At 37.9% G+C, this 1,151,499-nt stretch overlaps 3 protein-coding genes and 1 long non-coding RNA gene across 7 annotated transcripts; 2 read left to right on the forward strand and 2 right to left on the reverse strand.

Moving 5' to 3' along the window:
* Positions 1–2,052: 2,052 nt before the first annotated feature.
* On the reverse strand, positions 2,053–78,590 carry LOC150079349 (uncharacterized). The gene is made up of 5 exons (XM_090382815.1): positions 78,052–78,590; positions 58,512–58,556; positions 23,857–23,986; positions 14,085–14,228; positions 2,053–2,729 (listed from the first exon to the last, which is right to left on the reverse strand). Exons 1-5 carry the CDS (start codon positions 78,205–78,207, stop codon positions 2,158–2,160), a joined length of 1,047 nt encoding a protein of 348 aa, XP_090238941.1. The 5' UTR covers positions 78,208–78,590; the 3' UTR covers positions 2,053–2,157.
* A 25,265-nt stretch (positions 78,591–103,855) lies between these two features.
* On the reverse strand, positions 103,856–496,180 carry LOC150079350 (sorting nexin-13-like). The gene is made up of 25 exons (XM_090382305.1): positions 496,089–496,180; positions 428,653–428,764; positions 424,894–424,996; positions 415,915–416,004; positions 371,603–371,721; positions 348,782–348,897; positions 339,296–339,397; positions 333,099–333,187; positions 308,077–308,160; positions 290,662–290,803; positions 279,416–279,528; positions 269,973–270,072; positions 254,118–254,173; positions 253,879–254,007; positions 251,555–251,659; positions 243,554–243,671; positions 238,761–238,813; positions 209,566–209,773; positions 196,003–196,145; positions 189,414–189,629; positions 174,266–174,454; positions 159,181–159,323; positions 152,268–152,336; positions 125,143–125,255; positions 103,856–104,118 (listed from the first exon to the last, which is right to left on the reverse strand). The coding sequence occupies exons 2-25, from the start codon at positions 428,760–428,762 to the stop codon at positions 103,856–103,858; spliced, it is 2,973 nt and encodes a 990-aa protein (XP_090238431.1). The 5' UTR covers positions 428,763–428,764; positions 496,089–496,180.
* Positions 496,181–496,380: 200 nt separating this feature from the next.
* LOC150079351 (uncharacterized) lies at positions 496,381–773,483 on the forward strand. Its single transcript, XR_016547582.1, has 3 exons — positions 496,381–496,660; positions 747,770–747,846; positions 773,382–773,483. It is a non-coding gene; the product is annotated as an uncharacterized LOC150079351 (long non-coding RNA).
* Positions 773,484–773,529: 46 nt separating this feature from the next.
* On the forward strand, positions 773,530–883,559 carry Epac (Exchange protein directly activated by cAMP). Of its 4 annotated transcripts, none has more exons than XM_090382822.1 (26): positions 773,530–773,599; positions 778,686–778,828; positions 787,248–787,336; positions 829,499–829,645; positions 850,097–850,157; positions 859,983–860,107; positions 864,567–864,804; positions 865,081–865,264; positions 865,701–865,846; positions 867,783–867,859; positions 869,159–869,226; positions 870,036–870,114; positions 870,334–870,443; positions 870,572–870,657; positions 871,947–872,025; positions 872,351–872,495; positions 872,602–872,696; positions 873,328–873,467; positions 874,810–874,956; positions 876,210–876,307; positions 878,266–878,391; positions 878,500–878,678; positions 878,992–879,286; positions 879,638–879,692; positions 881,100–881,151; positions 881,622–883,559. In XM_090382822.1, exons 1-26 carry the CDS (start codon positions 773,565–773,567, stop codon positions 881,692–881,694), a joined length of 3,072 nt encoding a protein of 1,023 aa, XP_090238948.1. In that variant the 5' UTR covers positions 773,530–773,564; the 3' UTR covers positions 881,695–883,559. The 4 variants fall into 4 exon arrangements, with proteins under 4 accessions (XP_090238948.1, XP_090238949.1, XP_090238950.1 ...); XM_090382823.1 differs by having other exon boundaries at positions 787,248–787,312; XM_090382824.1 differs by lacking the exons at positions 773,530–773,599; positions 778,686–778,828; positions 787,248–787,336 and adding an exon at positions 804,078–804,172.
* The last annotated feature ends 267,940 nt before the right edge of the window (positions 883,560–1,151,499 follow it).

The raw sequence follows: 1,151,499 nt of genomic DNA on the forward strand, positions 1-1,151,499 counted from the left end.
GGAAGTTACATTTAAAATAGTTTCCATTGAGCAAAGAAAATTTTCATATAGCAAATGGATTAGGAGAGAATTAACTCAGTACGCCCTGTTCACTTTTCTGGCCTTCAGGCAATTAGTGCTGCTGCACAAATTAAGAGAGCTAAAGGGATTAGCATTCTACAACTTAGTGGCACCTGGTAAAACCTATCTGACCACCTGTCCCACACGAAGTCGCGCTGATCAAGAGTGAGCAGATCAAGGTGTATTCCCAATGGGCCTGGCCCACGTTCCAGTGGTGTCCAACCTTTTCCCGTACAGGGGTCATATTCAAAAAAATTCAAAGTTATATTTCTTTAGTGTGTTACATTTTCAATATCTTGTTGTGAGTAAAATTGAAAATATTCAAAAATTATTAAGTACAATACACAATTACATTTACTGACAAAACATTTAATTAGAAAATGTTTTTGATAATTGACAAAATTTAAAATGCTGTTAGTTCACTTTCCTCGCGGGCCGTAGGTTGGACACCTCTGCGAATCAACTGAAGCACCCCGTTCGAGAATTAGAAAAGTGATTTTCTAATTCTAATTTTCTAATTCGTGGAAGTGCGTTATCCACATTTTACAGTAAATTTCCATAAATTTTCCCTATCTCTGTTTACATGGTCACAGCACCTAAATATCCCGATGACACCGATATTTTGGACAATTTCAAAAAAAAAAAAAAAAAAAAAAAAAAATTCAAATTTAAGAACTAGTGACAATACCGATGATGAGAGGAGGACAATGAAGGTATTAATCCTTCTAAATATGAATTGCTGGCATTTGGTGAAAATGAAGTTAGAAAATTGTCAATTACAGTTAAATGCAATTCGTGGATACCTAATTGGTAAGAAGGTTTCGGAAGAATTGAAGCATTTGATGAACACTGAGTATGATACCAATTTCACCGAGTGAATGTGAACGAGGATTTTCACAAATGAATCTGATCGCCAGTGCTTCGTTGATGACAAAAACAGTTTCTTCACTACTGTTTCTTAAAACTGCAAGCCCACCGCTGACTTGCTTCGATCCAGCACAATATGTCGATTCGTGGCTACTTCGGAAACGTCATTCAGCAACCAACACACAGAGGAGGAAAAGAAATTGGTATAGCATGTCGGATGAGAACTTAATAAAAATATGGATTATTCTACAAAAACTTCATTAAATTTATTTTTAATTCTTTTACTCACAGTTTACTTATTTTTTTATATACTTGAATAATAAATTTATGCTTAATAAACTGTGTTAATATACTTAATTTGTTCTTATTCTAAAAACAAATTCTACTAAAGTAACAATATCAGGGGGAAAAAATTTTGAGTACTTTTCGTATCCTTTTAATTTTCAATTTTTCCTGATAGTAAAGAATGAGTACCGGCACCTATTTTTTTTTACAAAAAAGGCACTGATTGTTATTAATTTTGAAAACACAAAGGTAGACGGTTTTGGGAAAAATGTTTTGGCAATTTTGTTTAAATTTATTCAGCTCAGTTTTTGCAATCCTCTGTAATACGCTGCAGTATATTTCTGACTTTCCACAGTGATTACAGTTGTATAAAGGTAGAGAAAGGTAGAGTATGACTTTAAAAAACTGCTTTCTTATACTCAGTCTTTTTTCATAATGCTGTTTGCTTGCTTAATACTGTAACTATTATATAAAAAATGAATTTAAAATTTAAGAATTAAAAAAATCATTAAAACAATATGTACCTTCTGTATAATTTTTGTAAAATGTTTATTTTATAATATGCAATACTATAAACAGTTTTTCATACAATTTAATTATTTGCTTCTCATCTTTATTTTATTACAATGTAATCTGCAACATGCCTTTATTTACAAGCGGTTTTTCTTTTGTTCTATGCTAGTAAGTGCCTCCTCAAAGTGCAGGTTTTGTTAGAAGCTAATAATCTGGTATTTTGTATATTTAAGAAGGTATAAACAGTAAAATATGTTCTTGGGATATTAGTAAAAATGTGTAAAATTGAGATAAAAGTGGATGGTTGACCCTAAAATGTCTCTAACATTTTTTTTTGTTATATACTGTGGAAGAAATTCTCTTATAGGAGATAGTCAAAAGTCAGTGAGGGCGGAATTGTTGGATCTAATAATGGCATTTGTGTCTGTGGCTTCAAGAATTGTAACCATTTTGTTCGCCTGTTAGTGCAGCTATTGCTCTGTAACTTGATGTAATAGCCATACTTACAATGGGGGGAACATTGTTTATTTCTTGGGGTATAGTGATTTCCCCCACATTCTCAGATTCTTCTTGAATTACTACTTCATTTAATTTGAAATGAGAAGATTCCTGTTCTGCTTGTTCAACATCTACTGGATCTGATTCACCAGATGCTATGTCATGTGTTTCAGAATCATGAGTTTCTGAGTCATGAGGCTCTGATTCTGGCTGTTCTATTTCATGAGCTTCAGCATCTTTGTCTTCTGTTTCATGAGTTTCAGAGTCTTGTTCCTCCATTTCTCGAGCTTCAGAAGATTGTACGTCAGTTTCTGGTACCTCAGAACTTTGTCCATCCTCACCTTCTTTCTGAAGGCCAAGCACTAATTTTATGCGCTGTATTAATGTAAGCTTATATTCACTGTAAAAACTACTGCTGTCTGAGTCTTCATCTTCCTCTTCATCCTTCTTGTGTTTCCGCCTCCTTTTTTGGTTGATTTCGTACAGCTGATTAACTTTTTCCAGTGCTGAAATAATAAACAAAATCTTTATTAAGGCTTTTCTTCAAGGTAAATAAAATGTAAAACAACATTTTAAAGAATCTAAAAGGTCTGACTTCAGTCAGCAACAAAAAGTGTTCTTCATTTGTAGAAGACAGTCATACCTCGGTTAACATTACCTCTGATAACGAAGCTTCGATATAACAAAGTCTGCAATTTCAAGCCCCATTTAACATAAAAAAATATTCCAATTTAAGGCTAACGCCCGACAATCATCCGATTGGTGACTGACTGCGACTCGTTACATACTCCCTAGTGCTCCCGAGCTGCGGGGTGTGTCTGTTATAACAGTTTTGCGTGTCATTCGCCTAATTTAGTTGTTGTTTACACTTCATAGAATGTGTTTCAGTGCTGTGCATTGCAACGATCCGTATCTGTCAGTTTTCTTGGTATGCCAGATCGTGATTTTTAACTGTCCTCCATTTCCTTTACATGATTGACGTTGTTTCAGTGTGGCACATTGCAATAATCGACGTAGGTTCTTTGATAGCATTACATAACGTAGATTTTGTAAATTTTAATTGAAATATTTTTGTTTTAGTTAAAATGTCAGAATCAAAGAAAAGAAAAGCAATTTCTTTGGAAACTAAACTAAATATCGTACAACGTGTTGAAAGCGGCGAAAGAAAATCTGATGTGACACATTCTTTAGGATTAGCGCAATCAACTTTAACAACCATATTAAGTCAATCAGAAAAAATTAAACAGTCTGCTCAGAATTGTACAGATGTTACAGCGGCAAAATTAACTCACTTAAGGAATCCAATTTTAGAAAAAAATGGAGAAAATGTTAAGTTTGTGGATAGATGACATGTCACAACGTCATATGCCTTTAAGTCAAATGGTGATTCAAGAAAAAGCATTATTTTTGTTTAATCACCTGAAATCTAAACAAACTGAAGAAATTACCGAAACCTTTGGGGCTTCTCGTGGTTGGTTCGAGAAATTTAAAAAACGGGCCAGTATTCATAGTGTAAAATTAACAGAAGCTGCAAATAAGTTTCCAGAAAAACTAAAGGAAATAATTGAACGTGAAAATTTTCCACCAAATTTGGTGTTCAATGTTGACGAAAGCAATTTGTTCTGGAAACAGCTACCAACAAAAAGCTTCATTTCTATTGAAGAAAAATCAGCTGCTGGGTTCAAAGCAGCCAAAGACTGTTTAACGTTACTCTTTGGATCAAATGCCTCTGGCGATTATAAATTAAAATTGTTATTAGTTTACCATTCAGAAAATCTGAGGGCGTTAAAAGGTAACATAAAAATGAATTTACCTGTAATATGGAAAGCAAATAGAAAAACGTGGGTTACAAAGGAGTTATTTACTGATTGGTTTGTTAACCACTTTTGTCCTGAAGTAAAACAGTATTGTCAAAAAAACAACTTTGAAGAAAAAGCTCTTTTGTTGTTAGACAATGCTCCGGGACATCCTACTGATCTTAACATGTTGGACACATGCATTCCTGTCAAAGTTGTGTTTCTTCCAGCAAACACAACTTCCCTGATTCAACCATTGAAGCAGGGAGTAATAGCATCATTTAAAGCTTATTATCTGTGTCGAACATTAAGCAATTTAACTGAACTAGAGGATAAAGAGGAAATGACAGTTAAAACTTTTTTTGGAAAAACTACACCATTAAAAACATTGATAGTTCATGGAAAGAAGTCACTAAGAAATGCTTAAATGAAGTTTGGTGCAAAATATGGCCAGAAGTTGTAATAGAAGAAGAAAATAACATCCAAGAAATTAGAAATGAAGTTATCCAGATGACTCAATCAATAGGTTTCGAAAATGTCGATGAAGAGGATGTTAGAAATTTATTGAATGCAGAAGATGATGGTTTTTCAGTGAAAGATTTAGAAAACCTTGTTAGCAACGAAGACAAAGATAATGAAGACAAAGTTAAAGAAATTCCTGCCGAAAAAGTGTTAACCAAAGATTTAAAAAGGTGCTTAAATGACATTGAAAACGTTTTAAATTTTTTTAGTGAAAATGATCCTGATTTAGGAAGAAGTGTTATTGTTAAGCGATCAGTATTAAATGCAATAACTCTGTATAGGCAAGTGTTAAATGAAAGAGAAAAAAAGCATAAACAATCAACTTAGACTCATATTTTAAAATGTGATTTCACTTTGTATGTAAGGTGACTGTTTATTTAATAAAACTTTTCTTTGTTCAAAAAAAAGCTTTTCATTTTCTTTATGTAGAAACATATCCCTATTCTGGTCATAGTATTTTTACCTCTGAAAACGAAGTTTCGCTTAACAAAGTAATTTCGTGGAACGCATCCTATTCATTAATCAAGGTATGCCTGTATATGATCCATTCATCCACACCTTTTCTGGTTTTTAGAATGTTACTGATGAAAAATAAAAAGAGTAGGAGGGATGAAATAGGGATACTCAAATATAATCAGACCCATGAAAAAATCTATTGATAGGTTGGACTTATCAGTACTGTATACCATTTTGGACTTAAGGTCCAAATTGATGCAGACTTCTTTACGTTTGAAAATGATGTTTCCTATGGACCATTCTCCAAATGGACTAACTACTGTTGTAGCCATAAGTATGAGTGGGTAAATTCATAAGTCTTCAATGTCCACCTAGTTTGGATTAGAATAATAGCCAGTTGAGTATACAATCAGTGACAGGAACTCATTGAATAGAAGTGTGGCTTGTTATTTATCCATCGAAAAAGGAAATATTCTGTTGATAAAATTGGCTGATGCATTGTCTTAGAAGTGATTGAATAGATGGTTGCAGCATACAAAAACACTGTAATAACAGATACTGAAGCATGAAAGTAGCTGAAATCAAAAATTGGTACACTTTTCGGTGCACCAGAAAAGTGCACCAATTTGTTACATTTTTGATCATGGGGATCATTCTGCTCAGCAACATTTGCTAAAGATTGAGGCAGCTTACTTGGTGCTAATGCCTTGGCTTATGTTCAACTTAGAGACAAATACCATTATCCATGGTTCTAGCCAAGCTGTTAATAGCTTTTTAACCCTTGGTAAGTTTATAACCATGTATATATTTAGCCCTGAGCAGAGTTTTTTTTTTTTTTTTTTTTTCCCCTCCATGAAATTTTGAACATTTGGAAAAATGAAAACTTTGTATGTAAATAATTTTAAATATTAATTTCTTTTTATTTTGGCTTGGTTGCCTAATATTAGAGGGAAGTTATTTTAAAAATCAAGTAAATTTTTTTTAAAAAAATTAAATTATAAAAAACTTGTTATTGCTTTTTTGAAGTCCCTGTCTTCTACGTCTGTTTATGGATCACTTTATTCAAATTTTACCAGATCTGAATTCCAAAAAATTTTGGCTTTTATAAGCCAAAAACACCTGTTGTTGTTGTTATTTGGTTTTTAGGAGCATTAGCAACTAAGGCCATATTACTCTGGGATATGCGGTGGTCATTCCCTGACCTTTCCGCATCCTCCGTATTTGGTGGTGACGGGCTCGAACCCCGGTCTAATCAAGAAGCATGTGCTACGCACTGCTGCTCCTTCCCACCTGGCTATGGAGGCGCCATTAAAAAAAAAAAACACCTGTTTGAGGTGTTTAAGCTTAAATAAATTGATTAAACTAAATGCTGATGGCATCCTTACTCTTTCTCAGGTGACACACAAAAGAGGATAAACTTAAATTGAAACAGGACGGTTGCAGGATAGATTTGGAAAAATTTTAAGGATGCATTATACAAATTATTAGAAGGGATGGACAGATGATGTGGGGTAATGCTTTTTTTTTTTTTTTTTTTTTAGTTTTGCTAATGTACAAGCTTGCATAATTTACCACTACTAATTAATGACAATAGCATTCAGGCACAATCTCCTTTTCCAATTTTAAAATATTTTTAGATGGAAATGTATTGTAAACTGTCTATAGTTAACTTTGAAACAACCTCTCTCTTTATTTTCAAACTCAAACGTGGCTATATTACACTGTCTTATGTCTATGCACACAAGCCAATTTGCATGTTATGCAGGCTGAAAAATCCTACTTCCTCCATCCAGATCTATTAACTATAGTCCTGTTTGAAGGACTTCCTCCTGTCTTCAATACGATTTGAACCAAGACCTCTCCAAACGAGTGACTGCTTCGAGAACTTAATATTAGATTACATAATTACTCCATTACTCCTAAATCTGTTTCTTTATCAATTACTTTGGATTTGTTTCAACCCAACTCCTACCATACACCAATCAAATACAAGAACTTGGATTTATCAATTGCATCAAATGCCTCTACTAATGCTAAATGCTAATGCTATAACTCACTGCTATTTTTTCAGTCCATACATATTTATCTAGATCTCATTGAACTGGCATACACTGATTATCATTTTTAACTAATATGCCCATCTTTGTATGATCAGAAAATTTAATTTTGTTAAAGTTGAACCACTTGCATTCAGTATCATTAATAAATATCAGAAATGGGAGGAAATTAGCAAAGAATGTTGTGATATCCTAACTGTCTCAGTTATACAAGGCTACTTAATCATTTCTTTAATTACAACATGCAAATAACTGCCATACTGATCTTTTTATACAAAAGCCACATGCATGGAACTATCAAAACCTTTTCTAAACTCTAAGCATTTCATACCATTTTGTATCTATATACCAAGCTTCCCATTCTGCTTAGACTAAAGCCCACCTGAACTCTGCTTTGAATGAAAATGCAAGAGTAGAAAACCTGCCTCTTGTCCAAATGATGAATCATTGTTCTAGTTTTTTTTTTATGAAAACCCCAAACACGAGAGGTATTAGAACCTATAGTACTTAGTACCGTGCTTGGGTTGGAGGTTGAGAAGACGAGAGAAGATATTTGTTGACATTAGACTAGAACTTCTGTAGACTGTAATTTTCAGGAAAGACATATGAAGGAAGGTTGTTCCAGAAAATGGCAGTTGAATGAATAAACAAGGAAGATGAAAAGTTGGTTCTGTGAGTTTGAAGTTGGACAGTAAATGGATGTTGACTGGTAGCAGCATGTGTTTGGACTGTTTTGAAAGAGAGAGCAGGAATTATAGAAGCCAATTCAGAAGACCTGCCCATGGAAGTATCTTTAGAAAAGGCATGCAGCAGAAACAGTAAGTCTATGAGACAGTGAGTGGAGAGAGACTGTTAGAGATGAGTCATTATTTAACTTACTGCCCTTTTCTGAATGGAATCTAGAAGCCTGAGAGAAGTTTTGGGGATACCACCCCAGATGCGGGAACAATATTCCATGGTAGGGCAGATTTGCGATTTGTACAGAGTGAACAGATGTTTGGAAGAAAAGTAACGCCGACAGCGAAAGAGAAAACCAAGTTTTTTAGATGCAGAGGAAGCAATATTTGTAATGTGCTTGTGCCAAGAGAGATTAGAAGTTAGGGTAATCCCCAAGAGAGATATATCAACATGCCTAGAAATCAGAGTGTCACCAAAAATAAGCATAGGAGCAGAAGAATCCTTTTTGTGAGATATAAGACAAGACTGAGTTTTAGAAGGATTGAAATCAACTAAGTTGTCTTTGTCCCACTGGAGAATTACCTGTAGATTGGCATTTAAGGAATTGGTAGCAGATATTCAAGAAGTTGAAGCTGACTGAGCAAGGCAGGGTTTCTCAAAATGGAAAGTGGAATGCAATGTGCTGTCATTGGCAAAACTATGGATAGGATTTCCAGTCAACAGAAGGTCATTAATATACAAGAGAAAAAGAGTGGAGGAAAGAATTGAACCTTGGGGGACACCAGCATTAGTGGAGAAGTTAGAAGACAGAAAGCCATCTGCCACCACCCTCAGTGAGCAATCAGAGAGAAAACTAGATAACCAATTAAAAAAACAGTTAGCAAACCATAGTATGGAAGCTTGTTTAGAAGACCTTTATGCCAAACACGATCGAAAGCCTTTGAGATGTCAAGAGCAACTACTTGTGTTTCATCGAACTTTTCCATGGAATTACTCCATAAGTCGGTAACATAAGCCAGAATATCACCAGTGGATCCACACTGAAGGAATCCATACTGGTGATCGTTGATCAGACAGAAGGTTTCTGGGTAGTTTTAAGAGTTGGCGGTTAATTGATTTCTCCATTACTTTAGAAAGAGTAGAAGGAATTGTAATGGGACGATAATTGGATGGGAGGGATTTGTCACCCTAAAAAGGGTGACAAATCACCCTAAAAAGCTCATATCCAGCCAGTTCCTTTTTAGGAACTGGCTGGATATGAGCACATTTCCAAGCAGAAGGAAAAACACCTTTGGAATAAGAAAGTGAAAAAAGGCGGCAAAGAACAGGAGTAAGTTCAGGAGCACAGGTTTTGAGAACAAGTGGAGAAATACCATCAGGACCTGGAACTTTTTTAGCATCGAGATTCGTCAAAATGCTTTTGACATCCTTTTGATGGAAGACCATCAAATTTTGATGGTCTTCCATCAAAATTTCCATCATTTTGATGGATTGAATGGAGCGTGTTGGGAATGGTGGGAGGTGTTTTACCAAGATCATTAATACATGAGTTGGAAGAAAAATGGGATGCTAGCAGGTCAGCTTTATCCTTGGCCGAAGTGACAACAGAACCAAAACCAGAGGTGGGAGCAGAGATGAGCAAAAGTTGCAGCCAATAGCTCTGGCAAAAGAGACCAAAATGCTCGGCTACGATTAGGGCAACAAATAAGTTTTCTACTCTTAGCCTGTTCAAAATCTAGTTTGGACTGATTAATAACTGCTTTACAATTTTTGCGAGCTTTGGTGTAGGCAGAAAATGAAACAAACCAATTACGATATGTAACATTCTTCTCCTGAACAGCCTTAGCACATTTATTGAAAAACCAAGATTTAGATAAAGGACGAGATTTTAAAGTGGAGTGTGGGATAAAGGATTCCATTCCTACAAGAATAATTTCACTGACACAATCTGGTTGCTTGTGGGCTAGAACATCTGGTCCATCCTTCCTCTCATAACTTTTTCTAAAAATAAAGCTAAACTGCTTTATTTTTATTATTTCTCTTTCCCTTGCATTGATAATCTCAGTAAATCTTCTACCATACTTAGATCATCTAACTCAATGTTTCTTTTGGTTTTTGAGCAGTCTTGTACAAGGTTTGGTTCTCCAGGTTCGATAAATTCTCCACCTGTTTTTAAAACCCGTATTTCAGACCATACAAAAGGAATGTGTAGAACATGACTTTCTGATTAGCCTTCTCTATCCAGAATTTTTAACTCCATATTAGAATTGATTGTTAGGCTTTATAATTAACTCAAATCTATCTTTTAATCTTTGGATTGCACTTGTTTAAAAATTTTGAAAAAGTGGATCCTAAAATTTTTCCTCCTATCATTCCAACTTCATCTCTGTGTTCATTATCAAACATTCAGGTTCAATTTCCAGTTCAACTGCCAACTTGTTTGCATTGTCTAGAAAAGTGTTTTCACCTTTATCAGATATAGAACAATTTATATTTGAGATAGAAGCAATGGTCTACAAAAAAAAAAAAATTTAATTTAAACTGATATGCAAATATATTAATTACTATTTTTTAAATATAGTGTAGTTGTACTTAACACATATAGTATGCATTAGTTTGTTGTGAGTATATCTGATATCTTTCATAAGTTATGCAAACTAAAGGTTGGGAAACTGATCTAGAAGTCATCTAAATTTATCACATGTTCTAAAATTTTTAAAATATTTGATTGAGTTTAAAAGCAGAGAGATAGTTTGTGACATATTCAAACTGACTTGTTTGTAATGTTTATTTGGCTCAAAATGTCATACCAAACAATTATGCAGCAAATTTGCTTTAATAGTTTTTTTTTATTTTATTTAAACTGTTCACTTGTTTCTTGAGGTTTTTTTTTTTTGTGTTTTTTTCAAATTTTGGTTCCCCCCCATAAACTTCATTACCCTGGGCCAATACATGTTGGCTCACTCCTTAATTTGGCAGTTTACCATTGACTGGCCATGGCTAAAAGTTTAACTATCTTTTTTAGCTCCATATTAGATTTCTGATATCTCCATCTCTAAAAGCTTCATGTGTGAACGTAGATGCAAAATATTTATTTAGTTTATTAGTGATCTGTACAGGATCATCAATAGTTATGCCATTCATATCCAGTGGACCAATGTGATTCATCCCTTTCCTTCTGATGTTAACTTACCCAAAGAATTGCCTGATACGTTCCTTTGCATTTTTATCCAAGGACTCCTCACAATCTGCCTTAGCTTGCCTAACCCCCAAGTAACCCAGTTATACTAGAATAGTTTATACATACTAGGACTTGTATTCCCCTGACAATTTATAATCATCCCATGCAATTTTCTTCTCTGCCCTAAGCTCATCTGGCATCCATTTTGTTCTAAACCTCAATATCTTTTAGTTGGTATAACTTGCTTAGTGGCATCTATGATCACCTCTCTAAACACTTCCCATTTGGCATTTATATTTTTTAGCAGTGTTACATGGTCTAATAAGAAGATTTTTAAAAATGTCTCGGGCCGTTATTATTATAATGGGCTGAGAAATTTGCAAAAATAAAATGCCTTCTGTTTACCATTGACAGCAATTATTTCTTTCAATAAGTCCCATACCAATACACTATGATCGTTGCTGATTACCATATCAAGTTTGTTTGTCTATACAATTCAATTTATACATATTTGGCCTACAATTTTTAACAGATTTTGACTCTCGTCTTTGTTTTTTTAAGTGTTTGTTACATTAGACTGACTCAGCATTACAGTGGCCTGTGTCAACTGGCTGTACTATTTTAGATTATTCTTGTTTATATTCTGGCATGACTACCAGGAGAGAAGAGTTTACAATAAATCAAAAATATAATTGGGAATTGTATTTAACAGTCACATTGTAGCCTTGAATCACGACCACAGTCCACTCAAAGAGCACGTGTTACTGCACTTTCACTCCTGACCACTCAGCTATGTCTGTGTGCTTCTTAGTCAAAGCATCACTTCATCTCCCTTAGGTGCCTCCGTAGCCAGGTGGGAAGGAGCAGCAGTGCGTAGCACACGCTTCTTGATTAAACCGGGGTTTGAGCCCGTCACCACCAAATACGGAGGATGCGGAAAGGTCAGGGAATGACCACCGCATATCCCCGGAGCAATATGGCCTTTGTTGCTAATGCTCCTAAAAACCAAATAACAAACTTCTTCTCCCTCTTGTCATGTCTGCCCTTTTTCTATACATAATTGCCTTATTCAAATTCTTCATCTTCAATAACATTGATACATTTCTGTTATACCTACAATATCAACATTTAATTACTTAACCAATATTTCAAACTCATCAGATTTATTTATTCATTTTCCTCCTAGTATTAGTGTATAAAGCAAGTACATTTGTGCCTATCCATGTTTTTAGTAATTATTACATAGACAATTTAATGCACCCCTGCCACCTTTCTGATTTTCAGCCTACCACATGTTACAATAAATGCAATGCAAGTATCAATTCCACATCTCGTTATGGCTGTCATTAAACCATTAGTCTGTTTGAAAACGTTATATGAATTCCTTAAGTATTCTTTGGGCCCACCAGCTACTCAGGCCATAGTCTATCAGTTGGTAGCAGTAATGTGGTTTGTTGCTATATTATGTCTATGTTCAGAAGTTATTTGCATTTTGTTTGGGCTGAAAAACAAACTAGAACACAAAGCAAGCCCAGCTGAAAATGTAATATACTTCTGATCTCACACATACTATTATTGCTCTAGACATTCCACAAAGTACTCATTCAGCCCTGTTTTAATTTTGTAAATCACTGATCTTATTTCATTAACTGCAGATGACACAAAGGTTGGCAGGGTTGTTAATGACAGTAATGGCAGTGTGCTACTGCAACAGGATCTAGATAATTTGGGCAGATGGGCTAAGAAGTGGCAACTGAAGTTCAACCTTGACAAATGCAAAGTACTGCATATGGGTAGAAGTAACCCCAGAGAAACGTACCAACTGTGTGGTACTACACTTAAGGTGGTAGAAAATGAAAAAGACCTGGGAGTAATTGTGCAGTCAGATATGAAGTTTTCTGAGCAATGCAGACAGGCTGCTAGGGCAGGTCATGGGGTTTTGTCAATGATATATAGGAATTTTGCTAGCAGGGAAAAGGAGGTGATTGTCCCTCTGTATAAGGCAATGGTCAGGCCACGCCTTGAGTATTGCGTACAGGTCTGGAGGCCTCATTTTAGGAAGGATGTAGATTTGCTTGAGCGTGTACAGAGAAGAGCAACACGATTGGTGAGGGGAATGAAGGGATTCTCTTACCAAGAGAGGCTTAAGTTCTGCAAATTGCAGTGGCTGGAGACTAGGCACCTGCGCGGTGATCTGATTGAGGTCTATAAGGCCTTGAATGGGTTGAGCACGCTGAATTCTGATGGGATCCTTCCACTTGTTCAGATTACGAACCTACGGGGACATAAGTTCAAATTAAGAAAGGACAGATGTAGAATAGATGTGCGGAAATTTGCCTTTAGCCAGCGGGTGGTTAATTGCTGGAACAAACTTCCATCTGTCGTTGTGGAAGTTGATAGGTTAAATAAATTTAAGGAGGAACTGGACAGGCATTTGGAGGGAATGGTGTGATGATTTTTTTTTTTTTTTTTTTTTTTTTTGGCTGATGCTGCATAAGCTCCTACACTTGCTTTCTTGCATCATGTGCCACTACTACTACTACTACTAACTGGAAATCCTATCTATAGTTTTGCTAACAGGAGTATATCCTCTTCTCTTCTGTTTGTAACAGACACATTTTATGGTTGCTGTACTATGGGTTTGTTTCTCGTTGCACACACACACACACATATATATATATATATATATATATATTTTTGTATTTATGTGCTACAAGTCCCGCTAAAGGAAAACTGGGGTAATTCTCTTGCATATATCTGAAGAAGTCCTCACATCTATTCTGATGTCTCTTCCTTATTTCATATATTCTTGGTGCAGCCCATATAATTTCCTTGGATACTAGGTATGCAGTTTTCTCCTGATAGTATGTGTAGTTGAGGGATATGTTCTTCTGACATGTTGGTATGTGACAAGGCAGACAACAGTATAGCAGAATGACTGGAGTGGTTGAATGGGTTATTTGTATGACAGTATGCAGAGTAGAATTGCAAAATCACTACTTATGTGACTGAAAGTTACACTAATTATTAAAGAAAAACTCAGTTACCAGCTATTAAGTCTGTCATGTTGCATTTTAATAAATATTTTCAAAACAATATGACTTATTCCTAATGAAAGCCTTAAGGTATTTTAGACTTCCACCTTTAAAAAAATGTAGGCCATGTACTTACCCCCTTTTAAATTTATATCTTCCACTGGAATTTTATTTAGTAGGAAACGAAATCGTCTTGTTATTCTTTTCCTTTTATAATCTGCTTCAATCTCTTGTTTGGTACGTGGAACTCGACACTTGAAACAACAGCATAGAAGAATAACTAGAGAGATTAAATAGATTATATGGATGGCAGTTATACAGAGTAGAATTGCAAAATCAAACTGCTTATCATGTAGCTGTAAGGCACAGTTAATTTCAGAAGGGATAAACTCAGTTAACAGCTGTTATTAAGTTTAACTTGTATTGCAGTTAGGATATAGTATAATGACATATAGTATAATTGTGAACACAACCAAGACTAAGCCGACCGGGCTAGCCGAGTGGGTAAAGTACCTGCCCGGCAACCCAAAGGTCGCGGGTTCGATTCCCGCCTCGGGCTTGGATCAAAGTACTGCAAAAACCTTGGGAGGTGCAATATGGCCACAGAAGCCGATGCGCCAATAACTACCAAATCAAAAAAAAAAAAAAAAAAAAAAAAAATCAACCAAGACTAGAAATTTTTATTTCAAAAAAGTATTAAAATATGAAATGAACACATTGCTATATCTATTTATATACCAACATAGACAATGTTAAAATGAGGGGGGGGGGGGAAGGGCTACTAGTAAAATTCAGTTTATTCAAAACTCCTCTTTGAACTTGCTTGCTAATCATTCAATAAGTTTTCCCAAAATATTTCCTTCACTAAATAACTCTGCATAATTTAGATGATGTTGTGTTATTGTAGATCTTTGCCAATTCTATCAAAAATACATTATAGAACATCAAAACTCCTAACTTGCAAGGCATGGTCAGCATTTGTTGACCTTACTGGTCATTGGATTTACCACTATGTGAAGTGATTATCTTATTTATTTAATTTATTATTTTGTTTCATATTTTATAGTTGTTGTTGTGCTTGGATTTTTCTGGTGCAAAGGCTACTTAGGCCATATTGCACCTCATATTTTATAGTAATAGCCATATAGTACAAGAAAGTATTAATAGTAATCGAGGCATGTGATGCAAGAAAGAAAGCTTACATAGCATCAGCCCAAAAAAAAACATTTCGCACATCCACTCCCTCTAAATGCTTGTCCAGTTTTTTCTTGAATTTATTTAAGCCATCAACTTCCACAACGACAGATGGAAGTTTGTTCCAGCAATATAAACTTCCCGCTGGCTAAAGGCAAATTTCCGCAAATCTATTCTATAACTTTTTCCGCAATTTGAATTTATGTCCCCTCAGTTTTGTAATCTGAACAAGAGGAAGAATCCCATCATCATAATTGCTCAGGCCATTTACACCTCAATCAGATCACCTCACAGGTGCCTAAGTCTCCAGATGCTGCAATTTGCAGTACTTAAGCCTTTCTTTGTAAGGTCACCCTTTCGTTTCCCTCACTAATCTTGTTGCCCTTCTCTGCTTACTCAAGCAACTCTACATCCTTCCTAAAATGAGGCCTCCAGACCTGTGCTTTAAAGTGCTCTGGGGGCTCACATCTGGTGAGTATGGGCTTGGCAAACCCAGGGTCCTGAGCTGGATATCATCATTCTTCTCTTTCTTGGTGATGCCTTTCTACTTCTCTCTCTCACACACACAGGGGGGTAATTCGGGAATTTTTTTTTTTTTTTTTTGGCTGGTGCAGCATAAGCCTCAAGCTTCTTGTACCATATGGCTAATAATAATAAATAAGTGCCGAAAATATTAATATTTAGAAAATTAATTAACAGATTTAATTTGCTTATGATTATAAATTAATAATATATATATTATTAATACAGCAATACCTCGCTTAGCACAGCTTCAAACAGCATGGGTTTCACTATAACACGGTTTTCAATTAAATTTAAGTTGAAAGTTTACTGTACATATTAATACTCATTCAATAGCCTAGACAGGTACTATACATATATGCTGTGGTGCCAACTCTATTGTCTCACATGCACATATGCCAACAGCTCCCCTTGGGCAGTCAGCAGCAACGTGCAACAGTGTTCAGTATTCTTAATTCCATTCTGACGAGGTGATGTGATAGCTTTCCAAACTTTTCATTTCACAATTTATTTTTTACTCCTTTAAATACGATCAAAAGTATATCTGCATCTTGGCTAGAAATCACTGCCAACAACATGCATTTTGTTTCGTAGCATGTTTTGCCCCATTTGGTAAATGATTTCACTGGTTTTGAATCGCAAGTTCGGATAATTACCAAAGATATCTTTAATGCTCGTAGACGGGAGTTTGCCTTACTCCTGCGATTGGAGTAGCCCTTGAGGATGTCGTGAGAGGGTGGCGGATTGGGCACCGCCGCCGTCTTCGACCGGTGCATTCCTTTCGAGTTGGAGATGGAGAGATTGACGATGGGAGAGACAGACAGTCTTTCCCCGAAGGTCTCTCTCCTACCGGCAATGGAGGGCAGAGTGGCCCAGTTGCGTAAATCACCAGTGCCGACTCCCGACTGCAGACAGGTGGAAAGTGTTTCGCGCTCACTAGAACCCAAAGTGACTGCACTGACTCACATGCAAGTGACTTAGATGATGCAACCCTCCTTGAAATTGACAAGCAAACTGCATATGTAGAAGAGGAAAACAATTCTGAAGTGGATAACACTGAAGTGCCACCAAAATAATTTTCAACAGAAGAACTGAAGAAAGTTTTTCGGGGGTTGACATGGCCTGTGAGGCAATTATGAATGGATATCTGAATGTTGAACGTAGCATCAAGATACGGCAAATTTTACAATATGGGATTCGATGCTACAAAGACTTGTACACCAAGAAAAAGAAGACAACTTCACCAGACTTCATCATTGAAATACCTAAATAAACAACTGCTTTTTAAAACTTTTTTCTTATCTCTCATGATATTACCCTTTCATTAATAAAATGTTTGCAATTTTTTTAAAATTTCAAATCAAGTGTATAGACTGTTTCTCTTGTACACAATCAATTAAAACCCATTATAATTATACCTCAATCAGCACTCATAACACGGAACAGTTTTGGTACCAATTATCAGTGCTACGTGGGATATTGCTGTGTGTGTGTGTGTATATATATAAGGTAATTAGAATTATATAATATAATTACAATTTTTAAGTGTCCACAACGATCCGTGCAAAGCTTCTCGCATGGTGATGGAGCATAGTTTCCAGTAGCTCTTTTAATACGTAGGGTTAGGAATGTGACTAAGAAAGACCCAGAAAAAAATTGAAACAAAATATAAACTGAATAGGGGCCACATTTGGAAATTTGCTGGGGGGGGGCTGAGAGTTCTTAAAACGGCCCTGGGTGATGGTGTCCTATTGTCCCACCTTTGCGTCATGCAGGGCCAAGTTAGCAGGTACTCAATTTTTGGCGAGTCAAGTCTCCTGGTCAGCAATGCAAGTGTGAGAATGTTCTTGGTGACAATTATGTGAGACCAACGTGTGACATCCACACGCCGCGTAGTACTCTAAACCCAGGAAAGCCTTGATGGTAGCATCTGGGGCAGAAGACCAAATCTGAGATGCATAGAGATGGATGGGGATGATGCATCTCAAAATATATTGTTTAACAAGGTCGGGGTTCTTGATAGTAGCTCCTGTCTGGAGGGCCATAGTGCTGCTTAAGTTTTCTTCTTTACATGTCCAAAATGCGGTGTGAAGTTTAGATTTTCGTCCCATTTCAGACCAAGATCAATACGTATCTGGACTTTTTTGATCATGCTGCCATTCACGCGTATTGATATGTGGTTCTTTATCTTGTTGGTGAAAACCATTTGTGCTGCCTTGTGTTCATTTAGTTGGAGCCCCATGCAATTAAGGTATTCTTGCAACTCAGTGATTTTGGATTTTGCTTCATTGTAAGGATGTCTTTAAAATTAAGTTGTCTGCATATACAACAAATTGTTTTTGATTTTGGGCCAGGAAAGGATGCAGTGATGTTGCAGAGTGTAGGGAGGACCCCACCTTGTATTAAGAAAATATCAGACACGCTGTGTGCAGCTTCCGGGACGAAGACTGCGCACAGTTGTCTCAAGTTAAGGACCCCATTCAAAAAGAGGATGTTAGTGGGGTCGTATATAATATTAGATGCCCGGATTGTGGGGAATGTTATGTAGGCGAGACAAAACGTCGTCTCAAAGATCGTCTGGGGGAACACAAAAAAGCAATAAGAAATGCGGAGTATGGCAAGTCCGCCGTGGCCGAGCATTTTTGGGAGAAGCAACACCAGATCTCCCCAGACGATGCCACTATCACCGATCGGGCGCATAGGTTTTGGGACCGTAAGTGGCTCGAGAGTTTGCGGATCAGTTCTACAACTAACATTAATAGGGATAGGGGTGTACGGATTCACCCCCTTTTAGAGACTATTATCCTAAAAAAGGATGAACGGTTCCGTACGACTTCCGTTCGAGCCACTTCCGGTTCCACAATGCAAGAGAGTGGAACACGTGAGAATGAAAACACGTGATGTCTACCATTACCCTGCTGATATTTAAAGGTGTACTGAATAATAGAGAATACTGCTGAAGAAGAAGGCTGGAGCCTTTGAAAGCTACGGAATTTTATCGCTTTTAACTTAGTATATTTTAATGCATTTTAATCTTGTGTTTTAATACTTTTAATATTGTAATACGTATATATTAATTTTGTAAATACAGGTTATTGTAAATATAGTTATCGGGAATTTGTTGTGTTTTGTTTTATTTTATTTTATTTTATTTTATTTTATTTTATGAAAGGTTGGTGAAAAAACGCTAAGAACGTGTAATATAGGTTAAGGGCATGTTGGATTCAAAATAGTCTCCATGAGATTTGTGGTAGTCTATCTTTGTGGGATCACAGGATGAAGGTATGCCGGTCTATGCTCAAAGCAGTGATGGTTGATGGTATTTAAAATAGATTTCTCAATTATTTTTTGAAGTGAATGTCTAATTGCAATAGGCCTGTAGTCTTTGGCAGATTTAGGATTGCTATTTTTGGGAACAGGTTTAACAAAGTACGTATTCTGTATCCTCGGAAAGTGGTTTTCACTTAAGATTTTGTGGAAAATGTGAAGGAGCAGGTCTATGATGTATACGCTGCTGATTTTAATCATGAAGAATGGGAATTTATCAGGCCCAATTGTAGCTTTATTCCCGAGGCTATTAACAGCAGCTTTAACGTCATTTCTAGCGATAGTAATCTGAGACAGTTCCGCATAGACCTCTGTCTTCTGGTGAGAATCCCAGGTCTTTTTTAATTTGCCGATTGCTTCACGGATTTTCTCTGTGTTGGCTTCACTGTCAACTTGATTTTCTGCCAGAGGAGTTCCAAAGGTGGTTTGGGTCCATTCTGAGAAGATGTGCTCAGGCATTATATCTATACATCTTTTCTTATTAGATATCCTGCTTTTTTTCTTTCTTTTTTTTTTTTTTTTTTTTTTTTTATAAATATGATGGCACATGTCATAATGGGCTTGACAGTTGAATGAACCGTGCTCTAGCTTCTTTATATTGAATATAATCGGGTGGGCATTCAGTTTTCTTCCATTTTCTGAAGAGTTTTTTTCTTGCTCTTGAAAGCATATTTTACTTGTGGACTAAACCAGGAATTTGCCCGATCCTATTTTGATGCCCCTCAAGAGCAATAAAGTGAAGTATCCGAGAGTGCTTTAAGGCATTTTCTACAGAGAGTTGGAAGAGATTTTGCCAGTTGAAATTCATGAGCCATTTCAAAATTACGTCCATTTTTATATACTTCGTTGAGAAGATAATATTAGTGTTGTTTTCCCACCTTCAGTTCTCTTTTTGTCTACACATTTGACTTCTTAGGTTGGCTTGGATTGAGAGAGGGATGTGATCAGAAGTGAAGCAGGTCATACTGCTAGTTCATGTGATGTCTAAAGTATTATAGTATACCAAGTCAAGGTGCTGTGTGCCTCTTGTGAGGGGCTTTTCAAGTTGTTTTATCGAAAGGGTTTCCATAGTATCATCTAATTCGCTCATTGCATCTTTGTGCTTAGGAAGAGGCATGTTCAAATCTCCCATCATGATAGATTCTACATTTGTGTTCAAGTTTGCGACAAGCCAAGTAAGGAGTTCATTTCTGGCATCGCTGTCATTGTTGGGTGGAAGGTGTAGAATACAAATTTGTACATGCCATGCACCTGCTCTGAAGGTTGCCGAGACAGCTTCAAAATTTTCCAAGTGTGACTTGGTTTTTAACTACATTCATTTCATTCATTCATTTATTAATTACAACACACAATATAGTCTGAACATTATGTACATAAAAGTATATACATGATTTATATACAAGATATATTTACATATAATTATATGCTCTGACAAACATTAAACTCTCGTGTGTGTGTGTGTGCAAGCGTGTTCTTATTCAGGGTAGCTCCCAGGCATAAGCCCAAATCTACCTTGAGAACTTGGGAATATATAGTCTTTACAAAGCAGTCCTTAAAAAGTATGTTAAATTACCTGAGTCTGATTTTACTGTAGCACAATTCGCACTTGAAATCCTGCACCCACTGGAGGTAGTGCAATACCAGTGAGTGCCAGCAATCCCGTGCCCCGGGTTGCCCATACCAGGGAGCCAGCAGGGGGAAAAAAAAAAAAATAATAATAATAATAAAAATATATATATATAATAAAACAGCAATAATATTCAATAGTCTGGATGGCACAACTATAAACTTCAAAAAACACAGTTCAACTGAATATTTCCTCAGTTGCTGTTTCACATGCACTGGAACCTCCAAAACTAATAACGGTACTATCCAGCAATCTCCAACTGTATGCCATGGATAATAGAACCTTTAGACCACCAGACCCGACACAATGAATCAGATCCAGCACGGCAGAATCCAGAATGGAGTATTCATGATCGCAGCACAAAAGACAACTAACCAGAGCACCAGACCCAACACCATGAATCAGGTCCAGCACCCCAGCTGTAGAAACAAATAATGAAACTCCGTGAAGACAATTAAGACACTAGGTTTGCCTCTCAAGAAAGCCTCTGAGAACAGTTCTTCTTGCAAAAACAGCAGCTGAAAACTCCTGAAATTTTTAACTACAGAGAAATTATTCTTAGAGTATCATTACTCCTTCTCTTTTGTTTTCTCTTCCTTTTGTAATGCATTTAAAACCAAAATTGTCAGCCAGAGCTGTGTGATTGTCAAAATTGTCAGCCAGTATCTGTGCGATACTGGGTTCAATATTATTTTGAAGCCAGGTTTTTGTCAGGCAGATGAATTCATATTCAGAGCTTAATAGGTCCTGCAAAGTGTGAAGTTTATTAGCTATGCTGCATACATTTTGAAGAAAGACAGAGACTTGCATATTTTTTTCCAAGCCGGATGAGGAATTCCTTAATTGCTACTCTGCTACCCTAATTGAGGGCCTTGAAGGACATTCCCCGAAGCGTTTAACCAATGTGCCACTGGACCAAATGGTTTTGTCCAGTAATTGTGCTTTGCAATTAATGGGGCATGAGATAGCAAAGGAGGAACATGCTAGATGTCTTGTTTGTACTTTTACTTCTATGTTGATACCCATCTCCTCTGTGCACATTTCTTTGATGATACTGGGTTCAAATCCATGAGAAAAATAGTTTTCCTCTTGTTTGAACTGAGATGATGCTGTATCTTTCTGCAAGACAAGGATAATAATCAGATGGCTGGGATGCTGATCAGTAAGATCAGCATTTGTCCGTATGGCATGTTGTTGCTGATGGGCATTTAAGTGAGGGTGGTCCTTTTTAGTGGAATTTTGAGGGGCTGATTTTGTGGACAGAGAAACAACCTGAGCAGAAGTAGGTTTCTGATTCATATGTGCCTCTGATGGAGGGCTTGCTTTATTTTTAACGAGATCTTGGTTCTCAGGGGAAGGAGAGCTGGGGGATAGCGGTCATTGGTCCGTTTTTAAACCTGGAGTTTGCATATCTTTTATTGGAGGACTGATTTTTCGAATTATCAAAAATTTCAGGGGGGGGTGGGGTGACTGCTCTTCACAGGGATCAGCATCTTGCAACTCTGCCCTACCTTTGAGGGCAGTCATCAGTTCTAATTTAATGTGCGAGTTCTCCATTGGTTTCCCTCTTACAACTTTTGAAATTGACGAGCAAACTGCATATCATGCCAGCTGGGCAAGCCTGTGGGTTTTCGAGTATTGGGTTACTTCACCTGATTGTTCTGTTAATTGCACGCAATTGAGTTAAGACTGTGTCTAATTTATCATTCATTAGTTTCTGTTTGGCTATTAATTTCTATTCTGTTCATGCAATTCATGGGTTTCCTCTTGGATTCCTTGCAGAGTTTTGTAGATCGGGAAAAGGAGTTCCTCAAGTACCTCTTTTAGCATTTGAGACTTGTGCTTAGAGTAATCCTGATCTGTTTTGTTTTCTTGATCATTCCGAGCCCCACTACAGCTTATTTCTTTTTTGTAGTCAAGAGTATCATTTCCATATTGCTCTTCATCATATGTTTTCTTGCGCTCGCAATCATCTGGGCATGCATCACAACCTAAGGTATCAATTAATGAGCCACTAAGCTTCCCCATTCAGCTCCGTTACCATGAGGTTGCCAGAAACATGTGGGGAGGGTTCTTCAGTTTCTGAATTTCCAGTGTCTATGACGCACAGTTCTACTGCATTTATTTCCTTTCGTTGTTCTGCACTGTTGTTCTTATTATGGGACCTGCATTTTGAGCAGAGGAACTTCTTTCGTCTGCTTTGATTTAAGCACACAATATCAAATTGGGAACAGCAGCTCCTAATGATGCTGCCACATTGAAGCACTTAATGGCATATTTATTTACAATATTACTTATGCTGCATACTTGTTCCGTCATATGAGATGGTTGCTTTTCCATATTTGTAGCGATTGAGGCCGTAGAAGCGTTACTTGTATATTTAATTTAATTCAAGCATTGGCCAGATATTTCACTTATGTCTCTATGAAAGGTGCGGTAGTGGGGAGAGAGTAACTATACACTCCACACCCAGTTACGGTTAAATTCTGCCCTTAATGAAAGGTGCAACTTTGAGGGAGGATTAGAGGTGGGGAAAGCTGAGTAATTGAACTTTCCGCCAAGAAAACTTATCTATGGCCGTACCACATATAGCAATGTTCATGCATGAGACCAAAAAACAATAATCATAATTTACTTGACCTTGTATTTCTTCCTCAGTTGGTATATTTAGATAGATAGAAGCACTTCTGAACTTTCGATTAATACTAAATATAGCTAGCACATGACTCATAATTAAACTGAAAATAGCAAAAAATATGGAGCACGATAATCACACTGTTGTCATCTCTGCCACCTAGCGGAATCCTCTGCTAGGTGGTGGAGGACATTAGTTGGACAAGAAAACCTTCCTTTTATGTATTTAATATCAACAATAAAAAAAAATAATAAATAAGTAATAGCATGAATTTTATGTTAGTAGGGATATCTGCTTACACAAAATATATTAAAGAAATGTTTTAAATAAATTCACCCACTAACATTCATGTTAACTTAAAACAGCTAACACTGCCCTATATTTTAATATTTAACTGATATTTACTTTGAAAAAAAAAATACTTTACTAGTTCATAAGAAAAATATTCAAACCTATAATTTATATTAAAGTAGAAACAATTACAGTACTAAATGTTAATAATTTCAAGTATCTTTTTGTTCCTCTAATAGATCTGAGATGTTGCATTACTAATAATCATATTACAGTAGCTGCACAAAAATTTTTTACTTCTCACCTACTTACCAATTGCAACAAGTCCACCTAGAGCAAGAAACATAAGTTGCCACACTCGAAAATCACCAACCACTTTCATTTCCATCCAGTCTGGTGTTGGTGAACTGTCCTCAGTTGACACACCATTCTTTTCACAGTCCTGTTGGATAAATAAAATAATGATGAATTGGAAGGAAATGATCCATTCCTTTTAGGTGGATAGATATGCTGCATTATGTGAATGAATTAGGAAAAGTTCAGACAAATAAATATAAAACAATAAGATATCATATAATAATTTTTACAAGTACAGAAAATGAATTTAAGTGCTCATTACACTCAGACAGTAAATGTAGTAACAATATATACATAATCTATTCAGTGAAAATCATTTAAATCTGGTTTTTCATAATTTTGGACTATGTTAGTAGTTTCAAAATGACTGGTCTACAAAAACCACATTAGTCCACAGAAATTAAAAGGGAAAAAAAAAAAAAGTGTACAATCAGATTTGAAAATAATAAATTGGTTAATTTTAGTTGGGTAACAGATAATCTTGCTGGTAACCACTTATGGGGTACTGGAAAATCTTTTAAAATTTTAATGGTAGCAAGTATGAAAATTTGGGAATCACTAAACTACAGTGCTAGATTGTTATATCTGAGTTCAAAACACAAGCAGAGAATTGAAATGGATCCACTTTCTCTCTCATGTTAACAACATTACCTTCTGGTGCCTTGTAGGAAAGATCCTTAGATGGATTATGGAATGACTACATGAGATGAGATAAATAGTTTGTAATTAATGGTTACTCTTGAGTGTGGGCTGCTTAGAAGTGGGTAATCTCAAGGATCAATGCTATGTCCACTCCTGTTTCTGATTTTCTAAAATGATAAAGGCAGGGTATTTTGTCATTTAAATGAGCTTGTAACTCTGTTGCTACCCAAGCTCTCTCTCATCTGCTTACTCTCTTTTAACATCTAATTGGTTAATAAAAACAAAACAATAAACAGAGACCCATGGGTCAATTTAAACAACAAAACAAAAGATAATGACAACCATTTTGCCTCTTGGCAGGGACAGGCCATTACATCCCCTCCACAAGTTACCATTCCCACTACAAGAAAGGAGATTACTATCTTCTCAGAGATGCTCTTCTCTGAAAAAGACATTTGATATGCACACAAAACTCAGAAAAGAGTTCTCAACTCTCCAAGAGAGAGCTCCTAATATATCTTTGTGTGTGTTGGGGGGGGGGGGGGTAGAGAAAGAGAGAATGTGTGTGCGAGTTGCTTGTTCCAGTCAGGCTCTAAGATCCAAATAAATTGGACAAGTCAGCTGCAATAGTCATCTAGGCCCAAATGGCAAAACCTTTATGTCAAGCCATGTTCAGTCAGAAGACAACAAGCAGACTACCTAAACAGGGTTCATGACTGAAGCCTCTGGCTCACAGTATGAACAGAGAGTAGGAAAGCAAATGTCTGTCTTCTTTTCTCAGAATTAGTCCATTGGTTCTGCCATATGGTTTCTAATTCATCAATAATTCATCAATTCTCCTCTGCTTAGATGTTAAACTCGGGCCATTGGCCGCCTGTCCAGAATCTCTCTGGGAAACCCTCTTCTGTGAGTATACATTAGAACAGATTTCACCACCAGCAGGTCTGCAGGGATTTTCCCTGTAAGAACACAAAGTAATTCAGTGGGGACTGTTCTTGCTGCTTGGGTGATGCCACCAGAAGAGCAAAACATGCAGAAAGGAGAGATTTTCTAATAATGCTGTGAAGAACAAGCTAAGCCCCAACCATGTAAGTCATAATTGGGGAAAGATATCATAGAGGAGGTGGAGGGATCCCTTCCCCTTAATGTTCCAATCAATATGAGACATTAAGGGGGAGGACGTTAAACTCAGGCATCATCAGGGTTTACCCCTGCCAGAAACTTTTCTATTCCCTACTAAACCTGGCCTGCATCCCTAGGGCAGAGGATGGGCAATGTGGCACTGGAGGCCCTGTAGCTAAATGGCCTGCAGAACAATGGGTCAACACTAAAACTTAATATATCTGACATTGACAGTTTATACTGCAACAAAGAGTACACAAATGTGGAGCTGGGGTGGGGGGAACCCTTGATAATCAGCACTATTCCTGCTGGCAAAATTTTTGTATATCATTGACAAAAGCCCATGATATATGTCTTGGCAGCCTGTCTGCACTGTTCAGAGAACTTCATATCTGATTGCCCAATTATCCCCAGGTCTTTTTCATTCTCCACTATTCTGAGTGTGGTACGGCACAGTTGGTACCTTAATCTGGGATTACTACTCCCCATGTGAAGTACCTTGCATTTGTCAATATTAAACTTGAACTACTACCTCTCAGCCCATGTGTCTAGATTTTGTTGCAGTAGCATACCCTGATTATTATTAACCACCCTGCCAACCTTTGTATTGTCTGCTAGCAAACTTAAACATGATATGTTTTCATCAATAACATTAATAATTATAGAAAACAGTAATGGACCTGGGACTTCACTATAATATTAGTCCAAAAAGAGCAGTTTTCCTTTAATGCCATATTGCTGGGGATACATTTGCATAACTTTAGCCCATGGGGACCTCCTATGAATTCAAGGATGCTATCATAATCATGGATAAAAGTTTGCTTACCTCTTTTGATGCCTACTATAATATAATTGGACAGACCGACCCCCATCAACCCCAGGCACCTTTCTTTATGTTTAGCTTCAACAATTTTTCTTCCACTTTCCTCCACTAAGGCACCTCCGTAGCCAGGTGGGAAGGAGCAACAGTGCGTAGCACACGCTTCTTGATTAGACCGGGGTTCGAGCCCGTCACCACCAAATACGGAGGATGCGGAAAAGTCAGGGAATGACCATCGCATATTCCCGGAGCAATATGGCCTTAGTTGCTAATGCTCCTAAAAACCAAACAACAAAATCATTTAGCTCCCCGAGTTAAAATTTGATACACTCCTGGCATCCACATCCCTAAAAATTTCGTTGTGTGAATACAGATGCAAAATACCTATTCAGTGTGTCTGCAACCTGAGCAAGTCATCAACAGTTAATCCATTCATATTTAATAGACAGATGTGACTAAATCACTTCCTTCTAATTTTTTCAGGAGTAAAGTCGTTGCTGGTTTTCTTTGCATTCTTTGCCAGAGACTATCGTAATCTGCCTCAGCTTGCCTAACCTCCTTTGTGACATGATTGCATACTACTTTATATCTACTGTAGGCATCTATATCACCTGATAATTTATATGCACCTCAGGCATTTGTCTTCTATGCCACAAGTGTCATCAGTTTATCTGGCATCCATTTAGGCTAAGCTTTGAATGGTATCTCTAAGTTTGAATAAAAAGCTTAGTAACATCCATGATTACATCCTTAAATAATTTCCATTTAAAATTTGCAGTTGGTAACTTCATCAATTGGTTCCACTGCACAGAATTTAAAAACTGTTTTTAACCACTGTAGTCATCTTTATGAAACAGAAGCCCTTTCCCTTGCTAGTTACATCTTTAAGTAATCTTTATACTGTGCTCACAGCCACCTAGTGGTTCTTTTATATGCAAATTCTTAATGCATGAACAATTGCTGGTCATAATCAGATCAAGAATATTGATTTCTATTGTTGTCCCTAACATGTTGGTGTAGAAAACAATCATCCAATAAATCCACAAAACTTGCTGCTGTATGGACCAGCCCACAAGTCTAGTCAATATCTGAAAAGTTAAAATTTGCCAATGATAAGACATTCTATTTTTCTGTATCATTGTTTGTAATACCCATCAGTCATTAAGCCAATAAACATGTTCTTACTCTCATTTTTGTTATCATTTCTCATTTCAGTGTTCTCGTTTTTGTCTCACCAAAGTGACTCAACATTGCACTGGCTACCCATGTCATCAGTATGTACTACATTAGATTTTATGTGCTTCTTAACTAAGAGCATAACCCCTCCTATCCTGCGTGCCCTTTCTGTATGCATTTTATCCCCGCATTCAATTTCCAAATCCCTTATTGAGTGACACTATGTCTCCAATATCTCCAAAAGTTTGCATTCGATATCTTCACCAGTACTTCAAATTCAAATTTATTTATTTACATTAGTGTAAATGCAAGTATATATGCACCTGTTTGTACTCTTACTGACCCTAACGTAGCCAATACATTTGCTTGTTCCACGAGTATCCCCAGCAGGTCTTGAAATCCCTGACACCTTTCTAGACTTTCCATGTCCAACAGAGCAGTGCAAGAATCACTTTCTTGCACTGCTTCTGTTGGACATTTCACCTCTGCATGCAGCTGTTGTTAATCTATTAGTCTGTGTATTAGGCTAGCAGTTTTCCAACCCACCTAACACTACCTTGATAGCATTCTAATATTCTTGTAACTATTCTAAATAAGCGTATCCCATCCCTGTAAAAACAGTCTTTCCTGTTAACAAGCACAGACCACGCAAAGAAAACTGAGCCCTGCATAGCCTCTTCAGGGCCAGATTGATTGAAAAGGCTCTCATCGTGTACTTCCTCCTGTTGTGTCTGGGCAGAATTGCAGACACTTTCAATTTCAATTCTAACTCGCAACTTTTTCTCAACATTTCTCTACTTGTTAATTAAAACTTCAGATCTCCTAAGCTTAATATCATTAGTACTAAGATGCACAACAGAATTGCTTTTAAAGATGACATTAGGCCCCTATCAGACATACGCTGGTTCTATTCCACAATAGAGTTGATATTTCCCTGACAATCAAGTCACCAGCCATAGCCACTTCCTGTGGAACCAAGGATCTCTGCTGTGGAGGATGTTCCTGTGTTCTCTGCTGCTGGAGCAGCTCAAGCTGGACTCTAGATATCATTTTATTATTGGAGACAAAGCCAATCTCAATAAATTCTTCACCTTCTTGAAAAGAATCTAATTATTGTCTCATTTTTAACATAAACATTTAATATAATCCATGACATGTGGATTATGTTCTTTGTAGCCCACTGTGCCATAAATTTCCAACAACAAAACCAGAGACAGTGCACATAAATTGTGCATTAGCTGAAGGTTTTTTTTTTTTTTTTTTTTTTTTTTAGCAATCCAAGTTATCACTTTTTTACAGTTGAGGAAATAGTTTCATTATTAAATACTTATCTGAATAAGATAGAAATTAAAAATGAAGATGGCATTATAATGAATATATGTCATGGAAACAACAGCTCATTGTTAACGCCTTCTTTCAAATTGCTGCTAAATGGGCCGAATTGTAAACCTATTATGTGTTTCAAGCAAATACAGAATCTTGCAGCAGGTAATAAAAAAACACCCTCTTTCAAGCAGAAAAACATTGATTGTGTAAGCATATGCCAAACATTATGTGTAAACTATGAATGAACGTTGCACTAGTTTTCTTGCATTCATTTTTTTTTCTACTTCCTTTTCATACTGCAAATAAATTAAAAATCAATTACTTAAGGCCACTACATGCCTTCAGGTAAACCTGTCAAGTATGCCTGTGCAGGAATGCTTGTACAGGTCCACCGGAGCATGTAGATGAAAAAACTGCACAGTCGTTTTGACCTGCATGGGCGACCAGAGGAAATATGAAAAATCATTCAATTTGCCTGAACCGGAGTGACCTGTGCAGGCAAACCGGAGCGTGTGTAGCGACGTGGCAGGCACACTGCCAGAGTGGGGGATTTCCCTATTCAACTATCATTAACAATTACATCAATTCTATGAAAAAAAAATTCACTATTAATTTTGTCACCGATTAATAAAAAAGTTGCCTGAATCAGAAGTAAATTTTAACTTTTAATATCAGTGTCAATAAATATAATTTATAATAACAGCAATAATAAAATTCATTACTATATTTTATTAAATTTTAATAAATCTGGGAGATTTTCTGAGAATTTTGCTAAAATAGGGGAATTTTAAATTGATCTATGGGGAAATTGATGAAATTGTCTGGCAACACTGGGCAGGTGTCAGTTCAAGTGCTGCGTCATAGTAGATAAGACAAAGCGTGTACTATAGGAACAAAATGGCATCCGAAGCCACCAAGAGTGCATTGAAGAATTTTTTAGAGATTTATAGAAGTGAACTGTGCAAAGAATATCATGATCATGTAAAGAAAGAAGCAGCATATTCAAGGTTGTTGATAAAATTGAAAGAGGTTAAGCCTTCTGCCAAAAAGGAAAGTGTTGTCAAGAAAATAAATAACATACGATGCAGTTATCGCAAAGAATTAAAAAAAAGTTAAGGCATCATCGAAGTCAGGATCGGGTACAGAGGATATCTACCAACCAAAATTATGGTATTTCAAATTGCTAAGTTTTGAAAACTTAGCGTTTAAAAAACTTTGTTGCAAATAATAAGCCAATTATTGCTAAAACGTCGTCTGTCGATGCCATAGTCAGCCAACTGAATGAATGGTATCAAGTTTACTGGAGCATGTGGATGCACTACGGACATCCGGTAGACCTGTACAAGTGTGCCTGCACAGGCATACCTGACAGGTTTACCTGAAGGTACGTAGCTTCCATTAAAACCAATTATCAGAAAAAAAATTGACTGTACAAAATACTTTTGGTCCCAATTGTTTCAGCTAACTGGAATTCTACTGTATATAGGCAGCTGTGCCTTGCTTATTAGAAAACTATCAACAATTTCTAGATCATTCATTTTGTTTCAAAAGATTTACAGACTGAAAATACAATATGCCTTTACATCTATTTTTATTTTAATAGAAGTGTTGAAAATTGTTAAGAATCTTTTCTATTTTTTAAAATCAATATTGCTATTCAAAAGTTGTCTATATTTATTATCATTACAGCCTCAGGGTGGCTAGGTTTGTAGCTTCATTATAACTCTTTTTGGGAACCAATAACCCTAGTGATGCAGACATCAATGGGTTGTCTAAGTTTGCCACTTAGAAAACAATCTGTGCAGTTCAACAGTCGTGCATAAGGAAATCTACATGAGAATTTTAACTAGTGAACGGGTTAGTGTCATTGCACCACGTTTTGTTAGTGGTGAACTGTCAAAGTATATAATTAACATTATTTTAATTGTATCTCATATTGTGAATATCTTCACAACTTGCCATGGTATTGCACTATCTCAAATAAGTAATGAGAAAAAAGGTAGAGAAAAGTGATAGTAGAAGAAGAAATGCTGTCAAAAGAGGAAAGGGGCAGTTACTCCTCACTCAAATTCCTCAACTAGGCAATGCTTCCCATTAGGGAAGACTGTTGTTACTTATTCTCGGTAACTCAGGAAGCAGCAAGCTCCCACAGACGGCATCATTTCAAGGTTTGTTGGTCTCTCCTCAGTGGATGGGTAGGTACCCTAGTGTTGCAATCATGACAATCCAGTTATGAAGTTTAACTTCACAATATGAGATGGTGTGCAATAGTATAGACAAAGGTGATTATTTGGCATAATGCAGGAGACTGTGTAAGATTCACTAGTGAACGAGTTAGTGCCATTGCACCATGTTTTGTTCGTAGTGAATAGTTGAAGTACACTGAAAAGACAGAATTCATGGGATACCTGGTTCTGGGCAATGCGATGCTGTCACCCCTCTTGCTAGTGGATGAACCAACTGCTTGGTAGGTATATAGGTATACTGCATTCACGTAGCTGGTTATTTGATGTCAGTATGGATAAACGTCATGAGTTAACTGACTGAAAGAGGGATGATAGCGGGTACTCGACGCATGGGTCACTATCGCAGAGGTGGTGCAGCAATTGCACTATCCCTATTCAACAGTATCAAGAGTGTATCGGGAAGACACCATTTCCAAAATAACATCTCATTGTGGGCAGAAAAATTTGGTAGATGAAAGTGGCCGTTGAAGTCTGTCTCGCAATGTTTCAGCCAACCGGAGAGAACAGTAGCACAAATCACCGCTGACTTATTATTATTATTATTATTAGCTATATGGTGCAAGGAAGCATGAGGCTTATGCTGCACCAGGCAAAAAAATTTCCAAAGTTACCCTAAGGGAAAGAGAGAGAGAGAGAGAAGTAGAAAGGAATCACCAAGAAAGAGAAGAATGATGATATCCAGCTCAGGACCCTGGGTTTGCCAAGCCCATACTCACCAGATGCAAGCCCCTGGGGTTACGAGGGAGGTGCCAGAAATGTCTCCACCAAGACCATCAGGCAATCATTGGCTGCAATAGGTTATGGGAGCCGCTGACCCACCAGAATCTCATTGTTAATACCATGACACAGGACTCTACCCTTCAACTGGATGAAAGAACATCAGAACTGTACCTTGGATGTTTGGAGACCGGTCTCCTGGTCCGACAAGTCCAGTTTCCAGTTATTTTGAGTGGACGGGAGGGTGCGTATCTGGTGGAAACCGCACGAATGCACCCATCATGTCAATAAGGAACTTTTTGGGCAGGTGGACAGTCGGTAATGGTCTTGGGCATGTTCAACTGGCACACAGGACATCTGGTCAGCCATAAGTAATGCTTCACCAATGGAGAAAACTAATGTTACTTATTCTCGGCCCAGGTTACGTATCCAGCCTTGCGCCATCTGCATCCCTTCGTGGTCACCATGCACCCACAGGGCATGGACTCTTCCAGCAGGACAATGTGCCTCCCTACAGAGCTATGGTGACTAGAACATGGTTCGAAGAGCATTCTGCAGATTTTACCACCATGCAATGGCCTCCCTGTTCACCGGATATGAACCTTATGGAGCATCCTTGGGCTGCTGTGGAAAGGTCCTTTCGAGCTTTGGATCCTCTACCCAGGAATGCGACAGAATTATGGACAACAGTGCAGCAAGCATAGATGGAAATACCTGTTAATGTTTTAATGAATTAGTGGACTCGATGCCTCACCATGTCACTGCCCTTATATGGGCAAAAGGTGGGCCTACCCATTACTAGGTAGGTGTCCCATGATTTCTGCCACTCTGTGTATATAATGCATCATTTTAATTGTATCTCATATTGTGAATACCTTCATGAGTTGCCATGGTATTGCACTACCTTGAATAAGTAATTCTTTACCAACGGAGAAGACTAATGTTACTTATTCTTGGCAGATACCACCACACAGATGGCACTGTTCCAAGGCTTGTTTGCATATGTGTGGGATAACAGCTATTATCCAATTGTCCCTATTAGACCTAGAAAAGCAAAAAAGTAGAGAAAATAATAGAAGAGGAAGAAGAAATGGCATTGAAGAATAAAAGGGGCAGTAATTCCTCAAACTCCCTGAACAGGCAATGCTTTCCCATTAGGCAAGGCTGTTTGTTGCCTATTCTCTGTAATTCCAGGCATCATCAAGCCCCCAAGACTGCACCATTTCAAGGCTTGTTTGTATTTGTGTGGGGATAATGGTTCTATAATAATTGTCACTATTAGATTTAGAAAGCAAAAAGTAGACGAAAGTAAGCAGGCCGCCGTAGCCTAGTGGTCAGGCATGCGGGTGCATAAGTACACGTGCCTTGAGAGACTGGGGTTCAAGCCCGTGACTACTCAATACAGTGCTGTTTCTTGTATTCTGTCTATCTTGTGAACTCCTCTGACCGTTTGGTCGTCCCGGAGTATAAACAAAAAATTTATTTATTATTTATTAATAGTAGGGAGAAAGAAGAAAAGAAATGGTGTAGAAGAAAGGAACAATAACTCCTTTAACTCAAACTCATAACTTCTCGAATAGGCAACACGTCCCCAGTAGGGAAGACTGTTGTTACCTATTCTCAGAAACTCCAGGCAGCATCAAGCTCCCCCTGGTGACAATTTCGAAACTTATTGGCCTCTTCTTGGTGGGCAGGTAGGTACCCTGGTGTTGTAATCATGACAATCCAGTTATGAAGTTTTAACTCCGCAATATGAGAGATGCCTGATGGTGTGCAATAATATAAACTAAAGTGATATTTTGCATAAAATATGGGACTACACGTAAGGTTCACTAGTCAATGGGTTAGTGCCAATTCACCATGTTTTGTTCATAGTGAACTGTCGAAGTATATAATATAATTAGGCAGTGTTAGGTGGGTCGGAAAACTGCTAGCTCGGAGGGAGACAAAGACTAATAGATTAACAGTAGCCACTGGCAGAGGTGAAAGAGATTCTTGCACTGCTTCTATTGGAATGAACAGAAGCCTGGAAAACATGATGCAGGATATTTCAGAGACTGCTGGGAGGCATTGCGGTACGAGTAAACACATGGGTTGTGTTCGGGTAGCTAAGAATAGAAACAGGTGCATGTATACTTGCATGTACACCAATGCTAGGAGTTTAGTAAATAAATTTGATGAATTTGAGGTATTGCTCAAAACATCAAAAGGCAGATATTGTTGGGATATCAGAGACATGTCACACACATATACGGAATGCAGAACTGGAATTTGGGGAGTACAATGTCTACAGAAAGGATAGACAGGATAGGAAGGGAGGAGGGGTTATGCTATTAGTTAAGAAACACATAAAATCCAAGGAAGTGAAACCAGTCGACATCACTGGACAGTGCAGTGTTGAGTCAGTTTGGTGTGACATAAGCAATGGGAGATCAAAAATGAGAGTAGGAGTGTGCTATAGGCCTAATGACTCTGATGAGTATATTAAGAAACTGTACAGAAAAATAAAATAAATAAATTTTCTGTTTATACTCCGGGACGACCAAACGGTCAGAGGAGTTTACAAGATACACAGAATCAAGAAACAGTACCGTATTCAGCAGTCACGGGCTTGAACCCCGGTCACTCAAGGCACGTGTACTTATGCACCCACGCGCCTGACCACTAGGCTACGGCGACCTCATAGAGTGGGTCAGTAAATCAGAGAGTCTTATAATGGGGGATTTTAATTTCCCAGATATTGACTGGAATTTGTGGGTTGGTCACTCACATACTAGCAAGGCTTTTGTGAATTTATTGGATGATTGTTTTCTACATCACCATGTTCGGGAGGCAACTAGAGGGAGTAATACTCTTGATTTGATTATCAGTAGTGATTCTTCATGCATTAAGAATCTGCAGATAAATGAACCACTAGGTGGAAGTGATCACAGTGTTCTGAAGTGGGATTTACTCAAAGAGGTAACTACCATTAGGGGTAAAGGGAAGGGTTATTGCTTTTGTAAAGGCGACTACGATGGACTGAGACAGTATTTAAATTCTATACAGTGGGACCAACTGATGATGTTACCAAAAGCAAATTCAAAATGGGAACCATTCAAAGAACTTACCTTGGAAGCTACTAGGCTTTACATACCAACTAAGAAATATTATTCAAGGTTTAGGCCTAAATGGATGTCAGATGAACTAATGAGATATATGGCAGAGAAGAAAATGCATGGGATACATACAAATTAACACGTGACACAGAAGCCTATGATAGATACAAGTTGATCTGTAACCAAGTTACAAAGGAGGTTAGGCAGGTGAAGGCAGATTACGAGAAATCCTTGGCAAGGGATGCAAAGAAAAACAGCAAAGAGTTCTTTACTTATGTAAACTCTAGAAGGAGGAGAAGAATCAGATTGGTATACCTTGATATCGATGGGTCAACTGTTGATGATCCTGCTCAGGTAGCTAACAAACTAAATTAATATTTTGCATTGACATTCAGACATGAGGAGTTATTCAGCGAGGGGAATGCCAGAGGTGTATTCAACTCTGGCAGTAAGCTAGAGAATCTTGTAATAACTGAGAGTAAAGTGGAGGAGAAATTGTTGAAGATAAAGACAAGAAAGGCAACTGGGGTGGATGGGATCTATCCAGTTATATTAAAGGAGGCAGAAAGGAAGTAAGCAAACCCTTAGCCATAATTATGAGAGCTTTCTTGGACTCAGGGGAGGTACCCACAGACTGGAGATGTGCAAACGTGACCCAATTCACAAAGGAGGATCAAAGGCTGACACAAGTAATTATAGACCTGTGAGTTTAACTTCTGTTCCCGGAAAATTAATGGAGGCACTGGTTAAAGAAGCACTGCAGGATCATCTAGACAAGACTTCAGTTATAGCTCGGACACAGCATGGTTTTGTTAAGGGAAAGTCTTGCCTGACCAATTTGATTGGATACTATGATGCAGTCACAAAAGAACTGGATGTAGGGAATAACTTTGATATTATATACTTGGATCTTAGAAAGGCTTTTGATACTGTTGCACATGGAAGACTGCTGCACAAATTGGAGCAGTGTGGCATTGGAGGCAAATTGCTGCTATGGATAAAGGGGTGGTTGAGGGGGAGAAGACAGAGAGTGGTAATCAATGGACACTGCTCATCGTGGACTAATGTTATCAGTGGAGTCCCTCAGGGTTCAGTGTTGGGTCCATTATTGTTTTCTGTATTTATAAATGATATTGATGATGGTATATCAAGCTTAATGTCCAAGTTTGCAGATGATACGAAGGTTGGCAGGGTTGTCAAGGACACTACTGACACTATGCTGCTGCAACAGGATCTGGAAAGGTTGAGCAGATGGGCTGAGAAGTGGCAAATGAAGTTTAACATTGACAAATGTAAAGTACTACATATGGGAAACAGCAACCCCAGAGCAACATATCAACTCTATGGTACTACACTGACAGTGGTAGAGAATGAAAGGGACCTGGGGATGGTTGTGCAGGCAGATATGAAGTTCTCTGAGCAGTGCAGATGGACTGCAAGAGTAGCTCATGGTATATTGTCAATGATATTTTTTTTTTTTTAGTAGTTGTTGGCGCATAGGCTTCTGTGGCCATAATGCACCTCCCAAGGTTTTTGCAGTACTTTGATCCAAGCCCGAGGCGGGAATCGAACCTGCGACCTTTGGGTTGCCAGGCAGGCACTTTACCCACCCAGCTAGCCCGGTCGGCATCAATGATATATAGGAATTTTCTAGAAGGGATAAGGAGGTGATTATTCCCTTGTATAAGGCAATGGTCAGGCTACACCTAGAGTTCTGCATACAGGTCTGGAGGCCTCATTTCAAGAAGGATGTAGAGCTGCTGGAAGAGTACAGAGAAGGGCAACAAGATTAGTGAATGGAACAAAGGGTTGCTCTTACGAAGAAAGGCTTAAGTTTTGCAAATTACAGTGTCTGGAGACTAGGCACCAGCGAGGCGATCTGATAGAGGTGTATAAAGCCTTGAATGGTTTGAGCATGCTCAATGCTGATGGTATTCTTCCTCTTGCTCAGAATAATCACCTGAGAGGGCATAAATTCAAATTGAGGAAAGACAGATGTAGGATAGACGTGCAGAAATTTGCCTTTAGCCAATGGGTGGTTGGTTGGTGGAACAGACTTCCATCCCTTGTCGTGGAAGTTGATAGCCTATTTAAGTTTAAGGCTCAGCTGGACAGGTATTTCAAACGAACAGAGGGGTGAAGTGGAAGTGTTTTTTTTTTTTTTTTTTGGCTGATTCTGCATAAGCTTGCTTTCTTGCATCAAATGCCTCTACTAATGCTAATAATTGGTATTGTAATTGTATCTCATTGTGAATACCTTCACAATGAGTTGCCATGGTATTGCACTACCTCGAATAAGTAATGCTTCACCAACGGAGAAGACTAATGTTACTTATTCTGAGCAGATACCACCACCCAGACTGCACCATTTCAAGGCTTGTTGGCCTCTTCTTGGTGGGTGAGTGGTTGGAATTGTGACAATCCAGTTATGAAGTTTAACTCCACAACATGAGAAATATCCGTTCACTAGTGAATCTTACGCAGAATCTCATGCTTTATGCAAAATAATAACCTTAGTTTATACTATTGCACACCATCAGGCATCTCTCATATTGTGGGGTTAAACTTCATAACTGAATTTTCACAATTGCAACATCAGGGTACCTACCCGCCCACCAAGGAGAGACCAACAAACTTTGAAACGGTGCCGTCTGGGTGGTGGTATTCACCGAGAATAAGTAACATTAGTCTTATCCACTGGTGAAGCATTACTTATTTGAGGTAGTGAAATACCATGGAACTCAGTGTGAAAGTATTTACAATATAAGATACAATTAAAACAATGCCAATTATATATACTTTGATAGTTCACTACAAACCAAACATGGTTTGTAGTGAACTATCGAAGTGCAATGGCACTAATCTTTTTACTAGTGAATCTTGCATGTGGTCTTATGCTTTATGTAAAATAATCACTTTAGTTTATACTATTGCACACCATCAGTAATCTCTCATATTGTGGAGTTAAACTTCATAACTGGATTGTCACGATTGCAACACCAGGATACCTAGCAGCCTACCGAGGAGAGGCCAACAAGCCTTGAAAAGGTGCTCGATGCTGCCCAATCTCTCATATTACTGAGAATAGATAACAAGAGTCTTCCTTAATGGGGAAGCATTGCAAGTTAGAGGGATTTATGAGTAAGGAGTAACTGCCTCTTTCAACGCTATTTCTTCTTCCTCTTCCTCTCTGACTATCACTTCCTTCACCTTTTTGCTTTCCTAAGTCTAATAGGGACAGATATGTGGATAACAGTTTTTTTTCTCATCTATTTATAAAATGGATAGGATAAAAACCAAATGTTGTTATTTATTCTAGAGTACCTGCCGAGAATAAATAACATTGGTCTTCTCCATTGGTGAAGCATTACTTATTCGAGGTAGTGTAATACATCATGAACCTATTTGCGATATGGTGATTCCCCCCCCCCTCTCTCTCTCTCTCAGGGTATAATGCAAGAATTTTTTTTTTTTTTTTTTGGCTGGTGCAGCATAAGCCTCAGGCTTCCTTGCACCATATGGCTAATAATAATAATAATAATAATAATAATAATATGAGATATAATTAAAACAATGCCATTTATATACTTCGACAGATCACTACGAACAAAACGTGGTGCAATGGCACTAACCGTTCACTCGTGAATCTTACACGTAGTCTCATGCTTTATGCAAAATAATCACACTAGAATTTTAAGGATGTCCTGTAGCAGTGGCAGGCAGTGTTGAATCCAGGAGAGGTGACCAGGGGTGGAATAAAATTTAACACCCCCCGGTGAAAAATAGTAATTTTTATTTTATAAAACACGAATTCAATACATTTACGTCAAATAAACACAACACAAAATATCGAATCAACTAAGTGCGGTACTCGTTAGGTGGTACACGGCAAAAATAAATCACTAAAATGCAAAAGACACGAAAATTTCATATGTAGTAAATATTAAAGAATAATAAAAAATATACACATATACTAATTGTAGTTTACATTCTTCCCCCCCCCCGGTGCAAACGCTCTGGATTAGAATTTTAACATTGGTCTTCTCCATTGGTGAAGCATTACTTATTCGAGGTAGTGCAATACATCATGAACGTAAATGCTTCTCCTGGGGGCAGGAGAAGCGTTTCCATATTTGCATACGGAATCTACCTCCTTTTGGTTTCTTTTTTGAAACAAATTTGTGGTTTCTTTTTTATTTATTGAAGTATACGGGCTCCATCTCGTAATGTGTGTATTTGCGTAAGCAGAATCTAATGCATCATCCTAGCACCACTGCCATAAGTAAATTTTATATAATAGAAAAATACGAGATATAAATGACACTCTCAAACAATTGGTTTATCTTGCTCTCAGGTTTACTACGCTTGGTCATCCATGTTATTGATTTTAATTTAAAATGACAGTTTGTCGCTCTTTAGGTAAACCGAATTCGACTGTTGGTGTTCCTCCGGATGTTCTACATTGGGCCGGCTAGCCTGGAAGCTATCGTGTCCAATCGGCAGCTCTCGGCGTGGCAAAATAATGGTATTATCGGCGCTTTTCATGTAGCCAGAGGAGATTTCTACTATTCCTAACTAATACAGTAGCCTATAGAATTTTTTTCCTTTTTTAATTAATGAAACAATCCAAGTAACAAAACTAAGAATATTCATTTCAAGGAAAATTTCTCATCAAACAAATTCGGTCTATAAAGTCTCATTAATATTTTCACGTGTCAATTTATTTTCTGAAGAATTTGGATGCTGTTTTTCCTACAATATAATGTTCTGGCTGTTCTGTCGTTCGCACACTTAGCTGCTTAAACCAACGACAAGACCGTAGGTGCGGGAGAAAAGGAAGTGGGGGGAGGGGGGAAGAACAAGACCATAATATAAGAGAACTATTAATCATGAGTCTTCTGTGACACAAAGTCATCATTCGAACTGTTCCAGCCACACCCATAACCAAAGACTAGCACGCTACATCAGAGGACTGATTTAGAGAAGAGAGACAACGTTTTCTTTCTTCCTTTTTTTTTTTTTTTTTTTTTTTTTCCCCCAGCAAAATATATAATAAATGCACTTTGGAATCTACTAGCATTCCAAAGATATATGTATAGGCACACAGTTGTAGATTTCACTGCAAAACATGGAAAACTATCAAAAAACGAATTTGTAATAAAATTGAAATGATATTATTATTATTATTAGCCATATGGTGCAAGGAAGCCTGAAACTTCTGCCGTGCCAGCCAAAAAAAAATGAGGTACCCTTAGAGAGAGAGAGAGAGAGTCATAAGTATAAAGGAATCACCAAGAAGGAGAAGAATAATGATATCCAGCTCAGGACCCTGGGTGTGGCAAGCCCATACCCACTAGATGTAAGCCCCTGTGGTGTTTTCATAAATGCAAACGTTGAACATATTTCTAGTAAATTAACATTGGAAATAATTTAATTTACAGCCGAAATTCTTTTACACTATATTTGTTAAGTACACATCAACTGCTGGATATCACGGATCATTTTGATCAAGCAATTACAGTATTCTAATAACACGTATTAATTGTAATTAACATTAAAATAATCGTTAAATTAAAGAAAAATAAATTAATTTATCATTAATTAAATATGCTGATCATACTAAGCTAGTCTACCACGTGATAGTTATTTTGACGGTTTTAGTTCCCGCACAGTCTGTAATGGTTCTGATATACTGTACAAGAAGAGGTGAATCACGAGATTTATGTCGCAGCTTCAATGAAACGTGCTGGATTAAAGCATTTTTGTGAGGTGATCCTCCTCGCCACTTTCAGTCCCGTGTCATTGAAATTGGGATCTGGTAGTATCCAAAGATAAATTATTAAAAGGTACAAATCAAGTGTTCCTTCTACAAGCTGATAGGAACCCGAGGAGAAAATCATATCTAATAGATTCTGCCCTCTTGTGAGCCGTTGGAACCAGTGTGATGTCGAGCGAGTGGAGAGGGATGGTCAGTTGATTCATAAGGACCATAAGCAAGCATCGGCAACTCTAGGGCATGCTGGTTTATTAGTGACGCAAGGAAGCGGAATTCTGCATCAGCCAAAAATATAAATAAAGATTTTATGATACTTATTCTAATCGCTTATTTCTATTTCTTGCACCTTCCAAAGTGGCATGCATGAAGATTTTTATAGTTGTAATGAACAGAAATGACAAAGAAAAAAGGTTTGCCCGCTTCTGTGCTGAAACATCGGAGAAAATTTAAAATCCCAGCACGATATATATGGCCAATGTGGAAGAACTGATGGCTTCAGCCGCCCCCCCCCCTTTTTTTTTTTTTGTGGTTAAAGATAGCTCTAGCGGTAGGAGAAGGCTATCCTGTCTACTATTAGTGCTATTACCCAAGTGCATTTCCGCTATCTGTGAAGAAACTGCTTGAGGCAAAAAAAAAAGATGTGTTTAGCTCCTTTGCGTTCTGCCCGCAGGCAGGTCCTTAATTCCTGAGGAATTATGAATTATGCACGCTAATGCGGTGGTATCCCACTGCCATCATCGCTCTGGTAAATAGGTATGTAGCCACATGTGTCCAAGTACAAAATCTCGCACTTTTTTTGCTTGAAAACTGACGTGACTCAAACCGCAGTGAATAGGTCCTAAATTTATTCCGGTCTATAAAGGAATTTTAACTCAGCCCTTTTCAAAAGGCTATTACGCGACCAGAGGTGAAATTATAAATTCTTTACTCACATCAGATTAATACGGTTCCGCGTAATCGTTAATAACAATACCAAACCAGCTATTGGGTCCCAAAACTACTCAGCCTCCTTCCGGTGGCGAACCTGGTGACATGGTAATTTTGCCACTGCAAACGAAGAAAGTTTTTTTACAAATGTAATACACGAGATCACATATAGTAAAATAAGACAGAAGTGGTGATACGTTAAGTGCCAAGGCAACTAATATTATGAACATTGAAATAGTGTACTACGTCTGTTTCTACGCAACCCTTGTTCGAGACAGACTAACTGGGTCACGTTGTAAGAAAGGCAGATAAATTTAAGGTTATTTCGTCGAGACGGGATCCGAAATCAAGCCTTTTCCAGACTGTATTAAAAGATGGATTTCTTAGACCCTCCCCTCCAACCACTAATTGAAATTAGTGGTTGGAGGGGAGGGTCTAAGAAAGTACTGGGCTCTTCCAGGAATCCCTAAACCGCCACCCGGTCAACTACTGGTTAGTATCAGGCATGCAAATGGGATTTCGGAACTAGAGAGATGTGGTTAAAGTGATTTTGAGAAACCCAGGACAAGCATACACACAAATCTCGGTAAAAACCCATATATCAGCTCCTAATGTCATAAAAGTTTTTATTCGCTTTTTTAAAATTTAAATCGGAATAAGTGCACACACAATGAGTATTAATGAAATCGATCGCATACTTATTTTCCTTTATAAGTCTATATCAGTGGTGCTTACCCTGTGGTCCGTGAGGATTTTGTAGGTGATCTGTGTATTAATCAAATATCGGTAAATTCTATTTTATTTAAAAAATAGAAATTAGTCATATTTAATTTTATAAAAAACATGTTTATTATTGTTACTTTTTTATTATTGTAATAAAAACAAAAAGGTGTAAAACAGAGATGATAACTTAAAAATAAGAATAGAAATTAATAAACCTGTTTATTAGGAACATGACAACTGAAGCACAGTTAAACAGAACAGATGCTTTTGTGAAAAAGAAACTGAAGTTATAAACATCAATATATTATCTGTGTAAATTAAGTGTATCCAATGAGTTTGCCCGTTCACTTTTATCCTGATGCTCGTAAAAATTGTTGCCGATATTAACTGAGCTCTAAAAGAATTGCCTTCCACTTCACCCTTACGAGAATCTTGTGTAAGCGAAATGCCTAGCACAAGTACAAATTCCCCGATTTCTGTACTAGAACAATGACCAAGATTCTGACACTGCACTCACAAGGGTGCAGTGGTGTCAAGTTCAAAACAGTTCAGGAGTCGTTGCTCTTCAACTCAGAAGTCGGTCTGAATTTCGCACACCTGTATATCGCAAAACTTGAATACGACAATGGCTAGATTGCGTTTTATAATCAGCGATGCACACTTGTCTTCATGGTGCTGTTAATACGCATAACTGTGGTGTGCGGACTGAATAGCCCCAGCTGCAATAACATACAAACCATTATATGAAAATGGTAACAGTATGTGATTTCACATCCACTTGGTCATAATTTGACCATATTTTTTGAAGAAATTGTTAATGAACATTTCGTTACCGCATGGATAGAGATGTGTGGATAATTGGGAAATATCGTTCCAAACTTTAGACAGAGAGAGGTGTTGGACCAGGTAATGTTTCAAAAGGAATGGCGCACTCCAGTCATATTTATCGAGAGCTATTGCATTATTAAGGTAACATTTTTCTGCAAGAAACATTGATAGAACTTTGGGGGGAGGGATTGGCCACCTTGCAGTGCATATTACTGAGCAGTGCTGAGGCTCCTCGATGAAACTTTGTTGTTTTCTTGTACACAGATTAATACATTTACTTCAAAAATTTACTTATTTTTACGTTATTCATTATTATCACTGGACAGGCAAGTCTCAGTTTATTATCAAGAAATAACGTAATGGAATTAAGACTACTGACTCCGACCCTGCTTAAGAATTTTCTTTTGCTGCCATGCTAATCAACTAGTACATTTTCTTTCTAACCACCGATGCACACCCACTGCGCTAATTTTATCGATTACAACAGACTGGACTATGTAATTCAGATTTTAAGGCGGGCCACATGATATCGTTTTTAGAGACGGGATAGACTAGTGTGAAGTAATCGTTTCTGTGAGAAGAAGTTTGTTTAGTCTACTCCACCCATGGTGTGTAGCGTACAGTTCGGTTTCCGCTTATTGGTATTTTTAAATCCTAGAAGAGTTTTATCAAATGGAAACAGAAGGATAAATGTAAGATTACAATCCAATTATTTGACTTGTAGCCTATAGATTTTCAACATCTTTTTTGTGAAACTAGGATTTCAGCATTAAAACCAGAGTTTTACGCTCAGAATGCTCGCCATTTTCATGACTAAGCTGATAAATTTCTGTATAGAATTGTATTTGATGTGTGGTTGTCGTAGGGTTTTTGGAACTGTGAAGAGCTTTGTATTCTAGCAAACTCTAAAGACAATATAAAGTATTATCTTCACGTTCGTATGTGATAAAGATACACTGGGACCTAGGATTAAAGATTAAAAAAAAAACAAAAAAAAAAACATTTTTAGTCAACTCTACGAATGGGTGGAGTAGACTAACTTTACCATCCGGGAACAATTTACTAGAAGCCTGTCATAAGTAAAAGCACTTCCATGAGTTGATCGGCTTACGTCTGTGATAATAATTCAGTAGCAGTAGAAAGTGATGGAGGGAGAAGAGAGAGAGTTGGCCTTGAGAAATCATCTTGTTAATCGAACGAAGTAGGTCACGGTGGAGGGTGTGGTGGAGAAGCATTTACTAGCGGAAACTGACGTTGCGTTACTTTTCATACCACGTGGTTGACGCTTGGCCAAGAAAACAGTGAACATCCAAACTCAGTAAAACTCCGGTTGAGATCTCAACTGAAACTGGATTTTACAAGAGGATGTCTTTTGTTGTTGCTACCACAGAATACAATAGCGACACTTCTAATTTATTCCAATTTCTCCTTCTGTGCCAGTGTAGCAAATAAGTTGTGCGCGCGTGAAGACATTTTGTGCTAGCCAGATGGCTAGGCGCCCAGCTCGCAGCTATCGCTAAGAAGATAAACTGGAGGCACTTACTAATGTAAGCATCAGTGGTAAACACTTGCTATGCTTTGATTCTCTTGGACAATAGCTGATACAGTATCCACACTACTCCCCATTGTTAGAGATCACATCAATTATTGCAAGACAATTCGTTTTACCACAGTTCGGTGCATGAAAGTTAGGAGTATGCGACAACTTGGTGTATGAAAATTCAGTGAATGGCAAAGAAATACAGAAAATGCAAACTTTTAACATGCTGCGCTGTAAAGGGTGAATTTAGTGATCATAATAAAAAATATAAAATATCAAGTTTTTTGATATTTTATATTTTTGATGGAGAGTACGATCCATCTTCGTTTTTTAATGCACATTCTACTTTTTTAATAAGATTTTCTATAAAAAAAAAAAAAAAGTGCCACGGACAGGTTAAAGATTGGAATACAAGAGAATCTTTACTTTCAACTAGTGTAAGTTCTATTTTTTTAGGAAATGCGCATGGAGAGGAGTTGTTCCAGAGACCAAAAGTAGATATTATTAATGGATGCCGGCTGGGTAATAAGCAACTCCTGACTTTGGGTTTGCAATCCGTGCTATAGTTTTTATTGAAAGAAGTTAGTAGCAGGCTAGTAGTACCGTGGATGGATCAAGGGCAGGCGGTAAGATAGTGTTATCTGGATTAAAGGTGCTAAACTATGGACGGATTCATGCTGAAATAGGCACGTACTCACTTTCCAACCTGCTTATGAGAAGGATCAACATAAATTATTTTATAAAAAATAAATGAATAAAAAATATATTATTTCTAAATTTTTTCCTAAATTTCTGTATTCCTCCTTTCTAAGTCGGCAAAATTTCTGTTGTTTCCTAAACATTTTACTTCATTGATTTTTTTTAATTGTTGTGCATACACCAAACTATTACATACAACGAAATGTCATTCACCAAATTGTCTCTTACACTGAACTGTAGTACAACCAATTGATATGGACTCCCATTGCTATTAGACACAATCCAAGTTTCCTAATCACAACATCCTAATAGTGTACTCTTTGTGCAATTAGGGTCAGAGCTCTAGGAGGACCAATGAAGCTTTTGTACAATAATATCTTTAAACCAAGTCACTACGCGCTGCAGCATTCTTATCACGATGTCTCTCCTAATCTCAGAGAACATGGCTCATGCTCACAGTAGAAGAGACTTCATTCAAGGTAGTGATACTGCAACGGGTGTTGAGAATCAATTTAGCATTCTGTTATTATCTGTATGCAGATTCCTGCCTCTGTCTGTGGGATATGAACACCGCATCTCTACCACTGTCCATGCTGGTTCACGCCTGGACTGCTACATTTGATATGCTCTATTGCGTATTGCCTTCATATTTTCGACACCTCTGGCGAAAATATACTCTAAAACTGTAACCATGATAGAAGCCAAAATTTCTGCAGTTCTCACATAATCCTGTATATTAGACGCAGGAGCGTATTCAGAATGCCTTTTTAGGGGAGTGGAGGGGAAGAGAAGGAGGCAACAGAACGATGATGACATGCGTGATTAACTAATTGAAACTTCGGCTAGAATTTATCTAGAATTTTTAATCAGCTTTTATGTAGCATACATGATACAATATGAATAGTTACCGTACAACAAATTATAATTTTAAACAATATTTCTTCGAATTTCCTCTGGCTGTGGGGGCAGCAATGGCTCCCTGGATTAGTTACTCATTAGACGCTTAGATTACATATCTTGAATTACCGTATCTAAAATAAATGAATAAAATTCTGTTTATACCCCGAGACAGCCAGAGAATACGGTTTATAAATAGAAAGATTAATGACTTCGATATTCGCGATTACAGCTCGAAATGGAAATGTTTTACTAATCCTTGGGGAAAGTCAGTGTGCCTTTAATTCATCAGCTGACAGAATTTGAAATGTATCCACAACGGGACTTCTCTATATACGCTGCGACACTCTTAAAAGGATTAGAGAGAGAATATTAGCGATCCACCCACAAACATATCAAAAGTAATCTGCTAAGTACAGAATAATATTAACTGCTCCCAGTATAAGATAACCTTGTTTGAGAATATTAAGGCAATTTCATCGCTTAAATGAATAAGCTGACAAAACACGAACGGTAGCGCACATACACATCATGCAATTCTTTCAGCTATTTATTTCATTTAAATAAAGTGGGGTTTTTAATATTTTTTAATAAGTTTTTAATTATTTTTTAAATTTGTTATGAAGCAAAGCAATTTTGTGACGAAGTCGTCTGCTTGGTTGATTAGTTTTGCAAGACGCCGTGTAATTGCATATTAAGGGTATGAATTGGTCTGTTCTAAAGGTCGGGTTGTCTGTTCTGTTGAATGAACATAGTTTTTCCCTGTGGAAAGCTCCAACAACTCGCACTTTACATCGACTTAATCCAGTTCAGGCCTTCTGGGGTTAAAAATTTCGAAACTGTATTTTACTTCACTGTCCATGTGCCAGGCATAGTGGGCATACTGAATGGCGAAATTATTCAGTTTTTGCGACAAGAAATCAGTAATGTCTTGTTGTTTTGGGTATTTAAAGTACTTAGTTAATCATTGTGCCTTCATTATTTTTATTTTTTATTTTTGGAAACGCCAAAGACAATTATTGTCGTGAAGTGAGAATAGAAATATTTATTCTTTGAAAAATTATACGGACACCCCTGTTTTCATAGTTCATCGGACTTTGTAGATGAACAAGTGAACTCAGATCGCTATACAGGCTGACCTCAATTAACGCGATTAATTCGTCCCGCGAACGAATCGCGCAAAACGGAAACGCGTTAACCGAATATACTGAAAATAATTATGGAATTAAATGTTTATTGCATAAAACAGCGGTTCCCAAACTGTGCGCCGCGGAATATTTTAAATTTTCGAGGGAAACACAGCGATACTCGACATCTGTCGAGTATCACCATGTTGAAACTGAACTACCTCGAGCTATTGCTCGAGGTAGTTCACAGTTTCAACATTTCTTATTAAGTTGTTTGGACCTAACTACTTAATAAACGGAACTGTTAGGTATTTCTTTTGGTCTAAGTGCGCCGTGAAAAAATTACTGAGACACTAAGGGCGCCGTGAACCGAGAAAGTTTGGGAACATCTGACATAAAATACATAATGAAGAAACAATTTGTTACGGAAATATTTGAACAGCCGTTTGAACAGTGTTGACGTTCTCTTTTCATCAATGAATTTCCGATAGCCGACAACAATCTTCTCTGGGCCCTGGCGAAAAAAATATCGCAGAGAACCTCAAATCTTTTGTTTGAGGTTCTCTGCGATACGAAAGATTTCATCTAGTTCTTTTACCGTTATCTCCTTCGCGGTAACGTTTTCATCTGGTTCATTTAAAATTTTGAATTTTTAAATGCAAGTGTGCATTGACTTTATTAGTGGGAGACATAACAAGTAACACGTCTTCTTCCGATGGTTGATGGAACACACGGAGGCGGGCAGCAGGCAAAAGTTTGTTTATTGCCCGTCCGAAGCGCGGTAAATTTAACGCGCGATTGAAATCTTTTTCAACTATTAATTAAAAAAAAAAATCGCGTTAACTGGAAATTAACTGGAAATTTGCATCGTATAAAGTGGTATAATTTTTTCGAACAGCGGTAACTGAAAAACGCGTTAATCGAACTCACGTTATGAGAGGCCTGGCTGTATAATGAAGGTGTATGAGCCACACGATTTAGTTGTTCTCGTCATGGCACATACAGCTGAGCTGTCTGATTTTGAGTAGGGCGTTATCGTCGGATGTCACACTGGTGGCTTGTCGTTTTGCGCAATTTCTGACAGCCTACACCGTCCAAAATTTGACCGTTGGTAATGTTATCATGAAATAGAAGCGTGACGGTACAACCATCGTCCAGCAACACACAGGAAGACCACGAAAGTTCTCTCTCCAAGTGATCACAGGGGCACATGAGCCCATCAACCACAATCAGCAGTCTTGCCTTGCATAGTACAACGAACGCTGTACTTGTTCCACAGAGCCAGGATCAGTGCTTCGGGAAATGCAACAAGTGCAATGCAACTGGGCACCAGATTGAAAGGAGCCTCAAATCCCAACAAGAGGGCCCTCAATCCCTATAAGGAAGAGCATCGGATGGACTAAACTTCCTTGCACCCATGCCTACTAAACAATAAGTTTAGTCATGTATAGAGTAGTGGAAATCTGTTTTATGGAGCAACGAATCTCGTTACGCCCTATTCCGATCAGTTGGGCAGGTGTGCATTCCTGCCCATCCCAGGTCTACACGCCCACCCAAAATTCCTGTGAAACTCGTGATATGGACTATGGGTGGTTGTGCAGAAATCCATGAACGCCGATTAGCTTTGGAATTGTCCAAAATTGTTTGCTATGGTGGATAAACTTTTCACTAAAAATATTTAATCTTGTTTTTGTTGTCAGATATTAGCATTTCGATCAATATTTTCCAATTCGAGAACTGGCTTCAAGACATTTATGTCTGACTAATCTGTACTGAGCATAAAGATTTAAAAGAGATATGCATATCAGGAAACCATATACAAATGATAGGCATTTTAAACTCACCAAGCAAACAAACTAAACTAATTTGATAATAAGTAATTAGACTGGAGCAACTTTCCGGGTCTTTTACAATTTTTAAGCAGGTTCGCTGAGGTTCCAAACGGCGATGCCTTATCCATTCGCAGGTTCAAATACGTTTCTTTCTTTGATTTTTATCCTCCAGCTATAAAATGTGCATCTCAACCCTTCTCTTACAGTTACATCTCGAACATCTTACATAAAATAATCGTTTATATTAAAGTTAAATCACTGATTGAATTCCTTTCAAGAAATTTAGTTGTAAAACCTTGTGTTCGTGCAGGGCCGCGTTTACCACTAGGCAAAATAGGCACGTGCCAGGGCCTGCTGAAAAGAGGGGCCCGCACTGAGGTATTTGTCATTACTGCATGAAATAAATAAATCAACAGGCTTCGACTTCTAAATTTAATTAAAAAATATATACCAATAATAATACTTATTGCAACGCCAACGTCATATTTGGGCGGTATCTTTTGTCGATACTTTGGTGGCAGGGGGAAAACATACGCGACAGCTCAGCTGTGCACAAGTATACATTGTTTTTCACGAACCACTAGTACAACGTCAGTGGAAGCAGGAGGCAGGGGAAAATGTTTGTCTACACATAGCTTGACGCATACAATTGCAGTTGATTGTTATTGTATTGTTAAAATATAAATTTATAACTGTAAAGATGTAAATGTTGATGAATTGAAAGTGGAACAGTTTGATATATTAAGTAAGGCTGAGAATGTAGTCACTGCTTCTGAAAAATTGAATTTTATAATCGAAAACAAAATTATATCCACATTGCCTAACGTTGGAATAATTTCACCCTCAAGAATCACTCTCATTCTTGTTTATATAAGAAGGGCCCCGACTTTCATTTGTATGCCTAGAGCCCGAAAAGCTCTAGACGCGGCCCTGTGTTCGTGTAAACTACCTTTAAAACACTAGGGATAAACTTCTTAGGATTAGGCGAGATTTAGAACTGCAACTTCATCGTATTTCCTTCTTAAAATTACTACCTTGTCTAAATTTTATAATCAACCAAAGGAAACAAAGAGATTAGAAAGTAAAAGAACAAAATGTAATAAACCTTAAACTGTTTTTTTTCTTTTATCCTAAAATTAGTTATCTTCCTTTATAATCATCACATGAATATTTTCATTACATTAATTTTCTGTATGTCAAGTTAGAGGAACAAGGCAAATAATTTATACGAATAATCTACACGATGAGCATTTCTTCTGACAGTTTAACTGAAAGGAAGTTTCCATTTTGGGCATCCCAAGTGTGCAACACCATATGAGAAAAGCACTTTCATTTTACCAGACAATTTTTCATAGTTATTATTAATTCATGTAGGAAAGTAAAATGTATTTATCAAATACGCAGATGAATTATATCAATTAAGCAACATGAATTTATCACTAAAAATATCAGGAGTAACATCATGCTATGACAAATTTGGTACGCTTAGCAAAGGAAAAATTTTCAAATATAACTAGACCAAAGACTTGTCTCTGAAATAATTCCATAAATCAAAGAGGAAATCTGGAATATTCCCCAACTTCTCTCGCTCCTCCTTAAATGAAGTTCTGTACAATCTTATTTTGCAAAACCAAAGGAAAAATTGAGCCATTCACGGAATTTAGTATTTTCACCTAACAGGCTGGGTGATCCGTTTACAAAGTGTAAGTCATGTACAATCATAATCTTATTAAAAGCATACAAAATGTGATTAAGTTAATACATATGAGATATAAAACATCACAATTGTCAAGTACATAAAAAAATAATTAGTAAATTTTCACTGACTGTAAATATAGAGGCAGATAAGTCTAAAGACATCTAAAAATATAAACCTATTCATTCAAACTTTGATAACTTACCCTGCACTCCCTCAATGTTATTAAAAAATACGAGAAACAGAAGCGCCTCATTACAGATCCCTGAAGGACTCCGTTTGTTACACTGGTGGCTGTACAAATCTCTGTGTTCCAACGAATAACTCTGATGTAAGATAACGAGATGAGATCCTTGTGTTCGCCTTTTTTGCAGTAGAAATTAGTAGACTTTCTTTTACTGGACGATATTGCATTATCGTTCTATTGGATTGACGTAATTGGAGAGCTGGCCATATGGAGTAGCCAACCTATATCTCTACACATCAATCCAAAAGAGTACGCCAGGAATGCTCTATGCAGGAAGGTTTCTAGTCACAGAACCTCACAGAGCTTTCGTTAGCCCTTATGCAAGAATGAAAACTGACACCTTGAGCACTAATTAATAATCCTGTTCTTGGTATGAGGAGTCAATGTCAAGCCTGAACTGACACACACAGAGCGATTATGGGTGTTTTAAGGTGTTTCCATGGATTATCGGCGTGGCATTTCCGGCTGCTCAAACTCATTTCCATAACTGTAATTTCTGATCTATTACGTTTTTCGTGCTTCTTTCTTGGCTTTTGGACAAAAGCGTAACTGAAGCATGAAATGTGATACATGAGAAAATTTACCAATGAAAGCGGAAGACAGTGTGAAAGATGTATAATACAGTCAGTGGATAATTAATTAGGATCACTATATAAGAAAATATGGAGAGCTATATTGTGTGTGTGGTAGGCGGTCAAAATTCAGTGATCGCTCAGTGATCTAGCATTAGCATTAGTAGAGGCATATGATGCAAGAAAGCAAGCTTATTCAGCATCAGCCAAAAAAAAAAAAAAAAAAAAAAAACACACACACACACACACACACACCACTCCCATTTCACTCCTCCGTTCGTTCGAAATACCTGTCCAGTTGAGCTTTAAATTTGTTTAGGCTATCAACTTCAACAACAAGTGATGGAAGTCGATTCCACCAACCAACCACCCGCTGGCCAAAGGCAAATTTCCGCACATCTATCCGACATCCATCCTTCCTCAATTTGAATTTATGCCCTCTCAGGTGATTATTCTGAGCAAGATGAAGAATCCCATTGGCATTGAGCATGCTCAAACCATTCAAAGCCTTATACACCTCTATCAGATCACCTCGCCGGTGCCTAGTCTCCAGACTCTGTAATTTGCAAAACTTAAGCCTTTCTTCGTAAGAGCAACCCTTTGTTCCATTCACTAATCTTGTTGCCATTCTCTGTACCCGTTCCAGCAGCTCTACATCCTTCTTGAAATGAGGCCTCCAGACCTGTTATACAGTACTCAAGATGTGGCCTAACCATTGCCTTATACAAGGGAATAATCACCTCCTTATCCCTGCTAGAAAAATTCCTGTATATCATTGACAAGACACCATGAGCTACTCTTGCAGCTCGTCTGCACTGCTCAGAGAACTTCATATCTGCCTGCACAATTACCCCCAGGTCCTTTTCATTCGCCACCACCGTCAGTGTAGTACCGCAGAGTTGATACGTTGCTCTGGGGTTACTGTTTCCCCATATGTAGCACTTTACATTTGTCAATGTTAAACTTCATTTGCCACCTCTCAGCCCATCTGTTCAACCTTTCCAGATCCTGTTGCAGCAGCATAGCGTCAGTAGTGTCCTTAACAACCCTGCCAACTTTTGTATCATCTGCAAACTTGGACATTAAACTTGATGTCCCATCATCAATATCATTCATAAACACCGAAAACAACAACGGACCCACCACTGAACCCTGAGGAACTCCACTAATAACATTAGTCCACGTTGAGCAGTGTCCATTGATTACCACTCTCTGTCTTCTGCCACTCAACCATCCCCTTATCTATAGCAGCAATTTGCCTCCAATGCCACACTGCTCCAGTTTGTGCAGCAGTCTTCTATGTGCAACAGTATCGAAAGCCTTTCTAAGATCCAAATATATAATATCAAAGTTATTCCCTGCATCCAGTTCTTTTGTGACTACATCATAGTATCCAATCAAATTGGTCAGGCAAGACCTGCCCTTAACAAAACCATGCTGCGTCTGAGCTATAACTGAATTCTTGTCTAGATGATCCTGCAGTGCTTCTTTAACCAGTGCCTCCATTAATTTACCTGGAACAGAAGTTAAACTAACAGGTCTATAATTACTTGTGTCAGCCTTTGATCCTCCTTTGTGAATTGGGGTTACATTTGCACATCTCCAGTCTATGGGTACCTCCCCTGAGTCCAAAGAAGCTCTCATAATTATGGCTAGGGGTTTGCTTACTTCCTTTGCTGCCTCCTTTAATATAACTGGATAGATCCCATCCACCCCAGGTGCCTTTTTTATGTTTATCCTCAACAATCTCTCCTCCACTTTCCTCTCAGTTATTACAAAATCATCCAGCTCACTGCCAATGTTTACTTTACCTACATCATTCTCCTTCCTGAATAACTCCTCATGCGTGAATGTAGATGCAAAATACTCGTTTAGATTGTTAGCCACCTGAGCAGGATCCTCAACTGTTGAACCATCAATATCCAGTGGACCAATCTGATTCATCCCTTTCCTTCTTAAGATTAAATAAGTAAAGAACTCTTTTCTGTTTTTCTTTGCATCCTTTGCCAAAGATTTTTCGTAGTCTGCCTTTGCCTGCCTAATCTCCTTTGTGACTTGGTTACAGACCAACTTATATCTATCATAGGCTTCCATGTCACCCATCTATGCTCACTGAATTATAACCAACTACCTAATAACTATGTTGGGCCACCGTTCGCACGGATAACAGCCGCTATTCGCCTGGGAATTGACTCCACTAGATGTTTGAAAACATCTGTTGTGAACTGCAACCATCCTGCCTGCAAGGCTTTCAAAAGTGTCGGAATAGATGACGGTTGCTTGCTATACGCCTCACTTTACGTTCCAAAACATTTACAAGTGTTCAATTAGATTGAGGCCAGGCGAATTTGAATTACTGTGTTCCTCTAACCACTTACGCGCAGTAAGGGCTCGGTGACACGGCGAATTATTGTTTTGGAAGGTCTCGATTCTGTCCGGGTAAAAATGGACACAGCAGGGCGCACATGGTATCCTAAGAGCTCACACCAGGGGTTCTCGTTCTTTCCAGCAAAATATGTCCCATATTAAGCAACCACCGCCACCTGCTTGGATAATGGGCATCAAGCACGACGGGTCCGACGGGTCCATGGACTTGTGTTGCTTGCGCCACACACGAAGGAGTCCGGCGGCGTAGTGCATCCGGTATTTGGATTCTCATCCGACCAGCACATTCTTTTCGAGTCCTCCAGTTACTCCAGTATCAAATCACCACAGCGTTCGCCGTCGAGGATAATCAGTGGTGAGAAGAGGGGGGTGTCTTTTAGGTCGTCTCCTGTGGAACACTATATGTCTGAGTGGGCGGCGCATCATCATTTCGGATATTGTTCTTGCATTCCCCCATATAGTATCGCGATGTCAACGGTCGCATAGTGACCTACCGTTGAGCCTGTACAACGCACTGCACCCTTCGCTCACCACGAACATCCATCTTGCGTAATCCTTTACAGTTCTGTCGGCAGTTTGACCGTTCAACATCATTGTTTGTCCTCAACCACAGTAGGCCGTAATTAACCGACAAGACATGCCGTTTCACGAGCTCCCACAATTATGCCCTTTTGAAACTCCGTGATATCTTTACTATGTCCCGTAACTGCTACTTTATCATTATGACTTGCACGACCAGATGCAAATTACCACTGCTCTGGAGTCGGAAGCTGTTCTTGACTTTTCATACTGCGAGCTATGCGGCATAGTCCATTAGGGATGGGGTGGTCATAATTCAGTGATCACTGAGTGTATATATATTATATACAGGATGTCTATAAATTATTCACCAGATTATGAAGCTCGATTAAATTTTTATCGTAATAGGTATCGTAAAACTGTTTCCAGCACTTAATAAAGCAATTCAAAGAATTTCAGTAAACCTCCAACATGCGCACTTTTGATAACACAGAATGTCAAGACGGTATCGATTTAATTCCAAATGTTTTTAAGCATCTCTTAAGAAATGGAAGTCACTGCCTGTTCAATCTGGTTTCTAACTCTATGACGTTAACTTTTTTTTTTTTTTTTTTTGCATACTCCTTGTCCTTTACGTAGCCCCACACAAAGAAATCCATAGGTATGATATCGGGAGAACAAGGAGGTCATGGAATGGGACCATCCTGGCCCGGTTAGGAAATTTTTTTAGTGAGGATATCGCGCACATGAAAGCTCTTGCTAATAGAACATATGTGGCTGCATATCTTCCAGCTGAGGTGCAGCATACAATTTGAGCATACTTAGGTAATTGGCGGAGTTTACGGTGTTTTCGTGGAAGAAAAATGGCCCAATCATCTCGCTCACACTTTTACCTTAGAAATATTACGCTCGTGTTTACGAACTGAGTGGGGATTTTCAGATCCCCATATACAACAATTGGGTCGCCGTATTTGCAATTGTAGGCTTACCCCACGGATAGATTTAGTAGGACTTCCGATTTCGGATACACACTTCTGAATTTCCGAAACTTTATCTGCACATACACTAGGCCTACCTGCTCTTTTCTCGGCAGCACACTGCCGGTTTCTAGAAACTGTTTCAACCATTGCTTCATTGATTGTTCCTTGGTTCTTTCTGGGATTCCCGTTGAAAACGTCTCTTTACAGTCACTGGTGATTTAGTGTCCATAACACGCACATTGCTTTTTCCTGCACTGTCGCCATTTTAATGTTGTACCGTTACAATGCTTGCTGGGTTCGAGGCTGCCAACTTCACGAGAAAAGACTCGTTGAGTTGCTTTGATAACTGCAGCAAGCCATATTAAGATATCTATTAGAATAAAATTTTAATTGAGCTTCATAATTAGGTGAATAATTTATAGATATGTACTCTGTATGCATAAACAACTGTAAGGCTATGGGCTTTAAAGAGAAGTGTGCAAGCCAAGAATGCCGGTAGCAGATATTAGAGCCCAGCATAAGGGTGCGTAAACGTAGAACGCAGGTAGTCGCTTACCGGAAACCAGCAGCCACATGCAGTTGAAGTTTCTCACTGGTTATGATTATGAACACACAGAAAGCAGTTGACCAGTGCAACTTCTATGTATACGCACCCTAAGAAAATAGGCTGGTTAAAAAGTTACGAATACCCTGAGCTATAGCCAAAGAGAAACCCCTAAATAATAATTAATAAGATTAATAAAATTATTGCTAATTACACTGTATTAGTAAACGGATACACTGAATGGTACGTTATCAAGGGCTAGCCCCATTATACATCCAAATTATAATCGGCTAAATGGTGCTTGATAAAGTACCTTTCAATATATCCTTTTATTAATAATTAGCAATAATTTTATTAATTATTATTATTATTATTTCTAGGAGTTTCGCTTTGGTTATAGCTCAGGGCACTCGTACCTTTTCCTTGCAATATTATTAACAAGCCTATTTCTTATGCAGGGCAGTAATATCTGTTATTGGAATTTCTGCCTTCTGCTCCTCTCTAAGGTCCATAGCTTTAGATTGTTTTATATAGCTCTTCCTATTTTCTTATATCACAGTCTGATGTAATGTTTAACCGTTGGTTCGATGGCATTAATCAGTTCTGTTAAAAATACTTTACAGAAAACACACACACACACAGAAGCAATTACGGATGATTTTTAGTAAGAAAACAAATATTTTATGAAAAAAGAAGAAAAAAAAAAAGCGTTAATGGAAAACATGTTTATTGGAAGCAGAAGACTAATTTCTTATTTAAAAAAAGTTTGGTTCCAGTCTGCATGTAGAAAAAATAATTTTGCCAAAACGTCAGATAAAAATGATTTAAAAAAAAATAAAAATAATAAATGAGGAAACTGTGTGCAATAAACAATGCAATTGAGCATCATTAATAACCAAAAACTAGAAAAAAATGAAGTGTCATCCTACGAGTCAGGATTTTACGCAAGCAAACAAAGCTAAACTTACACGTAGGCAAATAAAATGTCTGGTGTTCGAAAAGTCGTGTTTCGGGAATCACCGTTTGAAAAATTTCTCCGCGATCCCCCCGCGCAACCCTGTAAGGGGCCTATGTAGGCCTTTCGGATAATTTCGTTTAGGGTCTGAAAATTTATACGTAAGTCCATGGGTTCACAGTCAATATGGCCCAAATCTTAGTACAACGTCCAGTCCAGTCCAGGCTAGAGTAACAGAGCAATGCCTCTAGTGCATTAAGTATCACCAGAACTGGAAGCTAGATAAGAATTGACTGCTCCAACGAATCCGGATGTTAACTATATCACGCAGATAGACAAAATCATCAATCAACAACACGAAATCCACTAGATTGCGTTTTAGCAACCTAGGCCATCATGCGCCAAGTCCAAGTTTCAAACAGTAAAAAGTCATAGGTGACCTAAAAATACGTTACCTATGACTAAAAATAATAGACGATGAAATATTTAGTTTTTAAAAATCCAAAAATTCCTAAAATATTATTATGGTCAGATAAAATCTGACTGAATGTATAAGGCTCAGACATTTAAAATAAATTCTGGCATTCAATACGAACGTGTATAATAAAATAAATAAATTTTCTGTTTATACTCCGGCACGACAACCAAGTCAGTAGAGTTTACAATAAATCGTCAATACAAATATTTATCGTATTTAGTAGTCACGGGCTTAAACCCCCGGTCACTCAAGGAACGCGTGCTATGCACTCTCGCTCCTGACCACTCGGCTACGTCAGGCCTGTTAAAATGCTACACAATACTCATACGCAAGAGGGTAATTAGCCCAAAGCAGTAAAGAATGCGTAAGACGAATGCTTCAGAAAGACAATGTAACCCCTAATACGAGTGTACAATGCCTAGATGCAGAACTTGCTTAAATAGCTTACTGAAACCCTAAACGGATTCCACTGTGATATGGGCAGGATTCTTTGGTTATAGTGAGTATAACGATAAATGTCAAACCTATCCCAATATTTTGGGCAACGTTATACAACCAGCTATGATTCAATGACATTGTGCAGACCTGTACGTCTACCTGTATGAACAAAACACCTTACAGAATTTCTACCAAAAAAAAAAAAAAATCATACATTGTTCAATATTTTTTCTTATATAATACACATAGACAACTTAAATAAAATATTGGACGAAATCAAGATATGCTGAAAAATCTCACCGATAAAGTGACTCCACTTAACGTTTCAGGAGTGGGAGGCTGCTCCTAAAAACAAAATTCATAGCTTTCATTCAACGTTACAAATGTTCATTCAAAAAACTAAATTTAAGCTAATAAATACTACGCGAGTTCATGAAAATGGTGTCAAATATAATGTATTTATACTTTAAGGGGAAAAGTTGATAGGGAAGTTTTAATAATGGTAATTCATTATTTAACATAGACTTTAAAAATCTGAATTGGGATTATGTAAAAAGTAACGTTACGCATTGTAAATCACAATGGGAAAGGGAATTTGGATTGCATATCGGTGTAATGACAAAACTATGAAGGTAGTAAATGAAAATTGGAGTACTGTATACATACAAATGTGGGTCAAGTACTTATCTATTAATTGGCAATAACACAATACGGTAACAAACTGTTTCAACTGGTCAAATAACAAAGTTGACAGAAATTTTAAGAAAACAGTTGGAAGAAATACATTACATTGTTGCACAAACAACATTTTGTCACTTTATGTTATGGGGAGAAGGGGTTGCATAAAGGCTGCTCAGTCCTTGCTGGTATAGTTTCTAGATGGTTTCTCCATACTGTGTTCAGCGGTGTGTGACTTCAGGTTGTCGTGTAACAAACTCACACCATCATTTAAAGAACGGTTAATGTTACCTTTCTTCCACACCGTGTGTAAAAGTCCTGGTTCGAATCCTGGCTACTCACCATCGGCGACTAGCCAGGATCAATAGAGTTGATAGCAATTTTAAGAAAACAGTAGGGAAGAGATACATTATATTTTCTTTGCACATATGGTTTATCAGCTGACATAAACAACGTAGAAGAAAAATTGAAGGATATAAGGACCCACCTAGAAGTTAAATTGCCAATTGGACTGCTCATATTTTCATCCAGAACATCAAAAATCCTTATCTACTACTGTTGGGTGTTGCACCATAATTATAAAATAGTATTGTGTATATTTCCTTAATTATGTAGAGTCTGTATACTGTTTTTGTTCGTAAAATCTGTTCAATTCGATTCCATGGCTGCTGATAAACCTAATTGTATTAGTGAGAAACATACAGTTGAGGCTTTAAGTTATCTTAAAAAGATAACTTAAAGCCTCAACTGTATGTTGCTTCACTCTGGTTTCTGGGACACCTGAAACCAGAGTGAAGCTATGGTTTCAGGAGGAGAAGATATGTTCTGAGGCTCTTGTCTAGGTCTGTAACTCGGGGGAAGGGGAGAAGGGGTATTCAGAGGGCCAGTTAAAAGGTAAGCCTGGGTTGAGAAAGACGTTAGCAGCACCTTTTTTTGTCTCCAGGGGTGATTATAAGTTTATGTACAGCACTGATATGGTATCATGCCATCCTGTGTATCATGGACTCACTTATATGCATCGTAAATTTTGCTGATGGATGCTCAGGAACAAATTACCGAGCATATAAGGGAGTGGATGGAAGCATTGTTGGATAATAATGGAATGAGTGTTCATAAAGACGGCATGGATATACTGTTAGATTGGAAATATAACTTAAAGTCGCATGTAATGAACATAACACTAAAAGTAATTAAAGGTAACTGAATATGAAGGAGATTTTGTAGCTTTCTAACAAAACATTTTGTACCCATAAATGGATTATATGTTATTCAGTTTGTGTGTTCCACAAAAGCTATTTAGCTGAACAAGTCGAATGTTCTAAAAAAAAAAAAAAAAAAAAAACAGCACGATGATAAACCAGTTTCAAGACAGACGAATCATATTTGATCAGGGCAATGAGTAACAAAATAATTAGTAAAAAAGACTGCAATCAAAAAAGCAGAAAATCCTGTTTAAATTATCCGGGGAAAGTTATTCAAACAAGGAGATGATAACCATATAAGTAAAACCACGCTTAAAGAAACTTTTTTTTTTTTAACAGAGTAAACAAATTTGTTAATGATATTAATTTGATGGAAAAGGAAGTTGAAAAATTTTAATGTAGTATATTATTAAAAAATATAGATATAGAAAATATGTAAAAATATAGATGTAGAAATGCACAGATATCGTATCGCAAATAGGTCGCTCGAGAGTTGGAGTCGTAGGTAGGCAATAGATAAATTTATTATATACAGTAGACTGTCGAAATAACGGAACACTGAGATAACGGCACATTCAGATCGGATGTTTACAGCATAGACATGCGATGTCTTGCCGTGCCTAAAAACAAAAGAAAACGGCAAGTCACGTGATCACTGTATTTGTTTACGTTCGCCATTTTGAAAGTGAATTGTGTACTGATATCACGGATTATCATAAATGTAAAAATAATTTTAAATTAAAAATCCTTCACTGTGGCTCCTAAAGTTAATAAACCTCATACAGAGATGAATGTATTGTGTCTATAAATTGCGTGTTTCCTCTGGTCGATTTTTCTCTTTTGCTGGACGAAAAACCCCAGTTTCTGGGCTAAAACCTTGATATCTACGCCTGAGACCGACTAACTCAGTCACGGAGTGAACAAAAAAAAAAAGAAGCCCATAAAAGTTCCTCGCTTCATCGACGGGCCTTTTTCATCCGGTATGGGGAGGACGGCGACGATACGACTGTGCTACCGCACAGACTACACTTGATATAAAAGAGAAAATTGATCGGGGCGTAAGTAGGAGTGTATTAATGATAGTATCTAACATTGGCTCGTTTATCATTGCTGTTAATACAATTGCATTCTTAATATCTCTATTTGTTATTTAACTTATTTCTGCATTAAATATATTAAAAATAACGGCACCGAAGGTCCCGTTGTTCTTAAAGTCTACTGTATTAAAATACTTAAAATTTAGAAACGTAACGTTATATCATACAACGTAAACTTGGTAGGATATACTAAATCCATAAAAAGGTAAGCTCGATATTGAAATACTGTATTATACATTATTTCAATATCGAGTATATATATATATATATATATATATATATATTCAATAATATAAACTTCATAGCATAACCGGTGCATGGTGTTATTACTGCATTAGGACATAAGTTTAGCATGGTATTTTTCAATTATATTGAATTTGAACCAAAATCATGTCCTCTGACCAGAGCAGCAAAGCAAAAGGTTCGAAGAACTGGGAGTGCCGTGGCTCGGGGGAGAATTGCAGGGAAGTTGCCCTCTGTATCACGGTCTTATGAAATGTACTGCTTGTTTGATGTTTGTGCAATTTCAAGAACAGGACATGACATTGTCAATGGGAATGTCTTTGTGTGCACTCGATGTAAAGAGTGTGAGGATGTTAGGCACCTACTCAGCGTTGGTATGGGCCTTTATGAGAGCTTGAAAGACAGGGTGGACGCCCTCGAAGAATTTAAATCAAGCTCTCAGTTGATCACACTAACGCCAGACCTTGCACTTCATCATCAGGCAACACAGCGCTAATCTCCATGGCAGAATGCGCTGGTCCCACAGGAGATAGTTGTTGTCGGTGATTACTGTCAGAGAAACGCGAAATATATTGCACAAAAAGGATAGGTGGAATAGAACCAGAGTACATCTGCCAGGACAAAAACTGATGGCGTTGTAGAGCAGATATCTTTTAAGGGACAAAAGGTGATACTGTAGTGTATTTTGTGTCAAACGGCACCAGGGGTTTTCCCCATCTCCGCACAAAAGGTGATACTGTTGTATATACTTATTGGAGGCTTGAAGTGGTGGAACCCATGTTTAGTCTTCAGAGCTAAGTTCCGGTCAACCCTTCCCCATCTCTTCCATCATGCAGTATGATTGATGACTTTTGAGATTATGATGAACATCATGGCGAGATCCAATCTTCCTTACATTTCGAGGGTACAGCTCTAAAACGGTGTTCGCAGGTCGGCCGCTAGTTAGTACACCGGACCGAACATATTGGTAACTCTCTAGGAGGCTTCCGGATCAGCTAGTGTATAATCTTGCTACCTCAACTTTGCCAGATAGTGACTGGAGGGAGTCCAAGTAGTGTGTATGCGGGGGGGCCATTGTCGAGGCCATGTTATGTCAAGGATCTCGGAACATCTTACCACGTCTACGCCATATCCAAAAATTTCATTACTTTGTACAGCATGTCCCACCCACTTGTTCTTACCATTGAATACACCATGAATTGTCAAATTAATAGAGTAAGCTTATCTGCGAAAAGATCTAAAACTCCCAAATATTTCCTAATTCATTTCACAAATATACGTGGTCTCAATTCTAATCTTAACGATGTCCATTTCCACTTTTAGTCTTCCAAACCCCATGTACTTTTTCTCACAGAATCTCAGTTATCGGTTGATTCAACTACTGCTTATCTCAGTTGCCCAAATTATTCGCTGTATGATTCCTTTCGCCTCAAAGGTGGTACTTGTGCATATGTCCGTTCCGGTATTCCCTGTCAGAGACTTGGAATCTCTTCTGGCTTAAAATCTCTCTACCTCATTCTGTCAAATTCATCTGTTGTCTCTACCGTTCTCCTAACTCCACTAATCACTTGGAGCTCTTTGACTTCCTCTCTTTGCAACTTTCCTAACAGTGTGGTAATTTTCCTTGGTGATTTTAACGTTCACAACTCCGGGTGGTTTCGGTTTTCTAGTCAAACCGACCCAGCTGGTCGAGATGCTGAGGCTTTTTCAATTACTAATGACCTTGCCCAGATTGTTCATTTACCAACAAGAATACCGGACAATCCTAACCATACAGCCAACACGCTTGATCTTTTTTCTCACAAACAAATCTTCTAAGTACACAGTCGAAGTGACAGGTCCTTTAGGCACCTCAGATCACAACTTCGTGATTGTCTCTTCTCCAATGGAGCCTTTATCTCATGGCTATTCCCAACCTCGTATTGTTTGGCATTACAAGAATGGAAAATGGGATGACCTGCGAGATTTCTTTTCTTCTTTTCCTTGGTCGGATTACTGTTTCAAAACTTCTGATGTCAACGTTTGCTCAGATCGTGTCAGTGAAATTATTCTTGCAGGAATGGAATCCTTTATCACACACTCCACTTTAAAATCTCGTCCTTTATCTAAATCTTGGTTTTCCAATAAATGTGCAAAAGGCTGTTCAAGAAAAGAACGTCGGATATCGTAATTGGCTTGTTTCGAATTCTTCAGTTTCATTTTCTGCCTACACCAAAACTCGCAACAATTGTAATGCAGTTATTAATCAGTCCAAACTAGAGTTTAAACAGGATAAGAGTAGAAAACTTGCTTCTTGCCCTAATGATAGCCGAGCATTGTGGTCTCTTGCCAAAGCTATTGGCCGCAACTTTTGCCCATCTCTGCTCCCACCTCTGTCCAAACCAGATGGTTCTGTTGTCACTTCAGCCAAGGATAAAGCTGACCTGCTAGCATCCGATTTTTCTTCTAACTCATGTATTAATGATCTTGGTAAAACACCTCCCACCATTCCCAACACGCTCCATTCAATGCCTCCTGTGGTCTTCCGTCAAAAGGATGCAGAGGGATTTTGACGAATCTTGATGCTAAGAAAGCTCCAAGTCTCGATGGTATATCTCCACTTGTTCTCAAAACCTGTGCTCCTGAACTTACTCCTGTTCTTTGCCGCCTTTTTCACTTTCTTATTCCAAAGGTGTTTTTCCTTCTGCTTGTAAATTTGCTCATATCCAGCCAGTTCCTAAAAAGGGTGACAAATCCCTCCCATCCAATTATCGTCCCATTGCAATTACTTCTACTCTTTCTAAAGTAATGAAGAAATCAATTAACCGCCAACTTTTAAAAAACCTTCCGTCTGATTAACGATCGCCAGTATAGATCCCGTTAGTGTCGATCCACTGGTGACATTATGGCTTATGTTACCCATTTATAGACTAATTCAATGGAAAAGTTCGGTGAAACACAAGCAGTTGCTCTTGATATCTCAAAGGCTTTCGATCGTGTTTGGCATAAAGGCCTTTAAACAAGCTTCCATCTTATGGTTTGCCAACTGTTTTTTGTAATTGGTTATCCAGTTCTCTCTCTGGTCGCTCACCGAGGGTGATGGTAGATGGCACTCTGTCTTTTAACTTCTCCACTAATGCTGGTGTCCCTCAGGGTTAAATTCTTTCCCCCACGCTTTTCCTCTTTTGTATATTAATGACCTTCTTCCATTGACTGGAAATCCTATCCATAGTTTTGCTGATGGTAGCAACATTGCATTCCACTTTCCATTTTGAGAAACCTTGTCCTGCTCAATCAGCTTCAACTTCTCGAAAATCTGCTAACAATTCCTTAAATGGCTACCTCCACGTAATTCTCCAGTGGGGAAAAGACAACTTAGTTGATTTCAATCCTTCTAAAACTCAGTCTTGTCTTATCAAAAAGAATTCCTCTGCTCCTTTGCTTATCTTTAGTGACACTCCGATTTCTAGGCAAAATGATGCTCTTTTGGGGATTACCCGGATTTCTGAACTGTCTTGGCAAAAGCACATTACAAATATTTCTTCCTCTACATCTAAAAAACTTGGTTTTCTTTCGCTCTCGGCGTTACTTTTCTTCCAAACAGCTGTTCACTCTGTACAGATCGCAAATCCGCCCTATCATGGAATATTGTTCCCACGTCTGGGGTGGTGCCCCCAAAACCTCTCTCAGGCTTCTTGATTCCGTTCAGAAGAGGGCAATTAGGTTAATTAATGATTCATCTCTAACAGAGTCTCTGCACTCGCTGTCTCATAGACGTACTTGTTTCTGGTAAAGTGTAAAGTGTATTGATGTCTAACGGCGCCAGGAGTTTCCCCATCTTCGCGTTGCTTTCATTGTAGGTGTACCAGTTCACTGGGAAGGCCAGAGATTTAAAAGTGTATGGATTTTGTATAAGTGTAATGTTGTGTATCGTTGTTCCTCTTGCCATTTAGCCACTGGACCCCTGAGGCTCTACGCTGCCCACACTTGGCCCCGTGGAGGCAGACCAGGTACGCAGTAGTATGTATACTTGTATTTGCACTAATTCTAGGAGCACTGTAAATAAATTTGAAGTAATGATTAAGTCATCAAAATGCAAACACTGTAGGAACAGTAGAAACATGGTGTCATTCAAACATAAGTGATGCTGAATTTGAATATGGGGAATACAATGTATACAGGCAGGACAGGAGAGGTGGAGGGGTTATGCTCTTAGTTAAGAAGCATATTATATCTAAGGCAGTGCATCCAGTAGACATGGATGACAACTGCAATGTCTAGTCAGTTTGGTGTAAGTTCAAGAGAACTGATGACAGAACATCGTGGGGTTCCGTCTTGTTGTTAGAGCCAGATGGGCAATCTGTTCTGATTGACGTAGCCCTCGGCCGACATTGGCCAGCTCTTCTTGTAATGGCTCCAGTGATTACTGAAACTAGTTTCGTAGTGCCGAGACGACACTGCGGGACACATTAAGCCAACGTGCCACCTCTGCCTGCCAGGCTTCAAGTCATCCAATGGCCCGCCATCTCAAAGAATCATCTAAATGACGATGACTTGCCATTCGGAGTACTGGAGATGTGGCTACCCTACTGAGCAAGTAGAGCAAGCAGGTGTGGTCTAATCCCGTGTTTTTATAGACATACAAAGTTGCATAATGTGCGGCTCTGTAAGGTGGTAGATTGATTTCTATTTGATATTCCGAATTTGCATGCCAGGATGCCTATTAAATTAAATATTCACCTTCGGCGACGCTGTTTACAATAAAATATTCATGAAAAACATTTTGTTCTATTAATTTTGTCGAGCAGTGTATTAGCCACATGCAGGGACGATCTCAGAATTTTCTAAAGTTGAGAGAAGAAAGCAGTGTTTCGAGGTATCATTAAGCTTTCATCATCAAGTAGGAGTAAAGAAATTCCCATTATTTTGATCATAAGGGAGGGTTATAGCCCCTACCTAGGTCGGCAACTTATGTCTTCAAATATTTCAACGATTCTATTATAAAATCGATTTTCTCGCACAATCGATAAAACGATAATTTTTTCTCCTGCCGAGAAGTAATTACAACTTCAGTATCTTTAAACATAATTGAAAGTGTGACTAAATTGAAAATGGAAATGAGAAGAGTTCACGTAAATCAAAATTCGTGAGAATTTGCCCCTCCGTCAGTTTTCTGAAACAGGCAACTGACGGAGGAGGCAGAATTTCTTCCATGAACACCCAAATCACGTTACTCCGTTGATTCTCGACATTCAAATATTACTCGTTGAATCTCGTACTTGTGTTGGTTGTATACTTTTCTTTTTTTTTTTTTTTTTTTTAAATAACAGTTTCAGTGGTGTAAAATTCACATGGTTTCCTTCTTAATATCATTTGCTATAAATAATTATAGCGTCCTCAATTCAAGTAATCAATGAAAGAGTTTAGTTGGTTTCTACTGAATCTAAAGACTGATGATGACTGTTTCATATGGTGAAACAAGATGGACGTATGCGCTCCTTATGCAGTTATTTGAAAATGCAAGTCTTTTTGAACACTTGCTTGTACGATGAATGAGGCAACGTAAAAAGTAAGCTCTGCGCTCCATTTCAGAAAATAGTTTTACAACCCATTAAACTTTTTTCGTCTTACAAAAAAATATAAAACGCCGATTTGTACTGTTATGACAGATTTAAATTCAGCGTACCATAACACACTACGCTTTCTGTTGCACGGCCATCTTACTGACACTGACTGAGGCAGTGCGCATAGGAATCATTCTGCGCACACTCACGGCGCAGCCAAGGTCATTGTTGCGGTGTCAAATAAAACTTAGTGAGTTATCACACTGTATGCTGCTAGACATTCTTATCAAAACTAAAGAACTAAAATGGTCTTGGGCAGGACACATAGCTCGAAGATATGATGACAGATGGACTAAGAAAATAACAGAATGGTATCCAAGAGGAGCTAGAAGAAAACCTGGAAGACAAAGGCGGAGATGGATAGATGAAATTCATGAGTCTGTGGGTAAAAATGGATGGCCAGTGCTCAAAACAGAAGGAACTGGAAAGTTGCTGGAGAGGCCTTCATCCTGCAGTGGATTGAAAATGGCTGATGATGATGATTGCTGCTACGATCAAATATTTCCGAAGATAATTAAAAGGGAAATCACGGACACCTTTTTCGATGACCCTGTATATTGTTTGTGAATTGTGTGCGTTCTGTGGTCGATTTTCTGTTTGTTAGAAGAAAAACCCGAGTTTCTGGAGGAAAAAACCATGGTCTCCTCGCCTGAGACCGACTAACTCAGCCCCATTGTGCAAAATGTCCGTAAAAGTTCCTCACTTCATAGACAGCATTCGAACTGGGGTCTTTTCCACCCGGTGTGAGGAGGACGACGATTCCACCAACTGTATACTATCCACGAAAGCACGATAGGACTACTTTAATAATCAGCGACTTCGGATTCCATAACGAATCTTGTCATCAAGCCCAATAATGAAGACTATTAGTGACTGCACAGGAAAGATTTTTCTTAACCCTTAACTCCTTAGGCCCCCAGCAGTCGCAGACCTGGCAGTATAAATACGCCACTGCTCCTAGTTCCAGCGCCATTGATAAGTATAATAGCTACCTTAGACCAGTTGTATCCAAAATGGGGTGCGCGGATGATCCATGAGGTGATTTGGTAAGCAGAGCAAGCGATGTAATCCTTCCATTTCGATCAATGTACCTATGTGAGGCCTCAGTAGCCGAGTGGTCAGGAGCAGAGTGCAGTAGCACACGCTCTTTGAGTAGACTGGGGTTCAAGCCCCTGACTGCTGAATACGGTCGATCTGCCAACCCGCACTGGACCAGCGTGGCAGATTATGGTCGATTTCCCTCAGCATAAATTGTTGAGGAGGCTTCCATCCTGCAGTGGGTTGATAATGGCTGCACTTTACCTTTTTACCTATATGAGGCAACTTTCTCTGCAATGACTATTATTAAAATCGCGTTTAGAAATAAACTTAACTGGGAACCAGATTTTGGGTAGCTGTGTCCCAAAATATGAAGGAAGGAAGGAAGGAACCAAGATACACAGCAATAATGAAAAATATTCAAGCATATTGTTCCCACTAAAAAATGCTGTTGATTTGATTTATACCACTTTGTACTTTAATTTCAATTTAGTTTTGTTTTGTATTTTGGCATCGAATTAGTATTAGTATTAGTAACGGCCGTATGGTGCAAGAAAGCCTATGGCTTATGCTGCACCAGCCAGAAAAAAAAAAAAAAAAAATCCGAACAAAACAATGATAAAAACAAAAATTAAATAAATAAATAATAATTAATAAATAAATAAAAATAATAAAATGAAATTAAAAATTAAATAAAAGGAAATTAAAACTATCATCCTATGCGCTTCCCTTACCCGAAAGTACTATCCAGATGACCTTTGAATTTCCCCAAACTGTCGGCCTCTACCACCCATGAAGGCAACTTATTCCAGTAATTTATAACTCGCTGGCTAAAATAAAACTTCCTGCAGTCCAATCTAAACATTTCCCCGCGTAACTTGAATTTATGTCCCCTAGTTCTAGCATCATTTATAATCTTGAAAATTTTGTCCTCATTCATTTTACTGATGCCTCTCAGAGCCTTAAACACCTCAATCAAATCTCCTCTAAGGTGTCTAGTTTCCAAACTCTGCAGCCCACATATTCGAAGTCTTTCTTCATAAGGACGCCCTTTTGCCGATCTCACCAGGCGAGTTACCCTTCTTTGCACCCTTTCAAGAAGCTCGATGTCTTTCTTTAGGTGCGGTCTCCATACTTGAACACAGTATTCCAAGTGTGGTCTAACATAGGCCTTATATAATGGGATTATCACGTCCCTATCTCTACTTGCAAAAGTTCGATAGATCATCGATAGGACACCATGGGCCTTCCTTGCAACCTGTTTACAATGCTCAGAGAATTTCATGTCTGACCGTATCGTAACACCCAAGTCCCTTTCCTCCAGTACTGGGTTTAGTTGAACTCCACCAAGTGAATAAGTTATTTTGGGATTACTGTTTCCCAGGTGTAATACCTTACACTTTGTTGGATTAAAGCACAGCTGCCATTTTTCTGACCATTCTTGAAGTCTATCTAGGTCTCTCTGAAGAAGCTCAGCTTGACAGTGATCATTAACTACTCTACCAATTTTAACATCATCTGCAAATTTAGACATCACGCCCTCTATCCCTTCATCAATGTCGTTTATGAAAATTAAAAACAACAGTGGTCCTAATACTGATCCTTGGGGAACCCCACTTCTTACATCAACCCAATCTGAGGAATAGCCATTTATCACAACCCTCTGCCTCCTGCCCTGAAGCCATCCTTCTATCCATCTAAGGATTTTCCCAGTGATTCCAACCTGTTCCAGCTTATAAAGCAACCGCTCATGTGGGACTGAGTCAAAAGCTTTGCTGAAATCTAAATAAACAATGTCGAAATTATTCCCTAAATCCAGCTCGTGAGTGACCCTTTCGAAATAGCGAACCAGATTTGTTAAACATGATTTTCCCTTTACAAAACCATGCTGAGTATCCTTGAGAATTTCAATTCGATCCAAATGATCCTGAATTCCACCCTTGATCAATGCCTCCATGATTTTCCCTACTACTGAAGTCAGACTGACAGGTCGATAATTTCCCACTTCACTTTTAGAGCCACCCTTATGTATGGGAGATACATTTGCACTTTTCCAATCCAAGGGAATCTCCCCAGAGTCTAGTGATGCTCGCATAACCAGCCTCAGTGGTTCAAGGCACTCGCTTGCCGCCTCTCTCAAGATTATAGGGTATATTCCATCAACTCCAGGAGCCTTACTAGTCTGTAGGCTTGAAAGTTTTTTCATTAAATAATCTTGCGAAATTTCAATATCATTAATTACATATTTTTTAACTTCGCTCCCACAATTTCCCATTGCCACAAAAGGCTTTTGTGGCAATGGGAAATTGTGGATTGTCATTCTAGATATTAGCATTAGTAGAGGCATACGATGCAAGAAAGAAAGCTTATGCAGCATCAGCAAAAAAAAAAAAAAAAAAAAACCCCTCCCGTTTCACCCCTCCATTCGTTCGAAATGTCTGTCCAGCCCAGCCTTAAATTTATTTAGGCTATTAGCTTCCACAACAAAAAACAAAAGATGGAAATCTGTTCCACCAATCAACTACCCGCTGGCTGAAGGCAACTTTTTGCACATCTATTCTACAACTATCTTTCCTCAATTTGAAACTGTGCCCCCTCAGGTTCTTAATCTGAGCAAGAGGAAGAATCCTATCAGCATTCAGCTTGCTCAACCCATTCCAGGCCTCAATCAGATCACCTCGCAGGTGCTTACTCTCCAGGCGCTGCAATTTGCAGAACTTAAGCCTTTCTTGGTAAGAGCACCCTTTCTTTCCCTCACCAATCTTGTTGCCCTTCCTTGTACACGTTCTAACAACTCTACATCCTTCCTAAAATGAGGCCTCCAGACCTGTACACAGTACTCTAGGTGTGGCCTGACCATTGCCTTGTATAACGGGATAATCATCTCCCTGTCCCTGATAGCAAAATTCCTATATATCATTGACAAAACTCCATGACCTGTCCTGGCAGCCCGTAGGCACTGCTCAGCAAACTTCATATTTGACTGCACAAAATACCCACAGATCTTTTTCCCTTTCCACTTCCCTGAGTGTGTACCACACAGTTGATACGTTTCTCTTCGGTTATTGCTACCCATATGCAGTACTTTGCATTTGTCAATGTTAAACTTCAGTTGCCACTTCTCAGCCCACTTTCCCAACTTATCTAGATCCAGTTGGAGTAACATACTGTCTTTACTGTCGTTAACAACCCTGCCAACCTTTGTATCATCTGCAAACTTGGACATTAAACCTGATATATCTTCCTCAATATCATTGATAAATATACAAAACCACAATGGGCCTAACACCGAACCCTGGGGAACTCCACTAATAACAATTGTCCACGAAGAGCAGTGTCCATTGATTACCACTCTCTGTCGTCTCCCACTGAACCATCCCTTCCCAGGACTAGATAGTGTAATACAGTGTTTCATATTACGCTATCTAGTTTTACTTTATGCGTCACGCTATCAGTTTGAGATATATACTGGGTGATTCACTACCAGTGCGGCAAACTTGCAGGAGGTGTAGGGGGCACAAAGACGAATCGGAATCACATAGCATTGCAGGGTCCGAAATGCCTTCGTCATGCGGGAGGTCGTGTGAACAAAGAAGCAGAGAAAAAGAACAGAAACAGCAACTCGTTAGTGTAACAGAAATCATTTTAATGACAAGTTTTACATTGGCAAAAAGCCATGCTACAGAAGGTGTTCGAAAGTTCGACCAGAAGCAGTCACACAGGCTTTACAGCGCTGCCGCATGGAATCCCTAAAGTTCTGGAATATTCCTGGCGTGTCTCGAATCTCCCCGGCAGCTACAGAGATGCGAGCGACGAGGTCTTCAACTGAATCAACGGGGGTCTCGTACACCAATGTCTTCATTTGATCCCAGCAGAAGAAGTCCAGGCATGATAAATTTCCGGTGATCTAGTAGGCCAATGAACCGGACCACCACGACCTATCCAATGCTGTCCAAATGTAACGTTTAGGTGTTGGCGGACGTCATTGGTGTAATGTGGGAGAGCCCCATCATGCTGGAACCACATTGAGCGACGCAACGACTGAGGAACATTTGCTTCTTCAATAGGTTCGGGCAGGACTTGCTGTAGAAAGATCAAGTATGCCCTACCGTCCAGACGACGAGGCAGAAGGTACGGTTCAATGTGGTGGTCTCCAACAATGCCGGCCCAAACATTGACAGAGAAACGGCATTGAGTTGCACGTGTTCGCGTACCATGGGGGTTCTCCAAAGCCCACAAATGGGCGTTATGTTAGCATAGGCATTTGATGCAAGAAAGTAAGCTTATGCAGCATCAGCCAAGCAAAAAAAAAAAAAAAAAAATCACTTCCACTTCACCCCTCTGTTCGTTCGAAATACCTTTTCAGCTGAGCCTTAAACTTATTTAGGCTATCAACTTCCACAACAAGGGATGGAAGTCTGTTCCACCAACCAACCACCCGCTTGCTAAAGGCAAATTTCTTCACGTCTATCCTACATCTGTCTTTCCTCAATTTGAATTTATGCCCTCTCAGGTGATTATTCTGAGCAAGAGGAAGAATCCCATCAGCATTGAGCATGCTCAAACCATTCAAGGCTTTATACACCGCTATCAGATCACCTCGCTGGTGCCTAATCTCCAGACACTGTAATTCGCAAAACTTAAGCCTTTCTTCGTAAGAGCAACCATTTGTTCCATTCACTAATCTTGTTGCCCTTCTCTGTACTTGTTCCAGCAGCTCTACATCCTTCTTGAAATGAGGCCTCCAGACCTGTATACAGTACTCTAGATGTGGCCTGACCATTGCCTTATACAAGGGAATAATCACCTCCTTATCCCTGCTAGATAAATTCCTATATATCACTGACAATACACCATGAGTTACTCTTGCAGCCCATCTGCACTGCTCAGAGAACTTCATATCTGCCTGCACAAACACCCCCAGGTCCCTTTCATTCTCTACCACTGTCAGTGTAGTACCACAGAGTTGATACGTTGCTCTGGGGTTGCTGTTTCCCATATGTAGTACTTTACATTTGTCAATGTTAAACTTCATTTGCCACCTCTCAGCCCATCTGCTCAACCTTTCCAGATCCTGTTGCATGTTGATTGAAGGTTCCCTCTCTTGTGAAACTTGCCTCATCCGTGAACAATATGGACGCAGCAAATGTGCTGTCTGCCGCACTCTGTTGAAGAAACCAAGTAGCAATAGTTCTACAGAGTGGATTATCCGCAGGCTCCAATGATTGGACACGTTGCAGATGGTACGAACTCATTTGGTTTGTTGACAATATCCTGCATACAGTGGATTGGGAAATACCCAATCGTTGGCCTATCGCTCGAGTACTCTTACTCGGATTGCCTTCTGCAAGACGTAGGACACTCTCCTCATTGTCTGGCGGCCTCGTCGTTCGCTCTCGATTCATGGTACCTCTCGTGAAACGACCAGTCTCACGTAACCTTCTCATCATACGATTAAAATTGTATGATGAGGAGCACGCCTGTGCGGGAAACGTTCCTGGTACAAGCGCAGAGCGGCGCGCCCGTTACAGTCCGCAGCTCCATACGCGAGGTGCATGTCGGCCAGTTCAACGTTTGACTACTCGTCCATCCTACTGCCTCGGGAACCGGTTCGCAAATGCTGACTTCCAGCGGGATCGCTGTTCACGTGACCTCCCGTTCAACGTCCTCTACCGCATGACGAAGGCATTTCGGACCCTGCAATGCTATGTGATTCCGATTCGTCTTTGGGCCCCCTACACCTGCTGCAAGTTTGTCGCACTGGTAGTCAATCACCCTGTATACGTTAAGCTATTTCTATCGACTACAATATGGCGGCTAGTTCAACAATATTGGCGCCAACACCGGGAGTCGTAACTTCCAAAAATCGCTGGTTAAATTCAAAATAAGAAGCTAACGAACGCTACTAAACCTATTTAATATCTCTGTAAAACACAATGTATTATATTAATTAACGAAGAATACGGTAAAAATTTAAAAATACTTATCCCTTTACAGCAGCCAAAAATCCACCAACTGTTCTCTTCCGCGACCCGAGTACATTTAATGCATACCATGTAAATTATTCATAAATAAAACAAATAGTATTATATTACATTTACTACACTTGTTACATTAATGATTTCATATCATTTTGTGCTTGAACTTCGATTTAATTTTGTTTTGTATTTTTTTATTTGTGATCTTTTAAAATCAAATGTGATTTCACATAATGCCTTCCATGTAAATGATTTATAAATAAAAATACAGTATATATTAAACTTATATATTTATTTTTTTATTCCGGGGTGTGCGCTAGTCCTTTTTAAGTAAAAAAAAGGGTGAACGACCAAAAATCTTTGCAGACCCACTGCCTTAGACTAGCAGCATTATATTTTACTACTTAGCACAGTGACACCAGGTGAAGGCTGCAAAGTTACACGACAACTGAGGTCACACTTACTTTTTGCTCTTTACCAAACGCATTTAATTATACATTACCACTGATAAGGGGTCAACAAAAGGAATAGTATCTTTTAATGTAGTGGGGCAGTAACATTATCTTGTTTACATCCACGCAATTAAAAAAGCTTAATACAGTTCTGGCAGCACACGCACGCTCAAGGGTGAAAATGGAAGATTTTACAAAACTGAATGCTAGTTAATAAAATATCTTATTTTTAATAATTAAATAAAGCTGCAGCCACAACTCACTGCAGGATGGAAGCCTCCTCAACAATTCCTGTTGAGGGAAATGGACCATAATCTGCCACGCTGGTCCAGTGTGGATTGGCAGATCGACCGTATTTAGCAGTCGGGCGCTTGAACCCCGGTCTACTCAAGAATCGTGTGCTACTGCACTCCCGCTACTGACCACCCGGCTAAGGAGGAATACGAACACGATTATTATCAGCCCATGTGATGAACTGAGGCCAGAAACACCGATGGGGAAACCCTTCACAAATTAAAGCAAGTGTTCAATCAGCGTCTTGGTTAGCCAATTAGGAGTCCTGTTCGAAAAATGGAGCCTGTAAAACTTTAATGCCATTTCTTGCTCGGAGTGGTTCTAAGGACAGATCGTCAAGAATGTCGATGTATTTGGGGGGGGGGGTATAGTACTTCCCCCCTTTTCGAGATGGCACTGATCATATACTTGATGCTTATAGTGATAAGCATAAAGGCATAACTATACTCAGCAGCGCTTGTACTTTTGAGGTGTCTTGGCGATTAGGCAGTTTTATGTACTACTCTTTGGCATCGTTAGCGGCATATGGTTTACATTACTTGCGAGGCAGCCCTTATGGTAATGATTTCCAACTTGGAACAAAATACACGCATTTGCTCTTCTGGGACCACCAAAATGAACTACTAAACAAGAGTGACTTTTTTGGAGAAACTATCACAAAATTTATTTTGGTGTTTTTAAAATGCAGTTATACAATTTTCATACTTCCTTTTACTAATGCAGTACTTAATTTCCTTAAAACAGAATGTGAGTGAATTATTGAATACGCTATTATTATTATGTGAAGGCATTCAATGTGGGAAGGGGGAGGGACTGCCTTATGAAAAGAAGTTTAACTATTTGGACAAAAGAGTTTTGAAAAACTGACCGGAATATGTTCGATCAAACACTGCGTACCAAAATATGAATTAATAAAATGCTTTCATGAATCTGTATTATTATCGTCTAAGAATAACGTACGTGATCACAGACACGGTCGTGTCAAGACTTTTCACCCAAATAAGAAAATTCCGTCCCCCCCACTAAAAATAAAAAATTAAATAACATGGAACGACCTCGTTGTTCATCTTGTTACCCTCTCTGAAAGCTGACGCTTGGACGTGGTCTTTTTTCCAGAATCCACGTTTGTCTTATCACAGGTATGCATGTTAAGCGTTCGAATCCGTACACCACCACAAAAACAGCAACGGCCCAACTGATTTCCGTTATATCGGTTGCGTGAACAATAGTAGTAGTAGTGGCATGTGATGCAAGAAAGCAAGTGTATGTGAGCTTATGCAACATCAGCCAAAAAAAAAAAAAAAAAAAAAAAACACCATTCCCTCCAAATGCCTGTCCAGTTTCTCCTTAAATTGATTTAACCTATCAACTTCCACAACGACAGATGGAAGTTTGTTCGAGCAATTAACCACCCGCTGGATAAAGGCAAATTTCCGCACATCTATTCTACATCTGTCTTTTCTTAATTTGAATTTATGCTCCCTTCGGTTCGTAATCTGAACAAGTGGAAGGATCCCATCAGAATTCAGCGTGCTCAATCCATTCAAGGCCTTATACACCTCAATCAGATCACCGCGCAGGTGCCTAGTCTCCAGCCACTGCAATTTGCAGAACTTAAGCCTCTGTTGGTAAGAGGATCCCTTCATTCCCCTCAGCAATCTTGTTGCCCTTCTCTGTACACGGTCAAGCAAATCTACATCCTTCCTAAAATGAAGTTAAACCCCGCTAGTCAATGAATTGCACTAACCAAAATAACTTGCATATCATTTGAAAACAGAATCTTGATCTTTTTGGGATTTTTTCATAGTAGAATCAGTGTGTAAGAAAAACAAGTGCTAATAGTTATACTCTGTAAGGAAAAGGTAGCTACATTTAGGGTTAGGAACAGGATTGTGACTTTCGTACAAAGTGTAAGGTAGGGAAGGGGCAAGGCTGTATGGAGGATACACACCACTACCCTCTGGATTTTTTTTAGGTGAATGTTATATAAAAAAATATAAATTTCTGGTTTTTGAAAGACTTGGAAAAAACAAATATTATTAAAATATTTAACATTATAATATTTATAGACTGCAGCACTGGAAAGGGGGTATCCGAACGGCGGTAAAAATCAGAAGACGATTTCCTCACACGATACCTATTCGTTCGTGAAATACGAGTTGTTGCGGGCGAAATCAAAGATGAGATGTATTAAAAAACCCACTAAAGGAACTTTCGTGGGCGTTTTTCACTCCGTGGCAGAGTTAGTCGGTCTCAGGCGTAGATAGCAAGGTTTAGGTATAGTTGAAGCTTATAGTGATAAGCATCAACTATAATCCCGGAAACTCGGGTTTTTTGTCCAGCAAAGCAGGCAACTCGACCATAGAACACACGCAATTTACGGACATAATACACATTGCACGGCAGATGAATTTAATTATTCCGGAGACCTAAAAATAAGTGTTGTTGTTTTTTTTTTTTTTTTGTGTGTGTATTAATTATTATTGGAGAATAATTTACAAACTGCAAAATTCCATTACCCACAAAACATTTTCGTAGCCATAAATGGATTATATGTTGTGAGAAATTACGTCAGTAATTCAGTTTATATGAATAACAAAATAATAATAATAATTTTAAAAATATAAAATAATATATATAAGGCACCTGGCAAAATAACAGAGACATCATAGCAGAATACTCTGCCAATCAATTCCAAACATCAAGATGGTACAGGTGGGATGTCTCACTTCGAAGAAGTGAGGTTCAGATTACTTCTCTTACTAATATGATCGAATATTTGAAAATAAATATATGGTGGCAATAAGGACAAAAAAGTTAAGGATACGTCTTCTACGCACAAATAAAATAAAGAACATTAGCACAATTTTTCGTCTTACAAAAAAAATAAAAAAAGATAATATCTGGCATATAATTGGAAATAAGTGTTCGAAAGTATTATGCTCAATTAAATAATTTAAATAAAGCGTCAAATAAGGATAATAATAAAAAAAAAAAAAAGAAAAACAATCCGTCAAATAAAAATAATCGACTCGAACCATAGCAGTCTAATGTGATAGCAAAAAATACATAAACATCACTAAAACAAAAATATGAACATTTTAGACATCTAAAATGTTTAATTTTAGATGTCCAAAATTAAATTCGGTATACAGTATTTAAATTTTCCGAAGTATTCAGATATTTCATAAAATATATAAATAAAAAAGGGGGTGATATTAAATTCACAAGAAATATTATTTTTTAAATACTTACCGCAGCATAAGTTGCCGATGACGGAAACATTACGACAGATGTCACCAAATACGTCCTCACATAAGTCCGTTGTACCAAACAGAACCACTTTCTCACAGTTTCGGCAAACAAGCGTCCGCTACCACCGTCGACTAGCCACAGCTGTCTGGCGTTCATGAGTTGATGATTAGGCTTAGCAGCGCTATACAACTTCTAGCTATGTATCGGCTTTCTTGTTCGTTTTACTAATAAGGCTGATGTTCGTAAGTTTCCAAGCGCGTTTTTCTTTCTTTCTTTTTTTCTTTGTTTTTCTTGTACACTGGTCATCCCAAGTGCAAGAAGATGACATCCGAAGGCCGTACATTAACCACACTCCCTACGACAACTACAACGACGTTCATTAGGCAAGTAGTCCGCGATCCTTCGGGTATACTCAACGGCGGACAAGGTACTGTGACGAAAGCCCTCGCAAGTTAAGGTGCTCGCTGTCTTCGACCGCATAGACCTAATTACTTCCATGCAAATGGAAGGGTGGTACGTTTCCTAGTAGATGATAGATTGGCAAGGTATGACGGGCCATCTGCTCTATAGGAGAATTTACACGCATGCGAATTTGCAGGACGATTCAAACAGATGACACGTAAGGAGACAAAAAAAAAATGACGTGCCACTCTCCCCCCCCCCCCCCACTCGAGCACTCTTTAGGTAGAGACATTCAATTAAAATGCAATAACAAAATAATAATAATAATAATACAATTTATTCAATAAAAGAATTTGCTTAAAATAAATATTATTATTATTAATATTAATAATAATAATATTGCCACCATATCATAGATTATCCTATTAATAAAAAATATATTACCCTATTAATAAAAAAAAAAACATAAACAAACAATTAAATAAACTTCAGTATTTATTACATTAAGGTGTTATTACAGCAGCAATTTTAAACTACGAAAATAGTTTTACAATTTTATTTTTACGTTAATGCTATGCTAATCAGAAGTGAATTGAAGACTTGATTAGGGTAATATTTCTATCATAACCAGGAAAAAAGTGGCAAACAAGAACGGTTCCCCGCTCTTTTTTTTTTTTTTTTTTTTTTTGCTATTACTAAAATTAATTGTCTGTAGGATAACGACGTTCATATAAAATGCAACAACAAAATGATTACAGTAGCATAAGTAAAAAAGGCGGCGTTGAAAATAAAGTTGTTAATATTTCAATCAATAATAGCAACTATTTTAGGCTACGAAACTAGTTTTACAATAATTGTAAAACTATTCTGTTTTTACTTTAATGCGATGCTAGTTAGAACTGATCCGGTTAATATTTCTACTGTAACAAAAAAAAAATAATAATAAATAAATAAATAAAATAAATAAATACATTATGGCAAAAATAAAAATATAAAAAATTGGGAACAAGAAGCAGAGGAATATCTTTTTGGGTAGAGAAAATACCCACTATTATATTGGCGAAACTACTATATCGCCAATTCCACCACTATGGAGAATCCAACAGCTCATTTTGTATGATTTGTAAAGATCACGTGGGTGAGTAGGAGGCGGAGTTCGACCATTTGGCAGGTGAGGGAGGTACAGAATTTGTAGTTTGGCCACAGCCCCCATACGCTCTTGTTTAAAAAACAGAAGAGTAAATGTCATTACTTTCACATGACTTTCACATTATGGTTTCACGTTATGACTTGCTCTGTTTTCAATAATAATCATAATTTTTAATAATGCTAATTAATTGTCTTAATTGTTCATTAACAAAACAATTAAAACATTTTGGCACACCCAGGGTCCTGAGCTGGATATCATCATTCTTCTCTTTCAGGGTAACTCGGGATTTTTTTTTTTTTTTTTTGTCGCTGGTGCAGCATAAGCCCCAGGCTTCCTTGCACCATATAGCTAATAATAATAATAATAATAATAATAATAATAATAAATTCTATGCTATATGCGCGTTGAAAACTGGATTTTTTCAACAGCAGTTGATTTTTACCTTATCAGATACGGAATAAATCTGTGCTCATAGCTTTGGTGTAATAAGTAAAATTTTTCCTCTGACTTGTCCACAAGCTGACATGGCTTCTGGTCAAGCTAAGGTAAATTTCAAGCATCTAACAAACATGAATTCTGTTTCAAACGCACAGTCGGAGATCAGTGAATATTTGAAAAAGAAGAGGTGCTGATAAACAGAAATTTGATTTCCTTAAAAAACATTTCATATCCTAAGCCGACTGCCAGAGTTCTGATCATTTGGAAAATATGAGGTCTTACCATATTCCAACTCTCTGACATTAAGACACAATCTATCCTTTCAAAATTCACCATTAGCCGTACCCTAGCGAATAATCAATGTATTTTTCCACTCAATTCGTTTTTCGAAAATCAGGCTTTGCCGTTGTTGCATCAGTGAACGCTGTCTTTTGTTTGCCTTCATTCTTTTTATAGCTGAGGCTCTTTGCCCATGCAGATGTGTGAAAAAGAGATGCAATCGCACTTATTTATACTAGACAACAATGATATTCATAAAAATAGAAGCAGCCCGGGAAATTTGTCTCTGGAGTAATTCATTTCTGCCCTGTAACTTATAATGTCAGTGGTCTGAAACAATGGAGACGTAATTCAGTTGAAGAATACACATACCGGACATGCAATTCAACATAAAAATGACTTCCATTCGTCTACATTATATGTGAAATATAGTATCGGTATATCATGATTTCAAGCTATTGAACTATGTGAAAAATGGGTGGAATCTATTCCTTGTATTTATTCATTTTGTGCACAGGCTATAGTCACAGGCAATGATATATTAGTTTAACTAACAGGAGGCGAAACGAGGTAAGGAATTAGGATAAAAATAAACACTCCTGCCCAATGCTATGAGTATAGTAAATAAATTTTATAAATCTGAAGTATTGAAGTCATCAAATGTAGGAAACATGGTGCATATTCAGACAAAGGAGATGCAGTATTATTATTATTATTATTATTATTATTATTATTATTATTATTATTATTACTAGCCATATAGTGCAAGGAAGCCTCAGGCTTATGCTGCACCAGCTAAAAAAATTTCCGAGTTACCCTGAGAGAGAGAGAGAGAGAGAGAGAGAGAGAGAGAGAGTCAGAAACAGAAGGGAATCACCAAGAAAGAGAAGAATGATGATATCCAGCTCAGGACCCTGGGTGTGCGTGTGCCAAGCCCACACTCACCAGATGTGAGCCCCTGGGGTGTTTGAATATGGTAAGTGTGCAGAGAAAGGAGAAGATAGGAAGAGGAGGAGAGTTATGTTCTTGGTTAAAAAGCACACAGAATCTAAGGTGGTGAGGTAAGGAATTAGGATAAAAATAAACACTCCTGCCCAATGCTATGAGTATAGTAAATAAATTTTATAAATCTGAAGTGTAAAATGATGTGAGGTGGCCAGTGTAATTTCGAGTTGCTCTGTTTCATACAAAGTACTGGGAAAACAAAAATGAGAGTAGGAGTATGCTATAGGCAAAATGGCTGTGAAAACTATAATTAACAAATATGAAGATAAATGAAATGGGTCAATACACCAGAATATGTTATAATGGGATTTTAAGTTTCCAGATATTGAATAGAACTTGTGGGCTGGTCACTTACACTGTAGTAGGGCCTTTTTGACCAGAGTGTGGAAAAAAATAGTTGTAGGAAAGTGTACGAATGAAGAATACAAAGTTCGTTCTCGGGTTATCAGGAGGCGCAATATCCCGATCTTGCTAGTAATCCTGGATATTACAGATAATTGAATCAGTAAATAGCTGCATATATACATGGATCAAACCATGAATGACGGCCACTGGACTGTTTTCGTTCATCTGTGTGGTCTTGTTGTAGCTGTTAATATTCATCAAAATAATGAATATTCCTTTCGAGGACACATCTGAAAACTTTAATAAAACCAAGAAACAGGTTTTCATTTGTACGTTCTGAATGTAGACGTGTATAGTATCTTATGTAGGACGGCAACTGAACGAAAGTTCAACTCTGCCTTTGTACACTGTGATGGTTACAGAGCAATGTAACAGGCGAGAAACGTGTATAATATTATGTTCGTTCAGCGTGTTGTGTTGTTTAGTTGTTTCTGGCCGTTTTGTCATCAGGCAGGTGATCACCTGGAAATCCTGCCCAGTGTCCGTCTACACCACAGGGAGGCAGGCCACAACTACGCATGTACTGTGGCCAACCTCAACAGTCAGTAAATGTTGTCCTCGTAAATGGAGCATTCAAAAAGTACGTGTTGAGAGTCTTCCGGTAGTCCACATCGACAGGAGACTGTATTAGAAAGTCTGAATTGGTAGAGTTTTGCGTTAAGCGAGCTATGTCCAGTTAGTATGTAGGAGGAAACAGTGAGGGTGAAAACCCTTTTCTGGTGGATGATGAAAGTAGTGCAGTTACGTCGGGAACGAATTTTTTGGTAATAGCTCCTTTTTCGGTAGAATTCCATCTATTCTGCCAGATGTTCACTAACAAATTCCAGCATCGGGTTCGTTCGGTTTTGGGATCAGCCTGAGGGTTAACAATGATTCCCTGAAATTCCGTAGAAATGCCTCTGCGGATGTAAAAGCAAAGCTCTCTAAACACAACATGCAGGTCAAGTGGATAGTGTCTGCAAGAGTCTGTAGAGCTGGAGTCTGTTGATACTGTTCGGCAAACGTGAAGTAGGCTAAGGAGAAAACAACGTTGAAAATTGTATTAACTTGGTTAATACAGTTTTGAGTGCAGTACGTCTAAACCAAAGACTGGCAGCATAGGTTGTAATTGGGATTATGGCAGCATTATAAAATAGATGTAGGGTTTAGTGTTCAATCCCCAATCTTGTCTGATAATTTGGAGCAGCTTTGCGGCAAAACTCTTAACTTTGACGGACAGATGTTGAATACGGGCAGTAAAGGAAAAGCGATCGTCGATGACGACTCATAAAAATTTGGTGCTTCGGACAAGTGGAAGTGATTTCTTGTCAAGTTTTACAACTGGTGGTCTGCCATAGTCTAAATGTGTTTAAACACATTTAGACTATGATTTTTAAAAATCATGATCTTCGATTTGGTTGGGGATAATTTCAATTTGTTCTCAGAGGACCAAGACGATAGTTCAAAGAGTACTTTATTGGCATACAGTTCTAAATCAGATCTTGAGTTTCCATTCACCAAAATGACAAGGCCATCTGCATACGCAAGTTGTTGCACATTTTGAAATTCAGTCGTCCTAAACAGCTAATCATGAAGAACTAGGTTCCAAATCAAGGGACCCAAAATTGATCCTTGGGGGCAACCACTGGTGACAGGTCTGTGAATCTTCGTGCTTTTAGTGATCACGGTGACAGTGCGATCAGCTAAGTAGTTTCTAACAAGTTTATAAAGCTGAAGAGAGCAATGATTGGAACGGAGTCTACTGAGGGCGCTCTTCAACCATAAAATATCAAAATCGATAAAGATCGCCATAACATACTTGGAAGTGGAGCTATAAATAAAGTGGGGAAGTTCTAATAAGGCGTCGTCGCATCCAAGCCCTTGCCTAAAACCATATTGAAGAGAGGATGTGGAGCTTGTAACTCCCTGCAGTGTGGTAATTTTATTAGCGATTAGTCCCTCTAACACTTCCCAGGTGAGAGAGCAAGGCTATGGTATGGGGCGGTTAGGATCTGGCATTGTCTAGCAGTTTACCAGGGTTATGTAAAATCTTAAAAATGGCGTGTTTCCATGGTTTGGGAAACGATCCAGTATTTAAGCAGTTGTTGAATAATTTAAGTAAAACAGAATACAAATACGGTGTACAGATACAAAAACAGGATACAAAATACAACATTCAAATACCAGAAGAGAATACAAATACAGAATACCGCTTAGATAATGTAATGCTGCGTGAATTAGAGATTTCATGCAGTTCGTGTTTATAAAGAAACATGACAAACCCTTTGTAGAGAATTGTTCCTTCTGCTCGTCATTTATCATTTTCGGTAAAATGTTGCCCACATTTTTCTTTGATAGCTAGGAGATTACTCACTGTTTCTTTCATTTTAACCTAATGGCATTAAACTTGGTTTTTCATTACTTCACGACAACTATCGCTCCAAAATAGCGAGGTTTACACTGGGAAGATATCATTGAGAGTTGTTCAACCTTAACTAAGTCCAGATCTTTATGCGTGCCAGAATATATGAGTTTAAAAGTTGTATATAAAAAATTTAGGAGCATTTAGTACAGCTTAAAAAAGAGAAAAAAAAGTTTTTGTAAACATGTCTCAAGTCTTAATTTACAGATATTAAACATTTTAAAGTTTAATATCTCGAAAATGAAAAGAAATTTCTGAAATAAACCTCCAAAAGGACATCTAAAGCAGTTGTTCAAAGTGACCTCCATTGTTCAGTGAAGCATTCAGCGAGATGAACCACGATTTGTTGAAATCTTTTTTTCCCAGCTACCATGTTTTATTCACCCCACAAAACGTGATCTATGGATTTGAGGTCAGGCGATTGTGGGTATACATTTAAAAGAGGCCCCACGATCACCCGACAGGCAATTCCGACCATTCTGTGTTAGTGTACTACATATTTGTTCTTTGACAGTGTCGCAGACTCTCTCTCTCTCTCTCTCTCTCAGATATGCCATGCTGTACTTGCCAATTGGGAGTCTGAAACGCTGATGAAACTCATATTCGGGTGACGCTCGTGTCAAGTGGGCCTAATTTCGGTGAAGTCCGGTCGGTCTGTGAGAGCGAAATCCTCTGATTGCACCTTTCTGAAGGATGGGACTGTTAGTAACCCTAGGTATTACCCCCAAATGCAAATCATGAAATACAGCACCCTCGCATACTGGGTATCAGCCAGATACCAACCAATGTAAGCAGAGGTCGAGTCCCTCTCGCTCAGAATAATCACCTGAGAGGGCATAAATTCAAATTGAGGAAAGACAGATGTAGGATAGACGTGCGGAAATTTGCCTTTAGCCAGCGGGTGGTTGGTTGGTGGAACAGACTTCCATCCCTTGTCGTGGAAGTTGATAGCCTAAATAAGTTTAAGGCTCAGCTGGACAGGTATTTGGAACGAACAGAGGGGTGAAGTGGAAGTGGTTTTTTTTTTTTTTTTTTTTGGCTGGTGCTGCATAAGCTTGCTTTCTTGCATCAAATGCCTCTACTAATGCTAATGCTAATGCTATGGCACCCACCACAAGGAGGAATGCCGTCCCTCTGTTACCAGGTAACACTAGCTGGCGGATAAACATCATTAACCGGTGCAATACCGCGACTTTGCTTATTGGAGACTTGAAGTGGTGGCAACCATGTTTAGTCTCCAGAGCAAAGCTCAAGTAAACCTCGAGCATAACTTCCATCGTGCAGTACGATTGAGGTCTTTTGCGGTTATGATGGACATCACGGCGAGATAAAATCTTTCTTACATTTTGAGGGTACAGCTCTAAAACGGTATTCACAAGCCGACCGCTAGTTAGTACACAGGACCGAACCTATTGGCAACTCTCTAGGAGGCGACCGGATCAGCTAGTATATAATCTCACTGCCTCTACTCACCAGGCAGTGACTGGAGGGAGTCCAAGTATCGTGTATGCAGGGAGCATTATCAAGGCCACGTTATGCCAAGGAGCTGGGTATATTCTTACCATGTGTAGACCATATCCAAAAATTACATTACTTCACACTGCATGTCCCCCCCCCCCAACATTTTCTTACTACTGAATACACCATGATTTTTCAAACGTATCTGCGAAAAGATCTAAATCTCCCAAACACTGCCGCTTTCATTTCACAAATATACGTGGTCTCAGTTCTAATCTCAATGATGTCCATTTCCACTGAGTCTGCTAAACCCGATATACTTTTTCTGACAAAATTCCAGATATCGGTTGATTCAATTACTGCTCATCTCAGTTGTCCTAATTATTCGCTGCATGATTTCTTTCGCATCAAACGTGGAAGTTTCCACTATTATATTCCTTTTCAGCCGGTAATTTGGAGTCTCCTCTTTTCGAGCTTCTCTGGCTTAAAATTTCTCCACCACATTCTGTCAAATTCATCTGTTGCCTCTGTCATTCTCCCACATCCACTAATCTCTTGTAACTCTTTGACTCCCTGCCCTCTCTTTGAAACTTGACTTTCTCCAGTCCAACTTTCCTAACAGTGAAGTAATTTTCCTTGGTGATTTGAATTTTCGCAACTCCTGCTCGCTTCCATTATCTAGTCAGAGACCCAGCTGGTCTACATGCTCAGGCTTTTCCCAATACAGTACTAATGACCTCAGACAGATTGTTCATTTACCTACCTGACAATCATAACCACACAGCCAACACGCTTGATCTTTTTCTGAAAAACATCTTTCTAAGTACAGGGTCGAGGTGAGTGGTCCTCTAGGCACCTCAGATCACAACTTCGTAATAGTCTTTTCTCCAATGGAGCGTTTCTGTCATGGTCATTCTAAACCTCGTGTTGTTTGGCATGCAAGAATGTAAAATGGGATGATCTGCGAGACTTCTTTTCTTATTTTTCTTGGTCGGATTATTGCTTCAAAACTTCTGATGTCAACGTTTGCTCAGATCATGTCAGCTAAATTATTCTTGTAGGAATGGAATCCTTTATTCTACACTCCACCTTAAAATCTCGCCCCTTTATCTAAAACTTGGTTTTCCAATAAAGGTGCTAAAGATGTTCAAGAGAAAAATGTTGCATATCGTAATTTACAATTGTTGCGAATTTGCCTACAGCAAATTCGCAACAATTGTAAAGCAGTTTTAATTAATCGCAACTATATTTCGATCAGGCTAAGAGTAGAATAATTTGAACAAGAGCTTCTTGTTCAAATGATAGCCGAGCAATCTGGTCTCTTGACATAGCTATTGATCGCAGCTTTTGCCCATCTCTGTTCCCAGCTGCGTGAAAACCATGTGGTTATATTGCCACTTCAGCAAAGGATAAAGCTAACCTGCTTGCATCCTATTTTTCTTCCAACTCGTGTATTAATGATCTTGGTAAAGCAACTCCCACCATTCCCAGTACGCTCCATTCAATGCCACTTGTTTTCTTTTGTCAAAAGGATGTCAGAAATAATTTGACGAAGATTCATGCTAAGAAAGCTCCAAGTCCTGATAGTATTTCTCCCCTTATTCTCAAAAGCTGTGCTCCTAAATTTACTCCTGTTCTGTGTCGCCTTTTCTTTCTTATTCCAAATGTTTTTCCTTCTGCTTGGAAATTTGCACGTAGCCAGCCAGAAAAGGGTGAGAAATCCCTCCAATCCAAGCCATATATAATTTTTATATGGCCCATGCAGCCATGAAAATAGCTACTTTCTAAAATTGTAAACACATACATTCGGATCAACGTATGTGTGTGTGCGGGCAAATATTTTCACACATGAAATCAAAAAATATTTAAAAAGAAACAGAATAACAGGTGAGCATCTTCGTTCCATATTGAGAATTCCAAATTTTGAACAATTATCTAAAAATATCCAGCCTTAATCATCTTATTAAATGTTAAATTTTGTTCGGTAAATGTTATTGTGTATTGTACTTAAATTTTTTTTGAATATTTTCAATTTTAAGTGTATCGTTATATTTATTTATTCACCTTAATATTGAAAAGCAGTGATCCATTTCAGATTGCAAATTTTCTAAAGTGAGCATTTAAAAGCAAAAGTAAGGTATTTTTTAAAAAGCAAAAGTAAAGTACTGTATTTAAAAAAAATACAAAAGTCAGTCATAATTTTAATAAATTCTAAAAAATAAATCACTGACATAGATTTGTTGCACATAAAAGTGTTGGGAATTTGCATTTTTTTTTTATATAGCCTGAAAATTAAAAAACGGTAACATGAAAATAGAAATTTTACTTTTACATGTACCAATATATGGAAAATGTAACGCACTAATTTTTCTCAAATCACTCACAGTGCAGTCTGTTCAATTTAACTTTGAATATGGACCAGTACTGGAAAAGATTGGACACCACTGTCATAATTCATCCGATGTCCACATAAGGAAATCGTAACCTTCACTTGGAATACTGTGTACAAGCATGAAGTAAAAAGCCACACTTAAAAAAAAAAAAAAAGCACCAAGATTATGTAAATAGTCCAAAGCATCTTGAGAATTGTATATAGGTCTGGAGAACTCACTTTAGGAAGGATGTAGATCTGCTGAAAAGGGTGCAGAGAAGGGTAACCTGATTGATGAAGAGAACAAAAGGGTGTTAATACTTAGAAAAGCTTCAGTTCTGCAAATTGCAGCTTCTGGAGATTAGGCACCAGCAGAGTGATCTGATTGAGTTGTTAAGGCCTTCAATGGATTGAGTAAGCAGAATGTGAATAGGATTCTTCCTTTTGCTGACTGTACACACGAGGGAACAGATTCAGATTTTCTAGGTGAGGTTGGATGAGTGCAAGAAAGATGCATGGAGGTTTGCCTTCAGCCAACAGCTGGTTGATTTCCGGAACAGACTTTTATCTAAGCTTGCTTTCTTGCATCATTTGCTGCCACTACTACTATTAATATCATGATATACCTTCAGTATAAAAAATTGTAACAGATTCTTTTTTTTTTTAACGAAAACCCCAAACACGAGAGGTATTAGAACCTATAGTACTTAGTAGTGTGCGTGGGTTGGTCGTTGAGAAGATATTTGTTGACAATAGACTTGAACTTCTGTATTTTGTAATTTTCAGGAAACACACATGAAGGAAGGCTGTTCCAGAAAATGGAAGTTGAATGAATAAATGAGGAAGAAGAAAACTTGGTTATGTGAGTTTGAAGTTGGACAGTAAAAGGTTGATTGGTTGTGGCACATGTTCGGAATGCTTTGGAAGAGAGAGAGCAGGGATTACAGAAGCCAATTCAGAAGAACAGTACCCATGGAAGTACAGTATCTATAGAAAAGGCATTCAGCAGAAACATAATGTCTATGAGACAAAGAGTGGAGAGACTCAGTTAAAGAGGGCAATTAACTTAACTGTCCTCTTTTGAATGGAATGTAGAAGCCTGAGAGAGGTTTTGGGGGCACTTTCCCAGATGTGGGAACAATATTTCATGATAGGGTGGATTGTAATTTGTACAGAGTGAACAGCTGCTTGGAAGAAAAGTAATGGCGAGAGTGAGAAAACCCAGTTTTTTTTAGATGCAGAAGAAGCAGTATCAGTAAGATGCTTATGCCAAGAGAGATTAGAAGTCAAGGTAATCCCTACTAGATATACAGGGTGTTTCAGTTAAACGTTTCAGAACTTCTAAGAGGGGTAGGGTACATCCTGACAACTCGAAATCATATAGCAATGTGGGGTCGGAAATGCTTTCCTGAAGCGGTGTTGTACACAGAAGCACCATAAAAAGAAAAGAGACCGTAAGTGAGAAATCGTTTTAATAATACATGAAAAGAAGCAAAAGGTACATGGATTAAAGTAAGTGTTCGAAGTTTCTTCCACGGGCTACAATGCACGCCTCACATCTCCGACGCATGGACATCCGAACATTCTGGAATACTCCAGGCGAATTTCGAATTTCTTCGGCAGCTACTGCGATTCTTGCAACCAGCTCCTCAGCATTGTCAACAGGGGTGTCATAAACTAGCGATTTCATATGACCCCAGAAATAAAAATCAAGACATGATAGGTCGGGTGACCGAGCAGGCCAACGCACGGGACCACCACGTCCGATCCACTGTTGACCAAATGTGACATCCAGGTAGTTACGAACATCTCCGCTATAATGGGCAGGGGCTCCATCGTGTTGGAACCACATTGTGTGTTGCGTCGATGCAGAAATCTGTTCATCTCTCAAAAGTTGTGGCAATACTTGCTGCAGAAAGATCAAGTAGATAGGTCCGGTTAGACGACACGGTAACAGGTAAGGTCCGATGAGGTGATCTCCCATAATACCGGCCCATACATTGACCGAAAATCGAATCTGTGCTGCACGACGTCGTATTGCATGCGGGTTCTCGACCGCCCAGATATGGTCGTTATGCGTGTTGAAAATTCCTTCCCTTGTGAAGGATGCCTCATCAGAAAACAACACTTCAGCAGGAAAAAGGGGATTTGTTGCACATTTTCCAAGGTACCACTGTGCGAAAGCAATACGAGGTTGAAGAAACTTCGAACACTTACTTTAATCCATGTACCTTTTGCTTCTTTTCATGTATTATTGAAACGATTTCTCACTTACAGTCTCTTTTCTTTTTATGGTGCTTCTGTGTACAACACCGCTTCAGGAAAGCATTTCCGACCCCACATTGCTATATGATTTCGAGTTGTCAGGATGTACCCTACCCCTCTTAGAAGTTCTGAAACGTTTAACTGAAACACCCTGTATATGATCTTGCCTAGAAATCAGAGTGCCATCGAAGATAAGCATAGGAGCAGCAATCCTTTTTTGCGAGATATAAGACAGGACTAAATTTTAGGATTGAAATCAACTAAGTTCTCCTTGCTCCACTGGAGAATTACCTGGAGATAAGCATTTAAGGAATTGGTACTGGATATTCGAAAAGTTAAAGTTGTTTGAGCAGAGCAAAATTCCTCAAGCTGGAAAGTGAAATGCAATGTGTTATCATTAGCAACACTATGGATAGGATTCTGGTCAATGAGGAAAAGAATTGAACCTTAGAGAACATCGGCATTGGTAGAGAAGTTAGAAGCCAGAGTAGAGAGAGAGCCATCTACCATCAGAGAGACAACTGGATACCCAATTACAAAATAAAAAAAAAAAAAAAATTGGCAAACCATAAAATGGGAAGCTTATTTAGAAGACCTTTATGCTAAACACAATCAAAGGCCTTTGAAATGTCAAGGGCAGCTGCTTGAGTTTTGCCAAACTTTTCTATTGAATTTGTCCATAGATGGGTAACATAAGCCAGAATATCACCAGTGGATTGATACTGATGGCATCCCTACTGGTGATCGTTGATCAGATGGATGTTGTCTAGATAGTTTAAGAGTTAGTGGTTAATTGATTTCTCTTTTACCTTATTAGAAAGAGTAGAAGTAATTGCAATGGGAAAATAATTGGATTGGAGGGATTTCTCACCCTTTTCAGGAACTGGCTGGATGAGCAAATTTCCAAGCAGAAGGAAAAACACATTTGGAATAAGAAAGTGAAAAAAGGTGAAACAGAACTGCAGTACGTTCAGGAGCACAGGTTTTGAGAATACGAGGAGAAATTCTATCAGGACCTGGAGCTTCTTAGCATCAAGATTCAACAAAATCCTTCTGATATCTTTTTAATGGAAGACCATGGGAGGCACTGAATGGAACATACTGAGAATGGTGGAAGGTGGTTTACCAAAATCATTAATATACGAGTTATAAGAAAAATAGGAAGCTAACAGGTCAGCTTTAGAACCAACTGATTTTGACAGGGGTGAGAACAGAGATGGGAAAAGTTGCAGCCAATAGCTTTGGCAAGAGATCAGAATGCACGGTTACCATTTGGACAAGAAGCAAGCTTTCTACTCTTAACCTGTTCAAAATCTAGTTTGAACTGATTAATAACTGCTTTACAATTATTGTGAGCTTCGGTGTAGGCAGAAAGTGAAACTGAAGAATTGGAAACAAGCCAATTACGGTATTCAACGTTCTTCTCTTGAACAGCCTTAGCACATTTATTGGAAAACCAAGGTTTAGATAAAGATCGAGATTTTAAAGTGGAATGTGGAATAAAGGATTCCATTCCTGCAAGAATAACTTCACTGACACGATCTGAGCAAACGTTGACATCAGAAGTTTTGAAACGGTAATCCGATCAAGGAAAAGAAATCTCGCAGGTCATTCCATTTTGCATTCTTGTAATGCCAAACACAAGGTTGGGAATAACCATGAGATAAAGGCTCCATTGGAGAAGCAACCATCACTAAGTTGTGACCTTAGGTGCCTAGAGGACCATTCACCTCGACTGTTTACTTAGAAGAGTTGTGAGAAAAGATTCTGCGTTGGTTGTGTGGTTAGGATTGTCTGGTATTTTTGTAGGTAAATGAACAATCTACGCGAGGTCATTAGTAATTGCAAAAGTCTCACCATCTCGACCAGCTGGGTCCGTGTGACTAGAAAACGTAAGCCAGCTAGAGTTGTGATCACTAAAATCAATAAGGAAAATTACCTCACTGTTAGGAAAGTTGGACTGGAGAAAGTCAAGTTGCAAAGAGAGGAAGTCAAAGAGCTCCAAGTGATTAGTGGAGTTGGGAGAACGTAGAGACAACAGATGAATTTGACACAATGAGGTAGAGAGAAAGATTTTAAGCCAGAGATGATCGAAAAGAGGAGATTCCAAATTACTAAGTCTCTGACAGGGAATATCAGAATAGATATATATGCTCATTACCACCTTTAAAGTGAAAATAATCATACAGCGAATAATTCAGATAACTGAGATGGGCAGTGGTCGAATCAATCAATAACTGGGATTCTGTCAGAAAAAGTACACGGGTTTGGCAGACTGTAAGTGAAAATGGACATCACTCAAATTTGTGATTTAATAAATATTACATGTTTATAACATTCATGCCAAAGACAACATATAAAATATAATGTATATCTCTGCTCATTTTTGTGTAGCAGTGATGTAGTGCATTGTTGTCTGTATCTGTCTTTAACCAACTTCTAAATGAAACTGGCTACATTAAAATCTATCAGACATTACAGTAAACCCTCAGCTATTCATGGGTGTTACGTTTCAGAGAAATGCAGTGAATACCGAAAATGTGAATACTGAGCAATGGCTCCCATAGTAATAAAAGGGTTCCGTTCCAAATTATGAAATACAGTATATAAGAAAAAACTAGTCTAAAATTTTGTCTATGTATGTATTATATGTACCTACATAATATGACTATGTACATAGACAATACATAGTGAAATACAAGCATAAGGCATCGAAATCAAAATAAGAAACAATTTAATATTAAATGTAATATTTATTAGAAATTTCAAACAAATCTTTCAAACCAGCCTTTGCTAGCTAAAAAACTTATCCCGCCAGTGCCATTACCAGTTTTGCTAGTGTTGATAAAGGTGTTTTGCCTTTTCACGAATAATGAGTGAACTTAACAGAATTTTATTTTGAGTTCGGTCTTTATCCACAGATTTAAAGCCTTTTCCATTTTTTCTAATTTAACATCATGAGTTGGTTATTGTCAGCTTCGGGAAAGAAAATCGTTTTGGAATTTTTTTGTTAAATTAATTTTTGACTTAATTTTTAATTATTGTTAATTATTTCTTACGGTAATGTAAGATTTAAATTTTTTTAATTGTTTTCATTTTAATTTCTGGAGATTATCATATGGAAGTGTTCTACATATCATATTGAGGTAAACTTCTCTTATTCTTTTACAAAAGACTGTCATCATACTGAGTTGATTGTGGTGCCACGCTCCAAGAAGTCCACAAGAACACTGTCGCAATGACTTTACCAACAGAAGGTTGTCTTTTGAACTTCTTGCATGGTGAATTTTGATGGTGCCAGGTTTCCCTATACTTAGTGCATTGCACAATTCGCATGTTGTGATACGGCGGTCCTCTCTTATCAGTGCATCAATCCAGCTCTTTTGGCTGTTGTCACTACTGGCTGTCCACTTTGGGGCTTGTCAACAATCTCACTTTCCCCACTCTTAAAGTGTCTTACCTGACGTCTAACTGTACTCACATCTACAGTATTGTCACCATAAACATTTTTGAGATTCATATAGATTTTGACAGGCATCACTTCTTCCTTGGTGAGAAATTCAATCACCACTTTGCTTGGATTGGACTGGATTGGATTTGCTTGGCACAACTCTTTGCTTGATATGTATATCTGTAACATCCACCATTTTGAACTATCTGTGTGCTGCACTCACGAAACTGATCACGGCACCACTCAAGTGACACGCAAAATGATCTACAGCACCACATTTGAAAGCAAAAAAAATTAGAAGGCATTACTTTTTTACCAATCCTCATAAATTATACCCTGACAATACAGGTTACTGATTAAAAGTCCAATTTGAAAACATATATCATGCAAGCAACAAATCCTAGAGGAATTTTAAGCTGATATTTAAAATCCTGCTGAAAAGAGTAATCAGTATTATTTTCAACAAGAAGCACCTAATAGGTGCAGAAATAAAGACAGCTGAAATAATCTTTTTGTCATATTTAATGTGGTTTGAAACAAGAGATTGGCTTAGGTAGTCAGTATTGTGTTACTAACTGGACAAGAGATCTACAATTTTGCACTTCACATAAGTAACTTCCATACTAAATTTCAGGAAATTCTATGACACTTAGCTGGAAAGCCTGGTTGGTTGCACTAGCATGGAATTGTTCTCTCCCCCTATATATATATATATATATATATATATATATATATATATATATATATATACACATACATACATACAGGTAGCCCTTGTTTTGTGCTGGTCTGATTTGAAATAGTGCCAGTCACTAAATACAAGGCCATTTTTATTTTTATTTATTTTTGCAATTTTTTTGTAAATCGAAAGTTTAATATCATCACAAAATTTATTGGCATTGTACTGTACTGTGTGTGTGTCATGCACTGTTCACGCAATCAAGGACAATCTGAGCCAATCAGCAGTTAGTGCATCTGTATCATAGCCAATCAGAGACAAGAAAGATTCCGACCCTCAGAGTAGCCACTTGTGGATGCTGGTGGTAAAGCATTCAGTTGGTTGCTGTTTACACTACTTACACATGTTTAAAATTTATTATGCTAACATTTTTTATTAATTAATAAATGAAATAAAATAAATGAAGTAATAATTAATAATAGTGATAGCCATGTTCAATTTTTCCCAATCGTGTTATAAAGTTTTTAATTTAATAGAATAGAGAGACATGATGTGTGGTAAAATTTTTGGTGCCCAGAACTTAATCCTATTTATTCTTATTTATTTTTTTACTATTTTTCACCACTAGAATCCATAGCCATTTATTAAAAAAAAAAAAAAAAAAAGGACAAAGCATAGCTCCATAACCATTCAGAATTGGACACATGCTTATCTCTGTACCTTTTTTGTTTTCAGATTCTGAATTTATCCCAAAAGTACAGCCAACACATTATGAAATACTATGTGTGCGTGCACACACACACACACACACACACACACACACACACACACACACACACACACACACACACACACACACACACAGGAATATAAATATATGATGTTACCAAAAATAATAGGTGTATCTAGCTGACAAAGAAGTAAGCTCATAGATGATTGAATGAGTAATCAGATACGTTTGAAATAAGTCCAAATGTCCACAGCACTAAAGTCTAGATAGTTACAGCTGATTATATATACCCCAGGGGCTCACATCTGGTGAGTATGGGCTTGGCACACCCAGGGTCCTGAGCTGGATATCATCATCCTTCTCTTTCTTGGTGATTCCCTTCTACTTCTGACTCTTGTTCTCTCTTTCTCTATCTTCCAGGGTAATTCAGAAATTTTTTTTGGCTGGTGCAGCATAAGCCTCAGGCTTCCTTGCACCATATGGCTAATAATAATAATGTTCTGGCTGGCTAAAGACAATGGTTAATGTATTTAGTTTACCCAAAGTAGACAATAAAAATGCTATGGCAAAGGTACAAACCCTTGCTGTTAGCAGAGTCATCTTAATTTAGAATAAATAGCCAATTAGTTAATTTCTTGTTGAAGGCTATCATATCTGACTATCATAAGACTTCCTGTCTGGGGTTTGTTCGTTCCAATTTGTGTAAGCAGTAAATTTGAGGCAATAAATATTATTATTAATATTAGACAATTAATATTATAAATATTAGACAACAAATATAGGAACATGCTATATTTCATTCATTAAATTAGAGGTTACAATATATTAATCTTCACTCCAACAGAAATCACAGTGCCTTCGCAGTTCCTGTTTGGGATTGTTCCAGTTTGTGTAAGCAGCAGATTTGAGGCAATGAATAACAGACAACAAACTGCATATATATAAAACAACATTCTATATTTCATTCAGTAAATTAGAGGTTACAATATATTAATCTCCATTACAACAAAAATCACAGAGGTCCTTCATTGTATTCAGGCACTATTCCAATCCCACAATGATATCCATCGTCAAACAGTTTGAGACAGTTACAGTTTTAATAATGACATATTTATATCATCACTGTCATGTGGATATAATCATATTATAGTCTCATACTTATTCCTAGGACTAAAATCCATTTTTCAGTTATAGTTGGTAACATTAATTTCACTTAACAAAGGATTCATAACTAAGCCTAGAGAAATTCTAGTAATACTGTATATACATCGATAAATATTCATGTATTTATCAATGTACATGTGTGAATGCGGTGTGCACGCACACACATTAGGTGCAGTTTGTACTTATAAACTTTGGACACTTAGATTCCATTTTTCACCAAAGCACTTGCCTGCTAATAGTCTGGTTTATCAGCCAGCTCAGTCTTATACACTGTAAAGCTATTAAGTCTTATATACTGTCATACAAACATACCAGCTTATTTAATGCAAATAAGTAGGCCTTGATCTTAAAAGAACAGAATACCTAATTCATCTTTACTAAAATTCAAGCCAATGCTGTTGGTCACAGTTCAGCTTGGTGTCAGGAAAGGACAAGAAAAACAGGGTATATACTTGCAGTTCTTTGTTTTTGGAGAAGCTGTTATCTATTTTACCACATCTAAAAGCATGTCTGGTTTTCTTGCTTTTTATGACAATAAATTCACTGGTTAGTAGTTTGTTCCCTCACAGATTTTCCCCAGTTTTCTCATGTAAAACCCACTGTACAAAATATCCTTAACCTAGTGATAGTTGTACAGGATCTGACAGGAGCCCTTCAAAAATATGTTACACATTAATTTTTAATTAATGATTGAAAACTGAATTTTTTTTTAACTTCTTAAATGCAATTCAACTGTTATTCAAAGTGTTTTGGTAGTGAAATTGTTTACTTCAAATTAAAAATGCAAAGAACCTGACAGGTTTCACGTGACCACTTTTGTAGCTTTTTGTGCTCTGTAGTTGCATAACACTTCACAGGTTCTGCTCCAATTGCACACTGAATGATTGCTTTGCTAGGTCAAGGTTACCTAGAAGTAATGCCCTATAATTTTCTAAAGAAAACATTCTCTTTGTTAATGCGTTATTTTTGCTTTCAGCATCTTGTAAACAACCCATGGCTTACATATCAGTTGATGTGTGACAGAGGGATCTATGGAAAGGTAGTTCCTCTTTGTTTTATGTTTAATTGTAAAAATGTGTTTTTTGTTGTGATTATTATTATTTGTTTGTTCATTTAACGTTTATCAAAACACATTAACATGTGAGCAAATCTAAGTTTTAAAATTTCATATGAATGGTTCTTTGTCTGAAAAATGGAAGTGACTGTTTATAACTGTAGCTTTGTTTTTTTTTCTATTTCAGTAGTATTAATTTTTTTAAAACGATATGTAAAAAAAAAAAATAGCATTTTTAAATATTTAAATTTATTAAAAATAAAATTTTAATTATTTTCTTAATGGAGTGCAGTAAATACTACTGCACTCCATTAAGAAAAGAAGACCACCAAGCGGGGGAAAAAAAAAAAAAAAAACAACCCCTACTTTTCCAGGAAAAAAAAAAAAAAAAAAAAGAGAGAGAGAGAAGTTTGCCCTCCGTCAGGTTCCTTAGCGGCACCTTAGGGGATTCAAGGCGCCATTATTTTGATTTTTTTGTTATCTAGAAAGTTTCATTTTTAATATATTTAATGCAGAAATAATGAGCCTAAGAATGAAATAATGAGATTAAGAATGCAATTTCATTAACTGTGCAAAAAACAAACAAACATGTTGACAATCCAATGTTATATTCTGCCATTAATACACTCCTACTGATTTATACCTGTTCTATTTTATATTATTATATCAAGTTTGTCACTAAGCTTTAATGTTTCTTTTCTTTTCTGTATGAGGTTTTAATAACTTAGGAACCATAGTAAGGGGTTTTTAATTTAAAATAAATGTAAAACAGCAGTATAATCTGTGATATCAGTACAGAATTCACTTTCAAAATGGTAAACTTAAACAAATACAGTAATCACGTGACTTGCCATTTCATTTTTTTTTTTTTGTATCTGTGCTGTATATAAACATCTGATCTCAATGTGCCATTATCTCGAATGTTCCAGTATGTTATTTGGGGGCCGTTATTTCGACAGTCTATTGTAATAAAAGTAATTACTCAGGAGTGTTTGGAGCATAAAACCCAACTTCTAAACTGAGGTTCCTGTCAAAAAGAAATTTGATAAGTAGAAAAAGGTAAAAGTATAGATGTGTATAGATATACCATAAAGAATAAGCAGTGTCTTTAGGAGTAAGGGAGGATAAAAGATGTTGAATAACAGGAGAATATAAAAGATAGGAAGTACAGTTAGTGTCTACCGAATTCCTCAAATAATCTTATAAATTGGTAGGTGGAAAAAGAAGACAAGATAGCTTACAGAAAAAATAAAGTAAAATAAAGAGTTGAAAAAGTAAAGTTAAGTAAAGAGTAAAGTAAAGAGCCAGGAGTGTAAATGCATAATTCCATGGTGGAGATTCTGGCTAAATGATGATATTCACCTAGCCAGAATATTCAAGATATTCATGATGTTTGCCAAGATAATCTATCCATTGAATCATTTTGATATTAATGTAATATGGAACATTAATACCATTAAATCTAATTCATTGCTAATTTAAATTTATTTTTTTCAGTTTATTTTTGCTTTTAATACATTTTTATCTGCATGCTAGTATTGTCTTTTCTTTTTTAAGTTGCTACAGTACGCTCAGAATTTACTTTCTTTAAACTTAATCACTTTCTTTTATTTTTCCCACTTCCTTTTATTGCTTTGTTTAAGTCTCACATTTTGTACATTGAATATTACATCTATCTATTATCTTCTTTTTGAATTCAGTAGCTAGTTCCTTTCTTAACAATGGACATTTACTTTTGTAAGTATCCTACGTGAAAGTAGCATTCTGTTGATATATGTTTATCATATTTCTGGTTGAAGAAAGTGGGGTAGAATTGCATTTATAGTAATTAGTTTAATAATTTAATTAGTAATCAGATAAAATTTAGCACAAAAGAAAATACAGAAGCTGGTTTTCCCTCTCAGAGACATAGTAGCTTTTGCCAGTTTTCAGCAAAATTAGTGGTTTTTTAATATACACTATTTTTTATATTCCCCTTGAGAGTATGAATATACTCATGATACATCCAAAACTGCACCAAAACAGGCACAGTGTATTGAGGTTGCAATGTACTGTTCTGCTCCATGGAAAAGGGAACTGCAATTTCCCCCATAATGTACAAAAATTTTATTCTACACATGTTTGCATTGAACACATAGTACTGCTGATACTGGAAACAACTTTGTTTATTTCTCCATTCATCGATCCTTATATACATTAGAAATTGTATATGGCAATTAACAAAGTGATCAATTAATATTGCCTGAGTTTATTTTAGTTTTTAGTTACTTCTTGAAACCAAATATATGATACAGATAATTTTCACTGCACTTTCAAAAGGTAATATGGAGTATTGCCAAGTCATATGAGAATTTTTTATTTTGTTTTGTTGTCCAATTCCTTTGCAGCAGATAATGAATACAGTTATCACTGTCAATGTTTGGTTGTGTGTAAAGAACGGTACAGATAATTATTTCAGTCAAATGCTAAGAATTGTTTTCAAGAACTGAGGGAAAAGTAAATTGTGCATGCACACACACAATTATAAAAAGGCACAAGTATTACATGCTGGTGAAATATATAATAAAATACTGTGATTTTTTTATATAATATTTTTTTTTTGCTCTACTGTGATGAACACTATATATACACTTATACTGACACAAATGAATGCTAGTCCAAGAAAACATTGTCCTATAAAATACAGTTTGATAATATGGCAATAAAACCTCCATTTTGGGCTTTCATTAGAAATTACAGACGTTTGCATTAACAACTCATATTAGCTTTTTTATCACAAAGATATACATCTTTTCTTTACAGAAGAAGCAAATCTTTTTATTCAAAAATGTACTTATTTGAAAGATGAGAACACAATATATATGGGATTTTAATGGCAGGTTAAAAATTGTCAGCAATATGTGACTAGGCTAGTACTGCATATAACTGAATTAATCATTCAGCTCATCTCTTAAATTACTTCACCGCATTAACACCTTTTTATTTTATAATTTTAATATTATTTAAATTTAAAAAACAAATATATTTATATATACAGGGTGAATCTTATTTAAGTACATTTCTTTGTGAGATAATCAAAGAAAAAAGGAAAGAAGATAATCAAAGATAATCAAGAGGACATTTCAGCTGAGAATTTCTTGTAAATCTGAGCCATCATGCATATAAATTTTGTGCTATGCTGTTTATGGGCTCATGTAAACAGAATGGGTTACAACTATTGTGTGTCCTTCTCTTTATCATTTTAAGGATGTTGTTCCATTTTTGCTGCTGTATATAGATCTTAGATTATGTACACATTTAGATGACATGATAGCAACTGATCTTTTGCTACAGCAGTGGGTATTCAGCAATATGTCCGGTGATACATCAATTATGTGTGCTAAATTCATGTATATTTCTTGGCATTGACTGTCTTTTCAGCCATCAATAATTGTAAAAATCTATAGTAACTGTGAATGCAGCAGATCACAGAAAGGATCTCAACTTGTAAACAAAATGATTCAAGCACCAGAAAAAATCAGGTAGTAGCACACAATGGAATAACTCAGTCTGATGTGATGGACTTTTGCTTAACATGTGCAAAGTGGGTCAGCAGTTTTGACAACTGATTACTGCCATGGTTACTTTGTAGCTAGTTTGTTACTATAGTCATAACCCTGATTTCTATGAACCAATATTGTGTTCATAGATAATCCATGCTTTCCAAAACAAACAAATTAATTTCAAATCTACATGATTTTCGAGGTGCACTATAGCCCCAGAAGCTTATGCACCATTAAATCTCCATAACACACACACACGATTTTCATATCCAAGTAGAAAGCTTGCATGTGGTACATTATGCAGCACCAAACAAACAGCAATTCTTTATCTATGTGTGGATAGTAGCAGATCTAATGACCTATGAGGTAAGAAAATGCTGAATGCGACTTCAAGACATGGAAGCCACATCTCCCCCCACTACTGAATTAAGAGGTGTAATCTAATACAGTGAATTTTTTAAAATACAGACAAGCATAATTTGTATTTTATGATATATTTTTGATAGAATGATCAAACATGGTGGCAGAATTGTTAATGCAACAAATTGCGAATTGTTTGTTGCATTGACAATTCTTAGTTGCATTAATTGTGAAATTTTCCATTCAAAGAAACAAAGTATCAGTGTCTATTTTCTTAAAGGTACAGCGTCAGTTTGTGATAAGATAAAGCTGATGGCTATATGTACATAAAGAGAATGCTGACATCATAATAAATTAAAATAATGATAAAAAAGAAAACTTTAATTTTTCTAGAACCAATGGTGAAACTACCATACCACCAGATCTACCAATGCTTGGCCCTGTAGTTGGTTTAGCATGGTTGTTAAGAAGTTTATTACCTACACCAGCTTATTAAACATGGACCTTCCTAATTCAGTAATTCTTTAATCTACATTTCATTTTTTATTTTTCATGTTTAATTTTTTAAAATATTTTATTAGTTATAATAAAATATTTTAAAAATTATATATTATAATACAGTGGATTCCGATTATTTGGGCCACTGGTTAATCGGGGCAGCTGTTTATTTGGGGCAAATCTTAAAAAACAGAAACCAATCGAGAAAATAGCCAGGGTTTACTTTGCTTAATTGGGACAGCATGCCATTTAATCGGGGCAGGAGACCGTAGCACTGGAGATTACCCTACGATTGTTTCCGACGGTACCACCTTGTTCAGTCGAAATTCTGGAGGTCACAACCATAAAATAATAAAAATAATTAGCAGTCACCTGTTTATTGGGCTTTTCTGTTAGTGAAATCTATCATAAACGGACAGTAAACTCGATGTTACTGAATTTGTGATAATACCGACAGCTGGAATTCTGTGGGTTATTATGGTGAAATTTGTTTACACTTCCATGAAATCTTCAATCATATAAAAAAATTAATTTTCAGATCTTCTCTTCATTCCTATTTTTAAAGCTTTGTAACTCATTACTCCGTTCTCACTTGCGCATGCCGTGTTCTTTGTTATTGATTGCTTATCTTTTTACTGTTTTAAATTTTAACCCCACCCACAAATGTCAGTGAACAGAAATGTCAACTAATACGTACTGTAATATGTACAAATGTACATATTACAGTACGTATTAATTATTCCGATTATCACATATCATTTAATTTTTTAATTGGTAAGGTAATAAAGGGTAAATTTGTGCTTAATATATCTTTACTTTTATAGCCTGTGGATAATATTCTTCCTATTTTCTCTAATTAGAATCGCTGTTTAATAGAATTAAAAATTCAATTCACAAAAGTGTGATCACAATGACTGGCACTTACTACACATCGTATAGTGAATGGTGCTTTACTATGGTGAGTTCGTCGTAACGTGATTTGATTGTACAGTGAACTAACTGTAAAGTGTGTGTGGGGGGGGGTATTTTGTATTTTTAACTATTTACGTGAAACTTCGGATAATTGGGGCAGCCACTTAATAGGGCCAAAATGCACTAGTCCCGATGTGTCCCAAATAACCGGAATAGACTGTATATAATTTTATAAAAACATAAAATATATAAAATTATATATTATAACTTATTATAACTATAAAATATTTTATTAGTTATAATAAAAACTATTGAATGGAGGCCCCTATTCTGGTTTGCTGAATGTACCCCATTTCTAGGATCTGCCACTGTGTGTGGGATGTCTCCCAGGTGTTCTGATTCATACATATATTCCCTGTAGGGCTCACTTATGAACTTATGGGTTCTAGAACAAATTTAGAGGTCATGGTACTAACTCACAGTCAGCCTTCCTTCAGGCTGTTTATTGATATTTTTGCTTCCAAGGAGGCATTTTTCAGTGCACCAGTAGCATAAAAATAATGCAGCTGAGAATTTATATTTATTACTCCTTGACTCAGATTTGTCCTCCATGTTCATCCTGCCCCCCCCCCCCCAAAAAGAGTTATACTTAATTAAGAATCACTACATGTACTTTAAAAAAATTACAAATTTTCACTCTTTGCACAAGGTACATTATTGTACCCATTTAATTTTCTAATATAGTTCCTGGAAGGGAAAGGACAGTGTTAGAAATTAAAGGGATATAGCTGTCAATGGAGCAGAGTGGTTATTTGCAAGAACATGTTTCAGTGGGCTGTGGTTCAAGCCTGTACGACTTCTAAATATGGTTAATGATTGTATTTACTGCTGAAATGATTAACTGTAAACAACTCTGATTAGTGGTCATGCGGGAGTATAAACAGAAAATTTTTATAAATTTTTTTTATAAATCATATTCAAAAACTATACTTAAAAATCCTGTTTACAAACCAACCACTACTGAAATCTCTGAGGCAGTATGCAATTTTGTATAAAAAAATATTAACCATCTGATTTAATCATGTGGCAAAAATTTCTTAAACAATCTACCAGAAAATTTAACAATTTTTATTGTAAATAACAATTCTGAAAAAGCTCATCACAATTTCTGAGGAAGATTTCAAGGACAACTATCCTTTCTTGTCAAAGAATTACATTTCTAAATGTTTTTATATATGTGTCAGCTTGCCTCTCCAACGTTTGCTTTTAAAATATTCTGTTCATCTAAGAGCTGGAATTTAAGTTTTGAGGTATCATAGAGTGACCATGAATGTAGTTTTAGGAAGAGCTCTTTGAAATGATTGTTAGGAAACAACAGCATTAACAAACTTTCGGTAATGCAATAAATAAGACGTCGATTTAAGGCAGGGTGTTGAAACATATCAAATAGACAGAGTACTCCTTTCTGGGTAGTTTCATTACCAATCACATGTTTTAATTCATCTGAAAGTGTATATAACTTATTATTTCACAAGTAATGGATAAAACAAATATAACAAAGTCAAAATAATATTAATATACTGAGTAAAAATTAAATATTCAACAAGTCAAAAAATTCTGCAATATTCAAAAATAAAATATAAGAAAATTCAATATTCAACTATTTTAAGGAGTTAAATGTTACTATTTTACATTAGTATTAATAGTGGAAATAATTTGTCTAATTCTTTTTTAAATGTATTCAAACTACCAACCTTCACAAAAACAGATTGAAGTTTGTTCCAACAATCAATTGCATTCGGCAATTGATTATTGGAACAAACCCTTTTCAATTTAAATTTATGTTCCCTTATGTGTGTCATCTCAACAAGGGTTAGGATGCCCAGTTTCCAGATGTTGCAATTTGTAGAACTGAAGTCTTTTCTTAGTAAGGGTACCCTTTTGTATTCCTGACTAACCTTGTTGCCCTTCTCTGCACATGTTCCAACAGATCCACAGCTTTCTTAAAATTCTGCCAGCTGGGATAAGCAGGTAATTATCCACTGTATAAGGCGATGGTTAGGCCACATCTCGAGTACTGCATACAGGTTTGGAATCCTCAATTTAAGAAAGACATGGTTTTCTTGTAATGGGTGCAGAGAAGAGCAACCAGATTAGTCAAGAACACAAAGGAGTATTCTTACCACAAAAAGACTTCAGTTCTGCAAATTGCACTGCCAGGAAACTAGGTACTTGAAAGGAGGCCTGATTGAGGCATTTAAAAGCTTTAAATAAATAAAAAAAAAAAAAAAAGCAAAAAAAAAAAAAAGACCCCTACCATCTGGTGTTGTGGAAGTGGATAGTCTGAATAAATTTAAGGAAGAATTAGACATTATTTGAAAGAGGCGGGCATTTTTTTTTTTTTTTTTTGCTGATGTAATATATGCTTGCTTCCTTGCATCATTTGCTAGTAATAATAGAGTGAGACATCCTGACCTGGATGCAGCACTCGAAATACTGCCTAATCATTCTTTGCTCATAGTGATCCTAGAAGGAAAGGGATGAATCATATTGGCCTTTTTTATATGAATGGCAGAAGTGTCAATGATCCTGTATATGTTGATGATAAATTGAATAAATATTATATTATCTATTCACATATGCAGAAGTTTTTAGAGATTGAGATATCAGAATATCTAAATTTGACTGGGGGTTTTATGATTTTATATGATAATATGATTGCCAGCCTCCGTAGTCGAGTGGTCAGGAGCAGGAGTGCAGTGCATGCGCTCTTTGAGTAGACTGGGGTTAAGTCCATGATGACTAAATACAGTCCATTTGCCAACCTGCACTGGACCAGCATGGCAGATTATGGTCCATTTCCCTCAACATGAATTGTTGAGGAGGCTTCCATCCTGAAGTGGATTGATAATGGCTGGTTTACCTTTTTACTTTTTTATATGATTTTAAGATAACTGAGGGGAACATGGATGAGAAATTATTGCAACTAAATGTAAATTAGGCACCTGCTGGTGACGAAATATATTCCATTATATTAAAAGAAGCAGGAAACTTTAGCTATAATAATGAGACCATCCTTAGATTTAGGGGGAAGAAGTCCCTACATATTAGCAACACGCAAATTCTCTCCTATTCACAAAGGATTGGAGGCTATAAAGGGCAAAGTAAGTAAAAATAAAACAACATCATTCAAATAGGAATGGAGATAAAATGTGATCACAGGATGAATTACTTAATGTTATGCCCAAACCAATATGATTAGCTACTATGAAGCTGTCAAAAAGGAAACTGGATATAGAGGAAAATTTTGCATTAACAGTTTTGCATGAACTGTATAACAAAAAATAAATTTACAAAATATAAACTAACTTAGATTGCTATATAAAATGAAATAATGCAGAATTAGGGGCAATTAGAATCATGAATAATGGTATGGTTAAGTGGTAGGAGACAAAGAATAGTTATCAATGGCCACAGCACATCACACACCCGAAATTAATGAATATCAGGTTCAGTGCTGGACTCAGTAAAGAGTTCAGCACCAAACAAATTAGGTATTTCAAGTTTAAAGTATACATCTGCTGATGACAGAAAGACTGGCAGGTGATTAATGACACAAAGTATGCTACTTAAGTTTTGGAAAAATTATTTGGATGGGCTAAAAATAGTAACTGAGTTTTAAAACTGAAAAAGTTTGTAGGTAATTGTAAAGTCTAACATGAAATCCTCTGAACAGTGCAGGCTAGCTGCTTGGACAGCAAGGAAAAGAGTTGAATACCCCATTGTATTAAAGTAATGGTTAGGCCATGTCTTGAATACTGCATATTCAAGAATTCTTGAATACTAGAAATCTCATTTTAGGAAAGACATATTTCTGCTGGAAAAGGGAGTGGAAAAGAACAAATAAGATTACTTTGTAGAAAAAAAAAAAAGAAAAAAAAAAAAGGGTATTCTTATTCTTGGTAAGAAAGACTTTGTCTTTCTTAGCAAGAATAGTGCAGAATAATCACAGTGCAGTATATGGAAACTAGAAGGCAGCATGGAGATCTAATTAAGGTGTTTAAGATTTTAAAGGAATTGAACAAACCAAATGCTAATGGTATCTTTACTCTTTCTCACGTGACATAAGGTAGCATAAATATAAAAAAAGATGGTTGCATAGTGTGCTGAAAATAAAGTCATAAAAAATAAAGGCTTAAAAAGGAGAAAAAAATATTACCAACGGAAGTAGGTATATAAAATATATATAAATACAGTATATGTAAGTGTAAAATGAGTATTTTAAATAATTGTAAACAACTTTAATGTTAAATAGTTGACACATAGTATCAGCATATAATGCAAGGAAACCACAGGCTTTTGCTGCACTAGCCAAAAAAAAAAAACCCAGGTAAGAAAATACAAATTATGTGTTTCCCTCCTCATACAAGTAACTATCTAGTTGACCTTTGAATTTCTTCAAACTATCAGCCTCAACTATCTGCAGAGGCAACTTATTCCAATAATCAACAACTTGCTCACCAGAAGAAAACTTCCTACAATCTAGTTTAAATCTCTTCCCCTGTAGTTCTGTAATTATTTATAAGAATGAAGATTCTTATAACCCATCTCGGAGCTTATAAACCTCAATAAGGCTCCCTCTAAGGTGCCTGGTTGCCAAGCTCTGTAGCCCACATAATCAAATCTTTCCTTGTATGGTCACTCTTTTGTCGATCTCACCATGAGAGTTGCTTGTCTTTGGACCCTTTCAAGAAACTTGCCTTTTTTCAGATGAGGTCTTCTGTACTTTGACACAGTATTCCAAATGCAGTCTTAAAACTGCCTTATACAGTGGGATAATATTGTTCGATAAATCATTGATAGGACACTACACACTTTCCTGACTTCCTGTTTACATTGCTCAGAAAACTTTATCTATCCATATTGTAACTCCCAGATCCTTTTCTTCCTCCACTGTGTTTAATTCAACCACCCCCACTAAGTGTATAAATTTATTTTGGGGTTGCTATTCTCCAAGTTAAGACCTTGCATTTTGCTGCATTGAAACATAGCTGCCACTTTTCAGATGATTCCTGAAGCCTGTTCAAGTCATCCTGAAGGAGCACTGCTTTTCACCGATCATTACACTCTTCCAGTCTTTATGTCATCTGCAAATTCTGTCATCACACTCTTTATTCCTTCGTCAATGTCGTTTATGAAAATCAGAAACAACAGTGTTCCAAGAAGAGATCCTTGGGAGACCCCACTTCTGACCAATCTAAAGAATATCCATTAAATACAACCTTCTGCCCTGCAATCCATTTTAGAATTTTTACAGTAACTGCAACATGTTTCAGCTTATACAGTAACCTCTCATGAGGGACTGAGTAAAATACTTTGCTAAAATCCAAATAAACTAAGTTGAAATTGTTCCCTACATCCAGCACATGGGTAACTGTCAAAATATCTTTACTAGATTAGTTAAATATGATTTTAACTAATCCTATTGGCAGAAAGGCTAAGAGAGAGAGAGAATGGATCCCAAAAGAACTTGGAATGAGTAGTTTGACGAGTCATTTTTAATAAAATTTGCAAGGTGGTCCCTAAGACCAAAGTCACTAATGTCTCTTAAGATTCCAAAACTCCAATCAGTATAACATGCTTTTCCCATATCAGAAAATCTCACATCTCAGGAAAACATCTTCGATAGATGTTTCCACTCTTATTAAATGGCTGAGTGCTGACTTGTTTCTTTGGAAGCCAAACCTTATTTAATAGTAGTAGTGGCAAATGATGCAAGAAAGCAAGCTTATATAGCATCAGCCAAAAAAAAAAAAAAAAAAACCCTATACTTCACCCATCCTTATTCTCCAAGAATTGTCTACTTCTTCCTTGAATTTAACCAAACCATCTGCTTCTGCAACAACAAAAGATGGAAGCCTATTCCAACCATCTACCAGATGGCTGAAGGCAAACCTCTGCATATCTATCCTGCAACATCTTAAACACCTCATTCAGATCACTGTGCAGGTGCTTAGTCTCTAGAGACTGCAATTTGCAGAAATGAGGCTGTTCTAGGTAAGAGCACCCTTTTGTTTTCTTCCCCAATCTGGTTGCCTGTCTCTGCACCCATTCCAACAGGTCTACATCCTTCTTAAAGTGAGGCCTCCAGATCGATATACAATACTCTAGATGAGGCCTAACTATGGCTTTGTACAAAAGCATATTCACCTCCTTATCCCTACTAGCAATGTTTCTTATATCATTGACAAAACCCCATGAGCTGTCCTGGCAGCATATCTGCATTGCTCTGAGAATGCAGAATTCTCGTAGTATAGAGAATGTAGTATTTAGAAGGTAACAACATCATGGAAAGGAGATGGTTATTTTCTAAAATACTATATTATCATTAATTGAGGCATATGATGCAAGAAAGCAAGCTTATAGAGCATCAGCCAAAAAAAAAAAAAAAAAAAAAAACCCCTTCCCATTTCACCCATCCATTAACTCCAAATGATTATCTAGTTCAGCCATAAATTTATTTAAGCTATCAACTTCCACAACAACAGATGGAAGTCTGTTCCAGCAATCAACTACCTGCTGGCTAAAGGCAAACATCCTCACATCTATTCTACAACTGTCTTTCCTCAATTTGAATCTATGCCCTCTCAGGTTCTTAATCTCAGCAAGTGGAAGCACAGGAACTCCACGACTTATGCAATACTTGACTTACACAAATTTGACTTTACGTAAGTTTTTGCTGGCTGGTGCAAACTGAAAAAAATATGGAAACCTATTTTGCATCTGTAGTTATAAATGGAGTTATAAATGGAGGTATCGTGAAAATATCGTAATGTGAACCCAATAACATTTTTTTTTTTTTTTTTTTCCCTGTAATTTGTTCCAAGTCCTTGGAAGTTGAAAATTTCGCTATATTACTAAGCCATTTATCTCTCTAAAGGGTCATATTTATAATGGAAATTGCACTACACTTTCATCGTTACCATATGTTCCATTATAAGAATCAATTTTGAATGCCTTTGTGATATTTTTCTAAAGCACATTTCTGGAGATCATGATCAAAAAAACAATAAACACAACTTGCACTTTCCGGTTTATTGGGCTTTTCTGTTAGTGCAATCTATTATAAATGGGTAGTAAACTCAATCTTATTGCATTTGCAATAATCCCTATAACTGGAAATCTGTGGGTTTTTATGTTATTATGGTGAAATGTATAATTACCATATGTATAATGTGAAATGTATAATTCATATTTACATATTATGGTGAATGTATTCTCCTTCACTGAAATCTTCAATCAAATAAAAAACAAATTTTCAGAAACTTCTCTTCATTCATATTTACATATTATATGTATTTTTATGAAGATAAATGTACCAACGAAAAGTGCAAGTGCTGGCAGTGCCAGGAATCGAAACAAAATTGATTTAGAAATGAAGATGAAAATGATTAAGAAGTACGAAGCAGGACAAAGTTTGTCATCTATTGCAAGGGAATTAGGTCTCACTGCTTCAACAGTGAATACTATTTTAAAGGACAGTGCGGTTATAAAAGAACATGTCAAAGGATCAACGTACTTAAGTTCAACAGTGATCACAAAACAATGTTCACGTGCTATATCGAAGATGGAACAGCTATTAATATGGATGGAAAATCAGATTCAGAAGTGAGTGCCCCTGAGTCCAAAAGCCATTCAAACAAAAAAGCAAGAATTATTTATGAAGATATTAAGGATAAGTACGGTGAACCCCAAGTCAAGTTCGTGTCAAGCAATGGGTGGTTTAATAGGTTCAAGCATCACGCTGGTTTCCAAAACATTAAAGTATGCGGTAAAGTCGCCAGTGTTGATTCTGCAGCTGCAGAGAAATTTTGTGATGTGCTGGAAAAAATTATTGATGACGGCGGCTATTCAATGCAGCAAATTTTTAATGTTGATGAGACTGCTCTGTATTGGAAAAAAATGCTGGATTGAACATACATTGCCGAAGAGGAAAAGACAATGCCAGGTTTCAAGGCTTCAAAAGATAGGGTCACGCTCTTGCTTGGGGCTAATGCAGTGGGAGATTAGAGATTAATACCACTGCTTGGGTACCATTCTGGAAATCCTTGTGCATTTAAGGGCATCAATAAAGCCACCCTACCCGTGCATTTCCAATCACACTGAGAGTACGGATAACAATATCTCTCTTTGAGGATTGGTTTAAATGCTGCTTCATTCCCAAGGTTTAAAAATATTGTAAAGACAACAACGTTCCTTTCAAGATTTTGCCTCTATTAGATAATGCTCCTGGACAGCCTACAAATCTAGATGATTTCAATTCGAATGTGAGAGTCATATTTCTACTGCCAAACACGACTTCAGTAATCCAACCTATGGATCAAGGTTCTATTTCGAATTTAAAAGCATACTATGCACAACATTTGCTCAGGCATTGTCTGTAGTAGATGGTGAGAAAAATTTTACGTTAAGAGACTTGGAAATCTTACAATATTTACCACGCCATTTTAAACATTAATAAGGCCTGGGCGGAAATTACTGAAAGTTGTTTAAATGGTGCATGGAAGAAAATATGCCCACGGCACACAAAAAAAAAACAAATCATATGAAGAGGTTACAGATAAGATTGTAAAGTTTGCAGAGCTACTTCAGTCAGAGGTTGTTGCCAAAGATATGGAGGAGTTAATAGAGGAAGAAGAGAAGGAATTAACTAATGAAGAACTTATTGACTTGCAGGTAGCGATAGTGAAAGAAGAAAATGCTGACAAACCAAATCAGGAGCTTAGATGCTTCATCACCAGAGGGATGGTAATGGCATTTCGTGAAACTGCATTGGCAATGGCAAGGTTTGACAAGATGGATCATGACAGCGAACGATTCTTAAAAGTTAACAGAGGGGTGAATGATATGCTTGCTTGCTACAAAGAAATCTACGATGAAAAGAAAAAAGCTCCCATCCAGTCATCCATTAATATGTTCTTTCGTAAGGTTGAGCGGCCGACCCCTTCTAAATCTCCACAGCCCTCAACCTCCGCAGCGGCGTACTTATCAGCTTAGGACATTGATTCTGGCAAAGATGCTCAAGAAGTAAAACTTACTGATGTTATGACTGTCTTCTCTCTTTTTTTGTAATTTTATAATTTTTAAATTGCATGCTTTTGTAGTTTTTCCTGAGCATGAGATAAAAAATTGAATAAATAGAATAAATAATTCCATTCACATGTTCGTCAAACATTTCATTTTTGATTCGATCAATTAAGTGAGCATAATCACAAGTGCTGCACAAGCATGGAGGAAATTCCGACTTGCGTAGAATTCCATGGAATGCAACCCTCACGTTAATCAGGGAGTGGCTGTATCTCATCAGCACTGAGCCTGCTCAAACTATTCAAGGCCTTGTGCACCTCAATCAGATCACATTGCAGGTGCCTAGTCTGCAGATGCTGCAATTGACAGAATTTAAGTCTCCCCTGGTAAGAGAACCCCTTTGTTCCTCTTACCAACCTTGTTGCTCATCTCTGTACTTGTTCTAGCAACTCTACATCCTTCATAAAATGAGGCCTTTAGACCTGTACGCACTACTGAAGGTGTGGCCTAAACATTGCCGTATACAAAGGTATAATCACCTCCTTGTCTCTGCAAGCAAAATTTCTATATATCATTGATAAAACTCCATGACCAGCTCTGGCAGCCCATCTGCACTGCTCAGAGAACTTCATATCTGACTGCACAATTACCCCCAGGTCTTTTTCATTCTCCACTTGACTGAGTATAGTACCACACAGTTGGTACGTTTCTCTTGGGTTACTGCTACCCATATGCAGTACTTTGCATTTGTCGATATTAAACTTCAATAGCCACTTCTCAGCCCATCTGCCTAACTTTCTATATCCTGTTGCAGTAGCATACTGTCTTTACTATCATTAACAACCATGCCAATCTTTGTATCATCTGCAAAATTAAGCCTGATATCATTAATAAATACACAAAACAACAATGTGCCAGCATTGTTGTTTTGTGTATTTATTAATTGTATTGGAAATACAATTAATAAATTAATAAATTGGAAATACACAAACCCTGGATGAATCCATGAATAACATTAGTCCACGTAGAGCAGTGTCCATTTATTACCACTCTCTGCTGTCTACCACTCAACCATCCCTTTATCCATTGCAGCAACTTGCCCTTAATGCCATACTGCTCCAATTTGTACAGCAGTCTTCCATGTGCAACAGTATCAAAAGTTTTCCTGAAATCCAAGTATATGATATCAAAATTATTTTTTCCATCCAGTTCTTTTGTGACCACATCGTAGTATCCAATCAAATTGGTCAGACAAGACTTCCCCTTATCAAACCCATGCTGTGTCTGAACTATTACTGCAGTCTTTTCTAGGTGATCCTGCATCAATTCTTTAACCAGTAACTCCATTATTTCCCCCAGAAGTTAAACTAACAGGTCTATAATTATTTGCATCACCCTTTGAATCCCATTTGTGAATTGGGGATACATTTGCACATTTCCAGTCCATGGGGACTGCCCCTGAATCTAAGGATGCTCTCATAATTATGGCTAAGAGTTTGCTTACTTCTCTCACTGCCTCCTTCAATATAACTGGATAAATTCCATCTTCCCCAGGTGCCTTTTTTATGTTTAACTTCAACAATTTCAACTACTCTTTGCTCACCATTATTACAAAATCATTTAGCTCCCTGTTAGAGTTTAGCAAGCTTCTGTCCTCCTCTTCCTTACAGAATTCCTCATGTGTGAATGTAGATGCAAAATACTCATTCAGTTTATCAGCTACTTGAGCAGAATTGTCAATAGTTGAACCGTCTATGTTAAGTGGACCAATCTGATTCATCCCCTTCATTCTAGACTTTACATAAGTAAAGAACTCTTTGCTGTTTTTCTTTGCATCCTTTGCCAAAGATTTCTCATAATCTCCCTTTGCCTGCCTAACCTCCTTTATGACTTGATTACAGACTAGCTTATATCTGCCATAGGCTTTTGTGTCATCTCATAATTTATATGCATCCCACTCATTTTTCTTCTTTGCCATGAGCCTCATTAGTTCATCTCACATCCATTTAGGCCTGAACCTTGAACAGTATTTCTTAATTGGTATGAAGGGCCTAGTAACCTCCAAGATTAAGTCCCCGAAGGCTTCCCATTTAGAATTCACCCCATTGGTAACATCATCAGTTGATCCCACTGTATAGAATTTAAAAACTGTCTGAAACCGCAGTCACCTTTAGGAAAACAAAAACCCTTCACTTTATCCTTGATGGTAGTTACATCTTTAAGTAAATCCCACATCAGTACACTGTGATCACTGTCACCTATTGGTTCCTTTATCTCCAAATTCTTAATGCATGAATAATCACTGTTGATAATCAGATCAAGAGTATTATTCCCTCTGGTTGCCCAGCGAACATGTTGCTGTAGGAAACAATCCTCCAATAATTCCATAAAAGTCTTGCTATCGTGCGAGTGACCAAATCACAAGTTCCAGTCAATATCTGCAAAGTTAAAATCCCCCATTATGACATTCTGATTTACAGGCCCTCTATTTCTCTGTACAATTGTTCATTGTACTCATCAGAGTCATTAGGCCTATAACACACTCCTACTCTCATTTTCCCTTTCCCAGTGTTTATGTCACAGTAAACTGACTCAACATTGCACTGTCCACCCATGTCAACTGGATGCACTTCCTTAGATTTTATGCATTTCTTAACTAACAGCATAACCCCTCCTCCCTTCCTACCCTGTCGATCCTTTCTATAAACATTGTACTCCCCAAATTCTAGTTCTGTACTGCTTATATCTGTGTGACACCATGTCTCTAATATTCCAACAGTATCTGCCTTTGATGCCTTGATCAGCACTTCAAATTTGTCAAATTTATTTACTATACTTCTAGCATTGGTGTATATGCACCTGTTCTTATTCTTAGTTACTGTAAAAGAGCACATGTATTTACTTGTTTCATGATCCCCAGCAACTGGCTTTCTGGGCTGTTGCTCATTCCAATAGAAGCAGTGCAATACAAGGATTAATAGATTAACAGTAGCCACTGGCAGAGGTGAAAGTGACTCTTGCACTGCTTCTATTGGAATGAGCCGCAGCCTGGAAAATAAGATGCAGGATATTTCAGAGACTGCTGGGAATCATTGGGGTACAAGTAAACACATGGGTTATGTTAGGGTAGCTAAGAAAAAGAACAGGTGCATGTATACTTGCGTGCACACCAATGCTAGGAGTTTAGTAAATAAATTTGATGAATTTGAGGTATTGCTCAAAACATCAAAGGCAGATATTGTGGGGATTTCAGAGATGTGGTGTCACACAGATATAAGGAATGCAGAACTGGAATTTGGGGAGTCCAATGTCTACAGAAGGGATAGACAGAATAGGAAGGAGGGGTTATGCTATTAGTTAAGAAATACATAAAATCCAAGGAAGTGAAGCCAGTCGACATTGCTGGACAGTGCAGTGTTGAGTCAATTTGGTGTGACATAAGCATTGGGAGATCAAAATTGAGAGTAGGAGTGTGCTATAGGCCTAATGACTCTGATGAGTATAATAAGAAATTGTACAGGGAAATAGGGTGGGCCAGTAAATCAGAGAGTCTCATAATAGGGGATTTTAATTTCCCAGATATTGACTGGAATTTGGGGGCTGGTCATTCACACACTAGCAAGGCTTTTGTGGATTTATTGGATGATTGTTTTCTACATCAGCATGTTCGGGAGGCAACTAGAGGGAGTAATACTCTTGATTTGATTATCAGTAGTGATTCTTCATGCATTAAGAATCTGCAGGTAAATGAACCACAAGGTGGCAGTGATCACAGTGTGCTGAAGTGGGATTTACTCAAAGAGGTAACTACCATCAGGGGTAAAAGGAAGGGTTTTTGCTTTCGTAAAGGTGACTACGATGGTCGGAGACAGTATTTAAATTCTATACAGGGGGACCAACTGATGATGTTACCAACGGCAAATTCAAAATGGGAAGCATTCAAAGAACTTATCTTGGAAGCTACTAGGATTTACATACCAACTAAGAAATATTGTTCAAGGTTTAGGCCTAAATGGATGTCAGATGAACTAATGGCATTATGGCAGAGAAGAAAAATGCATGGGATACGTATAAATTAACATGGGACACAGAAGCCTATGATAGATACAAGTTGATCTGTAACCAAGTTATAAAGGAGGTTAGGCAGGCAAAAGCAGATTACGAGAAATCTTTGGCAAGGGATGCAAAGAAAAACAGCAAAGAGTTCTTTACTTATGTAAACTTTAGAAGGAAGGGGATGAATCAGATTGGTCCACTTGATATCGATGGGTCAACTGTTGATGACCCTGCTCAGGTAGCTAACAAACTAAATGAATATTTTGCATCGACATTCACACATGAGGAGTTATTCAGCGAGGGGAATGCCAGAGGTGTATTCAGCTCTGGCAGTAAGCTAGAAAATCTTGTAATAACTGAGAGTAAAGTGGAGGAGAAATTGTTGAAGATAAATACAAGAAAGGCACCTGGGGTGGATGGGATCTATCCAGTTATATTAAAGGAGGCAGCAAAGGAAGTAAGCAAACCCTTAGCCATAATTATGAGAGCTTCCTTGGACTCAGGGGAAGTACCCATGGACTGGAGAAGTGTGACCTCAATTCACAAAGGAGGATCAAAGGGTGACAGGTAATTACAGACCTGTTATTTTACTTCTGTTCCAGGGAAATTAATGGAGGCACTGGTTAAGGAAGCACTGCAGGATCATCTAGACAAGACTTCAGTTATAGCTCAGACACAGTATGGGTTTGTTAAGGGGAAGTCTTGCCCGACCAATTTGATTGGATACCATGATGCAGTCACAAAAGAACTGGATGCAGGGAATAACTTTGATATTATATACTTGGATCATAGAAAGGCTTTTGATACTGTTGCACATGGAAGACTGCTGCACAAATTGGAGCAGTGTGGCATTGGAGGGAAATTGCTGCTATGGATAAAGGGGTGGTTGAGGGGGAGAAGACAGAGAGTGGTAATCAATGGACACTGCTCATCGTGGACTAATGTTATTAGTGGAGTCCCTCAGGGTTCAGTATTGGGTCTATTATTGTTTTCTGTATTTATAAATGATATTGATGATGGTATATCAAGCTTAATGTCCAAGTTTGCAGACAATACGAAGGTTGCCAGGGTTGTCAAGGACACTACTGACACTATGCTACTGCAACAGGATCTGGAAAGGTTGAGCAGATGGGCTGAGAGGTGGCAAATGAAGTTTAACATTGACAAATGTAAAGTACTACATATGGGAAACAGCAACCCTAGAGCAACGTACCAACTCTGTGGTACTACACTGACAGTGGTAGAGAATGAAAGGGACCTGGGGGGTGGTTGTGCAGGCAGATATGAAGTTTTCTGAGCAGTGCAGACAGGCTGCAAGAGTAGCTCATGGTGTATTGTCGATGATATATAGGAATTTTTCTAGCAGGGATAAGGAGGTGATTATTCCCTTGTATAAGGCAATGGTCAGGCCACACCTAGAGTACTGTATACAAGTCCGGAGGCCTCATTTCAAGAAGGATGTAGAGATGCTGGAACGAGTACAAAGAAGGGCAACAAGATTGGTGAATGGAACAAAGGCGTGCTCTTACGAAGAAAGGCTTAAGTTTTGCAAATTACAGTGTCTGGAGACTAGGCTCCAGCGAGGTGATCTGATAGAGGTGGTTTGAGCATGCTCAATGCTAATGGGATTCTCCCTCTTGCTCAGAATAATCACCTGAGAGGGCATAAATTCAAATTGAGGAAAGACAGATGTAGGATAGATGTGAGGAAATTTGCCTTTAGCCAACGGGCGGTTGGTTGGTGGAACAGACTTCCATCCCTTGTCGTGGAAGTTGATAGCCTAAATAAGTTTAAGGCTCAGCTGGACAGGTATTTTGAATGAACAGAGGGGTGAAGTGGAAGTGGTTATTTTTTATTTATTTTTATTTTTTTATTTTTTATTTTTTTTTTTGGCTGATGCTGCATAAGCTTGCTTTCTTGCATCAAATGCCTCTACTAATGCTAATGCTAAGAATCATTTCCACCTGTGCCTGCGGCTACTGTTAACCTATTAGTCTGTGAATCCCCCCAAGTTAGCAGTTTTCTGACCCACCTAACACTGCCTCAATAGCATCAGTATATATTCTTACACCCTTTCTATTTAGGTGTTTCCCATCCCTGTAGAAGCAGTGTCGCCTGTTAGCAAGCACAGATGATGCTGAAAAAAATTCTACTCCATGAGCCTAGCACAGTCTCTCCAGGGCTGAACTGATTGACAAGGCTCTCATCATATACTCCCTCCTATCGTGTCTGGACAGAATTGTAGACACTTTCAAATTCAACCATAGCTGATGACTTTTTTTCAACATTGTACTTTTTAATTAAATCTGCAGATCTCTTACTCTTAAGGTGATTAGTGCCAACGTGTACAACTATATTACCTTTTGTGCCCTTAAAAGATATCTGCTCTACAACCTTTGGCCCTGGCAGACATACTCTGGTCTTGTTCCTTATCCTTTTTTTGCATAATATATTCCCCGTCTCCCTGACAATAGAGTCACCAACAATAAATAGCTCCTGTGAGACCAGTGCATTCTGCCTTGGAGGTTGCCACTGTGTTGCCTGATGCACAGGAATGAGCTGTGGCATTGAGTTAGGCAGCTGAGAACGTGATGGGCCCCTCTTATTAATTTCCTCGAGGGCATCAGCCCTACACCTCAAACTCTCATAGACGCCTATCAGAATGCTGAGGTGTTGCCTAATTCCTCACAGTCTCTGCACCTAGCACACACAAAGACATCCTCTTTGGCTAGATCATGTCCTTTTCTAGACAGGTCCGCAAACATTTCACATTTTGTGAATTTTTTTAGGCTGTGATGTGTTGGAGAATCGCCACCTTTGGCTCTCCCTCGATCCACAGCACTCTGGCTAATCTGTGAGCATTGTTTTGCTGCTCTAGTCTGGGTTATGATTTCGTTTAAGTACAATTTAATTGACAATGAAATTTGATAAGATTAATAAATTTTACTGATTAATTGATAACACTATACTATACTAAGTTAACAGGTTTCTAATACAGTGCTAAGTTTTTCGCTATCTAGTTCGGGATATACGTTGTATCGTATAACAATGATGGCAAGTTATGAATGATAAATCTACAGACACTAAGTATTAACTTTCAAAATCGCTATCTAAATTCAAAATAAACCAAGGAGCTTGACTAGGACAATAAGCTACTTATAGAAAATAATTTAATATAACAATTAAGTCAATAAAACAGCTAAATATAATCAAAAACTTAGTGTTCACTGGAGCTGCAAAATCTTGTCCAACATGTGGATATCCTTACCGATGCTAAGTAACATAGGGTTAGCACTGACCATTCTTTCCAGGATCTTATGCAAGGAACCGGCCAGAGCAATAGGACAGTAAATTATCAGTATTTCTGGATCCTTTTTTGGCTTTGGGAAGGAAAGCATGATTGCCTTATGCCAGGAATCCAGAAATTCTTTTCATGGTAGATTGTGTTGTAAAGACAGAGTCGGCGATCCACAGATGTGGAAGATAGTTAATCATTTCATAATGAATGTTGTCTGGCCCAACAGCAGGGTGTCTCCATAGCCAGATAGGCAGGAGCAGCAGTGTGTAGCACACGCTTCTTGATTAGACCAGGGTTCAAGTCCGTGACCACCAAATACGGAGGATGTGGAAAGGTCAGGGAACGACCACTGCATATCCCCGGAGCAATATGGCCTTAGTTGCTAATGCTCCTAAAAACCAAATAACAAACAAACAACAAACAGCCCAATGGCATCTGCCTTGGCGGTGGGGGAGGGGGAGTCTTCCATTTGCAGATCATTACTAATTGTCAACCTAGGAACCTTCAGTGCTGCTGAAATGTCATTTGATATGTACAGACTGATTGCATATGTGGCCCCTATTATTCTTTTGTGCTGGAAGTCTGTTAAATGTTGATTGTGGCATCTTGTACTCAACTCACAATCATACTACTGTCTCCTCCAAGGCTTATGAGCACATTTATAGTTGTGTCTGACATGTGGTGCTTGGGAAGGATATGACCAACTATCAATAGAGGGGTGTCTGGACATTAATGACTAGACAGTGTAATTTTACATGCACTAACAGTTGTGTCCACACACAATATATCTGTTTTTCAATTACTTTATTGCAGTTTATCAGCTGTAATTAATAAAATATCAGACTAATTAAGAATCCTGATAATTGAAGGGTTTTAAATGTTTTTTCATCAACTCAGCATTTGACTTTCAAAAAGCTTTTTCAGAAAAAAAAAAAAAAAAAAAAAAAAAGCATGAGGTTTCTGTAAAGTCCATACTGCACTAGAAATTACATTTCATTGACAATATACATATTTTAATTAATGTTGCAGATGCCCCTACCGTGGATTTTTCCAAAGGTGTGGAGTGATGGCTTGTTTCATCATGTGATGTCACATCATAATTATGCCAAGAGAACTGTCTTGACTACACCTTGTATAATTACTGGTGGTTTGAGCTAGAGTATATGAAAACATGGGGTACCCTTTACTAAAGATGAAAAGGAATGCAGAAAGAGAGTGACTGCCATCTTGGCACTGGTTTAAAATCATGTTCGCCCCCCCCCCCTCGGTGTGGTTTTAAACCAGTAAACGAGTTTCCCCTCCTCGATACTGGTTTGAAATTGGGAAAATAGTTTGAAATCGTTTTCCAATTTAAAATCAGCATGGAAGGGGGAGGATTTGTTTCCAGATTTTAAACCAGCGCTGAGATGGCATTTACTCTCTCTGCATCTTCAATCTTTAGAAAAGGGTACCTCGTGTTTCTGTATAATCTAATGCACTTGCAGACTTTAGTTGTGGAAAGATGGCATTCACTGTAGTTTCACTTCTCTAGCATTCCACGAATGTGAAGAAAACAGTACCCGTATTCTCTCTCTCTCTCTCTCTGCTTGTCACCGTGATTGCTATCTTGACTTGACCTGGAGCATTTCCAAAGCTTTACCGGAAAGGGAAGATCTGAACTCAGTGTTTGTTTTTCTAACTTGGTTGAATATTCTCTCATACTCAGCATTTTAACATCTAATTTATTTCTCTGATATCTAACTTTTGCAGACTTGTTATCGCATTTCAATGAGCTTGTTACATTTTTATTTTATTTTATTCCTTTGTTAAGGCCCCATTTATCTATTTTATATGTTATTATTATCACTTAATTTATGTAAACCGCTCTAGCTTGGCTGTACCAGGATATTGCCCTTACTTTATTGGATGGCAATAAATGATTATATATACAGTGGTACCTTGGTTTGCGAGCATAATTCGTTCCGGAAACGTGCTCGTAATCCAAAGCACTCGTATATCAAAGCGAATTTCCCCATAAGAAATAATGGAAACCCAGATGATTTGTTCCAAAACTCAAAAATATTCATATACTGTAAAATGATTAATACAAAATACATACCTTTTTATATTTTTAATATTTAAATTTAATATACATAAAGCAATCGAATTTATTAATTATTGGGTAGGACGACTTTCACTGTCTCTAACGGAATCACTGCTATCTGTTGATTTTTTCTTTTTGTGCGACTTTAACAAGGAATCTTTCCAATGACACTTGCTTTTGCCTCCTTTTCAGGATTTCACGGAAATCAGATTCATCGCTCGCACTATTACAAAACGACGAGGCACGCTTGATACACATAAACAAAGCTGCACGCGTGTAGCCCGGTGGGCCGGAGGCCGGTGTGATTTTGGCCATAAACCGTAGTATGAGGCCACTATAAATTTTCCCGGGTAAGAATTTTTGACCCAGTCCGCCTCTGTTTATCGATATTGTTTTTTTTTTTTTCTCTCTGAATCTGCAGTGTCTTCGCCAGGATGCTTCCTTTTCACACCTTTTAATTACAGTATTTTACTCATTTTTAGGGAATAAAGCACAATTACAAAACGAGGAGGCACGCTTGATACACATAAACAAAGCTGCGCGTGTAGCAACTGAATAAACAACACCGTAAAGGCAGAGACAACTCTATTAACACCTCACATTTTACTAAAGCACATTTCTAGGGGTTACTACCATAAAACAATAAAAACAATTTCTAGTTTCTTGCGAGTGGAATCTGTTATAAACTGGTAGTAAACTCGATCTAATTGCATTTGCGATTATACCGATAGCTGGAATTGTGTTGGTTTTTACGTTATTATGGTGAAATGTGTTTCCCCTTCACTGATATAAAAAACCATAAATACATTTTCAAAATCTTCTCTTCATTCCTATCGGGTTGCGTTCGGTTGGGGTGATTCTGCGTTCGACTGCCATTTCTTGTAAACACAAAGGCGCTTCGTGCATAAGCGAATTCGGTTCCTGTTATATAAGATATCGTTCCCCTATTTATAAATCGTGTATGATCGAATTCGTGTAGTGTAAACACGTGTTATACGAGGACTGACTGTACTCGTATTGCAAGACCTCGCTCGTTTATCAAGTTAAAATTTATTAAAAATTTTTGCTCGTCTTGCAAAACACTCGCATACCAAGTTACTCGTAATCCAAGGTACCACTGTATATAATTTATTATATTTCAAGCTTTCATGTGCACTTCATCAGTTCCTCAACCAAGGACCACTGCATATCAATTCTTTTTTTTTTTCATAATAGCAACTAGTAGGTTCAGATGCTGAAACTGACAGAACTGATGCTGCAAAACATCTCTTGCTTCATCTATTTCCTTATCTTTCATGACAGCAAGAAGTAATGGAAATGAAATCTGGCCAAGAAAAATTAAATTTGCAAACGATGCACTGCCAACTGATGATATTTGTGCAGCATGCAGTCACATGCAGCAATAAAGTATCTTCTCACTGAATAAATGAACAATCCTTCTCCTCTTGTTTTAGACTCTCCATGAGCTTGGTAGCAATGCTTATGAGAAAGCCAGAATTATCTTTCTGGTTCAGCCAGCTATGGTAATCAGTTTCCAAAATGGAAATGGAAGATTTGAAAACTGTTGGTAAAATAATTTTGCATATAACATTCTTCAATATACATAGGACTAATGACCTTCAGTACATGGATGCGACATACAATGATTGAGGACTATGTTTTGATTTTCGAATGTTGGCATAACATTTGAAAGAAAAAAGGAAATTGATTTATTCAAGCCAGAAGAGAGGAATGCGAAGACACTTCACATGGATGGGAATAACATGCCTAGAGAATCAGCTGTTTTGGCTTGTTTAAGATTGCTTTCACCAAAAGCCTTCAATTCAGAAGTTAATTTTCTCAGGGGAAGTTCATTAATTTGTCCTTTTTCTAAACTTCTGGTTTATGAACTGGGTTTGGATATGAGTCAGTGCCATTCACTAGTAACTGCTTGTAGTGCTTTTCAATTTGGTAAATCTGTAAAATTCTCACATGGCTTTTCTCACCACTTCCAATTTTTTCTTTAAACAAACTTGTCAAAGGCGGACAGTGTTCTACCAGTCTAGTTACACATTTAACCAAAGACAAACATGTACACATGTTCCAAAATCATTTTTTCACTTTGTGGCATGCATCAATTGAAATTGTTTAAATCTATCTTTCCTTTTAGCACTTCTCTTTCTATAGATAGTAGTAAATATCTACCAATTAGTTATCTATTTTCACAGGAAGGCATGCAGTTCCCTTTTCAAACAAATTAATGAGAAGAAAAGGACAGCTTATTACCATTAATGAGATGAAAAGGACAGTTTATTAGCTGTTTCATAACTTTGAGACCTCTAAATTTGTATAGTTACTTTAAAAAATAGTGACTCCATACTTATACAGTTTCATGAGGTGGCAATGAGGTGCTGTTGTGATCATGTTCAATGAGTCCGAAGATTAATGGAAGTAGTCTGTTGTAGTTTAAACGTCCTCCAACAGATGGTGCTATAGAGATAGATCAGTAGGCCGACAGGTTGCAAGTAATAACCAATTTCGTTAATAGCATTAACGTTTTATGTCTCATGATTTTGCAATGGAGTAAGGAACAAATATCAAATTTTGCTTTAAATTGGAAAAATCTGTGATAGAAATGTATGAAATGTTGAAAACTGTTTATGGTGATAAAATGTTGAACGTACCAGTGTGTTTGAATAGTATAAGCAGTGGAAAGATGGAATTGAGGATGTTTGTGATGACCCAAGAAGTAAACGTCTGTCAACCTCTTGAAATGAGGACAGAGTTACAAAAAAGTTTGGGAAATTGTGGCAAAAGATGGTTGTTTGACTCACAGAATGATGGCTGACGATGGATATAATTAAGGAGAAGATTTGTCAAATTCTGCATGAAGATTTAGGGAAAATGAAGGCTGTGGAAAATTTGTACTACACAGCCTCATGGGTCGCCTCCGTAGCCAGGTGGGAAGGAGCAGTAGTGCGTATCACATGCTTCTTGATTAGACCGGGGTTCGAGCCCGTCACCACCAAATACGGAAGATGCGGAAAGGTCAGGGAATGACCACCGCATATCCCAGAGAAATATGGCCTTAGTTGCTAATGCTCCAAAAAAAAACAAAAAAAAAAAAAAAAAAAAAAAAAACGACAAAAAAAAAAAAAAAAAAACACAGCCTCATGGATCAGCAGAAGCAACAAAGATTGTTTCAACCCTGATCACATTTTTCACCTTGAGAAAGAGGAAAAGAAGTCTGCTGGTGCTACATCAAGGAAGTAGCACCAGCAGACTTCTTCCTCTTTCTCAAGGTGAAAACTATCCTCAAAGGGAGATTTCAGGACATTGAGGACAAAAAGAAAAAAAATGTAACCACCAAATCAAACATCATCTCTTTATATGCCTTCACTGACTATTTTCAGAAACTTTTAGAATATTGTAATAAGCACATTCAGTCAGGTGATTGCTCTGAATATAAATAAAAACCATTTTTGAGCTCCTTTACTTTTTGTTATTTTTATGCACCAGTCTGGGAACTTTATAGCCACATTTCGTCTGTATTTTTATTTTATTCATAAAATAATATATGGATATAATACAAAATAAACAGCATACAGAAAAGCAAACAAAATTTTTTTTGTTACTTAATAAATTTTTCAGTGTCAAACATTGCAACTAGTTAATACTGCAGCACTCTGTTGCTCAGATAAGAAAGAGAAATCACCTGTTTAGTTTCAAATGTGTGCTGAATGTTGCATGTAACATTCCCTCCACACATACCGAAACGAATAGTCCAATGCAATGTTTAAAATGCTCACCTAGCTTGTTCCATAGAAATACAATGGTTACATTCCAGCATGATATGTGTTACACACAGTTTTGTGTGTAACGCAGGTCATTTAGTATCATCCTAAGAAACACTGGATTTAGTATCATCCTAAGTAACACTGGATTTAGTATTGCCCTAAGAAATACATTATAAGTGCAATGAATTGATCTCATAAATTTTGTATTAAAAAAATCCTTTACTTACCTGGAATGCTACATAGCATAACCATTTTTGCAGCAACACAGGTTCTCAGTTTAACACTGCAATCTCGTGGTGGTGCTGGGGCAGCCAGAATTCCATTAGGCCACAAGGAATTCCTGAACAACATTTCTCAATTAAAATTCATATTATCATAGTTTTCTTTTTTTGAAGTTTCATTGGAAATAATAATAAAAACAAAGCAAAATTGTTTTTCTTCATATGATCTATTTACAAACAATTTAAAATAAGCTAAACTTTGACCACAAACCTTACTTATTTTTTTATACCAAAATTTGAATTCTGGAGTAAAGGAAGCTAGTAGGCATAAATGTGATACAGCTTTTCACTCAACTTATAGTTTCATATATGAGAGATGATCAAAAAGTATTAACACTGGATTTATGAAAACTAAAATATTATACTTATGGGGATGGAGATTAATCCTCTTCACAGTAGGCTTCAGCATGTACATAGTTATTCCACTGTTTCTACTAATGCTGATAGCCTCTCAAATCAATTTTGTGTTTTTCAGCCTTTCAACCTGTGTAGTTAATGCACAGGTTGGAATTGTATTCACAGAAATACAAATTGCCTTTGCAAGAAACTTTTTTTTTTTTTTTTTTTTTTTAAGTTTAGGGAACAAAGTCATAGGAAGTTAAGTCTGGCAAGTATGTTTCAGTTAAATTGGCCTTATATATGTCAGAAGAATTGTCCACTTCTTCAGCTACTCCATGAATAGCTAATCTTTACTAAATTATGCACATCAGATACTTATTCATCATTTTTATTGGATGAGGAATGTCTAGAATGCTGTTGCTTTCAACAGGCAATTTTTCTCCCCTTTAAAATGATGCAATGACCCAAAAACTCGTGCAGAGCTGCATCTTCAACTACTTAAAAACTCTTGCAGAGCTGCATCTCCAACTACTCATGCACAGCTGTATCTTCAAATGTTAGTTACATCAATTGATAAGTTTTGGTTGCTGTATTCTTGAACATGGTTAAGTGCAGTGCAGTACAAAAAACATTTGGACTTCAAATGCCACGTATGAGTAACTAAAGCAATCAAATGAGTTCCAAAGATGCTTAGATATACCAAAAACAGGGTATGTTCATTGAAGCAGTACTCTCACATGGTTTAATTTATCTGAGGTATGTAATAGGTTTTTGGTACTTTTTCATTTGATGCTATCCCATTTCTTCTATTCCCCACACTCAAAATTAAGCTGAAATGGGTCATCTTGTCATCAAATTTACATCAAATGATTGACATTCAAACCATGACAATGGAATTAAACCTACTCACAGTCTCATCACCCAACTGAATGCACTTAAACCATTCTAAGTTTCTCATAATAGTTAGAGAAGGCATCCAAAGAGATTATGTTCAGTTTGGCAGTTACGTTTTTCTTTATGTCCTCAATATCCCGAAATCTTTCCTTTGAAGGAAGTTTTCACCTTGAGAAAGAGGAAGAAGTTCGCTGGTACTACATCAGGAGAGTAGTGTGGATGGTTGTTCTGAACATATCTTCACTACAGGTGCAGAATGGCCAGGGACACTGTTGTGCAACAAGAACCAGCTGCCTTTCTCTTGAAATTGCAGCCTCACAGCCTCCGTAGCCGAGTGAGTGGTCAGGAGTGGGAGTGCAGTAGCACACGCTCTTTGAGTAGACCGGGGTTCGCTCCCCTGACTGCTAAATACGGTCAATCTGCCAACCCACACTGGACCAGCATGGCAGATTATGGTCCATTTCCCTCAGCATGAATTGTTGAGGAGGCTTCCATCCTGCAGTGGGTTGATAATGGCTGCAGTTTACCTTTTTTTTTTTTTTTGTACCAGGAAATGTGCTTCAGTAATCTTTGAAGCACCTGTGCATAGAATACAGCATTAACTCTCTCTCTTTCAGGTACAAATTCCTTGTAAATCCCATCCTGTTTGTCAAAAAACATGATCAGCATTGTCCTGTCCTGGGCTTCTGTAAACAGAAATTTTTGGACCATGGTGATGATTCTGAAGTCCACTGCATGCTTTTATGCTTCGTCTCTGGATCATATGGAAACTACCCAACACTCATCTCCAGTGAAAATACAGTCAAGGAAATCAGGATTGTTTTAACAAGTCTGGATGAAGTATTTGCATGATGACACTCTTCATTGCTTCTGCTGATCTGTGAGGCTATGTACAGATCTTGTACATAGCCTCAAGTGATATTTTGTACAGATCTTCTTTTTCCCTAAATCTTTGTGCAGAATTTGACAAATTGTCTCCTTCATCATCATCAGCCATTTTTAATCCACTTCAGGATTAAGGCCTCTCCAGCAGCAACTTTCCAGTTCCTTCTGTTTTGTGCAATGGCCATCCATTTACTACCCACAAACTCACGAATTTCATCTATCCATCTCTGTTGTTGCCTTCCAGATTTTCTTTTAGCTCCTCTTGGATACCATTCTGTTATTTTCTTAGTCCATCTGTCATCATATCTGTCAGCTATGTGCCCTGCCCAAGTCCATTTAAGTTCTTTAATTTTGATAAGAATGTCCTTTATTTGTGTTTGCTGCCTAATCCATGTGTTTCTCTTCTTATCTAGCAGTTTGATTCCTAATATAATTTGGTCCGTTCTTTGTTGTGTAGTTTTCAGCTTGTCTTCCATTCTTTTGGTGAGTGCCCAAGTTTCACTTCCATAAGTCATGGTGTGGAGTATATATTGGGTCATTATTTTACATTTCAGACAAATTGGGATATTTCTCCTCAGTATGTGACTATATTTCCTGAATGCTACCATCCAAAATTTATTCTTCTCTTGACTTCCAGCCATTTATTATTATTACAGCTAATGACTTTTCCCAGATAAATATATGAATCCCCTTTTCAATTACTGCTCCTTCAATGATTATATCCATTTCTGTGGCATACTTGTTCATCATTACATTTGTTTTAGCCATACTAATCTTTAGTCCGAAATCCTAACTAACCCTGCATAACTGATAAGATTTTCCTCTAATTCTTTGGGATCATGGCTTATGATCACAATGTCATCTGCAAATCATAAATGGTTTAGGTACTCTCCATTCACATTGTCTCCTTTCTGCGACCAGTCTAATCTGAACGCTTCTTCTAGGGCAACAGTAAACAACTTCGGAGATACTGTGTCTCCTTGTTGAACTCCTTTGTCAATTGAACTCCTTTGTAAATTTGCTCTCCTTGGTCTATTCTAATAAAGGAGGTAGTGTTTGCATATATTTTCTTCAAAATCATAATGTATTGGGTATCTATGCCTTGTCTTTCCAGTGCTCGAAACATTGTTTATGCTGTATATATCAAAATAATCATCAAATACCTTTTCATAATGCACAAATGCCAGAGATAATGGTGTTTTATATTCATTTGCTTTTTTCATTAGCTGCAATATTGCATGACGGTGATCCATTGTTGAGAATCCTGTCCTAAAGCCAGCTTGCTCTTTTGGTTGATTCTCATCAAGTATTCTTTCTAATCTGTTAGTAATGACCCTTGTGAACAACTCGTAGATGTGGTACAACAAGCTAATTGGTCTATAATTTCCAATTTTGATTTGTCTCCTTTCTTATGTAGCAAAATTATGATTGCATTATTCCACTCCTTAGGCATCATGCCTTGCCTAATGTATTTTGTGAAGAGTCTTGCCAGTTTCTGTGTCATGTCTCTTCCTTCCAATTTTAACACTCTACAGTAACTTCATCTTCACCTGGGTCTTTCTGATTTTTCATTTTCTTCAATGCATGTTCTACCTCATCAGGAAGGATATTGGGTATGTTGTATGTGTTGCTAATTTGCGATCCATCTTCCCCACTGTTGGCATCATTCCCTCACTCCTTATATAATTCTTTATAGTAGTCTTCTGCTATTAGAATTATGTCTTCTCTGCTATTTATAAGTACACCATTGCTATTCTTCAGTTTCAGTATCATTTGTCTTTCTGTATTACTGCTCATGGCTGCTGATTTAAGTCCTTTGTTTTCCCTTAATGCTTGTTCTACTTTTCATGTCCTCAATGAGCGTCTTTCTAATGGCTTTGCATAAATCAGTATACTCAACTTTGTCCTTGTCACTGTTTATCTTGCTCTTCACTTGTCGTCTTCGGTTCATCATGACAAGTGTTTCTTGACTAATTTTTTATTCTTTGGATTTCTTTTTACCTATAGGTTTGTCGGGCTTTATTACTTTTAGAAAGTTATCATATTCCTAGTCGATATCTTGGTTCTGAAATGCTTGCAGAAGCTCAAACTAGTTCTTAAGTTCCAATACATACTGCTTTTTCTTCTCTTCTGTTATCTCAATAACAGAAAAATCTCAATAATAAGATATTAGAGCTGGAAAAGGAATTAGAAAATGTGAATTGGAATATGATTACTTTGGCTGAAAGAAGAAGAAGAAATGAATCACTTATAAGTTTATCAAGTGGAAATCTGCTGTACACCAATGGAAACAGAGAAAAGAGCGAAGGTGGAGTTGGCTTTCTGGTTCATAAAGATATAACAAACAACATTTTGGAATACAAAAGTACATCAACAAGGGTGTCAAGACTACTTCTCAGGATTTCTAAGAGGTACAAACTAAAGGTTATAATGATTTATGCACCAACATCGAACCACGATGATGAAGAGGATGAAGAAATGTACACCAAAATCGAGAGACTTCTAGATGAACAGAAAACTCACTACATCATCATTATGGGGAACTTCAATGCTAAGTTTGGAAAGAGACAGAACAGTGCAGAAAGGGAAACCATAGGAAATTTTGGAATTGGTGAAAGACTTGTGGAATTTGCAGAATCTCAAGGAATGTCAGTAATGAACACTTTTTTTTCAAGAAAAGAGTGAACAGAAAGTGGACATGGAAAAGCCCTAATGGATTAACAACTAATGAAATTGATTTCTTCATCACTAACAGAAGATATATTGTCAATGATATTACCATCCTGAACATGTTGGAAGTGATCACAGAATGGTAAGATGCACACTTGATATAGATGTAAGAAAAGAAAGGGTTGGCGCCTCTGTAGCCAGGTGGGCAGGAGTAGCAGTGCGTAGCACACGCTTCTTGATTAGACCGGGGTCCGAGCCCATGACCACCAAATACGGAGGATGCGGAAAGGTCAGGGAATGACCACCGCATATCCCCAGAGCAATATGGCCTTAGTTGCTAATGCTCCTAAAAAAAACAAAAAAAAAAACGATAATAATAACCAAAAGAAAGGGAAAAAGAATAACTCTAGTAAATAACATGAAGGTCTTTAAGATTATTTCCTTATTCATAACCAACTCATCAGCCATCATTTGGAGGGTCAAATGACAATAATTTCCCACAATTCCCCAAACTTTTGCAAATTTGTCCTGATTTCGAGAGGTTCACAGATACCCACTTTTTAGGTCATTGCAAACATTCTCATATCTGTCTTTAATCTACTTATACCATTCAAAAACACTGGTATGATGACTTAATGTTTTATCACCAGAAAGTTTTTAATATTTTATACTTTTCTGTTGCAGATTTTCCCAGTTTAAAGCAAAATTTTATATTTGTTTGTTTGTTCCATTGGAAAATTGTGACATAGAATATTAATGCTACTAATTAGGAATTGGTTGTTACTTGCAACCTGTCAGACTACTGGACAATGTCTATACCACCATCTGTTGCAGGAAATTTGAAAAACAACATAACACTTCTGTTTATTATTAACTTTATTGCTGCATCTATATATATATATATATATATATATATATATATATATATATATATATATACTTATATTTGAATAATGTTTTAAATAATTGAAAACTGAATCTTACATTAAAAAGGGGGTAAAGCATACATCAGAGGCAGCAAAGAGCATTTTCCTCTACATGACGCTTGAGATATAAACTTAAGTAAGAATATTTAAAAAAAAAACAATAATAAAAAAAAAATAATAAAATAAATAAAAAAAAAATGCCAGCAGCATGGCAAGACAGAAGTGTGAAAATTGTGAAATTATATTTTAATAATGTTTGAAATAAATCTTACATTAAAAAAGGGGTAAAGCATACATCAGAGGCAGCAAAGAGCATTTTCCTCTACATGACGCTTGAGATATAAACTTAAGAATATTTAAAATAAAAATAATAATAAAAAAAAAAAAAAAAATGCCAGCAGCATGGCAAGACAGAAGAGCGAAAATTGTGAAATTATACATAACGATCAAACCAACAGGGAGGGAAGAGAATAAAATTATTGCAGCAGAAACTCTCGAAGATAATTTAGAAAGTCTAAATACAAGAATAATAAAATATAATCAATTAAATTTTGAATAGCCAATTAAATGAAATTTAACGGCACCCCCCTCTGACGGGCACCAGGTCCAAATTTATGTGAAATATCACGAGCAGAGATGTGAACAACTACAATAAAATAAAATAAAACAAAAACAGAAATAGAATTTATTTCAAACTTTATTTCAAACATTATTCAAATATAAGTTATCATATGACAAATCAGTGGGCTGATTTGCTAACGCTGCGCCTGTGTTGCCATCTATAGTTTATGTTTTGCCTACATAATCTGGTTAAGATTACTTTTGTCAGTGGTGTGGCTTTGCATTTGAGGGCTTGTATCTGTCCTATTTTTAATTTTCGCTGCATCAGGACCACCGCTATTCAAGTCCTCTGCATTGGCAGTTTGATCTGGGGATCAGATAGTGGTATCAATCGGATATCTTTCGATTGATTCGCCTTTGCAGCGATTTGTCTAGCGATCAAAATGCAGCGATTCCCTGACCATTATTGGCCTTGTGGTCCTCTGTTGAGATGGGGCATAATGGTCAGTCTATTTCTGTTTTTGTTTTATTTTATTGTAGTTGTTCACATTTCTGCTCGTGATATTTCACATAAATTTGGACCTGGTGCCCGTCGGAGGGGGCACCGTTAAATTTCATTTAATTGGCTATTTAAAATTTAATTGATTATATTTTATTATCTTTGTATTTAGACTTTCTAAATTATCTTTGAGAGTTTCTGCTGCAATAATTTTATTCTCTTCCCTCCCTGTTGGTTTGATCGTAACGTATAATTTCACAATTTTCGCTCTTCTGTCTTGCCATGCTGCTGGCATTTTTATTTATTTATTTATAATTTTTTCTTTTTTTATTTAGTTTTATTATTTTTATTTTAAATATTCTTACTTAAGTTTATATATATATATATATATATATATATATATATATACACAGTCAGTCCTTGTATAACACGTGTTTACACTACACGAATTCAATCATACACGAGTTATAAATAGGTGAACGATATCTTATATAACACGAACCGAATTCGCTTATGCACGATTCGCCTTTGTGTTTACAAGAAATGGCAGTCGAACGCAGAATCACCACAACCGAACGCAACACGATAGGAATGAAGAGAAGATTCTGAAAATGTATTTATGTTTTTTATATCAGTGAAGGGGAAACGTATTTCACCATAATAACGTAAAAACCAACACAATTCCAGCTATCGGTATTATCACAAATGCAATTAGATCGAGTTTACTACCAGTTTATAACAGATTCCACTAGCAGAAACACAACTGGAAATTGTTTTTATTGTTTTATGGTAGTAACGCCCAGAAATGTGCTTTAGTAAAATGTGAGGTGTTAATAGTGTATCTCTGCCTTTACGGTGTTGTTTATTCAGTTGCTACACACGCGCAACTTTGTTTATGTGTATCAAGCGTGCCTCCTTGTTTTGTAATTGTGCTTTATTCCCTAAAAATGAGTAAAATACTTAAAAGGTGTGAAAAGGAAGCGTCCTCGTGAAGACACTGTAGATTCAGAGAGAAAAAGAAAAGCAATATCGATAAACAGAGGCGGACTGGATCAAAAATTCTTACCCGGGAAAATTTATAGTGGTCTCATACTATGGTTTATGGCCAAAATCACACTGGCTTCTGGGGTTTCCCCGGTAAGGCTTATGGCCAGTCTGCCTCTGTCGATAGAGAAAAAATATGAAATTGGGAAATGCTTTGAGCGAAATGAAAGACCATGTGATATTGCACGTGCTACAGACCTAAATGAGGCAACGCCGAGAATTAGAAAGAATGCAGAGAAAATAAAAACAACTTTCATAGCAGGAACAACTCAAAGTGTAATTAAAATCCATTAGATCAAGACACAAAGAATTGGAAGAGATGGAACGGCTGTCATCTGTTTTGATAGAAAATCAAACAAAAAACAAGTTTGCTTACGATAGAAGCAAAAGCATTAGCAATATTTTATTACGTAATAGTTGTAATAAAATACTTATGTATGTATTTTATTACGATTATTTATTGTGTTTGGTAATGTTTTGGTCATAAATGTGTGTTCAATCTTGGGTGGTCGGCACCTAACCCTATTTTCCCCATAGGGCCTGTTGTTTATATTGCACGATTTTGCATTGCATGAGGGTTTCTAGAAACACAACTATCGTGCTATACGAGGACTGACTGTGTGTGTGTGTGTGTGTGTGTGTGTGTGTGTGTGTGTGTGTGTGTATATATATATATATAATGTGATGTAAAAGTTAGGCAAAAGTAATAAAAATAAATAAATATGAATATGAAGCTATCATTAGAGGCAGCAAATGCACATCCTCCACATGAAGCCTAATTATATCTGATAATTAAAATAAATATGATATTTAAAATAAAAAACATCAGCCAGTAGTACGGCAAAAATGCAGAGCGAAACAAAATAATATAAAATAAATAAACAGCGAAGGGAAAGTAGAGATAATAAGACAAAAAGGTAGTCGATAATCCCCTGTATAATTTAGTCATTAAACCCAATTAATAAAAACAATGTAAATTTAAAATAATGCCAATTATATATAATTTAGCGGTACCCCCCTCGAAGGTACCAGTTCCAAAAGACGTGAAACATCACCAAAAAGGGGTTAAAGAAACTACAAAAACTAAAATATCAAAATAATAGACTGACCATCATGCCCCATATCGACAGAGGACCACGAGGCCAATAATGGTCATGGAATCGCTGCATTTCAATCGTCATACAAATCATCGCAAAGGCAGAAATATCGAAGAACCAAACCACCCTTCCATTCTCCGATAGATCAACCAATGCAGAGGATTTGCATGGCGGTGGTCCTTATGCAGCGAGAAATAATCTATAGAACAGACAGCACTCTTGATCAGAGCCACACCACTGACATAATGCAAGCTTAACCAGCTTATATAATAGAAAGGAATAGAATAGATGGCGGCACAGGCGCTGCTTATTTAGCATATCAACCCACTACTACCACTAATTTATATAATGTGATGTAAAAGTTAGGCAAAAGTAATAAAAATAAATAAATATGAATATGAAAGAATATGAATATTTGTATGACGATTGAAATGCAGCGATTCCATGACCATTATTGGCCTCGTGGTCCTCTGTCGATATGGGGCATGATGGTCAGTCTATTATTTTGATATTTTAGTTTTTGTAGTTTCTTTAACCCCTTTTTGGTGATATTTCATGTCTTTTGGAACTGGTACCTTCGAGGGGGGTACCGCTAAATTATATATAATTCGCATTATTTTAAATTGACATCATTTTTATTAATTGGGTTTAATGACTAAATTATACAGGGGATTACTGACTACCTTTTTGTCTTATTATCTCTACTTTCCCTTCGCTGTTTATTTATTTTATATTATTTTGTTTCGCTCTGCATTTTTGCCGTACTACTGGCTGATGTTTTTTATTTTAAATATCATATTTATTTTAATTATCAGATATATATATATATATGCAGTTGGATCTCTCATTAATGAACTTCCATATACCGAATTTTTCTATTTAGCAAATTTTTATTGATCTCCCCTTGGCCATTACATTGAAAATAGTTTCTGTATAACGAAGAAAATTTCCATATAATGATCTGATTTCAAGAGATCTAGGTATGCATTGTTCACATCTCTGGCCTTTAGGCAATAGAGCTGATGCTGTAAAAAGCACAAATTAAGAGCTTTTCAGAGCTAAAGGGTTTAATTCTTAAGAGTATTCCAAATTTATTGTGCCTATAAAAACGCCTTTACTCTACTGAGAAGTCATGCTGTTCAACTGCTATCTATGTGACCACAGCCATTGACAAAGACTAAGGCATATTCCCAATGCATACATTGGCTCTGGTCAACTTGTTTTCTACTGTAAGGCCCCTATTGGAGAATCAGGACAGTAATTTTCCTTTATTCTGTAAATTCATCTGTTGTTTTGCAAAAATTACTCATCCACACTTTCACTAAACTTCACCTGTCTCTATTTACATGGTATGTACAAGTGGTCCCTAAATCAATTTTGTTTTAGCTGTTGTGCAAGTAACCTTCCAATGTCTAAGAGGAAATCCTTGTGTAGTGGAAAAAGTGGAAGTGCTTAATAGCGTAGATCTGGGCATTAAAAAAAAAAAAAAAGCTTTAAAATTTGGTATCCCTACCAGTAGTGTGCCAACCATTCTGAAAAACAGTGTTTTGATTCTCGTATTGTTTGAGGAAACAGGACCAACTGAAAAGAGTGTGAATTTATGCCTGTATGAAGATGCAAATGAAACTGTTTTTAAGTGGGATTTGAGACCGGAACATGCAGATATCAGGGCCATTAATAAAAGAAAAGGCTAAGGAGTATGCATCTTTTCTGAGGCATAAAACATTCCAAGCCAGTTCTGTTTGGCTGGACAAATTTGTCATGGCTTACTCAAAAAAGTTATTTCTAGCAAAAGTGAGGTTGTAATGGTAGAAGATTGTACCCATTGGAAAGAAGTTAAATAATTATGAAGGACTATGAGCCCAAAGGCATATTCAACTTTGATGAAACTGGTCTATTTTTTAAATGTTTGCTGAACAAGACACTGACTTTTAAAGGTGATAAATGATTAGATGGTAAAAACAGTAAGGAGAGAATTACAGTCTTGGTTAGTGCAAATATAGCTGGTAATGAAAAACTGGTAATAGGCAAAAATAAAGAACCTCGATGTTTCAAAGGAGTAGTCGGTACAGTTGGACTACAACTACAACAAAAAAGAGCTTGGATGACAAGTGAAATTTTTGAAAAGTGGATTTGAAATTTCATTAGAAAGATGACAAAAGAAAACAGAAAAATCGTGTTGATTGTTGACAGCTGCCCTGCCCACTTTCACTTGGTAATTTTGAAATTACAAGTGTAAAGCTTGTTTTCTTCCCTCTGAATACTTCATCTAAACTTCAGCCGATGGACCAATGCATTATCAAGAATTTGAAAATGCACTACAGAAGACACATACTGAAAAAAATTATACTGAGAACAGAAATCAACATAACCTAACTATAGATTCTGTTACAGATTTGCAGATGTGCATATCAGAGTTGGGGAAAGTGTGGAATCAAAATGTGATGGAAATAATGAATTAAGAATTGCCTTGTAATAGCAGGTGGTTTTGCTAAAACACCAATTAGCAGCGATGAGAGGCTTGAACTACCACAAGACATTGAGCAATCTTGGGAAGAACTCCAAGCAAGAGGTTTGATCAGTGGAGAAATTGTTCTTGATGAATTTTTACGAGTTGATAGTGATGTCAAAGTAGCTGAATATCCGAGTGACTCCAACATTTTGGAGAGTATTCAAAAAACTAGTGACAATATTGATGATGAGTTGGATAAAAATGAGGGCAGCAAAGGCAGTGAGGGCAATGTTCAACCTTCCAAACATGAAATGTTGGCAGCATTTGAAACTTTGTGTTGAGGCCTTCAGTGTGAAGAAAATGTGGCAGAAAATATATTTGGGGTGTTTATACAAATGTAAACATTTTTATTAATGATGTACAGTAAAATCTGATGTACAACAAAAAATAACTAAATATTTTATGACATGATTCTTAAAATGTATGTATTAATAAATCAATTGTTTTAAAATGTTAGAAAATTTAATCAAGCTCATTTATTTCTGATTTATTTTCCTTCTTTTACTATATTTCTGAATGTTGAATTACAGTATTTTTCATTGTTGAAAAGATCATATTTCTTTATAACAAAATTTCTGTTTAACGAATTTTTTCAAGTGAACGATCGATTTCTTTATATAGAGGTCCGACTGTATAAACAATTACTCCTTGAGTATGTATATATATATGTTCAGAAAGCCACATATAGATAGTTACTGTAGTCTATTACAATTCCTGTTACAGACTGGAGTGATTTGGAGGAATTTGGTTAGGGCTGTATACAAGTGACAAAATTATAGATACTCAAATTCAGCCCTTAGTGATGAAATTTCTCAATATTACCTCATCTATTAAGTAAAGCCTAATATTGCTTACACCTGTAAAAGAATATCACCCTTTGTGCATTAAGATATAACTATTCTACAATATCACCAACTTTTGCCTCTGGCAGATAAACTTGCTCCTGTTACAACTATCCTTATTGCATAAAATATTTCCATTTTCCTGACAACAGAGTCACAAAAAAGGCACTAATTCCACATCTCCTGTGGAACTGTTACTTTCTGCCCATGGTGATCCTACTGTGCAGCCAGATGCATGAGGGTAGGCTCTAGTGTAGAGTTAGGCAGCTCAGTACTCAAGTTCTTTGATTTAATTCCTTTTGAGGGTAATAACTTTTCTACACGCATTCACATCCATCTATGAGTATGTTAAATTCCTCACTCACTTTTTCTTTGTAACACACAAAGTTATCAACTGTGATATTATTAGCAGCAAATGATGTAAGAAAGCAAGTTTACAGCATCAGCCAAAAAAAAAAAAAAAAAAAAAACATTCTCATTTCACCTATTCATGCCTTCCAATAGTTTGTCTAGACCTTCCTTGAATTTATTCAAATTATCCACTCCCACAACAACAGATGGAAGCTTGTTCCAACAATCAACTACCTGTTGGCTGAAGGCAAAAGTGTCACACATTTATTCTGCAACCATCCTTACTCAATATGAACTTATGTCCCCTCATGTGCATAGTCTGAACAAGAGAATGACTCCATCAGTATTGGGTTTGCTCAAGCAACTGAAAGCCCTAAACACCTGAATCATATTACCTCAGAGGTGCCTAGTTTCCAGACACTGCAATTTGCAGAACTGAAGCCTTTCTTTGAAAGAGCACTCCTTTGTTCCCCTCATCAATCTTGTTGCTTTTCTCTGTACCCAAATTCCAGCAGCTCTGCATTTTTTTTAAAATGAGACACCCATACCTGCATGGAGTACTTAAGATGTGGCCGGACATTTGCCTTATACAATGGGATAATCACCTCTCATCCCTGCTAGCAAAATTCATGTATATCATTGACAAAACCTTATGAGCTGTCTTGGCAGTCTGTCTGCACTGCTCAGAGAACTTCATATCAGACTGCACACTTACCCTGAGGTCCTTTTCATTTTCCACTAACCTGAGTGTAGTACCATACAGTTGATACATTACTCTGGGATTCCTGCTACCTATATGCAGTAGCTTGCATTTGTCAATGTTAAACTTCATTTACCATTTTGCAGCCAGCTGCCTAATTTTTTTAGATCTTGTTGCAGCTGCATACCTTTATTAATATCATTAACTATCCTGCCAACCTTTGTATCACCTGCAAACTTAGACATTAAACCTGATATACTTTCATCAATAATGTTAATAAATATAGAACACAACAATGGGCCCAGCAGTGAACCCTAGGGTAATCCACTAATAATATTAATCTGTGAAGGGCAGTGTCCATTGATAACCACTCTTTGTCTTTTCACACTCAACCACCCCTTTATCTAGAGCAGTAACTTTCCCTTAATGCCACAGTGCTCCAATTTGTACAGCAATCTTTTATGTGCAACAGTTTCTAAAGTTTTCCTGAAATCCAAGAAAATGATATCAAAATTATTTTTTGCACCTAGTTTCTTTGTCACTGAATCATAATATCCAATCAAATTGGTCAGACAAGATCTCCTTTTAATAAACCCATGTTGTGACTAAAGTATTTGTGAATTGCACATCTCCATTCCACAGGGTCCTTTGCTAAATCCAAAAATGCTCTCCTAATAATGGTTAAGGGTTTTCTTATTTCCTTTGCTGCTTTCCTTAATATAACTGGATCGATCTCTTAAACCTAAGTGCCTGTTTTACATTTAAATTCAACAATTTCTCTTCCACTTTCCTCTCAGTTATCACAAAATTAATTAGCTGACTGTTAGAGTTTTATAAACTACTGTCATGCACTCCCTAAAGAACTCCTTGTGTGTGAATGTGGATACAAAATTCCTATAAAGCCTGTCAGCAATCTGAGCATGATTATCAATATGTTTGTTCTGTTATTTTGGTTTTTAGGAGCATTAGCAACTAAGGTCATATTGCTCCAGGGATATGTGGTGGTCATTTCCTGACCTTTCCACATCCTCCGTATTTTGTGGTCATAGGTTCGAACCTCGGTCTAATCAAGAAGCGTGTGCTACACACTGCTGCTCCTGCCCACCTGGCTATGGGGGTGCCATGATCATCAATAATTAAACCACCAACATCAAGTGGTCCAATGTGATCCACACCTTCCTTCTACTGTAATATAAGTAAAGAAGTCTTTGCTGCTTCTCTTGGTATTCTTTGCCAGAGACTTCTTGTAATCTGCTTTGGCTTACCAAACCTTTGTGACTTGAATGCAGACTAGTTTATATCTACCATATGTGTCTGTATCACCTGATAATTTATATGCATCTCAATAGTTCCTCTGACATCCATTTAGGTCTACGCTTTGAACAGTATTTCTTAGTTGGTATGAAAAGGCTAGAAGTGTCTATGATTATTTCTCTGAATGCTTCCCATTTAGTTTCTGTACACTGGGACCCAATTTTATTACCAACAACAGTTGGTAATAAAATTAGGTCCCAGTGTACAGAAACTAAAAAAATGTCTTACAACACTGTAGTCTCCTTTACAAAATCAATAACCTTTTTCTTTACCCTTGATTGTAGTCACACCTTTAAGGAAATCCCACATCAATACACTGCGATCACTGCTAATAACACCAGTTGGCAAAAAAAAAAAAAAAAAACATTTTTTTTTTTTTTTTTTTCTTCTTGTTAAAATTCATGGTGATTCTTGTAATTTTGTTGTTGCTAAATTCAAATATGGCAAACATATTGCTGTTACACCTACCAATTTTAAAGGAGAAGGGATTGAAGTTAAAAACTAATTTTATAGTAAAAAAGATTTCATATATTTTAAGAAAATGTTACACGCAATACTAAATATTGAACAATGGGTCTGTTAACCTCATTCTATTTACAAAAACATTTATCTGATAACAGAACACTTTATTTGTCATTTTTTTCCTTTTATGATCAACCACTGGTGGTTTCTGTATGAGATTCTAAGCGTAGTCTGCCAAGATATTTGGACTCCATTTTCCCTGGTATGTTTTTTTTTTCTATTTGAGATATATCTTGGTGAAACTTTCACAGTGTTCATCGGAATCCACTGCCAAATTTTCAGAAAATAAATCTAAATGGGAATGTTGGAAATGAAGCTTTAACAACATGTTGCATCCCATTCTGGGTTCTGCATCTTCTGGAGACTCCTTTTCTGATTCTGAATTAGAGTCAAGCATTGTATCATTGTGAGGAACCAGCCTTAGAGCTGAAAGTATGTTGGGATACTCTACTTTATACTTGGATTTCTCGGAAAAACCAGAAATATTGGTCATGCAGAAGTAACAATCGTTTATGTGGTCTCAAGGTTCCTGCCATATCACTGGAACAGCAAAAGGCATTGATTTATGACTACTTCTAAGCCAGCCTCTTAATATACTTGAATATGAGCTACAGGAAATCTTTGGAGCTCATACTTTATCTTGATCTCTGACTTTATATCCAAAATAGAGTTTATAGGCTTTTCTCACAAGTTGTGACATTGGCTTCCACTGCGATTTTAATACCACTTCTCCACAAATGTAGCAAAAGCTATCAGGCTTATTTTGACAAGGACATGACATATTTCATGTACGGTCGAGTATGAGCATATAAGAACACAATTAAGAAATTGTAGATTTTCTTCTAATTTAAACACAGTTCACGACTTATACTTGTGCACATAACACTTGTTTACAAACACTAATTCACTAAAACACTTGTTTGCTTTGCTCACCACTTGCTCTCTGAAACACATACGAGTGGCATTCAATAAATTATCTACGAAGGAATCCATAGATAATTTATTGAATATTTATATATTCAATAAATTATCTCCGAATTATAAATAGATTTATAAATTATCTTCAAGGAAATGAGATAGAGGCAAAAATCTTTTTTTATTTCTCAATGTAACTCCCATGAACTTCAGTACACTTGTACTATTTTATTGGCAATGAAGAAATACCAGACATAAAATTCTTTGGCATATGATGCAAGAAAGCAAGAGTATGAGCTTATGTAGCCATCAGCCAAAAAAAAAAAAAAAAAAAATTTCACACAACCATTACCTCTAAGTTTGTTCCAGTAATTAATCACCCACCGACTAAAGGCAAATTTCCGCACATCTATTCTACAACTGTTTTTCCTCAATTTGAATTTATGCCCCCTTAAGTTCGTAATCTGAGCAAGCGGAAGGATCCATCAGAATTCAGCGTGCTCAACCCATTCAAGGCCTTATACACCTCAATCAGATCACCTTGCAGGTGCCTAGTCTCCAGCTGCTGCAATTTGCAGAACTTAAGCCTCTCTTGGTAAGAGGATCCCTTCATTCCCCTCACCAATCTTGTTGCCCTTCTCTGTACACGTTCAAGCAAATCTACATCCTTCCTAAAATGAGGCTCCCCAGACTTGTACACAGGTGTGACCTGACCATTGCCTTATACAAAGGGATAATCACCTCCTTTTCCCTGCTAGCAAAATTCCTGTATATTATTGACAAAACCCCATGACCTGGTCTTGCAGCCTATCTGCATTGCTCAGAAAACTTCATATCTGACTGCACAATTACTCCCAGGTTTTTTTCATTTTCCACCACCCTAAGTGTAGTACCACACAGTTGGAACGTTCCCTGGGGTACTTCTACCCATATGCAGTACTTTATTCAGTTCATTATTATCAGCAAAGCGACATGCACATACATTTTTCTTGAGGTGCCGAAACAGGAAATACCCACTGCGGGGCCAGATCCAGATTGTAAGGTAGATGGGTAAGTTCTGTGAAGTCAGTCTCTCAAATCAGCAGCAACAGCATGTGATCTGTGCACTGGTGCAATGTCCTGAAGAAGAACCACACCTCTAGAAAGTATTCCATGGCATTTTTCCTTTATGACATCCCTTAGTTGTACAGTAGGGATGCATATGACTCCTCAGTGACTGTCTGCTTGTGTTCAAAGTAGTGAATGTACAAAATTCCCTCAGCATCCCAAAAAATGGTAGCCATAATCTTGCCAGCAGAAGGTTATGTCTGAAAATTTTTGGGTGTGGGAGAACCCTTGTGCTTCCACTGCATTGATTCGTGCTTGGTCTCAAGATCCCAGTGATGAACCCATGTTTCATTACCTGTAGCAATTATGGAGATGAAAGTTTCAGGATCCCTTCCACAAAGCTCTAAATTATCTTCACAACACTGTACTCTGAATTGTTTCTGCACAGTGGTCAGAAATCTGGGGACCCTCCTTGCACTGACCTCAGTCATCTCTAATGTTCCTGGAGGATGATTATAACTGCTTCCTCAGATATGTCATATTCCCTAGAGATTTGGGACACTTTTAGATGTCTGTCATTCAGCAGAAGGGTTTCCAAAACTTGGCATATTTCTGGAGTGGTCGCTGTCACAGGCCTTTCTGGATGTGGATTCTCTACCCCACTTGAATTGTTTTGAAGAATTTTTTAGAATTTCACCTGGTATTCTGAAGGTGCACTGTTGCCATACACAGTGACCATCCTTCATGAATGGCCTTTGACCCATTTCTTTCTTTGGTGAGAAACTTGATGACTGAATGATGCTCCAATTTCAGCAAATCCATAATTGATACAGGTGTCTAACTTCTTTCTGTTACAGCAGTACAACCTAAAAACATAGTGAGATAAAAATTAGTATGATTCAAGTTGAGCAATCAAGTTGAAAAAAAGCCGTGAATTAGGGTTGAATTTGAAAGTGTCTGCAATTCTGCCCATACACGATAGGAGAGAGTATATGATGAGAGCACTGTCGATCAATTCGGCCCTGGAAAGATTGTGCAGGCCTCAAGGGGTAGAATTTTTTTCAGCCTGGTCTGTACTTGTTAACAGGAGAGACTGCTTCTACAGGGGTTAAATACACTTAAATAGAAAGGGTGCAAGAATGTTTGCTGATGCTATTGAGCCAGTGTTAGGTGGGTCGGAAAACTGCTAGAATGGGGGGATACAAGGACTAATAGATTAACAGTAGCCACTGGCAGAGGAGAAAGTGATTCTTGCACTGCTTCTATTGGAATGAGCAGCAGCCTGGAAAATAAGATGCAGGATATTTCAGAGACTGCTGGGAATCATTGTGTTACAAGTAAACACATGGATTGTGTTAGGGTGGCTAAGAGGAAGAGCAGGTGCATGTATACTTGCATGTACACCAATGCTAGGAGTTTAGTAAATAAATTTTATGAATTTGAGGTATTGCTCAAAACATCAAAGGCAGATATTGTTGGGATTTCAGAGACGTGGTGTCATACAGATATAAGGAATGCAGAACTGGAATTTGGGGAGTACAATGTCTACAGAAAGGATAGACAGGATAGGAAGGGAGGAGGGGTTATGCTATTAGTTAAGAAACACATAAAATCCAAGGAAGTGAAGCCAGTCGACATCGCTGGACAGTGCAGTGTCGAGTCAGTTTGGTGTGACATAAGTATTGGGAGATTAAAATTGAGAGTAGGAGTGTGCTATAGGCCTAATGACTCTGATGAGTATAATAAGAAACTGTACAGAGAAATAAAGTGGGCCAGTAAATCAGAGAGTCTTATAATGGGGATTTTAATTTCCCAGATATTGACTGGAATTTGGGGGCTGGTCACTCACACACTAGCAAGGCTTTTGTGGATTTATTGGATGATTGTTTTCTACATCAGCATGTGCAGGAGGCAACTAGAGGGAGTAATATACTCTTGATTTGATTATCAGTAGTGATTCTTCATGCATTAAGAATCTGCAGATAAATGAACCACTAGGTGGCAGTGATCACAGTGTTCTGAAGTGGGAGTTACTCAAAGAGGTAACTACCATTAGGGGTAAAGGGAAGTGGTATTGCTTTCGTAAAGGCGACTACGATGGACTGAGACAGTATTTAAATTTTATACAGTGGGATCAACTGATGATGTTATCAACAGCAAATTCAAAATGGGAAGCATTCAAAGAACTTATCTTGGAAGCTACTAGGCTTTACATACCAACTAAGAAATATTGTTCAAGGTTTAGGCCTAAATGGATGTCAGATGAACTAATGAGGCATATGGCAAAGAAGAAAAATGCATGGGATACATACAAATTAACACGTGACACAGAAGCCTATGCTAGATACAAATTGATCTGTAACCAAGTTACAAAGGAGGTTAGGCAGGCGAAGGCAGATTACGAGAGATCCTTGGCAAGGGATGTGAAGAAAAACAGCGAAGAGTTCTTTACTTATGTAAACTCTAGAAGGAAGGGGATGAATCAGATTGGTCCACTTGATATCGATGGGTCAACTGTTGATGACCCTGCTCAGGTAGCTAACAAACTAAATGAATATTTTGCATCGACATTCACACATGAGGAGTTATTCAGCGAGTGGAATGCCAGAGGTGTATTCAACTCTAGCAGTAAGCTAGAGAATCTTGTAATAACTGAGAGTAAAGTGGAGGAGAAATTGTTGAAGATAAACACAAGAAAGGCACCTGGGGTGGATGGGATCTATCCAGTTATATTAAAGGAGGCAGCAAAGGAAGTAAGCAAACCCTTAGCCATAATTATGAGAGCTTCCTTGGACTCAGGGGAGGTACCCATGGACTGGAGATGTGCAAATGTGACCCCCAATTCACGAGGGAGGATCAAAGGCTGACACAAGTAATTATAGACCTGTGAGTTTAACTTCTGTTCCCGGAAAATTAATGGAGGCACTGGTTAAAGAAGCACTGCAGGATCATCTAGACAAGACTTCAGTTATAGCTCGGACACAGCATGGTTTTGTTAAGGGGAAGTCTTGCCTGACCAATTTGATTGGATACTATGATGCAGTCACAAAAGAACTGGATGCAGGGAATAACTTTGATATTATATACTTGGATCTTAGAAAGGCTTTTGATACTGTTGCACATGGAAGACTGCTGCACAAATTGGAGCAGTGTGGCATTGGAGGGAAATTGCTGCTATGGATAAAGGGGTGGTTGAGTGGCAGAAGACAGAGAGTGGTAATTAATGGACACTGCTCATCGTGGACTAATGTTATTAGTGGAGTCCCTCAGGGTTCAGTATTGGGTCCTTTATTGTTCTCTGTATTTATAAATGATATTGATGATGGTATATCAAGCTTAATGTCCAAGTTTGCAGACGATACGAAGGTTGGCAGGGTTGTCAAGGACACTACTGACACTATGCTGCTGCAACAGGATCTGGAAAGGTTGAGCAGATGGGCTGAGAGGTGGCAAATGAAGTTTAACATTGACAAATGTAAAGTACTACATATGGGAAACAGCAACACCAGAGCAACGTATCAACTCTGTGGTACTACACTGGCAGTGGTAGAGAATGAAAGGGACCTGGAGGGTGGTTGTGCAGGCAGATATGAAGTTCTCTGAGCAGTGCAGACGGGCTGCCAGAGTAGCTCATGGTGTATTGTCAATGATATATAGGAATTTTTCTAGCAGGGATAAGGAGGTGATTATTCCCTTGTATAAGGCAATGGTCAGGCCACACCTAGAGTACTGTATACAGGCCTGGAGGCCTCATTTCAAGAAGGATGTAGAGCTGCTGGAATGAGTACAGAGAAGGGCAACAAGATTAGTGAATGGAACAAAGGGGTGCTCTTACGAAGAAAGGCTTAAGTTTTGCGAATTACAGTGTCTGGAGACTAGGCACCAGCGAGGTGATCTGATAGAGGTGTACAAAGCCTTGAATGGTTTGAGCATGCTCAATGCTGATGGGATTCTTCCTCTTGCTCAGAATAATCACCTGAGAGGGCATAAATTCAAATTGAGGAAAGACAGATGTAGGATAGATGTGCGGAAATTTGCCTTTAGCCAGCGGGTGGTTGGTAGGTGGAACAGACTTCCGTCCCTTGTCGTGGAAGTTGATAGCCTAAATAAGTTTAAGGCTCGGCTGGACAGGTATTTCGAACGTACAGAGGGGTGAAGTGGAAGTGGTTATTTTTTATTTATTTATTTTATTTTATTTTTTGGCTGATGCTGCATAAGCTTGCTTTCTTGCATCAAATGCCTGTACTAATACTAATGCTAATCACAAATTATTGAAATATAACTATGGGAAGTAAGTACTTTAAGTATATAATTTGTTGAATGCCCTTAGTACACTTTTTGAAATAGTTAAATGCTTGCTTGGTGTGGAACCCACTCATATACAGCAAACCCCCGCTATTCGCGGGGGTTACGTTCCTGAGAAATTCCGCGAATACTGAAAACGCGAATACTGAGTTATGGCGCCCATGGTAATAAAAGGGTTCCGTTCCAAAGTATGAAATATATAACAAAAATTAGTCTAAAATTTTGTCTGTACGTATTATGTGTATTTACCTACATAATATGACTATGTACATAGACAAACGTAGAGAGTAAGTACATAAAAAAAAAAAAAAAGCATAAGGCATCGAAATGAAAATAAGAAACAATTTATTAAATGTAATACTGTACATATTTATTAGACATTTTAAAGAAACCTTTCAGAAACATATCAAGAACATGGGTTGCTGGGCGAAAAATAACCATATCGATTTTTAACTCTTTCAAACCAGCCTTTGCTGGCTAAAAAACTTATCCCACCAGTGCTTTCACCAGTTTCACTAAAGTGTTGATAAAGGTGTTTTGCCTTTTCACGAATGATGAGTGAACTTAACGGAATTTTATTTTGAGTTCGGTCTTCTATCCACAGATTTAAAGCCTTTTCCATTTTTTTCTAATTTCACATCACGAGTTATAGAAAAAATTTTTGATGCAATTAGCGCGTTTTCACGGACACTAGGGCGGATTTTTTCTTCCGATTTCTTGATTGATCGTACCGTTGACTCGTTGATTTTATAATGTTTTGCCACTGAGGAGACACTTTCACCATCAGAAATTTTGTCTAACAGTTTTACTCGCTAATGTCATCACCTTCTTTGATCTTTTCACAATTCCCTTTTTATTCGCGGCCATATTTTTGTAGGATTAGAAAAGAACTTGTCCACAATAAAGTCACTTTCTTTTAACTTTAACACGCTCGAAAAAGTCTGTTTACATCAACACATTGCAAAATGGTAGATTTTTCACTTTTGTAAACGTATCAATTAAAAGCAAGAGATGAAACCTTCTATGACAAGCGCATTACACATACTGAACAAGGATTAGCTTAAAACATCCACGCTCGCGATTTTGTCACCCCCCACCCATTGAGCGCAGGACACTTCCTTTTTACACCTTTTAAGTTATTTTTACTCATTTTTAGAGAATAAAGCACAATTACAAAATGAGGAGGCACACTTGATACACATAAAGCTGTGAGCGTGTAGCAACTGAATAAACAACACCATAAAGGCAGAGACAACTCTATTAACACGTCACTAGCTCACATTTTACATTTCTGGGGGTTACTACCATAAAACAATAAAAACAATTTCCAGTTGCGTTCCTGCTAGTGGAATCTGTTATAAACTGGTAGTGAACTCTAATTGCATTTGCGATAATACCAATAGCTGGAATTGTGTTGGTTTTTACGTTATTATGGTGAAATGTGTTTCCCCTTCACTGCTATAAAAAAATAAATACATTTTCAGAATCTTCTCTTCATTCCTATCGTGTTGCGTTCAGTTGGGGTGATTCCGCGTTCGACTGCCATTTCTTGTAAACACAAAGGCGAATCGTGTATAAGCGAATTTGGTTCGTGTTATATAAGATATCGTTCCCCTATTTATAAATCGTGTAAGATCGAATTAGTGTAGTGTAAACACGTGTTATACGACGACTGACTGTACTACTCTGTGGACTGGGCAAAATGATTTTAGCCACACCCATGTTTTTTTCATGGAGGAAAATGTTCACGGCGCTTTAAAATTCACATTTTTTTAGGTTTAAATCAGCGACCGCGAATACGCGAAACCGCGAATACAGATACCGCGAATAGCGGGGGTTTACTGTATATACCAGTAGAGAAGTTTCTAGAAGGCTCACAATGTTTCTAGAACCTTCCAGAAACATCCTGACCTTTCTTCCACGTGTAACAATATTTTAGAACATTCAGGAACATTCTCATTGTAGTTCATGTTATAAATATTATGCTATTGAGTTTACACTATACCGTTATGCACGTAAAGTTGTAAGTTAATTACAATAGCTAATAAAATTATCTATTAATGCCAGCCTATGTTATTCAAACTTTTGAGATACTTATTAATCATAATTAGACACTAGAATTCCCTTATAACACACTATAGCACAAAGTTGTGAAATACAATATCCATGTCAAATCAGCAACACAAAACTTCTATGTATATTAAGTAGCAACTTACAAAATCTCTAGCTAAATTTAAAAATAAACTAACAGTGTGAATCTATATACATAAAACGCTTAAGTGTGCTGCCCAAATTTTCCAACTGCTAATTGTTGACAGCACTCATTCACGCGGTTCACCTCGCATGACCACCATACAAGACATTCTTTATTAATTTTTGTAGTAACGTTTTTCGACTGAAGAAAGGCAACCTATGTCTGAAAGCTATTGATATATGTTTATTTTTTATTTTATCTGTCTTCAATTTTTGATAAACCGTTCTAAGTTTTAAGAAGTGTAAAAATGGCTGAACAGTGCATAAGAACTTTGAGAAAATGTAGAAGAAATGCTAATGAAACATTAGAGGAGAGATTTAATAGACTAAGAGACAGAAATGAGACTCTATGACTATGAAGACAGACAGAAAACAATGAAGAAAGAGAAGCAAGATTGGAAATGAGGGTGCCTCCGTAGCCAGGTGGGCAGGAGCAGCAGTGCATAGCACACGCTTCTTGATTAGATTAGGGTTTGAGCCTGTGACCACCAAATACGGAGGATGTGGAAAGGTCAGGGAATGAGCACTGCATATCCCCAGAGCAATATGGACTTAGTTGCTAATGCTCCTAAAAACCAAAAAATAATAAAAATAATAATAATTGGAAATGAGAAGATGGGCAAAAGGCCATAGGACTAATCAAATACAGAGTGTCTCAAAAATATTGGTACAAATGTTTAGGGGAGGTAGGTAACATCTAAAGGAATGTGAATCGCATAGGAACCCATAACTGGAAACGTCACGGGAAAGTAGTAGCAGAGGCACAAGAAGCAGAAATGACACAAGACAGTAATTAGTGGCAAACATTTATTTGACATAATATTAACAATGGAGTACGAGATGGATGCATTTCACGATGTTACAACAGATGCTAGAAGGTTCCACCACGAGACGCGATGATGGGTGACACCGATGCAGCATGGATTGGCGGACAAGGTCGAACACACCTGGAGTTTCTTTGACAGTAGCAGCAGCGCAGACGAGTCTCGCCACAAGATCCATTTCCGTCTCCACAGGTGATTCACACACGATAGATTTGAGGGCCCCCACACAGAAAGAAATCAAGGCTCGATAAATCAGGTGAGCGTGGGAGACAGGTAACAGGTCCACTGGCACGTGTGCTGGTAGTAGGATTATTCTGGATGGCATTCAACACACTTTCTTCCATGGCGGGAGTTCGCGTCAAACGTGGTCTGCCTGCACTACTCCTGTTACTTCTAAATGACCCATAATCACACAAATTTTGATGCACACGTGCAAACAAACGGTGGTCTGGTACATGACTGTCTGGGAAGCGTTCTCCATAAATTCGTTGAGCGGCTCGTCCATTGCCCTCTGGTAATCCATACACTAGGTGCATGTCTGCTAACTCAGTTCGTATATTGATGCATGCTCTTCGTGCAGCGACTACTGCTTGAATGAGTAAACCAGAAATTTTCTCTCTCAAGAACTGATGAACAGCGCCGTGTACCGACTTACGGTGACGTTTCCAGTTATGGGTTCCTATGCGATTCACATTCCTTTAGATATTACCTACCTCCCCTAAATGTTTGTACCAATATTTTTGAGACAACCTGTAGAAGTACCAGATGCGAATAATCAACAAGCTGTAATTAATGTGGAAGAGCATGACATAGAAAATGTGTGTTACAACTGTGAGTATTGCAATGCAATATTTTGGGGACATGAGTTAAACACATTAAATAAATACACTAGATGCTGTCATGAAAGTTTTCACTTGAAACACTGTCTAGGAGATCTACTCTATTATGAGAGCTGCTTACAGGTGATACACGTGAAGCAAATAACTACAGAGAACATATACGAGAGTACAACTCAGCAATGGCATTCACATTAATGGGCACAGAGATTAAATCACCACCTAGAAATGGTCCATACTGTTTTAGAATACACGGCCAGATTTTCCATTTGGTCTCACCGCTATATCCAAATGAGGCAAATAAGCCAGGATATGGACAACTTTATATTTTCGATTCTGTTAAAGCAACAACAAAATGGCTTGAAAAACAATCATACCAAGGGTGTATGTAATGCAACAATTGGAAGAGATGCTGCAACAAGTTAACCCATTTGCTGAGTCATTAGCATTAGTAGAGGCATTTGATGCAAGAAAGCAAGCTTATGCAGCATCAGCCAAAAAAATAAATAAATAAAAATAAATAAATAATAAAAAAAAATAAAATAAAAATAAATAAATAAAAAATAACCACTTCACATAAACAAATGCATCAAATAACCCAGGCCAATCCATCAATGAATGTGCGCATGGCATTTATAGAAGACCCGGACTTAGATAAGAGACGATATAATGCACCTACATCCAAAATGGAGGTTGCTGCAATATTTGTTGGAGAAGAATTATATCACTGCTAAACAAGAATGATGAAGATTGAAGGATCTAGATTAAACTATTTACGCTATAATCAGAAAGATGATGTATGTTATGCCAGGTACAACTAGACGGGAACCATCTGCAAATAGAGACATTTGCATATATCCCATAGGTGACTGCTGTAGAATTATATCACCACTAAACAAGAATGGTGAAGACTGAAGGATCTAGATTAAATTATTTATGCCATAATCAGAAAAATGGCATATGTTATGCTGGGTACAACTGGTAGAACTATGAAACTATTGATATAACATGATTTAATATGCTAATTAGGTCAATAAAATGGCAAAAAATTTGCAGCAGCTCAAAATTCTTTGACTACTGCATGGATGCTTCTATTGTCCTTCAAGTTCTCATAAATGGCCATCAGAATGCCGAGTTGACATCTAACATTCTCTAACCCTTTACATCAAATACACATGAGTTTACGTTATATGTATTATGTTATCGAGTATAATTATGCTATATCATTATGCTTGTCAAGTTAAGTATAATAGCTAACAAAATTATCTATTAACACCAAACTACGTGATTCCAACTTTCGAGCTACCTATTTACCACAAATAAGGCACAAGGTTCCCCCTACCACACACAGTGGTTATATTAAAACACGAAAGCAAAATTCTGTGATTCATGAAAAGTTATTTTCTTGGTTTGTTTAATAAAAATTTGAGAAATTTCCATTGAATAGGGTCTAAATGCTACAACACACTTATGAGTTTTTATGTGAGTGCTAGAGAGTTAATAAAAAACATTTCTGATTGAGAAAACTCAGAGCAGTAAGATGGCTGATACATTCTATGACACATAGGTATCACTCTATCAGTGTCACAGAACATTTACCATGTGCTACGGCATTGATAAAATAAACTCATGAAATTCATTACTGATTTGTCTAATTTTAAAAAAAATAAATAAAAACCAATTTTAAAGTTTTCTTATTCATTAAATTCATTTTATTAATTATCAATGTTCTTACTTCACTGCTGTTATATATTCAGCAACTTTTTCAGTTGAGGTCAACCAGTTCACGCAATCAATTATTTTTCTGAAAAATAACAGTGATGTTTTTAAAATACAATAAATATTCAGTTATAAAAATTATTATGACAAAAATTTCTCTAACACGTTTTTAAATTTTCAGGTTAAAGACCCAACAAGCCAAATTGAATTTTAAACACTTATAATTATTTAATTTAAATTTGAAAATGAGAAAGCAGGGATAAAGCTGTCTGTTCACTTTATTAATACTATACTAATATTGTTTCAGTCTACTACAGATGGTGCCAGATATTATTTTGTGTAAAGTTAAAAAAAAAGAAAAAGCACTTTTATTGTAAGTTTTGCCCTACTTTTTAACTTAGAAACAGTAGTGTAAGGCCTTGTAGGCTCATCCTATTTCTTTTATATTTCTGCAAAAAAAAAAAAAACAAAAAAAAAACCACATTATAAACATAAAATATAAAGATGGCTAGCAAAGATCAAAGTTTTGTGAAAGGAAAGGTTTTGAACTTGAAAATGACCAATAGTCTCATTTTCAAGTTCATAAAGCCATTAAAAGTGCAGAAATATACATGTATGCTGTTTTGTCAATTTAATTTAATAACTTCATGTAAACAACACATATCACTTCCAAAATTAATAAGTAAAACTAGGCATATATTTAGGATCTTGAATAATTAACATACAATAGATTTTTTAGGTTGGCCTGTAAAGTCCCATGCCATCCCTGGGTTAAGATCAATATAAAAGACAAAGTTTCACATAAACAGAGTAAACAAAAGGCATTTTAATCAATAAGATAACAAATAATATTTCAATATGTAAGGTAACAAACTGCTTAGTCATGCCAATTGAAACTCGTGAGGTGCAAACAGAAAAATAAAAGTTATTAAAACAAAAACACAGACTATGGATAGCATCAGCTGTTCTTATTGTGGATTGTCTTACATTCCACAACAGCAGCAAGGATTTCTTTACTTATATAAACTCTAAAAGGAAGGGGCTGAATATGATTGGTCCACTTGACATCGATGGTTCGAGTGTTGATGATCCTGCTCAGATAGCAAACAAACTGAATGAGTATTTTGCATCTACATTCACACATGAGGAATTAAGGTTTGAAAACGGCAGAAGATTATCAAATTGTAGCAGGGTAATTAATGATTTTGTAATAACTGAAAGCAAAGTGGAGGAGAAATTGTTGAAGTTAAACATAAGAAAAGCACCTGGGGTAGATGGGATCTATCCAGTTATATTAAAGGAGGCGGCAAAGCAACTAAGCAAACCCTTAGCCATAATTATGAGAGCATTCTTGGACTCAGGGGAGGTTCCCACGGACTGGAGATGTGCAAATGTATCCCCAATTCACAAAGGGGAATCGAAGGGTGACACGAGTAATTACAGACCAGTTAGTTTAACCTTTGTTCTGGGTAAAATAATGGAGTCACTGGTTAAAGATACATTGCAGGATCATCTAGACAAGACTGCAGCAATAATTCAGACACAGCATGGGTTTGTTAAGGGAAAGTCTTGTCTGACAAATTTGATAGGATATTATGATGTGGATACAAAGGAACTGGATGCAAAAAATAATTTTGATGTCATATATTTGGATTTCAGGAAAGCTTTTGACACTTGCGCATGGAAGACTATTGTACAAATTGGAGCAGAATGGTATTAAGGGTAAGTTGCTACAATGGATAAAAGGATAGTTGAGTGGGAGAAGACAGAGGGTGGTAATCAATGGGTGCTACTCTTCGTGGACTAATGTTATTAGTGGAGTCCCATAGGGTTTGGTGTTGGGTCCACTGTTGTTTTGTATATTTATCAATGATATTGATGAAGGTATATCAGGCTTAATGTCGAAGTTTGCAGATGATACAAAAGTTGGCAGGGTTGTTAATGACAGTAATGGCAGTGTGCTACTGCAACAGGATCTAGATAATTTGGGCAGATGGGCTAAGAAGTGGCAACTGAAGTTTAACCTTGACAAATGCAAAGTACTGCATATGGGTAGAAGTAACCCCAGAGAAACGTACCAACTGTGTGGTACTACACTTAAGGTGGTAGAAAATGAAAAAGACCTGGGAGTAATTGTGCAGTCAGATATGAAGTTTTCTGAGCAATGCAGACAGGCTGCCAGGGCTGGTCATGGGGTTTTGTCAATGATATACAGGAATTTTGCTAGCAGGGAAAATGAGGCGATTGTCCCTCTATATAGCAATGGTCAGGCCACGCCTTGAGTACTGCGTACAGGTCTGGAGGCCTCATTTTAGGAAGGATGTAGATTTACTTGAGCATGTACAGAGAAGGGCAACAAGATTGGTGAGGGGAATGAAGGGATCTTCTTACCAAGAGAGGCTTAAGTTCTGAAATTGCAGTGGCTGGAGACTAGGCACCTGCGCGGTGATCTGATTGAGGTGTATAAGGCCTTGAATGGGTTGAGCACCCTGAATTCTGATGGGATCCTTCCACTTGTTCCGATTACGAACCTAAGGGGGCATAAATTCAAATTAAGAAAAGACAGATGTAGAATAGATGTGCGGAAATTTGCCTTTAGCCAGCGGGTGGTTAATTGCTGGAACAATTCCCTCCAAATTAATTAATTTGGAGGGAATGGTGTGAATTTTTTTTTTTTTTGGCTGATGCTGCATAAGCTCATACACTTGCTTTCTTGTAGCACATGCCACTACTACTACTATTTGGCTCTAAATAAATTATGTTATATAATTAATTACATATCTTTAGTTATGTTCTGTTATTTTATCCTTTGCTTTTTAGTTGTGTTATTCTTCCTTTCTTTTCTGCCTTCTGGCATGATTATATTTCATAAAGAGCAGAATTTCTCTTCAACCAAAAAACCGATGATGTCGACCACTGGCTGCCATCATAGTATACTCATTCTGTCTTTTAACTACAGAAGTACATATTGGATTGAAAAAAAAATTTAAAAAAAATAATAAAAAAATAAATAAAATAAATCATTACCTGTGGACTCTCTCATCAACGTAAAATGACCGTGCTAATTAAAACCCAGGTATCGAAGCAAACATGATCCCTCAACCAAATGCCAGCTTTAGTTGGTCTGTGAACATGGTGGTCAATCTGAAAATACATGCTATGAACTTATGCTATGTCCAGTGTAATGTCTTTTACCAGTTGAATATTTTTTGGTCAAAACATCTGCAGCCAAAAAATAAGCTTCTCTTTCTTGAAGAATTGCCCTTCTATGCTCATTTCAATGTAACCAGTCTAAATGAAACTTAGTCCTTTGATGTTAACTGTGATTCATTGGTGGCTTCTTTTGTTTCTTTAGAGGTCATTGTGAGAGGCACTGGAGTTTTAAATTTGGCAAGACTGCATACAAAGCTTCTCTGCTGCAAATTTCATTGAAACAATTTGAATTGAAGCTGAGCATTCTGCTGCAACGTTTTAATGTAATTAATACTAAAACTCAAAGTATACACTGTGTATAATGAACTTATAACGTAGGTATCTTCCTGCAACTTATAAAGTGATGAATGGGGGGGGGGAGAATGTATTTTTAGTATTGTTAGCGATCCAGTTGATAAAATCCATGGTATATTTTTTACTATGAAGGGTCCATTGCATACACTGTAGTTCGAGCTGGGAGGGGGGATTGCAGTTGTTCAAGTTCCTCAGGGCTTTTACTATAATGGCTTTAACACAGGATGGGTAATTGTGATGGTAAGTGAGAATTCCTATCTAACCATAACTGAGAAGTGTTGCTGAATCTATTTGTTTCCCATTAACCTTTGTGCTGAGGAGGCACCAGTCAGTTTCATAATGTTGTGATATACACCGAGTGATCACTGAATTATGACCACCTACCTATTACTTTGTAGTTCCTCCTTTTGCCCTCAGTACAGCAGCTATCTGACGTGGCATTGATTCAACAAGATGTTGGAAGCGTTCGGGAGATATGACCAACCAAGCTGTGTGTAATGCAGTCAGCAATGCAGGTATGGAGGTGACTGGTGTATCCAGATACCTGATATGTCTTTCCATAGTGTCCCACAAGTGCTCTATGGGATTGATATCGGCAGACTTCTGAGGCCAATCGATATGCTGTAAGTCAGAACTGTGTTCCTCAAACCATTCCTGCACAAGTGCCCGATGGCTGGACGCATTGTCATTGTGGAAGACACTATCATCATTCGGAAAAAAGTGTAACATAGCGGGGTGTACACTGTCAGCTGTTTTGTTTTGGTTTTTTTTAGGAGCATTAGCAACTAAGGCCATATTGCTCCGGGGATATGCAGTGGTCAATCCCTGACCTTTCCATATCTGGTGTTCACGGGCTCGAAACTCGGTCTAATCAAGAAGCGTGTGCTATGCACTGCTGCTCCTGCCCACCTGGCTATGGAGGTGCCTGTACACAGTCATCAAGTTGTTCCACATGCACCAGGAGTCCAAGTTCCTGCCAGTGAAACATGCCCTGCACCATACAACCACCTCCACCAGCCTACACTTTTGATACTATGCATGATGGATCAAGAGCCTCATGTTGTTGACACCAAATCCGTACATGACCATCCACTGTGTAGAGTAAATAACATGACTCATCCGACTAGCACACCTTCTTCCAGTCTTCTAATGCTTGCATGCTCTTTGCACTAGGTGAGTCTTTTACACTGATGAACCTTGGTTAGGAGAGGATGCTGTAGGAGTCATCTGCTGGTATAGTCCATACGTGCGACGCATGGTCATGCCAGATATTGTTCCGGGTTGGCCATGTCGTATTGGGTAGTCAACTCTTCAACAGTGCTGCACCTGTTCAAGTTATTGGCCCCAGCGTTCACCTCTAACATCAATCTTCTGCTGACCTTTGAGGTTTTGCCGTCGGATCGTTGTTTGACCATTTTGATGCCAGTCCTGGTACACTGGCGCCTCCATAGCCAGGTGGGCAGGAGTGGCAGTGCGTAGCACACGCTTCTTAATTAGACCGGGGTTAGACCCGTGACCACCAAATATGGAGGGTGCGGAAAGGTCAGGGAATGACCACCGCATATCCCCGGAGCAATATGGCCTTAGTTGCTAATGCACCTAAAAACTAAATAACAAACAAACAAACAAACCCGGTACACTTTGACTATGGCGGCTCTCGAACACCTCACCAGTTCAGCCATTTGGGAAATCGAGGCACCAGCTCGTCGAGCACCCACAATTTGTCCTTTAACAAAGTCCGATAAATCCTTACTTTTACCCATCATGCTCGGAATTTTATTACCTACCAAACTACTGACACCTTATCTATGCTACGTAGGTTGACTAACTCTGCACTCTCATACCTCACGTGGTCAACGTTGTTTTTTTTTTTTTTTTTTTAGGAGCATTAGCAACTAAGGCCATATTGCTCCAGGAATATGCAGCGAGCGATCATTCCCTGACCTTTCCGCATCCTCTGTATTTGGTGGTGACGGGCTCGAACCCCAGTATAATCAAGAAGCGCGTGCTACGCACTGCTGCTCCTTCCCACCTGGCTACGGAGGCGCCCCCATGTGGTCAACAGGTCGCATTCAGTTTTCATAGGGGTGGTCATAATTCAGTGTATGCTGTCCATGTTGGAGTTGGATGAATCCAAATCCTTGATAAGCTCCACTTAGGAAATTTTCATTTGCATATCTGGGTACAGCTTAGACATGTTTGTAGGTATGTTTGTTTGTTTGTTGTTTGGAGCATTAGCAACTAAGGCCATATTGCTCCGAGATATGCGGTGGTCATTCCCTGACCTTTCCGCATCTTCCGTATTTGGTGATGACGGGCTTAAACCCCGGTCCAATCAAGAAGCGTGTGCTACGCACTGCTGCTCCTTCCCACCTGGCTACGGAGGGGCCTTTGTTTGTGGGTAGCTAGAGAATCTAATCAGAAACTGGCTGTAAAGACCTCAACAAGGAAGTGCAACAGTGGTCTCCTCATGCTTAACTACTTCTTCTGTGGATAAAATTCTTCACGAGATTGGAAATATGCCTCTCTGGTCATGATATTGGTCATGGTTAGGCCACATCTTGAGTACTGTGTACAAGTCTGGAGGCCTCACTTTAGGAAGGATGTAGATCTGTTGGAACATGTGCAGAGAAGAGCAACTAGATTGGTGAAGGTAACAAAAGGGTGCTCTTACCTAGAAAGGCTTCAATTCTACAAATTGTGGCATCTCGAGACGCTGCAATTTGTAGAACTGAGGGGAGATGTGATTGAGATGTTTAAAGTCTTGAATGGATTCAGTAAGCCGAATTAATGGAATTTTTCCACTTGTTGAGAGACTACACACATGAGGGGGCATAAATTCAAGTTGAGGAAGGATGGTTGCAGGACAGATGTTCAGAAGTTTTCTTTCAGCCAGTGGGTGGTTGATTGTTGGAACAATCTTCCATCTGTTTTTGTGGAAGTGGATGGGTTGAATAAATTCAAGGGAGAACTAGACAAATTCTTGGAGGGTATAGATGGGTGAATTTTTTTTTTGGCTGATGCTATATAAGATTGTACTTTCCTGCATTATTTGCCATTACTACTACTATATTGATGAGATTTATAAAGATGTCTTGTTTGAACAGAGACACACAGTAAGCAAAGTGTGTGGGTGTGTTTGAGTTACAACTATGAGGGTAAACACTCATGAATGTCAACTCAACATAATAAAAGTTTGCCTGTATGTCCCAAGAGTTTCCATCTAACCATATAGTGGCATGGCAGAATAAGTAATCATGAAAATTATGCGTATTATGGGTACTCAGTTTATTCTGCAGTCACCATATAAGAGATTAGCACTGTTATTTATTCAAAGTAATCTAATTCATCCTTAATCCAATTCATATTTAAAAATATCAGCTTTCAATACTGACTAAATATAATAAAAAATGTGTACATACTTGTTAATTGTATCACCATATGTTGCCTTGATGATTTGTCTCAAAAGAGCAATTATGCGTCTCCTAAACCATAGATCCTTGCTTTTCAGATCAAAAATTTCATCCATAAGGAGCAATATAATACGAAGTGGAATATCATCACTCTTAAAGGGGGAGAAAAAAAAAAAAAGGAGAAAATCTACACTGTTCATATTACTAAATGTTAACTACAAACATGATTTAAGAGGTAATGCCAATTTATTTATATTTTTTAAATTTATGGTTATTAAAAACTTACTTTCATTGCAATAATTAAACATCTGGTAACAATGTTTTGTAGTAATTTTATAACTGTCCACATGTTGGGCTAGCAAGCAAGCTATTTATAAAGATAGATTCTTCCGCATAAGTTGTGCATTGCTTATTGATTCATTATTAAATGCTCAAAGAGTAAACCATTTGGGGAAACTAAACAAGAACAAAGCAGCAGTATGATAAAGCATGTATTTTGAAGAGAAAAGTTATGAATAATTAAAATGGAGGTTTTAGAACTATCAACATGGCAAGTCTAGAAAACTTATAGCATGATTTGTATTTATAATTTATATACATTTGTATTTTTAAATTAGGGTTTGCCTAGGCCCCTCCCTTAAGAATAATACTACCAGCAGATTTCATTTGGAAAAAAAAAAAAAAAAAACCGGCTAATACAAATGGCTAACAGCTGAGAGAAACAGGATATAGAAAAAATACCCACTGTGAAGAAATAGTGGTACAGTACAGTTGGAAAATGTATATACTTGATTAAAAAGTATGCTTAATCTCTTCCATAAATGACGACTTACTGGCACTCACAAATGATAGATTTAATTCCACATGACTGAATTAATAAAATTTGTCAATTTCTCTTGTGTAATAACAAATTTATGACATTTTGAGAGAAATATCATGCAAATTAATAGCGATTGCGCGTACCATCTTGCAATTATTCTTTAAGAAGAATATTTAATTTTTTTCTTATTCTCCAATTCAAAAATATTTTTTCCTTGAAGCACTCCATGCACAACTATGCAAGGAGTATAGTAAATAAATTTGAAGTGATGGACAAGACATCAAATGCAGAAATTATTGGAATATCAGAGATGTGATGTCATTCAGACATAAGGTATGGAGAATTTGAATGAGGAGCACAATACAAAGGGTACTAGGAAAGTTTTGCAATATGACGCAACGAATCACAGGAAGCTGCTTGTTGCTGCATGTTGAGACATGTTCATACGTGCATAGTAGCCGCCGCGCCAAGTCGATGGGCTCAGTTATTCATTAGTAGTGAGAGTGTAAAGTGCTTGCGATGGTAAAGTGCTTGCGAACGAATTGCTGGTGCCTAAATGCACCAGCAATTCGTTCGATTCTGCAAGATCATTTGCACGTGAAGAAACTTTGTTCTCTCTGGGTGCCGCATCAACTGACTGAAGAGCAGATGAGACGACGTGTGACTTGGTGCCGGGAGATGTTAAAAAAGTTTGATAAGGGACAATCTCGGTATGTGAACAACATCGTGACAGGTGACGAGACTTGGCTGTACTATTATGATCTGCCGACCAAGGCTCAAAACAAAGTTTGGGTCTTTGTGTATGACGACACACCCGTAATTGTCAGAAAATCCCGATCTGTAAAGAAGAAAATGATAGCTCTATTTTTCAAATCGAGTGGAATTGTGGAACTTGTCGTTTTGGACACACAGAAGACAGTCACAGCTAAGTGGTATACTGAACAATGCCTGCCTAAAGTCATTGGATCTATGAAGAACCTGCGGCCAAAGTCAAGAATGGACACCTGGTCCATTCTTGACTTTGGTAATGCTCCAGCGATAATGCTCCACGATAATGCTCCAGCTTACCGCGCCAAAGCCTGCACCGAATATTTGACCATGACAGGACTGAAACTTCTCGAGCACCCTCCCTACAGTCCAGACCTTGCTCCCTGTGACTTTGCACTGTTCCCGCATGTGAAAATGAAGCTAAAAGGGAGGCGGTTTTCCAGTGATGAGGACCTTCTACGGGCTTGAGACAACGAGTGTGCTTTACTCCCTAGTGAAACTTGGCAGAATTGGTTTAAAGATTGGTTTCGGAGGATGGAGAGGTGTCTTGAATGTAGAGGAAATTACTTTGAAAAAATTAAATAAACAAAGCTGTATTGCAAAACTTTCCTAGTACCCTTTGTATGTACAGAAAGGACAGACAGGATAGCGGGGGAAGGCTTATGCTCTTAGTTAAGAAGCACAAAATTTAAGGCTGTACAGCCAGTCGACACGGGTGATCAGTGCAATGTTGAGTCGGTTTGGTCTGACATAAGCACTAGGAAAGCAAAAATGAGGGGAGGAGTGTGGTATAGGCCTAATGACTCTGATGAGTGCAGTGAACAACTGTACAAAGAAATAGAGTGGGCTAGAAAATCAGAATGTCTTATAATGGGAGATTTTAACTTTCCAGATACAGTCGAACTTGGTTATAATGAGCATCAAGGGACTAACAAAATTTTCTTGTTATAACCATTACTTACCATATCAGTGATGAGTTAAATCTACCTCCTATTTTTTTAAATTCTCAATAACTTGATAAAAAGATAGATTCAAAAAACAAAAGAAATATTAGAGAGAAAAAATAATATTAGTATATACCTACATATTATTTGTATTAATATATTTGTATTCAGTTTTTAAATCGATCCAACCAACCGTTGTTACATACGAAATCATCACGTCCAAATTGTTTAGCAAATTTTTCCGCTTGAGTTTTCAAGATCGGACTGTCTATTGAAAATCCACACTTTGTGTAGGAAAACATTGAAGCAATGTTTCATTGACGTTTGTAACCCCAGACTTTCTAAATTTTTTTTTTTTCTGGTTATGTTCTTTTCCAGTGCCGAATATGTAAACATGTCTATTCTTCCACAATGTTGATACTGTTGAAGAGGACAAAAAAAGTTTTTACACATTTCGACATTATTTGCACCACGTTCTAACTCACGAATAATTTCAACTTTTTTGTGAATCGAGAGAGACTTTCTTTTGTTAGTAGTCATGTTTCCAAAGGAAGGGTTCATTTCTAACTGATTTTACTTTGAAATGACAGTAAAGTGATCTGCATACAAAGTTATTAGAAGTCCTGTTTCTAAAATTCTTAGACATCCCGTTTCCAAAGTTCTTAGAAGCCCTGAAATAAATTTATTGTTCAGTGAATACAAGACAATCTGTAAATAGGGTAATGCGACAAGTGAAATGGCAAAGCACTATTGTATAGTCACCTTTACTGAAAGGACATGGCCATAAACGGGCTGCTAATCCAATGTGGGTGGTCATAAAAGCTAAGTCACTCTTTTCATTTTTGTTTATTCAGAGAATTGGGTTTTTTCGGCTACCTGAGCAATAAGAACATTTGCATAGTTACCAAAATGTGTATGGTATATCCATGTAGTACGCTCATTATAACAATGAGCGATTGTATGGGAATATGCATAAATTAAAATAATTATGGCTTTTTGTTTGTTACAGCCGTGATCTCGTTAATTTCATACTCATTATAACCAACTTCGACTGTATTGACTGGAACTTGTGGGTTGGTCACTCACACACTAGTAAGACTTTTGTAGGTTTATTGGATGACTGTTTTATACAGCAGCACGTTAGGGAGGTAACAAGAGGGAGCAATACTCTTGATCTGATTGATCAATACTCTTGATCAATACTCTTGTCTTGATCTAAGACAGTGGTCTCAGACAGTTTTTAAATTCTATATAGTATTACCAACTGATGATGTTACCATGAGCAAATTCTAAATGGGAAGCATTCAAGGAATTAATCATGGAAGCTACTAGGCTTTTCATACCAACTAAGAAATACTCTTCAAGGTATAGGCATAAATGGATGTCAGACGACCTGATGAAACTTGTGGCAGAGAAAAAATGCATGGAATGTATATAAATAATTGGGTGACACAGAAGCTTATGATAGATATAAAAGGTTTTTAATCAAGTCACAAAGGAGGTCAGGCAAGTAAAGGTAGATTATGAGAAATACTAGAAGGAAGGGAATGAATCAAATTGGTCTGTTTGATATTAATAGTTTGACTGTTGATGATCTTGCTCAGGTTACTGACAAACTAAATGAGTATTTTACATCTACATTCACAGATGAGAAATTTTTTTAAGGGAAGGGGATGTCGGAAGTTTATCAAACTTTAACAGGGAACTAAATGATTTTGTAATAACTAAGAGGAAAGTGGAAGAGAAACTGTTGAAGTTAAACATAAGAAAGGCCCCTGTGGTGGATGGGATCTATCCAACTATATTAAGGGTGGGGGGGGGCAGAGAAGGAAGTAATCAAACATTTAGCCATAATTATGAGAGCATACTTGGATTCAGGGTCCTTGCGGACTGGAGCTTAGCAAATATGTTCCTAATTCACAAAAAGGGATCAAAGGTTGACATGAGTAATTGTAGACCTGTTAGTTTAACTTCTGTTACCAGGAAAAATATAATGGAGTCACTGGTAAAAGAAGTAATGCGGGATCATCTCAAGGCTGCAATTATACTTCAGATGGACTTGTTAAGGGGAAATCATCTTTGACCAATTTGATTGGATACTACAAAGTGGTCAGAAAGGAATTGGAAAGCTTATGCTGTATGTAAAAGACTGCTATACAAATTGAAGCAGTCTATCATTATAGACACCTGTGAGGTGATCCGATTGAGGTATGTAAGGGTTTTGAATGGATCAAGTGAACTGGATAAAGGGCTGGTTGAGTGGGAGAAGACAGAGTGATAATCAATAGATGTCATGGACTAATGTTATTAGTGGAATCCCCCAGGGCTCGGTGTTTGGCTGATTGTTGTTTTCTATATTTATCAATGATACTGTTGAAGCAACATCAGGCGTAATGTCCAAGTCTGCCTCAATTTAGGAACAATGTGGAGCTGCTGGAATGAGTACAGAGAATGTCAATGAGATTGGTGAGGGGAACAAATGGGTGCTCTTAACAAGAAAGGCATCGGTTCTGCAAATGGCAGCGTCCGGATACTAGGCACCTGTGAGGTGATCTGATGGAGGTGTGTAAGGCTTTTGAATGGATCGAGCAAGCTCAATGCTGATGGGATTCTTCCTCTTGCTCAGACCACATGAGGGACCACAAATTCAAATTGAGGATGTACAGTTGCAGAGCAGATGTGCTAAATTTGCTTTTAGCCAGCGAGGTTGATTACTGGAACAAACTTCCATCTGTTGTTGTGGAAGTTGGTAGCTTAAATAAAGTGAAGGAGGTACTATACAAACTATAAGAGGAAGTGAATATGTGAAATGGGAGGTGTTGCATTTTATTTATTTATTTATTTTTAGTCTGATGCTGTATATGCATGCTTTCATGCATCATTTGTCACTGCTAATTCTAATGCTAATAATATACAGGAATTTTGCCAGTAAGTAAAAAAGAAGTGATTATCCCATTATAGAAGACAATGGTTAGGCCACATCTTGAATACTGCATACAGCTCTGGAAGCAAGCAGGATGTGGATCTGTTGGAACAGTTGCAGAGAAGAGCAATGAGATTAATGAGGGGATCAAAGGAGCGCTCTTACCAGGAAAGGCTTCAGTTCTGCAAACTGTAACATCTGGAGATTAGACAGCTGTGAGGAAATTGGACTGAGATCTTTAAAGCTATAAACAGATTGAGCAAACTCAAAGCCGGTGGAATACTTCCTCTTGCTCAGACAGCACACATGATGGGTATAAATTTAAATCGAGGAAGAATGGCTGCAGGATAGGTGTGTGGAAAGCTTCCTGTGTGTGTGGTATGGATATGGATACTTCAACAGTATCATTTTTTTTTTGGCTGATGCTGCATAAGCTTACTTTCTTGTATCACTAGCCAATACCAACACCAATACCGCACTCAAGTACTGGAGAAAGAAAAAGACTAAGATGTAATTGTAAAGCCCAATATGAAGTTCTCTGAACAGTGCAGACTGCTAGAGCAGCTCATGGGATTCTTTCAATAATATACTAGAACTCTGGCAGTAGGAACAAGTGATTATCCTGCTCTATAAGGTAGTGGTTAGTCACATCTTGAGTACTACATAAAGGTGTCTGGAAGCCTCACTTTAGGAGAGTGCATCTGTTGGCATGGGTGCAGAGAAGAGCAACAAGATTAATCTTGTTGGTAAGAGTACCCTTTTAGAGCACCAAAAGGGTACTCTTACAAAGAAAGGAAGAAAGAAAGAAAGAAAGACTTCAGTTAACCAAATTGCAGCATCTAAAAACTAGGCACCTTCAAGAAGACCTGATTTGAGTGTTTAAGGCTTTAAATGAATTGAATAAACTAAATGCTGATGACATCCTTAATCTTTCTCAGATAACACACACAAAGCAGTATAAATTTAAATTGAAAAAAGGATGGTTGTAGAATAGATGTGTAAAAATTTGCTTTCGGCTAGAAAATAACTGCTGATTGTTTTGAACAATGTTCCATTGGGTGTTGTGGAGTGGGTTTTAACAAATATAAGGGAGAATTCAATAAATTATTAAGAGGGGATGGACAGATGATGTGGAGAGTTTTTTTTTTGGCTGATGCTGTATATGTTTGCTCTCTGGCATCATCTTTCATTACTGATACTAATATGATATTACTATTTATATAAAGTGTATGCTGTTACCATTCAAGTGGTTTTAATTTTGTGATATAAAAAAAAAAAAAAAAAACCCTGAAAATCTCTAGGCCTCTGATAGACAGTAGAAGAAAAAACAGTTTGAAGACAGGAAGGAGATAAACATGGCCTAAAACGATGTTGATTGGTCTTTCATCATGGTTTTGTCCTTTTCCAGAGTCTCATCGGTGGGTGAACAGGCACTGTAAAAACCTAAACAAGGCAGTGATAAGATATATTGACAATGTGTGTGATGCAAGATGGTATTAAATGATAAAAAAAAGGGGTAAAATTAGGCAAAAGCTTTATGATACAAAATCTATAAAACATTATTATACAAGTGGCACATCAATCTCATTAATGTGGGTAAACTATGCAACCATCACTCAAGACTAACTCAGCCACAATGTGAAAAATTCCTTCCTTTCTGATGGCATTCAAATTCAATCATTTTTACTAAATATGAATGGACAGTAATTATAACCACTCTGCTAGTTGCAATGGCCTTCTAACCCTGATGTAATACTGGAATAAATGCCAAATACTAGGTTAAGAAGTAGGTGGGAAAAATATCCTTTCACTTGTAGATTAGAATTTTACCATTGTTAAATAAATTTTGTTTAAAAAATAAAAGGAATTACTTTTTGACTATTCCACATAGTACAATGTTTTTCAATTCAAATGGCAAATGCAAAATTTGATAATTGATAACTTAGTAATTGATTTTTTTCTCTTTATTAAACTAGAAAAACTAAAATGATATACTGCGTCATTCTTGATATGCAGCTAAATTGCGCAGTTAAATTGCACAGTTACTGATAGTTAATTTAAAAATTACCTAGTGAATAAACACACATACAGTTGAAGGCAACTGTATGTGTTTATTGTAGCAGTGAGAGATTGTTGTTGATACAAAGAATGCTATATCCAAGTGCAGGTTCACGTTGCTGACTGCCTCCTTTTTTCAGTAAATCCCTATATGATGTTTAGATCACACCTTAAAAATGTAACCAGTGCAATTAAATTGCATGACTATAAAGCTCAATTGAACTAGTAACATTGTAAAATAACTCACAGTATAATTTGTCTTCTGTCATGATCACATATTAAGCCTTGCTAGCACCTTCATATCCCTCCAAGAGTGTCACAGATATCTTTTTCTTCTAATTGGTGGCATTAAGCAAATAACTACATAAATTAGCTGCACACAGTTTAATCTTCTCCTTTCATTTGAGTTTCATGTAGTATAATTACATTTGGTCCTTGAGGTTGTCACAGACATTCTATCAGATATGCCAGACAACTTTACTTGCTACCTGGGAGTCTAAAATGCTGATGGAACTGATATTAGGGTGACATTCAAGTCAAGTGGACCCAATTTCGGCAAAGTCCGGACGGTCTGTGACAGCCAAATCCTCTGCTTGCACATTCACGATGGTGAGACTGTTAGTAATCCTGGGTATAACCTCCATGCACAAGCACACTTTGGGTGACCACCCAGGTGTGAACCAACGTAAGAAGGGGTCGAGGTGTGGCACCCACACCGCATGGAGGAATGCCGCCCCGCTGTGTTACCAGGCAATAGTAGGTGGTAGATAACGCTCATCAACCGGTGCAATACCACCACTTTGCTTATTGGAGGCTTGAAGTGGTGGAACCCATGTTTAGTCTCCAGAGCTACCCTTCCCCATCTCTTCCATCATGCGGTATGACTGATGTCTTTTGAGGTTATGATGAACATCAAGGTGAGATCCAATCTTCCTTTCATTTTGAGGGTACAGTTCTGAAACGGTGTTCGTAGGCCGGCCGCTAGTTAGTACACCGGACCGAACCTATTGGTAACTCTTTAGGAGGCTTCCGGATCAGCTAATGTATGATCTTGCTACCTCTACTCTGCCAGATGGTGACTGGAGGAAGTCCAAGTAGTGTGTATGCAGGAGGCATTGTCGAGGCCACGTTATGTCATATATTCTTACCATGTGTACGCCATATCCAAAAATTTCATTACTTCATACAGTATGTCCCCCCACCTTTTCTTGCTATTGAATACACCATGAATTGTCAAACTAATAGAGTAAGCTTATCTGCGAAAAGATCTAAACCTCCCAAACACTTCCTAGTTCATTTCACAAATATACATGGTCTCAATTCTAATCTCAACGATGTCCATTTCCATTTGCAGTCTGCCAAACCCCATATACTTTTTCTGACAGAATCTCAGTAATCGGTTGATTCAACTACTGCTCATCTCAGATGCTCAAATTATTACTATATGATTCCTTTCGCCTCAAAAGTGGTACTTGTGCATATGTCCATTCCGATATTCCCTGTCAGAGACTTGGTAATTTGGAATCTCCTCTATTCGATCTTCTCTGGCTTAAAATCTCTCTACCTCACTGTGTCAAATTCATCTGTTGTCTCTACTGTTCGCCCAACTCCACTAATCACTTGAAGCTCTTTGACTTCCTCTCTTTGCAACTTGACTTTCTTCAGTCCAACTTTCCTAACAGTGAGGTAATTTTCCTAGGTGATTTTAATGTTCACAACTCAAGCTGGCTTCTGTTTTCTAGTCGCACCAACCCAGCTGGTTGATATTCAGAGGCTTTTGTAATTACTAATGACCTTGCACAGATTGTTCATTTATCTATAAGAATACCAGACAACCCTAACCATACAGCCAACACGCTTGATCTTTAGCATTAGCATTAGCAGAGGCATTTGATGCAAGAAAGCAAGCTTATGCAGCATCAGCAAAAAAAAAAAAAAAAAAACCCACTTCCACTTCACCCCTCTGTTCGTTCAAAATACCTGTCCAGCTGAGCCTTAAACTTATTTAGGCTATCAACCTCCACCACAAGGGATGGAAGTCTGTTCCACCAACCAACCACCTGCTGGCTAAAGGCAAATTTCCGCACGTCTATCCTACATCTGTCTTTCCTCAATTTGAATTTACGCCCTCTCAGGTGATTTTTCTGAGCTAGAGGAAGAATTCCATCAGCATTGAGCATGCTTAAACCATTCAAGGCTTTATACACCTCTATCAGATCACCTCGCTGGTGCCTAGTCTCCAGACACTGTAATTTGCAAAACTTAAGCCTTTCTTCGTAAGAGCACCCCTTTGTTCCATTCACTAATCTTGTTGCCCTTCTCTGTACTCGTTCCAGCAGCTCTACATCCTTCTTGAAATGAGGCCTCCAGACCTGTATACAGTACTCTAGGTGTGGCCTGACCATTGCCTTATACAATGGAATAATCACCTCCTTATCCCTGCTGGAAAAATTCCTGTATATCATTGACAATACTCCATGAGCTACTCTTGCAGCCCGTCTACACTGCTCAGAGAACTTCATATCTGCTTCCACAACCACCCCCAAGTCCCTTTCATTCTCTACCACTGTCAGTGTAGTACCACAGAGTTGATACGTTGCTCTGGGGTTGCTGTTTCCCATATGTAGTATTTTACATTTGTCAATGTTAAACTTCATTTGCCACCTCTCAGCCCATCTGCTCAACCTTTCCAGATCCTGTTGCAGCAGCATAGTGTCAGTAGTGTCCTTGACAACCCTGCCAACCTTTGTATCGTCTGTAAACTTAGACATTAAGCTTGATATACCATCATCAATATCATTTATAAATACAGAAAACAATAATGGACCCAACACTGAGCCCTGAGGGACTCCACTAATAACATTAGTCCACGATGAGCAGTGTCCATTGATTACCACTCTCTGTCTTCTCCCCCTCAACCACCCCTTTATCCATAGCAGCAATTTGCCTCCAATGTCACACTGCTCCAATTTGTGTAGCAGTCTTCCATGTGCAACAGTATCAAAAGCCTTTCTAAGATCCAAGTATATAATATCAAAGTTATTCCCTGCATCCAGTTCTTTTGTGACTGCATCATAGTATCCAGTCAAGTTGGTCAGGCAAGACTTCCCCTTAACAAAACCATGCTGTGTCCGAGCTATAACTGAAGTCTTGTCTAAATGATCCTGCAGTGCTTCTTTAACCAGTGCCTCCATTAATTTTCCTGGAACAGAAGTTAAGCTCACAGGTCTATAATTACTTGTGTCAGCCTTTGATCCTCCCTTGTGAATTGGGGTCACATTTGCACATTTCCAGTCTATGGGTACCTCCCCTGAGTCCAAGGAAGCTCTCATAATTATGGCTAAGGGTTTGCTTACTTCCTTTGCTGCCTCCTTTAATATAACTGGATAGATCCCATCCACCCCGGGTGCCTTTCTTGTGTTTATCTTCAACAGTTTCTCCTCCACTTTACTCCCAGTTATTTCAAGATTCTGTAGCTTACTGCTAGAGTTGAATACACCTCTGGCATTCTGTTATTCCCCTTGCTGAATAACTCCTCATGTGTGAATGTCGATGCAAAATATTCATTTAGTTTGTTAGCTACCTGAGCAGGATCATCAACAGTTGACCCATCAATATCAAGTGGACCAATCTGATTCATCCCCTTCCTTCTAGAGTTTACATAAGTAAAGAACTCTTTGCTGTTTTTCTTTGCATCCCTTGCCAAGGATTTCTCGTAATCTGCCTTCACCTGCCTAACCCCCTTTGTAACTTGGTTGCATATCAACTTGTATCTATCATAGGCTTCTGTGTCATGTGTTAATTTGTAAGTATCCCATGCATTTTTCTTCTCTGCCATATGCCTCATTAGTTCATCTGACATCCATTTTGGCCTAAACCTTGAACAATATTTCTTAGTTGGTATGTAAAGCCTAGTAGCTTCCAAGATAAGTTCTTTGAATGCTTCCCATTTTGAATTTGCTGTTGGTAACATCATCAGTTGGTCCCACTGTATAGAATTTAAATACTGTCTCAGTCCATCGTAGTCGCCTTTACGGAAGCAATAACCCTTCCCTTTACCCCTAATGGTAGTTACCTCTTTGAGTAAATCCCACTTCAGCACACTGTGATCACTGCCACCTAGTGGTTCATTTATCTGCAGATTCTTAATGCATGAAGAATCACTGCTGATAATCAAATCAAGAGTATTACTCCCTCTAGTTGCCTCCCGAACATGCTGATGTAGAAAACAATCATCCAATAAATCCACAAAAGCCCTGCTAGTGTGTGAGTAACCAGCCCCCAAATTCCAGTCAATATCTGGGAAATTAAAATCTCCCATTATAAGTCTCTCTGATTTACTGGCCCACTCTATTTCCCTGTACAGTTCCTTATTATACTCATCAGAGTCATTAGCTTAGCACACTCCTACTCTCAATTTTGATCTCCCAATGCTTATGTCACACCAAACTGACTCAACACTGCACTGTCCAGAGATGTCAACTGGCTTCACTTCCTTGGTTTTTATGTGTTTCTTAACTAATAGCATAACCCCTCCCTATCCTGTCTATCCTTTCTGTAGACGTTGTACTCCCCAAATTGCAGTTCTGCATCCCTTATATCTGTGTGACACCACGTCTCTGATATCCCAACAATATCTTTTCCTCACAAACAACCCTTCTAAGTACACAGTTGAAGTGAGTGGTCCATTAGGCACCTCAGATCACAACTTGGTGATTGCCTCTTCTCCAATGGAACCTTTATCTCATGGCTATTCCCAATCTCGTGTTGTTTGGCATTACGAGAATGCAAAACGGGATGACCTGCAAGATTTCTTTTCTTCTTTTCCTTGGTTGGATTACTGTTTCAAAAATTCTGATGTCAATGTTTGCTCAGATCGTCAGAGAAATTATTCTTGTAGGAATAGAATCCTTTATTCCACACTCCACTTTAAAATCTCGTCCTTTTTCTAAAGCTTGGTTTTCCAATAAATGTGCTAAGGCTGTTCAAGAGAAGACGTTGCATATCGTAATTGGCTTGTTTCCAATTCTTCTTCAGTTTCATTTTCTGCCTACACCAAAGCTCGCAACAATTGTAAAGCAGTTATTAATCAGTCCAAACTAGATTTTGAACAGGCTAAGAGTAGAAAACTTGCTTCTTGCCCTAATGGTAGCCAAGCATTCTGGTCTCTAGCCAAAGCTATTGGCTGCAAATATTGCCCATCTCTGCTCCCACCTCTGTTAAAACTAGATGGTTCTGTTGTCTGATCAACGATCGCCAGTATGGATTCTGTCAGTGTTGATCCACTGGCGATATTCTGGCTTATGTTACCCATTTATGGACAAATTCAATGGAAACATTCCGTGAAACACAAGCAGTTGCTCTTGACATCTCAAAGGCTTTCGATCATGTTTGGCACAAATATCTTCTAAACAAACTTCCATGTTATGGTTTGCCAACTGTTTTCTGTAATTGGTTATCCAGTTTTCTCTCTGATTGCTCACTGAGGGTTATGGTAGATAGCTCTCTGTCTTCTAACTTCTCCACTAATGCCAGTGTCCCCCAAGGTTCAGTTCTTTCCCCCACTCTTTTCCTCTTGTATATTAATAACCTTCTTCCATTGACTGGAAATCCTATTCATAGTTTTTCTGATGATAGCACATTGCATTTCACTTTCCATTTTGAGAAACCATGCTCTGCTCAATCAGCTTAAACTTCTCGAATATCCACTATCAATTCCTTAAATGCTGATCTCCAGGTAATTCTTCTATGGGGCAAAGACAACTTAGTTGATTTCAATCCTTCTAAAACTCAGTCTTGTCTTATATCTCGCAAAAAGGATTCTTCTGCTCCTATGCTTATCTTTGGTGACACTCCGATTTCTAGGTAAAATGATATATCTCTTTTGGGGATTACCCTGACTTCTGCAAACTTGGACATTAAGCTTGATATACCATCATCAATATCATTTATAAATACAGAGAACAATAAAGGACCCAATACTGAACCCTGAGGGACTCCACTAATAACATTAGTCCACGATGAGCAGTGTCCATTGATTACCACTCTGTCTTATCCCCCTCAACCACCCCTTTATCCATAGCAGCAATTTGCCACTGCTATGGATAAAGGGGTGGTTGAGGGGGAGAAGACAGAGTGGTAATCAATGGACACTGCTCATCGTGGACTAATGTTATTAGTGGAGTCCCTCAGGGTTCAGTATTGGGTCCTTTATTGTTCTCTGTATTTATAAATGATATTGATGATGGTATATCAAGCTTAATGTCCAAGTTTGCAGACGATACGAAGGTTGACAGGGTTGTCAAGGACACTACTGACACTATGCTGCTGCTGCTGCAACAGGATCTGGAAAGGTTGAGCAGATGGGCTGAGAGGTGGCAAATGAAGTTTAACATTGACAAATGTAAAGTACTACATATGGGAAACAGCAACCCCAGAGCAACGTATCAATTCTGTGGTACTACACTGACAGTGGTAAAGAATGAAAGGGACCTGGGGGTGGTTGTGTAGGCAGATATGAAGTTCTCTGAGCAGTGCAGACGGGCTGCAAGAGTAGCTCAATTGTCAATGATATATAGGAATTTTTCCTCTTGCTCAGAATAATCACCTGAGAGGGCATAAGTGCAAATTGAGGAAAGACAGATGTAGGATAGATGTGCGAAAATTTGCCTTTATCCAGCGGGTGGTTGGTAGGTGGAAAAGAGTTCCATCCCTTGTCGTGGAAGTTGATAGCCTAAATAAGTTTAAGGCTCAGCTGGACAGGTATTTTGAACGAACAGAGGGGTGAAGTGGAAGTAGTTATTTTTTAATTTTTTTTACTTTATTTTTTGGCTGATGCTGCATAAGCTTGCTTTCTTGCATCAAATGCCTCTACTAATGCTAATGCTAATGCTAATCTCTCTTGGCACAAGCACATTACAAATATTGCTTCCTCTGCATCTAAAAAACTTCATTTTTTTCTTTTGCTCTCAGTGTTACTTTTCTTCCAAACAGCTGTTCACTCTGTACAAATCACAAATCCACCCTACGATGGAATATTGTTTCCACATCTGGGTCGGTGTCCCCACAAACTCTCTCAGGCTTCTAGATTCCATTCAGAAGAGGGTAGTTCGGTTAATCAATCACTCCTCTCCAACAGAGTGTCTCCACTCGCTGTCTCATAGGCGTACTGTTTCTGCTGCATGCCTTTTCTACAGATACTTCCATGGGCACTGTTCTTCTGAATTGGCTTTTATTATTCCCACTCTCTCTTTCAAAACAGTCTGAACACTTGCCGGCACCAGCCAACATCCATTTACTGTCCAACTTAAAACTCACAGAACCAAATTTTCATCTTTCTCGTTTATTAATTCAACTGTCGTTTTCTGTAACAACCTTCCTTTGTACGTATTTCCTGAAAATTACAGTCTACAGAAGTTCAAGTCTAATGTCAACAAATATCTTCTTTTGTCTTCTCAACCTGGAACCCAAGCACAGTACTAAGTACTATAGGTTCTAATACCTCTCGTGTTTGGGATTTTCATAAAAAAAAAAATAAATAAAATAACTAAAAACTGCAGAATAATTCAGTACAAACAGTACCTCTGTTTCAATTGCAGCTGCCACTTTTTCTATATCAGGAAGAGGAGGACTGAAGGTTGGATCAGAATTACTTTTTAGCACTTTGTAGAAACCATCTTTCAAGCCATCTTTTAAAGTAAATGGTAATGCTTTTACTATTCCAGTTGCATTTTTTACTGAAGACTTCAGTGGACTTACAAATGCCCCTACCTATAAGATATAAAGAATACACTATTACTGAATATCTGTTGGTCTTCACAAGCTTATATTACCCAGTTTAATTTATTACTAAAGTAATAATATTACTAAATTAAACCCTTATTACTAAATTAAGACATACGGTTGAAAAGCGTTCTCAGCTTCAGGAAGGAAAATCGCTTTGAATATTTTCGTTAGATTCTTTTTAATTTTTAAATTGTGTTAAATTGATTTTTAATTGTGTTAAATTGGTTTTTAATTATTTATTTTTTACTCTAATGTAAGTTTTCGATTTTTTCGTTTTAATTTCTGGAGTATCATACCGAAGTGTTCTACATACTATATTGAGGTAAACTTCTCTTATTATTTTACAAATATTAATTGAGTATTACAGCTCTGATTCATACTATCTAATTTATTACTAATGTAATTATAGTTAAATTTTCTTTTACTTAGTAACAATATGTATCATACTACTTTCATATTAAACAAGTAAATGACTAAGTGGTTTATTTGGTCGGCAGACTGATCCAAAAAGTCAAAATGAAATTATTTTTTAAAAAACAAAAAGGAAAATTTTCAGTCAATGCCAATAAATGAATGCTTTAAATTGAAATTTTTTGGAAAATTTGCAATAATGTGAGTAATCATTTTCTTGCTCAAAGCCTTTCAATATTGAGTAAATATATTAATCAATTAGTTGGAAATCTGCATTTGCAGTATTAATTAACAACATTAATATTTTAAGCAAACAGGGTGTAAAAATGTCACTTTACCAACTTATAAAGGTAAGTGAAAGAAAGCTTAAAAACAACAAACGTTCATAAATCAACTGAATTATGCAAGTTGTTTGATGATACAGTAAACATTCGCCTTCGATAAATGAAGCATATTTCATCTGTAAATGAGATGGAAGATTTAAATTGGACTTTGAAAATTTGCAATATTAACTAACATCAATATTATAAATGAGAGAGGGTATGATAAAGCAAATAAAAGAAGGCATTGAATCAACTGATTACTCACATTTAAAGTTAAGATCAATGGTGAATATTAAAAAAGATTCTTTAAAATGTCAAGCTGATGTATATAATCATTTTACCTCTTAAAAACTTCTAATGTTGAGTAAACTTTTACATAAATTTGTAAGTCATGGAATTTTAATGATGCCACTGTTATAAATGAGAGAGAGAACCCCAATTAAATTAGTTTGATTCAAAATTTTATTCAATATTAATTAATGTCAAGATTATAGATGAATCACAAAATGCAAATGCCTTTATCAATAAATGAAACACCTTTAAAACTAAATTTATTTTGAAAACGTGATATCGATGAATGTCAATGTTATAAATGTCAATTAGTACCATAAATTAAATGAATGAAATCTTTCATTCAATTAATTACTTGCATTAAATGCTTCAATGGGGACAGACAATTGTGAATGCTTTTATTTGAGATTCCTTTTGCATGTGGTCAAAGCTTCAATCATTTGAGGATTTACAAATCTCTGAAACTTTCAAACATGCTTGCCACTAAGAGGTCTTCTGGAAGACGGTACACAAACAGTGAACTCTTGAGGCAGTTACATCTCAGTCACCAAGAATGCTCTAAACTTGTTTTTCATCATGTTGCAAACACATGGCATGTCAAATTCTCAATGGCTATAGAACAATAAAGAGAATCAGCCAGATATGTATGTTGCATCAGACACAAATAAAAAATATGAATCTGAAAATAAGATAGGGCAATGCCATTTTTAATTAAACTCTCATCCTCACTGAGGACAAAATTTGAGCTGTGAACCTGACCTCAAATGTTTTGGCTCTCCTGAGCCACAAAGAGAGAATAATTTCTCACAAATGAATTTTTCACAGGCCAACTACTGACCATAAAAAAAAAAAAAAAAAAAAAATTAATTAACTTAATAGGAAATAGTCATAAAAAACTGTGCTAAAAGTTTCTAATTCTGTTATAATTTGTATTATAAAATCGTCCAACCACTTATAGGTTAAACTGCAGGTACAGAGATTTCACTGGGATCGGCAGGTTGCTATTGTAATTCAATGAAGAATTCTAACTTATTAAAAAAAAAAGAAAAGAATATATATGTAGTACATTCAAAAAGTTCCTGGAATTGCACACTGGTATTTAAATTGTTTGTGCTATGGCCATAAGGTTTTGTAGGGCATTGATGTTGACCGTGGTGTGCATGCATGCCAAGTGGGAACTGGTTCAACCACTTCATTCGTGTGTCACAGCTGATTGAATGTGAAATGTTGCAGTTTGTGCTAACATCAAGTTCTTCTTTAAACTTGGAAAAAGTGCTACAGAGATGCTGCAAGCACTCTACAGAAAATTATGGAGATGATACTTTGAAGAGAACTGCAGCTTATGAGTGGTTTAATCGGTTTATAAACAGACAGAAAAAACTCAAAGATGAACCACACAGTGTATGCCCTTTGACATGTTTGTTATTTGGTTTTTAGGAGCATTAGCAACTAAGGCCATATTGCTCCGGATATATGTGGTGGTTATTCCTTGACCTTCTTGCATCCTCCATATTTGGTGGTCATGGGCTCGAACCCCAGTCTAATCAAGAAGTGTGTGCTACGCACTGCTGCTCCTGCCCACCTGGCTACGGAGGCACCCGCCCTTTGACATCATGAAATGAAGAAAATGTCATAAAAGTGAAGGAACTTGTGCAAAATGATTGTTCAGAGATTGCTCATGAAGTTGGGCTGTCTATAGGCTCAGTGCACACAATCCCAAAGCAAGATTTAGGGATGTGTTGTGTGTGTGCAAAATCCCTTCCCTGCTTATTGAAGGATGATCAAATGGACTGCAGGAAAGCCATCAGAGGTGATTTGTTTGAAAAATCTGTGCAGGATCTCAGCTTCCTAAGAAAAATGGTCACTATGAAGAGTTCAGTGTTCACCTATGACTCTCAGACTTAAGTGTAATCATCCAAATGACACATAAAAATATCCCCCATAGCTTAAGGAGCCTTAGAGTCATGCTGATTGTTTCTTTTGACAAAGAGGGCATAGTGTACCATGAATTTGTGACTAGGAGGAGAAGCATTGGTGTTTTTTTTACTACACTGAGATTTTGACACTTTTGCATGAGAATGTGAGATGAAAATGACCTCGAAATTGGAAGGATGGCTGGATCCTGCACCATGACAAAGTGTCCAGTCACACAGTGATGCAGCCTCCCTTGACCTTGTGACATCTGAATTCTGGCTATTTCCTAAACTGAAAATGGGACTTTGGAGTTGTCGTTTCAATACAGAGGGAAACATCAAAGAAAATGACAAAGAAGCCCTATGTGCCCTAAAAAAACATGATTTTAAAGAATGTTTCAAAGCTTGAAAAACTGGTGGAGCAAGCATGTGTACAGAAGGATGGTACCTCGAAAGTGATTAGTTTAGTAAGCCCAACTGTTCACTCAATAAACTTTTATAGTAAAAATTCTGGGAACTTTTTCAATGTACCTTGTATATACACTGAGTGATCACTAATTATGACGAACTACCTAATACCATGTTAGAACAATGTTTGCACAGATAACAACTGCTATTTTCCTAGGAATTGACTCTACTAGATGTCTGAAGGTGCCCGTAAGAATCTGCAGCCATGCTGCCAGCAAGGCTTTACACAGTGACAGAATAGTTAATGGTTGCAAGTCCATATACCTCATTTCCTGTACCAAAACATCTCACAGGTGTTCAATTGGATTGAGGTCAGGCGAATTTGGAGGCCAATCAAGATGGATGATCTTCACTATGTTCCCTAAACTACTTGTGCACAGTGCAGGTTCGATGACAAGGTGCATTCTTGTCTTGGAAGATCATGTTTCTGTCCAGGAAAAAAATGCAACGTACCATGGTGCACATGGTCTCCTCAGAGCTACCAGTAGACCTCACCAGAGAAAGGCTGGGTCATATGCACCAGGGGAGGGGGGTTCTAGTTCTTGTCAGCAAAAGATACTCCATATTAAGCAACAACCACCACCTGCCTGTCTATGGACTTGTGCTGCTTGCGCCAGTATCCAACCAGTGTGTGAAGTTGGGGGGAACCCCTGGTGCCATTTGACACTAAACACACCCTACACTATGCTACCAGTGTGCTGTTACTGTCACAGCATTTGTCATCAACAATGATCAGCGGTAAGGAGAGGGTGTCTCTTGGGTTGTCTGCTGTGGAACCCCACAAGTCTGTGTGCGCAACACATTGTCATTTTGGATACATACTTGCATTTCCCATATTGTATTGCGATGTTAACTGTTGCACAGTGACCCGCCACTGAGCCTGTACAATGCACTGTACCCTTCACTTACCATGAACATCCACCTTGTGTAATCCTTTACACTTCTGTCAGCAGATGGTTTAACTCATTTGACACCATTCTTTGTACACCTTAACCACAGTGGGGTAGGGGTAATCAAGAAGGTATGTCGTTTCCAATATGGAAGCACTCAATGCACAAGCTCCCAAAATCGTGTCCTTTTGAAACTACATGATATCTTTCTTATGTATCATAACCATTACTTTATCACTGGTCATACAAATTACCACTGCTCTAACATACAAAGCTGTTTGGCTTTTTATATGGCGAGCTATACCATAGTCCATTACAGATGAGGTGGTCATAATTCAGAGTGATTACTGAGCGTATATATAAATAAATATAAATATAAAATATGCCATACAAGTGGAACATTTTTCATTTACATTTAGTTATATGTATGTGTGTGTGTGTGTGTGTGTGTGTACATACACACACACGCTGTATAAATTATAATTGGCTGTAGTGAAAAGTAACAACTAAAAAAGGAAAGATAAACTAATATATTGGGATAGGATTATGGACCCGGGGCACTGTAGTAATAGCAGAAATACCTAGCAAACAAAATGGCATGTAGATAAGTAGATTAGAGTATGAGCGGGGAAAACTGACCTCTCAGATGTAGTTACAATGGAAAAAAATAAGCACCTGAAAAATAAGCAGATTAAATAAAATACTACAAATAGTACTTAATGCTATAGATCCTAAGATTTTAACTTCTACATTAAGGGTCAGCAGCCAAAACCAAAGGAAATACATCAAGAAGTAAGGCTTTTGTTTCTGAAATGAAATATACGTAGCAAGCGAAAAAAGTGAGCTGACGTATATATCATAGCCGACCCGACACAGACCAAAATGAAAAAGAATAAGAAACAAATCAAATCTTGATTAAAATTTAAAGTAAAAAGCAGAAATCAAGATAAAATTAATTCCAACAAAAGTAAAATTGAATAAAATAGCAAGCAGCCCTAAGTGAATTTAAACAAAGGAAATGTAATACGAAGACAAAAGGATTCTAAGACGCAGCTTAATTTCAGAAAAAAAGAATAAATAATATAAAACACTAAAATAAATCTAACAAATATTTTTATTATAATAGAATTCAATTTACTAACAACAGCAGTACCAGTATTTATCAGTAGGTATGTTATTCATCACTTCCTTCTGAATCTTCTGAGACGTCGATATCTGCATCTGAATCAATATCAGAGTCTACTTCACATTCAGGGCCAGATTCTTCTGAGCCATCATTATCTTCATTATCCCATAATATATCATCTTCTGAGCCATCGAGAGCATTGGTGATGCAACATTTTTTAAACGAGTGCTTGACTATTCTTTTTGGGATCAGCTTCCAAGCTGTTGATACCCATTCTGCCAATTCTGATGCCCACACTGTCTTAATTTTTCTGGAAGGTGCCAGCGGAAGGTTGTCGGTCAACAGCCAGGATTCATATTCCTTTCTCAAGTAATCCTTAAATGGTTTGTTGACTGAAACACATTGAGTGGCTGCAGTTGGCTAGTCATGTCACCAGAAAAATGTGATAACAGTCAAACTTGGAGGTGGGGTTTCCAAGTCACCACATTTTTGCACGATTTTATTTTTGACCCATTCGGACAAATGTCCACGAAATGCATCAAGTACTATCATGCTAGGTGTGTTACGAAGACTTCCAGGACATCTATTCTACACAACATTTAGACAGTCTTCCATAAGCTCTGTCGACATCCATCCATTTTTTTGTGCACGCACAAGAACATCTTTGGGGAAAATTTCATTCTTCGGTATGGTTTTTCGATTTAAAATTAAATATGGTGGCAAATTTCGACCATCAGCGGTGATGCATAGCATCACAGTGATATGCTGCTTTTCATAGCCCATGCTTATAATTTTGATTTATTTAGCACCTTTAACGTTGATGGTGTAATTTTGAGGCATATCGAAGAAGACCGGGGTTTCATCAGCATTTCCAATTTGACTAAACTCATAGTTTCTTTTTTTCCTTAATTTCATCACCTGTCGATGAAAGTTAATGAGCTTCTGTTGAAAGTCTGCAGGAATTTTTTGACAGATAGATGTTCAGTGCCTTAACGATAATCCACTATGACGCATGAGTCTGTCGCACCAGCCACAACTGCCTTTAAAAATTATTTTCTCTATTCTGAGGGACTTGGCAATTTCTCCGGCTTTCAAATGCAAAAAATTCAAATGCATCACTCGACAAGCCATTTCAAATGGCTTGTCGAGTGATGGGTAATCCTTTTGTGCGTGTCTCCATTACAAAACATATCACAGCTTCATCGACTTGTGGAAATTTTCCTCTTTTAGATCCTGTAAAGCACTTTGTTGTTGCTATGCAAGAAAATATGGACTTGCGATCAGTTCTCGGATGACGAACATTTACTTCACTAATGTCGAAATGTCGACCCGCAACTCTATTTCCGTGTTCTTTTGCATACACAATAACTTTTCATTTCAATGCAGCTAGTGCAATCTTTTTGACATTTTAATGTGCAATAAGGGATCAAAATCAACGAAATGCAGTAACTCCATTTCTTATGTACTTTTGAAGATACAAACAAAACTTCCTAGTTTCCGCTGAGTGAGATAAAGGTGGCTTCACATTTCGAGAGCACGTGAAATCACCCACGCCACTTTATTCTCCAATGGAATTGGAGAATGTGATAACAGTCAAACTTGGAGGCGGAGTTTCTACGTAAAAACAAAAAAACGTGGTGCTGTGCAAAGCACAGGAAAATTCAGAAAAAACTGCAATTGTAAGCTGCCACTGATTCTAAGATGCACCCCATTTTTAGAGACGTTTATAGGGGAAAAAAGTGCATCTTAGAATCAAAGCAATACAGTAATCAAAGGAGGACAACTTACAGTGGTGTCTGGCAGGAGCCGGCGAAATGGGCTGAGGGAAGCGAATGCCAAAAAGGCTGTATTGGCAATCAACGAAGTTAGCAAATGAGTTCCCAGCATATTTATATCACGTTAAACTAACTCTGAGTGGTGGGGAAGTCGGTAATTAAACATATGAGGCATATAGACCAGCATAGGGGAGAAATCCATAACTTACAAAGTAGTGCTAAAAGACTTTAAACTTTGTTGGAGACGAAAAAAGTGAGAGATAGCAGAAAATAGCATCTCGAATATTGCTTTCGGTCAACCTAATCGTGCATGAGAAATAAATACGTAGAGTCTAAGAACAGTAAAAGGCAATTCGGGGTTGCGAACCCGTACCAATAGTAGGTCCCTGGACATAGGTCTGGGCATATGCCTCAAGTCAGTAATGGTATTGTATTATAAAAAATATAAGAGTAAACACTGTCAAAAAACAAAAAAAAACAACAAAACATAATACCCTGTAATTAGCCAATTGGTGGGCACAAGTTTTCTAGAATATGAGACACCAAAGAGGCTAGGGGATATTGACTATACATTACATATAAGCCTGAATGTAAAGAGATATCAACCTGCTATTATATTGTTAATATCCAAATTGTTGTCACATCAACTTTTTATATTGTATGATATTTACTTTAGTGCTTTCTTAAAATGATAGTAAAGGAAGGCTGAAGGGAAATTATTACCAAGTGTAGGCATTCCCCGACTTACGCAATACTCGACTTTAGATAAGTTTTTGCCGGCCAGTGCAAACTTAAAAAAATTGTGGAAATGTATTTTGCATCTCATAGGAATAAATGGAGGTATCGTGAAAATATTGTAATGTGAACCCAATAACACTATTTTTTTTTTGGTAATTTGTTCCAAGACCTTGGAAGTTGAATTTTTGCTATATAACTAAGCTATTTAGCTCACTAAAAGGTCATTTTTATAATGGAAATTGCACTACACTTTCACTGTTATCTGATGAGTATGGGCTGGGCAAACCCAGGGTTCTGAGCTGGATATCATCATTCTTCTCTTTCTTGGCGATTCCTTTCTACTTCTCTCTCTGTCAAGGTAACTCGGGAATTTTTCTTTTTTTTTGGCTGGTGCAGTATACGCCTCAAGGCTTCCTTGTACCATATGGCTGATAATAATAACAATAATCATAAGAATCAATTTTGAATGCCTTTGTGATATTTTTCTAAAACACCTTTAAAACAATAAAAACAATGCATTTTCCAGTTTATTGGGCTTTTCTGTTACTGCAATCTATTATAAACGGGTAATAAACTTGATCTTACTGCATTTGTGATAATAACAATAACTGGAATTCGGTGGGTTTTTATGTTATGGTATTATGGTGAAATGAGTTCCTCTTCACTGAAATCTTCAATCATATAAAAAACATAAATAAATTTTCAGAATCTTCTCTTCATTCCTATTTACTTATTACAATGGTGAAGGAAAAGGGACCAATGGAAAGTGTAAGTGCTGGCAGTGCTAGGAAACAAAACAAAATTGATTTAGAAATGAAGATGATTAATTAAGAAGTACAAAGCAGGACAAAGTTTGTCATCTATTGCACGGAATTAGGTCTCGCTGCTTCAACAGTGAATACTATTTTAAGGGACAGTGTGAGTATAAAAGAAGATGTTAAAAGATCAACATGTTTAAATGCATTTAAGATCAACAGTGATCACAAAACAGTGTTTAGGTGCTATATCGAAGATGGAAAAGCTATTAATACTATGGATGGAAAATCAGATTCAGAAGTAAGTGCCCTGAGTCCAATGGCCATTCAAGTAAAAGCAAGACGCATTTATGAAGATATTAAGGATAAGTATAGCGAACCACAAGCCAAGTTCGTGGCAAGCAATAGGTGGTTTAATAAGCTCAAGCATTTCGCTGGTTTCCAAAACATTAAAGTATGCAGTAAAGTCGCCAGTGCTGATTCTGAAGCTGCAGAGAAATTTTGTGATGTGTTGGAAAAAACCCCTTCTAAATCTCCACAGTCCTCAACTTTTACAGCGGCATGCTTATCAGCTGGAGAGTTAATTCTGGCAACGATGCTTGAAAGGTAAAACTTGCAGACGTTATGCCTGTCTCCTCTTTCTTTTTGTAATTTTGTATATTTTTGTTAATTTTTGCTGTAATTTTGTATACTTTTGTTAATTTTTCCCCATGACATAAAAAAATTGAATAAATAATTCTATTTACATGTTAGTCGAACATTTCTTTTCTGTTTCAATCAAATTCAACATGCATGGTTGTGAGTGCCATAAGCATTTAAGGAAATTCCAACTTTTGTAAAATTCGACTTACGTAGAGTTCTGTGGAACACAAACCTTACATAAGTTGGGGAGTGGCTGTAGTTAGTCAGGTCTTTTTTGTGAATTGCTCCTTTGAGGTGAACTCGCAATGTGTTAGCATAATATTCTCCATTTACAGTTTGTTTCTCAGGAACCCAGTGCTGCAGTATTATTCTGCAGGCATCAAAAAATAAAATCAACATCAATTTTTTTGATAAAACAAAAACTCAAAATTTTTTTGGAGGCGATGAATCCTGGTGTTTCCATATGCTTGACTGCTGTTTGGATTTGGGATCAAAATGTTTAATCCAGGACTTGTCAAGCGTGATTATTTTATTCAAAAACCACTTTTGACTAACTTTACACAAAATCCAATCGTGATTCTTTGTCTAATAATTAACAAAATATCCTCCATCATAAAACACACTTCACATAAACTGTTATAACAAACACAAAAATGAATACTACATGATACACTTTCACAAACTAACTAAGAAAAGGTGGGGGAAACATTCCTAGACCGCAAACTTGTCGCTTGTTTCCATAGCAATGAAGCAGTATTGCCAGTCTGCATATTTTCGGAACAGCTTTCGTATATAATGTACAGTCAATATCCCCTGCCTCTTTGGTGTTTCACAGTCTAGAAAACTTGTGCCCACCGATTGGCTAACTACGGGGTATTATGTTTTGTTAGTCATTTTCATTTTTTGACATTGTTTCCTCTTATATATTTTATAATACAGTACCATAACTGACTTACCACGAAGCATATGCCCAGACCTATGTCCAAGGACCTACTATTTTTATGGGTTTGCAACCCTGGATTACCCTGGATTACCCAAGCACTACTGTATTCCCCTTATTCCAATTGCTTTTTACTGTTCTTAGACTCTACATTATTTATTTCTCGTGCGAGATTAGGTTGACCGAAAGCAATATTTAAGATGCCATTTTCCTGCTATTTCTCACTTTTTTTCATCTCCAATGAAGTTTAGTCTTTTAATGCTACTTTGTAAGTTATGGATTTCTCCCCTATACTGGTCTATATGCCTCATTTGTTTTATTACTGACTTCCTCATCACTTGGGTTAAGTTTACTTTGACCTATTTACACCTTCCCCCCATACTCGGGGTTAGTTTAACGTGTTATAAATATGCTGGGAACTCATTTGCTAACTTTGTTGGTCACCGATACAGCCTTCTTGACGTTTTATTCCCTCAGCCCATTTCACTGGCTGCTGCCTGACACAGTAAGTTGTCCTACTTTGACTATATCCTTTTGTCTTCATATTACATTTCCTTTGCTTAAATTTACTTAGGGCTGCTTGCTATTTTATTCAATTTTACTTTTATTGGAATTAATTTTATCTTGATTTTTGCTTTTTACTTTAAATTTTAATTAAGATATGATTGGTTTCTTATTCTTTTTCATTTTGGTCTCTGTCGGGTCGGCTGTAATATATATGTCAGCTCACTTTATTCACTTGCTATGTATATATTTTATATCAGAAACAGAGGCCTTACTTCTTGCTGTATTTCCTTTGGTTTTGGCTGCTGATCCTTAATGTAGAAGTTAAAATTTTAGGATCTATAGCATTAAGTACTATTTGTAGTATTTTATTTAATCTTTTATTTTTCAGGTGCTTATTTAATTTTTTCCATTGTAACTACATCTGAGAGGTCAGTTTTCTCCACTCATAATCTAATCTACTTATCTATATATATATATATAGTGGATATGGCCAAAGGTTATAGCTATAAACGTAAGATAATTAAATTTAATGGTAATACGTAAATTTAATGGTAATATATATATATATATATATAATTAATGTGAATTTTAACTAAAAAATAAACATTCATATTAATTATATTTTAGGCATTATGTTGCCCCTGATGAATGCTTTATATATTTTTTAATTATTATCTGTTTCCAACTATAGTTCATTATTCAAATTATATGTGGGTGTGTGTATATATATATATATACATTTTTTTTTTTTTTTTTTTCATAACTTCCATTCTATACATGATGAAAGCAATCTGTGAAAAGGGTAAGTCAAAAAATTTATTACAGTTTTACATATATTTATTGTTGGGATTGTTAATTATCAACATATACAAACTGAGATACCTAACTGGATGGCCTTCCAGATCATGGTTTATCATTGACGGAACCTATTTATTTAAACTTTTTCATCCAGTTAGTTATGGAATTCCTGTATGGTGTATCTTTGTTGTAATGGGTTCTACTGTTGTTTCACAGTTGTTTGTACCATGATTACAGACTTTAACTTGGCCAACAACAGCACACAATTTACTTTCTCTTATATTAAAGCCATTTGGTCGAACCTAATTCTGCAAAAAACATAATAATAATAAAATTTTTGCTAAACTACAAAAAAATAAATGAATACTCTTGGTATATACTAAACTTCACTAAATTACATTTCTAATGTTTTTTACAGATTGATTTTACCATACAGAACGGAAGTTATGAAATTTAAGACCACACAAGGACTTTATAATGACCCTGTACTGGTGTTCAAAGAAAGTGCGCCACCTAGGAATTTCACATTTCTGACTCTTTTTCCCGATGGTATGTTACATTAATGACTAGCATCACAAATAGAAATATAAACAAAAGATATTTATTAATAGTTAAGGCAACGCTAAGTAATATTTGACAGGTGCTCTCAAAATATTCCAAAATAAGCATTTGCAACCTTTATACAACAGTTTTGGTAAACACAACAATTATGGCTGAAATGTTATCAGAAGCCCTCAATTTGCTTCAGTTTATCATTTTAAATGGAAAACAAAATGAAAAGTTCACCAGGTGCAAACTAATATTTAGTTGAACTGCCTCTGGACCCTGATGACAACAGCACACTGTCGAGGCATTGAAAAATCAATTTCTGAAGATAATCAACTGATAGTTTGTGGTTCAAAACACGAATTTTGGCTTCCTGAAGTTCACAAAGGATCTTTTGTTTCTTTCTGGCAACTGCAGATTCCACACGATGGCAAAAGTTCTCTATAGGATTCAGGTCCGGGCTGTTTCCTGGCCAGCTAACAGTTGTTCCAACCATTTTTTCACTTGTAACAAAGGTAAACACATTACTGTAGAACCTCTAATGCAGAAATGAAGCTAAAGTAACTACAGAAGTGCCTACTTACACTTTTGGCCTAATGACGAGGAGCAGAGTCGTCCAGAAAGATGCAGTTACTTGGCAGGTTGAAATGGTGTCTAATGGTTAGCAGCAATTTATCTTCCAATATAGCCAGGTATCCATTGGCATTTATGGAACCTTTTATAAACTGTAGGTGACCTACTCCACGATACAAAATGCACCCCATACCATTTGGCTTGTAGGGAATTTCACTGTGGACTTCATACAGTCTGGATGGTATTCTTCACCATGTCTATGGTGAATCGTTTGTCTCCCATCAGAGCCATGCAGATTGAATTTCTTCTTATCTGAGAAAATAACTTGACTTCCACTGCTTGGGGGTCCATTTGAAATGCTCCTTACACTAAATTAATCAGGCTTTTTTCATTTTTTGTGTGAGGAGGGGCTTCTTCTTAGGATGATGGGCTACAAGTCCATTTTTGAAGAGACGTCTTCTGACTGTTACTGCACTTGCTACCACTCCTGTATGGTCTTCCCATTTTCTTTTCAGCCCAGACGAAGAAGCGTTACAGTTTTTAAGGCATAAGCGCAGTCCTGTTTTGGTGTAGAGACTTGATTGCATCCGGTTCCTTTTTTTCTATCAGCAGAACCAGTATTCTTGAGTTTGGAAAGAAATCTACTCGCTATCGACTGATTACAAGACACTCTATAAGCAATATGATGGGAAGAACATTCTTCCTCACGTAAAGCAACAATAGCACCCTTACTTTGTGGCGTCAACTGCACGTAACTCACCATCCTGACACAAGCAAGGAATGACTGCAACTCTTGCAGAATGTGCTTATATAGCTGATGCAATATTATCTCATCACTTATGCATGTCAATCTTATCTGATGCAATTTCTTTGAACACCAGTGTATAATATAAACTTTATATTAGAAGACTGAAATTATGAGAAAGTAAGAAAAATAAAGAGAAAAGAGAGAGCAAAGGAAAGGAAAACAGAATATTCATGGACTATCAGCAGGTTACTGATAGACAGACCAACCTAAGATGATAAATAATTTTAAGGGCAGAGGAATGAAGATAATAAGGAGGGAGTAGGGATAAGAAGAAATTAGCAGACAAAATTTGTGAAACATAAACATAATAGGGAATAAGAATAAGAGAAATAGAAATAAGAGGGCCAGAGAAATGAAAAAAAAAAAAAAATAAATAAAATAATAATAATAAAATAATAATAATAATAAAATAAATAATAATAATAAAATAAATAATAATAATAAAATAAATAATAATAATAAAATAAATAATAATAATAAATAAGAGAGAAAGAGAGAGGATTGGTTCAAAAATGGGGGATGAGAAGGAATGAAAGAGGGAATAATAAGAGGAAATTAGTAAGATAGTGAAAGAATAACAAGGAATAATGAAAAGTGAAAAATAGTGAAAGAATAACAAGGAATAATGAAAAGTGAAAAATAGTGAAAGAATAACAAGGAATAATGAAAAGTGAAAAATAGTGAAATAACAAGAGAGAGATAGACAAGTAAAGAAAGGGAAAAGATTAGTTAGGAACTCATTAAGTGGAGAAACAGTAAAAATGTAGAAAAGAGGGAGTGAAAACCAGAAAGAGATTAGTAAGAAAACAATAGTGAAAGGATGTATAGTGAAGAGTGGATATCAGGAGGGAGTAAGAAAAATAGGATGATAAAGAGAAACAGCAAGAAGAAGAAAAGAGAAGACATGGAGTGAGAATGGTGCATATAATAAAGCAACAACAACACAAAAAAGTATATAAATATATATGTAATACTAAATGATATTGCATCTAAAGAAAAGTGGATATTTTTTATTTTTACACAGCACGCAATCTCAGTGTCTTTTTCAAGAACCAATTGCTGAAACTGTATGTAAAATATAACAATATCAAACTTGTCCCTGTTTCTGATATAAAATATATGCCAAAAAGGTATTAGTTAAAAACTCAATTACAATTTTGAATTTTCATAAAAAAAAAAAAAAATTAAACCAAAAGTGAAAAAGTTAACAGTAAGTAGCAAAATAAGGAGGGAAAATAATGTGCTGACATATATATTGTATAATTTATAATTTATGAAATATATGACAATGTATTCTTTTTTCTACTTTTGGTTTAAATTTTTCATTTTTTTAAAAAATGAAAATTCAAAATCATCAATCATGACAGCTTTAACATTAACATCCTGTATACAAATCTATGAAATTCATTGTAGCTATTTATGGAGTTAACAATTAATTACCGTTCTTATAAGGGGCTTTTTTTCTTTGTCGCTCATTCGATGCTCTAAGAAATTAAGAAGCATAGAATAAAGACCCTGGCAGGAGGTAAGCATATCCTGATCAAGGAGGCACTGAAGATACTCATTAAGGAGATGACGACGCTTTTCCAGTAAATGGCGATTTAAATTATTGAATGCTTTTTTTGCAGGAAATGGAAGGTAGGATAGATGAGGAAACTAGAAATAGCAACGAGAGAGATAAAATTAATGATCAGTTCTAGAAGAGAAACAATAAATATCAAGCTTGGAAGGCAATATAATATTTACTGCAGTTCTATAAGAAATATTTCTTCACACAAACATTTCAACATAAAAAAACAATTTAATTCTAAACAACTTTATAAAATTTAATTTACAATGTAAGTTCATTACCTTTCATAGGGAGGAACTGTTTTTCTCTTCATAAGACAATAGTTTAACCTTGACAATTTGTACAATATTCACATATAGTATAGGCTTGAAAGTATTGATGAAGTTGAAGCATTTGTTACGTCATCAAATGCTGACATAATAGGAATAACAGAAACTTGATATCAGCCGGATATAAGAGATGTAGAATATGAATACAGTGTGTACTGTTTTATTTATTTATTTATTTTTTTGTAGTTGTTGGCGCATCGGCTTCTGTGGCCATAATGCACCTCCCAAGATTTTTGCAGTACTTTGATCCAAGCCCGAGGTGGGATTCAAACCCGCGACCTTTGGGTTGCCAGGCGGGCACTTTACCCACCCGGCTAGCCCGGTCGGCATGTGTGTACTGTGATGGTATCCAAGTACATATGGATTACAAATACTTCTCTTATAATTATCATCTCACACTTCGCTGTCAGCCTTTTAGACCAGCTGAGAATGATCTGAAGTCTTGTTACAGCTTCTGTTTTTAGTCTTTTGACAGTTTTCATTTTGGCTACTTCATACATATCAAACCAAGTTGAGAGACAAACTCTGATATAAAGAACCGGAATAATAAACACTTCTTTGGGTGAAAATAAAAAACAAAACAAAACTATTTACTGTTAAGAAGCTTACATTAACTGAGAAGCTTACATCAACATAATATTTAGAACTTAAATATACAGAAAGAAACTGTAATGCAGTACAAATTTTTTTGTCTTTAAATATTAGAACTGAAAATTTTAGCTCCAGACACAGCACAGCCAGGAATTCAGTAGGACTGTGCAGGTACTTAGGTGTGGACAATATGTAAGTTACTTGATTTTTTTAAATCATTGATTTTGCCATTGATGAAAACTTGTAAGATCAGATCACAATGTATAGTCCCCCACTCTCAAATTAATGCAGATAATTTATTTATTTATATCAGAATTATAAATTTATTGTTAATGTGAGCTCCTCACTGCAGTTAACAATAAATAATTTTTTTTTGATTTTCATGCAGAAGTGTTTATTATTCTAGTTCTATCAACATCTTAAAGGATATGTTCATGATGATGATGGACATGTCCTTTATGATGGACATCTTAAAGGACATGTCCATCATCATCATCAGCCATTTTCAATCGACTGCAGGATGAAAGCCTCTCCAGCAACTTTCCAGTTCCTTCTGGGCATGCAAGTGCCCTTTAACTTGCTAGTAGCCATGTGGAAGTTACTATGACCTCCACTACTTTTTTGCTTTCTCACCTTAACTTCACAGCAAAACCATTCTGTTCATTATGGAGTAACTCAGAGCACTTTTCCCAGAGAAATTTTTGTCAATTTATTAAAAATTCCAAAAAGTTCCTAATGAACTGAGTGTTAACAATGGCAATATATTGTATATAATTTCATGCAACTGCCAGCAGATTAACAGTTATATCAGAATTATATATAAATAAGCTTTGTCTATCTAATTAATTAATTTTATAATATCAATATTGAATTTAAAAAGAAATAAAAAGCTAGCTAACACTATTGGCAGGGCCAAAATGACATGATACAAATTGATTATTGTACATGTCTATGGCTCTGTGTAGAGAATGAGAATGAACATTTAAAGTATAATAATTTGTATCACATATCACTGTCAATAGACAGTGACATAGGTTATAGGTACATGTATGCATCCAATTCAGTTACTACCTCTCTACTAAACAAATTTAAATGGTAATATTCCTTTTCAAAATATATTACACAATAATCTAGGTTAACTTAAATGCAATAGGATTTTTCTGTACTAGTAACCAGTTAGCAGACTGATTTTTTCTTGAATTTTTTAATACAAAAATCAGGGGAATAAACTTCTCTTGAAAGGTACTGAGAGTTACCATTGGGGAGACAGTGGTTTTAGACAGCAAAAGAGGTTAAAAAAATGGGGCTGGAAAACTCTAATACTCCACACAATTTCTAATTATTGCAAGGTCCCTCAAATTAGCATGTCATTCTGTACCATTTTTTTCAAATGATTTCTGGGTAGCCAAAATCTGATAGACAATAGATTTAGGCTAGTTCTAAATTTTTCTTACTTAAAAATAGGTCTCAGGTAATATTAAGATTATTAATTAACAATAAGAATGAATTTGGGAAACTGATTTTTCAGCCAATTAAATATGAAAAGTAGCTTTAAAAATTTCTGGATAGCAGCCTTCAAGACTGATCTTCCAGAAAACTTACAAATGGATGGCAGAGTCAACAGTACCTGAGCAGAGCTTTGCCAAGGTGCACAGGTTCAAGTATTTTGTTTTGAAACCCTAGTGATGAAATTCACAAATTGTAGAATTCTAAGTGGCTAATATCTGGGTTGAGATGTGTACACTGCATGTAAAAACTGTCCAGAAAAATTAGGTAACTACCTATAAATTAAGAATTTCAGAAATAATTTAAGACTGGTAATACATTGACTAGCATATGGTCTTGTACTTAGTCAAGAGTTCTCCCACAACAAAGATGACACTTGTTTATTCATGGCCTATCTTTGATAGGCAGAAAGTCATAGATGAAATTTCATTTAGATAAAGTAAATTAATTTATATAGTCAGACCTCTACATAATGAAATCGACCACTTGCTAGAAAAAATTCATTAAACAGAAATGTCATTTAAAAGAAATATGATCTTTCAACAATGAAAAATATTGTAATTCAACATTCAGAAATATAGTAAAAGAAGGAAAATAAATCAGAAATAAGTGGGCTTGAATAAATTTTTGAACATTTAAAAAAATTGATTTATTAATACATACATATTAAGAAATTACTACTTGCATGATGAGCACAATATATTAGTACATTTTTAAGAATTATGTTGTAAAATATTTGGTTATTTTTTGTTGCACACCGGATTTTACGGTGCATCGTTCATAAAAATGTTTGCTTGTATAAACATTCAAATATATTTTCTGCAACATTTTCTTCACACTGAAGGCCCTGACACAAAGTTTCAACTGCTGTGAACATTTCATGTTTGGAAAGTTTAATATTGCCTTCATTGCCCTCATTTTCATCCAACTCATCATTGCTATTGTCACTAGTTCTTTGAATACTCTCCAAAATCTTGGAGTCACTTGGATATTCAACTGCTATGACATCATTATCAACTCCTAAAAATTAATCAAGAACAATTTCTCCACTGATCAAACCTCTTGTTTGGAGTTCTTCTCAAGATTGCCCAATGTCTTGTGGTAGTTCAAAGCTCTCATCGCTGCTAATCGGTGTTTTAGCACCACCACCTGCTATTGCAAAACAATTCTTAATTCGTTGTTTCCATCACATTTTGACGACACTTTCACCAACTCTGATGTGCACATCCACAAATCTATGACAGAATCTATAAGTGGGTTAGGTTGGTTTCTATTCTCAGTATAATTTTTTTTCAATATGAACCTTTGGTCATACATTTTCAAATTCTTGATAATGCCTTGGTCCATTGGCTGCAGTTTAGATGAGGTATTCGGAGGGAAGAAAACAAGCTTTACACTTGTAATTTCAAAATTACCAAGTGAAGGTGGGCAGGGCAGCTGTCAACAATCAACACGATTTTTCTGTTTTCTTTTGTCATCTTTCTAATGAAATTTCAAATCCACTTTTCAAAAATTTCACTTGTCATCCAAGCTTTTTTGTTGTAGTTGTAGTCCAACTGTACCGACTACTCCTTTGAAACATTGAGGTTCTTTATTTTTGCCTATTACTAAAAGCTTCAGTTTTTCATTACCAGCTATATTTGCACCAACCAAGACTGTAATTCTCTCCTTACTGTTTTTACCAACCTAAACATTTATCACCTTTAAAAGTCGGTGTCTTGTTCAGCAAACATTTAAAATATAGACCTGTTTCATCAAAGTTAAATATGTTTTTGTACTTGTAGTCCTCCATAATTTTTTTCAAAACTGTTTCTTTCCAATGGGTACAGTCTTCTTCCATTGCAACCTCATTTTCACTAGAAATAACTTTCTCGAGTAAGTCATGGCACTTTTTAAATTTGTCCAGCCAGCCAGAACTGACTTGGAATGTTTTATGCCCCAGAAAAGATGCATACTCCATAGCCTTTTCTTTTATTAATGGCCCTGATATTGACATGTTCCGGTCTCAAATCAACTTCACCCATTTAAAAACATCTTCATCTGCATCTTCATAGAGGCATAATTTCACATGCTTCTGACTGGGTCCCATTTCCTCAAACAATTTGAGAATTGGAACACTTTATGTCAGAATGGTTGACTGGTAGGGATACCAAATTTTAAAGTGATTTGTTTCTTTTTCTTTTTTTTTTTTTTTGATATCCCGATCTACACTATTAAGCACTTCCACCTTTTCCACTAATCAAGGATTTCCTCTTAGACATTGGAAGGTTACTTGCACAACAGCTAAAACAAAATTGATTTAGGGACCACTTATACATACCATGTAAACAGAGACAGATGAAATTTGGTGAAAGCGTGGATGACTCATTTCTGCGAAACAAAAGATGAATTTACGGAATAAAGGGAAATCACTCTCCTAATTCTCTAATAGGGGCCTTACAGCAGAAAATTGGCTGACCAGAGCAAATGTGTGCATTGGGAATATGCCTTAATCTTTGCCAATGACTGTGGTAACACATAGATAACAGTTAACCAGCACAACTTCTTGGTACAGTAGAAGCAGTTGCATAGGTTTTACTAAATTGTGGAATGTTTTAATTCTTAATTTGTGCTTTTAAGAATTAACCCCTTTAGCTCTTAAAAGCTAAAGTAATTAATTCTTAATCCTTTTAGCTCTTAATTCGTGCTTTCTACAGCATCAGCTCTATTGGCTAAAATCCAGAGGTGCAAACAAAGCATACCCAGGTCTCTTGAAATTAGTTTGTTATATAGAAATATCTTTTTTATGTGGAAACTATTTTCAATGTAATGACCAAGGGAAAATAAAAAAAAATTGCTAAATAGAAAAATTCGCTATATGGAAGTTGGTCAAAGAAAGGTCCGAATGTATATGAAATAAAGGAAAACAATCTGTAGAACCAATAATGATAATTATAAGATATGGAACCACAGCACTGTGTTCTGTGCTAATGGATTTATTCAGAATTTATACAAAATTAACAATTAAATAGACAGCTATACATTATCAGTCATTTCCTCAGTCGTATTAGGGATAAGAAGCTAAGTTAACATGCCATAAAGTCAAAAATAAGCCATATGGATCATTACTTATTACTTCATACTGGTAATGTTCTCCATAGAACACAAAGGAACCTAAGAATAGTTTGGCCACATTACCTGCAGTTCAGTAAGACTGAACCAGCCATATTATACCAATATGCAAAGAGAACGTAGTTTGGTTTGAATAAAGTCTAACATATTAGACTTACAATATGTTACAATAAAGTCTAACATATTATGGCTGGTGAAGAGCATTTTCAATATGATTATACATTCTGTGAGATGCCTCAAGCAAATTAATATTAATGAAATATTTAAATTTTCTTATTATTTAAATTTAAATATAATATATTATTTCAACAGTAGCTTGGGATAAAAATATTTTTGGGGAGAAACTGTAGATGATTGTTTTAAAAAATATCTCTATTTTCAAGAAAGCAATAAATAATTAGAAGTTTCATAAGAATTTTTAAAATGTGATAAGGCATGTGTTTTCCAAGAAAAAAAAAAAGTTGATAGCCATATATCCTTATCTGTTGTTGTTGTTATTTTGGTTTTTAGGAGCATTAGCAACTAAGGCCATATTGCTCCAGGGATATGCGGTGGTCATTCCCTGACCTTTCCGCATCCTCCGTATTTGGCAGTCACGGGCTGGAACCCCGGTCTAATCAAGAAGTGTGTGCTACGCACTGCTGCTCCTGCCTACGGAGGCTCCTTCCATATATCCTTAATGTATTTTTGTTTATTAACTTGATAGTATCAATGTTGATGTGTTAATAAAGGCAATTGAAGCTGTGCCACAAAGCATGATGGTGATATTATTAATATTATTATAATATATGACTACCTTGCAGTACAATTTATTTGATGGAAAAGTTATGTAAACACCAAAGGTAAAATACACAGCAACCCTATTTTAATAAATATATGCTGATTAACATTAAATGATTACAAAATCTGAAGAAATACTAACCTTTTGTATAACTGCAAGATGGAAGTCAAGAAATTCACTATACCTACGGACAACATACCACCTTTCTGACTGACCTTGAGCTTTACGATGAAAAACATCAATGGCATAAACAGCAAAAGACTTTCCACCATGATGTGTAACACCTGAATTAAAAAAAATTATTAAATGAATGTTATTCAGCTTAAGTGAACATTATACATGAAGTTTTAAAAATTAAAGCCATGACTAATGACCAAAATTTTAGTTTTACTGTGGTATAATATTTGGAGCATGCTCTTCATAAGTTAAAGGAACAAAAAACAAGTAAATGATTTTAAAAGGATAAGAAACATTTCTTCCAAATAGGTCTCTGGGGTTGGGAAAGTTCTGACTAATAATAACTGCAATGAGACATGCCAACCAATGTGTGGAGGATAACGCCCATGCTTCTATGGTAACACGTGCTGTGAGCTATGATCCTGCTGATGTTATTTAAGGATATGCTGTGACAGCTAAGTTTAACTGTTGATAAAGGAAGCAGTCACCTTTGAAAGCTACGGTTGTTTTTATTGTTTTTAATTTCGCATATTTTAATTCCACATATTTTTTATCTATCATTTTATTGCTTTTAACTTTACAATCAGTGTATTTTATTTTTACGACAAATTTTATCCTGTCTTACTTTATTATTATTTTAATAAAGTCATAGACCATTGGTCTATTTCATTGCAGTTATTATGAGTGGGATAAGAAAAATTGATTTCTCTCTGCACACTTACCCATTACTAAAATATAAACACCCCTACGGCTCTAATACGCAGTGTGCCGATGCTAGAAAAGACTGACATAATCAACACAGACAGTATTTAATAGTAGGCTTAGTTACAATGTGGTGTGAAGTGCAGTTGGTTGTTTTGCATAACACTTACAATGTACTGTGAAAGATCAAGTCATGTGTACAAAAGGATGGATCCTTTTATATACATAGCACTGTTCCTGCTTGGCTGTTGCAGAGGGCTACAGAGAATGGCTAACTGGTGGGAAAACATGTAGCAATCATTTTGAGTACAAGGGTACACACGAACAGGCGAAGGTTTTACGGCTCCAGCTAACAGAGAAGTTTTCTTAAATTTTTGCTTTTTTATTGACTAAAATTGGCATATTAATTTATTTTCAAAGAGTTGCTTTACATTCCTAGTAAAAATACTTTAGTTTAATTTGAACTTAGAGATTTTGTAAGGTAAGGGTATCTAATCCACGTGTAGGACTGTAGGACAAGTATTGCAGCTCCTGCGAACACCAAGTTTTTAATTATATTTAGCCGGTTTACTGACATAATTGTTAGATTAAATTATTTTCTATAAGTAGCTTATAGACCTAGTCAAGCTCTGTGGTTTATTTTGAATTTAGACAGCGCAATTTTTAAAGTAATTAACACCTCGTTTCCATAGATTTACCATTCGTAACTTGCCGCCATTGTTATATGATACAATGTAAACCTGAACTAGACAGCATAAGGTTAAACGGAAAACTAGATAGCGAGTATAGTAGTATCAATTAATCAGTAAATTTACAAATCTTATTAAATTTCATTGCTAATTAAATTGTACTTTTTTAACTAAATACTCACAATGACCTAGTTTTTACAAACGGAACATTATAAATTAATACATATAACTTGACAGGAGATAAGAAAGTCATATAACGTAACTCGGAGATAATATTCGATACTGAAATACATACAAATAGTGTTATAACTGCATTGGGATATAAGTTTAGGGTTATATTTTGTATTGGAATTTTATTTGAAATTGAATAGAAACCATGACTCAGACCAGAGCAGCAAAGCAAAGGGTTCAAACTAATGGTAGTGCTGTGGCACAGGGGAGAACTAAGGGGGGGGTCGGTTCTCTTCTGAATCACAGCCTTTTGAAATGCACTGCTTGTTTGATGTTTGTGGAGCAATCAGGAACGGGACATGATATTGTCAAGGGGAATGTCTTTGTGTGTGCGCAATGTAAAAAGTGTGAGGAAATCAGGCGCCAACTCAGTGTCATGTTCCTATATGAGAGCTTGAAGGACAGGATGGATGCACTCAAAGGATTTAAATTGAGAGGCCCATCAAACTCTCAGCAGCCCACATCAATGATAGAGCTTGAACTTGAACATCACGCAACACAGCGGCAACCCCCAAAGCAGAATGCGCTGGTCCCAAAGGAACTAGTTGTTGTCGGTAACTCTATGATAGATATAAACTGGTCTGTAATAAAGTCACAAAGGAGGTCAGGGAGGCAAAGGTAGATTACGAGAAATATTTGGCAAAAGATGCATAGAAAAACAGCAAAGAGTTCTTTACTTATGTAAACTCTAGAAGGAAGGGGATAAATCAGATTGGTCCACTTGATATTGATGTTTCAACTGTTGACGTTCCTGCTCTGGTAGCTAACAAAATGAATGAATATTTTGCATCTACATTCACACGAGGAGTTATTCAGGGTGGGGAATGCCAGAGGTGTATTAAACTCTGGCAGTAGGCAAGATAATCTTGTAATAACTGAGAGTAAAGTGGAGGAAAAATTGTTGAAGATAAACATAAGAAAGGCACCTTGGGTGGATGGAGTCTATCCAGTTATATTAAAGAGGCAGCAAAGGAAGTAAGCAAACCCTTAGCCATAATTATGAGAGCTTCCTTGGACCCAGGGGTACCCATGTACTGGAGATGTGCAAATGTGACCCCAATCCACAAAGGAGGATCAAGGGGAGACAGGTAATTACAGACCTGTTATTTTACTTCTGTTCCAGGGAAATTAATTGAGGCACTGGTTAAGGAAGCGATGCCGGATCATCTAGACTAGACTGCAGCAATAATTCAGACACAGCATGAGTTTGTTAAGGGGAAGTCTTGTCTGACTAATTTGATTGGATACTAGGATGTAGTCATAAAGGAAATGGATGCAAAGAATAATTTTGATATCATATATTTGGATCTTAGAAAGGTTTCTGATATGGTTGCACATGGAAGACTGCTGCACAAATTGGAGCAGTGTGACACTGGAGGCAAATTGCTGCTATGGATAAAGGGATGATTGAGTGGGAGAAGACAGAGAGTGGTAACCAATGTTATTAGTGGAGTTCCCCAGGGTTCAGTGTTGGGTCCATTGTTATTTACTGTATTCATCAATGATACTGATAATGGTATATTGGGTTTAATGTCCAAGTTTGCAGACGATGCAAAGGTTGGCAGGGTTATCAATGACACTAATGACAGTAAGCTGCTGCAACAGGATCTAGAAATGTTAAGCAGATGGGCTGAGAGGTGGCAACTGAAGTTTAATATTGGCAAATGTAAAGTACTGCATATGGGAAGCAGTAACCCCAGAGTGACGTATTGACTGTGTGGTATTACACTGACAGTGGTAGAGAGTGAAAAGGACTTGGGGGTAATTGTGCAGGCAGATATGCAGTTTTCTGAGCATTGCAGATGGTCTGCAAGAGTAGCTGTTGTTGTTATTTGGTTTTTAGGAGTATTAGCAACTAAGGCCATATTGCTCCGGGTATATGCGGTGGTCATTCCCTGACCTTTCCACATCCTCCGTATTTGGTGGTCACGGGATCGAACCCCGGTCTAATCAAGAAGTGTGTGCTACGCACTGCTGCTCCTGCTCACCTGGCTACTGAGGCGTCTGCAAGAGTAGCTCATGGTGTCTTGTCAATGATATACAGGATTTTTTTTTTAGCAGGGATAAGGAGGTAATTATCCCCTTGTATAAGGCAATGGTCAGGTTACACCTTGAGTACTGTATACAGGTCTAGAGGCCTCATTTTAAGGAGGATTTAGAGCTGTTGGAACGAGTACAGAGAAGAGCAACAAGACTGGTGAATGGAACTAAGGGTTGCTCTTATGAAGAAAGGGTTAAGTTTTGCAAATTGCAGTGTCTGGAGACTATGCACCTGCAAGGTGATCTAATTGAGGTGTATAAAGGCTTGAATGGTTTGAGCATGCTCAATGCTGATGGGATTCTTTCTCTTGCTCAGAATAATCGCCCAAGAGGGCATAAATTCTAATTGAGGAAAGACAGTTGTAGGATAGATGTGCAGAAGTTTGCCTTTAGCCAGAGGGTGGTTGATTGCTGGAGCAAACTTTCATATGTCGTTGTAGAAGTTGATAGCTTAAACAGATTCAAGGCAGAACTAAACAAATATTTGGAGCGAGTGGATGGGTGAAATGAGAAGGGCCTGTGTTTTTTTTTTTTTGGGGGGCTGATGTTATATAAGCTTGCTTTCTTGTATCATGTGCCCTGCTAATGCTAATTGGTGTGGAGGAAAATGAAGATTATTTCACACTGTGAGAGAGGGGTGGGCAGTGCATATCTGGACAACAAGAGGGTGGCAGTGGAGGAAACTTATGTAATATAATACAATGTAGTACAGCTTGTGTCCATTTCTAACATAACAGCAAGTTGGATTCCCTCCAGCTGATTAGGGTATAAGGGCAGATTGTTACAACAATATCCTCCCCTCAATTCAATATAACAGGATTGGTTGGGTTTTATTGGCGCATTAGCAATATAACAGGAAACAGTACAAGCAAGCTAACAACTGGAAAAAGGTTTCCTGGCTGGTGAATCATAAGGATGATAGAGATTTCAGTCATATAATACACCATATCATTGCATTAGAATGCAGATGGAAAGAAGCCTTTAAGATCTGGTTTTTGGTTTTTTTTTTTTTTTTTTAGGAGTATTAGCAACTAAGGCCATATTGCTCCGGAGATATGCGGTGGTCATTCCCTGACCTTTCCGCATCCTCCGTACTTGGTGGTCACGGGCTTGAACCCTGGTCTAATCAAGAAGCGTGTCCTACGCACTGCTGCTCCTGCCCACCTGGCTTAGGAGGTGCCGCCTCTAAGAATTCACCCAGGTTTTTTTTTTATATAAATAAATCAATTAAATTAATAAATATGTTTGCTACTGATACAGATAAATGAAAAATAGACTGTATAGGAGATCAATTGAGAGACCATGAAAATTTGACTTGATATTGTATGTTGTAAACTTCTTAGGTCACTTTGTGTGTGCGCACTGTAAAGGGGATATTGCCACATTTTATTTTTATTTTTTGTATTTATATTTAGTGGGCAATAAAATTAATTTATATATAATGACATCTGGGGAGGACTAGTACAACTACTGTAACAGTTAGAATCATATTCCATTAATTTGCAATGGCAAATCAACACATATAATTGGGTTTCAAGAATTTTGATTCATACTGCACAAAACAATTTATGACATTTTATAAAAAAACCTTGAGAAAATTGACTACAACAGACATAAAACTTTCACACATATATATCCAATAATGTAAAATATAAAATACTGGAAAAAGTGAGCCAAACAAGACTAGATAAAATTGTTAAAATAAGATATCTTTATGTATGTTTTTGAGGTAATATGCTTCTTCATCATCTACAAAAAATCAATATGATAGACACTAGTTTAACAGCAAGGGTGAGCATAATCATGTGAGAAGTGTAACTGATACAATCAGTGTACAATAAGAAACAACAAAAAGGGGGGGAATGAAAGAGATGGGAATAAATGACGAAGAATAGGGAAAGAAGAAAGTGGGGAGGAGGAGGAGAGAGAAAACAAGAATCACTATGGTAAAAGAAAAATCACTATTGTAAAAGCATATAAATTAATTATTTGAACTATCAATGCTATTGCTAATTTGAAAAATTCTGAAGGAAACTGTGAAGCTAAAATTGAGAGCATGTTGAAGTTGAAAGAATTTGAAGGAATCAAAATCAAAAGTAAAAAAAATTACATTGCGACAAGTTATTAATGCAACAGGGCGATTTTAAATTAAATAAAGAAAATAACGATATCATTGAAAGAAATTTTAAACATATGATACCCGAAATCGTGAAATTAGCATTAGTAGAGGCATATGATGCAAGAAAGCAAGCTTATGCAGCATCAGCCAGAGGGAAAAAAAAAAAAAAAAAAAAAAAAAACTTCCACTTCATCCCTCCATTTGTTCGAAATACCTGTCCAGCTGAGCCTTAAATTTATTTAGGCTATCAACTTCCACAACAAGGGATGGAAGTCTGTTCCACAAACCAACTACCCGCTGGCTAAAGGCATATTTCTGGACATCTGTCTTTCCTCAATTTGAATTTATGCCCTCTCAGGTGATTATTCTGAGCAAGAGGAAGATCCCATCAGCATTGAGCATGCTCAAACCATTCAAAGCTTTATACACCTCTATCAGATCACCTCGCCGGTGCCTAGTCTCCAGACACTGTAATTTGCAAAACTTAAGCCTTTCTTCGTAAGAGCAACCCTTTGTTCCATTCACTTACCTTGTTGCCCTTCTCTGTACTCGTTCCAGCAGCTTTACATCCTTCTTGAAATGAGGCCTCCAGACCTGTATACAGTACTCAAGGTGCGGCCTGACCATTGCCTTATACAAGGGAATAATCACCTCCTTATCCCTGCTAGAAAAATTAATTTATATCATTGATAAATCACACCATGAGCTACTCTTGCAGCCGGTATGCACTGCTCAGAGCACTTCATATGTTGTTGTTGTTATTTGGTTTTTAGGAGCATTAGTAACTAAGGTCATATTGCTCCGGGAATATGCGGTGGTCATTTCTTGACCTTTTCGCATCCTCCGTATTTGGTGGTCACGAGCTTGAACCCCGGTCTAATCAAGAAGCGTGTGCTACGCACTGCTGCTCCTGCCCACCTGGCTACGGAGGCGCCAGAACTTCATATCTGCCTGCATAATTACCCCCAGGTCCTTTTCATTCTCTAGCACTGTCAGTGTAGTACCACAGAGTTGATACGTTGCTCTGGGGTTGCTGTTTCCCATATGTAGTACTTTACATTTGTCAATGTTAAACTTCATTGCCACTTCTCAGCCCATCTGTTCAACCTTTCCAGATCCTGTTGCAGCAGCATAGCGTCAGTAGTGTCCTTAACAACCCTGCCAACTTTTGTAGCTTCTGCAAACTTATACATTAAGCTTGATATACCATCATCAATATTATTTATAAATACAGAAAACAATAATGGACCCAACACTGAATCCTGAGAGACTCCACCAATAACATTAGTCCACGATGGGCAGTGTCCATTGATTACCACTCTCTGTCTTCTGGCCGCAACTACCCCTTTATCCATAGCAGCAATTTGCCTCCAATGCCACACTGGTCCAATTTGCGCAGCAGTCTTCCATGAGCAACAGTATCAAAAGCCTTTCTAAGATCCAAGTATATAATATCAAAGTTATTCCCTGCATCAAGTTGTTTTGTGACTGCATCATAGTATCCAATCAAATTGGTCAGGCAAGACTTCCCCTTAACAAAACCATGCTGTGTCTGAGCTATAACTGAAGTCTTGTCTAGATGATCCTGTAGTGCTTCTTTAACCAGTGCCTCCATTAATTTTCCTGTAACAGAAGTTAAACTCACAGGTCTATAATTACTTGTGTCAGCCTTTGATCCTCTTTTGTGAATTGGGGTCACATTTGCACATCTCCAGTCTATGGGTACCTCCCCTGAGTCCAAGGAAGCTCTCATAATTATGGCTAAGGGTTTGCTTACTTCCTTTGCTGCCTCCTTTAATATAACTGGATAGATCCAATCCACCCCAGGTGCCTTTCTTGCGTTTATCTTCAACAATTTCTCCTCCACTTTACTCTCAGTTATTACAAGATTATCTAGCTTACTGCCAGAGTTGAATACACCTCTGGCATTCCCCTCGCTGAATAACTTCTCACGTGTGAATGTCGATGCAAAATATTCATTTAGTTTGTTAGCTACCTGAGCAGTATCATCAACAGTTGAACCATCAATATCAAGTGGAACAATCTGATTCCTTCTAGAGTTTACATAAGTAAAGAACTCTTTGCTGTTTTTCTTTGCATCCTTTGCCAAAGATTTTTCGTAATCTGCCTTTGCCTGCCTAACCTCCTTTGTAATTGGTTACAGATCAACTTATATCTATCATAGGCTTCTGTGTCATGTGTTAATTTATATGTATCCCAAGCATTTTTCTTCTCTGCCATATGTTTCATTAGTTCATCTGACATCCATTTAGGCCTAAACCTTGAACAATATTTCTTAGTTGGTATGTAAAGCCTAGTAGCTTCCAAGATAAGTTCTTTGAATGCTTCCCATTTTGAATTTGCTGTTGGTAATATCATCAGTTGGTCCCACTGTATAGAATTTAAATACTGTCTCAGACCATCGTAGTCGCCTTTACTAAAGCAATAACACTTCCCTTTACCCCTGATGGTAGTTACCTCTTTGAGTAAATCCCACTTCAGCACACTGTGATCACTGCCACCTAGTGGTTCCTCTATCTGCAGATTCTTAATGCATGAAGAATCACTACTGATAATCAAATCAAGAGTATTACTCCCTCTAGTTGCTTCCCGAACATGCTGATGTAGAAAAAAATCATCCAATAAATCCACGAAAGCCTTGCTATTGTGTGAGTGACCAACCCACAAATTCCAGTCAATATCTGGGAAATTAAAATCCCCCATTATAAGACTCTCTGATTTACTGGCCCACTCTATTTACCTGTACAGTTTTTTATTATACTCATCAGAGTCAATAGGCCTATAGCACACTCCTACTCTCAATTTTGTTCTCCCAGTGCTTATGTCACACCAAACTGACTCAACACTGCACTGTCCAGCGATGTGAACTGGCTTCACTTCCTTGGATTTTATGTGTTTCTTAACTAATAGCATAACCCCTCCTTCCTTCCTATCCTTTCTGTAGACGTTGTACTCTCCAAATTCCAGTTCTGCATTCCTTATATCTGTGTGACACCACAACTCTGATATCCCAATATCTGCCTTTGATGCTTTGAGCAATACCTCAAATTCATCAAATTTATTTACCAAACTCCTAGCATTGGTGTACACGCAAGTATACATGCACCTGATCTTTTTCTTAGCTACCCTAACACAACCAATGTGTTTATTTGTAACACAATGACTCCCAGCAGTCTCTGAAATATCTTGCATCTTGTTTTCCAGGATTCTGCTCATTCCAATAGAAGCAGTGCAAGAATCACTTTCACCTCTGCCAGTGGCTCCTGTTAATCTATTAGTCCTTGTATCCCCCCAAGCTAGCAGTTTTCTGACCCAACTAACACCTAAAATGTGAAAAAAAAACTTTCGTTTTGGTGGCAAGACGGTGAAAACCGAATAAGAAATTTAAGTTTTCTGATAAAACATGAAATAAAAATTAATGATTTTAGAGATTTTTTTCGAAGACAGTTTATATTTAAAATCGAGTGAAATTCCCTTTTCAATTAAGAAAGCCAGAAATATCTTTGAAACCATTGGAATTAGCGTTGCTGAAGCTGAGTGAGCTTTCACCGTAATGAATAATATTGTGACAATTAAACATGTTGCAGATTATGTTGACCTTTAAATTTTTTTATTTTAAAATTTTTGTATTTAAAAATTCTAATTTTTAAATGCAAAAAAAAAAAAAAAAAAAAAATTAAGTAAGCCAGATAAAAATGTTCCGCAAAGGAGATAATGGTAAAAGAACTAGATGAAATCTTTCGTATCACAGAGTACCTCAAACAAAAGGTTTGAAGTTCTCTACAATATTTAATTCACCAGGGCATAGAGAAGATTGCTTTCGGCTATTGGAAATTGATTAACGAAAAAAAAGAAAGCCAATACTGTTCAAATAGTTCTGTTACAAATAGTTCCTTTATTGTGTATTTTATGCAATAAACATTTAATTCTAATTACAGCAGACTCTCGATTAACCAGGATCGGATTAACTGGAACACTTCAAGACTCCAAATAAAAAAAAATAATAATAAATAAAAATAAAAAAAAAAAAAATCAACCAGAAATAAAAAAAAAATTCAAGTAATAACTAGAATAGGTATAAACAGATATTTTGCAAGCCGTAAATAAGCGACAAGCGGCATTATAAGTTGTCGTTGGGAGATTAGTGTACCTATTATCTTGCAATCCCCACTGTCTTTACACCCGCCGCTCAAAAAAAAAAAAAAAAAAAAAAAAGAGAGAGAGAGAGAGAGAGAGACCAAATGTTTAGTTTGTGTTGCGTCGATTGTTGTGTTCCGTTGCAGTGCAAAAGGACAAATTTTGTTTCGTTATTTATGTCAGGGATGTCTGAATTTTTTTTGTTTATTATTTGCAAAAATGATGGGTAAATGCAAAAGAGTTGCACTTTCAGTTAAACAAAAACTTGGAATTATTCAAAAGTTTGAAAATGGTGCATCTGTTAAATCTCTAAGGTATCAAAAGATGTATCAAAATGGCCAAACATTAACAAGTATTGTGCGGAATTCAGATTTGTCAATAATAATATAGTAGCAATATGATTTTAGTCATTCCCGAGTTACGTAAAACTCAACAAAGTAAGAAGTCCTGGAACGTATCTCTTACCTATGTCGGGGATTTTTGGATTAACCGGGAAATCGATTATCCAGGATTTGTTTTACTGCATTTTCATTATGTTTTACATGGTCAGTTAAAAATTTATTTTAAAATTCTTTATGAACATTCCTGAAGGTCATGGACCAATTATAATTTTTCCTATTGATTATTAATTTCGATTAACAAGTTTCCATTTTGCGTGATGCACTCGTGTAACAAATTAATCGCATTAATCGAGGCCAGCCTATATGCTAAAATGGCTTGCAGGTCATGAGAGGTGAGATATTGCTAGGATGGATTTGGTGAAAAGCAACAAAAAGTTACTCTCCAAAAGTATAAATTATTTATACTTTTGGAGGGAGACTATAGTTCTGTATGTTTCAATGACTGGAAAAAAGCCCTCTGCATGGTGGTTGTTTAATGCATTTCAAAAAAAGTTTAAGAAAAACTACTGTATGAACTGGCAAAACAAGCTTCAGTTGTGTATATAACCAAGAGCAAAACTAAGTTTGCTACAAAATGTATCAATATCATATTGTGAAGCAAATTACTGTGAATTGTCTCAATCCTGAACTTGCACTTAAAATAAAAAGCCCTGCTCTCAAAGAGAAATATTCCACTATTTACTTGAAATAAGTATCATTACCTAGAAAGCCCTTTCAGTGCATACTGGCATATCATTGAGGTTACCAGGCATAGTCAATGAAAGACCTAAAATCCAATGACAAAATACACCTTCCTCTATGATAATGCTGAATGATGCATATAGTGCAAAACTCAAGTATACAAAGAACAAAAGCTTCAGACTATGAGAGCTCTAAAATATTACTGTAAATGAGTTAGCTAAAGTTTCAGCTGTGTGTGTATGTATGTATCTGTTCAACAGAACTGATCATAGTACAGTAAAAGAGAAGCTTTCCCATCTAAAATTGTAAGAAAACATTGTGTATGTAGCTAAGAGCAAAACTAAATTTAATAAAAATGAATTAACTTTATACTTCAAAGTATGTCGGTATGAATTATCGTGATCCAACACTTTTGCTTCAAATAAAAGTACTGTTCTCAAAAGGAAGTATTCTGCTTCATTACTGGGTTCTTAGGTCTTTCACTGCCTGTTTACCTATTGATGAAATGCTAATAAGCATGGAAACAGCTGTCTGGGTTAATGGCACATATTTTATTCCCTCTGCTTTAGATTGGCTAGCTACAACTTTAAAATTCTTTTGATATCCAACAGGATTCAAACTCAGATCTCTCCAAATGAGTGATAAGTGGTGAAACTGCTATAGAATTATGTAAGATATATAAGTTATCAATACTAAAATTAATATGCAAAGTAGAAGCAGCTATAAAGTATCAAGAGAGCATAAGAGATATCAGTAGAAGCCAATATGGGTTTCCAAGTGGGACTATTAAACTTTATAGTTTGATTGTCAGAGGTCATATCAGTTATTTGTTGTTACAAGTTACTTATATCCATTTAAACCTTCTGATGTTCATTGCTGATAACAATGTATAAAGATGGAATAACGAAGGTGATATTATAGTTAACAAATTATCTGGTAGTTCAAGGTTATCGATTGGCTATTTTCAATGTTAATTTTTAAACAGATGTTGGAGGTCCAGGCATTGACAGGAGTGGCTTAGGTCAGTGGTCTCAAACTGGTAGCCTGCATCCGGCCCCCGAAGCAAGTTTACACGGCCCGCGAATACATTTCAATTATGTATTTGTTGTAAATACGGTGCTTATAATTTTAGAGACATAGAGATATGGACTGAGCTTATGTGCGCGACTGCTACTGAAGGAAAAAGAGATAGATGAATAGGTTGAGGCTTTGTCTTTGTCACTGTATGCTTGAATGCCAGGCCACGTGACTGGGGTAAGGTGGGAGAACTTCCCACGTCAGTATGATCAGTAAATTTAGTTCGCCAGCTGACAGTTGGTGGCGCTTCAGTATTGTGGTGTTTCCGATTTTTTCTATTGAATTGGTATTTCTGATATATATTTTCCTTGAGTCAGCCACTAGTTGGTTAGCTGGATGCACAGCTGCGCAGTTCATATTGCTATATAGATGGAGACAAACTAACGTACGGCCCATCAGCTGCTTTCAGATCGTGCATTCAGTCCGCATGCAATTTGAGTTTGAGACCGCTGGCTTAGGTGATTCACTATCAACAGGAGTTTACATGAACCTGTATATCTAAGGCTTAGATCACACACTCAATAATGCTAACAAATGGAAACCATCACATACTAATTGTTCACTCTGAGATGACAGAAAAAGGTTCACAGCTATTCAGATCAAAAAATTGTGCAGATATGTAAAATGCTTGGAGAAGGCAATACTTACTTGAGTATGCCTGTCCCAGCACTGAAGTTTAGAGGAAGAGAAATTGTCATAGTTTGGGGATGTTGGTGGTTATGAAGGTTATAGTACCTAAAACTTTTATAACTACAGCTTACATTGATATTTTGGACAATTCCATACTACCAATAGTACAGCAATTCTATGGAAATCCTATATAGATCAGGATAACACTAAATGCCATAAAAAATTAACTTTAAAGGAACTTGGCTGTGGAGAACAGCATCACATAATCTTGATCTCAATCCTGCAGAACAACTTTGGGATGAGCTGGAAATAGCTAATTAAGACACTACCATTCCTTTTTGACATAAACTGATGATTGCTTGAAAGATGAGGCAAGTCCACATTATTAATGTTTTCTGAACATTTGTGTCTTGAAAAGTACTGGAGATTAGCCTGATTATATCTGCAATAAGGTTGTTCTGTGTAGTACAAAGATTCAGAATTATTAGCAGTAAAAGTTGTGAGAAGTGAAATAAAAGTGGATTTTCTTTCTTTTGTATTCCAAGTAGAGAAAATATATTCAACCCCTTTTAACAAAGAGCATCCTCCAGCAGAATTTCCTACAAACCAATGATCGTATTGAAATAAGTGTCATTACTATCAGCCCTTGATAAGGAATTGAACTACTCAAAGTCTAAAGAGTCATAGTAATTTAAAGTATTCTTAGCAACCACAACCTTAATTTTCATAATAAATCTAATTGTCATATGGATATAACATGCCAAAAGTATAAAACAGAGCTAAACTCTAAATTACCAACCTATATTATATATGTGAGCAGAAATGAAACTTGTTTCCAGAGATTCTTCTGAATTTAAAGATGAGACCACTTCTTGAGATGATGGTGGTGGCTCAAGTGATGATGGCTGTGAAGAAGTTATATTTTGTTCTGAAGTTAATTTTGTATAAAACAGAACATCATCATCATCATCATAATCTTCTACAGATGAGGTGTTGACAGAGTCATACTTAAAAAGAAAGAGAAATAATGAGTGAAATCATAAATCCATTTTACTAATAAAACTTAATATTCAGATTTTCTGACTGACATACAATTACATGCCAGTTTTTACTGATATGTAATTTCACAATGTGGAGAAACATACAAAGGTTAAACATCCCCAAAATTTCTATTCAATTCGTGGATATGTAGAAATGTGATACACAGAAAAGGTTAGATGAGATGTTCAAAATGTTCACCACTGATACACATATGTTAATGGTATCTTTTTTCAATAGCTCAACATACAATGGCATATATATACTGTAACTTTAAGTGACTCCTGTTGTGACTTCTCTATGAATCTGGCAGTACTCTTGGTTTATAACTGTACACTTTATCTTTAAGGTAATTATCTAGAGAAAATGTCCAGAAGCATAAGTTTTGGAAATCTTTGAAAATATTTCTGAGGACTCTCCAAACAACCTATCCACTATCCAGGAAATTCAGTAGGCAGTGCTGATTTTATGATGCATCAGCATCTTAGACCATATTGTGCCAATATATTAAAAGGAATCTTTTTTTGTAGGAATGGTATTCATTTGAACATAAGTGATATAAGGATTTTTGCCAGTATCACTGGCAAAAATCCTTAAGGATTCAGGTGAAACTGCTAGTTAGGGGGGAAGAAGAGTAATATACATCTACAATTATCTGATGATATGGGTCAAAGTAATACATAGTGGCATAGTGTTTTGTGAAAGGTGCCGCCTGTGGTTTCCCACATCTGCACCATGGTACTTTGTGAAGAAGTACAGAATCTCTGTAAAAGCCAGAAAAAGTGTAATGTCCGGTTTCTATCAGAGTAGTGTTATGTTTTGTTGTTGTGTCTCTGGCTGCTTCGCCGCAGAGCCCCTAGTGGGACCCCACGTTGCCCGCCACCACCACTGGGAGGTGAGCCAGGCTGCCCATTATACTCTGGCTGGCCTTTGCCAGGGTTGCCTAAGCTTCCTGACAAAGGTCAAGTGAAAAAAAATAAATAATAAATAAATAAATAAATTAAAAAAATAATAATAATAAATAAATTAAAAAAAAAATAAATATATAAAAAAAAAGTGGGGGGGGAGAAAACAGAGCAGGAGTAAGAGTTAGAAGGAACAGAAAGAGGGACAGGAGGACGGACTGAAGTTGAGGAGCAGTCCGCTCTTTGTGAGGTGAAAATAGGGGTCTGGGAGTGGGAGTTAAAGTAGCAGGAGACAGGTGCCCCTGCATGATCACCAGAGGCCAATGGACTCTGTATCCCGCACTCAGAAGTTCTCCGGAGTGCCACCAATCCCGCACCAGAACGGTGCCGGCTGATCCTACCCTATAAGGGGTTTGCAGCAGTATCCCGCACCAGAATGGTACCAGCATGTGGATATGCGGACATGTGTTTTTGTAATGGGCAGCACCTAGAACGTCAGTTCATCTCCGCCTCGTATCTCTGTGAAGAACAGTACCACTTTAGAAGGGCCAGAAATAAGTAGTGTATGTTTGTGTGTATTATGTGTTCTGTTGTTGTGTCTGACCGCTTGGCTACCCAGAATCATCTGTCCAGGTGACTGATGATTCTGGGTACCCGTCCACACCACGGGAAGGTGGGCCAGTCTCAATGGAGCTCACACTGTCTCAATTCGAGACTCTGACCCACCTGATGTTGGCAAAAGATGGGCCAGATTCCTCTAGGGGCCCGCTCCAGAGGAGAGAAAAAAAAAAAGGATTTCCCGTGGTGTTAAAAAAAATAAATAAATAAAATAAAATTAAAAAATAAAATAAAATTAAATTAAAATAAAAAAAATAAAAAAAAATTGGGAATGTTGCTCCCTATTGAGTAGCTTCACCAGACAAAGGAGTAGAATTATTCGTAGACGTATAACTAATTCTTCTTCTTGTGAAAACATCGGATGCAAACTGCTGAAGAGCAACATAAGAATTCTTGTCTCCCACCAGCAAAGTTTCATGCCCATGAGAGAGTGTAGAAACTGACGAACGAAGAACATCTCTAAAGTCATTATACAGCGGACATTCAAATAAAATGTGGCTCCAATTTTCATTTTCCCCGCATTGACAAGCTTCCATCCTAGAAAGACCAAAACGACATAGTTTTTCGTTAAGAGATCCATGTCCCGTTAAGAGGAAGGATGTATATAAGTCCAAAGAGAACCAGACAGGTTTCTGCTTTACACAAAAGGTCACCTCAGGGAAAAAAGTCCTAGTAACAGATCCGACAGATGACGTATCCCAGCGTGTCTGCCATAGATTTATCATTTCATTCCACAAACGATTACGTTCTTGCTTAATATCTGAATTAATATTCAGAACCAAACCCGTAAATTCAGTTGATAGTTGGTTTTTTAACCTATAACAAAGACCTCTGTAAGCTACGTGAAGGTCCAATGGCAATACACCTGCAAGAACCTGCAGTGCAGAAGTTGAAACAGTACGACAAGCTCTTAACATACATAATAATATTGTGCGTTGCATGGTAGCCAACTTCAATCGAAATTTAACAGTTCTAAGCCTGTGAAACCATACACCTGCCGCATAAATAGCCATAGGAAGGAATACGGCATTATAATAAATTCTCATGGTACATCTAGAAAGTCCCCAGTCTGAATGAGAAATTTTTACAATAGCACCAGTGAATCTTCTGATCTTTGTTGTTACATTATTTAAATGAGAGACAAAATTAAGCTTTGAGTCGATTGTAATCCCAAGTAATTTAGTTTCAGAGACAAGTGGAATCCTGTTATTATTAATCTTCACTAAAAGGGGTCGTTGAGGGTTTAAATGTGATCCAAAGATCATCATTTTAGTCTTAGACAAACTTATTGTCAATTTATTATCCACTGTCCATTGAAATAAATTTTGCAAGACATCATTGGCATTACTTTCAATAGCAGATCTAGATGAACCATGAATTAAGATAGTGAGATCGTCGGCATAAGCAATGATTTTAGTGCTACTGAAAAAACGGGAAATCCAATCCTGTAATACCATATTCCATATAAGAGGCCCTAAGATAGATCCCTGGGGACATCCTCGTGAGACTTCTCTAGACACCTCCTGAAATTTAGATTTCACTAAAATGTGACGATTACTGAAATAGCTTGCGAACAGGTGGTACAGTTGCTGAGAGCATCCAGCTGATCGTAACCGTTCGAGAGCACTCTGCCACCATAGAGAATCAAATGCGCCCTCGAAATCAACAAAGGTAGCTAACGTGTACTTTGATGTTGAATTCTCAATGCTGCGAGCAAATTCAACAAGTGCATCTTCACAAGACTTCCCTACACAGAACCCGTATTGATTAGAGGACACCATATTTTTCGACTGAAGAAGATCAGTAACACGCAGAGTCATTAGACGCTCTAGCAACTTCCCAAGATTTGGCAAAAGTGCAATAGGCCTATAAGATCTAGGATTTATAGGATCATTTGCTGGTTTATCTGGTTTTTTAATCAGTTTTAAAAGCGGAATTTTCCACATATCAGGAAAGAGACCTTCTTGGAGACATTTATTAAAAAGTAAAAGCAGTACTTGTGGACGCAATTTGAAAAATCGCAAAATAAATGTATTTTCAACCAGATCTATCCCTGGACATTTCTTAATATTAATCTTTTTTTTAGCAACAGCGGTTAACTCATCAATGGTAAATTCTTCTGTCTGAATATTGGTGGTATAAAGCAAATTTGCAACTCGAATATTTGAATGTACAACAGAATCAGTAATTATATCATCCACCGAGAATATCTGTCAAGAATAACATTAACTGTATTTATCCAATCAGTAGTCTCCAGGAAATCTTCTTTCGCAGTGCCGTATACATCTAAAGAGTGAATCTTATTACGAGCTATCTTATAAATAAGACCCCAAGGATTATCATTACCAGCACTGTGAACAAACTCCTTCCATGTTTCCCGTTTACGTGGTACCAGCAGTGTTCCTACCCTTAAAGGATTATCAAGTTGTCAAGGCAGTGTCCTCTAGCGGAGTAGGAGCTAACCCACGCCAGTCTGATTCAGGCCTTGGGCAGCATGATCCAATGTTCTCATTTCAGCAATCTTGGCTAGCCTCAGTGCGAAGATTTCCTGCGCATAAACAGTTAGTGCCCTGTATGTGTTTTCATCGAGCAGCAGCGAGGACTCTTGGTTACGTGGATTCCTTTGAATTGCGGTAGCAAACTTGATTCTACTGTTGTCATAGGCAGGGCACTCATACATGAGATGCCCCCAGGACTCTTCTTCTCCACAATGGCACCGCGGGTCTCTTTCAATCCCCATAGCTGTGAGTTTCTGACGGAAGGGGCCGTGTCCAGTGATAATAAACGTCATGTGTAGACCAGGTGAGAACCAGGGAGGGGGCTCTGGGTGAGTATGGTTTATAGCTGGGAGGAATCGCCTCGTGATGTCTCTTTTCTGCGTGGTTTCCCAGCTCTGTTGCCATATCACTTGTAGGTGTTGGGTGATTCTCCTCTTCTCTATCTTGGTGTCATTTGCAAGATCCAGCTGGAGATTTACTATTTCAGCTGGTGTTCCTTTCTTAAGGTGGTAATATAGGCCTCGCCTGACTAATTTTAGGTAGAGTGGCTGACAACCTGTTAGAACTTGCAAGGCAGGGGTGCTAACAGTGCGGCACGCCCTACTAATTGATAGCATCATGAACCTTTGAATTGTATCCAGCTTCTGTTTGTTTTTTGTTAGTGTAGCTTGTCTATACCAGGTGGAGGCACCATAGCAAACAATCGGGACATATACTGCTTTGTATATGAGGGTCAGAGCTTTGTGCTTCAGGCCCCAGTCGGCTCTGCTCACCCTCCTGATCATGGCGACATACTTCTGGATTTTGGTGGCTAGATATTTCAGGTGGTTATGGAAAGTAAGACCCGAGTCAATGTAAATACCTAAGTATTTAACCTCTGTGTACAGTCGGATGGGGGTGAAGTTTAATTTCATCGTAGGTGGTCTTCTAATTTATAGTCTGCCCTTGAGGAGAATGGATTTTGTTTTTTCTGCCGAGATGGTAAGGTTGTGCAAGTAATACAATAAACCCCCGCTATTCGTGGTATCTGTATTTGCGGTCGCTGATTTAATATAAAATGAAACCTAAAAAAATGTGAATTTTAAAGCGCCGTGAACATTTTCTGCCATAAAAAAACACGGGCGTGGCTAAAATATCTTTCCTGGTCAAAACAGCGCTCAGTGGGTGGGTGGGGGGGGAGAGTTGACAAAATCGCGAGCGTGGATGTTTTTCGCTAATCCTTGTTCAGTAAGTGTTATGCGCTTGTCATGGAAGGTTTCGTCGTTTGCTTTTAATTTATATGCTTATAAATTGAATAAATTTATCAATTTATAAATTGATATGCTTACAAAAGTGATAAATGTACCGTTTTGCAGTGTAAAACAGACTTTTTCGAGTGTGTTAACGGAAGAAAGTGACTTTATTGTGGACAAGTTCTTTCTAACCCGTACAAAAATATGGCTACGAATAACGAGGGAAATGTGAAAAGATCAAAGAAGGTGATGACATTAGTGAATAAAATTTGAGTTATTAGACAAAATTTCTAATGGTGAAAGTGTCTCCTCAGTGGCAAAACATTATAAAATCAATGAGTCAACGGTACGATCAATCAAAAAATCGGAAGAAAAAATCCGCCGTACTGTCCGTGAAAATGAGCTAATTGCTTTAAAAATTGTTTGAAGAATTCTCACGTAATTTAATTTTGACGGTTTCTGCAATTAACAGTCTCATATAATTATGTTGGACACTAAGTATTTTCACCTCGTTAAATAAAAAAGTATGTTTTTCATTAACGGCATGAAAGGCTAATTCTGATGCCATGTGTTGATTAGCATGAAAATTCAGAGGAAACCGCGTAGAACCCTGATAAGACGAGCGCAATTGCCACAAGAAATGTTGTATACTAGGTTGTTTATTTGTGTTGCGAACGAGGAAAGGACTGAGTGATTGTACACTATACTGTACTGAGTGATTGTACAGTATAGTGTGTAATTTCTGTATTGGCCTGGCAACAATTTTAAATTCGGTATCTTTAAAGAATCTGTTAAGTTGTTTGTGCCACTGTTCAACATATGGGACAGAAAAAAAGTATTTTTTGATATTACTAATGTTGGTTGGTGTATTTTTTTGTATTTTATCCTTAGCTTGTACCCTAATTCTGTCTATTGTAGCAAGTGGGTAACCCCTGTTGAAGAATCTGAAGGTTAATATTTGTATTTCTGAGCCTAAAGCAGATTCTGTCGTTGAATTTTTATAAGCATTGAGAAATTGATTAAAGATAATTGATCTTTTGTAGGTGAACGGGTGATAGCTTTATAATGTAGAAACATACCGGTGTTTGTAGTTTTACAATAGATGTTAAATTGGATTTTATTTGCTTCCTGAGTAAGTGACAAATTTAGAAAATTTAATGACTTAGTATCCATATTCTCTATCTCCAATGTAAATTTCAGTCTAGAATGAATATTATTTAATGAATGTAAAATGTCTTGGATAGTGCTCGGATAGACGTGATTTAAAAGTATTGTCAGCTTCAGGAAGGAAAATCGTTTCGCAATTTTTCGTTAAATTAATTTTTGACTTAATTTTAATTGCATTAAATTGATTTTTATTGTGTTCATTTGATTTTTAATTATTGTTAATTATTTCTTACCGTAATGTAAGATTTTCAATTTTTTAATTGTTTTCATTTTAATTTCTGGAATATATCATACAGAAGTGTTCTACGTAACATACAGAGGTAAACTCTTATTCTTTTACAAATATTGATGCCAACGTAGAACATACTGAGGATTATAGCTCTGGTTTATACTATCGAATTCATTTTTATTTTCTTATTGACTATTTCATTCACTTCCTTTCTCTCCTGGTATAACCTATCGATGCACACAATTATGGGGGATTTTTTGAATACCTTGGTGCAAAATTACATTAGATTACACTAAGTTACCATATTTCTTTTATAAAGTATTGCCTTCAAAACAACATTGTTCCAAAGTTTGCCAGAGTCTATCATCATTCTTCTTTTTCTTGGTGATTCCCTTCTACTTCACACTCTCTCTCTCTCTGGGCAATTTGGAATTTTTTTTTTTTGGCTGGGGCAGCATAAGCCTCAGGCTTTCTTGTACCATATGGCTAATGATAATGATAATAATAATAATAATAATAATTTAAATCATAAAATTTCAGGCATTAAGCAACTAGCACTTACCACATCGCATAATATAGTTAAGGTTTCCTTAAGATCTCGGTATTCTAATAAACAAAAATATATTTCCCAAGTTAGGAAACTTGCGACAAATTAAAAAACTATCTGCATCCTAAGATTGGTCTGTGTTGAAGACCTCCATAGATTTGTGACATGAAGCACAGGTCTCAGAAATATTCAACAGACACGTTAACAAACTAAATACATTATTACGAAGGTCAAGACACATTCATACGATTTCTAACACATTGTCGCGAGCTTGCGACCAAATGCATATGAGCTGTATGACAACCCTCCCCACATACGCACAACGGTCTACCACAGAATACTTCAGCTAGTTCGCGAACACCCCCCTCACCCAACATTCAATGAATCGCCATATCAACAGGTTACAAATCTTTTCTTGTATATGCTATCATAGGACCAGATTTCACCTTTATCCAAAGAATTAAATTACAATTTACCACCTCAAAAACTACCTAAAAAACAGTGTGTAATTGATATTGAATTTGGACTTCATAATGTTCCACAAAAAGATTTATTTATTCAACAAGTTAACCAGGTGGTGAATAACATAAAAGAAACGCAACTTCCTAAATTGAATACATATGATAATTCAGCTTTATGTGAAATTCGAGAAAATAAAGACATTATTATTCAGAGAGCTAATAAAGGAGATACAATGGTAATACTCAATAAACCTGATTAGATTATTATTATTATTATTAGCCATCTGGTGCAAGGGAGCCTGAGGCTTATGCTGCACCAGCCAAAGAAAAAAAAAAATTATGAATTACCCCGATAAAGAGAGAAGTAGAAGGGAATCACTAAGAAAGAGAAGAATGATGATATCCAGCTGGGTACCCTGGGTGTGCCAAGCCCATACCAGATGTGAGCCCCTGGGGAAATAATAAGTTAGAGTCAGTTGTATCAGATGCCTCCACTTATCTTGAAGTAGACCCGGCACTATTTACCAATTTGGTCAATCAATACAATAAAACGTTAAACATGTATTGAAAAAAACGACTACATTACTATGGCTCAGTTAGAGGAACTGAAGGCCAGAACATACAATATTCCTGCACTTTTCGGTCAGGTAAAATTACATAAGACTGGATTTCCTATTCAGCCTATTGTTTCCTACAGAAACTTTGCATTTTCATCCTTTTTTTGTATATAACATTATAAAACCCTTTAGACAGATGATACAATTGGACTAAGAACTAAGATACACTTTTTAATAACCTTAAGCAATGTAGACTTGGCAGTAATGATAATTTATTCTCACTAGATGTTACACCTCATTATATACGAATGTAAAGGTTGAATACACATTACATATTTTTTGGGATACGTTAAATAATAACTTAATACCGATTAATTACACAAACCTTCCTATTAAGAAAATTTTTCACTTAATTAGTATTAGTATTAGTAACGGCCGCATGGTGCAAGAAAGCCTATGGCTTATGCTGCACCAGCCAAAAAAAAAAAAAAAAAAAATCCGAACAAAACAATGATAAAAAAAAAAAAAAAAATAATAAATAAATAACTAAATAATAATAATTAATAAATAAAAAAAATAAAATAAAAAGGAAATTAAACCTATCATCCTATGTGCTTCCCTTACCCGAAAGTACTATCCAGATGACCTTTGAATTTCCCCAAACTGTCGGCCTCTACCACCCATGAAGGCAACTTATTCCAGTAATTTATAACTCGCTGGCTAAAATAGAACTTCCTGCAATCCAATCTAAACATTTCCCCCCGTAACTTGAATTTATGTCCCCTAGTTCTAGCATCATTTATAATCTTGAAAATTTTGTCCTCATTCATTTTACTGATGCCTCTCAGAGCCTTAAACACCTCAATCAAATCTCCTCTAAGGTGTCTAGTTTCCAAACTCTGCAACCCACATATTCGAAGTCTTTCTTCATAAGGATGCCCTTTTGCCGATCTCACCAGGCGAGTTACCCTTCTTTGCACCCTTTCAAGAAGCTCGATGTCTTTCTTCAGGTGCGGTCTCCATACTTGAACACAGTATTCCAAGTGTGGTCTAACATAAGCCTTATATAATGGGATTATCACGTCCCTATCTCTACTTGCAAAAGTTCGATAGATCATCGATAGGACACCATGGGCCTTCCTTGCAACCTGTTTACAATGCTCAGAGAATTTCATGTCTGACCGTATCGTAACACCCAAGTCCCTTTCCTCCAGTACTGGCTTTAGTTGAACTCCACCAAGTGAATAAGTTTTTTTGGGATTACTGTTTCCCAGGTGTAATACCTTACACTTTGTTGGATTAAAGCACAGCTGCCATTTTTCTGACCATTCCTGAAGTCTATCTAGGTCTCTCTGAAGAAGCTCAGCTTGACAGTCATCATTAACTACTCTCCCAATTTTAACATCATCTGCAAATTTAGACATCACGCCCTCTATCCCTTCATCAATGTCGTTTATGAAAATTAAAAACAACAGTGGTCCTAATACTGATCCTTGGGGAACCCCACTTCTTACATCAACCCAATCTGAGGAATAGCCATTTATCACAACCCTCTGCCTCCTGACCTGAAGCCATCCTTCTATCCATCTAAGGATTTTCCCAGTGATTCCAACCTGTTCCAGCTTATAAAGCAACCGCTCATGTGGGACTGAGTCAAAAGCTTTGCTGAAATCTAAATAAACAATGTCGAAATTATTCCCTAAATCCAGCTCGTGAGTGACCCTTTCGAAATAGCGAACCAGATTTGTTAAACATGATTTTCCCTTTACGAAACCATGCTGAGTATCCTTGAGAATTTCAATTCGATCCAAATGATCCTGAATTCCACCCTTGATCATTGCCTCCATGATTTTCCCTACTACCGAAGTCAGACTGACAGGTCGATAATTTCCAACTTCACTTTTAGAGCCACCCTTATGTATGGGAGATACATTTGCACTTTTCCAATCCAAGGGAATCTCCCCAGAGTCTAATGATGCTCGCATAATTAGCCTCAATGGTTCAATGCACTCGCTTGCTGCCTCTCTTAAGATTATAGGGTATATTCCATCAACTCCAGGAGCCTTACTGGTCTGTAGGCTCGAAAGTTTTTTCATTAAATAATCTTGCGAAATTTCAATATCATTAATTACATATTTTTTAACTTCGCTCCCACAATTTCCCTTTGCCACAAAAGGCTTTTCATTTGTAAATATCGATGCAAAATAACTGTTGAGTTCATCTGCAACGGCAGCTGGTGTATTTATTACTATCCCCTTTCCCTTACATAAAGGTCCGATCTGGTTTGTCCTGCTCTTCTTGGCATTTATATATGTGAAGAATTCTTTATCCCCCCCTCTTTGCTCTGTTTGCTAGTGATTTCTCATAAACTGCCTTTGCCTGTCGAACCTTTTCTGTGGCTCTATTACACATCACCTTGTAGCTGTTATAGGCTTCAGTACTTTTTATTGTTCTGTAACCTTTCCATGCCACCTTTTTCTGCTCAAGTAATGTGGCAACTTCACTATTCATCCAACTTGGAACCCTTCTCGTGGAGTATTTTTTTAATGGTATATACGCATTCAAGGCATCTGTGATTAATGTTTTAAAAGCGTACCACAGTTCAATTGTATTCATTCTCTGCGCGATATCTACCCAGTTAATAGAGGCCATGTAGTACCTTAAGGCATCGTAATTTCCTTTTCTGAAATTAAAACTCATTCCTTTGCCTTTTACTTCTGCTACCTCTCTCGTCATCATCCACCGTAGAACTCCGTGATCACTTCCTGCTACTGGTTCCTCTACTGTCAGCCCTGTTATGTCATCTGATTCATGTGTGATGATGAGGTCTAGGATATTCTTTTCTCTAGTATTTTCCCTGACATGTTGATACAAATAACAGTCATCTAGTTGATTTAAAAATTTTGTTCCCCATGTCGAGTTTCCTTCCCATTTACTCCAATCAATTAGAGGCAGATTGAAATCACCCATAATAAGGCATTGACGCTTACTTGCCCATTCCATTTGCATGTAGAGGCTTTTGTCATAATCTTCACAATCACCTGGTCTGTAGATTACTCCTACTCGCATTATACCTTTGTTTCCAACTATCTCACACCATACAGACTCTATACTAGCATGTGAGACGTCTGAATCCGGGAAAGCTATCGTCGCACTCAGGCTGCTTCTGATAAGAAGCATTACCCCACCACCCCTTCTATCTAACCTATCCTTCCTAAATACATTATACAAGCCGTACTGAAACTCATCATCCCCAATTTCCGGGTGGCACCACGTCTCTGTAAGCCCTATTATGTCCGCGTTACTTGTTTTAACCAGCAGTTCGAATTCGCTCATTTTATTGACGACACTTCTAACGTTACTGTATAAACAATTAAGATTTACTGTTCTTGTATATTTAACAACCCTAACACAACCCTTGAAGTTTTTTAGGCTCTCTTCCCTGGCATTAGCTACCCGCCCACGTGAAACGTTTGTGCCCCCAGAACATCTAGATAATACGTCCAGTTGGGGTAACAGATAAGAATTCTTGAGGTATGTGCAAGAGTTACTTTGACCAATATTATCAGATAAACGCGTGTCAGTATTACCCACATCCCCCCTAACTAGCAGTTTCCCTGAACCTTTAAGGTATCCTCAATAATACTGGCAAAAACTTTTGCACCACCTTTGTTTAAGTGTATCCCGTCTCTACAAAACAAATTCCTTCTACCTACAAGTGTGGGCCATGCTGATAGAAATTTACCCCCTAAAGCCTTGCAGATTCCTTCAACTCTTGAGTTAATCCACAAGGCTCTTAACATATAATCCCTCCTATCGTGTCTGGGCAGAATTGCAGACACATAGACATTATGGCCTAGCTCGCGACATTTCCTCAGCATGGTCCTGTATTTTTCCAACAAATCGTCAGATCGTGTACGTTTAATATCGTTTGTCCCCACATGAATAATAATATTTTCTTTACCCCCTTTAAAATCTGACAGTCTGTTGGTGACATCATCAATAGTTGCTCCCGGCAGACATACCCTGGTTCTCCTCCACCTAATTAAACTCTTAGTTGAAGCCAACTATATCAACTTTCGAGACAAAGTATACAAACAAATTTTTGATTTGCCAATGCGATTCTAAGCCCGAGTGGCCTCATATCGGAGATCTATCTCTCAACGATTGAACGTATATATTTCAGTCTTTTCTACCCTGTATCACATAATATGGGAGGTATTTAGATGATGTTCTAGTCATTACCGATAGTAGCACTATCCAAGACATTTTACATTCATTTAATAATATTCATTCTAGACTCAAAATTTACATTGTAGATAGAGAACATCAGCATTAGCATTAGTAGAGGCATATGATGCAAGAAAGCAAGCTAATGAAGCATCAGCCAAAAAAAAAAAAAAAAAAAAACCACTTCCATTTCACCCTCCATTCGTTCGAAATACCTGTCCAGCTGAGCCTTAAATTTATTTAGGCTATCAACTTCCACAACAAGGGGTGGAAGTCTGTTCCACCAACCAACTACCTGCTGGCCAAAGGCAAATTTCCGCATATCTATCCTACATCTGTTTTTCCTCAATTTGAATTTATGCCCTCTCAGGTGATTATTCTGAGCAAGAGCAAGAATCCCATCGGCATTGAGCATGCTCAAACCATTCAAGGCTTTATACACCTCTATCAGATCACCTTGCCGGTGCCTAGTCTCCAGACACTGTAATTTGCAAAACTTAAGCCTTTCTTCGTAAGAGCAACCCTTGGTTCCATTCACTAATCTTGTTGCCTTCTCTGTACTCTTTCCAGCAGCTCTACATCTTTTTCGAAATAAGGCCTCCAGACCTGTATACAGTACTCAAGGTGTGGCTTAACCTTATCCCTGCTAGAAAAATTCCTGTATATCATTGACAAGAGTCATGAGCTACTCTTGCAGCCAGTCTACACTGCTCAGAGAACTTCATATCTGCCTGCACAATTACCCCCAGGTCCTTTTCATTCTCTACGACTGTCAGTGTAGTACCACAGAGTTGATACGTTGCTCTGAGGTTGCTGTTTCCCATATGTAGTACTTTATATTTGTCAATGTTAAACTTCATTTGCCACCTCTCAGCCCATCTGCTCAACCTTTCCAGATCCTGTTGCAGCAGCATAGCGTCAGTAGTGTCCTTAACAACCCTACCAACCTTTGTATTGTTTGCAAACTTGGACATTAAGCTTGATATACCATAATCAATATCATTTACAAATACAGAAAACAATAATGGACCCAACACTGAACCCTGAGGGACTCCACTAATAACATTAGTCCACAATGAGCAGTGCCCATTGATTACCACTCTCTGTCTTCTCCCCCTCAACCATCCCTTTATCCATAGCAGCAATTTGCCACCAATGCCACACTGCTCCAATTTGTGCAGCAGTCTTAAATGTGCAATAGTGTTAAAAGAATTTCTAAGATCCAAATATATAATATCAAAGTTATTCCCGGCATCCAGTTCTTTTGTGGCTGCATCATGATATCCAATCAAATTGGTCAGACAAGACTTTCCCTTAACAAACCCATGCTGTGTCTGAGCTATAACTGAAGTCTTGTCTAGATGATCCTGCAGTGCTTCTTTAACCAGTGCCTCCATTAATTTTCCTGGAACAGAAGTTAAACTCACAGGTCTATAATTACTTGTGTCAGCCCCTGATCCTCCATTGTGAATTGGGGTCACATTTGCTCATCTCCAGTCTATGGGTACCTCCCCTGAGTCTAAGGAAGCTCTCATAATTATGGCTAAGGGTTTGCTTACTTCCTTTGCTGCCTCCTTTAATATCACAGGATAGATCCCATCCACCTCAGGTGCTTTTCTTGTGTTTATCTTCAACAATTTCTGCTCCACTTTACTCTCAGTTATTACAAGATTATCTAGCTTACTGCCAGAGTTCAATACACCTCTGGCATTCCCCTCGCTGAATAACTCCTCATGTGTGAATGTCAATGCAAAATATTCATTCAGTTTGTCAGCTACCTGAGCATGATCATCAACAGTTGAACCATCAATATCAAGTGGACCAATCTGATTCACCCCCTTCCTTCTAGAGTTTACATAAGTAAAGAACTCTTTGCTGTTTTTCTTTGCATCCTTTGCCAAAGATTTCTCATAATCTTCCTTCACCTGCCTAACCTCCTTTGTAACTTGTTTACAGATCAACTTATATCTATCATAGGCTTCTGTGTCACGTGTTAATTTATATGTATCCCATGCATTTTTCTTCTCTGCTATATGTCTCATTAGTTCATCTGACATCCATTTAGACCTAAACCTTGAACAATATTTTTTAGTTGGAATGTAAAGCCTAGTAGCTTCCAAGATAAGTTCTTTGAATGCTTACCATTTTGAATTTGCTGCTGGTAACATCATCAGTTGGTCCCTCTGTATAGAATTTAAATACTGTCTCAGACCATCGTAGTCGCCTTTATGAAAGCAAAAACCCTTCCCTTTACCTCTGATGGTAGTTACCTCTTTGAGTAAATCCCACTTTAGCACACTGTGATCACTGCCACCTAGTGGTTCATTTATCTGCAGATTCTTAATGCATGAAGAATCACTACTGATAATCAGATCAAGAGTATTACTCCCTCTAGTTGCTTCCCGAACATGCTGATGTAGAAAACAATCATCCAGTAAATCCACAAAAGCCTTGCTAATGTGTGAGTGACCAACCCACAAATTCCAGTCAATATCTGGGAAATTAAAATCCCCCATTATAAGACTCTAGCATTAGCATTAGCATTAGTAGAGGCATATGATGCAAGAAAGCAAGCTTATTCAGCATCAGCCAAAAAAAAAAAAAAAAAAAAAAAACACCACTCCCATTTCACCCCTCCGTTCGTTCGAAATACCTGTCCAGTTGAGCTTTAAATTTGTTTAGGCTATCAACTTCAACAACAAGTGATGGAAGTTGGTTTCACCAACCAACCACCCGTGGCCAAAGGCAAATTTCCGCACATCTATCCGACATCCGTCCTTCCTCAATTTGAATTTATACCCTCTGAGGTGATTATTCTGAGCAAGATGAAGAATCCCATTGGCATTGAGCATGCTCAAACCATTCAAAGCCTTATACACCTCTATCAGATCACCTCGCCGGTGCCTAGTTTCCAGACTCTGTAATTTGCAAAACTTAAGCCTTTCTTCGTAAGAGCAACCCTTTGTTCCATTCACTAATCTTGTTGCCCTTCTCTGTACCCGTTCCAGCAGCTCTACATCCTTCTTGAAATGAGGCCTCCAGACCTGTATACAGTACTCAAGATGTGGCCTAACCATTGCCTTATACAAGGGAATAATCACCTCCTTATCCCTGCTAGAAAAATTCCTGTATATCATTGACAAGACACCATGAGCTACTCTTGCAGCTCGTCTGCACTGCTCAGAGAACTTCATATCTGCCTGCACAATTACCCCCAGGTCCTTTTCATTCTCCACCACTGTCAGTGTAGTACCGCAGAGCTGATACGTTGCTCTGGGGTTACTGTTTCCCATATGTAGTACTTTACATTTGTCAATGTTAAACTTCATTTGCCACCTCTCAGCCCATCTGTTCAACCTTTCCAGATCCTGTTGCAGCAGCATAGCGTCAGTAGTGTCCTTAACAACCCTGCCAACCTTTGTATCATCTGCAAACTTGGACATTAAACTTGATATCCCATCATCAATATCATTCATAAACACCGAAAACAACAACGGACCCAACACTGAACCCTGAGGAACTCCACTAATAACATTAGTCCACGTTGAGCAGTGTCCATTGATTACCACTCTCTGTCTTCTGCCACTCAACCATCCCCTTATCCATAGCAGCAATTTGCCTCCAATGCCACACTGCTCCAATTTGTGCAGCAGTCTTCCATGTGCAACAGTATCAAAAGCCTTTCTAAGATCCAAATATATAATATCAAAGTTATTCCCTGCATCCAGTTCTTTTGTGACTACATCATAGTATCCAATCAAATTGGTCAGGCAAGACCTGCCCTTAACAAAACCATGCTGCGTCTGAGCTATAACTGAATTCTTGTCTAGATGATCCTGCAGTGCTTCTTTAACCAGTGCCTCCATTAATTTACCTGGAACAGAAGTTAAACTAACAGGTCTATAATTACTTGTGTCAGCCTTTGATCCTCCTTTGTGAATTGGGGTTACATTTGCACATCTCCAGTCTATGGGTACCTCCCCTGAGTCCAAAGAAGCTCTCATAATTATGGCTAGGGGTTTGCTTACTTCCTTTGCTGCCTCCTTTAATATAACTGGATAGATCCCATCCACCCCAGGTGCCTTTTTTATGTTTATCCTCAACAATCTCTCCTCCACTTTCTTCTCAGTTATTACAAAATCATCCAGCTCACTGCCAATGTTTACTTTACCTACATCATTCTCCTTCCTGAATAACTCCTCATGCGTGAATGTAGATGCAAAATACTCGTTTAGATTGTTAGCCACCTGAGCAGGATCCTCAACTGTTGAACCATCAATATCCAGTGGACCAATCTGATTCATCCCTTTCCTTCTTGAGTTTAAATATGTAAAGAACTCTTTTCTGTTTTTCTTTGCATCCTTTGCCAAGGATTTTTCGTAGTCTGCCTTTGCCTGTCTAATCTCCTTTGTGACTTGGTTACAGACCAACTTATATCTATCATAGGCTTCCATGTCACCCATTAATTTGTATGTATCCCATGCATTTTTCTTCTCTGCCACCTGTCTCATTAGTTCATCTGACAACCATTTAGGCCTAAACCTTGAACAATATTTCTTAGTTGGTATGTAAAGCCTGGTAGCCTCCAAGATTAGTTCCTTGAATGCTTCCCATTTTGAGTTTGCTGTTGGTAACATCATCAGTTGGTCCCACTGTATAGAATTTAAATACTGTCTCAGACCATCATAGTCGCCTTTACGAAAACAAAAACCCTTCCCTTTACCTCTGATGGTAGTTACCTCCTTGAGTAAATCCCACTTCAACACACTGTGATCACTGCCACCTAGTGGTTCATTTATCTGCAGATTCTTAATGCATGAAGAATCGCTACTGATAATCAGATCAAGAGTATTGCTCCCTCTTGTTGCCTCACGAACATGCTGATGTAGAAAACAATCATCCAATAAATCCACAAAAGCCTTGCTAGTGTGCAAGTGACCAACCCACAAATTCCAGTCAATATCTGGGAAATTAAAATCCCCCATTATAAGACTCTCTGATTTACTGGCCCACTCTATTTCCCTGTACAATATCTTATTATACTCATCAGAGTCATTAGGCCTATAGCACACTCCTACTCTCAATTTTGATTTCCCTATGCTTATGTCACACCAAACTGACTCGACACTGCCCTGTCCATCGATGTTGACTGGCTTCACTTTCTTGGACTTAATGTGTTTCTTAACTAATAGCATAACCCCTCCTCCCCTCCTGTCCTGTCTATCCTTTCTATACACATTGTATTCCCCAAATTCCAGTTCCGCATTACTTATATCTGTGTGACACCACGTCTCCGATATCCCAACAATATCTGCCCTTGATGTTTTGAGCAATACCTCAAATTCATCAAATTTATTTACCAAACTCCTAGCATTGGTGTACACGCAGGTATACATGCACCTGTTTCTATTCTTAGCTACCCTAACACAACCCATGTGTTTACTTGTACCGCAATGACTCCCAGCAGTCTCTGAAATATCCTGAATCTTGTTTTTCAGGCTTCTGCTCATTTCAATAGAAGCAGTGCAAGAATCACTTCCACCTCTGCCAGTGGCTACTGTTAATCTATTAGTCCTTGTATCCCCCCCAATCTCTCTGATTTACTGGCCCACTCTATTTACCAGTACAGTCTGTCCTCGTATAACATGTGTTCACATTACACGAATTCGATCATACACGATTTATAAACAGGGGAACGATATCTTATATAACACGAACCGAATTCGCTTATGCACGATTCGCCTTTGTGTTTACAACAAATGGTTGTGGAACGCGGAATCACCCCAACTGAACGCAACACGATAGGAATGATGAGAAGATTCTGAAAATGTATTTATGTGTTTTATATGAGTGAAGGGGAAACACATTTCACCATAATAACGTAAAAACCAACACAATTCCAGCTATCGGTATAATCGCAAATGCAATTAGATCGAGTTTACTACCAGTTTATAACAGATTCCACTAGCAGAAACGCAACTGGAAATTGTTTTTATTGTTTTATGGTCGTAACCCCTAGAAATGTGCTTTAGTAAAATGTGAGGTGTTAATAGTGTATCTCTGCCTTTAAGGTGTTGTTTATTCAGTTGCTACACGCGCACAGCTTTGTTTATGTGTATCGAGCGTGCCTCCTCGTTTTGTAATTGTCCTTTATTCCCTAAAAATGAGTATAATACTTGAAAGGTGTGAAAAGAATGCGTCCTGATGAAGACACTGCAGATTCAGAGAGAAAAAAAAAGTAATATCGATAAACAGAGGCGGACTGAGTCAAAAATTCTTACCCGGGAAAATTTATAGTGGCCTCATACCACGGTTTATGGCCAAAATCACACCGGCCTCCGGCCCACCAGGGTTTCCCCCGTAAGGCTTATGGCCAGTCCACCACTGTCGATAGAGAAAAAATATGAAATTGTGAAACGCTTTGAGCGAAATGAAAGACCATGTGATATTGCACGTGCTAGACACCTAAATGAGGCAACGCCGAGAATTACAAAGAATGCAGAGAAAATAACAACTTTCATAGCAGGAACAACTCAAAGTGTAATTAAAATCCATTAGATTAAGACACAAAGAATTGGAAGAGATGCAACGGTATCAACTGTTTGGAGAGAAAATCAAACAAAAAACAAGTTTGCTTATCATAGAAGCAAAAGCATTAGCAATATTTTATTACGTAATAGTCGTAATAAAATACATATGTATTTTATTACGATTATTTATTGTGCTTGGTAATGTTTTGGTTACAAATGTGTGTTCAATCTTGGGTGGTCGGCACCTAACCCTATTTTTCCCATAGGGCCTGTTGTTTATATTGCACGAGGGTTTTTAGGAACACAACTATCGTGCTATATGAGGACTGACTGTACAGTGTAATGACTTATCAGAGCCATTAGGCCTATAGCACACTCCTACTCTCAATTTTGATCTCCCAATGCTTGTGTCACACCAAACTGACTCGACACTGCACTGTCCAGCGATGTCTACTGGCTTCACTTCCTTGGATTTTATTTGTTTCTTAACTAATAGCATAACCCCTCCTCCCTTCCTATCCTGTCTATCCTTTCTGTACACATTGCACTCCCCAAATTCCAGTTCTGCATTCCTTTTATCTGTGTGACACCACATCTCTGATACCCCAACAATATCTGCCTTTGATGTTTTGAGCAATACCTCAAATTCATAAAATTTATTTACCAAACTCCTAGCATTGGTGTACACGCAAGTATACATGCACCTGTTCCTATTCTTAGCTACCCTAACACAACTCATGTGTTTACTTGTACTGCAATGACTCCCAGCAGTCTCTGAAATATCCTGCATCTTGTTTTCCAGGCTGCTGCTCATTCCAATAGAAGCAGTGCAAGAATCACTTTGACCTCTGCCAGTTGCTACTGTTAGTCTATTAGTCCCTGTATCCCGCCCCAAGCTAGCAGTTTTCCGATCCACATAACACTGCCTCGATAGCATCAGCAAATATTCTTGTACCCTTTCTATTTAAGTGTATCCCATCCCTGTAGAAGTAGTCTCTAATGTTAACAAGTACAGACCAGGCTTAAAAAAATTTTACCCCTTGAGCCTTGCACAATCTTTCCAGGGCCAAATTGATCGACAAGGCTCTCATCATATACTCCCTCCTATCATGTCTAGGCAGAATTGCAGACAAATGGATACTAAGTCATTAAATTTTCTAAATTTGACGCTTACTCGGGAAGCAAATAAAATCCAATTTAACATCTATCGTAAACCTACAAACACCGGTATGTTTCTGCATTATAACAGCTATTACTCGTTCACCTACAAAAGACGACTATCTTTAATCAATTTCTCAATGCTTATAAATATTCAATGAAGGAATCTGCTTTGGGATCAGAAATACAAATATTAACCTGCAGATTCTTAAACAGGGGTTACCCACTTGCTACAATAGACAGAAGTAGGGTACAAGCTAAGGATAAAATACAAAATACTATACCAACCAACAATAGTAATATCAAAAAATACTTTTATTTCTGTCCCATATGTTGAACAGTGGCACAAACAATTTAATAGATTCTTTAAAGATACCAAATTTAAAATTGTAGCCAGGTCAATACAGAAATTACATACTATACTGTACAATCGCTCAGTCCTTTCCTCGTTCGCAACACAAATAAATGATCTAGTATACAACAATTCTTTTGGTGTTTGCGGCTCATCTTATCAGGCTTGTATGCGGTTTCCTCTGAATTTTCGTGCTAATCAACACGTGGCCTAAGTTCATGCTTCTCGTTCAGCAGCATCAGAATTAGCCTTTCATGCCGTTAATGAAAAACACTTTTTTTTTAACGAGGCCAAAATACTTAAGTGTCGAATGAAATTAAACGAGACTATTAATTGCAGAAACCGTTGAAATTTAATTACACGAGAATTCTGCTAATGCTCACCTGCCATATATAATCTCCGACTCATGGTCCTTTACGCACATGCGTGAAGACAGATAATCCCTATTTAAGTTGTACGCTCACCTCTACTCAGTAATTTTCATTCCTGCGATCACGACATACAGCTGAAAAGCATTGTCAGCTTCAGGAAAGAAAATCATTTTGCAATTTTTTTGTTAAATTAATTTTTGACTTAATTTTTAATTGTGTTAAATTGATTTTTATTGTGTTCATTTGTTTTTTAATTATTGTTAATTATTTCTTACTGTAATATAAGATTTTTGATTTTTTAATTGTTTTTGTTTTAAATTTTGGAGAGTATCATATGGAAGTGTTCTATGTATCATATCGAGGGAAACTTCTCTTATTCTTTTACAAATATTGATATCAATATAGAACGTAACGAGCATTATAGCTCTGGTACATACTATCAAACTTTTAAGAATTATGTCATAAAATATTTGTTTTTATTTTTGTTGTACACTGGATTCTACTGTACACTGTTCATAAAAATGTTCGCATTTGTTTAAACTTTAAACACTCAAATATATTTTCTGTTACATTTTCTTCCCACTGAATGCCTCGACGCAAAATTTCAAATGCTGCCAACATTTGTTTGGAAGGTTTAATTTTGCCCTCATTTTCATCGAACTCATCGTCGATATTGTTACTAGTTCTTTAAATATGCTCCAAAATGTTGGAGCCACTCCGATAGTGTGCAACTATGACATCATTATTAACTACTAAATATTCGTCAAGAGCAATTTCTCCACTGATCAAACCTTGCTTGGAACTCTTCCCAAGATTGCTCAATGTCTTCTAGTAGTTTATACCTCTCATCTCTGTTAATTAGCATTTTAGCAAAACCTGCTTTTGTGAAACAATTCTTAATTGTTGTTTCTGTCATATCTCGACTCCACACTTTTGCCAAGTCTGATATGCATATCCACAAATCTATAATAGAATCTATAGGTTGGTTGGTTTCTATTCTCAGTATAATTTTTTTCAGTATGTGCCTTCGGTAGTGCATTTTCAAATTCTTGATAATGCCTTGGTCCATTGGCTGCAGTTAAGACGAATTATTCAGAAGGAAGAAAAACAAACTTCACATTTGTAAGTTTTGAAATTACCGAGTGAAGGCAGTTGTTGAAAATCAATGCAATTTTTCTGTTTTCTTTCATCCTCTTTCAATCAAAATTTAAAATCCACTGCTCAAAAATTTCGTTTGTCATTCAGGGTTTTTTGTTATAGTTGTAGTCTAACTCTAAAGATTTTATTCCTTTGAAACAAAAGGGTTATTTTTTTTTTCCTATTACCAAAAGCTTCAGTTTTTCATTACCAGCCATATTTGCAACCAAGAGTGTAATTCTCTCCTTACTATTTTTACCACCTAAACATTTATCACCTTTAAAAGTCAGTGTCTTGTTTGGCAAACATTTAGAAAATAGACATGTTTGATCAATGTTGAATAAGTCTTTGGACTCATACTCCTCCATAATTTTTTTCAAAACTGTTTCTTTCCACTGGGTATAGTCTTCTTCGATTACAACTCCACTTTCATCAGCAATAACTTTTTCAAGTAAGCCATGACAGTCTTTAAATTTGTCCAGCCAACCAGAACTGGGTTGGAATGTTTCGTGCCCAAAGAAAAGATGCGTACTACATAGCGTTTTCTTTCATTAATAGCACTGATATCGGCATGTTTTGGTCTCGAATCAACTTCATCAACTTAAAAACTGCTTCACATACATTTTCTCAAAGGCACAATTTCGGACGCTTCTGACTGGGTCCCGAGTCCTCAGTTTGAGAATCGAAACAGGGTTTTTCAGAATGGTTGACACACTACTTGCCAGAATGTCCAATTTTAAAGTGATTTCTTTTTATTTTAATGCTGCGCAGGGGAGTATTCAGGGGTGGGCAGAGGGGGGCATATGCCCCTCCTTAACCAAAAATTTGAAGTTAAAGAAAAAGGATGCAGGAGGCGTTCTAAAAAAAAAATTTGAAAGCCTGGTCGCCATGCCCCTCCTTACGATGATACCTGGATACGCCACTGACGCCGCGATCTACACTATGAAGCACTTCCACCTTTTCACACTACACTTGAGGATTTCCTCTTAGACATCATAAAATTACTTACACAGCAGTTAAAACAAAGCTGAAATTAGGGACCACTTGTAGCTACCATGTAAACAGAGATAGGTGAAATTTAGTGAAAGTGTGGATGACTTATTTCTTCAACACAACAGTTGAATTTCCGAGATAAAGGAAAATCACTCTTTCCTAATTCTCTAATAGGATGCTTATGGTAGAAAATAGGTTGACAAGAGGCAATACCTGCATCAGGAATATGCCTTATGCTGGGCAAAGGCCTCTCTCAAACTTCCATCTTTTTCTATCCCTTGTGTGGTTGGTCAGTTCCCTCCTGCAGGGTTTTACAGGCATCATTAAATTGTAAAATGTTTTAGCTCTTAATTTGTGGAATTAACGCCTATAGCTATTAAAAGCTAAAGAGATTAATGCTTAATCCTTTTGGCTCTTAGTTCATGCTTTCTACAGCATCAGCATTACTGCCTAAAGGCCAGAGGTCCAAACAATGCATACCTATTGAAATCTCTTGAAATCCATTCGCTATATGGAAAATTTTCTTTGTTATAGGGAAACTATTTTCAATGTAATGATCAAGAGGAAATCAAAAAAGTTTGCTACATAGACAATTTTGCTATATGTAAGTTCATTAAAGTGAGGTCCAACTCGTCCTTGGGGTTGCACAGACATTCTCTCAGATATGCCAGACAAGCTGTACTTGCTACCTGGGAGTCTAAAACGCTGATGGAACTGATGTTCAGGTGACATTCAAGTCAAGTGGACCCTATTTTGGTGAAGTCCAGACGGTCTGTGATAGCCAAATCCTCAGCTTGCACCTTCACGATGGTGGGACTGTTAAGTAATCCTGAATATAACTTCCATGCATAAGCACACAGTGGATGACCACCCAGGTGTGAACCAAAGTAAGCAGGGGTTGAGATGTGGAACCCACACCACATGGAGGAATGTTGCCCCTCTGTGTTACCAGGCAATAGTAGGTGGTAGATGACTCTCATCAACCGGTACAATACCACCACTTTGCTTATTGGAGGCTCGAAGTGGTGGAACCCATGTTTAGTCTCCAGAATTAAGTTCCGGTCAACCCCCCCCCCCCTCTCTTCGATTATGCAGTATGACTGATGTCTTTTGAGGTTATGATGAACATCAAGGTGAGATCCAATCTTCCTTACATTTCGAGGGTACAGCTCTAAAACGGTGTTCGCAGGCCGGCTGCTAGTTAATACACCAGACAGAACCTATTGGTAACTCTTTAGGAGGCTTCCGGATCAGCTAGTGTATAATTTTGCTACCTATACTCTGCCAGACGGTGACTGGAGGGAGTCCAAGTAGTGTGTATGCAGGGGACATTGTCGAGGTCACATTATGGCAAGGATCTGGGTATATTCTTACCATGTGTACGCCATATCCAAAAATTTCATTACTTCATACAACATGTCCCCCCACCTTTTCTTGCTATTGAATACACCATGAATTGTCAAACTAATAGAGTAAACTTATCTTCGAAAAGATCTAAACCTCCCAAACACTTCCTAATTCATTTCACAAATATACATGGTCTCAATTCTAATCTCAGCGATGTCCATTTCCATTTGCAGTCTGCCAAACCCCATGTACTTTTTCTGAGAGAATTTCAGTTGTTGGTTGATTCAACTACTGCTCATCGCAGTTGCCCAAACTATCTGCTGTATGATTCCTTTCACCTCAAAGGTGGTACTTGTGCATATCTCCATTCCGATATTCCCTGTCAGACACTTTGGAATCTTCTCTATTCTTTGGTAATTTGGAATCTCCTCTATTCGATCTTCTCTGACTTAAAATCTCTCTACCTCATTGTGTCAAATTCATCTGTTGTGTCTACTGTCCTCCCAACTTCACTAATCACTTGGAGCTCTTTGACTTCCTCTCTTTGCAACTTCACTTTCTCCAGTCCAACTTTCCTAACAGTGAGGTAATTTTCCTTGGCGATTTTAATGTTCACAACTCCAGCTGGCTTCCGTTTTCTAGCTAGGTCACACCTACCCAGCTTGTCGAGATGCTGAGGCTTTTGCAATTACTAATGACCTTGCACAGATTGTTCATTTACCTACAAGAATACCAGACATTCCTAACCATACAGCCAACACGCTTGACCTTTTTCTCACAAACAACCCTTCTAAGTAGACGGTCGAAGTGAGTGGTCCTTTAGGCATCTCAGATCACAACGTGGTGATTGTCTCATCTCCAATGGAGCCTTTATCTCATTGTTATTCCCAACCTTGTATTGTTTGGCATTACAAGAATGCAAAATGGGATGAATTGCGAGATTTCTTTTACTTGGTCAGATTACTGTTTCAAACCTTCTGATGTCAACATTTGTTCAGATGGTGTCAGTGAAATTATTCTTGTAGGAATAGAATCCTTTATTCCACACTCCACTTTAAAATCTCGTCCTTTATCTAAACCTTGGTTTTCCAATAAATGTGCTAAGATTGTTCAACCGAAGAACGTTGCATATTGTAATTGGCATGTTTCCAATTCTTCAGTTTCATTTTTGCCTACACCAAAGTTCGCAACAATTGTAAAGCAGTTATTAATCAGTCCAAACTAGATTTTGAATGGGCTAAGAGTAGAAAACTTGCTTCTTGCCCTAATGGTAGCCAAGCATTCTGGTCTCTTGCCAAAGCTAGTGGCCGCAACTTTTCCCCATCTCTGCTCTCACATCTGTCAAAACCAGATGGTTCTGTTGTCACTTCAGCTAAAGATAAAGCTAACCTGCTAGCATCTCATTTATCTTCCAACTGATGTATTAGTGATTGTGGTAAAACACCTCCCACCATTCCCAACACGCTCCATTCAATGTCTCCTGTGGTCTTCAGTCAAAAGGACGTCAGAGGAATTTTGACGAATCTTGATGCTAAGAAAGCTCCAGGTCCTGATGGTATTTCTCCACTTGTTCTCAAAACCGGTGCTACTGAATTTATTCCTGTTCTTTGCCGCCTTTTTTCACTTTCTTATTCCAAAGGTGTTTTTCCTTCTGCTTGGAAATGTGCTCATATCCAGCCAGTTCCTAAAAAGGGTGACAAATTCCTCCCATCCAATTATCATCCCATTGCAATTCCTTCTACTCTTTCCAAAGTAATGGAGAAATCAATTACCTCCAATTTTAAACTACCAAGAAATGTCCCGTCTGATCAACGATCACCAGTATGGATTCCTTCAGTGTCGATCCACTGATGATATTCTGGCTTATGTTACTCATTTATGGACAAATTCAATGGAAAAGTTCGGTGAAACACATGCAGTTGCTCTTGCTGGCTCAAAGGCTTTCGATCGTGTTTGGCTTAAAGGTCTTCTAAACAAGCTTCCATCTTATAATTTTCCAACTGTTTTTTTGTAGTTGGTTATCCAGTTTTTTCTCTGATTGCTCACTGAGGATGATGGTAGATGGCTCTCTGTCTTCTAACTTCTCCACTAATGCTGGTGTCCCTCAAGGTTCAGTTCTTTCTCCCACTTTTTTTTTTTTACTAAGTTCTATAGATTCTAATACTTCCCGTGTTTGGGGTTTTCATAAAAAAAAAAAAAAAAAAAATATATATATGCTATCATTGAATTATATTAAATATTAACATAAGTTAAAATTATAATAAAGTGAATAAATAAATAAATAATTAAGCCTTCATTAGAGGCAGCGACATGCAATTCCTCCATATGAAGCTGAAATACATCCAATATTTTAAATTAAATAAAATAAATAAAATAAAACATAAGCCAATATTGGATATATATATATATCCAAGTATGAAGATGCAAATATTAAATGTTATAATAAATATAAATATTATAATAAATATTATGTAGTCACATAACCAATTAATGCCATCTAGGACGATTAAACATTACAGAACATTACAGAAACGGATAGCTCGTTAATTATGGTTGATACATTGAAAGGGTTAGCCCTCGAAAAAGTCCCTTTCAATGTATCTTATTGCCATAATTAACATTTTAATGGTATATTTTTTTATATATGTCATAGCATAGATTGATTTTTTCCAGGTCACGTTGGGTACCCGCCATGGTTTGTCTGATAAGCTAGTATATCATATTTTACCTTTAAAGAACTCTTACCACTATCAACTTAATTCATATTCATATATATATATATATATATATATATATATATATATATATATATAAACATAGAAATAAATGATAAAGGACATAGTAAGATGGGAAAGTTATTAACAACGTGCCATGCCTAACGTTAACGACGTTAACGTTATTAACGACGTTGTTGTTAATAACTTTCCCATCTTACTATGTCCTTTATCATTTATTTCTATGTTTTATTTTATAGTTGTATCCTGTTCTGTAGCCTTGCGCGTCCAGGTACATCTATTTTCTATTTTCTTTTTCTTTTCCTTTACCTTTTTCTTCTCCTTTCTTTACCCTTGTCACCTGTTTTATATACTATATATATATATATATATATATAATATAAATATATATAAAAATATATATAACTATTTAATTAAAAATATATATAACTATTTAATTGAAAAATATATAACTATTTTTCTTCATTCTTCTGAGGATATTATGCGGTTTTTGTAATTTTGGCATTACAGGGATATAGTAGCAATATTTTATTATTCTTTCCCGAGTTATGTAAAACTCGACTTAAGTAATAAGTCCTGGAACTTACCGCTTACGTATGTTCAAAACTGAATGCAGTTATTAAAAGTTTATGAAAACAGTCAGTAAAGGCGTCCAAAGAGAACGCTGAGTTTGGTGGTTATGTTTTTCTTAAATTTTCAACATCCTGAAATCTGTTTCCTTTGAGGGCTGTTTTCACCTTGGGAAGAAGAAGAAGAATATGCCATATGCCTTTCCCTTGAGATGGTTACTACACCCTGGAAATGCACTTCAATAGTCTTTGAAGCACATGTATGCAGAATGCAGCACTGACTCTCTTTGCGCTCAAAAACAAATTTTTTGTGAATTTGTTGATATTTCTAGAAAACCATGAACTTTCTGATATCCGTGCTCATATTTTGGAAGAATCCTACCAGTCTCTCATAGGATTCTTTGTTTTTATCAAAATGGTACTTGAGAGTGGGCTGTTTATGCTATCATTTGTGGATGCCTCCTAATAAACCACACAGTAGAATGTGTTCTGCTCATTCCAAGAAATTGCAGTTTAAAATAATCATTATATTTTTGGAATCTCTTCTTTTCTTTGCTGCTGACACTCTGAATCTGCTCACAAATCTGTTTTTTTTTTTTTTTTAGAAACATGCTGATAATGGTTTCTATTTCAAACCAGATTAAAGGAAAACAAATGACGGGCTTAAAATGCATTTGAATACCATTGTTGTAAAAGTAGTCTTTATTACTGAGTATTTATTTTAATTAGTTCAACTTTTATAGGAAACATTTTTTAATCTATATAGAAACACTTAAAAGACATTTGATATAACTGGCTTTGATCTTCACATAAAGTACTAGATAAATCTATGTAATTTTCATGAAATAGTCACTTTACAGATGCTAAACAATTTATGTGAAATTCTGAAAAATTAAATTTCAGTGAAACTGGTCGAACTGTTTAGACACATATCATGGACAGACATGATCTCCACACAAAGCATTTTTAAGCAGAAACTGAATAAACATAAAATTTAATGAATTTAAATTGAGAATATTATAATTAGTAATGATATTAATTAAAATAATAATGCATGGTTTTTTTCTTATAATCCAATCAAACATTTAACTTATGACCAGCCATCACAAACATTTCTAGATAAGGAAGTTGAAATTAATAGAAATAAATTGGTTCAATTTTATTTATTTATATTAGCATTGATTTGATAATAGAAGCAACTTTGAAAAATTTTTTAGTCATTTCTTTTCTGCCATATATCCTCAGTGCATAAAACATTATATATATACATAGATAAAACATTACTTACACAAGAGAAACGGGTAAAAACTATGCACTTACAAATTCTTCTTCTTCAGTTCCCTCTCTCATTTTATTTTTAGGTAGACAGTCTGCTATTGTGAGGAGGAGAGAAAATAAATATTTTTACAATAGATACATTAGTTTTAATACTGGTAAATGATGCAAGAAATAAAAGGTTATGTGTGATCAGTCTAAAACATCTAATAAATAGTAATAATACTGCTAATTGTTTATCTGGCCTTTCTTAAAATTAACATAAGCTCTCCAGCATAAGATAGTCAGTCCTCATATAGCATGATAGTTGTGTTCCTAGAAACCCTTGTGCAATGCAAAATCGTTCAATATAAATAACAGGCCCTATGGGAAAAATAGGGTTAGGTGCCGACCACCCAAGATTGAACACATATTTGTAACCAAAACATTACCAAACACAATAAATAATCGTAATAAAATACTTACGTATTTTATTACGACTATTAAGTAATAAAATATTGCTAATGCTTTTGCTTCTATCATAAGCAAACTTGTTCTTCTATCCAAACAGATGACAGCCGTTCCATCTCTTCCAATTCTTTGTGTCTTGATCTAATGGATTTTGTTACACTTTGAGTTGTTCCTACTATGAAAGTTGTTTTTATTTTCTCTACATTCTTTCTAATTCTTGGCGTTGCCTCATTTAGGCCTGTAGCACATGCAATATCACATGATCTTTCATTTTGCTCAAGGGGTTTCACAATTTCATATTTTTTCTCTATTGACAGAGGCGGACTGGCCATAAGCCTTACCAGGGAAACCCTGGTGGGCCAGAGGCCAGAACACAATGGAGGCCGGTGTGATTTTGGCCATAAACGCTAGTATGAGGCGGCTACAAATTTTCCTGGGTAAGAATTTTTGACCCAGTCCACCTGTGTCTATCGATATTGCTTTTCTTTTTCTCTCTGAATCTGTAGTGTCTTCACCAGGATGTTTCCTTTTCACACCTTTTAAGTATTTTACTCATTTTTAAGGAATAAAGCACAAAAACATTTTACTAAAGCACATTTCTGGAGGTCACTACCATAAAACAATAAAAACAATTTCCAATGGCATTTCTGATAGTGGAATCTGTTATAAACTGGCAGTAAACTCAATCTAATTGCATTTGCGATAATACCGATAGCTGGAATTGTGTGGGTTTTTACGTTATTATGGTTAAACGTGTTTCCCATTCACTGATATAAAAAGCATAAATACATGTTCAGAATCTTCTCTTCATTCCTATCATGTTGCGTTCGGTTCGGGTGATTCCACGTTCAACTGCCATTTCTTGTAAACACAAAGGCGAATTGTGCATAAACGAATTCGGTTTGTGTTATATACGATATCATTCCCCTTCCCCTATTTATAAATCGTGTATGATCGAATTCGCATAGTGTAAACACGTGTTATACGAGGACTGACTGTACACAGACTTTTGTTTTTATTGAACAGCCTGACTTTTAAGTAATTTAATTATTAGTAAATCAGTGGTTACAATGTGCTTTTTTTGATTGAGGCATATGTCTTTGTGTGTTATATTTATGTGTGTTGTCTGCAGGGTGCACCCAGTGTAACATTATATCTTTATAATTTTTTTAATTTTCCTATGATGAAATTTTATTTTCAAATCTCAACTTAGTTCAGTGGTTTGGCTTTATCTTGCTCTGTAAATAAACAATATTTTCGTAAAACAGTATAACATAGAGCAAGAGTAAATTAATGCCTTGCATATCTTATATTAAGAATTCTGCATGTTGGTACTAATGACATTAAGGACAGAAGGTCACAGGATTTAATTTGCAAGTATAAGGAATTTACAAGTTTTCTTTAGTTCGAGATTTAGTTCGGGATTTAATTTGCAAGTATAAGGAATTTACAAGTTTTCTTTCTTAGTTCAAAGTCTTTATGATTTTTTTTCGACTGCTTTTCTCCAATCATAATTGGATATCATTTCTCGAGTTTTCTCTAGAAATGGCAAAAGGTGACAATATGCAACACGGCATTGGGCAGTTGTATTCCAACTTTATCAAATGACTGACCCTGCAATTTGCTAATCATTTATCAAATAAGATCATTTAGCTAAAATTGCTAAATGATCTTACCTACATCATGGCCAGTAAGATAACAGACATGCTGTTGACTGTGAATAGAGTGCTTGTCTGAAACTGAGTGGATATGGGGTGAGTCCAATTCCTGTTGCTGACAAACTAACCAGACCATATATATACAGCACAGAGGCAAATGCTGACTCCTTTGGGGGGTTGACAACCATGGTTTGAGTGGTGGGGGTTCTCCCTCCTTCCCTCCCTCCATCCTGCAAATTGATCCATCCAATTCATTCTAGTGGAAGATGTTGTTATATTAAACTAAACTTCAAAACTAAATTAAAATTAAATAAAATTCAAACACAAATTATTATCCCCTGGAAGCTAATCATAATCTGAGCAAATATATTAATTTTGACAAAGCTACTGTAATCTAAAAACAATCACTGTGCATATGCAAGGTGTCCAGATGAAACAATCACTGTGTGTGAAACAATTATTTCTAGATGTAGCGAATCAAGCATATGTTGCGTTTGGGCAGCGGACAGTGCTTTTCTCTGTTATAAAGGAGAGAAACACCATCTACTTCAGTGTCTTGAAAATGATGCCCAAAGTGGCTCTGAAATGTCAACTATCTTTATTCAAGCTTGACTGATTTAGTTTAGGGATTTGCCTAAGTGCAATTTATTTCATTTTAAGGTTCAATACACATAATTAATTAGCCAAATTTTATACAAGTCAGTTCGCTTCATTCATCTATTTAGTGATATCCTTCTCTTCTGTTTTAACTTTTCCCTTATCATTGTTGGTCATCTTTGTTATGGTTTTTCTCCAATTTTGAGATTTTTAACTAAACTACAAAAAAAAAAAAATAAAAATATATATACATATATATAATATATGTAAATTCAATGGCATATTTGCATAAGTAACATTTTAACAATTTTTTGTCCGAAAATATCTGAGAAAATATATTATATTTGCTCAGATTATAGTGTATACAAAGTAACGATGCAAATACATATATAAACAAATGATAGGAGTCCCTAGGGATCCAAATTTTCAGTACTGGCAGCAAACCGTTTCCTACATCATTATGAAAATGAATACAACAAAAAGAAGAAAAAATAAATTAAGACACAGATATATTGACGACATGATTTCTTTTGACAGCAACTTATAAGAGGTCAAAACAGATATCTATTCCAATGATCTAACCTTGACAAAAATAAACAGAGACAACACAAAAGTAACATTTCTAGACCTTAAAATAAATATCAGGGCGGTTAACCAAGTAGAAATAGGAATATACGATAAAGGAGAAGATTATAACTTCGAAATAATACACCTTAGCTACTGGAGTTCCAATATACCAATCAAAATAAAGAGAAACAATTTCACAAGCAATAAGAATAATAAGAATTTGTAACGTTAGACTTAGTTCTGAAGCACTGGAGACTTCAAAAGACAAGCTTACTAAGAACAAAATTCGGGACAGATTTATCGAAAAACACTTAAAGTAAGGTAATAAAAAATGAAACAACAAAGGAAGGATAGCAAATATTGACAGAACCATTTTGGATAATTATGTAAATAAATATAATTTCTGCCTGCATGGGCTGTTCATTCCCTGTAGCGTGTAAAGAGACTCCGAGGAGGGTAGTCTTTTGATAGGCTTATATCTTTGTATAGTCTAGTTTTATTTTAGTGTTATTTTAGCTACGTTAGCTTGTGTACATCTTTTTTTTTTTTATCGTGAGCATTACTGTAGTTTGCATATATTACATTGGTTTATCTTGGGCCGCAAGAGGTCGCTACCTATGCCTACAACTAGGGTGGCAAACTCAAACAATCTCTCACATTTTGGTTCTGTCGGCCACGTGTGCAGGATATGTGCATAACCTTTGAAAACTGGAATTTTCAAAAATTCAGCATATGCTGGGTCCCAAGGATGTTGGATTTATGAGGTTCTACTGCGTATATGTATAATACATACATATATATAATAATTAATATATGTGTATATTAATTACTTATATATTTACGTGTGATGTAGCTTATGTGTGATTACATGTGGTACCCATGTCTTATTCTGGTCATCTAAATACTATGGGTCTTGTTCTTGATCCTTAGAATTAAGTGGAAAATTGTGCATTTTGTGATTACCAAGGAATACAAAGACTCAAATAGAGGATGGCATTTTAAATGGTGTTCTAGCTGGTTAATATTCACATTTATAATTTGAATACAGTATTTTGAAACTAGATTGTTAATTATAAATTAACAATCCAGATGGAAAAACTGAATAATATATCAGCCTCTTAATTCTAATCTTTTTCTTGCCTGCAATCTACCTACTAGGACTTTTGCTCTCAATCTTTAAAATTAAGAGGGGAAGTGTGCATTTTATAATTACCAACAATCTTAATTCCTGATACCTAATCGGGAATATATATACAACACTTCGTCAGAAATTTCAGTTTTGGTTTAGAAAAAAATTACACAGCAACTGTAGTGTTACCATGTACTTTTTGATTTTTACATATAAGTGAGAAAATTTCTTGTCTTTTTAATATTAGTCAATTTCTAATATTAGCCATCAGTTGCTCAGTTTGCAGTTTTTCCAACTGGTTAATTTATCTGTCTTGTTAATTGATTTCAGTGCTATTGCACTTGCTTTTTGATAAAAAAACAAAAAATAAGTTAAAAATATAAGATGTTAAATGTAAATGAGAATTATATAAAATTAAAATTTTTTGAGATACTTACAATCAACTTCAAATTTTTCATCTGCTATTTGCAGGATGCCCAATTCAGCTAGTAACTTGATATATCCTTGGTTATTTTTAAATGTTAGATAATATTCTTCCAGCATTGTGTCATAAACCTAGTGGAAAGAAACAAAAAAAAAAAAAAAAAAAAAAAAATATTGTTACTGATTATGAGATTTAAAATGTTCTTTCCTTGTTTTACACATGAAAAGATTGTAACTTGCAGTAGTTGTAGCACATGAGCAGAACTATGCTCCACTGGATATAGTAATACTAAAAAGTTACTGAAGATTTTTTTTTCGCATGTTAAATGAACTCCCTCCCATAAGCAATTTGAACGCTTATGGAAAGGAGCTGTTGATATAGAGAAGCAATTTGATAGAGGAAAAGAGGTTAGAGAATCCAGTGTAATACTGAAGGTAGTCTTGTAGAAAGTGAAAAAACTGCAGATAGCATTTTTATTGGGCATGTATCAATAATCCTCTTGTTCAGTGATTGCCACATTCCAACACATCATGGCTCGCCCTTACTACCTTTCCTTCTTCAGTACTGCTGCAGTCAAGGTAAGTGAGGGCTATAATTCTCCTTCCCTCAAGGTGAAGAGTCTCAAAGTAAGTGCTACAATTTATTCAGTATAGTTCATGTTAATTCAAGCCTTTGCTGTACTGATGTTTACATGGCACAGAAGCAAGCTGAAACCTGCAGAAAGTGTTAAAATCTACAAACTGCTAGATAATGGTCCATGTAGACTTGTTTTTCACAAGTCCTGTTCACTTTAAAAAATTTAGATTCTCAGCAGAGAGGCAATTAAGTTAACATAACAAATACAATAAACTCTTTAAAATCTGGCACTCACAGGGATTCACAGATGCAGATTTTAAAATTTTTCAGATTTTAGAGAGGTATTAGTATCAGTAGTGGCAAATAATATGGATATAATACTCACTGGCTGAAAGCAAATTTCCACACATCTATTCTGCAATCATCCTTCTAATTAAATTTAAGTGAGGAAGTTAAATTTAAGATGCCATCCACATTTAGCTTATTCAATCCATTCACATTCTTAAACACCTCAATCAGATCTTACAGGTGTCTAGTTTGCACACGTTGGATTTTCAGAACTGAAGTCTTTCTTGATAAGAGTACCGTTTTGTTCCCCTAAAATGAGACTAGCAGACCCGTATGTGGGACTCAAGATGTAGCCTAAATACTGTCTTATAAAATGGGATAATCATCTAATCCTCAGCTGGCAAAATACCTGAATATCAATAACAAAACTGAATCAACTGTCCTGACAGTATCTGCACTGCTCACAGAACTTCATGTCTAACTGCACGATTACCCCAAGGTCTTTTTTTGTGCTCCACTATCTTGAGTGTGGTACCACATCGTTGGTATATTATTCTGAAAATACTGCTACCATATGCAGTACTTTGCATATGTCAATGTTAAAATTCAACTGCCACTTCACAGACCATCTTTTTAATTGTTCTATCTTGTTGCAATAGCATACCTTGATTCCTGTCATTAACCACAATATCAACCTCTGTATTAGATGCAAGCTTCAAGCCTGATATATACTTTCATCAATATCATTAATAGATACTGAAAATAAAAATGGGATAATCATCTAATCCTCAGCTGGCAAAATACCTGAATATCAATAACAAAACTGAATCAACTGTCCTGACAGCATCTGCACTGCTCACAGAACTTCATGTCTAACTGCACGATTACCCCAAGGTCTTTTTTTGTGCTCCACTATCTTGAGTGTGGTACCACATCGTTGGTATATTATTCTGAAAATACTGCTACCATATGCAGTACTTTGCATATGTCAATGTTAAAATTCAACTGCCACTTCGCAGACCATCTTTTTTAATTGTTCTATCTTGTTGCAATAGCATACCTTGATTCCTGTCATTAACCACAATATCAACCTCTGTATTAGATGCAAGCTTCAAGCCTGATATATACTTTCATCAATATCATTAATAGATACTGAAAATAACAATGGGCTAAGCACTGAATCCTGGGGGACTCTACTAATAATATCAGAACAAGATGAGCAGTGTTCATTTATAACTATTATCTGTCTTCTTCCACTGAACCGGATGTCTTTCCCCTCTCAAAAATTCCTTTATCCACAGAGTAACTTGCTCCTATTGTCACTGTGCTCCAATTTGAACAGCAGTCTTTCATGTGAAATGGTACCAAAAGCTTTTTTAAAATCTAAGTATATGATGTCAAAATTATTCTTTTGTATCCAGTTCTTAAGTTATTGCACGATTAGCATCCAATCAGATGGGTCCGATACGATCGCCCCCTTAACAGATCCATGTTGTGACTACTGTACAAATGCACTCCTGTCTATATGGTTCCATATTAGCTTTTCAATAAGTGACTATTATTTTATTGGAACAGAACTCGAGCTTACAGGTCTGTAATTACTCACTTCACCTTTTTATCTCTCTTTGTGAATCAAGGAGACATTCACATAACTCCAAAGATGGAGTTCCAAGGATTGAAGGATGCTCTCATAATTATGGCTAAAAGTTTGCTTACCTCTTAGCATTAGCATTAGTTTAGGCATATGATGCAAGAAAGCAGGCTTATTAGGCTTGCTTTCTTGCAAAAAAAAAACAAAAAAAAAACACCTTCCCATTTCAACCTTCCAGTCATTCCAAATGTTTGTCTAGTTCGGCCTTAAATTTATTTAAGCTATCAATTTCCACAACAACAGATGGAAGTCTGTTCCAACAATCAACTACCCGCGGGCAAAAGGCAAACTTCTGTACATCTACTCTACAACTGTCTTTCTTCAATTTTAATCTATACCCCCCCCCCCCCGAGGTTTGTAATCTGAACAAGCGGAAGTATCTCTTGCCTGCTCAAACCAATCAAGGCTTTATACACCTCAGTCAGATCACCTTGCAGTTGCCTAGTCTCCAGATGCTGCAACTTGCAGAACTTGAGCCTCTCTTGGTAAGAGAAACCCTTTGTTACTCTCACAAATCTTGTTGCCCTTCTCTGTACTCATTCTAGCAACTCTACATCCTTCCTAAAATGAGGCCTCGAGACCTGTACACAGTACTCAAGGTGTGGCCTGACTTGCCTTATACAAAGGGATAATCACCTCCTTGTTTCTGCTAGCAAAATTCCTATATATCATTGATAAAACTCCATGACCTGCTCTGGCAGCCTGTCTGCACTGCTCAGAGAACTTTATATCTGACTGCACAATTACCCCCAGGTACCTTCTTCATTCTCCACCTTCCTGAGTGTAGTACCATACAGTTGGTATGTTACTCTTGGGTTACTGCATATCTATCCATAAGCAGTACATTGCATTTGTCCAGGCTAAACTTTAGTTTCCATTTCTCAGCCCATCTGCCTAACTTTTCTAGATTCTACTGCATATTGTCTTTACTGTCATTAACAACCCTGCCAACCTTCGCATCATCTGCAAACTTGGACATTAAGCCTGATATACCTTCATTGATGCCATCTCCCACTCAACCAACCCTTTATCCATTGCAGTAACTTGCCCTTAATGCCACTTAACGACTCCAATTTGTAAAGAGGTCTTCCATGTGCAACAGTATCAAAAGCTTTCCTGAAATCCAAGTGTATGATATCAAAATTATTTTTTTGTATCCAGTTCCTTTGTGACCACATTGTAGTATCCTTTTGTTGCTTTTCTTAATATAACCGTATAGATCTCATTCACCTCTTATGCCTTATTCACTTTTAGTTTCAATGTTGATGGCATTCCTCCTCCTGCTCAGACTACACACGAGGGGAGAATAATTCAAATTCAAGAATAGTGGTTGCAGATAGATGTGCGGAAGTCTGCCTTCAGCCAGCGAGTGGTTGATTGGTGGAACAAACTTCCACCTGTTTCTGTGGAAGTGGGTACATTGAATAAATTCAAGGAAGAACTAGACAAATTACTGGAGGTGATGATGTAAGAAGTGATGATGGAGGCAGGTGATGTAAGAAGTTTTTTTTTGGTTGATGCTTTATAAGCTTGCTTTCTTGCACCATATGCCAGTACTAATACTACCAGTTATACCATTCATATCTAGTGGACCAAATGTGATTCATCCCTTTCCTTCTATTATTAACATAAATAAATAAATTTTTGCATTCTTTGTCAGAGACTTCTTGTAATCTCGCTTTGCTTGTCTAATCCCTTTTATAAATTGACTGCAGACTAATTTGGAACTACTGTGGGTTTCTGTATCCCCTGATAATTTATATGCATCCCACATATTTTTCTTTTCTGCCATTATTCTCATCAGTTCATCAGCCAATTTAGATCTAAGTCTTGATGTCTCTCTTAGTTGATATAAAAAGCATATAATCTTTTATGATTACTTCATGAATGCTTCCCATTTAGAATTTGCCATTGGTAATATCATTAGTTGGTCCCACTGAATAGAATTTAAAAATTGTCTGAGACTAGTTGGTATTTCTTGAATGATTAGATGACTGCTTTTATGTCAATAATATTATGGATGCCGCAAGTAGATGTGATATTAACAGGATGCAATCACAGTTTACTAATATGAGATTTAACTAAACCAATAATTATTTTCAAGGGTAAAAGAAAAGGTTTTAATTTTCATAATGGCAATAAAGAGAAGCTTTGACATAGATTAATAGCATAAATGATAAGTGGGAATGTTTAAGGAAGTAATTTTAAAAGTTACTCAACTACAATGGTGTGCAAACCTTAAGGACCAACACTATTTCTAAAGGTTACAACCACAAAATCAAATAAAAGAGCCTGTGGCAATTTGCATTACCACAGGCTGTTTCATTGAATCATGATGAGAGGGCTCACACAAACAGATAAAAGCAGCAGTTATGTGCAAATTACTGAATGGTGAGCACGATTGTTACAAACATCCGATTGGTTTCATACAGTGCTACAGACAATGAAATGGCCAGTAGACAACATCTGGATGACTTTACGTGGGGTCAAATAATTGTGAAGCTCAAGGAAGATCGAAGTGCGAGGAATGTGGCTGCAGAGTTCGGTATCGCCCATAGCATCGTCTCACATGAATGGTCAGCCTTCATAACGATAGGTACAGCTGTTCAAAGGACCAGTAGTGGTCGTCCTTGAAAAACAATGCCCAATGATGACCACTATATACTCCTACAGGCCAAGAGGGACTGACACCAGACAGTGGAATCCACTGCAAACTAGCTGCACAGGATATCGCGGTTTACTGTGGTCAGGTGACTCCACAAAGGTGGACTGTTTGCCCGATGGCCAGTATGTTGTGTCCCATTAACACCTGCCTATCGGAGACACTGTTTATAGTGGTGCATTGAACACAAGGACTGGACAGCAGTGCAATGAGGAAAGGTACTCTTTACTGAAGAGAGTAGATTCAGTCTCAGCACACACAGTATCAATCTGCAAACATCACTGAAAGCGATCGATATGGCGGTCGAGGTGTTCTCGTCTGCGGAGGCATTATCTTGGATGGACGTACACAACTCCAGATACTGGAAGGAAGTACTGTAACCAGTGCATGCTACTGTACTGAGGTAATACTTCCCCATGTGCATCTGTTCCGAGGTGCCATTGACCCTGAGTTTGTGTTTATGGATGATAATGCCATACCACATCGAACTGCAGCTGTGATATGCTTTTGGAAAGTGAGGACCTTGTTTGTATGGATTGGCCTATCTGTTCCCCTGATCTAAATCCTATTGAACACATATGGGATGCTCTGGGAGAGATGCCTAGAGGCACGTCCACACCCACCAAAAAATGTTCACCAGCTGATGATGGTGCTGACAGAGGAATGGACGATTTTACCACAAGAACTTATCAACAATGTTGTTCTAAGTATGGACAGGCAGTGCAAAGCCTGCATCGACATTAGGGGTGGCCATATCTCCTACCGAGGACCACCTCTTCCCTTTGTTCCATCTTTGGCAGTGATGCATCTGTATCATGGCAGCCAGTGCTTTGCTGGCATTTTTGAATAAAGTCCCTCTGTACCGTTTTGTTTCTGTTGTTGTGTTGGTGTTGTTTCCTTCATCATTTCTGTACCTCACGAGGTTCCTTTGGTATGCTTTTCCTATATCCAGGCCACTCATATGAGAAGCTATAGGTGAAAACCTGACTGGTCCTTTGCACACCAGTGTATTATTCCATATAAAGGTCTCTGAGCAGTGCAGATAGGCTGCTAGAACAACTATTAGGGTTCTGTCAGTGATATACAGATTACTGCAAGATAAGGAGATGATTATCCCACTGTATAAGGCTATGGTTATGCCACACCTTGAGTACTGCATACATGTCTAGAAGCCTCATTTTAAGAAGGATGTGGATCCCTTGATAGTGCAACCAGATTAGCTGAGAACACAAAGCAAATTGCATAGCCTTGAAACTAGACACTTGCCACGAGAACTGATTGAAGCATTTAAAGCTTTAAATGAACTATGTAAACTTAATGATGATGGTATTCTAACATTTCAGACAATATGCACAAGGGTTCATAAACTTAAATTGAAGAAGAGTGGCTGCAGGATAGGTGTGAAAATTTGCTTTCAGCTTGAGGGTAACTGATTGTTGGGAAAAACTACCATTTGGTGTTCTGAAAGTGGGTAGTTTCAATAAATTTATAGAAGAATTAGGCATATTTTTGGAGAGGATGGGCGGATGAGGTAGGGTAGTGTTTTTTTTTTTTTTTTTTGCAGAAAGCACAGGAGTGCTTCCCAAGAAAACAGAATGAAAACCACGCTGCATTAAATTTCATTGGCAAAATTCACATTTATATTAAAATACAGCCTAGATAGTAGTAAATATTTACTGAGTATTCATCCACTTTCGTGGGAAGGTATGCAGTTTCCTTTTCAGAACACAAATTAATAAGATGGCAAAGATGGCCTAGTACCACCAAGTGCTCAATCTCCTCTAGTAATACCCTTACTACTCCTATTTTTAAGGCCTTCCATAGGAAATGCATTATCTAAGTGACAGGCAACTTTTTGTAGGACTCCCATGTGGTTTAGGTTGTTCAGAAGATGATGTTGACTAATGTTGAGCCCTGTAGAATTTGTTTTCCAATGCTGGCACTAAGGGCAAGCAGCTTTTGACTCCCATGTGGTTTAGGTTGTTCAGAAGATGATGACGACCAATGTTGAGCCCTGTAGAATTTGTTTTCCAATGCTGACACCAAGGGCAAGCAGCTTTTGATTTGTTGATTTTTTATTATTTTTATTAACAAAGGTCACCATCACAATGGAATATAGCTTGGAATCATTTTGTTTATGGAATCCCTCTGTAGCAACTTAAAAAGTCCATTGTTCAGAGTCATCACTATCCTTTCATTTCCTATCCCTGCAGTTTCATTAAAATTGCCTGTTATTTTATTCTCTCACAACTGTATTTTTTTTTACTATTTCACTAACATACTCAGAAAAATGTTTCTGAACAATAAACCTGCATTATCAGCAAAACTCAGAGGAAAGTTATATTCAATGACAAAAGATGCAAAAAAACATTCTGCATATATGACTTCATCAACACCACAAAAGTGCAATGTCTATTTTTGCATTTCTTTTTTAAATAATGTATGCTGCTGTTATGCTTATTTGTCTGTAATTTAACTAAATATTTATTCAGTTAATGAAATGTTTTTATTTATTTATTTATTTTTTTGAAAATTTGGTTTACTCATAATGGTGTACTGATAATGATATGTAAAGGGAATTTGTTCTACACTGCATATCTAGCAGGTCTCAAAATGTTCAGTTATTGTTCAGTTCTGAAGTAATGTACTAAGTGGATGATGGGATTGCCAATCCCTAAGATTTCTAGCTATCTGTCTGAACTTCTTGGTAGGAAGACTTTAGTCACTGTAAAAACAGAAATTTGATGTATAACAAGTACATGGACAATTCAAACTTTTTATTGTTTCCTGATAATACAAAAAGCAAAATACATTTCAAACTCGTGAAAAACGTTTACCTTTGCTTGAATTTCATCAAACCAAGATTCAAGAGGTTTTTCTGATTTAATTCGGTCTACAAGTTCTTTAAGAATGCTGCTGTTTATCTTTGTTGCAAGCAATGTCTATAAAATAAATAAAAAAATTTAGAATTAGGTTACACGTATGTTCAACTATAATCTCTATTAAAATTACAGAAACTAGGCAAGACAGAGATCTGTAATGAAGAATATCAAGTTCTCAATTATACACTATAATGTTCATTCTATTAATTATGAACAGTTAAAAAAATACGTAAAGAATCTCTGAAAGTCATAATATTCATTCATTCATTATTAAATGGTTAATTTTTGTGTATCTAGTAGCTCCAATTAACATTTATTACACAAAAACTACATAATAATGGAAGTGATTACTAAATGATTACACTGAATAACAAATTTTGGGTCATACCTTGTTATGGGCATGAAAAGAAGTTTACTCCATAGATTTTGAGATGCAAAACGTGGAAATAGTTCTTAAAATGGCAGACTGGCTCTTGTTTAAAAAAAAAAAAAAAAAACAAAGTAGTTTTTTTATATTTACATAAGGTATTTTTTATTTATATGGCAGTAAGATGTAGCTACGAACATATCTGTATCAAACACAGGACCTTTATGCCTTTCACTTGTATTCAGCTTCGGGAGCGTCCCTTTTCAGTATCCAACAATAATCAGCAAACATGGTGGCAATCCATTTGATTTTGTATCTTTGTTCCATTGCTGCGATCTCTTGATGGAAGCGCTCACCATGTTCATTGCTAATGGCACCACAGTTTGGCAGGAAGAAATCCAGGTGTGAGTGACAGAAATGCATCTTCAATGACACATTGCACCCCAGTTTTTCATAAGAAGTAAGTGATCTTCCACAAGCTGACTGTAGTTGCCAGCTTTAACATTTCCTACAAAACCAGTCAAAACATTTCGAAGGGCTTTCCATGCTGATGTCTCACTATCACTAAGGACACATTCCAATTGTTCGTCTTTTAAAATTTTCCTTATTTGTGGACCAATTGAAACACCTGCCTTAATCTTCTCTGTACTAAGTCCTGCTATGTGCATGCAGGACTGTTCACTTCCAAAGCCTTCATGATATTTTTCATGAGCTTGAGTTTGATGTGGAGCAGTATTAGCATTAGTAGAGGCATATGATGCAAGAAAGCAAGCTTATACAGCATCAGCCAAATAAAAAAAAAAAAAAATCCCTCCCCATTTCACTCATCCGTTTGCTCCAAACGTTTGTCTAGTTCTGCCTTGCATTTATTTAAGCTGTCAACTTCTACAACGACATGAAAGTTTGTTGCAGCAATCAACAACCCGCTAGCTAAAGGCAAATTTCCAGACATTTATTCTGCAACTGTCTTTCCTCAATTTGAATTTATGTCCCCTCAGGCAATTAATCTGGGCAAGAGGAAGGATTCTATCAGCATTGAGCTTGCTCAAACCATTCAAGGCCTTATACACCTCAATCAGATCACCTTGCAGGTACCTAGTCTCCGACACTGTAATTTTCAAAACTTAAGCTTTTCTTCATAAGAGCAACCCTTAGTTCCATTCACCAGTCTTATTGCCCTTCTCTGTACTCGTTCCAACAGCTCTACATCCTTCCTAAATTGAGGCCTCCAGACCTGTATACAATACTCAAGGTGTAACCAGACCATTGCCTTATACAAGGGGATAATCACCTCCTTATTCCTGCTAGAAAACTTCCTGTATATCATTGACAAGACACCATGACCTCACAGAGAACAACTGTTAACTGAGAACATATAACTCAGTCCCAAGCCAATTTCGAGGATTATTGCAACAGAGTTGAAGACGCATTTCAGGCAACAACAGCTTATCAAGTGATTCAGAGTGAGGAGACAGTTGCCAATCACATGATAAGAGTGTGGTGGTATTGAAAATACAGTGTTGGCATGTGTTTTGCCGAGAGCCATAGTTGATAACGTAGAGTAACTTGCTAATATGAGACCCTGACTGTAATCCAAAAACAAGAGTCAATCGACAAATTTTAATGTGATTTTTGCGTTCAGCAGCATAAAATTAGTCAAGAATGGGTATTAATAATACCCATTCTTGACAGCATAACATAACCAAAAATATCTAAACAAATACCTTTAAGATTATTACAAATGGGAATGGTACATAACTTTTGATTTCCTCTCCTCCCCTTTCCTCACTTTTTTTTATTTCATGTATTGATTCCATATTTTATTTGATGATCTAGTATAAACAAAAAATAATACGATTAGTTCTGAAACGTTTGAGATAGAAGCTGTAATCTGGACTGTATAACAATTTACCTTTTCATCAAAATAAGCTTTAAAGATTTTAAGTGCAAAATCCCTGAGTCTTTCAAGTTCAGAAACCTCTGAAACCAGCTCGCAATGATCTAATTCTGATAAAAGCTGTTCAGCAGATGCACGGAAGCCCTAATACATAAAAGAATACAGTATACAACAAATCAGATTCAATAAACAAAAAACCTTTAAACAAAGCAAGTAAAAAAAATTTCCATAAAACAACAAAAAAGTTTTCTGACCTCAACGCTGTGATAAAAGAATATCAAACTCTGTGCCCCGACGCTAGTCATAAATTCTGAAATTGAGTAAAAAACAAAGTTATCTATTCAAAATATTTATTATCTATCAAAGTCATATATACATAAAGAGATGTATAATTTTACACACACAATAATTGTGCATAATTTCTGAGCTCCACAGTAATCTTGTAGGCTTCAACAAAGTTCTCTTTGCTTATTTTCATGTACAGCAGAACCTTATACATCTGGCTAAACTGAGTCTTAACTAAGTGTTATCAGATATCTCATGTTGAAAAAGGATGACATCAAAGGTGAAAACGCTAGACAAAGACAGACAAGTACTGAGGGTCACATACATTTTAAAAAGTCTTTGTTTACTTTTGCATTTTATATGTATTATAGAATTTAGCCATTACTGTAAATAGACTATTAATGCAGGAGTAACATAACTGATAACTTTAAAATTTTTTATTAGAATTACTAATTTCACAAATACACGTAGTCTCAGTTCCAATCTCAGTGATGTTCATTTTCAATTACAGTTTGCCAAACTCTACCTACTTTTATTGACAGAATCCAATTATCAGTTGCCTGAACTCAGTTGTCCTAATTATTTGCTGCAAAACTCTTTTTGCTTCAAAGGTGGTATGACAGGGAATATCAGAGCTTCTGCCCTGATATTCCCTGTCACACTTAGTAATTTAGAATCTCCTCTTTTCAATCTTTATTGTTTTACAAATCCAATAACCATTTGGAAATCTTTGACTTCTTTTCTCTAAAACTCAACGTTCTCCGGTCCAACTTTCCTAACAGTGAGGTAATTTTCCTTGCCTATTTTAACATTCACAACTCCAGCTGGTTTCATTTTTCTAATCATATGGACCTAGCGGATCGAGATGCTGAGGCTTTTGCAATAACTAATGACCTAGCATAGATTGTTCATTTATCTACCAGAATACCAGACAATCCTAATTGCACACACAACACTCTTGATCTTTTTCTCAAAAACAACAACCTTCCAAGTACATGGTCGAGGTGAGTTCCAGGCACCAGAGATCACAACCTGGTGATGGTCTCTTCTCCAACTGAAACTTTCTCTTGTGGCCATTCTCAACCTCATGTTGTTTCACATTATAAGAATGCAAAATAGGATGGTCTGTGAGATTTCTATTCTGCTTTTCCTTAGTTAGATTGCTGTTTTAAATCTTCTGATGCTAATGTTTGCTCAGATTATGTCAGTGAAATTATTTTTGTAGAGATGAAATCCTTTATTCTGTACTCCTTCTTAAAATCTCATCCTTTACCTAAACCTTTTTGTTCCAATAAATGTGCTAAGACTGTTCAACATCAAAATGTTGCATACCACAATTGGCTTGCATCCAAATCTCCAGATTCATTTACTGTCACACTAAAGCTCAATTGTAAAGCAGTTATTAACCAATCTAAACTAGATTTTGAACAGGCTACGAGTAGAAAGCTTGCTTCTCATCTAAAAGGTAGAAAAACATTCTGGTCTCTAACCAAAGCTACTGGCTGCAACTTTTATCAATGATAGGCTGCCATTCCCAGTACATTCCACTCAATGCCTCCTGTGGCTTCCATCAAAAGGATGTCAAGAGAATTTTGAACAATCTTGATGCCAAGAAAGCTCCAGGCCCTGATGGTATTATTTCATTTGCTTTCAAAACTTGCACTCCTGAGCTTGCTCCCTTTTCGTGTTATCACCTTTTCACACTTTCTTATTCCACTGTTGGTTTTTTTCTGCTTGAAAATTTGCTCATATATCGAAACAGTTCCTAAAAATGTGCAGAAAATCCTTCATATTAAATTATAATCCAATTGAAATTAGTTAGTAGAGGCATATGATGAAAGAAAGTAAGCTTATACAGCAAGAGCCATAAAAAAACAACAAAAAACAAAAGTCCCATTTCACCCATCCATTTGCTTCAAAATTTTGTCTACTTCTTCCTTGAATTTATTTAATCTATCAACTTCCACAATGACAGATGGAAGTTTGTTCTTTTCACAATTTGAGTTTATGACCCCTCAGGTTTGTAATCTGAGCAAGAGGAAGAATCTCATCGGCATTGAGCTTCTTCCTTATATTGAGCCTGCTCAAACCATTCAAGACCTTATACACCTCAATCAGATCATCTTGCAAGTGCCTAGTCTCCAGATGCTGCAACTTATAGAACTTGAGCCTCTCTTGGTAAGAACACCCCTTTGTTCCTCTCACCAATCTTGGTGCCCTTCTCTGTACTCGTTCTAGCAATTCTGCATCCTTCTTAAATGAGGCCTCCAGACCTGCATGCAGTACTCAAGGTGTGGCCTGACCACTGCCTTATACAAGGGGATAATCACCTCCTTATCCCTAATTGCAAAAGTCCTGTATATCATTGACAAAACCCCATGAACTGCTCTGGCAGCCTGTCTGCACTGCTCAGAAAACTTCATACCTGGTTGCACAATTACCCCTAGGTCTTTTTCATTCTCCATCACCCTGAGTGTAGTACCACACAGTTACTCCAGTTCTCTCGGGGTTACTGCTATAACTGAGAGGAAAGCAGAAGAGAAATTGTTGAAGATAAACATAAGAAAGGCACCCAGGGTGGATGGGATCTATCCAGTTATATTAAAGGAGGCAGCAAAGGAAGTAAGAAGACCCTTAGTCATAATCATGAGAGCTTCCTTGGACTCAGGGGAGGTACCCATGGACTGGAGATGTGCAAATGTGACCACAATTCACAAAGGATGATCAAAGGGCGACACAAGTAATTATAGACCTGTTAGTTTAATTTCTGTTCCAGGGAAATTAATGGAGGCACTGGTTAAAGAAGCACTGCAGGATCATCTACACAACACCAGCTATAGCTCTGACACAGCATGGTTTTGTTAAGGGGAAGTCTTGTTTGAACAATTTTATTGGATACTATGATGTGGTCACAAAGGAACTTGATACAGGGAATAACTTTGATATCATATATTTGGATCTTAGAAAGGCTTTTGATACTGTTGCACATGGAAGACTGCTAAACAAATTGGAGCAGTGTGACACTGGAGGCAAACTGCTGCTATGGATAAAGGGATGGTTGAGTGGGAGAAGACAGAGAGTGCTAATCCGTGGACACTGCTCTTCGTGGACTAATGTTATTAGTGGAGTCCCTCAGGGTTCAGTGTTGGGTCCATTATTGTTTTCTGCATTTATAAATGATACTGATGATGGTATATCAGGCTTAATGTCCAAGTTTACAGACGATAAAACTCAGGGTTGTTAAGGACACTAATGACAGTACGCTGCTGCAACAAGATCTAGAAAATTTGAGCAGATGGGCTGAGAGGTGTTAAATGTAAAGTACTACATATGGGAAGCAGTAACCCCAGGGTAACGTATGAACTCTGTGGTACTACACTGACAGTGGTAGAGAATGAAAAGGATCTGGGGATAACTGTGCAGGCAGATAAGAAGTTTTCAGAGCAGTACAGATGGTCTGCAAGAGTAGCTCATGGTGTCTTGTCAATGATATACAGGAATTTTTCTAGCAGGGATAAGGTTGTTGTTGTTTTGGTTTTTAGGAGCATTAGCAACTAAGGCCATATTGCTTTGGGATATGTGGTGGTCATTCCCTGATCTTCCCGCATCTTCTGTATTTGGTGGTGACGGGCTCGAACCCCGGTCTAATCAAGAAGCATGTGATACGCACTACTGCTCCTTCCCACCTGGCTACGGAGGCGCCTGGATAAGGAGGTGATTATCCCCCTGTATAAGCCAACGGTCAGGCCACACCTTGAGTACCGTATAGAGGTCTGGAGGCCTCATTTTAAGAAGACGGACGTAGAACTGTTGGAACGAGTACAGAGAAGGGCACAACAAGACTGGTGAATGGAACAAAGGGTTGCTCTTAAGAAGAAAGGCTTAAATTTTGCAAATTACAGTGTCTGGAAACTAGGCACCTGCGAGGTGATCTGATTGAGGTGTATAAAGCCTTGAATGGTTTGAGCTTGCTCAATGCTGATGGGATTCTTCCTCTTGCTCAGAATAATCACCTGAAAGAATTAAATTCAAATGGAGGAAAGACAGTTGTAGGATAGATGTGCGGAAGTTTGCCTTTAGCTAGCGGGTAGTTGATTGGTGGAACAGACTTCCATCTTTTGTTATGGAAGTTGATAGCTTAAATAAATTTAAGGCTCAGCTGGACAGGTATTTGGAATGAATGGAGGGGTGAAATGGGAGGAGTTTTTTTTTTTTTTTTTTTTTTTCTGGCTGTTGCTGCATAAGCTTGCTTTCTTGCATCGTATGCCTCTACTAATGCTAATGCTATATGCAGTACTTTGCATTTGTCAATATTAAACTTCAGTTCCACTTCTCAGCCCATCTGCCCAACTTTTCTAGGTTCTTTTGCAGCATCTAGAAAAGTTGGGCAGATGGACTGTCATAGCATACTATCATTACTAACCCTGCCAACCTTTGTATCATCTGCAAACTATGACATTAAGGCTGATATACCTTCAACAATATCATTGATAAATACAACCAGGTCTCGCATAATGCGAGTTCGATTAACGCATTTTTCAGTTACTGCTATTCAAAAAAATTATACCATTTTTCACTTTACACGATGCAAATTTCCAGTTAACGCAACCTTTTTTTTATGCGATAGTTGAAAAAGATTTGAATCGTGCATTAAGTTACTGCATGTTGGATGGGCAATAAACAATCATTTGCCTGCTGCCCGCTTCATTGTGTTCCGTCAACCATCGGAAGAATACGTGTTACTTGTTTGTCTCCCGCTAATAAAGTCAATGCAGACTTTCATTTAAAAATTCAAATTTTTAAAATTGCACAAAAAAATTCAAATCTCATTTAAAAATTCAAATTTTTAAATGAGCCAGATGAAAATGTTACGGCGTAGGAGGTAACGGTAAAAGAACTAGATGAAATCTTTCGTATTGCAGAGAACCTCAAACAAAGGTTTGAGGTTCTCTGTGATATTTATTTCACCAGGGCCCAGAGAAGATTGTTGTCGGCTATCGGAAATTGATTGATGAAAAGAGAAAGTCAACACTTCAAATATTTAAGCAACAGTCATTTCTTCATTGTGTATTTTATATCAGAGGTTCCCAAATTTTCTCGTTTCACGGCGCCCTTAGTGTTTCAGTAATTTTTTTACTGCGCACCTAGACCAAAAGAAATACCTAACAGTTCTGTTTATTAAGTAATTAGGTCCAAACAACTTGATAAGAAATGTTGAAACTGTGAACTACTTCAAGCTAGTAGTTCGCGCGGTGTCCAACAGATGTCGAGTATCGTTGTTTCCCTCAAAAATTTAAAGTTTGGGAACCGCTGTTTTATGCCATAAACATTTAATCCCATAATTATTTTCATTATCTTTTACACTGTATACAGTTAAAAAGTTATTTAAAAGGTAATTTTAAAATTCTTTATGAACATTTCTGAAGTTCAAGGACCAATTATAATTTTTCCTATTGATTATTATATTCAATTAACGCGTTTCCGTTTTGCCTGATGCATTCGCGGGACGAATTAATCGCATTAATTGAGGCCAGCCTGTATACAAAACAACAATGGGCCCAACACTTAACCCTGGGTGATACACTAATAACATTAGTCCACAAAGAGCAGTGTCCAATTATTACCACTCTCTGTCTTTTCCCACGTTGTTGGTTTTGATTTTATTGGCACATTAGCTACTAAGGCTATAATGTGGCAAGACCATGTCATTTATAAAAAAGTTTAAACTTTCAGTGACCTAATTAGTTAGGTCACTATGTCCAAAGGTATAACAAATATATAAAAGAAAAATGTAAATTTTTTACATTTGTCCAATGTGTCCAATTATTACCACTCTCTGTCTTTTCCCACGTTGTTGGTTTTGATTTTATTGGCACATTAGCTACTAAGGCTATAATGTGGCAAGACCATGTCATTTATAAAAAAGTTTAAACTTTCAGTGACCTAATTAGTTAGGTCACTATGTCCAAAGGTATAACAAATATATAAAAGAAAAATGTAAATTTCATATACGAGCAAAAATATTTATTGATTTTAAAAAGCTAAAAACAGCAGACACATTGTCATTGTCGGATAAAATCTGACTGAGTGTATACGGCTCAGTCAGATGATTAAAAGCGGTAAAACGGATATTGCTAAAATCTGGACAATCAATTAAAATGTGTCTCATGGATAAAACTGTGCCACAGGACTCACACATAGGAGGGTCATCAGGCCTCAGCAAAAATGAATGAGTCAAATGACTATGTCCTATGCGGGTCCGGGCAAGAACAACTTCCTCCTTACGGTTCCTGTGCAGACTAGACTGCCATGGTTCAATTACAGGCTTTATATGATATAATTTATTCGCAGTCTGTCTATTCCACGAATCCTGCCATTGGGAGTGTATTTTCTCGTGTATTATTTGCCTGTAGTCTGTATAGGGGGACTAACAGGCAGCGATTATTACTGGGAACTGCTGATTTGGCTGCGGTGTCAGCCAAATCATTTCCACTAATCCCAACGTGGCTAGGAATCCAGCAGAAGCGGATATCATATTCACGTTCCCGGAGGAAGTGAATTTTCTGCTGAATGCTAGACAGAACTGGATGAGAATTATATCTTACAGTTATTAAGGCCTGTAAAACACTTAGAGAATCAGAGTATAAAATGAACCGTTGGTATTGGCATTTACTAATGTGATCCAAGGCTAACTCAATAGCATGCAGCTCTGCAGTAAATATGCTACATTCAGAAGGAATCTGCTCTGATGTAGTGCTGTCTGTAAAGACCGCGGCAGATCCCACATATGATTCCGACTTCGAACCGTCTGTGTAAACTGGCACGAAGTCAGAATGTTCAGCTCGGTGTGCTGAATAAAGCTGCAGGTAGACTTTTCCCACTCAACCATCGTTTTATCTATTGTAGCAACTTGCCCTTACTGCCATACTGCTCCAATTTGAACAGTAGTCTTCCATGTGCAACAGTGTCAAAAGCTTTCCTGAAATCCAAGTATACGATATCAAAATTATTTTTTGCATCTAGTTCCTTTGTGACCACATCATAGTATCCAATCAAACTGGTCAGACAAGGCTTTCCCTTAACAAACTCATGCTGGGTCTGAATTATTACTGCAATCTAGATTGGGGGTCCCCAAACTATGGTCCGTAAAAGAATTTTATCTGGCCCATGGATATTTCAATTAGATTGTAAAAATTAATGTTTATATTAGATCACAATAATATTTATGAAAAACACATTTTACAGATTATTTTAACATTTGTCACTTAATTAATAGTGTTGCTGCCTCTGTGTCATCAGCTTAATCTTGTTATATATTAATTCTGTTATTTCCACTTAAAGCTATTCTTTGTGAAATATTGTTAAAATAATCCGTTAACCTTGCCCTGTCATTAAATAGCAATAGGTGTTAGGGACAGTAATTAGGGATTTCCTGATCACTTGCCAGTCTGCACACCAACCCTGATGTTCAGAGTATGGGAGCAAAGCTAGGCATCCACTATACAAGAATCCCGAATCCAGGATAAACCTGGCACTAGCAGCATGGTCTGATGATTGATATCAGTAAGATCCTGAACCAGTCTGCACATGAACCCTGACGGTCAGAGTATGGAAGCAAAGGTCACCCCTGGCTTCTGTGTGTGTGTGTGTGTGTGTGTGTGTGTGTGTGTGTGTGTGTGTGTGTGTGGTATGGTTGTTTATTGACACATTAGCTGCTGTGGCTATAGTGCACCTATTCATAGGAATATTAGAAAATGATTAACAATGAAACCAATTCAATATAATTTCAGTTCTGAAACCTATTCATAAAAGATTTTACGCTCCAATTTGTTTCAAAAAGCAGAAAAGTTCATTAACATTTGCCTCCTCTCCAATGATATGATATAATGTCAACGGTTCTTGAAGATTAGCCAGATTTTGAAGTACTGAAGTTTGATGTTGGTGATAGTGTGGACAGTCAATCAGAATATGTTTAACTGTTAGATGTTCTAAGCAGTGTGGACACTGAGGAGGATCATTGCCCATTAGTAGATAGAGGTAAGTCAGATGGGTGTGTCCTATTCTCATCCGTGTGAGCACCACTTTTTCTCGCCACACTGTCTGATTGCTCGAGTGCCAGAACTTTGGGTCTTATTTCAACTGGGAAAGTTTGTTATTCGTTGGTTATGCCATAGCTCTGTCCACTGTGCATGGCATGCTGCTTGAATTAAGATATTATAATCAGGTGCTGGAATAGGGACAGAGGTTAGGTATAAAGTTGATGGCAGATATATCAGCCAGTTCATTCCCTTTTATGCCCTAATGTGCTGGAATCCAGCAAAATTTCACTAGTTGTTGACAATGATCAATCTGCAATAGCAAACTCTTGATTTTCATTAAAATATGGTGATTCTTTTGAGAGGGATTCTGCATTGCTCTAATTGAGCTGAGAGAGTCAGTGTAAACTATATATTTTGCAGATGGGTGTAGAGTCAAATTTTCTAGAGCTAATTGTATTGCATACAGTTCTGCTGAAAAGTTGCTATACTCATGTGGAAGAGAAGCTGATATGATAGCAGAGGGAAACGCTGCTGCTGCTCCAACAGTTGAAAGAGATTTGGAACCATCTGTATATATCGGCAAGAAGTCAGCACAGCTTTGAATATGGCTAGCATGGAAGTTGTTGCACATTTAGAGTCGGTAGACGATTCTTTCCCCATTGAAGAAAATAAGCATCGTGGGTCAGTTGAGGAAAGGGGTCCATGGTGGATGAGAGTAATTCTTTATCTGTTGCCTATTGTGGAGAGGAACATTCCAATTCTGTGATATTTCAAGGAGCCATAGGCCAGCTGGTCATATTTTACTTGGTTTATTTCTGTAGAGATTGAGTATGTAGTTGTTTAGTTGGTTTTTAGGAGCATTAGCAACTAAGGCCATATTGCTCTGGGGATATGCAGTGGTCATTCCCTGACCTTTCCGCATCCTCCGTATTTGGTGATCACTGGTTCGAACCCCGGTCTAAGCAAGAAGCGTGTGCTACGCACTGTTGCTCCTGCCCACCTGGCTACAGAGGCGCCAGAGATTGAGTAGTGGTTGATTAAAAAGGTATGGCCGAATAGGATGTGAACAGCAAGTCTGTATCTCAAGGGGGTTCTCATGAGCTTCAATGTATAGACTCTGAGTTGGAGATGTCCTATAGGCACCAATTGCAATCTGCAGTGCATTATGTTGAATAGGATCCAGCCAGCATAGTACACTCCTTTGGCCAGAATCATAAACTGGAGCACCATAATCTAAACGGGATCTAATCAGTGCTCTATATAAGAGCAACAAAGTTCTACGACCTACTCCCCAAGACAGGGCAGATAAAGCTCTTAGCATGTTGATCTTTTTAAGACAGGTAATACGTATTAATTTAATGTGCTCAAAGCAGTTTAAGCTTACTGTCCAGGATTAGTCCTAAGAATCTGATATTGCTGGCAAGTGGAATGGTGGATTTTGAAATCTGCAGTTCAGGATGTGTATGCAATTTGCGTTGACTGCAAAAGTGGATTGCAACTGTTTTCTGTTGGGAAAGACGATATCCATTGAGCTCAGCCCACTTTTATACTTTATTGAGGGACATCTGCAATTTCTTTTCGATAGATATCATGTTCTGAGAATGGCAAGAAATAGAGAGATCATCAGCATAAAGGTACGCCTCTACAGTATTTGGGAGTTCTTTTGTAATGGAATCAATTCTAAGAACAAACAGGGTTGCACTCAATACTGATCCTTGCAGTACTCCTTCCTGCGAGAATGTAGCAGAAAGGGAATTTTGATATCAGACCTGGAAAGATCGGCTCTTGAGGAAGTTCCTAATAAATATGGGCAAGTTGTCTCGTAGACCAAGAGTATGAAGGTCACTGAGAATGCCATACCGCCAGGTAGTATCAAATGCCTTCTCTATATCTACAGAGACCATAACAAGGTGTTGGTTTTTAACAAAGGCATTGCAAATTTCAGATTCAGCCTTGATCATCAGATCTAAGGAGGATCTGTTTAGGCAAAAGCCATGTTGACAATTACTCAGTAGATGTTGAGTTTCAATGATCTAAATGAGTCGACTTGTGGATCATTTTTTCAAGAATTTTACCAAGGCAACTTGACAGAGAGATTGGCCTGTAACTATTAAGACTGGAGGAATCTTTTCCAAGTTTTAAAAAGGCCAAAACTGTAGCATGGTGCCAGGAGGTTGGATAAATATTTTCCAGGAAGGTCCGATTAAAAAATACTAGCAGCAGTTGTAAATTTTTGCCTTCGAGATGCTGCAGCATGACATAATATATGCCATCTGGCCCAGCGGCACTGTTTCGTGTTGTTCTGATGGCCTGTAAAAGTTCACAATATTGAAGAGGCTGATTATATGGAAGTGATAGTGAGGCTCGAAAGTTGATAGGTCTCTGTTCAGTGGCAGCCTAAATTTTCTGGAATTTCGGAGTATAGTTTGATGCAGCTGAGACTTAAGCAAAGGTGTTGCCCAAGGCATTGGCTATATCTAGAGGACTAGAGAGTACTTACTCATTGCAGGAAAGAATTGGGGAAGGGATGGTTGGAAACTTTCCAGAAAACTGCCTAATTTTCTTCCATATTAGTCTGGAGTCAGTGTTTCTATTGATAGTAGATGTGAACCGAATCCAAGATTCTTTCTTGGCTTGCTTTTGAATGTAACGCGCTTTTGCCCTTAGCTCCTTGTAGCTAATTAGATCGGCTGTGGTTGGAGATCAATGGAATAAATTAAATGCTTTATTTTTTTTTCCTTCTTTGCTTTTGTGCACTCTTTGTTCCACCAGTAGTTGAAATGCCGTCGGGTCGGGGGATTTGATAATGGAATTGAGTACTTAGCTGCAGCTAAAAGATGGGATGTAACATAATCAGTAACTTTATCTATGGGCTGGAGTTGAATAGTCTTTTTGTCAAGTGTGCTTGCTGATTGAAATTTGGCCCAACTGGCTTTAGAGAATTTCCATTTCCTGCAGGGTTTGTCTAATGGTGGTTGTGTAGTCATCAGATTACAAACAATTGGAAAATGACTGCTGCCCATGGAATCATCCAGAGCGGACCATTGCATGACTGAAAACTGTATTGGGGAGCAAATCGATAGGTCAATTGCAGAAGTCTGTCCATGCGAGCCACTATTAAGAAGAGTGAGGTTTTGTTTTTCCAATAAAGTTTCAATCAGTCGGCTGCATCTGTCTAATTTAGATGATCCTCATAAAGGGTGGTAGCCACCTTAAAAGTTCTTCAAGATCATTATAAGAATAAGTATGATTTGGTGGGAGATAGATTGAGACTAGTGTTAATGCAATCTGAGTAATCAGACGCACAGCAACGGCTTCAATTTGGGTTTGGAGAGTGATTTCCCTAGCCAGAATCTTTGAGTTAATTAAAATAGCTACACCACCACGAGCAGAATTGGAAGTATTCCTATCTCTTCAATAGATTGAGTAGTTTCTTAAGAAAATGGAAATTTGAGGAGTTAAATAGGTTTCCTGTAGACAGAGACCAACTGGAGAGTAGCAGTTAATTAAGTACTGAATGTCGTCAATGTTGCCATGAAAGCCTCGGCAATTCCACTGCAAAAAATTAGGCATTACTTGAATTTAGAAGAAGCTGTACCTGACATGGCTGCCTTATGGCGTTCCGGCTTCGGTTTGTCTCTTTTTGGAAAGGTAGGGTGACCAGTGTCCATATCTTCTTCTGCAAATATTTCCAGAATTGGATTTTCCTGTTTTGATAAGTTCTCTGCATCCATCAATGTGTCCTGAACAATCTTTTTCAAAGTCGAACAATGATTATTTGAAGTAGTAGCAATCACTGACAGAGGAGAAGATTTCACTGGTATCATAAGAGGCGTATTACTTGCTTGGTCCGAGTGCTTAAGGGCAATGGATTGTTGCTGAGAGAGGACAGTCAGCCCAGTCAGAGACTGATATGTTTGATGGAATGGTAACATCAGTTTGAGTGGCAATGGTTTGATATTTTTTTGCAATATTGGCATAGGTACGGTTAGGTATACTGGGTGCAATTAATTTTCTTGCCTCCTGATAGCCAACTTTATATTTGACAATTTTTTCCTCCGTTTTCCAACTCTCACATGTTTTAGAGTAAGCAGAATGGTTGCCTTTGCAGTTGGGACAGGTCATATCTTTTGCGGTACAATCACTTTGACCGTGTTCGGAGGATCTACAGTTTGGACAAACTGGGTTCCCTCTGCATGCCGTTAGAGAATGGCCATACTTTTGGCATTTATAACATCTCAACGGATTAGGAATGAAAGAACAAATGCGACAGAGTAGATAACCTGCTTTTACTGATGACGGTAGGTTTGGACTGTTAAAGGTGAGAATAATATTTCTGGTAGGTATGAGTATTGTCTCCAGACAATATACACACAATATACAGGCCTGGAGGCTTTGTTTCAAGAAGGATGTAGAGCTGCTGGAACGAGTACAGAGAAGGGTAACAAGATTAGTGAATTGAACAAAGGGTTGCCCCGTCACCACCAAATATGGAGGATGCAGAAAGGTCAGGGAATGACCACCGCATATCCCAGAGCAATATGGCCTTAGTTGCTAATGCTCCTAAAAATCAAATAACAAACAAAGGGTTGCTCTTACGAAGAAAGGCTTAAGTTCTGCAAATTACAGTGTCTGGAGACTAGGCACTGGTGAGATGATCTGATAGAGGTGTATAAAGCCTTGAATGGTTTGAGCATGCTCATGCCGATGGGATTCTTCCTCTTGCTCAGAATAATCACCTCAGAGGGCATAAATTCAGATTGAGGAAAGATAGATGTAGGATAGATGTGCGGAAATTTGCCTTTAACCAGCGGGTAGTTGGTTGGTGGAACAGACTTCCATCCCTTGTTGTGGAAGTTGATAGCCTAAATAAATTTAAGGCTCAGCTGGACAGGTATTTTGAATGAACGGAGGGGTGAAGTGGAAGTGGTTTTTTTTTTTTTTGGCTGATGCTGCATAAGCTTGCTTTCTTGCATCAAATGCCTCTACTAATGCTAATGCTAAATTTAAATATGAAAACCCCAAACGTAAAAGGCATTAGAACCTATAGTACTTAGTACTGTGCATGGATTGAAGGAGGAATAGATGAAAGAATATGCCTGTTTACATTAGACTTGAATTTCTGTAGATTATAATTTTCAAGAAATACATGTGAAGGGAGGTTATTATAGAAAACAGAAGTTGTAGAAATAAACGAAGAAGAAAGGTTGGCTCTGTGGGTTTGAAGTTGGGCAGCAAATGGATGCTGACTGGTTGCAGCATGTATTTGGACTTCCCCAATTAATTTGGTGTATTTGTTCTTTACTTGGCCCTTGTAATTGCTTAAATAACCACGTTTGATTTCTGCCGGCATTGTATAGTATCAATCAGAACATTAAAATTTTGCCACCATTTTTTTTAGTATTGATATTGGAGATACTTGGAGGTTTCTACGTATCTTTATAGCAGTGTAATCAGTTTTAGAAGATGCTTATAAACTATAATTTATAGCACTACATAATGTGTTTTAATAACTTAACTTTATCACGTAGTCCATAACCATGTAGTCCATTAATATTTGTAGAGCTTTTAGTATCGACAATTTGGCATAGATATCATAAATAGGTTCCTCGAGAGTTCAAATCATGTAGGTTGGCAATAGAAAGATAAAATTATTATCTATTATAACTACTTAGAATTTACAAACGTAACGGTATAGCATAATACATATAACATAAACTTGGCAAGAAATACGAAATACTTGCTATGTAAATATAAACAATGATCAACAAAAAATAAAATCCTATTTTGAAAAATGCGTATATTAGTAATAATGAACTCCCCCCCCCTTTTTTTGTTGTTAATGCAGCCTTCATCCTTAATCATTTTTATCTGTTTCAGCCCTTAGCTAGACCATAAATTGTTAGAAGCAGTGTCTCTCAGAAACAACAGTATTCTGGGAGCACTAATATTTCTGATTTTCATAAATGCAGAAGGGATAGATGGCATGATTCCAAAATTTGCAGTGACCTAAAGATTCAGAGAGAGTGATTATTGAGCAATGTCATAGAACTCTCCTTAAGGATGATTTGAATAGCTTCAAGCATAGTCAGAAAAGAAGTGGCTATGTTTTAATGCAGCAAAATGCAAGGTTACAATTGGGGAACAGCAACCCCAAAATAACTTATACACTTGGTGGGGGACGGTTGAATTAAAAACAGCAGAGGAAGAAAGGAATCTGGACGATATGAATGGATGGATATAAAATTCTCTGAGCAGTGTACACAAGTAACGAGGAAGGCACATGGTGTCTTACCGCAGGAAGTTTTCTTTAAGCCAAAGAGTTTAATTACTGGAATAAGCCAGGATAATTGAGGTTGGTAACTTGTGGAAATTCAAAAGGCCAGCTGGATAGTTACCTATATGAGGGTAGGGTTTTTTTTTTTTTTTTTTTTTAGGTGCATCAGCAACTTAGGCCATACTGCACCATATAATATGCCTGTAAATTGCATGTGTTTTGTGGTTGATTTGTTTTTTGCTGAATGAAGAACTCAAGTTCCAGGAGAAAAACTATGCTACCCTCAGCTGAGATTGACTAACTCAGTTATGTTGTGAAAAAGACCCATAAAAATTCCTTGCATCATTGACTGGATTTGCACCCAGGTGGTGTGGGTCAGATGGTGATTATACCAACTATGCTACCCACAACCCTAAGTGAGGAGGACAACACATAGATTGTTTATTTTTCTTTTTATTATTTTATTTTATTTTTTTTTTGGCATTTCAGCAAAATGCCAGTGGCTTCCTTCCACTATATGGCTAATATTAATATTAAATGGAACTGAATTACTAAATCAGTATGGAATAGTTTAAACTATTCAATACTGATATCACAGTTAATTTGCCTAATTCATCACCTATGAATCACCTGACACTTGGAGATTCAACTATTAATTTGTTACTTATCTATATGGAAGTGTGTATCAAGTTTGATGGAAGTACATTATGAGGAATGGGAAAAATTTAGTTTTCTTATCACTAAGTAGAAAGAATCTATTACTATACCAAGAAATACTTAGCAAATTACTCTGATATTGGCAATGAGTCAAATGAAAACAGGAAGTATATTTTTTTACCAATAGTAAGTACTTTATTTTTTCAAAAAATGTTCACTACAGTTAAGGCACTTATCCACCTATACATCAGACTTTTTTATATCTTGCTCATAAAAGATGTTGGGTTGCTGTTGGCACTAATGTTTAATGGCTTCTTTCACATATCCTAAAATTTCTTTGGCCATGGTGGTGATAAACTTTCCACTACATGTTGGGCATGTGTTCTCTGGTTCAGCATGCCTGCACCTTGTTTCTTCTAAAGTCACTATGCAATCCCCACCACCCTATTCATTTTGCATTATGATATTCAACTCCTTGGTCACATCAATAAATGTTGCACACCAATACTGATGATATCATCAGTCAAGAAATATTTTCTTCTGAGATGACAATGTGATGTCATCTTCCAGTTTTTCTTTTTTCACAATAATGATCTGCTCATTTGTATGCTAGCTTTGAATGTCTTTTTTCTTTGAATTTGTGATATGGTAGAAGTAACATATTGGTTTAGTGTGTGCTATGGTTCTTCAAAAAGTGTCATGCGATAGAATTCAACAATGTGATAACGGAGTCATGATTTCACAAAGAACAGGATAGGAAAAAATCATGGCACGATAAATTTGAACTGATTTGCTGTGTAAATACTTAAATGTGAAAATCTGAATGAACCAAGAGTCTATATATAAATTACCTGTAAAATAATGCAAAGCAATATTATGGGTCAGAATGACATCAAATGGAATGGAGCATAATTTAATTTTAGGATCGATCATGTGACTCCAGTCATTCTCCTAATAAAAAAAAAAAAGTCATGTACTATCATTAGCAGAAAAGTGCTCTTAAATGAAATAACATAAAATTAAGTAGTTGACTATCAAAAATAATGTACAGAGCATATCAGAAATCTGGACCCACATGGAAAATAAAACACTATAAAATTAATTCATTTAAGATTAAAATTAATTGCGATTAACAAAAAATGTTCCATATACGTATTCATTTTGTACAAATGTTTTCTTGAATGATTCTTAAGCCAACTAATCTGAGAGCATGCATTCTAAATGCCTTCCTTAAGTACTGCAATACTCTTTAGTTTTGGGCTATAAACTGTGGACTTCAAAAAAGAAAAAAGTACAGTGTCATTAAGAGTATTTCAATTTCTGAAATATGTAAACAGTTATTATAAGTGTGTTTTTGTAACCTTAATTTTGGTAGGTGAAAAGGAAAGTAGGCAAACATTTTATAGTATAGCAGCACTTATGATTTTTATGAACTATGCTCATGCTCAAAAATTAGGAAACAAACACAAAACTGCAAGTAAGAAAACGATGCATACATGTTTTATGGGTCCAGACTTCTAGTACTTTCAAATGGAAAAAGCTTATTAATATACTGAGCATATAGCCTAAAGCTTTAATTCTGAAAGGCGAAAAGTAAGTTTCTTAAAAAAATAAATAAAAATAAAGGTTTGACTATACGTTAACAGAAAACATAATATTTGGCCACTGATTAAGATAGGGAGATGTGTAAGAAAATCCATATTCTGCCTTAGTACTTTTTTTGTTAAATTGTGTAAACAAGGGTGTTTCACCAATTCATATTTTATTTACATAGGTATGAATTGTGCATATAAGTGATCACAAATGATGCAAATGTAAAGGAAAAAATTCCAGATGCAGCTAGGGTCTCAAAATTCTGAATCAATCATTAGCTATTGGGTGAACCACCATCTTGTCTGATAGTTAGTCATGGATTTGCCCAGGTTACTGTTGGTGTTAACCCCACTGCAGCATAGTGATTTATGGAATGAAAACCCATTTATTATCAGGCATTGCAGTCTGGCAGTGTGTGGAATGGAAAACTGTGCTCTGATATGCAAATAACATATGCCAAAGTTGATATCACCACTCTTGCTATTTGTAGGATAAAACCCCATGATTTTCATCTGAACATGGGTTTGGAGCAGAAAGCTAAATGAAGAACCGGCATCCAGTTTGAAGGGAAAAAACAGAGAACAACATTTAAAATGTCGGTACAACAGACCAAATAAAAAATTTAACATTCACAAATGCAACTGCAGCCATCTTTATGGTAATTTTTAATTACAGCATAGTCAAGCATTGATAAAACTAAAGATAGCTATAAGTTCTTATATACTGTTGAAGAATGCAAAGGTCCAATATATTGTTTTAATGATCATAGAACGAGGTATGTGTTTTTTATGTATGACATGGAAATGTATAGTATAGTGAGTTTAGATACAATTGGAACTCCCGAAGGGCACGAGAGAGAGAGAGAGAGAGAGAGAGAGAGAGAGAGAGAGAGAGAGAGAGAGAGAGAGAGAGAGAGAGAGAGAGAGGATAAGGGGCAGATTACTTTTTGTAAAGTTACTTTTTCACTGATTTTCAATACAGTCAAACAAGCCAAGAACTGTGAATGTTTAACTGAGAGGCATTTGAATTTTTTTATTATTTTTAACTATTAAAAAAACTAAAATTTTTTTTCAAGAATTGGGTTTTGAAAGGTTTTCATTTACTATTTGCAACACTTGAAAGAAATGGTTCGGAAGAATTTTCAAAAAAACCTCAGACACGATTGTTGGAAAATTAAACATCATAATTAAAGTGCATTAAATTAAAGAACAGTATGAGGAAAGCTGCAGGTTGTGGATATAAAATTGCTCAATGTGAATTTTTTTTTTTTTTAATGAAAACCCCAAACACGAGAGGTATTAGAACCTATAGTGCTTAGTACCGTGCTTGGGTTGGAAGTTGAGAAGACGAAAGAAGATATTTGTTGCCATTAGACTTGAACTTCTGTAGACTGTAATTTTCAGGAAATACGTATGAAGGAAGGTTGTTCCAGAAAAAGGCAGTTGAATGAATAAATGAGGAAGATGAAAAGTTGGTTCTGTGAATTTGAAGTTGGACAGTAAATGGATGTTGGCTGGTGGCGGCATGCGTTCGGACTGTTTTGAAAGAAAGAAAGAGAGAGAGAGAGAGAGAGAGAGGGATTACAGAAGCTGATTCAGAAGAACAGTGCCCATGGAAGTATCTGTAGAAAAGACATGCAGCAGAAACAGTACATCTTTGAGACAGAGTGGAGAGACTCTGTTAAAGAGGAGTAATTAATTAACCTAACTGCCCTCTTCTGATTGGAATCTAGAAGTCTGAGAGAGGTTTTGGGGGCATCACCCCAGATGTGAGAATAATACTCCATGGTAGGGCGGATTTGCAATTTGTACAGAGCGAACAGCTGTTTGGAAGAAAAGTAACGCAGAGAGTGAAAGAGAAAACTAAGTTTTTTAGATGCTGAGGAAGCAATATTTGTAATGTGTTTGTGCCAAGAGAGATTGGCAGTCAGGGTAATCCCCAAAAGAGATATATCATTTTGCCTAGAAATTGGAGTGTCAACAAATATAAGCATAGGAGCAGAAGGATCCTTTTTGAGAGATATAAGACAAGACTGAGTTTTAGAAAGATTGAAATAAACTAAGTTGTTTTTGCCCCACTGGACAATTACCTGGAGATCGGCATTTAAGGAACTGGTAGTGGATATTCAAGAAGTTGAAGCTGATTGAGCAGGGCAAGGTTTCTCAAAATGGAAAGTGGAATGCAATGTGCTACCATTGGCAAAACTAAGGATAGGATTTCCAGTCAATGGAGGAAGGTCATTAATATACAAGAGGAAAAGAGTAGGAGAAAGAATTGAACCTTAGGGCACACCAGCATTAGTGGAGAAGTTAGAAGACAGAGAGCCATCTACCACAACCCTCAGTGAGCGATCAGAGAGAAAACTGGATAACCAATTACAAAAAACAGTTGGCAAACCATAAGATGGAAGTTTGTTTAGAAGACCTTTAAGCCAAACACGATCAAAAGCCTTTGAGATGTCAAGAGCAACTGCTTGTGTTTCACTGAACATTTCTATTGAATTTGTCCGTAAATGGGTAACATAATCCAAAATATTGCCAGTATGGATCAGTGTCGATCCACTGGCGATCGTTGATTAGACGGAAGATTTCTAGGTAGTTTAAGAGTTGGGGGTTAATTGATTTCTTCATTACTTTACAAAGACTAGAGGTAATTGAAATGGGACGATAATTGGATGGGAGGGACTTGTCACCCTTTTTAGGAACTGGCTGGATATGAGCAAATTTCGAAACAGAAGGAAAAAACACCTTTGGAATAAGAAAGTGAAAAAAAGGCGGCAAAGAACAGGAGCAAGTTCAGAAGCACAGGTTTTGAGAACAAGTGGAGAAATACCATCAGGACCTGGAGCTTTCTTAGCATCAAGATTTGTCAAAATCCTTCTGACATCCGTTTGATGGAAGACCACAGGAGACATTGAATGGAGCGTGTTGGGAATGGTGGGAGGTGTTTTACCAAGATCATTAATACATGAGTTGGAAGAGAAATGGGATGCAACCACGTCAGCTTTATCCTTGGCTGAAGTGACAACAGAACAATCTGGTTTTGACAGAGGTTGTTGTTGTTATTTGGTTTTTAGGAGCATTAGCAACTAAGGCCATATTGCTCCAGGAATATGCGGTGGTCATTCCCTGACCTTTCTGCATCCTCCGTATTTGGTGGTGACTGGCTCAAACCCCGGTTTAATCAAGAAGCGTGTGCTATGCACTGCTGTTCCTTCCCACCTGGCTACGGAGGCACCGTTGACAGAGATGGGCAAAAGTTCCGGCCAATAGCTTTGGCAAGAGACGAATGCTTGGCTACCATTAGGGCAAGAAGCAAGTTTTCTACTCTTAGCCTGTTCAAAATCTAGTTTGGACTGATTAATGACTGCTTTACAATTGTTGCAAGCTTTGGTGTAGGCAGAAAATGAAACTGAAGAATTGGAAACAAGCCAATTACAATATGCAACATTCTTCTCTTGAACAGCCTTAGCACATTTATTGGAAAACCAAGGTTTTGATAAAGGACGAGATTTTAGAGTGGAGTGTGGAATAAAGGATTCCATTCCTACAAGAATAATTTCACTGTCATGATCTAGCAAACGTTGACCTCAGAAGTTTTGAAACAGTAGTCCAACCAAGGAAAAGAAATTTCGAAGGTCATCCCATTTTGCATTTTTGTAATTCCAAACAATACGAGGTTGGGAATAGCCATGAGATAAAGGCTCCATTGGAAAAGAGACAATCACCAAGTTGTGATCTGAGGTACCTAAAGGACCACTCACTTTGACCGTGTACTTGTTTTTGAGGGGTTGTTTGTGAGAAACAGATCAAGCGTGTTGGCTGTATGGTTAGGATTGTCCGGCATTCTTGTAGGTAAATGAACAATCTGTGCAAGGTCATTATAAATTGCAAAAGCCTCAGCATCTCGACCAGCTGGGTAGGTGTGACTAGAAAACGAAAGCCAGCTGGAGTTGTGAACATTAAAATCACCAAGGAAAATTACCTCACTGTTAGGAAAGTTGGACTGGAGAAAGTCAAGTTGCAAAGAGAGGAAGTCAAAGAGCTCCAAGTGTTTAGTGGAGTTGGGAGAATGGCAGAGACAACAGATGAATTTGACACAGTGAGGAAGAGAGATTTTAAGCCAGAGAAAGTCGAAGAGAGTAGATTCCAAATTACCAAGTCTCTGACAGGGAATACTGGAACGGACATATGCACAAGTATCAGTATGATTCCTTTCACCTTTGAGGTGAAAGGAATCATATAGCAGATAGTTTGGGCAACTGAGATGAGCAGTAGTTGAATCAACCGATAACTGAAATTCTGTCAGAAAAAGTACATGGGGTTTGGCAGACTGCAAGTGGAAATGGACATCATTGAGATTAGAATTGAGACCATGTATATTTGTGAAAAGAACTAGGAAGTGTTTGGGAGCTTTAGATCTTTTTGCAGATATGCTTACTCTATTAGTTTCAGAATTCATGGTGTATTCAATAGTACAGGGTCCCCGTTATAACGCGGTTCGCTGTTTCGCTATAATGCTGTTCTTATATTATAACCCGTATCTGACTATAACGCTATTACAGATCACTATAACGCTCTTTTACAGATTGCATTTTTGGCATATTTAACGAAATCGTTTCATTTGATGGAGTCAATAGCTTGAAAATGAATATCAAAACAGCATTAAAACGTTTCCCACGCCGACTTGAGAAATTTTCCAACGCTCAGCGAAATTTTCTCGCACGCTAATTTAATTGCAGTACAGTGACTTGTTACGTAGTTCAGAGATCAACATTTTAAAAATTGATCAAGTTTACTTGAACATTGTATCGTAATTAATGCAACCAATGCAGTTACATTTTCAAAGAGTTAATAATGGCAGATAAGAATGAAAAAGCAACAACGTCTGGGTGCAGTATGAAGACTATAAATGCAAGAAAAAGACTGAATTTGAAAATTAAATTAGACGTTTTGAAGCGAATTGATTTCTGTCAAAGACAAGCGGGTGTGTGAAATAATTTAAGACTTGCAAGTTTAACTGTAAGAACAATTATAAAAAAATAAAGAATGAATTCCATCGCAAGCAACCTGGGCTTGGCCGGCTATTAGAATTGAAATGGAAAGACTTTAACTAATTTTATTGAAGATAATATCCAATGCAGAATTCAGTTAAGTTAAATATTATAAAAAGAGAGAGAGAGAGAGAGAGAGAGAGAGATTAGCCAATATGATTATCTGAAGAAAACTCACCTAAAAAAAAAAAAAAAAAAAATGTAGAACCATTTAAAAATGGTAAGGGCTGGTTGAATTGATTTAAAATCCAGGGAGAAGCCACAAGTGCAGATCAAGGAGCTGAAACTTTCAAAAAAGAACTTGTTAAAATTACTGAAGAGGGGTATTATGTGTTATACTTCTCAACAAGTTTATAACATAGAGGAAGCAGGACTTTTGTGGAAACTAATGCCTAAAAGAAGTTTCATATTGAAAGAAAAAAAAAAAAAAAACATGGCAAAGCGGCAAAGGATCGGTTGACTTTATTGAAGGGTGGTAAACGCTGTGGGGGAATTTAAAATTAATACCACTTTTAGTTTATTTGTAAGAGGGTCAAAGTTCAACCCAAAATCTACACATTTTTCATGATTAAATTCATTAATTAAATTAAATCAATTTAGATCAATTTAAATTCATGATTTTAATTGGAATTTTAAGTTTAATTTTGATACTAAGTAGTTACCAAATAATTATATATGTATGCAATGCAGAATATTTTATATGTACAAATATTTGAATATTAAATATTTTTACCGACATTTGAGCATCTTTTCACTACCATTTATTATTGATTAGGAAATATCCTAGCACCAACCGCAACTCACAAATACATAAGTTACCTTATGGGAATGCGGCGCTCGCTTAGTGCAGATTCACTTGGCGCTCTGTTTTTCCGGAACAAATTATCAGCGTTAAGCGGGGGTCACCTGTAAGAAAAAGTGTGTGTGTGGGGGGGGGGCATGCTGTATGAAGCAATGAAATTTTTGGATATGGCATACTCATGGTAAGAATATACCCAGATCCTTGACATAATGTGGCCTCGACAACGCCTTCCGCATACACACTACTTGGACTCCCTCCAGTCACTATCTGGCAGAGTAGAAGCAGCAAGATTATACACTGGCTGATCCGGAAGCCTCCTAAAGAGTTACCAATAAGTTCGGTCCGGTGTACTAACTAGCGGCTGGCCTGTGAACACTGTTTAAGAGCTGTACCCTCGAAATGTATGGAAGATTGGATCTCGCCATGATGTTCAGCATAACTTCAAAAGTCATCAGTCATACTGCATGATGGAAGAGATGGGGAAGGGTTGACCGAAACGTAGCTCTGGAGACTAAACATGGGTTCCACCACTTCAAGCCTCCAATAAGCAAAGTGGTGGTATTGCACCAGTTGATGAGAGTCATCTACCACCTACAAATGATAGTCAGTTACATTGCAAATGAGTTGGAAGCAAAGTACAACATACTCATGTGATGTGCAAAGCACATCGTGCAGATGTTAGCAAATTTCTGTGATGCTATCCTTCATCAACCTGATAATGAACATTGTTTTGACAAACCATCTCCTTGAGATATTTCCATATAATCAGAATTCACAAAAATAGTGTTCCAGAGTGAGGTGAACAAGCATGAAAAGTGCTGTGGTCTTCATTGAACAGATTAAAATAATAGACTAAAAGACACTGCACACCACAAATTTTTAGAGACAAAAAATGATTGAGCATATTAATCAGATAACAATGACAGCTTATGACCATGAAGTGTTCAATTTCCTCTTCTCTCCAAGCTTCAGGCAAGAGCATTTTAAAAATTAAATTTGGGATGGGGAGTCACTCACATCTAGAATTATGATTTTTGAATGCTTCTCAGTGATTTTTTTGATTGATTAACAAAACTACACATTTTTTAAAGTAAAATACCACCACGTTCATAACTGAAACAGTTTTTTTTTTTAAATAATTAAAGAAAACAGTGATACTCCATTGTGGTATTATATTTTTCTCTTTTTGTTGCCAGGAGACATCATGGCCACTGTATCCAAATCATCAAATTTTACAGTTGACTGTGGTTTGAGCCTATATGAATATGAAATACGGTATTGTTCTTGCATTCTCTCTTTTTCTCTCTCTAAACTCATCTGGCCTTATGCTGTCCCAGAAGAATAATTTAGGTTATCAATGAGTTTATTAAGTTATGGTGTTTGGAATCATCATCACCTTCCATGGAGCCAAAAGGGATGTCTAATACCTGGCAAACAATAAATACAATCAGAAGCAAGTGCTATCCAAGTATTATACTTGCACAATTAGCCCGAATTTTGTCCCCATCCATTGGACCACAAGGAAAGGGGCATGGTGTTAGCACAGTTGACCCTTGCAGGTGAGTCTGCTAACCAAATGATCCTGAGAAAGCCCTCCGGAAATTCCATCTTTTGGAGCAGGAACCAGTTTGTTTGTTGTTTGTTATTTGGTTTTTAGGAGCATTAGCAACTAAGGCCATATTGCTCCGGGGATATGTGGTGGTCATTCCCTGACCTTTCCGCATCCTCCATATTTGGTGGTCATGGGCTCGAACCCTGGTGTAATCAAGAAGTGTGTGGTACGCACTGCTGCTCCTGCCCACCTGGCTACGGAGGTGCCTGCAGGAACCAGAGAGGTGTGTGTTGGAGCTAGATCCCTCAATCACTAGGTTCATTCCTTTCTTTCTGAAGTTACATGGATTGCACTGTAGAACAAACATAACAGATTCTTAAGGCATTAGTCTGAAAGCTAGGCTGTGGGCAATGGATTCTACTGATACTAATCTTGCAGAACTAGTATGATTACTGGGAGACCCACCCCGTATAGGTGCCCATGTCAAAGGAAATACAAACAGAATGATGCATTTGTACTATTTATATATACTTTTCAATGTCAAGCTATATTACTCTAAAATTATATAGATTAAATCATCTACACCCCTTTACATCTCTAATATTGTGGAAATTTAACACAACTGTATTGTCAACTAGGTATCTTCATAACTGAGGGTGACCAGTTACCTACTAATAAAGGAATAACAATTGCTGAAACATTCTGTCTGGATAATGGCACATGTAAAATAAATAGCAATATACTTCTCTTTATGGGGAATTGTTATTTATTAGAAAGCTAAGGGTGAGACAATTCACCATGATTTGGTTCAAAATGAGATGTTTAATACTTTTACAAGCTTGTGTAAACTTCAGTTTGTACATTATAGCTGCTATGTACAGAATGATACATTTTTGCTTCACTATTTTTTGTGATGGTTATATATACCTCTACAGCTTGAAGCTTTACAGCTCTAAATATAAGTATCCATATAACATAATGTAAAGTTAGGAAGAGTTGCCAAATGTTTCTTGATTAGGCCTGATGACAGGATTAAATAAGGAATCCAGCACTGCTAATTATTAAGTAGTTCTATTGCTGGGAATTTAACTTTCTTCATGTAATACTTTTTTACACAACAAAATTCACTTAAATTGTGTAATTTAATTAATGTTATTCACATTTAATTAATTCATTATGTCCTGCTCTCAACTCATTAAAAGCCCAAAATCATTTTGGATCACTATGCATATTCATTAATTAAACAATTCCCAAAGCATTCTTTTTTAAGTAAATATATATCATCATCACTTACTTCAGAAGACAGATGCTGAGAAGAGTTTATTTCATCAAAATTGTGAAGCTGATGGTTTCTTGCTTTTAAAAACTCTTGCACATACAGAAGACTGTTAATGTTCAGTTTCATCTCTAGTAAGTAAAAGTACAGCCATTATGGAATGCTACTGGCTTTACAAGAAATAAATTTCATATTGATTTTAGAAATGCAAAGTAGTTCTACCTGAATTAACTGATAATTCTGTCTACAGAATTTTAGTCTTATATTTTCCTATGATTTCGATGATCTAAAAGTTATGTATATGAAAAAGCTACTACAGTAAGGAACTAATAAAACAAAACTTAAAAGAGTACAGTATAAAAATTGCATGATACATCATCATAATTCATCTCAATAAATCTTAAGACATATTGGCAATTGCATTTCTGAAGATTTTGAGGGTTTAGTGTCAGACAACATTAACTACAAAAACATTTTGTAGTAAATGTTTTTGTAATTAACCAAGAAAAAGTCATTTGACATTTTCTTGGTTTACTGGAAATGTGCTTATAGCCCAAGCTAACTTGTAACCTACTAGAGAAATACATTTCTATGACATGATATGCACTGTTATTTGTATAATGTTAAACTAAAGTTGTCTAAAAACAAAAATGCAATTTTGCAGTTAATGTTATCTGACACTAAGCTCTCAATTTATAAGATGAAAATAAACCCAATTTTCTAAAAAGACTAAATAAGCCAGAAAACCTTGCTAGTCAGGACCATAGCGAAGGTTGGTCAGATATTTAAAATGACTACCACCAGATAAGCAAAAATGGCATCTTTTCTAAACAGCCTGACATACGGCAGCCTACATGTTAACTATAATTTTACACGATTCTTTGTTGGTTGGTTGCTTTAGGAGTTTTTGATACAATGACTATACTGATTATAGTGTGCCAGTTTATATGTTAAGCTAGTTCATGTAGTCTTTATAGTGTTATTTCTATGCACACTAGTTTTACAGGATGATCTGCATGCACTGTTGGCTGAAAAACCTGGGATAACTTATAAGGATGGGGACACTTTCCAACTAAGCTCGTTAGTTCCAGTCTTAGCATTAGCAAGGGCACATGATGCAAGAAAACAAGCTTATATAGCATCAGCCAAAAAAAAAAAAAAAAAAAAAACACACACCCTTATTTCATCCATCCACTCGCTCCAAATGTTTGTCAAGTTCTGCCTTGAATCTATTTAAGCCATCAACTTCTACAAAGACAGATGGAAGTTTGTTCCAGCAATCAACCACCCGCTAGCTGAAGGCAAACTTCTGCACATCTATCCTACAACCATCTTTCCTCAATTTGAATTTATTCCCCTCAGGTGATTATTCTGAGCAAGAGGAAGAATCCCATCAGCATTGAGCATGCTCAAACCATTCAAGGCTTTATACACCTCAATCAGATCACCTCGCAGGTGCCTAGTCTCCAGACACTGTAATTTGCAAAACTTAAGCCTTTCTTCATAAGAACAAACCTTAGTTACATTCACCAGTCTTGGATGTAGGATGTAGAACTACGTTCCAGTAGTTCTACATTCTTCTTAAAATGAGGCCTCCAGACCTGTATACAGTACTCAAGGTGTGGCCTGACCATTGCCTTATAAAAGGGGATAATCACTTCCTTATCCTTGCTAGAAAAATTCCTGTATATCATTGACAAGACACCATGAGCTACTCTTGCAGACAGTCTGCACTGCTCAGAAAACTTTATATCTGCCTGCACAATTACCCCCAGGTCCTTTTCATTCTCTACCACTGTCAGTGTTGTACCACAGAGTTGATACATTATTCTGGGATTACTGCTTCCCATATGTAGAACTCTACATTTGTCAATGTTAAACTTCATTTGCCAACTCTCAGCCCATTATGATGCTAATGTCATTAGCGTCATTAACAACCCTGCCAACCTTCTTATCGTCAGCAAACTTGGACAGCAAGCTTGATATACCATCATCAATATCATTTATAAATACAGAAAACAACAATGGATCCAACACTGTACCCTGAGGGACTCTACTAATAACATTATTCCACAAAGAGCAGGGTCCATTGATTACCACTCTCTGTCTTCTCTCACTCAACCATCCCTTTATCCATAGTAGCAATTTGTCTCCAATGCCACACTGCTCCAATTTGTGCAGCAGTCTTCCATGTGCAACAGTACCAAAAGCCTTTCTAAGATCCAAATATATAACATCAAAATTATTCCCTGCATCCAATTCTTTTGTGACTGCATCATAGTATCCAATCAAATTAGTCAGACAAGACTTCCCCTTAACAAACCCATGCTGTGTCCGAGCTAAAACTGAAGTTCTTGTCTAGATGATCCTGCAATGCTTCTTTAACCAGTGCCTCCATTAATTTCCCTGGAACAGAAGTTAAACTAACAGGTCTGTAATTACCTGTGTCTCCCTCTGATCCTCCTTTGTGGATTGGGGTCGCATTTGCACATCTCCATTCCATGGTTACGCCCCCCCCTGAGTCCCGGGAAATTCTCATAATTACGGCTAAGGGTTTGCTTACTTCCTTTGCTGCCTCCTTTAATATAACTGGATAGATTCCATCCACCCCAGGTGCCTTTCTTGTGTTTATCTTCAACAATTTCTTGTCCACTTTACTCTCAGTTATTACAAGATTATCTAGCTTACTGCCAGAGTTGTATACACCTCTGGCATTCCCCTCCCTGAATAACTCTTCATGTGTGAATGTCGATGCAAAATATTCATTCAGTTTGTTAGCTACCTGAGCAGGATCATCAACAGTTGAACCATTGATATTGGACATGATACTGCCATGGGGGATGTCTTTGTGTGTGTGCGATGCAAGGAGTGTAAGGAGATAAGGCGACAACTCAGCGTTGTTATGGGCCTATATGAGAGCTTGAAGGATAGGGTGGATGCCCTCGAAGGATTACAAGTGAGGGGCCCATCAAGCTCTCAGCTGCCCACACCAATGCCAGAGCTTGCACTTGGTCATCGCGGAACACAGCGGCAACCCCCAAGGCAGAATGCGCTGGTCCCAAAGGAACTAGTAGTTGTTGGTGACTCTATTGTCAGGGAAACGGGAAACATGCTTTGTAAAAAGGATAGGTGGAATAGGACCAGGGTATGTCTGCCAGGGGCAAAGGTTGATGACGTTGTAGAGCGGATATCATCTTTTAAGGGCACAAAAGGTGATATAGTTGTACACGTTGGCACTAATGACATTAAGAGTAGGAGACCGGCGGAATTACTTGACAAGTACAGGTCACTGATGAAAAAAAGCCGTGAATTAGGGTTGAAATTGAAAGTGTCTGCAATTCTGCCCAGACACGATAGGAGGGAGTATATGATGAGAGCCCTGTCAATCAATTCGGCCCTGGAAAGATTGTGCAGGGCTCAAGGGGTAGAATTTTTTTCAGCCTGGTCTGTACTTGTTAACAGGAGAGACTGCTTCTACAGGGATGGGATACACTTAAATAGAAAGGGTGCAAGAATGTTTGCTGATGCTATCGAGGCAATGTTAGGTGGGTCGGAAAACTGCTAGATTGGGGGGATACAAGGACTAATAGATTAACAGTAGCCACTGGCAGAGGTGAAAGTGATTCTTGCACTGCTTCTATTGGAATGAGCCGCAGCCTGGAAAATAAGATGCAGGATATTTCAGAGACTGCTGGGAATCATTGGGGTACAAGTAAACACATGGGTTGTGTTAGGGTAGCTAAGAAAAAGAACAGGTGCATGTATACTTGTGTGTACACCAATGCTAGGAGTTTAGTAAATAAATTTGATGAATTTGAGGTATTGCTCAAAACATCAAAGGCAGATATTGTGGGGATTTCAGAGACGTGGTGTCACACAGATATAAGAAATGCAGAACTGGAATTTGGGGAGTACAATGTGTACAGAAAGGATAGACAGGATAGGAAGGGAGGAGGGGTTATGCTATTAATTAAGAAACACATAAAATCCAAGGAAGTGAAGCCAGTCGACATCGCTGGACAGTGCAGTGTCGAGTCAGTTTGGTGTGACATAAGCATTGGGAGATCAAAATTGAGAGTAGGAGTGTGCTATAGGCCTAATGACTCTGATGAGTATAATAAGAAACTGTTCGGAGAAATAGAGTGGGCCAGTAAATCAGAGAGTCTTATAATGGGGGATTTTAATTTCCCAGATATTGACTGGAATTTGGGGGCTGGTCACTCACACAGTAGCAAGGCTTTTGTGGATTTATTGGATGATTGTTTTCTACATCAGCATGTTCGGGAGGCAACTAGAGGGAGTAATACTCTTGATTTGATTATCAGTAGTGATTCTTCATGCATTCAGAATCTGCAGATAAATGAACCACTTGGTGGCAGTGATCACAGTGTGCTGAAGTGGGAGTTACTCAAAGAGGTAACTACCATTAGGGGTAAAGGGAAGGGGTATTGCTTTCGTAAAGGCGACTACAATGGACTGAGACAGTATTTAAATTCTATACAGTGGGATCAACTGATGATATTGCCAACAGCAAATTCAAAATGGGAAGCATTCAAAGAACTTATCGTGGAAGCTACTAGGCTTTACATACCAACTAAGAAATATTGTTCAAGGTTTAGGCCTAAATGGTTGTCAGATGAACTAATGAGGCATATGGCAGAGAAGAAAAATGCATGGGATACATACAAATTAACACGTGACACGGATGCCTATGATAGATACAAGTTGATCTGTAACCAAGTTACAAAGGAGGTTAGGCAGGCGAAGGCAGATTACGAGAGATCCTTGGCAAGGGATGCGAAGAAAAACAGCAAAGAGTTCTTTACTTATGTAAACTCTAGAAGGAAGGGGATGAATCAGATTGGTCCACTTGAGATCGATGGGTCAACTGTTGATGACCCTGCTCGGGTAGCTAACAAACTAAATGAATATTTTGCATCGACATTCACACATGAGGAGTTATTCAGCGAGGGGAATGCCAGAGGTGTATTCAACTCTAGCAGTAAGCTAGAGAATCTTGTAATAACTGAGAGCAAAGTGGAGGAGAAATTGTTGAAGATAAACACAAGAAAGGCACCTGGGGTGGATGGGATCTATCCAGTTATATTAAAGGAGGCAGCAAAGGAGGTAAGCAAACCCTTAGCCATAATTATGAGAGCTTCCTTGGACTCAGGGGAGGTACCCATTGACTGGAGATGTGCAAATGTGACCCCAATTCACAAAGGGGGATCAAAGGCTGACACAAGTAATTATAGACCTGTGAGTTTAACTTCTGTTCCCGGAAAATTAATGGAGGCACTGGTGAAAGAAGCACTGCAGGATCATCTAGACAAGACTTCAGTTATAGCTAGGACACAGCATGGTTTTGTTAAGGGGAAGTCTTGCCTGACCAATTTGATTGGATACTATGATGCAGTCACAAAAGAACTGGATGCAGGGAATAACTTTGATATTATATACTTGGATCTTAGAAAGGCTTTTGATACTGTTGCACATGGAAGACTGCTGCACAAATTGGAGCAGTGTGGCATTGGAGGCAAGTTGCTGCTATGGATAAAGGGGTGGTTGAGGGGGAGAAGACAGAGAGTGGTAATCAATGGACACTGCTCATCGTGGACTAATGTTATTAGTGGAGTCCCTCAGGGTTCAGTATTGGGGCCTTTATTGTTTTCTGTATTTATAAATGATATTGATGATGGTATATCAGGCTTAATGTCCAAGTTTGCAGACGATACAAAGGTTGGCAGGGTTGTCAAGGACACTACTGACACTATGCTGCTGCAACAGGATTTGGAAAGGTTGAGCAGATGGGCTTCGAGGTGGCAAATGAAGTTTAACATTGACAAATGTAAAGTACTACATATGGGAAACAGCAACCCCAGAGCAACGTATCAACTCTGTGGTACTACACTGACAGTGGTAGAGAATGAAAGGGACCTGGGGGTGGTGGTGCAGGCAGATATGAAGTTCTCTGAGCAGTGCAGACGAGCTGCAAGAGTAGCTCATGGTGTATTGTCAATGATATATAGAAATTTTTCTAGCAGGGATAAGGAGGTGATTATTCCCTTGTATAAGGCAATGGTCAGGCCACACCTAGAGTACTGTATACAGGCCTGGAGGCCTCATTTCAGGAAGGATGTAGAGCTGCTGGAACGAGTACAGAGAAGGGCAACTAGATTGGTGAATGGGACAAAGGGGTTCTCTTACGAAGAAAGGCTTAAGTTTTGCAAATTACAGTGTCTGGAAACTAGGCACCAGCGGGGTGATCTGATAGAGGTGTACAAAGCCTTGAATGGTTTGAGCATGCTCAATGCTGATGGGATTCTTCCTCTAGCTCAGAAAAATCACCTGAGAGGGCATAAATTCAAATTGAGGAAAGACAGATGTAGGATAGATGTGCGGAAATTTGCCTTTAGCCAGCGGGTGGTTGGTGGGTGGAACAGACTTCCATCCCTTGTCGTGGAAGTTGATAGCCTAAATAAGTTTAAGGCTCAGCTGGACAGGTATTTCGAACGAACAGAGGGGTGAAGTGGAAGTGGTTATTTTTATTTATTTATGTTACTTTTTTTTTTTTTTTTTTTTTTGGCTGATGCTGCATAAGCTTGCTTTCTTGCATCAAATGCCTCTACTAATGCTAATGCTAATGCTAATATCAAGTGGACCAATCTGATTCATCCCCTTCCTTCTAGAGTTTACATAAGTAAAGAACTCTGCTGTTTTTCTTTGCATTACTTGCCAAAGATTTCTTGTAATCTGCCTTCGCCTGCCTAATCTCCTTTGTAACTTGGTTAGAGACCAGCTTATATCTATCATAGGCTTCTGTGTCACATGTTCATTTATATGTATCCCATGCATTTTTCTTCTCTGTTACATGTCTAATTAGTTCATGTGACATCCATTTAGGCCTAAATCTTGAAGAATATTTCTTTGTTGGTATGAAAAGCCTAGTGGCTTCCAAGATTAATTCTTTGAATGCTTCCTATTTTGAATTTGCTGTTGGTAACGTTATCAGTTGGTTCCACTGTATAGAATTTAAATACTGACTCAGACCACCGTTGTCACCTTTACGAAAGCAAAAACCCTCCCATTTACCCTTGATGGTAGTTACTTCTTTGAGTAAATCCCACTTCAGCACACTGTGATCACTGCCACCTAATGGTTCCTTTATCTGCAGATTCTTGATGCATGAAGAATCACTACTGATAATCAGATCAAGAGTATTACTCTCTCTAGTTGCCTCGCAAACATGCTTCTGTAGAAAACAATCATCCAATAAATCCACAAAAGCCTTGCTAGTGTGTGAGCGACCAACCCACAAATTGCAGTCAATATCCGGGAAATTAAAATCCCCCATTATAAGACACTCTAATTTACTGGCCCACTCTATATATTCTCTGCACAATTGCTCATTATACTCATCAGATTCATTAGGCCTATAACACACACCTACTCTCATTTTTCCTTTCCCAGTGCTTATGTCACACCAAACAGACTCAACATTGCATTGTCCACCAACATCAATTGGATGCTCTTCCTTAGATTTTATGTGTTTTTTAACTAACAGCATAACTTCTCCTCCCTTCCTGTCCTGTCTATCCTTTCTATACACATTGTACTCCCCAAATTTCAGTTCTGCACTTCTTATGTCTATATGACACCATATCTCTAATATATGCTAACAATATCTGCCTTTGATGTCTTGACTAGCACTTTAAGCTTATCAAATTTATTAATTATACTCCTAGCATTGGTGTACATGCAAGTATACGTGCACCTGTTTCTACTCTTGTTACCCTAACACAGCCCATGTATTTACTTGTTCCATTATGACCCCCAGAAGTCCTGGAAATTCCCATTGCCTTGCTTTCCAGGCTGCTGCTCAATTGCATTTCAATAGAAGTAGTGCAAGAATCACTTTTACCTCTGCTAATGGCTACTGTTAAGCTATTAGTTTGTGTATCCCCACAAGTTAGAAGTTTTCCAACCCACCTAACTCTGCCTCAATAGAATAAGCAAATATTCTTGCACCTCTTAGTTGGAAAGTGCTGATTGAAGTGGCCTTTCACCTTGATTTTCACCTATTGGCAATTGCATGAATTCGTGTACAAGATAATGTGAACTTTGAGGACAATCCGGTATGTAATCTGAATGATATCATATAGAAACTGGAACTAGTGAATGAAGAAAGCACTCATCTATGTGTTGTATTTTTACTGCAGTAGTGGGAGATTGATGATAACAGAGAGAAACTAATATGCTTGCAGGTACTTTATGCTAAAAATAAACTGAAAGGTATAATTACTGTTTTATGGATTCTATCACCATCCACTTCATCAGAGATAATTACAGACATACAGTGGCGGACAAAAAAAATGCATCACCTTAAAAAAAAGTAACATTTGTCGTCAAACGTATAAGATATTGTTTGATTACAGTCATTTTGTTTGTCACAAAGCAAAGGTATTGCATCAGACAATAATTGCAAGGTATTGTATCAGCTGTTTCTATAAATACGGTGTTAGAAGGGTATATATGTTTATTAATATTCTGTTTTGCGGAGGTGTAAGCATGGCTCCACATGTTCAGTTGACACCAAGAAAAAAAAGTGTAGCTATTTCTGTGTGTCTCAGGAAGGGCTTTCTACATGTGCTATCACTGATAAAATAGGCTGCCACCAGTCTACAGTATCCCAGGTGTTGAAATTAAATTGTGAAACCGGTGATGTGAAGATAAGACCTGGATCAGGCCATAAGAGAGATACTATGCCTTCCCAAGATCGATATTTTAAATGGCTATGCCTTCGTAATCGGCATGCTAGTGCTTCTGATCTAAAACTGGACTTTGAGATGGCCTCTGGTGTTGAAACAAGCACACGAACTATCCAAAGACGGCTTTTGGAATATGGTCTGCATGCCTATTAGCCTAAGAAGGAGCCTTTGCTGACCCAACACATGAGGAAGTAGCGACTTGCTTGGACTAAAATGCATGTTTCATGGACAAAAGAGCAATGGGACACTATCATCTTTTCTTACGAATCGAAATTCAACCTGTATGGCTCGGATGGGAAGCGATATATCAGAAGACGAAAATCGGAGGCATACCATCCTGACTGCATAACACCGACTGTAAAGCCCCCCCCCCCCCCCAGATGGTCTGGAGATGCATAACAAGCAAAGAGGTGGGGCAAATTAAGTTTATTAATGGAACAGTGAATGCAGAAACTTACACTGCTATCTTGGAAGAGTGCCCGAAACATGTTATTAGTGATCACCACACAGACATCCAAAACTGCATTTTTCAATGCAGTTTTGGATGTCTGTGTGGTGATACAGACAGCACTCAGCAGCTTGCTGCACAGCAAAACTGGTAAGTTTTATGCTATTTAGATTTAATGATGAGTTTGTCTTCTTGTCTCACAAGGCTTAAAACATACTTACTTATACTAATGTTTTCCCTCGTTTTTCTCCTTTAAGGTGCAGTCATACCTCAGAAATGCTGGCATTACAGTGCTGCACTGGCTTGGCAACAGTCCAGATTTGAACCCTATTGAAAACTGCTGATACATAATGTCGTCTAAAATTTCTCAGAAGAAACCAACAAGTAAGATTCAGCTGCAGGAGAGCATTGCAAGGGTGTGATACCACGAAATTGGGCAACTGTATATCCAGAAGTTTATTAACTCTATGCCAGATCGTTGCAAGGCTGTAATTGCAGCTAGAGGAGGAACAACAAAATATTGAGGACTTATTTTGCTGATTTATAGTACATAATACTATTACGCAAACTTGTCATTTCATTTGTACACGTAAATGCAATAAAATGTATGTTTGGTTGTCACGATTAATTTGCATGATTTCTCATATTTCCATTAATTACGCATTTTACTCTTTAGGAAGATATTTATGGTAATTGGGTATATCAGGTGAAGTCTTTTTATTGGATTTCCTTCACAGAGATATATATCCCATCTAACAAATGCATTTCGAACATTTCTGCAATCCACAATGCAGTGAAAAACACATTATTTGCAAAATTCACAAGTGATGCAGGTTTTTTGTCTGCCACTGTATATTTTGGTGGAACTGGCTAATCAATTTTGATAATGGAATGTATATGTATTTTTTTTTTTACAGATGCAGAAAAAAATCTGTTTCTTTTTTATCATTTAGTCCTTAAAATACTAATAACCAGATTTTAATATTTTGTGGATTCTATGACTGCTATACTTCATCAGATTATAAGTATGTATGTATATGTGTGTGTGTTTACTAAAAGCAGGGCAAAAGCAATAAAATCTTCCATAAAAATGGGTAAGGTAGTCCCAATGCAGCGTTTGCAATAAAATTATGGTATTCAAATAAAATAAAAATAAATAAAAGTCAAATCTGAAGTAATAGTAGGTTGGTGAAATAAAAAAAAAATATTTATGAAGAAATTTTTTTGGTTATGCAATTTTGTATGTAAAATTTAGATAAATATGCAGGCAAATGGTATATGGACAGGTAATAAAGCGTGGTAAGGGAAGGGAAAAGTAATGAATCAAATGAGTCAATTTTGTCTCATTTGAATCAATTAGAGAGAGAGAGAGAGAGAGAGAGAGAGAGAGAGAGAGAGAGAGAGAGAGAGAGAGATATTCCTTCTTTGTCACTAATTCCTAATCTTTCCGATCCTTTTAATATATTAAAAACTATTTCATTTTTTGAGCCATCAACTGGGCTGCATGCACAGACATATTTAATCACCCAACTTTCTGCCTGAATCTCTGCCTACATATCTCTGTTAGATTAATGCTTACCAGCCAAATAAACTTTCTTATAAACTAGTTCTGAAAACTATTGCCATGTCTTCTTTGCACTGTGTCTTACTTTCAGAATAAATTATAATTTTAATTAAAAATTTATAATTATTGTTTAGGAAGAATTTGAAAAGGAAGAATTTGAAACATCCCATATTAAAAATAGTTAAAAGTAGTAGAACTTTTCAGTTGCAGATTAACAGATTAATTTAATTTACAACTCAATGCTGGACATTTAGATTTATATTTACAATCAGTATAAACATAAATGTGGCTTTCACATTTAGATTTAAAGCAATTTTAGAATGCAATACAGAGAGGACAGGTAGGCAGGCACTGCTACTTTATTGGAGAAATGCACAAAACTTTGAGGATATATGTAATCACCAATTAAGACTGTCTAATGTACTGAATGCAACAAATTAAAATTAAGTCACTTTATAAATCATTTAAAATAAATTAAAATTACCATTTTTATCTTCAGTATCCCTTGACTTTTGAACAATAATTTCATGGTCGAGCATTTCTTTTATTGCCTGCAACTCTTGGGTATTATTTGTGGTACGTATCACATTCAAAAATTCTTTGCTAGTGACTAAAATATCTTTACACTAAAAAAAAAAAATTACAAAAGAAATAGTTATATTTTGGAACATAAAAATAAATGTAAAGTTATTTATCAGATTTAAAGAATTTAAAAAAAACAAAAAAAACCCTAAAATGTTTGGAAAATTTAATTACTAGAATATACAGAATATTTTTTGCCTTCAAATACTTTTAGATCAGTGTCTTTTCACGGTTTTTTCTAAACTAGCTAAAAGAAAAAACAAAGTCACATGGATATGGTGAATCAAGGGTTGCTGGACTTCCATGTTTGACCAAAAAAATTCCATACAATTAGTGAAGAATGAAATGGTGCATTATTGCGGTAAAGCATCTAGTTTTTGGATTTACACTTTTCTGATCTTTTTCTTCAAATCATAGCACAAAGGCATCTAGGATCTCTGAACAAAAACTCTTTATTAATTGTTCATGGTGGACAACACCATTGTCAAAACAAGTTAGTAACATGACCTTCATTTTGCAGCACATTTACCATTCTTTTTACCAGTGGAAAGAGTCTTCCAGTGAGACGACTGCTGTTTGGTTTCTAATCAAACTCAAATACCCACATTTAATCTCCAGTTATGTATTTCGAAAACGTCTCATCATCAGTTACAAATTTAAAAGAAATTAGAAGTGACTTGCTAGCACTGTTGATGTTTTTCTCTGTTAACAGCCATGGCACAAAATTTGAGGAAACACATCTCACATTCAAAGTCCTCAAGATTCAAGTATTCCATGATTTCATGAGCCATTAATTGTTGGCCATTTTGTACCAAAGTTTGCATTTGAGACATGATTTCATAATTTGCTGAAGTTGAGGACCATCCATTTTGTGGATAACTTTCAACAGGACTTTCTACTCCCTTTGAAATGATGATGCCAGATGAAATTTTCTATACAGCCCACTGCAGAGTCAACACATTCTATTTTAAGAAGATAAAATGTTTAATTTTGGTTTTTTTGAGTTCAAAGCTAATATTTAAAAAAACCTTAACATTTACTTACATACATACATACAGGGGTAAAGGGATGGGTTTTTGCTTTCATAAATGTGATGTGGTCTCAGACAGTTTTTAAATTCTATACAGTGGGACCAACTAATAATGTTACTAACAGCAAATTCTAAATGAGAATTATTCAAGGAATTAATCTTGGAAGCTACTAGGCTTTTCATACCAACTAAGAATTACTGTTCAAGATTTAGGCCTAAATGGATGTCAGAAGAACTAATGAGACTCGGGGCAGAGAAGAAAAATGCACGGGAAGCATATAAATTATGAGGAGACACAGATAATTATTGTAGATATAAGATAGTCCATAATCGAATCACAAAGGAGGTTAAGCAAGCAAAGGCAGATTACAAGAAATCTTCGGCAACAGGTGCAAAGAAAAACAGTAAAGACTTCTTTACTTATGTAAACTCTAGAAGGAAGGGAATGAATCAGATTGGTCCACTTGATATCAATGGTTTGATTGTTGACGATTCTGTTCAGATAGCTGATAATCTGAATGAGTATTTTGCATCTACATTCACACATGAGGAATTCTGTAGTGAAGTGGAGGCCAGAATTGTAACAGTGAGTTAAATGATTTTGTAATAACTAAGAGCAAAGTGGATGAGAAATTACTGAAGTTGTTATTTGGTTTTTAGGAGCATTATCAACTAAGGCCATATTGCTCCGGAGATATGCGGTGGTCATTCCCTGCCCTTTCCGCATCCTCCGTATTTGTTGGCTCACGGGCTCGAACCCTGGTCTAATCAAGAAGCATGTGCTACGCACTGCTGCTCCTGCCCAGCTGGCTAGGGAGGCGCCAATTACTGAAGTTAAACATAAGGAAGGCACCTGGAGTGGATGGGTTAGTTATTGTTATTGTTATTTTTGGTTTTAAGGAGCATTAGCAACTAAGGCCATATTGCTCCGTGAATATGCGGTGGTCATTCCCTGACCTTTCCGCATCCTCCGTATTTGGTGGTGACGGGCTTGAAACCTGGTCTAATCAAGAAGCGTGTGCTATACACTGCTGCTCCTTCCCACCTGGCTACAGAGGTGCCTGGAGTGGATGGGATCTATCCAGTTATATTACAGGAGGCAGCAAAGGAAGTAAGCAGGACCTTAGCCATGATTATGAGGGCATCCAGGGGAGGTCTTTAATTTCTGTTCAGGGGAAAATAATGGAGTCACTGGTTAAGAAGCAATGCAGGATCAACTAGAAAAGTCTGCAGAGAGAGAGAGAGAGAGAGAGAGAGAGAGAGAGAGAATCTCTTATTGCAACACCTTCAATTGCAACAGTTACATACAAGATTGGATAGTGTTGCAATGTCCCTTCACGGTCAAAAGGCCAGGGGTTGACACTTACAGAGTAGGAGACCGGCGGAATTACTTAGCAAGTACAGGTCACTGTTGAAAAAAAGCCGTGAATTAGGGTTGAATTTGAAAGTGTCTGCAATTCTGCCCAGACACGATAGGAGGGAGTATAAGATGAGAGCCTTGTCGATCAATTCGGCCCTGGAGGAATTGTGCAAGGCTCAAGGGGTAGAATTTTTTTCAGCCTGGACTGTACTTGTTAACAGGAGAGATTGCTTCTACAGGGATGGGATACACTTAAATAGAAAGGGTGCAAGAATTTTTGCTGCTGCTGTCGAGGCAGTGTTAGGTGGGTCGGAAAACTGCTAGTTGGGGGGGGGATACAAGGACTAATAGATTAACAGTAGCCACTGGCAGAGGTGGAAGTGATTCTTGCACTGCTTCTATTGAAATGAGCAGAAGCCTGAAAAACAAGATTCAGGATATTTCAGAGACTGCTGGGAGTCATTGCGGTACAAGTAAACACATGGGTTGTGTTAGGGTAGCTAAGAATAGAAACAGGTGCATGTATACCTGCGTGTACACCAATGCTAGGAGTTTGGTAAATAAATTTGATGAATTTGAGGTATTGCTCAAAACATCTAAGGCAGATATTGTTGGGATATCAGAGACATGGTGTCACACAGATATAAGTAATGCGGAACTGGAATTTGGGGAATACAATGTGTATAGAAAGGATAGACAGGACAGGAGGGGAGGAGGGGTTATGCTATTAGTTAAGAAACACATAAAGTCCAAGGAAGTGAAGCCAGTCGACATCGATGGACAGGGCAGTGTCGAGTCAGTTTGGTGTGACATAAGCATAGGGAAATCAAAATTGAGAGTAGGAGTGTGCTATAGGCCTAATGACTCTGATGAGTATAATAAGATATTGTACAGGGAAATAGAGTGGGCCAGTAAATCAGTGAGTCTTATAATGGGGGATTTTAATTTCCCAGATATTGACTGGAATTTGTGGGTTGGTCACTCGCACACTAGCAAGGCTTTTGTGGATTTATTGGATGATTGTTTTCTACATCAGCATGTTCGTGAGGCAACAAGAGGGAGCAATACTCTTGATCTGATTATCAGTAGTGATTCTTCATGCGTTAAGAATCTGCAGATAAATGAACCACTAGGTGGCAGTGATCACAGTGTGTTGAAGTGGGATTTACTCAAGGAGGTAACTACCATCAGAGGTAAAGGGAAGGGTTTTTGTTTTCGTAAAGGCGACTATGATGGTCTGAGACAGTATTTAAATTCTATACAGTGGGACCAACTGATGATGTTACCAATAGCAAACTCAAAATGGGAAGCATTCAAGGAACTAATCTTGGAGGCTACCAGGCTTTACATACCAACTAAGAAATATTGTTCAAGGTTTAGGCCTAAATGGTTGTCAGATGAACTAATGAGACATGTGGCAGAGAAGAAAAATGCATGGGATACATACAAATTAATGGGTGACATGGAAGCCTATGATAGATATAAGTTGGTCTGTAACCAAGTCACAAAGGAGATTAGGCAGGCAAAGGCAGACTACGAAAAATCCTTGGCAAAGGATGCAAAGAAAAACAGAAAAGAGTTCTTTACATATTTAAACTCAAGAAGGAAAGGGATGAATCAGATTGGTCCACTGGATATTGATGGTTCAACAGTTGAGGATCCTGCTCAGGTAGCTAACAATCTAAACGAGTATTTTGCATCTACATTCACGCATGAGGAGTTATTCAGGAAGGAGAATGATGTAGGTAAAGTAAACATTGGCAATGAGCTGGATGATTTTGTAATAACTGAGAGGAAAGTGGAGGAGAGATTGTTGAGGATAAACATAAAAAAGGCACCTGGGGTGGATGGGATCTATCCAGTTATATTAAAGGAGGCAGCAAAGGAAGTAAGCAAACCCCTAGCCATAATTAGGAGAGCTTCTTTGGACTCAGGGGAGGTACCCATAGACTGGAGATGTGCAAATGTAACCCCAATTCACAAAGGAAGATCAAAGGCTGACACAAGTAATTATAGACCTGTTAGTTTAACTTCTGTTCCAGGTAAATTAATGGAGGCACTGGTTAAAGAAGCACTGCAGGATCATCTAGACAAGAATTCAGTTATAGCTCAGACGCAGCATGGTTTTGTTAAGGGCAGGTCTTGCCTGACCAATTTGATTGGATACTATGATGTAGTCACAAAAGAACTGGATGCAGGGAATAACTTTGATATTATATATTTGGACCTTAGAAAGGCTTTTGATACTGTTGCACATGGAAGACTGCTGCACAAACTGGAGCAGTGTGGCATTGGAGGCAAATTGCTGCTATGGATAAGGGGATGGTTGAGTGGCAGAAGACAGAGAGTGGTAATCAATGGACACTGCTCAACGTGAACTAATGTTATTAGTGGAGTTCCTCAGGGTTCAGTGTTGGGTCCGTTGTTGTTTTCGGTGTTTATGAATGATATTGATGATGGGATATCAAGTTTAATGTCCAAGTTTGCAGATGATACAAAGGTTGGCAGGGTTGTTAAGGACACTACTGACGCTATGCTGCTCCAACAGGATCTGGAAAGGTTGAACAGATGGGCTGAGAGGTGGCAAATGAAGTTTAACATTGACAAATGTAGAGTACTACATATGGGAAACAGTAACCCCAGAGCAGCGTATCAACTCTGCGGTACTACACTGACAGTGGTGGAGAATGAAAAGGACCTGGGGGTAATTGTGCAGGCAGATATGAAGTTCTCTAAGCAGTGCAGACGAGCTGCAAGAGTAGCTCATGGTGTCTTGTCAATGATATACAGGAATTTTTCTAGCAGGGATAAGGAGGTGATTATTCCCTTGTATAAGGCAATGGTTAGGCCACATCTTGAGTACTGTATACAGGTCTGGAGGCCTCATTTCAAGAAGGATGTAGAGCTGCTGGAACGCTTACAGAGAAGGGCAACAAGATTAGTGAATGGAACAAAGGATTGCTCTTACGAAGAAAGGCTTAACTTTTGCAAATTACAGAGTCTGGAGACTAGGCACTGGCGAAGTGATCTGATAGAGGTGTATAAGGCTTTGAATGGTTTGAGCATGCTCAATTCCAATGGGATTCTTCATCTTGCTCAGAATAATCACCTCAGAGGGCATAAATTCAAATTGAGGAAGGACGGATGTCGGATAGATGTGCGGAAATTTGCCTTTGGCCAGCGGGTGGTTGGTTGGTGGAACCGACTTCCATCACTTGTTGTTGAAGTTGATAGCCTAAACAAATTTGAAGCTCAACTGGACAGGTATTTTGAATGAACGGAGGGGTGAAATGGGAGTGGTGTGTGTGTTTTTTTTTTTTTGGCTGATGCTGAATAAGCTTGCTTTCTTGCATCATATGCCTCTACTAATGCTAATGCTAATGACAACCAGATATATATATATATATATATTACAGAAATAAAGAAACTGACATTAAGTGATATAGGACATTAAACAATTAAGGTATTAAATGAAATTAGATGATACAATGACGTACATAATAGCACTGGGTTACATAAAATATTAAGATAACATGAAAATTATATTAAATAACAACTGGCATAACCTAACATTAAAATTAAATAAACAAAATAACAGTTGATACACTTGAAAGTCCCGATTTTTGTTTTCTATTTGTGGGAGAGAACAGCATGAACAGAGGCAGTTGATGCACATACTGCTGGCTCCGTCCTTGGTATGCTCAGTAATTAACTGGAGTGGTGCCTCCATAGCCAGGTGGTAAGGAGCAGCAGTGCTTAGCACATGCTTCTTGATTAGACCAGGGTTTGAGCCAGTCACCACCAAATACAGAGGATGCAGAAAGGTCAGGGAATGACCACCGCATATCCCGGAGCAATATGGCCTTAGTCGCTAATGCTCCTAAAAACCAAACAAACAAACAAACAAACAATTAACCGGGGCATTAAAGTGGTGAATGCAGGGTATGCTGGCTTGGATGTGATGAAGAGAAGGCTTTTCATTTTGCAGACTGTCTGGACCTTTGTTGACTATTCCTTATTGGAGGGAACCTGTGGTGAATTTGCATTGACTAGATAGTTTCGACAATACCCACTATCTACATTGAGTGATTGGAGGGCATGGGATGTGTGGGACCCACAATCTCGTGTCTATAGCATCAGTTAACAGCAAATTTCTTTAAGTTGATATCCTGGATTCGTCTGAGCATCTGGTAGGGTAGGAAGCGATTTGATAAGTGAAGTCATAATTGAAGAGGGCAAATTGTTGAGGTGGCTCTGAGCTGGGCAGGTGGAATCCTCCAGCCACAGAGATCCCAGACCAGAATGAAGGAGATGTGATGAGACACAGCATGGGTTTGTTAAGGGGAAGTCTTGTCTGAATAATTTGATTGGATACTATGATGTGGTCACAAAAGAACTGGATGCAAAAAATAATTTTGATATCATATACTTGGATTTTTGGAAAGCTTTTGATACTGTTGCACTTGGAAGACTACTGTACAAGTTGGATCATTATGGCATTGAGGGGCAGTTGCTACAATGGATTAAAGGATGGTTGAGTGGGGGAAGACAGAGAGTGGTAATCAATGGGCACTGCTCTTCATGGACTAATGTTATTAGTGGAGTTGCCCAGGGATCTGTGTTGGGCCCATTATTGTTTTCTGTATTTATCAATGATATTGATGAAGGTATATCAGGCTTAATGTTCAAGTTTGCAGATGATACAAAGGTTGGTAGGGTTGTTAATGAGAGTAAAGATGGTACACTACTGCAACAGGATCTGGAAAAGTTGAGCAGATGGGCTGAGAGGTGGCAACTGAAGTTTAACATTGACAAATGCAAAGTACTGCACATGGGTAGCAGTAACCCCAGAATAACATACCAACTGTGCGGTACTACACTCAGGGTAGTGGAGAATGAAAAAAGACCTGGGGGTAATTGTTCAGTCAGACATGAAGTTTTCTGAGCTGTACAGACAGGCTGCCAGAGTAGTTCAAGGTCTTGTAAATGATATACAGGAAGTTTGCTAGCAGGGATAAGAAGGTGATTATCTCCTTGTATAAGGCAATGGTCAGGCTGCACCATGAGTACTGCACACAGGTCTGGAGGCCTCATTTTAGGAAAGATGTAGAGCTGCTGGAATAAGTACAGAAAAGGGCAACGAGATTGGCGAGTGGAACCAAGGGTTGCTGTTACAAAGAAAGGCTTATATTCTACTAATTGCAGCATCTTGAAACCAGGCATCTGTGAGGTGATCCAATTGATGTGTATAAAGCCTTGAATAGTTTGAGCAAGCTCAATGCTGATGGGATTCTTACTCTTGTTCAGATTACTCACCTGATAGGACATAAATTCAAATTGAGGAAAGACAATTGTAGAATAGATGTGTGGAAATTTGTCTTTAGTCAGCAGGTGGTTGATAGTTGGAATAAACTTCCACCTGTCATTGTCTGACAGCTTAAATAAATTCAAGGCTGAACTGTACAAACTTTTGGAGTGAATGGATGGGTGAAACAGGAAGTTTTTTTTTTTTTTTTTGGCCTGATGCTATACAAGCTTGCTTTCTTGCATCATATGCCTCTACTAATGCTAATCTCTAATTCAAATTATATCAAATGTTCCAAATTAGACATCTTTCATAATTACCAATCACCGATACTTGACTTTTTAATAAAAAATTTAAAATTAATAAAAGGTCTTACATATAACTTTGTTAAAAATGACAACAATCAACTTATGGACTGTTCTGTTGATATATAGCTCTTAAGTTGCATTGTAAATGAAAAATATGTCCAATTAAAAGTATCTAAAAATATTTTTATTAGGTATATTAAAAGCGTATCTTGTAATATATACATATTTAAGACTAAGCTGTGCATAATTTTAAGAATAACTGGGCACATATGAGTTGCTTCCATTTAATCTTGAAAATTTTATTGCCTTAAATACATTTCATATTCTGCCCAGTGAAAAATAATGAGCCTGTTCTATCACATAAATTTCTTTCCATGTTATAACTGCCTTTATGTATAATTTGATCTAAGGTCCAAGCAGCAAGCTGTGCATTCTAAAATAGGTAGAATTCGTGACTGATGTAACTTTAACTTGTACATTCAAACAAATGGAATGCATAAGTTAATGTTAATACGAGGAAGCTAATGAATTTGTAAAGTGCTCAATAAACTTAAAATTCAGTAAGCTTCAGCAGTAACAAATATAAGAAAGAGCAGAAGATTGAAATATTATTCAGATTTTCAGTAATCTGAGAACACAAAGGTTATATAGCAGACATTAATTAGCATTTTCTTTATGAGACTACAGAAGAGAATTTTTACAGTTATTAATAATTAATATTAGTATTCATGGTGGCAAATGATGCAAAAAAGCAAGCTTATTCAGTATCAGTAAAAAAAAACAAAAAAAAAACAACTCCATTTTACCAATCCAATCCAATAGTTTGTCTAGTTAGGTGGTAGATGACTTTCATCAACTGGTGAAATACCACCACTTTGCTTATTGGAGGCTTGAAGTGATGAAACCCATGTTTAGTCTCTAGAGCAAAGTTTCCGGTACCCCCCCCATACTTCTCCTTCAACAGATACACGGTACTAAGTACTATAGGTTTTGATACCTTTCGTGTTTGGGGTTTTCATAAAAAAAAAAAAAAGTTCTTCCTTAAATTTATTCAAGATATCCAGTTTCACAACATCAGTTGGAAGTTTGTTCCAGAAATCAACCAAGCGTTGAATAAGGGCAAACTTTGCACATTTATTCTGCAACTATCCTTCCTCAATTTGAATTTATGTCCCCTCGTGAGCAATAGGAAGAATCCCATCAGCATTGAGCTTGCAACCACTCAAAGCCTTCAACAGCTCAATCAGAATGACCCACAGGTACACAATCTCCAAATGCTGCAATTTGCAGAACTTTTTTTCACGTCACCAACCTCGTCGCCCTTCTCTGTATCCGCTCCAGCAGCTGTACATTCTTCCTATGTTGTTTTTGTTGTTGTTGTCGTAGGGTTTTAGGAGCATCAGCAACTAAGGCCACAAATTGTGTAAATCTGTAAATTGTGTGTTCTGTGGTTAATTTAGTTGGATGAAAAACTCGAGTTTCTGGGATAATAACCATATTGTGGAAAAGGTCCATAAAAATTCCTCACGTCATTGACGGGCCTTGAACTTAGCTCTTTTCCACCTGGTGTGGGGGAGGATGGCGATTCTACCAACTGTGCTACCCACGAGGGCATATTCTTCCTAAAATGAATCCTCCAGACCTGTATGCAGAACTCAATATGTGGCCTGACAATTGCATTATGCAATGGAATATCACCTCCTTATCCCTGCTAGCAAAATTCCTGTATATCACTGACAAAATCCCATGTCCTGTCCTAGCAGCCTTTCTGTACTGCTCAGAGAATTTCATATCTGACTGCACAATTACCCTCAGGTCTTTTTAATTTTTCACTATCCTGAGTGTAGTGTTGCTGTTGTTACAATAATGCTAGGAATACAGTAAATAAATCTGATGAATATGAAGTACTGGTTAAGTCAAGAAATGTGGACATTATAGGGATATTGGAAACATGGTGCCACTGAGACATAGAGGATGCAGAATTTGAATATGGTGGGTGGGGTACAGAAAGAATAGACAGGACAGGACAGGACTGGGGGGGGGGGGAAGTTATGCTCTTTGTTAAGAAGGACACAGAATCTAAGGCAGTGTCTCCAGTTGATGTTTGTGACCAGTGTAATGCTGAGTCTGGAGTGACAAGTACATTTCACAACCCTCTGGCTCCTACCCTGCAGCCAACCTTTGACCAATCTAAGGATTTTCTCTGTGATTCCAACATTTTCCAGCTTATATGATAATCTCACAAGCAGGACTGAGTCAAATGTTACGTCCAGCTCCCAAGAGACTCTATCAAAATAGCTAACAGGTTAGTTAAACAAGATTTTTCCCTTACAAAACCATGTTGTTTCCTTCAGAATTCCATTTCTCTTGATCATTACGTCCAGGATTTTCTCTACTACTGAAGTCAGACTGATTGGAAGTTAACCATTTCACACTTAAAACCAACTTTATGTATTGGTGATAAATTGGCACTTTTCTTAATGTTACAAGGGAATCTCTCCTGAGTCCAATAATGTCCTCATATTTAACCTTAATGGTTTAGTACACTTTCTTGTTGCCTCCTAAAATATTGGGTATACGTCATCAACTCCAGGAGCTTTACTCACCTTTAGGCATGAAACTTTTCCCAATAAATAACACTGAACAACAAATTTTAGGTTATATCTTGTTACTGGCATGAAAGTAGGTTTACTTTATAGATTAGACATGGAAATGGTGCTTAAAATGGCAGATTGGCTCTGATTTTTGAAAATAGTAGTATTTTATATTTATAAAAGGTATTTCTTATTTATATGGCAGTAAGATGTAGCTATGAACATACCTATATCATAGACGGGACCTTTATGCCTTGTGCTTGTATTCAGTTTCGGGAGCTGAATGAAATATTCCTTTTTGCAATCCAACAATAATCGGCTAACATGGCGCCACTCCATTTGCTTTTGTACCTTTGTTCCATCATGCGATGTCATGATGCAAGCACTCGCCATGCTCATTGCTGATGGTACCACATTTTGGCAGGAAGAAATCCAGGTGTGAGTGCAAGAAATGCATCTTCAATGACATGTTGCACCCCAGTTTTTCATAAGACGTAATGAGATTTTCCACAAGCTGCCTGTAGTTGCTGGCTTTAACATTTCCTAGACAACCAGTCAAAAGATTTCGAAAGGCTTTCCACGCTGATTTCTCACTATCACTAAGGACATATTTGAACTATTCATCTTGGAAAAGTTGCCTTATTTGCAGACCAATGAAAATGTCTGCCTTAATCTTCTCTGTCGTCTTGGAAATTTATCTTGCAAGTATGTGAATGCAGGACCATTCACTTCCAAAGCCTTCATGAAATTTTTCATAAATCCCAGTTTTACATGGAGTGGCAGAAGCAAAACTTTACTGGATCTACCAGAGAAGATTCAAATGTTATGTTCTTCATTTCAGGTGTTAATGATTTTCGTTGAGGCTAACTTCTCTTCTTCTTGACACGACTATCCCACTCGCAGAGAAAGCAACAATACTTAGTATGACCCTTTTGTAGTCCTAATAAAATGCTGATTATCTTTAAATCACCACATATCTGCTACTCATACTTCTGATAGTGTACACCTAAGAGGATGTTCTCCATGTGTGCATATGCTTCTTTTTTGTGGACAGTATATGGAAGAGGTACTGAAGGCAGCATATTTCCATTGTGTAATAACACAGCTTTAAGGCTATGCTATTACACAACTTCTAAACTAATCTTAGGGGCGGCTATAAATATTCACCATTCTCCAGGAGTGTGCCTCATGTTCATTGCTGCCATTAGACCATCAACATCCTTACAAACAGTGAATTTACCTTCTCTGTTTGATAGAATTTATCATAGTCTTTATTTCAAGTATGAAATGTTGTCTCCTTCACAGAATGATCTAGAAGATTCCACTATTGTAGCCTTGAGACCAAAAGCTCTGCCTTATTCTTTGGCAGTTTGAGATCCTTGATGAGATCATGCTCACTTTCTGTGATCTTACGTGGTTCAGAAGGATAAAGGTTTGGACAAAATGGCAGATCCCTTGACATAGATGGCTGCTGTACTTCTTCATGTAATATCAAGTTGATGTCCATCAGTGTCTTCATCTTCATCAGCACATACAGAAAAACGGTCGTGTGGTTTAGGAATAGGTAGTACTAAACCACACGACCCAAATATACTATCTCAAATTTGTCCCATGAGGCATGGGACAAATTTGAGATAGTATATTTGGGCACGTTGCTGTTCACTTTTTCGTCACTGTCATCCCTTTTCTAATAGGAGGCACCATACAGAAGTAACAGTCTGTCACGTGATTTGGTGGCTCCCTCCATATCATGGGCACTGCAAAAGGCATAAAACGTCCCTTTTCATTCACCCACATATTGAGTTTTGATGTGAACAGGTAGTGCAGCATATGTGTGTAGCCCAGTTCTTGTCCTGGTCGCTTACATAGAAGTCATCTGGACTATTCACATAATTTTGGGGCACATTAATCTTACACAACATTAATACTGTGCAAAACGTAGGATTCTCACAGAGAACAACCATTAACTGAGAACATATTGCCCAGTACCTAGCCATTTTTGAGGATTACTGCAAAAGAGTTGAAGATGCATTTGAAGTGACAACAACTTATTACGTGATGCAGAGCGAGGCAACAGTTGCCGATCATGTGATTAGGCATGGTGGTACTGAAACTGTGGTGTTGCCATGCATTTTTCTGAGAGCCATAATTGATAATGTAGAGTAACTGGCTAATATGAGACCCGACTGTAATTCGAAAACAAGAGCCAATCAAAAATTTTAATGTGATTTTCATGTTCAGCAGAATAAAATTAGTCAAGATATTTGCTGATGCTATTGAGGCAGTGTTAGGTGGGTCGGAAAACTGCTAGCTTTGGGGGAGACAAAGACCAATAGATTGACAGTAGCCACTGGCAGAGGTGAAAGAGATTCTTGCACTGATTCTATTAGAATGAGCAGAAGCCTGAAAAACAAGATGCATGATATTTCAGAGACTGCTGGGAGCCATTGCGGTACAAGTAAACACATGGGTTGTGCTAGGGTAGCTAAGAATAGAAACAGGTGCAGGTATACTTGCGTGTACACCAATGCTTGGAGTTTAGTAAATAAATTTGATGAATTTGAGGTATTGCTCAAAACATCAAAGGCAGATATTGTTGGGATATCAGAGACGTGGAGTCACACAGATATAAGGGATGCAGAACTGGAATTTGGGGAGTACAACATCTACAGAAAGGATAGAAAGGGGGGGAAGGGTTATGCTATTAGTTAAGAAACACATAAAAACCAAGGAAGTGAAGCCAGTCGACATCGCTGGACAGTGCAGTGTTGAGGCAGTTTGGTGTGACATAAGCATTGGGAGATCAAAATTGAGAGTAGGAGTGTGCTATAGGCCTAATGACTCTGATGAATATAATAAGAAACTGTACAGGGAAATAGAGTGGGCCAGTAAATCAGAGTCTTATAATGGGAGATTTTAATTTCCCAGATATTGACTGGAATTTGGGGGCTGGTCACTCATACACTAGCAGGGCTTTTATGGATTTATTGGATGATTGTTTTCTACATCAGCATGTTTGGGAGGCAACTAGAGGAAGTAATACTCTTGATTTGATTATCAGCAGTGATTCTTCATGCATTAAGAATCGGCAGATAAATGAACCACTAGGTGGCAGTGATCACAGTGTGCTGAAGTGGGATTTACTTAGAGGTAACTACCATTAGGGGTAAAGGGAAGGGTTATTGCTTCCGTAAAGGCGACTATGATGGACTGAGACAGTATTTAAATTCTATACAGTGGGACCAACTGATGATGTTACCAACAGCAAATTCAAAATGGGAAGCATTCAAAGAACTTATCTTGGACGCTACTAGGCTTTACATTCCAACTAAAAAAAATTGTTCAAGGTTTAGGCCAAAATGGATATCAGATGAACTAATGAGGCATATGGCAGAGAAGAAAAATGCATGGGATACTTACAAATTAACACATGACACAGAAGCCTATGATAGATACAAGTTGATATGCAACCAAGTTACAAAGGAGGTTAGGCAGGCGAAGGCAGATTTCGAGAAATCCTTGGCAAAGGATGCAAAGAAAAACAGCAAAGAGTTCTTTACTTATGTAAACTCTAGAAGGAAGGGGATGAATCAGATTGGTCCACTTGATATTGATGGGTCAACTGTTGATGATCCTGCTCAGGTAGCTAACAAACTAAATAAATAATTTACATCGACATTCGCACATGAGGAGTTATTCAGCGAGGGGAATGCCAGAGGTGTATTCAACTCTAGCAGTAAGCTACAGAATCTTCAAAATAACTGGGAGTAAAGTGGAGGAGAAATTGTTGAAGATAAACACAAGAAAGGCACCCGGGGTGGATGGTATCTATCCAGTTATATTAAAGGAGGCAGCAAAGGAAGCAAGCAAACCCTTAGCCATAATTATGAGAGCTTCCTTGGACTCAGGGGAGGTACCCATAGATTGGAAATGTGCAAATGTGACCCCAATTCACAAAGGAGGATCAAAGGCTGACACAAATAATTATAGACCTGTGAGCTTAACTTCTGTTCCAGGAAAATTAATGGAGGCACTGGTTAAAGAAGCACTGCAGGATTATTTAGACAAGACTTCAGTTATAGCTCGGACACAGCATGGTTTTGTTTAGGGGAAGTCTTGCCCGACCAATCTGATTGGATACTATGATGCAGTCACAAAAGAACTGGATGCAGGGAATAGCTTTGATATTATATACTTGGATCTTAGAAAGGCTTTTGATACTGTTGCACATGGAAGACTGCTACACAAATTGGAGCAGTGTGACATAGGAGGCAAATTGCTGCAATGGATAAAGGGGTGGTTGAGGGGGAGAAGACAGAGAGTGGTAATCAATGGACACTGCTCATCGTGGACTAATGTTATTAGTGGAGTCCCTCAGGGCTCAGTGTTGGGTCCATTATTGTTTTCTGTATTTATAAATGATATTCATGATGGTATATCAAGCTTAATGTCGAAGTTTGCAGACGATGCGAAGGTTGGCAGGGTTGTCAAGGACACTACTGACACTATGCTGCTGGAACAGGATCTGGAAAGGTTGAGCAGATGGGCTGAGAGATGGCAAATGAAGTTTAACATTGACAAATGTAAAGTACTACACATGGGAAACAGCAACCCCAGAGCAACGTATCAACTCTGTGGTACTACACTGACAGTGGTAGAGAATGAAAGGGACTTGGGGTGGTTGTGCAGGCAGATATGAAGTTCTCTGAGCAGTGCAGACCGGCTGCAAGAGTAGCTCATGGTGTCTTGTCAATGATATACAGGAATTTTTCCAGCAGGGATAAGGAGGTGATTATTCCCTTGTATATGGCAATGGTAAGGCCACACCTAGAGTACTGTATACAGGTCTGGAGGCCTCATTTCAAGAAGGATGTAGAGCTGCTGGAACGAGTACAGAGAAGGGCAACAAGATTAGTGAATGGAACAAAGGGGTGCTCTTACGAAGAAAGGCTTAAGTTTTGCAAATTACAGTGTCTGGAGACTAGGCACCAGCGAGGTGATCTGATAGAGGTGTATAAAGCCTTGAATGGTTTGAGCATGCTCAATGCTGATGGGATTCTTCCTCTAGCTCAGAATAATCACCTGAGAGGGCATAAATTCAAATTGAGGAAAGACAGATGTAGGATAGACGTGCGGAAATTTGCCTTTAGCCAGCGGGTGGTTGGTTGGTGGAACAGACTTCCATCCCTTGTCGTGGAGGTTGATAGCCTAAATAAGTTTAAGGCTCAGCTGGACAGGTATTTTGATCGAACAGAGGGGTGAAGTGGAAGTGGTTTTTTTTTTGGCTGATGCTGCATATGCTTGCTTTCTTGCATCAAATGCCTCTACTAATGCTAATGCTAAGATTGGGTATTTTTTCGTTTTCATAACATTTTACATGTTGACCAGTGTAATCTTCTGACATTTCAACATTGACAATTTCATGCTCCCCAGCTTCAATCGCACAACTTCTTCACACGGTCTTTAGTCCATAAATATTGATGCAAAATACCCGTTCAGTTTATCTGTATCATCATCTGGGTTATCTAAAACATTCCACATACATTGGCATTCAGTCCAATTTGTTCTTGTCTTTTTTGCATTCACATATATGAAAACCCCTTGTCCCTATTCTTCACTCTCTTAGCCCATGATTTTTCATAATCTGCGTCTGCCAGCATAACCTTTACAGTAGTACTACTATAGATCAACTTGTTTATACTCCTCTAACCACTAGGTCAGAGGAGTTTACATTAATTATTTTGACAATGAATGCTTAACTGTATTTAGTAATCATATGAGTTGGAACCCTAGTCCATTTGAAGTGTGTGTGCCTCTGCATACTCACACTTGAGCCTTTATAGCTGTTATGGGATTTGGTATTTTTTATCATTCTGTATATTTTTTAATGCCATCTTTCCTGCTCTTTTACAATGGTGAGCTCATTATTCATCCATCTTGGCATCCTCCTTGTGCTGTGTTTTCTTAATTACATATATGCATTTATGGCCTTTGTTACCATAGTTTTAAAGGTATGTCATACTTCTAATGTATTTGCACTCTGTGCAAATACATTAGAATTTCAGGAAAGACATTATGACAGCGTAAGCTGTCATACTGTCATAATGCTTAAGCTGTCATACTGTCATAATGCTTAAGCTGTCATACTGTCATAATGCTTAAGCTGTCATAATCTCTTTCCTCAAATTAAAACGTTTGCCTTTAACAAATGCGCTCTCTCAACCCCATATCATCATCCAACTTAGAACTCCATGATCACTTCCTGCTAATGATTCCTGTACTGTCAGCCCTATGATGTCATCTGGTTCATGGGTGACAGTCCAGCCTAAAATATTTTTGTAGTCCATGGCTTCTCCCTCAAATATAGAAGTGGTCAGTATCTGAAAAAATATGTTGGGGAACACTTACCTAGATGATTTAAAATTATTCCTTCCCATGGTGAGCTTCCCTCCCACTTGCTCCAATCAATTAGAGACAAAAAGTTGAATTTTCTCAATGTTTATTTGTCTCCCTTCGAATTCGAGTTAGAAAGTCTGCTGTTTAAAAATGTATTCTGACATAAATTAATATGTAATCAAAATCATAAAAAAAATACAGATTTTATAATGTACAAGTCAAAATCACCAATAAACTCTCTTATAACCATTACAGTAATGGTATATTTGATAACATTTACTATAAATTTTCATTAACAGTCTAATATTCAATAAAAATACATACCAACCACACTATTGTTTGATTTATATAATCAGGATCAGCTGCTAGGTTAAAAAATGGTAGAATTATCATATTTACAGTGACCTCCTAAAAAATTAAAAAGAAAAATTTGGGTCAATCCATAATGCAGATAAAAGTCAGAATTTAATATTTCTTACAAATTTAAAGGATATAAAATCTAAAAAAAAAACTCATACTAGACAATCTTTGTTAATTCATACTATGGATTAACAAAGGAATAATTTACAGTATTGAATAACTGAAAGACATTAACAATGCTTAATGTCTTTCAGTTATTCAATAATTCTTTTTACATGGAGCTGGATACATGGGATCTTTGTTGCTGCTGTTGTTATTTGGTTTTTGGGAGCATTAGCAATTAAGGCTATATTGCTCCAAGGATATGCAGTGGTCATTCCCTGACCTTTCCGCGTCCTCCGTATTTGGTGGTCATGGGCTCAAACCCCAGTCTAATCAAGAAACGTGTGCTACGCACTGCTGCTCCTGCCCACCTGGCTATGGAGGTGCCTTATGGATCTTTGTGATCTCTGTTTTCGTAAAGATGACTACAGTGGGATCAACTGATGATGTTAAAAACAGTGAATTCTAAATGGAAGGCCTTCAGGGAATTAATCTTGGAAGCTAATAGGCTTTTCATACCAAATAAGAAATACTGTTCAAGGTATAGGACTAAATGGATGTCAGATGAACTAATGAGGTTCGTGGCAGAGAAGCTTGAAATGTGGGATTTATGAATTAGTGGGATGCATATAAATTAGCAGGTGACACAGAGAACTATGGCAGATATAATCTAGTCTGTAATCAAGTCACAAAGGAGGTTAGGCAAGTGAAGGCTTATTACAAGAAATCCTTGGCAAAGGATGCAAATAAAAACAATACGGACTTCTTTACTTATGTAAAGAAGGAAGGGGATGAATCAGATTGGTCCAATTGATGTTGGTTTCTTGACTGTTGGTGATCCTGCTCAGATAGCCGACAAACTGAATGAGTATTTTGCATCTACATTCACACACGAGGAATTCTGTAAGGAAGGGGAGGGCAGAAGTTTACTTAACTCTAACAGGGAGCTAAATGATTTTGTAATAACAGAGAACAAAGTGGAAGAGAAATTGTTGAAGTTAAATATAAAAAAGGCACCTGGGGCAGATGGAATCTATCCAGTTATATTAAAGGAGGCAGTGAGGGAAGTAAGCAAACCCTTAGCCATAATTATGAGAGCATCCTTAGAATCAGGGGAGATCCCCATGGACTGGAGATGTGCAAATGTATCTCCAATTCACAAAGCGTGACACAAATAATTATAGACCTGTTAGTTTAATTTTTGTTCTGGGAAAAATAATGGAGTCATTAGTTAAAGAAGTGATGCAGGATCACCTAGGCAAGACTGCAGTAATAGTTCAGACACAGAATGGGTTTGTTAAGAGGTCTTGACTGACCAATTTCATTGGATATTATGATGTGGTCACAAAGGAACTGGATGCAAAAAAAATTTTCATATCATATACAGGTAATTCCTGACTTTATGAGTTAATTCATTCCTAGCATGCGCTCGTAAAGTGAAAACTCGTAAAGCGGGAATTTATTTCCTATAGACATAATGTTAAAAACAGGGGTTACGTTCTCAAAATGAAATTAGTTAGCTAATTAGTTTGTTTAAATAATGATTGATTTATCCAAAGAAATGAAAACATAGCCTGTAAAATCAAGTAAATTATAATTTAAAGAAATTATTTATGACTTACAAATGTTAAAGAATGTTTATTCTTCATCATCGACTAAATGCATACTCGTTGATCACTTATTGTTGGGGTCAGCACTCGTTATTGGTTTGTTGCACAAGGAGTCAGTCTTCAGAACTGCTTCAAGAGGCATTTGTTTCCAAGATAATCTTTTCTCTTTTCTTTATAAATTTCACGATAGCATGCATAAGCATTTTTTAAGGTCCACATACAAATTGCATCTAACCAACAAGATACGCACAAGTGAAATTGCAACAAAATGAGTGGGGAGTAACAAGTTTATGAAGCATGGAGAAAAAGGGGGGGATGAAGAGAAGATTCTGAATATTTATTTGTTTTTTATATGATTAAACACATTTCACCATAATAAGGTAAAAATCTACATAATTCCAGCTATTGGTATTTTTGCAAATGCAATAACACTAAGTTAACTACCTGTTTATAATTGCTTGCACTAACAGAAAAGCTCAATAAACCAGAAACTGCAAATTGTTTTTACTGTTTTATGGTTGTGACCTCCAGAAATGTGCTTTAGAAAAATATCAGAAAGGTGTTCAAAATTTTGATTCTTATAACAGAACATATGTTAAAGATGAAAGTGTAGTGCATTTTAATGATTTGAATTGGTAACTAATACAATTTACATTTTAAAAATGACCTTTCAGAGAGATAAATAGTTTAGTTATACAGCGAAAATTTCAACTTCCGAGGTCTTGGAACGAATAACTAAAAAACAATGTATTATTGGGTTCACATTATGATATTTTCACGATACGATGGTCTCTCTGGAATGGATTAATATCGTAAAGTGGGGTGCACTATATTGTATAGCTACGTGCATGGTTTGAAATGTGGGATTTATGAATATTTAACATTCATTTTTTTTGCAATTAATTATCATATTTTCGATTTTGTTGATATTTGAAAAAAAAAAAAAAAAATCATAAACCTGGGAACCCGTAAAGTGGGAACTGCCTGTATTTAGATTTCAGGAAAGCTTTTGGTACTGTTGCAAATGGAAGGCTGCTGTACAAATTGGAGCAGTATGGCATTAAGGGCAAGTTGCTGCAATGGATAAAGGGATAGTTGAATGGGAGACAGCAGAGAGTGGCAATAATGGACACTGCTGTACATGGAGTAATGTTATTAGTGGAGTCCCCCAGGGTTCGGTGTTGGGCCCATTGTTGTTTTGTGTATTTATTAATGATATCGATGAAGGTATATCAGGCTTAATGTCCAAGTTTTCAGATGATACAAAGGTTGGCAGGGTTGTTAATGACAGAAAAGACAGTATGCTACTGCAACAGGATCTAGAAAAGTTAGGTAGATGGGCTGAGAAGTGGCAACTGAAGTTTAATATTGACAAATGTAAAGTACTGCATATGGATAGCAGTAACCCAAGAGGAACGTACCGACTGTGTGGTACTACACTCAGGGAGGTGGAGAATGAAAAAGATCTGGGGGTAAATGTGCAGTTGAATATGAAATTCTCTGAGCAGTGCAGACAGGCTGCCAGAGCAGGTCATGGAGTTTTGTCAATGATATATAGGAATTTTGCTAGCAGAGAAAAGGAGATGATTATACCTTTGTATAAGGCAGGGGTGGCCAACGAGTCAATCGCGATCTACCAGTCGATCGTGGCTTTAATTTCGGCCAATAACAACGAATTTTAAATATATATAAAAAATAGATTAGTCAAAATCTAAATGTTATTATTATTACGTGCCCCTTATTATATTATTATTACGTATAACTACCAGCTGGCTGAAGTTGGCAAACATCTACAAATTTATCCTGCAACCATCCTTCCTCAATTTGAATTTATGCTTCCTTATGTTGTAAAAGCAAAAACTATACTGATTTACTGTACTAGACTCTACTGATGTCCTTATAGGGCAGCATAAAGAAAATTAAAATTAAAACATTATTCAAACCAAGTATTTTTGATATAATGCCCAATGAATAATTTTTTTTTGTATAAAATTGGAGTAAATGGCATTGGGGGAAAGTTATTACTATAGATAAAGTGATGGTTGAGTGATATGAGATATGTTAAGTTCTCTTAATAATGTAGTTAAAAATGATCACTGCTCTTCATGGACTAATCTCCACGAAGAGCAGTGATTCTTCCAGATGAAGTAATTTTAGGGTAATGTGCACTTGATAATGAAAAGGACTGGAATAATTATATAACATATAAAGTTCTCTTAATAATGTAAACAGGCTGCTAGGACAGCTCATAGGGTTGTTTATTAAGCAATAGAGTTTAACATGACTGACATCCCTACAGATTTAAGCTTCACAAATTTATCACCATCACTAAAAAAGTCAGCAATATTTTGAGAGCCAATAAAAGCTGGATACGAGTAGTTTGTAACCGAGGACTCTTTCTTTGGGCAAAATAAGACTGGGGAGCATGAATAAAGACTACTGAATATGTAAAATTTTCAAGAATGAGAGCACTAAAAAAAACCCCTACAAATAAAAAGTATAAAATATAAAACAAAAAATAAATAAATAAATAAAATAAAATAATAATAACATGAAATAAGTGAATTTTTCTTCCCTCCTCATGTAGGAACCTATCCAGCTGACCTCTCAATCTCTCCAAGCTATCAGTCAACCCCACATGGAATTAATTTATTTTACTAATCAACAACTTGGTGACTAAAACAGTACTTTTTAAACCATATATAAACCTTTTTGCCTGTAATTTGAATTTATTCATTCCTAGATCTGGAATCAGTGAAAATTTTACCCTGATTCACTTTTCTTTCTCCTCTCAGTGCCTCATACACTCAATTACATTTCCTCTAAGGCGAGTTACCAAGTTTTCTATCCCACATATTCAGTCTTACCTCATGTGGTCATCTTTTTGCCAATCTCACAGGACTCTTTCAAGAAACTCAACATCCTTTTTTAAGTGAAGTTTCTATACTTGAACACAGTATTTCAAGTGGTGTTATCAGTGCCTTATATAATGTGATTATGAGTTACTTATCTCTACAAGTAAATGTTCAATAGGACACTATGGGTCTTCCTTGCCACCTGTTTACACTGCTTGGAGAACTTCATGTCTGATTGTATTATAACTCCAAAATTAATTTCTTCCTCTACTATTTTAACTTCAACCCAACAAGTGTATAAATTATTCTAAGGCTACTATTCCCAGAGTAACTTGTATTTTCCTGCATTAAAAGATAGCTGCCACTTTTTGATGTGAAAACATCTTTGGCAGCACCTATTACATTTTTGGACTGAAGCAAAACCAACTGGTAACAAAAATGTCAGATGGAAATTATATAATTTGCATCATTTCCGTTTCACATTTTCGTCAAAGATGTTTTCACATAAAACATATTTTGCGCGTACAAGGTACACACATGCTTTTTTTTCATTACTTGCATATAACTTCAATAAATTTTACTTTTATCAGCTTAAGTCTTTATAATTACAAGGCAGGGTTAAATGGTTGGAAAACTGTCAGCACTGGAGGGGGGGGGATACACAGGCTAATAGGTTAACAGCAGTTGCAAGCAGAAGTGAAAGTGATTCTTGCATTGCATCTATTGGGACGTGTAGCAGCTTGAAGGACAAGATGCCAGAGATTACAAGGACTACTGGGGTTCCTCATGACACAAGCAAATACATGAGCTGTATCAGGGTTATTTAGGAGCACAAAGGGGTGCATGTATACTTGCTTGCACACTAATGCCATAATTATGAGAGCATTCTTGGACTCAGGGGAAGGCCTCACAGACGAGATGTGCAAATGTATCACCAATTCGCAAAGGGGAATCTAAGGGCGATGTCACCCTTAGATCCCCCTTTCCAAATTAGCGATACAATTAACTACAGACTAGTTAGTTCAACTTCTGTTCTGGGGAAAATAATGGAGTAACTGGTTAAAGTTGCATTGCAGGATCATCTAGACAAGACTGCAGTAATAATTCAGACACAGCATAGGTTTGAGGGAAAGTCTTCTCTGACCAATTAGAATGGATACTATGATGTGGTCACAAAGGAACTGGATGCAAAAAATAATTTTGATATCATATACTTGGATTCCAGGAAAGCTTCTGATACTGTTGCACATGGAAGACTACTGTATAAATTGGAGCAGTATGGTATTAAGGGCAAGGTGCTACAATGGATAAAAGGGTGGTTGAGTGGGAGAAGACAGAGAGTGGTAATCAATGGACTTTGCTCTTCATGGAGTCCCCCAGGGTTCGGTGTTGAGCCCACTGTTGTTTTGTATATTTATCAATGATATTGATGAAGGTATATTAAGCTTAATAACAAAGTTTGCAGATGATCCAAAGGTTGGCAGGGTTGTAAATGACAGTAATGGCAGTGTACTACTGTAACAGGATCTAGAAATGATGGGCAGATGGGCTGAGAAGTGGCAACTTATGTTTAACATTGACAAATGCAGAGTACTGAATAGAGGTAGAAATAACCCCAGAGTAACGTACGAACTGTGTGGTACTACACCGAGGGTGGTAGAAAATGAAAGAGATCTGGGAGTAACTGTGCAGTCAGATATGAAGTTTTCTGGGCAGTGCAGACAGGCTGCCAGAGCAGGTCATGGGGTATTGTCAATGATATACAGGAATTTTGCTAGTAAGGAAAAGGAGAAGATTATTATTCCTTTGTATAAGATAATGGTCAGGCCACGCCTTGAGTACTACATACAGGTCTGGAGGCCTCATTTTTGGAAGGTTGTTGTTGTTGTTTTTGGTTTTTAGGAGCATTAGCAACTAAGGCCATATTGCTCCGTGGATATGCGGTGGTCATTCTCTGACCTTTCCGCATCCTCTGTATTTGGTGGTCACGGACTCGAACCCGGTCTAATCAAGAAGCGTGTGCTACGCACTGCTGCTCCTGCCCACCTGGCCATGGAGGCGCCTGCAAATTGTAGCATCTGGAGACTAAGCACATGTGAGGTGATCTGATTGAGGTGTATAAGACCTTGAATAGGTTCAGCAGGCTCAATTATGATGGGATTCTTCCTCTTGCTCAGATTACAAACCAGAGGGGACATAAATTCTAATTGAGGAAGGACAGTTATATAATAGATGTGCGGAAATTTGCCTTTAGCCAGCGGGTTGTTGATTGATGGAACAAACTTCCATTTGTTGTTGTGAAAGTTGATATAAATTCAAGGAGGAACTGGAGAAACGTTTAGAGGGAATGGATGTGTGTGATTTTTTTTTTTTTTTTTCCCTGATGCTACATAAGCATGCTTTCTTGCATGATATACCTCTACTAATGCTAATGCTAGGAGTACAGTAAATAGTTCTGACGAATTTGAAGCACTGACTAAGTTTAACAAATGTGGACATTATAGGGGTATTGGAAACATGGTGCTACTTCGACATAAGGGATGCAGAATTTTTAATATGGTGGGCTGGGTACAGAAAGAATAGACAGGGCAGGAAAGAGGGTGGTTATGCTCTTGGTTAAGAAGCATACAGCATCTAAGGCAGTGTATCCAGTTGATGTGGGTGACCAGTGTAAAGCTGAGTCAGTCAGTGACACAAGCACATTCTTTTTTATTTTTTTTATGAAAACCCCAGACATGTATAAGAACCTGTAGTACTTAGTATTGTGAATGAGCTGAAGGTTGAGAAGATGAAAGAAGATACTTGTTAACATTAGACCTGAATTTCTGTAAATTTTATTGTTCAGGAAATATGTATGAAGGAAAGTTGTTCCAGGAAACCAAAGTTAAATGAGGAAGAAGAAAAGTTTGAATCTGCTTCTGCAAGTTTGAAGTTGGACAGTAAAAATGATGTTGACTGGTTGCAGCATGTGTTTGGACTGGTCTCGAAGACAGAAGGGGTTATTACACAAATCAATTCAGAAGAAACTACCCATGGAAATATCTAAAAGGCATGCAGAATTATGGTCCTTGAGGTTGGTCACAGACATTCTCTCAGATATGCCAGACAAGCTGTTCTTGCTACCTGGGAGTCTAAAACGCTGATGGAACTGATATTCGGGTGACACTCAAGTCAAAGTGGACCCAATTTCGGCGAAGTCCGGACGGTCCGTGACAGCCAAATCCTCTGCTTGCACCTTCACGATGGTGGGACTGTTAGTAATCCTGGGTATAACCTTCATGCACAAGTACATGGTGGGTGACCACCCAGGTGTGAACCAACGTAAGCAGGGGTCGAGGTGTGGCGCCCACACCACATGGAGGAACGCCGCCCCTCTATGTTACCAGGCAGTACTAGGTGGTAGATGACTCTCATCAACCGGTGAAATACCACCACTTTCCTTATTGGAGGCTTGAAGTGGTGGAACCCATGTTTAGTCTCTAGAGCTAAGTTCCGGCCAACCCTTCCCTATCTCTTCCATCATGCAGTATGATTGATGATTTTTGAGGTTATGATGAATGTCATGGCGAGATCCAATATTCCTTACATTTCGAGGGTACAGCTCTAAAACGGTGTTCGCAGGCCGGCCGCTAGTTAGTACACCGGACTGAACCTATTGGTAACTCTCTAGGAAGCTTCCGGATCAGCTAGTGTATAATCTTGCTACCTCTACTCTGCCAGATAGTGACTGGAGGGAGTCCGAGTAGTGTGTATGCGGGGAGCATTGTCGAGGCCATGTTATGTTAAGGATCTGGGTATATTCTTACCACATGTACGCCATATCCAAAAATTTCATTACTTCATACAGCATGTCCCACCCACTTTTTCTTACTATTGAATACACCATGAATTGTCAAAATAATAGAGCAAGCTTATCTGCGAAAAGATCTAAATCTCCCAAGGACTTCCTAATTCATTTCACAAATATACGTGGTCTCAATTCTAATCTCAACGATGTCCATTTCCACTTGCAGTCTTCCAAACCCCATGTACTTTTTCTGACTGAATCTCAGTTATCAGTTGATTCAACTATTGCTCATCTCAGATGTCCAAATTATTTGCTGTATGATTCCTTTCGCCTCAAAGGTGGTACTTGTGCATATGTCCGTTCTGATATTCTCTGTCAAAGACTTGGCAATTTGGAATCTCCTCTCTGATCTTCTATGGCTTAAAATCTCGCTACCTCATTGTGTAAAATTCATCTGTTGTCTCTACCGTTCTCCCAACTCCACTAATCACTTGGAGCTCTTTGACTTCCTCTCTTTGCAACTTGACTTTCTCCAGTCCAACTCTCCTAACAGTGAGGTAATTTTCCTTGGTGATTTTAACGTTCACAACTCCAGCTGGCTTCCATTTTCTAGTCACACCGACCCAGCAGGTCGAGATGCTGAGGCTTTTGCAATTACTAATGACCTAGCACAGATTGTTCTTTTACCTACAAGAATACCGGACGATCCTAATCATACAGCCAATACGCTTGATCTTTTTCTCACAAACAACCCTTCTAAGTACAAGGTTGAAGTGAGAGGTCCTTTAGGCACTTCAGATCACAACTTGGTGATTGTTTCTTCTCCAATGGAACCTTTATCTCATGGCTATTCCCAACCTCGTGTTGTTGGGCATTACACGAATGCAAAATGGGATGACCTGCGAGACTTCTTTTCTTTGGTCTGATTACTGTTTCAAAACTTCTGATGTCAACGTTTGCTCAGATCGTGTCAGTGAAATTATTCTTGCAGGAATGGAATCCTTTATCCCACACTCCACTTTAAAATCTCGTCCTTTATCTAAACCTTGGTTTTCCAATAAATGTGCTAAGGCTGTCCAAGAGAAGAACGTTGCATATCGTAATTGGCTTGTTTCTAATTCTTCAGTTTCATTTTCTGCCTACACCAAAGCTCGCAACAATTGCAAAGCAGTTATTAATCAGTCCAAAATAGAGTTTGAACAGGCTAAGAGTAGAAAACTTGCTTCTTGCCCTAATGGTAGCCGAGCATTCTGGTCTCTTGCCAAAGCTATTGGCCGCAACTTTTGCCCATCTCTGCTCGCACCTCTGTCCAAACAAGATGGTTCTGTTGTCACTTCAGCCAAGGATAAAGCTGACCTGCTAGCATCCCATTTTTCTTCGAGCTCATGTATTAATGATCTTGGTAAAACACTTCCCACCACTCCTAACACGCTCCATTCAATGCCTCCTGTGGTCTTCCGTCAAAAGGATATCAGAAGGATTTTGATGAATCTTGATGCTAAGAAAGATCCAGGTCCTGATGGTATTTCTCCACTTGTTCTCAAAACCTGTGCTCCTGAACTTACTCCTATTCTTTGCCGCCTTTTTTCACTTTCTTATTCCAAAGGTGTTTTTCCTTCTGCTTGGAAATTTGCTCATATCCAGCCAGTTCCTAAAAAGGGTGACAAATCCCTCCCATCCAATTATCGTCCCATTGCAATTACTTCTACTCTTTCTAAAGTAATGGAGAAATCAATTAACCGCCAACTCTTAAACTACCTAGAAACCTTCCGTCTGATCAACGATCGCCAGTATGGATTCCGTCAGTGTCGATCCACTGGTGATATTCTGGCTTATGTTACCCATTTATGGACTAATTCAATGGAAAGGTTCGGTGAAACACAAGTAGTTGCTCTTGACATCTCAAAGGCTTTTGATCGTGTTTGGCATAAAGGTCTTCTAAACAAGCTTCCATCTTATGGTTTGCCAACTGTTTTTAGTAATTGGTTATCCAGTTTTCTCTCTGATCGCTCACTGAGGGTGATGGTAGATGGCTCTCTGTCTTCTAACTTCTCCACTAATGCCGGTGTCCCCCAAGGTTCAGTTCTTTCCCCCACTCTTTTCCTCTTGTATATCAATGACCTTCTTCCATTGACTGGAAATCCTATCCATAGTTTTGCCGATGATAGCACATTGCATTCAACTTTCCATTTTGAGAAACCTTGTCCAGCTCAATCAGCTTCAAGTTCTCGAAACTCTGCTACCAATTCCTTAAATGCCGATCTTCAGGTAATTCTCCAGTGGGGCAAAGACAACTTAGTTGATTTCAACCCTTCTAAAACTCAATCTTGTCTTATATCTCGCAAAAAGGATTCTTCTGCTCCTACGCTTATCTTTAGTGACACTCCGATTTCTAGGCAAAATGATATATCTCTTTTGGGGATTACCCTGACTTCTAATCTCTCTTGGCACAAGCACATTACAAATATTGCTTCCTCTGCATCTAAAAAACTTGGTTTTCTCTTTCGCTCTCGGCGTTACTTTTCTCCCAAACAGCTGCTCACCCTGTATAAATCGCAAATCCGCCCTGCCATGGAATATTGTTCCCACATCTGGGGTGGTGCCCCCAAAACCTCTCTCAGGCTTCTTGATTCCATTCAGAAGAGGGCAGTTAGGTTAATTAACGATTCATCTCTAACAGAGTCTCTCCACTCGCTTTCTCATAGACGCACTGTTTCTGCTGCATGCCTCTTCTACAGATACTTCCATGGGCACTGTTCTTCTGAATTGGCTTCTATAATTCCCGCTCTCTCTTTCAAAACAGTCCGAACACGTGCCGCCACCAGCCAACATCCATTTACTGTCCAACTTCAAACCCATAGAACCAACTTTTCATCTTCCTCATTTATTCATTCAACTGCCATTTTCTGGAACAACCTTCCTTCATACGTATTTCCTGAAAATTACAATCTACAGAAGTTCAAGTCCAATATCAACAAATATCTTCTTTCGTCTTCTCAACCTCCAACCCAAGCACGGTACTAAGTACTATAGGTTATAATACCTCTCGTGTTTGGGGTTCTCATAAAAAAAAAAAAAAAAAAGAAGAAACAGAATGTCCATGAGAAAAACAGTGAAGAGGCTTTGTAAGAGATGGATCATTAATCTAACTGTCTTCTTTTGAATTGAGTCTAGAAGACTGAGATGGAGGCACACCCAAGATGTGGAAACAATATTATATGGTAGGGTTGATGTGAGATTTGTACAGAGTGAACAGCTGATTAGAGGAAAAGTAACATGAAGAGCTGAAGAGAAAACCCAGTTTTTTAGATGCAGAGGAAGAAATATTTGTGACGTGTTTATGCTAAGAGAGATTAGAATTCAGGATAATCCCTATTAGATATATGTGATCTTTTCTAGAAATCTGAGTGTTGTTGAAGATAAGCATAGGGGCAGAAGAATCCATTTTACAAGATATAAGACAGGGCTGAGTTTTAGAAGGATTGAAATTAACTAAGTTATCTTTCTCCCATTGGTGAATTACATGGAGATCAGCATTTAAGAAATTAGATATTCGAGAAGTTGAAGCTGTTTGTACAGGGCAAGGTTTCTCAAACTGGACAGTGGAATGCAATGTGCTATCATTACCAAAACTATGGGTAGGATTTTCAGTAAATGGAAGATCATTAATATACAAGAGGAAAAGAGTGGGAGAATGAACTGAACCTTGGGGAACACCAGCATTAATGGAGAAGCAAGAAGACAGAGAGCCATCTACCATCATGTGCAGTGAGTGCTCAGAGAGAAAACTGGATACCCAATTACAAAAAAAAAAAAAAAAAAAACAACAGCTGTCAAACCATAATATGGAAGCTATTTAGAGCTTCACGACAAACACAATCAAAAGCCTTTGATATGTCAAGAGCAACTGCTTGAGTTTTGCCAAACTCAATTCAATTCATTAAATTTGTCTATATGTGGATAACATAAGCCAGTATATCACCAGTCAATCTACTGATGAAAGGGTCAGATGGAAAGTTTCTAGATAGTTTTGGAGTTGGTGGTTAATGGATTTCTCCATTACTTTTAGAAAGTGTAGAGGTAGGTGCAATAGGACAATAACTGGATGGGAGGAGTTTGTCACCTGTTTTAGGTATTGGCTGGATATGAGCAAATTTCCAAGTAGAAGGAAAAACTCCGGTGGAATAAGAAAGTGTAAAAAGGCAACACAGAACAGTAAGCCTAGGAGCACAGGTTTTGAGAACAACTGCAGAAATACCATAAGAACCTGGTTTTTTCTTGGCATCATGACTGTTCAAAATTCTTCCGACATCTGTATAATGGAACACGACACGAGCCATTGAATGGAGTGTACTGGGAATGGTAGGAGGTGGTTTAACAAGATCATTGATGCAAGAGTTAGAAGAAAAGTATGATGCTAGCATATTGGCTTTATCTTTAGCTGAGGTGGCAACAGAACCATCGGATTTTAACAATGGTGGGAGCAGAGTTGGGGAAAAGTTGCGGTCAATAGTTTTGGCAAGAGACTAGAATGCTCCACTACCAAATGGACAAGAAACAAGTTTTCTACTTTTAGTCTATTAAAAATCTAGTTTGGATTTATTAACAACTGCTTTACAAATGTTTTGGTGTAGGCAGGAAATGAAGCTGGAGATTTGTATGCAAACCAGTTGTGATTATGCAACATTCCTAGCTTGAACAGCATTAGCATATTTATTGGTTGTTGTTGTTATTTAGTTTTTAGGAGCATTAGCAACTAAGGCCATATTGCTCTGGGGATATGCAGTGGTCATTCCCTGGCCTTTCCGCATCCTCTGTATTTGGTGGTCACGGGCTCGAACCCCGGTCTAATCAAGAAGCGTGTGCTATGCACTGCTGCTCCTGCCCACCTGGCTACAGAGGCACCCCATATTTATTGGAAAACTAAGGTTTAGATAAAGGAAGAGATGTTAAGGTGGAGCATGGAATAAAGGATTTCATTCCATGTATTGTCCTCTCTGTTTGACTATTCATGATTGGGATGCAAACCAGTTGTGATTATGCAACATTCCAACATTGAACAGCCTTAGCATATTTATTGTAAAATTAAGGTTTAGATAAAGGAAGAGATTTTAAGGTGGAGCATGGAATAAAGGATTTCATCCCTACATTGTTGAGAACAATGTAGGGATGGTAATATGGTCTCAATGCCCCGGCATACACACTACTCGGACGTCTCCACTCACTATCTGGCAGAGTAGAGGTAGCGAGAATATACACTAGCTGATCCAGATTCCTCCTAGAGAGTTACCAATAGGTTTGGTCTGGTGGACTAACTAGCAGATGGTCTGAGAACACCATTTTATATCTGTACCCTCAAAATGTAAGGAAGATTGGACCTTGCCACGATGCTCATCATTACCTTAAAAGACATCAATCATACTGCATGATGGAAGAGATGGGAGGTCTAGTATCATTCCGAGATATTTAGGTAAAAAAGGTCCAAGATTGAATGGCCAGTAAGACATCGTTATAGATCTTATTTGGCTAATCTTTCCAAAAAAAAAAAAATTCACTATCCAAATAATCTGTTCAACCCTCCTTTAATTCATTTAAACTTCTGCTTCCAAAAACCAGATGGAAGTTCATTCCAACAATCAATTGTTCTCTGACTGAAAGCAAATCTTTACACATTTATCCTTCAATTTAAATTTATATTCCCTTATGAGTGTGGTCTAAGAAAGAGTAAGGGTGCCATCAGTATTTAGTTTATTTGATCCATTTAAAGCCTTAAACATTTCTATCAGTTTCCAGATATTGCAATTTACAGAACTGAAGCCTTTTGTGGTGTAACGTCTTTGTCGATGGCTAATATTAGTATGCTTTGCCCTTTCTCTTTAGGCAGTTTAGCTATGAGGCCTAAGGAGGGTATTTTAGGATTTTGTAGTATTCCTGTAGATTTTCCTGTATGTCAGTCTGTATTATAACTCCAATGTTTCTTGTCTTTCTGACAGATCTAATCTTCTTGTGTTTGAAGTCATCCTTTGGCTTTTCGATTACTGTTTGTTTCACTTTCTCACTCATTTTGTGGACTTCATTTGACATTGGTTTCAATATTACTAGGTGTGGTTTGGTGATCGGGGTTTTCTTGGGGGCTAATCCAGCCTGACCTGCAGGACGGTTTCCATTTGTAGTGTTGATGTTGTTCTCAGCGCCTGTGAATAAGTGGAAGCGTGCTGTGGCATGTGGTTTGCTCCACTATTTTGGAGGCCCTCCAATTTTGCTGTGGCAATTTCCTTCTCTAGCTGGGTTTGTACTAGGATGGTCGCCATTTTCATCCAAATGGAGATGATCTCTGCGTGGAGAACAGCGGTAATCCTGTTGGTTGGCTCCTTAAAAAGGCTCTCCAGGGCAGTTTGCAAAGCAAGGGACTGCTCCAGGATGGTTTCTCCAGGAGAGCTGGGTCTATAGGGCTCTCTTGTAGTTTATCCCATGGCTTTCCTGAGGCTTTGTCATTTTGGTGTGGCAAAATGACAAAGCCTCAGGTTTGTACTAGGATGGTCGCCATTTTCATCCAAATGGAGATGATCTCTGCGTGGAGAACAGCGGTAATCCTGTTGGTTGGCTCCTTAAAAAGGCTCTCCAGGGCAGTTTATCCCATGGCTTTCCTGAGGCTTTGTCATTTTGGGTGGCAGTTTGCTCTGTGGATTCCTTGTTTTCACTTTGGGAGCGAGTTGCCCTATCAGTGTTCAGTGCAACATATTTCTTGTACTTCCGCTTGGAGGCAGAAACTCCAGATTGCATGAATTCAGTGTCCTCGTAGCAGTCCACTGTGACTGGGTCATCACTATGAGCTGTCTGCGACATAGGCACTCCAGAATTTCCTGATATCTGTTCCTTTTCCATCATTTTCATGTTATCGGGTTCACTTCGGATAACTGAGTCCATATTGTTTTCATTCAAGAGAGGAATGAAAGGGATGTCGAACGACACTAGCTAGGTGTTTGTAGTGCAATTATTAGCCTTGTAGCAGAGCAATAAGTTTCTGGACTACCCCTCTCCAAAAAGAGTGGGGGAAAATGTTCTTCAAAGATCAGCCCAGAAGGATACTGTTACTTTCTATATAATGCCCGTGGACATTCGCTTCACAGATAGTGAGCTGCAGTCAAGGTCACAGCTAATATGCATAAATGTTAGATGACTAATCCCTGTGCCGGAGGGAAATACTACATACACATTCCGCAGTACGGGTCAGTACAGTAGGTTGTCTATTGTAAGTCTATGGCAGAGGAGGGGGAAACTTGATAGTCATGATTTCTTTTCAAAATAGTCAAAATTTTTATCACATTCACAGTCTAAAAATGTTGGGACAGTATCACAGTCCAAAGTCACTCAGGTGGGAACTCCCTCCCAAATCAAATGCAGGATTCAAACCTGTTGACCGGGAATATTTTGCCACCCTCCCTATTTCCTTGTTGTCAGCAGCATGGTGACCTGTCTGCCAACAAAGGGGACAGGTAAAAAAAAACGCTTGTATTCTGCTAAATAATCTGGTAGATGTAAAAATAGTCTCACCTAGGGAGTATGCTAATGTTTCTTTAACACTTAAACTGAAACAGAAAGCACTTAAACCACATTTAGTCACAAAATCAAATCAGGAGCTGGAAATAATGTGTCCATGCTGAACTGCTGCCATATTGGATCTTCCTGATGTTTAGGTAGGTGGTAGACGTCAGAGTGTCCAGCACATGGATGACTGGATCGAGGGTATCTCAGCAGAACATTGCCCAAAGCATGACACCGCCGCCACCGGCTTTTATTCGTCCCACAGTGCATCTAGGCACCATCACTTCCCCAGGTAAACAACACACACGTACCTGCCCGTCCACATGGTGTAACAGAAAATGCGATTCATCAGACCAGATGACCTTCTTCCAATCATCCAAGGTCCAGTTTCGATGTTTGCGTGCCCACCGTAGGCACTGTCACTGGTGAACCATGGTTAGCATGGGCACTTGGAGCAGCCTGTGGCTACACAGCTCCATTTTCAGCAGGTTTCGATGTATTGTGTGTTGTGACACGTTACTCCCATCACCAACATTCCAATTACCAGTGAGTTGCCCTTCTGTTGCCACGTACCATTCGGAAGAGCCTTCGCTCACCTCAAGCATCGATGAGCCATGGTCGTCCAACACCTCGCCAGTGGTCCGTGGGTTTTCAATCCTTGGACCACTTTTGGTAGGTATTAACCATGGCTAACTGTGAGTATCCCACCAGCCGTGCCGTTTTGGATATGCCTGACTCAATCATCTGGCCATTATAATTTGGCCCTTGTCAAACTTGCTTAAGCCCACTGCCTTTCCCATCTGAAGAACAAGAGTAACACTGATTAACGGAGCTCAGTATAATCTGTTTTTTATACTGTGTCCTGACCCGTGCACGTGCTGTAGTTCACCTGCAGTTGCTTTGATTTGCATAACAACTCGCTGGTCATGATGGTTTGGCTCATCAGTGTATACTGCTTATATTGTTATTTGTTTATTTGAATGCTAAAAAGATGAGAGCAGATCAGATCTGTTGGCCACAAGGCAGTTTGGTAATAAAGTCTCCCAACAATGCTCCTTGACGATGATTACTGGAGTGATCCACTGCAGAGCAGTGAAAGAGAGCGGAGTATCAATTTGAATCCATAATTATGATGATATATTGGGTCTGAAGACTGTCTAATGTTTATTCAAGGTATTACAGGCATGGTTGTATTGTTTGCTCCAGAGTTGCAGTACAGGGAAATAACATTTGTAAAATAATAAGAGGAGTTTACCTCAATATAGTATGTAGAACACTTCTGTATGATACTCTCCAGAAATTAAAACGAAAAAAATCGAAAAACTTACATTAGAGTAAAAAATAATTAAAAATCAATTTAACACAATTAAAAATCAATTTAATGCAATTAAAAATATTAAAAAGAATCTAACGAAAATATTCAAAACGATTTTCCTTCCCGAAGCTGACAACACTTTTCGACCGTATGTTGTGATGATCACAGGAATGAAAATTACCGAATAGGGTTGAACATGAAACTTAAATAGTGATTATTTGTCTTCGCGCATGCAGGTCCACACATCAGAGATCAAATATGGCCGACGAACATTAACAGAATTCCCGTGTAATTTAATCTCTACGGTTTCTGCAATTAATAGTCGCGTATAATTATGTTGGACATTAAGTATTTTGGCCTCGTTAAATAAAAAAGTATGTTTTTCGTTAATGGCATGAAAGGCTAATTCTGATGCTGCTGAAAGAGAAGCACGAACTGAGGCTTCACGTTGATTTACACACGAATATTCAGAGAAAAACGCGTCGAACCTTGGTAAGACGAGTCACAATCACCGCAAGAAATGTTGTATACCAGGTCATTAATTTGTGTTGCGAATGTGGAAAGAACTGAGCGATTGTTCACTACAGTGTGTAATTTCTGTATTGGCCTGGCCACAATTTTAAATTCGGTATCTTTAAAGTAAAGAATCTATTAAGCTGTTTGTGCACTGTTCAACATATGGGACAGAAATAAAGTATTTTTTGATATTACTATTGTTGGTTGGTGTAGTATTTTGTATCCTATCCTTAGCTGTACCCTAATTTGGTTTATTGTGGCAAGGGGATAACCCCTGTTTAAGAACCTGCTAGTTAATATTTGTATTTCTGAGCCCAAAGCAGATTCCGTCGTTGAATATTTATAGGCATTTAGAAATTGATTAAAGATAATTGATCTTTTGTAGGTTAATGGGTGATAGCTATTATAATGTAGAAGCATACCAGTGTTTGTAGGTTTTCAATAGATGTTAAATTGGATTTTATTCGAGTCCCGAGTAAGTGTGAAATTTAGAAAGTTTAATGACTTTGTATCCATATCCTCCCTTTCCAATGTAAATTTAAGTCTAGAATGAATACTATAAAATGAATGTAAAATGTCTTGGATAGTACTACTATCAGTAATAACTCAATATAGTTCTACGTACTGTATTGAGTTAAACTCCTCTTATTATTTTACAAATATTATCTTGAAGTAGAAGCGGCACTGTTTACCAATTTGATCAATCAATACAATAAAATGTTAACCATGTATTGAAAAAATGACTACATTACTATGGCTCAGTTAAAGGAATTGAAGGCCAGAACACACAATATTCCTGCACTTTTCAGTCAGGTAAAATTACACAAGACTGGATTTCCTATTCGACCAACTGTTTCCTACAGGAACTCGACATTTTCATCCTTAGCCACGCATGTATATAGCATTATAAAACCCTTTAGACAGGTAATACAATTTGGGATTAAAAACTACGATACATTATTTAATAATCTTAAAGACTGTAGACTTTGCGACAATGACAATTTATCCTCACTAGATGTTACCTCGTTATATACGAATGTAAACGTTGAATACACATTAGATATTATTTGAGATACGTTAAATAACAATTCGATACCGATTAATTATACGAAGCTACCTATTAAGGAAATTTTTCACTAAATTAAACTGTTAGTTGAGGCCAACTATATCACCTTTCGAGACAAGGTGAACAAACAAATTTTTGGATTACCAATAGGTTTGAGCCCGAGCGGCTTAATATCAGAGATCTATCTCTCAACGATCGAGCATATACATTTGACACCTCTTCGACCCCGTATCACATACTATAGGAGGTATTTAGACGATGTTCTGGTTATTACTGATAGTAGTACTATCCAAGACATTTTACATTCATTTAATAGTATTCATTCTAGACTCAAATTTACATTGGAAAGGGAGGATATGGATACAAAGTCATTAAACTTTCTAAATTTCACGCTTACTCGGGACTCGAATAAAATCCGATTTAGCATCTATTGAAAACCTACAAACACCGGTATGCTTCTACGTTATAATAGCTATCACCCATTCACCTACAAAAGATCGATTATCTTTAATAAATTTCTAAATGCCTATAAATATTCAACGACGGAATCTGCTTTGGGATCAGAAATACAAATATTAACTAGCAGGTTCTTAAACAGGGGTTATCCCCTTGCCACAATAAACCGAATTAGGGTACAGACTAAGGATAAGATAGGATAGGATACAAAATACTACACCAACCAACAATAGTAATATCAAAAAATACTTTATTTCTGTCCCATATTGAACAGTGGCACAAACAGCTTAATAGATTCTTTACTTTAAAGATACCGAATTTAAAATTATGGCCAGGCCAATACGGAAATTACGCACTATACTGAACAATCGCTCGGCTCTTTCCACTGCAACACAAATTAATGACCTGGTATACAACATTTTTTGCGGTGATTGCAACTCGTCTTACCAAGGTTCGACGCATTTTTCTCTGAATATTCGTGTAAATCAACATGAAGCCTCAGTTCGTGCTTCTCGTTCAGCAGCATCAGAATTAGCCTTTCATGCCATTAACGAAAAACATACTTTTTATTTAACGAGGCCAAAATACTTAATGTCCAATGTAATTATACGTGACTATTAATTGCAGAAACCGTAGAAATTATTTCTATTACAGAATTTAAACGTTTGCTTAATTTTCACCTTAGTTTGAAATTTCAATTGTTTCATTTTCATATTCCTCTCTAGTTCTTTCAACCTCTTTTTTATAAATTTAATTCTGGAGTTCTTTCCTTGTATGTTTCTGTTCAGATCACAGAAATACTTGCACAGAAACAAGGACCACCATCATATTTGGTGGTCCTTATTTCTGTGGGGTGTCTCAACAATATTAGTAGTGGTACATGATGCAAGAAAGCAAACTTATACAGCATGAGACAAAAAAAAAAAAAAAAAAAAATTATATCCTGTTCATCCCCTCTAATGCTTTGTCTAGCTGTTCCTTGAATTTATTCAAACTACCCACTTCTACAACACCAGATAGATGTTTGTTCCAACAATCAACAATTGTTAACTAAAGGCAAGCCACACATCTATCCTGCAAACGTCCTTCCTCAATTTCAACTCATGCCCTCTTCTGGGTGTAGTCTGAGCAAGAGGAGGGATGCCATCAGTATTGAGCTTACTCTATCCATTCAAAATATTAATTGTAAACTTGTGACAACCTCAGAAGTGAGCAGCTCATTGAGATCATTTTTTTTTTGCTGTTTCAAAGAGGCTACCTTTATCTCCAATTGATCATAGATTTCTGATATAAAGTGTAATCCAAATTGGCAGCTGTGGATTACACTTTAATAACATTACAACAACAACTTAGGTAGGATATTAGTTTAAAGCAGTGCACAACCTCCTCTAATGACAGTATTCTTAAATTAACTTTGTTCCTTTTCCAAGCAGCCGACCGGGCTAGCCAGGTGGGTAAAGTGCCTGTCTGGCAACCCAAAGGTCGCAGGTTCGAATCCCGCCTTGGGCTTGGATCACAGTAAAATGCAAAAATTTTGGGAGATGCATTATGGCCACAGAAGCTGATGTGCCAACAACTAACAAAAAAAACAAAAAAAAAAAAAAAAAAATTTTTCCAAGCAATATATTTCAGAGCCAGACATATATACAGATTACCAATAGGACTGGGAATTTCAGTGCCATGTCAGAAACATACCTAGCATTCAAAGAAGATCACATTCTGAACACTCTCCCATCAAATGTCAAGTTGTTTATCTATTAAGCAAACTATTGATAACCTTTTTCTAGAGCTTGACTCAATATATAATAAACTGAAATATACTTTAGAATTGGAAATGAATGACAGCATCAATTTGTTAAATCTTAACATCCTTCCCAAAACTTGCATTTTTAACATTGTACCATTTGTATAGTGTTAAAAAAATCGATTTCAATTACACAGATTTACAATGCTATAAAATATTGTCTCAAAGAAGCTGATTTAGAAGCAAAACTATAGGTGTCCCTTGCTAACTACAGGGGCTATGTTCCTGAAAAGTACTGCTGTTGGCAAGACTAAGGTCACATGGAAAATAGGGGATTGGGGAGAAAACAACAATTAATATGCCAATAAAATATATGAAAAAACGGTAAATTTTTTGTAATATAAAGACACTTGTGGTTATGTCTCGAAGGCTACTTTAGTGGGATCTGTGTGTATTAAGCACCAAAGTACAACTACAAAAGGTCCATAAAATTCCTTGCAATTTTATGGACAAGGCTCAAACCCAGGCCTTTTATACTTGATGTGATGAGGATCTTGGCAAAGCTATTGGCTGCAACTTTTGCCCACATCTATTCCCACCTCTGTAAAACTGGATTATTCTATTGTCACTTCAGCTAAAGGTAAAGATGATGTGCTAGCATCCTATTTTTCTTCTAATTCATGTATTTATGGTCTTGGGAGAACCACTTCTTACCATTCCCAGTACACTCCATTTGATGCCTCCTGTTGTCTTCTGTCAAAAGGATGAATGTCAGAAGAATTCTGAACAGCTCTGATGTCATGAAAGAGCCAGGTCCTGTCAGTATTTCTCCACTTTTTCTCAAAACTTGTGCTCCTAAGCTTACTCCAGTTCTGTGTTGCCTTTTTACACTTTCTTATTCCATTGGTGTTTTCCATTCTGCTTGTAAATTTGCTCATATCCAACCAGTTCCTAAGAAGAGTGACAAATCCCTCCCATCCAATTATCATTCTATTGCACTTCTGGTACTGTGGGACAACAAGTCTTAGAGGCTGGACAGTTTCTGTGTTAGCTCGTCAGGGTTCGGCAATTTGGATATATCATGTCTTAAGGATCGCCAATTGTCTCAAGTGAAAGGGGATCCCGGCTGGTTATTCAGGTAGATTTTGGTAGTCTTATTCTTGCTACATACTAAGAAATCATTGGAAATGTTTGTATGCTACATTGCCATGGCTGTGTTGTGCTGGTTGCCACAGTAATTCTATACAGAGTGTACACATGTATTTCAGTGGGCTCATTTCATAGCTTTCTGCTGGTTTCCTCAGTAATCCTTCTTGCCACTACTTCTTCAGTTTATCTTATTTCTTGTCATTTTATCTAATTGTCATTATAATGTGCTCAACTTTTTATTTTTACCACTTTCATAATTTACATGTATTTTCTTGCTGTGGTAAACAAACAAGGAACTGCTATCTTCGATTTTCGACCTCATTGAAATTTTGGGTGGCTGGATCTCCGGATTTTAGATGTAAAAAATTACCACTGTCTTGTTTTACAGGTAATTTCGTGTGTAAATTGCATTTTATTTCATACATTAGAACAGGCCTGGGCAAACTTTTTGGCTGAAGGGCCACATTAGAAATTCAAAAAGAAGGCGGGCCGCACGTAAAATACTATTTTTAGATATATATTATTTTTATCATGAAGAAGAAATATAACATTAAAAAAAAATTATTCTCTAACAACCAAGAATTTAATGGGATGAATGGAACTGTTTTACATCTCTTAACATTTTTTTAATTTCGGGTGTTAATTTTGTAGTTGAGATTCTTAAAACTGCTTGTAAATGTTCATCGGTGATGCTTGATCGTAAAGAATTTTTATTTAGATTCATGATGGAAAATGTTTGTTCACATATGTAGATTGATCCAAAAATAACCGACATTTTTTGGGCAAAATCTTTAAGTTCGTCGAATTTGTCTGAATTAAGAGTATTGTAAAATTTACAGATTTCCTCACGACGGTGCAATTCCCTTAAATCGGTATCACACTGCAGATCTATAATCTGAAGTTCTGGTTCACTCGGTGCACTTCAATTTCTATTGAAAATGGATCGTGCACTATTGCCAAACTTGTCTCAATTTTTCGGAAGTCGCCAAATCTTCGTGAAAAGTCGTCATTCAAAGCGTTGATAATTTCACAATATTTTTAAAATTTACTTTCTGGAATCTTCAGAAACTTCATGGTTGGAAAGTGGTCTACCTTGTTAATCAATAAATGTTGAAGGAACAACTGGAGTTTTAATTGAAATCCATTCAAACTTTTTACCATATCATGGGTGTATAAATTTTTCCCTCGTAACACAGTGTTGAAAGTATTTAAGTGTGTCACAATGTTCAGGGTAAATGCAAATTTACAAATCCAGTTATTATCGGTTAATTCGGGAAAGTCCATAATATTTTTCAGTTTTAAAAATAGAATGATGTCATCTTTAATACAATTAAAGCTCGTGGTCTGCACATTTTTGTGCGGTGGGTCGCATGCGGCCCGCAGGCTATAGTTTGCCCAAGCCTGCATTAGAACATTAGTTATGAGCATCAAACATTTTTGCCATGTATTCCTGTGGGCTATTCCACAGAAATCAAGAACCATCAAACAGAAAATTATAATTTATATGTCTTGATAGCACATAAAAATCACCTATTTACATCGCAATTTTGTATGTTTCATCTAGTGTTAGTAGTTTGATTGGCTGCTTTATATCCACTGCTCCATTTGTTCACATGGGATTCTTGCAGAGGTCTTAATTGTCAAATCTAGCCAGTGATAAAAAATTCCTTCAATTTTATCTTGCTCTGTATCTTCTAATCCCCCCCCTCGTCACAGTACAAATCTTTATATATTCATAGTCTTGATGCCTGAGAGAAGTTATACAAACACCACCCCAAATTGGAACAATATTCCATGGATTTGCGATTTGTACAGAATAAGCACTTGTTTAGAAGAAAAGCAATGCCAGGAGCGAAAATGAAAACCCAGTTTTTTAAATGAAGAGGAAGCAATATTTGTGACATTCTTATGCACAAGAGACATTAGAAGTTAGGCACCTTGTCTAGAAATTCTTGTCGAGTGTTATTGGAGATGAGCATAGAAACAGTAGATTCTTTTTTTAGAAGTTTAGAAAGATTTTTAGCTAAGTTATATTTGCTCCATTGGAGAATTACCCATAGATTGGCATTTAAGGAATTGGTGATGAAATTTTGAGATGAAGCTGTTTGTGCAGTGCAAGGTTTCTCAAACTGGAAGATGGAATGCAATGTGCTATCATCACCAAAACTATGGATAGGATTTCGAGTTATTGGGAGAGAGTCATTAATATACAAGAGGAAAGGAATGGAAGAAAGAACCAAACCTTGGGGAACACCAGCATCAGTGGAAAAGTTAGAAGACAGTAAGATATCTACCATAACCTGCAGTACGTGGTCGGATTGAAAACTGGATAAACCATTACAAAAAACAGTCAGCAATCCATAAGATGGAAGCTTATTCAGAAGTCTTTTATGCCAAATGATCAAAAACCTCAGCTATGCAAGCGCAACTGCCTGAATTTCACCAAACATTTCCACTGAATTTGTCCACAGATGGGCAATGTAAGAGTGAACACAATTAAATGGAAACCACTACAAACAGCTTTCAGAGAAATTTAATCTATTTTTTGTTTGTAAAACACAGGGTTAAAGAATAAAAACAGGTTAAAAAAAAACAAAACAAAACTTATTTTCGGATAAATGATTAGTATAAGATTACCAGGCAATATCACATTAATTAAACATAAAAAAATTTTTTTTTTTATATATAATTCTTAGAAGAATTAATATAATATGGGGGGGGGGGGGAAACAACTGTCACATTTCATAAAAACTAGTGATCCTGAAAGCGAAAGAGAGAGAGAGACAGAGAGAGAGAGATAGGAAGAAAAAGATTTATAGAAAGTATACATGACTTACTTACTCTCACGATGTACCTAAATGGTTTGTTTTTGAAGTCTTCAGGTGGAAGCAACAAATACATGATCACATCTGTTAAACACTGAAGATATTCTGTATAAAAAATTGTATAACCAAAATTAAAGACAAAATAAAATCAACAAAAAATACTTATTTACACTTTTTTTTTTTTTTTTTTTTGTTATTGCTCACATTCAAAATTTTCCTCTCAACATATTAAAGAAAACTACCACTTACTAGTCACTCAAGTCACAAAGGAGGTTAGTCAAACCAAGGCAGATTATGAGAAACATTTGGCAAAGGATGCAACCCCCCCCATCAAAGCCTTCTTTACTTCTATAAACTCTAGAAGGAAGGGAATGAATCAGATGGGTCCACTTTACATTAACAGTTTGAGTGTTGATGAACCTGCTGAGGTAGCTGACAAACTAAATGAGTATTTTGCATCTACAATCACACGAGGAAGTCTGTAGGGAAGTGGAGGCCAGATACTTATCAAACTCTGGCAGGTACCCAATTAATTATTTTGTAATAACTGACAGCAAAGTGGAGAAGAAATTGAACATAAGATTGGAATTGGACAGCAAAGTGTTGAAATTGAACATAAGATTGGAATTGGACAGCAAAGTAAGTGTGGAAATTGAACATAAGAAAGGCACCTGGGGGGGGGGAGATGGGATCTATCCGTTATATTAAAGGCAGCAGCAAAGGGAATAAGCAAACCCTTAGCCATAATTATGAATGCTTCTTTGGACTCAGGGGAGATCCCATGGATTGGAGATGTGCAAATGTGTCCCCAATTCACAAAGGGGGATCAAAGGGTAATATGAGTAATTACAGACATGTTAGTTTAACTTCTGTTCCAGGGAAAATAATGGAGTCACTGGTTAAAGAAGCAATGCAGGATCAGCTAGACAAGATTGCAGTTATAGTTCAGACACAGCATGGGTTTGTTAAGGGGAAGTCCTCTTTGCCCAGTTTGATGGGATACTATGATGTGCTCATAAAGGAACTGGATGCAAAAAATTATTTTGATATAATATACTTAGATTTTATGAAAGCTTTTGATACTGTTGCACATGGAAGACTACTGTACAAATTGGAGCAGTATGGCATTAAGGGCAAGTTGCTACAATGGATAAAAGGATGGTTGAGTGGAAGAAGACAGAGTGGTAATCAATGGACACTGCTCTTTGCAGACTAATGTTATTATTGGAGTCGCCCAGGGGTTCGTGTTGGGCACATTTTTTGTTTTCTTTATTTATCAATGATATTAATGAAGGTATATCAGGGTTAATGTCTAAGTTTGCAGATGACATGAAGGTTGGCAGGACTGTTAATGATAGTACACTACTGCAACAGTATCTAGAAAAGTTGGGCAGACTGGCTGGGAGGTGGCAACTGAAGTTTAACATTGACAAATGTAAAGTACTTCATATAGATAGCAGTAACTCCAGAGTAATGTAGCAACTGGATGGCTCTACACTCAGGGTAGTGGAGAATGAAAAGGACTTGGAGGTAATTGTGCAGTCAGATATGAAGTGTTCTGAGTAGTGCAGACAGACTGCAAGAGTAGCTCATGGTGTCTTGTCAGTGATATACAGGAATTTTGCTAGCAGTGTTAAAGAGGTGATTATTGCCTTGTATAAGGCAATGGTCTGGTTGCACTTTGAGTGCTGAATGCAGGTTTGGAAGCCACATTTTAGGAAGGATGTAGAGCTTCTGGAACAAGTACAGAGAAGTGCAATGAGATTGGTGAGTGGAACCAAGGGTTGCTGTTACCAAGAAAGCCTTAAGTTCTGCTAATTGCAGCGTCTGGAGACTAGGCACCTGCAAGGTGATCTAACTGAGGTGTATAAAGTTTTGAATGGTTTGAGCAAGCTCAATGCTGATGGGATTCTTCCTCTTGCTCAGATTACTCACCTGAGGGGGAACAGATTCAAATTGAGGAAAGATAGTTGAGAATAGATGTGTGGAAATTTGCCTTTAGCCAGCGGCGGGTTGATAGTTGGAACAAACTTCCATCTGTCATAGTGGAGGTCAGCAAATTAGATAAGTTCAAGGCAGAATTAGACAAACATTTGGAGTGAACGGATGGGTGAAATGGGAAGTTTTTTTTTTTATTTTTGGCTGATGCTATATAAGTCTGCTTTCTTGCATCATATGTGAATGCTAATGCTAAGAAAGTGTTTCTGTATGGAAATGTTATACAATACTTAATTTACATATTATACAAGGGTCAGCCCACGAGTGATGCCTCTTGGACAAAAAAAGTTTCTGTAATTGAGTTAGCATCACGGAGTTATATGTATTGCTAGTACAGATATTAAGATATAAACATGCTAAAATAAAAGTTTCTGTCTCTTCCAGATCTTAAGTTATGAACAGTTAAACCGGTGTCCACTTCTGCCAACAGTCAGTGATAGAATTGCTATTCAAGTCAGGAGAAATTTCAGATGTTTATATACTTGAAAAACTGAAGTACACAATAAGACACTATTGATATAAAGCAATGTTCACAGATGGTGAGCATGTTTTAAAGAAGGAGGAGTCATTACATTTTAAACCAGCCAAGAAGCTAAAGATTAAAGTCTGTGCACACTAAATGAAATACTAAAATTTTGGACGAAATGATTCAAACACGTAGGACAATAACCGCATATGCAATGATTCAAGCATAGATTGTTCAAAGAAAAGTGTATTATAATTTCAGACATATTAGATTATAGGAAAATATGCTACGAATAGATACTCAAGCTGTCAACAAGAGAAATGAAAACTCTGAAAGATTACTGAAAATTTCAGTAATCTGAAATTTGTTTTCAAATTTCAGATTATTTATTGAGTAATGAGGAGCTGTCAAAGACAGTGACAGGCTGTATTCAACAGCAATGTCTCCATCCTTTTATCACAGTGCATACTTGAGATGGAAAGAAAAGTGTATTGATAAACAAGGTGGATACAAAGAATAATGTATATTTATTTGTTTAATAAATAATATCAATTTTAACTTTGCATCTTTTGTCATTACACTTTTATGGCCGAAGGGTTATAACTTTTGGATCAATCCTTGCATGTGATTTGTAGTGCCTTATCAAGATTTTTAAGTGCCTGTATGAAAAAAAAGAACCTGCTGCCAAACATTTTATACTCCAAAACAATCACAGGGAAAAAGGAGGTTATTACTGTAATCATTTGCACAGGAATCAAGATCTCACATTTCTATGTTCATGGACAAATTTCAAAACTAGTGCCTTGCAAATACAAAGGGAAAAATAAATCCTATAGAAAGAGATGATACTACACCTCACAGTTGTTGTTGTTGTTATTTGGTTTTTAAGAACATTAGCAACTAAGGCCATATTGCTCCGGGGATATGCGGTGGTCATTCTCTGATCTTTCCGCATCCTCCGTATTTGGTGGGCACGGGCTCGAACCCCGGTCTAATCAAGAAGCGTGTGCCATGCACTGCTGCTCCTGCCCACCTGGCTACGGAGGCACCTACACCTCACAGACCATTGCACACATAGCTGGGGTTACTCCTACCAACCATGGTTCTAACAAATATGTTTAGTTAAATTCTTGCTACTTTCCTGTAGCAATGGAACAGAAATTCTTGTAGCTCACATTTGTTTTTAAAACAGCTGATTGTCAATTTCATTAGATTCTTTTACAAATCTTTTCTATCTAAAGTCTGATTCATTTTCAAAATTTAAAATACTAATCTCTCGTTTTTTTGATGCTATTAGCAGTTTCGTGTTCTTCTGCATTCACTCACTGTGATTTTCCAGTAATTATATTTATATATATATATATATACAGTGGTGTGCAAAACTTAAGGACCAATACTATTTCTAAAGGTTACAACCACAAAATCTTTACTTAAGGTACTCTTTACTGATGAGAGTAGATTCAGTCTCAGAAGCGATTTTGGACGTCAGCTAATCTGGCAAGAGGTTGGCACACGGTATTACCTTGTAAACATCACTGAAAGGGATCGATATGGTGGTCAAGGTGTTCTCGTCTGGGGAGGCATTATCTTGGACGAACGTACACAAGATACTGGAAGGTGGTACTGTAACTGGTGCACACACTATGCTAAGGTAATCCTTCCCTCATAAGGATTACCTCATATATATATCTCTGCTGTATATATGTGTCATATGAGATATATATATGTGTCATTTTTTTTTATATATTTACATACATAGCATATATGCATAAATGTGCACATATGGAATTTTGCGAACTATTAAACAAGCAGAATTTGATATAAACTTGAAAAAACAATGGAAGTGAATATATTTATTCATTTTAATATTTACTAGGGGGCATTGCTCGCTGCACTCGCTTCTTTTGATAAAATAAAATAAAATATTTACAGAAGCTTTTGACACTGTGTGTGTCTCTTCCTCAGCATGAATACATAAATACATTACAAATGGAAATCAAGAATGATACAGTGTGGTCATGCTAGATAAACAAAGTGGTTGCACGAGGTTTAATGAGGTTTATCTAGCATGACCATGCTTAAACAGAAGCTTGTTTTACCACAGTAAAACAAGCTTCTGTTATGTATTTTAGTATTTGTTATGTATTACTATGTAACCCACATCCCTCTTCTCCCATTGGCTGAATAAATATCACTAGGAGGAAAATCATTTTAATGTATAGAAAGATATACATAATACATATGCAGGAATATCTGGACATGCACAGGATTGAAATTTTGCACCATTAACAAATTTACGAAGAATGGAGGTTCCCAATAATTTCACGTTTACATTTTATGCTTATAAAATTAGAATTAGAATTACATGTATAATTCTAATTTTTCATTAAAAAGTATAAAATTTTCATATAATGATAATATCCATTAGTAAAAGGTCACACAAATTCAAATTCAAAATATTTTTTCAGAAATCTAAAAGGAAGTCATGCATCTGTTAGGCATATCATGACCACTTTTGTTACAACTGGGAATGTGACCACTGCTAAGTTAAATTCAATTTTTCCACAGGTATGTTTTCAAGTTAACACCATTCATTTTATAACTGACATTTGTATGAACTTGAACACATTTATTTCCATTCCATTGGCTAAAAAATGGCAATTGAAGTTATACAAATGCAAGGTGACTACATAGAGGCATCAGTAATCCCATAGTAATGTATCAATGGTGTGGTACTACACTCAGGTTACTGGAAAATGAAAAAGACCTGGGGGTAATTGTGCAGTCATATATGAAGTTCTCAGAAGTGTGTACAAGGCTACCAGGAGAGCTTATGGAGTTTTGTCAATGATATACTGGAATTTTGCTAGTGAGGATAAGATGGTTATCCCATTGTATAAGGTAATGTTCAGGCCACATCTTGAATACTGCATACAGGTCTGGAGGACTCATTTTAGAAAGCATGCAGAGCTCCTGGAATGGGTGCAGAGCAGGGCAACCAGATTGGTGAAGGGAACAAAGGGATGCTCTTACTAAGAAAGGCTTCAGTTCTGCAAAATGCAGCACTGAAGACTAGGCAGCTGCAAGATGATCTGATTGAGGTGTTTAAGGCTTGATGGGATTCTCCCTCTTGCTCAGACTATGCACATGATGGGGCAAAAATTCAAATTAAGGAAGGATGGTTGTAGAATTGGATAGTTTGAATGTCAAGGAAGAACTAAGTAATATTGGACAGGATGGATAGGTGAAATGGATTTTTTTTTTTTTTTTTTTTTTTGCTGATGCTGTGTAAGCTTGCTTTCTTGCATCATTTGCCACTTATAATACTATCATTACATAGATTACAAGCACAATGCATTTTTAAATACTGTGAAATACTTATCACAAAGTTTGAATCTTTTGATGTTTAATGAAATTAAATGTATGTTAAAAATTTTGTTTTAAAATGGAATAATAGCCATGAGTGAGAACTTTAGGTATAAAACTGAAATTTTGTTGAATTTTTTTTTTTTTTTATCATTAATGAATTTAACAGTCATTTTCAGGGGTATTTGTTACACTAGAAGCCTGTCACAATGGCAAGTATTATTATATGCCAAATAAAAAAAGCATTAGCAGTTCGTTGTTAGGGACTACAAAAAGTGGTCCCATTAAACAATTAGTTATTATACAGAAGTAGTTACGTTACTATATAAGATCTGATGTAAACATAATTTGAAAGAACCAGCTAATTTTTTTTAGATACTTACTTATTTCATGCTCTTGAGAAGTACTAATTAAAATTCGGCAAAAATCCTGTTCCATAGTTTTTTCTAGGTCAAAGAAATGTGTTAAGAGGTCTTTGTTATCATCTGAAAGGAATATATTAATTGACTTTTCATATACAAAATGAATGATTTCACATAAACATAAGTAGTATTTATATCTGTAATTGTTTTTCTAAAATGAATAAGTAATAAAACATATACAAAAACATTTCATAATGGGAACTACATTCATAAAAAAAAGTTAGTGACATTAATCAATGCATTTTCATCATTACTACATAATTGAATTTGGTGGTACTGAACCAAAAATAAGTAACAATATTTACTTATTTTCGGTTCTCTTCTCTAATGGGGAAGCGTTACTTATTTGCAGCACAAGGAGAGCAACTCATGAAGGATTTCACAATATGAGATGTTACTCTTCGGTTTGTCCAAAAAACTCAATTATGTATTAATGATGCAAATACACTAACTAATGTCATAGTTTGAATTTTACATAATTTGAGGCTTTCTGCCCTAAAATATTAGTAAAAAAAAAGTTAATTAAAATAGGCAGTGCATTAAATTTCAGGTATATTAGCAAAGAGCAATAATTCATGATTTATAACACACACACACACACACACACACACACAAGCAAAAAGGAATGACTTTTAAGCGGTGTGAATCAAGAACATTTCTGAGCATTCATGATATAGTTCATTCAATCAGTGTGTGGCAAGAAGCATAATATCCTGCCAATATATCTAGGTGATCTACATACCATACAACATAAGGTGTACGGATAACATATTTGATGTGTAGGAAAAGAAGAAGAAGAAAAAAAAAAGGAAATAATAATTGCCTGTTTGTTGTTGTTGTTTGGTTTTTAGGAGCATTAGCAGCTTAGGCCATATTACTCCGGGATATGCGGTGGTCATTCCCTGACCTTTCCACATCATCCGTATTTGGTGGTGACGGGCTCGAACCCCGGTCTAATCAAGAAACGTGTGTTACGCACTGCTGCTCCTTCCCACCTGGCTACGAAGGCGCCAATAATTGCCTGATTTTCATTTTAGCTAACTTTGGGAAGGCCAATAAGAGCCAAATATAAAATTTCAGCAAAATCCATCCACTGAGTAGAGTAATTATATATGGATGAATGGATGGACAAAGAAATAATAATTGCTGGATTTCTACTTGTTCAATTTTGAATGACATTTGTGATGGCTTGACAAATCTTTCTAAAATATCGAAATATAATATTTTATTGTTTGTTATTGTTTGTTATTTGGTTTTTAGGAGCATTAGCAACTAAGGCCATATTGCTCCGGGATATGCGGTGGTCATTCCCTGACCTTTCCTCATCCTCTGTATTTGGTGGTGACGGGCTCGAACCCCGGTCTAATCAAGAAGCGTGTGCTATGCACTGCTGCTCCTTCCCACCTGGCTACGGAGGCGCCATATAATATTTTATGAAATTCATCCAATAGGAGTCAAGTTATTACCTGCAGATGGACAGACAGATGGAGGGAGGGACATGGTGAAGACAAGGCAATTCATGTATATGTATGCTAATGTGACTGAAGAAGCAAATACAAAAAAGTTTGCTTAAGATCTATCTTTTTCTATCTTTTCCTTAGATTAATCAACTTTTGATACTCAGAAGTAACTAAAAAATGAAATTCTTTATAAGATTTTCTTAGACAATCTTTCTTTTCAATTACAACTGGATTGTTAGAAGTTTAAACTATAACTTTTGTGTTGGTTTTCAATAGCCATTTCATTGAAATATGTAATCAAAAGTAGTAGTCAAGAGTTAAAATTGTTCATGATCTATCCTAAGTTTATAAAACAAAAAATTTAAGAGTAATTTTCTGAAAGATAGTTATTTTTTTGGTGTGGGTACACAGGGGATATAGATTAACCTATTGACATGATATGGGGTAGAAATATCTAAAAAGAGTTCTAAAATTTTGAAAAGGATCAGAGCCGCTGTTCCAAATTTTGAAAAGGATCAGAGCCGCTGTTCCAAATTTACCACTTTTTTTGGGGGTGGGTTATGTTACATCTGTTTATTTTAACTATAACTGGGGCTATAAACTTAAGACCTATCCAGTGCCCAACAAAATATATGCTAAAGCTTTTTTTGTGTTCATCCACATTTTCCTTCTTGAGTAATGGCCGAAACACACTTTCATTTATACAGGATGTTTAATATTAAAAGATGTCAGGATGTATCTTGCTCAATTTTAGGTTTATATTATTTATTGACTAGATATTTTCTGTCATATTATTTGAGCTGCAATTTTTCAATTTGATATTAAAATTGGAATATGTATTGCTCTGGGATTTTATGATTTCTAAATTTAAATTTTGACTAATCAACTGTTTTTTCCCAGTGTGAAAATTATGTGTTGATTTTACTTGAAGATAAAAACAAAACAACCACAACAGAGTTGTAACGTGAGTAGATGTGATGCGAACTGCCCTTGTATAGCCACCAGTTCTAGATAGCAAACATGTACTGAAGAGTGAGTATCGTACACAACCGTTTTTTCATATATTTTTTTTTTTATTCAAATAAAATTAGTTTGTTTTTTGTTTCAGAAGCATGCCAAAAACATTTTTCAGCTAAAATGAGGGCAAGGCATAACTTTCCCTGAGAAAAAAAAGTTGATTAGGCAAAATTTAAATTTAGAAATCATAAAATCTAAATTAATTCTAAAATTAAAATAAATCTAAAATTAAATCTAAACAATTAGTACAATTTTACATCAAATACAAAAATTTCAGCTCAAATATGTCAAAAAAGGTCCAGATCCATAGGTCCTTGTGACTGTCGCAGACAATCTCTCAGGTATACCAAGCTGTGCTTGCTATCTGGGGATCTAAAATGCTGATGGAACTGATATTCGGGTGAAACTAAACTCAAGTGGACCTAATTTCAGCAAAGTCTGGTTGGCACATAGTAAGTCCTGAAATATGGCACAAAGTATAATGGGGGTGACCACCCAGGTGCAAACCAATGAAAACAGGGGTGGAGGTGTGGTGCCCACACCACATGGAGGAAATGCCGCCCCCTGAGTTACCAGACAATACTAGGTGGTAGACGACTCATCAACCCGTGCAATACCACCACTTTGTTTATTGGAGGCTTGAAAAGGTGGAACACATGTTTAGTCACAAGAGCAAAGCTCCGGCAGCCTTCCCCCCAATCTTTTCAATCATGGAGTATGACTGTTGTTTTTTGAGGTTATGATGGACATCACAACAAGATCCAATCTCCCTTACATTTCAAGGGCACAGCTCTAAAATGATTTTGCAGGCCAGCCACTATATAGTCCATCAGATTGAATTTATTAGTAACCTTCTAAGATGCTTCTGGATCAGCAAGCGTATAATCTCGCTGCCTCTACTCTGCCAGACAGTGATTGGAGGAAGTTCGAGTAGTGTGTATGCAGGGTGGGGCATTGCTGAGGCCTTGTTATGTTAAGGAGCTGAGTATAATCTTACCATGTGTACGCCATATCAAAATTTTCATTACTTCATATTAGTCCTTGCCATTCATGTCCTTGCCGTGATCTTTTTCTTCCAAACAAATGTTCTAAGTACATGGTTGAGGTGAGTTGTGCTCTAGGCACCTCAGATCACAATTTGGTGATGGTCTCTTCTCCAATGGAGCCTTTCTCTCATGACCATTCTCAACCTTGTGTTGTTTGGCATTACAAGAATGCAAAATGGAATGATCTTTGTGATTTCTTTTCATTGGCTGGATTACTGTTTCAAATCTTCTGTTGTCAATGTTTGTTCAGATCATGTCAGTGAAATTATTTTTGTAGGGATGAAATCCTTTATTCCACACTCCACCTGAAAATCTCATCCTCTATCTAAACCTTGGTTTTCCCAAAAAATGTGCTAAGGCTGTTCAAGAGAAGAATGTTGCATATCATAATTGGCTCGTTTCGAAATCTCCACATTCATTTTCTGCCCACACCAAAGCTCGTAACAATTGTAAAACAGTTATTAATTAGTACACACTAGATTTCAAACAGGGTAAAAGTAGAAAACTTGCTTCTTGCCCAAATGGTATTTGGGCATTCTGGTCTTTTGTCAAAGCTACTGTCTGCAACTTTTGCCTATCTCTGTTCCCACCTCTGTCAAAACCAGTTTCTTCTATTGCCACTTCAACCAAAGATAAAGCTGACCCGCTAGCATACGACACTTCATCCAACTTGTGTGTCGATGATCTTGATAAACCATCTCCTACCATTCACAGTACACTCCATTCAACGCCTTCTGTAGTTTTCCGTCAAAAGTGTCAGAAGGATTTTGAACAATCTTGATGCTAAAAAGGCACCAGGTCCTGATGGAATTTCTTCACTTTCAAAGCACAGGGTTCATAGCACAGGGTTCTCAAACCCTGTGCTATGAACTTACTCCTGTTGTGTGTTGTCTTTTTTCACTTTCTTATTCCAAAGGTGTTTTCCCTTCTGATTGGAAATTTGCTCATATCCAGTCAGTAACTAGAAAGGGCAATAAATCCCTCCCATTCAATTATCGTCCCATTGCACTTACTTCTACTCTTTTTAAAGTAATGAAGAAATCAATTAATCAACTCTTAAACTATCTAGAAACCTTCCATCTAATCAACAATTGCCATTATGGATTTCATCAGTGTTGATCCACTAGTGATATTCTGGCTTATGTTAGCCATCCAAGGACAGATTCAACAAAATGTTTGGTGAAACTAAAACAGTTGCTCTTGACATTTCAAAGGTTTTTGATTGTCTTTAGCATAAAGGTTTTCTAAATAAGCTGCCCTCTTATGGTCTGCCAACTGTTTTTTGTAGTTGGGTATCCAGATTTCTTTCTGACTGTTCACAGTGCATGATCGTAGATGGCTCTTCTTCTTACTTCTCGATTAATGCTGGTTTCCTCCAAGGTTCAGTTGTTTCTTTCAATCTTTCCCTCTTGTATATTAATGACTTTCTTCCATTTATTGAAAATCCTATCCACAGTTTTGCTGATGATAGCAAATTGCATTCAGCCTTCCAGTATGAGAAACCTTGCCCTGCACAAACAGTTTGAACTTCTTGAATATCCACTTTTCGTAAATGCTGATCTCCAGTGGGGATAAAAAACATCAAAGATTTCTTTACTTATTTCTTTCTTTCTTTTTTTACTCTATAGAAAAAAGGGGATTAATCAGATTGGTCCACTTGATATCAATGGTTTGACTGTAGATGATCATTCTCAGATAGCTGCCAAACTAAATGAGCATTTTGCATCTACATTCACACATGAGGAGTTATTTAAGGAGAAGAGGGCCGGAGGGAGTTAAATGATTTTGTAATAACTGAGAGCAAAGTGGAGGAGAAATTGTTGAAGTTAAACATAAGGCACTTGGAGTGGATGGAATCTATCCAGTTATATTAAAGGAGGTGGCAAAGGAAGTAAGCAAACCCTTAGCCATAATTATGAGAGCATTCTAGGAATCAGGGGAAGTCCTCACTGACTGGAGATGTGCAAATGTATCTCCAATTCACAAAGGGGGGGGATCAAAGGGTGACACGAGTAATTACAGACCTCTTATTTTGACTTCTTTTCCAGGGGAAAACAATGGAGTCGTGGTTAAAGAAGCATTGCAGGATCACCTAGACAAGACAGCAGAAATAATTCAGACACAGCATGGGTTTATTAAGGGAAAGCCTTCTCTGACCAATTTGATCGGATATGATGATGTGGTCACAAAGGAACTGGATGCAAAAAATAATTTTGATATCATATACTTGGATTTCAGGAAAGCTTTTGATACTGTTGCACATGGAAGAAGACTGTACAAATTGGAGCAGTATAGCATTAAGGGCAAGTTTCTGCAATCGATAAAAGGATGGTTGAGTGGGAGAAGACAGAGAATGGTAATCAATGGATACTGATCTTCATGGAAAAATGTTGTTAGTGGTGTCCCCCAGGGTTCGGTATTGGGCCATTTGTTGTTTTGTATATTTGTATATCAATGCTAATGTTGAAGGTATATCAAGCTTAATGTCAAAGTATGCAAATTCTACAAAGGTTGGCAAAGTTGTTAATAGCAGTAATGACAGTATGCTGCTGCAAAAAGATCTGGAAAAGTTGGGCAGATGGGCTGAGAAGTGGCCACTGAAGTTTAATGTTAACAAATGCAAATCTCTGGGGTTACTGCTACCCATGGCTCCTATGGGTAGCAGTAACCCCAGAGAAATGTACTAATTGGGTGGTGTTACACTCAGAGTAGTGGAGAATGAAAGAGACCTGGAGGTAAATCTGCCTGCCTGTGCAGTCAGATATGAAGTTTTCTGAATGGGGGTCTTGTCAATGATATACAGGAATTTTGCGAGCAGGGATAAGGAAGTGATTATCCCCTTGTATAAGGCAATGGTCAGGTCCCACCTTGAGTACTGTGTACAGGTCTGGAAGCCTCTTTTTTTAGGAAGGATGTAGAGTTGCTAAAACGAGTACAGAGAAGGGCAACAAGACTGGTGAGGGGAACAAAGCAGTGCTGAAGTTATGCAAATTGCAGCATCTGGAAACTAGGTACCTGCAAGACAATCTGATTGAGGTTTATAAGACATTGAATGGATTGAGCAAGCTCAATGCTGATGGGATTCTTCTTCTTGCTCAGATTACAAACCTGAGGGGCCATAAACTGAAATTGTGGAAAGACAATTGTCAAATAGATGTGTGGAAGTTTTCCTTTAGTAAGAGGGTAGTTGCGCTGTAACAAACTTCCAGCTTTCATTGTGGAAGTTGATAGCTTAAATAAATTCAAGACAGAACTAGATAAACATTTGGAACGAATGGATAGGTGAAATGGAAAGGTTTTTTTTTTCCCCTCTCTTTTTTGGCTGATGCTGTATAAGCTTGCTTTCTTGCATCACATGCCTCTACTAATGCTAATATCTCATTAAAAGGATCTTCTGCTCCTATGCTCATCTTCGATGACACTCCGATTTCTGGCAAGATCATATATCTCTGTTGGAGTTTACCCTGACTTCTAAATTCTCTTGGCATAAGCACATTACAAATATTGTTTCCTCTGCATCTAAAAAACTAGGTTTTCTCTTTCGCTCTTGGCGTTTATTTTCTTCCAAACATCTGTTCACCCTACAAATAGCAAATCTGCCTACCATGTAATATTATTCCCACATCTGGGGTGGTTCCCTGAAACCTCTCTAGATTCCATTCAAAAGAGGGCAGTTAGGTTAATGACTCATCTATAGCAGTCTCTTCACTCTCTGTCTCACAGATGTTCTGTTTCTGCTGCATGCCTTTACTACAGATACTTTCATGGGCAAAGTTCTTCTGAATCAGCTTCTATAATTCTGGTTCTCTCTCTCTTCCAAAGCAGTCCGAGCCTTAACAGTCAACATCCTTTTACTGTCCAACTTCAAACTCACAAAACCAACTTTTCTTCTTCATTTATTCATTCAACTTCCATTTTCTGTAACAACCTTCTTTCACACATATTTCCTGAAAATTACAATCTACAGAGGTTCAAGTCTAATGCCAACAAATATCTTCTTTTATCTTCTCAACCCTCAACCAAATATCTTCTTTTATCTTCTCAACCTTCAACCAAATATCTTCTTTTATCTTCTCAACCCTCAACCCATGCAAGGCACTAAGTACTATAGGTGTTAATACCTCTTGTGTTTGGGGTTTCATTAAAAAAAAAAATTAAATAAAGATGACAAACAGCCTAAGCCTAAAAATAATAAAGATACACCATGTGCCTTTTAATTGAAATACCTTGTATGTACATACAGATTTCTTTTAGGGAAGTGACACTCATATTGAGAGTTTGTAGGATCAACAATAATAAATGCTAAATTTCATTTCTACGATTTTTCAAAAAACCATTTATTTATATTTGAATTCCTTTGAATTATTAAAAAAAATAGTACAGTAGACTGCCAAAATAATGGCACCCCAAATAACGGAATATTTGGGCTAATGGCACATTGAGATTGGATGTTTACACACAGCGCAAATGTCTTGCAGTGCCGAAAAAGAAAACGGCAAGTTACGTGATTACTGTATTTGTTTACATTCGCCATTTTGAAAGTGAATTCTGTACTGATATCACAGATTATACTGCTGTTTTACATTTATTTTAAATTAAAACCCCCTCACCATGGCTCCTAAATGAGGTTCATAAACTCTGAATGAGGTTCATAAACCTCATTCAGAGAAGAAAAGAAGAACATTAACGCTTAATCTAAAAATATTTCTTGACTAAATGTCTAAGAGTATGAAAAGTTGTTTATGCACTGCCATCATTTCTGATGCATTTATACTATCTAGGCAGTATGAATGCATCATATAATTATATCTCATATTGTGAATACTCTCACAATGAGTTGCCGAGGTATTGCACTGCTTTAAATAATTAACAAAGCAGTGCAATTCCTCGGCAACTCATTGTGAAGGTATTCACAATATGAGATATAATTAAACAATGCATGCATACTACTTGGGTAGCAGAAATGATGGAAGTGCATTACCCATGCATAAGCAACTTTTTCAACATTAAAGCTTAGTGACAAACTTGATATAATCCAAACTATTACATTAGGGGCACCTTGAAAGTTAATTCATATACTCATGTACTGTGTGTGTAAATTGCATGTTCTCTGGTCGATTTGCCTGTTTTTCTCGGGGGGGGGGGGGGTTGATGCAGAAAGAGAACCTTGCTATTATGCCTGAGAATGACTAATTCAGCCACAGAATGAAAAAAGCCCATAAAAGTTCCTCGCATCATCGACGGGATTCTAACCTGGGCTTTTCCCACCCGGTATGGGGAGGATGGTAACTATATTACTGTGCTACCGCGCAGACTAAACTTGATATAATAAATAAAATAGAACAGGGAGTAAGCAGGAGTGTATTAATGGCATAATTTAACATTGGATCATCAACATGTTTATGGTTTTTATGTGCAGTTAATAAAATTGCATTCTTAATCTCTCTATTTCTTATTTAGCCTCATTATTTCTGAATTTAAATATATTAAAAATAAAACTTTCTAGATAACGGAAAAATCAAAATAACGGCACTTTGAATTCCCAAAGGTGCCGCTATTCTGAAAGTGTACTGTATAGGGTAGCAAACAGTTTAAGCAGTATACTGTAAGTATACTATTTTAAATTACTGCACTTAGCCTCATATTAATAGAAAAGCATAGCTGCTATCATGGGAGTTGTATCAGTTGTATCAGGCTAGCTCCACATGTTATGCACATGTGTTAAATAAAAGAGATTAAAATTTTCAAATTTTCTGTTCCTATAGTAGTAATAATTAACATATTTTATTGTATTAACATGGGTAAATGAATAACTGTAATTATAAACCAAACAAACAAAAAGTTAAACCAAATAAGCAAAAATTGATAAATCAACAAAACGAGCATGTCACAAAACTTTGTTTCATTATGAAAAATGATTTTACCTAATTTATTCTTTTCTTTTAACTTAATATAAGCTTGTCTATATAGCCGCAGATGAGATGCAAAATCATCGACTAGGTGTTTAGTAAAGAATGGTACCCAGTCTACATCTTTGGATCTGAAATATAAGTTTTTATTTCAGTGGTATGGCTTAACAGTAAAAAACTAAAAGAACAGTAATGACTTATTTTTTCAGGTGTTATTACACAGAAAAAAAAAATTATTCTTTAAACCAAAAGAATGATTTCTCTGATGCATAAAAAAAAAAAATTCAAATTTACTAATAATTTAACACTTCAGTCATCACATGAATGAAAATAATCATCCACCATATTAAAAAAGAAACTTTTGCCCATTGTTGGTACTAGCACCTGTAAGGATGAGGTTTTCAATGCCATCCTATCTTATCTTTATTCATAGATTTTATATGATTTGAGATCAGCTATGGGTCAGCAGTCAAAGTAAATTTGGAGCACAATGAACTGGAGGACAACAGCCACCCATGCGACCACACTTGTTATTAAGTCCAGTCTCAATTTCAGAGTGCACCATTCTTGTTCACAGTGAAATCATGTGATCTCATTATTTTGGTATCAATTTGGATTCTAGAGTCAAACATTCTCATTCGCCATGTAATCATGCACTTATTTGATTTATGTGCAAGTAGATGTTGCCATTTCACATTGAACTAGTGCAGGTGATTTTAATGGGATTGAAACACTATAGTTGAAGTTTAACACTGGCACTGTATATGGATTGCAGTAATCCCAGAGTAACGTACCAACTGTGTGGTACTACTCTCAGTGTAGTGGGAAATGAAAAAGACCCGGAGGTAATTGTGCAGTCAGATATGAAATTATCTGAGCAGCACACGCACACTGCCGGTACAGCTCATGGGTTTTTGTCAATGATATACAGTAACTTTTATAGCAAGGATAAGAAGGTGATTATCTATTTATTAATGAATGTACAGATTATGAACTAAACAGAAGCATGGGGGGTACAGCTGCCCTGAACTTGGAAAATGGCTGGAGGGGGATTGGCTGGCTTCCATGGGTTACACTGGTCGACAACTAAAATGTTTCAGTAATAAAATTAGTCAATTTCAACTAACATTAATGTGCTAAATACAAATATGATAGTTAATATTATTAGTTCTAGTTTTGATAATACTATGCATGTCATTTTCTGTGCATTTTTGCTTGATTTTTGGGGAAATTTGTCCTTCAGGTACAGTTTATGTGACAACACTGCAGCCATTGGTGCTGAGTCCCACTAATTCCTGTCTAGATGTGTCAGTCAGTCTGAGCAAAAACTTAAAATTTAGCATGCTATGTAAGTGTGTAAATAGTGTAGATAATATTTGTTATGTTTGTGGTGAAGTGACATTTGCATCACAGAAGTATTCCATTATTCTGATAATAAAAAAAAAAAAAAAGCACAACTGTTATTTTGGCTGCAAGGTTGGGAACTAAGATAAAAGCTTGGTGCTGTAAGATACCTATCTTACAAGTCTAGAAAAATAATAAATTTCTGTCTTTGGAATTAATTATTTTAAACAGACAGGGTTAGGCTAATTGCTTGTGCATAAAGTTACCACAGGTGTTCGTTTGAGGTAGAGTGCAGATTAGTGCTGTCAATGGGAGCAGTTCGGAGTAAAAAAAAGGAAGGATTGAAGTGTGCCAGTGGGAGACTGATCTGTTTACTTAGAATTTTAGTGGTTTCGCACACTGGTAATGGCCAATAGGATAAGTTTGAGATGGAACAAAGGCACTGTCTCCGAATTGTTTCTTAAAACTGTAAGTGCATGAGTTAAGCAAATGTGTAGTATAGTGAAAATAAAAGGATGGATAGTTTAGAATTGACCACGGAGGGAAAATGCCTCTGACAGAAATTGTATTTTAGGAGACGAAAGATTCGCAACCCTTGGAAATGGAAGATAACTTAAGTTTCGTGTAGGTACAAAGTGGATGACCCTGCAATGCAGTTGAAAACTGAAGAAAGGCTAGGTCTGGCAAAGAGTGTAACAAAAAACGATTAAGGGATTAAAAGATGACTGTTAAGAAAAGTTGCCTTGGGAAGTATCTCCGTACTGACATGTGTACTTCTGGGGAAGGATGGCTTGTCCATACAGTACACATTAAGGACAAAGGAAGATGACGTGAGCAAATAAGAATAAAGATGCAGAAAGAGAAATTGAAAGTGATTGGTCAAGGAAAAAAGGAGAGTTGAGACAAAAAGGAGAAATGCGGAGAGAGAATGGACTGAGCAATGCAGATAGAGGGGCGGAAGTGATGGGGAGTGATGAGAAGAAAATTTTGGAGAGGAGTGAGAAAAGAGCTTCAGAGCAGTTCAGTGGGTAATTAGAAGCTAAAGTGATGGGAAAGATTAAGAAATAAAATGTTATTAGGAGTGTAAGTGCTTAGGTGTAAAGTGCAGAGAAGCGATGCTAGTTGTTAGAAAGTGGGGAGGTTTAATGGATGGCCAGAGGAATGTTTTAGAAGTAGGAGCAGTGTTTTACTGAGAAAACCAGCAAAGAATGCAGTTCATAGCTTACCTGACTTTCCTAAATGTAGGGTCCAACAGTGACCACAGAAAAGAACACCCAGTGGACTAGAAAGCTAAGACCCAGGAAGGCAGCCACGTAGAAGCATAGGAAGGACCAAAAGCAAAGGATCGCCAATTGGAGGAAAGAGAAAGGCTGAGACAGTGAGGCCCCTAGTATTGACGTTTAGAAACTAAAGTATGAATAGGACTGGTGGACTTAACTGCATCTAGAGATAACAGTGAGTTGGGTTGAGCTGTATATTAGTGTAGAAAAGAAAACAGTGGAGGAGGTGGGGGGGGGGGGGAGAGAGAGAGAGAGAGATGAGAGAGAAAGAAGGCAAAAAAAAAAAAAAAAAACACTTCCATTTCACTTCCAGTTCTTTCGACATACCTGTCCAGCTGAGCCTTAAATTTATTTAGGCTATCAAGTTCCACAACAAGGGATGGAAGTCTCCTCCACCAACCAACCACCAGTTGGCTAAAGGCAAATTTCCACACATATATCCTACATCTGTCTTTCCTCAATCAGAATTTATGTCCTCTCAGGTGATTATTCTGAGCAAGAGGAAGAATCCCATCGGCATTGAGCATGCTCAAACCATTCAAGGCTTTATACACCTCTATCAGATCACCTCGCCGGTGCCTAGTCTCCAGACACTGTAATTTGCAAAACTTAAGCCTTTCTTCGTAAGAGCAACCCTTTGTTCCATTCACTAATCTTGTTGCCCTTCTCTGTACTCTTCCAGCAGCTCTACATCCTTCTTGAAATGAGGCCTCCAGACCTGTATACAGTACTCAAGGTGTGGTCTGACCATTGCCTTATATAAGGGAATAATCACCTCCTTATCACTGATAGAAAAATTTCTGTATATCATTGACAAGACACCATGAGCTACTCTGCAGCCTGTCTGCACTGTTCAGAGAACTTCATATCTACCTGCACAATTACCCCCAGGTACTTTTTGTTCTCTACCACTGTTAGTGTAGTACCACAGAGTTGAAACGTTGCTCTGAGGTTGCTGTTTCCCATATGTAGTACTTTACATTTGCAATGTTAAACTTCATTTGCCACCTCTCAGCCCATCTGCTCAACCTTTCCAGATCCTGTTGCAGCAGCAGCAGCATAGCATCAGTAGTGTCCTTAACAACCCTGCCAACCTTTGTATTGTCTGCAAACTTGGACATTAAGCTTTATATACCATCATCAATATCATTTATAAATACAGAAAACAATAATGGACAACACTGAACCCTGAGGGACTCCACTATAATATTAGTCCACAATGAGCAGTGTCCATTGATTACCACTCTGTTTTCTCCCCCTCAACCATCCCTTTATCCATAGCAGAAATTTGCCTCCAATGCCACACTGCTCCAATTTGTGCAACAGTCTTCCATGAGCAACAGCATCAAAAGCCTTTCTAAGATCCAAATATATAATATCAAAGTTATTCCCTGCATCCAGTTCTTCTGTGACTGCTGTTGTTGTTTGGTTTTTAGGAGCATTAGCAACTAAGGCCATATTGCTCCGGTCATTCCGACCTTTCCGCACCTCCTTATTTGTTGGTGACAGGCTCAAACCCTGGTCTAATCAAGAAGCGTGTGCTACACACTGCTGCTTCTTCCCACCTGGCTACGGAGGCACCCAAATTTGTGACTGCATCATAGTATCCAATCAAATTGGTCAGGCAAGATTTTCCCTTAACAAAACCATGCTGTGACCGAGCTATAACTGACGTCTTGCCTAGATGATCCTGCAGTGCTTCTTTAATCAGTGCCTCCATTAATTCTCCTGGAACAGAAGTTAAAATCACAGGTCTGTAATTATTTGTGTCAGACTTTGATCCTCCTTTGTGAATTGGGGTTACATTTGCACATCTCCAGTCTATGGGTACCTCCCCCCCGAGTCCAAGGAAGCTCTCATAATTATGGCTAAGGGTTTGCTTACTTCCTTTGCTGCCAGTTATTACACAATTATCTAGCTTTCTGCCAGAGCTGAATACGCCTCTGGCATTCCCCTTGCTGAATAACTCCTCATGTGTGAATGTCGATGCAAAATATTCATTTAGTTTGTTAGCTACCTGAGCAGGATCATCAACAGTTGAACCATCGATATCAAGTGGACCAATCTGATTCATCCCCTTCCGTCTAGAGTTTACATAAGTAAAGAACTCTTTTCTGTTTTTCTTTGCATCCTTTGCCAAAGATTTCTTGTAATCTGCCTTCGCCTGCCTAACCTCCTTTGTAACTTGGTTACAGACCAGCTTATATCTATCATAGGCTTCTGTGTCACATGTTAATTTATACAGGGTGTTTCAAAAATATTGGTACAAACGTTTAGGGGAGGTAGGTAACATCTAAAGGAATGTGAATTGCATAGGAACCCATAACCGGAAAATACAAGTGAAAGTAGTAGCATAGGCACAAGAAGCAGAAATGACACAAGACAGTAATTAGTGGCAAACATTTATTTGACATAATATTAACAATGGAGTATGAGATGGATGCATTTCATGATGTTACAACAGATGCTCGAAGGTTCCACCATGAGAACCGATGCATGGGTGACACCGACGCAGTATGGATTGGCAGACACGGTCGAACACACCTGGAGTTTCTTTGACAGTAGCAGTAGCGCAGACGAGTCTCGCCACGAGATCCATTTCCGTCTCCACAGGCGATTCATACACGATAGATTTTAGGCCCCCCACAGAAAGAAATCAAGGCTCGATAAATCAGGTGAGCGTGGGGACCAGGCAATGGGTCCACCGCGGCCAATCCATTGATGCCCAAAACACCTGGTCACAAACACACCTTCCATAATGGGCAGGCGCCCCATCATGTTGAAACCAAATGTTGCGTCTCACATTTGCAGGAACATCATCAAGTAACCCTGGTAGAACTTTTTCAAGAAAGATCCGATACTTAGCAGAGTTCATGCGGGATGGTAACAGGTATGGGCCGACTAAGCAGTCACCGACCATACCTGCCCACACATTTATTGCGAAGCGATGTTGTGCCGCATGGGGGCGCACACCGAGTGGGTTGTTGACATGCTCTTCATGTTGTGTGCCCACACATGAGCATTGTGCTGATGGCATAAGCCCTCCCGAGTGAAATAAGTCTCATCCGTGAACAAAACATAGGCTGGAAAATTCAAGTCTTGTTGAACACTTTCTTGGAGAAATCACCGCGCAAAAGCCACACGTGCAGGATGATCTTGGGGGAGCAGTAACTGAACCTATTGGAGACGAAAGGGGTGTAAGGAATCGTTGTGCCAGACATGCTGTACACTGCAACGAGACTCTCCTGAAAGGCATTCAACACACTTTTTTCCATGGTGGGAGTTCGCGTCGAACGTGGTCTGCCCGCACTACTCCTGTTACCTCTAAATGACCCATAATCGCACAAATTTTGATGCACACGTGCAAACAAACGGTGGTCCGGTACATGTCTGTCTGGGAAGCGTTCTCAAATTCGTTGAGCGGCTCGTCTATTGCCCTCTGCTAATCCATACACTAGGTGCATGTCTGCCAGCTCACAGTTCGTATATCGATGCATGCTCTTCATGCGGCGACTATTGCTTGAATGAGTAAACCAGAAATTTTCCCCTCTCGCGAACTGATGAACAACGCCGTCTAACGACTTATGGTGACGTTTCGGTTATGGGTTCCTACGTGATTCACATTCCTTTAGATGTTACCTACCTCCCTAAACATTTGTACCAATATTTTTGAGACACCCTGTATATATCCCATGCATTTTTTTTCTCTGCTATATGTCTTATTAGTTATGTAAGCATATATGTATATGTTTAATTAACTCTTACATTATGCAAGTGTATTGTTCATGGTTTGAGGAGAGCTGTCAGAGTATGTGAGGATTGTATGCTCAGATCTAAAAGAATGTATACATAAGTGCTTATTAAATTATGTATAGCTGAGCATAAGAAAGGTAACTGGTTCTTTGGCTAGGGAAATAGCAGCTAACATGACAGATAGAATTAATGTTGGTAGTTTAGCCTGAGAAGGTCAGCAAAGTAACAAAGGCTATGTATATTAACTTATTTATATGTGTGTGTGTGTGTGTGTTGAAGGATTGAAAAAACATTTGGTACATGAGCTATATTTTCTTTACTTGAAGTAGTGATTTATGTACACATGTTTTGTGAAGGAAAGTGGTAAATATATCTGTACATTTCACTTAGAATGTAATATTATGTGTAAATTTTGATATTAAAATAAATCTCTGTTATGGTTACAATACTGAATATGTCTCTTTATTCAAGAGAAATTCATACAGCCTTAAGAAAAATACATTGAGAATTATTCTGGTTGGGGAAAATAAAAGAAAATTAAACCTCATAATTGGGAATCTTCTGATATAAGAAAAGGTTAAAAATAAAATAGTTGAGTAGTCAGACAGCTTGTTGGCTTTGGAGGAGTGAGGTACTTGTTCTCTTTTGAAAAATTATTTGGGTTACAAAGTACAAGGGGTAAATAAACTTGCAGATGTAGAAATAAATAATTAAATAAGATAAAACAAAACCCCCAGTTCTCACAGTGCCTCATATATTTTTTGCAATACTTATGCTTCTAATCTCCACATCTGGTTAAATCACAAAGGCCGCTCACCGTGCCTACGATACAGAGAAAGCCTTTAGATCACGTATAATGAATTGTTATTTTTGTATGGTACTACCGCTTCAGCAGGGGATTTTCAAGAAGAAAAAGTTGACCTTAAGCTACCCAAATATACCATCTGCTACTCAACCGGCACCCCATGGAGAAGGATTTCCCATTCATTAGCCACCAGCTGAATATGTTATAGAATCCAATGAAGAGTCAGGTGATGGCTAAGATAAATCACCTGAATCCTCCACATGAACAGATCCTGATTTTATTTCCAATTTCTCCTCTGCAAAGGCATACAAAATGAATTAAATGATCTTATCACAGCTCATGATTTACCAAAAGGTTTTTTATAATACGAGGAAGTATCAAAAAGTTTGTACCCTGACATAAATAAAACATCAGTAGGAAGATGCTGTTTTTAATATAAGTTTTCTACATATTCAATAACTAACGTGTGGAATTTTGTTCCCATATGTGATCATACACCAGAGGCAGAGCCCGGAATCTGAGGAAGGATGCTATGGTACACAAAGTGACATACTGAGCAGTGATCAAGTTCCAGGGCAAGAAAGCTCAGGAAATTGGCAAAGAAATTAAAGCCATGTATGGGCAGAATTGTCCATCCTATGACACTGTAAAAAAGTGGAAATAGGAGTTCCAGAGTGATTGTACAAGTGTCTTTGACAAGTCAAGAGAAGGAAGGCCTTCAACATCCACAGACAGTGAGATAGTTGCAAAGGTTGAGCAGCTGGTGCTAAGTGACAGATGCGTGACAATTAATTTCATCACAAATGCAGTGGGAATTAGTTATGGGTCTGCCCACAGCAATTTACATGACCATCTGCATATGTCTAAGGTCTCTGCACAATGGGTTCCAAGATTGCTGATGCCTTTGCAGAAGCAATGTCAAATGCAATGTTCTCGCCAACCGTTGGATTTGTGTAATGCAGATGTCGAGAACTATTTTGATCAGTTGGTGACAAATGATGAATGCTGGGTGTACTGGTATGATCCAGAGACTAAAGACTGATTTGATTCACCTCAGGAAGTTATCAATGAAGTGGAATCATGGTTTCAGGCAAAAAGTGTGGACTTCTATGATCAAGGCATTAAACAACTGATCCATAGATGTGAGAAATGTGTTACTACACATGGAGAGCACATAGAAAAGGATTAAAGTTTCTGTGAAGTTTCACCTTTCTAGGGTTATTATTTCTAGGTAAGGGTATGAACTTTTTGATACCCCCCCCCCCCTCATACAACATGTTTCTCCATATAAGATATATTAAAACAGTATGGTGGATGTTCTTTATTTATCCCATTTTGGGCCTATGTAGTGTATTTTATAGAATATAGAATTAAGTCTCTGGCAAAGGATGCAAAGAAAAGCAGCTAAGAATTCTATGTTTATATTAGAAGGAAGAAAGGGAATGAATCACATTGGGCCACTTGATGTCAATGGATTAACTGTTGATAAACCGGCTCAGGTTGCTGACAAATTGAATGGGTATTTTGTATCTACATTCACACATGAGGAATCCTTTAGAGGAGAGGATGCCAAAAGTTTATCAAACTCCAATTGGAAACTAAATGACTTTGTGATAACTGAAAGGAAAGTGGAAGAGAAATTGTTGAAGCTGAACATAAAAGAGGCAACCGGGGTGGATTGGATTTATCCAATCATATTAAGAGAGGCAGCAAGCCTTTAGCCATAATTACGAGAGCATCCTTGGATTCATGGGAAGTCCCTATGGACTGGAGATGTGCGAATGTATCCCCAATTCATAAAGGGGGGGGATCAAAAGGTGACATGAGTAATTAAAGACCTGTTAAGTTAACATCTATTTCAGGGAAAATATTGGAGCAACTGGTTAAAGAAGAAATGCAGGACCACTTCTACAGGAATACAATTATACTGCAGTGACAGTTTGGATTTGTTAAGGAACTAATACTAATACAGCAACTACTCGATTTACGTAAGGGCTGCGTTCTGCAGAACTCTACATAAGTCGGAATTTCCCCTATGCTTGTGCAGCACTCACAACTGCGCTTGCTGAATTGATTGAATCAAAAAAGAAATGTTTGACAAACAAGTAAATAGAATTATTTATTGTATTTATTCAATTTTTTAACTTATGCGCAGGAAAAATTACAAAAGAACAAAATTGCAATTTAAAAAATTTCAAAAAAAGAGAGGAGACAGGCATAATGTCAGTACGTTTTACCCCTCGAGCATCATTGCCAGAATTGATGTCCTAAGCTGATAAGTACACTGCTGTGGAGGTTGAGGGCTGTGGAGATTTAGAAGGGGTCGGCTGCTCAACCTTACGAAAGAACATATTAATGGATGACTGGATGGTGCATTTTTCTTTTTATCGTAGATTTCTTTGTAGCAAGCAAGCATATCATTCACCCCTTTGTTAACTTTTACGAATCGTTCGCTGTCATGATCCATCTTCTCAAACCTCGCCATTGCCGATGCAATTTCATGAAATGCCATTGCCATCTCCCTGGTGATGAAGCATCTCGGCTCCTCATTTGGTTCACCTTGAGCTACATCAGCATTTTCTTCTTTCACTATCATTGCCTGCAAGTCAATAAGTTCTTCATTAGATAATTCCTTCTCTTCTTCCTTTATTAATTCCTTCACATCTTTGGTATCAACTTACAACTGAGGTAGCTCTGCAACCTTTACAATCTTATATGTAAACTCTTCATATGATTTGTCATTTTCAAATCCTTTGAAGCCTTTTATATGCTGTGGGCATATTTTCTTCCATGCGCCATTTAAACAACTTTTAATAATTTCCGCTCAGGTCTTATTAATGTTCAAGATGGCGTGGTAAATATTGTAAGATTTCAAAAAGTCTCTTAACGTAAAATTTTTCTCATCGTCTACTACAGACAATGCCTGAGCAAATGTTGTGTGTAGTATGCTTTTAAATTCGAAATAGAATCCTGAACCATAAGTTGGATGAGTGAAGTTGTGTTTAGCGGTAGAAATATGACTCTCACGTTCGAATTGAAATCATCTAGATGTGTAGGATGTCCAGGAGCATTATCTAATAGAAGCAAAATCTTGAAAGGAATGTCGTTGTCTTTACAACGTTTTTCAACCTCTGGGATGAAGCAGCATTTAAACCAATCCTCAAAGAGAGAGATATTGTTATTCATGCTCTCTGGTTTGAACGGAAATGCACGGGTAGGGTGGCTTTATTGATGCCCTTAAATGCAAGAGGATTTCCAGAATGATACACAAGCAGTGACATTAATCTGTAATCTCCCACTGCATTATCCCCAAGCAAGAGTGTCACCCTATCTTTTGAAGCCTTGAAACCTGGCATTGTCTTTTTCTCTTTGGCAATGTATGTTCGATCCGGAATTTTTTTCCAATACAGAGCAGTCTCGCCAACGTTAAAAATTTGCTGTGTTGAATAGCAGAATTTATCAATAATTTTTTCCAACACATTACAAAATTTCTCTGCAGCTGTAGAATCGGCACTGGCAACTTCACCACATACTTTAATGTTTTGTAAAACATTAAATCACCTATTAGCTGACCGGGCTAGCCGGGAGGATAAAGTGCCTGCCTGGCAACCCAAAGGTTGCGAGTTCGAATCCCGCCTCGGGCTTGGATCAAAGTACTGCAAAAACCTTGGGAGGTGCATTATAGCCACAGAAGCCGATGCGCCAACTACCAAAAAAAAAAAAAAAAAAAAATCACCTATTAAACCACCCGTTGCTTGCCACAAACTTGGCTTGGGGTTCGCCTTACTTATCCTTAACACCTTCATAAATACTTCTTGCTTTTGCTTGAATGGTCATTAGACTCACGGGCACTCGCTTCTGAATCTGATTTTCCATCCACATTATTAATAGCTGTTCCATCTTCGATATACCACCTGAACACTGTTTTGTAATCACTTTTGATCTTAAGTGTGTTGATCCTTTGACATGTTCTTTTATATGAGCACTGTCCTGTAAAATAGTATTCACTTTTGAAGCAGCAAGACCTAATTCCCTTGCAATGGACAAACTTCGTCCTGCTTACTACTTCTTAATCATTTTCTTCTTCGTTTCTAAATCAATTTTGTTTCATTTCCTGGAACTACCACCACTTGCACTTTCCGTTGGTCGCTTTCCCTTCATCATTGTAATAAATAAATAAGGATGAAGATTTCAGTGAAGGGGAACACATTTCACCATAATACTGTAACGTAAAAATCCACAGAATTCCAGTTATCGGTATTATTGCAAATGCAATAAGGTCGAGTTTACTACCCGTTTATAATTAGATGCACTAACAGACAAGCCCAATAAACCGGAAAGTGCAAATTGTTTTTTTTTTGTTTTTTGGTCGTGATCTCCAGAAATGTCCTTTAGAAAAATATCACAAAGGCATTCAAAATTGATTTTTATAATGGGAACATATGATAACTACGAAAGTGTAGTACAATTTCCATTATAAAAATGATCTTTTAGAGAGATAAATAGCTTAGTAATATAGCGAATTTTTCACCTTCAAAGGGACTTGGAACAAATTACAAAAAAAAAACAAAACAAAAAACAATGCGTTATTGGGTTCACATTACGATATTTTCACAATATCTCCATTTATCCCTACAGAGGCAAAATACGTTTCCGTATTTTTTAAAGTTTTTGCACTGGCCGGCTGGCAAAAACTTACGTAAAGTCGAATTTCAGTAAGTCGAGTATTATGTAAGTCGGTGTGGGGGGGGGGTTATTGTACTAACATGCCTGTCTCACCAATGTCTTATGGTTACTATGATGCAGTGATCAAGAATTGAATGGAAAAAATAATTTTGATTCAGCAGTCAGCTGGATAGACACCTATGTGAGGAGGGAGTCAAACAGCTAATTTATTTTATTTCATTATTATCATTATTATTGGTAATTAATTAATTATTTTATTATATTTTATTTATTTCTTTTTTTGACCAGTGCAGCAGAAGTCTAGGGCTTCCTTGCACCACATGACTAACACTAACATGCACCAAGTTGCTGGTAAATGAGATCTGGTGGATGAGAGAAATGGTTGCTCACATGGATAGCAACTCCATCATAGGCAGGCCCCCCCCCCCGGAGTCTATCTTTACAGAAAATATTATAGTTTCTGTTATAATGATCATCAGTTTATTTTAAATATGTTACCTGTAAGTAGAAACAGACTGGCATGCGCTTATTGAGAAGAGCCTTGATGTCATCCAAATTCTGGTGGAAACCCCAGCAATTCCAGTTATCAAATTTATGTATTATTTAGAATTAGTGGGGCCCTCTGGTTTACTTTTGGGTATCAATCCTGGAAATCTTGTTAACAAAGAGAGATTGCTTCTAGAGATGGAATACACATAAATTTAAAGGGTGCAACAATATTTGCTGATGCTATTGAGGCAGTGCTAGGTGGGTCAGAAAACTGCTAGCTTGGGAGGAATACACAGACTAATAGATTAGCAATAGCTGCAGGCAGCTGTGAAAGTAATTCTTGCATTGTTCTACTGGAACATGCAGCAGCCTGGAAAGCAAAGTACTGGGGATTTCAAGGACTGCTGTGAGTAGAGTGTCCATATGTCCCGGTGTCTCAAATTTTTTTTTTTCAGGATGTTTAAATGTCCTGGTTTCTTGTTATGAACAATTTTGTACAAATGTATTTGCGCACAATCAAAAAATAGTACCAAAGTTCGCAGCACTGTCTTCAATTGTGCTGTCAGTCACAGCCTGTACGTGGTTTGATCAGTTTACAGATAAAGATAAGTGAAATTTTTTGTAACAGTCTAATTAGTTTAAGTTGCATAACAATAAAAAAAATGCCTAAAAGTAAATGTTTTCAAAGAGGACTTCCAGAATGAATGGAGTTTTATAAAATAAGGGGAAGACACGATAGCAAATGAGGCTGAATGCAGAATGTGCTCATGTTTCATCAACGAGTCATGGTAAAAGAAGTGATATCAAAGGTCACGTTAATTCTAAAAAACCCCCAATCAAATTTCAAGCAATTGCATCGTCATCCAAATTAGAACACTTCCTTCTCAAAGAAAATTCAAACGAATATGACAAGGTAGCCATCATTGAACTTACGATGGTGTATCATTTAATTAAACATCATCAATCATTTAAAAGTGCTGACTGCTCCTCAAGCCTTTTTAGTCAACTTTTTGATGACTCAAAAATCGCACAAAAATTTTCCAGTGCACTAATGAAAACAACTGCACTATTAAAAAATTTAATGACTCCTTATTCATTTAACGAAGTTTTAAAAGATATCAATAGTACTGAATTCTTTGGAATTTCCACCAATGCAAACAACCATAAACTGGAGAAAGTACCACCATTATTATTGCATTATTTCAACAGGAAAAATGGTATGCAAGTCAAACTTCTTAAGATGAATTGTTCACTTGATGAGAGATCAGAAACTATTGCCAACTACATTCTTACTTCTCTGAAGGAAAATAATATCCCCAGAGAAAAGTGAACTGCATTCGTAGCTGACAATACAAATGGTAATTTTGGAGGAATCAATAGACGAAGCCAATGCAACATATTTTCTCGATTCCAAAATTTGGTTAATTCCAATCGGATGTCAAGTGCACATACTTCATAATCCTGCTCAATTGGGAGCAGTAAGACTAGCAGTTGACATGGAATTGGTAGTTATAAAAATATTTTCTTCCTTTCGCACTTATACTGTTCGAGCAGAAAGTTTAAAAAGGAATTTTGCACTGCCGACGATGTAGAGTATAAAAAATTATTCTCTCAATCTAAAACTCATTAGTTGTCATTATTTCCTGTCACTGCATGCACTTTAAAAATGTTCAAAGGTTTAAATTTTTTTTTTTTATCCGAAGAAAAGCCCACATTTTTATTGAGAAATTTTTTAATCATTCACTGGGAGAAGCATATTTGTGGACTGCCCACAGCTTTCTCAGTTTTGCAGATACAAAAAAAAAAAAAAAAATAAATAAATAGAATAAATAAAAAAACAAGCAACTATTTTAAAGGTTAAAATAATTGTTGAAGAAACAATTAAGATGTTAGATAACAGAATTTCTGCTATTTGAGGCTGGAAAAATTATTCATTGTGATATATAAAACCAAAAAGTTCATTAAAGTTTAAAAACGAAATTATAGATTTTTTATTTGACGGCTAAAAATTATTTAGCAAATTGGTTGAAACCTCTAAAACAATTCTAGTTCTTAAACTGGATGCTAATGAAAAACATTCCAAAAATGGGAGGATATAGCAATTTCTCTGGAATCACTTCAAAAAAAAAAAAAAAAACTGAAATTAAGTTTGATAAAAATTTATTATATGATCAGTTTAGAGTTTTAAAAAAAAATTGCCATAAATGAAGTCGAAAATAATAAAGAATGGAATACACTGAGTTGTGTGGAAAAATGGACAACATTAATTAAAGAAACTGAATTCCTTGAACAAAATAGCAAGTTTATTAGATTATGTTCATATTTATTTGCAATTCTGGGTCAATGCTGGCTGTGAGCGAATATTTTCTCCCTTTATTAGTCCCTTAGGGTAATTTTTATCCAGTAAAAGTTTTAACTAATTTATTCTATAATTTTTGCTCTATCCACAAAGCTCAAACTTGCAATAACTGGAGCCAGAACTGTTGGATAGAGTACAGCATACAGAAATAATTAGTTAATTCCAGGATGGTAATTTGAAGCCAAGCCCACCAAAAATGTTAAAAATGGATGGGGCTGAAGCAGGAAATACAACGGGCCGATCACTGATAAGTGTAATAGGTTAGAGATAAATACAGTTAATGCAATTATTACCTGTTTTTAATTTGAGACACCTATGCAGAGATTTTAAGAATAAATTTAAAAATAATATAGATCTGATAGGTGCTGTGAAGAGTTCTGCTAAATATATTAATAAAAAATAGTTTTCACATCTATTGCATAAATTTTGTAGTTCAAATTTAAGAATTGTATTCTGTTTTTGTTAATTAAAAAAAAAGTCTTTCTTTATTAAAACAAAATTCTGCACATTTTTTCCCAAGAGATGAACCCCTCTCCCCTCAGATAACATTGCCATAAAGATAAGTGTTCCAGTTTTGTGTTGTTCTAATATGGACATCCTAGTTGTGGGTCATCATATAACAAGGAAATACATGGACTGTGTGAAGGTAACTAAAAGTAAGGACAGGTGCATGTATACCCGGCACCTGCATGTACACCAATGATAGGAGCATAGTAAATAAATTTGATGAATTTGAAGTGCTGATCAAGTGATCAAATGCAAACATTGTGGGGAACATCAGAGACATGGAGTCACTCAGATATAAGGGATGCAGAATTTGATATGGAGAGTACAATGTGCAGAAAAAGAACAGACAGGCCAGAACGGTGGGGGAGGAAGGAGTTATTATTATTATTAAGTATCATATGATGCAAGGAAGCAAGTTCGTAACGCATCAGACAGAAAATAAATAAAACCTCACACATCACTTATTCACCCCTCCAATAATTTGTCTAGTTTTTCCTTGAATTTATTCAAACTGCCCACTTCCACAACACCAGATGGAATTTTACTGCAACAGTTAACCACCTGCAGAATGAAGGCAAACCTCCTCACATCTATCTTGAAACCACTCATCCTCAATTTGAATCTATGCTCCTTCGTGTGTAGTCTGAGCAAGAGGAAGAATACCATCAGCATTAACTTACTCAATCCATTCAAAACCTTAAAATCTTCAATCAAACCAGCTTGCAGGTGCCTAGTCTCAAGATACTGCCTGTCTTGGTAATACTACTGTTTCATTTGCCTTCTCTGCAAATGAAAGGGTAGTATCACCATTCCAGCAGATCTACAGCCTTCCTATTAACCACTCTGCCAACCTTTACATCATCTGCAAACTTAAGACATTAAGTCTGATATACCTTCATCAATATATTAATAAATATAGAACACAGCAGTGGGGCCAGCAGTGAACCCTGGGGAACTCCACTAATAACATTAGCATGAAGTGTCCATTAATAACCATTCTCTGTCTTCTTCTTCTCAACCATTCCTTTATCCAGTGCAGCAACTTACCCTTAATGCTACACTGCTCCAATTTGTACAGCTGCCTTTTATGTGCAACAATGTCAAAAGCTTTCCTGAATTCCAAGTATATGTATAAAAATTATTTCATGCATCCAACTGTTTTTGTTACTGCACTATAATATCTAATCAGATTGGTCTGAAAAGATTGCCCCTTAACAAATGCATGCTGTGACTGCAGTAAAAGTTCATCCTGTCTAGATGATCCTGCATTACTTCTTTAACTAGAGCCTCCATTATTTTCCCTTGAAAAGCAGTTCCAGGGAAAATAATTTGAAAGTGGTGCAATATCAATGAAACTCGTTGCACCAGTTTCAAATTATGAACACAATTCCATTGCTATAAAACTTGGAACTATGTTTGTTTGTAATTGAAGAATTACTTGCTTTGAGACTGTCTGTGCTTATTTAATAATAGCTGTCATTTGGAGATGCAATTTATTTGAAAGTAGTGCAGTTTGTAAAAACAGTTTATTCTGCTGTGAGCATAAAGAATTGTTATTTAAGCTTAACTGTTGTTTTGTACAATATCTGATGCAGTTTGTTTTCATTTGCTCTGTATTCCTCTGAGATGCAGGGAAAGAGACACACCAGTGTTTAACTTCTCTAATGGCTTTAATTTCTATGCAACACTTGGATGTGTATACTTTCTCTTTTCACCATTTTCTTTAGGAGCATGATGATACATTGTAAGTTGCATTATAATAAAGAAAAAGCAGGGTACAGACAAGCACACTTAAATGATATGATAGAGAGTTCATCCATAAATGTACTGTAAATCACATGACTTCCCACTTTCCTCTATTTTACAAGCACCCCAGAATACTCTACTATGCACTTTTTTTGTCTGTTAAATCTGAGATCCATTAAAATTAATTACAGTTTATTTGTACGATTATATTAAATTTGTAATTACTAACAATAATGATATCGCCTATACATTATCATATAATTCCAAAGTTCATCACATTTTAATCACTGATGCCTGGAAAAAAAGCCGTGAATTAGGGTTGAATTTGAAAGTGTCTGCATTTGTTACTTGTTATTTGGTTTTTTGTAGGAGCATTAGCAACTAAGGCCATATTACTCTGGGATATGCGGTGGTCATTCCCTGACCTTTCCGCATCCTCCGTATTTGGTGGTGACGGGCTCGAACCCAGGTCTCATCAAGAAGCGTGTGCTACACACAGCTGCTCCTTCCCACCTGGCTACAGAGGCGCCTAAGTGTCTGCAATTCTGCCCAGACATGATAGGAGGGAGTATATGATGAGAGCCCTGTGATCAATTCGGCCCTGGAAATATTGTGCAGGGCTCAAGGGGTAGAATTTTTTTCAGCCTGGTCTGTACTTGTTAACAGGAGAGACTGCTTCTACAGGGATGGGATATACTTAAATAGAAAGGGTGCAAGAATGTTTGCTGATGCTATTGAGGCAGTGTTAGGTGGGTCGGAAAACTGCTAGATTGGGGGGATGCAAGGACTAATAGATTAACAGTAGCCACTGGCAGAGGTGAAAGTGATTCTTGCACTGCTTCTATTGGAATGAGCAGCAGCTTGGAAAATAAGATGCAGGATATTTCAGAGACCACTGGGAGTCAATGGGGTACAAGTAAACACATGGGTTGTGCTAGGGTAGCTAAGAAAAAGAACAGGTGCATGTATACTTGCGTGTACACCAATGCTAGGAGTTTGGTAAATAAATTTGATGAATTTGAGGTATTGCTCAAAGCATCAAAGGCGGATATTGTTGGGATATCAGAGACGTGGTGTCACACAGATATAAATAATGCAGAACTGGAATTTGGGGAGTACAACGTCTACAGAAATGACAGACATGATAGGAAGGGAGGAGAGGTTATGCTATTAGTTAAGAAACACATAAAATCCATGGAAGTGAAGCCAGTCAACATTGCTGGACAGTGCAGTGTTGAGTCAGTTTGGTGTGACATAAGCATTGGGAGATCAAAATTGAGAGTAGGAGTGTGCTATAGGCCTAATGACTCTGATGAGTATAATAAGAAACTGTACAGGGAAATAGAGTGGGCCAGTAAATCAGAAAGTCTTATAATGGGTGATTTTAATTTCCCAGATATTGACTGGAATTTGTGGGTTGGTCACTCACACACTAGCAAGGCTTTTGTGGATTTATTGGATGATTGTTTTCTACATCAGCATGTTCGGGAAGCAACTAGAGGGAGTAATACTCTTGATTTGGTTATCAGTAGTGATTCTTCATGCATTAAGAATCTGCAGATAGAGGAACCACTAGGTGGCAGTGATCACAGTGTGCTGAAGTAGGATTTACTCAAGGAGGTAACTACCATCAGGGGTAAAGGGAAGGGTTATTGCTTTCGTAAAGGCGACTACGATGGTCTGAGACCGTATTTAAATTCTATACAGTGGGACCAACTGATGATGTTACCAATAGCAAACTCAAAATGGGAAGCATTCAAAGAACTTATCTTGGAAGCTACTAGGCTTTACATACCAACTAAGAAATATTGTTCAAGGTTCAGGCCTAAATGGATGTCAGATGAACTAATGAGACATATGGCAGAGAAGAAAAATGCATGGGATACATATAAATTAACATGTGACACAGAAGCCTATGATAGATATAAGTTGATCTGTAACCAAGTTACAAAGGAGGTTAGGCAGGTGAAGGCAGATTACGAGAAATCTTTGGCAAGGGATGCAAAGAAAAACAGCAAGGAGTTCTTTACTTATGTAAACTCTAGAAGGAAGGGGATGAATCAGTTGGTCCACTTGATATCGATAGTTCAACTGTTCATAATCCTGCTCAGGTACCTAACAAACTAAATGAATATTTTGCATTAACATTCGCACATGAAGATATATCAGGAAGAGGAATGCTATAGATGAAGTAAACACTGGCAGTGAGCTAGATGATCTTGTAATAATTGAGAGTAAAGTAGAGGAGAAATTGTTGAAGATAAATACAAGAAAGGCACCTGGGGTGGATGGGATATATCCAGTTATATTAAAGGAGGCAGCAAAGGAAGTAAGCAAACCCTTAGCCATAATTATGAGAGCTTCCTTGGACTCAGGGGAGGTACCCACAGACTGGAGATGTGCAAATGTAACCCCAATTCACAAAGGAGGATCAAAGGCTGACACAAGTAATTATAGACCTGTGAGTTTAACTTCTGCTCCAGGAAAATTAATGGAAGCACTGGTTAAAGAAGCACTGCAGGATCATCTTGACAAGAATTCAGTTATGGCTCAGACATAGCATGGTTTTGTTAAGGGCAGGTCTTGCCTGACCAATTTGATTGGATACTATGATGTAGTCACAAAAGAATTGGATGCAGGGAATAACTTTGATATTATTTATTTGGATCTTAGAAAGGCTTTTGATACTGTTGCACATGGAAGACTGCTGCACAAATTGGAGCAGTGTGGCACTGGTGGCAAATTGTTGCTATGGATAAAGGGATGGTCTAGTGGCAGAAGACAGAGAGTGGTAATTAATGGACACTGCTCATCGTGGACTAATGTTATTAGTGGAGTCCCTCAGGGTTCAGTGTTGGGTCCATTGTTGTTTTCTGTATTTATAAATAATATTGATGATGGTATATCAAGCTTAATGTCCAAGTTTTCAGACAATACAAAAGTTGGCAGTGTTGTTTAGGACGCTAATGACGCTATGCTGCTTCAACAGGATCTGGAAAGGTTGAGCAGATGGGCTGAGAGGTGGCAAATGAAGTTTAACATTGTCAAATGTAAAGTACTACATATGGGAAACAGCAACCCCAGAGCAACGTATCAACTCTGTGGTACTACACTGACAGTGGTAGAGAATGAAAAGGATCTGGGGGTAATTGTGCAGGCAGATATAAAGTTCTCTGAGCAGCGCAGATGGGCTGCAAGAGTAGCTCATGGTGTCTTATCAATGATATACAGGAATTTTTCTAGCAGAGATAGGGAGGCGATTATTCCCTTGTATAAGGCAAGGGTCAGGCCGCACCTTGAGTATTGTATACAGGTCTGGAGGCCTCATTTCAAGAAGGATGTAGAGCTGCTGGAACGAGTACAGAGAAGGGCAACAAGGTTAGTGAACGGAACGAAGGGTTGCTCTTACGAAGGAAGGCTTAAGTTTTGCAAATTACAGTGTCTGGAGACTAGGCACCGGCGAGGTGATCTGATAGAGGTGTATAAAGTCTTGAATGGTTTGAGCATGCTCAATGCTGATGGGATACTGTCTCTTGCTCAGAATAATCACCTGAGAGGGCATAAATTCAAATTGAGGAAAGACAGATGTAGGATAGATGTGCGGAAATTTGCCTTTAGCCAGCGGGTAGTTGGTTGGTGGAACAGACTTCCGTCCTTTGTTGTGGAAGTTGATAGCCTAAATAAATTTAAGGCTTCGCTGGACAGGTATTTTGAATGAACGGAGGGGTGAAGTGGAAGGGTGTTTTTTTTTTTTTTTTTTTTTTTGCTGAGCTGCATAAGCTTGCTTTCTTGCATCATATGCCTCTACTAATGCTAATGCTAATACATATCACCTATACATTATCACAATGATATCACCTGTACATTATCACATAATTCCAAAGTTCATCACATTTTAATCACTGATGCCCGCTAATAAAACCGTCAGAGGTAGTCAACAATACATGATTCCTATAAAACTATCCTTCTTGCGGAAAGGCAAGAAGGATAGTTTTTCTTGTCCTAGTCTTTTCTAGTCGTCACTTGCATTGTTATACCCTTTGCCCAACATGTTAAGAAGCTAAATAAGTGAGATCTACAAGGGCTGTTCAATAAAAAATGATCATAATTTTTCTTTTTCAACACATACCTTTATTAATCATCCATATTTTGATAGTCCTTTTCAAGGCTTGCTAATCTAGAATTGGCTGTGTACTAATATGATGCATTTGCATTAACTTGTACATAGTCTAACTCTCTCCAGCCTGAGGCATAAGCCCTTAATGCATTATAGTCTTAATTCATCTTACACACCATCAGGCATCTCTCATATTGTGGAGTTATAATTCATAACCTACCTATCCACCGAAGAAGGGCCAAATAGCCCTGAAACGGTGCCATCTGGGTGGTGGTATCAACTGAGAATAAGTAACAACAGTCTTCTCCTCTAGGTGAAGCATTACTTATTTGAAGTAGTGCAATGCCGTGGAAACTCGTCGTGAAGGTATTCACAATATGAGATATGACTTAAACGATGCCGCTTTTGCAAATAATTTGCTAATCTAGAATTGGCTGTGCACTAATATGATGCATTTGCACTAACTTGTACAAAGTAATCCCATTTGATGCTGGTGAAGTACTTGATGGCAGTATAAGAAATGTGAGTTCTCACATAGTTATGATGCAGCATCCACCCATCTGCATGCAGTTGTGGTCATCTGAAAAGAATGTGATCCCACAAAGTGTGCAGTAGTTCTATAGTAAGGTCTCATAACACTCATATGATGTGGCACAACATTCAGGTAAATGTTGTGCCACATACCTTGAATGTCCAAAAAAGATGCTCATAATCTTTCCTCCAGAAGCCACAACTTTTGCTTTTTTTTGGTGTTGGCAACGATGCAGACTTCCAAATGTAGCTTTGTTGCTTACTCTTTGGGTCAAAATGGCGAAACCATGCCTCACCCACTGTTATCACCTTGTGCAGAACTTCACCATCTTCAAGTAACCATCCATTGCAGCCCATGATAAACCTCCATTCAAACTTGCTGCTGTTGTTCAGTTTTTTTTTTTTTTTTTTGTTAGTTGTTGGCGCATCGGCTTCTGTGGCCATAATGCACCTCCCAAAGTTTTTGCACTACTCTGATCCAAGCCCAAGGCGGGATTCGAACCCGCAACCTTTGGGTTCCCAGGCAGGTACTTTACCCACCCGGCTAGCCCGGTTGGCTGTTCAGGTGTGAGTATTCTTGGAACCCAGTGTGCACAAACATGTGTCATATACAAGTGGTCAAGGAGAATACCATGCGTGCTTCCTATTGATATTCTCAATGTCTCAGTTAGTTACCTTACTGTTATATGATGATCTCTCGTGATTACAGATGCAGTGTTTATAGTTTCTGTGGTGACAGCAGTGGTTGGAACTCCAAGACCGACGATTTTTGTGATTGAATAGCATCCATTTTTAAACATTCTAAACCACCTGCGAGCTGTGCTATATGCATGCATAGATTAAACCATAAGCCTCTTTTAACATTTCACATGCTTCAGCTGATGTTTTCTCGAGATAGAAACAATTTGAGAGCAGCATACTGTTCCTCGTATGGCACGTCCATTGTTATATAGGCAAAAATGAACAGGAAAAAACTTGAGCAACCACTAAGGTCACACTGCAGGTATGAAGCAGCTATGCAGTTGCTTACTATATGATGCAGCTTGATTTGGTCTTAGATTCTGCAACTCAACTAGAATTATCAAGCAGTACAACTGTTCATAAAAAATTATGATCATTCTTTATTGAACAACCCTTGTATTAAAACATGAAGTTTCATCAGAATTCCACTTGAATAATGGATAACAAAAGAAAAAAAAAAAAAAAAGTAATTTTATACCTTGCAGCAACATTGGTAATGAATTTTTGTGCTGACTCCCTGACATTAAATAAGAATTCTCGATCTGATGTGAAGCTATTATACCATGAGAAATAATCCCGAAGTGCAAATGTCAGCATCTGTGAAAGGAGAGAACAAAAAAAAAAAAAAAAAAGATACTATATATTTAGGATCAGAACCACAAAATACAATATTGAAAAGGAATACTATATTTCAAAATATTTATTATATCAGACTCATTTAAATGTTTAAAGTATAGCAAATCATCTAAAGATATGTGTAGGTACATACTGCAAGTGTTGCACCAAATGTAAACCTGAATATTCTCTAGGATAACAGGTTACTAAGTACAATATGCACGATGTGTGTAATGTTAGTGTATTACTATGCTGTATCTCTGACTTCACTTTCGTATATTAAACCACTCCTTAATTTACTTGAATATATTCTCTATCAAGCAACTTCATTAGCTGATGGCTGACAACCCTGTTCTATTTGACAGTACAGAAATTTCACTCCCTTGAAACTCATTTGAAGAGGTCTCGGTTCGAACCCTGTGAGAGACTGGAGGAATTCATAAAAAGGTCCATTCAGTCAGCACTATAGTGAGTCAATTTCAGATGGTAAGAACAGCATTCCCTCCTCATGATTTACACTGGATTCTTCAGCCTGCACAAGAGGCAAACTGGCCTAAGAAACGAGAAAACATACATTTCCATGTCCATGGCCTCTTCAATCAGCACTATAGTTAGTAAGTTGTGGAGAGAATAGGGTTCCCCTGTGATTTATTCTGGATTCTTCAGCCTGCACCAGAAGCAAATTGGCCTAGGAACACACACTTACATACACTTGAAAAAATTCCCCAGAACAAGAACTGTCAATCTCTTATTACATGTACAGGTCATGCTTATTCAAAGACTGAAAACTTCACAACAATGGTGACTTGTACTTCTTTTGTTTCAGACCCTAAAAGCAGAAGTGAGTAAAAGTAACTTAATTTAGGTTAAATAAGAATACTTTATTCAGGGATGGTCGTTTGGGGGTATGGATAGACTATCACATTGGGCAGTTCATAAGTGTTTTACTGTGTATTTCAAGTGTTCACAGGCTTATGTGCATGTTTTGCAGGCTGAAAAACTTGGACTAATTCATAGATGAAAGAAACTCCTTCTGTCTTTCTCTCTTTGCCTGAGATCAGCTAAACATATATCTGAACTGAAGAGGCATTTAAGAATTTTTGCATTCTCTGATGGAGAAACATGCATTTCTCCAAAGAAGTAATAAATAGAGCTTATACAGAGGTCACTGTTCAACACAAAATCAAGTGTTTCAGTACACGAAAGGGAAAGAAATAAGAAATCAGTGGCTGATGGTGAAACAGAAGTCTGCAAATGTTTTGATAAACATTTATCAAATGTGCATGAATTATATATATAGAAAAAGAGAGTTAAGGGCATCTGCCAATCTGATTGTAATTATTAGAATCCTTGAGGCATCATTCATACTCAACAAAAAAAAAGAAATAAAATAAATAATAAAAAACATAATAATAAAAGTCATTTAGAAACCATTCCACAAAATTTGTTTCAAGTTCAATAGGAGGTAATGAATAAATATGATCAAATGAAAAATGGCTTGCGATATCTGTATGACGATATCTCAATGAAATGTTTCCTTTGGACAAAAGAGAAACAATATTTTTAAGAGGATGTTGAAGAATATTCATTGGCTTGTTCAATGCCACTAATTTGTTCATAGGTTCACCATATTTATTTTGTTCCTTAATATTTCTGAAAGTCATGAAGTGGTATAAAATACTTCAAATACAAAACCACTCAAAAAAAGTTTGCCTATGATGTTTTTCCTCATCAAAAATTGGTGATTTTATATTGGGTGTGTTCATAATTGTTCTACATAATCTGTGTTTTTTTTTTTTTTTTTCAAATAGATTTTTCCCACTGGGACACAATAGTTAGTATTCTTTGATTGCAAAAGCTCTCTTCAGTCCAAAAGCCACTTTTCCTTTTCTGCATGTCAATGCAGAAAACAGACATTTTCCTTGTCTTTTTATGGCCAGATACAATGGAAAGCGCTTTTAAGTTTGTTTCAAGTAGTGACATGTACCTGAGAATATGATGTGTCTTCCATCCATAATGTACACTAAAATTGCACATTTCATATCTGAATTGATTTCAGGCCTAAAGTGGTGTATCTGTGTTTTACCACAAGTGACATTCCATGTAAAGAAGGCTTCCCATTTGCCTCATACTATGTCGGCAAGTCAGAGGTAATTTCTTTTCTCTGACATTTGTGATCTAGCATCAACTGAGTGGAACAAACTTTTAATAACTTGGGTGGTTGCATTCAAATTTCCTCTGCTAATTCTTAGCTGTAATAACAATTCCTTGTACATGACACAACTGATGCTATCCACTCACACATTGTACACTGGTATTACTACTGAGGTTGGGAGATTGCTGCATGTCTATTCATGGAAATCAGCTATGCTTTGTTCTGGAGAACTCATATATTTGACTATGCATTCAAGTGTACATTTATCAACAGTGTCGTTCTAATGCCCCCCCCCCCCCCCACACACACACAAGAACTGTTTTTCAAACATTTGCATCAATCATTTCAAATGCTTTTTCAAGCATGAACCTCACATACCAAGATTGGTATATGACATGGATGGTGTCACAAGGACATCATTACAAGAGTTCACTGAATAAGTGGTACAGGAAGTAACACAAAACATCTTAGAATAATTCTTTAAAAAATTAAAGGCAGATTACAGTCCATACAGGTTTAAGTGCTTATTATTTCGTCAATTTCCAGTTGTTGATATAACTGCATCCCATGCTGTTAAAAGAATATTTAAGATGACATGTTACTATTTTCTTAAAATTATAAGTGAAAATGCTTCAATAGATCCTGATAGATAGTGACATCCTCAGGTGCAGATTTTTTTTTTTTTTTTTTTTCCCAGCTTAAATAAAAGTAAACTTGTAAAATAAGGATGGTTTGCAGTGTGGCATGCTGTTTTTGTACCAGTTACCAATAGTTTGAGCAGTGGTTCTCAACATGTATGCTCTGTCACATTGATGTGCCATGAGATTAGAAAAAACTCCACTGAGTTCAATGGCAATCATTGTTTAGGTGTGGGATGAATATGCACATCATTTTAACTTCAAGTGTGACGAGTAGCAAAAGATTGGGAACCACTGGTTTAGAGGAAGAAGGTGAAAAGGAAAAGAAAGGGAAAGACAAAAAAGTATGTGAAGATAAGATACAAAAGGCATAAGTGCAATATATTATTATTATTATATACATGGATATAAATTATATATCTGAATACCAAATAGTATAAATAAGGAAGAAAATAAATCAAAAGTACTAGCATTAATGTGCGTACAGCAAGGAAAATATTTTTGAAAAGCAAATAAACTTGGTCAAAATTGGGAGGATAAAAGATAACAATTACAGCTGGTGAATAAAAATAAGTCATCATACCTCGCCTTCTTCAGAGGACCACAGATATGATGCCTTATTTGGGCATTATTCTGTACATTCATGTCCATGAACCATTCTTGAACAGCATTTCGATGTTCAAACATCTGTTGCAAATACCAGAACAGAAGTTATTATAATGTACATTTTTGAAAAACAACAAATGCATTGTTAGTGGTCCCAACACTGTGTGAGTGAATATGTCTATACTATGTAAGCTAAATAATTAAATAAAAGAAATAAAGAAACAATGAAAAGTATGTGATGCTTTATAATGCTAAGAAGAGAGGTAATGATAAAGTACAGACAAAGAAATACAAAAGAAAACCATCTTCTTCGATTAAAAAAGAAGAAAGGAGAATAAAATACTCAGATAAAATGGGAATGTAAGTATCCAACTTCAAAATAGAAGACCCTGTTGCACAGAAAGAATAAGTTTGTGCCTCAACCAGTCAACATCCTTTTACTGTCCAACTTCAAACTCACAGAACCAACTTTTCTTCTTCTTCTTCACTTATTCATTCAACTTCCATTTTCTGTACCAACCTTCTTTCACACGTATTTCCTGAAAATTATGGTCGCAAGATGCTGTGAATGTGGCTTGCAAGGGAAGGTGGTCTCAGTCAAGCAAACTGGTAGTTTTTCAGTGAAAACAGCAATTTGGGTATTAGAAAAGCTATGTCTAACTTGGCAATAAACCTAGTATGTGGGGAAGCAGCTCTCAGTTAAGAATTAGCTAGCTACAAGGCAAGTAAGCAAATATTGGTGGGAAGTGAATCATAAAGGTTAAAGTCACCATCACAACTTATGATATTGGATAGTTTGGCAATGAAGATCAACCAGGAGCTAAGATTGTCAAACTGACTGGCAGATACAGAAGGAGCACAATATGCGACAACAAGGTGGACCAGGTGATAGGTGAAACAGGACCAGGGTATGTTATTTCGGTTTTTTTTTAGGAGCATTAGCAACTAAGGCCATATTGCTCCGGGGATATGCGGTGGTCATTCGCTGACCTTTCCGCATCTTCCGTATTTGGTGGTCACATGCTCGAATCCCGGTCTAATCAAAAAGCGTGTGCTACACGCTGCTGCTCCTGCCCACCTGGCTACGGAGGCGCCACCAGGGAATGTCTGCCAGGGACAAAAGTTGATGACGTTGTAAAGCATATACCATCTTTTAAGGGCACAAAAGGTGATATTGTTGTACACGTTGACACCAATGACATTAAGAGTAGGAGATCTGCAGATTTACTTAACAAGTACAGGTCAATGCTGAAAAAAAGTTGCGAGTTAGGGTTAAATTTGAAAGTGTCTGCAATTCTAGTCAAATACGATAGTTGGGAATATATGATGAGAGTCTTGTCAATCAATTCGGCCCTGGAGAGATTGTGCAAGGCTCACGGGGTAGAATTTTTTTCAGTGTGGTCTGTGCTTGCTAACAGGAGAGACTGCTACTACAGGGATGAGATACACTTAAATAGAAAGGGTGCAAGAATATTTGCTGACGCTATTGAGGCAGTGTTAGGTGGGTAAGAAAACTGCTAGTTTGGGGGGGATTCACAGAATAAGAGATTAACGGTAGCCGCAGGCAGAAGCGAAAGTGATTCTTGCATTGCTTCTATTGTAATGAGCAGCAGCCTAGACAGCAAGTTGCTGGGGATTTCGAGAACTGCTGGGAGTCATCATGGAACAGGTAAATACATGGGCTGTGTTAGTGTAACTAGGAGTAAGAACAAGTGATGTATACTAATGCTAGAAGAATAGTAAATAAAATTGATGAATTTGAAGTGCTGATCAAGGCATCAAAGACAGATATTGTTGGGATATCAGAGACATGGTGTCATACAGATATAAGCAAAGCAGAATTGGAATTTGGGGAGTACTATGTGTACAGAAATGACAGACAGGGTAGGAAGAGAGGAGGGGTTATGCTGTTAGTTAAGAAACACGTAAAATCTAAGGAAGTGCATCCAGTTGATATGGGCGGACAGTGCAATGGTGATTCAGTTTGGTGTGACATAAGCATTGGGAAACCAAAAATTAAAGTAGAAGTGTGTTATAGGCATAATGACTCTGATGAGTACAACGAACAATTGTGCGGAGAAATACAGTGAATCAGAATGTCTTGTAATGGGGGATTTTAACTTTCTAGATATTGACTGGAACTTGTATATTGATCGCTCACACGTTAGCAAGACTTTTGTGGATTTATTGGAGGATTGTTTTCTACAGCAACATGTTCAAGGGGCAACCAGAGGGAGTAATACCCTTGATCTGATTATCAACAGTGATGATGCATGCATTAGGAATTTGCAGATAAAGGAACCACTAGGTGGCAGTGATCACATTGTATTGATGTGGGATTTACTTAAAGATGTAACTACCATCAAGGGTAAAGGGAAGGGTTTTTGTTTTCGTAAAGGTGACTACAGAGGTCTCAGACAGTTTTTAAATTCTATAGCGTGGCATCAACTGATGATGTTACAAATGGTGAATTCTAAATGGGAAGCCTTCAGGGACTTGGGGGGGGGATACAAGGACTAATAGATTAACAGTAGCCACTGGCAGAGGTGAAAGTGATTCTTGCACTGCTTCTATTGGAATGAGCAGCAGCTTGGAAAATAAGATGCAGGATATTTCAGAGTCTGCTGGGATTCATTGCAGTACAAGTAAACACATGGGTTGTGTTAGGGTAGCTAAGAATAGGAACAGGTGCATGTATACTTGCATGTGCACCAATGCTAGGAGTTTGGTAAATGAATTTGAGGTATTGCTCAAAGCATCAAAGGCGGATATTGTTGGGATATCAGAGACGTGGTGTCACACAGATATAAGGAATGCAGAACTGGAATTTAGGGAGTACAATATCTACAGAAGGGATAGACAGAATAGGAAGGGAGGAGGGGTTATGCTATTAGTTAAGAAACACATAAAATCCAAGGAAGTGAAGCCAGTTGACATCGCTGGAAAGTGCAGTGTCGAGTCAGTTTGGTGTGACATAAGCATTGATAGATCAAAATTAGTATTAGTATTAGTAACGGCTGCATGGTGGAAGAAAGCCTATGGCTTATGCTGCACCAGCAAAAAAAAAAAAAAAAAAAAAATCCGAACAAAACAATGATAAAAACAAAAAATAAATAAATAAATAAAATAAATAACTAAATAATAATAATTAAAAAAAAAAAAAAAAAAAAATATATATATATATATATATATAAATAAAATAAAATATAAATAAAAAGGAAATTAAACCTATAATCCTATGCGCTTCCCTTACCCGAAAGTACTATCCAGATGACCTTTGAATTTCCCCAAACTGTCGGCCTCTACCACCCATGAAGGCAACTTATTCCAGTAATTTATAACTCGCTGGCTAAAATAAAACTTCCTGCAGTCCAATCTAAACATTTCCCCCCGTAACTTGCATTTATGTCCCCTAGTTCTAGCATCATTTATAATCTTGAAAATTTTGTGCTCATTTATTTTACTGATGCCTCTCAGAGCCTTAAACACCTCAATCAAATCTCCTCTAAGGTGTCTAGTTTCCAAACTCTGCAACCCACATATTCGAAGTCTTTCTTCATAAGGACGCCCTTTTGCCGATCTCACCAGGCGAGTTACCCATCTTTGCACCCTTTCAAGAAGCTCGATGTCTTTCTTTAGGTGCGGTCTCCATACTTGAACACAGTATTCCAAGTGTGGTCTAACATAAGCCTTATATAATGGGATTATCACTTCCCTATCTCTACTTGCAAAAGTTCGATAGATCATCGATAGGACACCATGGGCCTTCCTTGCAACCTGTTTACAATGCTCAGAGAATTTCATGTCTGACCGTATCGTAACACCCAAGTCCCTTTCCTCCAGTACTGGGTTTAGTTGAACTCCACCAAGTGAATAAGTTTTTTTGGGATTACTGTTTCCCAGGTGTAATACCTTACACTTTGTTGGATTAAAGCACAGCTGCCATTTTTCTGACCATTCTTGAAGTCTATCTAGGTCTCTCTGAAGAAGCTCAGCTTGACAGTGATCATTAACTACTCTACCAATTTTAACGTCATCTGCAAATTTAGACATCATGAACTCTATCCCTTCATCAATGTCGTTTATGAAAATTAAGAACAACAGTGGTCCTAATACTGATCCTTGGGGAACCCCACTTCTTACATCAACCCAATCTGAGGAATAGCCATTTATCACAACCCTCTGCCTCCTGCCCTGAAGCCATCCTTCTATTCATCTAAGGATTTTCCTAGTGATTCCAACCTGTTCCAGCTTATAAAGCAACCGCTCGTGTGGGACTGAGTCAAAAGCTTTGCTGAAATCTAAATAAACAATGTCGAAATTATTCCCTAAATCCAGCTCGTGAGTGCCCTTTCGAAATAGCGAACCAGATTTGTTAAACATGATTTTCCCTTTACAAAACCATGCTGAGTATCCTTGAGAATTTCAATTCCACCCTTGATCATTGCCTCCATGATTTTCCCTACTACTGAAGTCAGACTGACAGGTCGATAATTTACAACTTCACTTTTAGAGCTACCCTTATGTATGGGAGATACATTTGCACTTTTCCAATCCAAGGGAATCTCCCCAGAGTCTAGTGATGCTCGCATAATTAGCCTCAATGGTTCAATGCACTCGCTTGCCGCCTCTCTTAAGATTATAGGGAGAGTAAGAGTGCGCTATAGGCCTAATGAGTCTGATGGGTATAATAAGGAACTGTACAGGGAAATAGAGTGGGCAGGTAAATCAGAGAGTCTTATAATGGGGGATTTTAATTTCCCAGATATTGACTGGAATTTGTGGGTTGGTCGCTCACACACTAGCAAGGCTTTTGTGGATTTATTGGATGATTGTTTTCTACATCCGCATATTCAGGAGGCAACTAGAGGGAGTAATACTCTTGATTTGATTATCAGTAGTGATTCTTCATGCATTAAGAATCTGCAGATAAAGGAACCACTAGGTGGCAGTGATCACAGTGTGCTGAAGTGGGATTTACTCAAAGAGGTAACTACCATCAGGGGTAAAGGGAAGGGTTTATGCTTCCGTAAAGGCGACTACGATGGTCTGAGACAGTATTTAAATTCTATACAGTGGGACCAACTGATGATGTTACCAGCAGAAATTTCAAAATGGTAAGCATTCAAAGAACTTATCTTGGAAGCTACTAGACTTTACATTCCAACTAAAATATATTGTTCAAGGTTTAGGCCTAAATGGATGTCAGATGAACTAATGAGAAACATGGCAGAGAAGAAAAATGCATGGGATACATATAAATTAACACATTAGCATTAGTAGAGGAATTTGATGCAAGAAAGGAAGCTTATGCAGCATCAGCCAAAAAATAAAAAAAATAAAATAAAAAAAAAATAAATAAAAAATAACCACTTCCACTTCACCCCTCTGTTCGTTCGAAATACCTGTCCAGCTGAGCCTTAAACTTATTTAGGCTATCAACTTCCACAACAAGGGATGGAAATCTGTTCCACCAACCAACCACCCACTGGCTAAAGGCAAATTTCCTCACGTCTATCCTACATCCGTCTTTCCTCAATTTGAATTTATGCCCTGTCAGGTGATTATTCTGAGCAAGAGGAAGAATCCCATCAGCATTGAGCATGCTCAAACCATTCAAGGCTTTATAAACTCTTTGAGTAAATCCCACTTCAGCACACTGTGATCACTGCCACCTAGTGGTTCATTTACCTGCGGATTCTTAATGCATGAAGAATCACTACTGATAATCAAATCAAGAGTATTACTCCCTCTAGTTGCCTCCCGAACATGCTGATGTAGAAAACAATCATCCAATAAATCCACAAAAGCCTTGCTAGTGTGTGAGTGATCAGCCCCCAAATTCCAGTCAATATCTGGGAAATTAAAATCCCCCATTATAAGACTCTGATTTACTGGCCCACTCTATTTCCCTGTACAGTTTCTTATTATACTCATCAGAGTCATTAGGCCTATAGCAAACTCCTACTCTCAATTTTGATCTCCCAATGCTTATGTCACACCGAACTGACTCGACACTGCACTGTCCAGCGATGTCGACTGGCTTCACTTCCTTGGATTTTGTGTGTTTCTTAACTAATAGCATAACCCCTCCTCCCTTCCTATTCTGTCTATCCTTTCTGTAGACATTGTACTCCCCACATTCCAGTTCTGCATTCCTTATATCTGTGTGACACCACGTCTCTGATATCCCCACAATATCTGCCTTTGATGTTTTGAGCAATACCTTAAATTCATTTACTAAACTCCTAGCATTGGTGTATACGCAAGTATACATGCACATGTTCTTTTTCTTAGCTACCCTAACTCAACCAATTTGTTTACTTGTACCCCAATGATTCCCAGCAGTCTCTGAAATATCCTGCATCTTATTTTCCAGGCTGCGGCTCATTCCAATACAAGCAGTGCAAGAATCACTTTCACCTCTGCCAGTGGCTACTGTTAATCTATTAGTCCTTGCATCCCCCCAATCTAGCAGTTTTCCGACCCACCTAACACTGCCTCAATAGCATCAGCAAACATTCTTGCACCCTTTCCAATTAAGTGTATCCCATCCCTGTAGAAGCAGTCTCTCCTGTTAACAAGTACAGACCAGGATGAAAAAAATTCTACCCCTTGAGCCTTGCACAGTCTTTCCAGGGCCGAATTGATCGACAGGGCTCTCATCATATACTCCCTCCTATCGTGTCTGGGCAGAATTGCAGACACTTTCAAATTCCACCCTAATTCACGGTTTTTTTCAACAGTGACCTGTACTTGTTAAGTAATTCCGCCAGTCTCCTACTCTTAATATCACTAGTACATAACCAGAAGCCTATGATAGATATAAGCTGGTCTGTAACCAAGTCACAAAGGAGGTTAGGCAGGCAAAGGCAGATTATTAGAAATCTTTGGCAAAGGATGCAAAGAAAAATAGCAAAGAGTTCTTTACTTATGTAAACTCTAGAAGGAAGGGGATGAATCAGATTGGTCTACTTGATATCGATGGTTCAACTGTTGATGATCCTGCTCAGGTAGCTAACAAACTAAATGAATATTTTGCATCGACATTCACACATGAGGAGTAATTCAGCGAGAGGAATGCCAGAGGTGTATTCAACTCTGGCAGTAAGCTAGATAATCTTGTAATAACTGAGAGTAAAGTGGAGGAGAAATTGTTGAAGATAAACAAAAGAAAGGCACCTGGGGTCGATGGGATCTATCCAGTTATATTAAAGGAGGTAGCAAAGGAAGTAAACAAACCCCTAGACTGGATATGAGCAAATGTGACCCCAATTCACAATGGAGGATCAGGGGCTGACACAAGTAATTATAGACCTGTGAGTTTAACATCTGTTCCAGGAAAATTAATGGAGGCACTGGCTAAAGAAGCACTGCAGGATCATCTAGACAAGACTTCAGTTATAGCTCGGACACAGCATGGTTTTGTTAAGGGGAAGTCTTGCCTGACCAATTTGATTGGATACTATGATGCAGTCACAAAAGAGCTGGATGCAGGGAATAACTTTGATATTATATACTTGGATCTTAGAAAGGTTTTTGATACTATTGCACATTTAAGACAGCTGCACAAATTGGAGCAGCGTGGCATTGGAGGCAAATTGCTACTATGGATAAAGGGGTGGTTGAGGGGGAGAAAACAGAGAGTAGTAATCAATGGACACTGCTCATCGTGGCCTAATGTTATTAGTGGAGTCCCTCAGGGTTCAGTGTTGGGTCCATTGTTGTTTTCTGTATTTATAAATAATATTGATGATGGTTTATCAAGCTTAATGTCCAAGTTTGCAGACGATAGAAAGGTTGGCAGGGTTGTTAAGGACACTACTGCCGCTATGCTGCTGCAACAGGATCTGGAAGGGTTGAGCAGATGGGCTGAGAGGCGGCAAATGAAGTTTAACATTGACAAATGTAAAGTACTACATATGGGAAACAGCAACTCCAGAGCAATGTATCAACTCTGTGGTATTACACTGACAGTGGTAGAGAATGAAAAGGACCTGGGGGTAATTGTGCAGGCAGACATGAAGTTCTCTGAGCAGTGCAGATGGGCTGCAAGAGTAGCTCATGGTGTCTTGTCAATGATATACAGGAATTTTTCTAGCAGGGATAGGGAGGTGATTATTCCCTTGTATAAGGCAATGGTCAGGCCACACCTTGAGTACTGTATACAGGTCTGGAAGCCTCATTTCAAGAAGGAAGAGCTGCTGGAACGAGTACAGAGAAGGGCAACAAGGTTAGTGAATGGAATGAAGGGTTGCTCTTATGAAGAAAGGCTTATATTTTGAAAATTACAGCTGCTGTAGACTAGGCACCGGTGAGGTGATCTGATAGAGGTGTATAAAGCCTTGAATGGTTTGAGCATGCTCAATGCTGATGGAATACTGCCTCTTGCTCAGAATAATCACCGGAGAAGGCATAAATTCAAATTGAGGAAAGACAGATGTAGGATAGGTGTGCGGAAATTTGCCTTTAGCCAGCGGGTAGTTGGTTGGTGGAACAGACTTCCATCCCTTGTTGTGGAAGTTGATAGCCTAAATAAATTTAAGTCTCAGCTGGACAGGTATTTCAAATGAACAGAGGGGTGAAGTGGAAGTTTTTTTTTTTTTTTTTTGGCTGATGCTGCATAAGCTTGCTTTCTAGCATCATATGCCTCTACTAATGCTAATCTTGGAAGCTACTAGACTTTTCATACAAACTAAGAAATACTGTTCAAGGTTCAGGCTAAATGGATCTCAGATGAATTAATGAGGCTCATGGCAGAGAAGAAAAATGCATGAGATGCATATAAATTATCAGCTGACACAAAAGCCTATGACACATATATAAGCTAGTCTGTAGTCAAGTAACAAAGGAGGTTAGGCAGATTATGACAAATCCTTGGCAAAGGACACAAAGAAAAACAGCAAAGAGTTCTGTACTTATGTAAACTCTAGAAAGGGTTGAATTAAATTGGTCATCTTAACATAGATGGTTCAACTATTGATGATCCTGCTCAAGTAGCTGATAAACTGAATGAGTATTCTGCATCGACATTCACACATGAGGAGTTATTCAAGGAGGTCAATGCCAGACGTTTATCAAACTCTAACAAGGAGCTAAGTGATTTTGTGATCACTGAGAGCAAAGTGGAGAAGAAATTTTTGAACTAAAACATAAAAAAGACATTTGGAGCAGATGGAATATATCCAGTTATAATGAAGGAGGCAGCAAGGGAAGTAAGCAAACCCTTAACCATAATTATGACAGCATCCTTAGAGCCATGGGAGGTCCCAATGGACTGGAGATGTGCAAATGTATCCCTAATTCACAAAGTGGGTTCAATGGGTGACAGAAATAATTATAGACCTGTTAATTTAACTTCTGTTCCAGGGAAAATAATTAAGTCACCGGTTAAAGAGGTGATACAGGATCACCTAGACAAGACAGCAGCAATAGTTCAGATACAGCATGGGTTTGTTAAGGGGAAATCTTGTCTGGCCAATCTGATTGGATACTATGATTTGGTTACAAAGGAACGGAATGCTAAAAATAATTTTTATATCATATACAGGCAGTTCTCGCTTTACGAGTTCCCAGGTTTACAAGTTTTTTTTTTTTTTTTCAAAGTATCAAGTACCAACAAAGGGCAGGTCATGGAGTCTTGTCAATGATATTTAGGAAGTTTGCTAGCAGGGACAGGGAGGTGATAATCCCTTTATACAAGGCAATGGTGCGGCCACACCTAGAGTACTGTATACAGGTCTGGAGGCCTCATTTCAAGAAGGATGAAGAGTTGCTAGAAAGAGTACAAAGAAGGGCAACAAGATTGGTGAGGGAAACAAAGGGGTGCTCTTACCAAGAAAGGCTTAAGTTCTGCAAATTGCAGTGCCTGGAGAGTAGGCACCTGCGAGGTGATGATTGAGGTGTATAAGGCCTTGAATGGGTTGAGCAAGCTGAATGCTGATGGGATTCTTCATATTGTTCAGACTAAGAACCTGAGGGGGACACAGTTTCAAATTGAGGAAAGACAGTTGTAGAATAGATGTGCAGACATTTGCCTTTAGCCAGCAGGTAGTTGATTGGTGGAACAGGATTCCATCTTTTGTTGTGGAAGCTAATAGCCTAAATAATTTTAAGGCTGAGCTGGACAGGCATTTGGATTGAATGGAGGGATGAAATGGAAGGGTTTTTTTTTTGGCTGATGCTGCATAAGCTTTTTCTTACATCGTATGCCTCTACTAATGCTAATCTGCTTGATTTTAAGGCTCGGTTTTAATTTCTTTGGATAAATCATTGTTTAAGTATAAACTAATTGGCTAACTAATTTCATTGTTGAGAACCTAACTCCTATTTTTAACATTATGTCTATGGGATTTAATTCTCGCTTTACGAGCGTACGCTAGGAACGAATTAACTCATAAAGCCGAGAACTACTAAACTTGGATTTCAGGAAAGCTTTTGATAATGTTGCACATTGAAGATTGCCGTACAAATTGGAGTGATATGGCATTAAGGGCAAGTTACTGCAATGGATAAAGGGTTGGGTGAGTGGGAGATGGCAGAGAGTGGTAATAAATGATGGACACTGCTCTACCTGGACTAATGTTATTAGCGGAGTCCCCCAGGGTTCGGTGCTAGACCCATTGTTGTTTTGTGTATTTATCAATGAGATTGATGAACGTATATCAGGCTTAATGTCCAAGTTTGCAGATGATACAAAGGTTGGCAGGGTTGTTAATGACAGTAAAGACAGTATGCCACTGCAACAGGATCTAGAGAAGTTAGGCAGATGTGTTGAGAAGTGGCAACTGAAATTTAATATTGACAAATGTAAAATACTCCATATGGGTAGCAGTAACCCAAGAGAAATGTACCAACTGTGTGGTACTACACTCAGGGAGGTGGAGAATGAAAACGACGTGGGGGTAACTGTGAAATCAGATATGAAGTTCTCTGAGCAGTGCAGATGGGCTGCCAGAGCACGTCATGGAGTTTTGTCAATGATATATAGGCATTTTGCTAGCAGAGACAAGGAGGTGATTATCCCTTTGTATAAGGCAATGGTCAGGCCACACTTTGAGTACTGTATACAGGTGTGGAGGCCTCATTTTAGGAAGGATGTAGAGTTGTTAGAATGAGTACAGAGAAGGGCAACAATATTGGTGAGAGGAACAAAGGGATGTGCTTACAAAGAAAGGCTTAAATTCTGCAAGTTAAAGCATCTAGAGACTAGGCACCTGCGAGGTAATCTGATTGAAGTGTAGAAGGCTTTGAATGGTTTTAGCAGGCTCAATGCTGATGGGATATTTCCACTAGCTCAGATTAAGAACCTGAGAGGTGACAGTTTCAAATTGAGGAAAGACAGTTGTAGAATAGATGTGCGGAAGTTTGCCTTTAGCGACTGGGTAGTTGATTGCTGGAACAGACTTCCATCTGTTGTTGTGTGAGTTAATAGCTTAAATAAATTTAAGGCTGATAAACATTTGGAGTGACTAGATGGGTGAAAAGGGAAGTTTTTTTTTTTTTGCTGATGCTGTATAAGCCCTTCTTTCTTGCATCAAATGCCTCAACTAATGCTATTATAACTCTTTGTGACTTCAATGCTAAACTAGGCAGGGAAGAAGTTTTCATGGGTCTATTTGGGAGACACAGCCTCCATGAAGAAACCAACAATAATGGTCTTAGAGTAGAACAATTTTCTGCTGCCAACAACTTCAAGGTTATGAGTACCTGGTACCAAGAAAGAATATTCATAAAGGTATGTGGAAAATCTCGGGTACAAATCAGTCTAATCAGCTTGATCGTGTGCTGCTCTCTAAGAGGTAGGCTGCTGCTACTGAAATTATGCGTTCTTTTTCGGGTGCCAGCTCCGATTCTGATCATTTTCTAGTGGGAGCCAGACTGAAGTATAAAATAGCTCTAGTAGCAAGAGGAAAGGCTGAGAAAAGTAAGCAGTGGAATGTAGAAAAATTTAAAGATAGATTTGTTGAAACAAAGTACAAGGCAGAGTTGGCCCGAAGACTGCAATTTTGGGTACAGCACATGTAACCTTGGGTGAGACCTCAAGGCCAAGAAATGGTATGATGACGAGTGTCAAGCAGCAGTAGAATTGAACAGACAAGCCAGGGAGAAATGTTTACAGTGGAATAATAGAGTGAATAGTGAACACAAAAAGGAAGAGTGGATTTCCGCAGCTAGGTTGTGTAGAAAGAAAAAGAGAGAAGCTTTGAGAAGGAAGGTCGACAAAATGGTGGAACATTACAACAAGAAGGAAAGTAGAAAGTTTCATAAGAAGATTAAAGAAAGTACACAGGAATTCTGATCAAAAGTTACTGCATGTAGGGACAGTGAAGGGAACTTGCTGAATGAGAGAAAGGAGGTTCTGAAACAGTGGAAAGAATATTTTGAAAGCATTTTGACAGGAAGACTGAAACAAAACAGCTATTGTACTATACAGTAGAACCATGCATTGAAGACCCTAGTTTCGAAGAAATTCGAAAAGTTATTAAGTGCTTAATGAACTTTAAAGCACCAGGAGCTGATGGAATAACTGCAGAGTTGCTCAAGAATGGTGGAGTGACACTATGGAGAAGAACACATAATCTGATACTATTAATATGGTCTGAGGAAAAAAATCCTGGATGAATGGACACTTGGAATCATACAGCCAATTCACAAGAAGGGGGATAAACTGCTTTGCTCTAATTATAGAGGTATTACATTTCTGAGCATTACTTACAAAGTTTTGTCGGGAGTTATTTATAACAGACTGGCAGCACATTCAGAGAAAATCATTGGAGAATATCAGTGTGGTTTCGGACCCAATCGCTCAACACCTGACCAGATTTTCTTTTTGAGACAGATACAGGAAAAAGCATTTGAGTATAATATACACTTATTTAACATATATGTAGATTTCAAACAAGCTTTTGATTCACTCAACAAAGAGGAAATGATAAATGATCTCCTTCTCCTGGGCATACCAGCAAAAATTGTTAGGCTCATAAAAGCAACCCTGGCTGGTGCTAAAGCAGTGGTGAGAATTGACACGGAGTTGACGACTCCCTTTGACATTAATGCTGGTGTTAGATAGGGTGATGCACTCTCTGCTGTGTAATTTAATTTGGATTTAGAGGCGGCTGTTAGAAAATTAGCAGTGACTGGACATGTAGGCACAAAGACAGTGCAGGTCTGTGCATATGCTGATGATGTTGCTACTATCTGTAGGATTAAAGGAGCACTGGAAGAAACAGTGTGGCCAGGCTGGATAGTGAAGCACAAAGAAGAGGATTTAGGATAAATGAAGCAAAGACAAAATATATGGGAGAATGGCAGATAGCAAGGAAAATTTAAGAACCAACAGCTTCTCGTTTGAGCATGTTCAAAATTTCACCTACCTAGGTTCGCATATAAACCAGTGCAACTCTATTACTAATGAAATTAAGTCCCGTATCCTGAGTGGAAACAGATGCTTCTATGCACATGAAAAACTAATGAAGCCGAGAGTATTGAACAGACATTTAAAATTAAGGATATACAAAAGTCTCATTAAACCAGTTGTAACATACGGTTGCGAAGCTTGAACATTAACAAGTAAAGATGAGCAGTTGTTGAGAGTGTTCGAGCGTAGAATTTTGCGAAAAGTCTTTGGGCCCGTACAAGATGTTGATGGATCCTGGAGGATCAGAATGATCCATGAACTTGATAATCTTATTCAGGGTGCAGACATCGTCAGATATATGAAGAGCCAGAGACTTGCCTGGTTGGGACATGTTATGAGAATGAATGACAGCAGAAGAACTAAGAGGATAATGGAATGGAAACCTATATGTAGGAGGACAAGAGGAAGACCGTGGATGGATGATGTAGTAGAGGACTGTAGGATGGATGATGTAGAAGAGAAGACAATGAGAATAAGTTGGAGAAGTTTGACTTCTGGGATAGCTTACTGGTGGAGCATCGTTGAGAAGGCTAAGACTCACCCTGGGTTATAATGCTAGAAGAAGAAGATATGTTTTATATTCACAGGGTTCATATGCCATTTATTTTACACCACACTGATGGGTGATATATGACCTTGCTATTTTATTTTCGCTTTCAGCTTTTCTTTCTGCTACTTTTTTCTCTCCAATTTTTTCCCATTTGGCTTTTGCTGAAACTACCAGCCAATAAAAAAATATAAATTAATTGATAGAAAATAATAAATAAATAATAAAATAAACCTATTTGACTCTCTCATCACATAAGTTCTTATCCAGCTGATCTTTGAATTTCCCCAAGCTGTCAGCTTCAACCACCTATGGAGGCAACTTATTCCAGTAAATAACAACTTGCTGGCTAAAATAAACTCATAATCCAGGCTAAACCAGTTCCCCCTTAATTTGAATTTGTGTCCCCTAGTTCTGGATGACAGTGAAAATTTCACTCTCACTCATTTTGCTTTCAACTCTCAGCAATATAAATACCTCAATCAGGTATTTTCTAAGGCACATAGTTACCAAACTCTGCAGCCCACATGTCTGATGACTTGCCTCATACAGACATCCCTTTGACATCTCACCAGGCACATTGGCTGCTTGAACGTAGTCTTACAATTGCTTATTAGAGTGGGATAATGACCTCCTTATCTCTGGAATCAAATGTTCAATAAATCATCAAGTGGACATACCATGGGCCTTCCTTGCCACCTGTCTACGCTGTTTGGAGAACTTCATTTCTGAACATACTGTAACTACCAAATCTCTTTTTCTTCTACTATTTCTAATTCAACACCACCATATACATATGTTATGCTGGAATTGCTGTTCCCCAAGTAAGACTTTTTACTGTGTTGCATTAAAACACAGCTGTGACTTTTCTGAACATCCCTGAAGCCTATCTAAGTCATCCTGGAGATACACTGCTTGGCACTGATCATTAAATACTCTACCAATCTTGACATCAACTGCAAATTTTGATGTCATGCTCACTATCCCTTCGTCGATGTCATTTAAGAAAATCAAAAACAATGGTGGTCTCAGTAATGATTCTTGAGGAACAACTTCTTATGTTAGTCCAGCCTGAAGCGTAACCATTAATCGCAGTCCTCTATCTTCTACCTGCAGCCAGCCTGTGATCCATCTAAGGATTTTTCCTGTGGTTCCAGATTACCTAGAAACCTCTTGTGCAGGAGTGAGTCATATGATTTGCTGAAATCTAAACAATTCTGAAATTATTTCCTACATTAAGCTCACAAGTGATGACTTTGTAAAAACAGCTAATCAGGTTAGTTAAAACATAACTATTCCCTTAATAAAACAATGCTGTGTTTCCTTCAGAATTCCATTTCTCTCCAAACGATCCCATAATGCACTTTTCTTCATTGCTTCCATGATTTTCTCTACTTATGAAGTCAGACTGACCAGTTGGTACTTACCTATTTTGCTCTTAGAACCTTTTATGTATTGGTGATTCATTGGCAATTCTCCAATCCAGAGGGATCTCTTCTAAGTCCAATAATACCTTCATAATTAATATCAACAGTTCAGCACATTCTCTTTCTGCTACTCTCAAAATTACTGTATATGTGCCATCACCTCCAAGAGCCCTACTTACTGTTAAGCTAGTAGTGTTTCTAATAACTAATCTTCTGACATTTCAATGTGCTTCCCAGCTTCAATCACACAGTTTTCCTACATTACGTTCTCAAAAATCAATACAAAGTACCTGTTGAATTCATCTGCTCCATCACATGGATTATCTAAAACTTTCCACATATACAAGGGTTCAGTCTGAGTTGGTCTTATCTTTGCATTCATGAGATAAAACTCTTTGCTCTGTTCTTTGCTCTCAGCTCATTACGTTTCATAATCTGCCTCTGTCAGCCTAACCTTTTCAGTAGTTCTACTACAGATCAACTTGTAACTGGTATAGGCTTCAGCTTTTCATCCTTCTGTATCGTTCCCTGCTCTTTTAAACTGGAAAGCTCATTTCCATCCATCTCAGAATCCTCCTGGCACTATATTTTCTTAATGATATATACACGTTCATTATTCTTAATGATATATATGCATTCTTTTGTGATCGTAGCTTTAAAGGTATACAATAATTCTAATATATTCATGCTCAGTCTGCTATCTCCCCAGTTGATAGAGACTATGTAGCACCGTAACACTTTTGCTGTCTCAATGCGTATATGCATAAAATGGCACAAGGAGTGACGTGCTGAAATGCATATAAGTGGTCCCTCTTAAGTGGTCAATCAATGAGTGCCATAAACATAAAGTCACATGAAATGAAGTAGTGGGACATTGACCGAATGATTTGCAGTAAGGCCTGACATTTGTTTACAGACTTGGAACACAGTTTTATTTGTTTTTTTGTTTGTGTTGATGTTAGTTTATGTATATGTATGATACACATGTATTATGTATAAACTTTTAAAATATGTTCTGATTTACAGCTCAGCACAAAAGTAAGTGTTTGCTTTTAGCAATAAATTTCAAACTTTTAATTTTTAACAATTATATATGACTTTTCAGAATGCTGAGGATGTCAGAATGTTGAATTTTTCCAACATTCCAAAATTACGGCACAATAAATGAGTTCTTTGATGTTTAGGTGATAGCAAACATGTTAAGTTGATATAATCTACTTTCCTAAAATTAAAACTCATTCCTCTGCCTTTAACAACTGTAACCTCTCCTCGTCACCATCCAATTTGAACAGTTCCCTTCTAATGGTTGCTGTATTGTCAGGTCTATGATTCATGAGGTTTGTGGGTGTTGAGCAAGTCTACAATATTCTTGGCCTTAGTACTTTCCCTAACATGCTGATACAAATAACAATCATCTAGATGATTTAAAAATTTTATTTTCCATGGTGAGTTTCACTCCCATTTGCTGTGATCAATTAGGGATAAATTGAAATCATGCATAATAAGATATTCACAATGGTCGTCCATTTTCCTTGTAGAGGCTTTTATCATGATCTCCATAACCCTCTGGTCTGTAGGTTACTCTCCTCTTGTTATACTGTTTTCTTCAAACTAACTCACACCATACAGATTCTATATTGGCATGCATAACTTCTGAATTGAAAGAAGCTTCTGTTGAGATTAGGCTGCTTCTATATGATCCCACCACTTCCTTCTCTCTCTTTTGTATTCTTCCTAAATACACATACCATAATAAAACTTACCATACCACATTTCAGGGTAGCAGCACGTTTCCATAAGCCTATTAAGTCAGTGTTAGCTGTACTAACTAGAGTTTTGAATTCACTCATTTTATTCATGACATTACTGTATACGCAGATAAGACTAAATGTTCTTGTATAGTTATAACCCTGCCACTTAGTTAAGAGAGTGTTCCTGCATAGTTAATATCCTCACTTGCTTGTTCCCTTAGCAACACCTTCCCTTTCATTTAAAAGGTTGCTACCTTCAAAACATCTTCCCAATATTAGCTGTTGTGGTAACAAACAAGAACTCTTGAAATCCGTGATAGCATTTCTTTGACCCATATCATCATATAAATGTGCAAATATATTACCACTGTCCAACCCCAAGCATTCAGGAAAACTAGCAGTTTCCCTGAATGTTTAAGATATCCTCAATACAGTCAGTTCTCGTATAGCACGATAGTTGTGTTCCTAGAATCCCTTGTGCAATATAAACAACAGGCCCTATGGGAAAAATAGGGTTAGGTGCCGACCACCCAAGATTGAACACACATTTGTAACCAAAACATTACCAAACACAATAAATAATCGTAATAAAATATTGCTAATGCTTTTGCTTCTATCGTAAGCAAACTTGTTTTTTGTTTGATTTTCTATCAAAACAGATGACAGCTGTTCCATCTCTTCCAATTCTTTGTGTCTTAATCTAATGGATTTTAATTACACTTTGAATTGTTCCTGCTATGAAAGTTGTTTTTATTTTCTCTGCATTCTTCGTAATTCTCGGCGTTGCCTCATTTAAGTCTGTAGCACGTGCAATATCACATGGTCTTTCATTTCGCTCAAAGCGTTTCACAATTTCATATTTTTTCTATATCGACAGAGGTGGACTGGCCATAAGCCTTCAAGGGGAAACCAGGGTGGGCCGGAGGCTGGTGTGATTTTGGCCATAAATGCTAGTATGAGGTCACTACAAATTTTCCTGGGTAAGAATTTTTGACCCAGTCCGCCTCTGTTTATCGGTATTGCTTTTATTTTTCTGTCTGAATCTGCAGTGTCTTCACCAGGATGCTTCCTTTTCATACCTTTTAAGCATTTTACTCATTTTTATGGAATAAAGCACAATTACAAAACGAGGAGGCACGCTTGATACACATAACCAAAGCTGCGCGCGTGTAGCAACTGAATAAACAACTGTGTAAAGGCAGAGATTAACACCTCACATTTTACTAAAGCACATTTCTAGGAGTTACTACCATAAAACAATAAAAAACAATTTCCAGTTGCGTTTCTTCTAGTGGAATCTGTTATAAACTGGTAGTAAAGTCGATCTAATTGCATTTGCGATTATACTGATAGCTGGAATTGTGTTGGTTTTTACGTTATTATGGTGAAATGTGTTTCCCCTTCACTGATATAAAAAACATAAATACACTTTCAGAATCTTCTCTTCATTCCTATCGTGTTGCGTTCGGTTAGGGTGATTCTGCATTCGACTGCCATTTCTTGTAAACACAAAGGCAAATCGTGCATAAGCGAATTCGGTTCGTGTTATATAAGATATCGTTCCCCTATTTATAAATCGTGTATGATCGAATTTGTGTAATGTAAACACGTGTTATACGAGGACTGACTGTACTGGGAAATCTCAGAAATTCTTGCACCATCTCTATTCAATGTATCCGTTCTCTACATAATGGATTCCTTCCACCATGAAATGCAGACCAAGCATATAAAATCACCATTGCTCCCCAAAAGCCTTGCAGAGTCCCTCATGTCTTGAGTCAATCCACTTTTGGCATGCAGTCCTTCCATTTGTGTTTGGAAAAAACAGCAGACACATTTTTTTTTTTCACGGCTTTTCCCCCCAGTTATCTTTATAAACAATACCACAGAGAGATATGGCATACCCTGTGGCTTTAGTGCTTGTGACTTCATTATGCTGTATCACAAACAAATCTCGTGGCTACCGGCAAACAAAGTTACATAAACATGTTACAAACAAATCTTGTGGCCACCGAAAAACTGTAATTTGCACTCGAAGGCCATAAAGTCTATGAATATTGGAAAAAAGCCTTGTCCATAGGTAATAAACACAAATAAATCTTGCTGCAACTGACAAACTAAAGCTTTTTGTTTTTCAGTTGAAGATTTGTTTGTGATATACTTACCCTCAACAAGATTTGTTTGTGACATACTTATACTTAATGCATAAGTTCTTTTTTCCAATATTCATCATACCAGTTACCATTTAGATAAGATAAGTGGTATGATAAATATCAGTTACCTAAATTTTTTGCGCTGCTTTGAATCCTTGAGCAGCATAGCTCAGTGGATCTTAATGCTCAAAAAATATATATATAAATTAAAATTCTTATAGATTCCCTAAATTTTTTAGGGCCCAAAAATCAAAGTCTATCTACAGAGAAAGCCACTATTCTTAAATGCAGAGTCCAAAAGGAACAAGATGAATTTAGTCTTGTGGAAACATTAAAAATATTATTACAGAAATATTACACTTATTAAATGTGACAGTGTTACACATATTTAGCAAAAAAAAAAAAATATCTGCATTCTTGAATTTTTATTTTGAGATCATTTATAAATAAATACATTTATAAGTTATAAGTATTGCCATATGTATAACAAAATTACTATTTTGGTGCTTATTTGGTATACAATTTTTTTTTATTTAATTGAAATATATTTGTGTTTATATTTATGTATATTACATTATATGAAAATAAAATATACACAGTGATACCAATACTAGAGAGTGCATAGGTTTGGGACCCTTCAATGTTTATTTTCTCAAGGGGCTATTTCTTTACAATTCTATGAGGTCTACATACAATGGTAGTCCCCACAGTGGTGTAATTATAAAAATCCTACAGTGAGTCTTTTAACCATAGGAGCCTCTGCTCAAAAGGGAGCCTAAAATAAATGATTTAGCACTATTGTGGGTCTCTTTTTAAATTATTTTTAGGGTACCAAAAATCAGGTTATATTGCTGCACAGAAATCCAGTAATTTGCAAAATTAATTTTCCAATATATTTGAGATTTCAACAAAGTAATTATTTTTCTATTATTCATTTTGGAGCATAGGATCAGATGCACCACATGTACTGCACCTCCCACCATCACTTGGTACAGACCTGATGTATCCTCATCAATAAAAATGTCACAGATGTACAATATTAATTCGGTTCATAAGAAAATTTTACAGAATTATCAGCTATGCTATTCATATCCAGTGGACCAATGCATTCATACCATTTCTTCTAGTGTTAATATAAGCAAAGAATTCTTGTAATCTACCTGGACATGCCTTACCTCCTCAGTAACTTGACTGCCGACTAGTTTAAACTTACTATAGGGTTCTCCAACCTTTGATAATTTATAATCATTCCATGCATTTTTCTTTCTCTACCACTAGTCTCACCAATTCATTTGACATCCATTTAGGTCTTTTTTTTTTTTTTTTTTTTTATGTAAACCCCAAACACGAGAGGTATTAGAACCTATAGTACTTAGTACCATGCTTGGGTTGGCAGTTGAGAAGATGAAAGAAGATATTTGTTGACATTGGACTTGAACTTCTGTAGACTGTAATTTTCAGGATATACGTATGAAGGAAGGTTGTTCCAGAAAACGGCAGTTGAATGAATAAATGAGGAAGATGAAAAGTTGGTTCCGTGAGTTTGAAGTTGGACAGTAAATGGATGTTGGCTGGTGGCGGCACGTGTTCTGACTGTTTTTAAAGAGAGAGCGGGAATTATAGAAGCCAATTCAGAAGAACAGTGCCCATAGAAATATCTGTAGAAGAGGCATGCACCAGAAACAGAATGTCTATGGAGAGACTCTGTTAGAGATGAATCATTAATTAACCTAACTGCCCTCTTCTGAACAGAATCAAGAAGCCTGAGAGAGGTTTTAGGGGACACCACCCCAGATGTGGGAACAATATTCCATAGTACGGCAGATTTGTGATTTGTACAGAGTGAACAGCTGTTTGGAAGAAAAGTAAAGTTGAGAGCAAAAGAGAAAACCAAGTTTTTTCAATGCACAGGAAGCAATATTTGTAATGTGCTTGTGCCAAGAGATATTAGAAGTCAGCGTAATCCCCAAAAGAGATATACCATTTTGCATAGAAATCGGAGTGTCACAAAAGATAAGCATAGGGGCAGAAGATCCTTTTTTGTGAGATATAAGACAAGAACCTATAGTACTTAGAGACTGAGTTTTAGAAGGACTGAAATCAGCTAAGTTGTCTTTGCAACACTGGAGAATTACCTGGAGATCGGCATTTAAAGAATTGGTAGCAGATTTTCAAAAAGTTGAAGCTGATTGAGCAGGGCAAGGTTTCTCAAAATGGAAAGTGGAAGGCAATGTGCTATCATTGGCAAAACTATTGATAGCATTTCCAGTCAATGGAAGAAGTTCATTAATATACAAGAGGAAAAGAGTTGGGGAAAGAACTGAACCTTGGGGGACACCGGCATTAATGGAGAAGTTAGAAGACAGAGAGCCATTACCATCACCCTCAGTGAGCAATCAGAGAGAAAACTGGATAACCAATTACAAAAAAAAGTTGAAAAACCATAAGATGGAAGCTTGTTTAGAAGACCTTTAGGCCAAACCCAATTAAAAGCCTTTGAGATGTCAAGAGCAACAGCTTGTGTTTCACCGAACTTTTCCACTGAATTACTCCATTAGTGGGTAACATAAGCCAGAATATCACCAGTGGATCGACACTGAAGGAATCCATACTGGCGATCGTTGATCAGACGGTAGGTTTCTAGGTAGTTTAAGAGTTGGCGGTTAATTGATTTCTCCATTACTTTAGAAAGAGTAGAAGTAATTAAAATAGGACGATAATTAGATGGGAGGGATTTGTCACCCTTTTTAGGAACTGGCTGGATATGAGCAAATTTCCAAGCAGAAGGAAAAACACCTTTGGAATAAGAAAGTGAAAAAAGGTGGCAAAGAACAGGAGTAAGTTCAAGAGCACAAGTTTTGAGAACAAGTGGAGAAATACCATCGGAACCTGGAGCTTTCTTAGCAACAAGATTCATCACAATCCTTCTGACATCCTTTTGACGGAAGTCCACAGGAGGCACTGAATCGAGCGTGTTGGGAATGGTGGGAAGAGTTTTACCAAAATTATTAATACATGAGTTGGAAGAAAAATGGGATGCTAGCAGGTCAGCTTTATCCTTGGCTGAAGTAACAACAGAACCATCTGGTTTGGACAGAGGTGGGAGGAGAGATGGGCAAAAGTTGCGGACAATAGCTTTGGCAAGAGACCAGAATGATCGGCTACCATTAGGGCAAGAAGCAAGTTTTCTACTCTTAGCCTGTTCAAACTCTAGTTTGGACTGATTAATAACTGCTTTACAATTGTTGCGAGCTATGGTGTAGGCAAAAAAATGACACTGAAGAATTAGAAACAAGCCAATTATGATATGCAACGTTCTTCTCTTGAACAGCCCTAGTACATTTATTGGAAAACCAAGGTTTAGATAAAGGACGAGATTTTAAAGTGGAGTGTGGGATAAAGGATTCATTCCATTCTTGCAAGAATAATTTTGGTGACATGATCTGAGCAAACGTCGACATGAGAAGTTTTGAAACAGTAATCCGACCAAGGAAAATAAGAAAAGAACTCTTGCAGGTCATCCCATTTTGCATTCTTGTAATGCCAAACAATACGTGGTTGGGAATAGCCATCAGATAGAGGCTCCATTGGAGAAGAGACTATCACCAAGTTGTGATCTGAGGTGCCTAAAGGACTTCTCACTTTGACTGTATACTTAGAAGGGTTGTTTGTGAGAAAAAGATCAAGTGTGCTGGCTGTATGGTTGGGATTGTCCGGTATTCTTGTAGGTAAATGAACAATCTGTGCAAGGTCATTAGTAATTGCAAAAGCCTCAGCATCTCGACCAGCTGGGTCGTTGTGACTAGAAAACGGAAGCCAGCTGGAGTTGTGAACATTAAAATCACCTAGGAAAATTAGCTCACTGTTAGGAAAGTTGGACTGGAGAATGTTAAATTGCAAAGAGAGGAAGTCAAAGAGTTCCAAGTGATTAGTGGAGTTGGGAGAATGGTGGAGACAACACATGAATTTGACACAATGAAGTAGAGAGATTTTAAGCCAGAGAAGATCCAAAAGAGGAGATTCTAAATTAATTCTAAGAATTCTAAGTTCCAATATTCCCTATCTAAGTCTCTGACAGGCAATATTGGAACGGACATATGCACAACTAACACCTTTGAGGTGAAAGGAATGATACAGTGAATAATTTGGGCAACTGAGATGAGCAGTAGTTGAATCAACCGATAACTGAGATTCAGCCAGAAAAAGTATATGGGGTTTGGCAGACTGCAAGTGGAAATGGACATCATTGAGACTAGAATTCAGATCACGTATATTTGTGAAATGAATTAGGAAGTGTTTGGGAGGTTTAGATCTTTTAGCAGATAAGCTTACTCTATTAGTTTGACAATTCATGGTGCATTGTTTTTTTTTTTTAAGGAGCTTTGGTTTTTTTTTGGTTTTTAGGAGCATTAGCAACTAAGGCCATATTGCTCAGGGAAATGCGGTGGTCATTCCTTGACCTTTCCGCATCCTCTGTATTTGGTGGTGACGGGCTCGAACCCCGGTCTAATCAAGAAGTGTGTGCTATGCACTGCTGCTCCTTCCCACCTGGCTACGGAGGCACCATGGTGCATTGAATAGTAAGAAAAAGTGGGTGGGACATGCTGTAAGAAGTAATGAAATTTTTGGATATGGCATACACATGGCAAGAATATACCCAGATCCTTGACGTAACGTGGACTCGACATTGCCCCCCCCCCCCGCATACACACTACTTGGACTCCCTCCAGTCACTATCTGGCAGAGTAGAGGTAGCAAGATTATACACTATCTGATCCGGAAGCTTCCTAGAGAGTTACCAATAGGTTCGGTCCAGTGTACTAACTAGCGGTCAGCCTGCGAACACAGTTATAGAGCTGTACCCTCGAAATGTAAATAAGATTGGATCTCGCCACAATGTTCATCATAACCTCAAAAGTCATCAATCATACTGCATGATGGAAAAGTTGGGGAAGGGTTGACCGTAACTTAGCTCTGGAGACTAAACACGGGTTCCACCACTTCAAACCTCCAATAAGCAAAGTGGTGGTATTGCACCAGTTGATGAGTCATCTACCACCTAGTACTGCCTGGTAACACAAAGGGGTGGCATCCCTCCATGTGGTGCAGGTGCCACACCTCGACCCCTGCTTACGTTGGTTCACACCTGGGTCACCTACCATGTGCTTGTGCATGGAGATTATACCCAGGATTACTAACAGTCCCACCATCGTGAAGTTGCAAGCAAGTCTAAATGTTAAACAACTTCTTAGTTGGTGCAAAAAACTTGGTGGCTTCTATAATTATTTCCTTGAACACTTCCCATTTAGCAAATGCAAACAACATCAGGTGTTTCCACCAAAAGGAATTTAAAAACTGTCTAAGATCACTGTAATTACCTTTGTGTAAGCAAAATACCTTCCTTTGCCCTTGATAGTAGTTGTATCTAAAAATTTCACATCAATACACTATGGTCACTGCTACCTAGTAGTTCTATTACCTGAAGGTTCTCAATACATGAAGAATCACTGCTGATAATCAGAGGAAGAGTACTGATTATCAGCAGTGACTGGTTGGTTGGTTTAATGGAAGTTTATTGGCACAAGGGCAACTAAGGCCAAAATGTGCCTGTCACAGTAATTCTGCAAATGAGATATATATATATATATATATATTTTTTTTTTTTTTTATTTTTATTTTTTTTTATTTATTTATTTTTTTTTTCCAGTCATATGTCAGATAAGTTCATATAAATGAATTTGTTTTAAAAAGTTAAATAAATCGGACAAATTTGCGTTATCATTGAGAATATGGTTCATCTCTAATGAACTGTTTTGAGTTAAAACTGATTTAAAATTTGTTAGTCGAGCAGCATGATTGTAGGGACACTCGAGAAGAATGTGTTTCACTGTAAGTAGGGCAGAACAATGACGACAGTGAGGAGGTTCATCCCCTGTCAGCAAATGGAGGTGGATCAGATGGGAATGGCCAATGCGTCCTTGCAAGGACAACCTCTTCTCGTCTGTTTAATCGCAAACTAGATTTCCAGTATTGTGGCTTTTGCTTTATTTGGAAAAGTTTGTTATGGGTCTGTTGCTGCCATTCTGATGTCCATTGGTCAATACATAACTGTTTTATGATGAGTTTACAGTCCATATAAGGAATCGAGGTAAGTGAAGACACTGGGTTGATTGGATTTTTTGCTGCTTGATCTGCTTTTTCATTTCCCTGGATCCCAGCATGCCCGGGAATCCAGCAGAATGTTACGTTTGTGTTATGCTCTGTGAGATTAATTAACTCTGCTCTGATTTCTTTCAGGATAGGGTGAGAGTTCGGACATTTATATTGTAAAGAGGTTACTGCACTCAAGGAATCGGTATAGATTATCATCTCTTCATTAGACCTGTTTTTGATGTGTTCGATAGCCATTTTTATTGCATGAAGTTCAGCGGTGTAAATACTGCAACTTGGGAAAAGTTTTTGAGAGATTGCAAAAGTGGGAAGAACTACTGCAGCGCCCACATCTGTATCAGATTTGGATCCATCAGTATATATTTGCAGACAGTGTTTGTTTGCTGATGCATGAGCTAAATGTAGCTGCTGTATATTTTCATTGTTCAGCGCCTGTTTTCCCCATTTTCGAAAAACGTCATCACATAAAGTTTTAAAAGTGGACCATGGAGGCTCTATTTCTCCGGTATCTTGGTGGATATTGTCGAGTGGGACACTCCAATACTGAGTAACATACTTCAATCTGATTCCAGCAGGTTTATTTTCATTTGGTTTGTTCCTGTAGAGATTTATGAAAGACGGGTTAAAGAGGTAAGGACAGATAGGATGTGAGGTTCATGTGCGTCAATATATAGACTATGCACGGGAGATGTTCGGAAGGCACCTAGAGTTTTCTAAGTGCATTATGTTGAATGGTATTTAGGGACTGTAATGCTGACTTTCTAGCTGAGTCATATACGGGTGCACCATAGTCTAGTCTGGATCGGATTATGGTTTTATATAAGTGAAGAAGGGAGTATCGGTCAGCTCCCCATGATATTGCAGCAAGAACTTTAAGGATATTCATTTTTTTTAAACAAATAGTTCGTACATGCTGTATATGTTTCAGAAAGTTTAATTTCTTGTCCAATATTAAACCTAGGAATTTAATATTGTCATTGACTGGAATAGCATGATTTCCCAGTCGCAATTCAGGATCAGGGTGCAGTTTTCGTTTCTTGCAGAAGTGTATAGCAAATGTTTTCTGAGGAGATAGTTGGTAGCCATTTTGTAACATCCATGATTGTGTTTTGTTTATTGACAGTTGGAGTTTCCTTTCAATGGAGAATATATTTTGCGAGTGACTGGATATAGTGAGATCGTCAGCATAAAGATAAGTTTCTACTGAATTCGGGATGACTGTTGTTAGAGTGTGTATTCTAACTGCGAAGAGTGTGGCACTGAGGACTGACCCTTGTGGGACTCCTTCCTCCTGTATGCAGATTTTCGAGAGTGAACTTTGAAAACGAACCTGAAAGGTTCGATATTCGAGAAAGCTCTGAATTAATGATGGTAAATGTCCCCTTAGTCCTAGGGCATGTAAGTCATGAAGGATGCCATGATACCACGTGGTTTCAAAAGCTTTCTCTATATCTAAGCTCACCATGACCAAATGTTCGTTCTTTATGAATGCATTTCGCACATTTGCCTCAGCCTTAATCATAAGATCTAGGGTAGACCTGTTTTTATGAAATCCAAACTGATCATTGTTCATAGTAGTTTGAGTTTCAAGACACCAGGTGAGGCGACTGTGTACCATTTTTTCCAGAGTCTTACCCAGGCAGCTAGTAAGTGAGATTGGTCTATAATTATGCGGGTCTGATTGGTCTTTTCCTGGTTTTGGTATTGGTAGAACAACAGAATGTCTTCAAGAAATTGGAAAATAATTTGCAACAAATATTCTGTTGAAAAGTTTTAGGAGAGAGTAACGAGTTCCCTCATTTAGATTCTTTAACATTAGGTAGTATATGCCGTCTGGACCAGGTGCACTATTGGCTGAATTTTTTAAGGATTCTTCTAATTCATACATGGTTAGTGGTTTATTATAAGAGAGGGCTGATTTCGTTCCGAAATTTATTTTATATTTTTCAGTTATTGTTTTGGCTTTTAGGAAAGTTGGATCATATGCGGTTGAGGCAGAATGGTGAGCAAAAGATTCCGCGAGGATGTTTGCAATATCCTCTGGAAGGGTTATCTCCTGTCCTTTATAGACGATGATTGGGGAAGGAATTGAAGGAAACTTACCAGTAAGGCATCTTATTTTCCGCCAGATTACTCCTGCACTTGTGTCTTTAGTGACAGCTGAAGCAAAACGAATCCAAGATTCCTTTTTAGCTTTTCGCCGGGTGTAGCGGGCATGGGCTTTTAGTTTCTTGTATATAATGAGATTAGCAGTGGTTGGATTCTTTCGAAACTGATTCCACGCCTTGTTCTTCTCTCTCTTAGCAGTGTTACATGCTGAATTCCACCAATAGTTTTTGTGTTTCGATCCTTTATTTGAAGTTTGAGGAATGGTAGTAGCAGCAGCTGTCAACATTTGTTCTGTGATATGTTTAACGGCGTTATCTATGGAGTGATGTTGGATAATATCATCCTCTAGTGTAATACTAGATGCATATTTATTCCAGTCAGCTTTTGAGAATTTCCATTTAGATCGACTGCTTATTGGTAAGTTTGTCCTTGTGCAGAGCTTACAGATTATAGGAAAATGATCACTATTTAATGGGTTCTCTGAGACTCTCCAATCGAAGTCTGGAAATAATGTGGGTGAGCATGTCGACAGGTCTATAGCAGAGGTTGAGCCTGTTGGGAAATGGACATAGGTGTGGGAGCCTGTGTTAAGCAGAGTGAGATTATTCTTTACAAGAAAAGCCTCTATCATGCGTCCCCGATTGTCTGTCTGCAAAGATCCCCATAACTGGTGATGCGCATTAAAATCGCCCAACAGGCAGAACAGAGAGGGTAGTTGAAGGATAAGGTCATTTAGTTCAGTTATCGAGCAGTTCTGATTTGGTGAGATATATATTGATACAAGTGTAAGCGTTTTACCAAGAGCAAGGCGTACTGCAACAACTTCTAAAGTGGTTTGTAGGGGTATACGTCTGGAAGGGATTTTACTATCAATCAGTATAGCTACACCACCATGTGGAGAGATCCGGTCATGTCTGAATATTGTATAGTTTTTAACTGAAAGTGTCACTTGCGGAGAAAGATTTGTTTCTTGTAGACAGATGCCTACTGGATGATGCTGATTTATCAAATCGTGAATATCGTCTATGTTGCTACGGAGGCCTCTACAATTCCATTGAATCAACTGATCCATTATTTAGTTTTTGAAGTAGGTGTTTCTGACTGTTTTTTAGATCCAATCTGTTTATGGCGTTCCAATTTTATTTTATCTTTTCTCGGGAAAGTGGGTCGTGCAGTATCCATGTCTTCTTCGGCATGTATTTCTAAAACTGTTTCATTGTTATGAATTTTGTCATCAATTTCCATATCTGCGGTTAGAATCTTTTGAGGTTTAATATTTCTCCTACTTTCAGTATCTGAGTGTGTTGGAGTAATAGTTGGTGGTACGGTGACTGGGGAATTATTTGCTTGGTCTTTTACATGTTCTTTAGGGGACTCCAGCGGACTCGCTAGGATAGCTCGTGCCCAGTCGGAAATGGATGTAGCTGGTGGTATGGACACTTCAGTTTGAGTTCCTTCCGATTTGTGTTTTTGTGTTGCGGCTGCATATGTGAGTTTGGGTAGTGAGAGTAAAACTTGTTTCCTTGCTTCTTGGTAAGTCACTTTGTTTTCTATTTTGTACTTTTGAATCTTCTTTCCAGTTTTCCAGGTTTCACAGATTTTTGAGTAAGCTGGATGGTTACCTTTACAGTTTGGACATACTGATGTTTGTGCTGGGCAGTCTGTTTGTGTGTGTTCCTTAGATCCACAGTTGGAGCACACTGAAACCTCTCTACACACTGTTTGAGCATGGCCAAATTTTTGGCACTTGAAGCATCTGAGAGGATTGGGGATATAAGGTCGAATATGGCAGTTCAGATATCCAGCCTTAACTGTAGCTGGAAGGATTGGTGTAGAAAAGGTCAGTATAACACTGCGAGTGGGAACTAATTCACCGTCTTTCTTGATTTTAATTCGCTTTGCCTGTACAACTTTTTGGTCTTGTAGCTCTTGGACTAATTCTTCTTCTTCTTCGGTAACATTTATTAAGTCCCATTCAGACAGCACTCCTTTGGATGAATTTAAGGTGGAATGTGGAGTTACTGTGACAGGAATATTCGCGAATTTTGAATTCTTTGCAGGGCTTCAGAGTGCCTGCTATTCATTGTCTCTATAAGTAGGCCTCCAGAGCGGAGTCTTTTCACCATTTTAGGTGGCCCAGCAGCATTCTCGAGACATTTCTGGATAAGAAATGGAGAAAGTGCACCTACTTGCTGACTTGTTTGAGAATGTATAATAAGAAACGGTGGTGTTTCCTTTTTGGATCCTTCTGTTCTTTGTCTCTTGGGATGGGAACTGTCAAAGTCAGTTTGTTCTGTCCTTAAATAAGTTGAGGCATGAGGCTCAACAGATGGATTACGGACTTCGTGATCCATGTTTGCTCCTTTTAGCCCTTGGCAGAGAACCTTTTCTGCCAAGGTTACCAGCCCCGCCACGGGGAGGCAGGAGCCATGCCGCTAGAGTGACCAAGCGGTATAAGTTAGTTTGTTAGTTTTAAGGAAAAGAAAAGAAAGGTGGTTTTCCTTTCTTAAACTTACTTACAAATCGTAAGAATAAGTTAATGGTAAATCACCTTAAACGTAAGAAAAACTTTTGAAAATTAACAAGATCTGTCGCACTGAGAAGACGCTCTGTAAATCGCTCAAAGAATTGCTCGATCACAATAACGCTTGGCACCCGGGGCCCAGCAGTGACTCTTCATCTGAATATCAGCACTGACTGCTCACTCGGTAACACTGAGTGAGCAGTCAACAATATCTGCCAACAAGTTCCAATCAATATCTGGAAAGTTGATTACAGATCGGTTTATAAAACATTATACATTCTGATTTGCTGACCCACTCTGTTTGTCTGTGCAGTTGTTCATTATACTCATCACAATCAACTAACCACAAGTAATACAGCAGTGCACTGTCAGATACCACTGAATTAATTCATGAGTTAACATGGTGAGTTTCGTGTCAATAGGACATTGTGCTTTTGTGAAACTGGCATTTAAAACTCATCTTGGTATTTTGGTAGATGAGTAAGATTGTCGACTTTAAGGAATGGCTAATTTGCACCAAAATTTGTCATAAAATTGAAAAAACAGCTTTGGAAACTTAAGTAAGATTTAAACAAGCATTTCTAAGGTAGCCAAACTCTGACTGAAAACTATGAGTGCTCAGGTCATCCACTGCCAAGATGGAGTGATGAAAATGTTGAAAAAGTGCATCAGTCATTCACGAGGACAGACAGTATGTATACAATTAACAATATTTGTGACATGCTAGGCCTATCATATGATACATTCCAACACATTTTAATTGAAAATTTAAACATGAGGCAAATTTCTGCAAAATTTAGGCCCCACCGAGTTACAAACAAGCAGAATCAGCTTTGTGTGTATGCAGGAACCTTCAAGCACCAGTCAGAAACTTTAAAGCAGCAGTCCCCTCAGAGGAACAGTGCATAATCTTCACATCCAAAAGAGGCAAGGATGACATTTGGTCTGACAGATCAAATGTCAAGAGCACTGAGTATTTTATTTGATAATGAGGGAAGTGTTTATTAGGAGTTCCTAATATCCATTAGGATGTTAGGAGAAAACATCCAGACAAATGGTGCATTCAGGACTGGCTTCTGCATTATGATAAAGCACCATTCTACACAGCTCTTGTTGGTTCAGCAGTTTTTAGTCAAGAACAAAATAGTAATGTCTCACAGGTCGATACAAAGGACAATACTACTCACTATTACCAGAGAATGTCACACAGTAAGCACACCTGCGCTACAGCTGCTGGCCAGAACTCTCCCATTTTACCTGGAAGTAGCCAAAAGAGGCTTATATTGTAGATTTAAAAAGGGCACACCCACAGAATTTCTGGGGATAACCCTTGATACAACCAACACCTTCAATGCCAAAAGAAAAAGAATAGCCACAAAGCTCCATGAGCTATGGCAAACAAAGTGGGAGCAGGAAACCAGAGGTCTGGTTACCAAAAGGTTTCTGACATGGGTGGCAACTGTTAGCCCGAAACCACCTAAGTGCTATGCCCCTGGACTTTTGCAACATTTATATTGACAGGTGACGGCTCCCTAAAGGTGAAGCTCCTTAGGGCTCACTGATGACCCAAACTGCACCTGTGGCGAGAGTAAAGACTGGGCACACATTCTTTATGAATGTATAATATATGACATCCCCAAAACAGAGCTAATAGCACAGACTGGCCCCCTTCCCAGGAGAGAGGTACATCTGTTCATCACAGAAGAGAAAAATTATAAAGCCTTTACATCTTTCACACAGACAGTATTTGAAACGCACAGAACTATCCAAAGAATGGCAATTCAGCCCCCCAGCAATTAAACAATAATCAACAGTTAAAATTGGCCAAGTTTCCCACCATGCCCAGACAATGACTTAAAATGTCAGGATAGCAGTATTCTGTGCCCTGACAGAAACCTAACATGACAAAACTCCCCAGGACTACCCTGCCATGTGTAGGAACCTGGGCCCCACACCAAATAAGTAACCATGTAGGGGAGGGAGATGTACAAACAGCCAGGGAAGAAGATTAGCTGAAAAACATCAGTAAGCTAATAGCAAGAGGATGTAATGTAGAATGAAAGAAGAATGAAAGACAGAAGGAATGAATGAGAATGAAAGACAGAAGGAATGAATGAGAATGAAAGACAGAAGGAATGAATGAGAATGAAAGACAGAATGAATAGGCTGGGCACTGAGTGAACTAGGAATTATGGTAAAAGGAAATAAATGGCAGTTTTGGTGGAAGAAAGAGTGACCTAGCATGAGGGAAAGAGAGAGTGAATGGGAATGAGTGTAAGAGCAAATGTGGTTGGCCGAGGGAATACAGAGTTGGGAATAACTTACATTACTTTATACATACTAACAAACATTTACTAACAACACAAACACTGCATTCTCCCGTGGCCTGCACCACGCCTGAGGAATTGCAGTGGGTTAGGGTGATAGGGGAGTGCGGTGCAGGGGGCGAGAGTTGAATAAATGAAATGAAAGCCAGAAGAATGAATGTGTTAAGTGTGTGAGAAAAAGAACACAAGCCATAAACGCTACAGTTAAGTACACACTAACCCTAGTTTTAATTAGTATTTACACTACACATCATTGCATCCTCCCCTGGTGTGTGAGAAGGAGATGAATGAGAGTAAGTGAAAAAAAAAATTATATACACAGGGTGACTCAAAAATATTGGTCCAAACGTTTAGGGAAGGTAGGTAACATCTTACCAGCCCACACATTGGGTCCTTGAGGTTGTCACAGACATTCTCTCAAATATGCCAGACAAGCTGTACTTGCTACCTGGGAGTCTAAAACGCTGATGGAACTGATATTCAGGTGACACTCAGTTCAAGTGGACCCAATTTCGGCGAAGTTGAGCAGTCTGTGACAGCCAAATCCTCTGCTTGCACCTTCACAATGGTGGGATTGTTAGTAAACCTGGGTATAACCTCCATGCTCAAGCACATGGTGGGTGACCCCCCAGGTGTGAACCAACGTAAGCAGGGCTCGAGGTGTGGTGCCCACACCACATGGAGAAATGTCGCCCCACTGTGTTACCAGGCAGTACTAGGTGGAAGATGACTCTCATCAACCGGTGCAATAGCACCACTCTACTTATTGGAGGTTTGAAGTGGTGGAACCCATGTTTAGTCACCAGAGCTAAGTTCCGGTCAACCCTTCCCCATCTCTTCCGTCATGCAGTATGATTGATGACTTTTGAGGTTATGATGAACATCGTGGCGAGATCCAATCTTCCTTACATTTCAAGGGTACAGCTCTAAAACGGTGTTCGCAGGCCAGCCGCTAGTTAGTACACCGGACCGAATCTATTGGTAACTCTCCAGGAGGCTTCTGGATCAGCTAGTGTATAATCTTGCTATCTCTACTCTGCCAGATAGTGACTGGAGGGAGTCCAAATAGTGTCTATGCGGAGGGGGAGGGATTGTCGAGGCCATGTTATGTCATGGATCTAGGTATATTCTTACGTGTACGCCACATCTAAAAAGTTCATTACTTCATACAGCATGACCCACCCCCTTTTTCCTACTATTGAATGCACCATGAATTGTCAAACTAACAGAGTAAGCTTATCTGCGAAAAGATCTAAACCTCCCAAATACTTCCTAATTCATTTCACAAATATACGTGGTCTGAATTCTAGTCTCAATGATGTCCATTTCCACTTGAAGTCTGCCAAACACCATGTACTTTTTCTGGCTGAATCTCAGTTATCGGTTGATTCAACTACTGCTCATCTCAGTTGCCCAAATTATTCGCTGTATGATTCCTTTCGCTTCAAAGGTGGTACTTGGGCATATGTGCGTTCCGATATTCCCTGTTAGAGACTTGCTAATTTGGAATCTCCTCTGGCTTAAAATCTCTCTACCTCATTGTGTCAAATTCATCTGTTGTCTCTACCATTCTCCCAACTCCATTAATCACTTGGAGCTCTTTGAAATCCTATCTTTGCAACTTGACTTTCTCCAGTCCAACTTTCCAAACAGTGACATAATTTTCCTTGGTGATTTTCATGTTCACAACTCCAGCTGGCTTCCGTTTTCTAGTCACACTGACCCAGGTGGTCGAGATTCTGAGGCTTTTGCAATTACTAATGACCTTGCACAGATTGTTCATTTACCTACAAGAATACCGGACAATCCTAACCATACAGCCAACACACTTGATCTTTTTCTCACAAACAACCCTGCTAAGTACACGGTCGAAGTGAAATGTCCTTTAGGCACCTCAGATCAAAACTTGGTGATTGTCTCTTCTCCAATGGAGCCTCTATCTGATGGCTATTCCCAACCACGTATTGTTTGGCATTACAAGAATGCAAAATGGGATGACCTGCAAGAGTTCTTTTCTTATTTTCCTTGGTCGGATTACTGTTTCAAAACTTCTCATGTCAACGTTTGCTCAGATCATGTCACTGAAATTATTCTTGCAGGAATGGAATCCTTTAACCCACACACCACTTTAAAATCTCGTCCTTTATCTAAACCTTGGTCTTCCAATAAATATGCTAAGGCTGTCAAAGAGAAGAATGTTGCATATTGTAATTGGCTTGTTTCTAATTCTTCAATTTCATTTTCGGCCTACACCAAAGGTCGCAACAATTGTAAAGCAGTCATTAATCAGTCCAAACTAGATTTTGAACAGGCTTAGAGTAGAAAACTTGCTCCTTGCCTAATGGTAACCGAGCATTCTGGTCTCTTGCCAAAGCTACTGTCCGCAATTTTTGCCCATCTCTGCTCCCACCTCTGTCCAAACCAGATGGTTCTGTTGTCACTTCAGCCAAGGATAAAGCTGACTTTCTAGAATCCCATTTTTCCTCCAACTCGTGTATTAATGATCTTAGTAAAACACCTCCCACCATTCCCAATAAGCTCCATTCAATGCCTCCTGTGGTCTTCCGTCAAAAGGATGTCAGAAGGATTTTTAGGAATCTTGATGCTAAGAAAGCTCCAGGTCCCAATGGTATTTCTCCACTTGTTCTCAAAACCTGTGCTCCTGAACTTACTACTGTTCTTTGCCGCCTTTTTTTTTTTTTCACTTTCTTATTCCAAAGGTGTTTTTCCCTTCTGCTTGGAAATTTGCTCATTTCCAGCCAGTTCCTAAAAAGAGTGACAAATCCCTCCTATCCAATTATCGTCCCATTGCAATTACTTCTACTCTTTCTAAAGTAATGGAGAAATCAATTAACTGCCAACTCTTAAACTACCTAGAAACATTTCATCTGATCAACGATTGCCAGTATGGTATGGATTCCGTCAGTGTCGATCCACTAGTGATATTCTGGCTTATGTTACCCATTTATGGACTAATTCAATGGAAAAGTTCAGTGAAACACAAGTAGTTGCTGTTGACATCTCAAAGGATTTTGATCGTGTTTGGCATAAAGAGGTTCTAAACAAGCTTCCATCGTATGGTTTTCCAACTGTTTTTTGTAATTGGTTATCCAGTTTTCTCTCTGATCGCTCACTGAGGGTGATGGTAGATGGCTCTCTGTCTTCTAATTTCTCCACTAATGCCAGTGTCCCCCAAGGTTCAGTTCTTTCCCCCACTCTTTTCCTCTTGTATATTAATGACTGTCTTCTATTGACTGGAATCCTATCCATAGTTTTGCAGATGATAGCACATTGCATTCCACTTTCCATTTTGAGAAACCTTGGCTAGCTCAATCAACTTCACCGTCTCGGAAATCTGCTACCAATTCCTTAAATGCTGATCTCCAGGTAATTCTCCAGTGGGGCAAAGACAACTTAGTTGATTTCAATCCTTCTAAAACTCAGTCTTCTTTTATATCTCGCAAAAAGGATTCTTCTGCTCCTATACTTATCTTTGGTGACACTCTGATTTCTAGGCAAAATTATATATCTCTTTTAGGGATTACCCTGACTTCTAATCTGTCTTGGCACAAGCACATTACAAATATTGCTTCCTCTGCATCGAAAAAACTTGGTTTTCTCTTTCGCTCTCAACTTTACTTTTCTTCCAAACAGCTGTTCACTCTGTACAAATTGCAAATCCACCCTACCATGGAATATTGTTCCCACATCTGGGGTGGTGCCCCCAAAACCTCTCTCAGGCTTCTTTATTCCGTTCAGAAGAGGGCAGTTAGGTTAATTAATGATTCATCTCTAACAGAGTCTCTCCACTCACTGTCTCATAGACATTCTGTTTCTGCTGCATGCCTCTTCTACAGATATTTCCATGGGCACTGTTCTTCTGAATTGGCATCTATAAATCCTGTTCTCTCTTTCAAAACAGTCCAAACACGTGCTGCCACCATGGTCACCCTACCATGGAATATTGTTCCCACATCTGGGGTGGTGCCCCCAAAACCTCTCTCAGGCTTCTTTATTCCGTTCAGAAGAGAGCAGTTAGGTTAATTAATGATTCATCTCTAACAGAGTCTCTCCACTCACTGTTTCATAGACATTCTGTTTCTACTGCATGCCTCTTCTACAGATATTTCCATGGGCACTGTTCTTCTGAATTGGCATCTATAAATCCTGCTCTCTCTTTCAAAACAGTCCAAACACATGCTGCCACCAGCCAACATCCATTTACTGTCCAACTTCAAACTCAGAGAACCAACTTTTCATCTTCCTCATTTATTCATTCAACTGCTGTTTTCTGGAACAACTTTCCTTCATACATATTTCCTGAAAATTACAGTATACAGAAGTTCAAGTCCAATGTCAACAAATATCTTCTTTCTTCTTCTCAACCTCCAAACCAAGCACAGTACTAGTACTATAGGTTCTAATACCTCTTGTGTTTGGGTTTACATGAAAAAAAAATCTAAAGGAATGTGAATCACATAGGACCCCATAGACGGAAACGTCACGGGAAAGTAGTAGCAGAGGCACAAGAAGCAGAAATGACACAAGACAGTAATTAGTGGCAAACATTTATTTGACATAATATTAACAATGGAGTATGAGATGGTTGCATTTCATTATGTTACAACAGATGCTCGAATGTTCCGCCATGAGACACGATGTATGCTTGACACCGACGCAGCATGGATTGGCGGACCCGGTCGAATGCACCTGGAGTTTCTTTGACAGTAGCAGCAGCGCAGACGAGTCGCACCACAGGATCAATTTCCGTCTCCACAGGCGATTCATACACGATAGATTTTAGGGCCCCCCCCACAGAAAGAAATCAAGGCTCGATAAATCAGGTGAGCATGGGGGCGAGGCAATGGGTCCACCACAGCCAATCCATCGACGCCCAAAACGCCTGTTCAAATGGTTATGAACACACCTTCCATAATGGGCAGGCGCCCCATCATGTTGAAACCAAATGTTGCGTCTCACATTTGCAGGAACATCATCAAGTAACCCTGGTAGAACTTTTTCAAGAAAGATCGGATACTTAGCAGAGTTCATGCGGGATGGTAACAGGTATGGGCCGACTAAGCAGTCACCGACCATACCTGCCCACACATTTTTTGTGAAGCGATGTTGTGCCGCATGGGGGCATAAACCATGTGAGCCCTCTGCTAATCCATACACTCGGTGCATGTCTGCCAGCTCACAGTTCGTATATCGATGCATGCTCTTCGTGCGGCAACTACTGCTTGAATGAGTAAACCAGAAATTTTCCCTCTCGTGAACTGATGAACAGCACTGTTTACTGACTTACGGTGACGTTTCCGGTTATGGGTTCCTATGCGATTCAGATTCCTTTAGATGTTACCTACCTCCCCTAAATGTTTGTAGAAATATTTTTGAGACATCCTGTATATATACAGGGTTATTCAAAATGATGTACGGGGTTTCAAGCAATTCCTGTACTGAAACCCCGGACTTCATTTTGAATAACCCTGTATATAAAACTTGGGGGAAAAAAAAAAAAAAAATGAATGAGAATGCAGATTGTGAATGAAGTAAATGTGTCTCTCTCCCACCCCTTCGCCTGGTGGGTTCCCCACTGCTGGCTAACATGTCCCATCCCCAGAGTGGGATGGGCAGTTTGACCTTCCTACCGGATTCGACACTACATGGACATGACAACCATCACCGACAAAGACATACTGCAGTTTTGCTGCTGACACGGCATTTGGCGACCTGAACTGGGTACGCTAACCTGGTTCCCTTTAATACCCCCATCCCCAGGCAGGGGAGAAGGAGACGGGTCTCTGTCTCCTCCCTTCCCTCCCCCCCCATACTTCGCTTGGTGGGGCTCGTCTCCACCGACCTCTTTGGGGATGTATACTCTATCGTCCCCATTTTTATATGTTTCCCCCCAAGTCTTCAGTCTCCCCCCCATCTCACTAAACTGACTGAGTACACCCCTTTACAATGCTGCCAAATTCTAATCAATGTCTAAATTCTACTGCTTTCTTGTAAATCTCTTTTGGCCAAATTCTAGTGTACACCCCCCCCCCTTTTTTTTTTAGGCTTGCCATTGAAATCCTTGGAAATTAGGTGGTGGAGCCCGCCAGAGTATTTAAATAATCTATTGGGTGCCTGACCTGCCTCCTCGTGGCAAAGTGTGGGCAACGGTGGGTCCCAACGGCTAAATGGTCAGAGAAACAACAGAACATAATGCTGCACAACAGACCACTCTCCACACACTTTTAAATCTCTGGCCTACACAGAGTTTTGTGTCACTCACAAAGAATACAACGCGGAGATGGGGGAAACCCCTGGTGTCATAAGACAACTAACACACTTTACAGGCCTTCAGCGTCAAACCCTATATTAGCACATTAATGTAACTGAACTAAAATCAACCGTGCTCATTCCAATTTTATTTTAGGTCCTAGCCACTAAAATCCCAGGAAAGTAAGTGGCAGGACCTGCCAAAGTACAATTGACTCACTGGTAACACTCGGCTAGCCTCACGTGGCGAGGTGTGGGCAACATCGGGTCCCACTAGGGGCCTGGCGGCCAATAAGCCGGATAAACAATGAGCATAACATAAAACACTAAACATGACCCACACACTTCTAAATCTCTGGCTCTGACAGGGTACTTCACCTTTCGTGGAGATGAGAGAAATCCCAGGAGCCGTTAGATCCTCAACATACCTCATACCCTCTCCCTGTTTTGAGCTGAATCACAAAGTGTTAGTCAGTATAATGAAAAAGGAGTCCCAGAGATGTTTTAAACAGCAGGAAAAGCACTGGGATTGATGTATAAACTCTGGAGGGTCTACTTTGAAGGGGACTATACCAATGTGTAACTAACATTAGTGTAAATTAATTTTATTGCCTCAATTTGAAAACTTTTAGCCCACACTTTGAAATCCTCTCACTTTTGTTTTCACGATCTTTATATCATACTAAAATGATTTTTAGCATTACAATGACAACCCTTCTCAAATGGACATAATGTTTTAGAATTTATGTGCTTCTTAGTTTATAGTTCTTATAGCTTTATATTTTGAACAAGAATTATCTAATACACAATCCTAACACAACTGATTATTTTTTTTACTATTTTTTTTTTTTTTTTTGTGATGCAAACAGTGTACCAACCTCAAATTAAAACACTGTGTATTACAGATGAAATTCAGTCACTGAAGAAACAAGTGAATGTTCTAGAGACAATTCAAACTGGAGATGCATCAGTCCTCAGAACAGCCAAATGCATATTGTTCCAGTTTAAGAGGATTTAGTTTTATTGGAAGATTCCAATAAAATTCCATTGGGAGACAGGTAATATTTTTGGTAATAAAGATAGGCAGAGTAGATCTGGGGTGTCCTTTGAGAGCAATACTTAATGTTGTAACCTAAAGAGTGTTAGCTTTTATGGTGGAAAAGAGAGAAAGAAAATATTCACGTGGGGATTAATGATACTAAGTGCACAAACTGTTCAACTGGTTGCATAAATACAGAACCATGCTGGAAAAATGCAGTGAGTTAGGTTAGAATGCGTATATGTCAACAATTCTGCACAGACACGATGGGAGGAACTATCAAGACTCTTCGAGGCTTCTGAGCAAACTTTTTATCAGTGTGGCCTGCTTTGTAGGTAGAAAGAACCTATTTTATACAGATGTCATACATTTGAACAGAGGGATGCATGGGTCTTTCCCAATATCACTGCATTTAAGAGGCCTTAAGGGTTCAATTAGTGTTAATGTAGATATCTGTTTATCTGATGATATGGGTCAACGTAATCCTTGAACGTACTTCAAGAATTGTTGTTTGGGGCTGCAAAAGCTAATATTGGTTACTGTTAAAACTGTGGTAAAATATTGTTATAAATGCTAAAAGTTATTGTCCACAATAACTGTTATTCAAAACAAAGAAAAGAGACTGTTCTGTTTGCAGTATAAGACTTCTGGCATTAATTATTTGAGTTCACATTCAGCATTTCACCAAGAGAGAAATAACTCACAAATATAACATGCAATATGAGTCTTTCAAAACTTATGTTATCATTAGACATGTTAAAATTGACAACTGGGCCAGGATATTTCTTGAACACAATCCTTTTCAAAGGTGGCAAAGGTACTAAACAAGAATGGTAAAATGCTGGATTATCCTATAAAGACAAAGCTTGCAAAAATTTAATACTAATCATAATCTGAATGAGCAATTAGAGGTCTAGGGCTAAGCAGAATGTTTGTCTATTTGATATTGCCCATTTTATATTTAAGTAATAAATTTGCAAAAACATACATTTCATAACATTTAAAAATAATTAATTACAGAAATGAACATCAATTTACCTCCTGAAGTGGTGCATCAATTACATTTGAACCAGTAAGTCGCTGATCACATTTTGATTGTATGGGCGGATTTTTTATTTGTTGAATAATCTAAAAGTTAAAAAAGTTAATTAAGGTATATAACAAGCACACAGTTAATAAATTATTCAAAAACACTATAAATCTGCATTTCTCAAAAAGCAATGCATCAACTATTTGGAAGGGGAGGGGGTGCAAACTATTAGGGGGAAAACTAAAGAAAAGAAAAAAACTTTTATTGGTGCACTATAAAATCAAATTCAAATATTTATCATAATACTTGTTAATTTTTGTTTTAAAATATTATTCCTCAGCTTTTGTTGTTGATTCTTCTAGAGATTGGATTATGGAACTCACCTCACCATGTCTGTCCTTTCTGCACACATTATACTTGACATATTCAAAGCCTGCATTTCCAGTACTAAATTGACCATTTTTCTCGCATTCCTCTAATAACAGTATATGATGACAACCAAATTCATCAAACATTATACTTGACATATTCAAAGCCTGCATTTTTCTCGCATTCCTCTAATAACAGTATATGATGACAACCAAATTCATCAAACATTATACTTGACATATTCAAAGCCTGCATTTCCAGTACTAAAGTGACCATTTTTCTCACACTCCTCTAATAACTGTATATGATGACAACCAAATTCATCAAATTTATTTACTATATTCCTAGCATTAGGGTACATGCAAGCAAGAATAGACAGAACAGGAAGGGAGGAGGGCTTATGCTGTTAGTTAAGAAACACATAAAACACATTCCTCTAATAACAGTATATGACAACCAAATTCATCAAACATTATACTTGACATATTCAAAGCCTGCATTTCCAGTACTAAAGTGACCATTTTTCTCACACTCCTCTAATAACTGTATATGATGACAACCAAATTCATCAAATTTATTTACTATACTCCTAGCATTAGGGTACATGCAAGCAAGAATAGACAGAACAGGAAGGGAGGAGGGCTTATGCTGTTAGTTAAGAAACACATAAAATCCAAGGACGTGCAGCCAGTTGACATCGTTGGACAGTGCAGTGTAGAGTCAGTTTGGTGTGACATAAGCATTGGGAGATCAAAATTGAGAGTAGGAGTGTGTTATAGGCCTAATGACTCTAATGAGTATAATAAAAAATCTAAGGAAGTGCATAAAATCTAGGGAAGTGCATCTAATTGATGTTGGTGGACAATGCAATGTTGAGTCTCTTTGGTATGACGTACGCACTGGGAAAGGAAAAATTAGAGTAGGAGTGTGTTATAGGCATAATGACTCTGATGAGTACAACGAACAATTGTGCGGAGAAATACAGTGAATCAGAATGTCTTGTAATGGGGGATTTTAACTTTCTAGATATTGACTGGAACTTGTGGGTTGGTCATTCACACACTAGCAAGACTTTTGTGGGTTTATTGGAGGATTGTTTTCTACAGCAACATGTTCGAGGGGCAACCAGAGGGAATAATACTCTTGATCTGATTATCAGAAATGATTATTCATGCATTAAGAATTTGGAGATAAAGAAACCAATAGGTGACAGTGATCACAGTGTAATGATGTGGGATTTATTTAAAGATGTAACTACCACCAGAGGTAAAGGGAAGGGTTTTTGTTTTCGTAAAGGTGACTACAGTCTCTCACAATTTTTAAATCCTATACAGTGGGATCAACTGATGATGTTATCAATGGGGTTAATTCTAAATGGGAAGCCTTCAGGGACTTAATCTTGGAGGTTACTAGGCCTTTAAAATCAACTAAGAAATACTGCTCAAGGTTCAGGCCTAAATGGATGTCAGATGAACTAATAAGGCTTGTGGCAGAGAAAAAAAATGTGTGGGATTGATATGAATTATCAGGTGACACAGAAGCCTATGGAAGATATAAGCTTGTCTGTAATCAAGTCACAAGGGAGGTTAGGCAGGCAAAGGCAGATTACGAGAAATTCTTGGCAAAGGACGCAAAGAGTTCTTTACTTACGTAAACTCTGGAAGGAAGGGGTTGAATCAGAATTGGTCCACTTAACATAGATAGGTTGACCACTGATGATCATGCTCAGGTAGCTGGTAAACTGAATGAGTATTGTATCTACATTCACACAAGAGGATTTATTCAATGAGGGAAATGCTAGAAGTTTATCAAACTCTAACAAGGAGTTAAGTCATTTTGTGATAACTGAGAGCAAAGTGGAGGAGACATTGTTGAAGTTAAACATAGAGACCTGGGGTAGATGGGATCTATCTAGTTATATAAAAGGAGGCAGCAAAGGAAGTAAGCAAACCCTTAGCCATAATTATCAGAGCTTCCTTGAACTCACAGGAGGTCCCCATAGACTGGAGGGGTGCAAATGTATCACCAATTCACAAGAGGGGTTGAAAAGGTGACACAAATAACTATAGACCTGTTAGTTTAATCTGTGTTCCTGGGAAAATAATGGAGCCACTGGTTAAAGAAGCATTGCAGGATTATCTAAACAAGAATGCAGTAATAATTAAGACACAGCATAGTTTGTTAAAGGGAGGTCTTGTCTGACTAATTTGATTGGATACTATGATGTGGTTACAAAGGAAATGAATGTCAAAAATAATTTTGATATCATATACTTGGATACTGTTGCACATGGAAGATTGCTGTACAAATTGGAGAGCTATGGCATTAAGGGTAAGTCGCTACAATGGATAAAGGGATGGTTGAGTGGGAGGCGACAGAGAGTGGTAATCAATAGACACTGCTCTTCATGGACAAATGTTATTAGTGGAGTTCCCCAGGGTTCGGTGCTGGGCCCATTGTTGTTTTGTGTATTCATCAATGATATTGATGAAGGTATATCAGGATTAATGTCCAAGTTTGCAGATGACACAAAGGTTGGCAGGGTTGTTAAGGACACTAATGACAGTACGCTGTTGCAACAGGATCTATAAAAGTTGAGCAGATGGGCTGAGAGGTGGCAAATGAAGTTTAACAATACATATGTAAAGTACTACATATGGGAAGCAGTAACCCCAGAGTAACATATCAACTCTGTGGTACTACACTGACAGTGGCAGAGAATGAAAAGAACCTGGGGTAATTGTGCAGGCAGATATGAAGTTTTCTGAGCAGTGCAGATGGTCTGCAAGAGTAGCTCATGGTGTCTTGTCAATGATATATAGGAATTTTTCTAGCAGGGAAAAGGAGGTGATTATCCCCTTATATAAGGCAATAGTCAGGCCACACCTTCAGTACTGTATACACGTCTGGAGGCCCCATTTTAAGAAGAATGTAGAGCTGTTGGAATGAGTACAAAGAACGGCAATAAAATTAGTGAATGGAACGAAGGGTTTCTCTTACGAAGAAAGGATTAAGTTTTGCAGGTTACAGTCTGGAGACTAGGTACCTGTGAGGTAATCTGATTGAGGTGTACAAAGCCTTGAATGGTTTGAGCATGCTTAATGTTGATGGGATTCTTCCTCTTGCTCAGAATAATCACCTGCTGTGAGGACATAAATTCAAATTGAGGAAAGACAGTTGTAGGATAGATCTCCAGAAGTTTGCCTTTAGCCAGTGGGTAGTTGATTGGTGGAACAGACTTCCATCTTTTGTTGTGGAAGTTGATAGCCTAAATAAATTTAAGGCTGAGCTGGACAGGTATTTGGAACAAACAGAGGGGTGAAATGAGAGTTTTTTTTTTTTTTTTTTTTTGGCTGATGCTGCATAAGCTTGCTTTCTTGCATCATATGCCTCGATCAATGCTAATGCTAATGTGTGGGCATGTTGCACTGTACCTGTGTGGGTAGGGAGCGAATATAATTCTGATTTGCATTCTGATGTAGTGTAACCATGCCGTTCATATGTAAAGAGGTAGCAGTGGGCACGTTGCATATTCATATTGTAGTGAACACACACGCATACCTCTCATTAGTATTCCGACCTGTGAACATGACTGAAATCAAAAAGCTTGGTCCCCTTAAGGAAGGAAAGTTTCATAAATTATTTTTGTCATCTCGTTTTTTATTTTAGCAAAATTTTTATTACACGATATAATTTTATTAGCGTCTATTTTTATATTATATACTTGACGTAATGTCTTCAGTCACTCGAGGTTACGTGGAGTGTTTGATGGGTCTGGGGTCAGGTAGGGGCTTTCTGATCCCGGCATGTTGGATTGTTCCTGTACTAAGAGTGATGAACACGTTATATTAGTTTAAAGAAGTTTTTATGCATTTTAAATTGGCCTTACTCTGTGGAGAGCATAGTGTAGAAGTCATCTTATGAAGAAGTACTGAGGTAAACTCTTTTGCATTTTTAAGTATTAATTAAACATAAGATATATTCAGCCATAGTAGCTCTTAGGTTTATAGTACAAAATATATACACCAAAACACTGGAGAAAATTAATTTTATTCAAGAATAAGAAGCAAAATATACCGGACAATAATAACATGCAAACTAATTGAGAAGTGGCAAGAAAATTTTATCGCCAATCTATACCTTTATTGGTTTCAAATTTTCTTTTCCAAAAATGTCATATTCTTTAGATATGTTGACGACCTATGTATGTTTAATTAATCTAGATTTCTTGAAGACTTTGGCTATCTATATCCCCAAGAACATTTGTTGGAAAAAACAAATTCCTGTGATTACGTAGCTAATTATATGCATTTGGACATAAGTATTAATGATGGATCTACTATTATTAACATTTACAACAAATGTGATGTTTAATTTTAATGTGCCCAACTTTACTTATTGGCTATCAAATATTTTTAAAAATGTCCATTTTAACATTAGCCTTTTTAAGGGTCTAAGAATTTCTAATATATGTACGATTTTAAATTGGTGATTAATAACATTAGAAAATTCTATCAAACTGATTGAAAATTAATTTCTCCTACAATATTATTTTCATCAGGCACTCAATATTATTAATAAAAAAAAAAAAAAACATTGCCTGATCGGATTTGTCTTAATCAAATTCTCGATTGGCTTACATTTTATTATTGTTCAGTATATCTGGTTTCTTACCTTTCTGAATAAAAATTAATTATTTTTTTCCGATCTCATGTCTTTGGGTATATTTTGTACATAACACATCTATTTGCTACTGTTTTCCACCATACCTATGAAAGCAATCTGCAGAATGTTTGTACATGAATAATGAACATCATCATCCTCATCAGCCATTTTCAATCCACTGCAGGATGAAAGCCTCTCCAGCAACTTTCCGGTTCCTTCTGTTTTGTGCAATGGCCATCCATTTACTACCCAGAAACTCATGAATTTCATCTATCCATCTCTGCCGTTGTCTTCCAGGTTTTCTTCTAGCTCCTCTTGGGTACCATTCTGTTATTTTCGTAGTCCATCTGTCAACATGTCTTCGAGCTATGTGTCCTGCTCAAGATCATTTTAGTTCTTTAGTTTTTATAAGAATGTCCTTTACTTGAGTTTGCTGCCTAATCCATGTGTTTCTCTTCTTATCTAACAGTCTGATTCCCAATATAATATAATGGTAAGATGCACACTTGATATAGATGTAAGAAAAGAAAGGAAAAAACTGACAAGATATCGATGAGGAATATTACAACTTTCTGAAAGTGATAAAGCCCAAGAAACCTATAGGTAAAAAGAAATCCAAAGAAGAAAAAATTAGTCAAGAAACACTTGACATGATGAACCGAAAGTGACAAATGAAGAGCAAGATAACCACTGACAAGGAAAAAATTGAGTCTACTGAGTTATGCAAAGCTCTTAGAAAGAGACTCAGAGAGGACATAAGAAGATTTAACACAAGAAAAGTAGAACAAGCATTAACGGAAAAGAAAGGACTTAAATCAGCAGCCATGAGCAGTAATACAGAAAGACAAATGATACTGAAACTGAAGAATACCGATGGTGTACTTATAAATAGCAGAAGACTACTATAGAGAATTATACAAGGAGCGAGGGAATGATGCCAGCAGTGGGGAAGATGGATCGCAAATTAGTAACACATACGACATACCCGATATTCTTCCTGATGATGTAGAACATGCGTTGAAGGAAAATGAAGAATCAGAAAGCCTGGGGGAAGGTGGAGTTACTGTAGAGTTGTTAAAATTGGGAGGAAGAGATATGACACAAAAACTGGCAAGACTCTTCACAAAATTCATTAGAAAAGGTGTGATGCCTAAGGAGTGGAATAATGCAATCATAGTTTTGCTGTATAAGAAAGGAGATAAATCAGAAGTTGGAAATTATAGACTAATTAGCTTGTTATCCCATGTCTACAAGTTGTTCACAAGGGTCATTACTAACAGATTAGAAAGAATACTTGATGAGAATCAACCGAAAGAGGAAGCTGGCTTTAGGACAGGATTTTCAACTATGGATCACCTTCACATAATATCACAGTTAATGGAGAAAGCAAATGAATATAAAATACCATTATGCCTGGCATTTTTGGATTATGAAAAGGCATTTGACTCCATACAGCATAAGGCAATGTTTCGGGTACTGGAAAGACAAGGCATAGATATCCCATATATCATGATTTTGAAGAAAATATATGAGAACACTACCTCCTTTATTAGACTAGACAAAGACAGTAACAAATTTAAAATTGAGAAAGGAGTTCGACAAGGAGACAATATCTTCAAAGTTGTTTACTGCTGCCCTTGAGGAGGCTTTCAGAAGATTAGACTGGTCGCAGAAAGGAGTCAATGTGAATGGAGAGTACCTAAACCATTTACGATCTGCAGATGATATTGTGGTCATACGCCATGATCCCAAAGAATTAGAGGAAAATCTTAATTAGTTATGCAGAGTTAGTAAGGATTTTGGACTAAAGATGAATATGGCTAAAACTAAAGTAATGATGAACAAGTATGCCACAGAAAGGGACATAATGGTTGAAGGAGCAGTAATTGAAATGGTGGAGTCATATACTTATCTGGGATAAGTTATTAGCTGTAATAATGATAAATGGCTGGAAGTGAAGAGAAGAATAAATTTTGGATGGATAGCATTCAGGAAATATAGTCATATACTGAGGAGCAATATCCCAGTTTGTCTGAAACGTAAAATAATGAACCAATGTGTACTCCCCACCATGACCTATGGAAGTGAAACTTGGGCACTCACCAAAAGAATGGAAGAAAAGCTGAGAACTACACAGCAAAGAATGGAACAAATTATACTGGGAATAACGAACAAATACACGGCATAATTTCAGGAATGAGTTCCTCATATGTAGACAATAAAAATATTTTATATCAATATAGTGCCAGAAATGCTTGGTTCCCGAGTTATTAACTGGAATGTCTTATCTCCCGCAGGTGATTTCCTTCATCACAAGGTACTGACAGAATCTGGTGGTTTTCTATTCCAACCATGTACTCAAATCAGGAGCAAGGGGATATGCACTTTATGTACAGTTTAGCGGACGGCAGTGCTCTAGAGGCTCATCGTTTGTACCACGAAAGGTTCCCAGAATGAAGATGTCCAGACAGGAAAACATTTGAAGGTATCCATCGCCGCCTTTGTGAACATGGGACCTTTACACCTCATGCTGCAGAAAGAGGATCAAGATCTACAACTCCTGAAGTAGAGGAGGAGGAGATTTTGGATGTTGTACATGCCACTCCTGGAATTAGCATATGCAGAATAGCAATGCAACTGGCTGTTCAACGTTCAACTATTTGGAGTGTTGCGAGAACACCAACTGTATCTTTACCATCTGCAACGTGTACAGGCCTTGTCACCAGCAGATTACCATGCGCGAGTAATGTTCTGCTGGTGGTTCTTGCAGCAGTGTGGTACAACTCCTTACTTTCCTGCCTTAGTGATATTCACAGATGAAGCACAGTTCACACGAGACGGAATCCAAAACTTTCACAATCAGCATGTATGGGCTGAGGAAAACCCACATGAAATTCTTCCATCACATCACCAACAGCAGTTCAGCCTCAACATCTGGGCGGGTGTTTTTGGTGATAAGTTATTGGGGCCACACGTACTTCTAAACAAACTCACAGGGCAGGTGTACTGAAACTTTCTGGAAAACAACATGTCTGATTTCTTAGACGACACCACTGATCAGTGGTGTCGTCTAAGAAACACCACTGATCATTCATCAACAAGCACACTTCATGCACGATGGTGCTCCTGCACATTTCAGCCACCTAGTCCACAATTACCTGAATCGAAGGTTTCCTGGTCAGTGGATGGGTAGGAGTAGAGGTGGACCAACTGCCTGGCCTCCACGCTCAACTGATTTAAACCCACTAAATTTCTTATTGTGGGGCCATTTAAAGTCATTGGTGTATTCGACTCCAGTAGCTGATGTGGAAACTCTCCGCAATCGAATTGTGGCAGGTTGTGAGACAATTCGAAACATGCCAGGAATTTGGCATCGTCTTCATGAGTCTATGAGATGTCGATATGAGGCCTGTATTCAGGCAGAAGGTGGACATTTTGAACAATTACTATAAGGTGATGTGAACAGTTAAGTGTCATAGACAGACCTTCAAAACGCGGAAACCAAGCATTTCCGGAGCTATGTTGATATAAAATATTTTTATTGTCTACATATGAGGAATTCATTCCTGAAGTTACGCCATGTATTTTTGAGACACCCTGTATATATATATTTTTTTTTTTTTTTGTTTTAAAAATTTATACATATAATAAGCAGAAATATATGTGCCCATTTTTGCACTCAAACTGGAAAATGGAAGAGACTAACAGCTTCATCTTAATATTTATGCTTGTAATGTTTTTTTTTATTTATTTTCAGCAAAATTAATAAATTTTTTTAAAAAAAAAAGTTGACACCTGTCAGGGTTCTCCAATACCAGCTTGTTACACGGGACACCACCATTACAGGGTTATATTTGAACACCTTCCCTCACCTTCATCTGTTTAAAATATAGTTCTCTTAAACTGAAAAATAAAATTTTAATTCCAATTTAAAATATCAAAAATTAACTTACATTTAAAATACCAGAATCTGAAATGCCCGAAATAGGTGCTACATCTTCATTTCCACATATAGTTACACTTTTAATACAAAATGCATGGCATGCTGTAAACATCCTGAAACAAAAAAAAAAAAAAAAAAAAAAAAACATTTTACATACAACCACTGAGTGATAAAAAAGTTTAATCTGGAAATTACAGTTATAAATCTCTATAACATTTCAAAGAGTGAAATTTGCATGTCTTCTCGGTCTGATATATGCTTAAGATTTTCAATGGCCAAATTCAGAAAATTTCATAAAGGTATGGTTTTGTTTTCTAACATCAAGCGCATACTAAACTTGATAAATTGGCTAAAGTACTTCTCTGTAGCTGTCACTCTAGGTATATGCATCTGCTTGTGGAGGGGTACAGTTGCATCTGATTTTTTAATCAAATTGTGCACAGCTCAACAAGACCAGACTACAGCAGACAGCATAGTTGAGAGCATGATTAAAGCTAATGATGAAATAGCTGATAGCCATTACAGAAGTCCATAGGGCACTGTATACAGCTGAGGGATGTCTGCCACTTCCAGGATTAATTGCCTATGTCACAAAAGTAGTGTAACTGCATTCCCAAGCACACCTGTGAATTCAAGTAGCTGCATGGTCATAAGTTAATAGGTGTCAAGTCTGACAAACTGGCACTGACAAGGAAAGATACCACAAAGACTTCCTCTCAGCAGATTTTTTGCAGGATGATCACCTTTGGTGCTCACATACTAGCAATTAGTTGTGGCATCATCTCTCATAAAAGTTGATTCAGGTGATTATCAAAAGCTATGCTTCTTGTTGTGCACTAGAAGTTTCATATTTTCAATGCATACTGCAACATTAGTTGTCTCGCAATGCGAGTAGAGGCTTATGTGCTTCAGCATAAAGGCTATCAAAAGCTATGCTTCTTGTTGTGCACTAGAAGTTTCATATTTTCAATGCGTACTGCAACATTAGTTGTCTCTCAATGGGAGTAGAGGCTTATGTGCTTCAGCATAAAGGCTATAAATTGGGAACGTATGAAAGGCTCCCAAAGAAGTGAATATAATACTATGATAGAAAGGATCAAGCCAACAAAGAAAACTGGTTCTTGCTGAGTTATATATCGGTTCTTCATAGTCAAGCCTGGACTTCATTAGAGCTCTGTATAAACAGAAAAGAGTGAAGTGATCAGCTTCCCACTTGATAGATAACAGGGCTTTCAGAATTTTCTAATTTTTTTCAGGAAGTTTTGAGCTGTTTAATGTGTTCCAAGGCCAGTTTATAATCAAATTTTATTCCTAAAAATCTTTGAATACCTTAATTTATTAGAATTAGTTTTAGTTGACAGTCCAATGTGAGTTCAGGATTTGGCCAGAAGTTACACTGACAAAAGAAACGGATGCATAGTTTTTTCATGGTATAATTGGAATCCATACTTTATGCTGAAGCACATAAGCCTCTACTCGCATTGCGAGACAACTAATGTTGCAGTATGCATTGAAAATATGAAACTTCTAGTGCACAACAAGAAGCATAGCTTTTGATAATGTGAAATGTGAAATCTGAAATGTGAGTTCAGGATTTGGCCAGAAGTTACACTGACAAAAGAAACGGATGCATAGTTTTTTCATGGTATAATTGGAATCCATATTCTTGCACCCATGTTTTTTTGATGGTACACTAACTGTTCCTCTAGTGCTCTTTCCAGCAGATCCACATTCTTCCTAAAATGGAATTCCAAATTTATATATGATACTCAAGATGTAGCCTAATGAAAGTTTTATATAATAGAATAATAATTACCTCTTTTGCCTTTACTACACAAAATTCTATATGCTGTCCTAGTAGCACATCTGAGACATTGACAACATTGTGAGAACATTAGGTTGACTTGTACAATTACTCTCATGTCTTTTTCACTATCAAGTGCCTTGGATTTATTATTATTATTATTAGCTGTATGGTGCAAGGAAGCCTGAGGCTTATGCTGCACCAGCCAAAAAAAAAAAAAAAATTCTGTTAGAGAGAGAGAGAGAGAGTCAGAAGTAGAAAGTAGGAGGGAATCACCAAGAAAGAGAAGAATGATGATATCCAGCTCAGGACCCTGGGTGTGCCAAGCCCATACTCACCAGATGTGAGCTTTTCAATTAATAATGAAACTTGGGATTAGTATTGTTGAAATATAGTGCAATATGATTTCAGTAATTAAATCATCTTAAAATTAAATACACACTACTGTATTATTTAAGTACCACACAACTACTATTGAATGATTTTATATGTTGCAAATACATAGTAACAATGATACATGGTCTAGGAAATATCTAAAACAGAAAGAAACTTGTGTTTGGAAATTATTAATAGTGCTTCACCCCAAGTCTCGCTTGCCTATTTCCCCCTCTGCCCAGTCAACTACTCATGGATAAATATTCAAGAAGTGCTGGATTTTTGAGATTCTACTTTAGCATCAAAATTATGAACAAATTTATAAAGTTTTCCATTATAAATTAATTTGTGCCTTTTTTCCTCCCCAGAAACTGACTGGTGAATAAAAGATACATGCCTGCTGTTATTATCATTCTTGCACACCTATTAGATGGTTAATAAAAAAAAAAAAAAATCACTCTGCATTATTCCGAAATATTAACCAATATTTGAGTGGATTGGGTGGAATCCTTTATCCCCTCCCCAAATTTTTACTCATAAACTATTCTGCTAATTCTAGAGTGACTCAGAGTGTTTTTCCAGGTAGTTTTTTTTTTTTTTTTTTTTTTTTTTAATCCCAGTTTCTCTATTAAACATTTTAGAAGTCCCTAATGACTATAATAAATATAGGGATTTCCTATGTACTGTTAAACTTTATGCTAATTTATATTAAGTCCCTAATGAATAAGGTGAAAATGTGCTAGAAAGTTGGCATTATCTTCTTGGACTATATTTCATGCAACTATTAACTTATATATTTGTTGGACTATATTTCATGCAACTATTTGTTTTTTTGGTTGGATCCCAAGCAGCTGCTGAAATCTGTCGCTTGCATTCAGTTTCAAAAGAAAACAAGAGAAGCAATAATTCAAAATTTATTATTCCTTTAGTATAGTTTGATCAGCATCAATTATCAAGATCATTTACTGTATTAGAACTAGAAAATTATTGCTATGGTTCCATTATATAACAAGTATCCCCTCACTGTTCAAGCACTCTGTATGATGAGCTAGTCATACCAGTTGTTAGCTATTAGGCACATTAACAACTTAGGCCATATTACACCACCTTGTGTTATTTGTGTACAAGTGTATGTTCACAAACCAATTTGAATGCTGTGTGGGCTGAAAAACCAAAATAACTCATGGAAGGAACCCTAGGCCCACCATCTGAGATTGGCTAAATCTCAGATGGTGGGCATAGGGTTCCTTCCTCTACAATCCAAACTGAAGAGACCTTTAGGAATTTCACCAGTCTGTGAGAAAACTCAAACCCAGACATTTCCAAATAAGTGACAAACAGTGAAACTACTGTGCTGTCGTGGATGACTCTTCATATCATGCTCACAGCGAGTAGAAATTATTATTCATACTTGCTGTTTCATTCTTTATTTTTTAATATTATAAAGGGCATAGTTTTAAACAATTTCTTGCCTTTTATCTAAAAATATTGAAAGTATACTATTCATTCATGTTTATAAAATTTTTGGGTGTGCCTAACAATCAAGGGTTATTAAATGCAGCATTATTCTTTAGTAATGAATTTACTTACCCTACTATAAAACACACAGAGGACAGAAGAACCAAAACACATATCCAAAATCCAAAGGTTGAAATGGAAAGAATTATCACCAGTACAAACCATCCTAATGAGCGGTACATCTCTAAAAAAAAAAAAAAGAAAGAAAGAAAGAAAAAAAAGATTTAAAATTAGTCAACTACAGTAATAATATAATTTATGCAATAAAAAAATTGGAAAAGTGATATGACACATCTTCAAGAATGAAACTGAATTTCATTCTAAAAATGCAACAGTTAAGAGAACAATACTTGCGGCCATTTTTAATTTTACAATGGTAGCAGATACACCACCAAGAGAGACATTTAATACAAAAGTCTGTGAAAATGCACAGTCACAAGTCAGTAGAATAAAATCCAAATCAAACTTACGTATCCGATCATGTCCTGCCTTGTGAAGTATATTTTATTTTCTTTATCACACAGACCTGCCCACCTCTCTCTCTCCCTCTCTCTACTGAGCAATCTAGGCTGACTGCTCAGTAGAGACAAAGATATTGAAATGGTGACAGTCTGTGAAACAGAGAGAAAATATAAAAAGCTGTTTTTAAAACCAGTTATGTTTGGCTTCAAAGCTGGGGGTTAGGTGCAGACTGCAATTCAATGTAATTGAATTGCACTGAATTGAAATGAAACACATTAGAAATTGTGTAGCACAATATTTTTAAAGATTTGTTAATGTGTATTTTAACAGCATTTAAGTGAATTTTTCATTTTACAATGATAGCAGACACACAACACCAAAAAGAGACATTCAACACTGAAAGTGCACAGTAATAAGTCAGTAAAATAAAATCCAAATCACTTATATATCTGATCATGTACTGCTTTGCGATGTCTATTTTCTTTATCACAGATATGTCTCTCTCTCATCAAGACTACATTTTAGGCTGCTGCTCAGTAGAGACAGAGACAGTGAAATGGTGACATGTTTTTGTTGTCTTCTGTTATCTAATTTTGACTTTTCTATCCTATTGTGGATGATGAAGGGATACTGGGATAGGTAGTGAGAAATGTAGTTTTTATTGATTGTTTTTCTATGAGTATCACTCCACAAACTGTAACATTCTATTAATTTATAAATTAAAAAAATTATACTAGATGTCTAACTTTATCTTATTCCATAATACAGTTTGAGGTAAATTCAACTGCAAAGTTTTATTTTTGGATAAATTCAATTTATAGTCAGCAGGATTAAAAATGCACAGATAATGCAAAGGTCTTAATTCTCACAGAAACGAGTTTCTCTGGCATTGCACTACTTTCAAACAGATGGTTCACCTGATAGGATAATTGGTCATTTGTTTCAAAGATGAGAGACTCCTATGACAGCCTGCTTTAGGTTAGTTATTTGGTTTTTAGGGGCATTAGCAACTAAGGCCATATTGCTCCGGGATATGCGGTGGTCATTCCCTGACCTTTCCGCATCCTCTGTTTTTGGTGGTGACAGGTTCGAACCCAGGTCTAATCAAGAAGCGTGGGCTACACACTGCTGCTCCTTCCGACCTGGCTATGGAGGTGCCGCCTGCTTTAGGATTGATTGGACTCTCATTAACATCAATGAGAGGGATAAACTACTACAATATATTGAGCAATCTTGGGAAATACTCCAAGTGAGAAGTTGGATCAGTGGAGAAATTGTTCTTGATGAATTTTTAGGAGTTGATAATGATGTCATATTAGCTGAATATCCGATAGCTCTGACATTTTAGAGAGTATTCAAAGAGCTAGGGGTAGAATTTTTTTCAGCTTGGTCTGTACTTGTTAACAGGAGAGACTGCTTCTACAGGAATGGAATACACTTAAATAGAAAGGGTGCAAGAATATTTGCTGATGCTATCGAGGCAGTGTTAGGTGGGTCGGAAAACTGCTAGCTTGGGGGGATACAAGGACTAATAGATTAACAGTAGCCACCAGCAGAGGTGAAAGTGATTCTTGCACTGCTTCTATTGGAATGAGCAGCAGTCTGGAAACCAAGATGCAGGGTATTTCAGAGACTGCTGGGAGTCATTGCAGTACAAGTAAACACATGGGTTGTGTTAGGGTAGCTAAGAATAGGAACAGGTGCATAACATAAGCATTGGTGTACACTTGCGTGTACACCAATGCTAGGAGTTTGGTAAATAAATTTGATGAATTTGAGATATTGCTCAAAACATCAAGGGCAGATATTGTTGGGATATCAGAGACGTGGTGTCACACAGATATAAGGAATGCAGAACTGGAATTTGGGGAGTACAATGTGTACAGAAAGGATAGACAGGACAGGATAGCTAAGAATAGGAACAGGTGCATGTATACTTGCGTGTACACCAATTCTAGGAGTTTGGTAAACAAATTTGATGAATTTGAGGTATTGCTCAAAACATCAAAGGCAGATATTTTTGGGATATCAGAGACGTGGTGTCACACAGATATAAGGAATGCAGAACTAGAATTTGGGGAGTACAATGTGTACAGAAAGGATAGACAGGATAGGAAGGGAGGAGGGGTTATGCTATTAGTTAAGAAACAAAAAAAATCCAAGGAAGTGAAGCCAGTCGACGTCGCTGGACAGTGCAGTGTCGAGTCAGTTTGGTGTGACATAAGCACTGGGAGATCAAAATTGAGAGTAGGAGTGTGCTATAGGCCTGATGAGTATAATAAGAAACTGTACAGGGAAATAGAGTGGGCCAGTAAATCAGAGAGTCTTATAATGGGGATTTTAATTTCCCAAGATACTGACTGGAATTTGTGGGTTGGTCACTCACACACTAGCAAGGCTTTTGTGGATTTATTGGATGATTGTTTTCTACATCAGCATGTTCGGGAGGCAAGTAGAGGGAGTAATACTCTTGATCTGATTATCAGTAGAGATTCTTTATACATTAAGAATCTGCAGATAAAGGAACCACTAGGTGGCAGTGATCACAGTGTGCTTTACTCAAAGAGGTAACTACCATAAGGGGTAAAGGGAAGGGTTTTTGCTTTCGTAACGGCGACTATGATGGTCTGAGACAGTATTTAAATTCTATACAGTGGGACCAACTGATGATGTTAACAACAGCAAATTCAAAACGGGAAGCATTCAAAGAATTTATCTTGGAAGCTACTAGGATTTAGTATTAGTATTAGTATCAGCCGTGTGGTGCAAGAAAGCCTATGGCTTATGCTGCACCAGCAAAAAAAAAAAAAAAAAAAAAATCCGAACAAAACAATGATAAAAACAAAAAATAAATAAATAAATAAAATAAATAACTAAATAATAATAATTAAAAAAAAAAATATATATATATATATATAAATAAAATAAAATATAAATAAAAAGGAAATTAAACCTATCATCCTATGCGCTTCCCTTACCCGAAAGTACTATCCAGATGACCTTTGAATTTCCCCAAACTGTCAGCCTCTACCACCCATGAAGGCAACTTATTCCAGTAATTTATAACTCGCTGGCTAAAATAAAACTTCCTGCAGTCCAATCTAAACATTCCCCCCCCCCATAACTTGAATTTATGTCCCCTAATTCTAGCATCATTTATAATCTTGAAAATTTTGTCCTCATTCATTTTACTGATGCCTCTCAGAGCCTTAAACACCTCAATCAAATCTCCTCTATGGTGTCTAGTTTCCAAACTCTGCAACCCAAATATTCGAAGTCTTTCTTCATAAGGACGCCATTTTGCCGATCTCACCAGGTGAGACCTTACCCTTCTTTGCACCCTTTCAAGACGCTCGATGTCTTTCTTTAGGTGCGGTCTCCATACTTGAACACAGTATTCCAAGTGTGGTCTAACATAAGCCTTATATAATGGGATTATCATGTCCCTATCTCTACTTGCAAAAGTTCGATAGATCATCGATAGGACACCATGGGCCTTCCTTGCAACTTGTTTACAATGCTCAGAGAATTTCATGTCTGACCGTATCGTAACACCCAAGTCCCTTTCCTCCAGTACTGGGTAACAGTACTTTGTTGGTACTTACATACCAACCAAGAAATACTGTTCAATGTTTAGGCCTAAACGGATGTCAGATGAACTAATGAGACATATGGCAGAGAAGAAAAATGCATGGGATACATATAAATTAATGGGTGACATGGAAGCCTATGATAGATATAAGCTGGTCTGTAACCAAGTCACAAAGGAGATTAGGGAAGCAAAGGCAGATTATGAGAAATCCTTGGCAAAGGATGCAAAGAAAAACAGAAAAGAGTTCTTTACCTATGTAAACTCTAGAAGGAAGGGGATGAATCAGATTGGTCCACTTGATATCAATGGTTCAACTGTTGATGATCCTGCTCAGGTAGCTAACAAACTGAATGAATATTTTGCATCGACATTCACACATGAAGAGTTATTCAGGGAGGGGAATGCCAGAGGTGTATTCAACTCTGGCAGTAAGCTAGATAATCTTGTAATAACTGAGAGTAAAGTGGAGGAGAAATTGTTGAAGATAACCATAAAAAAGGCACCTGGGTTGGATGGGATCTATTCAGTTATATTAAAGGAGGCAGCAAAGGAAGTAAGCAAACCCTTAGCCATAATTATGAGAGCTTCCTTGGACTCAGGGGAGGTACCCATGGACTGGAGATGTGCAAATGTGACCCCAATTCACAAAGGAGGATCAAAAGCTGACACAATTAATTATAGACCTGTGAGTTTAACTTCTGTTCCCGGAAAATTAATGGAGGCACTGGTTAAAGAAGCACTGCAGGATCATCTAGACAAGACTTCAGTTATAGCTCGGACACAGCATAGTTTTGTTAAGGGAAAGTCTTGCCTGACCAATTCGATTGGATACTATGATGCAGTCACAAAAGAACTGGATGCAGGGAATAACTTTGATATTATTTATTTGGACCTTAGAAAGGCTTTTGATACTGTTGCACATGGAAGACTGCTGCACAAATTGGAGCAGTGTGGCATTGGTGGCAAATTGTTGCTATGGATAAAGGGATGGTCGAGTGGCAGAAGACAGAGAGTGGTAATTAATGGACACTGCTCATCGTGGACTAATGTTATTAGTGGAGTCCCTCAGGGATCAGTGTTGGGTCCATTGTTGTTTTCTATATCTATAAATGATACTGATGATGGTATATCAAGCTTAATGTCCAAGTTTGCAGACGATACAGGTGACCCCTGCTTAACGCTGATAATTCGTTCCGGAAAAACAGAGTGCCAAGTGAGCTCCACATTCCCATAAGGTAACATATGTATTTGTACGTTGCGGTCGGTGCCATAGGATATTTCCTAATCAATAATAAACGATAATGAAAAGATGCACAAATTTCGGTCAAAATATTTAATATTCAAATATTTGTACATATAAAATATTCTGCATTACATACGTATATAATTATGTGGTAACTATTTACGTATCAAAATTAAAATTCCAATTAAAATCATGAATTTAATTGATCTAAATTTATTTTGATTGATTTAATTTAATTGATGAATTTAATCATGAAAAATGTGTTGATTTTGGGTTGAACTTTGGCTCTCTTCTAAATAAACTAAAAGTGGTATTAATTTTAAATCCCCAGCATATTTACCACCCAACGATAAAGTCACCCGATTCTTCGCCGCTTTGAAACCTGGCATGTTTTTTGCTTCTTTCAATATGAAACTTCTTTTAGGAATTCGTTTCCACAAAAGTCCTGCTTCATCTATGTTATAAACTTGTTGAGAAGTATAACACATAATATCCCTCTTCAATAATTTTAAAAAGTTCTTTTTTGAAAGTTTCGGCTCCTTGATCTGCACTTGTGGCTTCTCCCTAGATTTTAAATCTATTCAACCTGCTCTTACCAGTTTTAAATGGTTCCACATTTTATTTTTTTTTTAGGTAAATTATCTTCAGATCATCAAGATCATCATATTGGCTAATCTCTTTCTCTCTCTCTCTTTTTTTTTTTTTTTTTTTATAATATTTAACTTAACTGAATTCTGCAATGAACTTTATCTTCAATAAAATTAGTTAAAGTCTTTTCCATTTCAATCCTAATAGCCAGCCTAGCCCTAATTGCTTGCAGTGGAACAGCTATCTTTCCCACTGCTAAAATTAATTCTTTATTTTTTTATAACTGAATTGTTCTTACAGTTAAACTTGCAAGTCCTAAATTATGGCACACATCCGCTTGTCATTGATGGGAATCGATTCACTTCACACTGTCTAATTCAATTTTCAAATTCAGTCTTTTTCTTACATTTATAGTCTTCGTACTGTGCTCAGACATTGCTTTTTCTTTGTTATCAGCCATTATTAACTCTTCTAAAATATAACTCCGTTGGTTGCAATTAATTACGATACAATGTTCAAGTAAACTGTCCGTTATGCACAATGTCTAATACTGTACTGAGTGATGACTAGACTTCGGATAAATGCATATAACGCAAATATTACAAGCAATATACGTGATAATTTTTTTTAAATGTTGATCTCGGAACTACGTAACAAGTTACTGTACTGCAATTAAATTAGCATGTGAGAAAATTTCACTGAGCGTGGGAAAATTTCTCAAGTGGGAAACATTTCAATGCTGTTTTGCTATTCATTTGCAAGCTACTGACTCCATCAAATGAAACGATTTTAGCATTAGTAGAGGCATATGATGCAAGAAAGCAAGCTTATTCAGCATCAGCCAAAAAAAAAAAAAAAAAAAAAGAAAAAAAAAAAGCACAACCACTACTCCCATTTCACCTCTCCGTTCGTTCGAAATACCTGTCCAGCTGAGCCTTAAATTTGTTTAGGCTATCAACTTCAACAACAAGTGATGGAAGTCTATTCCACAAACCAACTGCCCGCTGGCTAAAGGCAAATTTCGTTAAATATGCCAAAAATGCAATCTGTAAAAGAGCGTTATAGTGATCTGTGACAGCGTTATAGTCAGATATGGGTTATAATTTAAGAACAGCGTTATAGCGAATCAACGTAAAGGAAACCGCGTTATAACGGGGGCCTGCTGTACAAAGGTTGGCAGGGTTGTTAAGGACAACCCTGCCAACCCTGCTACTGACGTTATGCTGTTGCAACAGGATCTGGAAAGGTCGAGCAGATGGGCTAAGAGGTGGCAAATGAAGTATAACATTTACAAATGTAAAGTACTACATATGGGAAACAGTAACTCCAGAGCAACGTATCAACTCTGTGGTACTACAATGACAGTGGTAGAGAATGAAAAGGACCTGGGGGTAATTGTGCAGGCAGATATGAAGTTTTCTGAGCAGTGCAGATGGGCTGCAAGAGTAGTTCATGGTGTCTTGTCAATGATATATACAGGAATTTTTCTAGCAGGGATCAGGAGGTGATTATTCCCTTGTATAAGGCAATGGTCAGGCCACACCTTGAGTACTGTATACAGATCTGGAGCTGCTGGAACGAGTACAGAGAAGGGCAACAAGATTAGTGAATGGAACAAAGGGTTGCTCTTACGAAGACAGGCTTAAGTTTTGCAAATTACAGCATCTGGAGACTAGGCACCGGCGAGGTGATCTGATAGGGGTGTATAAAGCCTTGAATGGTTTGAGCATGCTCAATGCCGATGGGATTCTTCCTCTTGCTCAGAATAATCACCTGAGATGGCATAAATTCAAATTGAGGAGAGACAGATGTACGATAGATGTTCAGAAATTTGCCTTTAGCCAGAGGGTAGTTGGTTGGTGGAACAGACTTCCATCCCTTGTTGCAGAAGTTGATAGCCTAAATAAATTTATGGCTCAGCTGGACAAGTATTTCGAACAAACGGAGGGATGAAATGAGAGTGGGGTTTTTTTTGGCTGATGCTGCATACTCTTGCTTACTTGCATCATATGCCTCTACTAATGCTAACTAGTGACAATATCAATGATAAGTTAGATGAGAACGAGGGCAATATAAACCTTCTAAACATAAAATGTTGGCAGCATTTGAAACTTTGCATGAGGCCTTCAGTGTGAAGAAAATATATTTGAGTGTTGATTATTGTTGTTTACTGTATAAAAATTAACCTTAAAACAAAATTCTTTGAAATGGATCTGACTTTGATTTATAAAACTTTTAATTCTACTGTTTTACTCTACTAAAAATTTTTCAGAATTCCATAATAATAACCCCTAGTTATACTGTCTTTGCACAAATTGAAGTGGTGAGAAATTACCACAAAATGTTTGACCCCAATTATGTACATATTTCAATTCAGAAATAAACATAATAATAAGAGTAATATGCCCCTGAGACTGTCTGGCCTTTCTGTAGGTAATACACTAGCAACATGTCATAAGCATCCCAAAAAACCAATGTCATCACCTTGCTATCACTCACAGAGTTTGAAGGAATCAACTTGTCTTTCTTTGGAGGGGGAGAGAAGAGCTGTGTTTCCACTGTTTGGACTTCTCCTTTGTTTCTGGCTGAAAGTGATGGACCCACATCTCATTCACAAATCTTGCAAGGAAATTTGCTGGATCTGCATGAAAATGATGCAAATGTTCACTTAACTTGACAACCCTTGTGCATTTTTCATCTGCTGTAAAACTTTGGGACCCATTGTGCTGACACCTTTTTCATAGTGAAAACCTCTCCTATCTGTGGTATTCACATGAGATGTCCAAGATGGCAGCAATATACTGAATTGTCCCTCTTTAATCTCTCAGCACCAGATATACACACTGTCAACGACTTCTAGTATGATGGATGCAAGTCTTTCACAGCGTGTCATCTTCCAAGCTCTTTACTGGACCTACCTCACCAAAGGCTGAAATGACACGCATGGCAGAGAAGCCATTTGGCATCTCTCTCAATAACTACCACCCACCACCGAATGCCAAAGCTAAACAGATCCACCTCCATACCTGGATGAAGACTGAATATTCTGAATCAAGAGTGGCATATGATGCAAGAAAGCAAGTTTACAGAGCATCAGCCAAAAAAAAAAACACTTCCCATTTCACCCATTAATCCGCTTCAAACGTTTGTCCAGTTCTTCCTTGAATTTATTTAAGCTATCAACTTCCATAACGACAGATAGAAGTCTGTTCCAGCAATCAACTACCTGCTGGCTAAAGCAGGTAGCTGATTGCTGGAACACACTTGCAGCCTACCTGCAATGCTTAGAGAACTTCATATCTGACTGGATAATTAATACCAGGTCATTTTCATTTACCACTACTCTGGGTGTAGAATTACACAGTTGGTACATTAACCTGGGACTACTGCTACCCATATGTAATACCTTGCATTTGTCAATGTTAAACTTCAGTTGCCATTTCTCATTAACAGAATTAAAGTTTATTGTTTAAAACATTTGTGTTCAGTTTGACATGAATCCTTTGTATTCCATTATTGTTTCAAATATCAACATTTTTCATAAAATGTGTTTTCTTTCTGTTACATTTTTGCCTTAATAATAGCATTTAAATTAAAATAGGGTGATGGATTAGGAATAAATTTGCCTTTTTTATTAATTATGACTTGAAAATATTTACGTATAAAATATTATTCTAATTCAGACTATCCCTACCCAGAATTAGGACGGATTAGTAAGGTTCCAAGGTGTTCCTTGAGCAGCATGATGCATAGGTAACCTTTGTTGTGTGAAGATAATAAAGCACCCATAACATACGTTGGTATTATTATATTTATTTCCATTGGAAATATGTACATAATGGAGTCAAATGTTTCATGGTATTTTCTTACTATTTCTTTTGTGAACTTCAAATACAGTAACTAAGATATTTTATGGAATTCTTAAAATTTTTACTAGAATTGAAAGTTTGGTAAATCAAACTTAGATCTAATTCGAAAAATTTTGTTTTAAGGTTACTTTTATATAGTAAATAATAATAATACGTAAACACCAGCTGTTTTTTGCAATATCACTGTCACAAAAGATCATTCTGGACACAAGAACTAGTTCAGTGGTTTTCAATGTGGTGCCGAAACAACATTCCAGGGGTGCCATGTAACTTGGGTTTCAGTTACTTAAACTTATTATTTTTTTAAGAATTTATATGTTTACTTCATTATAAAAAGGTGTACAGTATCTTTTTAATTTTGTGGTGATCTATAATTGATGTTTACTTAGTACCTCTATATAAAGAATAAAATTATTATATACTGTATACATATAATTTGTATTATGAAATGTAATTTTTATAATTATATTATTGTAATAACTATCATATAGCATATATATTTTTTAATATTAGATATATAAGAACACACACACACCTCCGTAGCCAGATGGGAAGGAGCAGCAGTGCGTAACACACGCTTCTTGATTAGACTGGGGTTCGAGCCTGTCACCACCAAATACGGAAAGTTCAGGGAATGACCACCGCATATTCCCGGAGCAATATGGCCTTAGTTGCTAATGCTACAAAAAAACAACACACACACACACACAGAGGGAGAGAATCAGATCTACCATGCAGAAAATTGAGTAGGGGTGCAGCAAAATAAAATTAATTAATTAGCGGTGCCGTTATTAAAAAAAGGTTGAAAACCACTGAACTAGTTGATAAATTTATCAGTTAAACACACACACACACACACACACACACATTATATATTGGACGCCTCCGTAGCCAGGTGGGAAGGAGCAGCAGTGCGTAGCACACGCTTCTTGATTAGACCGGGGTTCGAGCCCGTCACCACCAAATACGGAGGATGCGGAAAGGTCAGAGAATGACCACCGCATATGCCGGAGCAATATGGCCTTAGTTGCTAATGCTCCTAAAAACCAAATAACAAACAAACAAACATTATATATATATATATATATATATATATATATATATATATATATATATATATATAAATAGTGAATTAAAACCAGTAGAAATAACAGAAAAATAAAAATGGTTTTGACAAATCAAATGCAATATATATATATATATATATACACACACACACACTGGTTTACTTAATCTAGTTACCAGGTGCTTTGGTGGAAAAGAGTAAGAGATTATCTTTTATAGTCTCGATCTCAGAGTGTACTTGTGCCCGAGGGTATCAGTACTGCAGGTATTGGCTTAAGGAATAATGGGGGATGTTTATACACATTTAAGGATATGTGATAAAATTTAAATAAATAGAAATAAAAATCGTTTAAATCAAAATTGAATAGAATAAGACAAAATTAAATAAATAAACTAAATTATATAATATAAATAATATTCTTGGAAAACTTTTATCAGACTGTTATCAGATGATTAATAGAAGAAGAAGCATGCAAAGCTTCATTCAAGTTGATAAATCCAGCTTAAAACTGCTTGAAGCAATTGGAGATCACTTTTTGTTAACCTCATCCCACGTTGAAAACACATAAATACATTGCCTACAGTATGTCAATTTTGAACTGTTTTGTTTAACGGCATTGTTTTATAAATTTCTTCAAAAAACCAAATTACATTTATCAAGTGGATGAAGAACTGGTGTTATATTAGGTAGCAGGTACTAAACAGTGAGTGCATTCTCTTGGAAATGATGGGTGCAGTTATCCACAAACTGCACAATTTTCATCTTGCAATCTAAGTTTCTGATCCATTCCTCTGAGATTTTTGATGAGCTCCAAGACTTTTGGTTTGCTCAATATGTAGATGGCATTAAAACATTTTTCAAATGACTCTTTTTATGTTTCTTCATAGCTTCAGTGTCCACAGCTGCACTTTTCCCATGCTTTTGTGAAAGGCAGCTCACAATGAGTCTTAAATTTCTGGAACTATTCATTGAAATGTTTGAAATCTTCAAAATTCATTTAGTAGTGGCAGGAGTAGTAGTAATGGCAAATGATGCAAGAAAGCAAGCTTCATCATCATCATCAGCCATTTTCAATCCACTGCAGGATAAAGGCCTCTCCACTAACTTTCCAGTTCCTTCTGTTTTGTGCAATGGCCATCCATTATCTACCCACAAACTCATAAATTTCATCTGTTCATCTCCGTTGTTGTCTTCCAGGTTTTCTTCTAGCTCCTCTTGGGTACCATTCTGTTATTTTCTTAGTCCATCTGTCATCATGTCTTCGAGCTATGTGCCCTGCCCAAGACCATTTTAGTTCTTTAGTTTTGATAAGAATGTCCTTTACTTGAGTTTGCTGCCTAATCCATGTGTTTCTCTTATTATCCAACAGTCTGATTCCCAATATAATTTGTTTCATTCTTCACTGTGTAGTTCTCAGCTTCTTTTCCATTCTTTTGGTGAGTGCCCACATTTCCCTTCCATAAGTCATGGTGGGACGTATACATTGGTTCAATATTTTACGTTTCAAATTGGGATATTGCTCCTCAGTATGTGACTATATTTCCTGAATACTATCCATCCAAAATTTATTCTTCTCTTGACTTCCAGCCATTTATTATTATTACAGCTAATAACTTGTCCCAGATAAGTATATGACTCCACCTTTTCAATTACTGCTCCTTCAATCATTATGTCTCTTTCTGTGGCATACTTGTTCATCATTACTTTTGTTTTAGCCATATTCATCTTTAGTCCAAAATCCTTACTAACTCTGCATAACTGATTAAGAATTTCCTCTAATTCTTTTGGATCATGACTTATGATTACAATGTCATCTGCAACTTGTAAATGGTTTAGGTACTCTCCATTCACATTGACTCCTTTCTGTGACCAGTCTAATCTCCTGAAAGCTTCCTCAAGGGCAGCAGTAAACAACTTTGAAGATATTGTGTCTCCTTGTCGAACTCCTTTCTCAATATATTTCATATATATTTTCTTCATATATATAGTCTCATATATTTTCTTCAAAATCATTATATATGGGGTATCTATACCTTGTCTTTCCAGTGTCCGAAACATTGCCTTATGCTGTATGGAGTCAAATGCCTTTTCATAATCCACAAATGCCAGGCATAATGGTGTTATGCCTGATCCATAGTTGAGAATCCTGTCCTAAAGCCAGCTTGCTCTTTCAGTTGATTCTCATCAAGTATTCTTTCTAATTTGTTAGTAATGACCCTTGTGAACAACTTGTTTATGTTCGATAACAAGCTAATTGGTCTATAATTTCCAATTTTTGATTTATCTCCTTTCTTATGCAGCAAAATTATGATTTCATTATTCCACTCCTTAGGCATCACGCCTTTTCTAATGCATTTTGTGAAGAGTCTTGCAAGTTTTAGTGTCATGTATCTTGCTCCCAATTTTAACAATTCTACAGTAACTTCATCTTCCCCCGGGGCTTTCTTGCTCTTCAATTTCTTCAACACATGTTCTACCTCATCAGGTATGTTGAATGTGTTACTAATTTGCGATCCTCCTTCCCCACTGCTGGCATCATTCCTTTGCTCCTTGTATAACTCTTTATAGTAGTCTTCTGCTATTTGAATTATGCCTTCTCTGCTATTTATAAGTACACCATCGCTATTCTTCAGTTTCAGTATCATTTGTCTTTCTGTGTTACTGCTCATGGCTGCTAATTTAAATTCTTTGTTTTCCCTTAATGCTTGTTCTACTTTTCTTGTGTTAAATTTTCTTATGTCCTCTCTGAGTCTCTTTCTAATGGCTTTGCATAACTCAGTATACTCAATTTTCTCCTTGTCAGTGTTTTTCTTGCTCTTCATATGTCGTCTTCGGTTCATCATGACAAGTGTTTCTTGACTAATTTTTCTTCTTTGGATTTCTTTTTACCTATAGGTTTCTTGGGCTTTATCACTTTCAGAAAGTTGTAATATTCCTTGTGATATCTTGGGCCTGAGCAGTCTGCATAAGCTTTCTTAAGTTCCAGTACATACTACTTTTTCTCCTCTTCTGTTATCTCAAAGATCTTTGTATTATTTACTCGAGTCAGTTTTTTCCTTTCTTTTCTTACATCTATATCAAGTATGCATCTTACCATTCTGTGATCACTTCCAACACTTACCTTGTTCAGAACAGTAACATCATTCACGAAAGCAAGCTTAAGCAGCATCAACCAAAAAAAAAAAAAAAAAAATTTTATTCAACCCGTCCACTTATACAAAAACAGGGGGAGGCCTGTTCCAACAATCAACCACCTGCTGGCTGAAAGCAAACTTCCGCACATCTATCCAGCAACCATCCTTCCTCAACTTGAATTCATGCCCCCTCGCATGTGTAATCTCAGCAAGTGGAAAAATGCTATTAACATTCAGTTTGCTCAATACTGCACCTGTGGGGAGATTAGGCATCTCCCTGTACGTGCTTTTCCTTGACACACTGCAATTCGCAGAACTGAAGCCTTTCTAGGTAAGAGCACCTTTTGTCCTTCACCAGTCTGGTTTCCCTTCTCAGCACCTGTTCCAGCAGATCTACATTCTTCCTCAAGTGAGGCCTTTACACCTGTATAAAGTTCTCAAGATGCAGTTCAACCATGGCCTTATACAAAGGAATAATCACTCCCTTATCTAGCTAACAAACTTTCTGTATATCACTGACAAGACTCCATGAGCTGTCCTAGCAGAATGCCAGCACTGCTCAGGGAATTTCATTTTAACTGCACTATTAACCCCAGGTCTTTTTCATTCAGCACTACTCCGAGTGTAGTACCAGACAATTGATAAGTTACTCTGGGGCTACTGCTACCCATATTCAGTACCTTTCATTTGTCAATGTTAAACTTCAACTGACATTTCTCATCCCATCAGCCCATTTCCTAGATCTTGTTGCAGTAGCTTACCTTGATGACTGTCGTAAACCACTCTGCCAACCTTTGTATTAAGCCTGCTATAATTTCATCAATATTATTGATAAATATTGAAAACAACAATGAGCCCAGCACTGAACCCTGAGGAACTCCACTAATAACTTTAGTCTACAAAGAGCCCTGCCCATTGATAACCACTCTTTGTCTTCTTACACTCAACCATTGCTTTATCCATAGCAGTAACTTGCCCTCAATACAGCAGTCTTTTATGTACAACAGTATCAAAAGTCTTCCTGAAATCAAAGTATATGATGTCAAAATTATTTTTTGCATCAAGTTCCTTGGTCACTGCATCATAGAAAGCTCTCAGATTAGTTACCCAAGGCCACCCCTTAACAAATCCATGCTGTGATTACAGTATAATTGCATGCCTGTCCAAATGGTCCTGCATTATTTCTTTAACCAGTGATTCCATTATTTTTCCTGGAAGAGATGTTAAGCTAAGGTCTGTAATTGCTCACATTGCCTTTTGATTCTACTTTATGAATTAGAGAAACATTCGTACATCTTCAGTCCATAGGGACCTCCCCCTGAATCCGATGTTAAATGATTCAGCCTTAGTTTTTAAAAGGTTTCTGTCACAGCTCTTTCAAAACTCCAGCACTTCACTTTTTGTGCTCTGATCCTACCTGGTACAGTAAATTTCTCTAAGCTTTCAATCTTTCAGAATGGAGAACGATGCACTCTTGGGAATGCCAAACTGTTCAGTGATATTGACTTTAGAATCACACTATTATCTACAGTTTGAAAAATCTTAATTTTGTCTACAGTTGGTAAAGTTACCCATTTCATAAGAGCCATAGTGATAAACATAATCTATATATACTGTATCATGAAATGAACTTCTAGTTGAAGTTAATGTCATTATTTGCAAGCTGACCATAAGAAATCACTTGGAGTGATTTTCATGGTCGGTCTGCAAGAGTCTGCTTTGTCATTAGCTTCAAGGAATTAGTTCTTTCATTTTTATATGTGAATATAGTCATTAAAAGAACACAAAAAAAAGTGGAGTGGTGGAAATTTTTGGGTTGTTACAGAGAGGTCGTTTGACTTTCAAGATCATTACAACAAATGTTAAACAGCATTAGGTTATGGGAAATTGGCTGGGACCTACCACATGGTTGTTATAAAATGCTAGGACATTAAAAAGAAGGTCATTATAAAGAGAAACTTTACTGTGTTCTGTGTTGCATGATGGCCATACAAGGTAAATTATCAGATTTATTTGTCATAATATTTCTAAGTACAGTAAACCCCCGCTATTCGCGGAGGTTATGTTCCTGAGAAATGCCGCGAATACCGAAAACGCGAATACTGAGTTATGGCTCCCATAGTAATAAAGGGGTTCCGTTCCAAAGTATGAAATATATAAGAAAAACTAGTCTAAAATTTTGTCTATGTATGTATTATAGGTACCTTCATAATATGACTATGTACATAGACAGAACATAGTAAAATGCAAGCATATGGCATCGAAATGAAAATAAGAAACACTTTAATATTAAATGTAATATTTATTAGAAATTTCAAACAAATCTTTCAAACCAGCGCCTTTGCTAACTAAAATAACTTATCCGCCAGTGCTATTACAAGTTTCGCTTAAGTGTTGATAAAGGAGTTTTGCCTTTTCATGAATAATGAGTGAACTTAAGGGAATTTTATTTTTAGTTCGGTCTTCTATCCACAGATTTAAAGCTTTTCCATTTTCTTCTAATTTAACATCACGAGTTACAGAGCAAATTTTTGAAGCAATTAGCGCGTTTTCACGGACACTATGGCAGATTTTTTCCTTCTGCTTGGAAATTTGCTCATATCCAGTCAGTTCCTAAAAAGGGTGACAAATCCTTCCCATCGAATAATTGTCTCACTGCACTTACCATTACTCTTTCTAAAGTAATGTTAAAATCAATTAACCGCCAACTCTTAAACTATCTGGAAATCTTTCATCTGATCAATGATCGCCAGTATGGATTCCGTCAATGTCGTTCCACTGGTGATATTCTGGCTTATTATTATTATTAGCCATATAGTGCAAGGAAGCCTGAGGCAAAAAAAAAAAAAAACATTTCGAGTTACATTACCCATCTACGGACAAATTCAATGGAAAAGTTTAGAGAAACTCAAGCCATTACTACAGGCACCTCCGTAGCCAGGTGGGCAGGGGCAGCAGTGCGTAGCACACGCTTCTTGGTTAGATCAGGGTTCGAGCCCGTGACCACCAAATACGGAGGGTGCGGAAAAGTCAGTGAATGACCACCGCATACCCCAGAGCAATATGGTCATAGTTGCTAATGCTCCTAAAAACTAAATAACAAACAAACAACATCAAGCGATTACTCTTGATATTTCAAAGGCTTTTGACTGTGTTTGGCATAAAACTATTCTAAATAAGCTTCCATCCTATGATTTGCCAGATATTTTTGTAATTTTTTTTATGAAAACCCCAAACACGGGAGGTATTAGAACCGATAGTACTTGGTACTGTGCTTGGATTGGAGGCTGAGAAGAAGGAAGAAGATATTTGTTGACATTAGACTTGAACTTCTGTAGACTGTAATTTTCAGGAAATACATATGAAGGAAGGTTGTTCCAGAAAACAGCAGATGAATGAATAAACAAGGAAGGTGAAACATTGGTTCTGTGAGTTTGAAATTGAACAGTAAATGGATATTGGCTGGTGGCAGCACGAGTTCAGACTGTTTTGAAAGAGAGAGCGGGAAGAATAGAAGCCAATTCAGAAAAACAGTGCCCATGGAAGTATCTGTAGGAAAGGCATGCAGCAGAAACAGTACATCTATGAGACAGCACGTGGAGAAAATCTGTTAGAGAGGAGCATTAATTAACTTAGCTGCCCTCTCCAGAATGGAATCTAGAAACCGGAGAGAGGTTTTGGGGGCACCGTCCCAGATGTGGGAACAATATTCTATGGTAGGGCGGATTTACGATTTGTACAGAGTGAACAGCTGTTTGGAAGAAAAGTAATGCCGAAAGCGAAAGAGAAAATCAAGTTTTTTAGATGCAGAGGAAGCAATATTTGTAATGTGCTTGTGCCAAGAGAGATTAGAAGTAAGGGTAATCCCCAAAAGAGATATATCAACTTGCCTAGAAATTGTAGTGTCCCCAAATATAAGCATAGGAGCAGAAGAATCCTTTTTGCGAGATATAAGACAAGACTGAGTTTTAGAAGGATTGAAATCAACTAAGTTGTCTTCGTCCCACTGGAGAACTACCTGGAGATCGGCATTTAAGGAATTGGTAGCAGTTTTTCGAGAAGTTTAAGCTGATTGAGCAGGGCAAGGTTTTTCGAAATGGAAAGTGGAATGCAATGTGCTATCATCGGAAAAACAATGAATAGGATTTCCAGTCCTATTCATTGTTTTGAAGAAGAACGTCATTAATATACAAGAAGAAAACGGTGGGGGAAAGAACTGAGCCTTGGGGTACACCAATATTAGCGGAGAAGTTAGAAGACAGAGAGCCATCTACCATCACTCTCAGTGAGCGATCAGAGAGAAAACTGTATAACCAATTACGAAAAACATTTGGAAAACCATAAGATGGCAGCTTGTTTAGAAGACCTTTATGCCAAACACGATCGAAAGCCTTTGAGATGTCAAGAGCAACTGCTTGTGTTTCACCGAACTTTTCCATTGAATTTGCCCATAAATGGCTAACATAAGCCAGAATATCACCAGTGGATCGACACTGAAGGAATCCATACTGGCGATCGTTGATGAGATGGAAAGTTTCTAGGTAGTTTATGAGTTGGCGGTTAATTGATTTCTCCATTACTTTAGAAAGAGTAGAAGGAATTGCAATGGGACGATAATTGGATGGGAAGGATTTGTCACCCTTTTTAGGAACTGGCTGGATATAAGCAAATTTCCAAAAGAAGGAAAAACACCTTTGGAATAAGAAAGTGAAAAAAGGTGGCAAAGAACAGGAGTAAGTTCAAGAGCACAGGTTTTGAGAACAAGTGGAGAAATACCATCGGAACCTGGAGCTTTCTTAGCAACAAGATTTATCAAAATCCTTCTGACATCATTTTGAGGGAAGACCACAGGAGGCATTGAATGGAGTGTGTTGGGAATAGTGGGAGGTGTTTTACCAAGATCATTAATACATGAGTTTGAAAAAAAATGGGATGCTAGCAGGTCAACTTTATCCTTGGCTGAAGTGACAACAGAACCATCTGGTTTTCACAGAGGTGGGAGCAAAGATGGGAAACGTTGCTGCCAATAGCTTTGGCAACAGACCAGAATGCTCGGCTACCATTAGGGCAAGAAGCAAGTTTTCTACTCTTAGCCTGTTCAAAATCTAGTTAGGACTGATTAATAACGGCTTTCCAATTGTCATGAGCTTAGGTGTATGCAGAAAACGAAACTGAAGAATTGGAAACAAGCCAATTACGATATGCAATGTTCTTCTCTTCAACAGCCTTAGCACATTTATTAGAAAACCAAGGTTTAGATAAAAGACGAGACTTTAAAGTGGAGTGTGGAATAAAGGATTCTTCCTACAAGAATAATTTCACTGACACAATCTGAGAAAATGTTGACATCAAAGTTTTGAAGCAGTAATCCAACCAAGAAAAAAAACAGAAAAGAAATCTTGCAGGTCATCCCATTTTGATTTCTTGTAATGCAAAACAATACGAGGTAGGGAATAGCCATGAGATAAAGGCTCCATTGGAGAAGAGACAATCACCAAGTTGCGAGAAGAAAATGGAAGCCAACTGGAGTTGTGAACATTAAAATCACCAAGGAAAATTACCTCAATGTTAGGAAAGTTGGACTGGAGAAAGTCAAGTTGCAAAGAGACGAAGTCAAAGAGCTCCATGTGATTAGTGGAGTTGGGAGAACGGTAGAGACAGATGTATCTGACACAATCAGGTAGAGAGATTTTAAGCCAGAGAAGATTGAAGAGAGGAGATTCCAAATTACCAAGTCTCTGACAGGGAATATCGGAATAGACATCTGCACAAAACCACCTTTGAGGTGAAAGGAATCATACAGTGAATAATTTGGGCAACTGAGATGAGCAGTAGTTGAATCAACCGATAGCTGAGATTCTGTCAGAAAAAGTACATGGGGTTTGGCAGACTGCAAGTGGAAATGGACATAATTGAGACTACATGTATTTTTGAAATGAACTAGGAAGTGTTCGGGAGGTTTAGATCTTTTTGCAGATGAGCTTTCTCTTATTAGTTTGACAATTCATGGTATATTCAATAGAAAGAAAAGGTGGGGGGCATTTGCTGTATAAAGTAATGAAATTTTTAGATATGGCATACACATGGTAAGAACATACCCAGATCCTTGACATAACGTGGCCTCAATAATGCCCCCCCCCCCACATACACATTACTCGGACTCCCTCCAGTCACTATCTGGCAGAGTAGAGGTAGCAAGATTATACATTAGCTGATCCGGAAGCCTCCTAAAGAGTTACCAATAGGTTCGGTCCGGTGTACTAACTAGCGGCCGGCCTGCGAACACCGTTTTAGAGCTGTACCCTCGAAATGTAAGATTGGATCTTGCCATGATGTTCATCGTAATCTCAAAAGTCATCAGTCATACTGCATGATGAAAGAGATGGGGAAGGGTTGACCGGAACTTTTCTCTGAAGACTAAACCTGGGTTCCACCACTTCAAGTCTCCAATAAGCAAAGTGGTGGTATTTCACTGGTTGATGAGTCATCTACCACCTAGTATTGCCTAGTAACACAGAGGGGGGGTGGCATTCCTCCATGCGGTGTGGGTGGTACACCTCGACCCCTCCTTGCATTGGTTCACACCTGGATGGTCACCCACAGTGCTTGTGCATGGAGGTTATTAGCATTAGCATTAGTAGAGGCATATGATGCAAGAAAGCAAGCTTATTCAGCATCAGCCAAAAAAAAAAAAAAAAAAAAAACACACGCCACTCCCATTTCACCCCTCCGTTTGTTCGAAATACCTGTCCAGTTGAGTTTTAAATTTGTTTAGGCTATCAACTTCAACAACAAGTGATGGAAGTCGGTTCCACCAACCAACCACCCGCTGGCCAAAGGCAAATTTCCGCACATCTATCCGACATCCGTCCTTCCTCAATTTGAATTTATGCCCTCTGAGGTGATTATTCTGAGCAAGATGAAGAATCCCATTGGCATTGAGCATGCTCAAACCATTCAAAGCCTTATACACCTCTATCAGATCACCTCGCCGGTGCCTAGTCTTCAGACTCTGTAATTTGCAAAACTTAAGCCTTTCTTCGTAAGAGCAACCCTTTGTTCCATTCACTAATCTTGTTGCCCTTCTCTGTTCCTGTTCCAGCAGCTCTACATCCTTCTTGAAATGAGGCCTCCAGACCTGTATACAGTACTCAAGATGTGGCCTAACCATTGCCTTATACCAGGGAATAATCACCTCCTTATTCCTGCTAGAAAAATTCCTGTATATCATTGACAAGACACCATGAGCTACTCTTGCAGCTTGTCTGCACTGCTCAGAGAACTTCATATCTGCCTGCACAATTACCCCCAGGTCCTTTTCATTCTCCACCACTGTCAGTGTAGTACCGCAGAATTGATACGTTGCTCTGGGGTTACTGTTTCCCATATGTAGTACTTTACATTTGTCAATGTTAAACTTCATTTGCCACCTCTCAGCCCATCTGTTCAACCTTTCCAGATCTTGTTGCAGCAGCATAGCGTCAGTAGTGTCCTTAACAACCCTGCCAACCTTTGTATCATCTGCAAACTTGGACATTAAACTTGATATCCCATCATCAATATCATTCATAAACACCGAAAACAACAATGGACCGAACACTGAACCCTGAGGAACTCCACTAATAACATTAGTCCACGTTGAGCAGTGTCCATTGATTACCACTCTCTGTCTTCTGCCACTCAACCATCCCCTTATCCATAGCAGCAATTTGCCTCCAATGCCACACTGCTCCAATTTGTGCAGCAGTCTTCCATGTGCAACAGTATCAAAAGCCTTTCTAAGATCCAAATATATAATATCAAAGTTATTCCCTGCATCCAGTTCTTTTGTGACTACATCATAGTATCCAATCAAATTGGTCAGGCAAGACCTGCCCTTAACAAAACCATGCTGCGTCTGAGCTATAACTGAATTCTTGTCTAGATGATCCCGCAGTGCTTCTTTAACCAGTGCCTCCATTAACTTACCTGGAACAGAAGTTAAACTAACAGGTCTATAATTACTTGTGTCAGCCTTTGATCCTCCTTTGTGAATTGGGGTTACATTTGCACTTCTCCAGTCTATGGGTACCTCCCCTGAGTCCAAAGAAGCTCTCATACTTATGGCTAGGGGTTTGCTTACTTCCTTTGCTGCCTCCTTTAATATAACTGGATAGATCCCATCCACCCCAGGTGCCTTTTTTATGTTTATCCTCAACAATCTCTCCTCCACTTTCCTCTCAGTTATTACAAAATCATCCAGCTCACTGCCAATGTTTACTTTACCTACATCATTCTCCTTCCTGAATAACTCCTCATGCGTGAATGTAGATGCAAAATACTCGTTTAGATTGTTAGCCACCTGAGCAGGATCCTCAACTGTTGAACCATCAATATCCAGTGGACCAATCTGATTCATCCCTTTCCTTCTTGAGTTTATATATGTAAAGAACTCTTTTCTGTTTTTCTTTGCATCCTTTGCCAAGGATTTTTCATAGTCTGCCTTTGCCTGCCTAATCTCCTTTGTGACTTGGTTACAGACCAACTTATATCTATCATAGGCTTCCATGTCACCCATTAATTTGTATGTATCCCATGCATTTTTCTTCTCTGCCACATGTCTCATTAGTTCATCTGACAACCATTTAGGCCTAAACCTTGAACAATATTTCTTAGTTGGTATGTAAAGCCTGGTAGCCTCCAAGATTAGTTCCTTGAATGCTTCCCATTTTGAGTTTGCTGTTGGTAACATCATCAGTTGATCCCACTGTATAGAATTTAAATACTGTCTCAGACCATCATAGTCGCCTTTACGAAAACAAAAACCCTTCCCTTTACCTCTGATGGTAGTTACCTCCTTGAGTAAATCCCACTTCAACACACTGTGATCACAGCCACCTAGTGGTTCATTTATCTGCAGATTCTTAATGCATGAAGAATCACTACTGATAATCAGATCAAGAGTATTGCTCCCTCTTGTTGCCTCACGAACATGCTGATGTAGAAAACAATCATCCAATAAATCCACAAAAGCCTTGCTAGTGTGCGAGTGACCAACCCACAAATTCCAGTCAATATTTGGGAAATTAAAATCCCCCATTATAAGACTCTCTGATTTACTGGCCCACTCTATTTCCCTGTACAATATCTTATTATACTCATCAGAGTCATTAGGCCTATAGCACACTCCTACTCTCAATTTTGATTTCCCTATGCTTATGTCACACCAAACTGACTCGACACTGCCCTGTCCATCGATGTCGACTGGCTTCACTTCCTTGGACTTTATGTGTTTCTTAACTAATAGCATAACCCCTCCTCCCCTCCTGTCCTGTCTATTCTTTCTATACACATTGTGTTCCCCAAATTCCAGTTCCGCATTACTTATATCTGTGTGACACCACGTCTCTGATATCCCAACAATATCTGCCTTTGATGTTTTGAGCAATACCTCAAATTCATCAAATTTATTTACCAAACTCCTAGCATTGGTGTACATGCAGGTATACATGCACCTGTTTCTATTCTTAGCTACCCTAACACAACCCATGTGTTTACTTGTACCGCAATGACTCCCAGCAGTCTCTGAAATATCCTGCATCTTGTTTTTCAGGCTTCTGCTCATTTCAATAGAAGCAGTGCAAGAATCACTTCCACCTCTGCCAGTGGCTACTGTTAATCTATTAGTCCTTGTATCCCCCCCCAACTAGCAGTTTTCCGACCCGCCTTACACTGCCTCGACAGCATCAGCAAAAATTCTTACACCCTTTCTATCTAAGTGTATCCCATCCCTGTAGAAGCAATCTCTCCTGTTAACAAGTACAGTCCAGGCTGAAAAAAATTCTACCCCTTGAGCCTTGCACAATCCCTCCAGGCCGAATTGATCGACAAGGCTCTCATCATATACTCCCTCCTATCGTGTCTGGGCAGAATTGCAGACACTTTCAAATTCAACCCTAATTCACGGCTTTTTTTCAACAGTGACCTGTACTTGCTAAGTAATTTCGCCCTGTCTCCTACTCTTAATATCATTAGTGCCAACGTGTACAACTATATCACCTTTTGTGCCCTTAAAAGATGATATCAGCTCTACAACGTCATCAACCTTTGCCCCTGGCAGACATACCCTGGTCCTATTCCACCTATCCTTTTTACAAAGCATGTTCCCCGTTTCCCTGACAATAGAGTCACCAACAACTACTAGTTAATGTGGGACCAGCGCATTCTGCCTAGGGGGCTGCCTCTGTGTTGCCTGATGACCAAGTGCAAGCTCTGGCGTTGATGTGGGCAGCTGAGAGCTTGATGGGCCCCTCAATTTATTTCCTTCGAGGGCATCCACCCTGTCCTTCAAGCTCTCATAAAGGCCCATAACAACACTGAGTTGTCGCCTGATTTCCTTGCACTCCTTACATCGTGCACACACAAAGACATCCCCCTTGGCAGTATCATGTCCCGTACCCGACTGCTCCGCAAACATCAAGCAAACAGTGCATTTTAAAAGACTGTGATTCAGAGGGCAACTGCCCCCCCTCAGTTCTCCCCTGAACCACAGCACTCCCTTTTGTTATAACTAGGATTACTACAGTCCAACCATCATGAAGGTGCAAGCAGAGGATTTGGCTGTCAGAGACCATCCAGACTTTGCCAAAATTGGGTCCACTTGACTTGAATGTCACCTGAATATCAGTTCCATCAGCGTTTTTGACTCCCTGGTAGCAAGTACAGCTTGTCTGGCATATCTGAGAGAATTTCTGTGACAACCTTAAGGACCAATGGGTATCCAGTTTTCTCTCTGACTGCTCACTGCGGGTTAAGGTAGACGGCTCTCTGTCTTCTTACTTCTGCACTAATGCTGGTGTTCCCCAAGGTTCAGTTGTTTCTCCCACTCTTTTCCTCTTGTATATTAATGACCCTCTTCTATTAACTTAAATCGTATCCAAACATTTTGCTGATGATAGCACATTACATTCCCTTTCCAGTTTGATAAAACCTTGCCCTGCTCAAACAGCTTCAACTTCTTGAGTATAAACTGTCAAATAATTAAATGCTGATCTCCAGTGGGGCAAAGATAACTTAATCTCAATCCTTCTAAAACTCAGTCCTGTCTTATATCTCGCAAAAAGGATTCTTCTGCTTCTATGCTTATCTTCGACTATGCTCTGATTTCTAAGCAAGATCTTGGGGATTACCCTGACTTATAATCTCTCTTGGTATAAAGCACATTAGAAATATTGCTTCCTCTGCATCTAAAAAACTGGGTTTTCATTTCAATCTCGGCATTACTTCTCTTCCAAACAGTTGTTAAGTCTGTAGAAATCACAAATCTGCCGTACCATGGAATATTGTTCCCACATGTGAGGTGGCACCCCCAAAACCTCTCTCAGGGCTCTATATTCCATTCAAAAGAGGGGCATTTAGGTTAATTAATGTATTATCTGAAACAGTCTCTCCACTCCCTGTCTCATAGACTTTCTGTTTCTGTCGCATGCCTTTTCTATAGATACTTGCATGGGCACTGTTCTTCTGAATTGGCTTTTATAATTCCTGCTCTCTCTTTAAAAGCAGTCCGAACACGTGCTGCAACCAGTCAACATCCTTTTACTGTCCAATTTCAATCCCACAGAACCAACATTTCTTCTTCCTCATTTATTCATTCAACTTCTGTTTTCTTGAACAAACTTCCTTCATACATATTTCCTGAAATTCAAGTCAACAAGCATCTGTTTTTCAACCTTCTACCCATGCACGGTAGTACTATAGGTTTTTTTTAAAAAAAAGAAGTACCTATACATAACAATGATCCTTGAGAATGAAAAAAAAAACATTTAGTATGGAAAACATATTTAACATTTTATACTGTAAGATACTCAAGTTTTTTTTTTTTTTTTTATAAAAACCCCAAACACGAAAGGTATAAAAACCTATAGTACTTAGTACCGTGCATGGGTTGAAGAAGTATGGGGGGGGGGGATGCCGGAAACTTTGCTCTAGAGACTAAACATGGGTTTCGCCACTTCAAGCCTCCAATAAGCAAAGTGGTGGTATTTCACCGGTTGATGAAAGTCATCTACCACCTATAAGGAATTGTGGGAGATGTGGTTTCTTTCTTTGGCAATTCTTTACTTTTTTTATTTAATTTTATTTTAATTTATTAGTTATATTTTTTAGTTTACAATAATATACCTATTATTGTAATTATTGTATATACCTATTACAATAATATACCTATTTGTGAACCCCTGGGGGTTCGCAAATCACCGATTGGGAACCGCTGCTTTAAGGTAACAACTGACCCTTTTTTATAAGTACTCAAAATTATAGTAGTAATGGTGGTGGCAAATGACACAAGAAAGCAAGCTTCTTCCAAGTTTCAGCCAAAGAAAAAAAAAAAAAAAAAAACCCACACACACACATTTCACCAATCCTCACTCTCCAAGAATTTATCTAGTTCTTTATTGAATTTATTCAAACAATCCATTTCCACAACAACAGATGAAAGCTTATCATAACAATCAACCATTCGCTGGCTGAAGGCAAACTTCCGCGCACCTATCCTTCCTCAATTTAAATTTATACCCCCATGTGTAATCTCAGCAAAAGGAAGAATGCCATTCACATTCAGCTTAATCAATCCATTTAAGGCCTTAAACACCTCAATTAGATCACCCAGCAGGTGCCTAGTCACCAGATGCTGCAATTTGCAGAAATGAAACCTTTCTAGGTAAGAGCACCCATTTGTTCCCTTCACCAATCTGATTGCCCTTTTCTGCACCCATTTCAGCAATCAACATCCTTCCTAAAATGAGGCCTCCAGACCTGTATACAACACTCCACATGCGGGCTATCCATGGACTTGTACAAAGGGATAATCACCTCCTTATCCCTACTAGCAAAGTTTCTCTATATCATTGACAAAACCCCATGAACTATCCTGGCAGCATGTCTGCATTGATCAGAGAATTTCATATCTAACTGTGAAATTACTACCAGTTTTTTTGTTTTTTACTACACTCAGAGTAGTTCCACCTATGTGGAACTACTCTGAGATTACTGCTACTAATTTTTCAAAATCTTGTTGTAGTAGCATACCATCATTACTGTTGGTAACCTCTGTATCATCTGTAAACTTTGGCATTAAGAATGATATACCTTCATCAATATCATTAATAAATATGGAAAACAACAATGGGCCCAGCACTGAACCCTGGGGAACTCCACTGATATCATTAGTCCACAAAGAGTAGTGCCCATTGATAACCACTTCCTGTCTTCTTCCACTTAACCATTCCTTTATCCATAGTAGTAACTTGCCCTTAATGCCACATTACTCCAGTTTATATACAGTAGATATCTTTTGTGTGCAACGCTATCAAAACCCTTCTTGAAATCCAAGTATATCAAAATTATTTTTTGCATCCAGTTCCTTGGTCACTGTATAACCTATCAGATTGGTTAGACAAGATCGTTCCTTAACAAATCCGTGCTGTGACTATAATTGCATTCCTATGTAGATTGTCCCGCATTACTTCTTTAATCAGTGAACTCCATTATTTTCCCTGGAACAGATGTTAAGCTGACAGGTTTGTAATTATTCATGTCACCTTTCGACCCCCCCTCCCTTTATGAAATGGGGCACCTTTGCACATCTCCAGTCCATAGGGACCTCCTCTGAATCCAAGGATGTTCTCATAATTATTATTATCAATTTATTTCTCTGTTGAAGAGACACTCCTGGGACGGCCATTGGCTAGAAGGGTGAGAGTTACATTCTAATGTGTGAAGCGGACCCATGAGCAAAAGGTTACTAAGTTCATGGGATGTTCATCCTGAAAGGTTGAATACAGAATTTTGGAATACATGAGTATTCCAAAATTTCTGAAATTCTGTAATTATGATTTTATAATAGAATATTTAAATTTTTGGCATCTTTGAACATCATCGAATATTTACCTTTTTGGCATCTTTGAACATCATAGAATATTTACATTTTTGGCATCTTTGAACATCATAGAATATTTACATTTTTGGCATCTTTGAACATCATAGAATATTTAAAATTTTGACATTATTATTATTATTAGCTATATGGTGCAAGGAAGCCTGAGGCTTATGCTGCACCAGCCAAAAAAAAAAAAAAAAAAAAAAAATGGGAATCATCAAGAAAGAGAAGAATGATGATATCCAGCTCAGGACCCTGGGTGTGCCAAGCCCATACTCACCAGATGTGAGCCTCTGTTTGGCATCTAGAATACCGAGAATATATAGTTTTTTGAGCCGAGTGGCTGTGCACTAGTTACAGGAGACGATAGGAGTCGGCAAAGACTTGCAATCTGTAGGCATTTTCTTTACAGGACTTTTCTGGTTCAATTCTTAGTTTATTGAAGAGTTCTATTGTGTTTGCTGGGAAAAAAAGCGACTTAGGCCGTCCAGGTTTTTTAAGTTGCTTTGAAGAGGATGTCTTGTTTCAACAATTCTGGGGGCTTCTTGACAAGAGTGAAACACGCCGTCAATGCTGGGAGCGTCTAATCTTCCTGTTATCAGTTGGGCTAATGTGAAAATGTTTCTTGTGTTGTCTGTTTCCAGGGAGGAATGCTGTGATTGGAAAGTAGGATGGCTCTAGAGATAGTAAATGGGTGATTCGAGATCCTGTTCAGCCATCTCAGGAGCCAGTATTCAATACTAAGGAAAGCTTTCAGGTTGCTTGGTGGGGCAGAGGACCAAATCAGTGAAGCATACAGTGGGATGGGAAGTATACATTTCAAGATATACTTTTTAACAAGATCTGGGTTTCTAATGCCAATTAACTCCTGTTTGGGAGCCCAGAGCACTGCATATGTTTTAGCTTTGATGTAATCAGAGTGCTCGGAGAATGCTAATCCTTCATCCCATTTTAGGCCAAGGTCTACGTGCAATTTAACCTTTGGAACTTCGCATCCGTTTACCAGCATAGATATTGTTCCTGCTCTTTTTCTTTGTAATTGTCATCTGGGCAGATTTGCTTGGGTTTAAACGTAGTCCAATACAATCAAGGTAATGCTCCAGTTCATTTATTGTGTAATTGGCTTGTTGATTTGTTTGCTTAACTTGTTGTAGATCTTTAGATTTGACGAATAATTTGAGGTTATCAGCATATGTAATAAAGTTTTCTTTATGGGTTGCAAAAAATGGTTCCAGAGCTGAAGCAAATAACAGTGAGGAGAGAACGCCTCCCTGTGGCACTCCCGGTGAAATGGAGTAATGGGCTATAAAATCGTCATTACGGATTATGAGACGTCTTTCCTTCAGAATGCTACATAATATCTTCAGGAGATTGCCTTGTATTTTGAAGTAGAAAGATAAAATTTGTTCCAGAGCCATTATCGAGATATTGTCAAAAGCTGCGGACATGTCTAGGAAGATAATATCGAGCTGTTCCTTATTGTTGAGAACTTTCTGCACCCGGAAAAGGGTCTCAAGGAGATTTGTGATGGTTGATCTTCCAGATAAGACGGAGTGTAGGTGCAGAGGATGATGCCCAAAGCAGCGTTGGGTGAGGGCTGAGAGAAGGGTCTTCTCAAAAATTTTCAAGATAGTGCAACTTATGGCTATGGGTCTATAGTCTTTGGCATTTTTTGGTTTCTTTATTTTGGGAATGGGCCTCACTATGTAGCTGTTCCATATACAGGGGAGAGTACCTTTTTGAATGATTTGATTGAAAGTGTGATGCAACACCTCAATAATGTAAGGACTGTTGATTTTTGCCATGAAAAGAGGGAAGTTATCAGGACCAGCAGTTGCTTTATTAGGAAGTTCATTTATGTCTTTCATGAGGTTTCCTTTGGTAATTGTGATGGTTGTTAGAGGAGTCTTTCTTAGTAAATTTGAAACAGATTATTCTTTTTCTACGATTCGGTGAAGGAAATCAGTTATTCTCTTCCTGTTTTCTTCTGTTGCTAATTGGTTGGGCGTGGGAGGTTGTCCAAATGCCTTCTTGGACCATTCAGTAAATACCTCGGCAGTCATGAGACCTATTTTTCTGTTATCCCGAATGATCCTTTTTCCTTGTTTGAGCTTTGATGGTATATCTGTGTAATGTGCTTGTCTTTTCAGCTTTATAAAGTGAGCACTCTCTTTTTTGTACAGCATGTGGTCATTAGGATGTCCTGTCTTCAGCCACTTCCTGTAAAGTCTTTGCTTTTTATGAAAGACATATTTTATCTGTGGATTAAACCAGTTTTTGGATTTCCCGGTTATCCTTATGACCTTCGATGCTCCTTCATAGGCAATTTTTGTGAACTTTAAAGCCAGTAGCTGGAGAGCTTCCTCTGCCAGCTTTGTGCTTAGTTCTTGCCATTTGTATTCTTGAAGTTCTTTGAGAATGATGTTTGGCTTGATGTATTTTAAAGAAAAGGTTGTTCTGTGCATACTATTAAAATTTCTGTTGTCCCTCTGATTGGTTCCAGCAACACTGAGTGTGGTCTCTATAGCTATGGGATTGTGGTCTGATTTAAAGCGAAACAAGTTATATGTTAATCTAATGCTGAGTGTATTGTAATAGACAACATCTAACTGCTGATTCCCTCTAGTTGCGGGAGTAACCAGCTGTTTTAGATTTAGTTGTGCAAGAATAAAGTTAAGATTTCTTTTTGCGTCGGTATGTTTTGGAATTGGCATGTTAACATCTCCTAAAAGGATCGTATCTACAGCTGGACTGAGGTTAATGGTAAGCCATGCAAGGAGTTCATTTCTAGAATCTCTGGTGTGCTCAAGAGGCAGGTATATAAGGCAGATTTGTAATTTTATTTTCCCATTGAAAAAGGTGGCACATGTGGCTTCAAAATTATCTGATTTGGAGAGGTGTTCCTTTGAAGACTGATATTCATCTTTATACAGGATCATGGTTCCTCCACCCCATTTTTCAGTTCTTCCAGTGCCAATACATTTGTATCGAAGCGGATTAGCGAGAATGTTTAGTTGTCTGTTACTGCATAACCACGTTTCAACAAGGCAAATGTAGTCAAAGTCAGCCATCATCATGCAGGTTTGTAGCATGGGAAGCTTGCTGGAAATGCTTTGAACGTTTTGGAAAAAACACCGCAGGCTGCCAGTCCCCTGTCTCAGAGAATGGAGAGGATTTGGTTGCTACTGTGACGTTTCAGAAGGGCTATTTGATCTTATCATCCATCTATCCCTATATGGTTTGACAAGTGACCCTGCCGGCCAGTCCTGAAAATTCAGTAGCAATGAGGACTGTCCCATTGGGCATGTGACAACAAATGAGGCATAAGCAGGATGCCTCGTCTTTAATTGTTTAACTTGCACTGTTAATCCAAACTCAGTTTTATACATGTCTTTAATGTTACTGGGCTGCGTTGCAGGGCCTAATCTGGAGATAAAGATCTTCTCTCGTGTAGGAACAGCTGTAATATTATATTTGGCCAGCCTATTCAAATCTCGGTTGGATGTGCTACAAACGTCAGTACCGCGACCCTTGCGATTAGAAAAGCAAGGTGCTGTACACTGCCAGACATTATTACCAGTAGGGTGGGTCCCATTCGAGATGTTGCCACTTGTTTCTGGCAAAGGCAAATGCGTAATACTATTGGAACTGGGGTCGTGCAGTCTGTAGGATACTTCTGCTGTCCTGTTTTTTTCTCTTAAGTTTTTGCGAATGATTTGCTCAGCAGTGATTGAAATGAAAGCAGGTTGAGGAGGATATGATGATGGGACATGAGGAATCTCTGGACATGAGAGGGACGGAGCCTCTGAGACAGTCGAGCTCTGACAGTTGTCCACTCCATCTTCCTGTATATTCCGAGTGGCACTTGCCAAACTGCTGGACTGAAAACCGGCTTTGTTATGAGTGGCAGGAGTGCAGTTGACTTCACGATGCAGAGAGCAATCGACTGCTTTACTAATCTTTACACCTGGTTGATCACTGGACGACTGAGGGGAAGAAGGGGGCCTGTAGCCCTTATTCTTCATGCGGGTGTGGTTTTCCAAGCTATCCATCTTCTCCACCAGTCGCTTACACTGTATAGGATTTTGAGATTTTGATCTTTAACCAGGTTGTTTTCTTCTTGCAGGACGGATATGAGTTTATAGATGGGAAGTAATTGGTCAGAGAAGTTTGCTAAGATCTCAGCACTAATCTGCTGTAAGACAGATTCCATGGATTCGCTCAGCATCTTTGTAAGCTTATTTTTAGCAACTGTAACTAGAGGTGATGTTTCAGCTTGCTGCCTTGTGGGAGATGTTAGTATTCCATGCCTGCAATTTTCTGGGCAAGCATCGCATCCAAGAATGTCTTGAATTGAGTCTTTGAGTATGGAGGAGTTGTTTTGGTCCGCAGCCTTGCGGAAAGAGAGGGATGTTTCCGTTACTCCAGACAAAATTTGCTGTGTAGTTTGAATGTCTTCAACCGCGTTTATCAGATCAGTTGATTCTTTCGAGCTGTCTTGTTGTTTTGCACACGAAAGGCAAATAAAATTTTGTTTCTTTGCTTTGCTAAGCTTTTTAATATCCAAGGAGGTGCAGCAGCCTCCAAAAATCTGGTCACAAATAATACATTTAATTGTAAGAATCTCAGCTTTTAGACATACACTACAAATTTTTTCAATGGGCGTGCTGCTAGCTTCAGCCATTGTCACTATGAGGGAGAAGGAAACACAATGCTCACCCTTAGTTAGCTCAGTTGGGGGTGGGTTGTAAATAGCAACAGACACCGCTTATTGTGTTATTTACAGAAGCTCTTTCTGTTGCCCTGGGCTATCCTTGGCCTTGTATGAGAATTATCTTAACAGTGGTGGTTCAAGAGCTATATGCAATGAGCCAAAGGCAAGCAACATGCGATATTAAAAATGTAAAAAGGTGCTTTACCTGAAAGAGCGAAATGAAAAAGGACAACACCATTGGAAAGGGCCCCCTTCTGGAAATCCAAGAGTATAAGGTGTTGTTGGGTTACTCATACTTAAGCATAAAAACTGAAGGACTTAACACGAGCAAATTCTTGCACCGCCCTGCATGTGACCGCAACGTAGAAACTCTCTCATTATGGTAAGGGATTGCTCATCTCCTTTGCTGCCTCCCTGAATATGATTGGATAGATTCTATCCACCCCAGGTGGCTTTTTTTATGTTCAGCTTTAACAATTTCTCTTCCATTTTCCTTTCAGTTATCACAAAGTCATTGAGTTCCCTGTAAGAGTTTTATAAAATTCTGACATTTCCCTTCCATAAAGAATTCCTCAAGTGTGAATGCAGATGCAACATATCCATTCAATTTGTCAGCAACTTGAGCAGGGTCATCAACAGTTAACATACTAATATCAAATAGCCCAATATGATTCAACCCCTTCCTTCTACTGTTAATACAGGGTCATCAATAAAGGTGTCCATGATTTCCCTTTTAATTATCTTGGAAATATTTGATCGAAACAATGTAAAGTAAACAGTGTGGTAATTCACTAAGTTTTATTTGACACCTCAACAATGACCTTGGTTGTGCCGTGAGTGTGCACAGAATGACTCCTACATGCACCGCCTCAGGCAGTGTCAGTAACATGGCCATGCAACAGAAAGTGCAATGTGTGTTCAGGTGCACTGAATTTAAAGGATTGATATTGTCATAACAGTGCAGTGTACGCTGAATTTCAATTGAAATTCAGCGTACGCTGAATTTCAATTGAAATTCAGCGTACCACAACAAACACTGCACTTTCTGTTGCACGGCCATCTTACTGACACTGACTGAGGCAGTGCATGTAAAGTCATTCTGTGCACACTCATGGCACAGCCAAGGTCATTGTTGAGGTGTCAAATAAAACTTAGTGAGTTACCACACTGTTTGCTGCCATGATCACAGCAATCGATCAAATATTTCCGAAGATAATTAAAAGGGACACCTTTTAAATGACCCTGTATAAGTACAGAAGTCTTTGCTGCTTTTCTCGGCATTTTCACCAGAGACTTCTCATAATATGCTTTAGCTTGCCTAACCTCATTTTTGACTTGATTACAGAATAATTTATATCTACCATAGGCTTCTGTATCACCTGATAATTTATGTGCATCCCAGGCACTTTTTTTTCTCTGCCACATTAACCCCAGGGGCTCATATCTGGTAAGTATGGGCTTGGCACACTCAGGATCCTGAGCTAGATATCATCATTCTTCACTTGCTTGGTGATTCCCCTTCTACTTCTGACTCTCTCTCTCTCAGGGTAATTCAAAAAAATTTTTTTTGGCTGGTGCAGCATAAGCCTCAGGCTTCCTCGCACCATATAGCTGCTAATAATAATAATAATAATAATAATTTATTATTATTATTAATTTTTCGGTAGTGCCTGACTGAAAAATATCATCAGAGACTCAGAAGCCTGCTGAAAGCAAAACTGAACGGAGGGAACACAGTTAAAGCCATAAACACCTATGCAGCTCCAGTACTAACATATATATTTGGGGTCATAGATTGGACTAACACCAAGCTAGAACATATCATGCAAAAGACAAGGACAATGATGACCAAGAGTTGTCAACACCATTCGAAGTCAGCAGTGGAGAAAATAACAATACCTCGGAAAGAGGGAGGAAGGGGACTGATAGACCTGACAGAACAACAGAAAACAGCGATAGTTAACCTGAAGCATTACTTCGAGAACAACACAGCACCACTCCACCAGGCCATAAGGAAGAGAGATAAGTAGTATACCCCATTCAACCTAAGTAAGGAAACCCCTCCTGCCCAGACAGTACAAGAAACGAAGTTAGAAAGATGGGCAAAGAAGACACTTCATGGCAGACACTACAATAACTGTTTAATGAAATTGAGAGTAGGAGTGTGCTATACGCCTAATGACTCTGATGAGTATAATAAGAAACTGTACAGGGAAATAGAGTGGGCCAGTAAATCAGAGAGTCTTATAATGGGGATTTTAATTTCCCAGATACTGACTGGAATTTGTGGGTTGGTCACTCACACACTAGCAAGGCTTTTGTGGATTTATTGGATGATTGTTTTCTACATCAGCATGTTCGGGAGGCAAATAGAGGGAGTAATACTCTTGATTTGATTATCAGTAGTGATTCTTTATACATTAAGAATCTGCAGATAAAGGAACCACTAGGTGGCAGTGATCACAGTGTGCTGAAATGGGATTTACTCAAAGAGGTAACTACCATCAGGGGAAAAGGGAAGGGCTATTGCTCTAGTAAAGGCGACTATGATGGTCTGAGATAGTATTTAAATTCTATACAGTGGGACCAACTGATGATGTTACCAACAGCAAATTCAAAATTGGAAGCATTCAAAGAACTTATTTTGGAAGCTACTAGGCTTTACATACCAACTAAGAAATATTGTTCAAGGTTTAGGCCTAAACGGATGTCAGATGAACTAATGAGACATATGGCAGAGAAGAAAAATGCATGGGATACATGTAAATTAACATAAGTTGATCAGTAAACAAGTTACAAAGGAGGCTAGGCAGGTGAAGGCAGATTATGAGAACTCTTTGGCAAAGGATGCAAATAAAAACAGCAAAGAGTTCTTCACTTTACTAATGATATCAAGAGTAGGAGACCGGCAGAATTGCTTAACAAGTACAGGTCACTGTTGAAAAAAAGCCATGAAATAGGGTTGAATTTGAAAGTGTCTGTAATTCTGCCCAGACACGATAGGAGGGAGTATATGATGAGAGCCTTCTCGATCAATTCGGCCCTGGAAGGACTGTGCAAGACTCAAGGGGTAGAATTTTTTCCAGCCTGGACTGTACTTGTTAACAGGAGAGATTGCTTCTACAGGGATGGGATATACTTAAATAGAGAGGGTGCAAGAATATTTGCTGATGCTATCGAGGCAGTGTAAGGTGGGTCGGAAAACTGCTAGCTTGGGGGGAGACAAAGACGAATAGATTAACAGTAGCCACTGGCAGAGGTGAAAGAGATTCTTGCACTGCTTCTATTGGAATGAGCAGAAGCCTGAAAAACAAGATGCAGGATATTTCAGAGACTGCCGGGAGTCATTGCGGTACAAGTAAACACATGGGTTGTGTTAGGGCAGCTAAGAAAAAGAACAGGTGCATGTATACTTGCGTGTACACCAATGCTAGGAGTTTAGTAAATAAATTTGATGAATTTGAGGTATTGCTCAAAACATCAAAGACAGATATTGTTGGGATATCAGAGACGTGGTGTCACACAGATATAAGGAATACAGAACTGGAATTTGGGGAGTACAACGTCCACAGAAAGGACAGACTGGATAGGAAGGGAGGAGGGGTTATTCTATTAGTTAAGAAATACATAAAATCCAAGGAAGTGAAGCCAGTGGACATCGCTGGACAGTGCAGTGTCGAGTCAGTTTGGTGTGACATAAGCATTGGGAGATCAAAATTGAGAGTAGGAGTGTGCTATAGGCCTAATAACTCTGATGAGTATAATAAGAAACTGTACAGGGAAATAGAGTGGGCCAGTAAATCAGAGAGTCTTATAATGGGAGATTTTAATTTCCCAGATATCGACTGGAATTTGGGGGCTGGTCACTCACACACTAGCAAGGCTTTTGTGGATTTATTGGATGATTGTTTTCTATATCAGCATGTTCGGGAGGCAACTAGAGGAAGGAATACTCTTGATTTGATTATCAGCAGCGATTCTTCATGCATTAAGAATCTGCAGATAAATGAACTGCCTGGTGGCAGTGATCACAGTGTGCTGAAGTGGGATTTACTCAAAGAGGTAACTACCATTAGGGGTAAAGGGAAGGGTTATTGCTTTCGTAAAGGCGACTACGATGGACTGAGACAGTATTTAAATTCTATACAGTGGGACCAACTGATGATGTTACCAACAGCAAATGCAAAATGGGAAGCATTCAAAGAACTTATCTTGGAAGCTACTAGGCTTTACATACCAACTAAGAAATACTGTTCAAGGTTTAGGCCTAAATGGTTGTCAGATGAACTAATGAGACATGTGGCAGAGAAGAAAAATGCATGGGATACATACAAATTAATGGGTGACATGGAAGCCTATGATAGATATAAGTTGGTCTGTAACCAAGTCACAAAGGAGATTAGGCAGGCAAAGGCAGACTACGAAAAATCCTTGGCAAAGGATGCAAAGAAAAACAGAAAGGAGTTCTTTACATACTTGAACTCGAGAAGGAAAGGGATGAATCAGATTGGTCCACTAGATATTGATGGTTCAACAGTTGAGGATCCTGGTCAGGTGGCTAACAATCTAAACGAGTATTTTGCATCTACATTTTTTTTTTTTTTTTTTTTTTTTGATTTGGTAGTTGTTGGCGCATCGGCTTCTGTGGCCATATTGCACCTCCCAAGGTTTTTGCAGTACTTTGATCCAAGCCCGAGGCGGGAATCGAACCCGCGACCTTTGGGTTGCCAGGCAGGTACTTTACCCACTCGGCTAGCCCGGTCGGCCTTTGCATCTACATTCACGCATGAGGAGTTATTCAGGAAGGAGAATGATGTAGGTAAAGTAAACATTGGCAGTGAGCTGGATGATTTTGTAATAACTGAGAGGAAAGTAGAGGAGAGATTGTTGAGGATAAACATAAAAAAGGCACCTGGGGTGGATGGGATCTATCCAGTTATATTAAAGGAGGCAGCAAAGGAAGTAAGCAAACCCCTAGCCATAATTATGAGAGCTTCTTTGGACTCAGGGGAGGTACCCATAGACTGGAGATGTGCAAATGTAACCCCAATTCACAAAGGAGGATCAAAGGCTGACACAAGTAATTATAGACCTGTGAGTTTAACTTCTGTTCCAGGAAAATTAATGGAGTTACTGGTTAAAAAAGCACTACAGGATCATCAAGCCAAGACTTCAATTATAGCTCAAACACAGCATGGGTTTGTTAAGGGAAAGTCTTGCCTGACCAATTTGATTGGATACTATGATGAAGTCACAAAAGAACTGGATGCAGAGAATAACTTTGATATTATATACTTGGATCTTAGAAAGGCTTCTTTTGATACTGTTGCACATGGAAGCCTGCTGCACAAATTGGAGCAGTGTGACATTGGAGGCAAATTGCTGCTGTGGATAAAGGGGTGGCTGAGGGGGAGAAGACAGAGTCAATGTTGGGTCCATTATTGTTTTCTGCATTCATAAATGATATTGATGATGGTAAGGATCTGGAAAGGCTGAGCAGATGGGCTGAGAGGTGGCAAATGAAGTTTAACATTGACAAATGTAAAGTACTATATATGGGAAACAGCAACCCCAGAGCAACGTATCAACTCTGTGGTACTACACTGATAGTGGTAGAGAATGAAAAGGATCTGGGGGTAATTGTGCAGGCAGATATGAAGTTCTCTGAGCAGTGCAGATGGGCTGAAGAGTAGCTCATGGTGTCTTGTCAATGATATACAGGAATTTTTCTAGTAGGGATAAGGAGGTGATTATTCCCTTGTATAAGGTAATGGTCAGGCAACACCTTGAGTACTGTATACAGGTCTGGAGGTCTCATTTCAAGAAGGATGTAGAGCTGCTAGAACGAGTACAGAGAAGGGCAACAACAGTAGTGACTGGAACAAAGGGTTGCTCTTACGAAGAAAGGCTTAAGTTTTGCAAATTACAGTGTCTGGAGACTAGGCACCGGCGAGGTGATCTGATAGAGGTGTATAAAGCCTTGAATGGTTTGAGCATGCTCAATGCTGATGGGATTCTTCCTCTTGCTCAGTATAATCACCTGAGAGGACATAAATTCAAATTGAGGAAAGACAGATGTGCGGAAGTTTGCCTTTAGCCAGTGGGTAGTTAGTTGGTGGAACAGACTTCCCTCCCTTGTTGTGGAAGTTGATAGCCTAAATAAATGCTGCATAAGCTTGCTTTCTTGCATCAAATGCCTCTACTAATGCTAATGCTAAAGACCTCCATCAAGATTACATTGACACCATTGCTTCCAATGCATGTCTCACAAGCGGGACACTCTTCCCCGAGACTGAAGGATTCATGCTGACCATCCATGACCAGGTAATCAACACCAGAAACTATAGAAAATACATCGCAAAGGAGCACGGAATGTCAGATGACACATGCCAACGAGCTTCATAAACAATCCAACACATCACCGCGGGGTGCAAGGTGATCACTCAGACTGAGTACTCTCATAGACACGACCAGGTAGCCAGGATAATACATCAGAAACTAGCGAGGAAATACCAGTTGACCAAAGAAAGTGTACCATACTACAAGTACGAACCCCAGGCAGTACTAGAGACCTGAACCCACAAGCTGTACTGGGACCACGCCACAATAACAGATAAGACCATCCCGCACAACAAACTGGACATAACCCTTGTGGACAAGATGGAAAAGGCTACCTACCTGATTGACATAGCGGTGCCGAACACTAGCAATGTCCAGAAAACCCATGAGGAAAAAATTAAGTAGTACACAAACCTGAGACACGAGATCAAGGAGATGTGGCATATGCAAGAAGTATCAACCATCGCAATCATCGTGTCAACTGCCAGTATGGTACCAAAGACTCTACATAGCAGCCTAGCAGCAATAGGTCTCCCAGAGAACACCTACAAGGAACTCCGGAAAGTCGCAATCCTGAACACTTGTAGGATAGTCAGAGATTTCCTCGACCGACAGTAACACCAGACATTGCAACCACCCTATGTACTTGGTAGCAGTACCTGTCACGGAGTGGAACCCCCCCGATCAGGGAGAAATTATATAAGAGCAACAATAATAATAATAATAATAATACAATACAATGCAATTTATTTTATTATTTTTTTTTTTACAATACAATACAATTTTATTTATCAAGAGAATTCGTTTACAATAAATGAAATTGTTAAGAAAAGCAAATTTCTTGACAACAAAGTTGTAATTCTTCCTTTACAACAGTTTTGCACAAATTTGTTATCTTACAGAAAAGACCAGTTAGTTTAACTTCTGTTCCGGGTAAAATAATGGAGTCGCTGGTTAAAGATGCATTGCAGGATCATCTAGACAAGACTGCAGCAATAATTCAGACACAGCATGAGTTTGTTAAGGGAAAGTCTTGTCTGACAAATTTGATAGGATATTATGATGTGGTTATAAAGGAACTGGATGCAAAAAATAATTTTGATATCATATATTTGGATTTCAGGAAAGCTTTTGACACTGTTGCACATGGAAGACTATTGTACAAATTGGAGCAGAATGGTATTAAGGGTAAGTTGCTACAATGGATAAAAGGATGGTTAAGTGCGAGAAGACAGAGGGTAGTAATCAATGGGTGCTGCTCTTCTTGGACTAATGTCATCAGTGGAGTCCCACAGGGTTCGGTGTTGGGTCCACTGTTGTTTTGTATATTTATCAATGATATTGATGAAGGTATATCAGGCTTAGTGTCGAAGTTTGCAGATGATACAAAGGTTGGCAGGGTTGTTAATGACAGTAATGGCAGTGTGCTACTGCAACAGGATCTAGATAATTTGGGCAGATGGGCTAAGAAGTGGCAACTGAAGTTTAACCTTGACAAATGCAAAGTACTGCATATGGGTAGAAGTAACCCCAGAGAAACGTACCAACTGTGTGGTACTACACTTAAGGTGGTAGAAAATGAAAAAGACCTGGGAGTAATTGTGCAGGCAGATATGAAGTTTTCTGAGCAATGCAGACAGGCTGCCAGGGCAGGTCATGGGGTTTTGTCAATGATATATAGGAATTTTGCTAGCAGGGAAAAGGAGGTGATTATCCCTCTGTATAAGGCAATGGTCAGGCCACGCCTTGAGTACTGCGTACAGGTCTGGAGGCCTCATTTTAGGAAGGATGTAGATTTACTTGAGCGTGTACAGAGAAGGGCAATAAGATTGGTGAGGGGAATGAAGGGATCCTCTTATCAAGAGAGGCTTAAGTTCTGCAAATTGCAGTGGCCGGAGACTAGGCACCTGAGTGGTGATCTGACTGAGGTGTATAAGGCCTTGAATGGGTTCAGCACGCTGAATTCTGATGGGATCCTTCCACTTGTTCAGATTACGAACCTAAGGGGGCATAAATTCAAATTAAGAAAGGACAGATGTAGAATAGATGTGCGGAAATTTGCCTTTAGCCAGCGGGTGGTTAATTGCTGGAACAAACTTCCATCTGTCGTTGTGGAAGTTGATAGGTTGAATAAATTTAAGGAGGAACTGGACAGGCATTTGGAGGGAATGATGTGATTTTTTTTTTTTTTTTTTTTTTGCTGATGCTGCATAAGCTCATACATTTGCTTTCTTGCATCACATACCACTACTACTACTACGAAGTTACTACACATAGTATATTCCACACTGTAAACAGAGGTATTAGTTTATCTGCATATCAATTCTAATCTACTGTGTCATTGAGTATCATGAATTTTCTTATTTGGAATTTTAATTTGGAGATGGGGTAACTTCTCCTGAGCCTGAAATCAACACTAGCCAACAAGTTGTTTATTATATTCATTGTGTGCCTATCTCCAAATCTATTTAGTATCCTAGGGTGAGGCAAAGTAATTGCTTTTGGGTTCCTTAAATTTTGTGAGACATTTCTTTGCAGATTTGACTCTTCAAAAATAGTGTTAAGAATTTTTAAGAATAGATTTAACTTCAGTTTTTGAACTGGATGCAGTATTTTATGTTTCAACAAAAATTGTCTTCTCTTGTTCAGGTCATTCCGAGAGTTTGTCCCCATTAAAAGTTTCAGAATCCTATTCATTAAGTTGTTTATTGCGCTTATTTCTGTTATATTTGCTAGTGCCCATATATTTACTAAATAATTGAGTTGGGAGTCCACTAATGCATAATATAAGGTAACTTTTGTTCTAAGATTTAACTTATTCTTAATGTAGTAGAAATCATTCGCCATTTTTGTTAGGTTCTTTCCTATTGTATATAAGATTATATCATCTGCATAAATTTTTATAAAGGAGTTCTTAATTACTTTGAATATGTCATTTATATAGATGTTGAACAAGATTGGCCCAGCATGAGTGCCCTGAGGTACTCCTCTCTTTACGTTATAAGATTTTCCCTTTGTATTTGCTACTTCTACTGTTATTTTTCTTTTGGTTAAATAATTTGCTAGGAGTTGATTGAGTCTTCCCCTTATACCATATTTCAGTAATTTCTGTTGCAATATTGGGCTATCAATTAGGTCATATGCTTTGGTCAAATCTATAAATAAAATCAATATGAAATTATTGTTGTTTAAATGTAAGTTTAGAGAGTCTACTAAGTTCTCTAATAATGTCTGTGTGCTCTTGCCCTTCTGATATGAGAATAGGGAGTTGTTTAACAGTCCATATTGTTGTAAATATTTGCTTATGCTTATATGGGAAAATATATAATTTTCTATTATCTTATTTAAAACTGACTGTATTGTTATTGGTCTGTAATTGCAAAAGTCATCAGGTGGTCCCTTTTTATATATATAGGAATTATCTTAAATGAGAGTAAATTTGTAGGATAGCTTCCCAACTCTATAACATCCATGCTATTAGATCTACCAAGAGAAGAGAGAACTGTTTTTTGTTTCTCTTTACCTCGGTTACTGTAATACAGTCCAGGCTGTAAGATTTCTTGTTCTTTAATTGTTCTATAATTTTAAGAATCTCAGTATAATGTGGAGCTAAGACTACATAAGAGTTCATTACCTGAGGAAAACTATCTTGTTGAGTAAAGGAATCTTGACAATAATGAATTAAATATTTGTTGAGATCTAATACAGCTTTGGCAAACCTATTTGCAACCTCATATTGTTTGTTTACACCAGAAATCTGTTCTACTAGTGTTTTATGGTTTCCCCTTGACTTTTTCTTCCTTGTACTTAACAGGTTATTTATAATGCTCCATTTATCCTTTTGTGTTATCTGCTTATCCATGAAGAGATGATTGTAATAAGTGTTTTTTTGCTTTTTTATCATACCTGTCACTTTATTTCTGAGTGTTTTATAATTGTGATAATGTTCTTTCTTTGATGGACAATTTCTATACTGCCTGAAATATTCATCCCTTTGTACCATTAGTTCTTCTATTTCTTTAGTCATCCAAGGTTTCCTAAGCTTAATCTTGCTACTCCCAGTGTTTGTGTTGTTGGCTGTGTGATAAACTTTTCTCTCGGTATTAAACCTCGAATTGTTTATCATTTGTATTATCTTATTTGAAAAAACATTTACATTTGTTGTGTAAGATGCTTGCTCTTGTATTAACATGTTTTATATGTTCTGTTTCAGTTTACCCGTTGATAAGTAATTTTTATTCGTAGCATTTGTTAATTTTATATCTTCATATGGATATTGTTTTGAATACATATCTACTATTAGTATACATGTTCTGTGATCTGAAAGTTGATTTAATAGTATGTAGGAATTAGCATACTTCAACTTGATATTTGTAATTAGGTGGTCCAAACAAGAGCTGACTGTTCTATTACATTCCATCCTTTGTTGCCTAGTTATTCCAAATAAGGTATGTTCAAATCCATAATTGTTTAAGATTGCAGAGTATCTGGTTATCACATTATCAGTTCCATCGGTTAGTAAATTAATATTAAAATCTCCTACCAGTATGGTCTTATCTGTTTGTATGTCGTCCCATTGCAAAATAATGTTTTATAATTCTATTAGGATGCTGTTTATTGAATCTGATGGTGGCCTGTAAAAAGCACAAATCATGAATGTGTTTTCTGGGTCTTCTCCTAATAATTTGACCCAGCAGTTTTCACAAGACTGAGTTAAGTGGTAAACCTGTATTGCCATAAAGCATGTTCTATAGTATATTATTATTATTCCTCCACCCCTTCTCAACTCTCTCAATATATAGACCTTGTCATAATCTTGTATGTTATAATTGGAAATTTCATCACTTTTTATGTTAACCTCTGTTAAAACTATACATGAGATATATTCTTTTATTGCATTTATATATTGCAAGAAGTTAAACCAATTTTTTCTTAGTGACCTGATATTTAGAGCTACCATAAAGAACTGTTTTTTATCAATTATAAGAGCTTGAATATTTTGATTAATTATAAAATGTAAAGGTGAATTGAAAATCTGTGATTCCTCAAAAAGCATACCTGATGTCTTAATTTTACCTTAAATCTAGATTTCTGGAAATTTCAATTATTCACAATAAAAGAGTCTATTTTATAAACTGCAGATCCTTTGAACTCTGAATTCTAATGGCTCTTGAAGATTCATTCTTCTTCTTCACACAAATTTTGCCATGTTTTAACCATAAAAATTTGTAACTGTGAGTTCTTACTAATTGTTTTGTTTCCCAAAACAATTGCTTGAGGTGGGCTGTTAAGTGGTCATTTATGTAGATTGGGATATTGCTATTGTTCTGATATATATCACTTGCTGTTAGTCAGATCTCCTTTGCCTTTCTCATCCATTTTTCCTTTGCCACATGGTTTGAAAACTTCACAATTAGTGTAGGCTTGTCGTTTGTTTTCTTATTGTTTGGTATGTAATAGTGTTCTATTTCTTTGTTGTGCTGTAGCTTCAATGCAAGTCTTAGCTGCTGTATAACAAGCTCTAGATCTTGGCCTGCTAATCCAGTTAATCCTACTATTTCTACATTATTCGCTAACAACTGCTGCTCTATCGAGTCTATCCTTAAGTTAAGCAAGTTGGAATTTTCCTCATTTTGTTTGAATGAAGCTTCCAGCTCCAAAATTCTTTTGCTGATTGCAGTGTTGGAGTCCTGTAGTTTGCTTATTCTTTTTTTGTATTCTGTCAAAGGAATCTGAGACAAATGAAATCGATAATAATAATAATAATAGGAGGGCCGCGATGGCCCAGTGGTTACGACACTGGACTACCAGCCTGATGGACCTGGGTTCGAGTACTGCTTTGGCGGAAGCAAATGCAGCTCCATCACGCTGGGAGACCGGTATAGTTATAAATTAGAATAATAATAATAAATTAATTAATAGTAATAAAAAAATTAATAAAATAAATAAACATCGTGAAAGTTGCTCCACGATTGGAGTGGCGGCTAAGGCAGATTGTGGTGCCATGTGCTGTCACTCGCGAGCACTACCACTGGACATAAGCCGAAGCTAAACAGGTCCATCTCCAATAATGGATGATGTTGCAGAGAAATATTAATCATACTGCATCAAGTGGCACAGGATAAAGTCATTCGCATTCAGGCCTTAGGCAGAGAGGTCAGTTCGAAAAATCAGAGACAGGCACCACTCGTTCCACTGTCTTCCTGAGGAAGACAGTGGAATGAGTGGTGCTGTGCCCCGTATGGCTACCACAAGAGAAGGACAAGACCATCCAGCCCCACCAACTGGAAGTGCTTCCTGCACAACTGCGCTAGTGACCACCCAGGAAGGGAGAAAACGCCAATGCATGAAGTGGAGCATCGAAATGAATATGTACATTATGCAAGCATACTACGAAATAATGAAGCTAGAGACTGATATAACAACTGATATAACAGGGTGAGACTACATACCAAGTGGCTGGAACAATTCCCGGATATTCAGGTCACCGAACAGCGAATAGCGGACCAGAGAAGGACCATCGTCACAAAGAAACTGATAGCTCCTGCAGTCTTGGAAAAAATCAAGCAGGACATGAGCGATCAACTACAAAGGATAAAGAATATGGAACGAGAGGAGGAAGAACATACCACCACTGAGGAAGAGCAAGAGGAAATACAACCCACAGCAGCTGAAGTGGAAACAGACGAGGTCATGATATCCAGAACAGAGGACGAGTGGAAGAAGGCCCTAACAGAATTCGAAGGAATGGACCCCACAAAGACTCACGTGATACCAAATCAGAGGCCGAATAGAACCTTGTGGAGAGTCACAGACCACCTAAATCAGCACATAATACCACATTACCTCAACAGCAATGGTGCAACACTGGAGGCCATCCACACAGCTGTGTATTGTGATGCGGTAGCAGCCACAAGGATTAATGGAAGAGAAGCGAGAGACCAGCAGCAGGAGAACCGAAAACAGAAGGAACAACCAGCTTAGGAAAGAAGACTTCAGCAGAAGATAGAAGAATTAAGAATCAAGATAGGCCAATTGACCCAGTACCAACAGGGCAATAGGAGTAAGAAATTAATTGGAAAAGTGAAGAGCATCCTCAAGAGAGACAGCATCCACAGCAAACATGAGACAAAAAAATCAGAGAATAGGAGAGTACATGGACACATTGAAGCAGAACCTCCTTGCACTCAAGAGACTATGCCGATACAAAGAGAGATCCCAGAGGAAAATAAACAACCAAATCTTCAATGAGGACCAAAGAGGCTTCTACAGGAATCTCGGAGAAGATGGGAAAGAAGGGAACAAACCACCCGAGAAGACGATGATTGAGGAGTTCTGGGGAAACATACGGAGCAGGGAAGTAAGAAGTAACAGCCAAGCAACCTGGCTTGGCGGAAGCAAATGCAGCTCCATCACGCTGGGAGACCAGTATAGTAATAAATTAGAATAATAATAATTAATTAATTAATAGTAATAAAAAATTAATAAAATAAATAAACATCGTGAAAGTTGCTCCAAGGTCGGAGTGGCGGCAAGAAAACCAAGGACGTACAAGAAATGGATGGGATATTCGGGAATAAGAAGTAAAACAGACGATCAAGAACTCTCACAACTGGTGAACTCCAGGAATAGATAACGTCCACAACTACTGGTACAAGAAGCTCACTTGCACACACACACACACACACACACATACACACAAGCACCTGGCACAGCAGTTCACCCGAATGATAAGTCACCCAGAGACAATCCCGAAGTTTCTCACCCAAGGAATCACATATTTGAAGCCTAAAGACAAAGATACAAGAAACCCGGTGAAATATAGGCCAATCACCTGCCTCCTAACAATGTACAAGATCCTGACAAGCTGCATAACCAGGATGATATCAGACCACTTGGAGAGCCAGAACATAATGGCCGAACAGCAGAAGCTGCGATCACAGTTTTCTAACTACAGTATTTCAGAGTGCAGCTGTGAGGAAACTGAAAGTAACAGATGCGGGACCAATACTCTTTCAACAGAGGGAGGGGCACATCTATTGCTTTAAAATATAGTCTTATAATAAAGGGCAGGTGCATCAGCACAGGAACAAAGTAATAAAGTTGAAGTAGCATGGACAAACATCAAAACAAGCCAATATAAAAGATGGGGGATGTTTTGCTAATCCTTACACTTTTAAGGAACAGCAGGTAAGTATCTAACTTTAACATGCGGCACCTTATTTTGATCAGCGCTGTGACAAAATGAGAAATATTGGAACTTTAGAAAGCGAATGTTGGATACCCAAACAAAAAAAAATTTACTGTCCCGCACACTACAACTTAGTGCTCTAGTAGGAGGTTAGATGGAATTCTGAAAACTAAATACTCTTAAGCTACTTGTGTGTGAATAAATGCAGTGTTAGCAGGAAAAAAAAAAAAAAAAAAAAAAAAAAAGCCTTTTTATTGGGTATATACAGCTGCACTTCATTAGGAATTCAAGAACACCAGCATGCAGGAAGCGACCTATGAGATGAGGACTGTACCAGCAACGAAAAAGAAGTGGAAGAAGCTGGACACGCCCAAACCTGACAGAGAAACGCGAAGCCAGAGTGCTCAGCTAAAGGACACCCGGAAGGATTCCTTCCCACAAATTGATTTGACTGTGGAGAAAAAACAACCAGAGGCCTCTGCACCCTTGGACCCCTCCTGGCCAGAGGGCACATTGTTGGAAAAAACTCAAATCCTGCGTACCGCCCTTGAGGATCTGATGAAAGACTCTAACAACCGGATAACCACTGGTGTTAGGGGACAGATTGTTTCCCTCTGGACAAAGTTGGAGACAATTCTCTACCAGACAAACCTAAAATATGAAACAACTGCTGTGAAACTGGAGGCATACCTAGATGGTGGGGCAAACAAAATGCAACAGCGTGCCCCATCTTATGCACAAGTGCTGAGGACGTCAGCCGGTGAATCAGCAATAAAAAGCAGTGTACCTGCTACAACAAAAAAGACCTTGCCAAAACAACCACACCTGGTGGTGCTCCGACCAACAACCATTGAGGAAAATCAAACAAGCGAACAATTAAAGATGCAAATCATGACCAGCCTAAAAGAGGAATTCAAGACAACCAGAATAAAGTCGGTCAGGAAAACTAGAAATGTTGGAGTACTGATAGAGACAGAAACAAGGGAGGAAGCACAAAAAATTATCACTAATACCAAAATCACTGAGCTGGGGCTCACAGCGACTACCTCTAAAAGAAAAGGGCCCTCAATAGTTATTTATGACCTGGATAAAGACCTGACCCCGGATCAACTAACAGAGGAAATCTATCAAAGAAACCTGATGTCCGCTCTCCCAGAACACAGAAGGGACGAACTGCTGACACCAAAATATTCAACCAAGTCCAAGAATGGCACTCAACGAAACTGGATAATTGAACTTGTGCCTGCAGCATGGAAAGTATTAAACACCAAGAACAGAGTATATGTAAATTGGGGCAGCCACTGCTTCCGTGAACATGTGGCTGTACCCAAATGCTTCAGGTGCTGTAAATATGGGCATACAACGCACACCTGCACCCAGACTGACCCCACATGCAGCCACTGCTCGGCAAAAGGCCACACTTACAAGGATTGCCCAAACAAGAGTACTGACCCAATCTGCACCAACTGCAAGAGTCTGAAGCTGGACTGCACCCACTCAATCAGGGATAACAAGTGCCCCACCTTCCTGAAAATTAAGAGCTTGTTCCAATCCAGGCTGGATTATGGGGACGCGCCTTAGAGGATACAATACTACAGAGGTAAAATTTCTGCAGATCAACGCACAGAGGGCCAGAGCAGTAGCGGATCAGATCCGTATCAAGGCTGAAGAGGAGAATGTAGATGTCATGATAATACAAGAGCCATACTCACACATGAAGATAGTCAGGGGATACCCCTTGACCTACAAGTTAGTACAATTCGAGGACGACACCCCCCTGGGCCGCAGTCGCGGTCAGAAATCCGGATATTACAGTGACCAAAATCACACAGCTTTGCACAGCCTGGGCTGCATGTGCCCACCTCACCACAGCTCTGGGGGCATTTTATGTTATTGCCCTCTACTGTCGACCGGGCGAAGACATAACTTTCGCCACAAGATACCTCCAACTGGCTGCTGACACCCTTCCCAACGCTAAAATTATAGTAGGCGCAGAAGTGAACTGCCGGTCACCAATGTGGCATAGTCACACGCCAGACAGACATGGCACCAGAAACGGAACTATATTGGAAGAGTTCCTTGCAAATTCAACGTTGACAGTGTTAAACCAACCAAACAATCTGCCCACATTTAGTAATACACCGTGGGAAGCCACCATAGATGTCTCCTTGGCTTCCAGGAACATCGCTAATAATACTACCGACTGGTTCGTCCAAGAGGCCTGGACAACATCTGATCATCGAGCCATTACATTCCAACTCAACAGATCACTGACTAGAGTACCAGCAGCTAGACAAACCACTCACAGATACTCCATATCCAAAGCAAACTGGGAACTCTTCCAAAGTACCTTAAAAACCAGCATACAACAGAGACAGAGTGAACTTGAGTGCCTCGAAGACCCAGATCACCTCCAAAGCAAGATAACAGAGATCATAACACACACAAGCGACATCGCTATTAAAAAGAAAAATCCAACCCCTGGGGCTGTGCCGTGGTGGAACCTAGAACTGCAACGACTCCGGAAAGAAACACAAACCAGAAGAAAGGCCTTTCAGCGAAAACACAAACCAGAAGAAAGGCCTTTCCACTGGTGTCCTTCCAGTGGAAGGACACCAGCAAGTCCTTGCTGGTGTCCTTCCACTGGACTTAGAGATCATTCGACGGGGCCTCACGCACCACCTAGACAAGGGAATCCCACAGACATGTTTGGGATTCACCACCGACATCATTAATAGCAAGACTATGGAAAAGAAAAAGCTGCATGCTCACCTGCTGCAGATGTGGCAGGATAGATGGGCCACCTCGCAAAAAGGCGAAATCACCAGAAAGTTTCTGCCCAACATTGGCCGGGTTTTTCCGAACTTCCCACCATGGTTTTCCCCGGGCCTACAAGTCACATACCTATTGACAGGACATGGAGCTCTGAATGCAAAGCTATCCCTACTCGGAATACAGGAAGATCCCACCTGCACCTGCGGGGGGCTGGAGAGCTGGCAGCACCTCATGCATGATTGCCAGCTGTATGACGACCTCCGCAGCGTATTCATCACCAAAATACAGTATCTACCATACGGCCAGGAGTACCACATCTTGGACACCAAGGAAGAATATCAGGCTTTCTCCAGCTATGCACTGGCCCTGTTCACAAGACGGAGAGCTCTTATCGCAGCAAATCGCAATCAACAACTGACACAATAAGGAAATGAACAAACCTCGAAGGAAATCATCCCGTGGAAGACGCCTGAATCCAATGGTCTCCGATAATCAAGGCACTAAACCCTGAAGTGGACCTAAAGTTGAATAAATGAGAAATGACTCTATAAACAACATTGACGCAAACACCACATGGATGGGAAATGTCACAAGAAAGACCCCACAAACGCCGACAAGCAAACCCGGACCTTTTGACGGTAAAGACTGCAGAACGGACGGGAACCACCCCATGACCGATCATGCTTCGGTCCGATCGCTCCTGGAAACTGACTAGAACCACTAGCAGCTCCGCTGCCAAATGCTATATGGCGAGCTGAATGGGGTACCCTTACCCTATTCATCTTAAATTCCCTATTCCCGGCAGGAGGGAGAGGAGACATGCTCTGTTTCCTCCCTCCCCTGCCAACCCATCTCTTCGCCTGGTGAGGCATGGGCCTGCCTCACTGACCACCTGGGGTCGCCTTCTCTATCGTCCCCATGCTTCTGCCTTTCCCCCCCAGTCTTCAGTCTCTTCCCCCACTCTAACTGTATACCTTATCCATGGCAGGGGGAGATAGCTCTTCTTCGTCTCCCCCACCCGCCATCCAAACTCCCCTCTGGTGTGGCATAGGCATGCCATACTGCCTAGCAGGGGTCATGTCCTCTATCGACCCCTTACTTCTACTTCTATCCCCCCAGTCTTCAGCCTCCCCTTCCTCCCACTTTTATCTTTCATCTAACGTATAGCCCACACGTCTAAATTTAATAACAACAAAATTCTGCCCGACCTATTAGGCCTTTTAACACATCTTTCTAGCGTTCAACCCCAACCAGCGATTTGCTAACAGCAATCTCCTTAAGAATTAACGTCAAACGCCTATATATATATATATTTTTTTTTTTTTTTTTTAATTATTATTTTATTTATTTATTTTTTTTTTTTACTTTTATCATTATTATTTTTTATTTTTATTTTATTATTATTTTTTTTTACTTTTATCATTATTTTTTAAAATTTTTTTTTTATTTATTATTATTTTTTTTTATTAATTAATTTATTTTTTAGGTCCTAGCCACTGAAATCCCAGGAAACTAGGTGGCAGGACCTGCTGGAGCAACTTGTCATGATGCTGGACACCCGGCTAGCCTCCACGTGGCAAGGTATGGGCAACGTCTGGCCCCACCAGGGGCCAGGCGGCCAATAAGCTGGACAAACAATGGGCACAACAAATCACACTGCACAGACATGACCCGCACACTTTCAAGTCTCTGGCTTGACAGTGTACTGTCCTCGATACAGCGAACATACGCGGAGATGGGAGAAATCCCAGGCGCCGTCTGACACGAACATACCTTATACAACATTGTTGTAGTGTGCGGGACAGTAAATTTTTTACTGCAGAACAGTAAAAACTCCCCTCTGGTGTGGCATGGGCATGCCATACTGTCTAGCAGGGGTCATCTCCTCTATCGACCCCTTACTTCTACTTCTACCCCCCCAGTCTTCAGCCTCCCCTCCCCTCCCTCCCACTTTTATCTTTCATCTAACATATAGCCCACACATCTAAATTTAATAACAACAAAATTCTGCCCGACCTATTAGGCCTTTTAATACATCTTTCTACCGTTCAACCCCAACCAGCGATTTCCTAACAGCAATCTCCTTAAGAATTAACGTCAAATGCGTATATATATATATATATATATATATACACATATATTTTTTTTATTACTATTTTATTTTATTTTTTACTTTTATTATTATTATTATTATTATTATTTATTTTTTTATTTATTTATTTTTTTTTTAGGTCCTAGCCACTGAAATCCCAGGAAACTAGGTGGCAGGACCTGCCGGAGCAACTCGTCATGATTCTGGACACCCGGTTAGCCTCCACGTGGCAAGGTATGGGCAACGTCGGGCCCCACTAGGGGCCTGGCGGCCAATAAGCCGGACAAACAATGGGCACAACAGATCACACTGCACAGACATGGCCCACACACTTTCAAGGTCTCTGGCTTGACAGTATACTGTCCTCGATACAGCGAACATACGCGGAGATGGGAGAAATCCCAGGCGCCGTCTGACACGAACATACCTTATACCTTATATACAACATTGTGTTTCAGTAAAAATGGTATATTGTGAAAAATAACAATGAGTAGCATTACAAACACATAAAGCTATAATTGGAATTAAATATTGTATAGTTAATTTCTTACAATAGGTAAAAGTTCTCGGTTGTCAATTTCTAATCACAATACGTATAGTATTATTTATAGATATCAGCAAAGTTATTACAGCTTCAACAAAGTTCGTGGCACACCGAACTACAGGGAGGTGTCCGATTTGCTGAAGTCCGTGTACATGTAGTAAGTTTCAAAAATTCAGAAAAATTAAATTCACTATAACTGGTTACTTAATGCAGACTTTTTAACTGCTTATCATTATTAACTTTATCTTTTATCATTAAATTAACTTTAATAAATAATGCATAATTAATTTTTAATAAATAAACTTTTATTTATTTGTGTTATTTATTATAAAATATCATTAACTTTTAGTAAAAAATGAATATAAATTGCTTTGTTTAGGGTATTTCATTTTCCCTGTGGATAGTTAGATTGCTCACTAGTTTTACTCCATATTCATTGTTTTTGATCACATAGAATTCTTTTAATATATGTATATGTTATCTAATGTATATGTTATGTATATGTTATCTAATGCATCAGCATATTTTTTTAATTTGGGGTCAAGATGACGTTCATCATTTTCAGGTTCTTTATCTTCCTCCATGAGTTCTTCATTGTTCATAAATTCACTTAGTGTCCTTTACTTCAGTGTTTATAGCTTCCACTGTGACATTAATCTATAGAAATATATTCATCCTCACTCGGTGAAGAATTTTTTAGTGTCCATAAGTAAAAAAGTAAAAAGTAAAGTGCAGCCATTATCAACCCACTGCAGGATGGAAGCCTCCTCAACAATTCATGCTGAGGGAAATGGGGCTTGAACCCCGGTCTACTCAAAGAGCGTGTGCTACTGCACTCCTGCTCCTGCCCATTCGGCTATGGAGGCCATAGCAAGCCATTAAGTACAGATGCATCAGCTGCATCTGCAAAGTTACCATCACACTGCCACTCAAACCAAATCCTGCTATGTAGAAGCAGTTTTTAATTGTAGATGGGCTCACCACATTCCATGCTGCACTAATCCAGATTATAACTTATAGTACATCTATACTTTTGCAAAGTCTTGAACAAGGTTTTTCTTTGTCAATTTTGAAATTAGCTATTTAAGAAGCATTTGTTGATATTTCCTCTTAAAGTTTGCGATTATCCCTTAATATAGTGGTTGAGAAGTTGGGAGGAAAAGGCACCATTTCAACATTATTCAGTTTAATGTGTGGGTGAGATGTGGCACTGTCAAGAAAAACTAACTTTTCTATTCTGAAAAAAATTATTCTTTTATCAAACTGGATCAGCCATTCTGTCATTACATCCCTAGTAATCTAAGCCTTATTGTTCAATTTCCAATGTACACTGAATTTTCTCAAATCCAAAGTTTTAAAACACCTTGGTTTCATAGATTTTCTTAAAACAAGTGGTATTTCACGAGTGCCCATCATGCTTGTACACAAAAGTACAATTAGACACCCCTTTGTCACTTTAACTCCAGCATGTTTCCTCTCTAATGCACATTGTTTTATCGAGAAACGCAGAGAAGAAAAAGAAAAAAAAAAGGCCTGTTTCATTAGAATTCAATTTGTTTTCTAGTAAGTATGCAACAAGTATTGATAACAGCCTTTTTTCCCACTCAGCAACAGTTTCCAAATTAACATCAGTAGACTCCCCACAAACTGGTTTGAAGGAAATATTGTAACATCTACGGAACTTACCTAACGAGCCATTAGGTGCTTTAAAGTCAATGGTGCCAATTTCTTTAGCAATTTCTAAATCTTTGGTTTGAATCATAGGCCCAGAGTTGGGAATGCTTTATATACATACACAACTAAACCACCACCCAATTATTTATCTACCAAAGCACCTTTGCGATGAGAAATTGTATGGTACTGCTTTCCATTTTCCTGCCACTGTTTGAACAAAGTTTCTTGATTTTTAATAATTGCTGCTGTTGAAGCCTTTCCAATTTTGAAACGTTCAGCTAAATTGCAAACTCCACACTTTTCTTTTCTAGAGTATTCTATCACTTCTACCTTTTATTTCAAAGTTAACTGCTTTTGAGATATACTGTAGTACAATTCCAGTAACTGTAAATTGTTATCTGGAGCTGGAACTGTGCCCAGAATTTCAAAATGATTCAGAATCAGACCACCTGAAATTCACTACAGTACTGTAACAACAAAACACTCTGAGGAAACAAAACTGAGCCTTACAGACTAGATAACTAACTGGTAGAGCCAGATATGTGAGTCAGTTTTTTTTTTTTTTTTTTTACTTTGAAGATCTAGACATACCATATATTTAGTGGTAATAGACTAGAGAGTGGTATCAATTAAAGTGTTCCACTGACTTTGACTGACAGTTTTATTGATATTGCATGCATTTTAGAGGACTTTAATGCAAACGCATTAGTCTGTAGTGTTAATTTTTTTTGGAGAAATTTATTGTACAGTATTACAACTGTATTCTCACATTAACACTAAAACTCCCCTTTCTCTCTCAGCAACAGCATCTGTCATGCTTACAATTTTATTGTCTTGCTATATGATGCTCAATGCCAGTGGAATTGCTTCAGATAATCAAAATGAAGTTTGTAAATTCTATATCAGCAGTGGTGAGTGTATTAACAACATATTCTGCAATACACTCTGTCAGCTATCAGAAATCTAATTAGTGTCAGTGTTACTGGAATGAACTTGATGTTCACTTGCCTTCATTGCTAAATGAAGACCTATAAAAACATTTGTGTGTATTACCAGAAATCAATATGGTCATCCAAAATGTTCCCTTTGAAAAAATCTGTCTTCTGCAGGATGGTTGAAAAATCAATTGGACAGCTATCAAAGTATCTGCATCCAAACTAGAGAGTGTCCACTTTGAAGAGGTCATATAACATGTAATTGCAAATACTTATGGCTAGGAGCCAGGCCCAAGCATCCACAACAAGGTGTCCATTGAAGGAGGTTTCGCTGTATTAATTTCTCTAATTAGATTTATAATAATCCATATAATAATATTCTTTCTAATTAACATCTAACTATGCTATTATTCTAATCCAATCTGTAAGCCTGACAACAAGAAACAGTGATTTTGTATTAGTAAAAGTATATGGTGCAAGGAAGCCAAACACAATAAAAAAAAAAAATCAATAAAATAAAATAAATAATAAACGAAAAGAAAACAGATAACCTATGTGTTTCCCCTCCTCCTGTAGGTAACTATCCAGCTGACCTTTGAATTTCCCCAAACTATCAGCCTCTACCACCCATGTAGGTAACTTATTCCAATAATTTATAACTCACTGGCTAAAATAAAACTTCCTGCAATCCAGTCTAAATATCTCCCCCCATAACTTGAATTTATGGCCCTTAGTTCTAGAATCTTTTATAACCAGGAAAATTTTGCCCTCATTCATTTTACTTATGCCTTTCAAAGCCTTACACACCTCAATGAATTCTCTTCTAAGGTGCCTAGTTTCCAACCCACATATTTGATGCCTTTCCTCATATGGATGCCCTTTGCCGATCTCACCAAGTGAATTACCCATCTTTGGACCCTTTCAAGAAGCAGCTTGATATCTTTCTTTAGGTGCAGTCTCCATACTTGAACACAGTATTCCAAGAGTGGTCCAACAATAGCTTTATATAACGGGATTATGATGTCCTTATCTCTACTAGCAAATGTTCGATAAATCATCGATAGGAGACCACGGGCCTTCCTTGCAACCTGTCTGCAATGCTCAGCAAACTCCATGTCTGACTGTATTGCAACTCCCAACTCCCTTTCTCCCACTACACACTTTGGTTCAACTCCCCCAAGTGTATAAGTTGCACTCATTTGCCTCACTGCACTCACTTGCCGCCTCCCTTAAAATTATAGGGTATATGCCTTCAATTCCCGGAGCCTTACTCACCTGTAGGCATGAAAGTTTTTTCATTAAATGGCTTAATGTCCAAGTTTGCAGATGATACAAAGTTTGCTAGAGTTGCTAATGATAGTAATGACAGTATACTGTGGAATAGGAACTAGAAAAGTCAGGTAGATGGGCTAAGAGGTAGCAACTAAAGTTTAATGTTGACAAATGCAAAGTACTGCGTATCAGTAGTATTCTTGATTCCACCTTAAAATCTTGTTCTTCATTTAAACCTTAGTTTTCCAATAAATGTGCTAAGGCATTCAAGAGAAGAACATTGCATATCGTAATTGGCTTGTTTCTAATTCTTCAGTTTCATTTTCTGCCTACACTAAAGCTCGCAACAATTTGTAAAGCAGTTGTTAATCAGTCCAAACTAGAGTAGTTTGAACAGGCTAAGAGTAGAAAATTTGCTTCTTGCCCAAATGGTAGACGAGCATTCTGGTCTCTTGCCGAAGTTATTGGCTGCAACTTTGCTTAGCACATTAGCACAGCCTCAGCACATTGCTTTGAAAACAAAGGTTTAGATAAAGGACGAGATTTTAAAGTGGAGTGTGGGATAAAGGATTCCATTCCTGCAAGAATAATTTCACTGACACTATCTGAGCAAACGTTGACATCAGAAGTTTTGAAACAGTAATCCAACCAAGGAAATGAAATCTCGCGGGTCATCCATTTTGCATTCTTGTAATGCCAAACAATACGAGGTTGGGAATATTCATGAGATAAAGGTTCCATTGGAGAAGAGACAATCACCAAGTTGTGATCTGAGGTGCCTAAAGGACCTCTCATTTCGACCGTGTACTTAGAAGGGTTGTTTGTGAGAAAAAGATCAAGCGTGTTGGCTGTATGGTTAGGATTGTCTGATATTCTTGTAGGTAAATGAACAATCTGTGCAAGGTCATTAGTAATTGCTAAAGCCACAGCATCTCGACCAGCTGGGTCGGTGTGACAAGAAAATGGAAGCCAGCTGGAGTTGTGAACATGAAAATCACCAAGGAAAATTACCTCATTGTTAGGAAAGTTGGACTGGAGAAAGTCAAAGAGCTCCAAGTGATTAGGGGAGTTGGGAGAACGTCAGAGACAACAGATAAATTTTACACAATGAGGTAGAGAGATTTTAAGCCAGAGATGATCGAAAAGAGGAGATTCTAAATTACCTCTGACAGGGAATACTGGAATGGACACATGCACAAGTACTACCTTTGAGGCGAAAGGAATCATACAGTGAATAATTTGGGCAACTGAGATGAGCAGTAGTTGAATCAACCGATAACTGAGATTCTGTCAGAAAAAGCACATGGGGTTTGGCAGACTGCAAGTGGAAATGGACATCACTGAGATTAAAATTGAGACCAAATATATTTGTGAAATGAACTAGGAAGTGTCTGGAGGTTTAGATCTTTTTGCAGATAAGCTTACTCTATTAGTTTGACAATTCATGATGTATTCAATAGTAAGAAAAAGTGGGTGGGACATGCGGTATGAAGTAATGAAATTTTTGGATATGGCGTACACATGGTAAGAATATACCCAGATCCTTGACATAACATTGCCTCGACAATGCCCCCTGCATACACACTACTCGGACTCCCTCCAGTCACTATCTGGCAGAGTAGAGGTAGGAAGATTATACACTAGCTGATCCAGAAGCCTCCTAGAGTTACCAACAGGTTCGGTCTAGTGTACTAACTAGTGGCCGGCCTGCGAATACCATTTTAGAGCTGTACCCTTGAAATGTAAGGAAGACTGGATATCGCCACGATGTTCATCGTAACTTCAAGTCATCAATCATACTGCATGATGGAAGTGATGGGGAAGAGTTGATCGGTACTTAGCTCTGGAGACTAAACATGGGTTCCACCATTTCAAGCCTCCAATAAGCAACGTGGTTGTATTTCACCAGTTGATGACAGTCATCTACCACCTAGCACTGCCTGATAACACAGAGCGGTGGTATTCCTCCATGTGGTGTGGGCGCCACACTTCAACTCCTGCTTACGCTGGTTCACACCTGGGTGGTCACCCACTGTGTTCTTGTGCATGGAGGTTATACCCAGGATTACTAACAGTCCCACCATCGTGAAGGTGCAAGCAGAGGATTTGGCTGTCACAGACCGTCCAGACTTCGCCGAAATTGGGTCCACTTGACTTGAGTGTCACCCGAATATCAGTTCCATCAGCGTTTTAGACTCCCAGGTAGCAAGTACAGCTTGTCTGGCCTATTTGAGGGAATGTCTGTGACAACCTCAAGGACCTTTTGGGGATTATCCTGACTTCTAATCTCTCTCTCTTGGCACAAGCACATTACAAATATTGCTTCCTCTGCATCTAAAAAACTAGGTTTTCTCTTTCGCCATTACTTTTCTTCTAAACAGCTGTTCACTCTGTACAAATCGTAAATCTGCCCTACCATGGTATATTGTTCTCACATCTGTGACAGTACTCCCAAAACCTCTCTCAGGCTTCTAGATTCCATTCAGAAGAGGGCAGTTAGGTTAATTAATGACTCATCTCTAACAGAGTCTTTCCACTCTCTGTCACATAGACGTACTGTTTCTGCTGCATGCCTTTTCTACAGATACTTTCATGGGCACTGTTCTTCTGAATTGGCTTCTTTAATTCTCGCTCTCTCTCTTTCAAAACAGTCCGAGCACATGCTGCCACCAGCCAACATCCACCTTCAAACTCACAGAACCAACTTTTCATCTTCCTCGTTTATGCATTCAGCTGCCATTTTCTGGAACAACGTTCCTTCATACATATTTCCAGAAAATTAGTCTATAGAAGTTCAAGTGTAATATCAGGCAATATCTTCTTTCGTCTTTTCAACCTTCAACCCATGCATAGCACTAAGTACTATAGGTTCTAATACCTCTTGTGTTTGGGGTTTTCTTAAAAAAAAAGTAGTAATCCTAGATTAACATACCAACTGTGCGGTACTATACTCAGTGTAGTGGAGAATGAAGAAGAAATGGGGCAATTGTGCAGTGAGATATGAAGTTTTCAGAGCAGTGCAGACAGACTGCTAGAGCAGTTCATGGGGGTCTTATCAATCATATACAGGAACTTTGTTATCAGGGATAAGGAGGTGATTATCCATTTGTATAAGGCAATGGTCAAGTCACACCTTGAGTACTACATACAGGTCTGGAGGCCTTACTTAAGAAAGGATGTAGAGGTGCTGGACAAGTACAGAGAAGGTAAAGGAGATTGGTGAGGGGAACAAAGGGGTACTCTTACCAAGACAGGCTTAAATTCTGCAAATTGCAACAACTGGAGACTAGGGACCTGCAAGGTGATCTGATTGAGGTGCATAAGGCTTTGTATGATTTGAGCAACCTCAATACCGATGGGATTCTTCCTCTTGATCAAATTACTCACTTGAAGGGGCATAAATTCAAATTGAGTAAAGATATTTGCAAAACAGATTTGTGGAAATTTGCACTTAGCCAGCGAGTGGTTGATTGGTGGAACAAACCTACATCTGTTATTGTGGAAGTTGATAGCTTAAATATATTCAAAGAAAAACTGGACAAACGTTTGAAGTGAATGGATAGGTGAAATGGGAAGTTGCTGTTTTTTGGCTGATGCTGCATAAGCTTGCTTTCTTGCATCATATGCCACTACTAATACTAAAATATCTTTGTGACCTCTTGAAATGTCACCAAATTGTTTGTTTCTATTAAGGTGAATTCAATTTACTGCAACATTTTTGATAAAACAACTTAATCTTTAATTTGGCATATTAATGTTGTTGTTGTTTTAATTTATTCATTGCAATAAACTGTAATTTTAACAAAAATTAAAAACACCAAGGGATATGATAAATAACCACGCTACACTGATTTTTTTTTCATAATTAAAACTACGGTAGTGTTAATTTAATAGATTTAACAATACATTTAACTGACAAAAGGAGCTGAAGTTTTAATTATCCTTCATTCTATTATTATGAGATGCCTGGAGGGAGGGAGTCTACAGATAGAAACCCTCACATTGCAAACAGTCTCCTTAATCACCTGGGTGGGAAATGGGAAGGGGACTAATATAAGAGGAGTTCACATTGGCTGAGCAAAATGTGTTCACTGCTGCTGTTATTGTATAGTAGAATTATCTGTTCTGTATTCTGGGAGTTTTATTGGTTCTTTGTTCTTGCAGAGCATTCATAATTAGGGTTTTCATTATATACCTATATCACTCTCATTAATATTCCCTCAAGAGGTATATACATGCCCATTGATACTTATCTGCAGTTTCTGGGATCTATCCAATGTAGAATTTACCACAGACAGACTACATCTCTTATGTCTAGAGGTGGGGAGATAAGAGGAACAAAGGAGTTTTTTTTTTTTTTTTACATCCCTAGCAATCCTGTTTATTGTATCTGCCATCTCCAGGTTGTACAGGTTAAATTGCACATGGTTTGGATTATTATTATGAGTGGGTGGTTATGGACTGTTTTTTTTTTAAAAGCTTTGTTAATAATTCTCTCTGGATATTTGTGATTGTGCTTCGTTGATGTTTCACAGTTTCAGGGGTAGCATATTCTCAGGGCCCTGAGGCCCATTCCCTTTATAATATTACTTTTATCCCTAATCATGTTCTCTGCAAACAGTAGCATTACAAAAAGGCATAGCCCTCAGGGACATGCGATATGCTCCCCTGAGATCCCAAGAGGAGAAAACATGCTTCCCTGATACCCTAACAGAAGAAAATATCCATATCCCCAATATCCATAAATATACCCAGAGAAAATTAATAAAGTTTTAAGAAACAGTGTTTGTAACTTTCAATTCCCCTCCGAAAATCTAGCAGCAAGAATTCGAATAAAAGGTCCATTAGCATTAGTAGAGACATACAATGCAAGAAAGGAAGCTTATGCAGCACCAGCCAAAAAAAAAAATCTCCCATTTCACCTTTCCATTCATTCCAAATGCCTGTCCAGCTCAGCCTTAAATTTATTTAGGCTATCACCTTCCACAACAAAAGATGGAAATCTGTTCCACCAATCAACCACCCGCTGGATAAAGGCAAATTTCCACACATCTATTCTACAACTGTCTTTCCTCAATTTGAATCTATGCCCTCTCAGGTTCTTAATCTGAGCAAGAGGAAGAATTGCATCAGCATTCAACTTGCTCAACCCATTCAAGGCCTTATACACCTCAATCAGATCACTTCGCAGTGCCTACTCTCCAGGCACTGCAATTTGCAGAACTTAAGCCTTTCTTGGTAAGAGCACACCTTTGTTCCCCTCACCAATCTTGTTGCCATTCTTTGTACTCATTCTAGGCATATTCAGGGATTTACTCTAGAAGAAAGGAATAAAGTTAAAAGCTAGATATCCTCATATGACATTAGTAAGCAGAAATTTCCATATGACATGGTGACAAGTTAGTTATATAGCCCAACAGTGAGCATGCACAACTTTCATACATAACACAGCTCAAATTAAAATTATACTGCTTGGAAATTTTTAATCAGCCAAAAGGAATACTCTGCATAGAGAAACAAAAGTCAAAATGTAGGTATCTACTTATGCCTCTGATAGAAATTTGACAATGCTCAGTGTGTACCTATCATTTTGCCATTGCTGATGAGCATGTTAAGGCTGAAAAAGATTAGGTATAAAACACACACACACGTGTGTGCATGCACAAAAGGAGAAGCAGCTCTGTTAACAGGTATGAAGCTCTTGAGACTTTTGCATGTAAAACAGTTCTGATCGAAATTAGAAAGTAATACATCACTTGGAAATTTTTTTACAACAGCCCAAAGGGATGCCCCACATAGATGAATAAAATTTAAAAGCTAGGTATCTTTAAGTGCCACCAGTATAAGTTTGACAGCATTCACAGTATAACACTGTTAACAATGAGTGCAGGAGGCTGCAAAAATTTGCTATGAAACACATCAGGACAAAGTGCTTCCAACTTTCACATGTAAAACAGCTCTAATCAAAATTAGGAAGTCACATATCACTTGGAAATTTTTTACACAGTAAAATAGTTGACATGGGTATGCATACTGTAAATGGTAAAGATAGAGTTGATAATATTGATGAAGGAGAAATGAAGAAGAAAAAAATTCAGTTGATAAATGCATTAATTTAAAACTGAAGAACTTAAAGGACTGACTGAAACAAAAAAATGTCATTTCTGAGCAGTATATTATGTGGAGATGTGTAAAAGTTAATAAGTTTTACAAAAAATCAGCCTAAATACATGAAACAATTAACTTTACAAGGCTGTTTGAAAAAATTAATAAAGTTCTCGTTGCTCAACATCAAGCAAGGTGTAATCACTTATATTCAGAATTCTGCAATATAAAGTTCTACTGCATATTGGCAGGTATCTGAAAAAATTAAAATTTGCATTTTGTAACTATTCAGAATCACACATTTTAGATAATGTAAATTTTAATATATGTCTTTCTATATTTTACATGTGTTCTAATTTCTCTTGCCAAAGATCCATGATTCATTGGTTGATTGAATTACAATTTTATTTGTGCATTAGCAGCTAAAGCTATTGTGCACCAAGCCATAGTTATAGAAGTTTAATAAATAAATTCTGGCCTTTGAAAAAAAGATTACCAGAATTTATTTATTTCCGTTAATCCCAAGGTGACCGGGAATCCAGCTGAAGTGGATATCGAATTTATGCTCACAGAGTTGGTGTAGCGTCTGCTGAACCCAAGACAGGACAGGATGAGATTTATATTTCAAAATGAATAAAGCCTGTAATATGCTCAAGGAATCAGAATATATCATAAACCATTGGTATTGGCAAGTTCTGATGTGGTCCAAAGCTAACTTTATCGAGTGCATCTCTGCAGTGTATGTGCTATATTCTGGAAGAATCTGCTCTGATACAGTGGTGTCTGGAAAGACAGCAGCAAATTCTACATGGCCCAACTTTGAGCCATCAATATAAACTGGCAAGAAGTCAGAATGATCAGCTCAGTGAGCTGAACAGAGCTGCGGGTAGACAGATATGAAGTATCATACTTTACCCAGTTTTTAAGGGAAAAGTCACATGCTGGAACAAGAGTATGCCAGGGTGGAAGGGCTTTGATGATTGGCCAACCTTGTCTACCCTGATGTTAAGCTCTGTGAATAGCTCTTGGAGACAAATACCAAAATAATGACTGGCAGACTGACAGGCATTAGCATTGCACAAATTTTCCTGTGGCTCAAAAAAAAAAATCGATGTCCATGTAGTAGTAGTAGTGGCATGTGATGCAAGAAAGCAAGCATATGAGCTTATGCAGCATCAGCCAAAAAAAAATAAAATAAAATAATTACAAAACAATCCCATCTAAATATTTGTCCAGTTCCTCCTTAAATTTATTTAACCTATCATCTTCCACGACAGATGGAAGTTTGTTCCACCAATTAACCACCCGCTGGCTAAAGGCAAATTTCCGCACATCTATCCTTCCTCAATTTCAATTTATGCCCCCTTAGGTTTGTAATCTGAACAAGTGGAAGAATCCCATCAGAATTCAGCATGCTCAACCCATTCAAGGCCTTATATACCTCAATCAGATCACCTCGCAGGTGCCTAGTTTCTAGCTGCTGCAATTTGCAGAACTTAAGCCTCTCCTGGTAAGAGGATCCCTTCATTCCCCTCAACAATCTTGTTGCCCTTCTCTGTACATGCTCAAGCAAATCTACATCCTTCCTAAAATGAGGCCTCCAGACCTGCACGCAGTACTCAAGGGCATGGCCCGACCATTGCCTTATACAGAGGGACAATCACCTCCTTTACCCTGCTAGCAAAATCCTGTATATCATTGACAATACCCCATGACCTGCCCTGTCAGCCTGTCTGCATTGCTCAGAAAACTTCATATCTGACTACACAATTACTCCCAGGTCTTTTTCATTTTCTACCTCCTTAAGTGTAGTACCACATAGTTGGTACATTTCTCTGGGGTTACTTCTACCCATATGCAGTCTTCAATGACACATCCATTACGTTTTAGGATTGATGAAGGGTATGATGGATATTTTTCCTTAATTTTCAGGATTTTGTCCCAAAACAACTTTAGTGCTGGTTAAACTGGTAACAGTAGATGTAAAGCAGATCCACAATTCCTTCTGTCTTTGACAGTGAATGTAATGAGTTTTGTTGCACTCATGTTTAAATGCTAAGCGATTAGCTATGGTAGGGTATCTTTGAAATATCCGCTATGCTTTGTTTAGAGCTTTTTTGCTGCTGCGCATTCTCTATTCCGTCAAGGTTTGGGGGAATGGTGGAAACTGAGTAGATACTTTAGGAATTGTAATTGTAGCTGCATGGACTATGATTTCTGTGATGTATGCTACTGCATCATTAATAGGCTGCTGGCTGATTGCAGTGATATTAAACTCTGCCAGATGTTGGAAGGCAATCCAGTCAGCCTGATAAATAATCCTCCAAGTTGGTATCCTAAACAGAAGACACAGTGTCCCACTAAGAAGGGTAGTGATCAGTTCCATATGGGCTCTCCTCTACCACCCAATTAAGTGTGAAGGGAGTGGAGAAGGGGAGCAGATAGAAAGATCAAGAGCAGAGAACATACGGGTTGGCATGTGGAAAAAGGTGTTAGTTCCTATAGTTAGGAAGGAGAGGTCATTGTCAGTGAGCATATGCTCTATGATACATCCCTTCCATTAATGTTGGCACTACCCCACAGGGTGTTATGTCCATTGAAATTGCCCAGGAGTAGGATAGGAGTGTGCAGCTGCACAATGAAATCAGTCTGTCTGGCAAATGTCAGTCCCAGGTGGCAAATAAATTGAACAGACTGCTAATAAAAACCCAACTGTAAGGTGAATGAATTGCTATTGCTTCTAAGTTAGTGGAAAGCTGCACAGGTTGAAATGGGATTTGGTTGCAGAGGCATGGCTAGTTTTTGCCACCCTTGGTAAATTTGTGGCTACACACCTTTTTTCGATAATTAGTAAAATCATAATAAATAATAATAAGTACAGTCAGACCTCTGTTTAATGAACTTCTTTATAGCAAATATTTCTGTTTAGTGAATATTTTTGAATTATCCTTGGTAATTACATTTAAAATAGTTTCCGTAGAACAAAGAAAATTTTCCATATAATGAATGGATTATGAGACTTAACTGGGTACGCCTTGTTTGCATCTCTGGCCTTCAATCAATTTAGGCAATAGTTATTATATAGGAAAATAAAATTATTAATTATATCAAAGCTTAATTTTTCTAGCTTTATTGTTAGTAAAATTTGTGATAATTTCATTGAAGTCTATTTTGCTAGCAAGTTCATGTTCAATTGACAGGAGTCATAGATGTGATGTGTGTTCTTGTCCTGATGTCGATCTCAAATCATTCTTAAGTTTTAATTTTCTAAAACTCCTTTTGGCAGTGGTTTCTGTCGTTGGCATTGTAAGGAATATTTTAAGAGTGTTTTCAATATTTTGATAAGATTCTTGCAACACCCATTTAGCCAATACAGTTAAAATATCTGTGATATATTGTATGAGGATTTTTGTTTTATAATATTTCAATTATTTGGTGTTTAAAGCATTTGATTTCAATTTTAAATTAGTCTTGATAAATTTCAGGGTATTTTTCTGACAAGAAACTGACAGTGGTAGAGAGTGAAAAGGACCTGGGGTAATTGTGCATGCAGATATGAAGTTTTCTGAGCAGTGCAGATGATCTGCAAGAGTAGCTCATGGTGTCTCTCATGGTGTATTGGCTGATATACAGGAATTTTTCTAGCAGGGATAAGGAGGTGATTATCCCCTTGTATAAGGCAATGGTCAGGCCACACCTTGAGTACTGTATACAGGTTTGGAGGCCTCATTTTAGGAAGGATGTAAAGTTGCTAGAGCAAGTAAAGAGAAGGGCAACAAGATTAGTGAATGGAACAAATGGTTGCTCTTATGAAGAAAGGCTTAAGTTTTGCGAATTACAGTGTCTGGAGACTAGGCACCTGTGAGGTGATCTGACTGAGGTGTATAAAGCCTTGAATTGTTTGAGCATGCTCAATGCTGATGGAATTCTTCCTCTTGCTCAGAATAATGCACTGTAAGCATAAAGGCTCAAGGAAATAACCAATAAACAACCAAGAAAACTGCCAGAACATAAAACAGATAGCTCCAACAAACAATAGCAGTGACCACACCATTCAACTAATTTACTTCAAGAGCTTACTTCAGGGCAACTGACGTAAGTCCTTGCAACATTCACCCATTCAGGAAATCTGCAAGACTGCCTGCAAAATGAATGATTTTCCCCCAGATCCTCAGGTATCCCATAACACTATACAGAAAAACAACAGAACTGAACTTTTGCTCCTAACATCACATGACCAAAATTTCCAGGTTTCCCTATAGCTGTTATTTATTTAATTCACTGTGTTCTTTGTGCTTTTAAGATGTAGTACTTTGCATCACAAAAATATTCCAATTATTAGTGGCCAAATTATGCAAACAAACTTATACAGTATAAGCCAAAATATGTTCTTTTTTTGTCTGAATTATACATACTTATGGGTAATATATTCAGTTTGGCTGATATTAACTTGCCTATCACAAGTGTTCAATGTTATTGTTAATTGTTGACAGTGTCATGCAAGCAACATGAAGAAACATAAAAATGTTTGCTTTTTTTAATGGAAATTAATTTCCATGCTAAATAGCTTTATTTCCTTTGGAAATAATTTTTTTTTCCCCAAGTGTGCGTCGTGTATACACATAATACAGACACACATATGTTGAATCTCCCTTCTCACGATGTTCGTTTATTTACTAGGAAAGGAAGCAAAAAGAAAAAAAAAAGAAAAGAAAATAAGATCGTTGCATTTATTAGATAATGAACTGGTTGAATTTCTGCTTTTTCCACAGAATATTGCAAATAGTGCTTGTAGTCACGTTTTTTTTTTCTATTTCATTCTAAAATTAATTTCAACATTAGAACCAATACACTGAACTCTGTTTATAATCTAATATTTATATATTGAAGAGACTAAGCCTAAGCTCAAAAAATTGCAATTCCTCGATACCTGTTAGAAAAATTCGAATAATTCATAAAAAATAAAATTATAATATACATTTATCGCTTACTTACTTTGGAAAAGTTCTAAAAATAATATTAATGGTATTAAGTGAGCGAAAGCCAAACTCTAAGTTTCAATAACCACAAATTTACTTCAGTATCCATCGTACACAAACTTCGTTGCTGTACGATTTCTCCGCTGTTCAGAGAAAGGGGCGTATACTAATACTGCGCCCTCTAGTGGTCAAAGAAGTAAAGCATTCAGTACAGGTACTAGCGAAACTGAGCGTGGCTGTTGGCTCCTGTTCTCGATAGATGACAGGAGAGGATTTTAAGGAAAGAGCAAGAGGAAAATGGAATTCTAATGTTCAGGAGAAAGCCAACCGTCAGTGTTTAAAGACTGAAGATTATTATTATTTTTTTTAGTTCATGTTGAGCGGAATAAATACTGTGAGTGTTAAATGCGTTTGCTGTGAATGCGGGAATATCTACTGATTCTTCGACGCCGGTCGCTATTGCAGACAGAATACATCTTCCACACAAACGCGCCGTCTGCGAATTCAAACAGAGTAACCTTGTGTAACAGCTGGATTGTGAAAGCATCGTTCACGTGACCGTCGAAATCCAGAGAAGAATCCAAAAAGGTCAGGATTATATTTACATTCATTTAATAATTGGTTATAGTTTTCAAGTGAGACAAGAGTACCTGTAATCATGTAGCACGTGTTCATGCTACCTTTTCATGGTTATGTTGGTGATTATTTCCGGATATACTGTACTTTTAGGTATTTATATTTTTCCAAAGAAAAAACAATTGTGTATGTATAAAATATTTCACAGATAAGAATGATGAACATATTTTCTACCTAGTCAGCCCTAGCCTTATAATCATGTGTAATTAATATATTAGAACAGTGGTTCCCAATCTTTTGTCACTCAACTCATATTTTCAGTTAAAAGACGAATATTAACGGCACACCAAATAGTGATTGCCGTCGAACTCAATGGAATTTTTCCAAATCTCGTTGCATACTGGAAAAGGGTCATGGCACACTAGTTGGGAACCAGTGTATCAGAGGTTTGTAATTTGAATTAAATTTGGGGGTTTTAAACACTGAACCCTTGGTCACGATTTTCTCATATTAATGTGGGGAGGGGTGCTTGAGAAGGAATACAGGTTTCACAGGCTGCAGAAATTTAACTAATATTATTCTCTTAAACTGGTGAATTTTATTGAATATAATGCATTTGTAATTTGCATTGACTGATTTCTTTCCCCACCTCTATCTGTCTAGAGCTGTGTCTTATAATAGAATTCCAAGTTACTCTTGAAACATAAATATATAATTTATGTTATTAGGTTCATATAACAAAGACAGGTAGCTTCTTAAAAAAAGGTTTTACCAAAATGATGCCCAAACCATAATCCGGGGTTAACAGTTCATTACAGGAAGTCATGAAACATTATTTAATCTCTCGACTTCAGAGGTATGAGATAAAAAAAAAAAAAAAAAGGGTCATCCGTTAGCGAGAATATGAAATTCTGTTTTGCTTATAGTTGAAGTTTAAATCTGTCAGTCTTACTGATAATTGGGTTCGTGAGGAATTATCCCCCCCCCACGCCGTGTTTAATTAGTGTTTTTTTTTTTATTTTTACATATTGACTAACCGTATTAAAATACAGTTAATTTTAAAAATCTTTATATTATTAGAGAAATGAAATTTCTGCTAGTTGGCAATCTTGTGTTTACTTTTATCATAAGTCTGTTTACTTAAGGTTAGGTAAACAGACTTAGGATAAATGAAATAGAATTTTATTGCATTGCAAAGATTGTACTAAATCATTGTATAGAGGCTATTCCAGGCTACAAGTACGAAATCTGTAATACGCGGGGCGCCGTAGCAGCTTCTCATTACAGGCTTCCTGATGGGGACATGGTTAAACTAGAAATTGCTTAGGGGCGTCAACATATCGAGAGGAGTTCTATCACTGTAGAAGTTCGGCGATTTGTCTCAACGTTTCCCGAATAGATTCAGCTCTCCTACCGTAGAATTCGGACGAGTTCTTATTAAACTACTTCGTTACCCTAATCACCACATCATTGTGCATCTGAAAACGCTTGCTGTTCAGAGCTTTTCTCTGCCCCTCTCCAAAAAAGTGGTAATCACAACAGAAAATATTCGGGGGGGGGGCAGGATGTTTGAGCCTCTCCCAGTGAAATGTCTATTGTAGTTCTCTTCATGTTGGGGTATATCATATAGTAACTCAAACCAGCTTTTGACATGCTTGGCCCCTGGCCGCATGAACTCTACTGTGAAAGAGTGTTTAACAGTAGAGTTCAGGGCAGTGGTAACAAGTAAGCGACCATTTCCAATTGCCAGCTCTCCGGGCAGGCAAAACGTATGTCGTATTACTGGACTGATTCATATAGTGGATAACTGTATTTTCCTGTTTAAGGCTCAACGGGACCATCGTAGTGTTCAGTATTTCTTATCCTGTCGTTTGGAAAAGTCGTTGAAAGTAATTGCTCTTGGTGATCAAAGAAATATGTGAGCAATAATGTAACATGATGTGTATATAATACACTATAAGAAAAGAAAGCGCATTAACTTATTAAAATAATAATATACTGAAGTGGCCAGTAACTCTAGCTGGTTATTCAAAAACACACACACAGAAGAGCAGTTGGTGGGACAGCCGAGACATGTGCACAAAATTCAGTTTGTAAAGGAGGGACAAACTGAATTTTTATTATCCACTAGATGAAATATATTTCTATTGGTTGTAAGTTTAGTTAGGCTCATCAAGTAATAATAAATAAAATGTCATGACTAGATGGCTGAAAATACTATAATCAATTCTCTTGATGCTTAGTTGACAGGACGATTTATCTTTCTAAATGAAATCAATACCGATCTAAAATTTTTAATTTGGACTCCATCGTATGATTAAGATGAAATTTAAACTATGTATGAAACTCATGCTTTAATTATTTGAAGTTCACAATTTGAAACATAACTCCATCAATAATAGTTAAAACAAATACCTAGGGACAAATTTTTGAATTTCTTGACGAATATGAATTTAAGTTTGATTTGTTGCAGAAACTTTACTATAATCAAGTTATCACTTTCATTATTTAATTCCAGAAGGACCGCCTGCTCTGGTCCTCTATCAATTTGATATAGTACTGTCCAAAATTATAGATTTTAATTAATTTTTAATTTAATTTTTTTTTCTCAATGGAATGCCCTTTAACACATGCATATCACTTTTTTAGTGTATTTTTCACCAAAGAAAAAGGCCACTTCAAGGGTATTTTGCTGTATATCTGAGATCTTCTTGTTGCATAGACTAATTTGGCCGTACGACGGTTCATATGGTACTCAGTTCTTATGATTTATAAGACACTGGCAATAAAGTTCCGGGACTGGTACAATAAAAAGGCCACAAAGTGAAGGATTTAAAAAAGTGGTTTTTATTTTTATGCGAAGTAGTAGTAGTGGCATGTGATCCAAGAAAGCAAGCGTATGAGCTTATACAGCATCAGCCAAAAAAAACAAGTTACATCATACGGTTATATTTACAATAAAAATATCTTATTTACAATTTTATTATTTAAAAATTTTATTTACAATAAAAAGTGAAGTTGCAACCATCCTTCCTCAATTTCAATATATACCCACTCATAAGTGAAGTCTGAGGAAGAATGCCATCAACATTGAGTTTACTCAATCCATGCGCCTCCGTAGCCAGATGGGAAGGAGCAGCAGTGCGTAGCACACGCTTCTTGATTAGACCGGGGTTCGAGCCCGTCACTACCAAATATTGAGGATGCGGAAAGGTCAGGAAATGACCACCGCATATTCCCGAAGCAATATGGTCTTAGTTGCTAATGCTCCAAATAACAACAGCCATTCAAGACCGTAAAAACTTCAAATCAGAACTCTTCGTAGGTGCCTAGTCACTACACGCGAAAATTTGCAGAACGGAAGCCTTTCTTGGTAACCAAACTCGCAGCTCTTCTGTGCACCCGTTCCAGCAGCTCTATATCCTTCCTAAAATGAGGCCTTCAGACCTGTATTCAGTACTCCAGATGCGGCGCCTGACCATTGCCTGGTACAACACCTCCTTAGCCATGCTAGAAAAGTTAGAGAGAGAAAATCTTTATTGCAACTAAATGAATATAATGTACATATATAGATTTAAGTGAAGTTGCAATTGTCCCGTCACGGCCAGGGGCTCACATCAGAATAGATAATAGATAATGCTCACATCAGAATGGATAATGCACACTGTAATATGTAAACATGTCATTACACTTCCTCACATTACGCAGTATTAACTATATTTACAAGTTACATCATACGGTTATATTTACAATAAAAATATCTTATTTACAATTTTATTATAAATCAACAGGGATTACCTTTATTTTAGATATAGAAAGCTTCTATTCCAACTCTCCTAGTCCAACTCGCTAATAATTCTTGAGGATGGCGTCTGAATTGTGAGTTGCTCTATTCCTGTGAACATGACGCCCGAAAAGTTCTAGTCCGACTTAGGAATATAGAGAATAATCCCTCCCCCGATATTCAATTTTATTAGACCCCTAAATTTAACTCTAAAGTCCAGCTATAGGACCAAGGGAAATAAGATGTCCCACCTGGTTTACAAAATAGATATCGCCATCCTCAAGAATTATTAGCGAGTTGGAAAAGAAACTTACTATATCTAAAATAAAGGTAATCCCTGTTGATTTATAATAATAATATAATAGAATATAGGAATTATCGAGCACTTAATAGCTCTCAATTATCAAATCTATTAAAAATTTTATTTACAATGAAAATATCTAATATACATGAATGGCACTTCTCTGTCAAACGAATTTCGTCGTGAAACAGGAGAGCTTGGCAGATGGTGTGGACGGCGCTCGAACTTCTTATTCGATTCTGGGATTGGAGCGAGCCTCTAACACTTATTTCCTGTAGGTTTTATTGCTGCAAAACCTGTGGAAGTCAGCGTCGAGGTGCTGTACTTCCGGTAGCGTTTGGTTTGGGAGGAAGCGGTCTGAGATATGAAGCCTCCGATTCCTCGAGCTGAGCATCGGGGTTGACCGAAGTTCTGGTTTGGGTATTCGCCAGTAACACGAATACCAAATGGACGGTGTTGAGATCTGACCCGTGATCATTTTAACTGTAGCTATCAGTTGTTGTATTTCAATGATATCAGGCAGTCGCTGCATCCCCAGTGAGGTAGCTGAATCTGTAGTTCTGTCCTGTGGTTGGAGACAAACTTTCCGATTAGCCCATTTAAGGAGCGAGAATTCTGCAGCGAGGATTGGTTTCTTCGTTGTAGTAGCTGCTGATGCCCACACTTCAGCAGCATAGAGGAGTGGAGAATAGATTACTGTTCTAATGAATTTCTTAATTAAACGGAGGCTCCTTAACATAAATTAGTTTTTGTTTAGCTAGTCATCGGAGAGAGGCTGCTCTGGAAGTGAGCTTGTCTACATGAGCATGAAACCGGAGTTTTGGGTCAAATACTATTTCCAAATCCGCATGTGTAGGAGTGACAGATATTACAATTCCATCGAGTGTTGGGGCTATTATTGTAGGGGCTTGTCTGAGAGAGAGAGAGAGAACACCGTTAGTTTTGTTTTTTGGTTGATCGAGAGTCCATACTGTTTGAGGTAAGAGGCGACGTTGATGAGACTGTTATTAATGCTTGCTGTAGCTTCAAGGTGATTATTGGAAGTAATACGTGTTAGAATTTTTATATCATCTGCATAGGTGATCATTTTCTCATCGTTACGGATAAGAAGCGCAATGATAGCTGTAAATAATAAGCCAGATAAGTCTCCTCCTTGTGGAACACCAGCAGAAATTGCCTTCTTGTGCGATTGTCCATAGGCATTGACTTGTAGTACCCTATCATAGAGGAGTGATGCTATGAACCAGAGGATATTACCTTGGATTAGATAGTGGTTTTCCAGTAAGCGGAGGAGCGCCGACACGTTGATGGCGTCAAAGGCAGCTTCAATATCTAGGTACGTGATTGCGAGTTCCTCTTGCTGTTCAAAGGCGGACAATATATTACATATGGTTGGATCGGTTTCCGATTGCGTAGTGGACTTGTGGCGGCCTATCTCCAAGAAGTTCCTGTATACCATTGACAAAATTCCATGGGCTGAATTTTGTTTGCCTGAAACATGAAGCCTGTTTGTACTTCTCTGTGAACTTCATATCGGACCGATAACCCCTGTTTATTTTTCATTTTCCAATACCCTGATTGTAATACCCCACAGTTGGTACGTTAATCTGGGATCACAGCTACCTATATTCAGTACCTTCTATTTGTCAATGTTAAACTTCAAGTACTATTTTTGAGCCCATCTGCCTAATTTTTCTAGATCTTGTTGCAGTAGCTTACTTTGATTACTGTCATTAACCACCATGCCAACTATCATATCATCTGAAAACTTAGACATAGTCTACACCTTCATCAATGTGATTAATAAATATAGAAAATAACGCTGCGGTACAACAGCAATAACATTAGTCCACGAAGAGCAGTGTCCATTAATAACCACTCTCTGCCTTCTCCTACGCAACCATCCATTTTTCCATAGCAGTAACTTGCCCTTAATGTCACACTGCTCCAATTTGTACAGTAGTATTTTATGTACAAAAGTGTCAAAAGCTTTCCTGAAATCCAACTTTGTGACACCAAAATTATTTTTTGCACTCAGTTCCTTTTTGACGTATTGTACCAATAAAATTGGTCACACAAGATTTCCCCCTCAACAAACTCATGCTGTGTTTGAAGAATAACTGCAGTCTTGTTTAGATGGTTGGTCCTGCATTACTTCTTTAACCAGTGACTCCATTATTTTCACCTGGAACAGACGTTAAGCTAATAGATTTGTAATTACTCATGTCACCTTTTGATCCTCTTTGTGAATTAGGGGATAAATTCGCACATCCTCAATCCATAGGGCCCCTTCTCTGAATACAACAGTGCTGTCATAATTATAGCTAAGGGTTTGCTTTACCTCCTTCACTGTCTAATATAACTGGATCGATTCCATCCACCCTAGGTGCTTTTATATTTAACTTCAACAATTTCTCTTCACTTTCTAAGTTATCATAAACTCAATTAGCTCCTTATCAGAGTGATAAACGTCTGCCATCTCCTTCCCTAAAGAAGTCTTCACGTGTGAATGTAGATACGAAATATCTATTCAGTTTGTCAGTAACGTGAGCAGTATCATCAATAGTTAAACCATCGGTGGCAAGTGGACCAATGGTTCCACTTCGTCAAAAATATCTTCACAAAAAGTTCGGAATGGGCGTGGCATTGTCGTGCAACAAGAACCAGCTGTCGTTCGAAATTGGGTCTCACCCGGGAAATGCGCTTCAGTAGTCTTTAAAACGCCTGCATGTAGAAAGCGGCACTGATTCTGTTCCATTTCAAGTACAAATTCCTTGTGAATCAGACCCTGTTTGTCGAAAAACATATTCATTATCGTCTTGATTCTGCACTTCTGTAAACGAAACTTTTTGGACCTTGGTGATGAATTTGAAGCTCACCACATACTTTGATGCATGGTCTCTGGGTCGTATTGAAACACCCAACACTCATCTCCGGTGAGAATACAGTCGAGGAAATTAGGATTGTGTTAAAGTGTGGAATGATGACATCAGCATCCTTCGCATGATGATTTTTCGTTGCTTCTGCCCATCCGTGAGGCTGTGGAGCACAAATTTTGCATAGGCCTTTCCCTAAATAATTTATTTTTGAAAGCAGGATATTTACCCAAAAGATAATGCTTTTATTTTTGTGAGACTGTAAGTTTTTGGGAGCTTGGTTCTTTAAACACGTTTCATAATTAGGCTTATATAAAAGTAGGTATATATTGTTTGTTTGTATACCTATATTTATATATTTTCACTTTTATTATTAACATCATTTATTTCCACACCAGTGGGCACTCCAGAACAGCCTGGTTCGGCTATAAGGGTGCACATTATGCATATTTCAGTTGATTACATTGATCGTAATTACAAGAAATCAAAAAAAAAAAAAAAAAGTAACGTGTTTGCTTAAACACGTTACTTTTCTTTAAGTAACGTGTCTTTCAGAGTACAGTGCCCTAGACGGCCGCTTCTGTCTTATGTTCTTTATTATTGACACACTCTGGCTAATTATCTAAAAGTTAGTTCATAGTTTTTTTCGAAATTGTGTATGAAATACATAATTAAAAAAAAACCAGGAAAGGTATCAATTTATTAAGAGGCAAGTGAAAAAATTGTGGGAAATGTAAGGAAGGATGTTGGAACAGTTTGTTCTGAGATTAACCACTAGTTGAGATATAGTAGATCGGTTTAGTCATGGAGGAACATCAGGCGCATGAGAGCACCAAGCCACAAGTCACATTCAGTGGCTTTAGTATCTACGACAGCCGGGATGAAACGTTTTAAGGACCTTTTGACAGAGGGCAATTAAGGAGTACATAGAGGGAGATATAGGCGGTGATCCACCAGCTCCTGTACTGATGGTACAGGAGCTGGTGGATCCTACTTTGGGATATGAGGTGCGAGATGCTCTGGGAAGGCCGCTGGCCAGGAGGAGTGCCCAACTGATATGGATAATGACAAGAATGTTAAATCAGGTTTTAGGAGGAGATGCAACTCCTGATAATTGCTCCTTATCATATGTAAATCCTCTCTTTAAGAAGGGCAATAAAAACGATCCATCAAATTAGAGAGGCATTGGTATGATGGCCTTCATGAGTAGGTTATTGAGTAAAATTATAACTAAGAGGATAGAGAAGAGTATTGCTCTCTGTGTGTCAGAAGAACAGGCTGGCTTTACTGTTGGAAAGTCCTCTATCGATAATGTTTTCGGCTTAGGCAGAACATAGAAAACAGAATGGCCAAAGGGCAGGAAACGCATTTCGTTTTTGTCGACCTTGAAGAAGTCTACGATTCAGTTCCCATTAGCAGATTCTGGGGATCGATGCGGAGGATGAATGTGAACTAGTTGATCATCAATTTGATTAAGAGAATGAATAGAAGTTTTAGAGCAGCTGTTAAGTGTGGGGGACTGGTATCGGCCGAGTTTGTAACATCCGAAGGCCTGAGAGAAGGATGTGAGATGTTACCGCTATATTTAAGCTCTACTTTCATGCAGTACTAGCACGTTGGAACGCTTCGTGTGGAGCTATGGGAATTGAGATTGGGGACAGTGTCGCTCATTCACTATTATTCGCCGAATACCAAGTGATTATTGCTCAGGATCGGGATGACATTGACTTCATAATGAGGAAATTGGTTGATGTTTACAGCTTGGACGGTCCTAAAGTTTATTTTACAAGAGCAGAGTATTTGGTGGTTGGAGAAAGCAGAGACTTAGACCTCTTAGTCGGCAAAGTCAAGGCAGTAGATCACTTCAAATATTTGGGATTATTATTCATAAGTCGGAAACCTGTGAGAAAGATGCAGATGAACGTATTACCCAAGCCCGCAGTGTTATTAGGCAACTGAACGATGTATAGTGGAGTCGAGATATTCAAGAAGGAACCAAGAAGATGATTTTTCAAATTATAATAGAGCGTGTTTTGACGTATGGTGAGGAAGGATGGACGTTGAGTGCGAGACAGAAGAGTCGTATAAAAGCTGTGGAAATGGATGGTTTACAACGGAGTCTGAGTGTGCTTCGCCTTCAAAGAGTTCGGAATGAGACCATCACGGAGATATTGAATTTGCGAGAAAATGTGGTAGATCGTCTGGAGTGGTATGGACACGTCCAGTGGATGCCCCAGGAGAGAGAGATAGACAGAGATGGCCTAAGAGAGAGAGAGGTTGCTGCCAGGAAGACGGAAGAAGGGACGGCCTCAACTTAAATGGAGAGAAGTTGTGGAGTTGATGCGAGCCAGAGGATTGCACGAGGGTTCCTGTGACGACCGTTCACAATGGAGAAGGGGATTACAAAGCAAACACTAAGCAGTGGAGATGCCTTCAAAAGTAATGTATGAAATAATGCGGAATTCATGCACTGTAATTAAAACTCACATTAAAATCTTATGATGGTAAGATGAGAATGTATAAAATTTGTAGCATAATACTAATTTATAACAGTTACGGGGATATACTAGCAAATTAGTACTGCCTACTTTTTTCTAAATTGTGCAAAGATAATCGTAAGTGTGCTAATTTAGTCAATATGGCAAACAGTAGTAATACCTTTCAAATATGATTAAAGCAGTTTGCAGCTATGAAGTTTCCCAATGCATAAAATGTTTCAGCTAATGACATTCACCTAAAAGTGAAAGTTAAGTAAACGTAAGTACCATCCTCTTTTGGTTACCTTTATTACTTTCATGCAGTCGAAAACAGCGAACAAGCTGCGTATTGGAAGCAGCATTTGATCAATTACGTGCTAATAGGCTGAACAAAGAGAATGGACATGTATCTCATCAGACATATGCAATCCTAGTTGGAATTTTGCTTGAGCTGAGTCAGATTTAGTAGTTCTTGTATACAGAAAGGTGTACGCACGGTGGGCTTCTCAACTACTGACAATATAATGAAGGAGAAGCGCATGGAAGTTTATGAAGACATGTTGCGATATGAATGCAGTTGAACAATTCTTTTGTGGTACTGTGATTCGATATGAGAGTTAGACGCATGTGTAGGGACTGGCTATGGTCATGGGATAATGTGCACGGATAATAGATAAATTCTCACATTCCGAGATCGAGCCCGTACGGTACCACAAAAAAAGTGTGAGCGGCCCATTGTTAGCTGCTCTGCTTTATTGCAGTTACAATGAAGTTGTAAACTCTTCTGGCCTCGGCCGTCCAGTGTATAAACGAACATTTCTTTATTTTAATTTTATTTATGACCCATAGAGCAGAAGACAGTCAATGGAATATAGTTATTAAAGTTTTCCCACAAAAAAAAATATTTGCTGGAAGAATAGTGCTTACTGTTCATGGAGATATTAACAATGTAGTGTATTTGTAAAAAATTACAACTGGAAATTATAAATTACCACCATTAACTCTGATCACTAATTGAAACTCAGGAGAAATTGAGAATTCGAATACAACTCGTTATTCGCTCTACGTGCAGATTGGTCATTTCCGGTATGATAGTACCCCAATCTCATGCTAGTGACCGACTCAATTTGACAGCTCAGTTTAATTGTCTTGAAGCACTTACCATACAGCCCACATTTGGCTCCGCTAGAGTTTTTCATTTTTCTCAAACTTAAACGCCTTTGACATATTTCTTTTTATGACCATGATGTTCAGATAACGGTGAAATACAGAGTTCAATCGTGTGGTATCACGAAGCTACTTAAATTTTAGCAGAAGTACATGGATTTGACACGGATAATTGAAAGAAACTGGAATTAGGATTACTATCCGGATAGGTTAATAATAATCGTAATTGGCAGGGTTGTTAATGACGGTGTGCTACTGCAACAGAATCTAGAAAATTTGGGCAGGCTGCCAGAGCAGGTCATGGGGTTTTGTCAAATATACAGGGATTTTTATAGCAGGGAAAATGAGGTGATTATCCCTATGTATAAGGCAATGGTCAGGCCACGCCTTGTGTACTGCGTACAGATTTGGAGGCCTCATTTTAGGAAGGATGTAGATTTGCTTGAGCGTGTACAGAGAAGGGCAACAAGATTGGTGAGGGGATCCTCTTACCAAGAGAGGCTTAAGTTCTGCAAATTGCATCGGCTGGAGACTAGGCACATGCGAGGTGATCTGATTGAGGTGTATAAGGCCTTGAATGGGTTGAGCACGCTGAATTTTGATCGATTCTTCCGCTTGCTCAGATTGCGAACTTAAGGGAGCATGAATTCAAATTGAGGAAAGACAATTGTAGAATAGATATGTGAAAATTTGCTTTTAGCCAGTGGGTGGTTAATTGCTGGAACAAATTTCCATCTCTCGTTATGGAAGTTGATAGCTTAAATAAATTCAAGGGAGAACTGGACAAACTTTTAGAGGGAATGGTTGTGTGATTTTTTTTTTTTTTTTTTGCGATGCTATATAAATTCATACGCTTGCTTTCTTGCATTTGCCACTATTAGTATCAATTTAAGAATATCAAAATATTTATTTTATTCGGAGAGGATATAGTACGCGTAAATTAAGTAAATTTTTAATATTAGTAAATTAATAAGAGGAGTTTACCTCAATATAGTACGTGGAACACTTCCGTATGATACCCTCCAGAAATTAAAACGGAAAAAACGAAAAAATCGACAACATGTTGTCGATTTTTTCGTTTTTTCCGTTTTAATTTCTGGAGGGTATCATACGGAAGTGTTCCACGTACTATATTGAGGTAAACTCCTCTTATTAATTTACTAATATTATTATCAACGTAGAACATATTGAGTATTACAGCTCTGATTCATACTATCTAAGTAAATTTTTAATTTAAGACATTTTTAGGAGCATCAGCAACTAAGACCATATTTCCCCGCGTATATTGTCTGTAAATTAAGTTGTTCTGAGGTCTGTTTGCTGTACGAAAAACCAGAGTTTTCCCGAGAAAAACCATGTTACCCTCGCCTGAGAATGACTAACTCAGCCATGTTGTGAAAAAGGTCCATAAAAATTCCTCTGCCATCGACGGGCTCGAACTCAGGTCTTTTCCTTCCGGTGTGAGGGGATGGCGATTCTACAAACTGCTACACAAGAGGGCAAGAAAAGTTACACATGTCTGCATTGGCCTGGATTTGGTTACCATGGGGGGTTTTGTTCTTTTCTTCATTTTTTTTCAGATAAAACAATTGAAGTGTAAAAAGTACATTCGGTTATAAAGATTACAACCAACTGTAACTATCCCTTCGTGGAAGTTTAGCTGGTTTCGTTTAGTCATATTATAATGCATGTGTGCAGTATCTTCTTTAGAATAAAACAATAAGAAGAAGATTCTCTATAATGTATAAAATACTAAGGTTCGTCTATGTTTCTTCATGTCAACGACGTATTACGACAATGAAAGTGTCACAGTTAGTAAAATAGTGTTAAAATACGCGTGTAACAGAAAACAAAGAATACTGATAATTAAAATGTCATAATTTATACAGTATATCTTAAACTGATTCAGTTTTTAGAGAAGCCACACATTTTTGTAGAGAATTGTGAAATTTAATTGCTTCATTAAATTTTCCTATTCTCTTGTCTCATAACGAATTTGGCTGAATACGAGACAAGGATTTTTTTCATTAGCCCCAAACTTATTTGTTTACCATTCGCCATGACTCTTAAACTCTGCAGTCTTATTATAATGTTTTATGTAATTTTTTATTCTATACTGGTGAGTTATCAGAATTTGAAGTCTTTTTAATGCGAACTGTTTACAAAAAAGGAAAAAAAAGCGTTAATGTTAGCATATGATAGTGACTGAATATACTCGCATTGTCTGTGACTGATAAATTAATTTCGATTTTTGATTACCACAAACAGAAGTAAGATTAGCGCACTGTGCTCTTTAAACTACTAAAAGTGGCTATTTTGAAAGCTCTTTGTTAAGCATATTACACTTCATTTTAAGAAATTGCTTCTTTTCTATTCAAAACGATGCACAAAAATACTTTTGGAATTATGGCACACCATGAATAAAGATATTGTTCATTGTCATTAAGCATTTAGTTAGATTCTCTTAATTGTGTTATTGTGGAAATTAACCGACAAAGAAGTTAGTCTTAAATTTTCTTGCTTGTAATGGATTGCTAATAACCAGCCTTCAAAAATATCCAGCCCCAATATTCCTAATTAAGCGCATAGGATTCAATCTCCTACGCCATTATGCGTATTGTCTGTAAATTACAGGTGAGTTCTATTTGTCTATTAAAAACTTCTGTCGTTTGTCATCCTTTTGTAAAGTTCTTGGTTCATATTCAGTCGATGACCCGAGGAATGTACTACGCCCTTTTCAAGTGGAGCTGAGTTAGCTGGCTTCAGGTGGAGTTTAGGGGTTTTCATCCTGAAAAAAAATTTAGAACACACAATGTATCAACGAAATACATGACTTATCACTTAAGCTAACTGAGCACTACAACCCAACTTGTCATCCAGAGCATATGAAGAAGTAAACTAAATAGCAAAGAAATATTGATGTAATAGTAGCGAGAACTATTCAGGCCATACTGAATCATCTGGAATGACACCCTTATGAAAACGCTAATACTGGGTCTTGATCCCATCTGCAACTGTTACAGAGGTGCTAAAAAAGTAGGTGATGATGGCTAGCTTCCGTTGACAAGATTCATACAGGCACCCTTACTATGGAATATGTTTATCTTTTTTCTCCTCTGTATGTAATGAAAGTGTGGAGGAAACCAACAAATACGGGTAGTAAAAATATCCGATTCTACTGCTGTGTAAATATCAGATAGACTGGTGTCAAAATTGTACGTTTATTTAGCTGATCAGGCTTCACCCCGTTGTGTAGATAATTCGTCGAGAATTAAAAATTTCTAGAGATCGTTGTTATTCATATTAGAGTTAAAACGTAAAATAATTAATTAAAATTGTAAATCATTCCATAAATGGATTAACAAAACAAATTGTTTCACTATAGTGGGACATCGAGAAATTAACCCCCTTCCGTACGACTTGGCCAAAAAATCTGTCCGTTTTGATTTGCGAGAAATATTTTAATAACTTCTGTCTTTACAGTAATTTAATTTTTTATTTTAACACGAAAGCATTTAATTTTACTTTTTAAAATCAATTTATAAGCTAGACTAATACACACACACATGAATAAAGCATTTTAGGTTCCAAAAAATCCTTTATTCATGTTGTTTTCGATCTCATAAACAATATAAAACTTTTGATTTTAATTTCCTGAGTTTAACAATTCTTTCAACTGAGTGTTTCTGCTGAATAAAGTAGCAAATGATTGTATTTAAGCTTTTGTGCATATGCACCAGAGAGAGCGAGTGCACGTTGTATATATGGATATTTCTGTGTTCCCAGGCACCTCTGTAGCCAGGTGGGCAGCAGTGCCTAGCACACGCTTCTTGATTAGACCGGGGTTCGATCCCGTGACCACCAAATACAGAGGATGCGGAAAGGTCAAGGAATGACCACCGCATATACCCGAAGCAATATGGCTTTAGTTGCTAATGCTCCTAAAAACCAAATAACAAACAACCATCTGGGTTTCCATGGGAATGTAACTTCCCTGTGAGTTTCTGAAGCATGCAGTGAGATGATATTTACAGGGGTAAATGAATTTTTTATTATTTTTTATTTCTTCATGATCCTCTGCTTAAATACTATGGTAATGGAGATTTGCAAGACGCCAGAAGATTTGTAGGCTTGAATATGCGAATTGAATTTAAAAATAAATGCCAAAAATTAACTTCAAATGTAAAGGATAGTGTACATTTGAAATGTATTTGTAGTATATGTACCTACTCGAATTTGTGTTATTTACAATATGAGTAATTAAAACTTATGTGAGAAAAGTCCTTTCATCAACAATCATGACTTTTTGTATAAGCTTGGTCAATCTTAAGTGAATTTCAGACTCAGGTTGTTTCCGTGGTTCTTACTGACAGTATAGTCGGAAAATCCGGTTTCACACAATGTGACTATGTGAAGAGTAATGAAAATTTCCAAGCTCTGTCTTAAATAAATAACCGTGTATTTATTTCTTTTAAGGCGTACTATAGCCCAAGAAGCTTATGCGCCATTAAACGTCCAATACACACACACATACACCTTTTATAACCAAAAGTTACATCAAAAAAATCTTTGTCGAACTCATTACTGATTGATTCCTTTCATTTTTAAAATCATTCTAAAATGGAAAGAATGATTTTAAATCATTGCTTCCATTTTAGTATAGACGCGTACCACAGTATTAAAAATCCTGATTTAGACTGCTTTTTGATGCAGTCTAGTGATCAATATAAAAATACGGTAGCACACTCGTTTGAATTGACGATTGTTCGATTATAGATGACCGATAAATAGGTATGATGAATTGATGATATTATTACCAAATAATTAATTGAAAACACCTCTGACTTATGGTCGTGCCGGACTGTAAACAGGACCATTTTTAATGTTAAACAATTAAACATAACAAAAATTATAAGATTTCCTGGAAAGAAAAATAGTTTTCATAGGATTTTGCGTTTAATTTTCGCTGGTGGGACTACCACCTTTGGTTTTATTGTTATCTTTTCTGCCAAGCTATTGACCTCTGTGCTTTTCAGAAAGGTCAATAGCTTGGAAAAATCGTATTCCTTTTATTTATTTTGATGACATTTTTGCACAATTTATTCGCTTAATTCAGTTCTAAGTTATTTTTCCAGGCCGTCTTCTTCCCATCACGCATAAACATGCAGACCAACCTTGAAATGCTCAGCTTTCACCGAAAATGTCTTCTGGCACTATCAAGAAAATTGATTTTATGTAGAAAATTATGAATGCGTGGGTCTGCATTTGGCCCTAATTTGGTCTCAATTCTTCAGGGTATACTTTCTGTCAATTTACGATAATTGAGAGCCATTTTACTACTCTCCTTCAGACCACTCTTCAGCTCTGTAACTGAAGAGGGGATGTTCGGTAATATTCTAGGAGAATTCGACCACTTCTGCCCACGTTCTTCTAAAACTTGCTAATAACCGTTCAGCACAATATGGGAAAAAGTTTAACCATATTCTATATAACTATAGAGAAAAGAATTAATTCATTTAGTAATAGTATGTATGATATTCCGATACTCAGTTTCACCAAGGGATATAAAACGTTTTGTTTTATTCAAACAATCAGTAACTTGTATGCTTTAATGTCTTTGTATTTATGATGTCACAAGACTACTTTTCTGAAAATAATTTCTAACTTGATAGAAATAACTTCAACAAGACCTCTTCTATTGCTAATACATTTTATCTTTATGTAGCTATGGATTAAAAATTGTTTCTGAGGTAGTCTTTATTAACAGCTGGTCCCAGGTGAATTATACTGCTTAATTACATTTCATTTCTTAATTGTCATGTGTTAACGTCTAACCTGCCTAGGACTTCAATCCGATTGAGAGGCCTTTAAGAATTCCAGCAGGTTCTGATGAGATTCGAACCATGATCCCTCCGAAGGAGTGAAGAAACTGCTATAATATAATTATAGTGATTAGAAATAAAGGTATTTTGCCTTTCTTTTGATTCATCGTAAGAGCTACTCACAAAATGCGTAACTCATGTTGGGTTGTTCAAGCAAAAGGCTGTGGTATAGGGGAATGGTCGCAAAATTAGTCATAAAAATGATGAAACTTACAGAATTTCGATACGTAATAATGTCAGCGAAAATTGAGGTGGGAAGTGTCAACGATGCTGCTTCTGAAGTGCTACGCGATGTTCGAAAATTACAAAATAAATATTAAGCAAGTTGTGAATGGCCACTTAAATTATCCCAGGAGATCTTCCCTTTTAATTTATGGAAATTTTTTTCGTTCACCCGACTAATTATGATTTCAGTATACTGAATATATAAATATATATCTTTATTCATGTTAAAATGTCTACATTTCTCAACCGAAAAATTCTCACACAAAGTTTATCAGGGACCCTTACGCCATACATTTTATTTCTCCCACATTTGTACAGCACATGCCTCCGATGGAGGCATGTGCTGTAGGCGGTCTGGAACTTTTCTGAAAATGCTGAATTTGCAGAAAAATTGAATGAGAGAGGTGGTTAACGAAGATTTGCAAGTTCAGACTGCATATTTTCTTTGTGCTTAATTATCGCTCTCCTGGATGACTGACGTCTTCAGCTAAGTAACTCAATTATATGATGGCGAGATTACTTTTGACAACTGTTGAATTTTAGAAATACAGTATAACTATTTAGAAGTGTTCTATGATAAGACATTTTTTACAAATATCTGGAAGTGCTTCTTCGGCATTAAAATTATAGCACAAAAAGTCATATCTTTTGAAAGACTGATTTTTTTTTTTTTTATCTACTGTTCGTATTTTCCTTTTCTTTGAGATTATCCGTTTAAGCAGCTTCAGTATTTAATTTTTAAGATTGAAATTGCGGTCTGACTGTTGTAGTTTATACGTGCGCTACGCGCACCCACACATACACAAGTACACCGATGAGCCAAAACATTATGACATTGAGTCGTTATGCAAATCGAAGAAACTGCAGGTGAACTACGGCGCGTGCGCGGATCGGACGTTAGAAAAAAACATCTGATACTGAGCTCCGTTAATTAGTGTTACTGTTGTTCTTCAGATGGGAAAGGCAGCGGACTTAAGCGAGTTTGACAAAGGCCAAATTGTAATGGCCAGACGACTGGGTCAGAGCATATCCAAAACGGTACAGCTGGTCGGATGCTCACGGTCAGCCGTGGTTAGTATCTACCGAAACTGGTCCCAGGAAGGAAAACCCACGACCCACCGGCGAGGTGTTGAACGACCACGGCTCATCGATGCTCGAGGTGGGCGAAGGCTGTCTCCGATGGTACGTGGCAACAGAAGGACTGTGGCGCAACTCGCCGGTAATTGGAATGCGGGTGAAGGGAGTAATGTGTCACAACACACAGTACATCGAACCCTGATGAAAATGCATGAACCGTGCATTTTCATCAGGGCTCGGAGCGGCCTGCGGCTACGTAGCCGCAGGCCGCTCCGAGTGCCCATGCTAACCACGGTTCATCGGAGACAGCACCTACAATGGGCACGCGAGCAGCGAAACTGAACCTTAGGCGATTGGAAGAAGGTCGTCTGGTCTGATGAATCACGTTTCCTGTTGCACCATGTGGACGGCCGGGTACGTGTGCGTCGTTTACTTGGGGAAGTGATGGCGCCGGGATGCACCGTGGGACGAAAACAAGCCGATGGCGGCGGTGTCATGCTTTGGACGATGTTCTGCTGGGATACCCTGTGTCCAGTCATCAATGTATCACCTACCTAAACATCATTGCTGACCAGGTATACCCTTTCATGGCAACGGTCTTCCTCTCTGTCGGTGCCGTCTTTCAGCAGGAAAATGCTCCATGCCACACCGCCCAAATTGTTCGAGACTGGTTCGCGGAATATGAGGAAGACTTCCAGGTATTGCCTTGGCCTCCAAATTCCCCAGACATCAATCCCGTAGAGCATCTGTGGTTTGGGTAGGAACAGCAACTCCGATCTGCGGCGTTTCAACCACGGACCTTACAGGAGTTAAAGGATCTGCTGGTTACATGTTGGTACCAGATACCACAAGACACATTTAGAAATCTTGAAGCGTCCATGCCTCGCCGGATGCGAGCTGTTTTGGCTGCACCTGGAAGACCAACATCATATTAGGTAGGTGGTCATAATGTTTTGTCTCATTGGTGTATGTATACACTTATTTTGAGAATATTGATTTTATTTTATATCTAAGGTCGCTTTTCTTGTTATTTCAGAGGTTTTAGGAAATAAGGTCATCATTATTAATTTTTTTGTGATGTTTAAATTCTACTTCGCAAGTGTTTAAGCTTATACATAGAGAGAAATATGATTTCAGCAAATGAAAGGCGAAGGCACATTATAATAGTTAAGCCGTGGGCCTCATTTATCAACCACAACTACCCATTGAGAGTAAGGTAAGGTGTAAGGTGTGTTGAGGGTCTAACGGCTCCTGGGGTTTCCCCCATCTCCGCGTATTTTCTATGTTTCGGGCAAGCCTGAGATTTTTTTTTTTTTTTTTTAAATATATATGGTTCATGAGCTATGTGGCGTGTTGTGCCCTTTGTTCATCCGGCCTATTAGCCGCCAGGCCCCTAGTGGGACCTGACGTTTCCACACCCTGCCACGAGGAGGCTGGCCGGGTGTACCCAATGAAGCTATTTTACTCTGGCGGGTCCTGCCACTTACTTTCCTGAGATTTCAGTGGCAAGGACCTAAAAAAAAAAAAAAAAAAAAAAAAATGTATATAAAAATAAAATACATTGGAGAAGTCGCGAGCATAGTTTAGTAAGTTAAGGTTCTTTTAAACATCGTTTGGGGTTTACACTGAAAGTCTGTAAGGCCTAAAAGGTCGGGCATAAATTTTGGTGTGTCTTAAATTTTGATGTTGGGCTGATCGCTATGTAAGATGACAGTTTTGGGTGGGGAGGCAGAAGACTGGGGGTGGAAATAGGAAGCAAAGGGGTCGATAGAGAAGATGACCCCCCGTTTTTCAGTGGAGCATGCCCATGCTCCACCAGAGGGAAAGAAGGGTGGCAAGGGGAGAAGAGGGTTCTTCCCTTTCGAGGAAATGGGGTTTAAAGAGAATCCTGCAGGTGCAGGATCTGAGAGCCAGATGGCGCTCTACTCTAGCTCTGGGACGCTTCAGTGTTGGTCTCTTTCAGGAATTTCATCAGTGTGACGAGAATTTGTCTTGTCTGTGGTAGTTTTCCTCAAGATAGTTGTTTTCTCCTTTTCCTGTGAGCAGCTTTGATTGGCACTAATGGTGCATTTTTTGAACTGTTGAATTTTCTTCTTTGTTTCTGGTTTGTTTGAATTTCTCCATTGTTCTGGTTCATCCATTCCTTCTAAGTTTAGACTTTTCTATTGAGTGTTGTTGTCTTCCTGTTGGACAGATTGTATTGCAATAATTGTTTTCCTTCTTGTAAATAGTTGAGTTGCAAAGTTGGTAAAAGCTACAAACTCCTCTTGTGAATTCAGGAGTCGGGATTCTTGGTTAATTGGATTGTACTGGATGTTTCTAATGAGGCTCGCTCTTATGTCGTCATAATTTTCACATTCATGCATGATATGAGTCCATGATTCGGGTTCTCCGCAAGTACAATTTCTATCTTCTGTTATGCCTAGCATGTTTAGCTTTTCCTTAAACGGACCATGACCCGTTAGTAGATACGTAGCGTTAAGGCCCGAGAAAAACCACAGTGGGGCTTTCGGGTGCATTTTTGTCACCAGTGGAAGAAATTTATGGGTTATTGCTCCTTTGGTGGTTTCATTCCACCTTCTTTGCCAGGTTTCTGTTAGGAATTCATCTATCCTTTTTTGTTCCCTCTTCCAGCCACTAGTCACGTCAAGGGTTATGCCACAGGTTGTAATTGGAATCGCTTTTTTGTGATAATACACTAGTCCCGCGCGAGCAACTTCCAGGTCAAGGGGTAGTGCACCTGCAATGACCTGGAGCGCCGCCGTACTAACTGTGCTACTCGCTCTAGTGATTGTAAGTAGTATGTTCCTCTGAATTGTTTCAAGAATTTTCCTGTTTGTTACTGTGCTGGTTTTTGTCATCCATACTGGCGATCCGTACATAATTACCGGGATGAAGAGGGTTTTGTAATATAGGGAGAGGATCTTTTTATTTAGCCCCCAGTCCTTACGTGTGATTCTTGATATAAGTGCTGTGTATATGCGTATCTTCTTCCTGAGGTAATTTAAGTGCGGTTTAAATGAGAGATTGCTGTCAATGATAATTCCTAAGTATTTTATCTCGTTTGATAATTTAACTGTTATTCCTTCTACTTTGATTTGTGGTGGCCTGTTTAAGTTTAGTTTTCCTTTCAAGAGGACCGAGTTGGTTTTTTCCGGTGCTAGTTTTAGGTTATTTAGTTTAACCCAATCCTGTAGGATTTGCAGCGCTCCATTTGCTTGTTTTTCAAGGTTGGCTCTTGAATCAGCTGCTGTGATTAAAAGTAAATCATCGGCAAAGGCCCTCGCCTCAACCTCCCCCAGGTCCTTGCAGAGAAAGTCATCGAGGACCAAGTTCCACAGGAGTGGCCCCAGAACAGAACCCTGGGGGCAGCCCCTGCGAACTGCACGTGATAGGCTGGAATAGGGCGCAAGGATCTGCACTTCCCTGTCAGTGAGATACGACTTTACACAGTCAAATAGATTTTTTGGAAGGGCTGCAGCACGAAGCCTCGCCAGGACGCTCGGCCACCAAAGGGTGTCGAACGCCCCAGCGAAGTCCACCGCGATCACCAGGAAGTACTTGCTGGTACATTGTGCAGCTCTGTTAAGGAGATCTCGGATCCCATCAATAGTAGAGGTTCCAGATTTGAACCCATATTGTTTTGAGTTGCTAAGGTTTGCTTCCATATAGTGCTGTTCAATTCTCTTGTGTAGTAGTCTTTCCAGGATTTTGCTCACCGTCGATAGCAAGGCAATTGGTCTATAGGATGTTGGCAGTTCCGGCAGTTTTGTAGGGCTTTTTGGTATTAATTTTAAGATGGCTTTTTTCCATTGTGTTGGAAAGTGACCTTTCTCCAGGCAACTATTGTACAGTCGTAGTAGGAGTTGTGGGACACATTCAGCAGTCTTTTTAATCATCTCTGGTTCAATTAGATCTAAACCTGGGCATTTTTTGTTTTTTGTTCTGCCCGACGCTTCTTGGAGCTCCTCAAGAGTAAACGGCGGTTCTTTGTGGGTGTTTATGTAACTTTCATTTGCGTGACATATCTCCTCCTGCTCCAGTGTCAGTTCTGTTGGCGGTTCCACGAATATTGCTGCAAGAATATTTGCAACTGAGTTTCTCCACGTTGTAGTCAGTGAGTCCTGTGGCGTTTTTGTTGCCACCATAACTTCTCCTCTGGGGAGCTTGCTAGTTATGATTTTGAAACCACTCCCCAGGGATCGGTGTTTCCTGTTGTTTGGACGAATCTCTGCCAGCTTTCCCTTTTGCTCTTTTTGATTTGCTCCGTGTAGTGATTTCTAAGCTGGCGGTACCTGTTTCTCATTTCCGTGACTTCTTCCTGTGGCCAGCTTCTTCTTGCCCTTTGAAATTCTCTTCGTTTTCCCTGTACCATTTTCCTTAGCCTTGGAAATTTTCCTTGGACTACTCTTCCACCTCTCCAAAACAAATTCCAAGACCATCCTCGAATTCACAACAGACCCCGCAAACGACAGAACAGCAGAAAAGAAGCGTCTCCTCACGCATCTGCAGCAGGCGTGGCAAGCGAGCTGGACTACTTCCAACAAAGGCGAAATCACTAGAAAGTTCTTCCCTTACATTAACAGGGTGTTCCCCAGGCTTCCCCGCTGGTTTTCACCTGGTCTTTATGCTACATACCTGTTAACTGGCCATGGATCATTAAAAGGCAAACTGACGGCCCTGGGAATCATCGATGATCCCACTTGCACCTGTGGTGGGACTGAGAGTTGGTCGCACCTTATGTATGACTGCCCCCTGTATGAGGATCTTCGCTGCACCTTCATCACTACCTTGACCTACATACCCAAAGACCAAGAAACACACCTGCTTGATAGTAGGGAGGAATATACAGCTTTTACGCGTTTCGCACAAGAGCTCTTCAGCCGAAGGAAATCCTTTTCTACAGTTCCTGTACCTGCGCCATAGCAGTCCCAAGGAAGACAACAGGCGGTTTGAGACCATGATGGACTTTCATCCAGACTAGACAGTCATGAACTTGACCGCCACACCATCAAACGGACAACTATCTGATGATTGAAGTTTGAAAGCTACCATTGAATCGAATTAAACCCCTGGATTGGACACCACCCGATGTCGATGACAGAGGCGCCAAATGGCGATCCTATCTGTGCTCAATTGTACAGTCACTTTCGACCCCATTCCTTCCCCTTTCTTCGCCTTCACCTGATTGACTGAGTGTACATTGACTGGTTGGGGACGCCTTCGCCTATATCCCCTTACTCTTACTTTCATTCCCCCTCTTCTGTACACCCTGTACTACCTCACTCTATCTAATCGCTGTGTTTTTTTTTTTTTTTTAATTAATTAATTATTTATTATTATTTTTTCTTTTAATTAATTTTTTTTTTTATTTTTTTATTTTATTATTTTATTTTTTTATTTATTTATTTATTTATTATTATTTTTTTTTTTAACTTGGTCTCCGCTCAGGAAGCTGAGGCGACCCTGACGGAGACTAGCCAGAGAACTATGGGCAGCCTGGCTACCTCCTAGTGGTGTGTGTGCGGGCAACGTGGGGTTCCATCAGGGGCCCTGCGGCCAAATGCCAGGACATACAACAGAACCCAACACAAAACCACACATACAACACTTTTTCTGGCATTTACAGTGTTCTGTATTTCTTCACAGTGTACATATGGCGCAGATGTGGGAAACCACAGGTGGCGCCCGACCCTAACACTATGCACACTATGCACACTATTTCCTTAGCCTTTGCAGCTCAGGGGTCCACCAAGGCATTGGCCTTGAGATCGGAGTTCTCCTTTTCATGCTTGCTTCCGCCGCCGTGGTGATCATTTTAGTCATGACTCTTTGAAGGATTTCCGGATTTTCCATCTCCGATTGTATATTTCTATTGGCTTCCATGTAGGCCTGTTCTTGGCTACTTAGTGTCCTTTTGAATTTTTCCCAGTCAGCTTTGTGGATGTTGAATCTGTTCTGCATCTGTCTTAAAATAGGTATCCTTTCCAAGCTTCTGTTTATGGAGTATGTGATTGTCCTGTGGTCTGAAGTCGTCCAATCACTTTGCACTGTCCAGTCGGAGATATAATTTTCAATATTCCTTGTCACCAGGATAACATCTATGGTCGATTCCCACAGTGTGTTTGAGAATGTGGGAAGGCAATGAGGTTGATTCATAACAGTAAAGATGGAATTTGATAGAAAGTCTTCTAACTTCTGTCCATTTGCTGTTGCTCGTCGATCAGGGGTATAGCTATGCCACTGTGGGGACCGGCAATTTACGTCCGCACCAATAATTATCTTGTTTCCAGCTAGGATTGACTGGACGTTTTCTAGATATGCTGTAGCAAAGTCAATTTCTACGCCGGGTCTACAATATAGAGCGATTATATAAATGGTTCCAACAGATGTGATCAGCTGGGCACAGGCTGCCCAGGGTGTGCAGAGCTGTTGGATTTTAGTGACAGTTATGTCTGGATTCCTTACTATAATTGCCGCCCAAGGCGTATCTTCTGTACAGTGCACGATTTTGTACGATATAGGGTATCCCCTCACCCGCTTCTGATGTGTGTATGGCTCCTGGACTATTACAATATCAGTGTTTTCCTCGTCTGCTTTCTTTCGGATCTGCTCTACCACTGCTCGGGCTCGCTGTGCGTTTAGTTGCTGTATCTTTAGGATCCCGGTGTTGTATGATCGTTTAGAGAGTGTCCCCATAATCGATCCTGGCCTGGTATAAACTCTTTGTGTGGATGTATGTTGGGCAGTTTGGATCTCTGATTGAGTGTGCATGATCTAATTTTAAGCTTTTGCAGTTGGCGCAGTTTGGTTCGCTAGCTTTATTCGGGCAGTTTTTAAATTCGTGCCCTTTTCCCGAGCAGTGGCCACAGGTAGATTCCTTCTGTGTGCATGTATGCGTTGTGTGGCCATGCTTGCAGCAGCGAAAGCATTTTGGTATCACCACATGCTCTCTGAAGCGCAGACTACTCCACTCGACATAGATTTGAGATTGGCCCTTGATGACTTGCCAAGCAACCGGAGCTAACTCTATCGTCCAGTTGCTATCTATTCCGTTTCTTGCCTTTGTTTTGTATTTGGGCATAACTATATTTTTTGCTTCCTTGTGTGGGAGGACCTGTTTGAGATTCTTTCTAAAGATTTCCTGGGCTAGTTGTTCTGGTGTTATGTCAGAGTCGACACCAAACACGACTACTGAGGGGCCCTTTCTTCGCGGCATTTCCGCCTTTAACCCAAGTGTCGTTATTTTGGTGTTTGTCAAGATCTGCTCAGCTTCCTCTTTGCTAGCCGTTTCTATCACCACTCCCGGGTTTCTAGTTTTCCTTATTGACTTGATTCTTGTGTTTTCAAAGTCACTCTTCATATTTTGTTTAACCTTTTGTTTTATTTGGTCGCTTGTATTTTTCCCTTCTTCTGTTGGTCTCAGGATTACTAGATTTGGTGTCTGCAGCAATGTTTTTTGTTTCTGACCTTGGTCATTGGTCTTGTTTGTGTCCTCAGGAAGTGTGTTCCTCAGCGCGTCAGCGTATGATGGGGTGTGCTGTAGCATTTGTATACCTCCATCAGTCTTGTATATTTGTAGTGCTGCGATTGCTTTTTGGTGTTCTACATTAGTTTGAAGTAGAATAGTTTCTAGCTTTGTCCACTGCAGGACTATCTTTGCTCTTATTTCAGAGGAAATTCTGCTGCTATTATCTCGCATTATGGTCTCTAGCGCAGCTCTAAGCACAAGCATTTGGTCAAGCACCGAGCCTTGTGGCAGGGTGGGGTCGAGGGGGAGTCCTTTTTCCCCTTGCTTCAGGTCTTCTATTCCGTTAGTTGGTTCTGGCGGTTCATTAGCCTCATTGTTACTCCTGGTTTCCCTGTCATATCTTGCGATGGTATTTTTCCTCTGTTCGCTTCTGGTTATTGCGCCTTGTTTAGGGTCTTGTTCTTCTGCCCTATTTTTGATGTTCATATCTTTTTCCCCGTCTTGCAGTGCCAATTGACTATATGGTTGGGTTGTATCCATTCATCGTTTCTGTTTCATCTGCCTCCATTTGCTCAACTTTCGTTATAGCGGGATATCCGGTTTAACGGGGTTGAAATTTTGTTCGTTTTAAAGAGGTCTGAAAATGCTGCCGAACGTCAACAGTGTCAGGTCCGTGTGATGATTCGAAGCCGCACGTCAACGTGTTTGGTAAGGTGTAAGGTATATTGATGTCATGCGGCACCAGGGGTTTCCCCCATCTCCGCGTTGCTTTCATTGTGGGTGTACCAGCTTGCTGGGAATGCCAGAGATTTAAAAGTGTGTGGGTATTGTACATGTGTAATGTGTACCGTTGTTCATCTGGTCATTTAGCCGCTGGGCCCCTGTTGGAGCCCAACGTTGCCCCACCTTCGCCCCGTGGAGGCAGACCAGGAACCCAGTAGACTTAGTTACTCTGGCAGGTCCTGCCGCTTAGTTTCCTGAGATTTCGGCGGCTAGGACCTTTAAAAAAAAAAAAAAAAAAAAAAAAAATCATAATATGTATGTATATGCACATGTATATACTCATTTCACTTGTCTGCATACACCATATGTTGTATGCCTATACACACCGCTGGGGGGTTTGATATTACATAGATGGATAGGCCGAAACTGGGCGAAGATTATTTTGAGTGTTAAATTTAGTGTGTGGGGCGTTCGCATTGTATATAGATAGAGTAGGAGGGGAGACAGAAGACTGGGGGGTAAAGGTAGAAATATGGGAGCGATAGAGAAGATGCCCCCAGTTGGTCAGTGAGGCATGCCCATGCCTCACCAGAGAGGAAAGGGGGGGGTTCGGCGAGGGGACACAAGGAGTCTCCGCCCCGCCGTGGTAGGTTTGGAAAGGAATCGAGTCAGGTGCTCGATTCTGGTCCCCAACGAGTCTTGATGGCAGTGAAGCTGCATGGTTCAGGTCCATGTGGGCTTTTACAGATTCAGGGTTCAGTCAGTCGCAGAGTTGTAGGCCATGTCCTTTTATTCTCATTGGAGGTATTGAATTTGTTGTGGGAATGGCTTGTCCCATTTAGTTTCCAGTTGTGTTGTTATTTGCTTGTTGGGCTAGTGTGGCTCAGCGTCTGTTAAACAGTTTCTGTGCAAATTCGGTGAATGCCATGTATGGTCCTTTATCGTCCAGAATGAATTGCTCCTGATCCTTGGGTGAATGTTGTAGTCTTGTCACCAGCTGGCAGCGGATGTCGTCGTATTGATGGCAGTCATACATTAGATGCGACCAAGTTTCTGGAATGCCACAAGTGCAGTTTGGATTTTCAATTATTCCCAGAGTTGTTAGTTTGGCGTTTAAGGCACCATGTCCTGTGAGTAGGTACGTCACAAACAGACCAGGTGCATACCAGGTTGGTAATTTAGGTTGGAATCTATGTATATTTGGAAAGAATTTATTTGTAATCCGACCTTTAATGGAGACATCCCATCGTGCCTGCCACGCCTGCAGCAAGTGGGTCTGGAGTCTTCTTTTTTCCGCAATGCGGTTATTTCCTGGATCTCCGTTGAAGTCAAGGTGTGTACAAGCATTGCCTTTAGCGAGCTCATGGAGGATGCCTCTTCTCACTACCTCTAGGTCTAAGGGGACGGTTCCTGCGATGACTTGCAGAGCGTGTGTGCTCACTGTGCTGCAGGCACGAGTAGCAGTGAGTAGCATGATCCTATGTATGGAATCAAGTATTCTTAGGTTTGCAGCTGTGCTGGCCTTTTTGTACCAGGCACCAGCTGCGTATGTTGCGATTGGTAAGAAGGCTGCTTTATAAAAAAACATCATCGTTCTCTGTTTCAATCCCCAGTCTCTTCGGGCAATTCTGTTTATTAAGGCAGTGCAGTTTCTTATTTTTCTTCTTACGTAGTTTAGGTGCGGTTTGAAGGATAAGCGGGTATCCAACGTGTTTGGTAGTCACACAAAACTTAAGCCTGTTTGTCACTGCAGCAAAACAAAGCTTTCTCCAATTGTGAACGGGACCTCCTGCTGTAGAGTATCGCCGCAGGCAGGGAGGTGACACGAAACGGAGAGAGAGCGAAGGGAAAATGTTATTGCTCAGCGAAGCTAGTGTCCACTAACTGCAAATTATGCTATACAGAATTACTACAAGCTAGCGTCCATCTTGAAGAAGTGCATTGTCTGTCCCAAGCCAAAAGGAGAAATATATAAAATACTTAACTTTTGCTGGAGCAGCGCAGCTGAAACTTCATACACGAGTAGACGGGCGTTCATCGATGGTTACTGGATCACTTCTATGGTCGAGCATTTAATATAATTCATTTAAATTACTTTTGAATAAGAGAGCTAAACACACACGGTGTACTAATAGGCGCCACCTGGCGATCCTCCCCATTGAGAGTGAGAGAGATTCTTTGCTAAAGGTCGGATATCTAGTTTGTTATTTGGTTTTTAGGAGCATTAGCAACTAAGGCCATATTGCTCCGGGATATGCGGTGGTCATTCCCTGACCTTTCCGCATCCTCCGTATTTGGTGGTGACGGGCTCGAACCCCGGTCTAATCAAGAAGCGTGTGCTACGCACTGCTGCTCCTTCCCACCTGGCTACGGAGGCGCCGGCGGATATCTAGACACGACTTCTCCGGCCTTTCGCTTTTCTTATTTGCTGCTTAGGCAACGTAGCCGGTATAGTGTGCATTTTATGTAATAGATTTAGTATAAATTACTTATTTAACCGAGGAAGTTAGTTTTTTCATTTCTCTAGGTTACGTTCAATTACCTTATGTTAATTCCTTACCTTATACTAATTACGTTATGTTAATATTCCATGTCATAGAACGAACTCGTCAGAATCTTACGCCAGTTTTTAAAAAAATTAAGAAAAGAAACCTTTCCGTGACTTCAATCCTAAGTCAATTGGTCGGCAGTGAAAGACGTCACTGATTTTTCTTTTCGTATGGTCCAAAAGGGATCCATACTTGTACTAGGACCACATGAAGAAAGATATTAGAATTTATTAATCTATTCGTATATAAAGAATCGGCGTAGGAATAAAGAATATTTTTTGCTAAGTCGTTTTGGTTCTTGATCTAAACTGCTCTGCAGTTCAGGGAATAAAGAATTATTTTTTATTTTAAGGCAGCAAGGGGAAATACATTTCCCTCCACTGCAGGACTTTAGCAAAAGCATCCCTCGTTTTTCACCCTAGTGACACTTTAAACCCCTCCCTCGCGAAAATGTGCTACCGTTTTCTCCCCCCCCCAACTCCCGCTGGATACCCAATATCCACCTTCCTCTGAAGACTGGCAGCTATTTTTTTTTTTATCAGTGGCAATTTTCATTGTGGGATTTGAATTGAATAACTGTTGAAACGGATTAGCGGTGTCAGAATTATGAACCACCGTGATTAACTATTCATACGTGAAGTGCTTTACTATTTTAAAAAGGACAGTTCTGTATGTTGATGATTAAATGAGAGAAATTCTTCTGTAGCAAATGCTGGATATTTTATAGTTTGGTCTCAAACCTACTCTCTGTTTTGTTGTTAAACCTTGTTACTTTTTTTCTTAAATCTGATTTTCTTATATACAAAATGCTCTGTTTTCGTTAAAGTTCTCTTAAATAATAGGCTTCTCTTCCTCTTGTTACTTGTTAATTTATTTAAAGAAATATTGGGATTCTTTTATTTAATTGTGAGTTGCGAAATGTATTTTTGAGTTGTTGCCAAATGTTGATCTATTCAGAAACCAACGTTTTTTTTTCTAAGTTGGTACGTCTAAGGTGTAAATCCAGTATTGAATGTGTAATAATGTGTATTTTGTAATGCGATCCCAGTAGTCTCCCATAAAACCGCATTGAGGTGTGATATATCGATATCGTATTAACGAGTTTTAGACCTCCTTTAAATCGATATCGGTTAGTTCGAAATATGGACACCCTGAAGACTGTAATATTTTTAACAGAAGAAGGGTTTTGCGTGGTTTTTAAAAAATGTATTTCGAAATACTGTTAACTTCAAACACAATATCCAATTTCATGAGCGGTTCAGTAACTGGAATAATCTTACAATTTGATTATATTCCATAATTTCTATACGGAATTTTCGGCCTTTCTATTCTAATTTATGAGCCGTGCGGCAGATGATTTATAAAGTCATAATTTCTGCTTTTCTGTTATGAGTATTTGCGTTTAGCATAGATCCTCCAGAGCTTACTACTGTTCTAACTCTGTCAATTAATGGATAAAAAATTCTTCTGTTCGTCGCATTAAAAAACGGTGGTGATAACTTTCAATTCGATTGCTGTGGTCACACTCTTGACATAATAAATATTATCAACAATTCAAGTGGTGGCTTAATTTTTAATAACTTAAAATGTTCAGTTGGTGACAGTCTGTAATCTCGTGTTAAAAATGACAAAGTTATCTATATCACCTTGCCGAATATATTTATAATGTGTCTGTTTGTTTTTGCTATGTTTACAATACAAGGCTTCAATTTTTTTTTGTTTTGTAGCCTAATCAATAATCCAGCTACAGTTTATAAGTGAGATTCCATGTTATAGTTTGGATTGTTAGTCGTATTTAACTACAGTTTTATTTCATAGACTATTAGAGTAAGAGTCTGGTCAGAATATCATGTAGGAGTCTGGTCAGAATATCATGTTACTGATTTCTAGATTTGTCTCATTACTTTAAGGCTTATTCTTATTACCTCTCTGTACCCATATTCTTTCTTCTTCAATTTTGTTTATATCATTTTCGTTAATGCTATTTCTATATTTGTAAAACTTTTAGGCTTCTTGGATATGATGGGTTTAATTACCCTACTGTAACTTCGTGTACAGCAAGCAATAAAATTCGTTATTTATTACTGCAATTCGTTTCGTATTTTTGGCTTCAGTGGGCGTTAAATAAAAAATCTTCGCTCTTTATTCGTTTCTTTTGAATTATTGTGCTTTTGTTACCTGGTTGTTAATTATTTATTCTTAAGAATTATAGTTCATGATATTTTTATGGTTTTTGTATATAGTAAGTACCACGAAACGTCTGAGAATTATCTGTATTCTTTTAAGAAATTACAGACAGAATTCGCTCTACGCGGGCCTTGAAGTACCCATGGAAAGATGTCAAGTTTAAAAGCCTGCAAGCTTCACAATCTGACGGTTCTGTCAGTTGAGAAACAGGTATCCAAAGATTGAGTAGAACTTACCCCCGTTAGTTCAAGTCAGTAAAGGATTAAAAAATTAATTGTTGACTGGATGGAAGTGGTATCAAATTTTTTCAGATGAATTAGGAGATCTCCAATATGTTGATAGGTGCAGGTGGTTCCGTTTATAAAGCTATTTTCGGTGATGACTACATTTGTAGCGTTTATAGAAAATGTACAACAAACGTTTTAAGGTTGAGGATTTTATACCCTGCTTTAGGTAAAAACTTTCCCCCCTTTCAGTGTTTATTTTTATACTCTAAGTACATTTTACTGTATTTTCTAATTCTATTTGGTATATTTTAATTCAAGCAGAAAAGCCCGGTATTTCTTGTATGGTGAAATAAAGGGATGTTCTTGATATGTATGATGGCCTCCGTAGCCGGGAGTGCAGTTGCACACACGCTGTTTGGGTAGACTGGGATTCAAGCCCCTGACTGCTAAATACAGTCGATCTGCCAACCCGCACTGGACCAGCTTGACAGATTATGGTCCATTCCCTCAACATGAATTGTTGAGGAGGCTTCCATCTGCAGTGGATTGATAATGGCTGCAGTTTACCTTTTTTTTTTTTTTTTTACCTTAATATGTACAGTAATCTGGACGAAAACATGAGTGTGTAGCTTTGATAATGACCCGGAACTCGAAAGAATTTTCTATTCATTTAAAAAGCCAAGGTTTAGAAGCTCTGCAGGAACCATAAGTTAAATTTAGAGATGGAGATGCTTTTTTTTTTTTTTTTTTTTTGAACAGTCAGTGTGACCTCGCCATCTCCTTAAATCACAAGCCATATGATTTAATTAATAATGTAGTTATTTTTAGTTCTGGATCAGTGTAACTACAGTGATCTGACATTGTCATCCTTTAGCCCAACTTTGCTCAACGAATTATTCTTACGTGCTCGACGTCACATACTGTAGAGCGAATGTAAAGTCACGAAACCTAAACTGTTTTTTTTTTTTTTTTTTCGGTAAAAGGAGCTCACGAAATATGTTATATAATAATAATAGGTCAAAGTACGTGCCTCCCATCTGCTGATAATATTCATAACAGTTTATCTTGCAACTGTCGTAAACAGAAAACACATAACTGTCCTGCTAAAAGAAATTTTCCAGCGTGTTATCGGTCTCTTTCTTTAAATAAACTGACTGTGGTGAGTTACTAACACCTTATCTCGTAGTTTTTGTAATGATGCAACTTATAGTGAACCGCCCCCTTTTCATGACCAAGTTGCCAGCATAAGGCTTACAACATCATTTATGTCTTAGTAATTTTTAAATAATCAATTTATTAAATACGCATTCGCAAATGAAACAAACAAATCATCTTGTATAACTGTTTATGTAGGTTCCTAAGCAGTCAGAAATTTATCTGAAATATAAGACATTTGCGCCAATACGGAATTTTGTGAAAAATTCATTTAGAACTGCAATTTGTTTCACCTAAACGCATTTAGTTTATAAGGACCACTCTGGCCCACACGTTGCTTGTTAAAGTATTATAAAATTAAATTTAGGGCAAAAATTTCAGGCACACGAAGGCTACAAAACTAAACCTTACTGTACAAGGAATGGTATAACTGACATTGTGGAAATATTCCATCAATGGGTTGCTTAGATCGTCATTGCCTAATTGCGCATCGATGAAGTGGAAATAAGAGCAGAAAGAACGACGTGGGTAACGGGATACATTTTAAATAAAAAACAGCACACTTCTCTTTCAGGAGCAATGCTTTACATTTGAAGTGCAAATCCAATATCAAAGCAATTCGTGGTGGTTTTCATTGCAATGTGAGATCGATGCATTTTTGTAGCGAACTTTGTTTTCATTAAGGTTATTATTATATTAAAACCACTCTTATACCAATATAGTTTATTAGGCTGTTTGCCTACATTACTATACATTACGGTGACATTTCGGGTATCTTACCGAAATCCATCATCTAGAATCCAGGCAGGAATTAGAGCATATTTTTCAATTCAGCATCTTCTGTTGTCTAAAATTTTATCACATAGACTTAAAGACTTATATAAAACATGCATTAGACCCATAGTGCTATACGGAGCACAAACCTGGAACACAACTATCCATGATAACAATATGTTACAACGATTTGAAAACAAGATACTTAGAAAGATATTTGGACCCATCAAAGAGAACCAAATGGAAGAATGGAGAAGGAGACATATATAGAACTCTACCGGAATTATAAATCACCACTGATTGTTTACGAAATGAAGGCGATGCGACTTTGATGGTTAGGACATATTGAAAGAATGGAAGATTCCAGTGCAACCGAACATGCATACTGATATATATGAGCAGGTAAAAGACAAAGAGGACGCCCTCAACGATGGAAGGACAACGTGCGGCAGGACCTAGAGAAGCTTGGAATAATAGACTGGACAGATCGAGTGAAGGACAGAAAGGAATGGAGGAAAATTGTGCTTGCAGCCAAGAAGAAGATAAGAGTGGTTTTAATATAACAATAACCTTATTATTATATAATAAAGGAAAAACAACTACGTAACTTCCTTCCCTAACTATATTGAACTTTGTTTTCGCTACATACACAACTGAGGCTTTTTAACAACCCTTGTGTAAAGAAATATTATTAAAATAACAATAAAACCATCCTTATAAAGGAACAATATTTTATATTTATGAACATTTTTGCTGCAAGAGTTATTTTTTCAAACTTAGACTTATTTGTTACTTTAGAGTAGTCTTACTCTTTGCACTGGTTGTTTCTGAAACTTCAAAGAGTTTTCAAGTATGGTACTTCATTATGTTGTTTTATTTGTGGCAAATCTAGATTAGTGTATTCCACAAAATTCTGTTCTTTGATAAAAACAATATTTGGTATACTCGGGAGATTTTAAGAGGCAAGTGGTCTAAATTCTCTCAAGCAAACGACCAGCAAAACAAGTTAGTTTGGAGAAAGATAAAACCTGAAAGATAATATTATTCGAAATTGCAACACATCTTGTACGAGTCTCTCAAATCTTTATCTCTAAACTCCAGAAAATCGATCACATAGTGAGTAGCCGCTTATAACTAAACCTTATTATTCTCTATCCATTAGAGAAATTAGCATCGTCTATACACATATATGAAATACTTATTGCAGTATAGCTCCATATACCATTAAAACGGATGAACTACTTTAATTTTTAATTATTTCTTGCTAACAAATAATTTGAAAAATAGAGATCGTCAGTTCTGTATTTATTATTATCATTTCATAAGATAAATATTTTCAGGAGTAATGATGTTTATTGTAAAGTGGCCTTATAATCTATCCTGTTTCGTCGTAATTTGTTTCCAAACTGAAAACGAAATAAATTCTAATTGGAGAGAATGCGTATAGAACAGTAAATTTCATTCCCCTGGTTTGCGTTCACCATATTAGCCCCGTGTTTTGCATCCATAAAGATAAAACGTGCATCGTTCGAAATGTCTCAACCAGAAATCGAGTTTGTGACATAAATCAGAATTTAATATGTTATTTTTAAATACAAAATTGACGTATTTAAAAATTAAGTTGAAGTAATTGGCATTTGTGTCTTACTCTTTGCTGTTCGGCAAGCCTTTGAGACCATCTCCATTTCGTGTTAGTGTTTGTTCCTTGAAGCTCTAAGAGGCCCAGAGGCTTTCTAATTTTATTGAACACTTCTATTTGTTTAATTTACTAAACTTTAGAGGGAGAAGTATATGGCACCTCTGAATAATGCAGTAATGTAAATATACTGCAATGGCACGGACAGAGTGATTCATTGCGATGGAGAGGCAGTCATCATGATGGAAGCGAGCCAAACAGGTGGATATAGCACGTGCTATATTATGCTATATATCCATCTGATAAAAATATAATTTTTTTAAATTTATAAAAACTTTATATATATTCTCAACTAAATATTCAAAATATTATTTTAATCATATAAACTTTCACATTAGTTTAATCGAAGTTCTTTTTAAAACCGCTATCCGCGTATGACTACTTTTTTGGTTTAATATTTATCGCAGAAACCTATCAGATCTTGTACTTTCTCCAGTACATTGAGCCCTTTAATAAACTGCACATCCATTGTTTAAGACCTGAAAAAGAAATATATATCTGAATTTATTTTCTACCAGCAACATGAATTCCGCTGTTTGTTGCTTTTTAAATTATTTTTCATTAACTGTAAAGGATCGTAATCACATGCCTTTAACCTTGAAGGTTAACATCTGTTAAACATGGGTGTTAAACTTTAACACTCATGTTTAGCAGATGTACAATACCCTACAGACTAGAAATACTAGTAAAAGATGCCAAACTTACAACTCCAGCTGCCCGAAGTTGGGTAGCCAATTTCTCTCATGGGTAAGAGGGAAAGTGAATGAATATTTGAATGAATCGTGCGATGCTAGAAAACAAGAAAGTTTATTTACAAAAAAAAGAGAAAATCTTTTAAATTTAATTCAGTTTAACTTCTTAAGAAGCACAAAAAAGAATGCGCGGGATATGCGAAAAAAATATGGCATTTTACTTGTCGTTTGAGCCCTGAGACCAGGCTTACGGCTCTTGCTAGCTACTGGACTTTTCAATTAAAGGGCCAGGGAAGCTCGAATATTATCGTACACGGAAATTACGTTTTCTTCATAAATAAAAATAATTATCGTTTATGTTACACCAAGTAACTTGACAAACTCATCCACTGGAGAAACAAATGGTATAAATGTAAACAAGCGGTATGAGCCCAGCATTCAGAGAGAGAGAGAGAGAGATATGTTGGGCTTCGTGACGCGTGGATCGTTTCTCAAAAAATAAACGTTGATATTTTTCCATTTTCGTCATGTGAAATGATTTTTATTTACCCTTATGATCGTTATCGTGTTAATTGATATCAATAATTCTCATTCTTACAGAGGAAAATGGGGTTTTTCATCCCATTTGTTTTCACTGTGGTCGTAGAAACACAATCACTTTTACAAGGAAAACTACTGATTCCTCATGGCCTTATTTACATGAGCGCTTAGTGAAATAATGATATGCCGTGTAGGCCTACTATCTTCCTCGTGGCATATAATACCTGATAATGAGAACAGCTTATATCAAAATGCCCTTCCTGCGTTTGAAATCGGCGTTAGAGATAAAGCTAATTTAATCCTGATAAGGTATCATCCGGATAAAATTAGACTGCACTAAGTAAATTACCTTCAGCTGTTAATGCTCGACTTAAAATAATAATCTATTTCTAGCATGTTCGAAAAAGGATAAAGGACGATTTCATCTCCCTTAATTGAGAAAAATACTCTAATTAATTATAATTGAGGTATATACTTTTAAAAGCATATTCCCCAATTATAATTTATACATGATGATATCTAAAAAGCAATTTAATTTTATTTGCTTGACAACCCAGCTTTAGAGAGTAAAAAGAAAGAAGAAAAAATGATTAATTATCTTTAGAAAACATCTGCGCACAGACACGATCGGTCACATGCTTAGCAGAAATGCCACTCGCTCTATTACTCCCATAAATTGGTAAAACTCCTTGTCGTTTGTAATTCAAAAGATATTAAATACATAGGGCTTTACTTCGAATACAATGAACTGTAATAGAGCATTATAATTTACTTAAAATTACCTAAAATACAACTCAAAATATATTATTCAGAAGAAATTTCCATAAAAAATCGTGTGAACTAAATAAATTACATTTCGTGACCATTTAAATATAATTGCTACCTCCCATAATGTTGGAGAGTGAATCATTCTAGCGCAATCGAAGATGAACTGAGCCATCACTGGTAGTATTCATTACGTGCTAACGTATGCAGCATTTGTGAACTGGTAATTGTGCTAAGCATGGATAAATGACTTGATTTGCTGAGATCATCTAACAGAGGGATAACGGTTAGCGACACAAGAATACACTCATGGTCAAAAGTTAAGATATATTCAACATTGCCTTCGCAAATCGTACTCTGACCGTGCTATCTTAGTTCTATCGCAGAGCGGGGGTGTTATAATCTCAGTTATATTAATATTTGAATAATGTATAATTCCAATGGCACAGACAATACCATACGAGTGATTCATCTGTGATGGAGTTGTTGCTGTAGAAGAGTTTTAGGAGCATCAGCGACTAAGGCCATATTGCTCCCTGTATATACTGTCTGTAAATTGCCTGTGTTCTGTGGTCGATTTTGTTTGCTTCCCCAAGTTTGCGGGAAAAAAACCATGCTACCCTCGCCTGAGACCAACTAACTCAGCCCTGTTGTGAAAAAGGCCCATTAAAATTCCTCAAGTCATCGACGGGATTCGAACTCAGGTCTTTTCTACCTGTGTGGGAAGGACAGTGATTCCACCAATTGTGGTTTGAATCAACGTCCATGAGAGCCTGCCATGGAGGATTCTTCTTCCTGAATGTGTTTGAGAAAGTGTATTGCGAAATGCCACCTGAAGGGATCCAATACTTAAGAAGTAATGGATCTTTTACGAGGGCTTGCGATGAAGAGTGGTTGTCATGATCGAATCGGGCCAATCAGGTGTATATAGCATGGTCTTGAATGTCCACCTAAATGTGACATTGCGATTATGAAAACAGTTCTAAATAGATAACTCCTGTAATTATGCTTAGAAGAGCTTTACAAGGTCGAATAAAGGACATAATACCAGTAGATAATTGATATCCAACTTTAACTGGCAGACGCGACATGTGTTTTTGTAAGGGGCGGCTCCTAGAACGTTAGTTCAACTCCGCCTCGTATCTCTGTGAAGATCAGTATCACTACAAATGGGCCAGATATGTGTGTGACGTCGGTTTGTGTGTATTATGTGTGTGTTCTGTTGTTCTGTTCTGGCCACTTGGCTACCCAGAAGCATCAGTCACCTGGACAGATGATTCTGGGTACTCGTCCACACCACGGGAAGGTGGGCCAGTCTCAGCTAAACACGTACTGTCTCATTATGAGACTCTGATCCACCTGATGTTGCCAAAAGGTGGGCCAGATTCCTCTAGGGGCCCACTACAGAGGAGAGAGAGAGAGAGAGAGAGAGAGAGAGAGAGAGAGAGAGAAAAAAATATATATATATATATATTTAGATTTTCCCGTGGTGCAAAAGAAAGAAGAAGAAAAAAAAAAAAGATCTTACTGTAAAACGCGAAACAAAAAAAAAAAAAAAGTGACAGCAACCCTGAAAAACGCAAAAAAAAAAAAAAAAACAACAACCATGTGACTGATTGTAGAACGCGAAGAGAGAAAAAAATAAATAAATAAAATAAATAAATAAAAAATATATAATAAATAATTAAATAAATGAATATATAAAAAATAAATAATAATAATAAAATAAATAATAATAATAATAAAATAAAAAAAAAAATAAATAAATAATAAAATAAAATAAAAAATATATAAATAAATAAATAATAAAAAAGGGGTGGGGAGAGAGAGATGGTGTTTTCCTTCCTGAACACAGGCTGCAGAAACAAGCTCCACAGCCCATGTAGGCAGGATGGGGGGGGGGATACATGGTTGGTTTCAGTTCACTGCTGGGTCCTCGATGTTTGCCACTGGGGGCCTGTTAATCCTTCGTCTGCGCTTAAAGACTTCAGCTGAGTAGGTTTGCAGTGCAGGGAGGTTGTTCGGGTTCTGTAGGAAGAGCTCTAGATGCTCGCCAGATATCTGTGTACAGCTGACAAGGTTGTGTCTCAGATCAGCATACGTAATGCACTCGAACAGTACATGCCACCAGTTCTCTTTGGCTCCACAATGGCAGAGATCTGTTGGGTGGAGACCCAGATGGTGTAATTTTTCATTCATGGATCCGTGTCCGGTAATTAGGTATGATGTTTCTAGTGAAGGGGTGAACCAAGACTGTACAGATTTAGTAGCAGTGTAGGTTACATCAGGTTGGAATCTTTTTGTGACAATGCCCAGTGTTGAATTATGCCATCGAGTTTGCCAAATGTTGAAGAGCTCGTTGTAGCAACGCGTCTTCTCAGCCTTGGGGTCAGCATCCAGATTAAACTCAATGTCGAGGATCCTTGTTGGGATATTTCTCGTAATTCGGATGCACTACCCTCGGAAGATGACATGTAGATCGAGCGGAAGTGCTCCCGCAATGACCTGAACGGCAGGAGTGGAGACCGTTCTACACACTCGGCAGATTGCCATTAACATTGACCTCTGGATGGTTCCAAGCTTGTCTCGCATCTTTACAAGAGTTACCCGATGGAACCAGGCTCCGGCTGCATAGGTCACAATTGGTAAAAATACTGCGTTGTAATACAACCGTAGGGACCTTTTGGAGAGTCCCCAATCATTCTTAGAGATGCGTATGATGGTTCCTGAGAATCTCTTAACTTTGTTTCTTAGATTAACAAGATGTGGGAGAAAGCTGAGTTTGTTGTCAATAATCACTCCAAGTACCTTGGTTTCGGTGACGATTGGCAGTTGAGCGTTACATATCTTTACCTGCGGTGGGCGCCTGAGATCCAGTCCGTTCTTAAATAGCATCATTTTAGTTTTCGTTGGGTTGATATGCAGCTTATTAAGTGCGGCCCAAGTTGAGAGTTCTTCGAGGACCTGGTTTGCATTTTCTTCAATGGCCTTCCGTGAATGCCCTGACACCACAACTGTGAGATCATCAGCAAAGGCCACAATTTTTGCATTCCTGAAGGTGCGGGAGAGCCAGTCTTGGAGGACTATATTCCAAATGAGGGGTCCCAGGACTGACCCTTGGGGACAACCTCGATTTACTGATCTGGTGACTTGCTGGAATTTTGACTTGAGAATAACTGCTCGGTCGGAAAAATAATTCTGGAAGAGGCTGTATAATTGCCGGGGGCAAGCGGCAGTTCGAAGGCGTGCCAAGGCACTATCCCACCAGACGGTGTCGAAGGCTCCCTCGAAGTCTATGAAGATGCCCAATTCGAATTTTTCTTCAGAACTTTCAATATGTAAAACCACAGGAAGACGGATAGCATGGTAACCGTCTCAGCTGACAGACGCTACAAGAAGATGGATAGCATGGTAACTCCTCTCAGCTGGCAGCCGCCAGCTTGGAGGAGTTGCCATGCCATCATTCTATATTTACACAAGTACCGACTGCTTCATCTTCTCCACCTCATTGCAGAGAGAATCCCTTTCTAATTGATATCGTGAACATATCAGTTCAACACAAAAGCATTGGTCCAGTGTGATAATGAGATGAGTCCAAATTTGAGAATCGGACTGAGACTACTACAGTTCGAGCTTCGACGTATTTTTCTGTCATCTGGAGAGAGAAAGGAAGCTGACGGTTTAGGCATAATATGCAATGCATATACGGTTCTGCACATATTTACTGAAGGAAATTGTGAGATATTGGAGTGAACTCCTTCAGTCCGTGTCATTATAGCCAAAGCACCTTATGTTCCACCAAACTCTCACAGCAACAACTTTTCAGGGGTGCCGTAGGCTTCGGCCTCCAGCTCCTTTTAATGAACAATGTTTTTTGTCATGGAGTGTAATGATGGACTTTCTTCACAGTGAAGATGTTTCCAAAATGGAATAGCTAGCCACAGATATCTCCAAACCTCAATTCCATTATGCATATATGGGATGCTTTAACCCCTGGCTTAGTGCCGTGAAGGGTTTGTAAAGGTAGGGTACCTGAGTTTGCCTAGGAACCTTATAATAAATATCATATTTATTTAGGGAAATTTTCATGTCACAACTCTTTCCTTCCAAGAAATTCAGCCATCGTAGATAGTACAGTTAGTATAATCGCCGTCCTCCCTACGCCGGGTGGACAAGACCTGAGTTCGAATGTCGTCAATAACGAGAGGAATTTCTATGGATCATTTTCACAATGTGGCTAAGTTGGTCGGACTCAGGCGACTATAGCATGGTTTTTCTCTCCATTTTTCTCACTGAAACTCGGTTTTTTTTTTGTCTAGAAAATAGCAAATCGACCACAGAACACGCTCAAATTGCAGCCATATTATATAAGACGCAATATGGTCTAAGCTGATGATGCGCCTAAAACCCTACAACAACCAACTAACTAACTAAGGCGCATTTAGGGCTAGAGCCTCAAGCTGCGAACAAATTTAGACTATGTATATAAAGTGCTTAGCATCATAATACACAGCCATTTCTGAATAAACAGAAAATTTTTAAGGTGGCATCGTTTTAGGTTATATCTCATATTGTGAATGCCTTCACAACGAGTTGCCATGATATTGCACTACTTCGAATAAGTAACGCTTCACCTAAGGAGAAGACTAGTGTTACTTATTCTCAGATAGGTACCACCACCCAGACAGCACTGTTTCAGGGCTATTTATGTATGTAATGTGAATATCTACTCGAATATCCACTGGTCCCTATTAGACTTAGAAAAGCAAAAAAGGTAGAGGGAAAGTTATAGTAGGAGTGGAAGAGGAAAAGAAACAGTGTAGAAGAATGAAAGGGACAGTAACTCCTTCAACTCACACCACTCAAAAACTCATAAACTCCTCGAATAGGCAACGCTTCCCCAGTGGAGAAGGCTGTTGTTACCTATTCTTGGAAACTCCGGACATCATCAAGCTCCCCCTAGCAGCACTGTTTCAGGGCTATTTGGCCCTTCGTCAGTGAGTGGGTAGGTACCCAAGTGATGCAATGATGGCAAAAACAGTTATGAAGTATAACTCCACAATATGAGAGATGCCTGATGGTGTATGATGTATTTAGACTAAGGCGCATTTAGGGCTAGAGCCTCAAGCTGCGAACAAATTTAGACTATGTATATAAAGTGCTTAGCATCATAATACACAGCCATTTCTGAATAAACAGAAAATTTTTAAGGTGGCATCGTTTTAGGTTATATCTCATATTGTGAATGCCTTCACAACGAGTTGCCATGATATTGCACTACTTCGAATAAGTAACGCTTCACCTAAGGAGAAGACTAGTGTTACTTATTCTCAGATAATTTTCTTAAAAATTTTCTGTTTATTCAGAAATGGCTGTGTATTATGATGCTAAGCACTTTATATACATAGTCTAAATTTGTTCGCAGCTTGAGGCTCTAGCCCTAAATGCGCCTTAGTCTAAATACATCATACACCATCAGGCATCTCTCATATTGTGGAGTTATACTTCATAACTGTTTTTGTCATCATTGCATCACTTGGGTACCTACCCACTCACTGACGAAGGGCCAAATAGCCCTGAAACAGTGCTGCTAGGGGGAGCTTGATGATGTCCGGAGTTTCCAAGAATAGGTAACAACAGCCTTCTCCACTGGGGAAGCGTTGCCTATTCGAGGAGTTTATGAGTTTTTGAGTGGTGTGAGTTGAAGGAGTTACTGTCCCTTTCATTCTTCTACACTGTTCCTTTTCCTCTTCCACTCCTACTATAACTTTCCCTCTACCTTTTTTGCTTTTCTAAGTCTAATAGGGACAAGTGGATATTCGAGTAGATATTCACATACATACATAAATAGCCCTGAAACAGTGCTGTCTGGGTGGTGGTACCTATCTGAGAATAAGTAACACTAGTCTTCTCCTTAGGTGAAGCGTTACTTATTCGAAGTAGTGCAATATCATGGCAACTCGTTGTGAAGGCATTCACAATATGAGATATAACCTAAAACGATGCCACCTTAAAAATTTTCTGTTTATTCAGAAATGGCTGTGTATTATGATGCTAAGCACTTTATATACATAGTCCAACTAACTAACACAATTTATATAAACTATGAACTGGAAGAGTGGGCTTCGGTACCACCAGAACTCTCGCAAAGTTTCGTTAACGGCTAATAGCCTGCTGTGGGTGCTGTTCTACTTTCAGGAATAATTGTCTGTATCGATGATGGAAACGTTGCCAAAATTTAGTGACACTTAATTTTCAAAATTAAAGCACTACTATATCCATAGAATCAAGTTTTCATTCAATTCTTTGTGTATGTGCTACTTCCTTGTATGGTTTTCTGCCATACAAGGAAGTGGAATATATACTGTATTATAATGCCTGGTTTATAAAATTCATTGTGCTTACAAGCACAGAATGTGGACAGGACGCTTTTGAGCGCTGAAAGTTTCAAGTTCTTTTCCATAGAGATAGTATTGGGACTGCTGGATAGATGGTGCCAAGTTTTTAAAGAATATGGCAGATCTGGAACTCTTTTATAAACAAAGCCGGTTGATCGTGGTGCGCGTTGTCTTTCTGGAGTTTGTGATATTAAAATTTAGCTGGGATGGTTTTTATTGGGTTACAAGAGGTCAAATTATATCAATTGCTACATATTCTCACCAAACGAAAGTGATCGTCTTGGGATGAAGACCGTCTCTTAGATGTTGTGTAGCAGATTCTCCGGCACTAACGACGATAATTATGTCCAATGTATTCTTATGACACGTCCATCTTGTTTTAACATCTGCAGAAACAGTTCTGTTAACTCGTTTGAAATCTATACAAAGAATGGAGAAGTAACAACTACACAAGTTAGTGTAGATATATTCCCTGTAATATGCACAGATAAGGTATAAATAAGACAAGTTTGGAAACTCAAAAAAAAAAAAAAAAAAAGAAAAGTTGCCCTCATGGGTAGCACTGTCGCTAAAATTACCATCCTCCCAATACGGGGTGGGAAAGACCTGAGTTCGATTCCATCGATGATGTGATGAAATTTTATGGACTTTTTTCACAACGTGGTTCAGTTAGTCGATCTCAGGCGAGGATAGCATGGATTTTCTCCCTGAAACTCGGGGTTCTCGTCCAGCAAACAGAAAATAGACCACAGAACACACGCAATTTGCAGACAGTATACACGGAGCAATATGGCCTTAGTCGCTAATATGCCTAAAACTCAACAACAGCAAAAAAAGGTGCTTGTGCGATCAACTGATATTCAACAGTTTTTCGGTTTAAAAGGGATTATTTAGACCAGACAGAAAAACTTTACATCTTTAATATTCAAAAAATATTATTATAGAGAATAAATTCTGAACGACTTGATAGCTCTTTCGAGATTTTTTTTTAAAGGAATGTGAAAATTTCGACTTAAGTCATACTTTTGAAAGTTTTATAACTCTGGGAACTGTAAATGTAATTGGATTTTATTTCCGAAGTTTAAATTCAAGTATAAATACCTTTTTTATTTTGTTCATTGCTTTTTGGGACTTATAACTTACAGTTATTATATTTCTTATAGAGAATATCTTTTCTTAATTCGGTAAATATTTATTCAGATTTTTAATATTAATTAAAAATTAAACGTTACTTTTGCTATCAAATCAGAATTTGCATCTGACTCAGAGCGCATATATGTCTTTTAATAAAAGTTTATTTTTTTCAAATAATGTTAAGTCATAGGCTGTATGTTTTTATTTTTTAATTTTTTTCTGTTTTTCTTAGATTGTTTGGTTTTATGTTATGAACATAATTATTTGGTCAAAATTTAGAGTTGAATATGAGAAATGCTTAAGCGACCTATTTTTACAATATCCATTCAGTGGCTGAATGAACCTATCAGTGAATAAAATCGTTTTTTACAGTGATTTCAATTTCATTATGCAAATTTATCTTAGGAATCGTCCATGATTTCTTTATCCATGCCTAAGAAAAACGTTTAGTTTTCCGATATTAAGCCGATGACCTATGGGAGATTACGAGATATTTCACGTATGTTTTCCCCTAGCAAAAAATCGAAAATTTGAATTATTCTCATTTCCTCTTTTCAGCCAACGACCTATTATGTCCTTGCGTAAAAGTTGGTTAAAAATAGATATTGAGTTTTAAGTATTAACTGAGTCCAGCGTCTCTTTAACATTCTGTTAGCGTCACATTCTGACAGCTATGTTTGACAAATAAGTGTAGCAGCCAATAAAGTCAGGTTCATTTGGTCAGGTGATGGTTGAAATATCGGCAACCTTTTCCGATATCTGAAGAACATGTTTCCAAAGCGTTCCCATGTACTCTTAATTCAATTTTGCCTTTATCTATATTCCAAAAACAAAATAAAAATTGTAACATTTTTACATATTTTTTTTAAGCTTGATTAAATCCATGTTGGAACAAACTACTTTAATTCTCCATCCATCAAGCACGGTCTCCTTCTAGGTGGTTGACTGCTAAACTTTAAATCTATTAATCGATAAAATCGCCAAACATTCTTTATATACATCGTTTATTTTTCACTGAAATTGTGAAAAATACTGCAATGTAGTCTTATTTTGGGTTGCCTTTTCATTTCTTATTTTAAGTTTTTCCCAACTATCTGTCCCTTTTTCATGTATCTTACTTGGTCACTTCATCCTAACGTATATCGCTACATTTCTTATCCTTTTCGTCGAATTCACTTATCGTGTATATCGTAGATTCAATAGGATTAAACAAAAATCTTCTTCACACTTTCTACATACTATATATATTAGAATAATACAACGCTCCGTCTATCCACAATCCTATCGCTATTTTCGCCTTATTTTGACCATCTTTTCCTCCCTTCCCTTCCCCAAGAATTTTACCATTCCCTATACCATTGGCTTGTTTACACTTTTTCGTTCAAATTTCTCTGAATTTTAATTTTCTACCACGTTAATTTAACAACCCTTCACCCCTTCTGCACATCACATTTGTATTATATTTCACATTACACTTTTGTAAATTTGTATTTATTTTAATTTATATTATTAACTTTATTTTTACACTGGGTAGGGACTACCTTGTCTATTAATATTACGATAAAGACTGCATATTTGCTCCCCCTTTTTGTAATACTACAGACAAGTTTGGAAACGCAGTGCCTGGTACATGGTCAGGAGTAGTCCCCTGATGAATTTCCTGACTATGTATCATTTTTTTCACCTACTATGTTCAGATTTTGCATATTTGCCATCCCCTGATTCGACCTCTTGTTAAAATTGCCCTCCCATATCTGAATATAGTGTTATTTATTTATTTGTTATTTATTATTATTATTTTTCGCTTCCTCAGTCCCAGTTCATTTTTGTACTAGGTTTTTCAAATTCTTTCAGCTGCTTAACCACTACTTCACTTACATTTTTGACTACCCCTTAAACTTCTCTTAGTTCAGCACCTTGTGTACTTTCATTTCCATTTTCCCAGACTCATCTATTTTACAAACCACATACTATAACTTTTGTTATTTCCCTTTTTCTGCTTATTTTGCTTCTTAACAGTTGTATATTACTAATATATATATATATATATATATATATATATATATATATATATATATATATATATATATATATATATATATCAATAGCGGTCGATATATTTCTTCACTGTTTTCAGTTTTATATAATCATCTGTAATAATAATATAGAAAAATATATGCTATTATCCAAGCAAAAAATGTTTAACTTTGGAGACATAATGTACAGTGTTGTGCAAATTTATAAACAGATATTTATAAAATAGTTCAAGTTTCATTATTTGCAATAACAAAGTGTTATTTCAGCGTGTTATTTCACAGTGTTATTTCAGCGGTACATGCAAAGGAAAGAGAAGTAATTTAAATACACGTAGACACAGGTTAATAACAGATTAAGCAATGAGATTAAATGCACAAATGAAATAACATTAAATTTAATTTCATGGCGATTAATTTCGGCACTTACATCCAAATACACATTCTCAGAAAAGATGGTGGAATAGAAAAAGTAAATTTAGGGCAATTTTAAGTAATAGACTAAAATAGTTTTTTTCTCACAATGACTACTTAATATATAATATCAGGACACGGGTCCCTCAAAGCAAAATTAGTTTATTTAGGATTAGAAGAAGATGGTAATTGCTTATGTGGTTTGGAGGAAACTTGGAGGCATATTTTGTTTGATTGCCATCTGTATGGTGAATTTAGATCTGAGTTAAATAACAGTTTTAGTACAGGTAGAACATCAGGTATTATCTGACAATAGGAAATTTAATGCATTTCAGAGTTTTTGCTCTCAGGTAGTCATTAAGAGGAAACAGTCGAAATGAATGGGAGAAGGTAATTCCCCCCCACAGGCGTAGCACTCGATCCTGCGGAAGTTCCCCTTTATATCACAGAGGAAAAAAAAATTTGCCACCAATACCCAGGTCTTGGGCAGCCTGGTGCGGGGTTTACACAACTGCTGCTATGGAGCACTACCTCCAGTAGTTGTGGATTTGACTGGGATATAAGTCCAGCTCCAAGTGTCGGGAAACGGGCACCGGACAGCAGTTGTCCAGGAGGTGGCTGCTCCCTGGTTGCAAAGGGGCCTGACGTAAACAACATATATAACAGTACATGCACTAACGTCACTCAAACAGACATTAACCCTACACGTCAGGCCCGTTTTAAAGAGTCTGTAGACTAGCACAGTGACACTTGGTGGAGATGGTTTGTTTCCGGGTGTCATCACAGACAGAGCATACATACCCATGTCTCTACTAGAGGAAAATTATATTAAAATAGACCACTTACAGTGCCAATAAAAGGGAAACAGATTCCACTAGTTAACAAAATACTTAGGCATAACTTTAGATGGCAGGTTTAGCTTCTCCCACATTTGGAAAATTCGGCTATAAAAGTTAAAAAGTGCACTGCTACAGTTATAAGATTGTTGCAAGCAAATTGGAGTTTAAAAAGAAGGTCCTTGATGTTATATTAGAAAGTGTTTTTTTTTTTTTTTTACCAGTAGCGTCATATGCTCCCAATGTGTGGTATATCAAGGTTCAATTAAAAATTACAATCTATTCAACGAATGGTGCTGTTGGCGATCTTAAGAATATGTAGGACTGTATAAACTATTGCTCTTCAGGTGATGGCAGGAACTATGTCATTGGATTCATTCTCAATTTTGTGCGCGTGTTAACACCTTTGATCCATAAATGGTTTAACCTTACTATGGAAACTTCGTTTATTTTGACAGGACTTGGTTCTTTAAGAGCAAAACTTTATGAACTAAGCCTTGAGGACAATCCATATTATAGCTCCGGGAATGAAGAAAGTAGGAGGCATGTACTTTACGACTGTAATATGTTTGGTGCGCTACGTGGTAATCTGTTAAATTTAATGCCAGATATGCAGAATGGCAATAAAGAAGTATTTATGGAGAATACTCTCAATTTTAAAGCTAAAGCTTTACAAGAATGCGCAATGCTGTTTTTGCCAAGAGGAAAAGATTACTACATGATCAAAACAGAGGTAGAGTTGACTAATTAAAATACAGTTGTTGAGTCCGTCAACTTGAATAAACTTGGAACATTTTGGAACTTAATGGAATGGAATTTCTGAGCAAACGAGTTCCTACAGTTTTTTTTTTTTTTTTTTTTTTTTTTGCCAGTATTCAGGATTGGCAATAGGGGTAAAGGATTTGCTGGTATCCACTGGAGAATTTTATTCCTTTATATATATATATATATATTTTTTATGAATGCCAGATTTAATTTTTTCTTTTTTTTTTTTTGCTGATGCTCTTGATTGCCCCGGGACACAAGATACTGCTGGCATTCATTGAGTAAATGGATGCGGGATCCAGATTTGTTCTTTTGCTGGCACTCAGGCTTGGGCAACCTGGGTGCGGGATTGCTGACAACCACTGTTATTGCACTATCTCTGGTGAATGCGGGATTTTTTGCTAATAAGTGTGCATACAGTAGAAAAAATCCGCCTCCTCGTTGGTTAAGGACGAGCACCAGGCAGCAGTCGTCCGGGTTTTGGCTGCCTCCTGGTGATAAAGTGGCCTGATACATGTACAACATACAGACACTTACTGCGGAAGCACACATATCAAGCCCTTTACAGTACTGTATTAAATTAACGACATTAGGTGTAGTTGTACGGTTTGCCTAGAAGCCACATATATACACATATATATAAGCGGAGATGGGAGAAACCTCAGGAGCTGTTAGACCCTCAACATACCTAATACATGCATATACACTGCCCTACCATTAATATCCGGACACCTGCCTTTAGGCAAAAAAAAAAGAAAGAAAAAAAAAGAGAGCTTTTATTGTGCCATTTAATATTTCGTGCTGAAACTTTTTGCTTTTATGATGGCCTTCATACAATCAGGAATACAATCTTCGTGGCATACTCTCAACCAGCTTTTTACGAATATCAGGTGATATGTTCCTCCACTCGGCCTTTAACGCATCCACTAGTTCGGCCTTATTCTTTGGGCGATCTCGACGTGCATGTACCCGACGATCCAATACATCCCAAAGATGTTTGATAGGATTCAGATCAGGACTTTAGGTTGCTGGCTAATCCAACTTTTCCACACCCAGGTCCTCAAACCACTCTGTTACAACCCGAGCAGTAAGGCATGGCGCGCTGTCTTGCTGATATAGGTATGAGCCGTCCCCGAAGTATTGGCATAACGTTGGAAGTGCATAATTGTCCAGGTATTGCACAGCATCATGGGTTTTCCGATAACTACTAATAGGCCCAACCCAAACCATGAAATGAGCTCTATACCATGACACTGCCTCCACCAAACTCCATTGTTGGGGGGATACAATCAGGAAAGAACTGTTCACCTGGCATTCGCCACACCCAGGAATGGCCATCAGACTGGTAGAGTGCGAACCTCGATTCGTCAGTCCATAGGACTGTTTTCCATTGCTCTACAGTTCAGGATTCATACTCTTAACACTGTCTAGCATTTTTTGAGGTGATCAATTCTGTTGAACGTGTCATCTTGCATGCCCACTTTTGCAATTGTCTGTTCGAAGCCCAGTGTTCATAATTATAGCAGGTTCTGTGATGTGTTGCATGCATAGGACCTTTCCCCATCCATGGAGAGGTGTCCTAATATTAATGGTAAGAAGTGAATGTCCCTACGAGGGATTATGTCCATGAAGCTAAAGGATATCAAGCGAGAGAGAGGTAGAACCAACTGAACAAGTTCCAGCCTCTAAACGTTCGTATGCTGAAGTTGTGCGTAGAGAACCACCTTAATAACAGAACCGCCGAAATCTAGTGATAATGTATTAATAGTAAGGGCAACTGAGAATGATGAGTTAAAAACAAGTGCTGAAGTAAGAGCTGCAGTTATTAATTAATTAAAACCGAATTTAAATCAATTAAGATTATCTCTTCGATTAGCAAGGAATAAAAACATGGTACTAAAAATGACTGTGGTTTCCATAGTCCACTAACATTCAGGTTTTCAACTAAGTCAAAATCTGCTACAAATGTGCACTGGGTGATCAGTTTTATTCACAATATATATTAAAGTATTTCTGCAAACGATAAAATATGTTTAACATGGATTCTCACAAATACAGATCATTCACCATTATAACTGTTTTTTATGTTTGGCTTATGGGCACATTACCCAACACTGCACGCACAATTTCCCGTCGTGTGGTTATTGTTCCCGTGGCGGACACGTGTTTGCACAGAGCAACCCCCCCCCACGAGGACGTGGGGGCTCTGTTGCAATTTTCACAAGACTAGTCTCCGTTTTGTGTAAATTGTGCAAACGATGTAAACTTAATTACTATCATTCAGTAAGGGATCCGCATTTCCCAGAACACCAACGTACACTTGAACTGGCAAGACTAAGGATTAATAGTATAAAGAGTATTTAGTGTCTCACGGCGCCAGGGGGTTTCCTCCATCTCCGCGTTGCTTTCATTGTTGGTGTACCAGTTCGCTGGGAAGGCCAACGATTTAAAAATGTATGGATAACGTATATGTGCAATCTTGTGTATCGTTGTTCATCTGGCCGTTTAGCCCCTAGACCCCTGCTGGGGCCCAATGTTGCCACACTTCGCCTCGTGGAAGCAGACCAGGTATCCAGTAGTTTGAAATTTTTAATCTGCCAGGCCCTGCCACCTAGTTTCCTGAGATTTCAGTGGCTAGGACCTACTGAGGATTAATAGCGGATAATGTCCAAAATAATAGTATGGAGGGAATACAAAGTAGAGTGGCATAGTGTTTGGGTAAGGCGTCACCTGTGGTTTCCCACATCTGCGCCATCAGTATTCTTGTGATGAATAACAGAACCTCTGTAAAAGCCAGAAAAAGTGTTGTGTGTTTCATGTGTAGTTTAGTGTTGGGTTCTGTTGTTTGTGCTGGTTTCTTAGTCGCAGGGCCCCTTAATGGAACTCCACGTTGCCCGCCACCACCACTGGGAGGTGAGCCATGTTGTCTACAGTACTCAGGCGACTCCATCAGGAGTCGCCTGAGCTTTCTGACGAAGAACAAAAAAAAAAAAAAAAAAAAAAAAAAGCATGAGAGAGGGAAATAGCTGAAGGATGGGAGGAAGAAGGAAGGACGGAGAAAAAGGCGTCCTCCAGATAAGGTAGGTAGGGAGGAAGCGAAGGATTGGATACCCCTGGTCTGGGGAGCCCACCCAGAGCCAGGGAAAGAGAAGAAAGCTTTCAGGGTTAGAGTACCCTACAAAGAGGTATGCCATCTGGCCTTATCCACTATACGGTATGCAGGTACCAGGTATCCTACAGAAGGTGTCAGCAGAAGCAGCACGAAACCTACTGTACAGTATGCAAGTACATGCAATGTTAACACCCAAGGTGTCTACAATACCTGGCCCACCCTAAGGTATGCAGGTGCAATCCTATCCCGGATGGGGTTAGCAGCGGATCCCACACCAGATACTGGTGCCAGCAGCAAATCCTACCTCAATTGTGGTTAGCGAGAGTTAAATCCTACCCCGGGAGAAGATCATTGGAGTTCCCGCACCAGTGGTTCGGTGCCAGCAGAAATTCCTACCTGTAATTTGGTTGGCAGCGTAGTATACAACGTAGTCTCTTGATACACTGTAGAGAGAGTCATATTCAGGAGGTAGGCTCATGTCTGAGATTAGGTTGTTGTCTTTGATATGAAATATTTCTGAGAAGTGTAGAGTGTGTTTAGTGTCAAACGGCACCAGGGGTTTCCCCCATCTCCGCGTGCTATACATTGTGGGTGTGAAACAGAACACTGTCAATGCCAGAGGGTTAAAAGTATATGGATTTTGTATTTGTGTAGTGTCGTGTACCGTTGTTCATCTGATCATTTAGCCGCTGGGCCCCTAATGGGACCCAACGTTGCCCCACTCCGCCCCGTGGAGGCAGACCAGGTACACTACTTAGTTATTCACTCTGGCAGGTCCTGCCACCTAATTTTCTGAGAGTTCAGTGGAAAGGACCTAAAAAAAAAAAAAAAAAAAAACACTTTATAGATAGAGGTCAGCCAAAACAAAGGGAGTACTAGTTGGGCGATTTGATGTTGTTAAGTTTTTGGATGTAGGGCTCAAACATTTTGGAGTTGATTCAGACACTAGTTGTAAGTTAGAGAAGGGGAGGGAGACTGAAGACTGGGGGGAAAAGACAGAGATACGGGGTCCATAGGGAAGATGACCCCAAGTCAGTGGAGCAGGCCCATGCCCCACCAGAGTGAAAAAGAGGGGTGGCGAGGGGGGAGGACACCAGGGATGAACTCCCCCTCTCGCCAGGGAGTGGAGGCAAAGGACCACGCAAGGGAGCGTGGCTAGGGAGGCCTAAAGGCAGCAGCTGAGCTGTGTTGGTGTAGGTTCTGTCACTCCTGGGACGAAGGAAGGAAGGAGTGTTTCTGAGAAGTGTGTCGTATCCAGGTAGTTTTTTATTTTTATTTTCAATGGATGGTGTTTCAGTGCCTAATCCGTCTAGCAGTGAAGACAGACTGCGCAAACTCAGTAAAGACAGCGTAGCGCTGCTCGTCTATTATAATCAGGTGCTCACAATGCCGAGGATTATCTTGGATTTTAGTGGCAAACGTTAGCCGGAACGCGACATATTCATGGCAGTCGTACATTACCATGTTTCTTCAGCCCTACAGTGGATCATTTTCTATGCCTAGGGATGTTAGCTCCCCTTTAAAGGGTCCGTGGTGTGTTAATAGAAATGTAGCATGGGGACATGGTGAATACCAGGGAAGAAGGAGGCTTTGGACTGATGAGGTTCACAGAGGGAATGCATTTTTTGGTTATTAGTCCTTTTATGATGGTGTTCCATGTCTCTTGCCAGGTCCTGTATATAATATGAGTGCTTCTCTTCCTTTCTTGTTTGGTGTTGTTATCAAGGTTGAGTGATGCCTGCTGTTTCGGTGGGATTACTCTTCTTCAACCGTTGATACAATCCTCTTCTTATTACCTCTAGGTGTAGGAGTATACACCTACGGGCTAACACCTGTAGAGTTTGGGCGCTAACTGTTAGGCACGCCATAGTTACAGCAAGGAGAAGTGTATGGAGTTCAGTTTAGGACGATTACTGTCTAGGGAGTCCCTAGAATACCATATTGAGGCTCCATGGCAAACTATTGCGCAAATGTGGCATTATAAATGAGGACCAGAGCCCTTATTAATAATGCTATTAAAGTAGAGAAAGGCAATCCAAACTTAAGCTAAAGTCAATGGACACATATCTCGTACGGTATAAAACGAAATTAGGGTAGCCGCAGAAGAGAATAGCATATATATTATAGGCGTAGAGGAGCTCTATTGTGCTAGGGCTCAGCTGGCCAGGCCTCTAATATAGCAGGATTCCCTATACATGCTAGAGCGATAGTCTGAGAAAGAAGATCCCAAAGCTGGTATAGAGATAATGAACAGGAACATCGATGTGTTAACAATAAATGGTTTTACTACTAAGAATGCAGTTTGTGTCAAGGTAACATATTTTTTACTGTCATTTTATGTCACCATGCTTTTCACTCTGTTGACTTCAATGAATCTCTTAACTATCTAGAGTATGCTATACATTTTTATAAGTTCTGTAAAAATTTTTAGAGGAACTAAAATTATTCTACTAACACCCTAAGGGGTGTTATTAAAAGAATTTTAGATGGCCATAATTTATTGGTTATTAATAGATCTAGCCTTCATAAAACATCTAGGTGTAATCGCATACTACAGGGCAACGAATGTTGACATAACGCAGTAGTTTTTTGATTCATAATCAGGTAGCCGATTGGTCAATTCATACTAATTGGGCGATAAGTGACCGGAGAACTATACCTTTTGTAGTCGATGCTTTTTCTGCTAGTAATTATAATCAACATAGGCCAATAGAGTTTGTTAGATATGACTGAGCTGCTTTTGAAATGTCTGTCAGAATAGATTTTTTAATCTACAATTGGAACGCACTAGATTTTGTATCTACTGGAGAACGTTTAGTCGGGTTTCTCTTTGCCGAAGGAATCAAATCAACTAGGCAAAAGATGGTGACTTCAAGAAATTGTGCTTGGTGGAATAATGAGTTGAGGGCATTGAGAAAAAAGTGCATCCTGCAAGGAAGAAATTTTCAACATCGCAGACATTGGGAACGGATAGAAATAGAGCGGCTTCATAATGAATACTTAATTATTAAAAATAGTTATGCCAAGGCAATTATGAAAACAGGAAACGTCAAATGTGGGCGCATTTCGTAACCGCAAATAATGATGACCCCTGTGGACTATTATGTAAAATTTCACGTGACAAATTTCATTGCATGCCGCAGAATTATTTGGAAGGGTGTTAGATTTTGGGGGGTTGAGAATATAAGTGCAGATTCTGTAGATGCCATTATAAAAAGGTTGTTTCTATGGATGAATTTTCGGACGATTCAGTATATCATACAGATGCACGTGAGGAAAATTTATCTTATACTACTGAGAACTGTTATGGCCCATTTACTCTCGACGAGTTGAAATTGGTTCTTCAGAAGATTAATATCAATAAGTGTCCTGAATAGAAACAACAGAAAAATATATTTATACTAAAATTCTTTGATTTTTATCCACAAGTCTTAATAAGGTTATACAATAAATGTTGATAGTATATTTCCTAAAGAATGGAAAATTGCTCTTCTAAAATTAATTCAGAAGCCTAATAATCCCCTAATTACCCGAAACATTATCGTCCGGTTGCTCTTCAGGTTAACCTGGAGAAAATATTAGAACAACTTTTGGCTTTTCGTACAACGCAAGTGTTAATAAATGAAAACATGATCTCTTCAAAACAATATGGGTTTTCTTTTCTAGTGGTAAATCTTGCGAGGATGTTCTCGCTGATTTTGTACTTCATGTTAACAATTTTGCAGCTAAATAGGCAATTTTTGTGGATTTTGAGCGGCCTTTGACTCTCTCTGGTGGTAGGGGATCCCTGACCGTCTCAGGAAAGCTGATTATCTTCTCCAGATATATTTTATATACAGAAAATATTTTTTGGAAAGATTTTGGAAAAAGTTGCTTCACCCACTGGTTTAGCGCTACCTCTTGTGGGTGAAGAATGTCTGAAATAAGACAAGGAGAGTTATCTACTAGAAGTAGCCCAGCTTCCCATGGTGTGGAAGAGTATCTGGTAGAATTTCAGGTAGCCAAGCGGCCAGAATAACACAACACACACAATTCGCACAAATTACACTAATCACATATCCGTCCCTTTTCCAGTGGTACTGTTCTTCACAGAGACACGAGGCGCAATTGAACTGATGTTCTAGGAACCGTCCTTTCAATATCACATGTTCATGTCCCTGCCAGGGTGTTCTGCCTTAGATGACTGGAAAAATTTTGCTCTGGTTAGTTTTATTATCCTGAATTTTGATTTGAAATGACTGCTCAACTTATTTTATCAGTTATTAAAATTGGACTGCGATTTTATAACATGCAATTTCCTAATGATATTGCTGCCGTATTCTTACTATCTTGAATGAATGGTTCTATCTAGTGGTACGTTTTCCTCTTAGCAATTTTTATTCGTATACCAGCTCAACTTCACCTTCACCATTTTAATGCTGACACATTCAGAAGCTACCACACACTGGCGTGTTAGTGTTCACAATAGCTTTCGCTTAATAGTCTCGTCAAACAGACCCGATGTCACAATTACCGTTTCTAGAACAGTGAATATAGTCGAGAATAAAAGCATAACTGATTAAGTTTCTGTAGAAAGTGACTAATGTGAGGAAGATTGAGGACCCTACCAAGTGTGAACATTGATGAATGAGAAGTCCGGCGTCAAGAATTTCTGGAACAGGAAGTATATTATAATGGTGCGTGTCATACTAATAATACGGTAAATACCATCCAAAAATGACAAAGTGGAATTTTCCCATCATCAAGGATTTATCTGCTGTCAAGGTGTCTCCAAATTTGCATCTCTGGATGACTAAAATTAACTCTTTCTGAGTATGCACGAATTAATACTGTCCAGGCTAAACATTAACCAAACGACATAAGGGTACTTACTAGTGAATGGTGCAAGTGCTTATGATGGATCCAGAAGAAAGAGCATTGTTGAGATTTAAAATAGCGCCATTCAATTACAATACAAGGTGATCGATATCAGCACTGGTATAACAGCGAATTAATACATAAAATTCTATAGAAACAAGTATAAGCAATCAGGTGACAGTCGATACTACGAAATATTCAGTCAACTCCGCAAAGAAGTGAAAACCCTCATATTAAAATCTTACAATATGTATACAGAGTCAGTTCAGGATAGTCTATTTACTCACAGAGATATTAAACCATTCGGGAATTTCATGAAGCACAAGAATATAACCAGTAGAAAGTTACAACTCCATAACGCAGATGGAATTCTCTTATCGGACGAATTCAGTATTGCTCAAGGGTTTGCCAAACATTTTTCCAGAATCCAAACAAACGATACATTGAGACCTGCCTCATTTCCTGACTTCACACCTGTTAAAGATGATATTCTCACCAACATCTTTATCACAGATGAAGATTGAAGATCTAAAGTCGTGCATTAAAAAGCACGAAAAATGACTATACTAGAGGTCCAGATGACATTCTTGGCTTATTTTGGAAAGTGACTGTCGCTACCTTAAAACCCCTCATACTTCGGATCTTCAACTCGTCTCTCGGACTGGGGAAGTATCCTAAGCACTTTAAGCAGGTCAATATAGTTCCAGTTATCAAGAAAGGTGATAAAAATGATGTAACTGATTAGAGACTCATATCGTTGCAAAACAGTCTGGCTAAACTCTTCGACACAGCATTACACAAACATCTCTTCAAATTCTTCAGGCCTTTCATTGATCAGAACCAACATGGTTTCTGCAGTGGCAAATCTGTAGTCACAAATTTACTTCCTTTCTGGCACTATACCTCTGAAAGTTCTTGATAACCATCTTCAAGTTGATGCAGTCTACACAGTTACAGTATATCTAAGGCATTTGATAAAAGTCCCGCACGAACAACTTCTAGAAAAACTTAAGCTATATGATATCCGTGACCTTTTGCGCTCATGGCTACGCAGCTATATTACGTATCGTTCCTTGAGCGTTATCATCAATCAAGTGAACTCGGACCGTTTTATACCACTATGTGGAGTACCTCAAGGCTCTCCCCTAGGTCCCCTACTTTACATTGTTTTCATAAATAATCATCCTTTTATCTGCACCTTCAATATTCAAGTTGCTCTCTATGTAGATGATCTTGAGATCTACTCAGCAGTGAAGGAGATTACCGATTCTCAACAGCTTCAGTGCGCCCTCAATAAATTCTCTCTGTGACTATCTCTGAATGGCTTGTCTGCTAACCCCTCGAAGGGCAAAGTAATCTCTCTCTTCCGGCAGATTTCCACAATTAATAAATACGGAGTACACTATTAACTCTGTGATCATCGAAAGGTGTGACCAAGTTAACGACTTGGGGATTCTCTTCTCCAGCAGTGCGAAATTTGATGCCCATGTCCTTAAAATCACCAACAAAACATTCAAAACACTGGGATTTATCAAACGGAACACCTACAAGTTGAAAAACTGCAGATATGGTGTCATCCTTTATAAAACTATAGTATTCCCAATCCTTGAATTCAGCTCACCCATCTGGAATCCTCACACGAAAACTTTAACAAAATTGAAGCAGTCCAAAATTTTTTTACCCTTATCCTACGTTCCTTAATCCTCTAGTTTATGACACAGTGTACTGTGAATCACTGTGTGATTACTTTCATCTGAGGCCTCTGTGCGCTAGAAGAGTTACTGCTGACATCATGCATCTAGCCAAAGTAATCACTGGGACTTTTTTTTATGAAAACCCCAAACACGAGAGGAATTAAAACCTATAGCACTTAGTACCGTGCTTGGGTTGGAGGCTGAGAAGACGAAAGAAGATATTTGTTGACATTGTACTGAACTTCTGTAGACTGTAATTTTCAGGAAATACGTATGAAGGAAGGTTGTTCAAGAAAACGGCAGTTGAATGAATAAACGAGGAAGATTAAAAGTTGGTTCTGTGAGTTTGAAGTTGGACAGTAAATGACTGGTGGCGACACGTATTCGGACTGTCAATTCAGAAGAACAGTGCCCATGGAAGTATCTGTAGAAGAGGCATGCAGCAGAAACAGTACGGCTATGAGAAAGCGAGTGGAGAGACTCTGTTAGAGATGAGTCATTAATTAACCTAACTGCCCTCTTCTGAATGGAATATAGAAGCCTGAGAGAGGTTTTGGGGGCACTGCCCCAGATGTGGGAACAATATTCCATGATAGGGAATATTCGTGAACAGCTGTTTGGAAGAAAGTAACGCCGAGAGCGAAAGAGAAAACGAAGTTTTTTAGATGCAGAGGAAGCAATATTTCTGATATGCTTGTGCCAAGAGAGATTAGGATCAGGTTAATCCCAAAAAGAGATATATCATCTTGCCTAGAAATTGGAGTGTCACCAAAGATAAGCAAAGGAGCAGAAGAATCATTTTTGCGAGATATAAGACTAATCGGCACTTAGGGAATTGGTAGCGGATATTCGAGGTGTTGGAGCTGATTGAGTAGGGCAAGGTTTCTCAAAATGGAAACCGCAATAGAATGTGTTATCATCGGAAAAACTATGGATAGGATTTCCAGTCAATGGAAGAAGGTCATTAATATACAAGAGGAAAAGAGTGGGGGAAAGAACTGAACCTTGGGGGAACCAGCATTAGTGGAGAAGTTAGAAGACAGAGAGCCATCTACCATCACCCTCAGTGAGCGAACTGAGCGATCAGACAGAAAACTGGATAACCAATTACAAAAAAACAGTTGGCAAACCATAAGATGCAAGCTTTTAGAAGACCTTTATGCCAAACACGTTCGAAAGCCTTTGAGATGTCAAGAGAAACTGCTTATTTCACCGAACTTTTACATTGAATTTATGAAGCATCTGATATCCTTTGTAAAATAAACTTCAATGCTCCCTGTAGACAAGTCAGGAACCGTACACTGTTTCGCCTTGACTCTGCCACCACTGACTTTATGAAGTTCAGTCCACTGAATAGAATTAGCAAATGACTCTCTCATTGACTTTGACAACTCCCAATCACTGATGACCCTTATCCACAAGTTTGCCTCTTCTCTTGAATTGCAAAGTGACTAGCTCTCATCTAATTATTGTAGTTTATTATTATTATTTTTTATTATTATTTTTCTATTCTCTAACTAATTAATTTTTTATTTGTTTTACCAGTAACTTAATGCAATTCTCTTTTGTACGTATGATTTTAATGTTTAAAGCTATATCAATGTTTATCTTCCTGTTGGATTTCATATTACTGTTACCAATTGTGTTCATTGGTTTCTCTCACATACACTTTTAATGGTTACCTGTATCTTGTTATTAAAAAAATATTTAAAAAAAAATAAAGATAACACCTCTATACAATGAAGGTTATGCTTTAATATGCTGAACCGGTATACATTTTCTCCCAGAAAGATATATTACATCTTAAAATAAATAAGTTTTGCTCTAATAATTACATTCGCTCTAATTACATTAACCCCTGGCTTGTAGCCGTGAAGGGTATTGTGTGCGCCTTTTGTATACAATAAAGAGTTCTTCTTCTACATTCTTCACAAGGGGTTGTAAACAAAACTAAGAATGATGCGTGAGACTTACGCTTGTCCTCTGCTCATCTACGTATAACTTATAAAGGAACTAGACTGGGAAACTTTACCTACCAAAAACGAATGCTTTCTTTTCAGAAGTTGGATTTCCCTTCATGTCTTATCGCTTGACTTCTCTCTGTTCGTGTATCCTATATGTACATCAACACTAGTAGAGTCTTAGTGTATTTACAAACAAAATTTAAGACCTTACATATTAGGGTGCTTCTCTACTATATTCACGATGTAAAATTTCAACCGAGGTTGACAAACGACGCTGTAGATTGTATTCTTCAATCAGAGGGGGAAATATGATTAGTTGGCGTACAGAATATTTCTAACAAAACAAAACTAATTAAATGCAAGAACGGATTCCAAAGAAAAGCCATTACCTTCTAACGTTGGCTGTATCCTGTTCTCGATACAAAACGCTATTTCAAGACCACACACGCGTTTCCATTGATTCTAACGAACAACCTTACAAAGTGGCATTCTGTATCGATCTTTACTGAACCAGCAAGGTGTAGTGTAGCTTAGCTTTACCTGGTGGCGACAAGCGACAGATAACTGGTGACAAAAGCAGTTCGGTAGTAAAAGGAAGCAAGAAAAAAAAATTGTGTCAAGAGGAACCAGATGCGTAAATTATTCCAAAAACAGGGATTCGTTTCGGGCAGCTCGTTCTCTTTGCGTATTTGTTAATACGGAGACTTTATCTTGGCCTATAATTTATTACACCTCGTAGAATCAATAATACGTATTGGCAAGAACTAAACAAACTATTTGGAATGTTTTAAAAACGTAGCTCCTATAAAAGCCAATTAACTTTCTTTAATTTCTCGGTGACATAAAGATGAATTCAATATTACAAATTGTTTTCTTTATTCATCAATTCTAATTAAGTTTATTGCGGTTAAAAGTAACGCGTTTCTCATTAAATTTTGTTTATTTTTTGTCAGAGGGTATTAATTAATCTCGTAAATAGTTTTACGGAGGTACACAATTTTCACTTAGTTCTATAGGCAGTTTTTGAACGTACAAAGAAAAAAAAAGAATCGGAACTTTCATCTGACGAAAACTAAATTTATCGATGTAAGGTGTTTTTAGTTTGTTCGTAATTGCTTTCTGTATTACAAGGCAACGCGACTGGGGGCATTACACATCTCGCCTTTGATAAAAAAAAAGAAGTAAAATTTGATTCTTTTTTTTTTTGTTATATAAGGAGCGGATAACTTCCGGAACGTCTGTGTATGGAGCGTGGTTGAAGACGCGGTATTGACTCTTGATTATGATTAATGCAGAGTTTTCAATTTTCGTTTTCTGAGCATAACATAGATTTACATTTCCCAAGCTCTTACACGGTTTTGTTTTATCATTATTTCAGAATATCCAGCTGATGAATGGTTATAGAGATATTTTTATGACGAACTTCCTTTCCCAGGAGGGGGGAACAGTTTATTTTTATACAGAGATTTGCATTTTTTGTAGGTGTTTGCGATTACTTGCTGGAATCTCCTATAGCCCATGGTATTTTTTATTTACAGTTTTTGTGAACATTTGACAGTGATGCAGATTGGCTGATTTGAAAATAGCCTCATCGTATTTCATGTGTAAAAGAAATATGCTTTTCATGATGACCGGCCAGTATGTTTGTATTTAATTTGCAAATTTTAATTTGGGGGCCCCATGTATAGTGTTGAATTTTTCTTTCAGGGGAAATCCCACGCCTCCAGTATACTCGTACTCATGCAAAAAGCTAAATAATAATAATTGTAGATATAATTTTATTAAAAATAAAACAAAATTGCATGTATGACATTTATAAAGAACTTTTATACTGTATATAGATTAAGTATAATCCACAATAAAAAGTCATAAATGAACTCAATAAGTATTTAAGTACTTTTATTGCATTAAATAATAAACTAGATTAATTAAACGAGAATTAGAATAATATATATTTAATATAACGAAACAAACTTTCTATAAATTAAAAATTAAAAACAATTCTTAACGGAACATAACAAATTACCTAATAAAAGTCGTAATTAGAATGAAAATTTTAAGAACATTATAATCAACCCCAATTATAATCAACCCCACTAGTAATGTTATTTTCAATGCATAATATTGACAAATCGCATAATTTTATTCTTGGCCTAAAGAATTTCTAATGTAATTTAATTCTTTTAAGTACATTGCAAGAACGCTCTGCCGATGCGTTAGAAACAGGTGTGGTTAAATATATTCTTAAAATTATGTCCACATTAGGAAATGTAGAAACTAGCCCTTCTTGAATCGCTTTATACATTAATAAAGGAGAATTTTAATTTTTTTTTCAAAATGTACAATGTGGGTAAGTTCTTCCTTAAAAATACTAACGTCGATGTCGTTTGAATACGTATTTATTAAATTTAAAACACATTCATCGTACTCATTTGGCGAAATTTCTTTTAAGTTGATATTTATTAATATGGCAAAATAATTTAAAATATTTTGATAAGCCTCAACACGCCTTTGAATGTCTGATACCAACTGGTCGCGAATAACATTCAAACGATTCACTATAAATCGTTGTTTGCCTACCAATTGCACATCCCTTTTCTCATCAAAATATAATTTCCTTTGTCTGACTCATAATTTGTATTGTTTGTTAATGCAAAACATTCTGTGCTATAGTATCAAAAAATTCGTTGTTGTTTCGAATTGTCTTCTGATATGTACAAAGATAACGATTTTAAAAGATTTACGGCATTATGTAAATCAGAATTTTATTTTGAAGACTAGTTGCATTCAATCTTTGTAGAATTGCATTCCTTATGAAAAGTAAAAGTGTTTTTTCAATATCTTCAAAGTTTTCACATAGCTTTTTTGCTTCTAATTTTGTTACAGGTTTTTCATTACAATCTTCAAAAATTTTAAATAAAAGATTCTTTTATGGCCAAAAAATTCATCTTAACAGCTAAAATTGCATCTGCTCTTGAGGACCATCTTGTATAACAAATTTCTTTTATTGTTTCATTTCCTTTTGTAGTCGCTTTCATTAAAATATCCCATCTCTTTGTAGAAGAAGAGAAAAATACAAATAAATTTTGAATAAAATCGAAGAAATGGAGTGCTTTTGGACAAGCTTCTGCAGCAGAATTTCCCACTAAATTTAGGCTATGAGCCGCACAAGGGACATAAAATGCAGTTTTACTATGGCTCTTAATCTTCGTTTGTAATCCGTTGTATATCCCGGACATGTCGACTGCATTGCCGTAAGATTGTCCTCGACAGTTTTAGATATCTAAACCATATTCCGTTAATTTTGAAGTTATAATATTTTCTAAGTAGTTAGCATCGTGCTTTTCAATATGTAGGAAAGACAAGAAACGTTCCTGAATTTTATTTTCTTTATCTAAATATCGATCGTATAATAGATGATAATTGATCTGTGTGACTTATGTCGGGAGTAGAGTCAACAATAAGTGAAAAGTATTTAGCCCGTTTGATTTCATTAATAATTGTATTTCTTATGTTAGAGGCCATTAAATGTATGAATTCGTCACACGTAGTATTAGAAAGATAATTCACCTGTCCTTTACCACATTTACCATAAGTTTCTAAGTGGGTTTTCAAAAACATGTCAAAATTAGCTAAGTATTCTAAGCAACTCATAAAATTTCGTACATTACTATCATGCCCTCGAAATCCCAACCCAAATGAAGCTAACAGTTTCACAGTCGCGACAACTCTTTTTAGAACCTCACGCCAATAATTTGTTTGGTTTTCATAAGCTTTTATCAAGTCTAAATCAATTCTTCCTATACTTTTCAAGCGCTTTATCTATTTTCTTTATGTTCTCTAGACTCATCGTGCCTTTTTAAAATATCAACAATGTTTCCGATCATTACATGCAGTAACTAATCTTTTTTTTTTTTGATTTAACTGAAAATGATTTGCAAATAAAACAGTACACAGATTTTGTGGTTTCTGAAAATATTAACCACTCTCTTTTTACTGTGGTACCATTAGTTCTACTTAAATAGAAATCTGATTCGTCGTTTAATTTTCTCGTAATGATTTTTCCATCACAATTAAAATTTCGATTTGAATTTTTAATGTTTCCAAAATTTTGCGATTTTTCGCGAAGGCAAAACTCAATAAAATCATTTGTGATGGGGTTTGGCCATAAAGCAACATTTTTAGTGTATGTTTGATATTATTTGTATGTATTGCATTCGTATTTTTATCATTATTATCATTATATTGTACACAGTTGCGTTGTTAGTATTGTTTTCAATTTGATCAATAATAACGCCGGCTGATACTGTAAAGTTGGAAAGTTCATTTTCTATTCTATTTTCTTGCCACACGCCTGCGTCACACCTGCAATCTAGGTAAGGGACCGAAATTTAATTTCCGATTTTTTTACTACAAAAATAAGTTTATAGAATATTGATTTGGGGACTTTGGTGCTCCCCTGTTGATGGGGGGGGGGGAGGGCCCAGGCAATTGCCCTTTTTGCCCATAGGATAACGCGCCGCTGATTATGAGTATGTTAGTTTATATGCCATATATAAGTGGAGTACATTAACTTACATGTTACTAAAAGTATTAGGACATTATTGAATAAACTGTGGGAGGGATTAAAATCGTTATTATAAATTTAATTTGATTTTCGTTGTTTTTAATTTGAATTTGTTTCGATTTAATCGCTACTGATGGCTCAAACAGCCCACAAAACGCAAATCATTTCCAACCTACTGAAGTCTTAAACCCACCCCCACATTTCCCAAATCTGACTGCAATTCACAGAAAATTCTAGATTCTAGGGTGTTTGACGCGGGTGTTAGCAGAACATTAAAGACATTTATTTACAATAAATATTTACAACCTTTAATGAACATTATATACAGCATTTACATAAAAAACAAATAATTACATACACGCATACCAATTTCCATATATTTGAACCATACTACAGTACACTACACTATCTCTCTCTCATAAGCTATTCTCAATTTGAAAATTATTAACATCAGTTGTATCTTACTAAATATGAATCCTCGATGATTACTCAATCATTCTCTGACATTACCAATTTTTATCACTTACATCAGTAAATTCATTTAAACTCTTATTTCTCTTTTTGTATATTTGTTTCTAGCCTTTAACACATGAAGTGTATTACAACTGGTATCCCTTTACCTCAATGTTCACTATAAATCCCTCATTCTACCTTAATTACTCTCTAGTTATCATCTTAGTCATCCCTCTTTACTCATGAGGTTTCTCTATTAATAAAATTTCTTTATCTTTACACCTCATCTGACATGTTGTGTTGGCAGGTGACCTAAATTAATGATACAGGTTAACATATCCTTACAGTACTGCCCCTATAAATATAATTTCTTTACTCATTCCTTTATACTATTACTTTCTTTTTATTATCCCTGTACCACCCTTACATTATTTCTTAATCATTAACATTCATAACAAATTATCTCAACCTTAGTAACTAACTTGCCTAATACAACAGGAATGTTACTTTTTTAAAAGAACTATCGCTAAATTCCTTACAGAGCTAGGTTATGAGTCCTTGAGTTCAGGATTCGAGAAAAAAAAACAGGAATAGACTTACGTTCCGGAATGGCCGCTATTTACAATTTCCTTGCGTTGAGGCTTTCTTCCATTTCTTGGGCACACTGCCTTCCGATGCCGGACCAGGTTTTCTTTCTCTTATTGGTTCACTTATCTGCTCAACTTTCAACGCACATGTTCCCACTCTTCCATACCTCCAAGAAACCATCATCACTTTCAGTCCGCAGTTACTCGCGTCCTCTACGCCTCACTACCCATTTCTCTTTCGTTTTTTTCTTTTCATTCTTCATCTTGCTACCACGAGATGTGAACTTTAACCGCCAAAACTCTACTCCCACTTCAACTCGCAAACTCACGACCCTTTCGACCACAGGGAAGTCAGATACAGAATGGACACTTTCTCAAATTACTCCCCCCGAACTTTACTCTTTCCCTCAAGTTTGGAACGCCTCCCCCAAGGGCTTCAACCAATCCCGTACTGTTTAATTTTTTTTTCTTCCTATTTGCTAAAAGAATTCACCCTAGCGCACAAAACAACCCTTCTCTAGAAATTTCTTATTTTTTTCACACGGCAGTATGGCCCTTTCATGTTTGCCAGTCACCTCCAAAACCCTCATTTTCGTGTTCACACTTTCTCTGCTAAATATACCGAAATATCGGTCATCCTGACGCCGTTTTCTTTCTAGGTGAACACTGGACGTCCGCCCATTTCCTGTTTACTTCCTAACGGTGGCTTACATCAAAAGATACGCTTCGTAAATCCCGTTTCACGGTGCCCTCAGCAACCCTTTTCTCGCCTGTTCACAAAATGGCACCCATTCTCTAGTCATTGCGTGTTTCTGTTTGTTCTCTTCTATTATTTAAATTACTTGTTTATCTTTTAGCCACTATTTTAATTCCCACTCCTAAAACTGTCCATTACTAAATTCAGTGTTCTACCAACTTTAAATTTTATTACATTCAGCCTAAATATTCAATCTTAATATTTACTCTCTTTAACTTAATACTCAGGCAGTAATGCTAATTTTCACTTTCCATTGCCCTTCCTGGATTTATTTTAGAAAAACCAGATATTTCTATTATTTTTGTAAGATCTACATCTTACAAAGCATATTTTATATAAATTGTTAGTTAATTTGTAAGTACCTCGTAGTGTAGAGGTACTTAGGAATGAAGAGGCTAAATGCAGAAACATCACTCATAATCAGCACCAGCAAGGAAATGAAACCGACGAATTTGGACAGGTAGGACAGGTAGCTAAGATTCTATGGGACATGACTTAGTATATAATTGATTTCGAGCTTCTCAGTTTCAGGAATATTGAATGTAAGTGGGACATGTGAAAGTTGAATCTCGACTTGGGAGAGCTCTATTTTGACAAGAAATCAACCTAATAGTTGTTCGTATTGTCTGGAAAAATGTTTCGTGAATCAGGTTTTCTGGACACTTCTACTGTGCATTTCCGCACCCCAAGGAGATGCAACGGAACAATGCCAATATTCTACGCCATTCCATCAGTAATAGTTCCAATGACGAGTTCCTGCCTAGCAGCTCGTCTGTATAATTTTACCATCCCAAACGCTAATGTACAATGGGTGCGATGTCGGTCAAGGGAAGATCTGTGCATACACTCGACTACTATTCCCAATATCTTCCTCCCTCTCTACCCATTATTCTTGTTTTTCTGCTGCTCTTCTCTTCTCCTGACACCCACGTCCCTCACCGGTTCTGCTCTCTCTCTCCTCCTATTTCAATATTTGATTAACACCTTTCTTTTTCCACTCATTTTGTCTTCCCAATACAGTACTTATTTTCGTTGCAAACTTATTAGAACTTTTCTCTATCACAACTACTTCCACATCATCTGCAAATCTAATACTCTCAATAACTTTTCCTCCCCACCTTACCGTACAATTCCTCTTCATCCATATTTACTTTATCAAATGTCTCTTTAACCATTTCTTCTACATATTTATTAAATAAAATTATTGGAACAGACAACACCTTTTCTGACACCTTCGTCTATCTCTACATTCCCAGCGTCATCCTGCCGTACCCTACTTCTTTTTGTCCCGAATATAATCTACTATTCTTACTTCGGTCTTTCCTATTCACTCCTATCCTTTCCAGTTTATTTAATCATTTAACCGAGTCTACCAGATCAAAAGCCTTCTCCAAAATATATGTACATACATCTTTTCACTCTTCCTGATGTATTTCTGTCAACGTTCTCATCACTCTTATTACATACCTTGTTCCCTTCCCCATTTTGAAACCGAACTGTACTTCTCCCATGTTTTAATCCATCCTTTTGTTTCATATGCTTTACCAAACTTATATTTCTAACATCTTTATATTTTCACTGTATGGCTTTTCTTTTCTATTGGTATCTTTACTGGTCTTAAAGTCTTCTGGCCAATCTCCTTGTTCATAAATTAACCTACATAATTCTGTTATGTTCCCTTAAGCCCACTCCTCCCTAGTAAGCTCCACTGCAATCCCATCAACACTTAGTGCGTGCCTTATTTCACTTAATGCTGCGATTACCTGTTGCTCCATCGTGACTGGTCCCAAGCAGTCTTGATCCATCATTCCTACGTTATGAAAATCTTTCTGTTGCTCGTTTAACCCCATATATGATCCACCCGTCTTCCCCTTATCTCCTATTTTTTCTAGTACATTTTCTAGTACATTTCCATTTCTTCCATTCATAACACCCTGACCACTTCCTTTTTTCTCCACGCTCATATTTTATATTCTGTCATCCATCACATCGTATTTTACCAACCTTTCTAATACGTCTAATTTCCTACAAAACCCATCACACAAATTCTCTTTTGCTTTATACGTTACTCATCTAAGCCTATTGTTAATCTCTCTATATTTCCTCCTATCTTCGGTATCAGTGTTTTTTTCCATTTCGTTCTTTCCTCCATTTCTCTTATCATATCCTCTGTCGTCCATGGTGGCAGAAATCATCTGTCACCCATTGTACTTATGACGGGTATAGTGGAGTCATATTTGGAAGAATTCTTCGCTCAGACCTATAAAGTAGACACTGTTTTGAACTATGCCTAAATTCTTGCTTTACTCTCTTTTGTCTGGCTTGATATGTTTGCTGTCACATACAAATAATAGGTCTGAATTCAACTTTAAAAATACGCATTCGTTTAACAAATGAAGTTGTGTGGGGGGGAGGTTATATTTTAAAATTATTTTATTATCTATTTTTATTATATATCTCACAGAAGATTTTCCTTAGGTGCCCTCACACCTACAAGGCCCCACCCTTTGCCACCTGACTTCTATACTCTGTATATATCACAGAAGATTCTCAAGATCTTGAGGGTAATTTCTGTTATTTCCCCTTAATCAGAAACTAGGATTCTCTCACTAATTTGTGTGAGAGCAAACTCTTAACTAGGCAAGCAAGGCGTGTGTTACTTAGAATAACAGGACTCAAAGTGAAAACAAAACATGAAATTTATTACATACACATATACAACATAATATACAATTGAATTAAAAAGCATACAGTCCTAATATACAAATTCGACTCAGAGATACCTTGCACATATTATTCCAATTACAGTTTCCATTAACTAGCTAATCTGAGTTGACCACTATATGAAAACACTTGATTCATTCTTCTTGCCATAACTAACCCCTAACACTTGTACATTCACTATACTTATTTTATTTACTCCTTGATACAAATCTCTTTCATATATTAACGATCAAATATGCTACATTCATCATTCAGCTCGGTGTTCTCACCACACTGTTACAATATACTTGTTAACCAATCTTCAGTATCCTAAAGTCCCTACTTGTTTATTAGTCATTCAGATAAACCAACGATTCTTCATCAATTAAACACACTATATTTTCAAAGTTGCTCATATAACTTAATTATCTATAATTTTAAAACATATTCAGACTCCTTCTTTATACACTTTACTAACCTTCTAACACATTATACCTGTTTATATCAATTTCATCTATTACTCATTCCCTCGTTTCCCTTGCATTATACATTAACCCTTTTTAACATAATAAACTCTGTTAAATTATCTCTGAGGGAGATATACTATCTTTCACTTTACTCTCTAGTGCTACTCCCTTTTCATTAATTACTATTCCATTTCACTAATAGTCCTTGTTAACTTAGTGTACTTAATATATCGCTCACCTACTTCAATCCTTTTCTCTTCTTCTCCAGGGAGGTTTCAAGCTTCCATCTTAGGCTCTCCAGGCTATCTTCTAAAGCTTTTCTTCATCTGCTTTCTTCTGAATCTGCTTCAGATAATTTTCCGGAACTCTTGGCTGCTTAGGTCTGGCATCCTTTCTCCTGCTTTGAATACACAACTCCTCCTTTACTACGGTTCATTCAGATTTACCTTTCTCCAAGGGGTCGTTACCTTTCCTGGTTCACTTAACTGTCTTTCATAACCTTTTTGCTTATCATCCTTAGCCTTCCCGTTACTTTTCTACTCTTAACTATTTTCCCCCTTACTGTCCAGGGTCCCCTTTGCACTCCCTACATTTCTGCACTGCCTGCCTGACTTACTTTTCTCGCTCCCGTCTCGACGATCACCCCTTTAGCCACACTCCCTCTTACGCTGACCACTTCTGTCTCTCACATTGATGACCCGAACTTTTTCTCCGTCGTTTGACCCTCCTTCCCCAGGACTCTCTACCAATCTCAGGAATTCACCTAATCGTTCCCTCTTTTCTATTCGTTAAAAAAACTTACCATAACTATTTGCCCCATGTGCAAACCAAGCCATTTTCTTGTTTAGTTCTCAGAGTAACACAATCCTTTCATGTCTGCCGTCCGTCATCTCCCAGGATAGCCATTTTCGTCTTTTCCCATTTGTGAAAATGTTGACAACTTACCAAAAAGCCGCCACAGTGACCTGGTCTTTTTCGACCCAAACGCTAGCCCATCGGGACTTATGTCCAGCTGCCGCATAGATCAAACGTGTCTTAATCACCTGCATTTCACTGACCCATTGTTCTGTTTCCAGTAACCCTTTTCCTCTTGTTCACTAATTATTATTATTTTCTTATTATTATTATCAGCTATACGGTGCAAGGAAGCCTGAGGCTTATGCTGCACCAGCCAAAAAAAAAATTCCCGAGTTACCCTAAGAGAGAGAGTCAAAAGGGAATCACCAAGAAAGAGAAGAATAATGATATCCAGCTGAGGACCCTGGGTGTGCCAAGCCCATACTCACCAGATGTGAGCCCCTGGAGTTTTGATCACTCTTTCCCTGGTATGGGGAGGCTGTTTTTGTTTACTCACAGTTCACCCCCCCCCTTTCCCACGGATCTACATTTATATGTTACTTTCTCTTCCATTTGACTGCTATTCAATTTGCACATCTGTGATCGCTTATTTTCTAAATCTAGTATTCATCCCATATATGCTTCTCTTAAATGTCAAATTTCCTTTCCATATCAAAGATTAAATTATTCCCAAATTACAAAAATTTTCCATAAACTCTAAATTTCTATATTTGTAAGATTGCATCTTACAAAGTCATCTCCATGTCGCCGAAAGCTTTCTGGTTCGAACTGCTGGAATAATAACGCTCTCTCTAAACATATCTACGGAATTTATAGAAGGTTGTCATAAAAAATATATAATATTAAAGGAAACAAGGGGTGTTGAACGACTTTACGTGGTTCTGCATAGGACTTTGAAAACCAGAGAATATTTAAAGGTGCTTCTTGGATATTTCAGTTACGTTATGTACCCAACTGTGACTAATGATGTAAAGGATTATACTAATGGTCTAATCCTTTACAACCAAAGGCGGTGAAGTGGGTTTATATCGATTGCAATTATGGTTTAATTATGAAGATGATTATGATAATAGTGGCTGTAATTACTGGATTTCATGGAGTCAAAGTGACCATTGTGTCATTCAATAAGTACGTGCCTAACAGCGCTCGTTTTTCTGAATGTGCACTCTTAACCAAGCATGCCAATGCATGAGCTACCGTTTCTTAACTTGTTCTGTAAACCATTTACATTTATGTTGTTTTTTTTCATGATATCGAAATCTCGTATTTAGTTCCTTATTATGATTGCTTGATGTTAAATTTTCGATTATGTGTAAGTACATTTTAATAAAGAATTAGCGGCAGCCCTAATTCCCTCCCATCACTAAAACCATGTTATTTTAATGACTGGAACTCCAGAATCTGTATTTAATTATACTAGTTTCATTTGGTTTTTAAATTCTCTTTAGGTTATTTGGCAGACTACAATTTATGTAACAAAAGGATTTATTCGCCGCTAATTAAATCTGCGTCTCAGTGTTTTTGCAGAAATTGCCCAAATAAGCTCTGCTTTAAGCCTATCTCGTAAAATTTCCAAGTATTGCTGGAACAACGGCTAAGTCGCGACAGAAACTCAACCTTAATTAATATTCATTACGACATATTCCTGTTTAACGTGATTTCGCAAAACGCTGTTTCGTTGTTAAGTGTTTTTTTTTACAAGGTTTACGAAGACCTAGTTTCTAAAGTCTGTATTCGATAATTATAATTACATTATTTATAGCTAATTAAGTACTTAGCTTCGAAAAGATTTTCTAATAAAACTCTGAAACCCTGAGATTTTCTAATGGAATAATACGACTCTATTGCTTTCCATTACCGTTGTAAGTTTGTCAAGTGAGATTATGGTACTCGCTTTCATTTACAACATCCCAAATTTGGTATAACACATACAAAAAATTTTGTAAGGCTACTGTAAAGACAGATACTGTGGTGATGGGAAAGATAAGCACTGTACTAAGTTTGATCATTGGCCATAATGATTAATTATGTAAAATAATCTAAAATAGTTTACTTTTTATCGTTTATGTTATCTGTTAATCGATAATAGTGCTATTCTACCGAAATTTTAGTAATTAATTATATAAACTGCGTTTTCATAATTAATTATTAAAATAATAAAATTATTTACCAATTATTAAATTATTATTTTTGCTGTTTTTTATATAAAAAACAGTTAGATAGTTAGATATATACCATTACAGTTCTTTGTATGCAAGAAAAATTTCAGGTGTCTATTTTTTTGCTATTTATAATTTTTATTATTGACCTAAGCACCAAATTTACTCAGTCTGGAGTTCTTTTACAGTTTTTTTTCGACTATTTTTAAAAGTAATAAATGTATTTCTTCTACACCTGACTGCTCGTTAAGTATGGCTGAATAATATTGCAGTTCAATTACAGTAAAAGAAAATCGCATATTTTTATATATTTATTCTGTGAATGGTAAACTCCTGCAATACGTAGATTCATTAAAGGGAATTCATTAAAGGCAATTTATCTTGTTCTGATTTTATATTCTGTTTTCCCGTATTATACTGTTATTTAAAGCGCTTAAAACTCTATTAGATTTAAGCATTTTTCTCTGAGTTTCTTTCGGTTAAAGCACTTTTATTTAAGCCTGCCTCTTCCATTATTCCTTGGAGTAAGTTGAATTGCTTTTTTAACTCTTTTTTGCTTTAATTTTCAATATGTGGAAGTACTGTATTATGAATGGTATGAAGTTAAACCCCAATGAACAGCCCTTTTCGAATGACTTTCTCGGTTTTATAAGGATTTACTACTTCGTGTTGCTTGTTAAAAATTAAATATACATTTATATGCATATTTAATTTATATAATATGATAACCAAGAGAAATGAATTTCATGATATGTTAAAAGAATTTGATGGATAGTGCATCCTGTAAAATAAATTGAACGGAACGTGTATGCAGGTGTTAGGAGAGCTTATCTAATTACCAAATAATAGACACACAGAGGATCAATGACCCCCCCCCCCCTGAAAGTTTCATCGACTGATGCAATGTCAAGAACAGGAGAACGTTGGATAACTAATGATTTGATGGTAGAATTTTGTTCCTTTTAAGAATTCCTCTAGAATTTTGTTTTCTTTTCGTTTAAATAATATTTCCTATTCTAAATGACAGGAATAGGGAATAGTATGCAAGTACTAAACGTCCTGTACAGATAATATTCATGGCGAATGAACTGTTGTATTTAAAATGAATTTATTAATGAAATTCCAAAACTCCTTATTGTTTTAACACTTCTTTTTTTGTTCTGAAAGTAAAAATATTTACAAAATCTGAAACTATTATAAGCAGGAGCTGATTTGCTTGCAGATAGTTTTTACGTCAGCCATTATTTCAGAAACTGTGACCCGTATGTAACGCTCCAAATGTTATCTTTCTGTCTTGTCATTATTTTCTCTGCCTCATCTTTACCGATAAAGACTTACAGACATTTCATAGTTAATCATAAAACGTAGGCAGCTGCTTACATCTGTTTGGTAGCGATTCTGATATCATTCATAATTTTTCTTTCGCTGCTTCTCCATCTGATGTCTCTTCAGTGTACATTCAGAAGAACTCGTTATTGTACACAGAAAAAGAAGAACGCTGCCGGAAGACATGCTGTGATCCTGGGGTTTACTAGAAACGGAAAACGTATCCAGAAGTAGTTAATAATTTTTTTCTTTTTTCTTGTTAGCTTTTTTACTCAGGAATAGATGCCGCTTCTATCAGCGGGTTTGGATGTGCCCGTTTTGCTCACTTGTAGCGATTTCTTACATTCGACCTCCTACTCCCATATTTCTATTCTTTGATTTTTACTCGCTTATGTATTTAACGCACGTTTATTGGTTTATTTTATATCCGTTCTTGATTATGGAATTCATATAGACGGTTATATTTAGTCCCAACTCATGGGATAGAACAATTTGCAAATCCAACTTCCTGTTGAAGCCAGAATGCAAAGCACTGACCACCTCATTATTTCTTTTATCCGTACCAACGGAACGGATAAAAGAAATAATGAGGTGGTCAGTGCTTTGCATTCTGGGATGAAGTTTTTACTTATGTAAACTTTAGAAGGAAGGGGATGAATCAAATTGGTCCACCTGATATTGATGGTTCGTCTGTTGATGATTCTGCTCAGGTTGCTGAAAAACTGAATGAGCATTTTGCATCTACATCCACACACGAGGAATTCTTTAGTGAAGTGGAGGCCAGAAATGTATCGAGTTCTAAAAGGTAGATAAATGATTTTGTAATAACAGAGAGAAAATTGGAAGATAAATTGTTGACGTTAAGCTTAAGAAAGGCACTCAGGAGTGGGTGGGATCTGTCCAGTTATATTAAGGGAGGTAGCGAAGGAAATAAGCAAACCCTTAGCCATAATTATGAAAGTATCTTTGGATTCAGGGCAATTCCCCGATGACTGAAGATGTGCGAATGTATATCCAATTTACAAAGAGAAGATCAAAGGGTGACACGAGTAATTACAGACCTGTTAGTTTAATTTTGTTCCAGGTAGCATAATGGAGTCATTGATAAAATAAGTAATGCAGGATCATCTAGACAAGGCCGCATATATACTTGCAACACAGCAAGGGTTTGTTAAGGGGAAATCTTGTTTGACTAATTGGACTAGTTACTATGATGTGTTCACAAAGGAACTGAGATGCAAAGAATAACTTTGATATCATAAATTTGGATCTTAGAAAGGCCTTTGATACTGTTGAACATGGAAGACTGCTGCACAAAGTGGAGCAGTGTGTGACAGTAAGGGCAAGTTACTGCTATGGAAAAAGAAAACGTTGAGTGGTAGAAGACAGTGTAATTAATGGACATTGCTCTTCATGGACTAATGTTATTAGTGTTGTCCCCCAGGGGTCGGTGTTGGGGGCCCCATTGTTCTTTTCTGTATTTATCAATGATATTGAAGAAGGCATATCAGGTTTAATGTCCAAGTTTGTAGATGATCCAAAGGTTGGCAGTATGGTTAATGATAGTAATGATAGTATGCTACTGCAATAGGGTCTAGATAAGTTAGGCAGATGGGCTGAAAAATGGTAATTGAAGTTTATTATTAAGCCCAAATGCAAAGTACTGTATATGGATAGCAGTGATCCCAGAGTAAAGTACCAGCTGAGCGGTACTACACTAACAATAACGGTAGTGGAAAATGAAAAATACCTGGGGTCAATTGTGCAGTCAGATATGAAGTTCTATGAGCGGTGCAGACAAATTGCCAGGACAGCTCATGGGGTTTTCATTGACGTGCAGGAATTTTTCTAGCAGGAATAAGTAGGTGATGATCCCATTATATAAGGTAATGGTCAGGGCAATCCTTGAGTACTGCAAACATGTCTGGAAGTCTCATTTTAGAAAGGATATGGAGCTGTTGGAACGACCGAGCAAATTGCAGCGTTTGGTGACTAGGCGCCTGCAAGGTGATTGTAATTGAGCTATTTAAGCCTTTGAATGGATTGAGCAAGCTCAATGCTGATGGGATTCTTCCTCTTGCTCAGACCACACTCATGAGAGGGCGCAAATTCAAATGGAGGGAGGGCGGTTGCAAAATAGATGCGCGGAAGTTTTCCTTTAGTCAACCGGTGGTTGATTGTTCCATCTGTTGTTGTGGAAGCAGAAAGTTTTTAAATAAATTCTAGGAAGAACTGGACAACGTATGTCCAATAGGTGCAATGGGAGGTGTCGTTTTTTATTTTTTTTTGCTGATGCTTTATAAGCTTGCTTTCTTGCATCATTTGCAACTGCTAATGCTATAAATGTAAGTTTATTTTACTGCTACGAGAATGCAACTTCATTAGAATATACAATTTACCCCATCTGTAATCGTTAGATGTTCAATTAGAATAATTGCAAAACGAGTTTTAAGCGCTGTTTCTGTTTTTCTCTGAGCAATGTTCTCAATATCAAACAGGCTTGGATTACTCACAACAGCTTTGGGATATTATCTGTCAGACTACTGTGTTAACAGAGTATATTATTACTGAGTGAGCCGTGACTATTGAACTACAACCGTGATAATATGTTAGTCTGTGAAAACACAAAAGGGCTAATTCATTGATTTATCTCTAAATTCGTTCTTTGCAGACCGAGTCCATGCCAAGAAAACCTAAACCCTGCCATTTCACCTCCCCTTCACTCACTCACATTACTTCTACAGAGGAGGGGGGGGGGTGAGGAGAGAAAGAGAGCGAGCGAGCTCAGTGACATCCATTAGTGATCAAGATTAATGGCTTACGGGCTGCATTCATTTCCGAATTGTCTCGGCATGGACCAGTAGATGTACTGGAAAATTAAAGGTCTGGTTAATTCTTTGGGAAATGCATGCAGTAGTTATCAGCCTTTTCATTGTTCTTTTGATACAATCTATGTGTGTATGTCGTTCTAGTAAACATTGTTTTTCTTTCTCTCTATCTCTTCATGCTAATGATACTAGAAAGAGAGGATATGTTATACACTGTCGATCAGAAACAACTCGCATTTCGTTGTTTTTCTCCTGCGCAGTAGGAGCCTGCTTTTACTGAGATTGTGCGCAACAGGCTAGAGAGGTCAGTTCGTCACGATAGAACATTCAATTCTCGTTTCATGCTTGTAGTTTTTCGAAAGTATCATTACAACGCAGCGTAATTTTGATCGACATTTTCGTGTCCATAACGGGCTGACCATAGTCACCAGGAGTTCTACGTACTGTAATTATGCTTGAGAATGAACAGCGGGTTCATTTGTCTGGTGACCAGAGACCAAGACGATCCATCCAGTTTCGTACCCATACACTACATTTGTCAGAAGCTACTATGAGGCGTATTCTTCATGCACAGAAATTACACTCTTACAAAATGGCTGTTGTTCACGAACCCAGGGCACAAGATAAAATGCATCTACTAAATTTCTGCGTCTGTTTTTATGAAAAGGAACAGCTCAGCTTATAAATGATGAAGTACATTTTTATTTGAATGTTGATGGCAACAAACAGAATCATTGCTAATGGGTTACTTATAATTCTCGTCAAGTTCATGGATTTCCGCTTTATTCACCAATGGTGACAGCATGGTATGCTGTTTCGAAAATGACAGTATGGTCCTTTTCGAAAATGAAAACGGCAAAGCAGTTTCAGTTAACGCAGAACGTTACTGTTAACGTGATTCGGTAGTTCCAAGCAAAACTTAGACGAGATATGGTGTCAACATTTGAGGACTAAATATAGGCTTCATCCAGTATATTTGTGATAATTTTTTTTGTTTTAGTTTAACTTTTCAGGGGGAAATTTTGAAACGTAAATCACTAGTGCTTAATTTAATTTTTATTATTAAAATGGCCTTTTTCCCTGTACTTGCTGTCGGATGTATGCAGAACATTCTCTAGCTGATGGTGATTCTTTTCTGTGTGCTAGATGCAGGGAGTGCGCGATCTGAAATTACAACTCGATGCAGGTGTTAGACAAGATTGTGTCTCTGAGAACGCCAAAAGATACCCTAGAGTAAATTGGAACTAGGAGCCCATTCTCTACCGAGCGGCGCTCTGCCAGATTCGGCCCAAGAGTGAAATCTTTCAATGCAGAATGCTTTGGCCCCACAGAAGATAAGTCTTAACTGTGGAATTCAATTGTAAGGAAAACTGGAAATATGTTCTGTAATAAAGGTAGATGGGACAGAACCATAGTATGTCTTCCACGTGTGAAAAAAGATGTGACTAACCAGTTATCACTTTTTAAGCCTAATAAAGAGTGTATGGTGATACATGTGGGCACTATCGACTTAAAAACAAACGAACTGATGGCTTAGTTAGAAAATTTCAGGTCGTGCTAGAAAAATTTCGAGTGACATTTTTCCAGATTGACAAAAAAAAAATGTATGTTCTTCTGTTCGCAGTTCTATCCAGACATGATAGGAGGGAATATATGGTGAAAGCCTTGTGGATTAACTCTAGAAATGAGGGACTGTGTAAGGGCTTAAGGAAAGTGGTAGAATTTTTCGCAGCGTGGCCTGCCTTAGTTAATAGAAGAAATTTGTTTTGTAAAGATTCGAACAGAAGTGGTGCAAGGCAAACATCGAAAAAACTAGAAGCATTTGAAATGTGGACATACAGAAGAATGCTAAAGATGCCATGGGCATCAATAGTGACCAATGAGTGTCCTTCAGAAAATTGGAAAAACCCGGGAATTGCTGAAGGACATAAAGAAAAGAAAAACAGCGTATCTTGAACACCTGATGAGGAACAACAAATATGCAATTCCACAGCTAATTATTGAGGGGAGAATGGAAGGAAGAAGAAAGCCTGGGAGAAGACGCACATCGTGGCTTCATAACATTAAGAATTGGACAGGACTGAACACTGAGCAGCAGTTCAGAACTACATAGACAGAGAGACATTTGCCGTAGTGGTTGCCGACCTCCGTTAGGAGATGACACACACAGAAGAGAGAAGAGGAGGTGCAAGGCTTTTTGCTAGTCATTTGAGGAAGCCTTCAGGGTTCGGGGCAAACTGATAATTCGTGTGAGGGGGTTAGGAAGCCATCGAAATGACACTGTTTAGTGGCATAGGCCAAAATTACACTTGCAACTTTCTTGTCAGTACTTTTGTGCGACCTTAATTGCTGCATGTACAAAAATAAACTTTTAAATAATTTCAAAATGCAAACTGTCATAAAGCGCTGGGAAATTCGGGTTTAAGCTCAGAATTGTAAAAAGCAAAAAGATACAAAATTTTATTTGTTTATATAGTAATGCAAGGAGTATTGTAAATAAATTAAACGAATTTGAGCTTTTGATGCAAATGCAGATGTAATAGGATTAACGGAGATATGATGCCATCCAGAGGTAGGGGATAAGCAAATTTAATTCTGGGGAGTATAGCGTGTTTAGGAGGCAGAGGGAAGAGGAGGAGGAATCATATTTTTAATAAAAATCTCTTTTGAAAGTGATCAGACTATATCCATAGACAGATCAAGTTCAGATGGACGTTAAGTTTGCGTAGCGCAAGATCACTTGCGGTAGCGGTAATATGATAGGATATTTTACAGACCAATCGATTCTGAGGAGTATGACAACAATCTCTATAGGAAACTTGAATGGATAGACAGGTGTGACTGCCTCATTACGAGCGACTTCAATCTTTCTCTCATAGATTGGAAATCATGGACGGCAAATACACCATATGGAAACAGATTTCTGAGCAATCTGGATGATTATTATTTATTCCATACAAGGGGCTCAATATGCTCGACTTGGTTCTCACGAAGGTTCCAAATTGCTTCCACAATTTGACAGTACAGGACCCAATAGCAGGTAGCGACCACAATGTCATAAAATGGGCGTTGCCCAAAGAGATTACTGTGGTCAAGGAAAAAGGGGAAGCTCCTATTTCACGAAAGGGTACTTATAATGGATTGAAGTATTTCCTCAGCTCATTTAATTGGAGAGGCGACGACAAGTTGCTGGATACGAATTTATTCCAAAGAATTTATTCTGAAAACTATGAATGCGAAAAGAAAGATGCCCAAGTGGATGACTAGAGAGGGTATGTTTAATTGAGCTAAAGAAAAAAGCTTGGGACAGTTACAGATTATCACGAGATACTGATTTATGCGAATAATAAGCGTATATGTTACAAAACCACTGGAGTAAGAGAGGCGAATGCTGTTTACTAGAAATCCCTAGCAAATAGAGCTAAAAATGGACACAAAGTTCTTTTCCTGCGTGAATAAAAAAAAAAAGGTAGAGAGCGCATCAGATAGGTTCCTTACTTGATCAAACTGGAAAAGTCATAGAAGCCTAGCAGAAGTGGCAGACGAGTTGAATAGATATTTTTCAACAAAAAATCCGTCTCGGAGAAGAGCATATTGGGGACCACTAAAGTTGAGTGAAGGTAAGGCTCCAGGAATGAGTGGTATATATCCTGTATAATAAAAAAGGGCGCATATGAGTGCATCATCCCGTTGAGATCGTTAATGGGATCGTCATTAGACACCGGTCTAATGATGTCCGGGTACTTCTCCAGTCCGGAGAGAATCCTCCCGCCCTGCACTGGAGAAGTACCAACATCCGTTCCACAATACGTAGAGGTGCGAAGGACAAGATGGGCAATTACGGACTAATGAGTTTGACTTCATTGGTGGGTGAGACCATGGAGTCTCTGCTTAAGGATATAATACATGTCCATCTCTACAGTAATGCTATTCTTCAAGGATCACAGCATGGATTCGTAAAAGGGAAGTCTTGCCTGACTAATCTAGTTAATTATTATGACGTAGTTATAAAACTGTCGGATGCAAGAAAACTTTGACGTTATTTACCTTTACTTCAGTAAAGCTTTATTGTTCTCCATGAACGGCTGTTTTATAAACTGGAACAGCTTGGGATTAATGGCAAGATCATTCATTGAATCAAGGGATGGCTGAAGGATAGGAGACAGAGCAATTGGAGCACTTTCTCCGTCTCCTATCCTTCTTCTGAGTGAGGAACTCCACTTACCTATGTAGCAAGTGGAGTCCCTCAGCAATCAGTTGGGCCTCTTCTGTTTCATTATTTACCTTAATGATATTGATGAGGGAGTGCAGGGGAAGTTGTCAAAGTTTTCGGATGATTTAAAGGTAAAAAGCATGTTTAACAACTGGGACCTAGAACCAGCCCCTCTACTTCAAAATGACTTAGATCGATTGCGAAAATGGTATGAAAAATGGCAACTGAAATCCAATGCTTTCAAATTTAAGGTTTTACACCTAGAGAACACAAATCGAGGTACTTACGAGCTAGGCGGAGTGGAATTAAAAGTGGTTCACGACGAAAAGTACTTAGAGGTAATGAATCAGGCAGACATAAACTTTTCCATGCAGTGTAAAGAAGAGGCTAGGAAAGCACACAGTGCCTTGTCTACGATATACAGAACTTTCGCAAGTAGGAAAAAATGTTATTGTCTCTTCGTATAAGACGATGGTGAGAGTGCATTTAGAATACTGTGTTCAGGTCTGGAAGCTACAGTTGAAGAAAGACCTAAAACTTCTTGAAATGGTTCAAAAAAGGGCAGCTAGATTGGTGAAGGGGTGCTAATCGATGTCTGTAACACGTGAAGAAAGGTTTAGAAAGTGCAGACTGCAAAGCTTGGCAAAGGGACAGCTCAGAGTGATCTGATAAAGTGTATAAGGCCCTGAAGAGAATCAGTAAAATGAACGAGGGAAGTATATTTTCACTAGCGAAAGAGAAAAGAACCAGGGGGCACAAATACAAAATTTTGGTGAGTAACAGAAGGCGGGATCTCGTGAACTTTAAATGGCAGATGGTTTTAATCACTGGAATGCAACTCTAGTGGGTAGCACAGTTGATATGATCGTCGTCCTCCCAACATCGGGTGAAAAAGACCTGAGTTCGAGTCCCCTTCCATGACATGAGGAATTTTTATGGGCCTTTTTCACAACGTGGCTGAGTTAGTCGGTCTCAGGCGAAGGCAGCATGAGTTTTTCTTCCGGAAACTCGTGTTTTTCGTCCAGAAAACAGAAAATCCAGAGAACACACGCAATTTAAAGACAATATACGCGGAGCAATATCAATATGATCTTAGTCGCTGATGCTCCTAAAAAACCCAACTACAGCAACAATATTGGAATTCATCACCTGCAACAGTGGTCGAGTCTGATGGTTTGGTAAAGTTCAAAGCTGAATGATAGATTTATTGTTTTATTATTATTTATTTATTTTTTTGGCTGATGCAGAAAAAGCTTATTGCATAGTTTGTATTATAATGCTAACATTAACATTTGGGAGCATTCATACGGCAAGAACGAGTATTAATCTTTTACGCGAAATCATTCCAGACCGGCTCATTTATGGCTTTGATATATGTTATGGTCACTTTGTTCTCCCTGATCTTTCGGCACCTGATCTTATGGCGTTACCGAAGCGCTGAAACCGTGTATTTGCAAAGAAACAGCAGGAATAAATGAAGAAATACTTTGCAAAGTTATGACGAATTTCGTATAATGTGTTCAACACTGGTAGGGGCAATTTATCGCATTCAATATTTTAAAGATAAAACCCTCGACAAGAATCTAAACGACATTTTTAACGCTACGAAAAAGTTTCCTTTTATTTTTATAGATATAATAGGTGGATAGCTTGACATCTCTCACTAACTTACAAGCAGAATAAAAATGACATCGCGATCTCTGTGAACGGGTCTAGTGTGGAAAAAGTGCACTCTCACCTGGACCTGGGTCTTAAATGGGATGACAGACTCACCTTTGCTCAACACTTCGCCCATATGAAGACAAAAATATTCGCCGCTTTATGGGCTACCAGACAGGAACTGGTAGGAATTAGGGATCCTCAGCTAGCGACCAAATACATTTTAATGTGTGTCCTGCCAATTGCAATGTACGCCTCGCAAATCTGGTCTTCAGCTCCAGATTCACATTATAAGTCCGTCCTTGGGATCGAGTACTGGTTCTTGCGATGGCTTAACAGAGTTGCTGGCCACCCTTTTACTATCTCAAGGGCCATTCTCTACTCAAACCTTAACATCACACCCTGGATGCAGCGGACAATTAACAGGAACATACACACTCTCGCACAAATGCTCACAGGCAGAGTAGATGCTGCAGTCCTGGATAATATTCTAGTTAAACCGCGTGCCACTGCTAGACGTTGCGGAGAAGTAAATAATCCACTGCGTTCAGTCCTGAACAATCTTAGTAGCCTGCAAAGATTCTTCCCATCAAATGCAGCGAAAATATTTAACTCACTACACATAGATGCCGAAAAACTGTGTGAGGATGCAACATACCGGAAAGAGATCTTCCAGGATTCGTACAGACTTACCGAAATATGAATCGGCTGCAAAGTACCAAAGAATTGTGAATAAAAGTGAAACTTTCTGCTTTAAGAACAATAATAATTTGCTGACTGTAAAAATATACCTTCTGTAACAGTTATATAAATATGTAAGTTATAGATGGAATTATTAGTGAATTGTAAATATATGAGTTGTATAATGTATGTACAGAATCATTAATGTTTAAATACTGTATATATTAAACATAAAATGTGTATATAATATTTCGGGACGAGACTACGTGTTCAGTATATGTAACCCACTGCACGTAGTATCTCGTACCCTGATATGTACTTAGCACCCTCCTGGCACTTTGCCATCCCGGGGTGGTTTCCTTATGGAAATAAACAGATAATAATAATAATAATAATAATAATAATAAATGATGTTTGTCTCCCACTGGTTTCTGCTGATCGTGACTGACAACAGTTGTAAATAAAACTGCCATTACTGACAGCTACAGCAGGCCTGACTTTGTGACAAACTTCCAATTTTTCTCTTTAACTCATTTTAAATAACCTAACCTGATTTAATAACATTATATTTCCTAAACGCTGATGCTAATCATTCATTTTAAGTAACCTTAACCTTATTTAATAAGATTAGATATTAAATTGGTCGTAACTTCCATAATATTTAGTTTACACAGTAGTTCATATCAAGCTCCTGAATTATTAATTAAAACTGACCCTATTTTAGATAATCTGACTATTTAAATGAGGTTAGGTTGCCTAAAGTATGTTAATTATAAGTTATTAATCGAGCATTTAAAAACGCAATGCCACTGATTAACGTTGGACTAAAGAAAAAAAAAAACTTGGTGTGTCACAAGTTGAGCCATCTGTCAGTAACGGCAGTTTGATTGACAGCAGTTGTCAATCATGATCAGTAGAGATTAGTAAGAGACGAACATCATACACTGAGACTCAAATTATTGACCTGTCATACCGAAAGTGGGGAAAGTTTCCCGTATCGTTAAAAAGTCGTTTTAATCTTTCCAAACTCCCAGATAAGTAGTTTGTTTTACGTTTTTTTTTCAATGAAAAATTGTTAATTTGGCTCTGACGAACCCACCCTGTATAACTCTGTTTAATTTTTGGTCGAAATACGTATGGATGGTAACAAATATATGATTTTTTCCCTACTAGCTGAAGTATCCGACGTCATCTGGAATCATATTGCTAAGATGAACACTTTAAGAATTTTTAAATTATTGCTAAATTCTAAATTATTTATTCTAAATTCTATATTCTAAATTCGTGTTTATTTAATGAATAAGTGGATATTCAGGGAATGAGAAAGAAACGGTTATATGATGGTTGTGTACCAGCGGACAAATAGAGAAAGGTGCTTTTTTTTTTTTTTTTTTTTTTTTTTTTGATTTGGTAGTTGTTGGCGCATCGGCTTCTGTGGCCATATTACACCTCCCAAGGTTTTTGCAGTACTTTGATCCAAGCCCGAGGCGGGAATCGAACCCGCGACCTTTGGGTTGCCGGGCAGGTACTTTACCCACTCGGCTAGCCCGGTCGGCAGAGAAAGGTGCGCTAATTGGTGTTTTGCACTGTTTTAAGACGAGTATAACAGAACTTTATGATAAATGTATAAAAGCAACAAATTAAAAGGCATATCAGTAGCAAAAACTAGTTTAACAAGTCGAAAAAACTAATCCAGCCTTACTTTCCATCTTCTATGAAGATGTTGAATAGAGAGAGTGTCAATCATGTTTAAGTGGATTATGTGCTGTGTACCTGACTTTTGTGGGATTATGGACACAACAGTTGTGAATGGGCAATGCTCATAATTTGAGTGGTGGCTATTTTGAAGGAGAGAAGGAATCTCCTCTCCTTCAGGATATTCTAGAATCCTCCATCTAATGAAAATTTGGTGTCGATTCGACTGTAAACACCAAGGTAACTGGACACACACACAGAGGATCCTAATACTGTATTTGTTAACGATTGTATCCTGTTGATAAATACTTAGCACAATTAATTCTAGCTGTTATTCGTTTGGAGAGGTCTCACTTCGAATCCGGTAGATGGCTGAAGGAATTACTAAAGGTTTCTGCAGTCTTTAGTTATTGTGGATTTTTCAGCCCTCTCATAACATGCAAATCGTTCGTGAACACATTTCTGTACACATAATACACAATGGCGCATGGGTCTAAAACCAAACAACGTTAACTTTTGAATTGCCCCTAACTTACTGTTCGATAAGATTTGGTAAGGTATTTCAACAATATCACATATTCCATAGATGGTAGTAATATCTTAGAATGGAGAGTGGAAATGCGATGTCATTTTGTATAGATGTCGCTGTAATCGCATTGATGAATCGTCTAGAAATCCATTTTGCAGTACAGTATTGAGAATTACACGGTATTGTGCTTTCAACCATTCCGATATCCTATTCCAGTTCTTTAACAGCACCTAAGGCTGTTTAAAGCCAATGCGAGTTGAAGACTTGTATTAAGCTTTATAACATGGCCGGTTGTAACTTCACTGACAACGTTAAGATTCTGTTTTTATGTCTGGGTACGTGTTACATTACTCGTGGCCATTTCTGTAAGCGAACATAAAACTTCGACTATGAGCATGGTAACTGTACCAAAGTTCATGGTTCACTCCATTTCTTTCTCAGACGAAAATAAAAACGTTTAAAGCTTCATACTTCTCTTGTCACGAAATCGCTTTCCACGATAATCGTTATTGTTATATGATGTGTGCGTTTGCTTAAGGCGTCTCCTCACGCGACAGGTTATTAGTGACGCACACATGTCGAGGAGAGCGTAGTTGCGTCCTGTTATAAATCTAGTAAACATTACAGGGGAAAGGTTAGAAAATTCAACATTATATATTATGCCTTATCTTCTGCCGCTCAGTTTTTTTCGACTGAAACGTATCAGCAGACGATGCAAGTAAAGGAATAAAGCCTGTTTTTGTAAGCCACTTAATGCTATATCGTTTTAGACTTCCGACTTCTTTATTCACTTAAAGATTCAACAAATAGTAGAAGATAAAAGCTGAAATGGAGAATAACTGCAGGTATATATATGCAATGCGTTTAAGTATATTGGCAATATCTCAAACAAAACTGATATTTTGCAGAACTCTGGTGTTTTACGGATTTATTTATTTAGTAAGTTCGTATTTCATATCTCCAAACGGGTTTGATACCTTCATTTTTATCAGATGACATCTCAAAAGTGGCAGCCTAGCTCTCTAATGTTATATCTTTGTAAATTGTTTGCGGAATGAAAAACTTACACTTCCATTTGAGATCAGCTGCTTCAGCCCTCGCGCAAAGGCCTTTTATAGATTATTGAGCATTGTTAGTGTTAGCTTATACCTGATAAATGAAATTAAAGAATACCCTGTTGTGTATGGCTCTGTTAGTTATGAAGCGATTCCCCCTTCCTGTGGAAACTCGGGCTTTTCATCCTGAAAATAAAGTGGACAGACAACAGAAAAATGCGATTTTGGAGCAAATTGGGATCCTGGTTCAGGGGTTAGCAAAAAGATAAGAGACAAAAGGTAGTAATAAATGGACATTCTTCATGATGGATCATTGTAGCTAGTGGAGCTTCTTAGAGATGTGTTGGGTCCTCGTGTTTTTAATCTTCATTAATCATCAACGAGGGAGTGCAAGGGATGTTATCAATGATTTGATGGTAGGAAGGTTGGTTAATGCCACAACTATTCCATGTTTCTTTAAAATGATTTTGATGAATTGCTAATACGGTCTGAAAAATGGCAACTAAAGTTTAAAGCACGTGGTGTCCTGTCTGTGATTTACAGGCGTTTTGCAAATAGGATGGCATTGTCCTTCTGTGAAACAGCGTTTGAAATATTGTATTCAGACAACAACTGCTTAAAAGGTGTGGACTACAACGCTTTGGCAACTAGACATCTTGGAGGGGGGAAGACCCAATTGAGGTGTATAAGGTCCTGAAGGGAATTGGCAAAAAAGGACGACGGAGTTCTATTTTCAGTTGTTAGAAGAAGTAAGAATCAAGGAATCCAAATATAAAATCATAGGAAGTAAAAACAGAAGCCTGGAGCTCAATGACGTTTACTTTCAGGCATACTGTTGTAGATCATCTGAATAAATTAAGCGCCACATAGTCGAGGCGGAGAGTTTGGAAAAGTTCAGCGCAGAATTAGATTGTTAATTTTTCCTTTTTTTCTGATCCTTGCAGAGAAAATCTGCTTCCATACCTCATTTCTATTCTACTCCAAATTTATGGTTTCGAAATACTGACCTTTCTCACCGCCTTAGATGAGCTTATTATCAAGCGACTCAATCGACTTCAGTCTCCTAACTATTTGATATACACGGAAAAAAAATTAAATATATCTCATGCGTTCTTGCTGAACAAAATATATTCACGAACGTTATCAGTTAAGCTAGTAGCTCAATTAATCTTATAGTTTTAGATCAAACAGAACGTTTTAATTGACCAGCCATACAACATTGTGGTAGGGATAATGGAATGTTAATTGTCACCATAAATCAGCCTATCTCTCACTGTTCTTAATCTGCAAAATTTAATTACGTTCTTAATTCAAATTTCCATCTCATTTTATCATAGAAACTAGGCAAATAATTAATTGCTACGTAGATCGTTATCATACGTTATACAAACGCGGGTTGTGTATGCGTTCCCCCTGTTTGCAAATATAACGATAATTAGCAGTTCGTATAGAAACTTCATTAAGAAAATTTCTGAAAACAAATTAATTAGGACTTTGTTGATGGGTACTTTATTATTATTATTATTATTACAGAATGTTTCGATCCTATCTCCAGAAAAGGAAGATCGGTTCAAATAATCTATAGTACCATAAACCTTCAAGACCCTCGACAGCTGGAAATCATTTTTCTCGTTGTAACTTCGATTGTAACCTAAAATATGATTGTGTAAAACGGGCTTTAAACAGTACAAAACATACGCATCAACACCGACATGAATAGTGTTGTTCTTCTAATAAATCATGCCAATTATTTGGGTATAGCATATCGGGGTACACACTAGCAGTGTTAACGTGTCGGTTGCGTTGTTGTTTTGTTTACAACTCCTGCGTTGTTGTTTTTACAGCATTAAACTGATATTATGGGCGAGACTATAAATCTGTTTACTTTTTCCGAATTACCCCATATGGTTTTAATTGATGGTACTGGTTCTTAAGAATTCTGTAGCAGCTGTTCGCAGAAATGTCGAAAAATTTCCTACTCGACAAGTACCAAATCATAAAACATTTTTGCTGTGGAGAGAACTTAGAGAAACAGGAGCGCTGAAACCATTATGAGTAAATGCTGGTAGAAGAAGGTTGATGGACTGCAAATGACGAGGAGAAAATTCTTCGTGCTGTACAAATATCTCCTGTCACAAGTACCAGATGGTCGTTGGGTGGCGTAAATGTTTCGTCTGCAGGCGTTTGGAGGACATTACAAGAACGGCAATTGAATTCATTTCACAGTGAGCCTGTGCAAAAATTGTTACCAGATATGAATAAACGCAGAAACTTTTGTCAGTGGCTCATTTGACAATGTACGCGTGATCCTCAGTTTCCCAGCCATGCTCTGGTTACAGATGAATCACGTTTTACAAGAAATGGACTTCTCAACTGTTGAAAATACTCATACCTGGGCCAGAGAAAATCAGCACACGATTGATACGGTGTAGCAGATTATTTTCCCGTGAGGCTTCTGATACAATGACAATAATTTTTTTTAAATAGCAATAAAAATAAATACAATAACACCGATTATTCTAAACAGCCCTGTACAACGGCCAGCACGATCACCTGAATGTTGAATTGAACAAAACGGGAGTCACTTTGAACAGCTGCTTTAGATGGTTTCATTTTCGAGGTTTATTTCAATTTATTTTTAGGTTTTGTAATTTATAATTAATGTCTCGAAAATTAAGACTTTTGAAACACATATTTACAGGAACCCTTTTTTCTTATTTTAAGCTGTAGAATATGTTCCTACATTCGTTCCGCGCAATTTTGAAATTACCCTGTATGTTATGTATGGCTTCAACCCATTATCGACATTACCATCTCCGACTTGACTTTTCAATATCACCCCCATTACCACCACTGGCTCATCTCCCAGTGGTGGCGAAGGGCAACGTAGGGTCCCATTAGTGCCCCTGCAGCCAAGAAGCCAAAGAAACAACAGAACCCAACACAATACTATGCACATACAACATGCCACACACATTTTTATATTGCTTTTCCAATGTTGTCTCTTGTTCCAAACTGAATTGCAGTGAATACAAGTCGGATGTCAAGATCAAGCATTTCAAATTAGAAGAAAATGCTTTAATTAATCGAAGAAAATTTTGGATACTCGTATACTTGAATGAGATTTTATTTTAGCCGAATGCAGAGTTTAAGTTAAGTAAGCATTAGCCGTGCAAAGACCTCACCTTCTGTATGAAATTATTTGCTTAGAGAGCTGCACGTTGATATACGAGGCCATTTTGTTGTATTGTAGATTAGAAGAGTGGAAAGTGACCCTCTATGCATGGACAGACATTTAGCTTTGTTTTTTTGTGACAGGTGCTTTTTTTCTCGAAGTTGTTTATGCATTCGCTTTAGAGTTAAAGGTGTGGAAATGCTAAAATGAATTTGGTTTTTGATCCTATTTTCATGTGCCGAGTAAGGTATTCTAATTTAAGAACAAAAACAGAATAGATGAGAATATTTTTTCTGGTGTTAGAATTAAACTACTTCAAACTTCAGTTTCATAAATACTCGCTTCCTTCGTTTTGTTTTTAGGGAAAAAGGAATGAGGAAGAATGTTCTTCGTTTCATTTCCATCTATTTTATTTTCTATGATCTTTGCATATTGTATATTTATTTAGTCTTTATGTCCTTTTCTTATTTAAAGGGAAGAATTTTATCCCCCTAGAGAAAGAGTCTGGCATTTATTAGCAAAGAAACATGGGCACCTTCGTTCAGACCGAAAATAAGGAAAAAAAAGGTATTGGCAGAGGTATTTGCAACATTCATTCTTGTTTGAAAATCTTTTTTATGGGTGAAAACTCGACACTTGCAGAACAACTGAAATCATAAAAAGAAATAAATTAAGTCGTCGACTCTGATTCACTTGAACTTTCTCGAGCAGTCAGCTAAGTTAGAGAGGGGCCTTTTATTTTCCTCTTTTAAGCTCTTTATTTTATTTTTAATGGTATAATCACCCACGATCGAATGGCATCGTTCAATTTATCACATAAATTTGTGCGTGCACAAATATTTTCTTTGGAACGGTCAAAGGTTTATTTGTCAAGCAAACATCACGAATCTCCATAAAAATAATTTCTGCTGATTTAATGAGTTACTAAGGAAGTAAAAAATTTCCACTTTGGAGATATACTTAAGTGTTTTTTAAGGCTGAAATTACATATGCGTTGCTTCTTGCCATATTGTTTTTTTAACTTTATCCGAGGTAACTGAAGTTATAAGGTCGCTGGATTTATTCGACATTTTTATACCTTAGTAGCACGATGGGAGGAACGTTGTCGTGATGACGATGATAGCGAGGATGATTCTAAGATGTGGGGAGGGGAATCCTGCAAAACACTGGGATGAATTTCCAGATACCTGTTTCCTTACTTGCAGTACCTTTTAGGAATGTAATGAGTTGTTGTTTGGGGTTTAATGGCGCAAGAGCAACTTCGGCTATATTGCGCCAATGTAATGAGTGTGACGATATCAGTATCTTAGAAAATTGGCAATTTTTTATGCACTTGCAACGTCAAGAAATTTCTTCGGCAGCAGCGAATCATGCTTCCATTGGGCAGACTGGTCACTTCGTCTCAAGATTGATTAGCGGGATCCAGACCCACTTTTCGTCTATGGTGACCAATGTCGATGACGCGAAGAACTTTAATGGGCTTTTTTTCACTCCGTGAACGAGTTAGTCGGTCTCAGACGTAGTTAGCAAGGTTTTCCCCCCAGAAGCTGGGGTTTTTCGTCCAGCAAAAAGACAAATCAACCATAAAACACGCAATTAACAGACATAAGACACACAACATGGCAGATGAATTTAGTTATTCGGGTGGCCTAAAAATAGTTTGGTTTGTTTTTTTGGTGACCAATACACATATATTATTATGGCCAGTACGTTCATAGTTATGGCGTAGACGGGTACTGGTTAATCCCTGGTAGCGGAGTGGCCAGAAATAACTTAACACTACCACCACACACTGCACACAAATATAGCACTACACTCATTCCTGACCATCTTATAGAGTTCTGCATCATCACAGTGTACCATGGCGGAGTGGTACTAGCGTTCAAGATACAGCACACATGTCCGATACATTTATACAGTCCTGTGTGACAATATAAGCGTTTTGCATTTCGTTTGGAGAGGTCTGGGTTCAATTCTCGTCGACGACTGGAGGAATTCGATTCCGGCGAGTACTGGAGAAATTTATAGTCAACTTCAATCAAGACTGCAGTTAGCTATTCTTGGCGGAGTGAGAAGAGTTTTTCCCTTGAGTTCTTCCACGTTTTTCAGCTCGTACAACACACAGATTGGCCCTTGAACACTAATTTCTACCGACAAGAAATACGATATGTATAATATGAATTAGGAGATTACTCTACAGCTTTATATTCGTATGTACTAGACATCTTTAGCAGAATCTCACTCAAGCGAGTTAGATGTATTCTTGTAAAAATGCTTCATTGAAGGTATTGCAGTGTTTTTCAGGGTAAGTTAATTTTTCTTAGAGGATGGAAGATGATTAATACGCATTACTTTTGCAAGTTTTTGAGGGCTAAAGCAAGGCGGATAATATTTTTAAATTGTACAGGAGTAACAGTCCAAAAGTATCTGCACTATCCTGCCAAAAGTCACGGTAGGATAGTGCAGAAATGGATATTTCATTAAAGGGAATCGAACACGGTAATATCTATACAGCAGCAAAATGAAAATAGAAATTACTTTTCAGGAATTAAAAAAAAAAAAGTTAATAATTTTATTTTACAATTTTCCTCATATGAATATCGTGACGTAAATATAAATACATAAAAAGTTACTATAAAACCAAGAGCGTCAATGGCTCAATATGTCCTATGTTTAAATCACATTATGTAATTTTTATAAAAATTAATGCCTACTAATATATAGTGGACGAAGTTTCAGTAGATGAAGCAATGCTGCTTTGAAGAGCTAATAATACATTTGTACCTCGTGATTGAGGGTTAGACTAAACGATGTTGGTGCGCCACCACTGATTAACTTTTTAAGGAATTTGTCGATAGAAGAGAAGAGGGTGGACAGGTAATCTAACTATGTAAAGGGAGTTTGCTTGTTAATATTCAAAAGCCTGTAATCGCTTTCGATTTTTGCTTGTCTATCAAAGTGAAGCCAGCTGAGGTACAAATCACCACGACAACTTATCACGTGATCATATATGCTGTTCTTTGTTGAAATTGTCCCACCCAGGAGCTTGTATGTTTAGTTTAAATTATTATTATCAGTTTATTCAATAGACACCCCTGTACAGAAATCGTCTTGGATGGTGGCTCATACATACATCCAACAAAACTTATTATATGATAACATAGAATAAAATATCAGCAAATACATAAAAGAAACAAATAAAGAGGAATCATAACACAGATAGAATCATTTACACTATAAATTGAATCTTAAAGTAATTGTGTTGAGTGGTATTTCCTCAGTCCAATAAGAGTATTTTGAAGACACAAAAAAAACGTTCATTCAAGATTTCTAAGAGTTCAAAGGCTCTTAATGTCTTTTGCTATGGAATCTCTTCTTTCCTGAATTGCATTCTTCATCAGATTTGTAGTCTAGTGTACAATTCCTCTGCAATGAGCTTCCTGTAGGTTTTTTCATTGCAGTACCTGTTCGGGTCTATTTTGAAGTCACTAAAGAGCTCCAGAGTATTAGCAGAATACAGGGGCTTTAATCCCTCCGTGTGATGAAGAGCGCTATGGAGACAATGAGGGTAGTGGAGCCAGGCTCCAGGGCGGACCCTGACCACACGATGTTCAATTTGAGGGGCATCTAGACTCCCAGCCAGAAGTTGTGCTGGAGTGCAGATGTTACGTATGGTGACCATCTGAATCCACGAAGCAACATTCAAGTTTGCACATAGTATGGCTTTTAATATTGTGAAGGGCTTCCTGGCAATCCTGTTCAACCACCGGAGCACCCAGTATTCCAGACTGAGAAACTTCCTAATATTAGTGGCCAAGGACCATATAATTGAAGCATATAGGGAAATAGGAACGATACATCTTTGGATGTATTGGGTCAGTAGTTGTTGGTTACGAATCCCAGTTATCTCCTGTCTTACAACCCATATGGCTGCTAGAGTTTTTGTTCTGGTGTTCTTAAAGTGCTTTTCAAAGGTGAAGCTCGCGTCACTCGTAGGTCGGTGTATCAGCTGATTTACTTAACCTGTGCTCCATTAATAGATAATTCAATTTGATTTTTTATCTTCGTTATTAGTTATTGTCAGTAAATCATGCGTAGGAAGAAATAATTTTGTTTAAAATTCAAAAATGGACTCATTTGTCAGTTTAATTTATTTCGTATTAGATAAAATTATAATAAAGTATATTACAGTATTTTAAATAGTATTCAGGTCGGAAAAGCTAGAAAAGCATTATTCTAAGTAGTTGTTCAAAACAGCGTGGGAAATGCAGTAGAATTAAAAATCTGTAGTTGTGATAAATGCCATTTGCGAATAATTTATACATTATGGATGTTCAATTAAGTATAGTGGCAATTAATAATAACAGTATTATTCATGATTTCACTTCCATTTTTGCGCTGAGTTTTCTATTTTATGTACTTTATAACTGATTAATTTTTATTTTTCGTTTCTTGGTCATTTCCATTTTAATTCAACCCAGTAAGTTTCGTTCACTGCAGTAATTTCGCAAATGTGCTGCAAGCACGCGCACCATGTATTGCTTTTTGATAATCTGTAATATGCGGTGGAAACAACATCGATAAAATTGAACTTTGCTGTTGTGAATCTTATTTCCACATGAACGGTTTACTTTAAAATTGCAGCGGACATCAAACCGTGTAAGAAAATATTAAATAGTTATTTCAAAGGAGACTGCTGTTCACTGTTAGTGAATACATTAAATGACGATAGTTTTACAACCCTTTATGGTAAGTATGCCCATCATGCATCGGTCCAGTTGCGATATCAATTACATTCACGAGTAAAAGTCAGAGCCCTAGTCTGTGTTCGTTGCTGTAGTATTTTAGGAGTATCAGCGACTTAGGCCATATTCTGTAGTTGATTTGCTTGTTTGCTAGAAGAAAAACCCGACTTTCCGGGAGAAAAAACCATGCTACTCTCGTTTGAGACAAGCTAATTCGGCCACATTGTGAAACAAGTCCATTAAAAATTCCTCACATCATCGACGGAATTCGGACTCAGGTTTTCCCCCTCGGTGTGGGGAGGATGGCGATTCTACCAATCTGTCATTAAGTGAAATGTCCGAATTTTGCAATGGTACACCTGCTCATCTAATGTAGCATTGGGTATGTCGATGTGAATTTTAAGCTGTGATTAGGAATGGCATATTTCTTACAGAATTTTCTGAACTTTGGACATGTGCTTTCTGTACACATTAACTGTCTATTCGAACGGATTCATACCTGCCAAAATATCATCGGTCCAGAGAACAGTGAAGAGTTCTGTCGACAGCTGTCCACTGATAGTATAATGGTTCGTCACTTTTCACGATTTCGAAGACATTACCATTGGAATCCTTCGTAGACTGGAGGAATTGTTAAACGTGAGACCTATTTCGCCCATAGACTAATGGATAAACGGATGGACACTGTGGATAAACGGATTGATCTAAATAACCGCAAAAATATGTATTTTTTCAGCCAGTTTCGCTTTTAATGATGGATTTCTGCCGAGTTTACTTAACCTAGTGAAAAGTACTGTTTATAGGTTAAGTTAGCGCAGTCAAGGTCCTCTTCAAAACGTTTCTTCGGATTTGACCGTTAGTCATTTATATAATTTATGGCTGAAAAGTGGGGGTATGAATACACAAAAACTGGACGAAAGAAACGTTTGAAATGATGAAACTTGCCAGTGGATAGCTGACAGTTGTGCATAGCTGAGTTAGTCGTTCTCAGGCGAGGGTAACGTGGTTTTTTCTCTCCCGAGAACTCGAATTTTTCTTCCAGCAAACAGCTAATCAACCACACAACATTTAATTTAGAGACATGTTGTATACGGCGCAGTATGGCCTAAGTTACTGATGCGCCTAAAACCCTACTACAACCAGACAGTTGTCATCTGTTTTGACTTCATAAATCTAAGTGATGCAGCAGCTCTATAATAGAGATAGCGACTGAGGAAGGAAAAGAATTACCAAATATATCTGAAGAAATTCATAAAGTAATTAAAATTTTTGAGATAGACTCCGGATGTGAAATATAATTTATTCGACACTATCGAATAAATTACATTTCATATCCAGCCAACTACTCTTCAAATCTGTCTCCAATATTTTTTTTTATGAAAACCCCAATGACGAAAGGTATTAGAACCTGTAGTACTTAATACCGTGCATGGGTTGAAGGTGGAGAAGATGAAAGAAGATACTTGTTGACATTAGACTTGAATTTTTATAGATTGTAATTTTCAGGAAATAAGCATGAAGGTAGGTTAATTCTAGAAGACAGAAGTTGAAAGGATAAATAAGGAAGAAGAAATGTTCGTTATGTGAGTTCGAAGTTGGAGACATTAAGTGGATGCTGGCTGAATGGTTGCGGCACTTGTTCAGACTAGTTTGAGGGGGGGGGAGAATTAAAGAAACCGATTCAGAAGAACATCGCCCATTTATCGAACATGCTTATAGCAGAAATAGAAGGCCTATGAGACAGGGAGTAAAGAGCCTTTTTAAGAGATTTGTCATCAATTAATCTAATTGCCCTCTTTTGAATGGAGTCTAGAAACCTAAGAGAAATTACGGGGCACCTCCTCAAATATGAGAACAATATTCCATGGTAGGGCGGATTTCATATTTGTACAGAATGAGCAGTTGTTTGGATGAAAAGTAACTCTAAGAGCGAAAGAGAAAACCCAGTTTTTTAAATGCAGAGGAAGAAATATTTGTGATATGCTTATGTCAATAGAGATTAGAAGTTAGGGTAACCCCTAAGAGAGATATGTGATCTTTCTAGAAATCTGAGTGCCATCTAAGATAGGAGCAGAAAATTCTTTTTGCGAGATAAGACAGGACTCAGTTTTAGAAGGATTAAAATTAACTATGTTATCCTTGCCCCACTGTAAAATTAACTGGAATCGGCATTTAAGGAAAGTAGTAGTAGTGGATATTCAAAAAATTGAAGCTGTTTGCGCGCACAGGGTAAAGTTTCTCAAACTGGAAGGTGGAATGCAATGTATTGTCAGAAAAACTATGGATAGTATTTAAAGTCAATAAAAGAAGGCCACTAAAATAGTGGAAGAATGAACTGAACCTTGGGGAGCACCAGCATTAGTGGGGGAGTTAGAAAACAGAGTCATCACTCGTATTGAGCGGTAAGAAAAAACTGGATATTTGATTTAAAAAAAAAACAGTCGGCAATCCATAAGATGGAAGCTTAACCTTTATGCCAAACACGATCGAAAGCTTTTGAAATGCCAAGAGAAACTGCTTGTGTTTCACTAAACGTTTCCATTGAATTTGTCCATAGATGGTAATATATCATTAATGGATTGACGCTGACAGAATCCATATTATCGATCACTGATCAGGTGGAAGGTTTCTAGATAGTTTAGGAGTTGGCGGTTAATTGATTTTTCCATTACTTTGGAAAAGCAATTGTAGAAGCAGAATTGTAGAAGTAGAAGCAATTGTAGACGATAATTGGATGGGAGGGCTTTTTCATCCTTTTTAGGAACTGGCTGAATATGAGCAAATTTGAAAGCAGAATAAAAAACCCTAGTGTAATAATCAAATGTAAAAGGAGGGGGGGAGCACAGAATAGGTGTAAGCATAGGTTTTGAGAACAAGTGGAGAAACCATTTGGACCTGGAAGTTTCTTGGCATCAAAATTGGTCAAAATTCTTCTGACATCTTTTTGACGGAACATGACAGGAGGAATTGAGTGGCGTGTACTAGGAATGGTAGGAGGTGGTTTACGAAGATCATCAATACAGCAGTTTGAAGAAAAGTAGTATGCTGATAAGTCGGCTTTATCTTTAGCGGGGGTGGTAATAGAACTATCAGATTTAAGAGGAGATGGGCAAAATTTGCAGTCTCCCCCACCCCCGAAAATATGGCAGTTTATGCGCCAAAGAAATATCTAACCATTCAACTTCTTCGTTATATCATAGTCTTAAAATTCTTTTTAATAACCAGCATATCGCTAATATGTTTGAAGCTGACCTAAACTGGAATTCATTTAGGAAATCGTATTGAACGGAAAGCTGCCAATTTAACAAAGTGGTTTCACTGTAAATGGAAATGCATGCAAGTTGCTGTTCCATGATATCTTGTCTGCCTCTAGAGGCAAGACCGTGGAATGACTTTTTTAGAACTGGAACATAATTAGCTTATTGGGTGCACTACTGAGTGCTTTGTGGAAGTTTAGTCAGTATGATGCCACGACTGCTGGAGGAATTGCTGAAGTACTCTTCAATCAAGGCTCTATTCGACCGATCTTTGTCGGAGGGAATTCAGCTTTTTTCTGTAAGCTATTCTGGATTTTTAGCCCTAATAGCATGTAAATCGCCTAGTGAATATACACTTCTACTGACAAATGTTTGGTAGAAACAAAGAAACCGTACTGTAGCTAATCCGTTTTAAAAGAAACGTATTAATTGGGAACAAATAAGTTAAAGAAAATATATTGTATAACAACGTTTGAATTTTTCTCTTAACTTTCCTTATACAGTCAAATTCGAATTGCTGTCATTCTAATTGAAGGATAGTCACTCAGTGGAAGACTAATAAATATTTTTTCGTTTTGTGTATCTGTAAATATTTTAAAAGTACCTCGGCATTAGGCGATTTTTCTCAAACCCGAAGCGTGCATATTATTAAATATAAAACGCAAGAAAAAGGAATTCATTTAAAAACTTTAATACGAAGAAGAATTCTTCGAGAGAAAAGTCTATTGACTTTTCTCTTGCTTGAACTGTTTCGTAGTCCATTAGTACAAATTTAAAATTTATTGCAACCAGTGAGAAATTAATGGAACCAGTGAGGTGCAACACTTCACTATTGGAGGTCAAGATACAAAGTAAATAAATAAAGTACGGATGAAATCCCTTTTCCGGAACACAGTCCTGTAATCCGTACTTCATTACGTTAGAGCTATCAATTTTTATGTGAAAAAAAAAGAAGGTTGCAGCTCTTTCTACGGGAACATTATCATCAAGACCACAGCGTGCTACACCGCTATCAGTCCCTTCCTTATGGCAGTTAAGAAAAAGACTTCGTGCGATCATACACCCCGGTGTAACTGAGGAAGGTGATAAAGAAAGATTATGGAGTTTTGTGTCGATGCTCACTCGTTCGCATTTATTATTTAGTTGAACTTCCTTATTGGCGTTTTAAAGAACAACTGTTTGTAAAATCTCGCAGTATTTTTCTTCTAAGCGTATGTCTTAAGTTGTATCCGACTAATATTGTCACGGTAGTCGATCTTTTTTGGCTGTTTTTAGTCGCTGAATATTTGGGCTCTGTTGCTGGATGTGATCATTATAGATATTTTCTTTGTATCTGCAAATAAATAAATTTTAAATGTTTGGAGTAAAATTTGTACTACTGGAAGTCCATGTTACAGTGCACGTTATGGTTCTTGTGAATTGACTTGTTTTTCTGGGAGATAACCATATTCACTTTAATGGCGAACATATTATTAACGATAATTGGCTTTAATATAGCAGCGCTTGCACTTCTGAGCTGAAGGAAATTTGTCTCATGGAATTGGGTTCGTATTTCTCTGCTAAAAGGTAAAGTGCAGCCATTATCAACCCACTGCAGGAGGGAAGCCTCCTCAACAATTCATGCTGAGGGAAAATGGACCATAATCTGCCACGCTGGTACAGTGCGGGTTGGCAGATCGACCGTATTGAGCAGTCAGGGGCTTGAACCCCGGTCTACTCAAAGAGCGTGTGCTACTGCACTCCCGCTCCTGACCACTCGGTTACGAAGGACTTCAAACGACTGACAAATGAAAAATTCACTGCACTGTTAATAATGAAGGACCTTCTGTAATAAATAGTAAAAATTCGGTAGTAGTTATTAAATGAATAAAAAAAACCTAATTATTAATTAAGCAACTCAACGACTTAACTTCCTTATTAGCTTGGCACACCCAGGGTCTTGAGCCTGGATATCATCAGTCTTCTGTTTATTGGTAATTCCCTTCTACTTCAGTCTCACTCAGGGTAACTCAGAAATTTTTTTTGGCTGGTGCAGCAAAAGCCTTAGGCTTCCTTGCACCATATGGCTAATAATAATTCCTTGTTCACCACTGTCAACGCCATAGCTGTCTCTGAACAAACCTCGTGTTGTGCATTTGTTCTGGTTTACATACATAACGGGCCTCAAAACCAAAACGGAATTTTTCTCAAAGTGTCATACAAACAGTTCCTCACTGGAAAATAATATTGCAAAGATGAGCGGTAGAATTTTGTGCGAGAAATGAGAGAGGACCCAGCTTCAGAAGGATTGAAGTTAATTAAGTTTTCCTCTCTGTCTTTGGAGAATTACCTGGAGATCGAGGATTTAAAGAAGATATTTATGGGCTGTTGGTGCAGCAGAAAGTTTCTTAACGTGGAAGGCGGAATGCAATGTGCTATCATCAGCAAAACTGGATCAGATTTCCGCTGCTTGGAAGAATGTCATTAATATATAGGTGGAAAAGTGGGAGAAAGAAATAAACCTTGGGGAACACCAGCATTAGCGGAGAAGTTAGAACGCCGTCTACTATCACCTGCAGTGAGTGATCAGAGAGAGAATTGGATACCCAATTGCACAAAAAAGGTTCACAATAGAGAATTAATGTTTGAATTCTCTCTAATTAATTAAAGATGTTAATTAATGTTAAATGCGCTTAAATTTTAAATATTTCAAAGGGAAAATGGTTAAATTTCAGTCTTCAAATGCTCTATACATGTTCATACATGTTTTTTTTCCACCTCGGGGAGATTTGATTGAATTTTTGTAAGGCCCCGAGAGAGATTAGTAAAATGAGATTAGTAAGCTTGCTCCCTTGCGTTATTATGCCATTTTAATACTATAGCTAGAGAAAATTTGTGAGATATGTAGGTTTAAGTTTTTTTTTTGTTAAGAAGAATATAATTTCTACCTTACTTTTTTATTTCAAAATAAAAATGCTTTTACAAGTATACACAATGCAGTCATCATTTTAAACCACCTGGCACTGGCAGTGGAGAGTCCCTAAGCTTCTGAAGATTAGCGTAATACGTTATATCACGTTCTTGCTCTGATTAAAAAAAAAAATTCTAAATTTTGAAGATTTTAAAAAATCTGTCTCAAAATCTGTTTAGTTTCTGTGGATGAATTGATACTCATCGCCGATGATATACTGTAGATAAAGAAAGATATTTAAATTGGGACAAGTGGCACGTGTACAGCGATAGCCAGGTAATCCGCGTGGATTACCTGGCTATCACAAGTACTTAACCATAATCAGAGCGCAAATTCAAGAAAATCTCAGAGGCGCATACTGCGATACTTGAGTTTCTTATAGCATTAGAGCATCCTAATCGTTCGTTTTCTTTAAGAAAACCATGCACGCATCATAGTAGCGGCTGTGCGGTCATAACTGTAGCAAATAGGAATCATTGGACGTTTATTAGGATGAATCAAGAGAAAATAATTATTTTTCTGTGAGGCGTTCAAACCGAAACTTGTTTATTTTACGATTTTTGGCAACTGAAGATGATAAACAAATAAACATTCAATACAGAATAAATACTATGTCCCCATGGAAAGAACAGTGGTTACGATTATCGTCTTTCCACACAATGTGGAGAGGGTTCGGGGGAGGGATTCAACTCTTCCACTGCGGAAGAGTTGAATTCCACTGATAAAAAAACGAAGCCCATAAAAATTCTGCCCCTTGGAATAAGAAGTATTTCTCAATTTCAGTGATTTTTAACTCAGTCTCAAGGGAATATAGAATAATCAACCGTGTTGATATGTGAATTGGACTTTAATGGCTGTTTCTTGATGTCCACCATCTTTCATTAACTTTCACTAGCAGGTTAGAGTTTGCAGAAAAGGCCACCCAAGTTCTCTGTCACGAGTTTAATTACCAGAAATGAACGCAGTTCGTGTAGACTCTTTTCCGAATGCTTCTCATTTATATATATATATAATAATCTCGACGGTAAAACTGTTATTTTTTGACAAATTCGTTTCCTACAGGATACTAGCAGAATTTATGTTCTTTCCTAATAGAATAGAAACAACTCTTTTAGAATGAAATGCTATCGTTGCCTGCATAACGAGTTTGCTAGGACTAACTGTTGTTTAACACGAACTTGTGGGCTGTTACAAATGCGCTACTGAATATGCCAAAACGGTCCCAGTTTCTCTTTATGCACTTTGTGTATTTTGGGATTTCGGAGAAGTGTCGTGAACTTCTTCCTCACATATTCCAGTGATGATTAACGAATGCTGTAACGATGATCATCGGTAGAAATGAATATTTAATGTTTTAATTTTCTCAGACTGAGTGAATCTTAGAGCACATTAAGGAGATTGAGCGAGTCTATTGTACACCACTTTGTGATGGAAAGGAAGAACTGTGATCTTAGTCGTCCTAACGTTTCTTTTTCTTACTGTTGGGTATGGCAGAGTTCAACATGCATAATTCATACACTTTAACTAGAAGTTACTGTTTGAATTATGTATGACATGCATTATGTACAGTAGTGGATAAAAATTGTATCATCTAACAAAACTTTGAAAATGTGTAAATAAATCGCTAAACTTGATCGCAAACAATTCTCTCAGAGACAAACCTTTAAGTAGTGGAGACTGCAGTTTCCCTTTATCTTAGAATCAAGAAAATGATTTTCATTCATCTAAAAGTTGTTCCATTATATTTTAAGTATTTCACTTTCTCAGAACTTTTTTCATGCTTCTTACATTTAGTACTCCTTCTGTACACTTGTCTACCAAGATATGACTGTATTTATTCACATTTATCATTCATTCTTACGTATTGGTCAGTTATACACTGGTGTGCAAAACTTAAGGAAACACTATTTCTAAACGTTACAACCACAAAATCTTTACCTAAGTACTCTTTACTCATTAGAGTAGATTCAGTCTCGGCAGCGATTCTCTTGATTAGACCGGGGTTCGAGCCCGTCACCACCAAATACGGAGGATGTGGAAAGGTCAGGGAATGACCACCGCATATCCCGGAGCAATATGGCCTTAGTTGCTAATGCTCCTAAAAACCAAATTCTGGAAGTCAGCTAATCTGGCGAGAGGTTGGCACACGGTATCACCCCGCAAACATCACTGAAAGGGAACGATATGACGGTCGAGGTGTTCTCGTCTGGGGAGGCGTTATCCTGGATGGACGTACACAACTCCAGAGACTGCAAGGCGGTGCTGTAACCGGTGCACGCTGCTGTACTGAGGTAATCCTTCCAAGTGTGCGTCTGTTCCGAAGTACCATTGGCCCCGAGTTCGTGTTTCTGGTTGATAACGCCGCACCCCATCGCACTGCAGCTGTTGATATGCTTTTGGAAAGTGAGGACATTGTTCGTATGGATTGGCTTGCCCGTTCCACCAATCTAAATCCCATCGAACACATATGGGACGCTCTTAGGAGACGCCTAGTGGCACGTCCACACCCACCAGAAAATGTTCGTCCATTCCTCTGTCAGCCCTAGCTGAAGATGGTGGTGACAGAGGAATGGACGATGTTACCACCTTATCAACAACATTGTTTTAAATATGGACAGGCGGTGCAAAGCCTGCATCGAAATTAGGGGGTGGAAACAAAAGGAAGTGGTGGCCATATCTCCTACTGAGATATGGCCACCACTTCCTTTTGTTCCATCATTGGCAGTGATGCATCTGTATCACGGCAGCCAGTGCTATGTTGCCATTGTTGAATAAAGTTCTTCTGTACCGTTTTGTTTCCGTTGTGTCGGTGTTGTTTCCTTCATCATTTCTGTACCTCACGAGGTTCCTTTAGTATGCTTTTCCCACATCCAGGCCACTTTTATGAGAAGCTATAGGTGAAAACCTGACTGGTCCTTAAATTTTTCACACCAGTGTTGTTTGCTGAAGCAAAGGAAAATATTCATCTGTACCTCGTGCCTTAGCTACAATTAGCTGCAATATGCTTATTTTCGATAATTAAGTTAGCCCATGATTCTGTAAAGGCTCTGTCAGTAGTGCTGAAACATTGGCTTGTTTCTATTCAGTATAACTCTGCTGTTTTTAGTTCATCCCCCTTCAAGTGCATTTTTTTGGCGTTGTTATTTTCCAAGCTAAAACCTTGTCTTTTTTTTCAGCGTTAAAACATAACTGCTTCTTATTATAATACTGTATCTGGATCCTACGAAGTCCTTTTGACAAGTGCTGACCATTAAATGTCCCTCCTCAATCTTCTCATAATCATCAGATTTTGACACTACGCCGCCCAGCATCGCCTTGTCACTGCCATTTAAGAAAATCAGAGAGAGACTTTATCCATGAGGGATCCCACTTCCAATCTAACTCATTCTGAAAAGGAAATAATTGATTTCAATCCTTTGCTTACCGTCGCTTAGGCATACTATAATAAATCTAAGGATCTCACCCGTTGTCGATTGTCTTCTTGGTTACCCGAGCCTTGTGACTTGGAGCATTACCATGAAAGAAGACTCCCTGCGGAGAGTTTCTCACAATGCTTGGCTTTTAATTGCTCATGAAATTTTAGAAGCAAGGTAGAATAATACTCGTATTTACGGGTAATTGGATTTTTATATTTGAAGGTAAAGAATTAGTATCACCACTTCTTTAACCTATAAAACTGATATCACCATTGACAGCAGATGGCGATCTTCGAAATTTCTTGTGGTGAAGATATCCTTAATGATGGTATTACACGAACTGTTATTTCGTCTCGGGAGCACAGTAATGAATACAACTTAATCCACCACCACCCGGAAGGTTGGTTGGAAGACTTTTTTTTGAATTGCAGACAAAAAAAGGATTTCCTCCCCATTTCATCTTCTTGTTCTCTGGATTCCAGTTGGGTGAGTAAGGCAGCTATCGTAAATGTTATGAAGCGAAACGTGGATGGTAATGAACTATGGTATCATTACCATAAAACTTTCATGGTAATGATACCATAGTTCTGTATCCTTTCATGATAATGAAAGTTAGTGTATGTTTCTATCTATAAATGGTACACTCGAACAATAATATATTTTATCTTTGTTTTTTTTAGTGAGAACTAAATAAATGACGCTTTCACCAAGTTTTGGATTTTAACTATAGGTATGTGATACCAGCCAAAAATCCCATAACCTTTCACATTCACGGAGCCACTATCGGGCGCCATCCTCCAATCACTGACAGGATTCCTAACTTGCAATTCACAGACATAATATAATGACGCCTCTTTCAAATCGTGTTTAGTAGAATTTGATCTGCGTTAAGTTTTGTATATATTTCAGCTTCCAGGACACACATTCTCAAACAATTTGCTTAAATTAGGTGCAGAGTCCTATAATTTTGTTTTCACGTAATCTGGATAATATTTCATTATTATTTAATCTGAAATGCCTTACTTTTCTTAACTCATTACATCCATTCGCTTTCAGCTATGAGAAAAGTAATTGCATTTCTGTTATTAGTCGGTCATTAATAGTTGGTTGTTGTAATGTTCTGAATCAGTGTACCTAAAAGTGAATGTAATGTGCACGAAGCTCTTAGGTGTTCATTTAGAAGATTAGATCGCTATTAATGAATGAGTAGTAGCAGAATTACAATTAGCGTGCTCTCAAAGTGGAAAGTAACCGCAGTGTAGTAATTTATTACAACGGACTTCACCACCATATCATTGAATAATTAATAGTTATAGTATTTAATGATCGTTAGGCAATTGTAAAAAAAAAAAAACCCAACAACATAAGATGCGTTTCTAACGTTGGTTTGTCTGGTGAAAAACTGTACTTTTGTTTGATACTGGACTGGCTCCTCGCAGCTTGAATAGACGTTGGTAAATTCTGCCCTGAGTACAAGTAACATAGCCACTGTCTACTTTCCATGAAAAGTAGTACAAGTGCAATGTCTGCAGTTGGTGATTAGGTTCATTCTATCGATACGCACGGCTTGATAACCATTTGCTTGTTTCAATGATCTATATTCATTCATCATACTATTTATTTTCTTTGCGGTTTCATAGGCACCATCAATGTCATTACTTTGTAGAGAAAGATTTGGTTGGCAACACTGAGTACTCTCCAGCTGGCTGAAAATGGAAACATTGTAGATTGAAATGTCACCAGTCACGTCTACCTCATTGTCGTTAGGGACAATTTTGTGCCTTTTTTGTTATGGCCATGGCATTGCTGTTGCATCAGTTCAACTCTGCCTCGTATCTCTGTGAAGAACAGTACCACTGCAAAAGGGCCAAATATGCGAATTGTGTGTGTTCTGTTGTGTTTTTCTGGCCACTTGGCTACCCAGAAGCATTAATCACCTGGAGAGATGAATCTGGGTCCACACCACGACAAAGTGGGCCTGTCCCAGTGGAACTCGTACTGTCTCAGGTCCAGACTGATTCACATGATATTGCCCAAAGGTGGGCCAGATTCCTCTGGGAGCCCGCTGCAGAGGAGAAAGAGGTAAAAAAAAAATTTCCCATACAAAAAATAAAATAAACACATAAAAATGATAAATAAACATATACAAAAAATAAAATTAAAAAATATATTAAAAAAAATTCTGTATGATGTGTGTCCTGTCGCTAGCACATTTAACGTGTTTTACATTTAAGAGTAATTTTCAGATATTAATAAAATTCATGGATAATAATATAACAGTATTTTCATTTTATTAATAATAACTAGGGAGCTTCGCTTCTTTTAATAAAATAAAATAAAATACTTACAGAAGCTTTCGACTCTGTGTGTGTCTCTTCCTCAGCTATGAATACGTAAATGCGTTACTATATCTATATAATATCGGTGTAGATGCACCATAGACAACTCTTAAAGAAAAACTACGGTAGTAATGTGAAAGGATCATAATTTCATCTGTATCTCACTCATATTGTGCTCATCCTTCACAACGAGTTACCAAGCATTGCACTACCTCGAATAAGTAACGCTTCACTAATAGAGAAGACTGTTGTCACTTATTCTCGGTGGGCACCACCACAACCCAGACGGCACCGTTTCAAAGCTAGTTGGCTTTTCATCCGTGGGTTCTTTTCACAATACGATCGTAGTTTTTCTTTACGAGTTGTCTTTGGTGTATCTTCACCGATATTATATAGATATAAATTCTTAAAATATTATGCCTTGTTGCATTTAGTTTATTTAAATAAATACGTTACATATGGAAATCAAGAATGGTACCGCGTGGTCACGTTAGATAAACATAGCGCGTGACCACGCTTAAAAACAGAAGTTTGTTTTACCACACTAAAACAAGCTTCTGCTACCTATTTTTGTATTTGTTACGTATTACACGTAAGCCGCATCTCTCTTCTCCCATTGGCTGAATAAATATCACCAGGAGGAAATTTATTTTAATATATAGAAAGATTACATATCGGTTACTGAAAGTATTGGTTAGCGATGACTAAAGTAGGATATAATTTTTACATTGAAGAGATTTTAGTTCACGATGACATGTCCAAGTTGAAGAATGTTTTCATAAATGTGCAGAACTGTTTTACAGCCTCAGAGTTTAATTGCAAAGAAAAAATTCCATTCAATCTGAAAACACTAGGTGACTTTCGAATTAACGCATTTCCCAGTTTCCGAAAGTATTTTTGTATCTTAAAACCTTTAATATTTCTGTTTTAAAATTCCTTAGCTTTCCAACGATATGTTATACGTCCACATTATCTCGTTTATTGAATGGGAAAATTTCCTCGATTACATGTTCATATTTCCCACTATCCTGGAAAAACATTGCAATTTTCAGAGGTTTGAAAGTTTTTCTTCTAGTATAGAGCTAAGATGAAGCTCCTTGCAAAATTTCATCAAATTTGGTCCAGTATAAGATAAATTACTGCTGCCATCATGCAAGTATGATTGCAACAATACAATTACAATAATTTGCTTCTGGCGGAAGCTGAAGATGACGTCATTTCCGTAACGCTTTTCGCATGACTGTTTTTCGTTACAAAATTTTTGAAATAACTGCAGTAAAAACGTTTTCAACGTCAAAAATAACATATACATATAAAGAAAAACATTCGCAACAAATCTTACTGTTCCAGCTCTATAAATTATCGTTTCCGAGAACTTTAATTTTCTCCGCGAGGTACATCAAATGAGAGTGAAAACGTAACTTATTTCCCATCAGAATTCATAGATAGATATATTTTTTTTACTAATGGCAGATGTACTTGATTAATTTGTGGTGGTCTTGTATGATCTATTTGAATTTTAAAAATCATCCTTTTTTGTTTTACTATGATTTATTTTTAATTTGTTTTTAATAAACCACTGGAAGAGATCATTACGGATGTAATTAGCAGCTTGCGCTATATTTACCCTTGATCTACCTAAGGTGAGGTCATTTGCAAAATACCTTTCGAGCCATTCATTTAATATCATGTTCTAAGAAGACTTGCCTTCTTAGAATATAATGTTTCGACTTCACTATTATGAATTTCTCCGAGATATAACTTCTGAATAACAAATATTTTGATAAGGACATTTTTCTTAGGCGGTCAAGAACCCCATCCCACCAGAGGGAGTCAAAGGCCCAGTCAAAATCCACGTATATTTCCAATTCATACTTGGCAGTAGAACTCTGTATATGAGAAACAAAATCAGCGAGGCATCTTCACAAGGTAGACCCATATCGTTTATAAGAAATCTTGTTTTTATCTACTCCAATTTGTGTTGTTCGTGATTGTGGATGATTGGATAGATAACGAAGTTTCTTTTTCCGATCAGTATAACTCAAAATTTTCAAAATATGGTTAAATAAAAAAATATTTAAAAAAGAAAATAGGAAATTTTATATTTAATCAACGAAGACTGAAATCCGGATCTGTTAGTCAGAAAAAGGGAGGCATTTTTCGGAAAATTTTCTTCGTACTACTGCAGGATATGATTAAAGAGGACTTGGAAACCGTTTCGGGCTATTACTTTTGTTGAGTCCCCTTTCGAGGAATGGATAATTCTGATTGTTAGACATTTTTCAATGAAGTTTGTGCGTATTTATCTGGCGCTGTCAGGAACAGCTGCTGTGGAAACGTCTTTAATCTACTACAGGTCGGCAGAGAAGCACGAGATTTGCAAGGGAAAAGAAGAGGTCTCGCTAGATAGTTCTTGCATAACTATCAAAGAGGAAGGTCCATAAAAATTACACAAGGATCGCTTGTTAGAATTATATTAATGCAATTCGTATGCAGTTTTTCCCTTTAGATATTTCCAGATTTCTGCAGGTTACCTGCAGTACTTTTTATATAAAGTTTATTGATCTGTACTTTTGCGAAATATAAGAAAATCACATTTATAAAATATGAATCTGAGAAATCATATTAGAATTTTTTTAATGAAATGAAATCAGCTTAAATCATCTTATCTAGTGATGAAGTTAGGATTGGCTTGGTTACATATAAAATTAAATAATTTATTAAGGATTTTTTAAACATAACGCTTATAATATTAGATTAGGTATGTTGTCTTAAGCAATAACCTAAAATTAATTGCTGTACTTTGACCTGACCCGTTTCCGACCGAAAGATTGCCAACGGCAATCCTTTGGTCGGAAACAGGTCAGGTCAAAGGTTGAATGATGAATCTGGTCAAGTCAGGTCATGATGGTCAAGTCAGGTTGAATGATGAATCGCAGTCCCTACTTTTCTGTGCTGATGGACACGCTGGGGACTAGAATATTGAGAAAACAGCACGAGCCTATCCTACCATGTTTTTGGTACACATTGAACCCCTTGATAACAATGAGCAACATTTGTTTGCTTCAGGTTATTTGGAAATTGTTCCCGACCAGGCACATCTCTTCGATGGCCGCAATGTATGCAGCTGAAAATGCATTCATCAAACATCATACAGTCACCAAATCTCGATCCAGTTGAGCATCTGTGGGACGAGGTGGAAGATCCGCAACTGTCCGATTGAAAAAGACTGTGCTCAAACACTTCAGTAAAGATGGACCAGCAACCTTGTAGCACGCTTTCGATACCGCGTTGACTCCATGCCACGATGAATCCGCAATGTTCTGGGGAATCCACCTCGCTATTAGCTACGTGTGCCTAACAAAGTGACCACTCAGCATAATTCAAGAAGGTTACTTGAGGTTTGGGAATATTTGAAAAAAAATTATCCTTTTTTTTAAATATAAACATTTGAATCGTATGAAAAGTGATGAATCGCGAAATATTTTGAATATGACAATACGGAAAAAAAAACTAGCAAATCTCTGTCCCTTATTAGCAACATTTTCTCCAGCTATTATGTTGATAAAGTAAATACGATGTCTTAGAGTAACATCTTAATTGCATATTCGGAGTCTGTGATTGAAAGAAAAAACAAAAAGTGAAAAACACAAAATTTCTACTCTATTATTACTTAGCTGTTAATTAGTTAGATACGCCCGGAAAATAGCCTTATTAATAATTACGAAATGATAAAATTTTCTCATTATTTTATTACAGAAAGGGAAAATAGCGTGTGGTAATATAAATATTAGAAATTTTGAAATCAAGGACTAGTTGCGAAGCAGTTAAGAATAATTTCTTTTTATTTATAAAAATTGCGACACTTTGCTATATTAAGACGTGATGGCCTTGCCTTTATTTGCTGATAGAACGCGACATTTACTCGTGTTTCCTATTATTTGTTAGTGTTGCGAAATTCTTGTATACAAGCATTAAATTTATGAGGCCAATAACAAAAGGGAAATGTTGCTGGTCTGGGTGGCTAAAAGCTACCGCTCTTTTGTTGTGAATTTTCATGGAGTAGATAAGTGTGCCTCACTATGGAAATTTATGTCTCCCATAGGGCTGAATTAAAACATTCTTTCTCTCTTTGTGCACGCATCGTCGAGTATCCCTACGTCTGCACAGAAAGATACCCACGCCAAGTTTTGCTACCCTCGCAGTAAATGGGCCATCGGTTTGTCTTTGACACGCGCAATATGTATACACGCTTAAAACAACAGCCAATTTATTAGTGTTTTGTTACAACCACCCTTTAGTTACAAAGCGGATACTTTTGTATTTCTTTTGCCATTTGGATTCATTACAGTAAAGGCACAGACTTCCATCTAACGTGGAATGGAGGGACCTTAACAAAATAACATCATATTTATTATAAACTTGAAGGAAAACATATTGGTGGTTTAATGGCTGTCAGAATACGAATATTGGATTCTGTAAGCGCATTGAATTCACAATTTGTTTGGCAACTGGACCAGATCTCTCCTAATGTACAGATTTAGTACTTATTAGTTTTTAGTAAGTTAGTTGTACTTGGTGGGGAATATTATTCTGAGGGATAAATTACATGGGTAATATTGGGAGATTCAAAAGACACGCAACCCATAGTCTACTTTCTGTTTTATTTCAATTGTTATTATAAATATAATCAAAACAGAGGTTACGATAAGTTATATTTCAATTATTATTGCAAACACAATTATAATACAGATTGCAACGTTGAAAGTGTCCTTCCATCCCAAAGTAAGCGCAAACTCTTTTCATCATGTTTGACTATATTTATTATTTATTTATTCGATTGATTGCTAGTTTCAATCGCCCCTTGTGCAAACTAGAGGTTGGATGGTTGAAATTGAATTTGGCTCGATTTTGAGTTTTAATTCTTCCAATACGCAGTCAAATTCCTCGTGCAACCCACACAGTATGCGTTGCACGAATTTTGAATCACGTTTGGTTTATTTTCATATACAATCATTTGTTAAATTTAAGCAAATACACTTTGCAGAATGTCACGTATTTTAACTCGAAAAATAAAATGGAGCGTACACATTAATGTGTGCTTGTGTACAGAGTGGCAGAAAAGTTATCGTCCTTTTGTATACTTCGTGTATAGAAATATAAAAATACTCATCGTCATCATCAGCCTTTTTCAATCCACTGCATTATGAAGGCCTCTCCACCAACTTTCCAGTTCCTTCTGTTTTGTGCAATGGCCATCCATTTTCTACCCACAAACTCATGAATTTCATCTGTCCATCTCCGTTGTTGTCTTCCAGGTTTTCTTCTAGCTCCTCTTGGGTACCACTCTGTTATTTTCTTAGTCCATCTGTCATCATGTCTTCGAGCTGTGTGTCCTGCCCAAGACCATTTTAGTTCTTTAGTTTTGATAAGAATGTCCTTTACTTGAGAATGTCCTTTACTTGACTTTACTTTACTTTACTTTGAGTCTCACAGTCTGATATCCAACAGTGATTCCCAATATAATTCGTTCCATTCTTCGCTGTGTAGTTCTCAGCTTCTCTTCCATACTCATGCTAACTCCTGCTAATGTTAGCGTGCGTTACTGAATGAGTTACTCATGCTAACATATCACATGCGACAATACTTGAAGATAAAGCGTACTGTATATCGGCCTAGGTTCCTGAAGCTCATCGATGCGAACGTGGTTCGCTGTTCTGAAGCTTAATGTTGTGTCCCTGGTGAAAGGGCGTTTCTTCCAACCAGTTTACTATGTACTTCAGCTCCTTTGCCAAAAGGTACTCTGCAGAAAGGAAAACCCATATTGTTACTCATGGAAAAGCTTGATTGCGTCTGACTGCAGCAACATGTCAGATTTTCACAAGGCATTGTGGAAATCCATTAAATGAAAAGTCAGTTGTATATCAGTTGCTGCACGTCTGGAACGATATATCATGTGCCACCTTTGGAAAAGCTAGCTATCACTTGAGTTGCACATCAGATAACGTGGGAGATGTTAAAGAAAACCTGGCGATATATTAGGTATATTTCAACCATAGTAGTACCTACACGGACATGTTAGATCTAGGGGTAAGACATGGTATGGAAATGAATGTCGCTTAGCAGATAGCTTACTGACAATATCTCCGAATGACAATATATCAACAAGACACTATCCCGTCTGAACTAGTGTTGTGCCATTGTATCCGTATTTTCTTATTGAAAGTGGCAATTCTCATCTTCAAGCATTATTTTTACTATCAAGACATTCTGAGACGCTGCTGAGTTCCTTAAGAATTCATATAAAAAGAATAATATCGAAAATAACGCAGAATACCGTGTCATGGAGCTTTGGAGCAATACTAATAAATGGAAATGATCACTTAAGTTGACTTTGTTAGCTATGGTTAGTCTACATGTTAGAAACATTTAAGGAAGTCTAACATCACCCATTATATCTACTTCGGCCGCATAGGACGGTATTTTACAACTTCAATAAAGTGAATTATAAATAGTTTACCGTATTTTGTGTTGCCATGTGTCAATTGTGCGGCAGTCTCACCAGTTGAGAAGCAGTAGGTCTTAAATGGTTTTAGTAGCATTGTCCGTTGATGGAGAGGTTCGTTTCATTCCTCTTGGGAACAGAATAATACAAAATGATTACGTTAACTGTGGAGGTCGATCGCGAAGCAGCCGTTCCCAGATGTCCTCTTTTAAGGTTTACAACGCTTCCATTCACGCGGCTTGCATTAGTCAGAAATTGTCTGAAGGAGATCGGGGCTAAATGTGGCTCATTAATCCCATCAAGAATGAGCGCTTGTGAAGGAGATTATCTATCCGTTAAACATCACCATCTTCATACTGCCTGTTGGAATAAGTACGGTTACGATCCTTTAAGTTTATGCGATAGAGAATTTAGGCCGTTATGTAACTTTAGGAAGAGTATACCGCACATCAGAAACTCGCATTGTGTCCAGAATATGCTTCAGAAATTAAATTTCGTAATGATATATGCAATTTCGTGTGTTAACGCACTGCATGCTGCTAATTTAATATGCACTGCTCTACTCTACCACCTTCATTCCGATGCGAGCGTGTCTCTTGTTGCAGATGAAATATTTGATGTTTTGGGTCACATGGTACGTACAAAAATAGCTACAATGTCTCAAATGCTTCATTAAAGGTTTATACTGTGAAAGTCAAGAGGCCTCATCAGGAGTACTTATACAGTGGAATGAATTTCACTCATGTATTGACTTCGATCTTCAGTCAGATGGTTAGTCTGAACCAACAGTGGTTAGAAGATACTCGACGCCAGGGACAGTAGATATCTGGTGCACCATGTGCAACATTGTGGTAACGTTGCAGACGAAATCTTCAACATCGAATGGCAGAAAGAATTTCCGCCAGAGCTCACAGGAAAGTCAGGACAAAGGGGTCTTCATAGCTGTATCTTAAATGAGCAGAAGAGACAAATCCGTTTCCAGTGATGCTTGAGACGTTGACAGTAGTCGATGTAGCACTAGAAGCATGTAATATGGTCAGACAAATAATGATCATGGAACGAACATGCCCTATGTGCAACCTACTATCACCTTTTTTTGAAGGCACCTAGGTATTTTTCTACTTTGTTCTTTCTACCTGTCTGCTTTTAACTAGTATTTTCACCTCCCGTCACGTGACCTCTGAATTTAACTGTTAGATTTATTTACTTCCCAGGGCTTAGGTTTCCCAACACTTGTTGTATTTTTATTTATTGTATAAAGTGGTACCTGCCAAATATTTGGTAACACGGCTAGTCAATTTAGATAATTACAAACCACTCCTCCTCTGCATTGTCCAAATGCAGGGTGGGAGGAGCTTAAAAATTCAAAAGTAAGTAATAACAATAATAAGTAGAAAATAAGAATACGTATACGTATAGAAGACAATTCAGGGCCCAGGTTGAAGTTTTACAGCCCAGGTTAGGGCGTTCAAATTCAGTCCAAGGCCTGCAGATAGACCTGCCAGCACAAGGCGCTTGAGCTCTCTAGAATTACGAACTGCACAAGGAGCTGGAGGGGTTCTTCTAGAATCATGAATCGGTAGAAGGAACTGGAGCCCCTATCTTCCGGACCACTACTCGGAGTTCCCCGTGACAATCACAGCAATGCTGACCGCACCATGAACTGTCAAGGGACATCAAGAGAAAACCGAAGACATCGATCATGCCGATATGGAAGTGAGAATGAATACCAACCCTGTTTCTGGAGTAGAATACCACATCGTTGTCCACTCCCACCGAAACAAATTCAGTCATTCTGTTCCGTCATATAGCATAATCCTGCATATGAGATCCTATAAGCTGTGTAAGCTAGCGTTGTTATCTTTCATATTCGGAGTATGACCAGGCTTTTGCGATCTACAGGTGAAGATCGCAAAAGCCTGATCTACTGCAATGTCATACTCCACCGAGAGGGACCTTGGAGGATAGTGTATAATAATAATATAAGTACGGATATTAATAGACACTTAAGATTTTTGCAGTTCTGATTGTCGCCTGTATCTCGGTCAGCCCTGAGAATATATAAAAATTAGATTTTTATTATACAAACAAAACGGTGTGTCAAATAGACCCGTCGGCTATGCTGCTACTTGGAGGGGAGTGTTTTCATGGAGCTAGAGAAACTCACATGAAGATATATGATTGTGTGGAACGAAAATAACCATGCAATTGTTAGTTAGCTTAGCTGAAATGAATTATATGAAGAAAAGATAAATATAAGCAGGATTAAAACTTATAAGCATGTTAGATATATATGCAGTTATATAAAGTTTTAAACATATAATAAATTAAAATATTTCCACGTCAATTCTCCTGCCATATCTTATAATTCCTTCACAGTTGGTTTAATACCGAACATCAACTGACTGGAGAGATGCACATGGTAGATCGATCTTAGAGAAGTAACAGTACGAGTCTTCGTTGTTGCTTGAAAATTGTAGTCTGTCCGCATCTACTTCTTCTCGAACGTATTACAGCATTTGGAAAGGCAGGAAAAGCTCAGTGAGGAGAAAGCTTTGGAAATGGCATGGCAATTTGCAAATGCCCTTAGAGCAGGTGGAGCCATTCTCCGTTGAAGCTGTTCCAGTAGTTTGAGTTAGACGAGTCTGTTATGCATTTTTATTGTTGTGGAAAGTCCGGTTTACTGGATTTTTTTCTTCAGCTGGTAGTGTATTCATTGTGTTTGATGTATGAACTTCTCTGGGATAGTAACGTCTATCGGGAGTGCCATCGGATCAACCGGTATTTGCTCGAGAAGATAGGCTTTAGTCTTGAAACCTAAAGTTGCAGTAGAAACCTATATTTCTGTGGCGTAGAGAAGAATTTTAAAGAATAACTGAACATTTGGTAGACGTACTTTTTGTCAAAATAAGACGTTGTAAATATGGAATTTCATTTATATGCATTGGCGAATAAAAATTTGCGACAGACTTTAAAAAGGGGGTTTCTGTATAATTGATCTAGAAAAGATGTAATTTAAGTTTTGTACTGATTTTATAGAATTTTAAGTATTGGGTACGTTGGGTTAGAAATTTTGGCAGTGAGATTTATTCAGTGGGATCGCCAGATGTTTGGAGTAAGGAAGAAAATGCGGTCTCCTCTATCTGGGCTTTAAAAAGCAGCCGATTTATTTTATCATGAATTAAAACACCTATAGATTAAGTGGGGAAAAAATGACAGCAAAGAGAAATATAGGAGAATGGATCGTTACTGTACTCACCATTCTTGAAATGAATGGCGTAGCTAGCACTGCGACTAGTATTTGCGTGTGTATTTTCAAGCTACAACATTTTTCATTGATAATACGAGTGAAGAGATGGTAAACAGGGAACTAGCTTAATTTATGCGAGATTAAATAACATCTGTAAAGTTTATTTGTATACGTTTACTTACATATTGCGTATTTTCTTTATTACAACTTTATAGTGTTCCTTATTGGGTTTTATTATTTTCGGGTTTGTTTATTCTTACCAGAAATAAAAAACCAAGACACAGTAAGGATTGCTGCTCTTTCTGTCTCTTTCTCATTGTGTTTGCCAGATTTCTTTGTAAGATACCTTTTAATCCATCTCACACAATTGTGCTTCTAGTGGAATATCGTGTATGTGTGTGGGAAACATCGTGCGATTTACAAAGAAGTGCAGGTAGGTGGTCTCTCTTATTTTTCGCTCGTGAAAGATTTGAATTATGATACAACGCAATAGTTGAAGTAAAATCAAATTTTGGTGTTACCTGCGTTCGATTTCGATATGGGGAGAGTTTCTGCTCTCACTAAAGACCTTAAAATTTTCTAAATCATAAGGGTTGTGCTTATGTCCAACTTAGAGACAAAGTTCTGCCGAAGTTGCTAATATCTTTTTAAATTGTATAGCATTACCTATTCAGGTGACAGGATCGGTGATTTCACCGATTGAGTTAAGAATTTACTGGAAAGGCATCGGGTCCGGATGGATTATCAATTGAATTTTATAAAAATATCTGGGTTATAATTGGGCCTGTCTAATTAGGAGTGTTTGAAAAATGATTTAAAGAAGGTATAGACAGTTCTTAGAGATTTTGTGAAGGGCTTATAGTACTCTTGAGAAAGCCTTGAAAGAATTGGCAGGAAGTGTAGGGGTGGAGCCGATTACGTTTATTATAAACTGCAAGCAAAGTTATTAAACACGCGCCTGCAGTTTTATTTGGCCTTTAATAACACAATAAGTTCACAAATATATGGAATTAAGGGACGAACTGTATATTTTAACTTACTTTTTTAGGGAATTTATATAGATTTTTGAACAAGCTTTCGACAGTAACGTTCACCTTTTTTTTTTTTTTTTGGCTTCAGCAACACTTGCAGTTGAGGGAACTGTTGATTATTCAGGCATTGTGCAGACTAGCAGCAGCAAAAATTAATGGAGTTCCACTTCGGCGGAATTTCAGAGCAGAATTAGGCAAGGTTGTCCACTAAGGAGAGCAGTCGTGTTTTATCAGAGCGTTGGTTTGGTTATAAACAATGATAGGAAAAAATTAATTGATGGAAACCGATTGTGGGGATTTTTAGTAATTGCAGATGAAGTGAACAAGATAACAAAAAAACAAAATGAAGGTGCACAAATTTAAGTTTTAAAGAAACAACAGCAGGATTGTGCAATTCAATTCAAAACCGTTCAATGTATTGTGCTATTCAATATGCTATTCAATAATAAATGCCCGAACTTGGCGAAAAACGTTTAACTCATTTTAGAATGAATATCGTATCAGTAAACCAGGATTATCGAAAGATGAAGCTGGTGTTTTTCGCAGCTGCATTTGGGAGGTGCGAAAAATAATGGAGCCCGGAAATTGTAAATAGCAAATATTGAATGTACACAGTTCATTTTTTCAGCTGTGGGAAGGCGAATTAGAGGGGATATGATCTCTGCCCAACTAAGGAGGGTGAACGCCCGATGAAACGAAAGAAGAATAGAGGGTGGTTGAACTGGGACAAATCAGGCTTGCTCAAGCATTTCCCCCTTGGGGTTTCCATCAGCACGACTCTCCATGGGAATGAGTGGCGGTTTTGCAATGAGAATATAAGATATGCCGTTTCCGATATGGAAGCACCCGACGCATGAGCTCCCGTAATCATGTCCCTTTGGAACTCCGTGATATCATTACTACGTCCCAGAACTGCTTATCACTGACTTGCTCGACCAGATGCAAATTACGACTTCCCTAGCGTACGAAGCTGTTCGACTTTTTATACTGCAAGATGTGCGACATTGTCTATTCAGGTATCCCTGGGTGTATCTCATCCTGATACAATGAGCTGACCTGGAGATATCCTAGATATTGGAGAGTTGTGCTGCAAATAGAAATTTGAGTTAAGATTTCTTGGAAAGAATGTGAAATGTTATAATTTAAAAATAACTTAAAGAAAAACTGCAATAGAATGAAAGGTGTTTATTTATTATATAATTCTACATTATTATTCGAAACTTCAAAGTAATATAAAAAATTGCAACGTGTATATTGCAAATTGCACATCTAAAAGTTTTCATATTGCTCGGAAATAAACCGAATGATACGAATTTAATGGAATAAAGATGGCTGCAGGATTGATGTGCGAAAATTTACCTTCAGCCAGAGATATTTAACGCTGGAAGAGACTTCCATCTGGTATTGTGGGCGTGGGTAGTTTGAATAAATTTAAGGAAAGAATTAGATAAATTTGAGAGATGGAACAAATAACCAATACTAATGTCATTCAATTAATAAACTCAATTGTGGTACCATATTCTAGAGAAATTTCATTTATACTTCCATAAGCACATCTAATTGGTATATCTACTGGTTTTTGTACGAGGGAAAGTGCACTCAATTCTGGGATTCAAAGGATTTAAAGATTTTAAATTAATTATTAATAATTTAATCGTTAGGTAAATTGAGTTTTCCGATTCTACCAAGACGAATTTAAATAACACAAGGGTCGTTACATCAAGGTGCATTGAGTTGCGTGGGTCAAATGTAAATGTGCTTCCTAAGCTTTTATTGCCTTCTGTTTCAAAATTTTTAGGACATAATAGTTTCTTTTGCTTTTACGGTTCCGTGGTCCCTACAAAAGCCTATCGCCGGTTTTGTTCCACCCGCAGGCCACCAGTTCGTCTTCACTGGTGCAGAATATCACTCTCGTCACGATAGAAGTTTTACTGTTGCTATGAGCTGGAAAAAGCACCATATGGTCTTACGAGGAGGTACACCAGCAAATGTTTATTCATCAGCATTTGCGTGTGTTCATTTTTTTCCGTTATGATGCCATCAGTAGCTATGCAAATCATGTTAATATGCGTGGGCGTTCTTAGCTGTGAGGAATCTACAATAGCGTTTCGACTTACGAAATGGTAAAATAGTGGAAATGAATTCTTGAACATCGCATAAATATTGATGGTCGAGATTTGTGTGAATGCTACTCGTTAAGATCGACACCCGCCTTCTTATTTGGTCATTGTGAAGTAAAACTATCCGCAATTTCCATCATTAATTTCCTTCCACGTATCTGTTGCCTTCTGAACAACCACGGAGCTTATAATTTCCCAAATGCTCACCAGCCCGACGATAGAGACACCTGATGAAACTTGATGTGTTTGTTTTCCATACAGCTTTGCTTAGCCAGGCAAGTTTCATTCGCTAATGACAAACCATGTGTTAACAATAGTGATAATGAATTTACAGTCTCCAAATGTTTGCTTTAATGGCCTTCAGCCATCACTGCATCCCACGTCTCTCGTAAATAGCGGAGAAACCAAACGAGTAAATAGGTACAGCCTGAGGTTAACAGATGAGGCTGCATTTGCGCGCGTTATAACGATACCTCCAGCTTATTGCATTAGCACTCTCGGAGATATGCTTAGATCTCGGTGACGCCTACATTGCAGAAGCTTCCGGTTTTCGAGGAAAACATACTACTCCATTGCGGTTTCGATATGACATGGTACCTAAGTGAATATCTCGGCTAATAGTCCATTAGTGGTGTAGTAATATTAATCCATCGTCAGAAAGCAGTCTATAATAGAGACTCATATTATAGTATTGTCACAGTCATTCTGTTTAGAGTAAGATTTAAAATTATTATCATCGAGCTTGTTAATTTTCCGATTGTCCTCATTCCAATCAAGCAATTCCTGCAGTGTACCATTGTAACTAGAGATCAGAGAAGCAACCTTCGGCCCCTTTGTTCAAAACGTATTTTATTTCTACTCTGAAATTGGTTTATTTTTTTTTAGAAGATAAAATCAATCGAGATTCTGGGCTGCATATTAGTGATCGGAAACCTTTATTTCAGTACGAGCTATTTTAAATACACTACCTGACAAAATTAACGGAACACGTAGAAAACGTGGTGTAGTTCTTCTGTTCGCTGATGAGTCCCACTTTAGCGTACGAACAGATGGAGACAACGAAGAATGCTGTTCCATCCCTCCAATATCAGAGAAAGGGATAATTACGGTGGGGATGGAATAATGATCAACGGCCGCACCCCTCTTTATGTTTTTTATAAGGGTACCGAGAACAGATCCTCGAACCCTGTGTGCGACTTTTTAGGGGTGCTTTTGGCCTACATTTCCTTTTCATGCACGACAACGCCACTGTACATAGTTCAAGTGGTGGAGGAATATCTTGAAACTGAAGATATCCAACAACTGCCATGGCCAGCACGAACACCTCACTTAAATCGGATCGAACATGTGTGCGACGCCCTTGAGCGTCGCGCTGCACGCCGATAGCTAACTACTCAGTCACTTGGCGATTCAAGGTCTGCGCCGCTGGAAGAATGAATTTTTGTCACATAATGTTATAAACACCTTTATATCCAGCATGGTTAACAGCTGTCAGGCCTGCTTAGCTGTTGGAGGGGCTCATACTTTATACTGATGTCACATGACCATATTTTCGAGCAATACCATATCTTGTATTGACTTCTGTAATGAGACCGTTTTGATAATTCTTATACAACCCTAATAAATGTCCCTTATACTTGTTCGAAGTTTTGGCGTTATTTTATGGTGCACCACCATACCAAATTTTTTCCGCTTCATCGTAAGCTGCACGAATTGCACCACGTTTTCTACGTGTTCTGTTAATTTTGTCGATTCCATTTCATGATTAAAGTGATTATACCGAGTGGTCACATTTTGAAGCACGTCTATTCATTTCATGAAAGGAGTGTTTCTCGAGAACAGCTTCAGGCGATATAAAGCAGGTTGGCAGATACGTACTGATGTACAGTGCGAGAAAGAGTAAGCGAAGTATTTAACTGACTTTGAACGTGGTATGGTAGTCAGTGCTAGACGTGCCAGTACGAGAACCTCGAAAATTGCAACCCTGCTGTAATTTTTACGTACGACTCTTGTCTCGGGTGTATCGAGATTGATCCAATAACCAAATAATATACAGTTCATTGATGCGAGAGGCTAGTGAAGGCTGACAAGACTTATGCAGAGTAACAGAAAGGCTACAGTCAATCAAATAACAACCCAGTACAACAGTAACCAGAGTAACAAAACTAGTAACCAAAAAGGCTTTTCAAAGCGCACAACTCTTCACTCTTTGTCATGGATGGGGTATTGCAGCCTACGACAAAACAGGGTTCCATCCCTGTTTGCCAGGTGGGCAGGAGCAGCAGTGCGTAGCACACGCTTCTTGATTAGACCGAGGTTCGAGACCGTCACCACCAAATACGGAGGATGCGGAAAGGTCAGGGAATGACCACCGCATATCCCGGAGCAATATGGCCTTAGTTGCTAATGCTCCTAAAAATCAAATAACAACAACAAACCCTGTTTGAACAAAGTATGGGCCCAGTGGGCTCAGGAACATCAACACTGGACGGCGGAGGATTGGAAAACGTTGCCTGCTGTTCCACGCTAATAGGAGGCCAGAAATAATAAAAACAGTCTATGAATCCATTCTGCCAGGTGGCAACAGTGCAAGCTAGTTGTTTTAGTGGAACACATCGGGACCCTTTATTAGCGTATAACATTCAGATGCCACAGGTTATCTGGAAATAGTTTCCAACGAGATGCATCCCTTCATGGCTGCGTGTCCATCTGCGAATGGGTTCTGCTAACAGGATAATGCACCGTGTCACGAGGACAGAATCGGCTCCAGGAACGTCAGAATGAATTCGACCTGCTGCTGTGGCCTTTTATGGTCGTCAGATTTCAATCTAGTTGAGCACATTTGGAATGATATGGAACGGGCTCTTTGTAGTAGAGATATACACCAACTTGTTGGAGAAGACTTGGATCAGTGGTTGACTTAGATAATGAGTCAACATGGATCAGTGGCACGCTTTCGACACAGCTCGTTTAGTCTATTGCCACGGCGAATCTACGCTGTTCTGTAGGCTTAACGAAGTGCTAATCTCTATTAAGTAAGTATACCTAATAAAATTGCCACCCAGTGTAGTTATCTACCATACTTATATATCTAATGCTTCGCTTTTAATAATAATGTATACTTCGCTTTTAATAAGTGGTACGGCTGCAAATTTCCTTAAGAAATGATTGCTATAAAAAAGATTTGGATTCTTTCATTTAATTATGATTAATGAGTTGAGTTAAATTTAGTCTCGTGTTGTACCGATCACGGTAATTAAATATAAATCTTGATAGGTTTTAGTGTGAATGAGTCCTGCTCCTAATTTCTGTTCCGAAACAGAAATTAGAGTCCATCGTTGTATTGAAAATAATAGACATCAGGAACTAATATTACACAGCACATCTTGAAGAAGAGGAAAACAGGTACCTTTAAGATCACCTGAAAAAATCAGTTTCAAAGGTTCTATTCTCCCACATCTACGTGTACACGAAGCTTTTAACCAAATTAAACCAAACTCAGCAGATTTTCAGTTTCAGTTGGTCAACACTTCGGACTAAAACAATTTCCAATTCGAGGTCTAGAACTGACGCTTGGCAATATATTATTCTCGAATAATTTATTGCCGCACCAGAGCATTTGCGGATTGGCTTGGAAAACGCATTTCTTGTTTAAAAATAATCGAAATGATTGCTGTAGACGCGGAATATTACTCGCACTCCTAAGCAGAGATCCAACCAATAAATTATTTGGCATATAATTATAGCGAACAATAAACAGAAAATGAAACGTGATGTTGAGAAAAGGCGTTTAGGATTTTTTTTACCGTTGTACAACAATTCATGGTAATTACTTCCAGTTACTAAAACTGTCTCTGCATTTACTTTCTGATCGAAGATAAGCGCAATACGGGGAAAGCTAGCGATTCCATTTATCTTCCATTTCGTGTAAAATATGTCACAAAAATAGGAGTTCCCATATACACTAATCTCTCTCTGTCTGTGCAGGAGCACCGATCTATTTTGAACCCATCTATATTTTGAATGCATTTATCAGTGTAATGTTCCTCTATACTACTATATTTTATTTAATTCCTAAACATATCTGTTAAACGAAGTCTAACAGAGTGCCTTCTTCATTTACCGAAGTTCTCTGTTAGACTTCGCAATATTGCAGTAGATTGAGCTAGTCCTGCTGTAGAGTTTAGTGATATTCCTTGAGTGAATAATTGACTCATCGTGGAATATAATCTCCCTTCTGGTTTTTCGAAGTTTGCGGAGTACCCAAGAAAATTGAGATTTTTGTTTTTGACAGAAGAAGATTAAATTGCACACACGGCTTTTCTTTTAGCTTTTAACCTGGGCTTATTTTTTTTTGGGAAACTTCTTCTCTCCAATTAGATGATCAAAAACATCCATTCTTGGAATACTTCCAGCGATTGACAAAAGAAAAAACCCAGAGAAGCGTAATAAGTCTCTTTGAGAATATAGGATTATGGTAAATGGCAACTTGTGGAATTTTTAGGATATAAAAGGCTGTATGGAAAACTGGAACAAAATGAATAGAGAAAAAATCGAAAGCTAGAAGTAAATTTTATATATTTCTTTTGATATGTATTAGCGCAACAGTCGGCACTGAATTTTCCTGTTAAGAGGCCAACGTTAAGAAATACTGTAAAATAATATATTTAAATACTTAATTATTGAAATCCTGTAGCTTAATGGGCTTGCTGTTGTATTGCTAAGTGTAAAATGGCATTGCAAAGCAGATAAATGACTCTGGGATAATTTTCTGCACGCTGAAAAAATAATGAAATAAAATAAGGCATTTAAAACTGGAGGGCTGAATACTCCATGCTTGCCTTGACCTAAAAACAATTGCGAATTGTTGGTGGCCTTGTTTCGAAGTAATTGCAAAAACAGCATGTAACTAAAAGAATGTACTCCATGAAATACTTAACGTGTTTTAGAACTATGAATTAATGATCAATAAATTAGGAAAACCTGATTTTCAGGTTGCCACACAAAACCCATGAGGGTAGCCGTTATTAGGTTGTTATTTTACGTAGTTTTTCCCTCACAATAGATGTTTTTGAAGAGAAGAATCATGCACCATTAATGTCAATTGTGTATTCTCTAGCAGGCTGTAGAATTTCAGACAAATTTTTATTCGCTTAAAAAGCATAATTATCTCATCAGGGCATTAAAATTATAACTGCACGTAGTTATAGTAAATTAGTACAGACCTTAAACTGAATTCGTTCAGTCCAGTTTGAATTACTCATATCCATGAGTAATTCATGTCCTCCAGGTGGCTGAGCGGCTAGATCTTGCTCTCACTTCCTCTAAGACTCAAAATTCATTGATGTTTAGTGAAGAAGCTGAGTCTGTTCGCCACCACCGTTGCCCTGTAGATAAAGCTATTTCTTGTGGCTTTCAGATTGAACTTTTTGGGTAGAAAGATTGATGTTGGGGATGGCTTTAGAAGTCTTTAAATGCTGTTGTTACTTATAATATATTTGGTAATTTGAGTATAGTAATTCTTTAATAGAACGTTGGTCCATGATTTTGTGAGCTGTCCAGTGAATCTTTTAGCGGCTTAGTCGACTGACGAGTGTTTTAAATAATAACTATAATACTTCATAAACATTATAAATTAGCGTACAATGTGAACTTAAGCAAAATTGTTTAATGCTCAAAAAAAAAAAAAAAAAAAAAAAAAATCCCCATCCCTCAAAACCAAGGCGTTGTTCAATTTCTTTTTTACAATGTAATAATGTGTAACAAAGAAATTGAACATAATACAAAGGACGTGGTGATTTAGGTGGGTACATAATACACCTAAATCACCACGTCCTTCGTGATAGTGTAATTTCCTAAACTTGTTTGGAGTGGTCTAGGTTCGAATCCCGTCTGAGACTCCAGAAATTCTTAAAGGCCTCTTTAATCGACGCTGTGGTCAGCCCATCTCCCCGCACACATGCAAATCGACACACACCAACGTAGCCTTAGACTTAGATACGAATGTGCTATTTAAATAACAACAAAAACCAAAACCCCACACTGATTACTGATCTTTATTTGCATCCAACTGTTTTAACATCAAATATGATTGATGCTAAAACAGTCAATATTTCTTAATGTTCCATTAGGATTGTAGATTTTCGAATTTATATCGCATGTATATTACGCCTGCATCTGTAGTTGTTGACTGGAAGCTTTTCAGGGCATAAATTCTTCCTTCCACAGCGAATATGGTATTCCGCAATGAAGTAACGTCCAGTGATATGCATGCAAAGTAAGTAATCTTTACAGGCATTTAGAGAAAGATTCTAATATAAATTACAACTCCCTTTGCGTCAGTGAGTAGATACATAAATTTAAATTCACATTACTGGTAAAGGAATCGTGCACGAATGGATCTTTTGTGTTCGAATAACCAGTGAATATTAATATGTGATGTGGAGGGAGTTTATCTCTTAATCTGCTTTTTTTTTTTGTTCAAGAATTTCAGTTTTGTATTTAGGATTCACGCCATGCGTACATAGCAAGGAATATTTAATAGAGTGCAGTTAACTATTTTAAATCTATTTAGTTAGTTTATTAAAGCAGATAATGATTCACGGTACGTACATTGTTCAACTTTCCTATTAATTTGGTTGGACTGTGTATTGTTTCTCTAAAAAACTAAGCAGTTTTATGGAAGCCAATTCTTTTTTATTCGAGAATTAATTACAGACATAATTGTGTATTCCAGCAACCGTTATTCCAAAAAGTTTCTAAACAAAATGCAGAAAAAATACAAGATAAAAAAGCCAATGTTACACAAGTTTTAGCAAATGACTAAAACAAGTTTTAATTTATAGAAGGCATTGCGTATTAGACAACTAGTCCAATGATATTGATACATAAATAGTAAAACACTAGAAACTTGATTTTAGTAAAATGCTAACAAACTTTATCTTGGGATGAAATATATTTCTTTATTACTTTTAACATTGCACACATGCGTACTACTCTTGTGTAGTACGCATGTGTGCAAAACCATTTCATACACGTTTGACCAGTTCCTCCTTGAATTTATTTAAGCTATCTACTTCCACAACGACAGATGGAAGTTTGTTCCAGCAATTAACTACCCGTTGGCTAAAGGCAAATTTCTACACATCTATTCTACAACTGTCTTTCCTCAATTTGAATCTATGATCCCCTCAGGTTGGCAGTTGGAAGAATCCCATCAAAATTTGAGCCTGCTCAACAAATCAAGCCTTATACACCTCTAAGAGATCACCTTGCCTAGTCTTTGCAGAGCTTAAGCCTTTCTTCGTAAGACCATCCTTTCGTTCCCCTCACCAATCTTGTTGCCCTCGCTACCTGAATACTAGCCAATTTCAATCAATTCCTGGACTTCATATCTGATGATGTTCCATTAAAGAGTAAGTAAATATATCCAGTTAGGTGTAACGCCCATATTGAAATGTGGGCGTTGCACCTTACGGTTAATTGAGGAGAGTACGCTACATTATCACTAACATCATGTAGTTGAATATGTGGTACATCCGGTGATTTTAATCGTGCCACCGCTGCTATGGATGCCACTTGTTTGGTGGCAATTTGAACAGATTTTTGATCATGTTTTTGAAAAATCTACTAATATTTCACCATATTCTGGAGTGAACAGTATAATACTTAGAAGCAATTAAAAAGAAGTCTGTCTGTAATTGCTTCTAAGCCTTATACTGAATATATTGCCTTCCACGATCCTTTGTGCGATCACGTGACTCCATTTTTTTTTTTTTTTATTTCATTTAAATTTTGCTACTGGATGGCGCCACAGGATTTTTCCATCAAAATAATTAATTTGATGGGATACGAACTGAGGTCTGTCTGTTTGATTGGCAGGTTCCCTAAACACGATGTTTTCACACTATCACTAACACAATGTAGCTGAATATGTACATAAAATTAAAGAAAATTATATTTTAGTATTACTGCAGGGAGGTGAAAACATCGCTAACATCATGAACATGTTCAACATGAACTGAACATGTTCATGATGTTATCGATGTTTTCACCTCCCAGTTCAGCATGAACTGAACATGTTCATGATGTTAGCGATGTTTTCACCTCCCTGCAGTAATACTAAAATAAATTAAAGAAAGTTATAATCTAATTAATTGAATAGTGCATAGAGAGGTTGAGTGTGGGAGGGAGGTGTTCGGGTCTGTATTTATGTGTGTACATCGGTCGATTTTGGTTGGTGAGGGGGGAAAAACCCCCCCTCACAGGACCCGGCCCAAGATCGACTAACTTGGTACTGAAAGAAAAAAACCTCTGGAAACTCGTCCAGCGGGATTCGAACCCAGGTACTTTTCAATCAGCAAGCGCGCTGCCGCCGAAGGCACTACGCTACCGGGCCCCTTGTATGGAGTTTGTAACTTCGCTTACTTGAACTCTGTGTGAAAGTACATTACAGATGATAACAGAGTTTGCGTTGTTCGACTACAAATGTAGTCAACAGCTCAAGTTGTTTATTAGACAATCCATATTTAAATGAAAAAATCAAATATTTATTTATGATTCTGTTTTTCTTTCACAACTATTAATAAATTACATAATAATCAAAGAAAATTTTCTAATTTGTATTTCTTTATGAAAGAAATTTACAATTTATTAGTCATTCCTAGATGGTACGTTGTTATTTATAATTAGCAATAAAGATAGCAGCCCTTCACTGTGTTATTGCAGAATTGAACAAAAATACGTGTTGTAGACGGCAAATATTTGATGGTGGACATTAAGATTTTAGTTACATATTGACATAACATTTGATACTGTTTGCGGGATGTTCTGTATTTCTATTAACAGTAGTCTTCAGTTGTGGTAAAAGATTCCAAACCCACTCTGTCTTGTGGTGGTTTGGCAAGAGATTTCAAGCCACCAGACAGAGACGTTATAAGGGTAACATTCAAGTTGGATTCCCCGGTTCCTAAGGAGTAAGTGGTAGGTTGACCCGGTAGATTAGCGATCTCCAATCTGCAATAAATTCATCAAGTAAATCACCTCTAGCATCAGTGGTGGCATTGTACCAACTAGTTAAGTGTGCATTGGAGTCGGCTGCGATGATAACATACGAATCTTCAAGCAGGTCAAGAGTCCGTTCCAGGGTGGCAATATGCATGTGAATGTCAGTGCCGAACTGAAAGCAGGATGGAAGGACTGAGATGCGAAAATTTTCTACAAAATTTGTATTTTTTTATGAAAAAAAAAGTTATTTCTACTACAAAAAAAACTGCGTGTGTCGAGCACGCATAGCGGAAGTTAAGTGAAAACTTCTTTTGAAACGTTTATTATTTCAATGTTACTGTGGTTTAATATTTTGCAAACTTTGTACAGAATTAATATGGTAACATCGATACAATTGACTTATGATAGCTGAAAAATGGTGCATAAATTTCAGATTTTAAAATACTCCATCGATCGTTGTTCATGGTCAGACCGAACTTTTAAAAATATCCGTCGAAAGTTTTGATGAAATACGGTAGAGAATGACGAAAGAAATATTTTGGTTTTTAAATTTTGAAAATCGGACTGCTAGAAGCTGAGATATAGCGACTTGAAACGTAAAAGCGACACGCGTGTGAGTTACACTGTGGCCGCGCTGTAGGGGTACTGACTGCGTCATTCGTGCCTGGTACGGAGTGGTACAATGATGGAGAGCGATGTGTCATTTCGTGGCGATTTTTGTCAATCCACTGACGCAAATTACTCCTATGTGAAAACTGCCTGGGACTCGCCTGAAGGAGTTTCACTTCAAAAGTTACAATTTATTAATCATTCCTCGATGATACATTATGTATTTCTAGAATCATTATACAGTGCCGAACTGTATAATGCGGGCAGCAATAAATTCGAGAGTATCGTAAATTTTATCAAGATTGATTTCAAGGACTTTTATAGCATCAATTCTACATTCCCATCGCGTTTCACAAATTGGTTGAAGTGTCACTGCTGGAAGTTCCGAATTTAAGACACTCCAATGATATATATACAATAAAACGTAAATTCCATGGGCAATGCTAAAAAAATCCTGCACAATTTCCTAGAAAGGTTCTGCGAACATTTTCTTCATTGTGTATGTAAGTTTCAGGCGCCTTGAACGTTGGCGCCCGGGGTCAGTGCATCCATGGCTCCCTTGGGACAGCTCGTCCATGCTTTAAAGGCACCATGTTTATAACTGTTAGCTGTTGAATAAACATGCTCTGATTTAAGTCAGGAAATTAATGTCTTCAGTCCTCCTTTTTAGTTGAATCTGGCAGGAAATGTATTTCGTATGAAGTAAAGCAATTCAGTGGTTTCTGTCCCTTAAGCTAGCAGAAACGGTAGGGAAAAAAAGTATATAAATCAGCATTTTACGACAATGCATTTAGCCATCCAGAGGGTAGATGATCTTAATGCTTGCATTCCATAAGCTGACGTATTCGTTTTGAACATTAAGGCTTTTTTTATGTAAATTTTCCATCAAAACTTATGAAATTTTGTTGGATTAAACTACGCATAAGTGTGTTTTTCTTCTTCTCATGAAGCAATTTCTTTTCTGCAAAACTGAATTATTTCCTAGACGATATCTTCCTGCCTTGAATGAAACAATAAATCGAGGTGCAGGTGATTCTCTTTCTCACGTGGATTATATTAAGAAACACGGCCACAGCGGATTTCATCCGAATAAAATTTGTTTATGATTTCATGGTTTTCTATGGCTGTCTTTAATGGTTGTTGCCTGGATACCGTAATGACGTATTTAGCTTTCCATTTTTGTGCCTAAAGGGAAAAGGCCTATCTGGGGTATGTAAAGATTGGTAAAAACAAATTTCATTGAATTTTGTGAGTAGTTTAAAAATGGATCAGATTAAATTCGATCATTTTAATAAGGGACTTTGAAGCGTGTAAGAAACATGATACGTTGCTCTTTGTTATGCAGAGTCCACTTTATCGTGGGGCAATAGGGGCCATTGCCCCTGGCGCTGTTTGGCAGTAAATCATCGACAGTAAATATCACAACTGCAACGTCTCTTCTTAAAAGGTTGCCCGAACTATTATTATTATTATAGAAATAGTGTTTGAAGATTCTGCTAATTTTGCAATAGATTGCAGACTCTCTGGATGCTTATTTCTTTTAAGAAACATGTACGAAAGCGTAGACGAAAAATGTTTGTTGATGATGATGGTCAAGACGATTTAAGACAAAGATCGGAGGAAATATTCAAATTTGTTTTTCTGCGTTACAGTAGTCACCACTCGTGTTTCCCTCAAAGAACGGTCTGAACAAGTTGAAGATACATTTCTATTTACTCCGAGGAGCACGGACACGCTAAAGTACACTCCCGTTTGACCTTTCTGCTACGGCGGACATCTATGAAGGTCTTTGTATAACTACGGTAAACTACCGGAAGACATGAATTTATAAGTCGATATCAGACTGATCTCCATCCTCACCGATATCGACCATTCTGATATAAACGGAATGGACCTCTGTGAAGAACTGAAAAATCTTCGTTTAGTTCTACCCACTGAGAAAGTTTACTAAGAGAAGCTACTCAATTCGTCCATAACACAAAGACGAGCGATATCCTCCCCCCACCAAACATGTGGTGGGGGAGGATATCGCGCTATTTGTTTTATTGACTTATCAGTGCCCGAAATGAAACATACCTTTGGTCCACAATGACAGATGAGAGGTTCTCATTATCGCGACTCACAACTGAAAACGAGATTGCTAGTGAAGTTCGACATCAATCGTGATGCCAGATCGAACTTTAAACTTCACTTTTTTTTTTAAATAAAAAGGAAGAGACCGTTGTGGTGGGGAGGGAGGGATGACGTGTGAATCGAAAATTATTTAAATACGGAACAACAGTGCTGGCCGCAGAGGGCACAGTAGAATCTCTCGCTCTGGGGCCGAAACCGTTCTGGGGAATACTTTGTGATAAACTAATTTAATAATGTTCGATTTGCGCTTCCTCCACAACAGTATCTTCTTTTTATATATAAAAAAAAAACATCCTAGCGTATTATTTTTTGAGAAGCAAAGTTGTAAAAACCTGACGAAGTTCGTATAATAATTGTTAGTTGCTTGGAAGAAAGATGTAAGCAATTACAAAATGCAGTTATAGTTGTAATTCCGAACAATATGCCTTGCGGACGTTTACACGTAATCACATAGCTAAAGCGGCGAGTTATTTCGTATCTTTCTTGTTGATTATTTTATATGAGAATTGTTATAAAAAGAAGTTTTGAATTGGTCTTGTACCTCCTCATGTGAGCAAGAAAAGAATCCCATCAGCATTGAGCTTGCGCAATCCATTCAAAGCCCTTAAACAACCAAGTTTATTGAAAATAATTATCTGTAAGTTTATTTAATAATTTTAGTAGATATTAAACGCGATTGCGAAGGTCTGTTTGTTATTGTCAATGGCCAGATGAGGAAAGTTTGAGCTGTATCTTTATTTAGCCATTGTCATTCATTATGACAGTTTTGCTATGATTTCACATGATAAACTTGGAATATTGTTAACTATTGATGAATACTTTAATGTGATTGTTGAGTAGCTTTCAACCTATGCCCCTTTCCTTGGATTGGATATAATTCGTGCAATGAATTGCGCTATATTTTACTAAATTGGTTAAAACACTCACTGAGATCAACTGCTATACCCAAGCAACCAATTCGCGAAATTATTGTGACTTGGCCAAAAGTGATCAATCTCACTCGATTATGTAATTTCTTAATTCTTCTTAATACCCAAGCAAACTCGGGATAAGATCGTCAACAAGCATACGTATATTCAAGAACTGCTTGATAATATACGGAAGTTGTTTAATACATACACTTTTAAAGCTTTGAAAAAAAGAAAAAAAAAAAGTTACCATTATTTAGATATGAGTCCCATTGTTTCGCTAATCCGTATATTTATTCTTTTGGTTGTTGACTGAACCATTCTTTTGTGTTCAATTGAAACAACGTCCTTTTAAAGCTTTTCGCAGTGGGCCCTAAAAACGTAAAAGTCACACGGTAAAAAATCTTGACTGTACTGCCCTCCTAGCGGATCTTTTGTACAAATTCTGAATCGAGTTGGCAATGTGCATAGGTATGTCAAGAACTGGAAATTCCTGAAATAATGAGCACTTAAACGTGCGTGGAGTGTAACCTTCCTTTAATTTCTTAAAGAATAACAGACGTTTCATGGTACCTCAGGTGCCTTTCTTATGTTTAACTTCAACAATTTCTCTTCCACTTTCTTCTCAATTATTACAAAATCATTTAGCTCCCTTTTAGAGCTTGATAAACTTCTGGCGTCCCCTTCCCTAAAGAATTCCTCATGAGTGAATGTAGATGCAAAATACTCATTCAGTTTGTCAGCTACCTGAACAGGATTAACAGTCAAACCATCTATATCAAGTGGACCAATTTGATTCATCCCTTTCCTTCTAGGAAAGGGATGATGAAACTTCTTTACACAAGTAAAGAACTCTTTGCTCTTTTTCTTTGCATCATATGCCAAAGATTTCTCGTCATCTGCCTTCGGCTGCCTGACCTCCTTTGTGACTTTATTACAGACCACTTTATATCTACCATAAGCTTCTGTATCGCCTGATAATTTATATGCATTCCACACATTTTTCTTCTCTGCCACAGGTCTCATTAGTTCATCTGACCTCCATTTACTTCTAAGCCTTGAACAGTATTTCTTAGTTGGGACAAGAATTTAAGGAAGATTACTTCCTTAAATGTTTCCCACTTAGAATTTGCTGTTGGTAATATCATCAGTTGGTACCACTGTATAGAATTTAAAAAATCTTTGAAACCTCTGTAGTCGCCTTTATGGAAGCAAAAGCCCTTCCCTTTACCCCTGATGGTAGTTACCTCTTTGAGTAAATTCCACATCAGTACACTGTGATCACTGCCACTTAGTGGTTCTTTTATCTGCAGATTCTTAATGCATGAATAATCACTGCTGATAATCAAATCAAGAATATTACTCCCTCTTGTTACCTCTAATATGCTGCTTAGAAAACAGTTATCCAATAAATCCACAAAAATCTTGCTAGTGTGGCGCATGTGACCAACCCAAAAGTTCCAGTCAATATCTGAAAAGTTATCTTATCCGATTATAAGACATTCAGATTTACCGTTACCCTCTATAATTGTTCATTGTACTCATCAGTTTCTCAATTGCTGCAGTACTCTATGTTCATGGTTGATTGTGCTACCTAGTGGCACAAACTCGAACTATGCAATTACCCAAATCTAACGTTGGAGAATTGAGGGTTTCTACAGTATATTAGGGATGCATTTACCGATCTACACCCCATGCCATCCTCACAAAATCCTCCTCGTGTAAAAAAATCCTCATAGAGCAATGCAATCTATAGAAATCTATTTTATAATCGCCCAGATTGTAATCGAGACCGATCATGTTAATAAGAACTTTTGCGAAGTTCATTGACAAGTCAGAGGACGAAGACACTTTCATTTAATGACGCGAAAAAATTTTAACAACCAAGTTGGCTGATAAAATTTCTTCGATTTGTCCATACAGAATTGCATTAAACTGACAGCATGTAGATCGATCAAAATATGAAATATTTATGTGATCCCGTGTGGAATACCCAAATAAGATGTTCTGCTGCCTCTAGTGAATATTGACATTGCGGTGATATTTTGTGTAAGTGCATTTTCTCTGGAATCTAGAATATTCCTAAATATTTTCAGCTCAATGAAATTGGACACATGCGTGATTCAATACTTTAACCACTTTCTAGATAAGAGAGATGCCGTTGAATCTCCTGCATCTGGAAATATGTCATCGGTTGTTTTTTTAGGAAATGGATGAACTGCCCGAGAAATCGGCAAACTTATTTCTCCTATTAGCCCTTTGTCTAAGCAGCGCGTCAAAAGCGATTGTGCTAGTTGGAGATGTCAAGCTATAAAAGGTTTTTCCTTATTCCAACCACATGGGGGGAATCTTGTTAGCTCATGGGAATATCTACTGCTGTTCGTAAGTCAGATTAGAAACTCATCGATAATTAACGATGAATTACTGAGCGTTAGGATTTCCCTAACTCTAAACAACTTTTAGATTGTCCTGCTGGTATATAACAGGACAATCTAAAGCATTGAAACAGCAACTTTCATCCATTTGTATTTGCCCTTAAACATAACATCCTAAAAGAAAACCAAGTTTGCCCAGTGTATCGCGTTCAGAGAGCAAACACGTCATTATCTATTGCAGAAAATCTACTCTTGTAGAAACTCCAGAAAGGATGGTGTTTGTTTTCGACTGTGTAGGTATATTCTGGAAAAGCAAATTATTTTATTATTACTGTAGGGTACCATACCTTTTTTATGTAGGATATAGTCAATATCACAAAGAGCTTTCTGAATGGTCTGTGCAAAATGAGAATCCTGCTGATACAAAACCTACGTTAGTGTTTGGTACAGTGTCAGTGAATACTGGCCATGCAGCAAATCAGGATGTATTTATTCCAACCATTCCATTTTTTTAAAGCGACTCTAGTTTTCTCTTTGAATATTTATATAAACATCCTAAGTTGGCCTCAAATTTCCAAGTCTATATTGGCTTATCTCGTTGGTAAAGGCAAAATCCTTTTCTTAGCCTCACTCGTGGCCGATTTAGTCGGTCTCTAGAGAGAATTCCGTGGTATTTTATCAAGAAACCCAGGGTTTTATCTAGCAAAGTAGGAAAACCGATGACAGAATAGGCACTGTCTTCAGATATACGGTATATACTAACGCCTCATAGATTTAGTCACCTTGGCACAAAAAAAACTAAACAGACCGCTCTCAACTGCTTAGCCTATTTTGCTTGAAGCTGGATCTACTAATTTCCGAATAAGTGCAGTGCAAAAAAATTCATAAGGAAATCGAACAAAAGTATAATAGTTAAGTGCCAAAACAACTTGGCATGTATTCAGTTCAATAGCTAGTTCTATTATACTTTTATTCCTTTTTTATTCTCTATAACTATTATTATATTATACTCAACTCAAGCAACTAAGGCTATGAGGCATCTGCGCACTGCATGCATTCTGTGGTCTGCTTGATGGACGAAACTTCCAAGATCCTGGAAGATGAAACTCGTGTGAACCTTGCTCTAGACACATACTGGACTACAATGTGGAAATGTAGCTGATAAAAGTTTATCGCTTCACTGAGGGGATTTGAACTTAGACCTTTCCTACCGAGCGTTGGAGGATGGTGATTACATTCACTGCGACACCCGCGAGGGCAACTACTGAACTGGTTTAATTTATAGATTACCTGACTAGGAGATGATAAAGAAGTTTAACTACGTCTTACGATGCATTTGCTTTATTCTCATCTTGGAAACTGAGGAAGATTTCCTGGAATTTTGATAATAAATTAATAATAAAATGAAATATTTTATGATTAGCCAGAATAAGTATTGTCGATTCCGTTTATCAGTTAATTAAGTTTACTCTAAATCATTGAGCTGACACGAAGATGCTCTTGGGACCAACGTTTCATCTGATTTTCCAGCATGCTCAAATCGGAAACATTAAAGAGACATCGCGGAAATTTTATGCTGATTTTCATATGAAATATCAAAAAAGGAAAGTTAATTGAAAATGAAAGAACTGATACGCGGCAGAGGGCTTCTGTTAGCTACCGAGAGCTTTCCTGAACGAACTATATTGGATGAGAAATTTGTTTTTCAATTTTTAATTCTCCTTGATAATTTCAGTGGAAAATTCTCTTCATCTTCTACATTTCATCGCGAGCCCTGAAACTGCAATTCATGTAACAAACGAGAGACCATCTTAGCTGGTAAGTGGACCGAAAAGGATACTTGAGAATTTTATTTATTTAGTTATATTTTTCCGGAAAGAGAAAAATATTTGAGTAGACGTGATGAAAGTTGATTAATGAGTATGCGAGTTGGTAATCGTATCTCGGCATTTATATTGTCACCAGAATAGCTGTTAAAAAGATTTATTAGACTCAGAGGACCAGATGCTAAGTACTTAGAAATTCTTTCACTGAGCGCAAGTTTCTCATGTTTATCCCACGAGTTGGCCTGGAAAAAGGTTATTAATATTCTTCATTTCGAAAATATACGTCAGAATCCAGTTATTGGGCAGAATGATGCACACAGAATGTTCAGACGAGCTTAATGGGGTTACAAAAACGTAACTTTTTAATATTTCTGAAAGCTCAAATTAGCAGGGTGCTGGTGGACGTAATTCTAATGGAAAATCCACTATTATGTAGTGATTTTCTTTTGGCACGATGGATTTATAAAGAAAACTAACCTAACTGCGTTCTAAATACTTCAGCTACTCTTCAGAATAACTTTGGAAATTATTTTAAAGGGATTCACGCCCTCGTGTCATTTCAGATTAGCGTCTTTTAGTAAAAAATATTTCGTAGCTTGCGAAATTTATTAATAGGATACCCCTTGAATAGCAAAGACTCGTTGTAATAGAAAAGGTTTTGTCTATACAGTACTTCTCAAGAGAAAAGCGAATTACCATAGCAATTATAATTCTCATCGCATTACGATGCAAGTGGTTTCAGCTCTTTGTAAAAGCGCACGTAGTTGGTTTCGTCCTTAAGGTAAAGGATGGCGAAGTTTGATTATCTTTATCCTGCCATTTTATGTTTCTAAATTTCCTCTAAATTTCTGCCTCTAAATTTCCTGACCTTGATCTGCAAGTTTCTTATCTGTACACGATTAGATTTTTATTTAGAAACTTGTCTGCAATAGCCCTATTAAGTCCCACTAGAACTTTGAGTTGAGGACACGATGGTCTGGGACGCTTTTCCTTCTTCTGTATTATAAATCTCAGTTTACGCAATATCGGCCAACACACAAAATCAGAATTTCTTTGCTGAGTTGCATGGAAAGCCGAGTACAACTGTCTAAGCTCTCCACGTTCAAAAAGTGGTATTTTTTATTGGTGATAGGAAACTCAGATACAATGTTCTTGCTTCCTGGTTGTAATTCAAGTACATTTCCGAATAATTTTGTACAGAGGGAGGTCTTTTTTGTTTGTTCTTTTCTTATTATAAAGACAATAAGAAAACAAAGAGGGGACAAAATGCAATTACTTAATGTTTCCATCTAAAAATATCATCGGTTTCCTAGCAACGTTTCATCTACTAATTTCACACACCCCCTAGACGTTCTAAAATTTCCTGTGCCCTTTCGTAATCTACGTTGACGCACTAAAGAAGTACAATACTATAATGGAGCCTTCGAAACGCTGGTGTTAATCACCGTCGAGGAATGTTTTAGGCCCATGGTTTCAGAATAATAAATATTAAAGTGATTCTCTGTCACTTTGATATTTATTCAGGTAAGTCCCTTTGGATATTTTCCTAAACATATCTTCGAATATAAGATGAGTTTAGGAAACTTCTTTATTCAAATACCTCACCTCTACAATCTGCGTATCTCTAAGTTGCCATACGAAAGAGTTGGGGGTGGGCGAAGGGAACGACTGAAAAACTGGAAACTATTATAGGCAATGCTTTTCCTGAAATTCATTTCAGCCAAGTGTGTCCACCTAAAAACTGTCCGCGACTAGGCATAGAAACGAACAAAAGTAAGAAAATAATAAATGGAGAAAATTTAATAAAACGCAGTGGCACGAAGAGAGATAATGTTTTCGAGATTTCATTGTCGATTGCCATTAAGATACGCAGAAAGAGAAATGTGATTTATGTATTGGTGCAATCGCTGGAACATGAAGCTTTTTTCTGATTGGTTGTTAAAACTTCACTGTGTTTAAGCAGAGACATTCGAAAGTTCGACTGGAAGTGTGGTATTTAGTGTGTGCATGTACTTATACTTAATTATGACCGGGTTCCATGAGCAGTTTATAGTCACTATATAATTTAGCCTATTTTTCGGAAGATAAGATGCCCCGTACCATAAATCGTACCCACGTTATAGAAGGAAACTTTTAGGAAAAAATATTTTATTAAATGTATTTGAAACACAATTCACAAGGGCTTACTAAACAAGTCTTAATTGCTAATGTTATGATCTAAACTTTCACTTGCTTCATAGTGAATCATCTGCAGGGCCATCAAAGACTTTCACATTTCTTGAAAGAGATGGCAACTGCCTCATATTTCACTTACTCCCACTAATTTTTCACCCATTCATATCCTTAGGAAATGGTTGGTCACTTCGTTCGTCCTACTATTCTCAAATTGTGGTTTTGTGACTCCATCCAATTGGTCCAGTCTTCACACATAAATATTTTAAAGGGCTTGTTAATTGAGATGGCCAATGCCTGCTGTTGGATATGGCCACCTGGTATTATAGCTAACTCCGTATTTAATTGAGCAACCTTCCTTTCCTTTTTGATGCCAATGGATCCAAAAAGCACCCGAATATTCTAATGTCTGGTGCTTAGACATCGTGAGGTTTTAACAACCAATCAGAAACAAGCTCCATGTTCCCGTGATCTCTCCAAGTACATAAATAATATTTCTCTTTCCCCGCTTAGTATCTTAATGGCAATCGGAAATTGAATCTCAAGACTAATTGACTTCTTGCTATTGAGTTTTACTAAATTTCCTCCATTTATTAATTTTTACCTTTTTTTTTTCGTTTCTATGCTAATCGAGGACAGTTTAAGTGGCCATATTTGACAAATGCATTTCAGGATTGGCAAATGCATTTCAGGATTCATAGTTATCCTCTCGGAAAAAACCCCATAATTTTAATATTAAAATTGTCTTCACAAAATCATTTTATACAGTGTTAAGAGAAATGTGGATTTATAAAGAGAGGAAAATAATTGCATTGACATCTAGTAATCTATTCATTACTAAATTCATGGCTTAGAACGGTTTATTTTGGAATTCTTGTAGGAATAATATTTTATTATTTTAATATTTTATTATTATTTTCCCATCTTCCAGCGAGAAGAGGGATCGTGTAGCTCCCCGAGCGACGTTAGGCTTCCGTATTACTTCATCCGTATGTATAAAATCCGATTACATTTAATATAAATTGAGTGTGTGCCCAACCATGGATGTGTGAAGAGTTCTTCGAAGGCAGAAAATGTTGTAAATGTAAATTGCGCCTATAAATAAAAAAAAAAAGAGAGAAAATACAAATTTACTAACTTGAGGTTGAATCCCGAAAGAACTCTGATTTTTCATTATCCGCATCGCAGATTCGCATTGTAACTTTCGTGTTCTGTTTTGTTTTTTCTTTGCATCTAGATTTCTTTTTTCCTGTGTGATTATTAGAATCTCTCCAGACAACAGTTTTTGTCCAGGAATACTTTTTTTATCGATTTTTTCCAAATTTAAAATACCCTTCTGTGGTGGTGATCGAAAATATTTCGTTATAGAAAACAAAAACATGCCGAGCTGTGAAGATTTGTTTTTTTAATTTGTAGATTGCACCTTAACCATTTCTGTGGTAATAGAAACATAATTGGATCCAGAAGATTAGAAAATGGGTACAGAAATGAAAAATAAATAGTTCCTTTAATTATAAAAAAATATTCTTGTTCTCTAAGCATGAAGTGGTTCAGAGAGAGTACCAACTTCAATAATGCACATTTCCCCAGTTCACTCTGAATAGTTCAAGTAGTTAATGGGTTTTTAATAACCATAGATTGAAGAAATCATTTCATTGCTGCGAGGTAAATTGTTTACTATACAGTACAATATACTGTCCTGTCGGCTTTCCAGATTGTAAACCAGAGATGACTGAACTAACACACAAACAACAACAAAAGCTTTGGAATTTGGCTTTGCCTTTTCGCTTCTTTAAAGGTATTGCATAAACGTCCAACCTCACCGCAGGTTTGGGGCCTTCCAAATTTTATATGTCTGTACTGAGCCCAACCACTCGGTTCTACAAGAACCCATAAATTGGGTTCTTGTAGAAGTAAAAAGGGGTATGTATGCACTCACCTTTATTTCGATTCTCTTGAAGGATATTTACTGTTACGCATTTTCTTCTGAGAGGATGTTTTCAATTAGGTCGAGCCGCCCTCCCTGACCACTGGTTGTCTGTCTCATTCCTCAACCTATAGTTGGATCTCTTAAGTGTGTGGAGAAGTCATGGGTCCGATTCCTGTTTGGACGAGAGGAACTCTTGTGGGAACTTCAAACCGTGACCAAGTTAGTCATCCTCGGGAAAATATTGCATGCTTTTTCATCCTACTGGCTGTTCATTGTCATAGTTGCTTCAAAAATTGTAAGAAACTCCTGCCGTAAGAGATTTAGCCTTGGAAAAGAGTTTATCGCTGTTATCATAATGGGTATAATCGCCTTTCTCCTCACACCGAGTGCAAAAGACTCAGATTCGAATTTCGTCAATGACGCGAGGAACATTTATGGGCTTTTTTCACTCTGTGGTGAGTTAGTCAGTTTCGAGCGAGGTTAGCAACGTTTCTCCCAGAGGAACTCGGGTTTTTCGTCCAGAAAAACAGGTGAACCATCCAGAGAGCACAATGACTCTTGGGTGGCCACTAGGGGATAATTGGCTTTAAAATTACCAATTTTGAAGAGTTTATAGCTAATATATTGGATGGTATCATCAACAAGGGCAAAATTACTTTTAAATAATTAATTTAATATAAGTTTTTGTAAATGACGTACCCATCTTCTTACATTTGTATTTCGCCAAAAAATGTTTCCATGAAATATTCATATACGGTCTCATAAGGGTCATTGGGTGTGTTTGCTGTATTGAATATATTCAGAATAAAAGAATTCTTCTTCTTACAGTCCCTCGTGCACGATGGCTTATAATATTGTTGGCCAGTGAAAAATGATAGTACCTGTTATGTGTGGTCATGCAATCGCGTCTTATTATCATAATGAAAGGTTCTCGGAGTAATATCTTAATAACCATAAACATACTGATATTCAAACCACACAAATAAATGCCATTGCGTTATTTGTTCAATAGTAATAAATCACGAGTGAACGTCTGTGAATAAAGTTAAATTGAATTTCCGCATTAAAATTTGGAACCAATAATTTCCTTATTTGAAGCGCTTTGATAAGATGGCGAGTCTGTAAGTTGTTTCTGAGTTTTGGACTTTAAGATGATCTCTTCAGTTCGGAATTTCCATCTAAGATTTTAATAAAAAAAAACACGTTCGTTTAGCCTAAAATAAAATGAAGCAGAAAGTAAATCCGAGGTACAGATATTTGGACTCGTATCTCTGAGAGTATTTTGTTTATTTTTGTGAAAAGACAAAAGTAAACAAAATCTTCAGCCGTGCATGGTGCTAAGTACTATAGGTTCTAATAACTTTCGTGTTTCATAAAAAAAAAAAAAACTGAAATTTATTTTGGGATCTGCAAGAAAATTATAGTGTGTACAATAGTTATAAAATCTTGAGGAGGAAATAATATTGCATCTTCGTACCCAAGAATCTCCATCTAGATCCTTTCAGTAATAAGTACAGTGTATAATGGATACTTACACTCAGTGACCATTGAAATATGACCTCCCCATCAGTAATGGACTATGCCGAACAGCTTCGTCCGCTAGAGAAAAGTGATAAAGTAGCAGTTATGGGACATAGCAAAGATCTCACAGAGGGCATGATTGTGGGGTGCTTCTTCCATATCAGAAACGGCACTTTCTCGTGGGTTACTCACGGCCCGCTCTGGTTAAGGTGTATTCTACAAAGAATGGTGTCGAACGGTTCAAACGACCTCCTGCTGACAGAATTGTAAAGGGTTACGCAACGTGGATGTTCGTGGTAAGCGAAGGGTGCAGCGCGTTGTACTGGCTCAACGGCAGGTCGCTGTGCGACAGCAATATGGAGTATTCAAGAACAATATCCCAAATGACAATGCGCCATCCTCTTTGACGTAAGTGTAAGTGTGTGTTGTTGTTGTTGTTGTCTTACGGCACCAGGGGTTTTCCCCATCTCCGCGTTGCTTTCATTGTGGTGAACCAGTTCACTGGGAAATGCCAGATATTTAAAAGTGTGTGGGAATTGTTCATGTGTAGTGTTCTGTATCGTTGTTCATCTGGTCATTTAGCCGTTGGACCCCTATTGCGGCCCAACGTTGTCCTACTTACGCCCCGTGGAGGCAGACCAGGAACCCAGTAGCTGTAGATTCACTCTGGCAGGTCCTGCCGCTTAATTTCCTGGGATTTCGGTGGCTAGGACCTTAAAAAAATAAATAAAAACAAATAAAGAAAGAAAAAATATGAATAAGTGAAAAATCTTCGCTATCGTAGGGGTAATATCGGTTTGGTTTGCTAGGCCGAGTTTTGGGCGTAAGGTAGTAATTTTATCATGTTAGGTTTTTGACGTGTGGGGCTTTCGCTATGATGAAGGTAGAGGGGGAGGGAAACCGAAGATTGGGGGAAAAGACAGAAATATGGGACCAATAGAGTAGATAGCCCCAGTTTTCAGTGGGGCATACCCATGCCCCACCAGAGTAGAAATTTGGGGTGGAGGAGAGGAAACAAAAAACGTCCCCTCCCCCCAAGGAAGTGGGAATAATAGGTGAAGAGGGCTAGGGTGTCCTCTTCAGATCACCATCAGGCTGTTTGCAGCTGTGCTGCGTTCTGTTCTGCTATGTCACACATGGGGCGAATCTCGTCCTTGCTCTTCTTTTCCGTGTGATCAGCACTCTTCTTGTCCAAGTGCTGGTCCTCTGCAGGGTTTCAGTTTTCTGTCACATTTGGCGGCGATTTTTTTCAATCTCTGTGTACGTTGCTGTAGATAGCTATTAGTGTTTTTCTCCTGGTGAATAGGTCTTGCGCATACTGGGAGAGTGCTCTATATTCATCCTCAGTGTCCAGGAAGTGGTGCTCCAGTCCTTTTGGGAAGTATCTCAATCTTGTTATTAGCAGCCCTCTGAGGTCTTCATAGTGTTGACAATCATAGACTACGTGGCTCCAGCTTTCACTTTCCCCACATATGCAGTTGGGGTCCTCAACGAGTCCAAAGCCAAACAGCTTCTCCTTGTAGGGTCCATGTCCGGTTAATAGTATTGTCATATGGTAGCCTGGGAAGTACCACAGTGGCTGCTTTGGGTATATTTTCCGGAGGTCTGGCAGAAATCTTTTTGTTACTTCGCCTTTTGTAGTCTCTGTCCACCTTCTCTGCCAAAGATCTAGGAGGTGGGTCTGTAGCCTAATTTTTTCGTATTTTAGGTTGCCCGCCGGGTCAGTCGTGTATCCTTGGTGGGTAGCGACCACTCCCCTGGCCAGCAAAAACAGTAGCCCCGCCCGAACTGCCTCCAGGTCCAGAGGGAGCGCTCCAGCAAGTACCTGCAATGCTGGGGTACTTACCGTGCTGTAAACGCGCGTTGTTGATAGCAGTATGATACTTTCTAGTGTTCTTTTGTTAACTACCAGTGTCGTTTTTGGATACCACACCGCTGCTGCGTAGGTGATTGCTGGCAGGAAGGTTGTTTTAGAGTAAAGCATCAGTGTTTTTTTCTTGAGTCCCCAATCTTTCCTTGTGATTCTGGTTACCAGTCCACAGTATCCTCTGATTTTCCTTCTTATGTATTTGCTCTTAGACGTATGGGGTTGCACAGTAGACGACCCAAGAGACATGTGTCCTTATCGCTGGTTGTCAGTGAATGCTATGGTGTCGAAAACACGCCGGTTGGACTGGAAACAAGTGTGCTGGTCGAATAAGTGCAAATACCTGGTGCAACACGCTGACTGATTTATTGTGTGGCACAAATAACACGACTTGATGGATCGAGCATGGTGTTCACTATCCAGGCTGGTGGCGTAATATGGGGCGTGTTTTGCTAGCAAGAACTAGGCCCCAGTGCGTAAGGACAAACATTTTACTGGGGACATCTACCGGCGGCTCTTAGAAGACAATGTGCACCCTGCCACGTTGCATTTTTCCGGACAAAAACGGGATCTTTCAAGGATGATAATGCGCCGTGAAGATATCATCCATGTTGATTGGCCTCCAAATTCTCCTGACCTCAATCCAGTTGACACCAGTGAGATGTTTTGGAAAAGGAAGTGGGCGTATGGACACGCAACCGTCATCTATTTGGACACTGTGGAAAGCCTTGCAAGTCGCATGGCTGAAGATCTCTAGGGAAGTCAATGCCCAGGCAAATAGCAGTTGTTGTCGGTGCGAACGGTGGTCCAACGTGGTATTAGGTAGGTGGCCATAATTCAGTGATTACTGAGTATGTATAAGTCCACAAAAAATTAAAATTAACCAATTATTGTTTCATCTTTATTAAAACGTAATAGATTCGTGCTGCAATAGAAGTTCTAAGTTTTATAATATGAGTAGTCTTAAAGTGAAATACGAGACAGTGTATTTAATATCTGCCTAAAGAGTTCTGTTATCTTAACCAACATTTTGTCACCTCCGGTCACCAAAAACGTAGTTCACTAATAGAGGAACGAACGCCCACTGATAAAGGATGATACACAGTACTAGAGTCAAGTCAACGATAAAAATGTGGCAATCTGAAAACAGTTTTCTGACCTTTCTCTAAAGAATTTAGCGAAAAGAAGTGATAAAGAAACAAGCGGTAACCAGCGTAATCTTAGCGAAATCGATAAGCTAGAGATAAAAATAGAGCATGCAAGGTTTTTCGTCTTTCTAATGATATTAATACTTTTTTTTTTTTTTGAAACTGAATTAAGATGAGTTTTAGAAGAAACGAAGCGAATATAAAGTGAAGATTGTTTAGCAGTTTTTTGTTTAAGATGAGAATGAAATGAGATAAGTAGAAATTTTTCTTAATGAGGAAATGCGATTTAAAATTGCGGGCTTTGTGGAGGATATAAATAGTTCAATAATTGATTCCGGTACCTGCAAGATCTGTGTTAAATTTCACTCAGAACTATGTCTAATATCGCCTGGAAAGTGTATGATGAAAGGAAAAATAATGGAAGAGCTGGTAATAATAATATAATTAATATGTTAACTACCAGGTGTTCACGGGAACGATTTTCATATTTTGTAGGCTTAAAAAAATCTGAGATAGCTACGAGAACCATACTCTTTGAATAAATATTACACACACAGCAAGACAAATTATAACAAGAGTAATGTTCTCTGTTTCAAACAGAGATTGGTATTCATTTCTATTTATCTAAACCAGGGGTGGGCACGCATGAGGTCAATGAGAGCCGCATTCCGGTTTTTCATATATTATAAAGAGCCGCACCATAGTTACATAGTATTAAATACACAAATTTAATTTAATTTAATTAATATGATTACATATTATACACGTCTTAAGTGTATACATATATAAGAAAATATAATTAAGAGAAAGAAAATACAAAATAATTATTTCAAAATTTTAATAATAAAAATGCATTAATTAAAAGTATAACATTTAACGAAGACCTTTGGTCAAATTTTTGAAATTTGGTGTTGTTGTTGTTATTATTTAGGAGCATTAGCAACTAAGGCCATATTGCTCCGGAGATTTGCGGTGGTTATTCCCTGACCTTTCCGCATCCTCAGTATTTGGTGGTGACGGGCTCGAACCCCCGTCTAATCAAGGAGCGTGTGCTACGCACTGCTGCTCCTGCCCACCTGGCTACGGAGGCGCCGACATTTGGCGTAAAATTTGTTAAAGCTGTTCGCAACAATTCAGTGAGATGATGATTGGTCAACTGTGAACGATATTTCGACTTCACGAACTTCATTGTGGAATACAAAGATTCACAGCAATATGTTGTACCAAAAATTGAAATTAGACCGCTGCAGTTTTCTTTAAATGTGGATATTTTGATTCTGGCAAGAGTTTCCAAAATTCAATTACAGAAGTAGATTTGTGCTGCATGATCCTCTTTCATCTCTAATAACTCCAATTCCCCAGCCACGTTTTCAACAAGTATTATTTCAGAAATTGGAAATCCATCTTCAATAATATCACAAATAAATGGGTTCACAAAATATGCAAATGTGATTTCAAATCTTCAAACCTATGTTTGAAATCTGCTTGCAATTCTTCCAATTTTTCTTTGTATTCGTCTAACTTTTCTTCTTTGATATTAATTATATTTGCTTTTACTTGTGGAAAATGATTAAATATTTTGTTCTTAAGATCGTACACAAAAAGCCGAAGTTTAGCTTCAAAACTAAATACAGTTTGTGACAAATCAATAATAATTTTTTCTTTTCTTTGTAAAGCAAATTAAGTGTTTGCAAATATTCTATAATGTCAGTAAGGAACATTAAGTCAGAAAGCCAAGTTTCATTTTCTAATTCTGGGTATTTTTTTTTTTTTTGTAAATGTTATGATGGGATTTAGGAGTTCAACAAAACGGCCCAAAACATTGTAAGTTGACAGCCATCTTACAACACACCATAGGGATAAATCATTGGGCAATTCATCTGTTTCGTCATTCACTCGCAACTCTTCTAAAAAGTTCTTAAATTGACAATGTGTTTTGGCATTTTTTCTAACTAAATTCACAATTTGCAAAACAATGTTCCACACAATTCCATATTTGAAGTACTTCGCTATGAGATGCTCGCGGTGAATTATGCAGTGAAGAGGTAAGAAACGTGGAATTTTAGGATCGTTGTTTAAAAGACCAATGAGACCTTGGTTTTACCCTATCATTGCAGGCGCTCCTTCAGTCGCAACACTTACAAGTTTATCACGAGGCAATTCAAACCTGTTCATCACTTCATCAAGCGCATTTCTAACATCTATACCACGAGTTGTTTCGATAAGAGCTACTAGGTCTAACATTTACGTCTGCAGATACATAGCGGAAAAAAACGGCCAATTGTGGAACGTCCTGAATGTCTGTAGACTCGTCGAGAGCTAAACTAAATGCTGTACAATTTTTCAAATCACACATCAAACTATTTTCAACAATTTTTATTAATTGCACCAATACAACGCTCAGTTGTACGGCGTGACATAGGAACCTATGCGATCAATTTATGCAGTTTTGTATTATCTGGATCCAAAACTTTAACCACTTCTTCCAAGTTTCTTTCAATAAATTCTCCTTCTCCATATGGACGTTTGGCACGAGCAATATTCCAAGCTATCAAAAAACTAGCTTCGTTTGCTCTGTCATCTTCGCGACTAAAAGAAGACAAGAGTCCTTGTTGCTTATGAAGACCAGATTGCAAGGACTTAAGTTTCTCTGTTCGCAATTTTGAATTGAGTGGATATTGAGTTGAAAAGTGGGGATGACTTACTTCGTAATGTCGACGTAAATTGCTTACTTTGTAGTTTGCAATTGTAACTTTACAAATAAGACACAGACTTTCCATTATTGTCAATAAAAGCAAAATTTTCTACCCATTCTTCTTGAAAGATTCTATTTTCTTGTTCGTATTTTCGATATTTTCTGAGGTCATGTTATCAAAAAATTTAAATAAATTTAATTCCAAAGTTTGAAATTGAAACTCTTATGGGAGGTTTGGTCACATTTTCTACCCACTCCCGGTGTAGTGTTGCACAAGTCCGCTGATGGTGCCAGCAGTGTAAATGAGCGTAGATTTATTTATAATCAAAATAAAAATAGCAAAATATCTAGACATAAAAAAAAAAAAACATAACATAAAATCCGTATAACAAAATATTAGTTACTTAGTTAATTTAACAAAATTCATTGAAAAAAGTTCTGAAATAATAATAATAAAAAAAAAACGGATTTAAATTTTCAATGGGAGCCGCACTTAACTCAACGAAGAGCCGCATGCGGCTCTGAGAGCCGCATTTGCCCACCGTTGATCTAAACAATGCATACTCGCGCTGTAACAGTTCCAGTGCAGGTCTTACGAAGAACTGTGACAAAGCATAACAGAAAGAGATTAGATACAGCGAATTGTACATAGTAGTAGATGTTAGAAAATAGTTAATTTGAAGCATTTCCTAGAATTAATGTAACAATAGTTTTGGCAATTAAAAACGTACTGGAACTAAAAATATCCGTATTTAGCGAGTCTTAATTAAGGAGTTTATTAGTGAGTCATGGAAGGGATAATTGGATTTGCAAAGAGGAGAAATGAATGCGCGAGTATCTCTGGAATTTTCTCGAGGAACAGAAAGCTGAAAGGAGGAATCAATTTGTCGATTGACTCGTTTCGCTGAAATGCAAGAGCCACGTAAAGTCTGATTTTGGATTAGATTTACTACAGAGGCGGTCTTTTATGTGTGAATCTGTTTTGTTACGAATAAGGGTTCCTGTTTTTGACGGGGAGCGGCACCTCATAAAATAATCGTGGTACCCAAATAGGTAAAACTAAAGGTCAATTTATGATTTGACGTAAGTTTTGGAGCATGCATTTATGGCTTTAAGAAACTGGGATTGACACGATAGAATGAACACAATAACTGACGTTAATTTAAACCAAAACTAGATTAACTGGAAATTAATAGACTCGCTACAATTGATTAACTTAATGCGCCATTTCTTTCGTTTTTGCAATGAGGATGAAATCGATTTTAAGAAACTTTGTGAAAAAAAACAAAAGGTACGTGAGGTAGAGCATCTATAACTCCAGATTATCTGAAAGTGCGCGTACAAAGTTTTATTTTTAGCATCGTTTTTGGCTTGCTTGAAATCACCTGTTGAATGAATGATGAATGTATCTGCAATGGCATCTCTGCGCCTGTAATGCAATTTGACCTGCCAACGTGCACAATACAAAACCCGGAAGAAAATTTTCTTTTTTTGTGTGTTTGTGGGATGGGATAGGAGGAGAATATAAACTGGAGTATCGGTAAAACATGCCCGTTTGCTTCTTTTAAATCCGTTTCTTAAGAAAATCACATTTTGCTTTATTAAATGTGGAGATTTACATCAGAATCAAATATGAAGTCAGTATAACGGAGATGCTGCCCGTATTCGTATGCTAACGTCTATTGAAAGTGAAATGGTTTCTCAGCCGTTATTTGAGATTCACTGCAAGGTAGACTCTCAACGTAAATTTCAAAACATCTCTGTTTGTCCTCGAACTACTAGTTGTATTCTGTTCGGGGAATCAAATCTCTCTCGATGCTTTGAAGTCCATTCAAGATCTGCAACCACCCAAGTTCGAGTTTATCGTCTAACATAATAATTCACGTAGCTAAAATATGAATTTATGTATAAACAAGTTTGATTTGAGCGCTGGGATCATCTAAAATACTGTATATTTACATTAATATCTTAAGTATGACTGTTTGAAATTAACGTATTGAGTGGAGGGCATTATCTGGTTGTTGCGAAGTACAAATAACATCAATTAAACCACGTAAATTCTTACAAAGTGAATTCTATTGTGTACAAAGGATTACAGTTTAAATAAGCTAAAACTACAGTCGTATAAATACTCAATTGGCGCAGTTTTCAGACTGCGTGTTGAACGCTGTCAGCAGGACTCAGTATTAGGCCTGTTTACAAGATTCAGCAGTAACCAGGACACTTCGAGAACATTAAGAACGTTTGTCCTATTTTAAATGAAAGGTCAATTTGCAATTTCGCATCAATTGATCGCAAATACCCAACTATAGCTCGTTTTATATACATACATTTAACGTTGCCATATTCATCTTCCGGTTTACTACACACAGTGATCCTGTGATCATCACCTACGCAAAGAATGAGTTAAAGTATTTGTGGATAATCAGGTAAAATTCGCTTGTTATCTTTATAACCGTGACACTATTTGAAGCTATGTCAGAGTAATTGGAGCGGATATAAAAGAACTTGGCTGTTTCCTCTGAAGTCGTGATCATTTAATTAGTAAATACTAATTATCTGATGAACTCGAAACTGCCCATCCATGAGGAATATTTTCTCATGAATGATTTTATGTAACTAAATTTATCTGCTTTCAATTAATGACGAATATCGATTGAATAATCGATAGGAGATTATTGCTTACTGCTGGAAAAAAAACCCGAAATATTGGCTATCCTCAAAGCGTAGATTGTTCAAATTACAACTTATAACCTAAATAGGATTATTTAAAAATCCGATTTAATAGAAATCAGTCGATATAAACTCATTTGTCAGATTGTTTTGGATTACGGTTTTAATTTCAAATAAAAATTGCTACCTTTTAATGTTCAACTTCGGCATAAACTGTCTATAACTTTTGATCAAAGTTTATCTGGTCCTTCACATCTATATGATGAATTGGAGACTTCATTGACATGTTTAGTAATGCGCTACAACACTGATCGCAAACCACATTGCTGTGCGTTTGTCGCCATCTTGGAATTTATAACTAAAAAAGAAATATATATATTCTTGTTTAATACACTGGAATTATTACTAGGTCAAAGGGAGTTTACCATAAATCATGAATACAATCTTTAATCGTATTTAGCAGTCAAGAGATAACAGCAGTTAATTTTACTCCTGTTTCAAAATAAATTTATACGAGATTAAAACTTAACTTTTTTTGTCTTAATTTATATTAAATTAAATTCTGTATAATTTAATATAAAATAAAACTATGTACTTTATTCTCTCGTTATTAGAGACTTCGCTTCTTTGCACAGTGTCTAGTAGATGGGACATGACATTAGAGAATTATTTGACCTTTTCTTGAATAATGGAAAATTTCACTAATGAAATAGGCAGCTCATTTAAACGTGCTAAGAATTCCTGTCTGAAATTATTTGAGGAAAGGATTAAAATAGACTACACGTGCTTGGCAAACTTTCTCTCGCATGGTCCAGGTGGAATAACCAATCCTCGGACACTTGTCAAGAAACGTGTGACAACTTTAAATTGTATTTGTATCCGGTGCGTACCGTTTCGAATTCTAATCGCGATGTTCTTGTCAACTTCAACTCCCAATCTGACAGCTCTCACAAAGGTTGAGTTTAGTAGAAAGTTAGTGATTTATTTTGAACTTTATTCTTCGGTTATTGCCTTACTATAATCTTTCCCTTCTCTCTCTCTCTCTCTCTCTCTCTCTCTCTCTCTCTCTCTCTCTCTCTCTCTCTCTCTCTCTCTCTCTCTACTGGATTGAATGTGTTGTTTTCCTGCGTCAGCATTCCTTTGAGCGATTATGTTTTACAACTTTCTTTTTTATAAGAGAGAAAAAGATGAAGTTGCTTTGAGGTTTTTCTTCAGAAGTTTCAAAGCGCTACAGTCTTATAATTTAAGTTTTTATTTTAATTTGAAAAATCTCAGACGAAAGTTCGTGTTTTAATTCACAGAAGACATTTGGGAAGTTAATATCGTCTGTTCGTTTAACAACAACAAAAAAAAGTTGGATTTTTTTTGGAAAGTTAATATCGTCTGTTGCTTTAACAACAAAACAAGTCGGATTTGGTTGTCATTAATCTAATGAGAAAAAAGGTAGCTCTAATTATCACTAACCTTGTAGAATATAAGAAGTAAGCTTTTCATGGCAGTGACGTGTGTCCACGTATTATTGAAGTTACACGCTAAACAGCTCTTAATGAAATTCTTTCCTTGGTTATTTTTAAATTTATTTCTTTCATATCTGTATGTGTGCTCTCTCTGCTTTCCTAGTTTTAAGTTTTTTTTTGTACTCTTCATTTTACCTGCCTTTCTTTGTTACAGGCCTTATTTGTCTAGGCTTTCAGTTTTTTTATATTCATTACTTTTCTTTGTTTACCTGTTTACTGGAATGAAAGGTGCCACCGAATAACTGAACTTCATTTCTAACAAAGTACGAAACGTCCTTCAGCAAACTCAAAACAGGGCGTCGACCAACTAATGCCACTCTTTGCCTTAATACCGCACAGCAGAACATTTCATAAATGCTGAACCTCCCACCGAGAAATGGCATTTAATACGGAAATAGGGTTTAATCACACAATCCTCGAGACGCCTTCTTTTTCTCTATTTTCTTAACCGTAGCGCCTTATGAAATTATCTAAGCCGAGTCTCAATAGAAACGTTGCATATCGGCTGACATTTAATTATACGATCATTTAATTAGCTATTATTAATTATTCGATTAACTTCTAGCAGCTAGTTCGCTAGACAGGATGGTGTACAGCTAAATCTAAGGCGCTCACAATTAACGTGAGCTAAAAGTCCAATCGATATCGTGGTCCAAGAAACTATAAGGGGCCATTCAAAGATTATTGAGTCACGATATAGTCTTCGTATCAAGGAAACCGCCCTCTTACTGACATCCCTCAGGTTGAACTATATCTTCAGACTATTACAGCTGCCTTTTTTTGATGGCTGGTTGCAGTCAGGTCTTCATAATTGGGCGCTCTTCACGATATTCTTTTGTATAGAAAATAATAAAATTAGCTAAAGTTCATAATTGTGTTAATTAAAAATATATTTCAGCTATAGAAAATAAAATTTATCGTGGTTATGTTGCATAAAAGCCAACAACAGCATTTGATGTAGCATTTAAAATATAGAACGTAAATAAGTATTTATTTACCTTCCTTTCCACTGCCCTTCAATAAGGCGTTCATACAATGCAATACAAAGCAGGTGGAGAGATACGTAGGGTTTCTGGAAGTGTGATTCAATGCGAGAATGAGCAAGACGGAGGATTTAATACTCTGACTGTGGCATGGTAGTTGCGGCTCGACACTCGCATGCATATTTCAGAAACAGCAACTCTCCTGTGATTTTAACGTGTGACTGTGTCTCAAGATTGGTCCAATAACCAACATCCAGCCAACTGTGATCCCGTGGTGGGAACCACTTGATTGATACGAGAGGCTACAGTCAGTCAAATAAAAATCCAGTGCAATAGAAATGAAATGCCTCTTTGGTAATCAAAGAGACATTTCAGAATGCACAACTTGTTCGGGAACCAGGTTGCTGCCAGAGGCACAGTTCTAGAGGCTCAAAAACACCAATAATGGACATATTTTTATTTGTGTTCGTGTATGTGGTGCCAGTGGTCGCTATTTGTATCACTGGGAAAAATGTAGAAAACTGTGCAAGTGCCAGTTCTGTCAGGTATCGTGAGTAATGTTTTGGTCATCTGGCCACTTACTTACAAAGGAGTGAACCTCCCAGCATCCGTCCATCGGCACGTTGAGCTGGGCCAGGGCAGTAGAGGACACCAAAACCAGAGGCGGGGAAAGATGAATGGACGCTCACTAGACCTCCACATTCCTGTCGCAATACGAATCGAACAATCCCAAAGCAACGGGAAGGTAAATTGAGTGTGTCCAAGGGCAGACGCAGTAGATCACTGAAGAAGGATATGAGGAGGGAAATTTGGACTAAGAGCAAATGCGTGAGAAGACAGTATCGCTAAAAGGTGACGTCATCGTTACTTGAATGAAAAAGTCTTCGGCTAGAATTTAGCGGTATAAATAGTGCTGTTTATCATGAAGAGGATTGAACCAGCTGTAATTCTCTTTAGAAGTATCGCTAGAGAGGTAAAGGTGGATTAGAAGATACTCCAACAATATTGTAGTGAGAAAAGGCCTTCAGAAGAGTATCCCATAGTGTGAAGGCTCCACTGTCTGCAAAAGTAGGTACCTGGGGAGAACACGTTTGAAAAGTTAGTTCCCCAAAAGCTGAGGAAAAGAGGACAGATTGCGTGAAAGATGGGCCATCGGCGTACGATTCATCCTAATTACCAACACTGAACAGTGGAGGATCGGAAAAACGTTGCCTTGTTTGACGAACCCAGTTTATCTGGAATTATTTTACGACCAGGCGCATCCCTTCATGGCTGCAGATTATCCATCTACAAATAGGCTCTTCTAACAGGAAAATGCATAAGGCTAAAATTCTATGGAGATGAAAGTGAATTCAGACAATTGAAGTTACTTCCACAGTCACCAGATCTCAATTCAACTGAGCAGCTGTGGGAAGGAGTTGAGTTAGCGCAGACCAGAATCTCCCCCCCTGCATTTTCGACACATCGTTGAGTCCTAACTCGCTAATTGATAGGTGTATTTAATTAAGCGGCATATATAAAAAAACGGGCACGATAGCATATAAAAGTTCAACTTAGTCTAAAAACGAGAGACGGGAATCGAAGGCTAATCAGTTTTCATTTCTGAGTCTAAATCCTGAAGTAACAGGCTGTAATATTGAGCAGCCTGCTGCCATCTTTCAGATTGATACGGAACAGGAGTCTCGAATGTAGTACTATATCCACGACTCCTATTCCTGAAATGCTGAGGTATACTTTTTCTGGTAGTTATGGTCTATATAGAAGTTTTATATTAGTCCTATTCCTCCAAGGCAGCATACCTTAAGTTCTGGCGGTCACCTCTAGCACGTTTGGGTACTCCATATGGAAATATATTTATCCTTTTATTTAAAAAAAAATATTTCTTTCTTTGGGTGAAAGGCCAAGATTGCTTATTTCAGTGCTATATTCAGGACCATGAAGACTCATAATTAAAACGTAAACGATGCTCCTTTAAGACTAGTAAATAAACGTGCAGATTGATAATGTGTATTATGTTTGATGATGCACATTGATTAGAGTTGAAAAAAGTGCACCGAAGTTACCTTAATGTTTGGTTTATAGTAAATTTGTTATTAAAACTGCAAAATCTTAGCAGCAATTGGAGTTCATTTCTTTAAGACGATCGAATAGTTGTGACTGTTCTTAGTAGGAACATTTTGCCATGATTAATTCACGCAAACTTCTTTCCGGTTGCGTAGATGCTAAAGACCCTTTCGAGCCAAATCCAACGCACACACATATCGACTTTTCTTGTAGACCCATTAAAGACTCGTGCTTGAGTTAGGTTATTTCTAAATCTTTGTCGGTAGCCGTGTCACATTCAGCTGGTCTTAATGCGTCCTTTTACACTCTGTTGAATGAGAGGGGGAAAGTCACCTTCTTCTATTTACATGCCACTTAGTATTCCGTCCCCGTCAAGTGAAGCTTCTGATGGAAATTTTCGTGCGCTCCATAGAAAATTGCCATCCTAGATGGAGCTGACGTGTTTATGCTTTAATGAGGATTGTTATAAGCTTTTGATTGTCAGACTGTTGGTGAAAATCTCGTATAAGCAAGCAGGTTTTAGAATCTTAGTTTGATGGCTTCGAGCATCTTTCCAAATCCTAAGATAACGAACTTCATTGTGCACATGAACAAAAGAGTGTTCCTTGAACCTTCGCAAGAAAGGTTCAAGGAACACTCTTTGAAGTTCAAGGAACAGAGTGTTCCTTGAACTTTCTTGCGAAGGTTCAAGGAACACTCTGTGTTCCTTGAACCTTCGCAAGAAAGGTTCAAGGAACTCAGGGGTTATTTGCGTTTCTCTACTAAAATGGAGTTACTGAAACATTTGATTACGTACTATAAATATTCATATAGAAATTCGACCAGTCTATTGGTTCCATTTAACAAGTCCGAATTAACCATGTGGCGCTAGGGTTTGATCAAAACTTTCGGTGAGTGATCTTGAAGGCGTAGAGGTACTTAAGATTGTGAAAGGGGGCTTACAACATTTCAGTTGTTGTTGCGGGTTTGGTACATTGGCAACTATGGTCATAATATGGCAGTGTCATGTGGTAGATGTGTTGCTTATGGAGAAAAGAGCTCAAATAACGTGACATTTATTGATCACTTTTAAGAAGGTATAAGGTTCTTCAATATCCTGTCTGTTCCCTAGCACATGCCGTGGTATTAAAGAGTCATGGAGATTCGAAAGAGAGCGAGTGTAAATGACAACTTTCGCTTTATTTGATAGATTAGGCAGTCTATTATTAGATATGTGATAATTGTGATAATCTGTTTGATACTTTTGGAACCGCGGAGGTTGTTGATTTTTAGGTGCATCAGCGAATAAGATCGTAAGTCTGTAAATTGGTGTATTTATTCTATGGTAGAGTAGATTTGCCTGTTTGCTGGGCGGAAAAGGCATGCTAGCCTCACCTGACACCGGACTAACTCAGCCACGTTGTGAAAAAGGCCCATAAAAATTCCTCGCGCTAATGGCGAGATTTGAACTCGGGTTTTTCCCAGCCGGTGTGGGGAGGACGGTGCGGTTCAACCAACTGAGCTACTCACGAGGGCCACCGTGGGGATTTATCTTTTGTGAGAAGGTAGTTGTATGTCTAGTATAAATCATGTTAGAGTGATTTCGTATTTTTTTATTTTACTGAAACTAGATATCCGTTATTCGAGTTTGATTTGACTTGAAAAAAAATTTGAAACAGTCCGTGCAAATAATGGTTTGTTGAAGCGAAAATCCATGACGTTCTTTAAGACAAACAGTATGGCATACAATTCTGTAGTGTACACACTGCATGTTGCATTCCAATGGGGGTCGTTGGGAAATATTATTACCAATAAGAAGCACAACTGCTTCAACTTTACTGCCTATTTTTGAGTCATCAGTACAACTGGGAAACTGAGCAGAATGGGCGATATATAGTTGCTTGATGTTTGTATTGTGGATGTCATTTTTATCCCTCTGTAGAAAGCATTCATTACAATCTGTGAGAAGTTTGCTGTGGTGGATAGTTTTTCTCAACTTCTAAGAATATGCTACTGAAATCCACAACCCAGAATGTTGTTAGATTTTGTAGTCTAATGGCAGTTGGTTTGTTTTGAAGTGGTTTCGACTTAGGTTTTCCCATATGTTAGAAGATATATTATCATACATTCGGTAGTTTGGGAGATTTTTAATTTGGCTGCATAATTCGAGAGCGGTGTTTGCCTGTGAGGACTCGTAGACTTCTGTTGAGAGACTTAAAACGCAATGCGCAAGCCATTATGATATATGAGGTCAAATTTAATTGGACTTTATATGTTATAATGTCTTGCGCATTGTGCTGAAAGCTTTTCGAACAATCGTCGGTGGCCATTGTCTTTGCCAAGTTTCCAACGTCTTTATGGTATTATCTTTCTATTAGGCGTCTACACAAATAGCAAGAAACGTTCATACACTTAGAAGGTTACAGAGAGAGGTTCCGGTGGAACACAAACGAAAATGTCTGTTTCCCCTAAAGAGTCATTCTTTGAAGACTATTTATTAAGCCAACAACAAAATCCCACACAGAACAACTAGTCAGTACCCTCTCTATCAAAACCTGATGGTAAAGTGAACATTCAGATACTGTGTTAGATGTGCATGGTAAAATGTGTTTAGGATCAAACGGCACCAGGAGTTTCCCCCATCTCCGCGTTGTTTTCATTGTGGGTGTGCCAGAGATTTAAAAGTGTATGGATATTGTGCATGTGTAGTGTCATGTACCGTTGTTCATCTGGTCGTTTAGCCGCTGGACTCCTGTCAGGCCCCATGGTCTTGGCGCATTATAGCCTTAGTAGCTAATGCGCCAATAAAACCAAAACCCAAACCCCCCTGTCAGGCCCAATGTTGCCCCACTTTCGCCTCGTGGAAGTAAACCTTTCCTGAGATTTCGGCGGCTAGGACCTAAAAAAAAAAGGGAGGGGGAAGAGAAAAAAAATTTCTGAAAGGCCGAAAAACGTAATTTGGAGATGATTAAATCAATTCCGACGTGTAGGGCATTCGCTCGCATATGTGCAGGTAGAGTGGGTGGGGAGACTGAAGTATGGAGTGGAGAGATGAGGCGACCCCAAGTCACAGTCGGGCATGCCCATGTCCTACCAGAAGGAAAAGTGGGAATGGCGAGAAGACCGTCTCCTCCCCCGCCGGTAATAGGGGTATGTAGTATTTCTCCATTGGACAGTATTTTATGGTTTTGTACAGCTTAACTTGTGGTGGTCTTTCGTCAGACACGATTTATGGTAATTAGCAGTTTTCTCCTCCCGAAGAGGTCCTGCGCATATTGAGAAAGTGCTCTGTATTCCTCTTCTGTGTCAATGAAGTGGGATTCCAGTCCTTTCGGAAAGTAGTGTATCTTTATGATCAGGATGCCTCTGAGATCTTCGTATTCTGGGCAGTCATAGACCAGGTAGTTCCAGTTCTCGACCTCCCCACACGTGCAGTTGGGGTCCTCAACAAGGCCGAACCCGAGCAGCTTCTCCTTAAAGGGGCCATGACCAGTAAGCAGATGAGGTCGTGGAGGAATTTTCGTGTGATTTCTCCTTTTGTTGTATCCATCCATCTTTGTTGCCACTCCCGGAGATGGTCCTTTGTATCATATTCAGAGTTCTCCTATTGACTGCAAGCGTCGTTTTGCTGTACCACACTGCCGCAGCATAAGTTATAGCAGGGATGAAGGTTGCCTTATAATACAACATTAATGTTGTTTTTTTAAATCCCCAGTCTTTTCTCGTAACCCTCGCCACCAGTGCCGAGTTACGTTTAATCTTCGTCCTTATATATTGTAGGTGAGGTTGAAAGGATAAATTTTTGTCTAGGACAACTCCTAAATATTCATTTGGTTGCCGAGTTTAATGGTCACACCTATTTTAATTTGTGGTGGACGCCGTATTTGCAGGGTTCCTTTTAGTAGAATAGAGGCATGGTACTGAGAAGGGAGATTTCAGAGACTCCTCCTTCCTTTTCTGTTCTATTGTTGGGGGAAAAGGCGCATCAGACAAGTAGGCCACATTGCGCCGTTTTGTACTTTGTCTTTACAACTGATTTGAAAAACAGGAACTTTAGGAATTCCTCCAACAGTCGACGAGAATCGAACCCAGTTGTCTCCAAATATTTGAGAAGTAGCAAAACCACTGTACTGCCATAGAGGTGGTTGTTGTTGCGGTAGTAGAGTTTTAGGAGTATCAGCGACTATGGCCATATTATTCCGTATATGCTGTCTGTAAATTGAATGTGTTCTGTGTCCGGGAGAAAAAGCATATTACCCTCGGCTGAGTCCGACTAATTCAGCCAGGTTTTGAAAAAGGCCCGTAAAAATATCTCATATCATCGACGGGACTCGCACTCCGGTATTTTCCAGCCGGTGTGGGGAGAACAGCGATTCTATTAACTGTGCTATTCACGAGGGTCTGCCATGGACGATCTTTCTGCCTGAATATATGTTTGAGAAAGTGTTTTGCGAAACGCAACCCTGAAAGGAACCATTAATTAAGTTCTTGAAGAATTTTCAAAGACTACCTCGCAGGCCCAACCTACATCGATTCTAAAGGAGTCCTAATCTGGTATCATGGGCTTTTACAATGCCCTGCAATTAACAACTAGATGACTGTTCCGAAGAAAAGCATTTCGAATGTTTATTTCTGCTTTAACCAAAAGATAAGCAGGCAGTAGATCTAGATCCAGAAAGGTTAACTTGTTATGAAATAAGAGATCTAATGTCATGACTGAATGACATTTGATGAGAATTCAGATATGTAAAGTCAAAGTTGTTTCTTGCATCCAACTGCTTTATAAACAATCTCGCCATAGTTTATTTGATCTGCCAGGCAAGAATCTCCTTGTTACGCTTGGAGTCATCGAATTCAAATGGATCTCTTGGTTCCACTGCCTGATACAGAATTTAAAAACATCCCCAATGTTTTAATTAATAATATTCAATACATAAGATGTGTTTATACTACAACACGACAACAAGCTAATCATTTTGACAGGAATATTATCACTTACCGTATTTAGCTGTCATATACGCTTGATCAAGTGTATAACTACACTCGCAATTGACCACTCGGATACGTCATGCTTGTTCCTCTTGCAACTACTGTATTTACAGTAAAACAGTGCTTCATTCACAATATTTAGCTTTGCCTTATTACATTGCGTGTATTTTTTACAGAAAATTTCAAAAGAAAGGTTGCTAAGCGAATGGAGTATTTATCAGGTCCCGACAAATGATTTCTCTCTAGAGAGTATAATGGAAATTTTAAATAGTTGTAGAACCATTGCAAACGCACAACAGTACCGTAGATATTTTGGTTGTGGTATTTTAAGGAAGGGTATGGACCACACAGGGACTCGTCTTCTTTCTAGCATCTTTTCCCTGTATATTTACATGCAATTATAAATATCTTTACAAACATGTAAATAACATAAAAATCTCATGAATACCATATCTGGGAGGGGGTTGCAAAAAGCCATTACTGCGATGCAAGCTATTTCTCTTTTCTTCCACTTCAAATAAGGAAAGCAAATTTCTTCTTCTGGATGAAAAATGTATTTGTAAAGACTCAGCGACAAGCGCAACTAGATGCAAAATACTCATACTGACAGCGTTCAAACAGAAATGAAATTCAATCGTTCCACAAATTTTAAATTACCCATGATTTTCTTGGCTCTTACATGGTAAGAAAAACAATTTATTACAGTTTACCTTCAGCTGTTCGAACCTTCGGTGTAGCCCACGTGTAGTGCGCCTTAGCTTAGTCAATTCAAAATACTCTACTATTTAATTAAAGAAAAGTGCTTCTAAGTCGAGTCACAGCTCGATTTTACGTGGTTGTCATCGAACCAACAAGAAAGGGAACTTCGTATTTTTGTGCATCCCCCCACCCACCTCTACGCTTACGTACAACAGATGGTTCCAGATGGCGATGTAATTATAGGAAAAACTGATTTTGTCGACACACATTTACATAATCGTGCTGTTCAATGGTCCATAAAGACGATGCAATTGATTTAAGCGGGGATCAATAGCCCTGAAACTTTGTAAAAAAGAAAAAAAATAGGTTTTTACTTTGCACAATGCTGTAATTGATGAAGCAACTATCAGCAGTACCTAAACCCATAATTTAGAATTAATTCAGCTCAAGTCATATACTGTCATTCGAATTCCAAATATATTATTGGATTCCTCCACGCAACTGAATCTCGAAGATCTGTGATGTGTTAAACAGACGATATTCTTTTCTCTTCATTTTTTCATTTAAATGTCACTCGAATATAAGAACCTATCTAAAAACTTGAGTAAAAGGAAATTATAAGTTATCGGATTAGCAGTTTGAATAAATCTTGAAGTACTTCAATCGTAATGACTCACTAATTCAGTCTAGAATACTATCGCTTTAATAGCGCATTAGATGCGAATCCAATTTAGAGTAATTAATGACTTTATTAGTCAACGTAAATAGATGATATTTGTACACTGACATACCAAAATATTCTACTCGTTCCAAGAAGTGTTAGACAATATTTTTTTGAAATTCTAATAAGTGATAGTGGATGAACAGACATTTAAAATTAAGAATATACAAAAGTCTCATTAGACCAGTTGTAACGTACGGTTGTGAAGCTTGAATGTTAACCTTGAATCTTGAGTAAAGATGAGCAGTTGTTGAGAGTGTTCGATCGTGGAATTTTGCGAAAAGTCTTTGGGTCCGTACAAGATGTTGGTGGATCCTGGAGGATCAGAATGAACCATCAACTTGACAATCTTATTCAGGGTGCGGACATCGTCTGATTTGTGATAAATACGATCGGTTGACAAGACAGCATTAAGAAATGAAAGAAAAAAGAAATAGATTCACTTTTTAACATGGTCATTTTCAGAAAATTGAACAGTAGTTGATGGCCCTAGAGCGAGCATCAGTAATCGTACGAGCTGCTGATCGTGCTATTTCTGTTCATTGATTTCGTTGCTTGTAATGTCAGTTTAATCGATAAATGTTGTATGATAGCCTGTGGAAGTGTTCAATCAATCAAATGTCGGACAGTGACTGCGTAGAAAAGTTGTAATAAAAAATTAAACGTGACCGAAATAACACGTTCGTGATAAAATACCATTTAATTTTTTTCTTCTGACTTTTAGCTGCCTACATGGGAAATATATCATATTTCCAAGAAGATATTATCCTATTTTCAAAAAAGTGGAGAAATAGGATATATCCCCCTTGTGCAAAAAAGAAAAATAAGTACATCGATCACGCTTCTTTACGACATTGAAATAGCTCCACGTCATAAAACATCGGTCCAAATGTTTAATTTCTTAAAATTAGGTATTATCGATTTTTTTTTGCCATGCCACGAACAAGAGGACTTGGAATATTTCTCTGGATAGACAATTTATACACTGCCCTACCATTAAAATCCGGACATCTGCCTTTAGACAAAAAAAGAGCTTTTATTATGTCATTTAATATTTTGTGCTGAAACCGTTTGCTTTTATGACGGCCTTCAATCTTCGCGGCATACTCTCAACCAGCTTTGAACATGTCAGGTGATCTGTGCCACCAGTTTGGCTTTGTTCTTTGGGCGATCTCGAAGTGCACGCACCGGACGATCCAATACATCTCAAAGATGCTCGATAGGATTCAGATCAGAACTCTGGGCTGGCCAATCCAACTTTTTCATACCCATGTCCTCAAACCACTCTATTACGACCCGAGCAGTGTGACATGGCGCTTTGTCTTGCCATAACGTTGGAAGGGCATAATTGTCCAGGCTGTCGTGGTATTGCACAGCGTTCATGCTTTTGTCGATAACGACTAATGGGCCCAAGCCAAACCATGACACTGCCTCCACCTAACTTCATTGTTGGGAGGATACAATCAGCAAGGAACTGTTCCTCTGGCATTCGCCACACCAGGAACGGCCAGTAGACTGGTAGAGTGCGATCCTCGACTCGTCTGTCCATAGGACTGTTTTCCACTGCTACAGTCTAGGATTCGCGCTCCTTATTTGTTGAGGTAATTCTGTTGAATGGTACATTCAACAGAATCTTGCAAGCCCAGTGTGCATATTTATAGCAGGTTCTATGAGGTGTTGCATGCGTAGGACCTGTTTCTCCGTCCATGAAGGGGTGCCCGGATATTAATAGTAGGGCAGTGTAATCCTTATACGTCTACGAGTTAAACATCTCTGCTTTAGAGTAGTCCTCCCCAATCCTTTGTTCTGTGGACTATTAGTAGTTAAAAGAAGTGCAGTTTCTGATTGTACTTCAGCTGTTCTCTGAATAGTTGAAGTACAATCAAGTTGCACTAATTCTTTTTTCACAGTATATGTTTGTGCGCAGTACATCGTTTGAGATATACTTCGCTGGGCTTGTCCATAAAGGGTCGTGCTCCTATAGAAAATGGCAGTCTCATATACTGACTGCTTCAAATTGTTTCTTGGAGATGATTGCTTCTGAGAAGACACAATAAAAGCCGTTGCAGGTGTAAGGATTCGACACTTTAATTAGTATAAGTGATTACCTGGAGTGTAGTTAATCTTTTTCGCAATACAGCAACGGCGGGTAGACCACATTCAGCAACTCCGTACTTATCGGCTAGTAATGAAATTAGTTTCATTGAAGGATGACTTGTTAAGGAATTTAATTAGAGAGACTTGATTTCTCCTGTCTAAGGCGATCTTCGCATTCTGCCTTCCCTAAAGAGTTTTCTAGATTTCGAAGGAGCAATTTTTCCTCTTTGTAAATTGCTTAATCTTTCGTTTCCTCCTTTCACGGAAAATTTCCTAATTTTCTCTCTAAGGAGATTTCCCTAATTTCGTTTTTTTTTTATTCATATTCTGTTCCCCTTATTTCTTGATGTTTCATGGATTTCCCTTACATTTTTTGTTTTTACATATTGGCTCGATGTAAAATATAAGTACTGTATATCTAGCCAAAGGATGCTATTCGACAACATACAATAGTATGCAAAAATACAGAGGACTGGAGTACCTATTGTTATGTTTTTAAATACCCATCTGTTTGTTAAACCTACGAAAAATCTCTCTTGTGAACACGACGATATGCCTTCCCTCTCACGATCTAGTCTTATAAATAGAGCTCATTGTGGAAGAAATTGCCACTACAAATAAGTCGCAAACAGTGAACTTTGGGCAATCGAGCAGACCAGGGTCGGTATCATAAATCGCCTCTCACCAACGATCGCTGTCTTCTTTATCATTCCGAACAATAACGAAGAGTTTGTAGCAGTAGGTTGGCACCAGAATAATCTCAGGTAATTGTGGAAAATTATACGGTTATATTGACATTAAGAATGTTCTGTCATCCTTTGGTAATGCTCACAATCGGAATCTGTCCCCATCGATTCCTATTGCGCACTCTGTTCAAATTATAAAGAATACGAAGATGTGAAGCAATGTTAGAGAAGATCAAGAATGATTAGTATAAATGGAATGTTTCTGGGATCTTCAAGATGCTGCAGTTCCTTCTGCGTTTTGCAAGGAGATTTTTTAATGTTCCTTTCTTTCTTAGCCTATGACATCGGACAGTATAAAACAATGGTCTTCTAGAATTGAGTTATAGTTTGGCGCTCACACCGTAGTAAACAATCCTTCGGTTCCAAGAAACAGTGTTTTGCTTTCACCATCCCATATCAAGCTGAGAGTGATAAAGGCGTTGAATCTTTAAGATATCTCCAATCTATGTTTCCAAAAGCGAAAGGTGGCACATTTATTAGTTCAAGTTAAGCAGATGTTAGCTTCGCAAGAACTGGAAGACAATGACTGATGCTGAGCGAAATGTCTGGCAGTCCGTTTCGCCTTGTAGTGAGTGACTTTCTTGGTAACATTACGACTGAAAATGACAAAGAACAAGCTCCATTACTTGCACCCTCACCTGGATTTCTTCAGACCAAATCTGGGTCTGGAGAGATTCCATCAGACCCAATGGAAGTTGTGTTGAAGCTGCGATAGGCTATTATGTCTGGTTGTTGGTTCGGGTTAATCACACTCACCACAAAAAGACAAATGCCTTCAAATGCACATTTTTAAGGATGGTTTGTGATTTTTAGCTGGCTGTCTACTCGTAGTAAAGTTTAATACTCTATTCTGTACAGAAGTTAAACGTTGTTAATAAATCTGACACATAAATAAAACCTTTCTAGTAGTTGGCTGCAAAATCGGACCTAATCCAATACAGAATATGATCACAAGACAGACAAGATTAATGTTGTTTTGGGTCAACTGAGATAATTTTTTTCCAAAGAGAATGTATGATGTTATCAGCTTTAAAGGTTAAAACCTGTAGCCATTATTAACAAGCTGCCCCTGAGGGTATCCACTGGATAATATTATTCACAGAGTGAGGTATATTCATTTGTTTATATTTTTCCAATGACATTTTCCATCCCTGCAGAAGTTCCAAGGAAAAAGAAGACAAAGTTAAACAAAAACCTACAAGCTATTATAACATTAATATGTTGCAAGGCAATACAGAAGTGCATCCGGTAAAAGGAATCAGAGAAAACTCTTTGGTTCTGTGTAGATTCTGCGAAAGGCACAGAGCAGGTTCCCTTGGGGCCATACAGAAAGGATGACACTCAGCTTTTGTACAAAGCGAAGTACCGGAAATTCTTGATGACCTAAGTAAAGAAGGGCAAATGGAAGTTAATTAATTAATTAATCTTTATGTACAAAATTTTTACAGTATTCACTCGCAATCAATATACCCAGGGCTAACAGTCAGCAAATAATCTCCTGTTTTCCTGCATCCCATTGAAATATCAAAATGCACGAGAACTGATAAAGTAAGTTCGCTATCAAGCTATATTAAATATAAGCAATGAAAAGATTATTGTGCCAAGTTCCGCAATAATATTTCTGATTCTGTGCTTTGATAGAATGGGTATCTGTCCTAATCTAAAGGAATATAAGCTGCAATAAGGACCTGACTATTGTAATTATTTATTATTTTTGTCTCTGATGCTGACCTCTACAGCTAATAAGTGTTTTTGGACGTCCTGAATTTTTGTAGTAGGAAGAAAAGGATCGGTGATATGGTATTTATCATTGCTACCGATAACTTTTTGTACTGTGGACATGGTGTTATTAGTCTAAGCGGTGGTAGAGGTTTCTCACGAACCCACTGAATGCCACTGTACAGAAGAATGAACGTTGCTAAGCCGGTCGTAGGTAGTGTCGTGTTTGTGTTATATGACTAGCTTCTTAGCAAGTCAACCTAACAGCAGTCACCAAGAGAGCTCTGGCTATTTTCCGTCCCTACCAGGAAGAGGCGGGCCATTTACTATGTTTATGCTGCATTCGACCACACTAAGATTTTGGAAGGAAAGCCCTTAATAATTGACCTGCTCTACCAACTAAAATGACTACCTGACGAATGGTCATGGTCATGTTGATTGCATGTGGGGTGCACTGTCTCGATTAATGCAGAGCTTGCTGTGGCTTACATGGATGTGCAGGAACTTTTGATACAGCATTCGAGCCCATACAGGAGTACCGTCAGACTTTCAATTCACTGGTGAACAAGATGGTTTGTAGAAAGGAATGGTAGAGGATGGAGGGAGAAGAAGGAAGAGATGAAGTATAAAGCACAACGGATGTGGTCAGTTGTCTCTCCCACCTCACTAGCATCCCTCTCCGTACTTATAGTATTGCACGAGTATGGAGTGGGGGATACCTGGCGAATGACTCTGAGGCTGCCTGCTTTACCTTTCATTGTCCAGTGACTTTAAATGATTACTGTTGCGGTGGCACCAAACAAATATCGTTCAGTTGGAAGGGCTCAATTCGGTGATAATTTTGATGGCTGCGAGGAGGCTTCTGGATTCTATTTTTGTTTGAATTTAGCAGTATATTCCTGCGCTAGTTTGGTATTTGAATGACTGCTACCTGAACATCGAATATCTATCTGTCGATCGATGTATAGAATAGATGGAGCTGCAGAACTTAGACCTCAGCAACATGGCGACCATAGGCGAGATACAAATACGTGGTACTCCGTCGCATATACTTCTGTACACGCATTTCAGTGACTGTTTCACTTGAGTTCAATTTCACGTAACTACTATATATGGCGTTGTTCTTGTATATTCCCTCTGTCGAGTGAACTCCTCACAATAGAGGTTGTTCCGGAGTGCGAACAGAAAACTTATTTATTGATGATGGCTGGATGAATCACTCTATGAATATATTGAATGGAGGTGATTGGATCTCGTTATGGAGTAAGTGCTATTTTGCTTGACATTTCTCTTTTCAAAAATCTTAATACAGTGCTTATATATGGTCATGGAATTGCTGCGTAGAGTCAAAAGTGACATACAATTCTGTTGTTTTTGTCAATATTTGGAATTTAGAAAGATCGTGAAGGTATGTTAATGACACTGATATTGCGAGACTCTTTGACAAAGGAATAAAATGTGATAAGGCCATTCACTGGATCTTTCATTTTCATATTCATTCGTTCAGTGCTTTGTTGAACAGTAATAGGGGGAAAATTTCGGGATCAAAATCATCTGCATTACTCACATGTCTTTTCTGTACGCAACAGTGAATTGAAAGTCTGACGGTACTCCTGTATGGGCTCGAATGCTGTATCAAAAGTTCCTGCACATCCATGTAAGCCACAGCAAGCTCTGCATTAATCGAGACAGTGCACCCCACATGCAATCAACAATGGCCATCCCTATCAGGGTTTCTCCCGTTTCTCATACCCGGCAGCCTTCTGCTATGGCCAAACATCCGGATGCTCTTTCGATACGACAGCCTGCTGCTATCGATTCTTCCAGATCAAAAGGGATCGATGGGAGCGCTGCTCCCTCCGACCAGTTTCATCCTACCGAAACGCTACCTAGCCATATGCCTCTGAGCCGACCGGGCTAGCCGAGTGGGTAAAGTACCTGCCCGGCAACCCAAAGGTCGCGGGTTCGATTCCCGCCTCGGGCTTGGATCAAAGTACTGCAAAAACCTTGGGAGGTGCAATATGGCCACAGCAGCCGATGCGCCAACAACTACCAAATCAATCAATCAAAAACCATATGCCTCTGAAGGAGGCCCCCCTCACTGGCATCTGGGCGCAAATTTCAGTACTTCCTTCCCCCTAGCTTCTCCTCAATCTCCAGCAAATCAACTACCCTTGCTCACCAGTCAGGGGAATCTATTTCAGGCAGCCCCAAATTGTATTGAGGTGAATCTCCCTCCAATTAGCAGGGGCGTCTGGTCTCACGCATCAGCACCTCATGAAGTGGCTCCTGCCGTTGCCACCCACTCCTTGATGCCCAACGTCGAAGTTATGTCCACTTCCAGCACTGACAACAGAGTAGAGCTATAATCGCACGCGATGGCTTCATCCATGGGAGTAGCGGCTCTTCGAAACTAAAATCTGCTCCTGGATTAGCGCATGTGTTCGTAATTAGGCTTGACCCTGATACAGCCTCACAAGACGTTTGGAATTTGATTTTAAGCAAGACTAGAGTGCACACCAGCGTACAAAGCACCCTTCTTATGCATTTTTCGATGTAACTTGTTCACCCTATGATTTATATGGTATTCTTAACCCTCACTTGTGGCCGCTCGGCTCTAGGGGTAATGGAATTTCGGGAAAATTCTCGAATCTCTGTGCCCAGAAAACGTCGCTAGCAACTAAAGGGATCAGAGGGTATTGGAACCGACAGACTGTGCTCAATTTTAACTCAAAACTTCAGGAGCATCTGCAATAAGCTCCACCCTCTATAATCCCTCTTGTTACTTGAAATATTTGGGATTATATGCCTTACGGAGACCTGGATATCATCCAATAAACAGCTCGATAAGTTGTTCAAAAACTCATCCTACCACGCAGCTACTAATAATCGTATGGGAAGAAGAGAGGGGGGGGGGGGGCGTTATGATTATTTGCCATCGTAATTTTTCACGTCCTGCCCGAGGACCAGCAGTACAGAACGCTTTGTGTGCCAACATTACATGTTGAAATCGCCAGATCCAAATATGTCTAATTTATCTTCCACCTGATCATACACAAGACTCTAGGGATGAATTGTAGTCATGGCTCGGGACCCATCTCACCTCTGATAAACCAACCTTTCTTACCAGGGGCTTCAATATGCCAACCCCTAGACACTCTGAACCTAGACGAGACTTCATCACCTTCGTTGAAAATTTAGGGTTGGATTTCCTTGAGTCACAGCCTACAAGGGGCGACCAAGCCTTAGACCTAGTATTTCATCGAACTGCAGATTTGACGCCCGCAATACCGATCTTCACTTTTAATTCGGACTACAGACCACTCACGTTTGCTTTTACGTTCCCGTCGATGCAGCCTAAGGATGATGAAGTCCCAACCAAACCATTTTTCTCAGTTAATTTCATCAAAAAAGATATCATAATGAGTTTTCTCACCTCGACCAACTGGGCAACACTTTCTACCCTGCCAATCGAGGAAGCCACTAATGGTCGGGCTTCCCTCCTAAAGGCAACGGCAATTCAAGGAGCTTCAAAAACCGTCAGAATCTCTAAATGGACTAAACCATGGTTCTCTAGAGGTCTGAAGTCCGCTTTTCTGTACAAGCAGCGTGCCTACAGTAATGGAAGAGTACTGGGTCCACAAGTGATTTCATTAGCTTTAAAAAGAAATGTGCACTTTTCCTGAAGCAAAAGCAACAATAGATACATAGCTAATAGGTCAGTATGCTTTAAGCGGCCATTTTCAAAGCATATCAAAGATATTAAGATGGATGAAAGCCTTTTCGTTGAGTGGGCTGATAATACTTTTGGCGAGAGTCACGTAAAGAAAGAATCGAATTCTCCATCCCATTACGTGATTTGACTCCACTGTCAACGCTTAATATCACGAAGGAGAATCTGATGAAAGTAATAAACGGATTACCGAATAGAGCTATTGTCGTGCCTGACGGATTTCCCTTGTTTATCGTTAAAATATCCTGTGTTTTCGTTGTGGATGCTCTTCTGCACATCTTTAATCAAATTTTGCGCACCTCGACAGTGCCCCAGATTTGGACACACTACTGCGTCAAACCCATTCCCAAGAATTCGAGGCCAAAAGCTGGGAAGGATTTTCTGGACTCCTTAAAGTTTTTCAAAAGGCAATCCTAACTCAACTTATAGAGCATTTTTTCTACCACAGACCTCGCCACCTTCACATCTTTTTTCCTGAAAGATCTACTACCACCAATCTCCTTCAAACTCTCTTTCACATACAGGAAGCCTTGAATTCTCGAGCTCAGCTCGACATAATTTTTCTTGACGCCAAAGCTGCATATGATAGGATTTCCATTACATCGTTACTTAAAATCCTTCAGGATCTCTGATAACCTCCTCACCGTACCCAATAAAATTTTGCAGGAAAGATGGCTCCTTGTAGAATAGAATGGTCTTTCAGAGGGGTTTTGTCAGTGGCTGCTTTAGAACCTCCGCTGGTGAATTTCCAAAACATGATCTCGTACGCCGATGATTTGAAGCTCTTCATTCATTCTGATCAGCCAGAACAAGCGCTCTCAGTCCAAAGAGCTGCAATAAACAAATAAATGAAGTAAGCACCGTTTTGCATTACATTGGTCTCGAGATAAATGCCGAAAAATCTGCCCGGATTACGTTCACAAAGAAGAAAAGAATAATCCCAATGCATGTCTCTATAAATGGACATCAACTCTCAAAGGGACCTCGGTTTGGTTTGGGATTGGAATCTGTCTTTTCTGGGGCACTTAAAAGAAGCTGGAAACAAATTCTATGCAGCCCTTTGGTCTGCTCGTCAGGAATTGGTTAGTTAAGATAATAAGAAGCTAATATCTAGATTTATCCAAACTTGTGTGTATTCCCGTGGCTCTGATACTCGTCTGAAATCTGGTCCTCCGCTCCTCCAACCTACCTGCAGCAATTCTTGGGGCTTGAGTATTGGCTGCTGCTATCTCTCAATAGGTCTTCAGGACATCCCCTTACTATCTATAGGGCTATACTGCATTCGCTGCATGTAATGGCCCAAACTGACAAAAGATTGGCTTCCCTTTGTGTGGCAAAGCAAAGCAGCGACGAGTGGTAACTTCTTTCAGAGTTTTGTAATTTCGTAGCAGGGTAGAGAAAACATTTTTTTTAAAACCCGGTCTAGGAACAACAGATTTCGGTGGAATTTTTTTTTTTATACGGGGTCTTCCTGTAAACATCAAGAAACATCAAACACCGTTTGCTCCTACGCTGTTGGAAACAAATAATCACTACTCGCAATATAATGATCCTCTCCAAACTTATTTCGGGTATAGACTTGATGCTCCCATCATCAATAGACTCATTATTCTACCCAAAGTTAACAGAAGAGCAACTAATCATCAAACATCTAGGATCCGACCTACCCTCAACCAAATCATCTCGCTGGGTCATGTTTCCAGCAAACACGATTGGTCTCCTGAACGACCTAAATATTAACCTTGAGGCGATTTGCGTCGACAAGACATAGAGATCAAAAGTCTTTGCTGATACCTACGCAATACTGCAATTTTACTGATCATAGAATTCACAGACACAATACACTGATGCCTCATGACTTTAACTGCCTCGACAGAAATATTAACACAATCCATTCCAAACAGATGCGAAGAAATTCTTTTCTTAAACTTTAATGAGCGCATCGACAGCGAATGGGCTGATATTCTTCAAGATAAACTTTGATAATGTCGATTCTGGAGATGTTTGCTTATTAGGATAACCAGTTTTCAAGAAAGCTCTTATAAGAAGCCTTCCGATGTATTTTAGACAGTCTCCTGGGAGGACTGTTTAGAATACATCTTTGAGGCAGCTTGAAAGGTTATTTGAATGGTACATATTATTGTTTCAGAGATCCACTGTTTATATAGTTCTACTGCCATCATTTCCCTCGTATTGGTTCGGTTGTCTCGCAGGCTTCCATGCTTTTAGGACTGTTAAGCCTTCAGCATCTGTATCAAACAGTAGTGAAGCGATTATCACCCTCTACAAGTAAACCTCTTTGACTAACGTGGAGTATTTTGGTTAACCTTACAATTATCGATGCCTAAGAGACTTGAGCAGTCTTCACGTTAAATTTATTTGGGGTTTTGTTTCCTCAATTGCATCGTGGCTGTGAATCTCTTTAAATCTCTAATAATAAAATAAAAATCTCTTGAAACTACGCATTTCTCTACTGTGTTTGTCGCTTCCTGAAGAAAGAGAAATACGTTGTTGGTATTTTAGCAGCTTTTGACATCCTCTTTTTCTGTTCAGCTTAATTGATACAAAAGCTAATGCTGGTTGTCATACAAAGCATCATCCGAACGATCTATCCATACATAACAATCCATTTCAAAGAAGAAAGTAAGGAGTGAGCAGATGATGTCGATGCAATGGTATGTGCGTTTTAGGGTTTTAAAAGGCCCCGAAATACGTTACGAATTCAACGCACGTTCGTAATCCGTTGACTACGTGCGGTGTATTTTAACAAAAGTAAGGAAAGTTCCTTTTTTCTTAAGAGAGAGCGAATAGTGATCTATACAAGCACTTCTGTTCTCTCCTTTTATTATTTTTCATAGAGCCATTTGGTACTTTGCTGTCTCTGTTGCTTCTGAGAGAGAAAGGGGTAGCGTTTCTTTCCTTGTTTGTTGTTTTCGTGAATAGCATGTCAGAGTCTTCACATGTCGTTGCATTTCTTCTAGAATTCGAATTTGTTAAGCAGGAAATAAATGTTGGTTCCAGGAACGTTCTAACATTGGCAACTCCAAAGGAATGAAATCCTCCCTTTCCAACTAACGTTCTCGATTTGACACGCGTTCTGTGTACAGTCCACAGAAAGAAGTATTTGATAGTGAGATGTATGCAACTGAACTTATTCTCAGCTCTCTTTCTTTGGCGCGCAAACTGTTTTGCATAGAGTTCGAGATTTCACTTCCTTCACCCCTTTTAGAAAGGTTGTTTGGAAAAGCCGTGTTGCGCAACTTATTCTTTGAACTCCTCCCGTTTTTCATTACCTACCCGAAGAGTCTTCTCCGGTACGGGTCACGCTAACACGGGCAACGTAAACTGAAAGTTTCCAAAATTTACTTTCACATTTCTTTGATTGTATTTAGTGGAGAAAAAAAAAAAAAACTGACAAAAGATTGGCTTCCCTTTGTGTGACAAAGCAAAGCAGCGACAACTGGTAACTTCTTTCAGAGTTTTGCAATTTCGTAGCAGGGTAGAGGAAACATTTTTTTAAAACTCAGTCTAGGAACAAGAGATTTCGGTGGAATATTTTTTTTGTAAGGGGTCTTCCTGTAAACATCAAACACCGTTTTCTTCTACGCTGTTAAGCCTGCAGAGAATACGGATGAAAGATACCTTTATGGGAATAACTACAAGGGCTCTATTTAATCCACAATTTCCCTGTTTATATTCGTATACCGTTGGCTGATTACTACATTGTGTTTCTCTTCCGTTAGATTTGGAAATGCTGCTCAATATGCAAAGTGAAAAATGCTATTTGATAAAAGTCTGCAATTTCAACCGTGCTGGTTTAATATTAGCCAGAGATATCTTGAATTCCTTCTTTTAATGTGCCTCTCATTGTAGTAGAATCTATTTTGAGGTATCATCTTTCTTTGTAGATCCATCTACGCTACAATCTGTATAACCCTTCAAGGTTCATATAATAAAGCCAATTATTATGTTAATTACGGTTATTTCCATCCAGAAAGGATTACACTTTGGCATTTCTAGAATCGTGGAAATACTTCGCTAAGAATTGCAACTACTAACAATAATAACTATTACAATTTTCTTAACAACTCTCCAAAAGCTAGTTCCATTTCTGGAACTAGCTTCTGGAGAGTTACTACGAAATTTTCATCCAAACAACTACGTACAGTGTTCCTTAATCAATATTATTCCATTCATTTCGCGCCTCTAGTTGTGTTCAAAACGACTCTCATCTGATGATGGGTAGCTGGGATTCGTCACCATAATCAATGGTTAATTCACTTATGGTGCTAAAGTAAACCTGCAGTGCATCAGTTTAATGATCCGAAATCATGTTTAGTTAGGTAACATCCGAATATGGTTCTAGAAACTTGTGATTGTATGGACGGCCTGCGAATAAATTGAAGTAATGGCAATCTGTAATCAATTTTATTAACTTTCTGATGGCGTACTTTGCTCATAGTATTGGACAATGTTTCATAAAATCTTCCTGAATTGAGAAATAAATCATATATCGTATCTGAAAACAGCTTTGTTTTGTAGGGTTATCTCTAGAAAGTCTTTAAATGGTGCTCAAAAGCAACACTGTATGTTCTAAATAGATAAAATTGGGTAATTGAGGATGACAGCATGGGAAAATTCAATTTGATATTTTTAATTGTTTTTACTCGTTCAGCAGAAGCTTCTGACTTCCTTGCAGTTTTTTGTATAACCCTCAGTCTTCTTTCCATCAGGCTCTCCATGAAAGTTAAAACATTTGCATTTATCGAATTGGTTTCGTTAATGAGGGAAATAAATCCCACCCCCTTTCAGGAGAGAGAGCCAGTTTTCTTTAGTTTTTTCTTCCACTTATCAAAGGTATCATCTTAAAGTGTCCTTGATGTTTACTCGGATTATCTTCCTGATTAAATAGTTGCATTGGGCCACGGTTTTTTATTCCTGGATGTTGAGATGTGAATCATAAAAAAGGAGACATGTTTTTCTCGTTATAATGTTTCATTCTCATTTGTACGTTAGACAGAAGCGTTCGTTGATGATGGAAGAGGTGCATAGCGCCAATCTACGTGAAGCGACTCCGGTTTTTTTCCTTCGTCACTTTCCAATAATTCACTCAATTTAGAGAGATCCTCTAATGCATTCAGAAGAAAACAGACAACCCACGCTCGGAAGAAGAAATTACATAAAAGAGTTCCTTAGTTGAATTTAATGCCTCTCGTATGTGGATAAAGTAAGCGGATGTTTATTAGAACCGTCACGTGCTCGGTGTTAACTAAAAATGGAAATGGGAATTTGAGGAAGCAGTAAGGTGATTTCCGTTTCCATCTTAAGCTGTTGTAAATCATCATTCTCCACCTCGAATAAATATATTTGCAGAAGCCCACAAGACTAATGTTTGCCTTTGTAATGTATTTTATCTTCCACGGAACCTTGCTTGGCACAGAAGAGACTAGTAGTGGGAGAAAGAGAGAGAGAGAGCTAAACTCATGAAATTTGGAAGAAACAAAAAAGTCAGGCCACAACAACTCTGTGTTGGAGAAACATTAACCCTCGTAATGGAGCCCAAAGTAGCAACTGGGTCAGAGGTAGTTGGGTGGTTTTTCTGTTGCAAAGCAGACGAGTGGATGATAAAACCTTTACTTGTTTCTTGAAATATACGTAATAGATAGTTAAGAAATGCATGCTGAGAATAGTTACCGCCGATAGAGATACTTGCGCTGTCTTTCTTATAGCTTGCGTTCTATTACAGACTTTGCTGGTCGAATACCCCTGGCCGGTTGTAGAGGAACATTAACTTGGTGTCCCAATTGCGGTTGGCAATGTTAAAATAGCTGGACTGTTGCAGTAGCATCCATAAAAATGTTTCTGGTTCAAAGTTTATCTATTCTTGAGCTGTTATAATCAGTTGAATTACCAAAGTGTGGTAGCGGTACCTATCAAACATCGATGTTGGCATATTTGCTGCTCTAATGGTTTTCTAAGGTCTGTTAAGTTCCTTTATATCTTGTATAGTACGAATATATTAATAGCGTTAGTTTTGAAACTGGTAGTCCAAGAGAACAGCATGCCCTGTTCGCGTGTACATTGTATCCAATTAAAAAAATAATTATAGCGATCAGCAAAATTACAAAATCACAAATAAATTAAATTTTTAATTTGATATTATTTATCCTACTTTTGTACGTTAATTTAAATCTCTATAGGGAAAAATGCTACTGACCTCATAAATGTATGTTAAATCTGCGATTTAACTATGAAGTCAAACACGGATTATTGTCTGTCAATGAGGTCTTGGGATTCGATGGGAGTAGGAGGACATTTGGGTCATGTTTGTGGATCAGGTGCGAACCGGTGGCGAAAATAGTGATGTCTAGTTTCTGGAACTGTCGAATAAAGTGTAAGTCACGCAGCTAAATTGTGCCTTGCCAAGTATAACCCGATGTTGCATTCACCTCAGTGGCATAATTAGTGTTTTTATTTCCACCATATTTTTAACATTTTTAGAATAAAACAACCAATTGTTCCCTTTGTTTGCAACATTTCTTTCCGCCCTCGTGGGTAGCACAGTTGGTATAATCATCGTCTTCCCTATACTGGTGGAAAAGATCTGAGTTAGAATTCCGTGAATGACGCAATTCTAACTCAGGGACTTTATGGATCTTTTTCACAACGTGGCCGAGTTAGTCGGTCTCAGGTGACAGTAGTATAGTTTTTCCTTCCGAAAACTTGGAAGGGTTTTTTTGTCTAGCAATTCGGACACAGAACACGCGCAATATGTCCTAAGTTGCTGATGCCCATAAAATCTTACAACAACCAACGAATACTAGGAGCCAGACCGTGCCAAGATGACCTTAAGGGTTAAAAGTTGATATAATCATATCGATGTTTAATGACAATGTTGCGCATGTGGTATTTAAGTTATGAAAAAGTTAAGACGTTCCAGAACTTCTGCCAATCTCTTGGTCACACACACTGAGCAGTGGCTGGAAGGCGTTCCGGAACATGATTATGTTAAGAAAGATAATAATCGCATGTAACAGTTTATTAATCAGTAGTTTTCTCTTAATGGAAGTAACTCTTGAGTCATCATTAAGATTAGTTTTATTATTCGTTTTTGTTTTATTAGTTATAAATTTTATTCGCACATTTCCGATAACGTAAGTCGCAATAATACATTTTAATACGTGGTAGCCCAGCGAGATATCTTTTTTTAAAATATCCAGTGATATCTTCTGTAACTTATTGCAGTAAATTACAGAATGTAATAGTTAAAATAATGCGTATTCCAGTTTATAACTTAAAGCCATAACTTTGAAGTGTGCCTTGTAGTATATTGCACGAATGAGTGCCCTCGCATGTCGCATTAACGAGTTGTTCTGCTGGTGCCACATATGAAATACTCCTGTTATAATTTCCTTCTATAAACGAATGTTGCTACCATAGAAGCAATTATGCTGTTACGAACAACGTATAGCAAAGACGGAGCTACTAACTGTATTAAATAAGAAGGCCTTTATTGACCCAACCCAGAACGCAGTACCTACATTAAAATCAAATTAGACAAGAGAAGACGAATCTAGTTAAAGCCACTGGAGGCGTCATTGATGCCACGTTATAATTCGATTTCTAGGAGAAGAGGAAGGCGTACATCAGTTCCGTATCTTTTTCTAAGTTAACCAGTGTCGCCTGGAGTTTCTTTGATACTGTATTATATTATGTCCTTGCAACAAAAGGGTTGCAATCTTTTAGTATCGTATCAGATGAAGAAAGAGAGAGACTTCTGTGCAAGCGCATTCTTTTCTGGATTATTCGGCACCTCTCCATCTTCTCTGGTTTTGTGTATTCATTTAAGCGAAGAACCGCGTTCGATTCTTATTGCAGTCACCTGAGAATCGAATGGCTGCTGTAAATAATTTGCCATCTTTGATAAAATTTCGATTGAGAATGTTGATTTGCTTAAACAGATTGCCTATTCATCTCAGCAATGTAATGCTTGAAATTTGTATTCACATAAGTGCATAGGATTCGTTTCAGATCAATTAATTGTAATTGGCGTGTTACGTGTGCAAGTCAAGAAACAATGTGATTAAGAGTGCCAAGGGAGACAAGTAAGTATAGACCCAATTTGATAAAGTCTACATTGTTTTGCTTCAGTTTGTATGTGGACAGAAATGATTCGTGTATCTACTTGTATGAGATACTTTAGAAATCGCTGTACCATTCAGGAAAATTATGCTACACTAAAAGACTTCGGAAATGAGATTTGCGCATCCCACTTGAACTGCCTGGACAGTTCTGCGACGCTGTAGGAAGTGCTACCATCCCCATAAACCTCACCCATCTTCTCATCAAGATCAGTGACCAAGAAAAATCATTTAATATAGCCAGAGGGTTTCATCGACATTTTGAACTCAGTCTGGAATCCAATGAAAATTGAACATATATATTAAAAGCATCGTGTTGGTGTCTTTATTTATGGTAAAAATCGTTGGGCAGGGACCTAGCATTTTTTAAAAAGATCTTTACCTGTTCTCGTTTCTTCAGTCTTCTGCGATCAGCGGTTGGCAAAATTCTGAAACTTCTTAGTCCTTTCAACACCCTTTGGTTTTAAATTGCAATCGTAGACGTATGCTGCAAGGAAATGAAAGGAATTTCTATTATAAGTTATGAATTCTCTCTCTGGCATCGGATTTAACATTTTCTTATACAATTTGTAATACGACAAAGAGTTAGTTAAGAACCATTAAAGTAAGTAGACGCTTAGAACTGGGACATTTAGTTGATATACTCTTCAGAGGATCGTAGTGTGAATGGTGAAAATCCCCACTGCGCATGACTGGATTCATGAATAATGAGAATACCGTCGGACGGTTTTTTCGAAGCAGACGTCGAACTACACTCATCACCAAGATTAAATTTTCATTTCATCTTCTGGAGGGACGAAAGGAAAATCTTTAGAGATGTATTGATTGCCCGTACATGGCATGCACTTTTCAGAATAATTGGAACTGTTCTGTAATTGTGCACGTAGGGAACGAAGGAAGTGGGAGGAGGAACAGTTGAGAGTAACATCGCAGAGACGGACCGGTGTGATAAAAATTTCAAGACAGGTCAGAGAAAAAAGAGAAATAAATTTATTCTCAAATTTTCAAGCGAGGTAGTTAGTTTTAGAAACAAGAAACTTATCATGAAAGAGTGTAGCTTTGGTTTAATAAAGGAAGTAGGAAAAGTTTCACCGATTCTAACTATTGGCTTCCGTATTTCTTTTGAGAAACGAAATGAAATTAATGCCACGACGATGGGATTGTCACCACTGACAACGGATTGGGAAGTATAGATTTGGTGGGAGAAATTCCTCACAGACACTTGGCATTTGAAGGACTTCGGTTGTACTCATTCTGGTGGAAGGATCTGGTTGAGCACAAATAAATGTAAGAGCTCTTGAGGAAAAGAAAGTTTTCCCTCGATGAAAAACAGCGGCAGGGTTGGCGTTAGTAGCGAAAGAAAGTGTCTCTTGGTTTAGTGTCAAGACAGCTTAGTCCACCAGGTGCAAATTGCTTGTTCCAAGCCCTTGGCTACTAATGTGAGTCAAATGAATCTGTCTAAAAACTTAAATCACACTCAACATGCACACGCGTGAAAATGCCATCCGGTTACATAAGATATATGTTCAAATAAAATATATAGTTGGCTAATTTGATTTTTAATTTCTGAGAGAATTTCAACCAAGGAGATGTCGATCTTATAGTTCTTAATAATCTGTTAATAGCTATTATAGTTATAATTAAGATTGGAGGGATTGGTGGTTGGGATGGAAGGATGATATGTGTATTACGAAGTATATAGACGGATGGTGGAAGTTTTATAGCAACAGTCGTGTGCATGCGATGGAAGCACAAAGTTCTTAATAACCATCTTTCTGCTCCGTGTGAAATTGCCTGTATTCGAGTTATGCCAATTACGCTAAGAAATATCAGGGCCTTAGGCGAAGATAGCAAGGTTCTTTATCTCGGAAATCTGGTTTTTCATCCAGCAAAACAGGAAACCCAAACAGAGAACCCACAGAGTTTACGGACATAATACATATGGGTAGATGAGATTGTTCTTTCTGGTAATATAAAATATTTTTAGACAGAATTATTTAGTTCAAATGTTAGTATTTGCCTGAGTTACCAATAAAGCTGAACACCTAATGGGATTAGGAGGACTGAAGAAAGTAATTTGAAGCGTTGAAATTTCCGATAATTAGATTATTGAGAAAGTTTCCAGAGAACCAAGTTATTATCAGTTATTTAATCTGGTGTAGTTAAACAATAAGAATCATGTCTAAGTGATAAGTTTATCAGTGCAGAATAAAGTTATCAAAAATAGCAGATAAATGAATTTTCTGTGTATACTCCGGGACAACCACACACAGAGGAGTTCACACAAGAAACAGCACCGTTTTCAGTAGCCACGGGCTTGAACTTTGAGTGACCAAAGTTCAAGCCCCTGTATTTATGCACCCTCGCCCTTGATCACTCGGCTACAGAGGCCGTCTGTTCATTAATCTGAGTTGTTGTCGATTGTAAGGTTACTCTAAGGACTGTAGAGCCAAACAGTTCAACTTCAGGCTACTAAAATTACTTTTTGTTCTCTGGTACAATCCTCTTCCGTGTATATTTCCTGAAAATAACAATCTAGAGGAATTAAAGTCTAATGTCAGCGAGTTCCTTCTGGTGTCTTCACCTTGTATCCATACATAAACGATAGTTTGGAGTAAACTCATGTCTGAAAAATATTCAGATATGTATACCATTGTATAAACACAGTTTATGCTTAGAACCGAAAGGAAAATATTTATTTCCAAAGTCCTTATGATATGAGCCTTCTATAAACACTGGTTATAGCGAATATCGAAGGAAAAAAACAAACATTTTTTGATACTGAATAACTAAAACAAGCGAGATAACATTTTGCTATAAAAGATGAAAGGCTGGTTTAATTATTCATATACGCTGAACTTCAGAATAAGTGAAGAAAGCAAACGAATTTACCATTTACATTGATTTATGTTATCTCTTACAAAACACTGAAACTGCGTGTTCAGCTTTTCAGTCTTGAAAGAACCTTCATAAAATATTCAACACTTTCTGTTTTTCATAATTCGATTTACTCACTCGAGAGAAGGTATCTGTTGGAGTCTGCTGTCTAGACTTCAAGACGATCCAGCACAAGAACAAACTGAAGGAAACAGTAAAAGCAGTTCTGTTAAAAAAAAATGTTTATTCTAGATTTTCTGACGAGTTCCTTAGCTACATCCAGAAAGATTCTTCCTTTTCTTCGCATAATCTTTTCTTAGTCTTCTTTCTTAAATTGTGAAATTCACCATTCTTCTTAAAGGTCACTCTGTTTATTCCGACAGGTAGTGCCGCAGTTTCCATTAATTACATCTTCTCTTCTTTCATTACTTAACATTTTTTTCTAAAAAAGCTCAAAAAATGATCCTAAAGTTGCTTATCTTCTACTTTGAAGCAGATAACTAATCCGTTGAGACTTCTTCGTACCGAATTACGACAGAGACCAGTGTTGATGGCCGTGGAATGGTAACTCAATGACGCAAATGTTGATATAGCTTTAAAACTGTTTATTCCACCAACACACTGTTTTTTAATCTAGCAATTGGCAAGCTGTTTTAATCCTATCGGATTGATGAGTGCGCTCGATGAACAGTGTAGGTGGCCAACTTTTTCCTGCAACGCGTAAATGAAAGATACCGCTTCCATAGACCCGGCGATTCAGGGAGCATTGAGCATTTATTTTTTGTCGAAAGTATAACTCCAGTTGGTTAGATAAAGTCATAGTCTCCATTTGATCGTATTGAAATGGTTAAACCAAGAATTCCCAAAGTCCCTCGAAGAAATGCGGATTCTACCTTATGACCATGACTTCTTACTCAAAGAAAGAAACACCTTAACTAATCATTCCATTCTATTAACGCCCATCCGCTCAAATGACTCTTAGATCTCTGTGGAAGCGGCATCTTTCATTTACACTTCGCACCCACCTAAACCTTCCACGTACCATTAAGGTAATCGTTAGTTGGTGTTTCAAATTTCCCAGCTGTGGCTGCAGGCGCTGCTATCGAGAGTACCCCAACTTCCATAAGCTAATCACAAAGCTCGGGGACAAGCTGTGGAGAGAGAGAAGCGTCGTAAGGAAATATCAGCTGACTTTATTTTCTGCTCCAGCTGTGAGCCTTCTAGAAGTAATTTTGCCCTCGGAAATCTTATTACTGCCATATCTTTTGGGCCAGGATGTTAATCCGCTACTAGCTATACAAGTGACCATTTCCAAGCACGCGATCTACGACTCAGTCGTAAATATCGTAGAAGCAGAAGACGTTAGAATGTCCGGTTTGTCACGCCAGATGATAATAAGGAGAATAAACCTCCCTGGATGGCTATTCGTAATCGACCGATGCGCTACCTGACGTTCACAATAAGTAACTGTTGCCATTACCAATTTAAATGTCTGAGTCTGTAGCCAACCATACACAGTTTGTTGCGTTGTAATTCAAATATTGAAAACAACTTTCGCTGAATTATTCGTTCTGCGTTGTATCTAAATTCGCTCAAGAGCGCGTTAATTGACAAAGAGTGAGAGAAGCGAATGGATTATACATTTATTAAATTGTTCCTCGCCATGTAGACGTTGTAAATTAACCGACGCTATAAACGCGATGCTCTTAATGGCCAAAGAAGGAAGAGGGGCAATGAATTTCTCTCAGTAACACAGTTTTGTTTTTTGCTTAGATATAGAGAGATTGTGCTAAGGCCAATGTGGGATGGATCTTCTACTGCAGTTAATAAATGCGTGAATCATTAATAATATTATATTACTTTAACGCGAGAAGCGCTTCTTTTGGGAAAATTGAGATTTAAGCTTCGATAAAAAGTTTAAAGATTGTGTGCCAACAAAGAAAGTATCTTATCTATGTAGGTAGCTTGTTTTATTACGTTAAATAAAACGTATTGTCACGATATTCTTTTAATTAATCCGGATAGTTGCATAGCTACACAAATTGCGATTTAAAAATTCTAATTTTCAACGAGAAAAACGTCAGTGTACTGAGGTATCCATAGCAACAGGGCACGTAAGGTCGTCTGATGCGAGATATTTTAAGACAAGTGGCAGAAGGCGGTAGTATTTGAGGAGCAGATTAGAATTTATTAGTGCAGTGCGTAATGTGGGTTTTTCTCGAGAAACGTTTGGTAATATATGTAAACGAGATATTCGGTGATAAATATTTCATTCTCACAAGGATAAATGTTATAGACAGCGTATATTTCCCAGATGAAGTCTTTTAAGAAAATTTTAGTTATACTGCAAACTGGATTGCGTTTTAATGGGATATTCCTATATTTGAAAATTGCAGCCTGTGTGTTGTAAATAAACTTTGAGGTAAGGAGACTCTAAATTCCCAATTTTTTTTCTGTTGCTGGGCGAGATTACCAGTGTATATTTTAGCTTTACCATCACGTCTGTCATAAGTGACCACGTGTAGCGAAAGCGAGTGGGAGGATAAATCGATTCGGTTTCTTGTCCTCCGCAATCTATTAATACTCCAGTAGCTACCACGTGCAACCTCTTGTTTCCTAAAGAGGAAACAAATTAAGTCCGTCCTCTCCTCCTCTTCTCTCTCTTTCTCTTGACCCTGTTGGTTTCCGTTCATAATTCACCCTCTGGATGGAAAATGTGGAGACTGGATAAATTATATTGTCTTAGATGCTGCTGCCATAGTGACCCTTTCTCTTCAGAGCCTCTCAACGAAAGAGGCGATGACGTAAGAGAGTCACTTAAGTTTGATTTAATTCATCTCTGCTGTCATCTGACAGGAAACGAAGGTTGGATGCATTTCTTTAAGTACAAAGGTCATTGGCCCTAACGGCTAACGCGGTGGTTATTGTCGTCTTCCACACTCTGTGTAAAACGGTCTGGATTCGAATTCCATCGAGACGGAGAATTGTGGTGGATTTTTGTAGACTCTTTTCACTGTGGCTGAATTAGTCGGTCTTGCATCAGGGGTCCTGAGTTTTATTCCCGGATATAAGATATCGACGCCTCAGTTTCCTTAGCCCAAATCCAAAATAGTCTAACCCAATTATACCTAACGATAGTTATAACTATTATGCGTTTAATGTATAATAAAATAGCTGCAGTTTGTTTATATGATTTAAACAAACTACATTGCAGCGTTGTCTGTGACAAGGGCAAAGTGAGTAATTACAAACCTTTAAGCTGGACTTTTGTTCCAGGGAAAATAATGGAGTTACTGTTAAAGAAATAATGCAGATCATCATGAGAGCATGGATTCGTTAAGGAGCGATTTTATCTCATGAATCTGATCAATATAAAGTGCTTTTATATTCGTGGCTGAGTCGGTTGTCTCAAGCGACAGTTTCATGGTTTTTCTTCCGAAAACTCGGGTTTTTCATCCAGTAAACAGCACATCGACCGACAGATAAAACGTAATTATAGAGCTAATATACTGCCGCCTCATATCCTTAGTCGCTTTGACGCTTAACCAAACACAAGAACTACTGTTGTAAAAAGTGGAGCAGTATAGCACTGAGGGCAAGTCCTGCTATGGATAAAGGGATGGTCTAAGACAGAGTAGTTAATATTGGTTCTTCATTTGTTTATTAATACAGGCCCTCTGGGATCAGTTCGGGGTCCACTGTTGTTGCCAACGATTTGAAAAGGTTTTCCGAATTGTTAACAAGAATTAGGGTATGGGGCTGAGGAGTGGCAATTAAGGTTAAATCAAGGTACTGCATATGGGTAGCGGTAATCCCAATTGAGTGGTACCACAGTGAAGGTAATAGAGAACGAATAAGACCTAGTGGTCATCATGAAATCCGACGTGAAAATTTCTGAGCAGTGCAGATCTGCTGCTTTTACAACTCATGGGATTCTGTCAATGATATACAAGAATTTTGCCAACTGCTGAACGGTTGCATTAAAGAGCAACAAGAATACTCAGGAGCAGAATAGGGCAATCTTGCCAAGAAAGACTTGAAGTGCGATTTTATTTTTAATGGCTAATTCTTTATAAGGCTTTGCACTACTAACACTAAATGGAAGTCCGAGCGTGCCCATTTCGGACTGTTTATGTGATGCCACAACATCTGTCAGCTATATCGCTGGAACAATTATTTGGTCAGATTGGCTATGGTGGGGTCGTAGCAATTGGTATCTATTCTGGTCTCTTTTTGATGAACCAGTTTATTCAATGCTCCGTCATTAAATAAACTGAAGTCTCGCTATTTGGGAAAATTCCATTAACAGGACCCCTTGTGCATCTCATAAGCCTATTTCTGTAATTCATTTTTCCGATAGGACTTTTTATTTTATTTGTTTATTTTTTGGTAGGGAAGTGTACTGGTGTGTAAAACTTAAGAACCAACACTATTTTTAAACATTACTACTCTCATCTTTACTGATGAGAGTAGATGTAGTCACGTCAGCTAATCTGGCGAGAGATTGGCACACGGTATCACCCCGCAGACATCACTGAAAGGGATCGATATGGCGGTCGAGGTGTTCTCGTCTGGGGAGGCGTTACCTTGGATGGACGTGCACAACTCAGATACTGGAAGGCAGTACTGTAACCGGTGCACGCTACTGTACTGAGGTAATCCTTCCCGAGGTGCCATTGGCCCCCGAGTTCGTGTTTATGGATGATAACGCCACACCCCGTCGCACTGCAGCTGTTGATATGCTTTTGGAAAATGAGGACATTGTTCGTATGGATTGGCTTGCCCGTTCCACCGATCTAAATCCCATCGAACACATATGGGACGCTCTGGGGAGATGCCTAGCTGCACGTCCACACCCACCAGAAGATGGCGCTGACTGAGGAATGGACGATGTTACCGCAAGAACTTATCAACAACATTGTTCTAAGTATGGACAGGCGGTGCAAAGCCTGCATCGACATTAGGGGTGGCCATATCTCCATCTGAGAACCACCTCTTCTCTTTGTTCCATCTGTGGCAGTGATGTATCTGTATCATGGCAGCCAGTTCTATGTTGCCATTTTTGAATAAAATCCCTCTGTTCCGTTTTGTTTCCTTCATCATTTCTGTACCTCACGAGGTTCCTTTGGTATGCTTTTCCCATATCCAGGCCATTCATATGAGAAGCTACAGGTAAAAACCTGACGGGTCCTTAAATTTTGCACACCAGTGTAGTATGCTTCGATGTCATGAAATCCACTTTTGATTCTGGTGTGCTATAACGCAGCCGGGTCTCATCAGGGGTTAATATTTCATTCAGGAACGCTTCGTTGATTGTCTCATATCAGAGAAAATGCTCTAAAGAGGCATGCTTATCATTTTATGCCGTTCCTCTGTCCACACAAATCATGGATAATTTCAAGGACACTGGTTGGCGAAATTATTAGCTCCACCGTAATTTGTAGAATTTTTCAGCTGTTATTTTGTCACTTTGGGCAACGCCACAAAAAGTTGTCTTCTTATGTGAATGAAGCGTAGTTCATTATTCAGTTCAACATGTATGGACTGGAATGCGGTATCTGGATTAATCTGCTTGCATTATGCATCACCTTAATTTGTTTCTTGCTCATAACTTTTCCCACATACGCCGCAATACGCTCTTGATGAATTTTCGTTATCGCGATGTATCATGCATGTGCAATTCTCATCTCTATATTTGTCCAACTCGTTATTCTTCTACCATTTTGGTTTGGGTGTCACTTACTCATGTGGAGACCTCACGCATCCTTCTTGCCGGCAAAACGCTTCCACTGGTGTGCATCATTCCAGCTATAGCTGCCATATCTGGAAACTCTCTTTAGTTCTAAATTATTACGCTATATTTATAAAGTTGTTCATCCGCGTACAGTGACTCAAGAATTTAAATTTAATGAGAAGAGGGGACATGAAATACACGTATATTGAAGGAATGTTTTCAGATGTTCTCAGACAACAAAGGAACTGCTTGTTTCTTTGTCATCTGAGCAGTTCTTTATCTCTCTCTTGCTCATGAGATGAATTAATTCCTCATCTATCTTTTGGTTCCTTATCTCTCCTGCTCATGTATGAACTTACTGGGACTACAATTCCCTACAATAGTGCATTGATAAGTTTTAACTCTGATACTTTGATAACTTTGTCTAACGCTTCTTAATTCGAAATCTGAATTAAAATATTCTTCGAAAATTCAGCATTATTTAGGAAATTGTTATATATAGTCTCGCTATCTTTAATTTGATATATTTTTAAAACAATCTTATATCTCTGCCTCCATGGATGAGGAGGACAAATATTTATACTTTTCCATCGTTGGTCACTGAAGACCTTTGTCAGAAGGGTAAGAAATATTTCCCTTTTATCTACTAAGTGTTTTCTAGATAATTTAAGACGTTGACAGTAAACTTGTATTAAAGTGAAACTTCTCAAGTAGTCATCTATTCTTCCTTTACTTTCTTATCTATTCTCTTTCGTTGTTATCCGTTCTGCCCAGAATAAATGGACAGGAAGCAGCTAGACGTGTGTGGTTGGCGCGCGTGTGTGACGTAATTTGGGGTAAATAATGCACAGCTGTGGGGAGCCTTCTAGCAACCACGTGTTTGGAAGGGCCCAAGTGGGACTAGTGAAAAGGGGGGGATTGCGGAACCGATATGGCTATTCCGTGTCTGTCAGGAGAAAATGTTATTGATCGCTTCTATTTTAGTTTGTGTGTGCGGTGGTTGTGGACAGGAGGCTTAATGTCTTATTGCTACGGCAATTCCTCCCCTCCCTTTCTGTTTAGCTGCCAATTTCAAATATGAAGAGAGGAATGAGATGTACCTAAAGAAACGTAAAAGTAGCCTCAAGAGGGGTAATCAGCTTTTCCATACATGCCTTGCTAGGATTATCCGCAACCTCGCGCATGGGTTAAACGGAAACTGCAAGATGGATGTGGGACCAAACACACATCTAAATCGGCCGGGAGACAATGATCGATTGCAATGGTTTATTGCTAAGATTTCATATTCCAACGAGTGTAAATCATTTCGGACCTATGGGTTGTTTTATAAGGCTTTTTATCAAGTGTACTACTACAAACGCTCCATCTGGAACATTTTAATAACTCAAAGTTTCTCAAATTGGACCCAAACCACTCTACATCTGCTAGTATTATTCTACCCCTCCATACATCCACACTCTCTCCATTTGTGCTTAAATATAAGAATATTTTCTGTTAGAGATACGTTTTAAACTTTCTGTAACGTGTAATACCGAAAATTTTCTTCATGATAAATTCGCCATCCATTCATTTTATAGGATTCAGTTTCCGTTAGCGATTGATGTCATTTTAACTTAATAGATAATATAAGTTTAGATATTACTATATTTTCTGGAGAAGGTCGACACATCTGCTGTATTTCCAGTTGACTAACTCTTCACTAGTCGGACTATAATGGTTAGACAATAAAACCTGTGAGATATCCCTTCCCAAGGAGAAATTATCTCACATTTTTCCTACTTTTATTATTCTATTTTTTGGCTTACTGCCTAGGATTGTAAAGTAAGATACGATTCATTGTGTTGTTAATAATGTTCAATAAAAATCAATTAAATGGAAAAAAAAACCACGTGAAAACGACCTCATCTTCCAGTGTGTTCTCTGGTTGAACTGTCTGTTTTTCTGGATGAAAACTCGAGTTTCCGAGAGGATGGGACCATGCTGTCCACGCCTGAGAAGGACTAACTTAGCCACACAGTGAAAAAAGCCCATAAAAGTTCCTCGCGTCTTTGATTCGAACCTTGGCCTTTTCCACCCGGAATGGGGAGGAATATTATTACAACCACGCGCGCAGACAGGGTTGAACAGCTAAAAATGCACACCAGATATTGGTGGGGTTGTACAGGATCGACCACGAACGTGCACTTCGTACCCGTGTCCCACCTGAAGGATGGCTGTTTGAATTGGACACCCTCATTTATTAGATTATTTTATTGAATCAGAATTAAGCCTATAAGTGTCGAAACATATCTAAGGAACATGAAAGAAAAGGTATAAAGGGAACTTCAGCTCTCCAACTCGGCACCAACGTCCCTAAACCAATACATTTGACGTAAGCTGCACACGATTGCTGATTAAATGGACGTAATGAAACTGTCTTAAGGAAGAGCTACGTTAAGAATACCAGGTTTCCGTCTTGGTTAACGCTTCGACACACATTCACAAAACGGAATTAACAACACACAAGCGCAGACTCCCGGAAATTAAATCCGACTCCCAGGAAAGTTGTCTCGTCTAGTCCTCTCCGTTCTGGTTGTGGAAGTCTTTGTGTGCACGTCAGTCTGGAGGCATGCACTGTTTGAGAGTCCAGTCGTGTAGACAATTGGATCTCCCTTTCCTTTTGTACACCGGTAATCGAAAATCAGCGCAGGCATGTTTGACGACGACTTTATCACACGTTTTGGATTAGACCGCGTGAGGTCAAAGGTTATTGCTAGATTTTATTGCTGAAACATCATGCGTGCGCGATCTGCCTTTGCTTTTAAATGAGTCTGTATATTCCTTCTCTCCCTCAGATTAATGAATTCTCATTCATTAATCTATTAAATATGGGGTATCGCGGCCCTTCTTCAACTTAAACTCATTTTTCAAAATCTGACGCAATGGACAACTGGACAGTTCCACCAGTTTTTATTAAAATATTACTACGTGACATTAAAGTAAGTATTTTAAAGATAAGGATCTAAATACTCGGTGGCAGTTACTCACCCCAGGTGATGTGCAAAGTTGTTTAAAAAATAACGCAATGTTTTAAACACGGGAAGTGAAAATCGTGCGAAAAGGTGACGTGCTATTCAATAACGATTTGAAAATAAAGAAGCCTTATTAGGGCTGCTTAAAATCCACCAAACACAGTGTGTCCATTTTTATTTTTCACAGCGGATGCTCCTGATATTGCTTAATCAGATAACGATAGTCTTTAACATTTATCAGGGTTCAAGTCCAGTCTGTTAAAAGAAATCCAGGCAATCAACAAAGCCATGGCATCAGTGCCATTTACAATCTAGTGAAAAGCTTCACATCTTAGAAAATATGAAGTACGAACAATAACTTTATTAAAAACAAAAAAAATGGCATCGTATACTAAATAAGTAATAACTGACTCAATGGGGTTCTGGATAAGAAGTAGCCTGCATACTAGCAACTACAGCTAAGCATGGTGTTCTGTTGAAGCAATTTATCTTACTAGTTTGCAGTCTTTGTCTTACCAACCTGACGGGGATTCTTTTGTTTTTAATGAGGGACAGCACCTCACTGGAACACCAATCACTCTTTTAATGATCTACCACAAGCATATGAGTCTTCCCAACTCCTCGAATTCGATAGAACTGTTAAATATGAACACTCGGTGGCAAAAATCTCCCTTGAGGTCTTTCTCAACTTTAAACCCTGCAGCAAGACGACTCCTGCGATGCGATAGCAATGAACAGATATCTATATATCCATCAAGACCCCTTCAAGGTGACATTAGGCGTATTTTATAGCCTCTACAACGCGGAAAGAGGGCCTAAAGCTAATCGGCCACATCTTATGAAGGCAGCGCTATTTATAACGAGGATAAGAGACGTAGCTACGAGATTCATTTTTACTCTGATACCTGTCAATCTTCCGTTATCACTGCCAGACAGCTTGTTTTTGGTTCCATCGTGCACACGCTAAACCCTTCAGGGACTGAACGAAGAGCCATTTAGGGGGATTGTGGGCCCGTGTCACTTTAACTTTGATGCAGTTGACATCACTCTTACACTAATGCTTACTAGCTCAACGATGTAGAGATGATTCAGTTGCATTCGCAACTATTCAATCATTATAAAAGCCACACTGTACGTTTTACCCATTGATCCATCTCCTTTTCTTTCTGATTAAATTTCCTTTAACTGCTCTCATAGCTCTTGGTACTCACCTAGTCGATACTTCTGCGTTTATTATCCAATCCAAAGGAATAACGGGCTTTATCTCCTAACCCCTTAATTCATGTAGGGTGAGATAATGGCAAACTAGGAGTAATGAAAAGGTGGTGGCGCGAGGTAACAGGCTTATCCCAAACAGGACAGATTTAGAACTTCAGCATCTTCTTAAACAAGAGAACACAGGACGTGGAACATCGTCTGTGTTATCTACGAATTAACATGTTAAAAATAAGCGCAAAATTTGTAGTGAAGCAGTAACATTTTATAGGTTTCAGATGCTGAAGAAGACTAATGAACCAGTAGTTCATGATGGAATTAGGCGGTCCTTGGGAATTTGAAGAAATGAGAATGGGCTGCTTATTCTGAAACACTTTCGATGAAAATTGAGAGACATGGGCATAGTGAGCTCCTGCACAATTCCATGGTGGCATTTAGTATATTTATCTTAAATAGAAAGTATAATAAGTGAAGGCATATTCGTCATTCATTTTGCTGGATCTCAAGAGTAGAGCATTTTCAGAGTTTCACTAAAATAAACAGCGTTTTTATTGAAATGAGAAATCAGAATGTGGAGAAAGATATATTTCGAACACGATGAACAAGAAACTGATAATGAGTCCATTCTGAATTCATCAGTTTGTTGTTTATAATGGAAGGTTAGCCTAAAGTATATGACAACTATGCCATCTTCCGTGGCAGTGTAGTGGTTTTGCCATTCGTTTGGAGATGTTTGGGCTCGAATCCTATTGGCAACTGGAGGAAGCTTTAAAAAGGGATCTTCAGTCGAGGCTGCAGTTAGCCGACCTCAGGGTTTCCTCTGTGAGTTATTCTGGATTTTTCATCCCGTACAACATGCAAAATTATCCGTGAACCCACACCGCAACATGGCCTTGGATGTTAACCCGCTTATAAATATTCATAATACACTACTTTGTTACAGCAATGGGGTTTAAAGGTTGCCAAACAACAGATGATACTCAGATTCCCAGAGTTGATATTTAGCGCTTCACTATATGGTGTTCCTATTTGGAAAGGACCCATAGCTTCTCACCGTTGTAGAAGCAAATAATTTCTAGCTACGTGATTAGTGTAGGATGTCCATAAGGTTTATTCTGGTTGAATAATTTTCCATTACATTTGCTGATGTAAGAAGCGTGTGATTTAACTCGTAATTTCGTTCTGGGATTAAAAAATTACATATTTTGCATGTCCTGTGTATGTTGTATGGCCGGAGTAGTCAGACATTTATATAGAAACGTAAGGAAGATTTCCTAAATATATTTACAACAATATTTTTGAATGGTGAGAAAGTTGGCTTTATGCCTAACAGTTTTTATTCCATTACTTGTTGAATACAAAAATATTCGTTTTAGTCTAACAAAGAAAATGAGAATGAATGTGTTATGCTTGCTTTGGACATTGCAGCAAAATAGAGACATCGATTTGGTGCTAAAGTTTATTTTCAGTGTACAGATAAGTCTACTGCATCTACATCACATCCTTAGAACTGTGATCTATGCTTATGGCTCGTCTTATGTTGCGAGGAAGATGGAAGTGCTGCCCATTTAAGCTGGCATTTTGTTGAGAGACAGCTACGATTCATGAACGAGTATAAACAGACTTCAATTCTCAGAGGTTTGGACAAAATAAGAATGATTCTTCGGTTCTCCTACTTCTCTCTCGACTTGTGTTCGTGTAAATATTTTTCTTTCTAAAGCCAATGACTTGTTAATGCAAGAAATTACAATTAAGATCTTACTGCTAATATAAGTTCGCAATTTATTTTATTTTTTCTATTTTTGCTGCCTTTTCAGACGTATTAGCATACCTGTGTAATGTACCCACCTATTGTCTTCACCATGTCCGTCTGCCCATCCGCGTGTTATAATTCGAATCCGAATGAATAGATTTTTATAAAATTATGTTTGGCTCGTTTAGAAAATTTGGTCTAGCCTTCCCAAATTTCAATCTGGAAATTATTATTAATTATTTTCATACATAGCACATAGGCTATCCATATACGGGATATTATGTATAATATGGCGGATGCATAGAAATTAAATGCTCCCGGTTCGTACATAATTCGTTGTTTTTTTTTCTAATTCATGAATTATTACTATTTGCTAACTCGCCTGAAATGTAACGGACTGCGTACATTAACTTGTTTCTCTCAAAAGCAGATTAAGGGTAAATCTAGCCATTCTAGACGAAATATGTTTATTATACAGTTCTCAACCACGTACAAGAGCATAACGCGCTTATAAGCTATTACGACATCTAAGTGAACTATAAAATAGGTGATGTCTTGTGAAGGCCTCCTGTGAATTAAGATTTAAAACTCTATTTAGGAGAAATCTCATGGGCAGGAAAGATTTATCATCCTTCTTCATGCGCGCCTCTTTAAACCTTTGCAAACTCCATTTGCACATTCTAGAATATGATTACACAGAATCCTTGCAGACACATGCACCGTTATGCCAAACCTGACATTATATTGATGTCCGTAATGGCTCACAAAATTTAAGACGGCCTTAATGTGTAGCACATAAGTATCCTTATAACGCGGAGGAATTTAAATGGCTGTATTCAGAAGCATTGTGGATGTGTGGCTGGTATTTTTATTGTTGTTGAAGTTTTCAGTCCTGCTTGGGCATACTGGAAAAGACAGAGAGGCTGGTTAACGCCAAAGATGTGTTTATGCGAAATATCATTTTATGAAGTGGATGGGCTGTTATGATCAAACTTCTGGAGATCTCGATGACAGTAATTGATTTAATGAATAATAATCACTAATGGAGAAATCAGAAAAAGGTAGACAAACGATAAACTACTTAGGAGAGCAGTTCCTAGCCATGCCTTTGACCAGATGAGGGACAACAGATTAGCTACGATTCTATCTGTATCCTAGAGGCACGCCAGAAGAGTTTCCTTAAAAGAAATCTGCGTCCTTCTTCTTAATTGGTCTATGGAGAGTTAAACTTCCAGACCTCGAACGGACTTCTGTAGAATTTATAGCGTTTAACTATTAATTCCATCTGCTCTTTAATTTAAAGAGCTGATGGATTGAAAGACATCTAAATCTATTGCAGATTCGACTGATAATCGGGAATAGAAATAGATTGAACAATGAACTGTTCCAATTGGTGATTCAAATATCATCACTCGCATCACGAAGCAGTCATTCTTAAATGTGTGATGGCGTTGAAATTTTAAGAGATTTCTTCATTCATTATTTTTTTTTTCAACTTCCATCTATTTATAGCTACTCCATTCGCAGCTGCGTCCCACTCCTCCTCATTGTCTGCCCGTGCATCTGTTTCCTTTATATCTTTCTCAAAGCCAAAACGACAACTTTAATAAGTGAAAGGTAAAAAAGAAAAAAAAAACTTCGATAAGTTTAATGACTTCCCCCTTCCACAGCTTTAAGACACGCGCGGTTTTGTTCGCGTGCGGCTCGATCACGCACGCCAAGCGCAGCGATTACCACGCGGAATAAAATACTTTAATCCCTCAGAATTTATACAAAAATTGGCGAACCGTTTTCCAATTACTGCTCGAATGGGGGGGTAGTGTATGATTTTGCTGAGTTCGGAACGATGCCGAGCGGGAGTTGGGTTGCACGCTGAGTTTGTACGTCAATTACTCCGTTTGCAAAGACGGCTTGTCTGTTCCAACAGCTGCACACAGCCACCACTCCCTCTCCATCTTCTAACCTGTAGATAAATTAAGTCTATTCTCGCTATGATTTATTTAGCGTTCAGTTATACTCCCAGGGGACTTCCTCCCAATTTGAAGGTATCATTTCTCAGTGGGTGGATGACAGCTAAAGTAGTTTTGCTACTCTCTTCTTCAAGGCAACACTTGGGCCGATGCATCCTTCCTGTCTGGAGTGTCATGAGATGTCAGACCATCCTGTGATACGGAAGGATGAGAAGTTTACTCGTATGTATCAGCACCTGATAGTATTTACTGCAGGATCGTTGGTTTAAATTGTGGCTGAGTGGATTTTAGATATTTTTAATTCTGAATTTATGGTCAGTAACATATCTATCCATTAACTGTTTGGGAATTCCATGAATTATAAACACCCAGCAGTTTTCAGTGAGGGAAAAATAGGGTTCACAGTATCTGAAAACAGTCCCCTCGGTAGTACAGTGCATATAAACATTGCTGTCCCCATACCCGGGTGGAAAAGGTCCGGCTTCGAATCCTGCCAATGAGCGAGGAATATTTATGAGATTTAGCCATAGCGTGGCTAAGTTAATCTGTCTGGTTTTTTCTCCCGAAAGCTCTGTTTGTTTTGTCCACTAAACAGGCAAATCGACCACAGAACATACGCAAGCAATAACAGACATAATATATGCCTATCTCTGATTCGCCTAGAATCCCAAGCATCACTAAGAAAAAAAAAATCAACCTTATTCAGCATCTTCAAATTCTTTAAAAAGAAGTAGCCACTAGTGAAAGGATAATTGAAATTATTTGCTGGTTGGAAACGAAAGAAAATGCCACTCGAATTATAAACAAATGGTGACCATATTTTTTTTATGAGTCATATTAGCATTAAGAACAGGCACTGTGGATTATTTTAGAACCGTCATGGTAACATGCGGATAAATGAGCTATCGATGTTGCAGATTCGAGCCATTGTACGCTACAATCATGCACAGTCATTTCTTGATGGTGAGTGTGTTATAAGAATGGACAATAAAATCGATGTTCAAAGAGCAGTTTTATTTATTAGGCGACAGGAGCTACTAACTAGTTGTCTTCCTGGTTTGATTCGAAATTAAGGATGGTGCAAGATGAATCGACTGGATTTATGACTCTCTTTGGAGCAAAGACCAATGGGCTAATGTTCTCTTTACAGATGAGTCGAGATTCAATCTTCTGGGCCACTTTTCATTGTGAAAAATGTGGAACATACCCTCCTGTCCTCTAACATTATAGAAATGGACCACTGCGTATCGATGGTCTGTGATCACTGGAGAGGCATCGATTTCTACGTTTTAAGGGAGTATCTAGAGTCACACATGAGGAATACTAGTTGTTTTATAAAGCTTTTTCTACGTATCTGATTAATGACTGACCAAATTAAAAACATATCGTATTCAAACAACATTAATAATGTAGAAAAACATTCTAATCACAATATGGATAGTCGTAAATTTGGCCCTGCCTCAACTTTAAACAACTACAAAATCGATAGAACATAAATAGGAGTAAAGAAAAGAAACGAATAGTGAATAAAAAACCAAAATCAGTTCGAAGCTACACTTAAATCGAACGGCTTTAGTGATTTCCCAGTTTGCACTGCGATTAATTTCCAAACTGGTTAATCTGCTCATGGATAATCTGAAGTCGGCTGCGTTTTATTCTTTCTGAGCTAGAGGCGCATTGCACAAAGTAAGTCTGAAGTTGAAAGGCGAGCTAAAGTCATCACTAGCTGATGTCTTGGAGAAGGCGGGTGGCGGGAATGTCAGGCACGCAGACATCTCTGGAACGTTGTAGTTTTCCAAGGATTCCGCCGACATCTCTTTCTATTGACATCACTTAGGAGTGTCGGCACGCTGGCCAATTTCTTGTCCTTATGTAATAAAGGGGCACAGCTGATGAAAAGGGACACTGCAGGATCCATTTTAGTTGTCATTACTCATTTCTTAAACGGTGATAGAATGCCGGAAGTGAGGAAGATAATAGAACGAATTCGCCACGTTTAACTGCTGCCATTCAAATGATTTTAGTTGCATTGTTGTACCAATGTAGAGCCCTTCTCTCTTTCAAGAAATAAAGTTAATTTTCATTGACGTAATACGCATTATAAGCTACTTATTAACCACTTCGTGTCTTAACACGTATTTATAGTTTCCAAGATATAAATATGGCAGTAATCTTTCAAAATGGCAGTCACACTATCAGATTGCGCCTCTGTCGTGTGCAAGAAGATTAAAAGTGAAATTCGGCATATTTCGATGGTACACTGGAGAACTAGTCAGAAATAGGTACTCGGATTAATGTTGGCCTGCTCACCTGCGATCTATTAAGATATACCAACCAGTTTATGTAATTTGTAATTGGTTGAGTATTAGCCAACGTTTCATCAAAAGGATGTGGTACTTCTTCTCTGGAAAATCAAAAATATTGTGGGTTGCTGGAATAAAGGTACAGATAGCAGAGGATTACAATGTACAGTATTTTTATGGTTTGGAACGAACTGTACTGATCAAATCGATTCGCAGCACAGAATTCAAACAGCATTTTTCAAAAAAACAAAGGTTGCTGGATTCATTCCCAAGTCACCATCATCGCATCCAAGTTATGAGTGAAAAAAACAGGGGACTAGACTTCCTGATAAATGATATAAATATTTGCCTCATTTTTAAAAGTTATCATACTATTCACTAGACAGTTCCTGACACCTGAAGAAGCGCTTACGCTAGCCATCGATTAGTGAATAATTCTCTAACAGCTGACTCAAAATATATTGTCTCAGGCACGTATCTAACAAGCCCTACGTGGCTGAAAATCGACAAACATCCTCCTAGCCACTAAAACCCCTTAATCTCAAGGGCCCCAAATTACTAAATGCCAACTACGCCATAAATTCCTCTGCCTAACTGACACAGACGAATCTAATGCACTCTCCTGACTCCAAACTCCTTTCCAAATAGTAACAGGACATTCCATTGAATGTAAACCGCTGCTGCGAACATTATTGTAGCAATTACTCTTTCACAAGCATTCCTTCACGTGAAGAATACGCAGCCATAGAAGCCAATTGTCCAGTTTCAGAAACGCAATTCTGGAAGTAACTGTTTGGTAAGAAATCCACTCCGTGATAATTGTACACAAATTGTGTACGTGTTATCCCAAGTCACCAGACTGTGATGAGTTTGCTTCCATACTGGAAATGGATGATTATTTATTTATTTATTCTAGTTCCATTTGTCGAGAATAATGTAATAACGCTCCTAGCAGGACACAGGTGTTTCCAGTTCCCCATGATATTGGGAAACGCTATTCCTTCGCTAATGGAGGCAATTCAACCGAATGTCAGCTTATATTCTGCACATGCTTCGAGACCATTGACTGTAGGTTGGAACGGTAATGTTTAACAACGTTGTTTTGTTGTTCTGATGTTGGTAAATTGGTTCGCTCTCAACAGTGAAACACTCGTATAGCGAACACTGGTATAACAGGTCGTTGTGTAAGTTTTTGGTTATCCTGATGCGGGATAAAAAATAGAAACCGACCACAGCATGCACGAAGAGACAATAAACTGACACCTCGTGGCCTTGTCTCTACGTAAGTTAAAAAATCTTAGACAGCAGTGCTGTTCAGTTGTAGTGTGAGAAAAGTCAACTCGTGCTTCACCGATATGACATTGATCTGTTTGTAGCACACTTAGTTTTCTATCCACTCTTAGCTACACTGTTTTATATAATAAACTTTCATAAGATTGTTCTACAAAACAACATTGTGTCTTACAGTGCCACGTTATAAAAACCTTTTCAATATTTAATTTTCCATCTGACGTTCTTAAATAAGGTTGTAGCAAATCCACGGATGTTGTTTCTGGGGAATGCCTGGCTGTATCTCGAATAACGTATGTTTTAGATTAATTTGGAAAGAGAATGTAGCACAGGGGATAGAGAAAAGAATATATTAAAGCAGTTTCTTCTAAAGTTGGTTCAGATTGCTGTTAAACTCAGGGAAGTTTTTGATTCATTCGCGTATTCTGCAGGAATTTCGGCATGATTATAGGACTATCAAGTCAGGGAGCAGCATAAACATAAGGGCGTAAAAACGTATTCTTCACGTGGAAAGCACTTTCTTGCACAAAATGTTGCTCTTCATCATTATTCCTCCTTACTCGGGCTATTTTCTCCGGGGTCTCATGCATTTCAACACTCCAAAATACTGTGTTGGGTGTTTCTAATGTAAAAAGATAGGAGACGCTTTGCCAGATAACTTCGGTTATTCACTCAGTGATGTGATTTGGCTCTTCCATTACGCCCAAGGGGTAGAAGGCAGGCATTCTCTGACAACTTTTCCCCGCGAGTTTCCTTCATTCAGTATTTATGTCGGTCTGAGCATCCATTGTGTTCAATGGAGGAAGGCGTATCCAAAGTGTTGATTGCTTCCTTTAGTGGGTAGTAATTTCTTTTCCGTCCCTGACGGTTAAAAAATTCAATTAGCGATAACTGTAATTTACTATTCCACTACAGTTTTATTTATGGCGGTTATTTTAATCATTGTGGTAATTCAGAACACAGGTAGTAAAGAAACAGTTTCTTTAAGAAAAGGGAGTAGCTTTTCATCTTATTGTAGGATGTTTTAGCAGTTTAATTGCTTTAAGGAAGTGTTCATTTAAAGGAGATTAACCTTCTTCCACTGGATGAACTGGAAAATGAAGATGAACATTCCCATCATGCTTATGGGAAAGAAGATTAAATAAGACTTCCTTTGAAACATGTTGCTTCGTGAATTGGGGAAATATTTAAAGACGAGTCCTTGGGTAGGCGCAGATCATCGGCCATCAATGTGACATATCACTGCTGTAGCAAATCGGTTCTGTAGACAAAGTATGGTACTATAATAACTCTCGATAAATATGGTGTTGCTGAGAGCATTGTGGATACGGCTGTCTGGCATTGAACATTTGCGAGTACAATATAAAAAATGTACTCGGTTTGTTGCAAGGAAAATTTTGTATTATTCTGCGGGATTTTCGTCGTGATCTAAAACATAACTCAAGGAGAGAAAGAACCAATAAAAACTTGCGCAAAACCAAGGATCGTTAAATCAGCTTGCTTGTGTGTAATTTACGCTGTTTTTTTTTTGGTGTTCCATCATGCATTACGATTGTGATTGCCGATCCCTTTTCCAATATAAACGTGTTTCTGCTCCCATGATAGATTGCTTATTAAGAAAATAACGCAAAGCGTGATGGGAATGTTACCTATAAATATAGAAATAGACGGCAGCTGGTCCCAAGGTTAATGGAAATAAAATTATGGCAAGGGCTACTGGGATAGATGGTGTTCAGCGGTTCGTATTTGATCCGCGGACTGCTGATTTATAAAAATTATTCAGAAATGGTGAACACATCATGCTTGTGTCTTTGGGTATATTATTTTCAGTTCCCACTCTTTTCTAATTAGACAAATTTTCTGTTGCTATAAAACAACTGAATGTCGAAGAGGTTAATCTTGTAGTCCGCAATCTGAACAAGAGAGATTCTTGTCTTAAAAACACGGCTATCTTATCTAGAAAGCACAGCTGGCAGATGGGTTCATTTATAAAACCCAAGTTCTACCAGCCAAATAAAAGAGTAGATTGAAATTCTTTTTTCTGCCTGGTGAATGAATCCTTAGAGTAAACCCAGAACTGCTTAATGTCAAGTGTTCGTCGGAGATAGGACGACCTGGATTTACCACACGATTGCGCCTGATCGTATGGCTTTATCATACATTCAGTTCTTTAAGCAGAACGAGCCTTCTTTACAGCAATTCTTATTTTTTTTCTGAGAAAGATACTTTTATATCATGTATAAGAGGTTGTAATTTACTCGATATATTTAGAAACAATTTTCAGATCGCTTAAGTTGCCGATTATCAGGCTGTAAGTGAACTTTATTTCAAGTAGGAGACCCTGATCTTTTCAAGAAACCTGTTTATTCTAAAGGTAAGCTATAAACAAAGAGTTTAAGACATTTTGGTTTTGCTATTATTGGAGTTGAATAGTTTGCCTATTTTCTATTAAGAATAATCGGAAGATTAGCATTTAAGGAATTGATGTGATAATACAAGCTCTATCGAACAAGAAAGAAAAGTATCGTATATTATCACGAACACAATTGAGGACGATATTTCCTGGTTTTGATGGTCGTCAATGGCCTTCCTCCATTACCAGGAAATAATCTCCACAGCAGTTCTGTTCCTGATAACGTACGATACGCTTATATAAAGAAAAGGAAAAGAGGAGTCTAAAGAACCATCCATCATCCAACGCATGAGTAACCAGAAAGAGAAAAAAAATTGCACACGCCATTACAAATAAATTGCGTTATCGATTATTTAAAGTCTCTTCGTTTTTAACTTTTAAAGTAATAGATTTCATGCAATGTAGTATTTCAGTTTGTTGAGTTCGGATCCTGACAATGACTCGAGACATTTTTTGGGCATTTTTCACAATGTGGTCGAGTTAGTCAGTCTCACGAAAGGGTAGCATTGGTGTTTCATCCAGCAAACAGGAAAATCGACTACAGAGCACACGCAATTTACAGACAATATACTGGGACATTATGGTTTAAGTCACAGATGCGTCTAAAACACTACAACAACAAAAAGATGTAGGGTTTGAACCTCCCTCTGAGTATTCAATTGCTGAATACTCAGAGGGAGGTTCCATAAACTGTGCAACCAATCAGAGCAAAAATGTGTAGTGTTTATTTGCATTTTTTCAAGAAATTTTCCGCTTCATTGAAAGCACATTAATCATAATATACATTATGATTGAGTGTTCGTTGTGAGAAAAATAGTTTAACTGCAGTTTTACGACAGTAACACAGCAATACAAAAACAATTTGAGTTCCTTCATGCATTTAGGGTTTTCTGTAGAATGAGTTACGTCGTTCACAACAGAATCTTTGAATTTCTAATTATCCAAGTGTTTGATCAAAAGAGGGATTCCTCCACATTTTCGCCATGACAAGAAAGACGCCGCGCAAACTCTTCATTTTGGCGAAAGCCAGCAACGAATCGCTTCAAGAAACTTGAGCAAATGATAGAGGAGAAGTGTTATCAGGGAGTGCAAACAATTCGCAACGAGATCGGTACGTGCCAGCCCTGTCTTTATAAACATCGTAATCAACGTCTTTAATTTATGGTATTTGCGTGAGTTGCGTGAGGTTGGAAGGAGGAGGCGATGGAAGTGAGAATCAAAACGTTTCATGGTGCAAACCAACGACACCTAGCTTCAGACACTCGAGGAGGGCATGGAAGAATAACCAAGTTTCTGGCACAGGTTCTAGTATTGATTTACTTGCCTCTCTTAAAGTCCTAGGAGGGGAGATAATAGACAAATGGAACCGAGAAACACAATTGACATTAAAGATCTGTCACTTTACAGTCCTGGCGGATGCCGGCGACCTTTTGTTACTACAAGAGTCCAGACAGCTCTCCGACTCGTGTTAGTACTAAGTTTCCGTGATCGATTTCGCCATTTCTCCTACGGTCCAACCTTCTTCCCAAGCATTATTACTTATCCTGCGCATCGTTATCTGCCCAATAATACGAAATTGTGTCAGTAAAAGCCCATCTGTTGTCTATCTATCTATCTTCAACAAGGAATTGCCACTTCTTTTAGAAAACCTTCCTCCGCTGTTTTATGATGTAGCCATTATCTGTGGGTGGGGGAAGGGAGTAATATGTGATAAAAGAATTTTTGAGGTGGTTTCAGGTTTGTTTTTACTTGGTTGCCATCATAGGAAAATTTGTAAAGACATGACGAAACTGGTAGTCTCCTGGTAATAGTGTATTTGTTGTTTTATGGACACTACCAATAACCATATATTCGGCTCTCGCCACATATATCACCACAGAAACAGAGAGCCCTTATCATTGTTTTTCCTTTCAATCTTGATAGTTGACCCCTGAAGATGTCATCCAGATTGTAAGATTTTGCATATTATCTTGAGTATTTATATTCTTTAGCAATTTAACAAAATATTGCCCTACACTCCATAGATTTAACTAAGTATGCCTATTGTTTTTCATTGCTAAAACTAATACATGTAATCTAACAAAAATACTGTATATATATTTATTCGTGTCATATATGAAAAATAAGATCCGAATGTGGCTTAAAAACACATTCTGTTTTTTCTTTTTAATATTGAAAGGGTTGTTGGCATACTAGCTTCTGTCTTATATAATAAAGTCCCACGTATATTAATTAATTATCATTATTTTTACAAACACTCCATTTGTTTGTCCAGAACTCAACAAGATTGTCTATTTGGATCAAAGGGTATTAAAACTGGGCATTCTGTACATTTCACAACTTAATCCTTTGCACTCAGAAGAGTCTATGTGGCCATCTCCAGAGTATAAAAAGAAGATTTATTGATAACACTGGCTTTTAATTATTTAACTTAAAATTGCGTATAGAACAACTGGCCATGGTAAACAGAAGAGGCAAAATGGATTCAAAAGACAGGTTTTGTTTGATGCCTGGTTACTCTCATTTCTGCTGAGGTAGCCTGTTTGTATTTATGCTAATATAAGAGTCTGGAATTGTAAGTAATTTTGATCGTATTGTTTAAGTCAATTTTAATATCAATGTGCGAAACTCTTTAAAAGTTTTCGATTTTAGAAAATTCACATTAAGATTTCTTTAAATTAATTGAAAATAATGAAATATAAGAACCAATTTCTTAATTTTAATAGATACTAAATTTAAATTTATTCAGAGACATTTTTTCTTTTTCTAAACTGGCGCTTGTAATTTCCATTGTAGAAAAGGGAAAAATGTGTGACCAAATGTGCTTTTTTATTATTATTTTTTTGCATATTTATTTATCATTGGTACTAACAATAATCGGGAAATGGTAGAAATATTGTAATTTTGTCATTAAACAACACAGAAAAATAAAGTCGTTCCTTGAGGATATTTTCTTCTTTTTTATTCTTGTTTCCAAGCTCTTGAGGCATGTGGGATACTGAAACTTGCGCAACACATCTCCCCGTCTCCTCCCTCCCTCCCCCATCGCTGATACCACCTTTGTTATTGAACTGCAAACAGGCAAATATCGTAAGAAATGCATTAAAGGCAAATGTCCCAAGATCCTCACAATAGTAACTGAAATAAGATCACGGCTCTTCCTACGGTGATTCGTGTTCCTCCCCATCTTCATTTTGCCTTCGATTTTAAATCCTTCGTGAACACTCTGAATGGATGTTTCGCAACCAGTTGCACATTACCGGGTGTCGCATTGCCAGTTTGAGTTGAATGCGCGTGTGTTTTCGCGAGGTTGTCCCTCACGTGCAAGACGGAACATATATATTACCGCGCTTCTGGGGGTGAGTTTGTTGTTTCTGATCTTCTTGGAGTAGCTGCTGGCGCTTGAACAGTTTTCTTTCTTTCTTCTTTTATTCAAACGACGCCAGAGTTCCTTGGCTTCAAATCTGTATGGAAAAGAAGCTTTCCTATAAGCGTATACACGCAATTTAATATCGCCGTATTTATTTATTCATTGAATTCGAAAATATGGCCGGCTGGGTAATAAGATTCTCACCGTCAAAGATTTTGCACCTGAATAAAACATAGAAAACAACAAACTCGAATACAACTACTTTCTTCTCTGTTTTGATTATCTCTTTGAAGTCAATGCTTCTTTCATCAATCGAATAAATAATTACTGTTCTGTCTGCATGGTCCATTCTCTCGTTTGCAACTCCAAACATTTAAATGAATAGTATTTTAATTATGTAAGATTTTCCTGAGTGTTTTTATCCGGCAAAAAATATGAAACTGCGTTAGACCACACTTATATCCTTCGAGTTAATTAAAAACATTCCCCAACCACTTCGCTGGGCTGGAGTAAATCGAGAGTAGACTGGTCGAATAGACTTTATTTCAAGGCTGCAGGCGCACTGAAAATTGTATTTGTTTAAAAATATATGCACCATACTTGGCCACATAGGTGTTGCGTAATATGCTCTCGTTGGTAGAATCGCCTTCCTTCCCACACCGGGTGGAAAAGACCTGAGTTCCAGTCCCGTCGATGACGTGAGGAATTTTTAGGGACCTTTTTCACAATGTGGTTGAGCTAGTCGGTCTCAGGCGAGGTTTTTCATCCAGCAAACAGTATGCACCGAGCAATATGGCCTTAGTTGCTGATGCTTCTAAAACTCTACTACAACGACACGTTGCGCAATGTGACTTTAGTTATCCACGCGTCGTTAAACAACCTTCCTCCCTCCCAAAAAAGAAATAAAGCTAACCTTCTTTCTGTGTAGGAACTAATTTAGAGATTTTTAACTCTCGAAATTAGAATTTTATCTTTTGAATTTCGCATTAATAGGCCGAGAAATAAATACTGATCGAATGAGGTAGCTTATGAAGTCATTACAACATTTTGGCGGTATGATTGTAGACTTAATTAGAGAAAACAGTTCTGAAGTGATGTTAAACTACTTGGTTATATATGTGTTTATCTTACTACATATTCGTTAAGCTAATAAAGGTTTAACTGACTCGCTCGCTCGCTAATCTGGTTTAATAGAGGCAATTTGCTTAACCAATATTTGCCAAATAGTTTTAGCATTAATGCTTTATTAATGATAATAATTCAAATTGCACGTTGCATATTAGAAATCAGAAACTGCGAATCGGCACTAAGTTTTAATACTTTAAAACCTAGTGCCGATTTTAATTTTGTGATTGCTGTGAAAGTAATAAAATAAGCGATTATTACATCAAATAGAGACAAAATTTTATTTTATTGTTGATAGAAATGGATTCTTTCTTGCGTACAAAATCGAATTAAATGCACTAATTAAGGACAGTGTAATGCACGCTGTTCTTTTTATTAGCGCAATAAGATCATACGGTGCATCGTTCAGATGATATTTTCCATACCCCGTGTATGATCTAGTTGTTCTGGCACCTTTCATTAGTAATATTTATGTAAGAATTGGATTAGTCTGTTCCTTGCCATCGGAGTGGAAAATAGTTCGTGTTTTTTTCCCCTTTGTCTTTAAAAATTAGCGATCGTTTTATAGAATAATGGATTGATGTGAAATCTCGCGTGAAGATGGCGAAATATGTGAGGCATTTCAGACCTGGGGTTGTCTAGAGTAAAAGTTTAGAACTGGTTTAAAGAAGGCAGGAAAGATATAACTGATGATGTAAGGTGAAAGAGCGACATATTAAAATGTTCAAAGGACAGATTTGGTCCATTATATTGACGGTTAAATTAACTTGATTTATGAAAGGGTCAGACTTAGACAAATAAGCACTCTTAAGTAATATTCGATAAATTTACTTATATATATGAGATGTACGATGAGCTTGGTCTTTGTGTTAGTAACAGAACTCCGCATTCCCGATTATTGACAGGCACTGATGTCTCACTTCACTGAAACCCACAGATTATATCTCATAACCTTATTCTCCGATTTAGAACTGGTAATGAGCATCTTTACAGGAAGGAGATGAAGTTGTTTATTACAAAATCTGTTCGATTCATTTGAAAAGCGTGGAACGGCATTCCTTTATATCCGACGTCACGTGGTGTCAGGTGAGTTTTCTATTTACCTCGAATCACTTCGGTGTATACACCTCACTCCAGAAACGAACTACAATGCTTGGGGATTAAAGAGGGGCACACAAAAGTTTACATCAGTTCTAAGTAGTCAAATATATACTCATGAGCCAAAACATTATGACCACCCCTGTCTCTACGACTGGACGCATCCCACAGCACTTAGGAGTGATATCAACAACGAACTAGCATATATAGTGACGGCACGGTAGTGCCTATCTGGTCATCAGCACCGAGAGAGAGCATCTCAGCAAGCGCAGGCATTGTCAGCTGTTCGAGGGCCGCCGTAGTGAAGATGTGGTGAGAATAATCCGAAGAGGGATACACAACAGTGTGCTAGGACGGAGAGACCACTACCTGTCGAGAGTCGAGGCGAACAGTGGTTGGCACGTGCTGTCCGGGACAACAAACGACTCACGATCCCTCAATTAACGGAAAACTATAAACATGGTGCACATAGATACGTTTTGAGAACACCATCTAGCGGATAGGCCTCTGGAGTAGGAAGCTTGTTCATGTCTCCATTTACCGACCATTATTGGCACCTCAGCCTGCAGTGGGCGCGGGTGCGCCGTTTCTAGACAATGGACGACTGGAAACGGGTGGTCTGGTCTGTCGAATCAAGGTTCCAAATCTTCCATACTGATGGACGGTTACATATTCGACGACGGGCAGGTGAACAGCTGCGACACCATTGGGGTTTTGGGGGTGTTTTCATGGACATACTGGGGTTCCTCATCTGCATTGAATACACCCTCATCACCAGATCCTACTTCGGCATTGTTTCGGACCAAGTTTTACTCTACAATGTGACCGTTTATCCAGATGGCACTGGACGCTTTCATAAAAACAACGCCCCGTGTCATAAGGCCCGCATTGTGCAGGCAGGAATAGTTCGATGATGATGTCCAAGGATATTTTGTGTGCTTCCCAAGCCGTCAAGTTGCTCCTACATCAATCCCACTGAACATTTGTGGGATACAGTGGAACACAGTATTCGCCAGTCTACACTAGAACCTTGCTCAGTTTCCGAACTCGGGGATGTCCGTCTGTCCACTTGGTCCAGGATACTCGAGGACGCCTTCCGCGGTCTGATGGAGTCGATGCCTTGTCGGTTATCACAGCGAAAGGTGGTCCAACATGCTATTAAGTAGGTGGTCATGAGTATGGTAGAGAACAATAAAGCTGAAGCATACATGAACTTATAATTAAAAAACGAAAATATACAGATTTTCTTTTTAGGTAACACCTTTTCTCTACATTGAGCTGAAGCAGGCACTTACTTTGCTAATGGAATAAATGTATGAAGACAGCAGGTCGCCTTACACGAAGATTTAATTTATGTATCCTCCTGGAACTATCCAGCGGTAAAGTAACCAAGAGTGGCCTTGGAGGGGTCGTTTAGTTTCCTGAATTTATATGGATAATGTATACTTTATCTTCCATGTTGCCATATATCCATGTATATTAGGGTTGAGCCTGCTTCCATTTATCCCTTTAGCCACAGAATAAAACAAAACTCCAATTCACAAGGTGTGAAATATGGTACCCTGGGGTACCATATTTCATTTTATGTAATTAGAACTTGGCCTGGTCAATTTCATGGGGATTCATTTTGAAGTTTACTAGAGCAAGTTTTTTCTAAGGCTTTTTAAACAGTGCAGAGAAGTTAGTCGGTTTCAGGCAAGGACTGGAAGGATTTTCCCTTACGAAACTCCAACTCACAGGAATGATAAACCGAAGACATGTCGGAATTAAGGGCGCTTTTTGAACACAAAGTCATAATGTTTTCTATATTCTAAAAAGCGGATTTAAGAAGTCTCCGCACGGCTATTAAAATGAGGTAAACCCTATCATGGCCTTTGAAATGCTTGTTCGAGATCACCCTAGTCTTGCAAAAGAAGATGCGTCGTCAAACAGCCAAACTAATCTGATCGTTTTATGACACATTCACTATATTTTGTGGATTATTCGCTAGCTCAATTTGACATGACGTATCTGCTCCATCAAAATGTGCAACAACTCAGAGTCTTCTATCATGCCAGCCATAAGTCAAAATGAAAGCCTTTCAAAGACCGGAATATTTTTCTGACGTTGTAAACAACTTAACTTTCTTTGATGAGCTCTTTGGGCACGCTACCTCACCATGGGGTAATTCAGACGCAACTATGTTTGAAGTGGTTTGTGATACGCGACCCAGTTTTTCTTAGTAACTCATGACATTCGTTATTTGTGGAAAGATGACTTACCAAAAGCACTTCTTAAGCAGATAGTACTCACCCTCTTTTGGTATTACACAGCGCAGGTGTTATTTTGAGATGGATGGACGCCCTAGTAAGGTTGAAGCGTTTTTAAAACTACTTTTAATGTTTAATGCTAATCATTTTAGCTCTTTCTCTAAACGGACCAACATATTCCGGAATATATGATTTATTTATTTTTTGTTATTTCCAGCAACCTGCGATAAAGGACACTTTAAGAGGAGTGTCCTACTTTTACGACTATTTATCTGCACTTGTGCTACAACCGCTTGCTTTTGCCCAAAACGTTAAGATGGAAGTCCCATGTGGTATTGCGGAGTTCCATCTGCAGTCAATCTCCTCCACCCTACTTCTCCCTGGAGTCGCTTTTATAGTTCCTACAGCTGCATTGTCAGCTGGAATATATCCAAACACCCTCGCACTAGATTTCTCCCTCTCTCTTTCCTTTTTCCCGATCGCTCTACTTACACCACCACTTCAAAGGAAAGACTCGAACTCTGATGCGCGCTGGCGCATGTGTTCGATAAGCGACATATGGCAGGCCATTTCCGACGCTGACACTTTGGACTCAGGATCTCGTGCACTTCTGGCTTGTGTTTGGAATACCCCGCCAGCTGTTTGAAAAGTGATTGGCCTGTCCAGAGTCGTTTTGACAGCTGATGAACGAAAAATAGTCTTGGAGACGAGAAAAAGATTGAGCGAAAGTTTTGATGGCTTGTATATTTACCATTCATTTACGTGCAAATTTCCAGGAAGGTTTTTACAATTTCGAACAGCTCTTTTTCATGAAACAAATTACATTTTGTTAAGAATTTATAGCAAGTCAATCAAGTGTTTGCGCATGATCGGAAATAAATCATTAGATCTGTCAGTCAGTGTCCAAACTCCTTTCATTCAATATCCCAGTCAGATGTTCGACTGCTTGTTTATGCCTTTGTGCACATTATATTCTGATCAGAGCGTGCATTCGAAGTAGACGCTTCTAACGCAGTGTGGATAGATATTAACCTACATATAGTTCACTTATGGAATAGGGGGGGTATCGATCTCTAAGTGTGGTTAGTTGTTACTGTACACGGCCATTCTAATACAAGGTAGTCTGGATGTCATGAAATGTCAGCCAACTGTTTGCTCAATTGTAAATGAGAATCCATACAAGTGTTGTTATGTAGCTCATTGTATTGGGTTTAATAATGCGGCCTGATGTGAAGCACTCGGAATTAACTTTGGACTAGACTCCACGCAATGATCGTATTTCGGGTTTTAACTTATTGGCAATAGATCGCATATAATAACGCCAGGGATTTTCTGGTGACGTTTGCAGCTGCCTTGTATTAAGCCACTGGCAAGCTTATTCAATGTGGTGAATATGAATATCTGTTGTGGACAATCATACCCACATTACTGTGATAAATCTTCGGAAGATGATGACTTTGTATCCACCAATCACTTCTAACGTAGTCTTTGTAAGTAAGAACACAAAACAATAAGATTTGGCTAGTAGTAAAGTGCTTTAAGCTATTCATAAGTGATCCCACTGTTATTTATTTCCAGGTTATCTTAGCTGGTTGGTTGGGCAACTTGGGCCATATATAATATATCTACAGAAGTCCAATGTCAACAAATATCTTCTTTCGTCTTCTCAGCCTCCAACCCAAGCACGGTACTTAAGTACTATAGGTTCTAATACCTCTCGTGTTTGGGGTTTATATAAAAAAAAATCTACAAAGTGCGTGTGTTCTGTGGTCTGTTTGCTGGACGAAAAACCATGCATTCCTCGCGTCATTGACAGGATTCGAATTCAGGTCTTTCCACTCGGTGTGGGGAGAACAGGGATTATACCAAGTGTGCTACCTACTAGGACGGTTGTTTTAGTAGATCTTAACATAATGAGGTCAATTCAATTGACAAATATAGTCAAGTATCTAGCCGAAAGGCTAGATGGTTGACTACAACATTGATCCGGTTTCAAATTCAAGTTCTCTTTAAATTTATTAGTTAACGTAGTATTTGATTTTTAACTTTTGAACACCAGTGTATTAAGATACAACATGTCTTATATATACACACACACACACACAAAGGTTCATTATATTCCATTGATAAGATACATTATTGTTCCATTATCTTGCCATTAGCCCTGTACTCTCCAAAGAGCAAGTTTACAAACCAGGAGAAAAGGTTTATCAGTTTCCTCTTGAGGGAAAAGATAAGACTACTCTTATCAGTGGGGATGAAAGAGACTCCCTACAACTAATATATCGCTTTTCACTTTAGTAAGTGACGTGCTGATGTTTCTTGCTAAAATGAAATTACGAAAATATTCCAAAATTACAGGTTTTCAGAAGAAGCACCTTCTTTGGATATTTAAAAATAGCCGATTGGACTGTGTGCTAATGCAATTCCTTCACAAATTGCTCAGAACAATTTTAAATATATTACGTTATTAAAACGGTAACATTTGTACTTATATATGATTCCTTTTATCATTTATTATTATGACCGAGTACATTTCTTGTAGGTGTTTGAAAATGATGACAGAATATTGTCGCTTTTAACTCAAAGAAGTCGACTGTTGTAATTCACTTACCTTGTATCTGAAACAGCTAAAACACCCCATCTATGACTTAGCATTTTATTATTCTCTGGTGTAGTCTAATTTGTTTATCCTCTTTCCACTTAATTAAGCATTTCATTGTACTTGCGACTAAGTTTATGAGTTTCTCTTCGTTGTTTTAAGAGGCGATGTGGGATTTCGAAGGACAAGCTTTCTTTTTTGAAAAATTTTGTCATAGATGAGTGGTTTCAACTAACAGAAAAAAGTTTTAATTTTTTTATTCTTCCAAGTCTTCGTTTCACTTAGTTAATTAGCTCCAAAAAAGCCGAAGTTATCCATCCGATAATTAACTTCATAAACTGGAGCTGTTTTAGAACAGCCCTTCTTTTGTGAGGAGGAGAGAATTCCTGACATCATTTCCAGTTCTCTTTTATCCTGCATTTTTATCTGAAATTAAAGCTGTCATCAGTCTTCAAACTTAATCTTTTATAAATACTTGAAGGTTAAAGAAAAGAGCTGTCCTTTAAACTATGGGTTTTTCTCATTCAATTTCTCTTGTAGATCAACTGACATCTCTTCAGCAAGTAATGGTCCCATTGTTAGATTTCAAAACTCTTGACAATTCTCTTTTAAACGTCTTTTTGGTTGGAAATATCCATCATTGGATTTACAGTTAAATAAACATTGTCATTGACACTAAAGCAAGAGGATGACCAATAAGGTAATCACCTGGTCGATTCAGAAGCAATTTTAAGTCTCTCTCTTTATACAGGGTGTTTCAAAAATGATGGTCAATAATTTAAAGGTGAAAAGTACAAACTAAAATAAGCAAAAAAGTCCCAGTGAACATCGGGCCGCAAATGAACCGTTTTGGAGATAATGCACATTTTCTGTTAAGATCCGCCACTGACTATGGGAGCACTCTGGGAGGGTAGTCTGTATTGCTGAAACCTTGTACACGCTGGATATGGTAGGGATACAATAACTGCCGATGTAAAATTCTCCACACACTGCTATGACTCAGTACACGCTCTTGTCGAAATTCCTGGATTTTGTTCTATTCTTTCTAACACCCTTTCATCAACATCAGGTGTTATGCTTCTGGGCTTACCTGCTCGTACTCTATGTGCGAAGCGCCCATGTTCTCTAAGGCGTTGATGTACCCTGATGAAATGTGCGCCTGTTGGGCTGCCTTCGGCGGGGAAATGCTTCTTGGTACAAACGTGCAGTCTCGAGTGCACTGTCTTTGGTTTTACCATACATGAAGTGCATGTCTGCATACTCTTCGTTGCTGTGACCTCTTTCATGTTGACTACCCTTTGACAAGTACTAGTATGCCTGCTACGTCTCAGAGCATAATCTAACTTAAACAAACAAGTCAGTGGTGGAGCCCAACTCTGTACAGGTCACCTTGTTAGTGGTGAATCCCAACTAGAAATGTGCAATATCTCGAAAACGATTCACTTAAGGACCCATGTTTACTGGGCTTTTCTTGCATATTGTAGTCTGTACAGTTCACCTTTAAATTATTGACCATCGCTTTTGAAATACCCTGTGTATGTATATTCATATGACAATCCGTCTGCTTTATTGACAATCAAACATACGGATAGTCGTGTAGTCCGGATGATACTCTGGACAACTGTCTGCGTTTAGCTGAGCGTAATTATAGACCCACTTATTTTAAAATAGCCGGAGATTAACATTGTCAGATTTCTCAAAATATATAATAATAATTTTTATTCTTTATTACATTTCGCTCAGTCATCATTTTGAAAGTACATTTTATTAAAATGTAGCTTCGAAGCTCATAAAAGTTGTTAACCCCTGCACTAAATGTTTTCAAAGAACATCATCATTCGTGTTGTTATCAAATTTATCACTGTTAAAATGACTGATGTCTTCCTCTGGGACCTTCGGCGTTTTTAAAAAGGTTATCACATCCTGTGGAGAGCACTTCACGATAACAAACAGTGGCCTGGTTATACTAAAAATTGGTTGATCTTGATAGCTGGGAGAGGGGACTTACTAGCATCATCGTACCATCTCTGACCATTGTGCCTAAGAGCTTGCCCTCCATGAATGAATGGGGGACGATTCTGTAGCTCCCTTGACAAAAGTTGGTTCCAGTGCTGTTTAAAATTTCAAGATTGGTCGCCACATTTTACTTTGTCCTACATAGCAAGATTCGTATACCGTTTTACAGATGATACATCATCTGCACCTATACAAAGGTAAAGATGATGTATCACTTGCTGTGACATTTACAGAATGAGTCAACAGCGATATCATTAAGCGGAGATAGATTGATATCTTATTATTAATGCCACTATATTCCTGGTAAATAGTAATGGAAGGCAACCCTCGTGAATTAATCAATGGAACCTCCCTATTCGTGGCCTGCTGCAAAATCACCGGTGATGAACATTATCGAGTATATGTGTTTATTTATACATAAATTATAATCCACAGGGGTACCATTAATTAATAAACTACATCATATCCAGCTTAATGTGCCGTGAACTTTGATAAACTCTGTCTCAGCTATGTTGGTAATTTCACTTCAAAAATCGCAAGATAAACTTTCAATCTTTTGTTAATATGTCCTTAAAGCTTGTAAAAAGACTGAAAAATTTCCTAGGGTTTAAAGAATATATTTTTATGTTTAACCTAACATTTAAACAAACGTATAATGCCCCTAGCTTTACGTGTTTTCACGTAAATTATTGGGGGTAAATTTTTTTAGAGTGTTTTGATGATAAATGATATGGCGGTTGCGCAGAACAGAAAACATTTTGGTTCAAACACTGCGCATATTAAAATAATGGCTTTTTTTGAAGAGTTCATTGATCTAAATTATTAAGATTATTACTATATTTTATACCTGTGATAGGAAGTACTTCTTGGTTATTTCAGTCGATTTTGCTGGGGCGTTCGACACCATCTGGTGTTTCAAAAGTTGCGTTGGGATTCCCAACGCAACTTTTGAATCAACTGGAAGAGACCCCTCTTGACAACTTCCAGATAAAGAGATACGTACCCTTCAATGACTTGTAATGCATGGGTGCTGACAGTACAGCACGCCCTGGTAACCGATAGTAACATAAAATCTTTGAATGGATTCAAACTTGCGCTTGATCCTTTCCAGGATTGCCTTGTCACACCAGATGGAGGCTCCGTGGGACACATACTACTTTATATATTAATAGAGCTTTATTCTTTAGGCCCCGAATCCGATCTATTAATCTGCCTTATCATTGCAGTGTATTTTTGGATTTCAGCTGACAGGTATTTTAGGTGTGGTGGGGGAGGATAAGTTTGCGTCTAGATACAGACCTAGGTACTTGATTTCTATGTAGAGACGGATCGGTGTGTTGTTACTTTCATCACTGGTCGCTTTTTGAGCTGTCCTTTTAAATAAATAAAAACAGTTTTACTCTTATAGGGAACTAAACTGGAGGTGCTGAAAGATATCTAGGGAACTGGTGAAAAATCGATGCATTGTTGTTGATAACGTTCTCTGATGAAGTAGTTATGAATTATATTTATCCAGATACTGATTATAATTAATTACATGCTAATCATGAAACTCGGTTTAATTTAAGAAGATTTCTGATCATGTTTAACCGAATGGCTTTAATTTTCGAAGTTTTTAAAACAAAATCATGGGATCATACTGGGCTTGGAAAAGAATGAAGGAAGCAAGAATGCAGTTCTTGTTGTGAGTTTCTACAAATGAATGGAAAATGTTTAATAAATCCTATTTTCTTATAAGCCTGTTCATGACATGAATGTACAGATGGTAGGCGCAAAATGCCAATTTGAACAGCTATGGGATGAACTAAACTGGATCGTCGAGCGAGGGCCGGCCAGACCGACACCACATCACTAATTCAACTGGTCGCTGTTCTTGGCTTACCTCCTAGCCGTGTGTACGGGCAACGTGGGGTCCCATTAGGGATCCTGCGGCCAAAAGCCAGAACCCAACATAATACGTCTGATGAACTACACAGAATACTTTTGTCTGGCTTTTACAAAGTACTGTATATTTCACAAGAGTACCTATGGCACGGTTGTAGGAAACCATTGGTTGCGCCCCTTCCCCAAACACTATGATCGCTGTTCTGTCTGTAGCCTATCGTTCGGGTGGTAGAAAGCCCATCCCTGAGGATGGGGTGCGTCATGTCAACCAAAAGTGTAGGGCAGGGATCACACACTATTGAAACGAGTGGCATCAATGTGCAACCGACGAGCTCGGGTACATTTTGAAGGCTAGTGTAGGCTTCATTAATTCTACATGGAACTCTTAGTGGGATTCTGTGCTACTTTAACCTGGGCTGGACAAATTCTGATGTGCTTTGGAATAACTGCAGATTGGTATAATCACTTATCATCATTTCCACTTCGAAAACAGTTTAGGTTACGTTGCCATCGCAGAAGCACAGTGAATGATTGCGGAAAGTGGCCTTCCTAATAAATTGCCCACGAGTGTAGACTACTAGCAGTTGTAATATGCCGATATAAGAGTCAAGGAGTACCACTCTGAACCGTGCTCTTTCGTTGTAGTTCCAGTCCTTTTCGCATCCTCAGATTATTTGTTGCAATTATCGCAGGTAAAACGTCACACACTAATTATCTAATTAATTTTCAGCCTTTAATTACCTACTCCGCTGGGTAATTATTTCAACAAATTATTCCGAGTCCCTGCCCTGTGTGTAGTTCACCCTTTGTCTTCTCAGGAAGTGCAATTACCCACCGAGTTGAAATAAGTTCCAATAACTTTAAACGCATTGAAAGTGGATCAGTGAAGAAGTTTCCGAAAGAGATGTTTGCTTTATTATGCGAGGGCAAATATTAGATTTATGACTTCAGTAGATACGCAAGTTCATTATGGACTACACAGATTTGATTCTTATACTTGTATTAGCAGGATTACGTCTACTTGGACGTAATCCAGAAACAAACATCTGTAAGGCGTTGGAGATTTAATTATTTAAGATTATTAATATCTTGCAAATCTTTGGGATAAAGTCCTCTGACGACCAACCACGATCTATTTGTAATTTTTAACATGTTGGCTACATATAAGACTTTTTAAAATTCCATTTTCATTTTCGAATAATAAATTTAAACGTATGGGAGATATTTCAGTTGCTTACGAAAAAATCATTGAATATATTTAGAGTTATTTGTACACCGGAGATGATCCTCAGAGAAGAACATTCCATGTATTAGATATCGAAAAAATTTATGACACTGTTTCTTTTAAGTCGTGCGAGGATTATTTTTGAACACCGTTTCATTGAGAAGTATTTTCAATAAACACAGGTTGAGATGCAAATACTCGAAAGGGCACACCCACTGAAACTCGCTAGGAATGGTGAGTACAGAATAATCTTTCTACTCAGGGGATTCATCCCGTCTGACATAAAATAGTTTAGCATTTTCCATTGTAAACCAGTCAAAAATGTTTAAAATAACTGTCGTTAAGAAAAAAAGCGAGCCACTTGGAGATCACAATCTTCGATAGTGCTTTTGCAATTCATAAGTGTTCCGTAATACTCCAGAAGAACCTGCTCAGAATGTAAAGTCCAACGAATCCAACCTCGTTCTCAATGACCTTTAACCCTCAGCGCGAACACTGCGAAAATACTATCGTGGATATAAAAGAGCGAGTTCCTTCAAGATCAACGTTGCTTTAACGATGGAAGAGGGGGAAAGAGAAGTAAGGAGGGGAAAAAAACGGCAAAATGCAGACTCGAAATATACCAGTGGCGCTAACTTGACAGGATTTTCTATTGGCACGAGACGTCGCAATCAGTTTTCTAACACGTCGATAGAAAAAAATAAGATCGTTGCGTTCCTAGAGAGAGAGAGATGCACGTCTTTTACTGAAGACGGCATTCGTCTTCACTAAATGCAAAGGTCACCCCGTGAACGATTTATGAGCATCGGTGAGGTGGCGCCTCGTTGGAAATAAAATATTTTCGAACATTTCCTGAAGGATTTTTTTCTACTTCATGAAAGGATCAGACCACCGCAAAGAAGTTTGAATTGTTCTGGGCGAGTGTGTTAGCGAAGTTGATGAAGCGATATGTTGCTGTATTCCCTGCAAAGGTTGTTTCTCCGCACGGTTGTTAATGTAAACCGGTACACGCAAAGTGCCATTTACAGAATAATCAAATATGTTTTGACTTTCGATGAACAAAAGAATGGAGCTTTTTTCTGCATTTGTGGATGGGGCTGATAGCATAGTGTCAGGCGCCACGTTGCCGTTGTTGCTGAGGTAAGATATCTGGAGGTTTTGTCTGCGAGAAACTGTAAATTCGATAACCATATTAGAAATATAGTTCCCCAAGCTAGGAAACTGGTCAGATTTATTAAAAGACAAAATACATGTTCAGGAATCCACGTTTCTCCATTCTATCAAACCTTTAGTTCTCTTGTTGAAATGACCTGATTCACCAGCTGGTACAAGCGCAAAGAAACTTCATTACTAAAAGAGAACCCCATGTTCTCTCACAGGGTCTTCCACAAGCAGCTTTGTTTTCAGAATGGAACCTGGCACCAGACCTCATTCAATATCTTCCTCTCCACATTCCCAGGTCTCAACTTGACATTCCTCATTTATCAGTTTACTAAACACATAAATAATGAATTATTATTTGCTTAACGTTTCTGCTGAAATGCGCTATATTTCAGTTGCATCACAGAGACTGGGATCCAAATGTATTTCAAAACGTGGAGTGGTATGTGCAGAGAAATGAAAACAATTAGTTTATCAATTAGTAATTCATTTGTAAAGACAGAAAATTGTTACACGTGTTGAAATCGGATTACAGAAGTAGCCAAGCAAAACCTTCACCATGACTATCAGGGAATCTTCTGTTTCAAACGTTTCCTTTCAAAATCCAATTCTGTTGTGCCATCTCGTTAAAAAAACAGATTCCAGTGCTGTCAACTCTGAAATCTGGTTGTAACGAGATGACACAAGACACTCCGCAAAGATAAGTTAGTTACTTTTCGCTTTTTAATGATAGAAAGAGAAAAAAATCCAATTTAAGAATCTGGTATTAAAAAGAGGCGCTTTTTTAAATGTCTGATGTTATTTGTAATACGATATCAGTAAGACACAGCAACCGACGAGTTCTGAACATAATTATACTGAAAGTAAGTTCTCCAATTTTGCATTTTAAAAACTAGATGTTGTGTAGAAATGTAAATTAAAACATTTATAGAAAGCCCTGTGAAAAATCGCTAGAAACTCATCTTCCTGACCGTCTACAGCTATGATCCACAAAGAACACACACACCGACTATATCCCTATACATGTATCTTTGTTTAAATCTATCTAAAACTTACTATTACTGTTAATTAATAATCCTGAAGATGGTGCCATTTTCGTTATGCAGTGGCTACTATTTCGAAACACGTTCGTAGAATGTAGAGTCCTGCTACAGGAACCACTGTATTAAATCATAGGAGGTTTCACGCATTTCTCTGAGGGGTCGTTACAGCATATATTACTTTGGCAACGAAATAGCGTGGTAATTGCGCGGCGATAACGTTTAATGTAGCTTCTTAACCATTAGCTGGTGTGTGGAATCTGCTGGCAACCACGGTTAATGGACATTGCTAGATATCGGCAGTAACTGTCAGTGGACAGTTGCAAGTTGGCTGTTATGGTTTCTCTGCCACGAGGAACTTGAATTTGTTTTTGATATTTTCATTAGAAAATAATCCGTTTGGCCAGCCAATCAGAGGATAACCATCTTCGAAAGGAACAGTTCGTTTCAAAAATTGATTCCAAATTTTCACGTGAATATAAAATATATAAATTCAGTAAGTTCACTGAATTCACCAAAACTCTATTAGAATCGGTCTGAAACTGTTTATCTTACAATTTATGACAAAACAGTGGAAATTCGGCTAGCGATTCAGCGCACGTGGTGGATAGTCGAAAAAGATGCAAGGTTCCCATGGCAACACGTGTTAGTGTGCGTTATAGTATCGCTACCCATCTTTGGTATTACATGTGCGTGCATGACAGGAAAAAAAACAGGTTTTAAAAAAGCTAAAAACCAATTTGCTTGTTGAGAAAGACAAGCCGCTATATTACTCAACAAGGTTGTCAACTACTTGGATATGACACTGGGTTTTCGGAGTTGAAGTCTTTAATATGATTTTGGAATAAGAAATTCTTACTTTATTTATTCCTTTATGCTGGATGCTAGTAGATAGAGGCGTAATTTAAGATGGTTTACCAATAGAAACCATGATGAAGACGTTATTTTATGATGAAACTTAATTTTTGAATAAAGAATCTTCTGAAGGTAATGTATGGTGGACAGTTAGGCAGGCCGTAGTTCCAGACTGTTAATTTGTAAATACGGCTTTCTATATTGTTATATTCATTTTTATTAGCAAAATACATCTTAATTCGGATTTAGTTTCATTCACAAATGGATCCAACTTGTTTCAACTAAAATGTAGGATTTTACCTGCAAGCACTCCAATCAGCCTTAAGACACATCATGTACAGCTGCAATTTGCAGAACCCTTAGCCTATAGCTTTGATTGTTATTGCTACAAAGGGTGGTATTCGCTTTTGCAGTAACGTCCATAAACTGACTCTTTATGACCTGAATTATCCTGGTGCTGTCCCAGCTCTGTAGACCTGGATGCGAGAATTAGCCAAGTGAAACAATTTACCGAGTGGCGGCTCTTACTTTATAACCCCATTGCTTCAGCCATGTCTTAACTGAGTTCGTTTTTCCAAAGCACGCGCAGTTCAAAATCACGTGACTAGTCTTTCCTGGACGATTCTCTGGGGCATTATTAAGTAAAGCGTTAAAATGCGAAGAGTTCATTGAGCGGACGTCAGTTGGTCACATGGTACGATTCATTACCCTGCTGGAAGTACTTCCGCTAATCCTCAATGGAACAGAGGAAAGCCGATACCACTTTTCAATATGAAAATCGCTTAATGGATAATTATTCATCCCAGGATCGTATAATTAACCAGGATTTGGCTTAGCGGAGAGAAGAAAGATAATAGCCATTGGAGCAATTATTTTAAGAAGTATCATTTAAAAACAATATTGGAAAAATGTCGTTGGTAGCGCAAGCCAAGTCTTGAACATAAGAAAAAAGGTCACTTTCTTTCATGAAAACTATAAAGCCACGGTGATTAATAGACCCCCTTCTTAAAAAAAAGAGAAATTGAAATAGTGGAATCGGAAATGCAATTTGCTTTCTCTGTTCTGTGATGGAAGGTGTTTTGAATGGATAAACACCAGAACACTCGACATGCAAAGAGCAGTCTACCGCTGTTTTTAAAGAGGACCATTCCAGCACGATAAATTACGATTTTGTTGACAACCTGATAACAAAATAAAATAAATAGAAGCCACTGCAGAGAAAAGCGTCTCGCCTTTCATCACTTTTATTGAGTTGCTCAGCAGAAGTTTCCTACGAACCCATCCAGGACTGTAATAACTGCCAAACCGTTATTTTTTTTTCCCTCAACTGTTTTTTTTTTTTAAATACTGTTGCTTTCCTCTTAAGAGAACACGCTATTCCTGCCGATTACCTAAATGTTTACTAAAGACCACGAGTGACATGAAAGATGGCCAGCTGTTACTCGGTTACCGTGGCAACACCGCTCGGGAAGAAGTTAATCCCCCCTCCTCCTCCTCCTCGGCACGTGGTTGTCGTGATTCTATTACTCGGCAAAGGAGGGAAGGCGCCGGTTATTAATACTGCTTCGAAAAATGCGAACGAGTTAATTTATATCAAAGCTCCTAGCGTGGATGGTGTTGTTTGTGTCTCTTCTGCCTTCAGTGTGAATATTAAATTAAGCGTGTGAAGTGAATGCGCTCGTCCATCCGATTCGCTGGATGTTAGTTGGCAGTTTGTGTATTGTTTCACTTTAATGATAATTCATTATCGAAGGAATGCGATTCAGTTCTTGACTCGTGACATGTCCCCTATTGTTTCTACAGCGCTCCATCTTTGTTTGGTATTTCGGCGAGAAACATTAACGTGGTAAATTAGCCAAAGGATTCTAGAACTCGCTTTTCCCTTCGACGTATTAAATCACCTTCAGGGGGGAAGGGAGGGAGGACATATGACAGTGGAAATTAATGGATTCTCGTTTACTTGCACTGCATCCTGAAGAGATCATGAGTTCAGTTTTGTCTCCATAACCTCTTTGAAAATTAAAGTCGCCTCTTCTTGGATGCTCACATTAATGTGGGTCTGCACGTGATGCTACTCGTTCAGTTTATCATTTTCATTGAAATGGAAGCGGACCTTAACCTTTAATCTAAACGAGAAGCTTTTGAATGGGGTCTAAATAGGCGCGGTTGAAAAGATGCCAGAAGGGTTTCTATGGAAACGTTACGGTTAATGGTGTTTGCGCCTGTTTCTATTGGCAGGGTAATAGGCGTCTTAAAAACTTAGGGGGCTTCTGTGGGGGGGTGTAATGGTTTATAAAAATAGTTATCAATGTGTCCACTGAAATTAAACCTCCAACTCCTATTTCGCGACCTCATCTGTCCCGTGTTAGAGCTGGATACAATCGTTGTCCGTTTCACACCATATAGCAAAACTCCGTGTTCAGATCCCAGAGAGACAGGATTTGAACCCAGTCCTTCCACAGGGATGAAAAACTTTTTTCAGGCGAAGGTTTGATGGTTTATTTTTTTCCCAACAAACAAGGAAACCAACCACTGACTACAGACAATACGCTGACGCATTATGGCTTTAGTTTCTTGGAAACAACCTTCCCCTTCTACCATCCTTCTATCGAACTTCCTTTACGGCTGTCTCATCCCCGCATTCCCATGGACTGTACCTTCATCTGTTATCTCTCTCTTATTTTTGATTCCTTACAACCATCCGCTTCTTACACATATTGAATGACTTGTACAACCTTCCACTGTAAACTCTATCGGCTGCCTCATTCCGCAGTTTATCGCTAGAGGCGCTACGTGTTTGTTGCTAGGTAACGACACACGCCTCAGAAGAAGAGTCGGCAACCTTTGAAAAGTGGAGTGTCACAGTCATTCCAATGGAGAGTTTCGCTTGGAAAACTCACTGTTATGTAGCGTTTTGTGTATACACAAGTTCTACCATTTTCCATGGTTTGAAACAACAGCGACTTTCTTTATGGTGATAAACACGAATGTTTATCACCAGGGATTGTTCAAATGATCTACTAATTGCAACGGAGAATTTTCTGGAATTCGGCTTTGAACTAACCAGTTTCGATCCGGAAAAGGAAACATTACAACGAACTGTTTACTCAATACGATTTTCCCAAGAAGTACGTGTTCATCATCATCGGACCAATTTAAGATAACGTCTGATGGATCTTTTCCTTGATTGCTCCATTGCTGATGATTTCATTTACCATCCGAAGTGCGATTCAAAGCACCACTGAAATAATTACCCAATCCATTCAGACACATTTAAGTTGGTTGCCGTTTTATATCAAGGTCCATACTGGGTACGCTGGAAGGTTGAGTTTAATCTCTGAACGATACGATCGATAATAATAATTAGATAGCTCGAGGCAGGAAACTATCCTCAGCCATTAATTAGACATATCCGCCGGTTTAATGCCAATTACTACAACAGCTTTATCATCGAATGAACAGTCCGGAAGTCGGCCAACTTATAAGAAAGTTTCCGAACGGTAATTCGCTGCGGGCCACGCACCAAACTCCAATTTGATGAACCTGACAATGAGAAAGCCTCATCAATCGGCCACAACGAACATAATTCGCATAAGTGTCTTATCGCATTGCAACACACGCCGGCGATCCCTTCACCTACCAGTTCGCGCAGTTTTATCTCAAACACACCGAAGTTTCCGGGAGGATCGCGTTCGATTAAAACGCTTATCAACCTTCGCGCCAGTCTTTGAACGAGATCGGTCACCGATTTCCTCAATAACGCATTGTGGAATGAGCGGTCGAAGGGCACCCGCATCGTGGTTGCGGATCTGGCATTGCATGACGGTGTTTAGTGGTTCGAATATGATGGTTTAACAGGGACACCATCGGGAGGGGGGAGAAATTGCTTTGAAATTTGGCTCTCGTTGTGTCTTCCAGCGGGCAGCTTTGGCACTAGCCTTTTGCGCATGTGCGCTTAGTTCTACGCCGGCAGCTCATCTTGACTGATACCTTTCTCCTGTCGAAGCATCTGTTTCAGAGTTATCAGTGGCAAAGGTCGTCCGGCAGCTGTCGCTGTGACGACTACTGTGGCGGACGCTTTTCCCACTTTCTGTACTATCGATTTTCCAGTAATCTTGCAAACGTCATGATTTTATCGGTCGTTTACTGTTTTCGCTGAGTGCAACACGAGAAGGGCGTCTCTCTCTCTTTATCCCCCCATCCCTTGGTCGCTTAAAAAAAATAAGAGGGGGGCAGAAACTGCTCCGTTCAACGAACAGACGGATTAGGAAATCGTCAAGCGCTTTGTGACCGCAGAGCGATAAGACAGAGAGCAAATGGGGGTGGCCATTGTGGTGCAGAAACATCCAGTTGCTAAGGTTACTGACACTGAATCCGATGGTCATTGGCGTACAGCTGCTGGAGGCCCCTTTCCGGTCTGATAAAGGACACTGATAACCGCCGCTCTAACTCCGGAAATGAAGATGAAACGAACTACTTCTTCGGAAGATACGGCTGGTCGTGTTGAAGAGAACCACTCCGGAGGTGACAGGACAAGTTGACTGCGATCTCTTGCGTCATTACTCTGCCCCCCCCCCCTCTGGCAAAGGCCAATAGATGATTTAAAAAAAAACTTCCTCTTGCAGCTACTGTGTAATTTGAAGCTTATTCAGGTGCAGTTTTTATTTATTTATTACTTTTTTACAGCCTTGGCTGTTGCCATGGCTACAGTTCAAAACTCACTTCCGAATTTTTCGGAAATTGGAGATAAGAAAAGCCAGAATCAGATGATACGAACTTTCTGCACGTAGCCCTTTTATTTTTAAATAATTATAGTTGTATTGTTCAAGTTAACACTTATGTCTATTGCATACACTGCCCTACCATTAATATCCGGACACCCCTCCATGGATGGGGAAACAGGTCCTGTGCATGCAACGCGTCACAGAACCTGCTATAAATTTGCAAAACTGGCCATGCAAAATGACATTCAACAGAACTGAACACCTCAACGAATGCTTGACGCCGATTAATATGGTGTAAGGAGAGCAAATCCTAGTCTGTACAGCAGTGGAAAACAGTCCTATGGACAGACGAGTCGAGATTCGCAATCTACCAGTCTGATGGCCGTTCCTGGGTATGGCGAATGCCAGGGGAACAGTTCCTTCCTGATTGCATCCTCCCAACAATGAAGTTTCGTGGAGGCAGTGTCATGGTATGGGGGCTTCTTTCATAGTTTGGCTTGGTCCCATTAGTCGTTATCGACAAAATCACGAATGCTGTGCCATACCAGGACAGTCTGGACAATTATGCACTTCCAACATTATGGCAATTTTTCGGGGAAGGCCCATACCTGTATCAGCAAGACAACGCGCCATGCCATACTGCTCAAGTCGTAACAGAGTGGTTTGAGGAATGGGTGTGGAAAAGTTGGATTGGCCAGCCCAGAGTGCTGATCTGAACCCTGTCCAGCATCTTTCGGATGTATTGGATCGTCAGGTACGTGCACATCGAGATTGCCCAAAGAACAAGGCCGAACTGGAGGAACAGATCAGCTGACATTTATAAAAAGCTGGATGAGAGTATGACACAATAAAAGCTCTTTTTTGTCTTTAGGCAGGTGTCCGGATATTAATGATAGGGCAGTGTATGTACACAGTCTTTTCATGACTAGAATTTATTTATCCTAATTCCAGCAAGAATCTGGTAATGAGGTTGCCATATTTGCATAATTCAACTGTATGGAGATGTCCAGTTATTAACTTATAACAATGCGCATTTCTTATTAGAATTGATAAATATTTACGCACTTCCATGTTTGGTAGCTTTTCATCCATTAATTTCTACGCAAGTTCTCCTTACAACCCACTGCAGATTCTCCATCATTTGTGAAAATATCAGCACGGTAGAATTTATTCCATCAAAATCAAATAAGATCTTCTGAGAGAGAGAGAGAGAAAATAAACGAGATTGGTGGAATTCTGTAGAAAGTAATCTTTTATTCCGAGAGGGGGAAGAGAAGTGGGCAGAAGGCATTCTAATTATAGATTTCTTATCAATAAGATAGTGCCGAATTAACGCTGACTTCTGGCATTCCCCGAGGACTTCCTTCGCATCAACTCCTGGCACTGCTGCAGTTACCATCTAATTGTTATGACGTTTACTATTAGGATGGGCCGAGATTTCAGCCGGGTTGTCGGTGTACATATTCCGACTTTGAGAAAGGGATTCAAAGCTAATTATTTCTGTCCCTGCAGTTGCATCACGCCCAATTTCCATTAGGGCATCTCTAGGGCACTCAGACGTGTAATTTATCTTGATGCAGTCCTAATAATCAGTCTGGGCGTTGTTATGGTAAATGACCCGAGTAGTGTAAACATTTAACTCTTGGAAAATTGCCTAAAATGAAGAAGATTTCTGTATTGTGTGCAGCACGATAAATCGTGACAGTGGCTTCCTCAATTTGAATATTATTCAAATTTTACTGCAAGAGTTAAAAAAGCAAAACGGCAGTGTTTTGTGATCGCAAACGGCTGGTCTTAGGCGGTGTAGAATACTTCCAGCGTTTTTCATCCCGAAGAAAAACGAACCAGTCTTAGAACTAACGCCTAATAGTCTGTATTGCCTTGGTACTAATTCACAATATCGAAAAGAACGTAATACTATGTATAAAAATATAATTTGGCTGATTTCAAATACTTTTGGGAACTGGTGTGACCCAGGTTCTTCAGCGTATTGGACTGCGTTTGATAGTCGAAGGCATTTGTAAAAGATTACTTATTGCAAGTTTAAAACAAGGAAACATGAAACCAGAAGCTATCATTGAGATGATCATCAGACCTAACTCTTAATCTCATTAAAATGTTCTAATAGAGAATTAGTGTCTCAAATTCCTCACTGATGAGGAACAGTACTGAGTAAATCTCCCGATGGCGCTACGTCTAATCAGGTGGAACCGCGAGCTATTGGAATTGACATTGGGAAGAGCAAAAAACTCAGTTGCTATTCAGCAATACAAATCTTCATTTATACCATCTTCTGTCTTCTTCGACAGTTTTTGCACGAGCGAAGGAGATGAGACCCAGCTTGTTACTAACCTCGATTACTATTATCCTTACACCGAGAGAAAGAAAGAGAGACAAAGAACAACGAAGATGAAACCTCCGGTTTTCGGTAGTCTAGGAACTCGCGCGCGCAAACACAGCACGAGCATCGAAACATTTCCCTTTAGGTGATTAGGCAGAGAACGGTACGAGGAATGCTGTTCATCTCTACGTCTCCGACTGTTCCTTAAATGGACCATTTGCCGATGCCGCCATTACGAGGCTTCTTGGAGGACATGCTACGGGTCTCGCGCGTCTCGTTATCAGTAGAGAGCTTTCTGTAAAGAGGACGAAATAAAGCCCGAGGTGGTGCGCGTGCCGTAATCCTTATCCTGGCATGTGCGGGATAAAATAATGGGATCAGAACATGTGATCCGTGACGTAATAGCTCCAGTAATCATTTTTTCTGACGGCGACGATTTGCGTCAGGAAATATTCGAGGGACACATCAACGGGAGGAATGATGCTTGTGTATGGGGAGAGGGCAAAAAACAATATTTATTTGGACAGCGGTATCTTCTATTCTTGTCATGATTAAGCGGGTGGTAGTTGATCTATTAAACTCTTTAAATCTACGATCTAAATGTTTGTCCCTTCTTAAGGAAGTTATTTTCACTTTCATCTGTTTGATCTTGGGTTACTTATTGCTATATGGTATTTATTTGAACCTAAAATAATTGAGATTATTCAAATGGCTACGCCAAAGTCCTAAAGTAATTGACCACGACTTTAGCGAAGTCTAAGCGACTTCACTGCACGTAGATTCAATTTGGGATGAACGTTTTCAGTGCAGAGTGAGTGCAAGCAAGGACAACGTATAGAGGTCATACTAATCCATCTCGACTGATGAGGTTCCGCATCCAAGCCAACCAGAAAGTTTTACAGTCTTTTTGGACCATTCCAGTCAACTACTGAACGGGATGCAGTTTAACTTCAATGATTGAAAGAGAAAGTCTAGGTTGAATGTCAAAGCGACCATGAAAGAATCATCTCTATCGAAGTGAGATAGATCAAGACAAAGATACAATGTGGATGGGTAGACGGATTTTAAAGTCGTAGATAGAAATAAGGGTACAGCGTTGTCCAATATATATTTCTGGGTGTGTTCCTTCTCTCACGTTTGTCTTTTAACAAACGGCAACATCACTTTGTTTTGTATTTCATTTTGGAGATATCCGAAACTTGTTGACAGTCGTATGAAACAAGTGGAAACATTGTCCTAAAACTCGGCGTGCTCTATTTCTTTAAACTTACTACAGCCATTGTTTATAGACGAATACTTTTCTATTGGTTAAAAATACGAGAGTTTCTGTTCCAGTTGACATATGGAAGGCCAAATTTCTCTTGACGTCTCTAACACGATGTTATTGAGAAAGAGTTCGCGTATAGCGTAAGTCAATAATGGCGAAACACCGCTGTTTATACAGCTGAAGATTATTTATTGCTCACGAGGGAAAACACAGGAACCTATAATTTAGTAGGAATTTTTCACTTGGCGTAAAGGGAATGTCTTGTATTTCCTTCCCGTATAAAAATCCGATCTTTGAATAATCGCCGCGTGCCAGACAAAAGCTGTTGCCAGCAATTTGCATACATAGGCATGTCTTTAAAACGGCCAGCGGTTTCCATCTCCTTTTAAGACGCTAGCGGCTTTAAGACGTTTTAAAAACCTTAGAAATAACAAGAACTATTTGCAGTAGCGACGCATTCTAAGAGTTAAATTAGCCAAGACCACTAAAGAATTATTATCCTTAAAAATTAAGTAGCTGCTTGAATTCTTGAGATTCGTTGTTTCCACACAAAGGAAAGAAAAGAAGAAACAAGAAAAAGAGGTAATGGCGACCTTTTTTTTACTGTTTCTTGCTCTCCCCTTCCAGGAGCGTAAGTTGGATTTAAGTACCCGGCCCGTGTGTTTTGAAACTGAAGAGCAATTTTGTTTTGTATCCGAAAGGGGTGTACCAAATCTATTATTTCTCACTTTCTCTTTCGGATATCTGAAGGAAACGTCAAGGAAGTAAGAAAAGTTGGGGGGTATGTTTAAGAGTGTTACTTTGTCTGGCTTAGGGCTGTCAAGAACTTATAAAGTACAATCTGTTGTTGCAAGCCGTTCAGATTGTTTATCACAAGTTAAGTGGTTTAGGGAAAGGAAATGAAGCGAAAGGGACGGATACCAAAGGCCTTACAGTAATGGAAACAATCAATTTTCGAAGATTTAAAAAAGAAGTTCGGCATTTGAGTTAAGGGCAGCAAATGTTGACAAAACAGAAACCGATAATCGATGACCAGACTTCTTTAGTCGAGATAAACACTTTAATTCTCACAATTTTTAGTCTTTTATGACTTTAAATAATTAGGGGGTCGTTCTGTTGTTATGAAGGTTGGCCTGGTGCAAAATGGACAAATACTTTAAAGACCATGAATTTCTTTTTCCATATCAGCTTAAAATTAATCCTAAAACAAGTATTTCCAAGAAAAAAAGTTTAAAACTAATAAAAATCGCACCGAGTTCTCTTCAATTCTTTTGCGTAAATTTAGGTAACTTGCAGATGCTTATTTTTCTTATACAATTACTTCTTCCTCTTTATAGTTTTACAACAGTCCACCGACCACTTGCGAATCAGCATGAAATCTCTCACAGAATTAATTTCATGAAGACCAATAGATTGACAGTAGCCACTGGCAGAGGTGAAAGAGATTCTTGCACTGCTTCTATTGGAATGAGCAGAAGCCTGAAAAACAAGATGCATGGTATTTCAGAGACTGCTGGGAGCCATTGCGGTACAAGTAAACACATGGGTTGTGTTAGGGTAGCTAAGAATAGAAACAGGTGCAGGTATACTTGCGTGTACACCAATGCTAGGAGTTTAGTAAACAAATTTGATGAATTTGAGGTATTGCTCGAAACATCAAAGGCAGATATTGTTGGGATTTCAGAGACGTGGTGTCACACAGATATAAGGAATGCAGAACTGCAATTTGGGGAGTACAACGTCTACAGAAAGGATAGACTGGATAGGAAGGGGGGAGGGGTTATGCTATTAGTTAAGAAACACATAAAAACCAAGGAAGTGAAGCCAGTCGACATCGCTGGACAGTGCAGTGTTGAGTCAGTTTGGTGTGACATAAGCATTGGGAGATCAAAATTGAGAGTAGGAGTGTGCTATAGGCCTAATGACTCTGATCAGTATAATAAGGAACTGTACAGAGAAATAGAGTGGGCCAGTAAATCAGAGAGTCTTATAATGGGAGATTTTAATTTCCCAGATATTGACTGGAATTTGGGGGCTGGTTACTCACACACTAGCAGGGCTTTTGTGGATTTATTGGATGATTGTTTTCTACATCAGCATGTTCGGGAGGCAACTAGAGGGAGTAATACTCTTGATTTGATTATCAGCAGTGATTCTACATGCATTAAGAATCTGCAGATAAATGAACCACTAGGTGGCAGTGATCACAGTGTGCTGAAGTGGGATTTACTCAAAGAGGTAACTACCATTAGGGGTAAAGGGAAGGGTTATTGCTTCCGTAAAGGCGACTACGATGGACTGAGACAGTATTTAAATTCTATACAGTGGGACCAACTGATGATGTTACCAATAGCAAACTCAAAATGGGAAGCATTCAAAGAACTTATCTTGGAAGCTACTAGGCTTTACATACCAACTAAGAAATACTGTTCAAGGTTTAGGCCAAAATGGATGTCAGACGAACTAATGAGGCATATGGCAGAGAAGAAAAATGCATGGGATACTTACAAATTAACACATGACACAGAAGCCTATGATAGATACAAGTTGATATGCAACCAAGTTACAAAGGAGGTTAGGCAGGCGAAGGCAGATTACGAGAAATCCTTGGCAAGGGATGCAAAGAAAAACAGCAAAGAGTTCTTTACTTATGTAAACTCTAGAAGGAAGGGGATGAATCAGATTGGTCCACTTGATATTGATGGGTCAACTGTTGATGATCCTGCTCAGGTAGCTAACAAACTAAATGAATATTTTGCATCGACATTCATACATGAGGAGTTATTCAGCAAGGGGAATGCCAGAGGTGTATTCAACTCTAGCAGTAAGCTACAGAATCTTGAAATAACTGGGAGTAAAGTGGAGGAGAAACTGTTGAAGATAAACACAAGAAAGGCACCCGGGGTGGATGGGATCTATCCAGTTATATTAAAGGAGGCAGCAAAGGAAGTAAGCAAACCCTTAGCCATAATTATGAGAGCTTCCTTGGACTCAGGGGAGGTACCCATAGACTGGAAATGTGCAAATGTGACCCCAAATTCACAAAGGAGGATCAAAGGCTGACACAAGTAATTATAGACCTGTGAGCTTAACTTCTGTTCCAGGAAAATTAATGGAGGCACTAGTTAAAGAAGCACTGCAGGATCATTTAGACAAGACTTCAGTTATAGCTCAAACACAGCATGGTTTTGTTAAGGGGAAGTCTTGCCTGACCAACTTGATTGGATACTATGATGCAGTCACAAAAGAACTGGATGCAGGGAATAACTTTGATATTATATACTTGGATCTTAGAAAGTCTTTTGATACTGTTGCACATGGAAGACTGCTACACAAATTGGAGCAGTGTGACATTGGAGGCAAATTGCTGCTATGGATAAAGGGGTGGTTGAGGGGGAGAAGACAGAGAGTGGTAATCAATGGACACTGCTCATCGCGGACTAATGTTATTAGTGGAGTCCCTCAGGGCTCAGTGTTGGGTCCATTATTGTTTTCTGTATTTATAAATGATATTGGTGATGGTATATCAAGCTTAATGTCGAAGTTTGCAGATGATACAAAGGTTGGCAGGGTTGTCAAGGACACTACTGACACTATGCTGCTGCAACAGGATCTGGAAAGGTTGAGCAGATGGGCTGAGAGGTGGCAAATGAAGTTTAACATTGACAAATGTAAAGTACTACACATGGGAAACAGCAACCCCAGAGCAACGTATCAACTCTGTGGTACTACACTGACAGTGGTAAAGAATGAAAGGGACTTGGGGGTGGTTGTGCAGGCAGATATGAAGTTCTCTGAGCAGTGCAGACGGGCTGCAAGAGTAGCTCATGGAGTATTGTCAATGATATACAGGAATTTTTCCAGCAGGGATAAGGAGGTGATTATTCCATTGTATAAGGCGATGGTCAGGCCTCATTTCAAGAAGGATGTAGAGCTGCTGGAACGAGTACAGAGAAGGGCAACAAGATTAGTGAATGGAACAAAGGGGTGCTCTTACGAAGAAAGGCTGAAGTTTTGCAAATTACAGTGTCTGGAGATTAGGCACCAGCGAGGTGATCTGATAGAGGTGTATAAAGCCTTGAATGGTTTAAGCATGCTCAATGCTAATGGGATTCTTCCTCTAGCTCAGAAAAATCACCTGAGAGGGCATAAATTCAAATTGAGGAAAGACAGATGTAGGATAGACGTGCGGAAATTTGCCTTTAGCCAGCGAGTGGTTGGTTGGTGGAACAGACTGCCATCCCTTGTGGTGGAGGTTGATAGCCTAAATAAGTTTAAGGCTCAGCTGGACAGGTATTTTGAACGAACAGAGGGGTGAAGTGGAAGTGGTTTTTTTTTTTTTGGCTGATGCTGCATAAGCTTGCTTTCTTGCATCAAATGCCTCTACTAATGCTAATGCTAATGAACATTTATACCCTTGTATATACAAATAGGTTGATAGAAAGAAGGTTCTCATGATTTGGAAATAGTGGGCTCTCTATTCACCTCATGACATTGACTTTACCTAGTTAGAAGTAAAGAGGAATTAACCATCACAATTTATTTACCTAAAATTAATTTTTCAGTTCTCTTACTGAAGCTAATGGCCGCAGCTTCCATCTCTGTTACAACCTAATGGTTCTATTGCATTTTAAGCTAAAAATAACGCGGACTTACTACTACTAGCATCGTACTTTTCTCGGCGATCTGGTAAATCACCCCATATTATAACCAATTTGATCCACTCAGTGCCTCCTATGGTTTGATGACAAGAAAGTTCCAGGTCCAGATGGCATTTTAAAATTTGTGCCACTGTTCTGTGTTGCCTTTTTACATTTTCTTATTCCACTGGTGTTTTTCCTTCTGCTTGGAATGCTCACATCTAGTCAGTTCCTAAAAAAGGGTAACAAATCCCTCCCTTCTAATTATCCCCCCCCCCGTTGTACTTATCTCTACGCCATCAAAATTAATGAAGCAATCCATCAATCACCAGACTTTTAACCTATCTCGGCACCTTTCATCTGATCAATGATCTCCAATATGGATTCTGTCATAAGCCAATGTATCACCATTGTCGATCCACTGGTGATGTGATGCGCAATTTACATATTTATTCTATATGATGCACCTAAAACTCTACAACAAGCTGATGATTACAGTTTGTTGTTTGTTCGATCTTCCAGTTTGAAAACCCTTTCCCTGCACAAACAGCTTCAGATCTTCGAATATTCATCTCCAGGATTCTGCTATTAGGTGAAGAAAACTAAATTAACTGTAATTCTTCTATAACTTAGTTGTATCTTTATCGTCTCAAAAACAAGAGCGTATTGCTTCTTTGATCGTATTTAATGACAACTAAATTTCTAGACAAGATCAGACATCTCTATTAGGGACTCTGACTTGGCATGCGCACACCACAAATATTGCTTTCTTCTGAACAACCACTCACTCTGTACAAATCTCAAATCCTCCGTGTCATGGAATGTTGTTCCAATGTCTGGGATGGTGGTGGCAAAACCTCTCTCTCAGGCAGAGAGATTTTGATAGCACCTAACCTTTCTAGACTTCATTCAAAAGAGGGTAGTGAGTTAATGGCTGTGCTCTTGCAAAGTCTGTCTCACAGACGTCCTGTTGCATGCCTTTACTATAGATATTTCCATGGGTACTGTTCTGACTTGGCGTCACTAATACCCAGTCAGAATATGTATCTAAATCAGTCACTATCCATTAATTGTCCACCTCCAAACTCACAGAAGTAACTTTTTCTCTACCTCATTTATCCTTTCTAATTCTGTTCCCTGGAACAACCTTCCTTCGCACGTGTTTATTATAATCTACAGAAATTCGAGTCTAATGGCAACAGCTATTATCGGTCTTCAACAAATACACGTGTTAAGTATTGTGGATTCTAATACCTTTTTATGTTTGGGGATTTCGGTTTTCCAAAATCTTTCTTTTTGATTGATGCAGAAAACGTTTGCTCCTTTGCATCATTCCGTCTTACTAACATTGATACTACATAAAATACTTGCTCGTGCCCACACGTCAAGCAGAATTTCTGCTCATTTTATTTCGGAAACCCCAACTACTTCATGTTGAAAGCTGTCTCGAATTTTTCTCCCGGATCTCCTTCTAATACTCTTTGATTGTTTAAAATTTTATTCAGCTAATTAACTGTGCTATTCCAACAGCTTATATTTATTCTCTTTATTATAACTCTTCGGTAATGGACACGATATGTTCCCAAATTACTTAATTTGTAAGCAGGTAAAGAGTTGGTTATATTTCGTTGGGTGTGCTTAAACAAATCCATCCATTTATATGAGCAGAAGAGTCTGTTTATAGAAAAATGAAAGAGTAACATCTGTTGGACGTTGTCATTTCTGAATAACTATAATACCACTCCACATCTCTGTAGATAATTGATTTTATTTGTTGTTTACGTCTAAACAAGTTTTCCAGTTATGTAGGGAAAATTACGAATATTAATAACAAGCTTTGCATTCCATGATGGAATTTTTAATAAAGGAAAACCGGGGTCACTTGTTATTGATGCCGGTAACCATAACAACCGAAGTCGTTTCTCCGGTGAATTTCCATTTCTCAAATGTCTACGGGGAAGGACTTTGTGTTCGCTTCATTACATTATCCCTCTTCTATAAGACGATAGTGTGGCCACACTCGAAATATTCAATCTGGGTCTGGAGGAAACATCTAAAGACAAGTGTACAACTTCTGGAAAAGTGCAATGAAAGGTCCCTAGATGGGTGAGGAACGCTGAATATCATCCTTGTGAAGGACGGCTCAGAAGATGTGGTCTGCAGAGCATAGCAACTAGACTCCTTAAGGTGATTCAGCCCAAGGTCCTGAGGGAGATGAATATTCCCAATGATGATGAGACAAGGACCAGAGGGTAGAATTAGAAACCCTTAGGGAGTAACAGTAGACTAGATCATACGGAGTTTATCTTCGGACAGTGTGTTGTGGAACTTTTGGATGAGTGGCTGACGTTGAGTCTGGTAGGATTCAAGGAGGATTGGATAGGCACTTCTTTTAGTAAATTCCCTTACTTGCACCATTATAATACTAATCTTACAAGAGGCTTATTTTATAAAAAGAAACTTCTATCCTTAATAATATCGTAGTACTCATAGCACCCAAAAGACCTAATATATTTATATAAAACGCATCATTATTAAAAATTAATTCAGATTTGGATTCGCTTAATATTTATAAATAACAAATGTTCGTTTTTTTTCTTTTAAAATTTTTCAGGGATAATTCATAAGGTCTTTGAGTGGTTTGGAATTACTTTTTAAAGCAAAAAGAATCTATATGGAAACTGTCGAGAAAAATGAGTAGTTCGTTTTCTTGAAGAAATCTTCGTGCACGACTCAACTAGAGATTCGTCTTTAATAACTAAATACAAACTTCTTCGATAACTCCCCAAAGAGATACTCTAGACGGAGTTTCTATTATACGAAGTACTGAATACCAACATCCATCTCTAGGACCAATCTCTATCAAAGTTGGATTTGGGAACGTACATGATGGGATCTTTTTCCAAATCCTACAGGGTAACTAAACAGTGACGTGTCGTTGCTACAGCAACCGGCTGTATAACAGGCCCTAGTCAATTGACGACACGGAATTTTCTCCCCCTCTTTTCGAAGCGGCGCCTCCAGGAATTATTAAAAATATTGGCTTGGTCCCTAAGCCTAGCTTGATAATAAATTCACTTCCCGAAGCTAAAGTGTTATCGATATTTTAGCTACAGCTTCATTGCTGGTTTAGCGTTGAATATAACTTGTGGAAAGAAGGTAAGTATAAAAATTCTTCGTACCCATATCCACACCTTCACGAAAATTAAATTTATCTGTAGACCTTCTTAAGAATACAGTGAGGATATTTCTTACTGGAGAACTTGTTTCTGTGTTTTGAATTTATACTTTTTGGTGGGTTTTGGCTCAATGTGTCTGAGTCCAAATGCGTGTCTTGCAGAGCAAAACGGATAAACACCTCATTTTAATCTTCTAACTTTCTGCCTTGAGTAATATAAAGAAACACCTTATGAATATTCAACTAACTTTGGATGGATCTTTTTTTTAGTCACCTGATTGTTAGGCGGCAAGGAAGATAAAGATAGGGGCGAAACACCTTAGGGGAGAAGAATGCTGTAGTTTAAGGACTGCTCACTTTGTAATCGATTTAATTTTTCTTTATTTCTATCTTAATCGATGCGATTTTTCTTTGCTTGTTTTAAAATGGGATGCTGGAGTAATGCCCAAGGCCTTACGTTTTTAAAAACTTCGCTTCTTTATGTGTGGATACTAAAAGGGCCGGCAGGTTTTTGGGATAGATAAGGGAGTATGCGAACGTCTCTTCAGGGATCCCATACAGAGCGCTGTTTCTGACTAGAAAAGTTTAAACTCTTTCCTCGTTTGCCTGTAATAGAAACGCTTCTAATCCATTTTTTTTTTCTAGAATAACGCTTTGCACGATCGAGGCAACTGAGCCATTTGTTTACAGAATTTCTTATTTTATATTCATGGTTTCAAATGGGGATTCAACCGATGGTCCCTCCTTTGGAGCATTATTAAAATTTTAGGTCCCTACAGTTTAAGAAACATACGCATTTGAGAACGTGAAGCAGATAAGTTCGTTTGGAGCATGGAACCTTGCCTGGAGTAAGCCTTGAAGGACAGTGACTTAAGAATTGAAAAGAACTAGTTCGTCTTTCCAATACAGAGCGGGGAATCAGATAGTGAATCTTTAGGTTTTTTTGGTAACGAGATTGTAGTTGTATAGAACAGGGAATTTTAATATTACAACAAGCTATGAAATTCTCAACCAGTGGCCGGAATTTAATATGCATTTTTTAGCACAGTAGGATAAATGGAAGGTAACAGAAGTGCTAGTCGTTGAATATCAGATAATATTTCAAATAAATACTATATTGCATCAGTTTGGTTTGAGTTGTTATAGAGTAAGCGCTGAGGCAGTAAACTCCATAAAATAGCAGTATACAGCGCCTGTAAAGTGCTGTGTTCCATGCCTAGTTTGCCTGTTTTGCTGAATTGAAGGAAAGTTTTCTTTGCTATAACCACGTGGTGAAAAAAATAAAAAGGGAAACCGTGGGTTGTATTTCAAGGAAGAGTTCTTTTTCTTGGGCACCATCGAAGAGAAGGGCATTTAAAGGTGCCTTCGGTACCTTTAAAACTAAAAGTTTCAGCCCAATGTAATGTAATTTTTATGTGGATATTGCACCGTTTTAAAGGCCAGTTTGATTTGTTTTGAGCCTCTATATTTCTGGATTTAACTAGAAGTCGAGCTGCGAAGGATTCTGGGTATCCATTGAAGTAGAGTATCGGGAGAAATAACACCAGGATGAATGGCAGACATTCTCTTTAAGGACTGAAGCGAGAAATGAATTGCACCTAAAAGAAATAGGACAGACAGAATCGAAGTACAAGGCGCCTTCTGTTGATTGAAGCGGAGGAAAAGAAAGCACCCAGCCGGCGGTAGAAAGAAAAGAATAAGAGATGTTGTTTGGACTCTCAGAAAAATAATACAGCTGATTAGTTTCTGGAAGCGACCACGCAGTGGAACCAGTTAAAGATACAGGGCACAAGGTTTAATTAATAGATTCAAAATTAATGAGTACCGAACTAATAGTGGAAAATGAAAGATAAAGCCAGAGGGATTCTAACCTGGAATTTTAAGTTATGCGTCATTAAAGCAAAGTATGGGAAACTACACCCTGTTGTGGTTACACTCCAATGAGAGGTAGAAGACAGCAAGGACCTACAGTTCGAATCGCATTAATTCGTTTAAAAAAGAGTATGGTAAAGAGTGTGGGACCTTTAAGTAATTGTATAACGCATTTTGAACACAGCATTACATTCTAAATGTATAGTTTTTAAATCAGAAGTCAGGACAGTATTTCGGATTTGATAAGTTGAAAATTTCAATTCCTGAATCCATACTATCGTTGGCCTGGTAATATAAAATGGGCATTCTTTGTTATCGTAGGCCAGGGGTCCTAATTTGGGATTCATCTGATCTTTGCTGCGGCATAAACTGTACTATGGCAGGTATCACAAACTTCGGTCTCATAGAATAAGTTCATCATCACATTATGCTTAAATTGGACGTGGCGTGGATTTGAAAAATATACTTTTAAGCCACTGATGCAACAATTCCTCTCCTTATTTCAGCGATGAAGGTAGCAGCATGTGCATCTATATACCACGATCTAATGGGGTTCACATCTGGAGACAACCAAGGAAGGTGGCTGAATTCGCCATATTGTTCCTCGAGGGGTACTCATTTGCAGATAGCCGATGGACAGTCCTATTATCATTTTGAAAGTGTCCTTCTTCAGAAAAATAAAAAATAAAGCATTTCAGCGTAGTTCGATCTGATCTGAAAATTTTCTTAAATATAGCTTTTGTCCTCCTTTTAGACATATCAGTGGATCAGATCCCACGAGAGCATTTCCCATACAATTATTACACCTTCGTAGGTTTCACATCAGGTACTACGCAACTATCATCTCTTGCCATTGCATTTTCACTCTAACTCTATCATCAGTACCAATGATTGCAAAATCAGACTACGATGCCCGGTCCCGAAAAGTGCACACAATTTACTGGCGCCCCGTATTTCATTCCTTGGCACTTAATGCATACATCTTAGCCCTCCAAAATCCAATTGCTTCGACCGAAACACCACTGGGTTTTTATAGTTGGCTGGTTTGATGCGTAGCCACTTCCAGAAATTAATCAGATGTAGCATTATTTTTTTCTAAGAGTCCAAATAACACCTCTTATTCTTTTCTTTGTCATCTCTATACCGCCGTCTGGCTGCTTTCTTTTTCCTCCGCTTCAATCAATATAAGGCGCCCTATAGTTCGATTTCTTTTAGGTGTAATTCATTTTATTCATTTCTCTTCAGTCCTCAAGAAGCTATTCATCGTGATGTCTTTCCCTCAGATTTCGCAGTTCCTATGCCAAGCAGAAATGAGTTGATCTCGGCATTGGTTGAAAGCATTCTACAAATGATCAACAGTAGATCGGTGATTCAATCTCAGAGCCCTAGTCCTGGTGGATAGCACAGTTGGTAGAATCTACGTCCTCCCCATACCGGATAGAAAAGACCTGAGTTGAGTCCCGTCGATGATGGAGGAATTTTTATGGGACTCTTTCACAACGTGGCTGAGTAAGTCTTGGCATTGTTTTTTTTTCTCGCGGAAATTAGGGTTTTTCGTCTAGAAAATCGACCACAGAACATACGTAGCAATATGGCCTTAGTTGCCGATGCTCCTAAAATCCTATTACAACAACTCAGAGCACTACGTAAAGCTCAACGGTCCCTCTTCTTGACACAGTTACGTCTTCGGACCACTTGTTTTGAGTTCTGGCTATTGTAGTCTTGGACTGCAAAAATATAGAGATTAAGTCTTTTTGTACTGTTCCTTATTATATATTCTCTTTCCCCACCCCCCAGAAACTTTTTAAAATTAAAATCTTTCGTATTAAGTTGGGAACCACATTTGTGAATGATGGCCATGTCTGCTATTCAGAACTCTCCACTTTCCTTCAAGAAACAAGGCTGCTGCTAATCAGTACAAAAATGTGCCTTAATGGCATGTGGCCATGTCATTAAGGCATTATACAAACAAAGGTGGGTAGACTACAGAAGACCAGGTTCAAGCATTAAAAATAATCCTTTTTAGAGAATATGAAATGCTAGACGCTCGCTTCTTGGCTTTAAAAGGGTCTCTATCAATTTTCATACGCTGTCTAATCCAGTAGTGGAAAAAGTGAGTGTCCTCTTACCCATATTTACCATTCGAATCACTAACGACAGTCGACAACGTCTTTTGCAATCGAATAGTTTCATTTTACCCACCTACAACACACAAAAAGACTCACTCTGCTACCCTAAGTGGACTGATTCACCTTAAATATCGATCCGGCTGTATACTCAAGCTTTACCACGTATTGCCTAACATAGCCCAGAAGTAGGGTGAGTGGCTTGCAAAACTGAAAGCGGAGTACCGAGGTCGTGTAGCTTCTGCAGGCTTGGCTACCCAGCATGCCATATTAGGTAAATATTTTATTATCCTGATGCACCAAGACCAAGACGGAGAGAGAGAGAGAAAAGGAGACGAATAAAAGCACGAGATAAACAGTGGTAAGGACGATAAACAGAATTTTGTAAAGTATATAAGGAAGATGTTAGTGAAATTTTCATTCCTTTCAAGTTCTTTCTTTAACGATGGACGCGAGTTAGAGATTAGACTGAGGATTAGTTAGAGGATTTGCTATAGAAGAGTAGTTAGAAGGATGGATGGAGAGGCGTTAATCTTCAGTTTGCTATCATGTGTAATTATTACATTAGACTGAGGGTAGAAGGGATGAGAAATGATTAGTAACATGATAGTAAGAATGTGTAGGATTACTCGGACAGCGAGATAGAGGATTAGATGCGGTACAATAAGAGATGGAGAACAAACAGGTCGACAGATTTAGAGGATTAGAGACAAGTAATAGAGAGGAACTAGTTGGGATGAGATAAAGGGCTGTAACGGCACATGCGCACAAAAATCATAGTGGCCGCAATGAAAAATAGACTATTGGCACAAAGAGACACGAATTACACGTTCAATTATGTAGTATTATAGGAATAATGTTTTAATTGGAGCGATATCCCAACATTGAGACTTCTTTTCAAAGAAGTATAAAACGCTGAAACCGTATCGGTTTCAGCGTAATTAGCGCACGATGTGTGGAGAGGATTCAACTTTCATGGTCGGGACTTACAATTCGTCAAACTTTGGTATATGGGGCTCTGAAAACAAGATAATGAATGGACTAATTAGATTGTGATTCCAAAATTGAAGGAATACCAGCGAAACATGTTTCTGACCGATCAGCAATGACACCAGTTGATATCGTGGTTGCCTGGAAGAAAGATGGGTGGAGCCCACCTTATCGGAATTACATTGCACTTTAGGGACTTGAGGCTCTTTTCTCAAATCATTGATTTTATCGTGGTGGCCGGATTGTTTCAGTCAGCACACTCACGTATCATAACCCCGCGTGATTTGTATGAGGTTGTATTAAGGATGTTGTATGCAGAACGCAGATTTCTGATGTGTCCAAACTGAAGAGAGGGACAATGAGGCAGTTTCCTTCTTTTGATCATGTTTTCAAAGTTATGGCTTGAGAAAGAGTACCAATCTGGAATCTCAAGAGTCCAGCGTGCTTTCAAGTTGACTGACCTTAGAATAAATATTTTGGATTAATTCGATATATTCACTATTATAAGGATTACTGGTGTATTTTTAAAGTTATTTATTTTACCATTAATGAAAGTTTAAGGGCTTATCAGTCAGAGAAATTTTTATTAGCAGCTGCTAAAACAATATTCCCATCGTTAAGAATTTCCCACCATTATCTTGTGGTGGCTTTGAAAAGTCTCTTAACTCCAAGAGTTTCCCAATAACTTTTAGGTAACGAGCGTGGGAGGAGCCAAAATACCACGTCATATTTTGGTCGTTTATTCTGGCACGATCGAAATTTTGAAATCCCATTGAAGCTGAAGGCCCTCATCAAAATTTATGAATCGCTCGTCTCGGTAAAACCCCAAAATGGAAAGAAGAGAGGAAAATCTCCCTGATATGAGGTCCATTATTATTTCATCCCTAGTCTCCATTTCATGAGATTTTTTTCTCTCTTACCAATGATGTCAGCGTTAAAGATGCTATAATGGAAGGAAGCGCGTAATGGCATCTTTCTCGTACATTAAAAGCTCATTTCTGATTTCTGCTTAGTATGCATCTTGGAGACGTCGTATCCACCCACGACATTACTTAGTGCTTACTCCGAAGAAAAGAAAAAATTAGAATATCATTCAGCGTTCTTTTTCAGCAACCTTTCCTCTCGCCTCTCTTTTTTCCATTTCCATCCAAATAAAATAGAAAAAAAAAACTGTTCGGATTTCGTTAGACAGCCACCGTGCACGAGGAAAGGCTACGACTTCCTCTGGGGAACTCAACGCTAACATTCAGCGCGCACCAAGGGTCTCCAGAGGCGGATAATGATCGGCATGACACCGCGACTCTGACACTCCGGGTTGTTGGAGCCATCTCACGAGTCCCTGAGTGTGCACGGTTGTAGGGATCGTACAGAGGAGGGAACGATCGTACCTCCTTCCCCAACAGAAAATAAAGGGACGCCGTAATGCTCCTTGGCAGATGGAGAAATGATGAACGCCGTGCACATGAATATCTAAAAGGAATTTGCAATCTCCAACGAAGATGGTACTGTAATTAACTACAGCTATACTGTTAGTTCACTCTTATATCTTATGTTTAACTAAAAATAATCAAAAGCACTCTTATCTAAGTCCTATTCTTACTACAAAGTAGAAATCTGCTAGGCTTACAGTTCTTATAATAATACTCTACAAGCTATGGAATTAAAATGTTATTTACTTCCAAATTTCTGGGCTTTTATAGGGTTTAAGTCAGCCATGTCTCAAAGAAAATTGGCTCAGTGATAAATGATGCAGTATTATCTTTGATCCCATAACTTGCGAGGAATGGGATTCGCCGTCTTCTTCGAGTTATTCATATTTAAAAAAAAAATCTGGAACTCAACCACGGTAATTGAAGGAAATCCTACGTGATGAAGACAAGATACGCATAAATTCATCTACGAATTTAAAACTTCTAACAAGTTTGTGCTAAAATATATTATGACGTTCATTGAGTTGCTTATTTAAGGAGAGGGGAGTTAACCTCTTCTCTTTTTAAGAAAACCGGTTGACTTCAGGATCCATAAGTCACTTATTTAAAAACAGCAATTACTAATTAACGAATCTGAATATATTATTAAACTTTGGAACTTAAAACAAACGCGTAAGATTTCTTGATTCGCATCGCATCGGGAAGAGTTATCTATTCTCAATAAAAAGTACATACAGTTGTTGGTTTAGACTATGCTATTTTTGTGAATATTTCGGCTCTTTTATTCCATAATATTCTCTCTCCAACCTCTCCCAACACGTTGGTGGGGAGAAAATATCTCAATGTGTTCATGTTCTTTGTTGTGGTAACCTGGGTCCCCCACACAGCCACTGAATCCGGCAGTGTTGTGTAGTATATGAATGTGAGTGTAACATTCGATGTGTTGAGTGCCGGCAGCTGGGAGGGAGCATGACTCCCATCTCTAGCCACGTAGAGGCGCATCCGAGTGAAACATTCGAAAGGAAAAGGAAATAGTAGAAGGTTGGGGAAAAATTGAGGTAGGAAAGAGATAGGCAGATGGGGACGAAAGTAGAATGCATCCCCCAGAAAAGGAAGTAACAAGAGAAAAAGCCGAAAGAAAGATAAAGAACATCGTCAACATTGATCACTCCAAGCCACCACTTCACTGTAGTAGTCTTCCTTCAAGCACGAACATAGCGTTATCCACCGCGAGAAAATCTGGATATGATCCTTGTCAGCCACCAGGGACCACAGATCACCAACTTGAAACACGCCTGTTGACAACTGCAGTTCAGTTCTGTAGTCCGCATACACAGGGCAGTCAAGTGTCAAATGATGGGCTTTTCCTCCACTTCGTATTCACAAAAAGGACTGACTGAAAGTCCCAACGCATGCAGTTTATCATTCATACTACTATGACCAGCCAAAAGGAATGTCACAAACAAACCCGAAGAGAATGACTCCACCATATCCTTTTCGAAGACGCTAACCTGAGGAAAGTAATCATGAGTTACTCGTGCCGAACAGCATTGTACGTGGCCCACTCTCGTGTAATTTATAAATCAACCATGTAATCCCTCACTCTTACAGGGACAGCAAATAATTTCAAATCACCTCATATCACCTGTAAAGCAACCGTCGACACAGTTCTGCAAGCCCTGGAGATTACACGCAAAAAAAATCGCTGCGCCTGTAAAAGATACACCCTGATCACTGAACGTCATCAGCACTGTGTTACTCCTTCCAGCACAACTTGTTGACCAATACGGGAATCCGCTTACATCGTCGAGCATCACGCCTTGACCTGTTCATCCTACTTCTTAAAAGTGTGGAGTTTTCAGTCCACCAAAGAACATGTTCCAGCCTTCTTTTCCTCTTCTGCATTGAAGCATCATGTGCCTTAATGATGAGACCTTGAAGAGTCCTCACCTGGAGAAAGTATCTGCGAGTATCAGCTGTTCACAGTTTTGCCAACCGCAAAGGTTTGGCAGTCTGTAACCTTCCTTCCCTTCGATCGCTGAGGAATATCTTCTGTTTTAAAAATGATGAGTGGGCCCTTGTTTTGAACAATAAAGATAACGTTCCAGAGTAAACACAAGTTCTTCTTGTGGAAAAACTCATTACACAGTGAAGTAATAAATGTGTTGTACTCCTGGAATGAATTGCTTGCCACAGTAGTCGAGGTCGATTAAATTGAGCATATTTAATCTTAATTCTATTTAAGAAATTCGTGTTTAATGCTTGATTTTGCTTAAAACATCATAAAACCTTTGTACCTAAGCGACTTTCGTATCTCATTATGACCAGCTTTAAGTACTTCATGGAATATCCAGTTTTATCTTCCTGATTGAAATTTAACAGAGGATGGAAAGAGCCGAAATGCATCATCAATTCAGAGATTGCTAGTTTTAGTTCTTTCCATCCTACATTACATTTCACAAGAAAAAATGAAACTGCGGGTACCATAAAGTTCCTAAAGTTGCCCATAACAAGCAACAGTAAGCACTTGGATATAAAGATTTATCGTAAAAGAAGAAGCAAGGAAAATTATCCTCTTTTCTAGTCTAATCGACCCCCTTGATATTCCTTGATAAAAGATTTTAAGAACAAAACATTAGAAAAACATAGGTTGTTTTCCCTCATGCATTCGTTATTAAACTATGCAAATTAAGTTCAGCAATTAGCCGAATAAGTTATCCATAACGAGCACCAAGTTGATTAGTCCATCTCATATTCTGCCAAGATATAAACTTTGGTGCCTTTACGTATTAGTAATTCAGGCTTAATATAATGGATGTTCTGTGCCTTTATGGTGCCCACATGAGTTACAAGGCTTGATGCGACATCGTGCTTTCTTAAAATATTTAACAGAAAAATGTTGGGGTGGTTTATTAAACGCTTGCGCCAAAGATTATGTAGCTTAATACAGTTAATTATATACAAATACTTCGATATTTAAACTGCAAAGAAAGACCATCTACAATAGTCTATAGACAGCCTTTGGAGGCTGATGGACAATAGAATTAACAGAACAAATCATGGTCGATACCAATAATACTGGATGAGAAATACCTTATGCCCGAGCTCCAGGGCTAAAATTAAACTTAGGAACCGCTTAACTTCAGTAATAGCAATGGATGGAGTTGAATGTAAATGTATGAATATCCATTTTCAGCTGTTCAATTTGCATTATTTACCATCCAGAACAGGTAGGACTTAAGGGTTTTATCTGCGATTATATTGCCTTTAGTTTAAAGGTATTTAATACCTATCTGTTACGGAAATGATGGATGTTTATATAATATGTTTAAAAGTTCGAAAAATCTGTTTGTGTTGGCAGGAAAGAATCTTTTCAGCTGATCCATGTTGTTTATCATACTTGAAATTTTTTTACAAATTTTCAAGATATTTACGATAATGGTATTAAATATTTACTTAATAGGAAGTTACAATTAACTTTAAAATAAAATTGATCTTAAAAATTAAAGAGATTAATATACTGGTGATTTGGTCCATAATTTGGATTCTATATGTTTTATTGTCTTCGAACTTTATTGGATCAATGTTGAAGTGTTCGATGGTGTTACATGGGAACATTCCTTTTAAGGAGTCCAGATTAGATAGCTTCATCCTAAGTGGGGGATGCTGGCTCTGCTAGTTTCTATTTCTTGCTTTTGGGAGTGCAATAATACCTTCTATCGATGGGGCATCGATCTGGCGAGTTAGAAACTTAACGAGTGTTGACAGGTTCTTTTTGAGGACAGTGAGCTTCCAGGAGGTCATGCCTAGATTGATTAGGAGAACAGATTTCGAGATGGTGAACGGGTTCCCTCCACTATTGAAATCCACTATTCCATTGTCAGAAATTTGTTACATTGAGAGGTAGATGCAGAGGACCAGATTTCGGAGGCATATAGTGGTATAGGTGTGAGACATCTGTTAATGTTTTGTTCGATCAGTTTAATGTTGTGACAGCCCGCGAGTTCTTGGCGGATAGCCCAGAAAGTAGCATACGTCTTGTTCCTTGAAATTTAATTCTTCATCCCTCGTTAGTCCAAGGTCAGTATGAGATGAGACTTTCGTGATTGCCATGTGAGTTGACTTGCCATTGTTTACTTGGAGTCCAGCTCGCTGTAGGAAGTCAGGTCCTTGTGTTTCTCCACATTTTCTCAAAGGACAAGAGAATACAATTAGTGGTCTTCAATGTGTTGGAGATGATTGACATATCTTCCAGCGCGTAACTTAAATGCGGATCAGACCTTGGTTGATGTTAATCAGGATTGTTTCCTTCAAGACCTTGAGTAGAAGCACCCTGCATATACTGTATCATCCCTTTTATAAAACCTTTGCTTTCTTGTAGTCACATTTAATTGTGCCCTGTTATAGTATCCTCTTGCTATTAAGCCATGCAAACCAATGTCCGTTAAGATGAATAAGTGTAGTTCTACATAATGCAGTGTGTAATGTAAGTGAACAATCTATTATTGCGCGAACACTGGAAATGTGAAAATCATTTCTCATTTCCAGCAAAAAAAAAAAAAAGCATGGCAATGCCCAACGGATATTTTCTAACGAATACCAACAAATGCAGTGAATTAAATTATCATCACACATATGCGGACCGTAATTAGGATCTTCGGTATAGATCTCCGCATTCTATCAATAAGGAAGTGCTGGCACCTTTCCAAATTGGCACCTCATCAACATGGAAGTGAAGCAGGAACCACCTCAGGATTTCATATACAATGGGTGGCCAAATTGTTAGAATCCCCATATGAAAATATCTGACAAAAGAACCAATGCTACCTTTGAATATACATTATCATCCAAAACACATATGGACCGACCCCCCTTTGTAGCTTATCGGACCTTTCCCGATGAACAATTGATTTCTTAACATTTTTTGGACAATTCCATTCTCCCTATAGCAGTCCTTGGTACATACCCATATTTATTTCACCAGGATGTCCATACCATATTACCGGTGGATGTGAATGTACAAAATTGGAATGGACGATGCCGAGTCCGATTTGAACTCTGTAGAACACTCATGGGATGGACGCCGGCTGAGAACTCCATCACATCGGTAGCTGAACTGGTCATTGTTCTGTAGGAGGAATGGAGAACTATACCTGCTGATGGATAGTCTACTAAGAAGGGTGGTGAGTGTGTGTCATGTAGGTCAAAGGAGAACCGAGACGTCAATATTAAAATGTTGTCTGGATAATTTTGGAGGATAGTGTATCTAGTCAATCACGCTAGTACGATGAACGTTGTTTCTAAAGGGGTTGCTGTTATCTTTATAATTCTGCACTCACATATCCCAATATAAATTCTCAGCACACATGCTTACAAGCGCATCAGCAGAAACTGAAAACTTTTGGGTAAAAATCTGAGAAAGGGGATTTAGCCTCGCGAGCAAAACTGCTGAAGGCTTCAGGGTACGAATAAATCAGTTCGATGTAGAACCAGTACGGGAGGATGCACTTTTAGTACGTGGAAACACTTTTGGAAAAGATTCTTAAGTCTTTTCTACTTCTTACTTAGGAACATCGCCAGGAAATAAAGTAAGCCGCTTATATCTTGGTATTGAGATAAAGATAATACCCGGACGCAGATATTTTCCCAACACAGAGTTTTCAACAGAAAAATACCAGTAAACATTGACAATAGTGTACAATAGTATGTATTCTATAATGTTGCTGTGGAATTTTCAAGCTACGCGCAATAAAGTATTTCTAGAAATGAATAATCACCGAAGTAATGGAGAAGTTGTGCGATGGAATTTCCTCTCTTGGTGGTCCACGTTTCTCGCGTCAATGATCGGGAGTAACTCTTCCTCCTTCGGTTCTGTAATCGACTGTCATTATCACTCCCAGGAAATTTGTGATCGATTCCTGGGTTCTGATGCGAAGCGAAGGGTAGCCGTCACAGCTTGTGCACATTGCAAACCAAATCAAATATCAAATAAGTATTCATATTCCCTTAAAGCCCAGAGTTGGACGGCTGAGCGAATATTCTGGTATTTTATTGATAACCGAATGTGTAGAAGTTTAGTTCGGTAACTGTTCACTGGTTTCCGTTAATTCACATCAAATTTATCTCGAGATGCGAATTAATTCCTTCGAACAGTAGAAAAATTGAATTGTTCGTTGGAATTCAGACATTTGGAAAGCGATTTTGTAAATGAAAAATGTATAGATATATTTTTGTAGGAATTTCACAATAACCTGTCACAGTAACTATTATGAATTCCATAGTTTCTGCAATAGTCAGCCCACAATATGTAGAAAACGTCTGGATTCGAATTCCATCTCTCCTAAATTTAATTTCGAATGAACAGTGTCTTTAGAATATCTATAGCAAAGGCATTTAGCGAAAACTGAATGTCTGTAAGGAAAGAGAGTTCATTAATGAGGGATACAAAACTAGTTTGTCCAATAGTTCAATTTTGAACAGAACGAGGGAATCTTTAGGCAAGTTTTCCACCTTTTTGAAATTAGCTATACTAATGACATTTTTATTGAGACATACAATTTATTGTTATCTGGATTATTATTAGCAAAACCAAGGATTGGGACCCGTAAAAAACCTCAACGGATGAATAACAAAACTCTAAGGTTTTACCAAACTTTTTCTTAACATTAATATGACCTAATCATGCAAGGAAGCGAACTCTTTCTGCATCTGCCAAAAAAGAAAGGGAAAACTCCTTTTACCCCATCATCAGAAAGCGCCTATTCAATTCCTTCTTGAATTTCGTAAAACTCTTCGCCTTAGCTACAATTGCAGACAACTTATTCCAACGTTCCCCAACATGCTACTTGAAGATTAACTCTATAATATCTAGTCTACTCCCTGAGATTTTATATTTATGCCACCTGGTTCTTGTCTCACTCACCAATGAAAATATTTCTTTCTCATTCATTTTTCCAATTCTCCCCACAGATCTTTATATATTCAATAAAATCCCCCCTTAGTGTGTCTAGTTGCTAAGCTCTGTAGACCACATCTTCTAAGCCGTTCCTCATAGGAATAATACTTTCCGTTCACCAATGTGGTCGACATTCTGTACACCTTGTTCAGAAGAACTTCCTTTCTTCAGTTGGCGCCTGCAGATACAGTATTCCAAGCGTGGTCTCCCCATTCTTATAGAAAGGGATAATGACTACGTTCTCCTGTAAATCACTGTGTTCCCTTTTGCCGCTTCTTTATACTGAATGTTGAACTTCAAGCCTTTGTGTATCATAATACCAGTCTTTCTCATCCGGAACGTCCTTTAATTCCTTCCTGCTCCCAGTCTCTAAACCACTTCTGGGATATGTTCCCGAAGTACAATGCCTTCCATTTTGTAGCGTTAAACTTGCATAAGTAGAAGTGGTGACAAAAATTTCCGATTTATATTTATTCTAGAAAGAACGCTGCTATATGTGACTAAGGGTCGATAAACACACGTGCATAGGGAAAGAGAGGTCAGATCGACTCATTATAGCTCTCTTTGTGTGGATTGGATTGAGTTGTTTGGAAATACCAAAGAGACAACAGTAGCATGGAACAAATCCATATTTAAAGTTATTCACAGAGGAACCTGGAAGGCATTAACTTCCAAAAACAGACTTGTTCACATCATTTGAGCTTTTAGAAACTCTTCATCGGTGTAATTCTATTGCCCATCTTTCCACTTATAAAATCTGAAGTTGATGATCATATTGTCCCTCACTAAAGCGAATCAAAAACTGTTAACCTACAAAGGTAAAAATAGAAACTTGGCTTGAGGGAAAAGGGGCTGTTTGGAGTCTAAAATAACCTTTAAACAGCTCGTCGTTCAAAAGGTTACCGTTGACTACAAATATCACGCAGTCGCGAGACGAAGAAACATTTGTCATTAACAGCACGTGCGTTAAATGGTTCCCCTCGCCGTAATAAATCACAGTTCGTGTGTAGTTAAAAGTGTCGCTAAGGAAGCAATCTGTAACTGCCCGTGTGTGTGACACACCGTAATTACGACCGAAATCATCCTCTTCTGATCTCTGAAGCGCTTCTCTTATTTCTCTATCCACCGCACCCTTTTTGGGCAAAGCAAAGCCGGCCCTGATAATACATAATTCCAAGCGCTGTATGCACTAAAAGAGTCGTAGTTGGGATTTATTGATGGCTCCACTTGCATTCTTAGGCGTTAATACCAACCACTAATAGAGGGTTTCCTTACCGGTAGCGTCGAACAGTTTTTTTTTTTTTTATAGGCTTCTTTATGCGCATGCGCTGGGTGGTCATTTTTTTATGGCGTAATCACCTTCACGCACAGTTCTGTTTAATTTTGTCATTTAGATTATCGATAGATACACCCAAAAATTGTTAAATATTACTTCCATCACCAGTTTTTCCATTTGGTATTGAACGCTGTAGTGATCAAAAGATGGAGACCTGAAATTAAAGGTCTTACTTAACAATTTCTTAATAAATTTAAAAATTTACCTATCTTTACTAATTAAACATAGGTTACGTTTATTTGACAAATGAAAGTTAATTATTGGAATTATAATTTGTGAACTTATTTAGAATAATCAAAATCTAATAGAAAATTGGTCCTAAGAGCTCACGCGCTATGTTCGATTTTTTTAAGTGAATAAAAGTATCAATTATACTTAATCTCTCTTTTCTCAACACTGCCAGGGTATTAAAAAAAAGGGTTATTCGTCTGTTTTCAACGTTTACTCTTTGAACAATAGTGTATGTTGAGTTGAATACTAATGATGTTAATCTTTCATTGGAATATGTGACTTGATTTAAAATTTCGGGCAAGCCATCGATGTACGGGAAAGGAGTTTCCTCTAGGGCTATAATTAATATCACGTATAATAAATGAAAGAAGATGGATAAGTCTTTATTTAGACAGGAAAGGAATATGAGTTTGTGAGAGACAGAAAGAAAGAGAATGTTCTTGCATGCGAATTGCCGTTATGTTATACGAGCATGTCGTGAATGTTTCCTAGATGGCGTTCAAATCTCTTTTGTATCCGTGTTCTCGCATCGGCCACATCAAAATCACATAAAGTTGGCTAATTAACTGCCACCCTTGCACAACTTTATGTCCAGATGTTTCTAAGTGCGCGTACTAAAAATGAGGCCGAATATATCCGCGCATCCCTGCTGCAATTAAACCTACATTAATTATTAATTTTTACAGGGGACCGAGAAATTTAAAAACCAAATTTATGGATGTGTATGGACGTTTAGGGCTGTACCTTTATTTAGGGCACGAAGTAATTACAGAAATAAGATGTTATTTCTGGAATAATGGATGCCTTACAATTTATCTAACTCACGTCTTTTTCTCTTAACTGTATTCCGAAACGTGGTGGGGGGGAAAGCGAATTGGATGGTCGTGCTTTCAATTATAGCAGACAGATGAAACACGTTCTAAGGCAATTAGCATATTTATGAGGACCGTAGATTTACCGTCTTGCATGGTAAATCTGCGCTGAGGATAAAAGAGGAAGAATTCTCTGGCAATTCTTCTAGAAAAAAAAGCAACGTAGATGCATCTGTTTCTAAAGCAATTAACTACGTTCTTGATGTTCCAAGAGAAGCGAAGTGATGACAGTGGCCATATGTTATGTATTGTTGTTCACGTGACTCGAGATGGCAACACTTGCCTAAGACTTGGAAATTGCAGTTTACAAATAGATGGCGTGCAATCTTCCGCTCTTAGAAATGTCAAGTATTGCACGCAATTCAATTTGGTACTGAAATTTCTGACAACTATTCTTACCTATAACACTGGCATTGTGGGCGAAAGTTTGGCAAGGAATCAACGTAAGATATTGGTAAAATGAAAAACGAGTAGAATCATTTTCTTCTTCCTCTCTATGTCCACGTGTTACTTCGATATTCAGATTGGAGGTGTAGTAATAGTCTCGATAATAATTATTATTATTTAAATCAGCTTTTGTAGTACTGATTTATAATATTTATATATTGTCTTTACAGACATGTGGTCGTTTCCATTATTATTATCCCAGCAGAGAAGCTTGATGGTTTAGACAAACAGGACAACAGCAAATTATGTACGTATGCCTTTTTATGATATATTCTTTTTTTTCAATCGATTTTTAAGAAAATCGGAGCACTGATTTTAAAGAAAACGGATAATAAGAAGTCGGCATTAAAGAATTAATTTTTAATTTACCGCCTACGTCAAAGGAAGGATTATATAGAAGTGAAATATCTGATAAAAACTCAACTCCATCTTAAGCCTAGCTAATTAACTGTAATTGCACTAATACACGAGGTTATTCTTAATCACTAATGTAAGGTGTTCCCAATTAATTTTTTTTTAATCCGAGTTTTTTTTTTCTTGTTCTTTGCAAGGATTTTTATTGAAGCACACGCAGAATCATCATTTATTTGCTTACACTGCTTTTCCATCTTTATTAGTGCTATCCAATTAATTCAAAGGCCATCTTTACTACCTGAGCTTAATAAATGTCGATAGAAAGGTCATTTGGTTCGTATTTTCTGTAATTTTACAGTTCATAGGATGAGATATTGATGAAGTTTGTTGAGTCAGTGTTAATAGCAGTACATTCCTGATTGATTTTTCCTTACCAATTCATGCCACATTAATTTTCCTTAGGTGATATTTGGTTAGATGCATTGGAAAAGAAAGTACGGATGCCTGGGGGAGAAATCGTCGAAACGTATTTGATAATTTTTTATGCGTACATAAAATGCTTGTATTTAAACACCCACCACTTCATATAGAGGTCCCCGAAAGCTTTATTTAAACATTCTTGTAACATTGAATGCGTGACTGACTCCCATTGGAAATAACGCTATTAGTAACCATAATGTGATGTCTTAAATAACGGTTACTAAGGATAGAATTGAATTAGGAATAAGATTTGTTGCGAGATATCTTCCTTAATAAGGCCCCATCATTACTCCTCTTATTTAAGAGTGCATCTACACTCCATTTTTACAATTTAATATTGTGGCCTCGATTCTTATGAAAGAGCACTTTGTGGGAGATAATTAAAATTCCCCCGGAGGAATTTGTCATTAATAAACTGACTTGATGGTGAAAGGGAGAAAAACATAAGAGATCTTCCGGTTATCGGTGTTTATGGAGGCATAGTTATTAAATCGTAAAATGACTTCGTTTTACAATACAGAGAAATCCTAACTTGTAAGTGATGCTTCCCAGCATGTAAGGTAAGAGATCCAGAGAAGCTACATTTGCAGGGGACATCGATGAACAATACGTGTTGGATTATTTTCTGGTATTCAAACCTCAGATTAATAGTTCCTAATTTCCCTAATTCTATACAGGTGTTCACAGATTTGTCACTATATATATATATGCAAATGGCAATGTGCAGCTTAGTTTCAAGAGATATGATTAACGATCATTTTCTCCATCTTTTACCAAAACTTAGTCACGCGAAAAGTTGCAGGTGACTAATTACTTCTCTTACGTTCTGACTTTTGAGAAAACGACCCTTTATTTGGAGGACTTAGTCTTCGCAACGGGGAGACATTTTGCACCACCGTTATTGAGCAGCTGTTTAGTTTGGGGGAGGGGTGGAACCGAGTGACAGCTGAACATTCAGAGCCACACCTCTAGTCCTGCACCGTCAATAACGTGCCGTCTGCTGCAGGCTGTTTTGTTGACTTGAGAAGGTCATTCACCGTTGATCTATAACAGGATAAAGCGCGCACATTCACAAAGTACACCCAACAAATGTTTCTTTCTGAACTTTCTGACCCCAGCATGTATAAAAGAGCAAAAAAGGTCGAACCTGGTTATCGCATAAAGAAATTCGGACTGCGAGATGTTTATTGTCAGTTCGATGCAACCACCATTGCGCATGCTCATTTGAAAAATGGATGGCTGTATTTCCTTCCAGTTAGTACAATGGAAAATGTTACGTGTACATCAAAGAACTTCTGGAAGAACTCGTAACTTGCAGATGCTGAGAGGTAGGCGTTACACTGGCGACATGTTTTAAGCCATTCTGTCTCATTGCAAAGTGCTCACATCCATCTGTCCGTCTGTACTTTTATCCTATTTATATAACGCGTTTGTAATTTAAAATTCTCGTTTGTTCGAACGTTAGTATTTGTCTTTGATGCATGGATGCACTTTGCTTTCTTAGATATTAAACAGTTTTCGTTGTAGTTTAATGCATTTCTTAAACATAAGTTCGAGAACTCCATAGAGAGTGCATTTGATCGTTTTTTACTTGACAAGCAACTTAACTTGTTAGAAATTTCCTTACTGATTTGCATATCAGTAACTCTGTTGAAATTATACGATGACTGTGTTAATTAAAAATGTTTTCTGCGCATGTTTGTATGAATATTTCATTTCAGACTGTTCGGGGACTTGATTTTGATTGCTTCACTTAGCATATGAAGAAAATGTACTAGTAAACGTTTTGTATCAGGGGGAGCTTTCAAAGTCTCCTCTGGCACAAACTGGCGCCAGTATAATTCACTTAAGACGTCACATGTAAGAGTAAGAAAGCGACAGGTCAAAGCTCATCTTCAGTAGCGAACTTAGAACAACACGATGCTATCTCTTAATTCTTTGCCCGAATCAGAAAGAAACTTTCAGAATACGACTTTCTCAATTAAGTGTTTTTGCACGAGTGCCTTCTTTCCTTGACACATCCCTTAGCTTCGCACTGTTTCCAATGTTATTTATGACACTCCGTCTTACTACTGACTTGACTTCACGACTTTTATGTAGGCGGAGGGTTTTCAGCATCGGTGTTCCCCATTTTCAACTGTAATTAAAAACAAAGGAGTCGGGTGGCTGCGATAACTGACGGGTAGTCCCAGGGATTTTGCCTTTCGCTTGTTGCCGACAGAAGCAATTCTTTATATAGCAACCGTAAAGTTTTATTGCTTTTGATCACGAAGTGGTAATGTCGGAGAACGAGGTAAAGACGGCTTATCGACACTGTGAAAACCCTCGCTTCTTCACCAAAAGAAACGTAAATAGCTAACATGGCAGTATTACACGTAAATAAAAGATTCTACCATGGGGAAATTACAGACAAGCATTTCATTAATGTTTTTTTTTGCTTCTTTTATAAGTAAGACAGCACGTGCGCTTTAAGGTCTCATTGGTAGCTTCTCCACCCCTACCAGTTGAAAGGTTCTGTTGAGTTCTGCAAATGGTAGCGTCTTGAGACTAGGCATCTTCGAGGTGATCTTATTGAGGTCTTTGGGCTAGCTCATATTACTGCTGAAGACGGTTATTCTTGTATTCTCTCTCTCTCTCTCTGTCTCGTTAATTCCTCTGATCTTATATGGTCCTCCTGGACTATAAACCAGAAAATTCATTTTTATTTATAAGTACAGTCGAGTATTACAAAAGTTTGTTTCCATTATGCGGAGTTCAAAGACTAGCAAAACACCTGATTTGAGTGATTTGAAGTCTTACACACTTAACGAGCAAGATGAATATTTTCCCAGTCAGAGAGCAACGGTGTATAAATTTATAAGTGATGACACAGCGCTTTGCAATCCCTTTGGAATATACTTGAATAAAGAATGCATCAGTTTTCCATATCACAGATCCTAAGGTAACCGGAAGTGGAATAACTAAGCCCAGTTTGGCTTTAATGACCCGTTCACGAGAGGTTCGATGTAGATGGCTGTCACTCTTCATTACTCTTCTAATGCTTTGTTAGGAAAATTCGTCCAACTGTGTAAAAGATCCGAGATGCTTTGCTATAACTCGAGACATTTCATTTTCTTCTCATGTAAGCTGAAGGGTGGGCTCGTAATCTTACTCGTATAAAGCGAATAATGAAATACAAACTCGAAAGTTGGCTCCGAGGCTAAAATTGGAGGTGGAAGTAATTTTAAACTAACTCTAGTGAAGTCGTTAACGCTAAATTTAGTTTCGTTTTGTGCTGTAGGATTTATATTTCATTTATAACAGGCGCCATTTCAGTATTTCATTTTGAACTCTGCACACAAAGTATATATCATGGTGTTTCGTAACTCTGTTGATTTTCTTTTCGTTTTCTCGGGAATTATTAGTGAGCACTCTGAAGCTGTTGTCGGCATCAAATTAAGCATCACGAATATTTTTATTCTCTGGAATGTTACTAAGCCTATACATCCAAAGACAATGAAACTCTAAAAGCCATTAGCGCAAAAAAAAAGAACTTTTTATTTATTTTTTACCTTCGGATATTTTATAGCAAAGTAATCAAACATCGCCTTTTATAAAGGTTCGCTTTTTTCTATTAAACATGGCCCAGAAAACCTCACATTATTAAAAATAAGCCCTTTCCATTATATTGTCCTCTATAGTAATGGGAAAAAAATCTTGCTCCATTTCGAACGATCCAGTTTTTTTTTTATTCCATACCAAGCTGATATTATATGAATAATGGTCTATCGTAAGATAGATTTCTTTTATTTTGTTACAAGAATGATGATGACCAAGATGTTATTTTGAGACTCGCTTTCAAAGATATCGACGTGCTTCTGATGTAGGATAAAAAGTGTGCTGCTGCATTTCAGAAGGGCTTTCATTGCAGATATTGCAAGAGCAGTTAAATAATATTGGTTTGGAATCAAAGGAATGATGGCATCTTTTTTTTCGGAAGCATTTTTAATTAACTAGAAAATCTGTTTTGCAAATGAAACCTGAACAGAGCAAGACTAAAAAGACTTTTAGTTTGAAAGAGTTCAAAAGAAATCCTTCATGGGAAGTAGTCTCAGAGCAGGGACAGTGATTCGTTCATAAAATGTACTTTATCAGAAGGGTGCTTTGTTGTATGGCAAGAGCTAACGCTCAAATCCTTGTCAGTTCTCGTCTAAGTCCGATATTTAATAAATGCCTCCTCATTTCATGTTTTATGACTACTTCACAACTTAAGCCCAGTTAGCTGACCTCGAGCGAAGACTGTGTGGCTTTTTCGTCCTGAAATAAAAACCGACAAAGAAACCACAGGATATACACCCGTTACTGAAACCTCGTGGCCTTATTTCCCGTGCTTAAAATTCTAATCAGCCTAACCTAGTTCAAAACACAATTCAAGCCAGCTTTTATTTCTGAAATTAAATACTTTTCACTTATGAACAAACTCTTTATCCCTTAATTATTCTTTAAAGTAGGTTTGGGGAAAATTTAATGCGAAAAAATTAGATCTATAAAGAAAGAATTCAGTAGCGAATTTCTGTCTGTTGCTTTCATATCTTAAAAATCCATCTTTGTTCTTTTTCTAAAATTTTTCACGTTTATTCGTTTATAAAATGACTTCATCTTCATCTCAACCTAACCAGTTATGACAGAAACACAGAAGAACGCAAAAAAAGTCAACTAAAATCTTGAAAACTTAAAAAAGAAAAAAAAAATAGATGATACACTGTACTCCGAGTTTGTATAAAAATACTTTTATCTCCGTACAGAAAAGTTATTCGGATGTTTTTACTCAAGTGTGAATGAGTTCTTGGAAAGCATCTCTCTGTTAATCTCCTTAAGACCGTTTCTTTCATCCATCACCCTCCGTCTTTCTTAGCGCAGATGCTGTATTTACAAGACGGGCCTGCAGTGCAGCCTCGCGAGGATTTTATCTTCCCAAATGATACCCATATTTGTGTTTACACTTTCTTCTTTGTTTATTTGCCACATCCTGATTACAAAATGTCTTACAACAACTGCTTTCGAAATCTCTGTTCTTACGTATTCTAAGAACTTCGGTTAAAATCCAAGTTATTCAAACAAGCACCGGTTTCTTCCGTCAAGGGGTGCGCATGTTCTTGTCAGTCATAAATAAAGCTGTCTGCTGCTAGATGGCGTTGAAATATGTCACTGAGAAAAAAAATTTTGCGAAGTTAGAAACCAGACACGCAGTCATTAAATAGATGTACTACTGGGGCGGGGGAAAGAAGAGCTTCTACCTTGTGGGAGTATTATCTCTAGAGGTCCCTGGTAGGCCACGAGCGTTCTGCCCTTGCGTAAGCGCTCAACACGCCCCCTCCTCCCCCCTCTAGATATCGTAGTGCTTTTAACACCCGTGTAGCGTGCGCACAAGAGAAAGTTACTGAGCGTGCTACATGTCCTTTCTGTCATTCTCCCCTGGGGAGCAGCCTCCAAGAGGGGGATAACGAATAATTGATTATTGTCTTCGTGCGAATTGTCAGGCTTATAACAGAACGCGTGTATGGACAGTGGCTTCGGACTTCCCTCCCATAACTGATGGTGACAAAAAAAAGAGCTTAAAAACTGAGGAGATTAAAAACTGTCGTTTATAGAAATAAAATTGTTTAGATGACACTAAACGACAGAACAAAATCATTGAATCTCGCGAATATGATCTAAGCAACTTTATTGTAAGCTAGATTACAAAATTGAGTTTTAAATCACCTCAGCTGACTAGTTAATCATACTGCAACATTTCGAGACTCTTTGTTTGACCTCATCATCAGATTACCCTTTGAATAAATCTCAAAAGTTTTTCCTACTGATGATAATGAAAGTGTGTGTGTCAACAATTTAGAATTAATTAATATCTCTTACAGCAGGGAAGATCAACAAACAAACGACGACTTTCTATTCACGCTGGACAAGATGATTTGCTTTCCAATGATAGCAGCGCCTTCTGCTGGACAGAGGATTCTAATCAGTGAAGAAATACTCTCAAATCATCACCAACGGAGAGAGTAACAAAACAAAAACTGATGAAGCTAATTACATAGAAAAATTTTAATTAAACTAAGTTATTTGCATATTTTTCGTAAAAGAGGTAGAAAAAATAAGTCACGTGCTCCTAAGAGAATAGAAGCTTGAACGTAATTAACCCGCAGAGAGGATCTAATGGCTTCGCAGCTAGGTTTAATCACCTCTCGCAGCCAACAGTTATAAGATGACTTCTACCACTCGAGAGGCTTTTGCGTTAAGAAAAGATTTCCCTCATTTCTGACTCTTAAGAGATCTTAGCAAATTCCTTTATTTTTTGTTTGTGTGTAAAGAAGAAAATAAGCCTGTGAAGAGAAAGTTCTAAGAACACGTAGTACGATAAATACATGCCAGAGAGCTAAATGGGAAAGAATATTTGAAAGTAGCTTGTTTAGATTGCACATAAGTGGTGATTTTATGTCCAAACACTCAAATAATTTAGTGAATAATTAACGAAAAGGGAGATCATGTCCATATAATGGTTAAAAAAATTTTCAAATTAGAGAAGTATGTCATTTATATCAGTGTATTATGGTTGTAAATTGTTTGTGTTCTTTATTATGCTGGATAAAAAAAATCCAAGCTTGTTTAGCGAAAGATATTTCAATCGTGGCCTGAGACCGGTTAACTCGGCCACAGTGAATAAAGCCGATAAAAGTTCTTCTGTCCATTGGCAGGATTCGAACCCGGGCCTTTTCCACCTGGTATGGGGAAGACGGTGATACGCGCGTAGACTACATATAATGATTAGGATTATTTCTTAATTATATGTCCTTATTTTCTTGTTTTAGAATAAATTAGCGAACTCTCCAATCGCTTAATTGTCTTATCTTTCGCCTCAGAGGAAGATGATTTTTAATCATCTGCGAAACGTCAACGCGATCAATCATTTCTCTGTATATTTTGATATCCTCTTAACCAATTCATTTCTTCAGACATAAAATATTTAAACTTCAGCTGTTACAACTAAAGCATTTTCAAACACACCCAACGATGCTCTATTAAGACGGGGATCTATTCTAAAATAATTAATTTCACATCTACCACAATTTACCTATCATTATGGGGATATGCCACGAGCGAAGAAACGGAATCAAAGCAGGCCATCTGAATAGCAGCTGGAAATTTCATTACGATTTCTCAGCGATGTAAATTATTCGCTACTCTGGAAACATATAATCGATATTGGGTGTTATGATATACCCTCCTCCCCACACTAAACTTTGTACCGTATAGATTTGTAGAGCGTTTTGCCTCTCTCTCTCTCTCTTTCTCTCCGCCTGTTCCCATCCCAGAGAGAACATCGTGCTGGATCCAATACAAGCAAATGAGGTGAAACAGTCAATCGACAGAATTGCCATCAGTGCTCCCATCACTAATGGGAATAAATGACCAACTTCCATGCAAAACTAATGGCGTTCCAAATGTTTAAGGTACAGTGAGTAAAAGGCTTACAATGTAATCTACAGCGTATCCAGAAAAGCCTTCTGTAAATAAATAAAAGGAAATGACTGTCCTACGACATGACTAAAGTAGATATTTAATACCACTTTGCGATGATACTTTCAACAACGCGCTTTTCTTGAATGCGTGAAGTAGGGAGTGGCCTTCGTTTGACTTTCTGCAATCGGAGTCACAGAATTTACTTTGAGAATGTATTTACTAGAGGACGTTGTGTGGCTTTGGTGCTTAAGAGAGGGCCTTAGTGGTACTTAAAGGATTAAGGTAATGAAGGTGGGAGTTTTAATATTCATTTCGTAGGGCGTTTACTAAATACCTGTATTGTTCACCTCCGCTGGTTGCCTTTGTCTTCCTGTATTATGGGAGTAGGAACTCAGTTATTTCATGAAATGGACATCATCTTAAAGGTTAAAATATAGGATTATATAACTTTAATCTGGTTGGCGCAAAATATATTGAAAAGGACATTAAAACCACTGAATAAGAGATAAATGTGCATTGCGCTTAATCAGGATCTTATACCTCCATCTATGAATGGCTCTTTGGTGAGTAGACTGTCTACAAGCTGCGTGTATTCTTGCAGTTGATGTATCTGTTTTAAGGGATGAAAAACTGGGCGGTCCTTTCTTGAGAGAGAGAGAGTATACCATACAGGATGTCACGGTCTGGGGAATTTGTTGTTGGGAATGAGGACTATGTTCAACAACATATGACAGTTGTGGACTACCTGAATATTGTCCTGGATCATGTAGATCAGTTTTTGTCCCTCAACAATAATGTCATCTTTCAAAATTACAAGAATTATGCTACCATACCAGAAGCGGCTAGATATGTTTTGCAGAACATTCGAAAGTCCAACAAATTAACAGATGGATTATCGTATTTCAATAACCACCGACTGTATATGGATATGTATGGTTAGGGGTGAAACATAATTCGAGATTGTGCGAGAGAATAGAAAAGACAGATGAATATCGGGAGCACAGTGGGCCCAGAAAATGTACTGTCTATTGCATTCTTCCAGTTCAACTAGTTTTGTCGCGTTGTGCAGTTCTAATCCCTTTAAATTAGAATGCTCAGATTTCCTTAGGATGATGAAACACAGCACGCTCTCCAGACAGTAGAGTTCTCTACTACACACACAACGGGTTTAAGCTGCATAACATCTTAGCAACGAAGCGTTCACATTACAGAGCTGTCTCATACTTTGAGTTGAGAAACTTAAATGCTGCCAGGATCTTGAAACAGCCGTAAATTATAGTTAAGACTGGCGCTTCGTCAATTAGCACAATAATTGCGTCATAAAGTAAACGTCTCTCTCTTTCCCTCGCATCATTCTTCATCATCTCTCCGAGCCCCTTACATTGGCTCCTTCGGTCTTTTGAAATTGTGATGGACATCTTTAAGTTTGGCGTGCGAATTCAATCTCATTCTTAAGAACAGCGTCATCTTATGGAATTGTACAAAGCGTAAGAGCGAACAGGGATTGTCAATTAGCTCCTTTCTAACCCGAAACTTTCCCCAAACTCGCGGAACTCATGTCAGTTACAGCAGTCACATTTTATTATGCCACAAAGTTCCGTGCGTACTGAAAGGATACTAATTGGCTGTTGAGTTCTCATTCCTTCGAGTATGGTGGAAACAGCATTTCTTAGCACTAACCTTAAGCTCCTTATTACCTTATAAAGTTAACTAAAACAACAACAAAAACTTAATTTTACACGTACGATTATTGGAGATTAATGCTTTATGAATAATCTTTGGTGATGAGTAGATGGTCGTTTTAAAATCTCTTTAGCACGATACTAGTTAATAGGAAGTTGTAAATTTGTTCTTTGTCTGGAGAAACATTTTATGTTTCTCTTAACAAAGATATGAGGATACGCTTCTTGTCCAGTTTATTAGGACCATTTAGATTTGACTGTATGCAACATCTGTAGGAAAGTAAACCAGGTGACCCGATTAGTGCCCAAACCAGTTCACCAGCTATGTGGACCAGAGAAGATCTCATGGACTTCCAAAGAGGAAATTGGCCATGAGATCTTGTACTTGTCGAGCCATCGCAGACTAGTATCATTTGAGATCTTTAACGAATGGAAAAAACGGCCCCAAAATATTCATGAACAGACGTAACTGCTACCCAAAATATATGGTGACGAAACGATGTACTCGACTTCTGGAGCAAGTTTTCGAGTGTAACCATTGCCAAAGAACGTAAGTATTAACCTCCATCACGAGGCTTCAATAGTGGGACTAGAAAACCACTGATCTCAGACACCAACTGGAAAATACGGCCTTGATGGACACAGGGTGGCCGGGGATAGATCAGAGTGAATCCCAAACGTATCTGAACAAGTACATCACACAATGTTGATGGACTCACCCTGGGGGGGGGGGAGATAGGCTCAAAATGAAGGTGCAACCATGCACTTCATCAAATGAGTGAAAGAAGGTTTGGGGCACAAAAAGCTGAAGTATCCAGCCTGGCCAGACCAATTCAGATCTCAAATCCCATCTGTGGGATGAACTGGAAAGGCATATTCGTCAGCATAATCCCTTGCCGACATCATTCCATAAATTGAGAGCAGTTCTGTTACATGAATGGTAGAGTATCCACGGGTAACTTTTCAATACCTTGTTGACTCCATGGCACATTATGTCGGAACAGTGATTCCAGCCAACAGCTGTCAAACAAGTTGATACTTCTAACCATGGTGTTTAATTCCAACACGAATGGTAATTTTATTATAATTAAATATAAAATTTTATTGGCATTTAAATCAGTGATAAAAAGAATTGTTTCTTCTCGACATAGTCACTCTTTTTAACTAAACACCATTCATTGACATCTTTCTACTAACTTCGGAATACCTTTTTCCGACGAAACTTAGTTGTTGTGAGATCAAGAATTTCAAGAAGTTGATAATAGAGATAACAAAGTGGGCAAAGAATTTGTTTCTTCAAGTAACCAGTGCCTTTTTCTTTTGTAAGAGCGTACTGCCTTTATAAAGGAGTTCAAGAAATTCTTCCGATCCGACGCACGCCTGTTCATGGTACAGCAAAGAAGAGGTAGTTTTTGGCTAGTATAAAGGCAACTCGTTGAAGCTTTATAGCCAAAGGTAGTTTGTGAAAGTCAGCTAAGAACTGTATAAAGTTTAGTTTGCCTCTAGAGGAACATAAAGCCGAGGATTTTAACTTAGCCATTATTAATGTGACTGGGTAGATCGTTGTCAAAGAAAGATGTCTTCCTGCTTTAATTAAGAAGATCTACAATATAAAGTTTTTATTTTGTAACTTAATCAAGAAAATGCATGCAAGATGATGCGGGTATTAAAGGAGATTAAAAGACCATGAGAGCTTTAAGGTTGTTGGTTTTAAATTGGATGGATTTTCTCTAGTCAAGAACAGCGACAACCCAAGACAGGAACATGACTTGTAAGGAAGATTTTCCAGACGAAAAACTGAACACCGAAGTGGATTTACCCTTTTAGTCATAGGTAGTCCTATGCCGGTCGTGTACTGCTTGTTCCTGAAGAATTCAACCTTTTCTTTTTGATGATAATCCCGAACACGAAAATCTATTGAACATCTGTAGTATCCTGGAATGGTTAGAGTTAGGGAAAAATAGTTTTTTAACACTGGATTTGGATTTCTGTAGTTTGTATTTTTCAAGAGATTGATGCGGAAGAAGGTTGAACTAAAACAGAGGTATAGTGATGGAATAAAAATTGTGCGATGAGTTTGGAGTTGAACCATGAAGAAATACTGGATTAATTGGACAACGAAGTAGATTTAAGCAAGTTTCTATCACAATATCATTAGTACTACAGTATTTTTAAAAAATCCCCGAAGATCGGGTAGGGGATACTTCAGATTCTAGAAAGCTAATCAGTCCAATTACTGCACAGATAGAGAGGAAACCATCTTATTTCATTATCGGCTGTTTGTACTCCATTTGTTGATACAAGGCATAGTCCAGTCAGAATTTCTAAACGACCACAGCATGGTCTCTATCAGCAACCTCAAATACGCTCCCTCCTTCCAGTAAAGGCGAACCTGTCCCATGCCACCAAACCCTTACCATATTCTACCAAAAATTGCAGAAATAAGACTGATACTATGAACGAATCATATGATATTGATGTCTCTTGACTAACGCAGTCCAGCCTTCGCAGACTAAACAGAAGAGATGGTATATCGGTTTAAAGAGATCTTTTCTTATAAAATATGTCTCTTTAAACCGATAAAGCACAGCTCAAGCCAGTGCAACCGCTTCATTGCAGTTTCAGCCTGGCCCAACAAAATAATTTATTGATCAAAATACAATTTAAATAGCAACTGTTTCTGGTTAAATTTCTTTTTCAAATGCATTGTAACGCATGCAAAATTGTGGTAGCGACTTTAAGATCCCCTCCATCTAGGGAAAATTTCTTACAAAAACCCTCGATACTACGGTTCTCACCATGTTGAATCACTAACTATACGAGATCCTAATCGGCTTGGCAGCGCCTTTTTAACCAGAATGTTGAACATCATTTGACATCCAGAAGCATATTTTGCTTCCGATCACATCCCCATAATACGTTGGATTAAAATCCTTATTCCACTGTTCAAATTTAATATTCCAGCTGTAGTTAGTAATCCAAACATCATGTATGTTACCTACTTGAATGGTAACAATGTGTACTACATCTTTCTCCTCATTGACTTACACTTTCTAACTGCAATATATTGTAGAAGTCGTAGGCGATCTTCTTACAATCCGTTTAAATTTTATCGTCCTCACTGCTACTTCCAAAAAATCACTATCTCATGTAAGGGTATTGCTTGGTGGTTGTTCCCTCTGTGTCTGTTTAAAATCAAACAACTTCTACTTGGAATGACAGGTAATTCAAGAAGATAGACTCCCTCATTCAAAATTCACAGCTCTGTTCAATTGCGAGAAGTCTATTGTTATTACGAAATATCTTCACCAAACATTGGTTAAAAGAACCACCAAAAACACCAGATGGTCTTTTTCGAAACTTAAATTCTTTGGACTAGTCACATCACGAAATTCCATCTTAAGTACTGTGGGCAATATTCGTTAGCTTAATGGAACAAATGTAGATACCTTGCTGGCCTATTGATCCTAAAAAAATTGGCTGTGAGGGTCGAAAACAGCTCTTTCTGCCGCTGGCTATGCCAGAATGCCTCAGTGCTTTCCTCCTTGACCTCCTTCTAGGCAGCTTTATTGTTACTCCAGCCCAAAAGATTAACTGTTAGCACCTAAGAAAAAAACCAGTATTTTATGCTTATTTGTAAAGATAAGATTATTTTCTCTTCAAACTGGAAAAGATGTTTCCATTTCTGAGTACTCAGATCCGACTTCACGATCCACCACAAATTCTCTACCTTGAGCATTAAATATTACCAAAGTGCTATCAATCTTTGATGCCTCTCATTAGAAAGAGGTGATAGATGTTCAAGCAACCTTCGACGCTATCAGCATCCAAACTCTGCATCCTCTCTGTAAAACACTTTAAAATCCAAGGCAACAATCCTTTGTTTAAGATCTTGCCTTCAAGGTAACGTACATTGAGGAGTGCTTTCGGAGTTGCTTTTTACAGCAACCCTGAGAGATGGTATCAAGTTTTTATATATTATAGAGTATGAAATGTGATTGTATACCCTTCTATCTTCGGGTGTGTCGAAGTATCCCTTATTGGAATAAAGTGATATTATTGTTAATATGTCTATGGGATTATTCAACCTGTATTTCTAGATTTAACGAAATGTTGATTATGGGATGAGGTGTGGGCATCTGTAAGGCTGCTCATCCTTTAGATTTTTTGCAAAAACAAGAAACAGTATACATTTTTGAAGGAATACTATGTTTGCCGGCTATTTTGATTACATGCACAAAACCTCGTCAGCTGTTTACAACTTTTTGTTCCTAAAATGAGATATATTTCTTGCCTTTAAGAAAGAAGTGGAAATATTTTAGTGCTTGCTTTGCGTACTGTGAATATTAATTAGAAATTAAAAATACTACCACTTATCGGAAACTTATGACATACTTGGCAAGACACGTGCCGTCCCTATGGGTGACCAACCGCATTTGAAACTTTCCGTATAGGATATAAAGAGAGGAATACGACGGTATATCAAATTACTCTTCTTTTAGTTTTCTTTATCACCTGGAGTGAGAGCTTCAGTAAATAGATGGTGCAAGTTGGGAATGCTACAGAAGCAAGACGTGCCTCTTGTGTGTACATGGAACTAGGCCCCAGATCGTGTTGGAGAAGAGGAATAATTAATGAGGGATGCTACGTTCTTCGCGGTGCCTGGCAATAGAATTGTGATGAAGAGTTCTTTGAGTGGGATGCTAAAGATGCAGATGTAAGGGTGAAATGGCGTCGTATTTTCCTTTAAATTCGTCAAGGATGGATGAAGTTTAAAAAGTTTGCAGGCTTCTAATCAGAAGGGATGTTCGCCTATAGGAGTGGAGTTGAGGGAGTCGTAAAACACGCGTGCCAGACATAAGCCTTCAGTGGGCGTGATTGTGAAACGGTGATGGAACATAATTCATGAAGTATTGCTCCATCAGCTCAGGTGAGATAAATAACTTACTCCATCCTGAGGGTCCGATGGTTCTCTTTGCCATAAACCAGATTCAGCTCCACTTAAAATCATTGCTTATTAACCATTATTTACATTACTAGGAGAAAAATGTGTTGAAATCTGCAGACTTCGAATATAAAATAACGCACACACTGTTTCATTTGTAGATGTTCAAGTTACGTTATTTGTAACAGAAAAATCAGTCCTCGCGCATGGTTTTAAAATTTTGAGATCCATTTAAGAGCTAGAAGCAAATCATATCATTAGGCCAGTTAGCGTATATGTCCGTCGGCATGTAATAACTCAGCTCCTACTAGATGAATTTTCATACAACTTTATATTTGGGACTTTTAGAAAGATTTGTGTAGATACTCCAAATTTCATTAAAATCCGACAATTAGTATTTCTCCGTCTGTCCGTCCGCATGTAATAACTCAACTTCCATTAGATGGATTTTCATGAAATTTTATATTTTGCATTAAAATGATTTATCACGTCTTCCCAAATTTCATTAAAATTGAACCAATAGAAATCCCATTGCTTTTTGCTCTTTTTTTTTTGTTATAAATCATGAATTATTACTATTAGCTATCGTGTCTAAAAAAAAAAAAAAATCCCGATAGCAAATAGTAATAATATAATGTCAGAACCGAGAAAATTCCCTTTCTGCGCATCTATCATATTGCCCACGTATTTATTCCTTCCAGTGCTTCACCTACAGTATACAATGCATGGATGTCCTATGTGATATGTATAAAAAGGATAACAATTGCCTCATTTCTATTGATCCGATCTTAATTAAATTTAGGAAGGCTTGATAAATCATTCTAAAAGAGCCAAATATAAAATGTTGTGAAAATCCATCCACTGAGAGTCGAGTTGTTACATGCGGACGGACTGACAGACATGGTGAAGACAACAGACGCATTATGCATACATGCATCTAAAAAGTATCTTTCTTGATGTACTCTACGAAGTATATACTTCTCTTCTAATCAGGATTAAATATCCGTGGCTTTGTCAAATAATTTGAAACCCAAAAATAGCACAAACAGAGGAACCTATAAAAATTATAATGTGGTACTCTCTGACTGAGTGACTCGATCTATTGCTCACCTAGTGTTCTAATTTTGCTTTCATTAGTGTACGCCTAAGGGTGAGTGATCCTACCAAGTTAAAAAAAAAGAAATAGCAAATTTCATTCAGAAAATATTACTCTCCAAAAAATGAATTATTTAGAGAAAGTGCTTAAAATGCTTTAGAGAATTTTCAAGAGTCATCTTAACGGAAAATCTTTCTTCAATCGTCCCCCGAAGCATACCTAACAATAAAAATTGGAAGCTCTTAAGTGGTTGAATAGTTTAAGTAATTTATCTTTATTACTCTCCCACACACATACACGGGGAACCCTCAAGGGTCTCCTAGTTCTTAGCGTGTAGCGTAACTCCAGAGACACGATTCTCGTTCGCTCCGTTATCAGAATAGATCCAGCTGGTCACGTTGAAGGCTACAAATAATTAATGATAGCACGTGAACGGTGTAATCCTGTAGATTGCGAAAAAAAACAAAGGGGAGGGGGAGTTAGTACTGTGGGAAGTCATGAATAATGCTGAACAATTGCATCTACGTGTGATAAGGGGCTTCCGCACCATTTAATTCACGCCGGTTGACGCTATTTTAAACAGCTAACATTTCTTTTGGCATTAACATCCGGGCAATTAAACGTCCACCATCTTGTTTTAATATGTCCACCTCCTGGATGTCCACCATTTGTTTTTGACGTTTATTTCTGTTTCTCTTTCAATAAAATGTTTTTTCCCCCTATTTGCACGATCATGCTGCTTAACGTACCTGCTTATAACAATACGTCTTGTTTATTGATTGACGAGGGCTGTTTGTAAAGTAATGCAAGGGCTGTTTAAAAAAGTAAGGTACAATATGCGACCTTTTGCTATGTGACTTCCATAGCAAAAGGTCGCATTAATGAAGGTTTTGCTTATTATTACAGAACCCTCTACACCTTTGTTGTCATAATGTAGCTAAATAAAAATGGCTGCCTTGCTTGAAACTTAGAAAATTTCCATTAATTCCATGATTCACTGAGAAGGGCTGAAATTTCTAAGTTTACTTAGAAAAACCGATAAAATAGATTATTTCAAAACATATAACTGCTGACACGTAAACGGTTTCCTAGCAACCGATTTATCGTTAATCTTGTTGGGATGGCTGACGAAAGATTCTCGTGAATTTGAAATGTGTTTACAATTAAATGAATCCAGGGATGCCTTCTGGATTCGTTTAATTGTAATATCATTATTTGTTTGTTTTTTCTTTCATGACAATTAAACGTATCGAATTCGTTTCTTGTGTTTCATAAAATGCTTTAAATGTGGGACAAAGGGATGCTGGAAATGGCGATTTCTTACCTTAATTTCATCACGCAAAAAATCAACAGTCTTCTCTCATTTCTCTCGGTGCTCTTGTAAGGATAATTCTCGGTAGCGTGATCTGGCGTACAATAACCAGCATGGGGATTAGATTACATTGGAGAGTAGACGTAGTGTGTGGGGTTGTAAACCTAATCAAGCCATTTTCCTGTGGGAGTGGACTTCATCAGAAGTCTGTCCGGAATATAAAAAAATAAAAAAAAAAACACCAGATTGGAAATATGGCTTTTGTTCTCTCGTATCTTCTCGGAATCTGTGCTGAGGGATTCAGAAGATATTGGTTAACTTTGTCTTGTTTGTGGAAACGTTTGATACACGAGGGATGGCCCAAGTATTTTTTATTGTATTTTTTTTACCAGGCATTGATTAACGTGGTAAATCTAAACGGTGTTCTTGAATTAATTTACTGACAAGAGTTAAAGAGTATCTTTGAAAATATGTTCCTTTCATTGGACCACCAGTCCATGGTCCATTCTTGAAAAGTTTAATAATTATACAGTAATTAGCGAATAACTCCATCACCCAGATTTTTTGGCCAATTCACAGTTACATAAATACAGCCCCATTTGTGGTGAGCGTGCCAAACGATGCGCATTTATTAAGCCAGAAGAAGAGATTAACCCGTCTGCATTTAGAGATGTCACTGCAGCTTTAATTATGCCATCTTTTCTAAAACGAATTGTGCTCTTCGGTTCATTTTGAATAATGAAATACAGTATGCTGTCTTATTTTTTTATTTAATAAATTCAAATTTATTCAGATACTTCCCTTCATATAACAAGATGAGAAAACTTTGCATTTTGGTACGCTCATCGTGTAAGGGCCGCCTCTGTGTAATTGGTGGAGGGGGGACGAAAGCAGCTACTTGGGCGAACTGTTAGAATTTAAAAAAAAAAACTCATTTCGACGCAAAAATAACAAACCTTTTTGACTAAATAGTTCGTAAACAACATTAAATATTATAGTTCTATAAAAAATTAGATATCTGTACACAGAGTGGTGGAGGACGTGCAGAAGATGTCTCTTTAATTTAGCGGGAGGAAAAACAACGTTGCTGTATTGTATTTACATAATCTGAGCGAAATGAAGTAGGAGAAATATCTCCAAATGGAACTTAGTACATGGCCCACAAAAACGCTATGAAGAATTGAAAAGCCAAGGAGCCAAAGCAAACAGAACTGTCCCTACAAAGAATCTGATCTTTATTTTTGATCTACGCTACCATCTAATATAAAAGCTGGATATTTACACTGACATCAGACCCAAAATGTTGATGTCCACCAGACCCAAGCAGAGAATCATATTGGAAAAAATGTTCTGTGATTCGTCACTCCATAACACGACTTTCCAAAGTCCAGGAGCAAATTACGATTCATAACGGACACTTCTAAAGGATAATCCTCCTTCTGAATGATTATCCCTCATGGAAGATTAAAATTTGTGAGGTTTTTTTACTTTATTTTAGCCACTAGCAGACAATTACGTTTAGGTTTGGTGACAACGCCATCTGTTGGGAATGTAGTTGTGTGGTGAATGATGGGTGCCTCTATAAGGTGGAGGACGTGGAGCTTCAGGTATTATTTAAAATGGCTGTGAGTAAGGCGTTACCTAGCGACTACCTAACCGTGAGTATATTACAAGAATTCCCATCAGAGAAGAGGACCGATAAGATTTCCACCACCGAAGCTTTCGCGCATCCCCACGAAACAGATGATTATTGCTTTATTAACCACTAACATGGCCGTAAATATTGAGCGTGTCTCGGCAGCTCACCCTGTGGCTGTCACCTCGAAGGGGTCTAATAGAGATAGAGGGTCCATAAATCCCCTTTTATAGGCAAAGGAGTGGTAATAATTTATCAGTCAATAGTTTAATGATAGCGGATGTTTGTATTTAAAGTACATTTCCTCCGCGATGTCTGTCGCTATTATCATAACAGTATTCTTCTTTCAAATGCGTTATTGTTTTTAATTTTGCTCTGGGGCATCTTAATGTTGCCTTCAAGGAGACGAGACAGAGTTCGCGAAATAATGGAGATGCCATTAAATGCCGAGACGCATAACGACACTTAGCTATCCGGATGATAGCTGTGGTAGGTGGGTGTGTTATCAGCAGCACTGGCAATAGATGGGTAACAAAAATGGTGGGAAGAGATCTTTGATTGTCGATCACAGCAGATGGAAAGATTGTGTTTTAAAGCGATTTTCCTCGGCGTGGATATTTCGCTGGTATTTCTTGAAATGGAGTATGAACAAATGCTATTAAGGACTATAGGATATTTTATTTCGAGTTTCCAATCTTTGCAGAATCTTCTGTGGGTGGGCTGTGAGGTCTGGCATGCCTGGATCTCCTTTTTTTATTTCTGCTTATTGTATAAAATCCAAAATCTATCTAACATTATTGTTATTGTTTAAGATTGGACATTTTTTAATGTACTCAAGGTGTATTTAATGTCCAAGAGTGGAACTATCACTTTTCATAAAAGTGTTTAATTTGAAACGGGTTATTGTTTCGTCTTGGACTTCAATTTCCTCATAGTATTTTGCATGAATTCAATTCAGTGGTCACTTTATTAGCATGATCAGTCAGTCCTGGTCTTGTTACTACTCACTCTGCTACTGACCAACTACCTTCCTTTTGGACAGTGGTTTCAATTTAAGACCTAAAAAAACAAAAGACAAATTTCATCCGCATCTCTCCACCTCCTTTCAAGAACACTGGATAAAAGAGTATCTATATTCGTTATGAAAGAACCTTTCATCATTTCCTAATCACTTCCTTTTCATAGTTACTAAGCAAATTTGATGTTTCCTATCAATCACACACAATCCCTTATAATACCCCCGAACAACCCACTCTTGAAGTTTGAAAAATCGGAAGCTAATCTGTACCGAATTACAAATATCGATTTATTTCACTTTCATCAGAGAGAGTGAAATAAATCACTGGAGCTTAGTTTTGCATTGTCAATCGATATATCGCCAGAAAGTCTACGACTTTATGACAATCACAGCTGTTGGTGACATATTGTAGTGCTTTCTACATCGGTGGGAACAGATTCTTGTAAGACTAAACAGGGATGGATAGATGTCCTGGAACTACAGATGTATTTCATCTTTCATGGTGAGAGACTTAATTAAAACACTAAAATATTAAAATAATTCTTTTCCTTGAAGTTTATTAATTGGTTCCAGTGTCGTGTATTGAAGTTATCTCCATTTATTCTTAAAGTGACAGTTTCTTTCTCCCTCTCCATCCCTGTAGCCTGTCATCCTCTTATAAAATAAGATATATCTACGAGAAGACCTCAAATAAGATGATGGAGGCCATAAGAACTTCAACCAGTACTCTGTAAGGCTTCCATTGTCAAGGTACAGTCTTCAGCTCAACCTTCTCAGTGTAAATACATCAGAACAGTGTCGGTAGCGTTCGAATGAGGCGGAGATAATCGATAAATACATTAATGGAGGAAGATAATAAATTACAAATCTCTTTTAGGCGTTGACCGTTAGATGAGAGGATCCATTAACTTAAAACATTGTCCTGTTTTGGAAATATTAGAGCTCTTAAAGAAACAAATAACGAAGTCCTTAAAAGCACTTCAAGTCCATGCGGACTTCAAATGCTTTTAAGTAATCCCTTCACTTATAAACAACACCGGAGATTTTTTCCCTTTTAACCAAATAGCCATTTTATGCTTAATTTTGTTACTTTTATTTTTTTACTTTGAAAGCGTGATAAAGTTAAGCCATGCTACATCCAGTAAAAGGAGCTAATTTAGTATTCCTTCATGTCGTTAACTGCTCAGGTGTCTCGCTAATTGACCACATAACGCTAAGAATGTAGCCATTAGCGTTTTAAGTTTCTTCTGTCTTCGTTTTCTTTGTACTTGCTTCATTAAAATACTGACGAGTTCCTTATTCCTTTTTATGTCTCTTCATTTTCTAGCTGGTGTGAGTGTTCACCAGCGCCTTCTATTGCCACATATGGGTGTTAGGAACGAAATTATTGCTCTAAAACGCATCTAATGTGTCCTGTAAATCTTCTTTCATGGTTTATTAGTGTATGGTATTTGCACAAAAACGCTCAACAACCAGAAGAAGCTTGATCAATAAAGCGGAAAGTTCCGTGGCTACATCAACATACCTCGGCCCTAGCATGATGCATTTGATAAGATTAATATTCCATTTAAACACAGAATGAAAAGTCATCTAAACATACAGTTAAAAGAAGTAAGCTATAACAGTAATTTGTAACCAGACGCCCCCCCCCCGTTGATAGTTGGTCACATCTTACCCATCATAAGCATCACCCATTGTTAACGATCTCAATCTTACAGAGAGCTGCAAATGGAAGCGGACTAGTGCTGAAACCATCACGAAAAGAACCGGAAAACCTCTGAAGCTGATGGAACGAGACAGGAGAGCACTGCAAAGAATCTTTCGCTCGCAGCGTACAGCCAGAATGGTATTTCCAGGGACGAACTCAGAGAACTGGCTCTCTCTAATGTTCACATTTACTTGAGGTGATATTGATAAGTTAAAATGTATGCATATCATCTATGCAGTGGAAGTTGTGAACTTTTGATACTTAAAATAATATATACAGAGTTCGACTACGTCTACGATTGATTTCACTGCATGCGTGTCAAAGCACGTGGGACCATGGTGGAGTAGGCCGTGACTTCTTTCCTCTGAAGGGTAAATTTGCATGTAGTCGTCTTAGAGCTGTTATTTAAGGAGTTGTCATTGCTTTAAGTGATGGGACAAAGAGCGAACATCAAATTTTAAGTTCTGGAGGAGTGCAATTGAAACCTATGAATTGGTTTGCAGTGTGTCCATGAATGTTTCGAACCCCAGAAACGATCGAAAAAGTTAAAAGATTGCTCATTGATTGAGCTCGATCATCGGATGACTCTTCAAATCGTGGAAGAATAACTTGATATTAATAGAGAAACAGTTCATGAAATTATAACAGATTTGGGCAAACGGAAGATCTTTACTAAGTTCAATCCCCTCTGTTTAACCGATACGAGGAACTCATTCCAGTGTTAGATGATAGTTCCCTCTTGTTCTATCCGATAGTAACAGGTGGTATTTCCAATACAATCCACAAACAAAGAGATAAAGCATGGAATGGCAATCAACATGCTCTTCTGGGCATAACAAAAATCGTATTCAAAATCCAAACAGATGTTCATAACTTTCTTCGATAGTAAGAGAATCATTCACAAAGGGTTCGTTACACCAAATAAGACAATGAATAAGAACCGCCGTAGCCTAGTGGTCAGGCGGGAGGATGCATAGGTACACGTGCCTTGGTAACCAGGATTCAAGCCAGTGACTGCTAAATACAGTGCTGTTTCTTGTATTCTCCCTATCTTGTGAACTCTTCAGACTCTGTGATCGCCCCGGAATATAAACAGAAAGTTCAAATAAATAAAATTTATTTTTACTATTCACATATTCTGGATCGTTATTCGTCAGATTTATTTCTTCCAGACTACTTCCTTGCTCCTCAAAGTTAAATCTACCTTGAAAGGAGGACGATTTGGTGGTGTGAAAAAGGAATTGGCAGCGGTCAGTTGAATCTTGTTTAAAAATGTTTCCAATAGTTCTAGAAGCTACTCGCCCTTCTGTAGCTGCTCAGGCCAATTATTTTAAAAACATTAAAAGCTTTTTTTTCAGACTGACAACTGATGGAACTTAAATATCAAATCCTGTATTTCAAATCCTTCTATGAACTCAAGAGTGGGTAGCTTAAATCATCTTATAAATATAAGAAGCTGTTGTCTTCTTTAGCCTTCATCTATCCAACGGAACAGACACACAACGTTCATTTGCAGTATCTGTTACCAATTCGATTAAACCAAACAAGATTTCCTGTTGATATCTTTTCCCCAAGTTTTTGTATTCTTCATTGCCTTAAATTAATGGAGATAAAAAGAAAAGACACATTTAAATTCCTTGTGAAAATAACGAAGAGAATATTGAGAAGTTTTAAGAATCTTCCTTTGAAGCTCTACCTTTCCTAAGGGAGAATTAATGGAAGAATCGATCTCTGGTCGTCTAGTAAAATTCCAACAAAACAAGGTGAACTCTTTTCTAAATCCCAGTCTCAAGCGACACAGTGTGGCACGTAAAACCCATGTTTTAACCACTTCTATTTCCTGCGGAGATATAAAACGAATCTTTTCAGTGTCGTAATTTTAAAGTAACAGCGGGGGCGAGGTGGGATGTCTAACTGCAGTTACTTGATCTACACGTGTTCAACATAAAAGAGTCGGTCTGGCACCTTTAATACCATCTTATTGATGTTTTAGTCAATGGAAGCTTAGATTGTCGGTTTCTTGTAGGACCGGTGATTTACAACCATCATGTAGATCAACACGCGACTGGAAACTCACCTCTTCTTTCGCGTGCCTTGATGTGTAACAGCGTTTGCAGTTCTCAACTCTCCTTTGCAAGAAATCGTAAATTTTCCGTTGTGTCCTGGTAAAGTGCCATTACATCAATCGTAATGGCTAATCCGACACTCACATACATGCCATCATTTCCACACGTCCCCCCCCCGTACATTTGTCGCTGCCGAAGCATTTCTCTCATCGTCACCTCTATGGATCTTTTCCAAACACTCCCTTGAAGGATGTTGATATTCAAAAGTGTCTTTCTCTTCAGTTTTAATAGAGATGTTAGAGGGTGTTTTAGGTAGCAGATTTGTATAGTTTTCCTTGCTGTACTGCACGAAATCGCAAACCGTGCTTTGACGGCTGTTTAACGCCCCCTTTCCTGAGTTTCCTTGGTGGTAATCGAGAAGTTATAAAATGTTTTAGTGAATTCATCTATTGCGCAATTGATTTTTCAATATTCGGGATGAAAAAATAGAAAAGTGCAACATAAAGACTTTAATGATGTTGATGTCCATGGTTTGAAGCCTCATCGGTGGGTAAGTAGGCTCCATAAGTGAGAGATCTGTTTCAATGATTAGAAATATCGACAATATAATGAATGCTTGATGGTGTTGAAGATTTAAAAGCACGTTTTAGTTTATGTCAAAGGTCTTATGCGTCTGATTATACTAGAACGGCACAGCCTCAGTCTGTGTGATATTGAGCAATCTAAGTTTGCCCAGTGCATCGATTTCGTATTGTGGGTGCACTGCCATTTTCTACGCATTTCTCGGTATTGAACTCGCACTTTAACGAGGCCACAAAAGGGGACGGAAAGCGTGGTGTGGTGAATGGCCTACATTTTAAATAATTGGCATTAAACTTTTCCATTGAGGCATGTGGACACTTGTTTTATGAAGGGCGGTCTTCAATGGTAGTTCATCTTCGCCTTTTCACACTGTTGACATACAGAAGTCTGTAAAATGGTCAGAAATTAGTGTTCTGCTATGTTTGATAGCGTGTGTCCTGCTGGGTGGTTTAGATGTTTTTAGCCACTTATAACCAGGAAGCAGCAATCAACAGGAAGCTGCTTCCTAGTGCCTCCACTCCGCAAGGAGGACCACAACTATATAATCAAATACAATCCACAAGCAGATGTTGATAATTTTCTTCGATAGTAAGAGAATCATTAACAAAGGGTTCGTTACACCAAATAAGACAATAATTAAGAACGGCAGTTCTTATTCATTTCTTACACAATTATACAAGTACTTCCCTTGATGGATTAAATCCCACACCCAATAGTGCCAATCCTATGGATGCCAGCAAATGATTGCATCCCGTACCATCGAAGGCCCAATCAATGGTAAAAGGTAAACTGCAGCCATTATCAATCCACTGCAGGATGGGAGCCTCCTCAAAAATTCATATTAAAGGAAATGGACCATAATCTACCACGCTGGTCCAGTGCGGGTTGACAGTTCGACCGTATTTAGCAGTCAGTGGCTTGAACCTCGGTCTACTCAAAGAGCGTACTCTGCTGCACTTGGCTACGGAGGCCTCCAATGGTACTAGAAAGATAATACCGTCTCTATATACAACTACAGAGGCCAGAAAAATGCAGCCTCATAAAGCAATGCTTTTTATGAAATGCCTCCTCAATATGATATCGATACCCTTAACATCACACGTAGCTCACCTGCTTAGTACGGGCTCTGGCCTTTGACCTATTTGTTGAATAATTATTTAAATAAATAAATATTTTGTACTATTTTAGACTAAATGTAGTTTTTGAAAAGAAGTTCTTTCCTTTCACTGGACAATTTTATTCTATTGATCTTTTCGGAATGACATCATCAAAAAAAAATTAAACACACACTCTGAACTGTCTTTTATTTAGAGGTGGAGATCCCACATCTACGTAGGGAAGTGTAAATGATCACTTTAGGGAAGTGTCGCACGAAGCCAACATCTGGTTTGCCATTTCTCTTTCAGGACCTCTTGATCTCCTATCATGTGCAGATGAATCATTCCTGACCACTGACCTTGTGTAGCTGGTGAACTCGCGACTCCCGCATGCCGTCAGCAATTCCCCTGGCAACACGGTGAAGGTGGGAGGATTGGGCCGCCGCCTGGCGTTTATGCCGTGCAACTGCCTGTGGTCGGTGCACGGAGACAATGGTAACAGAATGGATCCATAGCATGGATAAAAGGTAAGACACGCTTTGCTATTATTTTCTTTCTTTTTTCTAAGTTTATTTCAGGCAGATGCAATGTTGCTCTTCGTGCTCTTTATGATGCTTGGAAACTCATGGTAATTTCTCTCCGCATTTGCTTTTTTTTTCTCTTCTCAAATTATAAATAAAATCGGATTTGCCAACTGTGACGCCCTCAATTTACATACGAAGAAAACGAATTTGAAAGAAAATTGATTGTCCGTTCATTTTAGGTGACACTATCGGTGGAATAAGCAAAGAAGAATGGTCCGTGTGAAATAATTAAAAGACCGTTGCTAATTAATGAATGTGACAAGGCTGTCAAAGGAGCTGAGTAATGACATTGATAATGATAAATTATCGGGATTAGTGGAGCAGCTTCGAGCTGGCTTAAGTCCATAAATACATACGAAGATAATGAAACGAAGTTCAATTTACTATACAGATACACTTTCTAAAGAACTGCAAGATGCGGGAACTCGCAATTACTGGGCGATTCTCTAAAGGTGGAGCTGGCGTTCTGAAATGCTTCGGATAATGTTAAAGAATTATTAAGTTTTGTATTGGTTTTAGGCTTAACCATTTGCTGCCACTCCACTTCAAACTGAAGCTATCCTCGTGCTCTTCTGTAGTTTTATTACTGATACGTCTTTTTTTGCTAACGGAAAGCTTGTATGAAGAAAATTCCTGCTCCAGTCATAAAAAAGAATGGCTCTTATGGGGTCCCTTTTCCATATCGTGTGCGAAAACTTCATTTGAATTTACTTTCCGGACTTTGATTGTTCGAAGAAAAAAATTCACCGCCCCATTCAGTCATTTTTTATTTACATTACGTGGACACCAACTAGCAACGAGACTCATAACTGCTAGTCACCCATAAAAATTTCAAAACAGCGGCTTGTGTTGAAATTTTTATGGGTGAAATTCTTGTGTTGAAATTTTTATATGTTTCATTCGCGGTGCTTGTTGGGTTGTACCAAGTTTAAAATGCACGAAGCTATAGGCTTACAAATTTGTAAAACCACCTTTGAATTACCCTGTTTTTTTTTCCCCTATAAAAAATAAGAATTTTCACTTTGTTTGAAAATGACCTCTAAATGACCTTGTAAAAATTCTCAAGGGCAATTCAAGGTCATTTCGAAAAGCTAATGTAAACTCTATGAAAATATAATACAAGCCCTTCCTGAAGAAAATTATCTTCGATTATCTCATATTCTCCTTTGCCATACTCAATTCAAATTACGAAACCTGGTTGAGTCATGGTGTTTACGCTGTAGACAATCTCTCTCTCTCTCTACGTTTGATCCGTTTAATCACGTAGGTACGTATACTTAACACGCGAGTCGATTTGTTGTTATATGCACCATCGATTTCTGACGAGGAAACACATTGAAATAAATTGTTTCCGAACATGTAATCAGCCAGTAGTACCACTTCTGACATTAGTTTTCCTTCGTAGACATAATCTTCCCTTGCTTGATAACTGCCATATGATTATTATTAAACGCTGTCCGTAATGTTCTCTAGTATCTGTGTAAGTCTGTTCAAGATAATGTTCTCGTTGCCAAGGGTCTCGTTCTGAGATATGAGGAAAGCAAATGGTAGTTTGCTTGCAGTTCACAAGTGGGCAAGGGTTAATGATAAAATGATTGCATCTTATCTTTAGTGCAAGATAGTGGTTGTAACCGGTTGAACATTATATCAGTTGTTACGCTGTTATTCAACAATTATTAGAGGTGACTTGATAAACTTCGATGAAGCTTCCATCTACAACGCCTGTTGCTTTGTTGTTTGCTGTGTATACACGTATTTGAACCACAAAACGGCAAAGGGCGTTTTCCCTGCATTTTCCATTCTATTGCGTCCAATTACCACGATATCAGAATGCGCAAACACCAACTGTGTCTCTCTTGCCTTTCAGTGATAGGAATAAACCAGTCTAAGCTTACATGGAGGACAAAAGATAGATGTAGAAGAAAAGAACTTTAGGAGTGTATGGTCAGGTGCGGAAGTAGGTTAAAATTAAAAGCTTCTTTACAAGTAAACAGGTATGGGCCTTCCCCAACGTATTGCCATAATGTTGGAAGTGCATAATTGTCGAGGTTGTCCCTGTATTGCATAGCATTCATGGTTTTGTCGATAACGACTAATGGGCCCAAGCCAAACCATGAAAATCAGCTCCATACCATGACACTTCTTCCACCAAACTCTATTATTGGGGGGATACAATCAGGAAGGAACTGTTCCCCTGGCATTCGCACACCCAGAAACGACCATCAGACTGGTAGAGTGCGAACCTCGACTCGTCTGTCCATAGGATTGTTTTCCACTGCTCTACAGTCCAGGATTCGCGCTCCTTACACCATGTTAATGGGCATCTAGCATTTGTTGAGGTGATCAATTCTGTTGAACGTGTCATCTTGCCTTCCCACTTTTGCAATTGTCTGTTCGAAGCCCAGTGTGCATATTTATAGCAGGTTCTGTGACGTGTTTCATGTATAGGATCTGTTTCCCCATCCATCGAGGGGTGTCCGGATATTAATAGTAGGACAGCGTATTTTCAAATAGATATTTTGTGCTTTGGTAGTTTCCGTTTCAAACAAAATCGGCCAATTTCAATAATTATGGGACCACGATGATCTTCGGAGTTCTTCTGTATCCTAAGTTAAGCCTCGAGATTAAAATATGCTTCTTTTATTTATACAGATATCGTGCAGGCATTCTTAGAACCTAAACAGGGCGAATGCGTCCCTATCTACTGGCTCCATTTTCCAAGCATCGTTCCGTTCGTGTTGACCGCTATCGTGGATATAAATTCACGGTTTTCCTTTCGCTGTTCCGTATTAAAGTAATTATTTTTATCCGCTTTCAAAATGATAAAACTCCTAAAGCAAATCAAGTGACGTTGAAGGCTCCTCTCAGGAGGTGTAAGCGATGTATTTCCCCTAAAAAAAGAAAAAGAAAAGTGCATTCTCTTATGAAGGAACTCTCTCGCTGCCGGAAGAGTGAAGAACAAGGAATGATTGATCTCATTGGGGTCAGCTTTCTAATTCTACGTTCGGCAAAAGATAGATAAGAGATAGGATCAGAAGGTAGGAGAGTTTCCCTTCCAGACAAACCTCTAGAAGGATCTCATTCCCCGAGCTGAAAGTTTACGTGACACATAATTTACTCCAACGGACTGCAATCTCCATAGAAACGCTCTCACGTGACAGTAACTGTTACTCTGTGGCCTCGCAATGAATCAGGATGAAAAGTCGTTTTGGTGTGGCTCGGAAAAAAAAAAAAGAAGTACATTCAAGAATCTCTTATTGGTTTTCCCTTCTTGGAAAAGTTGGTGAAGTTTTCACGATCAAGTGTGCGTGCCTCAAATGAGAATTCATGGCAGATCTTAAAACCTAATTAAAGAAACTAATAGCTGTGGAGTTTGCGAAGAAGGTTATCAGACTTTAAAAGTAGGAACTGAGGAAAGCTTGGTGAATACAATTCAACGGCGTAAATAAGAGAGACACTGCTGGCAAATTAAGCGCATTTTTTTGTATGTCAGTGGAGTTATGTTCTCCTTCTGTGTGTGTGTTCTTGGTAAACACACAGTTGGGATTTCATTTGATGTCAAATGAAAATACTTTGGTAAATTAAACTTAAGTGAAGACTTCTATCTTCTGATCAACGTACCAACAGGAAATATCGTATTGATTATGATGGAACATTGATTCCACAATCAAATATTATTTCCAAACGCAAACGAAAAAAAAAGAGTCGACTGGAAAGGCACATGGATTTGTTTATTGACTCATTGATTCAGTTTATAAAAGTAATCTCTGTAATTGTTCGGGCATCTGTCTGACCAATCCTCCAGTTTTTTTTAATCCGGTTGTAAACATCTTTTAGTTCATTGTGGAAAGTTAGCATCGAACCTGATATCCGTCTTTCTAAACTGGATTTTCTGCCACTTTTTTGGTTCTCAAGGCGACAAGCCATACTACGGATAGTCATATATGACCCAAAGGAGTGTCTGGAGGGCAACTGTACTGTGTTTCCTATCGTCCCATTTACAAAATGACCATTTATTCTAGTCCATGATATTTGAATATCAGACAGAACACCAGCTGTTTCGCCCTTGCACAGTAGCAAACCCTGGAGGGGGGAGGGTCGCTCGGCATGAGTATTATCTCCATTGTTTTCTAAGAATGGTATGGGCATGGTCTCTCCACCGTTTTCTGAGAACAGTGCGAGTATGATCTTACTAAATCATCGAGTTTTTTGCCATCTTTTCGTTATAGCTTTAATCTTTATATTGAGTTATACAAAGCAGTAATTTATCTCTCTGCACGCGGTGACTGTAAAACGGAAGTACCTTAGCAGACGACTTCATTAAAGCAATCAAAAAGTAAAGAGGAAAATGCGTGTGCGTGGTGTATGAATGTGTCTTTGAGTTGGTGACTCATTCGTTTATTGTCCACGTTGCTTTCAGCGCTCCCTTCCTTCTTTATGTCAGATCTTCATTCCAATATCTTAATAAGCGTTCGCTCATAGTTTATCATCTTTCGAGAAAACCACAATTAAAGTACTCATTACTTTTCCAGCCTTCCTAATTATGGAAGTGGCTTTGTGGTTAACGCCAGCAACTTCTGCTCGCGTTGAATACTGACGGTACACATCGATCCGTGCTCTTATACTCGGAAGAAAGGTTTGGACATCTTTTGCTAGTTCGCATCTCCGAAAAGGATTGACATTATCTTGAAATACAGCCATTACCTTGCGAGACTCCTTGATGCCTGCTGCTTTACGATCAAGCGCTGCTTAATTATTAATAAATCCGAGACGTTCATTGTCTGCGCGAGAGAGAGAGGCACGCGATACGTGCATTAGCGCACGCAGTCGCTGCTGTGGATGTCAACAAAGCGTCCATTAGTCGAAATAATATTTCGTCTGCTCTCGGAAAATTTCCGTCCGTTAATCCGGTTTCATTACCACTCTCGTCCGACCTTTGACCTAATTAGACGCTGCTTCTTTATTTTACCATCTTGAGGACGTCAGTTTTAATAAAATAATTAAAACTGTTTTCTTTTTGTTTCCTTAGACCTACAGATAGAACTGAGGAAGACTTGGAGGCCATATTTTCACGCCTTAGAAGCATCAAGGCCTTCGAACGCTTCCACCCAAGTCTACTGCAACAGATTTGCTACTATGGATACTACGAAGATTTGGATAAAGGTGTTACTCGTAAGTTCACGATTTGTTTGTTTTCATTAACGATTTAAGAAAACCAAAGTTTTAACTAAAAGAAGATGGTTAAAAATAAGGAAATTTCTGGGACCGACTTCTATAAAAAGAATACAAAATCTGTTGTGTTTTATTTTCTTCAAAGTTGCATTCTCTGCTTTGATATTATTATTATTATTATTATTATCTGTTTATTTCCATAAGGAAACCACCCCGGGACGGCAAAGTGCCAGGAGGGTGCTAAGTACATATCAGGGTACGAGATACTACGTGCAGTGGGTTACATATACTGAACACGTAGTCTCGTCCCGAAATATTATATACACATTTTATGTTTAATATATACAGTATTTACACATTAATGATTCTGTACATACATTATACAGCACATATAACTTACATATTAACATAACTGTTACAGAAGGTATATTTTTACAGTCAACAGATTATTGTTCTTAAAGCAGAAAGCTTCACTTTTATTCACAATTCTTTAGTACTTTGCAGCCGATTCATATTTCAGTAAGCCTGTACGAATCCTGGAAGATCTCTTTCCGGTATGTTGCATCCTCACACAGTTTTTCGGCATCTATGTGTAGTGAGTTAAATATTCTCGCTGCATTTGATGGGAAGAATCTTTGCAGGCTACTAAGATTGTTCAGGACTGAACGCAGTGGATTATTTAGTTCTCCGCAACGTCTAGCAGTGGCACGCGGTTTAACTAGAATATTATCCAGGACTGGAGCATCCACTCTGCCTGTGAGCATTTGTGCGAGAGTGTGTATGTTCCTGTTAATTGTCCGCTGCATCCAGGGTGTGATGTTAAGGTTTGAGTAGAGAATGGCCCTTGAGATAGTAAAAGGGTGGCCAGCAACTCTGTTAAGCCATCGCAAGAACCAGTACTCGATCCCAAGGACGGACTTATAATGTGAATCTGGAGCTGAAGACCAGATTTGCGAGGCATACATTGCAATTGGCAGGACACACATTAAAATGTACTTGGTCGCTAGCTGAGGATCCCTAATTCCTACCAGTTCCTGCCTAGTAGCCCATAAAGCGGCGAATATTTTTGTCTTCATATGGGCGAAGTGTTGAGCAAAGGTGAGTCTGTCATCCCACTTAAGACCCAGGTCCAGGTGAGAGTGCACTTTTTCCACACTAGACCCGTTCACAGAGATTGAGATGTCATTTTTATTCTGCTTGTAACTTATGGTCATTTGGGCAGACTTCTGTGCATTAATACGGAGCCCGATGCAATCCAGGTAGCTCTCAAATTCTCGGATTGTGCTATTTGCCATCTGGCAAATACTTTCTGCTGATTCATGGTCTTTGGAAGTGATGAAGAATTTTACATCGTCAGCATATGTTATAAAATTGTAGTACCGTGCAAGAAACGGCTCCAGGACGGCCGCGAAGAGAGTAGCCGAAAGAACTCCCCCTTGAGGCACTCCTTGCGAGATGGTAAAGCAAGATTGTAGCTTTTGGTGCTTAACAATAAGTTTCCTATGTTCTAGCAGGCTGGTTATTATAGTTAACAGATTTCCTCTTACATTAAAATAATTCTTCAAAATCGCAATGAGCGCTGGAATTGAGACGTTGTCGTAGGCTGCGGAGATATCCAAAAAAATAATATCAATTTGCTTTTTCTCATTTAGTGCTTTCTGCACGCGAAAAAGGGTTTCCAGTAAGTTTGTTATTGTTGATCTACCCGAAATAACTGAGTGCAAATGTGGTGGTCTATGGCTGAAGCAGTGTTGATTGATGGTGGGAAGAAGCGCTTTTTCGAATACCTTCTGTAGGGTGCAACTAACAGAAATTGGTCTGTAATCCTTAGCCAATTTTGGGTGTTTAATCTTTGGTATTGGGGTTACAATGTAATTTTTCCAAGTTTGCGGGAAAGCTCCTGTCCTGATGATTTTCTGATAGATGTGCAGTAATAGATCTATTATAAATGGGCTACTTATCTTAAGGATGAACATTGGAAATTTGTCTGGTCCAACAGTGGCCTTATTGGGCAGATCGTTGATTGCTTTCATTACGCTCTCTTTGGTGATTAGTATTTCACTCAATGGAGGTCTTGTTGGTTCCTCTCTTGCCGAATAGTTTCGCTTGTTTAAATCTTTCAGGAATTCCAAAATGTTGTTACCATTATCAGTGTTCTCAATTTGATTCAGTCCATGCAGGTTACTAAAAGTGTTATTAGCCCATTCCTTGAAAATGCATTCTGTCATATTCTCTGTGTTATTTCTATTGCTAGTAATTCTTTTTGCTCGTTTTAGTTTGTTATGAATAACACTGCAGTGTGCCTGTCGTTTTGCTTTGATGAAATGTGCTCTTTCTTTCTTATAACGAATGTGATCGGCAGGATGACCCGTTCTTTGCCATTTTCTATACAGTTTTTGCTTCCTGAGGAAACTTGCTTTCAGTTGTGGGTTAAACCATTCTTTTGTTCTCTCAGATATTTTGATTTCTTTTGCTGCTCCTTCCAATGCTGTTTGGTATAGCTTTTTAGTGATCATTTCTAAAGCTTCATCTACTGGCTTTTCTTGCAGGTCATTCCAGTTGTAACTAGTCAGGTGACTGAGAATGACCTCTGCATTAATATACTTCACGGAGAAAAGATACTTCCTTTGCTTTTCCCAGTTCGTGTGGTTACCCTGCATGTATTTGTGTATCTTCAGTGCTGCTTCTATTTCAATGGGATTGTGGTCCGACTTAAATTTTATGCAGTTTTGCGTTAGCCTTATGTCTAAGGAACTATGGTACAACAGGTCAAGTTGCTGCATTCCCCTTGTCACTGGTGTCGGAAGCTGCGTTAAGTGCAATGCACCCAATGTCGCATCCAGCTCTTTCTTGGCCTCCCTGTGTTTCGGAAGAGGCAAATTAAAATCTCCCGCTATTACTGTGTCGACTGATGGCTTTAGATTTGCAGCAAGCCAAGCATAGAGTTCGTTTCTTGTCTCCTTTGTGTGCTCAGGTGGGAGGTATATGATGCATATCTGTATTTTCACGTGCTCTTTTGAAAAGGTAACGCAAATCCCTTCAAAATTATTTGAATTGGTTTTTCGTTCTCTTATAGACTGGTATTTATTTTGATAGCAAATTATAACTCCCCCTCCTCGCCTATCTGTTCTTCCGGTTCCCACACATTTGCAGTTTGCTGCAGCAGTTAGCCGATCTAACTGTTTTCCATTTCCCAACCAGGTTTCGATTAGGCAAATGAAATCCAGGTCCCCGTACATCATCATCGTTTGTAGGGTGTGGAGCTTATTTGAGATGCTCCTCACGTTTTGTGCAAACAGGTGGATGTGATGTTCTGCATCCCCAGCTGGGGGTAGTTTTCTTGATTGCTATTGAGCCCGATTCCTTGCATCATTTTTCACCAGTGGTCTGGCCCATCTGTCTCTGTAGGGCTTGACTAAGGTACCTACTGGCCAGGCGCTTACGTCTTGTAGGCGAGTTGCCTTATCTGGTGGACAAGAGATTATAAAGGAGGAGTAAGCTGGGTGTCGTGTTTTCACTTGCTTTACTTCCACAGTTATCCCATGTTCGCCCTCACACATGGCTTTAATATTTTTGGGCTGTGTTGTGGGTCCCAGCCTTGATACAAAAATTTGCTCTCTGGTTGCAACGGAAGTAATGTTGTACATTTCAGAAAACCGTTTGTTTGTTTCTGGTGTGTTACAGGAAGACACATTAATACTTTCTCTGTGAACTGAATTACGTCGTCGGCCGTCCTCGGCGAGAGTAGGCATGAAATTTTGGGATGGGCGGGTTTTTCTACCCTCAAAAGTGTTACTGTAAGTGTTGCTGAAGGCCATTGAAGCAGCACTAGTAGCTATTTTCTGGAATACTAGTTCTCAAGGATATTCGCATAATTTGAATATCCATCAGTAACGACCTCTTATTTCTTCTTTGAGCAGTGGAAGTAGAAAAATGAGTGGCGGAGCAGGTTGGTGAATACATCATCATAAAATTTGGATTTATTTTGGTGCTATAAACTGTTGTATGGGCAGTGGAGTAGCTCGTTATCCTGCAAGACTAACTATGAAATTTGTCTCATCCGCTAACTCCCGTTGAGTACTAAGCCAATTGCTGCTTTCGCGTTTTCGTTAAATTACGCATTAAAACCTGCATTATCTAAAATGGAGTTCAATCCTTATTCTTGCACCGTATGAGAATCTCTGATCAACTTCTGGCCTCCTCATCCTACAATTTCTTGTGATAATTTGAAATCTTATGGAATTCTGTCTAGCGTTTTAATAGTGGATGGAGTTAAGGCGTGACCATTCTCTTGGTAAATGTGGGCGCACCCCAAGGATCTGCGCTGGGACTTCTCGTAATTGTTTTATAAACTTTCGGGGAATGGTAAATTTCTTATTTTTCGCAATCCTGCTTACAGCCTTCTTGACGTATATATCCGACAAATTTCAACTTTAGAAAATTATATATAGTATCTTAATATTGTATTTCATTATGATGTAATCTGCTTCCCCCTATCTGGGCCCTCGGGTAGCACAATTGGGATAATCACTGTCCGCGAGGGTAGCATGGTTTTTCTCCCGAAAACCTCGGGTTTTTCATCCAGGAAACAGCAAATGGACACACGCAATTTGCAGACAATATATGTGATACAATATGGTCTAGATCGCCGATATGCCTAAAATCCTACAACAACCACTTCTTTATTAAACATATAATAATATTACATTTACTTTTCTTTTGCTTTTGGCGTATCCAACGTAATCTGATCATAAAAATTGAAAGAAAACTAACCAAATAAATAAATGAACCAGAACATACTCCTGCTTTTCCACAACAGTGATTTTTCTCTATATTTCGCGTAATTTTCTTTCAGCTGTAGGGTAATCTCACGCAGCCACTTCAGTAGCCACGATCATCTTATTGAATTCCTCCCTTTTACTCTCACTTTTATAAATAAGCCTCATTTTTATAAATAGCCTTTTCTTTATATAAAAAAAAGTACGCCTTGAATGGACATCATTCACAACGACACGACAGAACGCTAAGAATTTACGACCTTACTCTAACCCCATGCTTTACGGCAGCTGCTGGAAGCGAAGATGACAAATCGTCCCCTATTTGACCACCTAGATTTTAGGCGTTTCCAGTGGTTGCCCTGGACAACGTGACCACCATTAGGACACTAGATTGTTCTCCTTCAATAATGCGTGTGCAGGATGGAAAATGCGTCTGGTCCAACAGCAGGACCCCCCGCTCGAACAGTGTGGGAACCCACTCACGTCGTTTGCGCCAGAGTGAGCAGTAAAAGTTTCATAACGTATATATCCGGACCATCATTTAGCAGGAAACAGCCTCCTCTTTATGCCTCATGTTCACGTGGTGTTCTCTTTGTTTGGTGTAGTTTCGATCTCTGATGGTTTATCGTTCTCATTTTGATGCAAAGATCATTCTGCTTCCATCAGTGTCTCGAGTTCGTGAATCACCATCCTCTCCATATCTGAAATGTCTTTGGACTCGATGATACGCTATTTGTCACTAGAAAAAGCCTGTTTAAAATTCTATCCCTGTTTGTTTCGCTTTAAGAACATTTTCAATAGTTGTAAATCATCTTCACTACTGGAATACGGCTGTTAAAAAACATACCATCTAAAATTCTAAATTGTTTGATATTTTATTATTTTTTTTTTTAAATTACTACAATCGAATAGGCATTAAGATTAGATGATACTCTTTGGATGGTTGAAAGTGCATGATCCCTCGTGTTTTCGTTTTGGAATAAAAGTAAGAGAGATCGTTCTTCAATTCCCTTCTAGAAACAAAAAGAAAAACATACATTTCAGTTTACCCTTAAGCGAAAAAATATAGGGACAGAAAGTTTACCTGATGCCATTAGCATATAAACTCCCTAGGTGCCGAACGATTTTTCCAAAATCGATTATTATCGATTTCTGGGTCAATAAATAGCTGGAATATTCAGTGATACTCAAATGCTCTTAAACTATTTTAGAAGACTCAGTTAAAATGCTTAAGAAGAGTTAGAAAAATACTCGGCAACAGTCTGACAGTGGAACATTTGCGATATGAGTACTCGTACTCGAATTTTGAAGAGAAATTTTTCCGAAGAGGTCCGAAAGTCATCACCAGGGGGCACTTGTTCAATTATGCAAAATACGATTCATGAACCGGTATTAAAGCACTCGGATGTTGTGTTTTAATGGACACAAATTGCCAAAAGGATGTTTAAATATTCTGGCAACGCTGGATTGGCTCCAGATGAGAGTTATATTTGTAATCTATAGTTGGATCTTATCTGTGCACAACGGGGAACTCCCTCCTTTATTTCAGGACTTATCTCAGTGTCTACAGAATTATTTTCGATACGATATGAGCAGTGAAACAATAACTAATTGGAGTTTGCCTTCGGCTCCAAACTCATTAAATATCAACAAAGCAAACTGCATGATTTGTTGACATGTGCTGATCGATATTGTTAGCTAATATAAACAAGGAAGGTTGAATTAAGGAGGTATATGATAGGAGCAGGAGGACTGGATAACTGAGATGTATAATAATGCGATATTTGTGTGTGTTTCCAATCTGGAAGACTGTTATTTCCTCTTTTGAATTCATTGCATTTTATAGTGGTTTTCTCGGGCTTCGTTTGTTGCTAATTAGATCCCCAAAGAGCTGGTGAATCATCACCAGCGACTATGGTTGAATGGTCAGACTACAAGTACAAAATTACTCGTTCCTCGAGTTCGATACTACAAAATACGTTAATATGCTTAGAGTCTCTACCTTGTACACTACTCTCAGCTTTTGTGGGCGTCCAGAAATATAAAGAGGAATTTATGACTCAGTAGAAAGGCATCGACCTCCAACAGCTTAAAATATGCTTCGTTAATTCACAATTTTAACAATCCGTTAGTGCTTTGATTCTAATTGTGTAAGGTATTAAACTGTGGAGGTCATTTACCTCATGGATCGCCACTTCTTATGCGTTAGCACGAAAGATCAAACATAGGAACAGATTAATAGTTCTGTTAGGGATGTTCGCCCTTGATGATGCGGGCAATTGAAGGCGGGCCTTCGCAGATTTCCTACTGGGTGGTTTCGAATCCAGTTTCAACAGAAAGAACTTTTAGAGGCTTTTTTTTTTTCACACCAGGGTTGAATTAGTCGGTCTGTCTGGTGTTTTCATCCCGAAAAACGTGAAACCGGCAATAAAGTATACGAGGTTTACAGATACGACACATTGACCCTTTTGTATGAAGTGTAGATGGGAGGGGGATGGAAGGCGGGTTGTCGTTTGGATCCAAAAACTCGTGTTCTCGAAAGAAATGCAGTTGAAGTCGATGCAACTCGTCAACCATGACATTTGTTTCCAGCTTTTTATGCTATCCTATTGTCTTGTTCTGATTGCACCATTATCAAGACAAACTATTGTGGATATAAGAAACTAAAAATATGGTTATTTTTCTTTCAAATACGAAGTGGTTAGTAATTAACCATTTGTCCACTTAACGTTTGCGTGCAAGCTTAAGTAATTCCAATAATTATTCAATAACTTCAGAGCAGTCTTTTGTTAATTTTTTCACAATAAACAAGTAAAAATTACAAGCTCATTTTTATACTCGTTTTACCTTTTAAAAGATCCTCGAAGATTCAAGGCCCCGTTCATGTATACAACCTTCGAATAAAAACAAAAAGCGCTTCGCAAAACCAATCTAATTAACTTCATTAGATGAGTTGCTGCTCTATTAATAGGGAGGCTAAGGAAAATATCGTCATTATAATTTTCTTTCGTAATATCCGAGATCCTAATTAACGGGTACATTTGTGTATCAGTCATTTCACATCAGGCATTCTCTTCACTACCTGCAGAACTCTATAAAGAAGGGGAAAGGGAAAAAAGTCCCTACTTATTACAATCGGAAAAGGGCCACTGCTTGGAGCCTTAAACAATTTTTTTGTTGTTGCAATAAACCTTAATTATGTGCGTCATGCAGCTGGTGTAGTTAGGAGATAATTGTCCGACAGCCTCCTCTCAAGGTAAGCTACACGTACTGAGCCCGTTGATTAATTAAGAAAGCTGACAAATTCAGTTAACTTATAAATCTACCCCCTGCTGTACTAACTTAATGTTAATAAATGACTCTAATTTCCCCTAATAAACTTCATAATTACTCGATTAATATTAGCTAATATTTAATGTCCTGTAAAATCGTATGTGATATTAATAAAGCTTTTTTTTTTCGGTAGAATTTTCACGTTTAAGAAACTCCCAACAGATCTTATCTTTGGATGGTTGCTGGTCATTGTTCAATCGAAATTCTCAATTAAAAAATGATTAAAATGTTTTTTAACAATCTACACATAAACCAAAAGGGATTTTTCCAATTATTATAACCACAAATATTCTTTTAATATATTTCAGTGTTCCGCCAAGGCGATAAAGGTACCAACTGGTATACCGTACTGGCTGGCTCTTTGGACGTCCAGGTAATCCAAACAGGGAGTGGACAGGTAGGTTGTAATAGTTCATATTGACATGTGTAGGAATTAAAATAATGGTTGGGAGACTTCGTAGTAACTAGCATTCAAAATCGTTTGCCCAAAACGATTCTTTGATATCATGGGTGAACACAGTTCCAAGTTGCACATGCAAAGCATCACCTGCAAACGATCCCTCCTCTTTAGAAAAATTCCACAGGGTAAAGCAGTTTAAAATCGATATAAGATGCAGTAGTAAAAGTAAAAAAACAACCTGGGTTTTAAAAGCTACTCATTAAAGACTTTTCATGCTGGATATTAACAATAATTGAACTCACGCAGTGGCAGAAAAGACGCAGACGTAATAATAAGTACCAAAAGACATTCTTTAACAATCATAAAATTTTTAAGGCGCAGACGTAATAATTACAATAAAAGTACCAAAAGACGTTCTTTAACAATCATAAAATTTGTAAGTACCGAATGATGATGATTTTAATTTGTTTCAGCAACTTTTGTTATAATTTCTGACTTTATCGTTCTGTAATGGGATAGCGTAATTGGTTTTAGATGTGGGTTGCCATTAAAGTAGTTGCTGAGCGCATTTCGCTCACATTTTCTTATGAAAACTTCTCTGATTAAAATTTTAAATTGTACATATGGGAATTTTTGCCCTAATGTCTATCGTCTGAATAATTAAAAGTAAATTTTCTACTTGGCAGAAATATCATTGCTGCATTCCGGGCCAAAGATGAAAATCCAGTGTCATTTACATGGAAAAGTAGTTTAGTTGCGATGTTCTCAGCACGTACTGCATTGTTAATGCTCGAGTGGATTCTGACGCTTCGTTAGTGATTTTATTTTCACTTTTTTTGTGTGAAATTGCCACTTTAATAAAAAGAAATGGTTACTTTTATCAAATTTATGCAATGACACACTTTTTTATTCTTTGTTGATGGGAACGATTCTCGATAAAGCACAGCATCCATTTTCAGGAGGCGTATATCGTTTTGTCCCTTTGTCCTTGAATAACAAGTATCTGTTCGCTACTTCGTCCTTCTGGGGACGGTGACAGACATTGATCTGTCGCCACGGGAGAAGTTCTATATTTGGTATCCTCGAATGAGTAGATTTTTTTGATGTAATCAGTAGCGCCAGACTTGCGACACTAATGAATTAGAGTGACATCCACATTGGTGATATTTGTGTAGGAGAAAGTCTGGTGATGTATGGGTTGTTACGGTGATGCACCAAGTAATTGAGAAAAGTTAAACAGTATAAAAAGGAAAGAAGTTTCTCCATGCAGACATTCGTGCTTCCAACTATATTAAAAAGTTCATTTTCCTGTAAAAAAAGAAAAAAATGCGCTTGCGCATTTTTTTCTTTATGAACATTCAACTCGGCATAGGGATTGCATGTGTTCATGATGGAACGTTATCTCAAAATAGAGATAATGTTCCATAAAGTAATTTAAAATTGAATGCAATTTCGATATCGTAAAACTCCATCAAAAGTAGAGTCGTGTTGAGACCGAGGAACAGCCACACGAGATTAGGAAGAACCTGGCAGCAAAACCATGCAACAACTTTGGCCACCAGACTGTGAATAGTTATTGGAAAAATTGGACTTGACCTTCGCCGATGAGACCTTGTTTCGTCTGAGAATTTTTTATCTCAGAATACTGGTCAGTTATGGACGGAAAATCCCAGTGCAACACACAACTCCACTACATCCTGTGAAGATTGGAGTGTAATGTTACAATAAACCGCAGCTGGATTGTTGGGCTCATCTTTTTCCACATAAACGTAACCTCTGATTGGTAAAGTCCTGAATCTTGTTAAATCAAGGACTTTAACATTATTAACAAATTTTTAAAGAGCAGCGCAACAAGTCACACTTCATGTGCAATCTACAGCTGCGTTAGGACCACCACTTTGTCGCCATTAGACTCATTTTTGTGAGGTTACGTCAATGATAATGCCTTCAATAATAATCCAGGCTTTTTGGAAAGATTTAAAAGCCGAATATCCAACGTTACTACCAGCACCCTTCAAAGAGTATTTTCTAACGCTTCATTTCAAATAATCACGCTGAAATTTGTCAATGCGTTAGATTTAAAAAAAAAATCTTCCAAGAATGGTAAAATTCAATTAGTACTCACTCGACAATGAGAAGTTAGACACCGCGCTCACTAATATTAACCAACGACAAAAAATTATGGACCCTCGTATTATATTTTGTAATCATTTGTACGTTTTAAACCACTGTCGATCTAATTATCTTTCGCCATTGAAAACGTTTCATGGTCCAAAACCCATCATTTAGTACGTAATAAATAAATCTAAACGCCTTTATTTTTCATCTTGTATGGCATCTGTCAACCGATAACTGAGTCCTTTCGTGGACGATGCTATTATTAATTAGAAATTTTAATAGCTATTTTTTTAATCTTTTAAATGCGATTATTAAACCTTCCTCCGAAGGCAAGAAGTTTATACTAAGAAATAGATTTTTTGTATGATCTAGAAAGGGAACATTTTCTCCGAGATATAAGATGAAAGGAAACTTCTTTGACATGCGCGTGTTCCAGCCATCGTTTGTATCTTATCAACGAACGTAATCCTGACCTCTTACTGGAGATAAGGAAGGAAAAATTGCTGACGCGCAAGATTTGGGTTGTAAATTGCAAGCTTCTGGTACCTTCCGTGGTATACGTTTTTACTAATCTCTGATGCATAAATTTTCCACCCGTCACTCAAAAGACATTCCCAAGAGTTTCTTAAAGTCTTGCATTGTCCACTGTATTCTATCCTTCGGCTATCTGAAACACTCTACAATGTTAGTGTCCTGGAAAGAAACGTAATTTCACCAGAAACTTTTTCCATTTTAAAAAACAACACTGGAAAGTCCATTGGAGTCCAGGCTTGTAACGATATTTCGAGACATTGCGTAATGTCTATCGTTCTCTCAGTCAATCCACGGAGAAAATGTCGTCCCCGCCCTCGTTGTGTATACGGGAGTTGGACTGTTACCTAGCAACAATGGTTCTCTGCCACTAGACTGTCTACCAATACTGGTGTACGATGCGGTCGGTGATTGATTGGGGGGATACTTAGGGCAAAACACAGATGCACGTGCGGTGACGTGTTACGGCCCACCAGTGCACTGTCTCGCGAGTTAGTTATGACACGTTCTCTGTACGTTATTAGAGACCATGTCGAACAGTCGCGGGGGGCTCGTTACGGACATCGGAAAGCAGAGATGGTGGATAAAGACCTTGCGTGGACGAACGTTTGCGGAAGGGGGGGGAGGAGGGGTTGGAAATGGCGTAATGAAACATTGATAAATAATTGCTCGTATTATTACTAGGAAGATTGATTGATCACGCGACACGCTGGAACCGGAAGTTGATAAAAGAAACCTTAGAAGAGACGAAGAAAATTGGAACCAAATAACGCTAACTTTTTATGTATGAATTCATTTCCTTAGCTTCTTCGAGTTGTTGTGGTGTGTTTTAAGTTTTTATGGAGTTGTACATTTTGTTTAATTTTTAAGATGCGAGATGCGTTCCTTTCTTATTGTAAAAAAAACTGACATTTTTTTAACTTGCTTTCCACTACTCCGATAGGCGCCTCCGTAGCCAGGTGGGAAGGAGCAGCAGTGCGTAGCACACTCTTCTTGATTAGACCGGGGTTCGAGCCCGTCACCACCAAGTACGGAGGATGCGGAAAGGTCAGCGAATGACCACCGCATATCCTGGAGCAATATGGCCTTAGTTGCTAATGCTCCTAAAAACCAAATAACAAACAAACAAACAAACTACTCCGATGTCGTGATTTTGAGTGCGTATCTCTTCTCCATTAAATGAAGGAAGAAGGAAAAAAATACTTGTCCAGACTACGTGACTGGCTAGATAAATAGACAGCGAAATGGGGATACTTGCACGTGTTAGTTTTAGCGTTGTTTGAGGTTATTACTGTAGCGGGCAGACTTGATATCAAGTCCTGGAAAGATGCATTAAATTAGGAAGGATGAATTCATGTAATATTCACTGCTGAGTTTGCTAGTTTTTGACGCGCACACGACATAGTAGTATGAAATAGTAAACTCAGAAGTCTTAGATTTAAAATTCTACTTTTGGGTATGTGAAGATATAATACCAGATTTGCTGACAATTTAGGGTGCGTCTTTGTTTTTGACAGATGGGTATTTCCTAAAACTGAAATAGGTCAGGAGGACAAGTATATTCTGGATGAAGCCATTGGAGTTAATTTTAGGAAGAATTTACAATTCCTGAATTACAATTAAACAATGTAGTGGCACTTTTAAAAATTAAACAATGAGGTGGCACTTTTAAATATTCAACAATGAGGTGGCACTTTTAAATATTCAACAATGAGGTGGCACTTTTAAATATTCGACAATGCGGTGGCACTTTTAAAGGATAAGTCAGTTCTGTCCTACGTGTACTTTTCCCTTGTCAGTTAACCCTTTCCACGTGCTTCTATCTCTCTCTCTCAACGAGTCGTTTGTGTATAGTACTACATGTTACTACCCTGATAGCTGTTTCAGTGGCACTAGAGAATTCAAACATTGTGAAATGGTTGACTGTGTGATTTTCTTTCCTTTTTCTCCTCTTCTGTACACAAAATAGTTAACTGTTGCATATACTTTGATTAAAATTAAATAAAATAACACGGTTCAAGTACTTCTTTATAAAATGCGTCCTAATAACCATTCAAATTGTTAATAAATTGAAGAAAATAAATCTAAATTTAATTATTGAAATTTTTTTAATAAAATTTCTTTTTTTTTTTTTTGTTGTCCAACCCTTAAGTAAAGCTGACCTGACTGTCCATGGATTTTTTTTTTAAAATTTCGTTGAACTTAGTTCTTGCCATAAACGCGGATAATTGACCTCTTTCTGCACTGCATCCGCCATCACTTTCCTCCCCAATTTCTCCTTCCTTTTAGTGTTACACCTGGTCGTCTTGATTAGATGAGAGAGTTGATGGTGCCTTGGTGTCTACTGGGAATTTCGGGTATTACGCAAGGAGAGGGTCTCAATTCTTCGGAGAGGAATGATGTAATTAGCAGAATCTTGACGAATCTAGTGGTGCTCCTGGCGAAGAAAGAGATCTAAGGAATGCAGGACTAAGACGGAAAAAATAAATTTTTAATTGGCTCCCGAAACAGCGAGTCAATGAGATTGAAAGGGAATTATGGGTCGGCACGTGAGTCTGCCCATGATTACCTTCGCGTGATCGCAGATTGATGAATACCTATCAAGGTACCACGACACGTATTTTGATTTCTCTCGCCCAGCTATGGCTTCTCATGTATTATTCATGCACGTCATCATTAGTGCTGCCTTTTTAACTTTAATAATAGATAAACAGAAACATTTTATCCACTTCGCTAAAGCGATAGTACGTACCATTGTCGATCACAGGTGGCAGCACATTCGGAGAAGATTAAATATGAATATCAGCGTTAACTTTCCATTAGTTTCTTAGGATTTCAAAATATATTACGCGGATACGTAGGAGAAAAAGCGATTTCTGAGAAACTGGAGTTGAAATATTTAACCTAGTTTTCTGGGGGGAAAAAAGGCTGTTCAAACTTTATCATTCATAGTCTCTCCAGAGAACAGAACCTCTAGGCTTCGATGCCCGTGTTGTCTCCAACTGTCACAACTCATCTCCTGTCAAGATTTTTATGTGGTATGGCTCGATGCACAGCAGTGATGACAAAAAAAAGGGTATAAAATATTCTGGCGCCGTCGGCTACGATGTTGAACCTCATAACTTACTCCAAACACAATATCTTACTTTTTCTTACGTGTGTTCCCCTTTTATTAGACTTTGACCACCACCAATCGAATCGCAAATAAAAGTACGATCCTCTATCTCACCAGAAATCTTACGCTTTCTTTACAAATACCAATCTTGGATGAAAACCAAATATTCACACGCGTTCTTGTCTTGGCGCATAATAGCCTTCGTTGCTAGTGCGCCAACGAAACCGTAACCCCCCTCCCCATATACGTTCAAATATGCGTTCTTAAACTAATCTAAACTCCAATGTGATTATGACGTGTACTTGTTTTGATCTTGTAAGAAATTCGGCTCTTTTTTATCTGCTTTTTTCGAGATTTGTATTTAAATAAATTATTAGGATTCTTTCCTAACTAACAAGAGGTTGAAAAAAATCTTCCATAAATATTAATGGGTTCTTATCAGCATATTCTCAGAAGCCAGTAACAATAAAATAATCCAATTTACTATTTAGTGTCCATTTTGGCGTGAATCGTGTTTATAAACCGATTTCCAAGAACATAAGTACGATTTAAAAAAAGAAAAAACAAACTTCGATTGATTGCTTTTGTTCGGAAAGTTTTAAAAATGACTTTTCCGTAAATCGTTTTTTCTTAAGTTCTTTTTTTTTTTTTTCCTCTCTCAAATCCACTCTTACTCCTCCTTAGTAGAAAAGCAATATCCGGCGAAGTTCTCGTCACTTCCAATCTCCGTTTGTACGAAGTGTAGAAGGAAGGGGGGGGGGGGCGCAAAGGGGGCGAGGAATAGACGGGATATCGTTTGGAACTGAAAACTGTGTTCTCCCGAGGGAAATACTTTTGGTTTATGACTGCCGTTGAAGTCCATGACAGTTGTTGGGTGGGTTTTGGGCGATAATTGCGTTTTTCCTCACGCGATTCTTCTGCTTGAAAAGTTTCCAATGTGGACAGACAGAATTAAAAGCCTGTTTTCATTTTACAGCGAACTCTTCTGTTTGCACACACTTCGGAGAGAAAGATTTGAACAGTAAGAAGCCACCCGTAATAAACTTCGATAAAGTCCCCACAAAAAACCGGGCAACTCATTGTCAAATGGGGTGCACAACAGAAGTTCTTTATTATGGCCTTTCCAATAAAAATGAATGTATTGATATTGGTACAACGCAAAACAACCATTTCCACCACACGCTGTCCATCTACCAATCATTGTTTCTGTCACTGCAACCCAACAGGTTGTTTAGAATGCAAAGGGCAGGCCACACACGCTTGCGCATAATAGAAACGTAAATATCTAAATATTATAATAAAGAATAATCTTTTATCTTTCACAGTATTAATTCTTCGTACTTTCAGCGATATGTCAATGCCTCCTGCAATAGAATCACCCTGTTTTAAGTTGTTGAACTCAAATTTTCTTAAGAGTTGTTTTTAATGGTGGTATATTGTTGTTTTGTCCGCCTACTGATTCATTTTTCTGTAGCGAAGCATGTAATTTTGTTTTCTCTACAACATAAATCATTTAGTCAGAGCCATGTTGACAGCCCTATTTTTTTGGCTTCAAAGAATGTCTCCTAAGCGTCCGAGTTTTCTTATCTTCTTAACTTGCAGTGAGAGTGATGAATCAGTCTTTCACTTTCGTTTACTTCTTGCACGCACCCCTGACTGTCCCCTACCCGTCTCTCCTGCATCTTCCGTTGATGACCTGCCTTGTGTAATTGGTCTAATTTCCAAGTGTGAAGCCAGCACTCCCTCTTCCTATCTGTGTAACCTGCTGCAGCCATGTCTGTAGCCTTAATTAGTGGGAGATGTTCCTTAAGCAAGATGGTTTCTCTCCCTCCCGTATACGACCACTCGGAACCCATGAGGCGTAGATGCACTTCCTTGAGAATTGACATCATTCATAGGCATTCATTCAATTCAATCGTCAATCAACTAATACCCGTTGATTGACGATTCTGATTCAATGCCCAAAGCAATCCTCATCTTGATTTTAATCCCTTGACTACCACAGTTTAATTCTCAAATACTTTTGACCTTTGACTACTTCCAACAACTTTTTGGATCTCCACTTGCGCTCTGCAATTGAGAATAAATTATTCTGTGGAGACTTTAAAATATTCTGGTTCCGTGTGTGTTTAATTTTTGGATTTATAAAGTCCAGCTTTAAGTTTCCAGTTGAAGTTTATGATCCCTTTCCTTGTTTGTCGAATATTTTTGTTCGCATGTCGCTTAGAACTGCTTTGGCTCGCCTGAGCATCATATGTTCTTTATGAAAATTACGTGCGCTAACTACTAAAGAATCTCCAGTCTATTAATGCAGTTAGATGAAGACATCAAAGCACATAAATCAGACTCGCTCTTAATTCCTTTAAATATTTAATAAACTGCCTTCTTACTAAGTAAACCTTTGAACGAATTTTAGTACTTCAGGGGATTCTTTTTTTAATGTACTTAACGTTCTGGTTTCATTGCTGAGAAAGTTTTACTGCCTTGTAGTAGTCCTTTTAGGGCTTGTTTCAAGGAATTCCCAATGGCACGATTGGAAATCTCACTTTCTGGACCCAACAAAAAAAAAAAGACTTAATTATTTCCGGTTGCTATGGTGACGAAGATCTAATTGGATACTCGAGATTTCATGCAACGCTGACCATTAGGCAATGCAGTGAGGATCACTTTTATTTACATTGTATTTCTCCGACGATTCTGACCTCTTTTATTCGTAGGGTTAGCCAAACGGCACTTAGATTAATTAGTATTATGCTCGTATCGCTGGAGTAGTAGACTGAGTGTTGGAATTCAACTGAAGGAAAATATCACGAAGAAAGGATGAAATTTAATTTGTCTAGATTTGGACGTACCTAAACCGGATCAGAGTTCAAGGTCCAGGGAGGCCATCTATTCTTGATCTCTGTGTCACCTTGGAAAGACGTCGGCTACATTTGTCTTTAGAATGCTCAGATATTCTAGAGAACGTAGGAGCACCTTGTAAATTATAAATTGCTTCGGTTATCCATTATTGACTCTCGAATGGTGCATGTTCTGCCATCTGGTGGCTACCGAAATCATCTTTAAAGAAGAGGGAATTTTTATTGGGCATTCGAATATCGTTCTAAAGTTTACTAATTAACACACAGATAAATAATTATGGTACAAAATATCAACGTGACCGATTACCAGAGTTTTTACCAGGAGTAATTTTAATTGATATCCTCGCGTGACTCGAAACTACATCAAATTGGTCTTCGTTTAAATCAATAGTTTTTATTTCACCAAGCTTTGCTAAATATCCATCTTTTTCAGATAAACCTCTCCTGTTTGTGTGACAGACATGTTGCTGGGCAATACATCATCGTAGATGGGCACCTGACATAACGGACGGCCACCCTGTTCCTTCCTGTGAGAATTCCGCCTTGTAAGACGATGATGTAATCACTACTCCATCTCGCGAACAGTTGACAGCAACGTACGTTGTAGCTGTGCCACCCATTGGCCACCCAGTTAATAACTGGCTGCAAGGATTTCATGCTCTTTAAGGGAACCCTGAGGGCATTCACCTGTCAAAGACAACAAAAGACGTTGACGAGTCAAGCCAGCAAAGAAAAACCCCAACATGTATCGATGAAACGGACCTTATCTGTTGGAAATTCTGCAAATAGAGAAGGATCTTAAATATTGAAGTCTCCATCCAATTAGTACAGGTATTTAATCGGATAAAGTTATTCGCTTGGTACATCAGCTGTAATAGAAACGATTGATTGCTGGCTAGATGATGAAATTGCCATATTTTTCCCATAGACACAGATGAGCTCTTGCGTCAACGTGGCCACGTGAAAGGAAGTTGTAATATTACTATAAAAGGTCCCTTTTTGCGACAATCTATCTACCAAGCTGATTTCAGTAATTTTTTCAAAGATGGCCAACTTCCGTAATCGATAACATTAAGGCAGCGTGGAATTTGAAAGAGGGAAAGTCACTTTGAAGTATGCAACTGCCACCATAGAGTAGAGGAAAATTTGATTTACCTTTCGACGGATACAGACATTTGTTTCTTTCACTGTTGAACGTCTTGACAGCTGGCGTCCTTCTGTGTGCTGAAAACTGACGATTTATCTCAACTCCTCTTTCTCCACATTCTTTAGCGCTTTCTTCTGTTTCTTCAAGATAAATCGTGGAAGAATCCATCCATGCTTACTTAAAATACGCGACCACTACGAGTTTAACTTTACCGCATCCTACTTTGCACCGAAGATGCGTAAGAAAAAAGGTATCACCGGATGCAGGGCCGTCGTATAACTTATCGATATTGGGGTATTTATGTTTCGCTAGGCTTTTCACTACTCCGGGGAGGGTGGAGGTGGAGATTCTGTCTCTTTGACGACTCTCCCCGCACTCACGATAACAGTTGCACGGGATTGCCATTAAATATTTAACAGCTACGCCACATATCGGTCTTAGGGAAGAAATAAATAGTATCCTCTCTTTGTTTGGGCTTCTTAGGTCACATCAGGGTCTCTTGGTTTGTTTTTTTATCGCTCAGAAAGTTTCAGGCTTTCATCTTCTGCATTTACCATTTTTCTTAAATATGAGCAGAGGATGTAAATCTTAACTTTAACTTCTATTTCTGGATATCCTTGCAATTCAAATTTTTGTTCGGTGGTGTCATGGACAACGAGAAGTGTTACTTGATTATTCTTGTCTTATTAGACATTGGGACTGTAGGACAAGGAAATCAGAGTGCTGATAACATAAAAATGCTTGGAATTACTATTCTTCAAGCTCTCAATGGTTGATTCTTATCAGTATCCTGGAAGTTATTGTCTCTTTTTCTTAAATGTACAATAAGGCTCCATTTAATCGGAAACTTTTTCCCAAAATAGATGCAGATTTCAGATGATTAAACTAGATGTGATCCTCTAATCTCCATTCATCCGGATTAGAACGTGGAAGTTTTTGATCTTCAAGATTAGAAGATGAGCAGAGCATGGAAGCTGCCCACATTTTTCAATAAATGTTTCGGTGTTTTAGTAAAGAAGAGTTCCATCGTTTTGGGCTTGTTTATTTCAAGGTCCTGTTGTTGTAAATAAGCAGTTGTAGCGATTTTATGAGTTGCATCAAGGAAGATTGATTTTCCAAGCCATGGGTTGTCCGAGTGTCACACTGACATAAGAAAAAGGAAGGGATTTCCGCAAAGAGGGAGGTAGACAAGATTCCTTAGGAGACTTCTCTGTTAACTGCAAAGACTTTTTGAAGTTTCTCAGAGAGAAATGAAGATGCTGCTTGAAAATCATTGCCTTTAGTTAAATAAGGTTTTCTGTAATCGTAAAATGATTTCTGAGGATTAGGAGGACTGATTTCTTGTCCATGCAGATGACCTGGTTGAGCCTTGTTGTTTATCGCGTTTTGAATTAGAGAAAGTGGGATTCTACTGTGAACGGTTAGTTATTGTAGGTCAATATGGAGGTGAAAACATTGATCAGTAATCTGAAAGGGTTTGGCTTATTCAAAGGTATTTTAAAGATTACATCCAGTGGAGATTGGTCTGTAAGCTTTCACCACCTAAAAGATCACAGATATCTGTTGAGATTTGTCTGTACTCTTTCATTGAAAATGTTCAGTAAGGGGTCAAGACCACAGATGTGAAAGTGAGTCTTCCGTTTGTCAATTTTGGGGTTAGAAGTGGAAAGATCTTCGAAACTCGATTAATATTAAAGCGAAATAGATAATTCTAATAATAATTTGAATGCGTCTCACTAGATGGCAGCAGGAATAAACATACCTTGTAAGACAGCTGACTATCAGAAGACTTTTCTTTCGATAATACGAATAGGGTTTATACTCCAGGATGATTATACAAAATCGACCCCCGAGTGTGAATTTAGGGGTCTTTTCTTAAATGTCACTCATCTGGAACAACCATAATCAACAGAATTGTAATTATTATTTGTTTAACACGTATTATCATTTTATAATTTAAATTATTTATTTTGTATTAACGATAATCTATTATCGCAGCTTTAATCCAACAATAAATTTAAGTTTTAAAATTAAATAGCAATTTTAGGGTTTTTAAACCATTTTAAATAATAACTGCTGTCCGTCGCCTACAATATTATTGGTTAATCGTTTAGAGGCGTAAAAAGGGATAGGGAGTGGTTAGATTACATAACAAACGTCCATACTTTAAAGAGATTTAGCCTGTTGAATTTACATGGACAGAAAAAACGCATCGAAGCTCGTAGTCCTTTGCATTCAAAATCAGATACTCTCCTTTTTTTTTGTGGAAGCGTAACCATGGTGATAGAAGACGCCAGATTGCGCATGCCTGTCATCTTCACTCGCACGTTTCGGTAACCAGTTTTCTGCAACCATTTCGACGGACAAAATCTAATTTGTTTACGGGTTGTTTCTGGAGCCAACAACCGAAGAATTACTGAGGGATGAGAAAGCAGGAATATTTAATCTAATTGAAAGCTCCGGAACTCGGAGCGGAATTGGAAGTTAAAGTACGCAGCCCTCCCTCGGTCCGGGTAAATAAGTCTCGGCATCACTTTTCTCCGGAGGTAGAGATGAAAGGGAGTTATGCAATTAGGGAAGGTCTTGATCACGTAATACGGGTATTCCTCGATTTTAAAAAAGGTTTGAGCAAACAGAGCCTTTTCCTTTCAAGTTTTCTCGCTCTCCCTTTCTCCCAGCTTTTATGAATTCCCACAGAATTTTAATCACAGAGCAGAACAATAGTAGTGGATAACGTTATTAGTACAATGTGTTTCAGGGCTGGTTTGACGTACCAGTTATATATCGATACACCTGGTGTAACATTGAATGAATTCTTGGATTTATAAGAAAAAACGTTAGAGGAATGAACATATGTACACTGTACATATTTTAACTCCCACTATTATCCCTCAATACCCTGAACCAACCATAGGTGAACAGTACATGGTGTGTATATAACTTATTAAGGAGCATAAACCTCGTGCACCCTCACTCGATCTTCCACGTGGTTTAACTGATCAGCTTTCGGGCAATTTGGGAATCTCACTGGCCATCCACAGCCTTTGGAACCTCTACAAAAAGGTCTGATGATTATTTGTGAGATAGATAGCTCCCCTACCAACCGAGAAATCCACAGTTGAGGGCAAGGAGCTGGCAGCTAAGCTCACTTTCCCAGCAAACTCCCCATTTATTAATCCTATTGAAGTCTGAATCCCCAAAGAATTTCACCATAATTCTCCACGAAGTTAGATGAACAGTTACAGGCTCTCTCATCTCCCCATCCTCTTAACCATCTCAAAAAATAATCTTGCAATTACGCTGTAGAATATAACCATCTGGGTTATATAGCGAATTTCTAGCCGTACTTCTGCCACTGTTAGGATTACAACAACTATAAAATGCCAACCCCAGCAGGTCTAAGCAAACAAACTAGAACTCAATTACTATCGTACACCGCTGATCTCATTTAATCGGTTAAATCAGGACAGGACCATTCTTCGTTATTTAATCACGATTTAATCACCACAACAAAGTTTTTCGCAGAGGTGAGCTTCTCTGCAGCTACTCTTCATGGGATGAAGCCATCAGAACCATATTAAAAATGGGTATTGTTGGGCCATCTTGATTCTTTGTCCCCACTTCGGTGGCGAATATGCAGTATGGTAGTTTCGCAGTGCAGTACGATTTGCAGGACTAAATCCACAGCCAGAAACTAGAATTTGCTGAGATTAAGATTCTGTTCTCTACGCTAGTAGAGTCTAGAAGAATGTCTGACTGGCCTCGCCCTCGATATTTTTTCCAGATGGCTTGATACCACTCACTGCCCAGTATTCAGCAATAAAACAGTCATCATCTAGACATGGTGGACTCCGCATTCTCCGGACGGTTGCAATTAAAACAGCAACTCCAACTGTATTGTAAGTCTACGGGAGCCTTTAAAGACAGAGTGGCTTCCTCACGACCCAGGCAGGATTTAATAGAAACTTCGCAAAGTCAAAACATACCTCAGTATGACATTAAAATAATCACCATCCTCCTCACAGCGGGTGGAAAAGACCTGAGTTAGTCAGTCTCAGGAAAGGGTAGCATGGTTTCCCCCTCCCGGAAACTCGAATTTTTCTTTCAACAAACACCACAGTACACACGCATAATATACTGCGCAATATTGCCAATCGTGGTACAACCCTTGACATTAAATGTTGGGTAATTACCACATAATGTACATAGTGTTTGGGGAGGGGGCGCCATCGGTGGTTTCCCACAACTGCGCCATAAGTTCGACATAAGCATAACACATATCGGTACTCAATAAAAAAAAAAAAAAAACATTTCAGTGGGAGTGCCTCAAAGCGTGCGTCCTCTCTGGATTACTATTCGTAGTGAACTCATTCCCTTTCTACAGGAAAACCGTGACTTCATGGTTTATTCAGACAACCTCAAAATCCCGAAATTGAACAGTCTATAATTAAATCTGCATAAATTTAACTTCAGAATCAATCGAAATTAACCATAGTAGTGTACTCGTTGAAGAATCAATCCAGCGAAATCTGTTCATCTCTTAATACCTTGGAATATAAGAATAATCTGGAAATACCAGTAGTCACACCGACCTAGGAATAACATTTGACCCTAAGCTATTTCATGCCCAAATAGAACGATCAGCCAAACAAGTTTCACCACCTCAGATGGATCGCCAAACAACAATTAGTGCAGATGAACGATCTGGCACCCATTAGAATCTTCATTTATTCAACCACAACTCTGTCATCTTATATGGAGACGAAATTTGGCTCTCCTCTGTCACGATCACAATTAAGGAAATCTATCTAACGACTGCGATAGGTCACCGATCGGCTGCACATCCCTTCCCAACAGAGAACCATCAAGATGGCGTATTGCCTCGAAATTTAAAATTGGCAGTCTTTTGCTCGCTCAAAGGCCACGTCACCTTCACTGTTAAGATGTGCACGGATGAACGAGACCCCAGAAGTTTGTGCTGACCGACAGGTTCCTTCCAATCCAAATGCTACCGACTACGATTACAAAAAGTTTCTTTCGGACAGAAGATCATGGACAGTCTCTCTTTTACCGTAACATAACCTTCGGTCCATGATGACGTGGCAATTTCTCTTCTGTATGCTAGATACTGTCATTAAAATATTAAACAGCCTATACCAATTTAACTTCCACTTGACGGACTGTTGCCCAGCATCTAGATGTGGGTGCTAACCTGTCAGATTCTCTATTTTGTTTTGTGAAACTCCTGGCCAAAGTGGCTGACTGTGTGTATATTATAGCTGCAATAAAGAATATCTACTCTCCCGTGGATACTTCCAGAAATTGAAGAATATAATTATATTCTTCTCCAATACTGCCAATCGGAATAATTACTTTAATTGATCAAGGCTCCATCTACTTATAAAAGACAAAAAATCGCCTTCGAACTCTTGTACATTTTAATGGCTTAAAAGATTGTGTTTTTTTAGCTCTGACGTGTATTTGAAAATCTTCCAACTGCATCCACCAGTTGCTTGGACTGCTCCCCTACCCATACACGCAGTGGAGAATTCTTTCGGCCCGAACAACAACCCGTTCTTTTGCCGTATTTGGTTACTCGCATTTTATCGGCTGCGAGCCAGCTGTTCTACCCAGTTGTCATTCCTAGTTCCTTTGTACCTCCAGAGCTTGAGGATTGATTTACATCTAAAACCTGAACTTGAATTTTCACGTTCTGTTCAATGTTTTCTATTCATATTTCGAATGCAAAATAATCGCAGACGATGCACAAAGCAACTGCGCGCTGATTAACTGGGACATTGACTCGCCATCCACCGCTGTTTCGTCCAAATCTTCATTCACCAGCCGACACAATTGTTTTCACTCTTCCATCTATCGCACGCCGCCCGTATATTGATGCTGTTCTGCACAACTTCCGGTGGTCTTCACAAAGGAGGGTTGGGTCAAGAGGAAGCGTTAGTTGTTATAGCTCTTCCTGCCGTCCACCTGGCCTCGCGACATGTACTCTTACCTGTAGGAGGGGTGGGGGTTAGTGAGCGTGCGTGTGAGATAGACAGGGCGGGCTGGGAAGGTGGAGAGGAGGGGGGGGGGGGAAACGCAGCGTTCGTTTGAACAGCTGCTCTTCATTCAGCTGTTGTGATGCCGTCACAAGAGACTTCGTTTGCGGCTCTCCCTCGACAGTTCACTAGTGGTGGGTGGTGGCGTAGGATAGACCGGGTTTCTGAGGAAGGAAGCCCGTGTGCCGCAGATCGCCCGCTCTACGAAACGGAACGCGACCCCTGTTTCGGATCGAGGTTCCCGAAATTGTGGGCTTCGTAGGAAGTCGAAACGCGATTGTCGCGTGACCTCTGATCGTCTGCCAAGATGATGATATCTACGAGTGGTGACGGGCACGCGTTTCTATGACAACAGCCCACAGTGTTGTTGTTTTCGTTTTTTTTTTTTTTTTTTTAACGGTTTCTAACTAAACTGATCGTTCGAATATCATTTAAGGGGAGGTCTTCCAGTTTCCCGTCTCGCAGCCAGGAAACATTGCCGCCGTTGCCGAAAGTCACCAGAGGAGGAAACTGCACGAGCGAACGCAGTCACCCCACTTTGTGTTGCACAGGCATTAACTACGGCTGTGGAATCGCACATCGGTGTGTGTGTGACGTCACCAGTTACATTTGCCTTATCTGAGCTGGCGTCTATCTCTGTCCGACCTGTCGTCAGGGGTCACAGTTTAGTAGAGAATGGTGCCAAGCCGCATAATTGTGTAGTGTGTGTGTGTGTGCTGGCGGATAAAATCGAGATATTAAGGTGCGATGGTGGATGGAAGTTGACAGTGGGGTGGCCCCGATGCAGCTGTGATTAGTGACGGCGGATAGCGAGCATGTCGAGCGGACACTGTTCTGCATCGTCGTTGGAATACGGTTTGCACTAACTGAGACTCGAAGAGTATAGCCACACAACCCTCCCCCTCTTCCTCTCCCCCATCCGAGAAGTGTAAATTGGACATGTGTTCTCACAAGGCCTGCAGGTTGTGGCCACGCAAAGCCATTTATTACGTCAACGAACCACCGGTAAGTATATGTATGTTGTCATAGTAACGGCATGGCTTCTGGGGAATCCCAGTTTTTAGCGATTCATGATCTAATTTAATTAACCGCGGTGAATTTTGAAGCTCGATATTTGCGAGTGAAGAAACGTGAGAGTTGTAACCTTCGCTGGTGGAATTGGCAGACGATAATCACATCGATAAGTAATCTGCTGCCAGATAGGGCGCCACCTAACGTCAAAAGTTTTCTTTTTATTCTCGCGGTGTGTTTATTAGTATCTGTTTGCGTGTGTGTGTGTGTGTGTGTGGGTGGGTGGAATGAGTGTCTCTCTAGGAGTGTTGGGGAAGTGGTGAATAAGTTTGGTTACGTAATAATTGTGTTTTGACCTTCTTGAGGTTATACAACTGGTGGAGAATCGTTCATTTGTGACGAATGGGAGTTTTGGCTTCGAAGTTGCTTCGCTTCCCGCTGGCCTTTGTAACTTAAATTGCCGCGTGGTTTTAGTTATGGCCCGATGATCAACTCAAGTGGCGTAGCTGACAAATGCTAACATAGCAGGAATTTCTGTTGAATTCCTACGACCGCGCATAAATATTATGCAAACGTTCGCGATTTTATTTTGCGAAAAACTTTGCAATGACGTCATTGATATATAATTTGGATCTTTGTGTTGTCAGGTTGATATTGTTAGAGGAATAACGCTTGCACTTTCTGGCTGATAGCGAATTTTCCAAACCCTAATTCGCGGATAGTGTGTTCTTGAAATATTGATAACGGCTTTTTCCATTTCAGTAACATGTTTATACCCCAACGGCATCGATTTCGTTGTCATAGAAACAGCACCGTTGTCAGAAAGGTGCGCGCTTATGAAGAATGAGATGAAAGTTATTTTATTATGCATTTTGACTTTCTTCACGATCATAAATCCCCCAAGCATCCTTTTATAGTTTAATTTCATAGTCTGGTAACTCTTTGCTCGACGTTTAGCATTCCTCATCCTTGGAATTACAGCGAAGAGATATGAGCAGCGTTGTGTGTTTATCCATCTGTGTTTGCTAAAAATCCCCTCTCGCACGAGAAGAAGAAGTAGATTATGTGGAAGTAGGGGTTTTTCCCCTAAATGAGTTTCCTCCCCGTTTTGTTTAAGCAGGATGGGGCTGTCAGACTATTGTAGCTGAAATCCTGTTTAAAAATTTCTCACCTGGTCGATAACCTCTGCCCTGTTTTCTGTCTCTTTTAAATTTTGTGACCATAAAGCTTTTATTTTTGGCTGACATACATTCAAAATATGTATCGAACGATTCATTGCGATTTAATTTTGTATATAAAATGGCTTGTCTTGTAAGGACTTTGCCATCTTGTTATTGAGTTTCAGAATGGTTTGGGTTCCCTCCCGGATTCTCCATTTTTTTCGGCAGGCAGATAAAGAAATATTGGAATAATTGGACAGAGTTTGTATCTTATTCAGGACATGTGAAAGTCTCTGTGGTTATGCTTGGTTAGAAAAAAAATTAATTATAGAAATACCCTGGAAACATTTTTTTTAAATAATCAACATTATGGTACTCATTTTATTAAAAATTAAATTCATAAAATCTTCTGACTCTACTGTGTATAATCTTGCTCTGAACCACGAGTCCTCGATACCACATCCAAACTTTAAAGCACAATTAATGGCAGGTTATTGGAAAATTTATAAATATTGGATTCGGAAAGACATCTAGCAAGGTTCAAAAATTGAGTCCAGGATAGCCTGGTGAGGAATTATGGGAAAAAGAAAAAACTATATCCAGTTCTAAATGAAGACCACGTGTAACAAAAACGAAAAGAACTTAATGTAAGCTTTAGCCTAATAAAAAGCAGCTGTTATGTCCATTATAAAGATGCTAATATTACTTCGATGAATGGTAAAAGAATGGACATTCTTTGGAACGTCCATACTTTTACCATTGTGTATACAAAATGGATGAAAGTCGAAATATTGTAAACTTTAATCTCTGTATTTTTGTTTGACGGTAATTTGAGTACTTGTGTAACTGGTTCTGACGTTTTAGAGCGCGTGCTTTACATTTGTGTTGTGTGCCACAAACGGCGAATATTGATAAACGTGAAGGATCGTAAATAACTTCTTGTCATAGGGTAGGCATTGGCTAACAGTTCTGGCTTAATGCTGCTATGAATTATCGGGTTTCACTACACCTCCCTTTTGCGCAGAACGTGAGCTACAGTGGTAATAAGGAACAGGAGGTAGGATATCACCTAAATTACTTTTCTTCACCATTCAGAAACAGGTTTTGCCTTATTAAAAAAGAATCCAAAACTTATTTAGAAGCCGGTTATGATGCCTTTAATATGAGTATATGTTGAAGACACTACCCATATACTGGAGGTCCTAAAATCATATCCTAAATCACCTGTTTGGTATTGGATGAATTCGATGTTAACCACTTCGGGACCATGCATTGATCAGATGGTAAACAATAGGCTTATGTTTGCTTCCTTCACGAGGCTGGATCGTTATTTATAAAACAGACCATACAGTTCAGGTTTTAACTCAATAATCCAAGTGACTCATGTTTAATGAAGATAGTTTTTAAATTAGCATTCTTAAACTACGTCCGGTTTATAAAAAAAAATTGAATTAAAATAACTCTTTTGTTTTATTCTTTGCTGGGACAGGTTATGCTTGTAAACCTCCGCTCTAGAAAGATATGGAGACTGTGTGGGCAACTTCATCAATCTTTAACAGCCATTGGTCAGTGGGGACAATCATAATGTATCTATTCTTGAAGTTGTCCTACGAAAATTCACACTACCTGGAGACAATGTATAAAACCTATGTTTCCAGAGATTTAAAAATAACCACGGTTTTGGAGTATATAGAGTTCTTTAGGAAGGTTTTTTGTTAGCTATTGCGCAATAGCTTTACTTCTGTTCTCCAGAAAATTACAACCTACGATGTTCCAGCCCACGGATTTCTTCTGATTTTTCCGACTCAACCCACCCAATGAACTAAAGCACTCTAAGTCATCATTAAAAGCAAAAAATCCGTTCAAGGAATTTAGCAAGGAGCCTTTACCATGCAACCCAAGTTCGTGAAACATTTTAATGAGGTGAATATAAATATTGCGTAACCCTGAATCAAAACATACATGCATACATTCATATCCACATACAAATCAATATAAAAGTTGAATATTTCGAAATAGGCCTTGATGATTGGTCGATTATTCCTCACATATACGTTTTCCGGGTCACTTTTAAGTTTACAGTAATTAAAATCGTGTAATTGGTTGGCATGACGTAGATGGCTGATCTGTATCGTGCAACCATATCGTGCCAACATTAGTAAAAATCCTCTTTGTTTAATGATATCTCTATCAACTTATTAAAATGGTGAAAATGGTTGGAGCTTATCAGAGTGTGTTTAGTCATATTTTTCTCTGGTAGCGTTAGATATCGAAGGAGGTGTTAGGCACGCTGTCATAACTGATGCAATGATAATGGGGGGGAGGGGTTAGTTACTCATTCCGTTAGCCTTCAACAGCGCCAATAGTAAACATTTCGGATAAACCCACGACCTTTGTACAATCAGCCATTGCGTAATGCTGCTGATAGCGTTTATCCAAAGTATACACGTGATGTAATTTTTCATTAATACAGCAGTGTGTTTTAGGACACCCGAAGTACCTCATTTTGTCTTTTGTTTGTAAGACAGGTAACCTGGTGGTGTCAAAATGAAAAGACCATTTCATATTTGGGATGGAGGGCGATATTTTTTAGTCTACATTCAAGTGTCGACGTGGGTCTGTTTATAATTCTTCCTAAAGATCCACCAATAAGACAGATCAGGTTGTAAACAAATCGGTTTAAATTAATTCTTGATCTCCTTGAGTTCAGGAGGGATCGCTTATGTTGTTTTGATGCTCATCTACTCCACCACATGACCTAAATAACCCTACATATTTGCAGAGATAATAATGAAGTTTTTGTGGTATGTGTTAGAGATAGATCTGTTCCTGACTGTCATAAAGATCAACACCGTTTGTTATCTGATTTACCAGCCTTAGAGTGCTAAAAGATTTACGAAATTTCGTGACATCACTAGATAAAGAACTCCATTGATTCCATTTTGCCTTCAAAATACGTACTCTGTTGAATAACACCTGACTCCAACTGATGTGATACGTCATCTCATTTTTGAAATATCTCTGCGTTGCTTTTTTATCGATGGGGGTCCTGGGTGTTACGACAACCTTTTGATATCTCACAAAATAGTTGGATTGCCGTTCTTGTGAGGATGGCGGTTAGCGCCGTTCCGGCGTACCTTCCATTTCCGACCCCTCAGGAAATGAGGAACGGACAGGGTAGAGGATTTTGCGAGATTAGCCAACATTAAATCATCTGTCACTGTCGGAGGTTGGCGACAACGAGTCATCACGCCGTGTCCCTGGAGGGGGAGAGGGGAGGCTTCGCAAAAATCGGATGTACAGGCCTCACCGGAAGCCGACATTCGTTAGCAAGGATACGTGCGTGCGCATATTCATAGACGCATGACTCACGAGGATCGCACCGTGGCGCATTTGTAAGTTGAAACCGTTTATTTGCAGCCAGCCCGAACCTTCTAATTTTGTAGATGCCAAATACAAAAGCCCTTTTAATTCAATCGTTGAAAGCCTATCAAAATGCGTGCCTGGGTTTGATGACAGAACACCCCTTTCCCCATCTACAGTGAGCCGATAGTTCATTTCAAGGTCGCGTGTTCCAAGCTTGTTTAAAACAAACAAGGGAAGGCCAAGCTATCGGTTTATTGATGTCGGAAAACTTTTGAATTCGAAGTTGGAGTGTATTTTTCAATATACTACTTCAGTTCAGAATTTTTCAGACATCAATAGGGTTTTAGAAACGTCATGGGAACTAATGGAAGAATTGGTTAATGCTCATGTTTTATGTGAACAAGTTAATACTGTGAAAATTCTAACATTGAATGAATGGCTTGAGTTGTACTCTGTGGTTGTTGTAACTCCCGGATTATTTCTAAAATCCGTTGGAGCTGATTTTAATTTTATACTTGGTATGGCTCGATTGTTCACAAAGGCTACATTTATTCTCACTTCTACTAAACTGGCTTTAGTACAGAAGCCGCGTTGATTTGGACTGCCCTCGTTCAGTCCTTATATGTCCAGTTTGTGCGGGGTTTTATAAGAAGTAAATCCGAGCTATTTAATGAGAGCGAAGGTGTGTTTTATTCTGTACAGCGTGCAATGTCAGCTGTACAGTATAATGGAGCAGTTTGTGTGGGATTCCGTTTAAATTACTCATGTCACATGTCCAAAACACCATCGATTAACCCTAACAACAGGTTAATCTTGTTTTGTTATCTGGTAAACAGACTTATCTAGCAGCCACTCCTGGTCAAGTGTGAAGGAACGTGCCACTCCGATGTACTGAACGCTCATATTAATGCAGACATTTGTGTGACGATGCTAAACGGGTTTCCCATACGTGCAGTGTGCGTTCTCTTGATTTTCCTGCCATGCCATAGGCAAGCAGACAGAATATAAAGATTAATGGAATATCGCATCGCTCTTTTTTTTTTTTAATGAAAGAATCGTTCAATAAAAGAGAGAATGTTAAGATTGGTATAAGAGAGTAAAACCGGGGGATCCCGGAGGAAATAGTTTGTAAAGTATTTCTCTTGGATGGACAGAGATTTGTACCCTTTTGTTATATATTCAATATTGAATCAGCAGTTAGGAAAAACCCAAAATTGCGTTAATTATATCCATGGTTCCAGCAAATTAGAGAACAGCTGTATATGAGGACTTTGCCTTATCATTGTGTTATAAGTTCGCTATTGTAATCCTTCATATCTTGTCTATATTTTGTACGCAGTGAAAAGAGAGATAAATTTTTATCTCTTCCATCTGTCTCGATCTCATCCCCTCCACACCATGTTCAGTTCCTCTCACGCGCATTACGATTGTAAATAAAGAACTAGCGACCATGACTGTCGAAGTTCACTGGTCTGATAATACAATATCGGTTTGTACAAAGTAGATCTCATTGCATTTCAAAAGGAATTCATTCTCATGTTAAATATTTTGAAATATGAGAGCAGCTAAAACAAGATTGGTATAATCCACAATACAACTGTGGGCATTGGCTTAATCAAATAAATTTTCTGTTGATCTAGGACCACCACATTGGATCAGATGAGTTCCACAAAATAGAGAGAATACAAGAACGCTACTGCATTTATTTTGTAGTCATCCACGTGCGTATCACAGTCACTCAACAGCGTGTACTTCAAATATTCAACTTATAACTGTGCAAGTGAGATTTTTACGTTTTGAACCACTTTTAGTTTGTGGTGAAATTAAAATTTTGGTTTGTGTCAAAAGCGAAAATTATCACTGTTCAGCTTGGATAGAAAGCAAAAATTAAATGATTGATACTTTGGTACTGAAGTGGAGCACACCAAAACAGGAATTGCAAAGCAATTTAATATTCTTCTACCAATGTTATCAACAACGTTAAAAAAATTGTAAGTAAAATGGATGATACTTAATACTTATTGGATTAAGTAACCTTGATTGTTTAAAATTTCCATTGATATAGTTCTTGTGAATTCTACTGATTTTAAGTTATTTTTATGAATATATTAATTCCTATGATGAAATGTACATTAATTTGAAAAGAAGGGGCTTTCTCTCGAAGTTTCTCTCAAAGAAGGGACTTTCTCTCAATTCTTCCATTGAGTCAAGTCTATGATTTCCAAAAAACATCTTAGAGGTTGGATTAAATCTAGAATGCGAATCTATAAAAAGAGGACATTATATCCAAGGTTTGTAACCAATCTTGAGGATGGATCTCTTGAGGAAAGATATATTGGAACTGCAGTGATCAACTAATGGTCACTTATATGCTCAGAGAGATCGGAGAAGTCTAAATGTTATGCTCCTTACAGGGTAGTCTTTCGGCATTGGCCCACCCAGCACGTGGTGGTGCCCCGAATGATAAGGGATCTCAAAAAGTATATTTATCTTTATTCTCTACCAGCATTAAAAGAAACCTGACTGATGCTAAGTGCCAGGAGCACACTATCTTACATTTTGCGATTTGGAAAGATAGAAAAAGATGGAGGGCTTTCATTCCTGTGACCCTTTGATTCAGAGATTGGAACAGCAATGGAGATACAGATAAGAGTTACTAGCAAGACCTGAAATGAAATTATTTTTTGCTCCAGTTTTCCTAATATAAAATTCTTATTTTGGGACAAACCATATTTATTGTCTTGTAGGTTGGTGTTGGAGACCCATGAATTAAACCATTAGAAGCTAAAGGAATGACTTCGGGGTTTCAGATTCTTACTTTATCAATTTCTAATTTAAAATCAGATACAAGAGAGGGTCGTTTACTTTTTACAATTGGTTTTTTATCGTGAGGGTTTGCGATAATGTTTTGGAAAATTTGCTTATTATCTTGATAAGTATACTTGTTCTATATTCAATCTCTGTTTTCATATCCCAGAATTCATTATGAAATTCAAATTCAGATAATAAAAGCAGGAGGTGGGTGACGAGACCATTCTTCGGAGATCATAAACTTGTCCATCTGCTTCAATAGTTGAATACACACTAATTGCAGTCCTATTCATGTCTTTTTTTTTTATAGAAAAAGGTTATTTTCAGGATAAAAGCACGTTCAATTGATCATCATAGCGCGTATAAGTAGAATTTATGGGTTTGTAAAATGAAAAGAATAATCATTCCTCAGTAATTTCTTTGTTCCAGAATAAATCGATTTTAATTACAAGAATTCTAACCGGCTTTTCAGTTGGAGACCGTTCGAGTAATTCATTTGTCTCAAAATATTCTGAATAAATCCCTTTCATCAGCGTCTTCCCACCAGGGATCAGTGTAGCGAACGCTAACGTGTCTTACCAACCACAGAGCGTTCATTAAAATACACTGCTGGGTAACTTTTTCGTCTTCAAATCGGGAATACCGCGGCCTAATTCATTTATGAATGTCTGCGGTGTGTTTTAATTTCCATTAGCCAAAAAGGAAAGAGGCAGACTTGATGGAGAGCAGAAATTCAGCGGCTTAATGTGCACCCAATCCTCTTGATTCTTGTACATTAGCGTATCCATTTCATTCAATAATCCTATATTTGTGAAATTATCGGTTCGAGGAACAAAAAGATATTATTTAAGTACGTAGCAGACGATGCAATTTTATTTTTAAATTGTTGGGTTAATGCCGAGGTAACTAAGGCTGCGAAGCGTCAGATTATCGCGATAAAATATTTTAAAACTTACTCCGGGATTCATCCCGATTTCAAAACTTCATTGGGAACAAATCTTGCCCACTAGACTGCACTCTGAGTTAGTAAGTGGCATCTTTATATCCTTCTACACCTGTGTCTTCTGTTCTTCGTGACATCGATGGAACTAATATTACTAGATTGAGTTAAGCGGCAACTAATTACAATATCTGTTTCCTCTTCTGTTTATCACGCAACAGGAAGTCAGAAGCAAAAAGTGCGATAAGAAATTGTCCAGCTAACAATGATGGATGGTAGCAGCGACAAAAGAGCAACAGAAGAATAAGAAAATTAGCGCCACCATTAGCTAACAAAAGTGCGAAGTGAATAGTCAAAGATTTTATGAATACATCCTAACAATCAATGAGGATTGATCTATAGGCCATTTACCCAACATCCTGCTGAGCAGGTGTAGTCTGGATCCCTTCTAGTGTTGTTCTAATAATTACGTTCGATCGTTTGTATTAATGCTAAGGCAGCTCGGGTCATAAGGCTTCAATGTATCTTTCTTTTTCTTCCTCATTACCATACTTGGAGTTGTCCAACAGTGGAAAAAACAATGCGAATAGACATTGTTCAACAAAATACTCATTAAGGCGCAATAAGCACGATGTCCATAACACTTTGTCAATGTCGTGGTTGGGAAACAATATTTCAAAAAGCGAACGATGTGGCCTGATATGACAGTAACGGCCAGTTTTGCTCCCAGTAAGATCGTTTCGAACGGACAAAATCCATTCCGAGATGGAGAAATGATAAAAGAATGTCTAGAAGTGATGGATATTGTGTCTCGGAAAGAAGCTGTAGAAAAGTAACGTATCTTTGACGCTTCCTGGCAGAGGAAGATTGAAGAACTTTATTTAATTTGGAGAAAAACGTGAACCATATTCGCCATCTGTGGATGGAAGCAATATCTGCGATACCGCTTTTTTGTTTCTCTCCTGGTGGGAACGCTAACTTGAATATTACGAAAGAATAATCGTCATTAGACAAGAATGGACTTGTTTGAAGAGTTAAAAAGTGTTATAAAACAGCAATCAAAAAACAGATGGGCCAGTTATGTCAATAGTTTTTCGAATGTAATCGAAAACAAAATCGAAATGGTTCTCATAGAGTACGAGGATGAGATTAAAAAGGAAATGAGGAGTAATCACTTTAGGCATTTTCTCAATTCCAATAAAATGTGGAATTGAGATGTAAGAGGAAGTTTAGTCGTAGATGGAAAAACTTCAAATAAAACGATGAACTCCAAGGAAAGTTACGTCATATCCGTTGTCAGGCTTCTATTGCTCATGCACTTTATTAATACTTCCTGTTATTCGTGCTCAATCGATAACAAGCGGCTAATTAAATGTTTTACAGCATAACAACAACTAAAAAACGACCAACCTAAGTTCGTTACAACGCTGCTTGCTTTTAGTAAGCGTTGCAGTCGTACTATTTAATTAGCCCTCTCTCTTACGTATCCTGAGAATTAATCCCAACTCCCAGCAAGCAACTTTATTAATTTTCTACAGCGTATTGTAAGAGCGCATTGGATACCGCTAGGATCAAACAAAGTCGCGTGTCAAAAGTTAGAGAAATGGTGCGTTGCACTTACCAACAATTTCGATGAAGTCAAACAAGAATAAAATACTACAATGTTTCATTGATTTGGAGGTTCCAGCAACACTCTGACGCCATTTTCTCAAACTGTCATAGTGCCAACTTACTCATGATTTTTTAAGTTTAATAAAACTCTTCTCAGATGTGTTCTGAAAGCATGCGCAAGCATGTACGTTCTTTGAGCTTGCAGGTGACTTCGATTGCTGTTTGCTTCCATACTCCCTCTAGTTGAATTTCAATACTTCGTCCGTGTACTTGACTTGTAAATCGGGTACTTCTCCGAAGATTAACGCGTGTCTTGAAAAGTTCTTAGACTAGCAGTTAATCGACGAGTCCACTCACTCACTCTTATCTAGAGAACTTGTCGAATAGCGAGTATAAAGAGGAATGCAGAAATACTTATAAAAGAAGTTCGGTGAACTTTTGGATGAAAACATCGGTGCATTCCCTGGCTTATCTTTTTTCTTTCTTTGTTCGCTTTTCGTTAATCTTCAAGAAAGAGGTGCATCACAAACAACCAACATTTGTCACCAGCCAGGCTTGGATAGTCAGAAAGCCGCCTAAATGACCCACTATTGATTTCTCTATGGAGCACTGTGTCAGAGCTGAATGTAGATGGATTGATTTCGATATTAGACTGCGACACGGGTGATCTATGATCCACGTTTATTACCCAAACTTTCTCTCTCTCTGAATTTATTCAGTTAAACCAGCTGCAAAGAATCTCACTTTGAGCAGCTCTAATAATTGGCAGTATTCTTTTCCCCCTTGGTTACCTTTTTTGTCTTTACTTGCTGAAAGAAGTGGTGGAACCAACCCTCACGGTTTTGAATTCACTTTCGCAACATAACGAAGATTCTGATTCATAAATAACTATCGCCCGCATAAGAATGACAACTATCAGTTGTAATTACCGCACACCTTGACTCCATTTCCACACTGGAGGCAACAACGGCAACTGTTGCATTATGCCCTCATCATTACAGACAGGTCATTGACCTTTGAAATGAATTCTATGGGCAAAAAAACCTGTAGAATCTGAATATTTTGAAAGATGTTCCAGTCTCGGTAAAACAGCTAAAATATATTTTGTTGAAAGTATAAATGCGCATTGTTTTGAACACTTAACATACGTACAACGGTTTCGATGTTTGAGACCTCATCAGGATGAACAAAACCTCCTCAAGTCCAAGACAGAATGCAAAATCAGTACGGATGAATAGCTTCTAACACCATCACGCCACTCCAATTACATCAGTCATAGTTATTTCCATTATATTTAATGTGTCGTCTAGATGTAGATGTTTTCCATACCCGCGGATGAGCTGCCAATAAAAATCGAAACGTCAGAATGTTTTAATTCAATTTCGCTGTATCGAAATCAATAGAAACTGGTTCCAGTATATTGGGGATGCTGGAAGGAACATTGTGATGTTTTTATTTATGGGTGTGTATTGTATTGCGCGTGTTATTATTCAGCGAGGTTCATCTGGGCTTCGTTTAATTCTATGCTAATTTTGTACGGTGGTCAAGTTACGAACTGCCTTGTCATAACTGGTCACGCACGCTCTCGCACATTAACTCAAAGGAGCCAGTTCCTTTACTGTAATGAACACCGAAGAGTTTTCCTCTTTTTTTTTTTTTCCTTTTATATGAAGCTTGGCGCTAACAAGATAGCCATCATTACAATAATCTGTTCGCGGTATCGAGACTGTGATGTAGGATCTGGTCTCCGCCTACCGGATTCTTTCCCGGATCTTTCCTGCGTTTACACAGCGCGTGCCACCGAGATCACAGCTGTCATCGAAGAGAGGAAAAAGCTGAGTCCAAATTTAGATATTTTGACTAATGCTTCGTCAGCTGTCTTCTTCTTTGTGTGTTTCGTTTGAAGCAGTATTTTCACTTTTAAACACCGGCCCTTAATCAAAAATAACGTTGAGGACACAAGAAGAGTGGTTCCTTCCTTTCCTTACATTCCAAGTGTGTTACGTGGTCGTTTTAACCTGTAATTTTTTTTAAAATTTCTCCAGCTGGCTACGTACCCTCGCGATAAAGCTTTTACTGTTGGATGCACCCTCTTCAACGTTCAGCTAAGAGAACATTATCGTGTAATAAACACTGACCTAGATAGTGGATACACAAAGTTAGCATTAAAATGTGTCACCAAAGCTACTTAAATCCCGAGTTCTGTGTATTTTGATATGAGAACGAAAAATTAAAACACAAAACCTAGAAAGATATTTTTGTTAGGTTTTAATGCCAAGACCGAGACATTTTCTTTGCATATCTAAATAAAATACAGTACGTTTACTATCAATCGCTTAAAAAAAAAACAATAGAAGAGGGGGGGAGGAAATTCATTTGCATATAACAAAATACAAGATGTTTCATTAATTTTGGGAAACAAAGTTGTAAATACTGATGAATAGAAGCTCCTCCTTAGTGCGCACATATTGTGTAGATGTTGCGTTTAATGACAGGTATCGCTGCCAATTTCTTTTATTGAATTTTTTCACTTTACCACTGAGATGGAACGTGTCTTCATTGGTAAACTCCACTCTGTCCGTGAAATTTTCAACAGTAACACCCAGTTCTTGGATGTTACAACAAAATTCTTACTTGGAAACTTTGTCAAGGGCTTGTAACAAATGAATTTTGTAAGGACACGTGGAGAGTTGCCTTCGAAGAATACGCCAAACATTTCTGGTTGAATCCCAAGATCTCTACAGGCCTTTTAGTCGATTTTCGGGGACTCCTGAGATACGCCTGCTGCACAAGTTCTGCAGTCGCATTGTCTGTGCTGGGACGACCTGTATTTTTACCCTTGAAGATGCATCCATATTCCACGAACTACTATGCCGCTTAATGATGGAGCCTTGAGCAGGGGAATTTCTGTGAAATTTAGAATAATCGCTGCACTGAAACACTTGAATTCAGATGTTATTTGCTGGTACACACTGGATGTCCGTACAGTCCTCCTTAGAATACGACAGCTTCGCTCTTGAAGGATTGTTCTTCTGATACATTTACGTCTTTAAGATGTGGAAGAACAGCTTGCTTTCCAGTCATTAAGAACCTTTGAGATGGATGCTTTTGAGAAACCAGTTATGTCTTTTGTTTCTTGAATCGTGGCACCTGCTAAAACGCACCCACTAAAGATCCTTTTTCAAAGTCTGAAAGATCACGCGTGTTCCCTATTCTGGCCTCAGAGTACTGCAATTGAACAGCCTGCGAAGTCTTTATACTCAACGAGGCAACACCTCATACTCTGTCACATTTTTCTTTTATCAGTTAGTTTTACTTTGGGTACCTTTCCTTGAGAGTCGTACAACAGCATCTTGTTAAATATTTCCCGCTAATGGTCATCGCTGCTTTAAACTACAAAAGATAAAAATTAACCGCCAAAGTCATAAAGGACAAGTATCACCACATGTTAGATATAAATTATCTCTTGCTTCTAAGAGTTTAGGAACACTTATGGGTTATTTATACTTTACCAAGAGATCCAGCCGTTATTATGACTCTCCAAAGAACTAGACTTTGATGATTACCATCAGTTTTGCAGTCTGGTGACAACCATACTTAATCACGAGCAAACTAAATCATCTTAAATATAACCAAGCTGTCAACGGCATCATTACTAGCATAAAATATTCCTAAAAATCCTCTCTTTGTCTCCTGGAACAATTTATTGTTAATATTTGAGAATATGATTATGTCTTGTGGATGAGCAGTTTTTTCCGGGACCTTTTCAAACAACCTCTGCTTAAATGTTATGTATCTTCATAAGAGGCAATTAAACTTTGCTGTAGCGTGGAGAAGAGATCTTCACCCAACCCACCGTGCTTTAAGAACAGAAAAATTATCTTGCTTGGGTTTATTTGTAAAAGAAGCGAGTAAACTGTAGAAGAAGTTGTTCACTCATGCGTGTTGTAAATTTTGAAGAAAGTGGTTCTCTGGTTGAAGGTATCCGATGTGAGTCAACCACTCTCTAGTTGGTGAAAAAGCCCTTAAAAATTCATCACAACGAAACCATCAACCATACAATCAAGACCGCAAACTTCAAGGAAGTTTGTAAATCTTTTGAGTATAATGATAAGCTGGAGTATTTGGAGAAAAACCTCACGACAGATGGAAAAAGAAGTCATCTTTTCGGAGTTAAGTCTCTTACATTTCTCTCGCGGGTTGCGCAGTGTTTATAATCACGTTCTTTTCAAGCTTGTTGGAACAGACCTGAGTTCGAATCTCATCAATGGCGAGAGGAATTTTTATGGGCTTTTTTTCACAGAGTGGTTGAGTTATTTGTTTCGAACAAGGTTTTAATCATCTACCAGTATAATGCTGTGTCCTCGACATGATCTGAGTGGCTTCATTTAATTATTGTAAATCATCTTTAAACTTCTGCATCTTCAAACAACCTCGTGTTTGAAGATCTGTCATCACTAACAGCTGTTAAAATTGGAGTAGCATCTCGCATTTACATTTTTGATTAATAGCATCCCATTTGTTGGTCATTAATCGCAGCGTCAGTTTGAAATGGTGACGTAATGATTATGGGAACGTGAATAGTCCCTCTACTTCTGCAGAACGTCAGCTTTTGCTGTCACTGTAGAAAAAAAGACAAATGAAGAAATTCTAGTATTATACTGGTTCATTTAATTCAGCGTCGTAAATTGTGATTTGTGCAATCTGGAATTGGAAAAGGTTGTGCATACTTTCGGCGATAAATACATCATACGCTGGAGATACCTCCATCATGAAGAAGATGTGGTTCCAGAAACAAGGTTTTATTAAACAAATAAGCGAAAAAAGTCAACGTATTGGGTGGTTGTAGGGTTTTAAGCGCATTGGTGACTTAGACCATATTGCGCCTTTTATTTATGTCTTTGAATTGCGTGTGTTCTGTGGTCAATTTGCTGTTTGTTGAAAAAAAAAACCGCGCTATCCTCGCCTGAGACTAACTCGTCCACGTTGAAAAAGAGTGATAAAAATTCCTCGCGCCATTGATGGGATCCGAACTCAGGTCTTTTCCACCCGATATGGGGAGGACGTCGATTATACCAACTGCGCAACCCACGAGGGCAAGTCAACGTGTCTTATTACATTGAAGTCCAAGGATGGAAAGAAGCTAAATTGGACCGGACTATGCCGATACCACTTTGTTTATGAAGTATCAGTACATTGCTCCACGAATCTTTGTTCACTGAATTCACGAAAAAAAATTAAGTGAACCTTTCAAAGTTCAGTGACATCAACTAACCGTACAACACACACACACACTGCATTGTAAACCTCAGCACTTCCTTGACTGTTCCTCACATATTTCAAAGACAGCCTGGAAAACAATGCTGCCATTGACCCCAAGGATCACCATTAACCAATTCCAGACGTACATCGATAACAAGGAAAGATTCATTAATTATGCCACTGCACCTCGTTCTGTATTTTCCCTCGTCATGTTCGAGTATTTGCTTTCGTACGGGAAAGAAAGAAGAGTTAATGGGGTGTGATTAGAACAGTCTACAGAAGTTCACACCATAGGAAAACAAAACGAAGATTACCTCGCGAAGGTCTTCCGTCGACATTTCGCCCCACTGATCCGAGCTGTGTATACAAGCCAACCGGTGACCTTCCCATTAAAAAGAGCATCACGGACGACCCATTTTTCTATTTGGAGAGCGGCACGTCCGCTGAAAAGCGACAGCTGTGAACCCAAAGGCTTCTGTCACCTCTCCGCATCGGTACGCCATCCAGGTCATGCGAATGACCTGCAATCGACGCGATTTTTCGCGCTCTCCCCACCCCCCTCTTTCAGACATTCATTCGTTTGTCGTTCTTTTAATTCTCACTCGCCGACTTTCTCTTTCTCATTATCCGACTCGCCGTAGCGGAAAGTCACGACTCGCTTGCAGGAAAGTCGAAAATGAAACTGACTGCAATTCGTCCGTTAAGCCGGATGCTTGACCTGCCGTACATACACACTGCGTTATCGTGATGTGTTCCGGCCCCACACAACTTCCGTCCTTGAACCACTCAGTTCTCTGGAAACGGTGAACAGACCGGATTGATTTATTTTAGGTCCATGGTGAAATGGATACCGGTACTGCCACCTATGTCATCATCAGTACACATGGAGGTTGGCAAATGACATGAAGCCAGTAGTTCTCAATCCCTTTTGTCTTGATCTGTAAGCTACGCGGATGCCTATACCATAAGAGATTTAGTTTATTATAATTCGCTGAATTTTCAAAATAATTAAACTCAGAGTTGATCAGAAGGATCATTTCGATCTGTTTTCGATTCTAGGTTGGCAAAAGACAATCTTTTAATATGATCTTAATTCTCTTCCAGCTGATAGCAGAGAATCCATCGCAGTGCCATTAAAACTCAATGCTATACGAGTACTTCGAGAGTCGCATGCCAATGTCCACTTGCTCTTAAAGACAGAAATATGGTTGAAACAACTGTCAGGGCGGATGGAACTTTAAAATAATTGATACAAATCAGTGAAAAGCATCAAAGAGCATTGCATGATACTCTAATAGGTCCACAGCTGCAGGGACCCGAAGAGTTAGAGAATCCAACCATATGGTTTCTTTAGTAGTTAAAACGAAAAGGATCTCCTTTCGAAAGCTGTACAGTAGAGGAGATAAAGTTTTCATCCTGCTGCTCACCCATCTTTGAATTTTGCAATCCAAAAAAATTTAATCTATTACTCATGAAGAATGTTTATGCTAGGAATTCTGCTCAACATTTGAAGAGGTAATAGATTACATAAAACAGCCCCCCCCCCTCTCATAACCACAACACAGATTTCAGTACAGTGAAAAGTTTAAATCTACACATCACGAGCTCTCCAAAACACTAATCTGTAACGATTTCAATTATAGCAGCAGCAGCAGCACGAGATAATAGTATGAGGTGCGTCAGCGCAACGAATTAAATGGAACAAACAAGCCGAGATGCAGTGCAGAATACACTTCGATGGTGGGCAGGCATCCAGCATGGCTGTGAATACGAATCAGAGGAGAGTCGTTGGGAATAGATTAAAATGTGTTGTCATTCTCGCTCATATAAATGCAGTCCGTGGTCAATTAATATGCCAAAGTATGTACAAATTCCTTTAGTCTCCTGGTTAATACTTCCTTTTCTCACGAGAGGATAGGTTACCGGGTATGCAATCCTAATGAACTCATTGTTGGAACAATGAATGATGTTACTTCCACGCTTTTTTAAATTTCTCCACTATCTGAGATTCAGAGTACTCGGTTGTACGTTTTTAATAGTAATTCAATTCTATATTTAATAATTAAGAGATAATAAAACTGATTAAGAAAAAATGTGACAAAATTTATAAAACGTACTTGATTTTCAGCGAATTATGTCAATCTAATGAATTCATTGTCAGGACGAGAAAAGACAACTTCCGCCATCTACCCGCGCTTCATTAAACTCTGGGTGTGACATTCAGAACACCGGGTTGTGTGTTTGTAATGGTAATTCAATTCTACGTTTAATAATTAAGAGATGACAAAAATGATTAAGAAAAATTAAGTGACAAATTTATAAAGCCTACTTGATTCTCTGGATTATGTCAATCTAATGAATTCATTATCGGAACGAGAAAATACCTTCCACCGTTTACCTGCGTTTTATTAAACTTTTTTTCTGGGATATTCAGAGAACTGGGTTGTGTCTTTGTAATAGTAATTCTATTCTATATTTAATAATTAAGAGATGATATAAATGATTAAAAAAAATTAAGTGACAGCAAAATTTATGAAGCCTACTTGATTCAGTGTACTTCGTACTAATTTATTTCAAGGAGTAATTAGTTTCACATTGGTCACACGTTAAATAAATCATGTTTACAAAAGGAATAAAAATGTTGGAGCACACAGTAAAACTGATTAAAATAATGATCTGAATGACAGATTATTTACTTTTGTAGGCACCGCAGTTAGCGCCATTAGTCCATGACAAACAGGTTTATTTATCTTCGGCTAATGACTAGTGTTTGAACCCCATTATCGCTCAGATAAAAACTCGCTTGTCTAATGAAGACAAACGCAGCAAGAGAAGCTGTGAGTGAAAGAGAGATGGGTTTGTAATCATTAACTAGCCTAACAAATAGAGTCAATAACAATAGCTACTGATTGCTGTTCGGTCTTATCTTTTTTTTTTCTCCATCTTCGATTTCTTTTTGGAGAATCGCGATTTTTCAGAGCTAAATCATCTTTATTTACTGATTTTCCTTCCATTGAAAGAACGTAAATCAAACAAACGTTTTTTCCCCCCCAGTTTCCTCATAATAAACTTGGGGTATCTCTAGATTCGTTAATTGCTTCTCTCCTATTGCATCTGTTTGGTTCTCGCTGTTTTTGTCCATAGTCTTTGATGCGTGCCTTCATTATATGTGCATTCTCGCTTTTCTTTTTATTTCTTACTAACTCCCCCCCTCTTTCTTTGTCCTTTTCTGTCGTTTTAATTATCTGCTGTTCTCTTTATCTGTTCAGCATCCCTTTAGTATAATTCATTAGTCGATGCCTTTTATTAGTCTTGTGGTTACATTTACTAATTTTCCCTTTTTGTCCTTCTTTTCTTTCTCTTCCTTTTTTCTTTTTTGTAGGTAGTGTTCTCATTCGTTTCACTGTGTACCTTTTTATTCACGAGAGTATCGTCTCGTGAGCCTAGTGCTGCCATCTATCGAATAAGCGCAGTATATTCTTCAATATAAAGCGCGTTTTCTCTTTTCGTGTTACCCTATGCATGGGGAGTTTTTTTCCCTGCGCCTGCCCCTTCCCCCCCCAAAAAAAAAGTTATATAATGTTCTCTAATTATAGGCACTTATGATTTTAACATCTGGGTTCGAATCCAGTCAATGACGCATGGAATTATGAGATTTTTTTCACAACCTAGTTAAGTTAGTCGGTCTCAGACGGGGGTTGCACGCCCCCCTTCCTGGAAACTCCGGTTCTTCGTCCAGCAAGCCAACCGAAGAATACACTCAACTACAAACGCAATATAGTGACACCTCATAGCCTTAGTTGCTTTGGCAATAAACACGCACCCATTTTAATGAATTCCGCTTTGAACTTTAACAGACTCTCCGCCTTATCCACTTAGTTTGTTATTTATTAAAGTGATACAATACGCTGCCCGAAGATAGGATTTTATATGCGTGCCACCTTGGTCTTGTCTCTCCTACCAGCGCCCTTGTTCATTTTGCTGATGTCTGCTTGTCCACCTCATCTACGTGTACAATATCCTGACATGGATCAGCAAAGATGTCTGGTTACCAAACTTTTCAGTCCGCACCTTCTGAGCCTTTCGCTATATGAAAATCGATTAACATCTCTCGCCAATGTGGTTGACCTACTTTGATTCTTTCTTTCTTAAGGTGTGGTCCTCAGACTTGAAGGAAATACTCCAAATGTGGCGATGGTCTTACCATCGTTTTGTATTGAAGAAAAGTGACATCCATATAAATCATAGAACACCGTTTGCCTTTCTTGCCATCTGCACCTGTTTATATTCATGGTAAATGTCATATCTATTTTTACTATAACGTCTGAAGTCTTTTTTTGTTGTGAACCAATTTTAAGTCCCCCCTTCCTAGCGTGGTAAGCCACTCCTGGGTTGCTGTTCCCCACTTACATTTAGAAACATTTTAGTTTCCAGAGCATATCTGCTACCGATTGAAGTCAATATCAATAAAGCAAGATTAGAAATTTATATCATTAAGGAAGAATAGAAGTGAACTTTCTCAGTTATCAGCTGCATTGATACACGATAAAACTTTGGTTCTGTATTGCCAAAAAGAGAAAAATGGCTGGGTTATCTGTACGATTTGGTGCTATACATGATTGTAATGACAGGCGTACAAAAATTATTTCAACGAAAATGGCACCTTGTGACATACGCCGAAATTTCATAAACTGTATTTATAGTAATCCAAACTTCCCTAATTATGTCGTGCATTATCCTTCAACTGGACTCCTCTAGTAAAGCGAAAGAGTATAAACGGCTCATGGTCATTTACTAGCCCTAACCATTCCATGATATTCACACTGTGGAGTGAGCGAGAAGAGTAAAGGCTGGATAGTGACCTTGAACCATCGACTGTTTTTCACAAACAAAAAACAGTAGATATGCCAAATGACGATGCACGCACACTCAGACGTGTGGGACTCCACAGCAAACTACTCAAGAGACACCTCTCCTTATCGGCAAATGCTGTGGTGTCAACAACATGCTGGTTGGACATGGAGGACTTGAAACGAGTCTACTGGTCGGATGAGTCCAAATACCTAGTGCAACACGCCGACCGACGCCTTCATGTGTGGTGGAAGCAACACGAGTCCATGGACCAATCGCTCAAGGGTGCCCAATATCCAGGCAGGTTGTTTAATATGAGGCATGTTTTGCTGACAAGATCTTGGACCATCGTTTCACTGTTGAGGTCTACCGAAAGCTCTTAGGAAACCATGTGCACCCTGCCATGTTGCAATTTTTCACTGAGAGAAATGGGGTCTTCCAAGACGATAATATACTGTGCACAAGTGTTTCTAGGAACACAGTGAAGATATCACCCATCTTGATTGGCTTCCAAATTCGCCTCGATTTTGGAATGGGAAGGGAGGTGTATGGACACGCAACTGTCATCTATTCCAGCATTGTGAAAAGCCTTGCAGGCAGCATGCCTGCAGATCCCTAAGAACGTCTTCTGACATCTACTGCGATAAATGCTAAACGAACAACGGCTGTTATCTGTGCGAAAAGTGGCCTAACACGGTATTAGGTAGGTGGTCATAATTTAGTGATCACTGAGTGCAAATTGCACTTAATCTCATACTGGAAGGATTAGCACAGTGATTTTTGTCTCCTCTTCTACAGAGTGTTACGTATATAATATTACAGAAGAAACCTTGCGAGGAAAGTTAGAATGCATGAAATTATCGATGTTATAATTTCAGAAGATTATTTATTAGAAAACGTTTCAGGCCTAAAGGCAAGTAAAACTCCTGTAATCGATACCATATACCCAGCGATTTTGATTGAAGAGGCTAGACAGTACGTCGAATCATTGAGGTTAATTATGAGAGCGTCATTGGAGTCTGGAAAGATTCCTTTGGTTTGGAGAAGCGCCAATGTACCGCCAGTATATAAGGGTGGTTATTCAGAATGAAGTGGCTAACTACCGATCGGTTAGTCTAACTTCAGTGGTAGGGAAAATCATGAGCTGGGCGTAGGAAATAATTTCGACATTATTTTAACTGGATTTCAGCAAAACATTTGACTGAGCCTCGTGAAGGTTACTGTCAATGCTGGAATCATAGGGAAAATCCATAGATGGATAGCAGGAGGCAGAGAGTTGTGATTAATGGTTATTCTGCAGACTGGGCTACCGTAAGAAGAGGAGTTCCCCAAGGATTGATACTGGTTCCACCGTTGTTTTTGATTTTCCTAAATGACATCAGCAAAGCAATAGAGGGCGTGATATAAAAAATTTGATGTCAAGGTTGTTAGAGTAATTAATGGCCAACGCCAAGCAGAGCTTCTCCAGGACGACTCAGACTTAAGGGATGGTCAGAAAAGTGCCAATTATATTTTAATGGCGCAAAATGTAAGGTCTTACACTTAGGGAATAGCAACTCAAAAATAACTCATCGAATTGGTGCCCTACCATGATTGAACTAAGACAGTCTATGGTGTGCTATCTGTAATTTACTTTTAACCAGCAAGTTCCTTTATTGGAATAAGTAACCGCAACCATGGGTGGTTGAGGCTGGCAGCATGGAGAAATTTAAAAGTCATCTGGATGTGTACGTGAGGAGAAAGACAAATAGATATTTTATTTAATTATTTATCTGTTTTTATTTTTATTATTTGTTTGTCGGTGTAACCAACAAAATTTTAAAGTCCAGGGCTTTCCTGCATCACATAGCTAATACTAGCTGTAAATTACGTGCACTCTAAAGGTCGGTTTGCTTGTTTTGTCTTTCTGAGTGTTTAAGTATGAAATACTGAAGTATACTGTTCAAAAGCTATGCTATCTTTCCTGGGAACTTAGCACTTCCTAAAAATCTCTAGGATGGTTCATCGTAAACAGTTGAAGTGTGATTAAGAGATTCAATCTGATATGAAAGCTGAGTCTTTAGAAAGATTCTCCTAACTGTTATTTAATAGGCTAGTGTCGATTAAGATTAAATTCTTATATAATGAGAATTTTGGATAATCCAATGAAATATCTGGACGTACCAGCAAAGATATTACTTTCTCGTAATTTACCATAGGAGATTTCGGACGGATACTTCAGCGCAAAAGTTGAAACCAGATAAATTTGTATTCTTAATTACATCATGGAATCATTACCACTGAAGACCGATACAGAGTACTCATGCTGAATGTTCAGCGCACAATAAATTAAATGCTGATGGCATCCTTTCCTTTCTCGGACAAGGGGAAGTATAAATTCAAATTGTGGAAGAATTAGACATACGAGGAGGATTTTAAAAAAATTCACCCAGAAGAAGTAGTTGTGATAGAAATATGATTGTTTGATACCGTGAAATCTCTATAGCAACCATACAAATTTTGGTTTCAATCTGACAATTCATTTTGTTTTTGCAAAGCTGAATGAAATGAGGAGTCACAATGGATAAAGTGGAATACAGATCAGTGCTTCAATTTCTCTTTCTGCAAGGAGAAACACCCAAAACAATCCACGAAAAATGGTTGCTGTTTATGGAGAAGACTGCTCAGGATACAGTGTTGTTGTTGTTGTATATTGGTATAAACAATTCAAATGTGAAAGAACCTCAGTGAAGAAATCCCAGGGTGCCCAGCAACTGCTGTAACAGAAGAGAGGTTGCAGAAATTGAGCCATTCATCCTGGACATCGCTGTATTAGCGTCAAAGACTAGCCATTATATTATTACAGAGGATGGACAGATAAGGTGGGTAGTTTTTTGGCTGATGCTGTATAAGCTTCCTTCCTACCATCATTTTCCAATACCGAGCGTGGGCTTTTGTTTAACTCAGAGAACAATACTGTTAACCATGGTTCTGACTCGCTGGTAGGACAGCTTTAAAGCTATTAGCGAACTTATGCCGAGCTGTGAATAATGTATGATATTGAAGATAAGCCTAAGCACTGACTGCTCGACTTCGGTCTTCGTGGAATACAATGATCCACCACGATCGAAAATCTAACGCAGTAAAGTGTACAAATTTTATTTAAATTCAATATTAATGCATGGAAAAATGAGTCCATTATTGAAAACAGTCACCAAAATAAAACTATATTGCATAGCTTTATTTTGGTGACTATATAATAAAGCAAAATAAACCAACCTGACTCCGAATCCTATCAATGACGCCAGGAATTTTTATGGGTCATTTTCACAACATGCCTGAGTTAATAGGTCTCAGGAGAGGGTGGCATGATTTTTTTCTCCCGGAAACTCGGATTTTTTGCCCATCAAATGGACCACAGAACACACGCGATTTACAACACAATATGGTCTAAACCGTTGATGCACCTAAAACCCCTTCAACAACCAAGTTTTTTAAACATATCATGAATGATTTTAATATTATGCTCTTAAGCTGTGATCTTCAGTTAATTTGTCTGTTAAAATAATCGCCTTGTGCAAGGTACTTTGATAAAAAGGAAAAAAAAATCTCAAAATCCTCCATATTAATGAAATTTGACTCCCTGTATTTTTCTCCTCTTTCCTCAGTTGAAAAACTTAACGTCAAGTACAGGGTTTCCCATTGGTTTTTCAGATTGTTTTCACTAACATTCTTTCGACAGTTCTTAATACCTGAAGACACAAATAGCGTTTAACTTTAAGGCAAATTTATATACTTAGTACGCTGTCGAGTACATCGCTCGAAACCTAACGCCTCCAAGACCCTCGGGCGATGATTTAAATCAGCTTCCAACACACTGCATCCTACTTTTCATTCATGAAGAGTCCGCATTCGAGCCAGAGATTCGTTAGGAGCTGTAATACGCTCTCAACTTGACTCCGTCACTCTTCTACGCTCGCGTCGCGATCCATTAAACCCACGAGATATGCCATCGACACACGTCATCTTCCCTGACACAGGTGTACAATGGAGTCGTTTAACAGAGCGGAAACCCAGTAGTTCTCACGGTTGCTACACTGGAATTACCCCACGACTCCGCTCTTCCATGGCTATTCTTCACGTGCGTAATGCAACGGAGAGCGATGAAGGGGAGGGCAGAAGCGACGGAGGATTGCTATTTAGCCTTTTGAGGGGGAGGATATACGGGAGTAGTCAATAAATAATTGTGTGAATGATCTGTGCAGAAAGAAAAGCAAAGATTGATGCAATAATCGCTCTTTGAAATGGGAGGAGAGAAATTTGCAGTTCAGAGAATAAGGAGTTGAAATGTTCCTTTTTTTTTAAATGCAGATTTCGTCTGCTGACAGGAAAAATCCGATGCCGACACTCGGCTGTCGGAATCGGATTTTTCTTGGCTGCCCCTTCTTATAATTGCGCATTTACGGATATAAAAAGGAGTTTACCGATCGAAATATAATTACAGGACATTGACAGTTCAGTTCTCGGGGTGTCCGCTAGGCGGCGACAGCGTCAAGGGAGGGTTTGGCTAGAGAGAAAGAGAGAGAGAGATGGAAGTGGCGCCAAACGAGCTTTTGATGGCAGTTCGTTAGAATTAATGTAGAATTACATTAAAATGTAAAAAGTCTGAGGTGCACAAAGGGACTTTCTGGTCCATTAAGAAATCGATTAGAAGTTGGCCTATTGTTATGTTAATTATTCCACTTCGATGGAATTGTTGTCCTAGGATAGTTTAAAATGATATACGAAAGTTTAAATGTCTTGAAGCATTAGCGTCAACACAGTTGAACATAGAATTGTTTCTTTGGTATCCACGTTAAACTAAATGGTAGTGAAAATCTTCTTTGCTGTTTCAGGATCGGGTAGATGACCACCTCTAGGGGAAAAACCATTTAACACCCGTATCGTTTTCGATAATTAAATGACTGATTTAGAGAATATATATTTGTAGCGTGGTTAAGTATGCGATGGTTTAAAAGAAAGCTAAAATTCGGTTGGGCAAGTTGAAATCAGAGCTACAAGGAGTTAATAAAATTGTCTACTGCAGTTGATATTAATGCATTCAACCAAGAAAGTTAATATCGGTGGAAACTTCAAATTTTCTAGAACCCGTAAACGTTGAGAATACGTGTTCTTATGGATATACGCCGAACTCATTTGCACGGTGGATGGGGAAGAAATATTCCATTATTAACCCAGTCGAAACCACATAAGTACTGTCATGTTTTAGTGAATTTTTAATGCAGTTATTTGAGTTGCCATAACTGTTATTTTGAAGCTAATTTTCTTTTCCTTTTTCAGGACACCGTAACGTTGTGTACCTTAGGCATAGGTACAACCTTTGGCGAGTCCATATTGGACAACAGTCCACATAGCGCAACGGTTGTCACCAACGAGCACTGCGAATTGCTTAGGATAGAACAAAGAGATTTTAAATCTATATGGGAGGTAAGTGAATTGCCTTTTTTGCATTTATTACTTTAGAAAAAAAATGTAGTTAGTTGGGATTCAGCGCGATCAATAGCAAGGTATATTTACTAACGTTGACTCTCTAGTGAGGATGATAGGTGATTTGTTTGACACATGGATCGTCTATTTCTGTTTGCTCAATATTGGTATTGAGCAAGCATATGGGACTCTTTCCATCATTCAAAGTGGAAACTGATATTCGGTGTTGGTTTGAATCTTCTCAGTGGGGAAACAGGTAGTGACTCTTTTCTTGCCTTGGTCTAGACAATCTAACTCATCCATGTCCATTTGACTCTCCATTCAGCATACAGGGTGATTCATAAAGATGAGAATTGGCATTCATTATTTGGGACATGCACAGATGAAGATTAAATCTTAATTTCATAGGAAAGCCCCTCGGTATGAGCCGATGAGTTGCATAACAGCCGTCGATTTTATAGTCCATTTTATAAACCAATAAATCTAATTTTAAACTCACGTTATACACCAAGTAATTTCTCTTTGCAAAAAAGGGCAACACAAAATGCCTTTCCCTCATTACGAAGCCATTTTTAACAACACTTTTTCCCTGTCGGTTATGCTGGAAATTGCATTTGTGAAGATTTAAAAAAAAAAACATCATTTGATCCTTTGGTATTTGAGAATTTACTGGCATATGCATGGGTGCTATTTCATGGACATCTTAAAGTGTTGACTACTTCTTGAATCATCTTGTGTATGACAGTATTTCGATTGGATTTTTCATCAGTCTTTTATTGTGTTGAATTCAAATTAGTTTTTAAATTGTAAAAATACAATTCGAAAGAATAAAAATAACGTCATATGTATTCAAAGTGAGCCGTTAAAAATCCCCCTTTTAGGTCTGCGTATTCTGAAATCGCTTGAAAAGCAAAATCCCAAAAAAATAACAAACGGCTTCTTTCAAAATTATTTAAATGTATAAATAATTTATTCAAATAACCGAGAAATCATAGCGGTAAGCAGAAAATCGTTTCTCACCGAGTAATCGAATATTCAAATAATACGATCTCCCGGATGAATTATGAAACGGCTGGCTTTAGTTTGATATAAAACTTTCCAAAACTCACTGAAATATTTAATGCGTGGCGCTGCTCTGAAAGCTGATTACTGTTAATCCCTTATAACTTTTGTTTACTGCCATTCCTTCTCTAAACAAAATTACCTTTATTTTTTAGAAAACATAAATAAATAAGTGATATAATTAGAATTAGTTTTGTCATTTTCGTTGTGTGGGTTTTGCTGACTAATAAATAGACATACCGTGTGCTGCCATCTGTTGTGAATTCCACGTACCTTTTCATGCGAAATTTGTTTGATGGCTTTATTTAGATACACGAGTAACTATTTATTTAAAGTTTTTATTAATGTTTTAAGGCATTATCACCACGCTTTTATTAACTAAAAATTATTTTTAAAACGATTATTGTTTATTCGTTAAAATAAAAGAAATTAAAAGTTAATTTAAAATAAAACAATTATTTTTTATTCGTTAAAATTTTAAATAAAATCGTTATTATTGGTTAAATGATTTTGTATTTTCTAAAAAGCTTTGAATGACATTTATTTGATTAATACAAATATATTGATATGAAATGTCATCTTGATAAAAGTAAATAAACGTAATTTACTTTGATAATGTAAAACCGCACAATGTATAGTTATCTGATATAGTTTTAAAACTATTGCGTATACTTTCTGAGAATTTCCTACTATTGTTCTTGCGAACAGTTTAATATTTCATATCAGTTGTAATTCGAGTTGTATTTTGTTTCTGTAAAAGTTAAAAATAACACATAAGAGAACTGTCTGTCATATCCGATTGTCTCAAAAGAAAGTTGATACTGGAATTTAGTTTCTTGTCACAAGAATTTTATTGATTCTCTGTTGGTTTGAAATTAAAATATCTGTGAACTGAGCAAGTTCGTAGCAAAAGTAACCTTCTTCGTCCTTTCTCTCACTCGCACAAACGAGTAGCAACCGTGAATCCGGTTTTTATTATTTCTAGGAGCATATTTCCTCTGTCGGGATATGGTTATTGAACCTCCTGTTCCTCTTTTTAATCTAACCTGATGAAAAGGCAGACGATAACTCGATAGTTTCCGTTTCCCAGCTCTATCAAGGCCGCACTTGTTTTACTGCGCATGTGTCATCTGCTGTAATTGTTCTCTCACGGCAGGCGAGAAAGAGAGAGTAAAAAAAAAGTCCAAACGAAACCGAGTTATTTTTTAGATAAGTTACAAACGTGTAAAGTAGAGAGATAAGGACTCTCACCACGTTTCATTTCATCCATTATAACTAGATGGCGCTGCGGAAAACGAGGGTTGAAAGTGTGGTTGATTTGGAATGAGACTTTGAACTTGTGATTAGGTAATAGATAATAGCAACCCTACCAGCCGTCTTTGTCACTGATGTGAGCATTGTGGAGTTAAGAACGCAGGAGCACGCTCTTCTTGATATGGCTAAGAAGAATTCAAAATGGGACTCGGAGAAATTCTTGTTTCTGGCAGCTGCTTTTCGCTGCGTGTTTTTGATGAACAGGAAGGTGAGTGGTTTTAATTTGACTCCATATTTGCTGGTTTACTTGAACAAATACATTAAGCAACGGAGTATGACGTGTTACTATGATTCATTTCGGTTTTATCATTTAAGAAAGTTTCCTTGAACTACTTCTAAGGAAGGCAGTGGTATTTTAGCTTATGTAGAATCTTACCTCTTGGGTTAAGTTTGATGATTGCATTGCATCTTTTGAGATCCCACCTTTATTCTGGATGCCGGCCTGCCTCTGAAAAAGAAATTGGTCATTAATATTGTTTAAAAGGGACTTCGTTATAAATAGTTTATGCAGTTTTAGGCAAGGTGTAAACTTAGTGCGGCGCCCGGGAAAGAGTTAATATTTTTAGAACCTTACTGAATTTAGGCATGCAAAACAGGAAATAATTGTGCATCTAGATTCCTTTGTTTTTGTCAGCAACCAATATTAGATTTGGTAGCGTTTTTAACTGGAATTTATAAAGGATAAATATTTAATTCCACTTGATATTAAATACTGATGAACTATTGATCCACTGTGGAGTTTATACAGATATAAAATTATGTTCAAGATGAGGATGGATTTCCACTAGCGAAACCCAGTGAAATAAGTCTGAAGAGTTTCTTTATTTTTCCTACGAAAATATTCTTAGTGGTGTATATATTCTTGCGAGTGATGGTTGAAATAAAAAGGACAGGCTACTTAACCGGTGACTAACAGTTAAAACACAAACAAATATTCGTTCGTTGATGGCGTCTGGTTACTTGGGCAACTATCGCATGTCTGTAATACAGCGCAGAGGGCTGAGTGACATACTGAGCTCCGGATTACGGTCCTGCTCTCAAAAGCGCGTGGCAGGTGTCATCTAATAAATCCCCTGTTTCCCTTCCACCCTCCCAACTCGGACCTTAGAGAGCGGATTTAGTGAAGTGGAAACATATGAAGAATCTTAACACGATTCCGGTTTTATCAAAGGGCGCATCTGAAGACTTGACCTGAAGTCATCCAATTACCCACCGAAAGTGAAATAAGAAAGCTGTGTCCATTTAGAACATGTTTAGAGCAGGGATACTCTGCTGTTGTAACTATTTTGTATAGCTCTTTTTCTGCAACCACCTGGTTTTCTGTTAATGGTTTACTCTTGGCATGTTTTTCTTAAAAGACATCTGTTATCTCACGTTGAGCCACAGAAAAACTTTTCAAATTGTCCTTACATTATAATTATATTTCTGGTTTTAGAAATAAAATGAATGGCCTAAGTAGAAACCTTGATAATATTAATGTGAAATACGTCACTCTCTTCGTTGTCCTCAATCTTCCATGGCAGACTTAAACCTCGTTTCAGATGTTCATCAGTGTGACTCGGGGAAAATTTTCCCATACTTCATGCTTTCTGGAGTAGAGATAACTTCATACACTGAAGCAAGAAGCGAGTTTAACACGTCTGGTAATAGCAACTCCCCCCAAAGGCTACAATGATCCCTTTCTTAAAGTGAATTTGTTTAGCGATGTTTCTCTTTAAATTTTCAATATATATAGGAGAGGCGTTTGAAAAGTTCGTGACCTGAGTATGAAAGGCTAGTACAATGTTTAAATTTTCTGTATTTAGTGCATAACACTTCAAATATAACCCACCAAGTTTAATACAGTTTTAGTATTTTTTTTTAATAACAGGTTCTGAAGTTAACAAAGTTGTGTGATTGAGGAAAGATGGAAAAAATCAGTCACGGGACAGTCATCAAATATTTGGGGGGGGGGACTAACTCCAAAGGCTTGAGGATATGGTTAGAATATTGGGGAGGATGCCCCTTCCTATTCTATGAAGTGGGCAGCAGAATTTAAACCAGAGAGAGAGAGAGCCTGGAAGATGATCCATGCTGTGGAAGGCTTGCAATATCCATCAGATGTTGTTGACAGCGTGCATGATCTGGTGATGAATGATCGACGAGTGACAGTTCATTACACTGCTAGCGTCTTCGGCATCTCATCTGAACGTGTGTACCATATGAAAAAAGGTGTCAGCACGATGGGTCCCAAAGTTGTTGACAGGAGATCAAAAACTCACAAGAGTTTTAAGCCAATTGAACATATGCATCGTTTTCAAGCAGATCCAGCAAATTTCAGCCAGAAAAAAAGGTAAAATCCAAACAGTAGAAACAGCTTTTCTTCCTCTCCAAAGGAAGCCATTGTAATGGCATCGGTTTTTTGGAATGCCATTGGAGTATTTCTAGTGGATTACCTTCAGAAAGGCCACAGCCACAGGAATATATTATGCAGACTTTGTGAGGCGTTTGCATGAAAACATCAAAGACAAAAAGCGAGGTAAACTCAGCAAAGGAGTCCTGTTTCACCAGAACAACGCAACTGCTCACAAATTTGTCATGCCATGGCTGCACACTATAATCGCAGCTTTGTAATCTTTTACCCTGCCCTATATGCACCAGATTTAGCACCATCGAACCTTCAACTGTTTCTTAATTTGAAAAAAAATACTTGGCTGATGCCCATTTTCCCACCGACAGTGACGTAATTGCTGCAGTGGATGCATCCCTGGAAGCACAAGAGAAAACTTTTTTTGAAGATGGAATCAAAGCATTGCAGCATCTGTGGCAAAATTGTATTGAATCCAAAGGGAACTATGTTGAAAAGTAAAATGCTATCAGACTCTTAAATAACCTCTTCACGCTCATCGGTTAATTTTAAATCAATATTCGGCAGGAAACTACAGGATTAGCCGTATAAGTTGTGATTGAAAAGTTATTTGTTCTAGTTGAGAATAATAATGACCTAAGATGCGTTTAGAAAAGCTTGTTCTGAAGTTTCGGCTGAGGATAATTGTAATGGAAAACTAACGAATGAGCAAACAATCACACAATCCAGTTCTTTATTAATTTGGAACTTCAATTCGTTCTGATTGTTTTAGGCGACATAATGTAGTTTTAATGGTGAAATAGTTAATACCAATCTGTGGGTTGTTACTGTCTAGCTGGGAAGATTCCTAGAGTTCATCGTAAGGACGACTCAGGAACGATTTATAAAAAAGGAAAGTGTCTCCATTCAATCTGATAAGCTACTAAAGAGCTTACCTTTTTTTCTGAACCACCATGCAGCAAGATTTAAAGTACTGTCTTGTATTGGATTATGTTAAGAATACTAAGCGGATAACTATAGTGCTAATTTTTAATTTACCAGCACACATTGAAAAATTTTTTTTAGTAAATTAAACTTTCAAAAATATTTAAATATAAAAGTGATATAAAGGTTAAAATAAGGTCCCAGTTTAAGACTCATTGGTTACTTTATTTAATCAATAAATCCCCCTTTTGAGATTTATTGATTAAACAAATGATTTTGGCATGTAGTTTAATTTATATTTCTCACTTATATGACTTCGTTCATATAAGAATTCGTTCATACAAAAAGAATCAACGAATCTTCGTTCATACAAAAAGAATCAACGAATAGTTAGAAAGACAATAAAAAAGTCTATCTGGATTTTATGACGTGTATCATGCGTTTGGATACCAGCCACAAAATGGTCACTACAAGAAAATTATCAGCTATCGGTGTCTTAATTGTAATCAGAACCTAAAATTCTTTTTATATTATGTATTTTCTTTTTATATTGAAAAATCAGAACATCGATGTGTTCCGAAGGGTGTTTTTGATCATTTAAAAAGCCTAGATGTATTGAAATTCTGTTCTACTTATTTCTGCACTGTCTGTCTGTACAGATGTGTGTTGACGGGCCAATATGCATGTTGTGCAGTCTGAAATCCTACTCTCTCTCCGCCTTATATCACCTAACTATTGATGAGACCTTTGAGAATTCCTTTAGCCTACAACGGGACTCGAACCCAGATTTTCCAAACGAAACGCTCCAAGCAACCAACTTTGAGGGAGGCGAACAAGTGTTGCAGCTTCCCTGGATTCAGTAAACTCTTTTCTGGCCACTTGAACAAGGGAAAACAGATTTAAAGGATTCACCATTAACCAAAGGGTAATTAGCTACTGGAACAAATTCTCAGTTAACTTTATAGAGCTAAAAAAGAGTATGTAAATTTTAACAATTACGCAAGTATTTATCTGAAATAAATAAGAAGAATGAGGGTACAGCTTAAAGTTATGCAGAGATAAGATTGTTTAAAGTCTAGTGTTACGTAAGCCTAACTTCCATGCGTCATTTTGCCAGTTTAGTTCAGTAACGTGTAGTGAAGGTCCCTGAAAATTCATTAAGGCTACTCGGAATTGCTATTTTCGCTCTTTGACTTAATGGCTTCCCTCCCACCGTACAAAAATTTATCAGTTTCTCCATAGATGCACCTAAAGCAATAATTTCTGCACTAACATCTAAAAACGAAAGTGGATAGCTTTCAAATTTTTATCGAAATATGTTATTCCTTCGTAAACATCAAGGTTCAGAAGGAAAAAAAAAACATTATTCGAAGTACAAAATGTGTCGCAACCATTCTCTGATAACTAACAACAACAGTCCCACTTTCCTGCACCCGCCCCGAGTTCTTTTAAGCGATGATGTCTTGAAACATAAATACCAATAATTCAAAGAAGCAACGTAACCTTCAGTGGATGAATTCTGTAGTTATTACAAACAGTGAAGTTGCGCAGTTTCTGGCCACGAGCTGTTAGTGGTGATTATTTGGAAGCAAGCCAGTAAAAGTGGGTGAAAATCCTAACGACCTAGAATGAGCATTGATTGGTTAAACTCTTCGGTCTAGATATCTAGGCATAACGCATAATATTAGGGACACACAGAAATGCAACGTTTCAAATTCTCTAATAAAATTCATTTAATTTTTTGATTCTGCAAGCCAAAGGGGGGTTTTTCTTTCGCTTTTCTGCTAATAATTCTAAGACTGGCCAGATACGTACAATAAAAGAGTTATCTACTTTTAGAAGTCCAGTCTCGTATCTCAAACTTACTTTGTTTTTCATACCTCAATTTAGAGACACGGTATATTGACTCCTTTTGGCCTTAAGTGCCTCGGTACAAGTGCTAATAAGGCAGTCCTTACGTGGGCTGGAACCACACTCAACTCAAACACCTGTGCTCCTGCTGTAACCATTCAGCTGCGTCAGGTCTGCACAATTTTTTCTCCGGTTTTCAGTTGATCAATACGTTATCAACTTCTTCACCTTCGGAAACAAGAGGAATATGGTTTTTGAACTCATAACGCGATAGTTCAGAGAATTTCCCAATGTTTCCAAGTCTGACACACTTGTGACTATCTTTTTATGACGTTTCTATACGTAATATCCGCTCTTAGGTTCTCTTCCTCTACGTCATTGTGTAGAAAGAACAACCTTGACCCCTCAGCAGCTGTTTTCCACCCCTCAGCAACCTCAGATAAGTTTTTTTCTTCTTTCAAAGCTCGCGCGTAGTAACTGCGATGATTGAATCGAAGCGTATTTTGACCTGTAGTCCGCATTGGATCAGAATGATGATACTCCACAATTTACGGTGACCTTGACATAGAATGAATTGTCATTTTTATTATCATACTTCTTGTATTAATAATAAATTTATATTTGCTCTGCTACATACGAGAGTACACACTTATTTTTTTATTTATTTCAGCAAATTAAAATGGTCTACTCGTATAATTCTGAAACTTGAGGATTTATCGAAGTACACGTCTCTAAACAAAAGTCGCATATGAATTATTCACCTTCGTGACTGCTGGCAGGATTCGTGCTACTGCTCATAAGTTTCGGAATTGGATCTAGTGCTCACCTGGATGATCTTCAAATATTTGTTTGCATGCTGGGCATACGATATCATCATCTGCTCTGCAGCTGATCTCCAGAGTACTTATCCGACAATCTTCAGAATCATTTCTGTGATTTTTAAATGCTTGAAAACAGAATTTTTTTTTTAAACTCGAAAAGCACAACGCATCCAAGTATAAATATTATACCCTGAATTTGCTACTAATTAAATATTTATACTATATTCGAGTCGGAGAAGTACTCTGGATTCTTTTCCTTGAGATGTCCCATAAGCCAGAAGAGACATTCCCACAAATCATAAATACATCAAGAATAGTTAATAGAGATTAAATATTTGATACATCTCTTCATAATTTAAAATATTAACAATTTTAGCTTCTTTGATCAAACAAAGGTTTGCACTGGATCCAAAGGTAGAAGTTTATTTCTCTGTAAGCCACATATAGGCTGCACTTGCCCATTCCAATGGCTTTGCATCACAAACGAAATACGAAGGTCAACTCGTTCACCTCAGCTTGAACTTGTCAGATGATGATAGAAACATCAAAACTGATCTTCCTAAATAATTTTGAAAGGCATCATATCTGCACTACTCCAGAATTCAAACAGAAACTTTTTGGCTTTCAGTTAACTTTAGATAATCCATGGTCACGATTGTACAACGCACGCCAGAGCATTTATCTTCCCGATATTTTAAACATAATCCATTGGATTTTAAAACCTAGTAATCGTGGTTTAGCTGCAAGACTTACGTACACTAAATTGGTAAGGATTTTCCTCCTTAGTAATGTGGTAAAAAAGAGCTCTCAATGAAGAATAGTGAACATCACTTCAGCTTGATTGGAGTAATCTGCCCTGCTCCCCCCATTTCTATTTATCAGTGCAAGATGCAACATAATACATTTTCTAAACATTCTTTACTGAATTTTTTGATGCTAAACACGAGAATCTGTGGAACTGGACCTAAAACCTCCCCAGAGACTAACCAAAACACGTGCGTTTAAAATTTGGTGTCCAACCAACTTTTCTTTCGGGAATAATGCCCAAAGCTTACTTTCATTTATGTATATATAGATTTATGTGGGGAGGGGGGCCTATTGAATTGAAGTTCTCCATGATCATTTAAAATAGTTGAAAGCCGTGTTGATCTGACTTTTCGTTAACAGAGCGTGTGTTAACATTAGAAGGAAAAGAGGAATAATATTGACCCACTAGATACAAATGGCGCAACTGCTGATGATCTTGCTCATTTGCTGATAAAGTAAATAAATATTTGCGCCTGTATTCACGCGTGAAGAGCTTTCAGAAATGGGAACGCCAGAGGTACACAAAGTTTTAAATGTGAGCTAAATGATTTTGTGATAACTGAACGGAAAGTGGAAGAGAAATTGTTGAAGCTAAACATAAAAAAAGATAGACACAGTGAAAAACAATAGGCGCTTTTCGCATTTGCAAACGCGTCTATAAATCAACGTATTTGCACAAAAGAAAAGAAACTAAATACTAATAACACAGGTGCACAATAACTGAAGGAAGAAGGCACCAAGAAGAAAAGAATTATAATTTCAAACAGAATACATGCCGGGTGTTGTTATTATAACAGCATAGTATACAAAGTGTGAAGCCGCCCGTGAATCAACCACTCACCTTGCTACTCCAAAATCTTAAAGACGTCTTCGTCCTTTTGGAGACATGAAACTGACAACAGTCCTATGTCCTATTATTTCTGAATATTCATAAATTATTCCTTAAACAACTACTTTCAAAGACTCGAACAATTCTAAACTTCCATTTCAGTTGCTTATAGTATAATAACAAGGAAAATCCGGTCTCACATTAGAAGAGGCTTTGAGTTAAGTAAATTAACGATAAATCTTGGGGTCCGCTAGTTATTCAAGCTCAGCAATAATTTCTCGAAAGATCAGGCCACAGGGACAGATTATTGGGCAGTTATTACCCTGGTTCAAAGCGAGATAATCTTACTGGGGATCCAATTGTCAGTGAAACTGCTAACTTTTTTTTTTGTAAGAAAAACAAGGTGAAATTCAACCAGGAGTATGGCTCCCAGATGTAAGAATCGATGATACTACAAACCAACTATCGGTTCTTAGGGGAACTAAAGGAAAGGGACTCTAGCTACTCATGTGAGAAAAGATGACATGAATCGAAAACGAATTAAGGACTTGGTTACTAAAAGCATTACTGTGTAAGGTCATGCTGAAAAAAATCCACGTAAGAAGGCTTGTCCTAGTTGGTAGAAGAAATATTTAGTGAAGATGGCATTCATTTGAACGGTGGAGATGCAAAGGTCTTTTCTAATGCCACAGAGAGGAGGTCTTGGGGGTTAGGAGAACGGCTGATTGGAGAAGGTGAGGAGAAATAGAGGATGGTTTCATGGAATAAAATAACACATGCAGTCTTCCTCCCCTTCCCCTTAAATTGATTGCGTTCAATCTCGATTTACCATAGGCATGAAAAGAGACAATTAAAAATACGCTCAGGCAACCAGGGTAGTGAAATGTAATAAAATACAAAATCTAATCTACTATATCTAACGGCAGGAGTGCTTAAACAAGATGAGTGAATTTGAACTTCTGGTCATGTACACTGGTGACGTACTCAATTATATAGGGAGTGTGATGCAGGAAAATGACTCTGAGAAGTATGATAAAAAAATCTGTTTAAGCAAACAAGTGTAATTTGCCTCGTTACGGGTAATTTTAATTTACCTCTTTTTAACTAGAAATCAGGGACTGGCAATACGCGAAGTGGGATCTTATATATTTATTTTTAACTAGCTATTTTTATTCCAGTATGTCAGCAAAATAGAAGGGACCCAAATGTCTTTTACCTGTTTTTTAATAAAAATCCAGACAGTATCTCATTTTATTTTCTTCTTAATGATAATATTATAAAATTATAGTAATCAAAGGAAAGGGTGAGGGGGCTTTCTTAATTAGAGAGACAACTGTAAACTACGAGCCACGAATGCATTATAAGAAGTATTCCTCCTGGAAACCTCTAATAAATTCATTCCAGTGGATAACTCAAGCAAAATAAAGACGCCAAAAGGATGACAAGAGAACTAAAAGATTTAATTAAAGAAAATAAAAAAAGCACGGGATAATTACAAAAAACACTGGAGTAAAGAAATTGGTTAACCTGACTAAGTTCCGGAAAGCTAATTATCTCTTAAGTCGCTTCAGTACGGTTTCCTAAAAACAAGGTTCTCATTAGGCTTAATGGTAGAAGACGAAATAAATATTCCTGCTACCTTCCTTGGAAACGAGGACTTTGTTATGCTTTCTTGACAGCAAGAGAAGCATTTGGTACAACTTGAAGACATGGCTTTCTGTCTAATTATTTGAATATCCGGTGCAAGGCCATTTACCAAAAATTACGAAAAATTTCCCGAGCAATTTCCGTTTCAAGTTCTCAATCGTAAAACCTTTTCCTTAATACGCACCAAGATGGATTTCCCGAAGGCTCAGTCCTTAGCGCTACACTCATTGCAATCGCAATTAATTCCTCAAACCAGATATACTTCACACTCTGTCGATACTTACATGCTTGATGACATCTCTTTCTTATTCGCAAAATACGCGCACAATAGAATGATACAAAATACGTCACGTGGAATAAAAATATTGGATATACCCTTTTTTTAAAAAAAAACATCAAGTGCATCCTGATTCAGCCATTGCCCTGAACTTGCAGAAACATCTAAAGCATCTCTCTACAATTTATATAAACAAAATAAGTATCCTCAAAGCGATATTCGCTTTGTCATGAGTTGCTGATCATTACACACTTTGCAATTATATCGAGCTTTGATTAGACCGAGATTGAACTGTGGGGCACCCGTCTGTGCTTCAGCTAGACTTGGCATCCTAAAATGCAGCAATCCCATCCAATGTGGCATTACCTCGTAAATACTTGGAGAATGTCCAGCAAAATAGGCCAAGAGTAAAAAGGGGTGGAGCCCTTAGTCAGTGCGTGTCCAGATATATTCAAAACAAATCTGTGATGTTCACACGTTTGTGATAAACACAGATGAATACTTCCAACAATGGTGAAAGGATGTTCTTCCAAGTTGGAGTATTGGACATTTACACGAGTCTCATTGAACTCAATTTACGCACGAACAAAATGGAAGAGTTGCTCTGACCAGAATACATATTGTACACAATCATTTAACTTACCTTTTTAAATTAAGAGAAGTTTGAATTGAGATCTTGTCCGTTTATTTCATTGCGTTCCATTATCTCATTCTAGCTTTGTGATTGGATAGATCATTGCTGTTTGCTATACATGCAACTCGTTGAACTCCTGAAAAATAAATAAATAAACCTTTATATACGCTGGATTGACTATATTAATGAGAGAGAGAGAGATTTCCTTATAGCTACAGCGATTTTAAAAACAGTAGAAAAGATATTTTAGTGAGGTCTTGTGGTTTGAATAAGCAACTTGTGGATATCACTACTAGGAAGCTAACCACTACACCATTTGGCAAAGGGTACTTCGCGTACGATTATTAGATTGACACGCGTATGTAATGAACCAGTGGCTGGGAAGTGTTAAGTTGAAACTTCTTGGGGTTAGGTGGCCAGACAGAGTTTTAGGTATTTAAAACTTCCTTTTAATATATAAGTAGTGACATAACCAGATTAATAGTATCGCTGATTAGCACCCAAAGAGCTTCTTTCTTATCGCCCACAACACCCATGCATCCGTGGTACGTCACTAACTTAACGGGTTAAATGCAGACTAATTGGCTAATTAATATCAGCTTAGAAGTTGGCAGCGTCGGAACTGTTCTTAAGACTTAAGAGGGTGGAGAAGATGGGAACTATCTTGTTGGTATCGGCATCAATTAGCGCTTAATTAAGTTAAACAAATATAAGTTCTTTGGTTGTTGACCTTATCTAAACGTGATTAAAACTTGGTTTTATTTACACACAAAAAAAATAAATAATTAGGGTTTCATGACTTTATATGGGCATGTTTCTTCCTTCCTTTCTCTGAATAACAGTTTCTCTGAGGAGAAATATATATATCGTGTAATATTTCTTCCTTGTCCCTGTCTGTAAACAATTCATGGTTAACCAGAACCTTGTTATTTGTTGTTGATCATAAACTGTTTATGACCAAGAATAATGGTCATAAACCCTTGTGTGGATAGGAAGTGGATATAATCTACTTGTAAAAAGGCCTGAGTTCGAGTTCCGCCAATGACGTGAGGAATTTTTATGTGCTTTTTCACAACGTGGCTGACTTAGTAGGTCTTAAGGCGAGAGTTTAATGGTTTTTATCCCGCAAATCCAGGTTTTTAGTCCAGCCAACAGGCAAATCGACTGCATAATAAACGCAATTTAAAGACAAAGCATACTCGTGCCTTACAGCCTTAGTTGCTTTGGCGTAGAACAAAAAAAAATGTGGTCCACGTTCTTGCCATATTAGATTTATTTTTATCCCTTTAAGAATAATAATTAAATTACAATAATAAAGGTTAACAGCTTTGTAATTATATATCCGTTAGTGCTGTTTTAAAGCGAAGGAGAAGCAACTCGGTGCAGTTTAACAAGCATCATGGCTGAAAACACCAATAATATGATCCTTAAGTTCCCAGAAAACGTAGATGGCCAGAGCGTGCAAAGAATCTCCATTTCAGCTGTGAGAACTGGAACGTGAGAAGCATGTTTGAAGGAAGTAAAGCACACAACATCGTGAAAGAGATGCAACGGTTGAAAGTTGATATTCTTGGAGTAAGTGAAATGAGATGGTCAACATGATGAATATAGTTGGAAATCAGTTTGATTATATCAGATTTCAAAAACCAACAGAAGCAGCACTAAATCGTCAAAAGCATACCCAGATTAAGATTGACATCAGGTCACAATCCAGTGATCTGATGGATCTCAAGAAAATAAAAAAAGAAATTAATCTATATATGTTGAGACCACAACATCTAAAAAGTAACTAAAAACATGATTAAAAATTTACCGGAACTGAAATATAAGAATAAGGATTACGATATAACGCAGGGCATACATATCCTCTCTGGAAGATATGTATGCCCTGGTCAAACCGCAGGTGAAAATAAACATAGAGCTAGAAAAACAGAAAGGGAGAATGGATAACTGAAGAGATATTGGACATATAAAACAAGAAACAAATAAAAATATCGAGAAATATATAGCATAACACTCCATTAACAACGAAAAAACTGCTCAACTTTCTGTAACCAAAAAGAGAAATATAAACGATGTGAACATCATGATTGGGAACTCCCTATTTAAAAAAAAAGTCACCCGGCATAAAGATTTGGGCCTCGCCTGGAACAAAGACCTTACGTTCTTGCCCCATTTTAATGCCACTCGGAAATAAAACAGGAAATCTCCAAATAAAACAGGAAATCTTGAAACAGGAGATCTCCAACTTCCGTAACCCACATCTTATTACTAAATATATTCTCCGTTGTATAACCCCAATTCCATTGTATGCTTCAACGATGTGGTCCTCGGCACTTCCATCTTACCAGACCAGGTTCCTATCCTTGAAATACTGGATTTTAAAATGGCTAAATAAGGTCGCATGCCTGCCACCTACAATCTCAAAATCTGACACGTTCTCTAATTGAAATATGCTACATTGGAAGTATCATATAATCTCCAGGAACCTCGTGATCTTCACCCAGCTTCTCTCCGGAAATTTAAGCTCACCTGATATCTGAAAGATCATTGCTGGACTGTCAGATCGTAATAGAAGTCATACCAGCGCACTGCCATTCAGATCCAAGCTGCGTAGCATGACCTCACTGGATAACATGGTTCCATTTAATTCCATGGCAATATTTAATAGGTTATCCATTGACTGTCAGAAGCTCTGCGAGGACAAAACGTAAAGATCGGCCTCTCTGGAAGATATGTATGCCCTGGTCAAACCGTAGGTGATATAACTTCTGGGATGCTATATTATCCACTTACTGTCGTATTTATGTAATCAGATGCTGTTTTAGGCCATGTATTGTATCAATTCATTTGAGTACTCTGTACATATTGCCATACTGTTTACAGATTGTAAACAGTATGGCAATATTTATTTATTCATTATTATCATGTAACCCGTGGCCCTCTAGGTGGATAGCTGTAAACGGACATTTCTTTGGAAATAAATTGATAATAATAATAAATGAGATGAAAACTCATAACAGCAAATGATGGCAGAAAATTGCAAAGAGATGGAAATGTTCCAACAAAGACATTGTGCCTTTAATGTACAAAAACTAAAAGTAGTTTTAGGATTAGGAAAGGATAAAAAGATAACCAAGTATTCTAAAGAATAAAAACAGAAAGATTATTGTGGGCATACAAGAAAAATTGTACAGATGGAAAGGGTATATTCTGGAGTTATTTGATGACAAAAGAGCCAAACAATATAAAGTAGCCCAGATGTATATAAAGATGAAGAGCTGTAAAATTAGCGAACGAGAGAAAACCTGCAGGTCCAGATGATATCAATACAGAGTTAGTGACATCAATCAAAGAAGGACAAATTGATATAGTTGTAAATCTGTTCGATGCTATATAAAATGACAGAAGAGATTGATGTCAAAAGAGGGGTAAGACAGGGATGCGTACTGTGCTTTTCAAATTATATTCATAAGCAATCATCAAGGACGCCAGGGCAGACATGCAGTTGATACTCTAATTCTAGCGGATGAGATCGGATTTGTAAAGAATGGTAGAGTGTGTCAAAAGATATTATCGCAACACAAAAAATGGTATACGTTAGACCTTATTTGCAACACGACACATTGGCCAGGGGTTGACATCATAATATCGGCAATAAATATTATAATGAAATGATATCAATAAAGAATGCGGATTGCAGATGAATTTATGGATGCAGTTAATAGTATATAGCGAAAAGATAGAGATGATTTTTTTTACAAATATTTAGGAAGTGTTAAATGAGGAAGGTGAAAACTTACCAAGATGTGGATACTCAAAATTTCTTGGAGAGAAAGGGTTATGAATGTTGAAATATTGGAAAGAATGTGAAAATACTATTTGCTGTCAAAAAAAGGAAATTGGGATATTTTGGTGGCATAATGAGAGAGGATAAATTTGGAAAATTGCAACTGTTCAAGGAATAATTAAAGTGAAAACGCGGTACAGACAGACGGAGAACATGTAAATTTTCTCATGACTTAAAAGTGGAAAGAGAAATACCCATGTTGATTTTCGCGATGATGAAGACAAGTTACAAGTGGTAAAAAAAAATTGCCAAAAACAGATATTATGTGGAAAGTTTTCCTGGATGCTTTCGAAAAAAACAAACATGGTTGGTTCTGGGAATGTCCAAATGGAGGAAACAAATGCCACTATCGACATGCTCTTTCTCAAGGTTTTGTGCTAAAAAAGATAAGAAGAAATATCTACTGAAGATCTTGTGGAAAGAGAGAGTACCCAACTTGGAAGTGAATTGGCAAGAATTACACTGAATATATTCTTATCACGGAAGTGAAGAAAGCTCAAAGAAAAAGAAAATGCTAAATTAAAAGAACAGGAAAGAAAGAAAGAGGGTAGAATTTAAAGCTCGGCGTCATGTTGGACTTAGTGGAGGAAACTTGTTTACCTTTGATCCACAATTGACCGAGTAAGGGAATATGGAAGAGGGAGAGGATTGTTATGTTTTACCCAGAGAAGAATATGATAGTGATTTTGAGGATAACTCAAGGTTTAGTTATGTATCTTTAAATTCACAAATGAGAGATGTCGATGGAACAACTCCTACACCTAGTTCCAGACATTGGAAAGAAAAGGCATCGTATCATTTTGAAGAGCTCTTAGAATCAATTGAAGGTGGTGCCGTCACTGTACTAAGAGATGTTGTGCCTGTTGATGAAATTTATTTTAAGATTATAATTTAGAAGAACGGGAGGAAGATTTAAATGAAATGGGGATAAATTAACCACTTGTATAGCAAAGGGAAAAATTTAAGTAGGAAATACAGTACTTAAATTGTATGTTTTCCTATTTCTGGAAATGAGAAATCTTGTCGGAAAGAAACTGTTCGCATCTAATTTAACTGGCTTTCATGTATCACTTCTAAACGTATCTGGCAATGCTGATGTTGTTTGGCGGAGGATCAGCATTCTCCTGTTCAGTAGCTGAACTTAAGTTGAAAAACAGTCCTTGGTACTTTAAATGTTCTTCCCAAAATGTGAAAAGTAGATGTATCTTAAAAAAGAAAGCCCGATCTAAAATATTTGACCTCATTTGCATTTATTTATATTTGGAAACCGTACTTTACAAAAAATTACTATTAAGTCTAAGAAAGCTACTTTGGGTCGACCCTGACCCTTTACAAATCTATTTCCTTTCTTTTTTGAGCAATGTTTGGGCTTATAGACTGTAATATAAATGTTACTACGACACTTAAAAAAAATTGTAGAAGGGTATTTCTTTTATGCTTAACACAGTAATGCAAACACAATTATTTTCATTCTAGACACGATAATGATAACTGAATTCTGTTTGCCATTTTTGGGCTATATATTGGCGAAAATTTAAATGTGATTTAAATATAAAAGTAAGAAAAAAGATTTTTAGCTACTGTTCCGTTGATGTTTGTTGAAACAATTTGGTGTGCACGCGACATTAAATGCATTCACTCACTACGCTGTGATGACGTGTTTACTGAGACACGACAAGCATTTTGAATAACGAATGAGGTTTCTCTGATGCTTATTTTCTATAATTGGTGGCTGGTTTTTTTTTTTTTGTTTTTCTTTTTTCGTGGTTCAAACTTTACCGTTATGCACGGAAGCGCATTAACAACAGATGGCACGCGTCTGTGCCTGTTTGCGGTACAAATAAGAAAAGATAGAATTCATTGAAGTTTACAAAGGCTAACGGAATTTTCGAAGGACATCTGCCAGGGTTTAAAAAAAAAAAAACGTTATCATAACTCAGAACATCATAAATATGTTTGCACTTGAACTGGATTAAGCAATCGATCATTTGCTCATCACTTCATCCAGAAATTATAAAAACCAGACAACGCAACAGGAATACAGAGCATTTGAAAGCAGTAAATTACTGGTTAAAATGGGTTTTATTAAAATGGCAATGAAAAGTATTTCATCAGCAATCTTTCTTTCGTTGATACCTCCCGGTACAAAGTTCTGACTGTGCTAGCATAGCAGTGTTCATCAAGAAGAAAATAAGTCTTATCTCCTTAGCAAACACCTGATTTTTGATATATCTGTGTTCTTTTCCCTACTAGTAAATGTATTTTATTATAAATAAGAGAAGGACACACCTGTTAGGCTTAGTCATCTTCTGTTTACAAGGTTTTGAATTTTGTGGGATATTAAAATATTATTAGTTCAGAAATTTGGGATGCTGAATCATATTTCAAATATATTCGCTCAGTTTTGACCAATCACTTAAATAATTCATGGATTGTCTACTTCTGGGTCGTGTATGTTTGGGGATGTTAATTGAGTTGATACGTCTCAGTAAATCTTGCTATTTGTCGTGTATGATCTGATATTAAAATGTCCCCATCTGAACATCATGTCACATAAGCCCTAAATCGCCACTTAGGACTAATTGTACTAGGTGAATATTCAAAGATTCTTCTGTTATTATTCCAAAAATGTTCTTGTAATATGGTCAAGTTTGATCAAATCTAGCTTCATAAACTTAGTAGTATATTGGAGTCTAACAGCACATAATATTATCCGTGATTGACATATCATATAATTAAGATATCTTAATAGGGAAAACAAGATGTAAAAATTATTAATAATATAAAATATATTAGATTAGTTGTGGTGTTGGGATGATCCATGTTTACGAATCTGTACCCTTCCACAAACAATATGGTTCGTTGTTAATTGAACACTGTTGTATTGACTGCTTTAGCAATCAACTACTTTGCTCTTCTTGGACCGAGTATGTTTCTATTCATAATCTTGGAGCCAGAATATGAACAAAAACTTTCTAAAAATTGAAAATTTTAATTTTAAATTACTGGTATTCTTTGTTCGAATCCACAGAATGCATGCCTAAAGAAGACATCACTGTAACAAAGATTAGAATTTTTCACTCGCGCGCCAGGTGACAGGGCTTTGTGATATTCGTAACAGGACATTGAGCTGTTCTTGTGCCATTAGACTAACCATAACAATTGTGCCAACAGAACTAAACAGACCTCAATTGATGACGTCAGACCACCTGCTTAACACCGGATGTAGCAATTCTCGCCATTAACCGTTCACAAATAAGTTAATACATCGTTTCATTGCCTGGGTTACGTGCCAAGCCTGTTGTTGAGCAGTTATTTCAGTGTCAGTGGACTTGATAATATCGTATACCAAATGCAGTTTGGAAATCGTATTGTACTTTATAAACTCTTATTGAATACATTAAGTTTGAGACAGATTTCTTTTGATTTTTAAATGGTACATATCTGGAACTCTCCAACGTAATACATACTCAACTGCTAATGATCGCTCATCAATTCCCGGCTTTTAATTTCCCTCGTGTCCGGTTTTATTTACAATCTGAGGTCACGTGACGGGAAGATTTCAAACGCCTGTGTTTTTTTTTTTTTTTTGCTTTTCACGCCTCTCTACACGAAAAACAAAAACGACAGTGTTTGCCAACCGACAACCAACTTCAAACACTGTGTCCGTACGCCCCGACACCAGGGGCCCCCGCAAATCACCGCACATACGACACCACCGCCTAAACACGTGGCAACTGCCTCGTTAAACGGAGCCGCATTAATTCGATCTCTTTTCTCCCTTCTCCTCTATCTCGTTTTCTGGTTGCCGATGCTCTGGTGCATTACAGTGACGTCATTTCCTCGTATGTCTTCGTGTGCGCGCGCCCTCGCGATCCTTTTTTTTTTTTTTTCTTTCCTTTCCTTCTTTCCCTTTTCCTCTTTCTAATATTGTTTTGTTGTCCACGCTTGTGACAAGTGTTCGAAAGATAGCTGTCGGTACCGGTGACAAAAGTTGTAGATAGATACCGATGGAACGAACTATTTGAAAACTGTTTTCCGTGGTTGCTTTGACAACAGCGTTTCACCAGATTTTATTTCTCTTTCAGAGGAACCGCCACCTCATGGAAGATATTGTTTCTCCTCTAAGTACTCTACGCACACTGACAGGTGAGTGGTAATTTCTGTACCGTAATTTGCTGTTTATGGTTGTCTTTTGTTGTCCGATTTAAGATTTTGGAATGTCCAAAAATTGTCACATGATTTTATGTCAAATAGAACAAGTTTTATTTGAAATTCTTTCGCTCTCGTTAGCCAAAGCGATGGAATAGTCTATCAGAGTGGTTTGCAGAGATGGGAGAAAAGTCACGGGAGATCCTTAGAGATTGGGGTCTTGGTGATCTCTTATAAAATCTAATCAGATTAACGTTTTAAATACAAAAAATGTTTTTCTAATGGCACTCCTTTGCAGTGACTTCGTTATAATATAAGAGGATATCCACTTATTGTGGCCATAATTATAATTGAAAAATGAAATAGTTAAGTAGTTAGTATTACTTTTTTGGAGTTCATGGGTTATCATTGACAAATTCTGGACAAATCCTCATCATAAAAAGCTAGAATTCTGTATGCAGCTTCCTATAGTATTGTCTGATCACACCAGAAGAATAAGTCGTTCAAGTTAAAAAAATAGGAATCCTTTTTCAAAGATTCGGTGTGCGAGATTTATTTTTTCCTAAATGTTTTTTTTATACATTCAAACTCAATATTAGATCTTGAAATACGTGGGAGGTCTTGAATTCGAGATGTAATTTTATGGAGGGGATTCTGTCGATCCCAAAAATCCTTATAATTGTCGTAACATAGTACACGGACTGCCCAATTGAATTTATAAATTTGCTGGATGAAAATCCAACATAGATTTCAAAGATGTTTAAATTATTTTCAGGATATAAATTATTTAACTGTATTTAAGCACATCTTCGTGAGTTACTCCTTCGAGCACCAGAAATTTAAGACGCAGTAGTGGGTTGACAGAGCAGCTGTTTTCTGGAGAAATATTTACGCAAGGTACACCATGCCGACTGGTTAAACCTGTCAAGCAATGACGAATGACCTGCACTGGTCTCCCGGCATGGCCGCTTCTGGTACCTCGCCTACGTCGAATCTAAACGGCCAGGTCAGAGCCTATAAACGAGGTCACCCACTGACATAAATTGATCAGTTAAGGGTAGCACCAGATAAATTGCGGTACAGCGGTATTAACTGGGATAACATCGGCATCCTCTTCTTCTTAAGATCTTAAATTAAAGACTGCACAAGCTTGCTTGGTCTGAATTCGTATTCGCTTTGGCAACAGCGGTCTATTGTTATTATATTAATGATGCAGTCTGCAATTTATAATCAAACCTGGCCTGTTACTGCAGCATTTGAAATGTGTTATGTAACTAACGATATTCTATTATGACATGCGTTCGTGATTCGCCCACTCACTTTTCGTTTGTCCTTCACTCATTAATATTTAGGCCGTTATTTCCGCGAAGAGTGTGGTGTCGGGAATGGTTCACCGATGCTTCGGCAAGGACGAACTAAGTCATCTGCTCATCCTGCGGGCTTGAATACATTTTCCAAGCTGAATAATAGTAACGCCTGACCTTTGACTTTCGGGTAGTAACATCTTTGAGAGTGGGAGTTGATGCGCCGTGTTCAGAGAATCAAAGCACGAAACTGGCAGTGTCCTGGTTCGGTTTAGTTCGGGGAAGGTGTTTTCCACGGGGCTTTTATGAAGCGATACGTAGGTGGCGCTGATTTGTTGCAAGGAACAGTTAATGGCGTAGTTTAAGTGCTGATATGTGGCTAGTTGTGTTTGATTTATGGAACACAGTACAGTTACCACCCTTCGCGGTAGAGTCGAAATATAAATACTGAATTATGTGAGACTCAAGACCGAATTTATAATGACTCCTTATGATTATTATAGAATTGGACAAATACAAAGCATTGTCATCGTACAAGAAAATCTATTAAGCAAAAAGGTAAAAAATGCAAGTGAAATTACTATTAAAGTGATCTTTCCCTCTGTGATGTAGGTGGAGCCACTACAAAGTCCCTTTTTTAAGAGTTCAATGGCTTCAGTTCCACCACGTGCGGTGGATGTCAAAATAACACTCCTATCTGGTTGCAAATAACTCTGCAATCCATCTTTTAGGGAGCGTGAACTGAAACCCAATCATTGTTGGAGCAATGTTTATACAAACAACAAAAGTAGTATTAGCACCATAGTTAATAGAAACTATGTCTAATACGTGCCATTGAATTCATCAACGTCTGCTGCATGTTTACTTCTACAGTTTCGTCTTGACTTGGAGTTAGTAAATCTCATTATATTCTACTTTGGTCAATTTTCTTGAAGAAAATAAACCTAGTTGAAAAACTTAACGACCCTAGTCCAAAACTTGTGGATTTCAAAAAGGTGTACATGATATTGGACAATAAACAATAATCTATTTGATTCCATAGATCGCCACAGCTTTGAAACTGAGATTTTCTGTACTGGCATTCTTTTACAAGTAAGAAATGCCAATAACTCAATTTGAAGATATCCGAAATATATTAAGCCTCCTCCTGCAAATGCATTGTAGTACTTTCTGCGTCTATATGTAGGTATTGATCTGACCAGGGTGCAATGGTAGAGAGGTTGGGCTCGTCTTTTATTGTTGAAAAATGTTTGATGTTAGCTAATTCGACCTATTTCTGAAGTGGATTGATTTGGATGTTGTCACACAAGGTTGAGTTCTTGATCTAGAAAAAATACGTGATGCATTTGTACTTATAAACGTTAAGTAACATTACTAAACTATTTTCTAACACCTCGTGTAATCGACATTCAGATTTAAAGGTTTTAATTTAGCAGATAGAATCAGAGCGGTGATATTGGAAAAGTTCTGGAGCAGCAGAGTATAGCAATTCAGATAAGATCGCGTTCTGAGGTATACCACGCATTTTCAAAATATATAATTGAAAGATTGTTTCCCTGCTTAATTAGATGGAGTCCAACAAGTTTAGCCTCCCGGTTTCAAGATGAGAGAAGTATAACGTTGTTATACATTTGAATTTAATGATTCAACCCTTGTGCCATTTTAGTGATGTTTACTTTCAATAAATTAAAAAGAGTACACTTTATACTATAATAGATGCAAAGACAGAAAAAACGCATTATCAGAAGAATATATTCGATATTAAACGGCTGAAACAGCCCTTTCTGACATCCTGCTGTAAAATTATAGATAAATCATTGGCCAAGTGAGGAAGCGACCATGGAAAATGAATAACATTTCATTACATCAATTTAGAATATTATTTTGAAACACCTATCACAAAACAATTTCATAAAATATACATACTATTCTTAATATATGTATTATTCCTGGAAGCGTCAGAGGACCATTCTGCCCATTATCAGAGAATCATTTCGACGCATTATTAGAATAATATGTACGATATTAAATGGCTGAAACAGCCCTTTCTGACATCCTGCTGTAAATTATGGATAAATCATTGGCCAAGTGAGGAAGCGACCATGGAAAAGGTTTTAATGACACAATTTCTATTTCCTGGAAGTGTCTTCATAATCCGATTACCACAAACTACAGTTGAGATTTTGCCATTTTCCCCATCTCTGCTGTGGTTAGCCAGTTGCTAGTCTTCCTGTTGCATTAATCTTTACAAAAATGTTTTTGACAAAGTTGGTAGGTCGCCCTCCATAAGCTGAATCATTCAATGCGATTTTATATGGTTTTCTTTTTTGCTTGTCTGAAAGAACTCGTCTAAATTATTTCAATCCGTTCTTGTATTCGTCATGTTTTATTCTGTGTGCACCGTGATCTTACTCTTTAAAATAATTAGTTTCTCGCGAATATTCTGGAGAATCCTGCTTTTGGTAGAAAAAAAAAATCAATATTATTTTTATCAAATTGAAAATAAAACGTGGTGTAATCAATAATGATTTCTGTAAAATTTAAATGCTGTTATATTACGTTGAAGAGATAATAGGCAATAATCGTATGGGACATGTTTTTATGTTGTCGTGTTTATTTGATCACCCCCGGAATTCTTTTGCTGTTACTAAACCATGACAGAAATGCGAGTGTTTGGGAATTTCAATAGGGCCGATGTCTCTTAAGGAAGTGGTCACTGTGGTTTCCCTAAACTTTCTTTCCTTGAAAGTTTTTCTTCTTTATTTGATGTCTGCGTTAACCCATTGGGTAGCGTGGGTAAGAGACCTTGCTGCTGTCTTTCCTTATTCCGAATAGTTATGAAATTCTTCTGATTGATGAAAATTTTCTTCATTTTCATCAATCGCTTCTTTTTTTATCCAGCTGTTCATTGTAATATTTGGTAATTACCCAAGCTTTAAATATCTGGGATTAATGAGATACTTTTGATCTGTTCTGGGCTGGTCCTAAGGTCAAGTGACTCAAGTTTACACGTGATCTGAAGATTTCCAGCCGTCTCAAATATCTGCTTATATATCAATACTGAAATTTATTACAAGTTGGTCAGCACGGATTTTGGAGTAACTTTTAGGACCAGATAGCTCTGCATTTCAAGATTTTAACTTTGTTACTCCACCACACTGAAATTTTTATTTTAAATAAATTTGTTGTCTCCCTTTACTCTATTTTTTTTTTTTTTTTTTTTGTTCTCATGCTTTTCCACTGTTAGTCAGTTAATATAATCCTCTTGTAGACCAACAGGATATTAAATAAATAAATATAAAACGAATTATTATAACTGTAATGCACTTAAATTTTTTTCTTTTCAATTTATGTAAGCCGCCTAGAAAATGCAGTATTCGGAGATACCTAATGGATTGCAGATGGTTGATTTTTAGCTGTTGTGCAATGTCTGTACTGAGGGTATCCTACGCTGAATGAAGCTGACATTGGCGGTCGTCAGTTGACATTGGGAATGTCTCATATTCATAAATCCCTACTAACGGCTCTTTTTTGCTATAATGTTTGACAAATGCCTTGCCGGTTAGCCCATCTATGTCGGATTTCGACTCATTAAAGATGACTTTGACACATTGCTGGCGCCTATCCGTTTCCCTTCTTTTCCGACTGCTGAAATGGTCGGAAAATACCGAATTTTCTGAGAGCGAGAAGAAAACCATTGAGGCTTATTCTATTTCTTGTTTTCTGATGAGGTCAGATAATTCCTTAATGCGAGTATCTAGCTTATAGAAATAACAAACTTCATTAAATTTGGCAACTTAAGGTTGGTAGGGAAGTGTATAAGTCTAAACTAATTCTTTCTTCAGTCGTTTTGGAAACCTTTCCGAAATGCCATGGCGTGATGATCAAGAAGGTAAACAATTTGTGAATACAACTGATGTTTTTTTAGTTTCTAGTGAACCTTATCTGCTGATATGAAGTACAATAGCTTCGAGGGAGGAACTTGTCGCTAGTTAAAACTTTGGCTTTATTCTTAGCTTTTTCTTACTCTGATAACTGGATAGATAAAACTGGCTGGCCGTATAAATCTAGGGAAAGAGAAAACAACGTTGTAAGTGTCTTATCGAGGGCATACCTATTGACTGAAGGCGTTCAAGTAAAGCAATGTGAAGTGTTAAAGTGATTTAAAGAGGATTTCAAATGAAAATATAAAGCAGAAGATATCTAAGTTCTAGTAGGAATCTATATGCGACACCTCTCGGCTAAAATTCGGATTACCACTGTTTTTCAGAGACTGACATATCTCGAGAAATCCCCACTACCACTAATATATCTACTAAAGTACATTAAAATATTGTCCTCATGCGTCATTCCAACCATCTTGAAATTATGCCGAGATCCAGAAGAGTGCTCGTGGCCTTCGTAAACACAATTCTCTAAATGACTTTACCCCCCTCTGAGTTCGAGAATTCCTAACGTCTGTCCGACGATTAATTCAGACACACATACTAAAAGGCAATGACCTTTTACCGTCTGCCTCGATTCTCCAGTACAGCAATGAAAAAAAAAGTCCACCTTTCCGGCAGACAGCATTACACCTGCAACATAAAGAAAACGCCCAGACTTTCCACCCTTAATAAACATTTACTTTTGGGAGCTGCAGGAAATTGTTAACCACACCTGGAAATAGTTTAAGTAGTATTAAATATTAGCTTATACGCTGTGTTTTCCCATTAATAATAGATAGAAAATGTGCAATTATATAGATGTCCATTACTGAAACATTAATTATTACCCTCATGAGTGTCATATTCCAATTTCATTAACTGGTGACAAATGTACAGGAGTAAAAAATTCATCTCGTAAATGTCCACTTCAATTACACCAAGAAGAGTTGATGGAAAATGCCTGCGTGTGCACTCCAAATAATCTATAGAAAACAATTTAAGAAACCATAATGTAAAATATTGCCACGCCCATGACAATATTTCGAGTGTCTGTGGTAAGTTGGCCAAGCTTTCTTTTACAATACTGTTGAAGAGGCCAATTAGGAGTTGTTCATAAAGAATGTAAGGAGAATGAAAATCTGAGAATAGGATATTGTCTTTTAAAGAAAAGACTCAGAGCAGATCGAATTGGCAATTCAGTGTTCTATTGGGTGACTAGAGGCAGCCAACATTTCGTATGAAAGGGAGAGGTGTAACAGAAAGTGTACAATGAGTGGTGTACGAAAGGGTGTATTCATAATGGAACCAATGACCTTAGAGACAAATCATTAAGACTGCGATGGATTTAATGTCTTTAGTGAGCAGGGACTTAAGTGAAGGTCTGGAATTTTGCCAAGGCATAGCAGCAGAGAATATATGGTAGAAGCCAAGTCCATTGACCTTAAGCTGACAGACTATGCAAAGGATTATGATGTGAAATTGTTAGTATGGCCTGAGCTAGTTAGAAAAAATCTTTTCAATAGTGGTGAGACGTTTTTAAACAGGAGGAGGTGAATGTTTTTTTTCAGAGGCTGTTGGTTTGGCTTTATATAATCAGAGAACCCAATAGATGGTTAGAGTTTCAAATACTGTTAAGAAGAGAGGCAGTGGTATTGATAAGATCACTATTAATCTGTTTGTATACAGTAATAGCAAGTTGTAGTAATAATGTGAATTATATTAAAGACACAAGTAGACGGGTTGATGTGACAGGAGTATTATTGGGAAAGTGTAATGGTCTTATAATCAGAAGTAACACGTCACAGTACTGTGTTACTGTTCATTAATTTCCCATTTCATTTATGAAATGGGAAATTAATGAACAGTGTCCACAGCGAGTTGGCAGGAACATGAATGGAATTGTCGAGTAAGGATCTTGAGTTTCCTAAAATAAACAGGAACTTGCGGTTGGATTCATCCGGTAACATTCTATTTTTGATCGATTAGCTATATGCTTATCATGTCAACATGTTTGAGTGATACGCGATGAAATAACATTATCGACATTTCTACTAAGGATTTCCGGAATCTGAGAATTTTGAAGTATTGAAGCCATGGAGAGGTGACCATATGGTATTACTGTCTGGTATATCTAAAGAAATAATTATAGTGAAGGTTTTAATTTTTCTATAAGGAATTGTAATTCTGGAAGCATCTAGAATTACAATTCCCTCTTTCTGAAAGACCAGTTACCGTTAAAATCCAATTACATGACTGATGAATACTACGAGAAGTATAAATTATCTTTAATAAAGTTACTCGAGAAGTAAGACATGGTAAGGTATACCATGAGAAGATTGGCAAACAGGGCTGAGAACAGGAGTAAGAATTTTTGGTTTAGGTGCATTAACAACTTAGGCCATATTTCTCCCTATTGTCTGTAAATTGCGTGTGTTCTGTGATCGATTTGCTGTTTGCTAGACGAAAAACCTGAGTTTCCGGGAGAAAAAACCACGCTACCCTCACCTGAAACCGACCAACTCAGCCACGTTGTGAAAAAAGGCCGATAAAAAAAATTCCTCGTGTCATTGACGGGATTCGAACTCAAGTCTTTTCTACCCGGGGTAGGGAGGATGGCGATTTTACTGACTGTAGTACCCATGAGGCGTAAGGATTTTCAAATATCATATTAAGGTTACCTGAAACCAGCCTCCTCCACCCTTTGTTTTATGTCTATAAATTGCGTGAGCCCTATGGTCGGGTTGCTGGACGAAAAGCACGAGTTTCCGTGGGAAGAATTGTGCTCTTCTCGTCTGAGAACTAACTCACCCACGGAGTGAAAATCGCCCATAAGTTCTTTGCGTCATTGACTGGATTCGAATGTGCCTTTTCCACCCTGTGTAAAGAGGATAGGGATTATAACCACAGTGCTATTCGTGAAGACCAATAGCAATGACTTCTTCACATGTGGGACACTGCAAGAAAGAGGAGAGTTTATTACAGGATAGCCCTGGTAACATCGCTGACGACCCCAAAGAGGTAGCTGATCATCTGAATAATTTTTTTTCGCATTGACATGCAGTTGCGAGCTCTATTTTAGACTTGTCAGGTCTATTGGGAGCGAGAAGATTGTCTGTGAATGAAAATGGAAGAGAAATTATTATATTTAAATTGACTTCATCGAGAGAAGCTGATAGGATTTATCCAGTTCCGTTAAAGTACTATATTAATATTTATACATAGAAGCTTAGGAACGAGAGTGCTCTGAATTCGGATGTAGCCTTTATAGATCAAAGATGACGTCTCTTTAATTCACAGAATTGATCCTAAGGGTGAAATCAGGAACTGCAGATCAAATGTCAGAATGGAATTATACAGGAAATCGTGTCTGATGACATGATTTCAATCCCCAGTTAAGAAATCATGTCGATCTAGTCTGATAAGCTACAACGAGGTTGTCGCAGAAGAACTGAATGCAACGAATAATTTTGACATGGTCTATTTAGATTTTAATAAGGGTTTTGATAGTCCCAAACGAATGTGGTGTATAAATTGGAACAACTTTCCATTGGTGCAAAGATACTATAACGGATAAAAGTTTGGTTAACCGGTAGAAGACAAAGGATGGCTATTGCTGAGAGTCACGAGTTGAGGGAGTGTCATTGGCTGGGTTTCTATTGTTTTTGGTTAAGCAACAAGTCCCTGTGTATAATTTTGTGACGGGAACTTCATGTCAGTTCGTGCAACCCAGATGGCGGTGTTTGTATAAGATGTCTTTTAATAAACAGGTACTAAAAATTAGAATCATTTTTTTGAAATTTATAACGCTTTACATTCTACGTTGATATTTTAATGCAAAAAAAAAAAATACTTCCCTGTTCTTAAAGGAAGAACGATTATCTATATCAGCTGCATAATATGGTTCTTAGGAGTCTTATATTAATGCAATCCACAAAAGCAGTAGATCGAATGAAGTTGTTTACCAGCGGTTCCAGTTTCATACGAACGTATGCGATTACTCCAAACTCGTGGGTGTTCTTTGCCTCCGAGTAAAGCAATTCCTAATTACCTGTTTAAACACCGTTGTAGAAGTAACTAAATGGAAAGTAGCAAATGGAAATCATGGTTCACTGAAAATGAAATATTGACCACCTGACGGACTGCTAGCACACTTCACCCGAGGCACTTTCTCTCTCTTAATTAGGAAATTAATTAAAACGGATTCGGTGGTCACTAATGTGCTCTAGAATGTTTGTATATGTCCAATGTTTTGTTAACTCCATTTCCTAACAGCGTGTGGCGCCGCCTGTAATTTCAGCAAGATTTTTCCTTAATAATTAAATTATGATACTGTAATTCGTAAAAAAATTGCTTCACAGACAGTATTCCTGTAAAGTAGAAGCGTACATCAATTTAAATGTAACATAGAGTGCATAATTTTTAAAATTTAGGTTATTTTTATGGAATATCTGGGTTTTTCATCCCGGAAAAAAAAACAGTGAGATGGCTTTTTAGCGCTGTTCTAGTCAGGAGAGAATCTATTGTTAAACTTTATTTAAAATAATTTTTAAATATTCTGTAACGATTAAATATATGATTCTTTTTTCTTCTAGGGACTACGAGACACGAGGATACCACCCGACATGCCAATGGTACTCTTCGCACTCTACCTCCCCCCGCTGTGAAACGCGATTCTTTATCTCCCGAAGCACCGAATCCAGCTCTCCCTATAACCCAGGTAAGACTAGATTTGCGATAAAAAATTTAATTCTAAATTCTCTTGCCCTAATATGGCCGCGTCAAAGGAATTCGGAAGACAGAGAATATAATGACATTGTCTTATTTAGCAGACGCGTGAACTGGAACCATGGCCAACTCAAATGCGTGTACTACTGTACTCGCAACGTGGCCCACTCGCTAAGTCAACCTTCTTGTTATCGCGAGGTGATTGTTTCACGGAAGCCTAAAACGGATTCTGATCATAGCACGCGTGTTTGCTCATATTTCATACACCCGTGTAGTATTTAAAACTTCGGAGAAAAATAGGCTATTTTTAGCCTTGATTTCAAGAACTAAGTGGTGATTGACACACGACTCTCAACATTTCCAAGCTATTAATGCGCTTGCCCTTTGATAAAGCAAAATTCGCAGTCACACTACAGACAGATGACCTGTCGGATGTTCAAAAGATCGGAATGCGAAGCTGATATACGATTGCACCAGCGAGTACACTAAGATATTAGGTAAAACTGTGAATGAACTGATGAATTCGTGATGCAACCCCCATTGACATATCTTTTTAATTGAATGCAAAGTTAATAGGCTCACCCCCTGGTGTTTAGCCTTGACGCTATCAAAATTGCTCTTCGTACTGTGATTGCAAATGATCAAAGTTAATAGGGAATATTTTTTTTTTTTTGTATATCTGTGGCCATTTTAAGAAAAACAGTCATTTTAATTTAAAATATCTAAGAAATAAAGACATTTCGCTTTGAAGTGTGCCACATCATCCTTTAACCTAATTTTAAATTATACGTCCAATATAATCAGACGCAGACGACTCTCGTCCAAGTATATAATTTCCGGTTTTTCGAAAGAGGAAATGACGACTGTCTAGTTTTAGGAACAGGAAGTAATGAAGTTTGAATTTAAATAGCGAGGATATCTGGCTGCAAACCGTGATGGTGCATCGAAATTAAAGAGGTTTATTACAGTATTTTTCCTTTTTCCACTTGCGTAACACTCATTAACAGTAACTGTCACAATTAAAATCCGGCTTGACACAATTATGGGTTAATTCTTATAATTGTGTAGTTTAGAAGAATGAGGGCAGAGACATTATCGTTTGTGATTAATACCACAGTTAGCTGCAGTACTAGGCTGGACGTAGTGGCAAGGCGCCATCTGTACTTATGGGAAGTAAACAGAACTCTGTAAATGGTAGAGAGGAATAAGGCGTCCTCCTGACGAGGGAGGGAGTAAAGGGTTGGATCTCCATGGACTGGGAAGCCCACTCAGACCCAGAGAGAAAGTAGAAGGCTTGTAGGACGAGGGTGCCTTGTAATGTTGAGCGCCAGAATGGCATCCCACACCTGAGGGACAGGTGTCAGTATCACTTGACCCACCAGACAGTATATAGGTGCACCTTTTGCAGTGTACAGGACACTAGCGAATCCTATCGTGAGATTCAGGGTTTGCAATCCTACCTTGGAGCATCCAAGGTTTGCAATTTCTTGTAGAAAGTTGGTATTTGAGCAATTTCTGCCACAGTTCAAGTCTCCAGTAGAGAGAGAGGAGATGGTGTGGTGTATTCTGACTTTGGGAGTTTTTAGCTCAGCATTTGTTTGTCCAGTTCTATGAATGTCAAATTAGGAAGATCGCCTCTGAATAGAGGGCCTATGTTGGAATACTGATTGCGCAAACTCAGTAAGCGCAGTATGGAGGTGTTATGGAGGTCTTTCAGGAGAAGATACTCTTGGTTTCGTTGGTTTTGCTGTATTTTAGTCATGAGTCTCATGTGATATTCTTCAATATCAGGTCACGTATACATAAAATAGTCCAAATTTTCATGGTCACCACAAGTGCAGAGAGGGTTGCCAACTGGTGATTAAACGGATCATCGTGACCCGTTAACAGAAATGCCACTTTTAGTCCAGGAGAAAACCAGAGAGGCTTTGGACCAAGAAACGCCACATTAAGAAGAATTTTTTTGGTGATGGCACATTTTGTAATTTCATTGGACAGTTCAAAAATTTGTATTAAAGGCATGCTCAGATGTTATAGCAGTACCTTGATACTCAAAGTGCAATGAGAAATACAGCCAGATCATAGAAGTTTGAGGAGGAAATGTTCATCAAACGATGGAAGGGGAAGAGGATATAGTTTTCTGCTTTGCCATATGTATTTTTATGGATATATTTGCGTAATATCTTTGAGTTACAGGTTCTTGTTTATAATTTGAAACAAAAGAAACAGTCGCTTTTTTTGAGCAATGTTCAATGGAGATGAGAGTAATAAATTGTTTTAAGGGCCGGGAAAACGAAAACTCATTCCTGGAACCGTTTCGAACAATATGCAAGGGGAAGATTTTGTTTTCTATTCACCACGGGACTTAATACCCTTCACATGGTTCCGTTAGTAAGTATCCTTCGTAGTGCACTACATATTTACATAAAAACACGATTGCGTAACGATGGACCACTCACAAGATAAATAATGGATATAAAGCTACCAAACGCCATCGTAATGCATGATGGGAGCGTGACAGACGGTCATTAGACACCGAACACCACCAGATACCATCAGAAGCATGACGAACGGACATTAGGAAATTGTATCGCAGTGCTCTGTAAGCACGAATCGAGTTAGGCACGCACATGACGTCACTAGATAAGGTCGTAGGCACATCGTGACGAACACCCACGTGATGCCACAAGATACGATAATATTAATACAGCCGTTATCTCTTTTGATTCCATCTGACCATCCCATAGTACAAACAGAAAATTTATTCGTTTTTGTAGATGGTAAGAGATTCCTCCTTGAAAGTTCTGAAGCAGTCTACAAAGCCAAATAAATTTCAGGATCTGCGCAAGCGAAATAATACCAAACACTTTGGGCACTCTGCTTTTCATGGTACTCTTTTTAATCCAACCAGATCTAGACTCCAAGGGGTAGCTGAGGGCAAACTTTAATATACGAAACGGTTTTGCTAATATATATTTTACGTGCATCATAAAGCTGTGATGCATGGCTTTATGTGCAGCCTTCCCGCTGCCTGAATATGCAGTCCTTCGCGTGCCCCTTTTCTGGAAAAAAAGAGCGATAACTGTCATCAGTAGACGCTCTCTGGATGCCAATATTAGAGTGTGGATTACCACTTCTAATAGCAGGTCGCCTTTGTTTCCTGTTCGAAACTCTTGAAGCGTGGCCTCTTTTTTAGCAGCATTGTGTTGAATCAATTAAGTAGGTCCATTTGTAGCAGGCACCGTGTTATTACGCCTGAGGGGATGTTCAGACGGATCGCTTTAAGTCAACAGATGTTGAAGCCTTGAGGACTAATGCCAGCAGTAAAATCGTTACCGTTTATCTACATTACAACGCTTACTATGTGGTGGGGGGTCGTCCCCAAATGAGCTGTTAGAGGAAATATTTCCTTATTAATGCTACACCCCTCTCCCACCCCCCTTGAACGTGCACTCAGAAACTCCTGGAGATTTCTAAACACGCTAGAAGCTCAGTCCACTGTAATTAAGTACTGATGGAAGACTGTTATCATGAGAAACGCCTCCAATCTTTTGTGTTATATTCCATACTTGGTGCGCAGAAAAGGCATCCATATTTGCATCCTAAAGTGCACTTAAAGTTTCTTTTTGCTTGAATAAATAATAAGTGCAAAGATCGGTGCGAGGGGGATATGTACGCTAGTAAATGGTAGTCCTGTGCACTGTCTTGAGTGCTGACAGTCTAAATAGATTTTACTGTAATATTTAGAGAAGTTTGTCATCTGGGAAGGTCTACGTACGCTTTGTTAATTATTAAGGATTTTAAACTATACTGCAGAAAGCCAATTTAAAGTATAAGTTGTTGTTGAAAGGATATTATAGAAGGAAAAGAAAAAAGGCCTAAATGTTTACGAAATGCTATCTCCGAATGGTGAAAACAGTTAATCAGATTAAAATCTAAATGGCTTCAACAACCCCCACCCCTCCCCAGTATAATATTCTCCTCGACGCATGTGAGATGACATAAGACAAGCTACCAGTCTGTGCACTTATCAGCTGGTACCATCACTAAATGAGAAGTGGAAAGTGGATTTAGCTCTGCCTACACAGAAAATCTTTTTCCGTTATAAAAGAAGATTAAGTACATTATACTGCTTTCGGGACATCTTTATCATCCGAAAATACATTTAGTATGTTTATTTTAGTAGCCAGACTATCGGAGTGCAGGTAGAGCGCTCTACACCTTGCAGGTTTAAGTCTGCACGACGTTATAAAATACTGGATCCATTGTTATGAGTGAACCCCTTGTTTGACCACTGTAATAACAGAACTGCCTTGTCCTATATGACAGTTTTTGAAGTATAAACCTTAAAAATATATTTTTAGATAAATTTACTCAAATTAGAAGCTAACTAAAAAAAAGTATTTAAATTATTCAATTTATGTTTGCTTTTTTTTTTTTTTTTTTTTAAGGAACCCTCCACAAAACTATCTCGAGCCGGCTGGGTACTTAGGACGCTTATGTTATGTCAAGTACCTCACTTAACGAGAGACAGAAAGTATCATTTAAGGACCTATCGAAAATGTCTAGTAGGCACGGAGATGGTGGATTGGTTGGTCCAACAAGGAAGTTCTCACGTTCGCATCCATTCACGAGCCCAGGCAATTGGTATGTGGCAGGCTCTTATGGAAGAAGGCGTCATTTCTCATGGTAAGTGACAAATCCATTCGATTGATCATTCCTCGATAAATTTTACTCAATATATATCAAGAAATAGTATTCAGATAATTTTTCGATGATTATTATACGAAGGCTATTTGTTTATCATTTTCTGTTTTCACGTGTCAACCGATGTGGACCCCGCACTGGTTGACAATCACGCGCATGCGTATCGCAATTGACGCAAGTTTTGTTGCAAGAGGCGTGTGCTTATCTATATAGACAATAGAGGTAGCTCCATATTTAACACCATTTTGTCTTCTCTAGTTACATATGAGCACCAGTTCAAGGACAAATACTTGTTTTACCGGTTCCACAGTGACCAAGAAGGAATAGGAACTGTACCCACTGTAGAAGAAAGACAGCAAGCAGAGTCTGAGTTTCAAGACACCTTAACTCTTCTGTTACAGCTGGCTCCGGATGCAATCTTCCGCATGATACTTCGCAAAACGTGAGTACCGCGTCACACTCTGCTTAACGGTGTCGTGAACTTAGTTGAAACTCTTCGAAAACAGGAGCGCAAACAATAAAATTATCCAATTTTCTTATTAAAGTTATGATAAAGAATTAAAAGCGTGGATAAAGTCAAAAGAATAGTCCTCTCGATCTTGAGCATACATCCATGATGAGAGAACCCCCTTCAAAGGCTCAAAATTCACGCCTTACCATTTTCGGTGTCGATGACCCCGCTGTCAACCCACCTGATGATCGAATACAGCTGGTTTTGAATTTAAAGAGGGCGTTAACTGAATTTAAATGCATGACAACAGACTGTCAATTATCATAAAATTGCTCTTGTTAACAGCATTGCTAAGAATAGATCTTTTTTGTTCCTTGTGTATAAAATTATCCTTTTTTTATTTTACGTTTTTTTTTTTTTTTTTTAGGCTTGGGGAGAGGACCGTTGACGACCTGGAGATTATTTATGAAGAGCTTCTTCATATAAAGGCACTCTCCCACTTGTCAAACAGCGTAAAGAGGGAGTTAGCTGGTGTTCTGGTCTTCGAGTCTCATCCAAAAGCAGGAACTGTGTGTAAGTGTTTCTGTTATTAACAGAATTAGAAAAACTTTGGTATTTAGAGTCGGTTAAAAAAGGGGGGAGGAGGGGGACTGAGAAATGAAAATGTTGTAATAAGAAAGAGTAAGATAAGTGCACCTACTTACTGCGCTTGCAATTCACGAGAGTCATTTATTTTCCTTGGCAACCTCTGTAACCTGAGGTTCATTAATTCTCTGCAAGCTAACAGCAAACACTTAATGACCCACATATAAGCGATGCCAGTTTAATTAGTGCGCCTTTGGAAAGTGGATATCAGCATTTTGATTAACCTGATGGGTATGGTTGGAAAGCAAAGCCCTCCTCCCTTGACTACCTGTGGACTCATTAAATGTATGATAACGATCCTGTGGGTTTGCAGTAGATATTTGACTCTCCCTTACAAAATATTAGACGCTTCTTTGAATTTGATATCTGTGTACCCATCGTGGGTTTTGTCTGCTGTAGTGTATTTAAAATGTCTATAAAGATGGGCAAGGTTTAAATAATATAAGATTTAAAAATTTAAATAAAAATTATTTAAATTTAAATAAAAATAAATAAAATTATTAAATAAAAATAAATAAATAAATAAAAATTATTTAAATAAAAATAGATAAAAATTTTAAAAATAAATAAATAAATATAAATAATTTTAAAAATTATTTAAATATATAGATAAAATAGATAGAAATAAATAGATAAAAATTTAAAAAATATTTAAATAAAAATAAATAAATGATAATTTAAAAATATTATTTCAATAAAAATAAATAAAATTAAATATAGTTATTTCACTAAAAATAAATAAATTAAAATGATAAAATTAAAACTAATTATTTCAATAAAAATAACTAAATAAATAATAAAAAATAATAAATAAAAGACGAGATTAAAAATAATTATTTCAATAGAAATAAATAATAAAAAATAAATCCCGAAATCCCAAAGTCTTAATCAATAATCTGCCCATAATGCAATTCAAAATAGTTACCATAACTTGGATTGGTTTTCTTTGCTTCTGATTTGGAAGATGGCGTATAACCACTTTGTTAATATTATTCACATTATCTAAAAATAATGAGAAATTTTGTTCTTGGTTTAAATGAGAATTTGATACATCTTTTAAGCAGTAAATATAAAGCGTTTCTGAATTATAAAAAAGGTAATTCATTCTAAACAGAAGAAAATTTATTAGATATCGTGCAAAATTATTTGAATTATTATTTTTCTCATTAAAGAGGTGTCCCTCAAGGTTCTACACTCGGGCCTTTGTGTTTTAATATTTATATCAATGAATATTAAAATTATATTTAATTACAATCGTGGTACATCATTTTGAGGGGATCGGTTAATGTAGTCATCTATGGAAAAGAAATTAGATAATCCAAAATATTTTTTTTCATCAGATTTATAATAATGATTATTAAACGCTATAAGAACGAGTCAAATCTTTAATCAATATCCGTATACTTACTGTTATTTAAGAGACGACGATTTAGAAACCTAGATGTAATTTTTAATGAATATGACATGTGAATCTATCATATGTTAAATGACATACTGACATTTAACAAATTGTCAATATGTTATTTAATTAATATATCAGAATATAAAATATTAGTTAAACTATATAATAAAATAAGCGGTGAGATTCATAACAAATGATTCTGCAAACACAAACTGCTCCCGATAGCGTAAGAGTCCGTCTTACTATACCTTTGTCCATATATTTCTTTTCTTAGGAAACAGTTATGGAAAATTCCCCATCTTTCATGTTGAGTGACAGTTTTTATAACAGCAGTAGTACATTTAACACGTACCACTCTATAATATGGGGGAGGGGGAAGAAGACATTTTTTTTTTTTTTTTTCTTAGTAACGCCATTTTCCAGGATCTGCCACTAGTAATTTTATTATTTTTTGTCATTTAGTGTTTAACCAAGGAGATGAAGGAAAATCGTGGTACATCATTTTGAGGGGATCGGTTAATGTAGTCATCTATGGAAAAGTAAGTAGATAGATAATGGAAAAGAATGTTTTCATCAGAAAATATAATAATGATTATTAAACGTCTTAAGAACGAGTCAAATCTTTAATCAATATTCGTATACTTACTGTTATTTAAGATAAAACAATTTTGAAACCTTTAAGCGTGCACACACACGAATTGTGTCTTGTGATTTATTTCTTACAGAATCTCTTCTTTCGTCTTTAAGCTCACTTAGATTATTGCACCACTGAATAGTTCAAGAAACTTGTTTATATCTATAAACACAAGTTTCCCGTTACCACCAAATGGCTGGAATGCCTACTGCGTCTCGGGGAGTTGTAACTCAGCTATCAAATTAAATCTGATAGCGCTATCACTATCCGATACCTGGATTCCTTTGTTATTAATCACCGAAGAATATCTTGGAATGCTCGAGGCGAAGGTCAGACCTCATTGTCATTTCTACAGCACACAAATGGGCTTCCTGAGAAGCCAACCTCGAAGAACTGAAGTCGAGCTCTACTTCGACCCTGTTTTTCTGTTGTTGACCGAAGTTGGAGGCAAAGTTGGAATCAGATAAGCAAGAAACAGGTAGAACTATCATAATTCAGACACACAAAACCTGTGGCATCCTAAGGCGCTTATTTATCTCAATGTACAGTGGCCTTAATTACTAAACAACTTCGGCCATTCAACCTAACGTGGGCATTACGCCAACAGGCTTCTTCTGTTTTTTCTCTCAACCCTTCGGGAGCTATTTTGGGGAAACTGCCCTTTGAAATGCAAGGTTTATCCTTTGTTCTGCCATCAAAAGTTATCCTACGATGATGTGCTGTAACAGTTAAGGCTATAAAAAGTTTCCTGGGATCCAACTGACATTCCACTGTAATAAACTTCTTATAGATGGTGTTAAAGAGCTCTTGGGTTTCTAAGATAGCAACATCGGGTTATAACTAACATAAAACCGTAATAATGCAGTAAAGTTTTCAAGCACCCGAGTAATTCTTGGATTAAGTCCCAATATTTCCGACTTTGGTTTTTATGGTGTTGGGGAAATGACCGTTATATAACTCGCAGCTTGTCAGAAGTCATAATCCGTATATGATTGGATATTGAGTCACACACACACATTGACATCAAGAGAGACAAACTAGTCGCTCTGTCTATTTTGAGGAGACGCGTGGCACTATGCCATTTTCATTTGGAATTGCTAGGTGGACGCTTTCAATAGCTTTGAAATGGCATAGGTTAGTTAGCTGCTGTTTTTATAGGTGTTAGTAATTTACATATTTAATTTGTGGTATTTTACTCTTTTAGGGCGTTGTATGCAGTCTTCATGAAGGAGATGATTTTGGAAAGCTGGCTTTGGTTAATGATGCGCCTAGGTAGGTTAGATTAATAAAATTTACAAATATAAATTGTGTTCTTAATATATAGGCAGCATTATTCACTCGGTAACGCACATTACACTGAATCTCCTTTGAGATTATCTGTACAGTATACATAATAATGGCTGTCAGTCTTTTAAACTGAGATATTACTATATGGTGTTTATAAAGTCACAGAAGCCATGTAAATTGGTTGACACGTACGTTGGAAGCTTATCGACTGATGGGACAAGATATCGTGCGCATGTGAAGTCACGATAATGCCATGGAGTTAACCCTAGGCTGAATATGTCAACTTAATATTAAACTCAAAAAGTATAACTGAATTATTTTCACTATATTCAGGTGTTTACATCACACACTTCAACAGCCCACTCTTCCTCATCTCCTGTCGCAGTAACCGACTGGTCAGACACCAGGGTTCATAAGTACACGTGCTTTGAGTGCCCGTGGTTCAAGCCTGCGTGACTACTAAATACGGTGCTGTTGCTTGCGTTGTCTCTCTCTATCTTGTGAACTCGTGTGATCGTCGGGAGTATAAACAGATTTTTTTTAAAAGTAATTCAGTATATTAGTCGATATTGACGTGGGTCTATAATTTTCGAAGATTAATCAGTTTAAAATTGTTTCTATTCATTTGTCTCAGTCACATTATGTTTTAAAATCGTCTATAGATTGAGAAACCCTAAAAATACTTTTGAAATTATAGAATTTACTATTATAGAGAATTAGGAAGGACAACATCTATTAAACTGATGGGGAATTGATTATAAATTCTTAAATGTCACAATTTCATTTAATTTCAGGGCAGCTACCATAGTAACGAGAGAAGATAACTGTCATTTCCTTCGGGTGGATAAAGAAGATTTTAATCGAATTCTTAGAGTAAGTTTTACGCTATCATTATTAAAAATAAAATGATAAATAATTGTGATATTCAAAGAAGGATATTACAAAAACACTTCTATAGAAAAAAAAAATCGTATCAGTTCGCCCTCTATCGGATAGTCTTGGTACTAGTATTAGTTCGCCATCTATCGGACATTCTTTGTACTAAAATCGAAAACTGAGTTTTTTGTGTGCTAATAATTATATCTTTCACAGGATGTGGAAGCCAACACAGTGAGGCTTAAGGAACACGGCCAAGATGTGTTGCTTCTCCAGAAGATTCCTACTGACGGACGCGCTACAGATGGCTCGCATTCCCATTACAAGTAAGTGTACCGAATATTAAAGAAAACCTTGCAGTAAGTTTTTGTCTCGTTCTCTTCCTCTAAAATACAGACAGTGTTCAGTTAGCGATAACTTATTGAAGTAATATGCCTTTCTTCTTTTAATTCAGGTACATGGTTATGGCTGGAACCCCTCAGAAAATGCTGGAACACCTACTGGAAACGAGGATAGACTCACGTAGTGATGATGGAACAGGTAAGCTGGAATGTTGATACGTTGCCTTTGTTTATTACAATAAAATTAGAACAGTTAATTTGCGTAGGATTTGTATATTAATATTTAACGTAGTTAAATATTAATTTTATTATTTTAAATGATATATATTTTTATAATATTTAAAATATAAAAAATATATTTAATAACATTTTAATAAAATATAATATTTTACTATTTTAAATAATACATTAATATTTAACGTAGTTAAATATTAATGTACTTTTTTTGTCGTTCAAATATTATGCATACAGTCTTTCTACGAAAAGTCTGAAAATTTCAACTGTGAGTGTTTAATGATTTCTCCGGTAGATGGCAGCAGATGTAAACGATGATATGGCTCGTGTGTTATTGACGTGTGGGAGGAGTTGGAACGTTTTTTTCTTCTTCTGCAGTCTAATCTTGGAAATAAAACAGCCTGCGCCATAATCAGGATAATTTTCCAACATATGATCTCTTACTTTATTGCTAAAAACATCCCCTAGGTCTGGATGAAGGTAGCATAATTATCTATCGCATTACTACATTAACATTCCTCTTTTAGTTAAGGCTGTAATTTGTTGTAGGTGGGCTCAGTACAGACTCTATTAGGGGACTCCTTGAAGGGCCTCCTAATAGTCCTTAATGAACACTTGGATGCTGCAATTACAAGATTCCGAGAATAAACAAGTAGCTTTGGATTTGCTTCTTAGAAGAAAAAACGCATTATGGGGATAAAAACAAGACAGGATGAAAAGCAAGAAAGGTCAACAGTTTGGCAGAAAAACACTGAGACTTACTCGTGAAAACAATTAATTAAGTTTATTCTTCTGTGCTTCTTCCAGGGTATTTTCAATAAGTCACTTCCAACAGTGATTTCACTTGAATCAGACGTCTTATTATTATGCCTACATGGACTCTTATAGTCCATATCGTTTTAGTAAGGGATTCGTTAATTTTTTGCCACTATAGTTTTCAAACTCTCTAATAACCTTTCCATAAAAGGAACGAGCCATTTGACAATTTTAGAACTTAAAGAAAATTCTTAATACGTTCCTTCCTCCTTGAAACTCGTCCTGTCTCGTGAGGGGTGAATTTCTCCCCATTTGAGGTGAATAATAAATAATATTGCATTGTGTATAATTTCTGAAGTTTTTAATAATATAAGATTTATTTGCATACAATACTTTTGAGCAGATAACTTTGACTTGGTAACAAAACTAGATTTTAAATCTTCAATTATATTTCTTTAAGAACCGACCATTAATTTATACATCTGTTTTCTTTTTTAGATACTTTCTTAGAAGATTTCCTTCTAACTCATGTAATATTTATGCCCAGTCATCAGCTGTGCCCGGAGCTCATGAGACAATATCCTTTTTATTTATCAGATAAACTAATCATAGATCGATCTTCCATCTATCTCGTTTTCACTTTTATATTAATATCCGTTTGTTTGGTTACTTAAGAACACAGTATTTGGCAAAGGTTTAGTTCGAGGCACCCTTATATTATTCAAAATAAGAGAAAGTTATAATTTGAAGGCGAGATAAAGTAAGCTCACATTTCTAACCAATAATAACTCCACAACATAAGTTAACTCTCTGTAATTGAAGAATCCCTCCTTCCAGCACTTTTTGTAATATCTGTAGTAATCATTCTTGCAATCGCCAGTTAATATCCTTGACTTATTCACCTATAGGATAGATGTAGCCAACTCTAGGCAAGAGAAGGAATTTATTGTAGCAAACAAAAGAAGAGCTATCCAGTTCGTTCAGCAATGGGCAACAATAATCAGAGATGCCTTCTTTGAAGATACCAGTATAAGTTCCTTTTTGCACGTAAGGCTACGAAATTATTTAAATAATATAAATTCTTAAGACAAAAAGATAAAAATCTTAAGACAATATCACTTATTGTCTTACGTTCTTTTTTTTTTTCATGTAGGAACTGCTTGCAGCAGTGAAGGAGGACTGTAAGAGGTACGGTAGCCTTCAGGAAGAACTCAAGACTGTGATGAAGATAGTAGAAGCCAAACAAAAGTAAGATTTCGTTATTTTTAATGTTATACCTTACAGAAAAGTGAAGAACTTAGTTTAACAATCTAATAATGGTTTCCAGATCAATCATCGTTTTCAAGTAGTGAGTGCAGTGGACGAAATAATTCTTAGTCGAAGATTAGCAACTTAACCCTACTGAGCTATCTTGGTAATAGCTGAAACCCTTGTCCTTAGGGTAAACATACGAGAAACCCGAGTTTCCGGGAGAAAAAACCATGCTACCCTCGCCCGAGACCGACTAACTCAACCACGTTTGAAAAAGTCCCATAAAAATTCCTTCAGGTCATTTGAACTCAAGTCTTTTCCACCCGGTGTGGGAATGATGGTGATTATACCAACTATGCTACCCACGAGTGATTCTATTTAGAATAATATTTCATCCCGAAACATCACAACAATTTACTAATTCCTCGGTTAAACTGCTAATTAAAAGCTCCAGGATAAACCTGTAGTCTTAAGACATTACTACTCATTGAGAATCAGTCACCTAAATAACTTTAATTCTGGTTTTTAATTTATAATTTGATGGAATTAATTCAAGTGTTTTGAGTTTTACAACGTTCTGATTACTGTCAAAATGCGTAGTTTTTAATTTTCACCTTTATTAACTTAGGTTCCAAAGAGAAGTCGAAAACGGAGTACCTCAGCGATGGAAAGTAGGTCCCTATGGTCAGATCAAGTTGCTGGCGGTTTGTGAGTCACAGGATGAGGAAACGGGGGAGTTCAGGAGGTCCATAAAGGCCACAGATGAAAGTAAGTTCATTTCGGGTTTTTTCATTCAAAAATAAACGGTTCCTCAATTCTGCCACTCCTGCAGACTTTAAGATTACCAGAATTATTAGTACGAAGCTGTCATGTTCTATTTTATTGAATAAAAATAGAAAAGATCATCTTTAAGCTTTGTATTACATATGTCTGTCTTACGTTATAATATTTCATCTCACAGCAATATTAGCATATTAAGAAACATGAAAGGTTTGACATCTTGCCCAAACCCCTGTTTTTATTATAAGATTTTAAAAACGATTTTTATAGAGAGAAAATATCGCCAAGTGAATTTTTGTATCTAGGGATGTTTTCTCTCCAAAAAGAAGTTCCTTTTCAAGTTGTATACATTTTAAGTATCGCTAATTTTCATGCATTAATATATAATAAACTGCAAACATTTCTTTTGGAATATTTGCAGTTTTTTATTGTTCGTTTGAATGCACCTGGCAAAAAATATATTAAAATACGTATACTTCTCAGACAATTTATTTTAACTGCACCAAAGCTTGTCGCTTATATCCATCTACTGTGGCTGTCATATACATCCGTTTCTGTGCGTTCAGGGGCCAGTTTAGGGGCTGAAACCCCCAATAACTCACGGGGCGATCTCTTCCCTGCCTGAGATTGGTTAAATGTAGCCTCGGCTGAAGAGAACTTTATAAATTACTATAGCCGCTGACAGGAATCGAACTCATCTCTCTCCAAGTGAGAGAGCTGAGTTCGACTAAGCCATTATGGAGAATTTATACTTCCCAGACACCCCAAAGGATTCCACATCATGTATCCAGGTTACCACTCTGAACTACTTGGGTGCCGCGGTTCAACGGTTAAGAAACTTTGATATAGCTTATAAAAATAAGTGGTCCAAGAGCAGAACCCTGTGGGACTTGTTTCTTTAGACAACATAGTTGAATGAAATCTGCAGTTACCCTTAATGGTTTGATTTATTAAAAGAAAAACAAACACGAAGGACCTGAATTCTATAACAGTGCAATTTCTTGAAAGATATCTGTGGGTGGCGCATGAAACATTATGGCAGCCATCTCCTCAACGTCCCGCAGTGGTCAGATTCATCGGAACGATCAGCTCTTGCAAAACCTTTGAAAAGATGAAACTAAGATGTCTTGGTTTGAAGCTGTCGAATTTTTTCATCATAGCGTATGGAGTAATTTGATTTTGGTGGGGTGTATTATTACTGAATTACCATCAATTTATTCATCTTTGAACTTAAATCCTGTACATCTTCTTCGTTTGAACCCAATTCTTAAGTAATCAGCAAGCAACTCTTATTCTTTGTCCTTAACTACCCCTGTGTTCTCTTCCACAGTTGTGTTCCGTGTCTACTGTGCCGATCACACCTACACCACACTTAAAACTCGCGTTGGTGCTACGGCAGAAATAATCAAAAGGAGCGCTGCTGAAAAGTTAAGTCTGAAGGATGACTTGGTGTTAGTGGAGGTGAAGTCCACGGGTGGTAAGTAGATGTATTTTACTGCTTTATTCTGTGTGTGTGTGGATGAAATAATGTATTTTGCTTCATTCTGTAATCTTTAGAATCAATTTAAGTTATCATTCTGCTGGTAGAATCAACCGAAAAGTGAAGTAGAGCCCTCTTGTAGCTTGCAAGCAAATATGGGATTTTATATTTCCATACAACTTTCAATACCCACTCTGTTTTATTATTTTAAATGTAGAACATGCGAATTCAACAGAAACTTTAATCTCAAAATATAAATTAGTCTGTAATTAAGTCACAAAGGATGTAAGGATAAGCTATAGCAGATTATGAGAATTCTTTGGCAAAGAATGCAAAGAAAAGTAGCAGATATTTCTATGCTTATATTAACAACAAAGAAGGAAGGGGTGAATCACATTGGGCTACTGTTGATGACTCTGCTCAGGTTGTCGACAAATTGAATAGGTATTTTGCATCTACATTCACACATGGGGAACTCTTTAGGGGAAGGGGATGCCAGAAGTTTATCGAGCTGTAAAGGGGAGTTAAATGATTTTGTGATAACTGAAAGGAAAGTGGAAGAGAAATTGTTGAAGTTAAACATAAAAAAGGCGCCTCGGGTGGATGGAATCTATCCAATTAAAGGATATATTAAGGGAGGCAACAAAGGAGGTAAGCAAGCTGCTGTACAGAACTGGAGCAATGTCACTGTAGAAGTTTTTAACTCGACAATGTTGGCGGGGAACCTCACAGGTGCCTCAGAAAATAATGTTCCCGCGTTAACCGTTAATCAATGATTAAAAAGCAGAAAATTTTCTCTCTTTCTGAAGGGATTTTCAAATAGTTGCAAAAACTGTGGAGGTGCTCCTCCACAGTTTTTGCAACTATTTGGATTTTTCACCGAAGAATTGTATGGTACTGGACAAGCATCAACACTGTTCGTTTAATGTTTCAGTTCACTTGATTTCCTCTCCCACTTGGTCACTAAAAATCTACCTTCTAACCCTATTTTTGAAAGATTTGTGAATTCTTTCATAATGAAAAATATAAGACATCTAATTTTGTTGTATCTGTCAATTACGGTTAATAACAACCAAGGGGGAGAGAGATATCACCATAGAGTTATATGACAGTGGGGAGGTTGAAATTGGTTCTGAAATCTTAGTGTTTCTTAAAGATGAATTTTAGACATTAATAAGTCTTCTATGACTCACCAAAAGTCTAGTCTAGATGATTGTGTACTACACCACAGTTTTTTATCTTTTGACTAGAACGGGTTGTTTTCAAAGATGCCGAAGTCAGTGTTCCCACTGGGTTGAGTGTAAACGGACGAATATTTCTGTCCCCATCCGATCACTTGGACGCCTTGGTAAGATAAAGTTTCTTTTATTCAATAAAGAGTAGTAAATGGCTTTAATAAATAAAATTAATAATTAATATTAGTCTGACAACTGTACTTCTGATTTCCACGATAAATAAAAAGTCTATTTTCTTTATCTGTTGAATAGTTTTACTGTTAATGTTCTAACAGGCGCTTTTATGAACATGATCTTGTAAAGTCTTTGAAGAGGTTAAGAAAACATCCTGAAAATGGGCATGTAGAGTTAAATCTATCATTAGATTAGAAAAATGTGGGCACAATGAATTGATCTCATACCTGAGAGCAATACCAGTGGATCCCAGAAGTTTCCATACCCAGGAAATCCGAGGATAGGTACCATAAAGTGGAAATTACCATTTCTAGTAAGCTGGAGACCAGCGAATCCTGTCCCCAAAGGGACTAGCATAAATAAAAATTAAATTTGAAAAATAATAATAATTTAATGAAAAGTATCTTAAGGCCATAGTTAAAGGGTGGTGGCTACTTTCTTTACGTTTCAAAATTTGAGATAAGTCATGTTAAACTCTCCTCTCTAGTGTTTTCAGTGGACTGCAGATCAGATGAAATATAATGGCTTCGCTACTTTTATGTCTTAGAAAGAAATAGCAACTTAGTTGGTATTCAAGAGGGCTGCGAAAAACTTTTTAGACATTTTTAAATCAAAGAACTACGAGGATATTATCAACAACATGCTCACTTTCAAAAGAAAAAAAATTAGACTGCAATATTAGCGTGAAGATTTATTTTCTACACAGCCATCTTGAATAATTTGATTTAGTGAGTGACTGAATATTTGTGTACCTTACCATTTATCTTTAATACTCTCTGAAAACTGTCTAATGAATGTTCATTGCTATATACAGTACATTTTGACAAGTTCACCCTATTTGCATTAAAAAAGCAAAAGAATTTTTAAAAATATAAACCACTTTTATCAACGCTTTCGAAAATATTAGAATTAGATCGAGTTATTTAAAATCAGTTCATCAGACTTGTTTTGTGGAAAGATGTACTGGTGTTATCATAAAACTGTAAATTGTAGATCAGTATGACCTTCTTCCTTTTAGAGAGAAGGTGGGTTTTAAATTTAAATTCGAAATGAAGGTGCTTAAAGCGTATAACTATCACGTACGCGAATTTCTGAGAACTATTCTCTTTGGATAAACGAATGAGATGCTACAGACGTTTTCAGAATAAGAACGGTTTATTCTGCGTAGAAATTAGAATTCTTCCTCGAAGCTGCTCCAACACTTTATATAAGAAACTGCAAGTACTTTCGCGCTGTAATTCTTATTTCCTAATAAGAAATCAATGGTTCTTGACGTCACCAAGATGTGGAGCCCATTATGAGTGCCTTGAAACCAAGCCGACAACTTCTTTCGATTAAATTTATTCTTCGCATTTAGAAATCTGATTGTGTTGTAATTACTTAACAGTAGTTATTGGTGGGTACAGTAAAATTAAAATTAGTTTCGTGCATCGTCGGTATTCAAGTGATTTCCGTTATAAGTACGTCAAGAAAGCGGGTCCCTGTTCGCATTTTAATTACGTGTCACTCCGAAAAACGACCCTTCACCGTCCATTGCTACTTTTGTTACTTTTTCTCGCTAATTACCGTGGTTAAGGTATCACAAAGTTCTTAACTAGACTTAAGATTACCTGAAGGCTTTTTAATCAATGTCAGCGTTTGATGCAGTCGAAACGGATTCGTTATTTTGAAGGAGAATCAAAGAAGAGAATCAACGAGTTTTTTTTTGTTTTGCCCATGCATTAATATTAATTTATCTTTGTATACTCATCACCTACTAATTTATTAAAGGAAATCCCTCTCCAATTTCTATTTGGGTTAATTAATCCTATTTTACTGAAGCTAAATGGAGTATTGTTGTTTGATGGGAGTAAAATACTCAGAATACTTTCTTATAATGGATTCTATTCGTTTGCAGACCACGCTGCCCGAGCAAGATGGTCCATCTGAAGGTACGGGTGTCATCTTAGAAACATTGAGTTCTCACGAGCTTGCCTACAACATGACGTTGTACGAGTGGGATCTCTTCTCCTGTGTCCACGAGGTAGGTAGCACTGGAGTTCTCAGAGCACTGAAGTAAGGATTTTGACTGAATTCTATTCTTCCTCGACTACCATAAGAAGATTTTTAAATCGTTTTTGTTGTCTTTCAGTATGAACTAATCTACCAAGTGTTTGGTCGTCACCAGTTCCGTAAAATCATGTCCAATTTAGATGTTTTTCTCCGTCGGTTTAATGAAGTCCAGTTCTGGGTGGTGACGGAAATGTGTTTAGCAGCGCCGCTCAGCAGGCGAGTCCAACTGCTCAGGAAATTCATCAAAATAGCAGCCCAGTAAGTAAATTCGTGTATTTTATTAGATACATCCACTTCATCTGCTTCTAATCCACTATAGTATGCATTTGAAATATACTAATATACCTGAATACGAAGTTGAGCGTTTATGACTCTCTATTGGGTGAGGATTGATCAGAGTAATCCACCATATTACTCTGATCGTGGGTTAATGAACAATATTCCAGTGAAAACAAGCTTCATATCCAGGTATAGCAATCCACGAATATCCTCCTGAACAGAAACGTTTCAATTATATTTTTGTTGTTAAAAGAACCTTCCTACACAGCCTTCTAAAATGATGGTCTTTTAGTTGCAGGGAACATCAAAACCTTAACAGTTTCTTTGCCATTGTGATGGGATTAAGCAATGTAGCGGTGAGCCGATTATCACAGACCTGGGAACGCCTTCCCAATAAGTTAAAACGGACTTTTGTAGACTTCGAGACGCTTATAGACCCATCTAGAAATCATAGGAGGTATAGGTTATCTGTAGCTAAAATGGCTCCTCCTATAATTCCGTTTATGCCTCTCCTGTTGAAGGACATGACTTTTTCGCACGAGGGAAACAAGACTTATATGGAGGGACTGGTAAACTTTGAAAAAATGGTAAGTTGATTTTTGTGTTTTTGCAATTGAAACGTTTGAAATCAAAACGTACATTTAACAACGTCCACTCCACGGAATTTTTACACTCAATTGAGCATAAAATTATATTGTCAAGAAATAATTGTACACTAGATGTCCGATAATGTTTCTTTAGTTAACTAGAATAAGATGAAGTTATGATGACAGTTAACAGAATGCATTCAGTTGCCATAAGAATGAAAAGAAAAATATATTTTACCTTAAATTTGACTGACAGTTACGATCAAGACAACAGACATATAACTCGCTTTTATTTAAAATCTTTAAACATATATATTGTTTATTTATTTATTATTCTTTTTTGTATTGCAGCACATGATTGCTCAGACCCTACGGACTCTCCGACACTGTCGAAGTCAACCATTGGGTGAGTGACAACTTGCTTTTCATCCAGCAATGTATCATTCTTTTTGACAATAGCGAATTTAGTTTGTTCCCTTCTAAGTTGTCCAATACGTGTGTAAAAATCTTGAGGGGGAATTGTCTGATACTATCAGTAACATTGAGAGTCCTGTACTTGTATAAATTTGTTAAACAGGAAGTGTACTTCCTATTGGAGTATTCCATTACCAATTACCAGATAAATGCTTATTTATAGTGTTAAAGATGGTCATCCTCAAATTTTCGCTTTATTCCTTTTATACCTACATAAAATATATCACAACGCGCATTTCTTACAACAGCTACGAGTTTATATTAATGATCCACAGATGGTAATAGTTTAGTATTTCCTATCTTTGACCTTTCCTCTCTGGTGTAGTGTTTCCATGGAGCAGGAAATATCATATTAACTCGAAAGAGTACGAACTAAGCTAGATAGAATATAAACAGTGATATGCTAATAGCTAAGTGTTGATCTCACTCTCGAATTAACATAAATTTTATGAAAATATTGGAGAAAAGTATACATAACCTCAAACTCAAGTGTTTGATTTGACCACCTTCAATTTCGATTATAATGGCTAGTTGAGAAATAAAATTACTCAGACATTGTTAAGGTCTTGAATCAATGCTGAAAACCTCTCTTTTAATTGGATATTTGAATTTTAATAAGGTTGAAAGGAGATAAGTCGAAAGAAATTTTGTAAGAATGGTCTTTCAAGAATTCTCAATAATTCAAATCGGTTTCCTGAGAGCAATTGAATATTAAAACTAGTCAAATATTTCTTCAGTTGTTTCATCATTGGCTTACCACTTCTTCCAAAGGTATAATTCTCGCCTTTTGCGCTATTTTTCATGAGAGAAATGAGTGCGTAATGAAGATGGAACAGAACTCTCCTTTAAGATGTTCCAGGACAATGAGATCCATTTTTACAATAATAAATGATAAAGGCGCCTCATAACTCAATTGATAGTCATTTCACAATGATCAAATAGTTGGCACCATATTCGTCCAAAGAAACCCATGTCTGACATCAAACTAAAAGTTTAAAATTCATCATGCGAAGATATAAGAAATGTTTTATGTTTATTCTATAGTACATTTCTTATATCGCTGGCTGCACCCCATCAAAACCCACCTGCAAGAATTAAGTTAACTACAATTGATCCAAATATGATAAACATCGTAAATCATAATGTTCTCTGTGTAATCTTATAATACAAGACTACGTATCGGATTAATTAACGAACTGGCTGACACTGATTGATCCATCCATCCTCCCACACACTGGAAAACTTTTACTGCTCACATACCAATTATCTCTTCTAAAACTTTCATATTTTTATATTTACTATTTATGCAAATTAATTGTCTTTATTCGTAATTTTCCAGTGCTAGATACACCTCCTAATAAGGCACAACAGGATGTCAGGAACTATATTAGGTAAGTGGAATTCTGTAAAAAGGTTAAGCTCACATTATGTTTTAAAATAACGAAGAAATGCATTTAAATCCACGCATTTAAATTAACCACTAAGAACCGCCTTTAGTTAGTCATTAGAATTTAACAACATTTCAGGGTGTTCGGAGAAAAATCATCCTTTCAGTGCTATTACTGTATTTTCTCTCCATAAGATGCATCCCAACAGAAGAGGAATATACGGACAAAGGTAGTTTTCTAATAGAACGAGACCTCGCCACTGGACCCGAAAGATTTCCTGGTATGGAACTTATTTCATGGTCTCACGAGCATGGACTTCTTGTTTTTACTTAAGCACAGGGTTCACTCTTCATCGAAGGGTGTAGAAACTGAATCCATTCCATGAACTCAAATACCTTTGCCTAGATGATGGTTCTTCCCGGACACCCTGTCCATTAAGTGTTCTGAATTAAGTATTCATTTGTCTTTTTCAGGAATCTAAGGATAATAGACAATCAGCGACTCCTGACTCAGCTGTCTCACACATTAGAACCACGGCGGCCGTGATGAATCTAGTGGACTAGTTGGTTCTCTTGTTCGAATGCACCACCTCTCCTGTCATGTGGTCATCCATTTTTGCGTCATGCCTTCATTTAATTCGCACCAAACATATCATATCATCTCGAACCAAATGCCTTGGTCAGCTCTTGCCCTGCTGTGTTCCTTCCTCCGAGAGAGAAAGAAAAAAAAAAAACGGATAAAGCTTACTACGCATATATATGTGCGCGCATGTGCAAAGAGGAGAAGACTACCATTTTTTTTGAATATCCTCTGGCAGCTAAGGATTGCAGCCCGTGTGAAAACAAAAAATACTTTAGTGAATGACTAGAGTCACTCTTTGATACTGCTAGCAATATTTCTTTTAGAAATAGATGTAGGCAGAGGATTAGGAAGTCACAATTTTAGAATTTGTGCATCAATCATTTAATTTTTTTTCTTTCGGTAGGGGATAAATTGGGACAAACTACAATGAATCTTCAATATTGGTAAGAGAACTATTTAGGACCATAAGAAAAATCCCTGCCCTTTCGAAACAACCTTAGCTAATATATAGTTTATTTAATTGGGACAGGGAGGGCACATTTTGGAGTCACATGAGCTGTACGTTTCGCTGGTGAAAAATACAGACTGTTACATTTTTTCGTATCATGTTGATGATTGCTATATTAATTCTAAACTGCAGTTATATGAATGTTGGTTAGTGTTTTTCATGTTCGTTGAGAGATCTTTAAGAAATTTAAAACAAAACAACGCTTTTCTATTGCTCCTTAATGGACTGTTCTTCAAAGATATCGGCATACCTTGAACAGCCGCATTTCCAGCTTTTACTAAAATCCGGTCAATGTAATGCATACCGTCCTCTCAAAAGTGCTGGTTAAAAAAAACAAAAACAAAGCGACTATGCGTCACAAAGTTTCTGGTACGAAAGTATTGAAAAGAAAGGATCGCTAGATGGTGTTCCAGTATTAGAACGTTCTGGAAATAATTACAATAAGTCTTCGGGTTTTTGGTGTTCAATGACAAAGTAAATGAAGCACTTCAACTGTCCAAGCACCTGCTCTTTTTCAATTGTCAGTTGAAGTACGTGGCCAGTAGATGGCCCTTTGTTCTACCCATAACCAGTTAGTCTGATTATTTCTTTGCCATCTTAGGACACTGTGGGCAGCTGAAAAGATTTTTGTTTTTTAAAACGTTGGAATTTATTCGTGATACTAAAGTTGCCTTGTTAATTTTATCAAAGAAAAATTTCATCATCAAAAATAAATAAACCAGTGTAAATACTAGATCGGATGGGTTAAGAACTCTACCATACCCGCACATACCTCACGACGGTGGTCCCTGCGAAGAGAGAGAGAGAAAAAAAAAGAAAAGAATGTTACGTGCACATTTAGGGAGCGTCCATCTCGCTAACTGTCCCCCTCGTTGTGTCTCATCCTTTGCGAGCTGACTTTACATCCCCTCCACAAACGTCACATTTTTGGTGAGACTTCTCCAATTTTATGCAGGGACTTAAAAATACCACAGCAGTAAAGGGACCAGGGTCAGTCCATTGCTAGTCTTCCACTTTTTTTGTTGTTTTTTTTCCCTCTCCTGTTCGAGAAATGCATCCGTGGTGAGACCCAGAAACCCTCTCCACCCATTACACCACATAACGTATCTCACTGGATGTTTGATTACAGTGTACAAAGTTTGGTACGTTTTTTGGATATCTTTTCCAACTCTACTGAATGTATGTAATGTATATATATATATCTCGTCCGTGTGTGTGTGTCTTATGAAACGTTTGTAACCTAGCTGTCGTTAAGAAACTTGTAATTATTATTATTATTATACGATGCGTCTTTGCAAATAAAGATTGTGTTCGATTTTCATACGAGTGTCATCTTATGTGTTGAACTCACTTATCGATATTCACACAGCTTCTGGTTTGAGTGCCATAAAAGGTAAGTTATGTGAAAGTACGTCATCAAGAGGATACCGATGACTTTAGATAAAAGGTCATCGTCAATATCCGTACTCATAAATATTTTTATTACTGTATTAACTCACGAGCAATGCGGGAACCATACAGAAAAGGTAAAGTTGTAAACAAGTACGTGCAAGATTGCGATAATGGTAAGAGTGGATAGAAACAAACCTATAAACTAACACAATATATCTACCTCCAGTAATTAAATATTAAGCAATACTGCCAATAACTTTAGGCTAATTAAGTCGAAACACGCTGTGTGCCCATGCAGTGAAGATGCATAATTTTTGTACTCATTTGAAAGCAGATTTACTTTTTGGATTGTGGAAATATATCGACAGAGGGGGGGTTTTTCAAGTCCTATATTGATTACTCTTGTACAAAATGATCTTCACTCAAACTACACTGAGTGGCCACCTTATTAAGTACGCCTACCTTGTTCATGAAATGGAGCGCTAATTTATTATCATCATCAAGTTTTTGTACCATGTGGTATAAATCTGGTAGGCAGATATGTACCGATGCTACATGCCAGAAAGCGCAAGAGGAAAGATTAAGTGATCTTGAACGTGTCATGGGATTCGATGCCAGTATGAGTATCTTGTTAACTGCAACTTAGCTGAGGTTTTCAAGTACGATTATTTCAGGTGTATCGAGATGGATCCAACATCCTAATAGCATCCAGCCAAAGGCGAACACAACTCGACGACCGAACTGGGGGTTCCACTTCTGTCAGCAAACGAGAAGGTATGATGACAATTGACTCAGAAACACCAACATTAAAGGACTAGAAAAATATTGCCTGGCCTGACGAATCCCATTTCCTGTTTTCGTGGTGCACATTGGAGACTCTTGATACCAATGGAGCAATATGTGGATGCCACGGTTAGCTTGAAATTGTTTACAACCAGGCGCATTTCTTTGTGGCTGCAGTGTTTCCCTCTGCGAATGGGTTCTTTTAACAGGATAATGCGTATGCCATAAGGTAAAAACTGGTTCCAGGAAGATGAGCAAGTTCATCCTGTTGCGGTAGTCTTTCCAGTTCATACCTTTGGGATTTAGTTGAACGAGTTCTCCGAAGTAGAGATCTTAAACCATCCAAATTGCAAACTGTGGTAAGGAATTGAAGAGACACGGGCTATCATCCAAGCTAAGACGAATCCAGGCTCTTCTGAGGGCTAAAGGGGTAATTACTCCCACTTAGATAGATGTACTTAATAAAGTGGTCACTCAATGTATAAATTATGAAGTCACAATACTGTTTACTCTTGTCAGACTTATGAATTAGCTATAGTCTGTATTTATTCATTATTTTATCACTAAACACAGCGATATGTGCTCTAATACAGGTCTGCAGAAGAGTGTGTCACGAGCTGGATTGCACTTCTTGCAAGATAAAACCCTATACCCCCCTTATTGAGATTAGCCTACCAGACCACTGAATGCAATAGCTTTTAAGAAATTCCTCCGGTGGTCCACAGGATTTGAACCTAGATATCTTCCAGACGACAGGCCAAAATATTCCAGTTAGCTAATTGGGCTGCTAAAGTTCACTTACACTTATTGATATCTTCAGCATTTCCTAATTTACTTATCACTTCTGCAATCACTAGCCCAGTAGATGTAGAATTTTTATTCTTACTTTAACAATTTTCATCCTGCACCATAAGAATGAAACTGAACCCTGATATAATTGCTATTAAGGCAAATTAGATAAAGTAGGTGTTGCATTACATGTGAAGCGGGTTCTGTTATCAAAAAGTTTACCTTTAGGAGGTTTGTTCAAGGTTCACACAATAGAGTGGACTGTGACAAAGCGTAACGTGTTTAGACATCCATTTTTTGCTTTAAAATCCAATCAATTTTGCATTATAATTGGAAAAACCGAAAAGTTAAACATTTAATCCTAAAATAAGCATATGGGGGACTCTACCAGGGGCCGTACACAAATTTTCGACTGGCACTGCCATTTAAAAGAGGAGATCAGGTTTGGTTTGGTTTTTTTTTTAGGAGCATTAGCAACTAAGGCCATATTGCTCAGGGAATATGCGGTGGTCATTCCCTGACCTTTCCGCATTTGGTGGTGACGGACTTGAACCCCGGTCTAATCAAGAAGCATGTGATACACACTACTGCTCCTTCCCACCTGGCTACGGAGGCGCCTAGGAGATCAGGACGGAACTCACTTCAACAAAGGACTGAATCGTGTCTTAAGTAAGAACTTGGGTAAAAAATGACCGCAAATGAACTGTTTATTAAATCGCTGAAAAAAAACTTGCATCTCAGTCGAATCATGTCTTTCCAGTTTAACGAAAACCTTGAACATTTGTCTTTGAGCGCTCGATTTCACTGGATATGGCTCCATGGGACTTTTTGTTTCCCAGAAGGAAAGAAACCCTGAAAGTAAGTCGATTTGATGAAGTACAAAGTTATTACCAAAATTTCATCAAGTTCATGTGACCAAGATCGTCGTGACGTGAATAGAAATACTTCTTAAGGGGAAAGATATGGGTGTATATGGGAAATGGACTAACTTGTCGACATGGAGTTTGGCAGAAGTAGAAAGAATATTTTTAAATAAGTTCTAAAAATTTAAAGAATCAGACCTGTTTCAAATTTATAGAAAAGTTTCTGTAAGTGGGAGGAATTGGAGGCTATGGAATTGTAATTGGGTCTAAAACCTGCGGGTACTAACAGAGCATGCTCTCGAGATACGGTGACGATTCGAATTTTCCTTCGAGTAGTGCGTAATGTTTCTTTGCGAACTCTTTTTTGATTATATATCGGATTCATTCTTGTAGCTCTTCTGAATTATTTGGCTCTTTGTTTAGGCATCTCAAAAAAGAAACCAAATGTAATAAAACCAATCAGATGATCTAACAGGAAATTGAACCATTAACTAAAATTTGTCGATATAAATCCACCTGTCGTGGTATGTAGAAACTTTCTCTGGACAGGCGTTGAGAAAAAAAAAAAAGAACTGTTCTATTAATGTTCAAAAATCGCTGTTACAATTTAAGGGCCGATAAAGCAATTTGCAGACGGCGCCTCATGTACTCTCCAACTCGATTGGGATGCGTTTGCCTTCTCGAATAAACGGGATTATCTTGAACTCGGAAATACTGCTTGCTTCTGAAAAAGAAAAGTCCGGGCATCCGTGGCATTTTGAATGTCTTCGAAGGTGTCTTAGCATGGCTTGATCTTGGCATAATTTTTATCTTTAAAAACTGAACAAAACAGAGGTCCTAGTGCAAGGTACCAATCTGCCTGATAAACGTTTGTTCGTTGATCGGTGACAACTTCGTCTTGGATTTTAAAGAATTAGTTGAAATGCAGTTTCCTTACATTTTATTTGGAATCGACGATGATCTTTTCTTTGTACGCTTGCTTCTGTACGGAACTTCTCAGTGACGCATCAGTGCACTGTGCTATATGTCAGTTTTTCTGTTTGGGGGATGAAAAACCAGGGTTCCGGTAAGGAGAAGACCTTGAAAATCTCGTTCAGGATGTGAAAAGACTCAAAACAGATCCTTCGATCTAGATAGGACATGAACCAATTTCCACATGGTTTGCGACCACAGAACAGTGGCATAACTACTATGCTAGCCAGGAGGGAAACTCTCTCTGGAATTTACGTTGAACAGACGATGCGGACCATATTGGAAATAAAGTTTAAAATATTATTTTATTTTTTCTAGCAAATCCCAGGCATCCATGGTAATTAAAATTCCAATTAATGGTCTTCGACCTAAGATGAAGGAAATGGGGTAAGCATTATCAAAGTTTATCTTTCTGCAAACCTCTTACAGAAGCTTTTCTCTCTTCAAAACCGACAAAGAAAGGTCTGTGGAAAATTTAAGATATTCACATTCTTGTTAAACCTTGAAAAACAGATATTGTTTGTTGTAAGCCGGTGCCTGATTTAACCATAGTCACCATGTTGGTGTAATAAACGTTGTTTACCTGTACTAAGTGAAAGCGAAAATGAATTGCATAAAGCAAAGCACAAGTTTATCTATGGTCCAATGTTCTCTTCTTACAGTATGGAGAACGATAAGTCACATGGCTTAATAGTGATGCAGTTTAACGTGGTGTTAAAAAAAAACTAACTATTCCAGCAATAGTTTTCATCTTAATACTTATTGTCCATTACTTTTAATGGATAACAAGCATTAAGATGAAAACTGTCTGTATATTCCTGGAATAGTTAAATTCCAGGAATATGAAAGTGCAGTTTAGCAAAACTTTTATCCAAGGATTTGGCAACGGATAGGAAACCCGGTCGGATATTTCTGAATGCGTAATACCACCCATAGACACGTTAATATTACTACATCCAATAAAAAGCACATTTTCAAATGTCAGATGGTCCAATTTTATAGATTTACCTTGAGACAGTCTTATCAAATGTTTTAAGTCTTTTTCTGCTACTGAGAAAGAAAGTAGATTAAATTATTCAGAATACAGAGTGATGTGCTTTATAGTTGACTTCATTACTATTTCATGTTGGTGAGACAAACATACCTGAAGTATCGTCGTCTCTTGAGATTACATCGTCTAAAGCCTCAATCAATCTAACGCATCCTTCACTTTGGAGTAAGTGGGGAAATATTTATCCATCGAATGTATAAAGCAATTCTATGTTGACTGAATTTAAACAGAAAAATACTGCACTCACTCATCTGGCAAACATGGCCCATCTGTCCCTCCAGATTGGTATTCATAAAGTTCACAGTGCTTCTGAGTGACAGCAACTCGTGTCTTGATACGGATTTTCTTTACTGAATTTCCCATAGTCGTGATATGATCGTCCAGAGTCTTTTGGCAATGTCTTCTTATTTTCCAGAATAGCTTCAACGACCTTTGATAAGACTGATTGCTAAATTTAATTCCATTTAATGAACTTCGATGAGGAAAGCCCCTAGTTGGCCAATATGCAACTGCAGTTTCTTTTGTTCAGGAAAAGCTGTATTTTGAAGTGGAGAATTATACGTGCACCACTAGAATAGTTACAAACGTCGGAATACCCCTCTGACAGCCCAATCTTCAAAAAACCCAGATAGTATACAGTGTTATGACTTCAAGTCCTACTAATTATAACTTTTGAGTATTTTATATATGCAGCTCCAGCCTCACCATTGCCATAGTTGTTATAGATGGCGTTTGGGATGAAAAATCATGTAGAATCCACAGATAACATGGAAAACTCCGCGTTTTCATTGCATCGGAAACTGTAGGAATTCTTAAAGACTACTTCAATTGGGCTGTACTCAATCGATCACAAGCAGATGGAGCGGGATTCCTCCCATGAATTATCAGCCAGTTACCGCAAATTATAGCTATATACACGATAACACCATTTTATTTAGTATACCATAAGAAGTCGATGCGCCAAATTCCCAAAAAATTAACCAACGCGAGCCACTCTCAATTGGTATCTAAAGTTTACAGGAAGTCTAGGACATTTTTCCAGTTCTTTCTTTTACACCGGGAATCGGAAATCAGGTTAACAAGGATGCTAGAATATCCAGTCAGTGACATATAAATCCGGCAGTCATTTCTTCCAGTATATCATTATCCAATAGCGTATTGTTTGAAGCAAAATAAGAAATATATAGTAGTTATCGAATTTCAATCTGTTCCCTGCTGGAAACCATCAAATCCCTCTTTAATATGCATGAAAGTATCACCCAAGGATCCTATGCCAAGTCCGGCAATACTTAAGTGTAAAAGAGAGAGAGGCTTCAGTGCTTTTTGTTTGGGATATTAGGGTTAATAAGAGGGCTGATAAAATAAACATTAATAAGGCGAATGTCAAAGTCTAATTGATGTGATAACTTCTCTAAACTCTAGAGTGAGGACAACATTCTGACAGAGGCCATCTGATCTCGCTTATTGGAATATTATCGGTAGATAAGTATTGAACAACCAATATAACACTCCTCGATAAAGAGGTTCCCTATTCAGGGGCGACTCGTCCATATAGGTAACTTAATCGGTAGCCTAGGATGCCAAGTCTAAGACAGTTGTCCGCGTAAGAGGCCGAATAAGAAATTAAATAAAAATAAATAGAAAAAAAGATGCCATTTTTTTCAATTACGTACGGATGGAATATTACAATTAATTTCTTTATTTCTGAGACTTTATATATCAAAGTGACAAAGTGAATAAATGACATTTTATCGAAATTATAACTTAGCAAAGACTAAGATGATGTGGACATGTGTTGTCTTATGTAGGGCAGCCACTAAACATTAATTCAACTCCGCTATGGTTATACAAGAATCTGTAAAATGGCCGAAAATGAATAGAGTGCTATGTTGTGCAGGGCAGGGCGTGTGTTGTTTCTGGCCACTTTACTACTAGGAAGCAACGATCATCAGGAAGGCTGCTTCCTGGTACCCGTCCACGCACGAGATGGGGACCACAACTATACACGTACTATCTTAAGTGGATTATATCCAGAACCCACAAGAGGAAGCACAAATCGTATGGGTGAAAAATCACAAAGAACCCTGCATCTACTGGAGATAGTGCAATACCAGTGGATGCCAGCAGTTTTCTTACCCAGGAAGTCTGGGTACGAGAAAGTGATCAATCCCGTCTCAAGTAAAGTGGAGACCAGTGAATTCTGATCCCGACGCGGCTAGCATTAAAAAAAAAAGAATCACAAATCCTGTCTCCAAACGGACTAGCATAAATACCAACTAATTTTAAATTAAAAAATAATATATAAGAATAATAATAAAGGTTAACACCACCCTAAGAAAATAATGAAGGCCAAGTAAATAAAATCGGACTTCAAAACAGGAGAGTTTAAGTCAAACTGTAAGAGTAATTTTCTAAATATTCAGTTCAGAAATGTGCGCGTTTGTTAAAAACCTGTAGAAAATTTCTATAGAACTGAGAAGACATTTCGATTTACAGTAAGATATCTTTCATTTCCTTCATTTCCAGGAGAAAATTATTATTATTATTATTATTATCCGTTTATTTCCATAAGGAAACCACCCCGGGACGGCAAAGTGCCAGGAGGGTGCTAAGTACATATCAGGGTACGAGATACTACGTGCAGTGGGTTACATATACTGAACACGTAGTCTCGTCCCGAAATATTATATACACATTTTATGTTTAATATATACAGTATTTACACATTGATGATTCTGTACATACATTATACAACTGATATATTTACAATTCACTAATAATTCCATCTATAAATTACATATTTACATAACTGTTACAGAAGGTATATTTTTACAGTCAACAAATTATTATTGTTCTGAAAGCAGAAAGTTTCTCTTTTACTCTAAATTCTTTGGTACTCTGCAGCCGATTCATATTTTGGTAAGTCTGTACGAATCCTGGAAGATCTCTTTCCGGTATGTTGCATCCTCACACAGTTTTTCGGCATCTATGTGTAGTGAGTTAAATATTTTCGCTGCATTTGATGGGAAGAATCTTTGCAGGCTACTAAGATTGTTCAGGACTGGACGCAGTGGATTATTTACTTCCCCGCAACGTCTAGCAGTGGCACGCGGTTTAACTAGAATATTATCCAGGACTGGAGCATCCACTCTGCCTGTGAGCATTTGTGCGAGAGTGTGTATGTTCGTGTTAATTGTCCGCTGCATCCAGGGTGTGATGTTAAGGTTTGAGTAGAGAATGGCCCTTGAGATAGTAAAAGGGTGGCCAGCAACTCTGTTAAGCCATCGCAAGAACCAGTACTCGATCCCAAGGACGGACTTATAATGTGAATCTGGAGCTGAAGACCAGATTTGCGAGGCATACATTGCAATTGGCAGGACACACATTAAAATGTATTTGGTCGCTAGCTGAGGATCCCTAATTCCTACCAGTTCCTGTCTAGTAGCCCATAAAGCGGCGAATATTTTTGTCTTCATATGGGCGAAGTGTTGAGCAAAGGTGAGTCTGTCATCCCACTTAAGACCCAGGTCCAGGTGAGAGTGCACTTTTACCACATTAGACCCGTTCACAGAGATCGAGATGTCATTTTTATTCTGCTTGCAAGTTATGGTCATTTGGGCAGACTTCTGCGCATTAATACGGAGCCCGATGCAATCCAGGTAGCTCTCAAATTCTCTGATTGTGCTATTTGCCATCTGACAAATACCTTCTGCTGATTCATGGTCTTTGGAAGTGATGAAGAATTTCACATCGTCAGCATATGTTATAAAATTGTAGTACCGTGCAAGAAACGGCTCCAGGGCGGCCGCGAAAAGTACTTATGTACTGTAGTAGATAATGTTTGTCTTAAATCTTGATAAACCGGATAAAAGAATAAGACCTCTTCAGAGGTGCCACAGAAACAGGTATCTGACGTAGCTAGATTCAATTTAAGAAGTCACAGAACCATGGCCAGCTAAAATGTATGATGTAAGAAGGCTTGGACAAAACCAAAGCTGATCACCTTTTGAGGTCGTGAATTTAATACCAGATATATAAAATATTTTGTCACTGCTCCTTTGGTCAAATAACTCCATCTCAATTGCTGTGTTTTATGTAGCTCAGTCCAATATTTCGCTTTTTCATTCTTTGGATCGGCAGTGGCTCATGGGTCAAATCGTAAAAAGGCAGAGGATATCCTTTACGAATATAGTAAGTAAAGCCTTTATACGTAAGATACAGAGGTAATAAGCCTCTGGTTTCGAACCTTATTAGATCCTCTTCAGTGAAGAAATAGGTGAAGTAGAAAATCAAAGCGAACAGATATTCTAACACATTCTCTTTATAAATACCCTGGGTTCACCACTTTCAACTCAAGGTAAGCTGTAAACCACAATGTACATACATTGCCCTGTCATTAATATCTGGACACCTGCCTTTAGACAAAAAAAGAACTTTTATTGTGCCATTTAATATTTTGTGCTGAACTTTTGTTTCATGGCGGTCTTCAATCTTCGCGGTATACTCTCAACCAGCTTTTTTATAAATGTCAGGTGATATGTTCCTCCACTCGGCTCGGCTTTTGACCCAGCCACCACAAAGCTCTGACCCTCATATACAAAGCAGTATATGTCCCGATTGTTTGCTACGGTGCCTCCACCTGGTATAGACAAGCTACACTAACAAAAAACAAACAGAAGCTGGATACAATTCAAAGGTTCATGCTGCTTTCAATTAGTAGGGCGTGCCGCACTGTTAGCACCCCTGCCTTGCAAGTTCTAACAGGATGTCAGCCACTCTATCTAGAAGTAGTCAGGCGAGGCCTATATTACCACCTTAGGAAAGGAACACCAGCTGAAATAGTAAATCTCCAGCTGGATCTTGCAAATGACCCCAAGATAGAGAAGAGGAGAATCACCCAACACCTACAAGCGATATGGCAACAGAGCTGGGAAACCACGCAGAAAGGAGACATCACGAGGCGATTCCTCCCAACTATAAACCATACTCACCCAGAGCCCCCTCCCTGGTTCTCACCTGGTCTGCACATGACGTTTATTATCACTGGACACGGCCCTTTCCGTCAGAAACTCACAGCTATGGGGATTGAAAGAGACCCGCGGTGCCATTGTGGAGAAGAAGAGTCCTGGGGGCATCTCATGTATGAGTGCCCTGCCTATGACAACAGTAGAATCAAGTTTGCTACCGCAATTCAAAGGAATCCACGTAACCAAGAGTCCTCGCTGCTGCTCGATGAAAACACGTACAGGGCACTAACTGTGTATGCGCAGGAAATCTTCGCACTGAGGCTAGCCAAGATTGCTGAAATGAGAACAACATTGGATCATGCTGCCCAAGGCAGCATGATCAGACTGGCGTGGGTTAGCTCCTTCTCCGCTAGAGGACACTGCCTTGACAACTTGCTAATCCTTTAAGGGTAGGAACACTGCTGGTACCATTCTGGTGCGGGACTGCTGGCACTCATCGAGTGCGGGATAATGCTGCAAACCCCTTATAGGGTAGGATCAGCCGGCACCGTTCTGGTGCGGGATTGGTGGCACTCTGGAGAACTGAGTGCAGGATACAGAGTCCATTGGCCTCTGGTGATCATGCAGGGGCACCTGTCTCCTGCTACTTTAACTCCCATCCCCAGACCCCTATTTTCACCTCACAAAGAGCGGACTGCTCCTCAACTTCAGTCCGTCCTCCTTTCCCTCTTTCTGTTCCTTCTAACTTGTACTCCTGCTCTGTTTTCTCCCTCCCCCCACTTTATTATTATTATTTTTTTTTATTTATTTATTTTTTTTATTATTTTATTATTTTTATTTTTTTATTAATTATTATTTTTTATTATTATTTTTTTATTATTATTATTTTTTTTCACTTGACCTTTGTAAGGAAGCTCAGGCAACCCTGGCAAAGGCCAGCCAGAGTATAATGGGCAGCCTGGCTCACCTCCCAGTGGTGGTGGCGGGCAACGTGGGATCCCACTAGGGGCTCCGCGGCCAAGCAGCCAGAGAGACAACAACAAAACAAAACACTACTCTGACAGAAACCAGACATTACACTTTTTCTGGCTTTTACAGAGATTCTGTACTTCTTCACAAAGTACCATGGTGCAGATGTGGGAAACCACAGGTGGCGCCTTTCACAAAACACTATGCCAGCCACCAGTTCGGCCTTGTTCTTTGGGTGATCTCAACGTGCACGTACCCGACGATCCAATACATCCCAAAGATGTTCGATAGGGTTGAGATCAGAACTCTGGACTGGCCAATCCAAATTTTCCACACCCAAGTCGTCAAACCACTCTGTTACGACCCGAGCAGTATGGCATGGCGCGTTGTCTTGTTGATACAGGTATGAGTCTTCTCCGAAGTATCGCCATAAAAGTTGGAAATGTATAATTGTCCAGGCTGTCCTGGTATTGCACAGCATTCCTGGTTTTGTCGATACATTCAGGAACGTACTGTTCTCATGGCATTCGCCACACCCAGGAACGGCCATCAGACTGGTAGAGTGCGAATCTCGACGACTCGTCTGTCCATAGGACTTTTTTCCACTGCTCTACAGTCCAGGATTCGCGCTCCTTACACCATGTTAATTGGCGTCTAGCATTTGTTGAGGTAATTCTGGTGAACGTGTCATCTTGCATGCCCACTTTTGCAATTGTCTGTTCAAAGCCCAGTGTGCATATTTATAGCAGGTTCTGTGACGTGTTGCATGCATAGGACCTGTTTCCCCATCCATGGAGGGGTGTCCAGATATTAATGGTAGGGTAGTATAGATAGGAGGGGAGCAAAATGACTCGAACTTAAGTAACCAAAGAAAATCTGCATATTAAACAAACAACCGAATCAGTTGATCACAAAAGGAAAATTTTTCAAATAATAAACTAAAGTCTATTGATTCAGAAGGAAAAACCCAAACATTACGTTAATAAACCATGAAATTCGAAAACCCATTAGTACTATAATTGGTTAATTAAAGTCCTAAATGGACTTCTTTTGGTTGGCAGAAGCATTTCGTGTTTAGAATCAATAGTCAGCAATTCATGGAGTCATTTATTTGGCGTTGCACTCAGCACAATGATTCCCAGTTAACAGAAATCCTCAGACAATACTGCCCTTGCGAGGGGTGGGCTGTAGGCTGAGGTAGTTGTCATGTGGCACTGACACTTGTGTCATATGACGCCACTATTTTAAGCATCAAAATCGATGGTGCTGCCATCCTTTAATGTTAGCTGTTCACTTACAGTGGAACTACGTAAAACTGAATTTCAAATCTATATTTATGAATGAAAACATTCGTTTGTCTGTCAGGTAAAATCTAAGGCCTAGGTTTAAGGCTTAACTTATAGACTTACCCAGGGAAGCATAAAGGCGCGGTCTACTGCTTAAAGATGATGCAGCAGCTATTGCCGGAAACAAGCAAGATAATTCCTCCCGCCCCTGCCATTTCACCGAATCCAACTGGCAAATAGAGACACCCACTTAAGAAGAAAAACACGAGGTAGTTTAGGGAGGACTAAACTAAACACTTCTTCAAGGAGGCATCGGCCAGTGGAAACTCCCAAAGCACTGCCATGGCCTACACAAAGGAACAGATACTGAAAGTATAGCAACTAAAACAAACTCAAAACGTAATTTTCTTATCGATTGAAGCCAATCGATAAGCCAAAATCACGATACAAATATAACTAAAATTAAATAGAAAGGATTATTTTTGTTCCCCCAACAGCATGGTCTGATGATGGGTATCGGTTAGATACCTGAAACGTTACCTTAATGTATAGTTTAATAAACTATATCATTAATTTAACGCAGTGTTAAATATAGTAATAATCTTAATAGAAATGCGAGTGTTTTGAAAATTTCAACAGGACTGATGCCTCCTTGAAAAAGTACTCGTTCTGGTTCCTCTAAATCTGAATTAACACAAAGCATTTTTTTATTTTATTAATAACAAGATACACAACAGGTAACCATTAACAGTGTATCTGAGAGCAAACCAATGAACACAATTGATAACAATAATAGGAGATCCAACGCTAAGATAAACATTGATGTAGATTCAAACATTACAAAAATCATATGTACAAAAGAGGATTGCATTAAGTGCAGAAACTTGTGGATGGAGTTCATCAGTGATTGGGAGTTGTCAAAAACGTCAATGAAAGAGTCATTTGCCGATTCCGTTTAGTGGACTGAACTTCATAACGTCTTGAGTAGATCTGGCAGAGTCAAGACGAAACAGCGTAAGATTCCTGACTTGTTTACAAGGAGTATTGAAGTTGATTTTGCTAAGGGTATCAGATGCTTCATGAGTTCCAAAAAACTTTGGCTAGAAGGGTGATGTCAGCAATAACTCTTCTGGTGCACAGAGGCCTCAGATGAAAGTAATTTTGCACTGCTGGAGAAGACAATCCCCAAGTCGTTAACTTGGTCACACCTTTCGATTATCACAGAGTTAATAGTGTACTCCGTATTTATTATTTGTGGAGATCTGCAGGATGAGAAAGAGATTACTTTGCACTTCGAGGGGTTAGCAGACAATCCGTTCAGAGATAGCCACAGAGAGATTTGAAGGCGCATTGAAGCTGTTGAGAATCGGTAATCTCCTTCACTGCTGAGTAGATCCTAAGATCATCTGCATAGAGAGCAACTTGAATATTGGAGGTGCAGATGAAAGAAGGAAGATAATTTATGAACACAATGAAAAGTAAAGGACCTAAAGGGGGGGGGGGGGAGCCTTGAGGTACTCCACTTAGTGGCATGAAATGGTACGAGTTCACTTGATTGACGATTACGCTCAAGGAACGATGCGCAATATAGCTCCGTAGACATGAGAGCAAAGGATCACGGATACCATATCGCTTAAGTTTTTTCGGAAGATTTAGTGCGGACTTTATCAAATGCCTTAGATGTATCTGTGTAAATTGCATCGACTTGAAGGTGGTTATCAAGAACTTCAGAGGTGTATTGCCAGAAAAGGAAGCAAATTTGTGACCACTGACTTGCTACTGCAGAAACTATGTTGATTCTGGTCAATGAAAGGCCTGAAGGGTTCGAAGAGATATTTGTGTACTGCTGTGTCAAAGAGTTTAGCCAGGTTGTGGGTCTGTAATCAGTTACATCATTTTTCTCACCTTTGTTTTGAAAATTGGAACTATATTGACCTGCTTAAAGTGCTTAGGATGCTTCCCCAGCCTGAGAGACAAGTTGAAGATCCGAAATATGATGGGTTTTAAGGTAGTGACAGTCTTTTTCCAAAATAAGGCAGGAATATTAACTGGACCTCTAGTGTAGTTTCATGTTTTTTAATGCTGACTTTAAATCTTCATCTGTAATAAAGACGTTGATTGGGATATCATCTTTAACAGGTCTGAAGACAGGAAATGAGGCAGGTCTGAATGTATCCTTGGTTTAAATTCTAGAAAAATGTTTGGCAAACTCTTGAGCAATACTGAATTCGTCCGATAAGAGAAATCCATCTGAGTTACAGAGTTGTAACTTTCTACTGGTTATATTCTTGTGCTTCATGAAATTCCAGAATGGTTTGATATCTCTGTGAGTAAGTAGACTATCCTGAACTGACTCTGTATACATATAGTAAGAGTTTAATATGAGCGTTTTCACTTCTTTGCGGAGGTGGTTGAATATTTCATAGTATTGACTGTCACCTGATTGCTAATACTTGTTTCTATAGAATTCTTTGGATTTAATTTTATGTATTAATTCGCTGTTATACCAGTGCGGGTAGGTAGAGCGTGCCGTCAGATTGGATTGTGGAACTATATCGGATATAACTGAGTGGACACAGTTGATCAGGTTATCGGTGAGCACATCGATGTCATCAACAGCATCAAAGAGCTGCTTATCCATATTGCCGAGAGCTAAGTTGATCAGAGGCCAGTCAGCCATTCTGAAATTGAACCGTGGAGAATGGGAGCTGCAGTGAAAATTATTAGAAGTCACAGTAGTGTCAAAAGTGACTGCCGAATGATCCGAGTGGAATATAGGATTGTCTTTGCGAACCTATGTATGAGTAGAGGAGAATATTAGATCAAGGTAGGAATTTTCTCTGGTTGGAAAATTACAAACTTTTCCAATTCATAACTGAGAAGGATATTAAAGAGAGCCCTCATCTGCAGTAATGGAGAGGAGATCCTAAATTGGCCAAAAGAGATCCAATTAAAATCACCCAAAACCATTGTTATGTCAGCAGATTGAATTAGCGGAAAGATAGATTCCAGCGAGTTTTCTAAGTACTGAAGGTCAATATCAGTTAAGGGAGGTGGAAAATAAAGTAATACTAATAAAACTTTTAACTTCCCAAGATGGAGAAGGCAGCATAGTGATTCAATATTTGTGGAATTTGATGCGGTTTCCCAGAGTATAGGGTATAATGTATAATAGCCACTCCAACGCCACGAGATTCTGTCTTTTCTATGGATTATACATTGCCCATCTATAATCTCCTGGTCAACCAGGTTTCAGTGAGCAGATAAATGTCGTAAATATGTGAGCCTTGGATTGCTCTAAAGTGGTTTAGGTTGCTAACTATACTCCTGCAGTTCTGAAGGTAAACACTGAACAGCTGAGGTCTGGGGATTCTACGACGAGAGGAGAGTGCAGTATGTATAGATAGCAGAGACACTGATAGCTATGCATTTGGAGAAGAGATTTTGGATACCCTTGGAGTCTGTCCGCGAAGCGTTTGACTAGAGCCCCTGATAAGAGGGATCTTAGATTCAGAATTTTTTTTCCGTTTGTGATGGAAGGCAATGTTATTGTAAAAGATGAATAGGAGGGGCACCGCGTCTTCAAAGAACGGACATCCACACTGAAACCATATTCTTCTTTAATTAAGTTGATACGATCCTCAGATTTAGTGGCGGGTCCAAGCATAGAAACAAAAATTCTGTCTTTAGTGGGAATAATTGTGATATTGTTCTTTTGTTTGAGTAACTGAGATTTATCTGCATTAGTTACATTCTGTGTTTGATGACTTTTGGCTGTAAGCTTGGAGAAAGTAGCTTGAGAAGTAGAGGCTTTAGCGTTTTGTTCTGTATTGATTTTTGATGTGACATTTGAGTCTGGCAATCAGAAGCAGGTTTACTCACTGTGACGGCAGCCCTACAGACAGGTTTTCAGACCTCATTAGATGAGGTAGTAGTTATTTTTGCATATATTGCCTTAAATGATGTTGAAGAGGATTCCACTTGGTGACTGAGCTTGTATAATAGAGGTACAGGCAGAAGTATTCCGCAGAGGAGAGCAGGTAGTAGAAATGGTTTGACTTACATCAGAAGGATCATATGACAGTGTCTGGTTGGCAAAACATTGCTTTGTTGAATGACTTGAATCACAGACGTTAACAGGATTTGGCAAATTAATATTTGCAACTGTAGGAGTATTGGAGCCAGTGGATGATAAAGATCTCATCTCAATACTAAAGGCATCGTCAGGTAATTAAGAATTCTTGTTCACTTTAAGAACATTAGTTTCAGTAGCAGGTTCAGAGTTCTTCCTAGCTTCCTTTAAGCGGCAAGACATAATTGACGTGAGATTTTTACTTTTGGCGTTAATGTCCGAAATTTCAGCCTGTTGATTAGTGTATTAGAATCCAGGGAAATATCAGCTGAGGTTGATGGAGGATTTTCTTCATAGTATTAAAGAGTAGTTCCTGGAATTTATTTGATTGTAGAATGGAAAAGGCAGGATGCGGAGTTTCAGTAGGGAAGGAGTTAGTGTTGAGATCTTCTTAGAGCAGAGACATATATGTTTGAATTGATGCGAATTCGGAGACAAGGAGAGATTAGGGCTCCTTCCATGTAAGATTCAAAGTCAGTATTTCCAGTTATTGGCATGATATTTGGCTTGGGTAGGGCATTTTAACTTTGCTCGCGAAAGATAAGGAAAGTGCCTCAGGTTACGTGCTGTTTTGTGTTGCAACAGTTATAGGGCTTTTCTGAGAATTTCTGAGTCGACATCTATCACAACAGAATGATTTCCGACGACTTTTATTTAAAATTTTCAGGTCAGATTGGATACAGTCATTGCATATTAATTGCTTACACTCAATACATTGGATAGTGGGGTCAGAACTGGTCCCACAGGTGGTGCAGACGCTAGAATTTTCACAGAAGATAGTATTTGTCATATTAAATTCAGATACTGTGGGGTTGCTAAACGATATCAATATCACTCCCAGTCATGATTTTGGCAGAGTGACCAGTAGTCGCCTTAGTTGTCCCAACAAGCGCAATGATGGAAGATCCATAGATAGCAGAGGTATAAGTAGGGAGGGGGGGAGAGAGCAGAGCGGCTATGCGAGAATAATGCCAACTCAAGTGTCTGATGGACACGTGTATAAGTTGAACTACAGGATAATGGCTAAATGCGCGTGTATAAAGAAGCAGAATGCGCATGCAATTCATTTAATACTCATCTGTTGTCTGCTCTAATAATACAGCACTTGCATCTGGCAATCCAAGGGTCTATATTTATGTGGTAGCACTAATAAGAACTTAATACTGTAATTAAAAGCACACAAATCAAGAAAAGTTTACGGAGCACATCATACAAACAGCCGGACACAATCGTCCCCCCTAGCGAAACAGTTTATCCTCGTTGGTTAACTCGGAATTCATTTCAAACATGTACCTGACATCTGCAGCCCAGAAGCATTGAGCACACGAAAAGAGCTAAAGAAGTTTCAGAGGAGATTGATAGTTGGATATCATGTTGATAAAATATTTGCGCGTACTCTTTCAGAGATGGGACAAGGCACCTTCGTGTCTTGTCCCATCTCTGAAGTAGAGAGGAGGAGATATCATGGGCTGGCGTATGTCTCTTGGTATTAGTAAAGCTAAATGATGCAAGGAAGGAGACTTTTTCCTGCATCTTCCAAAAAAAATAATTTTTCTATAATTTATCAACACTTCATCATCTGCTGTTTGCTCTAATAATACAGCACTTGCATCTGGCAATCCAAGGGTCTATCTTTATGTGGTAGCACTAATTACACAGTCCTTACAGTGATTGCACAGTAAGGACTGTCTGCTAAAATTTCCTCTACTGTGACGCTCTCTGGTTCTTGAGTGATGATCAGGTCCAGAATATTCTCCCTAACATGATGTTACGAATAATAATCGTGCCCTTTATTTAAAAAAGCACTAATTAATAAGAGGTAATTGAAATCACTCATAACAAGGCGCTGACATTCCCCCATTCTCCCTCTATGGCTCTCGTTGTGCTCTTCAGGTTCGCAGCGTACTCCAATCTCATTTTCCATTGGCATTCAGCTGTCTCATCACACCATACAAATTCTGTGCTACAGGTTGATTCAAAATTCATACAATCCAAGTGCAAGCATTAATTTACCATTATTAACTTGATGGAATTGAATTCTAATTGCTATACCAGCAGCTCTAACCACTCCATTACGTCAAGTCTCATTAACGTGATGGAATGAGTTTGTGCTTACATTTGGGAAGGACACTTGTAACATTTATTTAAATCTCTATTATAATTATGTTTAAAAAATAATTGAAATAAATCTGAAAATATACTATGGGTTGCATATTAGTATTAGTATTAGTATTAGTAACGGCCGTATGGTGCAAGAAAGCCTATGGCTTATGCTGCACCAGCCAAAAAAAAAAAAAAAAAAAAAAAAATCCGAACAAAACAATGATAAAAACAAAAATTAAATAAATAATAATAATTAATAAATAAATAAAAATAATAAAATGAAATTAAAGATTAAATAAAAAGGAAATTAATCCTATCATCCTTTGCGCTTCCCTTACCCGAAAGTACTATCCAGATGACCTTTGAAATTCCCCAAACTGTCGGCCTCTACCACCCATGAAGGCAACTTATTCCAGTAATTTATAACTCGCTGGCTAAAATAAAACTTCCTGCAGTCCAATCTAAACATTTCCCCGCGTAACTTGAATTTATGTCCCCTAGTTCTAGCATCATTTATAATCTTGAAAATTTTGTCCTCATTCATTTTACTGATGCCTCTCAGAGCCTTAAACACCTCAATCAAATCTCCTCTAAGGTGCCTAGTTTCCAAACTCTGCAACCCACATATTCGAAGTCTTTCTTCATAAGGACGCCCTTTTGCCGATCTCACCAGGCGAGTTACCCTTCTTTGCACCCTTTCAAGAAGCTCGATGTCTTTCTTTAGGTGCGGTCTCCATACTTGAACACAGTATTCCAAGTGTGGTCTAACATAGGCCTTATATAATGGGATTATCACGTCCCTATCTCTACTTGCAAAAGTTCGATAGATCATCGATAGGACACCATGGGCCTTCCTTGCAACCTGTTTACAATGCTCAGAGAATTTCATGTCTGACCGTATCGTAACACCCAAGTCCCTTTCCTCCAGTACTGGGTTTAGTTGAACTCCACCAAGTGAATAAGTTATTTTGGGATTACTGTTTCCCAGGTGTAATACCTTACACTTTGTTGGATTAAAGCACAGCTGCCATTTTTCTGACCATTCTTGAAGTCTATCTAGGTCTCTCTGAAGAAGCTCAGCTTGACAGTGATCATTAACTACTCTACCAATTTTAACATCATCTGCAAATTTAGACATCACGCCCTCTATCCCTTCATCAATGTCGTTTATGAAAATTAAAAACAACAGTGGTCCTAATACTGATCCTTGGGGAACCCCACTTCTTACATCAACCCAATCTGAGGAATAGCCATTTATCACAACCCTCTGCCTCCTGCCCTGAAGCCATCCTTCTATCCATCTAAGGATTTTCCCAGTGATTCCAACCTGTTCCAGCTTATAAAGCAACCGCTCATGTGGGACTGAGTCAAAAGCTTTGCTGAAATCTAAATAAACAATGTCGAAATTATTCCCTAAATCCAACTCGTGAGTGACCCTTTCGAAATAGCGAACCAGATTTGTTAAACATGATTTTCCCTTTACAAAACCATGCTGAGTATCCTTGAGAATTTCAATTCTATCCAAATGATCCTGAATTCCACCCTTGATCAATGCCTCCATGATTTTCCCTACTACTGAAGTCAGACTGACAGGTCGATAATTTCCAACTTCACTTTTAGAGCCACCCTTATGTATGGGAGATACATTTGCACTTTTCCAATCCAAGGGAATCTCCCCAGAGTCTAGTGATGCTCGCATAATTAGCCTCAATGGTTCAATGCACTCGCTTGCCGCCTCTCTTAAGATTATAGGAGCCTTACTGGTCTGTAGGCTCGAAAGTTTTTTCATTAAATAATCTTGCGAAATTTCAATATCATTAATTACATATTTTTTAACTTCGCTCCCACAATTTCCCATTGCCACAAAAGGTTTTTCATTTGTAAATATCGATGCAAAATAACTGTTGAGTTCATCTGCAATGGCAGCTGGTATATTTAATACTATCCCCTTTCCCTTACGTAAAGGTCCGATCTGGTTTGTCCTGCTCTTCTTGGCATTTATATATGTGAAGAATTCTTTATCCCCCCTCTTTGCTCTGTTTGCTAGTGATTTCTCATAAACTGCCTTTGCCTGTCGAACCTTTTCTGTGGCTCTATTACACACCACCTTGTAGCTGTTATAGGCTTCAGTACTTTTTATTGCTCTGTAACGTTTCCATGCCACCTTTTTCTGCTCAAGTAATGTGGCAACTTCACTATTCATCCAACTTGGAACCCTTCTCGTGGAGTATTTTTTTAATGGTATATACGCATTCAAGGCATCTGTGATTAATGTTTTAAAAGCGTACCACAGTTCAATTGTATTCATTCTCTGCGCGATATCTACCCAGTTAATAGAGGCCATGTAGTACCTTAAGGCATCGTAATTTCCTTTTCTGAAATTAAAACCCATTCCTTTGCCTTTTACTTCTGCTACCTCTCTCGTCATCATCCACCGTAGAACTCCGTGATCACTTCCTGCTACTGGTTCCTCTACTGTCAGCCCTGTTATGTCATCTGATTCATGTGTGATGATGAGGTCTAGGATATTCTTTTCTCTAGTATATCTTTGGAATCATTCTGTAGCGTGCGAAATTTGCGAATCAAAGAAAAATATTTTTCCCTTTCAGGCTGCTTTTGATCAGAAACATTACTCTTCTACCCCCTCGTCTTGTCTATTCTTCCTATATACATTATATATGCCGCGGTCACGAATAAGAACCCTTGAGATGTATGCAAGTGTTACTTTTGACACATACCATAAACGTGCGTGTACATTTTGCCTGTCCTGCCTAACTAGCAGTGCCCCTAAACCCTAAGTTCTCCTCAATAATACTGCAAAAGACCCTTGCACTGCCTTTGTTCAACTGTATAGTGCAACCCATTCATAACAGATCCACTCTTGCTCACCTTCAACAGGATTCTCGCATCTTCACGCTGAATATTGACTTGGTACCGCCTAACCACAATAAATATTATGTAAATACTTTCAGTATCTGGAAACGGTATATGGCTAAGTCCATATACCGCAGAGAATAACAGACAACAATCCATTAAGGAATACAGACCACTCTCTATAGGATGCACAACAAGCTAAAAATCTTTGAAAGAAGTATCTTCGAACATATAAATGAGCACTGCTTCGCCCACAGACCCGACTAACCACACTCCGCTTTAAAGAACGGGTTAACAACCTCAAACCTCCTTGACATCTTCTGTAGAACTCAACTATCCTTAAAGAATATAGGAAAAAATTGATATACTTTTTTCTGATATCAAATTTCACCAATTCAGAATTACTAAAGCTTCTTAGACTGCACAAGAACTTTATTTCCTATGCAGATGACTTCAAGATGTCTGTCTCCTCACACCATACCCAAGACTCGGTACGTATCTTACAGGCTGCCACACGCCGGATTTCCTAACTTATCTCAACGCTATTGGTGGCGTAAAATACTGGAAATTCCGCTCAGATCACCTTTACAAACAAAAAATAAATAAAATAAAAAATGACACCACAGTCCTATTAGATGGATGTTCTGACAACAGAGTCACGCATCACACTTATTTAGGAATCCACTGAGATGAGTAACCCACCTTCGCACGGAACCTCGCAAAAACACCAAGAAAAAAGACCCTTGCAGCTCTCTGGAGAGCAAAGCAAGAACTTATTGGAGTCTACCATCCGAGCCTCAACTCAATATGTCCTGAGGTGTCTTCTGGATTGCTCTCTGCACGTCTGTTTAGTCTTCTGCATTGTCTACTCGACTCAAAAGCTTCCTTAGTAGTGGATCCTACCGTGGATCAACGGGACACTCAGAAAATTTACAATCTTAAGAAACATCCTGCTCTATATTGCCTATAACTGTACCTCCTAGGAATTAATTATAATCAGAACTAATATCATCACCCTGGAAAAATTACTCACATCAAGAATATACACACCATACCTTTCCAAATGGAACCTAGGCGAGGCCGCTACACTCCAACTATGACCAGCTCAGATGCCGACAGCAGATGTTTCCATCAAATACCACAAGTCTCGTGAACCGGCTCGGCATAGATAGGGCCTATAGCGCTGCCATTTTTCATGAACCTTAGGGACTTTTCCTTAGGGAAAAGAACCTTAGGGACTTTTCGGGTACAGCCCCCACAAATATCAATTTATATTGTATATTTGTTGTATATATTGCGTATAATTGTATTCCACTTTTCATTATATTTTTTATCATGTTATTTCTTGTTTAGCTTTAGCTACCCCACTAGAATATTTTTTGAAGTACTGGGGTGAAATTCTGCACTTCAAATTGAGTAAATAAATATTCCATCTCTACAAAAAGATTCATTCTACTCATTGTAACGAGCCACGTGATAAAGATCCGTTTCCCCAAAAGCTTTACAGAATTCCTCAGTTCTGTACATTTTCGGAATGTAATCCCTCCATCGTACTTAGGCGCAATTCTAGATAAAGTACATTGATCAAATTCGTGTTTTTATAATAATATTCTCTTAAGTGGAAACTTGTGGACACAGTGATTCTATTCCACCTATCTTATTGTACAAATTTTACCCGTTTTCTCTGGAACATTCTCCCAATAAAACTAAATCCTTTTGAACCAGAGTGCTACTTACTTGACTATTCTGTTCTAAGGCCGGAATTGGGGATGCATCACCTGGCAGATCACTAGATACTTGAGGTTCTGATGACTCTCATTTTTGCTGTAAGGTATCCACTCGTTTCTTCAGTGACTCAGTTTAATTTAGTAATGCATTAAGTTCATTTAAGATCGGTAAGCTCCTAACATCGGTAACAAAGAAAAGAATCATCAGTTGATCTATTAGATTGATCTTTGAACATGCCACAAGCTGTCCAAAGTTTCCTAATCGTTTAAAACATCGTTGCCCTTGGCACATCTTTCCAATTTGGATTTTCGGCTTCACGAAAGAACTCTCGAGATGCGTGGAAGTGTTAATTCAACCCATATCACTGATATGGGTTGAATTAACATCCTAAACAGCAACTCCAGTGCGGGTCCGAGTTAAATCCTTACAAAAATCCAAACAAACAACACTACCAAAGTTATTTTTGCATCCAGCACATAACAGACACTCATAATAGTACATCAGCTAATTAAACAAGAGTTGGCCTTTACAAAAACGCGCTGTGTTCCCTTGAAAATGCCATTTATTGATTATCCTGTTTGATAATCTTAATCAATACCTTCTTGATTTTCTCTACGACCCTATATGTCCCTACTATGCCTGAGGTAGTTCCAAACTTCTGGCCAAGTGCCACTGGTAGGTTTCAAGTTGGATTTGTGTAGACAAAATTGCAACTGGCACTCTAACTATTGAATACTAGTCTAACTCTAAATGTCACTACAATAAATTGTAGACAGTCTTCACTTCATTATAGAACATGCGATAGATAATGTCAGAATCTTTAATATCTTATTCCAAACAACCCATAACTGTCTTTATGCGATGCGTAAAATAACTCCAAGATGATAATCCTTTCTGAAGTGACTATCAGATTGAGGGATTTTCCATTGGCGTCAGGATAGATTTGCCACTAAACTCGATTATCGTTGGTAATTTACAGGGGATTATTGCGCGATGAAGTTTTAATAGAAATAATTCTAATTTCTTTCCGAGATAAGAAATTTTGATGCGGCACAAACAAAGTCAATCCTCGATGGAACTATTTCTTTCTCAGGGCAATTTTCTGTTTTGTGCAGCTCTTAACATGTCTTAGTCCTACAGATTAAAACTTCAGAATTAGTTTTAATCACCATCAGAGACCATAGAAATAGACAACAGTTGGCGCTACTCTCAGGTAGCTCCTCCAGGCGAGTAGTCTTGGTGAAAGAATAAAGGTATTACCAAAAGTCATCATTGCATGACCAATACTCTCCAAACAGAACTTTGACCAATCATTAAAGAGTCCCTGCCATTTCCAACAAAAAGTTATAGAAGCCGATTTTATTTTCATAAAATCAACCGTACAACTTATTTTGTCAATTGGTTGAGTAACATTCTTAAAGAATTCATTCTTCAATTCCTTCTGATCGCTTTTTAAATTTTCTAAAACAAAGAATCACGGAAAATTCCAAATAGCCTTGAAAAATATTGAAGCAGACCTTGAATGGAAACAAAGTGTTCGGGCTGTCGTGTACATAATTAATCTCTCGATAACCTACAAGGCTAAGAGAAGTATTATTTGGCATTAAAAAAAAAAGAAAGCGCCTTTCCACGTGCTTACTTGCACCAAAATCATTTACGTCACGACACGCGCTGTTGAGTTATAAATGACACGAACGAGGGCTTTCAGCAAAATGAATGTGTCCTTTCGCTTTTCGATCCATATGTTCGCTGCCTTGGCTGTGCTTTACGACTTCCGCTTGGTCTTTAAACTTGCTTGCTTCTTAAGATAATTCTGTTCAATGATAGGTCATAAAATAGTTACAATCTTGATATCTTAAGGAAAACTTTTCCACTTCTTTGCGTGCTTTTAGTATATAATGGACTGGAAGTCGTTATTAAGCAACTCGGACGAGCAAAAAAAAAGAAGTAAGAAAGTTCTCCTCCTTCTTACGATGCTAATCAGAAATGAGGCAAAAGTGATATTCATCCAGTCTGATCACATTCTATTTATGTACTAGGTTTTGAGTTCTTCAGCGATATCTCGGTCATGGAGATGGTTACGCATTAAATTCATTATAGCAGAAGTTTTATTTCCATATTTTGATCAACAACCAATCATTAAAAGTACATAAACGTTTTAACTTCCAGTGAAATGACAAGCTGGCTCATCACCCATCAATATTTGCCTTCAGTTATTTCACATAAAACGCTGACAACTGGTAGCCTTAATTCCCTCGAAGCAGAGTCAAAACAAGCCACTCTAGTTCCAAAAGATGTCCCATGAACAGGACACTGGACACTTGTCAGTAGTTCAATCAATGGATGGTGGTTTGGAAGAAGATTAATTCTGCTGATAGTTTAATTAAACCGATGATGGGGTTAATTAAACAAATTAACTCAATTCAAAATCAGCTCAATTCAAAATTGCCATTAATCGAATAAATACATGAAAATCGCAGTTTATTTTGTTTAGTTTAAACTAAATAAACTTTATTTGGTTTATTTTGGAATTTATAATTCGGATAAAACTTGTTGTTCTCAAATTGTATTAATCTATGCGCGATGTGCTCGCTATTATTAAATAAAAACAATGAACATTTTTAAAAACACAAAATTGTTGATCGTCTGCAAATGTTACCTTCGTCCACCAGATGGCAGCACGTACACGGCTCGTCTGCTTACTGTTTCCAATTCCTCGGTAGGAAACTATCAGAACTCACAGATAACTTCCCTCCCCTCCCATCCCCACCTCAAATAACTTAGAAATTGGTTAATTAGCTAGTATATAATAAATCATAATCATGAACTGTACACATAGATGGAAGCTATCTCAGAATGATCAATAGAAGCACTCTTAAACTTAAATGGATTAATTTGCATAAAATAACGGATTTCCCACAGATGCTTTATTCCATAGCAACTTCCATGTTTATGCTGTATCCAATAGAAACTGGCTCCATTAGCTCATAACCTCTTTGCTGTCATCAGAAACATTCTACCTTTTGTATGTGTATTTCCGATCCATTAGTTACCATTAGACATTGTCCAACCGGTAAGTAATCTGCCGGAAGGTGTTACGTGCTGGTAAATAGTACCTCGTCGTCGGCCATTAAGCCGACTCTTGTTTTATTTACCCTTTCGTGAACTGCGTTCAGCGTGTGGGTCATGGCTAGGATTTATAAAATGTGTACAACCATCGAAGGTTTCCCAAACCACGAGAGATCGTGACATTGTGTAGGGGATACAGCGAGTACCCGAGACATTTTCACAAACGAAAAGATTTATACAGTAATCCATCTTTCTTACTTCGTCCCCACTTCGCATTAGGCACGTAGAAGTGTCCCTTCAATTCATTAGGGAGGTTTTGCAACCAATGGATAACGTCTTCATTGAAGTGTTCCTGTCCAACCTCCTAAAATTTCATTTAATTTGCAAGATGACTGTGCCATGTGGTACGATTGATAGTATGGTGTAGAGGATTCATTGTAAAGAAGAATGAATCCTTCCTAGCCTTTTAGGAATGGTTTCTTCTCAAGCTCTGCCTTCATCTTCGTTATCAGATGACAAGCGCATGCATGAAAGTACAGTTAACGTGAAGCTTCAGAAACATAATACGACTCTAAAAAAGACACGGACTAACGCCATTAAGAGGTCATCGAATTCGGTTATTATAACGCAAAATATCATCACAAACTCAACTGTTATTTCTATGAGAATCCATTCCAAAGAAACCCCAGACAGTCCACCCACCAACCAACAAAAGAAAGACAGCTAAAGTTTCTATTCAATCCAACTTTGAACATCGATAATTTGATATTTTTGACAATTCAGATTACTCGCGCGCATTTTAATAGCAAATGACAGAGGGCGCATCTCCTTTTTCTTTTTTTTGAAGCTGTGCTAAACCATAACTTATCCTGCAGATAAGGAACTTGCAGTTTCTTATCTCCTTTGCATGACCTCGGCATGAGTATTTGGATGATAAGAAACTGATGACTTAGCTACTTCCTTAATGTTAATATTTTCGAATTTCTTGTTGGCCACACGATAATTGCATTTTTTTTTTGAGGTAAGCTCTGTACGTTATCTCAACTTTGACGTCAGCATAAGAAAGAAAACAAGTTGTTTTTTTCCCCCTTACTGTCTATACAAGAATTTTAAAATTGCCTCCTAAAATTTATTGGTATTTATCACTCCAGAAATTCATCTGACATTTATCTTTTCAAAAAGTACCTGGGTCAACCAGCTTTATTAGATAACCTCTTCGTACAGTGGTCTGCAAACCCATTTGAAGTTGAATATGAAAAGATATTACCACTGCTTCTTTGTTGATTCCAACGTCCTCGAAATAAAAGTAATCCTCGGGGAATGTTGGAAAGTGAAGTTTATTACTCAAAAAATTTATTTCTACACATTTATTGAATTATTAAAGCGGTTAAACAATTGAGGACTTCCAACGAAATTTTGTCCATATATATCTTTTATTTGATCATATAAAACCTCATTTTATTTGCTACAACTCGAAAATCCTTTTCTTAATACATTACTATGTGATTTAGTTTCGTTTTTCTGTCTTGAGGAGGACTTTGCTGCTGAATAATATTGAATTCTTTCGATAAACAAGTCATTCTTAAGAAATTCAAATCATTTGACTGTAACAGAATTATCTTTAGATTCAGAGTAAAGAAATTAAATTGGTTAGAATATTGGAAGCGCTCTGGCACCATTTTGTATTTTAATTAAAATGTTCTTTTGTTTGTACAACCTGACAATCATAAAAAGAAAGCCAACCACAGAATAAAATATAACCGATGTGTATAACATAAATGGATTTAGACTGCCTCTAATAGTCATGTACACTATATTGTCAAAAATACCCGGACAGCCTGGGAACTTGGGGAAAATATACCTTTATAATGATAATCATTATCCTACGATGACTCCACACTTCTAAGTGGGATCATCGTAGAACTCCACATTAATAAGCTGATCGTGCCATTGCAGCAAAACTGAAAAATCCTAGACGAACGGTGGCTGATTGAACCACCAACTGAAAACTCAAAACTTTATGGTTCTGCTACACCGGATATGTTCTCGTAGACTTTAAAATTGACGAAATGGAACTGTTGGGTGCTCAGAAGAGTTGCACGTAGATCCCGTCCTCGTTATCTAATACTGTCAACTAGGAGTTCAAAGGAGAACGCAGGAACCAATTTGATACAATGATTAATATCAGCACATAAACCATCAAGCACACAATACAGAGTGTCGACTTGTCTGGTGAAGAATCTATCGTAATTAGTTCCTGAAAGAATCTATCGGAGTATATGGTTTTCCCATCTGATGATAGTGTTTGGATCTGGTAAATGTCAGGAGAATGTTGTTCCCCCAGTGAGTGTCATCCAATCTGTGAAGTTTAACCGAAGTTCCGTCACCGTCTGGGGTTTTATGTGGTTTAGATATTTGTTGTCGTTCCTAGAGCAATGAATATCATTTCGATTTATTGAAATTCTGGATTACTCTTCCTCTTCGTACACTCGCCAGCGAATGTGGGGAGGATCCTTTTCTGTTTCCGCTTGCTGTCATACTTTACATCAAGTATCCTCCATGTCATACTTTACAGCCTGACGCAATTTGGTTTGAAGACATGGGTCTACGAAAGCTTCACTAGCCTTTCGTAGATCCATAACCAGAAGCGTGACCTCGTTGAACACGTTTAGGATGAACTGGAACTCGGCTCCGGCCAGGCCCACCACGCATAGCCCTGCTGACTACTATGTTGAAGGAGGCAAGGAGGGTATTTGCAAACGTTTCAGAACTAAAATTTGCAACTGTTGCAGGAAGAGTAAAAAGACTCCTAAATCCATAAATTAATTTGACGTATATTTCCAAAAATTTCTCTTGTTAGAAATATTTCTTTGTTAAACTTCAAATGTATACTCTGACGATTCCAACAAGCAATTACGTTAAAATCATCAACAATCGACATCTCTAAGAGAATCCACCCAGTAAATATTGCTAGCACTGAAGACTTCGAAAGCCATTACATTTCAGGTTCACAGTAATAATTCATGGTTTATAACAAAAAAAGAGCAAAAAGCAACGACTTTTATGCGAAAACCAAGAAATTACATTTCTGCACATACACTACATTACCTTTCAGGATCCTTTCATGTTGTATCCCACTGCTGTAGGCCAGGAAAGGATATAAATCTCAGCATTCATTATCTACAAAATGTACTGACAGTTCTTCCAAATTCTAAGATAATAGTCTCCACGGATGCCAACTGTCAGTCAAGCCTTTGGCACAGCCATATAGTTGACAGACCAGGAACACATAATGGCCAACTCCTAACAGATTACCTAGCCACGTCTACCCTACAGGTAATAAACAGACCCCACAACCTACCTACATGTAGTACACTGTGGGAAAGTGATATCGATATAACTTTCGCCACTGCTTCCATATCTACCAAAACTACAGATTGGATTGTCCAAGAAGCTTGGACCACCTCAGACCATAGGGCTATAACTTTTACCTTAAAGAGGCAAATAGACAGCCAGATACATCCACCTCAAGATATAATCAGATACAACTTAAATAAAGACAACTGGCAAACCACAGATGAAATCCAAAACCAAATAGAACAGCAGCAGCCTCAGATCCATAACAATTATAGCCCAGACGAACACAACCTAAATGTCACAATTATGCTTCAAAAAGCATCCAATCTAGCAATACCCAAAAGAAAACCGAAGAAAAATGCTGTTCCCTGGTGGTGCCCTGAACTTCATATACTCCGGAGAAGGGTGCACCAGAGAGCAAGGGCAATTTGGCCCCAGAATGAGATTGATGCTCTGAGAGAATCCTATAGGAATCTCACAAACTCATATACTGCTCTAATATTTGTCTAATGAGGACAAAAAAGAAGGAATGTTGGCGGGCCTTGGTGGGGACGTCCGATAACGCCAACCCTTCGGGTGTGGTCCACAGGATTGTCACCAACAAACTGCCAAGAGGTGACGTGGTGTACTCTACAATTAAGGCAGATGGAATCCCAACTCACACTTGGGCGTACTCCGTAAATAAAATATTAGATCATTTGTTCCAGCCTGAGAACCAGGGGTTATCCCAGGATCACAGTGTGATAATGGCCGGCAACATAAATTATAGCAATATGTCAATAGAACCACCCTTCACCATGGAAGAATTTCAAGCAGCACTCTTAAAAACCAAAAACAATAAGTGCCCTACACCTGACTTAATTGAAATAGAAACCATTAAAAAGTTATAAAAAATTTCACCTGATACCCTACTGAACTTATTTAATCACTGCTTGGCTGAGGGTTTATTCCCACAAGCATGGAAACTAGCTATAATTAGATTAATCTTAAAGAATCCGGGAAAAAATCCTATCCTACCGAACCTAAATCATACAGACCTATAGCTTTATTCCCTGTTCTAGGAAAAATAATCGAACTCCTCTACAGACTTAATTTATGTTATATTGAAGCCAACCTAAATTCTGAACAGCAATTTGGTTTCCAGAAAGGATCCCCAAATGAGAATTCCATGCACTATATCCTAACAACAGTAAATGATAGTGAGCAAAAGCACATGCTGACAATATTTATTGACTTCGCTGGTACATTTGACACCCTCTGGTGGCCAAATATCCTCAGAAGACTCCGCCAGACAAAAGTACCACAAAATCTATATCAATATATAAACACATATCTTAGTAACAGGCGTGTAGCAATACGCACACAGTTCCATGAAATAAAACCAGTTACAAAAGGTTGCCCACAGGATTCAGTACTAGGTCTATTCTTTTGGACCTCTGTGCGTGATGAATTCCTGATAAAAGATTTGGGCCCTTACATACAGGGTTGCTTTTGCTGACGACCTTGTCTTATTGGTAAAAGGTAATACCAGAAGGGAGGTGGAAGAAAGAGCAAACGTGGCACTGAAACAACTGCAGGAATGGGTGCTAACCCACATGCTCAAAAATTCGGCAGAGAAAACTAAGTGTATTCTACTGAAAGGAAATTGAAATATAAGACGACCACCAGTGATAAAAATAGGTGATACGTCAATTTATATGGACCAAGAATTGAAATAGAAAAAAAAAAAATTAAATACTTAGGCATAATTCTAGACTCCAAATTAATATTCTATCCACACCTGTCATACTTGGCCAAAAAAAATTCCAAAACTATGTCGAAATGATTGCCAGAATCAGCCGAGCCGACTGGGGTCTCAAACTCGGAAACTTGGCACTCATTTACAAAGCAGTGTTTTTACCTGTAATCTCCTATGGTGCTGCAGTATGGTTCCATTTCATAGCCATAGTTATATACAGTTAGTATCGCGTCCCTGAAAGTTTTGGTTGGTACCCTACCACTGCACCTTGAAATTGCGAAAAAAGGGCTATATTATAGACTTAAACAGGGAATCCCCATGGGTTTCCTAAGCATAATCCCAAACCTTGCTAATGACATCAAGGCAGAGGAACGACAATTGCCACAGATATGGCAAATTGAATAGGAGCAAGAGACCAAAGGTGCTACTACCAAAACGTTTTTTCCACAGGTGGCTATGGTTAGCCCAAAACCACCTAACTAGTATGCTCCAGGACTTCATACCACATTTCTATTGGCAGGTCATGGATCCCTTAAAGCTAAATTGCACTCTTTGGGACTAACCGATGACCCCCACTGTACCTGTGGCGAAAGTGAGGATTGGGCACACGTTCTATATGACTGCGTAATCTAAGAAAATCAACATAGACAGTTAATCACAGAAATTGGAATAGAGGCCAAGAACACCAATTCATCATGGAGGAGGTCTTTTACAAGGCCTTCACCAAGTATGCTAAAAACATTTTTGAAATCCGCCGAAACTTGCAGAGACAGGCTCTGCAACCAGTCCATGTACCAAATCAATAGTTCAAATATATAACCAGCCCATTTGCCTCCTCATACCCAGTGAATGACAAACTCTACATGACTGAACATACTTGAATTGATTCAGAAATTACCGGGACTTTACTAGAGTTGACGCCCTGCCCCTGTGGACTCCTTTGGCTCATTGCCAGTGGACCATAGAGGTAGGAAAATAACCAAATGTAACTGATGGGAATAAAGGCAGGCTGGTAGGGGGAAAAACTATAAAATATAAAAAAATAATAATAAAAAACAATAATAATAATAATTATGGTGTGTGAGCGAATGATATAAATTGCATGTTCTATTCCAGCCTCTTCACCAGATGGACGGATGGCCATGGGAACCTTATGGACCCAAGGTCATCATCCTTGCTGTTGGCTGTTCCTAGCCGGCATGCTCTGGAATGCTGTCCCAGGTGGGACACAACCACCAGCACAACTCAGCTGCTGCCATTAGGTCTTCCTAGCTACGCTCCCTTGCGTGGTCCTTTGCCTTCACTCTACAGGAGAGAGGGGGAGGTGACCTCTGGTCTCCCCCCAGCCGCCCCTCTATCCACCATGGTGAGGCATGGGTCTGCTCCACTGATTTTGCGGTCATCTTCTCTATAGACCCCCATTTCTTTCCCCCCAGCCTTCAGTCTCCCTTCCCCCCTCTAACTTACAACTACTACCGTTCGAATCATTGTTAAATTGCTTGAGCCCTACACCCAAAAACTTAATGACATTAAATCGCGTAACTAGTACTCCTTTCGACTGACCCTTATTTATATAGCATTTTTATTTTAGGTCCTAGCCACTTAAATTTCAGGAAATTAGGTGGCAGAACCTGCCAGAGTAAATAACTATAATACTGATGTACCTGGCCTGCCTCCACGAGGCGGAGTGTGGACAACGTTGGGTGCTATTAGGGGCCCATTGGCCAAAAGACCAGAGGAACAATGGTACACGACACTACACATATACAAGATCCACATTTAAACCTCTAGCATTGCCAGTGCTTTGTTTGACACCTACAATGTATACTACAAGGAGATGGGGGAACCCCTGGTGCGGTTGGACACTAAATCACCGATTGGGAGTTGAATTATTACATGAGGATGTACATGGTGGAGACAATAGGTGCATTACGCACGTGGTAACGCACTTAAAAACATGCCATCAAACCTTCAACACGCAATCAATTGAAGAAAACTTCGATACTTCTCTTCCATGAATAGGCTTCTTTTTTTTTGCGTCTTTGTTCAAAGAACACCGTTTGAAATACATAATCAAATGCCAATTTATTTACAGGAGTTATTAAAAATCGACTCCACAAATTTTCTACAATGTCCTCAGTAACATTTTCTGTTTCTAATTCCACTATGCATACTGCGCAGCTTTTCAATACATAAAAGATCATTTTGACCCTTTTGTATAACCCATCCACCCTCCTACAGAACACGTGCTTTTTTTTTTTGCTACATTTTTGTAAATCCAATCTTTTCTAAGCCTAATGAACAGCGAGATCAAATAACTGTCTACTTCAGCGTCTTCAAACTCTGTTCATTAATTGCACGTGAACAAAAAAAAACCTTCATTAAAAAAACCCTCCCCCGCCGCTGAGATATCCTTCATTGGTTCGTGAACCTTCGAGAAATACAAAAGGTCTCTCAGTGTTCATCGACGAAAGAGGCCACAGATGGCCGAGTGTTTGTCAATAATACATCGATTTTCACTTACCACCATATTTCCAAGACCTCTGGCGGAAAGAGATCAAAGCAAGGAAACATCTTCCGCTCGTTACTCTGGCTAAGTTAAGATCCTACGCCACAACCACCAAAGTGCTGACAGAAAGAAATAATGATCATCGCGATCAGAGATTTTGTGAGGGGGAGAAAAAAAATGTGTGACTGGAGACACAGAAGGAGATTTTACGTTTATAATCGGTTTCTATTTCAAAAAAACCGAAAATAGTAATTTGATAAGTAATATTTGAAGCGCTCTAATGTGGTTGGGGGAAGTGTCTATCGAATTTTCTTCAAATATAAAAAAAGAATTATTCTGAAAACTCAATTGTTAACGATCCCTGGATGAAAAACAGTTCTGCAGAATATTACGATTTCATGGACAAAATTAAAGCAACAATACCTAAGACTTCCATTCGATTATTTTATAATTCGTTGGTTATCAACCTCCTAAGGGTGTAAGTTATTCAAAGAAACATATCTTTATCTCCTGATAACACCAACATTGTTCAGAGAATCAACATTAATTTTAATTAGAAAGGATCGCATCATGCCTACCACAATGATTTAATTATCGCATTTAAAGCTTGGTTATGACTGACACAGAGGAACAGATGAATGACTTAATATTAATTTAAATCTCTTCAGATCAAGCCTGTTGGTTCTCACGATGAATGGAAGATCCAAAGCAGGACATGAATTCGACTCATAGCGGGTAATCACCGACTTGTGAAACGTATTAATAATACGATATATGGGATGTCAGTCGCTGCACCTTTGCCCTACGCTGTTCGGATGAATAAGCATGACATTTGGAATGTCTTTGTGTAATCAATGAAGCAAATTCGAATAAGCTACAAGTGGCTGATAACTATTTTCCAATGAAAATTCTACCAAGAATTCAATGTGCCTTTAAGACTTCACAGCGATGGATTTCCATGAAAATAAATCCACAATGCTGAATTGTAAAAGTAGAACCAAAAAGGTTTTTACCTCGGTTTATGTAATTTAAATGATTTTATGCTCCTTTCATTACCACAATTCTTTCATCTAGCTAAAAGCAGTCTTATAGACTTCAGTCTGCGAATGTCTGTTAGTGCTGTCGCCACAGCAGCCTGAAAATCATCAATGGAATTGAACTCTGTCTCCTCAGGATTGTTTTCATCTTTCAAAACAAAAAAATCGAAACGAGCAAGTTATGGTAGGCAGGGTGGTTACGGAGCAAATCCTGTCAGCAGATGAGGTTGAGATTCTAGCAGTATTTCAAAGATACCTTGAGCACGAGCAATTAAACATAGTGATAGCCGCTCAAGCAGGATATCAGGCAGACTTTACTTCCAGGAAAGGCAGAAGAATGGGTGAATGACAAAGTAATGAACACCAAAACCAGTACACTTCGCTGAATTTCGATTCCATGGTCATCGCACGCTCAGAAACACATCCGTAATCCATATCTTTCCTGTGCCACTGTATTATTAGTGTAGCGTCCAACTGGATTATAAATCACTTGCACTCCTCATCGTATGCCACCGTGATCGCACAGTTATTAAAATCATGGTCCTTCCCACACCATGAGTTCATTCCCTCAATGACGGGTAATTTTTACATTGCATGCACTGCTCGCCAAAATTAACAGAACACGTGGTGTAAATCGTGCAGCTTGCGATGAACAGTGATGAATGGTATGATAATGTACCACAGAATAACGATGAATAATGTGAAATTTCGGACAGAGGGGTTGTATAAGAATTACCAAAAAGGTTACATTACAGAAGTCGCCACAACATGCTCAAAAATATGGTCACATGACATCAGTATGCCATATGATCCCCCCCAACGGCTAAACAAATCTGACAGCGTGAACCATGCTCGATATAAGGGTGTCTATAAGATTCTGTGGTAACAAATCCAATTCTTCCACCAGCGCAGACTTCAGCTCACTAAGTGACTAAGAAGTTGGCTGTAAGCGTGCAATGCGACGCCCAAGGACATCCTACACATGTTCAATCGGATTTAAGTCTGTTGATTGTGCTGGTCACAGCAATCGTTGGACATCTTCGGTTTCAAGATGTTCCTCTTCCACTTTAGCTATATGTACAGTGGTGTTGTCGTATACGAAAAGAAACTCTGGGCCAACTGCACCCCTAAAAAGTCGCACGTAGGATTCTAGGATCTGATCTCTGTACCTCTGCGCAGTTACAGAACCTTATCAAGAACATGAAGAAGGGTGCGGCCGTTGATTGCGCCCACACGAGAACACTGCTTACACCTTAAGCGTCTCTTTCTCTGATGTTGGAGTGACGGTTCCTCATTTCTCTTTGTCTCCAGATGAAATAACGTCTATAATCTGTTTGTAAGCTAAAACAGGACTCAGACAACAGAACTGTGCGCCATTTGTCAGGTCTACAAGTCACACGTTCATGGCCCCAGTTTCGACTAGCTCTGTGCTGGTTTGGAATTAATGGGATACAAACCACTGGCTTCCTTGCGTAGAAGCCTCTTGAAATGAGCCTTCTTAACACAGTCCGGTTGAAAATGTTTTTACCTGTGGCCACAGCAACTTGAAGAGACAGTTGATGACAGGACAGCTTAAGATTCCGTCTTGCTGTTAGAGCCAGACAGCTGTCTGTTCTGGTTGATGTAACAATCGGGCAACCTTGGCCAGCTCTTCTTGTAATGGTTCCTGTCTCCTAAAACTGCTTCCATCATGCTGAGACGACACCACGTGGCACATTAAGACAACGTGCTACCTCCACCTGCCTGGCTTGAGGTTATCCACCGGCCCGCCATATGAAACAATCATTTAATCGACGATGGCTTGCCATTCTGAGTACTGGAAATGTGGCTGTCCCACTGATCAAGCCAAAAAAACGAGAATGAAGTGATGTGTTCGCAACCCGTGTTTTTATAGGCATGAATAATTTGCATAATATGCGGCTCTGTAAGGTGGCAGATCGATTTCTATTGGAAACTCGGAATTTGCATACCAGGATGCTTATTATATCAAATGTTCGCCTTCAGCGATACTGTTCTTAATAAAATATTCACGAAAAACATTTTGTTCTATTAATTTTGTCAAGCAGTGTAGTATACTGTCTGCTTTTGACGTGCACGAGAACTGCCTATGACATAGATATCGAAGCTGTCTTTGATGCTATCAGTGTACCGGAGCTCCACCACTTATTTCAACCCTACTATCTAATTCAGGGTAGCATCCTCTGGTTCTATGACATCCCTCCTCCTTTACAAGATACTACACGTTAATGTCCATGGATAATTGCGCAAGAAAGCAATTTCTACTGATGTCCCCCTCACCAAGGAGGAATCTTATGTGACTTATTAGGTACACCTATCATCGTACCTCTCGACTGTGAAAACCAGAAAATCTTCAATTATGCAAACAACATAAAATATTGACGCTTTTTGCTTCTAACATTGACCTTGAATCCACCACCAAAAATAAGATCGCCTCCTATTTTAAATACTGTGTTTAGTTTATCAACTAAACCACGAAATTCGAAACTCGTGGTGTTTCCTTAAACTAATCCCAACAGTAATAGCTCCAACGCTAGATGGAATCGATTAGGAATTCCAACTCTTAGATTTGGCAATAATATTTTTCATAAAACTTCTGTTTCATGCTGACTTACTTGCGAACAGAGCCACCTGTCTTCGATGGATAACTAAAAAACAATACCCCTTTATCATTAGAATATTCATTAGAGCAGTACTGTATCCTCTAGTCTCATATGCCAGAGAAAGGTGGGCAACAACAGCTACCAAAGCCAAGAACCCAATCCTCGAATTCTGGCCTCTTAAATGGACCAACTGGAAAGCTTGTCTCCCATCATTGCCAATAACAATTTCAGCTATCTCAGTGATGCAGTGCCTATCCCACATTATTGAAAATCATCGACTTGTAACCTCAATAAAAATGGTCAGAGACCAAATATGAATAGCGTCCAATAGGATTCGTGATATTATGAATACTCAGACTAAAACTTCGGCCAACTCAAGTATCGCACCTTGAGATCAAACTCAATAAGTCTGTCACCAAGAAAACCTACATCTCATATCGTACAAGTCGGTAAGAGAAATTGGATGCTCCCTTCAAACCACCAGCCAATCACTCTCTCTGCTCTGTGTGTGCTATTTTCATATACTATACTTATAAGCCTACACCACAAGAACTTAGTAATGCACTAGACGTGCCAATGCCATATTGTCGAACACAGCTCAGATCCATAACCATCAGAGTAGTCTGCTGTGCAACCGAAATGTACCTGTCAGTTGCGTGTTGTCTATTAGACATTAGGATAACGCTTTGGTTTCTCTGATGAGTGCCAAACATGACCCACGCTGAGAAGTAATTGAACTCTAGACAATCTGTTTAACTTTGTGATAAACTCAGTTTATGCCTGGGGTGGTCTCACGATTTCCATGCTTATACAGAGCTGTCGTTGTGGAGTTTTAGGAGCATCAGCGACTAAGGGCACATTGCTCTGTGTTAGGAAGATTTTCTGCTTGCTGGATGAAAAACCACCCCAGAGGAAAAAACCACGCAGCCCTCGTCTGAGATCGACTAACTGAGCCACATTGTGAAAATGACTCATAAAAATTCCTACTGTCATCAACTGGACTCGAACTGGTGTCTTTTCCACCCAGTGTGGGGAGGACATTGATTCTTCCATCTGTGCTATTCACATGGACCTGAGATCAGGTGTTAGCCGATCACAGCATTATTTAGGAATAATCTAAGATGAAAGGAAGGAACAATAATGAATAAAAGTAATAGAAAAAAAAGAGGCGAAAAAAAGGGAAAAGAAACGAGGGAAAAGAGAAGAAAACAGAGGGGAAAAGAAGGAAATACTGAGAGTAAAATGGCATAGCAAATAAGAAATATAAAAAAAAAATAACTGCACATTGGAATAGAATTCGAAGTGCATGAAAAAAACTGAATAAACAAAATGAAATCCAAAAAATGAGTCGATTCTGGGTATTTCAGTATTTCTTCCGACTTGAAACAGACAGTGATGTATGAAGTCTTGAAGACACCATCCTGGAGATTCACTTTATTTCCTGTCTTAAAAAGTTAAGTTTATTGATGATACTGCGAAACACGGTCCTCTTTTCCTTCTGAAGGGGAAACGTCTTGAAGATAAAGGGAAAAAAAAACTGTAACAGCTACTAAAGACTAGTCACCAGTGGGACTGCAAGCTAATAATAAGCGACCAGAAATGTGACAGCTTCCCGAAAGACTAATATCGGGACCTTGTTGGAGCGGGCAGATCATCATTAACGCAGAGCAGTGGCCGAAAAGGATGACGGGATCGTTGACTAGAAAAACAAAGACGTCGAGTTACGGTTCGTATCAATCGTTTTGTGTCTTGAGGGTCGTGTTTTTTGCGGTTACTGAGCCGCTCAGGGACCAACAGTAATCATTCATCTTTTCCCTTTTGAGAACGGACTTTTCCATTTGACACAGGCCATTATTAATCCTTTGGCTGTGCCAGGCACGATCGGTAATGGATGATCCGAACACGCAAACAGACCTGATGTTTCTCGCCTTCTGTCAGGGAACTACGAGAACACGTGACAGAGACGTTATTTAGAGTAGACATCTTATTGCTTTAGCTAACGTTCGGCTTGGTCTAATTCTCTCTCAACGGATAACGGTTGACTAACCCAACTGTTTTAGTTAGCGGAGAAGTACTAAAGAAAGTTGGAAGTCTTTTTGTTTTTAGAAAAATTTAAAACAAACAGTTTTCCAGACCACCCTATCTTTTCAGTTTCGATTTTTTTGTTTTTACATTTGAGAAAAAATACATTTGATACGATTACTCAAAATTTCCAAGTCCAAATGTCAATTTGGACAATTTGAAAAATGATATATGTGGAACATCCCGTACTGGACACACCTTGGAGAAATCAAGGATGAAAATTTAGATAAACTTCGCAAACTGGTACATCTAAAAATAGTTCATCTCTCTCTTTCACTAACTCTTTCTATAGATTTTTCCAATTCCAGTCTTCCTCGGGTGTTACTGGCAACTGTTCCTGCTGCCATTATCCAGTGCCCTTTAAAAGCATTTCTCTTTTACTCTTTTGGAAGGCCAGTAATCATCAGCCTTCTTCCCAAGAGATCCTTTGAAGGGAAAGAAATGTATTTGTCTGGATTATATCCACAATAATTTCTTCGCTTATTGATTTCATGTACTGTTAATTGAACTTCGTTTTCAATCATCTGTTCGCAAAGTTTTCTTAACCAATTCAATTTCTTTTCTTCTATATCGTTACTGCACGCATGTTCTGCGATCTCTCCAGGATCAGACTGAGATCTCCCCTCACTCATTATTGTCAGAAAGAGAGAACGAATACAGTGTGCAGCCAGACATTGCCCATATGCCTTTTTCTTCTTCTTTTTTTCTCGAAGACTCTCTTAACTTCCATCCAAACGAATAAAGTTCACATTCCTCTTAACAAAATCTCATTATGAACCAGACTCACTAATCAAATCATCGTCTGAAACTTTTAATTCGCTTCTCGGTGTGTGTCTCCTTGTGCCTTAAATACATGCACGTGCTCCCAGAGGAACTCAAATCCAATCCAGATCAGACAAGACCTCGCTCACCGGTTGCAACAAACCTGTGTTCCATTCGCTAACTACTTTCGTATAAACATCCTGAAAGAAAATTAGATTAACCGAACTAATGAGTGGGATTTCTAAAGATAACTGACGTTTCCATCAATCTAAGTTGCCTGCTGTGTTCTAGCGAAGAAAAACATTTAAATTTTCTCACCAGACAAACAGACAACATATTTGGGAGAAATCCCTCAGAATCTTAGATGATTAAACGTGAACTAAGGTCAGTCCAGTTTAGAATAAAGAAAGGTAAAGCTCATCAAAAACTGGATTAAAAGGCATTACATACAAACGAAAGGCTACACTGCACTTCTAAAATATTAGAAAGAGCACTTAGTCAACTTGTTCTGTTTATTTACCGATGTGAAGAGCTTTCGTCAAACATTAAAGAAGTCTGTGATTTTATACCGCTGTCTAGATCTTTGACATAATCTGGACAGATACATATGTTTATTGTCTTGCGAGATTCTCTCACTAACAGGGACCCCCACCTTTATATCTCTTTTTGAACTTGTTGATATCCTGTGCTTTTTTACATAAGAAATCATTTATAAAGACACCACAGCCATGTATTTTTATTTAAGCTCATAATCAAACATCACTTAACAATGGATTGATCCATCTAGAAGGATTGGTCCATCTTCTACAGAAGATGCTCGCAAGTTTGGATGTCCTGTCTATTTTGGTAAGGTGGTGGACACCTCGTAGTAGCTGCAGTTTAAAACACTTATAAGTATAATGCGTATAACTGATTAATGAGTACAACAGCATTAAACTACCCTCTTCTATTAACAAAATTTGTTCACGTCTCCAGAATTCCTGTATTTCATTGGTCTAAGTTACAGTTCACAGTTTAATGAACGATTGATATTTGCCCTTGTGGACCAAGAGTGCTTCTACGAAGCCAACGATATATTTCAACATTTCCCTGTGCCCGATTATCCATAATTCACCAAACACCGATCATCAACTATCACCTCCTAGCAATGGAGATTCTTTCTAGAGTTGGTAGCCAACGTGTGCAAACGAAGGAGACATAATACTAGTGAGAGTGAAATGTCCCAAGACTATTTTTCTTAGCCTGTGTACCATTTATGTTTATCAATAAGTGACTACCTCAGAGTACCTTCGCTCAAGTGCTCAGTCTCATGTACACAGTCTGTACAGTTAAACAAACTTATTTTCATCAGCAAAATAAGTCATCAGGGAAGATTTGTTATCTTCTCGGATATCAATCAAGGCACACAATGACCTTTCAGGAGTAAGAGACGAAAGATTGCCTTGGAAACAGAAGAAACAATTCTTTTTTTTACCTTCTTTTCCTCTTTACTATAAGTCATGTGGGTGTTGTGGCCGAAGAACACAATGATGTCCTATTTGGCCGCTGTCCTGCGTGATTTACAGACTGCCGTGGGCATTCTGTTTCGATTCGTAGTAAATCCCCTGGAGCAGTTCTTCGAAGCATTAACTGCGATGATAATGTAGTGCTGCGTCCACCACAAACGTCCAATATTGTTAATCACACAGGTCTCCTCTGTTTATCATGGGGTAACAGATGGCAGTCCAGCTTCCTGCGTAGTATTCAGCTATTAATGTACTGCGAAAGCAAACTGACCAGGGAGAAAATGTTAAATAAATCTGCAAGGCGTAATGGGGACAACGAGGAAAACACAGAAAGGGATTAATTATGATGATACTGACAGAATGCCACCTGGATCCAAGTTGTGAAATCTTCATGTTTTATCACATCAATAAATAATTTGGTGGTTTATCAAAGAATTAGATAAATGTCCTCCTTGGTTTAACTTTACACGTGTGAAGTTGCATTGAAATATCAACACCTCAATCAGGATTTTTGGCAAGGTTTTTCAATAGTTTTCCCTCTCCCACGAGGTCCCTATCATTGTAACCAAGGAAGACACTCAGAATGCTAATTTAATCTTTACTTTTATTCCTGGTTTGTAGACATATTGCTTAGATTTCTTGTCTTTTTCTAATGTATACCGATATTTTGAACACCCCAGCCACCTGATATATTTGCAATTTCATTCATCATTTCCTGGTTATCATAATCATGATAAATATGACCAATAAATAATCATTGAAAATAAAAATGGATATGATTAAAGAAGAAGAAATGCTTTTCAAATGTATATAAACACTGGATATCATTATCCAGTACATCACATCCTAAATTACGTCATGCCTTCCACTTAGTGCAGGTAGCGCTAACCATTAGATGGCATCAGTTCAACTAGGTCATCAAAGTTCTATTAAAACTTGGCGAGCGAATGTGTAAAATTCATTGACTTTAAGGAAGGGCTCAATTCAAGGTTTAGTCTTCTGCGCAACTTTCTTACCCTCGAGGTGTTATGTTTTCTAACTTGAAGACCGTCCATCACTTCCCCGTAATCCTTGGTGATTAGGTATCCTCTGCTCTGTCATCTCGACAAAAATATCATCCATCAACTTACATTCTCTTTCGAGTATCGTCCAATAAAGTGTACTCCCTTCCCGTGTGTTGTGACAAGTTAGGACTCTCAATCCACCCCTGAACGAACAAGTCCCCTGATGACTTTTAAATGAAGATATTTCGTCATCCTGAATCCTAAACTCGTTGAGGTTGTAGCACGTCTAAGAGACAATCTTTAAGCGCAAACTCCGAACAGTCTGCGCGTAAAGATTGGGAAAACTATTCATTCGTTGGTTAAGTTTCAAAATCTTTTTCCTCTTCTTATTCTTATAAACCTTTTCTTCTGTTGTTACTGGGATGAAATGTTTAGTTGTTTGAATTTCTGTTCTGGACGTTAAACTGTTCAGCTCCTTAAAGAAAAATATATCGCTATTTAATTGGCTCAAGTGGGTGTTGAACAGTTCCTTCTCTCCTGGAACCTCGAATTTTTCATCCAGTAAAAACACGAAATCCAAATATAGTATAGACGTCATTTACAGACAGTACATTGACGGTTATTAGCCATAGTGACTTTTGACGCAAAAACAAAGAAGAAACGATTATTTCTTTTTATATTTTTTTCCTGGTGAATCAGTGCTATTTATTTGAAGTGCAAGTACAAGACTGAGGCAACTCGTAATGGTTTTCTTCACGATATGAGATTGAAGCATCTTTTTTTTAAACAAATTATAAGATGTAAGATTATTTCGCTAGTTAGGTGTTCCTCCTCGTGTTATTTCTTTAAAACCTGGAATACTTTTCACCAATCTGAATCAATCTTGTTTTCAGATTACACATTGTTTTGTGATCTCTAAAAAAAACACCGAATAAAAATCAACTTGAGATAGCCAGAAAAATAAAACATTTTTTCTGGCTCTGCCAACTTTATTATAATAACATTTTAATTACATATTTTAAAGGTTTTTCCCCCAAAGCATTTCATCTTCTTTAGGACATATAAAAGAAACGTACTTCAGCGTATAACGATACGTTTTTACATCTCTGTGGTCAGTATTTTTAACTCATCATTCTCGCGTTTTTGCCCAATAGTGAACATTTGAGAATATAGTTCTCTAAAAGCGGAAATAAAGGGTGGAGAGCACGCATTCGTGTATTGAAAGACAGAACAATACAGCGGATGACATTCACAACAAGCCACGCACTAATAGTTTCAAAATTCGTTGGGGAACCTTGCAGGAAAAGCGTCACTTGTCAGACAAACCTGTCAGCCAACACACAATAAAGGGTTCGCCTTATTTCTGTGAACCGAAATATATTTCCATCACTTTTATCGATACACAAATACACAGGGGAAATCCTGGGAATGTGATCTGTTATTCAATGGTCAACGTTTCGGTCCTTTCATAGTTTACATCAAAAATGCTGGAAGGTAACAAAGTCTGAACAGTTGGCCACGTGAGAGTTAATAATAACCATTCACAATGGTATGGAAATTCTGTTACCTTTCTCTACATTCCAGCAGTGCTCCAACGATTTTTAAAGTGAATGTGGAATTGTAGTGGTGTGCCGAGTGAAGAAGTGCGTGCGTGGGGGCGCATGCTCATTTAAAACAAAGCAAAAATCGTATTTATTTATTATTTCAAAATGATAACGTAATTAAGTGTATCCACATCTTAGCTGATTCGATGCACGACTATTTATATGGATTTTAAATCGATTTTTAATGACATACAAGACGATACCCGAAATTGTACACTATCCTACCAAAAGTAAAAGGAACAATTATCCCTCGACTACACTAATAGCAGTCAGAATAACTGTACCTTGAATTTTGCTAGGGCAGTGTATATCCAGAGAATATACTTCATTAAAAATAGCTGTTTATTGATATTTAAAACTAATAAGAGTGTTAAAAGGAATGGATATTAAAAGTAAATATTAATATGATTTTTTATGAATATTTAATGAGTTTATTATCTTTTAAAGAAACACCTTTGAATCTCTTTAAAAAGAAACCATCTTCTTATGATGAAATAACTGCAAAGTCCATTAAATATTGTAAAGATGGAAGGGATGAGTTTGCATTTATCAACTACTGTTTCCATTCCGGTTTTTAAATAAAAACTGTGGATCTGGTATGATGATAATGAGCTAGGAGTTCTGTTACAATGTTTATTGTTATATTTTTCAGTTAAGGCATTCTTTGAAACCCTTTATAAGTAATTTCCAAGTCAAAATACAACTGTTATTCAAAGCAGGTACTGATTAAAATCTTCCGAGTACTAAAGTTCGATAGCAGTGTTATTAAATACCGGGATAACTTAGAATTACCTTGAATAATTATGCATAATCTAAAGAAAGTCTGAAATGAAGTGTTTTTTTCTAAGAAAATGTAGTCTTTTGATAAAAATTATCAGTTTAAAGAATGATGTGAATGCAGCTCTAGCATCTGCTTTTGTTGTTATACCAAGAGGAAAGATTTTTACAAAATAAGCCGATGTTACATCATGAAATTTTCCCCCCTTAATACTCGGTAGGCATAATCCCCACAAGTGTCCTCATCTGGAGGATTTCAGAGGTCAGACTACATCGTAAGAAATACACAAAACTTTCCAGGAAGTAATGAAGATAAACATCTTGATTTCCTGTGTGAGATAAATAACTGAGTTTGCCCATCTTTGTAACCATATTTTTCAATGGCTTAAACGATGCTGCCATGCCGAGTATGGTCGTGTTATCTTGCTACATATGGTAATCTGATGATCGGCCAGGATTCCTTGCGTATAATGACACCATTATGAAGAGTTATTACCATAAGGAACATTAGTCGATTCCATTCTTTTATTACATGCGTTTTAGAGGCCTTGTCTCCAGTACGGGTTGTTAGTCATACTTCTTAATTAAGCTTCGAACGTGCTTTGCACAGTTTGATGAGGAGGAATGACGATCATTTCCAGTGCACGAGGCAACTGCTGCCACTACGATTACAGAAATGTCTGCGTCCCAATTACCAAAATAACTATTTTGGCAGCGGGCCTGCTTTTCAACCACTTAATTGGTGGCTTGCTTATTTGGTCATTAGGAAACCGGGGGTGGAGTCGGGGAGGAGAGGGATTCGGAAACAAATATTTGTTTCCCTACTTAGTATTGGATTTCTCGAAGTTGTCAGATTGAACTGCGCACTCTCTGCAAGAGTGCACATAAGTTTTTTGGTCGATATTTTTTTCCTCCTTTCTTTTCTTTTTAGAAATTACAGTAGATTGTCAGTGCTTAATATAAAACACCAAACCTGTTTTAAGAGAGGATGGAAGTGACATTCCTTGTTTGGATTTGATTCTTTTTTTCGTTTACTTTTATTTGGAGGTCATTTTTACAGCTTACAGCCTTGTTACAAGCGTTCAAGAAAGCTTATTTTCTCCGAGAACTTGAATATCTCTAACATCTATTAAACGAGTTCGATTTTTAATAGTAAATGAATAACTACAGAAAAATTACAAATAAGTCCCTCTGACACAGTTGAGGGGGGAGGGGAAATCAGAGGGATGGTTACTTTGTTCAAACAGTAGTCTCTGTGAATAGTCAAGTTCAGGTTTCGTTTGGAATGGGGCATTTTCCTTCGTTCTTAGACTTTGAAATGATTTCCGATTGGTCAATTGGAATAAGAGAGGAAACTAAGGCCATGTTCACAAACACGATATCAGTATGTCGTGTTTGTGAACTGCATTTCTCCTATGGTTGATTTGCAGAAACAGTTTTCGCTTGAAAAGCATACAATCCTCTCCTGAAGCCAATGTAACCTGCCAGAGTGAGAAACAAATCATAAATAGCCCTCCCCTCATTTCGCTGGGATATATTTCTCAATTCTAAACCCAGGGAATATGTTCGTAGTTGCTATAGTAGGGTTTTATTTCCCCGTGTATATTGTCTGTAAATTGTGTGTGTTTTTATGTCGATTTTCTGTTTGCTGGATGAAAAACCCGAGTTTCCTGGAGTTGAAACCATGGTACCCTCGCAAAAGACACCTTTGTAAAAAAAAAAGACCCATAAAAATTCTCCCGGTCATCGACGGGACTCGAACTTAGGTTTTTTCCATCCGGTGTGGGGTGGACGGCGATCCTACCAACTGTGTTTCCCACGAGGGCATAGGTTCCGAGATGAGAAATTAGAATTCTGACTCGTATGATGTCCGTTATGTTAAAGTTAAAAGCTGTGGCTTTTCCCAAGTTGCGTTCGTACCAGGTCTGCATTGAACTGGGAGATGGATAGCCCTTCTTTGCGTACTTTTAAACTTTCATAATTAGTTCCTTTATCAGGAGAACATTGTACGTATTTAAATGGAAAATGAGACAAATGCCATGTCAACTTTTTTAAAGCGCATTCTGTTTTACTACAATAAACACTTTCTCCAGGCTAATAAAAATTGTAGTTTATATTTCTAGGTCGTGGGGATGGTTAGTTATTATCTTGTAACACACTAACAACGGAACCCTTGTATTTCGCGGACGGCCTGAAATAAAGACAAAAGTACAATTATTCTGCACATAAATTCTTATCTCCAACAAAGTTTTCTTCGCTTCTATTTGTTCGTCCAGTCTTTGGTATGTGTGTGTGTGTAGTATATACCCCTGCCGAGCTGTTCTTTTTCCCGTTTATCACGTAAGAGACTTTTCGTGTTGTTTAATGCCCTTTTTAATGGCAGCAGTCCAAGTTTGAGTCTGGGGCTCTTAGTCGGGCATGTGTAGAGGTCCAAGAAAGTAAGAACCCCCAGAGGAAACAAGGGACGCTTCTCTGTGTGGCAGAAAAAATAGTAGACCGGAAGAGAGGGAGGGCCATATTAAGGTTAGAAATTTTGAGCTTAAAATACAGAGGATAAAGCAAACGTGGTAGAAATAAAAACCAGCTGCTGGACCAGAACAGTTTAAAGTAAGACAGAACGTGTTAGGTCATAGGTTCTCACTTTAGTGCGAGAGCCAAGATTTTATGAATATATCGAAACTGTTAGGGGAAAGCAGGACTGCATATACATTTTTGAAGTTCAACTCACTGGGAGTTTTCAGTTTTGTTGAAAATTTGAGGCCATTTAGGTGGGACCTTGCTCTTTCTCTCAATCCATATTGATTCCTGGTACCCTACAGAGGTTGCTTGCCTCATTGATGAGTCCTACAGACCGCCAAGGAGATTATCAAAACGTTAAGTCCATCCGGTAACGAAATCAAATATTTTAAAGACATAGTGAACGACTACCAGTGTGTCTGAAGGTCACATAGATGACAAATGATTGATTTCGTCTTCTTTGATTGCGGATGCCGTATACTATAAGACAACTTAAAGCACCGAAATCGTTTTCTTTCATTAACTTATATTTAGAATTTTAAACAAATATATTTCAGATTTCAATTTACTGTACTCGATAGGGGTTATTTGATTTTTCAGCGTTGATCGATATCGAGAAACAGTACATTAAGTCAGTCAAGTAGGCTTTCAAGTTTTCAAGTTTTCTACGAGAATAGCTTGTTCGTTGATCATTTTTTTTGATTTATGCTTGACAACTCCCCCCATACCTTCACATTCATCAACAAGTGTTTGAGAATATTATTAAAATAACGCTAACTCAGCACTCCACGGCTAGAAAAGCTGAAATTTTTTTGCTGAATCCCATTTCTCAGCCATTCACTGAGAACTTTTTCACTTCGCCGAGTGCTTCACAGTTGAAAGCACGCAGAAAACCTCACGTTAATCTGTAAAGAGAGGATGGGGGAGGGGGGTGATGGCTGGATGCAAGTTGTGTGCCAGCGACAATCCCTAAGTAAACATGACACCGGAGAATATACACGAAAACAACGATAACAAACGAAGGATTATTTCTAAGTAAATTGGAAGCCTTATACCAACATTAATGGGATTTTTCCCCGCAATGTATAATTTGACCACAACATAAGCCCTTAATTCTCTGTCTTTCCACATATTTGCAACGTTTGCGTTTTTGAAGCGAACGTCTGAGCTTTTACGAAAGCCAAGAGAATATTAGCCAATATACCGGGTCATTTGTCGAGCATAATTAATATGGAAGGGATTAGAGATCATTTGGGTGGTTCTGTAAACTTGCGGTAGATGGCGCCTTTCCTGAAACTTTTGTTGGCAGCAAACGAACTACGCCATTACTGTCAAAAATGTTTCGCACGAGATTTTTATATTCTTTTATTTTCGTTTAAATTTGGGTCGAGTATCCTGCATCTATAAAATAATCCGATGCCAACATCGCAAGAGTAAAATAATTGCTAATAATTTGTTAAAGATCCAAAAGGTGTGACATTCAATTGTTCTCATAAATATTCCATCTAAGAATAGGATTATAATTAACTTTTCTCTATCAGTTAACATCACTCATTAGACACTGCTTCGGTGCCCAGTGTGTTTGAAAAGGGGTTAACAAAGGCGAATTATTTTATTATTATTATATTTTTTTAAAATTTATTAAGGGCTTCCACGCCACCATTGAATCTTAGAAGCGCAAATTTGGTGAGTTCGTCTAACAAATCCTTTCATGATTACAGATAATTAGATAGCAATTAAGGCGTAATTAATGAGGCATTTTAATAATTAATTATCTTTTAAAAGTCGTTCACTCAATACTGTCATTGGGGATAAACATCGCTTGATATCCAACACCCCCAAACAGGTTTTTGAAAACCCTCAGTAGATTTCTCGATGATTCTCAGTTAATGAAACAAATTTACAATCCTTTAAACGCGTACAAAATGTATTATCATAACAATTATCTATCTAGATAATGATTTATAATGGTTATTGTGTAAAATTAATCTCTTTCAGCGCTTGCCTGAATGCTCACAGAGTCTCAGACAATACAATTACTCTACATCTTTAAAATCCACTTATTAATTCGTATTTTATTGCCTTTAAAATTCTTCATAATTCTAGAATCGCTTGTGGTAACCTCGATAGAAAAAAAAAATAAAAGTTTAAACACAGAATTACGTACATCGTAGGAGATTTGCGTTCAAGATGGATGCAATATCTATTCTTTTAAGCGTTCGTTCTTGGAGTTTAAGATGGTTTCAGATTTATTTCTTGTCCTCCGTGTCGTGCCACTTATGTTCTTCGCAGAGAGAGTCAGTCTTGCAAGACTGAAAGCGCTATGCGTGTTATTGCAGCCACCGGAGTTAATGGTAGTCACTTTATAGCCAGACTTCCAGTACGGCTGAAGTATAGAGCATGTGGGTGGGTGTTACAGAGCGCGCTCACGACAGAAAGAGTATATATATATATATCGGGAGAATCTTCTACTCAATTTATTTCAGTGCAGGAAGCCATCTGAAGAGTCTGCTGGGAGTGATTTTGTTTGTTTTATTATTAAAGATTACTTTCCTTTTGATTTCTTTAACACTGCACGGAACTTTCTTAGAAAAAAAATATACACAATCACCCTCCCCCGATAATGTGTCATAATAGGACTCGCTTTCTTTAGTGAACCAATAAAAGTCGCCTACTTAGGTAACATCATGTGTTCTTCACTTTTTTATTGTTACTTAATTCGGGAAAGATAATAAATAAGACATAAGGAACTCCTTTTAGTGCTCCACCGCTATGAGAATCCGTCAATGAGCACTTAATGCATCCGCACATAGCGTAAGGTCGCCTACGCTGCTCACTCTGCGCAATAGTTTGCGAATAAGTGACGGAAAGCACTTGATCTCTTGAAGTTCTTAAATTTTTATGTTTTTTCGGCTTGTTCTTGCTTCTGCAGTTAAAGGCCCTTTTGGTTTGCGTTATGTTTTCGCGTGCTAATTTTAATGGCCACTTCGAATTTTGTAAGAGTTTTTATTGAGTCTTCTTAATAGGTTTCTTGACTAAGGTCTCTTAAAGTTTTTGTAACTATGTAGATTGTTAGTAACTTGATTATTAGCTTCAAGATCATCCATTACTGACACCATATCGTAAGATCTCAATGGATACGTTGTGGGGATGGAGCATATTAGCGCTATCGACTATGCGAAAGCGAAATTCAACTTTTCTCTTGCGTGAATGGATTCAACGGCATTTGGCTGCATGCCAAAATTGAAGAAAGTATTTTCATGGTGTCAAAACTGCAAATGACAACTTCCTTAGGAATATCTGGTGAATCAGCAATTCAGGCAAGAGTGCGCCAGTTCTTTTGATATTCTACTTCGTCAGATTTCGTGATGTATTATGCCTGTACAAGCGTGTGTTTATGGGCGAGTATTCTCGATTTCATTAAACATATCGTGTACTTTCTCAGTTACTAACATCTTGGACAATTACGTGGTACCCACACCCTGGAAGTTCTGTAGAAAATAAGACCGTCCTTCCAGTAAGATGATTCGCTAGCCCTTAAAACAAACAGCTCAAAAACTTGGATTCAGGTTTTTGTTCCTGAGGGACTGCAAGTTGTTTCCAACAACTTGTAGTCCCTCAGAAATCAGTGCTGGCGTGGTCCGTCTTGTTTCTAATCTTCCTTAATAATATTAACGACGGTGAACGAAACCGTCAATGTTTTCGGATGAGTTTGAAGACAGGAAAAGTACACAACGACCATAACCAGGTCATATTGCTTCAACAACTTGGATCAGTTTCAGCTGTGGTCTGAAATATAACAACTGAAGTTTAATTCTTCTAAGTATAAAGTTCTACATCTGGAGAACGGAAATTTAGGAGTTGTAAACCGGGGGAACGAAATAAAAGTAGTTCAGAAACTGTATATTTGGGACGTTTCACCGCAGACCAGTGCAGTAGTTTGCCTGTTGGCCAAGTAGCTGGTAATCCAGTATTACAGTGGACTATCAACTCCACACCTCTTAAATTTCAACAAGAGTATGTTGAGATTAACTGAGTCACAGATCCACAAGAAATCGGTGTCCATGTTGTCAGCTTCCTCTTTTGCATCACGTTTGTCAGTGATAATGTTCCACAGATGATTGATCTGCCTTCGCAGAAATCATGCTACTCATCCAGTGAAATCTCTTACAATCCATAGATGTTTGTGGACCATACCCCAAAAAGCAATAGGGCTGTAGTTTGTAACAGTTTTGGGTTACTTTTCTTCAAAAATGGAATGGCTTTTTTTCAGGATCTCTTGGAGAATACCAGTCTTCACTGATTTCTTGAAGAAATGCAATAGTTGTTGTTGTAATAGGGTTTTAGGAGAATCAGCCATGTTACTCCATATGTATTGTCTGTAAAGTGCGTGTGTTCTGCGGTCGATTTTCTGTTTGCTGGAAGAAAAACCAGAGTTTCCGGGAGGAAAAACCACGCTACCTTCTCCTAAGACCGACTAACTCATTCACGTTCAGCAAATGGCCCACAAATAAGTTTATTTATTATTTTAAACGATATATTCATGTAAAAGAATGTGACTTAGACAATTACTATTTCAAATTTTTGTACATCACATTATAAGAAATTATAATTAACAAAATTTTAGAATTATGCAAAATAAAACTTGATAAAAAGTCTGAAGTAATACATGTAATAAATATCCGTACATAGATTTAGAATGTACTCCTTATCAGAAAACTTAACAAAAGAATGTCTTATTTTATGAAAGTCTTAAGGTCCTTTAAAAAGAATCACATCCGAGAAATTTATTCACAATAACTTCTGGCGATTAAGTATTGTATATTGAAAAATTCCACGCACATGTCCTATTATATCTTTGTTCATCTTTCAGAATAATACAAAAGCACATGTGTTAAGAGCATTAATATAAGTATTTGTTAATTTATACCAGATATGCGTAGTACGAGCATTAATTAAAGCTCGTACTACGCATATCTGGCGGAACGTGCAACCTTTTCAAGGCTTAAACCTAAATGAATGTCAGAGGAACTATTAATATATGCGGCAGAGAGAAAAAATGCATGGGATGTATATAAATTATCAGGTGATAAAGAAGCCTATGGTAGATATAAGCTATTTCTGCAATTAAGTCGCGAAGGAAGTTAGGCAAGTCAAGGCAGATCATGAGAAATCTTTGGCAAATGATGCAAAGACTTCTTTACTTATATTAACAGTAGAAGGAAGGGTCTGAATTACATTGGTCCACTTGATGTCGATGGTTTAGTGATGATGATCCTGATCAGGTTGTTAACAAACTGAATGAGTATTTTGCATCTGCATTCCCTCATGAGTAATCTGTAGGGAAGTGGAGTTTAGAAGCTTATTAAACTAACAGGAAGCTAAACGATTTTGTGAAAACTGAGAGAAAAGCTGAAGTGAAATTGTCGAAGTTAAACATAAAAAAGGAACCTGGGGTGGATGGCATCTATCGGCTTCCTTGTAATGTAACCGCCATATTGTTTCAAGATGGCGACCACTCATATTACATGCACGCCCTTTCAGAACTCGTGTTTAGAGCCAGTGATGCTCACTGGCTCTAAAAAGCATATAGGGAAGCCAGTTGCTGAACTTGACCTGGACTGTAGGTAAAAATTAGCTTTTCAAGAAACTTTTCTAAAATTTGTCCCCGTTTAATTACAATAGATTTGATACCATCCCCCCCCCAAACCTACACACCAAGTTAAAGCAGGAAGAAGTTTACTCCCGCTGATTTCTCTACTAAATTTCTGGCTGGCCATTGATTTAGTAGAGCGATTTTCTTGATATCAATACTACAATTAACTTAATGTTTCCTTCATTTTTTTCTAGAAAGAGTTGTCAAATTTTAACGCTTCTTTCCTCTCCAATATCCTTGTAATTCTCCTTAAACAACACTAAGATAATCTTCTCGTCTGCGTCTTGGATGAGCCAGTATAATATTACACGAAATATTTCTTTGATGAGTGCTTCTAAAGGTTCTTCTATTGTGTTTCGCAAGCGATCCATCCAGAATCAATTAGTGGCAGCCATATACGTTCTTTGTCACAACCGTTCATGCGATTAAGCCAGAGGAAATGTGCCCAGGAGATTCCAAAGACATAATTGTCGATTGATTCCTTCCTTTATTTCTCAAGTAGGATGATTTTCTGATAGAAAAACAATTTGTTTTATCTTCATTTAAACGGCGTATTTTATCCTAGGCAGAAAGAAGATAAATTGAGTAAGATGGGGTATGACCCATTCTTAGTCTTGCAAGAGCGACTTCTTTTTGATTATAGCACGAACTGGATGGCCAAGAATGTTTAATCTGAACGAGTTTGTTGCCTTCTTGGTTTTTTGACCTTCTTGGTCAGAAAAAGGAATTTTAAAACAGGCATCAACTAGTTCCACAGTGAATTTGGTTGCATAGTCAGCATTTTCATTGCCAGGCATCGTACCAACGTGGTTAAGGGACCGAATAAAATTTTATTACTTTCATCTCCTTGATTAGATCAGTCAGCAAGTTCTGAATATGGTCAAGCAAGAAGTTGTGGTGTTTCCTTGGTTGCTGTAAAGTTGCGGCAATGTAGAGGTAACTGTGTGGAGATTATGGAGGACGAAGAAACAATGGCAGCACCGACATAATTGTTAGTTTTTAATCTATCTGCGTGCATCTGAGTATAAGGTTCATATTTTGCAATTAGTGATTTATGAATCTGTTTTATATTCTGTTGACAAATCGTAGTTTTTTTCCCATTCTTGAAAGGACAGAAAGCCCTGGAGGAGTGGTGGAATTAGTGATAGATCTTTCTAAAATAGCGGTGCCTATTTTAGAAAGATTTAGCTGCCAATTATCACGTAATGAGCAAAGACGTATTCCAGCCCTTGATGGATAAAGGGCTTACAAGTATGCCGTTTATTTAATGCACTAGATTTCAGCAGGGAATAGGGTTCTTGCGAAAGATATTTCAAGCTTTATTTTTTTCTCGTTTGGCTTGGTTGCATTTGTTGTTCCATCAAGAATTTGTTGTTCTTTTGTTGAATTTGTTGTTCCATCATGGTCGCCTTCGATGAATTGTGCATTCTTGATATCGTTATTTTTGCGGCATATATACAACCAGAAGACTATCATGAACAGACCAGTCGCACAGTGGAGAAAAAGCTTATGAACATATGGAGATGTCGATTACAGAACTTGATCGAGAAGGCAAGTGAAAATAAGTAGGTAATCCAGTATTCATGAAGTCAAGAAGGAACACAAAAAGAATCTATTCGCTTTGCACCCAATATAGAGATCGCTTTGAATCTTTTGGTCACACTAATAATCGCTTGGCACCCGAGATTTTTCAGAGTACGATTATCGGCTTCCTTATAATCTAACCGCCATATTGTTTCAAGATGGCGACCACTCATATTACATGCACGCCCTTTCAGAACTCGTGTTTACAGTGATTGGGTTGAAGTCCAAAGAAAGAAATAAGCTTTATTATTCGCTCCGTTTGAAAGAACCGCAAATTAAGCCTCGTTAGTTTAACTCGGGACTTCTTGTTTACAACTTCACCCTATGCGCCACATTCACTTAAGTGTATTTATTTACCAGAAATTCGTTTCAATCAGTCATCTTTTAATTTCGCATGCTTTAAGCACACGGCAAACGTTTATTAGAAATATTTGCTCACCGAAAAGTATTTCAAAGGTAATTGCAAAGGAAATTGCGAGCACACAATGCAAAGGGTGTGGTTGTTTTCTCCACCATAACACACCTGAAATGGAGAGAGTAATTATAACTTGATCCAATTATCGAAATCTAGTTCGCAATTAAGCTCCCTGTGAGAGGCATACCGACACGAAAACAACATCACTTTTCATTAGAAGAAGCGATACACAACTCTTGGGATGAAGGGACGATGTTCGTCAGAAGGCTTTTACGTAATACCGAGATTTATTTTCTGGACCCCAGTGTTTGCTTAATTATCCCAGCAACTAGAAGCTTCCTGTTCAGGGAGGAGACTCTTACAAAAGCCGGATGTACCGAACTGAGCGAGTTAGAATTGAATTTATGTTGTCCTCACTAAATTTGTTTCTTTCTCTTTCGCTAGTCTTACAAAGATGTATAAGACGCTGTGGTAAAACAAAGTAAAGAGCTTAATTACAGCCGAGCAAATTAGTTTCTGCACTTACCATACGATGTTGGCGGTTGTTGCCTGGTTTGTGTGCGTGTGTTTTGAGTTTTGGTGTTTCTTAATACCTGCTCTAAGAATTACTTGATTTTTGAACTTCAATCAGTTGGGCAAAACCGCTGCGCATTCGATTATCTACCATCCAATTTTCCTCGTTAGGAAACTTCTCATTAAACTAAAATCTTCAACTTAGTCATCTTTTTCTCTCCTGTTAGAGAAAATTTTATATGCACTGATCGTCCAAAAATTTAGTTACGAATTGTATCGAATTTTTGTTGAAGAGCATTACGAGGATTGTTTAAAAAGTCGTGGATAAAATTTCCTCCTCTGGAGACAGGTTTGAATCCAGGATTTTCCACATGGTTTGTGAGAGCAAGCATAACTACCCTGCTAACGGGGTTATGACTCCTCATAACAATAGTTTTCTTTCCGCAAAATCAAAATAATAGCAAATAAGAGCAACAAGAGGATCTCCTTCGAACCCTCTTGTCATTCTTCGGACATGAGTCCTTGTGACTTTGATTTGTTCCCGAGGATGGAGCCACTCAGATCGCACCAATCTTAAACTGAACTAGGCGTCCATGGTATATCGTATACGCATATCAGACGTTTCCACATTTTTGGGAGTTGTACAGGTTGGAGATTAGCCTGAGGGAATGTAACTATCAAATAAAGAAAGCGCGCAAAATGGACCTTGCCACTACTTTGCGACAAACAACCATCAACATTACAGGACTCGATAATATTGAGTTTGAAACAGCCTAACTGTTCATAAATCATCGCGGAGTTGAGGGAGACCTCGGGTTTCCTTCCAGATAAAAAAAAACGCTATGTTCATGAATCATAATAATGAATACCGAAAACAGAAGTGGTACCATCATATGACTATCAACCCTGATAGCCAATTGCCAAGAAACTCTCAGAGTAAGTTTTGCGATTGATTTATAACCATATGAATAGCTGCACTTCCATATTTTCACCATCTAATTTCCTTCTTATTTTAAAGGAAATAATTTAGTAACCTAACCCGACGAAATCTCAATATATCCTTACTTTAATTTATCCTGGTTAAAATGCAGAGGAGTTTACTGAGGATTTAGCTGATGAGGATTTTAGCTCATCAGTTATCCCTAAAGTATAATCTCAGTAGCTTCTGACACCAATCATCTGAACGATGCCAACTATTAAGCGAGAGTGTAATAGTCACACGTAATGGGCGGTGTTGTCTGGATAAATGATGGCAGGTCCCGCTACGGTCATTATCTACTGCCATCTACAAGAAACGTGATTCTGCGACTAGTCCCTGACATCTTAGAGCAGACTAATAGAGACTTAAGACGCTATAGTATGCTTTAGTGACAGAGTCCTTGATGGTCTGACTTTCTGGAAAAACGAAGCAAGAAAATAAATCTCGAGAACGCTGAAAATTGAATTAATGGAACCGAAAAAACGAAACGACATTCAACTGGAATCATCTAAAAACCACTCATGTAGCGATTCTAACATCAGCGGTGTATTTTGCAGGAAAGTTTGCAAAATAATTGTGAATTCTTTGGTATTTAATTCAGTTCAGTTGTTTTATTTTAAAAGTTGCTTTCTGCGGGTTGCTTGTTTGTCAGCAAATGGAAATCACCGAAAATTAAAAATAAAGTTAACGAAGGCCTACCACATATCAACAACATTTTTTCCTAAAATTTAATTCCAAATGACTAAGTGCTGTTTGAGTTTCGAATTGAATTGAGTCTGTAAATTTTAAAACTGCGGGTGATTGGTACTCTGTGCAAATATCAGAAGACCATTGAAGAAAAATCCAAAGAGCAATCTTATAAATTGAAGGCCGATGTCTAAAAATGCTAAAAGGAATTAGATTTAGTGGAATATGAAAAACATTGCTGAGTTCAGCTATAGAAATACTGTATTCTTAATAATGTATCGGGTATCTTGCATTTCATCCATTATTCCTCCCACATGTATTCGTGTGTGCTTTTTATACGTATTGCTGTCAAGCAAATTCAGAGTACTCAACGTAAAATAACTCGCGATTATTTTACTTGTCGTTTCAAGGATTATAGCTCTGTTCTGCAATTCGTACTTTAGAACCCCTCCTCTCTTAGTTTTAGTGGAATATCTTATATGCAGTCCTCTTTCTTAAAAGTCAGGCTATATCTCCAAAGAATGCCTCTAAAGTCATTTACTGTTGGACACTTCTAGTAAACTAAATTTTACTACTGAGATCGCATCTTATGTTGTTGCTAAGAAACATACCAAACAATCAAAAATTCTGGAATAGCCCAAAAGTAATGTAGGCAGAATCTTAGTAGACATCGGAAGCGTAATGTTCAGAGACAAAAATATATATATTTAATGAAATATCTAAAAGAAAGCCGGGTGCTTAGCATCTGACTTCCTGCTTCTAAAATTCCAAATTTAATATACCTAAATGTAATTTAAGACATTATTTATTCATTATGCGACTGACTAAATACTGATTTAAAGCGGCAATGCTAAAGAGAACCAGGATATAGATGTTGTCAATATTCATGGACAAGAGGCAATTGGGAAACTTGTAAAGATGCTAAGCGGGCATTACTTCTCTGAGGATTTGTCACAGAAGTAATATTCGTCAGAAAGGAACCAAAGATGTTCTATGTGCTTCCACTGAATTTCATCAATAAACTATTCATTATACTTGCATTAATTGAATATTATATATGAAGACGAAGCCTAAGCCACTGCACATTGCAATATTCTGTTTAGGGAGAAAGAGAATTTATTATTCACTTCGTTGAGCGTTCAAACATTGAGACTGATTTATTAAAACTTCTCGCTGTACTTAAGCATTTTACCTCAGGACCACCAGCAGCCGCACCACCGGTCGATTGGTATGGTCGATGTCGAGCCTACAGTAGAAGAAGTGAAAGCAGCCATACAATCCCTAAAGCATGGCAGGGCACCAGGAGTGGACCAAGTCACCACAGAAGCGATCAAAGCCGAGGGAGATGTACTGCTTGGCCAACTACACTCACTCCTCAAAACCATCTGGTGCACTGAACAAATTCCGCTAACATGGAGGAAAGCCATTATCGTGCCAATCCACAAGAAAGGTGATAAGCGGGATTAGTGTAAGTGTAAGTGTGTTTAGGGTCAAGCGGCACCAGGGGTTTCCCCCATCTCCGCGTAGTTTACATTGTGGTGTGTTACAGTACGCTGTAAATGCCAGAGATTTAAAAGTGTGTGGGTCTTGGATCGTTTAGTGTCATGTACCGTTGTTCTTCTGGTCGTTTAGCCGCTAAACCCCAATTGGGGTCCAACGTTGCCCCACTTACGCCCCGTGGAGGCAGACCAGGAACCCAGTAGCTTATATGCACTCTGGCAGGTCCTGCCACCTAATTTCCTGAGATTTCGGTGGCTAGGACCTTAAAAAAAAAAAAAAAAACGGGGGCACTTAAGTTTAGAAAAGCCAGAAGGGGTTAATGTGGTTCAGTTTTCAGTTTAGAAATCGTTAATTTTGATTAGTTATGTGGGGTTTACGCTGCCGTATTAGTCAGAGTAGGGGGAAGAGACTGAAGACTGGGGGGAAAGACAGAAGTATGGGGTCGATAGGGAAGGCAACCCCAGATGGTCAGTAAGGCATGCCCATGCCTCACCAGGCGAAATATGTGGAGTGGTAGGAAACATGAAGACCATCTCCTCCTCCCCCCTGCCAGGGATAGGGGAAAAAAAAGGTACCAGGCAAGGGAGCTGGTAGAGATTTCCATTTGGCTACATGGCAGTGAGGCTGCATCAGTCGTAGTGTAGTCATAAGATCATGTCCGGTAGTAGAGTCACTCGTGGGATAGTGTCCCGTCCAAGTTGAATGTCTTTGTTTTTGGATCTCTATCTTCATTCAGTATATTTGTCAGTCTCATTTAGGTCTCATATTTGTTGGTACATAGGCAGGGTTTCTTGGTAGACAGATAGTAGCTTCCACATAATTTTCATTCTGGGGTGTGTCCTAAAGGATGTTTTTTTTTTTTTTGTTATCTGGCTGGTCGCCTTTCACTCCTGGTGTATTGCATATAGGGTTCTCCTTCTTGAGAAGAGTTCTTGAGCGAAGTTGGTCAGGGCTCTGTATTCCTCCTCTGAATCCAATAGGTGAAACTCTTGCCCTCTGGGGAGGTATCTTATACTCGTGATTAGAATGCACCTGAGATCCTCGTATTGCGGACAGTCGTACATGAGGTGTTCCCAGGTTTCGATCTCTCCACATGTACAGCATGGGTCCTCTACAAGGGCGAAGTACATTAACTTTGTGTTAAAGGGGCCGTCCAGTTAGCAAGTATGTTGTTTGCAACCCCGGAAAGAACCAAGTAGGCGATTTTGGATAGATTTTTTCAAGTTGCGGTAAGAACTTGTGGGTGATTGCTCCTTTGGTTGTTTCTGCCCACCTGTCCTGCCACACCTGCAGCAGGTGAGACTGAAGCCGGATCTTTTCTGCCTTATGGTTGTTTGTTGGGTCTATTGTAAATTCCAAGAAAGTGGTGGTTATTCCCTTAGATAAGTAGTACAGGAGTCCTGTTCTTGCCATTTCAAGATCAAGTGGAAGTACTGCTGCTATCACCTGAAGCGCTGGGTTACTCACCGTTCTGCAGGCGCGGGTGGTAGTGAGGAGGATGGTGCGTTGAATTGCATCCAGGGTTCTCTTATTTACAACCAAGGCAGTTTTGTCATACCAGATTGCTGAAGCGTATGTAATTATTGGGAGGAAGGTTGTCTTGTAGTATAAGGCTAGGGTACGTTTTTTGAGACCCCAGTTTCGCCTTGTGACCCTAGCTACCATGGCAGAGTAGTTTCTGATCTTTTGTCTTAGGAATTTGAGATGTGGTTGGAAGGATAAGTTATTGTCTAGTATGACACCTAGGTGTTTAATTGACTAGCAAACGTGATAGTTGTCCCATCAATCTTAATCTGGGGTGGTCGTCTCAGTTGCAGGGTTCCTTTGAGCAGCGTCGACAATGTCTTTGTCGGTGAAATTGTTAAGAAATTCTTCTTGGCCCACTGTTGGAGTATCTGCAGGGCTTGATTAGCTAGGATTTCCAACTGGGCTCTGGAGTTTGCTTGCACTTTCAAAATCAGGTCATCTGCGAAGGCCTGCACCCCCACTGCGCCTAGGTCCGTTCTCAAGAACTCATCAAATACCAAGTTCCAGAGAAGTGGGCCCAATACAGACCCCTGTGGACATCCTCTGTGTACTGTTCTTGCGATCTTTTTGTATGGAGTGTTTATTTCAATTTTTCTTTGTGAGAGATAGGTTTCTATGACTTTATAGAGGTTGATGGGTACTTTAGCTTTCCTGAGTCTGCCCAAGACGCTCGGCCACCAGAGTGAGTCGAACGCCCCGGCAAAATCAATCGCTATTACGAGGAAATATTTGTTGTCACATTCTTTGACTTTGTTAGTTAGGTTTTGTTAGTTAGGTTTCTGAGGGCTTCTGTTGTGGAGGATCCCGGTTTAAATCCAAACTGATTCCCAGCTAGAAGGCCAGCTGCTTCGTAGTGTTGAAGGATTCGTTTGTGCAGTAGCCTTTCAAATAATTTGCTAACTACTGAAAGAAGTGCGATGGGCCTGTAGGATTTCGGGCACTCTGATTTCTTAGTCGGACTCTTGATGATAAGTTTAACGTTGGCCGTTTTCCATTTTGTTGGGAATTTCCCTACCTCTGGGCATCTGTTGAACAGGGTCAATAGAAGTTGTGGTGTATATTCTATTACTTTTTTAAGTATTTCGGGTTCTACCATGTCTAGGCCGGGACATTTTCTCTTTCTTATCCGGGCGGCAGCAGTACTGAGCTCCTCCATGGTGAAGGGGGGCTCCATGATTTGTGTATTGTAGTTCAGGTTTTCTTGACAAAGATGATTTTGTTCCTGTAGAGTTGGGACTGACGGTTCCTTGAATATGGCATTCAAGATGTTGTCCACCGATTGTTCCCAAGTTGTTGTCATTTGACCTTGTGGGGTTCGTGTGGTAGTCACTACCTCCCCCCTAGGGAGTTTGTTGGTAATAACCCTGTAGACTGTTCCCCAAGGGTCATCATTTCCAGTTGTTGTCACTAAGCGTTCCCAGGTTCGTTCCTTACTTTTCCGTATGCCGTCCGTGTATCGGTTTCTGGCTTCTCTATAATGTTGCCTGAGGGCTTCTACTTCGGCTTCTGGCCACGTCCTGCGCGCTCGTTGGAACTCCTTTCTTCTTTTGGTTACCACTTTGCGGAGGGCACTGATTTCCGGAGTCCACCAGGGGTTGGCTCCAGGTTTCGGGTTCTTCTTTTGGATAGCTTCGTTGCTTGTATCTGTGATTATTTTAGTTGTCTTATCTTGCAGTACGTCCGGGTCGGCTTGCGGGTCTAAACTTCCTGGATTGTGTTCCACCGCTTCATTCAGTAGGTTTCTGAAGAGCTCCCAGTTGGCACTGGTGATAGCGTATCTGTTTGTCATCTGCTTGGCTAGTGGTGTTCTTGTTAGGACTCTTGTTATCTTGTAGGTTATGACCCGGTGATCTGAAGTGGTCCACGAATCTTCGACCCTCCAATCAGTCACGAACCCAGCAAGATTTCTTGTTGCCAGAGAGATGTCGATCGTGGCCTCCCACAGGGTATTACAATAGGTTGGCAGATGATGTGGCTGGTTTAAAACAGTAAATTGGGAGCCCATGAGGAAGTCCTCCAGAAGTTGGCCGTTTCTGGTACCTCTTCTGTCTGGTGTAGTACTATGCCATGCTGGCGAACGACAGTTGACATCCGCGCCGACGATAATTTTTTGGTTAGGCAGTGTATCCAAAAGTCGTTGTAAGTAGTTTATTGCGAAGGTTATTTCTTCTCCTGGTCGGCAGTATAGCGCCACCACGTAGAAGGCGCCCAGGGCTGTGATAAGGTGTGCGCATGCGGCCCAGGTCGTGCAGAACTGCGTGATCCTGGTGGCCGTGATGTTCTGATTTCTGATCAATATGGCCGCTCACGGGGTATCCTCATCTGTCTGAATAATTTTGAAGTGCAGTGGATAGCCCCTGACCAGCTTTTTATGTACATATGGCTCCTGGAGTAGTATAATGTCTGCATTTTCCTCCTCTGCTTTTACTCTGACCTGGTCGGCCACCGCTCTGGCCCGTTGTGCATTTGTCTGGAAGATCTTTATCATTGTGGAATTAAAGTTTTTAATTCGTGTCCCCATAGTTAATTCTTCCTTGGTAGACACTCTTGGCTTTCAGATAGATCGGGCATTTCGGGTCTCTGATGGAGTGATTATGGTCTAGTTTCTGCGACTTACAGTTTGCGCATACGGGGTCTTGGTTCTTGTTTGGGCAAGCGTTGTAGTCATGCCCCTTTTCAGAGCAGTGACCACATGTCTTGACGTCCTGTGCGCAAGTGTGGGAGGTGTGGCCGAACTTGCAGCATTTGTAACACTTGGGAACAGCCACATGCTCCCTGAAGCGACAGGATCCCCAGTCTATGTAGATTCTTGATTGATTTCTTATTACTTGCCAGGCTTCCGGCACTACTTCCACTATCCAGTTATTGCTGAAACCATCCCTTGATTTGATGGCGTATTTAGGAGTTATTAATTGTTGTGATTTCCCTTCCGGATATATCCCCTGGAAATTTCTTTGATATATTTCCTCTGTCAGTTCTGATGCGGTAATATCTTTGTTTACATCATAAATAACTATAGATGGGCCCCTACTTTTGGGTGGCTCCGCGCTCAGTCCAAGGATTGCGATCTTTGGGTTTTCCATTAATTCCCGTGCTTCTTCTTTGGTCTCTGTCTCTATGACTATACCCACACTTCTCATTTTCCTAATTCCCTTTACTCTTGTCTGCTTTAGGTCTTCTTTTAGGTTTGTTATTATTTTGGTTTTGATTTCATCACTAGTTTTTATTTCTTCCAGGTTTCTTGGTCTTAGGATGACCAAATTTGGCGTTGGTAGCAGCGTTTTTCTCTTATTCTGCTCTGTCCCAGCTGTATCAGTTGCAGTAGTTGTTATTGTAGTCCTCAGCGCGTCTGAATAAGAGAGAGAACGCTGTGGCATTTGTTTTTCTCTCTCTTCTAAGTAGGCCTCCATCTTCGCTTTCATCTTTTCATGCTCCACGTGTTCCTTGTTTAGGATTGTCTCCAGCTTGGTCCATAAGGTGACGATCTGTCCCCTGAGGCTAGCTGAGACCCTACTACACTGGTCCTTCAACAGGTCTTCCAACGCAGTTCTGAGGACGAGCGACTTCTCTAGTACGGTACCCTCGGGCAGAGTCGGGTTTAGAGGGATGTCCAGTGGTCTGGTGTCTTCATTTGGCTTTTGTGAAGCACAGCCTTCCTGGCCCTCCTTCAGCTCACAATTTACCCGAACTGTGTAGTCTTCTTGCTTAGTGCCAGCTTCAGCTTGGCTTTGTTTACCAAGCTGGTTCATATGTACGTGGCTGTCACTGACCTGTCGCCTTCTACTGCCATTATTTAATACTTGTGGTCGTGAAGTAACTGGATTAATGGAGGTTACTTCGTAGTTGTCATTAATATCGGAGATGTAATTTACCGGTGATTTTATCTGGGTGATATAATTTTTATCGTGAATTGGTTTTGAGGAGGAAGGCGTATTTTGCTCGCTGGCTACTTTCATGATCTCGTGAAACCTCCCTGATTTTATCGGCGTCTGGTCCTTTAGTATACTTCCGTCCGCAATGTTGTTGTTGTTGTTGTTGTACGGCACCCCACGCAGTATTTCATTGTCATTACTTTCCCCTAAATTCCCGTGAGGCAGATCCTTAGTTGGGAGTGTCCTGGAGGTCTGGCAGGTGTCTATTTCTGTCAATTCAAGAGATGTGACCGACTTTTGGGGGGATTTGCAGCATTCCCCTAAAAAAGAACTCCGGGATTTTGCTGGCAGTTTATTTATATGTACAATCTTGCTGCAGGAACGGCAAATAAGGTTATTGCACCCGGTACATTTGATATGCGAGTTTGAATCGAGGTTTTTTTCCGATCTACATAGGTGACAGATACCAGTCTTGCTGTAACCACGTATACGCTTGTTTGCACTTGAGATTGTTTGGTTGTATATTTCAGCGTGGCTAAGAACGGAGACAATGATTATCAGTCAACAGAGGGGTTGCAGAGGTTCCCTAGGGATGCGAATTATTTCGGAAGGACTGAGTGCAAGCAGGTGTATAGCTGGAGGCGCTTGGTCGCGTCTAAAATGCGCACATTGACAGGTAGGCAACGGCAAAGGATAGGCAAAATACACGTGTCGTCTGGTTGGCCTAGTAAGTCTAACTCAGAATACAATGAATGGAGTCCGCCATTACGTACTACAGTACAAATTGCTATCCGAAAAATAAGTCAAAAAGTACTTAACTGCATCTTCGGATCCAACGTTGAAAATGTTCTCAGCGGGTAAGGATGACCTTGAGTAATCACTCAGAGCTATAGGATATCACTAAACAGCGTTAAAACTAATTAATTTCAGTTAAATTTAAGAGAGCAAATTAACACACAACTACATAATTCGCCACCTAGCGGCCTTTTTCTCGATAAGCGGGATTGCAAGAACTACCGTGGCATCAGTCTCCTTTCCATCATCGGAAAGGTCCTTATGAAGATCATTCAAACAAGGCTGCAAAAACATCGCGAGCAAACCAGTCGAGAAGAACAGGCGGGATTTAGACCCGGGCGAGGATGCTGTGATCAAATCTTCGCCATCCGTCAGCTGATGGAGGAGAGGATCCGGTGTGGACAGCGAACCGTCATTGTTTTTATTGACTTTAAGTCTGCTTTCGACTGTGTCCACCGGCCCGCCTTATGGAAACTACTAGAGGTCGAACATGTACCTCAAAAAGTCATCACACTCCTCCAAACTGCATACAACGGTTTAACCAGCCAGGTGCGCATCCAGAACGATTTATCTGAGGAATTTACCATCCAAACTGGAGTCCGCCAAGGGGACGTGGCCTCCCCGTTGCTTTTCAACATTGTGGTCGACGCCATTATGGGGCAAGCATTCAGCAACAGACGGGGCATACAATATGGCAAGGATCACTATGTGACTGACTTGATGTTTGCCGACGATAGTGCTATCTTTGCCGGAAACGACGCTGAAGCCATGGACATCCTCTACGACATTGCCCGCATTGCCTGGCCATACGGGTTGAAGATCAATGCTGATATGACAAAGGCCCTGACAACAGATGGGTCGCAAGCCACCATCTATCTCGAAGGCGTCCAGATCGAGCAAGTGCAGGACTTTAAATACCTTGGGTCACTGGTCCAGGAGAAGAAAGTTGCATCTACCGTGGAGATCCACAGCAGAATCGGACAGGCGGCCACTGCGTTCGCCTCGCTCAAATGGTGTCTGTGGAAGAGGACCAACATTTCCTCAAAGACTAAAATCCGACTCTTCCGGACTTTGATCCTGCCCATTCTCCTTTACGGATCGGAAACATGGATTTGTCTCAAGCTAGATTTAAACAAACTTGAGGTATTCCAAATGCGATGCCTGCGGCAGATCCTGGGCATCTCACTTCGCGACCGCATCACTAATGATACCATCCGCGCCAGATGCCAACAGCAGCCAACCATTGCCGACCAAATCCAGAAGCGAAGGCTTAGATGGTTTGGCCACGTATGTAGAATGGGCGCGAATAGAATACCATCCACACTCATTTGGAGACAACGACCCACCCAATGGAGCATTCAACGGACCGCGCCTAGGTTATTATGTTATGTTATTTGGTTTTTAGGAGCATTAGCAACTAAGGCCATATTGCTCCGGGATATGCGGTGGTCATTCCCTGACCTTTCCGCATCCTCCGTATTTGGTGGTGACGGGCTCGAACCCCGGTCTAATCAAGAAGCGTGTGCTATGCACTGCTGCTCCTTCCCACCTGGCTACGGAGGCGCCTCCGCGCCTAGGAAAACGAGGGCCAAGCAAGTGGAATATAACCTGAAAAGCCGACGTCTCGGCCTTAATCAGGCCAGGACTGACGCCATGGATCGTAAAGCGTGGAAGAACATCACAGAGCAAGTCCGAAACCCTGCGGCACCTACAGCAGCGTACTGGTTGCGTGGCCAACCGCCTCCTCCAGCCGCCAGCTAAGGATCAAAAAAGAAGAAAGAAGAAGCATTTTACATCCATCTCCTTACAGCGGGATGTGCCATTTGACTCGTATAATATGATAGTCAGAATGAGACAAATCTAACAGTTCCAATTTGAACTTTCCAATACTTTCAAGGGTCTTGCTGTCCTATGAAGTAGCGCTTTGTCATGAAAAACCCAGACCTTTTGAGAGAGATCATTGCTGTTCCGTGTGACAGCATGTTTCAACTCCTCTCCAATCACGGCATAAACTCTTCACTATTGATTGTCTGTCCACGATTCTGGTAGAGTTAGAGGGTTGGTTCCTTAACGTCAACATCAGTTTTCTGTGTAGAAAGTACAATTTCAGGTCGGTTGATCGTTGGCGATGAACTCTCCATTCTATTCTGTTTTGGTAGAATATTTTCCCCCCCGTACTGCGTAATTTTTGTCTGTGAATCTGTAAGGGTAGTACCACTCTTTCAGACAAGAAAAATCGAATTACTGCGCAATGTTACAATTCGAAAATCGATCCACGTTTAAGCAGTAGTAGTAGCAAGAGACACTAAATGTACTGCAACCCAATGTGGTGTTTAATTTGTCTCAATATAGTACGCTTGAGATCCTCAAGGACTCAAACCAACGTGTCATATTTAATATGAAAAATAAACTTCACTTTTGTGAATTATTTTCATAGATTGTCTTCCAACGTGCATTGGAACACTATTTTGTTGGAGAAGCTTACAAAAGAACAGCAAACTCAAAAGGAAGAAGTTAGAGAAGACATTATAACAAATGTATCGGATGAAATTAAGCACCAAGATCATTCTGCTGCACTGGAAACACAACGAATTCCACTGGGATAATTAAAGTCATTAGCCATTATTTATAAACAGAAAGTAAGGCCAGTCAGTATGGCAGTTTATAAAACCAATTGTTTTTATTATTTCTTTCTTTCTGTTTACTTTTATTGGTTGGTTATAGGGTTTTAAATAACAAACTATTCCTCCTAAACTTTTGTACGCGAACGTATAATAATCGTATCCTGTAATTACCTAATATGGATCTGTTTCAGTAAATTACAGTTATAATTGCGATTCAAAATTGTCTAAAGGTCCTCGGAATTGTTTGTTTTCAGAATCCTTTCTTTGGATTCAATCTGGAACTGCATCTGACAATTTGAACCAGATATCAAACCCCTCCGTTTCCTCTCTAATAGCCACGCTACTCTTTACCAATTTTCCTAATCAGACCTTCTGATTCGTCTACTGGAATGATCACCAATAAGCGCTGCAGATATCAGAGAAGGAAAATGAAGTATTTGATTCAATTACTGCAAGCACACCACCGACTTATTTTTCCACAATTTAAAGCTGTAACCCATTTGTAGTTCCCGACAGTAATAACCTCTGCCTGCTGCGGAAACAATTAGTTCGTCATCATGAGGTGCCCATCGTTCCGTAGAACGATAACCGCACTGTTCATATCGGACACAGCCATTGGAGTGATCTTGTATTAGAAACGTGAGCAAGGTATATTAGATAAAGAACAGGTGAGCCCTAATGGACCGTTCACCGTAATGATTGCTTAATACGACTCGCCAGCCATGGCAGCTGATGTTTTTAAGGGTTGGTTTACATATAAAAGGACCATGTTGTAGTAAGTAGAAGAATAACACACGCCTTCTTTTTTTCTTGATTATTTTTCATATAGCTTCCTTCAAACCATCTAAGGGAATATAAACTCTTGATATCATTCCATTAATTGATTAGCAATACACCATCCACCGACTATTTGGAATAATACAGAAAAGATTATAGTTCTAATTATTAATCCGTTATTAGTAGAATATCCGCGCATGAGGCTGGTTTATTTCGTGGGAATTGATGTCAGCCTATAAGGCAAGTTCAATATAAAACTGGAGTGGGCACGCCCTTGATTTTCCTTTAGTTTCCTTTAGGGTTAAGTTTTTCATCCCATCTTCATAGGCTGCAGCATTTTGTACTGGAGATGTTGTCAGGAGATGTTCCCTGCGAGCTGAATGTTGAATAAGGTTGAGGCAGGATAAAGCACTCGCCCTAGTAAAATCAAAAACAGATGCGTGTAGTTCAAGCGAGATCTGAGTAGGATATAAGTGAAGAAATGTGTAATGATTTGCTCCCAAGGTTGTGGCTGATAAGCCTCTGAGTACGAGTATGAGAGGTAAAGTTTCAGCTTCAGGATGCATCTTACATCTGGTGCAGAAGTGAATAGTAGCAGATTTCTGGCTGGATGGTCTATAACTATTTTCGTGTCATCCACAGTTGGATGTAATTTATTGAGATTTCTAGTTGTCCCTCAATGTAGTTTACGTTTTGAGAATGATGGGGGAGCTTGTGGGATAATCGTTAAAGTATGAACCCACTGTTTCTGGAATGAATTTGATTACATAATTCATTCTAATTGCCAATAAAGTGTCACTGAGAATAGAACCCTGTGGGATTCCTTCTTCTTGAACAATGCTTTTAGAGAAAACTTGCAAATAATGAACTTGAGAGGATCTGTGTTGAAATAAATTTTGGATGAAATATGGTTAATGGCCTCTCGATCCAAGAGAATGTAAATCCTTTAAGATTCCGAAACGCAGTGTGGTGCCTGAGGATTTCTCAATGTCAAGATAGATCATGACGAGATATTCATTTCTGATGAATAATGTATTCCTGATGCTTTATTTGGCTTTAATCGTGAGGTCCAATGATGATAGATTTTTTTTCAGAATTTAAACTGATTTTTGTTAATCAGCTTCGGGATTCAAGATACCAAATAGCACCACAATGTATCATTTTTTTTCGAGGGTTTTACTCAGACAGCTGTTAAAAGAAATCGGTCTGTTGAAATAGTTGAGGAACAGAAGGGTCTTTAATTCTTTTGGAATTGCTAGTACATAGAAATGGCGCCAGGAGTTTAGAAATGTGTGTTCAGTGAAGATTCGATTGAAAAAGGTCAGCAGTGAAGACTTATTTTTTTTTTATCTAAATTTTGGAGCATTACATAATATATCCCACCAGGGCCAGCAGCACTGGTCCTTCGGTTGGTAACAGATTTCTGCAATTCAAACATAGTTAAATGTTGATTATAAATCAAAGCACGGGTGCAGTTCGGTTCGTATTTCTCAGTTACAGCTTTAATTTTTTGAAACGATTGATCATAAGAGGCTGAGGAGGATAATTTCTATATGAATAGTGAGTTCCTCTCCATTCAAGTTAAGTAGTGGTAGATAAAGGAAGAAATTTAATTTACTGTATGAACTGAAGAGGGGAATTTAATCCAAGGTTCTGTTTTGGCTTTCCTTGTGATATAACGGGCTCTTGCTTTAAGCCGCTTATGATTAATAAGACTGAAAGTGGTTGAGGTTTTGCAGAATACGCTCCATCCATTTGTTTTTCACTTTTTTTGCAATCTTCTTTCCACCAGTAATTTATTTGTCGATGCTTTCTTTCTTGATATTGTTTCGAAATAGCAGTCGCATCTATTAGCATTTGATTTGTGATGTGTTCAGTAACATTATAGATGGAATAGGACTGGATGATATAGTTAACAAACGAGACGTTCACGCTGGATTTTATCCAGTCAGTCTTTGAAAATTTCCATTTTATTGGATTTTGAATTTTACATATTAGCGGGGAATTAATCGCTGGGAGGATCGTTAAGAGTTACCCAATCAATACTTGGATAGAAGATTGAAGAGTAAATGTAAAGGCCTATTGCAGAGGTTGATCTTATAGAAAATGGATATAGGCAAGACAGCGAGTATTCAATAACGCTAAATTCTCTCTCTCGATCTGCATTTCGATAAGTTTTCCTTATGAGGGTTCTTCCACTGTCTGAAGTGGAAGAACTCCTAAGTTCTTCCTAAGGAGGTATTCGATGGATTGCTTCTCTAGGGAACTCTCAAGAGTCCCCTTCCGAAAGTCCTAGAGTATGGCTACTCCTCCATGAGTACTATTAGTGCTAGATACATCTTAACTAAAGATAGTAATACTTTTTGGAGAGACTTCAGATGTCAAATTCGTTTCTTTTAAGCACATGGAAACATGATTGTAGCCATGAGTTAGTTCATAGATATCATCAATGTTGCTGAGAAAATCTCTGCAATTTCTTTATTTGATTTGTAAGAGGAAGGTGAATCTGCCTGCCTTTTATGAGTGAATTGTTTATAAAGGTCAAGTTTTTTGATTTTTCTTTTCAGAGAAAAGTTGGGCGATCTGAGCATTGCAGTCTTCCATGTATTTCCAGGGAGTTCAAGATAAAGGGCCGAAATCGGCAGTTTAAGTAACCCGCTTTGATGAAGCTGGTAGCTTTGATATACTGCAGGTTAAGACTGTTTTACGTATTGGGACTAAAGCTGCTGTCTTTTCGTATCATGATTCTTTTTACTTGAGTTACGCTTTTGTCTTTTAGTTCCTGGACCATTTCTTCTTCAGAAACGTTTAATAGATCTCATTAAGTGATTACTCCCTTGGAAGAACTCAGTGCGGTTTGTGCGATGCATTGCTTACTGAGAAGTGGAATTCCGATTAAAGAAATGAGCCGTAATAATAGCTGGCTGTTGGTTGGTTAGTGTAGGGTGTTAGACACATCAGCACCTGAGGCCATATTGCGCCGTATATAATATGCCTACATTTTGCGTGTCTTCTGTGGTCGATTTGCTTTTTACTGGACGAAAAGCCCAAATTACTGGGAGCAAAAAACAATGCTATTCTCATCTGAGACACACATAGACAGCCCATAAAATCCTTTGTGTCATTGACGGAAATAATAGCTCAGAGTAAATCTCCTGATTGGAGACATTTCACCATTTTCGGTGATCCTGCTGCATTTTCGAGGCATCTCTGATGATAAAAAGGAAGAGCTTGTTCACAGGTTGTACTGACAGAGAATGTTCAGGAATGCTTGAGATTCCTGGTTGTTTGTGACCTTTTTTCAATCTCTTTGAAAGCGAAAAGTCATGGTCAGTTTCGTGACTGTCATTGTGTTGAGAGCTCTTCGGCTCTAAACGTGGTAATTCATTATGAATCCACTCCATTTGGCCCTGATGGTTGGCTTTTCCCCAGGTTACCGGACTCGCCATTGGGAGGCAGGCGTAATGCCACGAGAACCCAAGAGTTAAATTAGTTTGGTTAGTTAAAAGATTTTTATGCACGTGAGTTGCAAAACTGTGTTCGATATCCTGTTAAAGATGTTATCAAATATGTTTTGTATTGTCTTATTGACATTCTCGTGATAAATCTTAAAAATATTTGAAGAGAATCGTTCAAACTGGCAGCGCAATTAGTTTTCAGATCTCTACGAAAGTCTGTTGTACGCAGCATCAAACCCACAAGATGCGCTGCAGAAAATAAAGCGTTTCTATTATTTTGTCTATCCATTATACATCACCTTCTACATTTATAAAGTATAGAGTGGATTCTACATTTCTCATTATAGAATCTGCAGTAATAAAAATAACTGTCAAAGCAACTATTATCTTACGAGATACAATCTTTAGTTTATTTTGTTTAGAAACGAATCAAAAGATTTTCTTGAAGCCAAAAAAAATCTTTCCACTCACTTCTTCAACTTTCCCCATTAACTCAGAAACCAGCACGCGTCACTTTATGTGATCCTTGACGTCATTATAATGTAATGGAAGAGATGCATTCTTTACTGAGAAGTCTCTTTCATCGAAACAAAAACTTAATTTAATGGGGATGAGGTGACGAATTGAATTGGTCTTGATGCCTATTAGAAGTGAGAGGCGTGACGGTGAAAAAGAAAAGTTGACTGAAGAAAGAGCAGCTGTCTAGGACTGCTTCGAAGGATTTTAACGAAGCACATATCCTCTTAATGAAGGAAAAATAAAATATTACTTAAGTTTTGAGTTTTAAAATGATGGAAAAAAAAGAGTAACACATTAATCTTTAATATTTCTTAATGTTTCGTATATTACGCCATCTTAAGTTTTCGTATATAACAATCCTTTAATTGCTTAAGACTTACGGCCATTTTCGTAGAACAGAAGAACTGAAATTAAACACAAAAGCCATCTCAAAAGTCATTGATCACTCGTAAGGCCACTGCTACACTAGGTGGTGCTAGTGGCACAGTTTGAATGATCAATGCCCTTGAAAAAATATATTGTATTAGTAGTGCTGTGAATAAAATGAGTTGAACTTGAACTCCTGGTAGGATCCACTAACAGTGGCATTGCAGGAATACCTTAAACCTGGTGCCATTCCGAAATAGGGGATGATGAATTTCATCAATGTCTTCAGAAAAGATTGGGAGAAGAGGTGGAGGAGGAGGTTATACTCCTTATCAAAAGCTGCCTGAAGAGGTTGTTCCCAGAACCTGACCAAACCGATGTTCTTTGTGGTGGGAGATGACTATTGGTAAATGAAAGATGATGGTCCGGGGTGTGCTAGAGACCAAACGATTCCAAAGAGTATGATGAATACCTCTTTAGACGAATTTAGTGGGCAAGCAAGAACGAGTATATCATTATGGGCGACTTCAATTTTCCTCTTATAGATTGGAAATCATGGAGATACAGTATACATAGCTGGAACAGTTTCTTGGTTTGGTATAGTTGGGGGAAGATTTTGAAAAGTTTCTTTATTGGACTATATGACTGCTATTTACTACAACAATAACGAATTTTAGATATAATACACTTTATGAAAATCACAAGGGGGCAAATGTCCTGGATCTAGTTAAGAAATCTTTATTGCAATAATAATGATAATAATGATACAATTCGATAGATTGCAATGTTGCCCTTCACGGCCACCAGGCCAGGGGTTAACAGTAATAATACAATATAAATAGGGAACATTGATATATAAAACATAGGAAATGCATATGCGGAAGTACAATTCCAAACTACAAGTATCATACAGTTATTTACAATACAATATATAAAGAAGATATGGGCGAAAACGGATAATTTCATATACATATAGTAGTATGAACAGAAGTAGTTAGTCCATCATTACTAACTGTCATACTGAAGAGTTAGTATACCGTCTTCACATCAGGTGGTGTTGATGGCTTGCAGCATTAAGACGAGCTTCGAGAAGAAGGATCAGGGACCGGGAAGTACAATTCAAGGATGCGACATCTGTATTCCCTGTCAGAAGCGAACTTGTTAAGGTCAGCATCCAAGGACTGGGCACACGAAAGTAGCTGAAAAGGCAGAAACCTATCAGATAGGTGGAGACGGCTGTGATGTGGGCATAGAGTTGGAGTCGCTCTGAGGGAAGAGTGAGGGATTCTCCATGAGCACAGGTCCCAGAATGATGGTGCCGAAATCTCGCCAACCATCATTTTGATAGTCGTGGTAAGACGTTTCACCCTAATCAGCGTGGGGAGCCTGTGAATTTGAATTAAGCTGGCCATTTCAGTTGTCCTGAGCTGTGAAGGCAGTTTGTGTTTGTTTATGGCCCATTTTAAGAGCCAATACTCAGCAGAAAAAAGTGGCCTGATTGTGCTAGTTGCAGCTGATGCCCATATCTCTGCAGCATATAAAAGCGGAGAGTATACAGTGGTTTTTATATATTTTCTAGTAGTTGTGACTTCATTTATATAATGTAGATGCTGTTTGGCAATCCATCGGAGTCGAGCTGCCAGGGTGAGGAGCTTGTCTATATGGTAACTGAAGCAGAGCTTAGGATCAAACACAACTCCGAGATCAGTATGCTTATTGACGATGGGAATTGGAGAATTACACAGAATGGGCTGAATATAAGAAGGTGTTTTCTTTAAAGAGAATATCATAAAGTTAGATTTCTCTGGGTTTATTTTTAATCCGAACTGGTTGAGGTAGTTTTCAATTTCCGTCAGTGTATTATTAATTGATCCTGTTATCATGAGAAGATCATCGTATGGAGAAATCGGTGTGAGGAGCTTTATATCATCTGCATAACATAAGATATCATACCTGGACTCAACAAGTGGAGAGATAAGTGCTGTGAACAAGAGCCCAGATAAGACACCACCCTGTGGCACGCCTGAAGAGATACTTCGCTCATATATGTGCCCATGGACAATAAGCTGGATTATTCTGTTTCGAAGGAGTGACGTGAGGAACTGTAGAGTATCTCCCTTGATCTGGTAGTGGTCAGAAAATAGCTTCAGCATTGCAGGAACGTTTATAGAGTCGAAAGCTGCTTCAAGGTCTACATAGGTGACTGCAAGCTCTGCTTGGGATTCAAATGCAGAGAGGATAGAGCTGGTGGTGGCTAAGAGGTTAGTCACAGTGGATCTATGAGGAAGGAAGTAATGGATTTGAGGAGGCTGATGTGGAAGAAGTTGTTTAGTTAGAACGGGGAGAAGTACCTTCTCAAGGAGCTTTAGAAGACTTGAGGCGTTGGAGATTGGCCGGTAATGCTTAAGAAGTGAAGGAGATTGAGTTTTGGGGACAGGCTTCACAAGGTAGATATTCCACTGCTGGGGAAAGAAGTGGGTTGACAAAACAGCATTAAAAATAGTTAGAAGGGGATCCAAAATATATGGGCTGAGACATTTAATAATGAATTGGGGGATTCCGTCAGCACCTGCCGTCGCAGAAGCTGATGTAGAGTTAATGGCGGCAATAAGCTGTTCCCTGGAGATTGATACTGCCGACAGAGTGTCAGGCGGGATTCTGGTTGTTGGAGTATGAAGATCAGGACATTGTTCCGTGTTCGAAGCAAATCTTGATATGAAGTCAAGCCACTGGTCAGGTTCAAGATTTAGGGGGAAATCAGAAGGCCGCTCAGAGTAGGGACATTTTCCGCTACGAAGGGTTCTATCCATATAATGCTTAATTGCTGTTGACTTCTGCTTATTAAATGTTGCGCGAGCTTTGGAGTAGGCTATCCTGTCATGGATACTGTGCGACTGCTTCCACATTTTGTGCAGATGCTGCTTTAACTTGAAGCTCATGTTAAGATGGGGAGTCCACCATGCTCTGGACCGAGGCATGATGGAAATTCTCTTTGATGCTGCAAATGTCGCAATAGTCTTAAGCCAGCTAGTCAGCAAATTCACTGCAATTTCTAGGTCACAATTTTCTAAGACTGTCCATGGGATGACAGAGGCAGCCTCAACACATTTAGAAATACTCAAAAACCTGGGACTTACTATTACTTTGGTATTAGTCGAATTCACAATATTGAAGTTTGGAGCAGGTATGTGTAAAAGAACACCAATTGGCTTGTGGTCCGAATTGAAATAAGTCTCTTGCAGGTAATCAGGTGTGCAGGGAAAAGAAGCAAGGATGAGATCTAATTGGTTGTTACCTCTTGTCGGGAGATCGTTGATCATTTGTAACCCTGTACAAGATAAGTTTGATAGGAGCATTTGCTGAAGGTTAGCTAGCTGAGGAGGAAGATTAAAATCTCCACATACGAAGTGCAAGGCTGAAGGATGAAGCTGGTTGATGATCCAGTTAGATAATTCATGGATGGCTTCGTAGGAAGGTGCTGGGGGTATGTATATGACAATTACATCTATGAGAATCCTATGGTAGCTGAGAGTAACAGCAAGCGCTTCGTACGCTGATGTTTGGCTAGAGACTTGATGAATGAGTGAGGTTTGTGAGCTCTTAAAGAAAATTGCAACACCACCTCCTTTTTGCCCAACTCTGGAAGTGAAAGCAGATTTATATCCAGCTGGAACACAGGATATAAAATATTCCTGCTCTTTATCCAGCCAGGTCTCGGTGACACAGAGGATATCGATATCACTGGCTAGGAGAATTTGGTCAACGGTATCCAGCTTATTGCGAAGTCTTCTAACATTCTGGTACAAGACTCTGACTGCATAATTCCGGGGGATCTTTTTTAAGGCACATGCCTTGTTTTTATTGATGTCAGGCTTTCGAGTTCGTCGATTCGTGACCCATGTTGGGATGAGCATTCCTGAACTGTTTATTACTGGTGATCGCAGGCTGATGTAATCAGTTTGATGATGCCGATGTGGTTCACCACTAGTATAATTGCGATTTATGCTGCGCACATTTTGAGACGATACCCGGAGCGTGAAGCATTCATACTTGTCTCCTTGAGGCCTTGATTGCTATAGAGGAGGGTGAATTAGTCGAGATTGTTGATGGGGTCTGTTTTCCTCAGAAAATGGTCTGATATAAATTCCTTGGGGCCAAGAGGCAGGATCTACAACCTTTTTGTAGACAGCGGGTGAGCACATTATAAGGAAGGAGGCATAGGATGTTTGCCGACTTTTAAGCCGCTTAACCTGAACTGAGAGGTTATGCTCCTTAATAAACATTCTCCTAATAGATTCAGGAGAGGTTCCAGGTCCAAATCTGGAGGCGAAGATCTTGGCTTTGGTGGGAACGACGGAGATATTATATTTCTCGGCCAGTGTCAGACGAGATTTGGAGGCTGTTACTTGGCGGGATAAAGAGGCCTGGTTAGTGATAACAGCATGATGGGGAGGCGGGTCAATATTGGTAGCTCGGCGGCATCCTGAGGAATATGGGGCGGGGTTGGCTGCTGGACTGTGGGAGTTTTGTATATCTCCAGATGGGACGTAGGTATAACTAGAAGGGCTGTTAGTAAGCACGCCAGCATATGAGGTAGGCAAAACATGATGGGCGTTAGTTAGATTATTGTTTTGTTCTTGAGCCTGTAGGGAGTCTTTATTTCCTGGTCGGTTCTCTCGCTGGGATACTTCTTCAATAGCATGAAGCTGTGGTTGCTCACCAGCCACTGAGTGTCTGAGTGTGTCTTTCTGATGAGTGCATGATCGGTCCGTGCTAACATGCTCAGTCGGAGTGTCTGCAGAACTCCCTAGTGATTGTCTTGATTGGATTTTGGTGTGGGAGCCAGGCTTTATAAGGCTAGGAGGCTTTACTGGATGAGTGGTTTTTGTCCTTTTGGGTATTATTGGTGCCTGAGATGTCAGCTTACCATTTTGGCTAGCCAAAGAACAGAGGTCCGAGAGCATATGAGTGATGTGCTTATTTTGGTTTCTCAGTGAGTAAACCTCATCCTTGAGATCTTCAATTTGGGACCTTAATTGGTAAATTAGATGGATCACGAAATCTGCACTGTCTGGCTGTAGGGAAGGCGTCGACACTGTAATTTCGGCATTAACTCTTGGAGAATTACCTTCGACTTGGAAAGTATCTGTTGTGACTAGTGACTGGCTTGAGGTGGAGAATACGTTAGCGTTCGAGGCACAATTGTGATCATTATTATGATCTGATGGAAAATTGGAGTAATTAGTGCTGCATATAACGTGATTGGCAGTGCCGTCAGGTGACGTTGCGTTGCCCACTGCTTCAACGCCTGCGACGGTCATGAGTGAAGGTTCAGGCAAACCAGTATTTGACTGAGCGAGTTGATTTGGATCAGGGATTGTCTGGTCATTAGGGTCAGTTTCAGTCCGGGAGACATGAAGTTCAGGTAATTCAGAGACATCTCCAAGGCATTTGTCACATGCGAACTTTTTCCGACGTTGTTTGAAAAGATGTGTGATGTCTGTTTTAACCGAGTGGGCACAAAAGGTAAATTTGCATACATGACATCGGATGGTTGGTTCCTTCCCGTCACGGCAGGCTAGACAGACTGATTGTTGCAAGTTATTCTGTTTTTGTGACATGCCTGATTTCGGGTTTAAAATCACTTGGAAGCAGTAAACAAATGCTCACTTTTAGGAGTTAATCTTTAATTCCTCGTAGTTTTCTCCCTCTGACACTGTGAAGCTTGCAATATTCGCGTTCCACAGTGATGACTGTGAGAACACAAGAAAGCTTAAATGGTTGAGACAGGTGTACTTAACAAAAGATTGAGGAGAGGGAACATTTCCCTAGGGATCTGGGTAATGCGATGCTTTGTGACTTGGTCAAGGTTGACGCATTGTCACCTTATGCCTTTAGGGTAACGGGGCGTTTGCCTGGTTCATGAAGGCTAAAGCGCTATGCATGCAATGTATTGGAGGAATTCAAAAGTGAGCAGGAATATTCTTACCAATGATCCAAGCAGCATCAAAAATGTGTTCGAACTGAAAGACTGAAGTGATCAAAGTCAAACTGGATAGCATCTGAGACGATTTCGGTGATCAAGAGGAAAGGTCAGGGCTTTAGTTACAGAAAGATGGAACACGGGCAGACTCAGGTGTTAATAGATCTCTATTAACGGATATATTACTATACGCTATTTTGTATTAATGCATTATAGGAAGTGTTTAAGGGATTTGTCCTGGAGAGGCCACAAGCACATGTGCTCCGCATAAGTACCACAAAAGAAAGATCACAAAATGGATGAAAAGAAAGATCAAAGATTTAATTAAGCAAAAGAAAAGAAACATTGAATAATTACAGACTATCGCGCGATGCTATTTCACAGATAAAACCACTGACGATGTAAGACTTGAAAAAAAATAAACGAGGAAAAGAAGTTCTACTCATATATGAACGCAAAGACGCAGAAATTAAATTCAATAGCTACCCTCCCTTGCAAGACCAAAACATTTAGGTTGAGAGAGTGTAGAACTTCAGCGGTGGTGTTACACATCCAGTTATACAGAAAAAGGCGGCTAGTCAGTGGAGCTAACCATTCAGGATGAGAAAGACTTGGGGATTACAATAAGTAAAGGACATATGGAATTCTGCCAATGAGTTCTCGAAATATTGCAAGTAGAAAGGAGGAGGTCTCTATCATTTTCTGCAAGAATCTATGAAGATTCTTGTCTTCATTCATAATCTTGATCTATGAAGTTTACCTTCAGGTAGCGTGTTGTGGAACGTTGAAATAAATCGTTTGCAAGGGTGGCCGAAGGGGAGGGTTTGGAAAAAATTCAAGGGAGAATTGGAGAGACACCTGTTGACTGAGAATAATGAGGTTTTTTTTGACAGATTTAGAGTAACTTCATTCCTTGTATAATTATGCCATTTTAATTACTCTCTGAGGATTGGAAATCGTTAGAACCAGGAATTTACAGAACGTTTCAAACCATTATATATTTCTTCGATCGTATCCCGACACAAAGAGAGAATTTTATGTTTCTGATTATTTTTTTATATTCCTATCCTGCAGGCATTCGCGAGTTGTACAATCTTATTTGCAAAAATAATGAGAAGAACCAAGAAGAAAAAAAGGAATCTTTCTCTACCACCTCCCTCACTATTCCCATTCCACCATTATTCCACACTTATTAATCTTTACTAAGGCTTTGTACATGCACACATCTGGCAAGACGCTCATCTTCCCCCATCCGAGTGAACTGCGATTTGTCTGCGACCATTTATTCATTTTGGAAACCAAACTACACTAAGCAGTGAAGGTTATTAGCATGTGCACGTTCAGTGGGTGTCCGTTGTCCAGTAAACTTAATTCCATTACGATGCCCGGAGAAATATGCATCGCATAATGACAGAGACTGTCAGCGACCACGTGCACGAAGAAAGACACTGGAGATGACACCGTGCAAACTTTTCTAACTCTATGACGAGGAGTCGGTGTCAGTGGTAAGGATAGAATTTCGTTTTGAGTGGCAAATCGTGTTGTAGTCTTGTAGGCTCAATCGTCCCCTCGAATAATTACTTTGAACAACTGTTTAAATTAATATCCATGTTTCGAATCGTTCGGAGGTGTGGAGTGGAAGTTGTTCTTAGTAATTAATCAAAACTCTCTTCAAGCAGTAAACAAAGTGTATTATTACTTTGCTATGAAATAGAATCTTTATAAGATTTATCGGAAACCAGTAACGAGATGAACGAACCCCGCAAAATTAATGAAACAAAGCACACAGGAATTGGATTTGATGTTTATAGTCGCCTAATAGAAAATGGGCCTTTCAATTAATGATTCTATTTACTATTAAATAAGAAACGTATTAGGACAACCAGTAAGTCCAAATATTAACTCGTTATCTTAAATATGGACAACTGAAAATAAACTTTAAATCGTTTATGAAAATCGTGTATTAAATCTCAATCTAAAATCCTATATTAATTCCTTATTTGAAAAGACTATTTATATGCACATATAGAGTATTAATAGTTTGGTATTACTATTAGCCACATAGTGCAGTGAAGTCACAGGCCGGACAAAAAAAAAAGTAGATAAGAAAATACAAATTATACGCTTCCCTCCTCACGTAAGTAACTATCCATTTGACCTTTGAATTTATTTAAATTTTTAACATCAACTACCTGCGAAGGCAATTTGTTCCAATAATCTACAACTCGCTGGTTTCCTACAATCTAATCTAAACCTCAATCCCTGTAATTTTGACACCCCCAGTTCTGGAATTCTTTATAACAGTGAAAATTCCGCCTTCATTAATTTTACTAACCCATTTCAGAGCCTTATAAACCTCAATCAGATCCCCTTGAAGGTGCGCGATTGCCAAGCTCTGTGGCCCACATAATCGTAGTCTTCCTTGTATGGTCACCCTTCTGCCAATCTCACCATTCGAGTTGCCCATCTTTGGACTCTTTCAAGAAGCTCAATGTCTTTTTTTCAGATGAGGTCTCCATATTTGGACACAGTGTTCCAAAGGCGGCCTTACAATTATCTTCTACCGTGGGATTATGACCTTCCTATCATCATCGATGATCGGATACCATGGGCTTTGCTAGCCTCCTGTTTATGTGGGGGGGGGATTTATTGTTTTTATTATATGTAGAAAATCCTAGGCTGAAAGGGGACCCCAATTATATTATATTATGTTATATTTTTTTTATATCCCCTTATTTTAACCCCTCCCACTTTTACACCTGACTTGATTGATTTCAGAAAATTCCCAGACTCACGGGGACCCCTAATATATTAAGGTATTCTTCCACTGGACTGGCTGAGTTTAGAAATGACAGACACACACACAAGAATGTAGAATATACAAATTTGTTTTTTATTGTCATATTATATATAAGAAAATTACAATAACCTTTAACAGAATACAGTATTTAGTTTGACACTTGTTATTTTACTAATTTTTAAATGTGTATATATCTTGTAATTTACAGTCAACCTTGTTATCAAAAGAACTACTAAATCCTAATACTTATATATATCTACATATATATCACTGTGTCTCTTCATGTTGCTCTACAAAGATTTCAGTAGGTCCGGGCATTTATTACCCCTCACAATGCACAATCTGTCTCTTTGCTCCTTAACAGTCCATGTAAGTCAATAAACCACCATCAGCCAATGAACAGACAAAATATAATTTCATAAGTGCTCGTTTCCCAACTTATTAGGAAATACATGTATATTCATTCCAGAATCCTTACTTGCAAACATGTCAACAGTCAACAATATCCAACCAATTTACTTAGTTACCTTTCCGTTCAATTAATCCACTATTTCACAATTAGGGCTAGATGCTCATTTAATTGTTTACCTGTTTAATCATTTTCTACCCCAAATAAGTCATACTCACAGCAATTTAACATTCACAATAATTCAAGGACAAAATTTTTACTTCCTACTACAGATTAACTTACTCTTAAATTGCATTACTCTGATCTCTATACTAAATCAAATTATCACTCCTTAAGTATTACACTCGTTCAAATATATATGTATATATTTTTAGTACTTTGACATTCTCTCTTAAAACTTATAGCGTCCTCCTAGAGTCCTTTTCATTATTAAATTAGTTCCCCTTTTTACAAATTATATTCTCAGTACTTATTCTAACACTTACGCAATGGTCTGGTATTCCTCCCTGCTCGGTCTCTCTTCCTATCTGCTCGGGGTGAGGACTGGAAAGCGAAAGGTTGCTCATCCGGGGAACATAGTAATCTATCCTGGGTTTCTCTACCGGGTACTGCACGGCTGAAGATAATACCGGATCTTATCTCCTTTCTTCCTCCATCTGCGTTGCGTCCGAGGACTGGGATACCTTCCGGGTCGACTAGTCACTCAACTGCTCAATCGAGAAATTTGCCTCTAGGGCGTTTCACCATTCTTCCTCCATTGACTGCATTAACTTCTTCAAGGGAACGATACTTCCGACTCTAGGCTTTCACAAAAAAAATTCTTATAATCAATTCTCCCACTACAGCTTCCATCTCCCCAGGACTGCTTCCACCACAAAAACTCCTCTCCGAAAATGAACCCAGTATCAATTTTTTCTTCCCTTCTCTCCTTTCTCTCAAATTTCCCACCGCTTTCTTACTGGCCAATCGTTGACTTCCACATCCTTTCATTCGTGATCCTATTCGTCTCCCTTCATTTCCGTGGGCGTGCTTTCTTTTTCCTAGTGTGACCGAACTTCCGATAATCTGGAAAATACTGGTAATTTCTCGAAATTAAACGTAAGTTCCGGTCAGCTAAGAGTTTCAGGCTTTCTTTGTGACCTCACCCCCATATCCATTTCTAGTCGCCCACACCTGCTAGAGGTCGAACCGTGAAATCTATAATAGGGCCACTTCCGCACTCAGTGCCCTTTCTATAGAGTATGTGCTCCTGTCTTAAGTGGGATTTGTTTCGGTCCATTATGATTGCTTTTACTGACTTGCTTAAGGAATTTTTCCATACAACCGAGATTTAACTAACTGGGTGTGTCTGGAATAACCTTCGAATTTCAGTGTTTCTTAACAAATGATACTTGTCTGAAACTAACTATATACGCCACAATTAATTCTTCCAATATTTAACAAACTTTATTAAATTATTGTAAGGCTGGGTCCTTACATTGCATCTCTCTCCCCCTAAAATTTATATCCCATATATATAAATTTTATACAGGTCCTCAGGCGGATGTGCCTTCTTCCAGGGCCTACTTATTAACTACAATCTATCCCTCGTATTCCTATATACAATTCTATACATGTACATTAATTAAATGGATATTTTTTTTTCTGTCACTAAAACTATTCCCATCCCATGTTTTCATTAAATGCTGCTCCTAAATACATTTGTTGTAGCCTGTTTGTCTCTTTCAACTTGAGGGCCCTTTCCCCATAGGGAGTTTCAGTTCTGTGGTTCCATGGCCATTCGATTCTTTTCGGCTCTGTTGATTCATTTACCAAGTTGTCATTCTTTTCACCTCCACTTTCTTCCACTTTATTTAACAGTTCGCTATCTTCATGTTTCTCTTTATCTTTCTCCTTTACTTCTAATGTTCCCACGTGTAGTGTTTTGGTCCTATTCCGCCGTCTGGGTCCCTTCTTTCGCCCTTTCACATCAATTTTTTCAGTCTCTTTCCACTTCTTTTCTTTCCTTTCAATTGCCGAGCTTGATCTCTTGTCGTTTCTCTCACTTACCGGACTTCCATAATTCATCTCTCTCATTTCTGGCCTATCCTTGCACTCTATTGGACCAAATATGAGGTTTCTTGAGCGCCAAGGATAAAATCGACCTCTCTTGATCTTCCATGACTTTCTGGGATCAGTATTCCCATACTTGACTCCCTGATCCACCATCTGAGTCCGGCAGAATCTGGCTATATGCCCATATCTGCTGCACCTATAACACTTCACCTGACCTTGATGATTCCATTTATGTCCTCGATTGGCCAAAACTATTGGTTCTTTATTCATAAACTTACTTCTATGTGTGAGGGGCATCGTCCTTGTGCTTCCTGATTTATTCCTCCCTTTTTCACAGGAATTATTTTCCCAGTGTCTAAGATGCAGAGCATTCATACTTATATGCTGCCCTTGATTTGTGCCCCTGTCTTGGCAGTGTTCATTTCTGTCCCCGTGATATCTATCCCTATACCAGCAGTCTTTGGCCCAGTGATTGCTTCGCCCGCATATATAGCATTTCTTTCCATATCTTTCTCGCCTAACTTCTTTGACTTCCCCTTTCCACCCCTCTGTGTCGTTGTACTTACCTCTTGTGCTCTGCCCCGTTTGCGGTCTTTCACCCCCCTGCCTATTATTTTCATCTAGTGCATTATTTTTCGTGTTTAATTGCTCTAATAATTTATTTAATTTTATTTCCATTCCCGCTATCTGTTTCTCTAGCCCTTCTAGCTTAATTTCGCCTTCCCTTTCTTTATTACCTTTCGGTTTTGTCCCTTCTCCAGTTGATACTATATTTATGTCCCCTCTTGTTGCCCCCCGACCTTGGAGATCTAGCTTTTCCTCATCAGTGGCTAGTTTCATGGCCTCAGCTAATGAATTGGGTTTTCTCCTAAGGATTTCTCGCTTATATTTATCTCTGACCCCCATCAAAAACTGTCCCATCAGGATTTTGTCAAAGGCACTTTTTTCTTTTTCTGATACTTCAGTATTTAATTTTACTGTTAAAAATCTTTTGTAATAGTCCTCTATGCTTTCGCGATTATTTTGACTGTAATTATTTAATATCCCGATCCCTTCCAGAAACGTGATCTTTGGGGAAAATAACTTCTTTAATATCTTTTCAAAATTATCTAATGTTTCTATTTCCATCCCTTGGGTTTCCTCTAAATACCTAGTCTGGGCCCTGCCTTCCAGTTTGAATTCCGCCATCATGACTATTTCTAGTTCCGTTAATTCTTCCTTTTCCTTAATCATTTTCAGTTTTCTCAGAAAATGTTCCACATTTTCTGATGGTTCCCCTTTAAATACTTTTAAAAATTTGCTTAACTTAATTGGGCCCCTATTATCATTCCCTATACTAACAATTGTTTCTCCTGATGTCTCCTGCCCGTTGATATTTTCCTCCCTTTCTCTATCCCTACTGCTGTTCGCTCTCCTTGTAGCCATGACTTATCTTTCGAGGTTGGGGTTTAATCTAATTAACTCGTTATTTGTTGTCAATACCTTTCTTATTCTATAACTTAATTCACCTAATTCTAAACACAAGGAAATTCTATTTCAGTACCCACTTTAACTACTTACTTTTTCACTTTTCACTTTCTGGCTCGCCAGCTGAATTTTTTCTATCAGTTTCAGCAACTGGATTACATATATATATTTTCCTGTCGTTCTGAACTCAGCCTTCCGTTGTGCAGAATTATCCTGGCTTACGCTCGCCAATTGTGGGGGGGGGGGATTTATTGTTTTTATTATATGTAGAAAATCCTAGGCTGAAAGGGGACCCCAATTATATTATATTATGTTATATCCCCTTATTTTAACCCCTCCCACTTTAACACCTGACTTGATTGATTTCAGAAAATTCCCAGACTCACGGGGACCCCTAATATATTAAGGTATTCTTCCACTGGACTGGCTGAGTTTAGAAATGACAGACACACACACAAGAATGTAGAATATACAAATTTGTTTTTTATTGTCATATTATATATAAGAAAATTACAATAACCTTTAACAGAATACAGTATTTAGTTTGACACTTGTTATTTTACTAATTTTTAAATGTGTATATATCTTGTAATTTACAGTCAACCTTGTTATCAAAAGAACTACTAAATCCTAATACTTATATATATCTACATATATATCACTGTGTCTCTTCATGTTGCTCTACAAAGATTTCAGTAGGTCCGGACATTTATTACCCCTCACAATGCACAATCTGTCTCTTTGCTCCTTAACAGTCCATGTAAGTCAATAAACCACCATCAGCCAATGAACAGACAAAATATAATTTCATAAGTGCTCGTTTCCCAACTTATTAGGAAATACATGTATATTCATTCCAGAATCCTTACTTGCAAACATGTCAACAGTCAACAATATCCAACCAATTTACTTAGTTACCTTTCCGTTCAATTAATCCACTATTTCACAATTAGGGCTAGATGCTCATTTAATTGTTTACCTGTTTAATCATTTTCTACCCCAAATAAGTCATACTCACAGCAATTTAACATTCACAATAATTCAAGGACAAAATTTTTACTTCCTACTACAGATTAACTTACTCTTAAATTGCATTACTCTGATCTCTATACTAAATCAAATTATCACTCCTTAAGTATTACACTCGTTCAAATATATATGTATATATTTTTAGTACTTTGACATTCTCTCTTAAAACTTATAGCGTCCTCCTAGAGTCCTTTTCATTATTAAATTAGTTCCCCTTTTTACAAATTATATTCTCAGTACTTATTCTAACACTTACGCAATGGTCTGGTATTCCTCCCTGCTCGGTCTCTCTTCCTATCTGCTCGGGGTGAGGACTGGAAAGCGAAAGGTTGCTCATCCGGGGAACATAGTAATCTATCCTGGGTTTCTCTACCGGGTACTGCACGGCTGAAGATAATACCGGATCTTATCTCCTTTCTTCCTCCATCTGCGTTGCGTCCGAGGACTGGGATACCTTCCGGGTCGACTAGTCACTCAACTGCTCAATCGAGAAATTTGCCTCTAGGGCGTTTCACCATTCTTCCTCCATTGACTGCATTAACTTCTTCAAGGGAACGATACTTCCGACTCTAGGCTTTCACAAAAAAAATTCTTATAATCAATTCTCCCACTACAGCTTCCATCTCCCCAGGACTGCTTCCACCACAAAAACTCCTCTCCGAAAATGAACCCAGTATCAATTTTTTCTTCCCTTCTCTCCTTTCTCTCAAATTTCCCACCGCTTTCTTACTGGCCAATCGTTGACTTCCACATCCTTTCATTCGTGATCCTATTCGTCTCCCTTCATTTCCGTGGGCGTGCTTTCTTTTTCCTAGTGTGACCGAACTTCCGATAATCTGGAAAATACTGGTAATTTCTCGAAATTAAACGTAAGTTCCGGTCAGCTAAGAGTTTCAGGCTTTCTTTGTGACCTCACCCCCATATCCATTTCTAGTCGCCCACACCTGCTAGAGGTCGAACCGTGAAATCTATAATAGGGCCACTTCCGCACTCAGTGCCCTTTCTATAGAGTATGTGCTCCTGTCTTAAGTGGGATTTGTTTCGGTCCATTATGATTGCTTTTACTGACTTGCTTAAGGAATTTTTCCATACAACCGAGATTTAACTAACTGGGTGTGTCTGGAATAACCTTCGAATTTCAGTGTTTCTTAACAAATGATACTTGTCTGAAACTAACTATATACGCCACAATTAATTCTTCCAATATTTAACAAACTTTATTAAATTATTGTAAGGCTGGGTCCTTACATTTACACAGCTCAGCAAACTTCATATCTGCCCACATTGTAACTCCGAGATCTCTTTCTTCCTATGTTTTATCTGAAAACAAGGTATCAAATTGTTGTGAAAAAATTCTGTATTAACTCCACTCAGAATTCTATATTTACTTGTATGGATTCAGAACTAAAAATCTTGTATTAACTCGTTATCAGAAAATGACAATACTGTTTCTATATTTCAAATTGTGTATTAGCTTTCATATAATACTAATTCTTCTATTTACCATTAAACAAGATCGAAATCCTTATCGTTTAAAATAATATCAGTTTAAGGAAAGTTATAAAACTCCCAACAAATAGTTATGACTTTGCAATATTCAGATAATGGCCGTTATACAGGACACCTCATGAATTAATATCCACCATAATTATTACTGGGAACCGTTGGTTTAACCTACGCAACATGAGTTGCAATAGGTGATTACAACCGATTGGAATTCATTGCACTCTCTCATGGTAGTTGTTCCAAGAAATTAGGTTACATAACAGCGAAATGGGTCTGTCGAGCATAATAATAGTTTGGTCATCAGCCTACGTAATCGGCCATTTGCAAGATCACGCATCAAACAGTGGTAGGGAGAGGGGAGTCCAACACGTACAATGGACAATTATTAGTCGTTAAACACCAAATGGGGTGTTTATAGTGCTCTGATGTTCAGGCAAACATAATCATCTTCGTAAAGTCGGGGATTACCGATTCGCAGGATTATGCATTACATATAGACTGGATCCCTACAGGCAGTTCGGTATTAGCAGTTTGCGTAGTTCGTTCTATTTTTGAATTAACGAACGTTGATGTTCACGTGTTTGGACTAACGAACTTTTATTTCTGTTCGATTTAACTAAAGGTTCATTTTATTGACTCCAAACCACGAATTCTTCCTACGCCAAATTCTCTGTCCATAAGGCAGTTTACACGAAACCGCCTTAATCAGTTAAAGTTGACACTTGGCTGTCAATGTAACTTTGATAGTCGGCCATTGATTTCCAATGATGTGTTTCAACCTTGAAACAATGATATTGAAGGGACACGGTTTACTTTATTTAAAAGGACTGCAAAATAGAACGAGAAATGGGTCCAGATATGACAGCTCATCCATCTTCTCTACAGATAAGAAACAGCAAGGGCTGTATTTATTGTCACCCCCCTTTTTTTTTTTTCGATTTCATACTTTCGCTCTTGGTTTGACATAAATTCCGATAATAAAACGAATGTCCATAAAATGCACGTACACTACCCCTATCAAAAGTCATGGGACCTCTATAAATAAGAAGAATGGATCAATGATAAATGCACTGTCACATTACGTTGTAAAAGCGCATAAAGATAACTGTCAGATATCGTATTAGTTAGAAAATAGTTAACAGGATATCAAATTATCCATCCTCCTAGAGTGAGAGTAAACGAAGTACAAGTCCATGGAACCTCGCGTTATATTACATGCAGATATCGATCTGGTAGACTGAGGAAATGGCTGTAAGAGAAGTGGACACAAACTCACAAATATATTATACAGTTTCGATTCAACCCCTCAGTCAAAGAAAGACAATATTATCCTTAAAAAAGCTCTAACTTTTTTCCGTATGATTCAATTAACCCATTGATATTGTATAGATAATACGAATGCGATATTTTCTTTAATTTCTGACATTCTAATTAACTTCTACCACCAAAACATGTGAAACGAATATCAGATTTGGACTCATTAACTGCGCAGACATTAAGCACAATTGGCATACTTTTTTACGATGCGAAATTAAAATAATCTGTTACTTTAATGAGCTCTTTAACTGAGCAACGTTGTTATTGAAAAAAATATGAAAGAAAAAACACCCAAGAAGGAGAAAAAATGCAATGTCATGGCACTGTTCAACGCAATAAGAAACTAGGAATAATGCATTCGCCATCACCTTGTAATATTAAGTTAAAAATTCTCTTGAAAAAAAGGAAGTTCAACTAGCATTACTTAGGCAAAAATTATTGCATTCGACCATATAAATGGACAATTTTTAAGTTAAATCTATATTAGCGTATGACTATTGGGAAAATTCATTTTTGGTGCTTCTACCCTTGGTGTCACCATAGCTGTTCATCTTTCTCTCTCTCTCTTTGCATAATGGTAAAGATCAATGTAGAAATAAGGTCTTCTAAATGTCTACATAACGGATGCCCAAAGATAACGAAAGATAGGTACCTTTTGGAGAACTAGGCAAAAATTACTCAACAAACGTGGAGTTAAGAGTCCAATTTTGTTTTTAATTATTCATTTCATCCCACGTTATTTCTTTAATGCTCAAGGTAAATTCTGCAAAATCAAACTCAGTAATTTTAGTTTTGATAAACACCAACAACGAAAGATGGAATAAACAAAGATATGTGACGTCAATGGAGAAATTGAATAACCCATTTTGCTGTTCGGTTTACAGAAAAAAAACATGGTCGGTTTGGACACCAACTCGCCATCTGAAAGAAATTTGAATTTGCTATTATGCATGCCATAAAACTACGAGAACCCGTACGCTGCTTTCCGATAAGTCACATTAGGGTGGCTTGGAAAAAAAAACCCACTCGCTTCCAGAATGTCAAAATACGTAGGAAAAAAAAACCAAGTATTCATAGAAAAGAGACTGGAAACAAAGACATTGATTGTTCATACGATTTAAGCAATTCGCACGAAAGGTGACACATTCCCCTACTCTTATTGTCATTCTTAACAAAAGCGAGCGTAATTTATGAGGATTTCCTTTTCTTGAACACCATGGAAAGAGAGTGCCAAGTTGTAACGCATACATTCGATTTCTTCTACTATTTTACCGAATGAGAATAGACGTCAACATTACGGTAAGGTAGAGCGATACCTTGACGTTCCATAGCCAAATAGGTCCAATTTCCTTTCACTCTGCCGCAAGAGATCCCTGGAGATATCGTAAGCTAGTGAAGCACCCGGTTTTGATGGGAGTGCTGAATGGTGTGTTTACTAGAGCCCAAAAACCGCAAATCACTGGCTGGTTCCAATAGGATGAAGCGAAAAAATGTATGTGTGTGTATGCATCAACTGAATGCAGTCTCATCTCCGGCTTGGGTGATTCTATACTACGTTCCTCCTCTCTCTCTCTCTCATTTCTCACAAGTAAAATTTTGTTTGCCACGCAGCGAATCTTAGGAGAAGGAACACATAAATCTTCGTGTATATAGTAGGAGCACTGTGTTGCTTCTGTGGACTGCAAGCCAAAGGCTGTCGATTTTTTTTTGGCCGTTAGAGATTTCTCGTTTTATTTAATGGATTTCAAATGGATATTATGATTATTTCTTTATGTTTAGTACCACGAAAAGTAGGATGTTGTTGATAAATAATATTTTCAATGCGGCGAGCATATATTGCACTTACATAAGAAAGCCTTAAAGAAATTTATTCTAAATCACAGGTTGATGAACCATTGAAACTTTCGCTTATAACGGATTCAGTACTGGTTGCGTTTCCTTAACCAACTGAGGCTGTCTCTAATTGCATGCACTATTCGGTTGGTTTGCTAGAAGAAACCACCTTCCCAGTTTCCAGGATTAAAAACCATGCAGATGCAACCTTCGTCTGAGATCAACTAACTCAGCCATGTTGTGAAAAAGGCCCATAAAAATTGCGAAACTGATGGATTCGAACTTGGATCTTTTCCACCAGGTATGGAAATGATGGTGGTTATATCCACTGCGCTACTTACCAGGGCATATTTATTACTTTGTATGTCATACAAAGTTACAATTTATGCTCAATTATCTACAGACAGTAAATTCTCACGAAAAAAATTGTTTTTGTTGTTTGACAGACAAAGATGGCGGATCAATATTTTATGCCACTTTTCTATTTACAGGAAAAATTGATTTAGAGATTCAACATCAGCTGCAGAAACATAAAAAGAAGCTAATTAGCTGTAAAACAACAAATAAATGGAATAAAGTACGCAGAAGGCGTTGGAACAAAATGGATCATCCGGGAAAGCGAATAATCCATTCTCTGTTTGTTTTTTTAGAAACTTTTCGATGGATAGCAGACCTGTCTTAAGTATGCAGTTATAACTTGGCGAATCGATTGGTAATCCATCATATTTTTGCATATTTGTTCTTACTAGTGTTAGTAATTACCAGTGGAATCTTTTTGTGAGCCTTGGCTAAGATAACATGAAGTTAAGTAATGTTAAATTATTAAAAGAAGAATTTAAATAGACATTAATGGCTTGGGTAATTTTAGAGTGTCATTTTTTGTTTTATATCGATTTGTTCAGTTTTGTTTGCAAGTTCGAGCTTAATTTACTTATGAATTAATTTTTCGTGCTTGTGGGGAAACCGAATATGAAACATAATTCAAAGGATTCGAAATATTGCAATTTCTGCATTGAAAATCAATCATAAGAAGTTCTAATTCTTGTCATGCGGGGTTGCACGATTATCACCAAATGTTACCTGATATGCTGGATTCTTTTTCAACTACAGGCACCTTGCTGACGTTACTTCCTGAATAACAATCTACGTATGGTTCCCATTCCTGTCCAGATGATACTACAGTATTTTTAATTCCACAATTTCCCTGCCAGAAAAGATAAATTACAGGTTTGACGATTTCACTCCTGGAACCACCAACTTGAGACTGGAACCATAAACTGGAGAGACAACTGTACATTTTTACGTTGCTGGGACTTCAACTCAGTCCGGAGACACTCACGTTCTGCTGCTATCTTTAATATTACTGGATAAATCCAGCTAGCATTTCGTGTCCTCCTAACATTCTTGCATGACAGGTTCTACAAAAGATCTTTATTACTGTTCCATCCCTAGGATGGAACAGTAATAAAGATCTTTTGTAAAGCCGCCCACAGCCGTGTGTAAACTGAACTCCGGATGGGCAATCCCCCCAACATATGGAAATTTATTGAAGGATTGCGTAAGGTGAAATCGGAGGAATGTTTATTATGAACAAAACTGCGAAGAATTTATCAATCTGTAGGCAACACGAAAGCAAAGATAAAATTGCTTATAATTCAGAGATGGAGCATGCGCATAATGAAAGATACGCATTCGTAATATTATGATTTTTATGAAATTTTGTTTATGCTAAATGCTGCTTTTATTTTTGACTTTACTTTCACATTATATTACTCGTAATTGCCAATTTAACTTTGAATTGTTTTTCACATTTGCGGTGTGGTGGCTTAGGGACCAGTTGGCTTGGCAACAAGGTAGTCAAGGTGACCAAGTCTGACCAAAATATCAATTGTCATTATTTTTGTTAATTTTTAAATAATTTGGTCGAAGTAATTCTTTAATTCCAAGCGTGTAAAACGTTTGTTTATTTTAATACACGTTATGAAGTTTAAGCGGAAGTCACTTAGTGCCATCTGACGTCTAAAAATCGAACTATATTTAAAGATATAATAAAATTGAAAGGAATTAATTTCAGAAATGTTTGATACATTATTTTGTTTTAGGACATCCGTGCGCTTAATTTTTCTCTCGATGATGTCCTACTTCACCACAGATTTTCGATCAATAGGCAGCAAAAGAACTAAGGTAAAAGAACCCGGATATACTTCGTGGATTTTTTTTTTTTTTTTTTTGTTCAATTTTATCTTGGAATCAGTTGGAAGTCATCCCGATAGATTTCCAGAATTAATTTTCTCCTCACACTCTTTCGCTCACTTACTTAAATCATTCACTGCGAACGGGGTTTGGCTTTAAAGATGGGCAAAGTGATTTTCTTGATATCTTTTCCTTTGGTAAGGGACAAATGCCTTGTCGCCCCAGTAACCGTCTCCTAAGATCCCGTCTTACATTCCCTGGCTTCAGAATGTAGTTTATTGTCATTATCTGGCAGAAATGAGAAGAGTCGTCACATTGCTACGGAGAGACGGAATCTGTCCAATTACATTTGCACGCTGCAAAGACTATTGATGCGATCGGGTGTCGGCAGAGGAGAATTATCTCGCTGTTAAATCTCTAATCTGGATCACATTGTCGTCCCCAAGAGCGAGTACCGAATAAACAAAGTCTTAATGTTACAAGACATTATCGCGTCCAAGAAAGCTACATAATGTTGTCTTCGGGTCTTCGTGGGTAATGTACCTCGGAGGAGATAATACGGGTCAAGGAGTAGAGTTCAAAGAGATCAAATCCACCGTTTTAAAAATGTATTTCCGGAAAAGAAAATTTTGATTATTTTTGTATTTGAATTTAAAATCTATATAATTTTCTAGAAATGGAATTTGATAAAAAGATTTTTCGAGACTGAATTGGATATTTTACATCTTTTTATTAAAAATATAATTTGATTTTCTTGAATTGGATTTAAAAATCCTTTTTCTCGATTATATCCATAAGGAAATATTTCACCTCCTTCCCTTGTTAATATACATCTAAATTACAGATTTTTCATCCCACTTTCCAAATCGCAGATCAGATGGAAGGTATCCAAAGCCAGTGGCCCTTCTGTCACATAGTCCATAGAACTAAAAGTGCTTTTCAAAATGGTAGCCCTCCTCTTCTTGCACGCGCTGGTATTTAACAATAAAATGTCCTATTTTATAATCAAAAAATGTCAATATGAACAACATTTATCGTGGAATCTATTGGGTCAACGCTGGTCTGGTAGACCGATCGGAACAGCAATGCCTGTTGCAATTTAGAAAGTGGTGCTTCTTCTTTAACTGAATCAAAACCATCCTCAATCGCCAGAATAAATATAAAAAGGTTGGGGGTGGAAGTTTTGAAAAGGTCGTATGTTCTGGTACCAACTGCTTTAAAGCTAATCTTAAATTCGTATTGATTATTGAGCTGCCTTCGTAGTAGTACATTCTCAGAATATTTTTGATGTTTTTAGAAACAGTCTGATTAATATGGCAAAGTATGGTACAACAATCTTTTTTCTTCCGTGTCCTTGCTTTTGTGCGACGTTGGGAAAATACAAAAAAGGATGATTGTGTAGAAGCGGAGGACAGAAAAACGTAAACATTCATTTCGAAAGATCTATTACGATGATGAAAACCCACCTGATTGAAACTCCGGTGTATTCTTTTCCCTACTATTTATCTCGCTTGATTATAGATGGTAGCTGGATTTGCTACTTACTCTGTCGTGCAAGTCGCAAACCAGAAAGGAAAGGAGAGCTATTCAAGGGAGAGTATTGTGAATACTACCAACTTACTATCACAGAATTCCTCTGTTTGTAATTATCTCTTTCTGATAGCGTCCAGGAATGTGACACTGGCTGACTCCGGATGTAAATATAGGATGCTTTTGTTGCTTGATGGATAGGAGGCTGTTTGTTTTTCAATATTCATCTGGGTATTCGCTGCCCTGCACAGGGGGATAGATATCTGCGTCTGCTTTTAAAAAAGGGAATATTTAGCAGAAACTCGATGGCGTATTTTGGTTATTTTTAGGACTTAGGTCCTGGCACCATGTCATCGCTCATTACAATGCAATATAGTGGTTTTAGAATGGATGCATCCTAACACCACCGGTCCTTATATTAACAAAATTCTTTATTTATAAAGTTCGTGTTTTAAATTAAAATATAAATTCCAAGAAAACGAATATCTGCATGTCAGTGATCTCCCATAAACAATTTCGATAGTCGTTATGGAAACCACAAAAACAAATAAACTATTTATAATTACATACACCATTATTTGGAGGAGCAAAATGAAAATTTCTTAAGCCCAATTCCTTTCAGAAAAGGCTGATAAAGTGACGAAGTATGAATCCTGTTTGTTCCCCACCTACCATCCAAATCCGTTTGGACATTTCATTCTTTATAGCAGAGAAATTTAATATCGAGCACTATTTATTAACTTTTAGAAAAGAGAATTAGTCTCGCGATCAACTGAGGTAAAATGTGTCAGATTTCTTTCTAAAATAAAGAACCCTTGGTCTTTGATGTTGCCACTAAAGCGCTTAGTTGCGAAAAGCAAGTTGGTCTATATAGTGAAAGAGTAAAGGAGTTCAACTTACCAAACATCAAACCATGAAATGGAGTAGAAAAAGTCCACATAAGTCAGTTTATCTTCAAAGCAGCTCCAAAAAAAAAAGATTTTGTTCTCATATAAAACAAAAATGGATTTTTCTACTCTGACGTAAAGCCGGGTTAGACTCTTTTTATGGGTTCCATGGTAACAGGACATTATCTATTAACCTAGTAAGCAATCAAAAGGATTTATAAATCTGAGATCGCTCTGGAAAGAAAGATGTAGGGCTATTTTTCCTTCCAATGCACTCCACAGTCCCCTCAGCGCGAGTAACCCGATATGAACTTCTATTACAAACAGACAACCAAATCTTTTCGCATTCAATGACATACAACTGAATGAAAGACTTGGAATTTACCGTCTTGTATCCTACAAAAGAAACCAAACATTGCTTTTTATAGGATTTATTTTCCTTTCAGAAAACATTTTAAGCCGTGACTTGTCAAGTGTACATATAAAATTCACCTTTTCCTTCTAAGGGGTTCGAAAAGGAGGAACTCTGAATGCATTTTGATTTTAGATCAGTCAGAATATACTATAGGAATATAAAGTTATCCAAAGCTTAATCTTTAGATAACTTGATGAATAATTCTATACCAATGCGCTATCTTAGCTTTGAAATCGAGTTCTTTGGTCCCAATTATTAAATCCGTTATTCAATTTTTGAGAGAGAGAACATTTAAAATCGGACAGAGATTTACTATTTGGTGCTTAAATTTCATCTTGGAAAAAAGGACAATCATTGAGATTCATTACAATATTTCTTAATGAAGACTTGTTTAAATTAATTAAGATTCTGGTAATTACCTTCATTTCTCTGAGGACATTTTCTAAGCACGCAGTTCTATTAAATGGACTCTTTAAATGGTATCATTTAAATGGACTCTTCTTCAATCGAAATGAAAATTGAATCTGATTTCATGACAAGGGCAATAACCTTTGTTGATTAATTAAGGCAGATAAACTTTACCAATTATGCTGAACAATCTGTAATTTACTTGGTCTCTTTGTACTGGTCGTTTTATATGGTGACAGTCTCAATTTCTGACATTTCAGCATCACTTATTCTGGATATTGAATGGATTAATATTTTAGCCTATTTTTGTCAGAAAAGAATGATAAAATGTCTATTTAACTTTCCGAAATACTTATAGTTTCTTAAAACACCTGATAGAGCAACTATGATTTATTATTGCACTTAAGGATAAGATGTACGATAAATTAATTAAAAACTTTATATGAAAGCAGTAGAATGAGACAGAAATAACAAATGTTCTTTTCTCTTTGTTGGGGTGGAGTTTAAAAGTTTACTAGTGATCATAATATAACAAAACATTTTAAGGTGAATCTAGACCCTTCTGTACTTCGTTTATTTTTAAAAGACTACGTTATCAAACCCCTAACAGTCAGTGAAACTTCCTTCTCATTTTGCTGTGAGAATTAGAAAGATTAAGCCTAAGACGTCTCAATCCCAAAAGGAAATTAACAGTCAATAAATCCTCGTGTGAATTACTCAAATAAATCGGAGGATTTCATTATCTGTCTACTAGGTTTACCCGTAATTTATAATAAAACAATCTCTGTATGATGGAATACGTTTTCTTACTAGTTATAAAAATCACCATCTTTGATAACGGATAATTTCCTTCCAATCACATTCTTTCCCCTAAAAAAAGTATGTCTGTTCTTTAAGACTTCTAACTGACCTATATACTTATCACTTGAAGACATCACCACTCATAAAATAAACTTTCCGATTCATTTAACCACTCCACACTTATACTTTCCTCCTGCTATTTTTAGCATCACTTCAACAACTTCGACCGATTAGAAGCCGATGGCCTCTCTTTCGGAGAGTCCCTCGGCTTCTATTCGGTCGAAGGTGCTGTCCTCGAACAAGTGTCAATTCGGCGTAGGTAAGAATGAAGTCTTAAACACTTTCGGTGATAAGAAGCTTTAGAAGAAAAAGATTGGGATTTGTTGGAAGAAAGTTCTCTCATCTTGATTATCCTTGTTCTCTCTCTCATCTTGATTAGGACACTACAATTGAAAATAGCAAAGATGCTTTACCACTTTACTAAAAGTTTACATAGCTCTTCTGTAGGAGAACAACGAAAAGCCATTTGAACCATTCTGACTGCTGGCCACGTGCTCCCAATGGATTATCTCATATATTTCTCGATCAGCGACAATAGCCTACATTAGCGTGTTGATCAGTGTTTCTTCTTTTATTAAAATCTACTTAAAATACTCTTGTTTTCTAAGAATATTCTAATCCAGCTATACTAAGAAGGCAGCCAGCAGGTGTTGAACAGCTGCAGCTACTAACATGAAAACAATTACTTCACAGAAAGGCGTAAGTTGAAGAAAAAATAGGAAAAAGTAAACAGCTGTACTTGAGTACCTTTTAAAACGCTTTCTCGGAAAGATGTGGTGGGCAGTAGATGATAAAAATGAGAAAGCCAAGACGGCTTTTGAACATTAATGGCCTCACTACGAAATGAAACTTAATAGATGTGGGTTTTAAGGTACCCAGTGGATAACACGCAAAGTGGTATCGTCACACTCGGCATCCAAGTCTTCAAATTGTAGCGAGGATTCGTTCAAACGAAGTGCATATCGTGTGGGATGTATAAATGCCAATCCCACGCTTGTGTGAACTTCATAAAATACAAGAAAATGGATCCAACAAGAAGAGCGTATTTTTAATACCTTATCTGGTTTTATACACATTTCATCATAGTTCTCAAAGGTGGTAATGGTTTGGACAAACCAAATTAAATTTCGCTTGCTACAATTCATTTTTTGTTATCAATTAAATTATTTTTCTCCATCGAGGACTAATTAATGAACGCCCATTGTCTCCTAAGTGAAAATGTGTTCATCTGTAAAGACAGTGAACAATTACGTTAATTAAGTATTCAATTGATAATAACGGCTGATTTTTAAGAAACTACTGGCAACTGTTTTCAATAACTCGAGAAATGAAATTAATGATCTAACTTTCTTAATTTACTTATCTGAGTGTAACTTTCGGATGTCACATTAAATCTATTATAATAAGGGAAGAATAAATATTTTATCGTACCCTCAGACTGATTAAGGCTGTAAAAATGTTTGGTATTAACAAGCCTGGCCATAAAATACTTTTCAAAGACCTGATGAAGTAATACCTAATCTTTGATCTTGGAGAATATATAATCAACTTCTGGAGAATATGAAATTAAGAACGTCCACTTCATCATCAGCCATTTTCAATCCACTGCTGGATGAAGGCCTCTCCAGCAACTTTCTACTTCCTTCTGTTTTGTGCAATGACCATCCATTTACTACCCACGAACTCGCAAATTTCATTTGTCCATCTCCATTGTTGTCTTCCAGGTTTTCTTTTATATCCTCTTGGGTGCTATTCTAACATTTTTAATTCAGACAGTGGTGTTTTCAACCTAGATCTAACAATCATATGTTAAAAGGTCAACAGATTTCTCTTTGTGGATTTGAAGCAACATGTTGCTGTTTGAATTTTTCTGTGTCATCTCTGCCTCTGTAAGGTTGGTGTGAGTTTCACAAAAAAGCTAATAAAACATTCAGTTTAGGAAGATTTTCCGATGGTGGGTGGATATCTTCAAGACGAAGGGATTTTCTAAAGACTCGTGTAGGCATTGGAAAGTTCTGAAGACACCAAAGAATTGCATTTTTCGCGAGATTTTTTTCAGAAACTCGTGTTAAAATGCCATGTAGTAATTCATCGGAGTAAATAAATTCTGGTTGTTCTAATCTCTTTATCCCTTAATAAATCTTCTCTGAAAATTAGGGGATGCTGCTGTGAAGTCTATTTAACAACTACACTTTAAAAGACAGTTTTGATTCCATTAGATTTGAAAGGATTTAGGCTACAGTCTCCATTGGTTTCAAAGGTCTCGTGGATTATTCTCTTTTCCATTATAATGAGCCTCTTTTGTTTAGGTCAACTTTACAAGACTGGTAAAGTATTGTTAGTCAACGTCTGTGATTAATTAGAGGTATTAAACTAGCAAACCCTTGCTTTCCATCAGTCGACTCCAGTGTTTGCTTTGTTTGAATTGAGGTCTGACTGGGCTGTCAGCTGAATGCTTAGCTGAAATTAGCACTTGCAGGGGTGGGCGGATACCACTTCCAGATTATCACACAGCCCTCTGTCTGTTTCTGACAATCAAACTCTACAGTTGCCGTTCTACGCACCTATAACATTGCACGTGTATTCGTCACCTAGCAACTGCAGGAGTGAAACTATCAGAAGTGACACTCTCGTTAAATTATTTATAACTTTCTAAATCATCCGATATTCAATCAGGAGTTTATGTGCGAAACTGTGATGTACTTTAGAGGATGCTAGAAAATTCTTGAGAAAACACAGAGTGGCCATAATTAGAGTTGGTATATAGAAACGATCCAACTGTTTAATAATAATCCAGAAAGCTGAAACCGCAACTATGCGGAAAAGGATTAGTGAACTTACCACTCGATACCAATTATTCATTTTCTCATAAAGAGTTTTGAACTGTTTTCTCCACCACCAGGATTATCAAAATGTCCGACCAGTATCTCTAATGCATGTGTGCACATTACAGAACTACAGACAAAACAAACCTCCAAGGATAGGACCATTAATCGTTGAACAGTTAGATCCTGGTAGCATTTAGGACAATAGGTTTCAACGTGGGTGGATTAAGGGTAGGCGGGTAAGCTACCTTGGACATTGCTGACAGAATTGGAGACAGAGTTCCCTACATCGAAAAGCGCTCCCACCCAGTGAGTTGTTTTCAAGACCAGTGGGGATTCTCGAAGCCTCTGAGTAAGGGATGGTTAAAAAGATGTTTATCTTTGCACCAATAAGGTCGTGAGGCGTCTGTATAATGCCTGTGAATTGCATATATTATATTGACTCTTTTTCCTGTTTCCTTCATAAAAAACCCGAGTTATCAAGTGGGGAAGGGAACCAGGCACCCACCCACCAAAAATTCCTCCTTTGTGATGAGATTCGAACCACTTTATTTTCCAGGGCATGATCCTAAACACAATTCTACCTGACAGACCTTTAATATGGAGACAAGATGTAAAGAAATACTTTTTAAAATGAGGTTTTTTTGGAGTGGGTCTTCTGAATCCATGTTTTTCAAGTAGCTAGGATTGGTTGGTTGCAGTTTGAGAAGGATAAGGAAGAAATTTATTAACGCAAAACAAAATTTCTTGTTTTCTAAACGTTTACTCCATTGATTTTCCTAATTTCTGATCTCTGCGTGGTACACCGAATTGTTAGGTATTATTTTTTCGGTAGATGCAGAACAAGGTCCTTCCTTTGCATCATTCAGCTATTTTAATACTAAGTTTACATTATGATGCCTATAAAGGAATCACATCTATGTACCCTGGGGAGATGATCAGCTGGAACTGTCGTCATATACTTGCCTGATGGCTTTATTAATATTTATAAAATAGAGTAATTAAATTAAACAACAAAATTTACGCCGTTTATCCTGATAATGACTCAAAATATTGGTTTCATGATGAAGGTTTAGCATATTTATCTTTGCACAGAGTTAAAACAGAAGTGAGATACCAATTCTGTGAATTATAATCCAGGGTGTTATAACAATTCCTGCGTGTTATTCATTCAGTTATGTTTTATCAAATAAATACTAGGTTCTAGCAAAACATTTCATGAACCCTACTCTGGAAAATATTTGGCAGAATATATGAATGGAATCATCATCTAGATGCAAAGCCTACGCGATATTTTTGCATGAGTTAGCGAATTTATTCATATACACAACTATAGAAACAATATAATGACGCCTTACAGCCTTAGTTGCTTTTAGAGCATAACACACACACCTTAATTGAGACCAAAAGTTTAACTCAAAGGGAAAAGATTTGATGATATTTTGGGGTACAACAAACTAAAAGAGGCATTGTAACGGATAAAGAAACAAAGATTCCAGAAACGCTTCTAGCAGTGGCAAAATCTCTCTCTAAGTTTAGCCCGCACGGGATTACTTCAAAGGAGACACCATGGAATAGATGGTAACTGAAACTAATTTTATATTACAGTCCGAAGACTTTTGAGTAGAACACGCTACAACATTTTTATTCTCTGCTATGCCAGCGTAAGTATGAAATATGTGAACAACGCCCAGAATTTCAAAGATGCAGCTTAAAAATTACGTTATCGCAACTTCAATGCGTTATTTGATACCCTCACACAACCTGAATCCCACAGAATAAGGGAGAATAGGCTACGCAGTGATCTTTGAACTTTGCGATGCAGTAAAAACCATCAAGTTAACTAAATCTTCATGTGATGGTGACGGAACAGTCCACGGCTATTTCTATTTAAATCGGAGTAACGGTGTAGGAATAGCTAAGCGTTCGCCTCTTTATTGTATGGATGCTGTCCGGAACTACTGCAGCCACACTGCATGAAAAATATTAATAGCTGAAGACAATTCCGTGCTTCTACAGTGGAACATCGGTCTTCGAGGAATGCGTCTTACTCCCACCATCTCCGTGTTGCCACTTCATCGATTTATCGTGAATATCCCTCTATAATGTCGTCCCCCACCAAGGAACCTCGTGACTCAAAGCACTGGAATTAACGTATTCTGACAAACGGAAATTATAGCTGCAAGTAGATATCTGTTAACATTCTCCATCCCATCTTTGTTTTCCCTACTCTTTGCATTTCTTATCTACAATTTCCTCTGATTTTATTTTCTTTTTCTACTCTACTTTTTGTGTTCTACCCATTTCTTTAAAGAAATTCCTCTTTTTGTTTTTCTACTTCCATCACTTTTTTTAGTTTTTTGCTCTTGTTTAATATTCCAATTACCATCCTTATCCCTTTTGTTATTATTCAAATATCTGTTTCCACTGGATTTCAACAGAAGTAATTAAAAACTTGAGCAGGAGTCTCAGAACTAAAAGTAATCTTTTATTTTTCTTGGATATAAATTTAACTGAAAGCCAACAAGTAAAGAAATTCTAAAATTGTAGTGGATTCTATGCTTTGTTTTCTCCCTAACATTACTTCTGTATTTGTTAATTCGAATGATGAGATCAGATTGATGTCAATTTTAATAATGAAATCGGGGGTTTCAAAATTAATGAGTTAGAGACACCTCAATTTAAGAAGTTTGTGCATAAATTAACGATGCCCGCGTAACTTAGAACAGGGAGGAATTACTGAGATGTAAAAGGCTACATTCTATTTGTAATATGAATAGAATATCTACATAGGACCGTACCACGTAATACTCTGGGAATAATGCTGGTACCATCAAAGGTCTATGGCAACGACTTTCACTGATGGGTGATAAATGTCAAACACAAGATCAGAGGTGCCTGGTGATTTAAAATTAACTAATTAATTAAAGATGCGTTTCGTTATTTTAATGTGGGCCAATTAGGATGCACGAGAAGCCGTGTTTTTCAGCTAACATGATGTCAAGAGAGCAGAGCCGGGGATGCTGATAACAAGATCAGTTTGTTTACCTAATGCAAAAGCTCCTTGGATTCTCTGGTAAGGAAGTAGAAGACTTCGTTCAACTTTCCACTTGAGAATAATTAATGTGGTTCTTTACGGCCTAGTTTTAGTGAAGGATTTAGTGATTTTTGAATATGGTTTGTGTACCCTGTGTGTATGTATTTACATATTTTTAAGTCCCCGCCGCAACTGTAATTAAAGTAAAATATGGAGCAAAGGAGTAACAAAACTTGGCTCTTTTAGGAGGTTTAATTAACAAAAAGAAACCTTAGAGAGCGCGTGCTTCTAGTATTCACACTCTTGTTTACGTAGGCATGGAATGAGCAGAGTGTTCTTGATGGCTGCCATCCGAACGGGGATAAATGGACATCCATCTAAGTGGAAAGAGAAAGATCGGTTTTGTGTGGATGGTTTATAGCCAAGGCAGCTAATTAAACATACAAACAGAGTAACTTAAGTCCTGCAGAACAATTAATTGCATCGTTTCACCTGCTCTAACCTTGTCCTGAGCTTGAGTTTACTGCTCTCCAAAGATTAATTGGCCCCACAAATAGTCGTTTGGTTTAAGTTTTGAAAAGTTTTAAATAAAGGAGAAATAATAAATTATCTCTGAATATCAGCGAATAAAATACTATCGAAATAATTATAAACTGAGTTTTGTTTTCTACTTTAAACCTTGGCTCTTATTCGGATTTCTCTGGTCGCCCCTGTAAAGGTTGCTTTGTGATATACAGGGATGTGTTGTCGAGAAGACACACGTTTAACTTCGTTCATACATGTACAAGAATTTAACTCAGAGTATTATGTACTTATATAAACTTCTCTTAGGCAAAATCATCCTTAGGATGAGAAGAGAGGTTGCAGATTCTTTAAAGAGATATCTTAGCATAAAATAAATCGAGTTGATACGAATAGAATCATCTCTAGCAGTCCAAAACGCAATTCTCAAATGCCCTGTAACAAACAAAGCATCTCGTATAAATCCTTACCGGAGCAGAACGCTAGCGAACACGACATCACAGTTGATCGGAATGAAACACACGAAACAGTAGCAGCGTTCAGTGAAAGGTGACCCTTTCCACTTAGGTAAGTCCTTGAATAAAGGGATGTTAAGAGAGCATAGCGAAACTGGCCAAAGAAAATGATAGCTGGCTGACTGAGAAGAGCTTGTGTTCCAATGACTGATTATAGAGAGTGAAGGGCACACGAGAAAGACACTGCACAGCGAGACAGTGATCTCGGTATTAGTGAATAGTCCTTTAAATGGAATCTTAAACGATTTGGTTGCAATTCGAAGCACGTGTTTGTCCACGTTCTAATCCTTGTAACTCAAAATTGTTGGTTGTAACTTAAGGTTACAAAGTGCAGGAGGGGGGATATTTGGTTTCAGTCAAAAGCCGATCTACCTACGCGAAAGCAGCGGGGGTTTTCTTTTTCTACGGGTCAATTACAATGTTTCTTCAGTTATTTACTTGGTGGGAATTCTATCTTTCGCTTGGCTAACACTTGAAATTACTCAGTGCTTATAACGAGAATGATAATCTCCAATTCGAAGGAGAATTTCAAATGCAAATGGAATCGCAACACTTCCTCGTATTTCTTTACCCGTGATACTACAGCATGCATTACATCTCAATGATCCACGATAACACAAAGGAAATTATACCGCAGACTAATAACACAGTCCTTGATAGTCCTCTGGGCCCTTCTGCTTATAAATGACCTACTACTGATAGCAACAATCAGACTCCTTTGCCTGGGGGCCTGTATTTGAAGAGTCAAATCGTATCTCTCACTGGCTAATGGAGACCATGCAATACAGTTATTTGCCAGTAGACTCTAATTACAGATCACGGTAGTTTAAGTTGTAATGAGGAATGCAAAAGGGAGGTATACATTTACAATCGACTGTCACGCAAACTAGATGACTGATTCTCTCTATCAGATAATGCGCCCCTATCTTCTTTCCATCGTGTCTCTTTCATCGAATGACACAATTAGAAGAGAACATAAGTCACTTAATCAAAGTTCGCATCATTCATTGTGGTAGTTGAGATTAGTTGAAGTTGTATCATCTTTGAAAGCCAAAAGAAGTGAGCTTCATATTGATACAACAGAGGAGTTAATTCTTTTTTCTCTTTTATAGTAGTAGAAACACCAACAAAAAAGTTACCAGAATATCATTACGTTAAGATAAGTTAGGAATGTTCTTGTGCTCATCTAAACATGTTGAGGGGAATTAGCAGTCAATCTTGAGTGATAAGATCTTATGTGAAATCTAGCGTAGATTTCAACACCATCACTGCACCAACGGAATACTACTGATGTTTATTGCTTCATTCTTATATATATTGAACAGCGAGGTTCCTAGCAAAGATACCTTTTATAGGAACCCTGAGGAGTGCGACAAAGGTAGCCAAAGCGAAAGGTCTGGAATAAGATATTTTCATTACATTTCTATTCTGTCTTCCAGCAAGACAACGTTTGATCCAGTTGAGAGGTTCGCCAAAGTAACAGAATTTGGTGTTTAATAATATTGAATTTGATGCTTCATTGTAAGTCATCTGTTCAGAGAATACAAGTTGGATCGGTCTGCATACATCGAAGCTTCATTTCACTCCTGGTCCCTCCTAGTGTTCCGTGGCTAGTAGAGTTTGAGGTGTGAAAGAAGTCGGAGTACATATTTTTTTTCGAATAACTTAAAGAACGACTGTCAGTAGATATTGGCCTATAACTGAAGTGTCTTATTTACGATTTCTCATCCGTGCAATTTTTGTATCTTTGAAAAATCCTGGCAATTTTTCCTTCCATCATTTATGGGACTTCAACCCATGACCCTTTTACTCGACAGTCTGTGGCTTTATAAGATTGAAGCATCCATAGATCAACTACAAAACATCACATAAACTACATTCCTAATGACTTTCTCAAGATTGATGTTGTAATTGCACATTTAAAACCATATTTCAGACTCATTTGGCAGAATTATCGACAGATGGTGTGTAGAAACTCTCCAACTCACCAAATGTGTTCTCCATACTGTGCATGCTCAACATCATTTTATAAGATTCAATTGCAACTATTATATGTGAGTACATCACTAGAGGATTCCAGGAAAACTGCAATTCAGAGTTTTATTTGTTTTTATATATATCGGATATTTTAGGGAGAATAAATACAAATATTTTCGAGGTTCAGTTCACTCCATTCATCAAGTAGGTTATTCTATCCTGGTCTAATATATTTCTATCATCTACAAAAAGAAAGAACTACGCTTGGCGATGTAGCAGCCATCTGCAACCAGTGTGTCATCCAATCACCGGGTTCGTTAGTCTGAAAACAGGTGATCCCAGCAATCTGCTTGTAAAGATTGAGCGACATTGTTAACGAACCTCTTTTTATCCGACTTATGAACTGTTGGTAAGAACAGACATTTATCTTGAATGACACACTAAATTAGCAGGGCCAATGACTTGCCTTTTGATCTGCGCTGGTCTCTGCTTTTTGTAACTATTTGTGTCACGTTCATTCTCTTTTGTGAGGATTGCTCTCATTTTCAAAAATCTAAAATTATTATATTAATTTAATAATAATAATGGGGATATACCAGCAATACAATGAGGATTTCCTGAATTGAGCATTTTCCTTTGAAAAGCAAAGATTCAGTCTAAAAGAATGAAAATATAACATTTCCATCGTGGCCTTTGAACCTTCCTAACTACTAAAAATAAGCGTGGAGAGATCTGTGAGGTTATTGGATCCGCACGACGCTTGCTGAGAAAGAAAATTCGAAAATCAGCTTGTTGTTTCATGAGAGATCAAATTGAGCTGCAGTAGATACCTGGGATAAACAAACGATTTCCTTCTTGTAAAATAGATGAATTTCCTTTAGGCTGCTTCTGTCTTTAGGATGATTTTTATCGGTGTGAGGTCAAGATCGGAGATACAAATTCAAGTATAGTACTACCACTCTTTGTATTGAATAAGAAGTCTTAAAATCCCTCAAGTGGGTAGAGCTTTTGATAACCAAGTCAACCTGCTTACAAGTAGCATCAATGCTGTTGTTTATGTGACTATCGAAGATGCAGTTGGAAAATTGTTTAACGTACGTGAGACACTGCTGTTCTTCTCGTGGATCCATCAATATTGTTGGAGTGTTTCGGGACATCTCTTCTGGGCTCAAAAAGGAATTCTGCTCCGTTTGCTTGGATTAACAGAGAGCCAGTTTTCTTTGAATCACTGATGTAAGAAATCCATTGGTGAAGGGTTAACCAGGTAAGCTAAAAGAGAGAGAGATGAGGGTAAATAAACTATACTATGGATGCATTTCAAAAAAGAAAACGCATAAACAAGTTACACACGGGTCACCTTTAGCTAAAATTGTAACGCCCAGGTGTAGATGTGTTAAGAATAGCTACAATAAGTTTTACTGGTAGGGGAGAATCCTGTACAGAAAAAAAAGGAGGAAGTGTTCCTCTTATCGCTGATCTTGGAACAGAAGAAAAGAAAAAAAAAAGGCCAGGAAATTTTTCAGGAATTCATTTCGCATCGCTGAAGAGCTGGGGTTTATGCTTGGCTACTCGTGCCACAAATAATTAACTTTTTGCTGCTTCACTTTCTTCCGAATATTTCTTTTTCGTTACCGTAGCCTATGCGTTCTCGAGAATGCTTCAGCCTCGTTTGTGTATAAGCTGCGCGCGCGAGGCTGTTCGCTTCTCCCTTCGCACGTGACCCCCTGTTCGAAGATCGATAAAAGTTAGCGAGTGATGACGGTAGTTTGGTGGTGGATTTAAACAGCGTTCCCCAGTGGAACGCCGGCACATACCTCTTGGTAATCGGACAGGCATCGAACCGCGAAACTGTTAGAACAGACACTTTTTGACAGATTGGAAATCGAGGGGAACCCGCGTTAAAGTTGCATCCATTTTTTTCTAGTCAATTTGTACAGACGTGCTGCTGCTTGTAAAAAAAAACTGTAACCACACCTTGTCGGACTGAATATTTTCTCTGATATAATTCTCAAAAAAAAGTTCCAAGAACTTTTTGGCGCTTATCGGGTGCTGTTTCCACCAAAGAGAGGTTCACTTTTATTGGGAAGATTCGCGCAGTGTTCGCCGACCTTGGTCACGAAATAAGTTCCCGGATAATGTCTTTGGATCGCATTCCAGCAATGGACTCCAGCTTTAAACAGAGACCAACAGAGTGAGGTTAGTACTTCTTGCATTTCTATATTCTAGTATTAGAAGGGTGTGTAGTGCAAATGGGCATCTGCACTTAAATATCGTTGAGTAAGACTAATAATCTTCGAATTAGGTAGGCAACTGTTCAAGTATTGTTCTGCAATATTGGATGTCGTGTTTGAATATCGTTAAAATGGATGGGTAATAACTAGCGTGGATTGCACAACAAAGAGGTTCGCTGACCAATTCAGAATCTGTCTATATCTGAATCTAGATGAGTGGTTTGTCTCCTTGTACTGAAATCTAATATTTCTTATAGTAGTTGGATTGTGTCTAAGTTTATATTAGAATTTTTTTCATTCATAGTTTAACGAAATGTTTAATTTTTCCTTATTTCTTTTTGGAAATATTGCTAAGCCAACTCTTTTTATTTAAACGATATATAAACAGAAGCTTGCGGACCATAACACCAATAATTTTAATGTACCCCTTTTTTAAAAGGTAACTGGTAATTTTTATCCTCTTGAAGATAAAAGTGACTTGAATTTGCATGCTCCATAATTCCTTAAGAGACAGATTCAATGTATTAAGGGAGAAAGAACGAAGATGCTTCGATGAGATTCGTCCATTTGTTACTTTTGTATCACAGAAGGACTGTTTAGAGATTAAGTTAAGTTTTCTGGTGCTAATAAATACAGGAGGTACTTGGCAATTCCAACTTCCAAGGAGCTTTACTTGTACATGTTATTAGGCCTGTCAAACATGATAAATTGCAATCAGTGCACGCTAGCGTAGATTTTTATTCCTCCCTTTTAACGGCACTACTTGCAGTATCTTTCAAGAGGTTTCTCTTGCTACAAAAGGGATGTTATTAGTGTGTTTTGTGTCACTTATCCTCAGGCGCGACTAAAGCTCCCCGGACGCTTTTAAAAAGACCGCTTTTTTCTCTCTCTCTCTCTTAGAAGCCGTACCGAATTACATTTTGAATAGATGAGAATTTTTTCCTCCTTTATTTAGCATCAAGAAACTGCCGACTTTGCCATCGACCAATTTCAGATTTTCAGAAACTTTTTTTTTTTATTTCGCACTTGTACATTATCTTGGTGAGAATAAACATCTTTCTAGAGAACTTTGAAAAGATTTTTTGTGTACTCGAATGGTTCCATTTTTTTCAAAGAATAATTACGAGGATGTCTTAAAATATTCATATGGCACGACTTTCTCCTTAGCTTCAATGGTAGCCCAATGGTTTGCCGTGCTTTTCATCCTTTAAAATTTCAAAGTTTAAAAGTAGTGGAGAATGAAACTTATTCGGAACTTTATGCTGGTTTTAATGCATTAGACTAGAAGAAACTTTAACCAGAATGTCTGATATAAAGATATATCAGCGGTTGTGAAGTCCTGCAAGAATTTAGACCAGTACGAATTTTAGAAGCAATTAATTTGTGAACTACACTTAGAATATAAGTTCCTTATCGAGAGAGAGAGAGAGAGAATCAAAGTTCATCTCCAGTCTTCAAAATCTCGATAGGAAGTCGTATTTGCAAAAGCACCAGTCATAAAATGTTTCATATTCCTCTTAACGATGCTTCCCGCATGGATTATTTATCTTTTACCATTTGCATGCTTCTTGGCACGTGTACATCAAAAATAGTAATCTTTGCTGAGGATTTATGGTATGCCACAGCAATAACTTCTATTGTAAAATTAATAGCGATTTTGAGAAGGGCGTATGACAGGCTGACAAAGTAACCATAATCCGCCTGGTGAAATATTCAAAGATTTCATCTGTGCTCCTGTATGGTACCTCCCTTTATGCGCAAGCAGGACACATTAAGCAGTGAGAGAAGTGACATTTATGGGAGAATATACAGACCAACTGTTTATTGTTATATTGCCAGCCTGTCCAGTTTCAATTATTTTTGAGTTAGATTCCTATTAACACACCATTCTATTTTGGCCTCGATTCCTAAGCAACGTTAATCTGCACATCTAAATAGACAATTTAATTTATTCCCTCGCTCGATTCCAAAAAGAGATCAAAACCAACAACTATAGATTTATCACATAATTCAGCATATTTGAAACTATTACTCACAGCAATCAGACTTATGCTTCAAGGTTTTTTCGGGATCCGGACCCACCAACTTGGTTTCGGTTTGATAGCTATCGTATGTATGGATCCCTGGGACTTGATCTGTTTCCTAAATTTTTAATTGGAATTCTATTTATGGAATTCGCCCTCCTTTATTAGTTTGGATATGCACATTAACATACAACCGAATTATTTCCATCGCGAGTGGTGTTCCTCAGGGCTCATCTCTAGGCCTTTTACTTTTCAAAGTACATATTAAAGACCTGACAACCACTTCTTGAAGGGTGGCAAGCGCTGCTTTGTTAGTGATGTCATTTTTTTGTATTGTGCAATAAATTAGTTGATTGCCAATCTTTACAAAAGTCTTTGGATATTGGGCATCACGTAGCTTTTATTCCTTTGAGAAGAGTTCTTTTTTCACTCCATTACTTAAAATAACCCAACTCCATCATGAATTAAGTTTTAACTAACAACCCACTCCATTATTGATTATAGATGTTTCCTGTATGTGGTGTTCCTCAGGGCTCATCTCTAGGCCTTTTACTTTTCAAAGTACATATTAAAGACCTGACAACCACTTCTTGAAGGGTGGCAAGCGCTGCTTTGTTAGTGATGTCATTTTTTTGTATTGTGCAATAAATTAGTTGATTGCCAATCTTTACAAAAGTCTTTGGATATTGGGCATCACGTAGCTTTTATTCCTTTGAGAGGAGTTCTTTTTTCACTCCATTACTTATAATAACCCAACTCCATCATGAATTAAGTTTTAACTAACAACCCACTCCATTATTGATTATAGATGTTTCCTGTATTTTTGTAATTATTAAATATCTTGTTTTACCATTTATTATTATGTGAATCTTTTGTGGTAATTGTTTTTAATTTAGTCAGTTGTACACAGTTAAATTTATTTTTAATGGGATGTGATGCATTTCTAATCAGTAATAAGAAATAAACCATATAACAACCAATCCACAATTAAATACGTAACTACACCAACTTTTGTTTGTGAAAAAACAAACATGGCGACTCAAAGCGGCCATTTTTCTTTCTGAAAGTGGTACTTAGAATTTTAGCCTATTTAATGGATGGAACTATTGCAATATTTAATCTGTTAAACAGCATCAAAACATGCTTACTGTCAAACTTATAAAGGTTCTTCAAATTATACACGCTACAGATCTCCGAGGAGATGGTAGAATCTCAAGTAAAGGGGCTTAATGAAATTTGCCAAGTTCTGATTGCTCAGTATTTTGGTGTAGCAGTAATGTAAAGGCAATGGAAATCGTGCTGTTCAAGAAACTCTGATGTTATTACGAGGAGCCATGAATAGTTGACAATTTTTCAGTACCTGAGCTCTTGAAGAACCAGCGGTAATTAGATTGTATCTTTTTTTATGAAACCCTAAACACGAGAGGTATTAGAACCTATAGTACTTAGTACCGTGCTTGGGTTGGAGGTTAAGAAGACGAAAGAAGATATTTGTTGACATTGGACGTGAACTTCTGTAGACTGTAATTTTCAGGAATTACGTATGAAGGAAGGTTGTTCCAGAAAATGGCAGTTGAATGAATAAATGAGGAAGATGAAAAGTTGGTTCTGTGGGTTTGAAGTTGGACAGTAAATGGATGTTGGCTGCACGTGTTCGGACTGTTTTGAAAGAGAGAGCGGGAATTATAGAAGCCAATTCAGAAGAACAGTGCCCATGGAAGTATCTGTAGAAGAGGCATGCAGCAGAAACAGTACGTCTATGAGAAAGCGAGTGGAGAGACTCTGTTAGAGATGAATCATTAATTAACCTAACTGCCCTCTTCTGAATGGAATCAAGAAGCCTGAGAGAGGTTTTGGGGGAACCACTCCAGATGTGGGAACAATATTCCATGGCAGGGCAGATTTGCGATTTGTACAGAGTGAGCAGCTGTTTGGAAGAAAAGTAACGCCGAAAGCTAATTGAGGTCTAAGTTTTTTAGATGCAGAGGAAGCAATATTTGTAATGTGCTTGTGCCAAGAGAGATTAGAAGTCAGGGTAATCCCCAAAAGAGATATATCATTTTGCCTGGAAATCGGAGTGTCACCAAAGATAAGCAAAGAAGCAGAAGAATCGTTTTTGCGAGATACAGGACAAGACTAAGCTTTAGAAGAATTGAAATCAACTAAGTTGCCTTTTCCCCACTGGAGAATTACCTGGAGATCAACATTTAAGGAATTGGTAGCAGATTTTAGAGAAGTTGAAGCTGATTGAGCAGGACAAAGTTTCTCAAAATGGAAAGTTGAATGCAATGTGCTATCATCGGCAAAACTATGGATAGGATTTCTAGTCAATGGAAGAAGGTCATTAATATACAAGAGGAAAAGAGTGGGGGAAAGAACTGAACCTTAGGGGACACCGGCATTAGTGGAGAAGTTAGAGAGCCATCTACCATCACCCTCAGTGAGCGGTCAGAGAGAAACTGGATAATGAATTACAAAACACCATAAGATGGAAGCTTGTTTAGAAGACCTTTATGTCAAACGATCGAAAGCCATCGTGGAATGAAATGTCAAGAGCAACTGGGAAATATAGGCAAAGGAAATATAGAAAATATAGGCAAGATACAGGAAAACGTGGAGGTTCTATAATCTGATTATTCAAGCAAATTATACATCGTGAATGTCCTTGAATTACCCCGATAATACACACAGCACTACGCATACTCTTCAGTACTATGAAATTTGAGAATATCGGAAAAGTTCTAGTGATCAAACCCTTTGGTAACACACCTAACTAATTAAATATTAAATTACAGTGCAGCGGTATTCCAACAATATTTAGCTTTGATGTAGAACTGGCCTGTAATTTAACGATGTGTTCCAAAGATCGTTTCGTTAATGCAATACTGAAGCCACAGAAGGTTCTGTCCAAAATAGATCCATAATAATCAGGCCTTCAAATTGAGGTCTAAGATATTCGTTTTATCTCATGTCTTAAAGGTCTTATCGGTGTGGAATTCAACCATTCCGCATCGACCTTATAAATGAATTAAGACATCTTAAGGCGTTCTTTTTATTTATCTCTTTCTCCCGAACAATACGTTATTTTCCACTATCCACCGAATTTCGACAATCAACTTACCCTCCACACACCCTCCCTCCTTTTCTGCAGAAAGTTTCTAAACACTTCAAAACCGATAGCTGCAAGAGAGAGCTAAGAATTCCGAACACCTAGTGGATATCAATTTTAAAGAAGTCTTCCTGTATCCATGCAAAAATCCCCTTTTCTATCCAAATTTATTTTCTTAAGAAAATTGGGTTTTGAACTATGAACACGACAAGTTTTTCCCATAATGCCTTCAAGTGCTTTTATATTGCGATGGCTCTTTTTTTTGTTTTCAAAGTTGAATTTCTCGGCTGGCGAAGAAAGGGCGTTTTCATATTATTTTTGTCTATCCAAGTGCAGAAACGAAACTTTGGCCAGTATGATTTGTGATGGTTTCCCCCGAGTCTACTAGAAACGTTTCGACTAAGATAATGTGTGTACCCGCGCGCTAGCTTCATGAGATCTTGGCAGCTGTTACTCAGTCATTTTGCATCCTTATTTTTATTCTTTTCTCTTGATCCGATCTCCAATAATACACGGCGAGACAGGTAAGAATGTCTGCCACCATCACTTTTATTTTATAGGACAACTTTGCCACAGTTTAATAGCTTCGGTGAAAGCAAGACGGTGTTAAGAAAACACCAAAAAATTTCCAATCGAATCATTTTTCTGTAGAAAATCTGAGCCAAATATTTCGACAATAAAATTGAAGATGTTTGATGCGCGTGTCTGCCAAGGTATACTTTTAAACTGAAAGGGGCAATTTATATTATGTTTAAGCAAGGTCTTTTCCATCCCCTCACCGTATAAATAGGGAGGGTTTAAGTGCATAGGTTACGATCATCTTCTCGACAACATTAGGCTAATCTTTGGGCCCTATTTTGTAATCAAGATTTCCGAAATGCCCTCTTAAAAAATCGATGTTTATTGCGTCTGTAATATTGGCTGGTTAAGCGCAGTTCCTGCGAACTAACTTACTGAATGTGCTTACTGAGTAAATCTTTCGTGCTTGAGAACGAATTGCTGCATGCGACATTTTCTTCAACGATGTGTATCACAGAAAGGACCGTGCAAACAAGCTACCATACCTAATATCACCTTCGATTCAATGTACTCAGTTTCGAGCAATAATACGTAATGAGTCAGTGGTATGAAAGGTTCTTAAATTGGTAGTAGCAAAAATAATAGAACTTTGTCTTTTTGAATTTATATTAAGAAACTCTCAAAGTCCGGAATGTCATTTTTTTTCGGTGGGGATTAGCCAGTTTATACACCGCCTTACCATTAATAACCGGACAACCCCTCACGTCCTGCCACATATGCAGTCGGTCTGTAAGTGATATTTCAATGGCAACGAAGATCTCTAGGTCAACGGATGGAGATGTGATCTGCAATGGAAGAAGAGTGGTGCTGAAACAGCCAAGAAACGACTCGGAGAACTTCCGAAGCTTACAGTACACCACTGAAAAGATCGTCCCTCTTGGAGAGCAGGTGGACGTTGCCGCAGCATACACATGGTTTCACTAATACGCTCTTAACAGAACGCTGCATGATATGGGTTATAACGTCGTGCAGTTGCCCACAAACTACTAATTACCCCGACTTCCAGGCGACCCGTATAGCTTGCTGTAAGGTCCCCGCCCTTTTTGGACTGTACACCAATGGAAAACTGTCTTTGGGGCGACGAGTCACGGTACATGGTCTGTCAGTTTGACAGTCGTAGCTGGATGTGGCGGATGCCCGAAGAAAGCTATCTGCCAGACTATATCATCCCGACAACGAAGTCTGGCCATGAAGTTTTCATGATTTGGCTTGGGACTATTGGTTGTTTCTGACAAAACCATGAATGCTGAGGTCTAGCTAGACGTCCTGGACAGTAATACGTTACCTGTGTTGTGGCAGCACGTCGACGAAGGCCGTACCTATATCAGCAGGACAACACTCCATGTCATACTACTTGCGTTTTAGCAGAATGATTTGAGGACACGAGCATCGAAAAGTGGGATCGGCTAGCCCAGAGCCCTAATCTCAATCCTATATGGAACCACTATGATGAATTGGATCATCGGGTGTATATGAGGAAAGAACCCCACAAAAACGAAGCTGATGTAGTCGCCGCTTTGAAGGCTGAGTGAAGGAAAATATCAGAGGACATTTACCAAAAGTATGGTAATGTCTTAAGGTTTCAGTATACATTATTAGTTTTCCTGAAAATAAAGGTTATTCGTAGATATGCGGGTTTCCGGATATTATGGTAGAGCAGATTTCTTTGCAGAGTTTTTAAAGAAAACCAATAAAATGATAAAGGTAAGAACAAAAGTCGTCCTCAAGTGCAAATAATGTGGAATGAATTAACACGTAAGTCTCAAAGAAAAATAAGAATTATAGATCAATCACTTTAAACCCGAATCCAAAAGTACCTCAATACTTCCAGGTTCACTCTCTCATCAAAAAAAAAAAAAGGTTAAGACCGTGCCTTCATCGAGGAAGGCAATGGCAACTATTTTCTGGGACTATCATGGTGTTCTTGTGCATTTTTAAAATTCTGGAACTACCTCGATTGTTGCATCATTCTGCACACTTGTGAAAGAATTTAGGGACAATTCTTGGAAACCAGCCTGGGCTATTGAGACGTGGAGTACTGCTGTTACTGGACAACGTATTATTCCAGCTTTCTTTACCATCCTCCATACAGTTCTGATCTCGTCCCTGCTTCCATTGCTTGGTGGCAAGCGTTCTTCTTACAATGCGGAGATTGAAAATGATGTGTCACTGATTAAGAGAGAAATCGACTTCTTTTTATACAGTGGGTTTCGACAATTTAATAAAACGATGGGAAGAGTGCATAGATGTTTTTGTCGATTATGTTGAAATTAAATGCTATGTTTAAGTTATGTGGTTATTGCAGCTTAACGACACAAAGACAGATAAGGCTTAAATGTGTCCTTCTGGGATTATGAGCACACATCCAAATGCTAATTAAATGTGGTCATAAAGTTTGATTCGTCTAAGGAAGAAAAGTTTTGTAAAATTTGCTTAACTTTAAAGTGTTTTTCAGATGTTGGTTTCTTCCGGAACAGATTCCATGCTTTATTCTGCTCCCTTTTTAGCATCACGGCATGCATTTTTCCACCAGATGTTGCCATGTCTGCGAAGACCAACTTAGGTTGGGTGTATAGCACAGGTTACAGCTGTTCTTATCTGTGTTATAAGATGATCAATAACGTCATCAGTAGGCTGGCTTTTGATGACTTGGTCATCAAAGGAAAATGGTAGTGGAGAACATATTCCAATTTGTTCTGGAGAATTTGCAATTTATGCCACTGTCTGTGTGCAAAGTTCTATTTGTTTGCAATTTGCAAATAATTTTGTAATGGTCGCTGTTCAGTAGGTTTTTTTAAAACTACCCACCGAATAATTGGGTTTTGGGGAGCATATTGAAAGGTTTGTACTGGTAGAGATTATTGTGGGAAACTGGATTTAAGTATCAAGGAGAGTACAGATCGCATCATCTGGGAAGTTCCCTACATAGGATGGTGTCACTGAAATCATCCAGTAGGCAGAAGCTACATAATAAGATTCTCAAGTTCTTTTAAAGTGAATTCTTTATTTGAGGAAAGATATAGAGAGACTATGGTTAACGTAAAACTCAAAGGAGCCCTACCTTTAATGTGGTCTGCAGTGGGATATGTTTGGCAGGAACCTTGTTGTCGACGAGCATGGCTGAGCCTCCTCTTGTTGAGGTAATGATGTTTCTGTCTTGTTAATAGATATAGTTTTCAATCACCGGGGTCACCTGTAGAGTTGGGTTGATTTTTTCCAGGCAGATTCTTACTGAACATTAATCGTTGGTTAGATCATAAATGTTTCTGCTTAGCTCTCTATAGTTCCACTATATTCTGCATTATTTGGTTTTAGAGGTTCTGTATTGTTCTCTCTATTTTTGTATCCAACCTGTTTGTGCCTATATAGTTTCTCTCTCTTTTTTTTTTTTTTGGAAAGGTAAGACATCCAACCCCCGTGTCATCTTCAGCATATAGATCTAATATTGGCTCATCTTGAAGTTGGCAACGTCGATATCTATATTTTCCGAGTGCACGGTTGTTGTCTTCGTTTGGGCTGATACTTTCGATCGATTTCACAGCTTCTGGCAGAGTATGAGAAGCAGTTTGTGGGGCAGTTAGTGGAATTTTGTTAGTACAATTCATTTTGTATTGCTATGTAGGTTTCTGTTGTGGAGATGAGATACAGTTCAATCAGCAGTTGACATGGATAGAAGTACAGTGAGAACCATTTGTGTTGCTATAGACTGGTATTTCTGGGTTGTTGCAGCATAAGTGAGTTTTAGCATGTTGAGTATAACTTGCTACCTTTTTCCTACCTTCCAGCGTTCACGAGCTTTTGAGTAGACTGGATGTTGGCCTTTACAATTTGGTCATTGTAGCATTTTTGCAGTGCAGTCCGTTTGTGTATGGGCTTTGAAACCACAGTTCGATCAGCCTGTGTCTTCTCGACATACTGCTTGAGAGTGTCCAAATGTTCGGTAGGAAAGTTAATCTTTTTTGATCATCGTTCGTTTTGCTTGAACGACTGACTTTTTGACTTTCTTTTAATTCCTGAATTAGCTCGTCTTCACATTCATCAGATCCCACTCTGAAATTTCCCATTTGGAAATGTTTAATGTAGCGTGGGAGTAACCTGAACAGGTATTCCACCAAAAGTTGGTATTTTTGGCAGAGAATCCGATGGTTAGCTGTTTCAATGAGCAAATCTCACGATCGGCGAGTTTTAGTCATTTTTGGCGAACCAGCCACATTTTTTAAAAATTTCTAAATAGAAACGGTGAACAGGTACTCATAGGTTTGGAAGAAAGACAGTATAATATAAGGAACGTTCGATATTGCTGTTGATGCCTATTTTTTTAGTCTCTTAGATTGAGGTGAGCTATGGTCTCTCTCTCGGTGTCTAAGAATTTCTACTATATGTAATTTGCGTGTCAGTTGATTGGTAATCAATAGCATTATAAATGTCTATCTTAAACTGATTGAACATTCGTTTTCCCTATCTTACGTACAATATCATTTTCATAAGGCGCTAATATTATTAATAACTTTATTATTAATAACTGATAATTAATAATTATTAATATAAAAAAGCTATTTTCTGATCAGATTTGTCTCAATCAAATTCTCGATTAGCTTGCATCTTATTATTGTCCAATATATTTGGCTTGTTATTATCTTGAATACAATTAATTAATTTTTTTCAATCTCCTGTGTTTGGGTGTGTATATTTTGTACATAATACACATAGTTGCTACAGTATTGTACGGTGGAAAATACTGTATTGTACAGTAGAAAACATGTACCTATGAATGCAATTTGCAGATTTCTTATACATGAATAATGAACACTGAAACTTTATCCGCTGGGTGCCTTTCATTTTTTTTCAGTGGTTAAGATAACGGCACGTTATTGGTCATATTTTACTTATTTGGACCAAGGGCCGGTCAAAATTATCTCTCCTTTTGTCGCTTTCATTTCAGGATACTCCTGCCTAACTTTTATTTCATTCAAAATTTTAATTTGGATATTTTTTTCCTCCCGCGCACATTTTTGACCTCCTGTGGTCGCTACAATCTACATCCTTAATTAGTTTATTTTCTCCCACGTGGTTCCTTTGACTCCTTTCCATCGTATTATTAGATTAGTTTATTTCATAGTGGGTAAGTTCGATTCTATAACCATTCGGTCCATATTTTGTTTACTTTTAATTATCCATTTCAATGTCTTATTTACACATTCCATCTAGGCAATTTATCCTCCCTTATTTTCATTATATTTTTCCTCCTCTCTTTTCCATAATTCTATTTATTAATTTTACTTTGCCACCGCATGTACTTCATGTTAGAAATAGAGGACACTATGTTGTCGTTTTGTCGTGCGGTTCTGGTGGTTGACACTTGAAGAAACGCCAGGATTGTACGATGTATAAGTAAAAGTATTCGCCACATAGTGCAAGGAAGCCATAGAATCTCACCAGTAATCCCAACCTGTTCAAGCTTATACAGTAACCTCTCATGAGAGACCGAGTCAACTGCCTTGCAAAAAACCAAATAAACTTGTTTTCTAAATCCAGCTCATGAGTAACCGTGTCAAAATAGCATACTACGTTAGTTAAGCATGATTAATACTTAACAAAGCCATGTTATGTGTCCTTCAGAGTGCCATATCTATCTAAATGTCCCTGGATTGCACTCATAATCACTGCCTCTAAGATTTTTCCTACCACTGCAGTCAGACTAACCGGTCTGGAGATACAACTTCACTCTTAGAACCGGTTTTATATGTATTGGCGATACGGCACTTCTCCAATCCAAAAGATTCTCTCCTGAGTCCAAGGATGCCCTCATAATTAACCTCAATAGATCAATACAGCTCCCCACCAAAACTTGGCCTTCTCTGATGATCTTGTCCTGCTAGCTCAAGCCGATACAAAAGCGGCACTGGAAGAAAAAGCAAATACGGCTCTGGAAAAGCTTCAAAACTGGGCAGCACTTCACAACCTCTCAATTTCTGGCGAGAAAACAAAATCGATTCTCCTCAAGGGAAAGCTACAAATACGCAGGCCTCCTACACAGAAGGCAAATACCTGGGAATCTAGATTGACACCGGTCTTACCTTCCACTCTCATCTGAAGTACTTATCCACGAAAATCCGAAAGTATACGGCCATGACAAGAAGAGTCAGCAGAGCGGACTGGGGTTTGAAGCATAAAGCTTTCTCTCGTCTATAAAGCGGTGTTTCTCCCAATCCAATTCTGTGTTATAGACCCTCAGTTTGGTGTATAAAGGCCACCCTGGAAAAGAACAAGCGTAAACTTGACTCAATACAGAGATTCATGCTGTTGTCTATCTGCAGAGAATGCTGCACTGTCAGCATGCCTGCCCTACACGTTATCACTGGGTGCTTGCCGCTCTATCTTGAGGTGATTAAAAGGGGCCTTTACCATAGATTAAAGAAGGGAATTCACTCCACACTAAAAGGAGAAATTACCAGAAGATTCCTCCCATCCATTGACATGACTTTCCCAAAGTCCTCTTCCTGGTTTTCACCTGGTCTGGTTCCGGATCACAGGACATGGGCTCTTTCAACAGAAATTGACAGCAATGGGAATTGAGAGAAATCCGTTCTGCCACTGTGGCGAAGAGGAGTCATCGGGGCATCTCGTGTATGGGTGCCCTGCTTGCGATGATTGTAGGCTCAAATTTTTTACTGAAATCCAGGGGAACCCTCGTAACCATGAAACATACCTGCTTCAGGATGAAACAACATACAAAGCCCTAACGAGTTACGCGCAAGCTGTCTTTACCATCAGACGGGCAAAGCTTGCTGAACTTAGAGCTGCTCAGAACAACGACTCTCAAGTGCAAAGACAAACTGGGATCGGATAGCATTTTCCGATCTACACCAAAACTACGGGGTATATGCCATCAACTTCGGGAGCCTTACTTGCCGTTATGCACAAAAGTTTTTCTAATGAACAATCATCTGTAATTGCGACATCACTTATTTCATATGGCTCAGCCTCACTCAGCACGAAGAGTCTTCCGTCAGTAAAGACCAATGCAAAGTATTTATTCAATTCATCCGAAACATCAGCTGGGTTGTTTAAGACTTCCCATACGGTTCACAAGGGTCCGAAATCTTTCCCCTCATTTGAAACGTTGCTAGCCTCAGAACATCTTATCAACATCGGCTATTGTGGAATCAAACAAGAATTGATTAGGCAAGAGCAAGCATTACTTTGACCCATATCATCAGATAAATGCGGTCTAAATTTCCCTTTTCCCCCTAACTAGCAGTTTTTCTGAACCCTTAGGGTATCCTCAATGATATTGTCAAAAATCCTTGCACCACCTTTGTTCAAATGAATACCATTGCTACAAAATATTGTTCCTATATATAGGAACAATATTTTACACGTATATCGAATTAAACATTCAGCAATTATATTAAAAATAGTTGTCCAATTACCTTGATTGCTATGGCAATAAGAAGCGAAGAAAGTTAAATGAAGACGGACTTTACCATGCTCTTTGAGAAATTGGCGCTGCGCTGTCTAAGCATGATTGGCTTACTGGAGATTAATGATATCGACTCTTGTCTTTTACTGAAATCCTAGCTATTACAGTATTTAGTAAGTGACAAACAGTAATTGAGGGCTTCTATAATTAGTGTAAATTGAACTTTAACTCAGATAGATGAGATCTTAACTCTGGGATTTTCATAACATATAATTTTAGACTCAATTTTGAACAAGATGAATCAACAAGACGATTGAAACGATAATTCCTCAAGAAAAATCCTTAATGAGTATACAATCTTCCATGCATGTATTCTGGAACTTTTGAAATCTATTTCGAAAGAATTTAACTTTTCGAAAGAATTTTCAACTTTTCGAAGGAATTTTCAAGTTGAGTCTCTAATCTGTATTTTTCAGCATCGTCTGGTGATGTTTTTCATACGAATGTTTTAACATCTAGAATCATAAACGACCTTGAGATTCAGTCCTTAATCTGTGTTTCTATACAATGTCTTCTGATCGTTCTTGTTTTTCATACGCATGTTTAAACATCCCTTAGCATAAACGAGTATGAGAGGAGGTGGCATGATACTTGTTAAATAATGGAACACTTAGCAAACGTTGAGTGATATGATTGTATTTTGTCTCGTGGGAAATTATGAACGTCTGCACGCATTGTGTTTAACTGGAAATGGGTGGATATTGTTATTCATATGTGGTTCGTTTCTACATGAAAACTAACTACAGTTGCCACACGTTCTGTCACAAACACGAATGTCAAAAGTCGTGCGAACATCAACATCGGAATTGTTGACATCAACTGCGTTGTTCGTGAGTGAGTTTGGCGAGGGCAGCCTGACGCGTTGTGTATGCATTTCTCGTTGCTGACGAATAATTCCAGACTGTGGATTTGTATGTATACGTTGTATAAATACATATTTCGTGTTAGTGAGAGATGTTCCTCTATTGTTAGCTTAATAAACAATGGTCTGTTGTTGGCTGTGAACGAATTAAGATTACTTTATAAAAGAATCATCTTAGCTGAATGCTAAAAAATTTTTTCTATGTTCATTTTATGATTTCATTTGATATTTATGACTTCTGGCTCTATTGTCGTGAGTTCATCGTCTGACTTTTTTTTATTTCTTTTGGCTCTATTATCGTCTGTTTCATATGTTTATTGTCTGATTTTTTTTATTTCTTTTGGCTCTATTATCGTCTGTTTAATATGTTTATTATCTGATTTTTTTTATTTCTTTTGGCTCCATTATCGTCTGTTTCATATGTTCATTGTCCGATTTTTTTAAATTTCTTTTGGCTCTATTATCGTCTGTTTCATACGTTCATCGTCTGATTTGTTTACTTCTTTTGACTTCATCTGTTTTAAGTTTTTTACTAAGTCTATTCCCTCTTAATCTGTCTTTTCTGCCGCTTATAATAAATTAGTTTTATTCAGATTTGAGCTTTTCCCCCCTTCCACCCAAAGACCGTTTTCTATTTTGTTTTTTTCTGCGATACTTTCTATGTGAATAAGAACAAGATGAAAAATTCTCGCAAATTCGTGCTGATGTCCATGTTTACAATCCCTCCCATCTGTCACTGTCCGCAGCTACTAGCGTAGTTTCTTTTCTCCTTCAAGTCGCGCGCTTAATGAAGTCCCACCTACGATCATTACCATATTGTGTACCATTGAAGACGTGTAGCTTGATAACCGTGATGCCAGCCGGGGATTTCAGAGTCCATTACCTCGTAACATTAATCAAATAACACCTGAGATTAGGACATTAGCCAGAAGTTGTTTGTTTCTGACATGACGCGGATGGCTTAAAGTGACGTATCTCGGAATAATCGTTAGCCATGCTAATAGTCTTTTCTCCTCTGCAGTTTTGTTTAGTAGGACAGATGTAGTTCATTACTACTCTGTTTCTAGACAATCTTTTTTTTTGTTTAATGTTTACTCCAACTCTAGCTAGCTGAAATAGCGAAAATTTTATATATGCTAGCCCTAATGCCAAAACTTCAGGATATCAACAAGTCCTTAATAGCCTAACGTTTATGAGGAAATTACAAACTCTTAACTATTTAGCTAAAAGAGTTTTCTTACGAGGTGGCAAACAAACTTTTTCTATACAGGGTGGACAAGAAAATGGAAACACCTGATGTTGGGCCACCCTTTGCTTTTAGAACAACTTGTATTCTACGAAGAAAAGATTCAAATAAATCTTGAAGTGTCTTAGGAGTAACACTGGACCATTCTTCATGGAGGAACTTTTTCACGCTCTTTGTGTGAGGAAGGTGGACGAAATCTGCTTCTCTGTTTCCTCTCCAAATATGCCCACAGTGACTCAATAATGTTTAAGCCTGGTGATTGTGCAGGCCTTTGTACTTGAGATGAATCTGGTCACTCAGAATATCAAGGGAAATCAGTGAAAGTAATTTCAGGATGATAACAGGACCTAAAGATTACCAAGATATTGCCATTATTTTATTGGCTCTTCACAGTGCCAGAACCAAAAAGAAATCCTCACTGCATTGTTCATAAATACATCATACAGCCATTACAAAAACTACTATTTTCATATCAGGTGTTTCCATTATTTTGTCCGTCCCTGTACCTTCTGAGAGTAGAACTTTAATTGTACTTATGGCATTAAGATTAATGGCGTGATTCACTTAATCTCAATGCCACTGTTGACTCGTGTTAGTTATATTTCAAGGTAATCTGGTTTTGTGTATTCGGCTGAGATTCGTCGTTTTAAATTTGTCTTTGTCTCTTCCGCGTGTTAACCAAATATTCATTTTTAATCTTTAAAACTTATTTGTTTGTATTTTTCAATATCAGAGAAATTCTAGATCTCCAAGCAGAAGAGCGCATCTTTGTGATTTGTATTTGCACTGTCATTGATCATAAAAACTCCTGACAATAATATGGTGCCACTTCATCTCCTAGATGAATCCCCAAAACTTTATTTAACTCCATGTTTTGAGTTTCAAAGTCAAAGACTGCTCACTCGCATCTGTTATCTCCAGAAATCTTGGACCTAAAGATTTTCCAACTCTTAAACGGCAACCATATAAACCGCACACGTACACCTACATTTTATTGCTTTATCACATTTATTTGAATAAGATATTTGCCTCGATGTGGTTCTGGCCACCAGACGTCCCTCCTTCAAGAACTATGAGACATTCAAATAAACGCTGACATGCATTAGCCTCAGAAATAAAACCAAACATTAATTAAATATTATTTGTTTGACAAGAAACAAACTTTCTCTCCAGGAGACTGAACTAATTAAAACAAACAGGAGAATGTGTTTATCTTAACGTTTTTGTTTCATTAATACTAAATACTGAACTAGAAAAGCCTATTTTATTAATTTTCTATTATTTAAGTAAAAATATCGAATCAATTAAAACTGGTGTTTAGAGATTCGTATTGACCATTTCTCTAAACACAGGGTGGAGATCACAATTAGAGTTGTTGTCTTCCTAATTTGGATACGATATTCTTATATTTAATAAAGAAGTGTTATTTTGACCCAATGGCATCTTTCCTACATTAGCATTATTTTTCAAGTTCTTTTGCGCACATTGGGGTGCCTGTTTCTTTGCATGTAGTAAGTATTCTTCCGGTGTATCGATCAACTCAATGCAGGAGAAAAAAACCATACATAAACTTACTGATCTACATCGATTTTAAAAGAAATTTTGGAAATTTCTTGAGAACTTTTCTCCATCCAGCTTTCTTTTCTTTGGGCAGCCTTTAAAAATCCTTTGCCTTGCTGAGCACACACACCAAAAAAAAAAAAGAGGAAAGCTAGAAAGTTCTTATTTCGGCAGAAAAATGGGATTGGTTTTATCGAAGAAACTCTACCATCTGTGGCACCGTATTGTAAGGAATCCAGTAAATGTTATGGCTTCCATCCAAATAGAATTTAACATTAAGCACTATGAACGCCATCTGGATGTAACTTGCTGTAACTCAGGTGCCCTTGTTGTGCGATAGATAAATATGATATTTTCCATACAAGCACCGTATGTATTAATGCAGAGTACTCATTAATACTACGTCCCATTTATTAACACGACTACACTGCTCGACAAAATTAACAGAACACGTAGAAAACGTGGTGTAACTCGTGCAGTTTGCGATGAAGAGGGAAAAATTTGGTGTGGTGGTGTACCATAGAATAACGATGGAATGAGGAGACTGCAAGAAACTTCGGACAAGTATAACGGACATTTACAGGGGTTGTATAAGAATTACCAAAAAAAAGGTCACATTAAAGAAGTCGATACAAGATGCTCAAAAATATAGTCACATGGCATCAGTACGGCGTCTGATCCCCTCCAAAGGATAAACAGGCCGGACAGTGGTGAACTATGTTCGATATAAGGGGGCTCTATAAGATTCTGTGGCAATAAATCCCATTCTTCCACCAGCACGGACCTCAGCTCACCAAGTGCTCGATGAGTTGGCCTTCGGCATGCAACGGTAAGCCCAATGGCGTCTCACACACGTTCGATTAGTTTTGTTAAAGTCTAGTGATCATGTTGGCCACGGCAGTCGTTGGGTATCTTATCTTCAGTTTTCAAGATATTCCTCCACCACTTGAGATCTATTTGCAGTGGCATTGTCGCGCATGAAAAGAAAATCTGGGTCAACCGCACCCCTAAAAACTCGCATATAGGGTTGGAGGATCTGTTCTCGGTACCTCTTCCGCATTCCTCGTTGTCTTCAGATGAAATAATGTCTAGAATATTTTTGTAGGCTAAAACGGAACTCGTCAGAGAATAGAACTGTACCCATTTGTTAGGGCTCCAAGTCATATTTTCATGGCATCAGTTTCGATGAGCTCTGCGGTGGTTTGGAATTAAGGTATTTTTGTTTTTCGAGGGTTTCCCCTATGGGGATTAATGGGATACAACCCACTGGTTCCTTGCGTAGAGTCCAATTGAATCCAGCCTTCTTAACACAGTCTGGTTGGAAATATTTTCAGCTGTCGCCGCAGAAACCTCAAGAGAGAGTTGATGACAGCCAACGTGCCACCTCCGCTTGCGATTGCCCGGCTTCAATTCGACCAAATCAAAGAATCATCTAAAGATTCTAAGAATCATCTCAAAGAATCATCTAAAGATTCTAAACGACGATGGCTTGCCATCCTGAATACTGGAGATACGGCTATCCCAGTGAGGAGGCCAAAAAACAGAAATGAAGTGATGTGGTCGTAGCCCGTGTTTTTATAGGTATGAATAATTTGCGGCCCTGTAAGGTGGTAGATTGATTTCTATTGGATACTCGGAATTTGTGTGCCAGGATGCTTATCATATAAATATTCATAAAAACATGCTGTTCTGTTAATTTTGTCGATCAGTGCGGTATAGTTTCTGGCTGTGCTCATTCAATACCATAAATTGTTGACTAAACTTTTACAACAATGAAAACGATTTCAACAATGAGCGGACAATGAAAACGATTTTAACAATGAGCGGACAATGAAAACGATTTTAACAATGAATGGACAATGAAACCGATTTCAACAATGAGTGGCTAATGAAACCTTTCTTTCAATAGTAAGCTATTGTAGCATTAATCATACAATAACTTTAAAATTGAGGGAACGATTTACTGAGCATCTTTTTAGTAGCCAAGGGTTGCATTCAACTGCATTTGCAGTTATTTTTAATATGCATTTCATTTTAACACCTTTCTGCTTAGTTTCGTTCGACGATTGGGACAAAGAGACTGTCATCCCTCCACTGTAAACGATATGCTTTAAAGTTATAATTATTCGCTTTCTTTCCACGCAGAATTCCCTGAAAGGTTTGCAGTTGAAAGTCCGAAGTGCCTTTGTTTTCTTTTCGGTGGAAGAAGGTTGTTTATACACTAATCATTTAGGGGCTCTAACACAACCTCACGGGTATATGACGTATGAATGACGCCCGAAAAGTACTTAAGTCTATCTAAATCCGCAAAAGCCTCAGGTACTGAGAGACGGGAGCTCACAGGAACGGACCAATTACGGACAGAGTGCACTGAAACGCTATCTCTAGGGCATTACTGTGAAAGTGCTGCTTTAAGTTGTTAAAGAATTCTGCGGGGCACCTTCACTTGGATTGACGGCGCGCACATACTTAAAAAGGGCAGTGAAAGGCATAATATTCCGACTATTAGACTTCGAGTCTTTAACTCATTAAAATCCGCCCACATATGCAGGAAACGCTGGTGACTATGGGAAAAACGTTACAGCAAAGATATTGGTAGGTTAAGTACTTTTTGAGTGCGTGCAGAGAGAAGTGATCTACAAACTTCATAATTATAATTAAGGTATTTTTGCGTGTTGGTTCTGATACGTTAATCAGGTTTACTAAGCTAACCCAATTAAAAGCTGCTTCAAGTGAATATAGCGTACGATATATTATACCCTGAAAACAAATCATTAAATGTAGGTGGTGGCAATCTTCTAATTAGATATTGTTTGGTTTGAGCTTGATCACACAATCGAGGCCAATTATATAATTAAGAGTGCGGAATAGATGCATTTGCAACGTCCATTTTATCACTTGCACAGCTGCTGTTCTATTTTCCTGCTAGGGCTGTTGGCAACTCGCGGTCATTACATACACTAATTAATCTGCTGCCTTAATTACAAAGTTCCGAGAATACTTTGGTTGTAATATGAAGTGGAGAGGATTAAACCAACAACACTTTGTATGCCTCTTATGATGGCAAGGGGAAGAAACGGGAAATAAGTATCGGAGAGCATGTATTGTGTAGTAAGAGGAAATGGAGTAACTTAACATTCATGGGCAATGGGGTGGAGGGGCGGAAGAGAGAGAGAGATTCATCGTTACTGTACAAGTGTTGGAAATGTTCGCTGATGGGACAGAACTTCCCAGATACTAATGGTTACCCATGTACCAAATGCAAATATTTAAATGAACAGGGGCGAATAAGAGTCTTGCATTCATTCTGGTTCTAATTTTATCTACTTTTCTAAAGATAAAGTTCCCAATTACGCAGTTCTATTACAGGGCTATAATCTTGTAATTTCTGAAATAAGAAATACTAATTACTCACAGTGGGCAGACCACGTTGCAGAAATTCAAATAGTAATAATCTGCAGCCATTGTCGATTCTCTGCAGGATGAAGGCCTCTTCAGCAATTCAAGTTGAGGGATTTGGACCATAATTTGCCAAGCTGGTCCAGTGCGGATTCGCAGATCGACCGCATTTAGTAGTCAGGGGCTTAAACCCCGGTCTACTCAAAGAGCATGTGCTATTGCACTCCTGCACTTGACCACTCGGCTACTACTCAGTTTATAATATATATATATATATACACACACAGAAAAGGTTAGGCTGGCAAAAGCAGATTATGAGAAATCGCTGGCAAAGAGAAGGGATAATGAATTCTTCACCTGTATAAATGCAAAGAAGGGAAGGACAAACCAGATCGGACCCTTATGTAAGGGACGTGGAACAGTATTAGATACCCCAGCTGAAGTTGCAGATGAACTCAACAGTTACTTTGCATCGATATCCCTTCACGTCATTGAGAAATTCTGGGAGTGAAGTTGAAAAAAATGTAATTGGTGATACTGAAATTTCACACGAGTATTTAATGAAACAACTTACGAGCCTACAGGGGAGTAAGACTCCAGGGGTTGATGGCATATACACTATACCGGTCAGTCTCACTTCAGTAGCAAGGAATATCATGGAGACAATGATCAACGTTGGAATTCAAGATCATTTAGATAAAATTGGAATTCTGAACGATACTCATCATGGTTTTGTAAAGGGAAAATCATGTTTAACTAATCTGGTCAGCTATTTTGACAGGGTCATTCAAGATCTGGGCTTTGGGAATAATTTCGACATTGTTTATTTGGATTTCAGCAAAGCATTTGACTCAGTCCCACATTAGTGATTACTTTATAAGTTGGAGCAGGCTGGAATCATAGGGAAAATCCTTAGATGGATAGCATGATGGCTTGAGGGCACCAGGCAGAGGGTTGTGATAAATGGTTATTCCTCAGATTCGGTTGATGCAAGAAGTGGGGATTCTCCAGTGATCAATATTAGGACCACTGTTATTTTGGATTTTCTTAAATGACATCGATGAAGGGATAGAGGGCGTGATGTCTAAATTTTCAGATGATGTAAAGAGTGGTAGAGTAGTTAATGATCGCCGCTAAGCAGAACTTCTTCAGAGTGACCTAGATAGACTTCAAGGATGGTCAGAAAAATGGCAGTTATGCTTTAATCCAGCAAAGTGTAACGTCTTACATCTGGGGAACAGTAACCCCAAAATAACTTATACACTTGGTGGAGTTGAACTAAAGTCAGTAGTAGAGAAAAGGGACTTGGGTATGACATGAAGTTCTCGATGCATTGAAGGCAGGTTTCAAGGAAGACCCATGGTGTCCTATCGATGATTCATCGAACAATTGCTAGTAGAGATAAGGGCGTCATAATCCCATTATATAAGGCTTTTGTTAGACCACACTTGGAATACCGTGTTCAGGTATGGAGACCGCACCTAAAGAAAGACATTGTTCTTCTTGAAAGGGTCCAAAGACTGGTAAATTGACTTGGTGAGATTGGGAAAAGGGCGTCCATATGAGGAAAGACTTCGAATATGTGGCTTGGAAACTAGGCACCTTAGAGGAGACTTGATTGAGGTGTTTAAGGCTCTGAGAGGTATAAGTAAAATGAATGAGGACGAAATTTTCACGGTTATAAATGATTCTAGAACTAGGGGCCATAATTTCAAGTTACGGGGGGGGGAGATATTTAGAGTGGATTGCAGGAAGTTTTATTTTAGCCAGCGAGTTATAAATTACTGGAATAAGTTACCTTCACGGGTGACAGAGGCTGACAGTTTGAGGAAATTCAAAGGTCAGCTGGATAGTTACCTACGAGAGGAGGGAAATGCATAGATTGCTTATTTCGTCTTCTTTTATTTATTTGAAATTTTCTTCTTATTATTTTTTTCTTGCTGATGCAGTATAAGTGATAGGCTTCCTTGCACCATGTGGCCATTGCTAATAATAAAAATATTGCGCCGAATGTATTATGTCTGTAAATCGCGTGTTCTGTGCTAGATTTTCTGGTTTGTTGGATGAAAAACCCGAGTTTCTGGGAGAAAAAACCACGATACCCTTGCCTGAGAACGATGAACTCAGCCACATTTGTGAAAAAAAAAAAAAAAAAACATTAAAATTCATTGCTTCATTGACGGGAATCGAACTCTGGTCTTTTCCATCCGGTGTGGGGGAGGATAGTGATTATATCGACTGCGCTACACGTGGTTTACCATTTATTAGTGATCTGAAGGACGTCATATGCTTCACTGGCTGCTGGTTTCCACTGTATCTATTATAATCATAATATCCCCTTTTAATCTGATTCGGATCAGTATAAATAATGGTGAAGATATTTCCACATCTTTCAAAAATCGGTAACTTACAACGTTACGAAACCAACTTGCAACTAACGCGCAGTTCATACTTTTTGTCTCCAGTTTTCAGCAATGCTGTTAAAATGTTCAAAGAATTTTCTAGAGTTCATAGAACTGCACAGAGAAAACAAAACGCCAATTTATGGTAAGATAATCGAGGGACTCCAAAAATAAAAAAACTAATGTGTATCAAAAAAACCACGAAGTTTGACGGGTCAGCAAAAGAAGTCAATTAAATAGATTATAAATGTCACTCTGCTCAAACACCGAACTGATATGATACATAACAATTCTGCTAAAAATACGTAGATTGATTATTACATATTTTTTTATTCGTAGTAACTTACCACATCCAAGAAGAATTTCTGAAGATAGAAAGATGCAACTAGGCACGTTTATTATTGACGTTGTATGCAGCCATCAAGTAGAGACAATTTCTTCCATTGATGGGTACACTTCCAGAGACCATTTTTGCAGCTCATCTCTGGTTATCCTTAACACCACCAGTATTCCACAGAAATTACTGCATCATCAGTTGGAAGATCCTTGCCACTTCAAAATGAAGTTAATGGATAAAAAAAACAAAAATCTGAACAAACGAGGTGAAGAAATTACGAAATAAAATATTAGAGTAATATTGACTCGATGATGGAGGTGAATTTAGACAAAAAGATGATCAAAGCACTCTTTCTCCTTGTCAATATAGCAATCTCCATTTCTCACTCGTTTAGAGATGCCTTGGGTCAAATCTCCTTAAAGACTCGAGGAATTCTGAGAGAGCGCTTTCATCGAGGCTTTGGTAGCAGAGAGTTGAGTTCCCCATGTTGAAACAACTCTCGAGTTTCAACGTGGAAAACTCAACTCTCTCCGTGTTTCAACCTCGGAATAACTCAACTCATCAGGTATATCAAGGTTTCCAGCGAGCATACATTCAAATAAATCCATAGCATACACCAAATCTGCATAACTAGTATATGGATTGAACTGCTTGAAAGACGAGTACAATTTGTATCCAGACAAATTACTCATGAGTTTATTTCATTGGATCTCAAATAGTTTCTACGATGCATTGCTTTAAGAGTTATGTCTTCAAATATATCATTCGTATTTGGAATTTCTAACTCAAAGGGAAAAATAGTAAAGAAAATAAGTTGAAAAATAGGCCTCTTATGGTTGGGCGAATAATCTGTCGAACATAATTATCTGGGTTTCTCTTCTCCCCCTCTTTGCCCTGCTCAACAGAATTCTTATCTAAATGTACAAAAGCTTCAGAGAGGGAAAAAAAACTTAGTATGCAGCCGGAACATTAGTATTGCGCCCAGCGAAGTATTGAACTGAGCACTTTCCACGCACCCTTATGCTGTCTCTATCATTGAACAAGATCTTCTCACTTAAACTACACCGGAAGGGAGTGGGAAGAAGCGGAATTGAAAACGAAATTATAAAATATATCTAAAGCCTACGGAGGCTTATCGCAAAATATAGAAATGGAAGTAAAAAAAACATGGAAGGTTAGCTCACATTGATAACACCAGTGGCACCGCGGTACCAGTATTTGTTACTGCGTAGTAGGTAACCACATCGCACAGTGGTGCAGAAGGGAATTGCTGTAGAATACCTTGTTAGAGTAGAAGTTCCGGCAATGTTTCACTTGAAAAATCGATGTTGGAAGATGTGTCGAGTGTTCTGCATATTATTAAAACATCTTTAATTAAGCACGTATTTTATAATCCGACGTGAGTCTTAAAAGAGTAAATAAACGCCCTCGTATAGAATTTCTGGCTATTTATTCATCTCATTTCCGATCGTCACTTATGCAAACAAGATTCTTAATCTCAAAGCAGGAAACTCCAAAGGGGAGTGGGTGGGGTGTCGATCTAAATGAAGATCGGCCTACGTTTCTATGTTTGTCGATTTCTACGAATGTCCACAGTTAGCATCAAGATAAAGCAATAATGTGTTAATAGAAGGAAGGAAGCGAGTTTATACAACAGTCAGCCAAGAAAAACTACCCACGTCGTTTGTCCATTTGGATGACAACCTTTTTTTCCTTTGATTTATAATGTCTCAAGAGTTTCTTGCAGCAATTTTGAATTCTAACCAAAGTCTTAAATCGTTTATAAGACACAGAAGCCATCTTTCCATCGCCTATACTAATTTTTTCTTATATAATTCCTTAAATTTGTTCAAACTATCGACTTCTGCAACACCAAGATGGAAGTTTGTTCCGACAATCAATTTTAATTTGATTTACAATATCCAGTTTCTTGCAACACCTTTGAATTCTAACTGAATCCTTTGAGATACGGAAGTTGTAAAATTATCATCTGACCTTTGATGGAGGTAATCTCTTGGGGAAGACACTAACTCTTAAGGTAATCTCTTGGGGAAGACACTAACTCTTAACTAATCTTCGGTTCTAATCACTTTGTCCCCTTCCCCAAACTTCTTTCAATATCATGGACCATATTCCTTTCTATTTAACATTTCCTCGGTGGTGAACCAAATTACCCTTCACCGATTCATCTGTCCATCTTAGTCCATCTTCGGGGACAACCTTTTTTTGTTTGATTTATAATGCCTCCAAAGTTTCTTCAAGCAACTTAGAATTTTAACCCAAGTCTTCAACCGGTTCTAAGACGCAGAAGCAGTGAAATTATCATCTGATTTTTGATGGAGGCAAGCAATCTCTTGGGGAGGACACAAATTCTTAGCTAATCATCGGTTCTAATCGCTTTGCTCCCCTGCCCAAACTTATTTTAATATCATAGACCACATTCCTTTCTATTCAACATTTCCTGGATGGTGACCCAAACTACCCTTCACCGATTTCTGTTTTGTAATCCGAATTCGAAGTACAAATTGAAAATCTGTTGTCATTCCATATCAGTGCGTGTAAATGTCGCTAAAGTTCACTTTAACAAATCCAATTTTTGTTTCCACAAATGCATGGCAACTATGCGGTCATTCCCACACCATCTGTCTATAATTTCCCCAGTGTCTGCAGTTACAATGAGGTTAAATGACGTTACAACTCCATTTAGCCGGTGAATGTAATTTGAGAAACTATTCCATGTCATTTTACGCCTAATAGGAGAAATAGGAAATTCCAGTCACCGTAAATACGACACCACTCTACCAATCCGATAGCCAATCATCCTTTGTAGGACGCAGTTCTTGATACACAATAATAACGCCATCAGACAACAATAGCCAATCTCCACTTCGATGCAGATGTTTGGCACAGAGTCAGACATAGTTTCGCATTACAGCTACAACTGTCCATTGGCCACAAACATTGGCACAAAACGAAAAATCTGTTCTGCTCATATTCGTCAAAAGAGCAGATTGATTACACACCATATTTGCATTACACAATTTGAAATAAAGAGAGTAGTTTCGATTATTCCAAAGCCGTTTGCGAAATACGTTAGCTGTATCTTTAAAACATTTGTTTGGCGTTCAAAAATCTATTTGCCGGCCCTCAAAACCCCACTCACGAGATGAACCATAAATTGAACGATAAATCGCTGGAAATAGTACGCTTCTAAGGACAGGACGGATGTCTGTAAACTTCTTTTATCCGATTTTTAAAGAAGTTCGGAGTACCCGGTAAGAAACCCTCGCCGAAGCGCCATTTTGAAAACGTAAAGTCCCGAAATACGAAGTATTTTCTAATTAGTTTTTCTCTTCAATAAATGTTTTTCTTTTGAAAGTTGAATCTCGAGTGTTTCCTCGAGCTTCCACAAGATGTATTTACAGGTAACTTAAACAGCTAATAAATACCAAACTACTCTTAATTTGACAAATGACAGCACGCGTTTTGAACAGCAGTAATTATTGTGTCAGTCTGTTGAAGAAGGATGGTATTCCATTATTATTTTCTTTCCATTTTTTTTTTCTTTAATTATTAGCCGCTAGCGTTTCGTGATAATTAGATCTTTGACGAGTGGCTTGTTTTGTCTTCCAACGTCAGTACCAAAAATGATAATCTTTTATGCGCAAAAAAAAAAAAGGTAATGTAAATATATTGTAATTATTTAAATTGTTAAGAACACAAAAGGAGGAAAACTGTCAAAGTTTAAAAGAGATAAAAGATAAGAAATTTCTCTTAATCATTTAAATAAAAAAAAAAAAACAAAAGGATGTTTTTTAATATTTTTTTTCTGCTCTCAATTGACTTTTTGATGAGTGTGGAAAATTCTCTCCACTGGTTTTAAAAACAAACAAAAAGATCACCACCGATTTCTGCGCTTCTTCAGCGAACAGTCCAACATCAAAGGGAGTTAAAATAACGTCTTGTGGAGGGGGGGTAGGTGGGGGGAAAGACACCCGATAGTCTCAGCATCTTAAAAGTCCGTTTTCACGGGGATGCTGATGGATGTTGTACATATACAACGCTAAGAGGTGAGCGAGGGGGCATTCTGAAATGTTCCCTCGGGAAATCTGTATTTGACAAATTTTCCTCTTCTCTGCTGTTCCAAATCGATGCGGAATCTCACGTTAAGCGTCGAATACACGGGTACACATCCCTGGGGTGGTTTGTGTGTCTGTCTACATCTCCGGCGTTATTGTCGGATAACAGAGAAAATGTGTTTTCTATCTAACCGAAATCCCTGGTTTGACTTCGGCATCTGGTAACCTCGCAGCGAGACCGGCGGATCTCCGATTAAATATAATGTCCCGCTGGGAGTACCAGCAGAAGGATGTACAGTCGGCGGCACCGGGAGGAGATACGGACAGTTCATATGCGAAGCTGTCGCGCGCGAGCGAGAGAGCGGACGATGGCGAATGCTTTAAATAGGGCAGGTGGGCGTTGGGGTGGGGAGAGGGATCTCGGTGGTGGTGGGGAAAAGCAGATCGTTTGTGTGGTCGACCTCGAGGGACAGCTTATGGGAAAATATTGCGACCATGTATGCGATGTGGATGAAGGTAATGGTAGCTTAGTGCTCAGGTTGTGTCGACTGTTTATTGAGGTCGATAAGGACCAAATTTATGTAACGAGATGTTGCTTGATCAACTCGCACCTTAATATTCGCTTTCTCGTATCTAGGGTTGATTAGTGCCGCGCTGGAACATTTTGGACGATGGGTATTACGTCACTTTGGTGGAAATTTAGTTGCCCACTTGGCTGCACGAATGCTTTGAAGCAGGTTTGTGGAATCTCTTCGGCTGTTGGGCTCAGATTTATATCCAGAGGTTGACAGCGTTTCCAGGTGTTGTTTTATTGGGTTCGCTATTGCAGAGCGGGACTTGAGTTTTTCATAGCTTTGCTGCTCTGCCACAATCTTACGCGTAATCTTTTCTGCTTGGAAGCGTTGCGTGTTCGAAGTTTAATTGAGTACGACAGCTCAATCCATAGAAAGAAATTTTCAAATAATGTCATTTGAATCGATTTTAATAGTAATACTGAATATTAAGTTTTGAATTTATTAAATCCCGTTTCTTTCAATACTGATCGCCTTGCATTCAAAGATATTTCAGAGCTGAAGTCTCTTTCAATCGTACTTGTCCTAAAAGGTCGTTAGAACCCTTTTATTACAACTAAAACCGATTTCGAACAAATTAAAATCAAATCAAAATTTAAAAACGACTATTTAGACTAAGAAGTGTCAATATTTGATATTAAGGCACTAATCCATAAATATAAACTAGAATTTATAACGGATTCTTAATGGCTGGCAAAATCCAAATGTGAAGATCACTAAAAAATCTGATAAACCACGTTTAATCTGGCCACATTATTAGAATCCATTTGGTGCACATCTGACCCTGCGGGCCCCTTCTCGCGCCAAAGCACTGATTTGGATCAATGGCGGTTTAACGCGCTGTTAGCTCGTGGTTCTAATAAACTGGCCAGGTTTTCACCACTGGCCACCCAGTCCTGGATTACTCCAAGAAGAGGACTCCAGTTTTCCTACCCTGCTCTAAACATCTTAAAATTTTTGTTCTTATTTTAACCGTAAAGTAGTTGAATTCACTTCTTTGGTCCGGCCACGTAATCCATCGTAACTAGATTTGTTAAACTTTGAGGAAAACCACATAGTTTTCTTGAGCAAAGAGTACTGACACACTTTAACTAATAATGAGTACGGTACATAAGAATATAAAAAGATCTCTATATCTCAGATTCGATTGTAGACGACAGATGTCTTTTCACCACCAGCTATCAGGCAAAATTCAATAGGAATTGTACTGATAGCTGGTCCTTGTCATCAAGAACATCTATTGATGCACTGGGCATGCTATTGTTAGATAAATTTTTCTTTTGAGGATAACAGACGCTACAGAAGTCATCAAGGGAGAAAACGTGTAAAGTTAATCTACGCTTGGGGAATTAGCACGACTTGTGCAATGTTTTAGTGTATCTCAGAGAATCGGGCGAACCTTAATGAGAAACAGTTTGCTTCAAACGCGGACAATACGAATTCGGTACTCGGTTAACTCAAATGATTGATGTCATCTCTCTGAGTTCCCCGTTGGCGAAAAATAATTAAAATGTTTTGTTTCCAAAAGAAGAACGTGAGGAAGTGACAGAAGACGGAGGGTTTCACAAAAGGGCTTGACTTCCGTCTGTTCGCTTGGCAGCAGATAAATCAAAGGATAAGATCCACGATACGTTCACCACTTTTCTTTAACACAGGTAGCAGTCTCCAGTTTTGCTTATCAGATGTACACTCGGCATTTTTACGTGGCGGGAACAAAATAGTCTCGTTACCAGAGAGAAAACGGGGAATTTATTACCGGGCTTCGAGCCACTTAATGACAGAACGCCGGCGGAAATGAGCTTCTCTTCTGGTGATAATGAAGAGGAAATTGACTGTCTCGTGTAGAAGATTATTTAGAAGACCTATTCAGATTAATTTATTCCGTACTCGTAGCATTTTTGCACACTGCCTTCTTTCAAGAGGGTGGAGAATGACGTACATTTCCGAAGTCAGGAATTACTTTTAGTCGGGGGGAATCGCCTTTTATCTCTGATTTATTGTCTTCCTTTCGTGGTGACTGAACTACGAAGAGAAGTTAGGTGGATCCTTTCACTACAGAAAATAGCTACATAATATTTCAAGTGACCTTCGTGACCTTGGTTTGTCGGCGGGAATTGCCGGGAATCTTGTTTTGTTGCACTTTCATCATTCTCTCGCCAGATGGGGTTGCTATTACTCCCACTGACATCACAATTTTTGTTTTTAATCGAATGGAATTGGATATTTGATCGTGTGAAGTCTGATTATAAACTAACCAGGCTACTTTCTGTGTGCCAAAAAGCTTAATGTATTTGTTCCATCGTATTTGCCTGATCTTGCCTCATGCGATTTTTTTTCAGTACTGAAAAACTTATTGAATTAGAAGGAGAATACTGCGAATGTGACAATACTTACTAAATAAAGTTTAGAGATATTTTTTGTTATGTCTATTCCTTACAGCGACATCTGTAGGACACACTGTTTACTATTTCCATCAGACTAGTGTGATGTCATCGAGTATTGTTTTCGGAAAAATCAAACGCGATGGAAAATTCTGGTCCCGTTTTTATCTTTAGTAATTCATTGCTAGCTGGTCTGTCGTGATGTCCCAATTGGATGCATTTGTCAGGAAAATTGCAGGGTTGATGTGTAAATTTTCCGTTAAAGTTGCGTCGGTTGGCATCGTACGTTCGGTGCGAAAGCCGTTCGAATGGCAGTGGCTGTGATTCACGTGGAATTGGTTCCAGTTGGGAATGAAGTCATGAAAACTATTGGAGGAAGAAGAAGCCAGTATTTGATATTGACTGTATCACAGTTCAGCTGTTTTCCAAGGCGTTACAGAGGGTAACAATAAGTTCTAACTGAAAGAATCACCGACTATTGTTTCATTCGTCTTCTTTATCCCCATCCCTTACTGGGTTTAAAAAGTTTCTGTATTCTGTCTCAGACAGTTCCATAAACTATCCTTCAGGCGAGTGGAGTTACGCTTTTAAAGGTTTCACTGGCATGCTACGAGGTTATGTATGTACATATAATATAGGAAGAGTGAAAATATACGTGCCTCTCTTTCTTTTTTTCTTTCTAAAACAGGGTTTTCCAATAAATATTTAAAAGTTCTTTTAAGGGCTTTAATTTAAATTCTGCGCATACGAAACTGATGCTACTAACAGTTATTAAATCAAATAATTTGTGCTGGATTGTATTAAGACTGAATCATGAGTTCTGTGGTGGATTTTCTCTTTGCTGGATGAAAAACCCAAGTTTCCAGGAGAAAAAAAACCATGCTACTCTCGCCTGAGACAGACTAATTCAGTCATGTTGTGAAAAAGGCCCGTAAAAATCCCTCACATTGTCGATGGGACTCGAACTCAGGTCTTTTTCACCTGGTATGGGGAGGGCAGCGATTCTACCAACTATAAATCTATACGACAGTTGGGATGAAATGCGTTAAAACGAATGTACAAATAACACGTTTGAATGAGTCCCTTGAATAGATAATCTAATAAACTTCCAGCGAGGCTTTTAAGAAATTAAAAACAATACATTTAATATGATGGAAACAATCTCAAGTAGTTGGAGATGAATTACCAAAGACTTTTTGGTAGAATAGCGTACATTTTGAAGATAAACTGTGGCTCTAGGTTATGTAAATGTTAACAATTCGAGAGAGAGAGAGAGATGGATACGAAAGTATAGAGTCCGGAACTAAATATCTTATTTTTAAAACACTTTCCTTTAAGGCTCTTCCTTATCTTGGACAGTGAAAATATAATGAGTCAGTTGGAAGTTGCGCTTCGACAGATGTCATTGATTTTGCCCTCATCTTTGTGCACTTGAGACAAAAACAGCTCGATGTAGCCATCACTCTTTTCTCCGATGCTTGATAGCGGCCTGAATCACTTATCCCAGATTTCTTTCCTCACACAAGCCCAAAGTTTAGGTGGGCATTACTTTAAGCGCCAAGTCTGTCTCCATAGTAATCACATCATTAATCATCATACTTGTCGACTATATCGACTATCAATATTTATTGACCTGAGGGATCTGAAGGATGGCAAGTTTCCGAGACTAGTGTATTTATTATCCTGCCAGGTCATCGAAAAAGTCAATCTTGCTTTACTTCCACCCACTACCACCAGAGGGAGAAAAGTATTAAGCAGAATAATTTTGCGGTTATCTATACTCACTTGAAGATCCTGCGTCTTTGGGTCTCTGCAACGAAGGGATTGTCGTAAGCCCTCACATTATTTTGATGGAATTCGGATTATGTGAAGAATACGAATATTGGGGGTCTCCTTGTTTATTTTTACAGATGGTCTTTTTACCTTTCTTTCTCTCTTTGGTGTTAAAAGCATTTGGAATACATCGTATCAGCATCCAGGGTTTATATGAGGATCATTCAACAAATACCTCGTTTTTTAAATGAAACTTTATCCAATGCAATACTGACTTCATGAGGTTCTTGTTCCTCTAGAGGCTAATTTAATTTTAAGTAAAGTGGGCGTTTAACCTACCCACAATTTTCTTTTGGCATTCTTCGACGAATGTAATCTTTAACACCATAACTCAATAGGAGTAAAATAAGACAGAAAAAATTCTATTAATTCGGTGAGTTAACGTAAGCTCTTGAAAGAAGAATTCAACGGCGGTTTTTAAATGGCCTGATTTTAGACCATCTTAAACTATCGTGTCATTAAAGAGGATAAATTTGAAAGGACTTTGTGAAATGAGACATTTTAGCAAATTGGTCCTTTACTGGGGATTAGAGGATAGCCTTAAATGAAAATTTTTATGTATGCTGTTTTCCACGGAATGAAAGACATTTAACAAAGTTATTTCTAAGTAAAATTACTTGTTGGTGATTGGAATGATGTGTTCTGGTTTTAATTCCACAATGATTATAAATCCATGCCAGTTCCATGCTATTCCTAAAGAGCAGTGTAGCCGAATGGCTGCGCGAGGATGCTGTTTCTTGTATTCTCTCCATCTTGCGAACTCCTCTGATCGCGTGGTCATCCCGGAGTATAAACAGAAAATTTATTTTATTTATTTACCATAACTTTCAGCTAAGTGGCAAAAAAGTCTAGGAAGAACTGCCTATAACAATCCTTTTAAAAATATAAGAATAAATTTTGTGATACCAAAAACAGTTCTTTTATCTTTATTTCAGATTTAAGACTGTTCATCGGGGTTTTAACTCTAATGTGGATATCTGGAATTTTCTGAAGAGAATTAAAAGTCCGGAGTTTTATTTCAAATATGGATCCATTTTATTTAATCAGTATGAATTCGAGAGAGAGAGAATTGCACCTTACAGATGCAACAGCCATGGGTCTCGTTGAGAAATTCCTCACAGAAAGAAAAGGTTGTCTTCTGTTAACTCAAATTATCAATATCTGTTTGATGTCTGTATTTGCCATTGATTTCTCAAAGTGTGAGAATACCACGTAAGATAAGATGACTGAGATGACGTGAGATAAGAATAATTGAACTACGCAAATCACCTTTAAAACAGCCCCACATAGATAATTACCACGTTAATATTAATAAATAAACCTACGCTGGAGTTTTGTTTACTCTCTGCTTTAAAAGTGCAATTCATACACTCACAAGAAGTTAAATTATTCATTATATCACAGAGAAGAGAGATGTGTTAATAATAAATGCCAGTGCTGATCATAAATTCATTTCAGTCCAGATAAAGTATTTCTTGTAGTAAGACATGGATAAATAAAGATGCAATATCTCTGTTTATCTACATCTTTTGCAGTGGACAACTTGTTGATCTGATTACCACACAGATGTCAGAAAAAGAAGAATGCCATTTCTCGGTAGGGATATTCTTAAACTATTGTGAAACTTGCTTTATCTCATGTGTTAAGATGAATGTAGAGAGTGACTATAAATGGATGAGAAGCAGAGCTCGAATCCCTTCTTTATGATCTTTTTATTGCTCTGATAACAGTACAACATATTCAGTTAGGAAGGACGTTGAAAATCTTTTTCTCTGTAATATTCTTTGACTCTTTTCACCATTTTCGGAGAGAAACGTGACAAACAGTTGCTCGAGTTCCGTTAGAAACACTGTTCTGAATATTCCATCAAAGTTCCGATACGAGGGTTGCTGGAGTAGCCATTTTTTGTTCAATAGTTCCAAATGGTAGTACCAAAATTAGAGAATTATTGTAGAAGAAGGGTTTTAGGAACATCAGCAACTAAGCCATATTGCTCCACGTATACTGTCTGTAAATTACGTGTGTTCTATGGTCTATTTACAGTTTCCGGGAGAAAAAACGACGCTATCCTCGCCTGAGACCAACTATTCAGCCACGTTGTGAAAAAGGTCTGTAAAAGTTTACTGTAATATATTCAATATAATATGATATAAAAGAATTTAACCATTTATATGGTGGTTGAAATCCCTTAGAGAATTTATGCGATATGTCACAAATGGGGAGCGAACCAAAATAAATATAATACTTCCTCTTAAATTCTAACGATGTTCCTTAAGGTAGAATGGACAAACCATATTCGGAACCGACACAAGACCACTTCACAGCCAGCAGCTGTTGAAACAGTCCCATTCAATCAACCCTTCAAAAATTAAAACCATTTCCAGTATCGATTTGAGGACTACATCATTTCTAAGAGAAACAACAATACGATCTCTGGTTCCACGCTGGAAAACACCAGATTTACTTTTAGAGTGGAAGTGCTGCTGTGTGAAAATTACAATATTGATCAAGGCTACAGAAACCTTAGTCTGGTGTAATTTCTTTTTGGCTGCCAATGACAAGGCCATATTGGAATGATGGGCCGAAGGCGTATATTAAAGTCGAGGTACAACAATTCGATCAGAAAGAAAACGTTACAAATAAACCTTGAAAGTTTGAAGTAGTACTTCAAACTTTCAATAATATATTCGTTATAAAATACGTTATATATTATCAGAGTTATCGTTCGTATATCCCATATTTCTTTAATCTCACATCAGCGGATAACATTAACGACTTTAATTGATCGGTTCCATGATGTTATATACGGATATCAAAAAATGGTATTTTTTTTGGACAGAGTCATTTTCAGGTCCTTGAGATTTCTTGTTGATCTGGTTGTCTAACTATAAGGATTAAATGATATTTAAAATCCGATTCCTGAATCCTTGCAATCACTGTATAAATATTAAGAAGTGCTGTGGAACTTTCAGTGTCAACCAATAAAATAGCTACTACGTATAAATTCATTTAAAATTACAAACAAAAGCAGTCCTTATAATGATATGTAAATATTAAAGTACGGCTACCGTCCATATTGAATTCATTCATTTCTGCAAAAAAAGTAATCTACATCCTGAACCTGATTTCCCTCTTGAAACTCAGCGGATACCACTCACTGACAATATTCGATTCTTTGGTCTAACATTCGACAAATAAACTTATTTTCCAAGGGCATATAATTCAATCTGGAAAGAAAAGGATGAATGTACTTAAATTTCTATTCAATGACACACACTGGGGTACGGATTTTTATACACTTTTTCACCTGTATGGAACTTCGATCAGATCGTGGATAGACTGAGGGACACCAGTTTATGACCCAGCGAGAAAAGACCGCATGATTTTGCTCAACCCAGTACAACAAAATTAAACATAAGAAAGGCACCTAGTGTGGATGGGATCTGTCCAGTTAAATTAAAGAAGGCGGCAAAGGAAGTAAGTAAAACCCTTAGTCATAATTATGAGAGCATCCTTGGACTCAGGGAAAGTCCCCAAAGAGTAGGGAAGTGCAAATGTAACTCCAATTCACTAATGGGGATCAAAGTTATTTATTATTTGTTATTTTTAGGAGAATTAACAACTAAGGCCATATTGCTCCGGGGATACGCGGTGGTCATTCCCTGACCTTTCCGCATCCTCTGTATTTGATGGTCACGGGCTCGAACCCCTGTCTAATCAAGAAGGGTGTGCTACGCATTACTGCTCCTGCCCACCTGGCTACGGAGGCGCCGGGGAGGTGGATCAAAGGGTGTCACGGGTAATTACAGTCTTGTTAGTTTAACTTCTGTTCCAGGGAAAATAATGGAGTCACTGGTTAAAGATGCGTTGCAGGATCATCTAGACAAGACTGCAGTAATAATTCAGACACAGCATGGGATTGTTAATGGGACGTCCTGCCTGATCAATTTGATTGGATACTATGATGTAGTCACAAAGGAACTGAATGTCAAAAATAATTTTGATATCATATATTTCGATCTTAGAAAGGCTTTTGATACTGTTGCACATGGAAGACTATTGTACAAATTGGAGCAGAATGGTATTAAGGGTAATTTGCTACAATGGATAAAAGGATGGTTGAGTGGGAGAAGACAGAGGGTGGTAATCAATGGATGCTGCTCTTCGTAGACTAATGTTATTAGTGGAGTTCCCCAGGGTTCGGTGTTGTTTTGTGTATTCATCAGTGATATTGATGAAGGTATATCAGGTTTATCTCCAGGTTTGCAGATGATACAAAGGTTGGCAGTGTTGTTAATGACAGAAAAGATTGTATACTACTGCAACAGGATCTAGAAAAGTTGGGCAGATGGGCTGAGAAGCGCCAACTGAAGTTTAATATTGAAAAATGCAAAGTACTGCATATGGGTAGAAGTAACTCCAGAGAAACGGGGTTACGTATGGTGGTAGAAAATGAAAAAGACCTGGGAGTAATTGTGCAGTCAGATATGAAGTTTTCTGACGATGTAGACAGGCTGCCACAGCAAGTCATGGGGTCTTGTCAATGACATATAGGAATTTTTATGGTAGGGAAATGGGGGTGATTATCCCTTTGTATAAGGCAATGGTCAGGAAAGGAAATGCCTTGAGTACTGTGTATAAGTCTGGAAGCCTCATTTTAGGAAGGATGTAGATTTGCTAGAACGAGTACAGAGAAGGGCAACAAGATTGGTGAGTGGAACGAAGGGATCCTCTTACCAAGAAAGGCTCTTAAGTTCTGCAAATTGCAACGGCTGGAGACTAGGCACCTGCGAGGTGATCTGATTGAGGTGCATAATGCCTTGAATGGCTTGAGCAGGCTCAATACTGATGGGATTCTTCCTCTTGCTCACATTACAAAACCGAGGGGGCAAAAATTCCAATTGATGAAAGACAATTGCAGAGTAGATGCGCAAAAATTTGTCTTTAGCCAGCGGATGGTTAATTTCTGGAACAAACTTCCATCTGTCGTTGTTGAAGTTGTTAGCTTAAATAGATTCAAGGAAGAACTGGACAAACGGATGTGTGAAATAGGATTTTTTTTGTCTGATGCCGTACAAGCTTGCTTTCTTGCATCATATGCCTCTGCTAATGCTAACACTGTGCCTGAATCTGAATGTAATATACTTTATTCGGATTCCTTTTCTGACTAGAAATGTATAATAAACTCTTTCAAATACAGCAGTATCTGTAACTGTGAAAATATAGTTTCCGGTTAAACAGAAAAAAAAAAGTCGTACTGCCACGAATTGGACATAGTCACTTAACGCATCGATATTTATTGCTGGGGGAGGATTTCTACACTTCCTGCGCTACCACTCCATGTTTACTGTAAGGCACATTTTTACTAAATGTGCTCATTACGATGCTGCGAGAAGACCTCTATTTGATAACCGTCTAAATTCCAAGAGGCGCTAAAACTGTCACATTTTTGGAGATGGCGCCAACTTGGCAAGTTTATCAGTTATCCGAAAATGATAAACGTATATATCCACTTTTAAATTTGTTATAAGACTCGACAGCAACAGGTGCATTGTGGCAATAGCAGCTCTTGTCCCATTAAACTTCCCTCCAAATCTCTTAGCTGATCTCAATAAATATTGAATAGTTTATTCCCAAAGAAACGAACCACCATTTTCCGGCAACAAAGACATATTGTGAATCTAATTTCAATTAAATGCCTTTTATATAAACTTACTACCCACTGTGTTCTGCAAGGCGCCTCTCTTACGGTTGCACTGTTTTCATTAGCTTACATCACCCACACTTCCATTCATATGTTTATCAGCCTTCTGGAGCATCATTTTTAATTCCTTTTTTTGTTCTCCATTGAGAAGGATTATGGCCAAATTCCAGAATAAAAATCCCGCATTAGTTTGCCAAAGCGGAAAGTAATTTTAAATTGCACGGTCGCCTTCTGCAAAATTTATTCGTTAATTACCATTCATATTATCAGCCTCTTGTCTGGTGGTTAGAAAGAATTCCACACGATATCTGTGTATGGGTCTGAAAAGCAAATCTCTTAGCTCATCTCATTTCCTTATGGTAAGTAGATCCCCTAGCTTCTTGCCTCATTAAGCTACGCCTTTGAGACAATGGAAGGAATCTTAGTTCTACAAAAGGGTAATTAAAGCAAATGTTTTTTTTATTCTCCTCAATCTTCGCTTAGAAGCAACACAGATCAGTGGACAGTTCGCGAAACTATTGAAGAAAAGATTAGATTTCATTCTGAACGTCTTTTGCCTTTACATCTATCTAAGGATTACAAAATTTAGTTCAGATGCGAAATTGTATTTAAGAAATATCAGTGGACAATTATGTACAGATTGAAAATGGAAACATATTTAATCCACTGTTAATTTGTGGCTGGCTGTTCTATGAGCCGATACTCCCCATTCTTTTAAACGCTGTTCCTTTTGTTAACTACACTCCCAACGAATAAATTATTATGAGTAACTCAAACTATTAAACAGTAATTGATTTTGAAACTACATTTTCCTATTAAATAAAGAGCGCAAGAATAATTTAAAGAAAATGGGAGATTAATCCTCGATGAATTGGCAAATTATCAAATACTTGTGACAAAAAGCGACAGAACAAAGCTTTATATTTTTTATTTCATTTTGTTAAGAGACTGTCATCCGTGACTTTGATTAATGGAAACTTTCCAGTGATCTCCTTCAATTACGGCCCAGCAAATACAAATGTACGTCATTTTATATCGGCATTTTTGAAAGAGAAACAGATATGACGTATAACGCAAGAGGTTCTGAAACGCTAATGTCGATTATTTAATACTTAATGGAACAGGGAATACTTCGTGTTCTGATTGATGGTGTGTCTGAACCCAGGAATGTCTTCTTCAATGTTCTGGTATATTAGTTATCTGTTAATAACAGAAGACCTTACTGATTTTTATTAGCTTTCCTTAAGAGGACGATGGAAACATCGAGATCTGGCTGTCCATCAGGGGTATTATAGGAGCTGCGACATAAGACGTCTCGGGCAAACTTCGTCTTCAAATTTATATCTCAGACGGCAGCGAGCACAAATTATTCTCAGAGCGTCAGATAAGACCCATCTTGAGTAAGTAGGAATTAATCGGATAATGTGATTATGAATCAAAGTTATTTTCTCAATAAGTGAATGTAGTCATCACTGGAAACAACTTAGAATAAAAGAATTTTATGTTTCTAGAACAGCCAGAACTAAATCCATCTATAAGGCAGATATCAGTATGGCGTTATCTAAAATCAATATTTAAAATGCTCCATTTTATTTCTTTCACACTTCGAATTCGTTTTCTGTTTATTACAATTGAAATCTTGGGATAAGTATAATTTCCCCTTTTTTCACAATCTCCTCCACCTCCTCCACCACACATATATCCAGCATCCGAGATGCGTGGATAAAATCAAGGTTGCAGTATCAGTCTCGCTACTTTTTGTGCGAGCTGTGTTTCCAACTAATTAAATGTCTCACTGAAAGTCTATGAATAGTCTGGGTTTCTTGGAAGCGATTCCACAATCTGCTGATTGACACTTTGTAACCCACACCAACCATGCCGTAAATTGGAGCTGTGACTGTTCCGCTTCCAGTCTACTGATGACTCTCCAAGCGGTATACTCCGGGAAAAATTCATTTGAGATGATATTTTTAGATGATTCGATAATCAACAGCTGCCTTTTCTTTCGTAGCTGTAGTTCACAAATGGATTGGCCGTGGTCCCAATATACAGTTTGGAAGCAGAAATCCTAATGTCTTGCTGCAAATGGATATGTACCCAGGTCTAGAAATCTAAGGTGACTCTTGCTTTTAATTAAAAAATAAATAAATAAAATGATGACATCGATTATCGGTTCCTTATTTCAGATAAACTCTGTGTTTTTCTCACAGTTTTAACTTTATGGTTATAAGATGCATTCTGCACTTCAATTTATATCAATGCCCTGTTATAAAAGGTCTTAGCATCATTATCAGTCGATATTTTAGATTATCATATGGTGATGCGAAAAACCCACATGGTGTCCCAACACTTTTGATAACGTAGTGCATTTTCTGTACACCCGTGTTAAAAATCCTCTAATGTTCTCAGTAAATTATATTTATAAGAAGAGGCGTTTGCTCACGCCATATCTACTCTTTCGAATGACCTTGATGATCAACCATTATCACTAGCGTCACGTATGTTGTACCTGCTGGGCTCCGGTGTTGTGCAGTGAAGCATCCTTTACAGGACGATTTTCTCTAAAATCTAACAAGGCCTGAATGCATGCGCTCCACCCTTCCTAACTGAGCGTGTCATTAATATTAACTTCTTTTATCAGTCTATAGAGAACGGCACTTATATTACTCGATATTTTGCGGATGTGATGATAGATACATCTCTCTATTTATCATCCATTAGTTCGTGGCCTTTACATATTGTTAATAAAGTAGTTAAGAATTTCCACCAGAGACTTGCTGACGGAGTAAAGTGCGTCACATTACCTCGTTTAAAGTGAAACTTCCACACAAAGCTTTAATGAGGTTAAGGGTATGGTAATTCGACTCTATAAGGGGCGAAAATGATAAGATTTGATTAATGACTGTTTCAGTTAAATGGTCCTAAGTAGACCCTATACATATACAGTGTAGATCTTGCAAATTTGCTGAATACAATATCAGCCAGGTCTCTCTCGATCTAATAGAACATCGTTCTTGACCTTCGTTGACCTTTAGATCTTTTCTCTTCGTGCAAATTTTATAACATATCCGGCCTTTTCTGTTGTTGCTAATCCTCTACATTACTTTCTTATAATGAAGTCTTCTCATCAAGTCTTATAACCTCGGGGAAAAAAATCAAAACTTTCCTGTGGATGATTTTAATTACTGCACGCACTTAATTCTTATTGATGCGAATAACTTAGATATTAAACTGTCAGTGTTTAAGTAATTATGCTAATGAAATGTCTAGAAACCTTCACGAAGTATAAAATATTCTGTAATTACATGTTAGGAAATATTAAATATCTCACGAATCTGTTGCTGGGAAATACGAAATTAAAGTCTTTAAGATGTAAAAAAGAAAATACACAACGTCTCCAAGATGGTAGCGCAGAAACAACTGTATTATAAATATGATTAATTCGTATGTGTTTAGAATTGAGACAGGTGCATGAAACTCTCGCAAACTTTGTGTATTGTTTTAAAATGGCCCTTTCAACTTAGGATAAACAGTATAAGGGAATAAATAATAGTTGAACTGTCTCTGTAGATAACGAATACGATTAAAATGTATTCGTTTTAACTGTATGTGTTAAATTAAAGCGCGCGGAACTTCTGCCTTGTTCCTTCCATCTTATATTTCTGTCTCTAAGTAAGATTACTGGTGGCTGCACAGGACTTCAACGGGCATTGATCAGATGGAGAGAGAAGAAAGCAGGAGGTGATAAGTGAGTGGAATTAAAAGAATTGTAGCAGGAGGGACGTTGTATATCTTGTCTGTGTGTACTTACTGTGAAATATAGCAGCAGTTCTGGGAATACACAGTTTATTTTTTTTACAAGACACTTCCACAAACTTGTTTACTCGCTAGCTTGTGCCGAACCAAGTCGCGTGCTACGAGTAGTTACTGTTATGAACTCGTTTAAGTGATAGATTGCTTCATTTCCACCCTGTTCTGGTGTGGAACAGAGGTAACTCGACGGGGGAGATATTAAATTTAAGTGAACGTTTAAAAAGTGACAGAAACACATTAAAAGTGATATAAACCGCGGTTGACATGACAATATAAAAATTTCACTTCCCTTTCTTCCTGAAAAGTTGAATAAAAATTGTTTTTGTGTTTAGTGACGCAGTTAGTTTTACTCCTCGTAAAAATCTTAAGTTAAGAAATTAGGGTAAATTCGCTGTCACTGAATTTGAGTAGTCTTTGTTTTAGAGTTAATTTCTAAGCATTTAAGGGACTTTTTTTCGTGTATATCAAATTACACCTCTGCAGAATACGTGTTAATGGATGAAAACATTATTTCTCCGTTTAAAAGGAAGATTTCTATCTACTGGTTATTCATATATCATTTTAATGAAGGAACTTGGTATCGGTCAGTCTCTTTAGGTGGAAATTTTCAAAAAATACACAGCGGGGGGGGGGGGTTTCTAGAGAAGAAAATAAAGAAGAAAAGCTAGTTAGGTGAATTTAGAGCGGAAGTATAAATTGAGATGCCCTACCAGCAGAGAGAGTAAGCACTCAGAGAACAACCAGCCATCCATTTGAGATAACGAGTTTGGATTTTCCTTAGAATACCTTTATTGTCATACATCTCAAAGGAATAAATGTTTTTGAAATATTCTGAACAATTATCCGATTTTTTTTTTTTTTTGAAAATATCCTGTTAAACTTATCTACAGATGACGTAAATCAAAATCACCATGGATAAACATTATATCTGTATCTTTCTCCTTTGAGCTATGCCAATAAAATTTTTAGCGTAGGCGCATTTAATTTCCAAAGAGTATTCAGGGTTCTAAATTTAATCCAGCCCGATTATTTCTCCATCCGAAATTGATATAAATTGAATGTTAGGTTCCGATTGGTTAGACATTAGTGCTGAATGAGATATTTCTTACTTCTACAATCTCCTCTGTTTCACCTGAGCTAAACAGAATTAAGTACCTCTGCAAAATTCTTCTTTCCAAGACTCTCAGTAATGAATCAGTGACCAGTCCTGAAAATATTCAAGCTTCGGTCTCATTCTCTTCCCATCCAAATTGTCATTTTTCAGACGACTTCTCTATACTGCATTCTTACAAAAGACCCACTGGTAAAATCCAAGGCCACTCTCCAGTTCAAGACATGCTGTAGCGTCCCAAACGTGTTCCTCGCATCTCTCAACTGTGAAACTAAGATCCAAAGCCCTTCCCAACAAATACCGTCAATCAGTCTTCCATTACTCCATCCAAAGGAATCGCACAGTATCTGTTGCTATCTTAAATCTTAAGCAGGCTTCCTTCAGTGATTCTTAATACAGTATATCACCATCTTACTTGGAAGACAAAGCTACTACTAATCAAGTTGTTATGCCTTCTTTGGATACAGCAGAGTTAACTAGTACTCCGTCAGAAAGTATTAAGTCTCCATCATGTCTTCAAATATACGCCTCGATTCTACTCGCTCCTCCGGAGTCTGCATGCCAAATAATGCGAATGACCCTACTAAAGTGTTCTCAGTCAGTCTTCGCGGTAGAAGAGCTGGTAGAATCGCCGTCTTTTCCACACAGGATGGAAAAGCCCAGAGTTCGAATCCCGTCAATAATGTGAGGAATTTTTTATAACGTGGCCGAGTTATTCGGTCTCAGAGGAGCGTAGCGAGGTTTTTCGTCCAGCAAACTGACCACAGAACACACGGAATTTATATACATATTCCCGAAATCGATAATGCGTCAAACTCTACAACAAACAAACATCTCCGTTCCTCACTTCGGCAGGTCAGTTTTTGTTCTCAGTTTTTACGAATAATCTTCAATCCATCAGCGTCTTTCTAATAGCATAGCTAATAATATTACCTCAAGATGTTACCTAATCAGCTCATATATCTTGTTCTCATCTAGCAGAACTAGCGTGCCACTTTTCGCCTTCGGAATCAACAAGAAATCTAGATTTCATGTTATTCCTCGCTTTCAAGCTTGGTCTTTTGTCAGTCGTCTTGCTCCTACCATAGACCCTACGAATGTTGAAGATTTCCTCAACACTAATTAGGTCTTCAAACTTCTGTGAGGAAATTAGCCATCCGGATCCATAATATGAGTGGATAACTAGAATTATCTAATTCTAGTTATCTAACTACTAATTCTAATAATCAGACTACGATTGGGTAATTAGAATTAGATAATTGCTTAGATTAGAAGCTTTTATTTCTAATCTAAGTAATCCATTTGAAGAAGCACGCACGTATACTGATATCTGCCCGATTAATCCTATTATTCCTATTATTTTCGGGCACTGATGCTCATCCTAGTTAACAGTTATCTTCGCTATGCATAGCAAGATCATTTTACCCATGAATTAACTCTTTACAATCTTTAAGGGTGACAGTTTCGTCCGATCTGATCACTTCACTATTATTAATGAGTTCTGTTTCTGAACCTTCCCTCTGGATGCCTTTTTTAAGCTTTGGGAATACTAAATGGACTTCGTTAAATCGGTTTCGGGGCAATTCTGATTGGATTCAAACCAAAAAACTGAATATTTTGATCATTGCATTAATTATCTGTACTTAGTCCTTCCTTACGCAATTTCTGAGTTCATTCTCATCATATTCTCTACCGCTAATCGCAGTGACTTCCCTCACTAGATGTCAATCAAGTTAGTTTATCTAATTTTTGTTTAGCTACTTTTCCTTCTCATCCTTCATGTTAAGAAAGTTACTAAATCTCAATATTTTCATTATCTTCGCTCAGTAAAAGCTGAAATTACTCAAAACTTCAATTCGAGACCATTACGATGCCATCTCAAACCGCTATCGAGATCTTAGTTCCCACATTCAACCTTTTATCAATAATCATCAGAATGCTTTTGTACACAGGAAATCAACTGTTTCAAATCTCGTCTTGAAAATCAAAATTTATTTGCTATTTCTTGATTTTTCGAATGCATTTGACTCTGCTCACATAGATCTTCTCCTCAAGTTTTCATCTTATGGCGAACGGCCCCCTTACTGGATTTTCCTGATTCATCACTCACAAATCGTAACCTATCCATAATAATTGATCCTTCCATCAAATCCATTTACTGTTCGGCAAGGCGTTTCTCGAGGCTCACCTTCATGGACCCGCTTTTCTTTATTTTTTACATTAATTATCTGTAAACTTTAACAAACTGAAATAATGTTGAGTAGTAACTGCATGCAGATGACATTAAACTATACAAAGTTGTCTACTCGGTAGTAGGTCTCAAGTGAGGGTACCATGGTTTTTCTCCAAGATACAGAAAATCTACCAGAGACAGAGAACGCACCCAATTTGTATACAGTATATACGAAGCATTATGGTCTCAGTCGCTGATACTGCTAAAACTCTATTACAACAACAACAACCATCACCACCGTTATCTTGGGTTTGCGGGCCCTGTGGGTGAGAAGTCTCTAAATAAATAAATAGTTTGAGAGTAATAATCCTTCAAAATTCATAGAGTAAATATTAGAAAAACGTATGAGCTTTAGAGATCATTTTTAATTAAGTCTATAAGGGTCCAGATTCTTTTTTGGAGTTCAAAGGAGACGTGGTTCGTTGCTTATAATTTTGCCTGGAACAAGAAATAGTGAAATACAGCAGTCTGTAGGTAAATCTAATACATTTTCCATCTTTTCGATAACATCTTAAGACCAAAGAAATTTGCATGAAAATGGGAAAACTAATTCTGTTGTTTATTTTCATCACACAACGAACAGAGTGCATTACATATTATTCATCTCTGTCTTTTACTCTCCGAGTGGAGAAGATTTCGAAACAGAAAATACCCCCTTTATTAATGTTCAGAATGCACTATTGAATCTGGTTGTTGCAGGGAAGCCTGTAACAGCAAAGTGTTTTCCAAAAGCTCATTCACGTGCAGAATAAGAACTCTCGAAGAAAGAAAACGGAGCTCGTGGCACAATCAAATATTCATAGCACATTTTCAGTGCCAACGGTAACATGTCTTCTGAAACAAATGTATGCGCCCATCATTTTAATATAAATTATTATATAATGCGCAAAATAGAAGGGAGCCTTTATGGAGACTGAAGTACTATAAAAAGGTCTTCCTGGAATCGCATTTTAATTTACGTAACAGAAGATTATCCAATTAGCGTGTTGTATGGTTAGAGAATGGGAATTCAGCAGTGTTAACAATTATTCACAATGCTCACCACAGCTTATAATCATCTATTACTTTTCAACGTGGTCTTCATCATCAGTGGACCTAAAACTAGTATTAATGGACGAACGAACTCTTTCTTGCGTGCAAGGTTTTTAATTGGTAACTGCTCTATGGATAGTTGATCTTACAGATACTGGGCTCATCTGACGTTTGAGAAATCTCGAGCAGCCAGTTTTAAAGAATACGATGGGTGAGAAATATTTACACTTCCTTTTCGATCATGAAAAGCCTTCACAGTTCAAATTGTGAGGGAAAGCAGTTTCATGTCTTATTTGATCTTTTCTCAGTCGTAGGAAGGAGTTTATTAGTATGTCTAGGATCCTATTGTCCTTCCATTTCATGACCTTTCATAAATGGATGAACTGTGGTGACATCCCTATGATGTCCCCAAAATAGGCGCATATTACCTAGATTCGTGGGTAGCAGAGTGGGTAGAATCGCCATCCTCTCCACACTGGGTGGAACTGCTATAGGTGTCAGTATTCACAATGGGTCCCATCGATTTTGGTTGACTACCTCAATTGAAAAGTTTGCATAGTATTGAAGCAAAATTCTTACACTGCTCTTCTCATGGTCTGTATGTTGTGGAAAGGAATCTGGAGCTGGGACTGCAAAAACCAACTGAATCTCTCATATGGTGAACCAAGAGAGACCGGCACACGAGAATCCTCTTTTTGGATTCATCAGAAATTCGTAATACTCACTGAAAACTTACTTTATCATGCACTGTAGTCCATTCATTGAGACGAAAATACATTCCAGGGGGATCTGTTTCCATTGTTGTGTTTTAAGCCCCTATCAACTGTCTTTGAATTGGCAAATGCATTTCCCAACGGGGACTGTTGGATACTGTTTGTTCACCAAGACTACTTGAGCCGTTATACTATTCAGATATAAAACATAAAATAATGAAATAATATAGGGACATCAGTTGATGGTTTCCTGGAGAGCAGTCAAATTGAAAAATGCTCTTCGAACTCACAAGGGAAGATATTCCCTGAAGAAATGATCTATTTGGGTTCCGTTATTTCATTTCATCCATCTCTCCTTGTTTTATGTTAATTTCTTATATTATAGTTATATGTATTCATCCTTTGGCAGGTAGTCGGGCAAATAGGTGTCAGTATTCACAAGAGTTCCTTTTTCTTTAATTTAATTCTATGAGTGCTTTAATTGTTATGGTAATTTGGTACACAAGCAACAAGATTCACGTCTTTCCAAGTATGCTCTTAATTGCTATATTCTAATGCGATATAATAGCGTTCTTTTCTGAAATAGTCTTGAAGACATTACCATGTTCTTTGTAATTAATTTACTGTTACCTCATTGGGATATTTAACGCTCTGAGGAGTTTGTCTTCATTAACAGTTAAGGTATGAACAAGTGAGAGTGTAGTTGACTATTAAAGGCTATCCACACAAATTGCGAATAGCAGCGGTCGCTTTATGGGATGCTTTTCACAGAGCAGCCAAATTATTTAGTATCAGATGAGAGTTGCGTGGGTTTTTCACCAACGAAAATAAGTGTTTTTATTCGGAGAAGACGGGAAAACTTAGGATAGAATACACGTAATTGGAATGCAGTACATCGACGCCTCACAGCCTTGGCGAAAAAACAAAACAATAGTAAGTAGCGGCCCCAGTGAAGAGTTTTGAGGAATTCCTCGTTCAGGAGCAAAATGTTTAACGAGTATAACTTAATGTTTCCAGTTGCTGATGTCAAGAATCCATTCTTCTAATGAGTTGAGTATTCGGTGCCAAAGTCCCTTTATACAAGGATGGAACATGCAGTCCATTGCTGTGATCAAATCACTAAATAACATTACCCTTGTCTCAGCTGTTCGAAGTAAATAAACCCTGAGTTTTTGTAAATAAACCCTGACAGTATCATTGCGGGTTTTTTTTACAACAGACTGCATCTGATGAAGCTAGTTAGAATAGAGACCAAACGACTCCAAATGGTCTGTATTGTATGTTTGTGCTATCCTATAGGAGACTTGGTCAATAAAATTGAGATCATAAGTTCACTTTGCGTATTTTTTCAGATGATTAAATGAATTTAAGAGAGCAATGCCCCCTGATGAAACAACAAATCATGCAACTCCTCTCGGTGATCACAATGACCTTCCTTTCTCCGACACATTCGTTAAGGGATTGACAAAAGTTCTGGAAGGTATGCTTAAAGGAAACAACGTCTTCTAAATTCATGATTATGATTACAATTCTTGAGGATTTTTGAAGAATAGTGAACGATGATTCATTTCTTGTTTTATGAGATGCGATCCAGAAGGTCTTTGGTCAAATGAAGGTAAATCCTATGTTAAACCTTATTGGTAATTAATGACGTGTCTAGAGATTATCTAAACGGCCATAATTCGTCCAGTCCAATAACCTCTAAGCAGAATCTATACTTAAACTTTTGTATATTTGCTGTCATAAGATAATCATCAGTACTTCGGTAGATACTCATTCGATGATGAGTCTGATGTGTCATCAACAGTCTTCAAGGTCATCCTGGATATGAAAATACTTTGAAAAATACTGAAGTTTTTCGAAGATTTGAGTTACTAAGATGTGTACTGTTGTCTCAAATGTTAATCAGCTCATTAAAAGACTTCGTAATACAAGTTGTCTCTATTAGCTTGCTGAAATTATACAAATACAATATTAACAACTTCGACAATGTAAACTGGACTGGCAATAAAAGTAATTTTTCTCATTTCCTTTTAAAGTACTCTCTCTGCTTTAAAAGCGGACGTTATTCCAGACGAATCCTAAGAAGAATGTTAAATAAATATTTCAAGAGAGACGCGAGACAAGCCATCTAAAATAACAAATAAGAAAACAAGCTTCTTCGCAGATAGCACTTAAATAACTGCTTTCATTGACACATGACGTCTTTTATTTGAATTGACGTGTTTATACACGGGGGGTCGTTAAAGTGATTTGGAGGGATTCGCCCGCCAAACAATGCCCTGATTTCAGTACCCAGAAAAACCTCTCTCTCTCTTCTGACGTTCCACCGGAAGCTCACTGAAAACGCTGCCGCTTGAATCTCCGTTTGTTTTTCTAAATACCCCACCATAAAATGTGTGTATATTGCCTTTTGAACTCTGGCTTATTAAATGTCACGCTTTGACAGTTGGTTGCTAGGCAACGCCTTAATCGACATGGAAACCTAACGAGACATGCCGAGTAAGAGTAGAGAGAGAGAACTTTAGTATTAAATGCATCTCCCTGTTAAAGGATGATGCATGCGAAATGATGGAGACCGCGCGTGTATTATTGCATTACCTCCAGCAGCCGTTCTATAAGCTCAATAAAACAGCTTCCTACTCCTTTCAAAGTGTGCTGCATCTTCATCTTAACTTGTTGCTCCGTGATCAGTCTATCAGAACTGTCCGTTCTTCTTTCAATACATCCAAGCTCCCTTTCTGTTTATATTTCCAAGAAGAAAAATATAATAACAGATTTTATCTTCTTAGTTTGAAGTAAATCTACATTTCAGATATATGAAAATGTTTTTCCGATTTAAGGAACAGGCAGTTTGGTAATCGTACTCTTAACAGCATCTGTAATTTTCTCAATTTCGGACATTGGGGAGTTTCAGATTTCGAAATTGATTATACTACAGCAAACATCTCATTTATAATGTCACTGCTCCAATCCATCGAATTGTACATCGCGAAGATGATGTTAAATAAGAATGCAGGGCTTTCATTTTTAGAATCGTAATAAATTGCCATCCCAGTCCCTCTCAAAAACTTCGATCCTCATCTAAAATGTCTGCGCTTTTCCCTCCTCCTCCTCCTCCACCATCTTCTAAGAAAATTTTCTCCAAATCTTTTTCTTTACAAATAAAGAAAACTCTTCGCCTAGTTACACCCATCAAATATTAAAAACAGTTTTGATGTATAAAATATTAGTCAATTTTATCAGGAAAATTCTGCTCCCTCCGTCTGAGTTCAGATAATTACAGTCTCTATTGAAGATGAATACAAGTTATGAAACCAAAAGGATCCAGTGTAGATCCTGGAGGGAAATCTTACTTCTTTCATATCCCTGGAATTATCTGATAAGTGTCATCTTCCTGGTAATTTCGGTTTGTAAATAGGTGGGTTATATTTAATAAAGTTGTAGATACCCTTAGAAAATTAGTTTAGATAATAATGACTTGCCTTATGTGCAGCAACTGCAACCACCAGGGTACGTCAAAAGACATTTTCTGAACCCGTTCTCTTTCTCTTATAATCAGTACCACATTCTGGTTATTTATTTTCCACGTGGTTCAGGCAAACAAGTTACGATTGCGCGAGTCCTTAAAGACAAGCGTCTTTCAACGCTGTCATTGAAAATGGAGTAGAACTTTGGTCATACTTCATTTTCAGCGAGACTACACGTAGAAGAGATGTGGGGGTCCCTGAAGCTGATTCACATCTTTTAGTATAGGTAAAGAACTCCCTGTATTTGATCAAGACATGAATTGTAATTAGAGATATTAAATATATTCTGCTCGTCACTGAAATTGTCCTACTTATAAAGAATGGATAGAGTTATCTGAAAATTTTCATCCATAAACAGTCAAAACGCGTAGTAAGTGCAGGTCATAATGTCCGAACAGTTAAACGCTGTTGGCAGAAATAGGTAGCGGAATGTACTCAGACACGTCGCCAGGGGCCCTGGTGGCATTGGAAGAACGTCATAACGGGAAGATCGACGGATCTGCCGACTATCGATATGAAATAGATCTGTCACAATCCTCCAGAGTTCCAACATCGTAAGGCCATCCAAGTTTGTGCCTGTGTCGGGAAACACAATTACCCGAGAAGTGGGACTGCTTCTTATGCTGTTCCATCTTGTTAGCATCTGCAATGGCGCAGAAAGAAAGCTAATTGAGGGAAAGAAAGGTATCTTCTGTAATGACGAATCACGTTTCCGTTCAGCGACAGCCGTATGCGCATCTGTAAATAAGTAATTCAGCCTACATCAGGAAATGACATACTGGGCCAACGCCCGGAATCATGGTATGGAGGGGAGGGACATCACTTACAACCACCGTTCACCTCTGGTTGTTATCGATCACACTCTGATCTCAAGACTTTATTTTGAAACCATTCTAAGACTTTTTTCAGAGGCTACTTTCTATACTCTTATTTTCCAGCAATCCCCACTCGCAGTACGGGTCTTATATCCCAACAGTGCATAAGTGATATGGACATGTTCCTTGGCCTTCCCCTTCATCAAATCTTTCGCCAATTGAACACATTGGTGACCTCCAGTAAGCCAATGAACGTCCCACCAATGTTCACCAACCATCATGTTCACCAAGATGACATTTCGCCATCTCGACTCCCAGTAAGAACCCAAGAAGGAATTCCACCTTTCTTTTCTTAATATATCTATTAATTTCTTTACTAACTAAACTTCACTCACTGGGTACACAGAAATTAAGCAAACCTTTCAACTTTCTTCTTTTATTATACCGAAAAGTATTGACTCAATAGTCGACTTCCATATATGGTTAAGAGAAAGTTTGGAAATCTCCAAATAGAGATATCTCAACCAAGACATTCAGAGCAGCAAAAAACTTTGGTGACTGACTCCCAGTTTCAGTTACTTCTCACGCTACCCTGAAATTACAAATCTTTATTTTAATGTCCATGAATCTGCTTTTTGGGCTGTTCAAAGAATAGCTTTGAAACTCTCATAAACAGAAACAAATTGAATACGACAGTACAGGTGGTATTCAGCATTCAATGAATCGTAAAGTATTACAATTCGTGGGACATTTGTACGCCTGCGTGTCTCTTCTATCACATTTAATACAGCATGCAGGATGACGTGTCTAAGTGGATATTTCTCTAATTCCCTTTAGTTATGCGGACACACACACCCCATTAATTATGAGCAGTCTCTCAGTGCCCAATGTGACAGCCAGTTTGCTATAATGAATGTCTTTTTCCCCGCAGAACTCACGCAATAGCTACTCGGCGATACCTTCGTTCAAGTGCTATTTTTCAAGAGATTTTCGAAGCCATATATTCACTTTCCTTTTTACCTCCCTCCCACCCCACACCATCACATCCCTGTTGTACCCGGCATTTGTTTGCTCATTCAAATGCTTTGCTTACAAGTGAAACATGAGGGCTTCCAAAAGCGGATTTTCTCGTCTTGCTGATTTCAAAGAAAGAGCAGATGAATTATGGATACTCAGGGTGGGTTTTCAAAGTGTACAGCTGTGCAATGGGGATAAGGGATGGCAGCAGGATTCGGGAGTCCCAGAGATCACATATTGCAACAGCGCGTGCTTTAAATAGTTATTGTTGTTCCACCGTTGACCTCGCAGTAGGCTAGGCTATTGGGAACTGGTTTCCGTGGAAACCAGTACACATAGTGCTTACTGCTGGCCTGTAGTGACAACCCCTTGCTTTTAATCCAGTTGTATTAGATGAAATTTATAACGTCTCAAAGACGGAGACGATAAATTTTAAACAAGGAAGTTTAATTATTTAAGGACTGGACAGATTCAACGAAATGATTTTTCCTGTCAGATACAAGCAATATTTTGCTGCCACTCTTTCAAAATGTTAGTTAATTACTCAAAAGATTAACTGACCCCCGAAAATGGAATTTGAATCTGCCCTTTTCAAAAAAGGATGGACTTGTTCTGATTAGTTGACTCCGTCTGTAGAATTGAGACTCCAGATTGAAAAGCTATCCTCTTAAATCCAAATCCAAATCTTATTCCATGGTAAAAGATGAAGTGAATAATAACTACTTTGGAAAGTTAGGAAGGATGGATCTTGTAATGGATATTTCGCTATGCATTACTAAAAATAAAAGAATTCGTATAAACGTTCTATGCATTTCACTGACGTATTATGACGTCGGTTTTTAAGTGTCTGTAAATTGCGCGTGTTCTGTGAGAGATTCGCTGTTTGTTGGATGAAGAACCCTAGTTTCTGGAACCAAAAACCATGCTGCCTTCGACTAAGAACGACTAACTGAAAAATTTGGTCGCGTTATTCACGGAATTCGAACCCAGGTCTTTTCCATCCGGTGAAATGGTTAGTACCAAAGGGTGCCCACCTCATTCTCATAGTTCTCGAGGATTAAAAATTTTCGGTAACAATCTCACATCTAGGGGTTTGCTGGTAAACATCATGGTATTGTTGGGGCTCCTTGAAACCCTATTTTACTCCTGGAGTGAACACTGGATGTCGCTGTTGGTGATCATCCATTATGCTGTTGAAAAAAATCGGTTCACAAAGATATTTTTTCTAGATAACTGGAGAAATAGCGAGGTATTTATCATAAATCAGGAGCATTCTATAAGCAATTGCTATACGATATACGCATAAAAAGCAAAACATTGAGAACCAAACAGTGGCTAAGTAGCGATCATTCATTTGCGGGGAATCGTACCGTTGCCATAGTAACGCTACGGCCAAGATTAATTAATGGCGCGAAACTGTTGTTTTAGAGATGGTGATGAGTAGCTTCTCTTATCACCTTTCTTTATAATCGCCCCATTTTAAACTTTTGGAGGTTTTCAAAGAGAGCGTAAGACAATCTTATTTGGAACACTTCAAGAGAACGGGAATTGTGATGGGAGCGATAAATCTTCTTTGTCAATCTATAGGGGGAAAATTATACCAAAACTGACTTCCAAACTGCTGGACCACTGGTTTTACGTCCTTCTGTAAACCCTTCATTTCGTCCACTGATAACAGTCGTGTCAAAAGACGGAATGAAATATGCGAAGGGAATCTGAACTCGCTTCATCCATCTCGCTATTCAAACACATCATTAGTACGTCCACCTTTACTGCATTAAGATATTGAAGCCAATGGCTGATGTACCCTCGTTCATAAATATCGATTTGGTAGCGAGACTCGCAAAGAAGGAGCGTAGGAAATGTGGGCCCAGGCTAATAAATAACGGCAAACGAACTAAAATATTTACATTGCATAACTGATAATAATTTAACTTAGCCTGGCTTATAAATGCACGCGACATGCACTTAGGACGCCACCTTGAGTTTAACTACATATTTCAGAATTATGGTAAATCTAAACAATCTGATTATTTATTATGAAGTTTTCAGGAAGCCGGATTTAGGAGTTTCTTCAGTAATGTAGATGGGTGAGGATGCTTCTCTGTGTCAACTACGATTACCAAATTCGGAAGAATTTACATCCAGCACTGACCTCCTAACGTAAATCAATCCTAAGCCGTCCCTGTCGTGAACGTTGCAGGATTTGTCTGACAAGACGCAGCAAGAGCACAGGAAGCAGTGGAAGAAGAAGAAATGTAAATCGATCTTTGGATTCTTATTCCATCCGATACGGAAGTTCAGATCAACGCCAACAGAGTTGCAAAAACCTAACCTGCTCACCACCTCGAGCTTCTTTGATGTCTTAGTTGGTATGCGTGATGCTGGCGTAGTCTTACAGGTTAATCTTTGGAGACTAAAAGATCTTTCTGCACGTCGGCTGAAACCAAAGCCTTGAAACAGGATACATGAACTTTTGTTCCTTACTTGTGATACTCTTTCTGTTGAGAATTTGAGAGATTTCAGTTCTATTATTACAGAAAAAAACTAGATAACTCAGTTTGTTTTTCTAAAGAGAGATAGGAGGCTGTAAAAATTAGAGAATATTTTACGAATTTGAAAGAATTTACTGGTTATCATCATGTCATGGATTTGCTAAAAGTTTTTAACAAAAATTTGATTAAAAATCTACAGAGTTTTAAAAAAGGTCCATTGCGCAATGACATCTTATGACCCTTGGGAAACCCAAAGTGCCAAGGCTCTTGTGTAACATCACCCAAAAGTCGGTCTGATCATGTGACAATGTACGACCAGAAGGAAACCAAGAGGAAGTCAAAGGCGCAACAGATGGACCGATCTTAAATCTTGCATCAAAATGACATGCAGAGATAATCGTATTAATAATTTAGATTAAAAGAAACAGTATTTTTTATTTTCAATAGCCTAATAGTGCTCATATGGGCAGGTTCCATTGGGTAATCCAGCACTGCGTACCTTACTAAGAATTCATAGTTTACATTACTATAAATTCTTAATAGATGATTTCGATATCCAAAAAAAGATGATGGAATTCACTTTATATGTAAAGCTCAGCCCTAAATTAATTCTTCCCAAGATCCGTCTATACTGGACAATAGCTCGATTTATCCTGCTGGGAATTCTATTCCCTTTAGTGAAATTATCAAAGGGATGTTCGTGCCGGTAACACTTTTGAACAAGATGCATTCGCGTGTAACTGTGATCCGCCATGAGGAACACGTTTCGTGTTTCTTTTAAAGCCTTTTTGCTTTGCCGGCAGCGACGATTTGTTGTAAGACGCTGCTGGATTGTCAGTTGGTGTTGTGCTTCGAAATTGAACTTCACAATAAAATTATTCCAGCAAAAGCACAGAGCGACACCCTGCTAAGATTCTGGGAATGTGTCACTCACTTTGGACAAATTCCCAAGTCTTGTCACATAACCAAGTGTGAGTACACAGGAATGTTTCGTATGCGGCCAGTCAACGGCACATTGTACATACCAAAGGGATGCTCGCACTTTTCAGTGCCTGAAATGAGTTATTCTAGTTTAGAGGGACTCGCTTTGCGTCTGGTAAGGAGCAATCTTGCTTTTTAGACTTCATCCGCATTCTTTTTCCTCTGTCTTCCCTTTTAACCTTCAAATTTTTCACTTCTCTTCTTTATTGTGTTTATTTGCACAAGTAAGATCGAAAACCAATCGTAAATTTCGCAAATGGGTATGCCTAAATACAACAATTACCAAAGATATTCATTCTTACACTCACCTCCAAAATTTTGGAAACACTGAACGATTTTTGTCCTTTATTTTCCATCTCAACTAGATAAACCAAACAACTCTAATAAAAACTAGAATAAGAAATTGCTTGATAATAGAAGAACAGAAAAACTACTTGGAGATCAATGTTGAGAACTCATCTGACTCATATTAATAACTATAAAATTTTCATCAGTTATCTCGAGCGTCTTCTGGTAATTCTTTTAATAAGAATTTAAAAAATGGCATTAAAATTTCGCAAAAAAAAAAACAACCATCTGCGTCAGATGTCGTCACCATGACAACCATCTTCCGAGTTGTCTGTGCACCATTACGGTTAATATTCATAAGTTACCAGAAACATTCGCCAGGTGGCATTCATCACTTCGCGAGGTAGCGCCGAATATATAAGGCAAAAGGCTGCATGTGATTAATGGCGAACGAGCGGCCACGAGGTTATAATGAATCCTTTGAAAGTACTGAAGATAAGAAAGTCGGGCATAGAATGGATGTTTTCTTACGTTGGCCTCCTGTCAGAGAAGATATGACGCTGTGGAAAAGGAAGAAGAGGACTTATCTTAATATATTCAGACTGATATCACCTTTGGGAAGGCCACAGGAGGAGGCTAAGCTGCTTCGCGGTGGAGAAATTTTCAAGGGGAAAGAATTTAAACACTCGATATTCAAGAGACAGGTGGTCAAAGAATCGATGAGAAAGTTAAAGAGAGATGTTGGAAAAGTTCCCCTCCAGCTAAATTATTAATCAATTGCCTTGAACTCCAAACAGCTTCTTTTTTTTTTTCTTTTTGCACCAGCACTTTCCCCTAAAGACCATTTAAAAGTTACCACTTAATAAACAGGAACTTAAGATGAGGTTTGGTTAAGCTATTTTGATAATGGATACGGAAATCTATTATTCTGAGTCCACTAAAGGCACAACGGGACCCAACGGTATATAATCAATAAAGTTACAAAAACTGACGAAAATATTGGGTTTCTTATCGGCTATCTAGCTCTGGGAGGTAAGTAATGTGATACTTTAAAAGGCTTAGCAAAAACTGTTGTTAATTAAGAAGTTTATGAATGAGAGCAATTTGTCCGGAGCACTTTATAAGATGTCGACATATTGACTTTCTCTTTGATGGCAGCTTCTCTGTGGTCTGTCTCTCAAACATGAAAAAGAAACCACCTTTTTGTCGTCTTTTGAAGTTATCTAAAAACTCCACCAATTTTTGCTAAAAGAAACGGTTGGTAATCTATTTAAGTTGCTTCATTAGCTGGTTCTAATTACTTCAAGAAGCTTTTTAAGCATTCGGTGACAAAATTGCATTTGTATCTTCGATAATCACATTTGAATGGGTTAATCTGTTTAAAAGTACGTTCTTTGGTGTAAACTGATGGGAAATCCAGACAGCTTTCAACATCAGAAATTATAAAATTGCGACAGAAGCTTACCTTTTGGTTGAAACCAATCAGCGAGCGCTTCTGAGATTTAAGACTACTAATTTGGTACTTAGAAAAGACGATTATTTTCTCGTGTCTCTGCAGTGTTTTAGTAGAAACTATTATAAAAGTGGAGAACCACCTGATGGACATTTTAAAACGCTTCTGCTTGTGTTTGCAATTTTGAGGCAAACGTTGTATCGCAGAAGTACTGTGACTCCTTATTCAATTGATATGGTTCCAAAAAAAGTACCAAATGATTGTTTCCTATCTTTTTGACACAGTTTGGAGGAAAATTCTATTGGATACTGCTCTGTTTTCGTGCCGAAAGCAACTAAGACCACGGGATGTCAGTATCTGTAAATCTTCATGCATTGGTGGATGAAAAACCTTGCAATCTTCTCTCTAGGGTAGGTGGAAGGGAATTATAGTACTTCCACTCTACATTTCAGATTTCTTAGCGTTAAATATCCTACACACTTTGATGCTGACGAGGAAACTAAAAGTGTACTTTAAAAAAAACAGCAGCAAAAAAGCACCGCTATCTCTAAACCACTTCCATCTAACCAGGACTGTTAATTCTGTAGTACTTTGCATATTTACCGATTATCTACCTTGAAAGAACAATATTTTCCAGCCTCTCCAAAGTTTTCTTTTCTCATTTTTTGCTATCTATTACTTCCTACTATACACTGAATTAATCTACAGGGAAACCAAAAAAAGTCCAATGAAAGACTAATGAATTCAGCGTTAAAAAAAGGGCAAAATGGTTGGAGAAATAAAAAATAACTTTCATTAGCACAAGGCCCGTAGGGAAAAACTAATTGGGAACAAAAAAAATCAATTTCAGAAGCTCAATTATAAACTGTCTTAAATATATTTAAGAGAATATGAGCGCAAACAGACTATTTCCTACGAATTTCTCATTGCTTTGAATATCAGATTTCACCAAGATTTTAAAGGCAATCCAGTTCCACTATTTGTTGCGTTGAAATCGTTCTTAAACACACCAGAAAGACTGAAAAATCCAAGAAGCTGAATTGTTTAAACGAGGACTAAATTGAATTGGCTTCTTCGCTGATTTTTCTTCTTTTCTTTGTCTTAAAACCCTCCAGCAATGACATACTTCATTAGCAACAGGGAAGACCTAATTTCATCGTGTGTGTGCCTGCGCATGTCGTTTAGGATTTTTGGTTAGAATGGTGCAATGTAGGACGAGTGAAGGGTTTTGTGTGTTCTTTTATATTTTGATGTGGTAAAAAATGACTGAACACTCCTACTTTAGAGTAGATTGTAACCCGCCACCGAATGAAATTTAATAAAGGAAAAGATTATGCAACAAAAGAAACATTCCGAATTTCACAAAGTATGAAATAATTTTAAAGATAAAGTCTTAATTTGTGTTTTTTTTCTACTTCATAACATTTGTAACTACATTTTATTCCATTCCTTACTAACCCTCTTTTTTGGTACGACTCTTTAAAACTTGGTAATAGTCTGCTTTCAAGACAAGGTGGTATGGTAGTGCTCACAGAAAAAAGAAACATAAATACATGAAGTATTTGCATATTATGCAATTTAGTGGTTCAAGAAATTTCAACCAAGAAACTGTTGATGATAACGTCAACTATAAAATTAGTCGGTTTGAAAAGTACACTGACGAATGAACCCCCCCCCCAACGTAATTTACTAGATTTATAAACCTGGGAATAGTTGGTGGTGGCTGATTAAACACGTGCATTGTGGTAATAAGTCGTGGAACGTCATCAATAGAGTCTGGAATCGATTCCACGCAATCGGAGCAGCACGAAAACGAAGCAATAGAGGCGTTCACCATCGAATTCGTGTTATAAGTCAAAATATGCCCGCTGTTTGAAGTCGGTGAACAATTGGTCTCTTCACGGACGAATCCAGTTTTGCCTTATAAAAAGATTCTCAATAAATCCTCGTCTGTCATGAATTTTGAACTCCTAACAATCTTCCTTGTGCAGGAAATGCATGTTCAATGAGTGGATGAAATGGCCTGTGGACGTATCAACGCCATAATTTCTGCGCGCCATCAGGAGCACATCATTGACAAGACAGAAATGTTATTGGATTTCAGGATTACCAACGACCTAGACCATAATGCACTATTGTGTTTTATGTGTGTGTTCATGGGCCGATTTACATGTGCAGGATGGAAAACACGGGGAAATACTACTGCCTCCACTCCACCTGACTTTGGCTAACAATAGTCTCAATCGAGGACTCCAATGTACGTACTCGCCGATGTAGCCTAATCAGCAATCTCACTTTGAGGCAACGGGTAGGAAGGCCAGCATATTCCTCGGTGCAGGACCGCTGGTTTTAGATCTTTCTGTGAACCCTTCACTTCTCTAAATTATACAAAGGAATTTGAACTCCCTCCATCTATCTCGCTATTTAAACACACTATCAGGAGGTCTTTTGATGAAGCATGCGCTGTTAACCACCAACAAGCCATATTCTTGAATGTTTTCAATGTAGAATTCTGTTACGCTTGGAGACCCTTCACTCTCAAGCAGATGTCCCAGATGACTCAATGTTTATTGTTGTCCGTAGGCTCCGAAGAAGGTTCCAAGAGTAAGGGACTAAGAACAGAAGACTTGGTGGAACTCGACCTAGGGCATCAACACTGCATAAAGAATTTCAGCTGTTCTCAGTGCCCATAAGTTGTGTCAACAGCCGAAAATCTTCATTTGAAGATGTTTGGGGAGGGGGTGGGAACAGGACACTTTCTCTTCTCGATAACATCGTTGAAAGGAATATATGAGAGGATTGTTTGTATAGGCATCTCTTTAGGTGGATTCACCAATGTGTACGTGCTTCTAAAGAATGCAGAAAGTTATAAAGATGACATCCTGCACTGGGTTAAAATTTTACAGAAATTTATAGAAGTTGTCAGAATTTATAGGAGATATTCGTTAACTCTCCGAAATTCAATGATTAACTTTGAACAAGAAAGCATATCGATCCAGCACTTTGGTGATTGAAAATTGTGTGTTCTAATGAACACACGATTGTTGTCTAATGATTGTGTTCTAATAAACACACAATCATTAGACAAATTACGAATATTTATGATGATGACATATGGAAGTTGCTGTACCTTTATCAATTACAAGTTATGGATACCCGAACATTGCCCATATTCTTGGTTTGCAATACGCTGATGCTTAATTGCATCGTTTTTATCTACCTTTCGGTTATTTAAAAGACTTGATATTTATACTATCTGTATATTTTTCCTTTTATTCAAATCTCATACCTTGCAGTAATACATGAGATTACTGCAAGGAATGAGATTACTCTTTTTACTGAGATTACTTCTTTGCTGTTATACCTTGCTGTATAACAACAACGAAGTGTTTTCATATTGAAAGGCTTTAAAATGAGCCTTAATTATGGACCAAAATACAGATAATTACTGAAGTCTGCAATGGAATAGAACTTCAGATCTCTTCCAAACGGTTTGCGACGTGAAGTATCCATTACATGGCCACAGAGGCTGGACCGGAATTCTTGAGAACACATTTAATGCAATGCTGTGCTCATATACTGAACTTGGTAAACATTGCTATCCTTTGGCGATTTCCGGGTCAGTTTTGTGGGATGAAAGACTTCCAGAAAATACAATCCTTGCACTACTTACTCGGCCAAGGAGTGTAAGCCATAAAAAGTTCCTTTCGCCCTGCTGGAAATCCAGGCAATACGGAATGGTAATTGCTGAAATCCTGTTCCATCTTGGGAAAGATATTTTGCCGTATAACAAGCAAAAAAAAAGTTGTTGTTCTTCTTACAAGAGAGAAGTAAAAAGAGAAGAGAATTCACCTAGTCTAAGACATATATTTCCAGTGTATTCTTTCTATATGTATCGTTTACACGTGCTCATTCCTACGCTACAAAATGGCTTCCGCTGTAAAAATAACAAATCAGTGTCGTGATGCGAAGAAGGATAATAACGTTCATCTTATAATCGAATGGAAAGTGTTTACGAAGAACTCGCTGATGGAAGAAAATCGGAAGTGGCGCCAGCACCAACATACAACCCACTGATTGGCCATTCTTCATGCAGAGCATGATCTCAGTGGATGAGAGCCACTTTATTCCTGCCGAATGATAATAGGATTAATCTTGTCGTCGTAATTTGATAACATTGGTTCTCGAGCGACATTCATTAACACTTTCTACCGCGATGCAACCCAATGCCGCTTACCTGTCTTTTCGGATGATCTTGAACCGAGGGATACGCTCATTAAAGAAATCGAATTACCTAGAGTGTTGTAATTAAAGAAGTAACGATAGGGCAATTAAAATTATCTCCTTCAATTAATTAGTGGGAAACTTTGCCTGAAGGATTCTTTAGGGTTTTAAATAAAGCTGTACAAAAACAACAAAAAAGACTGGACAGGTTTACTCGATTTCATTAATCCTAAACAAGAATCACCTGCAAAGTTTAGAATTCTAGCATTTCAAGGTCACATTTTTACATCATCTTCAGATAACGAGCAATGACAGAACAGATTCTTTATAAACTGCAGTACTCAGGACACGAAATGCTGTTGTTGGGTTTTTTTTAGGAGCATCGGCAACTAAGGACACATTGCTCCTTGTATGGTGTCTCTAAAGTCTATTTTCTGTTTACTAGATGAAAAATCATGCTGTCCTCGCCTGAGACCGACTAACTTGGCCACGTTGTGAAAAAGACTTAAAAAATTCCTCCCGTCATTCTAACTCGGTTCTTTTCCACCAGATATGGGGAGGACGGCGATCGTATCAACCGGGCTACCCACGTGGGCAATACGGAGTGCATTTCCATTTGTCTTTCATATAACGGCTATTGAATTATAAACACTAACATACGCCACTTTCCATTTTTTTTGGATCTGCTTTATCTTTAAACATACTAAAAGACTGTCCAAAGCTCCCAAGTCCTATATCAATGGCTATTGTCTTGTTATCAGCAGAAAGCCGAGAGAAGAACATGTGAATAGAACCAATCAGCTACATTCTGTTCTAATAGATTATACTAAACACCAAGATATGTTTACAAATTTTATCTGTGAAGAAATTCGGACTATACTGGAACTTCAGTTAATGCTACTGAATTAATACAGTTATGGTTATGGATGACGTATTAGAGTCAGTACTCTTTCAGGAGTTAATTCTGTTGACTTTGACCTCCTTATTCAAGAGCTGCTAAACTTTGTTTAGCAACAAAACAAAGAAGCCATTTTAGATTACAAAAACGTTGTAGCATCACCAAACCTTCTGTAATATTCTCAAATCGTACTTCGTACAGAAACTACATAGCCTTGAAGCTATTAAATGAGTTGAATCATTAACTAATTATCCTGAAGGGGAAAAAAATTAATGAGAGTGAAGACAACAAAAAGAAAGAGAAACATTTGTTAAGAAAGTTGAAGCACTTTCGATCTTTTAAGTGTGCGAAATCCATTTTTCAAGGACGGTCAACATTGTGGAGTACACCCTAAGTCATTAGGAGCGCTTCTTCAATGTCTTCGAATTGTTAAGGTCTAAGATAAACTGTCTAACGTTACGACCATTATGAAAATCAATCAAACTCTCTTTATGGGAATTTCTTCCCTTTCATATTCAAATGAAAGTCGTTTGGATTCACGTCGTAGGTTGCGTGCGAGAACGGCAAAGTTTCGGAGATGTCTCGTATGCACCATTGGCAGGGATTTCTTTAGAAATTCTAGTCATAGTTTAGGATGTGCTGCGCGAAATAGAGGCAATTAGGATAAATGTAGAAGAAATGTATGTTTGGCGAGCTCCGCCGCTGCTTTCAAAGAGATGGGGGACAAGTGGTAAAAGGGCTGTCTGTTGTGGGCCAGCGATTTAAACACTCAACTCCATAATAGTCCCATTCTTTAGACAACACCACTTTTCTGAGACCATCTCGAGAAAGTTGTTTATTAAAGATGTTTTAGTCGCATGGGTGCGTGGCATTCTCTTGCATCCAGCTGCACACAAATTACAATAATACATTGTGTTGATAAATTAATGGGGTATGTGCCTTGGAAGCACAAGAGGCACGATTTAGCGCCAGAATGTTCCAGTTTACCAAGCAGTAAACATCATCGGAATAATAATAAAACAAAACATAATTAAACTGATCTTTCTTGAAAAGTTCTATTTTTCTATGAACGATAATGCTTCTGTAAGGGACCTTGCCTAAATAAACACTGCTCTGGTTATTATGTAACATTTTAAAGATGGTTCTTTTATCCACATCTGTCTTTGTTAAACAAGAGGTAGCCATCTGGTAAAAGTCAACGAAGCTTTTATTGAAACTGAGAAAGTTTGAAACAAAATAAAAAGCTTTGTTGTTCCGAAGGATTTTATAATTATTGCTGCTGACAAGAAACCTTGATTAATATTAAAGTAGAATTATACTCAATCTTTTCTCAACGTCTTCAAAAGCTAAGGAACAAACGAGATTAGATTTTAACTACAAATAAAAATAGAACCAAAATATTCTGTAAGGGAGAAATCCAAATACGTTTTTGATGTCTGTAAGGTTGTGGTTAATCAGTGTACCCTTGGAGTGTACTTTTATTTCTGAACATTCAGTATAATTCAAACAGGAAGAAAAGGTTAATTCAAAGTACATATAAATAACAATTTGGACAGGAACAAAGTCTTCTCTGCTAAAGTGAAAGTAATCAATACAACATTATATTTTAGTGATATTTTTCTTTATTTAACGGATGTTGCCAAACCGATTGGAATACCAGATAACAAAGAAAAACAATTTAATTTAAAAACAGATGGTATTTATCGATTATCAGAGAGTGCCATTGACAATGTCAGTAGAAAATCAACCGTGATGTATTTTAAAGCCGAACATGGTGGAGAGCTTTAGAAGTGCATGCCCGGACAATATTAATATTATGTATTGAGCGTGAATAAAAGAAACGGAACCTGGAATTGAGAGAGAGATCCCTCCATTGGGTATTGAAAGCACAGGTGGCCTAATCTTTAACAAAAGGAAGAGGTATTGAAATTTTTCCTAATTTGAACGGTTAACTAACAAGTTAAAGAGATAATTAAATAATTGCATCGTCTCGCGCAAATAAATTAGACTGAATATTAAAAGCAAGCTGAACACGCGATAAACGAGGAGCCAAAGCAGGATGTTGCTATAGCTACGCATTATCTGGGGGTGGAGAGAAGATAATGAAAATTTAATTAATATGTCATTCTTAGAGTTCGACCATTTCGGCTCTCTTTCTCTCAGTTAAATCCTACAATTAAAAGAACCCTCATTTCCTTACGTATCCTTCTTGGGGACATTTCAACACCACAGTTGTACGAATATTAAAATTGAAGTTTATTGAAAGAAAGACGAATTATGACCACTCCCTTATGCGATTTCTAATTACGTGCTCAATATCCACCCTCATATCGGAAATATTTTGAAAAGGTTCGATATATTATTCAAAAAAAGAATTCGATAAAGGTTTAACTAAGATCCCATAAAGTTTAACGAAGATTCCATAAGCACTGACGTCATCAGAATACGTCAACCAATAGTTAAGTCTACTTTTCATCTATTACAGCAAATTAGCGATTCATTTCGTTTCTAGGTCTTGGCCTAGGTCACTCCAAAAATAAAACGCCTTCAAGTAAGTTCATAGCCCCCCTCCCCACCCCTGTACTTTTGTAAAACGCAGCACAAGGCCTCGGGCCAACACGATTTCCGATTGGGCTACCCACACGAAATTGAAGTTGGCTGCTGCTAAGTGCTAAGAGGAGGAAATAATCCATACAATAAGGAAACCTTAATGGAGTCCAAAATCACGCGTCTCTTAGAGCGCCATCTAACAAATTGGCCACTTTTCTTACTACCCATACATTAGTTAACGGACTGTAGATTGGAACCACGATATACACAAGCATATTTTGCTTATTCCGAGTGTGCCAGAAATATCTGTAGCGATATGATTAATGATAGTCCAGATTTATGATACCGCGGTGTACCAGTGTGGAGCATATGCGGGTCATTAATAAGTCTTTCCTCGAGAACGCCTGTCATGAAAATAAAAAGCGTTTTCACTTTTATTGCCCAGTTATAATATTTTAGAACCATGAAAATCCTTTACAAATGCTGTTTGCATCTTTGTACAGATCGAACGAGTTTTGAATATTGAATTTCATTAAAAAATACGAATCAAATCTAAAGTAAAAGTCGTGATTTATGAGATAGTGGGTTCTGTTTGAACAGAAAAGGACAGTGGATGTATACTGTTCGCCGAAATATTGGAAGCCTTGCCTCATTCTTCACGATATGAATGTGAAGTGTGTTTGAAAGTAAGCCGCGATGGTACTGCATCATCTTTTTAGATGCAAGGTTTCGATTTCCAGCAGTAGTAGTTCTGGATTCTTCGTCTGTACTTTCTGGAAACCGCACACCTATTCAGTGGGACTGAGATTTGCAGACTGTAGTGATTCTGACAGACGGTTGAAATCCGTCTGTCAGAAAATGGGATTGATATCGGAGGCCAATCGATATGTTGGAAGTCAGAACTGTGTTCTTCAAACCATTCCTGCACATCAAGTGCCCGATGGCTCTGCGCATTGTCATCTTGGAAGACACCATTCAGGTAAAAGTGTAACATAGCGGGGTGTACATAATCAGCAAATAGTTGATGATAACGGAGACCACCGATACGTTGTTCCACATGCACCAGGGGTCCAAGTTTCTGCTAGTGAAACATGCCCCACATCATACAACCGTCTCCACCGGTCTGCGCTTTTGATACCATGCATGATGGATGAAGAGCCTCATGTTGTTGATGCCAAATCCGTACACGACCATCCACGGCGTGGAGTAAATAACGTGACTCATCCGACCAGCACACCTTCTTCCAGTCTTCTAACGTCCAACTTGCATGCTCTTTGCACCAGATGAGTCTTTTACGACGATGAACCTTGGTTAGGAGAGGATGCCGTAGGGGTCGTCTGCTGGTATAACCCATACGTGCGAGCGTGCGACGCATGGTCATGCCAGATATTGTTCTGGGTTGGCCCATGTTGTATTGGTCAGTCAACTCTTCAAAAGCTCTGCACCTGTTCGCCTGTAAGAGTCACTGGACCCGGTGCTCACCTCTAGCATCAACCTTTCACTGACCTTTGCAGTTCTGTCATCGGATCCTTGTTTCACCATTTTGACGCCAGTCCTCGTACACTTTAACAACGGCAGCTCTCGAACACCCCACCAGTTCAGCCGTTTGGGAAATCGAGGCACCAGCTCGTCGAGCCCCCACAATCTGTCCATTATCTAAGTCCAATAGATCCTTCCTTTTACCCATCACGCTCGGAATTTTACTACCTACTGAACCACTGACACCTTATCTATGCTACGTAGGTCGACTAATTCCGCACTCTCGTACCTCACGTGGTCAACGGGTCGCATTCAGTTTTCGTAGGGGGTGATCATAATTCGGTGATCACTTAGTGTAGTTCCCCTGGTTGGTAGAATGAGTTAAAGCATAACTGATAGTGGTTATTGAGGGCCATTCAACGAAAAAATTCTTTACCGTTATAATGGTGTCATAATTCATATATCGTGGGATTCCCCTACTCGTAACAGGTAGGAATGTGTCAGATTTGTATGATCAATCCGGAGTTGGATTCGCCAACTGTCTATTAATTCAAATTAAAGGTTGGGCAGGATTGATATTTCTGCAGAAACCTCGCCAGTTCCACTATATGAAATTATTAATTGTTTGTTGGTTAAATCCTTTGGGTTATTTCCCAAGGGAGGCGGATTTACATTGCGCAGTTGAAACATCATGGCCAATCCCGTGTTTTAGAAATCGGATTTAGATGCAATATTAGTTTGTCAGCAACTTGAATAGGCTTGAACAGTTACGCCATTCATGTCTATTCATCCCTTTCCTTCTAGGATTAATATAAGAATTCTTGCTACTTTTCTTTGCATCCTTAGCCAAAGATTTCTCGTAATCTGTCTTAGCTTGCGTAATCCCCAAGTGACTTGATTGCAAACTAGTTTATACTCGTACGTTTTGTATCCTCTGGTACCTTTTAATCATCCTACGCATGTTTATATTCTGCCACTATTCTCATAAGTTCATCTGACATCCATTTAGGCGAGAGCCCTCAACAATACCTCTTTGTTGGTATGAAAAGCTTAGTGGAAAAGCTTTTCTAAATGCTTCATATTCAGAATTTCCAATTATTAGCATCATAACTTGATCTCACCGAAAAGAATTTTAAAAACTGTCTAAGATCATTGTAGGAATCTTTAAGAAAGCGAAATCCCTTTCCTTTACAGTAGTTTTAACTTCGAGTAAATCCCACATCTATAGGATTATCTTCAATTCCAAATAGTGGTACCTTAATCGGGAGATTTATCTATTATCCATTAAATTCATTTTTATCAAATACTAATTAAAGTGCACGAGGCTGAACTTCTCACGTCTTTAAAAAAAACCAGGTCATGTGCTGCATCGTTTTAAGAAAGATGTGGGGTTATTGCATTAATAAAATAGTAATCATAATCAGTTTTGTGGTTAAATAAATTATTTTAAAAAATCAATAATTTAATTAAAACATTAAACAAACGTCATTGTGTGGATTGGTTCTCAAGAAATTAATCATTTGATCAATGGAAAGAGGAAAAATAGGACACGAATAGGACTGATTCTAAACTGGGTACAGAGTTCTTGGTTGGACGCCTAAGCAAAATCTTCAAAATAGAAATTGGCTCTCCCCTTGGCAAACCTATCTTATCTGCTGTATTCTCAATACAGGATAATTAGAAGATAATTCATCAGATAATTAGAAGCAGGACATATAAAACAGATTCAAAATCTAACAGCTACCTGATCAAAGGCAAGGAAACGAGGGCCCAAAGAAAAAGAGAGCGTCAAAGCAATACGAATATTTGTAGGAGGATTTTTTTTATGAAAACCCCAAGCACGAGAGTTATTAGAACCTGTAGTACTTAGCTCCGTGCATGGGGTTGAAGATGAAAGAAGATATTTGTTGACTTCAATTTCTGTAGATTGTAATTTTCAGGAAATATGTATGAAGAGAGGTTGTCCCAGAAACAGGAAATTGAAGGAATAAACGAAGAAGAAGAAAAGTTATTTCTGTGAGTTTGAAGATGGGCTGTAAGAAGATGCTATCTGGTTGCGGAACATGTTCGGACTGCTTTGGAAGAGAGAGAGAGTTGTGTGAATTAAAGAAGCCAATTCAGAAGAACAGTGCCCATGGAAGTATCTGTAGAAGAGGCATGCAGCAGAAACAGTAAGTCTATGAGACAGCGAGTGGAGAGACTCTATTAGAGAGGAGTTATTCATTAATAAATAAATAAATAAATGAATAAATATTCATTTATTGCAAATACAGCAAGCCCATCACAGCACATGGCTAGGGGCAGGTACAACGGGAATGACATAAAATAATCGAATATATGTACATAGCAGATTTCATATAGACATTAACAATGACTAGGAATTATAGTTATGAATTAAAAAGAATTTGCAGAACAGGACATTTGGCTTTCAGTTGCAATTACCGAATTGAATTATTTTTCTTCATTTTATCGGAGATCTGGCTCCTGTAGGCTTCAGAGTTGATTAACCTGTTGCAATCAATGTTGTGATGATTTATGAGGTGAAGGGATGCATTGGGGAACATTCTGTCCATTTGTTTGAGCCTGGAGAGGTTGGATTTGAATTGCTGGTTTCTTGAATTTTCCCTGTTGGGGGCAGCTATTATATTGGCTAAGTTTGGTGAATCGTATGCAGAAGTGATTAACTTTGCAAGAAGCATGACTCCAGACTCGTTGATCATCTGTTGCAGAGGCTTTGTTTTTAGGTTTTCATAAATCTGTTGCCTGGATATTGTATGGGGAAAACGAAGCTTACTATTAAGCTATCTAAGAACCCAATATTCTAGGGCAAGGAATTTCTTGACGGTTACGTGAGGAGCACCAGATTTCGGAAGCATAGGACAGAATGGAAAAGATACATCTTTGAACATGCTTAATGACTGTTTTTCTGTCTTGAATCGCTGCTGTTTCTTGTTTGATTAACCATTTTGCTTTTTGAATTTTTTGAGCAACATATAAATAGTGGGCATTAAAGGAGAGATTTTTATCAAAAACAACTCCAAGGTCTTTGTGAGCGTAAACATTTGGGATTGGGACATCTGCAATTTTTATTTCTGTGTCGTTGGGTTGTTTCTGAAGGAAATAAGTAATTTGAGGAGATTTGCTTGCATTTATATTCAGATTGAGATCTTTCAGGTACTCGATGATTTCACAAATCTGAATTCGCATCATTGATAACTTTGCGAATATCATCACTGGCTTTGGAGATTATAAATAACTTTAAATCATCGGCATATGCCAGTAGATTTGGATTTTCTTGTAGAAGTGGTTGAAGAGATGCTGAAAATATAGTACTGGAGACAACGGCTCCTTGAGGAATGCCTGTTGAGGTTGTGACGAGAATATTGTCAGTACTAGTGGGGAAGAGGAGAAGTCTGCGATTTAGGCTGTATTGAAGATAGAAAATAATCGTTGTGTCAACGAGAAAATGATTTTTTAGTATTTCAAAAGCTTTTTTGAGATCTATGTTGTCAAAAGCACCTTTGATGTCAAAATAAAATACATCGCATTGTGTCTTATCTTGAAACGCAGTTTATGGTTTCAGGTGGGATTTGAACCAAAGTTTGGAGTGAGAAGATATTCTAACAAAGTTTGGATGTCGACTCTGATTTCAGTTGATTCAGCCATTTTATAAGAAGAAAGGTGGCGTCCTGTATAGGAATATTTTTAAGGGAATCCCATGGGTAGTATTTTAAGAGCTGCAAAAACTTTTCTTTCTGAAGGAATTTAATTGATGATATTCTTTTAGTGATTTTCAGGGGGGGGGGGCGAGGATTCCCGGAGCATTGTTGCTTGCAGTTCTATACTTTTGTGGTCAGATCTAAATGTAATGTTGCTGCTAAGTTTTCCTTGCAGTGGAAAGTTAAGAGTATACAAGATCAAGCGCTTGATTACCTCTTGTAACAGGGACGTTGCTTTTTTTTAGCTCCTAGAACTAAAAATGAGTCGGACAGCAACTTCATTTGTAAATTATATTTGGGCTGGGGAAGGTTAAAGTTGCCCATTATGATGATGTTAGTTTGAGGCTTAAGAACAGTAGTGATCCAGGTTATTACTTTATTAATGATGTCATCAGTAGGTATTAACCTAACTGCCCTCTTCTGAATGGAATCTAGAAGCATCAGAGAGGTTTTGGGAGCACCACCCCAGATGTGGGAACAATATTCCGTGGTAGGGCGGATTTGAGATTTATAAACAGTGAACAGCTGTTTGAAAGAAAGGTAACCCGGAGAGCGTAATAGAAAACCCTGTTTTTGATGTGAAAACATCTTTGGCCGCATTAAAGTAAAATCGATTGGTAAAGAAATTTTCTTGTAACGGAAATTACGCGTTTGATTAGTAACGAAGAAAGCTGACTGTTTAGATTTTAAATGAGGCAAATTACGTCACTTCCCATTAGGTGGCCGATTTTAAATGACATCACTTTCTAAATGGCGTTAACGATGCTAACTCAGTCACTAACGTTGATTCGGTAGGTTAAGTACAGTAGTTGATTCAGTAGAGTAAGTTCATAGTAAGATACGGAAATGACGTAACTTCCTAAAGGCCTCTAACTTAGTCAGTAACGTTGATTCGGTAGAAGTAAGCAGCAGGTAGTAATATCATGAAAGAATAAAATCTCCGAAGCCACCGAAGAAGATTCTCGTGTCGAAAAGGAACGAGTTCAAAAACATAGAAATCGAAAAACAAAATGCAGAGTTTAATAAAATTTTGCTTCTCAAGGTTTTGATCAATATTAATCCTCTACATCAACTTCTCATCAAGAAGCTGGACCGTCGACATAACGAAATTATATTCAAGAACTTCCTGAAGATTTCGATCCAGAATATTTGAGTTCAAATGAATTAGCTGAGGACTTACAATTCATTCCTGAACCGGCTAGACAGAGTATACTGCAACAACCAGCTTCGACTTTGAGGGACTTGCTAGAACGAAGGTTCGTCGTTTTGCTATGGCTAGAGAAATCGATTTAGAATCCGTTCCGATCACAAGAAGAAGTAAGGGTGTTTCGTTGAATAAAAACAAACTTTGTGCCGGTATTAGTGGAAAATGATCAGGGAGGTACTTTCGATTCCATAGTTTATGAATACGAGAAATGTCACGAACAACTAGTTTATGTTGCATTATCTCGAGTTACCGATATCAATGATCTTTACATTATTGCTGCAAATGGAGGAAAGAAATTTTATCATGGACTGAGAAACTCTACAGACACTCTTGCACTGAAATAACCAGATTGTCGAGTAATCATCTATTTACCATGCAAGATACTTTATACGAGTTCATCAGTAAACGACAAGATCTTTAACGTTAAATTGTCAAAGTTTACGTGTTCACAGTGACACCATTTAATAGTATTATGATTGGATGAACCGATTCGCAAGCTCTCGAGCCACTTGCGTTCCCAAAATCCATGGGCACGGTTAGTAATGACCACGTTCTCAGGGGAGATCCGATGTTGCTTCTCCCAGAAATGCTCTGCTACAGTTTGCAGTCTTAATAGCGGTCATGTGCTTCCCCAGACGGTCTTTTAAACGCTGCCCCGTCTCCCCCACATAACACTCCTCACAATCCGGGCACCTGGTCTCATAGACCACACTACTAGTAGAGTCTTAGGCTAAGGGATCTTTGACTTGAGACATCACTGTGTGCAACCTCCGTCCCGGAAGCTGCACACAGCGGATCTGACACTCCCGCAATGCCCGTACAACGGGTCCGAAAGGCCCGGATAGTAAGGAATGTATGCAGCAGCCACAGGGGCAGGCGACTCCCTACGATTGGACTCTACCCTATTAATATATTTGTCCAAGACCCTCTGGGGGTACCCACACTTGCTGAGGTCTGCCGTGACTCTACAAATTTCCATTTCTTTATCCTCGGGGGTACTACAGTGGGTCCACACACCCTATTCAATAACGCCCTGGCTACACTATTTTTATGTTGATAAGCCTGTGCCGAGCTGTAATGAACATACTGGCTACGGCACATTGTTGTCTTTATTCTAAGCCCATCTCTGCTTACCAGGACATCCAGAAACGGGAGGGACCCAGCTGTTTCCACCTCCGAGGTAAATTGTATAAATGGGGATAAGATGTAAAGTAAATTGAGCACTTCATCTTCCTTCCCCTTTTTTATAATGGTGAATGTATCGTGGGGAAATCGCATGGGGAAATCCAACTGATGAAACACCCTGGTTTCCAGTTCCTCCATTGCCAAATTGGCCACAATGGCACTAATGGGGGAACCCATGGACCTGCTTGTACATAACTTTTTGAAAGATCATGGTAGTGCTAGAGAGGCAGAACTCTACGCCTATACAGATATCATCGATACTTAATAAACACTTAAGGTATCATCCTGTTCCAAGGCCAATTTTACACAATGCACCCCATGTCGGATCTCCCCTTAGGACGTGGTCATTTCTGACAGTGCCCATGGATTTTGGGAACGCAAGTGGCTCGAGAGCTTGCGAATCGTGTTTCAAAGACATTTACATTCTTTGCATGTATCATATTTCAGCTATCACAACCCCATTGTAAGTAAATTACCTATTGAACATGTATTGTAACCTCAAATTCATGAAACTGTTGGCAAAAAAATAAATGCTTTAAAATGTTAAACGCGTTCGGATTGTTTTCATACTAAACCCCTTTAACCTCGTCCAAGCCAAGGATGGTTTCACATAAAATTAAAACATTAAAACATCTTTCGTGCGTACAGGATACACACGGCGTTTTTCTTTTCTTTAGGGAGATTAGAAGTCAGTGTAATCCCCGATAGAGACACATGATCTTGCCTAGAACTCAAAGTATCATCGCAGATAAAAATAGTAGCAAAAAGAAGAATCCCTTTTGCGAATTATAAGAGGACTGAGTCTTAGAAGGATTGAAATTAACTAAGTTACCTTGGTCCCACTGGAGATCAGCATTTTAGGAATTGGAAGCGGTATTCGAGAAGTTGAAGCTGTTTGTTCAGGGCAAGGGTTCTCAAACTGGAAGGTGGAATGCAATGTGCTATCATCAGCAAAACAATGGATAGCAAAACAACGCATTAGTTGAGAAGTTGGAAGCCATCTACCATCACCCGCAGTGAGCAGTCAGAGAGAAAGCTAGATACCCAATTACAAAAACGGTTGGCAAACAGGAAGATGGAACTTATTTAGAAAACCTTTAAGCCAAACACGATCAAAAACATTTGAAATGTCAAGAGAACTGCTTGAGTTTCACCAAATTTTCCATTTAATTTGTTCATAAATGGGCAACATAAACAGGAATATCACCAGTGGTTCTACACTAACGGAATTCATGCTGGTGATCATTGATTAATCCGATGGAAAGTTTTTAAATAGTTTAAGAGTTGGTGGTTAATTGAGTTCTCCTTTATTTTTGAAAGAGTAGAATAAGTTAAATGGGATGATAATGATGGGAGGGGTTTTAGGAACTGGCTGGATATGAGCAAATTTCCAAGTCGAAGGGAAAAACACCTTTGGAATAAAAAAAGGCGACATGGAACAGGATTAAGTTAAGGAGCAAAGGTTTTAAGAACAAGTGGATAAATACCATCAGGACCTGGAGATTTCTTAGCATCAAGGTTGTTCAAAATCCTTCTAACATCCTTTTGACTCAAGACCACCGGAGGTATTGAATGTGGTGCACTGAGAATGGTAGGATTTGGCTTACCAAGATCATGAATACACGAGTTGGAAGAAAAGTAGGATGCTAGCATGTCAGCTTGATCTTAGGCTGAAGTGGCAATAGAACCGTCTAGTTTTGACGAGGTAGGAACACAGATAGGCAAAAGTTGCGACCAATAGCTTTGGCAAGAGACCAGAATGCTCGACTACCATTTGGACAAGAAACAAGTAGTTTTCTACTCTTATCCTGTTCGAAGTCTAGTTTTGACTCATTAATAACTGCTTTACAATTGTTGCGAGCTTTGGTGAACCCAGAAAATGAACCTGGAGATTTGGATACATGCCAATTGCGATATGCAACATTCTTCTCTTGAACAGCCTTAGCACATTTATCATAAAACTAAGGTTTAGATAAAGGACGAGATTTTAAGATGGAATGTGGAATGATTGATTTCATCCCTACAAGAATAATTTCTCGAACACGATATGCGCAAACTCTGACATCAGAAGATTTGAAACATAAATTCGACAAAGGAAAAGAAATCTCACATATCTACCCATTTTGCAATTTTGTAATGACAAACGAGTTATAAGAATGGCCTCGAGAGACCATCTTCCAAGTTGTGATCTGAGGTGCCTAGAATATCATTCACCTCGACTTGTACTTTAGAAGAGTTGTTTATAAGAAAAAGGTCAAGCGTGTTGGCTGTGTGGTTAGAATTGTCTGGTAGGTAAAGGAACAATCTATGCAAGGTCATTAGTAATTGCAAAAACCTCAGCATCTCGACCAGCTGGACCCGTGTGATTAGAAAAAAAAAAAAGGTCAGTTGGTGTTGTGAACATTAAAATCATCAAGAAAAATTACGTCACTGTTAGTAAAGTTGGACTGGAGAAAGTAAAGTTTCGAAGAGAAGAAGTCAAAGAGTTCCAAGTGATTAGTGGAGTTGGGAGACTGATAGAGGCAACAGATGAATTTGACAGAATGGGGCAAAGAGAATTTAAGCCAGAGAAGATCAAAAAGAGGAGAGTCAAATTACTGAGTCTCTGACAGGAAAGATCAGAGCAGACATATGCGCAAGTACCATCTTTTAAGCGAATGGAATCGTACTTCGGATAATTAGGGAAACTGAGATTAGCAGTGGTTGAATCAACCGATTATTAGGATTCGGTCAGAAAAATTAATGAGGTTTGGCAGACTAACTGGAAATGTACATTATTGAGATTGAAACTGAGACCACGTATAGTTGAAAAATGAACAAGAAAGTGTTTGGAAGGTTTACATCTTTTCGCAGATAAGTTTATTCTATTAGTTTTACAGTTCATGATGTATTCAGCAGTAAGAAAGGGTGGGGTGGACATGCTGTATGAAATAACGAAATTTTTGGATATGGCGAACACAAAGCAAAAATATACTCAGCTCATTGATATAACGTGGCCTCAGCAATGCCCGCCCCGCATACACACTACTCGTACTTCTTCCAGACATTATCTGGCAGAGTAGAGGCAACGAGATTCTTCACTGGCTGCTCCGGTAGCCCTAGGGATCACGGTTTAAATTTTTAAAAGGCGGATTCAAATAGCAGCTACCGAGCAATGCTGCGTCCCCCTTTACAAGAATAGAATAGATGAAAAACTATAAAATTGAGGCTAGAATTGCAAGCCAGTTAATGGATGAGATAGAGGCATGGATGCTACCTTGCCTCTACCTCCATATGATTTTTTGTAGTTTTTTTCATCTGCAAAACAAACAAATGACTACAGAATACAGAAAATACAGCAATGGAATTTTTCCTCGGAAGAGTAGAAGAAAATATGAAAGATAGTTTTCCTTACGTTGCTATGGATTACAGATGGAGTAAAACCAACATATATTAAATGAACTGAATCAATCTTGGAGGCCAATATATCATCTTCAAACAACATCAATGTCTTCATCATTGTCGTTGGATAAAAATGAAGGAAAATAACCAGAGACTCCATGTCAGTTTTTCAAACTTTAACCGCAACTTCAAAATCTTTAGGGAACACATCAATGACGACATCCTACGTTCTTCCCACACTTAACAGGGAAATGAAAAGTTGTCTCTTACTACAGCCACTAACTTTGTCGAAATACCATGGGTAGCTCCATTGATCGTAAACACTACCAAACGATGTAATTGATCGCCCAGCAATGTTCACAAATCTGTCTTGTTGACAGTATTTGTTCAATTAAGTAGAATTTCTATCTATTTCTACAGAACTTTTTTTGATGATGGCTTTTGTAAGAACTCATCCATTGCTCCAGGACCTCTTTTCTCTCTTCCCGCTAAGTGATTTGTAACATGTTTTTGTCCGCTATTTTGCCCTGTTTACAGTTGTGGAAGCTTTTCAAGTGGTTCTATTTGGCAAGATAAGAAATCGTACTTTTCTTTAGCCAATATTGTCCTGACATGATTCCATTATACTCATCTACCATTTGTCTGAAGTGTACTTCTATTTATTTTTACCTATTATTATTTCTTCTTTTAAAAAAACTTATTTAATTCTATCAGCAGGCATTTAGGTCCAAAAGTTTTTATATTTCACACATCCGGAATACCTCATTCATCATTTGGCAAGTGTAAGATCGAATGACTTGAAGAGTCTCTTAAAAGTTGCATCACGGGAAATCGCTTGGCTCTGCATCCACCATTCCAAATATTTCAAACGTCTTGGCCGTACCCAAAAGGAAAAGAAAATCTAATCAGATCCGTTCTGCGCCACGTTAGATTAGAGATGAAAGGTGCTGCTGTAGTGGGCCATGTTCCGGAACTAATAATCGTATTCTGACGTCATATGCGGACTTACCTCGTTAAATTACATTGGACTTCGGGACATCGCATTTCCTTTCGAAAGGTTTCTTGCAAAGGTTAGTTTTTAAAACGGGTTTTATGATAAATATCAATAATTGCTTTGTTTTTATTTAAAAAAATCAAAATTTATTTTTGTATCATTAAATCGCATGATCTCTCATTATAACAAAGTCATATTACTCTCCATAGCACGTCATTTGAAATTAGAATCACTAAAGCAAGCAAATTACGTTGCTTCGGTCAGCAACGTTTTCAACGACATTACATTACCCACGGAGCAGATTAATGGATAAATGATGCAGACAGAGAAGTAGATTCTGCATCTGTCAAAAGAAAAAAGAGAAAGGGAAAAAGTTCCAATCCCATTTTGAACTTTACCAAACTTTCTCCCTCAATCAGTGGCTGAAAATTTATCCAACAATCTACAACACACTTTACAAAATCCACCCTTATACACCTCAATTAGATAGCCACGAGATGTCTAGTTGCCAAGCGCTACAGTCTGCGCCTTCTACCCTCGACAATCTGGTTGTCCTTCACTGAATCCTTTCTAGAAGGTCTATTTTCTTGCGGCCAGCCTCAGCCCATATTTCCCACTTTCTACTCAGATGATGATACTGTCCCAATGTACCGCACAAACAATCGCTGGACATGAATCCAGTAGATAATCTATGGGATCAACAATGCATCACAGACAGAACTCGGCAACCAAGGAATCCGTGGGATCTAAAGGTCGTCGAACAGGAATGAAATAGCATTATTAGGGGCACTTCTACACGTAATGGAACCCACTCCATATTTCTGGCTAGCACTGACGTTAAAGGTGAACTTAGGTAGTATTCAGTAGGTTCTTTGATATTTAGTTTAGTATTCAAAATATTGCCCAAATTCAGTGAGGTTATCCTCGCTATTCACGTCAGAAGAAGGAGGCAGGATTATTCAAGCAAGAATTTAAAAAAGTATATAATTTAGAGAGAGAAAGAGGGACTCCTAATCAGTAAGATATAATCGGCCAAAAGACAGGAAATATTACAAATAAGGCACAGAAGAGGAAGTGGGTGGAAGAAGACAAAGTACTGCAGGGGCCAATATTCTGTAGCGGATAATTGGGGCTGATGACAAATTTCATAGTCGAGTTAAGTAATGGAAGGATTTTTCTATTTAAGCAGTTGTTAGTCCAAAATAGAATAACTACTTCTTGACAGATTAAGTAATCTTTGAATTTGAAAGTAAGACCGACGATCGCCATAAAATCCATATTCGATTCGACTCAAATTCTCCCACTTATGCAGCTGCATCGAAACTACTATCACAACATTGGACATTCTCCACTTCTTTTTGTAAATTGGAAGGGGTTTCTGTCTTCTTTTTGTAACTTCTGCAGGGGTGCTTTGAATTATTCAGACGAATTTAGTCAGCAGGACGATGTTAGCTTCTTTGATTCTTCGTTCTCGTTTAATTTTGAAGTTATGTCTTCGCGGGGAGCAAAGTGGTGGGAAAACCATCCTCTCCACAACGGTGGAAATGGTCCGGGTTCAAATCCTATCCGGATGAGGTTGAGGTCCTTGTTTAGCTTTTTTTCTAGAGATCATGAGTGAAAAGCCGAGTTAGTTAAGTCATCAAAAATGAGGGACTTCTTGATTGTAAAATACTCGACATATTTGAAAGTTGCTGTTAGAACAAGATAGATATAACACGTTGGTCAACGCAGTTTATAGGATGGCTGTCCTCCCATACCTATTGGAAAAGACCCGAGTTAGAGTCCCGTCGATGATGTGAGGAATTTTTATGGGCCTTTTTCACAATGTGGATGAGTTAGTCGGTCCCAGCCGAAGGTACCATAGTTTCTTTTTCTCCCTGAAACTCGGCTTTTTCGCCTGAGACCAACTAACTCAGCCACGGAGTGCAAAAAGTCCATTAATGCGCGAGTGCAGTAGTACGCGCACTTTGAGTGAACCGGGGTTGATGGCCCGTGAGTGCAAAATACGATTAACATTTGTATTGATTGATTTATTGTAAATTCCACTGGTCGTGCCGGAACATAAACGAGAACGTCTTTAAAATGCTGTGACTTAGTATTCGCTCGTCGAAAATCAAGAAATATGACTTTGGCTTCCTCTGAAGACTGACAGAGTGAGGTTGGCTGTGTCGGCTTAAAGGCGAGGATTTATGTCTTGAAGATACGTGGTGTTTGGGGAGAGAATTATTCAATTCTTTATGCCTTAGGGCTCTTTTGGAATGTTTTTAATGTAGGATATGGTACTTTATACACTTTTATTCAATTCCTCATCTTACATACCGTTGAAATTTATTTTACAGACTGATGTAATGTTTAGTCAATAATTTGATGGCATTAATCTGATCTGGGACACTTTTTTTACCTTTCCATTCAAGCATTTTACTTTTAATTATTTATTTCAAAAAAAGATTATGTATATATATATTTTTTTTTTTTTTGATAAACGAATGTATACACGAAACTACCTTCCAGTTTCGTTGTGCCATGAAAGATTTACGAAGTTCTATCGATCGGTTATAGTTTTTCCAATGTTCTTGTTCCATTCGCCGACTTCGATTTTCATTCAAGAGAAACCAAGTAAGTTCAAAAAATCCTGTGTGTTTCGTAGCTGCTTTACGTTAATGGTTTTTAAATATTGAGATTCTTTCTATGATTCGTAGGAGAAAAGTAGACTTTGCCCACATGAATTGGGTTGGATTATGTCCGGATTTGATTCTGTATTGTACACATTTTGGGAGCAAAAACTGCAAATCTATCGAAGTCATGGCTATCTAACATAATACTCAACAGAATTGCCAACCAGATCTCGTGAGACCTCTGCATTATTCAGAAATAGTAGAAGAATGTTTTCATAGAATGTCTCAGGGAAACACCTTTAAAAATTTTCCTTACATTTACCCGTTGATTCTATCTGAAGGTAGGGAAGAGTTCAAAGAATTATTCTTCTAAATTCAAATCGTATTGGTAAGAAGTTTTTCGAGACTTGGTCTAAAGACACCATAAAATGAAAACGTTTAAGTTTATTAAGAGAAATAAATACCGTATATTTTAGGTTATTCTTAATTAGTCAATCTACTGGTGTGGATTGATCTTGCCAGTCCTTTTCCACTGTAGATTAATTTCATATAATCGTATTATCTGTAGAATAATCTCATTTTAATCCGTTGGGATTAACCTCTGTCAATCTTTAAGAAGAAATCTTTATTACAACTTTAACTTATGCATGGAGTAAATTTCAATGCAGGTTTTCACGGCTAAAGTTGTCAGAAATTAAGGTACCCACGTGGTGATAAGAAATGCTTTTGGATTAATAAATGAAATCTTGTATAAAGTACTAGTATAGAGAAATATAAAATGAAAATTGCCATGGGGAATTTGAAATGTAAACGTGAAATATAAATATTTGTATATATCATAGAGATCAATTAGATGCTCTACGTCATGCAAATCCTGGTGCTATGTGTAACCCACATAGTACTAAGTTTTTCAGTTGCACAGTACAAAATTCGAAGAGATCCGCGAAGCGACTGTGGTCTCACTAGCGTATGTAGCACGATGGAACCGATATAGCTTTTATTTGGAGGAAATCTTTGGCTGGGTCTTCACCAAAAGCTTGAACAAGAGAAGCAGGGTGGACCTTATTTGCAAGGTACGCTAGGCTCAATGGAAGACAGACTAAGGAGCACCTGTCTGTAGGTACAACCAATTGCTATTCTTCATGTTGAGCGACTTGATCATTTCTAATTCTGTGTTGAGGAGAAGGAACTTATATATGGTAGTAGCCCGCTTAAGAAGCAAACGGCAATTTGATTATGATTGTGGCAGTTTGATATCCATATACCAGCGATGTATAGCATTGTAGAGTAAGAAACTCTTGATGTGTTTTACTCTAGTGTCCTTTTCGTTAACATATGAGGCGCAAAGGACGTTTGGGGTTGAATATAACCCAAAGTTCAGTGTCCTTACTCCTTTTGGGATCGGGGAATCCAAGAGGGTGGGTTGAATGTGGGAGCACAGTACATTCTGATTTCTCTGGATTTATCTTTAAGAATTGGTTGAGGTACATTCGTACCGCCATCTCTTCAGGCTTCAAACTGATTAGTCTTGTGATAAGCACAGGGTCCTCACTGGTAGGAGGATCGTAATGTCATCAGCATAACACCATAGCGGGGGCAGACCTCTTTTCAACATTCCAGCAGACGAGGGTGGTGAAGAAACTCAGAAAGTGAAAAAAAGTTCAAAAAACAATGCTGTCTTACATGCTCGTATCACCGATCTTTCAGTTAATTAATTTCTTTATCGTTTGAAGGGATTAACTGAACAATTCACATAAGTGTATTATTGAACGTTTCGCATATTGGTCCTGAGAAATGTTGTTTAAACTGAAAGACTAGTTCATGTTGGTAATGCATAAACTTAGTTTGTTATTTCATGATCAAAATGTGCCCACAACCTACACATAACCTATTCCGTCACTTTTACTAAAGAATATAAAAAGGTGTTATCGAAATTATGGAAAAGATATTTTTGAAACTTATTATACGTAAGTGGAACAAATTCTACTAAAAAATCTACGTTAAATCCAGTAAATTCTTCAGGCCCATTGTCATTGGATGCACTCTCCAAAACGCGTTCGAAAAGACAATCCTGAACCATCAATCAGCAATTCTTTGGGGACAGATAACAGTAGGTTCACTCCGTTATTCCACGAAGACTGGCTGTAACAAATTTAACGAAAACACTACTACGAATACAGAAGCTGTATGTCATTTTTTTGTATGTTACATCAGCTTCTGATAACGGCCCTGCCCCAAACTGACAGTAAGCCTGAAGGAGTACTGTCAAATAGCAGGAAGTATCTTAAGCAAGCCAACAAACATTTCCAGGAAAGACAAGTTACGGTCATTAATGGGAATAGAACAGCAACCAATCATGTAACTAAAAGAGTCTCGCTGGGTTTGGTCTTGTCCACAATCTTTTTCAGTGACAACTGTCCCCTCTTTCGCCCAAAACTATTAAATATTCATTGCCTGTGAGGATGATTTGCAATTTTTTTTGATACTCCTAAAGAAGAAGAAATGCCATTTCATTGTAACGAGGAGGGAAAAACATACAGTAGGGAAACTGGAAAACTACCTAGGTTGAATTCATTTGTAACTAAATGAAAAAATTATAATTTTTGTGAAAGGCATCGGAGTACAAAAAAGTGTCCTCGCATTTCGAACTGGGGCTTAAATGGATGGATGAAAATTCCATGCCTCTCTTTGAATTTATATAACAGAAGATATTGTAGAATTCTGGATCGCTAGACAGGATCTTATGGCCCACAGAAAGCCCAATCTAATGATGCAATGCGTTGTTACTCCAATTCCGCTTTATGCACCACAGAAATGGTCATCGGCACCCCTATCCCATCCCAAGGTCTACCTAGGGATAGGATAGGGGTTCTTAAGACAGCTAAAGAGGATTTCTGGGAACCGTTTACTATCTCAAGTGCTATACTGGATGTAAACTTAGGTATCACACTGGAAGAAAACCATAACAACAAAAATATGTTAACTCTAGCTTTGATAGAAGGGATGCTCCAAAATTGGAAATTCGACAACTCAACCTCGGGTGATGCAAAGGAGAATTAATGGTGAAGAACAAAAACTCAGTTTTAATTTAGACGGTGCGGGAAAATTCTTCTTCCCAACAAATGGTCTTCAGTGTTTTAATCTTAAAATGGATCCAGAGAAACCTAAAACAGTATAGTGGAAACTAATTTTTACAAGAGCATGGTGAGAGATCCAGATGTGAGCTGTGAAGCATAAAACTTATACTCGTATTAATTTTATACGGTATGTTTAACTTAATATTGTACACTCTAATTTGGTAGGATTTTTATGCAGGTTGAGTCAATAACAAACGAAGTCATATCTATTTCAGATCACTATGTTTTAGAAGCAAACAATATGGCTGCGCATGTGAGGGTATGTACAGATATGGTAAAGCGCTCTGGCCCAGGGAGACTTTTTCAGCAGGACACGTGGCGGTTCTTGACGCTCCTGACTAAGGGATGGTACCAAATGTGACTTAATTAGCGTGTAGGATGGTAGTTAAAAGGGCGTTTATTTTTGAACCAAATAACTAAGGTCGTGAGATGTCTGTATATAATGCCAGTGAATTGTATATATGTTTATAGTCGGTTTGCTTCATAAAAACCTGAGTTACCAGGTTGGGAAGGGATCCAAGCGCACACCATTAAAATTCCTCCTTTATGATGGGATCGAACCACCTCATTTCCCACATCATGGATCCTAACCACAATGCTACCTGAAAGGCCTTTAGTATGGAAGAGGGATGTAAAGAAATACTTGTAAAATACGTTTTGGGGGCGGGGGGGACGTCTTCTGAAGTTGGTTGGTTGCATGTTGAGTACGACGAGGAAGAAATTTATTATTAACACAAACTGAAAGAAAAGAAAAAAAATAAGACATACAATCTTTTTTCAGGCTATCGACACCCATGCTGTTCTAGCAGGATGGGTTGTTTGAGGATTGGGAAACCTGGTTTTTGCGCCAGTAATTTTCTTCTAGTTTCTCACCTGTCAACCAATTCATGCTCCTGGAAAAGCATAGGATTCAACTAATAGGTATGAAGGGTTGGTTGTAGGGAATTGGCCTCAAGGCAGCTGAGGAAACTAACCCCTTATATCCTTTTTCCCTTAACCAACAACTGGTCAACGGGTACGCTCAAATCAATCAGTGACCACGTTTATCAGTCTATGTCTTTGCGTGCACAAACATGATAATGAAGCATGCCGTCTCTTTTTCTAGGAATTTTTTACTAGTACTGAGTTAGTCTGTATACGACAGAGGGCGTAAGGTTTTTCTACCTCACATAAAAACAAACCATCTGATATTACTGCAGTCTGAATCCAACTTTACACGACATATGAAAAATTCAATCCAAAAAGAGCATCTTAAGGATAGCTACATCTATTTTGCAATTACTCCTATCCTCTTCGCTCTTTCCAAAGTGTGAAATTTATAACAACTACTAATCATTTAAAAGATTTTTCTCAATCCACAGCAATTTAGGCCGAGTCAAGAGTTAACTGCGAGAGAAAGTGATTGCTAACAAGTCAGTAGACAGGTAGATGTTACTCTAAGTGAGTCCGCTCCTCTTCTCTGCTAATGTTTCCTGAAATCATCGAGATCTAACAAGGAAGAGGCGAGAGGGAGGATGGTGTAAAAGTTTCACTCGCCAAAGCGAACTGGCAATGACTGTTCGCTGTAACGAAGGATACCAAAGATCATTAGCGAACTTTTAGCCAGCGACTGCAGAAGAAAAAGCACACAGTCTTGATTGCTCAGAAAGATGCAGCTATAGCGGGATTAGTCAGAAAGTAGTGTAGCAAATGTCTTAAGATTCGGTAATAAGAAATTCTGTTCGCTCTTAAAACTTCGATACAAGTTCTTTGAAAGTTTTTGTTGTTCTTCTACTACTAAGCGATTCATAAAACCTAAAAATTTATTCGTTCTTTGTTTATGAAATACTAAATTTCCATTAAAAATAGATGGAATGTAGTTTTGAAGGAAATACCAGCCATAAATGCTAGATACCCTCGTGTACTTTTAAAATCTTCATCGGTTTTATGTTGTCTGTGTTGTTATATGGATTTTTTATGGCTCTAGAGGGGTTAATGTGTCTTTAGTGCAGAGAAGGAAAAGATACGGATGGTTTTATAGCATTGTGCAGCATGGTAAGGCTGTTAAAGTTTGTTGATGGGCATTATATGTGTCAGACTATCGTTTTCATTTGAACATCAGTTCAGAAAGAAAAATTTGTATTGCTGATAAACAATTGAATTGGAGAATTTTTTGTGAAGGATACAACTAGATGGTGGGCCAAAATGTATCATCTGGAACCCCAAATGACATAAAAAGCTCAAACCTTTTTTGCATGACAACAGTCACATTACTTTCATAAGGATGTCCAGACGAGTACAAAACTTGGTGGTATTCATCGACCCCTAACAGCAAAGCAGAATAAACATCATTTATTATGCAGATGATCTCAAAGTCCTAACCAATTTAAAATTCAAAAATCAAATCATAACCTAGGGCCAAAAAAAGACATTTTGTTTATAATCCGGCACGACCACACTTACAGAAGAGTTTACATATAGTCATTTTTAAGAATATTGTTAATATTAACAGTATCTTGAGGTCCATAAGATCATAACCCAGGTAAACAACCAAAAAGCCTTTTGGAGCTTCAATATTCTGTTAAGATCTTTCAACAATCCGCCAACTCGGCTCAGTAAGCCCAACCAAATGAAGTTTTCCCTTAAACGGCAACACACACTTGTTCACCAATCTTGAAACACAAATCATCATTTGTCTTAAGTCTTATATCATAAAAGAAAGGTAAACTGCAGCGATTATCAACCCACTGCAGAATGGAAGCCTCCACAGCGATTCATGTTGAGAGAAATGGGCCATAATCTGCCACTCTGGTCCAGTGTAGGTTGGCAGATCGCTTTTTCATAGATAACCTACAAACCGCATCGCCATAGAGACACCTGGAAGTTGTCCTTAATCTTTGAACGACGTCGTAGCACCCAAAATTCTAACTGAAATAATGCAAAAAATATTAAAGCCACGAATATTAGTTTGGATTCAGGTACTGGCGATAGATATTTTTTTAAATAGCAATAGGCTGTAGATAAACCTTCAACTGCTAAGCATAGTAGTCATCGTTGTTGTCTTTCTGGCGTATGGAAAACATCTGGGTCTGAATTCGCCAAAACTCAGGTTTTTCATTAAGCAAAGCAGGCAACCCTACCTCAGCTTACAAGTGAGTAATTCAATCAAGAGCTAAACGCGTCCTTAACCTATTACAAAACCCAATTCCTTAACCCAGTTTATTTAAACTTGCGATTTCACAATAACTTTGAAAAACAAAAATTAAACTCTTGTTTTTAACGTTTCTCTAATAACCGTAAGTCAACAATAATCATGGACTTTGAAGAAGTTTATACATTTAAATGGATAACAGTAACCCCAGCGGTTACTCCACTTCAAAGACCGAGATCAAACCTACCTCGAAATCATTTCCATAATCACTTTTTGAGCCTCGCAAATATGCAAATTTCCTTAAATAGCGAAGAATACATTTTGTTAATGCAAGTGCAGCACATCGTATAAGAAAATCAATTTGTCGGGACACATCTAACGTTTGAAATCCAATTGGAAATTAAATTAAACGTTTTCTACAAAATAAATCATTGCGACTGTATTCGAATTTGTATTCTTTCTGGGTTAAATGCCTTATTTTGGAGCATGTTACCCTTAACGCCACGTATTATTCCCACCATGAGACAGTCTAAGAATCAACTGATATAAATCACAGATACAAAAAAACCACGTGCATATATGCTTCAAATTGCAAAAAAGAGAAGTACTACTTAAAATTATCTTTTCTTCGGGATAATTTAGACATATATTAAGAAATAAAACTTGGGAAAAGTTTGGCTGTAATAAGAAGGTAGTGAAGCATACAAAGCTGGAGATAAGTGATCTATAGGAAGTGACAGATAAAAGAACTTGTGTTTCTTCTGTCACAGGAAACAAGATGGAGTTGTTTTCTACAGGAGTTGATCTAATCTCGATGATCAACGATCTGTCAAGTTAATCTTTTGTTTAACTTAGACCACATTCTTTATCCAAGAAGATCCTGTTGAGATATCAAGGCCTAACAGAACTTCTATTCAACGGTAACACAAACCTCGCTAATCGAGTATGGAAAACTAGCACGCACCCTGCCGTGGACGGGGTCAAATCGTAACGGATGCGTTTATATGGATGTCAAAGAGTTGGGAATTTCTAAGTGGCCACTTGAATGTACCACCTAAATCCTTACTCTTGTTCAAACTTGCGATAAGCTAATGAAAGAAAATGAATAGTAAAAGTGTAAATCCGCGTACTAAAGAAGTTATTCGAAACTATTAGCTTCTTTGACTACATTAAAAGAGTGAAAACAATATTTAGGTGGATTTTTATACTTCTAATTCTGTCTTCTGACGTTGAAGCAGTCTTGCAAAAGTCAGTGCGATTTCTCCTTCAATTGATTTTGGGTCGCTGCATTGTTCCATTCCTGAACGATCATCTTGACCTATATTGTGCAGAATAACAGCCTTTGGCAAAAGAAGCATCCACCAGCCTCTCGAGAAACGAGTGATTGCTATCCCGTCATCCATTTATTTCTGGTATCTAAGACTGAGTCAAAGGAGACAGAAATCATGGCATCCATCCTCCTTCAAAAAAATAATTACATCCTCTCGACCACTTAGTGAATATCGTTTTATTTCTGTCCATTTCAATACCAATATCATTTGGTCTTTGAACAGAATCAAGAAGAATTTAGACTACCATAGAGCGCTTCAATTTGTTTTTATTAATTTACCAAAAAAAAGGATGGAAAATTTCTCAAAAATGGTCGCCTGCTATTGATCTGGATGTGGCACTGATAAATCATTAAAAAATGCTTATTTACAGTCCAATTTGCTTTATAAATAATTAAAAAGAGCTGATCTTAGTACTCTCAACTTTCAACAGAAGAATTTCCAAGATTTCGTTCTCGAAATCAAGTTTTATTTTTGTTACAGAACATACTGTTTCAGTTGCCTCAAACACCTGATAACATTTTTCTTATAGACTGCCATCTTTTTGCTAAAAAAAACTTATTTTCGCACCTTAAGAAAACTTTGAGCTCTTCTTAAAATTTCTATGATTGCTGTATTCAATTACCGGGGGGTTTTTTTGCCAACTATCAAAAGATAAAGTTTTTTTTGGCAGTTTTCGTATTTCAATTTCATGGCATTTTCTGTGTGTACAACTTTAGCCACTAAAAGTGTTACTTTTCGGAGTAGAAATTGATAACATCCAGGAAAAAACGAAAGTTTATCGACATCTGTATGAGGCACTTTCAAGCATCAAAAAGACTTCAAAAATTGAGTGTTTTCTTTTAGTAGTCCATCGTTGAAACTCTTCTGGTTGTTGATAACCATTAAATTTAAGTTGAACAAATATCTAGAAATCAATCAAACGAATTTAATGATGTCAAAGAGCTCCATAATACATAAAGAAGCAGGACAGATTCCAGACGTTGAAGAAATAACTAAATTAGCATTTTTTTTTCCATAAATTGCCTTTGGACACCAATTCTTTTTGTTAATAAAATTTTAATTAACAAAGGAACTTTTTAAAGTCTAGAATTTTACAGAAATTTCTTTTCGTCATATATTATTCACATTCCATGTATTTTTCTGATTATTCTACATTTTACCAGGGGGGATATTTTACTTCTGTACGTCATCAGGAAGGAATTCAATTTTCTCCGAATTTTTAAGGAATTCGAACTTCAACAACAACAAAAAAAGTTCATCTCTCTCTCTCTAGCGTAAAAGTAACTTGGAAAAATTCTCCCCTTTATGAAACAACTTGAAACAAAGTTTCTTCTTCGGCAATAGAGAAGAGACTGGCTAATAACGCAGGAGCTACTCACCAATTGACTGGAAAGAAATGGTCTCATGGCACGCTCTATCGATGACTCCAGTTAGGTGACGTTAAGGCTCACGAGGATATCTTGCTTCTGTCCAACTGGACCTAATTTTTTTTCTACATAAAAGATTTAATTTATAATAATTTAACGATTTCATAAAGGCGAATTTCAACTGGAACTACTTCACGATGTATTCCTGTGCACGCATGCGGAGGAAAAATAGAATTACTTAAAGAAAAGAGTCCAAGAGACTTCTTTCTTTTAAATATCCAATCCAAATAGTAGTAAACGCATCCAGTTCTTTGAAGTCATTAGAGAATCCATCAAAACTGGATAATTTTTCCTTTGAATGCTCCTGAATACATAAACGAACTTGGTTGATCAGTATAAGAGACTTCAAAGTAATCGCACTAATATTCATCGTCCAAACAAGGCGCTGAATCAATAGATCCATCCTAACAATAAGAATCTCTTCATTATCACTTTAGGACAGTCCAGTCGTCCTCTACTGGTAGATGGTCTCAAACCTGTTGCAATCATTTTAGTTTTTGATTTCAACATGAGTATTAAGCGTCATCAGAATTCCATCTTACATTTCTTGGGTTTGTAGTAATGCCAAATAGATATGATGTAACTCATCTGAAAGTAGGAGCCTTAAAAATATATATATTTATTCCCTTAAATAAATATAAAGTGTCTAAAATTAGGCCGAATGTTAAAAAACCTCGTGGGTTTTCTCAGGGGACTTAATTACCACTTACCAAATGAGGAATTTAACGTATCCATATACATGCATGAATCACCCGGACAGTTTTCAATAGAAAAAAAAAGATCATATACAACACCACGGAACTAAGCCTGCAAAGATAGTGTGAAAAAGCAAAGGCATAAGAAAACAAAAGAGAGATCAATCATCGGCTGTCCGGGGTAAGCTCAAGGATACTAGAATGACGTCACTGCTCAAAATGTGCATTGCGGAAGCGGAAAGGGCGGACCTAAATTTACCATAACAATAATTTGCTGGAAGATGAAATTCGAAGATAAAATTTTCCACTAAATTGAGAGTTGTGATGACAGTAGTTTGGCGAGGTTTCAATAAAACTTCCAAGAAAGTAGAAAGGTGGGAGACAAGCGGAAATACTGTACTTCCGATCTAGCAGAGAGAAAATTACGCTCGTGGTCCATGACGATCGTTTTTTGAATTCTACCAGTTTGGGGAACACGATGAATGGAAAACTCAGTCGTTCATTGTCCATTAACATTTTGGACGGGGAACAGCGCCATCTGCTGTTTAGCGAGGAGAGGATATGGTGAAGTTGTCGAAGTTTTAGGCTCACTGCAAATGCTAACAGGAAACGATCGATAAACTCATAGGTCTAAACATAGGTAAAATATTACTTGGATAGAAGAATTACAGGATTCTGCGCGACATAAGGCAGCTATATTAGATAATATACTTCCATCTTCAAGCTAGAATGAATGTTTGATGATTGTTTTAGGAATAAGTAGGTCAATTTGAAACGCTAAAGTTGAATTAACAGACTCCAACTTGTATTTGGTGTCTAGAACTACTTCATAAAGATGCAATTCGCAAATATTTCTGAAGCCTCGAGGGAAAACGTCGAATTCGTCTGTGCTGTTTATTTAAAAATCACGAGCGAGCAGCATAAACACGGTTGCACTGAAACTGGATGCGCAGGAGATTCATTTATAATGCATTTATTAATTTACACACGTAGGGCTATCTCAGTGATATTGGTGCGCTAGCAAGTACTAGTTGAGCTTCGACGATGCTGTTTTATCTAAATATGGTCTTCTATTATTCATAGAAGAGGAAACTACACCAGCGTCAAATCACATACATTACTAATGCATTCTTCGAGCAACTTATTTGTGAATTTCCTTACAGCAAAAGTGTAGGCGTAAAACTGTCCAACATTAACCATCTTTATACATTGGTTAGTAGGAGCATTTTAAGTAATGAGGAGCCAAACTGCTCGTAACATAACAAACATTAAGGCTTAAAAGAACTGTTTTTTATTCTTTTAATAAAACATTCAGCTGGAAATGAATTTTAGATCTCATTTATACAACGTTTAACTGGCATCAAGTATTCAGTAGTCATTTTGATATGCGAACTGTAAGTGCGCTTAGCAGCTAACATAGAATGCTGCCTAAATGTGATATTTAGGCAGTTGTTTATTTCGCTGTTTTATTTTTAAAGTTGTATATTTTTAAATAGGAAATAAAAGATAAAAAATACGTGAAGGGACTTACATTTATAATTCAGACAACCATTCAGTAATGTTCATATTTTTTTTCTCTGTCATGTGATGATTAAAGCTCAATGATTTCCTCAAAATTTGAAAAAAAATAACTGAATTTTTTTATACTTCGAAAAACGGACAAAAATATATGACATTTGCACACTGCTTTAGTCACCTCACTTTAAAAAAAATCCGAGGATCGCCACTGAATCTTTATAGATAGTTGTCTTTGAAGCAGTAAAAATGTAATATGATCCTACGAATGCAAGAGTGCTTAGGGGGGTACGAGAAGCGCTCAGAATCAATTGGATCTCTGTTGATAAAATCCTGATGACAATGGTTTCGTGGTTCTTCGAATTGACCATTAGGACTTTAGAAACTCTTGGGGGAATAAGGCTATCCGTATAGCCCAAGGACGTTTACAAGGGTGGTTTGAAGAATACCCAGGAACAAGTTCCAATTAATTTGGGAACTTCGAAGATGAACCCAAAGGAGAACCGAATCTTCTAATATTTTAGTAGCGTAGTATTGTTTTAGAGTCTCAATGGCAAATATAACTAATGAGGTAAGCTACTGCGATATCTAAATGAATTAAAACTTGAATTGATTAATTAATTAAACAGAGATTTCGATGAATCCCCACCGAGTATGAATTCCATTTTAAATTCAAATGAATCCAAAGAAATAAACAAACTGATCTGCTTGAAATAACTTTTCATGCCTTCTTTCATTTTCACTACTACTCACGTGAAGCATAGAAAATTAATCCATCGTAGGAGAATGGATTAAAGAAAACGGGACCAGAAGACAGAAACAGCAAGAAGTACGAAGTGGTCGTGACAGTTATGGATAACTAACCGTGCACTTCATACGAACAGAAAACAGCTAATTTCTAGAAGAAGTGGCCACACCTAATAGAGACAAACCTTCCCCATCTGGAACAACAGCCCTGTGTAGATCATTCCGACACACACACTCTAAACCAATTGCACTTCGCGAGGCTTGATTTATACGCCTCATTTTCTGGCCATCTGTACGCGTACATGGCATTTGTCTTATTTTTCGTGGCAATTGTAGTCAAGGCTTACATCGATCCACGTGGCCGGTCCCACGAGACAAATAATGAATCTCCACTTCTGGGTAATTTTCATTAATTCTTCAGCCAGCAGTTTGAAGTTTTTGTTGGCAGCGAATGAAAAGTGTTAAGAAGCTCACTCAGCGTTCATGACTTTCTGTTTTGATTAAAAAAAAAATCTTCGGTTTAAAGAAAAGCTCGATATCGGCGAGGCATTTGTTTAGAATCCAACTTTTAAACACGACACCCGGTTTTCCTCAAATAGCGCACGTTCGTGTAAAAAGAATGGAGCCGATAGATTCCTTGTCAATTATAACACGCCTCTGAAAAGATACTTTGAAAAAAAAATTAGTCTTACCCATCGAAAAGGTCGCGCTTGTATGTTTAAATAAATGAAGGGCGTATAAGAGATTCGCCTGGGACATATTGCACGTATCATTTAATGCCCGTGTCATCATTAGGTAATACGAGACTCGTTAAAAAATAAAATTCTCGCTAAAGGGACAAATGACACTGAATCCCCCCGCTAGGATATTAATTAACTACTGGATGACAAATGCACAACCACATCGATTTATCGATTCTCAACGTCCTTTTCAATTTATCGATCCAAAATTCACAGGTATGTAGAAACACGAGTAAAATGCAACAAACAAGCCGGCTTAGATGGGAACACTTCTTGTCACTAAGGCTACCACCACCTCCATAAAGGAAATGGTTAATAAACCAAGGTTCTGGCTATTCTATGGAGTATATCTTGGGAAACGCTGGTTAACAGCGATAGGTCGTATCAAGCCCATCAACTGGAAACCCGTGAAATTCCTTGTGGTAGTTCACCCCCCTTCCCTAGTATGCTTCCTTATTCTCCAAAAGTCCCATTACCGGAATAATACTAAAAATAAAAATTAATTCATTAATTTTCTGTTTATACTCCGGGTCTAGCCACTCAGGGTCAATGGAGTTGGAGTTTACAAAATAGAGTAAAAGAAAAACCATCGAATTTATCAGTCACACGAGTTAGAACCAGGGTCAAATCAAACTCTTGTACTAAATTACCCTCAATATTGGGCCACTTTGGCAGACTTCTGGCTTATAGTAAAGTAACCGCCGAAAAGTTTTTATTAATAGTTGTCGATTATATCACTAAATATCCCAATGTTTATTTCTAAGTTAATATATTTCCAAAATAGATTCCTTCTTCTTCTAATCCACTATGTTCCAATCACAGATATAAAAATCTGTATTCTGTAGAACGCTGGACCGAAATGGCTGAAACTGTGGTCCAACAAAAAAATCGTAAAGAGGTAACATCAAATTTAATAAAGGATTAAGAAATAATCTTAAACTGGACAGATTATCTATGGAGAATAGCCAAGGCATGTTGGGTTAATTTTTACAAATAGTGCGCTTTTGCCATATTCTAGACCTTGAATAATCAACTCAAAAATTAAGCAGTTAACTCAGAGCGCATGCTCCTAAAATGTCCTTTTTAGATACGGCTGAATCCGTACCGCTCATGCCATTTTAATTACTTTTATACCAATTCAATGTACTCTAAAATCTCTTTAGAAACACACTTAACATATATAGAGACCTACATGAATTCGATCACGAAAAGTTAATTAAAAATCGAGGTTCCAGCAATATGCACTCACAAAGTCGAATTTTACAACTACGCAGCCAATTGTCACTTATTTCATTTTTTCACGATAGATGGCTCTGCAGGCGACACTCAAACTATGATGTTTTAGTAATTTTCGACGCCAAAAAATGATTACTCAAGAGTCAGCAAATCAAACCAGCTATTGCGCATGCTTATGTTTTCACAAACAATACTGAAACAAAACTCAGTTGATTCTACACTTTGCTGTTTAATATTCTGTCCAGATGTTGCCACTAACCGATTATCAATCATTTTTCTTTGTCGTTTTACATACGGACAGGAACTTTCTAAAACTTTGGAAGTCGCAAAACACAGCCGAATCTTTCTTTTTTTTTAATACTATTAACATTTGTGAATACACTATTCCCTGCTAACTACAGCGACATCTGGAAGCTAGCCAGTTAGAAGGTGTGAATACTAATTCTAATCATCCGCTCGTGAATAATTTTGAATATGCTTTTGGATGTTTTTTTTTTTTTTTTTTTTTTTTTAAGCTTGGCAGTGCAATAGATAAGACTTGGATTCGAGATTAGAATTACAATTAGTGTCGATGTTGGTGTCCTCGTGGAAGGCTGAAACGCTAGAAAGCCATGGAATGAAAGTTAACGAAGAGAATAAAAAAAAAAAAGGTGTTAAAATGGGTAGCGTGAACTCGGTATGTACCAAATTATATACACCTATCAGTATTTAAAAAATAAAATAAAAGGCGACTTTCTGTAAGATATACAGTTTAAGTATAAATTATTAAAATAAATTAGATGTTCCGTATTAAGGCCTGGATACATGACGTGAATATATTTAAATGCACTACTTCTTAAGAATCATTTACGCCTCACAATAATATGCTACATTAAGAGAACTTATTTTATTATTTTTGCATATCTACATATGCAAACATATTTCACATAATTAAATACACTACACTGAGTGGACAGAAATCATGGGATACCTACCTAGTAACGGGTAGGCCCACCTTTCGCCCCCGATAAGGGCACTCACACGGCAAGGCATTGAGTCCACTAGTACACGAAAGCGTTCCACAGGTATTTCCATCAAATCTTGCTGCCCTGCTGTCCATAATTCCGTCGCATTCCTGGGTGCAGGATCCAAAGCTCGAACGGATCTTTCCACAGCATTTCAAAGATGCTCCACAGGGTTACTGTCCGGTGAACGGGGAGGCCATTCCATGCTGGTAAAATCTGCAGAATGCTCTTCAATTCATGTTCTAGTCACCACAGCTCTGTGGGGAGGCGCACTGTCCTGCTGGAAGAGCCCATTGCCCTGTGGGTGTACGATGACCATGAAAGCATGCAGATGGTCTGCAAGGATGGACACATAACCATTCAGAGATACGTCTAGACGAACCAGAGGTCCCAACGCGTGACAGTTGAACACGCTCCAGACCATTACCGACCGACCACCTGGTTGACATGACGGGTGCAAAGCTTCGTGAGGTTTCATCCAGATATGCACCCTCCCGTCCTCTCGAAATATCTGGACACGGGACTCATCGGACCAGGAGACCCGTCTCCAATCATACAAGGTCCAGATTTAAAAAAGTACAACATAATAAAAAATACTCTTTTTTTTTTTTTTTATTCTACTTCTGTTTTTCATTTGACTAGAACAGAATCACACTCTTATTGAAGTAAAAAGTTGGTATGGTGGGAATCTGAGAAGTATTCTGTTCACAATATCTAACAACAGATGTCTTTGACTTCCCTCAGAGGTTTTGGTGTGAAAAGTTTTTATGAGTAATTCGATCCAAAAGTATTTTAGCCATTAAGTTGGCGAGACGTTGTCTGCAGCAGTGGCAATCGGTGTTCAAAAGTTGAATTGTATTTCTTTTGTGAATTCTGTGTTTTTATTTGATTTAAATCAGCAATTTCCCTCTTAAATACTGAACGACAACATATTTAAGGAAAATAAAACAATCAATTTATCAAACGTGGGAAAAAACCACGATAATATCCATTTAAAAAGTTAGAAGTCAGGGCTCAACATATTGGGAGGACTGACTTCTTCCATGGGCACATTTTGTAAATGCAAGGTTTTCACAAACCCATACCAAACAGTCGTCATATTCAGAGTTAAATGTTTGTTAATTAACATTATCAAAATCAGTTATGTTCATCGATCTTGTATAACTAGGTTTCTACCAAGCATACATTAACATAATTTGGCAATGAACGAACAAAGCACTAATTATAAACCAAATCTTGTTAATTCATGAATTCGATTAGTTAAGTTCTGCATTAACCAAACGAGTCAACAGTCCTTTAGAAATTCCTCCAGTAATCGACTGGATTTTTAACCCAGAACTCTAAAGAAGTGGCAAGTGGTGAAACCACTATATGCTCACGGAAGACGGCATCCACCGAAAGAATATCAGGATGCTATACCGTTTTCAAAACAGAAGTTCTGGAATACATTAATACTTTCGAATCTCTTCTCGCCCATCCTTTCTTCCTCTCTTTTGATCAAATGATGCTTTTGGAATATATTTACCGGGTTGAGCTTCTTTAATCAAGTTTCCATCTTTCTGGTCTACTTAAGAATCAATTACCACAAGAATTCACCACAGTTGCGATGATTAATCAATTTCGTCCCCATCTTAATGTAACTCGCAAACTGTGTTACTTCTTAAAAATCCATTAAATTATTGTATTTTTATTTATCATATCAACTTGGAAATTCTAAATTAGAATTTTGAATATTTTATGATAAATTGTTAAATGGAAAGAACAGCTGACAGCAGCATCAAGTCCACTGCAGTTGAGATGAAATGTATTTGTGTCCAAAACATTAATGAAATCATCCCAGAAGTGTGAGTACGGAATACTCCAAAACAATTATCATACTTATAATTTATGTTTTCTCAAAATAAAGAATTACCTTTTAAAAATATGAGAATTACCACAAACAATATTAGCAGTAAATCATTTTTCACAAGCGATGTGCAACTGGCCCTATTGAAGCCGGTTGTTTATCGGACCACTGAGGCTACAATTTTTGGGACAGTGCATCTCAGAAATAGATTTTTAGAAGACCAAAAGCTCTGAGGAACATCAGCGACTTAGACCATATTTCTCTGTTGTGTATGTCTGTACAAGTGTGTGCATTCACAAGCCGATTTGTATTTGCAATTGGGGGCTGAAAAACCTGAAAATACCTCACGGAGAACACCATATTCCTTCCACTTGATATATGATAACTACAGTCCCCTACTGAAGAGACCTTTAGAAATTACTCCAGTAACAGATGACATTTGAACCCAGAGCTCCCCCAAACGAGTGGCAAGTGACCAAACCACTAACTGTCACGGAGGACGACAACGGAAGCATTCCTTGTAAGATTATTAAGTTGCTATATCGTAGCCGCTATTCAAATCAAATCTATCAGTCATTGGGTTCTCTCTCATTAACACAAAGCCCACACGTGACAATCATAGGTAAGATATCTGCTTCTCTCCTGAAGCCGCCATACTCATGACAACACTATAAATCAGATATGAATCAGACCACGAGCCAGTTTCCTTTTCCATCCAACTCCATTTACTCACAAAAGTCAAAAGAATCATCATCATCATCACTGCACCAAAATATCTAAACATTGATCTCTGCCTCTTTGCTTCCGCAACCATCCCATGGAACATACTAGAAGACTGCAGCATAGACATAGCCGTAAAAATACTTATCCGGTGCCTCAGAACAATCAAAAACTGCAACAACTAAACAATTCACATGTCAAGTTGGTCAAAGGTCTGGTGGACATCTTCCCTAACAATCAAGTTCAGAAACAAGCAAGAATCACATAGCTGGAAATTTTCAAGAAACATCGAGGACAGAATCACCTACTCGAAGGCTCCTGTCTAGTACGATAAGCAGAAATCATTAGATATTAAGGCCTACTTAACCTCCACTCTTTGTGCTGGAAAGACGCCGTATGCAGAAAAACACTATAAACTCCCAGCAGAAATCGAATCCCAAGATTGGCTTAACCATATTTCAGAAGCAGCCAAGTAAGCATAATACCCTAATCTTCCCAATTTCAGAGAAGTTTCAAATGGTACTATCAACCATACAGTTCGATAAAAAGCAACTGATTGCAGCTATCAACACAGTCCCAGTAAACTATGGAGCAGGTGTAGATAATATCCCACAGTTCATTGTCAAATGTTTCAGTCCTTTTGTATTTGATCCCCTCCTCCAAATTTATAGCTGAGTACTAACACAACAGTATTTTCCAGATACGCGTAACAAATATTTAATTCAACTAGTCCTAAAACCAGCAACATCAACTGAATTCAATCAATCCAGGAGAATTGCAAAGGCATCTAGCTTACTGAAGAATGTCCTTGAAAAAATAATGTTACGAACCATCAACGGTCAACTGATGCCTAACAAATGAAAGAAATCCCATTATGGGATTAAAAATAGATCGACCACCACAAATCAACAACATACTGGCTGATTTCGATAAAATTCTGAATTAGAAATGACGTTCCTGGATATTCACGTGGCCTTTGACGAGAGCCTCGTCACCATTCTGCTCTGTCTTTGCTTAGAACATTTCCACCTTAAAGGTGATGTCTTATGGTTCTTGATATCTATCCTCCATGGAAGGTTTCTTCTTCTCAAATCTAGTGGTAAAACCTATATCAGTAAATTTAACGTGGAACTTTCTCAAGTACGTGTATTCTCGGGAATTCTCTTCACCGTTATGCTTGTCCCATTCTGCTTTGGTAGAAGAGATATTCTGCTATGCAAATGACATTAAAGTCCGGATACCTATCTGCATCTAGGAAAATACTCAATTTGTTACTGACCACAAATTCATTCAGATGGCAGAGTACCTCGCCCATTCCGGACTGAAAATTAATCCATCCATATCAGCTCTGGTAGTAGATTCCTTCAAGAACAACCCTGCACAGATAACGTCCATTCTTCATGGCACTAGGTCTTCAAAAAGCATACGGATTTGGGCTTAACATCAGACATCTTCTATCGTTTGAGGTGGCAGAAAAAGTAACATCCGCGATCTCGAACCAGGAATTATATTCAACGACTCCCGTATCCAGCAATGGGCTCGAAATCTGAGGATCAGCAGGGAGGATCTGTATGCTGGAGAATATTGGCTTCTCAGGTGAGTGACATACAAACATCGATGTCGCAGCCCCAGTAGCACTTCAGAACTCGAATTCACTCTCGAGATAGCGAGACTTCCAGACACCATGCAGAACATTAGGCTTATTTCCTCCTTGAAGATACTCGCAAGGCTCATCTCGGTATCGAATATACGATGTGGCTATCATATTGTTATACTGCAATATGGCTATTATATTCCAAAAAAAAATTCTGCTGTTAATATTCGTAATATAATAATAATAATGTTATATTCCCCCTGAATGTACTCCTCCAATCAATGTGTGAGAGAGTGGGCTACGCCTCACGTGACTTTTTCACTTGGTGTAAAACCCCTGGCAGCTGCTTTCCGTTATGGGCACCACTGTATGAGGCTACAACCCATTCAGACAATAAATATTTCGTAAATTCTGGAATATACTGCCTTACCAATAATATCCGGACACCCTTTCGTTGATCCGTGGCGTCTTACCCAAAGCATAACGTGTCAGACAACTATAAATATGCTGGTAGGTCTTCAAGGAGACGTTAGTACAATAGTGAATGTAAGATACCGCAATCGACGGAGCTTACAGAGTTCCAGCGCGGAATGTTAATAAGGTGCTTCATATGCAATCGGTCACATTTCAAGGACCCTGAAGATCCCTTTAGCTCGACGAGTGATGATGTCATCTGCATATCAAAGTGAACTGGTGCTGAAACTGTCAAGAAAAACCAGGTAAAATCTTCGCAGCTAATGGAACGTCACAAGAGGGCGCTGCAAATATTTGTCCGCTCGGAACGTAGGTCGAAGTTGTCGCAGTTGACGTTTATCCGTTGATAAAATAGCAAATTCATGGACGAGCTCTTCAATGACAGGCACAACTTCGGCGAATGTTGATGGTTTCCAGCTCCTTAGAGAAGTCAGACGTTCTGTTACCTTGAACTGCTTTGTTAGTCGGAATAATTCAGACTGATATTGTCTCTTCTGCCTTCCATGTGTCTTCCAAACTTCCATAAAGCAACAACCACAGAAGCAGATTTTTTTAGTACAACTTAATGAGTTGGTGGGGAAAGATAAAATGGTGATCAACAGAAAGTGAATGCCCAACGTCCCTTTTAAAATAATCTCTATTCCCTTGTGATCGTATGTTTCCCAACAGCGTCCCTTCAGTGATATTTAGAACTAAATGAAGTTTATATTCCCTAAAGAATCCCGTCAGAGTTTTACTGTAAGAGTTGCATTCTTCTGCGAGCAGTAGTATTTCAGTAATCCATTTTTGCCAGAGTTTTGGAGCACCCTGTCTGAACCATTTTAATATGTAGTTTAGGATTCTTTATCTTCCATACGATGAACATTCCACCAATTTGTGAAAATCGCTAATAGAAACAAATAGGCATCCTTTAAGTTAATAAAGAATCCTCCGTCTCCATGGACTCTAAGAGTTTTTCCAAGACTTTACACCAACTCAGTTCACAAATTTTACCCCAGTGCCCTTAAGTCAAATCGCTCTATGATGCAAAAGATTGCTGTAGAAGTTGAACAGACACAGAGCTTTCACGGAAGAGTCCCAAAGTTCCAGAGGTACACTACTGTCCAGGAATCAAACTGACACCACACCACCCTCGTACAAAGGTTCTCCGTGAAGTTATCATTCCAGACTTGGAAGTGTGGAGCATTGTTATAGAAGATCCTAAAGATGTTGGTGTTTCTTCTGAGTTTGCAAGGCGGTTTCAGTAAGTTCATTTTCTTTCTGTGCCTCTGGGACAGCACAAGATAATGGTCTTCCAGAAGTCAGTTTCAGCCTGATTACAGTATAAGCACGAAATCGTCCACAGTAGTTTATAATACTCCCTAATAAGAATTCATTCACCCTGGTGGTCATCCCAGAACCCTAACCTCAAAATTTTACTATCTTTGCTAGGTACTCTTAGGATAAATATCGCGGTCATTATTAAATATTATTATTAATAGGATGAGATAATTAACACAATCAGTATAGTGTTAATTATCTCATTATTATTATCCTATTAATATAGTTAACATCAGGCTGTCCTATTAAAGTAGAATATACATAGTTTTATATAATAGGCAGCAGAAAATTAATTTAGTACCCTGTCGTGTGGTTCACACACCTGAAAGAGTGTGAACAAAAGCTACACATCCTTTCCTGATGACTACCTTCATTTACATAAATACCATGTCCAAACTATGTACCTTTTTCCTTTAATAAACCCTCGTGAAATTAAACTTGTCTATCCTGTTTAAGAATGAAGAGGTCTCGTATAAATACTGCAAGAATCTCACAAAGGCTAGATATAAATATTGACGCTCAAGGCCTGTTTTCTAATATTTTCCACTCACAGGCATGCTTTTAATTAACTAAAGCCCAAGCGCTGCTCGTCTTTGTATTCTTAAGAACAAAACGAGTTTTCTCTGATGCAACCGCTACTCTAACAAACTCCTTTGATCTTGAGGTAGGATTACATGTAACTCGCCATAATGTTGAGAATGAAAATCCCCCGTTTCTGGATTTGAATATCTCGCCTATAACAAATAAATATTCTCTCTCTCATAACAGTAGTGAGAACAGCCATAATCCCTGCTCTCGCCCAGCATATGTTTGGCCATAATCCTACATACTATTCTACCTGGATGATCCACTATCACGGGCACAATTTTCAGAATAGAACATACCTTAAGCAACAAAGAACAACTTGATATATTTTTACATACGTATTTATACAAATGATGATAAATTACATGGTTATAAAACAAGCCGAGAGAATTCAATTAGTCATTCTCAATCAAAATGTCACATAGCAACTTTATATTATGTTCCTCGACATTAAGACAGCTTTTGACAACCTATCCATCCCTGCACTATGCACATTTTATATGATTACTTCAAAAGCTCCAGTCACCTATTAGATCGTCTTAAGAAGCTCCTACAGTCCAGGACCCTAGAGTCCAGAACTTTCATCACCGAATTGTTTGCTCCAGAGGGCTCCCCCAAGAGGCTGTTCTCTCTTCCGCGCCCTCTTCTCCGCATTTTAGAACCCTTCCTCGCAAATCATGCTAACTTTATCTCGTACGCAGATGATTTCAAGTTTTTTATTGTCCCAAAATGCCACCAGGATCTCCAGTCTACCACTATGTCCTCTAACTGACAGCTACAACAATCGAAAATTACATCCATGCGATTGGGCTCTCCATGAACAAAGAGAAAACTGCTCGACTTACTATCACCAAGAAGAGAAATATTAGTGATGTGAACATCATAACTGGGAGCGCCCCAGTTAAAAAAAGGTCAACAAGCATAAAGATTTGGGCATCACTTGACTCATGACAGAGAAGAAAAATGCATGGGATGCATATAAATTATCAGGTGACGCAGAAGCCTGTGGCAGATATAAGCTAGTCTGTAATCAGGTCACAAAGGAGGTTCGGCAGGCGAAGGCGGATTACGAGAAATCTTTGGCAAAAGATGCTAAGAAAAACAGCAAGGATTTCTTTACTTATATAAACTCTAAAAGGAAGGGGTGAATCTGATTGGTCCACTTGACATCGATGGTTCGACTGTTGATGATCCTGCTCAGATAGCAAACAAACTGAATGAGTATTTTGCATCTACATTGACACGTGAGGAATTATTACAATTTGAAAATGGAAGAAGGTTATCAAATTGTAGCAGTGTGCTTAATGATTTTGTAATAACTGAGAGCAAAGTGGAGGAGAAATTGTTGAAGTTAAACATAAGAAAGGCACCTGGGGTGGATGGGATCTATCCAGTTATTTTAAAGGAGGCGGCAAAGCAACTAAGCAAACCCTTAGCCATAATTATGAGAGCATCCTTGGACTCAGGGGAGGTTCCCACGGACTGGAGATGTGCAAATGTATCCCCAATTCACAAAGGTGGATCGAAGGGTGACACGAGTAATTACAGACCAGTTAGTTTAACTTCTGTTCCGGGTAAAATAATGGAGTCGCTGGTTAAAGATGCATTGCAGGATCATCTAGACAAGACTGCAGCAATAATTCAAACACAGCATGGGTTTGTTAAGGGAAAGTCTTGTCTGACAAATTTGATTGGTTATTATGATGTGGTCACAAAGGAACTGGATGCAAAAAATAATTTTGATATCATATACTTGGATTTCAGGAAAGCTTTTGACATTGTTGCGCATGGAAGACTATTGTACAAATTGGAGCAGAATGGTATTAAGGGTAAGTTGCTACAATGGATAAAAGGATGGTTAAGTGGGAGAAGACAGAGGGTGGTAATCAATGGGTGCTGCTCTTCGTGGACTAATGTTATTAGTGGAGTCCCACAGGGTTCGGTGTTGGGTCCACTGTTGTTTTGTGAATTTATCAATGATATTGATGAAGGTATATCAGGCTTAATGTCGAAGTTTGCAGATGACACAAAGGTTGGCAGGGTTGTTAATGACAGTAATGGCAGTGTGCTACTGCAACAGGATCTAGATAATTTGGGCAGATGGGCTAAGAAGTGGCAACTGAAGTTCAACCTTAACAAATGCAAAGTACTGCATATGGGTAGAAGTAACCCCAGAGAAACGTACCAACTGTGTGGTACTACACTTAAGGTGGTAGAAAATGAAAAAGACCTGGGAGTAGTTGTGCAGTCAGATATGAAGTTTTCTGAGCAGTGCAGACAGGCTGCTAGGGCGGGTAATGGGGTTTTGTCAATGATATATAGGAATTTTGCTAGCAGGGAAAAGGAGGTGATTGTCCCTCTGTATAAGGCAATGGTCAGGCCACGCCTTGAGTACTGCGTACAGGTCTGGAGGCCTCATTTTAGGAAGGATGTAGATTTGCTTGAGCGTGTACAGAGAAGAGCAACACGATTGGTGAGGGGAATGAAGGGATTCTCTTACCAAGAGAGGCTTAAGTTCTGCAAATTGCAGTGGCTGGAGACTAGGCACCTGCGCGGTGATCTGATTGAGGTCTATAAGGCCTTGAATGGGTTGAGCACGCTGAATTCTGATGGGATCCTTCCACTTGTTCAGATTACCAACCTACGGGGACATAAGTTCAAATTAAGAAAGGACAGATGTAGAATAGATGTGCGGAAATTTGCCTTTAGCCAGCGGGTGGTTAATTGCTGGAACAAACTTCCATCTGTCGTTGTGGAAGTTGATAGGTTAAATAAATTTAAGGAGGAACTGGACAGGCATTTGGAGGGAATGGTGTGATTTTTTTTTTGGCTGATGCTGCATAAGTTCCTACACTTGCTTTCTTGCATCATGTGCCACTACTACTACTACTACTACAAAAACCCTATGTTCTTGCCTCATTTTAACGACACTAAGGGAAAAAAACGTATACAGCTATATGGGCTATGAAACAGGAGACCTCCAACTTTCATAATCCGCACCATATCACCAACTATATTCTTCGTTGCGTAATCCCTATTCCTTAATATGCCTCTATTATATGGTCCTCGGCATCCCCATCATACCAAACAAGGTTCTTATCCCTGGAATACTGGATTTTAAAGTGGCTGAACAAGATTGAAAGTCTACCACCTACTATCTCAAAATCTGTCCTTGCTACCATGGAGGTATCACATCATCTCTAGGAACTTCTTTATCTTCTGTCCGGAAAATTAAACTCCCTGGTATCTGGGAAATCATTGCCAGAATAGAAGCCTTGACCATCGCACTCTCATACAGATCTAAGCTGCGTAGTATGACCACCCTCGACAATGTGTTTTCTTTTAACTCCATCTAAATATTTAATATCCATAGACTCCCAGAAGCTGCGCAACTACAAAACCTACAGATCTTCCACTCTTGCAGATATGTCCTCGTTAAGCTCTAGGAAAGGTTGTCTATGATGCTACAGTTCTCACATTGGTGTATTTATGTATATAAACCAGAGCCTGGTTAAGGCCCGAGTACTCTGTACATTAACTGTAAATAGTTTGTCCTTTTTTATTGCATACATTATTATGTAACCCGTGTCCTCTAGCTGCATAGCTGTATTTGTCCCTCAATAGTTGAAATACCGTTGTGTGTACCTATCCCGGCGTTCACACTCACACCAACTTAACCGAATTCCAACGCCGTTTCAATCTGTTCGCCATTAATTAAAATATTTGATTCAGGTTTCAACCTCGACTTATACAGAAACTTGTTTAATCCATCTGGAAAGTAAGACCATCATGTTTTCTTAGACATATCTTCTGCGTTGTTGATACAGTACAAGTTTCCTCCAAGCTGTTCCTACTTAAAACATACGTCTTCATCTCTGCCTATTTTAACAATTACTCACAGAGGCAACTGCTTTTCACAAAACCATCCACTTTTGTGAAAACAATCAGTCTCGGTCTGCGCAAAGGTGGAGTGCTGTTGACCTTGCTATTTTCTACAATTCTGTATCCTTTTTTTTTTTCTATCAGATCTTAAATTTACACGCTGGTGCGTTCTTTACTATTTCCACTCCTAATGTCCTTCGACTAACTCTCGTTGCAATATCAAAATATATTTATTCGACTTGAAATCGCTCTTAATGACATCCTCGACTTCAATCAAAACTGCCTCCTCCCCTTCCCGAGTTCTCTTTTCCCCCCTCTCACACTTTACCGCCAAAATTAAGCATGTGCGTTTCTTTTCAGATCACGTGACTGCGAAAACGCGCTCACCTTACGACGTTCGTGCCCACGCCGATCACCAGACGAGCCAACGGGTCACGTGCACTCGTCCCTCACCGTATCCGTCGCGGTAAAGGTGGCTGTCGGCAGCTAGCTCAGTGTGGAAAGAGCCACCGTAAGCAATGGATACGATTTGTAGACGCCCTGTCAAAGCTGTCCCTGTTGCGATACACACAGGTAAGGAATTCTAATCTTCTGATTGTCTTTCCGAGCATGTTTGTACAAAAAACATTCGAGAAATATCATGGTAATCTCCTTGAGAGAGAGAATAAGTTCCACGTTGTATTCTTTTAACAAAGTAAGAAATACATTTGAATGGCTTTTTAATTAGTAACACAAAAGGGTTTTTTCTTTTGGCTTTTGTTTCGATAATTTACCCATCTTGGAGCAAGGGTAAACCACTATCCTTCCACAGATTCTGAGTCCAATATGTCAAACAATGGATAACGCTATTATCAACTGGACATGCCCATTTTTTTACGTGATACTTCGACGCTCACTATTTGAAGATTTGGTTCTTTGATAATTACTTATCTTTGTTTATGGACTTTCTACACTCTTGGAAATTACACTCTGGGCGTGTACGCGTTTATTTTTGTAACATTATATTGAAAATTCATGTGGGAAAGTATTGTGTACCATAAAGCCTTTTAAATGCGCAGAAAGTTTAATTTTAGAACGAAATCCATCCCACTGTCAGACACCCACACAAAAAGAAAACAATGCTGTCTCATTTATGGACACTCATATAAAGAAACTAAACTCCAATGAAATCTTTGTCAAGTTTCAGCACTCTTTTGCTAAATGCTTCTGAATTTGTTGGACCCAAGACACATCTTTAAATATGTTCGCATTCATGGACATCTCTACAAATATTTACTGTTGAAATGTGATCTAGATGGCCTCAGAGAATATAGTCAATTAAAAGAGCAAATAAAAGCTGGATATTCCTTTGCTTTAGATGTCTATCCGCAAAAATAGTTTATTAATTAACTCTGTTTATTCCAAAATAGGTGTTGCCAAAATATCGATTTAGAAATCGACCATTTGTTTGAAGTATTCGAACTAAAACTGAATTCTTTATTGATTTTCCAATCAATAAAGAATTCGACTTGACTGGTTTAGTACAAAATGAGTGAATAATTAAGATGGATTGTTTATAATAAGACGAATCCCAAGACCATGAAGCATCAGCATATTGTGTCTGCAAATTGTGTGTATTGTATTGTCGTTTTACCTATTTCGCTGGATGAAAACCCACGTACTTGTAACAAAGGCAAAGGTGTAACAAAACTGATAATTTCCTCTATTCACGAGGAGATATGACTTAGGCCACTTCAATAGGGTTTGGTAGAACAGCGAGCGTAGTTAATATTACCCCTGGTACGAAATAAATAAAAAGTGCGTATTTGCTTTGTCCAACTAAAGCATCCCTTTAAACATACCCCTCTTTTCGTGAATTATAAGCATTACTTCCAAAACAATCAATAATAATTTAATAAATACAACTCGCACCACAAGAACAGACTTTAATGAAAAGATTCTGAACGAAGGTCCACGTGCTCCAATTGGTCTAAAAGCCTCCCAGACATGCTCAGCTGGATTCGCGTCCAGAAATTTTGCTGTTCCTTCGATCCAAAGAGTATACTCACTTTAAAGGCCTTTGTCCAACCACCTGAGTCCAACGTGGAAGAGTATTATCGCTCAAGAAAATGAATTCAGAACCAATGCTCCTAAAATTCCTCACACGATTCGAAGAATTCGTCAGTGAGCAGTAAATATCCCTCCTTCAAGGGTGTAGACATTAGCGCGGATGCTCATAATAATACCTTCCTTGGATATTTAGGTCTACCGACAGGATAATTGTTTGTCCATCCCTGACGTTAGGTTGGATCCTATTACATGTTCTCTCCAGATGAGAACACTTCGAGAACAGTTTCAAGGCTGAATCTCGAGTCATCTGTAAAGATAACATTGGTCCATTTGTGTTAAGCTCCAGAGACTGCACTGTCTGTTCCAAGTCAGATGTGGTTTCCTGTGGAAAGGAGCGAGAAAATCCTTTTTTTTTCTCTTACACTTCTACCCATTTCCTTAAGACTAATTTCCATGGTCACTGAGTTCTTGGCACATCTTCACTTTGCTTTCGAGGCACTCATCCTACCTCCTCATGTTTGTCTCTCCTAGCCATAATTTGAAATGATCATTCTCGACACATTGAAGTCTCTGACCAACTAGGCTTGCAAACTTCAAACGTCCATGTTGTACTCTGTAAAGCGAAATTTTATAGCTCTTCTGATTAACACATTCTCCAGTTTAGAATGGAAACATTCTTAGGTTTAATATTTATAAATGAAAATATGATTGTACCTTCACTTTTGGACACTAGAGTAGCTTATTGTAGCCGCTTATCTTTTTCCCTAAAAACATACAAAAAGGAAGATAAACATACACTGACATAACCTGGTCTCTAAAGAGTCTTTTCCATCATCAAATGCGTCTTAGGAACTTTATAACCATCGAAAAAGTTACGGCAGATCAGCGAAAGTTTTCTATGACATTCTCGGTAAACTGCAGCTGACGAGTTTCACATCAATCTCGAGACAGTTTTCCACCCTATTTTAACTTGACCTTACTTGAGTAGCAGAAGCGATTTCACGCTTCGTAGATCGAAGTATTTTTATCGTTCGAACATGTCGGCGATTTCAAGTAAGTGCACTTGGATGATCGTCCAATCGTTAAACCAGACGATCATCATTGAAGAAAGGAGGACAACGCGGTATTAATCTTAGAAGTTTCAATACCATCGTCACACCAGTTATTTCGTGCCATCATCTTTCATCTCTGAATAACCATCTCAAACAGACCACTTAAAGGAATGACCTTCGGCCTCATCAAAATTGTTCCTTAAAGTTATAAAACCCGAATTTAGAAAAATTTGAACCCCTTCCTAAACTCCGGTTTTCGGTGCCACAGTTTCTGACGGATCAAAACCCAAACCCTCCTAAGCGACTAAGTGGCGAGACCCTATACTACACGGAAGACTCCTGTTGGATTATTTTCAATAAGTATCTAGGTAATTAAGGACATGAAGCATCTGCTTAGCTCGTAGTATAAAAAGGCGAACAGCTTCGTACGCTAGCGCAGTGGTAATTTGCATCTTGTCGTGCAAGTCCAAGTGATAAAGTAGCAGTTATGGGACTGAGTTTCCAAAGAGTATGAACCTAGGAGCCCGTGCGTCGGGCGCTTCCATATCGGAAACGGCACGTGTTGTTGGTTGCTCACGGCCCACTGTGGTTAAAGTATACGAAGAATGGTACCCAACGGGTCAAATAACCTCCCGCTGCCAGAACTTTAAAGGATTACGAAAAGCGGATGCTCGTGGTGAGCGAAGGGGTAGCGTTGTACAGGCTCAATGGCAGGTCATTGTGTGACGGTTGACATCGCAGTACAATAAATGCAAGAACAATGTTCCAAATTACGATGACCCAAGAGACACCCTTTAGTCACCACTGACGGCGAATGCTGTGGTGTCAACAACATTGGACGCTGTAGGACTGGAAACGAGTGTGCTCGTCGGATAAGTCCAAATATCTCGTACAACACGCCAATGGACTCCGTGTGTGGCATAAGCAACACTAGTTTATGGATCCGTCGTGCATTGTTCCCTCTATCCGAGCAGATGGCGACGGTTTCTAAAATAGGGACTGTTTTACTGGCAAGAACCAGGACTTCTGGTGCGTGTGGACCAACGTTTCACGAGTGGGGTCTATCGGCAGCTCTTATTCACGGGAAACAAAGTCCGTATGTAGCACAAACTAAATACCTTGGCATCATATTGGACGACAGGCTCAGTTTCCAACCACACGTGAGCAGTTCAGCAAACAAAACCAAAGCCTTCACTGCAGCCGTCATCTGGATCTCCCATTCGGACTGGGGACTCACCAAAAGAACCCTATCTCTCTGCTACAAAGCTGTGTTCTTGCCAATTGCCTCCTATGCTGCTGGGGTCTGGTTCCATAGGGTCACTAACAGTAAACTCCGGGCCAAACTCCTTTCCTTGCAAAGAACCATGCTGCTTGAAGCACACCGAGTACCAAGAACAACCTAAACTAATGCACTGTAGGTTCTATCAGGGGCCCTTCCCCTGGACCTATATATAGCTTATAGAGACTGCATCTACAAGCACAAAAAAGGCCTACCAACCTCACTCCTTGGAATAGACCGCAATCCTGCTACAAATATCAAACAGGAAAAATCTCCTTTTCCTTTGTCAGGTTAGATGGGATGAAAGTTGCACTGGAAAGGTCGCCAGACTTTTTACTTTTTCCATGAATAAGCCGCATTGTAATTGGTTCTACCCATCCATGAGCAAGTACTAAATCTTAACAGGACATGGTGCTCTTAAAGCGAAACTGTTCCAGTTCGGACTAGCGACAAATCCTCACTGCTCCTGTGGGGAAGAGGAATCCTGGAACCCCATCCTAATATCCTGCCCTAACTACAAAGAACAATGGACATCCCTTAAAAATAAGGTTCAGAACATCTCAGAAATCAATGTTAAAGCCTTAATTGAAAACGAGACAAACTTTCAAGCCCTTCAAATCTTCACCAACGATGTTTTCAGCAGAAGAATGCATATGCTTCACCACCCTGGATAATTCAACAAGCTCTTCTTGAGCTGTCGCCTGTGTCATCTACCAGTCATCCTGGACTTGAATTCTTTTGATCTCTGAGGTTGTTCAGAGATGTCAACCACTGGTGGGCTTTTTTTTATTATTTTATTTATTTATTTTTTCTTTCTGCTGGTACTCAGGACTGGCCATCCTGAGTACGGGATTGTTGGCAACTACTGGTATTGCACTACCTCCAGTGGATGCGGAATTTTAGTGCACTACCGAAGCGCAGATAGTTGATTATATCCGGCCCCACGATCCTTGGGGGACGGGCATCAGGCAGCAGTTGCTCAGGTGTTGGATTTCAAGCCCTGATTACACGGATTATGTAGTCAAGACAAAGACAATTTGCGGAGATGGGCCCAGGTCCTGGAGCTGCTACAAACAGGCCACATACATAAATCTCATTATGTGTGCATACATGTATTTCTTTTACTTTTGAGTCTTTGAGAGTTTTGTTGCGTTTTACAATTTTGTAAAAGAAGCTCCATTTTCTGCTGAAGTCTCTTACAAAAGTTCGAATGATCGCAAATAGAAAGTGTTTCTATTTATATAAATAAATACCGGCAGCTCTTAGGAGACCATGTGTATCCTGCGATTTTGCATTTTTTCCAAGACAGAAACTGGATCTTCCAAGACAATAATGAGCACTGTCGTCAGGCCCTTACTACGCACGATTGGTTCGAGGACACAGTGAATAAATCACTCATCTTTGTTGATCTCAGTCCAATTGAACACTTTGGAATGTTTTGAAACGGGAAGTGAGGCATATGGATATGCAACTGTCATATATTCCGACACTGTGGAAAGCTTTGCAAGCATCATGGCTGCAGATCCCTATGGACGTTGTTGTTGAAGGATTTTAGGAGCATCAACGACTAATATCATGTTGCTCCGTGTATATTGTCTGTTAAATTGCGTGTTCTCAGGTCGAGTTTCTGTTTGATAGATGAAAAACTCGAGCTTCCTAGAGAAAAAAACCATGCTACCCTCGCCTGAGACCGACTAACTCAGCCACGTTGTGAAAAGGCCCATAAAAATTCCATCCTCATCAACGGGATTTGAAATCAGGTCTTTTCTACCCGTTGTGGAGAGGACAGCAATCCTACCAACTGTGCTAACCACGAGAGCACTACGGACGTCATCTGACATCTAGTGGAGTCAGTGCCGAGGTGATTCACGGACTGTTAACCGTGCGAACGGTGGGACAACGCGATATTAGTTAGGTGGTCATAATTCAGTGATCACTCAGTGTATATTGCCTGTGAATGATGGTTATTGTTTAGTCGGTTTGCGGAATGAAAAACCCGACCAGCAGGAACAAATCCTGTTCCTCCTTGCGAAATCGACAATAGGGTAGTGATATTTATAACAATTGCACACTAACTTTTATAGAAGTTAGCCTTCTCATTGAAGATTTGAAGATAAAGATGAATTTTCACTGTTTCTGGAAAGTTAGACAACAGCTACAAGTCTGCATATTCGACCTATACGATACTCTCAAATATCGCAATTTGTTCAAGGTGGTTCCCATATGGATTACACGTCATCCAACAACTAAGAATTCAAGAGTGCATTCTTCCTACAAAGGAATGTTGACCATGTTTAGGTTTCAACGGCCATATTGTGGAACTTTATGAGGCACGTGAAGGGACATGTCGATGTTGATATTGCGTCATGTTGGAAGAAAAATAAACTTTCTATTCGCAGTAAGAGCTTTTCTGTTTTGTTGAAGGGTTTTCGGCGCATCAACTAAGGCCATGTTGCACCATATATAACACATCTGTAAATTTCACGTATTCTGCGGTCGATTTGCTGTTTGCTGAATGAAAAATCCGAATTTCCGGGAGTAAAAACGATGCTACCTTCTCCTGAGACCAACTAAATCAGCCACGATGTGAAAAAAAATCCATGAAAATCCTTCTAAATCGATGGGATTCGAAGTCAAGTCTTTTCCACCCACTGTGGGGCTGATGCAGATTCTACCAATGCTACCCACGAGAGTGACAGTAAACGCAGAGGTTTGCTGTGAAAAAGTGCTCTGCTGCAGCATGAAAATGCGTTATCTTCTTCGTCTGCTGCAACCGTTGAAATGATTCAAGAACTTCATTTTGGACTACTCTCCCATCTATCAGACTCCGGTGGTCGCCATTTAAGACTATTACCGTTTTTTGCGATTTTTGAAACACAAAATCCCTAGTACCTAAAATACAGGTGTTATAGAATTAAAAACAGTTACTTGATGACTTAAATTGGATTCACGTTGATCAATCTCACAGGAAGGCTGGAGAACAAGTGCGTGCTTGCTTCAGCATGACTCCGTCCATATTGTAACACCATTAATCCAGATAAGATTATTAATCATTAAACTCAGAGTTGAATATGAGTAGATACGTTTTTGCTGCTTTTCCAGGAGCATGAATTGGTTGAATGTTGAACAAAGGAACAAAAATGAAGATCATCATTGGGAAAGTAGTTAAAGCCACATGCTCTGGTTGAGGGTTGCCAAGCCAGAAGAAGTTCGTTTACATAGAAACCACAAAAAAGGAAAGTTAATTGAGCCTATCCTAGCAACATGGATCTGCAAGGGTTGGGAAGTGCAGGAAATTTATTGACTGACAGAAAAAAAAAGCCGTTCGTTTTCACTTCATTTCTACATTTATTTTACCTTCTTCTGGTTTCTATATAAAATAAAAAGAATTGTAAATAAAGAGAATTGGTTCAATGTTGGGAAGATAGAAGAAACCTTCCCCACCTTGAACCAATCTGTGTTACTAAACTAGCATACGACTTCAGCTATTTTCGGGGTGGCCATCTTCGCTTCTTCTTTCCCTTGCTCGTAATTTTCTTCTTGTTTCCAGTCCTCAAAACAATCAAAAAAGAAACACCCATCATCTTCATTTAATTCCTTTTCTTCCGGTTTCTGTATCGGTAAGTGTATTCTAGCTTCTCAAACCTAAGCCAATGAATGTTATTAAAACTGCGTATGGTTTCAACAACTTTCACGGGGACCATCATTTCTTTTTCTTTCGCTTGGCCTATGAACGTGTATGTTACTTCTGGTTTCCCAACCCTCAAATACTCCTTCCTGATAGAATAGTATTAGCTTTGATAGCTTTAAAAAAAGCTGTTAATCTTAGAATTTTTAAGATATCGAAGCTATTGGAATGGATGTCGGTATGGATAATGGAATGGATATCGAAGCTAATCGAAAGACTCTGGCTCTCATTGGGTTAGAGCGCTTTTCCATGTAGGGGGGGACTCGGACTCCAATTTCGACACCTAAATTATCTCCAGGGAACCTTAGCAGCTAGTTCTGTGGATGGGTCAATGACTTAATCCATCCACATTCACCGAATTGTTACCTATTGCGTATTGTCATGCACCGAACTGTTATACGATTTGACGTGATCCTAGTATATCTATAATTTGTTGATCAATCTGAAATCAATGTTGAATCTCTATAGTAAAAGGAACATTGCCTTCTCTTTCTAGTATTTCCTCCCTTCTCCAAAAAGAACTAAATAAATTCCTATGGTCTCAAACCTGAAGATCGTCACTAGAATTTTGTCCTAATGAAATCGCCCTAATGAAAAGTGAACATGCCAGCTCAAATAAAAATCCAGGCTTTCTATAAGTACCATTTGTTTGCAGCTCCATCCTTTGATACCTGTCTGCCAAATTACTCTAATTTCCTGATCATGCAGACATCTTTTGTTTCTTTTATTGAACTATCTACAATCATGCTCTTGAAACCGGATTCTAGAACCTGGATACCATCGACATAATGGTGGATCCACGTAGCTATCAGTGAGGGTCAAACCGTCCAATCCCATACCGAGGAAGGGTTTCTAATAAATTGGCTACTACGTATATAAGTCAAGGAAGAAAACTAATAAAATATTCTCTTTGTGAAGTGATGGAAAGATTTTACAACGCTGACACTTATACCTCCTAAAGCAGAATCTAAAATTCAAACTGCATTTTCCAGACTGGAGTTTTCACATTCGTTATGTAAATTCATGCAAAGAAGCTTAAGAAGGAAAAATACTTTCATCGTTCATGTCACTTTATTTAAATGGCAATTTCTTAACTATTTCCAAAGCGGAATGAAATAATACGAATCTGTCTCACGATTTTATTCAGACGAAAATTCCGTTATTCAAGTTTAATCTTTCTCTTTTTTTTCTCTCTCTCTTTCACTTCTTTGCAAAGCAGGAAGAGCTCCATCATGGATTCATAAAAGAATAAAAAGGTCTCACAAACAAATTCACGCCACTGCAAATTTCATAAATTATAAATGACGTTGTCTGTTATCTCAGGACATAGATCATTAGTCTGACAAATGGAGGCAGCCATATCCGGCATATAAAAATATAGGAAATCAAAGAAATTAAGTCAGGTTGTCTTGACAAACGGCAGGAGACTTGGACAACTATTAATAACGAATGAGTTATTCATGGAACAATGCAAAAGGCAATGATGGTAAAACTTTTGATATCTGAAGGCTTAATCGAAGGAAACAAGTGAAGGAACACTAGATAAAGAGTTTTAACCATGCATTTTCAGATTTTCCATTTTAATTCTCTTTCAGCACTAAATCGAATCGCTTTTGGCCTTGTTGAATTTAACCGATACCCTAAACAAAAAATTCTTTCCTCTAGAGTATCTATTATCTCCAGTGAGTTTAAATAAAAATCAAGGTTGAACCAAGGAACCAACTGACGCTCTTCCAATGCTCAAATTACTTGAATCTGCTTCACCAAATGATCTAGAAAATAAAATTAAATAACCTACCACAAATACGACACAAACCTTTAGACTTTTCTGCTGAAATTTCACGAAGGAATAATGCTTCTTCGAGAATTTAACATTCGCTGGATGCCACCATCCAGCGAATGTTAAATGCTGCATGTAACATTCCAAATTTAATAATTCCTTCTGCTTATAGGTTTGCCTTTTCGTGTCCTTTTAATGAAGTGCCCATGTTAATAGCTCACGAGAGAAAATTTTAGTTCATCATTAATCAAGTTGGATGTCACAGGTACAAAAATATTCCAAAGTGACTGCCAAAACCCTCTCGGAATGTGGGGGGATAATTTTTTTTGGAGAAAAAAAGATTTAGAACTTATAAACTCGATTAATATCAATTCCTTCAAACATATGGAACAATTTATGCTATTTCCTGTACAACGTCACACTAAAAATGACATTTTTATTATGCACCCGATAGCTGGAAGGTTTGCAGTATTCACGCTAGAGGGTAGTAGCTGTCTTGGGGCAGCTATTGAGTATGGAAGCAGTTTTGCACTCCTTTCATAGAGGGCAGTAGCTGTCCCTTTAGAAAATATTTACGATTAATTTCTGCTGTTAAACTTAACAAAGACCAGAGAGACAATTTTAGGGATTGTAATTATCCAAAGTATTTTCAATAGTCCTCAAAAGCGTGGACGGGAAGATTCAGGTTGAAGACCATCAATGATTGGCATGCTATATGCCTCATTATCAATACTGAAAATAAGAAAGGAATGAAACTCTATAAATTCACTCTCGTAGATTGATTTTTTTCTTCTCCATTAACTCAATCATCTCCTAGTTGCTGTCAATTACACAATAGAAGCGTTTTTTAACACGTTGGTGGAACCCAAAAAAAAGGGAATTAAAATTGCATTCTTTTTACCATAAAAAAAACAAACCTTTCCAAGTGCATTAGAGTTTTTCTTCTCTCTAAATGTTCTTTGACATTTTTTCTTTAAAGAATTTTTTTCCCCTAAAGAAATCGGTAGATTTCCTTCGACAGTTGTAGTCGTCCAGTTCATGAGTCCCTTCAAACTTACTGCATCGCCAGAGGGAAAAAAATTAATTACTCGAATCACGAGGAAGGAGGGGGGGGGATAAAAACTCTTTGGCATCGTTATAAATGGTGTTAGAATCGACTCACTACTTGCAGTATTTGCTTAATGTGGCGTGCCGTCTTCGTTCTATTCACCTGAAGGACACCAATTGTCCGCACACTGCGAATTGTTGAAGAATTAAAAATAATACGAAAAGATCAACAAATCTTCTTCTAATGCAAATACACAATAAAAAAACAGTTATACTCAAGTTGCTATTTTAAATTTCGAATAAGGAAGTTTGTCTTTAATCTCGAATCTTCTCGAAGTATAAACTTATTTATTCCAGAAAATGGTTTAGGACAATTTCTCCATCTTTCCGAAATTTATCCTCGGTATGTAGTACAACTCCACTTAGCTGATCATTACACATGCATCTACTCAAGATGCTTATCGGCCTTCGCGGAAACCATTAGCAGGTTCTTGGCATAGTTCTGCACTACATTAACATCCAGTAGCATCGCTGAGTGATGTTTATTTTCAGCATCAGCAAATATAATTACACCTGACGTGAGAGATTCAACAGACGACCTGTCGGCCATGACCTGCAACAGCTTATGACGAATGGGTCGGTTAACTCTTGGTTCCTCCGATTTTGCCCTTGAGTTAACGCTCACGAAATTAGCTGTGAACTAGAGGTGGGAGAGAAAGTTCTGGCATTCGCGAACTAGTTTGCGCATGTTGTGTTCAGTGATACCATGGCGTGTCAGAATACAGTAAATAAATTTCACACCCGTCATAGATATTATATAATTGTTCTCAATATTCCACTTTTATCTAGTTCAGTTAATTTTGGACACAATTTTGGAGATGATTACAAAATACCATTGCAGCTTCGGACCACATAACACTAAATCCTAAAATGAAGCGATAGAACATCTGTCACAATTTTATCGACATCTCCTTCCATTTCTTTTCGAAGATCCCCCCCTCCCCCCTTCTCCGTGACGTCATTCACTTTAAAAAGCGTCCGAAAACAAAATGCACAATGTCATGTTTGGAGAACTCAGTTTGAGTTCTCTTTCTTGGACCTGATGGAGTACATGGTTAGATCTCCCCACTGTCTGATATAATGCTTGTTAATCATCCCCCAGCGTGGAAAATTAACCTCGTAGGAGTCCGTTGTCAGCATCTGCTGCGCTGTCTCTTCGGAGGGAAGACACTTCTGTAAATTTTACGTCACACGTCAGCTGACGTATGGAGAAAAAGTTTTTTATGCAGCAGAGTCAATTATGCCTCGCTACATTTATTTTTATTATAGCTTGGAGATGTAATCTGCGCAATCCCTCTCCCTAAGGAAATTACGTAAGAACTAAATATAAAGTATTCATAAATCTATACATAATTTATAAATATAATGATTACGCATCTGTATAATTAAAATGGGATTTTCATCTTGTCTATGTTTATTCTCTCTGCAGAAAGGAAAAAATCGGCAAAAGAATATTGTGGCCTTAATTTTAAGCTAAAATGTTTTACTCCGTTTAAATGGAAAGCTTATATATCCAGTAATTTTGTCCATTTTATGAAATTGTACACTCGTAACCAAAAGTTAAGTTTCAATCGCGAAATCTTGATCGGCCATCAACTTGTCCTCTCAAGAAACCTCTCCTGCTTCAATTATCATAAATTTAAATTTACCAATCCTGACGCATTCAGCCTCTGGCCATCTGATCTTGCGACCGTCTCGCCACCATCCATTTTCTCCAGAAAAAGAAACTTAAATCAGATTCAGTCTGTATCCAGTCAGATTACAAACAAGCGATTCTGTTGACTTGCATCTTTCAGAGCATAAAAGTGTACACAACAAACATCATCGCTACTAATCTGACTGGATACAGAATGCATCTGGTCAGGTTTCCCTCATCAGTTTCGTTTCTGTTGTAGCCTACTTGTCCAACTCGTTGTGATGATCAATCTCTAGGATGCGATGCTTTTCTCATCTGTGGACAGTGTCTCTTCATCGGTGTCTGTTGTAGCCTACTTGTCCAGGTGTTGTAGCTGAGGGGATGACCATTGCACAGTATAGTTAATAACTGTATACTGTACTATACCATTTCTATATGTATGACGGATTCGGCTGGGGGCCGCATTACTCAATAAATTAATGGTTAGGTTTCTCCTTTCTGTAGAATGGTTATTAGACAGTGGCAAGCTGAGATGACCAGAGCTTTTGAATGTGTGAAGAATGGCACGTATCAAATTACGTGTACTCTTCGTGATAAGTGACACCAGATGTCAAATTTCACGTATAAACTTATGGAATCATATATAAAACCAGATAGGGTAAAACCACTTTTCGATACTAGGATAGTTGAAGACTACTTCTCTGGAAATCTCTAAAAATATGAAAAGTCGGTGTACTTAAAACACCTAACACGCCTCTGAAGTAATTTAATTTATGCCCACGTTGCTCTTAAATCTTTATTAGAGAAAGACTTCAGTGCTGGATCCGTTTCTTGCAGCTGACTGGTATAATAATTACAATACGAAGTTCAAAAGGCACCATTACATAAATTCATGCTTGCTTAGCGCCACGTTCTCTCTCTCTCTCTCTCTCTCTCTCGTTTGTTCGTGTTCACTAGATAAAATCTCTTTCTGTCAAGCGGAGGCTTTGATCAACGAGCGGAAATTGCCAACCTCCTTATTAAACCAGAGCGACGCGGTCTCTCTTCTTGAATTAAACATGTTTACCGAAGGACCTCACAGGGCGCAGAATTCTGAGTGGTTTTTACAGAAATAATTCTTTTTTAGAATCCTTCTCCAACGCTTCCCACCTCGGATGAATTAGAAATCGAAAAAAAAAATGCCAGCAGATCTCAGAAGATATAATACGAGTGTCCACGTTCAAACTGGATGGCTAAAGTTTATGCTCTATTCATGAAATACCGAAAAAATAAAAACTTACGAAAGATAAGAAACTCGATAAGAATCTGTTGATGAGAAAGAAACATGTTTACCTGATGCCTTGACGCAATACACCTTCTGGAAGTATTATATTATACGTCACTTTATAGTGAAGCGGTCTACGTATTCAAAATTGCTCGCCGAATTCGGAACATTGGATTTCAAAGAGATATTTTGCCACCTCCTTTTCAATGGGGATGTACTGAGCTATGGTGATTGATTTTTCTTGAAGGCTCTTCTAATTTTAGAGAGGCCCTTCAGTTACAAGTTGAAGGCATTAATTTCACCCATCCGAATCCGGGATTTAAAAAATATAACTTGCCAACAACCCCATTAACTACATTTCAGCGCACGTGCCTACTTCCCAGCATCCGTACCATAAAATGAGCTCTCATTTACTCCCAACTTACACAGTTGCCATCAAAGAATCTACTTTAGCAGTCTCCTATCCAATCAGTTCTCTGCGTACTTCATTTCTCCTCTTCTTCTTCTTCCCCCGAGTCACTAAACGTCTCATGCAGTTGAGAAACTTGCCAGTCACTCGGGTGAGATAAGCGCTATCATTAGGTTTTGAATTGACAAACATATTACAGTATATGACGATTCTTGCGCCCTCTTTTACTAGTAAAATATCACTGAAAACGAGTTGGAAGATGTTTACGACATGACATTACAAGCTTTTACAGTCCAAAAAGATTCCCGATGCTATTTTAATCTTGAAGCAGAACAGAATAGTAGTTCCAGGAGAGCTGTACTAAGGAGCAACATTAAATAACTTTTAAATAAATTATAAAAGCGTAATTTATAAGTTATTTTGCACGTTTGGCTTGTTTATTAGGAGTGCCCAGAAACCGTACAACCCTCACTCTAAGAGCTGTTGCCTTGGTAAAATGATCCCGTCACCAAGACGACAAGATGTGAGGAGAAAGTGTTGAAAGCAAATATTTTTCTACTTTAAAGGAATGCATAGTGGACCACAATAACTTCTTCCTGTATCCCACTTTGAATATCAGCACAGTATCATCTTCAGTCCTGTGGGAAGAGAAGAAATTTTATCCAGTAATTCAACATCGTCCATGGTTTTTCTGTATCCCATCCACCAATATTCCTCAGATTTTAAGTCAGTAAGCGAAGAATAATGTCTTATCGATTTTGAACTCTTCCAAGAAGTTTTCTTTTTAATCTTCTGCGCCGAGAAGACAAAACAAATGCCATTTTTATTGTGGAGGGCGCTCTAAGCAAGATGGCAAAGAAATAAAAGGGCAAATAAAGAAACCTGTTTCTAATGTGAGCACTTATTTGAGAGAGGGAAAAGAGCGCAGATGAAAATTTTGGGCACAATATAATCACGATTTTGCGACTTGTGCTTTGCTATGCAACTGGAAGTCTTCTACCATCATGAACAGACGTTTTGAGGAAGTCTGTTCATTATGACAGATGTTAATTATTAATAGGCAGAGACGACTATGCCACTAAAACGAGATGGAATGAAAATAAAATGTCCAACAGATATCGATTATCCAGACATTTTCCGTTTTGACCATTATGATGACAAGCAACAGGTTACCAGCAACAATCACCAGAGATTGGCTCCATGCTTCGTGAGAACAATAATAGCTGCATCCCAGATCGTTATCGTTGGAATAGAAAGTTCAGTTGTTTTTTCCCCTTTTGAGACTTGCTAATTTAGTTTCAGCAAGCACACCTAATCGCTTTCCGGCTGGGAAAACATCAAAGTCCCTTCACTAACAACCACTTCAGCCCAGTGCAGACCCGAGTGTGGCTATTCGTGACTGCTGACTACATAGCAGTCTTGTTTGCCAGTAACTGAACACCATTACTGCCAACTCATACGACGAACATCTTGCCAGTGTATGCATTGTATACCTGCCCGTTGCTAAGATACATCATTATGATACTAATGAACACTGCAACCGAGGATTGACGTCAAATGATAAATATTGCAAAGCTAAACATTCAGAAATAAGTTACAACAAGGTGGACCCGAAACACTCCCAGTTACTGGGTAGCAACCAAGAGGGGCGGTAATGGGTGTAAACATTGGATAGACTGAATAACATTCAACTTTAAATGGGAGTTTCCTGTTTCGTCCCTAAGCGACAAAATCAGATTACTGTCCACCAAATATTACATTTTGTATTGCCTTAGTAAATACGAGTTCAACGGTTAATTCCTATATTTCTTTTCCTCCATTCTGTTGATAAACATGAGGGCGAGTCGATTTAAACCAGTGTTTCTCTAACATACTTTTCTACTTTAAATCGAAAGTAACTCTTTCTCAGCAGAGCCATCCCTTTTTCAGTACATTGTCCCATCGATTCGGCAAGGTTGCGAAAAAACGGATTTCCTTGAGTGTTGCTTTCCAGAGTCCAAACGGGCTTTCTGCTTCCCAGGGACAATTGTACATTGCACATCTAGACACACGTCTGCGTCACTAGAACCAACAGAAGATTACCTTCTTCATCAATTGGTTATGATTACAAGTATCCAAAGTATTCCACCTTTAAAAGAATACAGAAGTAAGTATGACTTAGATTTAGCTTTGGACAGTAAACAGTTAGAGTTATATAGCATAGCTGATGGCATAGATGGACCATTGAGCCTAAGTGAATCTGTTTTGATCTATCAATGTTTTATGATTTCTGATGCAAGGGTCTCCTTTGACATCTTCTTTCCGCAGTGTTGTTATATGATACTGGGTCCTTAACATCCGTTTGGAGAGGTCCGGGTTGAAATTCCGCCAAAGACTGGAGGTCTTTTAAAAACAATCGGGGCTGTCAAACTGATGGAGTAGGGGGTCCTGTGATTTTATTTCATTTAATGTCTGTGGGTACTAATTAATGCACTGAAATTCTGTTTAATATATTCAATTTTGTTTAATATCGCTGAAATGTATTTCAAAAGAATCATTATTTGTTCATATAAATTCTTTCTCTTTTATAATATACAAATACTATAACTTCCTCTTTGTTTTACTTAAATATCGACTCTAAAATCAATAATAAATAAGACTTAAAAATACGTACTACAAAAAGTAGACGAGGAGTAGGTTGGATTGTTCATTCTACAGGGTGGTGGTGGTGGTTGTTGTTTTTATTGGGTTTTAGGAGCATTAGCGACTAATGCCATATTGCTTCATATATACTGCCTGTGTTCTGTAGTCGATTTTCGGTTTGTTGAACAAAAAAACCATGCTACCCTTGCCTGAGACCGACTAATTCAACGACGTTGTGAAAAAGGCCCATAAAAATTCCTCTCGTCATCGATGGGATTCGAACCCAGGTCTTTACCACCACAAAAAGTGGCCACAAACTCCCGTTACCCCTATTTGAAATTGATAAATACAAATCAGTTGGCACTTAATAATCTAATGGATCAGTATGTTTCTCATCATGTTCATAACAGAGGATAATTCGTGCCAAGTTCTGCGGGACATCGTATCATTTGGGGAGTGCAGTGTTTGAAAGCGAATCTTACAGCTTATTTGAGCTCATAAGTAGTATTATAACGTTGTTATGCAACAGTATCCTTTATGAATCCCCATAATGAATTTTCGCTGGTTGAAAGGCCAGGGGTTTGAGATGGCTATTCAAGGGGAGCTGGCAACACAGATAGCCCACAGCTGATACAGGGTCTTGGTAACGCCTCATTGATATATTCGCATACTGTGATGACATTATGTACTGGTGCCCCATTGTGTTGACACCTCCATTCCTATGATTCCGAAGTTATTCAAGAGGAGTATAAGCCAGTTCCTTAATTTTTCCAGGTATCCGTCATGATTAACCACACCATCAAAAATGTAAGGTCCCAACAACCGTTTGTTGTCAATGTCAGCCCATATCATGACATGAAGGGTGGGGGGTTCTAATTCCTTGTAAAAGTGAGAGTTTTCCTTCGACCAAAACACAATATTTGGTGACCGACAACTCCGATATACTTGTATGGCACATTCATCGCTAAAATGACTTTACCACGCCTTGGAATTGTGTTGAAAGTTTGAAGTAATCTGGAAGATGATATGGATGCAATTTTAAGTCAATTTTCATATGTTTTTGCATTGTCGACCGGGAAGGATTCCTAGTTCCGATGCTCATTTACGCGTTGATTTTATTGGTGATCTCACAATACTCAACTTGTCTGCACTGTTCCCCTCTTTTTTGAAAGTCTGCCACTTCTTGGTTTATCCTTTACACTTCTATGCTAAAGAGTTTCTTCTCCCACCGCAAAAGTGTTTATTTTAGTGGAGAATCTCGTTATTAAATCTGAAAATATAAAATATCCAATACTAGCAGATTGCAAAAGAAAAAATATTTAATCTTTCGTGAACACGTATAGTATATTTGATATTGGCTAATTATAAATATGGGATAACGGGACTTTATGGCCATCTTGCAGATAATCTACCAGTAGAAGAATGTCATTTGCTGCCATCTGTATCTTTAGGTGTCCGAGGGACTTGTGACGTCATACGTGGTGCAGATGGAATGCTCATAGGAAAAAGCGTGTTGCCCAGAAAACAATACTGCGTCCTTCGAACATCAATCGATGTTCAAAGGACGCTAATAAAAACCTGATGACCATGAATCCCCTTTCCTTCCCCCACCATCCCACTAATTTCCATGGCCGCTCTGAAAAAGTATGCAGACTATGGAGAAAATTATTAACCTAAAATACATCAGCTGTTTTCTTCCGGCTTATCAATGTCTTCTACATCCGCACACACCCATCCTCTAATGCAAAAAGAACCTCTATCAGCAGAGCCCCGAAATAGGGACTAATTTCTCCGTTAATGTGAACACTGTGAATGTCAGACACGACGCAAGTGTGGATGATTGATGAAGGTCCTCAAAACTTACCTGAAATCAAGAAAATAAGCTACGCTGAATTGGAAGGGGAGCTCTAAAAACACACCGATCCACTTAATGACCGCATGTGCGCATGCGTCAATTTGGAATTTTTTTTCCCCCTTTCTTTTTGGAAAATAGGTGTCGTAAAAGAAAGGGAAAGTTATGAGTGTTCTCAACATACCCGTTGAAGTCCATCGCCAATTTTCTTGTAGCAGACCATATTCTCTATAAATCATTATCATCACAAAGTGGGGGTAATTATGGATGGCAATTTATTTTTCCCTTAGAAGGGAATACTGTAGAGTGTTTTTGATAAATACAGCTCCCAAAGTGCTTTCTATTTTGAGCGCTTAATTTGCTTTCTATTTTGAGCCTATGCTGTACTAATTGATTGCATTGTGTCAGGTATTGGTGAAATAATTATAGAGAGAGATTTAACGTACAAAAACATTGAAAAATCAAAAAAAAAAAAAAGAAAACAGTCCTAGCAACAAGAACGATTTTGCAGTTCTTCTAACCAGGACCTTCTTTCCAAAGCTGGTATGTACTAACTGACGTAACTGACGTTGCCTAGGAAAATTTAATATTCTGTTCAATACCCTGGTATCCCAGAGACATTTCGTTTTGCAAGTCTCTGCTCTAAATTACAGTAATGGACGATTTGAATAAAAGGAGTATATGGTTATTAACTTCAAATGTTTTGGTTTCTGGCGATTAGAATTGTTTTACAGATTAAACTTGCTCATTTCCTTGCCGGTTCAAAGTAATGAACCCAGTTCTCATCAATATTTGCTATTCTCTGTTACAATAGTTCTTTTTGGAAATCATATTCACCCAGAATTTTTTTAGAGGGAAGTTACTCCCCAGTTGTGTTTGTGATTCTGTAAAAGCTGACGAAGACCCAACTTGAACACACTTCTTTTCTTCCACTCACTCAATATACGTTATGCGCATGCGAATTCATTTCATTTCCTTAAAAACTGAAATCGTCTTGGTTGACTTTTGAACCTACATTTCCTGTTTCATCGGCGTCAGTGAAAATAATCGGTTTTATATGAATGTTAATCCAAAGACTTTTATTGACAAATTTCCCACAGATTATTCAAAGAAAGTCTGCTATTAGACTACAAAATACCACTTTTCAAATCCATGTTTCAATTCAGTGACGTAATCAACCAAAGACGTCACTTAAATCAGCTATCTAGCTCCACAAGAGAGTTCAATTCCACAATTATATTCCTTCAGTTTTCCAAATATTCCATCAGTATCCTTAGATTCAAATTATTACGTAATTTTGAATCCAAAAAGCAAAGTCGCTGCCTAGCGACCACTATTGCAACATCTGTTTCTTATTAACGCCTTCTCTCAGGGAAAAAAAAATTATTACAAATGACTTTAGATTCGCTTTACTTTATTTGGGTGTGGCACTCATAACCCAAAACGTTACCCTATTATCGAGGCCACGGTCTACTCCTGGATTTGCCGATAAAGCTCCTCTATTTGTTTTTAATTTTTGACATCCTTAATCACTTAGAATATTATTTAATGTATTCCTAATTATGGTAATTATCTACACTTCACAACCGCAATTGCCGATAAAATATGGTCCGCCCTTAAACACATACAAAACTACTCTTGACAGTGGCTTCGATTTCCTGTATTGGACTAATTACAGGCTGTCCTTGTTTATTGTACTCTTCGCAGTGTAACAGTTATCGACTTTGTAATCAATAAAGCTTTGCACTCCCTCTTTATCGTCAAAGTAAACCCTCCACTTTGCATCTAAGAGGTTTGTACCTTGACGGTTTAAAATAATCTGATCCATAAATGGAAGCTTGTCGATAAATATTAATGCAGACTGTGGTACAAATAGATATAGGTTATTAGGTGCTTCTGCGCATGGTTCATTATGTCCACGTTTGATTAAAACCATTGGAATGAATTCGCGGATAGGTGAGGAATGTATTAGTTGGCATAGTTAGCAACCCTTCTCATCCTCATTAACTGGTGAGATGTTTTAACTCTAAAGAATCTCTTTCTTTAATTAACCGAGTTTATCTTTTCTTTTTTAATTTTAAATCATCTTACATCCATAAATTGTACCACTCTTCGCGATTCCAGGCTGTTTTAATGCTCCAAGAAAAATTTCTCACGCTAATGCGTTTGAATTTTATTTCAAGTCGGCTCCCGTTATATTAATAAGCAACGCCGTTTCTTTCCGCTTTCCAAACAGAACTCCACGAGCATGATCACCCCTACGTGGTCTTAAAACAACAGCTCCACGTATCCACTGCTAACTTCCACCGTTTGCAATTACCTACTGCATGTTTATGGAAATCCTGGGTCTCACATCGTGAGTTTGTGCCGGTGGGAGAAGGGGATGGGAATTTTCATCTTTTGTCTTTCGAAGAAAGGTCAAGTGAACGCTCGAGAACGTGGCGCCTTGATTTAAACTGATAACAGAAATGTGCAGCAAGGAGAGTTTCTGAGCCAGCCTTGTATTAAAGTATTATTGACACTGTGTAGTCCTCAAAAGAGACTACGTGAGTGGAATGACTTATTATTTGAGGGATTCCTTGGAAAAGTTATACGGGGCGTTGAAATTAAATCAACAATTCCACGTGCTAAAAATAAATAAGTCCATAATAAGCAAGGGTCTGAATGGTTATGGAGCCATATTTATAAATTTAAAAAACGGTAGCTCCATAACCATTCAGACCCTTGCTTATTATGGACTTATTTATTTTTAGCACGTGGAATTGTTGATTTAATTTCAACATCCCGTATAACTTTTCCGAGGAATAATGGTAAAAAAATAATGGTTATTCGTACTGTGTACCTATCCGATCCCCTAGAGGGTCCTGTCCACAAGGAGGGCCTTAAAGAGATCCACTTCATAGTACTACTTCTATCGCCCTTTTGTGGAAGAAATATCATACTCTTCTACTCAGACGATAATCAAGCTAATGATTCGCATTAATAGATTTGACAACCCCTCAGCTTATCATAGAAAGCATAAACCATCAACGAAAACAACTGGCAACTTACTTCGCTCATTTTGGCCTTCATATTCATCTAACTAAATCCGTTCTAGTAACATTTACTGAAGAAGAAATCACAGATCAATCCAGGAAATCCTACAAAACGGGGAACTCAAATCCTATCCTCACCAAATATGCGGATCTGGGTGTAACCTTTGATCCAAAGCTGCGGTTTCACAGACATATGGAAGGGGCTGCACCTCACGCTATCTCAGTTAGATGACAGATGAAGCGAAACCTGTTGCACGTTCAGGAATTGTAAGACACCAAGGATTACATTGTAAGGTTTTTGTAACCGGGTTTACTCCATGGCTTAGAGAGCTGGGGATCGATAGAACTGACTAATGTGAGGTACCTGTATGCCAAAGAGTACTGGACTCAGAGGTGGGTAGTCTACATGAACCAGTGCAACCTCCACAGGATTTCAGCACTTTTTGCAATGCCTAAACAGCCAGAAATAATGAAAAACGTTAAAATAATTATTGCCGTTAATAGAAAATATAACCACGCTTGACAACTCTTACAACGAACTCTTGCTATTTGCAAGATTGCTGATCAGGTCTTATATTCTCAACTGTTGAGCACAAAAAAGGCTCTGTAAGAAGTTAGATCTATCCGACTTCATCCACTAGTGGCACACTCATTCAATCCCGGAGATCTGGGTGGCTACTCCACCCAAAGAGCATTCTCATGTTGAATGAATTCGTCGATAAGCTGATCCCTATCTTGAAGAGATTCTCATCCATCAGAATAAATTCTGAAGCCCCACATAAGACTCAAATATCGCTTCCCCTCCCTACCTTTGCGCAATCAAGATGTTGAATGTCCTGGCCGACCTCGAATTTACCCTCTAGACGCCATTACAATCTCTTGATAGTTTCCAACCTTGAAATTATCATTGCCACCAAGTTAGACTCTGGGTTGCGATTGTTGTGTTATCTCGACAATGGACATTTACCTCTGAGAATCTTCCAAACGTCCACTGCAATTCCCAGACTACAAACCTTGTCACATTCGACATTAAGTTAAATAGACGCAAGACCAAATTTCAGATAAAACTTAAGCAACTGTTAAACAAAAAAGAAAAATGTTTGCATCTGAACTTTTGACACATTAGTGTAAATAAACTTAAAAGGTACAATTTGAAAGAAATTCTCTACTTTACATACAAAGATCATCAGATTCTACTTCACTTTATACTTAATTGCATTAAGTTTAAAGTTATTACTGAGCTCCCAATTATACGTCAAGCGTAGATGATAAAGAGGTATCTAAATGCTAAAGGGAATCACACCCTTTTGAAGAGTAGTTTAAGCACTTTGCGATGAAATGTAGGCTTAATTCGGACATCATTACATATCTGGAATTCTTCCTAAATTTAGCTCAACCGTCGGTGCTGCCCTATCTAAGAAAGCCATCTTTCTCGTCCCTGAAACATCTACTTTACCAATGCTTAGCACGAATCTCGTGCTCTTAAGAACGGATAAAAATCTCTTCACTTGTAAATCTCGTGTCGATGGGTACAACTAGAAGCGTTTCCACTTCTTTTCATACGCTTAAAGTATGCCGGAGTTGTTTTCGACCGCTGAATGCGTGACGCAAAAAAATGGTCCAATAGCGTCATTATGCAAATTGTGTTGTGAAAATGTAATTTCTGCTGTTGTGAGAATACAAGCGCATAGCAACAACCATAAACGCGATCAATACAGATTCTGTGTGAAGATAGCTTTCTTTATTATTATTGTGCGAGTTAAAATAATCCCTCCTTGCATCCCTCCCAATGAATCGACCAGTTGAGATAGACTTCAGTTAATAAAAATCGCTAATAATGTAAAGTACAGAAGAATCATTTAGTTGGACATAGTTGATGACCGTGGCTTGTTGAAGCAGAGCCGCCTCCTGGCGTTAAAATAGCTACTTTGTGCAGACAGACCTCCCCAGTCTCCCGTCTATGAATATTGCGTCCAGTATTTACTAAAACACGGACTTCCATTGATCCATTTCGTTTTAAACAAAAGGGCTATCGATGGATGCGAGAAGTCCACCGATTATTAGAATAATGGCGGCTGATAGGCTGTTCGATCCATCTTCAACGGTTTACGTAATGGAAATCCTCTGACCGAAAAATAAATAACTAAAAGAAAGATTATTTATCGACAAAGATTACTTAAACAGGAGAGAACTGAAATTTCGGGGGTTTTTTTCTCTCAGCTAAGCAAAGAAATCTGTGGTTAAGCCCCGAAATGATTTATCATTTACCCAAGCGGTAAAGTGATTAATTTTTGCTGTAATGATTATTATATTGGACCATTTTATTGCTGCACTCTTTCCACGTGACTTCCATCAACCTTAATGGAGACTTTTTTTTTTTTTTTTTTTTTTTCCCCCCGAAGTTTTAATTTTAAAAGCCAAGATCGTGTTTTCTTCAAAAGAGCTAATAAGAAGAGTGGTGATAGCAAAGCTGACTTGTACCAAGTGTTTATCGTAGCCGAGAGCACACAGACGTCTAACAAGGTGACACCGCGGGTTTCGGTGCAATGGACTTCGTCGTGTGGTTCATGGTTCACTTGGCGTTGTCATGACAACTGCAGTTGAATACGACTGGTTCTAGGCCATTATTTCAGAACACCGCGAGACACTAATGCACCTTCCAAAAGATCGTATCAATAGAATTTTTGTCATGTAGAACCTGTCTAATAGCATCCCCTATTTGCAGTTTAAACTCCACATTCGCACACTTTTTTTTTTCTCTGGGTGCCATCTCGGATAGAAAAGAAACAAATCTCATGATATCAGATTCTGCTAATTCTCCAAGGATATTCACATTAACTAAAATCATAATTTAATGTTTCTATATAAATTAAAAAAATGTAGTTTAACTATAAAGGTGTTTTTATTATCCCGATTTTTAAAACATTGGAACACTTATCTGCAGGAAGTTTGAAGAAGTATTTTCACGCGTATATCCGAGCACAATAAATCGAAGACTGGTTGCTAAGAGGTGCAATGAGTTGTTAAGAGGAAATTTTATTAATATTTGACGAAAAGGGATATATAGAGGGTGATTTTTATGTATCATATCATTTTGTTCATTTGAAGAACATATGATATTGTTTAGAAATAGAAATTAGCACGAACTGTATTTAGCTAGCAGTGCTGGGAAATTCATACCCCCAACGTGTCCTCCACGTTTATCAATAATTGTGGTAGTCGGAGTGTAATGTTGCGAAAAACATGCTCCAATGTTTTCTCGGACACAGAAATATTTATCTTCAATTGCTTCTTTCAGCGCACAAAGCTTTCTTGGATTTTTCTGAAACACTATGATTTTAATATAACTGTAAAGAGAAAAATCACATGGGTCTAAACCATATGACATTGGAGACCACGCCAGTCCTTTGCCGAACACCTCAAGGTAGCAGTTAGAGACAATTCTGTTGTCAAAAACCTCATCCAGGAACTCCAGGACAACGCCTGCATTATTCAATATTGCCAAAAAAAATCTCAGAACCTTTCTCTCTCCTCCACAACGGATGCGATGTTCGGAATGGCCCTGTATCATACCATCAAAAACTGTGCGATTAAGGGACCATCCACGTTCGGATAATTATATTGTCCGTTACTAATACAAGCGAATCAACAGTTCCATCAACTGAATCTAGAAAATTACACACTATACTTCAAGAATATTATGACATACCACACTTCGACTTCAATTTGTTTCACCTTTGAATTTAGAAAATTACGAGCTGCAGTTTATTCTTAATTATTCAAGATACGTTGTTATAACTATTAATTTCCATCATTACGTTAAGAAGAATTCGGTTTTAGTAGATTAAGGGTGCTTTAAGTCTCTCTCGATGAAAATCTTAACAGTTTGATTTGGGATTTGACGTTACATAATCGGAATAATGCTTTACAATTACCCAATTATTGACAAAAATTCATTTGGGCAAAAAACTGATGTTCATGCTAGTAATTATTTAAAGCATTTTCTCTCGATTAAAGTTATTTGGATGTAAAATAAATGCCAAACGAAGAGTTGAAGAGCAGCAGACGACAGACAGCGTTAACACGAATTATCGCAAACTGTCCGCGTATTGGATTCGTATGCTATTTTTCACGCATTCAAAAACTGGCGCAACTTGGGACAATTTCCTCAACAGTTGTAACCATAGCAACCCACATTTTTTCTTTATTGTTTTTATATTATATTTTCCAAGAAACTGATAATGAAATTGAGTCCACCTGGAAACGCAACACACAAAATGGGATTTGTTATCAAAGTCTGTAGAAACTGCGTGTACATTGTCTCCGTGTTGACGAGAATTGGTCCCACGAGACGGGTTCGTGTACTGCAGAAGTCTAGCAATGGGTAGGTCTGCTAGCCCATTAACTGCAATATTTTATCCAATAAGTAACTTCAAAACCCTATGATCCGCGGACAGAGAGTATCTAACCATTGTTCCAAATCTTATTTATAGAGTCACCGTTTCCTTAAGGAGTTTTCGAAGTAATAATTACTTTTAAAATTAACGACTTTGACACCATTTCATCTTAAAGATTGTTGATATAACCATTAGGTTCCATTAACAGAAGGAAAATTTAATACTGCGTTCATTAATAGCTCTGAGGAAAACATCGCCATGGTGATTACACTTTATGTCAAAATAAGGAAAAATGTGTCAAAGTTTAGAAGTCTTGGAGATGTTTACCAGTTCCTCTGTTTAACTTGCGCGTGGGCTGATTGGTTTGCTGTAAGACATTGCTATTAACGGTTCAATGATCTCCATCTTCCCCCCCCCCCCCAGCGTCGGATGGTGTGGCTTCGCGTGCAAGTCGGATGAAGTAAACATACTCGGAAGGTCTGCGAAATAGTGCGATCCCTATGGGTTAGTTGCACTCCTCGAGATTGTCAAAAGATGCGTAATGTTAACCATTCCCTTTGGCAAGAGATGTTTGCGAATGTTGCTATGGCGACACTCAATCGGGTCTATAATTGGACATTGCAATGATGAAGAACCTTTGAATAAAATCGGAAGACCCGGGCACCGAGTGAAGTAAACAGACGATCGCTTAGGTGTTAAACGACACGTGATTCAAAACTAGCGACTCGGATAGAATTTTAAATCGCTCAGTCGTTACTAATATCTGACGTTGAATACCAAAAAAGTACTCTGTTAAAAAAAACCAAATCGGATTCCTTCAGAGATTTTATGTTCACTGTAATCGTATTCCGGAGTCAAAAAGAAAATGAACCAAGCAAATCAAGAATCACATTTACGAAATATACAGAACCAAGAGAGCTTTGCCCCTCTCTCTGTAAGTGAAGCTGTATATTTGATTGACTGGTACTGCTGCAAATCTCGGAAAATATATTAGCATTTTAATATATCTAAAAGGCTGAAATGCGTAAAGAATTTAAACGTTTACGGTTGCTATTCTAGAGAATTTCCAAACAGTTCTCACTTACACTTGCATCACATCAAGGTTTCTAAAGAAACTGGAGTAGTAAATTTCGAGTATTATAGAGAATACTTCTACAACTAATGCGGATTAGGAATTACTATTCAAGGATACCTTTATTATAATGTTTAAATCTTCTTTTCTCCATCCCACTTTTAATAATAACTGATATTCAATAGTATCAGTACCACGTTACAATACCATTGCAACAATATCAGAATTTCAGTAACGTTAATTACATCTTCATTCGACAATATCAGAATTTCAAAAATGCCAATTTCACATTACGTCACCATTAACAATGGAAAAATTTCAACAATGCCAATTTCTCATTATGTCACGTCTTCATTTAACAATGGCAGAATTTCAACAATGCCAATTTCAAGTCTTCATGTAACAATGGCAGAATTTCAATAATATCCATTTCATTAAATTATCATTCTAACAAAGCATAAATCAATGTGAAAAGAACAAAGAATGCATTCGTTGAGTTTTACAAAGAAATAAATAGTGGTTAACAAATAACTACTATCGAGGTTGCTGAAGAAATCTCGTTAATCCGTACATTTTAATAGTCTATTGAAGGAAGAATCTTCGATATTATCGATGGAATAGAGAAGATAGTCCTGAATCAATCCAGCATAATCGAAAACATGATCAGTACGATTCTTTAATCTTAACTTTGAATACATATTTACTACGTAAATACTTCTTCCATATAGGTCGCAGAAAATCCGTATTGGCAAGGATGCAGGTCTGGCCGCCTTATCATCCCATATGGGCTCATTTGTAATAGTATATTTGTGGATTTACTCTCGTATAATGCACACACAGATGGGAAAAAATTATAGGGAGTTTTGGTTTAGCTAGTTTCTTTTGTTTCAAGTTTTATTTGAACTAACTCACTCACTGTTTAGGTTTAAACCTGTGTGCGTTTGAAAGGGAAGATGAAAAGAGTGCAGACAATTCCCTGTAGTTACATAAATCCTTTCTGAATGAAAAAATAATGATGCAGAGAGAGAGCAAGAGAGAACATCTACGAACAACTCCATAACTTGCGGCTGTTTGCATAAAGAGATAGAGGGTACTGGATATTACAGCAGGAAGCATTTTTTTTGTGCCTAAATTCTCTTACACATACGTCCCGGAGCGTACATTATAAGTTCCGTAACAAAAGCGAGAGCGCGCGTGCTATTAAGAAACACGGTCTTGTTGTGTTACTCACCGATTCAAACACGAGGGCATTAGCAACACGAAAAGTTCATCTATTGGATATTAAGGCCCACAGACGATTCACTACTTCCCAACTATATTTCAAAATCTTTTATTCTCGCGTGCGCCTGAAAATTACAAAAGTTATTTTGATAAAAATCTAATGTTGGATATATAATACTACAATAAAAAACTTATCAAAAACGACCCAAGATAAAAGAAGTTTAAAAGATACAAGTTTTCGCTTCACATTCTATATTATAATAATTTGCATATAAACAGATTCTGCTAATATATGAGATTCGCGATTGGGTTAATGGTTTCATCACGATTTCGATCCTAATCGACTAATTCGAAACCGTTAATCGAATGCCACGACAGGATAACCACTATCGAGAGAGAGAGATGGAAACTCTGCTTAGCGTGCCAACCAAGGAAACCCCTTTCCCCCCCTCAAAAACGCATCCCCTCCTGAGAATTTTTCTATTGCGCAACTACAAGAATTGCACAGAGGGGAAAGATAATTACCCGGATGCAGATCAATGTCGAATATAAACAGAATCGCGAGTACTTTAGAATATTGGAAAGTGCGGTCTCTTAAAATAAACAGCATACGTCATTACTACCCTGGTTACTCCTTTCCATGAGGGCTTCATTTCGCCTTTCTATTGTGGCAAACCAATTCCCCAAATGCAATAATCGATCGCTTTGTTCAGTTCAACAGGTTGGAACGATCATTGTGTTCATGGCAACAGACATGCTCTGTTCGGGCGATGCATGCAGATAAGGGGCAGTATCAGAAACAACTACAGCACGCAAGACCTGCCCTCTGACGCCTATTTTAATACCCGGGGATGTTCCAGACACGTGTTACTCTCGTTTCCGCCAGTTCTACCTCCAGGCGATTAACTTGATGACAGACACACCTTCAATCCATCAAGAATTTGTCATCCGTGAACAGCTGATATGTCACTGCCAAGTCCTCCTATGCGATATAACAGACGGGCATATTTATGACACGGTCATCTACGGTTTTTTATTATTAGCGAACGATCAGAAAAGTTGTAGCTTTCACCAGATGGCGCCACGCATTCTTAGTTTTTAATCAAACTTTGCTAGTATTTTTGTATAAGAAATCCTGGCGTGACATTTTCTTATCGGTTCCCTCTGCTACACTGAAAATACAACTACACAATTCTTGTTTTCAATAGGGACTTCGATTTCGGTCCTGCTGCCTCTGCAAATACAGACCAAATAATCTGTTTTTAACGAGGACCAGCATCCTTGCCTCCTCCTCGCGGTTGCTATGGCGATTGTAACAATGTACGTAATTAATCTAACGTAAGAATCGTAATTAACAGAGAAAGAAAGTCTCTACTTCCACCCAACTGTCAAGTCGAACTTTGAGAAGAACTGTGTCACCCTTACCGTTGTTTAGAAATAAGAACATTTCCTCAGCATTACATAGAGTAAAAATCCTCTTTAGGGCTAATCATAGCTTCTCTAAAGTTTTATTTTCGGTTAATGAAGTCTCTAATAAGAGCTGGAGGAAGAAGAAGAGTGCATTACACTGAATTCAAAATGAAGGGAAAAAGGCGTCGCTCTAAATTATTTTACTAAGATGTTGGCGTTAGAAGAAAATGGGCGATCCAATTATACAAGCTGTTATAGAGCAACAGAAAGAAATTTTAGAATCTTTGTAAAGAATCATCTTAAAGCCAATTAAAAATGAATGAATAATGAATGTATCGTAATCTCCAATAGCATTCTAATCTCTGATAACATTCTTCATATTTGATAAATCAAAATACATAAAGATTCTAAACGAAATACCAAATTAGATAAAAATTTTAATTTCTGCAGATGAGTATCGTGTTTCCATCTCTTCGACAATTATTGTATATCATAAATGCATTTCGCGTGAAAAAACTTTTTAATCTCGTGTGAAAATTCTTTCACGAGCCTGCATTTCACGCGAAAATGTTTTTTCAATCTCGTATCTTTGCCCAACAACAAAATTGCACGAGCCACGTTATCCGAGTGAATTCTTATAAAATGTCAATCACTAATTCTTGATTTAATAAAAACTTTATAACGAAAGTTTAATTTCCTTTACAAAAAATTCTGCCCCTTGCGCTAACAGAGCATTAAAAGAAAAATAATTAATTTAATTTCAGAATATCACAAAGTTGAACGTGGATTGAAACGACTGGTTGTAGGTGAACGTTGAAATAACAGAAAATATAAGATAGCAGTTACAGAATTTAAAGTGCTGTGGACATCTGAAGGGTGAGATACTCCCAAAATGAAAACTGGCTCTGGCTGTATTTATTCGACTACGTCATCACCTCACTAAGGTGATGACGCAATCAATTAATGGATTGCGTCATCTGATATTCATAATTTGTTCAACTGGCAGCCGAATGCATCGGCGAAAAGAGAGTCAACAGAGTAACCAATCAGTTGCAAGCTCAACCCGTGATTGCATGGATGGCTAGAGATAACAATAACACGTTGAAGTATCTCTTAGACACATTCGGTCAGATGAGGCTGTGCAACCCATAGAACATCAATCTTATTCTAATATAATGAAGATGAATCGGATGGATTCTGACAGCGGCGAGAATTCTGCACATTATAGGAATAGACAGCCGAGTCAGCTGAATGTGGTTGGCACAAGGAAAGCCGACATTCACGCGAAAAGTCGTTTCTATAAGTAGGCTGGCGCCATCAGCAACTGAGAGGAAAATTGAGGAGATGCTGGTGAGCCGAAAATCTCTTCCAAAGTAGTTAAACTAAGGATGAAGTACCCGGCATTCGCCTACTTCAGAATACGAGCTGATGAAAACTGTGTTGACAGGTTGTTTGACAGGCACTGGGGCCTGCAGGCATTCTAGCGATGCTTTACATTGCCAAAAGAAAAGAAAAGAAAGCAGCCATACCAGTATAGCTCAACAACTGCTGGCATACAGAGCATTCCCAACTTATATCAACCATTGATAGACAAAACAGAGCCAGAGAATGAAAATTCTCTGTTCTAGTGAAAAACTGCTTTCACTAAGCTTATTTATTAAGAAATTGTTTGGTGCGCCGGAGAAATGTGGATTTGAAAGAGGACAGGATGAAGAACACAGCATATGAATACGCTGCTATCCATAAACAAATTCAGTGGGATTTCGGTTGCTAAGTTACCTTTTTTTTGCGTAGATAATCAGTATCATTTCATAAACCCAGGATTTTCATCCCGAAACAGGTAAACCGAACACTGAATAGAGATATTTGATAGACACAATCGCCAATACCGCATGGCCTTACTTTCCTTGATGTAAAACCACAACAACAACAAATAAAATCATTTGTTGTTTAAGTTAACTGGTAGACTTTTTTTTTTAATTTTGATTCCAATACAGGAAAAGTTACTGAAACCTTCTTTGGGTTCTGGTAATCTAGAACCATGGATGATTATAGAAGGGAAATATTTTTTGAAGCTGCGTTTGAGCTTTTATAAGACTAACTTTCACGAAATATGCAAGGCCAAAGAGTTTTCCAAAGGACGGAAATAGAAGGGATAAATGAGGATAAGTTTGTTCTATGAGTTTGGAGTTGGACAGTGAATGGATATTGATTGGCTGAGGCATGTCGTTGGATTGGTTTGGATGAGAATGGTAGAATCAGATTCGGAAGATCAGTGCCAATCGAAATATCTGTTGAAGAGGCATGCAGAAGAAACTGAACGTCTGCGTGACAGATAGCGGAAAAAGTAATTAAGAGATGAGTCACTGATTAACCTGAAATCTTCTTGGGTAACACTGGTTATAAAATTCGTCCTTCGCACGCAGGGTGGAAAAGGCCTGAGCTCGAATATCGTCAATGACGCGATAAACTTTTATGGGTTTTTTTTCACAAAGTGGTGGCTGGGTTGATCTTAGGCGTGGGCAGCGTGGTTTTTTTATCTCTGGAAAACTCGGATTTTACGTCCAGGAATTAGCAAACTGATCGAAAAATACACGCAATTACAGACACACAGTGATGTATCATAGCCTTAATTGCTTAAAAAACACGCACATAACCTGACTGCCCTCTTTTGGATAAGTTATATGCTTATATCAAAAAAAGAAGTTGCCATTATTCTTGTATAGAAATCTAAGTATTGGTGAACGTGGGAACAGAGATCACGAAATTTAAAATAAGACAGGACTGGGTTTTAGAAGCATTGAGGTTAACTAAGTTTTATTCTTAATACTGGTGAATTATCTGAAGATCAGCATTTAAAGAACTGGTGGTGGATATTTGAGGAGTTGTAACTGTTTGTGCGGAAAGAGGATTTGTCAAACTGGAAAGCTGTTGTTTTTACACCAAATATCGTCTTTCATCTTCTCAACCTTCGACCCCATTTATCTAGAATTTCTGCAAAACGAACTTCCACTACTATTGGAAGGTGTTCCCTTGGCTACAAGGATTGGTATGTAATTTCAGCATGATGGAGCTCCTGCACTTCATACCCGTCTGGTGATACAATATCTAAATCGAACTTTCCCTGAGCGATGGATCGGCCGCGGTGGTCCCCTTTCATTGGCCACCAAGGTCTCCAAGACCTCACTCTGTTAGATTTTTGTTGTTTGTGGGTTGGATGAAAAGCGCAGTACATGTACATAAAGAAAAGGTGAATGCAAGAGACGAATTGCTCGCTCGTATTTTGGATACTGCTGTCCTCATAAAGGAACGCCAAGTCGATCTCAGAAGAACAACGCGTCGGTGGAATGTTTGAACATTTATTGTGAACTGTAAAAAAATTTGTCAATTATTTGCGTTTTGTATCATTCCAAAAGTCAATAAATACAACAATAAGTCATTTATCCTTCTTTAATACCTCTCACAATGGCTTTGTGAGTCCCAGTTTCAAACAGCTGTATCTCCGTATCCATTGAGAATTGGACACATGTTTATCTGAACTTTTTTACTCAGAATAATCGATACTATAACCTCCTTTCTCAAACACCCTGTATATTGGATGTCTATAAATAAATTGTGCGCGTTCTGTGGTCGATTTTCTGTTTGCTGAAAGAAAATCCGAATTTCTGGGAGAAAAAACCATGCTACCCTTGCCTAAGACCGACTATCTCAGCCACGTTTTGAAAAAGCCCCATAAAATTTCCTCGCCTAATTGATGGGATTCAAACACTGGTCTTTTCAAATAGATGTTGGGAGGAAGGTTATTATCCCAACTGGTCCAACGCGATGACATTCTTTGAGACAATGTTCAAGTGTTTTCATTCTGCGATCAGTGTATCTTATTGTGGGAATTCTAACACATGCAGAGTTTAAACTATTTGTCTTTTACAGTACGAAGTTGCATATAAAGGTCAAAAAGAAGTTTATTTAATCAGTAAATTTCCTTCCAAATGACACGCAAATTCTGTTTGAAACTTTTCGAATGATATATCTCTGTAGACAAAACATTCGAAGCCAGTATCGTGAACAAACATACGTTCTCTAATGGTTTTGTTAATGTATAATAGATTAGAGAAACAGCAACACCGAGGCTTTTTTAAATCAGCAGAATTCTTTCTCTCAAATCTTGATTTGACTTTTTTTTAAAGTTTACAGCGGCTCGGTTTGACGTATTGGACAATTGGCGACTTAAAGATATCTGACCAGTTCCATAAGGATAAATTGGTCCATAGAATACGATAAATCCAAATTTAATCGCCCAAGAGAAAGGAACCCTAAGAAAAGAAGACCGAAGAATGAAAAAGAAATAAATGGAGGCTTGTATTAAGGAATAAAACTGACCCTTTCTTCTTGCTCTTATCAACCAGCGACAGAGAAGCAGTCTCGCAACATAAACAAAACGATGCTTTCTCCTTTGGTGCACCGGGGAAAACCTTTAATCAACTAAATGGATGACCTTGGAAGTCGACAGCGCTCCTACAAACGTCGACTGAAGCAAACAGGATTAGATCCAGAGTCAAGACGTTTCATCACAATTCAGTTAAATAATTCACACAAAACTAACGCTCTTCTTAAACAGTTTGAAGGAACGGGAAATGCTTTACGTGTAGAACAGCCTAAGGCATGTCTAGGTGTTCTCCTGGTTCAATCAAAGATTCCTTGAAGTAAATGATCTTTGAAGTCATCGAGAAAGATAGAATCAGTGAAAAATTCTTGCCTGCCGAAGTCTGTGATAGTTAACATCACAGTTGGTACTGCGCATTCTCGTTTAAGAGAATTTATCTGTATCCGAAAAGACAATTGATGTTGCGCAATAGTCCATTACTGACCATCTTTTTTCGGTTGTGACAAATATAGTTAGACTACAGCGTGGAATATATTATAATTGGCATGAACCACTCTGCGATGGAAAAAAACCCACTTGCAGCTACAAGAAATCGAAGTTTGGACACGCAAAACACGTATTATGAGAAAATTATCCAAGGCCTAATTACATACCCGCTAATATACCGCTTATAGAAACTGATCATAACATGATGGTGTCTGCAAAGAGTTCTTACCCGGTCTTGGAGTTGTATTTTTGTGAGTTTGAAGAGAATTTTCCATTGAAATCGTCTTAACTGTTCCTTAAGAAGTATTCCTCACATCCAACCGTAAAAACCGTTTATGACTAAAACAATTCGCGGTATTTTCAAGACTTATTCACTCATATAACATCGACATTGCGCAGAGAAACTCTTATTAGAGTTTCTCTGCATAATTAAGAACTAATTCGCAGTCTTATGAAATAGAAACTCTGCATCCATTAACTTTGAAATGGTGTAAAAAAAATATGGTGTAATAGAAGTTAAAGAACACGGAAGTAATATTAAATTGTGCAAATGTCTTTTATCATTAAAATAAGCTAAGCGTATTTGGTCCTTGATCGTATTCGAGAAATTAGGCTACACTGAATATTCATGGATTGATCTCAACACAACCGAAAGCTTCCTGAGCTGCATCTAGGCCTAATTAACTTTTTTTTTTTTTTGCCCTTGCAGAATTTCAACATTTCCCCATCACTTTTTTAAAACTAATTATGAAAATATTTAACTTTATTTCTGATTATTTTATTAATGAAAGACCTACCCTTTCGCTGCATTACTAATTCTTCGAATGAGAGCCTTGAATAATTTTTTTTCAGCAAAAAACAACTGGTTCCATGAAAATTAGCTGAAAAAAAAAACCGCCTTCATATTAGGCTCGTTATTAAGTTGTAACGTTGCGCCCATTGAATTCGAAAGATGTAGAAAAAACGTGTTTACAAGATCTTAAAGAACAGGGCAGTAGAGAAAAGATGTCTATAAAATACCAGGAAGTAGAAGCGAAAGTCTTTTCAAAGTAATGAGTTCCTCTTTTTTATATTTTAATCTCGCTCTCTTGCCTCATAATATGGATGGAAGGACACTCCTTGTAGGGGGGTTGTGTACAGTAACCAGTTATTTCAACGCAGTAAAATAAACGATGACCAAAGACAGTAAATGTCTTTGGTCATCGTTATATAAGATTAAATCCGAAAAGAACATAATTTGGGTGTCTAATTGAATCTCTAAGAAGCAGGGATGAATCCAATATATATCGAACATATTTTAAGCCATTTCGATTTATATAAGGTGCCGTTTGTATTTTTATTTACATGGGCCAAAGATTTTAAAAATCTAAATATTTATTTGGAGTTTTAACCATTGATCAAACTTTCTGGTGGATTGCCAAATCTCAGTTTAGTTCGGATAAGCTACAGAGGGCCATTTATCAAAGGCACCGCACCCTTTGCTAAATCTCTCTCTGAAGCCTAACTAAAAATGATGAAATGCACCGGTTTGCCCCTGTAATTGGTATAAAGTCGCTGATATTAATGACAGACATCGTGTACCCGGACTCTACTATCACATAAATAGCACTAGTCTTAGACACACAATATATATGAGCATAATATTATTTTATCAATTGCCATGTGTAGTTAGCAACATCTCCAGAAAATTCCAGCGAGGGAGAGTCCACTGTCATATCTATCAGTTATTATTGAGAAAAAGTAATTATTAATTAATGAAATTTGTATGATTTTACTATTTTAACTACTTTCTTTTTGGAATACCATGTCCTGAAATGCGAAACAACAGAGAGAATTTTTTTTCGTATATTTAAATTAACGCAATATTTATTAGGACTGTACTACTACTGAAACCCAAGCACGATGTCATTCCTGCGAATTTAAATTAAAACAACACTTGTTAAATAAATGAACCTACGAAAGAAAAAATCTTAAAAAAGAAATTCATAAGAAAAAGAAAATATTCATTCAGTATTCAGAAAGACATAAAAGGATTCTTAAGAAAGGAAAAAGCATTCTTAAAGAAATCCATAAGAAAAAAGCATTCTTAAAGAAATTCATAAGGAAGGAAAAAGCATTCTTAAGAAAGAAATCCATAAGAAAAAAGCATTCTTAAGAAAGGAATTCATGAGAAAGATAAATCATTCTTAAGAAAGGAATCCATAAGAAAGATAAATCATTCTTAAGAAAGGAATCCATAAGAAAGATAAAACATTCTTAAGAAAGGAATTCGTGAGAAAGATAAAGCATTCTTAAGAAAGGAATTCATGAGAAACAAAAAGCATTCTTAAGAAAGGAATTCATGAGAAACAAAAAGCATTCTTAAAAAAGGGATTAATGAGAAACAAAAAGCATTCTTAAGAAAGGAATCCATGAGAAACAAAAAGCATTCTTAAGAAAGGAATCCATGAGAAAGATAAATCATTCTTAAGAAAGGAATTCATGAGAAAGATAAAGCATTCTTAAGAAAGGAATTAATGAGAAAGATAAATCATTCTTAAGAAAGGAATTCATGAGAAAGATAGATCATTCTTAAGAAAGGAATCCATGAGAAACAAAAAGCATTCTTAAGAAAGGAATCCATGAGAAAGATAAAGCATTCTTAAGAAAGGAATCCATAAGGTTCATAAGGTTCCAAGCCCGATTTCTTTCAGGAGAATTTAAATTAAAACAACACTTGTTAAATAAATGTGTTACCTACAAAAGAAAATATTCTTAAGAAATTCATAAAAAGATTAGCATTCGAGTGATAAGGAAAGATGTATTCCTACAGCTTGCTCGAAAGATTTTTTCCCTCTTTCATATAAGATAAATGGCATTTCTCTTGAATGCAAGTATTGGCAAACGAAGAAGAGAAGGTTGATCCAAGATGTTTACGCTACTTTCCCATCCTGCGCTGCACAAGTAGGTCTACTGACGTCACAGAACGAGATGGGAGATTCTATTTATGTTATGCTAGACACGAAGGACAGCATATAATCCAATGGCTTTTACAATTCAGCGAGGATCCAAGTTGGGATACTTTTTAATCTATAAACAACAGCATATTGAACAGTGAATATAAAAATGTTTCATTTATAGTTTAAAGCTTCAGGTTTCACGGGGGTAATTATATTAACAGAACAGAAGATGCTTTTATATCACGAATACCAACCTCTGAAATCCTTGATGGACTTCAATTGATAAGATCTCCTTCGGTAAAAGTGTACAGTTTTCGTAGTAATTCCTGAACTTTGGTGAAATTAAAATCAAGAGCCTCAATGGATAGTCTTTAGAGGTCATTCGAAGTTCGTGCGAAAATCTGCGCGAGAAGTAGATTGATATTTAAACTGAACAGATTGATTGATTATGATTTTATTGGCGTATTAGAAACTGAACAGAACTAACGACATTAGCTTTCTATTAAAAATTATAGAAAACCAACACAATAAAAACAACAATCAGTATTTTTTTTACAAAATGCTATTAAATATAGTTCTAAAGATGAATAAAATAGAATTACAGCAGTTAACACTTTCTCTAATAGGAAATAACCATTATACACACTGGCCAAAAAAAAAAAAATATGAACCTATATTCAATATCGAACCAGGCTGCTTTCGTAACAGCAAGCGTGAGACTCAGCATGGATTCCATAAGGTGTTTAGTGCATTTTGCTCTAATTATAACCATTCTTCCAAGAAAAATATCCCGCAGCTGCAAGTGTTGAAGGAAGAGGATTTCGTTGCAGAATAGCTCTCTCCAGAAAATTCCACACATTCTCAATAAGATTGAGGTCAGATGCATATAGGGACCAGGAAACATGGTGGAGATCTGTATGATGATCTTCGGACCATTCTTGCGCGATTCTGGTACGACGAGATGTTGCATTGTCATTCATAAAGTGGCCATCACCTTCAGGACAAAAATATAACTTTGCAGGGTGCAGAAGATCTGATACAAAATTCAGGTACTCCCTAGATGACATTCGACTTTCCACCGGTATCAACGGATCCAGTTCGTTGCCAACAAAACATAAAACGAAACATTTTCCATCCTATGATACCAGCTCCAGGTAATTGAGTTGTCTTAACAAGGCAAGCAGCGTCCATCGCTTCGTGAGGTTTTCGTCACACTCTCTGCCTACCACCAATGCAAAACAAAGTGTATCGTGATTCGTCTGACTACATGACTTTCTTCCAGTTCCACTGTCCAATCATGACGTTCTCGGCACCATGGATTTTCTGGACCAAATCCCCAATTTCTTCAATTCCCTGCGCATGATACGGGTTGAAATAGGGCAGTTCTGAGCTTGGTTGAACTCAGATGGTATATGCTGCACACTGGAAGTCCTCTTTTCCCGTACAGTCCCCTTTAGAGCACGACCGCTTCGCTCTTGAAGTATTGTTTTTATACCACATTTACTCCTTTGAAATGTGGAAGAACTGCTTGTTTTCCAGTCATTAAACCTTTGAGATGGTTTTTAATGACACTTTCTCTCTCTCTCTCTCTCTCTCTCTCTCTGAAGGTATTGGTCCAGACTGTAACGAATATAACGATGAAAGGTCTCATCTTTATACACCCATCCGTGAGAGTTTTTAACGAGATTATATAGAGGAGGTATGGATTATTAGGGGAATTGTTTCTGGGTCCATATTTTACCCATGAAGAATTTCTCCTAAGCCCACTCGACATTCTGCAGACGCAATTCAAATAGGTTCTTTTACAAGAGAGAAGTCAGTCAAGGGAAATCAAAAGTAGCAAGTAGGAAACGGGCTTGAGCACGTATTTATTTTTCAACATAATCGCCAAGAAACATATATACACTTTGTTCCATCTGTTTTTCAAATTCTAGAATGGCTCTACGTAAAGACTTCGGTTGCCATCGTGCCCAGCGAGGTGCAAAATTACCAGCCTCCACAAAGTTAGAAATGCAATCGCGGGATGAATCATGGCTTCCTCCACTTTCAATCGGAATCCAGACGTATATCAATGGAAGCATCTTAAGTTCACTCCCACCCAACAAAGAAGTTTACTGCAGTGTCATCAGCAGGAAAAATACCAATAACCGTTTTTTTTTTTTTTTTTGAGACTACCATGGGGTTCTTCTTGCGTGTTTTCAAAAGCAAATCCAGAATTCATTTTCAAATTCGAACTGTAGTCGTTACCGCCGGTGTGCGAGGTTCTGACTAAACCGCTGTGCTACCCCAATGGTGTACATAAAGACCAACTCAAAGTTTTTTATATATGGTATGCTGCGATAAAAGCTTGCCTGTAGATTCAACAAGCTCTGAAAGAAGTCACGTTGTGAAATCTCTATGCAGTCTCCATACCTTACTTTTTACCACACCTTTTGAGCATCTGCTTAGTTTGTTTATGGAAGCATTTGGTGCTGTCCATCATGATAACTTCACAAGAATCGTTCTAACTTGCCGTCCGTGGTCAAAGCTCAAAGATGGTCAAAGCTAAATTTAGGATGCAAGTTAGAATAGAATTGAATTGTGAGTCTGTAACAAGGGTAGTGCAGATGGTTAGTCCTCTTTCGGTATCTTATAAACTGAAATTTTCAAGTTCAGTAGTACATAAATTATGGTTGCTTAATTACTGTAATATTTTCTTTAATTTAAAATCTTACCTTAATAATAGTTTCTACAAGATCCATTTCGAATACTTCGTCGAAGGAAATCATGACTCAAATGGAAATGGACAAAGGAGATTGCCGCACGAGTCCATCGCTTGTACTCCAAGATCTGTCTAGTAGATTATCGGGGTTTTTTTTTTGATCCCGATATAAGGAGTGTACCGATATGAAATTAAAACTTCGTGCACTGCTAGAAGAATTTGAGTCGCTGAAGAAAAGTCTGTTTGTCTTAAAGACAAATAGAACTATAGACTCCTGATGGAGTCCAATAACCTGCCAGGTGATACACCCCCGATTTGTGTCCAAGAACAGAACACTGAAGTGTATACTGTTCTGCTGAAGATGAATCTAATTTTATTGGGAAATTCCATTGTCAGGAAAATGGGTAACCTTTTTTGTAATACGGATATGGGTATTAGAACCAAAGTGGGGGTAAAGAGATCGGGAGAGCATTATTATTCATGTAGGGATCAATGATATTAAGTGCATAGAAGAACTGAACACGATTTGTTATATAAATAAAAGACCATACCGCGAGTTAGGTTAGAATATACACGTGTCTGCAATTTTGCCCAATCATAATAGCAGAGATTACATGCTGGAAGTCTTCTGGATTAACTCAAGGCTTACGGGAGTCTACCAAGGGGAAAAAATTTTGAAAGGCGAGACCAGCCTTAGTCGGTGGAAGGAATATATTTTGTAGAGATGGGATACGTTTGAACAAGGAGGGGGTGTATAGGTCTTTGTCAATATCATTAAGATAAACTGCTAGTTAGGAGAAAGAGGGGTTATATAGATACGCATTTACTTTATGATGAGGGTCAATGTAATACTTGCACCATCAAGAGTTTTTGTTTGTGACTGCAAAAGCCAATACTAGAAAGATGTGCCACTGTTTTAAATGAGAGGATGATGAATTTCCCTATGGTACGAATAATCCACTTAGGAAGGTTCAGCACGATAGAAGGGGTGAGAGGATCATGCTTCTTACAAAGAGCAGCATGAGCACTACAAAAGCTTTTTTCTGGTTCGAAACTTAAACACAAAAGGTGTGAAGTAGATGGATGCAAAGGTAAAGAGTGGGTGAGTATACTGCCGAGGATAACCGCTAGGGGGATGCTTGTGTCCGGCTGTCTGTATGATATGCTCCGTAAACTTTTCTGGTTTTGTGTGTTTTTTATTTAAAGTATTAAGTTCCTATTAGTGCCATCACATAAGGATAGAGCCCTTGGATTGACAGGTGCAAGTACTGTATTATTTGAACGGACAACAGATAAGTATTAAATGAATTTCTGCATGTTCATTCCGCTACTCCATACAAGCGCTTTCAGCCATTATCTTGTTGTTCAACTTATACATGTGTCCAACAGACACTTGACCTTGACCAGGCATTAGTTTTGCCTAGCCGCTCTGTTCTTCCCTCCCTACTTAGACCCCTGCTCCCTGTGGATTTCACTGCAGGGCAACTAAGGCGACCGGCTGGTCACAGTGCCTATTGCTTGCTAAACCACAACTGTGGTGATATTAAATTATCTAGTAAAACTACAGTAACTGAATTCAATATGACAAATACTACCTCCTGTCAAAATTCTAACGTCTGCACCATCTGTGGGACCAGCTCTGACCCCATTGTCCAATGTATTGAGTGCAAACAATTAATATGCAATGACTGTACCCATTCTGACCTGAAAAAATTAAATAAAAGTCGGCGGAAATCATACTGTTGTGATAGATGTCGACTCAGAAATTCTCAGAAAAGCCCTATAACTGTTGCAACGCCAAACAGCACGGAACCTGAGTCATTTTCCTCCTCTTCGGCTAACAAAGTTGAAATGCCGTACTCTAGTACATTTGAGACAAATTTCATGCCAATAACTAGAAATACCGACTCTGAATCGTACATGGATGAAGCCTCTAATCCTTCTTTGTTGTCTTTGGGGTCGCATCAAATCTCAGATGCATCAACTCAAACAAATATATCTGTGCTGTCAGAAGATCTCAGCGCTAACTCGTTCCCTACGGAAACTCTGAATCCAACCTTTGGTATTCTGCAATCAACTGAATTCCAGGAACTACTCTTTAACACTATGCAGAAAATCCTCATTCAAACTCATCTAATCAGCGCACCTCATACTGCAAACTCTGAAATTCTCCTGGATTATAATACACTTAATGAAGGAAACAGCGAGATATACACAGAGATCTGTGGTATAAAAACAATATTAACTAATCAACAGGCTGAAATTTCTGACATTAACGCCCAAATTAAAAATCTCACATCAGTTATGTCTTGCCACTTAAGGGAAGCTAGGAAGAATTCTGAACCTACTCTCGACACCAATGGGCTCAAAGTGAATACGAATTCTTCATTAACTGACGATGCCCTCAGTATTGAGACCAGATCTTCACCTTCCACCGGCCTCAATACTTCTACTGCTGCAAATATTAATTTGCCCAAGCCTGCCAACATTCATGACTCAAGTCATTCAACTGAGCAATTTATTGCCAAACAGACTCTGTTAGATGATTCTTCTGATGTAAATAGAACCACTCCTCCCACCTACTCTCCTCTGCGGAACAGTTCTGTATGTACTTCTATTTCACAAGCTCAGAGTCACCAAGCAGAATCCTCTTCAACATCAGTTAAGGCAACATATGCAAAAATAACTGCTGCCACATCTAATGAGGTCTGCAAACCTGTCTGTAGATCTGCCGCCACAGTGAGCAAACCTGTTTCTGATTGCCAGTCTCAAATATCACACCAAAGATCAAAACAGAACAAACCGTCAGAAAATATTAAAGCATCTATATCTCAAGGTACTTTCTCCAAGCTTCCAGCCATACCTCATCAAACACAGAATGTAACTACTGCAGAAAAATCTCAGTTACTCAAACACAAGTATAATATCACAATTATTCCCACAAAAGACCGAATTTTTCTTTCTAGACTTGGACCCTCCACTAAATCTGAAGATCTTATCAACCTAATTAAAGAAGAATATGGTTTCGGAGTAGATGTCCGTTCTCTGAAGACACGATGTCCCGCCTACTCATCTTTTATAATAACATGCCTTCCATCACAAACAGAAAAAGTGCTGAATCTAAGATCCCTTTTATCAGGGGCTCTAGTAAAACGCTTCACGGACAGACCATCAAGGGAGTCCAAAATATCCTCTCCACCGGCATAGCAATCAGATACCCTGCTATCTACACATACTACGTTCTCCTCTCGTCATAGAATCCCCAGATCCCAACTGTTCAGTGTTTACCTTCAGAATTGCAGGAGTATAATTAGCAACCTAAACCACTTCAGAGCAATCCAAGGCTCACATATTTACGACATTTACCTGCTCACTGAAACCTGGCTCTCCATTGATATTGATGATCAGGAGATTATAGATGGACAATATACAATCCATAGAAAGGACAGAGAATCTCGTGGAGGCGGAGTAGCTATTATACATTCTAACCATATACTCTGTGAAACTACATCAAATTTCACAAATATTGAATCAGTATACTGCCTTCTTCATCTTGGCAAGCTAAAGGTTTTAATAGTATTGCTTTATTTTCCACCTCCCATAACTAATATAGACCTCCAGTACTTAGAAAGCTCGCTGGAATCAATCTTCCCACTAATTCAATCTGCCGACATAGCAATGGTTTTGGGTGACTTTAACTGTCAAATGGCCAATTTAGGATCTTCTTCTCCATCACTGCAGACTAGGGTTCTCTTTAATATGCTTCACAGCTATGGTCTGGAACAAATTTGCAACTTTCCAACCAGAGAAAATGCCTACCTCGACCTAATATTTTCCTCTACTCATATAGATGTTCACACCGACAACCCCATATTTCACTCGGATCATTCACCAATTACTTTTGACATCACAGTGACTTCTCATAACTTCAAATGCAGCTCCCGTACTCCTCGATTCAATTTCAGAAAGGCTGACTGGCCTCTGCTCAACCTAGCTCTAAGAAACGTAGACAAGCAGCTCGCTGACGCTATGGATGACATCGATGTGCTCACCAACAACCTGATTAACTGTGTCCATTCAGTTATATCTGACATTGTTCCTCAATCCCATCTTACCGCACGCTCTACCTACCCGCACTGGTATAACAGTGAACTAATACGTAAAATTAAATCCAAAGAATTCTACAGAAACAAGTATAAGCAAACATGTGACAGTCAATACTATGAAATATTCAGCCAACTCCGCAAAGAAGTGAAAACTCTCATATTAAACTCCTACGACATGTATACAGAGTCAGTTCAGGATAGTCTGCTTACTCACAGAGATATCAAACCATTCTGGAATTTCATGAAGCATAAGAACATAACCAGTAGAAAGTTACAACTCCGTAACGCAGATGGAATTCTCGTATCTGACGAATTCAGTATTGCTCAAGAGTTTGCCAAACACTTTTCCACAATTCAAACAAATGATACATTGAGATCTGCCTCATTTCCTGACTTCACACCTGTTAAAGATGATATCCTCATTAATCTCTTTATCACTGATGAAGATTTAAATTCGGCATTAAAAAGCACGAGAAATGACTATACTAGAGGCCCAGATGACATTCCAGGCTTATTTTGGAAAAGGACTGTCACTACATTGAAACCCCTCATACTGCGGATCTTCAACCTGTCTCTCAGGCTGGGGAAGTATCCTAATCACTTTAAGCAGGTCAATATAGTTCCTATTTTCAAAAAAGGTGATAAAAATGACGTATGCGATTACAGACCCGTAACCTTGCAAAACAGCCTGGCTAAACTCTTCGACACAGCAGTGCACAAACATCTCTTCGAATTCTTCAAGCCTTTTATCGATCAGAATCAACATGGTTTCTGCAGTGGCAAGTCAGTAGTCACAAATTTACTTCCTTTCTGGCAATACACCTCTGAAGCTCTTGATAACCACCTACAAGTTGATGCGGTCTACACAGATATATCCAAAGCATTTGATAAAGTCCCGCACGAACAACTTCTGGAAAAACTTAAGCTGTATGGCATCCGTGACCCTTTGCTCTCATGGCTACGCAGCTATATTACGCATCGTTCCTTGAGCGTTATCATCGATCAAGTGAACTCAGACTGTTTTATACCACTAAGCGGAGTACCACAAGGCTCTCCCTTAGGTCCTCTTCTCTTCATTGTTTTCGTAAATGATCTTCCTTCTTTCATGTACACCTCCAATGTTCAAGTTGCTCTCTATGCAGATGATCTTAAGATCTACTCAGCAGTGAAGGAGACTACCGATTCTCAACAACTTCAATGTGCTCTCAATAAATTCTCTCTGTGGCTATCTCTGAATGGCTTGTCTGCTAACCCCTCGAAGTGCAAAGTTATCTCTTTCTCATCTTGCAGATCTCCACAACTAATGAATACGGAGTATAGTATTAACTCTGTGATCATCGAAAGGTGTGACCAAGTTAACGACTTAGGGATTCTCTTTTCCAGCAGTGCTAAATTCGATGCCCATGTCCTTAAAATCACCAGCAAAGCATTCAAAACACTGGGATTCATCAAACGGAACACATACAAGTTCAAAAACTACAGATATGCGGTTATCCTTTATAAAACTATTGTTCTGCCAATCCTTGAATTCATTTCACCCATCTGGAATCCTCACACAAAGACTTTAACTAACAAAATTGAAGCAGTCCAAAAAAACTTTGTCCGTTACCTCACGTACCGCAATCCTCTATTCTATCACTCAGTGTATTATGAATCACTGTGTAATTACTTTCATCTGAGGCCTCTGTGCACTAGAAGAGTTACTGCTGACATCGCCCTTCTAGCCAAAGTAATCACTGGAATTTACGAAGCATCTGATATCCTGAGTAAAATAAACTTCAATGCTCCCTGTAGACAAGTCAGGAACCATACACCGTTTCGCCTTGACTCTGCCAACACGGACTTAATGAAGTTCAGTCCACTGAACAGAATCAGCAAATCAGCAAACGACTCTCGCATTGACTTCTTTGACAACTCCCAATCACTGATGAACTCCATCCACAAGTTTGCCTCTTCACTTAAACTGCAAAGTGACTAGCTCACATCTAATTATTGTAGTTTATTATTATTTGTTATATTATTTTTCTGTTCTCTAACGGATTAATTATTACTTGTTTTACCGGTAACTTAACTTAATACAATCCTCTTTTGTACATATGCTTTTATTGTTTGAATCTATATCAATGTTTATCGTCCTGTAGGATTTCACATTATTGTTATTATGTTTATTGATCTGATCTCAGATACACTGTTAATGGTTACCTGTTGTGTATCTTGTTATTAATAAAATAAAATAAAATAAATAAAATAAGATTGTGAAGAATATGACGAACAGATGTAGATGCCATTGGCAACAAGTGTGACAAGGACAAATTTTTTAAACAAACTACAGGATTATTATTTGCATCAGCTGGGTATAAAAAATACTAGGGGAGATGGAGTAGTCTAGACCTGACCATTACCAACGAACCACATGGCATCACAGAGCTCAAAGTACAGGAACCATAAAAGAAAGTGATCAACCTGTCCTTAGCTGGAGGTTTAAGAAAGAGGTTGTTGTTCAAGGAAAACGCTTGAGATTTAATATGGGAAAAGTGGAGTATGACAGTTTAAGACAATATGTGGCCTCTATCAAGAAGGAAGATAAATACATTAAAATTATGGAATATGTTTACCCAGAAGCTATGAATACCATTAAGAAGATATAGCAGGAGGAGGATGCGGAGATGAATGAATGATGAATATAGAGCTGGCCAGTCAAATACAGTAGAAGAAGGTGACATTGGAAAGTTACAGAGCGATGAAAAGTGAATAAATAACAAATTTTCTGCTTATACTCCTGGAAGGCTGATGTGAGAAATCAATCTCTAAGAGAGCAAAGAATAAAGACAAGGAGTTTTTCACATATGTGAATGTATAGAAGAAAACGAATCGTGTCAAGCCCTTGTGCATTTGGGTGGGAGTCAGCTAACCCAGCTTATGTTGCTAATAAATTTAATAGGTATTACTCATCAATCTTTACTCGCAAAAGACAATGGAAATGGCATTATTTCAAATATCATCAGAATGAGCTCTTTTGCCCTACTGACGTTGATAACAAATGGAAATTAAGACTAAAGCGTCTGTACACATGCCTGTATTCTATGTTCGATTTCCTTGTTCAGCCACATGAAAAAGCTCGAGTTTTCGTGGGAGGAAACAAGGAAATCTTTGCCCAAGACTACTTGGCTATCATGTTGAAAAAACCCAGAAATGGATCCCCTGTGGAAGGAATTCGAACCCGGACCTTCACATAATGTGGGCGAAAAGAAATTACAAACAGCATATCATCATCATTCGGGAGAACATAACATATAGTTCATAATAAAAATCCGTTGGAATTTCAAATTTTAAACTTCTCGATGTATGTGGAATTTCCAATTATTGCAAGGTATCGGGCATGCTATATTTGTATATACCATATTTAGGGTGACCCCATTACGAAAAATAGGCTGGTGTCAAATCTGAGAATGCAATATGGAGGTGGCTCACCGTCGTATATGAATGCTGTGCTATCGACTGAATTCCATTCGTGAAGGCTACGACATTGCAGTGAAATAGATCTCGATGTCCACTTATGACTCTCCAGTTATAAAGACCAGTGACAGCGTTTCTCCAAGCAAAATGGTCCAAATACAAACGAGCGATGTGGTAATCCCACACCGTCCACACTGTTACGTTACCTTGGTGCCTGCAGAGCGGATTCCGTGTAAGCACCAAAAGGGTCATCAGTTGCGCAAATGAAGCTTTTGTAGATATTTTCGCCCTAAATTTTTCGATAAATGGGCTTCGACCATGCAAAACACATTGAACAACCAGCTGAGGTACTACTCAATGTTCCCAAAGGCTTACCTAGCTAATGCATTGGCTGTTCCCCATCGGTCGATTCATCGATGTGCTCTTCAATAGCAGTATGTACGAGCAATCGGGATAACCCATGAGGTGAAATTGGTCCGGTTCTGCCTCATGTGCCCTTCTACTTCTGTAAAACAACTGTCAGACTTATAGTTCTCATAATGCAGCTTAATCAGCGAAGCAAAAATGGCGCAAAGATAACATGGCGATTAATGGAATTAACCACCAATCTGCATTTAAAAGTAATCTGTACAATACCCGGCATGGTACTCGGCGATATTTGTAACTAAACGTTTTGATTACCACAAAAAATTCCTTTACTTGTGGAGTATTATTGTGAAGACTGCATTCATTAGTGACTAACAATTCACCCGTAGTCTTCTAGTTCTCAATTAGCCTCTGTCATCTTCTATGACGTCAAATTGTCGAAGATCGATACTAAATTCTCAGTGTATTGCTTTATGATAAGGACATTAATCTTTAATTGGCTGGCAACAATGTCCAGAAAGACAGATGTGAAACTGCAAACAGCCTCCATGTACTGCGTATAAACATTTCTTCAGAAAATCAGAAGAATATCTTCTATTTCCTAAGATAGGGTACGTTGAGAGAGAGCATCACTCTCGTGAAGTCCCGTCAAACGGTGTATGAAATATAAAAATACTCTTCATCTGTAATAGTCACTGACCCTAACTTCCATGTAGCATGTACTGAATAGAAAGAGATACTACATACAAGTCTGGAGGCCTCATTTTAGGAAGGACAGGGAGCTGCTGCAAAAAGTGCAAACGGCAACGAGATTGAGGAATGGAACGAAAGGGTGGTCTTACCAAGAAAGGTTGAAGTTCTGCAATTACAGCGTCTGGAAACTAGGCACCTGGGATGAGATCTGACTCAGGTTTTCACGGCTTTGAACTGATGTTACAAGAGAAAGTATTCCATCAATGCTGATGGAATACTTTCTCTTGCCCAGACTTCACACGTGAGGGGACATAAATTTAAATCGAGGAAGGTTGGTTGCAGACCTCATTTGCGTAGATTATCCTTCAACCAAAGGGAGGTTGATGGTTAAAAAACGTCTTTCTGGTGTTGTAGAAGTGAGTGGCTTGAATAAATTCAAGGAAGCCCTAGAGGAACTATTGAAAGGGATAGACGGGTGAAATGGAAAGTGTTTTTTTTTTTTAGTTGATTCTGTATAAGCCTTATTTCTTGCATCGTTTGCCCCTTTTTAAACATAATAAAACCTCAGATTTTAAATTATAATTCTATTCAGTTTACAACGATAAATACCGCGAAATTTTGCACAATTTTTCTCTCTATTTTTCATTATACAAGTTTAGACAGTTAACAAGGAAATTTGTGGCCTTCATTTTATAGAAATAAATGGTCCACTACCTCCGGACTGATTGTGTCCTTCATATCTGAAGAAGTTGAAGGGAAATCTCCGCAAACGCGGACTTTCAGATATTCTCATAACCGTAATGTCAGCTGGAATTAGATTAGGTAATCTTGCAGGCAAAGAATGTGGAAAATAGCGACTGATAATTCACCCTTTGGTGGGGGGTTTATCGTAGGAGCTGTTTGAGAGTGTCAGTATGAGGCATAGCACCAACCTGCATAAAACAAATACTTCCACGTAAACCGTTCATTAACCTCTACGATACTAGGATATCGTGAGCAGTTAATTTTTCATTTCTCAAAATTCCTGAAAAACTTCAACTTTTTATCTTGATAAAAAGGATAGCAATGACAAACGAATATTCGAATTCTCCGGTCCTATAGTCATTCTTTTTATAAAGATTTGATGGCATTGCTTAAAATTCCTTGGAAAGCACGAAAACTATTTCGTTTTTCACTAACTCCCACGTTTTGACTCATTCGCTCTTGATTTGTTGCCTCCATCCAGTTGGTCCACTCCTCACGATTTAAAGTTTTGTTAATTGGGATGTTCAGTGACTCTGGAATTGCAACTAATTTGGTATTTAAATCAGCAGTCCTATTTTTCTCCTTTTTTTTACATTAAAAAGAGCTAGCTTTTCTGAAGGCCACATTTTGACCATTACTTTCTCCTGCGCCTACCTCTAGAGAGATAAAACTTCACAACTGTGCCCACTTTGTATGCTTTTCGAACCATAGGGGAATTTTCGTCAACCCCTGTCCTTATGGACGTGAAGGCTAACGTTGAAACTTTTGTCATTTCTGTTGTTGAATTTACAATAAAGATTTCTTTCAAAGGTTTTCCAAGAAAACAGCGTCTTATGTCAGGAAAATACAGTAATTCGATATTTTCATTTTCAGTTTGAACATGATTTACTAGCATGGCCGTTAGGATAGATTTCGGACATTTAGAAATCATTTGGATAGGATGCATCCAGCAAGATTACCAAAGAAGATTATGAAATATTGACTAGTTGGAGAAGAGATCCAGGACTTCCGAAGAAAAGATGGACTGAGACCGGAACAGGCCATCTGGCCTAAATCCTTGAAAGGATGATGATGAGAAGGTTGTAATTGTTGGTACATATACCATGAAGAATGTCTCGCAGACGTTGTTCTCTCTTTGGCAGAGTTTCCTCTACAATTGGCGCTGATAGACGCGTTATTCAGTTTCATCAGAAAGCGTGTTTGATGAACGCTTCCTTAATAAATTCATAAAAAGAAAAACTTTATTTCGCACATCTGCGAGTAGATCTTTCCGAATAAGAAATTTGAAGAACTAAGAGTAGATATTCTTACTGCTACCTTTAAAAAGGTGATTACGATTAAAAATATCACTCAGAGAGGGACTGGAGTTATTTTAAAAAACTCTGACCACCAAATGCCAATGTACTGTATTTATAAAAGTGTCAATATGTTCTAAAACTGTGGGGTGCTCTAGCATTCCACCAAATCTGTTCATTTTTTGTTCTCTAAAGAAAAAAGTAAAATTCAGAAAAACTAAGTCATATTTTTCTTTCCAGTAGTAGGGAAAGCGAAAGGTACATACATTTGTAACCAATGCATATTCCACATAACAAAGTCCATCAAAGGTCCAATAAACACATGTGGAAAATACTCCGCATTGACGCAGCGTCCTTGGCACGTTCCGCAATAGAGAAAGCACGAACATTTTTCCTTCTCTATCAGAAGCTAAATTTGGGAGAAATGAAAGCTGTAAAGACAAGCGCCTGGGAAAAACCTACGTCATCTTCCAATATTTGGCTTAACGGCTGAAAAGTCAGAGCCACGGCGACCAAATTCGAAAAATATATTTATCATCTACGCGCAAATCCCGGTCCTTAAATTCCGATTTATACTTACACCACAGCACCCTGAACAAAAATCATTAACTAATTTTGCTTCTATCATTATAGATAACGAACTCATTGTGAAAAGGATAAAGGGGATGACCAAAATAATGGAAACACCTGTAAAAAGAGTTACAGGTATGCACTAACACGGCGTTGGGCCACTCTTTGCTTTTAAACAGCTTGTATTCTATGTGGACCAGATTCAAATAAATCTTGATTTGTCTTAAGAGGAACATTGGACCATTCTTCATGGAAGAACGTTTCAAGCTCCTTGAGTGATGAAGGTGGAGGAGATCTGCTTCTCATTCTCTCAAATTATGCCGACGATGGCTCAATAACATTTATCTAGTCATTGTGAAACTGAGATTGGATGCATCTGGCTGTGTGCATTGGAGCATTATTATCCTGAAACATGGCATTGTTTGTAGAGAAAAATGTTTGCAACTTAACATGAACTTGGCCGTTCAGATTATCAAGGTAACCAGTGCCAATAATTCACCCGTTCAGAGTGTTGACTGGAACTAAAGAACCAAGATATTGCTGCCGAAACCAATGTTGATTTTGCTCCATGTTTGATGGTTGGAACAAGACAGTCAGGATAAAACGCTTCCTTTGAAATCCGTCAAACTATGCTTCTTAAACTTTTACCAAAACCCGGATGGATGAAAATTCCAAATCTACACTGTGACATAGCGCAACTACAGACCACAGAAGTCGGTTATTAGAAGATTTCATTTTTGCCCATCAATTACATATCCTTATCTCCCAATAAGCTTTCTATCTTTAGCAGCAGCGTGGGGCAGTCTAACATCGATGTCAATGGGGCAACTAGCAATATCTCTTCTCTAATTTCCGAATTGGATGTACATACAGATTGGACAGTTTCTGGTAATCGACTTATGTTTTGATCTACATCCTTCTAAACCTACTACAGCTCCACTCAATGATTTGGATCAGGTTTTTGCTATGTAATATAATTTGGGAAAATTTTGATAAATTAATCTTTAAATATCTTCCATCTCATTCTACAGACTCAGTGATAGCTGTAAAGATAGGGTATGTAACAAAAGATTTGTTAAAAACTTTATTTTTACAGCTGTCTTAAAAATCTACCAAAAGGAAAGTCTTCCGTAAAAAATGTACCCCGTGGTGGATGAATGAGCTGAAGATTCAAAGTTGCAAGGTTCACAGGGCTAGGAGCCTTTATCAGAGAACAAAACTTAATAGACAGCACTTTACTGCATGTGGTCAATAGGTTACATTTAAATTATAAAGATGAGAAGAGAAAATAAACTAAAGCAATATATAATAAAAAGGTCAAATCTTGGTAGAATTTTGTACACACAACCGGAAATCAGATCCGTGGAGTCTTATATATAAAATCAACAGAAATAAACTCCTGGTGATATCTTTAATACAGTAACCTCAAATAATACTGAAACTCTGAACTGGACACAAACTGCCAATCAAATAACTGAGACTTTTCTAACGATGACATAACTCTTAATTCGTCCTACCATTCTGGGATTAGGAAAGATAATCAGCAATATTATTCGGCCATTTCTACTCCGTTGTTGTTTACGGAAGAGATTAAAAATGCTGTTTCTTCTGTGAGTAATAACAGCCCAGGTACTGATCTACTGGAAAGTATTTTCATGATATTCCAATGAGTCTCAAAGACGCTCAGGAACTACAACACCATTATGCAAGAAGCTCACTAAAATGCTATTAGTCCATCAATTATAAAAAAAAAGTACATTGATAAAGTCAGACTTGAAGATTTTTTTTAGGAACTGGCAGATATGAGGAAAATTTCCAGCAGCAGGGAAAACACCGGTGGAATAAGAAAGTGTAGAAAGGCGACACAGAAAAGAAGTTAACTCAGGAACACAGGTTTTTGAGAGAAAGCGGAAAAATACCATAAGGACCTAGCATTTTCTTGGTATCAAAATTCTTCTGACATCCTTTGGGCGAAGGACTACAGGAGGTATTGAATGGAGTGTACTGGGAATAGTAGGAGGTAGTTTACCGAGATCATCCATACAAGAGTGCTACCAATAGGTTCTGTCCAGTGGACCATCTAGTGGTCGGCCTGCGAACACTGTTTTAGAGTAAGTAAAAATGTAAGGAATATTGAGACGGATTTTTGCCGACGAATTTTGGCTATTGAAGTGGGTCATACGGAAATTTCGGCTTCCTCCTGCACTAAGGACCACCCAGATGACGGTAGCTCTAAACATCAGACGTCTTCCTGCCATTATCCATGAGAGAGGACTCGTCTTTGCTGTAAAAATGATGGTTGGCATTATTTTGGACCCAGACTTCTGGGCTAACTGCGGTTGGAGGATCCCGGTCCCATGCCCAGTCCTTCAGGCCACCCCAAACCGGTTAAAGTTATCCGATCGGTTCTTACCCGTGCAAATGCTGCAGTACATATTGGATGGCGACCTCTACAAGTTCCGGATTGGATAAAAAATATTGGCAGAACTTACTCCATCGACTTCCTTCTCAGGACCACGTCGCAGGACATTTGAACCTGCTCCCAAGGACCTGTCCATCACTGCCATGGATCCATCACTACTTTGTTCCAACTTTCTGCGCCTGCCCAGATGACTCCAACAATGTAAAAGGACTGCTCCCTGGAGAATAATTTAACTTGATAACATGCTGTTGTGTATATACTTTCATATATAAATTTTTCATTTGTTTTCCAATGTTTAATCCTACACTTGTATAATTAGTAATAATATTGTTTTTTTTCTCTTATCTCATCCTTGCTTATTACATTGTATTAGCCTTTACTGTAAACCCCTGGCTTGTAGCCATGAAGGGTATTGTGTACGGCGTGTGCGTTTTGTATGCAATAAAGAGTTCTTATTATTATTGGATCTTGCCATGATGTCCAACCTCAAAAGACATCAATCATACTGCGTGATGGAAGAGATCGGGGAGGGGGGGAGGAGCTGCCAGAACTTTTCTCTGGACATTAAACATGGTTTCTACCACTAATAAGCAAAGTGGTGTATTGCACCAATTGATGAGAGTCATCTACCACCTAGCATGCCAACAAAAATAATCCATGTTAGTTGACTTAAATCAGTTAAAACTAAATGAAGTATTGGTTTCACCAAAGATGTGCTCTCCACATATAGTACATCTTGGCACACTATAAACACTTTTAGCAGCAAGTGCAGGTAAACTAAATTAAGTCCAACCAAACATCAATCGGTATCTAAAGGTATTTATTAAGGGTGTCCACATAATTCAATCTTTGGTCCCCTGGTGTAGAACGTCGTCCTCGATGATTGGCTACCTTCTACGTCTCACACACATACGGCCGATGATGTGCAAATAATTGCCTTTGAAGACGATCTCTCCATCATTGTACATGGTATATCT

The sequence above is a fragment of the Mastigoproctus giganteus genome, chromosome 10 (assembly GCF_048544385.1).
Source record: "Mastigoproctus giganteus isolate SK-2022 chromosome 10, ASM4854438v1, whole genome shotgun sequence".
NCBI classification, from domain to species: domain Eukaryota; kingdom Metazoa; phylum Arthropoda; class Arachnida; order Uropygi; family Thelyphonidae; genus Mastigoproctus; species Mastigoproctus giganteus.

Bases quoted from the DNA above. Each gene is read 5' to 3' on its own strand.
- LOC150079350 (XM_090382305.1), bottom strand. From the start codon at position 428,762: ATGTACCGCTCATTAGGATGGTTTGTACTGGTGATAATTCTTTCCATT. The intron at 243,672-251,554 runs GTAAACGTTTTT...TCTTTCCACTAG, and splicing joins TTGATGAAATTCAAGCAAAG to GTTTATGACACAATGCTGGA. The intron at 125,256-152,267 runs GTAAGAACATTG...AATGTTGTTCAG, and splicing joins GAATATATAACAGCAGTGAA to GAATTCCTTGTGGCCTAATG.
- LOC150079349 (XM_090382815.1), bottom strand. From the start codon at position 78,207: ATGAACGCCAGACAGCTGTGGCTAGTCGACGGTGGTAGCGGACGCTTG. The intron at 23,987-58,511 runs GTGAGATTTTTC...TTTATCCAACAG, and splicing joins TAAGTGGAGTCACTTTATCG to GACTGTGAAAAGAATGGTGT. The intron at 14,229-23,856 runs GTAAGTAGGTGA...TAATCTCTCTAG, and splicing joins AGGTGGACTTGTTGCAATTG to TTATTCTTCTATGCTGTTGT.
- Epac (XM_090382822.1), top strand. From the start codon at position 773,565: ATGGTAACAGAATGGATCCATAGCATGGATAAAAG. The intron at 865,847-867,782 runs GTAAGTGTTTCT...TTTGTCATTTAG, and splicing joins TCCAAAAGCAGGAACTGTGT to TGTTTAACCAAGGAGATGAA. The intron at 867,860-869,158 runs GTAAGTAGATAG...TTACTCTTTTAG, and splicing joins ATGTAGTCATCTATGGAAAA to GGCGTTGTATGCAGTCTTCA.